General features: G+C 44.4%; 1 protein-coding gene, 4 non-coding genes and 4 pseudogenes across 6 annotated transcripts; 7 read left to right on the forward strand and 2 right to left on the reverse strand.

Annotated features, from left to right (window-relative positions):
* Positions 1-40124: 40124 nt before the first annotated feature.
* Positions 40125-552470, forward strand: LOC126109384 (disintegrin and metalloproteinase domain-containing protein 10). 2 transcript variants are annotated; one of them, XM_049914406.1, is made up of 15 exons: positions 40125-40327; positions 476847-477113; positions 489933-490124; positions 501136-501440; positions 504148-504294; positions 504578-504773; positions 507352-507536; positions 511608-511782; positions 513087-513264; positions 519570-519747; positions 524331-524552; positions 529786-529902; positions 531885-532049; positions 541804-541933; positions 550335-552470. In XM_049914406.1, the coding sequence occupies exons 1-15, from the start codon at positions 40267-40269 to the stop codon at positions 550433-550435; spliced, it is 2619 nt and encodes an 872-aa protein (XP_049770363.1). In that variant the 5' UTR covers positions 40125-40266; the 3' UTR covers positions 550436-552470. The 2 variants fall into 2 exon arrangements, with proteins under 2 accessions (XP_049770363.1, XP_049770364.1); XM_049914407.1 differs by having other exon boundaries at positions 541804-541912.
* On the forward strand, positions 134535-134609 carry Trnat-ugu (transfer RNA threonine (anticodon UGU)). The gene has a single exon. It is a non-coding gene; the product is annotated as a tRNA-Thr (tRNA).
* LOC126110086 (5S ribosomal RNA) lies at positions 158676-158793 on the forward strand (annotated as a pseudogene).
* Positions 279263-279336, reverse strand: Trnat-ugu (transfer RNA threonine (anticodon UGU)). The gene has a single exon. It is a non-coding gene; the product is annotated as a tRNA-Thr (tRNA).
* Trnas-gga (transfer RNA serine (anticodon GGA)) lies at positions 349761-349844 on the forward strand. The gene is given in 2 exon segments: positions 349761-349800; positions 349810-349844. It is a non-coding gene; the product is annotated as a tRNA-Ser (tRNA).
* Positions 351044-351161, forward strand: LOC126110023 (5S ribosomal RNA; annotated as a pseudogene).
* On the reverse strand, positions 394283-394400 carry LOC126110056 (5S ribosomal RNA; annotated as a pseudogene).
* Positions 464348-464465, forward strand: LOC126109949 (5S ribosomal RNA; annotated as a pseudogene).
* On the forward strand, positions 506226-506299 carry Trnat-ugu (transfer RNA threonine (anticodon UGU)). The gene has a single exon. It is a non-coding gene; the product is annotated as a tRNA-Thr (tRNA).
* Positions 552471-1153433: the final 600963 nt, after the last annotated feature.

The raw sequence follows: 1153433 nt of genomic DNA on the forward strand, positions 1-1153433 counted from the left end.
TTTCCATGCTCGTTATATACATGTAATGAGAAAGAAACCGAAAATGGAAAGAGCTCTTTGCCATATGCTTCACAGCAGTTAGTTGAGTGTTGTAAATGCAAATCTGGAGCTAAGTAGATTACTCAAACAGGATGTACAGACGATTGCATATTTCATAAGAAAACCCAACAAGATTGCAAATACTAACACTTATGAAGATAACAACTTACCAAATAGTGAAGATGTCAATTCAATCCTTTTTTGAGCTACGCAGTACACACACACACACACACACACACACTCTCTCTCTCTCTCTCTCTCTCTCTCTCTCTCTCTCTCTCTCTTTACACTAGGACATCCCAATACAGTAATAATACTGATGACTATTTGGAAAACGGTTCAAAGGAATAACAGTTGCCAACTCAAGTTGCCTTAATTTATTTTATTGCAAGATTTAACACTGTTATTTCGCTTATTAGCACAAATCAACTTTAAAACTTGTGATTCTTAATTTTTTTTCACTTTCACCAACACTTTATGTTTCTCATTGTTGAGGGCTCTAGATTCCTATTCTACATAAAGACAATTTGACTTCAACGGAAATTAGTTAATATTTTACCTGTTGTCTCATTGTCATTTTCTTCTAGGTACAAAACATCCAGTTAAGCTCTACTCTATGCTGGTGCTAGAACTTTAGCACTACAGAATTTCATTTACATCATGATCTGCATATTTGTGATTAATTAATAAAAGTTTTATACAGTCGCCTTGTCTGTATGAAGAGTGACTCATGCTTCTTCACAATAAAAATGTGTTGCATAGTGCCAGAACACACAGATGCATCCATCTACTATCACAACGAGAAAGCCAGAGAGCAATATATTTATCTGTAAAAATCTTCATTTGTTCTAAAAAGAAAAAAAGCTGAATGAGAATTTTTTAACATCATTCAAAATAATTAAAATCACAGCTGAAGGCTACTTCACTCATACCTTCCCTTAACATCACCATACAATTGAAAAGTTTCACTTCCTGACTGGAAGAGTAATGCCATGGTTGCTTGTTCCTATAGCATATAAAAAGAGACCAAAACATTGTGCTTTTAACACTTTTTGTGTGAAAAGTGAATGGTTATGTCTGAATGCATTTTCTTCTATGAAGAATCCAAATTGAGCAGCTAAGCTACTAACGTGGTCTCCCTGTTTATGTGTACAACACATGACCAGCACTTCCAGTGGTTGGTGAGTTGCTGTCCGACCTCATACTGTTGTTAGAAATAATATTTTGTAGAGACAAATTGCAATGGGCTCTTCAAGCAGTTTGGAATTCTTACACCTACAATCCAGAAAATTTTCTATTTAAGGGCATTTATGGCAAATGACAAAACTATATTTCAAACGAGCTTTGACAATACCCATACCAAGAATGCAAAATATAAAAATAATCTTCTCATTTGTTCTCTGTTACTATGAAACAAAATGAAATACTTAGTCAGATGCAAAAAGTTTTAACAGTTTCTCCACATGTAACTGGAAATCTTGAGGAATGAAAAGTTTAACTAAGAGATTATCTTATTAGCTGTTTCCTGCATTGCTCATGTGTATTTGAGATTTGAAAGACCATTGCAATCTTAGGCCATAATGTTCAGTATAACTAATCACCATATAGTGCATGGCATTCACTCCTCCTAGTAATCAGTACACTCTCATGATTTTTATGTGTGCGATAGATGAGCAGCACATTGCTGTAGCAACCAAAGCAGATACTTTTTTTTAAGTAAATGTTTCTAATGTCACTCACATAAGGAGCCAATTTGCAGTCTTTTAGAGCAGAAATAGTGTTCGATGAGTCCCCAGTATGAGATACAAGCTCCCAATCATCACTGAAAACTGTTGATGAAGCTTCCATAAAAAGGCAGACCCCTGCAGCAATATATATTTTTTATTGTTACACACCCTTATCTCAGAAAACAGGCCAAGGAAAGGGAAAACCTACTTTACAGCACATGCAAATAAAGAAAACTTTTGACACTGTTACCTGGAATGCACTCTTTAACATTCTTAAGGGGCTCCGGAAAGGCTCAAAATCATGAAAAGTTCAATTTTTACTTTTTTGCGTTTTCTGAATCTGCAGACTATTACCTTTTAATAGATATATAATTTATTCAATTCCGAAGACTACAAATATTTTTAAATTTTTTTTTAAATGTGTTCTACATGGGCGTGACCCACTGTGGCGCTGTTAAACTGCTGTCAAATGGTGTTATTATTAACGTCCGTGTTCATCAGGTACATTTTAGTGATGTGAGATAAAGTATGTGTTGTGGCTAACCTGTGATGGTTCAATATATATCGCTGGTGTGAATGTCAATTGTTCCATGTTTATTTACTCTGTTGTTATCTCGAAAATATTCGTAATTAATTCTGTTTCTTGAGTCTCTGTTTTGTTGAAGTATAATAATGAGTAAAAGTAAAGTTGCTGTTGTGACTTTCAATGATGGCAACATTGTAAGGTGCAAGGTATTTAGAAATATGGGAATGAAGATAGGTTCTAACATGGTACGAGCGATGCTTGCTTTAGACAAGGAACGCCTTCAGGCTGCAGACAGGGCTGTAAAGAGACTAGAAATACAAGCAAGAGTAAACAGGAGGAGGAACAAGAGGAAGCTGGAGGAGGAGTTTGCAGAGGATGAAGATAATCCATCCTATAGACCTGGAATGCACTAAAAAGTTAATCCAATCTTTGTCGCTCGATTCCCAAAACTTTTATTTTCTCATACTAATTACATGTTTTCTAAGGATCTTCCAAACATATTTGTTTCAAACTTTCAGTAAATGTTACACAGTACCTTCTGCATAATTTAACACAGCCTTTTTCCAAAAAACTGTATATTTTTGAATATATAAATAAAAATTTGCAAAAAAATGTTGTGAATTTTCATTACAATTGAAAAAAAATCATCTTTAATAACTGACCTAAAATTTTGTAAAATCCCTGTGTTAAGTTGTAGCCCATATTCCAATAAATAATCTGTAAAAAGTTCAACTTCCTACCTCAAATATTTTGTGAGGAAAGATGTAATTTATAAGCATTATTTTAACATTGCAAGTATAGGGCGTCCCGGAGCCCCTTAAGGAAGCATTAAGTTACCTACAACTTGCATAGTGAGAACCAAAGATAAAAAACACAGGCAGTATTTAAGAATTGAGTGAAACATCACTGCAGCACAATTCAGCTCAGTTTCACGAACATTCTCAGGTTCGTATTTGCGACAATTTGCAATTGTGTGGAACATGTCAGTAGGTTTACAAATAAGACACGCTTTCTCTTTGAAAACGTGATTACGTGCTGCACATTTACATAACTGAATTTTTTCTTTATTTTGAAACTTTTAATCCACAACAAAATTTGATAAATGAAACCTAATCACATATGTACTATCTACACTACTGGCCATTAAAATTGCTACACCGCGAACATGACGTGCTACAGACGCGAAATTTAACCGACAGGAAGAAGATGCTGTGATACACAAATGATAAGCTCTACAGAGCATTCACACAAGGCTGGCGCCAGTGGCAACACCTACAATGTGCTGACATGAGGAAAGTTTCCAACCGATTCCTCATATACAAACAGCAGTTGACCAGCGTTGCCTGGTGAAACGTTGTTGTGATGCCTCGTTTAAGGAGGAGAAATGCCTACCATCACGTTTCCGACTTTGATAAAGGGCGGATTTTAGCCTATCGCGATTGCAGTTTATCATATCGCAACATTGCTGCTCGCGTTGGTCGAGATCCAATGACTGTTAGCAGATATGGAATCGGTGGGTTCAGGAGGATAATACGGAACGCCATTCTGGATCCCAAAACAGCCTCATATCACTAGCAGTCGAGATGACAGGCATCTCATCTGCATGGCTGTAACGGATCGTGCAGCCACGTCTCGATTCCTGAGTCAACAGATGGGGACATTTGCACGACAACAACCATCTGCACAAACAGTTCGACGATGTTTGCAGCAGCATGGACTATCAGCTCGGAGACCATGGCTGCGGTTACCCTTGACGCTGCATCACAGACAAGAACGCCTGCGATGGTGTACTCAACGACGCATCTGGGTGCACGAATGAAAAAAAGTCATTTTTTCGGGTGAATCCAGGGTCTGTTTACAGCAAAATGATGGTCACATCCGTGGTTGGCAACATTGCGGTCAACGCACATTGGAAGCGTGTATTCGTCATCGTCATACTGGCGTATCATCCAGCGTGATGGTATGGGGTGCCATTGGTTACACGTCTCGGTCACCTCTTGTTCACATTGACGACACTTTGAACAGTGGAAGTTACATTTCAGGTGTGTTACAACCCATGACTCTACCCTTCATTCGATCCCTGCGAAACCCTACATATCAGCAGGATAATGCACAACCGCATGTTGCTGGTCCTGTACGGGCCTTTCTGGATACAGAAAATGTTCGACTGCTGCCCTGGCCAACACATTCTGCAGACCTCTCACCAATTGAAAACGTCTGGTCAATGGTGGCCAAGCAACTGGCTTGTCACAATACGCCTGTCACTACTCTTGATGAACTGTGGTATCATGTTGAAGCTGCATGGGCAGCTGTACCTGTACACGCCATCCAAGCTCTGTTTGACTTAATTCCCAGGTGAATCAAGGCTGTTATTACGGCCAGAGGTGGTTGTTCGGGGTACAGATTTCTCAGGATCTATGCACCCAAATTGCGTGAAAATGTAATCACATGTCAGTTCTAGATTTATACATTTATCCAATGAATACCTGTTTATCATCTGCATTTCTTCTTGGTGTAGCAATTTTAATAGCCAGTAGTGTATTTAGAAAGGTACCCATCCAGTAAAAGGAATCAATAATTAAAAATAATTTCAATTTCTTTAATAAAATTTTCATTATCTGCCAGCACCTTTAATTCCTGATTTGTCCAGGCTGTGAAGGCCCAAGGGATGTTGACATGACACCGTGTCATCCTGTGCCTTGCAGTGTCATGGGCGTGATATGCACGGGCATGTGATCAGCACACCAGGTCATTTTGCAAATTTTCCAGGCTATATGGCAGCTATTACTCAGTCAAGTAGCTCCTCTGTTGGCAACACTAGGCCGAGTGCACCTCGCACCATTCCTCCCACCGAGAAAAAATCACTGGCAGTACTGGGAATCAAACCCAGCTCTCCCAGGTGGCATCCGCTCTGTGGACCTTCAGCCATGGAGGTGGATTTAAATCACACGAGAGAACATCATATAGGGGGTATACTTGCTCCTTTCTGTGCAAGATTACAGTTAAGTTGTGGATAGGGGTCGCTGTTTTTGTTCCCACAGTTATTCATACAAATGATGCCATTATTTCCAATTTATGCCTCATTCTTCACATCAAACTACATGAGAGTCTGAATTTACTGCTCATGTTGTCAGCAGGACAAATTATTTAAAACAATGCCAAATGTAGTTCGAGGATGGGCGCTAGATGTTCCTGTTACAACACGTTTCTGTGCAATAAATATTTTGTGTTTATGTATAAAATTGCCCAGAGAATTACTATGTGTGATATCAGTGAATGGAAGTATTCGAAGCAAGCTAATTTTCTAATATTTTCCCCACCAAAATCAACAATTACAGCAAATTTTTCTGAACTTATTACAGAAATAACATATTACAGAGCTTCTCAAATACATATTTTATTTCCAATCCAAGTAATGATCAGTAAGCGGCCTGCCGGATTCTGAAAGTTTTAGATGTTCGTTTACTTCTGTTGTATTGTTATTGATAACTGTATACCTTGCCTCAGACAGAAGTGAATTAACTTTATTAGTCCCAAGTCATGTTCGAAAGCATCTACCAAGAACTAAACAATAATATTTTTAATGCATTTATTGCTTCCTCTATTGTTACAGATCAGTCAGGCTCAATTACGATGCTCGTGTTGTCAGTGAAGATAACTGCTTGTTCTTATCAGTGAAGGTAAATCACATTTATATAATAGTAAAAACAGGACTGGTCCCAGAAATGAATTATGTGGAACATCAGCAGTAATTTGTCCCCACTATCCCCAAGACTGCAAATTTTATGCAACGCAACCCTTTGCTTTCTCTCTGTTATATAAGAAGGAAATCAATTTCTCATCATACCTCGAAAGCCATAAAATATATGTTTCCCCAAAAGAATGGTACAATTTACATTCAAATTCCTGAGATAGATCGTAAAAAATGCCATTAAGTGAAATCACGTCATTCAGATATATCACTGAAACGGTACAGCACGTCTTCGAGTGGGGAGGCCAGTCTGGAATCCAAATAGTGACTGACTCAGACCCTCATATTTGCAGATATGCTCAACCACTTTTAAATACATTTCCTGACAGAAAAAGAGTGAAGAATTCAGTAGAGGAGGAGGAAACAAAAAGAGAAAAAAACTTCACAGACTGGGAGGATATGTGATGCTTTTTTATTGTTTGCAAAACTGAGACAAATTTACAAGGGATTTGGCAGTACAAGCTAACTTATCAATATGACACTGCACTACCTCTCTTATGGAGTTATGTACCGAATCAGTTCATTATGGCACTATAAACCCATCACACCTTCCCTGGGGCACACTAGCCCACGACTGTTGAAACTGGTTGTCGATATCCCAGATACTGGCACTCGGACAGCCAGTCCCACACATTCTGTCGGCGGCAGATCTGTAGATGTCTCTGGCTGTGGGAGTACTTCGATGTCACAGTCAGTTCGTAACACTTCCCTCGTGTGGATGAGCTTTCTCCTGACAGAAAAATGGCATTAAGACACTGTCACGTGACCGGTAATAGTGTAGTCCATTCTTCCTTGTCTCTGCACTGCTCCAGATGCAGCCATTTGTGTTGTGCCTTTGCACTAAATGGTAATTTCCTAGTGCAACTGCTGCTAGTCTCTGCCAAATTGTGCAGGACGATGCAGAATGTTGCAGGGAGTCCGATATTCGTTTTTGGACGGCAGGTGCAGATGTGAAGGAGAGATACTCTGTGCATAATACAGCAATCATACCTCGTAATCTTCAGACGTGTTCGCCAGAACCTCGACAGAGTGTACGCTCAACTTAGTGGCCCAATACCATACGGCATGGGAACATTATCACATCTGAGTGCGCCACAAATCTGGATACTGCACAATGCAACCAACCAACTGGAGACCCACCCTTTCCAAACTCTGCCAGGTGCTGGTTACACTGTCTCACACGAGTATGTGGCACCTCCGTGTCCTTCACAGTGATCAGCCAACATCTGATTCTGTTCACACAGCTTATAGAGATACTGTCAGCATGTAGGTTGAACAACACTAAGGCACCCTGGTGGCTTTTTCACCCGTCACAGTGAATTCCAGCTATAATCATTTACACAACTGCCAGTGATGTTCAGACATTCAACTACCTTCTGGGTGTTCCCCTTCTTTTGTCAGGCAGTGTCCAAAACGTTTGAGAAAGAAGTCAGTAATCAAACAGGTGATCGGTATTAATATACGTACTACGGCAGGGACTGATGGCCTCGCTGTTTGGTCCCCTTCCCAAAACTGACCAATCCTACTATATTTATTAAAGATGAGCCTAATGACAGAATAGTTTAGTTTGTCTGGGCAGATATCTTGCAATTGAAGAAAGTAGCTGTACCAGAATAAATTTTTAATATTTTGATTACACTGTCTTTAAATTTAAGAGAATTATTTATTTTCCCATTTCCCTGGAAAAAGTAAGAATGATTTGAAATTCGCTATTGTCACATATTCTGCAGTACTTACTGTAATGATTGATTTATTTATTTACAATGTAGGAAAAGATAGATTGCTAATTACCGTAAAGATGAGACTCTTGAGTTGCAGACAAGCACACTTGAGTGTGGTTGCAGTTCTCTGAGACTGCAGACGTGTGTGCAAGTTCTGTTTGCATGAGTGTGTGTGTGCGTGTGAGTATGTGTGTCTACTGCTGACAAAGGCCTTAATGGCCGAAAGCTATAATTGTGTGAATCTTTTTGTTGTGCCTATGGTGACTCAGCATCTCCACTACATGGTGAGTAGCAGCTTTCCTTCTCTGGTATTGTTACAGTTAAGTGACACTTAAACATAAGCTTTCAGCCATAGCCCTTAAGCTTTCAGCCACAGCCCTTCAGAAAAAGAAAGAGAAACACACATTGTTCGTTCACATGAGAAGAGTGTGTACTTCTCTTTTTTTTCTGACAGAGGCTGTGGCCAAAAGCTTATGTGTAAGCATCATCTTTTAATTGTGTCTGTCTGCAACTTAACATGTCATCTTTATGGCTAGTAGCAATCTGTCTTTTCCTACATTGTCGATATCCCGACCTGGAATTTCCATTGTTTGATTTGTTTATTGGACGTCTGTGATCGGATATGACACAGTGTGCTACTGATGTCAGACAAAATGCAACATTAATATTTACAATGGGTATATTATGGTTTACATACAATACCCTACAACAGGTTTATATAAGGTTTGTATTTACATTACATTAATATTTGTTCCACAGATCATGAATCGACATTTTGTAATGACGTGTCAGTTTAACAAAAGTTTTATAAAACAGTTACTACTTCATATCTAGAAATTCATCTGTTGAGTAGAGGGAGTTGCCATTGAGAGTCTTTTAATTTGTTTTTAAATGTTCATTAGCTATCTGTCAGACTTTTAATGCTATTTGGCAAATAACCAAAGATTTTTTTATGCCAGCATAATTCACCCCTTCCTGTGCCAAAGTCAGATTTAACCCAGAACTGAATAGTTTGTGTGTTACATGAAAAACCATAACCAGTATATTGAGAGGTGCTTACTGAGCAGCTGGAAATCCATGTGGAATGGTCCCTTTTGATGGAGTTGCATGTCAGCATGTAATGCATGCAAGCCTGAGTTTGTTCTAGTATTATGTCAGTGAATTTCATTGTTCTCCATATGTCAAATTCATGCTTTTTAAGAACTTTACAATCTCAAGTATGTATAAGCACAGAAAGGTTAGGATCTCCAGCTTCTTGAAAACAGGTTTGCAAGAGTCTCTAATCTTATTTCCATTAGTGATCCTTATGGCTCTCTTTTGGGTTCTAAAAGTACTACGAGCAGTTGGAGACTCTCCTTGGGAGACACACCATATCTTAGGTGAGACTCTACGTATGCACAGTATGCACTTATTTTTAATATTCTAGCCAGTGTGTGCTTGTAATACACTCTGTGCATAGCAGCCAGTATTTGTTCTAATTTTTACCTGATCAGTATGTTTATTCCATTTCAGATTATCTTGTAACCACATACCTAGGAATTTGAATTCAGTGTTACCTTCTAGTGGTTGGTTGTTTACTGTCATAGGTGCTTGAGTGTGTTTTGTATTTTGTACGTCATGGAAGTGCCATGAAACTTTTTTTCTGAGTTCTTCATTAGTAATATTCAAGGCTTTCTGTACTGGCTGTGTGTTGCCCCTTTTGAGAAGTTCAGTTGTGTTATCTGCAAAAATAATCATTCTGCGACAATTAACATTCAGGCTCAAGTCATTGATGTACTGGAGGAAAAGCAGAAGCCACAATACTGTGCTCTGAGGCATGCCTTGCTTACTACCTGACAGTCTTTTAGTTACTGAACTGAGTTGTTTGTTGGTGTACTTCATGATCACCTGTGAATGATTACTTAGGAATGATGCACTGATTCCATACTGTTCAATTTTTATCAGTAATATTTTGTGTCCAGTGTGTCAAAAGCCATTGCTAGATAAAGAAATATGTGTGTAGTGGGTTGTTATGTATTTAATAGATCTGCTATAGTATTAAACAATGGAAAATCCAGGATGGAATGTAACAATACCAGAGAAGGAAAGTTGCTACTCGCATATAGAGGAGATGCTGAGTCACGATAGGCACAACAAAAAGATTCACACAATTAAAGCTTTCGGCCATTAAGGTGTTTGTCAGCAGTAGACACACAAGCGCGCGCGCGCCCACACACACACACACACACACACACACACACACACACACACACTCACGTAAACGCAACATGCACACACATCTGCATTCTGAGAGAGCTGAAAACACACTGCGAACAGCAGCACCAGCGCATGATGGGAGTGGCGACTGGTTGGGGGTAAGGAGGAGGCTGGGGCAGGGAGGTGGAGAGATAGTATGGTGGGAGTGGCAGACAGTGAACTGTTGCAGATTAGGCGGAGGGCAGGACAGAAGGTGCGGAGGGGGTAAGTAGCGGAAAGGAGAGAAATAAAAAGAAATTAAAAGACTGGGTGTGGCAGCGAAATGACAGCTGTGTAGTGCTGGAATGGGAACAGAGAGGGGGCTGGATGGGTGAGGACAGTGACTAACAAAGGTTGAGGCCAGGAGGGTTATGGGAACATAGGATGTACTGCAGGGAAAGTTCCCACCTGCACAATTCAGAAAAGCTTGTGTTGTTGGGAAGGATCCATATGGCACAGGCTGCGAAGCAGTCACTGAGATGAAGGGTATCATGTTTGGCAGTGTGTTCAGCAACAGGGTGATCAACTTGTTTTTTGGCCACAGTTTGTCGGTGGCCGTTCATGCGGACAGACAGATTGTTGGTTGTCATGCCTATGTAGAATGCAGCACAGAGGTTGCAGCTTAGCTTGTAACTCACATGACTGGTTTCACAGATTGCCCTGCCTTTGATGGGATAGGTTATGTTAGAGACTGGACTGGAGTAGGTGATGGTAGGAGGATGTATGGGACAGGTCTTGCATCTACGTCTATTACAGGGGTATGAGCCATGAGGTAATGGATTGGGAGCAGGGGTTGCGTAAGGATGTACGAGTATATTGTGTAGGTTCGGTGTACAGTAGAATACCACGGTAGGAAGGGTGGGAAGGATAGTGGGCAGGACATTTCTCATTTCAGGGCACTACGAGAGGTAATTGAAACACTGGCGGAGAATGTAATTCAGTTGCTCCAGTCCCAGATGATACTAGGTTACGAGGGGAATGCTCCTCTGTGGCCGGACTGTGGGACTTTGGGAGGTGGTGGGAGACTGGAAAGATAAGGCACGGGAGATTTGTATTTGTACAAGGATGGGAGAATAATTATGGTCAGTGAAGGCTTCAGTGAGACCCTCGGTATATTTTGAGAGGGACTGCTCGTCACTGCAGATGCGATGACCACGGGTGGCTAGGCTGTACGGAAGGGACTTATTGGTATGGAATGGGTGGCAGCTGTCGAAGTGGAGGTATTGCTGATGGTTAGTAAGTTTGATATGGACGGAGGTACTGATGTAGCCATCTCTGCTTCACCTGGTCCTACTCAACCCAACAAGCCACCTTCCTAGATGTTGACCTTGACCTCAAAGGGGGGAGAAGTTGTTGAGGTTCTAGAGGAATATGAATGAGGCGTCCTCACCTTCAATCCAGATAGCAAAGAGGTCATCAATGAATCTGAACCAGGTGAGGGGTTTAGGATTCTGGATTTTTAGGAAGGATTCCTCTAGATGGCCCATGAATAGATTAGCATAGGATGGTGCCATGCGGGTGCCCATAGCCGTACCACGGATTTAATGTAGGTAATGCCTTCAAAAGAGAAGTAATTGTGGGTGAGGATATAGTTGGTCACGGAGACTAGGAAGGAGGTTGTTCGTTTGGGATCCATAGGGCGTCTGGAAAGGTAGTATTCGATAGCAGTAAGGCCATGGGCATTAGGAATGTTAGTGTACAGGGAGGTGACATCAATAGTGACAAGCAGGGCACCGTGTGGTAAAGGTACAGGAACTGTGGAGAGTCAGTTGAGGAAATGGTAGTTAACTTTTATATAGGAGGATAGGTTCTGGGTAATAGGTTGAAGGTGCTGGTCTACGAGAGCAGAGATTCTCTCAAGGGGGGGCACAGTAACTGGCCACAATGGGGCTTGCTGGATGGTTTGGTTTATGGACTTTAGGAAGCATGTAGAAGGTGGGAGTGTGGGGAGTGGTAGGGGTAAGTAGAGAGATGGATGTGTGTGTGTGTGTGTGTGTGTGTGTGTGTGTGTGTGTCTACTGCTGACAAAGGCCTTAATGGCCGAAAGCTTTAATTGTGTGAATCTTTTTGTTGTGCCTATCGCAACTCAGCGTCTCCTCTATACAGTGAGTAGCAACTTTCCTTCTCTGGTATTGCTATAGTATTAATGCATTCATATACAGCAGTTTCTGCAGATTTGTTGTTTCTAAACCCATACTGAGGTATACTCAGTATTCCTATTTTGTAAATGAAGCCCACAATTTTTTCAAATATATTAGAGAAGCAGGGTGAAATTGTGATAAGCCTATAGTTGTCAATGTCTTCTTTATCAACTTTTTTCAAAATAGTAATTACTTTTGAGATTTCAGTGACTCTGGGAAGGTATGTGCCTGGAAAGAACAGTCCCACAGATAAGTACGTGGTTTAGAAATAGTTTGTGCATAATTCTGGATCATAGTTGCTGGAATTCCATTGCTGCCAATTGAATAAGAACTTTTTAACCCTCTGAGGGCTTTTACAGCATCACCTTTAGAGACTGTGGTAATTAATATTGACTCTGCCACATGTGATTTTTCTGGTTTACTTGTTGACATTTTGTTTTGGGTTATTTTTAACCAGTTCATCAGCTATGCTTGTAAAGAATTTGTTGGAAGTATCCACCACAGCTGCACGATTGGTTAACATTTGATTTTTATGTTTAATTTCAATTTTGGTGTACATAACATTATTCCCCTCTCTCCGTTTTTATTATCTCTACATTGGCTTTACTTCACAGTTGTATTTGTCGAAGTACTCATCATTGTGCATCGCTTTACCCTGCCTTATCATCTTCTTGGTATACATGTGTAGCCTGTGTAGCTTTTATAGTAGTTGGATGGTTGGAAGGGAGTAATTACTTCGTTTACATAACTATGGAGTGTGCTCTTATTTTTGTAAATAGTTTTTTATAAGTGGTGTCATCAATTTCTTATGTCCCTTAGTGTTATTTAACCTTATTGTTTTTTGTGGAAAAGCCTCTTCAAAATGATGGACCATTATCGCAAAACTATGTCAAATTTTTTGTTGACATCATTGACTGTGTACATCTCTGTCCACTTTTCTATACTTTAATTTGTCTAAGTAATCCTGAATGTAATACACTTGTTAGGCTTTAGTTGGGATTGGATTTGAGATAACTTTGTTCACAATGATGTTTAGTACGAGAGCTCTGTGATCACTGAGACCTCCATTGTATATTGGCAGTGTTATGCTAAATTTATTTCTGTTTACAAAAATTTCGTCTACGGCTCTTCTGCACGTAGGTGTTACTCTGCTGGTCTCATTTTAATAGGCCATGCACATAAGATTTTACTAGATTGAACAGAGTCTCCCTGTTTCTTTTTTGGTGTGGAAAGTCTACACACAATTGCATCATATTTCCACTGGCTTACTTTGCTTACAAACAAGTTCATTTTGGGCAAGAAATCATCAATATTACTGGAAGGATGAGGAGGACTAAACTATACATCTATGGTAAGGATTAGATTTGTAAATTTTATGGCTGCACTTTCTAATATTTCTCCTGCATCTGTTGCTTCTAGTGTAGTTAGTGCTTCTAGTATAGACAGGTTCAATACGTTGTAGTGTGAAGATGGCTGCCCCCCCCCCCCCTCCATTTTTATCATTGGTTCTGGAGTATTGATCACATAGCTTGAAATCTGACATTACATTGCTGTAGAGCCAGTGCTCTTCAAGACATTGTACAGAAATATCACTGAGCTCAATGGTTAGCAGAATGTTTAACTCTTCAGTATTGTTGGGTAAGTATTGGACTCAGTGATAAAAAAATTTTCAGATTTGTGTTGAGTTTACATGGGAGGCTTTAAGTCATATTTACTGTCATTGACCTTTATTTCAAAGTCTGCAGTATCCCATATGCACTGGCTATGAAGTTGTTATGATGGTTCTCTTAGTCGTCATTGGTTGCGGGCTCATCTTCCATGTTTCTACTATTAGATTCAATTTTTAACACTGCACTGTTGTGGTGTCACATTTTTTTCTGTATTCACAACTGCACTGCTTACAAGGGAACCTCCCCATTGCACCCCCCTCAGATTTAGTTATAAGTTGGCACAGTGGATAGGCCTTGAAAAACTGAACACAGATCAATCGAGAAAACAGGAAGAAGTTGTGTGGAACTATGAAAAAAATTAGTAAAATATACGAACTGAGTAGTCCATGCGAAAACAGGCAACATCAAGGACAATGGGAGTCAAAGAGCGCCGTGGTCCCATGGTTAGCGAGAGCAGCTACGGAACGAGAGGTCCTAGGTTCAAGTCTTCCCTCGAGTGAAAAGTTTAATTTTTTATTTTCAGTTTATGTGACAAACTCTTATGTTTTCATCACTTTTTTGGGAGTGATTATCACACCCACAGGAAAACCTAAATCGGGCAAGGTAGAAGAATCTTTTTACCCATTCGCTAAGTGTACAAGTTAGGTGGGTCGACAACATATTCCTGTCATGTGACGCACATGCCGTCACCAGTGTCGTATAGAATATATCAGACGTGTTTTCCTGTGGAGGAATTGGTTGACCTATGACCTTGCGATCAAATGTTTTCGGTTCCCCTTGGAGAGGCGCGTCCTTTCGTCTACTAATCGCATGGTTTTGTGGTGCGGTCGCAAAACACAGACACTAAACTTATTACAGTGAACAGAGACGTCAATGAACGAATGGACAGATCATAACTTTGCAAAAATAAAGAAAGTAAAATTTTTAGTCGAGGGAAGACTTGAACCAAAGACCTCTCGTTCCGCAGCTACTCACACTAACCACGGGACCACAGTGCTCCTTGACTCCCCCTGTCCTTGATGTTGCATATCTTGCGCATGGACTACTCAGTTTGTATATTTTACTAATTTTTTTCATAGTTCAACACAACTTCTTCCTGTTTTCTCGATTGATCTGTGTTCAGTTTTTCGAGGCCATCCACTGTGCCAAGTTATAACTAAATCTGAGGGAGGTGTGATGGGGAGGTTCCCTTGTTAGAAGAACAGCATTTGAGCTGCTTACCTGGCTAAATTGCGAGATCCAGTTGTCCTCTGTGACTTCTTGGCTGATTGGTCTAATGTTGTTTGCACAATATAACCACTCCGATCATTTTTATTTACTGGCTTGTTTAATGTGATCCACATTTGCTCATAAGTAGCTGTTTTTGTTTTCTGACTTTTGGTTTAATATTTCCTTCCATTAAGAGAAGGAAAGAAAACTGGATTGGACATTATTAAAAAAAAGAAGGGGCGTAAAAACAAAAACCCCTCTTAGAGGTGTCTATTAAAGGAAACACGAGGCAAGGCAGAAAGGGATTTCAGATCTTGGGTGCTGTGATGGCTGACAGCACACACAGCAAAATTAAAAAGGAAGTGATGGATTGCAGATAATGGAGATGCAAAGGACCTTCTAATACAGCAGAAAATTTGTGTTGGTGATTTTGTTCCAAAGATGTCAGGAACCCAAAATATCGCAAATAAGCTCCTTTCTATGTTTGTTTAGGAGGAAACCATATGTTGTGAAATGGTGTCTGGTTAGTCTCTATACTTCAAAGTTCACAGTAACTCCCTTTTTTGCAGGCATGTTTTCCAACAATGAGAGACTGAATCAGAGAGAAGTTTGCACTATTAATTTTCCTATTTAAGTAATGTACATCGTAGCTCCTTGGTATAGAATGGATAACAATACTTATTTTGTGTTTTGAATATAATAGAGGGAAACATTCCACGTGGGAAAAATATATCTAAAAACAAAGATGATGTAACTTACCAAACACAAGCATTGGTATGTTGATAGACACACAAACACACACACAAAATTCAAGCTTTCGCAAGCCACGGTTGCTTCATCAGGAAAGAGGGAAGGAGAGGGAAAGAGGAAAGGATGTGGGTTTTAAGGAGGAGGGTAAGGAGTCATTCCAATCCCGGGAGCGGAAAGACTTACCTTAGGGGGGAAAAGGGACAGGTATACACTCACACACACACACATATCCATCCGCACATATACAGACACAAGCAGACATATGTAAAGGCAAAGAGTTTGGGCAGAGATGTCAGTCGAGGTGGAAGTACAGAGGCAAAGATGTTGTTGAATGACAGGTGAGGTATGAGTGGCAGCAACTTGAAATTAGCAGAGATTGAGGCCTGGTGGGTAACAGGAAGAGAGGATATATTGAAGGGCAAGTTCCCATCTCCGGAGTTCTGTGATTTGGAGCACATTGTTATCAATGGTTCTACACATTCTCAATCATTAGTACCACAATTGAGTCAGTTCAAGCTGATCCCTGATAGTTGCAGTGGGCTAGGCACAGCAACTTTGTGCACCTACCTCAACTGATAGAGTTACGAAATTGCGTTACTTTATCTGCCTCGGTGTTATCACAGGAAACCTGCAGCTTTTAGTGTTCCGCAGTTGAAAGCAGGCAACAGCGCTATGAGTTGTAAGTGATCTACCTACACCATCTCGACTATGGGGGTTTGTCGGTGTCATTTGAACCCCCTTTTACAACCAGAGTATTGCATGTACTGAAACTTCTTGCCATGTTTCCCACATTATTTCCCCCCTCTTTCAGAGGAGCACCAGCTTTTAGAATGCTTATTACCTGGTATAAATGTCCTAGTTTGCTTTACAATATCTGTGCACAGACCCTTCCATGATTCTCACATAATGGTGGTACTTTGCTTTTCTCCAGAACTTTCTGCTAGTAAAGTTTAAAAAGTGTACTGTTTGGGTAAGAGGCTTGCTATGTGTCTGGACCATTTCTTATTACTTTTAATTACTAAATAATCACCTCCCCTGATAAATTATCCTTTTTGCCTTATAAATATGAGCCATGTTACTTTAATTTCATTTTCAGAATTATTAATCTCTGACATGAAATGCAAGTGGTTTAATTTTATTATAACTCTCCTGAATAAAGAATAATACCTTCTACAGCATGAAAACAATTGCATATCTGTGCTTATCATAAGAATTTTGAATATTTCCTTCTCATTATCTAGGTTCTTTGTTACGCTGCTGTTGCATCCTCTCACAGCATTTGTTGGAAAACAACATATTAGAAATGAATTAAAATTTACCATTTACATCCCTCGCCTCATCCCAGCTGATACTTTGCAGGTTCCTTCTAGATGTGTCTGTTTCCAGCTCAGTAACTAATGTAATGGTCTTCCTGCTTAACACTTGACTGAGAGCTTTTGTCTTTTAAAACTGACTGGCCATCACGGTCATAACCCATTTGGAACTAGACATACAAAAATGTTCTCTGTTATTTCACAGTGAGGATTTGTAAAGCATAACACTTATAACTGGTTTATTAGGCTGCACTTCACATGCACATGCATTAATTTGTTGTTCTGTGCATATACTATTTGTGTCTAGGGATTACATTTCTGTGTACACAACGACTCCTCATTTCTTCACATTGCTTTTACAATAGCAAGCTCCTAATTTGTAATCTTCAGCATTTATTTTTTTATTCCATATTTACATGGGCCTCCGACTAGTAAATTACATAAAACACATTTTTTAAGTCATGATTCATTTAGGTTTATTTATTTACTTGTTCAGCATTTACAACGCCAATTATCACATTAATGTATTAACTACAATATTCTTACAGCTCTATACTGAATTACAGTATTCTTTATGTATGTTCCAATTATACTACACAACATTGCAACTGTGTCTGAGTCAGAGTATCTGAATATGTGCTACACGACAACCTCATAGCCCTCCACATCACACATAAACGGTCCACTGACTGGATGTCACCAGTCACATTCAGGACTCTCTGATATGTCCTATTTGTTCATAAGCTGTTTACTTTCACCGGCATCTGTTCTCATACAGTCCTAAATTGTTCAGTTTCCTCGGGAGGTTGTGCGGGTTGTCCACCAAATTTTGGTTCATATGTCTACTTATGGCTCATAGTCCTTTCCAACCTGTCTTCAAGTCAAACCTTGCAGTTCTTTGCCAGTTTTCCATAAGGGTGACCTGGATTTAAATTTGTTTGTATGTACCAGGTGTTGGTGTATAAGGAGTTTTGAGTTTAGGACCTTTCTGCATGCTCTTGTGGCTCTGATCGCCTAATTTCAAGGGGTCTGTGTTTGCCAGAGCAGGGAGCAAGGTGCATGGGGTGGCCTTCGGTGTTTCAGAGATTATCCGCATTGTCTCCTTTGCCAAGATGTCCACTTTAGCTACGTGTGCACTTTTCATTCGGACTGGTGAACATTATTCAGCCAGACAAGGGCTATTGCTGAAGACCTCAATGTGCTCACTCCGCAACTGCATGTCGTCCCAGTCAGTTTCGATAGGTTAGCACTTACAGATTTTAGTTTCTGTTTTGCATCTTCATTATAAGTTATAGTTCGATATAATTTCATGTCCAAGTTTTTAGGCTTATTCTCATGTCTAATGCACTGACCATTTAGAGGGAGCTGGTGTTTTCCATATATATTTCTACTGTTACAGTGCATGATGGTGCTTGTTGTTTTGTTAGAGTTTGGATGTAGACACCATGTAGGGTCATGAGATTCATTTAGGTAAACAGTAAGTTGTTAATTTTATGAAAATGATAGTTGCTACTCACAAATAGGGGACATACTAGACTCGCAGATAGGCACAACCAAAGGCTTATAGAACGTAAGTTTTCGGCCAATGAGGCCTTCATTGGAAATAGATAAAAAACACACACACAAACACAACTCTCACACATGCATGAACACAGGCTCCGGCCTCAGCAGCCGGAGACTATGGTCATATGTGTATGATGTGTATGAGTCGCATATATGTGTGTGTGTGTGTTTTGTCTATTTCTGATGAACACCTCGTTGACCGAAAGCTATCTGTGACAGCATATCCACTGTATGGTGAGTAGCAACTATTCTTTTCATAATACTGTCATATTACAGCCTGGATTTTCCACTGTTAGAAGTTATTAATTTTGCTTTTCAAGCCCTTGAAGTTTTAATGCATGGTGCTACATATACTCTCCAACTTCTCTATTTTGGTAGGTGAGGTCATGGATTTTTCCCTGCCTTGAGATGACTGGGTGTTTGTGTTGTCCTAATCATTTCATCATCATTAATAAAAGTGGCGACATTGGACTGAGCAAAGGTTGTGAATTTGTATGGGCACTGATAACCGTGCAGTTGAACGCACCACACATCATCATCATCATCATCTATTTTGCTAGTATTTAGAACTTCAGTTATTCAACTCATTTTTGGTATTACTTGTCTGAATGAAGAGCTTAACGTAAAGCAGGAACCCCTCTAACAGCGGTTATTGCCGAAATTTTGCTGTGCATGATTGCGAACCCCTTCCCTCAAACATTATTCTTTCAGCTGGCATGTCTTTCTCATTCCTATTGAGGTGTAGGCTATGCTTCGTGTATTCCCACATCAGAATAGTATCAAATGGAACACCTCCAATGTGAGCTCTCTCCAATGCAGTAATGTTATTCTGCCAGTGTGCTGAGCGAGCAGAAAGAAAAGCAAAGAAAAAACTAAAAGTGGAACTCCAGCTGAGGGAGAAAAAATAAAAATTTTAAGTTTCCCAGTAATGTTGTTATTCTGACAGAGATGGAAAAATAGATGGAGATCAGGTGAAGGAAATCATTGGTTTCTCATAAAGAGGTTATGTAATTAACACCAACAAAAGTAAAACAAGAGTAATAGAGTGTAGCTGAATTGAATATGGTGTCACATAAGAAATCAGGCTGGAAATGATAGAATAAAATTACTAGATTACCTATTTTTTATTTGGGCAGCAAAATAACTGACAACAGCCAAAGTAAGGAGGATATAAAATACTAGCAGCAGCAAGAAAAGTATTTCTCACAGAATTATAATTCTATCACTAAACTTCAAAGTTCTGATTTTTTTCTCCCTGAACTTCCCTTTAATGTCCTTCAACTCTCATGACAGCAGTCTAGTTTCTGTACAAATTGTAGATAGTCTTATCACAGAATGCAGGCTCTCATGGGTAGTATTTGCACTATTGCTTATATGTGTACTCTCACTGATTCTGTGGAGAACTTTCTCATTCCTTACATTATCAGTCCACCCAATTTTCATCATTCTCTTGTAGCATCACATCTTAAACACTTCGATTCTCTTGTTTCTCAGTTTTCCCACAGTCCATGGTTCACTTGTGTACACTGCCTGAAATTAAGGCCTATGTTTGATACTAGTAGACTTTTCTTTGCCAGGAATGCCCTGTTTGCTAGTGTTAGTCTGCTTTTTAGGTCCTCCTTGCTCCATCCATCACAAGTTATTTTGTGGCCCAGGTGGCTACTTTCTGATCTCCAATTCCGTTGTTAAGTTTCTCACTGAGAAATTTCTGCCACCTCTCATTATTTTTGTATTTCTTCAGCTGACTCTCAACCCCTATTTTGCACTCATTAGACTCTTCATTCCATTCACAGATCATGCAATTCTTCATCACTTTCACTGATGATAGCAATGTCATCAGCAATGCTTCTTTGATGTATAGATTGAACAGTAGGCTCGAAAGACTACGTTTCTGTCTTACACCCTTTTGAATCTGAGCAATTCATTCTTGATCTTCCAGTCTTACTGTTCCCTCTTGGTTCTTGTATATATTGTATATTGCCCATCTTTCTCTATAGCTTACTCCTATTTTTCTCAGAAATTTAAACATGTTCCGCCATTTTATATTGTCAAACATTTTTCCATGTCTACAAATCGTATGAATGTGTCTTGATTTTTCTTCAGTCTTGCTTAGATTATCAACCACAATGTCAGAAATGCCTCTCTGGTGCCTTTACCTTTCCTAAAGTGAAATTAATCATCATCTAATAGATCCTCAATTTTCTTTTGCATTCTTCTGTATATTATTTTTGTCAGCGACTTGGATGCATGAGCTATTAAGCTGATTATGCAATAATTGTTGCACTTGTCAGCTCATACTATCTTCAGAATTTTTTGGATGGTGTTTTTCCAAATGTCTGATAGTATACAACCAGTTTCATACAATCTACATACCAATGTGAATAGTTGTTTTGCTGCCACTTCCTCCAATGATTCTAGAAATCCCACTGGAATGTTGTCTGCCCCCTGTAGCTGAGTGGTCAGTGCGACAGAATGTCAATCCTAGGGGCCTCGGGTTCAATTCCTGGCTGGATCAGAGATTTTCTCTGCTCAGGGACTGGGTGTTGTGCTGTCCTCCTCATCGTCATTTCATCCCCATCAACACGCAAGTTGCCGAAGTGGTGTCAAATTGAAAGACTTGCATCCGACGAACGGTCTGCCCGACGGGAGGCCCTAATGACACAACATTTACATTTTTATTTACTGGAATGTTATCTATACCTTCTGCCTTATTTGATCTTAAATCCTCCAAAGCTTTTTTCATCTGATTATCATACTGTATCCCTGACCTCTTCCTTTTCAACTCCTGTTTCTTCTTCCATCACGTCATCAGACAAGCTATCCCCCTTATATAGACCTCCAATTACTCTTTACACCTATATGCTCTTTCCTCTGCATTTTACAGCGGAATTCCTGTTGCACTCTTAGTGTTACCACCCTTGCTTTTAATTTCACTAAAGGTAGCTTTGACTTTTCTGCATGCTGAGTCAGTTCTTCCAACAGTCATTTCTTCACATTTTTCATGCACCCATTTCATCATAGCTTCCCTGCACTTCCTATTTATTTCATTCCTCAGCAACTTGTCTTACAGTATTCCTGAATTTCCTTGAACATTTTTGTAATTCCTCCTTTCATTGATCAAGTGGAGTATTTCTTTTGTTACCCATGGTTTCTTCACAGTTATCTTCCTTGAACTTATGTATTTCTTTCCCACTTCTGTGAGTGCCATCTTGAGAAAGGTCCATTTCTACTCAACTGAACTGCCTACTAAGCTATTCAATATCACAGTATCTATAGCCTCACAGAACTTCAGGCATATCTCTTCACTCCTTAGTACATCCGTATCCCATTTCTTTGCACACTAGTTCCTGACTAGTCTCTTAAACTTCAACCTACTCTTCATCAGTACTAAATAGTGATTTGAGTCTATATCTGCCAATATATGATTTCGGAATCTCTGTCTGATCTTGATGTAATCTAACTGGAATATTCTCACATATCCCACCCTTTTCTAAGTATCCTCCTCCTGTTATTCTTAAACAGATTATTTGCTATTACCAGCTAAAAATTATTGCGGAAGTCAATTAATCATTCTCCTCTCTCATTCCGATTACCAAGTCCACATCATCCCGTGACCCTTTCTTCTACTCCCTCCCCTACAGCAGCATTTCAGTCTATTAGATTTTCATATCCCTTTACGTACTGAATTACCCATTCAATGTCCTCATATACATCCTCTATCTTTTTATCTTCTGATTGTGATATTGGCATGCATATCTTAACTATCGTTATTGGTGTTGGTTTTTCTGTCGATTCTGATAAGAAAAAAACCTATCACTGAACTGTTCACAGTAACTCACTCTCTGCTCCACTGTCCCATTCATAACAAACCACACTCTCATTATACCATTTTCTGCTCCTTTTGAAATTACTCTACACTTGGCTCACCAGAAATCCTTGACTTCTACCCATTCCACTCCACTGACTCCAACTATATCTAGACTGAACCTCAAGACTTCACTTTAAGATTTTCTAGCTTCCCTGCCAAGATTCAGACTGCTGAATTTCCACATCGTAATTTGTAGAACATTACTTTTTTGTTGGTTATTCAATCTTTTTCTCATGGTCACCTCCCCTTTGGCAGTCCCCTCCTGGAGATCAGAATGGAGGACTAGTCTGTAATATGTTGCTAATGGAGAGATCATCATGACACCTTCAATTACAGGCCACATGTCTTGTGGATAAACATTGTGTGTCTTTCATTCAGTGGTTTCCATTGTCTTCTGTATCCTCATGCTGTAGATCATTACTGATTCTTCCACATTTTTAGAGGCAATTCCCCACCCCGAGAGCAAGAGAAAGCGAAAGCCATGAGCCTCTCATTACTCCTCCGCCCTCTTTGACAAGGCTATTGGCAGAACAAGGATGACTTCTTATACGGGAAGTCTTTGGCTGCCATTACTGATGATTTTTATTCAAAATTTAAACAGTGGTAGGGGTTCAAACCTGGGACCCATGACATACTGATTACTAGTCAAACATGATACACCTAGACCACAGAAGTTAAGGTAGTGCCCTACAGTCAACAGCATCAGCAGCGTTGCTGACTCTGTCACACGTACCCAGGTTCAATTCCTGGTCATGCCGGAGATTTTTCTCCACTTATCATCATTTCATCATTGTCACACAATTTGCCTAAGTGGCCTCAAATAAAACTACTTACACCAGGCACCCATACTTTCCGGAAGGGGACTTATGCATAGTCAACACTGCCAAAAGAATTTTCTACAACTATAACTTCTGGCCTGCCTTTTTGAAACCTTTCTTGTAAGGCAAGTTGCAGGGTAAGTGTTACTCCACAGATATATCTCCATATATCTCCATAATCCGAACTGATCTGCCTCTGCACAGCATTCTACCAGTATTCCATCATTCTGTCAATAATTCATGTTAGAATTTGAAAACAGTAATTTTTAAACTTGTGGTTCATTAATATTCACATTTGTTATCATCCTTTATTTGTATTGATGCTATTATACTGTTTCTGAAGTCTGAGACTATTTTGCCCATTTTACGTAACCATATATCAAGTGGAATGGTTTCAACATCGTTAGTTCTCCCAGTTTCTTAATAATTCTGAATGAATGTCGTCTTTTGCAAGTGCCTTGCTTAGACGTAGATATTACAGCATTCGGTCCAATTCTTACTGAACTATATTTTACATCTCCAATTTGTCTAGTATAATGTGATATTTAAAGTTAAGGGGAAAGCTTTCAAATTTTCTTATTATGTAAATTTTTTTTTCAGGTCTAGCACTCTCATCCGAGAGATTATGCACTACTGAGAGGTCAACGCAAACTATTCCATGCTGGCATTGGCTCTAACCTATCACACAATGATGTTGTATGTGACATCATATGTACGGGTGTATTTGGAACTTGGCTTGTGAGAAGAGAGCATTTTGAAGCAAGTGTGTCACTTGAGGTGGTGCTCTGTTATAGTAAATGTTGAGTTCAGGAAAGTTGTCAAGTGTGCTGTTAATTGTAAAAAGTCGATGCGGTTTTGGTTGGGTGATGGACCCAATAGTGAAGTTTGATAGCCATATGTAGACAAAGGATAGGTATGCATTATATGGTGAGAACCACAACTTTTTTCAGAAGTAAAATCCAAAATGTGGAAAGGTTATGAAAATAGTGAAAGTGGTGCTCTCTGGCAACAGTGATGTTTCTACAGGGTGCTTTCATGACGACTCTTTGTCAGGATCAACTTGGTATGGAACCTGGAAATAAAATTTTAGGCAGGCACCCAAAGATATCATTTACTTGACTTTTATTTTTGGTACCACTCGTCTATATAGCTTTGTGCTCTTGAGAGAGGTGTCAATGTTTGTTCATTTACTGATCAGTTGGGAAGGGAAAGTGGGAAGGTTTACATACTTAAACAGGTTTTTTTTTAATCTGTATGATGTTTGAGTTTGAAAAATTAGTGTTGATCAGTGTGAGAGTATTTTTTCCTTTTTTCCATGGGATTTTTGGAGGGGGGGGGGGGGTGTTAATGGGGCAGTTGTCAGTTGTGTGGGTGAACACAGGTGGAGTAGGTATTTTATCTTGTCATGAATATTTTTTGTCTGTGGTTTGTGTATTAAGTGGTGCTTTCTTTTTTAGCTTTTGTTTTCTGCTAGTCTAATTTTTTTTGTACATTTGTGGTTTTTGATGGATCAGTAAATTGAAGATAATAATCTAAGTGCATATTGGTATGTTATTTGGTTTCTTTGTGATTTCTTTTTCTTTAAAAAAAATACTGCGAAGTTCATATGAAAAATGCACATAACAATACAAGTCAATAGTTGTAAATAACTATGATTCAGATATCATTGTACTGTGGATGGGGGGTGGCGGGGTTATTGTGGAGTTCATTTTAACTATATACATATCTTTTCACTTTTCCCACCTTGTGTGCATCAATCAACTCTCAAAACTTCAAGAACAGTTAAATTTGTAAACCAGTCAAACGCAAACACAAAATTTGATTATGCTGCCATTTTTATACACATGGCACCATTCGTAGCTAAGCATTGGATAATGACTGTGAAACAATGGAAAAATGTTATTAAAAATAACAGCCCAAATGGAAAAATGCTGCATTCATTTGGCTGTATACATTAACTGCATTTGCCAATAGCTGTAGAATAACATCCTCCCATGCAGATATTGCTGTTTTGTATTTAGCTGGTATTGTGGAGTTTAGTTTAACTATATAGGTTAATTGAAGATTATGATACTAATTTTGTGGTGTTTCTTGAAGGATTTGTGGATTTTTGTTTAATTTTTGATTTGTTTAGTCTGGTTTGTCTCAGCCCAAACCCAAAATCTTGTGGGGTCTCTCAATAGCCAGATATTGGTTTTTAGATTGTTTTAAATATATTTTTATGACAAAATTATTGTTGTTGTATGACTATTATTGTCACATAAATGAGGACATGTTTGCCATTCTGCCATATTGGATTTTGATAATGTCGCAGGTCAAAGCCAACACCCAGTATCGAACACTTAAGTAATTTCCCCATTGACAGTGAGTGACTTCCGCTCTCAAACTGCTACATTATATGTTAAACTGTGGGCTTCTGATTATAATTTCACAGTTACTCTGCTAGCTACCATGTTCACAATTCTGTTTTTTTTTCTGCCAATGTCTGTGTCTTGAGGACTACAGTTTACACATTTACATAACCATGATCACTGCCAAGCAGTTCCTAATTACAGTCAGTTTCTGGTCATTTGCATATAGCTAACAGCCAAGTCTGCATAAGTTGAACAGACTTACATTGTAGCTATAGCATCTAAATCTATCATTAATGACAAATAACATTCACAATGAAACTTCCTGGCAGTTCCTCTGCTCCAAAGTGAAAGATTGATTTTGGAAACAAATGCATTGCTTTTAACAAAAATTGACTTGAATGTGAAAAGCTAACAACAGGTGGATGGTAAACATTATCAATATTAAATCTACATTAATACAATGCTTGGGGTAAACCTGAACTGGAAGAAGAAGTGAATTACAGTTAAGCACATGGTTGACAATAGTGTCATTAAATATGGAGCATTACTTAGGCTGGACTTCAAGTAAGGAGGAAAAAAATGTACCAGGTTTGTGGAATACATTACCTCAGCAGTCACCAAAAGTGATTTCAGAAAATAACCGTGTGTTTATACATAATTATTCAACTACAACAACAAAAAAAGTGCGCTTAAGGGTCGGCAGCTTTCATGTTGCATGTTGCAGCTTGGTAACTGCTTGCATGGTGAATGATGGGAAGTGAATGTGATGAATGATGAGTCGAATGACTAGACAACATGGTGGAACAAGTGAGAAAATAGTGTGAGGTGAACGTTGTCATGATGTGCAGTGTATGAAGTTACATGGTGCACAATGGAATATAGTGTGCTGAACGCTGTCATATGAAACTGAACATTGTGTAAAATTTTCCAGTTTTCACCCAGTCACATTTGTTACCTTCACCAACTCACAACCAAACTGGAACACTTCAACCTAATCTTAAACATTGCTTCAACTGTGTGAATCTGAAGACACTGAAAAAAATCAGCAAATCAATCACAAATCAAAGGTTTATTTAGCCCTCAACCCATGTTCTGGTATTTCTAAAAATATATTCTTCAGAAAGAGTAGGCCCTTAAAAATATTTATAACCAGTTAAAAAATTATTTTACAAACATAGCAAAATATTAATAAAAAAATATTTGTGAGGTAAGTGCACTCGCTTGTTACATCACATGATGGCACATTAGAATAGCCGAAGCTGAGAGGCTCTTGTCTATATAAAACTGACAAAAAGAAGAATTATCCCAAGCCATGGCTTTAGAAAGCAGCCAGATTACATTTAGCATACTTCAGAATGAATGCTCACTGGTGAATGACCACAGGTAGAGGTTCCTGCCAACACAAAATTATAGCATGAGTCACAGGATAAAATATTTGCATATATTAAGTGTACATCATGACATATAGAGGCCAACTGCTATGAATATACAAGCTCACATGCCCAGGAAGAATTGGGCCGTAGAGGGAGCTAAATATGTGCACGTAGAAACTGCGCCTTCCTTGTGTTAAACAACTGGATTTTTACATTAAAGTAAGCATGAAATTTCCTCTAAAAGGGTACTAAAAATGTAATAGTTTAGCTGGTGTGCATTACATATAAAACTACAAATACATTTACTGGCAGTAACACCGTACATAAATTCAGCAGGCAGTAGATACAGTTCTATTTACAAATGCATGATGAAATTAGAGCAAATATAAGTTAAACACTGTCACTCAAAAGAAAAATGAAAAAGCTTACTGCTAAACAATACAGAAGCTTAAGCGACAAGGAAAATCGGAAAGCAGTGAGCGCTATATACACGCACTTAAGTACTGCCTCTTGCTGGTGTTAAGTAGCATTATTTTACATTAAAGCAATACAACAATTTCTTATAGAAGGCCTGTAATAAATGCAAAAATTTTACAGATATAGATTAAATATAAAATTGTCTGTAAAACATTTATGCAGCAAAGTGATACCGCATGTACTTCTGTTACCAGGAAGGGTGGAGGACAGAATACAATGGATGAAGTTACATCACAACATAAAAATGAGAACCTTCTGCTTAAATGTACTAATACCATTTTTGGAATAACATCTGTAGAAACATGTATTGATAAGGCCACAAAATATGAAACTTAGAGATATGAAATTACATACTGTATACTATTGTATTGTTTCTAGGTCCCCAGTTCCATACGACAGAGAGGCTTCGTCCCCGCCATAGCCCGCAGTGGTACACAACCCCACAACAGGCTACAGCAGTCCATTCACCCACCACAGCCCCACACCGAACCCAGGGTTATTGTGCGGTTCGGCCCCAAGTGGACCCCCTCCTCCCCCCCTCGGGAATGTCTCAAACCAGACAAGTGTAACCCCAATGTTTGTGTGGTAGAGTAATAATGGTGTATGCGTACTGGGCCGACATAGCGTAACTGTGGCGGAATACGGGGAACCCGACCGCATTTGCTGAGGCAGATGGAAAACCGCCTTAAGAACCATCTACAGACTGGCTGGCACACCGGACCTCGACACTAATCTGCTGGAAAGCAGTGCGTTAGACCACAGGCTAACTAGGCGGGCAAATTACACTTACAGAATGGCAGTGTCACTTTCGACATTCATCATACAACAATCTACTCTGATAATATTATTCCATCAGATTCTTTCACCCATTCAGCAATAAATCATGCTTTCACAACACCAGAAAGAAATTAATTTGATTAAAACTACTGCTAGCAATAATGGTTATAAACAAGACATGGCTGACCAGATACTTAGCAATAAAAGGGCAAACAAAATATTTTCAAAACTAAATGACAACAAATTGAAGAGAAATGAAGAGGAAAATGGTAAGTTTATTTCGATATCATTTTAGGTAATGTGTCCTACAGGACTGCCCGTCTTCTGACTACGAAATATGGATGTAAAATTACCTTCTATACGAACAATAGTTTGAAGAAAAATTTAGTACATACATTCACATATTCAGACGTCTGTAAAACCTTCCGTAAAGATTGCCCTACTGGTAGAGCTATTAAAGCCAGATGTAAGGAGCACCTGTTGGGTATGAAACGAGGAAATGTGCATAGTTCTTGATTTGCTTATTTCATACCATGCACTGAAAGAATTAAAAGAAACTGTAATTTTATGTAAGGAAATAAAAGGGTGAAAATTTGATTTACTTTAAGAACTTGAAATTTATAAACATCTTGCTAATAGAGACAGAAACATTCTGAATTATCAGTTGCAACTTAAGAGTAATCACTTCCTTGATGGATTTAAATCACTGCTCATGGTCACATAATAAGTGTTTACTGATCTCCACTAACATTGGTGAATGTGCCATTTTCCTCAAAATATTGTTTCTCTAGTGTTAAGCTACTGACATTTCACATCACTAAGTTCCATTTGGTGCGAAAATCACTTAACTATCAATTTAATACGTCACTGTTGCAAAATACTAACATGATTTCTTTACAAACAAATGGAAAAACCGGTAGCTGACTTCAGGGAAGATCAGTTTGGATTCTGTAGAAATATTGGAACATGTGAGGCAATACTGACCCTACGCCTTACATTTTCAGCATTTGTAGACTTAGAAAAAGCTTTTGACAATATTGACTGGAGTGCTCTTTTACAAATTCTGAAAGTAGCAGGTGTAAAATACAGAACCCAGGTGGCAGTTATAAGAGTCGAGGGACATGAAAGGGAAGAAGGCGTTGGGAAGGGAGTGAGAGGGTGTTATAGCCTATCCCTGACGTTATTCGATCTGTATACTGGGCAAGCAGTTAAGGAAACAAATAAAAAATTTGGAGTAAGAATTAAAATCCATGGAGAAGAAATAAAAACTTTGAGGTTTGCCGATGACATTGTAATTCTGTCAGAGACAGAAAAGGACCTGGAAGAGCAGCTGAAAGGAATGGACAGTGTCTTGAAAGGAGTCCAAATTAAATAAGATGATGATGAGGGAATTAGATTAAGAAATGAGACACTTAAAGTAGTAAATGAGCTTTGCTATTTAAAGTAGTAAATGAGTTTTGCTGTTTGGGAAGAAAAATGACTGATGATGGTCGAAATAGAGAGGATATAAAATGTAGACTGACTATGGCAAGGAAAGCATTTCTGAAGAAGAGAAATTTTGTTAACATCGAGTATAGATGTGAGTGTCAGGAAGTCTTTTCTGAAAGTATTTGTACAGAGTGTAGCCACATATGGAAGTGAAACATGGACAATAAACAGTGTAGACAAGAAGACAATAGAAGCTTTCGAAATGTGGTGCTACAGAAGATAACTAATGAGGAAGTACTGAATAGAATTGGGGAGAAGAGGAATTTGTGGCACAACTTGACTAGAAGAAAGGATTATTTACTAGGACACATTCTGAGGCATCAAGGGATCACCAATTTAGTACTGAAGGGAAGCGCTGCATCAAACCAGTCTCTGGACTGAAGACCAGAACAACAAAAACCACCTCTAAAATTATTGCATTTATTAGTGGCCTTCTATAAGAGATTGTAAAACAAAATCTTAAAAATGGCTGCGAAACAGCCACTGTGTAATTCAGAATAGATTGAAAAATCAGCCAACCAGTTGCAAATAAAGGTAAATAAACCTTTATTTGCAACTGGTTGGCTGATTTTCCAATCTATTATAAGAGATTGTCATATTGCTTTAATGTAAAATTACACTACTTAACACCAGCGAGACACAGTGCTTACACACATGTATATAGCACCCGCTGCTTTCCCATTTTCCTTACCGCCTAAGCTACAGGGGACTTCATCTAGAAGTTCGCGGGTGGCATCCGTGGGGCCCCGAGCTGAGTCTGATATTGCTTCCACTTACTTGTGTCAGACTCCTGCTGTTTCCTTACCTGTCGGCCTCCGTTGGCCAAATCTTGTTTTTCGACCCCAATGGTATTAGGTTTCGAGGCCTGAGGGTGTCTTTCAGTTTCCTATCTCTCTCACCCCAGTCCTGCGGGATTTGATGCAGGACGCTAGCCCAAGGTTGTGGGTGAAGTCCCCAACGGCAGCTGCGACGGAGTAGGAGATCTCTGGTACGGTGCTTACACTTGGCGGATGGGGCAACGGATCCGGAGTACCGTAGGCAACAGTAGGGTTCAACCTGAACGAGCCGGCAACTCCTACAACCCACTCAACTCCACACGTAGTGACCCGTCACTCCTGTGGAAACAGTTGTTTGGGTCGAGGGAAAGCAATGAATGCTGGGCAAATTCGTGGCCTTTAAATACAACCCAGGCGACGCAGTGCCTGTGGAGAGGACACTCCGCCTGCGCCTGCAAAGGTGCAGATAACAACACAGGGGAGTCACAGTTACCGGTTTTAAGCCTTGCACTGAGGGACGTGAGTGCGGATGCCAGGGGTGGCTCTCGTCGGTGGGATAGCCCATTGCAGCTAACTGACTGGTTACTGCCCACCTCAAGCTGGGCAGCCCCCAGCCCCAGCCAGTAAGGTACTAGTCCGTCCCCCACCTTGCGCTTCTATGGGTGTATGAAACAGCAAGCATCTCACAGTGCTTGATACAAGGTGGGTTACTGAGGCACCTGGAAAAAACAACAACAAAGTAGCCCATATGAGCAAAACCAACTATTCAATAACTCGATTTGCCACCTGGAATGTCAGAACTATGTTACCCGGGTATGACTCTCCTACAGATGCTGCCCCTATAGTCATAAAAACAGCCATAATTGACAGAGAACTCCTGCGTCTTCATGTTGATGTGGCTGCATTACAGGAAACTCATCTCTCTGGGGAAGGCAGCCTGCGTGAAGATAATTACACCTTTTTCTGGAAAGTGAGAGAAATTGGAGAAAGACGTGAACACGGAGTTGGCTTTGCAGTGCGAAACAGTCTTCTCAGCTTCTGCGAACAACCAAAATCTATGTCTGAACGATTAACAACTTTGAGATTAAAGACAACATCAGGCCCTGTCACATTAATCTCTGCTTATGCTCCCACTATGAAAGCGCCACCTGAAGTCAAAGACATGTTCTATGAAGACCTGCGGAAATGCCTGAAGAATGCTCGTGGATCAGATAAACTCATGTTACTGGGAGACTTTAATGCCAGGGTTGGGGATAAACGGAACAACTGGACCAACTGCATTGGCCCAAACGGCATTGGAAATATGAATGAGAATGGTCAGTGACTGCTGGAACTTTGCACCTCTCTTTCTCTCTGCATCACTAACACTTACTTCCAGAACAGAGACGTGCACAAAGTAACATGGAAACACCCACGTTCAGGCCATTGGCATCAGCTCAACTTCATCATAACCAGAAGAAGCGACCTACATCACGTCCTTAATTCCCGCACATATCACAGTGCTGACTGTGATACTGATCACTCTTTAGTTATGACCAAATCACGGTTCATACCAAAGAATTTCACTCAGCTGAGAGCGTTTGTCGAAGAGTGAAGATCAACACCAAAGCCATTCAAGATGATGCGCTATACAGAAAGTTCAGTGAAGAAATTGAGATGAAACTGAATCGTGAGCAATTTATAACTGCACAGAGCACCAAAATTTGTGTCATCTAACTAAAGAAAATATTATGCAGACAGCTATCGGAACATTTGGGATGCAAGGTAGGACTCAAAGTGACTGGTTTACTGACTGTGAAAGTGAGTTGCGTCCATATATAGACGAGAAACATAATGCTCATATACAGGTTATGAATAATCCTAAAGACCAACGAGCAATAGCTGAATACAAGGCCTGCAAAGCAGATCTATGAGTTTCTCACCATTGCGCAAATAGATATTGGACCAACCTTTGTGAAACTATTCAGATCTGCCGAGACAAAGGAGATTATACTGGCATGTATCAAGGCATCAAAAAGGCCATTGGACCAACAAGCAGGAAGTTCGCTGCAATAAAAGATCTAAATGGAGACCCAATCAACAATAAAAAACAGCAGCTAGATAGATGGGCACTATGCTAAACTATACTCAGAAGATGTCAACATTTCTTCAGAAGCTCTGGGTACTTTACCAACTTACCCAGTTACGTCCGAGCTTGATGATCCTCCCACTGTTGATGAATTAAAACTCACACTTAAAAGTCTAAAGCTAGGCAAGGGTACAGGCCGTGATAACTTACCAGCAGAAATCATCAAACTTGACTGCGTTTTGCCGATATTGTATCAAATCCTACTGCAGTGCTGGGAAGAAGGCACAGTACCTCAAGACACGCGAGATGCAAATATAGTAACAATCTATAAGGGAAAAGGCGACAGAGGTAATTGTAACAACTATAGAGGAATATCTCTCTTGAGCATTGCTGGAAAGGCGTATGCAAGGATAATCCTGAAGAGACTGGAAACCTTGGCTGCTCGGATCTACCCTGAGTCACAGTGTGGATTTCGAACTGGCAGATCCACAAGTGACATGATATTCACCTTGTGCCAACTACAAGAGGAGTGCCGCGAACACAGAGTGCCATTATATGTGGCTTTTGTTGACCTCAACAAAGCCATTGACACCGTCAGTAGGGAGGGACTCTATAGCATATTGGAAAAAATTGGATGTCCCCCAACTTTGCTGTCTTTAACAAGATCTTTTCATGACAATATGCGTGGCTCTGTAATCTTCGATGGCAGTACATCTAAACCATTCAGTATGAACTGTGGTGTAAGACAAGGCTGTGTGTTGGCACCTACACTTTTTGGAATTTTCCTCTAGGGTCTGCTCCAAGTGGCTTTCGAGAATTGCAGTGTTGGAGTACATCTGCATACTAGGAAAGATGGAAGGCTTTTCAATGTCAGTCTTCTGAAGAGTAAGACAAAGCGCTACGAGATAGTCGCTCATGAACTCCTGTATGCTGATGATGCTGCAATTGTTGCAAACTCTGCAGAAGAGCTAGTATCATGATTTAGTCACGCATGCCACCTATTCTCGATGAGTGTAAACAGCAGTAAGACCGTAATTATGGTTCAGGGTACTAAGACAAAGCCGAATATCACACTAGATGGCACTACTCTGCACGTCGTAGATAACTTCTGCTATCTTGGATCTACTATAGAATCAAACATGTCTGTTGACAAGGAAATTGATGCTCGCATTGGAAGAGCTGTGACAACTTTTGGCAAACTCTCTACACGTGTTTGGAAAAACAACAAACGCTCTTTTACCACCAAAATTCTTGCATATCAAACTTGCGTCCTCAGCATCCTTTTGTATGCATTGGAAACATGGACTACCTATGCCAAACAAGAACATCGCGTTAATGCTTTCCATATGCAGTGCCTGAGATCCATCCTCGGAGTAATGTGGCAGGACCAAGTGACCAATGAAGCAGTGCTATCTAAAACTAACTGCAACAGTGTTTCAGCTATCTCGAAGCAGAGACGACTCCGCTGGCTGTAACCCATCCACCGTATGGATCCTGACAGATTACCACGTGAGGTGATGCTTGGAGAGATCTCTATAGCCAAAAGACCTGTAGGACATCCTGTATTGAGGTTCAAGAACTCCTGTAAACGAGATATGGAGAGCTTTGGAATTGACACAAACAGATGGGAGGCACGGGCTAGCATGAGACCAGAGCGGCGTGATGATTTATCATCTGGAATGTTGAAGCATGATGAAGGCTTGTTAGACAGGTTAAGGCAGAAAAAGCTTTGCAATGCTACCACTGCTCCTGCCTCAGCAGCCAGATACACTTGTGACAATTGCGGCAAGAGATGCTGTGCTGCCATTGGCTTGACAAGTCATATGAAAAAATGCAACCCATAAACACACAGACACTGCAACAATGATCTATCAAGGTGTTGTGGCCAATATATATAGAAGCTTCCATAGCGTTAAGCAGAAGTTTTTTTTCTTTTTAGTTACATTGTTCAGCTTATATTTGCTCTGCTTTCCTCACATATTTGTAACAGTGACCTTTTGCAAATAGAACTCAATCTTCCGTATGCTGAATTTATGTACAGTATTACTGTCAGCAAATGTATTAGTAATTTTATATGTATCATATACCAGTAAATCTTTTACATTTTTAGTAGCCTTCTAGAGGAAATTTCATACTTGCTTTAATGTAAAATGCTGTTACTTAACCCTTTCATGGATAAAATTCATTTTTTACAGATTTTTAAAATATTAATGTGATAACAGTTTCTTTTCAGTCCCATTATTATATTTTCACCACCAAAATATTTTTTAAGTTCTCCATTTTTTCACAACAGGAAGTAGGACACACATGTCCCATGAACCAACGCAAGATACCTTTTCTGTTGACTGACTGATTTTGTAATTTTATTGTTTTTAGCCATAAACAGGATTTTGCAGAGAATAAAATAACTACAAATTATACATGCATGTAATATTTTTATTTGTGTAGAGCCAGTGTAAAAAATATTCATTACATTTCAGTTTTCATGATACATCATCAATACTTACAAAACTTTACATGCCATGAAACTTAGAAAAACATGGTGTGGCACAGAGTGGTACACCACAAGCAGTGCAAACAACTTTTGTTCTCTTCTCTTTAGAGTTTGTGCCGCAGAATCTGCATCGCTTCCTAGTGCCACTGTCTTTCGGTACATGTTTGCCTACGTTCACGAGCCGGACATCATCTGGCACACTAGAGACTCCCCTCTTTGCTGGGAAGAAAGTGGGCATTGATCCCCTCTTCCTATTTCAAACCGTTAAATAACTTTACAAATAATGTCTGCTGGGACACATGTATCCCACTAATTTTATTTCGATTATAAGATAGTACAGTCGCTGAGAAGTACATTCCACACTGTATTTGTACTAAAAATGATTATTAAGTTAATAAGATGAATTACTTACGTCAGACATCGCTAGAAAGTGAGAAATGATGAAAACTGAAGAATGACACAAATAAGTGGCGTTGCAGCAGCCATATATACACGCCAGTCAACAAAAGTAGTCACCGCTTCTCTATTGCCTTTGCAGTGCAGTCCCAATTTTTTTCTTAGGTTCAGTACAGTCGTCCCTAGATGGCAGCACAGTGCAGAGTTGGGTAACATATATCCCGACACTCGAACTGGCGCTCAAAGTTAGTGGGACATATATGACCCATCAACCACGAAAGGGTTAACATAATCAAGGTGCAATTCTTACATGCATGTATTTATTGCCCTCTGCAGCCCAATTTTTCCTGGACACGAGAGCCTGTATATTCATAACAGCTGGCCTCTATCTAAGGCATGAGGTACACTTAAATATATGCAAATATTTTATCCTGTGACTCCTGTTACAATTTTTTGTCAGAAAGAGCCTCTATCTGTGGCCATTTATCAGTGAGCATTCACTCTGAAGTATGCTAAATGTAATATGGCTGCTATCTAAAGCCAAGGTGTGGGATAATTCTTGTTTTTGTCAATTTTATACATGACAAGAGCTGCTCAGGGTCACCTATTCTAGTGTACTATCATGTGATGTAAGACGTGAGTACGTTTACCTCACAAATATTTTGGTATGTTTATAAAAAATTTTTTTGCAACTGTTATATACATTTTTAGGGCCTATTCCTTCTGAAGAAGATATTTTTAGAAATATCGAAACTTAGGTCAAGGGCTAGTAAACCTTTGTTTTGCAACTGGTTGGCTGATTTTTTTCAACCTCTTCACTTCAATCTAACCTGTAGTATCTCGGGCTACACTACTGATCAGTTCATCACCACGACCAATTTACTAACACCCACATTCATTGGCTACACCAACTTACAATTGAACTATAATGTTAAAATACGAAAAACTATCCCAATAAACCCTGTCATATTCCAAGAAACAAAAAATACAAGAAAACTATAATAATCACATCAATAATTTTCAGTTTTGCATTATCCATGTTAAAAATATAATTAACCAATTCATATCTTCTGCCAAAACAAGTCATTAGATTTAGCGATTCTCACTGGCTACTGTATACTATCACCCACATCCCCACAACCAACAGAAATGAATTGCCAAAAGCAGCACACACCGGGAAGAGCCACCTACACTGTAAGTGCACTTGAACCACAGTAAGAGTGGAGATTCCTGGGCAAAATAAAGCGTAAAACAAGGGAAACCAACGATTCACATGTAGTGGACTGATGTGTGGAACATAGAAATGCGCAACAGAAAACAGCATTCACATCAGCTTTCGAGTTCGAGACATTTGGGTGCTTTCGTGTGTGAATGTGTGTAATTTTACTAGAAGAAGAGCAAGTGCTCGAAAGCTAATGTGAGTATTCTTTTCTGGAGTGCGTTTCTGTGTTCCACACATCAGTCCCCTATAGGTGCCGGTTGCCTTTGCACTGTCACTGGCTTCATCAGTCACTATGCTCCTAAAAACCACTGTGAAAGATCTTCCACATGCATGAAGAAATTAAATGTGCTAGGGTAAATCAAGATACACGAGACCTAATAACCATGTTTTACTTACTAGGTTCTGTGCAGCTCGCATGAAGCTCAGGAACAAAAGGCAATTATAAGAATAATGAAACACGCATGCAGCAGGAATCCTAATAACCTCACCCCTTCCCTGCATTTGTATACTGGAAGTAGTGGTGTATGTCAAAAAATGTATACTAAGGAAAGAAAACTTTTTTGCTTAAAATAATATTGGCCATGTTTAGAGTACCAGGTCAGACAGTGACGTACGAGTCAGTCATTGGAAATCGACATTGTGTACAACACCTCAAATCTAGAAGCATATGAAGTGGGAGTCCAAATGCTATCCACAGGATTCGACCAGGACGCAGAGTGGAAATGTGAGTGGCCTTGCCCTACCGAAAACCACAAACTTGTAGACAATCCAACGGTTCCAGTTCCGGGCTTCCACCAACGAAGGGAGGTGTGGGTGCAGTTAAACAGATATCAGACTGAAGAGGGTAGGTGCAAATACAACATGCACAAGTGGGGCTTTTCAAATGACAGTGTGTGTGACTGTGGTGACACCCAAACAATGAGCCACATTGTGAATGAATGTCCAATCAGACACTTCCCGGGTGGCATTGAGAAGCTCCATTAAGCATCCCACGAGGCACTCCGCTGGATCGAGCCCATCAACATCTGAGTGTAGTCTGAGCCATTTTAAAACTTGTGTACTGTATATAATTTCACGTTCATTTTTATACATATTTCTTTGTTTTGATAAATGTGTGTTACTGTAATTGATGCATACAATAATAATAATAAATTTTGTGGAAAAGGTGTATATCATACGGGAACAAAATTACACAGCAGATAACCCAGATATATAAAATCTCTTTCTGAGGTACGTACCTTTAAAAAATATATGACTTTGTACATAGGCTACTGAAAAACTGCTTTCATTCTATCTCCAAGTGTCTCATGTGTGAAAACATGTGACACTTTAATTTATAAATAAATTGTAAATGTATAGCAGGCCTACGTACTCAGATTTTTAACTATTCATTATATGAACCCAATCTGCTATTAAAAACCATTACATGTAAGTTTTAAAACCAACAGGTAAAAAGATTTTGTCCAATATCTTGTGTGTGGTATACAAATGAGTTTTACGTACGAGATTCATATGGGCAAAAAAATAAAATAAATGTGATAGCTAAAAAAAGTTAACTTCAGCTGCACAGATTTTTTAACTATGTCTGACAGGAATCTAGCCATACACCCATCAATGCTCTGTAGTATATGTCTGAAAGACTGTTTATACAACATACTTACTGTGTGTTGCTGTAGTGAACATGTGGCATGAATCTGATCCAGCACACTAAAATTTATGAGAACAATGGACATTTCATGTACCCAGTGTGAACTTTCAATCATCAAAATTACGTTCCTGGCTAATGACCATCGTTTCAAACAGCCTACACTGAAAACATCACTGTACAACAAAACACTGGCACACTAAAACCTATAATGGAAATGAAGAAATTTGTAGATTTTTAATGTCACCACATGACAGCTGTGTGAAAATGTATACAAATGAGATTATCTGACACTAATCACACATACATTTTGAGACCTAATTTTGATCTACCAGAAACATGAAGTTTTGGCAATTATAAAATTTATTTTGTACAGAAGTCACCTATTTTATTCATTAAAAAAAAAATTTAAAAAAATTGACTGCTGCCCTCCATATTGTTCTTAACCAAACACAGATATAGAGGCTCAGGGATGTTATTCCTGTTTGTCAAAGTCTTTATTGCTAGGAGTAGCTAGATCATAAAACTGCTAAAAAATTAATGCATTATTGGAGACTGGACTACAAGACAGTTACATGTGCACATTAATCAGATCAACAGCTGTTATTAGTTGTAGGATTATATTTCACGAACACTGATGCAGACCTTCTGCAAAGACTGAAACCTTTTGCAAAAACACAGCATGAAACATAATTGGAAACAGCCAGCTTCATAACTTGCAAAACTAGTTACAACAGGAACATGTATACTGTTGTGGAAAATTATCTAGAAAATCTAAAGAACTGCATGATTTTGGTAAACTGTGTAACTGAAATGTTTGGTTGGAGTAAATGGAGGGGGGGTTTGTGGCAGATGGGACCAAAACTGATTGGTCATCAAGCACTAACTGAAATGTATAGTTCACAATATAAACCAGTGCTGCAAATAATATAAACGCTGTATATGTACTGTATATACTCCAAATTGACAGTATATTTTGAAGATCAAAAAATCATACATGTTTTTTTTTTATATACTATACGTGTGTGTGTGGAATTTTATGTATAACACACAGTCCACAGGCAACTACCGTATAATCGTAATATTAATCACAACGCCATATGTAGTAAATAATACATAATATTTTTTTATTCGCAAGTGGATTGGCAATTCTAGCCTCCGTTGTGAAAGCTTATAACTGATTAAATCATGCTACCCGTAAACTCAAAAATACTGGCTCGGTTCGAAAATGTAAGTAATAAACCACTAATGGGCGTTAGCTATTACGTAAATCGTTTAATATTTGTACAAAAAATTCATCATTCACTTTACTTAGTCTTCATTTCAACAAAAGCGTGTTGCGCCCCCGACATTTACCTTTCTCCTCAGACACAAAGTTTTAACTCGGAAGTATCAAAATAATAGAGAAAATATCTTCCAAGCAGCATCAGAACCTTCACTACGGAATTGTAAATTATTCAGTCTTCGCGAACGTGCGGAATTTTCCTATCCGGAACATCAGCTGAGCCAGAGACCTGAAACAGACGGCTATACATTCAGACGTCAATATAAATATTTACATATATCATAACTAAACGACAAACAATGCAAACACATCACGAGTAATTGATGGCTATCAACATGCGTGCTATATCTTCCGAAAGTCAAACCGCCGTGCTAATGTAATTTCTTTCCGATTGACGTCTTTGTCATATGGCATTAGGCGAATCAGCGCAGGCGTACTCAGTTCTCTTTGGAGTTGTGGATGTGTGTGCAGAGACAAAGGTTTTTGTGGTAGTCAGTGAAGTAGATGTGTTAGTTTTGGTGAATGAAAGTGGTTTTATTGTGATTATAAGTGTGTGCATGGAACATATACGTATGGAATTATGTTCAGCGAGTGTGGATACGTAATATTCATCTTACTGCTGGCTCCGTACATCGAAAGTGGTAAGCAAATTCACCTGACAACAAGCGCCCTTGCTACTTCGCTCTACCCCTCTGCCTCAAAGCGGACTTGTCACTATTATGATTCAGAAGTGCTTTGAACGAAAATAGTATTTTGCTTGACGGAGTATAAGCGTTGTACATTAGTCTGAACGACACATCATAATAATATGCTAATTCAGCGATATGCAAAGAAGATTTTTTTGTGTATCAGCTGATTTGTTTATGGGGGCAACTAAGGTCGATCTCTTGTATTGAACATGAAATTTAGATCAACCTTATATTTTTGTTGGAAGAATAGCCGTCGTAATGTTCAAACTGATAACAAAATAATATTTTTTTCCAAATTTTTGTTCATGTGAAAACAGTTTACTATTAAATAGCATTAGTTAACAACTACACTACTCAAATATTTGATCGTGTGTTTCAGCTGATAATTAGTTTGATAGATTTTGCTTTTGTCGAAGTGTTTTTATCAGTTTTAATAGGCTCCGGTTCTGATAACCATAATTTGATACCAATATATGGTCAGTTGTGATGGTAGCAAGATCTTGTTTACCTGCTATATGCAAAATCACAAATCGTATTGTAATTACCCTCTTGTTTTAAATTATCTCACTGTGAACTGATATGCAGTTTTTTTAAATCCCTCTGTGAACAAATACACAGTTCTTCAAAAGCCAATTTTTCTGTGATAACGTTTTCGTGTTTTGTTCGTTTTATGGCGTTATTTTTTTCTGTGGATTCATATAGTAATGAACCTAGGATCATATAAAGATTTTATTTACATTGAGAAAAACGTGCAAAGCAAGAAGCGTTTCGGAAGACACAATGTTTATTTAGCAGTTTATGTGTATTGAGCGAAAGTGAAAGGACGCGGTACGTCTCACATCTTTCATGGCGAAGAACACAGCATATGCTTAACTTCTTTTTGTTTCCTTTCTTGAATTCGAGTTTCCTTTATTCGAACGATTATCTAAAGTAGAAATTCGCTGTGAATATGATCGTCGGAAGGAGAGGATCATTTGACATGTGAGCAGTCGGCAAAGATATTCAATAACCATCGGAACAAGAATACGAGCGACTAGCGCAATAAGGATCTACTATGGGGCTATTAGAAATAAATAATGCAGAAGATTTTTGCTCTGCATTATAACTATATGAACGTAACCAATATGTACTCTACCCTTTAATTACAATATTGTTACGCCCTAGCTGGGTTTGCTAGCGTGTAAACGTGTGGGAGAAGGCAAATTTGCGATTAAGGCTCGTTTCTTGGTGAGAAAGCGTCCAATTCTAACGCAAAGGAATGATTGTTGGACGCCTTTTTCGTAACTAAGACGCCAGACGTGATGGCGCGGCGCCAGGACGTCGAACTAATAACTAGGAAACTTGTGATCAACTTCATCTGTTTGTCCAGATGTTTGTTTCCGTGACGTTTTTCACACCACCGGATCAAGACAAGTGGAACCATCATCTGATTCATGAATTATCGCAACTTGTGAAATAAGAGCTTTTACTGGCGTTAATAGATTTTCCATTTCTTCGCTACTGATGATCCGGTAAACATCACTAGGTATCGTCCAACAAATCACATTTTCTTTTGGAGAAATCAATATATATAAATTGCCGAAATGATGTGATGATGATAAACAATCATGACAAACAACATTAAGGGTTAGTCTTATTTTTGTACGTAATTATCCAAGACGGTGGTGCACCGTGCAGCAAATACTCTAAAAGAAGTTGAGGCAATTTTGCCTTCAAGGACGTATAAATTAATATTTCCATCCTACCCCAGGCTTCGTGTACAATCTTTCACTGTGCATTACTTTTTATTTCTGCTGTTGCCCTCTCTCCTATGTAATTTATTTATCTGATGTTCAATTTCCAATATTGCATTTGCACCGTGTGTGAGAATTGTATCTTCATTGCGGCTGCAGTCATCTGTTGTGTATTCAAATGCCTCAAGTTAGAAACTCCTTTTTGCCCCTGGATTCTTAGTTTTTTTCCAACGCACTGCATCATAAAGGACTTCTGGGAATGCCATGTTTTTTTCCAAAAAAAATCTTTTAATTGTGCCACATAAGCTACGAATGATTTAAAGTCGTAATCATTGGAGTTATCAATACTTAGGTTTGTGTTCGGGTAATATTTTTACTCTTGTGAGATGTCTCTGATAAATGCTTCCGCGTTTAGTTTTATATACAGATACCGTCCGTGAATTGAATTCTGTATATCATATTTTAATTCTGTTGTGATTTTCAACTTTGGTTTAGCTCTTTATTGTGTAGGAAATTATGGGAGAGGGAGTCCCAGCAAATTTGCTAGTTGTCGTTAAAGCTCCAATAGCAAAACAAACATTGAAGTGGATGTAAACAGATAGTAATAAGAACACTATGTAATCACTATTATTATATTAAGTTTATTTAACGACGCCATTGTTATCTAATAATAATGATAAGCATGAGGTATCAGTTCGTATCCAGTAGGCTGCCAAAGATGACCTTTTTGCAAGAGAGAAAGTAATCACATAATATGCTAAAGTCAGTCCATAGACTGTGTTTATATTAAATACAATGTAATTTCAAAACATGTATATGTGGAACGTGTGAATCACTGGAGGACATTCCTTCTTGCACTGGTCTTGAGCGAATCAGTACATTGAGACCAGTATAAGGAGGAGGAATGCGGACTGAAACAAAACAGTTTAGTAGACAAACGATGAAAGACAGAGGTACCACAAATGTCCCAAACCGCTCTGAGGATGGATAAAGGAAACATAAACGACAACTTGGCATTCGCCTGCGATTTTCGTACTTCTGATTGACGTCAGTGATTCGCATGCAGGGATATAATTACCGGTTAGTAAGTATTCATCCACAAGCATTCGCTTCCATTTTTTTTTTTTAATTCAATCCAGTAAGTCACAAATAGCTGAATACAATTAAACAAGCCTCAGTACTGGTATTCCTGCAATTTTAAGGGAATGTCAAAAGAAACGTCCTTAGGTTTGAGTGTGGATATACTAATCTTGTAGTCCCGGCGGAGGTTTGAGTCCTCCCTCGGGCATGGGTATGTGTGTTTGTCCTTGGGATAATTCAGGTTAAGTAGTGTGTAAGCTTAGGGACTGATGACCTTTGCTGTTAAGTCCCATAATATTTCACACACATTTGAACATACTAATCTTGACAATAAAAACCTTTAACCTTTCAGCAAACCTACTGAAATTGTGTGGTGTTACTGTCAACGCTATTTTTAAGCTTCTGTTTAATGTTCAATTATGCCGCGTAGTGTGTTTAAACCCCAAACTCTACAAGCTTATGGGATTGCCATGGGAACCTAATCCGATCAGTTTCATTCCTGATTAAGGTAGTCGTGGACTTCAATTCTGTAATACTTCGCATCTTATTCGTAAAGGGACTATTATGTATGATTTTATTACGTAAGCTTGTTACTCAGTCGGGATATAAGTTGGCAGTGAAGGAAACCAAGGTAGAATTCAAAAACCGAATTGAAGATCGGGGACAATAAACATAAATGAATTCGCTGAATGTGAATATCGTGACACCAGCTGTATTAGGGATCGATATACCACCTATTAATACAGTGCTACAGTGGAGCTCATCTGACACGACTACCTATTGACGACACGCAAAATTTTTTGACGGGCCGGGACTCGAACCCTGATTTGCCGGTTATCGCGACCAGTCGCCGTAACCACGTAACTATTCATGCACGCCTCCCACTTGCGATAAACGAGACTTCCGGGTTCAAGCCACAGTCCACAATTAATGTTCATATATAGCTAGTAAATCTATATCTAACACAGGTAATATCAAAATATGCGCATTCAGCTAATTTATTTCAAATTAATTACGACGCCTGTCAGTCGTTATTAATATCTGTCAATTCGGACAAGCAGGTAAATAATCTGAAGTTGGCCGATGACATTGTAATTCTGTCAGAAACAGCAAAAGACCTGGAAGAGCAGATGAACGGAATGGACAGTGTCTTGAAAGGAGGATATAAGATGAACATCAACAAAAGCGAAACGAGGATAATGCAATGTGTTGTTGTTGTGGTCTTCAGTCTTGAGACTGGTTTGATGCAGCTCTCCATGCTACTTTATCCTGTGCGGGCCTCTTCATCTCCCAGTACCTACTGCAGCCTACATCCTTCTGAATCTGCTTAGTGTATTCATCTCTTGGTCTCCCTCTACGATTTTTACCCTCCACGCTGCCCTCCAGTACTAAATAGGTGATCCCTTGATGCCTCAGTACATGTCCTACCAACCGATCCCTTCTTCTAGTCAAGTTGTGCCACAAACTCCGCTTCTCCCCAATTCTATTCAATACCTCCTCATTAGTTATGTGATCTACCCATCTAATCTTCAGCATTCTTCTGTAGCACCACATTTCGAAATCTTCTATTCTCTTCTTGTCTAAGCTATTTATCGTCCATGTTTCACTTCCACACATGGCTACACTCCATACAAATAGTTTCAGAAACGACTTCCTGACACTTAAATCAATACTCGACGTTAACAAATTTCTCTTCTTCAGAAACGCTTTCCTTGCCATTGCCAGTCTACATTTTATATCCTCTCTACTTCGACCATCATCAGTTATTTTGCTCCCCAAATAGCAAAACTCCCAGTCGAATTAAAATGGTTGGTGCTGAGGGAATTAGATTAGGAAATGAGACACTTAAAGTAGTAGATGAGTTTTGCTATTTGGGGAGCAAAATAACTGGTGATGGTGGAAGTAGAGAGGATATAAAATGTAGACTGGCAATAGCAAGGTAAGCGTTTTTGAAGAAGAGAAATTTGTTAACATCGAGTATTGATTTGTGTGTCAAGAAGTCGTTTCTGAAAGTATTTGTATGGAGTGTAGCCATGTATGGAAGTGAAACGTGGACGATAAATAGTTTGGACAAGAAGAGAATATAAGCTTTCGAAACGTGGTGCTACAGAAGAACTTTGAAGATTAGATGGGTAGATCACATAACTAATGAGGAGGTATTGAATAGAATTGGGGAGGAGAGATATTTGTGGCACAACTTGACTAGAAGAAGGAATCGATTGGTAGAACATCTTCTGAGGCATGAAGGGATTACCAATTTAGTACTGGAGGGCAGCGTGGAGAGTAAAATTCGTAGAGGGAGACCAAGAGATGAATACACTAAGCAGATTCAGAAGGATGTAGGCTGCAGTAGGTACTGGGACATGAAGAAGCTTGCACAGGATAGAGTAGCATGGAGAACTGCATGAAACCAGTATCTGGACTGAAAACAATAACATTGAGCTGACAAAAGTCAAGGGATAGTGACACTCACATATACAGATGGCGGCAGTGACGCGTCCACAAGGTATGAAAGGGCTGTGCATTGGCGGAGCTGTCATTTGTATTCAGGTGATTGACGTGGAAAGGTTTCTGAATTGATTATGGCCGCGCGGCGGGAACTTTCAACGCGAAATGGTAACTGGAGCTAGAGCGATGGAACATTCATTTTGGAAGAGGAAATTCAGTATTCTGAGATCCACAATGTCAAGAGTGTGCCAGCATACCACATTTCAAGCATTACGTATTATCACGGACAACGCAGTGAGCGACGGCCTTCACTTAACGACCGAGAGCATCGTCGTTTGCGTCGAGTTGTCGATGCTAACAGACAAGCTACACTACGTGTAATAACCGCAGACATCAATGTCGGTTATACGACGGAGTCGAGACGCGATGCGCGATGATGGGTGTCTCCGTCGGTTGACGAGAGACAAGATGTGAAAAAGCTCTTAAGAAATCGTTCCTCGCCTAATGATTAAAGTTTTATTGTGAATTCGCACAGTTTCCTTATTAACGCAAACTGCGCGCTCTGATTGCCTCTTATGGTTTGATGTTGAATTATTATGTACCCGGTTAACACTTCAGTGCAGTACTTGATGAATCTTCCCTCGTGTGCGTCGTCCACATCACCAAAAGCGAGGAAAAAAATTCAGTTGCAGATCTTATTGTTCGTTCCCAGAATGAGATTTTCACTCAGCGGAGTGTGCGCTGATATGAAACTTCCTGGCAGATTAAAACTGTGTGCCAGACCGAGACTCGAACTCGAGACCTTTCCCTTTCGCGGGCAAGTGCTCTACCTACTGAGCTATCCAAGCACGACTCACGCCCCATCCCCACAGCTTTTCTTCTGCCAGTACCTCGTCTCCTACCTTCCAAACTTTACAGAAGCTCTCCTGCGAACCTTGCAGAACTAGCACTCCTGCAGAGTGAAAATATCATTCTGGAAACATTTCCCAGGCTGTGGCTAAGCTAAGTCTCCGCAATATCCTTTCTTTCAGGAGTGCTAGTTCTGCAAGGTTCGCAGGAGAGCTTCTGTAAAGTTTGGAAGGTAGGAGAAGAGGTACTGGCAGAAGTAAAGCTGTGAGGATAGGGCATGAGTCGTGCTTGGGTAGCTCAGTCGGTAGAGCACTTGCCCGCGAAAGGCAAAGGTCCCGAGTTCGAGTCTCGGTCTGGTACACAGTTTTAATCTGCCAGGAAGTTTCGTATTGGTCGTTGTTTGTTCGTTGCTAAGTAAAATTGTTCGCTCTATATGATGCAAGATCCACAGATACTCTTTAACAATGTCTTAATTATCTTGCTTCGTAATATTATGTATGTCCAAACCTTCCTTGTCTCAACTAACAGTCCATTTATTTCCTAGTTAAATAGTCACTGTTCATTCACTTTTGATGAGCAATTACCAAATATTCATAGACTGATGGAGGCGACACGTTGAATTTCCACTTTTAGTGAAAAAATTTATTGTTTCTTTTCGCTAAATACTTTATAAACATCACGCACACACGCTTAATTAGCACTGGCAGTTCTGTTAGTTTCAAGTATCGTGACAATTACGACAGCTTTAACCCTCGGCGTAATTGTATCTTCTTCATGCATTCGTGTCAATGTCTCCTACTCAACACTAAACGTGTATTATAGTCCTGTGAAACTTTGTCCATTCCTTTCTGTAAGTTCACTTATATGATGATGAGTCCAATAATGCCTACTTCCGTCAAAAAGTCCAACAACTCGGTATACACAGTCAGCGTACTATCTCGCTTCAAGTCTCTAGTCTGAATATCAGTTCACAAAAATCCGTGCGTCTAGTCACGCAACAACGACTCTTAAAAGTAAAACAATCTCGTCACGCTCTGTTCGCTCAACTATGACTTGATAGCACGATAGCTAGCAAGCAACTTACTTTTTCCGTGAATGAGTATTGTAGACGCATTGAATTTCTTCGTTGCGTTTACAACTCTCTTCCACGTAAAAGTTATCTCTGACCGACATTTTTTTTGGACTTAAGTTTCATGGTATTAATTTGCAATTATTACTTAAATGTTTGGCAAATAACTAAATACGACCTTTCTTTCTTCTTCCTTTATACCAAAACACACTCTGTAATGCTTAATGTTGGTGTTTATCAAGACTTTCTGGTGTTATATCATCGGCAAAGTTGTCGAACCTGTCAGGATAACTTTTCCCTACTTTACATCCTGATGGTCTTTCCTAATTGCGTTTTGGGTAGGGTGACCAGAAGTCCGGATTAATCCGGTCATGTCCTCCTTTTTAGCTTTTTAGCCTTTTTGTCCGGGCGGATTTTTACAGTATCCGGCTTTTTCGCAAAGTTGAGCGTAATACAATTAAATTTACAATACGTCCCGTTTTATTGCTTTTTTCTTAAATACTTTAGCTATTGGCACAACCTTCGTGATAAACACGCACGAAGGCGGTGTTAGTAGGTGGCACCAGGATGGTCGATGTTATCGTTGATCGATCTATAAGCGAATACAAATATCGATTATTTTAAATTTTCGTTTCGTATCTTCGCTTTGTATTGGCTTGGCCTCCTGTAGTGCACGTGTGATTTATGATTGTAATTTTTAACCGAGTGAGTTACGTAAAATATTTGGCTATGTCTAAACGAAAGTGTACATTTTCTGATGTCCTTTTCTGCGAATATCCAGCTTTCAAGAAAGGGAGAAATGAATTTGAAGCGGAATGTAGGATATGTAGAGCTGGAACGTACGTGTTATTGAGTGGCCAATAAAGGTAAGAAATAACCCGACAGATTAACCATCATGGTTTTATTTCATTGCTTCATAGTCACTCAATTTATTTGTATTCGGAAGGTTAAAGTGCCGTTTACATGTCGTCAATTGTTGCTTGAATTGTAGATGTTGGTAGCGGTGCGTCGAATGAAGGGAGGTGAATGGTGTTAAGTTTTTCGCTTTGTAAACAATTCTGTGTTGTTTACATAACAAAACAATTGACGCCACACTGTCACCAGAATCAATGTTTATAAAAATGGTTCAAATGGCTCAGAGTACTATGGGACTGAACATCTATGGTCATCAGTCCCCTAGAACTTAGAACTACTTAAACCTAACTAACCTAAGGACATCACACAACACCCAGCCATCACGAGGCAGACAAAATCCCTGACCCCGCCGGGAATCGAACCCGGGAACCCGGGCGTGGGAAGCGAGAACGCTACCGCAAGACCACGAGATGCGGGCAATGTTTATAATTTTTTTTTATTGCTCAGTTAAACACCACCTGACCATCAGTAACAATTAACTACTAGTTTTACCGGTAATTCCCGGCAGTCACGTGACTTGTACAAAGCTGATGGGTGGTATCCCTCGTGTGCAGTTGACCCGTTTGACGTGTCCTCTTTTTTTCTTCCTTTGTCCTCCTTGTTGAAGCTGTTTGTCCTCCTTTTTAAACAACTGCATCTGGTCACCTTTGGTTTGGGGTTCATTAGGGTGTTACAGAGTCCAGTGGGAAGAACATGACATCGTCTGGAGCGCGTCTCCTGCACTCACGAGCATCATCGGTTAGACCCTAGACAACTGGAATACCGTGGCGTGGTCAGATGAGCCCCGATTTTAGTTGCTAAAAGCTGTTGGAAAAATGAAATGGAGTCCCATGCTTCTTTACAGAGCGTAGGGGAACGATGCGGGAGACCCGCACCGCCTTACTAGGCAAGGTCCTAACGGAGGTGATTAGCCGTTGCCTTCCTCCGACCGTAATGGGGATGAATGATGATGATGAATACGACACAACAAGACCCAGTCATTTCGAGGCAGGAAAAATCCCTGACCCCGCCGGGAATCGAACCCGGGACCCAGTGCTTGGGAAGCGAGAACGCTACCGCGAGACCACGAGGGCGGAGAGCTCTTAGGAGAGTTCAAATGTGGCCCAGACCCCACGAAGTCATGGACCCAAGTTGCCAACAAGTCATTGTGCAGGTTGGTAGTGGTGCCATGATATCAGTGACTGCAAATGATTATGTCCGACTACTTGGAGACCATTTACAGCCACTCACGAACTTCGCATTCCCGAAGAACGCTGAAATTCTTATGGATGACACTGTGCCGTGTCAACGGGCCACAGTTGTTCGCGATTGGTTCGCGTTCTGGACAATCTGAGCGAATGATTTGGCCGCCCAGACCGCCCGACATGAATCCCATCTGACATTTATTGGACTTAACCGAGAGGTCAGTTGGTGCACAAAATCCTGCATTGAGGCAGCACGGTTCATTTTTTTCTGCATGGGACTCCAACGACTTGTCGAGTCTATGCACCTCGACTACTGCACCACACGAGGCAAAAGGAGGTCCGACCCGATATTAGAAGATATCCCATGACTTTTGTCATCTCAGTGTATTAAATTCTGCATCTACATCCATATTCCGCAAGCCACCAGACGGTGTGTTGCGGAGGGTACCTTGAGTACCTCTATCGGTTCTCCCTTCTATTCCAGTCTCGTATTGTTCGTGGAAAGAAAGATTGTCGGTATGCCTCTGTGTGGGCTCCAATCTCTCTGATTTTATCCTCATGGTCTCTTCGCGAGGTATACTTAGGAGGGAGCAATATATGCTTGACTCCTCGGTGAAGGCATGTTGTCGAAACTTCAACAAAAGCCCGTACCGAGCTACTGAGCGTCTCTCTTGCAGAGTCTTCCACTGGAGTTTATCTGTCATCTCCGTAACGCTCTGGTGATTGTTAAATGATACCGTAACGAAGCTCCGTTGGATCTTCTCTATCTCTTCTATCAACCCTATCTAGTACGGATCCCACAACGGTGAGCAGGATTCAAGCAGTAGGCGAGTAAGTGTACTGTAACCTACTGCCTTTGTTTTCGGACTGCATTTCCTTAGGATTCTTCCAATGAATCTCAGTCTGGCACCTGCTTTACCGACGATTAATTTTATGTGATCATTCCATTTTAAATAACTCCTAATGCCTACTCCCAGATAATTTATGGAATTAACTGTCTCCAGTTGCTGACTTGCTATATTGCAGCTAAATGATAAAGCATCTTTCTTTCTATGTATTCGCAGCACATTACAATTGTCTACTTTGAGATTCAATTGTCATTCCTTGCACCATGTGTCAATTCGTTGCAGACTCTCCTGCATTTCAGTACAATTTTCCATTGTTATAACCTCTCGATATATTACAACATCATCCGCAAAAAGCCTCGGTGAACTTCCGGTGTTATCCGCAAGGTCATTTATGTATGCTGTGAATAGCAACGGTCCTACGACACTCCCCTGCGGCACACCTGAAATCACTCTTACTTCGGAAGACTTCTCTCCATTGAGAATGACACATTGCGTTCTGTTATCTAGGAACTATTCAATCCAGTCACACAGTTCGGACGGGCAACAGAAAGAATAGCTTTTCTGAAAAAGATAAATATGCAGGTATTCTTTTCTGAAAGTAGTTGTATGGATGGCAGGGTTATACGGAAGTGAAGCGTGGACGATAAGCAGTACAGGAAAGATGATAATAGGTTTTGAAATGTTGTGCTACAGATGAATGTTGAAAATGCATAGGTCACAGCGTACTGATTTGAGGAAAAAAGAAATTTGTCGCATATTACACTAAGAAAATGGGTAGGTTGATGAGACATTTCCTGAGGCCTCAAGGAATAATGAATATGGCAGTGGAGAGACGTGTTGGAAACTAAGGCCTGCCCTGAGTAAGCTTGTTAAAGAGCTTGTACTGCGCTGAACAAAAAGTGCACACTTGAACGTGCAGGGTAAGTCGTGGCCAGAATAGTGTTCTGTGTCGTTTTGAGTGCATTATGTCGGAGCTAAGTGGATTCGAACGTGGACAAATTGGTTACGTAAGCACGCATCATACGAGAAGCAAGAAAGTAGTCGAAGTGTTTGTGTTCAAGAAACACTGCATAGGAGTTTTATACCGTATTCGATAGTAGTAGATAGTCATCGAAGAGGATTGTGACGATAAACAACAGAACGGTGTCGTTTGGTGGAACCACACCGGGATTCGCGTGGAGCGATGTGCGGAAAACCACGGAAAATGTAAATCTGTACTGCCGGACTACAAGGTGAACTGTGTTCCGCTCGAATGGAAATCCTATATTTTTTATCACTGCAGCATCTCGAGAGGTGCCTTGGTTACATTTATTTTCACTTATGGGGTTCCTACAGCCGTCGCTGCATCCCATATAATTATCTGTCGCTGTCGGTTTCTGTGCTGTCACGCTTATATGAGATACAGATTCCAAGTGCACATTCAAGCAAATTTCTTGGAATATACAGAAACTTTCATATACCCGTGTCATGGACACCTCGATCACCGTTTAGTCCTGAAACAAAAATTTGCGCGTAACTCAACACTGCAGTATGTTGGTATGGAAATCGTCCAACTTAACTTGAGGCATGCCAGTGGTGATCATAGGGCACAAAGAGAAAACCACTATTGCCGCTTCATGGCGAGGAGTCCACAGCTTGTGGTCTCGGGGTAGCGTTCTCGCTTCCCGAGCACTGGGTCCCGGGTTCGGTTCCCGGCGGGAGGGGGGGGGGGGGGGTTAGGGAGTTCACCCGCCTTGAGATGACTGGGTGTTTGTGCTCATCATTTCAACATCATTCGTGAAAGAGGCGAGATTGGGCTGAGCAAAGGTTGGATATTTGTATGGGCGCTGATAACCGAGCAGTTGAGCGCCCCTCAAACCAGTCATCATCATCATGGCGAGGAATGTTGCTGTCGGAATATATCCGGCTACGCTGATACCGTGTGAAGCTCGCACTGTGTTCTGATCACTTGCTATTATGACGCACGGAAGTAACAAGGTGAAGCTGCGTTGCGACGACCTTCGCGAGTGGTATTTACGAGGTGCATTCAAGTTCTAAGGCCTCCGATTTTTTTTCTCCGGACTGGAAAGAGATAGAAACATGCGCATTGTTTTAAAATGAGGCCGCATTCATTGTCAATACGTCCCACAGATGGCAGCACCGTACGGCAGATGGAATTTTACCGCCAGCGGCGAGAATGAGAATTGTTTTAAATACTTAAAATGGCGACGTTTTCCTTACTTGAACAGCGTGCAATCATTCGTTTTCTGAATTTGCGTGGTGTGAAACAAATTGAAATTCATCGACAGTTAAAGGAGACATGTGGTGACGGAGTTATGGATGTGTCGAAAGAGCGTTCGTGGGTGCGAAAGTTTAATGAAGGCAGAACCTTGTGTGACAACAAACCGAAAGAACCTCGGGCTCGCACAAGCCGGTCTGACGACATGATCGAGAAAGTGAAGAGAATTGTTTTGGAGGATCGCCGAATGACTGTTGAACAGATCGCCTCCAGAGTTGGCATTTCTGTGGGTTCTGTGCACACAATCCTGCATGACGACCTGAAAATGCAAAAAGTGTCATCCAGGTGGGTGCCACGAATGCTGACGGACGACCACACAGCTGCCCGTGTGGCATATTGCCGAGCAATGTTGACGCGCAGCGACAGCACGAATGGGACTTTCTTTTCGTCGATTGTGACAATGGATGAGACGTGGATGCCATTTTTCAATCCAGAAACAAAGCGCCAGTCAGCTCAATGGAAGCACACAGATTCACCGCCACCAAAAAAATTTCGAGTAACTGCCAGTGCTGAAAAAATAATGGTGTCCATGTTCTGGGACAGCGAGGGCGTAATCCTTACCCATTGCGTTCCAAAGGGCACTATGGTAACAGGTGCATCCTACGAAAATGTTTTGAAGAACAAATTCCTTCCTGCACTGCAACAAAAACGTCCGGGAAGGGCTGTGCGTGTGCTGATTCACCAAGACAATGCACCCGCACATCGAGCTAAATTTCGCAACAGTTTCTTCGTGATAACAACTTTGAAGTGATTCCTCATGCACCCTACTCACCTGACCTGGCTCCTAGTGACTTTTTGGCTTTTTCCAACTATGAAAGACACTTTCCGTGGCCGCACATTCACCAGCCGTGCTGCTATTGCCTCAGCGATTTTCCAGTGGTGAAAACAGACTCCTAAAGAAGCCTTCGCCGCTGCCATGGAATCATGGCGTCAGCGTTGTGAAAAATGTGTACGTCTGCCAGGGCGATTACGTCGAGGAGTAACGCCAGTTTCATCGATTTCGGATAGTAGTTAATTAGAAAAAAAAAATCTCAGGCCTTAGAACTTGAATGCACCTCGTATTTGTAGCAGTGTGTATGAAATAAAAATAAGGGCACAGCTCAAGATCAGACGATAAGCAGTTAACTGTGTAGTGACTATTACAGCGCCACTCAGCCTTAGCTCGTAAAGAATGACAGCAGCGGTAAGTGTCACGAAAACTGAAGTGTTCCGAGAGTTAGGAGCAGTACTAGGATATCAGGCCTCAAGACAGCGTACACGGACCTATGTAGCTTCGAGACCTAGAAGATTTCGTATCGCCCGCAGTTCAAACGCTTAGAGACCCGTGGTCTAGCATAATGAGGACGGGCGTCATCGTGTAGTAGCGTGACCTCACGCAGTCTTCCTGATCATTGTTCGTGGATTGTGTGTACAAGACACGGGCGATACTGAAATCAACGATAGTGTACGAAACGCTCTACAATTCTCAGCTGACTGGCGGCGGCTAAAGCCTTTAAAGCATACCCTGTTCTCTATGAGATCTGGCTTATAGCAGTTGCTTACCACGTAGCAGGCTGCCAATTGCCTTCGGAAAAGAAGGGGAAGGTGAGCGGATATTAATTATACGCAGCCACACGGACTAAACAATGTGTTTGGTAAATTAAAATTATGTGTTGGAGCTGATCTCGAAACCAGGAACTTGCCTTTCGTGACCAATACTGGTACTGGCGGAAGTAAAACTGTAGGGGCGGGTCGTGGATGTTGCTTGGATAGCTCAGTTGGTAACAGCATTGGCAGCAAACGGAAAGGTCCAGCACATAGCTTTCATCTGCCAGTAAGTTGGGGTGGGTTGTTTGGGGAAGGAGACCAGACAGCGAGGTCATTGGTCTCAACGGACTAGGGTAGGACGGGGAAGGAAGTCGACCGTGCCCTTTGAAAGGAACCATCCTGGCATTTGCCTGGAGCGATTTAGGGAAATCACGGAAAACCTGCCAGTAAGTTGCATAACAGGTGAATTATGTATGTCCAAAAACGAGCTGAAATTTCGGAAATTTGTGGTAAGTTCCTGCGGAACCAAACAGCTGAGGTCATCGGTCCCTAGGCTTACACACTACTTAATCTAACTTAAACTAACTTACGCTAAGGACAACTCACACACCCGAGGCACGATTCGAACCGCCGACGTGGGTAACCGCGCGAACCGTGGCAAGGCGCCCCAGACCACGCGGCTACGCCACACGGCCACGAACTGAGAAACAGAATTTGTAAATATAGTTCTGGTCAAGTACTGAAGTGTGTGGTTCAATTGAGGAGCTTCTAAAAGAAATGAGTGTCTCTCTGTGCGAATGATATGGACGGCACGAACGGTAGATACGCCAAATTCTGCACTTAACCCATCACACACAGTAACAGCTGTCTGACTGTGCATCCGAGGCGCGTTGGACCAGCCACAATGCATTTACATCATACATGTTCTTCATGTCAATGGATATGACTGAACGAGTTGGAATGATGTGTTGTAGGAGCAACTCGAAAGTATTGGCACTTTATTATAGGTGCCGGCCGAAGTGGCCGAGCAGTTCTAGGCGCTACAGTCTGGAACCGCGCGACCGCTACGGTCGCAGGTTCGAATCCTGCCTGGGGCATGGATGTGTGTGGTGCCCTTAGGTTAGTTAGTTTTAAGTAGTTCTAAGCCCTAGGGAACTGATGACCTCAGAAGTTAAGTCCCATAGTGCTCAGAGCCATTTGATCCATTTTTACTATTATTATTATTATTATTATTATTATTATTATTATTATTATTATAGGTACTTCTCAGCAAATGCCTGTCTCTGTATCCCTCTTGCAATGTAATTGTCAAGTGGAATAAGTCTGAAACTCAGTTTCTGTTCTGGATGAAGGAAGAGATTAATTGGCTTGGACCAAACAGTAAAGCATACTGTACGCAACGATCGTTTGACTACTGCAAATCACTTTCACTCTATCAGTTGTGATGCTGCTCAGCAACCACACACTAGAAGAACGAGTTTGCATCGTCCATCAATATGGTACCAATGACCGGTATGGGGAATCGTGGAAGACGGTTTCATGAAATAGTGAATCTCAGTAAATCATGCAGAACTCAGTGTATGGACCAGGAGCTCTTCTCGACTCCTGTATTTACCTTAGTGTGTTGTGGTGACGGCGAAATTCAGTGTGAGCTTCTCTGTTGTTTTGAACTGTTGCTCTTTTAAAGGCCATGCACCAGCTCTTCTCACTCAGAGAAATTTCCTTACTTTTGCATAAAGCCACCATTTCTCGTTAGCAGGGGCGTTGCAAGATAGGAATGGTCGTTGTTGTTCACAAGCCGACTGACGACGAGTAAGCAGAGATGCACGTTGGCCACCCGCTGGTATTTCTTTTTTTCAGAGCACGCGGTACCCGTACACCCGATCACGGCGGTGGAATGATTATACAAAGAAGAACCGAAGAAACTGGTTCACCTCCTTAATATCGTGTGGGCCCGCCACGAGCAAGTAGAAGTGCCCCAACAAGACGTGCCCTGGACTCGGCTAATGTCTGAAGTAGTGCTGGAGGGAACTGACATCATGAATCGTGCAGGGCTTTCCACAAATCCGTAAGAGTACAGGGGGGATATCTTCTGGAGCACGTTGCAAGGCATCCCAGATATGCTCTATAATGTTCATTTCTGGGGAGCTTGGTGGCTAGCGTAAGTGGTTAATCTCAGAAGAGTGTTCCTGGAGCGACTCTGTAACAGTTCTGGACGTGTGGGGTGTCGCATTGTTCTACTGGAATTGCCCAAGCCCGTCGGAATGCACAATGGGCATGATTGGATGCAGGTGATCAGACAGAATGCTTACGCGCGTGTCACCTGTCAGAGTCGTATCTAGACGTATCAGGGGCACCATATCACTCCAACTGCACACGCCCCACACTACAGCAGAGCCTTCACCAGCTTGAACAGACCCCTGCTGACATGCAGACTCCATGAGGTTGTCTCCATACCCGTACACGTCCATCCGCTCGATACAATTTGAAACGAGACCCGTCCGACACGGCAACATGTTTCCAGTCATGAAGAGTCCAATGTCGGTGTTGACGGGCCCAGGCGAGGCGAAAAGCTTTGTGTCGTGCAGTCATCAAGGGTACGCGAGTGGGCCTTCTGCTCCGAAAGCCCATATCGATGATGTTCCGTTGAATGGTTCGCACGCTGACACCTGTTGATGGGCCAGCATTGAAATCTGCAGCAATTTGCGGAGGGGTTGCACTTCTGTCACGTTGAACGATTCTCTTCAGTTGTCGTTGGTCCCATTCTTGCTTGACGTTTTACTGGTATCCTGATATTGACGGTACACTAGTGAAAAGGTCGTACGGGAAAATCTCCACTTCGTCGCTACCTCGGAGATGCTGTGTCCCACGCTCGTGCGCCGACTATAACACCACGTTCAAACTCACTTAACTCTTGATAACCCGCCATTGTAGCAGCAGTAACCTATCTAACAACTGCGCCAAACACTTCTTGTCTTATACAGGGTTATTTCAAATGATTGAAGCGATTTCACAGCTCTACAATAACTTTATTATTTGAGATATTTTCACAATGCTTTGCACACACATACAAAAACTCAAAAAGTTTTTTTAGGCATTCACAAATGTTCGATATGTGCCCCTTTAGTGATTTGGCAGACATCAAGCCGATAATCAAGTTCCTCCCACACTCGGCGCAGCATGTCCCCATCAATGAGTTCGAAAGCATCGTTGATGCGAGCTCGCAGTTCTGGCACGTTTCTTGGTAGAGGAGATTTAAACACTGAATCTTTCACATAACCCCACAGAAAGAAATCGCATGGGGTTAAGTCGGGAGAGCGTGGAGGCCATGATATGAATTGCTGATCATGATCTCCACCACGACCGATCCATCGGTTTTCCAATCTCCTGTTTAAGAAATGCCGAACATCGTGATGGAAGTGCGGTGGAGCACCGTCCTGTTGAAAGATGAAGTCGGCGCTGTCGGTCTCCAGTTTTGGCATGAGCCAATTTTCCAGCATGTCCAGATACACGTGTCCTGTAACGTTTTTTTCCCCTTTAAACCGTGAGATTGCACAAAACACGTTAACTTTTGGTGAATTGCGAATTTGCTGCACGAATGCGTGAGGATTCTCTACCGCCCAGATTCGCAAATTCTGTCTGTTCACTTCACCATTAAGAAAAAATGTTGCTTCATCACTGAAAATAAGTTTCGCACTGAACGCATCCTCTTCCATGAGCTGTTGCAACCGCGCCAAAAATTCAAAGCGTTTGACTTTGTCATCGGGTGTCAGGGCTTGTAGCAATTGTAAACGGTAAGGCTTCTGCTTTAGCCTTTTCCGTAAGATTTTCCAAACCCTCGGCTGTGGTACGTTTAGCTCCCTGCTTGTTTTATTCGTCGACTTTCGCGGGCTATGCGTGAAACTTGCCCGCACGCGTTCAAACGTTTCTTCGCTCACTGCAGGCCGACCCGTTGATTTCTCCTTACAGAGGCATCCAGAAGCTTTAAACTGCGCATACCATCGCCGAATGGAGTTAGCAGTTGGTGGATCTTTGTTGAACTTCATCCTGAAGTGTCGTTGCACTGTTATGACTGACTGATGTGAGTGCATTTCAAGCACGACATATGCTTTCTCGGCTCCTGTCGCCATTTTGTCTCACTGCGCACTCGAGCGCTCTGGCGGCAGAAACCTGAAGTGCGGCTTCAGCCGGACAAAACTTTGAGTTTTTCTACGTATCTGTAGTGTGTCATGACCATATGTCAATGAGTGAAGCTACAGTGAATTTATGAAATCCCTTCAATCATTTGTAATAGCCCTGTATAGGCGTTGCCCACCGCAGCGACGTATTCTACCTGTTAACATATCTCTGTATTTCAGTACGGCCCGCCACCGGTAGCTGAGTGGTCAGCGCGACAGAATGTCAATCCTACGGGCCCGGGTTTGATTCCCGGATGGGTCGGAGATTTTCTCCGCTCAGGGACTGGGTGTTGTGTGGTCCTAATCATCGTCATTTCATCCCTATCGACGCCCAAGTCGCCGAAGTGGCGTCAAATCGAAAGACTTGCACCCGGCGAACGGCCTACCCGACAGGAGGTCCTAATCACACGACATTTACATTTTTATTTGAATACGCATGCCTGTACCAGTTCCTTTGGCGCTTCAGTGTAGATCATCTTAGTTGCCAGTTCTCGAGTACACTGGTGTGGATCATTGTGGATTAACGTTCGCTTCGGTGTGAACGTAACGTTAAAATTATCTGAACATCTCGTAGCGAAATAGACTGGTGCATGGTTGCAGGAAGGCAATGAGGGGTGGTGGCAGAGTGGTAGGGGAGAATTACACAGCTGCGCTGCATTCAAGGAGCCGGGTTAACCGCTCCCCTATCCATTCCGCGTCCTACAAAGGCAGCGACTTCGGCTGCGCGCGGGGCGCTGCTTAATCCCGCGCTTACGCCACTGCGAGAACACACAGTTACAGCGTTAATGCATCTTAGGGCTCCATTTAACGTCAGGTCGGCGCATTGTGAGCCCGTGATGGAGCGAGTCTGCCTCCACAGAGACGAAAAGCCGCTATTTAAAACCCGCGCTGAGAAAACGCACAGGGTCACCTAGGAAACGTGGCTGTTACATTCCTCCGCAACAGCACACCGGAGAAACGAGAGTTGAAAAACATTCCGCACCTCCCAAGAACAACTGAATTCTTGTTCCTTTTTACTATCGACTACGGAATAGATACACGACTGGCCATTAAAATTGCTACACCAAGAAGAAATGCAGGTGATAAACGGGTATTCATTGGACAAATATATTATACTTCAACTGACATGTGATTATATTTTCACGCAATTTGGGTGCATAGATCCTGAGAAATCAGTACCCAGAACAACCACCTCTGGCCGTAATAACGGCCTTGATACGCCTGGGCATTGAGTCAAACAGAGCTTGGATGGCGTGTACAGGTACGGCTGCCCATGCAGCTTCAACACGATACCACATTTCATCAAGAGTAGTGACTGGCGTATTGTGACGAGCTAGTTGCTCGGCCACCATTGACCAGACGTTTTCAATTGGTGAGAGATCTGGAGAATGTGCTGGCCAGGGCAGCAGTCGAACATTTTCTGTATCCAGAGAGGCCCGTACAGGACCAGCAACATGCGGTCGTGCATTACCCTGCTGAAATGTAGGGTTTCACAGGGATCGAATGTAGGGTAGAGCCACGGGTCGTATCACATCTGAAATGTAACGTCCACTGTTCACTGCGTAAAAGAGGTGACCGAGACGTGTAACCAATGGCACCCCATACCATCAGGCCGGGTGATACGCCAGTATGGCGATGACCAATACACGCTTCCAATGTGCGTTCACCGCGATGTCGCCTAACACGGATGCGACCATCATGATGCTGTAAACAGAACCTGGATTCATCCGAAAAATGACGTTTTGCCATTCGTGCACCCAAGTTCGTCGTTGAGTACACCATCGCAGGCGCTCCTGTCTGTGATGCAGCGCCAAGGGTAACACCAGCCACGGTCTCCGAGCTGATAGTCCATGTTGCTGCAAACGTCGTCGAACTGTTCGTGCAGATGGTTGTTGTCTTGCAAACGTCCCATCTGTTGACTCCGGGATCGAGACGTGGTTGCACGATCCGTTACAGCCATGCGGATAAGATGCCTGTCATCTCGACTGCTAGCAATACAAGGCCGTTGGGATCCAGCACGGCGTTCCGTATTACCCTCCTGAAACCACCGATTCCATATTCTGCTAACAGTCATTGGATCTCGACCAACGCGAGCAGCGATGTCGCGATACGATAAACCGCAATCGCGATAGGCTACAATCCGACCTTTATCAAAAATCGGAAACGTGATGGTACGCATTTCTCCTCCTTACACGAGGCATCACAACAACGTTTCACCAGGCAACGCCGGTCAACTGCTGTTTGTGTATGAGAAATCGGATGGATGCTTTCCTCATGTCAGCACGTTGTAGGTGTCGCCACCGGCGCCAACCTTGTGTGAATGCCCTGAAAAGCTAATCATTTGCCTATGACAGCATCTTCTTCCTGTCGGTTAAATTTCGCGTCTGTAGCACGTCATCTTCGTGGTGTAGCAATTTTAATGGCCAGTAGTGTATAAAAATCGACAAATTTCGTGTGAGATGATTTTGTACTTTCTTTATCTGTTGGCTTTCGGAAGGTGTTCGGTATACACTGTGACGAAAGTCATGGGATAGTAGTATGCATATAAAGAGATGGTCGTAGGATCGCGTACACAAGGCGCAGTAGCGCAGCGCATTGCCGGAGTTGTCATTTGTACTCAGGTGATTCAAAGGAAAAGATTTCTGACGTTATTATGGCGGTAGACTTCGAACGCAGAATGATAGTTGTAGCTAGATGCATGGGACATTCCATTCCGGAAATCGTAGTGGAATTCAGTATTCTGAGATCCGCAGTGGCAAGAGTGTGCTAAGAATACCGAATTTCAGTTTTTAGCTCTCACCACGGACAAAGCAGTGGCCAACGACCTTCACTTAACAACGGAAAGCTGCGTCGTTAGCGTAGAGTTGTCGCTGGCAACAGACAACCTCAGAAATCAATGTAGGACGTACGGTGAACGTGTCAGAACAGGATGGTGAAATCTGGCGTTAATGGACTGTGACGGCAGACAACCGAATCGAGTGCCTTTGCTAACAGCACATCGCCAGCAGCACCTCTCCCGGGGCCCTATTCTATATCGTTCATACCGATCGGTGCAGTACGTAAATCGGCTGTTGTCACTGTAACTCTGGTTGTGGTTATCTGAAACATGAAATTAACAAATTACCCTCATCCTTTCAGTTCATCTTAGGGATTTGCAAAGGTAATTTTTTTGAGAAATAAATGACCCTTTTTTTGGACCCCCTGCTGTGGCCGAAAAATACCAAATATCAGTATGAAAAAATCGGCTACGATGAACTGAAGATAATTCAGTTTTTTTTTCAAGGGAGACCAAAAATCTGTAAAATCGGATGAAAATTGTTGCGTAGGCAACGACAACCATGCCGAAAAACATGGTTTTGAGAAAAACGCTTTTAAAGTTTTACAACTATTTATCGTATGAAAAAAGGGACAAAGCTTGAAATATACGGGATATCATCAGTGCCTGGTCCATAGTAACTACTGACCCGGTTAGTGGATGGCCGCTTTCCGCTTCTTCGATGACGAAAATGAGGGCTTATCAGGTCAAAGTTGATTTCGTCGCTGAGCACTTTCCCGCTGGCGTCGCTATCTTTACAGAATCGGCGCATTTCATGGCCGATTTTGATTTGAGGGGCATTTGCCACCTGCATTGATACAGTATGGCCTACATTGAATAGACATACGGCCAAATTTGAACCAATGTTGACAATTTCGCTTCGTATGGATGTTATTTCTGGAGCGTGTCTCCAAATGAGACTGTTGAAACTTTCGTTCGCGTTTTGAGTAAAACTGCCCAAACAACGCTCCAGCAAAACAGATTTGAAACTTTCTGGCAGATTAAAACTGTGTGCCGGACAGAGACTCGAACTTCGGACCTTTGCCTTTCGCGGGCAAGTGCTCTACCATTGAGCTACCCAAGCACGACTCGCGCCCCGTCCTCACAGCTTTACTTCTGCCAGTATCTCGTCTCCTACCTTGCAAACTTTACAGAAGCTCTCCTACGAAATTTACAGAACTAGCACTCCTGAAAGAAAGGATACTGCGGAGATATGGCTTAGCCACAGTCGGGGGGATGTTTCCAGAATTCACTCTGCAGCGGAGTGTGCGCTGGTATGAAACATCCTGGCAGATTAAAACTGTGTGCCGGACCGAGACTGGAAGTCGGAACCTTTGCCTTTCGCGGGCAAGTGCTTTACCATCTGAGCTACCCAAGCACGACTCACGCCCCGTCCTCACAGCTTGGTAGAGCACTTGCCCGCGAAAGGCAAAGGTCCCGAGTTCGAGTCTCGGTCCGGCACACAGTTTTAATCTGCCAGGAAGTTTCATATCAGCGAACACTCCACTGCAGAGTGAAAATCTCATTCTGAAAACAGATTTACTAAAATCGGTACAAATAGGGAGTGTGAGGCGGAACCGGTTCTCAAACGCCGAGGCGTGACGTGCATGCTCGCCTTCAAGCGCTTCCAGAATCGCTACTTTTGGAGTTCGTGCATAATATTTTGGGGAATAATTCGACAATGTATATGCATTCGAATTCCACAATAAAAAAAATTTCGAAGTTTTTCGACCGTCTCCGTCGTTCCCCACTAAAATGGAGCTGTCTTTTTTTTTACGTGGGATTTCGATTCCTTTAAAGAATTTGGGGAGGGCTAGAGGTGTTACTGGTATGTAGCTGTGGTGTAAAGCCGCAGCCTGTGATGAAATCCATGGCGACACTGAAATGGTCTGAAACGAAACGTTTCTGTCCTGAGGACGAGGGCCAGCCGCTGTTGCATCAGCAGTGGGACGCGTCATGCTTCCGTGTTCTGAGTTCTTTGTCTTACCGCGCCCTTGTCTGTTTTACTGTTCTCCATTCTCCACCGCCCCCCGCCCCCCCCCCCCCCCGCCCCCCACCTTCTCACGCTTTCTACCATTGTTTGCTAGCGATGGCCGGTTTCATTAGCCAATTCTTTTTTTATGAAACGATCCTGCCATAGATCGACCTCCTTTTTGACTGAAACTTGACGCAGAGGAAGAGTCGGTTTAAGCTCGAAGCGACAAGAGCACCCGCGTGGGCCCCCCTCGAGCGTTCCAAGCGCAAAATGTACCAAGTGTACCGGTATGAAATGAGTGTTTCTTGTGAAAATGAAACACTAATTTTGAATTGAAAAGTTAAAAGATTTTATTCAAAGTACTGACCATTGCTTTCTATACATTTTGACTACCTTTCTGGCAATTTGTGGACACTACGCCAATAGAAATGTTCGTCTTTTGAAGCAAACCAATCAGACACCCAATTTTCGACTCCTTCGTAGGAATCGGAGTGTTCCTCAGCCAATGCGTGTCCCATTGATGAAAACAAATGGTAGTGGGAAGGGACCAAGTCTGGTGCATACGGCGGGTGGGGTAACCGCTCCCAGCCAAGTGTTTTTATTGTATCCTGAACCAGTTTTCCTTTGTATGCAGGTGCATTGTCGTGTAAAAAAAATTACTTTGCCATGTCTTCTGGCGCATTCTGGTCTTTCTTCGATCAATGCATAGTTCAAATTGATCATTTGTTGTCTGTAGTATTCACAGTTTCACCGGGTTTTAGAAGCTCATGACACACCACACCTTTCTGATCCCACCAAACACAGAGCATTGTCTTCTTGCCGAATCGATCTGGTTTTGCAGTCGATGTTGATGGCCGTCCTGCATTAACCCATGATTTTTCCCGTTTAGGATTCTTAAAATAAATCAATTTTTCAACGCCAATAACAATTCGATGCAAAATTGATTTTCTTTCATGTCTTTGAAGCAAAATTTGACAAATGGTTTTTCAGTTTTCCATCTGTCTTTCATTCAATTCATGTGGCACCCTTTTTTCACACTTTTGGATCTGTCCCATAGCTTTCAAGCGGTCAGAAATTGTTTTTTGTGCAACATTTAGCATTGCTGCCATTTGCTTCTGACTCAAAGTATCATCTTCATCCAATATTGCTTGCAGTTCTGCATCTTCGAACTTTTTTTTGGTGGTCTTCCACGTCCTTCATTTCTTACATCAAAATCATTATTTCTGAACCGTTGAAACCATCTTTTGCATGTTGCTTCTGAAAGAGCATGATCACCATATGCCTCGACAAGCATTCGATGCGACTCTGCAGCACTTTTTTCAGATGAAAACAAAAAAATTAATGTTTTCCGCAAATCATCACTTTCTGGCACAAAATTCGACATTGTTAACACGATGAAAACATTTGATGTTGTTTGTTCCATGACTTGATGTATACTAAATATCTTTGACAGATGTCATACCAACCAAAACAACCTCGTTCACAACAAATGTTCCCTTTCGACACGTTTGTATCTTAACACATTTCATAACGGTACACCTGGTATGTATGTCCAGGGTGTACAGCAAATCTGTGACGAGTGAAAATATACGAGAACAAGCCATGTATGGATGTGAAGCATGGACGATAAATAGTTTGGACAAGTGGAGAATGTAAGCTTTTGAAATGTGGTGCTGCAGAAGAATGCTGAAGATTAGATGGGTAGATCACATAACTAATGAGGAAGTATTGAATAGGATTGGTTAGAAGAGAAGTTTGTGGCACAACTTGACTAGAAGAAGAAGGGATCGGTTGGTAGGACATGTGTTAAGGCATCAAGGGATCACCAATTTAGCATTGGAGGGCAGCGTGGAGGGTAAAAATCGTAGAGGGAGACCAAGAGATGAACACACTAAGCAAATTCAGAAGGATGTAGGTTGCAGTAGGTACTGGGAGATGAAGAAGCTTGCACAGGATAGAGCAGCATGGAGAGCTGCATCAAACCAGTATCAGGACTGAAGACCACAAGAACAACAAGCGAAAACGTCGCAAAAAGCACGTGACCGCAAAGAAGTCGTGTGCCAGTTGGTTGCGAATGTGTCATTACAAGCTGCCACTCACTCCACTGACAACTATCGCCCTAGTTTGCACGACGTTCATTTAATAAGTAATCTCCTACACATTTTTCTCAGGACAGAGAATGTGAGCTCAGGAGCGCCGTTGTCCCATGGTTAGCGTGAGCAGCTGCGGAACGAGAGGTCCTTGGTTCAAGTCTTCCCTCGGGGGAAAAGTTTAATTTTTTATTTTCAGGCAATTATCAAAGTTCAGGCACTCACATATAATCAACTTCGCTCTCCAAAATTCCAGGACATGTTCATATTTGCTTGGACATATGCAGGATTTGACGGTCTACACACGGAAAAATTTGAAAACGTTAAAGAAGTATGTTTTGACAGAGCACAGGGAAAACTGTGAAACTGGGTGACTGTGAAACTGTTGCAGTTTATGTGACTAACTCTTATGTTTTCATCACTTTTTTGGGAGTGATCATCACATCCACAAGAAAACCTAAATCGGGAAAGGTAGAAGAATCTTTTTATCCATTCGCCAAATGTACAAGTTAGGTGGGTCGACAACATATTCCTGTCATGTGACGCACATGCCGTCACCAGTGTCGTATAGAATATATCAGACGCGTTTTCCTGTGGAGGAATCGGTTGACCTATGACCTTGCGATCAAATGTTTTCAGTTCCCATCGGAGAGGCACGTACTTTCGTCTACTAATCGCACCGTTTTGCGGTGCGGTCGCAAAACACAGACACCAAACTTACTACAGTGAACAGAGACGTCAATGAACGATTGGACAGACCATAACTTTGCGAAAATAAAGTGAGTAAACTTTTCACTCGAGGGAAGACGAACCAAGGACCTCTCGTTCCGCATCTGCTCACGCTAACCACGGGACCACGGCGCTCCTGAGCTCATACTCTCCTTGATGTTGTCTATCTTGCGCATGGCCTACTCAGTTTGTATATTTTGCTTATTTTTTTCATAGTTCCACACAACTTCTACCTATTTTCTCGATTGATCTGTGTTCAGTTTTTCAAGCCCTATCCACTGTGCCAACGTATAACTAAATCTGAGGGGGGTGCGATGGGGAGGTTCCCTTGTTAGAAGATGCGACAAACCCACTAAAGAGACAGCACACATTACATTTGTCTGTCCTCTGCTGGAATATTGCTGCGCGGTGTGGGATCCTTACAGGTAGGATTGACGGAGGACATCGAAAAAGTGCAAAGAAGGGCAGCTCGTTTCGTGTTATCGCGCAATAGGGGTGAGAGTGTCAGTGATATGATACGCGAGTTGGAATGGTAGAGAAATAGTATGAAAATGGTTCGATGAAGCATCTGCCGGGCAGTTAAGTGTGAATTGTAGAGTGACCATGTAGATGTAGATGTAGAGCAGCGACACGCCCTTCGGCAACTTGCCTTTGTCATCCTCTTCTCCAGCTTGGCCAATGCTATGTCCGTGACAAACTGTCAACCGCGAGGTAGATTACCGCTCGAAAGCGCGTGGAATGTCGCCAGACCTGCACCGTTTTCGGAACTGTGGAGCTTAATCTTGGAAAACTAGCAACTCCTGCGGGCCTTGAAAGCTTGTGAAATTGTAGAGTGATGCGGCGTCGCCGCCCTTGCAGCTTTCCGCGGCGTTTTAATGCGATCCAGCTCTCTGGCTGGGCGCGCGCGTCGTATCGCTCGTCATGCACGACGTTTCGGAAATTAAAGTTCATTCCGTCTCCACGGAGAAACATGCGCAGCTCGCCGTTCTGCATGGAGCTCATGGTGTAGCTGTCTTGTACGAACGTTGTACCCAGCTAATTTGTATGACTTGGCCGATTGCAACAGTGAGTCAAAGATATTGTAGTCACAGGATACTACGTCTTTTTGTTTTGTGGAGTGCACTATTTTACATCTCTGGACGTTTAAAGTCTGCACCGCTTTGAAATCTTATCAAGATCTTTACTATTAAAAACAGTCCTGATCACGATTTATTTATCAGGGTGACCGGTTTCGACCACTGCTGTGGTCATCTTTATACCTACAAGTTGTATACAAAGCTATAATTAGAGGGCTACATACAGTAAAGAAAATACACAAAGATATAAAGTAATAAAACAATGAATTACAATTGAGTAGTGAACATTCTAAAGTTAGAATGTTCACTCTTTTGTCCTTTGTTTTTTAAAATTATTAAGACTTTTTTAAAATTATTAAGACTCTTTAAAATTATTAAGACTTTTTTAAAATTATTAAGACTTTTTTAAAATTATTAAGACTTTTTTAAAATTATTAAGACTTTTTTAAAATTATTAAGACTTTTTTAAAATTATTAAGACGTTTTTAAAAATTAAGACGTTTTTAAAAATTATTAAGACTTTTTTAAAAATTATCAAGACTTTTTTAAAAATTATCAAGACTTTTTTAAAAATTATTAAGACTTTTTTTAAAATTATTAAGACTTTTTTTAAAATTATTAAGACTTTTAGGAAATATTTTATCTTTACGTTGTAATTTTATTTTACCAAACATTATTTTATGACTGACTATCTATTTTAGAATTTTTGCTTATATGCTTTTAGACTGCATATTGCTAATTCATATCCTTTTATTTTTGACACTATGGCTCATAGTATTATAATTTTAAATTCCTTCCATTTTCATTATTTTTATTTGTTTATAAGACTGTCATACAACTTAAGGAATAGTAATGCCTTTTAAAAATTGTCACATGTAATTTAGATACGAACTTCATTGACCATATTTCATAAATGTGGATAACTACTTCGCATCGTATTTGTGCAGCATGTAGTATACATGTCAGCTAAAGATTATTGCAGCCTACTCATTGAAAATCGTTTCAATAAAGACATGTTGCTGCTCAGTAATACATCGTCTGACGGGACAGTCTTCGCCATTCCACGTTCACAACAACTTCGGTAGAAAGAAGCCTGCTGCCACATCTTTGCATTGGCGTTTGTCCTCACCATGGCAACCACTAGTTCGCCTATCGACTTTACCATTTATCCTACATTTTTAAATACTTTTAACGCTTCTTAATTGACAATAGCTGTTTAATAAGCTAAGTTTAGTGTGTATTTATTATTAATTCTTGACAATCATCTTTTAACTAAGAAATTTTACATTGTTATTCGACTTATAATTCATTGGTTAGTAATGACATCATGCAATCAGAAGTGGGCGTAGCCTCCATTATATATAGTAAGACATGCATTGGTTTCTCCAGTAGTGATCCTCCAACAGAAGGAGGTTCCTACTCATTTTATTGCTTTATGCATTTTCTTTAATGTATGTAGCCCTGTAATTATAGCTTTGTATACAACTTGTAGGTCCGAATATGACCACAGCAGTGATTGATAAATAAATCGTGATCAAGACTGTTTTTAATAGTAAATATTTGTAACACATTGATCGCTGCCACTCCCATAATGTATTCAAAAGTAATTATCAAGATCTGACGGAATTTTTATGTACCTTCTTTCAGTTAGTACTTTTTCATTGGTAACTGCATCATCTGCAAAAAGCCTGATTTTACTATTAATATTGTCTGCAACGTCATTAATATACAACATGAGCAGCAAAGGTCCCAACACACTTCCCTGGGTCACACCTTGAGGTACTTAGACATCTGACGATGGCTCTCCATCCAAGATAACATGCTGCATCCTCCCTACCGAAATGCCCTCAATCTAGTCACAAATTTCAATTGATACTCCATATGATCGTACTTTTGACAATAAGCGTAGGTGTGCTACTGAGTCGAATGCTTTTCGGAAATCAAGAAATACTGCATCTACGTGACTGCCTTGATCCAAAGCTCTCAGTATGTCATGTGAGAGAAGTGCGAATTGGGTTTCAAATGATACGAGGGTCACTCCAACAGAAATGCACACTATTTAAAAAAAATCCATCTTTTATTCTGCATGTGCGAAAGTTTTACAGTGTGTAGATACATCCTTTAGGAACAATATTTTCATTTCTCCACATAACTTCGATCCCTCTCCACTGCCTTACACCATCTTGGAACCAGTGCCTGTATACCAGCACGGTAAAATTCTGGACCAACCTGTTGGAGCCAGTTTGGCAGCGTGCACAAGGGAGTCATCATCTTCAAACCTTGTTCCACGAAGATAGTCTTTCAGTTTCCCAAATAGATGATAGTCACATGGCGCCAGGTCAGGACTGTAAGGCGGGTGTTTCAGTGTTGTCCATCCTAGTTTTGTGATCGCTTCCACGGTTTTTTGACTGACATGTGGCCGTGCATTATCGTGCAACAGCAAAACATCCTGCTTTTGCCGATGTGGTCGAACACGACTCAGTCGAGCTTTAAGTTTCTTCAGTGTCGTCACATATGCATCAGAATTTATGGTGGTTCCACTTGGCATGATGTCCACAAGCAAGAGTCCTTCGGAATCGAAAAACACTGTAGCCATAACTTTTCCAGCAGAAGATGTGGTTTTGAATTTTTTTTATTTTTTATTTTTTTAATTTTATTTTATTTTTATTTTTTTTTGTGAATTTACATGATGCCACTCGATTGATTGCCTCTTCGTCTCTGTCTCGTACTGTTCCAAAAGTTAGCTGCATATCGTTTTTCTTGTTTCTTTGTGAGCCACTGTCAATATCCGGGGAAACCACTTGGCACCAACCTTTTTTAACGCCAACACTTTCAGTACTCTGCAGACACTTCCTTCCCCTATCCCAACGTAGCGTGACAATTCGTTCACTGTGATGCGTCTGTCAGCAGTCACCAATTCGTTAACTGTCTGCACATTGTCTGGAGTGTGTTCAGTACGAGGCCTGCCGCTGCGAGGACAATCCTCAATATTGCCGTGCCCGCTTTCATCACGTAACCTGCTTGCCCACCGACTAACTGTACTGCGATCGAAGGCAGCATCTCCGTACACCTTTTTCAACCTCTTGTGGATGTTTCCCACTGTCTCGTTTTCACAGCACAGCAATTCAGTGACAGCACGTTGCTTCTGACGAACGTCAAGTGTAGCAGCCATCTTGAAGACATGCTGTGACGGCGCCAGTCACGGGAACAGGTTGAACTAAGATTGAAAACAAGCGGGAAGGATGTATCTACACACTGTAAAACTTTCACACATGCAGAATGAAAACTGTTTTTGTACAAAAATAGTGTGTATTTCTTTTGGAGTGATCCTCGTAAATACTAGTTTGCAATGAGAAGGTCATTCTGTTCAAGATACATCATTATGTTTGAGCTCGGAATATGTTCTGAGATTCTACAACAAATTGATGTCATGGATATTGGATGGTAGTTTCATGGATCACGTCTGCTACCCTTCGTGTAGTCGGCTGTAACCTGTGCCTTTTTCCAAGAACTGGGCACAGTTTTTTCTTCGAGGGACCTACGATAGATTATAGTTAAAAGAGGGGCCAACTCAGCCGCAGATTCAGTACAGAATGTGACATGGTTCCAACGGGACTTGGAGCTTTCTACAATTTTGGCTCTGAGCACTATGGGACTTAACATCAATGATCATCAGTGCCCTAGAACTTTGAACTACTTAAACCTAACTGACCTAAGGGCAGCACACAACACCCAGTCATCACGAGACAGAGAAAATCCGTGACTCCGCCGGGAATCGAACCCGGCTTCTACAATTTTAACGATTTCAATTAATTCTCAACACAAATGATACACTTTCACCCTTCCTCCCAGTGGTACGAGGATTAAACTGGGGCAGTTCTCCTGGGTTTTCCTTTGTAAACAAACATTTGAAAACGGAATTAATCATTTCAGTTTTTACTTTGCTATGCTCAGTGTCAGTTCCTGTCTCATTTGCTAGAGACTGGACACCAACTTTGGTGCCACTAACGGCCTTTACATGCGGCATGAACTTCTTTGGGTTTTATGAAAGATTACCTTGACAACATACTGCTACGATAGTCAACGAAGGCATCACACATTGGCCTCTTGACAGCCAAACGCATTTCATTCAGCATCTCTCTATCTACAGCCCTATTATGCAGTAATCTATTTCTTTAGAAGTTTCTTTACATTGACTATGTACCATGGAGGTTCCTTCCCATTATGAAGTGTTCTACTAGGTACATATGTATCCAGGGCATGGTGAACTATTCTTTTAAACATGAGTCAGTGATCTTCTACATGCTTCTGCCGTGTGCTGAAGGTTTGAAGTTCTCCACTGAAATATGATAGTACTGATATTTTTATCTAGTTTAGTGAGCTCATATATATTTCTGCTGGTTTTAGTTGTCCTTTGTCCTTTGGCTCAAATGGTTCAAATGGTTCAAATGGCTCTGAGCACTATGGGACTTAACATCTGAGGTCATCAGTCCCACAGAACTTAGAACTACTTAAACCTAACTTAACCTAAGGACATCACACACATCCATGCCCGAGGCGGGATTCGAACGTGCGACCGTAGCGGTCGCGCGATTCCAGACTGAAGCGCCTAGAACCGCTCGGCCACTACGGCCGGCTTATCCTTTGGTCTTCATTGTTGCCACAACCGCGTCATGCTTACTGGTACCAATTTCAACGTGGACATTGTCAAAAGAGGTCAGGTCTGTTTGTTCCCATCAGAGCCAATGTTTTCCACCATGATTGGGATTACTAAGTACGTGTTCTATGTAGTTTTCAGTAAAGGCATTTTGTAAAGTTTCGCAGGGTATCTTACCATGCCCACCGCCAACAAAACGAACATGCAATCGATAGATGCATCTCAGAAGCTATTCAAAAGTCGCTAAAAGGACCAGGTACAATCTCTTCGCTAATTTTTTGTGAGTAATACTATCACTCACTACAAACAACACCACACACGAATCAACACTGTTTTCGCAGTGGCTACTTATTGTTACATACCTAAGCTTGGCAACGAGCATGAGTCAGCCGACTTCACCAATCAGAGACTAGTTATACAGTCCTTTCGCTCGTCTTCTATATCGACCGTCTTCTGTTCTTCAAGATCTCAATGCCCACCTGAGAATATTTCGTCTCATTGGTCCTATACTCCTGTTTTTAAAAGGTTCGTCTACATCTACGTGATTACTCTGCTATTCACAATAAAGTGCCTGGCAGAGGGTTCAGTGAACCACCTACAAGCTGTCTCTCCACCGTTCCACTCTCGAACAGCACGCGAGAAAAACTAGCACTTAAATTTTTCTGTGCGAGCCCTGATTTCTCTTATTTTATCGTGTTGATCATTTCTCCCTATGTAGGTGGGTGCCAACAGAATGTTTTCGCAATCGGAAGAGAAAACTGGTGATTGAAATTTCATGAGAAGATCCCGTCGCAACGAAAATCGCCTTTGTTTTAATGATTGCCACTCCAATTCACGTATGATGTCTGTATCACAATCTCCCCTATTTCGCGATAATACAAAACGAGCTGCCCTTCTTTGTACTTTTTCGATGTCATCCGTCAGTCCCACCTGATGCGGTCTCACATCGCACAGCAATACTCCAGAATAGGACGGACAAGCTTATTGTAAGCAGTCTCTTTAGTAGACGTGTTGCACCTTGTAAGTGTTCTGCCAATGAATAGCAGTCTTTGGTTTGCTCTACCCACAATATTATCTATGTGATTGTTCCAATTTAGGGTATTTGTAATTGTAATCCCAAAGTATTTAGTTGAATTGACAGCCTTCAGATTTGTGTGACATACTGCGTAATCGATAAAAATTTAGTGGAATTCTTTTAGTACTCATGTGAATAACTTCACACATTTCCTTATTCAGGGTCAATTGCCACTTTTCGCACCATACAGATAGCTTATCTAAATCATTTTGCAAGTCGTTTTGATCCTCTGATGACTTTACAAGACGGTAAATGACAGCATCATCTGCAAACAATCTAAGACGGCTACTGAGATTGTCTCCTTTGTCGTTAATATAGATCAGGAACAATAGAGGGCCTATAACACTTCCATGGGGAACGCCGGATATTACTTCTGTTTTACTCGATGACTTTCCGTCTATTACTACGAACTGTGACCTTTCTGACAGGAAATCACGAATCCAGTCGCACAACTGAGGCGATACTCGGTAGGCACGCAGTTTGGTTAGAAGACGCTTGTGAGGAACGGTGTCGAAAGCCTTCTGGAAATCTAAAAATGTGTAATCAATTTGACATCCCCTGTCGATAGCACTTACTACTTCATGAGTATAAAGAGCTAGTTGTGTTTCACAAGAACGATATTTTCTGAAACCGTGCTGTCTATGTGTCAATAAATCGTGTTCTTCGAGGTACTTCATAATGTTCGAATACAGTATATGTTCCAAAACCCTACTTTAAATCGACGTTCGTGATATATGCCTGTAATTCAGCGGATTACTCCTACTTCCCTTTTTGGGTATTGGTGTGACTTAAGCAATTTTCCAGTCTTTAGGTACGGATGTTTCTGTGAGCGAGTGGTTGTATATAATTACTAAATATGGAGCTATTGAATCAGAATAGTCTGAGAGGAACCTGACTGGTATACAATCTAGACCGGAGGCTTTGCCTTTATTAAGTGATTTAAGCTGCTTCGTGACTCCGAGGGTATCTACTTCTATGTTTCTCATCTTGGCAGTTGTTCTTGATTGGAATTCAGGAATATTTACTTCGTCATCTTTGGTGAAGGAGTTTCGGAAAAACGTGTTTAATAACTCTGCTGGGGACTGATGACCTCAGTAGTTAAGTCCCATAGTGCTCAGAGCCAATAACTCTGCTTTAGTGGCACTGTCATGAGTGACTTCAGAATAATTTAATACGTTATCTATATCTAGATCTACATGGATACTCTGGAAATCACATTTAAGTGCCTGGCAGAGGGTTCATTGAACCACCTTCACAATTCTCTATTATTCCAATCTCATATAGCGCGCGGAAAGAACGAACACCTATATCTTTCTGTACGAGCTCTGCTTTCCCTTATTTCATCGTGGTGATCGTTCCTCCCTATGTACGTCGGTGTCAACAAAATATTTTCGCATTCGGAGGAGAAAGTTCGTGATTAGAATTTCGCTAGAAGATTCCGTCGCAACGAAAATCGCCTTTCTTTCAATGATGTGCAGCCCAAATCCTGTATCATTTCTGTGATACTGTCTTCCATATTTCGCGATAACACAAAACGTGCTGCCCTTCTTTGAACTTTTTCGATGTACTCCGTCAGTCCTACCTGGTAAGGATCCCACACCGCGCAGCAGTCCTCTAAAAGAGGATGGACAAGCGAGGTGTAGGCGATCTGTTTAGTTGGTCTGTTACATTTTCTAAGTGTCCTGCCAATAAAACGCAGTCTTTGGTTAGCTTTCCCCACAACATTTCCTGTGTGTTCCTTCCAATTGAAGTTGTTCGTAATTGTAATACCTAGGTATTTAGTTGAGTTTACCGCTTTCAGATTAGACTGATTTATCGTGTAACCGAAGTTTAACGAGTTACTTTTAGCACTCATGTGGATGACCTCACACTTTTCGTTATTCAGGATCAACTGCCACTTTTCACACCACTCAGATATCTTTTCTAAATCGTTTTGCTGTTTGTTTTGATCTTTTGATGACTTTATTAGTCGATAAACGACAGCGTGATCTGCAAACAACCTAAGACGGCTGCTCAGATTGTCTACAAAATCGTTTATATAGATAAGGAACAACAAAGGGTGTATTACACTACCTTGGGGAACGCCAGAAATCACTTCTGTTTTACTCGATGACTTTCCGTCACTTACTACGAACTGTGACCTCTCTGACAGGAAATCGCAAATCCAGTCACATTACTGAGACGATATTCCATAAGCAAGCAATTTCACCACGAGCCGCTTGTGTGGTACAGTGTCATTATTTGCGTTTTGTCTCTAATGGGTTTCTTAATTCCTCGTCTGAAGAAAGTTGAATGTCGTCGGATAATGCTAGGAATGCGTCTCAGTTATCTCGGGCCGTTTCCTCCAGTCTGCTGGCTAGACGACGTGTGGGCTGGAAAGTTGAGTGTGCGAGATTACGAGAAAGTATGGGGTAGCGGAAGCGTGTGCCAGCTAAGCAAGCTGGCCTGCAGGTTTCGTCACGTTATCGGCGTGTGGGCGTTGCGGTATCGCCCTAAGCCAGCGCCCGATGTGGATTCCTTCTCGCTTCTCCTGCGGAGTATCTGACAGTAAGCGTAACCACTTGTGGCTAGATTGCCGGAAAGCGAAACCTACTGCATGACGCATACTTCGCTCCGCACCGACGTCTGTGATCTGTTGGAAGTACACTGACGGATATGCAAAGCCGTACAGCGTGAATCACATGTCCAGTTTGTGGAGATGGGCGGGTTATGAGGCAAGTTTGCTGTCTCTCCCCAATATTGTTAAACACACATTTGAAACATATTATTCGGAAATATTTGAAACGAAAAAGAGGAGTGCGGGTTGGTGGTAGGAGGACAGAATGTATTCGATTTGCGGTTGTTCGGTGTTATTAGAAGAGAGCAAAAAAAAAAAAAAAAAAAAAAAAAAAAAAAAAAAAAAAAAACTTGAGTTGGAATATTAAACGAATAAAATAAGATCTGTGAGGAATTCGGAGTGAGAATTAATGAGAAAAAATGTATGATTTAAATAAGATCTGTGGGGAATTCGGAGTGAAAATTAATTTTAAAAATTGTATGTTGATAAGTGCAAGAACAGTAAGAACAACTGTAAATTTTTATTTATTTATTTCAATAACAGTACAGAGTAACCCACCGCCTTGAAATGTAAGGTGGGTCGGATGCTTCTGAATCTAATACCAAAGACTTCACATTGTTAGTCTTATTGGTATACAGTTGTTAATGCTTTTTTAAATAATCTAAAGAACACAATATATATAAAGATTTCTCTGAGGTTGCAGCTAATTGAATCAGAATGAGATTTTCACTCTGCAGCGGAATGTGTGCTGATATGAAACTTCCTACCAGATTAAAACTGTGTGCCGTACCGAGACTCGAACTCGGGACCTCTACCATCTTTTTTTTTTAATCACATTTTGTTCTATATTGTTCGTTGTCTTTGTTCGTGGCGGGCGTCCGATGACACTGGTTCAGGTTGTTCGTTGGTCCGTTCGCTCAGTTTATTAGAGAGGGTAGCTAAACCCTCTGACCAAACACGCTGAGCCACCGTGCCGGCATGTGCAGCGCAGAGTGAAAATCTCATTCTGGAAACATCCCCCAGGCTGTGGCTAAACCATGTCTCCGCAATATCCTTTCTTTCAGGAGTGCTAGTTCTGCAACGTTCGCAGGAGAGCTTCTGTAAAGGTTGGGAGGTAGGAGACGAGGTACTGGCAGAAGTAAAGCTGTGCGGACGGGGCGTGAGTCGTGCTTCGGTAGCTCAGATGGTAGAGCACTTGCCCGCGAAAGGCAAAGGTGCCGAGTTCGATTCTCGATCCAGCACACAGTTTTAATCTGCCAGGAAGTTTCATATCAGCGAATTGAATGCTTAACAATTGTTAAAAATGGTTCCATATAATTTGTTACTACCTAGCTGATGAGAATATAATTTATACAATGCAAATGTCAAAGAAAAATAAAAGAAAGAAAAGGAAAACCAATGAGCGTGGTTAAGAATAATTCGTAATATATAGAGGGAAATAATATGCTGTAAAGTGTAAAGAGGACAGGAAGATTCAGAAAAAATTATTGCTTTCAGAAATCCGGGAAACATAATTACGAAAGACATGAGATGCAATAAGGAGGTCGGCGGCTGTGGGTGAGCGGTTCTAGGCGCTTCAGTCCGGAACCGCGCTGCTGCTACGGTCTCAAGTTCGAATCCTGCCTCGGGCATATATGTGTGTGATGTCCTTAGGTTAGTTACGTTTAAGTATTTCTAAGTTCTAGGGGACTGATGACCTCAGTTGTTAAGTCCCATAGTGGTCAGAGCCATTTGAACCATTTGAAGGTGTTAAATTAGACAAAATTTGGATATGAACATTGCAACGCAAGAATGGCGATAGATTACTTTCAATCCAGAAGGTTGGCAATACCAGCGTAGCCGACGTCACGGGATAGAGGCTGCGGTGCCCTTTACATTGCCCATATAATCGTCGCCCTCGAGTTCTGGTTGCAGTTCGCTATTTTACCTCTGAAGATATCTCCCGCAGTCGGAGGGGAAACGCTAGGTTGGTTGGTTGGTTTGAGGGATAAAGGGACCAAACTACAGGGTCATCAGTCGCTAGAAACGCTAGGAGAAAGTTTTATACATCGACCACGGCCTAAAAAGCCCGGAAGTTTTAAGTGATGTTAACTCACTTGTAAGGCAATCAGACTTTTGAAGCTGTTTTATAAGTGGGGGTTCGATTCTGGTGTTGGGGGTGACGGCAAATTATACTTGTGAAGCGAGGAGGTGCAGGAGGAGAAGGGAAAGACAGCAGTAACAAACTCTGAACCTTCCACCGCTCACAAAAAAAGAACCAAATCCTGGATGCGCGCAATGCGTTCCACATGGATTTGTATCGCGGCGATGACACAATGACAGCGAACGGAGTTGTGCGGCGGGGAGGGGTTTCAATGTTTCATTGAAATCGACGAGGCTGCTCTCGTATTCCGCAGAACTTTAGCCGTATTTACGAGGAAACTTTGGCAGTGAAATGTCGAGCGCATCGCAGTGACAGTAATTCGCCTCCCGTGCGTGCCTACAACCGCCGTTAACGGCTCGCGATCTTAACGTAAACAAAGCGTGACGCATAAATCCCACAGACATTCCCTCCCGTCATGGATTTAGTTATGGTGTCCATGCCTCATTACGGGGACGAGTGTATGCCCGCCGGTATTTATCTAAACGACATGGCCACAACTTTTCAGGAACTCTGTGTAAGACAATACTATCAAGCATACGATTAGTAGGAACATCACAATGTTTTAATATGCGTGGTCCTATTGGAGCGCGGTATGCCCTCATCTTCCTGCCAGTTTTGATCTGAGTTACCCTGGGCCGGTTGAAGGGCGTAGTAAATACAAGAGTGTTCGAAATGTAAACTTGTAGGTCTATGGAATATCGTCTCAGTTACGTGAATGGATTTGCGATTTCCTGTCAGAGAGGTCACAGTTCGTAGTAATTGACGGAAAGTCATCGAGTAAAACAGAAATGATTTCAGGCGTTCCGCAAGGTACTTTCATAAGCCCTTCGCTGTTCCTTATCTATATAAACGTTTTGGGAGACAATCTGAGCAGCCGTCTTCGGTTGTTTGCAGACGACGCTGTCGTTTATCGACGAATAAAATCGCCAGAAGATCAAAACAAACTACAAAACGATTTAGAAGAAATATCGGAACGGTGCGAAAAGTGGCAGTTGACCCTCAGTAACGAAAAGTGTGAGGTCATCCACATGAGTGCTAAAAGGAACTCGTTAAACTTCGGTTACACGATAAATCAATCTAATCTAAAAGCGGTAAATTCAACTAAATACCTAGGTATTATAAGTACGAACAACTTAAATTGGAAGGAACACGTAGAAAAGGTTGTGGGGGAAGGCTAACCAAAGACTACGTTTTATTGGCAGGACACTTGGAAAATGTAACAGACCTACTAAGGAGACTGCCTACACTACGCTTGTCCGTCCTCTTTTAGAATACTGCTGCGCGGGGTGGGATCCTTACCTGATAGGACTGACGGAGCACATCGAAAAAATTCAAAGATAGGCAGCGCGTTTTGTATTATCGCGATATATGGGAGTGAGTATCACAGAAATGATACAGGATTTGGGCTGGAAATCATTAAAAGAAAGGCGTTTTTCGTTGCGACGGAATCTTCCCACGAAATTCCAATCACCAACTTTCTCCTCCGAATGCGAAAATATTTTGTTGTCACCGGCCTACATAGATCGGAAAGATCACCACGATAAAGTAAGGGAAATCAGAGCTCGTTCGGAAAGATATAGGTGTTCGTTCTTTCAGCGCGCTATACGAGACTGAAATAATAGAGAATTGTGAAGGTGGTTCAATGAACCCTCTGCCAGGCACTTACATGTGATTTGCAGAGTATCCATGTAGATGTAGATATTCCTTACCTAAATTCGCCCGAATTACGCCCATGGGCTACCTTAACAGGTACGTCTACATCTACGAGGCTACTCTGCGAGTCACACTTGTGCCTGGCAGAGGGTTCATCGAACCACCTTCACAGTAATTCTGTGTTATTCCACTTTGGAAGAGCGCGCAGAAAAGACGAACATCCATATCTTTTCGTACGAGCTCTGATTTATCATGGTGATCGTTTCTCCCGATGTAGGTCGGCGTCAACAAAATATTTTGGCGTTTCGAGAAAAAAGTTGGTGATTGAAATTTCGTGAGAAGATTACGCCGCAACGAAAAACGCATTTGCTTTAACGCGATGTCCACCCTAAATTATGTATCACGTCAGTGTCACTCTCTCACCTCTTTCTCGATAGTACAAAACGTGCTGCTCTTCTTTGAACTTCCTCGATGTACCCCGTTAATCCTATCTGGTAAGGATCCCACACCGCGCAGAAGTACTCCAAATGAGGACGAACGAGCATAGAGCAGCCAATATCTTTAGTAGTTTTGTTGCATCTTCTAAGTGTTGTGACGATAAGATGCAGTCTTTGGTTCGTCTTACCCACAACATTTTCTGTGTGTTCTTTTCAATTTAAGTTGTTCCTAATGGTATTTCCTAGGTATTCAGTTGAAGTTGCGGTCTTTAGATTTCATTGATTTATCATGTAACCGAAGTTTAACGGATTCCTCTTAGCACAAATCTGGGTGGCGTCACACTTTTCTTTATTTAGGGTCAGTTGCCAATTTTTGCATCATATAAATATCTTTTCTAAGTCAGAGTGCAATTTGTTTTGATCTTCTGGTGAGTTTACTAGACGATAAATAAAAGCATCATCTGCAAACCTAAGACGGCTGTTCAGATTGTCTGCTAAGTCATATATATAGGAGCAGCAGAGGGCCTAGAACGCTTCCTTGGGAACGCCAGAAATCTCTTCCGTTTTACTCGATGACTTTCCGTCAGTTATTAAGAACTGTGACCTCTGTGACAGGAAATCACGGATCCAGTCCCATAATTGAGACGATATTCTAGAAGTAAGCAATTTCATTACAAGCCGCTTGTGACGTACGGTGTCGAAAGCGTTCTGGAAATCTAGAAATACGGAATCAGTTTGAAATCAAATGGCTGTGAGGACTATGGGACTTAACATCTAAGGTCATCAGTCCCCTACAACTTAGAACTACTTAAACCTAACTAACCTAAGGACATCACACACATCCATGCCCGAGGCAGGATTCGAACCTGCGACCGTAGCGGTCTGGCGGTTCCAGACTGAAGCGCCGAGAACCGCTCGGCCACACTGGCCGGCAGTTTGAAATCCTTTGACGATAACACTCAACCCTTCCTGTGAGTAAATAGCTAATTGTGTTTCACAACAACGATGTTTTCTAGAACGTGCTCACTGTGAGTCAATAGAGCGTTTTCTGCTGCATATAGACGTTAATTATATGGGCCTGTAATTTAGTGGATTACTGTTATTGCCTTTCTTGAATATTGTTGTGACATTCGCAACTTTCCAGTCGTTGGGTACGGATCTTCCATCGAGCGCGCGGCTTTACATGATTGTTAAATATGAAGCGGTTGCATCAGCAAGCTCCGAAAGGAACCTAATTGATATACGGTTTGCACCTGAAATTATTTAAGTTGCTTCACTAATCCGACGATATCTACTTCGAAGTTACTCATGCTGACAGCTGTTCTTGATTCTAATTCTATAACTTTTCTTCGTCTTTTTTGCTGAAGGAATTTCGGAAGGCTGTATTTAGTAAGTCTGCTTTAGCAGCACTATCAAGGATAGTACCTCCGTTGCTATTGCGCAGAGAAGGCATTTATTGTGTCTTACCACTAGCAAGAAAGCAACACCATTTTAGAACGCTATAATAGTAACTGCAATGAACTGCGAATTCTTCCAGTCTCCCTCCCTCCCTCCCCGCGCACGCACACACACACACACACACACACACACACACACACACACACTAGTAACACTCGACAACACTGTAGAATTTGCTGCTCCAGTTCTTCAACTTCAGAGGCAGAAGATAAGGTGAGCTTGAAGCCTAAAGAAGAAAGATCAGAGTTTAACTCGAAATTGTGCGACCTATTACTACGGGCTATTAGGGACCATGGCTTACTTCTGTTTACGCGTAACCTAACCCTCAAGTGAACTGTGGACGACACGTTTTATGTATTAGCTAAGAAAGACCATGCTTCAAACTACTGTCCCATCAGAAATACTGTTAAAGTAAATTTCCTTTACTTTACGTCCATGGTCACAAATTTTTTGTCATCAGACTACCGGTTTCGGTCTATAATGACGATCTTCAGATCCGTTGTATAAACTCTGTAGTAAATGTTTATCTTGCCATAATCCTAAGTCGAAACAAGGCCCCGCGAGTAGACAACATTCCATTAGAACTACTGACAGCCTTCGGAAAGCCAGTCCTGACAAAACTCTACCATCTGGTGAGCGAGATGTATGAGACAGGCGAAATACCCTCAGACTTCAAGAAGACTATAATTATTCCAATCCCAAAGAAAGCAGGTGTTGACAGATTACCGAACTATCAGTTTCATAAGCCACTGCTGCAAAATACTAACGCGAATTCTTTACAGACGAATGGAAAAACTGGTAGAAGCCGACCTCGGGGGAGATCAGTTTGGATTCCGCAAAAATATTGGAACACACGAGGCAATACTGACCCTACGACTTATCTTAGAAGACAGATTAAGGAAAGGCAAACCTCCGTTTTCAGCATTTGTAGACTTAGAAAAAGCTTTTGACAATGTTAACTGGAATACTCTCTTTCAGATTCTGAGTGTGGGAGGGGTAAAATACAGGGAGCGAAAGGCTATTTACAATTTGTACAGAAACCAGATGGCAGCTATAAGAGTCAGGGGCATGAAAGGGAAGCAGTGGTTGCGAAGGGAGTGAGACAGGGTTGTAGCCTATCGCCGATGTTATTCAATCTGTATATTGAGTAAGCAGTGAAGGAAACAAAAGAAAATCCACGGGGAAGAAATAAAATGTTTGAGGTTCGCTGATGATATTGTTATTCTGTCAGAGACAGCAAAGGACCTGGAAGAGCAGCTGAGCGGAATGGACAGTGTCTTGAAAGGTGGATATAAAGGTGAACATCAAAAACAGCAAGACGAGGATAATGGAATGTAGTCAAATTAAATCGGGTGATGCTGAGGAAAGTAGATTAGGAAATGAGACACTTTAAGTAGTAAATGAGTTTTGCTATTTAGGGAGCAAAATGACTGATGATGGTCGAAGTAGAGAGAATATAAAATGTAGACTGGAAATGGCAAGGAAAGCATTTCTGAAGAAGTGAAATTTGTTAACATCGAGTATAGATTTAAGTGGCAGGAAGGCGTTTCTGAAAGTATTGTATGAGGTGTAGCCATGTATGGAAGTGAAACGTGGACGATAAATAGTTTTGACTAGAAGATAATAAAAGCTTTCGAAATGTGGTGCTACAGAAGAATGCTGAAGATTAGATGGGTAGATCACATAACTAATGAGGAGGTACTGAATAGAATTGGGGAGAAGAGAAATTTGTGGCACAACTTGACTAGAAGAAGGGATCGGTTGGTAGGAGATGTTCTGAGGCATCAAGGGATCACCAATTTAGTATTGGAGGGCAGCATGGAGAGTAAAAATCGTAGAGGGAGACCAAGAGATGAATACACTAAGCAGATTCAGAAGGATGTAGGTTGCAGTATGTACCGGAGACGAAGAAGCTTGCACAGGATAGAGTAGCATGGAGAGCTGCATCAAACCAGTCTCAGGACTGAAGACCACGACAACAACAGTGCAAATATATCTGTGGAGAAAGAAACGTTAACAACACCGGCCCAAAACTCTCGATGGCGCACCAAAATGGCCGCCGCTGCTGGTTGTCGAAGCGAGCTACGGAGTACAGCACCGAGAAAGGACGATATTCGGCTATCCGGAATTGGGCAACCACCCTAGGTATGGACACTTAACCTTGTCACCCATAGGAATCTGTAACCCTTCTTTAAAATGTCCTACATACCGTTTAAAGCCCTGAAATAAATTGACAAGTTAGAGTTGAAATGGGTTACCCATCAAATTCGGTAAAGAAGTTAGTGAATAACAGAGTTGTTGTTGTAGTCTTCAGTCCAGAGACTGGTTTGATGCAGCTTTCCATGCTTCTCTATCCTGTGCAAGCTTCTTCATCTCTCAGTACCTAAGGCAACCTACATCCTTTTGAATCTGTTTAGTGTATTCCTCTCCGGGCCCCCTCTACGATTTTTACCCTCTGCGCTGCCCTCCAGTACCAAATTGGTGACCCCTTGATGCCTCAGAATATGCCCTACCAACCGATCCCTTCTTCTAGTCAAGATGCGCCACAAATTTCTCTCCAATTCTGTTCAATACCTCCTCATTAGTTATGTGATCTACCCATCTAATCTTCAACATTCTTCTGTAGCACCACGTTTCGGGAGGAAGACGGTTCAATCCCGCGTCCGGCCATCCTGGTTTAGGTTTTCCGTGATTTCCCTAAATCGCTCCAGGCAAATGCCGGGATGGTTCCTATGACAGGGCACGGCCGATTTCGTCCCCCATCCTTCCCTAATCCGATAAGAACGATGGCCTCGCAGTTTGGTCTCTTCCCCCTAACAACCCAACCCAACCACATTTCGAAAGCTTCTATTCTCTTCTTATCTAAATTATTGATCGTCCACGTTTCACTTCCATACATGGCTACACTCCATACAAATACTTTCAGAAACGACTTCCTGACACTTAAATCTATACTCAATGTTAACAAATTCCTCTTCTTGAGAAACACTACCTTTTTCATAGCCAGTCTACATTTTATATCCTCTCTACTTCGACCATCATTAGTTATTTTGCTCCCCAAATATCTAAACACCTTTACTACTTTACGTGCGTCGTTTCCTAATCTAATACCCTCAGCATCGCCCGATTAATTCGCCTACATTCCATTATCCTCGTTTTGCTTTTGTTGATGTTCATCTTATATCCTCCTTTCAAGACACAGCCCATTCCGTTCAGCTGCTCTTCCAGGTCCTTTGCTGTCTCTGGCAGAATTACAATGTCATCGGCGAACCACAAAGGTTTTATTTCTTCTCATCATCATCATCATTTAACACTGATTATGCCTTTCAGCGTTCAGTCTGGAGCATAGCCCCCCTTATACAGTTCCTCCATGATCCCCTATTCAGTGCTAACATTGGTGCCTCTTCTGATGTTAAACCTATTACTTCAAAATCATTCTTAACCGAATACAGGTACCTTCTCCTCGGTCTGCCCCGACTCCTCCTACCCGCTACTGCTGAATCCATGAGTCTCTTGGGTAACCTTGCTTCTCCCATGCGTGTAACATGACCCCACCATCTAAGCCTGTTCGCCCCGACTGCTACATCTGTAGAGTTCATTCCCAGTTTTTCTTTGATTTCCTCATTGTGGACATCCTCCTGCCATTGTTCCCATCTACTAGTACCTGCAATCATCCTAGCTACTTTCATATCCGTAACCTCAACCTTGTTGATAAGGTAACCTGAATCCACCCAGCTTTCGCTCCCATACAACAAAGTTGGTCGAAAGATTGAACGGTGCACAGATAACTTAGTCTTGGTACTGACTTCCTTCTAGCAGAAGAGTGTAGATCGTAGCTGAGCGCTCACTGCATTAGCTTTGCTGCACCTCACTTCCAGTTCTTTCACTATGTTGCCATCCTGTGAGAATATGCATCCTAAGTACTTGAAACCGTCCACCTGTTCTAACTTTGTTCCTCCTATTTGGCACTCAATCCGTTTATATTTCTTTCCCACTGACATTACTTTCGTTTTGGAGATGCTAATCTTCATACCATAGTCCGTACATTTCTGATCTAGCTCTGAAATATTACTTTGCAAACTTTCAATCGAATCTGCCATCACAACTAAGTCATCCGCATATGCAAGACTGCTTATTTTGTGTTCACGTATCTTAATCTCACCCAGCCAGTCTATTGTTTTCAACATATGATCCATAAATAATATGAACAACAGTGAAGACAGGTTGCATCCTTGTCTTACCCCTGAAACTACTCTGAACCATGAACTCAATTTACCGTCAACTATAACTGCTGCCTGACTATCCATGTAAAGACCTTTAATTGCTTGCAAAAGTTTGCCTCCTATTCCATAATCTCGTAGAACAAACAATAACTTCCTCCTAGGAAACCGGTCATATGCCTTTTCTAGATCTATAAAGCATAGATACAATTCCCTGTTCCACTCGTAACACTTCTCCATTATTTGCCGTAAGCTAAAGATCTGGTCCCGACAACCTCTAAGAGGCCTAAACCCACACTGATTTTCATCCAATTGGTCCTCAACTAATACTCGCACTTTCCTTTCAACAATACCTGCGAAGATTTTACCCACAACGCTGATTAAAGAGATACCTCTGTAGTTGTTACAATCTTTTCTGTTTCCATGTTTAAAGATTGGTGTGATTACTGCTTTTGTCCAGTCTGATGGAACCTGTCCCGACTCCCAGGCCATTTCAGTTATCCTGTGTAGCCATTTAAGACCTGACATTCCACTGTATTTGATGAGTTCCGACTTAATTTCATCCACCCCAGACGCTTTATTGCACTGCAATCTATTGACCATTTTTTCCACTTCCTCAAATGTGATCCTATTTCCATCATCATTCCTATCCCATTCTACCTCGAAATCTGAAACATTACTGATCGCATTTTCACCTACATTGAGCAACTCTTCAAAATATTCCCTCCATCTGCCCAAGGCATCCACAGGATTCACCAGCAGTTTTCCTGACCTGTCCAAAATACTTGTCATTTCCTTCTTACCTCCCTTTCGAAGACTGCTAATTACACTCCAGAATGGTTTTCCAGCAGCTTGAGCCATAGTCTCCAACCTGTTTCCAAAGTCTTCCCATGATTTCTTCTTGGATGCTGCAATTATCTGTTTGGCTTTGTTTCTTTCTTCAACATAACTTTCTCTGTCTGCCTGGGTTCTGGTATGTAGCCATTTTTGATACGCCTTCTTTTTCCTTTTACAGGCTGCCTTGACTGTATCATTCCACCGAGCTGTTTGCTTCATCCTACTTTTACATACTACTGTTCCAAGACATTCTTTAGCCACTTCTAGTACTGTGTCCCTGTACCTTGTCCATTCTTTTTCCAATGACTGTAATTGACTACATTCAACTAACTGGTACCTTTCTGAGATCGCTGTTATGTACTTGTGCCTGATTTCCTTATCCTGAAGTTTCTCCACTCTTATCCTCCTACATATGGACCTGACCTCCTGCACTTTCGGCCTCACAATCCCAATTTCACTGCAGATTAAATAATGATCAGTGTCATCAAAGAATCCCCTGAATACACGTGTGTCCCTCACAGCCTTCCTGAATTCCTGATCTGTTATTATATAGTCAATGACAGATCTGGTTCCCCTGCCTTCCCAAGTATACCGGTGAATGTTCTTATGTTTAAAAAAGGAGTTTGTGATTACTAAGCCCATACTGGCACAGAAATCCAAGAGTTGTTTCCCGTTCCTGTTGGCCTCCATATCCTCTCCAAATTTACCCATAACCTTTTCATACCCTTCTGTTCGATTTCCAATCCTGGCGTTAAAATCACCCATGAGCAGAACACTGTCATTGTCCTTTACTCTAACAACTACATCACTGAGTGCCTCATAAAAACTATCCATCTTATCTTGATCTGTCCCTTCACAATGTGAATATACTGACACAATCCTAATTTTCTTGCTAGACACTGTCAAATCTATCCACATCAGTCGTTCGTTCACATACCTTATTGCAACTACGCTGGGTTCCATTTCTTTCCTGATGTAAAGCCCTACACCCCATTGTGCTATTCCTGCTTTGACTCCTGACGGGTAGACCTTGTATTCTCCCACTTCCTCTTCTTTCTCACCCCTTACCCGAATGTCACTAACAGCTAAAACGTCCAGCCCCATCTTACTTGCAGCCTCTGCCAGCTCTACCTTCTTCCCAGAGTAGCCCCCATTGATATTAATAGCTCCACATCTCATTACCATTTGTTTGCCAAGTCGTATCTTAGGAGTCCCTGGTTTGTCAGTTAGAGGTGGGACTCCGTCACCTCCAAAGGTCCGAGGCATTTTGCTCTGATTATTGCCAGCATCATATTTAGAGTACCAGGGAAGCAGGTTGCTAGCCTTACTTGCCCCGAGTCCCATTGGGTTTTACCCCTAACGGCTGAGGGACTAACCGGTGGATTTGGTAGTCTTTGCCGTATGAGCACAAAGGTGACCACGACTCAGAATATGTCCGAGATGCCCAGCCTTATTCCAAAGTAACTGGTCTCCCGACTGTCGGGACCACTTACTTGGCCACTCATACGTTGCCCGTGGTTCATGAACTAGGACATGACTACAGGAACCCACACCATGAACCATGGATTTTAATTCCTACTCCGAATTTTCCTTTTGTTTCCTTTACTGCTTGCTCAAAATACAATATAACAGAGTTTTTACTGTGAAATGTTCTTTAGGTAGGAAATAGTGACCCCCTTCCATCTTCCCTTTGGGCGTGCACCTTTGTGAACAAGTTTAAGAAGTGACGTGGTCTTTCTGCACTGGAGCCCATTGTCTTCTGGGCTGGAGCTGGGGTAGCGGACACGTACTGTACGAGGAAGTCGGCAATGAATCGCGAGCGCGTACGGCAGGCGGCCGGCTGGACTCGTGATTGGATAATCGCTGCGGCCTTGTGCGCCGGCGCAGCCGTGGCGCAGTGTGGTGAAGGCACCGGGAGAGACCCACTCGAGGGGAACAGGGCGTGCAGCCAACTGGCTCACCAGGCTTCCTTGTCTTTCGTACCATCGTTGTCCATACTTCTTAGGGTTCCGTGCCTCAGCCCATAAAAACTGTACCCTTAGGGGATTGCTTTGTTGTCTGCCTGTCTGGTTGTTAACAAGAAACTTCCTGGCAGATTAAAACTGTGTGCCCGACCGAGACTCGAACTCGGGGCCTTTGCCTTTCGCGGGAAAGTGCTCTACCATCTGAGCTACCGAAGCACGACTCACACCCGGTACTCACAGCTTTAATTCCGCCAGTACCGCGTCTCCTACCTTCCAAACTTTACAGAAGCTCTCCTGCGAACCTTGCAGAACTAGCACTCCTGAAAGAAAGGATACTGCGGAGACATGGCCTAGCCACAGCCTGGGGGATGTTTCCAGAATGAGATTTTCACTCTGCGGCGGAGTGTGCGCTGATATGAAGCTTCCAACTGTCAAACTTTCTGCGTATCGTCCAAGTTTCATCGAGCTATTTTACCTGGCAGCGCCACGTAATGCGAAAGTTTTTTTCGCCCTTGGGGGGGGGGGGGGGGGGGGGGAGATTTGCTACCTTTTGGTTAAAAAATCGATATTTTTAAATTGCGTTTTTGGATACATAAACGTGTTTGGAATCCACCCCTGAAACGGTTTTTCCGAATACGGAATGGAAATGTTTGTTTTTCACAGTTGAACAAAAAGATGCTCCTGCCTGAAATCGGCCTTTTTCATGCACCAGTTTCTTTTCTTTCGGAGAACGAGTTATTGTACCGGTTCTTGTGAGGAAACACACAAAATTAAAATGAATGTTTGAACGCGTGTGTTTGGAAGGTAGCCCCCCAAGCACTTGCATTCTGGTGCGAAGACTCTGGAGATTGCGACTTTCCTGGCAGTGAGCAGCTTCAACGAACGGTATTCACCAATTCTGAAGACCGTGACAACGATGGACGTCACGCTGGGACTCTATTCGACGCAGTTCGCCAAGCATTCGGACGACCACCGGATTCGAGCGGCGGAAAACCTCTTGTCACCGGCCGTACGAGCGGCTCTGGAGCAGCGCAGGATGGCCCAGATCGAGCAGAACGCCCTCTATGAGGAAGAGGAAGGACTAGTTTATGGACCCGGAATAGCAGATTAAACGTACGTTGCATAATATTGCATTTATAATGTAATCCAAACTTCAAACGCGTTTTTCTCGAAATGACTTTTTTTTATCGCGCGGTATAGTAACTTCAAATCTACTGAACCGATTGGCATGATTCTTTGTTTCCGACGAAGCTAACGAAATTGTCTAGGATTTGTACCACGTTTATTACGATCCATCAACTATAAATATTTTTCCTTGGCCGACAAAGTCGAAAAATCGATGAAATAAACCTTTTTTTTAATGGCCGCCATTTTGTTTCCTATGGTCCAAATAACTTAACCGAGGTACAGCTCCTAAAAAATCTTATATATTTCACTAACGTCACCTCAGTTTTGATTTCAGACGAGCCGGCTGACCTGTCATATACCCCGCGTGGAGGTCTACATCGAAATTTTGTTTCGTTCCGACGGCACTTCCGCCTTTGCTCTTCGACTTTTCCGATCGAAAAAATTCCAGTTTGTAGAGGAAATATGAATAAACATTTTGACCAAATTTGACGTTTATATCTATGACACATCCTGAGAAAAAAAATTCTCAAAGAACATGCTTTTTTCAGGCCAAAGGTAGTAAACCTCCCCTTGAGTTTCCACTCCAGTGTATTTTTCTTTCTCATCCTTTTCCAGCTATCCAATTGTAGCTCCCTATCGCAGTTAAGTTTTCGTTTCCCGTAACTATTTGAATAACTGCAGAATGTCAAATCAAACACCTTTCAACCGTCTAATTTCCATGCTGTTGTTTTATTGGGCTACCAGTTTCGGCCATATGTTACGCTATCTTTAGGGCCCCTGACAGATGTGTAGGAAGATTCCACTCAGATTGTTATCTGTAGATTTTTGATGCAGCGGTCACTTCAGACATCAAGATGGAGTAATAGAGCGCAGAAACTGGTGGCCCAATAAAATAACAGTTTGGAAATTGGACTTCTGATGGATGTTTGATATTATATTCTGTCCCGAACAGCGGAAGTCCGGCAACTGTCTCTGAAAAGATGGACATACACAGATTTGATTAATTGGTTGGGCCTTTTGGTGTAGCGGTAAAGTGCTTGCCTAGAAACCGAGAGAACGTGGGTTCGAATCTGGGTCGTATGTCGTTTTTTTTAGTCTTCGTTTTAATCCAGCCTTCTTCACCTTTCAACGCCAGAAACGTCAATTGGTTCGGATTCCACGTTAAACTGTAGGTCCCTTTTCGCCAGTTGGATAATTGGGGTAGGTTAGCCGGCCGCTGTGGCCGAGCGGTTCTTGGCGCTTCAGTCCAGAACCGCGCGACTGCTACGGTCGCAGGTTCGAATCCTGCCTCGGGCATGGATGTGTGTGATGTCCTCTGGTTAGTTAGGTTTAAGTAGTTCTAAGTTCTAGGGGACCGATGACATCAGTCCCATAGTGCTCAGAGCTATCTGAACCATTTTTGAGGTAGGTTAGGGACACGCAAGGGCCGAAGTAGCGTCCGGTAGGACGACTTGCACCATGCTATTGAGTTACATGAAGTTATTATTATTATTATTATTATTATTATTATTTGAATAATATCGTCATTAGCTTGTCAGTACTGTAGTGAGCGTCTTGACTGTGTTCACTGTACTGTCCAAAGTATCTCACTCGCATTCATATTTTCTTATTCATTATTATGCGTAGACCGATGTAGACCAGAATCAGTTTCCTTCGGATCCACTTCTTAGAGCAGCCAGTGTGTAGGTTAAGTGGACGTTCACAACGGCGGTGATTACGATAACGGAATAATGCAGAACGGCGGCTCTGAATAGAATTTACGACGCAAGCGCGTCCTCCGCAGCCTTTAATTCGCCGTTCTCTATTCATCTAGGCGGCCTTTATCAGAGTCTAGCGCTCGCTGCCTGGCAGTTTTCCGAGGCACGAGCCCTTCTGTGATGCGAAACATTCCCGGCGGGACGGCTTGTGGAACTAATTAACAATATTTAGGTCGCGCAGCCAGCAACCGGCGAACGACAAGGACCCTCCACAACGGCGGGGGAATCGCCGTGGATGAAGATACATCTTCAAGGAAGCGGCTAGCGTGGGGTGGGCAGAGAAAAGAGCGCAATTAGATGCCCGTTTGATTGCACGTTTAATCTATCGTCTCCCAGTGATCTATTATTAAACTCCACTGTTTTTTATTTTATAACTAATAATGGGATAACCTACATTGAATTCTAATTATTGTATTACAAATGTACATTATTGACAGCAACTATTGTAAATTTTTATTAGTGAACATACAAACAGATTTTTCTTATGTTTCAAAGTGAGACTACAATTACCGCAAATGCAGCACACTACCGTTTCTAACCTCTCTCTGTTAACCAATTACTCACAAGGAGAAGTCCCCAACGGTGCGATCTACTTTTTGAAACTGTCTATACTGCGGTGTAGGTTAAGACCCCAGATATCACATGCTTTGCCGGCCATTTTGGCCGAGCGGTTCTAGGCGCTTCAGTCCGAAACCGCGCTGCTGCTACGGTCGCAGGTTCGAATCCTGCCTCCGGCATGGATGTGTGTGATGTCCTTAGGTTAGTTAGGTTTAAGTAGTTCTAAGTTCTAGGCGACTGATGACCTCAGATGTTAAGTCCCATAGTGCTCAGAGCCATTTGAACAATTTATCACATGCTGCAGCCATTCACCCTGGTGGGTCATCGTTCGCGAGTAATTGAACAAACAAAAAAAAAAAAAATTGGAGTTTTGTGACACTCAACAGCGTTAAAAAGTTACAGTAAATAGTCTAAGAGTCTGGTTGCGTGGTGTAATGGAGAGGATAACAGCTTCACATGCAGGAGCATGGGTTCGAATCTTGTCAGGCGTACTAATTCTCTTTATTTCTAAATCTTTGTCGAAATTACTTCGATCATTAGTTTATTCGATTAATTGGTTTACATGTAATTTTTTTATTTCTCTTCCTGTGTCACATCATTTTAATCGCCGTATGAACATTTCCATTTGTTTCATTATCTCTTTACATCGTTCTTCTTCCAATCGGAATTTTTGTGAATATAAATGTAATTACATTTATCTGTTGTAATATTCAATTATTTGAAAGTACCTATCTTTCAGTTAGGAAACAAAAGATGAAATAATCTATCTATATTTGTGCAGAGGTGTGAAAAATAAATTTTTGTTACCAGACATGATTTTTTTAACGGTAATCAACATACAAACATTTAAAACATAACCTAAATACACTACTGGCCAATAAAATTGCTACACCGCGAAGATGACGTGCTACAGACGCGAAATTTAACCGTCAGGAAGAAGATGCTGTGATATGCAAATGATTAGCTTTTCAGAACATTCACACAAGGTTGGCGCCGGTAGCAGCGACACCTACAACGTGCTGACATGAGGAAAGTTTCCAACCGATTTCTCATACACAAACAGCAGTTGACCGGCGTTGCCTGGTGAAACGTTGTTGTGATGCATCGTGTAAGGAGGAGAAATGCGTACCGTCACGTTTCCGACTTTGATAAAGATCGGATTGTAGCCTATCGCGATTGCGATTTATCGTATCGCGACATTGCTGCTCGCGTTGGTCGAGATCCAATGACTGTTAGCAGAATATGGAATCGGTGGGTTCAGGACGGTAATACGTAACGCCGTGCTGGGTCCCAACGACCTCGTATCACTAGCAGTTGAGATTGCAGGCAATTTATCCGCATGGCTGTAACGGATCGTGCAGCCACGTCTCGATCCCTGAGTCAACAGATGGGGACGTTTACGAGACAACAACCAACTGCACTAACAGTTCGACGACGTTTGCAGCAGCATGGACTATCAGCTCGGAGACTGTGGCTGCGGTTACCCTTGACGCTGCATCACAGACAGGAGCGCCTGCGATGGTGTACTCCACGACGAACCTGGGTGCACGAATGGCAAAACGTTATTTTTTCGGATGAATCCAGGTTCTGTTTACTGCATCATGATGGTCGCATCCGTATTTGGCGACATCGCGGTGAACGCACATTGGAAGCGTGTATTCGTCATCGCCGTACTGGCTATCACCCGGCGTGTTGGTATGGGGTGCCATTGGTTACAGGTCTCGGTCGCATTGACGGCAGTTTGAACAGTGGACGTTACATTTCAGATGTGCTCTACCCGTGGCTCTACCCTTCATTCGATCCCCACGACACCCTACATTTCAGTAGGATAATGCACGACTGCATGTTGCAGGTCCTGTACGGGTCTTTCTGGATACAGAAAATGTTCGACTGCTGCCCTAGCCAGCACATTCTCCAGATCTCTCACCAATTGAAAACGTCTGGTCAATGGTGGCCGAGCAACTGGGTCGTCACAATACGCCAGTCACTATTCTTGATGAACTGTGGTATCGTGTTGAAGCTGCATGGGCAGCTGTACCTGTACACGCCGTCCAAGCTCTGTTTGACTCAATGACCAGGCGTGTCAAGGCCGTTATTACGGCCAGAGGTGGTTGTTCTGGGTACTGATTTCTCAGGATCTATGCAGCCAAATTGCGTGAAAATGTCAGTTCTAGTGTAATATATTTGTCCAATGAATACCCGTTTATCGTCTGCATTTCTTCTTGGTGTAGCAATTTTAATAGCCAGTAGTGTATAATGGAACGGGCCATTTTATGTCAACACGTAATTCCCAAAGACGTTGTTAATTTGCTTGGTTGCAAATGTAGACCACTGACATTTTTTAAGAAACGTGACATTACCCTTTATCGCAGCTGCTTTGAACCTCAGCACACCCAAAACTAATGAATGAATGCAGGGTGGTTGCTGAGGATCTCCAGCTAGTTCATTGCAACTTCCGCAGGATATTGTTGTTAGTCTTCAGTTTCTGAGCTAGATTCAGGTGTGTCATGAAGAACAGTCTTCGGTTCAAAATGACGACTAGATTTTTGGGTTTCCAACTATGGTGTAGAACACTGCCTCTGAAACTTACGTTTATTTTTACGTTCACCGGATGGTTTCTGAAATGGAATCAAAACACCTCGGTTTTGTTCACTCAGCGTTGGAGTCTCCAGATTTTTGAAACGAGTCTCCATCATAAAGAAGTTCATTATCGGTGTCTTTTCTGTATGCCTCCAGTTCCTCGTATCTTTTATGCCCGACCGTTCACCGAAAGTTTCGTCGTACAACCGTTGTGGCGGACGAGAGAAAACAATCCGCTGCCCTTACTCTTCTGTCACAAGACCTTGTATAGTCCACTTTCACAGTCGCAGTGAGTAAATCTTCCGCAAGCTACGTTTTTCGCTCGCTTGTGCGTGAGATGGCGTGTACATGCTCAGTTAATCCGTCACTGTCGTTCTGTCCACCTCCCCTCTTCCCCCCCCCCCCCCCCCCCCCCGGAAGCACCAACCCCAGCGCACCCTGCGTAAACAAACGTCCTCCCAGCTTCCATTAAATTGCTGTCACTCGAGTATACGACGTTCCTACTCCCTGAAAAAGAAACTTAACCAGCCATCTTATCCCATATGTACAGAGGTTTTCAAAAAGAATGGCCTGGTTTTGAACGGTATTACGAGGGCCGTTTGAAAACTCCGTGCAAAAATAAAAACTACTTACATGTTTGGGGTAAACCTTTTTATTTTTCGACGGTCTCCTTTTGGACTTACACACTTGGTCCAACGCTGTTCTAATTTGTTGATTCCTTCCGAATAATAGGAATTGTCCAAGTGTGCAGAATAGCTATTCGTTCCTGCAATCACCTCCTCGTTTGAATAATATCTTTGTCCCGCCAGCCATTTCTTGAAATTGAGGAACAAATAGTAGTCCGAGGGAGCCAACTCTGGAGGATAGAGGGGATGTGGAACGAGTTGGAATCCTATTTCCAATAATTTTGCGACCTCAACGCTGAGGTGTGTGCTGGTGCATTGTCGTGGTGGAAAAGGACTTTTTGTGGTACAATCGCCGGCGTTTTTCTTGCAGCTGGGTTTTGAAACGGTCCAATAACGATGTATAATATTCACCTGTAATAGTTTTACCCTTTTCCAGATAGTCGATGAGGATTATCCTTTCGAATCTGAAAGGCAGTCGCCATAACCTTTCCTGCCGAAGGAATGGTCTTCGCTTTTTTTGATGCAGATTCTCCCTTGGTAACCCACTGTTTAGACTTTTGTTTGGTCTTAAATAGTGGCTGCACAATGTGTTCCGAATAGATGGGACAGAAGTAATAAATTACAACATCAGGCTGAACAGGAGAAACGTGATTAGGGAAAATGTAGTATATAGTATGATGTGTGAGCCGAGAAAAAGTTTCAAAATGGCTCGAGACTGTGTAATGTTTGTTCGAAGTTCTACGTAAATGCGCAGTACCCAAAAACCAAATAATGCTAAGCAGTCACTTTGTCAACTGGTATAAAATCTCGCACATTCGTTTTGATCTAACCGATCCTCGAACCGTTCCTTTTCCGATAAATTTAAATCGTCTGTTAGTATTCCCGAAGAGCTGTGTCAACAAAACCCGACTGTCTTTATCGCGCTAACTTTTTTCCTTGTGAAATGCGAATGCAGGAGTCGTACTCATATCCGGTAGCCCCCCCTGCGGGTCCGGGGATTAGAATAGGCCCGAGGTATTCCTGCCTGTCGTAAGAGGCGACTAAAAGGAGTCCATCCCCCTCACGGGGGTAGTTAGCGCCTGCGTCCGGAGACGGACGGTTCCACGACCTATAATCGTGGTCTTTTTGGTTTTTCACTTCTCGTTTCTTCCTTCCTTTTGTTGGTTCCTTTCTTTGCTCTTCTCCACCTCACTGTCTTCCTTACTCTTTCCCTTGACTTCTCCTTGCCTTCTCCTTGCCTTTTTCTCCTTGCCTTCTCATTGCCTTTTTCTCCTTGCCTTCTCATTGCCTTCTTCTCCTTGCTTCCTCATTGCCTTCTTCTCCTTGCCTTCTCTGGTCTCCGCCTCGGCGTTTGAGACAGTCTGTCCTCTTTCTCCCTCTCTCTCTTCTTTTTCCTCTTCTTCCTTCCTCCCTGTGCGTGTCTGAAGGCCGACCCACGCGTTCGCACGCGTAGCCGGTGACGGGGTAACGCGTAAGTCCCCGCCCTGGGTAGACATGTAAGGCACGCGCGTACCCCCTGGTAAAGGCCAGGCCCGGGGAGGGGTGATTGCCTGAGCTGATACCTTCTGACCATGCCGATTGGTCCCTCCGTCTGTTTCTCGGGAGGTGTGACCTGAGGTGTAAACATTCACCTAAGGCGGGAGTGCCCTCTGAGAGGGTCCCCACAAGGAAGGAGCGCGCCATCGGAGACGCTGGCAATCATGGGGGATTCCTCCGCAATGGATTCTACTCCATCGCTTTCGACTTCGACCCAAAAACGGAAACGTGACCAGCCAACAGTGACAAAAGTACTACCGCCTGCCCCACAGTTCCTCGTCGTTTCTCGATCTGAGGACGGAAAGGATTTTTCCTCTGTCAACCCTTTTGTTATCCAGAAGGGCGTAGATGCCATAGCCGGATCTGTCAAATCTTGTACCAGGTTGCGTAACGGTACCTTATTACTAGAAACTGAGAATGCCTTTCAGGCACAAAAACTGCTTCGGGCCACACTCTTGTACACGTTCCCTGTCCGGGTGGAGGCCCACCGAACTTTGAATTCGTCTCGTGGTGTAGTCTATAGTAGCTCCCTCGACGGATTGACTGACGAGGAGCTTCAATCTTTCCTCGCTGAGCAGGGCGTGACGGCTGTCCATAGGGTCATGAAAAAGGTCAACAATGACCTTGTACCGACCCGGACACTTTTCTTGACCTTCGATAGTGTTAAGCTGCCATCGCGCATCAAGGCGGGCTACGAGGTTATTTCTGTTCGCCCCTATGTCCCGACACCTACGCGCTGCTACCAGTGTCAGCGTTTCAATCACACTCGACAGTCTTGCTCCAATGCGGCTAAATGTGTCACTTGTGGCAGGGATGCCCATGAGGGTGACTGTCCACCTCCGTCTCCTCGTTGTGTGAACTGTCAGGGTGACCATGCCGCATCCTCCCGCGACTGTCCTGTCTATAAGGAAGAACGCTGTATCCAAGAAATTCGGGTCAAAGAGAAAGTGTCCACCTCGGCTGCTCGCAAGCTATTGGCTAGTAGGAAGCCCACGCTGCTCCCAGCGGGGAAATACAGCACTGTCCTCGCCTCTCCTCGGACTACCCGGGAGGTAGCAACCCAGACATGCGATCTGACCTTCAGCACCACGGTCGTCCGTTCGGCCAGTGCTAAGATCGCGCGGTCGACGTCTCCTCTTCCTCCCATCACCCCACAGACACCAGCCACTTCCTCAGCTTCTGCTAAGTCGAAGACCCCGAAGTCAGATGCACGGGCCTTCAAGAAGGAACCATCCCGTGCAGACTTCCTCCGTCCCTCGACCTCCCAGCCTTCGACCGGTACTTCCACCAAACGTCCTTCTAAAAAGGCGCATAGGAAGCACAGTTCTCCTTCTCCGCCACGGCGCCTTTCTTCTCCTGCGCCACCCAGCGGTTGCCGCCCCAGGCCGTCATCCGTTTCGCCTGGCCGCACCGCTGGTAGCCGAACATCTGGCCGTTCACCGGCGGAGGAAGCTCCCCCTCCCGGCCATCCTCCCGAGATGGCCGATGACCCTATAGACCCCATGGACGATGACTGTCCGCCTACTGATAGCGGCGGCAGTGCTCGCTCGAAGGCGGGCCCTAAGCGGCCTTCGAGGTGACCCCTTCTCTCATCTTCCTTTTCTTACGATGGCACTTATTAACTGGAATATTCGCAGCATTCGCTCCAACCGAGAGGACTTGAAGTTGCTGCTCCGCTTGCACCGTCCGCTCGTCGTAGCCCTCCAGGAAACGAAGCTCCGCCCATGCGATCAAATTGCCTTGGCACACTACACCTCTGTGCGTTTTGACCTACCCCCTGTGGTAGGTATCCCAGCTCATGGAGGGGTTATGTTGCTGATCCGGGATGATATTTACTACGATCCCATCACGTTGCACACCGGCCTGCAGGCAGTTGCCATCCGCATTACTCTCCCCACCTTTACGTTTTCCTTTTGTACCGTTTACACTCCATCGTCATCTGCCGTTACCAGGGCAGACATGATGCAACTTATTGCTCAGCTACCTGCACCATTTTTGTTAACTGGAGACTTCAATGCCCACCATCCCCTTTGGGGCTCTCCAGCATCCTGCCCGAGGGGCTCCTTGTTAGCAGACCTTTTCAACCAGCTCAATCTTGTCTGCCTCAATACTGGCGCCCCGACTTTTCTTTCGGACACATCTCATACCTATTCCCATTTAGACCTCTCTATATGTACTCCCCAACTTGCACGCCGGTTTGAGTGGTATGCACTTGCTGATACATATTCGAGCGACCACTTCCCGTGTGTTATCCATCTCCTGCAGCATACTCCCTCTCCGTGCTCCTCTAGTTGGACCATCTCCAAGGCAGACTGGGGGCTCTTCTCTTCCAGGGCGACCTTTCAGGATCAAACCTTCACAAGCTGCGATCGTCAGGTCGCACACCTCACGGAAGTCATTCTCGCTGCTGCTGAATATTCCATCTCTCACCCTACTTCTTCTCCACGTCGCGTACCGGTCCCCTGGTGGACCGCAGCATGTAGAGACGCTTTACGTGCTCGTCGACGTGCTTTACGCACCTTTAAACGCCACCCTACAGTGGCGAATTGTATTAATTATAAACGATTACGTGCTCAGTGTCGTCGTATTATTAAAGAAAGCAAGAAAGCCAGCTGGGCTGCTTTCACAAGCACCTTCAACAGTTTTACTCCTTCTTCTGTTGTCTGGGGTAGCCTGCGCCGGCTATCTGGCACTAAGGTCCACTCCCCATTTTCTGGTTTGAAGGTCGCGAATGAAGTCCTTGTGGCCCCTGAGGCTGTCTCCAATGCCTTCGGCCGCTTTTTCGCCGAGGTTTCGAGCTCCGCTCATTACCACCCTGCCTTCCTCCCCCGCAAACAGGCAGAGGAGGCTAGGCCACCTGACTTCCGCTCCTCGAATTGTGAAAGTTATAATGCACCATTCACCATGCGGGAACTCGAAACCGCACTTGGCCGATCACGGTCCTCCGCTCCAGGGCCTGATTCTATTCATATTCAGATGTTGAAGAACCTTTCTCCTGCGGGTAAAGGTTTTCTTCTTCGTACATACAATCGCATCTGGATTGAGGGACATGTACCCGCATGCTGGCGCGAGTCTATTGTTGTCCCGATTCCTAAGCCGGGGAAGGACAAGCACTTGCCTTCCAGTTATCGACCTATCTCGCTTACCAGCTGTGTCTGTAAAGTGATGGAGCGAATGGTTAACTCTCGATTGGTTTGGCTGCTCGAGTCTCGACGCCTACTTACCAATGTACAATGTGGATTTCGAAGGCGCCGCTCTGCTGTTGACCATCTGGTTACCTTGTCGACCTTCATTATGAATAACTTCTTGCGGAAGCGCCCGACCGCGGCTGTGTTCTTTGATTTGGAGAAGGCTTACGACACCTGTTGGAGGGCGGGCATTCTCCGCACCATGCATACATGGGGCCTTCGCGGTCGCCTCCCTCTTTTTATTCGTTCCTTTTTAATGGATCGACAGTTCAGGGTACGTGTGGGTTCTGTCCTGTCCGACACCTTTCGCCAGGAGAATGGGGTGCCACAGGGCTCAGTTTTGAGCGTCGCTCTCTTCGCCATCGCGATCAATCCAATAATGGATTGCCTCCCAGCTGATGTATCAGGCTCCCTTTTCGTGGACGATTTTACCATCTATTGCAGCGCGCAGTGTACACGTGTCCTGGAGCGCTGTCTTCAGCGTTCTCTTGACCGTCTTTACTCCTGGAGTGTCGCCAATGGCTTCCGTTTTTCTGCCGAGAAGACGGTCTGTATTAACTTCTGGCGCTACAAAGAGTTTCTCCCACCGTCCTTACGACTCGGTCCCGTTGCTCTCCCAATCGTGGAGACAACCAAATTTTTAGGCCTTACCTTTGACAGGAAACTTAGCTGGTCTCCACATGTGTCATATTTGGCCGCCCGTTGTACCCGTTCTTTAAATGTCCTCCGTGTTCTCAGTGGTATGTCGTGGGGAGCGGATCGAACCGTCCTACTTCGTCTATATCGGTCGATCGTCCGCTCCAAGCTGGATTATGGGAGCTTCGTATACTCCTCTGCACGGCCATCCATCTTACGCCGCCTCAACTCCATACAACATCGGGGTTTACGACTTGCGATCGGAGCATTTTATACCAGTCCCGTAGAGAGTCTTCATGCTGACGCTGGCGAATTGCCACTCACCTACCGGCGCGATATACTGCTTTGTCGGTATGCCTGTCGGCTACTGTCAATGCCCGACCATCCGTCTTATCGTTCCTTTTTTGACGACTCTCTTGACCTTCAATACGGGTTGTATGTCTCTGCCTTGCTACCCCCTGGAGTTCGCTTTCGTCGCCTCCTTCAACACCTTAATTTTTCACTCCCTGCAACCTTTCGAGTGGGCGAGAGCCGCACGCCACCTTGGCTCCAGGCTCAGGTCCGCGTTCACCTCGACCTCAGCTCGCTCCCAAAAGAGGTCACCCCCGGTTCGGTCTACCACTCCCGTTTTTTGGAACTTCGTTCGAAGTTCATCAACATGACTTTCATTTATACAGATGGCTCTAAGACCAATGACGGGGTCGGGTGTTCCTTTATTGTCGGGGCACAAAGTTTCCAATACCGGCTCCATGGCCATTGTTCGGTCTTCACAGCTGAGCTCTTTGCCCTCTACCAGGCTGTTCTTTACATCTGCCGCCACCGACATTCTGCTTATGTCATATGCTCAGATTCCCTGAGCGCCATCCAGAGCCTCAGTGATCCGTACCCGGTTCACCCTTTCGTACACCGGATCCAACGCTCTCTCCAGCAGCTGGTGGACGTCGGTACGCCGGTTAGCTTTATGTGGGTTCCTGGCCATGTCGGTATCCCTGGGAACGAAGCTGCAGATGCCGCGGCCAAGGCTGCGGTCCTCCAGCCTCGGACAGCTTCTTGTTGTGTCCCTTCGTCCGATTTTAGCAGGGTCATTTGTCGGCGCGTCGTGTCGCTGTGGCATGCCGATTGGGCTGCACTTACCGACAACAAGCTTCGGGCCTTAAAACCTCTTCCCGTGGCTTGGACGTCCTCCTCACGCCCTTCTCGGCGGGAGGAGGTCGTTTTAGCAAGGTTAAGAATTGGACACTGCCGGTTCAGCCATCGCCATCTGCTGACGGCTGCGCCGGCGCCGTTCTGCCCATGTGGGCACTTGCTGACGGTTAGGCACATTTTAATGTCCTGTCCAGATCTTACCACACTGCGCCTCGATCTTAACCTGCCTAATACTTTCGATGCCATTTTAGCGGATGACCCACGAGCAGCTGCTCGTGTTCTTTGTTTTATCAATTTGACAAACCTCGCTAAGGACATTTGATGATGTTTTTTAATCCTCTGCCTGTCCGTCTGTCTTTTATTGTGTTTTCCCTTTTAGTTGTTGTTGTCAACTTGTGCCTCGCGGTGCATTTTTAGAGTAGTCAGGGCGCTAATGACCATTGAAGTTGTGCGCCCTAAAACCACAAAAAAAAAAAAAATCCGGTAGCACACTTTCATTTGCGCTCTGTGGCCCGGGTAAACGCTTGTGCTAGGAAAATATTTTGCCACATTGACGGACAGCATTAGCCAGTACTGGTGCTTGCAGTTTACTACAGTTATACGGTCGGTATTTTGCCGGTGTAAACACAACTTTATACTTCTCGTCATGGACATCAGCGTGCAGATCTCACAATCGGGAGGTACTGATATCACAATCGTATGGTGCTTGGGCCGGCCGTGGTGGCCGTGCGGTTCTAGGCGCTACAGTCTGGAACCGCGCGACCGCTACGGTCGCAGGTTCGAATCCTCCCTCGGGCATGGATGTGTGTGATGTCGTTAGGTTTAAGTAGTTCTAAGTTCTAGGGGACTGATAGCCTCGGATGTTAAGTCCCATACTGCTCAGAGCCATTTGAACCATTCTATAGTGCTTGGAGAAATATTGGAAAGAATTTTTGACAGAGCACCGCGCCCCCAAATTTCCGCATTGTCTTGGCGCAGTGAGCAGCTCGCAATCTTTGATCGGCATCGCACTCGTAAGGCTTGTATAGCGAAGTCTGTGCGCAATAAGTTGCTACCGTGAGAAGCCATTCCGCCCTCACGTGTGACGGCCTGATAACAGCGCGGCTGTAGCGGTCGCTGGACGTCTCAAAATCACATCTGCTCGCACTGTTCTGTGCTGCTAGATGCGGTAGTGGGATAAGGAAATCGTAGGGTGAAACATGGTGTTCATAGAAATTTATCCAGAGGTGGCACGAGTCTAATAAAATTTATTCCTTTGAATTACGTCTATGGTCACAAACCTTTTATTAACAGACTACCGGTTTCGGTCTATAATGACCATCGTCAGATCAGCAGCAAAAAATGGAAAAAAATATAAACCAATGTGTCCTCCTTAGCAAACGGCACTCTTCAAACCCAACCAGGAAACTTGCTCTTAATTTGGTAACTGAATGTCGAGGGACTCTCCTGAAATAAGCGCGAAATACTGTCAGAAATCTTAAAACCGCGCAAGGTGGACGTTGTAGCCCTGCAAGAGACTCGAACCAAATAATTGTTGGTAAGGCGGGTGCCAGGTTGAGATTCGTTTGGAGAGTCCTTAGAAAATGTAGTCTGTGGTGTCACCGCCAGACACCACACTTGCTAGGTGGTAGCCTTTAAATCGGCCGCGGTCCATTAGTACATGTCGGACCCGCGTGTCGCCACTATCAGTGATTGCAGACCGAGCGCCACCACACGGCAGGTCTAGAGAGACTGACTAGCACTCGCCCCAGTTGTACGACGACTTTGCTAGCGACTACACTGACGAAGCCTTTCTCTCATTTGCCGAGAGACAGTTAGAATAGCCTTCAGCTAAGTCCATGACTACGACCTAGCAAGGCGCCATTAACCATTTCTAGAGAGACTCTCTCTTGTATCATCAAGAATGCTGTATACAAATGATGGATTAAAGTTAGATATTCCAGCAGCTACTTACTTTTCTTTATAGCCTTCATTACGTATCCTGTTCCAGACCTCACGCCAGTCTGCCTTAGATTATAGCGTGCATTTCGGCCTCCTCTAACTACAAGGTGTTGGCACATCTGCCAACACATCATAGTCCATCAACAAATGAGGTGGCTTACAAAACACTCGTTCAGCCTATACTTGACTATTGCTCATCAGTATGGGATCCGTACCAGGTCGGGTTGACAGAGGAGATAGAGAAGATCCAAAGAAGAGCGGCGCGTTTCGTCACAGGGTTATTTGTTAAGAGTGGTAGCGATTACTCAAGTGGCAGACTCGGCAAGAGAGACGTTCTGCAACGCGCTGTAGCTTGCTGTCCAGGTTTCGAGAGGGTGCGTTTCTGGATGAGGTATCGAATATATTGCTTCCCCCTACTTATACCTCCCGAGGAGGTTACGAATGTAAAACTAGAGAGATTCGAGCGCGCACGGAGGCTTTCCGGCAGTCGTTCTTCCCGCGAACAATAGGCGACTGGAACAGGAAAGGGAGGTAATGACAATGGCACGTAAAGTGCCCTCCGCCACACACCGTTGGGTGGCTTGCGGTGTATAAATGTAGATAAGAGATGGATCTGTGGAACGTACGTCGTATTCCTGGCCATAAACCTGTGTTCAGCAATAACGATGTTCAGTATGTGATTGCCACCTTCGTTTGCATTTTAATAAATAAAAACTCTGTCCTCCATATTCCAATCGTAGGATGGGTTGTAAGTAGAGCCCCCCGCCCACCTTGCCGCTCGCACCACCGAAACCTTCCCCCTCCAGTTGCGGTCAGCTACAGGAGGAAACTCGAGCGACAACGAAAGCTGGGTCAGGCGCACAAAACAAAATAGCGTCCAGTTTTACAGGTTAGGGGAACGGAAATAAGGTATCAAAACAGCGTTTGTAGACGTTCGTTTACATAGGCCTACGCCATATTTAATGGTGATGTGTAGCCGCTGCGCTGTTCCTGCAATGTAGCTGAAATATATGGCAATATTTCCGTATCCGCAGGCAATATTGCTGATGCAGAAGATTGTTCCAACTACACTACTGGCCATTTAAAATTGCTACACCAAGAGGAAATGCAGATGATAAGCGGTTATTCATTGGAGAAATATATTATACTAGAGAACCGACATGTGATTACATTTTCACGCAATTTGGGTGCATAGATCCTGAGAAATCAGTACCCAGAACAACCACCTCTGGCCGTAATAACGGCCTTGATACGTCAGGGCATTGAGTCAAACAGAGCTTCGATGGCGTGTACAGGTACAGCTGTCCATGCAGCTTCAACACGATACCACAGTTCATCAAGAGTAGTGACTGGCGTATTGTGACGAGTTAGTTGCTCGGCCACCATTGAACAGACGTTTTCAATTGGTGAGAGATCTGGAGAATGTGCTGGTCAGGGCAGCAGTCGAACATTTTCTGTATCCAGAGAGCTTGGATGAAATGTGACGTCCACTGTTCAAAGTGCCGTCAGTGCGAACAAAGGGTGACCGAGACGTGTAACCAATGGCACAACATACCATCACGCCGGGTGATACGCCAGTATGGCGATGACGAATAAACTCTGCCGGTCGGAATGGCCGAGCGGTTAAAGGCGCTACAGTCTGGAACCGCACGACCGCTACAGTCGCAGGTTCGAATCCTGCCTCGGGCATGGATGTGTGTGATGTCCTTAGGTTAGTTAGGTTAAAGTAGTTCTAAGTTCTAGGGGACTTATGACCACAGCAGTTGAGTCCCATAGTGCTCAGAGCCATTTGAACCATTTTTGAACGAATACACTCTTCCAATGTGCGTTGACCACGATGTCGTCAAACACGGATGAGACCATCATGGTGCTGTAAACAGAACCTGGATTCATCCGAAAAAATGACGTTTTGCCATTCGTGCACCCAGGTTCGTCGTCGAGTACACCATCGCAGGCGCTCCTGTCCGTGATGCAGCGTCAAGGGTAACCGCAGCCGTGGTATCCGAACCGATAGTCCATGCTGCTGCAAACGTCGTCGAACTATTTGTGCAGATGGTTGTTGTCTTGCAAACGTCCCCATCTGTTGACTCAGGGATCGAGACGTGGCTGCACGATCCGTTACAGCCATGCGGATAAGATTCCTGTCGTCTCGACTGCTAGTGAGACGAGGCCGTTGGGATCCAGAACGGCGTTCCGTATTACCCTCCTGAATCCACCGATTCCATATTCTGCTAACAATCACTGGATCTCGACCAACGCGAGCAGCAATGTCGAGATACGATAAACCGTAATCGCGATAGGCTACAATCCGACCTTTATCAAAGTCGGAAAGGTGATGGTACGCATTTCTCCTCCTTACACGAGGCATCACAACAACGTTTCACCAGGCAACGCCGGTCAACTGCTGTTTGTGTATGAGAAATCGGTTGGAAACTTTCCTCACGTCAGCACGGTGTAGGTGTCGCCACCGGCGCCAACCTTGTGCGAATGCTCTGAGAAGCTAATCATGTGCATATCACAGCATCTTCTTCATGTCGTTTAAATTTCGCGTCTGTAGCACGTCATCTTCGTGGTGTAGCAATTTTAATGGCCAGCAGTGTAGTTGCCGAGGTATGGCCGTGGCGTTGCCGTTGTTGTTCACCAAAGTTGAGATTTCGTCTCACCGGGCAGTATTGTCGGCCTTAAACGTACCCTAGTGCTGAGGTCCACTGTGGAAGCCATCGGCGACAGCCAGTAGCAGCTGCATAAGTCATTCGCAACGCCCCTCGGATATTGATCGAAGTCTGGAAACGTTCTGTGTTCTCGAGTCTGGGGAAATCAAAGAGCATATCTCATCGTAACAGAACATTACCCGGCCCAGAATCTTTCTGCGTGCAAACCTGTACCGGGTGATCAAAAAGTCAGTATAAATTTGAAAACTTAATAAACCACGGAATAATGTAGATAGAAAGGTCAAAATTGACACACATGCTTGGAATGACATGGGGTTTTATTAACCCCCCCCCCCCAAAAAAAAAAAAAAACAAATTCACAAAATGTCCGACGGATGACGAGTAACTGCTACCGTGACGGGTGAGAGGTACGCCGATATGTTACAGAATCGCATCAACCCCAGCCTGGCTGATAAACACCTGCCGGAACGTACGATGTTTATGCAGGATGGCTCTCCACCCCATACTGCAAGACACGTGAAAGATCTCTTGCACGCGTCGTTTGGTGATGATCGTGTGCTCAGCCGCCACTTTCGTCATGCTTGGCCTCCCAGGTCCCCAGACCTCAGTCCGTGGGATTATTGGCTTTGGGGTTACCTGAAGTCGCAAGTGTATCGTGATCGACCGACATCTCTAGGGATGCTGAAAGACAACATCCGACGCCAATGCCTCACCATAACTACGGACGTGTTTTACATTATTCCTCGACTACAGCTATTGTTGAGGAATGATGGTGGACATATTGAGCATTTCCTGTACAGAACATCATCTTTGCTTTGTCTTACTTTGTTATGCTAATTATTGCTGTTCTGATCAGATGAAGCGCCATCTGTCGGGCAATTTTTGAACTTTTGTATATTTTTGGTTCTTATAAAACCCCATGTCATTCCAAGCATGTGTGTCAATTTGTACCTCTCTTTCTACAGTATTCCGTGGTTTATTCAGTTTTCAAACTTATACTGACTTTTTGATCACCCGGTACTATAGATGGGCATTTAATTACAGTTAATCGATTAATCATTCTGGTAATCGACTGTGAATTTTACATAGTAGATTATCCTTGCGATTAATTGCACTGCTGTGCAAAACTTAAGGACAAACGTAACTTTCACATGATGTGTCACACAAAGGAACATAGCTCGATGAAACACACGACCATACTAGAAAGAACTGCTACAGTATAGTGGAGAAGGCACTTGAAAGAAATAAGCAATGAGTCGAACAGAAATGACATATTTATTCAAAGACAGTAATATCTCAGATGTTTAAGTAGTAATCACCTGACATAAATATCAAGGAAGTACAGCTTAAACGCCTGTTCGCTCTCTTCAAACTTAGATTAATTGGAGTGGTCGAAACTAAAAAATTAACAATTGCTTTGTACTTTATAGACGAAGTAAGTAAACTATCGAATTGTCGCCTCTTTGTACGTACTTCTATTGTTACTGCTACTTTTCAGCTGGAGTACTCGAAAGAATGTTGGTCAGCGTTCTATGTTTTAAGAAGAATGTGTAGCAATCCATTAAACTCAGTCTGATATTTTGATAAGTGACTGGTGTCAGCGAGTCTGAAATGCTCATCAATCTTAAGACCATGGCAACAAAACGGAAAACAGCATTTAGAGGTGAATACACTGGATAGTTTCCTTCAGTGAAACGAAATGCACGGGAAGCGGAATGTAAACTCTGCAAGTAGGTCTCGTAATATTATTTTGTAGGGTTGCGTACTTACGTTATTAAATCGAAACCCTTACATAATCACTTTGTTGTTCGTGTGTCTTTCGAAAACCCTTTTTGTCAGAAAAAGATCGGCGTATCAAGTTGACATTTATGTCATATACTGAGGTCTGTAGTCCCATAGCGGTGTAAAAAATTAAGCTTCCAAGTTAAAGCAGTCAGAAGATACGGCCATTTGTGGCACATAATTCGATACTCCGAACTCACTCATGGAAACCTGTACGGTACTTCCCGTTGACATAGAATCATGAAATTTGCTAAGAAGATTGGTTTTAGAGTACAAACAAAGGGAAAAAATCCGAACATTCGGGAGGACGACGGTTCAAACCCACATCCCGCCATCGCAATTTAGGTTTTTCATGATTTCCCAAAATCGCTTCAGGCAAATGCCGGGATGGTTCCTTTGGAAGGGCACGGCCGACTTCCTTCGCCATCTTTCCCTAATCCGATGGGACCGATGACCTCGCTGTTTGGTCCCCTCCCCCAGACCAACCAACCAACCAATCAACCAACCGTAATTGTTAATTTGTAATTATATCACGAGAAAAAAAAATCCTTTGTTAACTGACTGACTGACTGTGCCCGTTTTTCTCAGGAATGGGTAGACGTCTGAACTTAAAATTTATGCCACAAAGTAAGGACCAGAGGTTCTGTATGGTGTAATAAATGTAAGCTTCTAAGTCAATGCAACTAAGAAGGTAGGTACAATATAAATTTACGTCAGTTACTAAGGTTTATGGTCCGTCTGCGGTGTAAAAAGTTGAAGCTTCTTAGTCATTACAAATTAGTCAATACAATTCGGGCGTAAATTGAACTTCCTATTGGCCTAGAATCTGAAATTTGACAAGAAGCAAGGTTTTCGTTTCACAGTACTAGTAAACGAAAAAAATACGAAATTGCTAATTTTTAATTATATCACACAGAAAAAATATTTATTCGTAAATTATTATTTGACTTCACACTTGAAATTAAAACATTCTCGAAAGTCTTGGAATCACTGGGACGGATGTCTTGTCATTTCCAGTTCCAATAACAGGCAAAACTCTTCAATATCCTCGATTCCCAGAATGGATAAACTGTCTTACACACATAATGAAGTTTGTACGGAACACCGAGTGCACAAGTCCTAGTCCTACGGCCACTGGCCAACTTTTTAAAATTACAGATAGGACCAACAACCCGTGAATTATTATGGGGAGGTTTACTATCTGTGGCCCGAAAAAAACAAGTTCTTTGAGAATTTTTTCTCGGTATGTGTTACAGATATCAATGTCAAATTTGCTCAAAATGTTTATTGATATTTCCTCTACAAACTCGAATTTTTTCGACTGGAAATGTCGAAGAGCAAAGGCGGAAGTGCCGTCGGAACGAAAACAAAATTTCGAGGTAGACCTCCACGCGCGGTATGTCACAGGTCAACCGGCTCGTCTGAAATCAAAGTTGAGTTGACGCTAGCGAAGTATGTAAGATTCTTTAGGAGTTGTACCTCGCTTAAGTTATTTGGACCATAGGAAACAAAATGGCGGCCATTTGAAAAACAACAGGGTTTTTTCATTGATTTTTCGACTTCGTAGGCCAAGTAAAAATATTTATAGTTGATGGAACGGAATAAAAGTGGTGCAACTCCTAGACAATTTAGTTAGCTTCGTCGGAAACAAAGAATCATGCCAATCAGATTTGAAGTTACCATACAGCGAGATAAGAGAAAAGTCATTTCGAGAAAAACGCGTTTGAAGTTTTGACTACATATAAATGCAATATTATGCAACGTAAGTTCAATCTGCTATTCCGGGTCCATAAACTAGTCCTTCCCCTTCCTCATAGAGGGCGTTCTGCTCGATCTGGGCCATCCTGCCCTGCTCCAGAGCCGCTCGTACGGCCGGTGACAAGCGGTTTTCGGCCGCTCGAATCCGGTGGTCGTCCGAATGCTTGGCTGACTGCGTCGAATAGAGTCCATCGTTGTAATGGTCTTCAGAATTGCTGAATACCCTTCGTCGAAGCTGCTCAGTGCCGAGAAAGTCGCAATCTCCACTGTCTTCGCACCAGAATGCAAATGCTTGAGGGCTAACTACAACACGGGTTCAAAGTTTCATTTGAATTTTGTGTGCCGAGCGGTTCTAGGCGCTCCAGTATGGAACCGCGCGACCGCTACGGTCTCAGGTTCGAATCCTGCCTCGGGCATGGATGTATGTGATGTCCTTAGGTTAATTAGGTTTAAGTAGTTCTAAGTCTAGGGGACTGATGACGTCAGATGTTAAGTTCCGTAGTGATCGGAGCTATTTGAACCATTTTTTGAATTTTGTGTGTTTCCTCCCAGGCACCGGTACAATAACTCGTCCTCCGAAAGGGCCTCGTAGATCGGATGAATCACTTTTGAACTTCTTTGGAGAGCAGCTGGTCGTGTTGATATTCGTCCAGATGTCCGGTAGCCTCTGCAATGCACCACTTGCACCAACCAGTTTCCCCAGCCGGACTATTTTGGTGTTGTGGGAGGTCATCCGCCGAACACCTGTGGAAATACGTTGCCCAAATTGCGTTCTTCATCTGTTCCACCGAATTGGATTGCCGTCGGATTGCCAAGCCGTAGTACGTCGTAAGCTCTTTGATCACTTCATGAGGTTTAGTCATGGGCAAGCACATAGAATAATTTTTCGCCGCTACGAAGTTGAAATCCCCGAAAAAAACTGGTGCGTGAGAAAGGCCGATTTCAGGCAGGTGCAATTTTCGTTTCGTATTCGGAGAATCCGTTTCAGGGGTAGATTCTAAACATTTTTATGGATCCAAAAATGCAATTTTTGTAAAAAAAATCGATTCTTTGAACCGAAAGAATTATAGAATCCCTTGAAAAGCAGCTTCGTAAAGAACAGGCCGGTTTTAGGGCACAACACAGTTGTGTTGATCTTATTAACACTCTTAGGATAATTTTATATTAAAGCAAAGAATTCCAACCAACCATGTATCTGGCATTCATTTATTTTCAAAAGGCCTTCGATTCGGTGAAACATGAAGTGCTCTGGTAGGTGTTGCGGAAGTATGGCATACCACAGAAGATCTTAAACATCATAAAAGATCTATTTGATGGCTACGAATGTTGCGTACTCCACGAGGGAAATATGACAGAGCCCATAAAAGTAACAACTGGAGTCCGGCAGGGTTGCATTTTGTCGCCAACACTTTTTCTACTTGTTCGAGACTCTGTTATGAGAAGAGTCACAGCAGGCAGGGGACGAAGAATCGGGCTTGCTTTCCCCGAAGTCAGTTACTATTTTCCGATAGAAGCTAGTGGGAACAGCGGCATCAAAGATGACGCAGGTACAGTGGAGCGCAGGAAAGCAATGAGTTCTGCGTCCTCCATTAAGCAACTGACGAACTATTTCAGTAATAATAAGTCAGAAGATGTGCAGAGCTGTGGACGAGGAATCCAGTGTAGTACTTGTCCATGAAAAGTAACAGCAGGAGAGACCGCCAAGTCCATAACGAGCCGTAGCCAGGTGGTGCCCGCAGGGTCGGCCCGTATGTTAAAAACGCGCCGTGCGGGCGGCAGATAGTACAGTATATGGCGTGTGTTGTCGGCTTGCCGCGCCTGCCGTATGCATGAGGCGCGGCCAGCGCGGGCGATACGTCACACCCCGGCGCGCTAATGAAAGAATTATGCAAACCGAATAACGTGCGGCCGGCGGAATTTTTATCTCTGCGTCTCGTGTGTGTGTGTTTGTGTGTGTGTTTGTGTGTGTGTGGGTGTGTTTGGCGGCGCTCGTTGGCCCTCACTACTTTTCTGCATATGAGGGGAAAAAAAAGTGCCGGTGGGAATTTCGCGGACGAATGTTAATTATTTGGCAGAGCCATTCCTATGAATGTCGCAGGTACAGTGTCGTTTCAAATACAGAGCGAGCATATGGCCCCAGAGCCACCCGCAGTAAGCGCACTTTCCCACCGAGAGAGGTGGCGCAGTGGTTAGCACACTGGACTCGCATTCGGGAGGACGACGGTTCAGTCCCGCGTCGGGCCGTCCTGATTTAGGTTTTCCGTGGTTTCCCTAAATCGCTCCAGGCAAATGCCGGGATGGTCCCCTCGAAAGGTCACGGCCGACTTCCTTTCCCATCTTTCCCTCACTGTCTGGCCTCCTCCCTCGAAAGGAGGTCGGTCTCCCGTTCCTAGATGTGTTGGTATACAGAAGATGTGATAACACGGTAGGTCACAGAGTGTACAGAAAGCCGACTAACACAAACAGGTATTTAGATGCCACTTCGCACCACCACCCAGCCCAGAAGCAAGCAGTACTCAACACTCTTATCATGTGCCTTCCGTAACAGCGATGACGACAACTTGGAATCTGAGTTGAATTTTTTAAAGAGGACATTGAAGGCAAATGGGTATGATGGTTATTTAATCGACGGGGCTTTTAGGCGGAATATTTATACCGCCAACAAGAATGGCGAGAAACCGCCTTCTCACTCCGTCAGGTTACCGTTCGTTTCTGGGGTCACTGACCGCATAAGCAGAATTTTAAAGAAAAATGTTATTCAGACATCTTTCTTTAGTCAAAAGAAAATAAGAGCTTTCTCCGACGGAAAACGGATGCACCTGATTACCTCCACAATGCAGGCGTCTATCAACTGTCGTGTGGCTGCGGCAAAGTGTATATCGACGAAACGGGAAGAACTGTTAAAGAACGCATTAAGGTACACGAACGGTACATGCGGCTAAATCAAAGTGCAAAATCGGCAGTAGCGGAACATCACGAGAACTATGCCTCTGACAGCGATTTTAATAACGTACGTGTACTGGATAAAGAAACAAACATTTATAGAAGAAAGGTCCGAGTAGCGGTTGAAATTTCTAGGAATGCATCTAATTTCAATAGAGAGGACGGTTATAGGCTTCCGGCATCGTGGCTCCCCGTTATTAAGGAAGTCAATACGCGGCCGCGGTGTGTGAGCGGCAACAAACAACGCGCTCGACGTCACCTCGGTGGACAATAATATTTTGTGTAAACATTGCCCCTCTCTTGCTCTGTCCGTTTCGAATCTAGCCACTGATGACGACCAACCAATAGCGGTAGCAGGCATTTCAACCAATAGCCCTTCTCCAGCATAAGTGTGGAATAGTGCCTTTCTATCCAATGATGATGGACCGCCAATGGCATCCACAGGAGATGAGCTACCAACGCCCATTCTCCTGCATCAGAGCGGCAGTATTAGCGTATGACTATGGCCCACCGATGGTAGCCATACGAATTTTAACCAATACTATCACTTCTCCAGCACGAACGCCAGAATACTCCCCCTTTATAAGTGGACTCACCACTCGTCTCTGACAGTGTTCTAGCAGTAGTGGACACCAAAAGATCCTGAGGAAGATCCCAGGACAGGGGTCGGAACGTCGAACACTTTAGAAGAAACATCACGCTGCCTAATAACCGAGAAGATTCTAACTTCAACCCACCTCCAACCCTCTCTTTCCCTGTACAGTTGGAAGGTACGGCTGCATATGCTGCTCTTACCTTTCTTCTTCTTCTTCTTCTTCGCGGATGGATCACTTAGGACCACGCGTAATCAACAATTGTTGGCCTTCCTTTTCGCCCAGTATTCCTTCATAAACAACGAATGGGCTAGCTTTCGTTGCGTAGACCATGTATGTCGGTTAGTTTTTCTCTCTTCTTCCTCAAAACCCCGTGTGTTTGTGATTTTTCTGATTTCGTTTCTATCATGTAGATTTGGAGACCCTAATTCTCTCAGGTCTTTTTCCGTCTGTTTGTACCAGTTCGGTCTTGTAGTTCTGTTCTTTAAAAATGTATGGATTTTGTGCGTTAACCTGTTTGAGTCCATTCTTTCTAAGCGCCCCATGAATTGGATTCTTCTCATGCGCATTGTGTCTGTTATTTTGGAGATATTTTTATATATTTCTGCATTGGGTTTTGGTAATATACCCCATCTTTAGTTCTTGCTCCTAGGATTTTCCTCATTATCTTACGTTCTTTCACTTCTAATTCCTCTTCTAGTGTTCTGTGTTGAAGGTTTAGTGTCTCAGATGCGTAGAGAGCTTCGGGTCTAATTACTGTTGTGTAGTGTCGTATTTTGCAGTTCCACGAGAGACTCTTTTTGTTGTAAATGTTTTTTGTTAACTGAAACGCCGTCTCCATTTTCTGGACTCTTGATCTGACAGATTTTTTTTCATTACAATTTTCTGCAATCCATTCACCTAAATATTTAAATTCTTTTCCTCGAGAGATGTAGTTATTACCAATTTTGAGATCAGAAGGTGCATCTTTGATGTCAGTCATAAATTTTGTTTTTTCAAATGAAATTTGTAATCCTATTTTAGCTGCCTGCTCCTGTAATAATTCTAGCTGTTTCTGTGCATCGGTAATGTCTTGTGCTATCAGTGCCATGTCATCAGCAAATGCTAAGCAGTCTAATTCTATGCCCTTATGTCTTGGTCCCAGTCTGTGTGCTGGTGCACCTGCTTTTTTCCATTCTCTAACAACTTTTTCAAGAGCACAATTGAAGAGCACCGGGGACAGTACATATGTCTATTATTATTATTATTATTATTATTATTATTATTGTTATCCGCGTTTGGCCCACACTGGACCACGTGATGTAGAACAAATGGCAATTTCATAGTTTTGTTTTGGTTTTTCATTCTGCTCAAATTCCTTCCATTCCCTCAGAATGGGCAATTTTCGCTCGTCAGAGCAAGCCTTCCATTCTTCAGGGTGTTCTTTTTCTTTATTTTTTCTCTGCCGGTCGCATCCTCAGCTCGCAGCCATTCTACATCTACATCTACATGGTTACTCCGCAATTTACAATTAAGTGCCTGGCAGAGGGTTCATCGAACCATTTTCATACTGTTTCTCTACCATTCCAATCTCGAATGTGGCGTGGGAAAAGGGAACACCTAGATCTTTCCGTTCGAGATCTGATTTCTCTTATTTTATTATGTTGATCATTTCTCCCTACGTAGTTTGGTGTGATTGAAATCTCGTAAATAGATCTGGCCCAAAGAAAACCGCCTTTGTTTCAGAGACTGCCACCCCAACTCGCGTATCATATCAGTGACACTCTGACCCCTATTGCGCGATAACACGAAACGAGCTGCCCATCTTTGCACTTTATCGATGTCCTCCGTCAATCCCACCTGATAAGGGTCCCACACCGCGCAGCAATATTCCAGCAGAGGACGGACAGGTGTACTGTAGGCTGCCTCTTTAGTGGGTTTGTCGCATCTTCAAAGTGTTCTGCCAACAAATCGCAGTCTTTGTTTCGCCTTCCCCACAATATTATCTATGTGGTCTTTCGAATTTAAGCTGCTCTTAATTGTAATTCCTAGGTATTTAGTCGAATTGACAACCCTTAGATTTGTGCGATTTATCGTATACCCAAAATTTATCGGATTTCTTTTGGTACCCATGTGGATGACCTCGCTCTTTTCTTTGTTTAGTGCAAACTGCCACTTTTCGCACCGTACATAAATTCTCTCTAGATCATTTTGTAATTGAAATTGATCGTCTGATGATTTTACTAGATGGTAAATTATAGCGTCGTCTGCAAACAGTCTAAGGTTCAAATGGTTCGAATGGCTCTGAGCACTGTGGGACTTAACATCTGAGGTCATCAGTCCCCTAGAACCTAGAACTACTTAAACCTAACTAACCTAAGGACATCACACACATCCATGCCCGAGGCAGGATTCGAACCTGCGACCGTAGCAGTCGCGCGGTTCCGGACTGAGCGCCTAGAACCGCTGGACCACCGCGGCCGGCAAAGTGCTCTACCATCTGAGCCACCGAATCACGACTCACACCTGGTCCTCACAGCTTTACTTCTGCCAGTATCTCGTTTCCTACCTTCCAAGGTGTGAGGACCGGGCGTGAGTCGTGCTTCGGTAGCTCAGATGGTAGAGCACTTGCCCGAGAAAGGCAAAGGTCCCGAGTTCGAGTCTCGGTCGGGCACAGTTTTAATCTGCCAGGAAGTTTCATATCAGCGCACACTCCGCTGCAGAGTGAAAATCTCATTCTGGAAATAAATTGCTGAACATGTGCCACCCTCGATGAGGAGACGTGCTAAACTCTACCTTCACGTGAACGGTGGCCGTATGGAACAGTTGTGATAGTGTGTCCTCAAGTGCGTATTTGCAGTCAGGGCCTCCGAGGAATTTATTGTAAGATGTTGATGCACTCAGTCATAATATATCGCATCGAGTTAAGCCATTCCCCTTCGAACGTATGTTAACTAGAATTATCTGCTTGTTTCATTGTTATCTACTCGCCCCTGTTATTTGTATCCCGTATAAACGTAGACATTCACAAACTGCAAGACTGTCGCGTATAAAACAGTGACGCGTATGTAGAATAAATTTCCTTTAATTTACGTCTATGGTCACAAACATTTTGTTCACAGATTACTGGTTTCGCTCTATAACGACCGTCTTCAGATCTGCAGCAAAAAATATGAGAAAAACGTAAATACACTCGCAGATTTTCTACAGCTTAAAAACAATAAATAGACCATACTGAAAAGTACTACTGACCTGTATATGCATTTGTGCGCTTTAAGTATGACGAGGCATACCTGTGTTTTATAAAAACAATGTCCTAATGTACTGCAGCCATAGTGGCATCGTCAAATGTTAAATATATTTGACGATTATCAAAACTAGACATGATTGTCTTAATGGGATTTCCGCGATCGTTCTTTAAATAAAATTATGGCATTTCAGTCTTTGATCGCTATTTTTTTATTTTCAGTGACGGGTTTCAGGCTAGCTGCCCATCTTCAGATCATATAGTGCAGTTACAGAGTAACTTGTCAGTACAGAACTATCGGTTCACAGTCATAACTTTTGACAGCGAACCGATAGTTCTGTACTGACAAGTTACTCTGTAACTACAAAATATGATCTGAAGATGGGCAGCTAGCCTGAAATCCGTCACTGAAAATAAAAAATAGCGATCAAAGACCGAAATGCCATATTTTTGTGTTTGACGATGTTGGTGCTGATTTGCATTTAACATTTGACGATGCCACTATGGCTGCAGTACATTAGGACATTGTTTTTGTAAAACACAGGTATGCCTCTTCGTACTTAAAGCGCACAAATGCATATACGTGTGAGTAGTATTTTTCATTCAATCTGCTAGTGTATTTATGTTTTTCCCATATTTTTTGCTGCAGATCTGAAGATGGTCATTATAGACCGAAACCAGTAATCTGTGAACAAAATGTTTGTGATCATAGACGTAAATTAAAGGAAATTTAACGTAGACATTGTTATTTATAATAGTGCTATTATTCTGACTCAGCTACTTCGGGCAACGGTAGCAAGTCGTTGCTTAATCTAATGTCTCCTTCTTCTTTTTGTTGCAGGTAAGTTGACTGCAGTGAGAGAAAACTGGATGGCCTGCAAAATGGGTTCGAGGCAGTACTTTTGTAAGTACGGTCATCACTGCCATAGCGCTACATCAGCCCTTCTGACATGTTGGGCGAACATCTCTGGCAGCTAATCAGCAGGAGAGCGTTGTCACAAGGGAACCTCCCCATCGCACACCCCTCAGATTTAGTTATAAGTTGGCACAGTGGATATGCCTTGAAAAACTGAACACAGATCAATCGAGAAAACAGGAAGAAGTTGTGTGGAACTATGAAAAAATAAGCAAAATATACAAACTGAGTAGTCCATGCGAAGATAGGTGGCAACATCAAGGATGATCTGAACTCAGGAGCGCCGTGGTCTCGTGGTTAGCGTGTGCAGCTGCGAAACGAGAGGTCCTTGGCTGAAGTCTCCCCTCAAGTGAAAAACTTTTCTTTATTTTCGCAAAGTTTTGATCTCTCCATTCGTTCATTGACGTCTCTGTTCACTGTAATAAGTTTAGTGTCTGTGTTTTGCGACCGCACCGCAAAACCGTGCGATTAGTAGACGAAAGGACGTGCCTCTCCAATGGGAACCGAAAACATTTGATCGCAAGGTCATATGTCAACCGATTCCTCCACAGGAAAACACGTCTGATATATTCTATACGACACTGGTGAGGGCATGTGCGTCACATGACAGGAATATGTTGTCGACCCACCTATCTTGTACACTTGGCGAATGGGTAAAAAGATTCTTCTGCATTGCCCGATTTAGGTTTTCTTGTGGATGTGAGAATTACTCCCAAAAAAGTGATGAAAACATAAGAGTTTGTCACATAAACTGCAACAAATTAATGCAACAGTTTCACAGTCGCACAATTTTCCCTGTGCTCTGTCAAAACATGTTTTTAACGTTTTCAAATTTTGCCGTGTGTAGACCGTCAAATCCTGCATATGTCCAAGCAAATATGAACATGTCCTGGAATTTTGGAGAGCGAATTTGATTATGTGTGAGTGCCTGAACGTTGATAATTGTCTGAAAATAATAATAAAATTTTACGCTCGAGGGAAGACTTGAACCAGGGACCTCTCGTTCCGCAGCTGCTCACGCTAACCACGGGACCACGGCGCTACTGAGCTCACACACTCCATGATGTTGCCTATCTTCGCATGGACTACTCAGTTTGTATATTTTGCTTATTTTTTTCATAGTTCCACACAACTTCTTCCTGTTTTCTCGATTGATCTGTGTTCAGCTTTTCAAGGCCTATCCACTGTGCCAACTTATAATTAAATCTGAGGGGGATGCGATGGGGAGGTTCCCTTGTCAGTGACGTCGTCGTTTTTATTATTGTTTTTCTTGGTGTGGTCTCCAGCCTAAAGAGTGGTTTGGTGGATCTTTGCAGGCTGGTCTATCCTGTGCTACTCGCTTTATCTCTGCGTGACTACTGCAACTCGCAATCAGTTGGACCTGCTTGCTGTAGCCAAATCTTGTTTCCCTGTACAATGTTTACCTCTCCCACTTCCCTCAGTTACCAAATTGACGATTTCTTGTTTTCTGAGGACGAGTGCTCTCAACCGATCCCTTCCTTTTATCAAGACGTGCCATGAATTTCGTTTCTCGCCGGTCCACTCCATTAGGTCTTCAATTTTTACCTGATATGCGAATAAGCATTCTTCCATAGCATCACATTTGAAAGGCTTCTACTTTCTTCTTGGCTGAATTGATCGTCGTCCAAGTTTCACTTCCTTACAAGGGTGTATTCCAAGCAAATAACCTCGCCGGCCGCGGTGGCAGAGCGGTTCTAGGCGCTTCAGAACGGGACCCCGCGGCTGCTATGGTCGCAGGTTCGAATCCTGCCTCGGGCATGGATGTGTGTTATGTCCTTAGGTTAGTTAGGTTTAAGTAGTTCTAAGTCTAGGGGACTGATGACCTCAGATGTTAAGTCCCATAATGCTTAGAGCCATTTGAGCACTGTGACACACTGGATGCAGCAACAGTTGTCTATAACAGTCATTCATTCATTTCCGTGTCCGGTCAGCATTTCCAGAAGGTAGCAACTCCAGTGGTCTTGTCGTTTTCCTCGGTCAGGTCCTGTGTTGTGCAAGGTTGTTCAAGGCTGTTGATATACTTTCTGGGATGTGAGGTCGTGGTCCAAGAACTTTTCTGCTCCTTACGTTTCGTCTAGGACTGCGCTGGACTTCCTCAGAGGCGCTGCTCTGCTGAGTCTTGCCGACTACACCATCATTTTTTCAGCACTGGCGGTTACCCGAAATTTTGTTGGTGGTGGTGAATCTGTGTGCTTCCATTGAGCTGACTGGCGCTTTGTTTCTGGATTGAAAAATGGCATCCACGTCTCATCCATTGCACAACCGACGAAAAGAAAGTCCCATTCATGCTGTCGTTGCGCGTCAACATTGCTCGGCAACATGCCACACGGGCAGCCATGTGGTCGCCCGTCAGCATTCGTGGCACCCACCTGGATGACACTTTTCGCATTTTCAGGTCGTCATGCAGGATTGTGTGCACAGAACCCACAGAAATGCCAACTCTGGAGGCGATCTGTTCAACAGTCATTCGGCGATCCCCCAAAACAATTCCCTCCACTTTCTCGATCGTGTCGTCAGACCAGCTTGTGTGAGCCCGAGGTTGTTTCGGTTTCTTGTCACACAATGTTCTGCCTTCATTAAACTGTCTTACCCACGAAAGCACTTTCGACACATCCACAACTCCATCGCCACATGTCTCCTTCAACTGTCGATGCATTTCAATTGGTTTCACACCACGCAAATTCAGAAAACGAATGATTGCACGCTGTTCAAGTAAGGAAAACGTCGCCATTTTAAGTATTTAAAACAGTTCTCCTTCTCGCCGCTGGCGATAAAATTCCATCTGCCGTACGGTGCTGCCATCTCTGGGACGTATTGACAATGAACGCGGCCTCATTTTAAAACAATGCGCATGTTTCTATCTCTTTCCAGTCCGGAGAAAAAAAATCGGAGGCCTTAGAACTTGAATGCACCTCGTACATCAGCAGCAACACACCTTCTAATAGTGGAGGGAGCTATTCCAACAATCGAGTAGATTTTATCGACTGGAGTTGGCTCCATATATCCCGACAAGATTCGGACGGTCTCATTGGTTGCAATATCAACCTCTTTGGTGTGAGTGGATGCATTCCACACAGGTGAAGCATACTCTGCAGGGGACGCACACAAAGCAAGAGGTGAAATTCTCAGGGCGGGAGGACTTGCTCCCCAGGCGGTTGATGTGAGCTTCCTCAAGATGTTATTTCGTGAACCAAGTTTCAGCCTGGTAGTATGGCAGTGTTTGTTGAAGGACAGAGTTCGGTCAACGGTGTCACCCAGATACTCAGGTGTTGAACAGTGCTCCAGTCGTTTGCATTGCCATGTAACGTCCAGTGGTGGAGTGAGGGAGTCATTTTTGCAAGTGTTTGTATGTTAACTTATGAACTTCTCACTTAGGCAGCAGTTTTGTTCGTTTCATCATACAACTGAAATCGTTAAGAGTAGCCTTGTGAAACTGCCACGTATATAAAAACGTAAATCGGGTGGATTGAAGAAATATAGCCTGGTTGCACATTATTACATGTCATTGTCGAATGGAGTTGAGTTGACCATTGGGGTGAAGTTCGCCCAAAATTAAAAGAAGGTGTGAGACGTAAAAAATTTGTCAAACACAATAGTAGGAAAAACTGGAGATGTTTTGTTGTGAGGTTAACAAGTCGCAGCTCAGTGTGCAGTGAACAATTTTTTGTGTTTATTTGGATTTTCGTAAAGCAAATTTGTGATCACTTTTTTTCTTAAACTTTTCTGTGTGTTAGTTTAAACTTAAATTAAAATTTAATTATTATGCCAAATTGATTTTTCAGTTAGAGAAGGTCATTGAATACCAAAAATATTATTAGTACAGCACAATACCCACTCTTTGGAAGAAAGACAAATATATTAATGTTATTGGTTTCAGAAATATTTAAAGTCCAAAATCGGCAAACTTCACCCCATTTATCTAAGTCTGCAGGCTTTCGTGGCCGTTGTCACTGAAGTTAAAATCTTCTGGGTTATTAGGCCGCGTCATGTTTCTTCTAATATGTTCGACGTTTCGACGCCTCTGCTGGGATCTTCCTCAGGATCTTTTGGTGTCCACTACTGCTAGAACACTGTCAGAGAGGAGTGTCGCGTGCACTTATAAAGGGGGAGATTTCTGGTGTTCGTGCTGGAGAAGTGATAGCATTGGTTAAAATGGGAGCATATGCAGAATTTTAAAGAAAAATGGTATTCAGACATCTTTCTTTAGTCAAAACAAAAGACTTTTTCCGACGGAAAACAGATGCACCTGATTACCTCCACAATGCAGGCGTCTATCAAGTTTCATGCGGCTGCGGCAAAGTGTATATAGGCGAAACGGGAAGAACTGTTAAAGAACGCATTAAGGAACATGAACGGCGCATGCGACTAAAACAAAGTGCAAAATCGGCAGTAGCGAATGCAAGTCACCTCGGGGGACAACAATATTTTGGGTAAACGTTCCCCCTCTCTGGCTCTGTCCGTTTCGAATCTAGCCACTGACGACGACCAACCAATAGCGGTAGCAGGCATTTCAACCAATAACCCATCTCCAGCATAAGTGTTGCATAGTGCCTTCATATCCAATGACGGTGGGCCGCCAATGGTATTTATAGGAGATGAGCTACCGACGCCCCTTCTTCTGCATCAGAGCGGGAATATTAGCCTATGACTATGGCCCACCAATGGTAGCCATTTGAATTTTAACCAATGCTATCACTTCTCCAGCACGAACGCCAGAATTCTCCCCCTTTATAAGTGGACGCGACACTCGTGTCTGACAGTGTTCTAGCAGTAGTGGACACTAGAAGATCCTGAGGAAGACGCCAGCAGAGGGGTCGAAACATCGAACATTTTAGAAGAAACATGGGGCGGCCTAATAACACAGAATATTGTAACTTCACCCCATTTGACGGTAGTGCTGAACGGGAATCAGGTACCATTTGTATCACGTGTAATCTGTGTAATAAATGTTATTTTTATGTGTTAAAAGAAATTCCTGTCCAGAGAATGGTTTCTGACTCTCATTTTCGATCACGCCACAGTCGACCTATTCTATTCACGACAGCATTCGTAGCGAGATTCGCGATACGCTATCTTGACGCCTTTCTCAGTCATCTCGGAAACCAGTTTGCGTTGGCCGTAATACCTCGTAACGGTACCGTAACTGCCTGTACGGCGTCTTTTATGACGCTTTCCTTTCAGAGTCGTAGCCTCCGTTCTCTGTTCAGCGCCTGTGACATTTGAACACGACTTGCATAGCAGAGATTGCGATTTCGATAACATTCTTCTGGTTCTGTGACTGCGTCATGAGAACATAAATAAAATTATACATTAAGATAGTAACTGTTCTCGAAAGAACAGATACCATTGATGGCAGTGCAGCTTCTCTAGAATAAATTATGATTAATTGAAACCCTCAGCTGCCGACAGGTGTTGTTGATATACCTCGATGGGTACAGCTGATAAGGTGGGCCCCGACCGGGAATCGAACCCGGGAGGTCCTGCTTACATGGCAGACGCTCTATCCATCTGAGCCGCCGAGGAGACAGATAAATAGCGCGCATCTGGCATGGATGTGTGTGATGTCCTTAGGTTAGTTAGGTTTAAGTAGCTCTAAGTTCTAGGGGACTGATGACCTCAGACGTTAAGTCCCATAGTGCTCAGAGCCACTTGAACCATCTGCACGAACAGTTCGACGACGTTTGCAGCAGTATGGACTATAAGCTCGGAGACCGTGGCTGCGGTTACCTTTGACGCTGCATCACAGACAGGAGCGCCTGCGATGGTGTACTCAACGTCGAACCTGGATGCACGAATGGCAAAACGTCATTTTTTCGGATGAATCCAGGTTCTGTTTACAGCATCGTGATGGTCGCATCCGTGTTTGGCGACGTCGCGGTGAACGCACGTTGGAAGCGTGTATTCGTCATCGCCATTCTGGCGTATCACCCGGCGTGACGGTATGGGGTGCCACCGGTTACACGTCTCGGTCACCTCTTGTTCGCATTGTCGGCACTTTGAACAGTGGACGTTACATTTCAGATGTGTTACGACCCGTGGCTCTACCCTTCATTCGATCCCTGCGAAACCCAACATTTCAGCAGGATAATGCACGACCGCATGTTGCAGGTCATGTACGGCCCTTTCTGGATACAGAAAACGTTCGACTGCTGCCCTGGCCAGCACATTCTCCAGATCTCTCACCAACTGAAAACGTCTGGCCAATGGTGGCCGAGCAACTGGCTCGTCACAATACGCCAGTCACTACTCTTGATGAACTGTGGTACTGTGTTGAAGCTGCATGGGCAGCTGTACCTGTACACGCCATCCAAGCTCTGTTTGACTCAATGCCTTGGCGTATCAAGGCCGTTATTACGGCCATAGGTGGTTGTTCTGGGTACTGATTTCTCAGTATCTATGCACCGAAATTGCGTGAAAGTTTAATCACATGGCAGTTCTAGTATTATTTGTCCAATGAATACCCGTTTACCATCTGAATTTCTTCTTGGTGTAGCAATTTTAATGGCCAGTAGTGTAGAGGTGAGGGACACCAAGGGCGTAAGTGTGTGCAGGCACAAGGAAATTACTTTGATGATGATACCATTGCAGCTGACTAAAAAGTAAGTGAAGGTTTTTTTTTGTTTGTTTTGTTTGTATAACCAGTCTCAGTACTCTTATTGTCGGACTTCGCAGGCCACCGTTGGCAGACACGGTTGCGTTCGGCAGCAATGAGGTGTGACGTCGGAGCGCGCCGTATCTGGTACAGCAGTGGCAGGCGGAGCGCGCTGGCAGTGACCCGGTGTTCCCGGGAGACCGCGGCCGTGCGATCTGCGGCCGGTCAGCCCAAATGAGCGCCGGAGCGTTGTGCGCCTGTAGTGGGAAGTGGGGTGGCGGCCTTTCCGGCGGCTGGACATCAGCGCCTCGCCGCCTGCGGTCGGCTGCCCGCTGCGCGTCTGATGGTCCGTCCAGAGGGTCACCTCTGGAGTTCCAGCGCCGTGCAGTAACTCGCTTGCCTTACCTTACGGCCACGCGAGGGCAGGCTAGTCAAAGCCCCTTTTGCACAGTCAGCTTTGTTGCCTAAGTTGGCCACTCGAGAAAAAGGGAGTCTGCTGCAACGCGCCTGGCGTTTTATTCGCTTACTGAATGTCATCTCATCTGTCTCGACCGTCGATGTCAGCACCAAAACAGCGTACGTTGCGACAACTGTCCGCTGCGCGGTGAAAGTGAGGTTATGAGTTTCTGTCCTTTTTGTGAAAAAAATCAAAATACAGTGTCGAAGCGCATGAACAAACGATGATAGTACGATTTATTAACGCCCGAAGCAAAATTCGTAGTCGATATGAAGCAGAGAGGATATAAAATGTAGACTGTCAATGGCAAGGAAAGGGTTTCTGGAGAAGACAAATTTTTTTAACATCGAGTATAGATTTAAGTGTCAGGAAGTCGTTTCTGAAAGTATTTGTATGGAGTGTAGCCGTGTATGGAAGTGAAACGTGCGCGATAAATAGTTTAGACAAGAAGAGAATGGAAGCTTTCGAAATGTGATGGTACAAAAGAATGCTGAAGATTAGATGGGTACATCGCCTAACTAATGAGGAGGTATTGAATAGAATTGGAGAGAAGAGAAATTTGTGGCACAGCTTGACTAGAAGAAGGGATCGGTTGGTAGGACATATTCTGAGGCATCAAGGGATCACCAATTTAGTAGCCTATTGGAGGGCAGCGCGGAGGGTAAAAATCGTAGAGGGAGACCAAGAGATGAATACACTGTGCAGATTCAGAAAGATATAGGTTGCAGTAGGTACTGGGATATGAAGAAGCTTGCACAGGATAGAGTAGCATGGGGAGCTCCATCAAACCAGTCTCTGGGTGGAAGACCACGACGACAACAACAACAACAACAACAACATGATTGTCAAACAGGGCATGGTAAATTATCTATACTCGTGGGAACTGAAAGAATAGGGAAAGTGTTGTCCAAACATTTCACAACGTACACATGCGTTCGCTCGAGGAAAAATGTACTTGAAAAAACAACAAATTATAGCTAGAACGCAGTAAAATGCGACCTTTTACTTTATCCTTCGTATCTTGTTCTCTTGCTACTTGCGAAATAGCATCGAACATTATTTTTTGGTGAAAGAATTGTGACTTTTTCATTACTGAAATAAATAATTTTCTTCTTCTTCTTCTTCTGCTGTGTCGTTTATCCACTTTCGTCATCTTCTGATCATCTTCTGCAATAGGTTTTCGCTCCGAATATCTTCTCATTGGTCCTGATCTTTTTTTGGCGTTACTCCTTTGTAAATACTATTTTAGTTGTTTGTCGGTTGCCTACTGTTGGTTTAAATCGCATGTTTATGTTTTTCAGTTTCTTTAAATCTTCTGTTTTGTTTTGCGTATCACCCCGGGTTAATTGTCCAAATGGCTCCAAGCACTATGGGACTTAACATCTGAGGTCATCAGTCCCCTAGAACTTGGAACTACTGAAACCTATCTAACCTAAGGACATCACACACATCTATGCCCGAGGCACGATTGGAACCTGCGACCGTAGCAGCAGCGCGGTTCCGGACTGAAGCGCCTAGAACCGCTAGAACAGCGGAGGGTTAATTGTAGCTCTTTCATATCCTCCCTGTTTTCCTTCATCCATCCTGCTTGTTGCTACATGTTACAAAGTTTCGCTATAATTTTGGTTGGTAGTTTGGTTTCTGGAGTCCTCACAATGTGAGACAAAAAAGAGATCATTTTTTGCGTGTAGTATCTATAATGGGCTCTAGTTCACTGTACACCAAATAATTTGACACTATCTACCAATCTTCTTCTTTTTGATATTTCTTATTTATGTATGTTTCTAGCTAGTCTCCTCTTTAATTTTAGGATTTTGTCGATTCTGTTTTTCTGGTTGGCTTTGCGTATTTCGTCTGTGATTAAACCACCGTCTTGTTGTGAAATTATTTTGATTGCAATATGTGTATCAATTTACGCTCTTATCGTGGACAGTGTAGGGTTTTTCTCTGTAAAACGTAAATACCTTTTCATTTCAGATGTTTTCTCCCTCATGAAGCCAAACACTAGTAGCTAAACCAACAGTACATTAGGTAACTTTTCAACGTCTCACGAAAAGGAGCAAATAGCACAGTACATATTAAGAAGATACGAAATCCAGTTCTGTAATAGGAGTGACTTCGCCGAGAATATAATTTTAGCAGTCGCCGCTCAGTTCACTGTTACTGCGCATCTACAGGGTGCAGCACTTCTGAATATTGGAACTCCACGCTCGGCACATTCTGTATGCGACTGACGTCACAGAGGCTCTCGCGTCGTGGTTGGCTCCTCATTTACACACAGGCACGAAAGGCGCACGCACTCTGAGCTGTCGATTCCGACCAAAAAGTCGTTCGCGTAAAACGGGCTTAACGTCTCAGTAGACACGAGAAATTGTCGTTTGAACACTAGGCATCTGTGTCAGCAAACTATGAAGACGGTCATCCGTTTGCAGCTTCAGGTTGACTGTGTAACAGCTTTCAGGGCCAACAAAAATTTGATTTTCAATATTCCGCAACATTATTTACGGAATTAAAAAAATTAAAATGCTGTCATAATCTGCTCATTAAGAAGTACAATTCTATGTTAAAAGTTTAACAGAAGTACTGAAGTGAGAAACTTTGTCATGAGCACTTTGACGGCGTTTATGCATCCAGTATTTAAGAATGAGAGCACTTACCGGTTTCTAGCAGACTTCACACGTCATGTCAAAGCTACGCAAAGCCTTTTGTCGCTGACATCTCCCCCCCCCCCTCCTCCCGCCTCCCCCCCCCTCCGCCCACGCACACAAAATAATGAACGGAAAAAAACTTACTACATTTTCGCTGTCGATGCAGTACAACTTCAGCATCGGACATGACGTTTTAATTTATTACTGCTTTGGTACTAACTCTATTCGCGAAGTCAGCAGACAGTATCCCCATACACTACTTAATGTGTGTGCAGAACTATATCGTCGTAGGACACACAGTTCAGTAGATATGATGTCATAAAAATAGACTGTTGTGTTGGCAGAAGAGCCAATACCGTGTTACTAGGGGAGGCCGAAATGCACGCGTTTTAGCTCACGCAGGCTGGCGTGAGGAGGGAAGAACTATACTGATGTGAGATCTGGAACATGACAAGGAATTATAATTCAGAAAGCGGACGTAATTAGTTTAATACATTAACGGACCGTGGCCGATTAGAGGCTACCACCTAGCAGGTGTGGTGTCTAGCGGTGACACCACATAGACATGTGTCAAAAAGTTGCTTTTGCGTGAAACGGAGCGCAAATTATCCACACTATATATTCAGAATGAGAGCAGTATCGCCTTCTAAGCAAATTTCAATCGTTTTCTAAACATTTTCTCGCATATATTGTTGGTTGGATGTTTCGGGGGGAGAGGACCAAACAGCGAGGTCGTCGGTCGCATCGGGTTAGGGCAGGAAGTCGGTCGTACCCTTTCAGAGGAACCTTCCCGACATTTCCCTGAAGCGATTGAGGGAAATCATGCAAAACCTATATCAGGATGGCCGGAGCCGGCCTTTGTGGCCGAACGGTTCTAGGCGCTTCAGTCTGGAACCGCGCGACTGCTACGGTCGCAGGTTCGAATCCTGGCTCGGTCATGGATGTGTGTGATGTCCTTAGGTTAGTTAGGTTTAAGTAGTTCTAAGTCTAGGGGACTGATGACCTCAGATGTTAAGTCCCATAGTGCTCAGAGCCATTTGAACCGGGATGGCGGGACGCGGGTTTGAACCGTCGCCCTCCCGTCGCATACATGCTTTTTTTTTTTTGGTCATCAGTCGACTGACTGGTTTGATGCGGCCCACCACGAATTCCTTTCCTGTGCTAACCTCTTCATCTCAGAGTAGCACTAGCAACCTATGTCCTCAATTATTTGCTTGACGTATTCCAATCTCTGTCTTCCTCTACAGTTTTTGGCCTCTACAGCTCCCTCTAGTATCATGGAAGTCATTCCCTCATGTCTTAGCAGATGACCTATCATCCTGTCCCTTCTCCTTATCAGTGTTTTCCACATATTCCTTTCCTCTCAGATTCTGCGTAGAACCTCCTCATTCCTTACCTTATCAGTCCACCTAATTTTCAACATTCGTCTGTAGCACCACATCTCAAATGCTTCGATTCTCTTCTGTTCCGGTTTTGCCACAGTCCATGTTTCACTACCATACAATGCTGTACTCCAGACGTACATCCTCAGAAATTTCTTCCTCAAATTAAGGCCGGTATTTTATATTAGTAGACTTCTCTTGGCCAGAAATGCCTTTTTTGCCATAACGAGTCTGCTTTTGATGGCCTCCTTGCTCCGTCCGTCATTGTACTGCCTAGGTAGCAGAATTCCTTAACTACAGTGACTTCTTGACCATCAATCCTGATGTTAAGTTTCTCGCTGTTCTCATTTCTACTACTTCTCATTACCTTCGTCTTTCTCCGATTTACTCTCATACATGCTTAACGTTGAATATTTAACATGTTATCTCACTTGTAATGTAATCGGACTTCTGAAGGTGTTTTGTACGCGGGAGTTTCTTTGAAGAACCGGGGGGTTTACTGCTTTTACGGAACGTACAAGTTGGCCACGACCCGCCTCGCTGCTCTCGGTTGCGCTGTTGCATGATCTGCATTCTGGCAGGCCACGTGTTCTCTGGCCGTGAAAATTGCAATCAGTTGCATCTCGCAGCAGCGCGTGAACATCCGGCGGACGACGTCCCTACAGCACCGGCCGTACTCCCCCATATGTTCGTCAGCCGTGCAGTGTGGCGCCCTAGTCAGGCACTGAACTCGCATTTGGGACATCGGCTGTTCAAATCCGAGTCCGGCCATCCGTATTTTTAGCTTCACGCGATTACCCAGAGCCGACCGGAGTGGCCGAGCGGTTCTAGGCGCTACAGTCTGGAACCGCGCGACAGCTACGGTTGCAGGTTCGAATCCTGCCTCGGGCATGGATGTGTGTGACGTCCTTACGTTAGGTAGGTTTAAGTAGTTCTCAGTTCTAAGGGACTGATGACCTCAGAAGTTAAGTCCCATAGTGCTCAGAGCCATTTGAACCATTTGATTAGCCAGAGGTGGAGCGATGCGGTATTGGCTTGTTCAGTTTGTGAAGCTATTCCTCTCGAATAAATCACCCAGTTTTTTTTCAGAAATTTTAATCATTTGTTTGTCTGTACATGTACGTTACACCTACCCATTTCCATCCCATTTAGATAATGAATTCGTGGTGTGTCCATTTTTTTTCGTAAAATTTGAAAAAACACTTGAGGTAATACTGACCCTACGACTTCTCTTAGAAGATACATTAAGAAAAGGCAAACCTACCTTTCTAGCATTTGTAGACTTAGAGAAAGCTTTTGACAATGTTGACTCAGATACTCTCTTTCAAATTCTGAAGGTGACAGGGGTAAAATACAAGGAGCGAAAGGCTATTTACAATTTGTACAGAAAGCACATGGCAGTTATATGAGTCGAGGGGCATGAAAGAGAAGCAGTTGTTGGGAAGGGAGTGAGACAGGGTTGTACCCTGTCCCCGATGTTATTCAATCTGTATATTCAACAAGCAGTAAAAGAAACAAAAGAACAATTCGGAGTAGGAATTAAAATTCATGCAGAAGAAATAAAAACTTTGAGGTTCGCCGATGACATTGTAAATATGGTTCAAATGGCTGTGAGCACTATGGGACTTAACATCTGAGGTCATCAGTCCCCTAGAACTTAGAACTACTTAAACCTAACTAACCTAAGGACATCACAAAAATCCATGCCCGAGGCAGGACTCGAACCTGCGACCGTAGCGGTCGCGCGGTTCCAGACTGCAGCGCCTAGAACCGCTCGGCCACCCGGGGCGGCTTGTAAATATGTCAGAGACAGCAAAGGACCTGGAACAGCAGCTGAACGGAATAGACAGTGTCTTGAAAGGAGGATATAAGATGAACATCAACAAAAGCAAAACGATAATGGAATGTAGTCGAATTAAATTGGGTGATGCAGATTGAATTAGATTACGAAATGAGACACTTAAAGTAGTAAGGGAGTTTTGCTATTTGGGGAGCAAAATAACTGATGATGGTCGAAATAGAGAGGATATAAGATGTAGACTGGCAATGGCAAGGAAAGCGTTTCTGAAGAAGAGAAATTTGTTAACATCGAGTATAGATCTAAGTGTCAGGAAGTCATTTCTAAAAGTATTTGTATGGATCGTAGCCATGTATGGAAGTGAAATATGGACGGTAAATAGTTTAGACAAGAAGAGAATAGAAGCTTTCGAAATGTGGTGCTACAGAAGAATGTTGAAGATTAGATGGGTAGATCACATAACTAATGAGGAAGTATTGAATAGGATTGGGGAGAAGAGAAGTTTGTGGCACAACTAGACCAGAAGAAGGGGTCGGTTGGTAGGACATGTTCTGAGGCATCAAGGGATCACCAATTTTGTATCGGATGGCAGCGTGGAGGGTGAAGATCGTAGGGGAAGACCAAGAAATGAATACACTAAGCAGATTCAGAAGGATGTAGGTTGCAGTAGGTACTGGGACATGAAGAAGCTTGCACAGGATAGAGTAGCACGGAGAGCTGCATCAAACCAGACTCAGGACTGAAGACCACATCAACAACAAACAAAACACACCACAGACAACGCTAAGCCAGGTGTGAGCACGTGCTGTCTTAGCGGCAGGAGCTTTTCCGTGTAAGATGGGGATTGCTCTGTAGCTCATGGATGATATTTCCGTGCATGCCGTTGTATCTTCAGTTTGTTCTTTGGGACAGTCTCTACAACTCCTCGAAGGCTCTCATTAAATTTTTGTTATATACTGTATGTGTGCAAACACGGTCTCTGTTTGTCACACTCCCGTGAACTGAATTGCGAATAAAGTTAGCCTTCTATTGTAACAAACCCAAGCGGCAGTTTCCCCGCATTTTGTGCAACTGTTGGGGGTCTTGTTAAACTTTAGAAAGCAGGCGCGGTTTGCCCTATTATCCAGTTACTTTGTGTGCATCATCACTGCTCTGTACTAAGAGGGAATTAACTCAGTGAAGTTGCTCTGTGCAATTACGAGCGCTCCTAATAAAAAGAAATGGGATGTTGCAGCATATTAGGTTATCTCGGCCTCCGCCACGTATTCTGTTTCGCGAGCTAATGCCTTGCTGTTATCTTCCGTTTTCTCAGCGCTCTCCTACACTGGTCTCCAAAAAGGGTCGTACCAGGCTGCAGCGCGCTTTTATATATTTCTCCTGCCTGGTTTATGGCTTTAATACCTGGTTCGCCCCGCTTTTCCGTTCCTCTCGTAGCGTTTCTTCCCGCCGGTTTTGTCCGTTTCGCAATGACTGTGGATGACAGTTCGGTTTTTATTTTTTTTCTGATGTGTATAAAGGCAGGAAAATATTTTTCGTGTAGGCGCTTGTAGAGATATGAAAGTACATCTATTGAGCCTTGTCATTTTTCCTTCATTGAAGAGCCAAATAAATTAGTACACCTGCCTAATATCGTGTAGGGCCCCCGCGAGCACGCAGAAGTGCCGCAACACGACGTGGCATGGACTCGACTGATGTCTGAAATAGTGGTGGAGGGATTTGACACCCTGAATACTGCATGGCAGTCCATAAATCAGTAAGAGTACGAGGGGGTGGATGTATCTTCTGAAGAGCACGTTGCAAGGCATACCAGATATGCTCAATAACGTTGATGATTGGCGACTTTGGTGGCCAGCGGAAGTGTATAATCTCAACAGAGCGTTCCTGGAGCCACCCTATAGCAATTCTGGATGTGTGGGGTTTCGCATTGACCTGCTGGAATTGCCCAAGTCCGTCGAAATGCACAATGGACATGAATGGATGCAGGTGATCTGACAGGATGCTTACGTTCGTGTCACTTGTCAGACTCGTATCTAGGCGTATCACGGGTCCAATATCACTCCAACTGCACACACCCCACACCATTACAAAACCTCCACCAGCTTGAACAGTCCCCTGCTGACATGCAGGATCCATGGATTCATGAGGTTGTCTGAATGCCCGTACATGTCCATCTGCTCGATACAATTTGAGACGAGACTCGTCGATATGTTTGCAGTCATCAAGATTGAAATGTCGGTGTTGACGGGCGCAGGCGACGCGCAAAGCTTTGTGTCGTGCAGTCATCAAGGGTACACGAGTCAGCCTTCGGCTCCGAAAGCCCATAGCGATGATGTTTCGTTTGATGGTTCGCACGCTGACACTTGTTGATGGCCCAGCACTGAAATCTGCAGCAGTTTGAGGAAGGGTTACCCTTCTGTTGGAACGATTCGCTTCAGTCGTCATTGGTCCCGTTCTTGCAGGATCTTTTTGCGGCAGCAGCGATGTCGGAGATTTGATGTTTTACCGGATCCCTGATATTCAAGGTACACTCGAGAAACATTAACACTGCACCATCACTGGAACATTGCAGAGCATCCAGCACACCTATTTTTAAAGCATGTAGTCCTACCAGAAGAGTTTTTGGTTTCCGTTCCTGTATACAGTTGTTAAAAGTCTGATTTGTGTTTAGAGTTGTAACATGTAATTGCTACTCTAATAATCGTGTCAAGTAAGACATTAGAGACTAGAAAGTGATAAAAAAAGCAATCAGGTGAGAAGAAAATTCTGTATTCAACAGAGATGTCTGTATGACATGTGTACAGACACTTTTAAATTCGTCTGATTTTGGGGTTTTATTCGGCTCAACTTCCTTTTCAGAAAGATACAGAGAATTTTTTAAGACAAAAATTTAAAAAATCTATTTTATGACATTTATTCAAGAACTAATGGCTGTAACTTGCCTACCCGCCAGGATATTTTATTTATTTATTGCAAGATTATAGACCTGTTACCTGATGTTTAAAACAGGTCGTACATCGTAACAATTTTCGTTTTTCATCTTTTTATAGTTTTCTTTTGTTTTATCTACAACATTTACAAAGAATGACACATTTCAAAATAGCAATAATTTACGGTTGAAATATAAATAAAATTTTGTTGTTTTTTAAGAAGAATATAAAAAGATGATAGGATAGAGGAGAGATTTGTTAGTACCATCACAGAATGTGACTGACGGTGAATACCTCGGAATGGTTTCTTCGAGCCGTTGACCGCCAGTCTCACACACACACACACACACACACACACACACACACACACACACACAAATGGTTATTAGTAGAGAAATAATATTGCTTATCGTATTTATTACTAATCATATGTATTAACTACTTTAGGTGCCCATCCATGTACAGCATTTGGTGATTTCTTGGCTAGATCACCAGCACCTTATGTTTATTTACTGTCACATCTCAGCTTCCTCCTCCTGTTCCTCCTCATTGCCTCCGTTTTCGCTGTCACTGTGGGTATCGCTGTCCACCATCTGGAGATTGTTGTTACGCTGCACATAGGCATGTCTGTAATGTCGTGTCCGCACGTATTCTTCATGTGTTGCTTTTGAAATACTGTTTGTCAGTGCGTTTAATTGTGCCCATTGTCTTCGTCTCTTAGTGCTGTGTATATATCTGTGTACTCTAAGTGTAGAGTATTTGTATTGTTCGCGTATTGGCCGCCAGGATGGCCGAGAGCGCTAAACCGCTGCTTCCTGGACTCGGGTAGGCGCGCCAGCCCCGGATAGAATCCGCCTGGCGTATTAACGACGAGGGCCGGTGTGCCGAACAGCCTGGATGTGGTTTTTAGGCGGTTTTCCACATCCCCCTAGGTGAAGACTGGGCTGGTCCCCACGTTCGCACTATTTCACGATTTACACTAGACTTAACAATTGGGGTACACTTATTCCGTCCTGGAGAGTACGGGGTGGCGGCAGGAAGGGCATCCGGCCATCCCTAAAACTAACATTGCCAAATCCGTTGTAACCACGCCAACCCTGCGATCGCTGCGGGACTTAGGCGTAAGCGAAAGAAGAAGAAGAAGAAGAAGAAGAAGAAGAGGAAGTGAAATGATAATTAAATGGACGCACTAGCTGCAAACAGGCGTTGATGTACTTCATTGGGGACATGTTGAAAATGTGTGCCCCGACCGGAACTCGAACCCGGGATCTCCTGCTTACATGGCAGATGCCCTATCGATCTGAGCCACCGAGGGCACAGAGGATAGTGCGCCTGCAGGGACTTGCCCCATGCACGCTCCCCGTGAGACCCACATTCCCAACATGTCCACACCACTACATTCGCAGTGCGCCTAATAGATGTTCGCCCATCATACTCATACGAGTTCGGGCATAGCGTGTGCGTTCGCACTGGAAGGTCAATGGCTGGGAAGCCAAATGGGTCTTACGGGGAGCGTGCAAGGGATAAGTCCCTGCAGGCGCACTATCCTCTGTGCCCTCGGTGGCTCAGATGGATAGAGCGTCTGCCATGTAAGCAGGAAATCCTGGGTTCGAGTCCCGGTCGGGGCACACATTTTCAGCATGTCCCCAATGAAGTACATCAACGCCTGTTTGCATCTAAGGTGTCCATTTAATTATCATTTCATTTCTAGCAAAGCTGCATGGTCGTCAACGGTAACTGTTCTTTCGGGAACAGATACTACCGTCATATACAGAGTGTTACAAAAAGGTACGGCCAAACTTTCAGGAAACATTCCTCGCACACAAATAAAGAAAAGATGTTATGTGGGCATGTGTCCGGAAACGCTTACTTTCCATGTTAGAGCTCATTTTAGTTTCGTCAGTATGTACTGTACTTCCTCGATTCACCGCCGGTTGGCCCAATTGAAAGTAATTTTGACTTCGGTGCTTGTGTTGACATGCGACTCATTGCTCTACAGTACTAGCATCAAGCACATCAGTACGTAGCATCAACAGGTTAGTGTTCATCGCGAACGTGGTTTTGCAGTCAGTGCAATGTTTACAAATGCGGAGTTGGCAGATGCCCATTTGATGTATGGATTAGCACGGGGCAATAGCCGTAGCGCGGTACGTTTGTATCGAGACAGATTTCCAGAACGAAGTTGTCCCGACAGGAAGACGTTCGAAGCAATTCATCGGCGTCTTAGGGAGCGCGGAACATTCCAGCCTATGACTCGCGACTGGGGAAGACCTAGAACGACGAGGACACCTGCAATGGACGAGGCAATTCTTCGTGCAGTTGACGATAACCCTAATGTAAGCGTCAGAGAAGTTGCTGCTGTACAAGGTAACGTTGACCACGTCACTGTATGGAGAGTGCTACGGGAGAACCAGTTGTTTCCGTACCATGTACAGCGTGTGCAGGCACTATCAGCAGCTGATTGGCCCCCACGGGTACACTTCTGCGAATAGTTCATCCAACAATGTATCAATCCTCATTTCAGTGCAAATGTTCTCTTTACAGATGAGGCTTCATTCCAACGTGATCACATTGTAAATTTTCACAATCAACATGTGTGGGCTGACGAGAATCCGCACGCAATTGACGTCATCAACACAGATTTTCTGTGAACGTCTGGGCAGGCATTGTTGGTGATGTCTCGATTGGACCCCATGTTCTTCCACCTACGCTCAATGGAGCACGTTATCATGTTTTGACACGGGATACTCTACCTGTGCTGCTGGAACATGTGCCTTTACAAGTACGACACAACATGTGGTTCATCCACGATGGAGCTCCTGCACATTTCAGTCGAAGTGTTCGTACGCTTCTCAACAACAGATTCGGTGACCGATGGATTGGTAGAGGCAGACCAATTCCATGGCCTCCACGCTCTCCTGACCTCAACCCTCTTGACTTTCATTTATGGGGGCATTTGAAAGCTCTTGTCTACGCAACCCTGGTACCAAATGTAGAGACTCTTCGTGCTCGTATTGTGGACGGCTGTGATACAATTCGCCATTCTCCAGGGCTGCATCAGCGCATCAGGGATTCCATGCGACGGAGGGTGGATGCATGTATCCTCGCTAACGGAGGACATTTTGAACATTTCCTGTAACGAAGTGTTTGAAGTCACGCTGGTACGTTCTGTTGCTGTGTGTTTCCATTCCATGATTAATGTGATTTGAAGAGAAGTAATAAAATGAGCTCTAACATGGAAAGTAAGCGTTTCCGGACACATGTCCACATAACATATTTTCTTTCTTTGTGTGTGAGGAATGTTTCCTGAAAGTTTGGCCGTACCTTTTTTTAAGACCCTGTGTAGAAGAAGTGCTTGTAACATGCCTGCAAGACAAGGAGACGATTTCCGGAATGGTTTTTGACCTTCCGGAAGTTGTCTCTCGTGTGAGCGTAATGACAGTTACACTCGCCTGGCTAACGGCAGGTATGCGGGGTGTTTACTGGCGGGTCACGTCCGGCTGCCAGCCATTGCCGAGTTCAGTACAGAGTTTCCCCACTCGAGAGCGTGCTGCGCGCGGCGGCGGCTTCGGAATAGGCGTTTCATTAGCGGTGGTCCCGCCCCGCTAAGCGCCGTGGTTTCGTCGCGCCGTGCGAGGGCAGTACAGGGCGGTCCGGGCTGCCAAAGTGGCGCGTTTTAAGTACAGAAAGCGCTCCGCGTCACGCAATCCACCGGCGACGTGAAGCGGGCGGAGCCAACGAAATGGAGGGGGTGGGCGTTCTGCTGCCAGCACCCCGACTAAACGGGCAGCGCGAATAGATTCGCAGGCGGGGTAGGTACCTTTGGAGGGTGCAGCCTGGTGACGAAGTTTCCGTCCACGCTGTGAATGTGCACTGCTGGCCGTTAAATCTGCAACGTCACAGCGACACAAAATAAATGTCAATTTGCCATAGTGTGAACTACATGCTTGGATATGGAAACAATTTCACTACGACCACTTAAAGTAGGTACGAGTAACATCATTTTAACCCGCTCGGTTAGCCGTGCGGTCTAATGCACGGCTTTCCGCATTGGGAAGCAGCGCCTGGTCCCCGGCACGAATCCGCCCGGCGGATTTGTGTTGAGGTCCGGTGAGCTGGCCAGTCTGTGGATGGTTTTTAGGCGGTTTTGCATCTGTCTCGGCGAATTCGGGCTGGTTCCCCTTATTCCGCCTCAGTTACACTATGTCGGCGACTGCGGCGCAAACAAGTTCTCCACGTACGCGTACACCGCCATTACTGTACACTCGTGAGACGTTCCCTGGGGGGGGGGGGGGGGTGTCTACCGGGGGCCCAACCGGACAGTAACCCTGGGTTAGGTGTGGGGCGGCGGTGGGGTGAAGTGCACTGCGGTAGTCGTCGTGGGGTTGTGGACCACTGCGGCTGCGGCGGGGACGGAGTCTCTCCGTCGGTTCTAGGTCCCCGGTTAACATAACATCATTTTTGTGCAACCTATAATACTGTCCATGTCACGAGCTGTCATTCTTATTACCAGTAAAAATCACTATCATCTTCATCATGATTCATCATTATCATCGCAGCCGTTATCCGTCTCCCGTTACCACTATCGTCCATCACGTAGCATTGTCACTGTCGCCTAATGTACCGGCTACTTAATAGTGAAGTGCAACTACTCACGCTCGTCCATTGTGGGCTGTTGTTATCGTATGCCAGCGATACTTGGTACAAGTGGTAATGTGTTAATGCGGAAGAATTTAAGCTGGAAAAGAGATTAGTTCAATTTTGGCAACTAGGTGCAAACCTAGAGCTGCACAGCATATCGTCGGTGCTCATATTGAACGAATATGTGAAAGAAGCAATTAATATTACGAGCTCTGCAATTGAAACACCGCTCCCAACGCCGTTTCTACTTCAAGAAGCAGTCTTGGTATGCCTCTTGCGGGAGCGCGAAGCACCATCACCGACTGTTCTTTAATCAAGTCTGTTGTTGTTGTTGTTGTTGTGGTCTTCAGTCCAGAGACTGGTTTGATGCAGCTCTCCATGCTACTCTGTCCTGTGCAAGCTTCTTCATCTCCCAGTACCTACTGCAACCTACATCCTTCTGAATATGTTTAGTGTATTCATCTCTTGGTCTCCCTCTACGATTTTTACCCTCCACGCTGCCCTCCAATGCTAAATTTGTGATCCCTTGATGCCTCAGGACATGTCCTACCAACCGATCCCTTCTCTAGTCAAGTTGTGCTACGAACTTCTCTTCTCCCCAATCCTATTCAATACTTCCTCATTAGTTATGTGATCTACCCATCTAATCTTCAGCATTCTTCTGTAGCACTACATTTCGAAAGCTTCTATTCTCTTCTTGTCCAAACTATTTGTCGTCCATATTTCACTACCATACATGGCTACACTCCATACAAATACTTTCAGAAACGACTTCCTGACATTTAAATCCATACTCGATGTTAACAAATTTCTCTTCTTCAAAAAACGCTTTCCTCGCCATTGCCAGTCTACATTTTATATCCTCTCTACCTGGACCATCATCAGTTATTTTGCTCCCCAAATAGCAAAACTCCTTTACTACTTTAAGTGTCTCATTTCCTAATCTAATACCCTCAACATCACCCGACTTAATTCGACTACATTCCATTATCCTCGTTTTGCTTTAGTTGATGTTCATCTTATATCGTCCCTTCAAAACACCATCCATTTCGTTCAACTGCTCTTCCAAGTCCTTTGCTGTCTCTGACAGAATTACAATGTCATCGGCGAACCTCAAAGTTTTTATTTCTTCTCCATGTATTTTAATACATTCTCCGAATTTTTCTTTCCTTTCCTTTACTGCTTGCTCAAAATAGAGATTGAATAACATCGGGGATAGGCTACAACCCTGTCTCACTCGCTTCCCAACCACTGCTTTCCCCTTCATGCCCCTTAGATAATCAGTACTAAAGTATTACAAAATTGTGGTAATAGTAAAGTTATTTTGAAAACAATTTTCGTGACTGAAACAAAATCGAATCGTTTAGTTTTTGCCCCTGAGAAAATTTCATTTGTTAACCTCGAGTATAGATTTAAGTGTCAGGAAGTCGTCTCTCAAAGTATTTGTATGGAGTGTAGCTATGTATGGAAGTGAAACATGGAAGATAAATAGTTTAGACAGGAAGAGAATAGAAGCTTTCGAAATGTGGTGCTACAGAAGAATGCTGAAGATTAGATGGGTAGATCACATAAGTAATGAGGAGGTATTGAATAGAATTGGGCACAACTTGACTAGAAGAAGGGATCGGTTGTTAGGACATGTTTTGAGGTATCAAGGGATCAGCAATTTAGTACTGGAGGGCAGCGTGGAGGGTAAAAACCGTAGAGGGAGACAAAGAGGTGAATACACTAAGCAGATTCAGAAGGATGTAGGTTGCAGTAGGTACTGGGAGATGAAGAAGCTTGTACAGGATAGAGTAGCATGGAGAGCTGCATCAAACCAGTCTCAGGACTGAAGACCACAACAACAACAACAACAACAAGGGTATAATTACCGCTATGTTGCATGTTGGGAACCACTGATTTAGTCGACGGCATCGCGCATCTTTGTAGTGTTCGATACTGTGTGTACCGGCCGGACTTCTGCCTCCAGATGCTGCGCGTGGCGATCCGGTGCCAGCTGTCTAGCTGCGCTGTGCGCTAGGAGAAAAGAACGGTGCCCTCCCACGCCAGCTGCCACCCACCCACTCACACACACACACGTGTCCCTTTGTCGGGGCGCGGCTCGCACCGCTACGCTGCCCTTTAGAAACAGAACAGGCCGGCGGTGCTGACGGGTTCCCGCCTACAACTATGGCTCGCTGCCACACTCCACGCAGATGTCGACACATGCTGTGAATTCCTGGCGAAAATTGCGTCCCTAGTGCAAAAATTTCGTATGCTCTCCGTGAGTATGTATTGCTCTGGGCGTACCAAAAAGACAGCACAAAGTGTCAATTGGGAAAGAACTACAGTCATGCTCATAAATTAAGGAGAATGCCGAAACATGCTGAATAGACATGGTTTATTCGTCCGGAGACCTGCAAGGTGCATTCCATTGACCGCTGGTCACAGGAGAGCCCGTAAAGCCTGGTGTGAAGAACACAGTACATGGTCATTGGAACAGTGGTCCCAGGTTATGTTCATAGACGAGTCCAGATATAGTCTGAACGAGTGATTCTCGGCGGGTTTTCATCTGGCGTGAACCAGGAACCAGATACCAACCCTTAATCTCCTTGAAAGGGACCTGTATGGACGTCGTCGTTTGATGGTGTGGGAGATGGGATTATGATTGGTGCACATACAACGCTGCATGTCTTTGACAGAGGAACTGTAACAGGTCAGGTGTATCGGGACGTCCTTTTGCACCAGTATGTCCGCCTTTTCAGGGGTGCAGTGGGTCCCACCTTAATCCTGATGGATGATAACGCACTGCCCCACCGAGCTGCCATCGTGGAGGAGTACCTTGAAACAGAAGATACCAGGGGAATGGAGTGGCCTGCCTCTTCTACAGGCCTAAACCCCATCGTGCACGTCGGGGATGCTCTCGGTCGACGTATCGCTGCACGTCTTCAAACCCCTACGACACTTCAGGAGCTCCGGCAGGCACTGGTGCAAGAATGGGAGGCTATACCCCAGCTACTGCTCGACCACCTGATCCAGAGTATGCCAACCCGTTGTGCGGCCTGTGTACGTGTGCATGGTGATCATATCCCATACTGATGTCGGGGTACATGCGCAGGAAACAGTGGCGTTTTGTAGCACATGTGTTTCGGGACGGTTTTCTGAAGTTATCACCTATACCGTTCACTTACAGACCTATGTCGTATGTGTTCCCTATGTGCCTACGCTATTAGCGCCGGTTTTGTGTAGTGCCACGTTTCGTGGCACCACATTCTGCAGTTATCCTTAATTTATGAGGATGAGTGTAGATATCTATATTTTCGTCATAGTGTAAGCTTTCTACGACAAAAAGAATTACTCTAAAATTGTAACACAAAGTCTTTGATAGGAACATTTACAACAACTATGTTAAAATCCGCAATACTTCCGTAAATCAAATATGTTATAGGCTTTATATCTATAGTTTTCGCGCCATCTTTTTCAGCGACATGCCTTTTGTTGGGAATCAGGTTTGTGATAGGTGGCTACAAATCTGTTGGAAAATAGAGTTGTGGACGGAAGAAATGTATTGTGTCCAATAGAAACAGATATTGTATTTGCTGTGAAATTAATCAGAAACTGTTGTTATTGTTTACATCTGACATTTTGTCAGCGCGACGTATGAGATTCAGTAAAGAATACGATATACCTGAGAGACGTGTACTGTGACTGGATACAGAGAACTTTCTTCAACAACAAGATAAACCAAACAATCTTTTCGTACTGTATGTTCTCGCTTATTACGGTGTGCGTAATATTCGTTGTGTCGATGTTGAATGCTCTTGCAGTTGATAAATTCTGTACAGCTACGAGGGGCTTTTGGAAAGTCCGTGCAAAGTCCGAGAGATGGCACCACCGGTGCGTATCCACGTCATGTTTAGTTAGTATCATCTTTGGAAAGAACGCACACCAAATTTCAGCCACATTGGTCTATTTCTTTGTGTTTGGCATTCGTGTGAATTAAGGAAGTCGAGTGATTGTAAAAAAATAGACGAAGAAGAATTTCTTGGGGTGATTAAACATTACTTTCTGAAAGGCAAAACGCCTTAGCAGACTAAAGAGAAGCTCAGTAAACATTACGGTGACTCTGCACCATCGATTAGAACAGTTTATAAGTGGTTTCAATATATTCGGATTGGCCATATGCCCACAAGTGATGGTGAACGTTCTGGACGCCCTGTGGAGGTTACGACTCCAGAAATCATTGATAAAATCCATGATATGGTGATGGATGACGGAAGAGTTACGGTGCGTGAGATTGCTAGTGCTGTGGGCATCTCGAATGAACGGGTACATAATATTTTGCATAAACATTTGGACATGAGAAATCTATCCCCAAGATGGGTTCCGCGATTGCTCACGCTTGACCAAAAACAGAATCGTGTGAAGTGTTGCACGGATGGTTTGCAGCTGTTCATAAAGAATCCGCAGAACTTTAAGCGTCGTCTCTTCACTGTGGATGAAACATGGATACATTACTGTACTCCTGAGACCAAATAACAATCTAAACAATGTGTTACCAAGGGAGAATCTGCACCAAAAAAGACAAAGACCAGTCCTTCGGCCGGAAAGGTTATGGCGACTGTCTTTTGGGATTCGCAAGGGATAACCCTCATCGACTATCTGTAAAAGGGTAAAACTATTACAGGTGCATATTATTCATGGTAATTGGACCGTTTGAAAGCCGAGTTGCAAGAGAAACTCCGGCGATTGTACCGCAAAAAAGTCATTTTCCATCACGACAATGCATCAGCACACATTTAAGCAGTTGTGGTCGAAAAATTATTGGGAATAGGATTCCAACGCGTTTCACATCGCCCCTATTCCCCAGACTTGGCTCTCTCGGTCTACTATTTGTTTCCCAATTTCAAGAAACGGTTGGCGGGACAAAGATTTTATTCAAACAAGGAAGTGATTGCAGCAACTAATAGCTATTTTGCAGCCTTGGACAATTCCTATTATTCGGAAGGGATCAACAAATTAGAACAGCGTTGGACGGAGCGTATAAGTGTAAAAGGAAACTGTGTCGAAAAATAAAAGAGGTTTACCCCAAACGCGTAAATAGTTTTTATTTTTGCACGGACTTTTCAAACGCCCCTCGTATGTGAAAGCGAGTAAGGTGCAGTCGCTCCATAGGTTGTTTATATAGGGCAATGAAACGCGCCAGGTCAGCGGCAGTAGCCTCGGGCGATCATTGGAACGTGGGAAACGGCATTGGTGCGCCGTTTAGCGGACAGGGGCTGCTTAATTAAATGCGGTCGTCGTCAACACGGGCCCCTCATTACCGGCCCAAATTAACTGCAGTCACGCACACTCAATATTTCGATTACCCGGCGTTTTCCGGCTCTTCACCTCGCTGTAACCGCGGCGAACAGGCGGGGGTGGCCAGAATTAAACCACACGAGCAGCGGTCGGTGTGAGGTGGGTTGCAGCGTGGCAGGACGAAGTCTTTTTAGCATTTTGCTGAGAGGTAGGCTGAGGTACTGCCGTCACATCCATGAGCACCCATAGCCGGAAGACATGAAAGCCACACCTACGTTCTGCTGGCTGTGAGACCTCCCAGGAGCCAACTACAACCTCCAATGGTTCTTTTATGGCTGCTGCTAGCATAGTAAATTTCATAATGTTGCTTTGAGATGGAGAATGGCACAAATTCATACGCGTGCTGATGAGAAAAGAGTTGGAAATATGTTGCTAAGGGTTTACTTATGTTTCCGTTTCGCGTTCTCTCTGCCTTCGTTCTCCTCGCCCACACTCTATTCCCTCTCTAGCCATCCATCCCTCCCTCCCTCTACATCTACATGATTACCCTGCAATTCACATTTAAGTGCTTGGCAGAGGGTTCATCGAACCACAATCATACTATCTCCCTACCATTCCACTCCCGAACAGCGCGCGGGAAAAACGAACACCTAAACCTTTTTGTTCGAGCTCTGATTTCTCTTATTTTATTTTGATGATCATTCCTGCCTATGTAGGTTGGGCTCAACAAAATATTTTCGCATTCGGAAGAGAAAGTCAGTGACTGAAATTTCGTAAATAGATCTCGCCGCGACAAAAACGTCTTTGCTGTAATGACTTCCATCCCAATTCGCGTATCATATCTGCCACACTCTCTCCCCTACTATGTGATAATAAAAAACGAGCTGCCCTTTTTTTGCACCCTTTCGATGTCCTCCGTCAATCCTACCTGGTAAGGATCCCACACCGCGCAGCAATATTCTAACAGAGGACGAACGAGTGTAGTGTAAGCTGTCTCTTTAGTGGACTTGTTGCATATTCTAAGTGTCCTGCCAACGAAACGCAACCTTTGGCTCGCCTTCCCCACAATATTATTTATGTGGTCTTTCCAACTGAAGTTGTTCGTAATTTTAACACCCAGGTACTTAGTTGAATTGACAGCCTTGAGAATTGTACTATTTATCGAGTAATCGAATTCCAACGGATTTCTTTCGGAACTCATGTGGATCACCTCACACTTTTCGTTATTTAGCGTCAACTGCCGCGCCATACAGCAATCTTTTCTAACTCGCTTTGCAACTGATACTGGTCTTCGAATGACCTTACTAGACCGTAAAGTACAGCATCATCTGCGAACAACCTAAGAGAACTGCTCAGATTGTCACCCAGGTCATTTATATAGATCAGGAACAGCAGAGGTCCCAAGACGCTTCCTTGGGGAACACCTGATATCACTTCAATTTTACTCGGTGATTTGCCGTGTATTACTACGAACTGCGACCTTCCTGACAGGAAAACGAATCCAGTCGCACAACTGAGACGATACCCCATAGGCCCGCAGCTTGATTAGAAGTCGCTTGTGAGGAACGGTGTCAAAAGCTTTCCGGAAATCTAGAAATAAGGAATCAACTTGAGATCCCCTGTCGATAGCGGCCATTACTTCGTGCGAATAAAGAGCTAGCTGCGTTGCACAAGAACGATGTTTTCTGAAACCATGCTGATTACGTATCGATAGATCGTTCTCTTCGAGGTGATTCATAATGTTTGAATACGGTATATGCTCCAAAACCCTACTGCAAACCGACGTCAATGATATAGGTCTGTAGTTCGATGGATTACTCCTACGGATTACTCCTCTACTACCCTTCTTAAATACTGGTGCGACCTGCGCAATTTTCCAATCTGTAGGTACAGATCTATCGGTGAGCGAGCGGTTGTATATGATTGCTAAGTAGGAAGCTATTGTATCAGCGTAATCTGAAAGGAACCTAATCGGTATACAATCTGGACCTGAAGACTTGCCCGTATCGAGCGATTTGAGTTGCTCACATTGCTCCCTGCCTCCCTCCCTCCTACACTTTTTCCCTCCCTCCGTGGAATAGGCATACTTTTAAAAATATCTATGTATTTTGCCGGTTCTCTTTTGTGTGTGTGTGTGTGTGTGTGTGTGTGTGTGTGTGTGTGTGTGCATGTGTTAAACGTTTATTTAGCTTACTGTAGGGGCGCGTGACATCGTTTATAGAAAAGCCATTAGCTACCGCGTTTTGCTTTAAAGTGCTAAGTTCCTTACGTATTTCGTTTTCGTCGAAAGGTAGACGGAGGAGCCGGTGAACCATGGAAGTGAAGAAGGATTTTTTGTATCGGGGAGGATGGCATGAACTGGCATTGATGATACTGTCTGTACAAGTTGGTTTCTAAAAAATCAAAAACTTATGTTTGTTATTAACTTTCTTAAAAATGGAAAACTTGTGTTTGTTGCTAACTTTCTTAGTAGTGAGATCAAGGTACTTAATGGCGCCATCTTCTTCTATTTCAATGGTAAAAGTTATTTTGGGGTGCATGCTATCTATTGCTTGGGTGAATGTGTTGACTGTTGGGTTGGCAGAAGAGCCAACACCGTGTTATGAATGGGGGCCGAAATGTACGCGTTTTAGCACACACAGGCTGGCGTGAGGAGGGAAGAACTACACTGACGTGAGGTCTGGAACATGACAAGGAATTATAATTCAGAAAGCGGACGTACTTAGTTTGATACTTAACTTTAATCCATTAATGATGAACGTCGCTCTTGGCGGTACATGATTCACAATATTATCTGTTCAGAATACATTCTTGAAGATACTACTCACAGGAACTGAATATGGCGCCTTGCTAGGTCGTAGCAAATGACGTAGCTGAAGGCTATGCTTAACTGTCGTCTCTGCAAATGAGAGCGTATGTAGTCAGTGAACCATCGCTAGCAAAGTCGGCTGTCCAACTGGGGCGAATGCTAGGGAGTCTCTCTGGACTAGACCTGCCGTGTGGCGGTCCTCGGTCTGCAATCACTGATAGTGGCGACACGCGGGTCCGACGTATACTAACGGACCGCGGCCGATTTAAAAGCTACCACCTAGCAAGTGTGGTGTCTGGCGGTGACACCACATTTACCTCACTGGTGTCACCTTCTGTCAGTAATAAAATGTCATCGACGTACCGTTTGTAATAAATCGTTTTATCTTTCAGTTGTGGATCCTTGGCAAAAAAATTTAAAGCGCGCAAATGGAAACTTTGTTAGTACTACTTTTCATTATGCTCTATTTATTGTTCTTAAGCTGTATACAGTATACAGTTTGCGAATGTATTCATGTTCATCCCATTTTTGCTGCAGATCTGATGATGGTCATTAAAGACCGAGACCGGTAATCTGTTAACTAAAAGTTTGTGACCATAGACGTAAATTAAAGGAAACTTATTATGTATTTTGTGTCAATCTTTACTAAAGACATCGCTAGTACCGAGGTAAAAGTATAGGTATTTTTATATATCGATATTTTTCGCACATACCTACGCGAGAGAAGTCTCTCGCAGTGAGATACTTCTCATATGTGTTCTGTGCATGAAATATTGTACTTACCATAAACATTTCGGCCGTAAGAGTCCATTTTCCATTAAATAGCAGTGCAGTAATGTGTGTGACAGTTTTGCCTCAGTCTACGTCGCTTTTACAGTGCGTTTATATTTTTTTGGCCCGTGCACTCAAAGGGTAAGGAGAGCGCACATTCTGCCTCGTAGTTGGTAGCAGGGAGTGGTAATTTCCACCGTTCTAGTGACAGTGCCGTTACCAGACATATCCGTTTTGCGAGACACGGATGTAACAAGCTTTCATGAATATGCAGTATAGACACTATCATGTTCAAATATGATGCTGATTTGTAGTGTCGAATATGAAATTAAATTGAGGCCATTGTAAGACATTTACTGTTAGATTGCAAGGATTGATAGTTTCACCAGCTGCGACATAGTCGTGTATATGCACAGTGATCCAATACTGTCAAATGTTTGTTATTCCAGTCTTTGACCACAATATCAATTCTTTTGACGATCACCGGTTTCAGTCAGTAGTGGCCATCCTCAGATCTTTTCTACGCCATGTCCTAAAGTGACAAGGCCAGCTGCAAAAATGACTGTGCAGACGATATGGCCTGTTCTACACCATCTGAGGATATTCATTACCGGTCATCGTCAAAAGAACTGATATTGTGATCAAAGACTGGAATAAAAAACATTTGAGGATTGGTAGTTCCTGGAACGGGCAAAAAATCTGCCGTTCAGAAGTATAGTGCCTATGAGTCAAGAAAAGAGAATAAAAAATATAATACGTTCGTTTGCGTGGCCATCTTCCGCAGCAGCTGTTAACATCTGTTACTATAGGTTGTCTGACTTTAGCTGACTGCAGTCTAATTGTAAAGAATTACACCAGACGCGTTTCGCTTTTATTTACAAAGCATCTTGTGTGGTGTTGTTTCTTTACATAATCTGCTCCTTCCGTCCTTGCTAGCAGTGGTCTGTATCGACAGGCTTCATTTCACATCTGCACTTGGCAATTTTTGGCATGTTGCGTTATTTCCTGCGCTGCACTATTTAGAATTGACTTTGTTAACTGTTGTTCGTTCTGAGCTGCGACAGTGTTTATGACTATTCGTTTGTCTCCGTTCTTGTTGTGAGTGTTGCCAACGTACGAAACGATTTTGTGTGTGTGTGTGTGTGTGTGAGAGAGAGAGAGAGAGAGAGAGAGAGAGAGATAGATAGATAGAGACTCAGTGGAATTGTCTTGTATGTTGGCGGAGACGTGAGAGGAGTGTTTTTTTTTTTTTCAACTGGGGGGCAGGGGGAAGCAAAGACAGGACTGGGTCTGGACAGTGATTATCACTCACACACACACACACACACACACACACACAAAATAGTTTCATACATTGGCAACACTCACAACAAGGACGAAAACAAACGAATGGTCATAAACACTGTGGCAGCGCAGAACGAATAACGGTTAACAAAGTCAATTCTAAATAGTGCAGCGCAGGAAATAACGCAACATGCCAAACACTGCAGATGTGAAATGAAGCCTGTCGATACCAACCACTGCTAGCAAGAACGGAAGGAGCAGAATATGTAAAGAAACAGCAACACCACGAAAGATGCTATGTAAATAAAAGCGAAACGAGTCTGGTGTAATTCTTTTAAATTAGACTGCAGTCAGCTTAAGACGGATAACCTATAAAAACAGCAATAAAAAATATCAGTTTCTATATTCAAAATTAAATATCGATTAGCCTATATATCAATAATATAGACATAGGCCTACGGGATATATATCGACATTCCAATTTAAAAAAATTCGCTGTTTTCATACATCGATATTTTTTTGCAAATCCTGACTCTCGTCGTCGTCGCCGTCGTCACCCCACGTTTACGGGACACAATCGAGAGGTCAATTCGTCAACATAATCCTGCTCTGGCAGCACTTCCGCAGTTCTGTACGGCTTTAGAGACAGCATGGCTCAATATGTCTGCAGGGTACATCCAACCACTTGTTGGTTCCATGCCACGTCGAATTGCTGCACCACGTTGAGCAAAAGGATCTCCGACATGATACTAGGAGGTATCCGATGATTTCTCTCACCTCAGTGTACACTGCCGGTAGGAAGGTAATTCGTACAAGTATTCGCCAGTGCTGTCCCACATGGACGAGAAGGAATAACTACTGTACGTGACTTGCATACTCCCCATAATCCCTCGTACTTTGTTGTCCTCATCACAGTATGAGATATAGGGCGGTGGTGAGAGCGGAATGGGTTCACTGACTTCCTCGTTAATCGATTCTCTAAATTTGAGCATCAGGGCTTTGCGACGTCGTATCTTGTCCAAAGAGCCTGTTTAAACTCCCTGAACATCTCTGGGAACACACGATTTATGATGTTCGAGAGGAGGGTATAAAATGACTTTTATCTTAATAATATGAATATTTATACATGTGTTTGAAGAGAGAGAGAGAGAGAGAGAGAGATTGATTTTTGATTGAGATTTTTACTTTAAGTCATTACTGGTACCTGAATTTTGGTTGCTGCCTCCTTGAATGATCAGCTTCTGCACCAATTGGTGATACATTATAATTTTGTGGAAGTTTTTGTTCTTTAAGGTTTAAAATACGACTCTGTTAGTTACCTGGCCGTATTGCGGATAGCTTCGAGCCCACGTTTTTGTACCTTTTCATACCTAAGGGACCACTGTCGTAAGTAAATAAGATCAAACAGCAATTTGCTTTTTGTGAGAAAAGGAGATTGCTTGGCACACAAACTTCCTTCAAACTTCACGTCCTGCTACATCAAAATTGGTCAGTGGAGTTCTGCACCATACTATTGTACAAGAACATAATCCAACTACTGTAATTAAGAAATTATGAGAGGTTGTTACTTATTGAGTTAAACTACAGAGAATGCATTTCTTTTCCTGTATTTTTGTGAACTTTGTACACTCACAGTTATGTCGATTGATAGACGGGGACGACAATGAAGTTCATCTCCTTTTCCAAAAACAAGATATTTCTATTCTTCACTTCCACAAAATTTGTATACATAAATGTTTGGCAACTCTTACACATACTTTACTCGGTTTTACCACTAAAATATCTATTTTCTTTAAATGTAAAAATACGTTCTGAGCGACGGCCTAGCAACACGACCTATTTCCACCAGATACAGATTAAAAGTCCTTTTCTTTTAATAAATCAATTGCCTTTTTTTAAGATTCCATACTTAAAGTTTCACAACTACTATCGTTTCGGGGATTGCGCTAGAGAGTTTCTTGCTGTCCAGCTGCGCTTCACTTCACTTCAAGTACTTTTTGTATCAAATTTACATTTACGGTATTTACATACATTACTGAGCTTCTCAGAATAAAATAAGACACAAAGTAATTAAAAAAAGCAGTGAGGCACACATAACATTAGAAGGGCTATGAGTAAACAAATCTCTTCAATAGTTTCACCGGCGTCGTTTTTACGCGGATAACAAGTCTCTGAACTCATTTAGTCGAAAATGCAGTATTTTGTGGTGTACATCTCAGTGCGACCATTGTAAGGGAGGGTGTGGGTGGGCAGTCTGCTGAGCCGTAAGTGCTCGTAGCTACATTCTCGACCACCTCCGGCCAGTCGCTGGCGGTGTTAAATTCCTCCTAGATCAGGATTCGAACCGGATCTTTCCGGATCGGCCGCTGCCGCTTGCCAATCGCGCAGCCGAGTCACAGTCGAGCAGTGCTACTGCGGTACAGACGTAGATGCTGTTCTATCGCACGATTCGAGAAGCTGCTCCAACAGTAGCTGACGATTACACTGGAGACCACTGGAACACGCCAAGGGTTCTACGAGGGCTCCTTTTATAAACGACCATAAGATAGCGCTTTTGCCATATGACATTACTATGAAGAGGGTGTTTCGCAATTCATGTTGCACACTTGTATAGGTTGTAGAAGGGACTTACTGGATTAAGATTTACATGGGATCTCATGTTCGGAAACGTCATACAACGACGCTACACAACGTCAAAGTTCCAGGTGCCGGTGCCTGTAAATAGATGTATACAGGGTGAAAAGTATTTAACAACTCTTGGAGGTTGTAGTGGACATCAAAACAAATATTTTTCCCTAATGTCATTTTTTCCTATGAGTAGTATTTAAACCAGTAGAGGAAGATTTCTCTGGCGGCAAATCAGTTAAACCAACCAACACTTTTCCTTTTTTTTTTCCCAGAGACAACAGATTAACGCAATCCCGTTTCAATCACAGTAGATTTTCAAAAATGCCTCCATTGACACGTAAACAAAGGTTACACCGTCGGATCATGTTCTGTCTGACACGGGCAAAAACCCCAGGAGTATCCTGAATTGTTCTTGCTGCTGCTACTATCCGGGCAACCAGATCCTCTTCTGATGCAACAGGAGTTGCAGAAACAAGGTTGCGCATCTCTCCCCACACAAAAAAGTCCAGAGGGGACATATCTGAAGATCGAGGAGGTCAAAGTACAGGACCACCTCTGCCAATCCACGTTTCTGGGAACCGTCGGTCCAGGAATCGACACACACGACGACTGAAATGTGCTGGCGCCCCGTCATGTTGGAACCACATGCGTTGTCTTGTAGGGAGCGGGAAGTCTTCCAGCAATTCTGGCAATACCCTGGAGAGAAAACTGTAATAGTGCCTGCCATTTAATGGCCTAGGCAGCAGATACGCCCCAATTAAACAGTCCCCGACAACACCGACCCGCAGATTAACGAAGAAACGCACTTGATGAGCGCTAGTTACTGTGGCATGTGGGTTATCCTCACTCCAAACATGTGAATTGTGCATGTTGAACACTTCATCACGCCCGAACATTGATTCATCGGTAAACAACACAGAGGATGTAAATGTAGGATGCATTTCACACTGTTCCAGGTACCACTGCTAAAACTGTGCTCTGGGTGGATAATCAACTGGTTCCAGGTTGTGGACACGCTGTAAATGAAATGGACGTAACAAATGCTCTCTAAGGACTGTTCTTACATTCGTCTGATTCGTCCCCATGTTACTTGCAATTGCACGAGTGCTGATTGAAGGATCGCGTTCCAAATGCTGCAAGACGGCTTCCCCAAATTGCAGCGTTCTTAATGTGCGACGGCGTCCCTGTCCAGGTAATCTGCTAAATGACCCGGTCTCACGCAGACGTTGGTACACAGCAGCAAAGGTCGTATGATGCGGGATACTTCGTCCGCTGTGGTGCGCTACGTAGTGTAGTCACTCCAGGTGTATACAAGTTGATTCCGTGATAATGTTACAGACTTTAATGGATTATGGAGAATGATAAATGTATAAATTTGAGATACGGGTCCCTGTACCGCAAACGAATGTGTCGGAAGTCGCAAGCGAAAACCGTTGTGATGCCTCTGGCAGTGGATTACATGAATTGGTAGTGTTGTTGCTACGCTACTACGTAGGCGACTTTCCGAGGTGGCAGTATGGACCGAAACAAGGAATAATGTCTAGTAAACGTGAGCTTTAAAACGCACACCGTTAGATGTATGACCACTTGTTCAGTGGAGGAGATGTGTCTCACACTAGCTAAGATGAACGCGTACTCATAGCTCCTCGGATATGCAGTTTACAGCCGTGCATTTTTTTTCTTGTCGTGGTCCATTCTACCACCTCTGAAAGTTGCATGCCTTATATTCTCAGCAACAACAGTACTCGTACATGTATTCCACTGCCCGAAGTATCAGAAAGATTTTCGATTATAACTTTCGACTAGTTAGTGTACGAACAAGCGACCTTTACCTCAAATTGATACATTTATCCTCCTCTGTCACCCTAGAAAGTTTGTAACATCATCACGGAATCGCCGTGTATATTCATTCGCTATGTGATCAAAAGTATCCGGACACCACCAAAAACCAAACTTTTTTCGTATTAGGTACATCGAGCTGCCACCTACTGCCAGGTACTCCACATCAGCGACCTCAGTATTCATTAGACATCGCGAGAGAGCGCTCCGCGGAACTCGCGGGCTTCGAACTTGGTCAGATGATTGGGTGTCATTTGTGTCATACGTCTGCACGCGAGATTTCCACACTCCTCAGCATCCCTAGGTCCACTGTTTCCAATGTGATAGTGAGGCGGAAACGTGAAGTGACAAGTGCAGCACAAAAGCGAACTGGCCGAAGTCGTCTGTTGACTGAGAAAGACCGCCCACAGTTGAAGAGGGTCATAATGTATAATAGGCAGACATCTATCCAGACCATCACACAGGAATTCCAAACTGCGTCAGTATCCACTGCAAGTACTATGACAGTTAGGCAGGAGGTGAGAAAACTTGGATTTCATAGTCGAGTGGCTGCTCACAAGCGACACATCACGCCGGTAAATGCCAAACGACGCCTCGCTTGGTGTAAGGAGCGTAAACATTGGACGATTGAACAGTCGAAAAACGTTGTGTGTAGTGACGAATCACGGTACACAATGTGGCGATCCGGTGGAAGAGTGTGGGTATGGCGAATGCTCGGCGAACGACGTCTGCCAGCGTGTGTAGAGCCAACAGTAAAATTCGGTGGCGGTGGTGTTATGGTGTGGTCGTGCTTTTCATGGAGGGGTTTGCACCCCTTGTTGTTTTGCGTGCCACTATCACAACACAGGGCTACATTGATGTTTTATGCACCTTCGTGCTTCCCACTGTTGAATAGCAATTCGGGGATGGCAATTGCATCTCTCAACGTGATCGAGCAGCTGTTCATAATGCAAGGCCTGTGGCGGAGTAGTTACACCTCATAACATTCTTGTAATGGACTGGCCTGCACAGAGTCCTGACCTGAATTGTATAGAACACCTTTGGGATGTTTTGGAAAGCCGACTTCGTGCCAGGCCTCACCGACCAGACATCGATACCTCTCCTCAGTCCAGCACTCCGTGAAGAATGGGTACCCTTCCCCAAGAAACCTTCCAAAACCTGCCTACGAGAGTGGAAGCTGTCATCAAGGCTAAGGGTGGTCCACCACCATATTGAATTCCAGCATTACCGACGGAGGGCGCCACGAAGTTCGAAGTCATTTTCAGCCAGGTGTCCGGATACTTGTGATCACATAGTGTACATTTAGAGGCACCGGCGCCTAAGATTTTGGGTGGCGTCGTTGGATGACGTTTCCGAACGTGGATTCCTCTGTACAACGTGATCCTCCTAGAACCTCCGTACGTGTGTAACATGAATTATGAAACACCCTGTATGTTACTAATCGGCTAAAACTGACTGAAGTCCCAGTAGCAGGGTGCCTACCTAACGGCTTGCGGGGGCAACAGAAATTAGATTCTCTGTACTTCAAATAATTATTGGCCGAACGTAGAAATTTAGAACAGTTTCTTGATTTATTCATTAACAGGTGAAATATTACATTAAAAGTTTAACAAAATATGTCTAATATTAAAGTTGGAAGTGTATATATGTCTTCAGACTTCGTAACTCACGCCGCGTGAACTACACAGACCATATCCATCCCGTCGTTGAGAATGAAAGCACTTACCACTTCCAGCAAACTTAATACATTATCTCAAACATTTTCGAAACTTTTCTCGCTGACACCTCGCACGAAATAATGGAAGGAAAAAAGTGTATCGCTTATGGGTTTTCGTTGTTGATGGAGCATCACTTCACCGTTAGATGTGACTTTTGATTTGTTACTTCTTCTCTAAGTAAATCTATTCGAGACACAGTATGCAGATAGTATCCACATATACCATTAAATTTACGTGCAGGATTAGAGTATATCAGTGTACGAAACAAAGTTCAGGAGATATGACGTGATGAACATTGAGACGCGTGAAAATCCTGCTTCTGCTTAAAATGGAGCGGAAGTGACCTACCCTACGTTCATCCAGTGTTTCTTAACGAGAGCACTAGCGACTTCCAGCGGAACTTGAATCATAATTTCAAACTTGCTTTAAATTTTTTCTCCCTTGCATACTTAACGTCAAGTATTTAACGAGGCCTACGAGAAAGACAGGCCGCGGCGCGTTCGTGACGTAGGTAGTCCTCCGTTCTCTCGCTCAAATCAGCAGACAAACTACGTTTCTACACCTGTTACCTTTAACTAAGCGTGTCCGTACAAACGAAAACTGAATCTTCTGCTGGAATCCGCTGTTGTGGAATCTTACTGTTATTAGTCCTCTTAATGATGAGAAGTCCATGGGCCTACTTACAATTTGTTACGGCTGAACTGGCGTACAATAAAATAAAATCACACTAAAATGATTATCAGTTGCATAAGGCACCACTTCCAGCATGTAATGAGTGCTGTTAAGCAGAAGAGACCAAATGCTATAAACAAGCCGTTATACCATTTATATGGAGTATTGATCTTAAATTAAATTTTGCTGTAAAACTGTTAATCAGTAGGACTTCATAATAGCAGATTCCAGTGGAAGATGCAATTCTCGTTAGCACTTACACGCCCAGCTGCGAGTTAATAGGTGTAGAAACGGATTTTGTCTGCTGAGCTGAGCGAGCGAGCGAGCGAGCGAGTTCAGGACTGCCTTCGTGACGTACGCGCCGCGGCGTGTCTTTCTCGTGGGCCTCGAAATTTAACATATTATCTCGTTCGTAAAGTGATCAGCCTCTTGAAATTGTTTTATACGTGCGAGTTATGTTGTTTAAAGAATTGAGGGTTTGCTGGTTCTCCGTATTTGTCTCTGATCGACTTATCCCTCTTCGGAAATGTACAAAAATTTCTCGGTGAGAAGAAATTCACACCCAATAACCACATCATGGCAGAAACAGCGTTAGATACCTTGAAAATGGTATTCTTTGGAAGGATTAATGAAATTGGAGAAACACTGGAGAAGGTGTATTTAGTTGAAAAGGAACTATGTCGAGAAGTTGACTGTTTGTCGTGGAAAATAATGCCACTTTCTTTAAAAACTCACGGACTTACCAATCCGGCCTCTCACGAAACCAAGTGGCCAGTGGAACGGTCGCTTGGAAATAATAGGAAGGAGGTGCAAAGGCGATTACACTGCAGTGCTGCACAGCCGCGCGAAGTTACCTGCTCAGCGATGCAGACAGCTTCGACAGGGGAAAAGACGATACCATATTAGCGGAGCACCTCCCCTCATGCAAAAAGATCATATCTCAGTTCACTGAGAAATGGCGCCGTTAAACCTAAAAGAAAGGGGCCGGGCGCGAGTAAAGCTTGAACGCCAGGCATTAAATTTTAATTTATTATTTCTTTACTACTGGTTCTATTCGCAACGTAGATTCCAGACAGTATCTACACGTATTACTGAACATACCTGTAAAATATCATTATACGACGCACTGTTCGGGAGATACGGCGTAATAAACGTGCAGTAGCGTGAAGAGCTAGCGTTTCGTAAAACAGAGAGCAAACAATGCAGGGAACAATCAAGTGCTAGATAATGTAAGCACTTAGCAACTTCTGAAGAACTTAATTTGAAATCTTTCTGAACTTAATTTTCGCTTACACGCTGAACATCGAATATTTAACACATTAACTGATTTTTAAAGTAATCAGAAGTTTGAAGCTGTTCTATACAGTACAGCGGCTAGGGAGTTACTGCTTCGTTTATAAGTTGACGTCTGCTGTTCTTAAAGCAATGGCGGTTTAGAAATTGGTCGCGTAGTATGTTCACAGTGAGCGTTTAAAGAGACAGTGTTCTGAAGAAAAAATGGATATTTGACGTGAAGATTTTCTTTGGATGAATTTTTTAACGATTTTTGTTAAGGCCAAAGTCAACAACAACAACGCCTCCGCCTCGAATAGCTTCGTTCAACTCCTTTTAATCAGCCACCTTCAGGAAAGAGTTTTTACTTTTGGTTTGCAGCATTTGGTCGTGGTCGTAGTTTCTTCAGTGATGAATTTCCTCAGGGTCGGCCAAAATCTGTTCAAAAAAATAAAAAATTAAAAAACTTAAAAAAAACGTCAGTGCTGTTTGCAGCGTTATTGAAGAACATCGGAATGTGGCTTACCGTAGATAATCGAAGGCTGCATTGCATCCATTTTTCCTTGAACATGTAGCTGTGAAATAAAAAAAACTGATCCCGATTGATTCCGCACAATTTGGTCATAGCCCAAAAATATGCTTGTGTCAGATCGTGTAAAGAGACGTTCAAAAATAAGACAGAGGCATTCCAGATGCAGTATGAAATGTCGTAACAGAAGACGAAACGTGGATATATTTGTACGAGCGCCGGCCGGAGTGGCCGAACGGTTGTAGGCGCTACAGTCTGGAACCGCGCTACCGCTACGGTCGCGGGTTCGAATCCTGCCTCGGGCATGGATGTGTGTGATTTCCTTAGGTTACTTAGGTTTAAGTAGTTCTAAATTCTGGGGGACTGATGACCTCAGATGTTAAGTCCCATAGTGCTCAGAGCCGTTTTTGTACGAGCCTCCAAATAGCAGCAATCAACTGTTTTGAGTCTTCGTAGAATAGCCGAGACCAAGTAAAGTAATTCGTTAGCAAGCCCTTAGAAGAAGAAGAAGAAGAAGAAGAAGAAGAAGAAGGAAACGACTTCCTATATTCTTTGGTTAACTTGACATACCACGACCATTGCTTTAGGGATGAAATTACAATGAAATCCAGACCATTACGTGTGTGGTGTCACCGCCAGACACCACACTTGCTAGGTGGTAGCATTTAAATCGGCCGCGGTCCGTTAGTATACGTCGGACCCGCGTGTCGCCACTGTCAGTGATTGCAGACCGAGCGCCGCCACTCGGCAGGTCTAGAGAGACTTCCTAGCACTCGCCCCAGTTGTACAGCAGACTTTGCCAGAGATGGATCACTGACAATTACGCTCTAATTTGCCGAGACGATTGTTAGCATAGCCTTCAGCTACGTCATTTGCTACGACCTAGCAAGACGCCATTACCAGTTTATATTGAGATTGTAATTATGTATCATCAAGAGCGATGTTCTCCAATTATGGATTAAAGTTAAGTATTCCAGAAGCTATGTACTATTTTTGGCTACTATAATTCCTTGTCATTTTCCAGACCTCACGCCAGCCTGCGTGAGCTTAAACGCGTGCCTTTCGGCTTCCTCCAAACTCTGTGAATTGGCTCCTGCCAATTCACAACAACGTGCATACAGGTGTTGATAATTATCAACGGGGACCGTTGAAAATGTGTGCCTCGACCGTGACTCGAACCCGGGATCTCCTGCTTACATCGGAGACAACCTATCCGTCTGAACCAGCGAGGACGCAGAGCACAGTGCGACTGCAGGGACTTATCTCTGGCACGCTCCCCGTGAGACCCACACTTCCAACTTTCTGCCCACACACTACATTCGTAGTGCCCCTGCCCACTATACTCATTACTCGCGGCAGTCAATCTACCGATTCCCGTAAGAGTTCAGGCAATGTGAGCGCATCCGCACTGAAGAAGATCATTGGTCGGTAAGCCTTATCTATATGAAGATGGTATGTTCTTTCGGACATGTCCGAAAGAACAGTTACAATCTTCATATTGCTTTAGGGTGTCGAAGGAGGTTTGATAATTAATCGGATACAGTAACTGAAAATGTTGTGTCATTCTTCATGTGTGCCAGTGCTATTGGACACACACTACGCTGAACAGAGGATTATTTGCCAGAGAAAGCGTTTAACGTCTCACACCCAGTATTCAGCTGATTCATCACCTGACGGCTTTCTTCTATCCCCTTATACCAAACAAGGTATGCGTGGATATCGATGTCCGCCACCTCAGTGAACTGTCGACTCCTTCCAAAACCTTGTTGTTGAGGTTTCAACATGAGACTGGAAAAATGTTTCGAGGCATAGTTCGAAAGAATGAAGTAGTACATAAATTGTAAAACTGAATATTTCAGAAACCGTAAACTGTTTGTACTAAAAAGAAGATTTATGTTTCTACAGAGAACAATTAATCAAAAACGCGGTCCACGGTCGTGGAGCATTCGTCTAAGCACAGCAGAGCTTTACTTACCTTGGTAAGAGCGTACTACAAATAGCAGGCTGCCTTTATCCCTCGACTTTAAAACTGGCTGGCCTAACCACTTTCAGAGGAACCTAGCTCAGCTCCACTACAATTTCCAGCTTCTTTGACTCCCTCTGTTACCGTGGAAGTCGTACCATCATGTCTTAGACATGTCCCGTCTCTTTTTCCCGTCACTGCTTTCCACATATTCTTTCCGATTCTCCGGAGAACGTCCTCACCTCTTACCAGTGAATTTAATATTCAGCATCCTTCTGCAGTACAGGCAACGGCCTTGCCGCAGTGGATACACCGGTTCCCGTCAGATCACCGAAGTTAAGCGCCGTCGGGCGTGGCCGGCACTTGGATGGGTGACCATCCGGGCCGCCATGTGCTGTTGCCATTTTTCGGGGTGCACTCAGCCTCTTGATGGCAACTGAGGAGCTGCTCGAGCGAATAGTAGCGGCTCCGGTCAAAGACAACCATCATAACGGCTGGGAGAGTGGTGTGCTGGCCACACGCCCCTCCTATCCGCATCCTCGCCTGAGGATGACACGGCGGTCGGATGGTCCCGATGGGCCACTTTTGCGTTTGCTTTTTCTGCAGTACAACTTCTGCGTCTTGATCTGTATGACTACTCTGCAATTGACAGCCAAGTGCCTGGCAGAGGGTTCATCGAACCACCTTGAAGCTACTTCTCTACCGTTTCCAAGCTCGAACAGCGTGCGGGAAAAATGAACTCATAAATCTTTTCGTGCGAGCTTTGATTTCTCTTATTTTATGGCGATGATCATTTCTTCCCATGCCAGTTGGCGTCAGTAAAATATTTTCTTATTCGGAGGAGGAAGGTGGCGATTGAAATTTCGTGGAAAAGCCCTGTAGCAACGGAAAACGCGTATCATACGTTGCACTGTCTCCACTATTTCGCGATAATACCAAACGAGCTGATCTTCTTTGAATATTTTCTACGTCCTCCGTCAGTCTTATCTGATGAGGATCGCACACCGTGCAGCAATACTCTAGTAGAGGAAGGACAAGCGTTGTGTAAACAGTCTCTTTGAGGGGGGAAACTACTTTAGGAAGATATGTGACACTGATTTTTTGGGATTGTTTTGGGTGGGAATAATTAATTAGAATTTATTCGATTTTTGACATAATTTCATACATATTCCGAACAGTTTTTGTGAACTTTTTTGAATAATTTCAACCAAAATTAACAAAGTTATGCTGTGGTGTCTGCTGCGTGATGTGTTGTGGGTATAGTTCTCCAGTTGCGTGCAGTGTAGCCATTCAGATTTTCATCTGAAATCAAAAAGGTTTTGATATTACATTAATAACTTATTTTCTAAGGAATGAACCTCAGTGCAGGTCAAAATAATGAAAATTAAAAATTTTGCAGGTGTTCGAACAATTTACGTATATTTTCACAATTTTGTTCTATAATTACGCAAAGAAAAATACCCTTAAAACCATGATATCATCTCACATCATATAATTCGTAATTTTATAAAGAATCATACTTTCAATTGTCATAATGATCGGTTCTATTCTTTTTGAGTTAGACTTCACGCAAATGTGGAAAAAGTCATTTCGAGATAAACGCGTTTGAAAAATAAATTCTCGGAACTAGAAATTCAAGAAAGTTAACAATAATGTAAAATTCTCACCGATTCCAGCACCTTACAGTAATCGTTCTTCTTCCTCATAGGCTTCGTTTTGCGCTTGCAGCAGTGCTTTCCGAGCTTCCCAACCTTCCTTCGATTCCAATGAACCACGTAGTTTCTGCCGGCTCACGCGCTGGTTATCTATTTGATCGGCATAATTGAAGCATTCCGTGCCTACTACAATTCCTGCCTCGCTCATGACCATCAGAAGGCATGAATTTCCTTCAGTGAAATGCCCTCTGCTAAATACGATACCAATTGCACGAGTTTTAGTCCGGTGTGTGTTTAGGAGCCTATCGCCAAATAGTGGAATTAAAACTTTCATTCACATTTTGTGTGTGGCCGCCTAAACATCTCTCCAGTAATTCATACCTTGATAAATCTTCATATATTGGAAGAATGTGAGGTCGCTTCTATGCTCATGAAATCTAAAAGATTCCGGATTTCGGTTTGAAATTTTGACCGCATGTTTTTGGATAGTTAAGCTAACGATTTATGCAATTAAAAAAACGGATTTTCTGAACCTCCTAATGTGTTTTACCCCCATAATAGACCTTCTGCAACTTCTAAGTGTTCTGCCAATAAATCGCTGCCTTCGGTTAGCTTTTCCACAACATTATGTATGTGATCGTTCGAATTTAAGTTATTCGTAACTGTTATTCCTAAGTACTTACTTGAATTCGCAACCTTCAGATTTGCGTCACTTATCGTGTAACCGAAATTTAGCGGATTCCTTTTAGCGTTCCTGCGGATGACTTTACACTTTTCATTATTTAGAATCAATTGCCACTTTTCGCCCCCTACAGATATCTTGTCTAAATCGATTTCCTGTTGGTTTTGACCATCTGATGACTTTATGAGACAGTAAATGACTGCATCATTTGCAGACAATCTAAGAGGGCTGCCCAGATGGTCTCCCAAATGGTTTATACAGATTACCGCTTCTCAGTTCTTTTTCATTTTCCCCATACAGTGCTGTGCTTCAGGCGAAATACCTTCCACAAATTAAGGCTTTCGTTCGTTACTAGTGTAAACGTCTTCTGGCCAGGAATGCCCTTTTCGCCTGAGCTAACCTGCTTCTTGTGCACTCTTTCCACCGCCCACCGTGCTTTATTTTGTTTCAAGGTAACTGGATTCCTTCGTTTCTTCTGCCACCTGTCCCAGTCATCGTAAGTTTTGGTTACGACAATACGGGAGAATAAAAGTCGAAGGAACCCCCACATTTGAGTACCCAACAAAACTATTTCTGTTCTAATACCAGCCCAGAGTTTTACGTAGTTCCATCCTCCCGGTGGCAGTCGTTAAAGCGGCGAACTTTACGAGCACCTGTTGCCTCGAGACTGCGAATTATCTGCAAGGCTAAGCTGAAGCACAGCATTTCTCCTCGCACCGGGAATAAATGCAGTCTCGTTGGCATTAAATAACCATTATTAGGCACCTCTGGTTTGTACCGAAATATGACTGTCCCAGTACTGCGGTCGCGAAGCTTGTGCGAGAGAGGTTGCAAAAAGTCTCCAGTAGAGATACGGTCTTGGTAACGTCACCGGTGATCTACAATATGTATACACGTGATATGTTTCCACGTCTCTGGTGTTCCAATGATCATTTTCATACACTATTGTGCTCCAGTCTTACTGAATTCGGTGTAGGATACGAGGGAGAGTCAAATGAAAACCTCAAATATCTTTTTAAATATTATTTATTGCGCAGAAGTGGTACAAAGCTGTATCACCTTTCCACATAATCTCGCCCACGCTCAATGCAAGTCCTCCAGCGCTTACAAAGTGCATAAATTCCTTTAGAAAAAAAAATTCTTTTGGTAGTCCGCGCAACCACTCATGCACCGCGTGGTGTACATCTTCACCAGAACGGAACTTCTTTCCTCCCATTGCATCTTTGAGTGGTCCAAACATGTGGAAATCACTTGGGGCATGGTCTGGTGAGTATGGTGGATGAGGAAGACACTCTGTGGTTGTTGCAACTGTTGTACGGGCAGTGTGGGGCCTTGCATTGTCATGTTGCAAAGGGACACCTGCTGACAGCAGTCCACGTAGCTTTGATTTGATTGCAAGCCGCAGATGATTTTTTAGATCTGTGTGTGATGCAATGGTGACAGTGCATGTAACGCTCCAAAATGACGCCTTTTTCCTCCCGAAAGAGAGTCAGCATAACCTTCCCTGCTGATGGTTCTGTTCGAAACTTGTTTGGTTTTGGTGATGAGGAATGGCGGCGTTCCTTGCTCGCTCTCTTCGTTTCCGGTTGGTGGAAGTGAACCCAGGTTTCGTCCCAATAGCGATTCTTGCTAGGAAGCCATCGCTTTCTCGTTCAAAGCGCCGAAGAAATTCTTCACAAGCATCAACACGTCCTTCTCTCATTTCAGGAGTCAGCTGCCGTGGCACCCATCTGACAGACACATTGTGAAACTGGAGCACATCATGCACAATGCGGCGTGCTGACCCACGACTAATCTGTAAACATGCTACAATGTCATTCAGTGTCACTCGGCGGTTTTCTTCACTATGGCTTCAACTGCTGCAATATTCTGTGGAGTCACAACTCGTTGTGGCTGATCTGGACGATGAGCATGTTGCACTGACGTCACACCATTTGCGAACTTCCTACTCCATTTGTAGACCTGCTGCTGTGACAAACATGCATCACCATACTGAACCTTCATTCGTCGATGAATTTCAATAGGTTTCACACCTTCACTCGCAAAAACCGAATAATAGAACGCTGTTCTTCCTTGGTGCACGTCGCAAGTGGGGCGGCCATCTTTATACTGATATTGCGACGGTATGTGTGCATCTGCACTATGCTGCCACCTACGGGCCATTCTGCACGCTGTTTGTAGCACGCTTACCAACTTACAGGATAACGGCGCGAAATTTCGATTTCTTATTACAAATTTAAGTTTTTAATTGACTCACCCTCGTGTTTCAGTCCAGTCCTTTCAGTGCTGACAACTGCCTTCGCTTGCGGCTCCCTACTGTTGGTGAACCTCTCTCCTTCAGCTGTCTAATGTTCTTGTGATGGCAGAAAATAATCAAATAACAACCAAATTTCGTCGATGATTGCGTAAAAACGGAAAACTACTGTAACAAATCAACAACGGAGGATATAAATACAGTATCTTACCACATAGGATTTTTTAAAATAATACTAATGAAATTTTTCTGAGCCTTAGAGGTTGCTTTATACAGGGTGGATCAAATAAAAGTAGCCCGGAGAACAGAATTCCAGGGTACAAAGAAACGCAGCAGAGGAAAGGAAATAGAGTACTGACTATAGCGGATGTTGAAAGTGACCGCTATTCATCTCTTTGCACTTTTGGGCCTGGACAGCAAGTTGCTCAAGGCGGATCGAAGCTGGACTGCTGGAATTGCTGCAGTCCCATCGGAAATGTTGTGCCGCAATTCTTTAAGACTATGGGCGTTGTTGCGATACACGTTACAGTTGTGGGCTGCCCACACAAAGTAACCGCACACTGACAGATCAGGTGACCTGGTTGGCCAGCTAAGGCCGCGACCTGACTGACCTCTGCTAACAACTCTCAGGCGTGAAGATTGTGTAAATGAGCTCCAATGTATGGCCGGCCGTATGGGCAGTAGCTCCATCCTGTTGGAAGTAGCTATTGGTCTTTTCCTCTTCCTTTAATGCCGGAAAAAATGGTTTCAAAATACTATCAGTGTTGTTTTTGTTGTTCTGGTCTTCAGTCCTGTGGCTGGTTTGATGCAGCTCTCCATGCTACTCTTCTCCTGTGCAAGCTTCTTCATCTCCCGGTACCTACTGTAGCCTACATCCTTCTGAATCTGCTTAGTGTACTCATCTCTTGGTCTCCCTCTACGATTTTTACCCTCCACGCTGCCCTCCAGTACTAAATTGGTGATCCCTTGATGGCTCAGAACATGTCCTACTAACCGATCCCTTCTTCTAGTCAAGTTGTGCCACAAACTCCTCTTCTCTCCAATTCTATTCAATACCTCCTCATTAGTTATGTAATCTACCCATCTAATCTTCAGCATCCTTCTGTAGCACCACATTTCGAAAGCTCCTATTCTCTTCTTGTCTAAACTATTTATCTTCCACGCTTCACTTCCATACATGGCTACACTCCATACAAATATACTATCAGTGTAACGCTCAGTAATCAGCGTCTGCTGAAGCAAGATGGGACCAATAACGCGGCGTGTAGACACTGCGCACCAAACTCCAACCTTCTGCCCACGTAATGGTGTTTCGTGGAAGGTGTGCGCATTCTCCGCTGCCCGAAAGCTGTGATTGTGTGAGTGGACACAAACACTCAGGTGAAACCAGGCTACGACAGACCTAAATAAATATGTAAAAGTTTTTTTTAAAAATACCGCTACCAATGACAGACTTTGTTGACTATTGTATTACTTATTTAGTTAGCGACATGTTTCGAGGGAATCCCTCATCTTCAGGATAAATGGCGTTACAAAAACAATTTTACAATAAGATCGTACTGATGTTACATAGTATTTTCGTAAATGCTGTGGTTATCCTGTGGAAGAAGAGAAAACGTAGTAAGAGGCGATGTCGCTTTGGAAGCGGCGACGACGACGACGACGACGACCACCACCACTACTATCATCATTCTGCGTGCAGGTCTTGCCTGCGCACATGAATTTCTCCACCCCTCTTCCCAGCCCTCTCGGTGTTTCCGGACCCTGGTATCTGCGACGCCACTGTGGTATGGCCAGTGGGCTAGGTAGTGGCCAGCCGCGCTGTGCCTGCGATTAGCGCCGCCCTAATGAGCGGATCCCTGCTCTCCTCTCCCCTCCTCTCCTCTCCCCTCCCCTCCTCTCCTCTCCTCTCCTCTCCCCTCCCCTCCTCTCCTCTCATTAGCAGAGCGGCGGCTCCTCCTGGCCCTGTGGCCCTCGGCCGCTTTTTCCCGATATTTCATTTGGCGCTCAGTTCCTCTTTTATTGCGGCTCGCCGGTTCGATCGGAGTCTGTTGCTGAGAGGTGAGGTCGCGTCCGACAGGTCCCCTCGTTAGCGGGTCAGGGCTTTTATGCACTGCTGGCCATTAAAATTGCTACACCAAGAAGAAATGCACGTGATAAACGGGTATACATTGCAAAAATATATTATACTAGAACTGACATGTGATTACATTTTCAAGCAATTTGGGTGCATGGATCCTGAGAAAGCAGTACCCAGAACAACCAACTCTGGCCGTAATAACGGCCTTGATACGCCTGGGCATTGAGTCAGACAGAGCTTGGATGGCGTGTGCAGGTACAGCTGCCGAAGCAGCTTCAACACGATACCACAGTTCATCAAGAGTAGTGACTGGCGTATTGTGACGAGCCAGTTGCTCGGCCACTATTGACCAGACGTTTTCAATTGGTGAGAGATCTGGAGAATGTGCTGGTCAGGCAGCAGTCGAACACTTTCTGTATCCAGAAAGGCCCGTACAGGACCTGCAACATGCGGTCGTGCATTATCCTGCTGAAATGTAGGGTCTCGCAGGGATCGAATGAAGGGTAGAGCCACGGGTCGTAACACATGTGAAATGTAACTTCCACTGTTCAAAGTGCCGTCGTGTAACCAATGGTACCCCATATCATCACGCCGGATGATACGCCAGTATGGCGATGACGAATACATGCTTCCAATGTGTGTTCACCGCGATATCGTTAGTTCGCTTAGCGGAGACAGGTAGTCGGCCCGACTATATCCGATCCGCCGGCAACCCAACCAAGAGACTGTCGACGGACCCATCGACCAGTGCACAAGGAACTCCACAGCCAAAACGTAAAAGGCGTAGCCGCCGTCAACCAAGTAAGTATAAGCTCCACAGCGACAACTCGGCGGGGAAAGGACACTGCCTGAATTTTACGTCAGCGGCCAGGGCAGGTAACCGGAACGCTAACGGCCACAAGGCAGAAGATTCCTCTGGTGCACTTGGACTTCAAATAATCAAAATACAATTAAACTCCATCGGATGTTGGCCAAACTTTCGCCAACTCGAACACTCGCTGTTGCTAACAGGAATTCCCCCAACAGGCAACCATGAAAACCAGCGGCACAATGTGAACAGTCTGGCTTCGGTAATTAAATCACCACTCAACTTTGGTGTCCTGGGTCGGTGAGCCACGAGCCCCGTACCAATCGGAACAGCTCCCACACACTCCGACACTGCGTAGAGACCGCCAGCGGGCCCGGCCCACGGCGCCGCGCGGAGATTTTCTGGCTGATCCACACCAACCGACCGACTGCCACACACCGGCTAGCCGGAAACTGTAAGCACCAGACCAAAGATGGTACAAGGTGCGAATATCCATACACACCGCTGCTGCCACACGTAGAAGCAGGAAGAACCACGGCATAACCGCAATAACCGCGGGAAACCAAACGCAGAGTAACAGTCAAGGTTTAAACCAGCGCAAAGCCGGGGCCAGCGCGACTCAACGTCCGTCTCACATACGTCAAAGGAATGGGTGAAGTGTGGGTAAGACGGGCTGTGACGTTCTTTCCATCGTGTGGCACGTCCACCGTGGCGTTCAGCGGAATTGTGGTGAAATTTAGTGCCAGTGTGACCTCATTACCCAACCTTACAGCTGCGGCCGTTTTGTCGCATGCGTTGACAGCTTGCTGTGCAAAGCGTGGCCGAGCTCGACGTTGATGTCGCAGGGCGCCACGGTTTTGCACCATAATAAGAGAAGGTTGCACGCACCTCTGAGCCAAATTTGAGACTTCTGCGTTGCAGTGAGAGACAGTTACTGAAATTCAAAAAAGTTATTCTTTAGTTGTGTTGCGCAGTTACGTACACGATGTGACAACATCGACTGAGAATAATCTTATGTAATGCTGCTGACGCTGTCGTTCATGTTGAAACCTTCCCGTCTCCTCTATATCTCTTTTGTTACGCAACCTTCCCTTTTACAATAACCTATGAAACCTTCCCTTAGGATTTCTATCTCTTGCTTAATAATAACAAATGAAATCTTCCCTTTGAAATTCATTCTTTTTCTCAGTCTTCGCATACAAATTTAAATGCTGCTTATTAAAAGTGATTTTCTGATTATTTCGACGAAACATAGAATGTGTCCTCGTCGTGGCTCTCAGTCGTTATCTGCAATAACACAAAACTGATCCTTACCTTTTTTTTAGTTTTACTGGATCGCCATCTGACTGCTACATCGAACTGCGACATGAATGTACTTACTCTGTTTTACTACACTTTATTAGCTGCTGGTGGACTGTCATAATAAGTGGCTGTATTTATTACCAAAGCTGACGGTATTCTTTAATAGCAAAGCTGACGTTATTCTTTAATTAATTTGACTGACGTTACGTAATTCATAGTTAAACTTTTTCTTGACAACAATAAAATTTTGCAAAGTTTTACGTTGATGGTTTTTGGGATGGATTATAATCAGTAATGCAATATTGCTGGCAAAAATTAATTATATTCTGAATGAAATGATTTTACAAAGGTTCAAATGGGACTTACTTTTTACAATAATCTTACAACTAGCATTGCGCAAACATACCTTCAGTAGTCTTGAGTTTCTCAAAAAAATAATTCAATAATATTAGTTCCTCTTATGATAATAGTTAGCTGATGTCTCTGTACATCCGTTTATAATCTCTTGTAAATCATAGCTGGTGGCTGACAGGCACACCGCTCCTCTCAACCTCTCGCTTCAGACCTGCTACCGACTCGCTTCACTTCTCGCTTGCTACTGACTTCCTACGAACGCTAAGTGCGGTCTCTGCCGCCAACAATGCTTTCTGGTGCAGGCAATCCCTGCTACCATTACAAAATGTATCAATGCGCGGTCTTTCCTGCTCTTTTCTTAAAATGTATCCATACGCGGTCTCTCCCGACCTTTTTAAAATTATACCAATGTACGGTTTCCCCTGCCAACAATACTTTGGTACAGACATTCCCTGCTACCACAATTATTTCCAACGTGACAAATATTAATTATTCCTGCTTAATCCTATTAATAAGATATAAACATCTTTCATAAATTTGTGGTTTGACAATAGACAATAGAAATATACACGTCGTACAATGTTATTGAGAATTATCGAGGTTCTTCTATGCCCCCTTGGGTCACACCCGATGTTACTTTAGTTTCTGCAGAACATTCGCCCTTTTGATCACATAGTGTATGTAGCATTAAAAATACTTTCCTAGGCCTTTAATAATGGTGTACTAAAAAAAAACCTTTCACGCGCTGTTTCATCCCCATGAGGTTCAATTTCCAAAAATAGTGAGATAAGTATTTCTTTATTTCTGACAAAGAAACCAAATACCAATTTTCGTAGGTCTAGCTTCAAAATTGCCTTAATAGTGACATTAAAAAAAAAAAACTTTCCATCCCCTGTTTCACACTCTTAGGATTGCAATTTCGAAAAATCCCTCCACGCCTTCTCCAAATTTTCTGCCCTTAGCGGTTTGGGCTGGGCGATAATTAGTCAGTCAGTCAGTCAGGACAATTCCTTTTATATATACAGGGCGGTCCATTGATCGTGACCGGGTCAAATATCTCTCGAAATAAGCGCCAAACGAAAAGAACGAAACTTGTCTAGCTTGAAGGGGGAAACTAGATGGCGCTATGGTTGGCCAGCTAGATGGCGCTGCCATAGATCAAACGGTTATCAACTGCTTTTTTTAAATAGGACCCCCACTTTTTTTTTACATATTTGTTGTTGTTGTTGTGGTCTTCAGTCCTGAGACTGGTTTGATGCAGCTCTCCATGCTACTCTATCCTGTGCAAGCTTCTTCATCTCCCAGTACCTACTGCAACCTACATCCTTCTGAATCTGCTTAGTGTATTCATCTCTTGGTCTTCCCCTACGATTTTTACCCTCCCCGCTGCCCTCCAATACTAAATTGGTGATCCCTTGATGCCTCAGAACATGTCCTACCAACCGATCCCTTCTTCTGGTCAAGTTGTGCCACAAACTTCTCTTCTCCCCAATCCTATTCAATACTTCCTCATTAGTTATGTGATCTACACATCTAATCTTCAGCATCCTTCTGTAGCACCACATTTCGAAAGCTTCTATTCTCTTCTTGTCCAAACTATTTACCGTCCATGTTTCACTTCCATACATGCCTACACTCCATACAAATACTTTCAGAAACGACTTCCTGACACTTAAATCTATACTCGATGTTAACAAATTTCTCTTCTTCAGAAACGCTTTCCTTGCCATTGCCAGTCTACATTTTATATCCCCTCTACTTCGACCATCATCAGTTATTTTGCTTCCCAAGTAGCAAAACTCCTTTACTACTTTAAGTGTCTCATTTCCTAATCTAATACCCTCAACATCACCCGACTTAATTCGACTACATTCCATTAGCCTCGTTTTGCTTTTGTTGATGTTCATCTTATATCCTCCCTTCAAGACACCATCCATTCCGTTCAACTGCTCTTCCAAGTCCTTTGCTGTCTCTGACAGAACTACAATGTCATCGGCGAGCCTCAAAGTTTTTATTTCTTCTCCTTGGATTTTAATACCTACTCCGAATTTTTCTTTTGTTTCCATTACTGCTTCCTCAATATACAGATTGAATAACATCGGGGAGAGGCTACAACCCTGTCTCACTAACTTCCCAACCACTGCTTCCCTTTCATGTCCCTTGAATGTTATAACTGCCATCTGGTTTCTGTACAAATTGTAAATAGCCTTTCGCTCCCTGTATTTTACCCCTGCCACCTTTAGAATTTGAAAGAGAGTATTCCAGTAAACATTGTCAAAAGCTTTCTCTAAGTCTACAAATGCTAGAAACGTAGGTTTGCTTTCCTTAATCTTTCTTCTTAGATAAGTCGTACGGTCCGTATTGCCTCACGTGTTCCAGTATTTCTACGGAATCCAAACTGATCTTCCCCGAGGTCGGTTTCTACTAGTTTTTCCATTCGTCTGTAAAGAATTCGTGTCAGTATTTTGCAGCTGTGGCTTATTAAACTGATTGTTCGGTAATTTTCACATCTGTCAGCACCTGCTTTCTTTGGGATTACCATTATACCATTATATAATCTATCTGATACCTTTTAGTATCTTCAGGGTATTGTGTAGTACGTAAAGAAATATGAATGTTTTAGTTGGACCACTTTTTTCGCTTTGTGATAGAGAAGAACGGCAGTCCGTTTCGTGTTATCGCGCAATAGGGATGAGAGTGTCACTGATATGACGCGAGTTGGGGTGCCAGTCACTGAAACAAAAACTGTTTTCCTTACGGCGAGATCTATTTATGAAATTTCAATCACCAACTTTGTCTTCCGAATGCGTAATATTTTGTTGACACACACCTACGTAGGGAGAAATGATCATAATAATAAAATAATAGAAATCAGAGCTCGAACGGAAAGATGTAGGTGTTCCTTTTTCCCACGCGCCATTCGAGTGTGGAATGGTAGAGAAGTGGTATGAAATTGGTTCGATGAACCCTCTGCCAGGTACTTAAGTGTGAATAGCAGAGTAACCATGTAGATGTAGACTTTTACTTAACCAAAGCACTTACTTTTGACGCAATACGGTTTACGTGCACAAACATAAAAAATGTTTGTAATTATTGTTGTTATTTCGTTCTCAGTAGAAAGTTCATCATGATACAAGACAAGAGTTACAGGTTACGATTGACAAATGCGTAAGTTGTTTATGAATAACAGGAAGACGTTTTATGTAAGTTCAACTAAGTACCGAAGCGATGTTTGGTATATTTTTATTTTGCGTGGTTTTTTTTTATTTTGCCCTTTTGTTGAGGAAACTGCATTTTCAAGCGCTGTGTCATAAATGTGTAATGTAATCTTTATTTTAGTACAATATCTCTGTTTCACGTTACAAATCGACAAATTTCGAATAAAGCGTTCATTAATCAGCGACAGTTTCAGTTCTGCTATAAATATTATTCATTCTGAAGTAACAGACAGGAGAATAACCATGTAGCACAAAAATGTTTTGTAGGTTGCTCGGCCCTTCATATCTTCTCTTGGTTTCTAGACAGTTCGCCGCTTCCAATTTTTAGGGGAATCTAGTAAGACACTTGCCGTATACGTCAAGAAAGCGATTGTTATGAGGTAACGCCCGATAGGTATGCAACACACCTAACGTACAGGTATTTCAGGTACGACTATTTGTTGGGAGTGCCTATATTGTTGGCGATACCCCTCATCGATTTCGGCTTCCCGACCAGTGTTCAGTTTTTACTGCGGAGCTTTACGCTGTTCTCCTGGCTGTCCAATACATCCGTCGCCATCAGCGGATACAGTATATTATATTCTCAGATTCGCTGAGCTCTCTCTTCAGTTTCCAAGCTCTCTACCCTGTCCACCCTCTGGTCCACCGGATTCAGGACTCCCTCCACTTGCTCCACTTGGGAGGGGGGGGGCTCTCTGTGGCATTCCTCTGGATCCCAGGACATTTTGGTATCTGTGGAAGTGAGGTGGCCGAGATAGCGGCCAAGGCTGCAGTCTCCCTTCTTCAGCCTGCTATTCGCATGATTCCCTTCGCCGATCAGCGGAGTGTTGCTCTTTTATGGCACGCACATTGGTCGACACTTCCCAATAATAAATTGCGGGACGTGAAAGCTCTTCCCTGTGCTTGGACCTCTTCCTCCCGAACTCGTCGTCGGGAGGAGGTTATTTTAACTAGACTCCGGATAGGGCACTGTCTTTTTGGCCATAGACATCTTTTACGTGGCGATCCTCCCCCACTTTGTCCCCACTGCTCTCAACTGTGGACGGTGCGACACCTTTTGCTTTAGTGCCCATATTTTCCTCCGTTACGCGCCCGTCTACAGCTGTCGCCTGAGATATCTTCCATTTTAGCAGATGACACGCGCTCAGCCGATCGCGTTCTCGAGTTTATTAGTGCCAGTGAGATGACGTCAGTCATTTGAAGCTCGTTTTGGGGACAAACAACCCCCCATCTATAGTGGTTTTTAAGCTTCCCTTCTGTTTTTAGTTTCCCCACTTTTTGAGTTTCGCTCCCATTGCTGCTGGTTTCCAGTTTGGTTTTTTTTACATTTTCCTAAGTCACAGACCGTGCGCTGATGACCGTAGCAGTTTTGCGCCCTAAAAGAAATTTAAAAAAAGTACGACTATAACTGACCAAAGCTACTAGCAAAACCACCGAAGTCTGTGCTTACTTATGATAGCCTGCAGCAGTTTTATTTTTGATGCATCCTGTGTATGAAAAGAATTTCTCATGTAATCCACGTGAAAATAAGGGTGTAAGCACTCGTTGAAGAAAATGAAAGTGGCTGACACAGATATTCGTTTTATTTTATATCATAAACAGTGGAGTTTTGAAATCACAGACATTGATGACATGAGGTACGAGAAGATTAATGGCAGCTGTCGAACTCGCGCGATTCTGGAAGTGCGGAACAGTCGCGTCTCGGCGTTGCGGCCTGACGAGAAATCAATGGTCGGTGGGGGTCACTGATTAATTGCCGAGAGCGGCGAGATATTTCCGGTCCGGTGGCCCGCCAACACCACCTTTACTGCGGGCACGGCTCGGCGAGCGCGCCTTTGTGCGGATTAACGGCGGGATGTGTCTGACCGGGCCGCGAGATTTAGCGCCCAACACGGGATCGGTTTCACGGCGACACGGCGAGAGTTACTGCCGAGCGGTTATCGGGCCTGGCAGGGCCCGCTGCCTTCGGCGGCGCTCGGTCGCAGTCGGGGACGCTCGGGCGCGCTCGGGTGGCGCCACCAACCGTGACCCTCGCCCGGCATTTGTTACCCCCTCGCCGCGCTGTTGTTTCGCCGGCCGCAATAACGACGATAAAAAGCGTAGCACGGCCACTTCTGTCCCACACTGCGCTTTGGAATCATGCGTGTTTTCCCCAACAAGCAACCCAGGAGAACTTACTAATATGAAAATTGTTTTTTCTCGGCCTGTTTCGGGCTACCATTGCGGTTTCCACAGAAACAGATCCACATTAGATCACTTATTCACCCTAAGACAAGTAACTGAGAAAGCGTGGGAATTCAATGTACGAGGGGGGACCCAAAAGAAACCGGACTCCGAGGGCACTGCCACCCGTAGACGTAGTGCAGGGTTCTCACGCTAGATGGTGTTACGAGGTGTCCAGAAAAGGACTCCCTGATTTCAAAATTAAATATCTCGAAAACAAAGACCGATAGAGGAATGCAGTAAACGGTATGTTTATTGTGAAAGCTGTAAGAAGTTTATACAGCAGTTTGAAATAATAGTTACAAAAGCTGCTAACAGATGGCGTTGTAATCGCCATACGTAATGCCTAGTATAAATAGTGATCCGAAGTCCAGAGCGATCAGTTCCACTATTGAAACGTGAAAGGAGGTTAGCGTGCCGAAAGAAGAGATTAAAACCAAGTACTCCATTGAACAACGCGTTTTTCTGGTGCTAGAGTACCACAGGTTAGAAGAGAGTCCTACGGCAACAAGGCGAAGTTTTCAAGCACGATTTAATGTCCCAAAAGGACCCGGTTCGAAAACCATTCGTACGCTCTTCGCAAAATTTCAACGAACAGGCAGCGTAACTGATGGGGCATGTTGGCCGCAAGCAAATAGAAGTTACGCCTGAAAATATCGCCACAGTTTCTGGAATTATTCAGCGAAATCCAATGTCATCCGTCCGCAGAATTGCACCGGAGACTGGTTTGAAGCGTTCCAGCAGGCAGAAAATACTGAGAAAGAGCCTACACATGTTTCCATTCAAAATTCAAACGCACCAGGCCATACCCGTACGAGCTGTGCAACAAAGGGTTGCCTTTGCCAATCTGATGCTCACAATGATTGATAGTGAAGGATTTGATGTTGGCTGCATCTGGTTTACAAAAAATGGTTCAAATGGCTCTGAGCACTATGGGACTTAACATCTATGGTCATCAGTCCCCTAGAACTTAGAACTACTTAAACCTAACTAACCTAAGGACATCACACAACACCCAGTCATCACAAGGCAGAGAAAATCCCTGACCCCGCCGGGAATCTAACCCGGGCGTGGGAAGCGAGAATGCTACCGCACGACCACGAGCTGCGGACTCTGGTTTACAGATGAAGCACACTTCCACCTGAATGGATACGTGAATAAGCAGAACTGGCGATTTTGGGGTTCTGAAAAGCCATATTGGTGTGAAACGAAACCCCTGTATTCTCCTAAAGTTACTGTGTGAGCTGCAGTATGCAGCAGAGGCATTATTGGCCCTTTTCTCATTCGAGAAACGGTCACTGGCGCACGTTACGTTGCAATTTTGGAACAATTTGTCGCCACACAGCAAGCGTTAGAGGATCGACCAGGTACTGAATGGTTTATGCAAGATGGAGCCCGACCACATCGGACAGAACAAGTGTTTCGCTTTCTTGAGGAATACTTCGGGAATCGAGTCATTGCTTTGGAATATCCCAAATTTACTGGTGCAGACATGGATTCGCCTCCATATTCCCCGGATTTGACTCCCTGTGACTTTTTTTTGTGGGGCACAGTGAAAGACATGGTCTACCCGAAGCATCCCGCCACGCTGGACGACCTTGAATCGGCGATCTCTGTGGCATGTTAATCCATTTCGGTTGAAACACTACGAAATGTGATGGCGAATTTCATTCTTCGTTTGCGCCACCTCTGTAGTGCCAATGGTGGACATTTTGAAAACATTGTGATGTGATGTGATTGTTTGCAAAGATTGTTTCCGTATACAGCGCCATCTGTTAGCAGCTTTTGTAACTATTATTTCAAACTGCTGTATAAACTTCTTACAGTTTTCACAATAAACATACCGTTTACTGCATTCCTCTATCGATCTTTGTTTTCGAGATATTTAATTTTGAAATCAGGGAGCCCTTTTCTGGACACCCTGTAGTATAGACCTTCATGAAACAGCTGCGCAGACGGCGTCAGTATAGAGCTGAACGTGCAAGTGTGGTATTGTGTTTCCCTGACTGTTGACGGGTTACCTCTGCGAAGTCGTTATGGCAACTTTAAAAGAACAAAGAGTGTGTGTGAAATTTTGTTTCCTGCTTTAAAAAAATTGCAACGGAGACACACGAAATGCTTCAGGAAGCTTTCCAGGAGGACGCTATGAGCCGCACACATGTTTTCGAGTGGTTTGGGCGCTTTAAACGTGGTGAGATGTGTGTTGGAGACCAAGTTCGTTGTGGATGCCCTTCAACATCGCGAAATGAGAACATTGAAAAGGTCCGCCAGAAGATCAACGAGGATCGTCGCCAAACGATCGGCCAAATTTCAGCAGAGACAGGAATCAGTTGGAGCTGGTGCCGGCGGATTTTGAGTGAGGATTTGCAGACGAGGCGTGTTGCTGCTAAATTTGTTCCGCGCCTTCTCACACAGGCGCAAAAAACCATCCGCATGAATGTGTGTCAGGACTTGAAAACAGAGATTGCACGTGAGCCAAACTTCTTCAACAAAGTCATTACAGGGGATGAGAGTTGGTGTTACGGGTATGACCCAGAAACCGAGCAAGCGTCAAAGTGGAGGGCTCCCAACTCTCCAAGACCAAAAAAAGGAAGGCAAGTGAGATCAAATGTGAAGACGATGATCATTGTCTTTTTTTATGTTCGTGGAATTGTGCATCGGAAATTCGTACCCCCCGGCCAGACTGTTAACCAGCACTTTTACTTGGATGTTTTAAGGCGTCTGCGAGAGGATGTGAGGAGGAAACGCCCGCAACTTGGGCGATCAGGTGACTGGTTTATGCATCACGACAGCGCCCCAGCACACACGGCCTTACAAGTGACCCACTATTTGGCATCTCAGAGGTGGTCTGTCGTTCCCCACGCTCCGTATTCGCCGGACCTAGCCCCGTGCGACTTTTTCCTATTTCCACGAATGAAAACAAACGCTAAAAGGGGAGCGTTATAACGATGTGGAGGCGCCCAGTGACTATCACCTGTTCCCTAAGTTAAAAGAACATTTGGCCCGAAAGCGATTCAGCTCCGACGACGAGGTGGAAGAAGAGGTTCATAACTTTCTGAAGAGCATGACGGCGAATTGGTATGACATGGGCATACAAAAACTGCCACAGCGTCAACAAAGTTGTATCGACAGAAATGGTGATTATGTCGAAAAACAGCTAAATGTTCAAGCAGTAAACTGATGTAAATCGTTGTAGAAATAAACAGGTCTATGTACTTATAAAAAAAATAGGAGACCTTACTTTTGGGATTACCCTCGTATTTTGTGTTGACAACATTTATCGCCAGCGAGGCGGTTACACCGCAGGGACTTACACACTACTGGCCATTAAAATTGCTGCACCACGAAGATGACGTGCTACAGACGCGAAATTTAACCGACAGGAAGAAGATGCTGTGATACGAAAATGATTAGCTTTTCAGAGCATTCACACAAGGTTAGCGCCGGTGGCGTGCTGACATGAGGAAAGTTTCCAACCGATTTCTCATACACAAATAGAAGATGATCGGCGCTGCCTGGTGAAAGGTTGTTGTGATGCCTCGTGTGAGGAGGAGAAATGCGTACCATCACGTTTCCGACTTTCATAAAGGTCGGATTGTAGCCTATCGCGATTGCGGTTTATCGTATCGCGACATTGCTGCTCGCGTTGGTCGAGATCCAATGATTGTTAGCAGAATATGGAATCGGTGGATTCAGGAGGGTAATACGGAACGCCGTTCTGGATCCCAACGGCCTCGTCTCACTAGCAGTCGAGATGACAGGCATCTTATCCGCGTGGCTGTAACGGATCGTGCAGCCTCGTCTAGATCCCTGAGTCAACAGATGGGGACGTTTGCAGGACAACAACCATCTGCACGAACAGTTCGACGACGTTTGCAGCAGCACGGACTATCAGCTCGGAGACCACGGCTGCGGTTACCCTTGACGCTGCATCACAGACAGCAGCGCCTGCGATGGTGTACTCGACGAAGAACCTGGGTGCACGAATGGCAAAACGTCATTTTTTCGGATGAATCGAGGTTCTGTTTACAGCATGATGGTGGTCGGATCCGTGTTTGGCGACATCGCGGTGAACGCACTTTGGAACTGTGTATTCGTCATCGCCATACTGGCGTATCACCCGGCGCGATGGTATGGGGTGTCATTGGTTACACGTCTCAGTCACCTCTTGTTCGCATTGACGGCACTTCCAACAGTGGACGTTGCATTTCAGGCGTGTTACGACCCGCGGCTCTACCCTTCATTCGATCCCTGCGAAACCCGTCATTTCAGCAGGATAATGCACGACCGGATGTTGCTGGTCCTGTACGGGCCTTTCCGCATACATAAAATGTTCGACTGCTGCCCTGGCCAGCACATTCTCCAGATATCTCACCAACTGAAAATGTCTGGTCAATGGTGGCCGGGCAACTGGCTCGTCACAATATGCCTGTCACTGCTCTTGATGAACTGTTGAAGCTGCATGGGCAGCTGTACCTGTGCACGCCATCCAAGCTCTGTTTGTCTCAATGCCCAGGCGTATCAAGGCCGTTATTACGGCCAGAGGTGGTTGTTCTGGGTACTGATTTCTCAGGATCTATGCATCCAAATAGCGTGAAAATGTAATCACAAGTCAGTTCTAGTATAATATATTTGTCCAATTAATACCCGTTTATCATCTGCATTTCTTGTTGGTGTAGCAATTTTAATGGCCAGTAGTGTAGATGAGGCTGTTGTTATGAGATAGTCAGGTACAAGACGTAGTGAAGGAGGTGCGATTTGGTCCTGCATAGCGAACGTGTCGGCTCGAGGCGGCAGTTCTGCAGCAGCAGTGAGTGGAGTGGGCGTAGCGCCAGTCACGACTGCTTGTGGCACCTACTTACAGGCTGCAACAGCTCACGTGGCAGTGACTCAGCGGACTGGCTCTGCTTAGCTGGACAGACACGTCACGTGAGGCTGAGCGGGGCCAAGCGGTGGGGCGTCGACCCCAGCCAGTGGCCACTGCGCCAGGTAGTGGGGTGTGGTGCTCACGTGGGAAGGCGATGCGCGTCAGCGAGTGGCCGTGTAGTCACGTGGACAGTCGGATCTTCTCTGCCATGCAAGCTTGCACTGTGGCACCAACGTTGTTCACCTTATAGCGGGTGACACAGTCATATGGGAAGATTAAAAATTTCGCGGAAGTGAGTAGTTTACCTTGAAAGCTATTTTTTGGATTTCGTATTTCAATCGGTAAAAAGCAAATCTTTATAGGATCACTTTGTCCACCCGTATATTAACGTCCCTTCTTCTCAGGAACGAGTGGATGTATCGAGTTGAAATACGAGGGGCGTTTGAAAAATCCGTGCGAAGTCTGCGAGATGGCATCACCGGCGCGTATCGAGGTCATGTTTAGTTAGTAGCATCTTTAGTAAGAACGCACACCGAGTTGCAGCCATATTGGTCTATTTCTTTGTGCTTCGCATTCGTGTGAATCAACGAAATCGAGTGACTACCAAAAAATGGACGAAAAAGAATTTCGTGTGATGATTAAACATTACTTTATGAAAGACAAAACGCCTCAGGAGACTAAAGAGAATCTCGATAAACATTACGGTGACTGCACCTTCGATTAGAACAGTTTATAAGTGGTTTCAAAATTTTCGGAGTGGCCATATGGGCACAAGTGATGCTGAACGTTCTGGACGCCCTGAGGAGGTTACGACCCGAGAAATCATTGATAAAATTCATGATATAGTGATGGATGACAAAAGAGGTAAGGTGCGTGAGATTGCTAGTGCTGTAGGCATCTCGAATGAACGGGTACATAATATTTTGCATAAACATTTGGACATGAGAAAGCTATCCGCAAGATGGGTTCCGCGATTGCTCACGCTTGACCAAAAACGGAATCGTGTAAAGTGTTGTAAGGATGGTTTGTATCTGTTCAGGAAGAATCAGCAGAACTTCAAGCGTCGTTTCGTCACTGTGGATGAAATATGGATACATTACTATACTCCTGAGACCAAACAACAATATAAACAATGAGTTACCAAGGGGGAATCTGCACCAAAAATGGCGAAGACCATTCCTTCGGCCAGAAAGATAATGGCGACTGTCTTTTGGGATTCGCAAGGGATAATCCCCAGCGAAATATGGTGCTACAGAAGAATGCTGAAGATTAGATGGTTAGTTCACATAACTAATGATAAGGTCTTGAATAGAATTGGGGAGAAGAGAAATTTGTGGCACAACTTGACTAGAAGAAGGTATCGGTTGGTAGGGCATATTCTGAGGCATCAAGAGATCACCAATTTAGTATTGGAGGGCAGCGTGGAGGGTAAAAATGGTAGAGGGAAACCAAGAGATGAATACACTAAACAGATTCTTAAGAATGTAGGCTGCAGTAGGTAGTGGGAGATGAAGAAGCTTGCACAGGATAGAGTAGCATGGAGAGATGCATCAGGACTGAAGACCACAAAAACAACAATCCTCAGCGACTATGTGGAAAAGGGTAAAACTATTACAGGTGCAAGTCATTCATTGTTATTGGAACGTTTGAAAACTGAGCTGCAAGAAAAACGCCGGCGATTGGACCGTAAAAAAATCATTTTCCATCACGGCAATGCACCAACACACCTCCGCAGTTGTGGTCGCAACATTAATGGAAACCGGATTCCAACTCGTTTCACAGCCTCCCTATTCTCCAGACTTGGCTCCCTCAGATTACGTATTTGTTCCCCAATTTGATGAACTGGCTGGCGGGACAAAGATTTTATTCAAACGAGGTGATTGCAGCAATTAATAGCAATTTTGCAGACTTGGATAATTCCTATTATTCGGAATGGATCAACAAATTAGAACAGCGATGGACGAAGTGTATAAGTCTAAAAGGAGACTGTGTCGAAAAATAAAGAAGGTTTACCAAAAAAATGTTCAAATGTGTGTGAAATATTACGGGACTTAACTGCTAAGGTCATCAGTCCTTTAACAAATAAAAGTAAAATAAAATAAAATAATAATAATTTGTAATAATAACAACTATTGTTGTTTGGATAAGTGAGAGATTAAAGTTTGTTTCGCCTTTAAGATTGGAATTGAATTTCTTAATGTTTCATAAAATCTTTTTGGCATTGTTCATTGAGGTCACACAATAAAGTAAATGGAATTTAGGCCGTGGATTTATCGAGCTTCCCACGTCCGAAGATGTACGGAACGTAGCCAGGCCTCATTATATATTTTTTGTAGACAAAGTCTGATATCTGACCTCAGCTTCAATCATGGCAATGGAGTGACTAAAAGTAAAATTCTAGGTAAATAATTGCAGATAATTCACAAATGAGAGCGACTTGTTAATTCTGCGCCTCTTTTCTGCAAATAAGTATCAAATGGCTAACTGTGGAGCCACACAAAATATTACGTCCTTCTAGGACAACGAATGACATGAGAGTGTTGAAGCCTACTGGCTGTGACAAGAGAGCGGTGTTAATTCTTTAATTTTGCTATCTGTTGTCTAAAAAAATCGATACATATAATCTAAGTTTAGTAAATTAAATATCGTCTGTGCTCGAGTGCAAATGGTTCCGTAAAGTCCTTAAGCTTAGATATTACTTAACCTAAATTATCCTAAGGACAAACACACACACTCATGCCCTAGGGAGGACTCGAACCTCCGCCGGGACCAGCCGCACAGTCCATGACTGCAGCGCTACAGACGGCTCGGCTAGTCCCGCGCGGCTAAGGTTTGCCCCAAACACGTAAGTAGTTTTTGTTCTTGCACGGACTTTGAAACGCCCCTCGTATTTTGTCTGTCCCTGTACATAGAGAGTGATGGAGACGGCTTTATTCGCCAAAATGTACACCCAGTGTAGTACGTGATGTACAAAAGTACCGTCACCTCGCAGCATTGGCGATGTGTCCGAGTCGTGTTTCCCTGTCGGAATCACAACTCGCCTGCGAGCGAACAGCGCCAGACGGAAGCGACGCCGTCGTTTATGGCAGAGGCCGCTGGCACGAGGCCGAGAGCAGGCCTCCGACCCGTCTGGTTGCTCGCTGTGTGTGTGTGTGTGTGTGTGTGTGTGTGTGCGGGCTCACACGCGCGGACCTAATGTATGGAAGCGGGTGCGCTCGGCCTCGCATTGTGTCGCCGTGTGTGGTGCTGGCCGCGGACGTGCTGCGCGGAACCCAAGGTCAGCGCTCTCCCAACACGGCCGCCAGGTGGCGGCTCTCGCTACTGTGTGTCAGAGAGCCTGTATAGGGAGACAGTGGGCAGCATTCATCTCAGGAGAACCCTACGTCACAATGACGTAACGCTACGTCATCGTGACGCAAATAACCTAAATCGACTGAATGAGTACGTATATCGATCTTTGCAGTTGTACCGATAACGTCAAAGCTAAATGTAAGTACAGACGAAGTGGCAGGAGTTGTGTGATATGCTCATCCCAGCTGAATGAATTGTTAAATGTAATCCCAACAATTTGCGATGTTATTGTGTATTTCGTGAACATAATTAATGTCTGAGCGAAGGAGCCATAACGAAATAAAAAAAAGCTTGTCATTCTTTTTAAAACCGATGAATCGTGCATAAATCGTGAGTACAGAAAAGTGAAGTAATTAATTATTAAGCTGCAATCCAAAGAATGTGGGATGTTATTGAGTGTTTCGTGAACGTAACGCATATCTGAATGAAGGAATCATAACCATAACGAAAGTTAAAAAAGTCTCTAGTCATGTTTTCAATCCTACTAATATTGAATAAATCATGTGGATAAAAACGTCAAATTGGAAGAAATTAAAGTGTTTCGTATTTTTATAAAATCCAATGAATTGTACATAATTCATGTGGGCAGAAACGTTAAACTGAAGTGGTTCTGAAGATAATTCCGAATGTTGCTAGAACCATTAAACCATCTAGTTCCATTTAATTTTGCCTCCGTGTTGTAAATCAACTAAGAAAGATAGTGAAATCATTCAGACTATCTTCGTGGATCTGCTCGAAAGTTCTCTCATCTCCGATAGAGCCCATGTTCCAGAACGACGTACACGCTAGTAACACCGGACAATAGGACAATGAAAGCACATAAACAAATAACAATGCAGATTCAAGACGCACACAACAGTCGATATATACAGATTGCACACAACAGTCGATAGGACAACTCGTGAAACTCGAGATGACGCGCGCCTACGTCACTATGACGTAGGGCCCTCCTCACCTAGCTTGAGATGAATGCTACCCGGAGAGAGTGGCCAACCCGACGATACGGCGGCCATTTTTCTGCCAAACTGCGGGCGGGACTTCTGAATGGCCAGTACTGGAGTAGCGGAGTACACACTCATCGAATCAAAAGCACAAGGCAATATGGCGAAATCATCCGTTAAATGCCTTTCTTTACAGCTATAATATACTCATAGTAGCCTACTACGTACAGCACAGGATAATCGAATACAGTGGCTGTAAAACTTATTCGTTACTTGCATTTATATCCTTTAAAGTTCGTTTACAAGACATATTGCAATGAAACTAACGTAAATAAAAAAATATAGTGTATAGCATTTGTCTCATATCGGAAGTGCATAACGCTGAAGATTTAACGCACCTGTATTACGTCAGATGAATGAAAGTCGTAAGCAGTCGTTTAATGGTGACATGCAAAAAGTTTGAAGACATGACAAGAAGTACTAATACGTCTCACTAATATATATATATATATATATATATATATATATATATATATATATATATATGTGTGTGTGTGTGTGTGTGTGTGTGTGTGTGTGTGTGTGCTTGTGTATACAGGGTGTTACAAAAAGGTACGGCCAAACTTTCAGGAAATATTCATCACACACAAAGAAAGAAAATATGTTATGTGGACATGTGTCCGGAAACGCTTACTTTCCATGTTGCAGCTCATTTTATTACTTCTCTTCAAATCACATTAATCATGGAATGGAAACACACAGCAACAGAACGTACCAGCGTGACTTCAAACACTTTGTTACAGGAAATGTTCAAAATGTCCTCCGTTAGCGAGGATACAAGCATCCACCCTCCGTCGCATGAAAACCCTGATGCGCTGATGCAGCCCTGGAGAATGGCGTATTGTATCACAGCCGTCCACAATGCGAGCACGAAGAGTCTCTACATTTGGTACCGGGGTTGCGTAGACAAGAGCTTTCAAGTGCCCCCATAAATGAAAGTAAAGAGGGTTGAGGTCAGGAGAGCGTGGAGGCTATGGAATTGGTCCGCCTCTACCAATCCGTCGGTCACCGAATCTGTTGTTGAGAAGCGTACGAACACTTCGACTGAAATGTGCAGGAGCTCCATCGTGCATGGACCACATGTTGTGTCGTACTTGTAAAGGCACATGTTCCAGCAGCACAGGTAGAGTATCCCGTATGAAATCATGATAACGTGCTCCATTGAGCGTAGGTGGAAGAACATGGGGCCCAATGAAGACATCACCAACAATGCCTGCCCAAACGTTCGCAGAAAATCTGTGTCGATGACGTGATTGCACAATTGCATGCGGATTCTCGTCAACTGGGCCAACTGGCGGTGAATCGCGGAAGTACAATACATACTGACGAAACTAAAATGAGCTCTAACATGGAAATTACGCGTTTCCGGACACATGTCCACATAACATCTTTACTTTATTTGTGTGTGAGGAATGTTTCCTGAAAGTTTGGCCGTACCTTTTTGTAACACCCTGTATATATATAGCAATCAAGCAAAATCATTCGCAGTGAAAAACGACAGTATGACAAACGGCGACTGACAGAGATCGAATCGTACTTCATGAAGAACAATACAAGAAACTTCTACAGAACGTTCAGAGAAAATATGACTGGATATCAACTACCCAACTTGTGCTTCAGAAGACCGGATGGAACCCTAGAAACCAATACCAAAAACAATTGTGACATTCTGGCAAAGTATTTTGAAAAACTGCTCAACACGGACCCCCCCATGGAAGAAATGATGACAGAAACGAGCACATACAATCCAGATAGTGAACCTCCAACTCTAGAAGAAGTTAAAGAAATAATAAAGTCACTCAAGAATCGTAGAGCACCAGGAGAAGATGGCATCATCGCGGAAATCTGGAAGTTACAAGACCCAGAACTCACCAAAGACATCCACAGGATCTTGGAAGACATCTGGAAAACCATGAAAATTCCTGATGTCTGGAAAACTGCCCTGATACACCCACTACACAAAAAAGGTGACAAGACTAACCCGAACAACTACAGAGGAATATCCCTACTACCGGTCACATACAAGATCCTCTCTAAAGCTTTACTGAACAGACTAGAATGCCAAACCGACCACTTGATTGGGGAATACCAAGCAGGCTTCCGTAAAGGGCGGTCTTGTGCGGAACAAATTTGGAACCTGAAAATGATTTTACAACACAAACAGAACCTGATCATTACCTTTGTTGACTTCAAAAAGGCGTACGACTCTATCGACCGGAAAACTCTCTTCAAAATTCTAGCAGAATACAAAGTAGACAACAAAACACGAGCTATCATAGAGCAAACTTTAACCAACACGACCTCCAAAGTAAAGTTCTGTGGGGAACTATCAGAGCCCTTCGAAATTCGCACAGGTGTCCGACAAGGCGATGGCCTCTCACCTCTCCTTTTCAATCTGGTGTTAGATAAGGTCATAAAAGAATGGGAAACATCACAACAGGGGATAACCTTAGGAAACCTACAGATTAAATGCCTGGCTTTTGCAGATGATTTGGCGATTGTCACGAAAGGTATAAATGAAACAAAAGACGCTATTGAAAAACTGCACGAAATCGGTTCCAAAACTGGACTACAGATCTCTTACGAAAAGACACAGTTTATGAGCACAAAGAAACTCTCATCTCTGAACACAAAGTATGGCACGATTTACAAAACAGCAAACTTCAAATACCTCGGTGAAACACTACAAATGACTGGACATAACAGAGACTCAAATGAAGAAAGAAAGACTAAACTAGACAAGGCATACAAAGTAGTGTGGAATCATTACAACAAGAAGTCTATCTCACAAAAAGCCAAATTACGCCATTACGACACGGTGGTGCTCCCCGAGGCACTATATGCATCAGAGACCACACTAATCCGAGGGCATACACGTATCAGACAATTAGAAAAAGTAGAAAGGAAAATACTTAGGAAAATATTTGGCGCAACTAACAACAATGGAATATGGATCAAGAAACCTACAGAGGAACTGTACAAACATACGGAGACAATCACAGAAAAGATTAGAAAACGCAGACTACAATTCTATGGACACCTATACAGAATGCCATCACACAGGCTGACCAAACAGATCTTTGACTGGGTAACCACTAGAAACAACAAATGGGTGGCAGAGGTAGAAAACGACCTGAACCAGCTCAACATAACAGCAGACACAATAAACGACAGAATAAAGTTCAGAAACATCATTAAGAAAAGTAAACTACATGAGATACAATGCGACAAACGAACAGGCATAAAATGGACCGAAGAACGAAAGCAAGATCACAGCCAGAAGATGAAAGAAATATGGGCAACCAAAAAGGCAATCAAGATGAAGCCGAAGACACGAAGCCGACAAGAAGCATGGACAGAGGACCGTAAACAGAAACACAGCGAGCGAATGAGGGAAGTTTGGGCAGCAAGGAAGGCAGCAAAAGGAACTGGCCATGTAGTTTAGTCCAAATGCGCTCTTTAAGGGCAAAACACCAATAATAATAATAATTATATATATATATATATATATATATATATATATATATATATATAATCACTCGTAGGTAACAAACGAAAAAGATTACAAAAATTAGGTAATGTTCAATAGAGGCTACTGTCATAACTACCAAATATAACAAGAAAACTATTGTATCCCTTCTAACCCACAGTAAGTAGGTCTATTAAAAACTGTCTTCAAGAGTACCTACAATTATTTGCTAAGAATAATGTTTCGGCAAGCATGACAACTGCGGAAAACGTGCCTACAACTTGCCTGCGTCAACAGTCAGGTAATAATACTGAAACCAAGATAATGCCTAGTGTTGTGATTCGGAACGAAATAAAGTTCGACGCTATAAAGTCGAATGAGCACGGATGGCACAACAATTACAGGAACTTGCCGATTCCAGCAAGGACTGTCAGATACTGGCTTCAGAAAAGCTTGTGATGCTACCAGTATGCACGCAAACGCTAATTACGTACTAAAAACGATATACAACTAAATCGAACATGTATGCACAACCCATAACAAGTCTCTCAATAATTCAAATGCTTCTTAATCGTTTCCCAAAGTCCTCTGAACTTCAATTCACCTCAAAAGCATGGCGAACATAGGAAGCGCGAGACACGTTTGGCGCCATTTTTCTACCAAAGCTAATCAACCAATCACGGGCAACTACACCTATGGCCACTCTCTCTGTATACAGGCTCACTACTGTGCGTGTACATGTACGCAAGCGCACGGGAAGTGTTGGCAAACCTCCGTATTAGCTGTAATTGCTGTGCTTTTGTCGTTGTGCTCGTTTTGCGAGATGTCTTTGGGACGCAGTAATGTGTTGTTCGACTCTTCACGGAACGCACGCCTCAATAGTAAACCCGTCCGTGATGCGGAACGCCACTCTTGTAGTGTCTGCCACTGAGCATTTCCACAATGCACACGCGCCGGTTAAACGATCGCGTGACGAAAGTTGACATTCCGTCCTAGGCATGGCGATTATCGCTGAAACTACCGGTTTTCGTGTCCAATTTGACCTGACTCTTAAAACCGCTCAAAATAACCGATTTCTGAAATAACCGATTTTCGGATTTCTTTTAGCTGTTATTTCAGTAATAAAGGTACACATGGAACTACACTACTGGCCATTAAATTGCTGCACCAAAAAGGAATGCAGATGATAAACGCGTAATCATTGGACAAATATATTATACTAGAACTGACATGTGATTACATTTTCACGCAATTTGGGTGCATAGATCGTGAGCAATCAGTACCCAGAACAACCACCTCTGGCCGCAATAACGGCCTTGATACGCCTGGGCATTGAGCCAAACAGAGCTTGGGTGGCGTGTACAGGTACAGCTGCCCATGCAGCTTCAACACGATACCACAGTTCGTCAAGAGTAGTGACTGGCGTATTGTGACGAACCAGTTACTCGGCGATCAATGACCAGACGTTTTCAATTGGTGAGAAATCTGGAGAATGTGCTGGACAGGGCAGCAGTCGAACATTTTCTGCATCCAGAAAGGCCTGTACAGGACGTGCAAGATGCAGCCGTGCATTCTCCTGCTGGAATGTAGGGTTTCGCAGGGATCGAATGAAGGGTAGAAAAAAATGGTTCAGATGGCTCTGAGCACTATGGGACTTAACATCTCTGATCATCAGTCCCCTAGAACTTAGAACTACTTAAACCTATCATACACATCCATGCCCGAGGCAGGATTCGAACCTGCGATCGTAGCGGTCGCGCGGTTCCAGACTGAAGCGCCTAGAACCGCTCGGCCACTTCGGCCGGCGCCTGTATTTAATACGCGTGCGTATACCAGTTTCTTTCGCGCTTCAGTGTAGTTTCGAGCACTTAAATCGACGCATCAATACAAAAAACGACGCACCACGAAGGAATTAACCGAATGTTTTTTTTTTTTGTTGGAGAATCGAATCCGCAATTGAGAGTTATCTGCCCTCCCACACTCTGAGGGTAGAACATGGGGTTGAGTTTCTTGTCAGTCGCTGTTCACCTTCCAGGCGATTCAAAGGTCCATTGATCGTGATCTGCCCAAATATCTCACAAAATAAGCGTCAAACGAAAAAACTACAAAGAACGAAACTTGTCTAGCTTGAATGGGGAAACCAATTGCACTATGGTTGGCCCACTAGATGGCGCTGCCATAGGTCAAACGGATAAGAACTGCGTTTTTTTATGTAGGAACCCCCGTTTTTTATCACATATTCGTGTAGTACGTAAAGAAATATGAATGTTTTAGTTGGACCACTGTTTTCACTTTGTGGCAGATAGCGCTGTAACAGTCACAAGCATATGGCTCACAATTTTAGACGAAAAGTTGGTAACAGGTAGGATTTTTAAATTAAAATACAGAACGCAGGTACGTTTGAACATTTTATTTCGGTTGTTCCACTGTGATACATGTACCTTTGTGAACTTATCATTTCTGAGAACGCATGCTGTTACAGCGTGATTACCTGTAAATACCACATTAATGCAATAAATGCTCAAAATGATGTCCGTCAACCTCAACGCGCTTGGCAATACGTGTAACGACATTCCTCTCAACAGCGAGTAGTTCGCCTTCCGTAATGTTCGCACATGCATTGACAATGCGCTGACGCATGTTGTCAGGCGTTGTCGCTGGATCACGAGAGCAAATATCCTTCAACTTTCCCCACAGAAAGAAATCCGGGGACGTCAGATCCGGTGAAAGTGCGGGCCACGGTATGGTGCTTCGACGACCAATCCACCTGTCATGAAATATGGTATTCAATACCGCTTCAACCGCACGCGAGCTATGTGCCGGACATCCATCATGTTGGAAGTACATCGCCATTCTGTCATGCAGTGAAATATCTTGTAGTAACCCCGGTAGAACATTACGTAGGAAATCAGCATACATTGCACCATTTAGATTGCCATCGATAAAATGGAGGCCAATTATCCTTCCTCCCACAATGCCGCACCATACATTAACCCGCCAAGGTCGCTGATGTTCCACTTCTTCGCAGCCATCGTGGATTTTCCGTTGCCCAATAGTGCATAATATGCCGGTTTACGTTACCGCTGTTGGTGAATGACGCTTCGTCGCTAAATAGAACGCGTGCAAAAAATCTGTCATCGTCCCGTAATTTCTCTTGTCCCCAGTGGCAGGCCTGTACAAGGAGTTCAAAGTCGTCGCCATGGTACATAGAAGTATGGTACGGGTGCAATCGATGTTGATGTAGCATTCTCAACACCGACGTTTTTGAGATTCCCGATTCTCGCGCAATTTGTCCGCTACTGATGTGCGGATTAGTCCCGACAGCACCTAAAACACCTACATGGGCATCATCATTTGTTGCAGGTCGTGGTTGAAGTTTCACATGTGGCTGAACATTTCCTGTTTCCTTAAATAACGTAACTATCCGGCGAACGGTCCGGACACTTGGATGATGTCGTCCAGGATACCGAGCAGCATACATAGCACACGCCCGTTGGGCATTTTGATCACAATAGCCATTAATCAACACGATATTGACCATTTCCGCAGTTGGTAAACGGTCCATTTTAACACGGGTAATGTATCACGAAGCAAATACCGTTCGCACTGGCGGAATGTTACGTGATACCACGTACTTATACGTAGTTTCACAAAGCGAAAAAAGTGGTCCAACTAAAACTACACGAATATGTAATTAAAAATGGAGGTTCCTAATTAAAAAAAACGCAGTTGATATCAGTTTGACCTATGACAACGCCATCTAGCGGGCCAACCATAGCGCCATCTGGTTTCCGCCTTCAAGCTAGACAAGTTTTGTTGTTTGTAGTTTTTTCGTTTGACGCTTATTTCGTGAGATATTTGGCCCGGTCACTATCAATGGACCACCCTATACAGGTTGTCACAAAAAGGTACGGCGAACTTTCAGGAAACATTCCTCATACACAAATAAAAAAAAGATGTTATGTGGACATGTGTCCGGAAACGCTTAATTTCCATGTTAGAGCTCATTTTAGTTTCGTCAGTATGTACATTACTTCCGCGATTCACCGCCAGTTGGCCCAATTGACGAGAATCCGCACACAATTGTGCAATCACGTCATCAACACAGATTTTCTGCGAACGTTTGGGCAGGCATTGTTGGTGTCTTCATTGGGCCCCATGTTCTTCCACCTACGCTCAATGGAGCACGTTATCATGATTTCATACGGGATACACTACCTGTGCTGCTAGAAGATGTGCCTTTACAAGTACGGCACAACATGTGGTTCATGCACGATGGAGCTCCTGCAAATTTCAGTCGAAGTGTTCGTACGCTTCTCAACAACAGATTCGGTGACCGATGGATTGGTAGAGGCGGACCAATACCATGGCCTCCACGCTCTCCTGACCTCAACCCTCTTGACTTTCATTTATGGGGGCATTTGAAAGCTCTTGTCTACGAACCCCGGTACCAAATGTAGAGACCCTTCGTGCTCGTATTGTGGACGGCTGTGATGCAATACGCCATTGTCCAGGGCTGCATCAGCGCATCAGGGATTCCATGCGACGGCGGGTGGATGCATGTACCCTCGCTAACGGAGGACATTTTGAACATTTCCTGTAACAAAGTGTTTGAAGTCACGCTGGTACGTTCTGTTGCTGTGTGTTTCCATTCCATGATTAATGTGATTTGAAGAGAAGTAATAAAATGAGCTCTAACATGGAAATTAAGCGTTTCCAAATGGTTCAAATGGCTCTGAGCACTATGGGACTTAGCATCTGAGAACTACTTAAACCTAACTAACCTAAGGACATCACACACATCCATGCCCGAGGCAGGATTCGAACCTGCGACCGTAGCGGTCGCGCGGCTCCAGACTGAAGCGCCTAGAACCGCTCGGCTAAGCGTTTCCGGATACATATCCACATAACATATTTTCTTTCTTTGTGTGTGGGGGAATGTTTCCTGAAAGTTTGGCCGTACCTTTTTGTAACACCCTGTATATATATATACGACTTGCTAAGAAGTCAAAAGTGGTAATGACCCGAGACTGAGAAATAGAATAAAGCAACATCGTTACAAGGCGACCACAGTGCTCCAGTTGGTCGGTATGCCCATGCCGTGAACGCGGGGTGTGGGAAGAATGGATCGGGCCGGAGCTCGGCTATTTGGGCCACGTGGGCGCGGCACGTGGCGGCGGGTGCTTCCGCGGCCCTCTCGAGCCCTGGCGGCCGCCTGCTTGGCCCAGTGCCCGGTGACGCGGCCCTTAGTTAAGGGATCGCTGACGCGCTCGCGGAGACCACTCGACCCACTAAGTTGAGTTAAGCCCGGCCAGATGTGGGGAGGCGGCTGTGCCGTGTCACCCGCTGCAGGAGGCGGGCCCTCTGCGTGTTCTGCTCGCCTAATTCATTCCCGGCGGGAGGCGTCGCTCCGTGTAACATTATGCTGAACTGCGGGTGAAATTGTTGTAACGGCCAACCTCCTGTAATACACTGAAGAGCCAAAGTAACTGGAACACCTCCCTAATATCGTGTAGGTCCCCCGCGAGTACTCAGAAGTGCTGCAACACGACCTGGCATGGACTCGAATAAGTAGCGCTGGAGGGAGCTGACACAGCGAATCCTGCAGGGCTGTCCATAAATCCGTAGGGGTATGAGGGGCTGGAGATGTCTTCTGAATAACACATTGCAAGGCATCCCAGATATGCTGAATAGTGATGATTTCGGGGGAGTTTGGTAGCTATCGGAAGTGTTTAAACTCAGGAAAGTGTCCCTGGAGCCACTGTATTGCAAATCTGGACGTGTGGGGTGTCGCAGTGTCCTGCTGAAATTGGCCAGATCCGTCGTAATGCACAATACACATATTTAATGCAGGTGATCAGACAGGATGCTTACGGACGTGTCACCTATCAGAGTGGTATCTGGACATATCAGGGGTCTCCAACGACACACGCCCCACACCATTACAGAGTCTCCACCAGTTTGAACAGTCCGGTGTTGAGATGCAGGGTCCATGGATTTATGAGGTTGTCTCCATACCCGTGCACATCGCCGGCCACGGTGACCGAGTGGTTCTAGGCGCATCGGTTCGGAACCGCGCTACTGCTACGGTCGCAGGTTCGAATCCTGCCTCGGGCATGGATGTGTGTGCTGTCCTTCGGTTAGTTAAGTTTAAGTAGTTCTAAGTTCTAGGGGACTGATGACCTTAGCTTTTGAGAACCATAGTGCTTAGAGCCATTTGAACTAGCTGATCTATCCGACTTCAGAGACAGCGTCGTCCTCACAGTTACTCTCGATACACCGATCGAGATTTGAGAAGAACTCCATGTGTGATGAGTGGCGGACACTTGTAAGAAAAAACTGAGTTGCTCTTTCATTTGATGTATGTCAGATGTTATTGACAGCATACTACACTACTGGCCATTAAAATGCTACACCACGAAGATGACGTGTTACAGACGCGAAATTTAACCGACAGGAAGAAGATGCTGTGATATGCAAATGATTAGCTTTTCAGAGCATTCACACAAGGTTGGCGCCGGTGGCGATGCCTACACAGGGAGGGAAGTTTCCAACCGATTTCTCATACACAAACAGCAGTTGACCGGCGTTTACTGGTGAAACGTTGTAGTGGTGCCTCGTGTAACGCGGAGAAATGCTTGCCATCACGTTTCCGACTTTGATAAAGGTCGGATTGTAGCCTATCGCGATTACGGTTTATCGTATCGCGACATTCCTACTCGCGTTGGTCGAGATCCAATGACTGTTAGCAGAATATAGAATCGGTGGGTTCAGGAGGGTAATACGGAACTCCATGCTGGATCCCAACGGCCTCGTATCACTAACAGTCTAGATGACAGGCATCTTATCCGAATGGCTGTAACGGATCGTGCAGCCACGTCTCGATCCCTGAGTCAACAGTTGGGGACGTTTGCAAGACAACAACCATCTGCACGAACAGTTCGACGACGTTTACAGCAGCACGGACTATCAGCTCGGAGACCACGGCTGCGGTTACCCTTGACGCTGCATCACAGACAGGAGCGCCTACAATGGTGTACTCGACGACGAACCTGGGTGCACGAATGGCAAAACGTCATTTTTTCGGATGAATCCAGGTTCCGTTTACAGCATCGTGATGGTCGCATCCGTGTTTGGCGACATCGCGGTGAACGCACATTGGAAGCGTGTATTCGTCATCGCCATACTGGCGTATCACCCGGCGTGATGGTATGGGGTGGGATTGGTTACACGTCTCGGCCACCTCTTGTTCCCATTGACAGCACTTTGAACAGTGGACATTACATTTCAGATGTGTTACGACCCGTGTCTCTACCCTTCATTCGATCCCTGCGAAACCCTACATTTCAGCAGGATAATGCACGACCGCATGTTGCAGGTCCAGTACGGGCGTTTCTGGATACAGAAAACGTCCGACTCCTGCCCTGGCCAGCACATTCTCCAGATCTCTCACCAACTGTAAAAGTCTGGTCGATGGTGGCCGAGCAACTGGCTCGTCACAATACGCCAGTCACTACTCTTGATGAACTGTGGTATCGTGTTGAAGCTGCATGGGCAGCTGTACCTGTACACTCCATCCAAGATGTGTTTGACTCAATGCCCAGGCGTATCAAGGCCGTTATTACGGCCAGAGGTGGTTGTTCTGGGTACTGATTTCTCAGGATCTATGCACCCAAACTGCGTGAAGACGTAATCACATGTCAGTTCTAGTATAATGTATTTGTCGAATGAATACCCGTTTATCATCTGCATTTCTTTTGGTGTAGCAGTTTTAATGGCCAGTAGTGTAGAAGTTGTACGAGTGCTTAGTTGGTGGCTAGAGGATGGAAAGGGAACCGAGTTGAGGTGAGTACAGTGAGGCGGCCTGCGTGAATCAGCGGGTCCGGCCGGGGCTCCAGACGGAGTAAGTAGGATGCTCGTTGCGGTTGCAGGGGAGCGCCAAGGCCGGGGGCACAGGATGTGTGGTTTCCTGCGTGGGCGGACGCAACGGCGGCGCCGGCCAGGTGGGCGCGCGTCCTTATTACTGTGCGCCCCGGCAGGGGAGGAGTCGCTACTTCACTTCGCCAGGGGCTGGCGGAAACGTGATGGAGCCGGCCGAGTAGTGGACCCACCCACACTGCGCTGCTCAGCAAGCCGAGGTGCGGTGTGCGGCAGAGGTTGCGCGTGCTGCACCGATACAGTTCTCCAAGCCAAAATCTTCTAGGTGGTGAAATCGCGTCGTGTTCCTCTTCAGTTTGTTCTCAGAAAGTCGACGTTTCGACCCATCTGCGGATATCTTCTTCAGGATCCGAAGACAGTTTGTCCGCGATTGTTGTTGTTGTTGTCGTCGTCGTCGTCGTCGTAGTCTTCAGTCCGAACACTCGTTTGACCCAGCTCTCCATGCTACTCTATCCGGTGCGAGCCTTTTCATCTCCGAATAACTTACATCCTTCTGAATCTGGTTACTGTATTCACCTCTTGGTCTCCCTCTACGATTTATACCCCCACACTTTATGCCCGCACACACACCGTCACACACATATCGCCTCGCCGTCCCCCCTCCCCGGCTGCGTAGCTGATCGCAAAAATCGCTCTGAACACTATGGGACTTTACATCTGAGGTCATCAGTCCCCTAGAACTTAGAACTACTTAAGCCTAACTAACCTAAGGACATCACACACATCCATGCTCGAGGCAGGATTCGAACCTGCGACCGTCGCAGTCGCGCGGCACCAGACTGAACGGCCTAGAACCGCTTGGCCACCGTGGTCGGCTAGCTGATCTCAAAAATTTGTGTATATATTCAAATGGTTCAAATGGCTCTGAGCACTATGGGACTTAACATCTATGGTCATCAGTCCCCTAGAACTCAGAACTACTTAAACCTAACTAACCTAAGGACAGCACACAACACCCAGTCAGCACGAGGCATTTGTGTATATATTGTCCCGGCTAATTAAGGACCATTCCCTGGGGTGTGGGTCGCCATAAAACATCTCTGAATCACGTTGTGAATCTAGTCGTGTGAACTAGCGCTTGAAAATTGATCGCGTTTTTCCAGAGAGATTTCATACACTTTGAATAACGACTGATCCAAAGACAGTTTTTTTTATTACTCTGGAGCGAGATATCAATTGATTTCCAGTCTATTTTTACTAGTTTGTTTTCCTGAGTAATTTGATTTAGTTACTTGAGCAGTCTGTATGCATTCGTTGAATCTTATTAAAACTGAAACTTCCTGACAGATTAAAACTGTGTGCCGGACCGAGACTCGAACTCGGGACCTTTGCCTTTTGCGGGCAAGTGCTCTACCAACTGAACTACCGAAGCACGAGTTCGAGTCTCAGTCCGGCACACAGTTTTAATCTGCCAGGAAGTTTCATATCAGCGCACCCTCAGCTTTAGAATGAAAATTTCATCCGATTAAATCTGTTTGGAAATAGGTTTATCAGCTTCCTTCAGTAACCCTTGAATGTTCACAGATATTATTGTCTCTGTACTAGCTGATTACAGAATTTAGTAAACACTTGGAATGTCTCTGTTTTATTGACACAATTAAGTTCTTAAATTAATGAGAGATGGCACTGGGGGATCAACGAAGGGAGAGTTGATCCTAGTGTGTATTGTTTCGGTCTGATAACAGTCAGTCCTACATTCTTTCGTGTCTTTATCACCAAAGATATGCTTTCCCATGAAACTGTCCGATAAATTATAAGTATATCTCTGGGCCTTACAATCTCTAAGCGTCTAAATTCTCTCGACACGATATTAATTACGGGTTCGAATCCTTTCAATGTCTGTTCAGCACAAGTTTAGTCTTTTAACGGGCACTGTATCTCACTTCTTGTTTTTAGTGGAATCACCATGTCAACGAGCGGCAAAGATACTAGTGTGATACGGTCCAAACTATTTCGGTCCCAATACTCTTTAATAATTCGCATACAGCGAATAAAGTCCTAATTCAACATAAAAGTTTCCGTGTTCTCAATAAATCTCTTTACAATCATAAGTATACGATCGTAGCGTTTCGTTTAACATGTACAATCACCATTCACTAGAATATCAATGTTCGTACAACCAATCACCTCTAATTGACTCCAGCTCTGAATTTATCCCAAAATAATGCATTCTCCACCACCCCAATGTTTAATACAGTTCTAAGAATGCAATTTAATCAGGCTTCTAATCCCAAAATTCCGACTACCACGGAAGAACTGCGAACACACTGGCCATAGTTGAAAACAAAACGTCAAGAGACCTAACAATGCTGCTCATTGGTTTATATATTACATTCAAAACAAAACGCAGCTCAGTTATGTCTTTCTTGGATTCCCTTTGTACTGCTTTGCTTTACTCTATTTCGAATATTTACTCTTTTTAAAATTTTAACTAACTATTACTTCGAAATACTACTACAGTTTTTTGGCTCTTAGGTCATTTCGTATTACAGAATTTAATCTAATACTCGTTTCTGTATAACCACTCTCCAAAGACCGGTTAGCCGGCCGCTGTGGCCGAGCGGTTCTAGGCGCTTCAGTCCGGAACCGCGCGACTGCTACGGTCGCGGGTTCGAATCCTGCCTCGGGCATGGGTGTGTGTGATGTCCTTAGGCTAGCTAGGTTTAAGTAGTTCTAAGTTCTAGGGGACTGATGACCACAGATGTTAAGTCCCATAGTGCTCAGAGCCATTTTTTTTTGAGTGGGTGCACTCAGCGACTGTTACGTGGCTTATAAATTATAGAATGCAGCAATCAGTCGTCTTTTTTTTTTAGATTTTATTACGCAAATCCAAATTTCTGCTAGTGGCTAGCCATTCTCAAAGCACTGTTTTCTATTCTCGATCCATGTAAGTCCTTGATGTTCGGGCGTCAGTCACATTTCCTTGAATACTGCTGTACAGGGTGAAAAGTATTTAAACCGATAAACTCTGGGAGGTTGTAGGGGACATCAAAACAAATATATTTTCCTAATGTTATTTTTTCCTATGACGAGTATTTAAACCGGTAGAGGAAGATTTCTCTGGTGGCAAATTAATTAAACCAACAAATACTTTTCCATTTTTTTATGACCAAGAGACAACACATGAACACAACCCAATTTCAATTAGAGTAGAGTTTCAAAAATGCCTCCATTGACACGTAAACAAATGTTACACAGTCGGATCATGTTCTGTCTGACACGGCAAAAATCCCAGGAGTATTCTGAATTGTCCTGATGCTGTTACTATCCGGGCAACCAGATCCTCTTCTGATGCAACAGGAGTTGCGTAAACAAGGTTGCGCATCTCTCCCCACACAAAAAAGTCCAGAGGGGACATATCTGGGGATCGAGCAGGCCATGGTACAGGACCACCTCTGCCAGTCCAAGTTTCTGGGAACCGTCGGTCCAGGAATCGACGCACACGACGGCTGAAATCTGCCGGCGCCCCGTCAGGTTGGAACCACATGCGTTGTCTTGTAGGGAGCGGGACGTCTTCCAGCAATTCTGGGAATGCCCTGGAGAGAAAACTGTAATAGTGCTTGCCATTTAATGGCCTAGGCAGCAGATACGCCCCAATTAAACAGTCCCCAACAACACCGACCCGCACATTAACGAAGAACCGCACTTGATGAGCGCTAGTACCAGTGGCATGTGGGTTATCCTCACTCCAAACATGCGAATTGTGCATGTTGAACACTTCATCACGCCCGAACGTTGCTTCATCGGTAAACAACACAGAGGATGGAAATGTAGGATGCATTTCACACTGTTCCAGGTACCACTGCGAAAACTGTGCTCTGGGTGGATAATCAACTAGTTCCAGGTTGTGGACGCGCTGTAAATGAAATGGACGTAACAGTTGCTCTCGAAGGACTGTTCTTACATTCGTCTGATTCGTCCCCATGTTACGTGCAATTGCACGAGTGCTGATTGAAGGATCGCGTTCCAAATGCTGCAAGACGGCTTCCCCAAATTGCAGCGTTCTTAAAGTGCGACGGCGTCCGTATCCAAGTAATCTGGTAAATGACCCGGTCTCACGCAGACGTTGGTACACAGCAGCAAAGGTCGTATGACGCGGGATACGGCGATTAGGATATTGTTGTTGATAAACCCGCTGTGCAGCTCGTCCGTTGTGGTGCGCTGCGTAGTACGCACCAACCATATCAGTGTACTCACTCCAGGTGTATCGCTCCATTAGTAAACAGAGACAATGCACTACTACACTGGTGGACAGCAGTTGCCTACAAGTGAAGAGCGTAACACGCCCTCTGGTTTAAATAATCCCCATAGGAAAAAATGACATCAGGGAAAAATATTTGTTTTGATGTCCCGTACAACCTCCCAGAGTTTGTCGCTTTAAATACTTTTCACTATGTATAAAGAAGGTACAACGTACAGCGAAAACTCAGGTCTGCCGAGAGTGAATGAACCCTCACTGCGCCCGCAGAGAACGGTTTGTTTACTGGTAGCTGTTGGTGAGTAGTGCCGCAGCGGTCATAACACACAGCTAGTCGGCGCAAACGCGGGTAATTCTCGCGTTGCAGCTTGCTGCCGGCCCCCGCCGTCGGGCAGCCAGGCGGGAGTGGACATTGCAGGCAATAAACATACAGCACTAGGATAACCGTCGATAATGCGGAAGCCGAATAGTGTACGTGAGTGCCGCAGTTACTGGGCGTCGCTTATAACGAGAAAGCAGTCCGAAGTGCTATTGAACGCAGCACTGCCGCGCGACTGGGACCGTGAACAATGTGTAGTGCGGCCGTAAGCCGGGGAGTTATCGCCCGGCCGCTACCAGTAATCACGGCTGTTCGACGTTTGACGCATTTTTACTGCGGGCATTCTCCTACTTGGAGAACACCCCTAAACAGGTCGTATTGTTGGGTAAGAAAAGGGTCTTGCTGTAATTTCCCTTGCCACGGTTCCAGATAGATTGCATGCTTTCCGCCGTTTCATTTCTATTAGTTCCTAACTCGGCGGTAAAGTCTCGAACCGCGCGACCGCTACGGTCGTAGGTTCGAATCCTGTCCCGGGCATGGATGTGTGTGATGTCCTTAGGTTACTGAGGTTTAAGTAGTTCTAAGTTCTACGGGACTGATGACCTCAGATGTTAAGTCCCATAGTGATCAGAGCCTAACTCGGGTTTTTATAGTTCATGGAGTGCCGTGAAACGTGCCATCATTTCTACACATGCCAGTGAGCAATAACCAGATCAAAATGAGATGCGTTATTATTCACGTCAGCAGTCATGAGTGAGGTGTTTTACAGTGGCCATCTCATGAATGCATTGAGTTCAAAAAAATGGTTCAAATTGCCCTAACACTACAGGACTTAACATCTGAGGTCATCAGTCCCCTAGACTTAGAACTACTTAAACCTAACTAACCTAAGGACGTAACAAACATCCATGCCCGAGGGAGGATTCGAACATGGGACCGTAGGAGCAGCGCGGTTCCGGACTGAAGCGCCTAGAACCGCTCGGCCATCGCGGCCGTCTTGTTTTTGTTGAACTACGTTGCGGTTATGCAGTGAAGGATTAGTTCAGGAATAGCGCCAACAGCCACAAATACGATTGAGTAATCTTAATTTAACTGCAATGACCGGTTACGGACAATACCGTACATCTTCAGAAGGTTACACGTTGTTTTAACACAGTATTAGGTTCGTCAGCAGTGTGTCTTCCGTTCTTGCAGTGCACAAGATTCGTTTGCGTAGTTTGCGGCTCTAGGTACGTAGCGGATGTCATTAATAATTTAGGACGCCGTGCTAGTGTGCCTACAATTGGTAACGCACAGAGGCTTTAAGGAGTCATTCTTCGCGCACTATGTACGTGACGGGGGAGGTAAAAAAATAAAAAAACGCGATAATCATTGTCCCCTAAGGTATGTATTTATTCTCTTCATTTGGAATTAATTCCAAGCACGAGATTTAATCATGTTAACTCATTAGAATGAGTGTCCGCCCACGGTAGCTGAGCGGTTGCCAGCACGGTAGGTCAGCGTGTTCGGCCAAAGAGTTAGCTGCCCTCTTTAATAAAAAATTTAAAAAAAACTTGAGTTAATGGATCAACGACGAATTTAAACGGATGTCTTACGACGTCCGCCCCGAACAGATGCAACAAACGAAAACGAACAAAATCAGATTTTAAAAAATGAAAAAAAAAAAGTGGTCAGCGCGACAGAATCCCAATCCTAAGGGCCCGGGTTCGATTCCCGGCTGGGTCGGAGATTTTCTCCGCTCTGGGACTGGGTGTTGTGTTATCCTAATCATCATCATTTCCTCCCCATCGACGCGCAAGTCGCCGAAGTGGCGTCAAATCGGCGAACGATCTACCCGACGGGAGGCCATAGTCACACGATATTTACATCTTTATTACAATTTATTTTCAAGCTATGATAGTTTCACTATCAGAGACATGCTGTGACACCCGCAAAGTGCGAGGGGCGTTCAATATGTAATGTAACACACTTTTTTTCTCGGCAGATTTTGGTTGAAAAAAATGAGGAATTTGTTCTGGGAAATCGTGGAGTATTCCCACTTCAGACCTTTCATGAACTTCTGGTAAGTGGGGGCGCTATACGTAGCCTTCAAAATGACGTCCGTAACGGAGGTGCGTTCCAAGCAGAGACCTATCAGCGAGTTTCTTTTCGTGGAAAACGAGAGCATCGTAGATATTCATAGGCGCTTCCAAATTTCGACGGAGACATAGCAGTGAACAAAAGCACGGTGAGTCGTTGGGAGAGGCGTCTGTCATCATCGCTACACTGTCCGCGTGCCGGCGGGCGCACAGAGCTGTGACTCCTCCAGTGTTGGAACGTGCGGACAGTCTCACTAGATGTGATCGACGGATCACGTTCAGACACTTCGCTGCTCGGCTGGATGTTTCTCTTCGTAGTGCTGCCACTCTCGTCTAAAAGTTGCAGTACTCAGAAGTGTGTGGCCGCTGGGACCCTCGCCGCCTAGCAAAAGACCGTATGTTCGTCCCAGTGAAGGCTGCTCTCCGAGGGCAACAGTACGTGGATGGTGGGGAGGTTACTGATACAGGAAGTCATTGGCTCCAACGTCGACCATTGGAGTGGAACCATGCGGGCATACACAACTTGCCAGTAAGGTGGCCTAAGGCCCTCGCATTGAACGGAGAAAATGTTGAAAAGTAGGGTTTTGAAGCCGAAAGAGTGGGCAATAATATGGTGTATTGAAGTCCTGAATAAAACCCACCAGCTTTCAGAAAGGAAAGTGTTTTTTCATTACATATTGAACGCCTATCGTATGTGTCTCATCAATCGTGGAGTGTTGTCACTCCTTAAGGCAACATTAACGAAAGTGCCAACCTGAACATTGATAATCATGGTTAGTCACAAAATATACACTTGTACAATGTGTTTCACAATTTCTATTGCAGGCCAGCAGAGGTTTCCGAAGGAACATAATAAGTAAAGTTTTCATATTGTAATGAGAAGTAGCAGAAATGAGAACAGCGAGAGACTTAACATCAGAATAGGGAATAACGAAGTAAAGCAGCTTAAAGAGTTCTGTTACCTGGGTAGCAAAGCAACCCAAGATGGACGGAGCAAGAAAGACATAAAAGGCACTCTGGCACTGGCAAAAAGGGCTTTCCTGCCCAAGAGAAGTCCACTAATACCAAACATAAGCCTTAGTATGACGAAGAAATTTCTTGAGAATATACATTCCGAGGACAAAATTGTATGGTAATGAAACATAGAGTCTGGGAAAACCTGAACAAAAGTGAATCGAATCATTTGAGATGTGATGCTAGAGATGAATATTGAAAGTGGGTAGATTGATAAGGTAAGAAATGCGGAGGTTCTCCGTGCAGAGTCTTCGAGGAAAGGAAAGGGATATATGGAGAACACTGATACGATGAAGGGACTGCATGATAGGACATGGATTAAGACACCAGGGAACGACTTCCATGGTACTAGAGGGAGTCGCAAAGGGTAAAAACTGTAAAGTAAGACTGAGATTGGAATACGTCCAGCATATAGCCGAAGTCGTAGGTTGCAGTTGCTCCTCTGAGATGAAAAGGTTGGCATAGGAGAGGAATTTGTAGCGGACCGCGTCAAACCAGTCGGTAGATCAGTGACTCGAAAGGAACGCATGTTAGCCGGCCGCGGTGGCCGAGCGGTTCTAGGCGCTTGAGTCCGGAACCGTGGGACTGCTAGGGTCACAGGTTCGAATCCTGCCTCGGGCATGGATGTGTGTTATGTCCTTAAGTTAGGTGTAAGTAGCTCTACGTTCTAGGGGACTGATGACCTCGCATGTTAAGCCCCATAGTGCTTAGAGCCATTTGAACCATTTTTTGGAACGCATGTTCGGAAACGTGCTGTTTGAATGCAAAGTAAGTTTGAATCTGTTGCTTCACGGCACGCGCGCAGCGAAGACAATGAGCTGTCCGCCTGTATGCTCTGCAGCAGCCTGTGGTGTGGCCAATGTTTCGAGTACTCGCTGTCGGGAAGCGAAGGATGACATCTTCGATTGAAGTTTCTCTTATTGAGAAAAGGAAGTCGCTATCTGTATTTAACTCAAACTTTTTATAGCCAAGATTGTAGTTTTTTTTTGGTCATCAGTCTACTGACTGGTTTGATGCGGCCCGCCACGAATTCCTTTCCTGTGCTAACCTCTTCATCTCAGAGTAGCACTTGCAAACTACGTCCTCAATTATTTGCTTGACGTATTCCAATCTCTGTCTTCCTCTACAGTTTTTGCCCTCTACAGCTCCCTCTAGTACCATGGAAGTCATTCCCTCATGTCTTAGCAGATGACCTATCATCCTGTCCCTTCTCCTTATCAGTGTTTTCCACATATTCCTTAACTCTCCGATTCTGCGTAGAACCTCCTCATTCCTTACCTTACCAGTCCACCTAATTTTCAACATTCGTCTATAGCACCACATCTCAAATGCTTCGATTCTCTTCTGTTCCGGTTTTGCCACAGTCCATGTTTCACTACCATACAATGCTGTACTCCAGACGTACATCCTCAGAAATTTCTTCCTCAAATTAAGGCCGGTATTTGATATTAGTAGACTTCTCTTGGCCAGAAATGCCTTTTTTGCCATAGCGAGTCTGCTTTTGATGTCCTCCTTGCTCCGTCCGTCATTGGTTATTTTACTGCCTAGGTAGCAGAATTCCTTAACTTCATTGTCTTCGTGACCCTCAATCCTGATGTTAAGTTTCTCGCTGTTCTCATTTCTGCTACTTCTCATTACCTTCGTCTTTCTCCGATTTACTCTCAAACCATACTGTGTACTCATTAGACTGTTCATTCCGTTCAGCAGATCATTTAATTCTTCTTCACTTTCACTCAGGATAGCAATGTCATCAGCGAATCGTATCATTGATATCCTTTCACCTTGTATTTTAATTCCACTCCTGAACCTTTCTTTTATTTCCATCATTGCTTCCTCGATGTACAGATTGAAGAGTAGGGGCGAAAGGCTACAGCCTTGTCTTACACCCTTCTTAATACGAGCACTTCGTTCTTGATCGTCCACTCTTATTATTCCCTCTTGGTTGTTGTACATATTGTATATGACCCGTCTCTCCCTATAGCTTACCCCTACTTTTTTCAGAATCTCGAACAGCTTGCACCATTGTATATTGTCGAACGCTTTTTCCAGGTCGACAAATCCTATGAAAGTGTCTTGATTTTTCTTTAGCCTTGCTTCCATTATTAGCCGTAACGTCAGAATTGTCTCTCTCGTCCCTTTACTTTTCCTAAAGCCAAACTGATCGTTACCTAGCGCATTCTCAATTTTCTTTTCCATTCTTCTGTACATTATTATTGTAAGCAGCTTCGATGCTTGAGCTGTTAAGCTGATTGTGCGATAATTCTCGCACTTGTCAGCTCTTGCCGTCTTCGGAATTGTGTGGATGTAGTAGTTATATTTATTATTGGCGACCGGCTTCGGCAGTTGAAACTGTCATTTTCTGATCTCCGATTGAGGTCATCGGTCTCATCGGATTAGGGTAGGACGGGGAAGGAAGTCGGCCGTGCCCTTTCAAAGGAACCATCGCGGCATTTGCCTGGAGCGATTTAGGGAAATCACGGTAAACCTAAATCAGGATGGCCGGACGCGGGATTGAATCGTCGCCCTCCCGAATGCGAGTCCAGTGTCTAACCACTGCGCCACCTCGATCTTCGATTGACATGATTCATCCATGCTGTATACAACATGGCATGTAAACCTGAATATTTGTACAGAGGTGCATTTTTACTATACAGGTCGTAATTTTGACAAACCAGAATAACTTGAAAAATAAGCTTCACACGAAAAAATGTGTAGAATCCGAAGTTCATTATTTTCGAGGGGGACACCTGCTGGTGCTAAAATTAGCCCACCACCCCAGCCCCTGGCGTTGGGGCGGGAGGCAATTTTAAAATTTCAAATGAGAACTCCCCATTTTTTATTGATGAATCAGATTCTATTTCAGAAACTACGTACATTTTGCCTTAAATGTTTCTTTTGATTCTTGGTAGTTGGCGCCGTAATTCAAGAAAATCCGTGTTCCCATTTTTACCTGGAAAATGGTTACAGCTAAATAAAAAATACTTATTTACTTCGTAAATTCAGATTCTCTAAAACTAAAACTCTCCCTCTCTCCCCATACGGTGGAGTTTGAGAGAGAGGAATTAGAGTTGTACAAATGTTGACACAAATACTGTAATAATTTTTTCCGCAAATTCGGATAAGCTTTGTTTGGGTCAACATTTGTAAAACTCTAATTCTTCTCTCTCAAACCCCACCCTGTGGGGAGAGAGGGATAGTTTTAGTTTCAGCAAATCAAAATTTACGAAGTAAGTAAGTATTTTTTATTTAGCTGTAACCATTTTCCACGCAAAAATGAGAACATGGATTTTCTTGAATTACAGCGCCAACTACCAAGAATCAAAACAAATGTTTAAGACAAATTGTACGTAGTTTTTTATGTAGAATCTGATTCTGCAATGAAAACTGGGAGTTCCCATTTGAAATTTTAAAGTTTCCTCCCGCGCCACCCCCAAGGGGCTGGGGTGGAGGGCTAATTTTAGCACCAGCAGCTGTCCCCCTCGAAAATAATCAACTTTGGATTCTACACATTTTTTCGTGTGAAGCTGATTTTTCGAGTTATTCTGGTTTATCAACTTAAAATTTCCACCCTGTGTATCGCGCATTTTAAGAACTAACAAACCGCTGTGGAGTACTACGTGTGTGAACATGCTCATTAGGACAATGTGTTTTTTATCTGTGTATGGTTTTGTTTTGGACGAACCTATGCAGAAAGTGCTGTGTATTCTCCACTGTAACGAAGACAAGGCATGAGTGATAAAATCGTAATGCAAGACATTTCGTAATGAGCCAGTTTTCTGAAGATCAGAAAAAACAGTTCTAAATGTCGAAACTGGTTGTCAGTAATAGGTATTAATCGAGCGATCTTGGCTGTAAACAGCCTTTTGACGAACTCTTCAAAGTCTAAAGTGCGGCGCACAAGTGGAGCACCACAGTCATGCCTCCTAGTAGCGAAATTACGAGTTTCTCGCAGCTGTAATTGTAGTGGGACAAAACAAATGGTATGTGGTGTCATACTTTCGTTCTTTCCAGTATCATTCGCAGCTGGAACAGGATAAGGGCGAAGTGACAACTGTTGCATGGAGAATCCTTCACCACACACCGCAAGGTGGCTTGCGGATGTAGATTACAGCGGGAATTACCCTCTGCTATGCTGTTCATAGTGGTTTGCAGAGTGTGTTTGTACATTTGGATGTGGTTATAAAGCGAAAGAGCTATACGCATTTTCAGATGTGTAGCTCCTACACACACTCTTTGTTTACATTTGATGCTGATGAGAGCTATGCGTATTGGAAAATAAGTGACGTCTTTGCTTAGGAGATGATTTTCGCATTGGATACAATATATATATAAGTTGCGCCAGCGAGACCTCCACCGGCCACCAGGTGAACCAACAATTTACGACTATGCGCCAAAATGAACTTCTCAGTTTCGATGCGTGAGTTAGAATTCGCTCCAAATTTCTGTTTTGACTGTTGTGGAAGAAGTAGTCTCTATTCAAATCAAATTGATCTCATTCAGACATATACATCTACGTGATTACTCTGCTATTCACAATAAAGTGCCTGGCAGAGGGTTCAGTATACGTGGCTGCCAACAGAGTATTTAGTTGAATTTACAGCCTTCAGATTTGTGTGACTTAACGCGTAATCGAAATTTAGCTGATTTCTTTTAGTACTCATGCGAATAACTTCACACTTTCCTTTATTCAGGGTCAATTGCCACTTTTCGCACCCACACAGAAATCTTATCTAAATCACTTTGCAATTCGTTTTGATCATCTGATGACTTTACAAGACGGTAAATGACAGCATCATCTGCAAACAATCTAATACAGCTACTCAGATTGTCTCCTGTGTAGTTAATATAGGTCAAGAACAATAGAGGACCTATAACACTTCCTTTGGGAACGCCAGATATTACTCCTGTTTTACTCGATGACTTTCCGTCTATTACTACGAACTGTGACCTTTCTGAAGAGGAAATCACGAATCCAGTCGCACAACTGATGCAATACTCCGTAGGCACGCAGTTTGGTAGGAAGACGCTTGTGAGGAACGGATGGCGAAAGACTTCTGGAAATCTAAAAATATGTAATCAATTTGACATCCCCTGTCGTTAGCACTTATTACTTCGTGAGTATAAAAAGCTAGTTGTGTTTCGCAAGAACGATATTTTCCGAAATCGTGCTGTGTGTCAATAAATCGTTTTCTTCGAGTTACTTCATAATGTTCGAATACGGTTAATGTTCTAAACCCCTACTGCAAATCGAAGTTAGTGATATAGGCCTGTTATTCAGCGGATTACTCCTACTTCGCTTTTTGGGTGTTGGTGTGAATTGAGCAATTTTCCAGTCTTTAGGTACGGATGTTTCTGTGAGCGGTCGGCCGGAGTGGCCGAGCGGTTAAAGGCGCTACAGTCTGGAACCGCACGACCGCTACGGTCGCAGGTTCGAATCCTGCCTCGGGCATGGATGTGTGTGATGTCCTTAGGTTAATTAGGTTTAAGTAGTTCTAAGTTCTAGGGAACTTATGACCACAGCAGTTAAGTCCCATAGTGCTCAGAGCCATTTGAACCATTTTTTTTTCTGTGAGCGAGTGGTTGTATGTAATTGCTAAATATGGAGCTATTTTATCAGCATACTCAGACATGCAGTGTTACCGAGAATCCTTGCGACTTGTAGTTCCTGGAGAATGACGCCCTGCGTCCGCAGAGTGGAATTTGCCTCCTGCCTGCCCGTGACTCTTGCCAACGCCGTCTTAGTCACCTTCCGTCCCCGATAACAGCCGCCGCTCCCACACAGTGAGGGCTCTGTTGTCGTGTCTCGTACTCATCCACCTCTGTACGTCATAAGACAATGTTTTGTTTCTGCTTGTTTTGTTACAAGGGTCGAAAACGGGAAGCGAAACTTTCATTAGCATTACACTTTTCACATAGCCGCTTTCCTAGAATTCTTCGTCGTGGTTGCTACGTAGTGTCTGAGTAACAATATCTTTTGACTTCCACTCGAAGACTGCGTCTTTATTTTATTTTTCACAACTAGGAGCACCATGAAGTACGAGGGTGAGTCAAATGAAAAACTTAAAATTTGTAATGTTGTTGTTGTTGTTGTTGTCTTCAGTCCTGAGACTGGTTCGATGCAGCTCTCCATGCCAATCTATCCTGTGCAAGGTCCTTCATCTCCCAGTACCTACTGCAACCTACACCCTTCTGAATCTGCTTAGTGTATTCATCTCTTGGTCTCCCTCTACGATTTTTACCCTCCACGCTGCCCTCCAATGCTAAATTTGTGATCCCTTGATGCCTCAGGACATGTCCTACCAACCGATCCCTTCTTCTAGTCAAGTTGTGCCACAAACTTCTCTTCTCCCCAATCCTATTCAATACCTCCTCATTAGTTACGTGATCCACCCACCTAATCTTCAACATTCTTCTGTAGCACCACATTTCGAAAGCTTCTATTCTCTTCTTGTCCAAACTATTTACCGTCCATGTTTCACTTCCATACATGGCTGCACTCCATACAAATACTTTCAGAAACGACTTCCTGACATTTAAAACCATACTCGATGTTAACAAATTTCTCTTCTTCAAAAACGCTGTCCTGGCCATTGCCAGTCTACATTTTGTATCCTCCCTACTTCGGCCATCATCAGTTATTTTGCTCCCCAAATAGCAAAACTCCTTTACTACTTTACGTGTGTCATTTCCTAATCTAAGTCCCTCAGCATCACCCGACTTAATTCGACTATATTCCATTATCCTTGTTTTGCTTTTGTTGATGTTCATCTTATATCCTCCTTTCAAGACACTGTCCATTCCATTCAACTGCTCTTCGAGATCCTTTGCTGTCTCTGACAGAATTACAATGTCATCGGCGAACCTCAAAGTTTTTATCTCTTCTCCCTGAATTTTAATACCTACTCGGAATTTTTCTTTTCTTTCCTTTACTGCTTGCTAAATATACAGATTGAATAACATCGGGGAAAGGCTACAACCCTGTCTCTCTCCCTTCCCAACCGCTGCTTCCCTTTCATGCCCCTCGACTCTTATAACTGCCATCTGGTTTCTGTACAAATTGTAAATAGCCTTTCTCTCCCTGTATTTTACCCCTGCCGTTATCGTGTAAGTTGGTAAGCGTGCTACAAACAGCATGCAGAATGGCCTGTAGGTGGCAGCATAGTGCAGATGCACACATACCGTCGCAGTATCAGTATAAAGATGGCCGCCCCACTTGCGGCTTGCACCAGGGAAGAGCAGCGTTGTGTTATTCGCTTTTTGCGTATTGAAGGTGTGAAACATATTAAAAGTAACGACGGATGAAGGTTCAGTACGGCGATGCATGTTTGTTACAGCTGCTAGCCTGCGAAAGGAGTAGGAAGTTCGCAAATGGTGTGACTTCAGTGGAAGATGCTCTTCGTCCAGGTCAGGCACAACGACTAGTGACTCCACAGAACATTGCAGCAGTTGAAGCCATAGTGAAGGAAAACTGCCGAGTGACACTGAATGACATTGCAGCATGTTTACAGATTAGTCGTGGGTCACCACACCACATTGTGCATGATGTGCTCCAGTTTCACAATGTGTCTGCAAGATGGGTGCCACGGCAGCTGACTCCTGAAATAGAACGACGTGTTGATGTGTGTAAAGAACTTCTTCGGCGCTTTGAAGGAGAAGCTGACGGCTTCCTTCCAAGAGTCGTTAATGGGGACGAACCCTGGGTTCACTTCCACCAACCGGAAACGAAGAGAGCGAGCAAGGAATGCCGCCATTCCTCATCGCCATAAACCAAAGAAGTTTCGAACAGAACCATCAGCATGGAAGGTTATGCTGACGCTGCTTTGGGGACCATTGGACCATTGGACCATTACATGCACTGTCACCATTGCATCAAGCACAGATCTTCTAAAAAACCATCTGCGGCCTGCAATAAAATCAAAGCGATTACTGTCAGCAGGTGTCCATTTGCAACATGACAATGTAAGGCCCTACACTGCCCGTGCGACAGTTGCAACTATCACAGGCCTGCATTTTGAGTGTCTCCCTCATCCACCATACTCACCAGACCTTGCCCGAAGTGATTTCCATATGTTTGGACCACTCAAAAACGCAATGGGAGGAAAGAAGTTCGGTTCTGATGAAGAGGTACGCCACGTGGCGCATGAGTGGTTGCGCGGACTACCAAAAGAATTTTTTTTCTAAAGGAATTTATGCACTTTGTAGGCGCTGGAGGACTTGCATTGAGCGTGGGAGAAATTATGTTGAAAAAGTGATAAAACTTTCAACCACTTCTGCACGATAAATACATTTAAAAATATTTTAAGGTTTTCATTTGTCTCTCCCTCGTATGAACGATGGTGCAGGCTTGGCAGTCAGTAGTACAGATAATATGACGATATCACCGCAGTGTTTACAGCCCTATTATGTCAACCAGGCGAGGTAGCTGACGCAGTGGTGAGACGTGGGACTAACTTTCGGGAGGGCGGCGGTTCAAATCCACGGCTCGTCATCCACATACAAGTTTTCCGCGATGTGCCTACACCGCCCTCTTGAAGAGTCACCTCTCTCCAGTATGAACATGTGATACTTTTCCGATGTTGTGCTCGACGGATCGCTAAACTCTGTTCTTCGTTCTGTTTCATCAACAACGCCCTCATCTAAATGTAAATGCTGTGGTGCACTCTCTGTTTTATAATGCCGTGGAGGAGTAATGGCCGGGAAGAACAACAAGGCGGATACAGTTACAGGAATGATGCGCAAATGTTGCCATATTGCTAAAATATTCTGATGACAGACGTTTTTGAACACGGCCCACCGAGGCAGCAATTTGGAGTGGTGGTGGTGATGATGATGATGATGATGATGATGATGATGATGATCAGCTCCGAGGAGTATGGGAGACCCGCACCGCCGACTAGGTAAGGTCCTAGCGGAGGTGCTTTGCCATTGCCTTCCTCCAACCGTAATGGGGATGAATGATGATGACGAAGACGACACAGCATTAGCCAGTCATCTCGAGGCAGGGAAAATCCCTGACCCCGCCGGGAATCTAACCCGGGACCCCGTGCGCGGGAAGCGAGAACGCTACCGCAACACCGCGGGTAGCAGTGTTCAGATCTGGAGCTTCAAATGTCTCTGAGCACTATGGGACTTAACATCTGATGTCATCAGTCCCTTAGAACTTAGAATTACTTAAACCTAACTAACCTAAAAGACATCACACACATCTATGCCCGAGGCAGGATTCGAACCTGCGAACGTAGCAGTCGCGTGGTTCCAGACTGTAGCGCCTAGAACCGCTCGGCCACAAAGGCCGGCAAATCTCGATCTAGCGTACCTGACTCTTCTGCCGAAGTCATTTGAGACGAATGCTGGGCTGCATCCTTTGAGGAAAAAAAGGACGACGATCGATTTCTCTAGCACGCATAGTCCAGTTTTTCAGCTACTGCAGCGTCTCTAATGACATAGTCGTCGACGGAACGTTGAACTTACTTTTTGAACGTTATGACAACATTAAAACGGGTACGACGTGAAATGAAGTCAAAGTATTGCCTCACAGCCTCTGGTGCGTGTAAAAGGCACGCTGGAAATCTGCTGGTCTATACGCCCTCCTCCCCATCCACCTTCCCTAACTCACTCTCTCTCTCTCTCTCTCTCTCTCTCTCTCTCTCTCTCTCTCTCTCTCTCTCCATCCCTCCCTCCCTCCCTCCCTCCCTCCTCCTCTCCCCCCCCCCCCCCAAATCTCCACCATGTCGGACTTTTCTCGGAAACTGCCATAACGTATTTGCATTAAGCGGTCAAACGTTCGCACTCGCCGCTGCTTTGCGCACACCGGTGGCTTGTTTAGCGAGCTTTCAGCCGCACATGTGTAATTAACTGTAAAAACATAAACACAGCCCGCGGTTCCACCTCAGAGCTTCAGAATCCGCAGCCGCGTTCCCGGGAATACAGCGCTTGTGCTAGCACGGCGTTAGTCCACGGCCTGTTCCGGCGTTTACATGTGCGAACACAACACTGGAACGAATTGTAATATTATCCATCGTAAGTGCTGGATGTAGCGGTTGTTAAGGTAATCGGTACAAATGTTTTAGCATATTATGTTCCTAATATTAGTGCTTGCATGCTAAATTACGCTAACTGAAAAAAATCGCAACACCAAAAAAATAATTAGTGAAGAGTAATGAAATTTCGGGAATAGATTTTGCTGTATGAGATTTCAGTCTTTCTCGGCGTATTCCACTCTGGAATTCTTCTCGGGTTATCAGCCGAGTGGTGGCGTCGTCTTGCCGCAACGTTTCAATGAGTTTCGTACCCATCATCAGACTTGCAGAGATACGTAGCAATATCGTGTACGTGTAAAGAGTTTTGAGATAGAGATTTTAGGTTTATAAAAACAAGATTGGGGAGAGGAATTTGTGGCACAACTTAACTAGAAGAAGTGATCGGTTCGTAGGACTTGTTCCGAGGCGTTTGGTCTTATAGTCCTTACCTGAAATTTTCAATTTCCGCAATCTTTGGTTCGCCTTCCACACATTCTGTATGTCATGGTTGTAGTTTAAGTTGTCTTTAATTATAATCCCTAGCATTTAGTTGAATAGGCAACTTTTATATTAATTAACGGAATGTTTTTAATTGGCATCTCGAGGCCATCACATTTTTTTTTTTATTGTTCTGAGTCTGTTGGCACATTTCACACCATAGAGGTATCGTGTTTAAGTCTTTTTTTCAATTCTTTTTGATCTTCTGATGAGTATATTAGATGGTAAACTGCAGCATCATTTACAAACAGTCTAAGAGAGCTGCTCAGAGTGTGCCCTAAATCGTGAGTAGGAACATTAGAGGACGTATAACGCTTGCTTGGGGAACCCCAGATACAACTTCTGTTTCACTCGATGACTTCCCGTCGTTTACAGCGAACTGTGACCCTTCCTGAGAGGAAACCAAATAGCCAGTCGTACAACTGAGACGATACTCCGTAGTACGCAATTTGATTAGAAGCCTCTTTTGAGGAACGGTGTCGAAAGTCTTCTTGGAATCTAGATATTGTATGGAATCAACTTGCAGAGGTACGTAGCAACATAGTGTACGTGTAAAGAGTTTTGAGATAGAGATTTTGGGTTTATTAAAATAAAACTGGGGAGAGGAAGAATTTGTTGCACAACTTGACTAGAAGAAGGGGTCGTTTGGTACGATATGTTGTGAGGCCTCAAGGGATCACCAATTTATTAACGGAGGGCAGCGTGGAGGGGTAAAAGTCGTAGAGGGGGAACAAGAGATGTATATGTTGTGAATTGGCAGGAGCCAATTCACGGAGTTTGGAGGAAGCCGAAAGGCACGCGTTTAAGCTCACGCAGGCTGGCGTGACGTCTGGAAAATGACAAGGAATTATAGTAGCCAAAAATAGTACATAGCTTCTGGAATACTTAACTTTAATTCATAATTGGAGAACATCGCTCTTGATGATACATAATTACAATCTCAATATAAACTGGTAATGGCGCCTTGCTAGGTCGTAGCAAATGACGTAGCTGAAGGCTATGCTAACTATCGTCTCGGCAAATGAGAGCGTAGTTGTCAGTGTAGCATCGCTAGCAAAGTCGTCTGTACAACTGGGGCGAGTGCTAGGACGTCTCTCTAGACCTGCCGGGTGGCGGCGCTCGGTCTGCAATCACTGATAGTGGCGACACGCGGGTCCGACGTATACTACCGGACTGCTGCCGATTTAAAGGCTACCACCTAGCAAGTGTGGTGTCTGGCGGTGACACCACAGTATACATTAAGGGGCTCCGGAAAGGCTCAAAATCATGAAAAGTTCAATTTTTACTTTTTTGCGTTTTCTGAATCTGCAGACTATTACCTTTTAATAGATATATAATTTATTCAATTCCGAAGACTACAACTATTTTTAAATTTTTTTTGAAATGTGTTCTACATGGGCGTGACCCACTGTGGCGCTGTTAAACTGCTGTCAAATGGTGTTATTATTAACGTCCGTGTTCATCAGGCACATTTTAGTGATGTGAGATAAAGTATGTGTTGTGGCTAACCTGTGATGGTTCAATATATATCGCTGGTGTGATTGTCGATAGTTTCATGTTTATTTACTCTGTCGTTATCTCGAAAATATTCGTAATTAATTCTGTTTCTTGAGTCTCTGTTTTGTTGAAGTATAATAATGAGTAAAAGTAAATTTATTAGAAATCCTCTGAAGGCTTTTAAGAAAAGGAGAAATGTTGGAAAGCCAAAGGTATGTGTTATTACTGTAAATAATAACATTCTAACATGGTACGAGCGATGCTTGCTTTAGACAAGGAACGCCTTCGGGCTGCAGACAGGGCTGTAAAGAGTCTAGAAATACAAGCAAGAGTAAACAGGAGGAGGAACAAGAGGAAGCTGGAGGAGGAGTTTGCAGAGGATGAAGATAATCCATCCTATGGACCTGGAATGCACTAAAAAGTTAATCCAATCTTTGCCGCTCGATTCCCAAAACTTTTCTTTTCTCATACTAATTACATGTTTTCTAAGGATCTTCCAAACATATTTGTTTCAAACTTTCAGTAAATGTTACACAGTACCTTCTGCATAATTTAACACAGCCTTTTTCAAAAAAAAAAAAAAAACTGTATATTTTTGAATATATAAATAAAAAATTGCAAAAAAATGTTGTGAATTTTCATTACAATTGAAAAAAAATCACCTTTAATAACTGAACTAAAATTTTGTAAAATCCCTGTGTTAAGTTGTAGCCCATATTCCAATAAATAAACTGTAAAAAGTTCAACTTCCTACCTCAAATACTTTGTGAGGAAAGATGTAATTTATAAGCGTTATTTTAACATTGCAAGTATAGGGCGTTCCGGAGCCCCTTAAGCAGATTGAGAATGTTGTAGGTTTGTGAGGTTACAAGGGATACTGTAATAGTATAACTAATTTGCTGGATGTGGTAATGTTTACTGTGGAACAACAGTTGCGGTGTACCAAGCACAAGTCAATATATTTATGGAGTCACCTTCTTGATAAAGAGATGAGGCAGCATATAACAGTTTCACATTGAATTACTTAGGTACATAATTGCCTATGTCCCAGTGCATAACTTGGTACATATGTTAATAATGTAAGGTGTGCTTGACTTGCTAATCATTGGATTTGCTCGGTATCTGATCACTGAAATAGGAGTACTCCATAAACATAAGAGCCCTTCAAAATAGTTCAAAACTCAATTTTAAAGCATAGTAGCAGGGATAATGTTTTGGACATTGGCTCAAATGGCTCTGAGCACTATGCGACTTAACTGCTGAGGCCATCAGTCGCCTAGCACTTAGAACTACTTAAACCTAACTATCTTAAGGACATCACACACATCCATGCCCGAGGCAGGATTCGAACCTGCGACCGTAGCGGTCACGCGGTTCCAGACTGAAGCGCCTTTGACCGCACGGCCACACCGGCCGGCTTTTGGACATTAAAGAACGTGTTTTATCTAAAAATTAAGTTGTAAGGATGTTTGAGAACCTCTGCATAATAAGTTATTGTCTTTTATTGTGAAGGTACTGTTCAGTTTTCGATCTATGTAGAGCAAAATGAGTATTTCGTATGCCACACCTTTTAGGCAAAGACGTGATTAAACAAAAGAAGAGGGATGAAACTTCCAAAAAGTGGAGTGCCCGTAAATATGTAAATAATCTGATGATGATTGTCTACAAAATAATATAAGGTATTTAGTTTTACGTATTTTAATATTGTAACATTGTAAACGCATGATGGCCATGTTTAGAAATAATATATTTGATTAATGTAGTGTCACGTGACCGGACACAGGACAGAGGATAGGGGACAAAGGTCGTGATCTTTTGATCGTGGTACGTCGGTGCGGTAAGGTCGGTGCAGCTAAGGGCCGCCTACATAGTATCACGTGGCCGTCAGTTTGTTTTGTGGATGTGATTTAGAAAAATAAAAAACAGTTTTCATTCTAAACTGCTGTCGGCGTAAATCATTTGTGAACGATCGTGATTTAGACGAATACTTGAATTGATTGACATCTGTACTTAGGCTGTCTATTTACTCGATATAGGGCGCGAATGAAACTGTGCACAACCGAACCCCTTTTGCAGACAAGCCATGATAAAAGGTTGTGTACAAGCCCGAGTGAAGTTGCAGGTTGCAGTAGGTACTGGGAGATGAAGAAGCTTGCACAGGGTAGAGTAGCATGGAGAGCTACATTAACCAGTCTCTGGACTGAAGACCACAACAACAACAAAAATAAATATAAAAACGCAAGTTGTGATAACGTTGGTGCGAAATTTCATACGAGTCGTTTATGTCCTTAATAAATAATCTTTTGGATAGGGTGGATAGCAATATGCGGCTGTTTGCTGATGATGCTGTGGTGTACGGGAAGGTGTCGTCGTTGAGCGACTGTAGGAGGATACAAGATGACTTGGACAGGATTTGTGATTGGTGTAAAGAATGGTAGCTAACTCTAAATATAGATAAATGTAAATTAATGCAGATGAATAGGAAAACGAAACCCGTAATGTTTGAATACTCCATTAGTAGTGTAGCGCTTGACACAGTCACGTCGATTAAATATTTGGGCGTAACACTGCAGAGCGATATGAAGTGGGACAAGCATGTAGTGGCAGTTGTGGGGAAGGCGGATAGTTGTCTTCGGTTCATTGGTAGAATTTTGGGAAGATGTGGTTCACCTGTAAAGGTGTCCGCTTATAAAACACTAATACGACCTATTCTTGAGTACTGATCGAGCGTTTGGGATCCCTATCAGGTCGGATTTAGGGGGGACATGGGAGCAATTCAGAGGCGGGCTGCTAGATTTGTTACTGGTAGGTTTGATCATCACGCAAGTGTTGCGGAAATGCTTCACAAACACGGGTGGGAGTCTCTAGAGGAAAGGAGGCGTTCTTTTCGTGAATCGCTACTGAGGAAATTTAGAGAACCAGCATTTGAGACTGACTGCAGCACAATTTTACTGCCGCCAACTTACATTTCGAGGAAAGACCACAAAGATAAGAGAAATTAGGGCTCGTACAGAGGCATATAGGCAGTCATTTTTCCCTCGTTCTGTTTGGGAGTGGAACAGGGAGACAAGATGCTAGTTGTGGTACGAGGTACCCTCCACCACGCACCGTATGGTAGATTGCGGAGTATGTATGTAGATGTAGATGCAGATTCAGAAGGATGTAGGTTGCAGTAGGTACTGGGGGATGATGAAGTTTGTACAGGATAGAGCAGCATGGGGAGCTGCATCAAACCAGTCACCGGACTGAAGACCACGACAACAACAACAACAACAACAACACAACAACACGATTGTCAAACAGTGCATGGTAAATTATCTATACTCATGGGAACCTGAAGAATATGGAAACTGTTGTCCAAACATTTCACAACGTACACATGCGTTCGCTCGAGGAAAAATGTACTTGCAAAAACAACAAATTATAGCTAGAACGCAGTAAAATGCGAACTTTTGCTTTATCCTTCGTATCTTGTTCTCTTGCTACCTGCGAAATAACATCGAACATTACTTTTTGGTGAAAGAACTGTGACTTTTCCATTACTGAAATAAATAATTTTCTTCTTGTTCTTCTTCTGCTTCTGCTTTTACGGTGTCGTCCTTCCACTTACGTCATTTTCTGATCATCTTCTGCAATAGGTTTTCGCTCCGAATATCTTCTCATTGGTCCTGATCGTTTTTTGACGTTACTCCTTTGTAGATACTATTTTTGTTGATTGTCGTTTGCCTGCTGTTGGCTTAAATCGTATTTTTATGTTTTTCAGTTTCTTTAAATCTTCTGTTTTGCTTTGCATATCACCCAGGGTTAATTGTCCAGATGGCTCCAAGCACTATGGGACTTAACATCTGAGGTCATCAGTCCCCCAGAACTTAGAACTACTTAAACCAAACCAACCTAAGGACATCACTGACATCCATGCCCGAGGCAGGATTCGAAGCTGCGACCGTAGCAGCAGCAACGCAGTAACGTAGTTCCGCCACAGCGGAGGGTTAATTGTATGACAACGCAAGTTGTGATAATGTTGGTGCGAAACTTCATATGAGTCCTTTATGTTCTTAAGAACTACTGTGTGTGTGTGTGTGTGAGAGAGAGAGAGAGAGAGAGAGAGAGAGAGAGAGAGAGAGGGGGGGGGGGGGGCCAAGAACAGCTTAGTGTGAGAGCAGCAGACAGCGGCCACACACCACATTACCTGCTCACCGCAGACTAGAGGCCGGTGGTTGCTTCCTCTCTCTCACCAGCCGGCCTGCGTCATGCCTCGCAATTGAGCCCTCTTCGTCTGCCCTTGTCTGGGCTCGCCTCCGCCTAATAGTCGGCGCTGACGTCACGGGAGCGCGCCGCCTCTCCGCAGCCACGCTACAGACCGGCCCACCTACTTCTCTTCTCCGGCCTCGGCATCCCTAGGGCCCTGCGCCACGCCACAGGAATTCTTTCTAGGGAGGAAGCAGCGTGTTACCTCGCACCTAGAGCCACCGGCAGAAGTCAGTCAGCTACATCTTCCATAGATCAGTTGACGATTCTTATTAATTGAAATAATACGAAATGAGTTACTGTACAGGTATGCCGCCGGCCGAAGTCGCCGAGCGCTTCTAAGCGCTTCAGTCTGGAAGAGCGCGACCGCTACGGTCGCAGGTTCGAATCCTGCCTCGGGCATGGATGTGTGTGATGTCCTTACGTCAGGCAGGTTTAAGTGGTTCTAAGTTCTAGGGGACTGATGACCTCAGATGTTGAGTCCCATAGTGCTCAAAGCCATTTCTGAACAGATATGCCGGTGGAAGATGCCGTCAACGTCATCGAAGGCATCGATCATGAAGGGATGCACACGTTTGGCAATAATGTTCACATACACTACTGGCCATTAAAATTGCTACACCACGAAGATGACGTACTACAGACGCGAAATTAAACCGACAGGAAGAAGATATTGCGATATGCAAATGATTAGCTTTTCAGAGCATTCGCACAAGGTTGGCGCCGGTGGCGACACCTACAACGTGCTCACCTGAGGAAAGTTTCCAACCGATTTCTCATACACAAACAGCAGTTGACCGGCGTTGCCTGGTGAAACGTTGCTGTGATGCCTCGTGTAAGGACAAATGCATAACAGTACGTTTACGACTTTGATAAAAGTCGGATTGTAGCCTATCGCGATTGCGGTTTATCGTATCACGTCGTAGCTGCTCGCGTTGGTCGAGATCCAATGACTGTTAGGAGAAGATGGAATCGGTGAGTTCAGGAGGGTAATACGGAATGCCATGTTGGATCCCAACGGCCACGTATCACTAGCAGTCGCGATGACAGGGATGGCTGTAACGGATCGTGCAGCCACGTCTCGATCCCTGAGTCAACACATGGAGACGTTTGCAAGACGACAACCATCTGCACGAACAGTTCGACGACGTTTGCAGCAGCACGGACTATCAACTCGGAGACCGTGGCTGCGGTTACCCTTGACGCTGCATCACAGGCAGGAGCGCCTGCGATGGTGTTCTCAACGACGACCCTGGGTGCACGAATGGCAAAACGTCATTTTTTCGGATGAATCCAGGTTCCGTTTACAGCATCGTGATGGTCGCATCCGTGTTTGATGACATCGTGGTGAACGCACATTGGAAGCGTGTATTCGTCATCGCGATACTGGCGTATCACCCGGTGTGACAGTATGGGGTGCCATTGGTTACACGTCTCGGTCACCTCTTGTTCGCATTGAACAGAGGACGTTACATTTCAGATGTGCAACGACCCGTGGCTCTACCCTTCATTCGATCCCTGCGAAACCCTACATCTCAGCAGGATAATGCACGACCGCATGTTGCTGGTCCTGTACGGGCCTTTCTGGATACAGTAAATGTTCGACTGCTGCCTGGCCAGCACATTTTCCAGATCTCTCACCAATTGAAAACGTCTGGTCAATGGTGGCCGAGAAACTGGCTCGTCACAATACGCCAGTCACTGCTCTTGATGAACTGTGGTATTGTGTTGAAGTTGCATGGGCAGCTGTACCTGTACAAGCCATCCAAGCTCTGTTTGACTGATTGCCCGGGCGTATCAAGGACGTTATTACGGCCAGAGGTGGTTGTTCTGGGTACTGATTTCTCAGGATCTATGCACCCAAATGGCGTGAAAATGTAATGACATGTCATTTCTAGTATAATATATTTGTCCAATGAATACCCGTTTATCATGTGCATTTCTTCTTGGTGTAGCAATTTTAATGGCCAGTAGTGTAATTTGCAGGTGTCATAGTGCCTTCGGTTACTACCACAGGGCCCATAGAAATCAACGTGATGTCACCCCTTACATAAAACTGCCTCCGTCCGTGGAGTGGTGCAACTTTGAACAGCTGATAGTCTGGATGACGGCGTAAGTGTACACGACCATCGACCTGGTGTAACAAGATACATGATTCATCGCACCAAGCGACACGCTTCCATTGATTGAGGATCCAATTTCGAAGATGCCGCTCCCACTGCAATAGTAATTGACGATGTCGTTGGATCAACATAGCAACATACACTTAGATCTTATGCTGCGCGGGGTAGCCGCGCCGCACGGGTTTAGCCGAGCGTTCTGAGGCGTTGCAGTCATGGACTGTGCGGTTGCTCCCGGGGGAGGTTCGAGTCCTCCCTCGGGCATGGGTGTGTGTGTTTGTCCTTAGGATAATTTTAGTTAAGTATATGTAAGCTTAGGGACTGATGACCTTAACAGTTAAGCCCCTTATGATTTCACACACATTTGAACATTTTTGACGCGAATTTCCGAACACACTCTATGTTCCTGCGCCACTTCTTAAATACTCGGCTGCTCCTTGTATATTACATGTAACAGTATCAGCTGTCTATATATCAGATAGGTCACTATCTTTGTAATACTTGTACATCGTTACACTGAACACTATCAGCTGTCTGTTCACCGGATACGTCAATATCTTTCCATTATCTGTAGATACATTCGTCGACGTGACGGTGTCCTTCTTGTTACAGTGACCATGACGTATTATAGATACTGTTCTGGCAGGCAGCTTTTTGTGTTTGTGACTGGCTTTCCATAAGTCTTATACCTTTCTCTTTGTGTTGCAGGTGAGTACTCGTGGTGATGCGCACGGACAATTCACTGAACGAGGGCTGTTGTGAACTTCGCCTCCACGCCGGGGTAGGAGCGGAACAAGCGGCGGCTGTGGTAAGCAAACGGCTTTCCACCCGTGCAAGCGCAAGAACGATCGTGTTTCAAGGAGTGTACGAAGACCGCATGCCCACCCGGTTAGCCGTGCGGTCTAACGCATGGCTTTCCGAGCGGGAAGGAGCGCATGGTTCCCGCCACGAATCCGCCCGGTGGATTTGTGTCGAGGTCCGGTGATCCGGCCAGTCTGTGGATGGTTTTCAGGCGGTTTTCCATCTGCCTCGGCGAATGCGGCATGGTTCCCCTTATTCCGCCTCAACTACAGTATGTCGGCGATTGCTGCGCAAACAAGTTCTCCACGTACGCGTACACCACCATTACTCTACCACGCAAACATAGGGGTTACACTCGTCTGGTGTGAGACGTTCCCTAGGTTCGGTGTGGGGCGGCGTAGGGGTGAAGTTGATAGTGTTCAGTTGACTGCGGTAGTCGTCGTGGGGTTGTGGACGACTGCGGCTGCGGCGGGGACGGAGCCTCTCCGTCGTTTCTAGGCTCCCGGTTAACATAAAGACTATGCAGTAGCGATGAGCGCGAAACATTTTTTGATACAGATGGTCTTATTACCCCTCTAAATACTTAGCTTTAAAATTTTTGCACCTTCACATCCTTTGAAACCAGGTCCGAAAACAGTTTGCACACAAATGTTGGCAAATAAAAAATTGGTTATGGGAGAACTCAACAGCTTTTTTGTGACGGAAATCGATGTCTACATATTTCTTTTTTTTACACAAGGCCACAAAAAAGTCGTTTGCCGATAAATCAGTTGAATACAGGCAACGAGGCGTTAAGAAAAACCTTGAACGAAGCCAGAATTAGCGTAAAGGGAGCCTTGCGTGAAGCGTTCAACCGATTAAAAATTGAAAAAAGTTCTGTCTACCGACCAGAGAAAAAATCAGAAGTACTGGCATTATGTTAAGTCACTAAACAGACTGAAGCCATCTGTCGAGACGCTGTGTGGTCATACTGGCATTGAAATGGAGGACGAGAGAAAAAGGGTGGAAATACTAAACTTTTTCTTCCAAAACCGTTTCACAGAGGAAGATAGCACTATAGTTTCTCCTTTAAATCGTCAGACGTACGTCAGAGTAACAGGAAAGCAACTGGAAACCCTCAACAGAGGAGAGGCCACTGGGCCGACAGGATGCCAATATCAGTCTACACAGAGTTTGCCAAAGAACTTGCCCGTCTTCTAGCTGCCGCAGTGGTGTACCATAGGTTTCTAGAGGCGTGAACCGTTCCTGTGACTGGAATAAAGCGCAGCTCATTCCCGTTTTCAAGAAGGATCGTCAAGCACATGCACAAAGCTGTAGGCCACGTCTCTGACCTCGCTCTGTGGTAGAATTTTGGAACATGTTTAGTGCTCGCGTATTACGACATTTGTGGAGACCGAAAATCTCGAGACCCAGAAAGGAGTAGATATAGGCGCTAAGGTAGATGCCGCGTACCTCGATTTCCAGAAGGCGAACGATACACTTCCGCACTACCGCCTGATGACCATAATGAGCGTACAGAACGTCAGACCAACTGTGGGATGGGACTGGAGAGTAACGGAGAGGAATCTTCAGACGTAAAATAAATTCGTATGTACCCGAAGGGAGTGTTACTGCACAATTACTTTTCACAACATACAGGGTGAACCAGAACTCCCCCGAAAGTCTTTCAGGGGAATGGACCGAAACATGAAAAAAAAAGTTCCTTGCTCATGTTCGCTACTGTGAAAGACATTTCTTCTACTGAACGTGTGCTCGTACCTTCTAAGGTGTGCATTGCAGAGCCCCTGTCTAATAGGCATTTCTTTCTCCTTTTCCTTCATACTAGCACACCCGAAAGTTTGTCTGTGCATTTCTCTTTCACCCTGTACGTAAATGATCCAGTACATAACGTGGCAAGTTCTGTGAGGCTTTTCGCTGATGATGCTGTTGTGTACGGAGAAGCTGCAGCGCTGGAAAATTTCAGCGAAATGCTGGAAGACACGCAGAGAATCGACGATTGGTGCAGGGAATGGTAGTTGATCCCCAACGTAAACAAACATAACTTATTGCGAATACATAGAGAGATAGACGCGTTACCCTGTCATTACAAAATTGCAGTTGATTCATTGGAAGCAGTTACTGCCACACAATATCAAGGAGTATGTGTGCGCAGCTATCTGAAGTGGAACGACTACACGGAATTAATCGCAGTAAAGGTATGGACCAGAGTGTGCTCCATTCGAAGACTTTTCAACAAGTAAATAAAATGTCGTGTGACTAGGGCCTCCTGTCGGGTAGACCGTTCGCCGGGTGCAAGTCTTTCGGTTTGACGCCACTTCGGCGACTTGCGCGTCATTAGGGATGAAATGATGATTACATTGTATTGTATTGTATTATATGTTAACCGAGGACCAAGAAACGACGGAGAGGCTCCGTTCCCGCCGTAACCGCAGTGGTCCACGACCCCACGACGAGTACCGCAGTCCACTTCACCCCTCCACCGCCCCATACCGAACCCACGGTTATTGTGCGGTTCGGTCCCTGGTGAACCCCCCAGGGAACGTCTCACACGAGACGAGTGTAACCCCTATGTTTGCGTGGTAGAATAATGGTGGTGTACGCGTACGTGGAGAACATGTTTGCGCAGCAATCGCCGACATAGTGTAACTGAGGCGGAATGAGGGGAACCAGCCCGCATTCGCCGAGGCAGATGGAAAACCGCCGAAAAACCATCGACAGACTGGCCGGTTCACCGGACCTCGACACAAATCCGCCGGGCGGATTCGTGCCGGGGACTAGGCGCTCCTTCCCGCCCGGAAATGATGATGATTAGTATAACACAACACCCAGTACCTGGGCGGAGAAAATCTCCGACACAGCCGGGAGTCTGAACCCGGGCCATTCTGTCGCACTGACCACTCAGCTATCAGGGGCGGACTTCAACAAGCATAGCTCACCCACAAAGGAGGTAGCTTACGAAACACTCATTCGACAAATACCTCAATATTGCGCGTCAGTATGAGATCCGTACCAGAATCGATTGATGGAGCAAAATAAAAATACAAAGAAGAGCAGCGCGTTTCGCTGTAGGTTCATGTAAAAAGCACGCATACTCGTCGAACATGCTCAGCCAAGTCCAGTGGCAGACGGTACAAAAGAGGCGATCCGCATCACGGTGTAGTTTACTGTTAAACTTGCGAGAGCGTACGTTCGTAGAAGAAGTAGCGGACGTGTTGCTTCCTCGCGAAAAGACCTTGAAGCTAAAATTTGAGAAATTCGAGCTCATACACAGGCTTTCCGGCAATCGTTCTGACCATTCGCGATTGGAAAAAGAAAAGGGGGAAAGTGGAAGTGGTACCAGAGGACCGCCCACCGTACGCCGTAAGCTGGCACGCGGAATACACGTGGAGACAGAGGTATTGCATCCACAAACACCCGTCATTGACTGTCGTAACAGAGGGTGCGTGTGTAGGCGGTAGTTAGCGTCTTGTCCGGTTCTTCTGTGGCGCCAGCGCTAACGCATTTAGCACGCAGGTGCTGACCGTGTTCGTATGGTACCGCTACCCCCCCCCCTCCTTACCATTCCCCCCCCCCCCCCGGTCCACAATCGGAAGGCACCATTTACATCTGGATAGGCACTTTTGAGTCACCGCTATAGGGTTCTTCGTAGCAGTACTAATCTTCTTTCAATAATCTTGCCTTGCAGCAAATAGGATAAGATGACAGTGAATGAGCTTTCGTCATCATAATCCTCATCGCCATCTTCACGTTCCGCGATTATAGGTGACGCCTCTTGTTTCTTGGGTCAGCTTCATTCACACCGTCTCCCTTTCTATCTTACAGGACTTCTTTCTGGTACATATTTCATAGCTTTTAGCGGTAATTGACTCTGTCATTCTTCGCGTATGGCCACCTCATTTATCCCTATATTCATCTATCCCAATTAATGACCCCTGTCTCTGAAGATATACCTATCCGAAAAACATTGGACAATCTACCAACTACCCACCTAAAATTCAGGAAACCTATATGGGAAGACGAAATCCTCAAATTCCCAGAAAGGTACGACATAGCAAGGCAATGGAGGCAATACTGGTCGCTGAATAATCGCCACCCTCTCATCACTGACTTTGATCCTTCTATACCGGTGGAAGGAATGCAAATGCCCAGAAGAACTTGGTGCAGACTGAATCGTGTGAGGACTAACCGCGGCAGGTGTAAGGCCATTCTCCACAAATGGAAACTCACTGTTGACCCACGATGCGACTGTGGTGCAGAACAACAAAAAATCGCTCACCTGATCTTCGAATGCCCTACGAGGAGGTTTAAGGAGAATGGAGGGAGATCATGAATGCTACTACACGTGCTGTTCAGTGGGTGACCTACTTAGATGTGGACTTGTAATAACTGCAGTGGCTGTCTCGCTAATTTTTCGAATATTGTTGTTTGCAATCAATCATTTAATAATATATTTGTAATTCGCTTATTACATTAATTAATAGTATGTGCGCAAATTTACTCTGTAGATGCGATATGCTAAATGGAAAAAAATCTACCCCATCATTTATTGCTACAAATTTTAGCTCTTTTTCGAGTATATACATTTCCTTGTTTTATGTAATTTTGTTCAACTTTTTGCACTCTTATTTCAATCACGAGAATCTCATTTGTCATTTCGTAAGAGTCCAAGTTTCACTATAGAACTAGACGAACTGCCATAATTATGTAAAATTTAATTGCTGTATCTTTTCTCATCGTATTTTCAAAGTTCTATTCACACTGTCACAAAGCGCTGCAATTTTACAAGGCTTCATCTTCTAGAAAACTTATTCGATTTTCAGGAGTATTAAAACTTCTCACTTGTTGCACTAGCTTGTCAGGAATGTTAATTTTTGATCTGTTCTGTTCGAATCTTGTAAATGCTATTATTTCTGTCTTATCAGTAGAGATCTTCCATATTCTCGGCTTGTGGACAGAGGTTTACAGATTATCTTCATCTTCCTGTATAATTAAATTGGCATCAGTAGACAAACAGGTATTTCTTTGTTCTGTACCTGTAATTGTGAACTAGGGGGATGTAGAAATCGCTACGTTCTCAAGAAGTCGTCTGTCTAGAACGTGATGCAGCTTTATGGGAAGACGAGAATTCGGCAGGTTCGTTAACATTATTAATTTAAACTTTCCAGTGAAGCTAATGAAAGAAATTCGATCGAAAGTTAACACTTGTATTATATTGTATTGTATTGTACTGTATTGTATTGTATTGTATGTTAACCGGAGGCCTAGAAACGACGGAGAGGCTCCTTCCCCGCCGCGGCTGCAGCGGTCCACAACCCCACGACGACTACCGCAGTCAACTTCACCCCTCCGCCGCCCCACACTGAACCACTCTTTCAGGGTTATTGTGCGGTTGGGCCCCAGATGGACCCCCCCCCCTCCAAAGGAACGTCTCACACCAGACGAGTGTAACCCCTATTATTGCGTGGTAGAGTAATGGTGGTGTAAGCGTGTGTGGAGAACATGTTTGCGCAGCAATCGCCGACATAGTGTAACTGAGGCGGAACAAAGGGAACCAGCCAGGATTCGCCGAGGCAGATGGAAAACCGCCGAAAAACCATCCACAGACCGGCCGGCTCACCGGACCTCGACACAAGTCCGCCGGGCGGATTCGTGCTGGGCGCCAGGCGCTCCTTCCCAATCCGGAAAGCTGTGCGGTCTGACGCAAGTTACCATTACAAGGACAGTAGTTTCGTAGGAATAAGACGAGACAAGCAACACGTTGTAATTGTTAATTTTTTGCCGTCAAAATTCGCAATTGTTTGTTGTAAAATTTACAAAAACGTTATTTTTACATTTTTAAGTGCGAGAAGAAAGTTTTTTTAATATTCAAGGACAATTTTAGGCAAACTCTCGCTCTTCATAAAATATCTTTGTATCTGAAATCAGTTTTCGCAAGGCGACATGCATCTACTTTATCAGGACAAAATGACTGGACTGTTGGCTGTGCTGTTGGATTGGGAACAAAACAGCACGTCCTGAACTCGTTAGCGGTTCATTAAATGCAGGGAGTGAGCTTTCCTCGACAATACGCCTTACTGCCTGTGGATTGGGCTCACTGGCGGAGTAGCCCGCTCCCTCCAGATGTGCTGCGTCTACATCGTTGCGTTCGGGTGCGGTTCAGTGTCGACCATTCGCGACGGGAAAGATCAAGCCCTGCAACTTTCTTCATTAGGTTTTCGATTCGGTGGGCGTTTCAGCGTCCTTTCCGCGTTCCGGAGAAACCGACCAAGGTGCCTACTGGCGTATAGCTGTTGGAGTTTCGAACGTTCCTTTCACAGCTAAGTTCTTATCCCACAATGTCTCCTTAAGAACTTGCACATGTATAATAATTTCCAAAATTCAATAGAATACGGAATCGATGAAAGGGAGTAATCCAAACAGTGCTAGTAATGTTCCTGTCTCCGGAGCGGGAAGGAGCGAGCCGGCCGATGTGGCAGAGCGGTTCTAGGCGCTTCAGTCTGGAACCGCGTGACTGCTGCGGTCGCAGGTTCGAATCCTGCCTCGGGCATGGATGTGTGTGATGTCCTTAGGTTAGTTAGGTTTAAGTAATTCTAAGTTCTAGGGGACTGATGACCTCAGTAGTTAAGTCCCATAGTGCTCAGGGCCATTTGAACAACTTTTGGGCAGGAGCGCCTGGTCCCCGGCACGAATCCGCCCGGCGGACTTGTGTCGAGGTCCGGTGAGCCGGCCAGTCTATGGATGGTTTTTAGGCGGTTTTCCATCTGCCTCGGCGAATGCGGGCTGGTTCCCCTTATTCCGCCTCAGTTACACTATGTCAGCGATTGCTGCGCAAGCAAGTTCTCTACGTACGCGTACACCACCATTACTCTACCACGCAAACACAGGGGTTACACTCGTCTGGTGTGAGACGTTCCCTGGGGGTCCACCGGGGGCCGAACCGCACAATAACAGTGGGTTCGGTGTGGGGCGGCGGAGGGGTGAAGTGGACTGCGGTAGTCGTCGTGTGGTTGTGGACCGCTGCGGCCGCGGCGGGGACGGAGCCTCTCCGTCGTTTCTAGGCCCCCAGTTAACATGCAACATACAATGTTCCTCTAGGCGTTTTTGCGACGAAGTTGAGTATTCTTTGTCTTTGCGCAGCTTTCCCATGAGGTGGAATAGTGTCCAGCCGCTGAATACGCAAAGGAAATCGCAGCATTCCTTATTGTATCATCTGCTGTCCAGTTTCCGGCTGTTTTGAGAAGAAGATTAAGTCTTGAACCAATAATTTTTGATACGTTCGCGCAGTGCTTCTTTATTTGTCTGTATGGTGCGCGCCATCCTTGGTTTTCTGTAGTCACCATTTTGTATCCCGCCTGGAAGGCGGCGCGTGGGTCTGCTCCTGAAAACTGAAGGGTAGGCCGAATGTAGGAAGCTAGGAGGAGCAGCTGAGGTAGAACACTTGGTACTGCAATTAAAAGTGGTTTTATTTAACTTTGGCTGAGACGAGCACGTAGCTGCGAAGCTGTACGTCAAGTTACAAAGGCATAATCTGTAGTGACTCGCCCACTATGAAATACACTCCTGGAAATTGAAATAAGAACACCGTGAATTCGTTGTCCCAGGAAGGGGAAACTTTATTGACACATTCCTGGGGTCAGATACATCACATTATCACACTGACAGAACCACAGGCACATAGACACAGGCAACAGAGCATGCACAATGTCGGCACTAGTACAGTGTATATCCACCTTTCGCAGCAATGCAGGCTGCTATTCTCCCATGGAGACGATCGTAGAGATGCTGGATGTAGTCCTGTGGAACGGCTTGCCATGCCATTTCCACCTGGCGCCTCAGTTGGACCAGCGTTTGGACCAGCGTTCGTGCTGGACGTGCAGACCGCGTGAGACGACGCTTCATCCAGTCCCAAACATGCTCAATGGGGGACAGATCCGGAGATCTTGCTGGCCAGGGTAGTTGACTTACACCTTCTAGAGCACGTTGGGTGGCACGGGATACATGCGGACGTGCATTGTCCTGTTGGAACAGCAAGTTCCCTTGCCGGTCTAGGAATGGTAGAACGATGGGTTCGATGACGGTTTGGATGTACCGTGCACTATTCAGTGTCCCCTCGACGATCAGCAGTGGTGTACGGCCAGTGTAGGAGATCGCTCCCCACACCATGATGCCGGGTGTTGGCCCTGTGTGCCTCGGTCGTATGCAGTCCTGATTGTGGCGCTCACCTGCACGGCGCCAAACACGCATACGACCATCATTGGCACCAAGGCAGAAGCGACTCTCATCGCTGAAGACGACACGTCTCCATTCGTCCCCCCATTCACGCCTGTCGCGACACCACTGGAGGCGGGCTGCACGATGTTGGGGCGTGAACGGAAGACGGCCTAACGGTGTGCGGGACCGTAGCCCAGCTTCATGGAGACGGTTGCGAATGGTCCTCGCCGATACCCCAGGAGCAACAGTGCCCCTAATTTGCTGGGAAGTGGCGGTGCGGTCCCCGTAGGCACTGCGTAGGATCCTACGGTCTTGGCGTGCATCCGTGCGTCGCTGCGGTCCGGTCCCAGGTCGACGGGCACGTGCACCTTCCGCCGACCACTGGCGACAACATCGATGTACAGTGGAGACCTCACACCCCACGTGTTGAGCAATTCGGCGGAACGTCCACCCGGCATGCCCACTATACGCCCTCGCTCAAAGTCCGTCAACTGCACATACGGTTCACGTCCACGCTGTCGCGGCATGCTACGAGTGTTAAAGACTGCGATGGAGCTCCGTATGCCACGGCAAACTGGCTGACACTGACGGCGGCGGTGCACAAATGCTGCTCAGCTAGCGCCATTCGACGGCCAACACCGCGGTTCCTGGTGTGTCCGCTGTGCCGTGCGTGTGATCATTGCTTGTACAGCCCTCTCGCAGTGTCCGGAGCAAGTATGGTGGGTCTGACACACCGGTGTCAATGTGTTCTTTTTTCCATTTCCAGGAGTGTAGAAACAAACTTGCTTGGTCGTCTACTCGGAATCAAGTGAGCAGAATCTGGAGCAGCGCTCGTAGAGCTGCACAGGGCCGGCTAGAGGGCGCTGTCGTCGGTGTCGGTGTCGTAGTGCCAACCTACGAACTTGCACCTACGCCGTGCCATCGAAGCTATCGATACCACACCCAAACTTCTTAAGGGGCTCCGGAAAGGCTCAAAATCATGAAAAGTTCAATTTTTACTTTTTTGCGTTTTCTGAATCTGCAGACTATTACCTTTTAATACACTCCTGGAAATGGAAAAAAGAACACATTGACACCGGTGTGTCAGACCCACCATACTTGCTCCGGACACTGCGAGAGGGCTGTACAAGCAATGATCACACTCACGGCACAGCGGACACACCAGGAACCGCAGTGTTGCCCGTCGAATGGCGCTACCTGCGCAGCATTTGTGCACCGCCGCCGTCAGTGTCAGACAGTTTGCCGTGGCATACGGAGCTCCATCGCAGTCTTTAACACTAGTAGCATGCCGCGACAGCGTGGACGTGAACCGTATGTGCAGTTGACGGACTTTGAGCGAGGACGTATAGTGGGCATGCGGGAGGCCGGCTGGACGTACCGCCGAATTGCTCAACACGTGGGGCGTGAGGTCTCCACAGTACATCGATGTTGTCGCCAGTGGTCGGCGGAAGGTGCACGTGCCCGTCGACCTGGGACCGGACCGCAGCGACGCACGGATGCACGCCAAGACCGTAGGATCCTACGCAGTGCCGTAGGGGACCGCACCGCCACTTCCCAGCAAATTAGGGACACTGTTGCTCCTGGGGTATCGGCGAGGACCATTCGCAACCGTCTCCATGAAGCTGGGCTACGGTCCCGCACACCGTTAGGCCGTCTTCCGCTCACGCCCCAACATCGTGCAGCCCGCCTCCAGTGGTGTCGCGACAGGCGTGAATGGAGGAACGAATGGAGACGTGTCGTCTTCAGCGATGAGAGTCGCTTCTGCCTTGGTGCCAATGATGGTCGTATGCGTGTTTGGCGCCGTGCAGGTGAGCGCCACAATCAGGACTGCATACGACCGAGGCACACAGGGCCAACACCCGGCATCATGGTGTGGGGAGCGATCTCCTACACTGGCCGTACACCACTGCTGATCGTCGAGGGGACACTGAATAGTGTACGGTACATCCAAACCGTCATCGAACCCATCGTTCTACCATTCGTAGACCGGCAAGGGAACTTGCTGTTCCAACAGGACAATGCACGTCCGCATGTATCCCGTGCCACCCAACGTGCTCTAGAAGGTGTAAGTCAACTACCCTGGCCAGCAAGATCTCCGGATCTGTCCCCCATTGAGCATGTTTGGGACTGGATGAAGCGTCGTCTCACGTGGTCTGCACGTCCAGCACGAACGCTGGTCCAACTGAGGCGCCAGGTGGAAATGGCATGGCAAGCCGTTCCACAGGACTACATCCAGCATCTCTACGATCGTCTCCATGGGAGAATAGCAGCCTGCATTGCTGCGAAAGGTGGATATACACTGTACTAGTGCCGACATTGTGCATGCTCTGTTGCCTGTGTCTATGTGCCTGTGGTTCTGTCAGTGTTATCATGTGATGTATCTGACCCCAGGATTGTGTCAATAAAGTTTCCCCTTCGTGGGACAATGAATTCACGGTGTTCTTATTTCAATTTCCAGGAGTGTAGATATATAATTTATTCAATTCCGAAGACTACAACTATTTTTAAATTTTCTTTGAAATGTGTTCTGCATGGGCGTGACCCACTGTGGCGCTGTTAAACTGCTGTCAAATGGTGTTATTATTAACGTCCGTGTTCATCAGGTACATTTTAGTGATGTGAGATAAAGTATGTGTTGTGGCTAAACCTATTTTCAGAGACTTAGCAGCACCTGAACTGTTGAAAAAGTGTATTCACGGAAAAACTCAAAACCCCAATGAAAGTGTATATAGTGTTATATGGTCGAGAATCCCCAAGACTGTATTTGTTGGAATAGAAACACTTCACTTTGGTGTGTATGATGCTGTTGCGACTTTCAATGATGGCAACATTGTAAGGTGCAAGGTATTTAGAAATATGGGAATGAAGATAAGTTCTAACATGGTACGAGCGATGCATGCTTTAGACAAGGAACGCCTTCGGGCTGCAGACAGGGCTGTAAAGAGTCTAGAAATACAAGCAAGAGTAAACAGGAGGAGGAACAAGAGGAAGCTGGAGGAGGAGTTTGCAGAGGATGCAGATAATCCATCCTATGGACCTGGAATGCACTAAAAAGTTAATCCAATCTTTGTCGCTCGATTCCCAAAACTTTTATTTTCTCATACTAATTACATGTTTTCTAAGGATCTTCCAAACATATTTGTTTCAAACTTTCAGTAAATCTTACACAGTACCTTCTGCATAATTTAACACAGCCTTTTTCCAAAAAACTGTATATTTTTGAATATATAAATAAAAAATTGCAAAAAATGTTGTGAATTTTCATTACAATTGAAAAAAAAAATCATCTTTAATAACTGAACTAAAATTTTGTAAAATCCCTGTGTTAAGTTGTAGCCCATATTCCAATAAATAATCTGTAAAAAGTTCAACTTCCTACCCCAAATACTTTGTTAGTAAAGATGTAATTTATAAGCGTTATTTTAACATTGCAAGTATAGAGCGTTCCGGAGCCCCTTAAACCTTGCGCCAGATGGCGTGCGGGGAGCGCGTTGCTTTAGTTGGTACCGCAGGAGGTGCATCTGCTCGTCTCTGGCCGAGTCGCTGCGGCTGCAGTTGGCCGGTGACACGCAGTGTCAAGTGGCTTAAATTACCCCCGGCTCGCCGCTTCAACGACGCAACTCGTTGCGCCACGTCGAAAATTTAGAGCCTAATCCCTGTCTGGTCTACCCTAGTAGTTTACAACCGTGAACGGTTCTGCCCCAGTTCAGATCATCCAGTCCGGTCCCTCTTTCAAGCAGGCGTACGTTACTATGAACCACCACATGTACAAATTGGTTGAAATGGCTCTGAGCACTATGGGACTTAACACCTGAGATCACCAGTGCCCTAGAACTTAGAAGTACACTACTGGCCATTGAAATTCCTACACCACCCACAAGGAGACGTGCTACAGACGCGAAATTGAACCGTCAGGAAGAAGATGGTGTGATATGCAAACGATTAACTTTTCAGAGCATTCACACAAGGTTGGCGCCGGTGGCGACACCTACAACGTGCTGACATGAGGAAAGTTTCCAACCGATTTCTCATACACAAATACCAGTTGACCGGCGTTGCCTGGTGAAACGTTGTTGTGATGCCTCGTGTAAGGAGGAGAAATGTGTACCATCACGACTTTGATAAAGGTCGGATTGTAGCGCGATTGCGGTTTATCGTATCGCGACATTGGTGCTCACTTTGGTCGAGATCCAATGACTGTTACCAGAATATGGAATCGGTGGGTTCAGGAGGGTAATACGGAATGCCATGCCGGATCCCAACGGCCTCGTATCACTAGCAGTCGAGATGACAGGCATCTTATCCGCATGGCTGTAACGGATCGTGCAGCCGCGTCTCGATCCCGGAGTCAACAGATGGGGACGTTTGCAAGACAACAACCATATACACGAACAGTTCGACGACGTTTGCAGCATCATGGACTATCAGCTCGGAGACCGTGGCTGCGGTTACCGTTGACGCTGCATTGGCAGGATCGCCTGCGGAGGTGTACTCGACGACGAACCTGGGTGCACGAATAGCAAAACGTCATTTTTTCGGATGAATCGAGGTTCTGTTTACAGCATCATGATGGTCGCATCCGTGTTTGGCGACATCGCGGTGAGCGCCCATTGCAAGCGTGTATTCATCATCGCCATATTGGCGTATCACCCGGCGTGATGGTATTGGGTGTCATTGGTTACACATCTCGGTCACCCCTTGTTCGCATTGGCGGCACTTTGAACAGTGGACGTTACATTTCAGATGTGTTACGATCCGTGGCTCTACCCTTCATTCGATCCCTAAGAAACCCTACATTTCAGCATGATAATGCACTACCGCATATTGCAGGTCCTGTATGGGACTTTCTGGATTCAGAAAATGTTCGACTGCTGCCCTGGCTAGCACATTCGCCAGATCTCTCACCAATTGAAAACGTCTGGTCAATAGTGGCCGAGCAACTGGCTCGTCACAATGCGCCAGTCACTACTCTTGATGAACTGTGGTATCGAAACTGCGTGGGCAGCTGTACCTGTACACGCCATCCAAGCTCTGTTTGACTCAATGCCCAGGCGTATCAAGGCCGTTATTACGGTCAGGGGTGGTTGTTCTGGTTACTGATTTCTCAGGATCTATGCACCCAACTTGCGTGAAAATGTAATCACATCCCAGTTCTAGTATAATATATTTGTCCAATGACTACCCGTTTATCATCTGCATTTCTTCTTGGTTTAGCAATTTCAATGGCCAGTAGTGTACTTAAACCTGACTTACCTAAGGACATCACACACATCCATGCCCCAGGCAGGATTCGAACCTGCGACCGTAGCAGCACCGCGGTTCCCGACTGAAGCGCCTAGGACTGCTCGGTCACAGCGGTCGGCCACCACATGTTCAAAAGGGCCCTGTTTTCCCGCAGTCACGGAGACCTGGTGTCCATCTCCCTATGCTGTGTAAGTGAGCTTCACGGTCGTCCATTTCGTCAACGTACTGTGTAACCTGTGGGCCAGATACAGCCGACAACTGCCGCTGGAGAACGCTGCGATCGTGTCTATCGCGTTGAGACACTCGTGTCATATGCACGAGACGCATCGTGTCGAATCCTTGAGCAGCACCCTCAGCAGACTTTGTTTTTATAATAACAGATCTGATGATGATCATTATATACCGTAACCGGTAATCTGTTAAGAAAAAATTTGTGAGCATAGACGTAAATTGAAGCAAACTAATTACGAGGGTCACTCCAAAAGAAATGCACACTATTTTTTAAAAATCCATCTATTATTCCACATGTTTGAAAGTTTTACATTGTGTAGATACATCCTTTAGGAACAATATTTTCATTTCTCCACATAACTTCGATCCCTCTCCACTGCCTTACACCATCTTGGAACCAGCGCCTGTATACCCGCACGGTAAAATTCTGGACCAACCTATTGGAGCCACTGTTTGGCAGCGTGCACAAGGGAGTCATCATCTTCAAACCTTGTTCCACGAAGAGAGTCTTTCAGTTTCCCAAAGAGATGATAGTCACATGGAGCCAGGTCAGGACTGTAAGGCGGGTGTTTCAGTGTTGTCCATCCGAGTTTTGTGATCGCTTCCATGGTTTTTTGACTGACATGTGGCCGTGCATTGTCGTGCAACAGCAAAACATCCTGCTTTTGCCGATGTGGTCGAACACGAATCAGTCGAGCTTGAAGTTTCTTCAGTGTCGTCACAAATGTATCAGAATTTATGGTGGTTCCACTTGGCATGATGTCCACAAGCAAGAGTCAATTTGCCTGATGCCACTCCATTGATTGCCTCTTCGTCTCTGTCTCGTACTGTTCCAAAAGTTCGCTGCATACCGTTTTTCTTGTTTCTTCGTGAGCCACTGTCAACATCCTGGGAACCCACCTGGCACAAACCTTTTTTAACGCCAACACGTTCAGTACTCTGCAGACACTTCCTTCCCCTATCCCAACGTAGCGTGACAATTCGTTCACTGTGATGAGTCTGTCAGCAGTCACCAATTCGTTAACTGTCTGCACATTGTCTGGAGTGTGTGCAGTACGAGGCCTGCCGCTGCGAGGACAATCCTCAATATTGCCGTGCCCGCTTTCATCACGTAACCTGCTTGCCCACCGACTAACTGTACTGCTATCGACAGCAGCATCTCCATACACCTTTTTCAACCTCTTGTGGATGTTTCCCACTGTCTCGTTTTCACAGCACAGGAATTCTATGACAGCACGTTGCCTCTGACGAACTTCAAGTGTAGCAGCCATCTTGAAGACTTGCTGTGACGGCGCCACTCACGGGAACAGGTTGAACTAAGTTTGAAAACAAGCGGGAGGGATGTATCTACACACTGTAAAAGTTTCACTCATGCACAATGAAAACTGTATTTTTACATAAATACTGTGCATTTCTTTTGGAGTGACCCTCATACACAGGGTGGTCCATTGATCGTGACCAGGCCGAATATCTCACGAAATAAGCGTCAAACGAAAAAACTACAAAGAACGAAACTCGTCTACCTTGAAAGGGGAAACCAGATGGCTCTATGGTTGGCCCGCTAGATGGCTCTGCCATAGGTCAAACGGATATCAACTGCGTTTTTTTTAAACAGGAACCCCCATTTTTTATTACGTATTCGTGTAATACATAAAGAAATATGAATGTTTTAGTTGGACCACTTTTTTCGCTTTGTGATAGATGGCGCTGCAATAGTCACAGACGTATAAGTATGTGGTATCACGTAACATTTCGCCAGTGCGGACGGTATTTGCTTCGTGGTACATTACCCGTGTTAAAATGGACCGTTTACCAATTGCGGAAAAGGTCGATATCGTGTTGATGTATGGCTATTGTGATCAAAATGTCCAACGGGCGTGTACTATGTATGCTGCTCGGTATCCTGGACGACATCTTCCAAGTGTCCGGACCGTTCGCCGGATAGTTACGTTATTTAAGGAAACAGGAAGTGTTCAGCCACGTGTGAAACGTCAACCACGACCTGCAACAAATGATGATGCCCAAGTAGGTGTTTTAGGTGCTGTCGCGGCTAATCCGCACATCAGTAGCGGAGAAATTGCGCGAGAATCGGGAATCTCAAAAACGTCGGTGTTGAGAATGCTACATCAACATCGATTGCACCCTTACCATATTTCTATGCACCAGGAATTGCATGGCGACGACTTTGAACGTCGTGTATAGTTCTGTCACTGAGAACAAGAGAAATTACGGGACGATGACAGATTTTTTGCGCGCCTTCTGTTTAGCGACGAAGCGTCATTCACCAACAGCGGTAACGTAAACCGTCATAATATCCACTATTGGGCAACGGAAAATCCAGGATGGCTGCGACAAGTGGAACATCAGTGACCTTCGCGAATTAATGTATGGTGCGTAATTATGGGAGGAAGGATAATTGTCCCCCATTTTGTCGATGGCAATCTAAATTTTGCAGTGAATGGTGATTTCCTACGTAATGTTCTACCGATGTTACTACAAGATGTTTCACTGCGTGACAGAATGGCGATGTACTTCCAACACGATGGATGTCCGGCACGTAGCTCGTGGGCTGTTGAAGCGGTATTGAATAGCATATTTCATGACAGGTGGATTGGTCGTCGAAGCACCATACCATGGCCCGCACGTTCACCGGATTTCTTTCTGTGGGGAGAGTTGAAGGATATTTGCTTCGTGGTCCACCGACAACGCCTGACAACATGCGTCAGCGCATTGTCAATGCATGTGCGAACATTACGAAAGGCGAACTACTCGCTGTTGAGAGGAATGTCGTTACACGTATTGCCAATTGCATTGATGTTGACGGACATCATTTTGAGCATTTATTGCATTAATGTGGTATTTGTAGGTAATCACGCTGTAGCAGCATGCGTTCTCAGAAAAGGTTCATTTAACGCATTGGAACAACCGAAATAAAATGTTCAAACGTACGTACGTTCTGTATTTTAATCTAAAAAACCTACGTGTTACGAACAGTTGGTCTAAAATTGTGAGCCATATGTTTGTGACTATTACAGCGCCATCTATGACAAAGCGGAAAAAGTGGTCCAACTAAAACGTTCATATTTCTTTACGTACTACACGAATATGTAATATAAATGGGGGTTCCTACTTTTAAAAAAAACGCAGTTGATATCCGTTTGACCTACGGCAGCGCCATCTAGCGGGCCAACCATAGCGCCATCTGGTTTCCCCCTTCAAGCTAGACGAGTTTCGTTTTTTGTAGTTTTTTGGTTTGACGCATATTTCGTGAGATATTTGGCCCGGTCACGATCAATGAACCACCCTGCATATACGGGCCTCTGTTTTATTCGTGACTATGTCGCAGCTTGTGAAGCACCGTCAGTGTTCTAACGTGCGATCCGTGTACCGGCGGCTTTGCGACCCGCTGCTAGCCTCGCGTAGCCTACCCCGGCTCCTGCCGATAACAGCGGCTGTGATATCAGATGGGAGGATGTTGCGAGCGTCCGAGGCGATGCAAGACTTTCCGTCCACGGCTATCGCCGACGGGAAAACCACAGCGCCGCCAGGACATCCTTGTGCGGCAGACTTGCGTCACCCTGAGGGGCGCCATTTAAATTCTTGCTGACGGCCTCTAGTTATGGAGCTGCTCTCATCTGACATTACTGCTGTTGTTTCAAAATGTGTCATTTCTTACTGCCAAACCAGTGACACCGCCACGTACATTAACCATTTAGTTAGTATACAGTGACCAGTTAAAGAAATTGTACAGGAAAAAAAGGATATTTGCATTAAGCAGCAGCAGAAGCAGCAATTCCTATCATTATCTCTGTATGATACCGGAAGATCACGTTCGAGTAAAAAATTGTTCAAATAGCTCTGAGCACTATGGGACTTAACATCTGAGGTCATCAGTCGCCTAGAACTTAGAACTACTTAAACATAACCAACCTAAGGACATCACACACATCCACGCCCGAGGCGGGATTCGAACCTGTGACCGTAGCGGTAGCGCGGTTCCAGATTGAAGCGCCTAGGACCGCTCGGCCACCCCGTGAAACAAAATCCACATAGACCTTTTTGAGCTGCCTTACATGATGCAAGAAATCCCAGGTACCTATGTGTCATAGGAAGAGCCTGGAATATTTGGTGAAAACGATAACATTAAATCTGCGGTTCTTAGCGAAATAAAGCGAAATCGTTAACTTTTACGAGATTTCGCGGATTTTGTGATCTAGCTGTATGAAAATATTATAAATCTGAGGACGGCACTTCATTGATATGATATCTTAACTGATAGTTATTAAATGTCGAAAAAAATTTTGACTTGGAATTTACTCAAACTAACTTCGGTGTAACGATGAAAGTAGTATCGAATTAGCAAAGAATACACGGGATTTGAGAAATTTCAATTAAAAAAAAAACACCTAATTTCTCGAAACACCGCCGAATTTGTCAAAAAGTACTAAATTTCGCAAAATAAGCAAACCCGAAGTTGCCAAAATAAGCAAGCAAAAACCCGAAGTTGCCAAAATAAGCAAGCAAAAACCCAAAGTTGCCAAAATAAGCAAGCAAAAACCCAAAGTTGCCAAAATAAGCAAGCAAAAACCCGAAGTTGCGAAAATAAGCAAGCAAAAACCCAAAGTTGCCAAAATAAGCAAGCAAAAACCCAAAGTTGCCAAAATAAGCAAGTGAAAACCCAAAGTTGCCAAAATAAGCAAGCAAAAACCTGAAGTTGCAAAATAAGCAAGCAAAAACCCAAAGTTGCCAAAATAAGCAAGCAAAAACCCAAAGTTGCCAAAATAAGCAAGCAAAAACCCGAAGTTGCGAAAATAAGCAAGCAAAAACCCGAAGTTGCCAAAAGAAGCAAGTGAAAACCCAAAGTTGCCAAAATAAGCAAGCAAAAACCCAAAGTTTGCAAAATAGGCAAACCTGAAGTTTGCAAAATAGGCAAACCTGAAGTTTGCAAAATAGGCAAACCTGAAGTTTGCAAAATAGGCAAACCTGAAGTTTGCAAAATAGGCAAACCCGAAGTTTGCAAAATAGGCAAACCCGAAGTTTGCAAAATAGGCAAACCTGAAGTTTGCAAAATAGGCAAACCCGAAGTTTGCAAAATAGGCAAACCCGAAGTTTGCAAAATAGGCAAACCCGAAGTTTGCAAAATAGGCAAACCCGAAGTTTGCAAAATAGGCAAACCCGAAGTTTGCAAAATAGGCAAACCCGAAGTTTGCAAAATAGGCAAACCCGAAGTTTGCAAAATAGGCAAACCCGAAGTTTGCAAAATAGGCAAACCCGAAGTTTGCAAAATAGGCAAACCCGAAGTTTGCAAAATAGGCAAACCCGAAGTTTGCAAAATAGGCAAACCTGAAGTTTGCAAAATAGGCAAACCTGAAGTTTGCAAAATAGGCAAACCTGAAGTTTGCAAAATAGGCAAACCTGAAGTTTGCAAAATAGGCAAACCCGAAGTTTGCAAAATAGGCAAACCTCAAGTTTGCAAAATAGGCAAACCCGAAGTTTGCAAAATAGGCAAACCTCAAGTTTGCAAAATAGGCAAACCCGAAGTTTGCAAAATAGGCAAACCTGAAGTTTGCAAAATAGGCAAACCTGAAGTTTGCAAAATAGGCAAACCTGAAGTTTGCAAAATAGGCAAACCTGAAGTTCTCAAAATAGGCAAACCTGAAGTTTGCAAAATAGGCAAACCTGAAGTTTGCAAAATAGGCAAACCCGAAGTTTGCAAAATAGGCAAACCCGAAGTTTGCAAAATAGGCAGACCAAAATAGGCAGACCCGAAGTTTGCAAAATAGGCAGACCCGAAGTTTGCAAAATAGGCAGACCCGAAGTTTGCAAAATAGGCAAACCCGAAGTTTGCAAAATAAGCAAACCTGAAGTTTGCAAAATAAGCAAACCTGAAGTTTGCAAAATAAGCAAACCTGAAGTTTGCAAAATAAGCAAACCTGAAGTTTGCAAAATAAGCAAACCTGAAGTTTGCAAAATAAGCAAACCTGAAGTTTGCAAAATAAGCAAACCTGAAGTTTGCAAAATAAGCAAACCTGAAGTTTGCAAAATAAGCAAACCTGAAGTTTGCAAAATAAGCAAACCTGAAGTTTGCAAAATAAGCAAACCTGAAGTTTGCAAAATAAGCAAACCTGAAGTTTGCAAAATAAGCAAACCTGAAGTTTGCAAAATAAGCAAACCTGAAGTTTGCAAAATAAGCAAACCTGAAGTTTGCAAAATAAGCAAACCTGAAGTTTGCAAAATAAGCAAACCTGAAGTTTGCAAAATAAGCAAACCTGAAGTTTGCAAAATAAGCAAACCTGAAGTTTGCAAAATAAGCAAACCTGAAGTTTGCAAAATAAGCAAACCTGAAGTTTGCAAAATAAGCAAACCTGAAGTTTGCAAAATAAGCAAACCTGAAGTTTGCAAAATAAGCAAACCTGAAGTTTGCAAAATAAGCAAACCTGAAGTTTGCAAAATAAGCAAACCTGAAGTTTGCAAAATAAGCAAACCTGAAGTTGGCAAAATAAGCAAACCTGAAGTTTGCAAAATAACTAAACGGGTTCCCAAAGTTAGAAAAAAAACACCGAATCTAGCAAAGAAAATAACAGTGAGACCGATTTTTTCCTGTCCCTACTGATGGAGTTTTTGTGAATGTCACATAAAATTCAGGGATGTTTCGTATGCACACCGTGTCGACGAGCCTAGTGACGTGCCGTGTAGAGCCAAGAGTCTGGGGCAATGTGAATAAAAAGTCTTTCGAAATAAAGATGTCGGGCCGCGCGGGTTGAGGCGCTTGTCACGAATTGCGCGGTTCCGCTCGTTGGAGGTTCGAGCCCTCCCTCGGGCATGGGTGTGTGTGTTCTCCTTAGCGTAAGTTAGTTTAAGCAGTGTGTAAGTGTAGGGTCCAATGACCTCAGCAGCTTTGTCCTTTAGAAATTCACGCACATTTGAAAGATGTCGCAGAACCTAAGAATGTTTCATTGTAAACAAGGCTCAGGGGTCTAACAGTCAGTTGAGTAAGACCACTCTGCCTACGTCATCCACCAGAGCTGGGAAACGCTAATGTGCGTTTCAATGAATGTCAGTGTGGGGTTTGAAACACGAATAAGTGTCAGAGGGCGTAGTGGGCGCAGGAAGTCTATAACGGCGCGAGGCGAACAATAGCTGAGACCCGGCAGGGAGTACACGTGACAGCAAAACTCGCAGCACCTGAAGATGACTGGGTCTCGGGTGTCGAAACATTGTGCACGAACTGGACTCGACAACTCGGCTAAAGCCGTTGGGCCACTTTCTGAGCCGAACGTCGTGCGTTGCGTCGCATCGCGCCGGACGCCTGCGGTTGCCTCTTATCTGGCGGTGAATCAGCGCCGCGCCGCGTGTGTGTTGTGTGGTTCGGCGGCGGGCGTTGGCAAACCGCGCCGCTCTGCCCGCCTCGTCACTTCCTGCCCGTTTCTCCGGCTGTGCGCCCGCTTATCTGCCCGCCTCCTCACAGCCGGCGTCTGCTTGCCGAAGTAAATGTTACACCGAACGCTGTGAGACGGCCGTGTGGGGCAGTCGCACTGAACGGCAGCCAGTGTTCTGTGCTCGACTGTAGACACGGTCTTGACACTGTGTGTTCACAGCGAAACGGAATTCACCGGAAAAGTCAGCGAAATCTCTGGGAACTGTGACGAAAGACGCAGGGAATTAGAGACTCTACCGAGAGTAGTGGAGGAAAGTACATGTTAAGGTTCATCAGTAAGGGATGGAGCTTACAGCGATCTATATCTACATCCATACTCCGCAAGCCACCTGACGGTGTGTGGTAGAGGCTACCTTCAGTACCTCTATCGGTTCTCCCTTCCATTCCAGTCTCGTATTGTTCGTGGAAAGAAAGATTGTTAGTATGCCTCTGTGTGGGCTCAAATCTCTCTGATTTTATCCTCACGGTCTCTTCGCGAGATATACGTAGGAGAGAGCAATATACTGCTTGACTCCTCAGTGAACGTATGTTCTCGAAACTTTGACAAAAGCCCGTACCGAGCTACTGAGCGTCTCTCCAATAGAGTCTTCCACTGGAGTTTATCTGTCATCTCCGTAACGCTTTCGCGATTACTAAATGAAACTGTAACGAAGCGCGCTGCTCTCCGCTGGATCTTCTCTATATCTTCTATCAACCCTATCTGGTACGGATCCCACACTGCTGAGCAGTATTCAAGCAGTGGGCGAACTAGTGTACCGTAACCTACTTCCTTTGTTTTCGGACTGCATTTCCTTACGATTCTTCCATACGAATCTCAGTCTGGCATCTGCTTTACCGACGATTTATGTGGTCATTCCATTTTAATTCACTCCTAATGCCTACTCCCAGATAATTTATGAAATCAGCTGCTTCCAGTTGCTGACGTACTTGTCAACATTGAGATTAAATTGCCATTCCCTGCACTATGCGTCAATTCGCTGCAGATCCTCCTGCATTTCAGTACAATTTTCCATTGTTACAACCTCTCAATATACTACTGCATCGTTCGCAAAAAGTCTCAGTGAACTATATTCTGTGTTCTTTAGTATTTTACAGCAACCCTCTCCACACCCCTTTTGTTCAAAAAATCCCGGTCCCATGTATGTAATTGGTATCTTATAGAAAAAAAAACCTAGTTTTTCATGCATCTCAATATTTATGACGTCATACAGGGTGACAATTATTGAATTATATGACAAAAAAAGAAAAATTAATTACAAACTATAGCGTGCACAAACGTTGTTTAACTTGTAAACGTCACTACAGATCTTCAGATTTAGGTTATGGGATGTTCGATATGCCATGCCGCCAAAGTGCTCCTCCAGAACATCAAACACTCTCCTGCTTCGATGGGGTCGAGCTCCGTCTTGCATGAACCACATCTTGTTCAGATCCGGGTCGCTTTGGACAGTGGGGATAAAAGCACCTTCCTAAACCTTCACGAACAGTTAGGCAGTTAATGTGTAATTAAGGAATGTCGCATCGATTATCCGTGACTGAACATTGCATACCACTGCGGGTGAAGAGATTTCTCATTCGTGAAATGCGGACTCTCAGTGCTCCAAATGCCCCAATTTTGAGGAAATATAGCAAGTGAATAACTTCAATTACTTGGGAAGTGTAATAATGGATGATATGTATTGCTCAACAGAAATTAGGAAAAGAATTGCAATAGCAAAAGAAGAATTCAAGAGGAAACAAATTACTTTGTGGTCCACTAAACAAAGATCTGAGGAAAAGACTTGCCAAATGTTACATCTGGAGCGTTGCAGTATATGGTGTGAAGACCTGGACGTTGAGGAAGGAAGATGAAAGAAGATGGGAGGCACTAGAGATGTGGATATGGAAAAGAATGGAAAAAGTGAAATAGAAAGACCGACTAAGGAATGAGGAAGTATTAAGAAGAGTTGGAGAAGAAAGAAACATGCTGAAGTCATCAGAAAGAGAAAACGGAACTGGATTGGACATTGTTTGAGGAGGGACTGTTTATTGAGGGAAGGAATAGAAGGAATGGTGGAGGGAAAAAGGGGAAGAGGAAAAAGAAGAGATGCTGGGCAATATCAAAGGAGGCAAATATTCAGGAATGAAAAGGCTGGCTACGGATAGACAAAGCCTTGCCGCAGTGGCTACACCGGTTCCCGTGAGATCACCGAAGATAAGCGCTGTCGGGCGTGGTCGGCACTTGGATGGGTGACCATCCAGGCTGCCATGCACTGTTGCCATTTTTTCGGGGTGCACTCAGCCTCCTGATGCCGATTGAGGAGCTACTCGACCGAATAGTAGCGGCTCCGGTCAAAGAAAAACATCTTACGACCGGGAGAACGGTGTGCTGATCACACGCCCCTCCTCTCCGCATCTACCATTGAGGGTGACACGACGGTCGGATGGTCCCAGTAGGCCACTAGTGGCCTGAAGACGGAGTGCTTATGGACAGACAAAACTGAAAGAGGCTAAACCCATGACAAGACCTGCCGTAAGGGAGAATACCATACATACACACACTTGAATAATGTGGTTTTGCTTACCGAGAACGTAAACAGTGATCACGTTTTCAGTCACTAGTGTTAAACAGAATTAAATTACCTTAAATACGATATGTTTTTGTTTCATACTTCATTGCCAATGAAAACACACACGCACACGCACACACACACACACACACACACACACACACACACACACACACACACACACACAGAGAGGGCGAGAGAGAGAGAGAGAGAGAATAGTCGCTTGGACAAAATAAAAACAAAAGAAGCGTGCATGCGCGAACATCAAAAGAAAGGGTGCACGAGGTGCAAGTGGATCTACTCAACAAGAACACGAAGATGTATTTCCTGTTAGTGAAGTGTGCTAAACTCGAGCACCTTTATGCACAAGAACATGAGGAATGAAGTAGGCAACAAAAAATTAGAAAAAAGTACTAATTTAATGCTGTTTAATAGTAGCATGAGGAGTTTTTCCGATGTTGGCAAACAGATTTGCAAGAAAAACAACGTTGTTCCAGTAGCCGCTGAAGATGCTTTAAATTAAAGCGAAATGTGTACAGTCCAAATAACACTTCTATTAGAGTCGTAAAAGATGGCATGTACACTACATTGCTTGTTTCGTCTAGTGTGAATCGGCCTTATACCAGGTGTACCGGTATGAAATGAGCGTTTTTTTGTGAAAATGAAACACTAATTTTGAATTGAAAAGAACATTTTATTCAAAGTACTCACCATTGCTTTCTATCCATTTTGACCACCTTTCTGGCAATTTGTGAACACCACGGCAATAGAAATGTTCGTCTTTTGAAGCAAACCAATCAGACACCCAATTTTCGAGTTCTTCGTAGGAATCGAAGTGTTCCTCAGGCAATGCGTGTCCCATTGATGAAAACAAATGGTAGTCGGAAGGAGCCAAGTCTGGTGAATACGGCGGGTGGGGTAGCAGCTCCCAGCCAAGTGTTTTGATTGTACCATGAACCAGTTTTGCTTTGTGTGCAGGTGCATTGTCGTGTAAAAAATTACTTTGCCATGTCTTCTGGTCCATTCTGGTCTTTTTTCGATCATTGCATAGTTCATATTGATCATTTGTTGTCTGTGGCGAATAGTATTCAGTTTCACCGGATTTTAGGAGCTCATGATACACCACATCTTTCAGATCCCACCAAACAGAGAGCATTGTCTTCTTGCCGAATCGATGTGGTTTTGCAGTCGATGTTGATGGTTGCCCCGGATTAAGCCATGATTTTTCCCGTTTAGGATTCTTAAAATAGATCAATTTTTCATCGCCAGTAAGAATTCGATGCAAAATTGATTTTCTTTCATGTCTTTGAAGCAAAATTTGGCTAATGGTTTTTCGGTTTTCCGTGTGTCTTTCATTCAGTTCATGTGGCACCCATTTTCCACACTTTTGGGTGTTTCCCAAAGCTGTCAAACGGTCAGAAATTGTTTGTTGTGCTACATTTAGCATTGCTGCCATTTGATTCTGACTCAAAGTATCATCTTCATCTAATATTGCTTGCAATTCGGCGTCTTCGAACTTTTTTTTTTTTGGTGGTCTTCCACGTTCTTCATTTCTTACATCAAAATCATTATTTCTGAACCGTTGAAACGATCTTTTGCATGTTGCTTCTGATATAGCATGTCACCATATGCCTCGACAAGCATTCGATGCGACTCTGCAGCACTTTTTTTTTTCAAATGAAAACAAAAAAATTAATGCTTTCCGCAGATCTTCGGTTACTGGTACAAAATTCGACAATGTTAACACAATGAAAACGTATGATGTTGTTTGTTCCATGAAGATATATACTAAATATTAGACTTTGCCACTGTTTCTATGTATCGATACAGTGTATCTGTTTCAGTGTTTCGGAACGGCTGTGGTTCACTGTTTCGAAACAGTGGTGTTTCATTCCGCCCCTGTCTCGGATAACCGCACCAGATTCGATCTCGAGCCAGACACAGAAACTATATCGTTGTTTCAAAATAAGGCTGTTTCAGTCCACCTGCGCTTGGAACGGACTAATTGTATCGAAACAGTGATGTTTCATTCCGCTCTGTGTCGTACGAGATTCGGGCTCGGCACAGATATTGAAACACAACATAACACTTCATGGAACACTTTCAAGAGTGTCGAAATCTTTTTGACAAGCAATAGAATGGAGCTTAAGATATCCGAAAATAAAGCTTCGTTTCTAGCTGACTGTTCTATTACGAAATGGCGTAACATCTGCTTTATAAACACTGACCAAACAATAAAACAACGCATACTGTTCACATTCTAAATAATAAATATGTGAAAATCATTCAGTTAAATTACACTTTTTTTTATAACATACGCTTCTCTGTTCATGTACAGTAATCATATTAAGAAACGCAAGTAAGCCTACAACATTTTGAACAAAAAAAAGGCGTAGAGTGACAGTTATTAGACATATATACAAATTTGATGTAGGTATAATTGCAAGCAATCTGTTTGACATATCACTGATAGTGTAATGGTGACCGGAAAGGGCTGGGAAGCATGGTGACTTTATAGTAACGGTTCGAAACACCTTGAAAGACAAAATTTTTTTCCCTTATATTTTGTTATTTATTCGAATTATTTGGCGTTATTTGTGAGTCTATAGTCACTGTCCCTCTTATCCACAGTGATTCCCTTTGTGTGCATGGAAATTAGCAGGATGGGTATATTACCCATACTAACGAAATGTGGGAATCCCAGTAGCATATCCGTTGTTTCTGCAGTTTGCTCCCACCTCCAGTTCCGTTCGTGGTGGCAGTCTTCAGCTATGGCTGTCCTCAGCCAGTTGAAAAGTATGAAAGTCACACGACACGAAAGCAGCGCATTTGCTGCAGGAAATACGAAACTGCCAAGACGCCAAAGTGATAGTTTCATACTTTCTGCGAAATGATTAGCGCTCTCGCACTTCATTAGTGTTTATATGGACGTACTTATACGGTAGACGTTCAAGATGATAAAATGTGTAGGTTTATTAGATTAGTAAACACAAACTGTTTCTCTGTGCGCGTCCCCGCTGCCGCGCCGCCAACGCCAAGCGATAAGAGTGTTTACATAACAAAACTGTTGCATCCTTGAGCCTCTGGTTCTAGATGTACCCTTGTCCGGTTAGTGACTGACGCTACAGATCTTTATTTATAGAAATACACAGTAGAATCACCTACAAATTTTACATATTCACATACACCTTTACCTTTAACCCAAATAAATACAGACTCATTTTGATTAATTTTTCTTTTGCTACGAGTATACAAGACAAGAGGAGACGTTGAGTCATAGGCTGATTTACCAAAATCTTTATTACCAATTTCAAACATATGATAGGTACGATAGGCAATTACATCTCTATCATTAAAACTTTGAAGACCAGGTACACTAGACACTCCTCTACCACTTCTTACTATGGCAACGGTGAACTATCCATTTCCATGTGAGAAAGTGTCGTTTATATCCACACTAAAATTAAGAGAACATCCAAGAAATACACAAGGTCCATCGACGAGGGCGTGGGCTGCAACATTCTTCACTGGAATGCGATTTTTCTTGTCTCCTGATGTTGTTCATGTTCAATGTTTTGTATGGTTTTGTAGAGTGTTGTGCGGGTACGGCGATACCTCCTGTAGGGCATGTTGGCGGCGTCCAATGCAGTTGCCTGTGCAGCAGCAGCACACCCGCACAACAGTCTACAAAACCATAGAAAACATTGAACTTACAGCAACATCAGGAAACAAGAAAAATCGCATTCCAGTGAAGAGTGTTGCAGCCCACGCCCTCGTTGATGGACCTTGTGTATTTCTTGGATGTTCTCTTAATTTTAGTGTGGATATAAACGACACTTTCTCACATGGAAATGGATAGTTCACCGTTGCCATAGTAAGAAGTGGTAGAGGAGTGTCTAGTGTACCTGGTCTTCAAAGTTTTAATGATAGAGATGTAATTGCCTATCGTACCTATCATATGTTTGAAATTGGTAATAAAGATTTTGGTAAATCAGCCTATGACTCAACGTCTCCTCTTGTCTTGTATACTCGTAGCAAAAGAAAAATTAATCAAAATGAGTCTGTATTTATTTGGGTTAAAGGTAAAGGTGTATGTGAATATGTAAAATTTGTAGGTGATTCTAACGTGTATTTCTATAAATAAAGATCTGTAGCGTCAGCCACTAACCGGACAAGGGTACATCTAGAACCGGAGGCTCAAGGATGCAACAGTTTTGTTATGTAAACACTCCAATCACTTGGCGTTGGCGGCCGTTTCATTTGTTTCGAAACAGTTAAGTGTTTCAATTTGCCCATCTCTACTAAATATCTTTGACAGATGTCATACAAAAAAAAAAAAAAAATAAATAAATAAATAAATATGCTCGTTAATAGCAAATGTTCCCTATCGACACATTTGTATCTTAACGCTCACTTCATACCGGTACAGCTGGTATGAGTCTTGCGGAGCATCACATTGTACACCGTTGGGAGCCGAGGCTGGTTTCCAACTTCTGGCGCAAACCGCAGTCGCTGCCGCGGCGGCACGGCAAGTTGTGCGAGCTCCCTTGTGCCCACTCAGCTGAGCGCGTCGCGGCGTCGCCCTCTGCGCACGCGCGGCCGGGCGGCTGCCGGTCGATGACGCGCGAACTCTGCCGAGCGACTCCGGCGACGGCCGAGCGTCGGCGGCGATGACCGCCAATCGAAGGCGACGGCCGCCCACGCCGTGACAATGCGTGGCGTGACCTCGGCCGGTCCGTTATACTCGGAGCGCGCGCAGACACACACAGACCGGACACAGCGGTACCTGCAGCCAGTGCTGGCGACGGGCAAAAGGGGCGTCCACTGGTCACACCAGCTCTTACAAGGGAACCTCCCCATCGCAAATATACAAACTGAGTAGTCCATGCGCAAGATAGGCAACACCACGGATAATTTAAGCTCAGGAGCGCCGTGGTTCCGAGGTTAGCGTGACCACCTGCGGAACGAGAGGTCCTTGGCTCAAGTCTTCCTTCAAGTGAAAAACTTTTCTTTATTTTCGCAAAGTTATGATCTGTCCGTTCGTTCATTGACGTCTCTGTTCACTGTAATAAGTTTAGTGTCTGTGTCTTGCGACCGCACCGCAAAACCGTGCGATTAGTAGACGAAAGGACGTGCCTCTCCAATGGGAACCGAAAACCTTTCATCGCAAGGTCATAGATCAACCGATTCCTCCACAGGAAAACACGTCTGATATATTCAATACGACACTGGTGACGGCATGTGGTCACATGACAGGAATATGTTGTCTACCCACCTAACTTGTACACTTGCCGAATGGGTAAAAAGATTCTTCTACCTTGCCCGATTTAGGTTTTCTTGTGGATGTGATAATCACTCCCAAAAAAGTGATAAAAACATAAGTTTGTCACATAAACTGAAAATAAAAAAATTAAACTTTTCACTGGAGGGAAGACTTGAACCAAGAACCTTTCTTTCCGCAGCTGCTCACGCTAATCCCGGGACAACGGTGCTCCTGAGCTCACACTATCCTTGATGTTGCCTATCTTGCGCATGGACTACTCAGTTTGTATATTTTGCTCATTTTTTCTTAGTTCCACACAACTTCTTCCTGTTTTCTCGATTGATCTGTGTTCAGTTTTTCAAGGTCTATTCTGGGGGGGGGGGGGGTGCCATGGGGAGGTTCCCTTCTTAGAAGTTGCGAGAAACCCACTAAAAGAGACAGGCTACATTACACTTGTCCGTCCTCTGCTGGAATATTGCTGCGCGGTATGGGATGCTTACCAGGTAGGATTGACGGAGGACACCGAAAAAGTGCAAAGAAGGGCAGCTCGTTTCGTGTTATCGTGTAATAGCGGTGAGAGTGTCACTGATATGATACGCAAGTTGGGGTGGCAGTCACTGAAACAAAGGCGTTTTTCTTTGCGGCAAGATCTATTTACGAAATTTCTCTCCCGAATGGGAAAATATTTTGTTGACACCCACCTACGTAGAGAGAAATGATCATCATAATAAAATAAGAGAAATCAGAGCTCGAACGCGCCATTCGAGAGTGGAATGTTAGAGAAGTAGAATGAAAATTGTTCGATGAACCCTCTGCCAGGCACTTAGGTGTGAATTGCAGAGCAACCATGTAGATGTAGACTCTAAAAACAGCTGCGAAGTGTGCAGCAGAGGGTACTTACACCAGTTATTAGGGCTTTTCCGTTCCAATCACTTTTAACAAAATCTACATGTATACTGCGCAAACCATCTTATGGTGTGTGGCGGAGGATACTTTGTGTATCAGCGTCACTTCCCCCTTTTCATGTTTCTTTCGCCTATGATTCGCGGGAACACAGATTGTTGGTAATCTTACGTGTCGATTCGAACCTCCGATTTTATCTTCACGATTGTGGTCTTCACTCCAGAGACTGGTTTGATGCAGCTCTCCATGCTACTCTATCCTGTGCAAGCTTCTTCATCTCCCAGTACTTACTGCAACCTACATCCTTCTGAATCTGCTTAGTGTATTCATCTCTTGGTGGCCATCTACGATTCTTACCCTCCACGCTGCCCTCCAATGCTAAATTTGTGATCCCTTGATGCCTCAGAACATGTCCTACCAACCGATCCTTCTACTAGTCAAGTTGTGCCTCAAACTCCTCTTCCTCCCCAGCTCTATTCAATACCTGCTCATTAGTTATGTGATCTACCCATCTAATCTTCAATATTGTTCTGTAGCACCACATTTCGAAAGCTTCTATTCTCTTCATGTCCAAACTATTTACCGTCCATGTTTCACTTCCATACATGGCTACACTCCATACAAATACTTTCAGAAATGACTTCCTGACACTTAAATCTATACCCGATGTTAACAAATTTCTCTTCTTCAGAAACGCTTTCCTTGCCATTGCCAGTTTACATTTTATATCCTCTCTACTTCGACCATCATCTGTTATTTTGCTCCCCAAATAGCAAAACTCATTTACTGCTTTAAGCGTCTCATTTCCTAATTTAATTCCTTCAGCATCACCCCACTTAATTCGACTACATTCCATTATCCTCGCTTTGTCTTTGTTGATATTCATCTTATATCATCCTTTCAAGAAACTGTCCATTCCTTTCAACTGCTCTTCCAACTCCTTTGTTGTCACTGACAGAATTACAATGTCATCGGCGAGCCTCAAATTTTTTATTTCTTCTCCTTGGATTTTAATACCTAGTCCGAATTTTTCTTTTGTTTCCTTTACTGCTTGCTCAATATACAGATGGAATAACATCGGGGATAGGCTACAACCCTGTCTCACTCCCTTCCCAACCACTAAATAGGTACCGAGTAGAATTGAGGAGAAAAATTTACAGCACACACCGACTAAAAGAAGGGATGGGTTGCTAGGATATCAAGCAATCGTCATTTTGTTGTTAATAGGTCAGAGTGTCGCGAGACGAAAAGTAGAGTCCAAGGTTCGAATACAGTAAACAGATTTAGATGAATGTAGACTGCGGCAGTCAACCACAGATGAAGAAGCTTGCACTAGTGTATAGAGCTACACCAAACGAGAATTTTAAGACAACGGAACGATTAATTCGTTTTTTCCACCCTCTTCATAATATAACCAGTACAGTGAAGTCCAAATTATATCTTCCTCGACGCAAACAACTGATGATTTTGCTCCGACCGACAGCAGATATGGCGGATCGGTGCGGTTCCAATTGCTCATCTATGATTCACAAGCCAATAGCAGAGCTGCGCACATTAGCGCTGTTATAAATAATGTACCCGTCCGGCCGGTACCCGCTGTCAAACAGCTTGTCCCCAGTTGAAGCGATTCACGCTCAAGACTCATTGGATCTCATCCGCATGAGTAAGGAAAGCGGGAATGCAGCGTTTAAGCGAAATATGTGACAACTTAGGATCTCTTGGTGGGAGGGCTGCGACACAGGAAAAAAGAATTACCGGCGCGTTTCAAAGAAATTTGTCGGATCCTTACTGCCTATCTTGTAAATAATAAAACCTATGATGTCCCTACGTAATGTAATATTATTGTAATATTCCACCTCTGAGTACCAGTGATGATGCGCTGCCATAATTGAAACAACGCTGTTTTGCCGAAAAAAAGTCTACCCTTTTTGTAATTGCTGGAGATAAGGAACTTCTTTTTCCTTGGTAAGTTTGCATATAGAGAAGAGAAATTTGTTAACATCGAGTATACATTTAAGTGTCAGGAAGTCGTTTCTCAAAGTATTTGTATGGAGTGTAGCCATGTATGGAAATGAAACATGGACGATAAATAGTTTGGACAAGAAGAGAATAGAAGCTTTTGAAATGTGGTGCTACAGAAGAATGCTGAAGATTAGATGAGTAGATCACATAACTAATGAGGAAGTATTGAATAGAATTGGGGAGAAGAGAAGTTTGTGGCACAACTTGACTAGAAGAAGGGATCGGTTGGTAGGACATGTTCTGAGGCATCAAGGGATCACAAATTTAGCATTGGAGGGCAGCGTGGAGGGTAAAAATCGTAGAGGGAGACCAAGAGATGAACACACTAAGCAGATTCAGAAGGATGTAGGCTGCAGTACGTACTGGGAGATGAAGCAGCTTGCACAGAATAGAGTAGCATGGAGAGCTGCATCAAACCAGTCTCAGGACTGAAGACCACAACAACAACAACATAGACGTAATTTGAAGTGCAGAGGAGATACAACTTGTAATCGCAATTATCAAGATTAAAAAATTTCTCTTATGAAAAAGAAGGTAAATATCGTCTACAAACTTTTGCCTTTGCCTTTCGCGGGCAAGTGCTCTACCGACTGGGCTACAGCTTCCGTTCCGCCAGTGCCTCGCCTCCTATCTTCCAAACTCCACGGAAGCTCTCCTCCGAACCTTGCAGAACTAGCACTCCTGGAAGAAAGGGTATTGCAGAGACATGGCTTTGCCGTAGAGCCTGGGGGATGTTTCCAGAATGAGATTTTCACTGTGCAGCGGAGTGTGCGCTGATTTCATAGGTCCCGAGTTCGAGTGTCGCTCCGATACTCAGTTTTAATCTGCCACGAAGTTTCTTATCAGCGCACAGTCCGCTGCAGAGAGAAAATCTCGTTCAGCCACATTAGTAGATCCGAGCTGAGAGATGCTTCAGTGTACACTTCCTGAAAAAAAGCAACAGCCTCTAGGACAAGGTCGTTTTATTGACAAGTGAGGTGACGGGTGGTTCGTAACTATAGGAGTACGTCATAAATTCGGAGCAAATTAAACACCCATTTCACAGCGAAGAGTACCCTTTAAAGTCGCATCAATACACAGTGTAACCCCTTCTGGTGGCAATGCAGGCTTTTATTTCTGGCTGGTTGGTTGATGGGAGCGAACAGCGAGGTCATCGGTCTCTCCGGATGAGTGGTGGACGGGGAAGGAAATCGGCCGTGCCCTTTCAGACGAACGATCCAGGTATTTGCCTGAAGCGATCTAGGGAAATGACGGTAAACGCAAATGAGGTTTGCCGGACGCGGGTTTCTTTCCTGTGTGAGGTTCGGTCAGCCACCGCTGCCGGCATGATGCGTTGGTCGTGACGAGCGACTGTGCTACGCGGGAGTCCAGAAAGTGGTTTGCGGGTGTGGGAGTGTCGACAGCAGCGGCACACCACCGATACATTGTGCCCAACTTTTACAAAAATGGCTCTGAGCACTATGGGAGTTAACATCTGAGGTCATCAGTCCCCTACAACTTTATTATCAATCATTATATTTATACAAAATAACCCGCTTCCTTACTACATTAGTGGGTCCTAGCAATTATACATTGATATTAAAATGTTGCAGCTAGTTTAGTATTAGTTAGTGAGCTACAGCTTATATTAGTGTTAATAACAATGGGCATCTAACATCTACATTTACTACTTATTATCTATTCCTATGACTAACTTAATTAGTGATCTGCAGCGTCACATGTGTGCCAGTAAGGATATAAACCTACTTGCATTTGCCTTGCTCTTCGAGCTAACCCCGAAGAGCATGCCCCTGGCACTGGGCAGGCCTCGGTGTTAAATCGCTGCAGTCCCTATCTTTATTTCCTATAACTAATTCCTACATACTAACTTATCCTACGTCAATCCGGTGTGTCTCACAATCGGTGTTTGTTCCCTACTCCCCCTAATCCTGCACGTGGCGGATTCCAACTTAGATGTGGTCGGCCAGTCCACGCACAGGCGGCATGGGAATAGGGTTCCTGGACGCAATTGGTGGTTATTATATCTCAGCTAAATAGTCAATTAGGACTTTTCGAGATACCTCGTTAGCCAAGGTGTTTAATGTCTGAAATGTTTCCTCTTGTCTTAGTAGTTGGTATGTGTCGCGGTTGGGTAGTCTGTCTCGTAGTGTATTGGCAACATCATTGAAGAGGGGACATTCGTAAACTACATGCTCAGGTGTGCCCTCTGGATCACCACAGTCACACGCTGGTGATGCCCTCTTCCCAAATCGACATAAGTATGTCGGGTAGGGGCCATGGCCAGTGAGAAAATGTATCAACCCTCGCGTAGGTTCGAAGTACTGTAGTCCAAGTCGTTCCCTGACATCAGGTAGGAACTGGAAGGTTCTTCGTCCCGTCTCTTCTGCCTCCCAGGTCTCCTGCCAGAGCTCCTCCCCTCGTTTCCTTATCTCTCTCTTATCCCCCGCTCTAATACCCATGATATCGGCAATCTTCTCATAATTTCCCTTCTTGGCCCAGTACCACGCCGCTTGCTCTCTTATCTTTATGTCCAGAGGGCAGAGCCCCATTATGGCTAATAGGGCCCCCCCCGGAGATGTTCTATAAGCACCTACTGCTCTTAGTACCATGCTTCTCTGGACCCGTCTCACGGCCATGGCGGGCACAACCCTCGTGAGCCTGTGCGCCCAGACTCCCGAGCCATAGCCCACAACTGAGGTTAGGATACTGTTATGGTAGAGTCTGATTAAGTGTGGAGGAAGATGAAATCTTTTGTGGCCAATTGAAATGAGATTATTTAATATTTGAAGGGCTCTTTGCGTGACAGTGTCAATGTGTTTTCCGAAGTTCCACCTCTCATCAATGGTGACTCCCAGGTAGCGTGTCTCTCGTCGTCGGAGAACTGGTGAACCGTCTATTCGTACTGTCGGGTTTCTGATAAGTTGTCCTTTTAGTAGTAAGTAAGTAGATTTACTGGGTGAAATCGTCATTTTAGTCGTGTGGCACTACTGTTGGAGTTTGTCTAGTGCCGTCTCTATTTTCGGTTCAATGTCTTCGCGGCTGCGGCCGCCAACCAGCAGAAGGAGGTCATCTGCGTAGGCTATCACCTCTAGCACCTCATCGCTTTGTTGCAATCTATCTAATAAAGGCTCCATATGGATGTCCCAAAAAAGGGGTCCTAAAACGGAGCCTTGTGGACATCCTTTGGTGATTACCTTTCCAACTCTTTCGCTAGACGATGATAACCAGACCTCCCGATCCTTACAATAGCTCCTCAGGCAACCATATAGCGGCCCTGGGCACTCTTTCTCCCGCAAGCAGGAGAAGAGCGAAGGCCACCACAGGTTGTCGAAGGCGCCACTGATATCCACCATGATGCCTACCACGTATTTGTGCGGGGTCGAGCCACAGACCTCGGCCGCCAGGGCAATTGCATCAGATGCCGATCGCCCCGGCCTGAAACCGAACTGCCTGTCACTCATCCCACACAACACTCGGTGTGCTGTCAATCTGTCAGCCAGCAGTTTCTCTAAGATTTTGCCGAATACGTCCAACAGGCAGATCGGCCTGTAGGATTTTACTTCTGCAGGGTCCTTGTCTAATCCTTTCTTTATTATAACCACGTTTGCCATTTTCCATTTTTTTGGGAATCTCCTTTGTCGGAGGCATTCGTTATATAGTTCTGTTAGTGGCGCAGTTAACTGAGGCGCCAGAAACTGCACTACCTCCGCCACAATGCCGTCTGGCCCAGGTGCTTTTCCTTTTTTCAGCGATTTTATATGGGTTGCCACCTCCTCCTCTGAGAAGGGGTAGACAGCCGTTTCATTAACATATTCTTCTTGATCTTCGTCTCTTAGTTGCCTCTGTCCCTCTGTCTCCCCATCCGCATTATCGTCAGGCAACAGGGACTGGAGGAGGACCCCCGCAGTCTCCTGGCAGGACTCCGTCATCCCGTCCCCGTGCCTAACTGTTGACAGTTCCAGAGGAGAGCGGATTTTCTCCCTTACCAATTTATAAGGAAGCCCCCATGGGTCAGTGACCAGCTGGTTCAGCACAAAGTTTTCCCAGCTTCTCATCCTGACTTCGCGTAGTTCCTTTTGGAACTTCCGCTTTTCCTCTCTATATAGCACCTGCCACCTTTGTCGTTCCTGCCAGACGACACTGCGCTGGTAGTGCTTCCTCAGCCTTCTGACAGATTGACGCAGTTCTCCCAGTTCAGCAGTCCATGGTGACGGAGAGGCCGCTATGGCCCTCCTCCTTGTCGGTACGGTTGCCTTCACCGCTCTTGTCACTGCATTCACCAGTTCCTCTGCTCTCTGGTCTACGTCCATGTCCAGTTGCATGTCACCTTCTGGTAATGGAGGAATGTCACACTCCCTTGCTAGACGTTCCCAATCAGCTCTCCTGTAATTCAATTGCACCTCCCACCCCGTGGCCCAGCGGCACTCTCTGTCTCCCAAGGTGAAACATATCAAGTTGTGGTCGCTTGTGGTGGCGTTCTCTGTGACTTTCCAGTCTTGTATGGTGTTTGCCATATTTGGAGTTACGAGTGTGACTTCAATATTTGTACCCTGTCCTCCCCCTGCAGCGTAGGTAGGAGGATTGCCGGCCCTATTTGCAACCACAAGTTGTGATGCCATTATGAATTCTTCAGCTTTTTCACCGTTAGCGTCTCTTGTGCCGCTGTACCACAGGGGGGATTTGGCATTGATATCAGCTGTTATCACGATCTTTCTTCCCTGTAACGCCGTGGTAACTCTCGCTAGATGGTCTATATGATGTTCTATGCTGTCCCCGTACTGGAAGTACATGTTTATGAGAGTTATGATCCCCATAGGGGTCTGAACCTCCACGACGTTACAGTGGCTGGTTGTAAATTGTGAGAGCGTGGTGACTCTCAACAGTCTATTTACAATTATAATTGCTGCCTTCGGGTCATCCCCTCTGCTGACTATTTGCCAGCCCGCAGCAGCAAAAGCTATTTTTCCAGCCAGGGAGTATGGCTCCTGTAGACAGAGTACGTCTAATCTCCTCTCCTCCACCTCCCTACGGAGCTCTTGCATGACGAGTCTGCTATTATGAGTGTTGAGTTGTCCAATAGTTATTTTAGTCATTAGGGGAAATACGTATGTATACGGTCATGTGGCCAAGTCTTAGTCCAGTCGAATGCAATCCGTCCGTGTGCTATTACTGATTGCTCATAAATGTCATTAAGATCAAATTTCTCACCTCGTCTTTCAAAAACTTTCTTAAGCAGATCTCGCAAGGCTCCGAAGTCGGTGGGAAGATTCACTGATTTTAACTGAATCCTGTCAACAGCCTCCATAACCGAGAAGGTTATCTTTCTGCCGTCCTCATGTCCTACGCGGACCACATGTCGCAAGGCAGTGGTCAGGGTAGCCGGCTGCTCCAATCTAGATAGTTGCATGGTGTACTCCAAGTTGGGGTACACCCTAACTGGATCAACTGGTGGCAGTCTGACTATTGGTGAGCTTTGTACAGCGGGGCTTGTACTCGAGCTTGTTACTATATTTTCTTGTATGGGTTGTTGATTTGTTTGACTGATGTGTTTGTCTTTAAGCGTTGCCACAGCCACAGCATGCCCTTGCCGTTGCTGGTGTAATACAACTTAGAACTACTTAAACCTAACTAACCTAAGGACATCACACACATCCATGCCCGAGGCAGGATTCGAACCTGCGACCGTAGCAGTCCCGCGGTTCCGGACTGTAGCGCCTAGAACCGCTCGACCACCGCGGCCGGCCCCCAACATTTACACACACGAAGTGTGTACAGTTACTTTTTAATCACCCTGCATATACATGAGGTAGTAGACAGCATCGGAAACTCCGTGAGGTTTTTCTCGGATCGTGTTGTTTGCATACAGAGAGTCGCGACGCTAGAAAATTACAGCGAAATGCAGGAGACCTGAAGAGGATCCATGCTTGGTGCAGAGGGTGGCAACGGACAGTCAGCATGAACAAATGTAAGATACCGCCAATACGTAGACAGAAGGAACCTTTATGATTACATGATTCTAGAAAAATCACTGGAAGCAATTACTTCCGTAAAATACCTAGGGATTCGTGTACGGAGCGATCTGAAGTGGAACGACCATATAAAATTAATCGCGAGTAAGACAGATCCCAGACTGAGATTCATAGGAGAAGTCCTCAGGAAATGCAGTCCATGGACAAAGGAGGTAGCTCACGACATTCTCGTTCGATCAGTACTGGAGTACTGCTCCTGAGGCTCGGACCCGTATCAGATGAGATTGACAGATAAATACAAAAGATCGTAAGAAGAGCAACGCGATCCGTTACAGTTCGTTTAGTAAGCACGAAAGCGTCATCTCCATAGGCAGACGCAAGAAAGGCGTTTTGCATCACGGTACGGTTCACTGTTGAGGTTCCGAGAGCGTACGTTCCTACAAGTCAACCAATGTATGGCTTCCTCCTACGTGTATTGCTGTTTACGATTTGTGCAGAAACCAGATGGCAGTTATACGACTCGAGAGGCATGAAAGGGAATCCGTGGTTAGGAAAGGAGTGAGACACGGTTGTAGCCTATCTCCGATGTTATTAAATCTGTATATTGAACAAGCAGTAAAGGAAACAAAAGAAAAATTCGGAGTAGGTATTAAAATCCATGGAAAAGAAATAAAAACTTTGAGGTTCGCCGATGACATTGTAATTGTATCAGAGACAGGAAAGGACTTGGAAGAGCAGTGGAATAGAATGGACAGTGTCTTGAAAGGACGATATAAGATGAACATGAACAAAAGCAAAACGAGGATAATGGAATGTAATCGAATTAAGTCGGGTAATGCTGAGGGAATTAGATTAGGAAATGAGACACCTAAAGTAGTAAAGGAGTTTTGCTATTTGGGGAGCAAAATAACTGATAATGCTCGAAGTAAAGAGGATATAAAATGTAGACTGGCAATGGCAAGGAAAGCGTTTCTGAAGAAGAGAAATCTGTTAACATCGAGTATAGATTTGTCAGGAAGTCGTTTCTGAAAGTATTTGTATGGAGTGTAGCCATGTATGGAAGTGAAACGTGGACGGTAAATAGTTTGGACAAGAAGAGAATAGAAGCATTCGAAATGTGGTGCTACAGAAGAATGATGAAGATTAGATGGGTAGATAACATAACTAATCAGGAGGTATTGAATAGAATTGGGGAGAAGAGGAGTTTGTGGCACAAATTGACTAGAAGACGGGATAGATTGGTAGAACATGTTCTGAGGCATCAAGGGATCACCAATTTAGCATTGGAGGCCAGCGTGGAGGGTAAAAATCGCAGAGGGAGACCAAGAGATGAATACACTAAGCAGAGTCAGAAGGATGTAGGCTGCAGTAGGTACTGGGAGGTGAAGAAGCTTGCACAGGATAGAGTAGCGTGGGGGGCAGCATCAAACCAGTCTCAGGACTGAAGACCACAACAGCAACAACAACAACATATTTATCAGATGTACCCATATATTTTTCAACATTTTTCCATGTGTGACGTCCTCCGTCCCTTTTGCTAAGTGGTAAGTCAAATGACTGAATTTCGTGGGGAGATATTCAGTGACGTGCATTACTGTATATTGCATATGATAAACCAAAAACAGGGAGACGAATAATTATAGAGTTGAAAACAGAATGCCGTATGAAAAGTAATGCTGCTGATCTTGCGCGGTCTATGTAGCCTTCTAGAAGTTTCTTTCATTTGGCTCCTCAGCTGGGTAAGCTATTTTACGAGGAGAGAGCCAGGTTTTTCCCATTTTATGCGTTAAGTTGTATAAGATTCTTTCCCCATCTTTATTATTTTTTGCTTCAGCCGGAAAATCGCAGCATATAACACTCAAACACATACAGGACTGCTAATACAGTGGATAACTTCCCAAACAGAAAAAAATGAAACGATCGAATGACATTGTTAGACGGGAGGCGCCATAGGGGGAAGTTCGGCCCCGGAGTGCGAGTCTTATTACAGTCGACGCCGCATTGGGCAACTCGCGTGCCGATGATGAGGAAGAAATGATGATGAGGGCAACACGACACCCAGTCCACGAGCGGGGAAAACCCGCAACCCGACCGGTGATCGAACCCGGGCCCGCTGCCTTGCGTGGAAGGCAAGCACGTAACGACTTTTTTTCCCTTTCTTCATTTTGTTTGTTGTCGATCGTTGTGTTTGGTCGTTGCGGACGTGACATGACATCCGTTAACGTTCGTTTGTTGATCCTCCCACTCAGTTTTTTATTACAGAGGCCAGTCAGCTCTCTGACCGAAAACGCTGAGCCACCGTCCCGGCGTTGTATTTTTTTTTTTTTTTTTGCATGTTGGTATTCCAATCGCAACGGGTTTATTTATTAACCACTCAGCTAAGCAGGCGGACTCTCCAGCAGAATTTCATTGACACCACGTAATAACATGGGGGTCTCACCGTGGGTCACCGAGCGCGGTGGCGCTGTGCTTAGCACACTGGACTCGCATTCGGGAGGACGACTGTTCAAATCAGCGTCCGGCCATCCTGATTTAGGTTTTCCGCGATTTCCCTAAAGCGCTCCAGGCAAATGCCGGGATGGTTCCTTTGAAAGGGCACGGCCGACTTCCTTCCCCGTCCTTCCCTAATTCGATGAGACCGATGACCTCGCTCTTTGGTCTCTTCCCCCAAACGACCCAACCCACGACCTTGGGTCAAGACCTGGCATCTCAGAAGTGCTTGCGCCGTTCGTTTGTGAAGATAGTCATTTCATGTACTCCATATGCGCTGTGCAACAATAAATCTTGAGTGAACTGAAAACCTCTAAAAGGGAATTATCTGCCCGTTACATAAAAAAGGCGACAAGTCAGAATCTAGTACTTATCGTGGAATCACTCTCTCGGACGTAACATATAAGATATTTAGTAAAATTTTAGCCTCCAGAAGGGATGATAGAAGGGATATTGGGGACTATCAGGCTGGATTTAGGAGGAACACATCCACACGATGGACCAGATATTTTTTATTAAGACAAGTGTTAAAGAGGTTTTATGAGTATGACAAGCAACTACATCACTTGTACATTGATTTTAAGTAAGCGTACCGCAGCATACATAGGAAAAAATTATAAAAATCATGAAAGAATTTAGGATCCCACTAAAACTGGTCAGTTTAACGGAAATGACAATGAAAGCAACAGTGTGTAAAGTAAGATCAAATGGTTGAAATGGCTCTGAGCACTATGGGACTTAATTCTCAAGTCATCAGTCCCCCAGAACTTAGAACTACTTAAACCGAACTAACCTAACGACATCACACACATCCATGCGCGAGACAGGATTCCAACCTGCGACCGTAGCGGTCGTGCGGTTCCAGACTGTAGCGCCTAGAACCGCTCGGCCACCCAGGCCGGCAGTAAAGTGAGAGTACAGCAAGGACTGTCTGGTGAATTCCAAGTACAGAGGGGGCTACGACAGGGAGATGTGATCTGTACGTTGTCATTTAATTTAGTTTTAGAAAAGGTGATGCGGCAGAAGCCGATAAACCCAGGAGGAACAATACTTAATCGGCAAGTTCAAGTGGTAGCATACGCGGATGACGTAGCATTAATGGCAAGGAATGTAAGGGCACCAGAGGGGAACTACGATACGTTAGAGGAAGCAGCAAGAGAAGTAGGTGTAGAAATAAACATAAACAAAACAAAGTATATGGTGATGGGGGAGCCCAATATAAACGGACAAAAGAATGCAATAGTAATGAATGGGGAAGAATGTGAAGGAGTGAAAACATTTAAATATTTGGGTTCTTTAATAATGGAGGATAAAAAGTAGCAGTAGAAATCAAGGAAGGATAGCGCGAGTGAAGATCGTTGCTATTTTGCCTCGCAGAACGTATGTAATGCGAGGAATGTTAGAAGGAATACAAAAATCAAAATATACACGACCATAATAAGACTTATAGTAATATACATGGATCAGAAGGTTGGGTGTTGACATTAAAGGAGGAGAACTGCTTATTAAGATGGGAAAGAGAGATACTGAGAACGAATTTTGGAGCAGTGAGAGGGGAAGATGGCTGGAAAGTAAGACCAAATGTAGAACTACAAACACTTTTTCTACAGATGGATACTGTTGTTAAAATTAAGCGGGGAAGAATAAGATGGTCAGGAGATGTACAGAGAATGCCAGAACCTCTGAGTGTCAAGAAAGTTTTTATGGGAAAACCTGATGGGAGAAGAAGAGGTAGATCTAGCAAAAGGTGGCTGGACGGTATGGAAGAAGATCTAAAGGCGATGGGAATAACAAATTGGAGAAGGAAGGCGACCGAGCGAGGTGGCGCAGTGGTTAGACACTGGACTCGCATTCGGGAGGACGACGGTTCAATCCCGCGTCCGGCCATCCTGATTTAGGTTTTCCGTGATTTCCCTAAATCACTCCAGGCAAATGCCGGGATGGTTCCTCTGAAAGGGCACGGCCGACTTCCTTCCCCATCCTTCCTGAATCCGATGAGACCGATGACCACGCTGTCTGGTCTCCTTCCCCAAACAACCAACCAAGGAAGGCGATGGACAGGGAGGAATGGAGGCAGGTGATACAGGAGGCCAAGGTTCTTCAACGACTATAGAGAGCCAACCAAGAATAAGAAGAAGAAAAGGATGTACTATTTTTTCCGGCAGTGCATGTCGTTTAAATTCCGTACGTATTTAAAGCCATTTGTGTATCCACCAGTCATTCAGTCACGTTAATTATTCAGTGGAAATCTCAATTACATCTGGCTAGGCGCTGACTAGTTCGTAGTACAGCACATTATAAGGAACAGAACCGATCTGACAGTAGAGTATGATATTTTTGAACTGTAGCCGAAATCCTTGACCCGCGCCGCATTACCACCGTGTGTGGGTTGCTTGCTGACATCGACCGGCTGCTGTCACTCGCTGGCAGCGTAGTTCAATCAGTTAAAAATATTCTCTAACATTTTCAGTTTAATTCATACACAGATAGTCCCCCCCCCCTCCCCAACCGGCATTTTGGTAATCGCTCAACAGATTTATTTATTTATTTTTTTTTTTTTCCAATGTGACTTGGGAGCTAGAGCTCGAGTTCCGCTATCAGAATAAATCTGCACGAGTGCAATAGGCTATCCTTCACAGTGTGATAAGTCCACTTTCAAAGAAGGCATGTGCTGACAGTTGAGAATGCTAAGTCATGGTTACAGAGTACTGACACGTATTATTTACAGAAGAATGGAAAAGCTGAAAGAAGCAGATAAAGATCAGATAGGGTTCCGGAGTAATGTACGAACGTGGGAGGTAATACTGTAATTGTAGCAGAGATGGAAAAGGGCTTGGAGGAGCAGTTGAATCTAACGGACAGGGTGTTGAAAGGACGACATGAGATGAACATCACAAAACTAAAACAAAGGTAATGAAATGTAGTCGAATTAAATCAGACGCTGCTGAGGGAATTAGATTAGAAAATGAGTCACTAAAAGTTGTAAATGAATTTTGGCATTTGAACAGCAGAATAAGTGAGAGAAGGAGAGAGGATATAAAATGTAGGCTGGCAATGGCAAGAGGAGCGTTTTAGGAGAAAAGAAATTTGCTAGCATCGAATACACATTTAAGTGGTGGGGAAGTATTTTTGAAGATATTTGTTTGGAGTGTAACCTTGTGTGTTAGTGAATCGTGGACGGTAAACATTTGAGATAAAAGAGAACAGAAGCTTTCAAAATGCGGTGCTGCAGAAGAATGCTGAAGATTAGATGGGTATATCATGTAACTAATGAAATCCTGGAATCAATAGAATTGGGGAGAAAAGAAATTTGTGGCGCATTCTGACTAGAGGAAGGGATCGGTTGGTAGGATACAATGCGAGACGTGAAGGAATCATCAATTTTAGTACTGGAGGGAAGTGTTGGGGTTAAAACTTGTAGAGGGAGACCAAGAGGTGAATTCAGTAAGGTTCAAAAGGACGTAGGTTGCAGTAGTTATTCGGAGATGAAGATGCTTGCACAGAACGGAGTAGCATGGTGAGCTGGATAGCAATAGTCCTGCGAACGCAACATAATGCTCGTTAAACAAAAAAATGCTCGTCAAACAAAAGTCACAAATCGTGATTCTGTCCCATGACGTGCCGTGATTGCAGCGCCATGACGTCGACATGTGACAACGATATTTCTGCTGACAACGAATCCAGCCATCTTCAGGTGAGTGTTTTATACTGGTGACTATTGGTGCTCGTCGTTAACTATATAATGAAAATTGACGCGGAGGCGCATGCGCATAAGGCGACTGCTGCATAAACCACTGTCTGTAGTGTTTAGTTCCCTATTCAAATATTACTCCATCTGAGGTGAATGCTCAACTGTGATATTGCATACACGCCCCGCGTCAGATTGCTGGCCCGCTGAGTTAAAATGCAGATATCGACGTAATAAAATTAACTGTTGGTGAACGTATCATTAGACGAAAAATGCTTTGTGTCTGAAGACGCCGAATAAACCACCGGGATCCACGCCTTATCTGTTTGAAAGGCCATCACTATTAATAAGGTATTGCTTCAGCCGCATTTCCACAATTCCTTAATAATTCAATCCGAGAAGGCTCTCGTTGGGGCTTAGATTTCTGTGGCACAATAATCCATTAATCCATGGAATGTCCTCTGAGGATACGATTCGCGGCCCTGGCTAACTCACTGGACTACCAAGGGCAAGTGTGGCGATCATGTTTAATGCGCCTTTCACGCTGATACGGTCTTATGTAGACTGCAGCCTTCCGAAATCCCAGTCTTGCCTTACCCAACCGAGAAGAGCACAGGTCGTTGTAGGCGGCCGGAAGATTACGTTAACACACTGTTTCTCTTTTATTATGTCTAATTTAAATGAAATGTTGCTGATTTATGGGATGATGATGATGATTGGTTTGTGGGGCGCACAACTGCGCGGTCATCAGCGCCAGTACAAAATCCCATTTCTATTTTTTTTTTTTTTTACGTTATCCAGTTTTTACTCAGTTCAATGCAGCCACTGTCACGGATGATGATGATGATGATGATGATGATGATGAGGTCGCCGGTCGGTGTGACAGAACGGTTCTAGGCGCTTCAGTCTGGAACCACGCGACCGCTACGGTCGCAGGTTCGAATCCTGCCTCGGGCATGGATATGTGTGATGTCCTTAGGTTGGTTAGGTGTAAGTAGTTCGAAGTTCTAGGCGGCTGATGACCTCAGAAGTTAAGTCCCATAGTGCTCAGAGCCATGTGAACTATTTGATGATGAAACTTCCTGACAGATTAAAACTCTGTGCCCGACCGAGACTCGGACTCGGGACCTTTGCCTTTCGCGGGCAAGTGCTCTACCATCTGAGCTACCGAAGCACGACTCACGCCCGGTACTCACAGCTTCACTTCTGCCAGTACCTCGTTTCCTACCTTCCAAACTTTACAGAAGCTCTCCTGCGAACCTTGCAGAACATAGCACTCCTGAAAGAAAGGATATTGCGGAGACATGGCTTAGCCACAGCCTGGGGGAGGTTTCCAGATTGAGATTTTCACTCTGCAGCGGAGTGTGCGTTGATCTGAAACTTCCAGGAGTGTGCGCTGATATGAAACTGCCAGGAAGTTTCATATCAGCGCACACTCCGCTGCAGAGTGAAAATCTCAATCTGGCTTTTGATGATGTCAACAGAAACGTCCAGTCCCCGGGCGGGGAATATCCCCAACCCAGCCGGGATTCGAACACGGGACCCTGTGATGCCGTGGCAGCAACGCTAGCCACTAGACCACAAGCTGCAGATCGTATGGGAGGAACGCCATGGACTTCAACGGTTCCGTTCCCTCGTGATCTTCCCCTTTTTATGCTGTACTAATCTGCTGTGGAGAATATACGTTTACTTTGAACACTGGTTGTAGGTGTTCGAGCCCATATGCAGTGCTGTCTCTATCAGACACAGCATTGCTCCGTGCACCAATTTTCGAACGACGTCCATAGTTTATGACGGGTGGTGGTAGCTAGAGGCCCCCATATGTAAATGTGTTGGCTTACGGAAAAGGGAATACTCAGTGACCCATCCACTTTCCGACTGACTGAGACGTATAGAAACGGTAGACGTCCTCCTTTTTCCACTTTTACCGTAAATTGTGCAACGGCCTTGCCGCAGTGGATACACCAATTTCCGTGAGATCACCGAAGTTAAGCGCTGTCGGGCGTGGCCGGCACTTGGATGGGTGACCATCCAGGCCGCCATGCGCTGTTGCCATTTTTCTGGGTGCACTCAGCCTCGTGATGCCAATTGAGGAGCTACTTGACCGAATAGTAGCGGCTCCGGTCAAAGAAAACCATCATCACCACCGGGAGAACGGTGTGCTGGCCACACGCCCCTCCTGTCCGCATCCTCATCCGAGGATGACACGGCGGTCGGATGTTCCCGATGGGCCACTTGTGGCCTGAAGAGGGAGTGCTTTATCGTGAATTGAATTTCTCGTGGATTGAATACAGATGCTGTAAAAATCATGACAGCTCTTTCCACTGCGGACCCACACTACAATAGTATCATCTACGCGGTGGCCGAGCGGTTCTAGGCGCTTTAGTCTGGAACCGTGCGCCTGCTACGGTCGCAGGTTCGTATCCTGCCTCGGGCTTGTATGTGTGAGATGTCCTTAGGTTAGTTAGGTTTAAGTAGTTCTAAGTGACTGATGACCACAGCTGTTAAGTCCCATAGTGCTCAGAGCCATTTGAACCAGTATCATCTACATATCGCAAGAAATCTTTTTGATTGAAGTTACGCCGAATTCAGTGCCCTCCATTATAAAAGTTTGCTACCAGGTCTTCTTGGCAATGCGGTCAAGTTGTTTAGAATATTCACTGCTGAATTAAAAATAAGTTGACAAGTTTCAGAAACAAACCATTTTATGCGTAAGTACACGTCTAGCGACAATTTTATTACGTTGACAGCAGAATTTTAACTTCGCGGGCCCGCTATTCGACAAGAGCGAACATGCAATAAATACCGCATGCGCCTGCGCCTTTGGGATGTAGAAATATTCGACAGAGGTAAACTATGCCCATGCCTCTCGGCGCCAGTTTTTATCATCATCTTGCGCCCGTATTGCAGAGTCGAAGTTCTTCAACACATCTATTGTAAGGGCTAGGACCACGCCCTGACAGAACTACCGCAGTACACTGACAGAGGTTTTAGAAACACCTTTTATAAAAGATATTTAGCCGGCCGAAGTGGCCGTGCGGTTAAAGGCGCTGCAGTCTGGAACCGCAAGACCGCTACGTCGCAGGTTCGAATCCTGCCTCGGGCATGGGTGTTTGTGATGTCCTTAGGTTAGTTAGGTTTAACTAGTTCTAAGTTCTAGGGGACTAATGACCTCAGCAGTTGAGTCCCATAGTGCTCAGAGCCATTTGAACCATTTTTTTTTATAAAAGATATTTGTCAGCGATTTTTTTTAGTGTAATACGGGCAACGGCGTGCAGCTGCAGTCTCCAGTGTAAAAGATTTACCTGAAGGTGGATGAATGCTCGTCAGGCGAAGTATCATGGCGTCTTCCGGCTGCAATCCCAAAACCTCACGGAAAACTCATTATTCCTGGAAGAGTTGCCGGCTTAACACTGCTGCTGCAACTGCAGTGGTAAATATGTAATTCACGTCGCGTGCTGCCTCTGTTTCTTGCCAACTTTTCGTGTCTAGGGGTCAGAATTTTTCAGCTCAAATTTGGGCTACGTCCAATGGTTTCTAGCTTGCCTGCTATAATTCGTCGAGGGTACATTTACGGGTCAACTGTAACACTTAGATGTTTCATATTGTCATATTCATCACAATCACATCTGCCGTGATGTTCGTCTACAAGATATAAAATTAAAAAACTTTGGTCGATTTTGAAGACAAAAAAAAGTACACGTGCAGGATTCGAACACGATACCCCCAGCGCGGTAGCCGTGAACCTTTACCGCTGCGCTATGCTGACTTGCTCGGAATATATGTAAATTTACGGGTATAAAAAGGGCGCAATGAACTTCCAAATCGATTTTCAAAAAAACCAAGGCCCGTCGCTATAAAAAAAAAACGGGTGGCCAGGTACTTAGGGTAAGTGCCTCTAAAACATATTTGAAGCGCATCAAAATCCCCTTGTTAGAGTGAAAGGCATTGCTGTAGTGTTATTTCAGTTAATGTTGCAGTGAGAAGGAACAGTATGAAAAAATATATATTGGCTTCCTTTTCGTTTTCCAATGCAGGGGGGGAGAGATGTATGTGTCCCATTGGTGTCTTGACGTGCAACCTGTAAGTTCCAGTGGAAATCATCCTTTATTATACCGCCGAAAAAACTTAGTACACCTGAAAAAAACAACGTCGATTTTGATCTGATGATGGAATGTACCACGTGGGGTATAGTAGATGTACGGATAATTGTTTCAACGTCGTCACCAATAGATACTGTAGTGGCATAGCTACCAAGAGACCACCTGTAATTAGCCTTGAATAGGGAATACTCACAGCCACAAGGCTCAGTGTAGTGCAAATGTGTGAAGCAAGCACGCAACCATGCCAGGGAGACATACCTGTGCTTCATACACCAACTGAGCGAGTTTGATAGGGCTCAAATTGTGGCCACCTGAGTAGGGGGATGGTCCTTTGAGAGAATTACAAGTCAGGCGTGCTGCGTCATTTGTCAAACGATGCTGGTACTGGTGGTCCTGTGAACATTCTCACACGTGTAGACGGGGTTCTGGACGTCCACGCAACACGGACGCCTGTCAGGATCGTCACATAACAAGGACAGCAGTGGCAGATCGTGCAGTCACTACAGCACAGATATGTGGGCGTGTGAGGCGAGGCGTGTTGCGAACCAGTTATTAGCAGCGGGGACTACGGGCTCGCACGCCTCTGGCCCATCTTCCGTTCACGCCACATCTCTGACGTGCACGGCTCAACTGGCGTCGCCAGAGGATCACTTGGAAGATGGAATGGCGCATCGTGGTCCGCAGAGATGAAAGCACATTCTACCTGCCTGCCTGCACGTACTACATAGACCTGGTGAGCGCTGTCTCTGTCAGAGAGACACCGGCCCACCGCCATACCTTAGGTCTGCGATGCGATAACGTAGGCTACAACTGTCATTCGCGTTTAGTGTTTCTGGAGGAGACGATAACCAGCGCTCCTGTATGTGCAGAATGTTCTTTGAGCAATTCTTTCGCCGTTCTTGCAACAGGAAGGTGATGTGCTGTTCCAACAGGATAACGCTCGCCCGCAAACTGCCCGTGAAACTCAACGTGCTCACGGAGACGTGCAGCAACTTGCCTGGCCAGCTTCAGTCCCGGACTTGTCCCCAGTCGAGCACGTGTGGGATGGGATTCGACTTGTCAACCGACAACTCTTACAGAACTACGCGGAGAGGTCGAGCATGAGTGGATTAACATAATCTAGAAAGTATTGATCAGCTCTACTATCGACTCGATGCCAGATGCAGCCATTGCATTTGACGCCGGTGGAAGCTAGACCACGTAACAATATGGGTGTAATAGCATGGGTCGATACTGGATGCGTCAGACCCGCTTGTTCTATTAACACTACGCCCACCGGCGACACCACAGTGGTGCCGTGTGCATAGTATCTGTCACTGGCCGGCGACATTGTGTTGGCGTTTTGTTTAGGTAACAATAAGCTACACACGTCAACAAGTTTTTTTGTTTTTGTAAGTACTTGTGCACTTTCATCATGGCAGACGAAAGAGACATACGATTATTTACGATGAATGCGCGGACGTCGTGTCTGACGTTCCGAACAACCTAGCCGACTGGGAAGAAGATACTAGATATAAAAAAAAAGCGAAAGTGAAGCTGAATCGTCGGAAGACAGTGAAATACGTCCAAGAAGAATTCGGCGAACGCTAGCGTTGCTGCCGGGCGGTGTGGCCGTGCGGTTCTAGGCGCTACAGTCTGGAGCCGGGCGACCGCTACGGTCGCAGGTTCGAATCCTGCCTCGGGCATGGATGTGTGTGATGTCCTTAGGTTAGTTAGGTTTAAGTAGTTCTAAGTTCTAGGCGACTGATGACCTCAGAAGTTAAGTCGCATAGTGCTCAGAGCCATTCGAACCATTTTGAGCTACCGTTGCCAACTGATTCGGCCGAATAAGACGAAGAATACAACACACAGTGGTCAGACTTTAATTTACCAAGGACCAATAATAAATTTGAAGGATCCCCGGGCCCAAACATATTTCCCAAACATACACAGACCGTCGAGGATATCGTAGATTATATACTGGGAAGGATCTATTTGGATATATTAGCAACGAAACCAACAAGTACTACAGTCAAAATTGCAATAGAAGGAAACTGCATTTGAAAAATGCCAAATTTGTCGACCTTACGGGATGCGAACTTAGAAAATGCTTTGGGCTTCCTTTCCTTATGGGAATTGTGTAAAAAGCAAGGATCGATGATTATTGGTGAACAATCCGTTGATAGGCACACCGATATTTCGCAAAACGGTGTCCCGCAACCGATTCAGACAAATATTATCATTTTTTACATTTTTCCGACAGCAACAATAAACCAGATAAATCCGACCGGCTTGTCAAAGTGCAATTCGTAATTGATTATTTTTCCAAAAAGTTTAAAGAAACGTTAAATCTAAGTCAAAACATCTCAATCGATGAAGGAATGGTACCGTGGCGTGGACGGTTAAATTTTAAAGTTTACAATTCGTCGAAAATTACGAAATACGGCATACTCAGTCAGATGCTGTGTGATTCGAGTACGGGATACATTACCTCATTCAAGATATATTCCGGCGCTGGACAACCTTTAGCAAAAAACAGCGATGGAACTACTACTGACACCTTGTGATGTAAAGTTGCATCACCGCATCACCTCTGCATGGGTAATTATTATAACATTTTACAACTTGCAGAGAAGTTACTTGAAAAAGAAAATTCTAGTTTATGGAACCATACGGAACCATGGAGGATTTCCGGAAAATTAAGGCGCGCAAGAGTCAATGTTTGAAGCTTGTCATCAACGGAAAGGTGGCAAGCGGCGGGCGACGAGCCAAGTAATCCGAGTTATCGCTGCCAGCGTCAAGCGAATAAATTTGTACGAGACGTGCGGAGTGTAAAGTGTTAATCTGTACATGTAATGATTTTATGTACTCCATATGCACTGTTGCAACATTAAATCTTGACTCAATTGGAATTGTCTAAAAGGTTGTATTAATTTTTTTCCAGCAATACCAGACGAAAGCTGTTTACCACATCGTCCAAATTCGGATGTCTTATGTGACGTTAACATCGATCCTTCTATTTGCCATCAGGTGTGAAAGAGTTCAAGAAGAAAGGGATTTGACACTTGAAACACTAACAGGCAGCATAATCCCACAGGGTCTACAGTACTACCGACATCTTTTGTTGGATTTTCATTTAGCAGGAGCTAATGGATAACTTGGTTGCTGCTTTGGCTGTTTTCTGACTACCTTCGGGTCATATGTATTACGTGGGTCTTGTCCATTTCTTCCAGTGTTTCATCCGCTTCCTCTCTGTCGTCTTCCACTGAACATTTCAATAAGTGGAGTTCGACACGTCATTAAAGGGCTCCTCCTGTTACAGCGCTTGCTGTTTGTTCAGGACGTCCACTGATTCATCCCCTGCTAGCTGATTGCTGGCGGCACGGTAGCTCAGCGTGTTAGGTCAGGGAGCCGGTTGGCCTCTGTAATAAAAAACTGAGTGGAAGGATCAACCACCGAACTTGGTTCAAATGGCTCTGAGCACTATGGGACTTAACTTCTAAGGTCATCAGTCCCCTAGAACTTAGAACCACTTAAACCTAACTAACCTAAGGACATCACACACATCCATGCCCGAGGTAGGATTCGAACATGCGACCGTAGCGGTCGCGCGGTTCCAGACTGTAGCGCCTAGAACCGCTCGGCCACCCTGGCCGGCCACCGAACTTCAACAGGATGTCTTGCGACCTCCGCAACGACCAACCACAACAACAACAAAAAGTTGTCAGCACGAGAGAATGTCGCACCTAACGCCCCGGGTTCGATTCCCGGCTGGGTCGGAGATTTTCTCCGCTCAGGGACTGGGTGTTGTGTTGTCCCATCATTTCATCCCCATCGACACGAAAGTCGCCGAAGTGCGGTCAAAACGAAAAATATGCACCAGGCGAACGGTGTACCCGACGGGAGGCCCTAGCCACGCGGCTTTTCCATTTCCATCGGTGAGAACAGAGGGATAAGGCATTACTTGCAGCCTCGCGGAGTACGTCTGTCGGACCTACTCGTTGCCGCCGTTGCGGTACAGACGCTGCGGGCCGTCGCCCACTTGCCGGGCCCGCAGTGTTTACATCTGGCCCCGTCCTCTGCCTTTTACCTTTTTTCGCCTGCCGCCGCCACCGCCGCCGCCTGCCCGCGTGGCAACAGGGCGGCGTAGCGGTCTGAGACGGCGACGCCAGTGCCGCCCGCGGCGGCCAGCTGGGGCACTTGCGGCGCGCTTCTTTTGTCTCTTTGTGACGTCACGGCCCCCACTCCAGCCGCCAGCTGACGGCGCGCAGCTGCTGGCCGGCGCTGTGCTCTGCCCTTCCGGTCACCGCCCGCCAGCCGCAAGCCGCACGCACACACAGTCTGCCCTATCTGTATCCCGTCAGACGGGTGTCGGCCGCGGGAAAGCGAGCGCGCTGTTGTTGGCTGACAAAAAATAGCTCGATCGCTGAGGCCGTGTTGTCTTGCATGTACCAGCATGTTAAAAAGAAAAGGAATTTTCCTTTCCTCGGAGGACTATTCGTCTATATCACTGAAGGTTAAATCAAAACATTTATCTGTCAGTCACTTTTATTGTCTCCGATGACGCGTTTCGAAGACTTGTTGTTGTTGTTGTTGTGGTCTTCAGTCCTGAGACTGGTTTGATGCAGCTCTCCATGCTACTCTATCCTGTGCAAGCTTCTTCATCTCCCAGTACCTACTGCAGCCTACATTCTTCTGAATCTGCTTAGTATATTCATCTCTTGGTCTCCCTCTACGATTTTTACCCTCCACGCTGCCCTCCAGCACTAATTTGTTACAAAATGCCTTACAACATGTCCTACCAACCGATCCCTTCTTCTTGTCAAGTTGTGCCACAAACTCCTCTTCTCCCCATTTCTATTCAATACCTCCTCATTAGTTATGTGATCTACCCACCTAATCTTCAACATTCGTCTGTAGCACCACATTTCGAAAGCTTCTATTCTCTTCTTGTCCAAACTATTTATCGTCCATGTTTCACTTCCATACATGGCTACGCTCCATACAAATACTTCGAGAAACGACTTCCTGACACTTAAATCTATACTCGATGTTAACAAATTTTTCTTCTCCAGAAATGCTTTCCTTGCCATTGCCAGTCTACATTTTATATCTTTTCTACTTCGACCATCATTAGTTATTTTGCTCCCCAAATAGCAAAACTCCTTTACTACTTTAAGTATTTCATTTCCTAATCTAATTCCCTCAGCATCACCCGACTTAATTCGACTACATTCCATTATTCTCGTTTTGCTTTTGTTGATGTTCATCTTATATCCTCCTTTCAAGACACTGTCCATTCCGTTCAACTGCTGTTCCAAGTCCTTTGCTGTCTCTGACAGAATTACAATGTCATCAACGAACGTGGAAGTTTTTATTTCTTCTCCATGGACTTTAATACCTACTCCGAATTTTTCTTTTGTTTCCTTTACTGCTTGCTCAATATACAGATTGAAGAACATCGGGGAGAGGCTACAACCCTGTCTCACTAACTTCCCAACCACTGCTTCCCTTTCATGTCCCTCGACTGTTGTAACTGCCATCTGGTTTCTGTACAAATTGTAAATAGCCTATCGCTCCCTGTATTTTACCCCTGCCACCTTCAGAATTTGAAAGAGAGTATTCCAGTCAACATTGTCAAAAGCTTTCTCTAAGTCTACAAATGCTAGAAACGTAGGTTAGCCTTTCCTTAATCTTTCTTCTTAGATAAGTCGTACGGTCCGTATTGCCTCACGTGTTCCAGTATTTCTACGGAATCCAAACTGATCTTCCCCGAGGTCGGCTTCTACTAGTTTTTCCATTCGTCTGTAAAGAATTCGTGTTAGTATTTTGCAGCTGTGGCTTATTAAACTGTTTGTTCGGTAATTTTCACATCTGTCAGCACCTGCTTTCTTTGGGAATGGAATTATTATATTCTTCTTGAAGTCTAAGGGTATTTCGCCTGATTCGTACATCTTGCTCACCAGATGGTAGAGTTTTGTCAGGACTGGCTCTCCCAAGGCCGTCAGAAGCTCTAATGGAATGTTGTCTATTCCCGGGGCCTTGTTTCGACTCAGGTCGTTCAGTGCTCTGTCAAACTCTTCACGCAGTATCGTATCTCCCATTTCATCTTCATCTACATCCTCTTCCATTTCTATAATATTGTCCTCAAGTACATCGCCCTTACGTAGACCCTCCATATACTCCTTCCACCTTTCTGCTTTCCCTTCTTTGCTTAGAATTGGATTTCCATCGGAGCATATTCATACAAATGGCTCTCTTTTCTCCAAAGGTCTCTTTAATTTTCCTGTTGGCAGTATCTATCTTACCCCTAGTGAGATAAGCCTCTACATCCTTACGTTTGTCCTCTAGCTATCCCTGCTTAGCCATTTTGCACTTCCTGTCGATCTCATTTTTGAGACGTTTGTATTTCTTTTTGCCTGCTTCATTTACTGCATTTTTATATTTTCTTCTTTCACGAGTATGTAAAAAAAAAAAAAAAAAAAAAAACAGGAATTTTCCTTATCTCGATCGACTTTCGTTATACGTCTTTATCAGTAAAGGTTGAATCAAAACATATATCTCCGTCAGTCACTTCTATTATCTCCGATGAGCCGTTTCGAAGACTTACACCCTCATTATCAGGTGGTTCTGCCTCCTGGTTGTAGCCAGATGTCTAGTTTGAACTTCATTGCGAACATGTTCCATCAGAAAGATAACATTCGTTATAAACATAGTTACACTTTCATCAACGCGAGCAGCAATGTCGCGATAGGCTACAATCCGACCTTAATCAAAGTCGGAAACGTGATGGTACGCATTTGTCCTCCTTACACGAGGCATCACCACAACATTTCACCAGGCAACGCCGGTCAACTGCTGTTTGCGTATGAGAAATCGGTTGAAAACTTTCCTTATGTCAGCACGTTGTAGGTGTCGCCACCGGCGCCAACCTTGCGTTAATGCTCTGAAAAGCTAAACATTTACATATCAAGCATCTTCTTCCTGTCGGTTAAATTTCGCGTTTGTAGCACGTCATCTTCGTGGTGTAGCAATTTTAATGGCCAGTAGTGTATTAGGACTGCGGATGTTATTCTCTCCAAAATTCCAGAAGTGCTTTATAGTATTTAGGTGTGGATGATATTGTGAAAGCTGAGGGGGAATAATTCCATCTTCTTGCGAAATTTTGTCAGTGGAATAAACAGGATGAATTAGGTCCTAAACTGAGCTTTCTTCAGATCTATCCCTTACTGTATGTCTTTTCTGACCACACATTGCCACATTCACTCTTTAGCGAACTGGAAACAAGGAGCCAAATTCATCGGGCCACCCCTTCACCGCCTACATTGAAAGCGAGTATCTCAGGCTACACAATAAGATCACATCCCCTGCCTGTCTCGAAATAGGTTTAACGTACGGGATTTTTTGTCCTAATTGTTTGAACGGTGTATAAATAAACAAACTAATAAAAATACAGACGAATTTACTCGCATTTTTTTGACTGTCCTGACGTCAAGATTCTGTTCCTCTCTAGGTGACACACCTATCCAGTTCGTACAGCCTGTATCACGTGACTTCACTCCCTCCTCCTCCTCCTCCTCCTCCTCCTCCTCCTCCTCCTCCTGCTCCTCCTCTCCCTCACCACCTATGTCCCCCCTCTCCCCTCCCTCACCATCCCCCCCCTCACCTCCTGTACCTCCTACACCAGGCATGATTGGTCTCCATCGCTGCCACTGGTGATACTTCATCACGGGTTCGTGACACACTCGCATTTGAACGTCACATATCTCCACCTTATAACGCACCGATGTCGTTAAAGCTCGTGTAGCAAGCGAGGCAGTCAGACCGGCTTATTAATGCCTGAATTGCACAGTGAAATCGTCTTAATGAGTACCGTTCAGTTTACGGGTGCCAGTCAACAGTTGAATTCTTACTCCATTCATAACCCGCGTTGCATGACTGAGGCTTATCTTTTGCTCTTCAAACAACTATACTACCGCCCTCACGAGGGGATCCGAAATTATTTAGAACCATTCAATTACACATTTTGCATTTAATTTGTAGTTGCATCAGTTACATATCTCCAAACCAGTGTCCAGTGTATGTAATACTCTACACCGAAAGATTTGCACATTGATGGACACAGTTTTTAAACTCCTATGCAGTTACGTTGCAGAGTGCCTTTAGTGATTTTTAATTTACGTTTTTGTGTATTTAAGTACACAGGCCAACGATGTAAAAACTTTTTTGCTGAAAATACCTTATTCTTATGTTTTTTAGGGTGGGAAATCCAAATATGATACTTAAAGAATTATATCACCCACCATTTCTTCACATTTTACAGTTAAATTTATTAAATTAAGCGAATTTTTAAAGAATTTAACAGCCGCGCGGGATTAGCCGAGCGGTCTGGGGCGCTGCAGTCATGGACTGTGCGGCTGGTCCCGGCGGAGGTTCGAGTCCGCCCTCGGGCGTGGGTGTGTGTGTGTGTCCTCAGGATAATTTAGGTAAAGTAGTGTGTAAGCTTAGGGACTGATGACCTTAGCAGTTAAGTCCCCTAAGATTTCACACACATTTTTTTGAAAGAGTTTAACAGTTTTTATATAGTTAAGATAATTTAAAAAGGAGGCGTAATGAATGTAGATGACGTTGGTAGCATTGCTGAAAATCATTTGCTGGCAAAAGACGATCGATTCTGTTTTTGTGTTAACAGATGGTGTTTTATTTACTGTCAACCTAACCTCACTTCCCCGTTTCCTGTACAATGTCTAATCGTGGCTGACTGACGACCTTTCTGTTTGGTCCCTTAAACCCCACACAACCTCTAATCGTAGTTTTAAAAACTCTGCTGACAGTTCTTGTTATATTTGTGGTGAATTTGTGATTAACGAACGCCCAAGAAACATTACAGACTTTGTGAAAAGGTTTATCTATCATACTTCGGATCTAAACCTGGTGATCAAGATAAATCTTGGGCGCCGCATAAGTTGTGTTACGTGTGTGTTGGAGATATGAGAAAATGTTCCAAAAAGGAGAAAAAAAAGCCTTACGATTTTTTGTTCCTATGATATGAAGGGAGCCTAGAAATCATTCCGATGATTGTTATTTCTGCAGTGTTGATATTACTGATCATAGCTCAGACAACAAGAAGGTAATAAACTACCCTAACCTTGGCGTCCGCCATCCGACTAATAGGGCATGGTGTAGATTTGCCGGTTCTTGAACCACCAGACGATTTAAATTTCATTGCAGTAGAAGTATTTTCTGATGTAGTATCAGATTTAAATAGTGCAGATGATGATTAATTCCATTGTAATACAGAAAGTCTAGAGCCTAAATTGTTTACTCAGACCGAGCTTAACGATTTGGTTAGGGATCTGGGCTTTACGAAAGAACAAGCTGGATCGCTTGGCTCTAGATTAAAAGAAAAGAACTTATTGGCAGTTGGAACCAGCATATACGTGTATAGAAAGAGAGAGCAGCAATTTTCCAAGTTTTTTCAACAAGATGCTGATTTAGTGTACTGCTCAGAGATTCCTGGTCTGATGAATGAGTTTGGTATTGAATGCGAAAAGGAAGACTGGAGGTTGTTTATTGATTCATCCAAAACTAGTGATGTAAAAACGCTACCAAGGCCGCTGGAACACCAACATGATCGGGGACTACTGTTGGTCACTTCACCGAGAAGTTCAGCAAGCGACTCATTGTAGAAAAAGCTACACAAGAAGCTTAAAATAAAAAAGAGAAAGAAAATACAAACCAATTCCAGCTGACAAGTGAAACCTCTATTAACTCATATCATTGTTTTAAGTAGGTTACTGTAAATACAAACCACGCTTATGTTGTACCAAAGCGTTTCCGAGGAGATTTTATGCATGTCAGGGAAATGTTTTTCCATGTAACATTTTCACGTGTAAACAGTTAAAACAAATTGTCAGTAGTAGGGTTCGAACGGGGGACGTTTGGCACGGCGATCTCACGCTCTGCAAAGTCACCCACGCGAGATCTACACAACAATCACTCACAGATACGCCTTTCCTCTGCTCCGTAGTGTGGGTCACTTTTAATTACCGTTAACGCATGTTCTACTCGATGACGGCACATAGCCAACAACTAAATCGGTGTTTTGGTTGATTATTTACGAGGGGCGTTTGCAAAGTGCGTGCAAAAATAAAAACTACTTACGTGTTTGGGGTAAACCTTTTTCATTTTCGACATAGTCTCCTTTTAGACTTATATACTTCGTCCAACGCTGTTCTAATTTGTTGTGCCCTTCCGAATAGTAGGAATTGTGCAAGTCCGCAAAATAGCTATTGGTTGCTGCAATCACCTCCTCCTTTGAATAATATCTTTGTCCCGCCAGCCATTTCTGCAAATTGGGAAACAAATAGTAGTCAGAGGGAGCCAAGTCTGGAGAACAGGGGGGACGTGCAACGAGTTGGAATACTATTTCCATTAATTTTACGACCACAGCTGCTGAGATGTGTGGTGGTGCATTGTCGTAATGGAAAAGGATTTGTTTGCGGTCCAATCGCCGGCGTTTTTCTTGCAGCTCGGTTTTTAAACGGCCCAATAACGATGAATAATATGGACCTGTAGTAATATTACCCTTTTCCAGATTGTCGATGAGCATTTTCCCTTGCGAATCCCAAAAGACAGTCGTCATAACCTCTCTGGCCGAAGGAATGGTCTTCGCCTTTTTTATGTATATGTACCGTGCAGCTTTTCCCTGGAATAAATGATGACTAACTGAAACCCTCAGCTGCCGACAGGTGTTGTTGAACCTCGATGTGGACAGCTGAAAATGTGTGCCCCGACCGGGACTCGAACCCGGGATCTCCTGCTTACATGGCAGACGCTCTATCCATCTGAGCCACCGAGGAAACAGATGAATAGCGCGACTGCAGGAACTTACTCCTGCCATGTAAGCAGGAGATCCCGGGTTCGAGTCCCGATCGGAGCACACATTTTCAGCTGTCCACATGGAGGTATATCAACAACACCTGTCGGCAGCTGAGGGTTTCAGTTAGTCATCATTTATTCGCCTTTTTTGGTGTAGTTTCTCCCTTGGTAACCCATTGTTTAGATTGTTGTTTCGTCTCAGGAGTATAGTAATGTATCCATGTTTCATCCACAGTGACGAAACGATGCTTAAAGTCCTGCAGATTCTTCCTGAACAGCTGCAAACCATACTTTCAACACTTCACACGATTCCGTTTTTGGTGAAGCGTGAGCAATCGCGGAACCCATCTTGCGGATACCTTTCTCAAGTCCAAATGTTTATGCAACATATTATGTACTCCTTCATTCCTTCATTCGAGAAGCCCACAGCACTAGCAATCTCACGCACCTTAACTCTTCTGTCATCCATCACCATATCATGGATTTTATCAATGATTTATGGAGTCGTAACCTCCACAGGGCGTCCAGAACGTTAGCATTACTTGTGCCTATATGGCCACTCTGAAAATTTTGAAACCACTTATAAACTGTTCTGATCGAAGGTGAAGATTCGCCGTGATGTTATCATGCTTCTTTAGTCTCCTGAGGCGTTTTGCCTTTCATAAAGTAATGTTTAATCACCACACGAAATCGTTTTTCGTCCATTTTTTGACAATCACCCGACTTTCTTCATTCACACGAACGCCAAACACAAAGGCATAGACCAAGATGGCTGAAACTTGGTGTGCGTTCTTTCCAAAGGTGCTACTAACTAAACATGACCTCGATACGCGCCGGTGGTGCCACCTCCCGGACTTTGCACGGACTTTTCAAACGCCACTCGTACATACAACGTTTGGTACCGAGCTGAGTGTGTGACATCTGAGTGCTTGGGTGTTAGCTGCTACATAATGCACCCAAAACTACACACAAGACTCTTATGACCACGTCTGACGCTTGCAATGTATTGAAGATGTTGCTCAGGTGCTGTTCGTTTACAACAGCGCAACCTGCAGGTTCGGCTAGCGTCTGCATTTATGTTCAGTCACGCATTTCTTGCGGTCTCTGCATCTTTATGTCCAACCCGTGTATCTGCGTGTTGCGGTTGCCTTTATAGCCGCGCGGAGTCCATTGGCGTGGTCTCGCCTCGTAGATTATCTGCATGTTGGCGGCGAGCTGCGGAATAGGCCGTGAATCTCGGCCTTCACGTCGTCAGTTGGCGAGCAGCGCCAATTGCAGTCAAGTACGGTCCGCTGGCACCAATCCGTTCCACTTGACCCTCGTCTGGAGCTTCTGATTGGCCCGCACGTGCCCGCCGCTCTGCTGCTTGTCTTCTGCTGGAACACACCGACGTAGGTTAGGGACGCTTCTGTCTCCATACACTGCTGTATCTACATATGGTAGCACCGTAATTTGTCACTCACGTGGTTTGTCGAGGACTACGGTGCATAAACTGAACTTAGCTATCAAATTAGACTAATCTGAACCCGATGGGACACGCCGGAGACCCTATCCGCTGCCAACTTCGCGTACACGCAGCACTGGTCCGTAATTTACGGTGAAAGGTGCCAGGACAAGGGCACTTACACGTTAGCTTACCAACGTTAGTATTAATAATAAAGGGACTGGCAAGAGCATCAGATCATGACTCTATGGAATTATGGTAAATATGAGGAACTCTCGAGCAGTATTCCCTGCATGTGTGCATGATTGAGCCACTGACTTAAAGCGTTGGTGAAAAGTGTGGGAAGTTGAGGATTGTGGAATGTGAAGTCTGCAAATGGCCGTAGCTCGCCGGGCCCCCGTGAGCGGCAGGTAGCGGTCACCGGAAACGCGGGACAATACGGAGCTTTTGGGGATAGCCCGGCATCCGGAGCCACCTGTACTGGGCAACACGTGGCGAAGGCGGGAATTTCGTTTGCCTAGGGGCGTTATGACCTACTCGGTCGTTGGCTAGATGTCAGAAATGCCGCTGGAGGGATTTCGGCGATGATAGAGCGTTCGACATTGGCCGAAACTGAGTGTTCTTCCGCCGCGTTTTCGTACGCGTGGGAGAAGGGAGAATTGTAGAGAGAGGGGACTTCGCCTTCAGCCATCGAGCGGTACGGACTCGGAGACGGCGTCTTGGCCATCGTCTTCGAAGGGAGATATACGGTCTGTATCGCAGCACTGCACCAATGCGTGTTCCGTTCAGAGTTCTGCGGTTAGAGCTCTTTGTGTGCTCAGAAGCGAGATTTTCACCAACGCTTGACCACTTCCAACAACTTACCTAATATTCTCGATCTAGAAGCTATCCTTGCGAGGTGCCGAGTATTTATCAACGTAGCTGTCGGTAATAGCGGCGCGTAATTGTAAATTGTTAATGTGTCATTCTCAGGAGTGTGTGCGTAGACAAAGAAATTCACATTTTTTTTTTTTTCTGTAAATTCTGTCAGTTGTGGGAATATCAAATTAAAATGCCGGAATTACAATCGAATTATCGACCTCATTGTAGCTATCATTTACCTTATCCTAGTAAGCTTTACATGTACTCTAAACACTGCACAGCTTGCCCAGACGAAAAGGAAAGAAGCTTACAACGGGAATTACGTGACACTCTTGTAGGCGTCTGGTGACACACACCTCTCGAAACCTAGGAGAGACTCGTCGAACCATGGCACGCAGACTCGTTGATATACAGCGTGTCCCCTTTATCTTGACCACCCTAAATAACTGTTTGTCCAGAGGCAAATTACAAAATGTTTCAAGCAAATGTTCTTCAGCCGTCAGGGGGACATCAATCAGCACGATTGCCTTAGTTGTAGCTTTGTTTTTTTACAAAGATATAAACAGCGGTATGACTTTTTTACATGCCACCCTGTATTTTTTATTCGTTAATTCATTTCCTCTCCTAATGACCTATTCAAAAATGTATCAGAGCTTCACAAATTGAGCAAGTCAGTAACTCGTTGGTCTACCTGTGGCTCTTGTCTCGTCTCCACATTGACTGACAGAGTTGTTGGATGTGCTCTTGAGGGATATCGTACCACATTCTGTACGTTTGCTGCGTTAGATGGTCCAGATCCCGAGGTGGTTCGAGGGCGATGCTGATACTGCTGGAAACTTCCTGCATTGGGGAGAAACCCAGCGGCTCTGCTCGCCAAGATAGGGTTTGGCAAGTTCTAAGACAAACGATTTTAGCTCTTGCCGCGGGCGGGCGGGCGTGATCTTCCTGGAATGTATCCTCAGGATGACTCGCCACGAAGGACAACAAAACGGGGCGGAGAATATCGTCGACGTACCGCTGAGCTGTAAGAGTTCCGCGAATGACGATCAAAGGGATCCTGCTGTGGAAAGAAATGGCATCACAGACCTTTACTACTCGGGTCCTGTGGTGAGAGACAGTTAGGTTGGCATCCTACTGCTGTCCAGAGCGTCTCCAAACACGCCTGGAATTTCATTGACTGGAGTAGAATTGTCTTCAATGACGAGTCCTGCTTCGAACTGAGCTCCGATGACCAGCTATATCTACATCTACATGTATACTCCGCTAGCCACCAAGCGGTGTGTGGCGAAGGGCACAATTCGCACCAAAGTCATATTTCCCCCAACTGTTCCACTGGCGGATTGCGCGAGGGAAAAATGACTGTCTGAACGCCTCAGTACGTGCTCTAAATTCCCTTATGTTTGAATAGTGATCCTTGCGCGATTGGAAAGTTGGTGGTAATAATATATGCTCTACATCCTCGGCGAAGATCGGATTTCGGAATTTAGTGAGCAGCCCCTTCTGTTTAGCGCGCCGTCTATCTGCAAGTGTGTCCCACTTCAAACTTTCTATGAGATTTGTAACGCTCTCGCGATGGCTAAATTTACCAGCCACGAATCTTACCGCTCTTCTTTGGACCTTCTCTATCTCTTGAATCAGACCCAACTGGTAAGGGTCCCGTACAGACGAACAATACTCCAAGACTGGACGGATTAACGTATTGTAACTGTTATGTGTCGACAGAAGTGCCGACACAGTGTTATTATGAAGGGGCCGAATAGGGCACGCGTCAACTCACGCCGTCCTGCGTTAAGTCTGAAACAGGATACTTCATAAATGCTATAAAGAAAAGAACGGAGCTTCTCGTATACTCAACTTTATTCTCCTGTGTGATACATCTCCATGGTGAATACAAGTAAGACTCTCTCCAGATATGGTTAACTGCGCCTTGCTAGGTCGTAGCTATGGACTTAGCTGAAGGCTATTCTAACTGTCTCTCGGCAAATGAGAGGAAGGCTTCGTACGTCTAGTCGCTAGCAATGTCGTCCGTACAACTGGGGCGAGTGCTAGTCCGTCTTTCTAGACCTGCCATGTGGTGGCGCTAGGTCTGCAAGTACTGATGGCGGCGACACGCGGGTCCGACATGTACTAATGGACCGCGGCCGATTTAAGCTACCACCTAGCAAGTGTGGTGTCTGGCGGTGACACCACATTCCTCCCCCGCAAATCGGCGAACGGTCGTGTTATAAGGCTTCCGCCCGCCGTGGGGAGGGCCCCATGTTGACGTATGCGATGAGGTGGGGAGCCTAACAACAGGCGAGGCTGTGCCACCCGCACCCGGCCATTCGGTCCGAGGGGAGCTAGGAAACGCCTGGAAACCTACTCCAGGGTGCACGTCAACATGCGGCGTATGCGCCCGTAATGAGACAGGGTCGACCTCCATTGCGTCGGGGTATCCGACACGCGATGACGCCATGTGGTCCGGAGCGGGCCAGAGGTCCAGGGCGGACGACAGCTGGTCACGGGAAGCGATCGGCGGCGCGTGACCCAGGGAGGCGGTTGGCGGCTGCAGCGAAGCGTCCTCTGCGGGCGGCAGCGGCGGCGGCTGCAGCGGCGGCGGCTGCAGCGGCGGCGGCTGCAGCGGCGGCTGCGGCGGCGCGACGCCATGGGGCAGAATGGAAGGCATCGTCGGTAACACCTGGGGATGAGGCGAGCCAGTAGATGGATCCCCAGGGCGCTGACCGGACGGCCCCGTCGCTGAAAGCAGACGGGGAGCGGCAGAACCCAGGCGACGACAGAGGCGCAGCTGATTGAGATGCCGACGCACCTCACCAGAGGCCCCCAAAACCAAATACATCGCGCGGCCGAGGCAGCGAAGAATGCGCCCTGCGAGCCAACGCCGTGAACCGCGATAGTTGCGATAGAATACAGCGTCGCCAGGAGCAAAAGCAGGAGTCTGCCGCTGCACAGGAACCTGATGCGGCGGATGCAGCAAAGACATCAAGGTTCGATGAGGACGACCGTGAAGCAACTCAGCCGGCGAGCGACCATCGCGGGGCTGAGAGCGATACGAAGACAAAAAGAGCAACAACGCGTCCTCCCGAGAATGCGACTCTTTCAACTTCAACATCTGTGACTTAAAAGTCCGGACCAAACGTTCCGCGGCACCGTTTGACTGAGGCGAAAACGGCGCGGATGTCAGATGTTGAATACCATTGGCCTTGCAGAATGACTGAAATTCTGCGGACATGAATTGTGGGCCATTGTCGGAAACAATAGTCTGTGGAAGACCTTCAATGCAAAAGATAGCAGACAACGCTTGGATGGTGGCAGAGGACGTCGTGGAAGACATCCGGACAACAAAAGGAAAATTACTGAAGGAATCGACAACAACCAACCATCGAGCATTCCAGAATGGACCAGCAAAATCGATGTGTAAGCGTTGCCAAGGGGAAGCGGCTTTCGGCCAAGCAAAGAATTTCCGCGGCGGTGCGGATTGTTGTTCGGCACACGCCATGCAAGAAGAGCACATATGCGTAATCGCAGCATCGATTCCGAACCAAGTACAGTGCTGACGAGCAAGTTGTTTCGTACGCACTATACCCCAATGGCCTTGGTGGAGAAGCTTTAAGACAGAGGACTGTAACGAACGTGGGACCACGACCCTAGACTGATCATTATCAGAACGCAACAACAAAACACCACGTCGTACAAAAAGTCTCGCCTTGTGAGCAAAAAATCGGCGAACCATCGGATCCTCGATCCGCGACTTCGACAAGGGCCATTGCGTAGCAACAAAACGCAAAACGGTAGCAAGGACAGGGTCTGCAGCTGTGGCTGTAGCTACACGACGAAAATCAATCGGAAACGATTCGACCACGTCATCAGTTTCCGCATCAATGAACATGCAAGCAAGTTCGGAAGAATCGAATGCTTTATCCTCGGCAACAGGCAAACGGGACAACGCATCTGCGTTTCCGTGCTTAGCAGTAGACCGGTACAAGATATCGTAGCGGTACTGCGAGAGGAAAATAGACCAGCGAATGAATTTCTGCGCTGTACGTGGAGGTACAGGCTTGTTCGGATGAAAAAGCGATGTCAAAGGTTTGTGGTCTGTAATGATGGTAAAGTGACGACCATACAAGAAATCGTGAAACTTCGTAACACCAAACACGAGAGCCAAAGCTTCCTTCTCTATCTGGGAATAATTTCTTTGCGCTGACGAGAGCAATTTGGACGCAAAGGCAATAGGGCGATCATGCGAACCATCTTTGTGCGCAAGCACAGCACCGATCCCGAAATCCGATGCATCTACCATCAACAAAAGGGGTTTCTGGGGATCGAATGGCGTAAGGCAAGTATTTGAAAGCAACGCCGATTTCAATAGGCGAAAGGCGCGTTCGCATTCCGTCGACCAGACGAACGGAACACCCTTACGGCGTAAGCGATGAAGCGGAGCTGAAATGGAAGAGGCATTGCGCAGAAAGCGATGATAATAATTAATTTTTCCCAACACACTCTGTAGCTGCTTCAAAGTCTGCGGCGAAGGCAAGTCCTGTATGGCACGGAGGTGCTCTGGACTCGGATGTATGCCTTGGGCATTAATGACATGTCCCAGATATGGCAAGTCACGAGCAAAAAACACACATTTGTCCTTCCTCAAACGAAGACCATTCTGTCGCAAGACCTGAAATAATGTTCTGAGATTTTGTAAATGTTCTGCTTCTGTCTTTCCTGAGATCACTATATCGTCCAGATAGTTAGCTGCAGTAGGGACCGACGCACAAATAGTTTGTAAATATTGCTGAAACAATGCAGGGGCGGATGCACACCCGAATGGCAGTCTTTTGAATCTGTATAGTCCAAGATGCGTGTTAACCACTAATACGCGCTGGGATTCTGCGTCCACCGGTATTTGCAAGTACGCATCTGCTAGGTCCAACTTTGAAAAATATTTTCCCGGGCACAGTTTGTCAAAAAGATCTTCCGGGCGGGGCAAAGGAAAAGTAGCAGTCACTAGTTGTGGATTCACTGTTGCTTTGAAGTCCACGCAAAGTCTCAATTTGCCGGAAGGTTTTTGCAAAATAACTAAGGGTGAGGCCCAGAGAGAAGCCTGCACACGTTCAATGACACCTTGTGATTCTAGATCGTTTAATGTTCTTGCGACCTCATCACGCAATGCGTGGGGAACATTGCGCGCTCTGAAAAATTTCGGTTGCGCGTTGACTTTTAGTTCCAAATGTGCTTCATAGTTCTTAGCGCAACCAAGGCCCGGTGCAAAAATGTCTGCAAATTCCTCACATAGACTAGAAACACTGGCTGAAGGCACAGTCTGGTTCACTGAGAGAACCTGATTCACAATAGACAAGTTAAACAATTGAAATAAATCTAAACCAAACAAGTTCACTGCAGCAGAAGAACGAAGAACGTAAAATGACACAAGTTTTGTTTGTCCCTTGTATGTTGCAAGAAGGCTGCACTGTCCTAACACAGGGATATGCTGTCCTGAATAACTAGTGAGCTGAACTTTTGCGGCACGCAACGGCGGTGCGCCCAGTTGTTTGTACGTGGCGTGATTGAGCAATGAAACTGCAGCTCCGGTATCGAGCTGGAACGGTATTACTTGTCCGGCAAAGTCCAAATCTACAAAGAGTTTATTGTCCTGCTGACAAGAGCGACTGTTTTGTGCAACTTGAACAGACACTGGTACAGAATCACGTGCGACGTGACGGGATTGCCGTCGACGTCGACGCACACTTTTTGTGGGACAAACACAGTCACTGTTAGAGAGAGGAACACTGGGCGGAGTGGCATTAACTACATGAATGTCCATGGGCGAATGTTCCCGAGCCTGAGTGTCCTTGGTTCGATTCCGGCGCGAAGCAAAGGGCCTGGAACGGTTGTGATTGTCTAATCTGAGCTTTTTCTGGCAAACACTTTGAACATGTCCTTTCTTTTGACAGTAAAAGCAAATAGCTTGGCGTGACGGGCAATGTTCACGCGAATGTCTAGTAGCACACCGCGGGCATGATTTCACTGCATTTGTGTGCTGGCGAGGCACACCTGGTTTAGAGCGCGGCGGCAGCTGCGTCGAAGTGCGCGAGGGCCGGTTACCGGGCCGCGCAGCGCGTCCAGCGGGCCGGTTAATGTTACACACTGCTGGCGAAGTTTCAAAAGATTCCTGAGCACAGTCAAGTGTGTCTTGCCTATCCAAGATGCCTATCACTTGTTGAAGGGAGGGATTAACGAGTTTCAAAATCTGTTCTCTTATGCGAACATCAGAAACGTTCTGTGCTATTGCATCACGCACCATTGTATCTGAATAAGGAAGGCCACAGTCACACTGAAATTCACAATCCCTAGTAAGGCCTTGCAAAGTTGCAACCCACTCCCGATTAGTTTGACCGGCCGTACGTTTTGTACGAAAGAACGTATACCTTTTGGCAACGACATTTACTGTTTCTTTGAAATAGGCATCTAAAGCCGACACAATTTCTTCGTAGGACAGAGTTGCTACGTCGCGTCGGGGAAACAATTTCACTATCACACGGTACGTTTGCACGCCGACACAAGACAATAAGTGAGGCTGCCGCTCGTTACCTTGAATTCTGTAGGCGGCGAGATGAAATCCAAACTGTCGGGACCACTCCGGCCATGTTTCCTGCGCCGCGTCAAAGTTGCGAAACGGCGGTGCAACTGCATGTTGTGGCTGCGGGAGCGGCGAAGCGGCGGCGGCCGCATCGTTTTGCAGCGCACGTTGACCCTGGACGAGCTGTCCCAGGGCATCCAATAACGCCTGCGTCTGCTGATTCTGCAAGCGATAAAATTCGGACAGTACATCTGGAGATTGTGGCGAAGCCATGACAAGTAAATGTAAGCAATTAGAAAGAACAAAACCCTTTTTTAACTCGTCGCCAATGTTATGTGTCGACAGAAGTGCCGACACAGTGTTATTATGAAGGGGCCGAATAGGGCACGCGTCAACTCACGCCGTCCTGCGTTAAGTCTGAAACAGGATACTTCATAAATGCTATAAAGAAAAGAACGGAGCTTCTCGTATACTCAACTTTATTCTCCTGTGTGATACATCTCCATGGTGAATACAAGTAAGACTCTCTCCAGATATGGTTAACTGCGCCTTGCTAGGTCGTAGCTATGGACTTAGCTGAAGGCTATTCTAACTGTCTCTCGGCAAATGAGAGGAAGGCTTCGTACGTCTAGTCGCTAGCAATGTCGTCCGTACAACTGGGGCGAGTGCTAGTCCGTCTTTCTAGACCTGCCATGTGGTGGCGCTAGGTCTGCAAGTACTGATGGCGGCGACACGCGGGTCCGACATGTACTAATGGACCGCGGCCGATTTAAGCTACCACCTAGCAAGTGTGGTGTCTGGCGGTGACACCACAGTAACCTATTTACTTTGTTGAAGCACTGCATCGCTTCAGGATTCTACCAATAAACCGCAATCTAGAGTTCGTCTTACCCGTTACTTGTTTAATCTGATCATTCCATTTGACATCATTTCAAATGGTCACGCCCACATACTTGACTGATGTTACCGCTTCCAAAGACTGATCATTTATTTTGAACTCCTACATTAATGGGGATTTTCGTCTTGTTATACGCAGTAGGTTACACTTACTAATGTTGAGAGATAACTGCGAATCATTACACCACGAATTTATTTTTCTGCAAATCCTTATTGATTTGAAAAATGGCTCTGAGCACTATGGGACTTAACATCTTAGGTCATCAGTCCCCTAGAACTTAGAACTACTTAAACCTAACTAACCTAAGGACATCACACACATCCATGCTCGAGGCAGGATTCGAACCTGCGACTGTAGCGGTCGCGCGGTTCCAGACTGTAGCGCCTAGAACCGCTCGACCACTCCGGCCGGCCTTATTGATTTGTTCACAACTTTCGTGTAGACTACAGCATCATCGGCAAACAGTCTAATGCCGCTGTCAATACCATCAACCAGATCGTCTATGTTAATAGTAAAAAGCAGAGGACCTATCACGCTGCCCTGGGGCACACCTGAAGTTACGCTTGTTTCTGTTGAAGTCACCCCATTGAGGACGATATACTGCTCTCTGTCTGTTAGAAAACTTTCTATCCAACCGCATATGTCATCGGATAGACCGTAAGCGCGAACTTTTTGTAGCAAGCGACGGTGCTGAACTAAGTCGAACGCCTTTCGAAACTCGAGAAATATGGCGTCAACCTAAGAGCAGGTATCTAGAGCCTCTTATATATCATGCCCAAAGAGGGCCAGCTGTGTCTCGCATGGCCGCTATTTGCTAAAACCGTGTTGGTTTCTGCAGATGAGCTTCTCAGAGTCTAGAAAGGTCATTATGTCTGAATACAAAATACGTTCCATGATTCTACAACAAATTGATGTCTGGTGAAATTGACAGGTAATTATGTGCATCCGATTTTCAACCCGTTTTTATAGATTGCTGTGACCTGGGCCTTCTTTCAGTCCCGTGGAACTTTCCGCTGTTCGAATGATCTCTAATAGATTATGGATAAGAATGGTGCTGTATTTGTAGCATAGTCAACACATCTTAGGGGATACCTTCTGGGCCAGATACACTAAACACTATGTCAGCCATCCTTGCGTTTCTTAGGTAACTGAAAGGGGGAATGGTGCTGCAGTCTTCTACCGTAAACTAGTTTTTGAAAGCTAGTTTTAGAATTTCGGCCTTCTGTTTATCATCATCAGTTGCATTACCGGTACTGTCAGCAAGAGAAGATATTGAATTATTTGTAGCGTTCATAGATTTTACGTACGACCAAAATATTTTGGGGTTATTTTTAGAATCTACAGATAAAATATAGCTTTCAAATTCGTTACAAGAATCTCTCATTGACCTTTTGACAGCTGCTTTCATTTCGCATACTTCCTGTTTGTCAGCGATGCAGTGACTACGTTTAAAACGACTGTGCAAAATTCGTTGCTTTGTTGTACCAAATTGGATCCTTTCCCTCCCCTATATTTTTGCTAGGCACATACTTCTCTAGCATGTGGTGGGCAATACCTTTAAATTCCGACCAAAGATGCTCAATATCTTTGTGTCCCGCGGTGAATGCTTGGAGCTGACTATGAAGATATTCATTAATGACACTTGTATTTGCTTTCCCAAACAAGAAAAGTCTACTCTGTTTCTTTGGCTTTTTTGCAACTTGATATAGAAGCCACAACGACGTTATGGTCGCAATGCAATTAGAGAGTTTCAAATGGTAGTTTCCATTAGTGCGATAACCACCAATGTGTAGTCGACACAGGAGCCACTGCGGAAGACATCAGGTGAAGCAGAGAGCGCTACGTATGTGTTGGAGAGGAGGCCTTTGGCTGGAGACGAGACGTGTGTGTTGTCTGTATGTATGTATGTATGTACGTACGGCTCCGGCTGGCTGGGGACCCGTCCCGTCACGTCCCAGGCCCGCGGGCTGCGCGCAGCGGACGGGGATCGCGGCATTGAGGCATTGTCTGCTGCGCGCACTGCGCCATTGTGTACGCATTGCGTGACGCGCTCCCGGGGCCCCCCTTTCCGCCCTCGCAGTGCGTGCATGTGTAAACGACCGGCTTAACAAGCGTTCGTTCGTCGCTCGCCAGCCGCCCTCGTTCCTCCTTGCACACGACCCTCTCGTGTTCCCAGCACCAGACGTCGCAGCGCCACACTGCTTCTTACGCCTCAGTGAAATTTTGCTCGTCAGCTTAGGATCTACCTTTAAGAACACATTTTTAATGGCAACTAGTTCTTTCCCCGCTTCGGCCTCGCTCATACGAAGGCTTACCGACAAGTAATACGTCCAAATTTTTTTGTGTGAGAACTGTGAAAGCTTTCCAAATAAAACAAATGTTACTGAGATTCACCGACTGTATTCTTCATTACATACTTATTTCTCAACGTCACCCTGGGGTTGAATTCATCTCTCCCGACGAGAGACCAGTCTGTTGATACTGTTGTAACCGTAGAAAATTTTAATTTTTGTTCTTGCTTTTGTGACCATAATAAGAGTCCAGGCTCCATAGGCAAACAGCCAGCCGACATTACGAAATAGTCCACCAGGACGTAGGGACAAGATAAGCGGCGGAGGCTGCCAAGTATGGCTTGTTGATCAAATTACTTAGTGTTTGACTTCCTCCAGACGAAGCAGCATGAATCAAAGGTGCACAATGGAAGACGCAAACACCGGGGCGATAATACAGCAAGAGAGAGTGTCAGTCATGTGTGGAAAAGACTCGTGTGGCACCAAACTAAGCTGTGTGCAGCTAGAAACGAAAGTGTCGTGTGGAACTGAAGGCATTCTTGCGCAAGCCGACCAATCAGAAACGAGAGTCTCGTGTGGAACCATAGGCAATCCGATCACCTAGAAATGAAAGGGTCGCGTGAAACAAATTAACTCGTGTGCACCCAAGTACATGAGAAAGGAAATAAAAGGCCAGGCAGCGATATAGCTAGAAGCAGAGATTCAGATGCAGATTCAGAGCCAGTGCCGGCAGTTTGCAGATTCCACAGTGAGACGCCATCAGGGTCAAGTAGGCCCCTAGCAGCCCGTACAGCTGATAAAGACTTCAACTACGAGAAGACGGTGATAGACTCTGGTGGACACTCAGGAGCTGCAGGTCAAGTAGGATTTTTAGAGTTTCATTGGAATAGTGTTGAACAGAGGCTAGAGGCTGTCAGTCTTTGTCTGAATTACTTAGAGAGATTTCAGTGCTAACCGAGAACAAGTGATTTGCTTTGTACTTGTTTCTTATATGTACCGGCAATTAGCTTTGAAGTAGCAAGTCCGAATAAATAGACTGAATCTTACAAAGGGGTTTATGGTCCAACACCTCACATAAGTATATGTGAGAATAAACTTGATAGAAACTAACCAATCTTTTCTGCCTATTGCAAGTCTGTAACCTATTTTCAGGAAACTTATTTGCTTCAAACCAAGGAGATTCTCTCCCTCTTATCTCCGATATAAAGGTTGACAATAATTTATAACTAACCCATTGTCGTTAACGTCCCGATTGCGCTACGCAGTTCGCACTTACTTCATTCTGGTATAGTGAGGCTGTGCCGGGACGCGACAATACCGTCACTGTAGAGTGAGTTTCTTGATGGAGCCACAACCGCACCTCTGCTTGCACCGCTTCATCACTGTCGACGTTAAGTCGTCTAAGGTAGTCTCTAAGTTTTGGGAACAGATGAAATGGGATGTGGCCAAGTCGGGACTCTATGGAGGATGATCGATGACAGGAAACCCCAGGCGCCGCATTGTTGCGGATGTCGCAGCGCTCGCGTGTGGGCCGGCGTTGTCATGCTGAAGCAGAGGCTGCAGCACGTGTGGACGAACTCTCCGAATTCGATACTCGATTACAGCAGGCTGTTTCCCACACACCGACATAGTTACTTAACACACCGCCATGTTACACGTTGCAGCTGGGAGCCTTCTAGTGGCAGAGCGCTGCAAATACGGGGTGTTCAAAAAGTCTCTTCGCAGTGCCGTATGATTGTTAGCCGCGCGTGCCGTATGCCGCAGTGAATATACCGAAATGAAACTCAGTAAAATACGAGTTATTAATTCATTGAATATTCATTTTTATTTACAAATTTTCTCATTAAAGGTTGAAAGTGTCCCCACTGTTGTTGAATGCAAAATCAGTTCGTCTAATCGTGTTTCCAAACACAAGCTGTAACATTTCTTCTGTAACGGGAGCAGTGAAATTGGATATTGCGGTTTTCAATTCATCGATGGATTTTGGTCGGTTTTTATAGACAGTTGCTTTCGCTGCACCCCAGAAGAAAACGTCAGGTGGTGTCAGGTCAGGCGATCATGGAGGCCGAAGTCCCTGTGAAATTATGAGATCACCAAAAACATCAGCAAACAGTGACATTGAAACGCGAGCTGTATGCGCGGTTGCACCATCTTGTTGAAAATAACCGTTCAGTATTTCAAATGGTTCAAATGGCTCTGAACACTATGAGACTTATTTCTGAGGTCATCACTCCCCTATAACTTAGAACTACTTAAACCTAACTAACCTAAGGACATCACACACATCCATGCCCGAGGCAGGCTTCGACTGTAGCGCCTAGAACCGCTCGGCCACTTTGGCCGGCTCAGTATTTCTCTTAACCTAAGTTCTCCTATGAATGGGTACAGAATATCACTGCAGTATCGTTGTGCATTTATTGTTTCATTGAAAAATATGGGACCCACAATCTGACGTCTAGGAATTGCAATCCAAACTTCTTTTTCACAGAATGAAGTGGTTCCTCATGAATACACGATGGATTTGCAGTACTCCACATACGAGAATTTTGCGAGTTCATGTACCCCGATAAATGAAACCACGCCTCATCAGTGAAAAACATTTCATTACGAATATCCCTTCCATTTTGTTGAACGCAATTTTTGATCCGTTGACAATAATTCAGTCTCTTGCCATGATCAGTAATTTTTTCTTTACAGCTGTGTGGGCCGTTCCAACAGAATCATCGATTCCCTGGGTGAGTTTTCCTACTGATTTGTTCCGACTCATGGACATTATATCGGAAATCGAGTAGTTTATCCTCGGACAAAACGCTAGGACGACCTCTTTTCGGTGCACCTGCCACTGAACCCGTACTTCGAAATTTGTTAGCCAAATCTCGCACAGTATCGCGATGTGGGAGTATTGTCTCCGGGAAAACTGAATTAAATGTTTGACGAACTGAAACTGTGTATTTACCGCCACCTTTGAACACTTGTTCGACTGAAAACACACGTTCTTCAATGGTTAGCATTTTAACAATGACAAAAACTAAACAAACGAACTAAACTTGAACGTTCACGTCAGCACGTAAACGGCACACATCAACGATACTACTGACGCTGGCTGAGATAAACGAAACAGTGGAATGTTGGGAGAGTCCACTTGAAGGGAAATAACCCAGGCATGCGAACAATCATACGGCACGCGCGGCTAACAATCATACGGCACTGCGGAGAGACTTTTTGAGCACTCCGTATGTAGATACAAAGACTCAGATAAAAAATTTTGAGGCACTATACTTTATAGCGCCCTGGTACATACGACACACACACACACACACACACACACACACACACACACACACACACACACACAGGGTGTTACAGAATGATATTTTAAAAATTTGGGTGATTGTAGACGATGAAATTCGGAACATTTTGCAATAAGAAAACTATAGCTGAAGATGTGAAATAAAGTTCCTATAGAACTATGCGCTTTGTGCAGATTTCATAGGTTGAGTAAAACACTAGAATATTCTAGTGGAAAATCTTCATTGAAAAAACTCTACAGTAGAATTAAATACTGTAAACAGAATCTCCGACGTCACTTCTTCAGAGTAAATGTTCAATGTGGCAGCCACCACCTTCGCTACAGTTGTGCAACGAGGAGCTACTTACGTCTGATTCCCTGTAAGATAGCACGCTCCCCCCTGTGAAAAGACAATTGGTAGTCATTGGTACTGCTACTGAGTACACGCAAGTATTCTGCGTAAACCCTGTGGAAAATGTCAAGAGGGGTGAGTTCGGAGGAGCGCACCCGCTTCCAGTTATTCTCTGCCTGGAGTTGTCTGGGCGATACGTCCCGGCCGAATGATCAAAGTACGCTGGAGTACCGCCGTTCTGGAACCACAGACTAGCGTGCAGTTGCAAGGGAACGTGCTGCAGAAGTTCAGGCGAGGCATTGTCCAGGAAGCCGAGTACCGTACACCATTCTGGTAACACGTGCAGTGCATTAAGATGACCCCCCCCCCCAGGAACGCGAGCCAAAATGTTCACTGAGAATCTCACATGGTAACTTCTCTCACGGCTTTTGTGTAGAAATTGCGTACTGCTGTAGAAACTTTATTTCACATTTGCATCTAAAGGTTCCTCATGATCTAAATTTAATTCTGTATTTTTAAAACTCCATTCTGTAAAGCAGCCCGCCAAGGTTGGTATCGCCGAACGTGTTGTACGTTTTGTTTCGTCAAACCGAACAACAGACGGATACAGAAATTGGAGATGGCACAGTAGTAAGGATCGAACCCAAGCCTTAGGCCAGAGCTGTGACCTGCGCTATGAACTACACCATGACAACAATAGGCACTAAGAAGGTGTTATTTAAGTTTCGGAAACGGGTGAAAATCGGATGGGGCAAGTTGCGACCGTTAGGAGGATAGTAGGGGGACAAGAGGGGACATCACTCCACTCTGCATTGTTGCCAAGACTACACGACGCCATCTTGGATGACGTGATCGCCGCCATCTTGGATACATCTGGCAACAATGCAGAGTGGCATGATGTCCCCCTTGTCCCCCTACTGAGGATGATCGAGGACAGCGGGCAGAAGGCGTCAGGATGTTGTCTAGTGATATAATTTTACAGTATTCAGTGATATATCTAGATGATGTATGCAAAGTGTGTTTCGAATAGACTTATTAGTAAAGAAGTAATAAAGTGAAACGTTATGCCGGATGCTGAAGTTGTACTGGTTGGACAGGAAAAACGTTTGTTTCGAAGTGGTCTGAAATTACGTCACATTTTTCAGAAGGTACTAACAGCTCTCATTTTCAAACAGTCGATAAATATAGTCTGCGTAAATTGTGTGTTGTGACTGTCGCTGCCTGAAGATACACTCCTGGAAATTGAAATAAGAACACCGTGAATTCATTGTCCCAGGAAGGGGAAACTTTATTGACACATTCCTGGGGTCAGATGCATCACATGATCACACTGACAGAACCATAGGCACATAGACACAGGCAACAGAGCATGCACAATGTCGGCACTAGTACAGTGTATATCCACCTTTCGCAGCAATGCAGGCTGCTATTCTCCCATGGAGACGATCGTAGAGATGCTGGATGTAGTCCTGTGGAACGGCTTGCCATGCCATTTCCACCTGGCGCCTCAGTTGGACCAGCGTTCGTGCTGGACGTGCAGACCGCGTGAGACGACGCCTCATCCAGTCCCAAACATGCTCAATGGGGGACAGATCCGGAGATCTTGCTGGCCAGGGTAGTTGACTTACACCTTCTAGAGCACGTTGGGTGGCACGGGATACATGCGGACATGCATTGTCCTGTTGGAACAGCAAGTTCCCTTGCCGGTCTAGGAATGGTAGAACGATGGGTTCGATGACGGTTTGGATGTACCGTGCACTATTCAGTGTCCCCTCGACGATCACCAGTGGTGTACGGCCAGTGTAGGAGATCGCTCCCCACACCATGATGCCGGGTGTTGGCCCTGTGTGCCTCGGTCGTATGCAGTCCTGATTGTGACGCTCACCTGCACGGCGCCAAACACGCATACGACCATCATTGGCACCAAGGCAGAAGCGACTCTCATCGCTGAAGACGACACGTCTCCATTCGTCCCTCCATTCACGCCTGTCGCGACACCACTGGAGGCGGGCTGCACGATGTTGGGGCGTGAGCGGAAGACGGCCTAACGGTGTGCGGGACCGTAGCCCAGCTTCATGGAGACGGTTGCGAATGGTCCTCGCCGATACCCCAGGAGCAACAGTGTCCCTAATTTGCTGGGAAGTGGCGGTGCGGTCCCCTACGGCACTGCGTAGGATCCTACGGTCTTGGCGTGCATCCGTGCGTCGCTGCGGTCCGGTCCCAGGTCGACGGGCACGTGCACCTTCCGCCGACCACTGGCGACAACATCGATGTACTGTGGAGACCTCACGCCCCACTTGTTGAGCAATTCGGCGGTACGTCCACCCGGCCTCCCGCATGCCCACTATACGCCCTCGCTCAAAGTCCGTCAACTGCACATACGGTTCACGTCCACGCTGTCGCGGCATGCTACCAGTGTTAAAGACTGCGATGGAGCTCCGTATGCCACGGCAAACTGGCTGACACTGACGGCGGCGGTGCACAAATGCTGCGCAGCTAGCGCCATTCGACGGCCAACACCGCGGTTCCTGGTGTGTCCGCTGTGCCGTGCGTGTGATCATTGCTTGTACAGCCCTCTCGCAGTGTCAGGAGCAAGTATGGTGGGTCTGACACACCGGTGTCAATGTGTTCTTTTTTCCATTTCCAGGAGTGTATATACACAGGTCCTAACTGAAATACCGAGCGTGGTGAAATTTTGCGCACTTTACCTGCAAGAAAAAAATGGCTCTGAGCTCTATGGGACTAAACATCTGTGGTCATCAGTCCCCTAGAACTTAGAACTACTTAAACCTAACTAACCTAAGGACATCACACACATCCATGCCCGAGGCAGGATTCGAACCTGCGACCGTAGCAGTTGCGCGGTTCCGGACTGAACGCCTAGAACCTCTAGACCACCGCGGCCGGCCCGCAAGACAAGAGGAAGATGACTGTCCGCATAAGATTCGAAAGGTACGGCCAAACTTTCAGGAAACTTTCCTCACACACAAATAAAGAAAAGATGTTATGTGGACATGTGTCCGGAAACGCTTAATTTCCATGTTAGTGGTCATTTTAGTTTCGTCCACCTACGCTCAATGGAGCACGTTATCATGATTTCATACGGGATACTCCACCTGTGCTGCTAGAACATGTGCCTTTACAAGTGCGACACAACATGTTGTTCATGCACGATGGAGCTCCTGCACATTTCAGTCCAAGTGTTCGTACGCTTCTCAACAACAGATTCGGTGACCGATGGATTGGTAGAGGCGGACCAATTCCATGGCCTCCACGCTCTCCTGACCTCAACCCTCTTGACTTTCATTTATGGGGGAATTTGAAAGCCCTCGTCTACGCAACCCCGGTACCAAATGTAGAGACTCTTCGTGCTCGTATTGTGGACGGCTGTGATAGAATACGCCATTCTCCAGGGCTGCATCAGCGCATCACGGATTCCATACGACGGAGGGCGGATGCATGTATCCTCGCTAACGGAGGACATTTTGAACATTTCCTGTAACAAAGTGTTTGAAGTCACGCTGGTACGTTCTGTTTCTGTGTGTTTCCATTCCATGATTAATGTGATTTGAAGAGAAGTAATAAAATGAGCTCTAACATGGAAGGTAAGCGTTTCCGGACACATGCCCACATAACATATTTTCTTTCTTTGTGTGTGAGGAATGTTTCCAAAAAGTTTGGCTGTACCGTTTTGTAACACCCTATATATACATATATATAAATGTTGTTACACAAAATCTCTAATTCAAATTTTTACTACGTACCCGAATGGACCTGTGGGCGGAGAAAAGTTGTTGCCAAACGTGTTGAAAAGTGTTCAGATGAAACAATGAAGAAAATTTATGAAAAAATAATTGTCTGACAAACGAAATGTAATTCCTATCTCGAGAATAAATTAAAGCTGCAAAACCCGTCTTGGAGATACTACCATCAGACGTCAATAGACAGCGGCATGTGGGAAAGCTCGAGAATTTGACAGAAACATGATTGCGAACTCTTATTTATTGAGTAGTTGCCGTCGTTATGTATCACGTATATCCTAGAAGATACATTAGTCCGGATTTCATAGTTACATTTATTATTACAATCCTCAGTGCGACACGAACACTAAGACAGGTCTTGGATATAGCACCAACAAAAGACTAGGTCGCGGGCGGATCAAAAGTTCGAAAGCTCGAGATTCCTCGAACTGTGGCGTAAACTGTTCGAACAGTTCGAGTCGTGTCAAGCACAACTCTACGTGAAACTGTGGAAACTGAGCTGAGACAATAGAAGTTACATTTAGAGCGACTGCAGTTTCCGAAGCGGATTGCATTCGCTAAGACTACCGGCAAGGAACGGGCAGATTAAATGTGCGGGGCAAAGTGGGGCAGGGCAGCTAGTAATCCGTACGAGGAAGCTGAGTTCCAGGAAGTCCACGGACAACGTGGCCGGGACGCGCGAGTAATCGCTTCTGGCTACAGTGTCATCGTCGCTTGGGATATTGACTGAGAAAGGCTAACTGGAAGTGAAGACCGGTGCCGACAAGCACACTGGAAAAATATTGAGTCGCCTTGGAGGACTGTAGATTGTGTAGAACTGGTAACGGCTGCTCATGTGACCGTCCCCCGCCGGCTTAAGACACGGCAGTGAGTTGATGTGTTTGTACCCGTCGGTTGTATGGAATCTGCTCGCAAGGGGGACGGTCTGAGATGTGGGTCATCGGTTTCGATCAAGTTTTGCAAGGACTTTCTACATTGAAAATAAAGAGACACATTTTTCGGCTTTTTACTAGACACTTTCTAGCTTTTGAAAACAATCGAGGATAAAGTTGATGTCTGGAAATCTTTTTTCGATGCTATTCACGAAAAGTCGTCTAAAAACAATCATTTTTTTAAACGTAATGTGGGATCCAAAGTTAATAATGTCCGAGTTATTAACTTTTTTTTGTGTTTTCATGGCCGGCCGCAGTGGCCGTGCGGTTCTGACGCTGCAGTCCGGAACCGCGGGACTGCTACGGTCGCAGGTTCGAATCCTGCCTCGGGCATGGGTGTGTGTGTTGTCCTTAGGTTAGTTAGGTTTAAGTAGTTCTAAGTTCTAGGGGACTTATGACCTAAGGTGTTGAGTCCCATAGTGCTCAGCCATTTTTTGTGTTTTCAAGATGTAGCATGGGTACTCCTCATACGATGCGTGTAGCAAAGCATGGTGTTGTGGTCGAGGCATTACAACACCAGCTGCTGGACCGTATTAAGTTTTTCGTCGTGGCTTTTTTCCATTCGATGTTCTGATCATCGGAATACTAGTCTGCCTTATTTGAAGTAAAACATCGGGAGGTCTGATTAATATCGTTCAGGTGGCTCTCAGCACTATGGGACTTAACAGCTGAGGTCATCAGTCCCCTAGAACCTAGAACTACTTAAACCTAACTAACCTAAGGACATCACACACATCCATGCCCGAGGCAGGATTCGAACCTGCGACCGTAGCGGCAGCGCGGTTTCGGACTCAGGCGCCTAGAACCGTTCGGTCACACCTGCCGGCCTCACATTAATAATCAAGAAAGTATATAAAATGCATTGACTGTCGTTTTCGTCGTGATACATAATACACTATGATACGATTTTCGTAGAAGATGAGACTTAACTGCCGTGCACTCTGAAATTGATACCAACAAATTTACCTCTTTTTGTCAATAGCGGGCCGTTTTCTTTCTCCGACAAGTAAGGAATTTCAGCGCAGGACTTCAGAACGATGCACCGTCACAGCAGAGCAGAGAATTACAAGATGTTCATTCGTTGGTCCACAGCCCGTTGTAAACGCCTGTCTTAGAGATATGTTTTTAGCACAGTTGGGCATAAATTAAAAAAAAAAAGTTGGCTCCCCACGAAGTGCCAGCTGTAAAATCACCATCTTGTAACAGATCAGTAAATAATCGTGGGAGCGACGTCATCTTTAGTGAAAACAGGCTTACGTTGGTCTTTTTTTTCTGTGATTTAAAGAAGATTTAATGTTCCTGTTGCCAGTAACACACACACACACAAAATAGATTCATTCGTACGTACAAACCAAAATGCAGTATCCAATGTACACACTGTTTATACGACTTATTTACATGATATTTTTAAACCGTATATATTAGTTCATAATACCTTCGTGAGACCTAGTGATTTGGGTAGACTATGGGCAACATAGAAGTAAAATGCCATGTACTGTAGCCGGCCGGTGTGGCCGAACGGTTCTAGGCGCTTCAGTCTGGAACCGCGCGACCGCTGCCTCGGGCATGGGTGTGTGTGATGTCCTAGGTTAGTTAGGTTAGTTAGGTTAGTCTAGGGGACTGATGACCTCAGCAGTTAAGTCCCATAGTGCTCAGAGCCATTGGCCATGTATTGTTTCTTATTATAACAAATGGCATAATATAACACTCAAATATTGTTGGTATGATGCAAGGCAACGGGCACAGTATATTAGAAACATATTATATTACAACATGTGCTGTGAGTAAAAGAATTATTTGTATTTGGGGCTTTTGGGATGAAAAATTTTGACAGAACATTTCTTTCTTTTTCATCCCACATGCATTCACATGAATATGTTTGAATGTAGTCACCATGTCAGCACCCGAGATACATTGAAAAATACGGTATTTGTGGTAACTGTATTACTCATGCAGAAACACATTAATGCATTATAACTGTATGACATAGGGTAATACAGCCTTGATGACAAACCCCTAATGAAAGAACTGTAGTTCAACTGAACTGTATACACCAGTGAATGATGTTCATCACATAACAATACATGCACACAAGGGTAACGCAAAGAAGATTGGTAGATGACCCCAAAACGTCTGCTGGGTACAGTCAACATTAACAGCCATTATATGATTCAATAACATACAGATCCATGATTTTGTCCCCTCAGTGTACTGTTCGTAGAATGTTCAATTGAAGGCATTGCCAAAAAAGGAGAAACAAAGAGAAGATAGCAGTAATTTATTTACTAGCAGTTATAGTGGAACTTAAATTAACAACTAAAATACATACCAACGGATGCCTATTTTTACCAAATATGACTTGCCTCCCACGATTATTTACTGATCTCTTACAAGATGGTGATCTCACATCTGGCATTTCGTGCTGAGCCAATATTTTTTATTTTAATGTTGGTTAATTCGTACAAAGAAGAAGACAGCAACCAGCCTCTATTAATACTCCTATTTAATTAGGTAAATAGCGCCATAACCGGTTTCGAACTGGCAAGTTCATCATCAGACGGCTGTTCATATTATTTGCAAGATACACTTTACATAATCGTCAGTTTTCGACTTTCATTCTTCCACTGTGGCGAATTATTCTTGGTGTGTTGGTGCCGTCGAAAATTCCACGCGATTTTGTTGCGAAGTTGCAGGACTGTATTTTTCAAATATTTCAAGATATATCCAGCACTTATGTAATTTGTACATCACCATATTGTGCAAAGCGCCTCTCTCTCTCTCTCTCTCTCTCTCTCACTCGCGCGCGCACACACACACACACACACACACACACACACCACAAAGAGTTTGCTACATGTGAAGTTATCACAAAGATTGCAGATTTACAGCTGGTTGCTGTCTTCATCTTTGTAAGAATTAACCTACATTAATTGTACACAGCCACGATCTCACCATGTCAGTTTTAGACAAAATAGCTTTTTTATTTTAATTTATGGCCAACTTTGAGGTTGACAACATGTTAAGTGTCCTGCAATGCATGTTCAGTGGCATAAAAGGTAGAAATCTGGATTGTACTATAAATATACAATAAAAACAGCCAAATGGCGGTGTGTACCTTTACAAAGATATTGTTTGACTGTTGATCAGGAACATCGAAAACCGTATCGTGTATAGTGTTTCGACCTAGGAGCACGTGGACTTGTCGCTGACAGAAACTGGTAAGTGGCAAGGAGCGGAAGCGTTTAGCTGAGCGCGAAATGTGTTGAAACGAGACGGGGTGGCCTCGAATTTCGCGGAATGCGGCGTTGAACGAACGGAAGCCGTGCGGTGCACAATGGGACCCCCGGGGGGGGGGGGGGGGGGGGGTAGGACTGCGCGGCTACACTGGCATAAATACAATAGCGTCGCGAACAAAGCAAAGTAATTCCGACTTACAGCTGCGTCTTTGTCAGCGGCCGCTGCGGCTCAACGGAATTAGCGGAGAGGTGCGCGGCGGAGGGTGCTGCAGACACACCGGCGCAACAAGCGCCGCCGAATCGCTCGCCACACTGAACACAGAGCGGCCGTAAGCGAGCCTTTCGCGGGGAATTAATGTCCTGACGTGGTTAAAGTAAGTCCTGGTATCTAGGACAGTGGCTGCTGTCGTGTAAAGCCCAAGAGCACGTGAACGCCCTGACTTTCGACACTTTGCGAATTTATTGGTTATTTTTCTTTGAACGCTGTTAAACGTTCACACCATACGGCCTACTGACGGCCTTGGGAGAGCCGGTCCTGACAAAACTCTACCATCTGATGAGCTAGATGTATGAGACTGGCGAAACACCTTCAGACTTCAAGAGGAATATAGTAATTCCAATCCCAAAGAGAGCAGCTGTTGACAGATGTGAAAATTTCCGAACTATCAGTTTAATAAGTAACAGCTGCAATATACTAACACGAATTCTTTACAGACGAATGGAAAAACTGGTAGAAGCCGACCTCGGGGAAGATCAGTTTGGATTCCGTAGAAATGTTGGACCACGTGAGGCAATACTGACCCTACGACTTATCTTGGAAGAAAGATTAAGAAAAGGCAAACCTACGTTTCTAGCATTTGTAGACTTAGAGAAAGCTTTTGACAATGTTAACTGGAATACTCTCTCTCAAATTCTGAAGGTGGCAGGGGTAAAATACAGGGAGCGAAAGGCTATTTACAATTTGTACAGAAAACAGATGCCAGTTATAAGAGTCGAAGGGCATGAAAGGGGAGCAGCGGCTGGGAAGGGAGTGAGACAGGGTTGCAGCCTATCCCCGATGTTATTCAATCTCTATATGGAGCAAACAGTAAAGGAAACAAAAAAAAAATTTGGAGTAGGCGTTAAAATCTATGGAGAAGAAATAAAAACTTTCAGGTTCGCCGATGACATTGTAATTCTGTCAGAGGCAGTAAAAGACTTGGAAGAGCAGTTGAACGGAATTGACGGTGTCTTGAAAGGAGGATATAAGATGAACATCAACAAAAGCAAAACGAGAATAATGGAATGTAGTCGAATTAAGTCGGGTGATGCTGAGGGAATTAGATTAGGAAATGAGACACTTAAAGTAGTAGATGTGTTTTGCTATTTGGGGAGCAAAATAACTGATAATGGTCGAAGTAGAGAGGATATAAAATGTAGACTGGCAATGGCAAGGAAAGCGTTTTTGAAGAAGAGAAATTTGTTAACATCGATTATAGATCTAAGTGTCAGGAAGTCGTTTCTCAAAGTATTTGTATGGAGTGTAGCCATGTATGGAAGTGAAACATGGACGATAAATAGTTTGGACAAGAAGAGAATAGAAGCTTTCGAAATGTGGTGCTACAGAAGAATGCTGAAGATTAGATGGGTAGATCACATAACTAATGAGGAGGTATTGAATAGAATTGGGGAGGAGTTTGTGGCACAACTTGACTAGAAGAAGGGACCGGTTGGTAGGTCATGTTCTGAGGCATCAAGGGATCACCAGTTTAGTACTGGAGGGCAGCGTGGAGGGTAAAAATCGTAGAGGGAGACCAAGAGATGAATACACTAAACAGATTCAGAATGATGTAGGGTACAGTAAGTACTGGGAGGTGAAGAAGCTTGCACAGGATAGGGTAGCATGGAGAGCTGCATCAAACCAGTCTCAGGACTGAAGACCACAACAACAACAGACACCATAATCTGAAATACACTGCACTACACCTACTGCGTAGTGCAACATTGCTCCTCCAGACTCGGTGAAACTTGTTATCAGGGTCGTGAGCACACCTTCACATGTGCACGTTTTAGGGGGGGACGTTGATGAAATTAACCAAAAATGTCAATTTTCGATTTATTTTTATTTGTTGGTGCAGCTGATGGACAATAAGTTCCCAAAGTTTCAATGTTGAAATCGCATCCGAAGTGCCTGAAAATTAATTAAAAGTGTGACGCGGCCTCCGTGCCACGCCCACGTTTTGAAGCAGCACTTCAATACCAGCATTGGACAGAGCACTTACTTTTAAGCAGCACTGTCACAACACCAAAAAAAAGGTCTGTGCCAGGAACAACATACTGCGGAAGCTAACAGGTTCATCGTGGGGAGCTCAACCACGGGTCTGGTGCTGAGTATCTCAGCAGCGGAATATGCGGCGCCAGTTTGGAGGAACTCTGCTCACACTAAGCAAGTTGACGTCGCCGTAAACGAAACTGTACGTATTGCCACAGGATGCCTCAAACCAATTCCCACAGACATCATTTACCCCATCATAGGCATAGCACCACCCACTATCCGCAGACAAGTAGCCGCCGAGATCGAAAGATCAAAACAAAAGAATGATCCTCGACACCCGATGCATATGCACCGAAAACAACGTGTCCGGCTGAAATCCCGCAGGAGTTTCATTGAAACTACTGAAGAGCTCGCCACCGAGCCCGCCGCAAGGCGGCTATCTCTTTGGGAAGAAATGGTGCCACACTCCACAGTGGAACTACTTGAGGAGGGATCTGCAGGATTTCAACTACCTTTTACAACTTGGAGGTCATTAAACTGGCTGCGCACTGGAGTAACTGGGTGCAAATCAAACCTATTTAAATGGGGTTACAGTGATGGCGACAGGTGTGAATGCGGAGCAATACAGGACTTGGACCACCTACTGATCTGCCCAGATATGTCTGTAACATGCAGTAAAGATGATATTTTGAAAGTCAATGACAAAGCAATCTACGTTGCTAATTACTGGGAAGGGAAGATATAATTGGTGCATCCGGACACGGAAGAAGAAGAAGAAGAATACCAGCTCAGTGAACAACGATTCTGTGTATTACTTTCAACCAAACGTGTGCGGGATACATCTAGAAGGCGGTGATACATACTCTTTGATTTTATAGATCATCTTTGGCCGATCCTCCACTTCTCAAAAAGTGTGTTCATGGCAAAACCCAAAATCCAAGCGAGTCTCTAAATTCACTAATATGGAAACGATGCCCTAAAAACACATTTGCACCTGTTGCAGTTGTCAGAATTGCAACTTATGATGCAGTTATTGTATTTAATGGTGGGAACTTCGAGGGGATGAAGGTATTAGAAAGAATGGGTTTCAAGATAGGGAATTTTACTCAAGACATCCTGAGAAAAATAGATTTGCAGCATGTCTCTGCAACTGAAAAGTCAGTTAAAGACATGGTAAAGAAAAGAAGACAGAGAACAAGAAACCAGAAGAGAAGCCTTGAAGGAAAAGACGACCCAGAGTACAAGTGTAGTGCGTTCTGAAGAAATGACATAAGGAAAAAAGTTAGGTTGAACTTTAAATTGAGTTTCCTGAAAAGTTTGTTTTTTAAAGTTTATGTACCTTTTCCTCAGATTCGATGAATGCTAGAATTATGAAATTTTGTACACACATTTCTATAAACCTACTAAACGTTGTCACAAGAGACAATTTTGAAATTCTGATTGCAAGCTGAGACATGGGGGGCAAAGTGCTTGGAATTTTGCATGAATTTAAAATTGTACTTGTGGAATTATAATTAGAAAATTATGAAAATTCTTCTATTTGACCTATTCCAAAAACCTCATGAGCGAAGCTTACAACATATAAAGAGATGAAACAGACAAATTTTTGTTGAAATCTCTTGAATATTTTCTGAGGAAAAGGAACATACATTGTTTTTAGAAAATAAAACTTCAGATCTCATTAAAAAAAAAGTTGAATATATATAATAAAAGTATTTTATATGTAAATGTGTTACTTTCATGTAAAGCGTTTTACAAAATTTCATTGCCATATCTCTAAATCTGTGGATTTGGTTGCATTTTTGAAATAGTGTGTGTTTTTCATCAACGTCCCCCCTTAAGGAGCTTCAGCGCATACGCAATTCCCGTGATGTAATTGCCTTACGGGCCACATATATACGGAAAACAATTTTGAGGCATTCTGAATGAGATATAGTACATTAAGTTTCGGATTTTATGATAGAGTAATCCATTTGAGGCGCTGACAACCATAAAGCACATAAACGTCGATTGGGAGACTGTAGCGTTGATTCTATGGTGGTTCATGTTCATTCGTACTGTAGGCCCACGAAGATGGTGTGCTTTTGTCCCTTACGGCTCCCGAAGCCTTATTTGTATTCTAGTCAAGTGGTTCTTTTGTAGATAATACTACTTGAATTTAATAATTTGCGCGTAAACAACAGTTTCTGTTTGAAGTTGGTTGTTCATTGAGCACGGATCGGCTTCCCTGTGCAGTGTCGACATCAGCTCTGTTGAATCTGCAATAAGCGCTAAGAGAGAAGAAAGTGGGGCCTCGCAGACCAGATCCGTTGTATGAGGAAGTGACGATATCAGATACGTATGGCTACAATCAGACATTTAAAGAAGTAGTGTGGAACAAGCGTAAGTTGTGTGGGTGCAACATAAGAATGTCTGATTTTCAGCCCGGAAGTTAACTCGTTAACTAAAACATGAATTAGGGATCTTGTGCGTTTGTCCGAAAAAGATAAAAAAGCACGAAAATTCCCACTTACTGAAAAATACGAAACAAAGTGTAGCGAAAGCTTGAACATTATTTCGGTGTTGCCATAAACTGTACTTAATTACGTGCAAAACAACAAAATTCCACAAAAACAGTTCTTTCTGTTTTCAGACAAGATATGCATATTATTATTATTATTATTATTATTATTATTATTATTACTCTGATGGTAATCTCTATTTAAAAATTTGTAAACACCCAGAATGTATGCCGACGAACCGTCACTCTATTGGAGAAATACTTACAGAAAAATGTGGCCCCGACTGATTGGTGACACAAAACGGATATGGAGTAACAAGAAAAATATTTAAAGTAAACAGCGCATGTCAAGAAGTGGAATATAGTGGAAATGAAATAGGCTAATGCTATTTTGTCTAAAACTGACATGGTGGCTGTGTACGATAAATGTAGGTTAGTTCTTACAAAGAAGAAGACAGCAACCAGCCACTATTAATACTGCTATTTATTTATGTAAATAGCCCCGTTACCAGCAAGTTCATCATCAGATGGCTGTTCACATGATTTGCAAGATACGCTTTACATCATTGTCAGTTTTCGATTTTTATTCTTCCACTGTAGCGAAATGTTTTTGGTGTGTTGGTGCCCTACGATAGATAAGTGTTAAAAGCGCCCTATGTGAAAATATCTAATTTCGAAACGATGAAATACAGCGTGAATAAATATGTGAGGTTAAGTGGTTACAGGTACTTACGTCGAATATTCCGCGCGATTTTGTTGCGAAGTTGCAGCATTGTATTTTTCGAATATTCCAAAATACCGGATGATCAAAAAGTCAGTATAAATTTGAAAACTTAATAAACCACGGAATAATGTAGATAGGGAGGTAAAAATTGACACACATGCTTGGAATGACATGGGGTTTTATTAGAACAAAAAACCCATATTGCTGGACGCGTGAAAGATCTCTTGCGCGCGTCGTTTGGTGATGATGGTGTGCTCAGCCGCCACTTTCGTCATGCTTGGCCTCGCAGGTCCCCAGACCTCAGTCCGTGCGATTATTGGCTTTGGGGTTACCTGAAGTTGCAAGTGTATCATGATCGACCGACATCTCTAGAGATGCTGAAAGACAACATCTGACGCCAATGCCTCACCATAACTCCGGCCATGCTTTACAGTGCTGTTCACAACATTATTCCTCGACTACAGCTAATGTTGAGGAATTATGGTGGACATATTGAGCATTCCCTGTAATGAACATCATCTTTGCTTTGTCTTACTTTGTTAGGCTAATTACTGCTATTCTGATCAGATGAAGCGCCATCTGTCGGACATTTTTTGAACGTTTGTATTTTTTTGGTTCTAATAAAACCCCGTGTCATTCCAAGCATGTTTGTGAATTTGTACCTCTCTATCTACATTATTCCGTGATTTATTCATTTTTCAAATTTATACTAACTTTTTGATCACCCAGTATATCCAGCACTTATGTAATTTGTACATCGCCATATTGTGCAAAGCAGCACACACACACACACACACACACACACACACACACACACACACACACACACACACACACACACTAAAAAGAATTTGGCACATGTGAAGTAATCACAAAGATTGAAGATTTACAAATACAATAGTGTCAGAGACGTTCTCTCTCAGAGACACCACAATATACAGATTGCTTTGATTTCACAGTATGACTGTTTTTAAAGAATGGAAGACGCTGTAACGGCTGTACGATACGTAAATGACATTCTCCGACCGATAGTGCAACCCTATCGGCAGCATATTGGCGAGGCATTCGTCTTCATGGGCGACAAACACGGGCCCCCATAGTGCACATCTTGTGAATGACTTCCTTCAGGATAACGACATCGTTCGACTAGAGTGGCCAGCATATTCTCCAGACATGAACCCTACCGAACGTGCCTGGAATGGATTGAAAAGGGCTGTATATAGACGTCGTGACCCACCAACCATTCCGAGGATCTACGCCGAATCGCCGTTGAGGAGTGGGACAATCTGGACCAACAGTGCCTTGATGAACTTGTGGATAGTATGCCACGACGAATACATGCATCAATGCAAGAGGACGTGCTACTGTGTATTAGAGGCACCGGTGTGTACAGCAGTCTCGACCACCACCTTTGAAGGTCTCGCTGTATGGTAGTACAAGATACAATGTGTAGTTTTCGTGATCAATAAAGAGGGCCGAAATGATGTTTATGTTGATCTCTATTCCAATTTTCTGTACAGGTTCCGGAACTCTCGGAACCGAGGTGATGCAAAACTTTTTTTGATGTGTGCAGAAGCTAGGCTTCACCCTTAATGTCAATAGGAAGTACATGTTTATTTTAAAAAGAAACGTCCCAAGTTTCCAACAGCTTTACTATCTATGTCATAAGTATGTAGTAGCTAACCGTGAAGTTAGTGAAGTTATTTTGTTTGTAACTCTTGTTTCCGTTGTTTCCTGAGACCACATGCACAAACTACTTGCTTTTACAATTTTGGGAACTGCTGGGCTTTAAATTTCTCGGTCCTTAACAGGACCGAAGGCTTGGAGGAAGAACTGGACTGTCCTCCATTCCTGTGCAGAGCTCTGCAAACCGCATGCCTCTAGGTATCCGTGGATATGTGCTGCAGACGGTGGCTGTCGGATACAGTAACAAGTGTCCCTAATTAACCAGTAATTATGTGTCTGCGTAGATTGATGACGAAGTGTTAAAAAAACAGAAGCGGTTCTCCTGGTTAATAACAATAAAAAATTCGTGTCGTGTTCAAATGTGTTCCAGACATCTACGTCGCCCTGGGCGTTTGTCGGTTATACATCCCTGTTTTCCCGCGCTCCTGGCGTCCGAACATACACTCGTTACTGCTGGTGGAATTCGTTACCCTGTAGCGCTCATGTTTTGCGCTAGTTTCAACATTCCGTTCCCCGCTGCATTTCATTTGTGTTTAATTTAGGGGACAAGTACGTAAGCGATGCATATAAATGCCGTCGTAGCACCGGGTACAAAAACTTTAATACCGAGATTAAATTTTTAAAAAATAATCCGAGCGGAATAATTGCTTTAATTAGATCAGTCTAGTGTCATGTGTACACGGGCTGAGCGCGTAATCCACAGCCCCGGCAGGGAACGCGCTGGAAATTAATGAACTGCGGAAGCTGACGCGGCTGCATTTTGCCAGTGTCCGGTGTAATTTGTTTCGCAGCGCGCTACTTGTTAGCAAGCACTTGCCTTGAGCGGCAAACATTGACGTCTGTTTCTCTTGTTGTTCCAGGTGAGTTCCTGCTTCCGTATTGGGACCTGACCCGCAGAGCCCCCGCCTTACATACGTCGCACGCAAGTATTTATTTTATTTTATTTATTGTTCCGTGGGACCAAATTAAGGAGAAATCTCTATGGTCATGGAACGATTCAATACATGAAATTATAACACGATATTAGAAACAGATAAAATGAAATATATAAAAAAAAGATATTCAGGTGACAAGTGGTAAGTTTAAATGAAGAAAATCAACAATGTAACACTGGAATTTGCTTAATTTTTTAGCTCTTCCAGGAGCTCCTCGACAGAATAGAAGGAGTGAGCCATGAGGAAACTCTTCAGTTAAGACTTAAAAGAGTTTGGGCTACTGCTACGATTTTTGAGTTCTTGTGGTAGCTTATTGAAAATGGATGCAGCAGAATACTGCACTCCTTTCTGCACAAGAGTCAAGGAAGTGCATTCTACACGCAGATTTGATTTCTGCCTAGTATTAACTGAGTGAAAGCTGCTAACTCTTGGGGACAGGCTAATATTGCTAACAACACACGATATCAAAGAAAATATATACTGTGAGGGCAATGTCAGAATTCCCAGACTATTGAATAGGGGTCGACAAGAGGTTCTCGAAGTTACACCACATATAGCTCGAACAGCCCGTTTTTGAGCCAAAAATACCCTTTTTGAATCAGAAGAATTACCCCAAAAAATAATACCATACGACATAAGCGTATGAAAATATGCGAAGTAGACTACTTTTCGTGTTGAAGTGTCACTTATTTCAGATACTGTTCTAATGGTAAATAAAGCAGCATTTAGCTTCTGAACAAGATCCTGGACATGGGCTTTCCACAACAGCTTACTATCTATCGGAACGCCTAGGAACTTGAACTGTTCCGTCTCGCTTATAATATGCCTATTCTGTCTGATCAAAATATCGGTTCTTGTTGAATTGTGAGTTAGAAACTGGAAAAACTGAGTCTTACTGTGATTTAGCATCAAATTATTTTCCACAAGCCACGAACTTATTTCATGAACTACATTATTTGTTACTGTTTCAATATTACACACAAGATCCTTCACTATCAAGCTGTTGTCATCAGCAAACAGAAATATTTTTGAATCACCTGTAATACTAGAAGACATATCATATAGCAATTCTGTGTTCCTCTGCTAAAAGTTACCCCAACCACCGATACATTAAAGGAGCCAACTCATTTGTACGAATCAGCTTGACACTTGCGATTACTTTCCAGCCGGCCGCGGTGGCCGAGCGATTCTAGGCGCTACAGTCTGGAACCGCTCGACTCTTACGGTCGCAGGTTCGAATCCTGCCTCGGGCATGGATGTGTGTGATGTCCTTAGGTTAGTCAGGTTTAAGTAGTTCAGAGTTCTAGGGGACTGATGACCTCAGAAGTTAAGCCCCATAGTGTTCAGAGCCATTTGAACCATTTGATTACAAATTGGCTAATGTATTAAATATTTGATGTTAAACATGTATGCTAGTAGCAACTTTAGGAAAATAGAATGAGATTTTCACTCTGAATCGGAGTGTGCGCTGATATGAAACTTTCCTGGCAGGTTAAAACTGTGTGCCAGACCGAGACTCGAACTCTGGACCTTTGCCTTTCGCGGGCAAGTGCTCTACCAACTGAGCTACCCAAGCACGACTCACGCCCCGTCCTCACAGCTTTACTTCTGCCAGTACCTCGGCTCCTACCTTCCAAACTTTACAGAAGCTCTCCTGCGAACTAAAAATTAAAATGTTGCCGCCCCTGGTATGCGTTTGATAGAGAATCTCAAGGAGAGCTTCTGTAAAGTTTGGAAGGTAGGAGACGAGGTACTGGCAGAAGTAAAGCTGTGAGGACGGGGCGTGAGTCGTGCTTGGGTAGCTCAATTGGTAGAGCACTTGCCCACGAAAGGCAAAGGTCCCGAGTTCGAGTCGCGGTCCGGCACACAGTTTTAATCTACCAGGAAAGTTTCCCTTTAGGAAAGGTTCGAAACGATGTTCCAGTTTGTTGGAAGTCGGTAAGTACTGTCATTCTCAAATAATGGATGTATATAGTTTGGGGCGCCGTGAGTTACGCTGTCTCAAGAGATCTACACATTTTCTAACTTCAGTGTTTGACTTATTGCATTAAACGCTTAATGTAAGATTATACCTCTTAAAGAGAAGATTGTGACAGTTTAAATTTTTAAACTCAGTCCATAATTACATGAAATACTAAAAATTAAAATTTTGTCGCCCCTGGTGGGCGTTTGGTAGACAATCTCAACTGGGAAAAAAAAAAAAAAAATGGAAATGAGAGTGTGGCGTCATTTGCCGGGAGTTCCCAGGCGAGAAGTTCGGCCGGCAAGTGCAGGTCTTATTGAGTGCGACGCCACATTGGGCGACTTGCTCCTCGACAATGGGGATGAAATGATGATGAGGACAGCACAACACCCAGACCCTGAGGGGATGAAATCTCCCACCCCAGCCGGGATTCGAACCCGGCCCCCCGTGCGTGGCATTCCAACGCGCAGACCGTTCAGCTATTGGGGCGGACAAAATGTCAACTGATACAGGATCACTGTTTTAGCCGTTCAGTAATATATAAAAAAACTAAGGTCCGCCCGAACAGGCCATGAAGGCCCAACGGTACCGACCGACCGCCGTGCCATCCTCAGCCCTTAGATGCCACTGGATGCGGATACAGAGGAGCATGTGGTCAACACACCGCTCTCCCGGTCAGTTTACGAGACCGCAACCGTCGTTTCTCAATCAAGTAGCTCGTCTGTTTGCCTCACAAGGGCCGAGTGCACCCCGCTTGCCAACAGCGCTCGGCAGATCGGATGGTCACCCACCCTAGTGCTAGCCCAGCCCGACAGCGCTTAACTTTGGTGATCTGACAGGGACAGCTGTTACCACTAAAGCTGTGAGTAATGTCTACTGCTGAAAAAAAGCAACATCCTCAAAGACAAGGTGACCTTTGTTCATCACTGTAGGAGTTGTCCGTTGCCGGTAGCTGAGTGGTCAGCCGGGGCGGTAGCTCAGCGTGTTCGCTCAGAGGGTTAGCTGCCCTCTGTAATAAAAAAAAAAAAAAACTGAGTTAATGGATCAACGACTAGCTGAAACGGGTGCCTTGTGACGTCTGCCCCGAGCAGATACAACGAACGAAATCCAACAAAATTAGATTAAAAAAAAAAAAGTGGTCAGCGTGACAGAATGTCATACCTGAGGGCCCGGGTTCGATTCCCGGCTGCGTCGGAGATTTTCTCCGCTCAGGGACTGGGTGTTGTGTTATCATCATCATCATCATCATCATCATCATTTCACCCGCATCGACGCGCAAGTCGCCGAAGTGGCGTCAAATCGAAAGACTTGGACCCGGCGAATGGTCTACCCGACGGGAGGCCCTAGTCACGCAACATTTATTTTACTGTGGGAGTATATCATAACACAGTCCGACCAAATGACACACACGCGTCACAGTAAACGGTGCCCAGATACTCGGTACCAGTACACAGCGTACCCCTCTGGCGGCAACGCAGGCGAGTATTCTCACATGGAGGCGATAATAAAGGTGCCGAATGGAGTCCAGAAGTCGACATGTCCCAAACATGTTTCGCCAGTCGAAGACTGACTGTCCGAGAAATTGCAGAAGACTGTAACATTTCACTTGGATCACGTCACGAAATCTTGACACAGCATCTTGGAATGCATCGTGTTGCCGCCAAGTTCGCCCGACAGCTACTGAGTCAACACCAGAAAGACCTTCGCCTCGCAGTCTGTGAAGAGTTTTTGGATCTCGCAAGTGAGAAAGAGACATCCCTTAAGAGAAGCATAATTGGTGATGAGACGTGGGTCTACTGTTATGATGTTGACACCGAGGTTCAAGGTTCACAATGGGCCCGGAAATGTTCTCCCAAGGACAAAAAAAAGCTCGTTGGGTCAGGTCAAATGTCAGAGCCATGCTGATAGTTTTCTTGGGCTTTGAAGGATTACTTCATCATGATTTCGTGCCACAGGGACAAACCGTTAATCGATGGCACTATCGGGACGCGTTACGACGCCTGTGAGAAAACATGAGAAGGAAATGTAGCGAGGCAATTCATGGCTGTTGCATCTGTTGTGGATTGGCAAGACAGCCAACCCACTATGAGGAAGCCGAAAGGCACGCGTTTAAGCTCACGCAGGCTGGCGTGAGGTCTGGAACAGGACAAGGAATTGAGACTAGCAAAAAAGGTACGTAGCTTCTGGAATACTTAACTTTAATCTATAATTGGTGAACATCGCTCTTGGCGGTACATGTTTTACAGCATCAATAGTGACTGGTAATGGCGCCTTGCTAGGTCGTAGCAAATGACGTAGCTGAAGGCTATGCTAACTATCGTCACGGCAATTGAGAGCGTATGTAGACAGTGAACCATCGCTAGCAAAGTCGGCTGTACAACTGAGGCGAGTGCTAGGAAGTGTCTCTAGACCTGCCGTGTGGCGGCGCTCGGTCTGCAATCACTGATAGTGGCGACACGCGGGTCCGACGTGTACTAACGGACCGCGGTCGATTTAAAGGCTACCACCTAGCAAGTGTGGTCCCTGGCGGTGACACCACAGCATCACCATAATGTACCCGCACATTCATCTCTGTTCGTGCGTCGCTATTGCACAGAAATCGAAATCACTGTGCTGCCTCATCCTCCGTACTCTCCAGGCCTCGCCGCTGCGGACTTTCATTATTTACGAAGTTGAAAACCTCGATGAAAGGCGGAAAATTTGCAGCGATAAACGAGATAAAAGAAAATTCCAAAACGGCGCTTGGCGCGATCCACCAGGGGGCGTACCAAGATGGTTTGCGGGAGTGGAAACGTCGTTGGTAGCGGTTTATCAGTTGTGGAGCAGAGTATTTCGAAGGCCGGCCGAGATGGCCCAGCGGTTCTAGGCGCTTCAGTCCGGAACCGCGCTGCTGCTACGGGCGCAGGTTCGAATCCTGCCTCGGGCATGGATGTGTGTGATGTCCTTAGGTTAGTTAGGTTTAAGTAGTTCTAAGTTCTAGGGGACTGATGACCACAGATGTTAAGTCCCATAGTGCTTACAAGGGAACCTCCCCATCGCACCCCCCTCAGATTTAGTTTTAAGTTGGCACAGTGGATAGGCCTTAAAAAACTGAACACAGATCGATCGAGAAAACAGGAAGAAGTTGTGTGGAACTATGAAAAAAATAAGCAAAATATACAAACTGAGTAGTCAATGCGCAAGATAGGCAGCATCAAGGATAGTGTGAGCTCAGGAGCGCTGTGGTCCCGTGGTTAGCGTGAGCAGCTGCGGAACGAGAGGGCCTTAGTTCAAGTCTTCTCTCGAGTGAAAAGTTTAATTTTTTATTTTTAGAACCATTATTATCTGCCCGTCCGTCCGTCCGAAGCGAGGTAACTGTGCCGTAGTTTGGGGGCGCTACACCTAAACGGAAAAATTTGAAAACGTTAAAAACAAATGTTTTGACAGAGCACAGGGAAAACTGAGCGACTGTGAAATTGTTGCATTCATTTGTTGCAGTTTATGTGACAAACTCTTATATTTTCATCACTTTTTTGGGAGTGATTATCACATCCACAAGAAAACCTAAATCGGGCAAGGTAGAAGAATCTTTTTAGCCATTCGCCAAGTGTACAAGTTAGGTGGGTCGACAACAAATTCCTGTCATGTGACGCACATGCCGTCACCAGTGTCGTATAGAATATATCAGACGTGGTTTCCTGTGGAGGAATCGGTTGACCTATGACCTTGCGATCAAATGTTTACGGTTCCCATTAGAGAGGCACGTCCTTTCGTCTACTAATCGCAAGGTTTTGCGGTGCGGTTGCAAAACACAGACACTAAACTTATTACAGTGAACAGAGACGTCAATGAACGAACGGATAGATCATAACTTTGCGAAAAAAAAAAAATATTCACTCGATGGAAGATATGAAACAAGGACCTCTCGTTCCGGAGCTGCTCACGCTAACCATGGGACCATCTTACTCCCGAGTTCACATTTTCCTTGATGTTGCTTATCTTACACATGGACTACTCAGTTTGCATATTTTTTGCATAGTTCCACGCAACTTCTTCCTGTTTTCTCGATTGATCTGTGTTCAGTTTTTCAAGGCCTATCCACTGCGCCAACTTATAACTAAATCTGAGGGGGGTGCGATGGAGAGGTTCCCTTGTTAGAGCCATTTTTGACATGTCTATTAGTATGTTCTCCAGAAATGATTAGCATTTCAGTCACTTCGGTTCAGCATGTGTCCTGTTGCCTACTAGGCACAGGGTCCGACATGGGGCTCTGACTGCGTACCTAAATAGCTGTGAGCAGTTGTTCAATAGAGGAGATGTGTTTCACTGCAGCGAAGATAAACCAATGCTCATAGCTCCTTTAGATAAGAAATTTAGAGCCCATGATTAGGTGGACATTTTTTTCTTGCTTTGGACCATACTACAAGGAGTTGCCGACCCAACAATCTCAGAAACTACAGTTCTAGTACATGTATTCCACTGTCAGAGGAATCAGAACAATTTTCGCTTGTAACTTCCGACTCGTTCGTTTCCGGTACAAGAACCGTTACCTCAAATCGAGACATTTATCCTTCTCCATCTTACTAGAAAGTCTGTAACATCGTCACCGAATCACCCTGTGTATACATATCGTTACAGGCACTGTCGCATATAACTTTAACGCTTTGTAGCGACGCTCTGGCTCCTGACTCCATGTAACTAACCTGTATATGGTAATTTCAGATCGACAGCGGATCCTGTAAATGCAGCTAACTTTCCGGACGTGGATTCCTATGTAAGACTCGATCTGCTGCTGCGGTCGCAGAGTCGAATCCTGCCTCGGGCATGGATGTGTGTGATGTCCTTCGGTTAGCTAGGTTTAAGTAGTTCTAAGTCTAGGGGACTGATGACCTCAGATGTTAAGTCCCATAATGATTAGAGCCATTTGAACCATTTCGAAGGAGACCACACACAATAAGTAAACAGTAAGCGTAGAAAAAATTTGTGGACAAAGTTCGGGAATTTTTTGAACAGACCTCGTATTATATCCTGGTACCACTGAACGCCATCCTTGAGGGTGTTCCATTTTTTTTCCGGCTGTGTGGATAAAAACTGATCGCGCGTGTGCGCACACTGCGTAGTGACTGACTTGGAAACTGCTCTGCGGAAGGGTCGGTATAAGTTCGCGAAACAGCCTCCATGCGACGTAATGGCGTGGACAGAGATGGGACTCGCCTGCTCGCTCTCACTATAACGACAGCCTTTGCAGTTTCCCTGTAGAAACGCTTTTGCGCATCAAATGCGGGAAGACGCCTGTGGCTCTTTGTCGGCGCGCTCCCCAGGACTGGCACAGCTGTTTAACCCGCTGGTTTATCTGGCGACCTTGGCGGGGTTACCGCTTTCGCGGCGCCCCTGTGTGGTTAGTCACCGACTTGCTGGCTATCTCTTCCTCGGGTCCCCGCGGCGCCGTCATGTGATAGCCGCGTTTCTTGCCCGCATCCGCGCGACCCATTTCGAAACACTCCTTTTTATGAGCTGCCTCCAGAGTCGGAACGGCACGTTCTCCGTTGCTCGAGCTTACGAGAAACGCCTTTTAAGCGTACACAAAAATAATCAAAGATAAACATTTTTTTTTTCAAATCATTTCTTAGTTTGGCCTACTGAGAACCACATGAAATAACTTACGTCGACTTTCCTTCCTCCTTTTTTTTTCTATCCAGTAGTTTTTTATTCCTTCCATATGCTGTTTGCTCTATTTTGCCTCCAGAGTTTGTACTCTATTCAGCCGTCGAGAACACACGTTTACTTAGAATACTTAACTGAAAAGAGAAAATACATAAGCGTATACGAGGTGCATTAAGGTTCTAAGGCCTCCAATTTTTTTTCTACTTAACTACTCACCCGAAATCGATGAAACTGGCGTTACTTCTCGACGTAATCGCCCAGCAGACGTACACATTTTTCACAACGCTGACGCCATGATTCCATGGCAGCGGCGAAGGCTTCTTTAGGAGTGTGTTTTGACCACTGGAAAATCGCTGAGGCAGTAGCAGCACGGCTGGTGAATGTGCGGCCACGGAGAGTGTCTTTCATTGTTGGAAAAAGCCAAGAGTCACTAGCAGCCAGTTCAGGTGAGTAGGGAGCATGAGGAATCACTTCAAAGTTGTTATCACGAAGAAACTGATGCGTAACGTTAGCTCGATGTGCGGGTGCGTTGTCTTCGTGAAACAGCACACGCGCAGCCCTTCCCGGACTTTTTTGTTGCAGTGCAGGAAGGAATTTGTTCTTCAAAACATTTTCGTAGGCTGCACCTGTTACCGTAGTGCCCTTTGGAACGCAATGGGTAAGGATTACGCCCTCGCTGTCCCAGAACATGGACACCATCATTTTTTCAGCACTGGCGGTTACCCGAAATTGTTTTGGTGGCGGTGAATCTATCTGCTTCCATTGAGCCGACTGGCGCTTTGTTTCTGGATTGAAAAATGGCATCCACGTCTCATCCATTGTCACAACCGACGAAAAGAAAGTCCCATTCGTGCTGTTGTTGCATGTCAACATTGCTTGGCAACATGCTACACGGGCAGCCGTGTGGTCGTCCGTCAGCATTCGTGGCACCCACCTGGATGACACTTTTCGCATTTTCAGGTCGTCATGCAGGATTCTGTGCACAGAACCCACAGAAATGCCAGCTCTGGAGGCGATCAGTTCAACAGTCATTCGGCGATCCCCCAAAACAATTCTCTTCACTTTCTCGATAGTGTCGTCAGACTGGCTTGTGCGAGCCCGAGGTTGTTTCGGTTTGTTGTTCTGCCTTCATTAAACTGTCGCACCCACGAACGCACTTTCGACACATCCATAACTCCATCACCACATGTCTCCTTCAACTGTCGATGAATTTCAATTGGTTTCACACCACGCAAATTCAGAAAACGAATGATTGCACGCAGTTCAAGTAAAGAAAACGTCGCCATTTTAAGTATTTAAAACAGTTCTCATTCTCGCCACTGGCGGTAAAATTCCATCTGCCGTACGGTGCTGCCATCTCTGAGACGTATTGACAATGAACGCGGCCTCATTTTAAAACAATGCGCATGTTTCTATCTCTTTCCAGTCCGGAGAAAAAAAATCGTAGGCCTTAGAACTTGAATGCACCTCGTGTTTACAGAATGGAAAGGACCAAGCCGTCAATTTATTCCACAACATTCGAACATTATGAATCACCTTGAAGAAAATGACTTATTCATACATAACCAACAAGGATTCAGAAAATATCGTTCTTGTGCAACACAGCTAGCTCTTTATCCCCATGAAGTAATGAGTGCTATCGACAAGGGATCTCAGATCGATTCCATATTCCTAGATTTCCAGGAGGCTTTTGATGCCATTCCACACAAGCGATTATTAACCAAATTGCGTGCATATGGAGTACCGTCTCAGTTGTGTAACTGGATTCGTGGTTTCCTCTCGGAGAGGTCACAGTTCGTAGTGATAGATGGTAAATCATCGAGTAGAACAGAAGTGATATCTGGCTAGATAGTGTCATAAACCCTCTGCTGTTCCTGATTTACATAAATGATCGAGGTGATAATCTGAGCAGCCCCTTAGATTGTTTGCACATGACGCTGTAATTTACCGTCTAGTGAAATCGTCACACGATCAATTCCAATTACAAAATGATCTAGAGAGAATTTCTGTATGGTGCGATAAGTGGCACTAAACAAAGAAAAGTGCGAGGTCGTCCACATGAGCACTAAAAGAAATCCGATAAATTTTGGGTATACGATAAATCGCACAAATCTAAGGGCTGTCAGTTCGTCCAAGTAACTAGGAATTACAATTACGAGAAGCTTAAATTGGAAAGATCATATAGATAATATTGTGGGGAAGGCGAAACAAAGACTGCGCTTTGTTGGCAGGACACTTAGAAGATGCGACAGACCCACTAAAGAGACAGCCTACATTACATTTGTCCGTCCTCTGCTGGAATATTGCTGCGCGGTGTGGGATCCTTACCTGGTGGGATCGACGGAGGACATAGAAAAGGTGCAAAGAAGGGCTGCTCGTTTCGTGTTATCGCACAATAGGGGTGAGAGTGTCACTGATACGATACGCGAGTTGGGGTGGCAGTCACTGAAACAAAGGCGGTTTTCTTTGCGGCGACATCTGTTTACGAAATTTCAGTCACCAACTTTCTATTCCGAATGCGTAAATTTTTGTTGGCACCCAGGTATGTAGGGAGAAATGATCAACGTAATAAGAGAAATCAGACCTCGAAAGGAAAGATATAGGTGTTCATTTTTCCCACGCGCCATTTGAGAGTGGAATGATAGAGAAGTAGTATGAAAATGGTTCGATGAACCCTCTGCCAAGCACTTAAGGGGGTAAGACGTTAAACGGGCCGACTTGGAGCAGGAGAGGCACCACAGGACATTTTAATTTCCACTGTCCATACTTTCATAAGTAAATTCATAAAACTTTGTCAGCACGACCAGGAAGGATTTAGGATTCACACTCGTAGCAGCGGAAGTTCAAAAACATAACAAAATAAATTGTTTACACGTGAAATTTCATCATATTTTCACTTACTATTGGCTGCATTTGTTGCTATAGGTACATTTTTCTTCATAAGTAAGAGAGACTGTTCGATGAATTTTGCACAGCATACAAACCATAGTTACAGGTTTCTGAAACTCTAGAATCTATTTAATTTATGAAAAAATGAATAAGCTGTTACATTTTAAACTTTATGTTTAGAAAAAAATCAAATTTTGTAGTTAATTATCTCAATTTTTACCACAGTTTTTAATACATTTGGAAAATTCTAGAGTTTCATACACCTGAAAATGAAACACTAATTTTGAATTGAAAAGTAAAAACATTTTATTCAAAGTACTGACCATGCTGTGCAAAATTCGTCAAAGAATCTCTGTTACTTGTGAAGAAAAATGTACTTATAGCAACAAATGCAGCCAATAGTAAGCGAAAAAATGATGAAATTTCACATGTAAATAAAATTTATTTTGTTATGTTTTTGAACTTCCACTGCTGTGAGTGTGAATCCTGAATCCTTCCTGGCCATGCTGACAAAGTTTTACGAGGGTTGTTTTTTAAGTAAGGGCCGTTTTTATTTTTAAAAAAGCTACAAATACTCGTACTTTTGTAAAAAAACTTTTATTTTCTGATTCTACACACTTTTACCTATTTTTCTACATAGTTGCCTTATTTATTTAAGCACTTGTCATACCGTACAACTAAGTTTTTAATTCCCTCTTCAAAGAATTCGGCCGCCTGCTCCCACAGCCAAGAGTTCACGGCCGCTTTCACTTCATCGTCGTCATTGAAGCGCTGCCCGCCAAGATGGTGTTTCAGGTACCGGAAAAGGTGAAAATCGCTAGGAGCAAGGTCGGGGCTGTATGGTGCATGGTCCAAAACTTCCCAGCCAAAAGAATCAATCAAATCCCGAGTCTTTTGAGAGGTGTGAGGCCTAGCGCCGGTCCCGGAACACAGTTGCCATAATCTGGCGCTTTGACAGCGTATGTTTGGCTTTGACCTTGACGGGTGAGGTGTGTCGGCCATCGATTGTCGCTTGCTTTCGGGAGTGATATGGGATACCCGTGTTTCATCTCCAGTGACAATTTGACTCAACATGTCATCCCCTTCTTCCTCGTAACGAATCAAAAAGTCCAATGAAGTGGCAAATCTCTTCCCTTTGTGGTCCTCTGTGAGGAGTCTGGGTACCCACCGAGAACACAGGTTCTTAAACTTTAGGTTTTCAGACACAATTTTGTACAAAACCGATCTTGAAACTTGTGGAAATTCCAAAGAAAGAGCGGAAATTGTGAATCTTCTGTCCTCACGAATCTTTGTTTCGACTGCAGCCACCAAATCATCAGTGATCACAGAGGGCCGGCCCGAGCTTTCTTCGTCACGGACGTTTTGACGGCCATTTTTAAACTCTCTAACCCATTGATGCACTTTACCTTCACTCATTGCATTCGAGCCATAAACTTCTGTTAACTGACGATGAATTTCTGCAGCTGATAGGCTTCTCGTGGTCAAAAAACGTATCACTGACCGTATCTCACACGCGGCGGGCGATTCAATAATCGTAAGCATTATAAAGTAGCACAGCGATGCGTACACGTCAGCTACAGAGCTGCAACTTGCATCAGTGTGAACGGGAAGGATGCCGGCAAGTGGCGCGGTGGCTTGTTGCGGCGTCCGCGGGAACTACGGGACTATACGCGCGAACGGCGCTTACTTAAAAAGCAACCCTCGTATGAATTTAATTGTAAAACTATAGACAGTAGAAAGTAAAATGTCCTGTGGTGCCTCTCCAGCTCCAAGTCGGCCTGTTAGACGTCCTACCCCCATTAAGTGTGAATTGCAGAGTAACCGTATAGATGTAAATGTAGATTTTTCATGTTAAGTAGAGTGAGTACTCGTACAACCGTACTAATATCTTGAGAAAGGCCAGTGTTAAGCGCCCAACAATTTTAAATCCGTGCGCCCATCCACTTGCACAGGTTTCAACAACACCGTATTCTGTGGCGCGGCTCGCACCGTGTTGCGATGCTGAGCGCTCCCCGGGTCTCCGGACCCTGCATAATGAGCAGCTTACTGCCGTCCCGTAGCAGGGACCCCGTATATTGCATTGTTCTGCCTATCGATCCCGCACATCGACGCTGAGTGGCTGACGTCAGGGTATGTGCGATTGGACGACGACGTGCGAGTTTAGTACGAGGTGCATCCAAGTTCTAAGGCCTCCGATTTTTCTCCGGACTGGAAAGAGATAGAAACATGCGCATTGTTTTAAAATGAGGCCGCGTTCATTGTCAATACGTCCCAGAGGTGGCAGCACCGTACGGCAGATGGAATTTTACCGCCAGCGGCGAGAATGAGAACTGTTTCAGATACTTAAAATGGCGACGTTTTCCTTACTTGAACAGCGTGCAATCATTCGTTTTCTGAATTTGCGTGTTGTGAAACCAATTGAAATTCATCGACAGTTGAAGGAGACATGTGGTGATGGAGTTATGGATGTGTCGAAAGTGCGTTCGTGGGTGCGACAGTTTAATGAAGGCAGAACATCGTGTGACAACAAACCGAAACAACCTTGGGGATCGCACAAGCCGGTCTGACGACATGATCGAGAAAGTGGAGAGTTGGCATTTCTGTGGGTTCTGTGCACAGAATCCTGCATGACGACCTGAAAATGCGAAAAGTGTCATCCAGGTGGGTGCCACGAATGCTGACGAATGCTGATGGACGACCACACGGCTGCCCGTGTGGCATGTTGCCGAGCAATGTTGACGCGCAACGACAGCACGAATGGGACTTTCTTTTCGTCGGTTGTGACAATGGATGAGACGTGGATGCCATTTTTCAATCCAGAAACAAGGCGCCAGTCAGCTCAATGGAAGCACACAGATTCACCGCCACCAAAAAAATTTCGGGTAACCGCCAGTGCAGAAAAAAATGATGGTGTCCATGTTCTGGGACAGCGAGGGCGTAATCCTTACCCATTGCGTTCCAAAGGGCACTATGGTAACAGGTGCATCTTACAAAAATGTTTTGAAGAACAAATTCCTTCCTGCACTGCAACAAAAACGTCCGGGAAGTGCTGCGCGTGTGCTGTTTCACCAAGACAACGCACCCGCACATCGAGCTAACGTTCCGCAACAGTTTCTTTGTGATAACTTTGAAGTGATTCCTCATGTTCCCTACTCACCTGACCTGGCTCCTAGTGACTTTTGGCTTTTTCCAACAATGAAAGACACTCTCCGTGGCCACACATTCACCAGCCGTGCTGCTATTGCCTCAGCGATTTTCCAGTGGTCAAAACAGACTCCTAAAGAAGCCTTCGCCGCTGTCATGGAATCATGGCGTCAGCGTTGTGAAAAATGTGTACGTCCGCTGGACGATTACGTCGTGAAGTAACGCCAGTTTCATCGATTTCGGGTGAGTAGTTAATTAGAAAAAATATCGGAGGCCTTAGAACTTGAATGCACCTCGTACAGAACTGCCCACAGAGTGGAAACAAACACAGGAGTTAAAAGTAGCTGGTGAAGCTCTCCCTTTCTACAAATCTACCCTGGATCTTTTGCCTGCAAGCAAGACGCCCTTGATCAGGAGGCTTTACTTTCCTCTACCACGATTTGCAATTACTTGTTCGTTTGCTAGTCAGTTGTTTATTTACCAGGTTTACCGGCATTAACTGAGCGTTAAGATGCAAATGTGTCAATAGGGAACATTTTTTGTGAAGGAGCCTTAATTTTTTTTGTTTGGCTGGTATGACATCTGTCAAAGATATTTAGTATACATCTAGTCATGGAACAAACAACATTATATGTTTTCATCGTGTTAACAATGTCGAATTTTGTGTCAGAAAGTGATGATTTGCGGAAAGCATTAATTTTTTGTTTTCATTTGAAAAAAAGTGCTGCAGAGTCGCATCGAATGCTTATCGAGGCATATGGTGATCATGCTCTATCAGAAGCAACATGCAGAAGATGGTTTCAACGGTTCAGAAATATTGATTTTGATGTAAGAAATGAAGAACGTGGAAGACCAACAAAAAAGTTCGAAGAAGCCGAATTGCAAGGAATATTGGATGAAGATGATACTTTGAGTCAGAAGCAAATGGAAGCAATGCTAAATGTTGCACAACAAACAATTTATGACCGTTTGAAAGCTGTGGGAAAGATCCAAAAGTGTGGAAAATGTTTGCCACGTGAATTGAAGGAAAGACAGATGGGAAACCGAAAAACCATGTCTCAAATTTTGCTTCAAATGACATGAAAGAAAATCAATTTTGCATCGAATTGTTACTGGCGATGAAAAATGTTTTTATTTTAAGAATCCTAAACGGGAAATATCATGGATTAATCCGGGACAACTATCAACATCGACTGCAAAACCAGATCGATTCGGCAAGAAGACAATGCTCTGTGTTTGGTGGGATCAGAAAGGTGTGGTGTATCATGAGCTTCTAAAACCCGGTGAAACTGTGACTACTAATCGCTACAGACAACAAATGATCAATTTGAACTATGCATTGATCGAAAAAAGACCAGAATGGGTCAGAAGACATGCTAATGTAATTTTTTTTTTACACGACAATGCACCTGCACACAAAGCAAAACTGGTTCAGGATACAATCAAAACAACTGGCTGGGAGCTGCTGCCCCACCTGCCGTATTCACCAGACTTGGCCCCTTCCGACGACCATTTCTTTTCATCCTTGGGACACGCATTGCCTGAGGAACACTTCGATTCCTACGAAGAAGTCGCGAATTGGGTGTGTGATTGGTTTGCTTCAAAAGACGAACATTTCTATTGGCGTGGTGTCCACAAATTACCAGAAAGGTGGTCAAAATGTATAGAAAGCAATGGTCAGTACTTTGAATAAAATGTTTTTACTTTTCAATTCAAAATTAGTGTTTCATTTTCACAAAAAAACGTTAATTTCATACCGGTACACCTAGTATCACAGTGTTACAGCAGAGAAATAAGCTAATTTTGTCTACCGGGTGTTTAAACAAAACGTTGCATATTGTTTCAGGAGGTAGTAATCAATACTGGGTGAAAACTTCCCATAATGATATTTCCAAAAATCAATACCTGTTCTTCGCAGTGAAATGAAATGTCGTTTGGCGACTTGCGCGTCAGTGAGGATGAAACTATGATGATGAAGGAGACACAAACTCCCAGTCCATGAGCGGAGAAAATCTCCAACCCAGCCGGGAATCGAACCCGGGCCCCCTGGCATGTCAAGCCGGCGCGCTGTTCTTCGCAGATCACTGCGCAGATCACTCTTTCAGATACACTTGGCTCCATTCGGATTCCGTCACGTGCAGTGGCCACACAGTCCTGCAACGTCTGCCGATTGACGATGGGTTGGGCATACACCAGTGCCTTTAAATGACCGCATAGCCGGGAATCCAACGCATTCATGTCCGGTGAACTGGAAGGCCGTGCTATTGGACCTCCTCGACCAATCCATCGTCACGAATCGTTTCGGTGAGGTCCTATGTTATGACACCCCGTCGTGCATAAAACCCGCCAGGGTAGCCGAGAGCAACGCGCTGCTTCCTGGACTCGGGTAGGCCTGCCGGCCCCGGATCGAATCCGCCCGGCGGATTAACGACGAGGGCCGATGTGCCGGCCAGTCTGGATGTGGTTTTTAGGCGGTTTTCCACATCCCACTAGATGAATACCGGGCTGGTTCCCACGTTCCGCCTCAGTTACACGACTCGCAGACAACTGAACATGCTCGCACTGTTCTATCCATTACACTCGACGCAAACAGTAGAGGTACACTAATTCCGTCCCAGGGGGTACGGGGTGGCGGCAGGAAGGGCATCCGGCCACCCCTTTCCACTAACCTTGCCAATCCCTTCCTGACAGTGCCGACCCTGCGTTAGCGCGGGACATGGCACCAGTGAAAGAATGAAAGAACCCCGACGTGCATAAACCACAGTCGTCGTCTTTTCTGCAAAGGGTAACGTTCTCCAACGGCGCTGGTAATCCATCACGCAGATGCACAGCACCCGTTACACTATTTGTTAAAGTTAATAGCGCTATGAGTCTGTCACTGGGAGTTCCTGTCCATACTTGTATACTGAAGCTACCCTGATGGTCCACCTCCTATAAGTGCTCGAGGATTTGCATCTGCCTGCACGTCCGTATTATGGTAATTTGCTATGCCATCTATCGTGAATCCTGCCTCATCTGTAAATAAAATGCAAGGCCTCAGCTGTGGATCTTTAGCGACCCATATAGCAACGTGTGTTGGTTTCTGGATATATTATTATTATTATTATTATTATTATTATTATTATTATTATTGATTTAAGCCCACTAAGCGCTTATGACTAGTTCTTCTTCGATGCTCTTTTCTGTTCCCAATATCTCTTCAGCCCTGCCGATAATTTCTCCTTCCTCTCTGTGAAAAGGACTTCTGACGTTTACGGACTTCAGATGGTGGTGTCCAAGACTACCGCAGCACAAAATTTGGAATGGTCTTCAACCTCAAGATCAGAGATCCCAGCCGAATCCTAGTCCTTTAGTACATGATCCAGTCTTGTAGCTTTTAACCAATGAGAAGATCTTCTGGGTAAGCCTATTGTTGGTCATTCGTTGTATATATACGTAGAACTTGAGCCTCCTACGTCGCATACTGATGTTGGCTGATTCTAACTGTTGATACAGTTCAGAATTAGACTTCAATTGGTAGGTTCCGTCTGGGAGCAATCTCGGGCCATGAATTTTTCTGAGAATACCTCTTTTGGCGTTCTCCAGGTCATCCATCGTGTCTTTTCTGTCGATGAAGAGGGTCTCTCCGGCATACAGAAACTGTGGTCTGACAGGAGTTCTGTAATGACACGCCATAGCATTCTTCGAAATTCATTTCTTATTGTACAGATTGTGGGACAGGTGGTATGCTGCGTTGAGTTTGTTAAGCCTTTCTAAGATGGAGGTGCTGTCTCTACCATTGGGATGCACCTATTCACCAAGGTAACGAAAGCGATAGGCCCTGCCAATCGTTCCATGTATATTCGTCAAAGGGGTGTTACTGGAGTGCCGGTTGTCAAAGTTTTTGGTCTTGTCATACAATATTTGTAACCCTGACTTCACCGCTATCGCATGCAGGGCTTGGACAGCAGTGACAGCATCCTTAGAGTTGTTGGTTAAGATTGCAATGTCATCTGTGTAAGCAAGGCATCTTATCTCGATTTTTCGGGTCCCGGGTCCAATGGTAACTGGTTTTATTCCAAGATAGCGTACATTCCCAGGTTTTGGTGACTTTATCAAGCACACGATTTAAACAGAATGGGTGATCTACCGTCACCCTGCCGTACTCCGTTTTGATGTTGAAACTCAGAGATAGTTCTCCTCTGAACTTCATGCTGGAGGAAAGCTGAACCAAGTGTATATCCCTCAAAGGAGACTATGTCGAGAAGTAAGACAAGTTAGGAGAACTGGCTGTGAAGAGGCTGTGTATCCGTGAGTGTTTGTTTGATGAGTGTGTGTGTGTGTGTGTGTGTGTTGTAAACCACACCTCGTGCTTGGAGTACTAAGAAGTGTTTGGCGTTCGATGGAATCATTATATCATCATAGGAACTTCTAATTGTGACTAATGATACTTCCTGCTGGGATATACGATGGTAACTTGATAAGTCTGATAGAAAAGCAAGAGAAACGTCAATTTCGAAAACAAAACGATGTAATGAAAATGTCTTCGCTTTAGTGTAAAGGTTCAAAAATGGTTCAAACGGCTCTAAGCACTATGGCACTTAACATCTGAGGTCATCAGGGCCCTAGACTTAGAACTACTTAAACCTCAACAAACCTAAGGACATCAGACACATCCATGCCCGAGGCAGGATTCGAACCTGCGACCATAGCAGCAGCTCCGTTCCGGACTGAAGTGCCTAGAACCGCTCGGCTACGGCTAGGGCAAATTATCTAGATCCTATGATAGAGAACTAATAATTGAATGGCGTTTCCTCCTCGTGGCCACCATTCCCGACATACAGAAAAACAATCAAGAAAAATGTAAAGCTTCGAGAAGTTTGAAATCTCAAATTTTTTATTTTAATTTAAATATTTTTCCATTAATCAAACCTTTCATTTGTTTTTATTTTTAAACACATTTACTATCGTTGTGGACAGGCATGGTAGTAATGCATAGAACTACCTAGGTAGGCTGGTGCCTAACCAAAGTGCCCTTAAATGTGAATATTTAGTCGAATGTGCATGATTTGGCTTTCGAAACTAATCTGAATTCACGAGAAAGTCCTAACAGGAATTTAGCGCTTCTAATACTTCCACGTTTTCATTTGTTTGTGATTCAATGTATAAATCTTTACGTTCAGGAGCTCTTTATACGCACAATTTTATGCTCTACTACTTCCGTGAATTACACTTATTTGGATTAGCCAGTTTTGAGTTTTAGATTTTGAACTTCAGCATAGCCCACTTTTCCACTAAGTTTGTCAAAACTGTTGGGGCTACGTCTGATGAACAGGGTGCTCGAGCAGCCAGTTCAAAGCCCAATTCATGGATTTTCGACATCGTTATCGCTGGTGTGTAGGGTATTCCGCACAGTCGAGATCCCTGCAGTCTCATCAATCTCACGAATTTTTATTCGGCGCTCTTGAATTAGCATATCATGGATTCTACCAGTGGTTTCCTTTGTGGCGAGCTCAGTTGGACGGCTGGAGCATGCTTCGTCTTCGGTACCTGTCCGACCTCGTTTAAATTCAAACAAATGCAATGAAAATGTTTAATAACAGCACGAAACTCGGTTTTCTCCATCTTCAATCGCAGTCGACACACTGACCAATTCAGACGGCTGTCAACAATTAACTGTATCCAGAATGAGATTTTCACTCTGCAGTGGAGTCTGCGCTGATTTGAAACACATCTGAGCTACCGAAGCACGATTCACGCTTTACTTCTGCCAGTATCTCGTCTCCTACCTTCCAAACTTTACAGAAGCTCTCCTGCGAAACTTGCAGAACTAGCACTCCTGAAAGAAAGGACACTGCGGAGACATGGCTTAGCCACAGCCTGGGGGATGTTTCCAGAATGAGATTTTCACTCTGCAGCGTAGTGTGCGCTGATATGAAACTTCCTGGCAGATTAAAACTGTGTGCAAGGTGTTACCAGGGCACAACAGAAATGCTCCATATTCTCGTCGAAATGTACCAGACTTAGGAAACAACCATCGTGTAGGACACTTTATGTCTTTCGTTCCATGCTGGCGAAACGCCTCACGTAAATGAGCGGTTTGGCACGCATTATTCATTTCATACACGTTGCGCCGGCTGTGACTCCGCCGCTTGCCTTACAAGGCTACACCTGTTGCTACCCAAAGAAGGGCCGTTATGTACCGCTCAGAGCCGCTGTTCCTTCACGTCGCCGCTAACAATCAGGCAGCTACATCCGAGCTAACATTTCCGGCGTACCTAGTTTAACGCATAGGTCGTCGGTCATTAACTGCGTGAAGAACGCAGAGAGGAGATCAAAACGCGGGCGCATCGGCTGTTTAAGTGATAAAACTAAATGAAGCACCGACAATAGGGGCTTACCGTGCTGTAGCTGGCTACATTCGCTCGTGGATCCTGTGTGAGAGACTGGAGATTGGGTTTCCTGAATCTACAATTTGTGCGCCGCCTCCCCCAATGCCCACCCCCCTTTTCCCGATAGCTCATTCACTTTGTAATTACTCCTCTCCTTGCCGGCTGCGGTGGTCGTGCGGTTCTAGGAGCTCCAGTCCGGAGCCGCGCTGCTGCTACGGTCGCAGGTTCGAATCCTGCCTCGGGCATGGATGTGTGTGATGTCCTTAGGTTAGTTAGGTTTAATTAATTCTAAGTTCTAGGGGACTGATGACCACAGCAGTTGAGTCCTATAGTGCTCAGAGCCTATTCCTCTCCTTGCCAATTACCACTTTCTCTGAATTACCATTATCCGATGGTCCGGTGGTGTTCATTAAGCGCTAATCATGACGATGTCATTATTAAAGCGTTTGTTTACGTGGCCATCTTCCGCAGCAGCTGTTAACATCTGTTACTATAATGAGATTTTCACTCTGCAGCGGAGTGTGCACTGATAAGAAACTTCCTGGCAGATTAAAACTATGTGCCGGAGCGAGACTCGAACTCGGGACCTTTGCCCCTCGCGAGCAAGTGCTCTACCAACTGAGCTACCCAAGTACGACTCACAACCCGTCCTCACAGCTTTACTTCCGCCAGTACCTTGTCTCCTACTTTCCAAACTTTACAGCTCTCTTGCGAACCTTGCAGAACTAGCACTCATGGAAGAAAGGATATTGCAGAGTCATGGCCTAGCTACTGCCTGAGGGATCCTTTCTCTCAGGAGTGCTAGTTCTGCAAGGTTCGCAGGAGAGCTTCTGTAAAGTTTGGAAAGTAGGAGACGAGGTACTGGCAGAAGTAAAGCTGTGAGAACGGGGCGTGAATCGTGCTTGGGTAACTCAGTTGGTATAGTACTTGCCCGCGAAAGGCGAAGGACCCGAGTTCGAGTCTCGGTCCAGCACACAGTTTTAATCTGCCAGGAAGTTTTATCTGTTACTATAGGTTATCGTCTTTAGCTGACTGCAGTCTAATTAAAAAGAATTACACCAGACGCGTTTCGCTTTTATTTACAAAGCATCTTCTGTGGTGTTGGTGTTTCTTTACATAATCAGCTCCTTCCGTTCTTGCTAGCAGTGGTTGGTATCGGCAGGCTCCATTTCACATCTGCACTTGCCAATTTTTGGCATGTTGCGTTATTCCCTGCGCTGCACTATTTAGAATTGACTTTGTTAACTGTTATTCGTTCTGCGCTGCCACAGTGTTTATGACTATTCGTTTGTTTTCGTTCTTGTTGTGAGTGTTGCCAACGTATGAAACGATTGTGTGTGTGTGTGTGTGTGTGTGTGTGTGTGTGAGAGAGAGAGAGAGAGAGAGAGAGAGAGAGAGAGAGAGAGAGTGAGTGAGTGAGTGAGTGAGAGACTCTTTGTGGAATTGTCTTGGATGTTGACAGAGACATGAGAGGAGTGTTTTTTTTTTTTTCAGCTCTGGGGGTGAGGTGTGGGGAAGGAAAGACAGGAATGGGCCAGGACAGTGATTATAGGAAATAATCTGGAAGGAAATCGTATCACTACCATTTTCTCCCAGATTCTGTCCTATAATCACTGTCCTGGCCCATTCCTGTCATCCCCCCCCCCCTTGCAAAGAAACCCTCCTCTCACGTCTCTGCCAACATACGAGACAATTCCACAAAGAGTCTCTCTCTCTCTCTCTCTCTCTCTCTCTCTCTCTCTCTCTCTCACACACACACACACACACACACACACACACACACACACACACACACAAAATCGTTTCATACGTTGGCAACACTCACAACAAGAACGAAAACAAACGAATGCAGATGTGAAATGAAATCTGTCGATATCGACCACTGCTAGCAAGAACGGAAGGAGCAGATTATGTAAAGAAACACCAAAACCACAGAAGATGCTTTGTAAATAAAAGCGAGACCCGTACTTCTATTTCCTGGGTTCCTTTCATTTCCATTTTCCCTTCAAATTCCGAGTAATGGGAGTTGAAAGTGCTCATAGCTCTTAAGGTATGCATTTTAGAGGGCATGTTTACTAGATTTTTTTTTGCTTCGATTGATGTTTCGCGCCATAACTCTATATACTGACCATTCCTCCTGAGATACCTGTGTACGTCCTTAATGAGGTAATATATTATTTTCATATTATTTGTTAATGCTTTAATACCTTCCTTGTACGAAATGTCTTGTTCAATTTTTTCTCCTGTATACCTGAATTCGTTAGTTAGCTCAATTTTTCCAATATTTATGCTTCTAGTTACTACTACTACTATTACTGCTGCTACTACTACTGGCACTATTATTTAATTATTACTCCATTTCTCCACACATGTGAGCATTAAAATTCAGTACACTAATTGGCTACCATTCTAATGCATCCTGTGACAGATTGTACGCAACCGACACCATCTGTAAACCCCGCGCTCGAGTCCGCTCAACACCTGGGAGGCAGAGTCCTATAAGCCGCATTACTCTGTGGCAGGTGGCGTATCGATTTGAAACCGGGTTTTCCTAAGAGCAGGAAGTTTTCCCCACGTGAACAGGGCAGGGCGTTTCACGTCGACAGGCCGCAAAAACATCACTACGTAGCTCATTCGTGTTAAAACCAAACTACGTATGACTCATTCAGTCCGCACTTGCTGTCAGGGAAGTACGTTATGTGAAAGCACTTTTCTTGTAGTTGTTAATAATAATTTTTATTATTTTTCAAGAAAACACACACACACACATACACACTCATATATATATATATATATATATATATATATATATATATATATATATATATATATATATATATATGTGTGTGTGTGTATATATATATATATATATATATATGGCATGAAAGGCAAGGAGTGGTTGGGAAGGGAGTGAGACAGGGTTGTAGCATATCCCCGATGTTATTCAATTCAATTTGTATATTAAGCAAACACTAAGGAAACAAAAGAAAAATTCGGAGTAGGAATTAAAATCCATGGAGAAGAAATAAAAGTTTTGAGGTTCACCGATGACATGGTAATTCTGTTAGAGACAGCAAAGGACCTGGAAGAGCAGCTGAACGGAATGGGTAGTGTCTTGAAAGAAGGATATAAGATGAACATCAACAGAAGCAAAACGAGGATAGTGGAATGTAGTCGAATTAAATCGGGTGATGCTGAGGGAATTAGATAAGGAAATGAGACGCTTAAAGTAGTAAATGAGTTTTGCTATTTGGGGAGCAAAATAACTGATAATGGTCGAAGTAGAGAGGATATAAAATGTAGACTGGCAATGGCAAGGAAAGCGTTTCTGAAGAAGAGAAATTTGTTAACATCGAGTATAGATTTAAGTGACAGGAAGTCGTTTCCGAAAGTATTTGTATGGATTGTAGCCATGAATGGAAGTGAAACGTGGACGATAAATAATTTAGACAAGAATGGAATAGAAGCTTTCGAAATGTGGTGCTACAGAAGAATGCCGAAGGTTAGATGGGTAGATCACATAACTAATGAGGAGGTGCTGAATTGAATTGGGGAGAAGAGAAATTTGTGGTACAACTTGACTAGAAGAAGGGAGCGATTGGTAGGACACGTTCTGACGCATCAAGGGATCACATATTTAGTATTGGAGAGCAGCTTGGAGGGTAAAAATGGTAGAGGGAGACCAAGAGATGAATACAGTAAACAGATTCAGAAGGATGTAGGTTGCAGTAAGTACTAGGAGATGAAGAAGCTTGCACAGGATAGAGTAGCATGGAGAGCTGCATCAAACCAGTCTCAGGACTTAAGACCACAACAATTTTGTGTGTCAAATGAAATTGATGAGATCTTTCACAATACATTGTCTTGTTGTCTTGTGTATTCTTTATCGTGTTACTACTGCTCTTCGCTAAGGTAATTTAACGAATGACGAGTGCTTGAGTGACAATATCCGTTGTTTCGGTAACTTTACTAAGAGGTGTAGCAGCAGTGTTAGTGGTGGAACTGGGGAACGGTGCTGGGGAGAGCTGCGCGGACGAACAACTCTCTTTACCACCCACAGTTGGTAAAGTAGAAGCACATTGACGCTATTGGCTTAACGCTTCCATCTTTGTGACGATTCGGAAAACTCCAGTCAAGGTCTGCGTAATGGGGTCTCACTGAAATATTTCCGCGGTCATAGTCGTAGTCTTGTGCTGGTTTTGGTTTCGCCACGTCTTCCACACCTAGTCTTTAAGGTCGGAGGACGTTGGCATGTGGCTAGAAGAGGTGGCCCCAACGTTTGCTGAGATTCGGGAGCCGGCCGGAGTGGCCGAGCGGTTCTAGTTGCTACAGTCTGGAACCGCGCGACCGCTACGGTCGCAGATTCGAATTCTGCCTCGGACATGGATGTGTGTGATGTCCTTAGGTTAGTTAGGTTTAACTAGTTCTAAGTCTAGGGGACTGATGACCTAAGCAGTTAAGTCCCATAGTGTTCAGAGCCATTTGAACCATTTGAGATTTGGGAGAAAGTGGTTGACAGCCAGTTGTCTCAGTACAGTCACCATCAGCGGTGGTGCAGGAAGCCATTACTGGGTTCCGCCGACAGGTTAGGACGTTTTTCCTACCTTCAGTGTGCGATGTAACGCTAGAAAAAGTCTTCCGTTCGTCTTCCGCACATTCTAGAAGTCTCAGACTGGCCCAGTTTAATATTCGCTGGGGACCCTGTTGTACGTAATTCTTCTATTGTCTGTGTTCTGTACCGATACGCGTCTACCGTCTCTGTGGCGCATTCACGAGAACGCAACAGCGTGTTAAGACTGGTCCAGAACCAGTTGGGCCGGTGAGGTCTGACGTAAAGCGTTGGCGCCTACTCATTGCGCTCTGCCGGAAAACACACTACCCTGTCACTGTTGTGTGGGCTGCGCAGTGCACCGAGCGCATTACGCGCTGCGCGGTGCCAAATTCCTGATCCTGGGAAAACCCGGCTTCAACCGAACTGGACGAGTCACGAGCGCGACCTTGGAAAGGAGGAGGAGGAAATGGAAGTGCTTTTTACCACTTTGCGACTATTCTATGGCCCCGTAATGCTGTCATACACGATAAAATGATAAAAGAATAATTTCGGCCATAGCGACGTGATTTTATGACTCCATTGTTAAAATACTTGCGGAAGTAGGCATGGCGGTGTGGTGTCACCGCCAGACACCACACTTCCTAGGTGGCAGCCTTTAAATCGGCCGCGGTCCGCTAGTATACGTCGGACCCGCGTGTCGCCACTATCAGTGACTGCAGACCGAGCGCCGCCACACGGCATGTCCAGTCTAGAGACTTCCTAGCACTCGCCCCAGTTGTACAGCCGGCTTTGCTAGCGATGGTTCGCTGACTACATACGCTCTCATTTGCAGAGACGACAGTTTAGCATAGCCTTCAGCTACGTCATTTGCTACGACCTAGCAAGGCGCCATATTCAGTTACTATGTCTTCTGAACAGATAATATTGTGACTCATGTACCGTCAGCAGAGACGTTCATCATTAATGGATTAAAGTTAAGTATCAAACTAATTACGTCCGCTTTCTGAATTCTAATTCCTTGTCATGTTCCAGACCTCACGTCAGTATTGTTCTTCCCTCCACACGCCAGCCTGCGTGAGCTAAAACGCGTGCGTTTCGGCCTCCTCTAGTAACGCGGTGTTGGCTCTTCTGCCAACACAACAGGCGGAAAATACGGCAGCAGCTACCAGATGGATAATGCGTGAAACTCCTTCATTTTGCGGGATACCAAAGGGTTCTCTGATGCTGAGCAGTTGCTCTGTGTTCAGCACTCGATACAAGCAGACCAGATGCGACTTTAGCTGATGTTGCTCGCGCCTTGGATGGATGGGCTATCGCCAGCTCTGATTAAAACAGTAGCAGGACGTAGGCACAGAGTCTAGTCGCGCACGTCTGCTTTCATACCTAGTATCTAACTCGCTGCAGCTGTGACTCTGCATTCAGATAGTCGTATGCATTGGCTAGAATTGCGAATTAATACAATACAGTAACATAAAATCAATGATAAATGAATAATTTAATAAAAAGGATTGTATTATAACGTCCTTAATGGATGCAGGCGTTCAAAAATGGTTCAGATGACTAAAGCACTATGAGACTTAAAATGTGAGGTCATCAGTCCCCTAGAACTTAGAACTACTTAAACCTAACTAAGGACGTCACACACATCCATGCCCGAGGCAGGATTCGACCCTGCGACCGTAGCAGCGGCTCGGTTCCGGACTGACGTGCCTAGAACCGCTCGGCCACAGCGGCCGGCGATGTAGGCGTCATAGAATTATGCTGAATAACATTCATTAAAAAAATATTACGACCCTCGTCAGCTGTAGGTGGTCTCTGTCAGTCAACAGACGAGATCGACCTGTACGCTTTTGTGATGTACGTGCCCCTTCACATTTCCACTTCACTATGACATCGGAAACAGTGGACCTAGGGATGTTTAGGAGTGTGGAAATCTCGCGTACTGACATGTAACACAAGTGACGCCTAATCACCTGCCCGTGTTCGAAATCCGTGATTTCTGCAGAGCGCCCCGTTCTGCTCTCTCACAATGTCTAATGACTACTGAGGTCGCTGATACGGAGTACCTGGCAGTAGGTGGCAGCACAATGCACCTAATATGAAAAACGTACGTTTTGGGGGTGTCCGGATTGTTTTGATTACATAGTGTACTTAATCTGTAAGTAGACTCCTTCAGTCAGAAATAATATCATACGAAGTTGATAGCAATCTTTGAGAAGCTACAGAACTTCGTAACAAAGTAGTTTTCAAACAAATGTTTTATTTAAAAAGGAAAAAAATAGCGCCACTACTATGGCAAATGGATATATCGGTTTCATACCCGGTTATATAAAAATATATAAATAAAAATACCTGTTGTAACAGAAACCAAACGAATACCTCGAAAAGTACCGGTTATTCAGAACTAAATTACTGGTGTGGGTTTTAACCGGTCCTTTTTTTCCCACTCCTAGTCTAAACGCTTGTTAACAGATGCGAGGGTAATCCCAAAAGTAAGGTATCCTGTTTTTTTACAAGTACATACACCTGTTCATTTCTACAATGGTTTACATCAGTTTACAGCTTGAACATTAGGTATTTTTCGACATAGACCATTTCTGTCGATGCATTTTTGGTACACGCTGAGGCAGTTTTTGTATGCCCACGTCATACCAGCTCGCCACCATGCTGTTGAGAAAGTTATGAACCTCTTCTTTCACCTCGTCGTCGGAGCTGAATCGCTTTCCGGCCAAATGTTCTTTTAACGTAGGGAACAGGTGATAGTCACTGGGCGCCAAGTCAGGACTATAGAGTGGGTGGGCGATTGTGTTCCACTGAAACTGTTGCAGGAGAGCAACGGTTTGCCGAGCGATATGCGGGCAAGCGTTGTCTTGGAGAATGTGTAATCCCTTGCTCAACATTCCTCTTCTCCGGTTCTGAATTTCCCGTTTGAGTTTTCTCAGAGTCTCACAGTACCTGTCAGCGTTAATTATGGTCCCAGCGATTCAGCTCCGACGACGAGGTGAAAGAAGAGGTGTTCATAACTTTCTGAACAGCATGGCGGCGAGCTGGTATGACATGGGCATACAAAAACTGCCACAGCGTCTACAAAAATGCATCGACAGAAATGGTGATTATGTCGAAAAATAGCTGAACGTTCAAGCTGTAAAGTGATGTAAACCACTGCAGAAGTAAACAGGTCTGTGTACTTATAAAAAATAGGAGACCTTACTTTTGGGATTACCCTCGTGCAAGCGAACTGCAGTGGACGCTGGCAAATTGTTTCTGAATGCGCTTTCGCTGGAGTAGGGCGCGGCGTTGGCTGCGGTGTCAGCCAGGTTTTTAAAAGGCGACCCTGGTAGCGGCGCAGCTGGCTGTCTGGCCGGGGAGCAGATAAGGCGGACAGGCCGGGACCTGCAGCCTCGCCTCGGGCGTGTTCTGGCGTGTCCGCCTCAGGGAAGCCTCGACGTCAAACCGCCGACGGTACCGAGCAGCGCTGCGTAACGCTCTCGTATCGCGGAGGCGTTATCCTCCCACTGACCTCAAGGCACAGCAGGTTCTAGCCGCCTTGCTCGTCCGCCTACTGGACCCAATTTGGCACGCTTCACTATTAACATCAGGGGCTTCGAAGGCTGCGGATTTTTACCTCGCTAATTGATATCAGAGGGAGTGGTTCCTCTAATCGCGGAAGGGATGTCAGTAGAAAATCTGAAGATAGAACGTAGAGCGCTTGTTTAGCGGGAATTTACTATGTATTCATGCGCACTGCATAATTTACAGGTTGGTAGTGACCGGGCCAAATATCTCACGAAATAAGCATCAAACGAATTAACTACAAAGAACGAAACTCGTCTGGCTCGAAGGGGGAAACCAGATGGCACTATGGTTGGCCCGCTAGATGGCACTGCCATAGGTCAAAGGGATATCAGCTGCGTTTTTTTAAATAGGAACCCCCATTTTTATTACATATTCGTGTAGTACGTAAAGAAATATGAATGTTTTAGTTGGACCACTTTTTTCGCTTTGTGATAGATTGCGCTGTAATAGTCACAACCGTATAAGTACGTGGTATCACGTAACATTCCGCCAGTGCGGGCGGTATATGATACATTACCCGTGTTAAAATGGACCGTTTACCAATTGCGAAAAAGGTCTATATCGTGTTTATGTATGGCTATTGTGATCAAAATGGTCAACGGGCGTGTGCTATGTATGCTGCTCGCTATCCTGGACGACAACATCCAAGTGTCCGGACCGTTCGCCGGATAGTTCGTTAATTAAGGAAACAGGAAGTGTTCAGGCACATGTGAAACGTCAACCACGAACTGCAACAAATGATGATGCCCAAGTAGGTGTTTTAGCTGCTGTCGCGGCTAATCTGCACATCAGTAGCAGACAAATTGCGCGAGAATCGCGAATCTCAATAACGTCGGTGTTGAGAATGCTACATCAACATCGATTGCACCCGTACCATATTCTTATACAACAGGAATTGCATGGCGACGACTTTGAACGTCAGGTACAGTTCTGCCACTGGGCACAAAATTACGGGACGATGACAGATTTTTTTTTGTACGCGTTCTATTTAGCGACGAAGCGTCAATCACCGACAGCGGTAGCGTAAATCGGCATAATATGCACCATTGAGCAACGGAAAATCGACGATGGCTGCGACAAGTGGAACATCAGCGACCTTGGCGGGTTAATGTATGGTGCGGCATTATGGGAGGCAGGATAATTGGCCCCCACTTTATCGATGGCAATCTAAATGGTGCAATGTATGCTGATTTCCTACATAATGTTCTACCGATGTTACTACAAGATGTTTCACTGCATGACAGAATCGCGATGTACTTCCAACATGATGGATGTCCGGCACATAGCTCGCGTGCGATTGAAGCGGTATTGAATAGCATATTTCATGACAGGTGGATTGGTCGTCGAAGCACCATGGCCCGCACGTTCACCGGATCTGACCTCCCCGGATTTCCGTCTGTGGGGAAAGTTGAAGGATATTTGCTATCGTGATCCACCGACAACGCCTGACAACATGCGTCAGCGCATTGTCAATGCATGTGCGGACATTACGGAAGGCGAACTTCTCGCTGTTGAGAGGAATGTCGTTACACGTATTGCCAAGCGCGTTGAGGTTGACGAACATCATTTTGAGCATTTATTGCATTAATGTGGTATTTACAGGTAATCACGCTATAACAGCATGCGTTCTCAGAAGTGATAAGTTCATAAAGGTACATGTATCACATTGGAACAACCGAAATAAAATGTTCAAACGTGCCTACGTTCTGTATTTTAATTTAAAAAGCCTACCTGTTACCACCTGTACGTCTAAAATTGTGAGCCATTTGTTTGTGACTATTACAGCGCCATCTGTCACAAAGCGAAAAAAGTGCTCCAACTAAAACATTCATATTTCTTTACGTACTACACGAATATGTAATAAAAAATGGGGGTTCCTATTTTTAAAAAAACGCAGTTGATATCTGTTTGACCTATGGCAGCGCCATCTAGCGGGCCAACCATAGCGCCACCTGGTTTCCCCCTTCAAACTAGACGAGTTTCGTTCTTTGTAGTTTTTTCGTTTGACGCTTATTTCGTGAGATATTTGGCGCGGTCACGATCAGTGGACCATCCTGTATACTAAGTAGAAGACGACAAAGAGCTTTTACCACCCAATCATCGGAGACAAACCTATTTACAGCAGGGGTGTCTAACCTTTGTCCGCGCCATTAGCTGAGTGGTCAGTCGTCCTAAGGGGCCAGGGTTCGATTCCCGGGTGTGTCGGGGATTTTCTCCGCTAAGGGACTGGGCGTTGTGCTGTCTTCATCATCATCTCATCCTCATCCGGCGCGCAGGTCGCTCAATGAGTTGTTGAATGTAATAAGACCTGCACCAAGGCGGCCGGACCTGCCCCGCAAGGGACCTCCCGGACAATGATGCCAAACGCTCATATCATTTTGTCTAACATTTTAGGTTACTTGAGGATGTCAAATTAAATGCCTTTCAGCTGTTAATTTGCAGCCTTACTTTATTTTGGCAACCAGTTATACATATTTCAAATAGCATAATAGTTGTGATTTTCTTAAAAATCGGATGATTTTTTTTTTACGCGCACTGTAGTATAAGTTCACAGAAAGCAACAAAAGCAGTTCGTTCATTAAGCATTTCCAAGAAAGCGGTCGCTTGTTCCTTTGATTACAATGGTTTTAGGGTAGCAAACTGCTAATAACGGAAGACATACGACAACCTGTTCGTGTCGAGTCTTCCATGACGTGAAGCGAAAACAATCGAGAACGCGTCTTTCATCATGCCAGTGACAGCTGTCAACACATCAAATAACCGGTTATTTGACGTAGAAGATGAGATACATGCGGGCGACGTCGTGTAGCGACTTGTTAGCCGCGCTGTTTCAAGCTATCGATCCAGGCATTGCCCTCTGGAAATTCCGCAACGACGTCTGCTGCGCCTTGGAGTTGGATTGGCAGTTCTAGCAGTTGCGTTATGCCCGTCCCGTGGTAGTCTGCGTTCCTTGTAACGCGGCACGGCGCGTTTTCTGTAGTATCCCCCCCAAACGCTCAGATGTTTATGCAGATGTGAATAAGCCAGCGATGCCAGTCTGCATGTTGGCTGAGTGCGCTGGATTGCTATAGTTACTGCGAGGAAATCTGGCGCCGTTTCTCCCTGTGGAGTTCCAGGAACTCCTCGGACAGCGCTGACGCGCCAGTAATTACATCTGGGTACAACGTGAGCGTTTCTCGCGTTATTGGTTGTTTGAGAAAGGCTTCCTGGAAGCGATCACCGGTATAACCTTCTGCGAAAGGAGACTGGACAAAGTATAAGTCGCCGCCGTAAAAGAGACGCTTTGAGCTGTACCGGGCTTGTCCGCAGCTCGTGGTCGTGCGGTAGCGCTCTCGCTTCCCGCGCACGGGGTCCCGGGTTCGATTCCCGGCGGGGGCAGGGATTTCCTCTGCCTCGAGATGACTGGGTGTTGTGTGTCTTTCATCATCATTTCATTCTCATTCTCATTCACTCGCAAGTCGCCGTAGTGGCGTTAAAGAACTTGTGGAGCGGCGGCCGAACCGCCCCGCGAGGGGTCTCCCGGCCACCAATGCCATACGCTCATTATTATTTAGAACTACGTAAGCCTATGATTCTTGAGTTTCTCCCGGCGTATATGATAATCAAAATATCCACGGGTGTACTGCCGGTCTACAGTGTCCAACGGGCGTAATATTTCGGCGATCATACATGTCTCCATCATCAGCTGAACTGACGGACTGAGCTCCTGTGAACGTGCCGGCACGGAGATCCGTATGCTATGGCTGCTCAGAGGGAACTGGGTTCGGTCGCGGCGGCGGCCGATTTAAATACCCTCCGCCCGCGGCGCGCTCACTCACTCCGCCGTCCGCGCCCCGCGCCACGGTCGCGCGGTGGAACAGATTGCGACGGCGTCTGAGATGACGTCGGTGTGATGGCTCTGTCCGCTGTGGTCGTCACAATTCTACGTTTGCTCGATTTACTCTCGATTAACTCAATCGCTGGTGCCCAAGCCTTGCCAAGATTATAGCCACAGTCACGGTTTATGAGGTCGTCATTGGTGCGAATTTCGATGGCCTCTCTAACAATGGATGAAATCACGAGGGAGGAGGTAGGCACTGCGTTTATTCCATATACACGCGCACTCTCGGGGAAAATCGCTCGCATTTTGAAGAAACACCGGGTCGGAACTGTGTTTTGTCCTCCGAATAAAACTCGTGCGCTGGTGGGGAGCGCCGAAGATGGCCTCTGTGTGAGGAAGGCCGGCGTGTACCAGATTCCGTGTCAGTGTGGCAAGTCGTATATTGGTCAGACGATGCGTACCGTCGAGGATCGATGCCGTGAACACCAGAGGCACAGTCGACTGATGTAGCCAAGCAAGTCGGCGGTCGCTGTACATTGTTTGTCGGAAAATCACGCTATGGAGTATGAACGCACGAGGATTCTGGTACAGACGTCGAGATACTGGGACAGCATTGTCAGAGAGGCCATCGAAATTCGCACCAATGACGACCTCATAAACCGTGACTGTGGCTATAATCTTGGCAAGGCTTGGGAACCAGCTGTTGGGTTAATCGAGAGTAAATTGAGCAAACGTATAGTTGTGACGACCACGGCGGACAGAGCCATCACACCGAGTCATCTCAGACGCCGTCGCTATCTGTTCCACCGCGCGACCGTGGCGCGGGGCGCGGACGGCAGAGTGAGCGCGCCGCGGGCGGAGGGTATTTAAATCAGCCGCCGCCGCGACCGAACCCAGTTCCCCCTGAGCAGCCATAGCGGACGGATCTCCGTGCCGGCACGTTCACAGGAGCTCAGTCCGTCAGTTCACCTGATGATGGCGGCATGTATGATGGCTGAAGTATTGTGCCCGTTGGACACTGCACACCAGCAGTACACTCGTGGATATTTTGATTACTTAAACCTAACTAACCTAAGCACATCACACACATCCGTGTCCAAGGCAGGACTCGAACCTGCGACTGTAGCAGCAGCGCGGCTCCGGACTGAAGCACGCGATTTCATATTTGAGTAGCTCTTGAAACTTAATTATCATTATGACCGCACTTTGCTAGCTCTACAGGATCTCCATCTACATCTGTACTTCGCGAGCCACCTAGCGGAGAATGGCGGAGGGTACTTGCGTACCACTATTTCCCCCTTTCCTTTTCCAGTCAGAATTGCTCGCGGAAACAACGGTTGGCGGTCAAGCCTCCTTGTGATTTCGAACCTCTCTAATATTAAATGGTTCAAATGGCTCTGAGCACTATGGGACTTAACACCTGTGGTCATCAGTCCCCTAGAACTTAGGACTACTTAAAACTAACTAACCTAAGGACATCACACAACACCCAGTCATCACGAGGCAGAGAAAATCCCTGACCCCGCCGGGAATCAAACCCGGGCGTGGGAAGCGAGAACGCTACCGCACGACCACGAGGTGCAGACTCTCTAATATTACCTTCACTGTCTTTTCGTGGGTACAAGTAGGAGAAAGCAATGTATTTGTTGACTCTCCCAGGGACGTACGCCCTCGGATCATCAACAGCTGAACATAACGTAATGCAGAACACTTTTGCAGCGTCTGCCACTAGAGTGGTTGAATATCTCGGTGCCAGTTTGACGCTTACTGATTGAACCTGTCACGAAACGCGCTGCTTTTCTCTGGATTTTCTCTATTTCGTGTATCAATTCTATCTGGTACGGATCCCATACTGACGAAAAGTATTCAAGAATTGGTGTAACGGAGGTTTATTTCGGTACCTCCTTTGTGGACGGACTACATTTACTGAGGGTTTTTCCAGTGAATCTCAGTCTGGCATCTGCCTCACCTGCGATTATTTTTGCGTAGTCGTTCCCTTTCAATCACTCCGAACACGCACGCATCTATAATCCGTTCATCACAAGAATAAACCTGATGTAAACAAACACAAACGCGACGATTGGTCAGAATCCGTACCACACGTGCACTGGTCTTGTTACGGTCTTGCAAGTATGTCCTGCTTATGTTTTAGATATCTAATTACTAAGTTACGTTAAATCAAACTTGTTACGCTCTTGCAAGTATGTCCTGCTTATGTTTTAGATATCTAATTACTAAGTTACGTTAAATCAAACTTTAAGGCATTCAAATGTATTAACAGCCATCAACGTTTTTTTTCTTAAGCACGCTTTAGCTACGTAGTTTTTATTTCAAAAATCGTGTACACTCCCAGCCTCTGCAGCGTTGTGCTCTGATTGTCGAGCTGTTAATGCGCAGTATAAAAATGGGGGAGGTTGTAGTGAAACACGCTCGTGGAACAAGGTTTAAAAGTGCCGAGAAATAGACTGTTCGTAATGTTTTTCATAAGGTTACGGAGATAATCGACTCTGAAGTTTTCCCAGTGTTGTATATAATGCAGCTGATAAACAATCTAGCATGGAATGTGAGGCGCAGTCGGTAGCGTAATGGAATGTGATCCATATGTGGTTATTCGTGCGTTGGTTCAGATTTTCGATATATCATTTTTTTTCTCGTTCAATTTGAAATGCCTACACCGCGTAATTATAAAACTCATCGTCATTTTCTTTATGAATAATGCACGTCTTCTTGTTTCTAATAACACAATGAACTCGAAATTCCAGTTTCCATTTCAAATAAAAATTCTGAACTATCGATGTTTTATGAAAGACTGTTCATAAAAGTTGTTTAAATTAAGAAAACAGTTTAATTTTTAAGGCAAAAATGAGAAACCAGATCCTCCTCATTTGGACTATGTCCATCGTTTTATACCACAGGGGTAGATACGTATCGTAGAAACATGAAAAACAATAATTTTAACAGTATCTAGCACATCATGCAAATGCTGCATTTTTACATTTGCTACTGTACGATTACAATATGAACCCAAAGAACTGATCAGGAGCCAAGCTGCGGGATTTGGCCCGAGAAGTAACAGGACTGTTCCAAGCTGCCAGACGTACTGGAACTAACACAGGCAGCTTTTTCACACGTCACTGGCGAACGCTGGCGGGATATAGAACGGCTCGTCATAAAAGATGACGGCTTCCTGGATTCTGTTGTTGATAGCCTCGTTACCAACGCAGCAGGTGACACTTCCAGAACTAAAATGTATTTCTCGGATTCGGATAAGGAAGGAGCTAAGAGATTACCAGACGACTGACACGGTGAAATCCTTCAATACTTTCTTACGTTACACACAACACATGCAGGAACATTACCTCATGGTTAAGTCGGGAATTTTCATCGTTCTTGTTTTAATAGTACGTTAGCTAAAATCAGCTAGTTGCGGTTTTCGTATAGTCGTCTAAGGAGCGTATTGTGAGAGATTTGCAGTGTATTACTTCATTCTGCTTAATAATTAAATGACATTCGAAGCTGTATTGCTGCTCTGCTCGTCTCTGTTTACGTGTGAACTGCAGCTGGCCACGTCACTGCAGGCTAGCTGTACCAGCTGATCGGCCAGTGCTGTCCAAGTTACATGCGCCGCTAAAGCTGTTGTCCCGGATAATCGCTAAGTCGATGTGCGCGTAACGCACAGCACAAAACGTACCCTTATTACTGTACTTGACAGTACTCCATACAGCTTGGCGGCAGTTCCACGTGAAACGGAAATCCAATGAGGTTGCAGCAAATGCTGAAGAATACATAGTGCGATGTTTACATTAGGTTTATTCCTATGCTGAACGGGCTATAGCCATCAGTACGTGTCTGCCGCTGGGTATAGCTCAGCTAAAGAACGGTGTGGAATCTCTTCGTCGCTGAAGTTAGGCATTACCAAGGCTTGATGCGGGGTTAACAGTATTAGCGTCATGTCCCCCGGGATGACGTCATTTTGGCCAATGTGCTTATCATCCTGTCGATTGTTGATGAATTATTTTATGTATTCAGTTTGTGAGCCATCTAATCTATAGCGAAGTTTGTAATAACGTCCACTCAGTTCTCCCTTACTAATCACACGCTGGCGTTTCATTAGATCCTCTCCGACAAGATTAAACGGATACGGGTCTTCGCAGGACACGGTCTGGCCATTTAACCATCAGACGTCGATTGTTCCCGAAGAGCCGATACGATTGTCGATGACGCGGCCCACTTACAGCCCCGTAATACCGATCCCGGCGGTATTGCATTACTAGCGCTGCTCGGCCGTGTAAAACCGTTGGAGCCTGTCTTCGCCAGCTAATAACTCTGAAAGGCCACGGCACTACGCCGTATTGGCCCGCTTCACTGATGCGAATCGCTGGCAAGTTTTCTCCGGCAGCAGTGACGCAGCGGCTTACGTCACTGCGAGTACTGCGAACTGGAGATCGAGCCCGATGGGATCTGGAGCCTTCGGCGGTACTGCTGCTACAGTCCATCTGCAGGCTGTCACACAAGTTCGTTTTCAGTCTCGGCTCTGAATCTACATACGCATTTCGCACCGGCGTTGTCCAGAGAATACTTAGTTGTAGAAGTTCCATTCGAGTCTCTTCGTGTGCCGGTCTAAAGTAGTGCGCACAAAGACAATTGTTGGATGTTTGCCTTTACTTCTCTAGTTTTATCTAAGTGGACCTTAGGCATTCTGTGTTGGAAAGTAAGTCTACTGTTACCTTTTTTAAATGGTTCTGAATCCTTCCCGTAAAGTCGCACACATTTTCTTTCTTCTTTTATGATTTTCGCCCTTCCTTGCTTTGTTTCTTTTCGTTTATATGTGCCATCCTCTTTTGTTTATACCTCCTCCTTTTCCTGCTCCCCGCTTGATGTTTGTCCTCTTGTTCATCCTCTTGCTTCTCCTTCTTTTCTTCCTCCTCCTCCTCCTCCTCCTCACCCTTTTCATTTTACTTTTTCTTCTACTGTTCATCGTCCTCATTTTGCCTCTATTTCTCTCTCTCGTCTTCCTTCTACTCTTCCTCCATATCTTCGAGTCCTCCCTCGGGCACGGGTGTATGTGTGTGTGTGTGTGTTGTCCTTAGCGTAAGTTAGTTTACGTTAGATAAAGTAGTGCGTAAGCCTAGGGACTGATGACCTCAGCAGTTTGGTCCCATAGTCCATACCACAAATTTCCAAATTCTTAATTCAACTCTCCATCTTCATCCTTTTCCTTCTTCCTCAGCTTCTTTTCTTTCTCATCTGCTTCTGTTCTCCCTCTTCAAAACTTTGTTCTCCCTCTTCAAAACTTTCTGTTCTTCCTCTTCAAAACTTTCTGTTCTTTCTCTTCAAAACTTTCTGTTCTTTCTCTTCAACTCTCCCTTCTTTCTCTTCAACTCTCCCTTCTTTCTCTTCAACTCTCCCTTCTTTCTCTTCAACTCTCCCTTCTTTCTCTTCAACTCTCCCTTCTTTCTCTTCAACTCTCCCTTCTTTCTCTTCAACTCTCCCTTCTTTCTCTTCAACTCTCCCTTCTCTCTCTTCAACTCTCCCTTCTTTCTCTTCAACTCTCCCTTCTTTCTCTTCAACTCTCCCTTCTTTCTCTTCAACTCTCCCTTCTTTCTCTTCAACTCTCCCTTCTTTCTCTTCAACTCTCCCTTCTTTCTCTTCAACTCTCCCTTCTTTCTCTTCAACTCTCCCTTCTTTCTCTTCAACTCTCTGTTCTTCCTCTTTTTTCCTTCTTCTTTCGTCCTTCCTTTCTTCTTTCTTCTCAAATTTATTTTTTAGTTACCAATAAGAATGTGTGCACTTTTTACTAACGAAAACAATTTCATTTCTAGACTGCTTTTGAACGTTAACATTTTCTTCACCTATCCGTATCTGACAAGAATTCTACATGCAGCAATAAACAGTCAGACTGATTAGAGTTTTTAAGTGACAATACCTGCAGGCTAGGGCACACTTCATCCATTCTGGTAAATGACAGTGGTACACTTATGGGCGGAAGAGTCATTTAAAGGCATACCATAATGTGATCAGTTTCAATAATCAATCGCTGCTGCTTCTTCGACACAGTCTCAAATTGTTAAACATTGAAAGCTTGTGCTCTGCCTCTAATGACTTCGCTGTCAGTGGGATGTTCTGTTTTCAAATTCATTCCTTCCATTTTCAGAACTCCAAACCAGCCCCCACTCATCTGCAGTGAAACTAAGGACAACTTGTAGAAAGCTGTAAACACACACACATTAAATTTTGCAGTTAAGAACGACTCATCCACTACAGCCGTGTCAATGGTAGACGGATTTCGGAAATGGGTCTTACAGGGATGGACAAAACTATTGAAACATGAAAAACACAGCGTGTCACCATGCCTAATAAGGTGTAGAAAAGGTATTGGCTTAGAAAACAACTTCCAATCATTTCGGAATTCATAAATATAGGTCCTGCATCGATTTTATGGGAACCTTTACTATTGTTACTGCAAAGCAGTGGTAAGTTCAAGTAATGATGCTGGAGATGGATAGTGATGACGCAACCTTCTCTGCGAAGTAGTTGACAAAGGCTCAATAATATTGAGATCTGCCAACTACGGTGGTCACGGGAGATGCTGCAGTTCGTCCTCGTGCTGACAAAACCAGTCCTGGACCGTGCGTGCTGTGTAAACATGGGCTTTGTCGTCTTGGAACGCAGCATCACAATCGGGGAACAAAGATTGTACCATGAAATGACTGCCGGCCGGAGTGGCCGAGCGGTCCAAGGCGCTACAGTCTGGAACCACGCGACCGCTATGGTCGCAGGTTCGAATCCTGCCTCTGGCATGGACGTGTGTGATGTCCTTAGTAGGTTAGTTAGGGTTTAGTTGTTCTAAGTTCTAGGAGACTGATGACCTTAGATGTTAAGTCCCATAGTGCTCAGAGCCATGAAATGACTCGGATCTGCGAAAACGCTCACACAGTTCTTGGCAGCATTGCGATCTTGTAGAGTAACCATGTGGCGCGTGGAATATCAAGATATGACTTCCCAAATCAGCACCGAACACCCTCCGTGTTTCACTCTTTGGACGCAAACTCAGTCAGATGTTGGGAATGGTGTGCAACAAGACCCGTCCGACCAAATAAGTTTCTGCCCACAGTCCAGATTTTATGGCTTTCTCCCTACGTTTTCCAGCTGCAGGACTTTGCATCACGGTTGAGCAATTTCGGAATTCTTGCTCGCCCTCCAATTCCCTCCTGATGGGGCTCCATTTGTGTTGTTTTGGTTCGCAGCGACTTTGGCAGCTGTCATCTTTTTTATTTTTCGTCACAATCCTCTCCAATGAGCATCAGTCACGATCGCTCAATACACACTTCCATCTGCTTTGTGACTTGGGGGATGATGCTTTCCCGATGTCTCTGTAATGCAGTATAAATCTTGGACACGGTACCTCCTAAACCACCAAACACTTCGACTCCTTTGGTTACGGTAGCACGCACCCTGCGAGCGCCCAGGTTCGCAATCACTTACTTCATACATAATGCAGTCTGAAGTACATTTAACACTGTCGGTTTTTGGGATATGCTGGGATTATTTTCACTGATTTTCTTCAAGAAGGAAAACCAACAAATGGTGAAATTACCGCGGCGTTTGAGTGATGAAATTAAGCAAAAACAGCCACATTTAGCGACACATACGTTTTGTTGCTTCACGACAATACTCCAGTTCACACTTTCGTATTTGCAATTCCCAAAATCAATCAGTTAAAGAGTTCGAATTACTTTCGCAAGCAACCTCTTCACCACATTTGGCTCCTTCTGATTATTTTCTGTTTTCAAAATTGCAGAAATGGCTTGGTGCTAAAAGATTTGCCAAAAACGAAAAGTTGGTGGATGCAATTGACGGCTATTCTGCAGTGCTCGATGGTTCTCACTAAAACAGGGTATCGAATACATCGAACACCCATGGATAAAGTGTATCGAGAAGAAAACGGGCTATGTAGAGAAACTATAATTAGCATTTTTATGGTTTCTTAGTTAGGTCAGGCAACGGCCTTGCCGCAGTGGATACACCGGTTCCTGTCAGATCACCGAAGTTAAACGCTTTCGGGCGTGGCCGGCACTTGGATGGGTGACCATTCGGGCCGCCATGCGCTGTTGCCATTTTTCGGGGTGCACTCAGCCTCGTGATGCCAATTGAGGAGCTACTCGACCGAATAGTAGCGGCTCCGGTCAAAGAAAACCATCGTAACGACCGGGAGAGCGGTGCGCTGACCACACGCCCCTCCTATCCGCATCTTCAACTGAGGATGACACGGCGGTCGGATGGTCCCGATGGGCCACTTTTGGCCTGAAGACGGAGTGCTTAGTTATGTCACATACTTTGTGGACAGCGCTCGTGTATTGAGAACCTTAAAGTTACTGGTGCCTCTTCGTGGGCCATACCTGATGCCACTTTCGTTTCTCCTCAGTGAGAAATCCGCTTCAGTTAAACAGGGGAGGTTAAAATTTCAACTCAGAAAATACCTAAGTTTCACCAACTGCTACATAGTCGCGTATACTAACAGTGATCCAACACTGTGAAATGTTTTTTATTCTAGTGTTTGATCACAATATCAATTCTTTACACGATGACTGGTTTCAGTCCGTAATGACCATCCTCAGATGTTTCTTACATCATGTCCTAAAGTGATAAGGCCATAATGGCATCGCCAAAACATATAATCAGCACAGTCACACGGAATAATGACTGTGTTGACGATGTGGCCTGTTCTACACCTTATTTTAGATCTATGTGACGATGCTGTGCTGATCATATGTTTTGACGATGCCATTATGGCCTTATCACTTTAGGACATGATGTAAGAAACATCTGAGGATGGTCATTACGGACTGAAACCGGTCATCGTGTAAAGAACTGATATTGTGATCAAAGACTGGAATAAGAAACATTTAAATACCTACGTGGTAAAATTCGTTGCGTATACTGAACGATTAACACGGCAAGCCCACTGTGGCATGCACAGTACAACAATTGTAGAGTTGTTAGGTAGTACAACACAAAGGCTCCAGAGAAGCCTTTGTCGTGTTTATGGCGCCTTTGTTCTTGCCTTTTACTGTATGTAACCCCACCCCTCACCGTCCACAGTATACGAAGAGTTTGGCGGCCACAGTTCGGTATTCTTGTGTAGGCACAACTTTGTACTTTGTGCAACAGTCGGCTACCGAAATAATACAATACCGCCCTCGCTCATGCATACGGCACACACACACACACACACACACACACACACACACACACAGAATGAAATAAATGAAAAATAAAAAACAATGGCATATTTTCCACGAGTAAACACAGAACTCCACCCGAGAAAGAATATGCGTTTCGGCCTCGGATGCATAGCAGCGCACTCTCTCACAATTTTAATGTGATTAGCAGCGGCTTTGTGTTTACTTTATTAATTAATTTCGCAGCGCCGACCGCCACTCGCGTAATTCCGCAGAACACAGCAGCTTTCCGGCGCTGATACTGGAGCAGCTAATCCCGTAGACCGTGCGGAGACGAAGGAGTTTCTTTGCATAAAAAAAGGACAAGTACATACGGAGGGTGAACCAAAATAAAACTGGCCCTGTGCAGTATTTTCTGCTGTTCGAATTGTTTTTGGATAGTTAGGAATTTTACTCGCCACAGAGCCCGTTTACACCAATTTGCCACTACTTTTCTATTGCAGACTTTGCTGGGGGTTTTGCTAAACGCTACCAGTTTTGAAGTCTTGCGCTCCGTGACGTATGCTTGGATAACACTCGACAAAGAACATTTCAGATATTTGCTAAACTTTTCAAATGGTTCAAATGGCTCTGAGCACTATGGGACTTAACATCTGAGGTCATCAGTCCCCTAGAACTTAGAACTAATTAAACCAAACTAACCTAAGGACATCACACAAATCCATGCCCGAGGCAGGATTCGAACCTGGGCTGTAGCGGTCGCGCGGTTCCTGACTGAACCGCATAGAACCGCTCGGTCACGCATGCCGGCTTAAACTTTTCCTGACCTACATGCTTAACGTCAGATATTTAATAGATTAACTCGTTAGGGAAGTGATCAGACGTTTGAAGTTGTTTTATACTTGGGAGTTCGATTCTAAACCCTTACGGCAAGAAAGGAAGAAAGGTAGAATGAATTGATTGTCGGTGTTAATAACGACCATCCTTCTTTACCTCCTCTGCAGTACTGCAGATGACGTGTCACTGAGCACATATGTTCTGTGCACGTAGTTCGCGTGAGGCGCCTAGTTGTTTCCACTGCACTGTGTGGAATACGAAGGTTCTGTTATATTTTACTAACCTGCTGTCTTCAAGTTGACGTCCCCAGCGCAGAAAACAGCACGCAGGTCGTAGGTTCTGTACCTTGAGGCTGAAACTGACTTTTAGCGAGGTTCTGTTCTGAAATACTGTATCACTTCTTTGGGATGCCACTCGGGTATTTTAATATAGCCACACCAGAAGACTACAGGATCTTAATACAACACCTTCTGATACAGCAAAGTACATGATCAAACAATGTTTACGACAATGTATCTTTACACTATTTGTGGCACGTGTCTGTGCCTCATGACTACCGGAGTGAATCTTTTAATACTGAATACTGGCAAACACACCCTGCCACAGACAACATGACTGTACATCTCGACTACCTAATCCAGAGAGACGAACAGGAACTTACATAAAAATTGGAAAAACAACCAACGACAGACAACATGTCTGTTCTTCTCGACTGCCTGACCCAGAGTGACGAACAGCCCGAAACACTTCGCGCGCCATACCAGAACAGGCGTGATCCGAACGCTTCCGAAGTGCTTCATCTACAATCTCGTCAGTCTTTTGATTTTGATTTACATTGTTTTTAATCATTCTAAAATGACTGAGTGATAGTCAGCTGTTGAGAGATATTTACATTAAAAAGTTAAGTCATTCCAATGAGTAGTTTTTTGTTGTTGTTGTGGTCTTCAGTCCTGAGACTGGTTTGATGCAGCTCTCCATGCTACTCTATCCTGTGCAAGCTTCTTCATCTCCCAGTAACTACTGCAACCTACATCCTTCTGAATCTGCTTAGTGTATTCATCTTTTGGTCTCCCTGTACGATTTTCACCCTCCACGCTGCCCTCCAATACTAAATTGGTGATCCCTTGATGCCTCAGAACATTTCCTACGAACCGATCCCTTCTTCTAGTCAAGTTGAGCCACAAATTTCTTTTCTCCCCAATCCTATTCAATACCTCCTCATTAGTTATGTGATCTACCCATCTAATCTTCAACATTCTTCTGTAGCACCACATTTCGAAAGCTTCTATTCTCTTCTTGTCCAAACTATTTATCGTCCATGTTTCACTTCCATACATGGCTACACTCCATACAAATACTTTCAGAAACGACATCCTGACACTTAAATCTATCCTCGATGTTAACAAATTTCTCTTCTTCAGAAACGCTTTCCTTGCCATTGCCAGTCTACATTTTATATCTTCTCTACTTCGACCATCATCAGTTATTTTGCTCCTCAAATAGCAAAACTCCTTTACTACTTTATGTGTCTCATTTCCTAATCTAATTCCCTCAGCATAACTCGACTTAATTCGACTACATTCCATGATCCTCGTTTTTACCTTTGTTGATGTTCATCTTATATTCTCCTTTCAAGACACTATCCATTCCGTTCAACTGCTCTTCCAAGTCCTTTGCTGACTCTGACAAAATTACAATGTCATCGGCGAACCTCAAAGTTTTTATTTCTTCTCCATGGATTTAAACTACTCCTCCGAATTTTTCTTTTGTTTCCTTTACTGCTTGCTCAATATACAGATTGAATAACATCGGGGAGAGGCTACAACCCTGTCTTACTCCCTTCCCAACCACTGCTTCCCTTTCGTACCCCTCGACTCTTATAACTGCCATCTGTTTTCTGTACAAATTGTAAATAGCTTTTCGCTCCCTGTATTTTACCACTGCCACCTTCAGAACTGATAATAACAACCATACTTTAACGTTTTGGCGCCCTTGCTCCGAACACAGCAGCCAATCAATGAGCAGCAGCATTAAGCAGACGGTCTTTCTCACGAGAATGGTACCAAATCTGTCATAGCTACCTCGCACCGCCTCATACCACCTCTATATGCTTCTTGCATCTCCACTGCTCTGGGAACAGCTTCTTCAAGCCTAATATGATGACTGACTAAGCCAGAAATATTACACCTTGTGGCGCACATGCCCGCGGCAGCGGACAGCTGGTAATGGTCTCTTCATCGGCGTTTTCACTCAGTGCTGGGTCCGCAAATGGACTCAATCCACTCTAGCGAACATTCCCTACTAATTTTGTGCCCTGCGTGCATTTTCATTGCGTGCATTGAAAACGCGAATGAAGCGAGTATTACCATCTGTCCGCTGCAGTACATATGTGCGCCAAAGGATTAACAGTAGGAGGACAGCAAGCACGCTACCATCTACAAGGACCGACGGGGCCAAATTGGCCCCCTGTTTATTTTTGTTTATTTGATCAGATTTTGATAGGTAATGGAATGTAACTCACACCGCGATGTCGCCACCAAACACGTATGCGACCATCATGATGCTGTAAACAGAACCTGGATTCATCCGAAAAAATGACTTTTTCCCATTTGTGCATCCAGATTCGTCGGTGAGTACACCATCACAGGCGCTCCTGCCTGTGATGCAGTGTCAAGGGTAACTGCAGCCACGGTCTCCGAGCTGATAGTCCGCGCTGCTGCAAACGTCGTCGAACTGTTCGTGCAGATGGTTGTTGTCTTGCAAACGTCCCCATCTGTTAACTCAGGGATCGAGACGTGGCTCCACGATCCGTTATAGCCATGCGAGTAAGATGCCTGTCATCTCGACTGCTAGGGATACGAGGCCGTGGGTATCCAGCACGGCGTTCCGTATTACCCTCCTGAACCCACCGATTCCATATTCTGCTAACAGTCATTGGATCTCGACCAACGCGAGCAGCAATGTCGCGATACGATAAACCGCAATCGCGATAGGCCACAATCCGACCTTTATCAAAGTCGGAAACGTGACGGTACGCATTTCTCTTCCTTACACGAGGCATCACAACAACGTTTCAACAGGGAACGCCGGTCAACTGCTGTTTGTGTATGAGAAATCGATTGGAAACTTTCCTCATGTGAGCACGTTGTAGGTGTCGCCTTGTGTGAATGCTCTGAAAAGCTAATCATTTGCATATCACAGCATCTTCTTCCTGTCGGTTAAATTTAGCGTCTGTAGTACGTCATCTTCGTGGTGTAGCAATTTTAATGGCCAGTAGCAAGATTTATATTATTATTATTATTATTATTTTCGATTATTCCTGTTTGAGAGAGCAATTGAACTTGAGTAGTCATGATTTCTTCTACGTTCTTCGTTCTTCCCAAATTCTCATCTTACTTTCACTGTGTTCCCTCTTGCGTTCTTCCGACCTTTTTTCCGTTCTGTGTTCTTCTTTAAGTGTGTGTTTCTTTATGTTTCTAAACTGTTCTCTGTTGTTTATGTTGTCTTGTGTGATCCCCAGTTCTTTAATGTCTTCTTCTGCTTCAGCGATCCACTTTGTCTTGTTTTTGCTCCTGTTTACTATCTCAAACATTTGTCTTGTGAGCCTGCTTTTATTCACCCTGCTGATATGTCCATAAAATTTCATCCTTCTCTTTCTAGTGGTGTCATTGTTTGTATGTCTTTGTAAATCTCTCTAGTTGGCCCCTTCGACCAAATTATTTCCCGAAACACTGATCCATATATTTTCCTCAGAATTTTTCTTTCCTGCATTTCAGTCTCTCTGATCTTCGTATGACCATGGATCACTGTAGTTTCTGCAGCATAAAGTGCTTCTGGTAGGAGTTCTGTGTTATAATGCGTTAGTTTCGCACTGTCAGAAATAGTTTTCATATTATAGTGATTCCAAGCGAGCGTATATGCTTTTTGTAATGTGGAGATTCTATCTTTATTGGCTATTGAGTTCAGTCCTGATGGTTGGATTATCTCTCCCAGATATCTGAAGTGGGCAACTTGTGCCGCTTTCCCGTATTGAGTAGTAATGGGGAGATTATCTACAGGTTTGTTTTCCATGTACTGTGTTTTCTGGTAGGAGATTTGTAGCCCAGTTTTCTGTGAGATATAGTGTAGTTTTTCCAAGGCAAGTTCGCCTTCGTCTCTATTGTTCGTCATAATGGCAAGATCGCCCGCGAAAACCAGACACTCCTCCCTAATTCTCTGCTCTTTGTTAATCCCAAGCTGAATTCCTTTTTTTTTCCCATGCCCTCACAATTTTTTCCAGAACCATGTTGAACAGAAGGGGAGGGGGGACAATCCATCTCCTTGGCGAACACCAGTATGGATATGAAATGCTTCTGATGTTTCTCCTATGAATTTAACTTTGGAGATTGTATCTGTTAACGCCTGTTGAATAACTGACCTTGTTCTCCTGTCAAACCTGAACTCCTCTAAAGCGTGGAATAATGTTTCTCTATCTATTGAATCGTACGCCTTTTTAAAATCGTCAAAAATTACCACATATATTCACTGTATTCAAATTTGTGTCTGTGTCGTGGTGTAACCTCCGTTTGCAAACAGCGAGCGACCTACAATGACAGTTGATTCAGCACAGCTACTCTGTTAACAGCCGAAAGGAAGTGGCTCTCGAATGGAAACCGCGCAAACGTTTGATGACAAGGCGACAGGTCAACTGTATCTTCCATCGGAAAACACGGCTGGTGTGTCATACACGACCTTAGTCGTCATATTACAGGAATCTCTTACCGACGCACCTAATTTGTACGCCTGGTGAGTGAGTGAGATATGCCTCCTTGCCTGATTTAGGTGTTCGGATAGATATGAATGTGGTCACTCCCAAGCTTATGATGAAACCATGATAATTTGTCACATAAGCTGCAACAGGTGAACGCAACAGCTTCGCAATCTCACAGTTCCTCGGTACTCTGTCAAGACATGTTTTTTAAGTTTCTGAAATTACGTCGCTGTTTGGAAGTCTTGACTCTTGAACTGCTTTGGTGCAACGTACTTCACACCTGTTTATTTGTTGTTTTCATTTCTGTGAGGCATCTATGTGGTGTCTCGCCGCCTCTCATTATTCATCGCATTTACTTGCGATGGTAACGTATCCGTACCACAGGACTCGTATTCTATAACCATTGTACTGTATGACAACTGCAAAGACTACAGAAAGAGAAAAAACGTTTCAATTACCGGATGGGAAATTCATAATGTTCTGAAAAACTAAAAATAAAAATAAGTGACGCGAGGGAGTTTGGAACACGATTCGTTCTGTTTACAGTCCCACACCGTGACCACTTGACCACGCCACCGCGGCTGTTCAGTTTCTCTCGATATTGCACTTGGACCGTTCACATTTTTATTTTGAATTTTTTTCAGTGTTGAGTACACCTTCTTGTTTTCGTGCTTAACCTCGGTTCAGTTTTTAACGGGTTATCAGCTGGACCGTCTTACCGCTAAATCAAAGGGTGGTGCGATGGGGAGTAAGTAGTTACGTAAATGCAGATGGATGTACACTTCTGGCCATTAAATTAGCTACACCAAGAAGAAATGCAGATGATAAACGGGTATTCATTGGACAAATATATTATACTAGAACTGACATGTGATTACATTATCACGCAATTTGGGTGCATAGATCCTGAGAAATGAGTACCCGGAACAACCACCTCTGACCGTAATAACGGCCCTGATACGCCGGGCCATTGAGTCAAACAGATCTTGGATGGCGTGTACAGGTACACCTGCCCATGCAGCTTCAACACGATACCACAGTTCATCAAGAGAAGTGACTGGCGTATTGTGGCGAGCCAGTTGCTCGGCCACCATTGACCAGACCTTTTCAATTGGTGCGAGATCTGGAGAATGTGCTTGCCAGATAAGCATTGAACATTTTATGTATCCAGAAAAGGCCGTACAGGACCTACAACATGCGGTCGTGCATTATGCTGCTGAAATGTAGGGTTTCGCAGGGATCGAATGAAGGGTAGAGACACGGGTCGTAACACATCTGAAATGTAACGCCCACTGTTCAATGTGCCGTCAGTGTGAACAAGAGGTGACCGAGACGTGTGACCAATGGCACCCCATACCATCACGCCGGGTGATACGCCAGTATGGCGATGACGAATACACGCTTCCAATGTGCGTTCACCGAGATGTCGCCAAACACGGATGCGACCATCGTGATGCTGTAAACAGAACCTGGATTCATCCCAAAAAATGACGTTTTGCCATTCATGCACCCAGGTTCGTCGTTGAGTACACGATCGCAGGCGCTCCTGTGTCTGATGCAGCGTCAAGGGTAACCGCAGCCACGGTCTCAGAGCTGATAGTCCGTGCTGCTACACGTCGTCGAACTGTTCGTGCAGATGGTTGTTGTCTTGCAAACGTCCCCCTGTTGACTCAGGGATCGAGATCGTAGCTGCACGATCCGTTACAGCCATGCGGATAAGGTGCCTGTCATCTCGACTGTTAGTGATACGAGGCCGTTGGGATCCAGCACGGCGTTCCGTATTACCCTCTGCTAAAAGTCATTGGATCTTGAGCAACGGGAGCAGCAATGTCGCGATATGATAAACCGCAATCACCATAGGCTACAATCCGACCTTTATCAAAGTCGGAAACGTGATGGTACGCATTTCTCCTCCTTACACGAGGCATCACAAAAACGTGTATATGAGAAATCGGTTGGAAACTTTCCTCATGTCAGCACGTTGTAGGTGTCGCCACCAGCGCCAACCTCGTGTGAATGCGCTGAAAAGCTAATCATTTGCATACCACAGCATCTTCTTCCTGTCGGTCACATTTCGCGTCTGTAGCACGTCACCTTCGTGGTGTAGCAATTTTAATGGCCAGTAGTGTATATCAGGTAAGAGATGTTTCATACGGAACCCTTTAGAAAGAGGTGGTGGACCCACGAGAATTACGTGACTAGCGGTATCACGTGTTTGCCAGGTCTTTGTGCAGGTCTGTAGGGTCAAGACTTGCCGACGCGCTGTATTGTGGGTTGCATTGTGTCGGCCGCCGCTGCACCGCCGGCTAGCTAGCTGGTTCGCCCGTGATGCGGGCACGTGTGTGGAAAGCAGGCAGGTGTATATTTAGTTGGCCGGAGCGCCAGCGGTCGATGCCGCCCGCGAATCGACAAGCTGCCTGTTGAGCCGGCGGCGCGGCGGTCAGCTGACGCCGTCTCGCGTCTCACCCCCTCCCACACACACTCCACCCCCACCCCGGGTCCCCGTCTCGCGCTGTATAAAGTTACGCTGCCCTGATGTGTGGCCAAATGTTTACTTCCCCTTGGCAGCGTGCCTGGCGCAATCGCGCAGAAAACCGGCTGAGATTGCTTCTGCAGATTTGTGAGCCATTCTGTGCCGGCCGGGGTGGCCGAGCGGTTCTAGGCGCTACAGTCTGGAACCGCGCGTCCGCTACGGTAACAGGTTCGAATCCTGCCTCGGGCATGGATGTGTGTGATGTCCTTAGGTTAGTTAGGTGTAAGTAGTTCTAAGTTCTAGGGGACTTATGACCACAGATGTTGAGTCCCATAGTGCTCAGAGCCATTTTTTTTGGCACAGTGGATAGGCCTTGACAAACTGAACACAGATCAATCGAGAAAACAGGAAGAAGTTGTCCATGCGGGAGATCGGCAACATCAATGACAATGTGAGCTCAGGAGCGCCGTGGTCCCGTGGTTAGCGTGAGCTGCTGCGGAACGAGAGGTTCTTGGTTCAAGTCTTCCCTCAAGTGAAAAGTATACTTTCTTTATTTTTGCGAAGTTATGATCTGTCCGTCTCTGTTCACTGTAATAAGTTTAGAGTCTGTGTTTCTCGACCGCACCGCAAAACTTTGCGATTAGTAGACGAAAGGACGTGCCTCTCCAATGGGAACCGAAAACATTTGATCGCAAGGTCATACGTCAACCGATTCCTCCACAGGAAAACACGTCTGATATATTCTATACGACACTGGTGACGGCATGTGCGTCACATGACAGGAATGTGTTGTCGACCCACCTAACTTGTACACTTGGCGAATGGGTAAAAAGATTCTTCTACCTTGCCCGATATAGGTTTTCTTGTGGATGTGATAATCACTCCCAAAAAAGTAATGAGAACATAAGAGTTTGTCACATAAACTGCAACAAATGAATGCAACAGTTTCACAGCTACACAGTTTTCCCTGTGCTTTGTCAAAACATGTTTTTAACGTTTTCAAATTTTTCCGTGTGTGTACCGTCAAATCCTGCATATCTCCAAGCAAATCTGAACATGTCCTGGAATTTTGGAGAGCGAAGTTGATTATGTGTGAGTACCTGAACTTTGACAATTGTCTGAAAATAAAAAATTAAGCTTTTCACTCGAGGGAAGACTTGAACCAAGGACCTCTCGTTCCGCAGCTGCTCATGCTAACCACGGGACAACGACGCTCCTGAGCTCATATTATCATTGATGTTGCCTATCTTCCGCATGGACTACTCAGTTTGTATATTTTGCTTATTTTTTCATAGTTCCACACAACTTCTTCCTGTTCTCTCCAGTGATCTCTGTTCAGTTTTTCAAGGCCTATCCACTGTGCCAACTTACAACTAAATCTGAGGGGGGTGCGATGAGGAGGTTCCCTTGTAAGTTCTAGGGGACTGATGACCTCATAGAGCTCAGAGCCATTTGAGCCATTCTGTGTGTGTGTGTGTGTGTGTGTGTGTGTGTGTGTGTGTGTGTGTGTGTGCCGAATGTAATTTCCAGCCACGAGTGCTACTTGTGGCATTAGCTTACTAAATTACACGATCGGCCATTAAAATTAGCCGGTTGGTGTGGCCGAGCGGTTCTAGGCGCTTCAGTCTGGAACCGCGCGACCGCTACGGTCGCAGGTTCGAATCCTGCCTCGGGCATCGATATGTGTGATGTCCTTAGGTTAGTTAGGTTTAAGTAGTTCTAAGTTCTAGGGGACTCATGACCTCAGATGTTAAATCCCATAGTGCTCAGAGCCATTTGAACCATTTGAGCCATTAAAATTACTTCATCAGCAAGGATAGAAAATACCGAAATGTTGCTTGTTGTGCTTACACAGTGCAGAAGCCAGAATAAATCATCATGTTTTGGGGGTACAGAGCGTGCGAAACTTGGTAGGTACGCGGAACAGTCATCTGTGGCTCCAGCCCGGTTGGACATCGAGTGGAACTCAGGTTGGGTGACCGTACACATTCCCCATTTTATTTTATATCTCATGTTACGTAGGACTAATTTGAGGAGCAAGTCTCCATAGTGACGAAACGAATCAGTATATGAAACTATAACAGAAGAGTCATCATTTGCTTCGGGCCTTTGTACCACTTCAATGCGGGGTCGGCCTTGTTACTATGGTTTTGGCGATATTAGTCTCACAAGGTGGACAGATGTCCTTCCTGAATGAGATTTTCACTATGCAGCGGAGTGTGCGGTGATATAAAACTTCCTGGCAGATTAAAACTGTGTGCTGGACAGAGAGTCAAAACTCAGGAACTTTGCGTCTCGCTGGCAAGCGCTCTACCAACTGAGCTACCCAAGCACGACGCGCGCCCCGTCCTCACAGCTTTTCTTCTGCCCGCATCTCGTCTCTTACCTTCCAAACTTAACAGAAGCTCTCCTGCGAACCTTGCAGAACTAGCACTCCTGGAAGAAAGGATATTGCGGAGACATGGCGTAGCCACAGCCCGCGAGAGGCAGAGGTCCCTAGTCTAGGACCGGCACACAGTTTTAATCTGCCAGGAAGTTTCATACCAGCGCACACTCCTCTGCATAGTGAAAATTTCGTTTTGGTATCAGCTAGATGTTTCACAAACATGTTCTCGGAAAGGCTCAGGAAATTGGTGAATCGAAAGAGATAGGACATTGCGGACAAGTGGATGCTGCATCACGAAAACGCGCCTGGACTCGCATTCGTGAGGACGACGGTTCAAACCCGCGTCCGGCCATCCAGATTTTAGATTTTGCGGGATTTGCCTAAATCGATTCAGGCGAATCCTGGGATGGTTCATTTGAAAGGGCACGGCCAACTTTCTTCCCCATCCTTCCCTAATCCGATGGAGCCGATGACGTAGCTGTTTGGTCCCCTCCCAGAAATCAACCGACCAACGCCCCATGTCACAGGGCCACTTTCATCACGGAATTTTTATACCTCAAAAAGGCATTGCTGTTGTTTTGCAGCCTTCCTGTTGACATGATCTGAGTCCTTGTGACTTTTTTCTTATCCCGAAATTGAAAAAAAAATATTCTTAAGAGGACATTTCGGGAGAGACCTGCTACCAAGATGGGGAACGACGACTGCGCCGACGTGGAGCTAGCGAAGGGAACTGCTATTGAAGGGACGATACTGTTGTGTGAGAAAGATGATGATGATGATGATTATGATGATTATGACGATGATGATGATCTCTTGGTACACTACTGGCCATTAAAATTGCTACACCACGAAGATGACGTTCTACAGACGCGAAATTTAACCGACAGGAAGAAGATGCTGTGATATGCAAATAATTAGCTTTTCAGAGCATTCACACAAGGTTGGCGCCAGTGGCGACACCTACAACTTGCTGACATGAGGAAAGTTTCCAACCGATTGTTCATTCACAAACAGCAGTTGACCGGCGTTGCCTGGTGAAACGTTGTTCTGATGCCTCGTGTAAGGAGGAGAAATGCGTTACTATCACGTTTCCGACTTTGACAAAGGTCGGATTGTAGCCTATCGCGATTTCGGTTTATCGTATCGCGACATTGCTGCTCGCCTTGGTCGAGATCCAATGACTGTTAGCAGAATATGGAATCAGTGGGTTCAGGAGGGTAATACGGAATGTCGTGTTGGATCCCAACGGCCTCGTATCACTAGCATTCGAGATGACAGGCATCTTATCCACACGGCTATAACGGATCGTGCAGCCACGTCTCGATCCCTGAGTCAACAGATGGGGACGTTTGCAAGACAACAACCATCTGCACGAACAGTTCGACGACGTTTGCAGAGCACGGACTATCAACTCTGAGAGCATGGCTGCGGTTACCCTTGACGCCTGCTATAGTGTACTCGACTACGAACCTGGGTGCACGAATGGCAAAACGTCATTTTTTCGGACGAAACCAGGTTCAGTGTACGTTATCATGTTGGTCGCATTCGTGTTTGGCACATTGGAAGCGTGTATTCGTCATCGCCATACTGGCGTATCACCCGGCGTGATGGTATGGGGTGCCATTGGTTACACGTCTCGGTCACCTCTTGTTCGCACTGACGCCACTTTGAACAGTGGACGTTACATTTCAGATGTGTTACGACCCGTGTCTCTACCCTTCATTCGATCGCTGCGAAACCCTACATTTCAGCAGGGTAATGCACGACCTCATGTTGCAGGTCCTGTACGGGCCTTTCTGGATACAGAAAATGTTCGACTGCTGCCCTGGCCAGCACATTCTCCAGATCTCTCACCAATTGAAAACGTCTGGTCAATGGTGGCCGAGCAACTGACTCGTCGCAATACGCCAGTCACTACTCTTGATGAACTGTGATATCGCGTTGAAGCTGCATGGGCAGCTGTACCTGTACACGCCATCCAAGGTCTGTTCGACTCAATGCCCAGGCGTATCAAGGCCGTTATTACGGCCAGATGTGGTTGTTCTGGGTACTGATTTCTCAGGATCTATGCACCGAAACTGCGTGAAATGTTATCACATGTCAGTTCTAGTATAATATATTTGTCCAATGAATACCCGTTTATCATCTGCATTTCTTCTTGGTGTAGCAATTTTAGTGGTAAGTAGTGGAGATAAGAATGAGTCTGGTCACGTTTTTTGTACACCTACGTTCGGTCAGCTATATCACTTGGCATGTGATTTGGTCCTGAACTTCTGCGCGTTTCTGATATGCGAGTCCAGCGGCGGGATCGGCCAGTGTGCGCGTGGGGATGGGTTGCCGGCGCGCTCGCCCGCTCTGTCTGCGCAGCGAGTTCCATAAGCGAGGCGGCCCGGCCGCGGGCGGTGTGCGCCTCAAAGGGCTGCCGCCTGCGCCCTAAAGGGCCGGCGGCGCCTGGCAGGGCGGCCCTAGGCGCCGCCAGGCCGGGGCCAACCCGGCGCTTCCCGCCTTTGTAGTGGCGGCAGCAGCAGCAGCAGCAGCAGCAGCAGCTACTACTGGCTCATGGTCCTTCTGGTGCTGCACTCTAAGGCACCTATACTGATAACTTGAAAACCTGCCGTGATGTGACAGCGAGGGGACTGCAGTGTTACCGCCAGCATACTCCAGTGGCGGCTGCGGTAGGAATGGCTTACTTACGGGGACCTGGCCGTGAACGAGCTGCATTTTTATACTTCGCTCTCAGTACACATTACTCTTGATCCAGAATGCGGAGGAAGTTGGTTTTTTTTTTACCAACAATCAATGACATTAACTCAGGCTGTTCAAATGGCTCTGAGCACTATGCGACTTAACTTCTGAGGTCATCAGTCCCCTAGAACTTAGAACTACTTAAACCTAACTAACCTAAGGACATCACACAAATCCATGCCCGAGGCAGGATTCGAACCTGCGATCGTAGCGGTCACGCGGTTCCAGACTGAAGCGCCTAGAACCGCACGGCCACACCGGCCGGCTCAACTCAGGCTGTAAAAGGAAATTTTTTGAAATATCTGTTATAGTTTAAGAATTACACTATTTTGCCTAATAGATGTTGATACGGCCGCTAAACCCGCTGGCCAGAACAGGTAATTAGGGTTGTGGAAAGGGCCAAATAATGTTATGGTCAGTTTCACCTTCTAATTGTAGTTTATTGTAATTTCACAACTGTTGTCTACATAGTTCCGCGTAGTCAGCGCGTACACAACTGTCCCACTAGACCGCGCCCCGCTAAGCACAACAGCGCAGGCGCAGCGCTCGTCCGTCTCCGCACTACGAGATGGCGCTGCCTTAGAGACGGACCAAATTCTGCTTCCTCCGATCCGCTTATTAATATGTAATGATTGCTGCTAACGTAGAACCTTTTCTTCCCGCGGATCACACTCGCGAAGTGATACCTGAACGCACGAGGTATTAAACTAGTGTACACGCCTCCGATTAGTCAGTCTGCATTTGTTTGCATCAGTCCATACCAGTCTGCATTAGTCTGTACCAGTCTATAGTCAAGTTTCAGTCTGCACGTAAGAAGATTATCATATTCCTGTACATAGCCATGAAGATAACTGAATAGGCACTTTGTCAAGTATCAGAGATATGTGAGAATAAGATTAACGTACCAAGACCAAAGGAACTTCAGATTGTCAATTGTAAACAGCATCCAGAATCAAGTAATTTCTATGGTTTTTATTATTTTAATAAATGTGTGTGAAAATTAATCACGTTCTGTGTAAAGTTGGTCACCGTCAATCTGCTACTCTAAGCGTGCAAGTGGCATTTCTATCGTCTGACGTAACGGCAGAAGATAAACACGCCACGATAAGACCACGAGACATATTGCTGACACTCGCCTACTTCGTTAGAGTAACAAGTCAAATAATCTGATGGTGTGTGTACCGAAGGTCTTGCAGTACGCACACCACAATAACACATTTACAACCAAAGCGGTTCATAGCTGAAGCTTTACCAGGTGCACCTGTTTCACGGCTGAAGGCCTTCAAACAAGAAATCTTAAAAAATCAACGAGATAAAAATCAAGTTAAAAAAGGCAAGAAGATTCAGATCCGCACTCCTAATCATAGAATAATGTTATCTTCGACCGTCACAGTTACTGTCTGCAGGAATACGTTTCAAGTGCAGGGAACAAGGGAAAGAAATAGACGATTCAGGTACCCAATGACGCAGATTCCTATCGTAGTTAAATATTTACCAGTCTGCGTTTTCTGGCTACATACTGCCGTACGCACAAAGAAGGCGATTTCACAGGTAGTACAGTGGGGTATTTAAAATCATGAGTAGCAAAACTATAGCTACATTGCTCAATTCTTGTAGAAAGAAACAGTAAATTAACTGCTTGTCAATGTGGAAAATTTAATTTACCTTTCTTAAGCAACGATTTTTATTGTAGGAGGGCTTGTTGAAAAGTTATTCCCCCGGATTTTTTATGTGAAAACTCGTAAAAGCTTTTTAAATAAAACAAACGTTATTAACATTTTATTTCTTTATAATTTATTTCTGAGCAACGACCTTGCTGCAGTGGATACACCAGTTCCCGTGAGATCACTGCAGTGGATACACGCAGTTCACCGAAGTTAAGCGCTGTCGGGCGTGGTCGGCTCTTGGGTGGGTGACCATCCAGGCCGCCATGCGCTGTTGCCATTTTTCTGGTGCACTCAGCCTCGTGATGCCAATTGAGGAGCTACTCGACCGAATACTAGGGGCTTCGGTCAAGAATACCATCATAACGACCGGGAGAGCAGTGTGCTGACCCTACGCCCCTCCTATCCGCATCCTGCATGAGGATGACATGGCGGTCGGATGGTACAGGTAGGCCACTCAAAATAAAATAAATAAAAAAAACATATTACAGCTAAGTGGAAAGCCTCAAGGCAAAGCAGATAGAACAAACATATTGCAAGGTGCAATACCAGTGGCTGAAGGCCGCAATTAAGTTTCAAAATTTTAAAATATACTACCATAATCTTTTAAAGGCAGAAGGCCGCAATGTTTAAGCTTGAAAGATAATTTTACGAATAAGGTTCCAAGACTGAAAGCCCACAATTAATTTTGCAAGATTTTTAATAAAACAAAACAAATAACCATGAGCCTTGAATTTAAAGCAGCTGACAACAGATAATTAAACACCGGTGGCACTCAGAAGCCTCCAGGGAGGTCGGCCTGCCCTCGTTCACTTAGGCGAGGCAGGTGGTGAGCCCAACTACACTTGATCCGTCGGAACCCAATCAAAAGACAGTCACGGACCAACCGACCAAACGACTTGCTAGCCATCAATCAGTACATGAGAACTCAAACAGAAAAGGTAACAAACGTGATAATCCACAATGGAGTACGTATTAGCTGTCGAAATTACACACCATGTTGGATAGCGACAACAGGTGAGGGAAGGTCGCTGCCTGAAATTACGTTAGTGGCCAGGGCAGATAATCTGAACACTAACGGCCACAAGGCAGAAAATTCCATTGGTGCACTGGAATTGCAGTCAACCAATGTAGTTAATTGCTCCGCATGGCGGCTGAATATCAGCAATACAAACACTGTGTTGCTCACAGGAAAACCTCCCCAACAGCGAACCACCGAAACGAACCAACACAACATGAATGGACGTGGCTTGGGTAGTTGAAACCACTACTCAACTTTGACGTCCTCGGTCGGTGAACCACGAAGCTCGTAGTGATCAGACAGCTCCACACACGCTCCGACACTGCACAGGGACCGCCAGCAGAGACCAGCCGACTGCACTGCGCGGAGATAACTTCCCTGCTTCGCAGAAACCGACCGACTACTCTCAAAGTACCGACAACGTATAAAATCGTCGTCAGTGGAAACAACGGCAAGTACACACGCAACCTGACAAACACGTGCACGAAGACCTGAGCGATGGCCAACAGTAACTAAGCACGCACGAAGACAATCGGGAGTCGATGCACTCACACACAGTCGAGTCATGAACGATTGGCGAGCCAAAACGTGTCGTCCGGTAGGACGACCGACCGTCCATCCACCAAGACCGTGGCCCGGCTCAAGTATTGCGTGGCGGCAATGATCGGGCGAGCCATGTCGACGCAGACCTCACTGCTGCTCCAACCCGACTGCACGAGTGGCGCATTGCAACTCCCCGACTGGCGGGTCCGGACTGCGCTCCAGATGCGTTCCAACTGACTGTCTGGCAGACCCGAACTCGCAACCCCCATCTGCTTGCGACAGACAACGAGCGGGAAGTAACAGCAATCGAGCAGAGATACTACGAGAGGGGATATATCGATACGCGCTGCTAACGCCGCTCACGGTCAGGCAAAGCAGCAACTCAGCGACAGTTGTAATTTAAATTAACGTAGTGAGGTGGAAGTACGTTAAAAACAGGGTACAAAATACATGATGGCGGGAACACGAGCCACGCGCGGCTCCGATGTTTTTATAATACACGTCCCCATTCTGGTACCATTTTCTGCTCCATCATCAGTCTTTTAGCATTCAAACTGTCAACATTCATAGGAACACATTATGCCTCTCGTTTTGTAGTTCGGAGTATATATGAGGAAATAGAAAAACCCTTATTATACCACATTACTATTTTGTATAAAAATACAGAACGACAAACATAGATCATTTCTGCGATGTATTAGGCACAATACAAAGATACTATCCCATTCTTCGTTTGAGAGAAATTTGGTGAACATGGATAAAACCATTGTGAAGTTATATGTACCTAATGTTCCGAAAATGTAGTTTCGAGAAAATGAGAAAAGAATGTTCACAGTGTTTTTCACCCACAGTATGCGTCTTTCAGAACATTCCAGCAGCATAATCTTGCTTGCTGGCCAGCTGCTTCTTTATCCTCTGTAGACTTCTTCAGGAGCGCAGAATGATATTTCCACTCTCCAGCGGAGTGTGCGCTGATATGAAACTTCTGGCAGATTAAAAGTGTGCGCGGGACCGAGACTCAAACTCGGGACCTTTGCCTTTCGCGGGCAAGTGTGCTCCACCAGCTCAGCTACCCAAGCACGACTCACGCCCCGTCCTCACAGCTTTACTTCTGCCAGTACCTCGTCTCCTACCTTCCAAACTTTACTCCTGCGAACCTTGCACAACTAGCACTCCTGAAAGTAAGTATCCGGGACTCTGTATAGTATGCAAACTTCTCCGACTGTTTCATAATTTCAAAGTTTCTTTTTCACGAATACATAGAAATAATTTTTTTTCGATACACATAGTCATCTTTTGTTATGGTACATCATAGAAATTGGCAAAATAGAATACCCGGGTAGTGTCAGGTTTGTCAGCTAGTAAAAATAATTGTAGTAGTAATAGTAATAATTGTCTTCTACTGCTACAAATACTATATTTTGAAGTGTTCTAACTGTTCTGCTTGGCCCGAAAAGAATATACATACATAGAAGCACTGTCAAGTACATGGCAGACTGTACTTAAAGATGTTCAAATGTGTGTGAAATCTTAATGGACTTAAACTGCTAAAGTCATCAGTCCCTAAGCTTACACACTACTTAACCCTAAAGTATCCTAAGGACAAACACACACACCCATGCCCGAGGCAGGACTCGAACCTCCGCCGGGACCAGCCGCACAGTCCAAGACTACAGCGCCCACAGACCGCTCGGCTAATGCCGCGCGGCACTTGCAGATGACAGTGAGTACATTCAATATATCATATGTTAGGAATCCTTTCCGTTGAGTATGAATCTTAAATACGTTGTTACGCGCAGTCATTAGACTAATCTTGTCATCACGGTCCCCACGGGTACGATACACTGGGCGCTGTGATATATTCCTAGATTGTTCATTAAGCACAATTAAAAATGTAAGAAAAATATGTAGGAAACGCTGTTCGTGCCTAAGCGTCATGCAAAGATTGGTGCAATCATACCTAGCGAGTACAGGCACTAAGTCGTGCGTGGATTTAAGGGGGGGGGGGGGGGGGACGGCGTACGTCTAGTTCTTAAGCGCCTTGCAGAGCCAGCCTACCAAAAAGCGCTTTGCTTGTCTCCGCGGTGACATTGTGGCGTGTTGAAATGCCCACTCGTCTCTCCCCCTATATTGCAAGCCTCCACCATGCACACACAGAGACGGCGGTAAATCTGGACAAACAGCGCCTCGAGACACGCACACACACTTTCAATCTTAAAGCACGCCTCCTCCTCCCCCCCCCCCCACCTCCCCCTAACCGCAGCCGCTCCTTTGTTATTTGTTTTCCGCAGATCTCGGGCGCCGCTTAACTCGCCTTGTCGCGGCTTTCTCTGTGCGGCCTGGGTGCGTTTCTTTGTCTCATTTCTGCGAGCGTCCCCGGCGCGGTTTTAGCGCGCTGGCGCGCCTTTCGTGTTTGCGGGTAAACTCCTCCGCGCCGGCGTTTCGCCCAAAGCCTGCCGTCGTCAGGAATCCCGCGTCCTCCCCGCCACTGTGCTGTTCCGCGCCCCCGCGGGAGTGTAAAGCGGCTCTGCCGGTCTCGCTGGATGCAGGCGCGAGCTGCGATGGGGTTGCTACACCTAAGACTGCCTCCCATTAAAACTATAGCGCCACTGACGCCTGCAGCAGACGTCAAGCTAGGGTGAGCACGTGCTTAGATACGCGATTGTTGTCCAGAAAGTAAGTTTCGATCGGTCGCGAAATGGAAACCGCCATGAAAACCAGAAACGTTTTATTTGCAACAGTTAAGTAGACCTTTCACCTACTTCTCTACATAGTCGCCGCTACAACTTCGAGTTCTATCGACTTTACAATATCCTCGTCATAGAAAGCAGCTGCCTGTGCTTTCGGCCAGTTATCTGCACCGGTCTGCAGATCGTTGTCTGTGGAAAAATTTTGTCTGGAAACTTCCTGACAGATTAAAACTGTGTGCCGGACCGAGACTGGAACTCGAGACCTTTGCCTTTTGTCTTCATAGCCAGCGGTTCTGGTGAGCAGAGATGAGACTCAAGCCGAGCCAATTACGACGTTTTTGAGTTTCCCGATTCTCGCGCAATTTGTCTGCTGCTGATGTGCGGATTAGCCGCGACAGCAGCTAAAACACCTGCTTGGCCATCATCATTTGTTGCAGGTCGTGGTTGACGTTTCACATGTGGCTGAACACTTCCTGTTTGCTTAAATAACGTAACTATCCGGCGAACGGTCCGGACACTTGGATGATGTCGTCCAGGATACCGAGCAGCATACATAGCACACGCCCGTTAGGCATTTTGACCACAATAGCCATACATCAACACGACATCAACCTTTTCCGCAAGTGATGAACGGTCCATTTTAACACGGGTAATGTATCACGAAACAAATACCGTCCGCACTGGCGGAATGTTACGTCATACCACGTACCTATACGTTTGTGACTATTACAGCGCCATCTATGTCAAAGCGAAAAAAGTGGTCCAACCAAAACATTCATATTTCTTTACGTACTACACGAATGTGTAATAAAAAATTCCTATTTAATTAAACGCAGTTGATATCAGTTTGAGCTATGGCAGCGCCATCTAGTGGGCCAACCATAACGCCATCTGGTTTCCCCCTTCAAGCTAGACGAGTTTCGTTCTTTGTAGTTTTTTCGTTTGACGCTTATTTCGTGAGATACCGGGTGTACCGGTATGAAGTGAGCGTTTTTTTTGTGAAAATGAAACACTAATTTTGAATTGAAAAGTGAAAACATTTTATTCAAAGTACTGACCATTGCTTTCTATACATTTTGATCACCTTTCTGGCAATTTGTGGACACCACGCCAATAGAAATGTTCGTCTTTTGAAGCAAATGCGTGTGCCATTGATGAAAACAAATGGTAGTCGGAAGGGCCAAGTCTGGTGAATACGGCGGGTGGGGTAGCAGCTTCCAGCCAAGTGTTTTGATTGTATCCTGAATCAGTTTTGCTGTGTGTGCAGGTGCATTGTCGTGTAAAGAAATTACTTTGTCGTGTCTTCTGGACCATTCTGGTCTTTTTTCGATGAATGCATAGTTCAAATTGATCATTTGTTGTCTGCAGCGATTAGTATTCACAGTTTCACCGGGTTTTAGAAGCTCATGATACACCACACCTTTCTGATCACACCAAACAGAGAGCATTGTCTTCTTGCCGAATCGACCTGGTTTTGCAGTCGATGTTGATGGTTGTCCCGGATTAACCCATGATATTTCCCGTTTAGGATTCTTAAAATAAATCCATTTTTCATCGCCAGTAACAATTCTATGCAAAATTGATTTTCTTTCTTGTCTTCGAAATGATTTTTCGGTTTTCCATCTGTCTTTCATTCAATTCGTGTGGCACCCATTTTCCACACTTTTGGATCTTTCCCATAGCTGTCAAACGGTCAGAAATTGTTTGTTGTGCAACATTTAGCATTGCTTCCATTTGCTTCTGGCTCATAGTATCATCTGCATCCAATATTGCTTGCAATTCGGCGTCTTCGAACTTTTTTGGTGGTCTTCCACGTTCCTCATTTCTTACATCAAAATCATTGTTTCTGAACCGTTGAAACCATCTTCTGCATGTTGCTTCTGATAGAGCATGATCACCATATGCCTCGACAAGCAATCTATGCGACTCTGCAGCACTTTATTTCAAATGAAAACAAAAAAATAATGCTTTCCGCAAATCATCACTTTCTGCTACAAAATTCGCGACTGTTACCACGATGAAAACATATGATGTTGTTTGTTCCATGACTTGATGTATACTAAATATCTTTGACAGATGTCATAGCAACCAAACAAACAAACAAAAAAAATTAAGGCTCGTTCACAACAAATGTTCGCTATCGACACATTTGTATTTTAACGCTCAGTTCGCACCGGTACACCTGGTATTTGGCCCGGTCACTAACAATGGACCATCCTGTAGATAGTTCCAAAAAGGCGATCGCACCGCTGGGGACCACGTCTTGTTAGACAGTGTAATGGTACTTGAATTACGTAACTATTATGGCACCTCACCTGAACCTCTCGATACCAATAATATTCTACTGTATTTCTGTTAACTACTTAACATATTTCTGAGACAACATTCAGATTTGATTTAATTTGTGATACATCGATATGTTTATATTGCAATGATATTATTCTTATGTGTATTCTTTCTTTTGTCACCATGATCTTTGACGTACTTGTAACTCTGATCTTCGGGTGCGTAAGGGATTATTAGTTAGTTGTTGAGTTGTTAGAGAGTCGGACCGTGAGAAAGTCAAGTGCTGGACGTCATGTTGGAAAGACGCACAACGTAGTCAGCTTATAAAATGTGAACTTTAACAGTGACTGTGAGAGAGATGTTTTCAAGTGCGTTTTGTATTGTGAAGTGATGTTTTGTGTTTACGTGATATTGCAATAAAAGCAATGAAAAGGAAGTGTAACTCAATTTCGGAGTGCTGATTGCTTTTTTTTTTTTTTTTTCTTACATCACCATTGTCCAGCAAAAGTGTAATCTTCAAGAATGGTTTGTGAAGCGCATCTACAAAACTTTTGAATATAGCACGATGAAACCTAGGGTTCTTTGCATCCGAGCTTGGAATCATAACCACCTAGATTTTCGACGATTGAGCCGTGATAATACAACGAGAGCAGCGTGGGAAACACAAAAAGATGAGTGCCTAGTTTTTTTATTATTACATGAAATGACTTTATTGACTGTGCTCTAATGACACCTACCACATAATAGAGTGCTGCAACGCGCAGTGTTTGACCGGTCACGGCTCGCCTGTTGACGGGGGGACCGAGTCGCTCGTGTCCGGTCCCACACGACTCGGCTCGGTCACGTACTCGCCCCATGTCTGATGTCCGGATTCCGGACACGCGGATAACCGAGCATGACCGGTCACCGCTGACGTCTCACCTCGCTTCGCCCCGGCTCGCTGCTCTGTACTGTACAAATCCAACGCCCCCCCCCCCCCTCTCTCTCTCTCTCTCTCTCTCTCTCTCTCTCTCTCTCACACACACACACACAGAATGTATTTATTTCCGTCTGTCTCTCTCTCTCTTTTAAGACAAAAGTAACGTTTCCAAGGACGGGTACGTGACACAGCTAAATTCATAAAGCATTTGGAAAGTAAAATGATATTTCAATACAATCGCGGATAAAAGACGAGTGTCATTTCCAAACAGAAGATCTATTTTTCCTTTCATTAACAGGAAACATTGAATAAGTGCTGTACCTGTAATCTAAAAGACAACCATCTTCACAAAGAAAGCATACAAAGAACATCCAATATTTACAGACGTAACTTGTCACACTTTTCACTTATTTGCAACAGAAACAAAATTATAGTTATTGTTGATCAGTAAATCACTAACGCGTTCCGGATTTAACTGGCTGACATCTGCCACGTTAACTTCTCCATAATGCACACCTAGATGTATTAATTCTTTGCCTAGTTCTCTGAAACCTTCACTGGAATCAGCATTAAAAGGTCTCACATCGTTAGCACAGATTGCAACACACTTTGCTGTAATACTATTTTTTATTACTGCCGGTATCCCTGAAGGAGCTGTATCTTTGTGAGGTTTCTTGCAACTATGTTTCTTTAAATGAGTGGTTTCCCACTGGAAACACACTAATGTTGAGCAGTTTATGCACGATACGTACCCAGTAGACGCACTGTTTTCGTCTACAACTAACAGAAATGTACTCCATACTTGGCTTTTTAGACCCTCCCTTTCTTCAATGTGTAAACATTAGTTTCAATCTTACCTCTTAACTGCAGTGGCTTCCTCGCGCTGCATATTACAGAGAGAGACAAACCACAAATGAGAAGACCGTACTGGCTACAGACTCGCACGGATAATGACACGTGTAATATGTTTGAAGTTACGTGCTACGTATTCGGTCACGGCATCTACGCTCGGTCACTAGAACTAGTGCGGGCAGCCTATCCAGTTAGGGTGTGCTCGCCCCATCTCGTATTTTGTGCTCGCTTACTCGGTCATGCAGGACTCTACCACATAATATGACTGTTGTTGCCCGAAAATGCAGTATTTAGCAGCGTGAGCAACACCACAATCGTTACTAAAATTTTGACCTTTGTTGTGGTGGGGTTGTTAGAACAGTAACGTCGTGTGCCTATTTGCGAGCGGCGATGTGACGGTCGTGTTCGCTCTTCTGTTGCAGGTAAGTCGCGGCGGCTGGTCGGATGTCGCGGAAGGCCGGCGCACTGTGGCAGCCGGAGTCCGCACAGGGGCGGCGGGCGCCTTTGTCCCGCGCCTGGGCGAGGCCCGTCCCTGGAGCGGAGTCACACTTTTCCTCCTCGCGCAGTGCTGCCTGCCTTGAGACTGCTTCGCAGCGCGCTCGCTCGGCGCCGGCAGCGCAAATTGCATTCATTTGGCGGCGCTCCGGCATCGCTGCTGCTGCCACGCCGTTCACTCGCCAGCTTCCTGTGTCTCCCAGAGTGTTCAGACTCAAAGGAGACCTGCGCGCAGTGGTAGCTCGCCGCTCCTGCTACACCTGTCTATATTCCACAGTCCACGGTGTGAGACGGAGTGTCCTTCATGTACCATCATCACTTCTCTCCTGTTCCAGTCTTGAGCGTCCAGTGGAATGAACGGCTGGTGGTAGGTACCTGTGTGAACGTGAATCCTCCCAGGTTTACCTTCATCGTCTTTTCTGTACGTACAGGGTGATTTTTTTCCACCAACTGTAGGGACTGATCGGTGAGAAGATACGGAACGAAAAAGGTCAAGTGAACTTCTGACCAAAAATACATCTGAAACGCCCGCTAAACCCGCTGGCCAGAGCAGGTCATTAGGACTGTGGGAAGGGCCAAATAAAGTGGCGGTCAGTTTCACTTCAAAATTGTAATTTAATAACACATTTAAACCAGAACGGCACATAGCCGAACCTTTACGAGTTTCAAAATGCAATTCTTTCACGGCTGAATGCCTCCAAACAAGAAATCTTACAAATGAACAAGATAAATTTCAACTAACTGAAGACACGCAGTTCACCGAAGTTAAGCGCTGTCGGGCGTGGTCGGCGCTTGGATGGGTGACCATTCAGGCCGCCATGCGCTGTTGCATTTTTCGGGGTGCGCTCAGCCTCGTGATGCCAATTGAGGAGCTACTCGACCGAATAGTAGAGGCTTCGGTCAAGAATACCATGATAACGCCCCTCCTATCCGCATCCTCCACTGAGGATGACACGGCGGTCGGATGGTCCCGGTAGGCCACTCGTGGCCTGAAGACGGAGTGCTTATATATATCACAGCTAGGCTGAAAGCCTCGAGGCAAAAGTGGATAGAACAAAGATATACAAGGTGCAATACAAACAGCTGAAGGCCACAATTAAATTTCTAAATTTTAAAATATATTACCATTATCTTTTAAGGCAGAAGGCCGCAGTGTTTTCGCTTAAGGGGCAATTTTGAGAATAAGGCTTTAAGCGGCTGAAGGCCCATAGTTGATTTTCCAAAAATTGAAAAATACCTTGAACCTTGAAGTTTTAAGGGGCTGAGCCGGCCGTGGTGGCCGAGCGGTTCTAGGCGCTTCAGTCCGGAATTGCGCTGCTGCTACGGTCGCAGGTTCGAATCCTGCCTCTGGCACGGATGCGTGTGATGTCCTTAGGTTAGTTAGGTTTAGGTAGTTCTAAGCGACTGATGACCTCAGATGTTAAGCCCCATAGTCCTCAGAGCCATTTGAAGCACATTTAAGTGGCTGACAGCGCACTAAATGAAAAGATGCACTACAACAGTAACTTTCCGCAAAATATCCGCTAGCCAGAATTCAAACTTACTTATACGGGCTGAAGGCCCTTGATTTACGTAAAACAGAATAATTTTTTTTTATAGCATTGGCTATAATAGATTACCAACAGACCATTAAACACCCATGAAAAGGACAGTATAGACAACGGCACTCAGAAACTTCCGGGGGGGGGGGGGGGGGGGCTGCCATCGAAACATTAACGTTCCCTTACGTGAGACAGATGGTGGGCCCAACTACACGTGATCTGTCGGTAACACAACTAAGAGAGAGTCACGGACCGACCGACCAAACGTCTTGCTAGCCACCAGTCGGTATATGAACTCAAGGACCAGACTGTTACGGACGTGATTATCCGCAATGAAATATGTATTAAGCTGTCAAAAACTACACACCGTGTTGGACAGTGACAACAGGTGAGGGAAGGACACTGCCTGAAATTACTTTAGTGGCCAGGGCAGGTAACTGGAACACTAACGGCCACAAGGCAGAAAATTCCGCTGGTACACTTGAATTTTAAATAAGATAATATAGTCTGTGGCCAGGGCAGGTAACCAGAACACTAACAGCCACATGTCCGAAAATTCCGCTGGTGCTCTTGAACTGTGGTGAACCAGTTAATTCCACCGCACGGCGTCTCGATTTCACCACTACAAACACACGGTGTTGCTCACAGGAAAAGCTCCCCAACAGCGAACCACCGAAACGAACGACACAACGTGAACGGCCGCGGCTTGGGTACTGAAGTCACCACTCAACTTTGACGTCCTGGGTCGGTGAGCTACGAAGCACGTACCTCCACACGCGCTCCGATACTGCACAGGGACCGCCAGCGGACCCAGGCGACTGCACCGCGCGGAGATATCCTCCCTGGTCTGCACAAACCGACCGACTAGCTGTCAGTACGCTGACAACATTTAAAACAAGTTGTGAGTAGAAATGACACGAACTGCACACACAGTTTGAGAAAAACTTGCACGAAGACATGAACAACACTCAGCAGTGGCTGTACAATCACGAACACAAATCGGGAGTCCGTACACACACAGCCAAACCGTAAGCGCTCGACGAGCCAATTTACGTCGTCCAGTGGGACAACCGACCTACGATCCAAGAATACCGTCCCCGGCTCAAGTGATGCGTGGCGGCAAAGGTCCGGACCTCGCTGCTGCTCCAACCGACTGAACTAGTGCCGTGGTTCAACTCCACCACTGGCAGGTCCGAACTGCACTGCTGGCACGTTCCAACTCCCTCAACGACAGACGACAACTGGGGAGTAATAGCAGTGCAGCAAAGATAAAACGTGAGGGCTATGTCTATAGGCGCTGCTGCTGCCGCTGACGGCAAGACAAAGCAGCAAGTCAGTGATAACAGGGACTGATGATGACTTCAGATGTTAAGTCCCGTAGTGCTCAGAGCCAACCATCAGTGACAACAGAAATTGAAACTAACATAACGAGGTGCAACACGGAAAAAAAACAGGATGTAAAATAAGAGATAGCACGAGTGCGAACCACGCACGGCTCAGCATCGTTTACATCGTTTACTTATTCAGTCATATACGAGGTGCATTCAAGTTCTAGGGCCTCCGATTTTTTTTCTCCGGACTGGAAAGAGAGAGAAGAGAAGCGCATTGTTTTAAAATGAGGCCGCGTTCATTGTCAATACGTCCCGGAGATGGCAGCACCGTACAGCAGATGGAATTTTACCGCCAGCGGCGAGAATGAGGTTTTAAGTACTTAAAATGGCGACGTTTTCCTTACTTGAACCGCGTGCAATCATTTGTTTTCTGAATTTACGTGGTGTGACACCAATTGAAATTCATCGACAGTTGAAGGATACATGTGGTGACGGAGTTATGGATGTGTCGAAAGTGCGTTCGTGGGTGCAACAGTTTAATGAAACCAGAACATCGTGTGACAACAAACCGAAACAACCTCGGGCTCGCACAAGCCGGTCTGACGACATGATCGAGATAGTGGAGAGAATTGTTTAGGGGGATCGCCGAATGACTGTTGAACAGATCGCCTCCATTTCTGTGGGTTCTGTGCATACAATCCTGCACGACGACCTGAAAATGCGAAAAGTGTCATCCAGGTGGGTGCCACGAATTCTGACGGACGACCACACGGCTGCCCGTGTGGCACGTTGCCGAGCAATGTTCACGCGCAACGAGAGCACGAATGGGACTTTCTTTTCGTCGGTTGTGACAATGGATGAGACGTGAATGCCATTTTTCAATCTAGAAACAAAGCGCCAGTCAGCTCAATGGAAGCACACAGATTCACCACCACCAACAAAATTTCGGGTAACTGCCAGTGCTGAAAAAATGATGGTGTCCATGTTCTGGGACAGCGAGGGCGTAATCCTTACCCATTGCGTTCCAAAGGGCACTACGGTAACAGGTGCATCCTACGAAAATGTTCTGAAGAACAAATTCCTTCCTGCACTGCAACAAAAACGTCCGGCAAGGGCTGCACGTGTGCTGTTTCACAAAGACAACGCACCCGCACATCGAGCTAACGCTACGCAACAGTTTCTTCGTGATAACAACTTTGAAGTGATTCCTCATGCTCCCTACTCACCTGACCTGGCTCCTAGTGACTTTTAGCTTTTTCCAACAATGAAAGACACTCTCTGTGGCCGCACATTCACCATCCGTGCTGCTATTGCCTCAGCGATTTTCCAGTGGTCAAAACAGACTCCTAAAGAAGCCTTCGCCGCTACCATGGAATCATGGCGTGAGCGTTGTGAAAAATGTGTACGTCTGCAGGGCGATTACGTCGAGAAGTAACGCCAGTTTCATCGATTTCGGGTGAGTAGTTAATTAGAAAAAAATCGGAGGCTTTAGAACTTGAATGCACCTCGTATTGTTACAGAGACTGCGGTCTAATACGTGCTGTACCACACAGCCACAGTATGCATGGTTTCCTCCTAGAAGGTCACACTGTTCCTCATACGTCATGAAGTAGCGCCTTCTGCTGCCGTAGTCATTGGTAATGTTGTGTCTGAGTCACTTCTCTTGGTGACTCACCTTGTAGTGGATGTGATACACCGTTGTACACACTGGTTCCCTATTCGAATCGAGAGCTTGCCGACGTGGTGTTTATTTACGGAAAGGCAAATGGCAACGGGCGGCAGTGGGCAAGGTTGTATCAGGAGACCTATGGCCGCCGACAACAACCACAGCGTTAAATGTTTGCAACAGTGTTTGGGCGTTCGTTTGAGACAGGGTCGTTTGAGGACACCAGACCATGAAGGTCGTAACCGGACACCAGACTTGGAGGAAAAGGTGATAAACGTTATGGAAAGCGCCCGCCTGTACAGGGTAAGCCAGATGACAGAGTGAAACATTCTCCATTACAACTGTTACTACCCTTATCACTTACAGCGTGTACAGGGCTTACTATCTAGAGACTTTCCACATCGGGAGCAGTTTTGTCACTGGTTTCTTCACCACGCATCCACGATTCTGGGATTTGTGTAATCTATCCTATTCACGGATGAGACCATCTTTACGTGGAGTGGTACCTTCAACTTTCATAACAATAGTCTGTGGGATACTATGCAGAACCCCCATGGCAGGATGACGGCGACTCATCAGCATCGGTGCAGCCGGAATGTGTGGGCCGGGATAACTGGCGACCGTATTTTGGGACCAGTCTCGCTTCCACGCCTCCTAACAGGCCGGAACTATCGACTTTTCTTGCGGGTGACTTTGCCTCCCCAGCTGGAGTATGTACCATCGATGATTCGAAGGGTTATGTGGTTGTTACGTGATAGTGATCCAGCTCACTTCGCCGTTAACGTCCGGACGCATCTCGATCGTGTCTTCCCTGGCCGATGGATCGGACGGGGGAGGGATGGGGGTCCACTTGCATGGGCTGCTCTTTCACCGGATCTCAACCCATGCTATTTCTGGTTATGCGGCCACCTCAAAAGTATCGTGTACGCAGAGCCCATGTGGAGATACTGGAGCAGCCTGTTCGTGCTGCCTTTGACACTGTTCAGATGCAACCTGGCCGGTGTAAACGTGAAAGACGGAACAGGCTACGGCGCGTACGTACATGCTTTGACGTATATGGAAACTGTTTTGAACACGTACTGCAACTATGGCTGGATGGTACAGCGCATATTAGATCGCAGTGTCTGTATCGATGTATGATTGAATAAATGGTCTCGAGCATGGAAATCGTGCATTTTCGCACATGAGTTCATCGGGCCTTTTTTATTCCGCATCCTCTCATCGATCAGTCCCTAGAGTTTGTACACGGTAGAAAAAATCACCCTGCATACATCTACATCTACACCCACACTCCGCAAGCCACCTGACGGTGTGTCGGAGGTTACCTTGAGTACCCCTATCGGTTCTCCCTTCTATTCCAGTCTCGTATTGTTCGTGAAAAGAAAGATTGTCTCTGTGTGGGCTCCAATCTCTCTGATTTTATCCTCATCGTCTCTTCGAGAGATATACGTAGGAGGGAGTAATATACTGCTTGGCTCCTCGTCGGTGAAGGTATGTTCTCGAAACTTCAACAAAAGCCCGTACCGAGCTACTGAGCGTCTCTCTTGCAGAGTCTTCCACTGGATTTTATCTATCATCGCCGTAACGCTTTCGCGATTACTAAATGATCCTGTATCGAAGCGCGTTGCTCTTAGTTGGATCTTCTCTATCTCTTCTATCAACCCTATCTCGTACGAATCCCACACCGGTGAGCAGTATTCAAGGAGTGGGCGAACAAGTGTACTGTAACCTACTTCCTTTGTTTTAGGGCTGCATTTCCTTAGGATTCTTCCAATGAATCTCAGCCTGGCATCTGCTTTACCGACGATTAATCTTATATGGTAATTCCATTTTAAATCACTCCTAATGCCTACTCCCAGATAATGTAAGGAATTAACTTCTTCCAGTTGCTGACCTGCTATATTGTAGCTAAAATGATATGGGATCTTTCTTTCTATGTATTCGCAGCGCCTTACACTTGTTTACATTGAGGTTCAATTACCATTCCCTGCACCATGGGTCAATTCGTTGCAGATCCTCCTGCACTTCAGTAAGATTTTCCATTGTTAGAACCTCTCGATATACCACAGCATCATCGGCAAAAAGCCTCAGTGAACTTCCGATGTCATCCACCAGGTCATTTATGTATATTGTGAATAGCAACGGTCCTACGACACTCCCCTGCGGCACACCTGAAATCACTCTTACTTCGGAAGACTTCTCTCCATTGAGAATGACACGCTGCGTCCTGTTATCTAGGAACTCCTCAATCCAATCACACAATTGGTCTGATAGTCCATATGCTCTTACTTTGTTCATTAAACGACTGTGGGGAACTGTATCGAACGCTTTGCGGAAGTCAAGAAACACGGCATCTACCTGGGAACACACGTCTATGATCCTCTTGAGTCTCATACATAGGAGAAAGCAATGTATTAGATGATTCTTCTAGTAACGTATGTTCTCGGAATTTTGGATCCTTCCGTGATGCGCAACGTCTTTCTTTTTAGATTCTGCCACTGAAGTTGGACGAGAATCTCCTAGTCGCTTTCACACTTAATAAGCGTACTTGTGAGGAAATTCGTTGCCCTTCTTTCAATCTTTACTATTCCTACTGTCACTCCCACCTGTAACGCTTTTGTAAGCTACTTCCTTCGTGGATAGGCTACTATAGTCAGTATATTCGAATGAATCTCAGTATGACACCTGCTTTACAGTGGCCGGTCGTTGTGGCCGAGCGGTTCTAGGCGCTTCAGTCCGGAACCACGCGGCTGCTACAGTCGCAGGCTTGAATCCTGCCTCGGGCATGGATGTGTGTGATGTTCTTAGGTTAGTTAGGTTTAAGTAGTTCTAAGTTCTAGGGGACTGATGACCTCAGATGTTAAGTCCCATAGTGCTTAGAGCCATTTGAACCATTTTGCTTTACAGGGACTAGACCGAAATATGGAAACACCTGCTTGAACATAAATGAAGATGCTAGCCAAGCCTGCACCTTTCACTGTTGTATGTGAGCACGAAATGCACCTCAATAGGGCGCAAGGGTCAGTCTCGGTGTCAGGACAGTATTCTTTGTACTTGTGAGTGCATTCGAACATGAGCTAATTGTTGGTGCTAGTATGGCGCATGCTTCCGCTACCAAGGTAGTCCAAGTTTTAGGTGTTTCGGGAGCCACTGTAACAAAGTTTTATATAGGGAGAGGAAAAAAAAAAGCCGGTGAAACTGTGTATTGATCATCTCGCAGACGGATACTCAAGAGTATTGTGATTGGAAATAAGAGGGCGACAGCTGCAAAAGTCACCGCAGAACTGAATGTCGCACTCACGAATCGTGAGCAAAACAACAGGAAGTGGGCTCTGTTGGCAGGGAATTGGAGGGCGAACTGGATGTCCAGAACCACACATCAGCGACGCAAAGTTCCTTAACAGGAAAACGTGGCACTGGAGCCATAGAAGCTACACTATGGAGTCATTTGGTCTTGTTTCTGGCCGGGAATACGTCCCAAGAGTGAAACATGGCGCTGGTTCGTTGGTGATTTGGGCAGGCATATTGTAGCATTCCACGGTAACTCTGCAAGCTCACATTGGTGGAAAGGATTATGTGAGCATTTTGGGTGTTCAGGTCCATCACCTGGCACAACTTGTAACATCCCCCGTAGAAAAATTTTATAAATGACAGTGCTGGAAAACCTCTACGTAATTTGATTTCCAAACAGCTGAGCAAAACTGAACGTACTCAGACATTCACTAAACTGACACACAATACTTTTAGCGCAACGCAATCTGACTTTCAAAAATCCCTACAAAAGAATAGCCCTGACTAACGATAACCTATACCTTTCATGAATCACTTACCTCACAAAAATCTTAGTTACTCGAACTACTGCAATACAGTGAGCGCCAATATTGCCAGCTAAATAAAAGATTCCAACTACTGAAGGCACTAACTACTGATAGGTGTGGTGTCACCGCCAGACACCACACTTGCTAGGTGGTAGCCTTTAAATCGGCCGCGGTCCGTTAGTATACGTCGGACCCGCGTGTCGCCACTATCAGTGATTGCAGACCGAGCGCCGCCACACGGTAGGTCTAGAGAGACTTCCTAGCAGTCGCCCCAGTTGGACAACCGACTTTGCTAGCGATGGTTCACTGACAAAATACGCTCTCATTTGCCGAGACGATAGTTGGCATAGCCTTCAGCTACGTCATTTGCTGCGACCTAGCAAGGCGCCATTACCAATTACTATTGATACTGTAAAAATGTACCGTCAAGAGCGACGCTCATCATTTATGGATTAAAAGGGCGCTTGCGAAGTGCGAAACAAGCACACTCAAAATCCCTAGCGGTCTTAAAGACTCAAGGTAATATTGTGGCTACGAACATCACGAAACGAATGAAAGAAGTAGATCATATAGTTCACTGCAATGACGTCTTATACTACACCCATTGAGGGTTCACCTCCGATATTAAGTCCCATAGCGTTTGGAACCGTTTGAACCATGCGTAATCAAGTATGTAAACAGGCAGAACACGGCGCTGCGATCGGCAGTGCCTGTGTAAGACAAGTGTCTGCCGTAGTTGTTAGGCCGGTTACTGCTGCTACAGTGGCAGGTTTTCAAGATTTAAATGAGTTTGAACGTGGTGTTATAGTCGGCGCACGAGCGATGGGGCACACAGCATCTCCGAGGTAGCGATGAATTGGGATTTTCCCGTACGACCTTCCCTCGAGTGTACCGTGAATATCAGGAATCCGGGAAAACATCAAATCTCCGACATCGCTGCGACCGGAAAAAGATCCTGCAAGAAAGGAAGCAACGACGACTGAAGATAATCATCCAACGTGACGGAAGTGCAACCCTTCCGCAAATTGCTACAGATTTCAGTGCTGGGCCATCAATAAGAGTCGGCGTGCGAACTTTTCAACGGAACATCATCGATATGGGCTTTTGGAGTACTCTTGATGTCTGCACAACACAAACCTTTACGCCTCGCCTGGGCCTGTCAACACCGACTGTTGACTGTTGATGACTGGAAACATGTTGCCTGGTGGGACAAGCCTCGTTTCAGATTGTATCGAGCGGATGGACGTGGACGGGTATGGAGACAACCTCACGAATCCATGGACCCTGCATGTCAGCAGAGGATTGTTCAAGCCGGTGGAGGCTCTGTAAAGGTGTGGGGCGTGTGCAGTTGGAGTGATATGGGGCCCCTGATACGCTTTCCTGGTCGGACGAGTCTCGTTTCAAATTGTATCGAGCGGATGGACGTGTACGGGTACGGAGGCAACCTCATGAATCCATGGGCCCTGCATGTCAGCAGTGGACTGTTCAAGCTGGTGGAGGCTCTGTAATGGTGGGGGGCGTGTGCAGTTGGAGTGATATGGGGCCCCTGATACGCTTTCCTGGTCGGACGCGTCTCGTTTCAAAGTGTATCGAATGGATGGACGTGTACGGGTACGGAGGCAACCTCACGAATCCATGGACCCTGCATGTCAGCAGTGGACTGTTCAAGCTGGTGGAGGCTCTGTAATGGTGTGGAGCGTGTGCAGTTGGAGTGATATTGGGCCCCTGATAGGCCTAGGTACGCTTGCGACAGGTGCCATGTACATAAGCATCCTGTGTGATCACTTACATCCATTCTTGCCGTTGTGTAATCCGACGGACTTTTGAAATTCCAGCGGGACAGTGCGACACCCCACACCTGCAGAATTGCTGCACAGTGGCTCTGCTGAGTTTAAACACTTCCGCTGCCCACCAAACTCCCCAGACACGAACATTATTTAGCATATCTGGAATGCCTTGCAACATGATGTTCAGAAAAGGTCTCCACCTGTGGTACTCTTACGGATTTATGGACAGCGCTGCAGGATTCATGGTGTCGGTTCTCTCCAGCACTACAGTAGTCGAGTCCATGCCACGTCGTGTTGCGGCACTTCTGCGTGCTCGGGGAGCTCTCCACCGTACTAGGTAGGTGTAACAGTTCCTTTGACTCTTCAGTGTACATATTCTCGGACATTTGACGCCATCTGTCCTGCGCGTGATGCGTACTGGAACGTCTGTTTCATGCTGTTACGATCTCAGTAGGCACGATGTAAGGCGCTGCGCCTCAGAGGGAACTGAAAATCTTCGTATTGTGCCGCGTCTGACTCCTGTTAGTGTTTTTCTGACCATTTTCGACCGGCGGTTAATGATGCGCCGCATCACACACGGCAACAGTTCTGCGAAGTCGCCGTCCCGTGCACGTGTTAATGCTGCCGCCATTGTAATGTTTTATTGCGCGCTTCGCGTCCGACGCGAGAAATGGTCGGCTCACCAGTTGGATTCTCGGCTAAGCGCTTTCATCCGTTTCCCTCGCAAATGAGTAAACCGTTCCTCGGTAAACGGTCCGCGTCATTCTTTTAGCACCGCTCTTATCTGTTTGCCGTTTCGCGTTTCATGAATCACAGTCGAGCCGTCTTCGCGGAAGTGTTGCGAAACGAGACGCCACTATTTGCCCCGCTATCTGAGTGGCCGTATGCAGATGGATCTCGCACTGCTCGAGAGCTGTTTTACTGTCGCACCGAGCGTTAAGATAGCTGTGCAAACGTACTTGCTGCACGGACTTCTCGTGTCAGCGCGGCCGACGTTGGTAGACGCTCGCTGGGTGACAGAACACTGCAATAGGTCGAGGCACGGTATTAAGAGGACGTGTACTATCTTTGGCCCGAAGAAAGCATGTTCTTTGAGATTTTTTTTCCTCGGAATGGTTTATAGATATCAATGTCAAATTTGGTCAAAATGTTTATTAATATTTCCACAACAGGCTGGAATTTTTTCGACCGGAAATGTCCAAGAGCAAAGGCGGAAGTGCCGTCGGAACGAAACAAAATTTCGATGTAGACCTCCACGCGCGGTATGTCACAGGTCAGCCGGCTCGTCTGAAATCAAAATTGGGTTGACGTTACCGAAGTATATGACAGTCTTGAGGAGTTATACGTGGCTTAAGTTACGCAAAATCTTGTACATGGCTGCCCGTTCAGAGACCGTGAATAGTTACAACTGAAAGAAAATCAGCCCTCGGTCACTATTTTTAACAAATTAACCTGGTTTCGACACTGCTAGGAGTGTCTTCCACAGAATTTAAAACAAAGAATGGTCTATATTCTATCACATGGTCACAGAATTATGACTAAAAATGTATGATAGAGTATAAGTACGGAAAGACTTGCAGAACTTATATGTCATTTGTAAAATAATAAATATGCCAAAAGGGAATTAGTCACAAAGATATTTAAGATAAAGAAAACTGTGATGGCGAGCCACTAAGGGCTGCTCGTTACTTGCGTTGTGCAGTTTGCGAAACGGACTGCGTGCTCGCTTAAGTTGTTTGGACCATAGGAAACAAAATGACGGCCATTTGAAAAAAAAATAGCGTTTATGTCATCGATTTTTCAACTTCGTCGGCCAAGTAAAAATATTTGTAATTGATGGATCGGAATAAAAATGGTACAAGTCCTAGACAATTTAGTTAGGTTCATCGGAAACAAAGAATCGTGCCAATCGGTTCAGTAGATTTGAAGTTACCTTACCAAGCGATTAAAAAACAAAAAAAAAGTCATTTCGAGAAAAACGCGTTTGACGTTTTGACTACATATAAATGCAATAGTATGTAACTTTCGTTCAATCTGCTATTCCGGGTCCATAAACTAGTCCTTCCTCTTCCTCATAGAGGGCGTTCTGCTAGATCTGGGCCATCCTGCGCTGCTCCAGAGCCGCTCGTACGGCCGGTGACAAGCGGTTTTCGGCCTCTTGAATCCGGTGGTCGTCCGAATGCTTGCCGAACTGCGTCTAATAGAGTCCCAGGGTGACGTCCATCGTTTTCATGGTCTTCAGAATTGCTGAATACCTTTCGCTGAAGCTGCTCACTGCCAGGAAAGTCGCAATCTCCACAGTCTTCGCACCAGAATGCAAATGCTTGGGGGCTACCTTCCAAACACACACGTTCAAACTTTCATTTGTATTTTGTACGTTTCCTCCGAAGCTCCGGTACAATAACTCGTCCTCCGAAAGGGCCCCGTGGTTCGGATGAATCACTTTTTGAACTTCTTTGGACAGTGGCTAGTCGTGTTCGTATTCGTCCAGACGTCCGGTAGCCTGTGCAATGCGCGACTTGCACCAACTAGATTCCCCAGCCGGACTATTTTGCTGTTGCGGGTGGTCATCCGTCGAACACTTGTGGAAATACGTTGCCCAAATTGCCTTCTTCATCTTCTCCGACGAACTGGAATGCCGTCGGATTGCCAAGCCGTCGTACGTCGTAAGCTCCTTGATCACTTTATCAGTTTTAGTCATGGGCAGGCACATAGAACAATTTTTCGTCGCTACAAAGTCGAAATTCCCGAAGAAGCTGGTGCATGGAAAAGGCCTATTTCAGGCATTTGCATTTTTTTGTTCAACCACGAATAACAAACATTTCCGTTCCGTATTAGGAAAAACCGTTTCAGGGGTGGATTCTAAACGCTTTTATGGATCCAAAAATACAATTTTTAAAAAATCGATTCTTTTGAACCAAAAGATAGTAAACCTCCGCTTAAGCGCTCCGTGCGGTGTTCTGTAGCTATGTAGAGAAGGAAGAAGTTCCGGTGATAGTTTGTAAGGAACATAATTAATGAGTCTGTTCATATAATAAATTATAATCCTGGGCGGAGCTCTTCTGTCTGTATGTGAAGACTAATTTCAGGAGCGACTGTATGGATTTTGATACGGTTTTCACTAGTAGAGAGACTGATTCGCGAGGAACGTTTGCGCGCATCACTATACGAGCTCAGTTCACAAAAATTCTGGAGCTTTGTCCACAACATTTTTCTTCGCTCACCTTTTACTTATTGTGCACGGACTCTTTCGAAATACTCGCCTCCACAATTGATACACGTCTCCCAACGCCGCCTCCGCTTCCAGAAGCAGTCTTGGTACGCCTCTCGCTGGATCGCGCAAAGTACCGTCTGCGAATTTTCTTGTATCTCGTCTGTCGTTGCAAATCTTCCTGCTTTCAACTGGGTCTTCGATTTTGGGAATAAAAAAGTCCGCGGGGGCCAGTTCTGAAGAGTAGGGAGGATGAGGCGGTACGGTGATTTCGTTTTTTTGCGCAATAGTCATGCACTAGCAGGGATGAATGTGCAGGTGCGTTATCGTGATGCAAGCACCGTGAATTGTCTTTCCACATTTCAGGCCGTTTCCTTCTCACATTTTCTAGCAGCCATCGCAACACGTCCCGATAGTAACATTGGTTAACAGTGGCAAGAATTAATGATGAACTAATCCTTCAGAGTCAAAGTAAACGTCTCGTCACCAGTTATGATTCTCTTAAGGACCATCTCCTCCCCACGAACCGTAGACCTTGCCGTTGGTGGGGAGGCTTGCGTGCCTCAGCGATACAGATAGCCGTACCGTAGGTGCAACCACAACGGAGGGGTATCTGTTGAGAGGCCAGACCAACGTATGGTTCCTGAAGAGGGGCAGCAGCCTTTTCAGTGGTTGCAGGGGCAACAGTCTGAATGATTGGCTGATCTGGCCTTGTAACAATAACCAAAACGGCCTTGCTGTGCTGGTACTGCGAACGGCTGGAAGCAAGGGGAAACTATAGCCGTAATTTTTTCCGAGGGCATGCAGCTTTACTGTATGGTTAAATGATGATGGTGTCCTCTTGGGTCAAATATTCCGGAGGTAAAATAGTCCCCCATTCGGATCTCCGGGCGCGGCCTACTCAGGAGAACGTCGTTATCAGGAGAAAGAAAACTGGCGTTCTACGGATCGGAGCGTGGAATGTCAGATCCCTTAATCGGGCAGGTAGGTTAGAAAATTTAAAAAGGGAAATGGATAGGTTGAAGTTAGATATAGTGGGAATTAGTGAGGTTCGGTGGCAGGAGGAACAAGACTTTTGGTCAGGTAAAAAATGTCGTGTGGCTACGGCCTCCCATCGGGTAGACCGTTCGCCTGGTGCAGGTCTTTCGATTTGACGCCACTTCGGCGACCTGCGTGTCGATGGGGATGAAATGATGATGATTAGGACAACACAACACCCAGTCCCTGAGCGGAGAAAATTTCCGACCCTGAATACAGGGTTATAAATACAAAATCAAATAGAGGTGATGCAGGAGTAGGTTTAATAATGAATAAAACAATAGGAATTCTGGTAAGCTACTACAAACAGCACGGCGAACGCATTGTTTTGGCCAAGATAGACACGAAGCCCACGCCTACGACAGTAGTACAAGTCTATATGCCAACTAGCTCTGCAGATAACGAAGAGATTGAAGAAATGTATGATGAAATAAAAGAAATTATTCAGATAGTGAAGGGATACGAAAATTTAATAGTCATGGGTGACTGGAATTCGGTAGTATGAAAACGGGGAGAAGGAAACGTAGTAGGTCAATATGAATTGGGGGTAAGAAATGAAAGAGGAAGCACAGAGCACAACTTAATCATAGCTAACACTTGGTTCAAGAATCATAAAAGAAGGTTGTATACATGGAAGAAGCCTGGAGATACTGACAGGTTTCAGATAGAATATATAATGGTGAGACAGAGATTTAGGAACCAGGTTTTAAATTGTAAGACATTTCCAGGTGCAGATGTGGACCCTGACCACAATCTATTGGTTATGAACTGTAGATTAAAACTAAAGAAACTGCAAAAAGGCGGGAATTTAAGGAGATGGGACCTGGATAAACTGACTAAACCAGACAGTAAATGAAGCAGGCCAAAAAGGAATACAAACGTCTCAAAAATGAGATCGACAGGAAGTGCAAAATTGCTAAGCAGGCATGGCTAGGGGACAAATGTAAGGATGTAGAGGCTTATCTCACTAGAGGTAAGATAGATACTGCCTATAGGAAAATTAAAGAGACCTTTGGAGAAAAGAGAACCACTTGTATGAATATCAAGAGCTCAGATGCAAACCCAGTTCTAAGCAAAGAAGGGAGAGCAGAAAGATGGAAGGAGTATATAGAGGGTCTATACAAGGGCGATGTACTTGAGGACAATTTTATGGAAATGGAAGAGGATGTAGATGAAGATGAAATGGGAGATACGATACTGCGTGAAGAGTTTGACCGAGCACTGAAAGACCTGAGTCGAAACAAGGCCCGGGAGTAGACAACATTCCATTAGAACTACTGACAGCCTTGGGAGAGCCAGTCCTGACGAAACTATACCATCTGGTGAGCAAAATGTATGAGACTGGCGAAATACCCTCAGACTTAAAGAAGAATGTAATAATTCCAATCCCAAAGAAAGCTGGTGTTGACAGATGTGAAAATTACCCAACTATCAGTTTAATAAATCACGGCTGCAAAATAATAACGTGAATTCTTTATAGACGAATGGAAAAACTGGTAGAAGCCGATCTTGGGGAAGATCAGTTTGGATACCGTAGAAAAATGGGAACACGTGAGGCGATACTAATCCTACGACTTATTTTAGAAGCTAGATTAAGAAAAGGCAAACCTACGTTTCTAGCATTTGTAGGCTTAGAGAAAGCTTTTGACAATGTTGAATACTCTCTTTCAAATTCTGAAGGTGGTAGGGGTAAAATACAGGGAGCGAAAGGCTATTTACAATTTGTACAGAAACCAGATGGCAGTTATAAGAGTCGAGGGACATGAAAGGGAAGCAGTGGTTGGGAAGGGAGTGAGACAGGGTTGTAGCCTATCACCGATGTTATTCAACCTGTATATTGAGCAAGCAGTAAAGGAAACACAAGAAAAATTCGGAGTAGGTATTAAAATCCATGGAGAAGAAATAAAAACTTTGAGGTTCGCCGATGACATTGTAATTCTGTCAGAGACAGCAAGGGACTTGGAAGAGCAGTTGAACGGAATGGACAGTGTCTTGAAAGGATGGTATAAGATGAACATCAACAAAAGCAAAACGAGGATAATGGAATGTAGTCGAATTAATTCGGGTGATGCTGAGGGTATTAGATTAAGAAATGAGACACTTAAAGTAGTAAAGGAGTTTTGCTATTTGGGGAGCAAAATAACTGGTGATGAAGTAGAGAGGATATAAAATGTAGACTGGCAAAGGCAAGGAAAGCCTGTCTGGAGAAATTTGTTAACATCAAGTACAGATTTAAGTGTCAGGAAGTCGTTTCTGAAAGTATTTGTATGGAGTGTAGCCATGTATCGAAGTGAAACATGGTCGATAACTACTTCCTGGCAGATTAAAACTGTGTGTCCGATTGAGACTCGAGCTCGGGACCGTTGCCTTTCGCGAAGTAAAGCTGTGAGGACCGGGCGTGAGTCGTGCTTCGGTAGCTCAGATGATAGAGCACTTGCCCGCGAACGGCAAAGGTCCCGAGTTCGAGTCTCGGTCGGGCACACTGTTTTAATCTGCCAGGAAGTTTCATATCAGCGCACACTCCGTTGCAGAGTGAAAATCTCATTCTGGATGGACGATAACTAGTTTGGACAAGAAGAGAATAGAAGCTTTCGAAATGTGGTGCTACAGAAGAAAGCTGAAGATTAGATGGGTAGATCACATAACTAATGAGGAGGTACTGAATAGGATTGGGGAGAAGAGGTGTGTGTGGCAAAACTTGACTAGAAGGAGGGACCGGTTGGTAGAACATGTTCTGAGGCATCGAGAGATCACAAATTTAGTATTGGAGGGCAGCGTGGAGGGTAAAAATCATAGAGGGAGACCAAGAGATGAATACACTAAGCAGATTCAGAAGGATGTAGGTTAGAATAGGTACTGGGACGTGAAGAAGCTTGCACAGGATAGATTAGCGTGGAGAGCTGTATCAAACCAGTCTCATGACTGAAGACCACATCATCATCATTAAGGAACATCTCGTTACCGTTCCTGCGATCCAAAAGCCCTTCGTAGATTGCGTGGCGAAGGTCTTTCTGGTCTTGCACATGAGCCGTGGGACGAACTTCGCGGCAACAAGACGCATTCCAAGATGCCGTGTCAGGATTTCATGACATCATCCAACTGAAATGTTACATTCTTCTGCAGTCTCTCGGACAGCCAGTCTTCGATTTCGTTGATGTTCCAGACATGTGCGTCGTCGGCAGACGTCGAAGGACGTCCTGAACGAGTGCCATTATCTACTTGCGTCCGGCGATTTTTAAACCATGTAAACCATTCGTAACACCGAGCGCGGCTTAAGCGCTCATCACCGTAGGCTTCCTTCAGCATTTGGTGCGTCTCTGTAAAGATTTTCTTGAGTCTCACGCAAAATTTAATGCAGTCTCTGTGCTCCTCTAACTCCGCCATCTCGAAATTCGCAAACTGTTCGACACAACGTTCTTCTCAATACAGCACTGAGCAATAACTAACAGACATACAACAGTGAAAGTTCCGGCAGTTACACTTCAAACACAGGCGTGTGCAGGTATGCCAACCCAACCGGTTTATGCTCCAACACGACATTGGCGCGAAATTACGGATGTTCCGGAATTTTTTGCACAGACATCGTGTATCGTAAGAAAGATCACCCTGCCGTCGATACTAGGTGCTACGCGTGCAGAGCGGGGTAGGTTGTTAGTGTTGTGTTACATCTTTCTCAAAATCTCGCATGTACAGGTGCCAGACATGTATCGTGAAATGTTTAATCGAGGACTGTCTTTATTGCAGATACGATACAGCCTAAAAAATGCTACACTACAGTATTCTACTAGATGTACAGCAGCAGCACTCCGTCTTCAGGCCACAAGTGGCTCATCGGGACCATCCGACCGCCGTGTCATCCTTAACTGAGGATGCGGATAGGAGGGGCATGTGGTCAGCACACCGCTCTCCCAGTCGTTATGATGGTTTTCTTGGACCGGAGCCGCTACAATTCGGTCGAGTAGATCTTTACTTGGTATCACGAGGCTGAGTGCACCCCGAAAAATGGCAACAGCGCATGACGGCCCGGATGGTCACCCATCCAAGTGCAGGCCGCGCCCGACAGCGCTTAACTTCGGTGATCTGACGGGAACCGGTGAATCCACTGCGGCAAGGCCGTTGCCACTTACTACATGTATCCCTATTGTTAAATAAGAAAACATTATTGCAACTACTATTGTTCAAAAATGGTTCAAATGGCTCTGAGCACTATGCGACAACTTCTCAGGTCATCAGTCGCCTAGAACTTAGAACTAATTAAACCTAACTAACCTAAGGACATCACACACATCCATGCCCGAGGCAGTATTCGAACCTGCGATCGTAGCGGTCGCTCGGTTCCAGACTGTAGCGCCTAGAACCGCATGGCCACCCCGGCCGGCAACTACTATTGTGCCAACTTACATTCTCCATAGATGAGCAGCAGTTCTAGCTTTTATTCATTGGAGTACATAGTTCTTTCACAAATCTCTATTTGAAGACGGTTAACTAAAAGACCATTGTGCATTTTTCTGGTCTTCCGATTTGTTTACTGGTGTTGACAGCAAGTGGATGGGTTATTTTATGCCGCGTAGCTGCCCTGTGTACTAGTGCAGGAGAGTGAAACTCAGTTCGATGTTAAGAGTTAGTTAGAGGCCGTAGTTCTCGAATTATTCAAGAAAAACGTACAAAAGTGACCTTCAAACGCATTTTTATTGAATAATTCGAAAACCATGGCCTCAGCGAAAGTTTATCTCTGTACAAAATTTGACTATGTTAAATTTCCTACGCTTAGATACTGTCCATTTATTTTGTATGACAACTAGTTTGCGCATAGCGAGCTAGAGAATATGAAAATCTCGCGCATGGGTTTTGAAGGTGTTGTGACTTGGCAAGACAGCCAAGCCACTATGAGGAAGCCGAAAGGCACACGTTTAAGCTCACGCAGGCTGGCGTGAGGTCTGGATCAGTTAAAGGAGTTGAGTCTAGTAAAAATAATACGTAGCTGCTGGAATACTTAATCCATAACTGGTGAACATCGGTCTGACGGTGCATGCATCACAAGATAAATAGCAAATGATAATGGCGTCTTGATAGGTAGTAGTAAAGGACGTAGCTGAAGGCTATGCTACCTATCGTCTCGGCAAATGAGAGCGTAATTTGTCAGTGAACCATCGCTAGCAAAGTCGGCTGTACAACTGGGGCGAGTGCTAGGAAGTGTCTCTAGACCTGCCGTGTGGCGGCGCTCGGTCTGCAATTACTGACAGTGGCGACACGCGGGTCCGTCGTATACTAGGGGACCGCGGCCGATTTAAAGGCTACCACCTAGCAAGTGTGGTGTCTGGCGGTGACACCACAGAAGGCCTTGTGTGTTGCATAAAACCCATCAGTAGGGGAAGATGAACCGCGCTAATATAAAGTACATCAGGATGCAGTTCGTGTAATATATTAATTTATCCACCTCCGTGTATTCGAAGTTGCTTCAGAGATCGATACTCAGGAGCCAAAAATTAAAAAAAAAGAGGTATGGAACTGTGTATGGTTAGACAAAAAATAGATCATAGAAACTGCTGCGAAAGGCCCACTATCTCTGCCATGTAATGTTCGAAAAACAGCATCTGACTCACGTGATGGAGAACAAAAAGCCGAGTTTGGTGTTACACACTGTGTGAGGTGGAGCAGAATGTCAAAGTTTTTCTCATTTATAGCTGAAATAAACCTTTTATTTTAACGAATGAACGACTTATTGTATTAGTTTAGACGAGTAGTATTACAGTTAGTCTAATGTGTCCGAAAATCTCTGCATTAATACGAAAGTCCTCGTTTTTACATTGAACTAGATGAAAGGGTAGCAAACAGTTTGAAACATTGTACTGACACTTCATTCTTTTTACAAACAGCAGAAATCCAGTTCTTCAGTGAAGTGCAGTTTTTGTTCCGCTGTGAGTCATTGATTTCACCGCTTCCACAGGAGCTTGGTGAAAAACAATTTTCTGACGCACAGTACATGTGAAATATTTTATTACGCTTTCTTAAGAAATGAAACTCAAGTCTATCCATAATGTATGTTTTTACACAAATTAGGGGTTTACGTTTTATGATCCTGCCCCTACCGCTGTCACTTTATGCAACCCGCAATGTTGTAGTTCGCCTTCATAAACCACACACGAGATTTCCATACAGTCGCTCGCTACGTACAAATTATCAGTCTTACAGAAAAAATTGAATGGAACCTTTTTCTAGAAAATTTAATGTAGATAATTTTTATTCTGGGATACGTTTCGCCAGAGGCCATAGTTTGCGAGTTATTGAAGAAAAACGTTTGAAAATGAGCTTCAAACGCTCCTACACTCGGCCTCCAACGGTTAGGATTTCTTGTATATTTGTTCGTGGCACTTCTCCTACAACTGTACAAGAATTTGAGATTGCATAAATTATTTCCCACTTTTGACTTTTTTTGGTCTTCATTGAGTGGCCTTACTACGCCACCGGCTTAGAAGAGCACTTACAAATTGTAAAAGTGACATTTGTGTGAATTTTACCTAGCAATTTTCTGAATTTTAACCTCCTAAAATAAACACATAGTTGTATTCGTCAGGCCTTCTGAGTAGGAAACTACTATGCTTATAAGGGTTAAGATTGGAGCGAATTATCCACTTAATTAGTTTTAAGGCAACGTTTACAAAAGTTTCTTTTTCAAGAAAGGTAGTAGGAGTAATTCACTAAATTACAGGCCATATCGTAAACGTCGATATGCAGCAGGATCCTAGAACACATATTGTGTCCGAACATTATGAATTACCTCGAAGGAAACGGTTTATTGACACACAGTTAACATGGGTTTAGAAAACATCGTTCCTGTGAAACACAACTAGCTCTTTATTCACATGAAGTGCTGAGTGCTATTGACAAGGTATTTCAGATCGATTCCGTATTTCTGCATTTCCGGAAGGCTTTTGACACTGTACCACACAAGCGTTTCGTAGTGAAGTTGTGTGCTTATGGAGTATAGTCTCATTTATGTGACTGGATCTGTGATTTCCTGTCAGAGACGTCACAGTTCGTAGTAATTGACGGAAAGTCATGGAGTAAAAGATAAGTGATTTCTGGCGTTCCCCAAGGTAGTGTTATAGGCCCTTTGCTGTTCCTTATCTATATAAACGATTTGGGAGACAATCTGAGCAGCCGTCATCGGTTGTTTGCAAATGACGCTGTCGTTTATCGGCTAATAAAGTCATTAGAAGATCAAAATAAACTGCAAAACGATTTAGAAAAAACAACTGAATGGTGCGAAAAGTGGCAGTTGACTCTAAATAATCAAAAGTGTGATTCGTCCACATGAGTGTTAAAAGGAATTCGTTAAACTTCGGTTACACGATAAATCAGTCTCATCCAAAAGCCGCAAATTCAACTAAATACCTAGGAACTACAATTACGAACAAACTTAAATCAGAAAGAACACATAGAAAATGTTGTGGGGGAAGGCAAACCAAAGGCTGCGTTTTATTGGCAGAACACTTAGAAAATGTAACAGATCTACTAAGGAGACGGCCTACAATACACTTGTCCGTCCTCTTTTAGAATACTGCTGCACGGTGTGGGATCCTTACCAGATAGGACTGACGGAGTACATCGAAAAAGTTGAAAGAAAGACAGCACGTTTTGTATTACCGCAAAATATGGGAGAGAGTGTAACAGAAATGATACAGGATTTGGGCTGGACATCATTAAAAGAAAGGCGTTTTTCGTTGCGACAGAATCTTCTCACGAAATTCCAATCACCAACTTTCTCCCTCAAATGCGAAAATATTTCGTTGACACTGACCTACGTAGGGAGGAACGGTCACCACGATAAAATAAGGGAAAACAGAACTCGTACGGAAAGATACAGGTGTTCATTCTTTCCGCGCTATACGAGATTGGAATAACAGAGAATTGTGAAGGTAGTTCGATGGACCCTCTGCCATGTACTTGAATGTGATGTGCAGAGTATCCATGTAGATGTAGATTTCTTTCACGACCCTCAAATGAACGTTTAAATTAATAATGTTAACGAAAAAGCTGAATACGCTGGTGGCGTAATTGTCTAATCAGTAGAGACCAAAAAAGGTCGAACATCGGGAATAGTTGGTGAAGTTGGAAAAGGAGGGACTGTCACGAAGAAGGTTCTAGAAATCCTCACTGGGGAGGGATGAGTGTTTGGGTGAAGGTGCATTTGAAGGTCATGGTTCAAATGGCTCTGAGCACTATGGGACTTAACAGCTGTGGTCATCAGTCCCCTAGAGCCTAGATCTACTTAAACCTAACTAACCTAAGGACATCACACACATCCATGCCCGAGGCAGGATTCGAACCTGCGACCGTAGCAGTCGCGCGGTTCCGGACTGCGCGCCTAGAACCGCGAGACCACCGCGGCCGGCGGAAGGTCATCTTTGTATGTTGTTGTTAATAATTCGAAAACTGTGGCCTCGAGTGAAAAAGTGTCCCAGTACAGAATAGTTTTAGCGTAGCGAACGAGAGAACATCGCGGGTTGCATAAAACGACATCGGTAGGGGCACGTGAATAACCCTGTATGTTTGAAAGACGTTGGCAAAAGAGAGGACAGTTGCAGTGAATTGGATAATAAGATTTGTATTGTATTGTATGTTAACCAGAAGCCTAGAAACGACGGAGAGGCTCCGTGCCCGCCGCAACCGCAGTGGTCCGCAACCCCACAACGACTAACGCAGTCCACTTCACCCCTCCGCCGCCCCACACCGAACCACTCTTTCAGGGTTATTGTGTGGTTCGGCCCCCAGTGGACCCCCCAGGGAACGTCTCACACCAGACGAGTGTAACCAATATGTTTGCGTGGTAGAGTAATGGTGGTGTACGCGTACGTGGAGAACTTGTTTGCGCAGTAATCGCCGACATAGTGCAGCTGAGGCGGAATAAGGGGAACCAGCCCGCATTCGCCGAGGCAGATGGAAAACCGCCTAAAAACCATCCACAAACCGGCAGGTTCACCGGACCTCGACACACATCCGCCGGGCGGATTCGTGCCGGGGACCAGGCGCTCCTTCCCGTGCGGAAAGCCAGATAACAAGATACGTACTAATGTCTCAAAATCTTCGTCATCCATCAAATTTTTGATCTTCGGAGCAACTAAATCCTCAGTTAAAACGAGACGAGGTACTGGCAGAAGTAAAGCTGTGAGCACACGGCATCAGTCGTGTTTCGGTAGCTCAGAAGGTAGAGCACTTTGCATGGGGGCTTAATTAAAATGCAATAATTGTAGTAGCTGTGTGTCCGATTACGTAATCTCGTAAATAAAAAAAAAAGAATGACAAGAAATTTCCATTAACACAATTAATTAAGTCCCCTGCATTGCTGACACATAAAGTTAGAAGTCTACAGTGGGCCAGTTAACATAGAAACCGACAAGTAGCTCACTGGAGGTGTGAAGGGTGGTCCGGTGAGCCCCGATTTTAGCGTTTAACCACAGTATATGGATGGTAGGTACAGTCAGGATCAAGGGAGTACCGCACTGTTAAAGGAGTGTCTTTCTCACTGTGACGTGGGTCCTTTCATTCAGGTTGCCATGACCATGAACGGGGTCGCCGATTTCAACATACTCAGTGACCAAATGTCCGCCCTCTCTTCTACGTCTTCAAGACGGCTACCTCGGATCTTCCACGATGACAACGGTTTTCACAGGCCTGCAAGCCTAAGTTTCTGATTTTGACGAACAATCGGGCAGCACATCCGACCTCGACTGGCCTACAAAATCAGCCAATCTCAAACCCACAGAAAGTGTCTGGGAACACTTGAACCAGCTACCAGCATCCGCACAGTATGGAGGCTCTGCGGAATCTAATCATCAACGGGTGACTTCGCCAGCATATGGTAACACCTGAACAAGGCTGTGGAGTCTCTTCCTCGCCGAACTGGGACCATTCGCTAGCCTGCAGATTGATTGAGAAAGTATGGGACCAAACGGCGAGGTCATCAGTCCCGCGATTCCAATGTGGGTTACATAAGAAATATGGTCTGCTAAAAGTGCACAGAGTCAGTCAGAAGAGTCAAATTATAAAAGAATGAACAGTAAACACACATAGTAAAAGCATAAAAGGTGAGACCAAATCAAAAAACTGGAAAAAAAGGGGGCGGTCATGTGGTCACAGACCGTGAAGACTGCAAAAGGAGTCCCAACCACAACCAACCAGCCCCGGCTCCAAGACTAAAGGAGGACCTGGGATTGGAAATGAAAACCACATTCACAGAGGAAACTGAGGAGCAGGTCAACCATTCGTGGATCGTCTGCTAATATTAAATTTAAGGAAGCAGGAAGACTATACTTAGCATGAAGGGTCGAAAGAAGGCGATATGCCACCAATAGGTGAGATATCGTCAGTCTGGCGCCACAACCACATTGTGGGGGTGGGTCGTTGCGTAGGACGAAACAATGGGTGAGCCGGGTATGGCCAATGCGTAAAGGGCATAAACCAGTGGACTCCTTCCGAGAGGGGCGGACAGAAGTGCCCAAACTGCAGCACACTCCTTCATTGTGCGGAGTTTATTATTATGAGCAGTAGCGCTCCAGATGGCATTCCACTGTTGGGCAGAGAGAGATCTGACGTAGATACGCATATCCGCAGCTGGAATCCTGAAAGGAAATGGGAGGGGGGAAAGTAAGTATCTGCTTCTCTAGCCAAACGGTCAGCCAATTCATTCCTTGGTATTCCCACATGACTTGAGACCCAGAGAAAGACGACTGAACAGGCGGCAAGCTCAAGGGCAGAGAGAAGGTCATGGATGGCAGAGACCAAGGAGTGATGAGAGTAGCATCGATCGATAGCCTGCAGGCAAATTAAAACACTATGGAGGGAGGCCTGCGAAACAAAAAGGAGGGCCATGTGAACGGCTAGAAGCTCTACAGTAAATACACTACATGATCCTGGCAACAAATGGTGCTCGAAGCCGGTCCTGGAAGAGAGCGGTCCTAATCCGTGGTCTAGGCACCATCCAAAAGGGGGGGGGGGGTTATAGGAGGAAAGACACGGGGTGCAGTCCAGTATGTGCAGATGGATATCCCGGCAGAGGGTAGTGAGACACATGCCAGCCGGCAATCCCACCCGTGGGCGGGTGTTAGGAGGGAGACATCCCTCATTGGCGAAGAGCACACGGTACACAGGATGGTCAGGGAATTGGCGAATGGCGACTACGTAAGAAACAATGAGTTGGCTCCATCAGATGAGTAGAGGGGGAATCCCTGCTTCTGTGAGTATCAACAGGACTAGCGTGAAAGGCACCAATAGTCAGACGCACCCCACAAGGATGGACAGGGTCAAGGAGTTTCAAAGTAGAAGGAGCTGCTGAGCCATAAACCTGTCTACCCGAATCGAGTCTGGACAAGACCAGAGCACGGTAAAGATGGAGAACAGTGGAACGGTCTGCACCCTAAGATGGGTGGGCCAGGAGGTGGAGAGCATTAAGGTTCTGCATGCTCAAAAATGGTTCAAATGGCTCTGAGCACTATGGGACTAAACATCTGAGGACATCAGTCCCCCAGAACTTAGAACTACTTAAACCTAACTAACCAAAGGACATCACACACATCCATGCCCGAGGGAGGATTCGAACTTGCGACTGTAGCTGTCGCGTGGTTCCAGACTGAAGCGCCTAGAACCGCTCGGCCACACCGGCCGGCTGTTCTGCATGTATGTAGTCTTTAGGTGGCATTTGAGGGGCAGCCATGTCAGCTTGTTATCAGAAATAAGGCCTAAGAAATGGGACTGCGCCACAACATCGAGGAGCTGGTTGCGTAAATAACGTCCTGGATCAGGGTATACTGTAGATCGACCACAAAAATGAATAACCCGCGTTTTGTAGGGAGAAACGCGAGCCTATAGACGGCGCTACGCGGTATTAAGAGTGATTCGTGCTGGGGTGGCTAAACTTTTTGCTGGTGTCCTTACACGATGACTATTGGCTACAGCTAGAGCGCCGAAGCTTTCTCTCCTACCACAGATCCAGGAAGAAGTGCGCGCCTGCAGACTTTGGAACAAAGACAGGAAGAAAGAGACACCTGGGAGGGCGCTAACGAGCCATGAAGCCCTCCCCCCGCCCCCCCCCCCCTACGCTCTCTCTCTCTCTCTCTCTCTCTCTCTCTCTCTCTCTCTCTCTCTACACACACACACACAGCTCTGCTGGCACTGCTGTGCTGCTGTTTTTGCCCGCTCCGGCCACTGCCGGACAGTTCCAGACCGCTGGAGCGAGAACCCTGCCTCCCCTCCAGTTCAATAATTGGCCCCCAGCGGCCGCGCCAGCACACACACAGCCCGCTGTCCTCGCGCACGCTCGCCGTTCCGCTACATTACCACACGCATACGTCAGTCCGATGACGTCACACGCACACTAGTCCGTACACGCTTGCACGATGGATAATAATAGAACCAGCAAGACGTCACTACACTGAAACAAACAACTCGATCAGCTGGCTAGTGGCGACATCCATTTGCGGGCGACTTCTGGAAAAATGTGCCACTTATCTTTATCTCAACTGCAGTAATTTCATTATAGATTTCTTTATTACAGTTGGGGAATCTAGTGTAGCGTTTAGTCGCGCCAGTAGATATCTGAAATGAAGTAATATTTCACTCGACACACAAACTTGGTTTAAGAGTACAAAAGACATTTGCAGATACTTTCTCTTTTTTTGGAACTTCCTGGCAGATTAAAACTGTGTGCCGGACTGAGACTCGAACTCGGGACCTTTGCCTTTCGCGGCAAGTTGAAAGGTGGCTACACTGAGTCACAGCGCCAGAGATTGCGCCAAAGATTATTATTCCGCCGGCTCCGCTGGGGCAGCAGTAGTTCAGAGGTTGCCGTGGGCAGTACTTGTTGAGAGGATGTCGAGGGCAGTTCTAGTTCAGAGGATGTCGAGGGCAGTTCTAGTTCAGAGGATGTCGTGTGCAGTTGTTCTGTTGGACGAGAGAGTAGATGCTGTTCGATTGGTGTAATGTATAGATGGAAGGTGTTGCAATGATCACAGTGTATTTTTCGTCAATATATATTGAGGTAAAAAAAAATTATTTCACATTTCTTTAATGACAATGTTTCTTGGTCACAGGTTCAGTCGCCGGCCGGAGTGGCCGTGCGGTTCTAGGCACTACAGTCTGGAACCGAGCAACCGCTACGGTCGCAGGTTCGAATCCTGCCTCGGGCATCGATGTGTGTGATGTCCTTAGGTTAGTTAGTTTTAAGTAGTTCTAAGTTCTGGGGGACTGATGACCTAAGATGTTAAGTCCCATAGTGCTCAGAACCATTTGAACCATTTTTTAAATGATAGCTGTACCTCTTTCATTATTAGATTGCGAAGCCAGACTAAAAAAAAAAGAAAAAATTCTTAGTTTATAAAACCAAATTGACCTTAAAAAAAACTTGGAAATCGTCATGTGAACTTTGGTCTTTTTCTTCCCTCCTGTTTTTCGTCGTCATCGTTGTCCTCTTCAGTGTCATCGAGACCATTACGTATGCCGCACTTCTTCAAAGATTTAACAGTCATGTCTCCTCTCACTCTAGACTACGACTATTTTATCCACTGACACACTTGTTTGATTGTAGATCGTTTCAAAGCTCCCTTCGGCGTGAATTCATGTTGGGTTCCATCCATTCATTCCATTCCTCTCTCATATATATTTTATATGGTTTATTTATCGAGACATCAAGAGGTTGCAATTGTAAAGTCTCCCGGAATGGCGGCCTTTGTGGCCGAGCGGTTCTAGGCGATTCAGTGTGGAACCGCGCTGCTGCTACGGTCGCAGGTTCGAATCCTGCCTCGGGCATGGATGTGTGTGACGTCCTTACGTTAGTTATGTTTAAGTAGTTCTAAGTCTAGGGGACAGATGACGTGAGATATTAAGTCCCATATTGCTTAGAGCCATTTGAACCTCCCGGAATATCAGCAAGCTCTGTATTTCGCTGTCTCAGTTTCTCTTTCACAGAATTTTGCGCTTGAAAATGATCATTGGATAAAGTTTAGTACCGTCAGCCCAACATCAAAGGACAACAGTTAGTGCTTTTTTCATGTCCACTTGTTTTTGTAATTACAGTTTTAGCAGCTTTCATGGGAACGGTTCTCTTGCTCAAATGGTTCAAATGGCTCTAAGCGCTATGTGACTTAACTTCTGTGGTCATCAGTCCCCTAGAACTTAGAACTACTTAAACCTAACTTAACATAAGGACATCACACACATCCATGTCCGAGGGAGGATTCGAACCTGCAACCTCAGCGGTCGCGCGATTCCAGACTGTAGTGCCTAGAATCGGTCGGCCACTTCGGCCGGCAAACCACCACTGGAATCACTTCCCTACACGCTCAAACGGTGGACCTCTCTGGCGAGGCTTCCCCTATGACAAGACTAGCCGTAAGGCAGAACACAAAGTTAGAGAAGAGATGTTCCTTACTAACCCGCCAGTCGCGAGTAGTTTTTTCCGTTGGTGGAGTGCCGAAACGTCGCTCAACTGCTCTGTTTTCATGTTCTTCTGTATATGCTACTTTCAGTTTATAGCCCGCATCAGATGAAAGCCTTTCATTTTTTTCCCGTTACAAAATTATTGTACTGTTATCAGTAACCCAAATGATTTCCAGTTAAAGTTCACTGGTACCGTAGACTGCATTGAAGCACCATAGCCTAGACAGTGTTGTGGCTTCCTGATGTGTGGGTGATAGGGAGACAGTGTTATCAAGGTTGTCAATCTCCGCAACTCATGTTCGTGGCATCGGTGCACTGCCGCTGCCACTTGAATGCAGTGTGAGATATGTTTCCCGCGTTATCGATTATATGACCATCTGTATGACTGGCGGTAATTTTAAATCAAACGTTGGACATTTTTATATTAGTTTCGAGCATAAAACGCACCTGATTTTGGAGGCAATTTGTCGAGGAAAAAAGTGCGTCTTATAGTCCGTAAAATACGGTACACATATCACTTCACGGCCACAACTCGAGATAGTTCTGACGATAACGTAGCGAGTGTCAATAGGTGTTGCCCTGTGCGGACCTGAGGACTTGCAGACGGCAAGCACGATGACGGCAGCAGCTGGTACGAATAGGGCGACGGCTTTCCATAACAATGGAGAACATCAGTTACACTGCAGCACAAGGTATTCCCGCGCCATGACGTGCAGCGCCTCGCTTCGGCTCGCGTTGCGTTACGGCACGCGGCTATCAAGTACGACGAGACATGCCATGTGGCGTGTCCCCTGGAGGGAGCCACTTAACAAATTCAACAACAATAAACTGGACAGATAGTGGGCGGCAGTTTTGTTTAAGTAGCGCGGCCGCCCTGCGGCTTCAAAACTTTCAGCTGGCCTGTGTGGCCGAGCGGTTCAAGGCACTACAGTCTGGAACCGAGCGACCATTTCAACCATAAATTTTCAATTGGGTTTATATCAGGGTTGTCACGTTAGACGCCGACTGGGCACATGATTGGCCAGAATGGTTCAAATAGCTCTGAGCACTATGGGACTTAACTTCTGAGGTCATCAGTCCCCTAGAACTTAGAACTACTTAACCCTAACTACCTTAAGGACATCACACACATCCATGCCCGAGGCAGGATTCGAACCTGCGACCGTAGCAATCGCACGGTTCCAGACTGAAGCGGCTAGAACCGCTCGGTCACCACGGCCGGCTCATTGACGACATTATTCGTGAAGACCGATGTGTTGCAGTTGAACATACACCAAAACCAGTTGCCGGCCAGGGTGGCCGAGCGGTTAAAGGCGCTACAGTCTGGAACCGCACGACCGCTACGGTCGCAGGTTCGAATCCTGCCTCGGGCATGGATGTGTGTGATGTCCTTAGGTTAGTTAGGTTTAAGTAGTTCTAAGTTCTAGGGGACTTATGACCACAGCAGTTGAGTCCCATAGTGCTCAGAGCCATTTGAACCAAAACCAGTTGCAGTAAGTCTTGCCACAGTTCATAACGTTACCAGGAAAGCACAACAAGTGCAAGGTGGGTCCCGATAGAATTAACCCAGCAACGCAGGGAAACAAGGCTCGTCGTGCGTACATACTTTAAATAACGGAAACAAGATTTTAACGTGTGATGAAATTTTCGTTCGAGGCTGAGCCCAAAAGTACGCTTGAAATGGCGGCATTGGAACTCACCTGTCCGAAAGAAATTCAGAACGGAAGCATCAGTGGGAAAATTCATGTTGACAGTCTGTTGGGATGCCCAAGACGTCGTCTTTTGTGATTATTTTCAAGATGAGCGTACAATAAACAGTGCCTGCTACTGAGACATACTGATGAAAAAAGTACAGGCAGCAGTAAGAGAAAAATGTGGACATCAAAGAAAACGCGTAATATTGCTTGCCCTCACACTACCAACTGATCCAAGAAACCATTGGAAACCTGGGGTGGGAGATACCACTTCATCCTCCCTACAGTCCAGGTTTCGATCCCTCGGATTTTCACTTGTTTAGTCCACTTAGGGAGACGTTACGCGGGAAGCGGTACAGCAGCAACAAGGATGTAAGAGAATTTATGGCAGAGCGGCTGGGACAACAAGACAAACACGTCTTTGCGTAAGGTATAAAAGAAAAGTAGTTCATCGTTGGGACAAATGTATTAATGTTGGTGGGGATTATGTTGAGAAGTAGTAAAAGTACCATTTTGTAAAAATATATAGTTTTTTTTTCTACATCAGTTTGTCCTTTTAATTATTGAACGTCCCTCGTACGAGGGGCAATAACCAAAACTACTTACGTGTTCGGGGTAAACCTTTTTATTTTTCCAAATATTCCCTTTTCGACTTACACACTTAGTCCAACGCTGTTATAATTTGTTCATCCTTTCCGAATAGTAGGAGTTGTCCAAGTCTGCAAAATAGCTATTAGTTGCTGCAATCGCCTCCTCATTTGAATAAAATCTATGTCCCGCCAGCCATTTCTTCAAATTGGGGAACAAATAGTAGTCCGAGGGAGCCAAGTCTGGAGAATGGGGCGGATGTGAAACGAATTGCAATCCTATTTCCATTAATTTTGCGAGCACAACTGCTGAGATGTGTACTGTTGCATTGTCGTGATGGAAAAGAACTTTTTTGCGATCCAATCGCCGGCGTTTTTCGTGCAGCTCGGTTTTCAAACGGTCCAATAACGATGAATAATATGCACCTGTAATAATTTTACACTTTTCCCGATAGTCGATGAAGACTATCCCTTACGAATCCCAAAAGACAATCGCCATAACCTTTCCGGCCGAAGGAATGGTCTTCGCCCTTTTTGGTGCAGATTCTCCCTTGGTAACCCATTCTTTAGATATTTGTTTGGTCTCAGGAGTATAGTAATGTATACATGTTTCATCCACAGTGACCAAACGACGCTTTAAGTCCTGTGGATTCTTCCTGAACAGCTGCAAACCGTCCTTGCAACAAATGGTTCAAAATGGCTCTGAGCACTATGGGACTTACCTTCTGAGGTCATCAGTCCCCTAGACTTAGAACTACTTAAACCTAACTAACCTAAGGACGTCACACATCCATGCCCGAGGCAGGATTCGAACCTGCGACCGTAGCGGCCGCGCGGTTCCAGACTGAAGCGCCTAGAACCGCTCGGCCACTCCGGCCGGCGTCCTTGCAACAGTTCACACGATTCGGTTTTTGGTAAAGCGTGAATAATCGCGGAACCCATATTGCGTATAGCTTTCTCATGTCATGTGTATGCAAAATATTATGTACCCGTTCATTCGAGATGCCCGCAGCACTAGCGATCTCACGCACCTTAACTCTTCTGTCATCCATCACCATATCATGGATTTTATCAATGATTTCTGGAGTCGTAACCTCCACAGGGCGCCCAGAACGTTCACCATCGCTTGTGCCCATATGGTCACTCCGAAATATTTGTAATCACTTATAAACTGTTCTAATCGAAGGTGCAGAGTCACCGTAATGTTTATCAAGCTTTTCTTTAGTTTCCTGAGGCGTTTTGCCTTTCATAAAGTAACGTTTAATCACCACACGAAATTCTTTTTCGTCCATTTTTGACAATCACTAGATTTCCTTGATTCACACGAATGCCAAGCAGAAAGAAATAGACCAATATGGCTGAAACTTGGTGTGCGTTCTTTCCAAAGATGCTGCTAACTAAACATGATCTCGATACACACCGGTGGTGCCATCTCTCGGAGTTTGCATGGGCTTTTCAAACGCCCCTCGTAATTTCTATCTAGCTCACAGAAATAACATGAATTTATTTTATATTTGTGCGTCATGTAGAATTAATCTTTGTAAAAATAAAATTGTTTTTATGTTTACTTGTGAATCGTCAATCGGAGATACCATTAATGTCATAGCCCGCTCTCTCCCCCCCCCCTCCCCCTTTAATTCTCTCCACACCCTCCCCCATCCTCTATGTCCTCTCTACCCCTCTCTGACTCTCTAACGTCTCAAAGAAATTATAGCGTGCGTCGGCCGTCATCAGATTTATCCGAATCCTAGGCGGTTTGTTTGCAAAGGGCGCGGACTCCCAGCGAGTATTGAATGATCGCGTCGCCTTCTCGCTCCCCTATTACCGACAAATTAATGCAGTTCTTAGAGTTTCCATTTAGAGTGGGTTTCGTTTAATGGGACGGCGGGGCTATAAAATCGGCCTGAATTACGACTGGGGCGTTCACTCGGGGCCCAATTAAATTATCCGAGCCCTCTCAGCAGCAGCCCAGATTCTAGCGGGAGCGTCGCAGCCGAAGTGCTGCAGGAGCTGCGTTCGATTCGTCGCCGACAGCGACACTGATGTTGGGGAAGATGCCGAGTCGCGTGTGGACAGCGCGTTTGTCGATCCGCGGTTACTGACGACAAGGGAAACTGACCCACACTTAAAAAGAAAGGTGTTGTTGTTGTTCTTGTTTTGGTCTTCAGTCCTGAGAGTGGTTTGATGCAGCTCTCCATGCTACTCTATCCTGTGCAAGCTTCTTCATCTCCCAGTACCTACTACAGCCTACATCCTTCTGAATCTGTTTAGTGTATTCATCTCTTGGTCTCCCTCTACGATTTTTACCCTCCACGCTGGCCTCCAATGCTAAATTGGTGATCCCTTGATGCCTCAGAACATGTCCTGCCAATCGATCCCTTCTTCTAGTCAATTTGTGCCACAAACTTCTCTTCTCCCCAATCCTATTCAATATCTCCTCATTAGTTACGTGATCTACCCATCTAATTTTCAGCATTCTTCTGTAGCACCACATTTCGAAAGCTTCTATTCTCTTCTTGTCTAAACTATTTATCGTCCATGTTTCACTTCCATACATGGCTACATTCCGTACAAACACTTTCAGAAACGACTTCCTGACATTTAAATCTATACTCGATGTTAACAAATTTCTCTTCTTCAGAAACGCTTTCCTTGCCATTGCCAGCCTACGTTTTATATCCTCTGTAGTTCGACCATCATCAGTTATTTTGCTCCCCAAAAGCAAAACTCATTTACTACTTTAAGGGTCTCATTTCCTAATCTAATTCCCTCAGCATCATCCGATTTAATTCGACTACATTTATTATTCTCGTTTTGCTTTTGTTGATGTTCATCTTATATCCTCCTTTCAAGACACTGTCCATTCAGTTCAGCTGCTCTTCCAAGTCCTCTGCTGTCTTTGACAGAATTACAATGTCATCGGTGAACCTCAAAGTTTTTATTTCTTCTCCATGGATTTTAATACCTACTCGGAATTTTTCTTTTGTTTCCTTTCCTGCTTGCTCAATATATAGATTGAATAACATCGGGGAGAGGCTACAATCCTGTCTCATTCCCTTCCCAACCACTGCTTCCCTTTCATGCTCCTCGACTCTTATAACTGCCATCTGGTTTCTGTAGAAATTGTAAATAGCCTTCTGCTCCCTGTATTTTACCCCTGCCACCTACAGAATTTGAAAGAGAGTATTCCAGTCAACATTGTCAAAATCTTTCTCTAAGTCTACAAATGCCAGAAACATAGGTTTGCCTTTCCTTAATCTATTTTCTAAGATAAGTCATAGGGTCAGTATTGTCTTACATGTTCTAACATTTCTATGGAATCCAAACTGATCTTCCCCGAGGTCAGCTTTTACCAGTTTTTCCATTCGTGTGTAAAGGATTCGCATTACTATTTTGCAGCTGTGACTTATTAAACTGATAGTTCGGTAATTTTCACATCTCTCAACCCCTGCTTTCTTTGGGATTGGAATTATTATATTCATCTTGAAGTTTGAGGGTATTTCGCCTGCCTCACACATCTTGCTCACCAAACGGTAGAGTTTTGTCAGTACTGGCTCTCTCAAGGCTGCCAGTACTTCTAATGCAATGTTGTGTACTCCGGTGGCCTTGTTTCGACTCACGTCTTTCAGTGCTATATCAAACTCTTCACGCAGTATCGTATCTCCCATTTCATCTTCATCAAGAAAGGTGAGGGGGAAGAAAGTAGGTTGACTATGAAACAATATTATGTAAATAGAAGGAGGGGGGAACGAAGAAAAGGGAAGGAAATCATGATGACAGCTGCCTCAGGACTTACGCTACGTCAGCGGGTCGAGTGAAAATGTGTGCCAGACCTGGACTCGACCCCGGGATTTCCTGCTTAGTAGGCAGCCGCGTTAACGACAGCGCCACCCGGACACAGTGTTTGTCGTAGGAGGGTGATCCAAGAAGTAAAGTCTCCCATTCTTTTTTAAGTACATAGACCTGTTTATTTGTACAACGGTTTACATCCGTTTACAACTTGAACATTTAGCTATTTTTCGACATAATCACCATTTCTGTCGATGGATTTTTGTAGACGCTGTGGCAGTTTTTGTATGCCCATGTCATACCAGCTCGCCGCCATGCTGTTCAGAAAGTTATGAACCTCTTCTTTCACCTCGTCGTCGGAGCTGAATCGCTTTCCGGCCAAATGTTCTTTTAACCTAGGGGACAGGTGATAGTCACTGGGCGCCAAGTCAGGACTATAGGGTGGGTGGGTGATTATGTTCCACTGAAACTGATGCAGGAGAGCAATGGATTGCCGAGCAATGTGTGGGCGAGCGTTGTTACTGAAAATTTGTAAGCCCTTGCTCTACATTCCTCTTCTCCGGTTCTGAATTGCCCGTTTGAGTTTTTTCAGAGTCTCACAGTACCTGTCAGCGTTAATTCTGGCCCCAGTTGGCATAAAGTCGACCAACAATACCCCTTTCCGGTCCGGGAAAACGGTTGTCATGACTTTACCGGCAGACTCTGTTTGTTTGAATTTCCGCGGCTTTGGCGAAGAAGGATGCCGCCACTGGCGTGATTGTTGCTTTGACTCAGGTGTAAAGTGGTATGCCCAGGTCTCGTCACCCGTGACAGTTGAGTTCAGAAAGTTGTCCTGTTCGGCTGCAAGGCGGTGAAGAAATGCGCGGGAAGCATCAACTCGTTGCCGCATGTGGTCCTCAGTCAGCATGTGTGGCACCCATCATGCGCACACCTTTCGTTAGTCCAATGTTTGCGTTAAAATTCTGTGAGCGGTGCTTCGGGATACATCAGGAACCGACGTGCAGAGATTATCCAGAGTGATCCGCCGATGTTCATGCATGCTTTGCTGAGACTTCAACACTGCCTCCTCAGAAACTGACGGCCTCCCGCTCCTTTGTTCAAAAAGATTTCGGGCTTGCAGCCGGTCGTCGTAAACTTCATTGCACGATATTTCGGCTGGACAACTGCCAGCCATCTTCAGGTGAGCCGAACGAGAATTTCAAATTTTACATCCCGCTCCTTTGTTCGTCGTTGATTTCGGTCCGACCAGCTGCAAACTCTCTACACCACTTACGAACATTTTTGACATCCATGCACGACTCACCATACACTTCCGTCAATTGGCGATGGATTTCAATCGGCGCAGTGCCCTTTGCGTTCAAAAACCGAATAACTGGCGCGCAATTCGCACTCGGCGGTAACATCCAACGGGAGCTCCATTCTCAACGGCTGCCAAGCCAAGACTGAGCGCCTCAGCGCGCCGTGTGCATGTTTACACACAGCGCGTGAAGCACTCTTCATTACAGTGTGACCAACTGCCACACAAGCAGAGTTGTGTACTTATAAAAAATAGGAGACCTTACTTTTGGGATTACCCTCGTAAGGGCGCAGAATATCTTGGTATGCCCCTAGGCCTACCCACATCTCTCCCAGCGCCAGCTGTCTACAGTCGCCGCCCATGTCTGTCATGCTCGCTACTTTGTAGAGATGGGCAAACTCGTTCATCCTTGGGAACTAGTTCACTGCTGATCGTTGTTTTTTTTTGCAACCGTTCATTTTTACTCGTTCACCATTCATTTGTGCTTGGTATATGGTTCTTATGAAAAACTGAAAACTAGTAGTGTAGGTGACTGAAGGATGGAGGGCACCAAGAGGGGCACTTGCCTCCCCCCTTGGAGTAGAGAGTTAATATTCATTACAGAATTCTTACACACTCTTTTAGAAGTAATTTCTGTGATTCTGCAGAACCTCTCGTTTAGGCAACTGTAGTGTTGTGTAGCTGATCGCAGGGGAATGATGTAGTGTGGCGCACGGAATACCGGCCCCGAGTACAGACTGCTCGCCAATTACGGACGATGTGTTGCCCGTTACGAGCAGATACAACAGACAGACAAACATGTAATAATTAGGCAGTGAAGAAATAACAAGCTAATGCAAGCAACAATTGCGAAACAATCGATGACGATGTGTAGAGAGCTGGAGAAGAGAACATGAAAATCTCACGCGACGCGCATGGGCTATAGCTCATGCAGTCTTGTAAACCTGTTGGTGGCTGTTTCCCAACTTAATACACCACAAGTGTTTTGTATAAAATTCTTCGTTTCGACTTCCACTACCTAGCTATGCTACGTTGTACACAATAATCGTTTACACGCTATGTATACTTCACGTTGTCTCTGAGTTCGTAGGCGAAGTAGAGACTTTATGCAAGCATAAAATAAAATGTGGTTTTCTCATCATACTTGGCGGTGTGCTGACCACACGCCCCTCCCATCCGCATCCTCAGCTGAGGATGACACGTCGGTCGGTTGGTCCCGATGGGCCACTTGTGGCCTGTAGACGGAGTGCATCATACGTCCGTCACACGCTTAGTAAAAAATTAGGTTTTTATGTTGCATTATTAAAGTTAACGCAGCAATAATAATAATAAGTTCGCAGTAGTAAAATTTTGGTTTGAAAGCTCCTTATGAACAAATGTTTTTGAGATAATAAGTAAATACGATTTTATGGCAATTACGTCTTTTCAAATGGAGAGGCACCGCTTTTCGTACTGATTCAAAATGATCCACAACCAACTATTTTTTGTCTCCAAAGAAACCAGCAGGTAATGCTCGTTCCCGGGAACTATAAGTAGACCGCCGCGACCGAAGTGAACTATGAACCGATCGTTCCTTGGAATTCGTTCATCTTGGTGGACCGTTCCTTTGCACCCGTCGTTCGCGAACTACCCATCTCTACTACTTTGAGATTTCCGCCCATAGAGGCGACTCAGTCACATGAATGCGTGGTGTCTGTTCTTCCAGACACCCACCACCTTCCGTGCAATTGCGGAGTCACGTTCGACCTCCACCGGGAATCTCAAAGTGGCGACCGTGAAGGACATGGGCGAGGTCTGCTGATAGGTGCCGCTGCGTGGGAATGTGGTTCGCCCTAGAGGCGTCTCGAGATTCCCCACGCAATTGCGATAAGCACTGTGTCCGGCTGGCGTAGTGATTAACGCAACTGCCTATTAAGCAGGAGATCCCCCGGTTCGAATCCCGGTCGAACACAAATTTTCATTCGGCGACGCTGACTCCACATGAAGTCCCGATGCGGCTGATATCGTGAGTTCCTTTCCTTTCTGCCCTTCACCTTCAACCTACCTAATGTGTGTCACAGCTGTGGATTCCGCGTGGTATCCGTCCTTTCGGACATGTCTCAAAGAACGCTTTCATGTAGTATGAAGTAACGTTCCCATGTTTGCAAATACACTGCGCAACAAATTTAAAGGATCACCTTATCGAAACCACGTAATTCCCAGTCGTTGTGACACGAAAGTTATTTCGCTCATAGGTGTGTACAACCTTCCTCTGTAATGATGCAGAAGCGTGGCGGCCTCTGGCGTCATTATAGCTCACGACGACGCTTCCAACAACCGGCCGCTGTGGCGGAGCGGTTCTAGGCGCTTCAGTCCGGAGCGCGCTGCTGCTACGGTCGCAGGTTCGAATCCTGCCTCGGACATGGATGTGTTTGATGTCCTTCGATTTAAGTAGTTCTAAGTTCTAGGGGACTGATTACCTTAGATTTTGAGAACCATAGTGCTTAGAGCCATTTGAACGCTTCCAACCGCAAAGTGACGACACATGAGAAAACAGGCCCACAGTTCATATACACTCCTGGAAATGGAAAAAAGAACACATTGACACCGGTGTGTCAGACCCACCATACTTGCTCCGGACACTGCGAGAGGGCTGTACAAGCAATGATCACACGCACGGCACAGCGGACACACCAGGAACCGCGGTGTTGGCCGTCGAATGGCGCTAGCTGCGCAGCATTTGTGCACCGCCGCCGTCAGTGTCAGCCAATTTGCCGTGGCATACGGAGCTCCATCGCAGTCTTTAACACTGGTAGCATGCCGCGACAGCGTGGACGTGAACCGTATGTGCAGTTGACGGACTTTGAGCGAGGGCGTATAGTGGGCATGCGGGAGGCCGGGTGGACGTACCGCCGAATTGCTCAACACGTAGGGCGTGAGGTCTCCACAGTACATCGATGTTGTCGCCAGTGGTCGGCGGAAGGTGCACGTGCCCGTCGACCTGGAACCGGACCGCAGCGACGCACGGATGCACGCCAAGACCGTAGGATCCTACGCAGTGCCGTAGGGGACCGCACCGCCACTTCCCAGCAAATTAGGAACACTGTTGCTCCTGGGGTATCGGCGAGGACCATTCGCAACCGTCTCCATGAAGCTGGGCTACGGTCCCGCACACCGTTAAGCCGTCTTCCGTTCACGCCCCAACATCGTGCAGCCCGCCTCCAGTGGTGTCGCGACAGGCGCGAATGGAGGGACGAATGGAGACGTGTCGTCTTCAGCGATGAGAGTCGCTTCTGCCTTGGTGCCAATGATGGTCGTATGCATGTTTGGCGCCGTGCAGGTGAGCGCCACAATCAGGACTGCATACGACCGAGGCACACAGGGCCAACACCCGGCATCATGGTGTGGGGAGCGATCTCCTACACCGGCCGTACACCACTGGTGATCGTCGAGGGGACACTGAATAGTGCACGGTACATCCAAACCGTCATCGAACCCATCGTTCTACCATTCCTAGACCGGCAAGGGAACTTGCTGTTCCAACAGGACAATGCACGTCCGCATGTATCCCGTGCCACCCAACGTGCTCTAGAAGGTGTAAGTCAACTACCCTGGCCAGCAAGATCTCCGGATCTGTCCCCCATTGAGCATGTTTGGGACTGGATGAAGCGTCGTCTCACGCGGTCTGCACGTCCAGCACGAACGCTGGTCCAACTGAGGCGCCAGGTGGAAATGGCATGGCAAGCCGTTCCACAGGACTACATCCAGCATCTCTACGATCGTCTCCATGGGAGAATAGCAGCCTGCATTGCTGCGAAAGGTGGATATACACTGTACTAGTGCCGACATTGTGCATGCTCTGTTGCCTGTGTCTATGTGCCTGTGGTTCTGTCAGTGTGATCATGTGATGTATCTGACCCCAGGAATGTGTCAATAAAGTTTCCCCTTCCTGGGACAATGAATTCACGGTGTTCTTATTTCAATTTCCAGGAGTGTATATACAGGGTGTTACAAAAAGGTACGGCCAAACTTTCAGGAAACATTCCTCACACACAAAAAAAGAAAAGATGTTATGTGGACATGTGTCCGGAAACGCTTAATTTCCATGTTAGGGCTCATTTTAGTTTCGTCAGTCTGTCTCTTGGGGGAAAAAAACTGCTTTCAGACGACGTAATTAGCTGTGCAAAATTATTATCTTTCTCTCCTGTTTTGCACAAGCAGAGGGGATGTTAGTTGTGTGAGAGAGTGCTCTTAGTGTGGAATCGTGTCGCGTGTTAGTTGCTGGATGTGAGGTCGTGTGGCGGTGGTTGCCTGCAGTGGCCCGCAGGCGACTAATTGCAGTGTCTCGTTGCCTGGCGTCGCCGTTGGCTAACCAGCGACGTAGTCGGGCCGCCGTATCCAGTACCTGCTCCCTCGCTCGCGTGCGTGCCGTTGCTTTTACCTCCACCGGACGCAGCAGCGTTGCCCAAACCACCTGCCGGCCGTGGCGGCCGCGCACTTTCCCGTCGCGGCTGCGCGACCGCGCTGAAGGTCGCCTCGCGGTTGCGAAAAAACCCTCCGCCGACTGCGGCGTTCTACACAGCCCCGCGCTGCCCCAAAAGCGTGTTTGTGGCCGCCGCAGTGTTCAGCACGAGAGTTACAGTTCGCAGCTAGAGATGGGCAAAACTGTTCTTTTCAGAAATCGGATCAGAACTGTTCACTCCCTGAAATGAACTAGCTCTTTTTCATGACACCACTCATTCACAATAGAAAATAAATGGAAGGCACATTGCCCTTTATTCCAGTACTATACCTGTATTTTGATCTTATTTGATCCTATTTTGAAGTAACACAGATAATGAGTAAGAATTTTGTATTGTTTATTGAAGTTTCCACGATATGACAAAGTTTTTATTATTGATTTATTTTGCACTATCGTGGTTTTTTGGGTGATCGGAAAATGTTGAACTTGAGATTTACATTAACAATATATTTGGCTATAATGTATTAAAATTTCATTAACCTCGTGCAAATACATCGCAAGCCATGCATTTTTAAAGTGAACGTTTCCTTCCAAAGACGCCTAAAATCGCAAAATCCGTACCAGAATAAGAAAAAATATATAAATTTGACTGTAAGACTAAAGTGCTGCATATAGCCTTACGCAGAATAAAACAAGGAAAATATTGGTTGGTGTATCACATTTTGCGATACGTTTATCGGTTCGCTCGTAATTAAAGCGTAAATTCGAGTGTCCAGAATAAAAATCCTATAGTAAGAGGAGTCATCAGGAACCTAATCTGATCAGTTTAAACAAATAAAATAAAAACAAATGATGTATACATAACATAATAATGTAATATACATAGCGGTATTACTACGAAGAACAATATCCAGTAGAGACAAACTCCGATGCAGAGGCGCTGAGTCAAGCAGGTCGAGCCGCGAGCTGTATTACTGCGTGAGCTAAGACCGCAAAGACCAGAGTGACGCCTGAGTTGCTTTGCTCAATGCTCTGGCTAGAGTCGAGAAAGGCTGGGTGAGCGTTGAGCGTGCGAGTTCCGAGGGTGGGGGGAGCGGTGAACGGCCACCTGTCACCCGCTCCGAGACAAATCGTCCTTTCTCTTGCGAGCAGGTTGTTGCAAGTAGTTCTTACGTTCTCCGCTAGGAGGCTCTCTGTCCTGTTGCTCGCACCAACGGCCCAGAGGGCAGGACGTGCGACTGAAACGATCGCCGACAGAGTGCGATGCTAAGTTAAGCTGCGCCAGACACTGCACGCGGCAGAGGACACACAGAGACGGCATGGCGTATGTTAAGCACAAAATCCAATGGGGCACTGCACAATGCAGGCAGCCAAGGCAGAAGCAGGGCAGAGGCCGGCGCCGGCTGTGTTGTGTGGCGTGCACTGTGCTCTGACCAGCAGAGGCGCCGCTGATATGCTCCGTCTCTCTCTCTCTCTCTCTCTCTCTCTCTCTCTCCTCTCTCCTCTCTCTCTCTCGGGAAACGTTTGGAGCTACCGTTCTTTTTTTCTGAATCACTGATTGTTCACTCCTTTGAAAGATTCAACTCTATGAATCAGTTCAGGAGCGGATCCCCCATCTCTAGTTCGCACAGCACGCGGCGGTGGATGCGCTCTGACCAGTTTTCGAGCAAACATTTTCCAGACAGTATCCACATTCACAACTGAATGTACCGGGTAATTCAGAAAGAAAGAAGAGATTCAGGTTGTTCGTTAGGGACAAAGTATAAAAGATAGAAACGCACTGCACGTGTCACTGGGTAGAGGAAGGTTCAAAGTTTTGACACCGCTGCGCTGTTGTTTGTTTGTAGCGAGGTACCGACTTACGCTGCAGGACGACTCATTATGTGAGTTGGAATTTGCGCGAAGTCAATCCATTGTTCAAGTGCAACGTGCGTTCCGGCGTCGATTCAGCAAGAAACCTCCTCTCCACAATACACACGGAGCGCTCGGAAGTCGACAAGACAGCCAGGCTAGGAACTTCAGTTGCGTCAAACAATGCTGTGCGGTGTTCTGCAGTAATTGCAGCTTGCAAGGTTTGATACACAGGTGTCGCTTCAGGAGTTAGTCCCGGCGACAATAACAGAAGTTAACGAATTTTTCATTTCCGTCCCTTTTTTTAATTTTATTTATTTATTTTTTTCAACGACTCATCTTTTAGGACGTTTCATCTGTCGGGTACAGTAAACCGCTATCACATAAACAGTTTGGGGGCCACAAAATCCTTGCGTCGTCGACGAACATGAAAGAGACTGAACGAAACTGAATGTGTTTTATTCCGTTTTTGTTCAGAAATGTTATGGACATTTCTTTTCTTGAGAGGGAGCTCCGATACCATTATCATACCTGGACATGCTGCAAAATTCTTTGTTTCCTTAACTACACAAAGTTTCCGATGATTTCATTTTTATGTGTGGTGTCACCGCCAGACACCACACTTGCTAGGTGGTAGCCTTTAAATCGACCGCGGTCCGCTAGTATACGTCGGACCCGCGTGTCGCCACTGTCAATGATTGCAGACCGAGCGCCGCCACACGGCAGGCCTAGAGAGACGTCCTAGCACTCGCCCCAGTTGTACAGCCGACTTTGCTAGCGGTGGTTTACAGTCAACATACCCTCTCAATTGCCGAGACGATAGTTAGCATAGCCTTCAGCTACGTCATTTGCTACGACCTAGCAAGGCGCCATTATCATTTGCTATTTATCTTGTGATGCATGTACCGTCAGACCGATGTTCACCAATTATGAATTAAAGTTAAGTATTCCAGTAGTTAATTACGTTCTTTACTACTATAAATTCCCTTAACTATTCCAGACCTCACGCCAGCCTGCGTGAGCTTAAACGCGTGCCTTTCGGCTACCAATCATAATGGCTTGGCTGTCTTGCCAAGTCACAACATTGTGCATGATGGAACACCGCCTTACTTTCATCTTGAGGTGCGGCGTTATCTTGGCAACACCATCCCATAAAGTTGGATCAGAAAAGGTCTTGTTTATTGCTTCTGGCCTCCCAGGTTGCCAGACTTCACACCTTGCAATTTTTTTCTGTGGGGGTACATAGAAGACAGTCTTTGCCCCACGTACAGCAACTACTTTTAAAGATCTGAGGAATCGAATTGTTGAAATTGTTAATTCAATAAACAGGATCCTGTTGATTCGGGTGTAGAATGAAATGGAACACCGTTTCGACGTTTTTCGAGCACGGTGTAGTGTCTGCGCGAACATAAAACTTTGAAGCTTTTCCTGTCCAGTGACATGCGTAATGTATTTCTTAATTTTAAAGTTTGTCTGTGATTAACAGTTGAAACCTTTCTTTTTGAATCACCCTGTACTTGCAGAGTATTTTTAGTTCAGGAGAGACAACGTCATAATCACTGAGATGTCAGGAAATACTAGTTCTTCTTAAAGCGGAGCAATTCTATTCTTCATACAATCGGGGATGGCTGAGAGGAAGCTACTGACTGCATTCTAAATAGCGGCATTCAAATGTAACTCAAGAGTGTTGGCGTGTTCTGTATACTTTAGTCCCTATTGTATTAACGTATTACTTTCTGATGCAGTGCACTCAAACTAAATAACGAGTCAATTCATTAGGAGCAATAAGAATGTTGCCCAAAGTAGACAGTCAGATATTTACCAAAAGCCTTTTCAACGATCTCGACATTCCGACAGTAGGAAAGGTGAATGGTCGACCAAGGCTTATTAAGAGAAATCTGGGAAAGTACAGCTCATGTACAAAGGATGTCCATTCATGAGTGCGACTTGAATGTGTGAGGTCCTCGCCAGGTGGAATTAAAGGAAGGCGTCTTAAATGTTCAAATGTGTGTGAAATCTTACGGGACTTAACTGCTAAGGTCATCAGTCCCTCAGCTTACACACTACTTAACCTAAATTATCCTAACGACAAACACACACACACACACACACACACACACACACACACACACACCCATGCCCTAGGGAGGACTCGAACCTCCGCCAGGATCAGCCACATAGTCCATGACTGCAGTGCCCTCGACCGCTCGGCTAATCCCGCGGAAAGGCGTCTCACCGGTTGATTCCTTGAATAACTGGCAATCCTTGGAGGGAACACGACGTTCAATTTTGCAAAACACTGCTGACAGAATTTAGAGAACAGGCATTTGCAGGTGACTGCAGAACGGTTCTACTGCCACCAACGTACATTTCCCCTACGGACCGCGAACATAAGCAAGGCCCGTACCGAGGAATGCAGACAACCGTTTTACCCTCGCTTCATTTGCGAGTGGAACAGGAAAGGCCACGACTGCTAGTGATACAAAGGTACACAGCACCACGCAGCGTACCGTGACTTGCGGAATAGCTATATAGACGTAGTGTGGAGGACACGGCACAGTACTGAACAGGGGAAATTGACATGGAGTTGAGAGAGAGAGAGGGAGAGAGAGAGAGAGAGAGAGAGAGAGAGAGAGAGACGAAAGGTCTGAAAGGACTGTTCCTAAAGACTGGAATGTAGCACAGGTCACACCAATATTCAAGAAAGGAAATGCGAGTAACCCAATGAACTACAGACCCATATCACTGACCTCAATTTGCAGTAGGATTTTGGAGCATAAACTGTACTCGAACATTATGAATCACCATGAAGAAAATGACTTATTCATACATAACCAACAAGGATTCAGAAAATATCGTTCTTGTGCAACACAGCTAGCTCTTTATTCCCATGAAGTAATGAGTGCTATCGACAAGGGATCTCAGATCGATTCCATATTCCTAGATTTCCAGGAGGCTTTTGATACCGTTCCTCACAAGCGACTATTAATCAAATTGTGTGCATATGGAGTATCGTCTCAGTTGTGTGACTGGATTAGTGATTTCCTCTCAGAGAGGTTAAAGTTCGTAGTGATAGACGGTAAATCATCGAGTAGAACAGAAGTGATATGTGGCGTTCCGCAAGGTAGTGTCATAGGCCCTCTGCTCTTCCTGACTTACATAAATGGTCTAGGTGATAATCTGAGCAGCCCCCTTAGACTGTTTGCAGATGATGCTGTAATTTACCGTCTCGTAAAATCATCAGACGATCAATTCCAATTTCTGTATGGTGCGAAAAGTGGCAATTGGCACTAAACAAAGAAAAGTGCGAGGTCATCCACATGGGTAGTAAAAGAAATCCTATAAATTTTGAGTATACGATAAATCGCACAAATCTATGGGCTGTCAATTCTACTAAATACCTAGGAATTACAATTACGAGCAACTTAAATTGGGAAGCCCATACAGATAATATTGTGGGGAAGGCGAACAAAGACTGCGCTCTGTTGGCAGAACACTCAGAAGATGCGACAAACCTACTAAAGAGACAGCTTACATTACACTTTTCCGTCCGCTGCTGGAATATTTCTGCACGGTGTGGCATCCTTGCCAGGTAGGATTGACGGAGGACATCGAAAAGTGCAAAGAAGGGCATCTCGTTTCGTGTTATCGCACAATGGGGGTGAGAGTGTGACTGATATGATACGCGAGCTGGGGTGGCAGTCACTGAAACAAAGGCGGTCTTCTTTGCGGCGAGATCTATTTACGAAATTTCAATCACCAACTTTCTCTTCCGAATGCGAAAATATTTTGTTGACATCCACCTACGTAGGGAGAAATGATCATCATAATAAAATGAGAGAAATTAGAGCTCGAACGGAAAGATTTAGGTGTCCTTTTTCCACGCGCCATTCGAGAGTGTAATGGTATAGAAGAAGTATGAAAATGGTTCTATGAACCCTCTGCCAGGCATTTAGGTGTGAATTGCAGAGAGTAACCATGTAGATGTAGATAGATAGATAGATAGATAGAGAGAGAGAGAGAGAGTGTGTGTCCTTTGCTGAACACTTTTAGTGCTGCAGGCAACACAGCGGCAGAACAACAGCTCATGTGTAACAATTTGGAAGTTTACGGTAAGTTCCCTATGGGACCAAATTGCTGAGGTCATCGGTCCCTAGGCTTACACACTACTTAATCTAACTTACGCTAAGGACAACACAGACACCCATGCCCGAGGGAGAACTCGAACGTCCGACGGAGAGCGCCGCGCGAACCGTGACAAGGCGCCCTCATGTGTAAGAGTATCAATACAAAGAGTCACTGACGATCCTTAACAGACTAATGCAAAATGTGTCTCACGAAGCACATATTGTCTTTATTCAGTTACATAATGACAGTCCTAACTCGAAAATTGTAATGTTAGCACCAACTGAGGAGTGACAAAAAGAACAACATTAAAGGGAAAGTTTTGGTTAGGAGACACCATGTGCAATGTAAAGAGTCAGATTTAACCAGCTTGAAAAGGTAGCAGAGTTTCTTAACGACCAAAGAAAAATTCATAATGGCTCCTCATGACAAAGATGGGATGGAGAATGTTCAACGTTACCGATAGCGAAATAAAATAGTAAAAGTGACGTCCAAACAGTTCAAAACATAGACATTTATATCTACAAACAAATACATACAAGAATATTTAGAAGGCGAAGAGAAGAGCTGCTTTACTTCATCCTCTTTGCCTTGCTTTCTTTCCCAGTTCCATTCAACGCCAAAAATAACTACATTTTTGTTGTTTCAACAGAGCTGACTTTTCACATATAAAAAAGTTTTCTAATGAAAACTGGTTCAGCAATTCACGTTTTTATTTATAAAGTGTGACCTTTATCTTTATCCAGATACTGTGGAATCTAAATCACTTCCGAAGTTAGTACACGAAGCGAGCGTCCCTCATTAACGTCACCGCCAAAACTTTCTTCGCAACAACTTATTTATTCATTCATTCATTAGTGTCCCGTAGTTTTCGTCAAGAGAGGAAAACGTTCTAGAATGTGGATGGAGTTAAGGTATTCCGCAGACACAAGGAACTCTTAGAAATTTCACCTGCATGGTATATTAACATAAAGCTATCCCTATATACTGCTTAATGCTGTTCATTCTTATGCTGCTTCTTTTACTCACGTAAATTACGAAGAAGCGTGCTAGTCTGAAAGAAGTTGCTGCCCCTTCAGGGATATTAAACTACTGATGTTTATCCCTTACTGGTAACTGAATTTTTACCCGATTATATCGGTATTTTTTCAAAAGGAAATGTGTGGCCATACTGGCAAATAAGTTTCAGTACACGACTATTCGCCATGCAGCTTTACAGAAAATATTGCTCCTTGCCACGTAGGTTAACAACTTTTCAATCCTTGAATCTCGATAGCAAGAAAATGAAAAAATTGGAAATTTGTGGTAAGGTCAAACTGCTGAGGTCATCGGTCCCTCAGCTTACACTTTACTTAATCTAACTTACGCTATGGACAACACGCACACACCCATGCCCGAGAGAGGACTCGAACCTGCGATGGGGGTAGCGGCGCGGACCGTGACAAGGCGCCTCAAACCACTCGGCTACCCCGCGCGGCTCAGAAAAAGAAAAGGAAATAGTGGGTAATGAAGTTTATTTTGATTTTCGTTTGCACTGGTTGACACGACCATGAATATATTTTTTGGGTCTAGTAACGTGACCGTGTAAATCAAAGTCCAGCTGAAACTATCATCGAAGCTTCCCAGCAGATTTAAACTGTTTGCCGGGGCAGGACTAGAACCTGCGACCTCTGACTTCCGCAGAAGGGTGACTCAGGACGCGGTCTCACACCTCTACTCCTGCCGGTACCTCCCCTCTCGTTTTCCATTACCAGGAATGAAAGATATCAAGGATTACATGCACTGCGACCGCTACGGTCGCAGGTTCGAATCCTGCCTCGGGCATGGATGTGTGTGATGTCCTTAGCTTAGTTAGGTTCTAGGGGACTGATGGCCTCAGATGTTAAGTCCCATAGTGCTCCGAGCCATTTGAACCATTTGAACCCTCTAGCACAGTTCATTTAGGAGTAACCGAGGAAGACCGCACCACTATTGTTAGAATTAAGAAAGCCTCCTTTCCCCAGGATACAGCAAAAACATGCCCTGGCGTACACCATAGCCACAGGCCGAACACGCAGGCACGACCATGAAAAGACAACTTACCTTGTAACCTTCATGTGTGAAGCCTGTCAGTGCTTGAGGTTTTTGTAATTTTGATTCATTTGATCTAGCACGGTGGCGGCGTTGGTGGTGGTGGGGGTGGATGGTGTCGCATACCTTCTCTCACTTAGCCCTGGCTTGCAGACCTTCGAACGCAGCCCGGTGCCGCATGGAGTTTCTTCCCAGGCGCCACGCTCCGTGCTATCCGAGAAAGCCGGAAGTAATAAAGTGATATCCTGCCGTGTCTTTTCCCAGTGAGCTTCCCCCCACGATAACTTTGCCGACGTATCTGCTGCGCCATTCACAGCGATCAGTAGGCGCTTGCGTTGTTGCGTCCGCGGCAGTTCTGGTTCCATATAATGCTCGTATTACACAACCCAAACAGGAGAGAGGTATTACCGGACCTCATTCAACCATTATCATCCCCGTGTCTTAAATACCGTCCTTGAAAACTGTCTAGAGAAAAGCTCGCTCACGCCGGCGGTACCAGCATACAGGCTGTTTCAGTTGCACCACCATTGTTATTCTGTGCAACACCCAATGTTGTGTCTGGCCTTCAAAAGCCACGCGCTAGTTTCTCATATTCTCGCGCTCGCTATGCGCAAACTACGAGGGTTGTTTACTGAGTCTGGTAAAAAAAAATATGTTTCGTAAACGACTCACCTTTCTTCTCACATGAGGGATATACAATTGGGCCAGCCGATGCTTCAACATTTTCATTCCATCCGAAAAATTGGTTCTGTCAGACACCACAAAACACTCGTTGACTACAATTATCGCTTCCTCGTGTGATGAAAATGTCTTCACATTAGGCCAAAGGTTCAAGTTAGGGAACATATGGAGATCACTTTGGGCTAAGTCTGTCAATAGGGTGGTTGAGGAACCAGTTCAAAGCCAAATTCATGGATCTCCGCCTTTGTTATCGCTGATGTGTGAAAATGTTCAAATGTGTGAGAAATCTTATGGGACTTAACTGCTAAGGTCATCAGTCCCTATGCTTACACACTAGTTAACCTAAATTATCCTTAGCACAAACACACACACCCATGTCCGAGGGAGGATTCCAAGCTCCTCCGGGACCAGCCGCACAGTCCACGACTGCAGCGTCCCAGACAGCTCGGCTAATACCGCGCGGCGCTGATGTGTGAGATGGTGCATTATCCTGCTGAAAGAGCACTGTTTTCTGTGCCAACCTTGGTCTTTTTTCAGCCAACGCAACTTTCACACGATCCAACAAAGACTTTTGAATTAAATTGCAGTAAGGTCAAGACGGATAACCAATTGTAATTGATTTTAACAGCTGCTGCGGAAGACAGCCACGCAAACAAACGTATCTTTTCTAAACTTTTTCTCCCTAATACCCACCACAAAATGATGAAAGGAAAAATGGTTATAATCGGGCATGACATTTTAATTTGTTAGTTCCATGCTACTAACTCTGTTCAGAACATTTTGAAAGGAAGAAATATGAAAAAATGATAATTACGCGCCGCAGTTATCTGGATTGTAGGCATATAATTTTTTTATGTATCCGTATTTTTTATTTTATTTCTTGTTCCTTCTTGAAGCTGCTATAATTTTTGATACTGTTTTTTCGAGCAGGTTACTTGATAATACCATAGGGGACGAAAGTAGCCCATAGCTGCATTGTGAAGTACACTATTCATTTCAAATAAAAAAGAGCCTATGCAAGAAAACGGGTTCTCCCATCAAATTTACAGCGACTGTGTAGACAGGAGATTAAAATATAATCTGTTATAATGACTGTAATTTGAAAGCTCCAGTCGACCGCAAGTATGAGATATGAAAGTGTATTTCAAGTTAAAAAAATGGTTCAAATGTCTCTGATGACTATGGGACGTAACATCTGAGGTCATCTTTCCCCTAGAACTTAGAACTACTTAAACCCAACTAACCTAAGGACATCACACACATCCATGCCCGAGGCAGGATTCGAAGCTGCGACCGTAGCATTCGCGCGGTTCCAGACTGAAGCGCCTAGAACCGCTCGGCCACGGAGACCGGCTATTTCAAGTTAAGCATTAAAAGAAAAAAAAATCCATCGCCACGTGGCTCCTACAAGCTTTGTGGTCGTAAAGTGTTCCGTACTGTAAGGATACCGAAAATAACTGTGTAAAATTTGGTAAACATATCGAGAAGATCTGTTATTTGAGGATTAACGTAGGCTATTAATTGACTAATATATAATATGGCGAAAATTTTATTACGTCCATATAGTTTATACAGCGTCTGTGAAAATTAACGTTTTTGTTTACGGACGTGAAGGTGTGGCACGTTTTATGGTTGGCTCTGAGCACTATGGGACTTAACTTATGTGGTCATGAGTCCTCTAGAACTTAGAACTACTTAAACCTAACTAACCTAAGGACATCAAACACATCCATGCCCGAGGCAGGATTCGAACCTGCGACCGCAGCAGTCGCGCGGTTCCGGACTGAGCGCCTGAACCGCTAGACCACCGCGGCCGGCACGTTTTATGGTTTTTCATCGTAGTGTGTGGTGATTTACAGCTTAGAATGGTGCTCATAAAACCACATTTAGTGAACTGCCTAACATTTGGGGATAATCCTGCCATACTTTGTAATAGCTTGACAGCTTTAGCGGTGCAAGTCAACCTTCTGGAGGAGACAGTGATAACGAGCTTAAGAATCTCTGCAGTGGAAACAAAATTTATAAAAAAATATTAATATGTAATAGTATTTAAAATAGATAGTAACGAAATAGAAGAACCAAGTTAATTGCAAAATTTGGAGTGGGGCTTTATTAAAACGGTTTGGAAAAAATCTGCTATAGGGGAAAGGACCCACAAGATGGGAAAAGCCTATAGTATAACAAAGAATAGCTACAATATGAGGTTCTTATCTAAAAAAAATTGAAGTAAAGAAACGCAACACATTAGTGAAACGAGAGTGCCTGTTGCTAGCGAACGTCTAGTATTAAATTATAAGGTTGATTGATTAGAAACATTAGAAAGAAGAATTAGACGGGAAATATTAGGTCACCAGAAAAACACAGCATCTTGGAAATTAAGAAGTAATGATGAAATTTGTGAGAACATGGAAAACATACCAGAAACAATAAAGAGGAGAAGGTTACTATTTTTTGGACGTATTTACAAAATGGATGACAATAGACACACCTAGCGCATCTTGAGTCATTCTAGGGAAAAGAAATTAGTAACGGCCTGGATTGCAGAAGTTGAGAAAGACTTGGAAAGGAATAACGTAGCAGAAGAAGAAGTGTTAGAAAGAGATTTTTAGGGGAACGGATTGAGAACTAGGAGTGGTAGGAGTAGTCGGCGGCAAGAGGGAAGAGAAAACGGGCACAACGTGGTCTGAAAATAATCAAACAATGAAGGAAAACTGGAAGAACATGCGAAAACAACAAAAGATTAAGAACTGAAACTGGAACACGGTCCATAGAAGGCCTCAACGCAAGAAGAAGAAAAGAAGAAGAATCGTAGAGTACCTAAGCAATGGATGTTCAACAGGTCAAGATGTAGATCGGCACAATAGAAATATTCGACGAATGCGTCGCTCATTAAGACAGACCGTCAAGGTCTACCAATAAAGTAGTTATTACTGTGGACCCCTGTATCCGCGCAGACCTGTAGCTATAACGGCGTCTGCAGCTATTTGCGAGTCGAGGTTACTGGAGATGATGTGCCGTGTCATTTGGCGCGGAAACGGGCAGAAAAAACCTGTCAGCCGGCGTCGCGAATGAGCGATCCGCTGCGGAAGAGAGCGGTTCCGCGTTTCAGAGCGATGCCCCCGGCGCCGCGACATCTGTCAGGCGTGAGGTGGCCGGGCCGACAGGGGGCGCTGTAATAGCGGCAGGCTGCGGGGGAGCTGATACACGGCCACGAGACCGGCACCACGGGGCGTCGCCGCAACTTCTGATAAGTACGATGTCTGTTCAGAAAATTCCGGAACTCTGTCTACGCTTATCTCTTTTGAGCCGGCCGCTGTGACCGAGCGCTTCTAGGCGCCTCAGTCCCGAACCGCGCTGTTGATACGGTCGCGGGTTCGAATCCTGCCTCGGGCGTGGATGTGTGTGATGTCCGTAGGTTAGTTAGGTTTAAGTACACTACTGGCCATTAAAATTTGTACATCAAGAAGAAATACAGATGATAAACGGGTATTCATTGGACAAATATATTATACTAGAACTGACATGTGATTACATTTTCACGCAGTTTGTGTTCACAGATCCTGAGAAATCAGTACCCAGAACAACCACCTCTGGCCGTAATAAAGGCTTCGATACGCCAGGGCATTGAGTCAAACACATCTTGGATGGAGTGTACAGGTACAGCTGCCCATGCAGCTTCAACACGATAACACAGTTCATCAAGAGTAGTGGGTCGCGTATTGTGACGAGCCAGTTGCTCGGCCACCATTGACCAGACGTTTTCAATTGGTGAGAGATCTGGAGAATGTGCTGGCCAGGGCAGCAGTCGAACATTTTCTGCATCCAGAAAGGCCCGTACAGGACCTGCAACAAGCGGTCGTGCATTATCCTGCTGAAATGTAGTGTTTCGCAGGGATCGAATGTAGGGTAGGGCCACGGGTCGTAACACATCTGAAATGTAAAAGTGCCGTCAATGGGAACAAGAGGTGACCGAGACGTGTAACCAATGGAACCCCGTACTATCACGCCGGGTGATACGCCAGTATGGCGATGACGAATACACGCTTCCAATGTGCGTTCAACGTGACGTCGCCAAACACGGTTGCGACCATGCTGACGCTGTAAACAGAACCTGGATTCATCTGAAAAAATAACGTTTTGCCATTCGTGGAGCCAGGTTCGTCGTCGAGTACACCATCGCAGGCGCTCCTGTCTGTGATGCAGCGTCAAGGGTAACCGCAGCCGTGGTCTCCGAACTGATAGTCCATGGTGCTGCAAACGTCGTCGAATTGTTCGTGCAGGTGGGTTGTTGTCTCGCAAACGTCTCCATCTGTTGACTCAGGTATCGAGACGTGGCTGCGCGATCCGTTACAGCCATGCGGATAAGATGCCTGTCATCTCAACGGCTAGTGATACGAGGCCGTTGGGATCCAGCACGGCGTTCCATATTACCCTCCTGAACCCACTGATTCCATATTCTGCTAACAGTCATTGGATCTCGACCAACGCGACCAGCAGTGTCGCGATACGATAAACCACAATCGCGATAGGCTACAATCCGACCTTTATCAAAGTCGGAAACGTGGTGGTACGCATTTCTCCTCCTTACACGAGGCATCACAACAACGTTTCACCAGGCAACGCCGGTCAACTGCTGTTTGTGTATGAGAAATCTGTTGGAAACGTTCCTCATGTGAGCAAGTTGTAGGTGTCGCCACTGGCGTTAACCTTGTGTGAATGCTCTGAAAAGCTAATCATTTGCATATCGCAGCATCTTCTTCCCGTCGGTTAAATTTCGCATCTGTAGCACGTCATCTTCGTGGTGTAGCAATTTTAATGATCAGTAGTGTAGTTCTAAGTTCCAGGGGACTGATGACCTCAGATGTTAAGTCCCATAGTGCTCAGAGCCATTTGAACGATTCATGATCATGGGACGAACTTGCGGGCAACACGGTGCGTACCAAGATGCTGTGTAAGGATTTCATGACGTGATTCAACTGAAATGTTACATTCTTCTGCAACCTCTCGGACAGTCAGTCTTCGATTGGCACGCACAACTTCGTTGTTTAACGAGTTCATCTTAGCACTCATGTGGATGACCTCACTTTTTTTCGTTATTTAGGGTCAACTGCCAATTTTCGCACCATTCAGGTATCTTTTCTAAATCGTTTTGCAATTTGTTTCGATCTTCTGGGGAGTTTATTAATTGGTAAACGACAGCGTCATCTGCAAACAGCCTTAGACGGCTGCTCAGATTGTCTACAAAATCGTTTATATAGATAAGGAACAGCAAAGGGCATATGAGAGTACCTTGGAGAACGCCAGAAATCACTTCTGCTTTACTCGATGACTTTCCGTCAATTACTACAAACTGTGACCTCTCTGACAGGAAATCACAAACCCAGTCACATAACTGAGACGATATTCCATAAGCACGCAGTTTCAGTACAAGCCGCTTGTGTGGTACAGTGTCAAAAGCCTTCCGGAAATCCAGAAATACGGAATTAATTTGAAGTCCCTTGTCAGTAGCACTCAACACTTCATGTGAATAAAGAGCTAGTTGTGTTTCACAGGAACGATGTTTTCTAAACCCATGTCGACTGTGTGTCAGTAGTCCGTTTTCTTCGAGATAATTCATAATGTTCGAGCACAATATACGTTTCAAAAATCTTGCTGTATATCGACGTTAATTTAGTGGATTACTCGTACTACCCTTCTTGAATATTGATGTGACCTGTGGAACTTTCCAGTCTTTCGTCGAGCGAGCGGTTGTATATGATTGTCAAGTATGGAGCTAATGCATCATTATACCCTGAAAGGAACGTAACTAGTATACAGTCTGGACCAGAAGACTTGCTTTTATTAAGTGATTTGTTCCGCTACTTCGAGGATATCTACGTCTACGGTACTCATGTTGGCAGCTGTTCTTGATTCGAATTCTGGAATATTTAGTTCGTCTTCTTTTGTGAAGGCATTTCGGAAGGCTGTGTTTAGTATCTCTGCTTTGGCAGCACTGTGTTCGATACTATCTAAAACTCGGTCCACCCCAGCGTACATGCATATGCATGCATATGCATCATTTCAGAGCATCTCAGGTTCTGGCAATTGACCCTTTTTTTGGTCATGAGGCTACTGACTGGTTTGATGCGGCCCGCCACGAATTCCTTTCGTGTGCTAACCTCTTCATCTCAGAGTAGCACTTGCAACCTACGTCCTCAATTATTTGCTTGACGTATTCCAATCTCTGTCTTCCTCTACAGTTTTTGCCCTCTACAGCTCCCTCTAGTACCATGGAAGTCATTCCCTCATGTCTTAGCAGATGTCCTGTCATTCTGTCCCTTCTCCTTAACAGTGTTTTCCACATATTCCTTTCCTCTCCGATTCTGCATAGAACCTCCTCATTCCTTACCTTATCAGTCCACCTAATTTTCAACATTCGTCTATAGCACCACATCTCAAATGTTTCGATTCTCTTCTGTTCCGGTTTTCCCACAGTCCATGTTTCACTACCATACAATGCTGTACTCCAGACATACATCCTCAGAAATTTCTTCCTCAGATTAAGGCCGGTATTTGATATTAGTAGACTTCTCTTGGCCAGAAATGCCTTTTTTGCCATAGCGAGTCTGCTTTTGATGTCCTGCTTGCTCCGTCCGTCATTGATTATTTTACTGCCTAGGTAGCAGAATTCCTTAACTTCATTGACTTCGTGACCATCAATCCTGATGTTAAGTTTCTCGCTGTTCTCATTTCTACTACTTCTCATTATTTTCGTCTTTCTCCGATTTACTCTCAAACCATACTGTGTACTCATTAGACTGTTCATTCCGTTCAGCAGATCATTTAATTCTTCCTCACTTTCACTCAGGATAGCAACGTCATCAGCGAATCGTATCATTGATATCCTTTCACCTTGTATTTTAATTCCACTCCTAAACCTTTCTTTTATTTCCATCATTGCTTCCTCGATGTACAGATTGAAGAGTAGGGGCGAAAGGCTACAGCCTTGTCTTACACCCATCTTAATACGAGCACTTCGTTCTTGATCGTCCACTCTTATTATTCCCTCTTGGTTGTTGTACATATTGTGTATGATCCGTCTCTCCCTACAGCTTACCCCTACTTTTTTCAGAATCTCGAACAGCTTGCACCATTTTATATTGCGAACGCTTTTTCCAGGTCGACAAATCCTATGAAAGTGTCTTGATTTTTCTTTAGCGTGGCTTCCATTATTAGCCGTAACGTCAGAATTGCCTCTCTCGTCCGTTTCCTTTTCCTAAAGCCAAACTGATCGTCACCTAGCGCATTCTCAATTTTCTTTTCCATTCTTCTGTATATTATTCTTGTAAGCAGCTTCGATGCATGAGCTGTTAAGCTTATTGTGCGATAATTCTCGCACTTGTCAGCTCTTGCCGTCTTCGGAATTGTGTGGATGATGCTTCTCCGAAAGTCAGATGGTATGTCGCCAGACTCATATATTCTACACACCAACGTGAATAGTCGTTTTGTTGCCACTTCCCCCAATGATTTTAGAAATTCTGATGGAATGTTATCTATCCCTTCTGCCTTATTTGACCGTAAGTCCTCCAAAGCTCTTTTAAATTCCGATTCTAATACTGGATCCCCTATCTCTTCTAAATCGACTCCTGTTTCTTCTTCTATCACATCAGACAAATCTTCACCCTCATAGAGGCTTTCAGTGTATTCTTTCCACCTATCTGCTCTCTCCTCTGCATTTAACAGTGGAATTCCCGTTGCACTCTTAATGTTACCACCGTTGCTTTTAATGTCACCAAAGGTTGTTTTGACTTTCCTGTATGCTGAGTCTGTCCTTCCGACAATCATATCTTTTTCGATGTCTTCACGTTTTCCCCGCAGCCATTTCGTCGTAGCTTCCCTGCACTTCCTATTTATTTCATTCCTCAGCGACTTGTATTTCTGTATTCCTGATTTTCCTGGAACATGTTTGTACTTCCTCCTTTCATCAATCAACTGAAGTATTTCTTCTGTTACTCATGGTTTCTTCGCAGCTACCATCTTTGTACCTATGTTTTCCTTCCCAACTTCTGTGATGGCCCTTTTTAGAGATGTCCATTCCTCTTCAACTGTACTGCCTACTGCGCTATTCCTTATTGCTGTATCTATAGCGTTAGAGAACTTCAAACGTATCTCGTCATTCCTTAGTACTTCCTTATCCCACTTCTTTGCGTATTGATTCTTCCTGACTAATGTCTTGAACTTCAGCCTACTCTTCATCACTACTATATTGTGATCTGAGTCTATATCTGCTCCTGGGTACGCCTTACAATCCTGTATCTGATTTCGGAATCTCTGTCTGACCAAGATGTAATCTAATTTAAATCTTCCCGTATCTCCCGGCCTTTTCCAAGTATACCTCCTCCTCTTGTGATTCTTGAACAGGGTATTCGCTATTACTAGCTGGAACTTGTTACAGAGCTCAATTAGTCTTTCTCCTCTTTCATTCCTAGTCCCAAGCCCATATTCTCCTGTAACCTTTTCTTCTACTCCTTCCCCTACAACTGCATTCCAGTCGCCCATGACTATTAGATTTTCGTCCCCCTTTACATACTGCATTACCCTTTCAATATCCTCATACACTTTCTCTATCTGTTCATCTTCAGCTTGCGACGTCGGCATGTATACCTGAACTATCGTTGTAAATAAATGAGCGAACAGACGGAGAGATCCATTACGCTATCGATGAAAAAACACTGCAGACAGTAACTAGTGTAAGTACGTAGGTGCAACAATCCGGAGCAATCTACAGTGGAGCGACCACTTAGAAGAAGTTTTAGGAAAAGCAGGCACTAGGCTGAGATTCACTGGGAGAATTTTAAGGAAATGTAATTCATTCATGAAAGAAGTGGCTTACAAATCACTTATTCGACCGAGTCTTGAGCAGTGTTTATCAGCCTGGGACTCTCACCAAGTAGGAGTTGTGTATCAGGAAGAGAAGAATCAACGAAGAGCGTCGCGTTTCGCCAAGTGATGATTTTGCCGGCGCGAGAGCCTTACGGAGATTCTGAAGAAACTCTAGTGCCATCGCGGAGGAGGTAACCCTTGAAATTTGGACAGATTGTATTCCGAGAAGAATTGGACAACATGTTGCTTATTGTCAGATACGTCTCGCGACATCACCGGGACGAGAAAATGGGAGAAATTAGAAGTCGTATGGAAGTCTTTGTTCCCCCGCACCATTCGCGAATGGAAGAAGAAAGCTGGGATCAGATAGTTGTACCACAAGTGCCCTCCGCCACGCACCGTAATTTAGTTATGCGAGTGTAGATAAAGATGTAAACGCGGGCGCACGTATGTACGTACCAGACTCTATACGGACCACGTGTCTAGCCACATTAACAGTCTGCCCCACAATCTGACACAGCGGGACAGAACAGGGTTACCTCATCAGCGCTCATTACTCCTCATCACTCCTCATCAGCTCCGAATGAGTGACAACTGCTGAAGCACGCCACTCGATTCAAGCAGGCACCAGTCGTTATATCCCCTCCCTTCTCCCCGTGCTTTTTTTCTTTCATTCTTTTACAATGCAATAAATTACTCCTTCCATGTTTAGCATTCGACGAATTCCATAACGGCAAACATCGCGCTTAACCCAATACGCTGTGTAATCTCATTACGCTCATTGGAATTGAGTTTCGGTTTCATCTCCTTCCGCGAACGAACAACAAAACGTAGCCCCTGATTTAATATGCGTCCAACTTCCCAGAACTGCCAGACAGCCACGTGAAAAGCAAATTTCTTTTTAAATGCGATTCTCAGATGCTGTTTCCTGGCCTTCGTTCCTATGTAGAGCTGAAGCTAACATCACAGGAATTCTGTTTGCCAGACCTCTTGGAAATTCTTTGCTCTACGTTGTGAGGAAATACAACAATGAAACCTGTTGTCGACGCAAATGCAGCTGGCGGCACATCTGAGGAACTCCGAGACTGTCGAATGCTGCGTGTATACGTAATCCGCGAGCCACGGTGTCGTGCGTAGCGCATGGTATCTTGCACCACTACTTGTCGTTACTTTCCCGTTCCACTCGCAAATAGAGTGAGGAAAACCGACTGTCTGTGTGCCTCTGTATCAGCCCTAATTTCTCGAATCTTCGTGGTCCCTATGCGAAATGTACGTTGCTGGATGGAGAATCGTTCTGCAGTCAGCTTCCAATGCATCTCTCTAAATTTTCTCAATACCGTCCTCGGAAAAGAACGTTTGAGTTGTCGAACTATCTCCATAACACTTGCGTTTTGTACGGCCCTATCGGTAACAAATCTAGTAGCCCGCCTCTGAATTACTTCGATGTCTTGCCTTTAATCCGACCTGATACAGATCCCAAACGCTCGAGCAGTACTCAAGAATAGGTCGCACCAGCAGTCTCCTTCACAGCTAAATCACTCTTTCGTAAAATTCTCCCAATAAACCGAAGGCGACCACGCCTTTCCTACCACATATCTCACATTCTCGTTCCACCTCATATCGCTTTGCAACGTTACGCCCAGATATTTAAACGAAGCGATTCTGTGAAGCAACACACTAGTAATCCTCTACCCGAACTGCTTTCCGTACTCATTCGCATTAACTTACGTTTTTCCACATTTAGAGCTAGATGCGATTTATCACACCAACTAGAAATTTTGTCTGAGTTGTGTTGCATCATCGTACAGGCACTTGTGTTCGACACTTTCTCGTACACCAGAATCTCATCAGGAAACAACCGCAGATTCCTGCCCACCTTGTCCGTTAGATAAGAACAGGGCGGTCCTACCCTGGGACACTCCTGACAGCACGCTTGTCTCTCATGAGCACTCGCTCTCCAGAACAGCATACTAGATTCTGTTACTTATGAAGTGTTTGAGGCACTCACATATCTGTGTATGTATTCCGTATGCCCGTACCTTCGTTGAAGTCAGCAGTGTATCGATGTTCTCTTTTTTTTGTGCCTTCCTCCCACGACTAACGCCCTGTCGGCATTCCTAGTTTTCGCAATTGTCATGGTTAATTTAAGAAGTGATCGGGCGCCCTTTCTGTCGCCATCCCGTTAAGCCCCCCCCCCCCCCCCCTCCCCAGGAGGAAAGAAGTGTACTCAGACTGCGAGTAGTGTTGGCCATGTCAAATTGTAGGAACATTTTCTTGCGAATCGCGTAACTGAGAGGGATTAGGGTACCAGCCAGGTATTCACCCAGTGGGATGTGGAAAACCGCCTAAAATCCACGTCCAGCCTGGCCAGCACACCGACCATCGTCATTAACCATCCACGTCGATCGGAATCAGAGCTGGCGCCCCTCCCCGTCCCATAAGCGAGCGCTTTAGCACGTACGTCTATGCGGCCAAGTGTTCTTACTGGCGATGTTAAACCATGAATTTATAGAACTGCATAAAGGCAACATACAGATAGGTCCAGTTTCACATTTATTAATCAATAAATTCGAGAATACTTAATATTACATGTCGCACGAATTTTCTTTATAGGCTGTAAAAACCACGTTTTTTGAGAAGAGCTTCTCCTTCAGTCTATTGGGTTGTTAAGAGAGAGCATATCGTGCTTTTGAGAAGCCGACGATGTGCCCGTACGGCTCAACTGAGTGAGTGCGATTCTCGCTAGGAGGAACTATTTTCTGTTGTTTAAATTCCATATTTATTTTCAAACGGCAATACTCATTCACAGCTATTGAATCCTAATGATTTAGTAAAATGTCCTTTTATTTTCAATTAATAAACGTATGAAAATTCAGATATTCACAGACAAAATTTATTACAAAAATGAGAAAGATGAAATAAAAATAAAACACTTTATTATTTCTAAGACATTACGGATAGGAAAAGCGTAATATTAAAATAATATTTATTTTTCTCTTATAACAATAACACATTCCCAATTTCTGTACCAAATTTTAATTTTTTATGAATACATTATCGTGACATTAGTAATTGAAACTAAAGAGAAGTTATCATTATTAAAATTACAGTTCAGTATTTGTTGATTAACATTCCGATATTTTGTGAAATACATAATTTGAACAGAAGTAAAAAATATTGCTGCTAGCGGGAATGTAACCAGCAATGAATATTGGGGTTTTATCGCTTTATAATATTTATTACATTAAATTTACAGTTATAAATGACATGTCAAATGAAAGAGCAACGCAAACGGTTTTATCGAGAACCTTACAAATATTCGGTGTGAGCACCATTTGTGAATAGAATTGGGGAGAAGAGGAATTTGTGGCACAACTTCACCAGAAGAAGGGATCGGTTGGTAGGACATGTTCTGAGGCATCAAGGGGTCACCAATTTAGTATTGGAGGGCGGTGTGGAGGGTAAAAATCGTAGGAGACCAAGAGATGAATACACTAACCAGATTGAGAAGCATGTAGTGTGCAGTAGGTACTGGGAGATGAAGAAGCTTGCACAGGATAGAGTAGAATGGAGAGCTGCATCAAACCAGTCTCACTACTGAAGACCACAACAACAACAAGAGGCACCACATCGAAGATTCATACCGCATACAGGGAAAGAGGGGGAAACATCATCCGCTAAGTCACAACGCGGACGTTTTTGGAAAATGAACATCTCTTCTGTAAAAATCGACATGGATTCCGCAAACAGAGATCCTGCGAAAGTCAGTTCGCTCTGTTCCTTCGAGACATCCACAGCGCAGTGGACAACGGCGCTCTGGCTGATGCCGTGTTCCCTGATTTCAGTAAGGCATTTGACACCGTCCCGCACTGCCGTTTAATGAAACAAATACAAGCTTACGGAGTATCGGAGCAGACCTGCGATTGGATTCAAGACTTTCTTGCGGATAGAACTCAACACGTCGCTCTTAACGGAAATAAATCGACAGATGTAAAGGTTATATATCCAGAGTACCATAGGGAAGTGTGGTAGGGCCGTTGCTGTTTGCAATACATATAAACTATCTAGTAGAAAGTGTCTGATGCTCTTTAAAGCTATTCGCACATGATGCAGTTGTCTGTACCAAAGTAGCAGCGCCAGAAGATGATAAAAATTTGCAGAACGACTTGCAGAGAATAGATGAATGGTGCAGGGTCTGGCAAATGTAACATATTGCGCATTCATAGGAAATGAAAGGCACTACTGTACAGCTACACTATTGATGACAAACAGCTGGTGACAGCATCTGCCGTAAAATATCTAGGCGTAACTATCCAGAGCGACCTTAAGTGGAATGACCATATAAAACAGATAGTGGGAAAAGCGGACACCTGATTCAGATTCATCGGAAGAATCTTAAGGAAATGTAACTCATCCACACGAAAGAAGTGGCTTATAAGGCGCTCGTTCGCCCGATTCTTGAGTATTGTTCGTGTATCTGGGATCTCCATCAGGTAGGATTGATAGAGGAGATAGAGAAGATCCAACGAAGAGCGGCGCGTTTCGTCACGGGATCGTTAAGCTGGTGAGAGAGTATTACGGAGATGCTGAACAAACTCCACTGGCAGACGTTACAAGAGAGATTTACTAATGAAATTTCGGGACTGCACTTTTCAGGAGGAGTCGGACGACATATTACCTCCCCCCACATACATCTCGCTTATTGACCACCAGGAGAAAATTCGAGAAATTAGAGCCAATACGGAGGGTTACCGACAATCATTCTTCCCACGCACTATTCGCGGGTGGAACAGGGTTGGTGGGGGGGATCAGGTAGTTGTACCGAAAGTACCCTCCGTCACACACCATTAGGTGGCTTGCGGAGTATGATGTAGATGTAGAAACTGTGTGTTGAGCGATCGTGACAGACGGTTATTGAAGAGGACTGTGACGAAAAATGAGAGAATGGCAGGTGCAGAAGTCACTCGCGGTCCGCGTCAGCACCAAAACACCACCAAGATAGCGACGGACAGCTCTTCCATTACTGTGAGCTTCGCCATACAGAAGGATTATGTATACTGAACTATGTTGCTCTAATACTCACAAAGACGCGAATGAGGTTCGAAACAGGTCAGAGACGTAGGATAGACGTCAAATGACATCAGCCGATCCGACGTAACCACCACCACCCCCCTCCCCCCTACCATGACTACCCTGTTGCATACCTACCTAGCAAACATGTTTTGAAACGGCTGTTACACGGAAACGGTAAGTTCCTGGACATCGGTTCCTATTCAAAATATTGTGCGCTCACTCCCCTCTACAAGCCCTAGAAGTTTTTTGGCGAATTTCCGAACATCCTGTGTAGCTCAAGTAGCCCTGATACGAATATAAGCTGATATAATAACTGTGGCGTTTCTCGTATTTAATGGAGGATAGAAGTACTGGGTTTAATTACTAACCATCCTAGCATCCCGTTCCGGAGCGCTTCACAGATAAAAATTTTCTGGCTCGGGTGAAACGTCCGTCAAAAAGGGACCCTCTCCGATAATGCGTAATCGATAATTGTGTAAAACCATAATAGTGGCCCTAAATGTTCATCATTCTGCGACCAAGAGGTAATTCTTCCTGTCGTAACGAAGTTCTAATCTCAAACAGTAATTAGCGTAGTCACAGGATAATAAACACTCCGTGTATCACATCTTACGTTTTTATTAAGAAATAAACTTAGCTCTGATACATTCATACATTCGTAGGGATAGTTAGAAGAACTTAAAGAGAAGGCATTTTCACGGGAATTATAGGATATCAGAAGACTACTGATGGAACTAGGGAGATAGGAAAATCAGGATCTGTAAAAGTACACCGAAAAATTAATGGAGACAGTGTGGAAACGACGGTTGAAATTTTATGGACACCTAACACGAATGGACGGACGCCGGTAGAGCAAAAAGATCTTCCATTACAGCACATCATTGAAGTGCACCTCTTAGTGGGTTGAAGTGGTCAAAAGGAATGTTCAATAAACTGGGATTACACTAGAGACGATCCAAAACAGGGAAGAATTCAGAGGCAAAGTCAACAGCATAAAATCATTTGAAGAGAAACCACTAATGAGGAGGTCGACACAGTTCCGAGGAGAAGAGAAAGATAAGTGAAAGAATGAGGAGCTTGTGGGAAACGAGGAAAAGAAAGGCCAGAAAGCCGTAAGTTCTACCAGGTTTGTAGATGGCCAAATTCGTAAAAAAAGAAGAAAAAACATGCTTAGCTCTTATCACAGTGGACGCAACTTGTAAAATTAAAACAGTAGATTTGCGGGACAGTTAATTACGAATATTTTCTGAGAAACCACTAAGGACGCTACGCGCCTCCTTAATTCTAGCTATCCTTTCTTTACCTCAGATTCAGTTAATAACAATTTCAATCGAATAATCTGACTTGTTGTCACAACCAGTATCATTACGCCAGTCACATTACGGATATACTGCGAAGATTGACGTCTTACAATGTATTTGAAATTGTAATTAAACAGCTTTGGCGTCCTAGCATTCTCAGATTGCTGTCACAGTTCACGCTGCATACGAGCAGGTAGTAACGTTCCGCGGCGTGTCGAACTACTGCGTGGTGACCCGCAACTTACTATAGGAATTTTTCAAACAAATTTATACAACGGTACGCTCCCTCTAAAAGCTGTAATTCGATCGTTCAGCGGCCATTTTTTCAGCATTGCGCTAACTTTATTACTTTGCATGAGGAAATAAAAAGGCGCACTTACGGTAGATATAGTTGGGACGTCACACAACTCTCCCAAATTCGCTGAAACTGTGCACAGAAATGCGCTCTCTCTCTCTCTCTCTCTCTCTCTCTCTCTGTGGGGGTGGAGGTAGTAGGGGGTAGTAGAACTGTGTGCATGCCTTGCTGCTTCAACAGCGTTGATTTAATACCGACAGTAGCGGCTGTGGGCATGGAATCGTAGCGGATAGCATCAGACCAGACTAGACCAGCTGAATACAGCCAGCACAGTGTTCGCCTGCAGGTGGCGGGATATGCAACCCCCCTTGCACACGCGCTTCGCGGAGCAGTCTAGCTGCAATGCTCAGGCGCTGTACGGCGTGTCGCAGCCCGCACGCGTCATTACACCGCAGCCATTAGCACGCACATACGTTCAGTCAACGAAGATCGAGCCGTGGTTTCCCTCCAATCTCTGCCAAACGTTCTGGCCACACCGCTTCATTCGCGCGGCTTGTCACTGGACGACTGAGTCAATTACTCTGTCATTCCGCGAACACAGAGCATCTGTTGATATGGCTAATACGTTGCATCTGTCTGCAGCAGGTTTTCGTATTTACTAACCAACTACAATTACTGTTGCCGCTGATGAATTCCGATACATGAAGAGTAGATTAATACCGCTAATGTATGGTGTTGTTGTTATTGTTGTTGTCTTTACTTCCTTCAAAGCCAATAATCGCACCGGCCGAGGTCTGGGGACCTGGGAGGACAAGCATGACGAAAGTAGCGGCTGAGCACACGATCATCACCAAACGACGCGCGCAAGAGATCTTTCACGCGTCTAGGAATATGGGGTGTTTTTTTTTTGTTCTAATAAAACCCCATGTCATTCCAAGCATGTGTGCGAATTTTTACCTCACTATCTACAATATCTATCTATCGACAATATAAAATGGTGCAAGCTGTTCTAGATTCTGAAAAAAGTTGGGGTAAGCTATATGGAGAGACGGGTCATATACAATATGTACAACAACCAAGAGGGAATAATAAGAGTGGACGATCAAGAACGAAGTGCTCGTATTAAGAAGGGTGTAAGACAAAGCTGTAGCCTTTCGCCCTTACTCTTCAATCTGTACATCGAGGAAGCAATGATGGAAATAAAAGAAAGGTTCAGGAGTGGAATTAAAATACAAGGTGAAAGGATATCAATGATACGAATCGCTGATGACATTGCTATCCTGAGTGAAAGTGAAGAAGAATTAAATGATCTGCTGAACGGAATTAACAGTCTAATGAGTACACAGTATGGTTTGAGAGTAAATCGGAGAAAGACGAAAGTAATGAGAAGTAGTAGAAATGAGAACAGCGAGAAACTTAACATCAGGATTGATGGTCACGAAGTCAATGAAGTTAAGGAATTCTGCTACCTAGGCAGTGAAATAACCAATGACGGACGGAGCAAGGAGGACATCAAAAGCAGACTCGCTATGGCAAAAAAGGCATTTCTGGCCAAGAGAAGTCTACTAATATCAAATACCGGCCTCAATGTGAAGAAGAAATGTCTGAGGATGTACGTCTGGAGTACAGCATTGTATGGTAGTGAAACATGGACTGTGGGAAAACCAGAACAGAAGAGGAAGCATTTGAGATGTGGTGCTATAGACGAATGTTGAAAATTAGGTGGACTGGTAAGGTAAGGAATGAGGAGGTTCTACGCAGAATCGGAGAGGAAAGGAATATGTGGAAAACACTGATAAGGAGAAGGGACAGGATGATGGGACATCTGCTAAGACATGAGGGAATGACTTCCATGGTACTAGAGGGAGCTGTAGAGGGCAAAAACTGTAGAGGAAGACAGAGATTGGAATACGTCAAGCAAATAATTGAGGACGTAGGTTGCAAGTGCTGCTCTGAGATGAAGAGGTTAGCACAGGAAAGGAATTCGTGGCGGGCCGCATCAAACCAGTCAGTAGACTGATGACAAAAAAATCTACATTATTCCGTGGTTTATTAAGTTTTCAAATTTATACTGACTTTTTGATCATCCGGTATTTCATTTGCTGTAGTTGATGTTTATCTTAGAACCTCCTTTCAGGACACTATCCATTCCATTCAACTGCTCTTCGAAGTTCTTAATAGTCTGTAGTAAGTTTTTTTTTTCTTGAGTTTTGATGTTGCTGAGCAACAGACATACAATAATTTTTAGCCGCGCGGGATTAGCCGAGCGGTCTAGGGCGCTGTAGTCATGGGCTGTGCGGCTGGTCTCGGCGGAGGTTCGAGTCCTCCCTCGGGCATGGGTGTGTGTGTTTGTCATTAGGATAATTTAGGTTAAGTAGTGTGTAAGCTTAGGGACTGATGACCACAGCAGTTAAGTCCCATAAGATTTCACACTCATTTGAACATTTTTGAATAATTTTTAAATGAACACACCGCCATATGACTGTATTGTTTTTTATTTAATTGCGACCCAGGTTTCGGTCTTTTATGTCATTTTCAGTTATTGAGTTTATGTACATATATTGCAGCACACAAGCTCAAAATTTCGTGAATGTCATATCCGACATCTGGCATGTCATGGGGGAGTCAAAATTTTTCTTAATTTGTGGCCAGTTTTCAGCTTCTTGTGCTACAATATACGTTAATGACATAAACTGGTTCACCTGAAGATGACATAAAAGGCCGAAACCTGGGTCGTGATTAAATAAACAACAATACAGTCAAATGGCGGTGTGTTTATTTAAAAAAGTTTTATGTCTTCTTTCTGAACTTGAATTCTCTTTCCAAATTTCTCCTTTGTTCCGTTCACAGCTTGCCCGGTGAAGAGATTCAATAACGTGGGGGATAGGCTACAAACCTGTTTCTCTCACTTCTCAAGAACTGCTTTTCTTTCAATTCCTTCGACTGTTTAGAACTGCAGACTGGTTTCTGTACAATGTGTAGATAACCTGTTGCTCCTTGTATTTTTATCTACGTCTTCTTTAGAGTTCCATAAAGCGTATTCCAGTCAACTTTGGCATCCATAAGTTTCATGAACTACCTAGGCAATAAATTTAGGTTCTTTCTCTCTTCGTGGAGTCGGTGTTACCGAAAAGAACCTAAGTAAATTATAATGTTTTTAATAAAAAGTAGTATTTTACAATTTAGTTTCTTTTGCTACAATGGATTTTGTGTAGCTGAATGCCATTTTTTTTCAATTCTCTCAAAAAAGTAATTTCCTTCTAACTCCTCATACGGCACAGACAACCTCCACATTCTTCCAAAGTAAATGATTTCATTATTTTGGAGGCATAAAAAGTAATAAAATGTGAAATGGGGCCGGCCGGAGTGGCCGAGCGGTTCTAGGCGCTACAGTCGGGAACCGCGCGACCGCTACGGTCGCAGGTTCGAATCCTGCCTCAGGCATGGGTGTGTGTGATGTCCTTAGGTTAGTTAGGTTTAAGTAGTTGTAGGGGACTGCTGACCTCAGAAGTTAAGTCCCCTAGTGCTCAGAGCCATTTTTTTTGTGAAATGATGCAAAACAGGGAAAGTAGGGTGCGCATGGTTGTGAGAATAAGCGGATAGTTTGTCACTGGCGCCAACATGCAAGTTCTGGATTAGCAGACCAAGTGAATTTAGCAGGGAGGTGACTCACTATTTTGGCCTGTGCTTCTGTGTTAATTTATTGTACAAACAGCAGCTCGTATGTTTTACTTTTTTTAATATTGTCGATTTTTGTGTAGGGCATCACAGTTCGTTTTAGTCGTGTGTCGAAGCAGTGGATTGGATGTCATATAACGCAGTTAACATTGTATGAATGCTCTCATTAAAGATGCGACTGATAATTCCCTTTTTAAATGCAGTAAAAGGTTGCCGCTGTTGAAACTTGTCAATAGCTGGTTAATACATTCGAACGCGACGTAATGAACGCGCCAGCTGCGCTGAAATGATCTCCGTAATTCACCGGTGTCACGAAAAACAACAAACATTCCCGGCGGCGCGTGTTTGGGATTTTCCACTTTCATGAACGGAAAACCGAAACTTGTTACCAGTTTAATACGTGGCGTACTGGCTTTGCAAAAAAGTAAAAATCTCAGCTGTGAATGTACTATCTCAAAGCGAATCATTTTTGCTGGGTGTGACCAGGAATGTGAACCATCGTTTTATGAAAAGTCACATTGTTTGACCGCAGTTTCACGATCTCCTTGTGGCTTCCAGGAAGAGTTCCGTACCGTGTTACCGACGTCAATGAGTCATTGCGTGCGCTGCACAGTTGTTGCAGCAGTAACTACAGCTACCTACATGCCTCCGAATCTGCTTTGTGTATTCATCTCTTGTCCTCCCTCTACGATTTTTACCCTCCCTCCAGCACTAAACTGGTAATCCCTTGATGCCTCAGAACGTGTCCTACCAACCAATCACTTCTTCTAGTCAAGTTGTGCCACAAACTCCTCTTCTCTCCAATTCTATTCAATACCTCCTCATTAGTTATGTGATCTACCCATCTAATCTTCAGTACTCTTCTGTAGCACCACGTTTCGAAAGCTTCTATTCTCTTCTTGTCTACACTGTTCATCGTCCATGTTTCACTTCCATACTAGGCTATACTCCATACAAATACTTTCAGAAAGGACTTCCTGACACTTAAATCTATTCTCGATGTTAACAAATTTCTCTTCTTCAGAAACGCTTTCCTTCCCATTGCCAGTCTACTTTTTATATCCTTTCTACGTCGACCATGAAATGTTTTCCTTGCCATTGTATTGATATGCGTGGAAAACTTGCTTAAAATGGAGCGCAAGTTACACAGACTACATTCATTTAGTGTTTCATAATGAGAGCATTAAGGCTTCTAACACATTACAATCATAATTTCACACCTTTCCGAAATTTTGTATCGCTTATTTGGTTAACGTCAGATATTGAACACACAACTCATTTGTAAATTAGTGAGACGTTTGAAGCAGTTTTATACGTGGGAGCTGGATTCTTGGAAGCGGTTTCATGGAGCTCCGGACGATATGCACAAAATGATATACAGTAACGGCCCTGTAATTCGCTATTGATGTGTCGCAGAAAATAGCTTCACAAGTGTCAATTTGCGTCAAGAGCAATGTGTTGACTTCTGTTTGCAAGGACGTCCTGAATCCGATCACATCTCTTGCTCGATACTCCTTAGTCTGGTATCTTGTTCACTTACGGTAATACTGCATATAGTTTAAATATGTGGTGCGACTGTTAGCAATTGGAGATGGGAGAATGGCCTAGCAGTGAATGGGTTGTGGCGAGCAGTTAGTTAGCGTCAATTTCATCGAGGAACTCTGATCAAACGGTTCAAAAATGGCTCTGAGCACTGTGGGTCTTACATCTGAGGTCATCAGTCCACTAGAACTTGGAACTACGAGGGTAATCCCAAAAGCAAGGTCTCCTATTTTTTTGTAAGTACATAGACCTGTTTATTTCTACAATGGTTTACATCAGTTTACAGCTTGAATATTTAGCTATTTTTCGACATAATCACCATTTCTGTCGATGTATTTTTGTAGACGCTGTGGCAGTTTCTGTATGCCGATGTCATACCAGCTCGCCGCCATGCTGTTCAGAAAGATATGAACCTCTTCTTTCACCTCGTCGTCGGAGCTGAATTGCTTTCTGGCCAAATGTTCTTTTAACCTAGGGAACAGGTGACAGTCTCTGAGCGCCAAGTCAGGACTATAGAGAGTGGGTGGGTGGGTGATTACGTTCCACTGAAACTGTTGCGAGAGAGCAACGGTTTGCCGAGCGATGTGTGGGCGAACGTTGTCATGGAAAAGGTGTATGCCCTTGCTCAACATTCCTCTTCTCCGGTTCTGAATTACCCGTTTGACTTTTTTCAGAGCCTCAGATTACCTGTCAGCGTTAATTGTGGTCCCAGTGGGCAGAAACCGATCCCGAAACACGGTTGTCATGACTTTACCGGCAGACTGTGTTTGTTTGAATTTCCACTGCTTTGGCGAAGAAGGATGCCGCCACTGTAGTGATTGTTGCTTGGTCTCAGGTGTAAAGTGGTATGCCCAGGTTTCGTCATCCGTGACAATTAAGTCCAGCCGGCCGGGGTGGCCGAGCGGTTCTAGGCACTACCATCTGGAACCGCGCGACCACTACGGTCGCAGGTTCGAATCCTGCCTCGGGCATGGATGTGTGTGATGTCCGTAGGTTAGTTAGGTTTAAGTAGTTCTGAGTTCTAGGGGACTGATGACCTCAGAAGTTAAGTCCCATAGTGCTCAGAGCCATTTGAACCATTTGAACAATTGAGTCCAGGAAAAACATGGCGGCGAGCTGGTATGACATGGTCATACATTAACTGCCACAGCGTCTACAAAAATGCATCGACAGAAATGGTGACTATGTCGAAAACTAGCTAAATGTTCAAGCTGTAAACTGATGTAAACCATTGTAGAAATAAACAGATCTATGTACCTGGTGATCAAAATGTCAGTATAAATTTGAAAACTGAATAAATCACGGAATAATGTAGATAGAGAGGTAAAAAATTGACACTCATGCTTGGAATGACATGGGGTTTTATCAGAACCAAAAAAAAAAAAAAAAACCGTATTGCTAGACGCGTGAAAGATCTCTTGCGCGCGTCGTTTCGTGAGGATCGTGTGCTCAGCCGCCACTTTCGTCATGCTTGGCTTCCCAGGTCCCCAGACCTCAGTCCGTGCGATTATTGGCTTTGGGGTTACCTGAAGTCGCAAGTGTATCGTGATCGACCGACATCTCTAGGGATGCTGAAAGACAACATCCGACGCCAATGCCTCACCATAACTCCGGACATCCTTTACAGTGCTGTTCACAACATTATTCCTCGACTACAGCTATTGTTGAGGAATGATGGTGGACATATTGAGCATTTCCTGTAAAGAACATCATCTTTGTCTTACTTTGTTATGCTAATTATTGCTATTCTGATCAGATGAAGCTCCATCTGTCGGACTTTGTTTGAATGTTTGTATTTTGTTGGTTCTAATAAAACCCCATGTCATTTCAAGCATGTGTGTCAATTTTTTACCTCTCTATCTACATTATTCCGTGATTTATTCAGTTTTCAAATTTATACTGACTTTTTGATCACCCGGTATTTAAAAAAAGTAGGAGACCTTACTTTTGGGATTACCCTCGTACTTAAACCTAACTAAACTAAGGACATCACACACATCTATGGCCGAGGGAGGATTCGAACCTACGAACGTAGCGGTCGCGCGGTTCCAGACTGAAGCGCCTAGAACCGCTGCTAGGAACTCTGGTATCTGCATTGTTATGGGGTCGGTGGTTAGTACTGGAGTGCAAAACAAAGCGTACTGCATCATTCCACATCGGCTCCTAACACAGAGCTTAGTATGCGTTCCAGCCGACCGTCTGTGCTCAACCTGTGGCGAGGGGATGCTAATTCGGAAGCGACAGGTGAATAAGCGGAAGGCCCTGTCAGATTCCTGCGAGTTTGCGGACTGGAACGCTGCGCCGAATTCCGCCGTGCTCTCTCTCTCTCTCTCTCTCTCTCTCTCTCTCTCTCTCTCGCCTGCCCTTTTATCTGAAGACGCCCAAACTCTCAATACCGCGCGATCGCAAAACCCTGCCCGCTACAACTTCCTCCAGCCACTGCTCCGGCGTCGCTTGGCATCAGAGGCCGTTGTTATAATCGCGGCGCTAACTTTGAGAGCCTTCTTCGCAGCTCCGCGCCACCTCCGCCGCCACCAGGGAGAAAACTTTTGGAGCATCTCTCCCGTCGCCGCGGAGATTTGTTAGGCGCGCGCTCCAGGCGTGCAACACTGACGCCGCCAGACTTTTTCCTCGTCTCTTCGATTTAATGCCTCGAAAGCGAGCGCTTCCGCAGATAAACACAATCGGGGAGACTGCGAAGAAAGTTCCCCCTAGTCCGTCCAGCCAAGGTACGTTTACACTAGGTCACGTCACAGTCTGCCCGCGTCCTCATTTGTTTCCCCTGATGAGACAGTGTACTGGTGCTGTTTTCCAAGATGACAATGCTCGTGCAGGCACCGCGTATGTTGCTAGGAACTTCAGGTGTAATGTTTTCTGTCGTAGGAATGTTCCCGGAATCCGTTCAGCAAAGGCCCTTCGACACTTTTCCACGTCACGGGTACCTTCTGCAACACTATGTGGTTTCCCCCATGAGACATTATCCTGCTACCATTTTCCAACAAGACACGCACATACGGCATATGTCTGAAGGCACTTCGTATGTAATGTTGAGGTTCTCCATTCCCTAGCTAGGTTCTCCAATCCTTTCCCTATATCACTTCAGTCGTCAACTCCATCCAGGTGGCAGTAAGGTACGGAGGCGGAATATCGTCCGTGATCCTAATTTCATTAGCCTGGGAATTTCCGGTTTTCACATTTGGTGAAAACTGTTTGTAGTGTTGAGAGAGAGAGAGAGAGAGAGAGAGAGAGAGAGAGAGAGTGAGTGCTGTGTGCAGTGCGTTTAGCTTCCGTGTACGAAGATAGAACAGCAACCAAATTAACAGCCTGCTATTGCTACTGTGAGCATTGGTTTGCGTTCAAATACTGGGCTGTATCGCTATTCAAATACTGGGCTGTATCGCTATTGTCAAGGGTTTGGTCTATTATACACTACTGGCCATTAAAATTGCTGCACCAAGAAGAAATGCAGATGATAAATGGGTATTCATTGAACAAATATACTATACCAGAACTGACATGTGATTACATTTTCACCCAATTTGGGTGCATCGATCCTGAGACATCAGTACCCAGAACAACCACCTCTGGCCATAATAACGGCCTTGATACGCCTGGGCATTGAGTGAAACGGATGGCTTGTACAGGTACAGCTGCCCATGCAGCTTCAACACGATACCACAGTCCATCAAGAGTAGTGACTGGCGTATTGTGACGAGCCAGTTGCTCGGCCACCGTTGACCAGACGTTTTCAGTTTGTGACAGATTTGGGAAATGTGCTGGCCAGGGCAGCAGTCAAACATTTTCTGTATCCAGAAAGGCCCTTACAGGACCTGCAACATGCGGTCGTGCATTATCCTGCTGAAATCTCGGGTTTCGCAGGGATCGAATGAAGGGCAGAGGCACGCGTCGTAACACATTTGAAATTAACTTCCACTGTTCAGAGTGCCGTCAATGCGAACAAGAGGTGACCGAGACGTGTAACCAATGGCACCCCATACCATCACGCCGGGTGATACGCCAGTATGGTGATGACGAATACACGCTTCCAATGTGCGTTCACCGCGATGTCGCCAAACACGGATGCGACCATCACGATGCTGTATACAGAACCTGAATTCATGCGAAAAAATGACGATTTGCCATTCGTGCACCCAGGTTCGTCGTTGAGTACACCATCGCAGGCGCTCCTGTCTCTGATGCAGCGTCAAGGGTAACCGCAGCCACGGTCTCCGAGCTGATAGTCCATGCTGCTGCAAACGTCGTCGAACTGTTCGTGCAGATGGTTGTTGTCTTTCAAACGTCCCCATCTATTGACTCGGTGACCGAGACGTGGCTGCACGATCCGTTACAGCCATGCGGATAAGATGCCTGTCATCTCGACTGCTAGTGATACGAGGCCATTGGGATCCAGCACGGCGTTCCGTATTACCCTCCTGAACCCACCGATTCCATATTCTGGTAACAGTCATTGGATCTCGACGAAAGCGACCAGCAATGTCGCGATACGATAAACCGCAATCGCGATAGGCTACAATCCGACGTTTATGGAAGTCGGAAACGTGATGGTACGCATTTCTCCTCCTTACACGAGGCATCACAACAACGTTTCACCAGGCAACGTCGGTCAAGTGCTGTTTGTGTATGAGAAATCGGTTTGAAACTTTCCTCATGTCAGCACGTTGTAGGTGTCGCCACCGGCGCCAACCTTGTGTGAATTCTCTGAAAGGCTCATCATTTGCACATCACAGAACCTTCTTCCTGTCGGTTAAATTTCCGCGTCTGTAGCACGTCATCTTCGCAGTGTAGCAATTTTAATAACCAGTAGTGTAATAGATATATGGATGTTGCTACGTCCCCATTGCGTTTCCCATTTTTATCCCAGGGACGAAATTTGGAACTTTGTTAAAAAAATCATTTTATTTGCTTTTTCTAAAGGTTACTTGCCTTCTCCTATGGAGAAGCGCAAGCGGAGAGAAATGGATCATTTTCTTATCACAAAACATGCCGTTCTTATACACACACAGAAAATAAACACTGTCCGAACAGGCTATGTAGGCCCAACGGTACCGACCGGCCGCCGTGTCATCGTCAACATATAGGCGTCATTGGATGCGGATACGGAGGGGCATGTGGTCAGCACACCGCTCTGCCGGCTGTTGTCACTTTTCGTGAACGGTGTCGCTACATCTCAATCAAGTAGCTCCTCAGTTTGCCTCACAAGGGCTGAGTGCACCCCGCTTGCCAACAGCGCTCGGCTAGGCAAGCCCGGCAGCGCTTAAACCGTCGGCACACGGACCGTGCTGTCGAACGTTAATGTTGAGCATGCCGAGTTCAACGTGCTGCTGAACGCTCAGGAACGATGCGACTTGTGCACACGGTACGTGGGCCCCGACGTGGTATACGCGATCGCAACGCACTCCAGTGGCAGTTGAGGGATGTTTCTAGTTCGTAAATCACATTGTTTACTGAAAGGGTGCGCGTAAAATTCCCACATTAGCTTTATTAAAACGCACATTTCTTCCATCATCCACGAAAAGGAAAGTACCATGTCCAATCAATAAGGACACAGGTTTATAAATGTTCCATTACAAACAGAGCGGTACAAATTTGGAATACTTCTCCGCATAAGATAAACATTATTTCATCATTCCTGAAACGAATGAAACTGATCAGTCTTACTTGATCAGTGTTCCTACTCAGTAGCAGAATCTTTGCAATATGTGAATTACAAAGCGTAAAAGAAGAAGGAGCAAAATGTCTTTATACAAGTAGCGCAAGCTGTCCTTTAGATTAAGCCAATCGCACAAAGTCACCCCTCAAAAAAAGGTGAACTTGTGTTTGCATAACATCAAATATTATAGTATATACTTATATTGAACTAATAATAAAGTATTAGAACCCAATAAAAACGCGAATGTTAGGAAAAAAAATTGTGAAATAGCAAGCCGCGAATCACCGCCCAAACTCTTCTACGGAGTGCAGAGACGCTAGTCATTACGCTATACCACTTCCATACTCTCGCCGTCTAATCATAGTACCCTACCTCCTGCAGAAAACCTTAATCGTAGATATGTTACTAATTGAAGTTTAATTATAACAAATTGTACCAAGAACAATGCGTTTTGGGTAGATCTTCAGTGTGTCGCTGGCTTCAAATAGCCTACTCTCATAATACGCGAGTTACAATAATTCTTTTGTCACGAATACGATGTTTCTCTTTATTTTATTGGAACGAATCACACGGTTAACAACATTTTTCCAGTAATTCTCAATTTGCTGGTGCTCAGGAACGGCATATATACATATAGGCTTGAAATGAATGCCAATATGGCGCCTCACAAATCTGTACTGAAGGGAGGCGGCGTGCCTGTGACGTAGGTGGCGTTGTGCCATCTCATTGGTCAACGCTCAGACGCACGCTCAGAATATCTGACATGCCAGATATTGCTCTGCACGTTCGGAAAGACTCCCGAACGTGCTGTTCCACGCTATGACGTCAGAAACTCGGCACACTCCACGCTCAACGTTCGGATGCACGGTCCGTGTGCCGACGGCTTTAGCTTCGGTGATCGGACGGGAAGTTCAGCGTCCCGTCCGCGACCGTGTGTCGCTAGTGTCGGCATAGGAGCGAGAGAGAGAGAGGAGAGAGAGAGAGAGAGAGAGAGAGAGAGAGAGAGAGAGAGAGAGAGAGAGAGAGCTGCGCAGCGAGTGAGACCGCACACCACTGCTCTGCGCTGGACTGTCCCGCGGTCAGATCTAACCTAAACAAAATATTCTATTTTATAATTATTTTATGTAAGGGATATAGAGTCTCATTCTTACTGTTAGCGCCGCCCGATGTGGCCGTGCGGTTGTAGGCGCTTCAGTCTGGAACCGCGTGAACGCTACGGTCGCAGGTTCGAATCCTGCCTCGGGCATGGATATGTGTGATGTCCTTAGGTTAGTTAGGTTTAAGTAGTTCTAAGTTCTAGGGGACTGATGACCACAGCAAGTTAAGTCCCATAGTGCTCAGAGCCATTTGAACCATTTGAATCTTACTGTTAGTAGTTACAAGTAAGCATTTTTTGTTATACTTCATGCTACAATTTTTTGTATCCCTTTTCAGAGTTTAGAAATCGGATCCTTAGTTTGCTGTTTTGTACGTAATAATTTTAACTGATCAAGTTTGGAAACTTATTAAAATAGAATTAAGGTTATAAAGCTATTTAATTGTTACAGGCAATATTGCTAAAGAAGACAATTAACATTTTACACTTTTTTCTTTGTCGAGGAAACGATTTTGTCTAGGATTGGTACAATATTCCGTGAGACTTCTAACCTCAAAGAATTGGTCAAATTTTCATCGCCAAGGAATGAACGGTTCTTAGTTTTAGCAAGCTTTAAAAGAGAGAAAAAGCACTCACAAATGTACGTGGAACCAAACACTGAGAGAACTTTGGCCGCGTGCTTGTGCAAAAGAGGATATTTCTCTCGTGGAAGACAGCTGTAAAAGTCATTCAAAGTTTTACACATAAGAAAACGGTTCTTCGGGTGGATATGGCACTGTAGGTCAATCAGTTCAAGTTGAAGCACTTGTGAGACATCCTCTGCCCGAATGGAAAACAGGCGAACAAATATATCTATCGGCTGGCGTTCGGGCGGTCCGCACGGCCAGCTAAGCGGTACGGCTCGGTCACTGCAGCAACATAGGAATTCGCCCGGGGCGCTGGCCGCGGGCGATCGCTGGCGCTAGCGCCCCAGGGACACAGTTTGGACGAGCCAGATCTACACAGACATACAAATTCTTATGTGGCACACGTTTTGACCGCTGAAAATAACTTCAAAACATTGTTCACTTATGGCTTTCAAGTAGTTATAACAGTGAAAGTATTTTACAATCTTACAAGGGAACCTCCCCATCGCACCCCCCTCAGATTTGGTTGTAAGTTGGCACAGCGGATAGGCCTTGAAAAACTGAATCCAGATCAATCGAGAAAACAGGAAGAAGTTGTGTGGAACTATGAAAAAATAAGCAAAATATACAAACTGAGTAGTCAATGCGCAACATAGGCAACATCAAGGAGAACGTGAGCTCAGGAGAGCCGTGGTCCCGTGGTTAGCGTGAGCGGCTGCGGAACGAGAGGTCCTTGGTTCAAGTATTCCCTCGAGTGAAAACTTTAATTTTTTATTTTCATAGAATTATTATCTGTCCGTCTGATGCGAGGTAGCTGCGCCATAGTATGGGGACGCCAAACCTAAACAAACATCGAAACACACGACGTCAGTCGACTACAGCGCACGGAAGAGAGAGTGTTCCTGCTAACGAGGCTCCCTGGCTGGCAGCTGACTGTTCGCTACTTTGGACGAGAGTGCATTAAATATTCCGTGGGCAATATGAATCCAGCAAATATAGCTCGCGACTTCAATAACAATCGCACGGTTTTGCGGTGCGGTAGCAAAACACAGACGCTAAACTTATTACAGTGAACAGAGACGTCAGTGAACGAACGGACAGATCATAACTTTGCGAAAATAGAGAAAGTAAAATTTTCACTCGAGGGAAGACTTGAACCAAGGACCTCTAATACCACAGCGGCTCACGCTAACCACGGGACCACGGCACTCTTACGCTCAGATTGTCGTTGATGTTGCCTATCTTGCACATGGACTACTCAGTTTGTATATTTTACTTACTTTTTTCATAGTTCCACACAACTTCTTCTTGTTTTCTCGATTGATCTGCGTTCAGTTTTTCAAGGCCTATCCACTGTGCCAACTTATAAATAAATCTGAGGCGGGTGCGATGGGGAGGTTCCCTTGTTAGAATGGAAAAATAAACTTAAATTAATTGTGATTTTGAGTTGTGAACACTTTTTTTGTATTCCTGGTTTTGCAGGTGTACATTTATGTCAGATACAGTTTTTAGTGTATTTCAACAGTTTGATGATAATTTGACTGAAAATGGAGAGTAAAACCAGTACACCACTTTGTCGCCTTTTCCGTAACGTAATTGTGCGCGTCCAATAACGTCCCCAGGACTAGACCCACGCGTCCCAACTACTCTATGACGCCTTGCCCGCGTAATTTTATTTATTTATTTACACGCCACGTTCTGTGGGACGAAACTGAGGAGCAGATCTCCAAAGTCATGGAACGTGTCAGTACATGAAATTACAACATACAGGTAATAACAGATAAAAATAAAATGTTTATGAGTCCGAAAAAAGTCAAGCCATAAGTTACTAAACTGACGAAATTTGGGCCAGTAGCACCAGTTGTACTTCAGCTTAACTGGGGAGGGGGTACAACGGATGCGTGACTGTCTTTCTGACCGAATCCCAACATGCATTCAGAACTAACGAGGTGCGAATTCCCGCTGACAGGTTAGCAGCAGTGTACTCGGTCTGCACATTTTGTAGTGAGTTTAACTCGATTATGGAATTTTTTTTAAGCGTGAGTCTTGTGACTTGTTTGTTGCGCATCGTCACAAATTCCACTTGTGTACCAACCACTTCGTCGATGAGTAGCACTTGCAACCTGCGTCCTCAGTTATTTGCGCTCAGTCTTTCCCTACAGTTTTTACTCTCTACAGATCCCTCGACTACCATGGAAGTTATTCGTGATATCGTAACAGAAGTCATATCATCCTGTCCCTTCTTCTACTCAGTGTTTTCCGTATCTTCCTTTCCTCGCCGATTCTTTGCAGAGACATCGAACAGACTCCAGTATGGACGACGCAGTAATAAGCACCCCTGGCGTTGAGAAACAAGTGTAAGGTTTGAAAGCAAATAAATCATCAGGTCCGGATGGAATCCCATTTCGGTCTTACAAAGAGCACTCTACTGCATTGGCCCCTTATCGTGAACATCTCGCCCAGCACAAAGTTCCAAGCGACTAGTGGGGGGGGGGGGGGGGGGGCGGGAAGACACGTAGGTGACTCCAATGTATAAGAAGGGTAAAAGAATGGACTCGCAAAATTGTGGATCAATATTGCTAACTTTTGTTTGCTGCAAAATACTGTAACATACTTTCAGTTCGGATAGCATAAACTTTCTTGAGACTGAGAAGCTTACGTCCACGAATCTGCGCGGTTTTAGAAAGCATCGCTCGTGCGAAACTCAGCTTGCCTTTTCCTCACACGATACACTGCGAACTGTGGATGAAGGGCAACAGGCAGATTCGGTATTTCTAGGTTTCCGGAAGGCGTTTGATACGCTGCCCCACCGCAGGCTGTTAACGAAAGTACGAGCATGTGGAATAGGTTCACGGATAGGTGAGTGCCTCCAAGACCTCTTAAATAATAGTAAGCAATTAATAACACTTGATAATGGCACTTTTAAGCCGAAATCATGATTGTGTAAGTGTAAATGTAACACTGTAAATAAACAACAGTCTAATGGCGGTGCTGACTTTAAAGAAATATATTATGACTGTGGACCCGCATTATGAAAAAATTATTACTTTAGCAATTACGGGCGACTACAGAAACAACATGGCTCAATATTTCTGCAGGGGACTTCCAACGGCTTGTTGAGTCTATACCACATCGAGTCGCTCCACTACCCTGGGCAAAGTGACATCCGACACGATATTAGGACGTATCCCATGATTTCTGTCACCTCAGTGAATTTTTCAAGGGGTATGACATTGTAAACATTGAAGTGCCTGAAAGTTTAACTTTGGCCTGAAGTTTGATTCTTTAAATAAGCGGCGGGGAGTTTCATTTTCCATTTGATGTCTCTAATTTTTGTACCATTTTTTGTTTATCATGAATACTCATTTTTTCGTGATCTATATGGGAGTGATACTTAGTTTTTTTCTGCCTGCTTAAACAAACGAGCCACCACTTCCCATCACTGTATATTTTCGCTATCTCATGTCAGTCCTACTTGGTGTGGTCCCACACATTCTAGATTGGGTAACACCAATGATTTGTCAATGGTCTTTCTGTATATTGATTGTTCCAGTATCCTAGCAATGAAGCAAGCTGCGGGCCTATGGGGTATCGTCTCAGTTGTGCGACTGGATTCGTGATTTCCTGTCAGGAAGGTCGCAGTTCGTAGTAATAGACGGCAAATCATCGAGTAAAACTGAAGTGATATCAGGTGTTCCCCACGGAAGCGTCCTGGGACCTCTGCTGTTCCTGATCTATATAAATGACCTGGGTGACAATCTGAGCAGTTATCTTACGTTGTTCGCAGATGATGCAGTAATTTACCTAGTAAGGTCATCCGAAGACCAGTATCAGTTGCAAAGCGATTTAGAAAAGACTGCTGTATGGTGTGGCAGGTGGCAGTTGACGCTAAATAACGAAAAGTGTGAGGTGGTTCACATGAGTTCCAAAAGAAATCCGTTGTAATTCGATTACTCGATAAATAGTACAATTCTCAAGGCTGTCAATTCAACTAAGTACCTGGGTGTTAAAATTACGAACAACTTCAGTTGGAAAGACCACATAGATAATATTGTGGAGAAGGCGAGCCAAAGGTTGCGTTTCATTAGCAGGACACTTAGAAGATGCAACAAGTCCACTAAAGAGACAGCTTACACTACACTCGTTCGTCCTCTGTTAGAATATTGCTGCGCGGTGTGGGATCCTTACCAGGTGGGATTGACGGAGGACATCGAAAGGGTGCAAAAAAGGGCAGCTCGTTTTGTATTATCACATAGCAGGGGAGAGAGTGTGGCAGATATGATACGCGAGCTGGGATGGAAGTCATTAAAGCAAAGACGTTTTTCGTCGCGGCGAGATCTATTTACGAAATTTCAGTCACCAACTTTCTCTTCCGAATGCGAAAATATTTTGTTGAGCCCAACCTACATAGGTAGGAATGATCATCAAAATAAAATAAGAGAAATCAGAGCTCGAACAGAAAGGTTTAGGTGTTCGTTTTTCCCGCGCGCTGTTCGGGAGTGGAATGGTAGAGAGATAGTATGATTGTGATTCGACGAACTCTCTGCCAAGCACTTAAATGTGAATTGCAGAGTAGTCATGTAGATGTAGATGTAGACGTAGAACCGAAGCCTGACACCTGCGTACTAAGCGTATGCAACCGTTCCAGTTCATATCCCTACAAATTGTTACAATCGAGTACTTCTATCAGTTGGCTGCTTCGGACAGTGAATGGTGATCTTGTTTTTATTTTTTTTAGTTAGAGGTGGAGCCATTCCACGCCCACACCTCAAAAGGTCTACTGCCATCTCTGCATTAGGGTTAGCTTTCACTAGAGTGAGGTGTCGCAGGATGTGGGTACTGCGATGTTTCCTTACGTCTGGTTAAGGTTAACCATTAATACGGGCTCATCTAGCGATAGATTAGGTCGAAGTCGAACAAAGGGTAGTGGTTTGAAGGGCAGAGGAAAAAAGTGCCAAGGCAAGAGCCAAGGGAAGAAAACCTCTGCGATAGTTAGGTCGGGTGCGAAGAGCAGTAGCGGATGTCTTGCTGCCTGCGATAGGTCGTGCAAGGGTAGGCTTTGTTAGTAGTGGGTATCTTTGACGTTGTGCGGTGGTGTTACTCGGCGGCTGCCGCTGGGTGCCGATGTTGAACTCTCGCTCAGCATCAGCAACTTGCAACAGTTAGGTTTATCATCGTTTTGTGTCCGATAGGTCATATATCGGATGCACAGTGTAGGGTGATGTTGGCGATTTGCCGCGCGGGATTAGCGAAGCGGTCTTGGGCGCTGCAGTCACGGACTGTGCGGCTGGTCCCCGCGGAGGTTCGAGTCCTCCCTCGGGCATGGGTGTGTGTGTTTGTCCTCAGAATAATTTAGGTTACGTAGTGTGTAGACTTAGCGACTGATGACCTTAGCAGTTAACTCCGGACTGATGACCTTAGCAGTTAAGTCCCATAAGATTTCACACACATTTGAACCTTTTTTTTGTTGGCAGCTGGTAATTTCCAGTCAACGTTGCTGATATGCAGGGGCTTGCCGACGTTTGTTGCTTGTTAATGTATGTTAGCTTGCCATAGGTGGTTAGGCCCTAGCTAGTAGTGTCTTTGGCCGCTTGTGCTTCCACCTATGGTTGTGATCGTAGTTTCCCAGAGTGAGAATGAAAGGATTGTTAGAGTGTCTCGAGTTCCTGTATAGTCGTGTGGCGTGATCTTGTAGTCATAGGATACTGTACTATGTTTTTCTTCCATTTTGTGAAGTACACAGTCTTACACTGTTGTTGATTTGAAGCAAGTTGTCAGTCTTTTCTCCACCTTGGCAGCACGGCTAGTCTTAACGTTGACTGGTGGCATTCCCGTGTGAACAAGACCGCTAGTGCAAGTACCTTTCGCGTGAAAGCCGCCTTTGGAGTACGCGGAAGGCGTGTCGATACCGTGGTTGGGCGCATGCAGTCACCGTATTCGTAGAAGCGCCCTGCAGTTTGATGAAGAACGCGGCCCTGTCCTGCGACAAGGGTGATGGGTTTTTCAGCGAAGCGTGCGCAACTTGCCAGGCACGGGGACTTCCCGGAAGGTTTCCGTGACTGGCCCGCGCTGGCTACCGGGAAATTCGGTGCGACGGCTGGGGCGTTCGGAACAAGCAGTGGGGATGTTCCGGACATCGATCTGGCGCTGGTGTTTGGCACGCACTGCTTATCCAGTCCACCTGTGGCTCTGACCAAGCAGGCTCGGCTGTGGTCTTAAGGCCCTCTTCTTGAGGCACGAGTAACTTCCTTGTCTCAGACACAAAAGAAATGCAGACATTGGGGAGGGTTGAAAATTTGTGCTGAACCGGATTCACATTCTTATTAGGTAGATGCGCTGACTGCTATGCCGTCGGGGCACAGTTGTCATCGCAGCTCCACCCACTACCCTAGCTCGCGTCCCGTCAGACCCAAATTCTCAACTTATCCACACACTACTAACGTTGTGCCCCTTGCCCATTATCCTCATTACTAGTGGCTTCTCGCCGATTCCCATGAGAAATTGAAAATCGTTCTGATACCTCTGACATCTACATCTACATTTATACTCCGCAAGCCACCCAACGGTGTGTGGCGGAGGGCACTTTGCGTGCCACTGTCTTTACCTCCCTTTCCTGTTCCAGTCGTGTACGGTTCTCGGGAACAACGACTGCCGGAAAGCCTCCGTGCGCACTCGAATATCTCTAATTTTACGTTCGTTATCTCCTCGGGAGGTATAAGTAGGGGGAAGCAATATATTCGATACCTCAACCAGAAACGCACGCTCTCGAAACCTGGACAGCAAGCTACACCGCGATGCAGAGCGCCTCTCTTGCAGAGTCTGCCACTCGAGTTTGCTAAACATCTCCGTAGCGCTATCACGTTTACCAAATAACCCTGTGACGAAACGCGCCGCTCTTCTTTGTATCTTCTCTATCTGCTCCGTCAACTCGACCTGGTACGGATCCACACTGATGAGCAATACTCAAGTATAGGTCGAACGAGTGTTTGTAAGCCACCTCCTTTGTTGATGGACTACATTTTCTAAGGACTCTCCCAATGGACCTCAACCTGGCACCCGCCTTACCAACAATTAATTTTATATGATTATTCCACTTCAAATCGTTTCGTAAGCATACTCCCAGATATTTTACAGAAGTAAATGCTGCCAGTGTTTGTTCCGCTATCATATAATCATACAATGAAGGATCCTTCTTTCTATGTATTCGCAATACATTACATTTGCCTATATTAAGGGTCAGTTGCCACTCTCTGCACGTAGTGCCTATCCGGTGCAAATCTTCCTGCATTTCGCTGCAATTTTCTAATGTTGCAACTTCTCTGTATACTACAGCATCATCCGCGAAAAGCCGCATGGAACTTCCGACACTATCTACTAGGTCATTTATATATGTTGTGTAAAGCAATGGTCCCATTACAGTGCCCTGTGGCACGCCAGAGGTTACTTTAACATCTATAGACGTCTCTCCATTGAGAACAACATGCTGTGTTCTGTTTGCTAAAAACTCCTTCAATCCAGGCACACAGCTGGTCTGATATTCCGTAGGCTCTTACTTTGTTTATCAGGCGACAGTGCGGAACTGTATCGAACGCCTTCCGGAATTCAAGGAAAATGGCATCTACCTGGGAGCCTGTATCTAATATTTTCTGTGTCTCGTGAACAAATAAAGCGAGTTGGGTCTCACAAGATCGCTGTTTCCGGAATCCATGTTGATTCCTACTGAGTAGATTCTGGGTTTCGAGAAATGACATGATACGCGAGCAAAAAACATGTTCTAAAATTCTACAACAGATCGATGTCAGAGATATAGGCCTATAGTTTTGCGCATCAGCTCGACGACCCTTCTTGAAAACTGGAACTACCTGTGCTCTTTTCCAATCATTTGGAACCTTCCGTTCCTCTAGAGACTTGCGGTACACGGCTGTTAGAAGGGGGGCAAGTTCTTTCGCGTACTCTGTGTAGAATCGAATTGGTATCCCGTCAGGTCCAGTGGACTTCCCTCTGTTGAGTGATTTCAGTTGCTTTTCTATTCCTTGGACACTTATTTCGATGTCAGCCATTTTTCCGTTTGTGCGAGGATTTAGAGAAGGAACTGCAGTGCGGTCTTCCTCTGTGAAACAGCTTGCGAAAAAGGTGTTTAGAATTTCAGCTTTACGCGTGTCATCCTCTGTTTCAATGCCATTATCATCCCAACTTGTCTAGATATGCAGTGGAATACATGTACTGGTGCTGTTGTTGCTAGGATTGTAGGCTAGCCAATATCTAGAAGTGGTAGTTTTGACCAAAACAAGAGAAAAAGTCTAGTAGACATGGGCTCTGACTGCGTACCTAAATAGGTGTGAGCACTTGTTCAATAGAGGAGATGCGTTTCACAGCAGCTCGTGGTTTCGCGCCCACGTTCTCTCTTCTCGAGTACGGGGTCCCGGGTTCGATTTCCGGCGGGGTCAGGGATTTTCACCTTCCTCGAGATGACTGGGTGTTTGTGTTGTCCTCATCATTTCATCACCATTCATGAATGTGGCGAAATTGGGCAGAGCAAAGTTTGGGAATTTGGACGGGCACTGGTAACCGCGCAGTTGAGCGCCCCACAAAGCAATCATCATCATCATGACAGCAGCGAAGATGAACCAGTGCTCATAGCTCCTCAGATATGAATTTTAGAGCCTATGATTAGGTGTACATTTTTTTTCTTGCTTTGGACCATACTGCAGTCTCTGGGGGTTGGCGACCCAACAACATTAGAAACTACAGTTCTGGTGCATGTATTCCACTGTCAGGGGTATCAGAAAAATTTTCGCTTGTAACTTCCGACTCGTTCGTTTCTGGTACAAGGACCGTTACCTCAGATCGAGATGACATGCTAGAAAGTCTGTAACATCATCACGGAATCACCCTGTATATACATACAGTTACAGGCACTGGCGCATATGACTTTAACGCTCTGTAACGTGGCTGGATGACGTTTCCGGACGTGGGTTCCTATGTAAAATTTGAGCTACTAAGTCACCTTTACACTCTCTAGAAGTGTTTAACGTGAATTACATACAGGGCGAGTCAGAAGTCCTTTGACACCTTCATAAGTTGGAAGATTAAAGGGAAAATAGAAATGTGATGATGGGAACATGGGTTTGACGTGGGGCCGCAACTCTTGGAGTGAATGTGATTAATGGCCGCCATCTTGAAATCCGCCATTTTGGATTCAAGTCATTTTTTTTAAAAATGGGAATGGGGGTGTATGACACATCAAATAACACTCGCTTGAGCTCTAGAATTTAGTGGTGTAATTTGTTTTTGTCTATCTTGTACAGTTTTGAAGTTACTAATGTTCAAAAGTACCTTGATTTTTCTCTATGGGGACATCTTAAGCAGATAGTGTATGCTGAGAGCATCCGTGATTTGAGACACCTGAAGGAACGCATACAACACGCCTGTGACCAAATTGCAGGAGAGACTCTCGTCCGTGTGCAGTCAGAGTGGTTGCGGTGACTACAGTTGTGCATTGCACGGGGTGGACAACACGTAGAACATGTGTTGTAGCAGTCGGTATGAAGGCAATTTCCCAACTTTGAACATTAATAACCTCTAAACTGTACAAGATAGACAAACAAACTACGCCACTAAATTCCAGAGCTCAAGCGAGTGTTATTTGATGTGTCATACACCCCCCTTCCCATTAAAAAAAAAAAAAAAAAAAAAAAATACTTGAATCCAAAATGGCGGATTTAAGATGGCGGCCACGAATGACATTCACTACAAAAGTTGTGGCCCCACATCAAACCTATGTTCTCATCACCCCTTTCAATTTTCCTTTTAATCTTCCAACTTATGAAGGTGACCAAGGACTTTTGACTCGCCCTATATATAGGGTGTAAATTTTAAGTTGACAAACCAGAATAACTCGAGAAATAAGCTTCACTGAATCCAAATTTGATTATCTTCGAGGGAGACATTTGCTGGTGCTAAAATTAGCCTGCCCCCATCCCCCTGAGGGTGGGGCGGTGGCAACTTTAAAATTTCAAATGGGAACCCACATTTTTTTAATTGCAGAATCAGATTCTACATAAAAAAACTACGTACATTTGGTCTTAAACAATTGTTTTGATTCTTGGTAGTTGGCGCTGTAATTCAAGAAAATCCAAGTTCTCATTTTTGCGTGGGGAAATGGTTACGGATAAATAAAAAATACTTATTTACTTCGTAAATTTTGATTCGTTAAAACTAAAACTCTCCCTCTCTCCCCATAGGGTGGGGTTTGAAAATGGTTCAAATGGCTCTGAGCACTATGGGACTTACTTCTGAGGTCATCAGTCCCCTAGAACTTACAACTACTTAAACCTAACTAACCTAAGGACATCACACACATCCATGTCCTAGGCAGGATTCGAACCTGCGACCGTAGCGGTCGCTCGGTTCCAGACTGTAGCGCCTAGAACCGCTCGGCCACCCCAGCCAGCGGTGGGGTTTGAGAGAGAGGAATTAGAGTTTTACAAATGTTGACGCAAGTAGTCATATTAATTTTTTCCGCATGCATCCTAACTGGATTTCACTTACTGAAGATTTTTCGAATGAACCTCGCTCTGGTGTTCAGTGGGGTAGCGAACATAACTGCCGCCCGGGACGACACTTCATTGCCCCCCACCTCCTCTTTATGGGCGTCCGAGGCACAACACTTCATTGGTGCATCCCCGTCCAGAAAGACATATAGTAATATAATGTACACAACTGGTTCTGGTGATAATATGTTTTCCGAAAATCTTGGAGACCATTTGGGGCCCATCTGCAAGTGGCGCCCGTGACTTAATAAACCCCCCCCCCCATGCCACCGCCGTCCCCCAACGACCCCACACCCCCTCCTCCTCGCTATGATACTGCCGGTATTTCGCCTACCTGTGATTAGTTCTGTTTCTCGCTCCGGACGCATTCTCGTAGCTATTTTGTGGAACTAACTGCTTCCAAGGCAACTGCCTTGCCGCAGTGGATACACCGGTTCCCGTGAGATCACCGAAGTTAAGCGCTGTCGGGCATGGTCTGCACTTGGATGGGTGACCATCCAGACCCCCATGCGCCGTTGCCATTTTTCGGGGTGCACTCAGCCTCGTGATGCCAATTGAGGAGCTACTCGACCGAGTAGTAGCGGCTTCGGTCAAGAATACCATCATAACGACCGGGAGAGCGGTGTGCTAACCGCACGCCCCTCCTATCCGCATCCTGCACTGAGGATGACACGGCGGTCGGATGGTCCCGGTAGGCCACTCGTGGCCTGAGGCGGAGTGCTAAAATATGCTTCCTAAGATTGTTCTGGAATCGTGTAATCATCGAGTAGGGGGCCTTTCTGTCTATGTGCACGGAGTATGTTACATTTGTCAACATGTAATCGCCGACGCAAGCGTAGATCCTCAAGAGGTCTTGTAGACTCTCGTTCGAATTTTCTAGGGTTGCGGCTTCTCCGTGAACGGCCCCGCTGAGTTTTGGACTAGTCACTTTGTGTATACTGGTTCTGTAACACTACCTTGCGGCACACCTGAAGTTGCTTTCGCGTGTGAAGATTTCTTTCTGCAGCCGAAGCCTTCCGGCCCGCCGCAGTGACTCGTCTGGTCAGCAAGTGGCGAACGCAACCAGCGCCGGCATGAGTCAGCTCCAGGGTCTGCCAGGAATCCGGACGTAGTCGCCGCTCACCGCTTCTATTTTTAAGCGGACCAACTCTCACGTAGCTAAGCTGGATTAGCAGTTCCCTACTGCGGCCCGCGTTTCGCAATCGAAGCATGGGGTGCACGGGCGGGTGCTTGACACATTGCTCGAAGCCGACACACAGACAGACGCAAGCACCGCGGCGGGCCTTTATCTCTGATGTTAGGTGGCCGTGGGATTGTGGAAGTCCTCTAGCACAACAACGGCTTTGAGGGCTTCAAAAACTAAGCTACACGTTATTATGGCAGGCCAAGTAACTTATGTTGATAGCTGCCCTACACTTCAAAGTGACTCAGATACATGGTCAGCGGTGGCTCGTATGACTTACTTGACTTAATTCCTTTGGCCCCTATGGGGAGATAGGGCATCCAGGAGAACTCGCCATCCATCTCTGTCTTTGGCCATTTGCCTCAATTCTGCCCGAGTCTTGCCAACTCTTTTTGCTTCCCCTTCCGCTGTCCTCTTCCATGTGCCCCTAGGTCTTCCTCTCTTCCTTGTTCCCTGGGGATTCCATTCCAATGCTTTTTTCTCGATGGCTCTATCTGGTTTTCTCAAGGTGTGCCCCAACCAACCCCACTTTCTCTCTTGTATCTGGTCTTCTATAAGTATCTGGTTTGTTATTCGCCAGAGATCCTCATTACATATTTTTTCTGGCCATCAGATATTCATGATGCGTCGTAGACATCTGTTTATGAAGCTTTGTAACTGGGATGTTATCTTTTTATCCATTTTCCAGCTTTCACTGGCGTACAGAAGGACAGCCTTCACATTTGTATTAAAACATTTGTTTTGTACGTGATATTTATATTTTTCTACATTGGATACAATTGTATGAAGGCAGCATTTTCCTTTTTAATGCGGTTTTTCACGTCATCTCCAGCTCCGCCATGTTCCGTCACTATACTACCCAGATACAGGAATGAGTTGACAGTCTCCACCCGCTGCTAACCTATTAACAGTGGCACATTTATGTTCCCTGAATTTACTCTCATTTCTTTTGTTTTGCCTGTATTTATCTTCTTTCAGCAAGTTTAATTTAGCTTGCGTATCAGTCAGCCTTTGAGCTAATAAAACTATGTCGTCTGCAAAATCCAAATCCTCCAGACGTTCGTGGATCCCCCACTAAATTCCTCGTCTCCTGCCTGCTGTGACTCTTCTCATAACAGAGTCTCGAACAAGTAGAAAAAGTGTTGGTGATAAAATGCAACCCTGCCGGACTCCCAGTTGTTACTTTTATGGGCTCTGTCATATTTCCCTTGTGGAGTACGCAGCATTTGTAGATATAGATCTTTTATGATGTTTAAGATCTTCTGTGGTATGCCATACTTCCGCAACACCTGCCAGAGCACTTTGTTTCACTTTGTTTCACGGAATCGAAGGCCTTTTGAAAATCAGTGAATGAATACATGGTTGCTTGGAATTCTTTGCTTGGCTCTAAAATGATCCCAAGGGTGTTAATAAGATCAACACAACTGTGTTGTGCCCTAAAACCGGCCTGTTCTGTACGCAGTCGCTTTTCAAGGGATTCTTTAAATCTGTTTAAAATAATTCTGGTGATGACCTTACTGGGCACTGACAACAATGTAATACCATGCCAGTTGTTACAGTCTGACAAATTTCTCTTTTTTGGGAGCTTCACCACCAAACCATTTTTCCACTCCTTTGGAGATTTCTCTTCAAGCCAAATATGCTTCAGCAAAGGATGCGAAGCGCAAAAAGAATACACGGAGGAGAACAAAAAATTGAAAATATGGCTACGTAGAGGTAAAAGGAAATGGATATATGAGCAAGCAAAATTAGCAGAAGAGGCAGCAAGACAAGGAAATATGAAAGAGCTCTACAGTATTACCAAACAGTTGTCATTGAAGAACTTCAGACATGAAGGACCAGTTAAGAAGTAGGATGGGGTGATGCTTACAACTCAACAGGCGCAGCTACAGAGATGGGAGGAACACTTCAAGGAACTGTTAAGTTGTGAAGACAACCAAGAGGAACAGGTAAGAGATGTTCCAGAGGAAGTCGAAGAAGATCAAGATATAAATTTGCAGTGCCCCACAATGGGCGAAATTATGATTGCCTTGAAAACACTAAAAAATGCAAAGGCTCCAGGCCTAGACAACACGGCACCGGAGCTCTTAAAGGCCGATAGGGTGGCTCGTAAGGGTGTTCACAAATTTTTAGATTCAGATCAATTTGAGAATGTGAAATTAATAGCAACACTAATAATAATATGCACAACTTATCTACTGAAAGAAACAATTGTTTTTGTGGAATTTCGTTGTTTTGTACATAGTTATGTACAGTTTATGGCAATAACGAAATAGTGTGTAAACTTTGCAACTCTCTGTTTCGCATTTTTATGTAAGTGGGCGTTTTCATGCTTTGTCATTTTTTGGGACAAATATACAAGATCCCTAACAGATATATTAGTTCACGAATTTACTTCTGGGCTGAAAATCGGATATTCTTATTCTGCACCCACACAACAGCTTTTGCTAACTGTACACTTATTTATTAAATGTTTGCTTGTAGTCACGCTTATTTGATTTCGTAACTCTCTCAAGCAAAGGATCTGTTGTCGGTGGTCTTAGTTCATTTGCTGCTAACTTTTCCTGGTAATTTACTTTCCTGTTCCTAGAATGAGCTTTTCACTCTGCAGCGGACTTCGCGCTGATATGAAACTTCCTGGCTGATTAGAACTGTGTGCCGGACCGAGACTCGAACTCGGGACTTTTGCCATTCGCGGGCAAGCGCTCTACCGTTGAGCTACCCAAGCACGACTCACGACCCGTCCTTTTGTATTAGCATTTAAAATAGATTCAACTTACTTCGTGCGTACACTGCACGCGAAAGCAGGATTTCTGCGCAGTTAACAACCAATTCCAAACACAAACTGCCGTTTGTGGAAATTATTAAACTCAAGAAGTAATGTCTACCAACATGGTGACTTGACTAGAATGCAGATGAGGCGCTGAAATCCATGACGGCCTAAACTACACCGCTGTCAATCCCACATTTAAATGAATATCAGAGAAACCTATGATACAGCTTTTCGTCAGTTTTCATATGTACAGCGTGATCCTACAGCACAGATAAGCCTAACTCCCCATAAAATCAACAGATTTCAGAAGCGTGAATAAATGCTACGATCTCACAATCGATGGTGATGTGCTTCAGGCCCTTGTGATTTTCAGCGCCTCAAATGGATTACTGTATGGTAAAATTCATAACATAAAACACTATAACTCGTTCAGAAACCCACAAAATAGGTTCACTGTGCAACTTTAACATGTAATGACGTCCGATCTACACTATATAGTGAGCGAATTAGCAAATCAGAGGCGGCCGGAGTGGCCGAGCGGTTCTAGGCGCTAGAGTCTGGAACCGCGCGACCGCTACGGTCGCAGGTTCGAGTCCTGCCTCGGGCATGGATGTGTGTGATGTCCTTAGGTTAGTTAGGTTTAAGTAGTTCTAAGTTCTAGGGGACTGATGACTACAGAAGTTAAGTCCCATAGTGCTCAGAGCCATTTGAACCATTAGCAAATCTGAGGGGTGTGAATATCATCTAGCAGTATTTATGCCGAGTGACCCCATTAGCTGAACGTTCAGCGCGTTGGATTGCCACGCACGGGGGCCCGGCTTCGATTCCCGGCTGGGGTAGGAGATTTTCTCCCCTCAGGGAGTGGGTGTTGTGCTGTCCTCATCATCATTTCACACTCACTGTCGAGGCGCAAGTCGCCCCATGTGGCGTCGCACTCAGTAAGACCTGCACTTGGCGGCCGAACTTCCCCACTGGGAACTCCCGGCAAATGACGCCATACGATCATTTCCATTCATGCCGAGTGAAAGAGGAAAATAGTCTGCTGGCACTGCCGTAAACTACTAGTTGAACCGTGCACGTTGTTTATCAAATCCGTAAGACAAATATGTCACACGAGTTGCGCATGTGCTAAAGCTCCTTAAAAGTTGCACAGCTGAAGGTGTGCTCGCAATCCTGATGCCAAGTTTCATGGAGTCTAGAGGAGCACTAGCGCGCTAGATTTAAGAGCATCTATGTTACGTTGAGCAGCATTCAAAGAAAAATAACCAATAAATCTGCAAGATGTCGGAAGTTAGTGTGTTCAGGTGCTGTTGTGCTCTTTTGTTTCAGATGATGATGATGATGATGATGATGATGATGATGATTGGTTTGTGAGGCGCTCAACTGCGCGGTCATCAGCGCCCTTACAAATTCCCAACCTTTGCTCAGTCCTATCTCGCCACTTTCATTAATGATGATGAAATGATGAGGACAACAAACACCCAGTCATCTCGAGGCAGGTGTAGATACCAGACCCCGCCGGGAATCGAACCCGGGACCCCATGCACGGGAAGCGAGAACGCGACCGCGGAACCACGAGCTGTAGACTTTTGTTTGAGCTTGCCGAAGATATGGAAATTGCATGGTGCAAGCCTTGGACTGTACTGCTGATGTTTCCAAACTTCCCATCACAAACACTGAAGCAAAGTCTGCCGGGTGCGCGCCATGTGGGGGTTTTGCGTTGTTTGCAGAACAATGCCTTTGCTTAATTTTGCGCATCTCTTGTAATGGCGTTGCGCAGCGATGTCGGTCATTACGTTTAAACGCGACACGTCTTCGGATTCCGAAAGACGAAAAGAAAATGTCGGAAACCGTTTTTCACTGTCGTGAAAGCAAAAAACAAAAGAGAAAAAAAAAAGTTCAAATGACTCTGTGCACTATGGGACTTAACTTCTGAGGTCATCAGTCCCCTAGAACTTAGAACTACTTAAACCTAACTAACCTAAGGACATCACACACATGCATGCCCGAGGCAGGATTCGAACCTGCAACCGTAGCCGTCGCGCGGTTCCAGACTCTAGCGCCTAGAACCGCTCGGCCACCCTGGCCGGCCGTGGGTGCGTGTTAATAAGGTCTGAAGCAGATACGCTAGCCCCGTTAAATATGGCGCCTGGAAAAAGAACTGTCAAACTTAATGGTTTAGCCATCACCGTGGCTGTTTGTCTTCAATTAGACGAGGTGTAAACAGCTTCAGTCTAATATTTCTACTTATCTTTCAGTGTACGAAAAGCCACTGCGTCCAATTTACCCATTGTTTTTTTTTAAAAACGAGACGAAACTGACAGCCCAAGCAAGTTCCAAAACCTGTTGCGTTTACGTGGGAGTGAAAACCGATTGCGGGATTGGAAAACCTTGAAGATTTCCAGAATCGGTATTGTAGTGTTTACATGACCAGCCAGAAGCGGTATTTGGGAAATCGGTTTACGAAATCCGGTTTTACGAGCCCCATGTAAACGGGGTGAGTATTGCGCTGTTGCAGGTGTGAAATGATGGACCATACGTCATCGCTCGTAATGATGCAGTTTAGGAAATCATTACCTTCCACGTAGTAACGCTCAAGGAAGTCCAGAGGCGCCGTAGCCTTCCGTCTTTGTGTACAGGTGGCGCTGAAGGCGGTAGTGATAATAATGACGTTGGAGCAGAATTGGGGGGAGGGGGGGGTTGTTTTTGGGGAGGACCAGACAGCGAGGTCATTGGTCTCATTGGATTAGGGAAGGAAGTCGGCCGTGCCCTTTCAAAGGAACCATCCCGGCATTTGCCTGGAGCGATTTAGGTTAAAAATGGTTCAAATGGCTCTGAGCACTATGGGACTTAACTACTGAGGTCATCAGTCCCCTAGAACTTAGAACTACTTAAACCTAACTAACCTAAGGACATCACACACATCCATGCCCGAGGCAGGATTCGAACCTGCGACCGTAGCGGTCTCGCGGTTCCAGACTGTAGCGCCTAGAACCGCATGGCCACTCCGGCCGGCAGTGATTTAGGGAAATCACGGAAAACCTAAGATGGCCAGACGCGGGATTGAACCGTCGTCCTCCCGAATGCGAGTCCAGTGTACTAGCCACTGCGCCATCTCGGTCGGTGGAGCAGAATTACAAACAGTACTATACAGCAACATAAAGACAAGCATGCATGTGCTCTTACAGTGAAAGACAAAACACTAAAGGGCATACACCGCACATCATGCAATAAGTACAACATCAGCACAATTTCCAACACTTCAGACGATCCCGAAGTCTGGAATGAGCACTGCCTATTGAGAAGCACAGGACCACGAAAGGCTGCTTATCACGCTTGGAACTGTGAATGGCCTGTGTCTCAGCAGTCTACTCACAAAAAAATGGTTCAAATGGCTCTGAGCACTATCGGACTTAACTTCTGTGGTCATCAGTCTCCTAGAACTTAGAACTACTTAAACCTAACTAACCTAAGGACATCACACACATCCATGCCCGAAGCAGGATTCGAACCTGCGACCGTAGCGGTCACGCGGTTCCTGACTGAAGCGCCTTTAACCGCACGGCCATAGCGGCCGGCTAGTCTACTTACAATCGAACATCTCTTCTCAACCATGGTTATTTGCATGTAGGTGCAGCCTCGTAGACGTCATGTGACTTCTGTCATTTGCATGAGGCTGGGACGCGGCTGTTACCCCTCGCACCTACACAACGATGGAATTTTGATGGATGAGAATGCGCCATGTTTCCAGTCCATTCTACATAATTCGAGTGAATGATCAGGCCGCCCACATCGCCCGACACGAATCTCACCGAATATTTGTGGGACATAATCGAGAGGAGAGTTGGGGCACAAAATCCTGCAGATCGCGGTCGGCTGTAGAGGCAGCGTGGCTCGATTTATTTCTGCAGAGGACTTCCAACGACTTATTGACTCTGTGCTACGTTGAATCACTGCACTTCCCTCGCGAAAAAGAGGTCCTACACGGTATTGTGAGGCTCCCATGACGTTTGTCACCTCAGTGCATAAGAGTAAAAAGTTCATGCCACACTGTTCGATGATTTATCAGTAGTTATCACCTACCGTACACGCATATTACTTGTTGTAACGAGCGCTACACAGTGTATCAGCTGGCAACGGAGCTGAATCGTAAGATTACTACTGCTTCACCAAACAATTGATACACAATATGTAAAGTGGAAGTAGGTGTCAAGGAATAACTGATGAAATTACACACCATTTTCAGTAAAACACTTTATTCAAATTTGGTGCAAGACTTTAAATATTAAAAAAAAGCAATCATTTAATGAATAAGTCACAATTTACGATAGGAAAGGACCTGTAAATTATTAAATTATTATAAAAAATTTCACGCCAGTAAAAGGCAAGTATAGGAAAGCAATTTAACGTATACAACGCAACGGTGTGTAATATTTCAAGCTCAGATAAATTACAGGTGAATTTCACTCCATTAATAAATAAATACAATTTGAATATATAACTTCACTTTTGGGCAGACTGATTTCCCATTTGGATGCAACAGCCGTAGCTGCGGCCGCCCACAACAGCCTCACTCAGGCACATTAAATGGCGGAGAATCTAACTTGTCTGAAACATATAAAGACAATCCTGTTTAAAAAAGTTCTCAAAATAGAAAAACCAAAACGCATGAGTCATGCACACGGGGGGGGGGGGGGGGGGGTGTGACACGACACGACACACTGACAGTTAATAACATTAACATTTCCAAAATATATAAAAAAACTAATTTTAGAAATTTATGGCAGTTAACTTGCGGCAAACACACACGCTCGCAAGGTAGGACTTGTGAACCTTTACAACATTCTCCTTTCAAGGTAACAATTTCTACCGGTAATGAATTGACAAACTTTTGCACGGCATGAAAACACACTGATTACCAAGTACCTGTATAAAACGCACAAGCACGTTGAGTAAAAGCCTTAAAAGGTATTGAATTGGAAAAAACACACAACAGTTTTTGCTGACTAGAAACAACATAAAAATCCACTACGGCGTACGTTAACAACCTTGCTTGATTGTAGCCAAATATACATAAACACAAATTTACGTAAGCTACAGCGTCCTGGTGAGCAGGAATTCGTTATGCAATTGACTAGTTCTTAGGACGAGGCAAAAGGAATTTTTCTTCTTTCTTAGAGTACCTTTTACACGTGAATCTACTAATACTAGTTATGGCAGGCGAGAGAATGTATCAGCTCTTAGTGCCGTGCGTTTTAAACAGTACAATCATTGGTGCCTTAGACTTTCACGTACATGGCAGAGGCTAACAGTCGAATAAACCCATAGGTAAGCTGAGAGGGGAAAGAAGCAATCCGAACCACAGATTTACTCTACTCCCCACCTTTATTCCTCAAAAGGGAAGAAATGGACCACCCTTTCTAATATTACCACCTCCCCGCAGGTGGGCAGACGAGAATGAATGGCAAGAAACCCCAAAATAATACAGCTGGTATAATTAACAAGTACATTGAATTCCGTTAAATTTCGTAAAATCTGTTAACAATCAATATCAACTTCTGGTGTGCTACGACTCCCAGGACTGAACCAACGCAGCACCTCCAAATGCTCTGCCGAGCCGCCTGTTGCCAGCCGTTTCAACGGACGCAGGAAGACGCACCAATTTTCAAAACCTCCTCGCTGGTCGACAGCATATGGCCGAACTGCAGATTAGACCCTTCGTGGACCCGCACTCAGGAAAATTCGTTTCGCGACGAGCAGTTAACGCCCCATACCACGGAGCCGCTGCTCGTGTCGCTTACGCTGATGCCGCGGTCTGCGTGCTGTCCCTCTAGCACCGGCAGAGAAGTCGCTTCTTGATGCCCCAACTGCCAACTCTCCGTGAGAGCCTTCTTTTTTTTCTTTATTGTGATTTCATTCCCTTGCCCCTTATGGGCAGGGGAGGGCTGTCAGCGGCACAATCCGCCGCTCTTCAGCCGAGTGACATGACAGCTAAAATAAGAATAAAATGTTACATACATAAGGCGATAAAAAAGGGGAACATATAACACAGTAAAGGGAGAAAATGGAGGAAAAATTAGACTGACATGGAGACGTTCATGGGGGACAGTTAAAAAAGTCACCAGAAAGTTAAAAAACACAATTGGCGATTCTTAAAACACAGAGAAGACACTGAAGGGACATGCACATGTTAAAAGTCGGCCACAGTATGAAAAATACTCCAGAACAACACACTTAAAACCCACTTGTAGCACACATGACGAAGAATAAAACTGCCAGGTCAGAGAGGGAAAGGTCAGAGAGGATGGAAAAGGAGGGGAGAGAAAGGGCAGCAGGGGAAGCGGCGGGATGAAGAGAGGAGGGGCGTGAGCGGGTACATGAAGAGGCAGGAGACACATGGGGTGGGAGATGAAGAGGGAAGACAGGGCAGGAGGGAGTGTAGGGACACAAGAGAGGAAGGGGGAGTAGGAGGGGGAAGTCGCTCAAGAGGAGGAGGGGAGGAGAGGGAGCCCTGAGGAGGAGGCAGGAAGATGGGGTTAGAGTTGGTAGGAAGGGTAGATGTCAGGGCGAAGCTCATCTTCCGGGAGGGGTAGACGGTGGAATTTTCGTGGCGAAAGGAGATGCAGGGTGTGGAGATGGAGAGAGGGTGGGACACAGCGGTAAAGGCGCAGCAACTGGTCGGGGGTGGAGCGGAAGGGAGACACTAGGGGGTGAGGAGGATCGAGGCGGCGGACAATATATAGTGTGCGGATGTGTTCAAGCAAAAGGAGAAGGTGGGGGAAGGGGATGAGGTCGTAGAGGATGCATGAGGGGGACGGAATGCGAATGCGGAAGGCGAGGCAGAGCACATGGCGTCCGAGGATTTGGAGGACTTTATAGAACCGGGAGGGGCGGAAATCCAAGCTACGCTGGCATAACAGAGAATGGGGCGGAACAAGGATTTGTAGGTGTGAAGGATGGTGGAAGGGTGCAGGCACCATGTCTTGCCAGACAGGATTTTCAGGAGGCAGAGGCGGTTGTGAGCTTTGTGTTGGATGGTAAGGAGATGGGGAGTCCAGGTGAGGTGGCGGTCGAGTGTGAGGCCAAGGTATTTGGAGGGTATGAGTGAGGTGGATAGGACGGCCATAAATGGTGAGGTAGAAATCGTGGGGGCGGAAGGAGCGGGTGGTGCGGCCTATGATGATCACCTGGGTCGTGGAGGGATTGATATGGAGGAACCTTGATCGCACACTTAGTTACAGACATCATGTAGACAAGGTCAGGGGCAAACTATCAACAAGAAACAACCTCCTGAGTAGGCTCACCTCCACAAAATGGGGTGCCGACCCACATACTTTACGTATGTCGGCACTTGCACTCTGCTACTCGGTTGCTGAATACGCTGCCCCAGTTTGGGAAAGATCAGCGCATACGAAACGAGAGGATCCTCTGCTGAACGATGCCAGTCGCGTAATCACGGGATGCCTAAGATCCACCCCGGTTAGCCAACTTTATTTGCTTAGTGGCATAGCTCCACCCAACATCAGACGAGCTATAGGAAGCGAAGCAGAGCGCCTCAAGCAGCCGCGCGACCAGCGCCATCCTCTCTTCGGATAAATCCCTCCACACACACACACACGTCTAAAATCAAGACGGAGTTTCCTCACCTCCGTTCAACCGCTCGAAACCTCAAAACAAAAGGCCAGATTGTCAAAATGGCAAGCAACACTGCCTATGGGAGACCAGGCACCTCTAATCTCACCCAACGAACAATTGGCGTCTGGAAATGAACTAAAATGGCCATTATGGAGAACCCTCAACCGCCTACGAACTGCGGTGGGCAGATGCAACGTAAACACGTGTAGATGGGGACGGACACGTGCCAGTGCGGACAGACCCAAACAATGGACCACCTCCTGGAATGCAGCAACATGGGGGGAGTGTGCAGGAAAGAAGATCTGGCAAATGCTACGGCAGTGGCAGTTAAATGCGCTGCATTTTGGCGGGACATGATATATATATATACTATGTTTGTCTTTATATTGTAATGTGACTGCCGGCCGCGGTGGCCGTGCGGTTCTGGCGCTGCAGTCCGGATCCGCGGGACTGCTACGGTCGCAGGTTCGAATCCTGCCTCGGGCATGTGTGTGCGTGATGTCCTTAGGTTAGTTAGGTTTAAGTAGTTCTAAGTTCTAGGGGACTTATGACCTAAGATGTTGAGTCCCATAGTGCTCATAGCCATTCGAACCATTTTGTAATGTGACTCCTCAATTTGGGTTTGTTTTATTTATACATATGTGGGTTGTCTATGGCTTGGACACGATTAAATAAATAAATAAATAACTGGTTGCACCAAGCGGTGAATTAGTCAAGGTGGGTTTGGAGGGTACGTTGGGACCGTTGAAGGGTAGGATAAACGGCTAGGAAGGTGGTATCATCAGCAAACTGGAGAAGATGAACAAGTGGGGGAGGTTTGGGCATATCATCCACGAGAGCCCATACAGCCACCTCTTAAACCCACACGAACAGCCCACTTTTCCCCTTTCGGCCGGCCGGAGTGGCCGTGCGGTTCTAGGCGCTACAGTCTGGAGCCGAGCTACCGCTACGGTCGCAGGTTCGAATCCTGCCTCGGGCATGGATGTATGTGATGTCTTTAGGTTAGTTAGGTTTAATTAGTTCTAAGTTCTAGGCGATTGATGACCTCAGAAGTTGAGTGACATAGTGCTCAGAGCCATTTGAACCATTTTTTCCCCTTTCCCGCTAGAGGGAGACACCCAAGCCTTCAATAGCGACAACGGCGCCACTGCCAGAAAACGGAGGGCGAATGCTTCACGGTACGCGCTGCGGCGCGCTTTTCAAAGCTAACTTTGCTACGGCTCAGGAGCCGTGGCAACTAATTGAAAGCGGACTTTATGTGCTCGCCTTGTGTGGTTAGTGACGGCGGCCGTTTTCTCCGTGTGCCCGCAGCGGAGCGCCTGAACGAGTACATCTCGCGCTACGAGCCGCTGACCTACGACCGCGCCGAGGTGCACCGGGCGCACTCCCGCGTGCGCCGCTCGGCGCCGCGGCCCGGCCTCCACCCGCTGAGCATCGAGTTCGAGGCCCGCGGGCGGCGCTTCCCGCTGCGTCTGCGCCGCGACACCGCCGCCTTCAGCGACCGCCTGCAGGTGCTGGGCTCGGCGGGGCAGCCGCTGCACGTCGACACCGCCCACCTCTACCACGGACACCTCGCCGGTGAGTGCTCTCTCTGCTGCGCTTCCCTCTCCAACACCGAAGAACCCAAAGGAACTGCTACACCTCCCCTAACATCCTGAGCACGCAGAACCGCCGCAACACGACGCGGCATCGACTCGGCTGATGTCTGACGTAGTGCTGGAGGGAAGTGACATCACGAATCCTCCAGAGCTGTCCATAAATCTGCAACAGTACGAGGGAGTGGAGATATTGTGGTGTCACCGCCAGACACCACACTTGCTAGGTGGTAGCCTGTAAATCGGCCGCGGTCCGCTAGTATACGTCGGACCCGCGTGTCGCCACTGTCAGTGATTGCAGACCGATCGCCGCCACACGGCAGGTCTAGTCTAGAGAGACTCCCTAGCACTCGCCCCAGTTGTACAGCCGACTTTGCTAGCGGTGGTTTACTGTCTACATACACTCTCATTTGCTGAGACGACAGTTTAGCATAGCCTTCAGCTTGCTACGACCTAGCAAGGCGCCATATTCAGTTACTATGTCTTCTGAACAGATAATATTGTGACTCATGTACCGTCAAGAATGACGTTCATCATTAGTGGATTAAAGTTATTAAATTAATTATGTCCGCTTTCTGAATTCTAATTCCTTGTCATGTTCCAGACCACACGTCAGTATAGTTCTTCCGTCCTCACGCCAGCCTGCGTGAGCTAAAACGCGTGCATTTCGGCCTCCTCTAGTAACACGGTGTTGGCTCTTCTGCCAACACAACAGATATCTTCTAAACAGCACGTTGCAAGGCATCCCAGATATCTTCAATAATGTTCATGTCTGGAGAGTTTGGTGGCCGACGGAAGTCTATAAAGTCCGCAGCTCGTGGTCGTGCGGTAGCGTTCTCGCTTCCCGCGCCCGGGTTCCCGGGTTCGATTCCCGGCGGGGTCAGGGATTTTCTCTGCCTCGTGATGGCTGGGTGTTGTGTGATGTCCTTAGGTTACTTAGGTTTAAGTAGTTCTAAGTTCTAGGGTACTGATGACCATAGATGTTAACTCCCATAGTGCTCAGAGCCATTTGAACCATTTTGGAAGTCTATAAACACATAAAAGTATTCCTGGAGCCAAAATCCTCTCCCGTTCGTTCTTAGGACTTCCGTTCGATGGGGAAACTTAGATGGTCTCCCCACATGCCCTACCTGGCTGCACGCTGCACCCACTCCCTCAATGTCCTTCGTGGTTTTTTTTTGTTTTTTTTTTTTTGTTTTAGGGCGCACAACTTCAATGGTCATTAGCGCCCAGACTACGTTAGGAATGCACCGCGAGGCACAAGTGTAAAACAGCAACTAAAATGGAAAACACGATAAGAGATTAACAGGCATAGGATTAAAAAAAACCGGCATAATCAAATGTTCTTAGACAGGTGTGTCAAGTTGATAAAACGAAGAACGCGTGTATTGAGTGGTACCTCTCCGGGTACTTTTCTCACTATAATATCTACTGTGGAATTGCAAATAATGTCCATTTGATGCAGTTTTTACGAATGGAACTGGCTATTTTCCTTCTTTATTACATGCCTCTGGCAAGTTTATGGTGAACACTTGGCTGGGTCATGATGAAGCTTTTAACTACACTCATGGTCATAAATTAAGGATAATGCTGACACATGGTAAAACAACGTTCTGGTGGTCAGTTTGCGGGCTTAAATCACCTCGGTGTATGACCATGCAGTGCATTTGAACTGCGGTCGTCGCACTGTGGTGCTGGCAGCAGTCCACAAACGCAGAGGTGTGTTGGTGCATGTCAGAGTACGGTGCAGCCAATAAGTGTGCAGACGTTTTCAGACGTGCTAATGGTGACCGTGTGTTGAAAATGGCTCAAAGAGCACATATTGATGACGTTATGAGGGGTAGAATACTAGGGCGACTGGAGGCTGGTCAAACACAGCAGGTCGTAGCACGGGCCCTCCGTGTGCCACAAAGTGTGATCTCAGCATAATGGCAACGATTCCAGCAGACAGGAAACGTGTCCAGGCGTTACAGTACGGGACGTCCACAGTGCACAACATCACAAGAAGACCGATATCTCACCATCAGTGCCCGCAGACGGCCACGAATTACTGAAGGTAGCCTTGCTCCGGACCTTACTGCAGCCACTTGAACAGTTGTCTCCAGACACACAGTCTACAGACAACTGAACAGAGATGGTTTATTCGCCCAGAGACCTGCAAGGTGCATTCCACTGACCCTGGTCACAGGAGAGCGCATGAAGCCTGGTGTCAAGAACACAGTACATGGTCACTGGAACAGTGGTCCCAGATTACGTTCACGGACGAGTCCAAGTATAGCCTGAACAATGATTCTCGCCTGGTTTTCATCTGGCGTGAACCAGGAACCAGATACCAACCCCTTAATGTCCTTGAAAGGGACCTGTATGGAGGTCGTTGTTTGATGGTGTTGGGTAGGATTATGATTGGTGCACGTACACCCCTGCATGTCTTTGACAGAGGAACTGTAACAGGTCAGGTGTATCGGGACGTCATTTTGCACCAGTATGTCCGCCTTTTCAGGGGTGCAGTGGGTCCCACCTTCCTCCTGATGGATGATAACGCACGGCCCCACGCTGCCATCGTGGAGGAGTACCTTGAAACAGAAGATACCAGGCGAATGGAGTGGCGTGCCTGTTCCCCAGACCTAAACCCCACCGAGCACGTCTGGGATGCTCTCGGCCGACGTGTCGCTGCACGTCTTCAAACCCCTACTACACTTCAGGAGCTCCGACAAGCACTGGTGCAAGAATGGGAGGCTGTACCCCAGCAGCTGTTCGACCACCTGATCCAGAGTATGCCAACCCATTGTGCGGCCTGTGTATATCCCATATTGATGTCGGGGTTCATGCGCAGGAAACAGCGGCGTTTTGTAGCGCATGTGTTTCAGGACGGTTTTCTGAACTTATCACCAATACCGCGGACTTACAGACCTATGTCGTGTGTGTTCCCTATGTGCCTATGCTATTAGCGCCAGTTTTGTGTAGTGCCACGTTGTGTGGCACCACATTCTGCAATTATCCTTAATTTATGAGCTTGAGTGTAGATACTGTAGTATCTTGTCGGCTCATAATACGAATGCCTGTAGATGATGATGATGCTTTTCAATTCATATTAAACTCCTTTTTATTTTATGAAATCCTTTTATTGTATTTTTCTGCCTCCCGTCACACAAACGGTATAATAATAGGTTTCGAATTCTGAGCAAGTCATCATCAGATGTCTTTCATCACTTTGATTTTCAGCAGCTTCAAACTACACTATGTCATCAAAAGTATCCAGACACATATTACTGGACGTTAATTTGCGGTGTGTCCATCGTTCAAATCTGGGCACGCCAGTCCATTCCTCAAACCATCGTCTCACAAAAAAATGGCTCTGAGCACTATGGGACTCAACATTAGAGGTCATCAGTCCCCTAGAACAGGGCTTAACAACTAGCCGGTTTTGAGCGCGAGCAATCGCGTCTGCTCAGGCACGTGCTCGCGAGCAGGTGCAAGGTCGCGGAGTAGGTAGGGAGGGGAGGGAGGGGAAATGCGCGCGCACGTTTGAATGTGATCTCGCGTTCTTAGCAGATTTAACTAGCCATCTGAATGCTTTGAACATTTTTACTGCAAGGTAAAGATCTGCTAATTACTCATTTCATAGATCGAATACGAGCTTTTAAAATGAAATTGACACTTTGGGTGAGTCAGCTGGAAACAGGAAACCTAGCTCATTTTCCTAAATTATCATCCATGCAAGATGTTCACAAAGACTGTGAACGTTACTCACATAGTTTAGTTGATCAGCGCTTTCAAGATCTGACAGCACTAGACCGTGATTTTGATCTGTTCTCTCTATATTGAGCGAATATTTAAGAGATTCGTCCAGAGCTGCAGCAAGAAATTATTGACCTGCAGTGTGACAGAGAATACAGAGGCAACTTTCAGAACAAGAAAAACATTTTGGAATTCTACAGACACTTCCCTCAGGATAGATTTCCTCGTTTGCACGAACTGGCGGCTACAATAATATCAATGTTGGGTTCCACGTATGTTTGTGAACAGCTGTTCTCTGCAATGAAATGTATCAAGACGCGCCTGAGAAACGCATTGTCTGATCGAAATTTAAACTGCACGCTGCGCCTAAAATGCACAAGAACAATTACTCTGAACATAGACGCAATTGTAAAGGGCAAAAAGTACAAGATAACCGAGAATGCCACACTTCAGTGACACCTTTTATTGTGTAAGAGTTCACAAATTAATGCGAATGTAGAGGCATACACTAAGCTAATAAAATTATGTGGCATGTGTACATTCTCCTTTATTTGTTTCATTTGTCGCAGTAATAATTCGTGAGTGATATCCCTGCAGGTGGCCGCGGATTTACATTGACTGGCGGCAGCTGTTGTGTGCCCCACGTGACTCTCCCCACTCTCCGCTCTGGTCCGGTAGTGGGGGTAGCGTGCTCGCGCTGCTCCGTGCTCGCGCCTTGCTGCTCACAGCTTGCTCCGTGAGCATGTATGTTGTGAAGCCCTGCCCTAGAACTTAGAACTACTTAAACCTAACTAAGCTAAGGACATCACACACATCCATGCTCGAGGCCGGATTCGAACCTGCGACCGTAGCGCCGGCCGTGGTGGCCGTGCGGTTCTAGGCGCTCCAGTTCGGAGCCGCGCTGCTGCTACGGTCGCAGGTTCGAATCCTGCCTCGGGCATGGGTGTGTGTGATGCCCTTAGGTTAGTTAGGTTTAAGTAGTTCTAAGTTCTAGGGGACTGATGACCACAGCAGTTGAGTCCCATAGTGCTCAGAGCCATTTGAACCATTTTTTTGCGACCGTAGCAGTCGCGCGGTCCGGGACTGAAGCGTCTAGAACCGCTCGGCCACCGTGGCCGGCCATCGCCTCAGAGATCCTGCTTTACGGCAGGGTGCATTGCCACACTGACATAAACAGTCATTGTGTACGAATTGTTCATCTAGTGTACACGGTACACAATACCAAAGAATGTATTCGCATCCTTCCGCACTTAGCGTTTTCTTGAGTGCAATAAGGGGACCACAGCCTAACCACGAAAAAACTCCCATACCATAACACCACCCTCCCTGTAATAAACTGTTGGTGGTATCGCACATGGAGGGAGGTGATATTCACCAGGCATTTGCCAAACCCTATACGTTCCATGGGATTGCCAAGCGTCACTTAAAACTGACTATAGGACTATGTGGCTGACAAGGAGCTGGCAGCGCTTGACTGATGATCTGACGGGAACCCGTGTTATCACTACGGCAACGCTGTTGGCTTTAAATGTCAGCACCTTCTTGTAAATGCCTTCGTGTGTCTGTAGGAAACAATGTGTCTGTTTAGTTCAATATGTAGTCGACTCTTATTTAACTTGAATGACGCTTGGCCACCGTCAGCGTGATGAAGTCTGACGTCAAGGCGAGTTAAGCCCAAGGTAGAGCAGTGTGATGCTGGTCACAGCGGGCTGGGGTAATGGGGTACACCGTTTTTAAGCGATGCCGGCCGGCCGGCGACGCAGGCGCCGTTTCCACACAGCCAGCGTAGAAATACTTTCGCCCACCGCCGCAGTGCGAAGTTAGCCAAAGGTCACCACCGACACACAGCGGCTCTAACGCCCCATTTGCATTCATTTCCCAGAACGTGTGTCCGTAATTAACACGTTACCACTGCGGGGCTCTGGTACAGGGCAAACCGTGCTGCCAACTGCCGGCTGTTCGGCGAGTAAACGAGCCAGTTGCTCTCGAGCTCTCAGCTGGCAAATACGTGCCCATCCATACCACGCTCCGTGACGTAGTGTGTTTCGTGGCTGTGAGGGAGCGTGCGGTAGGAAAAAGACGGTGTAGCTTCGCTGGTTGCAGGTGTGCTATGAAGGCGGATCTCTTGTTTCGCAAGACCCGCGTTCGTATCCCACGCCAGTCGTGCTATTGAAAGCTATTGGAACAGCCCCTGAGATACAAGGCGTCGATTTAAAGTAAACTCACCAGGCAAAATACACCCTTGGCCAAAATATTGAGACCCTAGAAATTTTTGACGTATGCAAAAAAAAAAAAAAAAAAATCGTTCAAATGACTCGGAGCACTATGGGACTTAACTTCTGAAGTCATCAGTCCCCTAGAACTTAGAACTACTTAAACCTAACTAACCTAAGGACATCACACACATCCATGCCCGAGGCAGGATTCGAACCTGCGACCGTAGCGGTCGCGCGGTTCCAGACTGTAGCGCCTAGAACCGCTTAACCATTCCGGTCGGCTGACGTATGCAGTGTACATGTTGTTGTTGTTGTGGTCTTCAGTCCAGAGACTGGTTTGATGCGGCACCCCCTGCTACTGTATCCGGTGCAAGCTTCTTCGTCTCCCAGTACATACTGCAACCTTTGTAAATTTTCTAACCTACCTGCCCGATTAAGGGATCTGACATTCCACGCTCTGACCCGTAGAACGCCAGTTTTCTTTCTCCTGATAACGTCCTCCCGAGTAGTCCCCGCCCGGATATCCGAATGGGGGACTATTTTACCTCCGGAGTATTTTACCCAAGACGACGCCATCAGCATTTAACCATACAGTTAAGCTGCGTGCCCTCGGGAAAAATTACGGCTGTAGTTTCGCCTTGCTTTCAGCCGTTCGCAGTACCAGCACAGCAAGGCCGTTTTCGTTAGAGTGACAATGCCAGATCAGTCAACCATCCAGACTTTTGCCCCTGCAACTACTGAAAAGGCAGCTGCCCCTCTTCAGGAACCACAAGTTTGTCTGGCCTCTCAACAGATACCCCTCCGTTGTGGTTGCACCTACGGTACGGCCATCTGTATCGCTGAGGTACGCAAGTCTCCCAACCAACGGCAAGGTCCATGGTTCATGGGGGGGGTGGGGGGGGTGGGGGGGTGTACATAACAGTAAATAAATCCTTTGGTTTAAACAGTACTTTTTCAGCATCTAAAAATGCCAAAAACAATGATCCACCTCAAAGCTAGCCACCAATAAAACATGTTGTGTAATAAAATTTGTCACTTGAATGTTTTTCTGTGTAGTAATCAGTTCGCTAGATTCGCTTGTTAGGGACACACATCACCAATCTAGCGCTTTTTTCCTATTTAGATCTGTGACATCGTGATACTGTTGCCTAATGCGTAAAAGAAACGAACTTGCTTTTAAAAAACGAGTGGAGCTAAAGCTTTTGCAGGAGCAAGGGAAATTGTAGGTGGATTTTTCAAACTGTGAAATGTTCACGCTGATCTGTACATAATGCTATTGAGCGTTTCGCCGCGACTTGTTCACATGTTAATAGGCTCAGCACCAGCCGCAAGTGGATCACAACAGACGGAATAAGAGAGTCGTAAAAAACTAGGAAGAAATTCTCTTTAGACCTCGCTGCTGAGTTTTCTGAAAGTTTTAACAAAACAATATCTGCTCACATTATGCTTAGACAACTTCAAGAAGCTGGTCTAAAAGGTTGTAAAGCTAGGAAGAAGCCATTGCTGTCTGAGAAGAATAGAAAGGCACGGCACGGGTGGGCCCTTACACACCAGTCACCGAACAAGGTTGGTAAAACATCATGTGGTCTGGCGAAGCAAACATTCAGGCTGGTTTGGCTACTTGATGTTCTAAATGCACATACCAGTTTGGGTAGGAAACAAAATGTATTAATTTAGGAACTCTTCAAAGAATTCTCGACAATATTTATTCACATTTCAGAGTTTTGGTACACCCGGTATGACCTATGTCCGTTGCTGGATGGTGGGGTATATAAAACAGTGTGTGAGGTAGTCCTTACCGTAAAACGTGGTGGAAGAAGCGTCATGATCTGGGGCTCCATGAATGCTGCAGGAGAGGGCCAAATGGATTCCCATAAAGTACAAAGAAGTGCTAGAATCTGTGTTACTGCCCTCTTTTACAACACTTTTTGGCGATACGAATACTATCTATCTATCTATCTGTCTACTGCTTGCACCTTCGTCCCACATTGTGCGCAGGATTGGCGTGGTTAAATCGGATTTGGCAAGTTAATGTGAAGGGGTGGCCAGATGCCCTTCCTGCCGCCACCCTGTACCCTACCGGGACGAAATCAGAGTACCCCATCTGTCTGCATCCAGTGTAAATCATGGAAAAGTGCAGATGTGTTGCAAATGTCTGTGAGTCGTGTAACTGAGGTGGGACATGGAGACCAGCCCGGTATTCACCTAGAGGGATGAGGAAAACCGCCTAAAAACCACATCCAGGCTGGCCGGCACAACGGCCCTCGTCGGTAATCCGGCGGGCGGATTCGATCCGTGGCCGGCGCACCTACCCAAGTCCAGGAAGCAGCGCATTAGCATTCTCGGCTAACCTGGCGGGTCTTTTGGTGATACGAATACGGATGGCGTTAAATTCCAGCACGATAATGCAACCTGCTATAAATCTGTCCACACAATGACTTGGCTTCGGGAAAATAACATCGAGCTTCTGGACTGGCGTGCCCAATTACAGGAGCTGAACCCGACAGAGCAATAGACAGAGATAGAAAACAACAGTAGATAGTGCATGTGCTTTTCAAAGTGTTGGAAACCACACTTGTTAAAACTGCCGCCCTTTTTGCTATGATGGAATGGTGAGTTACCATGCTGCAGTATACTATTATTAAAGAAAGCTAGTATAGACATTTCCCATTCTTCTTGACATCTAGGGTAACAAGACCCAGGACAGATTTGAGGAACAGTTTCTCAGAAGTAACATTTTCTGTGTTGGGCACTGCTGTTTGCTGCAGCTGTTGACTCTGTTATTGTTTCGCAATACTGTGTTCGGATTGTCAGGTTGCAGTCCATACACTTGTAACTAATATTTGCTATTGTTTCATTTATCAATAAATGATATTATTTAGATATCATAATGTAGGACAAACCTTAGAGATGATGGAAACACAGATTAACGTAGTGTAATCTGAAATTACTTCTATAGACTACACTGATGGGAAAAAAATTTAGTACATCCTTTTATACATTTCCAATTCACTCAAGATTTATTGTTGAAACAGTACAATCTAGAACATGAATTGATTAAATTTACAGATCAATAACACAAGTGGTTTTCAGGTATCAGGTATGAACCCATGCTGAAATACCCATATTAGTACATGAGGTAGCCTCCATGGGTGGAAATGCAAGTGCTGACTGCGGCACAGTGAATACCATCCTGGGATACACTATGCAACACCTGGTTGACATGTTCACATAGTTCTCTAAGAGTTGTGGGTTGACGAGTCACTTCTCGTCCCATCGTGTCCGCACGTGCTCCATTGGAGACAAGTCCGAAGACCGTACTGGCCGGGGAAGTTGCTGCACGTCTTGCAGAGTGTGTCGAGTTTCACGGAAACTGTGTGTCGGCAGCATTATCCTGTCGGAACAATACATCGTGCCCCTGTTGCAAGAACAGCAAAAGAATGGGTCTAACAACATACCAAGTGCTGGTTAGCGTCTCCTGCAGAAACATCATAGGTTAACAACAGTTGCGGCTTATCGCAACCCCAGACCGTAAGGCCTGAGGTGGCGCCAGTGAGTCTTGGATGAATGCACTGTGTGAGACAATGCTCACCAGGTTTACGTGGTGTGAACAAATGACCATCACCTGCATGCATGCAGAATCTGCTTTCATTGCTGAAGATAATTCGTTCCATAGATCTGTGTTGAGGAGATCCTCGTGGATGTGGAACATGTCACCCTTTTTTTTTTTTTTTTTTAAGGCTGAAACAACAATACTAATAGTATCAATATATACAATACATCATTTGTTTCTATTAAAAAATTCGTCAATGGAGTGGAAGGAGTTGGCCACTAGTAAGTCTTTCAGGCTCCTTTTAAACTGATCTTTATTTGTAACTAATTTTTTTATGTTTGCTGGCAAATTATTGAAGATGAGTGTTCCTGAGTAGTGGACCCCTTTTTGAACTAAAGTAAGTGCTTTTAAGTCCTTGTGCAGATCATTTTTGTTCTTGGTGTTGTATGTATAAACTGAGCTGTTTGTTGGAAAAAGGGATATATTATTTAGGACAAATTTCATTAAGGAGTAAATATACTGAGAGGCAGTAGTTAGTATACCCAGTTCTTTGAAGAGGTTTCTACAAGACGTCCGTGAGTTTACTCCACAAATAATATGTATTACACGCTTTTGGACGCTGAAAACTTTTGTTTGACTTGAAGAGTTACCACAAAATATTATACCACATGACATTATGGAATGAAAGTAGGCAAAGTATGCAAGCTTTTTCACTTTTATGTCGCCTATGTCTGCTAACACTCGAATTGCAAATACAGATTTGTTAAGGCGTTTCTGCAGTTCTGTGGTGTGCTCCTCCCAACTGAATTTATTATCAAGTTGTAATCCCAGGAATTTAAGACTGTCAACCTCTTCTATCTGCTCTTCTTTGTACTTTATGCATATGCTGGGTGGAAATCTCTTATAGGTCCTGAATTGCATATAGTGAGTCTTTTCGAAGTTTAATGTCAGTGAGTTGGGTTTAAACCATTTATTAATATCCATGAAAATATCATAAGCAGATCTTTCTAGAACTACACTCGACATACTATTTATTGCAATACTTGTGTCATCTGCAAACAAAACGAACTCTGCTTCTGGCAGTGTAACTGATGAGAGATCATTGATGTACACAAGAAAAAGCAATGGCCCTAAGATGGATCCTTGTGGGACACCATATGTAATTTCTTCCCATTCTGATGATGACAGATGACTTAATTCACTAGTCCCTTGCACTGACATCCTTTGTTTCCTGTTAGCTAGGTATGAGTTGAACCATTTTGCAGCACTGCCTGTGACACCATAGAATTCTAATTTATTTAAAAGGATGTTGCAGTTTACACAATCGAATGCCTTTGACAAATAACAGAAAATACCTGCTGCTTGTAACTTGTTATTTAATGAATTAAGTACATTTTCACTGTAGGTGTAAATAGCCTTTTCGATATCAGATATCGCACCATATTCCAAGCGATCCTCTGATGGCACAAGTCCTGTCATGCACAGTGATGCTGTAATGTGAATGGGAAATGGGTAGAATTATTGGTGCCTGTAGTCCAATGGCTATTAACCAGTTTGCTACAGTTCGTGCTGGCACATCCTTCTTCACGGCCCCCTTTTCTGTGCTCTGGTAACTGTACAATCTGCCACTGCTGCCCTTACAGTACGACGATCCTGGTGCATGTCTGTTCTGCGTGGACATCCAGAACCTTGTCTACGGGTTTGAGAATGTTCACTTGACCACCGATATCAGCGCCACTGCACAACTGGTGGAGCGTGTCCAAGTTGTGTGGCAGTTCTCCAAAAGGTTCATCCTGCCACTCACAACGCCACAGTTCGTCCTTTTCAAACTGGCTCACTTGGCTGCAGGGAGCACGGGGCATGGCTGCCGTCTTGTTTCTCATCTTTGCACCACACTGAACCTTCTGGCTGTGAACACTCCCTAATAAAGGGAAGACTCGGATGTTAGCTGTCCACTGTGTTGCCTGTTGGCAGACGACATGGAAACCATTATCAGTACGTCTACTGTCCTCCAGGTGTCATATGCTGTGATTGGATTGAAATCGGTATCATCTTTCCAGGTGTAGTAATTTGTTTTCCCAACAGTGTATTTTATTAATTATCTGTCATTAATGTGTTATACATTACAAGTGCTTGAAATGTCCACAAATAAACATAATACATTAGCAGGAGAACAATGGTTTAATAAAGAGCAGCTGCTTACTTACTATTGGCGTGGTTGCATTGACAATTGTCGAAGAGTGAGCTACTTTCATGTTCTAAGGGCAGAGCTCTGTCAGTACTGCTGCATGAAATACTACTAACAGGAGTCTTTAGTCTTCAAATCAAGATTATTTGATGAAAGTATAGTTGTATAATACATATTATTCTTCTTCTTTTGAATATGCACAGAATTTTCCATTCATATTTTATGCCTTCACGCTGTTACTTATGGACCTTAACATCAGAATGTAAGACCTTACTGTGAACTATAACTGAGGAGGCATTACCTATGTGACATTTAGTGTAAGTGCAGAAATCCATGGTTGATCCAGAACTGACTTTTTTACATTTAACTTTAAGAACAACTAAGAAGTACATGTACTGTGAAGTGAGTGCAAGAATTCCAACCTTTTTAAACATAGCTCTGGAAGATATCCAAGAATCTCCTTATGCAATATTATTTTACCTTGCTTTCATTCACCAAATACTATACGTGTTTTAGATGCATTGGGATAGGGATGTTTGAGGGAAGAGACCAAACAGCGAGGTCATCGGTCTCATTGGATTGTGGAAGGGTGGGGAAGGAAGTTGGTCATGCCCTTTCAAAGGAACCATCCTGGCATTTGCCTGGAGTGATTTAGGGAAATCACAGAAAAACTAATTCAGGATGGCCGGACATGGGATTGAACCGTTGTCCTCCCGAATGCGAGTCCAGTTTGCTAGCCACTGCACCACCTCACTCTGTTAGATGCAGTGCTCAACAGTTTTGTAGAACAATAGAAAATGAAAGTGTGCCAAATGACCTAGGATTTTGTTTGGCACCCATTCTGCGAGACACGACTTTTGGAGTGAAAGAACCTGATGAATGCATACACTGAAATGAACCGGTTATTTCATAGTGGAATTCATGACTGATATTGTTCTGTCTAAATTTATCTGTAACTTTGATGTGATAATATACTTTTGCACAAAAACAGTTTAGTAATGAAGTTGTTACATCTTTCTACATAACCTGTGTCTAATTATGTGCAATGCAGCTGGGATGGCACAGAGAAGGTAGACTATATAACATTCGTTTTCCATTTTGTTGCAGGTGAACCCAAGAGCCACGTATTTGGCTCCGTTATCGATGGAGTGTTTGAGGGCAAGATATACTCGCCTTCAGACGGTGCCTTCTACGTCGAGAAGGCACACCACTTCTTTCCGTCGGGACACAACGACTCCATCCACTCTGTGATATACCACGAGGCAGATGTCGAAGACCCTTACGAAAGCCAGCGCACAGGTGAGTCATGTGCCTGTTGTTCACCTCAACACTGATTGAATGCCCTGTGTGTGCTCCTGTGCCTTGGAAATACATGTAGCAATAACAGTAAACAGATATTGACGTAATGGACAAAAAATTATAAAAACGCTAGCATGTCTGTATTTTCAATAAGTTTTCATATGTTTGGACAGCATCCACTTGTAGATAAGGGATCTTGATTTGAAACAGCATGATTAACACTTATGTTAGTGAAACATTAATTTGCTATCCAATTTGCACCTCAGAAGATGGTGTTCTGAAACCAAAAATGGCCATCGTGTGCCATTGGGATAGTCAATAAATACATTGAAAAACAAGTAATCACTGATTTCTTCTCAGATAGAATGTAAATTTTATGAAAAGCTCATCATTGTCATACCAGAATGGTATTGCCATTTTTTATATGATTATTTTATTCTGTCTTGAACAGTCTGTGTGGTATTCCCTTGTACACTGCTTACACTCGAATCTGTCGATTGAATGTTGTTTGACTGTGGGATGCTGTTCATGGGGCATCAAGGTCTAACGTTTTTCGGACGACACGAGACAGTGTGGTACTGTGATGCAAAACTCTCACATCTCTCGCAGTTGACTTACGTATTGTGTGCAGCCGATCCTCTTCTCTGGGTAATCAGCTATGTCGTTCTCTCAAAAGCTTCTTCTCCTAAGACCATAGCGGATTACAGGAATTTATTAAGCTACTTCTATATTTTTGAAATAAATTGTGTACTCGTGGAACACTTTTACTTCATTCTTGGTATATTTTCATCTCACAACACAAAGCAACGTTTACTCTTTTTCACATAATAAGTAAACTCTGACAAGCCAACTGGTGTCTTTAAACATCAGACTCGATAAAACACAAGTACAATATCATAGTAACAATCCAATAATTTATAGACATTACATGCGCCCTGCCTCCAACAGAGCTAAGACATGGAGAAAAATAAAAGTCTCTAGTCTCAAGTGAGTCCAACACATGAATTTGCATAGAAATCTATATTGAGTTGTTCATTAGTCTTTTTTACAATCACCACAGACACTAACACAAAGAATACTACATAATTATTCCCTAAGTTTTCATCACGTCTTCTGTGGTGCTGGCGGCAAACAACTGTCATTGTCAGTGACTCGCCCTTCTTACAGTCTTCTAGTAACAAACTTCCAACCTGCACAATGAAACAGGTGGATCGGTAGAAACATTCACACTCTCCCACACTTGTACCTAAAATATCGGGTGTTCGAGACGGTTGAAGGCCGAGTGTTTCTAGAATTTACACCAAAATTCTTGAGGCACTACAAAGGATGACCAAATGCTAGGTATGGAGTAGAGATTTATTTGGGCCAGAGACCTGGATGTTTTGAAAAGACAATAAAAGAAGGCAGACACCACTGTAAATATGGGTGTGGTGGAAACTAGAGGGTGTGAGTATAGAAGACAGAGTGAGGAACAAGGAGATTTTGGGGAGAACAGAAACTATGTAAGAAGCAAGAATGGCTTAACCACATTTTCAGAAGGCTGTGCTTACCCAGCAAGCAATTGAAGGGATGGAGAATGTAAAGGGTGACTGAGGAGAAAGAAGGTAACCCAGAAGTGAACAGAACACAGCAAGGCAAGGAGAGATGGAAAAGTACCATGCCTAGACGTGCCACAAGGCAGAACAAGCAATGGTTGTGTTGTCTTATTCTTGGAGTAAAGGCTGAAAGTGAAGTGCCGCCTATTAGAAAGCAGAATGGTCAGGCCACAATTAAAAAGTGTCTGATGCAGCAGTGGAAGTAATTTCTTTGTAATGATCTCCTCATTTATGCACTTCAGATTTTGGGTGTTCACATTGGCTGTGGTCAGTTTATTTTTATGCATTGTTCTGTATTAGTAATATTTGTCATAGAAAACAAGTAGCAAACTATCACATTAAACAGTATTTGACTATGACTACCATGATAATCACCATGGCAGTAATTACCATGCTCATCATCACTGCTCACCACAACCATCATCATCATCATTCTAACGATTATCATCATGATCATTACCACCACCATAATTACCATCACTATTACGATCGCCACGAACACTATCGTGATAGCTGCCACCACTATTGTGATATCCATCTGCCTTTGCCTGCGCAGTTGCACATCTTCCCTCTCAACCTGATGCCATTCCATTCCTGTTCATTCCAGATCCTGTAAAATTTGGATAATTCACCATATCTGCCCCTACTCCTTCAAAACTTGTGGCCCCTGTACACATTATAGCAACTGAGACCATGGTTCCTGAGGCACAATATTGATTATGCCTTAATTGAGTACTGCTCATGTATGTGGGACCCCCTTCAGGTTGGATTAAAGGAAAACATCAAAGCAATTCAGAGCTGTGCTGCTCGATTTGTTACTGGTAGGTTTGATCAACATGCGAGTGTTACGGCAGTGCTACAGGAAGCCAAGTAGGAATCTGTGGGACTGAAGAAAACAACAAGTGGAACCCTTTTTAAGATCTCCTTTTATCATGGAACCACTGGTTTGTTTCTGTCAGAATTATTTCAGACAACATTTATTTGCATTGAAAAATAATTTCAAAATGTACTCAGATTTCCAGAATGAGATTTTCACTCTGCAGCGGAGTGTGCGCTGATATGAAACTTCCTGGCAGATTAAAACTGTGTGCCCGACCGAGACTCGAACTCGGGACCTTTGACTTTCGTGGGCAAGTGCTCTACCATCTGAGCTACCGAAGCACGACTCACGCCTGGTATCACAGCTTTACTTCTGCCAGTATCTCGTCTCCTACCTTACAAACTTTACAGAAGCTCTCCTTCGAACCTTGCAGAACTAGCACTCCTGAAAGAAAGGATACTGTGGAGACATGGCTTAGCCACAGCCTGGGGGATGTTTACAGAATGAGATTTTCACTCTGCAGCGGAGTGTGCGCTGATATGAAACTTCCTGGCAACTGTGAGACCAGGCGTGAGTCGTGCTTCGGTAGCTCAGATGGTAGAGCACTTGCCCGCGAAAGGCAAAGGTCCCGAGTTCGAGTCTCGGTCGGGCACACAGTTTTAATCTGCCAGGAAGTTTCGTACTCAGATTTCTTTAATTAACTTGAATTAAAAAAAACATAAACGGAACTTTTAAATATACTTTTTAATTATACAAATGGTACTGCTTCTTATTTTCAGGGGTATACTTACTGTACTTACTTGTAGATAAGGGATCTTGATTTGAAACCGCATGATTAACACTTACGTTAGTGAAACAGTAATTTGTGATCCAATTTACACCTCAGAAGATGGTGTCCTGGAACCAAAAATGGCCATCGTGTGCCATTGTGATAGTCAATAGATACATTGAAAAACAAGTATTCACTGATTTCTCCTCAGACAAAATGTAAATTTTATGAAAATCTCATCATTGTCTTACCAAAAGGGTCCAGCCATTTTTTTATGTGATTATTGCATACTGTCTCGAACAGTCTGTGTGATATTCCCACAGACACAGCTTACACTTGTGTCTGTTGTGTTTTGATTTTCTGTTGCCACGTTAGCTGAGAACCCTGCTCTGCACATATGTGTTGTTGTCCAGTAATAAAAGAAGCAGCACAGTCTTTTGTAACAATTGAAGACATCCGTATTTTAAACTTTGCCTTAATTCTTTTAATGACATTAATTTAAATTTTTCTTCCACCGATGAATTGGATATCAGTTTGCACTCTTCTGCTTACATGTTCAAAGGTCGTGTATTGATGATAAATAACCTTTCAGTCCACAATTCATTTTAATATGCAATCTGCTGTTCATTTGGAAAGTACTAATGATAGGCGACAGAGTAATACGGACTGCTGTGGGTGCAGATGCACTGAGAGACAGGCAATGTTGATCATTTGAATGGCCCATTACAATCTTGCCTCTTGCAGTTGTTCCTAGATAGTGAAGTTTGCCATCTGTGAGGCTGCTGCTCTGGTCTTGAGGCTCATGTCTGGTCTCTGATGAATACAGCATTATTGACTGTCGGTAAACCATTGCCGCTGTCTATCCAAATTATAGGTGGAAGATAGGGTTAGTTGTAATTCTATGTTTTTAAGTTACCTTCACGAATATGATAAAAAAGGCACATCTGTTTTGCAGAACAATTGAGTGATCTCCATCGAACCCTGGGTTTCGTGGACAGAGAGTAATAAACACTGTAGTAGATAATAATGTGACATATTTTCAATATTTAAATCCCTTGCAAAGACAGGTGAAATGGCGTACACCCAGTGTTGTTAACATTTGAAGTATATGAAGACTGCAAGAGTCGTGACAATGTGGTTGTATTCTCCAGATATAGAGCATGAGATGGCTGGCCAGATGAAAAGCTTGTCTATTGATGCTTGTTACCATCACCCAGCTGGCCATCTCTAGTCCTTGTTTTTGTAATCTGGTGTTGCAAAGCTGTGCAACACAGAAAGAAGAGAAAAGGAACTGTAGAAGGCTGTTTGCTCCGCATATTACTCTCCACAACAGTGGAGAGAAATTTCGGTTGCGTAAAATGAAGTGCTGCTGGAGCCGTGTGGAACATTTATATTACTTCCTCTTGGGTAACTGTGAGATCGACCAGCACTGTGAAATGGTCTGTTTATGTGCTAGCAGCCTTGTTCCTTGATTTCAATGCTGTAACAGTTCTTTCTGTGGCATTTCTGGTTGGGTTTTCCAAAAGTACTTCCTCTCTCACACGGTTTAAAACTTAATTTGTTTTATCTGCACCAGTGTTTGAATGTATTGAGTTCCATTCTTGATGCAGGGTTGCTGTAGGCACAGTCTTAAACAATTCACTTTAATCACCTTGTAACATTCCAGGCTTATGGTTACCACCCCTGCATTATATATTACTAGATCAATAGTATTATATATCCAGCTATAATTAAATTAAATTACTTTCCGATAATAGGAAAAAGGCTTTTAGAAGAATAATAGCAATACCAAAGAATAGTAGTTACAATACCCTTTGTACCATAAACAATCAAAATCAGATTCGGGAAATTAATGTATGGAAAATGTTTAGATAAAAGAATAATATATTTCATTCTCATCATCTGTAAATGGTAGGAATTAAATCTCGAGCCTAATTAAAAAAATATAGATAATTGATCGTTTAGCATTGTTAGAATGCTTATTTCTGCATTTTCAATATTAGTGTGATTTTTATGTGTTTAGAAAATGTCTTAAACTTGTTCTAGCAAAGTAGGGAATATTAAAGAGTGTTTGGTAGTGTTGGTAAACTATTTCATATTATAAATTATGTTTTGCATTATTATAACCAGTAATACATTGTAGGAAGAGTACAAATACTCGGCCTCGAGTATTGTTAGGGTAGATGTGTGTTGGGCCCACTAGAAGTCAGATCTGTGCGGACAGTGAATGATTCAGGTTTGGATTTACAATAGAGCAACTCATGTGTTGGACATTGTCTAAAACAGCATATTAGAACAGTGCAGTGCCAGATTATTTCGGAGTGTTAAACAGTTTGATTTAATATTGCAGAAGTTGTATTAGTGTTGAACAATGCAATGGACTTCACACACGCATTTCTATCAAATTACTGCAACTGGACTATTTAATATCATCAGTGTAGTATGTGCTACCATCGGTTAGATGTAGTAGTAATGACGAGGCTTATTACACCAAAGATTGATAATGATCTCATAAGATACGGGTTTTGAAGTGAATAAATCTACATACTTACTTTACTTCTGTTGTGGCCTACATCATTGTACTGAACTCCATTATGATATCCGGTATTTATTGAACAAGCATATTTTCGCTCACGTGTGCAGTCATCGAGGGACACCAAAGACAAGATATTCACAGGTATTTAACCATTTTTAACTACTCACTAACTGGTGGGATGTTACAACCTTCCAAATCTTCTCTTCGTTAGCCCCCAACAAAATTACTAAGATTACTGAGAACATACGATGTAAAGAGAAAATTTTTCCTAACATTTTCTGAAGCCTTACAAGACAGCTGGTTTTTTGCTACTGAGAAATATGAAATTTTCTTATGAAAGTGACCACTGAGCTGAAAATGTTTATAACTAGTTGAGAATCCTGGCAGTGACCAGATATTTATTTGTGATTCAGCCAGTCTTTGTACTCACGGAATTTATTTTTTATTTATAAAGCTTTTTTGTATACAACATCTGAAGTAGTAGAATAGGATAATGAATGAAGAGCTTGTTTGCTTCACTAACATGGCATTGAGCTACACAGAGTGGGCCATGTGAAAAGCAAACTGACACTAAGATCCACACGCGCATCATGCAGCGTTTCACCTTATGTGTTAGACCGCCCCCCCCCCCCGGTAGCTGAGTGATCAGTGTGACAGACTGTCAATCCAAAGGGCTGCTCGGGGACTGAGTGTTGTGTTGTCCTAATCATCATCATCATTTCATCCCCATTGACGCGCAAGTCACCGAAGTGGCTTCAAATCGAAAGACTTGCACCAGGCGAACGGTCTACCCGACGGGAGGCCGTCGTCACACGACATTTCATTTTACCTTATGTGTTGCATATCGTCAGTGGATAACATGAGCTCACTGTGAATTGTACATGTTTTAAATGAAATGGAAAACTGTTAGGAATAAGTGGGATTCAGGGTATTGACACACTCTCACCTGTGCCACTTTTTGTCAGACTTTTTCCTTCTATGATGTTATGTTGGAGAGAAGTAACTTAAGCCTCTGTGAGTTAAGGGTTCTGAGAAGCGAGATAATGCACAATGTTCTCGATTAGAGTTACATTGCTCCTAGCTTTTGGAAGCAGTTTCCAAAGAGCGAGTTAAAGCTTGACGTTCCCGAGGAGCAGCAAGTCTCATCTCTGCATCTTCATTGGACTCTTTGAGATTTCATAGTCCTCAGTCTTTTAGCCATTATGGTGTATTCAGGAAGACTTGATCATTTCCAGGCATTTTTATATGTAAACAAAATAAAATCAAAATCCAACATGTAGGCACACAAACCTCAAAGCAAACTTATTAAATTTGTTTTTCCTATCATGGAATATAAGTAAAACATAACAAAAGAAGCAATATTCTTAAGTTTCTGGTACACAAAGTGAAATCTGTGAATCTGATCATAGCCAAGTAAATTTGCTGTTAGTTTGTTAAGATAAGATTATGGCACTTCATTCTGTCCTTGATGTAACCTTCTGGAAATACAACTGTCACTGCATTAAAAAAAAAAAGCTAATAGTTCAGTCTATTGGTTCTTTAATGTACCACAAAACTTAAGTGCTGTGCATTGGTTCTGTGGTGTACTACATTGTGATAGCTAAACATCCAAAATACGAAGCCGATTGAATGAGTTTAGATAAAATTGAAAACCACGATTTTTTCCCCTTATTTTCATGAAGTGAAGCATGTACATCACCCCAAGCTACACATATGTTACCTATTAATAACCCTTGAAAATTTGTGTTGTAGTTTTGGAGATTAGCATGTTCAAATGGACAGAGAGATAGACATGATGGTTTTAAAGTTTTAAGTATAAATATAGATAGAAAAATAATTTCACAATTTTTATATTGTTGTTCTGTCAATCCCCAGTTGCTCATAAAATTATACTGGTATTGCTATGGATTGTTGGGTGATAGCAGTAATTAATCAGAATCTTGAAATGCTCCATTTCTATGTAAGTTATGAAATAAGTAATCGGATACTTATGCCTACCAGTTTAAAGTAACAACACACTTGGAACAACCGAAATGCCTTGTTTACTGCTACCTCTGCTGAAAGACCTTATTTTACAGGCACTAGATATACCAGAGATTTAGACTGTCAGTATATTCTGACCAACAACATATTCAGGATGTCATAATACTTTAAAATTTGATAAATGATCACAGAAGTTAGCCTTTACAATAATTATTCCTTTGTTAGATAGTAATAACTATCAAAATAAACTTGTTGTAATACTATCTATAAAAAAATCAATCATGTATAATACAAAACTCAACTGATCATGTTTTCTATATCCTGAATATGGTCTGGTAATGACCTGAATGGTTTGCTGAGAAATATAAAACAAGTGCAGCTATTGTACTTACAGTGAAGTCCATCAAGTATCTTACAGCTGTTGGGGACCAGTTACACAAAATACTAATCTGATATAATTTCGTCAATGTTGTGAAAAATTATGTTCAAATATTAAACAGTAATTTATTCCCATTCTAGAAGCAGCATTTCATTTATCTATTTAATTATTTATCATATAGCTTCTTGCTACATTGAAAACAAAAATGTGTAAAGTATAGAGAATAGATACACAATTTAAAATCTTATAAGCAAACATCTAGAGGATTTACATGATCTAGGGGCTTTGGAGTTGCCAGCAGGAAGTCTTCTGGTCCATCATTGTATGACCTTGTAGGGCAGCCTTCAGTTAGAATCTGTAGCTTAAGGCTACATGTACACCTTATGTAAGGCTAAATGAAGTAACATATACTGATAGTCAGACAGTCTTGTGATCTCCTGAGCGTAAGATGCATTCTATGTATCTTCAAAGGCAGCACAGGAAGGTATGACATTCTGTTAGCTTTCAGCAGCAGAGGGTGGCATGGCAGAAGGACATGGGCAAAATCCCACGGGAGCCTGGGGCAGGAGGAACTTCTCGTATAGTGTGAGAGAAATATTGATTGTTGATGCTAGATGAAATTGGAAAGCTGTGCGACCTGACAAGTAGGAGAGGAGTCACGTACTAGTCAACTTGGAGGTCAGTGTAACTACATCATTAATGACCTAAAAAAGGACAATTTTAGGTCAGAAAAAAGTAGAAAGGGACAAAAGAATAAATCAAATTAAATTAAAAAGGGTGATGAAACAAAACAATAAAACAAGAATAAAACCAGAAAAAAATAGTGTAAATTGACACTAAGCAATTCTGCATAGCTAAAAGGAGAATATACCATCAAACAAGGTAACTGATGGTGCAGAGAGGGCGGGGATTAGCCCAGTAAAGAAGCAAAAGCTATTGTGCTGTCTCCCTGCACAGATTAGTATTAGTCTTCTGTCCTACTGGCCTAGATCAGATGGTTTCCTTGATGTCTTGCCTCGGTGTTGTCTTGATGCCATTCAAAGCAGGTTGTTGTTTTACATTCTGTGATGTCGGAAATTAGCAGTGTGATACAAAGTCCACCTCCCAAATTATGATTTCAAATTTTTTATTGCTTGAAAGCTGAAACCTGCAAAAATTTGCTGCAACTAAAGTAGTGTGAAATGGTCAACACTGGTTGAATACCAGAATCATCATTTATTTGGACCATGTTGTGTGCACTGTTTTTAAACTTCCTGAGAGATAAAATCTGTGTGGTGGACTGGCATTCAAAACCAGAAGCTTTGCCTTTCATGCAAAATGCTCTTAGTGACTGAGCTGCCCAGGCAGCAAGCACTCGTGGAAGGAAGGGTACTGCAGAAAAATGACTTAGCCGGATCATAAGGTTTTGTACCCTTGGAAATTTGGCCCATTTTATATCAGTGTTGGCAGCAGCTGCAGTCACTGACACAAGTAACATAACATGTAAACTTATGCTATTCACATGCAGATTCAAATACTAGTGTGACAGTTGTTTCCACAGGTATAAAATGGAATACAGCCCTCCAAGGCCACCATTACTTAACAATTTACATCTGTGCCATGACACAGCATTGAATATTCATGCTGGATAGTTACGTAATGCCAAAGTTGTATCGGTAGAATAAGAGCTTGTACAGCTATAAGTTGAAAATGAGGATCTTTAAAATTTCTAGTTTACTCTTGTATAACTTATCCAAATTTTCTGATTATTAATATTATTATTAATCGTATGGCAATACAGACACATAAGAAAGAAACAGCCAAATCACTAATATAACAAATGTTAATAATTGCAAACAAACATCACTAATATAACAAAGTTTAAGGATTACAAACAAACATCAAGTCTATTAATATAATCCATCGACTCTAGAGTTGCGAGCAGGAAGTAGTCAGGGATCATAGGCCCTTCTGGAACATTCTTCAACAATGTGGCTGATGGTTTCATTTGCTCCGCAGTCAAACCGAGGGGATGGTATTTTACCCCATTTATACAGGGAGTAAGCACATCTGCCATGACGAGTTCGAATCCTATTTAGAGTGGACCAAGTTTTGCATGGTAGGTCAAAACCAGGTGGCTTTTGTGTGATGCAAGGCATGTTATGATTTTGCCATGCGTTCCATTTTTCAGACCGTGCGTTTTTGATACTGAAACCTTCTTGTACACAGGTCCTTGCTGTTCTTGTTGGCGGGTTCCTAGACCAAAGCCTATTAGTGTTTGCAGCCTCAATGTCTTGGTGGATTGGCAGGCTTCGATTTCCCATGATGTTTTTGTATTCACGTACAAGGGTGTCAGTACATCGCAGGTGTGGCGGCGGGATGTGGCTTAATATTGGGAGCCATTGCATTGGAGTGGGTTTAATTACTCCAGAAATCATCCTTAGAGTGTTATGCAGCTGGACATCCACCTTTTTTATATGTGGGCTGTTTAGCCAAATCGGAGCACAGTATTCAGCAGCCGAGAATACAATTGCTAAAGCAGAGGTGCGGAGAGTGGAGGCTGCTGCTCCCCAAGTATTACCTCAGAGCTTTTGAATAATGTTGTTTCTTGTCTTTAATTTTTCAGCAGTCTTTGTTAGGTGCTCTTTGAAAGATAGTGTTCTGTCCAGCGTCATGCCCAAGTACTCCGGAGTTTTATTGTGCCTGAGAATCGTGTTTTCAAATCGAATGTTGAGTTCCTTTCCACCGAGTTTGTTGTTGAGATGGAAGCAACTAACCTCTGTTTTGGAAGCGTTTGGTTGAAGTCTCCACTTACAGAAATATTCACCCATTATCTTCAGGTCTTTCGTTAGGATGTCCTCAGATGCTTCAGTTATGCTACATCTTGTAGCGAGGGCCCAATCGTCAGCATATTTATTTTTGTTACAAGCTGAGGTATATCATGTTGTAGGTCACGTCGGAGGCTGCGGCATCACGGACGATGTGGTCCAGTGGATGGACCGTGTCCAGAACTCGGCGGACGAAGAGGAGCCCGAGCCGCCACCCCCTCCGCCCCCACTACCGAGGGGGCAGACGCGGAGCAGCTGGGAAGAGCAGGGAGCAGATGCCTACCAGAAGTACAGCCGCGAGGCCAACGAGGGCAGCGGAGGCGGCGGCAGAACCAAGAGGGCGACCCGGCCCAAGGAGGACAACCGCAACACGTGCTCGCTGTTCATACAGACTGACCCCCTCATCTGGAGGCACATCTCCGAGACGGTGAGTGCTGACTGATTCCTCCTCCTGCTGGTGGCTTTCTCTAGTCCTCTGATGCTAGCTAGCACTGCTAAGAGCCACTCACCAAGTATGGGGGGCATTCAGTAAGTAATGCAATACATTGTTTACTTGACCAATTTCCATTGAAAAATTGGGAATTTGTTGTGAGACGTTGTGGAACATTCCTGCATTATCCGAATAGCTCCATGAAGTTCCAATGGGTTGTGATGCTATACTTTGCCTTCAGAATAGTGTCTGTAATGGTGGTGTGTTACAGGCAGAGATCTATCGTTGAATTTCTTTTAGCAGAAAACCATAGCGCTGCAGATATTTATAGCTGCTTACAGATTGCCTACAGAGACCTGCAAGTCCGGAATTGCCTACAGAGACCTGCAAGTCCGGACAAGCATGGTTAATTGTTCGGCAAGGTGTCTGTCTCCATCGCGACAAGGTTGGGCAAAGCTCTCCAATGTCCCATGTGCTGGCACACAGCTGTGACTTCTGATATGTTGGAAGACATAGACACTCTCATCGACTGACCACAATCGAGGACCATCGGCACAGAACTGCTTGTGCATAAGGAGGCTGCTCGTAACAGTTTCTTGTCAAACATTGTCACATGTGTCATGGGTGATGAAACCTGACAATCATGTGTTCCGTGACAATGCTGGGTCTCACCAAGTCTACCTTCCTGAGAGTAGTTCACTCAACTTCATTCGACTGTTCTTTGTCATCCACCCTATAGCCCAGATCTTGCACCTTCTGACTTCCGTTTGGCCTGGTGAAGGATGCACTCCATAGGAAGCAGTACGTGGATGATGGGAAGGTTATTGTTGCAACAAGATGTTGGCTCCGACATCGACCAGTAGACTGGTACCATGTAGGCGTACAGGCTCTCCCAGAAAGGTGACGTAAGGCCATCACATTGAATGGAGATGAGATTGAAAAATAGGTTTTTGTAGCTGGAAGAGTGGGGAATAATAGTGTATTGGAATTCTGAATTAAACCAATCTGCTTTCAGTAAAAAAAGTGTGTTTGCATTAGTTACTGAATGCCTCTCATATGTCACACATTCATGCAGCTTGCAAGAAGGGGGCTGAAAATGTAGCAAGTGCAACTCAGTTTTACAGTTTGTCCATTTTTAGGTAACTCTACATACAGGTCAGACATCATATTGCTGCTTTTTTGGCTTTTTTTATCTTACATTTTTGGTGACCCCTTACAGCTACCTGCTTGTAGAGTGGGCTTAAAGGAAATACATTAAAATGATTCATAGCAAGTAAATACATAGTGACAGTGTCTTTGAAATGAGTACAAAATGTATCACATTTCCAACATATTGTCAGCACAGCGAGAACAATAAGAAAAGAATCACATTAGTTTCATCAGATGACTACTGCAGTGCCATCAGGGCATCCGTGCCTTGGCCTACATTCATTAATTGTGTTAGCTTCTCAATGCCATGTCTTCCACAATTCCATCTTTGGAAAAAAGAAAAAGTAATTGTTTTTTGATTCATATACTTTTCCTTGTCACCACGTCAATTGGTAATATAAATTCTGAGGGCCCTCTCATATAAGGGGACTGATGACCTCAGATGTTAAGTCCCATAGTACTTAGAGCCATTTGAACCATAAAAAAAGCCATTTGAGAGCCCCTCTCATATAATAATAAACCTTGGAGATAGACTAAAACTGTGTACCAGGCAAAGACTCTGCTGTGGAACTTAATATTACATGACCAATGCTCTTCCATATTAATCATCTGAAGAGATCTCAAGTATTGACAGAAGGATTTAATATATAAGCAGAGCATTATTTTGCACATCACTCGTGGCAACCTAAGGGGAATTTGTCATGTCACCCTTCTGGATATGAAGCAGAATTGCCTGCTGTAATGCAAATGATTTGTAAAAACAACCCTGTAATTTTTTACTACAGTGTTAGTGGTGTGCTGTCTGACACATGCACAGTGATTAAATATCTGGGCGTAACATACAAGGTGGCGAGAAATGGAACAAGTGAATAAAGTTAGTTGTAGGAAAGGCAAATTGTTGACTTTGGTTAATTCAGACAATTCTAAGGAAATGTAGCTCATCTATAAATCAAACTGTATGCAGAACACTGATGTGGTCCACAGAACAGTTATATGGTCCATTCTCAGTACTGCTTGAGTGTTTGGGGTCCCCACCAGGCAAGCTTAAAATAAGAAATTAAAACAATTCAGATATGTGCTGCTAGATTTGCTACTGATACGTTTCATCAGCACATACGTATCACAAAAATGCTACTTGGTCTCAAATGAGGATTCCCAGAACGAAGATTGTGTTCATTTCGTTAAGCACTGTTGAGAAATTCAGAGTACTAGCATTTCCAACAGACTGCAGAATGATCCATTTTCACCAACTCACAGCTCACGTAAGTACTTCAAAGACAGGATCAGAGTGCGTATGGAAACATGTAGATAGTCGTTTTTTCCTCACACCATTTGTGATATGAACAGGAAATGGAATGACAAGTGTAATTCCATTTGCTTCATGTGGTGGCTGACAGACTTTGTACGTAGATGTAGTGAACAGTTTATTCTTCTTCAGATTTCTTCACCTGTTGTTGCCTGCAGTATACGAATGTGTGACTTCTCCAAAGTATCTCTTGTAATTGCATCTCAGTCTCGTACAGATTTATGAGATATTCAAATTGTTTGGTTGCAGGTAAACGGTGATGCAGAAAAGACGAGGGAGGAGATTTTGTCCCTCATCGCACACCACGTCACGGCTGTCAACTATATTTACAGGGATACCAAGTTTGACGGCAATGTTGAGCACCGGAACATCAAGTTTGAAGTTCAGAGGATAAAGGTTTGTGAATTCTGTCTTACGTCTTCTCCTGAAAAATTTGAATTAGCATATTGCCAGAAAAATTTTGGAGAAATTTCTCATCAATTCACCCAACTAATTTTGAATTAGTTGGAGAGAATGTAAGAAAATGTTAATTTTTGATGGGAGACATTCGGCCAGAATCTGTAGTGTCGAACTAGTCAAACTCGAGTGTATAGTGGCAGGTGGTCCATCAAAATTGCACAGTGATTAATCTGAGTGGCAGTTATGCAGAGTATAATCTTTTGTGTGATTGTGTCAACAGATAGATGATGATGCCCCGTGTCAGCCCGGATGGAGAGGTGACCCAAACCAGTTCTGTATGGAAAACATTGATGTGAGCAACTTCCTGAATCTGCACTCTCTGGGCAACCACGAGGACTTCTGCCTGGCATACGTGTTCACGTATCGCGACTTCACCGGGGGCACGCTGGGGCTTGCTTGGGTTGCCTCTGCATCTGGTAAGCATCTGCTGATATTTGCGGAAGTATTGTAACTGTGTTTGGAGAAAATGAGAATGCCAAGAAACTTTTGTGTGTGTGTGTGTGTGTGTGTGTGTGTGTGAGAGAGAGAGAGAGAGAGAGAGAGAGAGAGAGAGAGAGATGACTGCTTCTACAAATACAGTTTTCTAATCATTGGTGCCCACATGACACACAGCGAGCATAAAAAGTCAATTACTTAATGCGATTTTGAAATGTCTTAATAATACTGCCAAGTGTGACATTCGTAGTGTATCGTAGTTTGAAGGAGGTTAATGGATTGTTACTGCACATTAAATAGGATCATTTATGAAAAATGTGAATCAATAATGCTTTCATGTAGCATGTGGAGACAGTGTGAAATATGTGTTTTATGAATAAATTTTGTTCACTGCCTGTACAAAGTATGTGAGAAATGTAATGAGACTGATTTTTTTATCTACTGAAGTTTTTATTTTTTCTCAAGCGACATGATTGTCCCCTCCAAAGTAGCTCCCTTGCCAACCATACCCCAGTATAGCCATTGTACCCAGTTTACGTAGCAGCATTGAAAGACTTTAACTGCTAGAACCTTTAACATGTCATTCACAATCTTCTGAATGTTCCCTCGAGTCCCAGAAAGACATTTTTCAAGTTTGGGAAAATAAAGTAGTCACGAGGACTCAGATCAGATGAGTAGGAGTGGACTGTGGAACAACAGGAAAGCCTTTTGAGGTCAAAAATTGCTTGATGGAACTGGTCATTTGAGATGGGGTGTTGTTATGGTACAGCATGCACTTGTCTGCAGTTCCAGTATCTGGTCTCTCTTGTTTTGCTGACCCTTTTAAGGACATCTTTGTTAAAAGCTTGGTTGACACATTCTGTATGTATATGAAGACAGTAACTGTTCTTGAAAGAACAGTTACTGTTGATGACCATGCAGATTTTCCCTGCAATAAATGATGACTAACTGAAACCCTCAGCTGCCGACAGGTGTTGTTGATATACCTCGATGTGGACAGCTGAAAATGTGTGCCCCGACCGGGACTCGAACTCGGGATCTCCTGCTTACATGGCAGATGCTCTATCCATCTGAGCCACCGAGGACACAGATGAATAGCGCGACTGCAGGGACTTATCCCATGCATGCTTCCCGTGAGACTCACATTCCCAGCTGTCCACAATTCTACATGTGTAAAGTACCTTATAGACATTTGCCCATCCACTCATTACTCGCGCATGCTTTGATGATTCCCGTAAGAGTTTGGGCAACCTGTGTGCATTCGCACAGACGAAGGTCAATGGCTGGGTAGCCTTTTAAAAAGGCGAGTAATGAGTGGATGGGCAAATGCCTATAAGGTACTTTACGTATGTAGAATTGTGGACAGTTGGGAATGTGAGTCTCACGGGAAGCGTGCATGGGATAAGTCCCTGCAGTCGCGCTATTCATCTGTGTCCTCGGTGGCTCAGATGGATAGAGCGTCTGCCATGTAAGCAGGAGATCCCGGGTTCGAGTCCCGGTTGGGGCACACATTTTCAGCTGTCCACACCGAGGTATATCAACAACACCTGTCGGCAGCTGAGGATTTCAGTTAGTCATCATAAATTCTGTATGGTTGATACCACTACTGTCAAAATAGCAAATCGGCATTGATTTGATCTTTGACTTGCTCAGTGTAGCTTTTTTTCAGTTGTCCGAGGAGATCTCTCAGTGTGCCACTCCTCACTTTGTCGCTTTGTCTCAGGATCGTACTCAAAAATCCAGAATACTGAAATGACATGACTGAACCATTCATGATCATTGGTAACCCTCTAAAGAAGAGCAACACACATTTCTTCGATTGTTCTTCTGCTCAGTTGTGAGGTTTTTGTCACCATTTTGGCACAAACCTCTCACATGTGCAAAACTTCACTCAAAGTTTGCTGTAAGATGAAAGTGTTCAACAGGTCAACCATCGTCCTTTTTGTTTAATGTTGTTCTGATCCCACAAGACCAGGCATATGTTTGGTGTTTTCATTGGTATTTGAAGTTGGATGTCTTCAACTTATTCTCAGCCTTTGAGAAATGATTTGTTCCCATGAAAAACTTGTGCCCTTGATGATGAATGTTTACCAAAAGTCTTTTACAGCTTTTGAAAGGTCAGACTCAGGGATTCCTGAAGTTCAACATGAAACTGGATGACATAACATTGCTTTAAGTTGCATAACATTGCTTTAAGTTTTGCTGTTACATTCTCGTAACGCACAACAAAAACATAAATTTACTGATGGTGCTCTCAAAAATAATGTGATGGCTGTGTGGAGCTGAAACTTGGACTGGGAAGGGATGAACATCGCACTCTGCACAAGTAGAACAGCACATTGTTGCCATATTGCTCGCATGTTATGAGTCTCATTACTTTTATCACACACATAATATTTTGGCTTTTTAGATTTCGAGATGTATGACATCATTAAGTGTCAGAAAGCAAATTTATTTCAATATTGGCATTGCTCTGCCAGATTTTATTGACAAAATTTGTTTTGAATAGTATTTATTTCAGAAGTTAGTTCAGAGATTTTTAACTTTTTTAAATTACAGGTGCATCTGGCGGGATATGTGAGAAGTTCAAAACGTACACAGAGACAATTGGTGGGCTGTACCACTCGACGAAGCGTAGCCTCAACACCGGCATCATCACGTTCGTCAACTACAACAGCCGTGTCCCGCCAAAGGTTTCACAGCTCACACTCGCTCATGAAATTGGCCACAACTTTGGTTCGCCGGTGAGTGCTTGGAGAGTTCTTTTTTTTAAAGGCAGTGTAGTGTATTGGGGAGAGTCTTGTTTGTTTGCAGGATGTTCAGTGCCAATTACTAGAAACTGCTTTTAAGTAAGTCGATACTGTCCACTAACTCGGAGTCGTACAAATTTGGTCACGATTTTCCTTTCGTGCTGTTATAATACAAAAAGGAAATCTGTGTGACAAGTAAATTATCAAAAACACAAGACAGAATAAAATACCCTACACAGGCATGATTATCCAAATACAGACCAACTGAAACATCAGTTTGCCAAAAGCGTTCCATTCAGGAAATTCAAATTTACGTGTGCCGTGCATTATGTTGAAGATCCGCTGGTGCTGAGATGGGCAGTTGGGCCGTTCGCCTTTCCTTCCACCTGCCCTTGCTGTTGTTCTGTGTCTATGTCTGAGACATGTCTTGTGATGTATTGTGCCGCTGTTGTGCCATTTTTAGTGGCAACTAAATGTAAACCTTTTGTTCTTGGTGTTTCCAATAAACTTAAAATAATAAACTAGTCAAACGTTGGTGCTAGTGGAACATACTATGCTCAGAACAGGGAGTTGGAAATGCAACAATGTGAGGAATTGAAAAGAATAAAGATGATGTTACAAAGTTTGCAGATGTACCTGACAGTGAAGCAGGAAGCTTGACACAGCACAAAGAGCAGAATAAGCTTCCTCCTTCAGTGCAACCAAGTAGCCAGTTTGTATCCGTACTGTCTTGGCTGATTAGAGAATCTTCGGTATTTGAAGAATGTGACCAGGAAAATACTCAAGACAGACTTGGACGTGATGTTGATGTTACTGACGATCAAGTGTTAATGGATGATGCTGTAATTGCAAGTGTCATTGGCAACCAAACTGCTTGTGATGTCAAGGAAGAGACTAATGAGAATGAACAGTCCAGTGAGGGAGCTTTGACTACCTCAAGACAGCTCTGAAGTGGTTACAACAAGGAGAATAATTTGATGTCGACCATTTGCTGTCTTTGCAACATTTAGTGGCAGAAATAACCTTAGCTTTGAAATGAAGACAAGTCTGTAATTTTTTCCCCTAAACAGTAGGCCTAATTAAACGGCTGTTTTTAACTTTCATTTGTAGGCTATATAGTCAGCTCTAGGTGTTATTTATGAGAATTTCGATTTAACCTACTGATATCAAGTCTCGACTTCATCCCTTGACATAATGATGTTGAAATGAGTGGCGTCATACAGGGTGTGGCCGAACCAACTAAGAAGTTTCAAGGGATAATTGCTCAGGTGGTGATGGTGGGGGGAGACAGTTGCACACGGTCTCTATACGTTCTGTTGGTGGCTCCACTTTAGTAGCCAACGTGGTTTGGACTGGATCACATTGGGACTTTGCATTGCACGCATATTTTGAAAACAACTGATCTGTGATCATGGTGTAAAGACCTTTTAGGTGGCAGTTCAACATTTCGTGAAACAGTGCTGTTCCGAATATGAATGCAATTTGTCCCTGGGTTCCACAGTTGGAGGAAAATAGTAGCACAGTAAGAAGAAATACACATGACCAACTCAGGTCCACCAGTACACTAGAAAATGTGCAACCACAGTTTGAGGAGCAGCCCGTTTTGCGAGAAATTTTTCCAGCACATCAGGTCTCTTTGAGAGGTGATGCGGAGTGGCTTGTACTGTCACCAGACTTGAGTTTTTGTGACTGACTTCTTTGGGAATATCTCAAGAAAAGTGTTTAAATGTTACTCTGATATGCTACCAGAGCTAACGGCACAGGTTATTGAAGGAATCGATAACCTCTCTGCGATATGTGTAAATGTGCTGTTCAAAACTTCAGAGATAATCTCCAAAGGTGTGTAACTGCTAACAGCCATAATCTTGGGCTATTATTTTCAACACTGAATGAATATAAAATGGTATTAACTACTAATGTCAAAAATGAAAACTTTTTTCCTCAATGTACCCTGATTTCTTTTTTATAATGCCGCAAGACTGTTTAATTGGTTCTGCCACAGCCTGTACTTACACAATAAAAAGTGAACGGACAATACTTTTTCGTGTTGACATTATTTTTCGGAACGTCGCTTGTTAGGTTGAAAAAGATAGGTTGCAAATTGATGAAATGATATCAGAGGCTTCAATTAATACAATTTTTAGCAGACATAGATAGACTATTTTCAAATTTTTCTGTTTGCTGCTACAGATTTTGGTGAATTAATGTGTGCAGCTTACAGAATAACTCTGGGGCTTTAGTTCTTTGCACCTACTCCTTCAAATTCCTTGTGAAGTAAAACAATTATGATGTTGTTAAATGTAGTGACTATTATCTTGTCGTAAAGACATATTCTTATTCAGTCTCCTATTTCACTTTTGCTTTTCATTTGGTGTTTCATTTTTTTCCAAATACATTATAAAATGTATGTATGTATGTATGTATGTATGTATGTATCTGTGTACGTATTGCTCCACACCACCTCCTACACCACTGGATCAATCTCAACCAAACTTAGTACACTTATCACTTACTTTCTGGAAAGATCCAGTATTGGGGTAAGAATCACCTACCTCTCAAAGGGGTAGGGACGAGGGTGAAAAATAAGCGTTTTTCATGACGGTCAAATAGCCAGACTATATTCATCCAGTACTTGAGAATGAGGACACTTAGAACTTGCAACAGACTTTGCACATAATTTCAAACTTTTACATGGCTTTTCTCGTTGACACTCCTCACAAAATGATGAAAGGAAACTATTTTAGCATTTGCTATATTTTCGCTGTTTGTGCATTCAACTGTCACATCAGACATTCCATTTTCATTTATTAGTTCTTTACAACTAACTCCATTTGCAACACCTTTTGCAGACATTATCTACATATGCACAGAATGTCCCCTCAGAATTATGAGATTTTGCAACACATAGTTCATGAGATTTGACATCATATACGGTGAGCTGCAATTAGGGAAAACTGCGGGGCAAAATTCGTTGGAAATACAGGTGAAATATGTGTACAAATATGTAGGACTTATGTTAAATATAGGTGACACATACGTGTAGTGTCTGTTCCCACACAAATATGTGGGTAAAAAGCTGCTTCTCAAGTCCTGTATCAATTTCAACCATAGATATATTTCTTAATATCTGGAAAGAAATTCTGTGGGTGTACTTTCTGTTAAGGTGGAGATGACATCTTGATTATGGAAAGAAAAAGGGGTAAGGAGGAGATGGACTAATTAAAGATGCCTGGGCAGTACTAGGTACTCAGTTAATCTTGTGGTAATTGTGCGTACTCAGTCACTTGAAATGCAATCTCCTGAAGTGATTTTACAACCATGATCTTGCACTTCCTTCCTGATATTGCTGCATTATGTAAAATCTAATGTTAACATTTAATATTTATCCTTCATTCAAATAAAACACCTTCAGATAAGTTAACTGTTATGAGCATACTGCCTGTTAGTGTTCATTTTACATCACAAAACAACAGCCCTCTAACTTTTCTGCAGACCTAAACTTGAACTGTTACTGTACTATTCAATCGACCCTTCCTGTTTCTTTAACATTTGCATTGTTGGAGGACTCAGAGCAATTCAGTTCCATTTCATGGTGGTACATTGCAGTCCACACAGGTACTACAGCTGCACTAGAACAAGTAATTTAGTTTTGGCTTGCCCTTCTCATAGGTGTGACTTGTGCTGAGTGTGGAAGACATGCGTCGTCCTTAGATGTTCTCATCTAAAAATAAGAAAATATATAATTTACAAAATTAACTGACAACCCATGCTGTTCAAGAAAAATGAGCTGGATACGCTAATTCTTTGAGGTCTCTACATTGACGATTCTGTAACAGTAACAGATCATGAGAAATGCACGCTACACATACTGCACAGTACAGATATGTTTACCTCATTTTTAATCATCCTGTTGGTATTCCATTCTTCTTGGATCTTTTTGATTTCTTCATATTTCGGAGGGCTCTATCTTCCTCTTATGTAATGTGTGTTTGTATTACTATGAGTAATTAAAGGCTTTGATTACTGCAGAGATTTCAAATTTACTGTTTTGTCTGTTGTTAACAGCATGACTACCCAGCAGAATGCCGTCCCGGTGGGCTCAACGGCAACTTCATCATGTTTGCGTCGGCCACGTCGGGTGACCGGCCCAACAACAGCAAGTTCTCGAGCTGCAGCATTGGCAACATCAGTAAGGTCCTGGATGCTATTGAGGACAACAAGAAGAGGAATTGCTTCACAGGTCAGATCTACCAAATTCTGGAAATAACAATTATTTAAGTCAGACATTCTGGAGTGTGAAATTTTGAATGTGGATAACTTTCTAAATAGAATTTTTTTTAAAACTAAAACTTTTGTGGAAGCAGGAAAAATACAAGAATTTAAATGAGCTGACTCACTTTATAAACAAACAGCTATTTGCTCACTGCAAACTTAATCTCCTTGTGTATGTGTTTTTATTTTTAACTGGGCTTTACAGAAATCATTTGGAGGTAAACTAACTATAATGTTGTTCCACCTCACTCTGTCACAGTGTTTGTGATATTTCACATAGTGATATGTCTGTACCATCCATTTGTGTGTCTAGAGGGGTTACTAAAGCTGTTTTTGAAACTTCCTGTCAGATTAAAACTGTGTGCCGCACCAGAACTCAAGCCTGTAACCTCATCTATTGTGGATGATGCTTTTACAAGTGAGCAATCCGAGACCTCATAACTCGAGAGGTGTGTGCGTTGCCAGCTACAGGCAAGGTCACGGGCCCGAGTTCGGGTCTGGTGGCATGCAATTTTAATCTGAAAAAGTAATGCATTTCATATTTGTACTATGTTAACATTTAAGAAATGCCTCTCATTTTGTTTCAGCCCATTTCTCACTGGATTTCAATTTGAGGAACTGATAAATATATTCAATATTTAAAAATAATTGTGTAACTGCAGTTAGAATTTCACTAAAAATTTCATCTCATAGCAACAATATTATGAAAAGGAAAGTTGCCACTCACCATATAGTGGAGATGCTGAGTTGCAGATAAACACAACAAAAAAACCACACACACACACACACACACTCTCTCTCTCTCTCTCTCTCTCTCTCTCTCTCTCTCTCTCTCTCTCTCTCTCTCTCTCTGTGGGGCTTCAGTTGCCTGCGACTGCTGTCGTGTGTGTGAGACTTACATTTGTGTGTGTGTGTGTGTGTGTGTGTGTGTGTGTGTGTGTGAGAGAGAGAGAGAGGGGGAGAGAGAGAGAGAGAGAGAGAGAGAGAATCTGTTTTTGACAAAGGCCTTACTGGCCGAAAGCTTTGTTTGTGACATTCGTTTTGTTGTGCCCATCTGCAACTGAGCGTGTCTGCTATATGCTGTGTGGCAACTTCCCTAGTCATATTATTGTTACATTCCAGCCTGTCGTAGCGTGTTACTATTCTTCTCTGACTATAGTATAATTTCAGAATTTACTGGTCAATCTTGAAAGTTTACAGATTTGATCTTTTTGTTTGGGTGACTGCCATTCTCCCCGGATGTACGTTTGACTCTGTGAATTTCCCTCACAGCTTCGGAGGGTGCTTTCTGTGGGAACAAGATTGTGGAGATCGGAGAGGAGTGCGACTGCGGCTACGATGATGACGAGTGCACAGACAAGTGCTGCTACCCGCGACAGGTGTCTGAGGTGGACCGCATCAAGAATGAGTCGGCCAAGGGCTGCTACCGCCGTGCTGGGACACAGTGCAGGTAAATATTGCCTCTCTCTGGGGTACTGTGTCTCTGATGGCAGCTGTTGTTGATGACACTGATGAGAGTAAGCATGTTGTACAGATGACATTGCAAATCATAACATTTATCAGAACCATTGCTTGTTCCCATGTTTTCTCTGTGAGATTGGTTAATGGTTAGGAATTAAAAAATTCGGCTTTTGCGATAAATGTGAAATGGCTGGATATTCTGTCCAAAAATACAAAAATGCAAAATTAATTAATAGATGCAAACTCTGCCTCAAAATATGAGAATGCAGAATGTCTGCTTGTGTCTGTGTATGTGCGGATGGATATGTGTGTGTGTGTGTGTGTGCGAGTGTATACCTGTCCTTTCTTCCCCCTAAGGTAAGTCTTTCCGCTCCCGGGATTGGAATGACTCCTTACCCTCTCCCTTAAAACCCACATCCTTTCATCTTTCCCTCTCCTTCCCTCTTTCCTGACGAAGCAACCAGGGGTTGCAAAAGCTCGAATTATGTGTGTATGTTTGTGTTTGTTTGTGTGTCTATCGACCTGCCAGCACTTTCGTTTGGTAAGTCTCATCATCTTTGTTTTTAGATATATTTCATCAGAGATAGTTTCAAATAGTTTTGTTTTATGCATATAAATTTCAAAACTGTAGCCATTTTTCAGTTGCAAGTATTATACATCATCTGGGAAGCCCAATTTGTAAGGATAATTTACATAAGAACCTGTTTACAAAATAAAAAGTTTATGAATGCGCAGTGCGCTCAATGATCTGGTGCCATGCCAGCTGTGGGCGCATGAATGATATGTTTAAGATACACGCAAGATTAAGATACAGGCAAGATTTAAGATACATGCAACATAGTACTCAACCGTGGGACCTAACATGTTATAAGAAATAACCATGTATGTTTGCTTGTTAGCTAAAGTTCAAAATGTGGTATAATGCAGAAACTTTTAATGTGGTGAATTAAGTGATGGATGTTTTGAACTGGGGCTGCATCAAATACCACTAGAGGTTTGGCCTGACTTGTCATTAACAATACTCTGCTAATCTCAGCAAGGAATTGTGTGGTAGGCGTCACTGAATGCTTGGTGTTATGCTTTGCTCATTGTTTTCATTTCTTTTGAAATAGGTGAAGTCACTAATCGTGGTCCATCACAGATTTATATTACAACCCTCACAGCAGCAGAAGGGGTCGACAGTCCCTGTGACAATGTGTCAATTCTGCTGTAGGCTGCTGCCTTGCCAAAGGGTGGTGGACTTAATTCTCTGCACCGCTCCCCTCCCCTCTAGCGGTCAAAATTGTAGTTCATTTATGCTTGCGACCACCTGCCACTATAGTCTGTAGCGCCCATATTCTGCGCTACAGTGATCGGAAAGCAAAATCTGTAACATTTTGTGACTGGTATGAAGTTCTTCCCCTAACGCTAAAATAGAGTTACTGTACATTCAGTTCTATTTCTACCTTAAGTGCATTGTCAATTGTACCTGTAGCATTATTAAAAATGGGTTACACAGCTATGAATACCCAAGAAAGTTCTAAATTAATAGGCTACAGATTTTGTTATCGTCAGACTGGGCAGGAAAAGACAAATAATGTCCCATTAACCAAAGTTTTTGCAAAAGGAAATGCTCCAGTCAAAAAGTTCCCAATCAGCCCTATTTTTTTAACAGTCAGTTTCAAAGAAGTAAGGCTTTTTTTTGTCTTCAGTCATGTAGCATGACACTCATTTAAATTTGTGTGTGAAATAATGTTTAAAAAAGTAATGCAAATTTTGACAAAAATAGATGTGAATACTGCAAAAATAGATGAGGATTTTGTCAAAAATAGATGGTATATTTTCCATTCACTATTAATAGTGTACTGCTTGATGTTCAGCTAATATGTTATTTCCATTTTCCTGCATGATATTTCATTGATTGGCCCAGTTATCTTGTTCAGATGTTGTGAGTTGTGCTGCCCAGACTCCTGGCAGAGTGTGGAGCGTTGTCAGTGTCATATTTCCATTTGTAGCAACAGTCTGACTCCCTGTGCCCGCTATGCTCATTGATTCTTATTCATTTGTGAAGCACATATTAGCTCAGTGTTTTACTGCTCTGGTGGACTAGATGCCCAATGAGGTCTCAATAAATTGTGTGTCAGACTCGGTGCTCTGTGTAAATTGAAATCCCCATCTCGGTTTATTAGGTTTTGTGAGATGTTTATTTTGACAGTCCCATTAATTACACTGTCTGAGATACTAGATGTCTGCACCATGGTATTGATATTATCATATTGCACATCACGATTATCTCCGTATCTGTCTCGGCAAAAGCTGATTTACTCCGTTGTCTCATTTGTCTGCCCAATGTAAGACTTGACAAATTCATGTGGAATGTGGTATATGTCTCTGTTTCAGAAACTTACATTGTTTTTAACATTGCAAAAAAGGCTTTTTATCTTTTTTGGAGAGGTATAGGTGATAACAGCAAGACACCCACTATAAAAGAAATGGTGCTACCTCCATTGTGGCTTGCATTAAATATTGTCATCCATAAGGCTTGGATTCTGTTACACATGGATGTGTTGTGATGTTGATAATATGATCATGGATCTCTAAGGGTTGACTTTTAAGTTTTACAAAAAATGATGAAAGAAAATTTTTTCTACAATTTATTTATTTATTTTATTTTGTGTTCCAAAACCAAAAATTTATTGAATTCCATTCAAACTGATAAGAGGACAGTCAGGCCTGTTACAGATTTTGATGAGTCTCAGGTATGTTGTGGAGGGATCTGTCCTAAGGACCTGTCTAGTGGCTTTCATGCCACAGCCCCTAAATTCTGAGAAATTTGATGTTGAAGTTTTATGCATCTCTTCTGTACTAAGCGAGCATAGCATAATGGCTACGGTTCCTATCTGCTGTACTAGTTGTATAGATTTGCCAGATCTGTTATGTTATAATGTTTACTTTTAGAGGCAGGTTAAAATTTTCACAAAAAAGATTCAGAGTGTCCCAACTTGCTAAGGACTAATAGAAAAATCACTGTGAGAGAAGGTTTCATAAAAACCCATTCTTTAATTGTGCTTCATAAAAACCCATTCTTTAATTGTGCTTTCACAGGACTGGCCACATATGTGTGGTTTGCACTGAGGATGATTGTACAGTGAACAATCTCATTCAACTTAAACAAAGTGTTTCTTCCAGTATTGCCTCTGAAAAATCCATGGGCGTGCAAGTTAGTACCTTTCATGCTCTACGAATTTGTGGTTCTGTTGCTTCTACAACAAATTTCGTGCCATACTCTGTTGTAGCACAGCAAGCAATGCATGTGATAGTAAGACAGTTCTGTAATCTATTCTGTAACAAACAGAATAAACATTTGAAGAGAGTTTGGTTTAATGTTTGATATTTTAATGAATTACTACAAGTGAAAATGACTACTGTTTAATGTTTTTTTGATGACGCATACTATTTAATGATATTCTGTACGATCAAACTGAAAAAAGTGCACAGGCGAAATTTGAACCTGTACTGCCAGATTGGTAGCCATAAACCTTAACCACTGTGGTACGCTGATGAACATTATAGTTATGGTAGGTATGCATAAAACTTGAACATTGATTTTCTCAGAAAGCAAGGGCTATTGCATGAAAATCTGCTAGCCAGGTATTGAGGATAGGTCAATCTATAACATACCTAAGACTCATCAAAATCCATGATTAACTGGTCTGCAGGCCTGATGTCTCTTCATGAGGTAATGATAACTGCTTTCCACAAATTCTTCATTTGACATAAGAGAGCATGAAGCAGTTGTTAGGGAATAAAGCAGGTGAATATGGGCACTGAGATATTAATTTGATATTTCTCACCATCAAGTAATAGACTGTTTGGCATGAAGTTTGCGCTGTTTTCCCTAATTTGATCAATGATTTAGGGTGAACAGATGGTGGTGGACCATACAGTATTAAGTGTACTTCTGTATTCTAGACTAGGCTGCACCAACTTGAGCATGGGTGTAGAGGTACCCAAGGACACAGGTGGCCAGAGGTTGGCAAAACATGGGTGCATGGGCAGTCATGCAGCTGGCTGATAGCCTATGCAGGTGTTCATGCCTGGTTGAGTACTGGCAGGCAGGCGTGGCCAAGTAGCTCATGCATGCGCAAAATGTGCCCAGTAGATCTGCCTGGCGGGTAGCTTATTACGAGTCACATGTGGCAGCTTTGGAACAGCGTACTCCAAACCAGTGGTTATGTCATGTCCAGTGTAACCATGCAGACATTTTCTTGCATGGGAGATGACTTTTTTTGAGTTCAGTTCATCTTGGAACACCCAAACAGTTGATCGCTGCTTAGCTTCTGGCTTGTATGAATATGTCGAAGTTGGATGTCAATTATGACCAGTGTAAATGAGCCTGGTTTGGCACTTGAATCAAATGGTGCTTAATCTGTCAGAAATGGATCTTTTTCACAGCTAAATGTTAAAGCAAAATCAAGGTGACTGTAGTATTTGATGTACTTGAAGATACCTCAATTGTATGGCCACAGCTGGGCAATGTTAATCAAAAAGTTAATTTTGCTAATCAATAATCCATTATTAGGAAAGTTCATTACACATTGAAGCATTACTTTACAGGAGATTTATCCTAGATTGAAGTTAATTGTTAATGTAAAACTTCCAATAGTAAACATTATATTGTGGGTGTAGTGAAATCAGCAACAAGTTTAAGTAGAAAATTGAAGACAAATAAAAAAGCAATTTAATTGTTTGGTTTTATGATTATTTAGTTATCAATATTCGATCACAGGTGAATAAAGATACACGAGAATAGGATAGTATCTGATTCTCGATGCATATTTCCCTTAATAAGAGGTTGCTTTGATCGAAAATGTTCATCGATGACTTGTCTGCCAAATATTCTCCTGTTGTTTGGGTTTAAAGTTTTTATAAGCTTCTCAGATGACTTTGATCCAGTGACATGTAAAGGAATCATGTTTGTAACAACAAAGTTTACTATGCATTGATCCACATTAGCTTGAGACACATCGCTGCCGATTACTACAAGCCAAAATACTCTTGCACGTTTGTCTCTTGTATTCTTTCAACCAGATTACTGCTGCTATCTCTGCTGTCAGTGTCTTGATGCCAAGATTGATTTTTCCTTATAACTTTCCTCTACCAGACCCAGCCTCCACTGTTTTTTTCAAACTGTACATACCATGACTAATGTGGTTCTCCTTATATGTTGTTGTTGTTGTTGTGGTCTTCAGTCCTGAGACTGGTTTGATGCAGCTCTCCATGCTCTCCTTATATATTGTTTCAAATTGTTAATTTTCAAAATGTGAGCCCTATTTCTTGACGTTTTAGGTAAACACAGTTTACAGTCAAAAAGTACATACAAAATTAATGTAATCATTTAAATGTGCTGACAAATTTTCATCAGTTATAGAGCTAGAATCAGATTCCACGATTTAGTTTCCACAGTCATCCCACATACAAAAAGTAGTGCTTAACGCAAACTCAGTTAACAAACAACAATAAACAGCCAACATCTATTGTTATTCTCACTCACACCTGATTGTTTGCATCAATCATGCCCACCCCAGCTAGCCACACACCTACGTGACCCAAACTTGTCAAAAGATCATTTCCACTGGTGGCACCGTGTAATTTCTCTTGTAAGCAGCAGAAACCTAGTTATTGAGTAACGGACCTGAAGAAATTTAGCGGAAGTTAAATAGTCTGTTAACGTTTTTGAAAATTAACTTAAAGTTCAACTGTCACTCAAAAAGTTAACTTCGGTAATCAACGATTAACAGATTATCAGTCTTGCACCCAGCTATGCCTATGGCACATCATATTTCAGTCCTCTTCATCTGTCTTGAAAACAGCAACCTATTTTGGTTGACCTTGATGAAATTAATTGCAGTTGGAGTTATGGCCATGACAGAATTCTATAAACCAACTGCAAACTATCTTTCCTGAAGGTGATTGGCTACCAAAAGTAGAATGATGGAAATCTGGTAATTGTTTTTGAGTTAGAACTTAATGAAAATTGTTAAAAAAAAAAAAAAGTAATTGAAGGGAAACTGTTACATGAAATTTCTATGTTTTCACAACAGTTGGTCTTTAAACGGTCACTGTAAACAAATTGTTTGGTCACTTTCAAATTTGCTGTTAATTTGATGAGACAAAAATCAGAATCTGCAATGTCCCACCTCAGTAACAGCACTTGGCGGATGTTTGTGGAAACTTGTAAGGTGAACCCCGTGTACTTCCCTGGCCTGCTTTTAGAAGTAGACCACCTCTGACCCTTGTTTCCTGTTGTTGCAGCCCCAGCCAAGGGCCGTGTTGCTCCAGTGAGACGTGCCAGTTCGTGCTCAGCCGGCAAAACGTCCTCTGCCGCTCGGAGTCCGACTGCAGTTGGAGCTCCAAGTGCAGTGGCAGCTCGCCCGAGTGCCCAGCGCCGATGCCCAAGGCCAACAAGACGCGCTGCAATGAGGGCACACAGGTAACCTACCACGTCATTTTGTCCGTGCTAGTACGAAGAGAATGGAATCATTCAGCGTGTGAAATTACCAAAGAATGTGGAAAATGTGGAGGACTGATAAGATAAGAAAGCAGGAGGTTCACTGCAGAATTGTTGAGGAAAGGACCATGCGGAAAACCTTGATTAGAAGAAAGGACAGGGTGGTAGAACATGGGTTGGGACATCAGGGAAGAGCTTTGATGGTATTAAGGGAAACTATACTGGCTAAAAACTGTAGGAAATAATTGAAGACATTTGGTGCCTCTTTGACTCTGCAGCAAAGTTTATGTTGTTTTGAAACTACGTGGGAGATGAAAATATGTAGTGGACTAAGATTGAAGACTGAGCCTTGCTTTACATGGCAATGCTCTTACTGTCTGAGTTATCAGGGATGACTCATGAACCACCCTCACATTTTTAATTCTGGCATTACCTCTCTTCTTCCTTCCAAACTTCACACAAGACTAGTGCCCCTGAAAGAAAAATTGGGCAATGTTCTGGGTTTGAGACACAGTTGGAAACACAGCCTTTATCTGGCAGAAGCTGCATTGTGCTACTGTTGTATCTGAAATGATGAGATGTCTAGACCCTATCAGAAAGGAAAACTACTGAAGTATTCAAGTTCCTTCCCCAAACTGTTTGAGCAGGTACCTCTGTCACCTCCCATCTCGCACATTGACAATGCACTGTGTGGATTCGAAAGTGACAGAGGTGATAGAGAGAAAAAAAAAGAAAAGTATATGGCTGTTATTCAGAAAAGTCAAAGATGTAACAAGCTACTGGAAGAATTGAACTGATGCATTGAACAAACAGCTAATTTTAGAATTCCAAAACGAATTTTCCAACTCCGTCTGCCTTCCATCTTCTTCGCCTTCCCTGCCACCATCTGCTTGTTTCTCACACCTCCTCCCCTTCCTTTCCTGACTAAAAAGCTGCTGTAACAGTTGTTAGAGATGGAAAAATACATATCTTGTCTCTCACTTGATGGTCTTGAACCGTGTTCTCTTGTTCCCATTCAAGCAATAAGGATTTCAGATAGCAATTCTTAATGAGAGGGAACTGTTGACATATGGGAGTATTAATAGGACATACACCTCAAACAAAATCCACTAAGGCATTAAGACACCTCATTTTGAAACTAAAATCATTATTTAAATATTTATACTGACTTTTCACCGTCTTTGGTGCTGTCCAGTGCCATGAAGAGGACAAGTGCAAAGGCAGTGAAACATTAGTTTAAATAATAATTTTAGTTTCAGAATGAGGCGGCCTTATGCCCACGTGGATTTTGTTCAGAGTACCCCACTCTCTCTCTCTCTCTCTCGCTCTCTCTCTCGCTCTTTTGTGGGTATTTCTTTTGTTTTATCTGCTGTGCATTTTAAAGGCCCTTTAATGCAATGATTGATGATGAATTAGAGATGAATTTATAAATAGCCCTCATACATCACATCTTAGCCCAATATTTGTGAGAGTATTACAGTAGAGTCTCGATAGTTTGAGTTTCCATGTGACTTACCAAACGAAAGCGCTGGCAGGTCGATAGACACACAAACAGACACACAAAATTCAAGCTTTCGCAACCAACGGTTGCTTCATCAGGAAAGAGGGAAGGAGAGGGAAAGACGAAAGGATGTGGGTTTTAAGGGAGAGGGTAAGGAGTCATTCCAATCCCGGGAGCAGAAAGACTTACCTTAGGGGGGAAAAAGGACAGGTATACACTCACACACACACACCTATAACCAACCGCACATACGCAGACACAAGCAGACATGTCTGCTTGTGTCTGGGTGTGTGCGGTTGGATATGGGTGTGTATACGAGTGTATACCTGTCCTTTTTTCCCCCTAAGGTAAGTCTTTCTGCTTCCGGGATTGGAATGACTCCTTACCCTCTCCTTCCCTCTTTCCTGATGAAGCAACCGTTGGTTGCGAAAGCTTGAATTTTGTGTGTATGTTTGTGTTTGTTTGTGTGTATATCGACCTGCCAGTGCTTTCGTTTGCCTTTACAAATGTCTGCTTGTGTCTGTGTATATGCGGATGGATATGTGTGTGTGTGCGAGTGTATACCTGTCCTTTTTTCCTCGTAAGGTAAGTCTTTCCACTCCCGGGATTGGAATGACTCCTTACCCTCTCCCTTAAAACCCATATCCTTTTGTCTTTCCCTCTCCTTCCCTCTTTCCTGACGAGGCAACCGTTGGTTGCGAAAGCTAGAATTTTGTGTGTATGTTTGTGTGTCTATCGACCTGCCAGCGCTTTTGTTTGGTAAGTCTCATATATATATATATGCTTGTGTCTGTATATGTGTGGATGGATATGTGTGTGTGTGCGAGTGTATACCCGTCCTTTTTTCCCCATAAGGTAAGTCTTTCCGCTCCCGGGACTGGAATGACTCCTTACCCTCTCCTTTAAAACCCACATCCTTTCGTCTTTCCCTCTCCTTCCCTCTTTCCTGATGAGGCAACAGTTTGTTGCGAAAGCTTGAATTTTGTGTGTATGTTTGTGTTCGTTTGTGTGTCTGTCGACCTGCCAGCACTTTCATTGTGAGTGTGACACGAAATACCCCCACTGCTGCTGGCTGCTACCGATCAAAACTGGGGAGTTCATACGCTGCTTAAGTTCCCAGTACGTACCTGTGCTGTACAGTGTTGTGCGTTGCTTTGTTTGTTGGCTGTGTGTTCCATTGTACACGTTACAAAGATGAGTGTTGTAACAAAAAAGAGGAAATTTGTGCCTTTGCATCTAAAATTAGAAGCACTAAGACGACTTGACAAAGGAGAAACAATAAAAAAAAAGGTGCTCTCGAATATGGTGTCGGTGAAGTTACTGTTGGTGACTGGCGAAGAAACCGATGTAAATTGGAACAGTTTTCTTCACAGAAATGCTCACACAAATCTCTCAGTCGAAGAAGTATAAAGAAGTCAGACTTCGAAAAAACAAGTGAGGCATTGTTCATTTGGTTTACCCAACAGAGACAGAAGGGTGCTCCAATTTCTTGCCAAATCTTGCAAGAAAAAGCTTTGTTTTTCAGAATACAGCTACAGGAAGGAGATGACAATTTTGCTGCTAGTGTGGGCTGGCTCGACAAGTGGAAGAAGAGGTATGGAGTGCGTCAACTAGACGTATGTGGAGAAAAATTCTCTGGTGATGCTCAGGCCGTTTCAAAATTTATTGTCGAGTTTGAAAAAATCATAACTGACGAGAATTTGTCTGATGAACAAATATATAACTGTGACGAAACTGGGCTAAATTTTAAAATGTTACCAGCGAGAACATTTGCTTCTTGTGAAGAAAAAAGTGCTCCTGGGCACAAAAAAGCAAAGAGCAGCTCACAGTTATGGCACCTTCAAATGCAACTGGAAACCACAAACTAAAACTAGTTGTGATTGGGAAGTCTGCCAAGCCAAGAGCATTCAAGAATGTATCCATCTCAGCTCTTCTGGTTGTCTATACACATCAAAATAATGCCTGGATGAATCAGGAAATCTTCAAGAACTGGTTTTTTAATTCATTTGTACCTGACTGCAAGAATTTTTTTAAAAAATGGGGGACTGCCATGCATAGCAATTTTGCTCATGGATAATGCGTCCTCACATCCAAGTGCAGGAGAACTGCAGTGCAACGGTATCCGCACCTTGTTTTTCCCACCGAACATTACCTGTCTCATTCGACCCGTGGATCAGGGCGTTCTGGAATGTCTAAAAAAAAAAAAGTATTGATGGCAATTCCTACAGTCAATCCTGCATTCTGAAGACAATGAAAGCATTGTAGGAGCTTTGAAGAAAGTGACTTTGAAGGATGTTGTGTACTTGATTAGCGAATCTTGGAGCGAAATAAAGTCAGACACAATTTCTAAGTCGTGGAGGAAAATTCTACAGGAAAGTATGCCAGACACAGAAACTGAAGATTTAGCAGATGAGGACGATCAACCATTGTGTAATTTAATCAGAAGATTGCTAGGGTGTGAAGAGGCAGAATGGGTGGAAGTAGGCGAGTGGTTAAATTCGGACGAACAGTTGGAAGTGACAGATTCTTCTATAACTCACATAGTTAACATTCCATCGCAGTGTGACAGTGACGAGGATGACAAGGCAGAGGCTGCACCAATGATGAGTCACACCGATGGCTACGCTGCTCTCGAGGCCGCCGTATGCTACGTGGAACAACAGCCTGAGGCGACACCAACTGACCTAATGCTCCTGACACGGTGGCGTGACATTGCCGCGAGGAAACGTTGCAGCTTCGCCAAACAAAAGACACTTCACTATTACTTGTCTAAATAAATAATTATTGTTATTCTGCCAATGCAAATGCATGTGTAAATACTTTTATTTTAATAAAGTTCATATTTTGACCTGTATTACTTACAATATCATAATATTTCTTTTTCCCCATTTAAATTTCGACAGTCCGAGGTTTCAGTAGTTTGAGGTGGTTCCGGTCTCATTCACATCAAACTATCGAGACTCTACTGTATTCCAAAATTATGTTTAACTTAGGAATGTGTCATGTTTTAGACAATGTTTACTAGTGTGCGACTCGTGCTGAGACGCAGTGTATTATATTGCAGTTGTGCATCAACGGGGAGTGCACCGGTTCGATCTGCCTCGAGTGGAACATGACGGAGTGCTTCCTGAGCTCGGGCACGGACAAGCGGCGGCTGTGCGAGCTCGCCTGCCAGAATGGCACGGACGCCGCCACCTGCCGCAGCACCAGCGAGTTCGCCGCTGCTGTCGGCCTGCCTCCCGGTGGCATTAGTCTGCGGCCGGGCTCTCCCTGTGATAACTTCCAGGTATGCTTTTTGTGTGTGTGTGTGTGTGTGTGTGTGTGTGTGTGTGTGTGTGTATGTGTGTGTGTGTGTAACAGCACCTAGCTATCTCATGAAGATGTTTCTTCCTCTCTCCAAATTGAGGGTACACTGAAAGTTCTAATAATACCACCACTTGCAAAGTAGGTTAGAAAACAGATTATTAATGTTGCTCACGCAGCATATGTTTGCTTTGTCGGGCAGCAACAAAGTTATCGACTGTGGATGGTATCGTCAGAATGGAAATAATGAAGTCAATGTAAAAATGTCATTACTTTTGGCACATCTTGAATGGATTCCCACGTAGATTTAGTCGAAGTTGTTATGGCTCATCTTGTTGATTCTAGGTTGATTCCACTTTGACTGCTAGAAGGTCCAGATCTGTATTTTAGCAATATTTGAAGACCTAAGAAATGCGTTTTTCAGGAAATTCTTAATGATCAAACAATCCCAGATCAGAACAATGGTATGGTAGAAATAATTTTTGACTTGATGTTCACGATCCACATTTTTATTAAACTTCTTGTAAATTCACATATACTTCTTCTTAATTGTCACATCATCAAGAAAACAGTTTTGTATCAATCTTCATATATTTAATTTCCACTTTAACCAAACACAAGACTTGACTGTTATTTTACGAAGTGAAATAACAACTTAACTTCTGCAAAGTGAAATAAAGGCTGCTCTGTGTGCTTTCGCGCCAAAACGGTTACAAGTAAGTCAAAGATTATGACAATCTCACAGAAATGAATACACACAAGAACCATATCACTGTAATATATCGATACATTGGAGTACCTATACATTAATATAACCAAATGTGAATATTGTCACAAAAATATGTCTGTTACTTTGCAGAAAAGTAGTACGATATTACTGGTATCGAGAACTGGGGTTGGAGTGCCATAATGGTCACGTAAATAAAGAACCATTACAAAGTACACCATTTTTTAACTATGCACAACGTAGTAGTGGCTTCGTAAAAGCCATACACATTGCAGACTCGATTATCTGGACCTCAGTTATTCAAATTTGCAGTTATCCAGATTGTCAACCGTTAGCGAATAGCTTCGTAGCCTTGTCCATGTGTACAAGGACATGTTGCACTGACACTGCTTGCACACACCCCGCATGATCTCTGACCCACATGTTTCATTATTGTTTGAGTTAGACAGTTGCCAGTTACTACGTCACTGTGCTGTGTCTGGTCTTAAAACTGTGTGAGCCTGAGAGACTGGTGTTATCACTAAAAGATAAAATAAACATTATTGATTTATTGGAAAAAGTCATAAGTGACCCATAAGTATGCTCTAGGTACTTTGATGAGATTAAGAAGAATACCAATTCAGTTTTGAAGTATATCTGCAAATTTGATAGTGAAGACAGGAGTAAACACCAAAAAGTGATGAAGAAACTGAAAAATGAACTTTTGGAGGAAGCTTTGTATTGACCGTTTTTACAAAAACAGTCAACTAGACAACCTTAGCTCTGTGAAAAGCACTGCAGTTAAATAAAAATGGGTAGAAATGAATTGTTTGTGGATGGTTGTACAGGTTTAAATCTCATCATGTAATTCGAAAATTAGAAGTACAAAATGAAAAAAGTCGGCTGATGTACATGCAGCAAATTCTTTTAAAGATGGTTTTAAGAAAGAATTGGATCAAAATGAGTATGACATGGACTTTGTTTGCAACACTGGTGAAACAGGATTAAACTGGAAATCATTACTGTCAAAATCTCTAGCTTATCAGCAACAGAGCTCAGCTCCAGCATATAAAACTAGCAAAGAGCGAGTAACAATATTAGTTTGTGCAAACACTAGTCGGACCCTTAAAATGCCTCTGCTTGTAATCAGAAAATCCAAACACATCAGATGCCTGAAAAATATCAACTTTCCCGTAATTTATAAAAACCAAATAGCGCATGGATGAGCACAAAAATATTCGTTAGATAGTATGATGACAGTTTTATTCCTGAAGTGAAAAAAAATTCAAAACAAAATTGGTAAACAAGGAAAAGTCATACTTTTACTGGATAATGCTCCAATCATCCTTTGGTTGAACTGTTAAGAGAGAGAAAATGAAATGTGTACAGTAAAATTTTTGCATGCTAATACATCTTTGTTAAGTGTTATTGAAACATTGAAATGGCTTTATAGAAACATGTTTTATATATGGTAGACTGTTATCTGTTGATGAAGATAATATAAAACTTGTTTTGTCATTTATCAGGCACATGAATTGAAAGCAGTGTTGTTACATGGTTGTAAATGTGAGGGATTTGATTTAGAGGAAGACTTTGAACAAAGCTTGTAACAGAATACTGAAACAGGAACACAAAAATTCAATAACTGATATGGATGATTCTGTTTTCGAGGATAAATGAGCTAATGACAAACATACAAATACTGTGAGCCAGGATTGTAATCCCGATTATGTGAAAGAGTGCCTCACTTGTTACAATAATAATCTAGGTTTTCAGAGCAGGTCAGATGATGAAATTGTTGAAACAATATTGCAGGCAAATGAACAGCAGAAAATATGACAAGATGAAACAGGAGAAAATGTAGATGCATAAAATAATGCCCAACTATCTCACACAGAAGCATTTTGAGCCCTTGAAACAGCTTTCAAATGATTGGAAAAACAAAAAGTCTGATACCATGAGTTTTCTACAGTTAAAACAATTTTGTAGTGAAGCAGCAATTGAAAAGAAAAAATTATGTCAAATGGCAGTTATCAAATATTTTAAACAAAATTAAACTACTGTGAGTGTCCTAGGTATCTTTTGTTAAGTATTTCGTGATTAAGATTGCAGTATTTTAGGAAAATATGTATGTCCATAGGAAATGGGTTTCTAATCTGCTAATAAACACCGATTGATTTCAATAAGTCTAATTTTTTTTTAAATATACATTTAACAGTATGTATTAACTCTAGATATACAACCATAACCAAGCGAGGTGGCGCAGTGGTAACACACTGGACTCGCATTCGGGAGGACGACGGTTCAATCCCGCGTCCGGCCATCCTGATTTAGGTTTTCCGTGATTTCCCTAAATCGCTCCAGGCAAATGCTGGGATGGTTCCTTTGAAAGGGCACGGCCGACTTCCTTCCCCATCCTTCCCTAATCCGATGAGACCGATGACCTCGCTGTTTGGTCTCTTCCCCCAAAACAACCAACCAACCAACCATACGATAACATACCTGCCAGATAACCATATGCAAGTTGACATGGGGTATCTTCCTAGAGTAATAAAACAAAAATCACTTTTCTTCTTTGTATATTCAATTATCTGGATTTTTTATTATCTGAATGATGTACAACAATTATTCTGGCTAATCAAGTGTCTACTACATATTTTTCAGAGAAGGGCTTTTCGTAATTTCAACCGAGCAGGAAACTAAAGCTGACTAATGTGCATGAGTATGCTAGTACTCTACATTGAATTATGTTAATAATAAGGACTGACTTGTTGCATTGTAATTCCTTTGTTTCTTTAATGTGCTTTATCAATGCTGGGCTCCTACTGTGGTGATCATCATGTTTTTCATGTGCAGTAATCCCCTATGTACATCATAATATATTCCTAAGCATGGACCTAGCAACCTCAGACTCTCCAATTCCAGCAAAATCTCTAACAGTTATTTTCCAGTTACCGTCATTGCAGTTGTAATGTTTGGTGAAGTAACAGGAAACTGACATCAGTGTTGTTCCCTCCATATTATTTGAGATAATTATCAGTCCACCATCATCACAGTCCAGTTGTTAAAACAAGTATTACATTTTGTTTCCAACTTTCATCTTCTCTTACTTACCCACGTGCTCATTCTGATCCACTACAAAAGATACCCAGGAGGAGTGGCCAATATTCAGGAATGATCATTCAAAGCTCTTAAAAAGGCACGCATAAAGAGCTATGGGCAATTGTTCATTTTCGACACTGTGAGACAAATCTCTTCTACTGCAAGCTCTTTGCTTGGGCTTTAAAATGCATACCTTACAAGCTGTGTGCACTTGTTCGTTAGAACAGATGTGTTGCATGGTAGCAAAGATGACTTAAGTGCTCATAGCTCTTAAAGTATGTACTTTTAGAGCCCATGTTTACTGCACATTTCTTTCCTTGTTTTGGTCCATGCTACCACTCTTAAAAGTGCCAGCAAACAACTTACAGTAAAAAAAAGATTTGTTTCACAGCATTGAAAATGAAGTGGTGTACATAGCTTTTAGGGCATGCATTTTAGAGCCCGTTCGTATTGAGACTTCTTTGCTTCGAATGATTGCTCCTATATGCCCCCACCCCCTTCCTTTTTCCCACCTGTATTTCAACAGACTTGTCATTATCCCTTTATTTTCATCTTAAGCATGTCAAATAAAATCAAATTTCCATTGTAGGCCTGGTCTTAATTCTTATATGCTCATGTGATCGTTTGCTTGCACAAACAACTGCATCGACTGTAGCAGGGCCGATCACTTAGTTCAGTTGACTGAAATAGTGATTCAAAATCTTCAGTTCCTTCACTTGACTGGAATAGGGATTCCAAAACTTATCATGAAGACTGATGTTGGTGTGTCTGGTTTTTCTCCACCCTACGATGTTATTGCACATTGTCACAGTTTTTGAATGCTCTAGTGACATTATTAACATCTATTAAAAGAAAACTGTGTTTCAAACCAGTTTAAATATTTTATTTTGAGACTTAAATAATCAGAAAAACCTAAGAGGCACAGTTGGTAGCACACTGATCTCCTATTCCAGAGGACAGCGGTTCGTATCCCCCGTCTAGCCATCCAATTTTTCACTTTTCATGATTGTCCTGAATCGCAGATTCTGGGATGGTTCCTTTCAAAAGGCATTACTGTTTTCCTTCCCTGTCCTTCCTCAGCTACATCTCTTGTGACCCCACTATCGATGAGCATTAAACCCTTACCTTTCATTCACATTCACTGCTGTATTGTAGCACTTAAAAGTTTTTGGAAAACTGTCAGATAAACACCACATGAGAGTAGTGTCAGCTGAACTATGTCTCTGCCAATCTTCAACTGTAAATAATTGAACTAATGGGTATGATTTGCATTTTCTTGTCTTCCAGATAATGTTTTAAATGATATTCAAATAGATATATAATTATTTGATATATCTTGAAACATATTGATAAATCTGCTCCCTTAATAATTTTATAAGCGTGTCAGTATTTTTATTTTTTGCCATAGGGCTACTGTGATGTGTTCTACAAATGCAGAGCTGTGGATGCTGAGGGGCCGCTGGCTCGGCTCAAGAATCTCCTCTTCAATAAGGAGACGTTGCTCACTGTTGCTCAGTGGATCACGGTGGGTATCCGTAGAAAATTCTCCCTTCTGATTTACCGTCCTGTCAACAAAATACCGTCCAGTTGTACATAACTTTCTGCATTGACCACATATTATTAGGAAAGTACTAGGAATAATTAATTCATTCACAATAGAATTATCAGATTAACTGAAAGCTTTTATACCACTTTGCCAGATCACAACCAAATTGTCACATTTCAGCCTTAGCTAGACCAAGGACTACACTACAAATCTGTCAGTAACCACAACCTATTTTCGAAAAAATAATATAGATGCAAAAATATATTGTCAGTAGTCTGTTCTCTTCTCTTTCTGTTCATGCATATATGATGTCCTATGCCACACAACCATGATGTTGTGGGATAAAGGTGACATTCAGTATAGGTAGTTTCAGTTGGCATGAGTTATCTATCGAAATATTTCACTACTCTTTGTATATATATTGAATTAAAACTTTGTTGCTCTGCTGCAACGTATTATTGTTTGGAAATTACATTGTCGTAACCCACTCACTGGATTGTGGTGAGTTAATCGTCGAGAATGTCCAGAGTGGAATAAAAATGATTCCCATAAAAGAGAGACTATGAGGAGGAAGAAGAAGATGGACATACCCTTTCATAACTGCGGATTGGCTCTCATCATTGTTGTGGGAAGAGGCCCTGTGTCGTACTCTTTGACTCTCCCATTTTGCTATTGTATGCGCTGTTTAGCTTTTCATAGCACTGCGTGACAAGTGTTGATATACAGTATTATTACCAGAAAACTTTGAGGAATTGTAGGTCACATACGAGGTTGATTTTTGTGTGTGGTACGATTCATGTTCTCTTTAACCCACTGTTTATAACAACAACAGATGTATAGAAATTACATTTATTAAATGGATGTTTGTCACAGGAATTTGCTGTGATGTAACAAAAGGTTTTTCACTGTCTAATCCACTCACCACTGCTCCATAAATTAGAAAGATGCAGAATGAATGATACTGTACTGCTTTTGATTCAGTTCAAATCATATTCCAGTAGATCTGTGTGAATTGCAAGTGGGAGGGGGGGGGGGGGAGATAACCAAACAGCTTAGAATATTGGTGAAATTAGAATAGGATAAAGGCTCAACAACTACAGTTTAAAACTAACTGATCAAAGTCAAATCAGTAACTTAGGTATGCAGATTCTGTCAAATCCCTGTGGTTAGTTGTAGAAAGAGAGGGAGAATTATCGTCTTCCCACATAAGCTACTTGGCAAACAGCTTAAACAATCTTGCATTCACAAGGGATATACTGTAGTACTCAAGTGACTAGGAAAGTTGTTTGTTACAGCTACTTTGGGTCCGTTGTAAGATTAGAATAATCTTCTGGGGTAATGCAATTAGTGTGAACAGGCTACTGTTACTGAAAAAAGTTATTATTAGAAGTATATTTAATATTGAGCCTAATGAGTCATGCCAACTGCTATTTAGGGATCTATATATTTTAGCTATTCCATGTATTTAAATTTGTGAACTGTTTATTTTTATATATAACAAGTCATAAATATTAATCAATAAGGAACCATTTTCAACATATGTATGATACTAAAAGCAATGAAAAGAAAATTTCATGATGCTGAAAGAAAAATTAGATGTCATCCTTTTGCGAAGATGTTATTATTGACTTGTAGAATTTTTCAATGTCGATAAAGCTGTCTCTGTAGAGGAATGTGATAAAACATGCACTGATAGTTGTAAATTGTGATTAATTGGGTTTATTCAATACTGTATATGTCTCGATTACCTTATTTACATTGAACAATTCCCTGTACATTAAATCAGTGACTTATGTCTATATGAAATGAGATAATAAAACTGTGATCCTGATTCTGATATAAATTTACAACAGGCGATGAAACGGTCTGTCCTGAACACCATTACATGCAATGAAAAACACATTAGTTAGTAGTTACATATGGCTGAACACTTCAAAACTTTCAACTGTATTTTCTTGCAGGAATACTGGTGGGCAGTTCTGTTGATGGGCGTAGCGTTCATCATCTTCATGGGACTGTTCATAAAGTGCTGTGCTGTCCACACACCCTCATCGAATCCAAAGAAGCCACCTGCCCGACGCTTTAGCGAAACACTGCGTCACCCCATGAGCACACTTAGAAGAATGGTGAGTCAGCATTGATCTGCATTTGGCACACTTCATATATACTTGCATTGTCATTTATTTCATCTGTGACATTTAAGATCCTCCTTGAGAAATTGGGGACATGACTTGTTAGCTCTTAAATACTTTATTGTGGAAAATGCTTTATTGTGGATACTAAAGACTATTTATTCTCTTAATGTGTTGTTCTCATTCAGCAGTATTTGTTGTTTTTGGTCTATTTGCTACACTGATGATTTGAATACGAATGGGAAGAATGTTTCAGTGACCCCAATGAATAGCAAAGATGTGGAATGAAAGTTGAATTTTTGAAATATGTTGTATATTTTGATTGGAATGACCCTTGTATGTTTTATAAAGAAATAAGCTGAAAATCTGGCATTGCTGGGGTATTCATTTTACCAATTTCTGTAAGAAACAAAACCTTACATGTACTCTTGCAATAGACTTGGTGTGACGTGATTCTCAATGGTTTCTGTAAGCTGGGTGTAGCTGCTTTGTGTGTCTGCACACGATTTTCTAAACATCTCTGTGTCGATGCCTCTTCATTGCTCTACAGATGGCTCGTGTTTCTGCTTACAGCCATTTGCGCTTCATGGTTAAAAGTTATCAAAAGCCCTGTCAGGTGTCAAAGATTTTCTTAAGTTGAGTCATCTGTAGGAGTGTCTTAGTAGTAAAGAGTAATTGTACTAAAACTTCATTCATGGTGCGGCATTTTTCCATGCAACTCAGTGTTTATGATATCATATCTCTTAAACTGTGTGTCATACAAAGATAGATCTGTGTAGGTAAATTCAATTTTGTGTACATATAGTTTGCAAAATGCATTGCAAATGGAGTTAGTAGCAAAGAAATAATAAGTTCAAATGGCATGCACAGTGCTGCAATTTTTCGCGTGTTTCGTTGTTTGTAGCATCATATCTCCTGAACCATGGTAGGTAGATAGCTTTTACCCATACGACAGCTGTTGCTGGACAGTAAGGGATATGTGTACCAAGTTTGATTGAAATTGATCCAGTGGTTTAGGAGGAATACGGACACATTTACATGCATACATCCTTTTTTATAATATGTTTGGATGTTCACTGTTTAACTGTTTTTGAGTTTTCAATGTAAGAAACTGAAATACGGACAGTCGCTGGACTTTTATTCAGTTAAAAATACAACTGATTGAAGGTAGTCACATTTATTAATTTCCCTCTATGCATTTTGAAGGGTTGTACTTATATCAGGTATATGTCAGTCAGGAAGGTATTGATGCTTTATATGTATGAATTTTGTGGGCAACCTGTCACAGGCCCCAGTTTATCAAATTTACATTATATAGTGTATATTTAGGTTGCCATACAAAGTGTATGTGATGTAAATATAACTGAAAAACCAGCTTGTGACCACTGTTTCTTAAAAACGTCATACTTACATATCATCGATGCCTTATTGACATAAATCTGCCTGCTGATAGAGGCATACCGTATTTACTCGAATCTAAGCCGCACTTTTTTTCCAGTTTTTGTAATCCAAAAAACCGCCTGCGACTTAGAATCGAGTGCAAAGCAAGCAGAAGTTCTGAAAAATGTTGGTAGGTGCCGCCACAACTAATTTCTGCCGTCGAATATATGTAGCGCTACACAGGCATGCTTTGTAGGCACAAAGATACATACTGGGGCCAAAACCTCTGCGTCAGTAAATAAATTTAAAAAAAGATGGAAGACGAGGTTTTTTTTCTCCGCCCCGAGTTTCAACCCTACATTTTCATACATTATCCAGCGAAGTAAATACAAATTCCGTATTGTTCATCTTCAAATGTAGCAGAATTTCAATGTACTACGAAAATCCGACTGGCAAGACTGTTTGGGATGTTTGTCAATATGGCCAACTCTATGTTCTGAATTTTTTTCTACCTGTGAGAAGAGATAGTTGCCAATAGGAACCTGATGAAATTTGAATCACATACAGTATTCTCTTCGCCATAAGAATAATAAGAACATAAACATTTTGCCATGTATTCTCTCGTGTTTGCTGCTATCTCATTTAAATCCTGTCTGCCTAATAAACTACAAAACTAGAGTGAGACAACAGCAAACGCGGAAGAATATACATATCGTGTCATGTTTATATTTGTATTATACTTATGCCTAATAGTGATAGTCAGAAATGAAGCACGGCAACAGACTAGATTTTTAAATTTAAGATGACTCTAATTTCTGTGCAGAATTTGATGTACTAAAGAAGCAGCCGCAAAGATTTTCAAACGGAGAAAAATTTTCGCCTAACTCTCGTTCAGAACATGTTCTATCATACGCAGTCTATTATATGGTTCTTGTTGATCATTATCAAAGAAAGCAGCAGTCTATATAACAACAAATAGCAGTCTCTTGCCGTTGTTTTGCTAATGAGACGATTCCTCTCTCTCTCTCTCTCTCTCTCTCTCTCTCATAAGCAGCGGTAGCGCGCACAAAAGCAAGCCATGCCGTGAGCGGCAACAGGCCGTAAACACACACTATAAGAATGCGACAAACAATGCATGACACAGTACAGTAATGCATTTTCAGCTTAGAGTGACGTAAACACCTATAACAAAGAAAACGGCACTTATCAGATGAAAGCAAAATAAGCAATCGATTCAAACCAGACGAAGAATGTGAAAAAGGAAGGGTACCCGTACAAATACGGATGGAGCGCCTGACGCATAGCAAGAGTTACCTGGTAAAGTTTAACTGCTAAGCTTACGACTCGAACCAAACTACTGTAGGTGTATTGTCATTCATTCGACCTAAATTGTGTCTCATATTACAATGGACCAGCTTTGTTTCGATTTGGAGGTGCGGCCTAAAACTTTTCTCTCTCCTTGAATTTCGAGTCTCAAATTTCAGGTGCGGCTTAGATTCGGGAAATTTTTTTTCCTTTATTTCGAGTCTCATTTTTTAGGTGCGGCTTACATCTGTGTGCGGCTTAGATTCGAGTAAATACGATAATCCTCTGAAACACATTCTTTACTTGTGCTTTTTGTATAACCCATTTATCAAAGAATGTCATTCACTGGCTCTTAACTATTCAGTTGTCTGTAAATGAAGAACCGACAAAAGTGTAAAGTTTTATGCCTCGATGCACCAGTTCGACAGCTGCAAAACTTGGTGAAGTAGTTTTTCTTGTCATGACTGAAACACAAACATTGTCAGAGCATGAAGACTGCTGGTTGGGCCTGGTATGAAAGCATGCATCTTCCCATCACAGCCTGCAAGTTCTCTGTGAATGATAAATCAGGTAACTGAACAAGTAAGTCAAGAGTCGGTATAGTCTTCAGGGTATCTGTGGTGTGGCGTCTTGCATTATCCTGCTGGAATATTATCAGTTGGTAGCCTGATTGTGAAGATTATGACCAGTAGGGTTTACCATACTTGCCGCATACTGGCAAACATTCGATGTCCCTTAACAGTTATCAGTTCTTTTGTCTCATCCAGTCACTCCCCACACCGTTACTCCAGGAGTTGGAGAGGTTTGGATCTTGAGAATTACTGCTTCCTGTGACCTTTCACCAGGTTGTCTACAGACAGGGTTGTGTCAATCTGACTGCCACAGACAGAAGCGAGATTCATTTGTGAATACAACAGAAGGTCACTTAATGTTCCAGTTCATTCTGGATTTGCACAGTGCAAGTATCTTTAGTCGGTGACAGATGACTTGTGGAAACTCAACATCTCACCCAGTTTCCAGGTATTGGTGACATTCTGCCTGTAAGCTGTGCCCAGATTTCAGTTATTGCCATCTGTCTATTTGTCAGAGCTAGAGAAACAATCCTATGATTTTGTCACGGAATAGCCGGCCGCGGTGGCCATGCGGTTCTAGGTGCTGTAGTCCGGAACCGCGCGACTGCTACGGTCGCAGGTTCGAATCCTGCCTCGGGCATGGATGTGTGTGATGTGCTTAGGTTAGTTAGGTTTAAGTAGTTCTAAGTTCTAGGGGACTGATGACCTCCGATGTTAAGTCCCATAGTGCTCAGAGCCATTTGAACCAATTTTGTCTTGGAATACTTCTTCTCAAAGGACCTGTGCCTATTTTTCTGCCTGCACTGATGTCCTGAGTCCATTTCATCACCACTCATTCTGCTGTCACTGCACTGCATTGTCTTGGCAACCTTATGATGCTCCCTTCTCCGCGTGTCGATGATTCAGCCTTTCACAAAGTGTGAAAGGTGGTAATAACCTGCATATGCTCATCCTTTTGGTATGCTGTGTTGCACTCTCTGTGTGAAAAGTTCCAGCATCGTTAGATGCATCAAGTAGCCATTATGCAGTCACACCATTCATTATCTGAATAAAGGCTTTTTTCTGTACTGAAAATACAGACAATATGCTCACATAAGTATGACTGTTTAATCAATGAATCTTGCAGGTATGCAGGGCATACAGATACTAGAGTATTACTTTGTTAGCATTCAGTCAAAGTGTATGTGGTGTAATACTTGCCATTTTCCTCGGTGTATGTCATATATGAGTGCTATTCATAAAGTAACTCCAAGTTATTGAAAAAAAGTGAGTGAAGTTACAGAAATCATTTTATGATACTGTGAAACTACACATACTACGTTGTTTTTTCACTTAGTTTCCAGTGACATTGAGACATTTGTCGTAGAATCTGACAAGTTTTGAAAGTCTGGAGTCATAGAATTCTGCTGCCTGTGACTGACAGCAACCTACGACACTGGTTTTCTGCTCTGTCACTGCCAAACCAATTCTAGCCAAGCTGCTTCGTCATGTGAACCAAGAGTCAGTAATTGCTAGGCACCAAATTCGGGCTATAGGGTGTATGACCTAGTACTTCCCATTTGAACTCTCACAGTTCGTTTAAAGTACGTTTCACAGTGTGCTGGAGGGTGTCGTCATGCAGTAAAAGCAACCCAGACTCAATGTGCCATGACATTTGTTTTATATGTCACTCCTCTAATTTGTTAGTGTGTTACAGTAACTTTCAGTGGTAATTGTGTCACTTCTCTCCAAGGACTGCACTAGCAAAATTCCTATTCTGTCCCTGAAGGCAGTTTCCATGAGTTTCTGACTGGAAAAGTGTTTGACGACACTTTGAGGGTTTCACAAGTGCCCCAGTATGGTTGCACTGCATTGACTGAAGTTCTGTTTTTGCATTCACATACTGCGTACATGTCTTGTCCTCTGTCACAGTGTGGTCAAGAAAAGCATCATTTTCTGCCATATGCTGAACATTTTGTTCTTCAGAAAGTGTTTAGGTGTCCATCTGACATTAAATTTCCAGCAGCCCAAATCTTCTGTAATAGCTTTTAACAGAAGAGTATGACTAATCACTGGAAAATGAACACAAAGCTCCAAATGTTGAATCTGTGGTTTTCTCAAACTCTTTCATCAACTAAATGAATCAGATCTGCATTTGTAATACTTGGTTGTCCACTTTTCTCTTCATCGTGGACACTGGTTCATTCACCTGTTTTTGAACATACGGTGTTGGCGTCTTACACCACCTTCACTCCTTACATTTGGCCCATAAGCTTCACAAAGTTTTGGATGGATTTCATTAGCTTTACAGTTTTTCCCACAAGAAACCTTATTACAGAACATACCACACAACTGGTGGGGCTTGAGATGGCAGCAAACATTTTGAAAGCATGTGGCTCAGAGACGACCAAAGAAACAGCATTAATTCTCCACCGCACAAGGCGTATTGGTTCAAGGTGCATTCCAACCTAAGAGCGGCACCACTATCTTTGCTGTGGCACCACTATCTTTGCTGTTATGCGTGCCTTATGAAAATGGAAACTACCATATTTGCATGAATATAGGCTGCACTATTTTTCTTAAATTTTGGTTTAAAAAATCTTGGTGCAGCCTATAATAGAGATATTTTCCTCAGATCATAAACTCTCAGTTTCAAAATGACATGTAAACACATCTTCTGGGTTGAAATAAATATCATTACAAGTTACTGTACCTAATTTTGTAACCCATAAAATACATGAGAAGAAAGTAGGACAAAAACTTACACATTGTTTGCAAATACATTACTGCTTTTGAAGAGACAAACCACTGGACCGCTGCTTTTTGGTGTCATATGTACACAAGGTTCCCTGCATTGTTTACTGTAGTGCTGTTCGGCATATCAGAATAGCCCATTGTTTGGCCTGCATTCCCTGTTTGGAAATATAAATAACAACTTCTGCATTGATGCTAGTTCCTTTAATGCTGGAAATGTGACAAATTGTTTTTGTAAGCTTGAGGGAGTTGTTGCACAATTGTAGTTCTGCAACAAGATTATTTCATTGCATAAATTCCATTTGCAAAATGTTCATGTTATTTTGTAGCGTTCAGTTGTAGCAGCATTTCCAAATTTCCTGTATTAAACTACAAAATCAGGTACATCTCTTTCCATATCTGGATATTTGTTCTTTTGCTCTAGAACTGAACACAGACTTTCCAAACTATTTAAGACTTTTCTTCTTCTGCGCACCACCGATGAATGTTTTTTTCACCTACATGAAATCTACATCTGGCTTCCAACTTTCCATTTTCCTTTGCATAAAACACTCCTGGAAATTGAAGTAAGAACAACGTGAATTCATTGTCCCAGGAAGGGGAAACTTTATTGACACATTCCTGGGGTCAGATACATCACATGATCACACTGACAGAACCACAGGCACATAGACACAGGCACATAGACACAGGCAACAGAGCATGCACAATGTCGGCACTAGTACGGTGTATATCCACCTTTCGCAGCAATGCAGGCTGCTATTCTCCCATGGAGACGATCGTAGAGATGCTGGATGTAGTCCTGTGGAACGGCTTGCCATGCCATTTCCACCTGGCGCCCCAGTTGGACCAGCGTTCGTGCTGGATGTGCAGACCGCGTGAGACGACGCTTCATCCAGTCCCAAACATGCTCAATGGGGGACAGATCCGGAGATCTTGCTGGCCAGGGTAGTTGACTTACACCTTCTAGAGCACGTTGGGTGGCACAGGATACATGCGGACGTGCATTGTCCTGTTGGAACAGCAAGTTCCCTTGCCGGTCTAGGAATGGTAGAACGATGGGTTCGATGACGGTTTGGATGTACCGTGCACTATTCAGTGTCCCCTCGACGATCACCAGTGGTGTACGGCCAGTGTAGGAGATCGCTCCCCACACCATGATGCCGGGTGTTGGCCCTGTGTGCTTCGGTCGTATGCAGTCCTGATTGTGGCGCTCACCTGCACGGCGCCAAACACGCATACGACCATCATTGGCACCAAGGCAGAAGCGACTCTCATCGCTAAAGACGACACGTCTCCATTCGTCCCTCCATTCACGCCTGTCGCGACACCACTGGAGGCGGGCTGCACGATGTTGGGGCGTGAGCGGAAGAAGGCCTAACGGTGTGCGGGACCGTAGCCCAGCTTCATGAAGACGGTTGTGAATGGTCCTCGCCGATACCCCAGGAGCAACAGTGTCCCTAATTTGCTGGGAAGTGGCGGTGCGGTCCCCTACGGCACTGCGTAGGATCCTACGGTCTTGGCGTGCATCCGTGCGTCGCTGCGGTCCAGTCCCAGGTCGACGGGCACGTGCACCTTCCGCCGACCACTGGCGACAACATCGATGTACTGTGGAGACCTCACGCCCCACATGTTGAGCAATTCGGCAGTACGTCCACCCGGCCTCCCGCATGCCCACTATATGCCCTCGCTCAAAGTCCGTCAACTGCACATACAGTTCACGTCCACGCTGTCGCGGCATGCTACCAGTGTTAAAGACTGCGATGGAGCTCCGTATGCCACGGCAAACTGGCTGACACTGACGGCGGCGGTGCACAAATGCTGCGCAGCTAGCGCCATTCGACGGCCAACACCGCGGTTCCTGGTGTGTCCGCTGTGCCGTGCGTGTGATCATTGCTTGTACAGCCCTCTCGCAGTGTCCGGAGCAAGTATGGTGGGTCTGACACACCGGTGTCAATGTGTTCTTTTTTCCATTTCCAGGAGTGTACGTAGCAGATAAATTTAAGTTGCTCAATTGTTACGTAATGTTGCCGACATAATTTAGTATCTGCATCATGTACATACTAGTATGAGGGAGTTCCCAAAAAAGAAAAGAGGGGATAAAATTGCCATGGGCAGAACTTGTGTAGTACACATTTCTGCCACTGGACACTCATTGCCAGTTCAGTGCCGCTTGTCTTGTCAACCTGGCTTGTTCTGTTCATCATCAGTGATTGTTTTTGCTAGTGGTGTTTGTTCTTGTTATGTTCTTTTTGATGGCAAGTTTAAGTGAACAGCTTGCAGCTGTGAATTTTTGTTTTCTATTTGGTAATGTGGGAAAGACTCAACTGTACGAGTGGTTTGCTTGATTTAAAAAAGGCCAAATTTCGATTAATGACAAACAACATTCTGGATGTCCATCTACTGCCTGAAAATATTGAAAAAATTCGAGAGCTTGTGCTCACAGACCATCAACAGACAACTGATCAACTGTCAGAGATTACTGGGTTACCTCGGAGCTCGTTTCAGCGAATTTTTGGTAGGTAGGAGACTGGTTCTTCCATCACCACAAAGCACCTACACACACAGTCATCTGTGTTAGACAGTTTTGGCCAAAAATGACACGGTTCCACTGCCCCATGCACCTTACTTGCCTTACTCTGTGCGATGTTTTCTTATTGTCACGAATGAAAAGGGGTATGAAAGGACACCAGTTTGACAACACTGAAGAAGTCAGGAATAAAAATGAGGGAGGAGCTGTTGGCCATTTCTAAAGATGACTACAGAAAAATGCTTTGAGTAGTGGAAGGACCAGTAGAGCAAATGTGTTAGTTGTAATGGAGAGTGTTCTGAAGGGGATGAGGTTGTTTTGTAAACAATTCAAAAATATATAGCTTTTAAAAATAATTGTGGTTTTTCTGTGTATTCCCTCATTAGTAGCAGTAACAGTAGCAGCAGCAGCAGCAGTAGTAGTAGTAGTAGTAGTAGTAGTAGTACCACAATCTCACCTAGCAGTAAGAATGAGATTTTCACTCTGCAGTGGAGTGTGCGCTGATATGAAACTTCCTGGCAGATTAAAACTGTGTGCCCGACCGAGACTCGAACTCGGGACCTTTGCCTTTCGCGGGCAAGTGCTCTACCAACTGAGCTACCGAAGCACGACTCACGCCCGGTACTCAAAGCTTTACTTCTGCCAGTAGAGCACTTGCCCGCGAAAGGCTATGGTCCCGAGTTCGAGTCTCGGTCGGGCACACAGTTTTAATCTGCCAGGATGTTTCACCTAGCAGTACTATGTAATCGGAAGTAAATTCAGCAGTGCAGCCTGTTTAGAGATTTACATTTTACTATAAACTCATGTCAAAAGTTATGTGTGTCTCATATGTGCGTGCAGCCTGTATTCATGCAGATATGGTACTTCATGAATAGCCCTCATAGGTATGGTAATGGGAAGTCCTGATGGAATATAAATAATGTAAAGAATAAAATTAACAACCCACGAAATACTGGATTTGCAGAATCGTGAAAACGCATGTAAAAGAGATTGAGAACTTTTCTAGTTTTCTCTGTGTGTGTGTGTGTGTGTGTGTGTGTGTGTGTGTGTGTGTGTGTTTTCAATGACCTCAACAACACTCCTGTTGTTCAGTGAATGTACACCGTAAGTTAGAGAAAATTAGTCTAGAGCAGAATGCAAAGTTTTCTAGAGCCTAGACAGGAGACAGTTTGTTGCCTCATTATGAAATGTGGAGCCTGTAGCCCTGTCTTATGTGTGTGTGTTGCAGAGGGGACCCCCAGCGGGCCTGCCGGTCGGCTCGCACCACCCGGCGCAACTGCGGTCGGGCCCCTCGGGCCACTCCCGAGCCCCTGCCCACGGCTACGGGGAGGGGAGAGGTCAGTACTATGCTCCCAGAGGTAAGCCAGGAGCTCCCTAACCTACATACTTGTGGTATAAATTAATAGTCGTACCATTTATTCTCGGGTCATCAGTCAGTCGGTCTACCTTGACTTTGTCTCCTGTAGCAATGTCTTCGTAGTATCAGAGTAGTACATCCACCTGACATCTTAGTTTAATGGAAACCAATCCAGTTGTTGTTGAGAACTTTAGACTATTTTCAAGTGGTTATGCATCTTTCTTTCTTTCTTTCTTTCTTTTTTTTTTTTTTTTAAATCATTTGAAGTTGATTTACCCAGTAAAATTGTCAACAGCAACTGGAATGATTTTCATTAACTAAACAAACAGTTGCGGAATCAGCACACCCTCTGAACATGGAGAAAGTAATCATGGGTTACCCCAGGAGCCCTGAAACCGAGTGAAATTAAAATATAAAACATTTTTGTTTGAAAACTGTGCGTGCTAATACAACAGTTCTGGTTGATTGGTTTAACGGAAAAGTATCTGACATTCTCAAAAATGTTAATTATTGTGCTAGTTTTCTGGTGATTTAGCTGATACATCAACCAAAGATGTATCAACCCGTGCTACCAGTTACTTGGATGTCGCTAGAACAAAAAATATGAAAGCTTATCTTCCTAGGTTCTTGATTGTAAAATAATAGTGTGATAGTCTTTGTATACATTTTCCAATTTGCTCTTTCCAGATGAATCAAATAAATACACAATTATTATAGATCATTGATTCCACTTTAATTGTACTGATAAATTCAAATCCAATCTTCCACACTTCAGTTGTCTACAAAATACAAGAAATATCTAACCCATAACTGTACTACTACTAACAACAACAACAACAACAACAACAACAACCTGCTTGGCCTTGCACAGGTCCTTATATGAGAACATATCTATCCCTGATGCCAAACTGCTTTATTACGGTGTAAATAGGTAGATAAAAAATTACTCACCATATGACTGCAGGGGAAAATTACTCACCATATGACTGCAGGGGAACACATGCACAAAAGGTTTTAACTTTCACAAGCTTTTAGAACCAGTAGCTCCTTTGTCTGGCAGAAGGGTTGAAGGGGGAGGAAGAGGGGTGAAGGGAAAGGGCTGGAGAGGTTATTACAGTAGATGTTTTTGTAAAGTTAATAAAAATTACATATTCATAAAAACTTCAGCATACTAGTCAGATTTTTAATATACTCTGACTTTCTTCTTCTTGCCCCAGCCATGTAAAAAAATTTATAATTTGATTTTTCATACAAAATATTGTAAAATATTTTATAGATCAATTATTTTTTAAACATGCAACTTTTTGCTGAAGTACTTGATTATTTTAATTAATACCACTTACAGAGACTTATATTTTTAAGTTAGAACATTTACTGTCTTATGAACCGTGTGAAAGATTATTATCTACTAAACCATATACAATTTCAGCAATTTCTACTCATTAACTTCACAAAACTGTATTAAATGAGTGAATTATTACCTTTCTGCATTGCAAATTATAGTTTCAACATAATGGGAATGTGTATACATGAAATTCCAAACTGTCCTTAATTTGTAAATTGAGTGGTATGACTGACTAGCTATTTCAGGACATTCAGCTGTATGAAAAAGTTTTAAATAATCTATATGTATAAGGATGAGTGTCCATTTGTTTCTACATCTACATCTATATAGATATTGTGCAAGCCACCATATGGTGGGTGGCGGAGGGTACCCTGTACCACAACTAGTCATTTCCTTTCCTGTTCCACTCACAAATAGAGCAATGGAGAAATGACCATCTACATGCCTCTGTATGAGACCTGATTTCTCATATATTATCCTTGTGGTCTTTATGCACAATATATATTGGTGGCAGTAGAATCGTTCAGCAGTCACCTTCAGATGCCTATTCTCTAAATTTTCTCAACAGTGTTTCATGAAAAGAACATCGCCTTCCATCCAGGGATTCTCATTTGATTTCCCAAAGCATTTCCGTAAACATACATGGTGTTCAAACCTACTGTAACAGATCCAGCAGCCCACCTCTGAACTGCTTCCATATCTTCCTTAAATCTAATATGCTACAGATCCCAAACACTCAACCAGTAGTCAAGAATAGGTCTCACCAGTGTCCTATATGCAATCTTTTTTACAGGTGAACCGCTTTTTCATAAAATTTTCCCAATAAACCAAAGTCGACCAGTTGCCTTCCCTACCAGAGTTCCTCATTCCATAGCATATCACTTTGCAACATTATGCCCAGATATTTAAATGACTTGACTGTGTCAAGCAAGACACGAGTAATACTGTATCCGAACATTACAGGTTTGATCTTCCTACTGATCCACATTAACTTATATTTTTCTGCATTTAGGGTTAGCTGCCATTCATCACACCAATTAGAAATTTTGTCTAAGTCGTCTAGTATCTTCCTATAGTCACTCAACTTCGACACCTTACCACACACCACAGCATCATCAGAAAACAACTGCAGATTGCTGCTCACCATGTCAGCCAAATCATTTATGTACCAGGTGATTATAATTAAATTTCACTTATTTAACAAATTACAATATGGAAACTAATTACCATATGAGTACCAAACTTGGTGACATTAATGTCCAGATTTTCATGTGTCACAGCACCACCATCCAGTTCCAACTAAATTTTCTCAACAGTGTTTCTTGAAAAGAACATCGCCTTCCATTCAGGGATTCCCATTTGTTTTCCCAAAGCATTTCTATAAACTTACATAGTGTTCAAACTTACTGGTAACAAATCTAGCAGCCCGCTTCTGAACTGCCGTTGAGGTGCTGTGATCGGTCATAGTCTCAGACACTTGACCAGTCGCAGTGCACTTGTTGACATGTCAACATGAGCTTGGAAAAAAGGAGCAGGGCATTATTGGATTGTTGGTGAAGCTCTGTTATCAAAACAACAGTAATGCTGCAGCTGCACTTCGAGAATATCTCTGGCTGAAAGAGCTAATGGAAGGGTCCTCTTTCTCCATGCAGAGCATGATGAAGAAGTTAGAATCAACTAGAGAACTGGGCATTGCTCTGGGAAGAGGCTGACGACTGGTTGCACCACAAGTGGTTGATGAAATTGCTGTTGCTATGGCAGACAACACTGTGTGCAATTCCTGATCGTCAGGCTGTGCGCTTACTGTGTCATGACAGTTGAACATCCCATGGTCCACTGTATGAAAGATGCTTTGAACCATTTTCAAATTGTATCTGTACAAGATCCGTATTGTTCAGCATCTTGCACCACAGGATGCACAATGACATGTTGAAGTTGCTCTCCACTTTTTCACAAGGCCTGAAGTTGACGAGAGCTGGCCCTGGACCATTCTATGGACAGACGAAGCTTATTTTTCTCTGACAGGTGAGGTGATCACACAGAATTGCCGAGTGTGGGGATCTCCATCTCCCGCCACTGTGCACGAAGTTCCTCTGAGTGTTAAACATGTCACGGTATGGTGTGGCTTCATGGCTACGTTCACCATTGGCCCATTCTTTTTTGAACAGGTTGGCACTCTTTTTTGAACAGGTTGGCACCAAAGATGTGCAGTGTGACTGGCCAGCATTACTGCGATATGCTTTGCCAGCATATCATAGCCCCCCTACAGGAGAAAGGCGCCTTGAACAACAGTCTGCGCAGGATGGGGCCCCACCACACATGGCTCATGAAGTTAACCTGCTTCTCCAAAACACATTTGGAAACAATTGAATTATCAGGCAATCATATCCAAATGCTTGGCCAGCATGATCACCTGATCTCACTCCCTGTGATTTCTGGTTGTGGGGCTACCTGAAGGACAGGGTTTACCAGGGAATGATTCACACATGTGCTGATCTGAAGCGCAGCAGGTCAGGAGACGTAGCCAGCATACCTGTGGACATGCTTCATTCTGCTGTGCAGAATGCAATCCTGCACTTTCAGACTCTTCTGGACACTGATGGGCACCATCTTGAGTCCCATTTGTAGCAGTAATGGTATGATGCACCATAGCAGCACATTAAAAGTGTTTCAATTGAATTGATTCTGTAATTTCTCTTCCTCATGTCCTTGACATTAATGTTACCAAGTTTGGTGCTCATTTATTAGTTTCCATCTTATAATGTGTTAAATAGGGGAAGTTTAATTATAACCACCCGGTATATAGAGAACAACAGTGATCCTACCACATTTCCCTAGTGCACACCTGATGATTCTCTGGTCTCTGATGAACACTCACCGTCGAGGACAACATACTGGGTTCTATTATTTAAGAAATGTTTGAGCTACTTACATATCTGTGAATTTATTCCATATCTTCTTACCTTTGTTATCAGCCTGCAATGAGGCTCGGTGTCAAATGCTTTCCAGAAATTTAGAAATATGAAATCTGCCTGTTGCCCTTCATCCATAGTTCTCAGTATATCATGTAAGAAAAGGGCAGTTCATACAAATCTACGATTTTCCAATCTTTATGACATTTTGCACAGTTTACCTTCAAGACGAGAGGAAAATTGGTGTCTACAGAAGATTTCGTAATGTGACTTGAAACATACATGTGTGTAGTATATAAAGGGGAAATGTTGTTACAAAAAATCTTGACAAGTACTTGACTGATTCAAATATGCCCTTCAATTTGAAGTGATTGAAGTTTCCCATGCAGCTTTCATTTGCTATGAGTGTCAACAAGTCACAGGGTCCATCCCTTTGTGTGCCGGGCAATGCAGCTAGTTAATAATATAATGTATTGAATAATTCACTAAATGTTGTGTATTGTCTCCTCCTGTACAAAAGTTACATGTTAGATAGTGTAAACAACAGGTAAAAGTTACTGCTTTGGGATCTTATATACAACGGAAATCAGCAAAAATCACAGGCATGCTGTTGTGGCATGTCAGTATTGGAGTGGAGTTTGTTATGTAACAACTGACACTCTGATCATGAAGCTGTAACTTAAAAAATAATATACATTGAGAAAAAAAATTATATTGAAAAGATAGCAGACAGATTTCGTCATTATGTTTTCCATCCCATCTGGTAAGCCTCCACTGACCTGGGGTCCTGGATGACTTTTCTGCATTGTACCGCTTTTCCTAAACCTTGCCAGCCCTTTTCCTTCACTCCTCTCTTCCTTCCCCTTAAACCCTTCTGCTAGAAGGAGCCGCCACAGGTTCCAAAAGCTTGCAAACTTTAATACCTTTGTGTTTTCTTTCCTCGATTTGGTAAGTGGATTCTCTCTCTCTCTCTCCAATTATATGATATTTTCAAAAATGGATTATTGTCATTGATTTATTACCATGTGTGGCCATCATTCCTTCTTATATAACCCTCTTGTCGGTCCTAGTTTCATGTCTTGTTCAAACTATCACCTGTTTTCTACTTTATGTGCTATTTTGCTTGTTTATTTATTGGAAGAACTTATATTGTCCAGCATCTTGTCCCTATGTGTTTTCTAGTATCAGTTTCCATGACGGGTCCATTGTTATTTACTAATCTGCATATAGGAATTTGTTTACAGTTCACTATACTTCAGAGATTTCTCCCAATAATCTTCCACTGATGTATTTGCAAATTTTACAGCTATTTTCTTTCCCACTCTCCTCTTACCTTGCTTATACATAATACTTTCACTTTTTTGTATGTTTGTTTTTTGTCAGACTGCTGTGATTGATTTTCACTGTCTTCTCCTATTTTTGTCAAACACAGTAGATTACATTTTCTCCAATGACTTCCTCTTTTGTTTGCCTAGTTTCTGAAATTTTGTCTAGTTTCACGACTTTTCCAATGTAATTTTTGTTTCCAAATCATAGGCCACTTTTCTGGTGAGAAATTCTCATCCACTTATTACATCTTGTTAACCTTTGTCTGTTCTCATGATTTTTGTATGAATTTTTCTGATTTTCCCAATCTTTTTCGTTGCTTTTCTTGTGTTTTTCTACCATCTGCTTCTCCTTTTTGCGGCTCCCACCGTCTCTAGCACTCCCAAACCCTCATCTCTCGCCATGATGAATCCCATCCCATATTACACCCATTCCTTTCAAAAACATGCTTTTGCACTATCAAAACCAAGGTCCCACATCCTGTTTCCTGAAACATGCTTGTCCCTTGGAGTTACTCCCAAAGGCCTAACACTGAAAGTTCCTGTTTCTGGACGTAATACTACTTTACACCAGTCTCTTTTACAGTTTCAAATACAGCAATGTCTCACATTTATCCAGCTAATCCTTAAACTAAATGCCTCATCTGCCAATTTCCACTCCACCAGGCTCCTCTCCTTGTACAAAATCCTGCACTTATTTGCCCCTCTTGTTTCCTTGCATGATATCGTCCACCAAGCCAACTTCAGGCTGCAACAACATGCCAGACTTCACCTAAAAAGGCTGTCCCATCTTCTTGTAAACTACCTCAACAGTGGTGATCCCTTCCTGCCCCTCTTCAGCTCCTTAAACAGCCACACCATCAACCACTACTCCTCTCCTACAAACCAAGCTTGTCCAACCTCCCTAACATCCCACAGCCTTCACCACTGCCTGCCCGATCAATAACAACTGTCATGACAGTACAGTGTTCCCAACCTCACATCTGAAGCAGCCTCCCTCCCCTACCCCTCCCCTGAATTATCTGTATTATCCATGGGCCTCACTTTCACCCCTAAACCTACATTTAATCATACCGCTTGGGTCTTCACCTACTTTCCTTCACATGTAATGTCAACTGGGACTATCACTTTGCAACCAAATCCCAAAACCAACAGCAAACCTGACATTGAACCTTGCCTTGGACAGTTTTGACCATGACCCCAACTTGACCCACTGCCGCTACCACAAAAGCATCCCTTACAAGCCTTCCAAGAATTTCTCATATCCAGCACTGCATCACAATCCTTCCTCAGGTCTCTACAACATGATCCTAAACTGTCATCTACAGAACTCTAGGCTCTTTGTTTCCTAAAAGTTGATGATTCTATCATCATCCTCCCAGCAGGCATGGATCTACCTCTGTGCTACTTGACCAATGTGAATATGTGTACCAGCTACAAGACACCTCCAGGTACAGCACATGCCATGAAGATAAGCACCCACCGAGCGAATATCTGCCATAGCTGATCAACTCCTGCAACCCATAGACTTCCTTCCTATATTAAAGAAACCAGCCATTTCCTAGAGTTCTGAAATCTGTGCCCATCCCACTCCTATTGCACATCTTGCTTGTCACCAGTGATGCCACCTCCCTCTATACCAACATCCCCCATGTACATGGGCTGCCTGCTGCTGAACATTTTCCTGGATTCCATAAGCCTTTAGAACGTGGTCTGGTTTAGATACATTGATGACATCTTTGTGGACTCAGGGGGAGGCTGCCATGTCAAAATTCTTGAAATTTCTAAATATATTCTTTAAATTAAATTTCATATGGTTATATTCTAAATCATTGAAGGTCAGTCACACACATTACACTGTGTAGAGTCTTTCTTTCTTATTGTATCCAGGAAGTCTCCCCTGACTGGGGGTTCTGGGTGACGTTTCCAAATTCTACCCCCTTTTCGTAAACCTCAGCAGTTCATTTCCTTCATCGCTCTTCCTTCCCCTTCAACCCTTCTGCCAGAAGAAGGAGCGACTGGCTCCAGAAGCTTGCAAACTTCAATACATTTTATATGTGTGTTCTCTCATGAACTCAAAATGCAGAAAACCTTGTGCTCCACACTCGCCATTTCTCTCACAACTGACAATGAAGCAGAATGATGTCTCTATTGTCGCGCGAACTCTACTGGCCACTTCTGAAAGCATCACTGCCTGCCCACAGCCGCCCACCAGAAACTTCGAAACTTCCTCTTTTCATTGGTGTAAAGCTTGTTTATTTTGAATTTGTACTTGAATACATACGAATTTTTGAAAATGTGGTACATCATTTAGAATAACCCTGTTCTATGGAATACACTTTTTAATGTTTACATAACAGTAGTGTAATCAAATAAAAGGACACTAAAGTTGCAATATTAACCACTAAAATCAACACTTCTCATATCAGATGTGAGAGTACAGTCACAATCTTAAAAATTAAAATAAACATTTTCCATAGAGATATCACCACTTGCAGAAGTAGATAAACTTTGCAACATTATTTGTATCGTGGAACTCGTTTTATATTGAAACACAAGTGTTGTATCAGCCATTTATATAGCTTTATTTTGAAATTTTTGTATGGCCTCTATCTAGCAGAGAGGGAACTTCTTAAAAAGTTTGAGGGCAGTGACTGTGTTGTCCTCCTGTACCATGGGATGTCAGTGTTTGCATTTTTTTTTTTCTGGTACTGTGTTCGTGAATTGCTTCCCTGACCACACATCCTTTAATGTAGTTCATGACAAAAAGTGCAGAGACACAGACTTAGAGATTAATAACATCCTATCTCCCTTTTGCAGCCTCCGCGCCGCCGGCCAACTACAGCCGTGGAGCTGACATGTACGCGGGTGCGTACGGTGGCCGCAGCAACGCGTTCGAGATGCGCCACCACAAGGTCTGACAGACGGCGGCTGCCGGCGGAGAGTGGTGCACGCCGGGCCTCTCTTTTGCTGCCCCCCCGGTTTCCGGAGGCTTCCGGAGCCGGCCGCCCCCGCCCCCGACATAGTCGCGGGGGCGGAGACTACGATGACCACTGCCGCACGAGAGGTGGAACGGCTGTTCTCGGGAGCAAGTGAAGAACTAGTGATTTTTAAAAGGAACATTTGGACCATACGGGGGGGAGAGAAGGCGGGGTGGCATTATCTGTAAGACTCAGATTATCATTACAATTGTGCTCACTGCGAACTTGTGGAGAGAAACTTTTTTCTGACTGAATGACAAATTCCCACCTTCCACGTGACGTCACGTCATTCACCGTCGCTTTTTGGAGTGTGCGACGCTTCGCCAGTCAGTTGAGCATCGGCCCGTACGTCTTACTGTCGTACGCCGGATTGTGCGAGTACAGCTTGCATCTCGGAAGGGGTGCAGACTCTGTGCTAAATCATTTCAGAAGTTTGGTTTTCCACACTGCCCGGAGAGCAAAAGAAGCTGTGGCTGTATGTTGCTGGTGTGGTTGTAAGGTATCGGTTTCGGTTTGATGATGTGGTACGCAGTTTGTTTTTTTCCATTCTTCTCCTGTAAGGGATAACGCAAAGTTATGGATGACACCTATTTGTGTGACATTAATCTTTAATGGAAGCATATCATTAGAGGTATCTGTCAGTATAACAGCACCAAAGACTTGGATTGTAGGGTTTTAGGGTTATATGACAGAAGCTCACTAAATGCATTTGAACTGGTACCCGTGCAGAGCCTGTAAATGTGCAGAGTCCCACAGGCAGTTGTCGAGATGTATAGCCGTGCAAATGTATTGGCGTCGGATACTTCTGTTCCACAATAGACGTGTTCTGATGTGCAACCAGGTAACGGGCTAGATGCTTGCCAAAAATGCTCTTTTGTGTTTTATCTTTCACTACATTTCAGCTACCGCCTAGAAATAAACAAAAATAATTCATTTTAATTGTGTCGAAAGAAATGCATGCTGCTGCAAATATCGTGATGCAGGTTGAGATAACAATTTCTGTGCACCTCAAATTTTTTATTTTTTTTATTTTTTAGTTTCCCTTGCTTGCCATTCATTTGAACCCACAGTTTATTTGGACAGGAAATTTGCAGTAACTGTCTGTGTTCTGCCTGTGCTTTTATGAGAGACAATAAACATCTTTAGCTGAAGCAAAGTAGCCCAAACAGTATTGTATCTGTGCTGTATTTGATTTTTGCGTAGGATTCTGTATATACCTGTGCACAGGCTGCTCAGTTATTAGGGAACATGCGAGGTGTTTCTTTCACCTCTGTGAGTTTTATGAAACTTGCTGCTGCAAGTGGGTACTCGTGTCTGAGTTACTGTGGACCAATAGAGCAAAGTCGTATCAGTTCATTCCACAAAGAAAATCAGCCCTGAGACATTATGCGGTAGTTTTCGTCTGAAGAGATCTGTGGTCACAAGCTCCCGTGCTCCAGTGGCAGTGTCCCCCTTTATATTAGCATCATTTTTTTGACTACATGTTTGTGCTACCTGTTGCACACGAACTTGTGATTTTGTTTATTAGTTATGGATATATTTATTGTTAACAATGTTAGATATTTGCATTAAGTTTTACACTTGACGTTGGTAGAAAGTCTGACTGAGCAGTGGTGGAGCTACCTAAGAGAGAAAATATTTTGTGTAAATTTTTGCTGTAATTTAAAAACATTTCGTAACTTTGCTGATAATTTGAAAGATTATTTATGGCATTTAATATTTTGAGCTACGTAAGCAGTTTGTCGTATTTGAGTGTCAGCAGTTTTTGGTTTTACCTTTCTTTTGTTACGCTTGTATGTGTGAAATTTTATTTTTGTCTTGTAACGATATGGTAGCTCAGTACTGATGGATATTACATGTTTCACATTTTGTATTTGGAAGTAACTTGTTCGTACTCAAACGCAGTATTATTGTGCTCATGTTCCACTTGTCTCTTTCTTTTTTTGTGTAATAAAAGTGATTGATAAGATTGCAATTATTTTTCATTTCACGTTGTTTAGCAACAGCGAACACTGCATGTTATATGCCAAAATGTTCATTTCAGTAATCTGCCTGAAAATATAATTTGAGGGCTTGCGTATTTGTTTGGTATTTGTTTTGAAAGAAGTCAGTATGAGCTATTTGCATGTTTGATGATCTTCTAAGACCCTTGTATTCTTGTAATATTTTTAAGTAGGAAAAAACTGCAGTCTTATTAAACAAAATTGCATGTGCTGGTAGAAAACTGACATTTACAGTTGGGGGGTCTGGTGTATCTAACCAACAGTAATTTGTGCAGAGTCAGTTTGCCCTCTTCCCCTATAAGCTTCAGCTGCTGAGACTGCTCCTTTAATTATTATTGTTTCTGAGCTACATGGGCCATGTCTGTTGCTTGATAAATGCATTTCATGTGCATCCTTTATTGAAAATTCCCAAATCAAAAGAAATTATTTGCAAAGACATATATATTGAAAACTCAGAAAACTTTCTTATTCCCTATGCTTCTGTAATTGAACGGTTCAGCAGAAAAAAGTGCTAACCCTAAATTTAGAAACGGATAGACTGAGCAATTTACCTGTTGTGTTTCTGAATGTGCCACTTGCTGATAGCATGTAGTTTCATATGTAACCGAATGTGCTACATGCAATTCCTCAGAAAAAGTGCATGCGTACACACACACACACACACACACACACACACACACACACACACACACACACACAGAGTGTGGAAAACAGTTGAGTATTTTAAAAGGTTGAAAAAGTTTGTGAACTCCCATTCAAGCAAGGTGCTAAATGGTGTTTGGTTGCAGATAGGATTATAGTGATTGCATTGGTGCTTCATCAACAGTGTTTTGACATTTTTTTTAGTAACATAGCACTATTGGTACACTTAGTCTGAGCATCAGGTAGTCTGCAGTCAGATATGTGATTTGATTTGTGTTGTTCTGTAATTTCATTGAAACATGTGTTATTGTTTGATAAATTACTCACAACTCTGGGTGTGTACTGTGACGTATAACCTACTTAGACAGATGACTTCACTTTAGTGATTATTGTCATTTTACCGCTTTTATGTACGAATGGTTCAGTATTTTCTCTTTTCAGTTTTCAATCATTCGTTAGCAATAGAATCCTATTACTCAAAAACTGGTACAGTAGGTACCATTTTGTGTTACAGTTCAACAAATGGATGTAATGTGGGCATGAAATTATCTACAACGCAGAGCACTGCTTGTTCGTAGGTAAGTTCCCTAACACCACCAAAGGAAAACATCGGAAGGCCTCACTCGTTCCATACACCTGTTATGGACAAGCAACCTCAGTGTTTTCCAGTCCCTGTCTTCTCCTACAGTTTTTAACCTCCACAGCTGCCTCAGTGGAAGTTATTTTTTGATGTCCTATCATCCCATTGTCTTGTTCAGTGTTTTTCACACGTTCATCTCCTCGTCAATTCTGTGGAGAACCTCCTCATTTCTTATCTTACCAGGCTACTCAATTTTCAATATCCTCCTATTGACCATATCTACGTTACTTGATCTCTTCTTTTTTCAGTTTTCTCACAGTCTATGATTCAGTTAGCTACAATACTATGCTCCAAATGCACATTCTCAGAAATTTCTTCCTCACGTTAAGGCCAATATTTGATTCTAGCAATCTTCTGTTAACAAGTAATGCCATCTTTATGAGTGCCACCTTGTGTTAGTTTGGTTACAAGGTAGTGGTATTCCTTCACTTTGCTTCATGGTCCCCAGTATCAAACCAATTTCATTTCTTCTACTCCTCTTTGATGTAGTCTCTCTTTGGTTTACCTTCAGTCCATATTCTTATCTCATTAGACTGTTCATTCCATCCACTAGATCTAATCATAGTTCATCTTAACAGTGATATCCTTTCCTCTGCAATTTTAATCCAACTCCTGAACCTTCCTTTTATTTCCTTCATTACTTCTTCGGCATATAGAATGAACAGTGGAATCAGTAGACTATATCCTTGTTTCACATCCTTCCTAATCTGAGCCCTCCCATTCTTATTTTTCCTTCTTTGTTCTTGTCCATATTTTTTGTTATCTGTATTTCCCTATAGCTTACACACATTTTCCTGTGTATTTCAAACACAGTGGACAATTTTGCAACACCTTTCCTAAGTTGAATCCTATGAATGTGTATACATTTAGTGGACCAAAATCCTGCAGCCAGTGTTCTCTGGTTAGCAACATCCTATTGTCTGCATTGCAAACATTGTGCGATGAAATTTATTGACCTGGATGGTTGTTATCGCTTGCCCCTCCTGTGAACCTATGTTTGTTCAACTTGTTTTTCTTATTTTGATGAATGCGACCACTTCTCAAAATACTGAACAGCTACATTAACTCTGTGTGTGTGTGGATGTACGCACTCAGGGACACATACAAAAAGAACATATTTCTGTAGCTTACAGTGGCAGTATTTTGGCAAAGGATTTTTTATCAGTTGGGAGTATCTATTATGATAGCACCGCTTTTTTAAAAAAAAATTTTATTTATTTATTTTATTTTTTTTTCAAGAAATACATCTCTAGTAAAGTTTGCTAAGTTTGTTGTGAACTTTGCCTGTCAGATATCATGACTGCCTTAAAATCCTGATGTGTACAGAGAAGCTCTGACCTTGCTGATGAATAAATGCATAAAGGAAACTTCAGGGGAGCATAAGAAGTTAAGTGAGGGCATAATTTTTGTATCTTCTCTCCGCTAGACTAATTTTGCTGTGTAAACGTTTTTATTGCTGGATGTTATAACGTGTACAAGCATCTATATATGAGCAGCAGTCACAAAGTTTTAACTACCACTTTGAAAAACAGTCATGTAGTTAATTTTTTGTTTGTTCACTGGTACTCATCTCCAGCCCTGGTACAAGTTGAAGTCTGCACGCTACAGTACCTAGAAGGCCACTGGGGTAGCCAAAACCACAGATACTAGAATACACAGTAGGGATCATGCACAGGAAGGGTTTGAGCTGTGACGTCACCGTACATCCTCCCCTCATGCCGCACTGCATTGAAGCTTATAGGCACACGGCGCACTCGTGTCTAACTCATACACAGGTAGGAATGTAATAGGGTTTAGTGTGTTATTGTTTCTGTTATTATTATTAAGCTTTATATTAAACTATGTTTTTCTGTGGTCGATGAAATGTTAGTGTAAAGCCTCCGAACTATGCCTGTCCCAGATTTTGTTAATAACTCTGAATATTCAAAACATTAAGGTTTAAATCAATCAAACCTGGTAGAACACTAAATTGTCTGAATCTTCTATTTAATAATGACTTCACTAGGAAGAAGATATTTCAATAAGTCTCTGACAAAAGATAATGCTTTATAAGATGTACACTATAAAGTCACATCCTTTTTAAAATCTTCACCATCCTTTCGTAACAACTTGTTGTTGGCAGTCAGAAAAGAGCCCTGAATCACTTTTTGAACTTGTTTTAATTTCGTGTAACTAAGACATACAATGAGAGAGATGATCCTGTAAATGTGCATTGCTTTTCCTAAGGCCTTTTATTTCCACTTCCATAATTTCTAATTGTTGGCATAAGCATGCACTGTGGCATTCACAGCAGTGTTTGTTTTCATGGTCAATGTTTTATCCTGTAGTAATTTCTTCATTATTTGGTAATACATTTATCTGTAAGACATCATTTACTTCTTTAAGGCAGCTTCATTATTGTGACCAAATATTTTTCACATTATTAGGCCATTACTGCACCCTAAATCAGCACAGGACGATGGGAGATTTAGAAATGGAACAGTGTCAGTCTTCCTGTTGCATTTTGAAGCAATATTCAACAGTTCACTTTTCAGATCCCTTTCATAATCCACATGATTGAAATGTATTGAGCAGACATGAGCATATTCAACTCAAAACAAATCTGCACATTTATATGTGTTTATTCATTCTCATTTCATCTCATAGTTTTTGGAAAATTGTGAAATTTAATTCCTAACTTACTTAGCTGTCTGCTGTGGGTAGTACAGTTGGCAGTTATGCAGCAAACCATTTTTTGTCACTTAAAAACTTACTCTAAAACATCCGTCAATACACTGATAATTGTGGCATTACTCTGAACTCAGTCACGAGTAACTAATAAAAATTTGCACTGCCATAAACAACCTAGGTTTCGCTCATGCAGTAGGTTATGGTAACTGCAGGCTACTGAGTGCTGCTTGAGTTCATTCTGATGTCAGCAGCACAGCTTGGTACTGCACATATGCCTTGCGATCCCTACTGTGTATTCTAGCATCCGTCACCAAAACCAATGGCACAGCTCATTGGTAAAATGGAGTACCACATGGTAGTTCACTTTTGCCACCAACAGAGATGTTGTAGCCGTTGTGAGGTGAATCCAGATGACTTCTTTATCTGTCTGGATTGGTCTGGGGCAGCTGCAATATCTCTGCTTGTGGCAAGAATGCACTACCATGTGGTACTCCATTCTTTCAATGAGCTGTGCCATAAGGTTTTGGCTTCTCCAGTGACACGCTAGGTACTGTGGCGTGTTGACATCAATGTATACCAATAGTGGAGACATGTACATTGTATGTCCAAACATTTCCTGCTTGACTGCATTTTTAAAACTTTAAAAATAAAACTATGGTGCTATTTTTCAATATAGTCATCCTTTATTTCAACACACTTTTCACATCTGTGAATTAACAATTCTGTGCCTCTCTTTCTTTTCATCATCATCTTCATACTCAGCTTTCCTCCCTTGATGATCTTTCTTCAGTTTGGAGAAGAGATAGCAGTCACTGGGAGCTGGACTAAAGGGTGGATGGTCAATCTCCTGGAAGCCACATTGCCACATTGTTGCCGTGTGAACTGGCACATTGTCACGGAGAAAGACAAACACTGTGTGACACCCTTTCTCGCCTATTCGTTTGACGGAGTCTCGTAATTTGTGCAGAAGTGAAGCTTAGTATTGTGCATATACCTTCCTTTGAAATCAACTGGGAGAATTCTTCTGGAATCCCACAAGATTGTTACTGTGACCACCTTTGTGGACTCAGTGACCTTCGCCTTTCTTGGTGGAGCTTCATTTGGTTTACGTCATTCAAGAGATTCTCTTTCGGACAGTGGATCATAATGAAGGGCCATAGTTTCATCTCCTGTACCAGTGGGTACTTCATTCCGGTTGCCAGGGCACAGCTTCAAATACTCGGTGCAAAAAGTCACATGGTACTCCTTCTGCACTGCAGAGAGAAGTCTGGACAACCGTCTTGCTCTGACTTTCTTGATGTGATGTGCAAATGATCATGTGCATGATCCAGAGAATGATTACTTAGGTAACCTTAATCTTGCTACAGTTTCCTTGAGTTTCAACTGCCCATCATTTAGAACTTTACTTTCAACAATGGTAATGGGTTCCTCAGTCACCACTTCAACAGGTCATCTGGCACGTAGATCGCCAGCAGTGCTCTCCCTGGCGAGATGGAACTGTTTAGATGATTCCTTCACTGTGGAGTTTGAAGGGGAAGCACAATCGTAAACACCATCCAAGCAGACTTGGATTTCAGCTGGTGCAAACCCTTCTTATGTCAGGAACTTTAACAATGCCCAGTACTCAGTTTTATCCATCGCAGCACTGCAGCGCACAACGCCTCAGTTGAACGAGTGCCACTGTCTGACTGAAGCTAGTAGCGGGCCACAATTTGTGTGCCCATCTCTTGACTGGTATCGCTATCTACTCTCCGAGGCATTTTAACCTTCACACTCATTTTCCAAGTTCAGGTTAGAAGCTTACGGAACCTACCTTGTACCAGCAAACAAACAAAAAAATTAACTGCATGACTTATTTTGTCAAGTTGATAGTTACAGCTTTATGAATACTGCTTGTACACATCAAATAGTAACAAAAATTTTCTTTCTCGTATACTGCTACTTCTGTTTGCTTTATTTATCAGTGAGGCCCATAAATTGTCACATTTCACATCTCCTCCTATTCTTTTACAGTGTTTTTGAATTCCTGGGGCCTCTCAGTATGTCCTAGCATACTAATGATTGCACCTGCATAAAAAAATAAAATAAAACAAATAAAAAAACTTTAGTATCATAGAATCAAATTCTGTGTTTCAAGATTCAACCGTTGCAAGTTTAAGTGTAAACAGTTTGGGCTAGCTGAGCATACATCTGAAAATTCATCTTCATAGACTGGGAGGATGTCTCCAGCATAAGGAGGTGAAACTTGAGACAATAATGAGCCCTAGACCACAGTGTAGTGCTCATAAAACAAGTCTTACAAGCGAATGACCTATCAGTTCGGAGAGCCTGAATTGTGTGATCGAGCTGGCATCTTTGATTCTGTGAATTAGTTATGGACATGAAGCTGCTTTCTTATAGCCCATTTTATGTAACATTTACAAGCAATCAGAATGGTAAAACTGAGCGTCTCTTTCTGCTCAAGCAAGCTGTGTTATTTACACATTATAGGTGCAGTTTCTGCTTCTGAAGTTGAGTGTCTTGATCATTGTGGCTAGGAGTTACTAGGGGTTTCTTCATTGGACAACTGGCATACGGCAAACTAAAGGAAAGTAAGTCAGTTTGTGTTAATATCATTTTACTTAAAACAGCTATTTAGTAATTCTGATTTGCTACTTGTGTTCCTTGTAATGGAATGCTGATTATATGTGGTGCTTTTTTTCCCCTACTAACTGCACTGGCAATTGAACACCAAAATATTGCTTTTTAACGATAAACTTCAGAAACCCTTGTCGCTCGAAATATGCTGTTTGCAAACAGTCCCTAAACTCTGTGTGCGTGAAACATTACTATTTTCTTAAGATTATGTAGTAAATAATTTGATGTTAATTTTGTGATTTTACAGACTTTCTACCAAAAGCAGTGGTCATGTAATTGGGGTGGCACATGGACACATATGTGACTGAAGCTTTTCTGATGAGGCCTCTGTTTGTGCAGATTACGCACAAATTGTATCTTTTCTAAATCGGTCATTGTGGCAAAACAAGGAATGGAAGATAATTTTAAATTCTGATGGTGTTGGTCAACTAACAAAGCTTGGGAAAAAGTTATTCCATCTTCCTATTTTTATGAGGGATCAAGAAGACATATTGAAGCTTTTTGGAAAATTTCGTTAGAAACTTAATTGGAGGAACAACAAAACTAGCATTATGTTCCGTATATGCTGCTCATTGCGGTACAGTTTCCTTCGTATGTTTGGAGTATTTTTTTGTCAGCTCAGATTGTTTAATTTTCTATGTTATTCCTAGTTTGTGCTTGTCTGCTTTCGTACAGGTTCACACACACACACACACACACACACACACACACACACACACACACACACTTATGGGCACCTGACTAAGATTTTCTCTAGGAACTTCATTCAGAGTGCACACTTCCTGCAGCTGATGTGCAAATACATACTAAATAGTATATTTTTTACGTAATTTGATGAAAGAACAAGTTGATCTTCTGTTGGATAACAAGGAACTGGAAAAGTCATAATAAGATTGCAATAAGAATCACCTACACTTATAACATTGCATTTTATTATTGTGATTTGCAAAACAAATTAACATGCAAGGTTTTGTGGTGCTTTTTTAAAGCAATATTTGTCAGTGTTGTGCTGGTCTCATTTCAGATGCATTAAATGAGGGCAGGATGGCTTGTGTTCATTATTTTAGTTTGTAAATGCTAAGATAAAGAATTTGTCTATTCTATGATTCCTATCACATGCTTGAAACTCTACATTTCTTTTCTCATATTTCACCCTTTCAAATACATCATCCCATACAGAAACCTGTTCACTATTCGGTTTCTTGGAGAGCGGTGATGTCCCCGCCCCAAACACTCTTTCTCTTCTCACTCTTGTCTTCCAAAAATTGAAAATAATTATGTGCTTGAAGTACATAGCTTTTTTAAAATGCAAAACAGCGGACTGCAGTTTTCAAGAATTTAATCCCCCTCAGCAGCTGTTAGGGTAACAAGATGGTTTGAAACATCATGTCCTTCAGAGTGAATTTTCTTTTTCTTCCATTCCAGTACGGTATTGTTGTTAGATACTAGTGAAAGTGCAGTAGATGAGTAAGTTCAATGTAGAATAGGCCTTGTTTCAGTTGTACCATACCAGACCGATCATGAGGACAATGTTCGGAATAAAGGCGTAACAGTGAAGCTAAAAAGTAGTCTTATTCACTCTTTGATGGCATAATGGAGGTTTCTGTTACAGTTCTGCTCAATTAGCCATGTGCCCCTCTAATTTGAAATTTAATTTTAAGATTTATGCTTTGCAGATCTGTTATGTCTCAGGCAATGCCAAATAATGTCTTCATGCCAAAAAATTATTAGGTGATATTGTGTGTGTGTGTGTGTGTGTGTGTGTGTGTGTGTGTGTGTGTGTGTGTGTGTGTGTACGTGTGTGTGTGTGTGAGTGAGTGAGAGAGAGAGAGAGAGAGAGAGAGAGAGAAAAGGCATGAAAAGAAGAGGAAAAAAGAAAGCATTTGTAAGCGTTGGAAATGTTCTGTATAAACACAAATTAATTATGTATGCATGTAGTTTAAAGTTGTGCCTCTCCTTTCTGAGTGTGCCTGAACACAAATACAGTGTTGTATGTGAATGTATCTATCAGGTGAGATTTACCACCTGTAGCAAAAGTTGATAGCAAAGAAAAAAGGGAGGAATGCATTTTGACTCGTATTGTAACGCATTTGAAATTGAAGTCACAACGTACAATAATTATGCGTAATGTAACTGATAACTGTATATATGATACATACATTTTAATATAAATCTTATTTCTGTATTACCACATTTTTATCAGTGTGTTCTATGTGGGAGTCGCTGTGTGCTTGTGTTGTGCAGATGGACAAAGCCAGAAAGGTCTGCCAATCAGATTTTCTCGTGCTTTCGAAAACTTTGTTTCCTGTAATCTGTGTTTGTTCCACAGGCTGACTGTTGATATTATGCAGCCGTATGTATAAAGAGATTAAGTCTGTTGACATATATTTCTTTAATGTGTATGTAATTAACTGTGTATTCACAGACGGTGAGGTTAAAGTTAGTTTCAAGTTTGTCGCACTATTGAATTCCTCCTGCAAGACTTTCACATTTAGAAAAGAGTTGATCTCCTGTATTATTTCTTTACTGCCATTCATTGTAATACTCATAGCTACAATAGATGTGAATGGCTGAGGTTGTTCCACAAATCGTGTGTAACTGATCAAAACAGTGTGTGCAGTGCTCTGATTCTCAGGAAGTGAGACGGTAGTGAAAAACCATTTGATTATTTTGTTAAAATAAGTGTCCATGGCAATTACATTTTTGGTATTTTGTGCATTTACAACTGCATATTTACTTTTTAAAATCTGATGAAATCAATGTTATTCAATTAAAAATACTTCAGAAGACTATTATTCTTTCTTAATAATAAACTCTGTTAATTAATACCTGGTTTGGAAACGGTGTTGGTTGACTTCACAGTTGCAGGTTGGCAAGGGATCGTATCAGGAATGAGACAGATGCTGCAGGGAAGAACTAGTTGTGGCCAACAGATCTAATAAAAATTAAAACTTTAAATGTAGGTGACTACTGTCACTGACTACTGAACACAAAGCGGTATTAAGTAAAGAAACAAAAGATACATGCTGGTGGTAATGGGAAGTGCTACACATGAACACCATGACAAAACTCTACTACACTGATACCCCAAAATTTCCATGCCTAGGGACTGTGTTGATTAAAATATCATCATTATGGGAGTGTATTTTGAGTATAGGAATAATTATTTTGAAAAATCTATTTGATATAACACATTTTTTTAAGAGAGCTAAAAATAACCCTGTACAGATAGTCCTGAAAATTTGACTTGTGAATTTTTGATCTTCTTTTTTTATGGTGACTTTGTCCTACACCAGCACAGGATCAGCAAGGGTATCATATGGATCTGGCATGGTTAATTTAATGGATTCATATGAAAGTGAGCAAAAGTTTTCTAAATGGTTGTGAATTGTGTAACTGAGGTAGGAGTGGGGTACCAGCCTTGTATTCGCGTAGCTGGATGTGGGAAACCACCTAACAACCACATCCAGGCAGACAGGCATGCCGATCGCTATTATTAATCCGCCGAGTGGATTCAATCAGGAGTCTGTGCACCTTCCCATCCTGCAAGCGGCACTTTACATACACAGCTATCCGGGCAGATGGCTTTGAATTTTTAATAGCTATGTCAATACTTGTAAATTTTAAAATGAAAAATGTGGAGTGCATGCAATTGATGCATGAATAGTTCAGCTAAGTTGCTAACAATTTTATTGCACTGCAAATGATACGAACTGCTGTGTGATTTTTCTCAACAACAGCTACTCTCTACACTCATTATTCTTATCTATCGCTTGCACTTGACATTTTCATTTTAAATTATACAAGTAATGTCATAGCTGTTAAAAATTTGTGAGCACATATTTTCAGAACTACTTGTATGGGGTCAGGAATGTGTGTGGGATTAGGAGAAATTATTTTATACTCCCCAGCCCACTTTAAAAATGTGTTGTATTAAAATGGTTTTTTAATTCAGATAATCATTTTTTGCCTTTTAGTCTCTTGTACAAGAAATTTTCCAATCAATTTCAAACATTTTGATGAGATTATGACAGAGAGATGTTATAAATTTGAGGTTTATTTCGAACAGTGGAAACTGCAGGTTGGTACATGAACAATATTAGAAAAAGGATAGACTGGTATTCACTGTAAAGACAATCTGTTTAGCTGCAGACAGGCACAATGCAACACACTGCACACATTGTGTGGTCCCCTGACTTGTCACCCATGGAGTATGTCTCGGATGTGATAGAAGGATACAGATGAAGTGCGATCAAAAAGTAATGGGAATTTTTCTTTCCCTTGAAAGCATTATAGCTTACACATTATAGCTTCCAAACAGGGCCTTCTTCAGCAAAGAAAACACACACACACACACACACACACACACACACACACACACACACACACATTCACACAAGCAAGCACACCTCATGCAAACGTGACTGCTACCATCGGTAACTCCTACCAGAATGGCATTCTGGTTGGAGCTGTTGATAGTGGTCATGGGTGTGTGTGTGTGTGTGTGTGTGTTTGTTTTCTTTGCTGAAAAAGGCTTTGTCTGTGAAGGCTATATGCCTGTCCTCAATGGGTCATCTTTATTGGGAGTAAGAATGTACCCTTAACCCAATATTGTTCAGTTTTCTTTCAGTTTTGCTTCACTTGAGTCAACCAATGTACTGCTTTCTCCTACATTTATCTCACAAAAAGGCTGTAAAGATAAAAATTAGAGAGGAGTAGCTGACATGAAGACTTACCAGCAATCGTTCTTACTATGAAATATTTGCAACTGGAACAGGAAAACGGGGAAATAGCTGTGAGACAAGAAAGTGAGATAATATTGCACTGTCCTCCAGTTCTGAGCTGTGTTGAACGTTTCAAGTCTCTAGCTTGTCGGGAAGTTAGTTTGAAATCGACTGTAAAATGTGTACCAGACAAACCGACAAAGCGATGTAATAAAAATGCATTAAAAAGCTGTGTCATGGATGAGGTATGGTGCGAATACATGATGATTATTGTTTGTGTACAACGTCTCAAGAATTTTTCAGTTGGGAACCATAACACATCATGCCCAGAGGAGGAGCACGTGGAGCCTAGTGTCATCTTTGGGTTTTTGAAAGAGGTTGAATAACCGGCACTACACTGGCAGATCGCCCAGACAGCTGCCATAGTGGAATGACAGCAGACTGAGTGGTGACGAGATAGACTCAGGACAAAGGTGTCAAGAAGAGCAGGCACAGATCGGTTCAACTGCCTCTGATGAATAGCTGGTTGGATAACAGCTTAAATCTGAGCAAAGGTTTTAGGGAGTGAAATAATCAGACGATCAATTTCAATTACAAAATGATCTAGAGGGAATTTCTGTATGGTGCAAAAAGTGGCAATTGGCACTAACAAAGGAAAGTGCGAGGTCATCCACATGGGTACTAAAAGAAATCCGATAAATTTTGGGTATAAAGTAAAACGCAAAAATGTAAGGCCTGTCAATTCAACTAATAACCAAGGAATTACAATTACGAGCAACTTAAATTGGAAAGACCACATAGATAACATTGTGGGGAAGGTGAAACAAAGACTGCGCTTTGTTGGCAGAACACTTACAAGATGCGACAGACCCACAAAAGAGACAGCCTACATTACACTTTTCCGTCCTTTGCTGAAATATTGCTGCGCGGTATGGGATCCTTACAAGGTAGGATTGATGGAGGACATCGAAAAATTGCAAAGCAGGGCAACTCGTTTTGTGTTATTGTGCAATAGGGGTGAGAGTGTCACTGATATGATACGCGAGTTGGGGTGGCAGCCACTGAAACAAAGGCGGTTTTCTTTGTGGCGAGATCTATTTACAAAATTTCAATCACCAACTTTCTCTTCCGAATGCGAAAATATTTTGTTGACACCCACCAACGTAAGGAGAATGATCATCATAATAAAATAAGAGAAATCAGAGCTCTAACAGAAACGTTTAGGTGTTCCTTTTTCCCACGCGCCATTAGAGAGTGGAATGGTGGAGAAGTAGTATGAAAATTTCGAAGAACCCTCTGCCAGGCACTTAAGTGTGAATTGCTTAGTAACCATGTAGATGTAGAAGGGTGTCACGACAAACAGTCAGGAACAGATTACTGGGAGCTGGCTAGTCTCTGTGTACATAAATGATATGCCACTCAGAGTGGGTAGCAGTCTGTGGTTGTTAGCTGATAATGCCGTGGTGAACAAGATGTCAAAGATGGGTGATAGTAGGATGATACAAGACTACTTGGACAGAATTTCTTGTTGGTATTATGAAAGGCAGCCATCTCTAAATGTAGAAGAATGTAAGTTAATACACATGAGTATGGGAAACAAACCCTTAATGTTTCAATACAGCATTAGTAATGTCCTGCTCGACACAGACACAAATACCTGGGCCTAATGTTGCAAAGTGATATGAAATGGAATGAGCATGGGAGGATTGTGATTGGGAAGGCGAGTGGTTGACTTCGGTTGATTGGGAGAATTTTAGGAAAATGTGTTTCATCTGTAAAAGAGTCCACCTCGATAGCTGAATGGTCAGAGTGACGGAGTGCCATCCTAAGGGGCCGGGTTCAATTCCCGGCTGGGTCAGGGATTTTCTCCATTCAGGGACTGGGTGTTGTGTTGTCTTCATCATCATTTCATCCACATCCAGCAAGCAGGTCACCCAATGTGTTGTCGAATGTAATAAGACTTGCACCAAGGTGACCGGACCTGCCCCGTGAGGTGCCTCCCGGCCAATGATGCCAAACACTCATTTCCATCTGTAAAAGAGACCATACGTAGCATGTTAGTGTGACCTACTCTTGACTACTTGTTTGACTGTTCCGGATCCACACCAGGTCAGATTAAAGGAAGACATCCGAGCAATTTGGAAGTGACAGCTAGATTTGTTACCAGTAGATACAAACAACATGCACGTGTTACGGAGATGCTTTGAGAACTCAAATGGGAATCCCGAGAGGGATGGTGACATTCTTTTCAAGGAACACTGTCGAGAAATTTTAGAGATCCAACTGTCTGCAGAACGATCCTGCTACCGCGAGCATACATTTTGTGCAAGAACCATGAAGAAAACATATGGAGGCGTGTAGACAGTCGTTTTTCCCTCACTCTGTCTGCGAGTGAAACAGGAAAGGAAATGAGTAGTAGTGATACGGGTCACACTCCACCACACTCCGTACGGTGGCTTGTGGAGTATACAGGGTGAAAGGTATTTAAACCGACAAACTCTGGAAGGTTGTAGGGGACATCAAAACAAATATTTTTCCCTATTGTTATTTTTTCCTATGAGGCGTATTTAAACAGGTAGAGGAAGATTTCTCTAGCGGCAAATTAATTAAACCAACAAATACTTCTCCACTTTTTTATGACCAAGAGGCAACACATTAACACAACCCAATTTCAATTACAGTAGATTTTCAAAAATGCCTCCATTGACACGTAAACAAAGGTTACTCCGTTGGATCATGTTCTGTCTGACATGGGCAAAAACCCCAGGAGTATCCTGAATTGTTCCTGCTGCTGCTACTATCCGGGCAACCAGATCCTCTTCTGATGCAACAGGAGTTGTGTAAACAAGGTTGCGCATCTCTCCCCACACAAAGAAGTCCAGAGGGGACATATCTGGGGATTGAGCAGGCCATGGTACAGGACCATCTCTGCCAATCCACGTTTCTGGGAACCGTCGGTCCAGGAATCGACGCACACGACAACTGGAATGTGCCGGCGCCCGTCATGTTGGAACCACATGTGTTGTCTTGTAGGGAGGGGGACATCTTCCAGCAATTCCGGCAATGCTCTGGAGAGAAAATTGTAATAGTGCCTACCATTTAATGGCCTACGTAGCAGATACGGCCCAATTAAACAGTCCCCAACAACATCGACCCACACATTAACGAAGAACCGCACTTGATGAGCGCTAGTAACTGTGGCATGTGGGTTATCCTCACTCCAAACATGCAAATTGTGCATGTTGAAGCCTTCATCACGCCCGAACATTGATTCATCGGTAAACAACACAGAGGATGGAAATCTAGGATGCATCTCACACAGTTCCAGGTACCACAGCAAAAACTGTGCTCTGGGTGGATAATCAACTGGTTCCAGGTTGTGGACACGCTGTAAGTGAAACGGACATTACAACTGCTCTCGAAGGACTGTTCATACAGTCGTCTGATTCGTTCCCATGTTACGTGCAATTGCACGAGTGCTGATTGAAGGATCGTGCTCCCCATACTGCAAGACAGCTTCCTCAAATTGCAGCATTCTTAAAGCACGACGGCGTCCCTGTCTAGGTAATCTGCTAAATGACCCTGTCTCACGCAGCAAAGGTCGTATGATGCGGGATACGGCAATTAGGATATTGTTGTTGATAAACCCACCGTGCAGCCCGTCCGTTGTTGTGCGCTACCAACTATATCAGTGAACTCACTCCAGATGTATCGCTCCATTAGTAAACAGAGACAATGCACCACTACACTGGTGGACAGCAATCAACTGAAGAGCGTAATACAACTAAATATCGTTATACGGCCTCTAACAACTGAAGAGCGTAATACGACCTCCACCGGTTTAAATAATCCCCATAGGAAAAAATGACATTGGGAAAAATAATTGTTTTGATGTCCCCTACAACCTCCCAGAGTTTGTCGGTTTAAATACTTTTCACCCTGTATGTGCAGATGTAGGTATCTTGAGTTGCCATGCATCATTTCCAGTCACTGTTATCATGGACAACAGAGTCTTGCATACTGTAGTGTCAGAGTCAGTTGGGACACAGTCCGTCCCCAGTAGCTGTATGGTCAGTGCGACAGATTGTCAATCCTCTGGGCCTGGGTTTGATTCCCGGCTGGGCCGAGGAATTTTCTCCGCACAGGGACTGGGTGTCGTGCTCTCCTCATCGTCATCCTATCATCCTCATCAACTGCAGGTCGCCAAAGTGACGTCAAATTGAAAGACCGGCACCCATCGACTGGCCTGCCCAACAGGGGGCCCTAAACATATGATTAAATAAACGTTGGGACACAGATGGCATTCTGTGGTGTGACAGTCGCATTGTGGCCAATGATGATACGGTGAAAGGCCATAAGAAGCAGCGACTCTTGTAAAATATGTTTCACTCATTAGGCCATCTTATGCAGCAACCCCGATTCTCGATACGCACACCTTTAACCATGGTCCGGGGCTACTGGAAATGGCAACTGGACTGATTTGACAGTTTCTGAAGGGAGGTGAATGCTCAGCAGTATGTGGCAAGAATTGTGAACCCTGTTGTCATACTGTTTGTGACCAGGCTGCCAAGTGCCATATTCTAGCAGGATAATGTCAGACATCACACACCATAAACATCTCGAGCATTATGCGTATCCTCAACTTATTGTGTGGTCCCCTGACTTGTCACCCATGGAGTATGTTTCGGATGTGATAGAAGGAAATGGATGAAGTGCGATTAAAAACTAATAGGAATTTTTGTTTTTCTTGCAGAATCTTTATTTATTCAGTGTGTAAAGCTTCCCCCCCCCCTCTCCCCCCCTTTCATGAACTGTGGAACTTAACGTTGGTGGAGGCTTGCATGCCTCAGCGATACAGATAGCCATACCATAGGTGCAACCACAAAGGAGGTAATTAGATTAGAAAATGAAACACTTAAATTAATAGATGAGTTTTGCTATTTAGGGAGCAAAATAACTGATGACGGTCGAAGTAGAGAGGATATAAAATATAGACTGTCAATGGAAAGGAAAGCGTTTCTGAAGAAGAGAAATTTGTTAACATCGAGTATAGATTTAAGTGTCAGGAAGTCGTTTCTGAAAGTATTTGTATGGAGTGTAGCCATGTATAAAAGTGAAATGTGGACAATAAATAGTTTAGAAAAGAAGAGAATAGAAGCTTTCGAAATGTGGTGCTACATAAGAATGCTGAAGATTAGATGGGTAGATCACATAACTAATGAGGAGGTACTGAATAGAATTGGGGAGAAGAGAAATTTGTGGCACAACTTGACTAGAAGAAGGGATCGGTTGGTAGGACATGTTCTGAGGCATCAAGGAATCACCAATTTGGTACTGAAAGGCAGCGTGGAGGGTAAAAATCGTAGAGGGAGACCAAGAGATGAATACACCAAGCAGTTTCAGAAGGATGTAGGTTGCAGTAGGTACTGGGAGATGAAGAAGCTTGCCCAGGATAGAGTAGCATGGAGAGCTGCATCAAACCAGTCTCTGGCCTGAAAACCTCAACAACAACAAGAAAGCCTCCAAAATAGAAGTTTTATTGCCCACATTGCAGCTGATACATATTGTCACAATGTTAGGTAATTATTTATTCATCAATATCAACTTTGTCAAAAAAAAAAAAATGGCTCTGAGCACTATGGGACTTAACTGCTGAGGTCATCAGCCCTCTAGAACTTAGAACTACTGAAACCTAGCTAACCTAAGGACATCACACACATCCATGCCCGAGGCAGGATTCGAACTTGCAACCGTAGCGGTCGCGCGGTTCCAGACTGTAGCGCCTAGAACCGCTCGGGCACTTCGGCCGGCCTCAACTTTGTCCCCTTCTAAGTAATCCCCCTTACATGTGAAACAGTTGTGCCAGAACTTTTGTCCAACTGTGGAAGCAATTCTAGAACTCACTTTTCGTATCGTGTTCAGCTCCTTCTGCGATTTTGTTTTTATCTAATCAGTGGTGGCAAGACGACGTCCTTCCATGTTTTTCTTCAGCCTCGGAAATAAAAAAAAAAAAAAGGTCGCAGGGGCCATGTCCGGCGAATACGGTGGTTGAGGCAATATAATAGTTTTATTTTTTGGGAAAAGATCACGAACAAGTATTGAGGTGTGAGCGGAAGCGTTATCGTGATGCAATTTCCATGAGTGATTTTGGCGCAATTCTGGTCGTTTTCTTCGGATTGCTTCATGCAAACGGCGCATAACTTCCAGGTAGTATTCCCTATTGGCTCTACGACTATAAAGCAGGAACTCATGGTGCGCTATCTCATTGTAATCGAACAAAACAGTGTTCAGAGCCTTCATATGTGATCGAACTTGCAGAATTTGTTTCGGTCTTTGCTCTTGAGGCAGTTTCCATTGGGACGTTGGCGCCTCTGTTTCGACGTCATACCCGTTATAATGTTCTTTAGAAGTTCTGTATCATTATCGACTTCATTCATTAATGCCTTAACAATGTCTACGCCATGTTGTTTTTGGTCTCAATTTGACAAGGTCGGAAAAAAAACTTCGCTGCTACAAGTCTTAATGCCCAAAACATCCGAAATAATGGCTCGGTGTGAGCCAAATGATATGCCGACATCATCAGAAACCTCTCTGATGGCCATTTAGCTATGAGGGTTGGAACTTTAATAGTGGCAACTATTTATTTGTAGCTCGTACAAAATAGATACGTGTTTCAAAGTTTTACTGACCTTCAAAGTAGTCACCAGCATTGTGCATAACCCGTTGCCAGCGATGTGGAAGTCGTAGGATACCCTCAGCAGTGCCAGTTCTGTTGACAGTTCGAGCGGCGCGGTCTATTGCCCGACGAATTTGTAGCAGTTGCCGTGAAGTGTTTCCTTCAGTTCAGAAATCGAGTTGAACTCACGAGGGCATGTGTACACACATGCAATGTGCAACTCTTGGCTGCATCTGGTCTATACAGTAGAGTTGTGGCGATTCGTGAATGAGTCGTTCATTTGAACGACTCTAAATAAAGAATCGTAAGAATCGAATCGTGATACGGACGAATCGTAGTTCAAAAGAATCGTAAGAACGATTGCGTGTTTCCGAGTCGTGACGATTCCAAGTTCCAACGATTCATCGATTCTTAGTACGCTATGCTTCGAAGGCAACTTCCGAGTCATGCAGATAGCAGAGTTGTGCCGAATGATTACGACCGTCAGATGGCAGTCAAGTGGAGGAAGCTCGGAACGAATAAACGAAGTTCGTGGGCCGTAATATTACTCGCGGAAAAAAAAGAGAGAATATAGACCCTATAACCAATATGCCTACCATTCTTGGCAGATCGACGTGTAATACCGTCCGTAAAGAAAAGCTTTTTAATTAAAAATTTCAAGTTCGAATTTTCGAATGTTATCGTGTTCAGATTCATATTAAATTTTAGTGAAGTAATGTCGCTGTATGCGATTGAATCCTACTGTTTAGAATTATGTCGTCTTCTCACGTAAATAGTAGTGACAGCGGCAGGTTCTCAGACAAATTAAAAGCAAAATACCTATGCTTTGTATTTAGAAGAAATGAAAGTTACGCTAAATTTGCTGTGTGGGAGGGCTGTCAGCTGCGTTATGAATTACAAGGGTGATGTGGACTTGGAAAGACATCTTAGCACAGAAAAACATAGGATGATATGAGCCAAACCACGTCTGCCTCGCTGCTAGATTTTGTTACTATAAAACAGACGTCTGTATTTAGATACGTTCAAGCCACACAACCAAACTGGCATACCACGTAATTTTGCACCACCTTTCGCACAAATCGACTCCTCTTTCCTGGCATACTGAAATAAAACAATAGATGTAATCAAATCAAACGTGGCCTTTCATCAATTAAGGCATTACACGTATAAATCGAGAATCACACTTGCAACGTCATATGCATGTTTACTCATAAATAAACTATTTCTGGCATATCTTATCATGACAGAGTTCGATTCTAACCCCATTGACAATTTCAAATATGTCCTGCCATCTGTAAGATGTAGAACATTTTGCATTCCATAAGAATTGTGCCATCGCAGACAAAATGAATCGTGAACGAATCGATGGAATCGATTCGCAATGTGAGATTGAATCGTAAGAATCGAATCGGAAAAAAGAATCGTGTTGCCCGACTCTACGTACAGTAGTTTCTCATTGTCATTCTCAGACAATGGTTGTATTGCAGAATAACCCAGTTTGGAATTTTTGTATGAGGTGGGGTAGCAATTAAATAAAGTGCTATATTTGCTTTAAAAAATTAAAAATGGAAGGAGGCAGAACTAACTTGTGGCACCATATAAGGAGAAAATGTCTACAATATTTCTTGGAAGACAAGCAGTATTTGATTGATACACCTATACTTTTATTAACATGCTATAAACTTACGATAGTTACTGAACCCTTAATTTTGTGGTTGCTTCAGGAGGAAAACTAATATAATCCAAAAGTAACGACGCAGGAAAGTCATCGACTTTCGCTGTTGCAGCAGCCATCTCCTTCACCTTCGCCATTTTTGCTCCAGACAGTGACACTGATTGCTGCCACCCACATCAATTGCCATATCCTATCCTTCAGCCTTCATTACAATTTTTCAACCTTTGTTCAGAGTCTATGTTTGCCATTTGGAAATGGTAGCAATAAAAAAATCTAATATCTGTTATTTCCGAAACCGGTTATTTTGAGCGATTTTAACTGTAGACGAAAAAATCAGTGTTGCTTCATCGATAATCGTCATCCATACGCCACATTAGGCAGGTGTAGGGATATGGTGGTTATCGCTGAAACAATCAGTTTTCGGTTACATAGATACATAGAATCAAAATAATAAATTAAATAGGCAAATAAAAGAAGACAGTCCACTATTGGCTACTTTTCTCTAAGTGGTCAAATACTACAAAAATCAACAGTATTCTCCTATTGATTCTAATTTTTCGAAACTCTCCTCATGTTGCAATCGGAGATCATATCACTATATGAGAAATACGAATAGTCAGTGCAAAAGAGTGAAAACTGAGGCTGAATAACTCTTATTTTTTGTCTTAACTTGCCCATTTTCAATGAATATAAGCAGATAGAGATATTATGTAAGCATATGCTGCAGATCAATCACTTTCTATTTTTATTGTGTACTACGAATGAATTGTTGTTAAGAAACTTCCTGGCAGATCAAAACTGTGTGCCCGACCGAGACTCGAACTCGCGACCTTTGCCTTTCGCGGGCAAGTGCTCTACCATCTGAGCTACCGAAGCACGACTCACGCCCGGTCCTCACAGGTTTACTTCTGCCCGTATCTCGTCTCCTACCTTCCAAACTTTACAGAAGCTCTCCTGCGAACCTTGCAGAACTAGCACTCCTGAAAGAAGATTCTGGAATTGTTGTTAAGTTTATAACTTACTACTGTTACCATAATTTCCTTACTCTTTTTGATTTGATAGAAATAGCACACAAATCTTTAATGTTTTAAAAGCAAATGAAGCATTGTACTTCATTGCTACATGAATTCGTAAAATATTTCCAGACTTGGGTTTGTGCCATTCTGATATACAACAAATCCGATATACAATGGATGTCCAGCGATGATAATGAGAAAATACCATATAGGCCACAAGGTGCAAGGCAGCATCTCTTATATGCAGCTAACTAAATGTTTTTACCGCTTCTATTATCTATTCTTTTTAGTCAGTTCGTTGGTGTTTGGATCTCTTGCGTGAGGCGTACCAGTTTTGTGTGGGCTCCCTTCCTGCATTAAAGAGTTGTTTCAAAAAGTGGGTGTGGCAGGAATGTCACGTCACACATTTTACTATTCTTCAGGCCCTTCAGATGCGATTCCATCTTTGAAACTTTGGAAACTTATTGCCCACGAGTTCTAATAACCAATAAAAAATAAATCGAAAATTCCTTAAGGGGACATTGTACGTGAAATTCGTTGAAATTTGACATTTTCTGTTTTCTACTCCATAATGTTCTTTGTACTTTCCTGAACATTTTGGTATATAATACATTAAAGTCAGACAATTGTGAGACCTTCAAATGATATTTTGAATATTGACATGTGACTGTCAAATTTAGCAGCTACGCATATACTGCCACAGTTGAGCAGTCATATTTTGGGAATTAAACAGTCTAGAAGGCTGTGAATTGCATTGTTATGTACCCACTGCTACGTCTCAGCAGTTGGCATTACGAATAAAGAAATCAGTCCTTTGTTTCTGATACTAGTTTTCATTGAAAGTAGTGTGATTATCGGCTATTTTTGTAGTAAGCTAACTTCTGTTGGTTTCTGAAGTTCTCAGTAAGTACTGCCAAGGTTGTACAGTGAACCAGAAGAACAAATTACTTCATAAGCAGCAGTATATAAAAATTATGATGGCACAAGTGGAGGAATGGAGGTAAAATGAGCAGTTAACATTTTCCAACGTTCACAGGAGGAGAGAGGTGCCAGATACGTGAATTACTTAAGTGATGGAGACAGCAAGGCTTTCATTGCAGTACAAAACAAAAACTTGAGTGTATAGGACATGTCAAGAAAAGGATGGGAACCCGTCTGTGTAACGAAAAAACCAAGCTGGGTAACTCAAAACTGTCTGATGGGAAGACAATAAAATATGCTGGAAGACTAATGGACAAAGTAATTTATGAATTACAGGAATATTATGGGAAGGCCATTAGAGGTAACTGTGACAATTTAGAGAAAATGAAAAGAGCTGTGTGGAGCATTTTGTTTCATCAAATATCCACCTCCACCAAACACGTGGTGTAAATACAGGCAAGCTGAAATCTCTGGTACTGTGCATGAATTTATACATAAACCTATTTACAGAGATTTGGCAAAACCTGAGCTACCAAAGAAGTGTTCACATGGGAAGATACAGAATGTGAATGAGTCCTTGAATAATGTTGTGTGGTGCCGTGTGCCTAAAAATGTATCTGTTAGCCTCATGACTGTAAAGTTAGCAGTGTCTGATGCTGTAATAACTTTTAATGGTGGGAACTGTGAAAGACTTAAAATTCTGGAGAAGTTAGGGGTAAGATTTGGACAGAACACAGCTAAAGGACTGCGGGAACTGGATGAGCTTCTTGTACGTGAAGCAGAGATAGCTGCTCAGCAAATGACAAAAGAAGCAAGAAAGAAGAGGAAGAGGCAATCACTGGGCTGTTGTGACACTGAAGAAGAGACAGACTATGGGCCAGGGCAATTCTAGGGCATAAAAGACGCAGAAATGTAAGTCTCTATAAGAATTCATTTTTTGCAGTAAATTACCCGTTTTCTAAAAGAGTACTGATGGTAGAGACATGAAATTTTCACAGCATGCGAAGTGAGAGATTCAGCACATATGGAAATAGAATAATTAAAATATTCTGTTTTGTTTTCATGTTCATTTATTTACAAAATTCTGTCAAAAAATTGAGTCCAGCACTTGCCCGTGAAAGGCAATTGTCCCAAGTTCGAGCCTCGGTCCGGCACACAGTTTTAATCTGCCAGGAAGTTTCACAAAAATGGAGTGTTTGACAAAAAAAGATAACATGCCCCGTAATACAATTTTAGTAATAATTCTAGTTCAGTGTATCCAGGAACGTGCATTTAAAGAATCATGTGGAATTTTAAGTTGGTGTCTTAGAAAGTTTCCAAGGTAATGGGTCACAAAATTCGATTATTTAACATTGGCGGCGTAGGACACATAGTGTTCCCTTAAGGAATCGGGCGTTGGGTTACTGGTTACCGGTGAAGTACATGCCATCTGATCAACCACGCCATATGGTGAAAAGTACGTTGTTGTGTCAGCAATTCTTCTGTCGGGTGTTTGTTGATCGTTTCTGTCGGCATCGTTATTGAAAGAACACTGACCGCTTTTTCCATTTTCTATGAAAGTACCATATTTGAAAGTAAAACTAACTTAACAAATAAAAAATTACTTCTCGTTTAAAAAAGATTTATTTACAAACGAAAAAACTGAGCACTGCTTCTGTGACTAATTGATATTCCGATTTTTTTACCCAGTTATTAGTAAAAAATAAAAACACCTTTTTTAACCGAGACCAAACAAATACTGAAAAATACCGGTTAGTCACAATTAAAATACCGGTATCTGTTTTAAGTGGTCCTTTTTTCTTCATTCCTAGACTCTCCAGCTCTCCTACAACTGTACAATCTTTTTTCAGAATATACGTTTATTACCTGGAAATAGCAGGTATAAAAAGCCGAAAATCGGTTACGTCCTAAACCGGTTATTTTGAGCGGTTTTAAATATCAGGTTAAACTGGAAACAAAAGAAACCGGTTGTTTTAGCGATAACCGTCATCTACACACACTAACAGCCAGAAGACGGCTTACGGCTTATATTCTACAGGGTGGTCCATTGATCGTGACCGGGCCAAATATCTCACGAATTAAGCGTCAAACGAAAAAACTTCAAAGAATGAACTCGTCTAGCTTGAAGGGGGAAACCAGATGCCGCTATGGTTGACCCGCTAGATCAAACGGATATCAACTACGTTTTTTAAAAATAGGAACCCCATTTTTATTACATATTCGTGTAGTACGTGAAAGAAATATGAATGTTTTAGTTGGACCACTTTTTTCACTTTGTGACAGATGGCACTGTAGTAGTCACAAACATATAGCTCACAATTTTGGACGAACAGTTGGTAACAGGTAGGTCTTTTAAATTGAAATACAGAACGTAGGTACGTTTGAACATTTTATTTCGGTTGTTCCAGTGTGATACATGTACCTTTGTGGACTTATCATTTCTGAGAACGCATGCTGTTACAGTGTGATTACCTATAAATACCATATTAATGCAACAAATGCTCAAAATGATGTCCGTCAACCTCAATGCATTTGGCAATACGTGTAACGACAGCGAGTACTTCGCCTTCCGTAATATCGCACATGCAGTGACAATGCGCTGACGCATGTTGTCAGGCGTTGTCGGTGGATCACGATAGCAAATATCCTTCAACTTTCCCCACACAAAGAAATCCGGGGGCGTCAGATGCGGTGAACGTGCGGGCCACGGTATGGTGCTTCGACAAACAATCCACCTGTCATATATGCTATTCAGTACCGCTTCAACCGCACGCGAGCTATGTGCCGGACATCCATCATGTTTGAAGTACATCGCCATTCTGTCATGCAGTGAAACATAGTGTAGTAACATTGGTAGAACATTACGTAGGAAATCAGCATACATCGATAAAATGGGGGCCAATTATCCTTCCTCCCATAATGCCGCGCCACGCATTAACCCGCCAAGGTCGCTGATGTCCCACTTGTCACAACCATCGTGGATATTGCGTTGCCCAATAGTGCCTATTATGCCGGTTTACGTTACCGCTGTTGGTGAATGATGCTTCGTCGCTAAATAGAACGCGTGCAAAAAATCTGTCATCGTCCCGTAATTTCTCTCGTGCCCAGTGGCAAAACTGTACACGACGTTCAAAGTCGTCGCCATGCAATTCCTGGTGCATGGAAATATGGTACGGGTGCAATCGATGTTGATGTAGCATTCTCAACACCGACGTTTTTCAGATTCCCTATTATCGCGCAGTTTGTCTGCTACTGATGTGCGGATTAGCCGCGACAGCAGCTAAAACACCTACTTGGGCATCATCATTTGTTGCAGGTCGTGGTTGAGGTTTCACACGTGGTTGAACACTTCCTGTTTCCTTAAATAACGTAACTATCCGGCGAACGATCCGGACACTTGGATGTTGTCGTATACCGAGCAGCATACATAGCACACGCCCGTTGGACATTTTGATCACAATAGCCATACATCAACACGACATCGACCTTTTCCGCAATTGGTAACCGGTCCATTTTAACACGGGTAACGTATCACGAAGCAAATACCGTCCGTACTGGCGGAATGTTACGTGATACCACGTACTTATACGTTTGTGACTATTACAGTGCCATCTATCACAAAGCGAAAAAGTGGTCCAACTAAAACATTCATATTTCTTTAATAGACGAATATCTAATAAAAATGGGGGTTCCTATTTAAAAAAAAAAAAAAGCAGTTGATATCCGTTTGACCTATGGCAGCGCCATCTAGCGGGTGAACCATAGCGCCATCTCGTTTCCCCCTTCAAACTAGACGGGATTCGTTCTTTGTAGTTTTTTCGTTTGATGCTTATTTCGTAAGATATTTGGCCCGGTCTCTATGAGTGGACCACTCTGTATACAGGGTGTTACAAAAAGGTACGGCCAAACTTTCGGGAAACATTCCTCACACATAAATAAAGAAAAGATGTTATGTGGAGATGTGTCCGGAAACACTTAACTTCCATGTTAGAGCTCATTTTAGTTTCGTCGTTCTCCTACGCTCAATGGAGCACGTTATCATGATTTCATACGGGATAATCTGCTAGAACATGTGCCTTTATAAGTACGACACAACATGTGGTTCATGCACGATGGAGCTCCTGCACATTTCAGTCGAAGTGTTCGTATGTTTCTCAACAACAGATTCGGTGACCGATGGATTGGTAGAGGCGGACGAATTCCATAGCCTCCACGCTCTCCTGACCTCATTTATGGGGGCATTTGAAAGCTCTTGTCTACGCAACCCCGGTACCAAATGTAGAGACTCTTCGTGCTCGTATTGTGGACGGCTGTGATACAATGCGCCATTCTCCAGGGCTGCATCAGCGCATCAGGGATTCCATGCGACGGCGTGTGGATGCATGTATTCTCGCTAACGGAGGACATTTTGAACATTTCCTGTAACAAAGTGTTTGAAGTCACGCTGGTACGTTCTGTTGCTGTGTGTTTCCATTCCATGATTAATGTGATTTGAAGAGAAGTAATAAAATGAGCTCTAACATGGACACACGTCCACATAACATACACTCCTGGAAATAGAAAAAAGAACACATTGACACCGGTGTGTCAGACCCACCATACTTGCTCCGGACACTGCGAGAGGGCTGTACAAGCAATGATCACACGCACGGCACAGCGGACACACCAGGAACCGCGGTGTTGGCCGTCGAATGGCGCTAGCTGCGCAGCATTTGTGCACCGCCGCCGTCAGTGTCAGCCAGTTTGCCGTGGCATACGGAGCTCCATCGCAGTCTTTAACACTGGTAGCATGCCGCGACAGCGTGGACGTGAACCGTATGTGCAGTTGACGGACTTTGAGCGAGGGCGTATAGTGGGCATGCGGGAGGCCGGGTGGACGTACCGCCGAATTGCTCAACACGTGGGGCGTGAGGTCTCCACAGTACATCGATGTTGTCGCCAGTGGTCGGCGGAAGGTGCACGTGCCCGTCGACCTGGGACCGGACCGCAGCGACGCACGGATGCACGCCAAGACCGTAGGATCCTACGCAGTGCCGTAGGGGACCGCACCGCCACTTCCCAGCAAATTAGGGACACTGTTGCTCCTGGGGTATCGGCGAGGACCATTCGCAACCGTCTCCATGAAGCTGGGCTACGGTCCCGCACACCGTTAGGCCGTCTTCCGCTCACGCCCCAACATCGTGCAGCCCGCCTCCAGTGGTGTCGCGACAGGCGTGAATGGAGGGACGAATGGAGACGTGTCGTCTTCAGCGATGAGAGTCGCTTCTGCCTTGGTGCCAATGATGGTCGTATGCGTGTTTGGCGCCGTGCAGGTGAGTGCCACAATCAGGACTGCATACGACCGAGGCACACAGGGCCAACACCCGGCATCATGGTGTGGGGAGCGATCTCCTACACTGGCCGTACGCCACTGGTGATCGTCGAGGGGACACTGAATAGTGCACGGTACATCCAAACCGTCATCGAACCCATCGTTCTACCATTCCTAGACCGGCAAGGGAACTTGCTGTTCCAACAGGACAATGCACGTCCGCATGTATCCCGTGCCACCCAACGTGCTCTAGAAGGTATAAGTCAACTACCCTGGCCAGCAAGAGGTGGATATACACTGTACTAGTGCCGACATTGTGCATGCTCTGTTGCCTGTGTCTATGTGCCTGTGGTTCTGTCAGTGTGATCATGTGATGTATCTGACCCCAGGAATGTGTCAATAAAGTTTCCCCTTCCTGGGACAATGAATTCACGGTGTTCTTATTTCAATTTCCAGGAGTGTATTTTCTTTCTTTGTGTGTGAGGAATGTTTCCTGAAAGTTTGGCCGTACCTTTTTTGTAACACCCTGTATATCACTGGAGTATGGAAGCTAAAGAATATGGTTTCGTGCAGTAACCTCTGGCAAACGGTAAGTTATGGGAATGTGCCCTTGACAGGGCTCACTCTGGTTCGTGCTTCACCAGCTGACTGGCGAAAGAAGTAGCGCAGCTGTGGGCGGCCCCGTTGTCGGGGCAATGAGAGCGTAATTGAATAAAACAAGAGGGGTTGGGAGGTGGGGGAGGGGAAGCCAAGAGGCAGCCCCACTGTGTCTGGCCTCTCCCCTCCGCCAACAGCAGCCGGCCCTGCCCTGTTATTAATAACGCGGCAGGCCTGCGGTGACGTGCGCCGAGCAAACAGACGGACGTCACGGCCGGGCCGTATTTGCGCGGCTGGGCAGTTCGCAAACAACGCCAACTCCTAAACAACGGCCGGCGCTGCGTGTTGCCGTTCTGTCTGGCTCTGCGTTCTGGACTAACAGCGCGCAGCTGCCGCTGCACGTAGATGAATATTAATGATTGGCCCAAAATATCAAACAGCAAGCTCAGACTTTCTGCAGATGATTTAGTTACACACACACACACACACACACACACACACAGAAAAAAATGTATCGAAATATCTTGGTATCGAGAGTTTCATTTCGACACGATAGTTTTTTTAGCCAATACTGTTGAACTGATACTTTTAGCCGTATCAGTACTTCACCAGTTGAGGCGTAGCGCCGTATACCGATCCCGCCTTGGAGGCGGTTAAGTAGGAAATGTGTCTCAGAGCTGGATAGTGACAGATAGTGACGCGAGACGGGACGCGTACGTAGTTTATGTATCAGCCGATAGAGGACAGTATTGGATAGAGGACTGTAGATAGCCTGTATACAGAGTAGAGTTGGGCAAGACGATTCTTTTTCCCGATTCGATTCCTACGATTCAATCTCACATTGCGAATCGATTCCTACGATTCATTCACGATTCATTCCAATCTGCGATGGCACGATTCTTACGGAATGCAAAAAGTTCTACATCTAATTCACAGATGGCAGGACATGTCTGAAATTGTCAATGGGATTAGAATCGAACTGTCACGATAAGATATGCCAGAAATAGTTTATTTATGAGTAAACATGCATATGACGTTACAAGTGTGATTCTCGATTTGCACGTGTAATGCTTTAATTGATGAAAGGCCACGTTTGATTTGATTGCATCTATTGTTTTAGTTCAGTGTGCCAGGAAAGATGAGTCGATTGTGCGAAAGGTGGTGCAAAATTACGTGGTATGCCAGTTTGGTTGTGTGGCTTGAACGTATCTGTTTTATAGTAACAAAATCTAGCAGTGAGGCAGACGTGGTTTGCCTCATATCATCCTATGTTTTTCTGTGCTAATATGTCCTTCCAAGTCCACATCACCCTTGTAATTCATAACGCAGCTGACAGCCCTCCCACTAGGCAAATTTAGCTTAACTTTCATTTCTTCTAAATACAAAGCATAGGTATTTTGCTTTTAATTTGTCTGAGAACTTGCTGCTGTCACTACTATTTACGTGAGAAGACGACACCGCCAAGTGTCAGCTTGGTTTTCAGGAGTAATATTACGGCCCACGTACTTCGTTTGTTCGTTCTAGACTTGGCCACTGTTTCTGTGTTTCGATACAGTGTATCGATACGTGGAACTGTTTCAGTGTTTCGGAACGGCTGTGGTTCACTGTTTCGAAACAGTGGTGTTTCATTCCGCCCCTGTCTCGGATAACCGCACCAGATTCGATCTCGAGCCAGACACAGAAAATGTATCGTTGTCTCAAAATAAGGCTGTTTCAGTCCACCTGTGCTTGGAACGGACTAATTGTATCGAAACAGTGATGTTTCATTCCGCTCTGTGTCGGACGAGATTCGGGCTCGGCACAGGTACTCAAACACGACATACCACTTCATGAAACACTTTCAAGAGTGTCGAAGTCTTTTTGACAAGCAGTAGCATGAAGCTTAAGATATCCGAAAATAAAGCTTCGTTTCTAGCTGGCTGTCCTATTCCGAAATGGCGTAACATCTGCTTTATAAACACTAACCAAACAATAAAACAACGCATACTATTCACATTCAAAATAATAAATATGTGAAAATCATTCAGTTAAATTACACTTATTTTTATAACATACGCTTCTCTGTTCATGTACAGTAATCATATTAAGAAACGCAAGTAAGCCTACAACATTTTGAATAAAAAAAGGCGTAGAGTGACAATTATTAGACATATACATAAATTTGATGTAGGTATAATTGCAAGCAATCTGTTTGACATATCACTGATAATGTAATGGTGAACGGGAAGGGCTGGGAAGCATGGTGACTTTATAGCAACGGTTCGAAACACCTTGAAAGACAAAAGTTTTTTCTCTTATATTTTGTTATTTATTCGAATTATTTGGCGTTGTTTGTGAGTCTACAGTCACTGTGTGTATTATCCACAATGATTCCCTTTGTGTGCATGGAAATTAGCAGGATGGGTATATTACCCATACTAACGAAATGTGGGAATCCCAGTAGCATATCCGTTGTTTCTGCAGTTTGCTCCCACCTCCAGTTCCGTTCGTGGTGGCTCTTCAGTCTTCAGCTATGGCTATCCTCAGCCAATTGAAAAGTATGAAAGTCACACGACACAAAAGCAGCGCATTTGCTGCAAGAAATACGAAACTGCCAAGACGCCAAAGTGATAGTTTCATACTTTCTGCGACATGATTAGCGCTCTCGCACCTCATTTGTGTTTATACGGACATACTTATACAGTAGACGTTCGAGATGATAAAATGTGTAGGTTTATTAGATTACAAAACACAAACTGTTTCACTGTTTCGAAACTCCATATCGAAACATTGTATTGTACTGTTTCATTTATTTCGAAACAGTTACGTGTTTCAGTTTGCCCATCTCTAGTAGGATGTGTGTCTCAGAGATGGATAGTGACAGATGGTGATGCTAGACTGGACGCGCACGTAGTTTATGTATCAGCCGATAGAGGACAGTATTGGATAGGGGACTGTAGAGAGCCTGTATACAGAGAGAGTGGCCACAGGTGAAGTAGCCCGTGATTTGTTGATTAGCTTTGGCGCCTTTTTTCTGCCAAACGTCCCTCGCTCTTCCTATGTTCACCGTGCTTTTAAGTCGAATTGAAGTTCAGAGGGCTTTTGGAAACGATTAAAAGGCATTTGAATTATTGAGAGACTTGTTATGCGTTGTGCACGCATGTTCGATTTAGTTGTATATCGTTTTTAGTACGTAATTAGCGTTTGCGATCTTAAATACGAGTTGAAATAATGAAGCGTTTTGTGATGAAGTCGGTAGGCCTACATGTTTGATGTAAACACGTTAATAATTGTTCAGTATTGTTTTTGACATCTGTAATTCGTTCCGCAGACGTTCGTAAACGGTGCCATGTTGTGCTGCATTTGGTTGTTCCAATAGAGGCGAGGGTGGATTTCGCATGTTGGGCATTACTTTGGTTTCAGTATTATTTCCTGACTGCTGACGCAGGCAAGTTGTAAGCACGTTTTCGGCAGTTGTCGTGGTTGCTGAAACATTATTCGTAGTAAATAATTGTAGGTACTCTTGAAGACAGTTTTTAATAGGCCTACTTACTGTGGGGTAGAAGGGATATGCTAGTTTTCTTGTTATATTTGGTCGTTATTACAGTAGCCTACATTTAACATTACCTGATTTTTGTAATCTTTTTCATTTGTTATCTACGAGAGGTATTCAGTATATATGAAAGGAAGTCGTAAGCAGTTGTTTACTTGTGACATGCAAAAAGTTTGAAGACGTGACAAGAAGTACTAACACGTCTCACACTTTTTGCATGTCACAAGTAAACAACTGCTTACGACTTTAATTCATCTGACGTAATACAGGTACGTTAAATCTTTAGCGTTATGCACTTCCGATACAAAACAAATGCTGTACACTATATTTTTTTATTTACGTTACTTTCATTGCAATATGTCTTGTAAACGAACTTTGAAGGAGATAAATGCAAGTAACGAATAATTTTTACAGCCACTGTATTCGATTTTCCTGCGCTGTACGTAGTAGGCTACTATGAGTATATTATAGCTGTAAAGAAAGGCACTTAACAAATGATTTCGCCATATTGTCTTGTACTTCTGATTCGGCGAGTGTGCACTACTCTACTACTGGCCATTCAAAAGTCCCGCCCGCAATTTGGCAGAAAAATGGCCGCCGTATCGTCCGGTTGGCCACTCTCTCCCTATAAAGGCTCTCTAGGGGACTGTGATTTAGTTTCGATTGTGCCCACTAGAGTGCGCTAAAGTAATAGAATGTTTTTCATAAACTGTTCTAGTAATTTCATAAAGCGTTATTATGTCCTTTTGTATATGTAAAATGTTATAAATGTGTTTTAGCAGTATGAATGATGCATGAATGTGGTTTAAGGTTAATATGAAGATAATTGTTTAACGAGTTATGTAGTGGGATTTAGTGTGGGAACATTTAGGAGAAGTATGTACGTGGACAAAGGGGATTTTTGTAGAATAGATGTGTAAAGTGAGTTTATGGTAAAGGGAAAGTTAATTCAGCTATAAATAACAATAGTAAATAACTTTATGCATAAACAAAATTTCAGCATATTAGATAATTACGTCGGTAAAAAAAGCAGTCGTTAGGTTTACTATTTTGCGATTGGTTATTGATGAAAAGCGCGGACTGACGCGGAAGAATGTTGTTTTGCTATTGGCTGTTGAGTAAACTGAGCAATGGTAAAGTAATATTCTTCGCGCGCCGTTCTCTGCTGGTAGAGAAGACTTAGAGGATTCTAGAGAGGAGTCGGAGCCTAGCCATGAAACAGTTCGGACGTGTGTAGTAGTAGTTCCGACGGAAACGATAAGTTGCCGGATCTAGCAGTGTTTCATACATCAAAAGTGTTGTAAAGTGACGGCATAATTATTCCGATGGGTGTGTAGAAATTTCGGAATTTTTAAGTGAATTTTGTGACGAGAAAAGACATAAATTCTGCGTGGCATATTGAGCAGGTCGGTGGATAAAAACTGTGACTGCATTAGGTACCGACAGACTTATTATTTGTCGAGCATTCTCAATCAAAAACAATCCGTATTTTTGTAGCTATTACGTTTTCGGGAAATGTAACACCATAAACTCGCTAACGTGAGTGAAAGGGATTGTGAGTGACTGTGTTAAGACTAGCACGGGCTTGGCAGTGATACATGTTCACCTAAGTTTCAGAATATATTGATCAAGGACAAAATTTCCAACCTTTCATTTAGTGTGAAAAGTTTCCCCCGAAATGTAGATTAGTGACTTTAATTGCAGCCTGTTTCACGTCGAAGTACATAAGGTTCCGCTCGGCTTCCCTGCTGATGATATGCAGAGACAATGTTCACAGGTAGGTGCAGGTTCGCCGTAAAGGGACGGAAGGAACCGTACAGTAGCCCGACATCCCATTGCTCGAGGAATTTTCAACTCTGCTGATTTCACTAGTAAACTGAAATAACTGAAAATGAACCCTTCTGATATATTAGTTAGTTTCGATGTGGTGTCTTTATTCACAAAGGTTCCCCTTCCAGAATCTCTACAACTTACTGAAAGAAGTTTTGAAAAAGAGATTTCAGCTTTATTCAAACATGTTCTGACCTCTACATACTTTTTATTTAACAACGAATTTTATGAACGGACGGACGGAGTCGCCATGGGCAATCCCTTATCCCCACTGATGGCCAATTTATTTATGGAAGACTTCGAGGAGAAGGCGCTTGAACCTACTGTCTTGAAACCTACGGTATTCTGGAGGTATGTTGATAATACCTCTGTACACTACTGGCCATTAAAATTGCTACACTACGAAGATGACGTGCTACAGACGCGAAACAACCGACAGGAAGAATATGCTGTGATATGCAAATGATTAGCTTTTCAGAGCATTCACACAAGCTTGGCACCGTTCGTGACACCTACAACGTGCTCGCATGAAGAAAGTTTCCAACCGAATTCTCATACACAAACAGCAATTGACCGGCGTGGCCTGTTGAAACCCTGTTGTGATGCCTCGTGTAACGAAGAGAAATGCGTACCATCACGTTTACGACTTTGATAAAGGTCGGATTGCAGAACCCGCATCTCGTGGTCGTGCGGTAGCGTTCTCGCTTCCCACGACCGGGTTCCCGGGTTCGATTCCCGGCGGGGTCAGGGATTTTCTCTGCCTCGTGATGGCTGGGTGTTGTGTGCTGTCCTTAGGTTAGTTAGGTTTAAGTAGTTCTAAGTTCTAGGGGACTGATGACCATCGATGTTAAGTTCCATAGTGGTCAGAGCCATTTGAACCATTTTTTTCGGATTGCAGCCTATCGCGATTGCGGTTTATCGTATCGCGACATTGCTGCTCCCGTTGGTCAAGATACAATGACTTTTAGCAGAGGGTAATACGGAACGCCGTGCTGGATCCCAACGGCCTCGTATAACTAGCAGTCGAGATGACAGGCATCTTATGCGCATGGCTGTAACGGATCGTGCAGCCACGTCTCGACCCCTGAGTCAATAGATGGGGACGTTTGCAAGACAACAACCACCTGCACGAACAGTTCGACGACGTTTTCACCAGCATCGACTATCAGCTCGGAAACCGTGGCTGCGATTACACTTGACGCTGCATCACAGACAGGAGCGGCTGTGATGGTGTACTCAATGACGAACCTGGTTGCACGAATGGCAAAACGTCGTTTTTTCGGATGAATCCAGGTTCTGTTTACAGCATCATGATGGTCGCATCCGTGTTTGGCGTCATCGCGGTGAACGCACATTGGGAACGTGTATTCGTCATCGCCATACTGGCGTATCACCCGGCGTGATGGTATGGTGTGCCATTGGTTACACGTCTCGGTCACCTCTTGTTCGCACTGACGGCACTTTGAACAGTGGACGTTACATTTCAGATGTGTTACGACCCGTGGCTCTACCCTTCATTCGATCCCTGCGAAACCCTATTTGTCAGCGGGATAATGCACGACCGCATGTTGCAGGTCCTGTACGAGCCTTTCGTTATACAGAAAATGTTCGACTGCTGCCCTGGCCGGCACATTCTCCAGATCTCTGACCAATTGAAAACGTCTGTTCAGTGGTGGCCGAGCAACTGGCAAGTCACAATACGCCAGTCACTACTCTTGATGAACTGTGGTATCGTGTTGAAGCTGCATGGGCGACTGTACCTGTACACACCATCCAAGCTCTGTTTGACTCAATGTCCAGGCGTATGAAGGCCGTTATTACGGCTAGAGGTGGTTGTTCTGGGTACTGATTTCTCAGGATCTATGCACCCAAATCGCGTGAAAATGTAATGGCATGTCAGTTCTAGTATAATATGTTTGTCCAATGAATACCCGTTTATCATCTGCATTTCTTCTTGGTGTAGTAATTTTAATGGCCAGTAGTGTCTGCAGACCTGAAGAGGATGGCAGCAAATACAGAATGCACTGAAAATGAAACCGAAAGAGACCACAAAGAAAGCAGAAGAAGACGAAGAAACCTTTAAATCGATGGCCTTCCTGCCATATGTGGGTAGCCTCTCATCAAAAATAGGACAGATTTTCAGCAAACACAAAGTAAAAGTGATTTTGCGTCCTCCACCCAAGACAACTGTACTCGTGTGCTTCGCCAAAGATGATTTGCTGCTCCGAAATTCTACAGTTTACAAAATTCCATGTGAATGTCGCCTTTCTTACATTGGACAAACATTTCGTACTGTCCAAGAAAGATGTGCCGTACACCAGAGGTACACACGACTTTTACAACCTAACAAGCCGGCAGTGGTAGAGCACTGTACTGACACTGGTCACAGTATGTTGAATAACAACGTCGAAATTTTGGCAACTACATCATCTTTTTGGGACTCGATAGTCAAGGAGGCAATGAACCCGCTAGGGTAGCCGAGAGCTCTAATGCGCTGCTTCGTCGACTAGGGTAGGCGCGCCGACCCAGATCGAATCCGCCCGGCGGATTAACGACGTGGGCCGGTATGCCGGCCAGCCTGGATGTGGTTTTTAGGCGGTTTTCCACATCCCGATAGGTGAATACCGATCTGGTCCCCAAGTTCCGCCTCAGTTACACGACTCACAGACATTTGAAAACGTTCGCACTATTTCATGACTTACACTTGACGCAGACAGCTGGGGTACACTACTTCCGTCCTGGGGGGTTCGGGGTGGCGGCAGGAAGGACATCCGGCCACCCTCTGCAATTAACACTGCCAAATCCATCATAACCAAGCCGACCCCGCGTTGGAGCGGGACAAAGGCCCGAGAAAGAAAGGTCAAGGAGGCAATTGAAATTCGCTTGATGTCGACATTAATTAATAGGGATAGTGGTTTCAACCTTGATAAATCATGGAATCCGGCACTTGCTGTAATAAACTCACAAAGACTCCGTCACAGTGCAGCTCACAGTAATATATCGACATGCCAATACAGATCGACTGTGGAGTCATAGAGGTAACTCGCGCATTGTGCACGTCTCTGCCGCCTACCAACGTCTCTGGCGCATTTCCACCTGTGGCCGCATGCGCAGTTGCGCGGTATACGGGTATAAAGGGACGAAGCGAGCACTGGAGCGGCAGTCTTGCGGCTCACTCTGAAGATGGCTGAACGTTATACGGCCGAAATATTAGAAGAAGAAGAAGAAGAACAAAAAGAAGAAGAAGAAGAAGGAGAAGAATTCTTGCGGCTGCACACCCGAAACTTAATGGAACAATTTATTTATCATTTTTCAAAAAACTCAATACACACATTACAATACAAGGTTTGACTTCGTATTTGTTGTTGTCGCCTCACACGAACAGAACGACTGTTTCACTTGTAAATTTACGAATGTGTTTTTTTTTTTACGTGTGTCATATGGATTAAAATATCCAGTGCTTTGTGTTTCAATATTCATGACAAATGTTTTAAGTGATTATCGTACCAAATGATTGCTTACGGCCAAAACCGGTAGTACCAATAAATCCAGTTAATGCAGTTCCGTGTCATTTGTTTCGTGAAACATACATCAAAAATGTTACAAATGGCTCTAAGCACTATGTGACTTAACATCTGAGGTCATCAGTCCGCTAGACTTAGAACTACTTAAATCTAACTAACCGAAGAACAACACACACATCCATGCCCGAGGCAAGATTCCAACCTGCGACCGTAGCAGCAGCGCGGCTCCAGACTGAAGGGCCTTGAACCGCTCGGTCACAGTGGCCGGCAAACATACATCGACTGCTGAAAATTGCCTGAAAAAAGCCCATGTATATTTTTTTTATTAATAGAACCCATGGCCAATAAGTTGTCAAAGTTTCGGTGGTGAAATCACATCCATGGGGCCTGAAAAACAGTTAATTGTGTGACGCGACATTCCTGCCACGCCCACTTTTTCAAGCAGCACTTCAATATAGTGAGGTAGTCCCACATAAAACCGGTACAACTTACGCCTGAGATCCAAGTGCAACGAACTAACTAAAAATAATACAAGGTGTACGACTTTGCTTCCGCCGTTTGCCGATAGGTGGCGACAACGGTAAGCAGCGGTCGAAAGAAACAGATCGCAGACGTCAGGCAGTTGGCTTGGACCTCGGTCGACATAACCTCATTCAAACATTAGTCGATTTGTGTCTGCATCATAAAGTTGTTCGTGATTGAAAATGTCAGTTTGCGAGCCCAATTCTCGTCGTTTGCGGGAGGTGTTACAGTTTGTTTCTGTATGAAGAAAACAGCGGCTGAGTCTCATGGAATGCTCTCAAGTACGTATGGTAAGGACGCTATTAGTGAAAGAACGTGTCGTGAGTGGTTTCAACGCTTTAAGAACGGTGATTTTAACGTCGTAGACCGGCATATTGGTGGAAGAGAGAAAGTTTTCGAAGATGTAGAATTGGAGACATTGCTGAGTGAAGACTGGCGTCAAACTCAAGAAGAATTGGCACGATTAGTGTGAGTGACACAGCAAGCCATTTAAAAACGTCTCGAGGCTATGGGCATGATTCGGAAAGAAAGAGCTTGGGTCCTGTTGAATAGCGTTTGTGTGTTTGTGATGTCGCTTCAGAGGCAAAAATGGAAGGGATTTCTGCATCTCAGTGTGACCGGGGACGAAAAATGGGTTCATTACGATAACCCTAAACGTAAAAAATCATGGGGATATCCCGGCCAAGCTTCCACGTCGACGGCCATACTGAATATTCACGGCTCCGAGATCATGCTCTGCATTTGGTGGGACCAGCTCGGCGTCGTGTACTATGAGGTGTTAAAACCAAGTGAAACAATCACAGGTGCTCGTTATCGAACGCAATTAATGCATTTGAACAGAGCATTAAAAGACAAACGGCCGCAATACAGCGAGAGGCACGATAAAGTTTTTTTTTCCAGCACGACAACGCTCGCCCGACGTTGCAAAAGAGGTCAAAACGTAATTGGAAATGTTAAAATGGGAAGTCCTACCCCACCCGCCGTATTCTCCAGACATTGCTCCATCTATCACCTATTTAGATCAATGGCGGATGTCCTGGCTGAGAAACACTTCCGATCTCAAGAAGTCACAAATTTGTTCGAATCGTGGGTCGCTTCAAAAGATGAACAATTTTTTCGACGCGGGATTCGTACACTGCCTGAAAGATGGGAGCAAGTAATGGCCAGCGATGGAAAATACTTTGAATGATACATGTGTAACCAATCTGTTTCATTAAAGCCTCAAATATTGGGGAAAAAACGGCGGAAGCAAAGTTATACACCTTGTAGATGATGGTAACGGTAAAAAACATGTAGTTACCTGTTTATCAGAGATACTGGAAGTGGTGACCGTGGTCATCCAGGAATCACTGACTTCCCGTGTGATGCCATCACCTGTAACACGCTGTATTTCTTAAATCGAACATTACTAGAGAAATTAACAACATCACACCTGTAGATCACCTACTGTGGGAGGATTGTCAGCATACACTTCGCTTTTCAGTTCAAATGGCTCGGAGCACTATGGGACTTAACATCTGAAGTCATCAGTCCGGTAGACTTAGAACGTAAGGAACGGACTGAAGCACCTAGAACCGCTCGGCCATAGAGGCCGGCTGTAAAATTAAACCCGGGTTTCGCAATAAGTAATCTTTGTTATGTGAACTATGGGTGTACGATGTTTCCAGGGTTTACATTTTTTTCATTCTCATATTCTTATATTTTGTTGTTACAGCAGTTCTTCTATTAATTCCTGTATTTTATTCTTACGTTTATCGTTTAGGAAGGTTTGCGGCATTCCGTTGGCTCAGTGGTGCTTCAGCCCTTCCTAGGCTTGAAATCTGCTACAAGAAATTTAATCCATTTAGAGATTTACTGGCTTAGAAATACATAAAGGTTTAAGCACTAAGCAACACTGTAGCCAAAGTTAATCATTTTCACTACACAAATACACTACTACTACTGGCCATTAAAATTGCTACACTACGAAGATGACGTGCTACAGACGCGAAATTCAAACGACAGGAAGAAGATGCTGTGATATGTAAATGATTAGCTTTTCAGAGCATGCACACAACGTTGGCGCCGGTGGCGAAACCTACGACGTGCTGACATGAGGAAAGTTTCCAACAGACCTCTCATACACAAACAGCAGTTGACCGGCGTTGCCTGGTGAAACGTTGTTGTGATGCCTCGTGTAAGGAGGAGAAATGCGTACCATCACGTTTCCGACTTTGGTAAAGGTCGGATTGTTGCCCATCCCGATTGCGGTTTATCGTATCGCGACGTTGCTGCTCGCGTTGGTCGAAATCCAATGACTGTTAGCACAATAGTGAATCGGTGGGCTCAGGAGGGTAATACGGAACGCCGCGCTGGATCCCAACGGCCTCGTATCACTAGCAGTTGGGTTGACAGGCATCTTATCCACATGGCTGTAACGGATCGTGCAGCCACGTCTCGGTCACCGAGTCAGCAGATGTGGACGTTTGCAAGACAACGACCATCTGCACGAACCATTCGACGATGTTTGCAGCAGCATGGACTATAGGCTCGGAGACCGTGGCTGCGGTTACCCTTGACGCTGCATCACAGACAGGACCGCCTGCGATGGTGTACTCAACGACAAACTTGGTTGCACGAATAGCAAAACGTCATTTTTTCGGATGAATCCAGGTTCTGTTTACAGCATCGTGATGGTCACATCCGTGTTTCGCGACATCGCGGTGAACGCACATTGGAAGCGTGTAATCGTCATCGCCATACTGGCGTATCAACCGGCGTGATGGTATGGGGTGCCACTGGTTACACGTCTCGGTCACCTCTTGTTCGCATTGACGGCACTTTGAACAGTGGACGTTACATTTCAGATGTTTTACGACCCGTGATTCTACCCTGCATTCGATCCCTGCAAAACCCTACATTTCAGCGGGATAATGCACGACCGCATGTTGCAGGTCCTTTACGGGCCTATCTGGATACAGAAAATGTTCGACTGCTGCCCTGGCCAGCACGTTCTCCAGATCTCTCACCATCTGAAAACGTCTGGTCAATGGTGGCCGAGCAACTGGCTCGTCACAATACGCCAGTCACTACTCTTGATGAACTGTGGTATCGTGTTGAAGCTGCATGGTCAGCTGTACCTGTACACGCCATCCAAGCTCTGTTTGACTCAATGCCCAGGCGTATCAAGGCCGTTATTACGGCTTGAGGTGGTTGTTTTGGGTACTGATTTCTCAGCATCTATGCACCCAAATGCAGGTGAAAATGTAATCACATGTCAGTTCTAGTTTAATATATTTGTCCATTGAATACCCATTTATCATCTGCATTTCTTCTTGGTGTGGCAATTTTAATGGCCAGTAGTGTACATAAAACGCAATTTTCTCGCCATCAAAAGCTGTAGGCCTACTACTCAATTTTCAAGGCATTACACATATGAATCATAAATGCTGGTTCGAGCGTTAAAAGCGGCAATATGCAGGTGGAGACGAAAGAGGCGGAGACAGTGTTACTGCCTACAAATACGGTGCTGATCACCCATTGTCAACAAAATGGAATTTTACAACAACAGGTCATTTAAACAGACTTCGGACAAAGGTGTTGAAAGGTCGACTCGTGAATCCATAGCGATCTACCTGTAGATGGCGGTCGACGGGTTGAGCACCCTTGCCTTGGGTGTTACGGATCGTAGAAACTTGAGAAACATGTTGATTCCGAACACCGCGAGGGAAGGTAAATTTTCCACAGTTTCATTCAGCAAAGAAACGTTGTTAACTTTGCTGAAGCTTTTAACGCGCTGGCAATAGTGTCGCAGTAAGCCCAGCGTAACGGATCACTTTACCGAAAATTGGCCCTTGCAGTTGGTTGCAAATGAAGATACACTGCAGGAGTTTCATCGGAAACAATGCTAATATGTTGTTGTGGTCTTCAGTCCAGATACTGGTTTGATGCAGCTCTTCATGCTACTCTATCCTGAGCAAGCTTCTTCATCTCCCAGTACCTACTGCAACCTACATCCTTCTGAATCTGTTTAGCGTACTCATCTCTTGGTCTCCCTCAAAGATTTTTACCCTCCACACTGCCCTCCAGTACTAAATTGGTGATCCCTCGATGACTCAGAACATGTCCTACCAACCGATCCCTTCTTCTAGTCAAGTTGTGCCACAAACTTCTCTTCTCCCCAATCCTATTCAATACTTCCTCATTAGTTATGTGATCTACCCATCTAATCTTCAGCATTCTTCTGTAGCACCACATTTCGAAAGCTATTCTCTTCTTGTCTAAACTGTTTATCGTCCACGTTTCACTTCCATACATGGCTACACTCCATACAAATACTTTCAGAAACGACTTCCTGACACTTAAATCTATACTCGATGTTAACAAATTTGTCTTCTTTAGAAACGCTTTCCTTGCCGTTGCCAGTCTACATTTTATATCCTCTCTACTTCGACCATCATCTGTTATTTTGCTCCCCAAATAGCAAAACTCATTTACTACTTTAAGCGTTTCATTTCCTAAGTTTCAAGCTGATTTTTGTGATTTTGGTTTCGAGCTTTTTTGAATCTTTCCCACTACATGACAATATCACACGATGGTGAAATGATCACATTTCGTCACATCTGACAGTTCTCGTGTGCACTGAGATGGATCATTGCGGGTTAACCCATGTAAAAGATCTTCATGAAACCCTGAAGCTCTTCCTGGGCGTGAAGAGCTACTGAAGTCAAAACGATGCTCCTGAAAATGAGAAAACAGTTTTCTTGTCATGCTCTGTCCAATCTCATTATCCCCATACACGGCGCAAATGTTTCTGGCTGCATCCAGGCGGTTTGCCGGTTTAGATCACCTCCGGGTATGACCATGCGGTGCATTTGACCTGCGGTCGTCGCACGGTGGCGCTGGCAGCAGTCCACATACCCAGAGGTGTGTTGGTGCGTGTCAGAGTATGGTGCAGAGAGTAAGTGTGCAGACGTTTTGCAGACGTGCTAATGGTGACTGTGTGTTGAAAATGGCTCAAAGAACACATATTGATGACATTATGAGAGGTAGAATACTACTGCGACCGGAGGCTGGTCAAACACAGCAGGTCGTAGCACGGGCCCTCCGTGTGCCACAAAGTGTGATCTCAAGATTATGGCAGCGATTCCAGAGACAGGAAACGTGTCCAGGCGCTACAGTACGGGACGTCCACAAGAAGACCGATAGCTCACCATCAGTGCCCGTAGACAGCCAGCAGGTAGCCTTGCTCCGACCTTACCGTAGTCACTGAAATAGTTGTCTTCAGACACACAGTCTACAGACGACTGAACAGACACGGTTTATTCGCCCAGAGAGCTGGAAGGTGCATTCCACTGGTCACACGGTACGTGGTCATTGGAACAGTGGTCCCAGGTTATGTTCACGGACGAATCCAGGTATAGTCTGAACAGTTATTCTCGCCGGGTTTTCATCTGGCGTGAACCAGGAACCAAGCACCAACCCATTAATGTCCTTGAAAGGGACCTGTATGGAGATCGTGGGGTGGGATTATGATTGGTGCACGTACACCCCTGCGTGTCTTTGACAGAGGAACTGTAACAGGTCAGGTGTATCGGGACGTCATTTTGCACCAGTATGTCCGCCTTTTCAGGGGTGCAGTGGGTCCCTTCTTTCTCCTCATGGATGATAACGCATGGCCCGACCGAGCTGCCATCGGGGAGGAGTACCTTGAAACAGACGGTATCAGGTGAATGGAGTGGCCTGCCTGTTCTCCAGACCTAAACCCCCATCGAGCACGTCTGGGATGCTCTCGGTCGACGTATCGCTGCACGTCTTCAAACCCCTACGACACTTCAGGAACTCCGACAGGCACTGGTGCAAGAATGGGAGGCTATACCCCAGCAACTGCTCGACCACCTGATCCAGAGAACGCTAACCCGTTGTGCGGGCTGTGTACGTGTGCATGGTGACCATATCCCATATTGATGTCGGGGTACATGCGCAGGAAACAGTGGCATTTTGTAGCTCGTGTGTTACTGGACGGTTTTCTCAACTTATCACCAATACTGTGGACTTAAAGATCTGTGTCGTGTGTGTTCCCTATGTGGCTATGCTATCAGCGCCAGTTTTGTGTAGCGCCACGTTGTGTGGCACCACATTCTGCAATTATCCTTAATTTTTGAGCATGAGTGTACAAAAAAAGAATGTCAGTTGGTAAATAAACCCATAGCAACCGGAATTCCAACATGCTACACATAAACGCTACGAGCTTATGCACCAACCTCATAGTTAAGTTAACTAAGGTTATGTTTGACGAGATGCCTCTTGGTTTTACATAGAAACAAAAACTGTGATTTGCCTTGGCTGTTTTAGAGCTAACAGGGCCAGAAAAAGCCGAGATAAAGCTGTGGAGAAAGGAGTTGCTTTTGCAAGGAAAGAAATTCACCCACACTTTGTTAGCTAAGGACATGGGAGCCGTTAATTTTCGCAGTTATCTGTGAGCGGGTGGAATATGTTGTTGGAAGCTGCTAGAAACCACCAAACCGTTCTTAATGGAAAAGAATACAGTCTTGAGAGAGGTTGTAAACTGCAAGGAGAGGCTGTTAGTTATATTACGGTTTGTAATAACTTGTAAAAGTTACGAGGGCTTCCAATTCTGTGGAGTTGTATGCCAAGAATTATCATCTGAAATGATTCCTCAAATCTGCAGCGCGGTTTATAGTGCTTGAGGAAATATGTCACTGTTAGGCAAAAGAAATAAAACCAAAGATTAGGTAAACTTTTTTAAGAATTCCAGAATGAGATTTTCACTCTGCAGCGGAGTGTGCGCTGATATGAAACTTCCTGGCAAATTAAAACTGTGTGCCCGACCGAGACTCGAACTCGGGACCTTTGCCTTGTGCTTCGGTAGCTCAGATGCTAGAGCACTTGCCCGCGAAAGGCAAAGGTCCCGAGTTCGAGTCTCGGTCGGGCATACAGTTTTAATTTGCCAGGAAGTTTTTTTAAGAATTCCTTATATATATAGCTTAAAATATGTTCCCTTGTAAATTTAAAAAAATCATTTCAAATCATAAGAAAAAGACTGAAAACTGGCCAAATGTGAGTTGTACTCGCAATATTAGGGTTGCATACGAACTTAATTATGTGTATAAAACATTTCATCCATCCGCGAGGTCGAGAATCTCTACGATTTCTGCCTGTTATCGACACTGAGATTGGCAGGATATTAGTCTTGGGGATTCCAAGAGTTTCAGGAATGTTTTCATTTTAAATTTTGTGGTAAGGTCTAATGGGACCAAACTGGTGAGGTCATCGGTCCATAAGCTTACACACTACTTAATCTAAGTTAAACTAACTTGCGCTAAGGACAACACACACACACACACACACACACCCATGCCCGAGCGAGGACTCAAACCTCCGACGGAGGCAGCTACCCGGACCGTGACAAGACTCCTCAGACCGTGCGGCTACCTCGCGCGGCTTAAGTTTAAAAAATTTTTTTCTCATGTGGTACCTCAATACAAATTAAGATTTCTCTGATTTTTTTCTTTACCGTTGCTGTGAAACTTTGGTTCTTTCCAGTTTTCATGATTCTAGGTGTATGTCTACGGTTTGTGAGTGAGTTTTCGAGTATGAAAGAAACCTGACATAAATGGCCATACCTTTTGACTGCATTGGCTTAGAAGCTTATATTTGTTCGACCGCCAAGGGACATTTGACCTTAGTACGTGAGACAGATTTTCAGTTAATAAGTTTACCAATTTCTGAGAAATAGGGGCCGGCCGCTGTGACAGAGCGGTTCTAGGCGCTTCAGTCCGGAAGCGCGCTGCTGCTACGGTCGCAGGTTCGAATCCTGCCTCGGGCATGGACGTGTGTGATGTCAGGTTAGTTAGGTTTAAGTAGTTCTAAGTCTAGGGGACTGATGACCTCAGATGTTAAGTCCCATAGTGCTTAGAGCCATTTGCACCATTTTTTTTTAGGAATAGGTGTCTTAATATACAGACGGACGGGGTAACAAATGACAATTTTTTTCGTATGATATAATTACAAATTAACTGTTTTCGGATTTTTCCTTTACTTGTACTGTAAAACCTTGTTTCTTGCCAAATTTCATGATTGTAGGTCAACAGGAAGTGCGCTATAGTTTTTGATGAGAACCTGCGACTGTAGCAGCAGCGCGGTTCCGGACTGAAGCGCCTAGAACCGCTCTGCCATATCGCTCAACTGGGTCATTATCATGTGCTACAAGTATTATAAATCATTAGACCTGAGGAGAATCCAAGTCGTCGTCAAAACATGTATCTTCATTTATTTTGTCGAACTCAGTCGATGTGGTTGTGGAAAGATGGCCATCTATTTTTCTACAACCACATCAACTGAGACACGCTGATTGCCAGTAAATTTGCATACTATACATACTGAAACACGTATGTATTCATTATCAGCGATGGCGAGGCATGACAGAAGTTCAGATGTTACATTCAGTTCATGATTCATTATTTAATTAATATTATTGTGGGTTTATGATTAATCATCATTCTTTAATTTTGTAGGGAAGTTAACATTCTGGGACATTTTCATTATCATTGACCTTTTACTATTTCTGCGGGGAGGTTATACTTGGCCCATTTCCATTTACATTTATTATTGATACACATTTTTTGCTGGGAGGTTACAATACACTATACGTAATTGTGCAACGCAGCTAGCTCTTTATTCGCACAAAGTAATGACCGCTATCGACAGGGGATCTCAAGTTGATTCCGTATTTCTAGATTTCCGGAAAGCTTTTGACACCCTTCCTCACAAGCGACTTCTAATCAAGCTGCGGGCCTATGGGGTATCGTCTCAGTTGTGCGACTGGATTCGCGATTTCCTGTCAGGAAGGTCGCAGTTCGTAGTAATAGACTGCAAATCATCGAGTAAAACTGAAGTGATATCAGGTGTCCCCCAGGGAAGCGTCTTGGGACCTCTGCTGTTCCTGATCTATATAAATGACCTGGGTGACAATCTGAGCAGTTCTCTTAGGTTGTTCGCAGATGATGCTATAATTTACCGTCTAGTAAGGTCATTCGAAGACCAGTATCAGCTGCAAAGCGATTTAGAAAAGATTGCTGTATGGTGTGGCAGGTGGCAGTTGACGCTAAATAACTAAAAGTGTGAGGTGATCCACGTGAGTTCCAAAAGAAATCCGTTGGAATTCGATTACTCGATAAATAGTACAATTCTCAAGGCTGTCAATTCAACTAAGTACCTGGGTGTAAAAATTACGAACAACTTCAGTTGGAAAGACCACATAGATAATATTGTGGGGAAGGCGAGCCAAAGGCTGCGTTTCATTGGCAGGACACTTAGAAGATGCAACAAGTCCACTAAAGAGACAGCTTACACTACACTCGTTCGTCCTCTGTTAGAATATTGCTGCGCGGTGTGGGATCCTTACCAGGTGGGATTGACGGAGGACATCGAAAGGGTGCAAAAAAGGGCAGCTCGTTTTGTATTATCACGTAATAGGGGAGAGAGTGTGGCAGATATGATACGCGAGCTGGGATGGAAGTCATTAAAGCAAAGACGTTTTTCGTCGCGGCGAGATCTATTTACGAAGTTTCAGTCACCAACTTTCTCTTCCGAATGCGAAAATATTTTGTTGAGCCCAACCTACATAGGTAGGAATGATCATCAAAATAAAATAAGAGAAATCAGAGCTCGAACAGAAAGGTTTAGATGTTCGTTTTTCCCGCCCGCTGTTCGGGAGTGGAATGGTAGAGAGATAGATGAACCCCCTGCCAAGCACTTAAATGTGAATTGCGGAGTAGACAGTAGATGTAGATGTTCTCGCATTTATTCCGACAAAATTGATTTTTATTACTGAAGATACATGTTTTGACGATGACTTGGTTTCTACTCAAGTCTAATGATTTATAACACTTGTAGCGCCTGATAATAGCCTAAGGCCGGAATCTAGATTGTGAAATAAAGCCTGTTGTATAGTCAAATGGCGGTTATATCCTTCAGAAAGTTTTACAAGACTGTGGCTGCATACAACAGTAAAATGATGAACCTATAAGGGTTCCGTTTCTACCGACTGAAATATACACTCCTGGAAATGGAAAAAAGAACACATTGACACCGGTGTGTCAGACCCACCATACTTGCTCCGGACACTGCGAGAGGGCTGTACAAGCAATGATCACACGCACGGCACAGCGGACACACCAGGAACCGCGGTGTTGGCCGTCGAATGGCGCTAGCTGCGCAGCATTTGTGCACCGCCGCCGTCAGTGTCAGCCAGTTTGCCGTGGCATACGGAGCTCCATCGCAGTCTTTAACACTGGTAGCATGCCGCGACAGCGTGGACGTGAACTGTATGTGCAGTTGACGGACTTTGAGCGAGGGCGTATAGTGGGCATGCGGGAGGCCGGGTGGACGTACCGCCGAATTGCTCAACACGTGGGGCGTGAGGTCTCCACAGTACATCGATGTTGTCGCCAGTGGTCGGCGGAAGGTGCACGTGCCCGTCGACCTGGGACCGGACCGCAGCGACGCACGGATGCACGCCAAGACCGTAGGATCCTACGCAGTGCCGTAGGGGACCGCACCGCCACTTCCCAGCAAATTAGGGACACTGTTGCTCCTGGGGTATCGGCGAGGACCATTCGCAACCGTCTCCATGAAGCTGGGCTACGGTCCCGCACACCGTTAGGCCGTCTTCCGCTCACGCCCCAACATCGTGCAGCCCGCCTCCAGTGGTGTCGCGACAGGCGTGAATGGAGGGACGAATGGAGACGTGTCGTCTTCAGCGATGAGAGTTTCTTCTGCCTTGGTGCCAATGATGGTCGTATGCGTGTTTGGCGCCGTGCAGGTGAGCGCCACAATCAGGACTGCATACGACCGAGGCACACAGGGCCAACACCCGGCATCATGGTGTGGGGAGCGATCTCCTATACTGGCCGTACACCACTGGTGATCGTCGAGGGGACACTGAATAGTGCACGGTACATCCAAACCGTCATCGAACCCATCGTTCTACCATTCCTAGACCGGCAAGGGAACTTGCTGTTCCAACAGGACAATGCACTTCCGCATGTATCCCGTGCCACCCAACGTGCTCTAGAAGGTGTAAGTCAACTACCCTGGCCAGCAAGATCTCCGGATCTGTCCCCCATTGAGCATGTTTGGGACTGGATGAAGCGTCGTCTCACGCGGTCTGCACGTCCAGCACGAACGCTGGTCCAACTGAGGCGCCAGGTGGAAATGGCATGGCAAGCCGTTCCACAGGACTACATCCAGCATCTCTATGATCGTCTCCATGGGAGAATAGCAGCCTGCATTGCTGCCTGTACTAGTGCCGACATTGTGCATGCTCTGTTGCCTGTGTCTATGCGCCTGTGGTTCCGTCAGTGTGATCATGTGATGTATCTGACCCCAGGAATGTGTCAATAAAGTTTCCCCTTCCTGGGACAATGAATTCACGGTGTTCTTATTTCAATTTCCAGGAGTGTATAAATTCTGCCATTTGAAAAAATGGCTGGCGGGACAAAGATTGTATTCAAACGAGATGATTGCAGCAACTAATAGGTATTTTGCAGACTTGGTCAATTCCTATTATTCGGAAGGGATCAACAAAGTAGAACAGCGTTGGATGAAGTGTATAAGTCTAAAAGGGGACTGTCGGAAAATAAAAAAAGGTTTACCCCAAACACGTAAGTAGTTTTTATTCTTGCACGGACTTTTCAAACGCCTCTCGTACAATTCCGCGTCTGTAGTAATCACGTGGTCCTGAGGCGAAGAGCTAGTCGAGGCATTTTCGGGGTGGATATTTTTATCTGGAAAGGAAGTTCGTTGAGGGTTCTTCGATAGAGAGCGGAAACAGTGCAAATTTGAGGGAGGAAGACCAGGTGAATTAGGTGGGTGGAGAGTGACTTCCCAATTCAACTCCTGTATCGTGTTTCTTGTCAGTTTAGCAGAATGCGACAGCGCGTTACCGTGGAGTAGCGTCACTTCACGCAGTCTTCTTGGTCGTTGCTCTTGGACTGTGTCTGCAAGAAGTCTCAGTTGTGACAGGTGCACTTCGGGAAAGCAATTCGTATTGCACCACACCGTTGCTGTTCCACCATATTCATAACATTGTTCTGTGGATGCGCGCAGGTCATCGTACAGTGGGTCGCTACTATGCTTGGGCTCACCCATTCGTTTCTTCACCTAATGTTAGCATAAAGGCACAATTTCTCCTCACTAAAAAGGATACAAGATAGGAATGGTTTGTGTTGGCCACAAGCCAATCAATGAGCGAGCAGAGATCCACATATGGCCACCTGCTGACTTTCGTGATTTTGGCTTAGAGCATGCAGTACCCATGCACCCGAGTTTTGAACCTTCCCAATTGCATGCAAATGGCGCAGTATGGTGAAATGACCACAGTTCATCACATCTGACATTTCTTGAACACACTGACGTGGATCATTGTGGATCACTGCGCTTAAACGATCTTCACCAAACCCAAAAGATCTTCCAGAATGTGGAGAGTCACTAATATCAAAGTGATCTCCTTAAAACGAGAAAACCATTTTCTTGACGTGCTCTATCCAATGGCAGTATCCCTATACACGGCACAAATGTTTCTGTCCGCCACTATTGAACTCAAGCAGTAGAATATGTTGGAAATGCGATTTCTCCATTTGGCACTCCGTTTTCCAGCGCCCACAGCTCCAGTCACTGTCTCTTAATAACAAAATGGCAATATGTACACTCAGATAATGTAAGTAGGCTGTTCAGGTTTTTATGTTGGTAACACCACGTAGCGATCTGATGAAGATTACTGACTGTGCTGTGTGCTGGTTTGCATTGTTGGAATATTTGCTATTGTAGTGTTGGGCAATTGGATATGAACAGCGCGTAGCGTTGCACAGTTGGAGGTGAGCCGCCAGCAGTGGTGGATGTGGGGAGTGAGATGGCGGAGTTTTGAGAGCGGATGATCTGGACGTGTGTCCATCAGAATGAGTAAATTAGACTGGATGTCATGAACTGATATATATATGATGACTTTTGAACACTATTAAGGTAAATACATTGTTCTCTATCAAAATCTTTCATTTGCTGACTATGCCTATCAGTCGTTAGTGCCTTCAGTAGTTAGAATCTTTCATTTAGCTGGCAGTATTGGCACTCGGTGTATTGCAGCAGTTTGAGTAACGAAGATTTTTGTGAGGTAAGTGATTCATGAAAGGTATAGGTTATTGTTAGTCAGGGCCATTCTTTTGTAGGGATTATTGAAAGTCAGATTGCGTTGCACTAAAAATATTGTGTGTCAGTTTAGTGTTGATCAGAACAAGTAAAGAGAGAAATTTCTGAGTACATTCAGTTTTCCTCAGCTGTTTGAAAATCAAATAACGTAGAGGTTTTCTAGCACTATCATTTATAAAATTTTCTAAGAGGATGTATCAGTAACAGAAGTGAACACAAAAACATTCATTTGATAAATAAACCCATGTCAACCAGAATAACAGCACACAAAAGAGAATCACTATGAACTTAATACACCAACCTAATGAAATAGCCTAATCAGGAAAACGAATTTATTCGAGGAATTTAAAATCAAAGTTAGTGTGTGGGAGAAATTACAGTGGACCCGGGATTGAACCTTATGGAACTCTGCTGTTGGTTTCGCGCCAGCACAGCTGCCTGGCAGGCAACTTGTCATCGCACCACACCATTTATTTGCCGTTGTCAGAAGGCGAGTGTGTAGGGCTGGCAAAGGTCAGGCTCAGGAGACGGTGGGGGGGGGGGGCTTCCGCCCCTACCCCCGGCGGACACCTGCCAGCCGTCTGGGAGGGTGCCCCCCTCAGTCCATTAGCGGGATTAGCCCAGCAGCCTCCGCACTCGCTCGGCCCTTCAGGGCTGCCACCCTTCCAGGGACCGGCAGAAAGGATCCGCCAGGCACTCCTGTTTCACTGGTCGCTAGCCGGGCCGTGAGAACGGCTTCACCTTGCTGCTCTTCGCTCATGACGGTCACTGAGGACGAATTGAAGGGGTCAGCAGGAGAAACTACTAATCGTCAATGTAGTGAGAATAAATCTCGTTGCACTATCACTACATTATATGCCGTCAACCAGAGGTTCCATTTCAACTGATAGAATTTGTCATCTATGTATACATCTCAACAAAAGTTTGGAATACCGTAGGGTTTACTACAAGGACTTCTTATTGTACACCCATTGAGGTTTGTACAATACATTATTAACAAAATAAACATAGTTCCTTCTGAAAAGAAGACAATTTTGGTTGGTTACAAAAAAAAAAAAACATTGTATACATTTCTGCCAACGACGAACAAGTTTTCTGAAGCCATCACAGAAGAAGTCGACACTCTGTTTCGTAAACCACAGCCTCACAGTTCTCTCAGCGTCTTCATCAGAAGCATAATGATGTCCCCGCAGATCGTCTTTCATTATAGGGAACAGATGGAAGTTCCTGGCAAATTTCAAGTCTGTGCACTTTCATTTTAGGAGTCAGCATCTGGGGTACCCATTGTGCACAGATCTTCCGATAGCCAAGCAAAGCAATAATGTGACCCACATGTTCTTGTGAAATACCGATTGTGCTGGTAATTTCTCTTTGAGTGATACAACGATCGTCCTTAATCAGTCTGTCAACATTCTGTGAAACTCGGTGGTTGCTGTCACAGGACGTCCAACTCTTTGTCACGCAGGTCAGACGTCCCGCCTCAACATTTTTAACTTACTCGCCCAACGGTGCACAGAACTCACATCAACACAATCACCATAAACTACTTTCATTCTCTGGTGAAACTCCTTTGCGGTGACACCTTCTGCTGTGAAGAATTCAATGACTGCACGTTGCTTAAATCGCATTGACCGACCGTCTGCGCAGGGTTCCATACTTGACATTGTAACAACACAACCGTTCAATGCTAAGGCATCTCGTCAACTGGAGCTGCAGAGAAGAGGCTACGGGACAAGCCATTACCTGCCGCATACCAATGCTGCCAACTGTTGAAGAGTTATGAAGGTGGCGGCATTACTTTTCAGTCAACCCTCATATATTGACTTGCTACATACCGGGTGGTCATAATTAAAGTGCAACTATTGGCAGAGGTCTCGTGTGAACTGCAATTATCTTATGATACGGAATCTTGGTAGCTATGCTAATTCGTTAATAGCGCACTGATTTATGCTGGAAAAAATTAGTTCCAATTTTGGCCACCAGGTGCGAATGTGGCGCTGTACGGCATCTCGTCCACGTCTCCGGTACTCATATTGAACAAATTGTGTAAACTGCGGTTAATAATAAAATTAGGGTTAAGCCGTTCTCACTTGTTTGACCTATTCTGTTCACGTCCCGTTCCTAATCCATTTTTCCCCAAGTATATCGATTCCGCATTAATGCTTTAGAATATCCACCAAGATTCGCTGCCAGACGACAATTATAGCCCTCACTGGACGTCTATGAGCAGATCCACTTCAGTTACAAGCACCTGGTACAACCTATAAATTACTACTGTTACGAAAGCCATCAAGTGAGTATTGAAGAAAATGAATACTCAAAATTACTTTATTAATGTCATGACTACAATTAACAAAAACTCCCATGGTTTCTGCCTGAGCGTTTTAGGCATAGTGAATTCTAGTTCATTTATGTGCGAAGTTTTGATTCTGTAGTATTGTGTATTCTAATGCAAAAGGAAATAGACACAAAAGTGTGGCAACATTTGGTATGTTAGTTCAGTCAGTACAGAACAAGTGACTTTGGTATTTTTAATAGTACTGGGATAGCTTTTTTCCCCTTCTGTTTAGTGTTTATGGTATACTGCTTTCTGATGTAAATTACTAAGTATCACACAATTGTTCTCAAAACTTTTCCAAGTACTTTTGAAGAAGGCAGTGGTCTTGCACAGTAACTGGGACAATGTTACAAATAAACATTTTTGTAAGACTTATTAAGATTTTTTTTACCCATGTGGCAGATTACATAGATAGAAAAATTAGCATAGCAGTTTGTAGAAAAAGTTACAGGTAACTCTATAGTGGTTTGCTATTTGCAGATTTAACGGAACATACTGAAAGGTTGACATGTGTAGGTGGACTCGACATTTATTTGCGAATAGTTTCAGAATGAGTGGAAATTTCATGTTACGAGCAGTCACGTGCGACATCTGTGGAATAGTCTTCTTACTACAGTGACTGTAGTTTTGTGAACTTGTGTATCTTTGGCTCACTTCTAGAGTGTAGAGTAGTGTCATAAAATTCTCTAGGAATTATTAATCTGTACTTACAGGCGCGGCACTTGTTTGAATCATTTCAATTTGCATAATCGTAAAAGCATTGCCTTGCAAGACTTTCGCAAAAAACTTGAGTTTTTGGTTTTCTACGAGATTTTTGTTCTTGTGAAACAAGAGCTGAAAATACAGCAGTGTGGTTATAATGAATAGATTACTATTTTAATTTCAAGGAAAAAGTTTTCTTTAGAATGAGAAAATCATCCCAATCGTTCTCCCAGTAGTTTAGTTTTACTTTTGCATGTTTTTAGCTGGCCCAATTTCTTCAAGCTGTGATACTGCTGCTGAATATGCTGTAATTTTTCAGGCGAGATTCTTTTGTTATTTCGTTGCTTCTTTCTCTTCTTATTTCACGTTTCCACTGCGCAAATTCTAAGCAATTTCTCTGTAGGTCAGATTTTTAATGAGCCAGTGAACAGTGCGTGTTTCATAGTTCATACGTAATTCAAGTTCAAACTTTTTATAGCACAGGACAGTACATTCAGTTCTGAGTAAAAAGCAGACAAACATTTTAATGTTTATGTATCAACTAACGATTGAGTCGGTGCAAATAACTTTCAATACAGCAAGTAATAACTCAGGACTATGCTGTCATGGGTTAACAATTTCTTCCACTGCCGCCTTCAGTTATCCTTATATCTTATTAAGCATCATACAGAAAGAGGGGCTGCCTGTGTATTACCCACGCTGTCAGCTTTGACCATGACTTGATGATACTGATCGTGTGACAAAGGATAACGTACTTTAAATTCGCTGAAAGGAGTCTAGCCAATTTTAGACTTCCTTCATCCTTTACCACATCTTTATGGTATGGATATGTTGATCCTTCATGGGTTTCTTCCTCACTAACAAGGAGACGGCACGACCGTGGGGTCGGGGATTTGTCCGCAATTTCGCGTGGTGAAAGAGGACCCCTAACACATCACGTGGTTAAAATATTAGGACGCACTACCCCGAAAATTCCGGGAAAAATCGATCCAAAGTTTTTTAGGTGCCTTATGAGTATAAAATGTTAGTATACTACCGAGCCACCAACTGGCCTAGGTGTTTTTTCCCTTCTGCTTCATTTTCTTTGGTTATTCCACCAATTATTCAGAAAGTTTCCCAAACCTACATTGTCTTTAACAAATTAGTTTCATTATTGAATAAAAATTATTTTCTTTTTGTCCAACAACACAATTCATGGCGGTGGGTTTTCCATTTTTCATTGTAAAGTATACGAGGAGAAACACTGCCTTTTTAATCAGAATAACAAAGTCGATTGGAAAACACTCAATTTTTATACATATAACAATTATAAACAAGAACCGCAGTGGTAATTATCGTAAAAACAAACAAAGCAATAATTTTTGCGACATCTTGCGCAACATATAAAAGCGGATTTTTGACAATCACAGGGCGTTAGTAATAAATATGTACAAAAACATGGCCCATTAACATTTACGAAAATGAAACTTCCTGGCAGATTAAAACTGTGTGCCCGACCGATACTCGAACTCGGGACCTTTGCCTTTCGCGGGCAAGTGCTCTACCATCTGAGCTACCGAAGCACGACTCACGCCCGGTACTCACAGCTTTACTTCTGCCAGTATCTCGTCTCCTACCTTCCAAACTTTACAGAAGCTCTCCTGCGAACCTTGCAGAACTAGCACTCCTGAAAGAAAGGATATAGCGGAGACATGGCTTAGCCACAGCCTGGGGGATGTTTCCAGAATGAGATTTTCACTCTGCAGCGGAGTGTGCGCTGATATGAAACTTCCTGGCAGATTAAAACTGTGTGCCCGACCGAGACTCGAACTCGGGACCTTTGCCTTTGGCGGGCAAGTGCTCTACCATCTGAGCTACCGAAGGACGACTCACGCCAGGTACTCACAGCCATGTCTCCGCTATATCCTTTCTTTCAGGAGTGCTAGTTCTGCAAGGTTCGCAGGAGAGCTTCTGTAAAGTTTGGAAGGTAGGAGACGAGATACTGGCAGAAGTAAAGCTGTGAGTACCGGGTGTGAGTTGTGCTTCGGTAGCTCAGATGGTAGAGCACTTGCCCGCGAAAGGCAAAGGTCCCGAGTTCGAGTCTCGGTCGGGCACACAGTTTTAATCTGCCAGGAAGTTTCATATCAGCGCACACTCCACTGCAGAGTGAAAATCTCATTCTGGATTTACGAAAATGTTTCGAGTTTCTGACAATTTTGAGGCAAACCAGGCATATTGAATCATGACTCGGAATATTGGTGACGATAATTGATGGTGAATTATAGAATGAATTTTTGTACAATCTTCCCGGGAATTAATTTTACGAATCTCCTGTAACAATGCGCTGCAATTTTGCAAGCAACAGAAAAAAAATGTGCCAGAGGAGGAATCGAACCCGAGACCTGTGGCGTAAGAAACCCAACCGCTAACCATGTAGGCCAGGCGGCGGCTCGGCAGTGGACCAACATTTTATACTCATAAGGCACCTAAGAAACTTTGAATCGATTTTCCTCGGGATTTTCCGAGTAGTGCGTCCTAATATTTTAGCCACGTGAGGTGTTAGGGGTCCTCTTTCACCACACAAAATTGCCGACAAATCCCCGAGCCCACGGTCGTGCCGTCTCCTTGTAAGCTATGTCGCTAACACAGGATTGTCCACAGTCATGGATCTGCCCTTTGAAATAAAAACAGGTGGATCAAAAGAATTATTGCAACTCTGATATGAAAAGATTGGCACAGGAAAGGAATTCGTGGCGGGCCGCATCAAACCAGTGAGAAGACTAACTACTTAAGTGGGAAAAAAAGCTGGAATACGACATCCAGAGTTTACTGTGCAATGGTCCGTTGGCTAATATGACGCCAGAAAATCCAGAGGACGGGATAAATGCGAGCGACAGGTCCGCTTTAGCGCCTTGTCCGACTAAATTGCCTCAGAGCGCGAGGCGAGCTATTCAGAGGCGGGATAAATTATTCCCGAAGTTCGCCGCCTCAGCTTCCGACAACTTGTTTTACATACAGTCGAGAGCTCGGAGCAGAACGAACTCTTATAAATAGTTTTCGAAATCCTTCAGGCTAGATGGGAACCAGACAGCGTGACGGAAATGCCAGGACGCCTGACGAGAATGTAAGGAATGTAATAACTACATGTAAGCACAGCAACCGGTCTACATCTACATCTATATGGTTATTCTGCAATTCACAGTTAAGTGCCTGGCAGAGGGTTCATAGAACCATTTTCATACTACTTCTCTACCATTCCACTCTCGAATGGCGCGTGGGAAAAAGGAACACCTAAATCTTTCCGTCCGAACTCTGATTTCTCTTATTTTATTGTTCAAATGTGTGTGAAATCTTATGGGACTTAACTGCTAAGGTCATCAGTCTCTAAGCTTACGCACTACTTAATCTAAATTGTCCTAAGGACAAACATACACACACACCCATGTCCGAGGGAGGACTCGAACCTCCGCCGGGACCAGTCGCACAGTCCATGACTGCAGTGCCTGAGACCGCTCGGCTAATCCCGCGCGGCTCTTATTTTATTATGATGATTATTTCTCCATACGTAAGTGGGTGTCAACAAAATATTTACGCATTCGGAAGACAAAGTTGGTGATTGAAGTTTCTTAAATAGATCTCGCCACAAAGAAAACCAGTGACTGCCACCCCAACTCGCGTATCATATCAGTGACACTCTCACCCCTATTGCGCGATAACACGAAACGGACTGCCCTTCTTTGCACGTTTTCGATGTCCTCCGTCAATCCTACCTGATAGGAATCCCATAAAGCGCAGCAACATTCCAAAAGAGGACGGACAAATGTAATGTAGGCTGTCTCTTTAGTGGGTTTGTCGTATCTTCTAAGTGTTTTACCAACAAAGCGTAGTCTTTGTTTCGTCGTCGCCACAATATTATCTATGTGGTCTTTCCAATTTAAGTTGCTCGTAATTCCTAGGTATTTAGTCGAATTTACAGCCCTTAGATTTGTGCGATTTATCGTATATGGATTTCTTTTTGTACCCCTGTGGAAGACTTCACACTTTTCTTTGTTTAGTGCTAATTGCCACTTTTCGCACCACACAGAAATACTCTCTACATGATTTTGTAATTGGAATTGATCGTCTGATGATTTTAATAGACGGTAAATTACAGCGTCATCTGCAAACAACGTAAGAGGGCTGCTAGTCCTACGTCATTTATGTAAATCAAGAACAGGAGAGGGCGTATGACACTGCCTCGCTGAACGCCAGATATCACTTCTGTTCTGCTCCATGATTTACCGTCTATCACTACGAACTGTGAACTCTCTGAGAGGGAATCACGAATCCAGTCACACAACTGAGACGATACTCCATATGCACGCAATTTGACTCAGATCGCCCTGAGCACTATGGGACTCAACATCTTAGGTCATAAGTCCCCTAGAACTTAGAACTACTTAAACCTAATTAACCTAAGGACATCACACACACCCATGCCCGAGGCAGGATTCGAACCTGCGACCGTAGCAGTCCCGCGGTTCCGGACTGCAGCGCCAGAACCGCTCGGCCACCGCGGCCGGCCGCAATTTGATTAATAGTCGCTTGTGAGGAACGGTATCAAAAGCCTTCTGGAAATCTAGGAATATGGAATCGATCCGAGACTCCTTGTCGACAACACTCATTACTTCATGGGAATAAAGAGCCAGCTGTGTTGCACAAGAACGATGTTTTCTGAATCCGTGTTGGTCATGTATCAGTAAGACATTTTCTTCAAGGTGATTCATAATGTTCGAGTACAGTATATGCTCCAAACTCCTGCTGCAAATTGAGGTCAGAGGTATGGGTATGTAATTCAATGGGTTACTCCTATTTCCCTTTTTGAATATTGGTGTGACCTGTGCTACTTTCCAGTCATTAGGAACAGGCCTTTCGTCAAGTGAGCTGTTATATATGATTACTAAGAAAGGCGCTATTGTGACTGCATACTCCGAAAGGAACCTGATTGGTATACCATCTAGACCGAAAGACTTGCCTTTCTTAAGTGATCTGAGTTGTTTTGCAACACTTAAGGTATCTACTTTTATGACACTCATGCTAACAGTTGTTCTGGTTTCGAATTCTGGAATATTTACTTCGTCTTATTTCGTGAAGGAATTACGGAAAACTGTACTTAGTAACTCCGCTTTAGTGGCACCATCATCGGTAACATTTCCATCGCTATCACGCCGTGACGGTATTGACTATTTTTTGCCACTGGTGTACTTTACATATGCAGAATCTCTTTGGGGTTTCTACCATATTTTGAGACAGTATTTCATTGTGGAAACTATTAAAAGCGTCTCGCATTGACGTCCGGACTAAATTTCGAGCTTCCGTGAAACTTAGCCAGTCTTGGGGATTTTGCGTTCTTCTGAATTTGAAATGCTTTTTTCGTTGCTTCTGCAACAGTGTTCTGACGTGTTTTGTGTAACATGCTGGATCAGTCCCGTCTCTTACTAACTTACACGGAATGAGTCTATCTATTGCTGTCGATTCTGTATGTCTGAATTTGAGTCATATCTGGTCTACACTCACATGATTAGCTTTAGCTCACGTGGTCTAAGTTGAAATGGAGGAATTAAGCGGAAGACTGTGATGGTATCTACATCTAGCTCTGTAATCTGCAAACCACTGTGAAGAGTATGGAATGGGCTAGATTCAGTTACACTACGTGTAATTATTTGTTCCCATTTTATTCGGCTACGCAACGGGGGAAGTTCTGTGCCGTACGAAAATATACTCGCTGACACATCGGCGGGTTCCTTGGTTAGCTCCGGTAGGAGATTGAGCGGAACTACACTGACGGGAAAAAAATCGCAACACCAAAAAATAATTAATGTAAAGTAATGACATTTCGGGAATACATCTGTCTAGGTAACACATGAATGAAGTGATAAACATTGCAAGATCATTGGTTAATGTAAGCCCGAGGTAAGCCATTTCAGATGTGAAACACTGGTACATTAATAAACGATGTAACCGCAAGAATATTTAATGCGAGCACGCAAACGTGCATGCACTGTGTTGTACAGCTGCCGGATGTCAATTTGTAGGATGGAGTTACATCCTTTTTGCTCTTCGTCGGTCAGTACAGGGACGGTTAATGCCGTTTGTCGATGAAACTGGGGTTGTCTTCCTGTGATGTCCAATACGTACTCGACTGATTTGCTGATCGAGCAGGCCAAGGCTACATGTTGACACTCTATAGAGCATGTTGGGCTATAACAGCTGTATAGGGACGAGCGTTATCCTGTTGGAAAATCCCCCCGGGAATGCTGTTCATGAATGGCAGCACAGCAGGTCGATTCACGAGATTCACGTACAAATTTGCAGTCAGCATGTGTGGGCTAACCACGTGAGTGCTCCTTCTGTCATACGAAATCGGACCCCCGTACCATACATAATTCCAGGCGTTGGTCCAGTGTGTATAGTGCACAGACAGGTTGGTTCGGGCGCTAATGACCATAGCAGTTTTGCGCCCTAAAACCACAACAAAAACCAAAAAAAAAGACAGGTTGGTTGCAAGCCATAAACTGGCGTCCTACTAAACGACACACGGCCGTCACTGGCACCGAGGCAGAACCAGCTTTCATCACAAAACACAACAAACCTCCACCCTGCCCCCCCCCTCCCCCAACCCCCCCATCATCTTTCACTTGATACCACTGAAATAGCAAATGGCGGTGTTCTGGGGTCAGTGGAATGTTCGCTACAGGGCATCTCGCTCGGAGTTGGCCTTGAAGTAAACGATTTGTAACAGTTCGTTGTATCACTGTGGTGTCAATTGGTGCTCAGATTGATGTTGCAGATGCAGTATGATGCGCCAAACCATATGCCAGGCACGACGGTCTTCCCTCTTGGTAGTACCATGTTGCCCATCCACTCTTCTTGCGACTCTACATTCTCCTCACCACCACTGCCAGCAATGACGTGCAGTGGCTACATTCCCGCCAAGTCTTTCTGCAGTATCACAGTAGCTTCAGCAGGTGTCTTTGTCGCCTTAAGGGGGGGGGGGGGGGGGGGTAGGACGTCACACGGGCCGACTTCGAGCAGGACAGGCACCACAGGACATTTTATTTTCTACTGTCTATACTTTTACAAATAAATTCATAAAACTTTGTCAGCATGACCAGGATGGAGTCAGTATTCACACTCATAGCAGTGGAAGTGCAAAAACGTAACAAAATAATTTTTTTTTAGATGTGGAATTTCATCATTTTTTCACTTACTTTTGGCTGCATTTGTTGCTATAGCTACATTTTTCTTCACAAGTAAGAGAGATTCTTTGATGAATTTTGCACAGCATACAAACCATACTTACAGATGTATGAAGCTCTAGAATTTTCCAAATCTATTAAAAACTGTGGTAAAAATTGAGATAATTAACTACAAAATTTGATTTCTTTCTAAACATAAAGTTTAAAACGTGACAGCTCATTCATTTTTTCATAAATTACATAGTTTCAGACACCTGTAAGTATGGTTTGTATGCTGTGCAAAATTCATCGAACAGTCTCTCTTATTTATGAAGTAAAGTGTACCTATAGCAACAAATGCAGCCAATAGTAAGTGAAAAAATGATGAAATTTCACATGTAAAAAAAAATTATTTTGTTATGTTTTTGAACTTCTGCGGCTACGAGTGTGAATCCTGAATCCTTCCTGGTCATGCTGACGAAGTTTTATGAATTTACTTGTAAAAGTATAGACAGTTGAAATTAAAATGTCCTGTGGTGCCTCTCCTGCTCCAAGTCGACCCGTTTGACGTCCTACCCTCCTGTAAGGAATTCTTGATTAACATCAATTCGGCAAGTCCACTGTCAAAGGTACCTAACGCTCACGACGATTACAGCGAGAATTTAAAACAAACCTGACTTGCATCCTCACAGTGCTGCTACTGACGCCATTCTCATGCGACTGGTGCGAAATTTGAACAGACGTCATCTTAAGGCCTTGAAACACGCCTACCAACTTTTGTTGATATCGCACAACTCCTTCTTGCTGCGATTTTTTTTTCCGACAGTGTATTTTCGACTTCAAACTCGCAAGGATACACTTTTTTTTTTCACTTGCCGCTCTCATTTTACGACCCACCACCTAATTGCTTAAGGTGGGTCTTTATTGACCACTTGGCCGCTGATGTGGCTGAACCTCCACACCAGTTCCCGCATCCGATCGCACCGTTGCCCTTGTAGTCCCACCATGTGGAGGCGGGTCACAGTTGATCGTGTTTTGTTTTTGTCTCTTTTATTTTGTTTTCTTTTGCTTTGTTACCTTTGTTTACTATTTGTCTTTCTTTTCTCTTCTTAATGGCAGCTTTCCCAAACGGTTTAGCAAAAATTTACATGAAATATAAATTTTGAAAAGGAAATACAAAAATATAGTTGAGAATGAAGAAGAGGAAAGAAGATAGGAAAAAGTTTATAGTCCCTCCACCGTGGGGAACTGAGGATGAAAGCCTTGGAATTAGTCGTCAAGCCATTGATCCTCGGTCTCCAATCCTTCACTTACCTTTAAACTAAGATGATCTATGTTAATCTATAATTACTATGCTAATTACTAAAGCTGTTACTAAGATAATTACGCTCTTGACAGGTTTAAAGTGCCGTGTTTGCCTGTGGCAATTGCGACAGTGTGACGACACTGTTTACATCTATTCATGTTGAGCTTTAATTATGTGTCATCTGTTGTGATATCTGTACAATATGTTTAGACTAATGCATTTCTGTCGGTCTTCTTTCTGTCCCGGTTTTCATCCTCCACACTATGGCGTCTATGTAGGTGCTGCATCAATGTTCGTCGTCTGTACGGTCTCTCGCGCCTGTATTCTTTATGGCATTCATCTGAGATTTTTTCTGTCAGTACGTTTAGTTCGTCCCATAATTCTGGTGTTCTTCGCAAGCATAGCTGAGAGCGCTAATGCGCTGCTTCCTTTACTTGGGTAGGCGCGCCGGCCCCAGATCAAATCCAGCCGGCGGATTACCGACGAGGGCCGCTGTGCCGGCCAGCCTGGATGTGGTTTTTAGGCGGTTTTCCACACCCTGCTAGGTGAATACTGGGCTGGTCCCCACGCTCCGCCTCAGTTACACGACTCGCAGACATCTGAACACTTTCGCACTATTCCATGGATTACACTCAACGCAGACAGTTGGGGTGCACAAATTCCTTCCTGGAGAGTACAGAGCGGTGACAGGATGGGCATCTGGCCACCCTTCAAATTAACATGCCACATCCGATTCACCAGCAGACTCTGCAAGTCAGGACTAATGCTTGGAAAGAGAGAGTGTATTCGCATCTTCAGTGCCTACAAGCAACATGGGATCTGAGCGCAATAGCCCGTTGAAGTCACGGACTTACCAGTCCACCCTCTAACGTACAGAGGAGTCTAACAACGAAAGTGTAGCTTTTTCTACGATGAGTCGCTTGCTGAACTTCTCGGTAAAGTAGTCCCCCATCATGTTGGTGTTCCAGCAGCCTTGGTAGCGTTTTTCCATCACTTTAATGTCCTGGTGTTTACGTCCTTCTTGCTCCTCACTAACATCTCCCATATTGTCCAGGAAATAATCAAGGTGACTGTTCAAAATGTGAACTTTCAGGCTCATTAAACATCCTAAAGTTTAAAGTTCTTTAACATTGTATCTGTAATAGAAACATATTCTGGGTCTTTTTCATGTCCTAAGAACTTCGTAACGACTTGCTTGAATGATACCCATGCTTCTTTCTCATTTAATGTCATTGTGGATTCAAAGTTAACATCAAACATCAGTTTTCTAATGTCGGGTCCGACAAAGACGCCTTCTTTTAGTTTAGCTTCTGAAAGGTGTGGAAACTTTTCGCAGAGATACTTAAAACATGGTCCATCTTTAGGCAAAGCCTTTACAAACTGTTTCATTAGGCGTAAATTTATATGTCAAGGTGGTAGGAGAACGTTTTTTTGGATCTACAAGGTTTTGGCGTTGAATGTTCTTCTCACCAGGTTTTAAAGACTCCCTCACAGGCCAGTTCTTTCTGCACCAGTTTTGATCCCTAGCCCTACTGTCCCATTCACATCAGAAACATGGAAATTTGGTAAAGCCACCTTGCTGACCAAGGAGCATGCATGTTACTTTTAGATCGCCACATGTCATTCAACCATGAACAGAATAGAGTTTATTTATCAATATTTCTAGGTTTTCATAGCTTTCTTTCATATGTACAGATGCAAACGTATTACCATTGTGTCATAAAACAGCCCTTAAACTAGTTTTGGATGAATAAATAAACAGCCTCCAGTCTTCCTTTTTGTATTCAGTGCCAAACTCATTCATCAGACTGGGAATGTCTGAGCAATACACTAAATCACCTTCTTGTTGAACAAGCTCGGAAAGTGGCTGTTCTCTCTTTTTATACATGTATATGTGGGTTCTAACTGCCAATAAGTTCTTTCCTTGAAATCTAGAGCCAAGCAATTCAGCTTTTTCTTTCTTTAAGCCCAGATCCCTAACCAAATCGTTAAGCTCGGTCTGAGTAAACAATTTGGGCTCTAGACTTTTTGTATTAAAATGGAATTCATCATCATCTGCTTCATCTAAATCAGATTGTACATCAGAAAATACTTCTACAGCAATAGAATTTAAATCATCTGGTGGTTCAGGAACCGGCAAATCACCACCATCCCCTACTGGTCCGATGGCGGAGGGAAGTTTAGGGTAGCTTATTACCTTCTTGTTTTTCGAGTTATGACCAGTAATGTCAACAATGCAAAAGTAGCAATCATCAGAATGATTTCGTGGCTGCCTCCATATCATAGCAACACAAATCTAAAAGCTTTTTCTCTAGTTTTTGGACCATTTTCTCAGATCTTCAATACATACATAACATACCTTATGTGGAGCCCAAGATTTATTGCGATCACCAAGTTTAGTTCCAAAATATGATAGATAAACCCTTTTCACAATGCTTGTAATGTTTCTTTGGTGTTTCTTAATGACAAATTCACCACAAATATAACAAAAACTGTCAGCAGAGTTTTTACAGCCACGATTAGACATTGTACTGAGCATATGTACAGGAAACCGGAAAGTGAGGTTAGGTTGACAGTAAACAAAATACCATCTGTTAACACAAAAATAGAATCGACCATTTTTGTGCCAGCAAATGTTTTTCAGCAGTGCTATCAACGTCATCTACATTCATTACACCTCCTTTTTAAATTATGTTAACTGTATAAAAGCTGTTAAATTCTTTAAAAAATCGCTTAATTTAGTAAATGCAACTGTAAAATGTGAAGAAATTATGAGTGATACAGTTCTTTAAGTATCATACTTCCCATCCAAAAAAATACAATAATAAGGTATTTTCAGCACAAACGTTTTTCCATCGTTGGCTTGTGTAGCCAATATCGGCTTTCCAGTGTTGCAATTAGCTTTTTATGATCCAGGCAGGCGCAGTTCTCGGCACTTACTGAGTTAATGGCCTCTAAACGGCTTTTATGTCGCGCATAAAATTACTTCTTTCGTACTGTGTAGGCGTGTACACGTGAGCTGATATCAGCTACGAGTTATTTTTTATTTAACTTTTTGTCGCACTGCAGGTTTAACTATATAGTTCTGGTTGCCATCTGCGTGTCTTACTGCGACATGACGGCGTAAATACCATATACATGACCAGCTGAAAAATTGCACCGAGACTATGTAAAAATTTTTTGTTTATTTATACACACAGTTTGACAACGCATGAACCTGTGTTCAGTGTATGCCGCCTTTAGAATCTGAAGATGGTCATTGTGTAGCCGATACCAGTTATGACTTTGTCATAAGAATGTGATTGCGTCTATAAATAAACAAAAAAATTTTACAAAATATTCAATCACGCACTCCATTGGAAAAATATCGTTTTTTCCAACACTGAGATTTCATGGATTTTGTGTATGGTGTTAGTAGAAACTGATATGAGCCAATCACCGATTGTACAACATTATTTTTGTGCTTGTATTGCAGGAATGCGATCAATTAAGAACTTCAATTACTCCTCTTCCTTTTTTGTTTCCTGTTTGTCCAGTACTCCTCCATCTTCTACTACTGTCTTTTCTCTTCTTTGCTCCAGTTCGTTCATCGAAAAATGTGTCGCATCGAAGGGTGTACGAAGTATGTTGAGAAAGGAATGGAAGTTTTGTAATTTCGCGTGGTTTATTAGTACCATTCTCGCAATTTTTTCGTTGTTGTGTTGGCAAACATGTCCGAGAAACTTCGTTACAATGTTAGCTAGACTGGATATTTAGTATGTCATTTATCAGAAACGGTACACGTGATTCGGTAGAATCGGCTAGTATTTATCTATTCTAGTGTATAAAGGGGAAAAGGTGTATCACAAAATCTTGAGAAGTTGTTACCGATTTACTTAAAATTTTCACACGATACTCTAGTAAACAATGGACATACTGTATACGTTTTTAAACAATGTACAAGTTTTCTTTTAAAATATACTGGGAGGTAGAAAATCTTGTGTTGAACTATGTTTTATTTCTTACACCCGGCTTTATGAATGGTGTTGGTGCATAAGTTCATAGAGTTTTATGGTAAGTTCATTATACTGAGAGGTAGAAAATGTTTTGTTGAGTTATGTGGTGTTCTTAAAATATGCCGTTTTGTTTTCTTTCTCACACCCGGTTTTATCAATGGGGTTGGTGCATAAGTTCGTAGCGTTTTACGATAAGTTCAAGAAATACATGTAACAGAGACTAGTCATCCATAATATGCTCTCCTTCACTATTTACAGCAGTCTGCCAACGTTGCAGTAACTTTTCTATTCCACGACTCCGGAAATCACGTGGTTTTGCAGCGAAGAACTCCTGGAGCCATTTTTGGAGCGCATTTCCATCCGGAAAGGAAGTTCGTTGAATGTTGTTCGACAGACAGCGGAGAAGGTGAAAATCTGAGGACACAGGATCAGGCGAATAAGTTGGCTGTGGAATGACTTCCCAACCCAACTCTAGCATGGAGTTTTTTCTCAGTCTAGCAGAATGCGAACTGACGTTATCGTGGGCTAGCACCACTTCCTTCGCGCAGCCTTCCTGGTCGTTGCTCTTGGACTGCGCCTCAGTTGTAGGCAATAAATGTCGGCAGTATTGGTTACACCTCATGAAGCAGTTCGTAGCATAGCACGTCATTATTTTTTGTGGATGCGTGCAGGTCTTCGTTCGGGGAGTTGCTGCTATGTTTGGGCTCAACCATACCTTTCTTTTCCTTATGTTAGCACGAGAACACCATTTGTCACCACCAGTAACGTTACAGGATAGATATGGTCGATGCTGTTAAATAGCCAAATCATGACGAGCCAGCAAATATGCCCATAGGGCTACCCGCAAATTTTTGTGATTTTCGGTTAGAGTATGCAGTACCTATACACCCGAGTTTTGAACTTCCCCATTACATGCAAATGTCGCACAATGGTGGAATGGCGACAGTTCATCCCACTTGCCAGTTCTCGAGTACACTGTCGTGAATCGTTGTGGATTAATGCGTTTAAACGATGGTCATCAAACTCTGACGGCCTTCTTGAACTTGAGAGTCACTAATGTCAAAATAGTCCTCCTTAAAATGAGATGCAACGTAACCTGCCTAGAGATGGTACTGATAAAATTCTGGCCGGCCGGTGTGGCCGCGGGGTTCTAGGCGCTTCAGTCTGGAACCGCGTGACCGCTACGGTCGCAGGTTCGAATCCTGCCTCGGGCATGGATGTGTGTGATGTCCTTAGGTTAGTTAGGTTTAAGTAGTTCTAAGTTCTAGGGGACTGATGACCACAGATGTTAAGTCCCATAGTGCTCAGAGCCATTTGAACCATTTTTTTGGATAAAATTCTGCCGGATAGGGTGTTTACAGTAGCTTATCGTGTCATAATGCTTTTGCAAGTTACCCTCTGTAGTACTGGCTTACAAAACTCGTGTGCTCCATGAAATTACAGGCCCATGCGAGCTACTGCTGGGGTATTAATAATTTTTAGCAGGTGGGATTAACTTGCCAGTAAAAATTTGAAGGCAACGGATAACGCAATTTTCATAACCACTACAGAAGGAACCTACGCAGAGCTTAATAGGGAGCATAGAGTTTTTAACTATTTTTTTGTTGACCCAGCATGCGACTGAGGTAGGGACTAATTTGTGGGGGTTTGCCTGTCATCTCTAAGGGATATTATTTTATCAATCCTATTTTCCATTTCCTAGGAAGGTTTGTATACTTTGGGTTTTACCTATTCTTTAAGTTGTTAATGATAAAAGGAGGAAATATTCAGCAGAGGGTCTCGATTAATTGATATTTATTGACTACCTATAGCATTTGAACAATTAGCATATACCTATAGGAACTACACTCCTGGAAATGGAAAAAAGAACACATTGACACCGGTGTGTCAGACCCACCATACTTGCTCCGGACACTGCGAGAGGGCTGTACAAGAAATGATTACACGCACGGCACAGCGGACACACCAGGAACCGCGGTGTTGGCCGTCGAATGGCGCTAGCTGCGCAGCATTTGTGCACCGCCGCCGTCAGTGTCAGCCAGTTTGCCGTGGCATACGGAGCTCCATCGCAGTCTTTAACACTGGTAGCATGCCGCGACAGCGTGGACGTGAACCGTATGTGCAGTTGACGGACTTTGAGCGAGGGCGTATAGTGGGCATGCGGGAGGCCGGGTGGACGTACCGCCGAATTGCTCAACACGTGGGGCGTGAGGTCTCCACAGTACATCGATGTTGTCGCCAGTGGTCGGCGGAAGGTGCACGTGCCCGTCGACCTGGGACTGGACCGCAGCGACGCACGGATGCACGCCAAGACCGTAGGATCCTACGCAGTGCCGTAGGGGACCGCACCGCCACTTCCCAGCAAATTAGGGACACTGTTGCTCCTGGGGTATCGGCGAGGACCATTCGCAACCGTCTCCATGAAGCTGGGCTACGGTCCCGCACACCGTTAGGCCGTCTTCCGCTCACGCCCCAACATCGTGCAGCCCGCCTCCAGTGGTGTCGCGACAGGCGTGAATGGAGGGACGAATGGAGACGTGTCGTCTTCAGCGATGAGAGTCGCTTCTGCCTTGGTGCCAATGATGGTCGTATGCGTGTTTGGCGCCGTGCAGGTGAGCGCCACAATCAGGACTGCATACGACCGAGGCACACAGGGCCAACACCCGGCATCATGGTGTGGGGAGCGATCTCCTACACTGGCCGTACACCACTGGTGATCGTCGAGGGGACACTGAATAGTGCACGGTACATCCAAACCGTCATCGTACCCATCGTTCTACCATTCCTAGACCGGCAAGGGAACTTGCTGTTCCAACAGGACAATGCACGTCCGCATGTATCCCGTGCCACCCAACGTGCTCTAGAAGGTGTAAGCCAACTACCCTGGCCAGCAAGATCTCCGGATCTGTCCCCCATTGAGCATGTTTGGGACTGGACGAAGCGTCGTCTCACGCGGTCTGCACGTCCAGCACGAACGCTGGTCCAACTGAGGCGCCAGGTGGAAATGGCATGGCAAGCCGTTCCACAGGACTACATCCAGCATCTCTACGATCGTCTCCATGGGAGAATAGCAGCCTGCATTGCTGCGAAAGGTGGATATACACTGTACTAGTGCCGACATTGTGCATGCTCTGTTGCCTGTGTCTATGTGCCTGTGGTTCTGTCAGTGTGATCATGTGATGTATCTGACCCCAGGAATGTGTCAATAAAGTTTCCCCTTCCTGGGACAATGAATTCACGGTGTTCTTATTTCAATTTCCAGGAGTGTAGTTGTTGCCCACTCTTAGGCAACAGCAGGGGCTCTCATATTATGCATCATGACAAATGGTCTCTCTAATAAACAGGACTTAGTTTCACCACGTAATTACGGAAAGGGAGAGGGGAGCTCAGTGGAATTTTATGCAGGCACACAATTATACCTAAACCCAAGCTTTATATTGATATTAAAATTAATTACTATAGGTCGCAAGTTCAGCGAAAGACATTACAAGTGAACAGAGTCAGGGCGGAAGAGTATCTGCCTAAATATTTCAAACTTCATTAAAACGTGCGCCGAAGAGGGGGTAGCAAGTGGTCCACTTGACTATGACTGGCAATTTTGGTTTAATCCTGCGTTCCGAAACACCACCACATGAGTGAGCTGGGGGCGCAAGAACATTTACTGTCATATGGCGGGAAAATTTTGCAAGTCTCCATCCCAACAGAATAAATGTCAATAAAATCGCAACCTTCTGCGGTAAAATAGTTTACCCTGAATATTTGGTAGCATACTTCATTGTGCTTAAATAAATGTAGTTATGGCGGCACAAGAAACATTTATTATCAAACGGCGGGAAAAATTGTACAAGTCCCCATTTCATGGCATTAAAATCGGAGCTTTTCATAGGCACAAGAGTTTAACCAGTATATTTTATCTAACGCACTGCATTATAAGCAAATAAAATATTTAAAGGGGGGGGGGGGAGCACAAGAAACGTTTACTAAATATTACCTTGATACTAATTCACACACGTGGCCAAATTGGAGTAGCCAATAGAAATGCAAATATTCTGACACTCAAGATTATTTCTGCCATATTAACGACCTTTGACGAAGTTTCGCACCAAAGTGAATACCCACTCATTTCATGATTCAGAGATCTAATTCTCCGCACAAATGTACTATTTCGGAATAGAGCTACAAAGAAACTATAGTGGAGCTACTGTACGTTTTTGGAACGAAACTACACTTTAGTGATGTGACGGTTGCTCCAACCGACCACATGACGGGAAACCAAGTACACAAAGAAAACATATCAGAAAGCAAAAAAATCCCCCAAAATATTACTGTGAAAGAATCACCACATTAAAATACATTAAATGAATTAATTTACCTTACGCTCAGAGCAGTAATACAACCGTGAGCTTAAGGACGATGGTGCGTGCCTGACTAAGGCACAAACGCATAGTTGTTACTGAAATTTAATGAAATTACCAAAATAAACTCCCTTATGGGGGGTTTGGCGGTAAGCTCACGCTTGATTTCAACATCTGGACCTTAGTAACGATCAGGTTTGAAACATTCTAATACCTTTGTTAATATTACCGTAAAAGCGAGAGCTAAGTCTTCAACGTCTGCACACCGCCGCTACCCAGGGACCAGTGAGTGTCCCGCAGGCCACGTCGCCTAACCGTTGCGCTTTCAAAAGCGAGGGTGGAGGGGGTGTTTGGCCAACCTGTCAGAGCCAAAACTCGTGCCTTCACGACCTCTCTGACCTGACTTGCACACTTGGTCTTTGCCAAATTTGTTCACCCTTGGGGGTTGGTACTACCCTACCACACAACCACTCTACTCATGCGATGCTACAACCTCTGACTAAAGCTTTCTGCCACTTCACATAATTTCTCTCATACAGCCCAGGTCGCACAAGGGAAAGGGTGCAGGGAACTGTGGCAAACACTAGATAAAATCAATAAATAAATAAACAAACACCGTTTGGTCCATTCTTTCCTGCTTGTTACCAACTGATTTATTTCTGCAAAGAAAAACCCTCTCGCTATTAATTCTCTTATACTGGAAATTTAATGAGAAAAAATATGGAATGGTTTTTAGAGAAAACCATTTTCTTGCCGTGTTTTGTTCTATGGCATTGTCCCCATGAACAGTGCAAACGTTTCTAGCTACCTCAGTTGCTGTTACCCTCCTATTGAACTAAACAGAAGAATGTGTCCGAAATATTCCGATTTCTCCACTTGATACTTCATTTTCTTGGGTCCACAGCTCCATTCAGTATCTGCATATGACAAAATGAAAATATATAAACTCAAATAGCGACAGTGAACCGCAAATAAAAGCAGACACACAATAAGAACAACCAAAAAGAAGCAGACACTATGAAAAGGTTAAAACAAAAGTTAACAAACAATAACATATTAATAACAAGAGCAGACAAGGGAAATGTAACAGTACCCTATTGAACTAGACAGAAGAATGTGTCCGAAATATTCCGATTTCAACACTTGATACTTCATTTTCTTGGGTCCACAGCTCCATTCAGTATCTGCATATGACAAAATGAAAATATATAAACTCAAATAGCAACAGTGAACCGCAAATAAAAGCAGACACACAATAAGAACAACCAAAAAGACTATGAAAAGGTTAAAACAAAAGTTAACAAACAATAACATATTAATAACAAGAGCAGACAAGGAAAATGTAACAGTACTCATGGATAAAGAGCAATACATCACAAAAACCAAAAATTATATAAACATCAATGCCATACAAAAACTGAAGTAGATCCAACTACACGATTCCAGGCAAACGTGAAACGAACACTGAAAAACATTGAACACACACTTGAGAGATTGCAGGGCTCTCTCACTTCTGATTTGGTGTAGGGAATACGATCTCTGGCGATTTGACTTCAAACATTGTGATGAAATGGTGGGCAGCAGTTTATGGTATTGTTTGCGTGCTCTAGGGAAACAAAAACGGTAAGCTTTACGTGCGTTCAAAAGAACAAGATGCCGACTTAAACGACTGCAGTAAAACCATGGCATTGGTGGGGCGACAAATCACGTTTTTCTGGAGAATGATGAAGAGACATTTCCAGATGGCCCTCTGCCGCAGTGTGCAAAACGCATTAGCTTTGGCGCCAGACATCCAGGTATACGGCTTAGCGCCGAAAAGTCGCTTACAGCGCATTTTAGGACTTGTTAGCGAGCAAGCCACCAAAAAAAAAAAATGTAAACGTTCTGCAAATGTCCGTGGGATAGGAAAACTGGCACCCAGACGTGCAGACACTATTTCAAAACATCTTTTGTCAATGCGAGTTTATGGCCGTTCCCTGCAAATGGACACAACAGGGGAGACGACAAGCTGTTTATGGTGGGCTGTGCTTCCACCCTGTGTTGTGTTAGCAAAAGACACGGCAAACGTGTGGGAAATAGGCCGCGAAGCTGAAATTTTTCTGTTTTCTGCCAATTAACTTTAAGTCTCTGATTGGTCAAATCACTTTGCAGTGTAAAGACCATTCACCGAGCTTAGAATGTCAGGCTCCAGCTTATGATTGGGTTGTGCGAAACTGGGGGAAGTCAAAAAAGAGAAATGTGCTTTTGAAACCGAGCTGAGGAGGCAATACAGAGAAAGGGAGATCGACACTATGGTACAAGTCGCTTGTACTGGCACTTTGCTAGTAAAAGAACTGCAGGTCTCTACCTACACGGTGAGACTTGTGTCCTTTGCGAGGGCGCGACTTACAGCCTGTGCCAGTCACCTTCTGAACCATGAGAAGTACTGCTTTCATCATCTCGGTCACAGCAAGTGATGTGTGGGTGTACTTATTTGTCTTGAGTCGGCCATCTAAAACATTTGACGTTTTCTGACACACACAGTCGTGGCATGGAGTCAAATTGGTTTGGCAGACCAGCAAACGGGTCCACCTGCACACTGGAATCTGTTGGGGTTTCAGAGGCTTTTAGGGAAGTACCTGCGTTCCGAATTAACTGAACACGGGACCACGTACTTGCATTTTTCGCGAATGCGCATTTAATAACAGATTGCTGCCGTCCATGACTTCAGTCTCAGAATGCATCATAGTGTGGCGCCTTGACCAGTACGATGGGAAAGTATTCGCTGCTGGAAGTCAGGCTATAATATCTATTTCTCAGCACCCTGTTCTTTCGAACCAAATTTTTCCTTTTTTTGTATGGTAGAATACAGATGCTTGGTGATGCCGTAGTTTGATGCCATAACCTGGATTCATGTGTATGAAGTGAGATAGAGTGAGTAGTGTTGTGATTAGTGTCGTGTGTCGATCCTCAGTACATTACTTTTAGTAAGGCTTTTGTTAAATAATATCAAGAAACAATAACAATATCAACAAACAATAACATCAACAAAAGCAAAACGAGGGTAATGGAATGTAGTCAAATTAAGTCGGGTGATGCTGAGGGAATTAGATTAGGAAATGAGACACTTAAAGTAGTAAAGGAGTTTTGCTATTTGGGGAGTAAAATAACCGATGATGGTCGAAGTAGAGAGGATATAAAATGTAGACTGGCAATGGCAAGGAAAGCGTTTCTCAAGAAGAGGAAATTGTTAACATCGAGTATAGATTTAAGTGTCAGGAAGTCATTTCTGAAAGTATTTGTATGGAGTGTAGCCATGTATGGAAGTGAAACATGGATGATAACTAGTTTGGACAAGAAGAGAATAGAACCTTTCGAAATGTGGTGCTACAGAAGAATGCTGAAGATAAAGTGGGTAGATCACGTAACTAATGAGGAAGTATTGAATAGGATTGGGGAGAAGAGAAGTTTGTGGCACAACTTGACTAGAAGAAGGGATCGGTTGGTAGGACATGTTTTGAGGCATCAAGGGATCACAAATTTAGCATTGGAGGGCAGTGTGGAGGGTAAAAATCGTAGAGGGAGACCAAGAGATGAATACACTAAGCAGATTCAGAAGGATGTAGGTTGCAGTAGATACTGGGAGATGAAGAAGCTTGCACAGGATAGAGTAGCATGGAGAGCTGCATCAAACCAGTCTCAGGACTGAAGACCACAACAACAACATTTGTTAAATAAATATTTTTTGTATGATGTTTCTTTAATAATTTTGTTGTCTTGTTTAAGATCAATAAATCGATTGTGAATGAGACTACAACTTCTCCCTGAGTTCTGATTAACAGTTCCTTCGCATTTTTATGGCAGTCTAGATCCGAAACATATGGAGTAGATTTTTCATTTGGTATCCACTGCTTGGATCCTTTACTCCATTAACGGTAAACGTCTTTCACACTCACAGACAAATAGAAATACTACATAACACAGAAAAACCCACAAGTACCAACACTCCGCAGTGAACCAAAAGTACATAGAGAAGGAATGCCAATGAGAGCTGTTATCAACTTCAAGAAAGCCCCAACATACCACATGCCCAAATACCTCCAAAAGTTAGTTACAAAACACTATAAAGTAGAAAAAAATAGAACAGTGATAAACAGAGGAAACCTAATAGAAAACATACAGAACACACTGGCACCACACACAGCATCATTGATTTCATTCGACATAGAAAATATGTATACCTCCATCCCTATCACAGAAACAAATAGAAATCATAGAAGAAAATCTCTCGTCCCACAGCAACCTCACCACAGAAGCAATAAAAGAAATAACAAATATGATCAGACTGACAACTGAACAAAACTACTTTCAGTTTGAGAAAGAATATTATCTACAAAGTGATGGACTGCCCAAGGGATCCCCAATATCAGGAACATTAGCAAATATTTTCATCAGTCATCTAGAAAATCAGATATTTGAAAAGATAACCATGAATGAAAGTTTCAAAATCATATATTGGTACAGATATATGGATGACATTATTTGTCTGGTAGATAAGCCAAGTGAAAAAATCCATAAACTCCATTCGGAAATCAACAAAGCTCATCAGAACATAAAGTTCACACTTGAAGAAGAAAAGGAAAATCAAATAAATTTTCTTGACATTAAAATAAAAAAATAAAACGGCAAACATACATTTAACATGTTTAGAAAACCAACAGCCACAAACACAATAATACATTCCATATCTAACCATCCCCACATCCAGAAACTAGCAGCACTAAGACATATGTTACATAGATTAAACAGAATCCCACCCAACAAGAAAAACTATGAAAAAGAAACGAGTACAATCATACAAATAGCTAGGAACAATGGGTACGACACACATTTAGTACACAAGCTCAATTAAAAAATAAAAACACAAATACAAAACAAACACAACATTTCCAGAATACAAGGGAACTCACAAGCTGAAAACTTACAAACACACTCAACACAAACACACACAATGACAACACTACACAGAAAAGAACCAGATGGTACACCATGACCTACACACACAAACTAACACACAGAGCTGCAAATATCCTAAAGAGACAGGGCTTCCAAATAGCATATAAATTTGGAGAAACCCTCCGATCACACCTAAGCCAACCAGCTACCAAGAGGGACAAATTCCAACAATCAGGAATATATAAACTTGAATGTCAAAGTTGTGATGCAGTATACATAGGCATGACATGCAGGAATTTTAAAACATGATGCAAAGAACATATCAGATGTTGGAAGCACGAAACAAACCATTCCACATTTGCAGAACATATAAAACACCATAACGACCATCCTACAAACATGGAACAGGAATTGAAAATAATGAGAATAAGCAACCATGACAAATATCTTATACAAAAACAAGAAACCTTCCACATTCAGAAAGCCATCGCAGAAAACAAACATGTGATAAACGAACACACACACATCAGCACAGGCTCCTTCCTACATTGAATAAAAGTAATGGTGAGATAAATAAACAAAAAAACTCTTCCTTCTCCGCCTTCTGGACACACACACACACACACACACACACACACACACATACACGAACAGATCACAGACACTTCAATAATTACACTCGAAAGTTTGGCACTAACATTCGATCCTCGGCAAAAACATATGACATTCGATAACAGAAATCAAAACATTGCATTGAAACAAGTGTTCAGTGCACAGTGCTGTGAAATGTGAAAAAAACGCAAATCCGCATCTATAAGAAGAAGAACAACACCAAAAACGCAACAGGAGCGTGATATGTAGGAAATCGCCCACGAAATCTGTAAGTACAGTTCAATACATTACTACTTAATAGGAAATACTGTTTATAACTTATAGGTACAATAACCAAAATGTAAATTAAATAGCAAACATATGTACCTATTCCAGGCCACTGATGATGCCTTGCAGAAAATAAAGGCGAAACGCGTGTATGGCACTAAAGTTGTATTTTTTTTAGTTGCTGTCAGACGGTCCATAAGTAAGAATTATCAATATACCGTTAATAATTTTGTTTCCAAAAAATTATATATTTATCTTTTCCCCAGAAACTATTCAATGGATTTCTACAAAATTTTCTCTGTTCAATCTTTTTGCATATAGCAAGCTTCTGTCATAGTTTTTTGAATATATCAAACAGGAGGATTTTAATAGTTTTTACTGCAGTTCTGTAAATAAAATATCAAATTAATGTGGAATTCCAAGTACTTTCTCCATATCTGAGCTTACATTCAGATTTTCAAGTTGCAATTACATTTACTGTGTTTATAGAAACAAGTGTACAAAATTTCGCAATTCTAGCCTTCATAGATTCTGAGAACAAGGTACATAATTTTCAGGAAATGCAATTTAAAGTTTAACGTAATGTTTATTCTTGTCACATCTTCAAGAGTCCCCAGATTTGTACTGAGGGTCCTCTTTCCCTTCTAGTTTCTCGTTTTCTGTCCTCTTTCCTTTACCAGGTATTCAACACACTTTTCACCTGCAGAGAGGCTGTGTAAATCTATTTTACTCGAGATGTCTTGAGAGAAATTTCATTTCTTGAAGCTCATTCCCTTTAATACCTTCGTCCTGCATATGTTCCCATTATTAAATACAAGAATTGAATCATAAGTTGCAATTCTGACAACTTTAGTTGCTGAAAATGTGGTTTTTGGCCATCGTTTCCATATGGACGAATTTAGTGACTCATTTGAATTTTGGATTTTGTGATGAATACACTTTTTTTTACAAGTTAGAGATCGGGATATACCTATAAATGGGCTTGACAACATCCAGGATTCAATGAGGAAGCCTCGCCTTGTGAATGTAGCAGTTATTACCTCTCTGACCTTGTAAATATTTACACCAGCTAATATGGCACACAGAATGATGAATGGAATGTTCATCTGTTGATACCACGTGGAAATATATAGCTCTTGTTTGTATTGTATTGTATGTGAACCAGGGACCTAGAAACGACGGAGAGGCTCCGACCCCAGCCGCAGTGGTCCACAACTCCACGACGACTACCGAAGTCCACTTCACCCCTCCGTCATCCCACACCTAACCCAGGGTTATTGTGCGGTTCGGCCCCCGGTGGATTCCATAGGGAACGTCTCACACCAGACGCGTGTAACCCCTATGTTTGCGTGGTGGAGTAATGGTGGTGTACGCGTACATCGAGAACTTGTTTGCGCGGCAATCGCCGACATAAAGTAGTTGAGGCGGAATAAGGGGAACGAGCCCACATTCGCCGAGGCAGATGGAAAACCGCCTAAAAACCATCCACAGACTGGCCAGCTTACCGGACCTGACAGAAGAACCCCAGGCGGATTCGTGCCGGGGACCAGGCGCTCCTTCCCAATCCGGAAAGCTGTGCGTTAGACCGCACGGCTAACCGGGCGGGCATGTTGCCCTTACTGCAATTTTCATGTCACTTACGATGGATAGGTTCTGTCTGATAGCTTTGCCATGTTCGTCAGTAACAGAAGGCAAACGAAAATTGCTTCTTCATAACAAAGCAGCTCGTTTCTTGTGGTTTCTGAGATCCGGAACAAGAGTCACAATGGGACTATAAAACCAAACTCGGCTTATAGATGTATCCAGTGCAAAGTTGCTTGAAAGCGGTCCACGGAATCGTTGTTAACCGTGCTAGTATTGAAGTGCTGTCTGAAAGAGCGGGCGTGGCAGGCACTTCGGATGCGATTTCGTCATCGATATTTTGAAAAATTGTAGTCCGCAGGTACAAATAGTAAATAGAAATTAAATTGAAAATTGATATTTTGGTCAACTTCACGAACGTCCCGCCTTAATTTCGTCGAAGATTGTTTCGATTTTCCTATATTCCGGTGAGATTGTCCATTACAAAGACAGTGCTGCCAAAGCACAGCCTTCCGAAATGCCTTCACAAAAGAAGACGAAGTAAATATTCCAGAATTCGAACCTAGAACTGCTGCCAACATGCGTAACATAGAAGTAAATATCCTCGGAGTAGTGAAGTAACTTAAATCACTTAATAAAAGCAAGTCTTCTGGTCCAGACTATATACCCATTAGGTTCCTTTCGGTGATTGCTGATGCGTTACCTACATACTTAACAATCATATACAACCGTTCGCTCGACGAAAGATCCGTACCCAAAGACTGGAAAGTTGCACAGGTCACATCAATATTCAAGAAAGGTAGTAGGAGTAATCCACTAAATTACAGGCCCAAATCGTTAACGTCGATATGCAGCAGCATTTTAGAACATATATTGTGTTCGAACATAATGAATTACCTTGAAGGAAATTGAAAACAGTCAACATGGGTTTAGAAAACATCGTTCCTGTGAAACACTCCTAGCTCTTTATTCACATGAAGTGCTGACTGCTATTGACAAGGGTTTTTAGATAGATTCCGTATTTCTGGATTTGGAGAAGGCTTTTGACACTGTACCACACAAGCAGCTCGTAGTGAAATTGCGTGCTTATGGAATATCATCTCAGTTATGTGACTGGATTTGCGATTTCCTGTCAGTGAGGTCACAGTTCGTAGTAATTGACGGAAAGTCATCGAGTAGAACAGAAGTGATTTCAGGCGTTCCACAAGGTAGTGTTATAGGCCCTTCGCTGTTCCTTATCTATATGAGTGATTTGGGAGACAATCTGAGCAGCCGTCTTCGGTTGTTTGCAGATGACGCTGTCGTTTATGGACTAATAAAGTCATCAGAAGATCAAAACAAACTGCAAAACGATTTAGAAGAAATATCGGAGTGATGCGAAAAGTGGCAGTTTACCTTAAATAACGAAAAGTGTGAGGTCATCCACATGAGTGCTAAAAGGAACTCAAACTTCAGTTACACTATACATCAGTCTTATCTAAAAGCCGTAAATTCAACTAAATACCTAGGTATTACAATTACGAAGAACTTAAATTGGTAGGAACACACAGAAAATGTTGTGGGGAAGGCTAACCAAAGACTGCGTTTTATTGGCAGGACACTTAGAAAATGTAACAGACCTACTAAGGAGACTGGCTACACTACGCTTGTCTGTCCTCTTTCAGAATACTGCTGCGCGGTGTGGGATCCTTACCAGATGGGACTGACGGAGTACATCGAAAAAGTTCAAAGAAAGACAGCACGTTTCGTATTTTCGCGAAATATGGGAGAGAGTGTTGCCGCGCGGGATTAGCTGGTCGGTCTTAGGCGCTGCAGTCACAGACTGCGCGGCTGGTCCCGGCGGATGTTCGAGTCCTCTCTTGGGCATGGGTGTGTCTGTTTGTCTTTAGGATAATTTAGGTTAAGCAGTGTTGTGTACATAGTTCCGTGTAGTCAGCACGTACACAACTTTCCCACTACACCGCGCCCCGCTAAGCACAACAGCACAGGCGCAGCGCTCGTCCGTCTCCACACTACGAGATGGCGCTGCCTTAGAGACGGACCAAATTCTGCTTCCTCCGATCTGCATATTAATATGTAACGCAGCCAATGAGATTGCTGCTAATGTAGAACCTTTTCTCCTCGCGAATCACACTTGCGCAGTGATACATGAACGCATGAGGTATTTATAACGAGTGTACAGACCTCCGATTAGTCAGTCTGCATTTGTCCGCACCAGTCTGTACCAGTATGCATTAGTCTGTACCAGTCTGTATGAGTTCTACATTTGTCTGTACCAGTCTATAGTCAAGTTTCAGTCTGCACCTAATAAGATTACCATATTTCTGTACATAGCCATGAAGATAAAAGTATAGACACTTTCGTCAAGTATCAGAGACATATGTGAGAATAAGATTAACGTACTAATACCAAAGGAACTTCAGATTGTCAATTGTAAATAGCATCCAGAACGAAGTTAAGTAATTTTTATGCTTGTTATTATTTTTATAAATGTGTGTGAAAATTAATCAAGTTTGTTTAAAGTTGGTCACCGTCAATCTGCTACTCTAAGACTGCAAGTGGCATTTCTATCGTTTCACCTAATGGCAGAAGATAAACATACCACGATAAGACCACAAGACATATTGCTGACTCTCGCCTATTTCGTTAGAGCGACAAGTCAAATAATCTGATGGTGTGTGTACTGAAGGTCTTCCAGTACGCTCACCACAAGTAGTGTGCAAGCTTAGGGACTGATGAGCTTAGCAGTTAAGTCCCATAAGATTTCACACACATTTGAACATTTTTAGAGAGTGTCACAGAAATGATATAGGATTTGGGATGGACATCATTAAAAGAAAGGCGTTTTTCGTTGCGACGGAATCTTCTCACGAAATTCCAATCACCAACTTCCTCCTCCGAATGAAAAAATATTTTGTTGACACCGACCTACGTAGGGAGGAACGACCACCACGATAGAATAAGGGAAATCAGAGCTCGTACGGAAAGATATAGGTGTTCATTCTTCCCGCGCGCTATACGAGATTGGAATAATGAAGAATTATGAAGGTGGTTCATTGAAGCGTCTGCCAGGCACTTAATGTGATTTGCAGAGTATCCATGTAGATGTAGATACAATAAAACTTGGCGACTGTCGCACGCAGATGGCAGCGCCGGGCGGCGGTGACGGCTCATGTGGCCTTGGTCGGTGAGAGGCGGAGGGTGGGTTAGCGCGGCCCCCCGGCTATAACGTATGGGTCGCCCTGGGCCGTCCCTGAGTGGCAATCAGCCGGTGCATTACGCGGTCGCCGGCCGCAGTATGTGGGGCGCGGCGCGATGCCTTCCGGCGCACACGTCCAACTCAGTGGTTCAAAAAATGGTTCAAATGCACTGCGGAACTTAACGTCTGAGGTCATCAGTCCCCTAAAACTGAGAACTACTTAAACCTAGCTAACCTAAGGACATCACACACATCCATGCCCGAGGCAGTATTCGAACTTGCGACCGTAGCGGTCCCGCGGTTCCAGACTGTAGCGGCTAGAACCGCTCGGCCACTCTGGCCTGCCTCTTCTCAGTGGCTGCGGAACAAGTCGTCCAGTGCGCACAACCGAGAGAACTGTTTCTGACTGAACTTTTCAAGTTATTCATCTTCTGCTGCCGCACTTTACCTATTAGACCTTAGCGGCTTAGCCCCTTATGGTGCCTATTTTGACCTTCCGGCCACCAGGTTATACAGGGCGATTTTTTCAACCGTGTACAAACTCTAGGGATTGATTGATGGGAGGATATGGAACGAAAATGGTCTAATGAACTTATGTCCGGAAATGCATGATTTCCATGTGTGGTGTGCTTACTGTAAGACCTTCGGTACACACACTATCAGATTATTTGACTTGTCGCTCTAATGAAGTAGGCGAGTGTCAGCAATATGTCTCATGGTCTTATTGTGGCGTGTTTATCTTCTGCCGATAGGTCAGACGATAGAAATGCCACTTGCACGCTTAGAGTAGCAGATTGATGGTGACCAACTTTAAACAGAACTTGATTAATTTTCAAACATATTTATTAAAATAATAAAAAGCATAGGCATTATGTAACTTGATTCTGGATGCTGTTTACAATTGACAATCTGAAGTTCCTTTGGTCTTGGTACGTTAATCTTATTCTCACATATCTCTGATACGTGACAAAGTGTGTATTCATTTATCTTCATGGCTATCTACAGGAATATGGTAATCTTATTAGGCGCAGACTGAAACTTGACAATGGACTGGTACAGACTGGTGTGGACAAATGCAGACTGACTAATCAGAGGTCTGTACACTCGTTATAATACCTCGAACGTGCAGGTATCACTGCGTGAGTGTGATCCACGAAGAGAAAAGGTTCTACGTTAGCAGCAATCTCATTGGCTGCGTTACATATTAATGCGCGGATCGCCGGAAGCAGAATTTGGTCCGTTTCTAAGGCAGCGCCATCTCGTAGTGCGGAGACGGACGAGCGCTGTGCCTGCACTGTTGTGCTTAGCGGGGCGCGCTCTAGTGGGAAAGTTGTGTACGTGCTGACTATGAGGAACTGTGTACACAACACCATGCTAAACACCATTTACTGAGATACTACGTTTCAGAAAAATGGTTCAAATGGCTCTGAGCTATATGGGACTTAACATCTGAGGTCATCAGTTCCCTTGAACTTAGAACTACTTAAACCTAACTAACCTACGGACATCTCACACATCCACGGCCGACGCAGGATTCGAACCTGCGACCGTAGCGGTCTTGCGGTTCCAGACTAAAGCGCCTAGAATACGTTTCAGAGACTGCAGTCTAATACACGCTGTACCATGTAGCCACAGTTACAGTATGCATGGTTTTCTCCTAGAGTGTGCAACTGTTCCTCATACGTCATGCCCTAGCGCCCTCTCCTGCCATAGTAACTGGTAATTGAAACGAGGAACTTAGGGAAAGCAGGGAAAGGTGTGAATGGGGCCTAATCAGTTACCGTTGGTTGCACAGTAAACACATACACTTTATTTAAGGAAATAATTTTTTTTGAAAACAATTATTAAAAAAAATTAACTGTAACACAAGCTACACTGCAGCTGAAGGCATTAAGAAAGAAATTATTTGTCTGCTGAAGGCCACGGGTAATAGGAATAATTTAAACAAAATATTATTTTTAAACAATTGACACAAGCAGACCAAACGAAGAAGGGAGTGATCCACAGTCAGTATTCCAAGGATCGACCTGAGAAAAGTCCCTACAGGTGCTTAGGTGGTGAGACAGGCAGCCAAAAGTTATGCTCACCTAACAGGATGGCAAATCAGACTAGGGACAGTTTAACGCCGATCAACGCTATTACCAAATCCACCTAACGTGTGATAACCAGTGCAACGATAGAATGATTCAAGCGAGAACGAAGTGACAGACAGTACTGCATTTAAAACATCGAAAGGCAGAAGGAACCACTACAACCAAGGGTGACAAACGAAACCCCAATCCAAACCATAATCAAGGAGGCTGTCGAGCTACACGTCATGCCGGACAGCATAGGCAAGACGAGGAAAAGTACACTGGTGCAAAAATACGCCAATCTCCAGGGCGGGTACCTGGGGCGTTAGCGGCCACTAGGTAGTAAAAATACCGCTTGTTGCACTTCACCAATAACAACACAAAATTCAAGAACTAGTAACAGGCAGTAGAAGATGGCTAATAGATTCCGCCAACTCGACACGCTCCACTTGTTGCTGTTCGTCTCACGGCGACCCTACGAGCAGCAATGCACAAACAAATGGCATGGTCACGAAACAGTGGAGGTTTCGCTACTGGATTAGTGGTTCAAATGGTTCTGAGCACTATGGGACTTAACATCTGATGTCATCAGTCCCCTAAACTTAGAACTACTTAAATCTAACTAACCTAAGGACATCAGACACATCCATGCCCGAGGCAGGATTCAGACCTGCGACCGTAGCGGTCGCGCGGTTCCAGACTGTAGCGCCTAGAACCGCTCGGCCAACCCGGCCGGCCTGGATTAATGTTCACTCAACTCAACGTCCTGGGTCCGGTGGACAACGAGGTTTTGGTAACTACAGCCCCTCGATCTGGCAGTCCCAGCATGTCCTCGCACTGCCAGACTTCTAGTGGCGTCGCTACTAGTGCGCGATCACCCATTTGTCTATTAAAAGCTTTATTTCAGATTGTATGTGGGCTGCAATGTAAGCCGGTAGAGTATTATACGGTCAGTAACGGACGACTTGTGTCCTGCAGACCGACGTCACGACCATCTGTTGCAGCTGCGCGTGTGAAAGCAGTGGAGTAGCGCTGGCAGGCCACTTAATTATACGAAACTAAAAATATTAATGACTAATAAAGGAATAACCTGAGGAACGTCATATTTGATGTACAACCTTCTGTTGTGAAAACAAACAATATGTCAAAGTCTGAGATCAAAAACAGTTGCATTTTGGAAGTTAGTAAAATTCCATAAAAAAGTAATTTTCCGACAGTCAATTTAAATAAATACAGTGATATAATAGTTCACCTTCAGTGACTATGTACGATGATCTGATAACACTTTCAGTGTTCATATATAAATTTAGAAAGTTTTCAGTTTCAGAAAACCTCTGTGACTTTTCTATAATAATAATTTCAAGAATTCTAAGTAAATATGTGTATTGTGTGTTAAAGTGCGTGTGAATGAGGATCCGTGCGTGAGAGTATGTGGGACGTTCGGCATTATTAAAAAAATCATTCATGTAATTCTCTACAGGAGACGTATAATCCGTCGCAATTGCAGCAAGTGTTTCAACTCTGTAACGTGGGAACGAATCCACTAGTGGTTACCCTACTAGTGAATGTCGGATGTCCAAGTATGTATGCTTATGTATAAGACAGCCAGAACATTCGCGACTACATAATAAATTTCCAGATGTAGAGTAAAGCTTATAGTTCATTTTGTTTTGTTTATTTAATTAGAGAGTTTTGTGTTACTTAATTTGATGACGTCAATGAGCCTAGAGAAGTTGTTGGTACTTGCTAGATTTTGGCGCTAGCCGCGCCCCAGATGTGAGTTCTGATTGGTCGTAAGTGCGGACAGCCAATGAGAAGCGAGACGGTTGGCAGCCTAGCGAGGAGATATAGTTTTGAGAGTGGGGGAGTGAGAGGGGAGTCGCGAGCTAGCTTAGTTTGGAGGCGGTTATGCTGGATGTGACTTTTCGCATTATGTGTAAGATGAAGTCTTGGGATGACTTCCACGTTATGGTCCAGTGTTAATGGTATCTGGTTGTGACCAAAAACTGTTTATGAAAACTTTAGTGTTGTGATAATTCGTTCCGACGAAAATCGCGAGTGAACTTTGAATTATATAGCGTGGCGGTACTGAGTATATTCTTACTGAGTATTTTATGGCGAGCATAAACTTTTACTGAAGACAACCACTGAATATCGTGTGCAGAAGTAATTGGCCGATCATTGACTGTGTTACAATGGTTTCGGAATTCGGGAAGGTAAAAGTTCTGGCTGTTTTAGGTATGGTGATAACTGTGAGCATAAACTTTAGTAATTTTCGTAAATGTGGGCTGATGATCTTGCTTAACGGCGATAAAGATCTATTGAAGATTTAAATTTGAACTTCGTGTTTAAAGTACGAGTGACATCCCCTTTCCGAATCATTTCTTTAAAGTACATAGACAATTTTCAGCAAATCTTACTTATAGCGGCCTCCGGCTTGTAACTATGAGGTTACAGTTACCTCAACACTGCTTTTCTGCGATCTCGTAAGTAGCTGCAGCCAGGAGTTTTACGTGCGAAGATCTACCGCTGTAAAGAGGTAGGTGAGCAAAAATTATAAAAGAAATTGCATTGCAGCAGCAACGTATAATCCGTCACAATTGCAGCATCGCACGCACGTAAAAAAAAAAAAAAAAGTCCGTCGCACTCTCTGCTGATCCATCCCAACCGATCTATCGACACACCCGACCCGGAAAACACTTCACGTGCTTCCAAAGATAGTACGGGTACTAGATATCGATAAACGCTGATGTTGCCATTCGCAGACAGACAACGCTAGCAAACGTAGTGGCGCCAGTAACCAGAAGAAGAAAACGAGACGCCACTATCCCTATTACACGATGCTGACCTTCCAACGGCACCAACGCGAGCCGACACGGCTCAGTAATGTTGTGTCCGATTCACTTCTCTTGCTGATTCACCTTGCAGTGGATATGGCACAGCGCTGTAGACAATGGTCCCGTATTCGAATTGAGAGCCTACCAACGGGTTGTTTATTTACAGAAAGGCAAATGTCAATGGCCGCCGGGCAACAAGTTTGTATCAGGAGACCTATCCCCACTAACAACCAACACAGCATTCAATATTTGCAACAGTGTTTCGCCGTTTGTCTGAGACAGGGGCGTTTCAGCAAGGAGGAGATCATGAAGCACGTACCCGAAATGTTCGGACACCAGACTTAGAGGAAAATCTGATTAACATTGTGGAAGGCATGTTCGCACCATCGAACCACACAACACTTACGAACGACTTGCGTCAAGATAATCACTGAATATTTCTTTTGAAATGATTAAGGCTTAGGAACTCTGCACACCTGATACTCCTTTTGTGCTTTTATATGTATTTATTTTCTTCAATACCATAAAACACAGATTACTGCCTTAATGGCGGCTTCCAACAATCTCCTCTCAATCCGACATAGAGCATCTCCCTTCCAATGTCCAACATGGAATAATTATCTCTTTGCCGTAGCTTAATAAAGTCTGTGTATCTTTGTTATCGAGTGCGCATGGAGATGCTTAAATTCCACACAGTATTTATCTCTCGCGCAGTTATTTTACAATTACCGTCATATTAATAGTCTGTCAAACTTGACTCATGTACCACCGCCACACCCGCACCTGCCCATGTTAGGCAATAAATTCTGCCTGACTCATGTAGTACTATCACCGTAAGAGGGTAGTACGGGACTTCAAGTCCCACCGCCACACCTCCAAAGTGAATTGCAGTGACAAAGTCACTGCACAGTGGAAATTTACTGGCTCACCAACACAGTTAGACCGCAACAGACCGGTGATGCTGTATTGTAACCTATCACCTCGGACTACAAGTCAAAAAATAAAAATTAAAAAAAAAAGACTCATGTACACACTCACACCCACGGTACGGGACTATAAGTCCCACCGCCACACTTTCACCTGCACATGTTAGGCAATAAATTCTGCCCGACTCATGTAGTACTATCACCGTCAGAGGGTGGTACGGGACCACGAGTCCCACCGCCACACCTCCAAAGTGAATTGCAGTGACGCAGTCACTGCACAGTGGAAATTTACTGGCTCACCAATACAGTTAGACCGCAATAGACCGGTGATGCTGTATTGTAACCTATCACCCCGGACTACAAGTCCATTTAAAAAAAAAAAAAAAAAAAAAGACTCATGTAGTACTATCACCGTCAGAGGGTGGTACGGGACTACAAGTCCCACCGCCACACCTCCAAAGTGAATTGCAGTGACGCAGTCACTGCACAGTGGAAATTTACTGGCTCACCAACACAGTTAGACCGCAATAGACCGGTGATGCTGTATTGTAACCTATCACCCCGGACTACAAGTCCATTTAAAAAAAAAAAAAAAAAAAAGACTCATGTAGTACTATCACCGTCAGAGGGTGGTACGGGACTACAAGTCCCACCGCCACACCTCCAAAGTGAATTGCAGTGACGCAGTCACTGCACAGTGGAAATTTACTGGCTCACCAACACAGTTAGACCGCAATAGACCGGTGATGCTGTATTGTAACAACCTATCACCCCGGACTACAAGTCCATATAAAAAAAAAAAAAAAAAAAAAAAAAGTAATCACTCGGACTTTGCACGTAGTAAAACAATTGACTGGTGGCCAATATCGCAGGAATTCTTTTATTTAGAGATGGGGAAAATGAAACACGAAACTGTTTCGAAACAAATGAAACAGTACAATGTAATGTTAATCGAAAAGACGTACACATTTTATCATCTTGAATGTCTACTGTATAAGTATGTCCATATAAACACAAATGAGGTGCAAGAGCGCTAATCATATCGCAGAAAATATGAAACTTTCATTTAGGTTTCTTGGCAGTTTCGCATTTCCTGCAGCAAATGCGCTGCTTTTGTGTCGTGTGACTTCATACTTTTCAATTGGCTGAGGACAGAGTTTGTATGTTTGACATAATAGATTTCGTCAAACTCGTTTCCCTGTATTCTAGCTCCTAGTTTTGATAGGTTTTATGAGTGAAAATCCGTATGTGCTCTTGAAAAAGCATATGAGATGTAATTTATTGAGATAGCATTCTGAATTAACAGTTATGCGTGTGCCACTCACACTTTTATTACAGTTAAATTTTCCGTTGTTTGTCCCACAGAGCAGGCCTGCAAAGTGACTGATCCCGCAAAGTGACTGACGCAGATCAAAAAATTACCATAACAGACTGGAGCATATAACGCAATGGTCAAGTATGGCAGTTTTTCATCAAACAATCACAAGTCAGCTGAATACAGCTGTTAATATGTACGCTTGATAGAACTGAAAACCATGTTAAAATATTTCAGCGCAACTGAAATGCAGAGATCGGTATGTTTCCTTGAAGTATAAAATCCAGACTAAAATTTAAAACAATTCATACACTGCAATGCCCTTGTGATACCTACATCATGGCAGATCTGGTTCTACATCACTTACAATTCTTGCTAAAGAAGTTTCTTTGATGTACAGTCCTATGGAGAGCACTCAAGTACTCACAGCAAGCAGACATATTTTCATTTTATTGTAAACTTCCCCAGGAAATCAGAGATGCAATTTTTATCACAGTATCCGAAAGACAAAAACAAAAGTATCAAAGTATCATTGTTGAACTGCCTGAGAATTATTTATGATTCACAAGTGTTAAGACGCCTATATTGTGTAATAACCAAACATAGCACATTTACAAAAATATACACACGAACATATACATACATAAATCAGATAATTATTCTCAAACACATAAATAAACGTACTGGTGAACAAAAACGTGTCTTCTGTGTGCAACAAAAAAAAAAAAAAAGGCTCTGAGCACTATGGGACTCAACTTCTGAGGTCATTAGTCCCCTAGAACTAGTTAAACCTAACTAACCTAAGGACATCACACACATCCATGCCCGAGGCAGGATTCGAACCTGCGACCGTAGCGGTCTCGCGGTTCCAGACTGCAGCGTCTAGAACCGCACGGCCACTTCGGCTGGCTGTGTGCAACAAATTTGAGAAATATGTTCTTGTAAGGTAGCTCCGTGTAAGCTTTAGTGGACTAAACAAAATACAGCCGGATACAAATTCAGTGTCCAGAGAAGAACAAAGTCAATTGCAATTTTACTGTTTAATTTCTGAGTAGATCTACTGCATCTATTCTAAGTTGTAGTTTGGAACTATCATTTTTGATACTTTTTCGCTTGAAGGACGGGATCGTCTGTTATTCAGAATGAGATTTTCACTCTGCAGCGGAGTGTGCGCTGATATGAAACTTCCTGGCAGATTAAAACTGTGTGCCCGACCGAGACTCGAACTCGGGACCTTTGCCTTTCGCGGGCAAGTGCTCTACCATCTGAGCTACCCAATCACGACTCACGCCCGGTACTCACAGCTTTACTTCTGCCAGTATCTCGTCTCCTACCTTCCAAACTTTACAGAAGCTCTCCTGCGAACCTTGCAGAACTAGCACTCCTGAAAGAAAGGATACTGCGGAGACATGGCTTAGCCACAGCCTGGGGGATGTTTCCAGAATGAGATTGTCACTCTGCAGCGGAGTGTGCGCTGATATGAAACTTCCTGGCAGATTAAAACTGTGTGCAAGGTTCGCAGGAGAGCTTCTGTAAAGTTTGGAAGGTAGGAGACGAGATACTGGCAGAAGTAAAGCTGTGAGTACCGGGCGTGAGTCGTGCTTCGGTAGCTCAGATGGTAGAGCACTTGCCCGCGAAAGGCAAAGGTCCCGAGTTCGTGTCTCGGTCGGGCACACAGTTTTAATCTGCCAGGAGTTTCATGTCTGTTATTGTTTGCTCCTGCTTTGAAAATATGCGCTCACATAGAACAGAGGTGGCCATAATACAAAGACGTCGTTTCATTATTTCAAACAGCGGAGGAAACAACACATGGTTTTCTTTCCACCACAGCAGTGGATATTGTGATCTGGCATATTCATATATTTATCAAGCTCGACTATACTTGCAGCACGTGGATTGTCTACACTTTGGATCAACCGTCATACAGCTTGGTCAAAATTTTGCCAGTGGTAGAGTTGAATGTCCTCACCTCAAATGGTTTGGCTGGTGGTGCATTGTCTGTAGAGCACCTTGTGGGTTTCTGTCGTATTAAACAGCACTTGTTAATCATGGCATCTTTTGTTTCTTTATATTGATGCCCAGTTTTTGGAAATCCATGCTCCGTGAAGCGAGGATCCAGTAATGTTGCTCCGCAAGCAATTGCTTTATCTGCAAACTTTCGAACGAGGCGGGTACAGATTCCATCATCAAGTTTAGCAATTACTGTTTTAATGGCTTCATTGCTGTAATCTGAGTTTGTCAGTCTCAGACATTGACTTTGTAAACCTTTGCTTAATAAGATAACTTTTGACATGGCTACATTTGTTTTGCTGCTAATTTCTGTTGTGACTTGCTCAAAAGGACATTGTATTTACAAGATTTTTCAATAACAGATAAGTCTTCATTCGACAGTTTTGTCTGTGAATCAGCCGGCCGCGGTCGTCTAGCGGTTCTAGGCGCTCAGTCCAGAACCGCGCGACTGCTACGATCGCAGGTTCGAATCCTGCCTCTGGCATGGATGTGTGTGATGTCCTTAGGTTAGTTAGGTTTAAGTAGTTCTGAGTTCTAGGGGACTGATGACCACAGATGTTAAGTCCCATAGTGCTCAGATCCATTTGAACCAATTTTTTGTCTGTGAATCCAAACTGAGGATGGCGATGGTGCAAAATTTATTTAAGTTTCAAAATCCTGTCAACCATTTCATACATGGAATTCCATCTCGTAGGGCCATCTTGTTTCGGCATTAAAATATGGAATCCCATTTGCTTCTGAATATTGTGTAGTTTCTCAAATGCTTGAACTTCTTTTGAAAAATTCCACTATTGACTTCACTTTTGTCCTTGTCTGTGTAATTGGTTCAAGGCTTACTTGCACAATTAAGTTCAGTGTTTGTGCAAAACAAGGTATATGCCACCATTTGCATCATCACTGCCTTCACCGTATTAGGTGTATTATCTGTACTGCAAGTTACAATTTTATTGGTAAATACCCCAAGTTGAAGTCACATTTTGTAATTCACTGGAAATTTTTTCAGCTGTATGTTTGTTATGGAATTTAAAAGTAGATAATAAATATGACTTCAGATTGCAGTTTTCATCAATGAAGTCAGCAGTCACTGCAATATAATTCTCATTTTTCACAGATGTCCATCAAGAAGTCGTAATGCAGATGGTTCAAAAATGGCTCTGAGCACTATGGGATTTAACAGGTGAGGTCATCAGTCCCCTAGAAATTAGAACTACTGAAACTTAACTAACCTAAGGACATCACACACATCCATGCCCGAGGCAGGATTCGAACCTGCGATCGTAGCGGTTGCGCGGCTCCAGACTGAAGCGCATAGAACCGCTCGGCCACCCAGGCCATCAATGCAGATGGAGGATGCAACATGCACTGCAGATCTTACTCACATTAGTGTGGTGTTGAACACTTGAGAGAGTAAGCTTTTGGATACGGTTTTTCTGCTGGGAGGTACACAATTTTCATTTAATAAATAAGTCATTTTTCTAAACTCTACACTCTCAACTACATTAAACGGAAGATATTCTTTAATTCACTTGAGCACGAACAACTTCTACAATTCCGCACTGCATTGATAATGACCTGACACAGGTCGAAATCTGCTCTGCGTTGTGACTATAAATGTCATATTAAAAGAACTTAATTCTACGACTGATTGCTGCTCTATCTAACCCAAAAGATTTTGGAGTTGTATGTTGTTGTTGTGGTCTTCAGTCCTGAGACTGGTTTGATGCAGCTCTCCATGCTACTCTATCCTGTGCAAGCTTCTTCATCTCCCAGTACCTACTGCAACCTACATCCTTCTGAATCTGCTTAGTGTATTCATCTCTTGGTCTCCCCCTACGATTTTTACCCTCCACGCTGCCCTCCAATACTAAATTGGTGATCCCTTGATGCCTCAGAACATGTCCTACTAACCGATCCCTTCTTCTGGTCAAGCTGTGCCACAAACTTCTCTTCTCCCCAATCCTATTCAATACTTCCTCATTAGTTATGTGATCTACCCATCTAATCTTCAGCATTCTTCTGTAGCACCACATTTCGAAAGCTTATATTCTCTTCTTGTCCAAACTATTTACCGTCCATGTTTCACTTCCATACATGGCTACACTCCATACAAATACTTTCAGAAATGACTTCCTGACACTTAAATCTATACTCGATGTTAACAAATTTCTCTTCTTCAGAAACGCTTTCCTTGCCATTGCCAGTCTACATTTTATGTCCTCTCTACTTCGACCATCATCAGTTATTTTGTCCCCAAATAGCAAAACTCCTTTACTACTTTAAGTGTCTCATTTCCTAATCTAATTCCCTCAGCATCACCCGACTTAATTCGACTACATTCCATTATCCTCGTTTTGCTTTTGTTGATGTTCATGTTCATGGAGTTGTATAGGTAATTTAAATTTTAGCCCATGTTTCTGTTTTGTGTCGTGGAATAGGAAGAATCATTCTATGCGGTACATGTATATCTGTTTTTTTTATCGGAAGTATTTCTATTTCCGTCAATTTACCCTTTTTGTCTTTGGTTGTACTTCCCTTAAAGTATTCTCTGAGGGCTACGCGTTTGTGATGGTGGTGTTTTAGTAAAACGTCAATAAAGCCCCTATTATTTAAAGAATCGAACATTTATGTATAAAAGAGGTCCAGACGACCTATTATTTTACAAGTGAGTTAATGTGTTAAACATTTAACGTTACACTTGTAAGCTAGGAAACGATTAGAATAGGTTTAAAACTATGCTTTAGATTTGTAGCAAGCCGCTGAGTGCTCTGATTATGAAACATTGGGTGACTTTAGTCTTCGCTCCATTTTAAGCAAAACTAGTTTTTCACGCTGCTCGTTGTTTATGGTGTCATAGCCCCTGAACTATATATCGCAGACTAATAAAATTTGGCGGTACATTCAGTGATGTATGTAGATAATATCCAGAGTGGGTTGGGATTAGAATTGGTTGTAAAAAAGTTATAAACTAAAACGTCATACATAATGTTGAAGTTCTACTGCGCGCCATTTTAAGCAGAAACTAGTTTTTCACGCACCTAAAAGCCTGTGTGATATTCTCCTGAACCACGTTATCTGTCGTACAATGACATAATTTCGCAGATACATTCTGTGGTAATATGTGAATACTGTCTGCAAAGTTAATTGCGAATAGAATCGGTGGTACGGAAGTAATTAATTAAAACGTCGTGTCTGATGCTGTAGTTTTACTGCATAAACAGCAAAAATGTAGGAAGCGGCGAACTTTATTCCTTTGATCATTTCTCGGGCGTTGTTAGCGAGAATTTTTTTTGTAAAGGTTTGATATTATGTGAAAAGTTTGTTGGAAGTCGCTAAGTGCTATTATTCTCGATTGCTGGACGAATAAATTCCGAGTATTTACGTGCTGTCAATTACTCTGGCTCAAGATTAACACACTGTTTCTAACTGTAATATTGTCTTACTGTGTTAAACTTTTAGCGTACGTTTGAAGCTCACTGTCCATATTTGCTTGCAAATAGATTTGTTTTTGGAGAGGATTCAATTTGAAGAAAATACAATATTTGTTTTTCTTTTTATTCCCCAGACATGTTCCGCTGTATTTTCAATATCATCAGCTTGTATTTGAAAAACGGACAAAATATTCTGTATGTATCTGTTGCCATATGTTGTTGGTTTCCTGGATTTATATTATTTAATGTAGTTGCCTTGTTTCACAGTTTGTCATCTCCAACCATTCAGAACTTAACGTAGAACACTTATTTACATTCACCAGCTGCGACATAGTAGCTTATATGAACAGTAATCCAATACTGTCAATGTTTATTATTCCAGTCTTTGATCACAATATCAATTCTTTTGACAATGACCGGTTTCACTCAATAATGACCATCCTCAGATCTTTTCTACATCATGTCTTAAAGCCATTACGGCCTTATCACTTTAGGACATGGCGTAGAAAAGATGCGTAGAAAAGATCTGAGGAAGGTCATTACTGACTGAAACCCGTTATCTTCAAAATAATTGATATTGTGATCAAAGACTGGAATAAAAAACATTATTTACTTCGAAAATCTACGATTCGGCATGTTATGGTTTATACCTGACATTAACTAATATTATGTGCAAAATCGTGTGTGCGTGTGCGCGTCTGTCTGTCTGTCTGTCTGTCTGTTTCTGCAATATGTTTCACTTATTTTTTCTCGTTTTCCCATTAATTTCACTGTGAAGGCCTGCATTAAGAAGGTAAACTCCCCATCGCACCGTCCCCTCCCCCCCCGCAGATTTAATGGGAAGATGACACGTAATGGACAGCCCGTCAGAAACTGAACACAGTCCAAGCATGAAAATAGGAAGAAGGTGCACTGAACTGTGAAAAAGAAAGCAAAATAGAGACAGTGAACGCTCCAAGCTCAGGAACTACGATATAGAGCTGCATGTAACAGCCACGGCATCGTGGATCAGTGGTCAAGGCGTAGCGAAGCTGGCAATCTGTGGTCGAAAGTACCTCGTGCCATTTCATATTTTTTTCTCAAATCGTAAAAGACGTTTGGTGTGTCATACACAGCATTACTGGCAGTTAGTAAGTCTTATGATATCAATCTCTTATCGACGCACCTAATTTGTACGTCTGGCGCGTGAGTGAGATATATTTCCTTGCCCGATTTAGGTGGTCGTATGATTGTGAATGTGGCGACTTCCAAGGAAATAATGAGAACATAATACTTTGTCATACAGGCTGTAACAAATGAACGCAACAGTTTCACAAACACACAGTTTCTCTGTGCTCTGTCAAAACACGTATTCATGAGATTGTCTCCACAGTCGTACACGCCGCAGGGGAGTGCCGTAGGACCGTTGCTATTCACAATATATATAAATGACCTTGTGGATAACATCGGAAGTTCCCTGAGGCTTTTTGCGGATGATGCTGTAGTATATCGAGAGGTTGTAACAATGGAAAATTGTACTGAAATGCAGGAGGATCTGCAACGAATTGAAGCATGGTGCAGGGAATGGCAATTAAATCTCAATTTAAACAAGTGTAATGTGCTGCGAATACATAGAAAGATAGATCCCTTATTATTTAGCTACAATATAGCAGGTCAACACCTGGAAGCAGTTAATTCTATAAATTATCTGGGAGTAGGCATTAGGAGTGATTTAAAATGGAATGATCATATAAAATTAATCGTCGGTAAAGCAGATACCAGACTGAGATTCATTGGAAGAATCCTAAGGAAATGCAATCCGAAAACAAAGGAAGTAGGTTACAGTACACTTGCTCGCCCACTGCTTGAATACTGCTCACCGGTGTGGGATCCGTACCAGATAGGGTTGACAGAAGAGATAGAGAAGATGCAACGGAGCCGGCCGCGGTGGTCGAGCGGTTCTAGGCACTCAGTCCGGAACCGCGCGACTGCTACGGTCGCAGGTTCGAATCCTGCCTCGGGCATGGATGTGTGTGATGTCCTTAGGTTAGTTAGGTTTAAGTAGTTCTAAGTTCTAGGGGACTGATGACCACAGATGTTAAGTCCCATAGTGCTCAGAGCCCGTTTGATGCAACGGAGAGCAGCGCGCTTCGTTACAGGATCACTTAGTAATCGCGAAAGCGTTACGGAGATGACAGATAAACTCCAGTGGAAGACTCTGCAAGAGAGACGCTCAATAGCTCGGTATGGGCTTTTGTTGAAGTTTCGAGAACATACCTTCACCGAGGAGTCAAGCAGTATATTGCTCCCTCCTACGTGTATCTCGCGAAGAGACCATGAGGATAAAAGAGAGATTAGAGCCCACACAGAGGCATACCGACAATCTTTCTTTCCACGAACAATACGAGACTGGAATAGGAGAACGGATAGAGGTACTGAAGGTACCCTCCGCCACACACCGTCAGGTGGCTTGCGGAGTATGGATGTAGTTGTAGATCTAGATGTAGATGTAGAACATATGTTTTTAACGTTCTTGAAGTTGCGTTCCGTTTTGGAAGTTTTGACAACTGAATTCGTTTGTTGTAACATACACTGAAGAGCCAAAGAAACTGTTACCTCTGCCTAATATCGCGTAGGACCCCCGCGAGCATGCAAAAGAGCCGTAACGGGACGCGACGTGGACTCGACAAATGTCTGAAGTAGTGCTGGAGGGAACTGACATCATGAATACAGCGGGGCTGTCCATAAATACGCAACAGGACAAGGGTGTGGAAATCCCTTTGAACAGCACGTTGCAAGGCATCCCAAGGTATGCTCAATAATATTCATGTTTGGGGAGTTTGGTGGCCGGCGGAAGTGTTTAAACTCATAAGAGTGTTAATTTTAATTTTAATAATTAACAGCCTCAGTTGCACTGTTTGCTTAGAATTTACCTAGATTTCAGTTCCAGTGCAGCACTCGTGGCTGCCGCATCGCGGTCGCGAAGTGGGGCCGAGGCAGTTCCAGATAATTTTTGTAGTCTGACGATAATTACGGATTTGTAGCTTTAGCTTGACGATGTCCACTGTGGAATGACGGTAGTTACTGTTATTCTGGAGAAGGTTGGGTTATCCCGACTGAAACCTAGGGAAATTCTAGGCAAACAGTGCAATTGAAGCTGTTAATTATTAAAATTAAAACTAATGTTTACACAGTTGCTGACAGGGCCACGAAATGTTGTAGATATTCAAAAGAGTGTTCCTGGAGTCACTCTGTAGCAATTCTGTGCGTATGGAGTGTCACATTGTTCTGATGTAATTGCCCAAGTCTGGCAGAACGCACAATGGATATAAATGGATGTAGGTGATCAGACAGGATGCTTACGTACGTGTCATCTGTCCGAGTCGTATCTAGACGTACGAAGGGTCCCATATCACTCCAACTATACACGCCCCACGCCATTACAGAGCCTCAACCAGCTTGATCAGTCCCCTGTTGACATGTAGGGTCCACGGATTCATGAGGTTGTCTACATACTCGTACACGTCCACCCGTTCGATGGAACTTGAAACGAGATTCGTCCGACCAGGCAACATGTTTCCAGTCATCAACAGGCCAATGTCGTTGTTGACGGGCCCAGGCGAGGCGTAAAGCTTCGTTCAAAAATGGTTCAAATGGCTCTGAGCACTATGGAACTCAACATCTTAGGTCATAAGTCCCCTAGAACTTAGAACTACCTAAACCTAACTAACCGAAGGACATCACATACACCCATACCCGAGGCAGGATTCGAACCTGCGACCGTAGCAGTCCCGCGGTTCCGGACTGCAGCGCCAGAACCGCTAGACCACCGCGGCCGGCTCGGTAAAGCTTCGTGTCGTGCACTCATCAAGAGTACACGAGTGGGCCTTCGGCTCCGAAAGCCCATATCGATGATGTTTCGTTGAATGGTTCTCACGCTGACACTTGTTTATGGCCCAGTATCGAAATATGCAGCAATTTTGCAGAAGGGTTGAACTTCTGTCACTTTGATCGATTCTCTTCATTCGTCGTTGGTCCTGTTCTTGTAGGACCTTTCTCCAGCCGCACCGATGTAGGAGATCTGATGCTTCACCGTTTTCCTAATATTCACGGTACAATCGTGACATGGTCGTACGGAAAAATCCCCACTTCATCGCTACTTCGGAGATACCGTACCCCGTCACTCGTGCGCCGACTGTAGCACCATGGTCAGCCCGGTGTGGCCGTGCGGTTAAAGGCGCTTCAGTCTGGAACCGCGTGACCGCTACGGTCGCAGGTTCGAATCCTGCATCGGGCATGGATGTGTGTGATGTCCTTAGGTTAGTTAGGTTTAAGTAGTTCTAAGTTCTAGGGGACTGATGACCTCAGATGTTAAGTCCCATAGTGCTCAGAGCCATTTGAACCAACCAGGTAGCGATGCGTTCTCACAGCGGACAATTGCGAGTGTAAACCACCCACTGCCAGCTGCTCCAGTTGCAACATCGAGGGAAAAATTAACTCGACATTCACGAAAAAAAATTGTGGTATAAAGCTGTATCGCTTTTTAACATAATCTCCCCCACGCTCAATGCAAGTCCTCCAGCGCTTACAAAGTGCTTAAATTCCTTTAGAAAAAAATTCTTTTGGTAGCAACCATTCATGCATCGCGTGGCGTACCTCTTCATCAGAACGGAACTTCTGTCCTCCCACTGCGTCTTTGATTGGTCCAAACATATGGAAATCACTTGAGGCAAGGTCTGGTGAATATGGTGGACGAGAAAGACACTCAAAATGCAAGTCTGTGATTGTTGCAACTGTTGTGCGGGCAGTGTGGGGCCTTGCATTGTCATGTTGCAAAAGGACACCTGCTGACAGCAATCCACGTCTATTTGATTTGATTGCAGGCCGCAGATGATTTTTTAGGAGATCTGTGTATGATGCACTGGTGACAGTGGTGCCTCTAGGCATGTAATGCTCCAAAATGACGCCTTTTTCGTCCCAAAAGAGAGTCAGCATAAGCTTCCCTGGTTCTGTTCGAAACTTCTTTGGTTTTGGTGATGAGAAATGGCGCCATTCCTTGCTCGCTCTCTTCGTTTCCGGTTGGTGGAAGTGAACCCAGGTTTCGTCCCCAGTAACGATTCTTGGAAGGAAGCCATCACCTTCTCGTTGAAAGCGCCGAAGAAGCTCTTCACAAACATCAACACGTCATTCTCTCGTTTCAGGAGTCAGCTGCCGTGGCACCCATCTTGCAGATACTTTGTGAAACTGGAGCACATCATGCACAATGTGGTGTGCTAACCCATGACTAATCTGTAAACATGCTGCAGCGTCATTCAGTGTCACTCGGCGTTTTTCCTTCACTATGGCTTCAACCGCTGCAATGTTCTGTGGAGTCACAACTGATCTGGACAAGGAGCATTTTCCACTGAAGTCACACCATTTGCGAACTTCCTTCTCCATTCGTAGACTTGCTGCTGTGACAAATATGCATCACCGTACTGAACCTTCATTCGTCGATGAATTTTAATAGGTTTCACACCTTCACTACGCAAAAACCGAAGAACTGCGACGGTATGTGTGCATCTGCACTATGCTGCCACCTACAGGCCATTCTGCGCGCTGCTTGTAGCACGCTCACCAACTTAGAGTATAACGGCACGAAATTTCGATTTGTTATTACAAAATTAAGGTTTTCACTTGACTCACCCTCGTATAACAACTGCTAAGACTACAGAAAGAGAACAAAGATTTCATATTGTTGTGAAAAAAAAAATAAAAGTAAGTGGCACGAGGGAGTTTTGCACACGGGCACGCCCGCTTTGAAGTCCATCACTGTGACAACCACGACGCCGAAACCATTCAGCTCCGCTCAATGTTGCATTTGTTAAGCTTGCACCGTTCACTGTTTCTATTTTGCTTTTTTTCACCGTTCAGTTCACCTTCTTCCTGTTCTTATGCTTGATCTTTATTCAGTTTTTGACAGGCTCTTAACACTAAATCTTAGTGGGTGTGGTGGGGAGTTTCCTTTGTAACTAAGTTGCAGCGTCATTGTTTACAAATTACAGAAACAAGATGGCGGGCGGCTGCACAGTTGAACGTAAGACTATGCCTCGTAATGAGCAGACCATGACAGCATTTTAAATTTGGTCAATATTCGCGCGAAATATTGGATGTCTAACTTTTGTTGCCCCTGTTAGTAGTTATACTACTGGCCATTAAAATTGCTACACCAAGAAGAAATGCACATGATAAACGGGTATTCATTGGACAAGTATATTATACTAGAACTGACATGTGATTACATGTTCACGCAATTTGGGAGCATAGATCCTGAGAAATCACTACCCAGAACAACCACCTCTGGCCGTAATAACGGCCTTGATACGCCTGGGCATTGAGTCAAACTGAGCTTGGATGGCGTGTACAGGTACAACTGTCCATGCAGCTTCAACACGATACCACAGTTCATCAAGAGCAGGGACTGGCGTATTGTGACGAGCCAGTTGCTCGGCCACCATTGACCAGACGTTTCCAGTTGGTGAGAGATCTGGAGAATGTGCTGGCCAGGGCAAATGTAACGTCCACTGTTCAAAGTGCCGTCAATGCGAACAATAGGTGACCGAGACGTGTAACCAATGGCACCCCATACCATCACGCCGGACGATACGTCAGTATGGCGATGAAGAATACACGCTTCCGATGTAGTTCACCGCGACGTCGCCGAACACGGATGCGACCATCATGATGCTGTAAACAGAACCTGGATTCATGCGAAAAACTGACGTTTTACCATTCGTGCACCCGGGTTCGACGTTGAGTACACCATCGCAGGCACTCCTGTCTGTGATGCAACGTCAGGGGTAACCGAAGTCATGGTCTCCGAGCTGATAGTCCACGCTGCTGCAAGCGTCACTGAACTGTTCGTGCAGATGGTTGTTGTTTTGCAGACGTCGCCATGTGTTGACTCAGGGATCGAGACGTGGCTGCACGATCCGTTACAGTCATGCGGATAACATGCCTGTCATCTCGACTGCTAGCGATACGAGGCCGTTGGGATCCAGCACGGCGTTCCATATTACCCTCCTGAACCCACCGATTCCGTATTCTGCTAACAGTCATTGGATCTCTACCGACGATAAACCGGAATCGCTATAGGCTAGAATCCGACCTTTATCAAAGTCGGAATCGAAATGGTACGCATTTCTCCTCCTTACACGAGGCATCACAACAACGTTTCACCAGGCAACGCCGGTCAACTGCTGTTTGTGTATGTGAAATCGGTTGGAAACTTTCCTCATGGTAGCAAGTTGTAGGTGTCGCCACCGGCGCCAAGCTTGTGTGAATGCTCTGAAAAGCTAATCATTAGCATATCACAGCATCTTCTTCCCGTCGGTTAAATTTCGCGTCTGTAGTACCTCATCGTCGTGGTGTAGCAATTTTAATGGCCAGTAGTGTAGTTGGATAGGCAACCTGCAACTGGTACCGGGTTCCAGGATGCGGGACAGTCCGTTAGTAATATAGATGAGTTGTACACAGTATGATTTAATCAGCGGAAGAGACAACAGGATACGACTGTTTGCATTTGAAGCTACGTGAACAAGATTGCGCGTGTGTACAAACAGGGATGTAGTGATTCCGCTGTTCCACGTTCGGTTTACCGACCCACACGGGTTTTGTCCAATTTAGTGGGAGAGAGAGAGAGAGAGAGAGAGAGAGAGAGAGAGCGACCAATGCGTGCGGCTGCGATGAACAATTCAACGCACTGATTACTCTGCCTCACGAGGCGACTTCTTAATTGAATGCGCCCGTCGATCACAGAAATAATGTGTGCAGCGCCAGCGAATCAGCCAACGAAATGTTTGAGCGCGGACTAATCGCTGTGGTTTAGTAACAGTGAGGCGCGGTTTATGGTGCCTGGCACAGGAACGGTGTGGGCCGGTCGTATCAGAGCAGTTACGACAGGTAAACAATTCAACGTTACGCTGTGTGTCTTCCAATCCACCTAATTACTTCTCATTTAGAGCATACTCTTGAGCTCAAAATTAATTAAAACGTCCGAATATATTCCAGCTGAATATTCTATTAACAACTAAAGCATCAAAATTGTAAACTTATTTGTCCGTCACTGTCACAGAAGACCGCAAACCTTTCTTTCGCGTCTGGGCAAGCTGTGCAGTGACTAGAGTACATGTAAAGCTTACTGGGACAGGATAAATGCTAGCTGCAATGAAGTCGATAATTCGATTTTAATATTGGTTCAAATGGCTCTGAACACTATAGGACTTAACATCTGTGGTCATCAGTCCCCTAGAACTTAGAACTACTTAAACCTAACTAACCTAAGGACATCACACACATCCATGCCCGAGGCAGGATTCGAACCTGCGACCGTAGCAGTCGCGCGGTTCCGGACTGAGCGCCTTAACCGCGAGACCACCGCGGCCGGCTTTAATATTGGCATTTTAATTTGATATCCCCCACAACTGACAAACTTTACAAAAAAAAAAAAATGTAAATTTCTTTGTCCACCCACACACTCCTGAGAATGGCAATTACGCGCCCCTATTACCGGCAGCTGCGTTGATAAATACTCGGCACCTCGCAAGGATAACTACCAGATCAAGAATATTAGGTAAGTTGTTGGAAGTGGTCAAGCGTTGGTGAAAATCTCGCTTCTGAGCACGCAAAGAGCTCTAACCGCAGAACTCTGCACGGAACACGCGTTGGTGCAGTGCTGCTATACAGACCGTATATCTCCCTTCGAAGGCGATGGCCAAGACGCCGTCTCCAAGTCCGTACCGCTCGATGGCTGAAGGCGAAGTCCCCTCTCTCTACAATTCTCCCTTCTCCCACGCGTACGAAAACGCAGAAGAACACTCAGTTTCGGCCAATGTCGAACGCTCTATCATCGCCGAAATCCCTCCAAAGGCATTTCTGAGATCTACCCAATGACCGGGTAGGTCATAACGCCCCTAGTCAAATGAAATTCCCGTCTTCGCCACGTGTTGCCCAGCACAGATGGCTCCGGATGCCGCGCTATCCCCAAAAGCTCCGTATTGTCCCGCGTTTCTGGTGACCGCTACCTGCCGCCCACGGCAGCCCCGCGAGCTACGGCCATCTGCACACTTTATATTCCACAATCCTCAACTTCCGACACTTTTCACCAACGCTTTAAGTTAGTGGCTCAATCATGCAGACATGCAGGGAATACTGCTCGAGAGTGCCTCATATTTATCATAATTCCATAGAGTCATGATCTGATGCCCTTGTCAGTCCTTTTATTATTAATACTAATGTTCGTCAGCTAACGTGTAAGTGCCCATATCCTGGCACCTTACAAAATTGCTAACAAGAACAATACGAGGTGCATTCAAGTTCTAAGGCCTCCGATTTTTTTTCTCCCTACTGGAAAGAGATAGAAACATACGCATTGTTTTAAAATGAGGCCGCGTTCATTGGCAATACGTCCCAGAGATGGCAGCACCGTACGGCAGATGGAATTTTACCGCGAGCGGCGAGAATGAGAAATATTTTAAATACTTAAAATGGCGACGTTTTCCTTACTTGAACAGCGTGCAATCATTCGTTTTCTGAATTTGCGTGGTGTGAAACCAATTGAAATTCATCGACAGTTGAAGGAGACATGTGGTGATGGAGTTATGGATGTGTCGAAAGTGCGTTCGTGGGTGCGACAGTTTAATGAAGGCAGAACATCGTGTGACAACAAACCGAAACAACCTCGGGCTCACACAAGCCGGTCTGACGACACCATCGAGAAAGTAGAGAGAATTGTTTTGGGGGATCGCCGAATGACTGTTGAACAGATCGCCTCCAGAGTTGGCATTTCTGTGGGTACTGTGCACACAATCCTGCATGACGACCTGAAAATGCGAAAAGTGTCATCCAGGTGGGTGTCACGAATGCTGACGGATGACCACACGCTGCCCGTGTGGCATGTTGCCGAGCAATGTTGACGCGCAATGAGAGCACGAATGGGACTTTCTTTTCGTCGGTTGTGACAATGGATGAGACGTGGATGCCATTTTTCAATCCAGAAACAAAGCGCCAGTCAGCTCAATGGAAGCACACAGATTCACCGCCACCAAAAAAAAATTAGGGTAACCGCCAGTGCTGAAAAAAGATGGTGTCCCTGTTCTGGGACAGCGAGGGCGTTCCAAAGGGCACTACGGTAACAGGTGCATCCTACGAAAATGTTTTGAACAACAATTTCCTTCCTGCACTGCAACGAAAACGTCCGGGAAGGGCTGCGCGTGTGCTGTTTCACCAAGACAACGCACCCGCACATCGAGCTAACATTACGCAACAGTTTCTTCGTGATAACAACTTTGAAGTGATTCCTCATGCTCCCTACTCACCTGACCTGGCTCCTAGTGACTTTTGGCTTTTTCCAACAATGAAAGACACTCTCTGTGGCCGCACATTCACCAGCCGTGCTGCTATTGCCTCAGCGATTTTCCAGTGGTCAAAACAGACTCCTAAAGAAGCCTTCGCCGCTACCATGGAATCATGGCGTCAGCGTTGTGACGAATGTGTACGTCTGCAGGGCGATTACATCGAGAAGTAACGCCAGTTTCATCGATTTCGGGTGAGTAGTTAGTTAGAAAAAAAATCGGAGGTCTTAGAACTTGAATGCACCTCGTACATCGAAGAGCGGAAATGGAAACTGAGGGTCTGTTACATGAGGACCAGTTTTTGTTTAGCAAAGGTAAAAGCACCAGGAAGGCAGTTACGATGTAGCGATTAGTAATCCAACTAAGACTTCAGAAAAATGAAGACACATTCATAGAATTCATAGGAACGGGCGTTCGACTCTGTGAGATGATGCACAAATTTTGAGAGGAATAGGAGCAAGTTATACAGATGGACGAATAATACGTTAATATGTAGCCTTTAAGAACCAAACAGAAAAATAAGAGTGAAACCCCTAACTAGAAAGTGGTCGGATTAGAAAGCATGTAAGACAGGGACGGAAAGATGTAATAACTAAGTAAGGGATAGCATTCTACGAGTTAGAGCATAAAATGTCAGACTTTTGAACATAGTAGGAAAGCTAACAAGAATATCTGAAAAGGCAATTATGAAAGCATAATCTAGATATACTGGGGGCAGGCGAAGTGAAATGGACAGAAGATAAGGATTTCTGGTCAGACCAGTACAGGGTAACACGAACAGCACCAGGAAATGATTTAAGAGGGCTACGATTCTTCATGGTAATATTCTTCTCGGGTGTGCAGCCGGATCATAACGTCATCTTGACACAATACGTCAGCGGTCCAACTGGCCGCCATCTTCAGGCGAGAGTGCTGGTACACGATCTCGCCGGAAATAACTTCTCAGCGAAATCGGCGGCCCCTATGTAGGCCGCAGAAGGACCACAAAGCGTGCGTGAGAAGGTGCCGTAACTGCTCTCTAGCGCAATAAACATACAGCGTTCCAGTGGTGGAAACAGGCGAAATCGAGGGTGACCGTGACAGGTTTTTTGGTCAAACCGGAACTAAACGGCAGTCCATAGAGTGATGCCACGCAACCTTTCCTCTGAAGAAAAACTGAGCCGTGTGGCGGCTCGCGTTGGTGCCGTTGGTAGGTTAGCATCATGTAATATGGATAGTGACACCTCGTTTTCTTCTAGTGTTTACTGGCGCCACTAAGGTTGGTAGTGTTGTCTGTCCGCGAGTGACAGCAGCAGCGGTTATCGATATGTAGTACGGTGGTACTGTTTTTTGGAAGGACGTCAAATGTTTTATGGGTCAGACTGTGTAGAGAGTTCTCTTGGGACGGAGCAGCAGTGAGGTCCGGCAGTGTGATGACATGCCATTACCGCTGGCGGCACGCAGGCACTGCCGGATCGAGGGGTTCTAGTTGCGAGGGCCACAACCTCGTTGTCCACCGGACCCAGGACGTTTGAGTTGAGTGACCATTAACCCAGTGGTGAAACCTCCACTATTTTGAGATCACACCGTTTTTTCGCACGTTGCTGCTCGCAGGGTCGCTGAGACGAAGGGCAATGAGTGGAGTGTTTGAAGTTGGCGAAATTAAGTAGCTGTCCTTCACGTCTTATCATTACCTGTTGAATTCCTTGTGTTTATTGGTGAAGTTCAACCAGCGGTTTTTTCTGCCTAGTGGCTGCTAACGCCCCAGTTACCTGCCCTGGAGGTTAGCATATTTTCGCGGCAGTGTATCTTTCCTCGCCTTGCCCCTGCCATCTGGTACGGTGTGTAGTTTTTTCGGACTCCTTGATTGTGGTTTGGACATTTTATTTTGGACTACCTTGGTCGTAGTGGTTCCTTCTGCTCCTGAATGTTCTAAACACTGGATTATGAACACGCAGTGCAGTCCGCCGGTGCCGTATTGCCAGGGTTATTCCATCGTTGTATTGGTTATCAGACGTTAGGTAAATTTTGCAAGAGTGTCGGTTTGCGTTTAAACTGTCACTAGTTTGAGTTGCCATCCGGTTAAGTGAACACAATTCTTGGCTGCCTTTCTCATCGTTTACAAAGTTGAGCGACTTTCCCAGGTTGATCCTTGGAGCACTGTGTGAGGCCCACTTCTCTCTTGATTTGATCAGATTGTGATGTTTGTCAATAAGGCCTTCAGCTGTGAATTCAATTTTTCTTAAGAATTTTTAATTTGATATTGTCTCTTAATATGATTGTCCTTTTTTATAATATTTTAGTAAGAATTTGCTGTCTAGGCCTTTAGCCATCAAATTGTTTTCTGAGTTATTACTATTGGGCCCTTCAGCTGACAAATAATTTGAATTTCTGGTCAATAAGGCCTTCAGCCATGAGTGCAACGTGCTTAAGAATTTATTTAGTAATACATTGTGTTCAAATGGTTCAAATGGCTCTGAGCACTATGGGACTTAACATCGATGGTCATCAGTCCCCTAGAACTTAGAACTACTTAAACCTAACTAACCTAAGGACAGCACACAACACCCAGCCATCACGAGGCAGAGAAAATCCCTGACCCCGCCGGGAATCGAACCCGGGAACCCGGGCGTGGGAAGCGAGAACGCTACCGCACGACCACGAGATGCAGGCCAATACATTGTGTCTTAACAGTCAAATTTGATACTTGTTCCTTATTGTCAACTTTATTTGCAAATATTTCCAAATGAAGTGAACAAGATTTTCTTAAAAAAATCTTAGCAACCAACGGTAACTCATTATGGCCCCGTCCACATTGAATCCTGACTTTCCCTAAGTACCAGGTCTCAAAAAGGTCAAAGTCGCACCTCAGCCAATGAAGTCATGGTGACGGTCTTGTGAGAATGGGTTATTCTGTTTGACGTCCTCTCTCATGGCACAGCGATCACCTCTCAATTGTAAAGCGCTTGCTTCAGGAAACTGAAGAAACGACTTCAGCATATTCGTCGCCACAAAAATGCAGAAGAACTTCCCTTCTCCGCAGAGCCTCACACAAATCTGCCCCCTGGGAAGAGACCACAAAACTTCACTGCACTGTTCTTCCTCATCCACCCTACAGTCCAGATCTCACTCCTTCCGACTTCTTTCTGTTTGGCCGAATGAAGGATACTCTCCACGGGAAGCAGTACGTGGATGATGGGGAGGTTACTGAGGCAGCAGGACGTTTGCTCCGTCGTAGACCAGTAGAGTGGTAACATGCAGGCATACAGGCCCTGCCAGTAAGGTGTAAGGCCGTCTCATTGAATGGATGATGATGATGATGATGATGATGATGGTGATTGGTTTGTGGGGCGCAGTTATCAGCGCCAGTACAAATTCCCAACCTTTACTCAGTCCAATCTCGCCACTTTCAGGATGATGAAATGATGAGGACAACACAAACACCCAGTCATCTCGAGGCAGTTGAAGATCCGTGTCCCCACCGGGCATCGAACCCGGGACCCCGTGCTCGGGAAGCAGGCATTGAATGGAGATTCTGTAGCCAAAAGAGTATGGAATAATATGGTATATTGATATCTTGAATGAAAGCAACCTGCTTTTAGAAAAAAAATGGTTGCATCACTTATTGAACGCCACTCGTTTTAGTTTAATAGTTTAAATGATTAATTTAGATGAGCGATGTTATACCGGAGCCAAGGTAGCCCCTGAGGGTCGGCAACCCTTATAACACTACAGAGGACGAGGTTGACTATGCCCAAGGCTTACCCAAAAGCACCATGGTAAACTCCGGCTATTTACATACAATATAATGAAAACAAACATTCCGAGAGCTACTACCTGCAAAGGGAGCTCGAGCCACAGCCTGCAGGAAGTATCACTACGCCAAAACCTGATTGGCTGAAGACAGCCATTTAGGGGCTAGAACCAGGCCCAAAGTTCAGTTCACGCTGGATGCCGACCTCGTGTACTGCAACGGTTGAAGATAACGTCTTCCTCTCGGAATTGGACTGTTACTAGTGTGTGAGTGGTTACCAGGAACCTTTGTGGAAAATAAGAACTTTTGTTTGACTCAATTAGGAGACTTTTTTCGTTATAGTTACATTTCGTTTGTGTGTTCAGTCATCAACCTTGTGAACTTACATCAGTAAAAGTTGTGATGTGAAAAATTGCGAATTGTCAGTCACAACAGATGACTGTCCGCCGCTCGTGGTCTCGCGGTAGCGTTCTCGCTTCCCGAGCACGGGGTCCCGGGTTCGATTCCCGGCGGGGTCAGGGATTTTCACCTGCCTCGAGATGACTGGGTGTTTGTGTTGTCCTCATCATTTCATCATCATCCAGGAAAGTGGCGAAATTGGACTGAGCAAAGGTTGGGAAATTGTACGGGCGCTGATAACCACGCAGTTGAGCGCCCCACAAACCAAACATCATCATCATCACAACAGATGACTTGCGAATAAAGTAACCGATCGGCCAGAGTATGTTACCAATTCACTCGGAATTTGAGTAGGGGCTCCAATCTGTGATCAGAATTAAGGATTAATTTCATTACTCTCTCCTCCTTTGCGGTGGGGTCTGGTCTGGGCAGACCCTGTGACCTCCCCACGTGCACTGTGTGCTTCATGACGCCCCCGGTAGCTGAGTGGTCAACGCGACAGAGTGTCAATCCTAAGGGCCCGGGTTCGATTCACGGCTGGGTCGGAGATTTTCTCCGCTCAGGGACTGGATGTTGCGTTGTCCTAATCATCATCATTTCATCCCCATCGACGCGCAAGTCGCCGAAGTGGCGTCAACTCGAAAGACTTGCACCCAGCGAACGGTCTATCCCACGGGAGGCCCTAGTCACACGACATTTACATTTACTGCGTTGCAACTGCAAACAAATCGACGTTTTCCGTTGAAACTGGATGTCGTAATAAAGACGCGATGAGTAGTACACTACTGGCCATTAAAATTGGTATACCAAAAAGAAATGCAGAAGATAAAACGGGTATTCATTGGACAAATATATTATACTAGAACTGACATGTGACTACATTTTCACGCAATTTGTGTGCATAGATCCTGAGAAATCAGTACCCAGAACAACCACCTCTGGCCGTAATAACGGCCTTGATACGCCTGGGCATTGAATCAAACAGAGCTTGGATGGCGTGTACTGCTACAGCTGCCCGTGTAGCTTCAACACGATACCACAGTTCATCGAGAGTAGTGACTGGCGTATTGTGAGGAGCCAGTTGCTCGGCCACCATTGACCAGAAGTTTTCAATAGGTGAGAGATCTGGAGTATGTGCTGGCCAGGGCAGCAGTCGAACATTTTTTGTATCCAGAAAGGCCCGTACAGGACCTGCAGCATGGGGTCGTGGAATATCCTGCTGAATTGTAGGGTTTCGCAGGGATCGAATGAAGGGTAGAGCCACGGGTCGTAACGTATCTGAAATGTAACGTCCACTGCTCAAAGTGCCGTCAATGCGAACAAGAGGTGACCGAGACGTGCAACCAATGGCACCCCATACCATCACGCCGGGTGATACGCCAGTATGGCGATGGCGAATACACGCTTCCAATGTGCGTTCACTGCGATGTCGCCAAACACGGATGCGACCATCATGGATTCGTCCGAAAAAACGCCGTTCGTGCACCCAGGTTCGTCGTTGAGTACACCATCGCAGGCGCTCCTGTTTGTGATGCAGCGTCACGGGTAACCGCAGCAATGGTCTCCAAGCTGATAGTCAATGCTCCTGCAAACGCCGTGGAACTGTTCGTGCAGATGGTTGTTGTCTTGCAAACGCGACATCTGTTGACTCAGGGATCGAGACGTGGCTGCACGACCCGTTACAGCCATGCAGATAAGTGCCTGTCATCTCGACTGCTAGTGATACGAGGCCGTTGTGATGCAGCACGGCGTTCCGTATTACCCTCCTGAACCCACCGATTCCATATTCTGCTGACTGTCATTGGCTCTCGACCAACGAGAGCAGCAATGTCGCGATACGATAAACCGCAATCGCGGTAGGCTACAATCCGACCTTTATCACAGTCGGAAACGTGATGGTACGCATTTCTCCTCCTTACACGACGCATCACAACAACGTTTCACCAGGCAACGCCGGTCAACTGCTGTTTGTGTATGAGAAATCGGTTGGAGACTTTCCTCGTGTCAGCACGCTGTAGGTGTCGCCACCGGCGCCAACCTTGTGTGAATGCTCTGAAAAGCTAATCATTTGCATATCACAGCATCTTTTTCCTGGCGGTTAAATTTCGCGTCTGTAGCACGTCATCTTCTTGGTGTAGGAATTTTAATGGCCAGTAGTGTATTTGTTTGGGCCGACTCAATTTACGCATTGCAAAAGCAAAATTGCATAGTCTTCGGGAACATTAGAGATAATGTTCCTGACTCATAGGAGAGGCAACCGATGTGCAGTATTGAATATATTGTTATGAACATTGAATTAAGGACTTACGTCATTGCGTTCTTGTCGAATCTGGGAAATGGTGACTGACAAAAATGTGTGGCTGGATTTCAGAAGGAATGAAATTTGAGAAAGGAGTTGAGTACTGGGAGGGATAGCTAGAAACAACAGGATTAGCTCATCAGATGAGGTGGAAGAAGAAAAATAAAAATACACTGACGGAAAAAAATGGCAACACCAAAAAATAGTTGCCGTAGAGTAATGAAGTTTCGAGTACAGATTTGTCTAGGTAACATATTTAAATAACATTGCAAGATCGCAGGTTAATGTAAGCGTGAGATAAGCCACTGCAAACATGAAATGCTGAAACATTAATAACCGGTGTAACTGCTAGAATGTTGACTGCAAGTGCAGTAACCGCGACCATTCCGGTCGCGAAAGCGCGGCGGGACCAAACGAGAGCGGCCCGCGAACAAACAAAACTAACGGGAAAGGACGGACACAAACAACGACGGACGGCCGAGCAAGACCTTACGAACAATAACACGCAAGAAGCAATGGTGTCACAAGCGAAGAATCTAGAACGTCCACTCTGTTGTAGAATTTTATATCATGTTTTTTGCTCGCGTATCATGTCATTCCTGGAAACCCAGAACCTACTCTGTAGGAATCAACATGGATTCCGGAAACAGCGATCGTGTGAGACCCAACTCTCTTTATTTGTTCATGAGACCCAGAAAATATTAGACACATGCTCCCAGGTAGATGCCATTTTCCTTGACTTCCGGAAGGCGTTCGATACAGGACCGCACTGTCGCCTGATAAACAAAGTAAGAGCCTACGGAATATCAGACCAGCTGTGTGGGTGGATTGAAGAGTTTTTAGCAAACAGAAGACAGCATGTTGTTCTCAATGGAGAGACGTCTACAGACGTTAAAGTAACCTCTGGCGTGCCACAGGGGACTGTAATGGGACCATTGCTTTTCACAATATATATAAATGACCTACTAGATAGTGTCGGAAGTTCCATTGTAAGTAGGCTGTTTATGTTTTCTTATTGGCAACGTTACGTAGCGCTCTGTATGAAAATCACTGGCTGTGCTGTGTGCAGTCTGTGGCTAGTTTGCATTGTTGTCTGCCATTGTAGTGTTTGGCAGCGGCAGCTGGATGTGAACAACGCGTAGCGTTGCGCTGTTGGAGGTGAGCCGCCAGCAGTGGTGGATGTGGGGAGAGAGATGGCGGAGTTTTGAAATTTGTTATACTGGATATTATGAACTGCTATATATATTATGACTATTAAGGTAAATACATTGTTTGTTCTCTATTAAAATCTTTCATTTGCTAACTATCCCTATCAGTAGTTAGTGACTTCCGTAGTTTGAATCTTTTATTTAGCTGGCAGTATTGGCGCTTGCTGTATTGCAGTAGTTCGAGTAACGAAGATTTTTGGTGAGGTAAGTGATTTGTGAAAGGTACAGGTTAATGTTAGTCAGGGCCATTCCTTTGTTGGGATTTCTGAAAGTCAGATTGCGTTGCGCTAAAAAATATTGTGTGTCAGTTTAAGCACAGTCTTGTATAAATTGTTCTGAGGGGACGTTTCACCATGCGGCTTTTCGCGGATGATGCTGCAGTATACAGAAAAGTTGCAGCATTAGAAAACTGCAGCGAAATGCAGGAAGATCTGCAGCGGATAGGCACTTGGCGCAGGGAGTGGCAAATGACCCTTAACATAGACAAATGTAATGTATTGCGAATACATAGAAAAAAGGATCCTTTATTGTATAATTATAAGGTAGCGGAACAAACACTGGTAGCAGTTACTTCTGTAAAATATCTGGGAGGATGCGTGCGGAACGATTTGAAGTGGAATGAACATATAAAATTAATCGTTGGTAAGGCGGGTGCCAGGTTGAGATTCATTGCGAGAGTCCTTAGAAAATGTAGTCCATCAACAAAGGAGGTGGCTTGCAAAACACTCGTTCGGCCTATACTTGAGTATTGCTCATCAGTGGGGGATCCGTACCAGGTCGGGTTGACAGAGGAGATAGAGAAGATCCAAAGAAGAGCGGCGCGTTTCGTCACAGGGTTATTTGGTAACCGTGATAGCGTCACGGAGATGTTTAACAAACTCAGGTGTCAGACTCTGCAAGAGAGGCGCTCTGCATCACGGTGTAGCTTGCTGTCCAGGTTTCGAGAGGGTGCGTTTCTGGATGAGGTATCGAATATATTGTTTCTCCCTACTTATACCTCCCGAGGAGATCACGAATGTAAAATTAGAGAGATTCGAGCGCGCACGGAGGCTTTCAGACAGTCGTTCTTCCCGCGAACCATACGCGACTGGAACAGGAAAGGGAGGTAATGACAGTGGCACGCAAAGTGCCCTCCGCCATACACCGTTGGGTGGCTTGCGGAGTATAAATGTAAATGTAGGTGTAGTCATCGTGCGTAACCACGAAACTGCTTCTGCTGTCATATGAAGTCGCACACCAGACTGTAATTCCAGGTGTAGGTGCAGTATGTCGAGCACGCAGAGAGGTTGGCTGCATGCTCTCAACTGGGGACCCCTAACCATCACACGGCCATCACTGGCAGCGATGCAGAACCCATCAGAAAACACGTCTCCAGCCTGCCCTGCTGTGAGCTCTCGCTTGGCACCACTGAAACCGCCAGTGGCTCTGGTTTTGTGTCAGTGGAATACTCTCTGTGGGTTGCCTGTCTCGGAGCTGCCCTCGAAGTAATCGTGTGTCCCTGTGGTGCCAATTGCTGCTGCTTACGCAGTACGGTGCGCCAGGGACATAGGCCGAAAACGATGGTCTTCCCTCTCGGTAGTGCCACCTGGCCGTCCACAGTCCGATTTCTTGTGACCCTGCATTCTCGTGACCACCGCTGCCAGCCGCCATGTACAGTGGCTACTAGAGTGCTGCAACGCTCTGTGTTTGACCGGTCAGGGCTCGCCTGTTGACGGGGGGGACCGAGCAGCTGTTGTCCGGCCCCATACGACTCGGCTCGCTCACGTACTCGCCCCACGTCTGTTGTCCGGATTCCGGACACGCGGATAACCGAGCATGACCGGTCACCGCTGACTTCTCACCTCCCCTCGCCCCGGCTCGCTGCACTGTACTTTACTGTACAAATCCAACGCCTCTCTCTCTCTCTTTTAATACAAAAGTAACATTTCCAAGAACGGGTACGTGACACAGCTAAATTCATAAAGCACCTGGAAAGTAAAATGATATTTCAATAAAATCGCGGATAGGAGACGAGTCTCATTTCCAAACAAAACAGATATTTTTCCTTTCTTTTATAGGAAACATTAAATAAGTGCTTTCCCTGTAATCTAGAAGACAACCATCTTCATAAAGAAAGCATACAAAGAACATTAAACATTTAGAGACGTAACTTGTCATACGTTTCAATTGTTTGCAACATAAACAAAATTATAGTTATTGTTGATCAGCAGGAAATCACTAACGAGTTCCGGATTTAATTGGCTGCGGCAATTTGTTAGTAACGTGCCGGCTTTACTAAAGCACCTTTCAGTAGGTGCGCTTGTTGCTGGGATACATAAAATACGTCTTGCAACTGCAGCCAAACCTGGCAGATCTGTTTCGTGTCTGCTCCACCACTTTAAGATGTCATCATCATCTCCGGGGTGCATTAAAATGTACAGATCTACTTCATCTGCTGCGGATGATCTGTTGTTCCTCCATTCCTTGAAACGAGCTCTCTTTCTGGGTGGTGATGACACAGTACTTGAAGGATCTAAGATAATAAACAAAAGACACAGGTAATACAGAACTGATATGGAAATCATCGAAACATTCCCGTAAGAGACCGATGACCTCGCTGTTTGGTCTCTCCCCCCAAACAACCCGACCCCCGTTCCCATAAAAACGAGATGTTTTACGTTAATGAAATAGTATACGAGTCACAACATTCCCGTTTCTCTATAATACACTTCCCACTAACTATGCAAAAACGATTATGTTAATGATTGAATGTTGTACCTGCGTACGCAGCACACATTTGTCTCACATTGTTAAGAATTTCCTGCTTTTCACTTATTTCAAGCATATTAAGATAACGGAAGGACGGCCAAAGAAACGATCTTTGTGAGGTTTCTTGCAACTGTGATTCTTTAAATGAGTGGTTGCCGACTGGAAAAACAATAATGTGGAGCAGTTTATGCACGATACGTACCCAGTAGACGCACTGTTTTCATCTACAGCCGACAGAAATGTACTCCATACTTGGCTTTTTAGACCTTCCCGTTTCTTTAATGTGTAAACATTGGTTTCAATCTTACGTCTTACTACACTGGCTTCCTCGCGCTGCATGATTACAGAGAGAGACACACCACAAATGAGAAGCCCGTACTGGCTGCAGTGTCACACGGATAATAACACGTGTAATGTGTTTGAAGTTACGTGCTACGTATTCGGTCACGGCTTCTATGCTCGGCCACTAGAACTAGTGCGGGCAGCCTATCCAGTTAGGGTGTGCTCGCCCCACCTCGTATTTTGTGCTCGCTTACTCGGTCATGCAGGACTCTAGTGGCTACATTCCTGCCAAGTCTGTCTGCAGTATCCCAGGAGGAACATCCATCTACACCTACGTGGTTACTCTGTTACGTAGAATAAAGCGCCTGGCAGATGTTTCAATGAACCACCTTCAAGCTGTGTCTCTACCGTTCACTCTCGAACGGCACGCGGGAAAAACGAGCTCTTAAATTTCTCTGTGCGAGCCCCGATTTCTTTTATTTTATCGTGTGATCATTTCTCCCTATGTAGGTGGGTGCCAACAGAACGTTATCGCAGTCGCAGGAGAAAACTGGTGATTGAAATTTCATGAGAAGATACCGTCGCGCCGGCCGGGGTGTCCGGGCGGTTGTAGGCCCTACAGTCCGGAAGCGCGCCACCGTTACAGGTCGAATCCTGCCTCGGGCATGGATGTGTGTGATGTCCTTAGGTTAGTTAGGTTTAAGTAATTCTAAGTTCTAGGGGACTGATGACCTCAGATGTTAAGTCCCATAGTGCTCAGAGCCATTTGAGCCAAATCACGAATCCAGTCGCACAACTGAGGTGATACTCGGTAGGCACGCAGTTTGGTTAGAAGACGCTTGTGAGCTTCTCCTAGCTCTGTTACACGACCTTGTTCAAATTTAGTGAGCTGCTGATAAAAGCGTCTTTTTCGCCTTAAAGGTATTATTGACTAACATCAACTTACCACGTCCAATCTCAATGGTAAATAAAGCTCACGACAGGTGGAGTGAGTGTTTAAAGCAAACCTGATTTGCAGCCTCATAGTGGCGCTGTAGTGTGGTGGACTACCGACTTTCGTTTACGTCACACAACTCCTTCTTGGTGTTGCGATTTTTTCCGTCAGTATAAAAAAAGATGACAAAAGCATAGATGTCGTCCTTTGACCGTTACAGAAATAAAGTGTGCTGCGTGCGTGCGTTCGTGTGTGTGTGTGGGGGCGGGGGGGGGGAGGGCTTGGGGGCGCTGAACTTTTCTTCTTTCGAATGGGCCTACTTTGGACCACGCTTGATCAACTGTTGGGCTTTGATCTTTGCCCAGTACTGTCACATCCTCTGTCGGTGTAACTCCTTCCTGTCTTCTGTCCAGGGGGTACCTTTAATTCGGGGCTTTTCCTGAAATCCTCAGACTTCCTTCAGGGGGTGTCTCACTATCTGTTCTGGAGATCACTTATTCCGTTCTTTAAAATCATTCTCGGTTTCTGTCAGCCAAGTGGTGCGAACCTTCTTGTTTTGCGAGAAGGTGAAAAGACGGTTGTGTTTGGAGGACATCTTGCAACATGGCTATATAATTTACAATGAAATGAATGCCCCTAGCTGCATACAGACGCTGACATAAGTCAACGGAGACAGTAGAAAATGTGTGCCCCACCGAGACTCGAACCCGGGATCTCCAGCTTACATGGCAGACGCTCTATCCATCTGAGGCACAGAGGATAGTACGACAGCAGGGACTTACTTCTGGCACGCCTTCCGTGAGACCCACATTCACAACTTATTGTCCCGCACTATAGTCATAGTGCCCCTGCCTATTAAATTCATTACTCGCGGCTACACTGCCGATTCCCGTAAGAGTTCGGGCACTGTTTGTGCACCCGCACAGAAAAAGATGGTCAATGGCCGGTGAGCCTTAACTACATACACTACTGGCCATTAAAATTGCTACACCACGAAGATGACGTGCTACGGACGCGAAATTTAACCGACAGGAAGAAGATGCTGCGATGTGCAAATGATTAGCTTTTCATTCACACAAGGTTGGCGCCGGTGGTGACACCTACAACGTGCTGGCTGACATGAGGAAAGTTTCCAACCGATTTCTCATACACAAACAGCAGTTGACCGGCGTTGCCTGGTGAAACGTTGTTGTGATGCATCGTGTAAGAAGGAGAAATGCGTACCATCATGTTTCCCACTTTGATAAAGGTCGGATTGTAGCCTATCGCGATTGCGACATTGGTCGAGATCCAATGACTGTTAGCAGAATACGAAATCGGTGGGTTCAGGAGGGTAATACGGAACGCCGTGCTAGATCCCAACGGCCTCTTACCACTAGCAGTCGAGATGACAGGCATCTTATCCGCATGACTGTAACTGATAGTGCAGCCACGTCTCGATTCCTGAGTCAACAGATGGGGACGTTTTCAAGACAACCATCTGCACGAACAGTTCGACGATGTTTGCAGCAGCATCGACTATCAGCTTGCAGACCACGGTTGCGGCTACCGTTGACGCTGTATCACAGACAGGAGCGCCTGCGATGGTGTACTCGACTACGAACCTGGGTGCACGAATGGCAAAACGTCATTTTTTCGGATGAATCCAGGTTCTGTTTACAGCATCATGATGTTCGCATTGCTTTGCCGTGTCGCAGCAAGGAATGGCAAAACTTTGGGAGATTTTTCTTTTAGTAAATTTCTATAGCAGACTTGGATCCGCCGGAAGAGCGCCACGCAACGGTGTCGGTAAGAAGTGAGCACTCGCTTCTGAATGAATGTCTGTTTGCCTTCAGCTGTGCATGTACAAGCTTTTATTTTTCTAAATATTTATAGCTTTGCCTTCTCGTAAATTTTCCTTGCTTTATGTATCTTTCGTCCGTGGGGAGCCAACCACGTGGTTGAACATTAGAGTTTGTTGGGCTACCGTCATCACTAACTGTCCGACCTCATGTTTGTTTTAAAGAATGTTAGCTGCTCATGACTGAGTGACGTGATATTGTTGCAATTTGGCCACAATACCTAGAACTTGCGTCTCCACAAACCACTATGGTCACGCGGGTGCACTGCGAAACGAGTACCGTTTCACGAGTTATTGCGATCAGTTATCAGGCAACAGCAGTTGTATGAATGATTCACACAAATGATTTTAGGCGTAGATTATAACGGTGAACGTATCAGTGCTTTTCTTTCATGTTTTAGGAATTAATGTTATCAAGAATTGTGTACATGTCTCACATCCATATCTTAGGATTAGCCGGCCGTTGTGGCTGAGCGGTTCTAGGCGCTTCAGTCTGAAACCGCGCTGCTGCTACGGTCGCAGCTTCGAATCCTGCCTCGGGCATGGATGTGTGTGATGTCCTTAGGTTAGTTAGGTTTAAGTAGTTCTAAGTCTAGGGCACTGATGACCTCAGATGTTAAGTCCCATAGTGCTCAGAACCATTTGAACCATTACTTAGGAATAAATAATTTTATCCACTATTTTTTCTTGTATTCCGAGATAACGTTTTTGCACCTAAGCCAGTCACCTCGTAGCTTTCCCGTTAACACATCCAACGCGTTTCCTTACGCACAGGTCCAGTGATAAGTTTCTCCTTTTATTTAATACGAATGCTTTAGATTAAGCCTTATTTTCAGGTGAGTTGCTGGGAGCTGATCTTATGCACACTGTTCATGCACTTTCTATTTTATTTTAAATGTTTGATTCTCGTGAACAGTGAACGGGCAATACTATTAATTACATCGCGTTCCCTATGAGCGACATCACAATGTATGTACTGTCATAAGTTTTTGGTCTCTGATGAAATTAATTTATTTTCCGACTCGGCCAAACCACCAGCCGGAGTGGCCGAGCGGTTCTAGGCGCTTCAGTCTGGAACCGCGCGACCGCTATGATCGCAGGTTCGAATCCTGCCTCGGGCATGGATGTGTGTGATGTCCTTAGGTTAGTTAGGTTTAATTAGTTGTAAGTCTAGGTGACTGATGACCTCAGATGTAAAGTCCCATAGTGCTCAGAGTCATTTGAATCATTTTATTCGGCCAAACCTTTGATTAGTTGTATGGTTAGAATCGGTGGCGACCCTAATATTCTCACGTTAATTTCACAATCAATAAGCGTTTCCATTCCCAATAATATCGGAATAACACGTAGAAACAGGTTAGTTACAACTTCGTTATTGTTTGACAACTGTGGTGTTGAAGGTGCTGCGCTCTTAACCGCCAGCAGTGGAACTAACACACATAGTCTACCTTACGGAGCTGTATAATGTTCAGGGACGCGTAGTGGAAAGCATAATAAATGAGACTGGCTACAGTAATTTGTAGCTTCAGTTGACATTCATTACGGTCACGTGCGTGCTTAAACTAAAACGTCCGCTTTAAAAAGTATGCGGGTAGACAACGCAGACCGCACGGTGCAGCGCAAAACCGCCACCCTTACTCTGTGCTCTGGAGTTTGCCACACACTCGCAAACAAATACAGCAGCAGTTGGCAGCACTGTAAATTAAAACCGAAACGCAGGACAACTGGGGAACTGTAACTGCCCGCAGGGAACTAACGCATGGTGACATCTATTCCCCGACAAACTCTGTGTGTGTGTGTGTGTGTGTGTGTGTGTGTGTGTGTGTGAGAGAGAGAGAGAGAGAGAGAGAGAGAGAGAGAGAGAGAGTTAACAAGTTCACAGTGCTGCACTCTGCTGCTGTGGCTTCAGAATGTACAGCACTGTCCATGCTCTGACGTTTAATACGGCAACATGGAAACCTCCCGGCTCTCCCACGAATGTCTCGCACTTCGTATCTGCGAGATGTCTGCCACAGCTAACAACATACTTTGGGAACAATGTAACAGTGAAACTCGACGTTTGGCGGCCAACTGTTCCTTTACAAAATGAATGAACATTAATAAATCTTCCTCAGGAAGATCCTAGGCCCGGTAGAAGAACCTAGGGAATTCAGTAGGTGGGATAACTCTGAGCTCTACGAACATATCGAGAGGCTCTCTGACTGTGCAAGAAAAAGGAGGATAGCTTTCTATAGCCATTTATACACTCCTGGAAATTGAAATAAGAACACCGTGAATTCATTGTCCCAGGAAGGGGAAACTTTATTGACACATTCCTGGGGTCAGATACATCACATGATCACACTGACAGAACCACAGGCACATAGACACAGGCAACAGAGCATGCACAATGTCGGCACTAGTACAGTGTATATCCACCTTTCGCAGCAATGCAGGCTGCTATTCTCCCATGGAGACGATCGTAGAGATGCTGGATGTAGTCCTGTGGAACGGCTTGCCATGCCATTTCCACCTGGCGCCTCAGTTGGACCAGCGTTCGTGCTGGACGTGCAGACCGCGTGAGACGACGCTTCATCCAGTCCCAAACATGCTCAATGGGGGACAGATCCGGAGATCTTGCTGGCCAGGGTAGTTGACTTACACCTTCTAGAGCACGTTGGGTGGCACGGGATACATGCGGACGTGCATTGTCCTGTTGGAACAGCAAGTTCCCTTGCCGGTCTAGGAATGGTAGAACGATGGGTTCGATGACGGTTTGGATGTACCGTGCACTATTCAGTGTCCCCTCGACGATCACCAGTGGTGTACGGCCAGTGTAGGAGATCGCTCCCCACACCATGATGCCGGGTGTTGGCCCTGTGTGCCTCGGTCGTATGCAGTCCTGATTGTGGCGCTCACCTGCACGGCGCCAAACACGCATACGACCATCATTGGCACCAAGGCAGAAGCGACTCTCATCGCTGAAGACGACACGTCTCCATTCGTCCCTCCATTCAAGCCTGTCGCGACACCACTGGAGGCGGGCTGCACGATGTTGGGGCGTGAGCGGAAGACGGCCTAACGGTGTGCGGGACCGTAGCCCAGCTTCATGGAGACGGTTGCGAATGGTCCTCGCCGATACCCCAGGAGCAACAGTGTCCCTAATTTGCTGGGAAGTGGCGGTGCGGTCCCCTACGGCACTGCGTAGGATCCTACGGTCTTGGCGTGCATCCGTGCGTCGCTGCGGTCCGGTCCCAGGTCGACGGGCACGTGCACCTTCCGCCGACCACTGGCGACAACATCGATGTACTGTGGAGACCTCACGCCCCACGTGTTGAGCAATTCGGCGGTACGTCCACCCGGCCTCCCGCATGCCCACTATACGCCCTCGCTCAAAGTCCGTCAACTGCACATACGGTTCACGTCCACGCTGTCGCGGCATGCTACCAGTGTTAAAGACTGCGATGGAGCTCCGTATGCCACGGCAAACTGGCTGACACTGACGGCGGCGGTGCACAAATGCTGCGCAGCTAGCGCCATTCGACGGCCAACACCGCGGTTCCTGGTGTGTCCGCTGTGCCGTGCGTGTGATCATTGCTTGTACAGCCCTCTCGCAGTGTCCGGAGCAAGTATGGTGGGTCTGATACACCGGTGTCAATGTGTTCTTTTTTCCATTTCCAGGAGTGTATATGAAAATGGTAGCTGTTCCTTCGGACATGTCCGAAAGAAAAGGTACTACCTACTAAAATTGCTACACCAAAAAGGAATGCAGATGATAAACGGCTATTCATTGGGCAAATATATCGTACTAGAACTGACATGTGATTACATTTTCACGCAATTTGGGTGCATAGATCCTGAGCAATCAGTATCCAGTACAAACACCTCTGGACGTAATAACGGCCTTGATACGCCTGTGCATTGAGTCAAACAGACCTTGGATGGCGTGTACAGGTACAGCTGCCCATGCAGCTTCAACACGATACCACAGTTCATCAAGAGTAGTGGCTGGCCTCTTGTGACGAGCCAGTTGCTCGTCCACCATTGACCAGACGTTTTCAGTTGGTGAGAGATCTGGAGAATGTGCTGGCCAGGGCAGCAGTCGAACATTTTCTGTATCCAGAAAGGCCCGTACCGGACCTGCAACAAGCGGTCGTGCATTATCCTGCTGAAATGCAGGGTTTCGCAGGGATCGAATGAAGCCACAGGTGGCAACACATCTGAAATGTAACGACCACTTTTCAAAGTGCCGTCAATGCGAACAAGAGGTGACCGAGACGTGTAACCAATGGCACCACATACCGTCACGCCGGGGGATACGCCAGTATGGCGATGACGAATACACGCTTCCAATGTGCGTTCACCGCGATGTCACCAAACACGGATGCGACCATCGTGATGCTGTAAACAGAACCTGGATTCATCCCGAAAAAATAACGTTTTGCCATTCGTGCACTCAGGTTCGCCGTTGAGTACACCATCTGTAGCACGTCATCTTCGCGGTGTAGCAATTTTATTGGCCAGTAGTGTACTTTGCTATGCATATAGAATGTGTTGCCTTAGAGAGTCCACGACTGTCAGTTCCATCGTGACCTCAATTTTTAGCCACCATCTTCCACTTTTTCTATTTTATTTCGCCACTGATTTATGCCTAACACGCAACTTAAAAAAAAAAAAAGATCCTTTTACGTGGATGTCGTTATTATTCCGAAGATTAGTTTAGTGCATCTCTACATGAAACGCCTGGTTAAATCCGCAGGACAGAATAGGTAGTTGGAATTATGGAAAGGGTACAAAAATGAGCGGCTGTCAGTTACACTCCAACACATATAACTTTATTTAGTTGCCCAAACATTACAGAGCAAATTTCCGAGTTTAACTATCGACTGAATATGTCACACAATCTTATGGTTTAAGGGCACAACCTCTTTAATTTTTAAAACGGCTGAAGGCAGAAAGCGGAAGGTTTCGTCCTTAAATAATATTTCACATGAGGCTGAAGGCCCAAACAATGCAGTACTTAAAAAGTAAGGAACTTTCAATTTTAAAACGGCTGTAGGCCCATTATTTAAAACCCAACTAAAAGCATACAAATTCAAACCATCGGCATATGAGCCATTGAAATACACAATCAAACACCAATAAGAAAAGCAGTACAGCCAGCGGCGTTCAGAAGTTTCCTGGGGTCGGTCTGCAGTTGAAATATTAACGTTCGCTTAGGGGAGACAGGTAGTCGGCCCAACTATATCCGATCCGCCGGCAGCCCAACTGACAGACAGTCAACGGACCCACCGACAAGACGACTTGCTTTCCACCTGTCCAGTACACAAGGAAGTCCAATGCCAAAACGTGAAAAGCGTAGCCGCCCACAACCAAGTATGCGTAAGCGATCAAAACTACACGCACGTGTTGGACAGCGACAACACGGTGAGGAAAGGACACTGCCTGAATTTTACGTCAGCGGCCAGTGCAGTTTACCGGAACGCTAACGGCCACAAGGCAGAATTACCGCTGGTGCACTTGGACTTCAAATAACCAAGATACAGTTAAACTCCACCGCATGGTGGCCAAACTCGAACACTCGCTGTTGCTAACAGGAATTCCCCCAACAGCCAACCATGAAAACCAGCGGCACATTGTGAACAGCCTGGCTTCGGTAATTAAATCACCACTCAACTTTGGTGTCCTGGGTCGGTGAGCCACGAGCCCCGTGTAACCTCCCCACAAAATATAAAAATGAAAATGAGCCAAGAGTAACCTCCCCACAGAAAATGTAAATGAAAATGAGCCAAGAGTAACCTTCCCACAAAAAAATAATTTATAATTAAATGAATTTTTAATTATTGTGAGCTCTGAACAAAATTGGCTCCCATTTATAGTCTGTGTGCGGAAATGCATTCGCATTTAATGCAACCACAAAATTCTTTTCTCATTTTATGTCAAGTTGTAAGTAGGCTGTTTATGTTTTCTTATCGGCAACGTTACGTAGCGCTCGGTACGAAAATCACTGGCTGTGTTGTGCGCAGTCTGTGGCTAGTTTGCATTGTTACAAGGACTACAGTGGGTCTACACCTTTGCTGACTCACCAGTACCATTATTTCTACAAGGACTGCAGTGGGTCTGCACCTCTGGTGGCCCACCAATACCGTAATCTCTACCAGGACTACAGTGGGTCTACTCTGTGATGACCTACCTACCAATATTCTTCAAAACTTCGACTGACTCTGTTGTGGGTTTGCTCTGTTGTGGCCCCTTACCTGTCTGCATGTCGAGAGTCAGCACTGTCTTTCCGTTGGAAGGACAACACTACTTCTTCAAGACTGCATGGAAATCCACTACTTCCGTGTGCATTTTCTTTTACTGCTCAGACTTTGAGAAAAACACTTTTACTGTGATGGATGATCAGGACTGTCTTTATGGACTGTGAGAAAATTTTAGCTTTTGACCAACATTGTATCAATAAGTGTGTGCATTTGATTTCTTTGTTATTGTAATTATGAAAAATTTTATCAAATCATTGTTGGCCACTGCCCAAAACAATTTGTAAAGTTTTTTGTGGGGAGCATGGGGGCTATGTAAGTAGGCTGTTTATGTTTTCTTATCGGCAATGTTACGTAGCGCTCGGTATGAAAATCACTGGCTGTGCTGTGTGCAGTCTGTGGCTAGTTTGCATTGTTGTCTGCCATTGTAGTGTTGGGCAGCGGCAGCTGGATGTGAACAGCGCGTAGCGTTGCGCAGTTGGAGGTGAGCCGCCAGCAGTGGTGGATGTGTGGAAGGAAATGGCGGAGTTTTGAAATGACATATATTATGACTTTTGATGATATTAAGGTAAATACATTGTTTATTCTCTATTAAAATCTTTCATTTGCTAACTGTCCCTATTAGTAGTTAGTGCCTTCCGTAGTTTGAATCTTTTATTTAGCTGGCAGTAGTGGGGCTCGCTGTATTGCAGTAGTTTGAGTAAGGAAGATTTTTGTGAGGTAAGTGATTTGTGAAACGTATAGGTTAATTTAGTCAGGGCCATTCTCTTGTAGCGATTAGTGAAAGTCAGATTGCGTTGCGCTAAAATTGCGTTGTGTGTCAGTTTAAGCACAGTCTTGTATAAATGTTCAAAAGGGGACGTTTCAAAGTTCGTAACAAAAATATTCCTAAACACCAAAATAATAAAAAAAATTTAGTAACCTCATAAATTTTATGAGGACAGCAGCGCTGGCCTTCGGCCCTGTATTCTGAATAAAAAAAAAGCAAAAATTCTTATCTCAATAAAATCCGCAATTATATCTGCTCTTAAGTTGGAATTTTTCGACACAGCTTTGTGCAATGCTGGCGTATTTTTTTTTTTTTTATTATTGGAAGGAATGATCATGCATTTGAAATATTCTTTAAATTGAAACGAATGCTTTTCTTTAAAAGAGTTACTTTATATTATAAAATTATTATTGGGGCATTTTTTTGGAACAAATTAAATTACAATTAACATACATTATTAAATATGCGCAAGGCTGCTTCTTCACCTTCTACAACAACACTCATCCTCCAGAGTCCTGACCAGAGTCGCGAGCAGAGCACACAGTCGACGCATGCCGACTCCACCAGACTACAGCTTACTAGCACGGACTCAAGACTACTACAACCACGGAGGTATAAGGAGGGGAGATGGCACTATGGCCGTCTGCTGTGCGTCTGTTTGAAGCCGGTGGGCCGCCATGTTTGATTGGTCAAAACAGTGACAGAGCTCTTGTTAGAATTGCGTGTTCTTCATATTTAACGTTATGTCTGCGAAATAATTTCAGATGATGAGTGTTACAATGTTTACATGCATAACACAACGTCAGAATAGCTTTTTCAGGTGTTTTCGTTTTGTTGTTAATGCGTTTTTGCCCCAGCAATACAACTGATTTGGTCTCGTTAACTTAAGTGTTTCTTTTGGATACGAACTTCGAATGATGAAAAATAGCAGCGTACAAAGCTCTTTTCTAACTCAAATCACCTTTTACTGTATTTGTGTCGATGTAAACTGAAAGCAGAACCCGAAAGCTATGCTAGTTTACATACCGGATGATATTTCTTACTCGTTTACACACTTATACAAAATTTCATTTGTAAATACAAATATGAACCCACAGGGCCCTACGAGCTTCATTGATCGGAAATCTGAAATAAAATAAGAAGAAAACTGTTTCACAAAACGTAAACAAGGCCGCACATCTCAAGAATATAAACGACAATATTTTACGAGCGGAGCCACTTACGCATGGAACGTGATTCCTTTTAACTCGGTAGCACTATTCCAACGGTTAGTACACCCGTAAACAACGCAAACCGGCATTTTAAAATGAATAAACCTTCAGCAGCTCTACACAGTAGCACAATCGGAAACGAGTCTTCTGACCAAACTGCAATGGCGGAGCTCGGTTTCTGTCGGCTTCAAGTTTGTGACGTCATGGCATCTCCCCTCCTTATACCTCCATGACTACAACTGACTAGAACTGTCGACTCGCGCAGTCAAGCGCAGACTAGCGACAAGCAACAACTAACGATAAACTACTCTCTGGTCAGAGATTCTGTCATGCCTCGCCCATCGCTGGCATTGTATACATCTTACACCCGTAGCAATCGGAACAGCTCCCACACACTCCAACACTGCGCCGCGTGGAGATTTCGTTGCTGATCCACACCAGCCGACCCACTGCCACACACCGGCTAGCCGGAAACTATAAGCACCAGACCAAAGACAGTACAAGGTGCGAATATCGATACACACCGCTGCTGCCACACATAGAAAGAGGAAGAACCACGGCATATCCGCAACAACCGCGGGAAACCAAACGCAGAGTAACAGTCAAGGTTTAAACCAACGCATAAGCCGGGGTCAGCAAGTCTCACTACACACTTGTGTATCCTGCGCAAGTCTCTTCATCCATGCGTAACTATGCAATCTATATCCATTTGAACCTCCCTAATGTGTCCATCCTTTGGTCTCCCTCTACAATTTTTACCACCCCTCCCCCTCCCCCATACATACACACATTTCCCTCCTTTGCTAAACCGACTAGTCCGTGATGCCTCAGAACGTATCCTATTAACTGATTCCTTCTTTTAGTCAAGTTGTGACACAAATTTTTGTTTTCCCCTATCTGATTCAGTGCAGCCTCATTAGTTACTCGATTCACACTTCTGATCTTCATCATTCTTCTGTAGCAGTTCAGTTCAAATGCTTGTGTTCTCTTCTTCCTCGTATATGTTTTGTATTTCACTTTTAAATCACCAAAATCGTGTCTCAGCAATGTGTGTCCCCTTGTGTCCCCACCTGTCAGTTATAACAGACCCAACCATGGTGGCTGCGGGCAAGGAGTCGCAGCACTTAGCCCCCTACTGGCTTTGTTATTAACCAGCGATCCGAACCGACTTCGCACGAACAGCACTAAGTATTTACGGTGATACTAACTATCTGGTAGTAGTAAATTATAGACAGATCTCCTTCGTGTATCAGTGAATCTATTAGTGAAAACTGCATCACTATCCCTGCAGTAGTTTTTGGGATATGCCTTTATATACAGACGGTAAATTGGAGTGGGTGACTTCAGTTTATAATATCAATATGTTTAGGCAGTCATACTATGGCTAGCTTTTTGATATTGATAAGTTACGCTTAGTATTGATCTTCTTGTGATAGACACTGTACTTAAAATAATGTTCAAATGTGTGTGAAATCCTATGAGACTTAACTGCTAAGGTCATCAGTCCCTAAGCTTACACACTACTTAAACTAAATTATCCTAAGGACAAACACACACACCCATGCCCGAGGGAGGACTCGAACCTCCGCCGGGACCAGCCGCACAGCCCATGACTGCAGCGCCCCAGACCGCTCGGCTAATCCTTCTTCGTCGTACTGTTCATCGTCCATGCCTTACATTCATACAAGGTTACACTCTTTACAAATATTTTCAGAAAATACTTCCTAACAATTCAGTTTATGCTAGATGTTAACAAATTCCTCATGTACTGAAAGCTCTTCTTCCTATTACGAGTCTACATTTTATAAACTTTCTACTTCGGCCATCATCAGTTATTTTCCCTTCAAAATAGCAAAACTCACCCATTAGATGGGTTTCGAAAAAGACGGTCATGTGAAACCCAGCTCGCGCTAATCGTCCACGAGACTCAGAGGGCCATAGACACGGGTTCACAGGTAGATGCCGTGTTTCTTGACTTCCGCAAGGCGTTCGATACAGGTCCCCACAGTCGTTTAATGAACAAAGTAAGAGCATATGGACTATCAGACCAATTGTGTGATTGGATTGAGGAGTTCCTAGATAACAGGACACAGCATGTCATTCTCAATGGAGAGAAGTCTTCCGAAGTAAGAGTGATTTCAGGTGTGCCGCAGGGGAGTGTCATAGGACCGTTGCTATTCACAATATACATAAATGACTTGGTGGATGACATCGGAAGTTCACTGAGGCTTTTTGCAGATGATGCTGTGGTGTATCGAGAGGTTGTAACAATGGAAAATTGTACTGAAATGCAGGAGGATCTGCAGCGAATTGACGCATGGTGCAGGGAATGGCAATTGAATCTCAATGTAGACAAGTGTAATGTGCTGCGAATACATAGAAAGATAGATCCTTTATCATTTAGCTACAAAATAGCAGGTCAGCAACTGGAAGCAGTTAATACCATAAATTATCTGGGAGTACGCATTAGGAGTGATTTGAAATGGAATGATCATATAATGTTGATCGTCGGTAAAGCAGATGCCAGACTGAGATTCATTGGAAGAATCCTAAGGAAATGCAATCCGAAACAAAGGAAGTCGGTTACAGTAAGCTTGTTCGACCACTGCTTGAATACTGCTCAGCAGTGTGGGATCCGTACCAGATAGGGTTGATAGAAGATATAGAGAAGATCAAACGGAGAGCAGCGCGCTTCGTTACAGGATCATTTAGTAATCGCGAAAGCGTTACGGAGATGATAGATAAACTCCAGTGGAAGACTCTGCAGGAGAGACGCTCAGTAGCTCAGTACGGGCTTTTGTTGAAGTTTCGAGAACATACCTTCACCGAAGAGTCAAGCAGTATATTGCTCCCTCCTACGTATATCTCGCGAAGAGTCCATGAGGATAAAATCAGAGAGATTAGAGCCCACACAGAGGCATACCGACAATCCTTCTTTCCACGAACAATACGAGACTGGAATAGAAGGGAGAACCGATAGAGGTACTCAAGGTACCCTCCGCCACACACCGTCAGGTGGCTTGCGGAGTATGGATGTAGATGTAGATGTAGATGTACTTTGTGTCTTATTTCCTAATCTAAAAAAAATATCGAGGAGATAACTGTTACTGGCAGAGCGGTTCTAGGAGTTATCGGCTCTGAGTCGAAGAGGAACAGGATTTCGGGCTCGCGTTGTCCTTGAGTAGAGTTGTTTTAAAATTGACAAGAAATTATCGTGTCTCTCTGGGAATAGAAACACATTCATGTCCCACAGGGCTTCATTCACGCACCTTACATATGTGGGTCTTCACTGTCTAGAATGGAAGTACAGTCTCAGACTCGAATCAGTAATAGAAACGTGTCCTGCAGACCTTCATCTTGGAGCCTTATTACTGTACAACAATATTAAAGATCTACAAGAAATAAACAACTCTAGGTCGTAAGATAACTTCAGTCGCAGGTTCGAATCCTGCCTCGGGCATGGATGTGTGTGATGTCCTTAGGTTAGTTGGGTTTAAGTAGTTCTAACTTCTAGGGGACTGATGACCTCAGAAGTTAAGTCCCATAGTGCTCAGAGCCATTTGAACCATTTTTAGATAACTGTTACCATTTAGCTATGGCACAGAAGCGCCGTAATAATTTTGAAGGTTCCTACATAAATAATTATTTTCCTATCTCCATGTAACATGGTATTAGGTAGAAGTCAGCATGTCACCATAGAATTAATTTAAATTACTTTACTGGAATTGAAGAACTGGCTTCCTGGGAGTGAAAGAAATGAAATGGCAAACCTGGAACGTAACGAATATACCACGACAAATAATGGAATTTGAACACAGATCGAATGCATATCGAGATAAATCGACTTACACAATTACTTTATCCCAGCATATCTCTAGAAGCGCTCCTAACTTGAGTGTGACTTAAGTTTTCTTCCAATTTTTTAAATAAATAGCCGCAGTACAGATATGACAGAGGTCCATAAGTTACCCTGCCACATAAATGTATAGCAGTATGATTATATCCACTGAAATGAAATGAACGGAATCAGTGTAGATGAATAGGCGAAATGGAATGGCACGAACTGCGCTACCTGTGGAGGCCCATACATAAGACTCGAATATGCGATGTTATCAATACGTTGGGTAAAGTCAGTTCAAATGATGTATACCATTTGGCAGCAAATGCCAGAAGTCCCCTTCACTACCATTCCATGGGTAACGTCTTCTTTCTGGGTAACCTGCAGTTGCAATGATGAGACGTATTAAAACAATAGGAGCGAAAACTCAGAGCCACTGAATATATCAGCCGATCTTGTACTGACAGCTAGCGTGGCCTACGCAACTGTTCACAGTAAGCAAGGGATCTCAGTTTGGTAAACTTCCATTTTTGTCCCTATATGTTCATCACAGAACTGCCTGAGAATGAGTACACATCCTTTGTTTAGGTTGGCCCGAGCGGAAAACATTGCGGAATGCAATAATTGTTCTTCTCTGAGTTAAATAAATTACATCAGCCTTAAAGTACCCTAGTACTTAAAGAACGCACTTGTGATAAGCCCTGTGGGACATACATCTATTTTACTTTTCCTTTGGAGATAAAAATGATGATCAGCTATCAATATTGTTAAAGTATAAGGCATCAGGACGAAGCCCAATAGTGCAATTACGTATTTCTCCCCAGTCAGAGATGATAGCCTGTTCCCAACCTGATTTTCGGCGAGTGTGCGTGTGAGTGTAAGAGAGAGAGAGAGAGAGAGAGAGAGAGAGAGAGAGAGAGAGAGCGTATTTTTCTGACATTCTTTATGTTTTTCTTTGCAGTTCACATTTTAATAATTTCGCGACTTTTCTACGCACACATCTCGTAATATTTTCGTACGGATGTTAAAGGTCTTGCACGTACGCCACCATATCATCATAATCTTCACGACCTTAAAGACAGATTCAAATAAACGTGGTATCAACGTAAAGTCCGGTGGTTCTATGTCTACATCTAAAGGGATACTGTGCAAATCACACTTAAGTGCCTGGTAGTGAGTTCGCCAGACTACCTTGACAATAATTCTCTGTTATTCGAATCTTGAACAGCGCACGGAGAAAACGAACACCTATATCTTTCCGTATGAGCTTATTTTGTTAGAATGATTGTTTCTCCCTATGTAGATCGGCGTAAATAAAATATTTTCGCATTCTGAGATGAGATTTGTTAATTAAAATTAAGTGATAAGATTGCACCGCAACGGAAAACGCCTTTGTTTTAATGGTGTCCACCTCAAATCATATGTATTGTCAGAGACAGTCTCTCCCGTATTTCGTGATAAAACAATATGTACTGCTCTTCTTTGAGCTTTCCCGATTTACAGAATGAGATTTTCACTCTGCAGCGGAGTGTGCGCTGATATGAAACTTCCTGGCAGATTAGAACTGTGTGCCGGGCCGAGACTCGAACTCGGGACCTTTGCCTTTCGCGGGCAAGTGCTCTACCAACTGAGTTACCCAAGCACGACTCACGCCCCGTCCTCACAGCTTTACTTCTGCCACTACCTCGTCTCCTACCTTCCAAACTTTACAGAAGCTCTCCTGCGAACCAGTTTCATATCAGCGCACACTCCGCTGCAGAGCGAAAATCTCATTCTGGAAACATCCCCCAGGCTGTGGCTAAGCCATGTCTCCGCAGTATCCTTTATTTCAGGAGTGCTAGTTCTGCTAGGTTCGCAGGAGAGCTTCTGTAAAGTTTGGAAGGTAGGAGACGAGATACTGGCAGAAGTAAAGCTGTGAGGACCGGGCGTGAGTCGTGCTTCGGTAGCTCAGATGGTAGAGCACTTGCCTGGGAATGGCAAAGGTCCCGAGTTCGAGTCTCGGTCGGGCACACAGTTTTAATCTGCCAGGAAGTTTCCCGATTTACTCCGTTAATCCTGCCTGGTAAGGATCTCAGACCGCGCCACAGTACTCCAAAAGAGGACGGACGAGCATACTGTAGACAGTACTCAGTATGTGAATAATTGTCAGAAGAACATCGCAGAACCACAGAAAAAGGATACCACGATTAATCTCTAGAGGACACACGTTTATTTCTCCTCCGAGTTGGAGTTGGTAACTTCCTGTCGAACTTGAAGAACTTTCTGTATTAGTAGGGTACCAGGATGAATCCCTGTGGGACACAGGACTATTTTGAATGAAATTATAATTAAATCAAGACCCTAAGTTGCTCACAGGCGTTGATATACATCAATGGGGACAGTTGAAAATGTGTGCCCCGACTGGGACTCGAACCCGGGATATCCTGCTTACTGACAGACGCTCTATGCATCTGAGCCACTGTGGGCACGGAGGATAGTGTGACTGCAGGGATTTATCCTTTGCACGCTCCCCGTGAGACCCACATTCCCAACTTAATGTCCACACACTACATTCGCAGTGCCCCTGCCCTTTACACACATTACTCACGGCAGACAATCTTACCGAGTCCCGTAAGAGTTCGGGCAATGCATGTGCATCCGCACAGAAGAAGGTCAATGGCCAGTTAGCTTTAACTATATGAAGATGGTATCTGTTCTTTCGGACATGTCCGAAACAACAGATACCATCGGTAACCGTGCAGCTCTCTAGACTGAAATGATAGTTAAATCAAGACCCTAAGCTGCCGACAGGCGTTGATATACATCAACGGGAACTGTTGAAAATGTGTGCCCCTACTGGGACTCGATCCTGGGATCTCCTGCTTACGTGGCAGACGCCCTATCCATCTGAGCCACCGAGGGCACAGAGGATAGTGCGAGTGCAGGGATTTATCCCTTGCACACTCCGCGTGAGACCAGATGCCATGTAAGCAGGAGATTCCGGGTTCAAGACCCGGTCGGAGCACACATTTTCAACTGCTCCCGTTGATGGGTATCAACGCCTGTCGGCAGCTTAGGGTCTTGATTTAATTATCATTTCAGTCTAGAGAGCTGCACGGTTACCGATGGTATGTCTTCTTTCGGACATGTCCAAAAGAACAGATACCATCTTCATATAGTTAAAGCTAACCGCCCATTGACCTTCTTCTGTGCAGATGCACACGCATTGCCTGAACTCTTACGGGACTCGGTAAGATTGTCTGTTGCGAGTAATGAGTGTAATGGGCAGGGGCACTACGAATGTAGTGTGTGGACATAAAGTTGGGAATGTGGGTCTCACGGGGAGCGTGCAAAGGATAAATCCCTGCAGTCGCACTATCCTCTGTGCCCTCGGTGGTTCAGATGGATAGAGCGTCTGCCATGTAAGCAGGAAATCTCGGGTTCGAGTCCCGATCGAGTCACACATTTTCAACTGTCCCCGTTGGTGTATATCATCACCTATTGGCAGCTTAGAGTCTTGATTTAATTATCTTTTCATTCTAGAGAGCTTCACAGTCACCGATGGTATCAGTTCTTTCGGGCATGTCTGAAAGGAAAGATACCATCTTCATATTCATACACGACTATTTAATTGCGAAGTCAGAGACGATAGTTTTGTACTGAACTTGAAGAATGTTCTGCTTAAAGAACGTACGAGGATAAAGCACTATGGGACAAATTTCTATTTATCTTACGTAAAAAATGGTTCAAATGGCTCTGAGCACTATGGGACTTAACAACTGAGGTCATCAGTCCCCTAGAACTCAGAACTACTCAAACCTAACTAAACTAAGGACATAACACACATCCATGCCCGAGGCAGGATTCGAACCTGCGACCGTAGCAGTCGCGCGGTTCCGGACTGAAGTTATCTTACGACCTAGGGATGTTTATTTCTTGTCGATCTTTAATATTGTTGTACAGTAATAAGGCTCCAAGATGAAAGCCTGAAGGACACGTTTCTATTAGTGAACCGAGTCTGAGGCTGTACATAGTTTTTCGACAGTGAAGACTCACATATGTAAGGTGCGTGAATGAAGCCCTGTGGGACATGAATGTGTTTCTATTCCCAGAGACACACAATAATTTCTTGTCAATTTGAAAACTACTCAAGGACATCGCGAGCCTGAAATCCTTTGGGACACGTACCTGACTCACAGCCGATAACTCCTTGTCGATCTCGAAGACTGTTCCGCGTAAGCAAGGCACTACCACGGAGCCCCGTGGGACACCATTCTGAGGAGAGTGGAGACGCGTAGACGGGGCGACGATCAGCTCGCGGAGGAGACGGCAGCTTTAAAGCAGTGTGCGGGCAGCCATGCCCCAGTGACAGAGAGCCCTGGTAATCGATAGCGCTCCATTCAGCGCGCACGCCCATTCAGCCCGAGTCCCCATTGACTGCTGCGGACGTGGCCGGCCGACAGACGGTCGGACGGAGGGACTGAGGGAGGGAGGGAGGGAGGGAGGGAGGGAAGGAGGGAGGGAGGTGCAGGGAGTAGGGCCGAAGGTCCAGAGGTCGTTGGGCAGCTGGACGCCCGCCAAGGGCGCACACCCTCCGCAGCGTAGGGCACTGCGGGACATTCCTCTCTCATACCGCGTCTGACGTCAGCGCGCACAGTGGCGCAGTTTTCGAGGATAGCGGCTTTTTCCTAGCGCTTCTGAGCTCGTGGTCTCGCGGTAGCGTTCTCGCTTCCCGAGCACGGGGTCCCGGGTTCTATTCCCGGCGGGGTCAGGGATTTTCACCTGCCTCGAGATGACTGGGTGTTCAGAATGAGATTTTTCACTCTGCAGCGGAGTGTGCGCTGATATGAAACTTCCTGGCAGATTAAAACTGTGTATCGGACCGAGACTCGAACTCGGGACCTTTGCCTTTCGCGGGCAAGTGCTCTACCAACGGAGCTACCCAAGCACGACTCACGCCCCGTCCTCACAGCTTTACTTCTGCCAGTATCTCGTCTCCTACCTTCCAAACTTAACAGAATCTCTCCTGCGAACCATGCAGAACTAGCAATCCTGAAAGAAAGGATGCTGCGGAGAAAATGGCTCTGAGCTCTATGGGACTTAACATCTGAGGTCATCAGTCCCCTAGAACTCAGAACTACTTAAACCTGACTAACCTAAGGACATCACACACATCCATGCCCGAGGCAGGATCCGAACCTGCGACCGTAGCGGTCGCGCGGTTCCAGACTGTAGCGCCTAGAACCGCTCGGCCACCCTGGGCGGCTGTTGCGGACACATGGCTTAGCCACAGCCTGGGGGATGTTTCCAGAATGAGATTTTCGCTCTGCAGCGGAGTGTGCGCTGATATGAAACTGGTTTGCAGGTGAGCTTCTGTTAAGTTTGGAAGGTAGGAGACGAGGTACTGGCAGAAGTAAAGCTGTGAGGACGGGGCGTGAGTCGTGCTTGGGTAGCTCAGTTGGTAGAGCACTTGCCCGCGAATGGCAAAGGTCCCGCGTTCGAGTCTCGGTCCGGCACACAGTTTTAATCTGCCAGGAAGTTTGACTGGGTGTTGTGCCGTTTTCATCATCATCATTCATCCCAATTACAGTAGGAGGAAGGCAACGGCAAACCACCTCCGCTAGGACCTTGCCTAGCCGGCGGTGCGGGTCTCCCGCATCGTCCCCTACACTCTGTCAAGGAGTATTGGACTTCATCATCTTCATATTTAACCGCAGGATGTTCACAACAGTCATGAGACTAAAACTTCTACTTTTGCAAGAGATTTTCTCCACAAGGTTTGTCAGCAAATTACAGTGTCAGGCATAGAAGTGAAATAGGCAGGTGTTCTACAGGGGTTCATCCTGGTATCTTACTTCTGCTGAACAGTTTCCGACTCGGAAGATAAATAGAGAAACGTGTCCAAGGCTTCATCTTGGTGCCTTAATTACCTAGAATGGACTTAGAAAGCTCAAGAAACTATTGTCCCTTCGTCGGAAGCAAAAGATACATACATCTTACAGGATATCATCTCAGTCCCTTATTTATATATAATGATCTTCAAGAAGGCAAGAAGTTGCTAAGAGGGTGAGTAAAATGAAAACCTTGTATTTGTAATAACAAATCGGAATCTCGCTCCGTTATCCTGTAAGTTTGTAAGCGTGCTACAAACAGCGTGCAGAATGGCCTATCCGGCCGGGGTGGCCGAGCGGTTCTAGGATCTACAGTCTGGAACCGCGCGACCGCTACAGTCGCAGGCTCGAATCCAGCCTCGGGCATGGTTGTGTGTGATGTCCTTAGATTAGTTAGATTTAAGTAGTTCTAAGTTCTAGGGGACTGATGACCTCAGCAGTTAAGTCCCATAGTGCTCAGAGCCATTTGAACCAGAATGGCCTGTAGGTGGCAGCATAGTGCAGATGCACACATACCCTCGCTGTATCAGTATAAAGATGGCCGCCCAACTTGCGACTAGCACCTGGGAAGAACAGCGTTCTGTTCTCCGGTTTTTGCGAGTGAAGGTGTGAAACCTATTGGAATTCATCGACGAATGATGGTTCAGTACGGTGGTTGTTGTCACAGCAGCAAGTCTACAAATGGAGTAGGAAGTTCTCAAATGGTGTGACTTCAGTGGAAGATGCTCCTCGTCCACGTCAGTCACAACGAGATGTGACTCCACATAACATTGCAGCAGTTGAAGTCATAGTGAAGAAAAACCGGCGAGTGACACTGAATGACATTGCAGCATGTTTACGGATTAGTCATGGGTCAGCACATCACATTGAGCATGATGTGCTCCAGTTTCACAAAGTGTCTGCAAGATGGGTGCCACGGCAGCTGACTCCTGAAGTGAGAGAACGACGTGTTGATGCTTGTGAAGAACTTCTTCGGCGCTTTGAACGAGAAGGTGATGGCTTCCTTGCAAGAATCGTTACTGGGGACGAAACCTGGGTTCACTTCCACCAACCGGAAACGAAGAGAGCGAGCAAGGAATGGCGCCATTCCTCATCACCAAAACCAAAGAAGTTTCGAACCATCAGCATCTTTTGGGACGAAAGAGGCGTCATTTTGGAGCATTAAGTGCTTAGAGGGACCACTGTCACCAGTGCATCATACACAGATTTCCTAAAAAAATCATCTGCGGCCTGCAATTAAATCAAAGCAACGTGGATTGTTGTCAGCAGGTGTCCTTTTGCAACATGACAATGCAAGGCCCCACACTGCCCCAAACTGCCCGTACAACAGCTGCAACAATCACAGACTTGCATTTTGAGTGACTTCCTCATCCATCATACTCACCAGACCTTGCGCCAAGTGATTTCCATATGTCTGGACCACTCAAAGACGCAATGGGAGGAAAGAAGTTCCGTTCTTATGAAGAGGTACGCCACGCGCTGTATGAGTGGTTGCACGGACTACCAAAATACACTCCTGGAAATGGAAAAAAGAACACATTGACACCGGTGTGTCAGACCCACCATACTTGCTCCGGACACTGCGAGAGGGCTGTACAAGCAATGATCACACGCACGGCACAGCGGACACACCAGGAACCGCGGTGTTGGCCGTCGAATGGCGCTAGCTGCGCAGCATTTGTGCACCGCCGCCGTCAGTGTCAGCCAGTTTGCCGTGGCATACGGAGCTCCATCGCAGTCTTTAACACTGGTAGCATGCCGCGACAGCGTGGACGTGAACCGTATGTGCAGTTGACGGACTTTGAGCGAGGGCGTATAGTGGGCATGCGGGAGGCCGGGTGGACGTACCGCCGAATTGCTCAACACGTGGGGCGTCAGGTCTCCACAGTACATCGATGTTGTCGCCAGTGGTCGGCGGAAGGTGCACGTGCCCGTCGACCTGGGACCGGACCGCAGCAACGCACGGATGCACGCCAAGACCGTAGGATCCTACGTAGTGCCGTAGGGGACCGCACCGCCACTTCCCAGCAAATTAGGGACACTGTTGCTCCTGGGGTATCGGCGAGGACCATTCGCAACCGTCTCCATGAAGCTGGGCTACAGTCCCGCACACCGTTAGGCCGTCTTCCGCTCACGCCCCAACATCGTGCAGCCCGCCTCCAGTGGTGTCGCGACAGGCGTGAATGGAGGGACGAATGGAGACGTGTCGTCTTCAGCGATGAGAGTCGCTTCTGCCTTGTTGCCAATGATGGTCGTATGCGTGTTTGGCGCCGTGCAGGTGAGCGCCACAATCAGGACTGCATACGACCGAGGCACACAGGGCCAACACCCGGCATCACGGTGTGGGGAGCGATCTCCTACACTGGCCGTACACCACTGGTGATCGTCGAGGGGACACTGAATAGTGCACGGTACATCCAAACCGTCATCGAACCCATCGTTCTACCATTCCTAGACCGGCAAGGGAACTTGCTGTTCCAACAGGACAATGCACGTCCGCATGTATCCCGTGCCACCCAACGTGCTCTAGAAGGTGTAAGTCAACTACCCTGGCCAGCAAGATCTCCGGATCTGTCCCTCATTGAGCATGTTTGGGACTGGATGAAGCGTCGTCTCACGCGGTCTGCACGTCCAGCACGAACGCTGGTCCAACTGAGGCGCCAGGTGGAAATGGCATGGCAAGCCGTTCCACAGGACTACATCCAGCATCTCTACGATCGTCTCCATGGGAGAATAGCAGCCTGCATTGCTGCGAAAGGCGGATATACACTGTACTAGTGCCGACATTGTGCATGCTCTGTTGTCTGTGTCTACGTGCCTGTGGTTCTGTCAGTGTGATCATGTGATGTATCTGACCCCAGGAATGTGTCAATAAAGTTTCCCCTTCCTGGGACAATGAATTCACGGTGTTCTTATTTCAATTTCCAGGAGTGTAATTTTTTTTCTAAAGGAATTTATGCACTTTGTAAGCGCTGGAGGATTTGCATTGAGCGTGGGGGAGAGTATGTTGAAAAGTGATACAGCTTGGTACCACTTCTGCACAATAAATAATATTTAAAAAAAATTTAAGGTTTTCGTTTGACTCACCCTCGTACATGCAAGTAGTGAATTGCAATCTTCACCAGACGATGTGGAGCAGCTGGCTCAAAGAAATATTATGGGATTTACAAAATGTGAGCTCGCAGCAGGCCCGAGACCTGTGTATTCAAGAAGTTATCTCAGTGAGAATGGCAAATAGACTCACATGACTTTGTGTTGGTGCTTTAATTATTTACAACGGACTTAAAAGAGCAATCATTTACCTATAGCTCGGAAGAAAAACAGACATCTGTCCCATAGGACTCGGTTCTGGTTTCTTTCTTCAGTAAGATGGTCTTCAAAATGGTGAAAAAGCTGGAAAAAAGATAGGCATCTGTCCCACATTCCTTCATCCTGGTATCTTGCTTCCTTGGAACAGTCTACAATTTCAAAATTTTAAATATGGCTGAAACAGCAACTTAAAAATCTTCACGGTACATTATAACAGCAAACAGTTGCAGGATAAAGATTTATTGAAATCCTTGACCACGGTTTCGGTATATCTAAATATACCTTCATCAGAAGCAAAAATACACCTGAACAGGAAGATCCTTCAGTATCAAAAAACTTAGCACCATAACTGAGATAGCAGAAAAAAAACGCTTATAGCTTTAAGTAACCATGAAAATTAGCAAAGTATTACAGGCACAAAAACTTTCAGACACTTACTAAAATCACATCCTGCAATGAAGATGCATAAAACAATCGTGACAAAGGCGTCGTCAATAGTTGAAATTAAAATATCACCTCCATCTGTACAGCATAATTACGAAGAGATGGTCGATGCGAACACAGCATATCATCAGTACTTAGCCTGTGAATTAGCGTGAAGAGGGTGTGGAAGCACTAGGGCAGACAGTTTCACCGAGAGAGGGCACTTGTGGTATGCGCCAGACACTCGCGCACATTAAAACCAAGGGATACATACTCATGCGCGTCAAAATTTTAAAGGTTGTGCTAATTCAAACCCTCTGTCTTAATAAATAACACATATCAGAACCATTTAAAACACCTGCATGCAACAGAAAATATGAACACCAATTTTCCTGTGTCCTAGTGTTAAGCAAGTGAAGCTTGCGCTAAGGAACACATCCAACGAGAGAGGGACTAGTGTTGTGCGCTAGAATCTCGTGCAGAATTACAGGCTAGGATACGTACTAACGAAAATGAATAAAATTTTGTAGAAAATCGAAACCATCTGTCATCATAAATGAAAAACATAACTAAATCATTTAAACCACACATACACATCGAAAAACGCGAACAACCATCACCAAAAATAGGCAAAATCCCAACAAGACAGGAAAGGAGCATCTCACCAGCATCAACAGACAAGAAAACTAGCTTATAGTTAGCCAAACAATATTACATTAGAGCAAGAAGGGGTTTGAAACTATCCAATAAATTTTTGTTTCTAAGCTGCACCTGTTCGTTAAGAATAAATCCATCGTTTTGAGATAGATGTTGAAAAACTTCTAATTCCTCGAGCAGGTCCAGTTTGTAACCCTTACTCTCTTCGTGTAGCCATTCTACGTCATCCCTTTTACGTGACGTATGTTGTAAGAAATGGTTCAAATGGCTCTGAGCACTATGGGACTCAACATCTTAGGTCGTAAGTCCCCTAGAACTTAGAACTACTTAAACCTAACTAACCTAAGGACATCACACACACCCATGCCCGAGGCAGGATTCGAACCTGCGACCGTAGCAGTCCCGCGGTGCCGGACTGCAGCGCCAGAACCGCTAGACCACCGCGGCCGGCAAATATATTGTAAGAGCAATAGATGTTTAGCAAACGTGGTATTGTACACGTTCTCCCCATTTTTACCTAGCATGTGTTCTTTATATCTTACTTCAATGGGTCCACCTGTCTGTCCAACGTTTTTTTCTTCTATCTCAGTTATGTTGCTAAATTTTTTGCTAGTAAAGGGTCTTCCAGTTCAGGTGTATTTTTGCTTCTGACGAAGGTATGATATGCCGAAACCGTGGTCAAGGATTTCAATAAATCTTCATCCTGCAACTGTTTGGCTGTTACCATTTACCGCGAATAGTCTACAACGTTGAGAATGAATTACTGTGCCTGCTATGTCTATAACATTTCTGTGTGGTCAGCAGGGGTTTTTCCTGTTACCTTACTTCTACAGAACAGTCTTCGTTGTTGTTAAGTATTTCGTCCGACTCGACAGTGTGTTGTTCAACTGTCTCACAGACTTAATCCAGATACTTTACTGTGCACAGAGATCTTCACCATTCACGAGAAATGTTCGATTCTGGCTGGACAGGAAAATACTTCTTACAGAGTGGGGAATTCAGCTGCAAGTTTGGTACAGAATTTGTTAGGGATTACAGCAGACCCTGGAGTTTTTCTTCAGTTTCAGCAGCTCCGGCTGCTTCCCAACGCCAGTGATATACGTATCCACATCACTCATCTTTGCACTGATACAAGAGTTGAACTACGGCAGCAGTTCTGGAATTTCCTTTCTAAAGAAAACAGACTTCTGTACTCCGTTTCATTTGCTACTCTCAGTTTCAGTTCCTGTGTCGTCAATATGAGTCTGGACACGAACTTTGGTGTCACAGGCAGCCTTTACATACCAACATAGTTTACTTGACTTTTATGAGAGGTCTTTCGATAGGATTATGCTAAGGTCGTCGTCGAAGACTTCACGCATTGCTCTTCTGACAGCCAAATGATTTGGCATTTCTGGATCTATAACCCTATGCCTCGTTTCACACGTATTGTGCAGAAGTCGCTGTTTCGTCAGAAGTTTTTTACAGTGAATGTATATCATGGAGTGCCCCTCCCGTCATGAATTTTTCTGCTAACAAGTAAATATCTGTCTAATACTGGCTTAAATGTTCTTTTAAACTTGAACCACGGATCTTCTACATGCTACTGCACTTAGTCAAGTATATCAAGTTTCTGCTTGAGGTGTGACAGTAGTAACACTCTAATTTATTGATAATTTCCTTCTATTTGTTTTAGTTGCTTTTTGTACTTTGGTAAACATTGTTGCAAGACTCACCTCAAGTTCGCTGCAATCAATTCTTGACATTAGCCTCAGTATTTTTCCATGAGCAATGAGCTTCTGAATAATATGTTCTAGATAGTTTTCAAAGGAAATATCTACTATTATTTCACAGGATGTCTTATCACGTCACCACTTACAAAACCACCAAGAGCTTTCAATAAGTAGTGGCACACTTTTTTCTCTGTTATTTTCTGTTGAAAAAATGCGGAATTTGTTCTGGGATATCATGGAATGTTCCAGTTTCAGTCTTTATAGTGGGTATTCAAAAGTCTCTCCGCAGTGCCGCTTGATTGTTATATGCGCGTCCCGTATGAGAGTTCGCCTGCTTGGGTTACTTCCTTCCCTTGAAGTGGACTCTCCCAACATTCCACTGTTTCGTTTACCTCAGCCAGTTTCAGTAGTATCGTTGGTGTGTGCCGTTACGTGTTGACGTGAACGTTTAAGTTTGGTTCCTTTGTTCGTTTATTTCGTTTTTGTCACTGTTAAAATACTGACCATTGAAGAACGTGTGTTTTTAGTCGAACAAGTGTTGAAAGCTGACGGAAAATACACGTTTCAGTTCGTCAAACATTTAATTCAGTTTTCCCACATCGCGATACTGTGCGAGATTTGATAAACAAATTTCGAAGTACGGGGTCAGTGACAGATGCAGTGGTCGTCCGAGCGTTTTGTCTGAGGATAAGCTACTCGATATTTCCCATAAAATGACCATGAGTTTGAACAAGTCAGTAAGAAATGTCGCCCAGGAAATCGATGTTAGTGTCGGAACGGCCCACACAGCTGTAAGGAAAAAATCAGAACTTTTCCCATACAAAGTGACAGTCACGAAAGAACTGAAAAATACTGATCATTGCTAAAGACTGCATTATTATCAATTGCTCAAAAATTTTGTTCAGCAAAATGGAAGGGATATTCTTAATCAAACGTTTTTCACTGATGAGGCGTGGTTTCATTTATCCGGGTACATGAACTCGCAAAATTCTCCTATGTGCAGTACTGCAAATCCATTTGTATTCATGAGGAACCATTTCATTCTGTGAAAATAAGAGTTTGGATTGCAATTTCTAGACGTCGACTTGTGGGTCCCATATTTTTCAACGACACAATAAACGCACAACGCTACTGCAGTGATATTCTGTACCCATTCATAGGCGAACTTGTGTTAAGTGAAATACTGAACAGTTAATTTCAAAAAGATGGTGCAACCGCGCATACAGCTCGCGTTTCAATGCCACTGCTTGCTGATGTTTTTGGTGATGGCATAATTTCACAGCGACTGTGGCCTCCTCGATCACCTGACCTAACACCACCTGACTTTTTCTTCTGGGGTGCAACTGTCTATAACAACAGTCCAAAATCCATCGATGAATTGAAAACTGGAATATCCACTTTAACTGCTTCTGTTACAGAGGAAATGTTACAGATTGTGTTTGGAAACATGATTAGACGAACTGAATTGTGTATTCAACAACAGGGGGGACACTTTAATGTGAAAATTTGTAAGTAGAAATGAATATTCAATACATTACACTACTGATCACGAAGATGATGTGCTAGAGACCAGAAATTTAACCTATAGGAAGAAGATGCTGTGATATGTAATTGATTAGCTTTTCAGAGCATTCACACAAGGTTGGCGCCGGTGGCGACACTTACAACGTGCTGACACGAGGAAAGTTTCCAACCAATTTCTCATACACAGCAGTTGACCAGCGTTGTCTGGTGAAACGTTGTTGTGATGCCTCGTGTAAGGAGGAGAAATGCGTACCATCACGTTTCCGACTTTGATGAAGGTCGGATTGTAGCCTATCGCTATTTCGATTTATCGTAATGCGACATTGCTGCTCGCGTTGGTCGAGATCCAATGACTGTTAGCAGAATATGGAATCGGTGGGTTCAGGAGGGTAATACGGAACGCCGTGCTAGATCCCAACGGCCTCGTATCACTAGCAGTCGAGATGACAGGCATCTTATCCGCATGGCTGTAACGGATCGTGCAGCCACGTCTCGATCCCTGAGTCAACAGATGGGGACGTTTGCAAGACAACAACCATCTACACGAACAGTACGACGACGTTTCCAGCAGCACGGACTATCAGCTCGGAGACCATGGCTGCAGTTACCCTTGACGCTGCATCACAGATAGGAGCGCCTGCGATGGTGTACTCAACGACGAACCTGGGTGCACGAATGGCAACACGTAATTTTTTGGAATGAATCCCGTTTTTGTTTATAGCATCATGATGGTCGCATCCATGTTTGGCGACATCGCGGTCAAGGCACATTGGAAGCGTGTATTCGTCATAGCCATACTGGCGTATCACGCGGTGTGACAGTATGGGGTGCCATTGGTTACACGTCTTGGTCACCTCTTGTTCGCATTGAACAGTGGACGTTACATTTCAGATGTGTTACGAACCGTGGCTCTACCCTTCATTCGATCCCTACGAAACCCTCCATTTCAGCAGGATAATGCACGACCGCATGCTGCAGGTCCTGTACGGGCCTTTCTGACTACAGAAAATGTTCGACTGCTGCCCTGGCCAGCACATTCTCCAAATCTCTCACCAATTGCAAACGTGTGGTTAATGGTGGCGGAGCAACTGGCTCGTCACAATACGCCAGTCGCTACTCTTGATGAACTGTGGTATCGTGTTGAAGCTGCATGGGCAGTTGTACCTGTACACACCATCCGAGCTCTGTTTGACTCGATGCCCAGGCGTATCAAGGCCGTTGTTACGGCCAGAGGTGGTTGTTCTGGGTACTGATTTATCAGGATCTATGGACCCAAATTGCTTGAAAATGTAATCACATGTAAGTTCTAGTATAATATGTTTGTCCAATGAATACCCGTTAATCATCTGCATTTCTTCTTGGCGTAGCAATTTTAATGGCCAGTAGTGTAACAACTTGTATTTCACTGAGTTTCATTTCGGTATATTCATTGCGGCATACGGCACGCGCGGCTAACAATCATACGGGACAGCCGAGAGACTTTTTGAACACCCCATATTTTCATGAAGTTCCGATAGGTGATGGGTCTATACGTAGCCTTCAGATTGAGTTCCAGGCATAGAGCTGACATTCATAGGTGCTTGCAGAATACAGAGACGTGGCAATGAACAAAAGCATGGTGAGTCGTTGGGAGAGGCGTCCGTCATCATCGCTACAAGGTCGCGCAATCGCTGTCAGATCTCCCTCTGAGCACTAGGGGACTTAACATCTGAGGTCATCAGTCCCCTAGAACTTAGAACTACTTAAACCTAAGGACATCACACACATCCATGCCCTAGACAGGATTCGAACCTGCGACCGTAGCGGTCGCGCGGTTCCGGACTGAAGCGCCTAGAACCGCGCGGCCACCGAGACCGGCTCAGGCAGCGTATTTTCCTCATCGTCTTGTTGCTGTCCAGCACGGTGTGTAGTTTGACAGCTCCGTGTGTGACTGGTTGTGGGCGCCAATATCTTGTACGTTGTTCCGTTGAACTCCCTGTTGTGCCCTGGTTGGGTGAAGTGGAAGTTATCTTGTCGGTGGGTCCGCTGACTGTCTGTCGGTTGGGTTGTCGTCGGATCGTGAATGGTTGGACCGACTGCCTGTCTCACCTAAGCGAGCGTCAGTGTTTGAATTACAGGCCGACCCTCGAACATCTGGGCGCCCTTGTGTGTACTGCCTTATTTTTAAAAAAATGTTCTTCTTGTTGGTAGTTGTATGGCTTTGTGTTTTAAATTAGAGTTGTTTTACTCTTAAGGCCTTCAACCTAGTTTAAAGTACTGTTTCGTGTAAGCCGTGTGGCATTTTAAAGGATTTTTGAATTTTTAAGTCTTCAGCCTTCAGCCGATTTGAATTTAACTTGTTCACTTCAGTCTAACTTAAGAACTGTTTTAAGACAAGGCTTGCCTTTTAAATTTCTGATTATGCTTGCGTTTTAAGTTATTAGCCTTCATCCGTTTTTAAATTAAAGTGGCTTTCAGCCGGTAATTAAGTCCCAAAGGTTAAAGCTGTGTCTTCAAAAATTTTTTTTTGGGCTCTTGTAATGTTTGATCAAATAATAAAGTTGTATGTTCGAATGTAACTGACAGCCCCTTATTTTGGCCCCTTTGCACAATTTATTCTATCTGTCCTGTCATGCGAGTTAAGCAGGGCAACTCAACCCTATCGTAACAAACATTAAACTTCAGGCTACCACGCGTGTGTTCGCGTGTGTTGTGTGGGTTGTAGGAGCCCCAAACTGTGATAGTATGGCGAGTCACATGTCCAGAAACGTGGAAAGTTGATTCATCTCAAAAGCCGGCCGCTGTGACCGAGCGGTTCTAGGCTCTTCAGTCCGGAACCGCGCTGCTGCTACAATCGCAGGTTCGAATCCTGCCTCGTGCATGGTTGTTTGTGATGTCCTTAGGTTAGTTAGGTTTAAGTAGTTCTAAGTTCTAGGGGACTGATGACCTCAGATGTTAAGTCCGATAGTGCTCAGAGCAATTTGAACCACTTTTTTTTCATCTCAAAAAATGTCCTTTTCCAGTTAATCAGTGCAGCACCTTGAGGGTCAGAATAGAACCCGCGAATGCATACCACAGTGGACGATAGTTTGGCTGCAGTGTTTGTATACAAGAAGGCGTAACACTTCATGGAGATCTTGTTGCTGCAGTTCACGAGACGCTCGACGAATGTACGTCTGGGGACAGCGTTGGAATGCTGTATGCATCCTGCTGTCGTCAACAGTTGCTTGAGACTCAGGGCGAATTCCGCTTCGGCGAAGGTCTTGACTGTGTCTTTAAAGTTCCTGAACCACCTCATTATGCTTGCTTTTTACCGGTGATGCCGCCCAATAGTGGCGTCGATAATTCCGCAGTACCGTTGTCACAAATAGGATTGGCCGTGATTAAGGGACATCCTTAATATCATCGATTACTTTTTGTGGTTGATATACTTCATTATTTCAAAATGTGGTAAGCAAATCTTAGTATAATAAAGGAAAACGGTTGGGAGCCGTCAAATTTGTGTTTTTGAGAGTTTCTGCAGCAATGTTTCATTAACTCGCCCAGCAAGTGAACAGTGGTAAGTCAATGGCAACATTCAAGACACATGTCCTAAAGAACATCCACCACATGTACGGTTCTAGGCGGTTCAGTCTGGAACCACGCAGCTGCTACGGTCGCAGGTTCGAATCCGGCCTCGGGCATGGACGTGTGTGATGTCCTTAGGTTACTTAGGTTTAAGTAATTTTAAGTCTAGGGGACTGATGACCTCAGATGTTAAGTCCCATAGTGCTTAGAGCCATTTGAACCATTTGAACACCACATATACAGGGTGGTCCATTGATAGTGACCGGGCCAAATATCTCACGAAATAAGCATCAAACGAAAAAACTACAAAGAACGAAACTCGCCTAGCTTGAAGGGAGAAACCAGATGGCGCTATGGTTGGCCCGCCATGAAATTCCTGGTGCATAGAAATGTGGTACGGGTGCAATCGATGTTGATGTAGCATTCTCAACAGCGACGTTTTTGAGATTCCCGATTCTCGCGGAATTTGTCTGCTACTGATGTGCGGATTAGCCGCGACAGCAGCTAAAACACTTACTTGGGCATCATAATTTCTTGCAGGTCGTGGTTGAGGTTTCACACGTGGTTGAACACTTCCTGTTTCCTTAAATAACGTAACTATCCGGCGAACGATCCGGACACTTGGATGTTGTCGTCCAGGATACCGAGCAGCATACATAGCACACGCCCGTTGGACATTTTGATCACAATAGCCATACATCAACACGACATCGACCTTTTCCGCAATTGGTAACCGGTCCATTTTAACACGGGTAACGTATCACGAAGCAAATACCGTCCGCAATGGCGGAATGTTACGTGATACCACGTACTTATACGTTTGTGACTATTACAGTGCCATCTATCACAAAGCGAAAAAGTGGTCCAACTAAAACATTCATATTTCTTTCATAGACGAATATCTAATAAAAATGGGGGTTCCTATTTAAAAAAAAAAAAGCAGTTGATATCCGTTTGACCTATGGCAACGCCATCTAGCGGGCCAACCATAGCGCTTTCTGGTTTCCCCCTTCAAGCTAGATAAGTTTCGTTCTTTGTAGTTTTTTTCGTTTGTCGCTTATTTCGTGAGATATTTGGCCCGGTGACGATCAATGGACCACCCTGTACACTGATTACCTTGAACATTATGACCACCAATCTTCTATTCACATAAAACGTTGCAGGCGGTAGCAGTGTCACCTGGCGAGGAATGACTGCTAGTCAGACACACGCACGATGCATTTAATTCAGTGAGCGTGCTGCCTGTGTGTAGAGTGGGAAAGGCACGCTATCTACCTGAGTCTGACCGAGGGCAGATTGTGGTGGCCCGAAGCACGAGGTTTTCGGAAACCGCACGACTTGTCGGGTGTGCTGTGGTGAGTGTCTTCAACAAGTGGCGAGACCAAGGTGAAACGTGTCGAGACGTCGTGGGGTTGGGTGGCAGTCCCTCGGTACAGATGTCGGACGTTGTGGGCCGGGCACACTGGTAACACGGGACGGGCAGCGAGCTGTGGCAGAACCAGCATCAGACATTATTGTTGGGCAGAGTACAAGATGGGCCTTTGCAACCATCGACCCATGTGTGTGCCAAAGTTAACACCACAACATCGGCAACTACAGCTGAAATGGGCACATGAACATCGGCACTGGACGTTGGTGCAGTGGCAGCGCATTGCACGGTCTGATGCATCCTGACGCCTTCACCGTCATACCGATGGGAGGGCGCGAATCCGTCATCTTCCAGGAGAACAACACCTTGACACCTGTGCAGTGGGATGGAGACAAGCTGGCGGAGGCTCCATTATGGTCTGGGGAACATTCACATGGGAATCCATGGGTCAAGTGGAGCTCGTGCAAGGCGCCATGACGGCTAAGTGTCGTACTCTGGTTGCAGATCACATTCACCCCTTCACGACGACCATGGCATTTTTCAACAAGATACTGCGCAATGTTACGAGGTCAGCAGTGTGATGGATTGGTTCGAGGAACACAGTGGGGAGTTGCAGTTGATTTGCTGGTCCCCCCCCCCCCCCCCCACATCTTGCCAGACTTGAACCTGATCGAACACATCTGGGATGTGGCGTCAGAGCTCAACGCCCCTTTCCCCAGAATTTACAGTGATTTGGTGACTCGTGTGTGCAGATGTGATGCCAACTCCCTGCAACAACCTACTAAGCTCTCATTGCTTCCGTGCCATGGCGCGTCGCCGGTATTATCTGTGCTAAAGGAGGTCGTATCGGCTATTAGGTAGGTGGTCATATGTTCTGGCTAATCAGTGTGTATTTAAGTGCATTCAGCTTGCATCCGAACTACGTTGACTACTCGCTGGAGAACTTTTAAGAATGAAATTTTGGATAGAATTTACTGTTTTAAAAACGTGTCGATATTGTGATAAATTCGAAAACGATTACTTATCTGAGTTAATCACCGTGGATGTACTTGGAATATCTTATTTGTCAGATTTTATTGAAACTTTCTTGCGCAATTTCTTAAACAACCTACTTGTCCCTTACCGTTGTTCGCAGCTGAAGTCTTCACATAACTTTGATGATGTCTGTACCTTACGAGAAGCCCTGCCGCCTGAACCCCTCCCCCCCCCGCCGCCCCCGCCCCTCGCTACTAGCGCGACATGGAGTCTTCACCCCATCTCCGTCCTGCCACTCAGCCGGCGACAGAGTTTACCCAGAATGAGGCCGCCTCCGCCTCCCACGCACATAATCGCGTTAAAATCCCGTGGTACCCTCTTAAGTCCCAACATCATTTCTCCCACTCACACCTACGACCGGTTGAGACCAGTTCTCGGGCAGAGACACACTCCGCGTATGGCGCCTGCCGGCATCTGCATCTACTCTGACACTTTAGAAGCTATCTTACGGGGTGTATACTTTGCAAGACATCGAAAAGTGCATAGCAAACTCAGCTTCCACCTGGTCTGGGAATTACTGCGTTCTCCTTTCGAAGTGTCTACGTACGTACAGCATTACGCATACAGTCTCACGGTCTCGGTTCGAAAGCCATCACCTACCGCAGTGTGCATGTAAGTTTTGACTCCGGCGTTAATGCCCTGAAAATATTCCCTTCCTTTTATGAAATTTGACCCAAGAATGAGCAAACAATGCTGTTTGACAACTGCAAAGGAAATGAGTGGTAGTGAGGGAACTGTCATAATGCTACGGAATATACAGGATGTTTCACAACCGAAGGTATGCGCTTCTAGACGTTGCAGAGGACACTTAGTAGATAAAGAAACTTCCTGGCACATTAAAACTATGTGCCAGACCTAGACTCGAACTCAGGACCTTTGCCTTTTGCGGGCAAGTGCTCTACCATCTGAGCTACCCAAGCACGACTCACGCCCCGTCCTCAAAGCTTTACTTCTGCCAGTACCTCGTCTCCTACATTCCAAACTTTACAGAAGCTCTCCTGCGAACCTTGCAGAACTAGCACTCCTGAAAGAAAGGAAATGTCATCCGATGGTACAGAGCATCAAATTTATAGGCGCTAGCACCTCTAAATGCGTACAGAACTGACTGATACCGTGATGATGTTAAAAACTTCCTAGGACGATGCAGGGAGATAAATGTATCAATTTGAGGTAAGGGTTCCTGTACCAGAAACGAACACATGTACTGATACTGTTGTTGCTAAGACTGTTGCGTAGGCAATTTTGGGCAGTGGCAGTATTCACCAAAACAATGAAAAACTGTCCAGGAGACTTGGCCTCTAGAATACATACCTTAAGAGCCATGAGCACTTGTTTGTGTTTTGCAATAGCGAAGATAAACAAGTGTTAACAGCTTCTCAAGTATGCACTTTAGAGGCCATATTTACTGGACATTTTTGCCTTGTTTTGACGAGCGAGGTGGCGCAGTGGTTAGAAAAGTAGACTCGCATTCGGGAGGACGTCAGTTCAAACCCTCCATACGAGTTGGGTTTTCCGTGATTTCCCTAAATCACTGCAGGCAAATGCCGGGATGGTTCCTTTCAAAAGCCACGGCCGACTTCCTTCCCCATGCCTCCTTAATACGACGGGAACAATGACCTCTCTGTTTGGTTCTCTTCCACAAACCAACCAACCAATCTTGTTTTGGCCCATACTACCATCTCTGAAAGTTGCCTACCATACATTCCTAGCAACGACATACCAATACCTGTATCCTACTGCATAATATTTTTAATGGGAACGCATTTCCTGAAACACAGAACTTCCGTTCTACATTGGTTTCAATTTAGATGTGTAACGCGTCCACATCTATTGAGGGAAAGAGAAAAGCCTCAGAGTTGTTTGTCCTGGTATGCAATAGGATAGGATACTCACTGGATTTAACTGCTATGGACTTCTTCTTGTGGGGTCATATGCAAAGCTTAATTACGAGGCTCCTGTAGAGGCAAAGGAAGATCTGCTGGCAAGAGTTCTGACTACGGTACTAGAAATTCAAGAGACACCAGATGGGATGGGAATTGTGCACCAGAACACGCTTCGTAGGTACACTGGCCGAAATCCTAAATGTCTTTTTCCAAAGCCGTTTCACAGAGGAAGACTCCACTATATTTCCTTCTCTAGATTCTCGCACAGATGACAAAATGGTAGATATCGAAATAGTTGACGGAGGGATAGAAAAACAACAAAAATCGCTCAAAAGAGGAAAGGCCGCTGGACCTGGTGGGTTCGATTTTACACGGAGTACGCCAAGGAACTTGTCCCCTTCTTGCAGCGGTGTTCCGTAGGTCTCTAGGATAGCGTAGCGTTCCAAAAGATTGGAAAAGGGGACAGGTCCTCCCCGTTTTCAAGAAGGGACGTCGAACAGTTGTGCAGAACTATAGACCTATATCTCTAACGTCGATCAGTTGTAGGATTTTGGAACATGTATTATGTTCGACTACAAGGACTTTTCTTGAGACTAGAAATCTACTCTGTAGCAATCAGCATGGGTTTCGAAAAAGACGATCGTGTGAAACCCAGCTCGCGCTTTTCGTCCACGAGACTCAGAGGGCCATAGACACGGGTTCCCAGGTAGATGCCGTGTTTCTTGACTACCGCGAGGCTTTTCATACAGTTCCCCACAGTCGTTTAATGAACAAAGTAAGAGCATATGGAATATCAGACCAATTGTGTGATTGGATTGAAAAGTTCCTAGATAACAGAATGCAGCATGTCATTCTCAATGGAGAGAAGTATTTCGAAGTAAGAGTGATTTTAGGTGTGCCGCAGGGGAGTGTCGTAGGACCGTTAGTATTCACAATATACATAAATGAACTTGTGGATGACATCGGAAGTTCACTGAGGCTTTTTGCGGATGATGCTGTAGTTTGTCGAAAGGTTGTAACAATGGAAAATTGTACTGAAATGCAGGAGCAACTGCAACGAATTGACGCATGGTGCAGGGAATGGCAATTGAATCTCAATGTAGACAAGTGTAATGTGCTACGAATACAAAGAAACAAAGATCCTTTATCATTTAGCTACACTATAGCAGGTCAGAAACTGGAAGCAGTTAATTCCATAAATTATCTGGGAGTAGGCATTAGGAATGATTTAAAATGGAATGACCATATAAAATTAATCGTCGGTAAAGCAGATACGAGACTGAGATTCATTGGAAGAATCCTAAGGAAATGCAATCCGAAAACAAAGGAAGTAGGTTACTGTACAGTTGTTCGCCCACTGCTTGAATACTGCTCACCGGTGTGGGATCCGTACCAGATAGAGCTGGTAGAAGAGATAGAGAAGATCCAACGGAGAACAGCGCGCTTCGTTACATGATGATTAAGTAATCGCGAATGCGTTACGGAGATGATAGATAAACTCCAGTGGAAGACTGCAAGAGAGACGCCCAGTAGCTCGGTACGGGCTTTTGTTGAAGTTTCGAGAGCATACCTTCACTGAGGAGTCAAGCAGTATATTGCTCCCTCCTACGTATGTCTCGCGAAGAGACCACGAGGATAAAATCAGAGAGATTAGAGCGCACACAGTGCATACCGACAATCTTTCTTTGCACGAACAATACGAGACTTGAATAGAAGGGAGAACCGATAGAGGTGCTCAAAGTACCCTCCGCCACACACCGTCAGGTGGCTTGCGGATTATGCATGTAGATGTACAATGTCTGTAACAACGCTGAGGCTCGCCACATCGAGCCCCCGCTGTAGTTCGTCAGTATTTTTCTATACGTACAGTATACTGAGTTCTTTTTTGTTTTACAATAATGTAAACACAGGTGTTAATACAAGCAAATGTGCTTAAGAGATAAATGTTTGTTTCCTAATAATCGCACTGCGTCACGTCTAATTCAGTTCCTCAGGCAGAAGTGGATGAGTTCAACATCTGAATCGAAACCATCGTAAAAAGGAACCGATACATTCCAGGAAATAGATTCCTATTCAAAATTTCATGTACTCACTCCCCTTTACAAGTCCTAGAAGCTTGTAACAGAAATTTCCCAAAAACCCTGTATTTAATGTTGAAACGTTTGTGCACGGTTGTAACAATACTGAAGACGCTATCCTCACAAGAATGTAAGTAATTCTAAACTCATGTGCAAAGAGTGGTTGAAGGATTTGTTTAACATTACAAGGGACTGGTGGACTAGACTGACCAATGATGTGCACTCCCGGCAAGCAGGCGAGAGAGTTGGGACAGTTCAGTGCACAATTTACAATAAGATTTCATGCTGACAATGTGTGCATGTGCTGTGTTGCGGCTCGCGTTTGTGCCGTTGCTAGGTTGGCATCGTGTGATAGGGATAGTGGCGTCACGTTTTCTTCTTGTGTTTACTGGCGCCACTACGTTTGCTAGTGTTGTCTGTCCGCGAGTGGCAGCAGCAGCGGTTATCGATACCTAGTACCGTGGTACTATCTTTGGAAGGACATCAAGTGTTTTCTGGGTCAGACTGTGTAGAGAGCTCGATTGGGACGGAGCAGCAGTGAGGTCCGACAGCCCGAGGACATGCCGGGTGTAAGTAGGCTGTTTATGTTTTCCTATTGGCAACGTTACGTAGCGCTCTGTATGAAAATCACTGGCTGTGCTGTGTGCAGTCTGTGGCTAGTTTGCATTGTTGTCTGCCATTGTAGTGTTGGACAGCGGCAGCTGGATGTGAACAGCGCATAGCGTTGCGCAGTTAGAGGTGAGCGGCCAGCAGTGGTGGATGTGGGGAGAGAGATGGCGGAGTTTTGAAATTTGTCATGAACTGCTATATATATTATGACTATTAAGGTAAATACATTGTTTGTTCTCTATTAATATCTTTCATTTGCTAACTATCCCTATCAGTTGTTAGTGCCTTCCGTAGTTTGAATCTTTTATTTAGCTGGCAGTAGTGGCGCTCGCTGTATTGCAGTAGTTCGAGTAACGAAGATTTTTGTGAGGTAAGTGATTTCTGAAAGGTATAGTTTAATGTTACTCAGGGCCATTCTTTTGCAGGGATCTTTGAAAGTCAGATTGCTTTGCGCTAAAAATATTGTGTGTCAGTTTAAGCACAGTCATGTACAATTTTTCTAAGGGGACGTTTCACGGGACCGCTGGCAGAACGCAGGCACTGCCGGATCGAGGGGCTGCAGTAGCGAGGGCGACAGCCTCGTTCCCTACAAGACCCAGGACGTTTGAGCTGAATGAACACTAACCCAGTAGTAAAACCCCCGCTATTTTGAGATCACGCCCTTTGTTCGCGTGTTGCTGCTCGCAGGGTCACTGAGACGAAGAGCAGCGAGTGCAGTGTTCGGAGTTGGCGAAATTAAATAGCTGTCCTCCACCTTTTATTATTAATCATTGAATTCCTTGTGTTTATTGATGAAGTCCAACCAGCGGTAATTTTCTGCCTAGTGGTCGCTAATGCCCCAGTTATCTGCTCTGGAGGTTAGCTTATTTTTGTGGCAGTGTACGTTTCCTCGTCTTGCTGCAGCTGCCCAGTAAGGCGTGTAGTACGACAACCCCCTTGATCGTGGTTCGGATATTTTGTTTCTTTTGGACTACTACGGTCGTAGTGGGTCCTTCTGCTTCTGGATGTTCTAAACACCGGATTCTGGAGATGCAGTGCTGTCCGCCGGTTCCACCTTGCCTGGGTTATTCCATCGTTGTGTTGGTTATCGGTCGTTAGGTAGATGTTACAAGAGTGTTGGCCTGCATTTAAACTGTCACTAGTTTGAGTTGCCATCCGGATAAGTGAATACAACTCTTGGCTGCCTTTCTCATCGTTTTCGAAATTGAGTGTCGTCTTTCCCAGGTCGATCCTTGGAGCACTGTCTGAGGCCCACTTCTGTCTTGATTTGATTAGATTGTGGTGATTGTCAATAAGGCCTTCAGCTGTGAATTCAATTTTTCTTAAGAATTTTTAATTTGATATTATCTCTTAATATGATTGTCCTTTTTTATAATATTTTAGTAAGAATTTGCTGTCTAGGCCTTCAGCCGTCAAATTGTTTTGAGTAATTACTATTGGGGCCTTCAGCCGACAAATAATTTGGATTTCCGGCCAATAAAGCCTTCAGCCGTGAATGCATTTAGTCTAAATAATTTTTAATTAGATATGGTCTTGACGGTCAAACTTGATAATTGTTCCTTGTTGTTAACTTTATACGCAATCGGTTCCAAATAAAGTGTACATGATATAAAAAAACAAACTGAGCAGCCAACACTAAATGAGTAAGGCCCTGTCCACAACGAAATCTGCCTTTTCCCTAAGTAAACACGTTACAGTGTGCTCTGAAAGTTCTAGTCTAATTTAATTAAAAGCGAATTAATGCGCAACTTTCCTCCGGGAAACATTTAGTTACAGTGTATAATTCGCTTTATTACCGGACAAACATACTTGCTATGAGTGCGTATTTTTTCTTATTCAAATTAAAATTTAGCTGTGGCTTGGGAAATGTTTGTGAATCTAGGACTGACTTTCTGGCAAGCAACACATCTGCACTGCGTGTGGCTGGCACGTTCACATAAAATGGAGTTAACATTTTACTTCTCCTTATTTGCGGCGCCGTACCGCCATCAACATCATGCTGAAGCAGTTACTGTGTGCTCGATTGTGAATATAGTGGTGCTCGATATGTTGTTAATTAGACTCCACTATGGTTCCTGCCAAGAATGATTTTATATTGCGTCTCAGACAGAATTCAATATAAACACTAATTTTCCTCATTTTGGTTTGAATTAATAATTTTAATAATTAGTAATGATTTTGGAAATCCGACAGGGTAGCCGAGAGTGTTAACGCGCTGCTTCTTAGACTCGGGTAGGCGCGCTGGTCTGGATAGAATCCGCCCGGCGGATTAACGACGAGGACCAGTATGCCGGCCAGCCTGGATGTGGTTTTTAGGCGGTTTTCCACATCCTGCTAGGTGAATACAGGGCTGGTCCCCACATGCCGCCTCAGTTACACGGCTCGCAGACATCTGAACACGTTCGCACTATTCCGTGGATTACACTAGACGCAGACAGTTGGGGTACACTGCTTCCTGGGCGGTATGGGGTGGTGCCATGAAGGGCATCTGGCCACCTGTTACAATTAACATGCCATGTCCGCTTAACCAGCAGACCCCGCAAGTCGGGATAAATGCTTCCAAAGATAGAGTAATGATTTTGGAACTTTATTGCAGCAGAGTCATGTTATTCTCAAACCTATTCCAAAATTCCCTGCGTATTGAAGGCACGTTAGGAGCTGCGGCCTGTAATGTGCCTCTTCAGTCCTGCACATTTAATGACTTCTGCTCACAACTTAGTTGCATCGAAGGGCATATCGACGTATTATAAAACAAAGTTTTGGTTAGCTGTTCCTCTTGATGGTCTTCTTTAGAGGCATGATACAGTCTGTGTATTCTGGGAGTCAAGGGAAGGCAGGATTGGGTTACGATTGTGGACGGGGCCGTAATCAGTTACTATTGGTTGCCTTTTACAGCTACACACAATTTATTTTAATCAGTAATTCCAGACTCAACTATAAATAAAAAATACCACACGTTATGAATGAATGAATAAACAACTGTGTAAATAATAGTGTTTTCAGTAAGTTACAATTTAGCAAATCACCATTAAATGTAGGTACAACAGATAATCTTTTAAAAGCAAGCCACTGTGACCTGGGCAGAAAGCCTTACACTCTAGGAATGGCAATGAATTAAGAATTGTTTAAAACTCGCTGCAACTTACAGGTATTGAAATATTAAAGATAAGTCGCCACAAACACAGCAGACGGCATCCGACGCCAGGAATGGCTGTAAATACAATTACCAAATTAGAATTTTAAAGAAAATGACCACAATCATGGCTGAAGGCCTTACACGCCAGGAACGGCAATAATATAAAAAAAATTTTGAAACCTGCTGTAAAACAGCATACACATGGCAAAAATTAATTAAAAAAAAACAAGCAACTGATCCAGACAGTGCTCCAGGAACCGAACTCTGAAAAGGTCCGGCAACAAACACTTTTGCGAGCGATGAGATAGGCGGCCAAGAGTTGCATTCACTTCACAAGATGGTAACTCAGACTAGTGGCAGTCTAACTAATGATAATCTTGCTGAAGCTACCTGACGTCTGATAAACCAAATGCAACGATGGGACAATACGCCAAAGCCGGAACCGGCGGTCTGCACTACACCAACCGAATACTGAGCTTAGAGCGCCCGGAACTAGAAAGGAATCACTACAACCAGAGTAGAAGAATCACAAATGGCGTACAACAGCAGCGGCAAGGCGAGGGAACGTACACTGCCACTACATACACTAACCCCCCAGGGCAGGTAACTGGGGCGTTAGCGGCCACCAGGCAGGTAAAATACCGCTGGTTGAACTTGACAAATTGTAACAAGTTTAACGCAGTAAATAGTAATGAGAAGTCGAGGAAAGCTAATCAGATCCGCTTTCCCCAAGCACCCCACTCGCTGCTCTTCGCCTGGGCGACACTACGAGCAAACATGAACCGAAGTCACTGGAGAATCGCGAGACATCACAATGGTGGAGGTTTCTCTACGAGGTGCATTCAAGTTCTAAGGCCTCCGATATTTTTTCTCCGGACTGGAAAGAGATAGAAACATGCGCATTGTTTTAAAATGAGGCCGCATTCATTGTCGATACGTCCCAGAGATGGCAGCACGGTACGGCAGATGGAATTTTACCGCCAGCGGCGAGAATGAGAACTGTTTGAAATACTTAAAATGGCGACGTTTTCCTTACTTGACAGCGTGCAATCATTCGTTTTCTGAATTTGCGTGGTGTGAAACCAATTGAAATTCATCGACAGTTGAAGGACACATGTGGTGATGGAGTTATGGATGTGTCGAAAGTGCATTCGTGGGTGCGACAGTTTAATGAAGGCAGAACATCGTGTGACAACAAACCGAAACAACCTCGGGCTCGCACAAGCCGGTCTGACGACACAATCGGGAAAGTGGAGAGAATTGTTTTGGGGGATCGCCGAATCACTGTTGAACAGATCGCCTCCAGAGTTGGCATTTCTATGGGTTCTGTGCACACAATCCTGCATGACGACCTGAAAATGCGAAAAGTGTCATCCAGGTGGGTGCCACGAATGCTGACGGACGACCACACGGCTGCCCGTGTGGCATGTTGCCGAGCAATGTTGACGCGCAACGACAGCACGAATGGGACTTTCTTTTCGTCGGTTGTGACAATGAATGAGACGTGGATGCCATTTTTCAATCCAGAGACAAAGCGCCATTCAGCTCAATGGAAGCACACAGATTCACCGCCACCAAAAAAAATTTCGGGTAACCGCCAGTGCTGAAAAAATGATGGTGTCCATGTTCTGGGACAGCGAGGGCGTAATCCTTACCCACTGCGTTCCAAAGGGCACTACGGTAACAGGTGCATCCTACGAAAATGTTTTGAAGAACAAATTCCTTTCTGCACTGCAACAAAAACGTCCGGGAAGGGCTGCGCGTGTGCTTTTTCACCAAGACAACGCACCGGCACATCGAGCTAACGTTACGCAACAGTTTCTTCGTGATAACAACTTTGAAGTAATTCCTCATGCTCCCTACTCACCTGACCTGGCTCCTAGTGACTTTTGGCTTTTTCCAACAATGAAAGACAATATCCGTGGCCGCCATTCACCAGCCATGCTGCTATTGCCTCAGCGATTTTCCAGTGGTCAAAACAGACTCCTAAAAAAGCCTTCGCCGCTGCCATGGAATCATGGCGTCTGCAGGGCGATTACGTCGAGAAGTAACGCCAGTTTCATCGATTTCGGGTGAGTAGTTAATTAGAAAAAAAATCGGAGGCCTTAGAACTTGAATGCACCTCGTACTTGGATTGAAATGCACTCATCTTAAAGCCTGTAGGATCCGGTTTACGACGATGTCTTGTACCCTCGTGACCACAGCCCTTCCATCCGGCAGTCCATGCGTGCCGCCAGCGTTCCCGACGTGTTCTCACATTGGGCGGACCTGGCTCCTCCTGAGTCCCCAACCGAACTGCTCCATTCACACCACACGGAAAACCAACGACATCGCCCAAAGATAGGGCAACAGTTGCTACATATCGATAACCAAAAATGGTTCAAATGGCTCTGAGCACTATGGGACTCAACATCTGAGGTCATCAGTCCCCTAGAACTACTTAAACCGGCAGCATACCCGTGGATATTTTGATTACTTAAACCTAACTAACCTAAGGACGACACACACATCCATGCCCGAGGCAGGATTCGAACCTGCGACCGTAGCGGTCGCGCGGTTCCAGACTGAAGCGCCTATAACCGCTCGGCCACTTCGGCCGGCTATCGATAATCGCCTTTGCTGTCACTAGCGGACAGGCAACGCTTGCGAAACAGAGCCAGTGTTGCATACAACGTCCTTAACTACCAAGCTAGTGTCATCGGCGAACGGAAATGTTTCAGAGTTATCCGTAATACTAGAGGGCATATCGTTTACATAAATAAGGAACAGGAGTGGCTCCAACACTGATCCCTGGGGCACCCACCACTTGACCGTTCCCCACTCAGACCTCACACCACAGCCGTTATCAACACTGTGAATAATAAGCTTTTGCTATCTGTTGGTGAAGTAAGAGGTGAACCAGTTGTGAGTTACTCCCCGTATTCCGTAATGGTCCAACTTCTGCAGCAATATTTTGTGATCAACACAATCAAACGCCTTAGTTAAACCAAATATATGCCTAGCGTTCGAAACCTTTTGTTTAACCCATCCAGTACGTCACAGAGAAACGACAATATAGCATTTTGAGTTGTTAAACGACTTCTAAAGCCGAACTGTGCAGTTGGTAGCAAATTGTGTGATATAAAATGATCAATTATCCTTACATATACAACCTTTTCAATAACTTTTGCTAACCCCAATGGCATAGAAATAGGTCTAAAATTGTCTAGATTATCCCTTTCTCCCTTTTTATAAAGCGGCTTTGCTACTAAGTACTTTAATCGTTCAGGAAACTGACCATTCCTAAAGGAAAAATTACAAATGTGGGTAAATACAGAGCCAATATGTGCTGCATGATACTTTAATATTCTGCTATGGACTGCTGAAAAACACAAGTATAGAAAATACATCACAAGGCGCGTAGCGGCAAACACACCGCAAACCCAACACTTACGTTTCAAACAACAGTAGCGACGAAACTGCTGAAAGCGTGAATAGCGCAAATGTAGTTAAGTGGCGACATCCGTTGGGAACAACAAATCTGGACGTGGACGCAACGGTAACGCTATCTATGATACCAACAGAAAAATAAATATTGCGGCTACCTGCCGCAGGCGCGCCCACCGAAGGGTTAAATCTAAAGCAGCACACAAAACATTAAAACAAAGCTGAATTTAGCGTTCACGGTGGAATGCTGTTTGATGCGTATTCAAACACGGACAGATACATAGTTCAACAATACACTCACTGGAGTCATACGCTCAGATTGATTTCTTGATTTACCTGCAGAAAAATCATTTATAACAACACAATCTGCGAAAATAACACTATAAACTCGAAATCTGAATCGTCATCATAGCATTTGGTTCTCACCATCTGCAGACCCATCAAGGACTTCGTAAATTACTTGCTCCAGACTTATCTCCTCTTCGCTGCACATCTTCAAGAACACAAAAGCGCAGGAAATGCACTACACAGAGTATTCGAACTTCAGCGAACCCCTACGAAACAAGAGACAATAACAAAATTTCAAATTTGACAAATTTTTCCACTGTTACCTCTACTACCATACAGTAGAAATTACGAAGCCTGCAGACAAAAGATGTCCAAATGTGTGTGAAATCTTATGGGACTTAACTGTTAAGGTCATCAGTCCCTAAGCTTACACACTACTTAACCTAAATTGTCCTAAGGACAAACACACACACCCATGCCCGAGGGAGGACTCGAACCTCCGCCGGAACCAGCCGCACAGTCCATGACTGCAGCGCCCTAGACAGCTCGGCTAATTCCGCGCAGCCAAAAGAAGTCATTGGTCATGTTGTATCATAACAATGATCTCAAGTTGTTAGCCATACCAAGAATGTATTTTAGAAGACACGGATTCATGAAGGACTGAGTCGAGTTGAATAAAACGTTACTTCTCTTGCTGCTGTGTTACCGTCTGCTTCTTTTGCCTGAACAGCAGATTTTACAGATGTGCATCTCACTACCATTCTAAGGGAGTTAAAATGGTGACAGAATCATCAAACAGCGTCTTATTAAACTAGCAACTGAGGGCGAGACATATTAATAGTTACGAAGAAGCCGACTGTCACTATAAAAATAAATGTGCAGCTTCTTCACTTACATTGTTGTTGGACCCACAGCAGCTCTTGTTTCACAGGCTATTGATGGTCCTTAGAAATTACATTATTTCCTCTAAAATAATCTGTAGTTGCTTGAATATCGCAGTAGATACGGAAGTTTCGCATATTAACCATACGGCAAAATATTCTCCACTCGCTCCATACTGATTTTTCGAAAGACGCAACTAATTTTAAACGCACTATAAAGCCCAAGTAGAACTCGTACACCCACATGGGAGTGATCTTGCGGTAGCATTGTCGCTTCCCACGCACGGGGTCCCGGGTTCGATTCCCGGCGGGGTGAGGAATTTTCCCTGCCTCGAGATGACTGGCTGTTGTGGTGTCATAATCATCATCATTATCATTCATCCCCATCACGGTCGGAGGAAGGTAATGGCAAACCACTTCCGCTACGACCTTGCCTAGTCGGCGGTGCGGGTCTCCCGCATCATCCCCTACGCTCCTCGGAGTATAGGACATCATCATCATCATCATCATCACCGCTATCGTCTGCGTTCGTGGTGGAGACCTTTACATACATTCCATGTTCTCGACATTGGAGATACGTTACGATATCCTTAGAGGTTTAAAGAATAATTCAATATATTATCTAAATTTCATATCCAGCAACATATCATGTAACATACAGCAAACGCAAATTCATGCGACCTCTATTTTTCACTGCAAACTGTAAGAAATTTTTGCAGTAGTTTAGCTAATACCGAAATAACACAATAGCTGAGACCTTTAACGAAATGACTGGTAAATGTAAATGTCGTGTGACTAGGGTCTTCGATTTGACGCCACTTCGGCGACTTCGATTTGACGCCACTTCGGCGACTTGGGCGTCGATGGGGATGAAATGATGATGATTAGGACAACACAACACCCAGTGCCTGAGCGGAGAAAATCTCCGACCCAGCCGGGAATCGAACCCGGGCTCTTAGGATTGACATTCTACGCGCCGACCACTGAGCTACGAAATGGTAGGTATTTCATCATGAAGCTGACGGATGAAGTTACAAGATGTGCGCGAATCAGAGTTTATTACCGCGTAGTTTCTTCAAAATCGTTTCAGGAAGATCGCAGGTCGCTTTGCGCCGAGCAGACCTGCCGTTATCTTCGCCTGCTGACGCGATCAGCACACGCTGGCCACCAAGCTTCCACCACTCACTCCGTACTGAACTGTCAATAGACGCGACTAAAAAAGCCCAAGTAGACATCACGAGAGTGATGATGGATCTAAGAGAGGTGAGAGTCTTGGGTGGAGCCATCAGACACTGGAGACAAGGCGGAACAATGGAGACGCCGAAGACCGCTGCTGGAGAGGCGACGGCTGCGGTAATCGCGTTACGCCGACAAAGAAGGGTTGCTCGGTGGACCGGCTAACGCTTTTACCGCTCCCCACCTGTTTTTTTTGTCTTGGCCTTTCGCTTCGTATAACCCCCTTGCCCCCCACCCCCCACCCTCTGCTGGCTGCCTCCTTTCCCCACCCCCACTTCCTCACCCCACCCCTTCCCCCTCCTCGGGCCGTGGCAGCCCGCTGTTTCGAGGCTAATGTGATCCTCGCCTCAGGCCGGAGCTGAACAATGCGGTTGCAAATTGCATTTCGGTCGGAAGCCACTGAGGTATGAGAGGGTGGGGGGGGGGGGGCGATGCGGGGGGAGGGAGGGGGTAGTTATGTGGGTGGGGAGGGGGAAGTGGCGGTATTGAGGAGGAGTGACGCCTATCCTTCTAGGCAGACTGCAGTACAGCCACAGCTGGGCTTCTCGGATGGCCTTGGACCTTCCAGGAGAGTGGGAAACTGTTGTAGTTAGTGAGCACATTTACGAGGGGCGTCTGAAAAGTCCGTGCAAAGTCCGAGAGATAGAACCACAGGTGCGTACTGAGGTCATGCTTAGTTTGTAGCATCTTTGGAAAGAACGCACACTAAGTTTCAACCATGGAGGTAGAATAAGGGGAGATGGCGCTGAAGACTTAAGCTGTATAGAGAGCCTGTATAGGGAGAGAGTGGCTGTCCGGACGATACGGCGGCCATTTTTCTGCCAAACTGCGGGCGGGACTTTTGAATGGTGAGTAGTGGAGTAGTGGAGTACACACTCACCGAATCAATAGCACAAGACAATATGGCGAAATCATTCTTTAAATGCCTTTCTTTACAGCTATAATATACTCATAGTAGCCTACTACGTACAACACAGGAAAATTTGATACCGTGACTGTAAAAAGTATTCGTTACTTGCATTTATCTCCTTTAAAGTTCGTTCACTAGAAGTATTTACAATGAAAGTAACGTAAATAAAAAAAAATATAGTGCATAGCATTTGTTTTGTTTCGGAAGTGCATAACGCTAAAGGTTTAACGTACCTGTATTACGTCAGATGAATGAAAGTCGTAAGCAGTTGTTTACTTGTGACATGCAAAAAGTGTGAAACGTATTAGTATTTCTTGTCACGTCTTCAAACTTTTTGCATGTCACAAGTAAACAACTGCTTACGACTTTCTTTCTCTCTCTCTCTCTCTCTCTCTCTCACACACACACACACACACACACACAAATATATATATATATATATATATATATATATATATATATATATATATATATATATATATACTGAATACCTGTCGTAGATAACAAATGAAAAAGAATACAAAAATCAGGTAATGTTAAATGTAGGCTACTGTAATAACGACCAAATATAACAGGAAAACTACCGTATCCCTTCTACCCCACAGTAAGTAGGCCTATTAAAAACTGTCTTCAAGAGTACCTACAATTATTTACTACGAATAATGTTTCAGCAACCACGACAACTGCGGAAAACGTGCTTACAACTTGCCTGCGTCAACGGTCAGGCAGTAATACTGAAACCAAAATAATGCCCAGTGTTCTGATTCGGAACGAAATAAAGTTTGACGCTATAAAGTCGAGTGAGCGTGGCACAACAATTACAGGAACTTTCCGTTTCCGGCAAGGACTGTCAGATATTGGCTTCAGAGAAGCTTATGATGCTACCAGTATGCACGAACTGTTAAAGAAATAAGAGCTTAAAAATGCAGTAAATTGTAATAGGCCTACCTGTTTTGCGTGACTAAAAATATTTTTAAAAAACTGACACCTTAAAATCACAGTTCTCTGAGCAAAGTGAAGAACCAAACATTTTTATAGGCGTAACTAAATAAATATTTCGGATAATATGTACCATTAAGAAATTGTACCTGGAGTTTATTGCAAGAGTTACTCATCCCTTCCTGGCATCGTTTACGAACGTCTGCAGAACGAATTACTAAATTGTTTACTTCAAACATGTAGGCCTACCGACTTCATCACAAAACGCTTCATTATTTCAACTCGTATTTAAGATCGCAAACGCTAATTACGTACTAAAAACGATGTACAACGAAATCGAACATGCATGCACAACGCATAACAAGTCTCTCAATAATTGAAATACCTTTTAATCGTTTCCAAAAGTCCTCTGAAATTCAATTCGACTCAAAAGCACGGCGAACATAGGAAGCACGAGAGACGTTTGGCAGAAAAATGGCGCCAAAGGTAATCAACCAATCACAGGCAACTTCTCCTATGGCCACTCTAACGCTGTACGGCCTGCCGCGGTGGTCTAGCGGTTCTAGGCGCTCAGTCCGGAATCGCGCGACTGCTACGGTCGCAGGTTCGAATCCTGCCTCGGGCATGGATGTGTGTGATCTCCTTAGGTTAGTTAGGTTTAAGTAGTTTTAAGTTCTAGGGGACTGATGACCACAGATATTAAGTCCCATAGTGCTCAGAGACATTTTTTAACGCTGTACGTTGTTTTGAAGCCAGTGGGCGGGGACTGCCGCCATCTTGGATCCCCCAAAACATTAAAGACGAGTGTTTACAATTGCTTCTTGTCCGTAATTTCTGTCGTTGCACGCGATATTTGTTTTATATAGTAAATTTTACACTATTTTAGTGAACAACACAGCATAAGGAACGCTACTTCAAACGTGTTTCTGGTCTTAAAGGCGTATTCGATACAGTAATACGACACGAAAATATGACGCTTCTGGCTTCAGTACTGTAATTCCTTTTTGTTTATACACTTCGAATAACCGAGAAGAGAAGAACGTGCTATGAAAAGCGTCCGTTCCTAATCCATTTCTATTCACTTTCATTGTGTTTGTGTCGATGATTGATAAAGCCAGAACTCCAAAAGCAATGATTGATAGTTTAGAGGCACCGATTTGTATTCGTTGCATTTTAAAGTCAAATGGAAGTTTTAAATGTTCAAGTTTGCAAGAAACTTATCTTATTTCCTTTTGAGTCTCATATATGTATGCAGGAATGTTATAAACAAGCCAGCTGTCACATCAACAAACTGAAAGATTCGTTAAATTACGAAGGAAAAGAACGGAATTTAAGATTGCCAGGCCCATTGTAGTTTACACATCTGCTTTGTTTTTAAATTGTACCTACCAAGTGACATTCAGTGTGGCAAATAACAGCAGTTTACAGGGTAACATGACAACACAGTGATTAATGTAATGGTCTAATTAGACAGGACTTAGATATGGAACTTTGTTTTAACAAATATTTAACCCTTTAAGTACTTATAATTTAACCACTGTAACAGGTGTCCCACACATTGTACTGAAGATTTAATTAACTACATGTAGTTAGATTACTTTTATATGAAATTGTCGCATTTTAAAACATTAGTCTCCATTTCCAGGATATTTCTTGCCAGGACTTCTCACTTACTTGGGAGTAACCAAACACTGAAAACCAAGTGTATTGCTCGCCTTCAGAGAGCTCTTCGCGTTGTATTGATAGGAAATCTAAAGTCAAATCACGGAAATAAAACCATACTGTAAAACTTTACAGTGTATCAGAATTTCAAGTATATATAAGAAAATAGCGCTTAAATAAGTCCACTTACGAATGAAATATAATTTGTTTTACACTACAATCAGAACGATTAATACACCAGTAAGCGACGCAAGCCGGCATTTTTTATCAAAACACTTCAGAACTACACGGAATCAAACTACCAGAAGCGAAAGCTTTGGGGTAGCTAACATGGCGGATCTTCACTTGGGTCGGCTTCAAGTTTGTGACGTCATGACAACTCCTCTTATTTTTACCTCCATGGTTTCAACTGTATTGCTCTATTTCTTTGTGTTTGGCGTTCGTGTGAATCAAGGAATTTGTTAAAAAATAGACGAATAAGAATTTCGCGTGGTGATTAAACATTTCTTTATGAAAGGCAAAACTCCTCAGGAGACTAAAGAGAAGCTTGATAAACATTACGGTGACTTTTCAACTTCGATTAGAACAGTTTATAAGTGGTTTCAAAATTTTCGGAGTGGCCATATGGGCACAAGTGATGCTGAACGTTCTGGACGCCGTGTGGAGGTTAGACTCCAGAAATCATTGATAAAATCCATGATATGGTGATCGATGACAGAAGGGTTAAGTTGCGTGAGATTGCTAGTGCTGTGGGCATTTCGAATGAACGGGTACATAATATTTTGCATAAAGCTATCCGCAAGATCGGTTCTGCGATTACTCGCGCTTGACCAAAAACGGAATCGTGTAAAGTGTTGCAAGGATGCTTTGCAGCTGTTCAGGAAGAATCCGCAGGACTTTAAGCGTCGTTTAGTCACTGTGGATGAAACATGGATACATTACTATACTCCCGAGACCAAACAACAATCTAAACAATGGGTTACCATGGGAGAATCTGCACCAAAAAAGGCGAAGACCATTCCTTCAGCCGGAAAGGTTATGGCGACTGTCTTTTGGGATTCGCAGGGGATAATCCTCATCGGCTATCTGGTAAAGGGTGAAAATTTTACAGGTGCATATTATTTATCGTTATTGGACCGTTTGAAAATCGAGCTGCAAGAAAAACGCTGGGTATTTGACCTCAATAAAGTCCTTTTCCATCACGACAATGCACCAACACACACACACTTCAGCAGTTGTGGTCGCAAAATTAATGGAAACAGGATACCAACTCGTTTCATATCCCCCCTCTATTCTCCAGACTTGGCTCCCTCGGACTGCTATTTGTTCTCCAGTTTGAAGAAATGGCTGGCGGGACAAAGATTTTATTCAAACGAGGAGGTGATTACAGCAACTAATAGCTATTTTGCAGCCTTGGACAATTCCTATTATTCGGAAGGGATTAACAAATTAGAACAGCGTTGGACGCAGTGTGTAAGTCTACAAGGAGACAATGTCGAAAAATAAAAAAGGTTTACCCCAAGCACGTAATTAGTTTTTATTTTTGCACAGACTTCTCAAACGTCCCTCGCAGAGCTTACGAGGGGATACTCTGGGCTTGCTGAGAGACCGTGCGGTGTTGTATTCTGTCTCACAATGAGATTTGCAATTGGACGCTCAGAGGCGCGCCGTTAGATATCAGTTCATAAAATAAGATGAATTCATTTACATTACTTGGAGACATGGAAGCAAGCCACATTGATGACGGTCAGTAATTTCCTTTAAGAGAATAGGTGCAGATTAGAGGAATTTTTGTAACTCTGATTGAATTTTTAGCTGTATTGCTCCAGCATCTTATTATTCTTCTTGAAATCAGGGCCGCTCAGCCCTATGAGTGGGCTGGTACGCGTCATTGTTCGGAGGTGGCAACCCATCAAACCTACAAAACTCTCACCATAAAATCTTACATATGGTAACGGAAATGAACGATGTTGTTGTTGTTGTTGTTGTTGTTGTTGTGGTCTTTAGCCCTGAGACTGGTTTGATGCAGCTCTCCATGCTACTCTACCCTGTGCAAGCTTCTTCATCTCCCAGTACCTACTGCAACCTACATCCTTCTGAATCTGCTTAGTGTATTCATCTCTTGGTCTCCCTCTACGATTTTTACCCTCCACGCTGCCCTCCAATACTAAATTGGTGATCCCTTGCTGCCTCAGAACATGTCCTACCAACCAATCCCTTCTTCTAGTCAAGTTGTGCCACAAAAACCCAATTCTATTCAATACCTCCTCATTAGTTACGTGATCTACCCATCTAATCTTCAGCATTCTTCTGTAGCACCACATTTCGAAAGCTTCTATTCTCTTCTTGTCCAAACTATTTACCGTCCATGTTTCACTTCCGTACATGGCTACACTCCATACAAATACTTTCAGAAATGACTTCCTGACACTTAAATCTATACTCGGTGTTAACAAATTTCTCTTCTTCAGAAACGCTTTCCTTGCCATTGCCAGTCTACATTTTATATCCTCTCTACTTCGACCATCATCAGTTATTTTGCTCCCCAAATAGCAAAACTCCTTTACTACTTTAAGTGTCTCATTTCCTAATCTAATACCCTCAACATCACCCGACATAATTCGACTACATTCCATTATCCTCGTTTTGCTTTTGTTGGTGTTCATCTTATATCCTCCTTTCAAGACGCTATCCATTCCATTCAACTGCTCTTCGAAGTCCTTTGCTGTCTCTGAATTACAATGTCATCGGCGAACCTCAAAGTTTTTATTTCTTCTCCATGGATTTTAATACCTACTCCGAATTTTTCTTTTGTTTCCTTTACTGCTTGCTCAATATACAGATTGAATAACATCGGGGAGAGGCTACAACCCTGTCTCACTCCCTTCCCAACCGCTGCTTCCGTTTCATGTCCCTCGACTCATAACTGCCATCTGGTTTCTGTACAAATTGTAAATAGCCTTTCGCTCCCTGTATTTTACCCCTGCCACCTTTAGAATTTGAAAGAGAGTATTCCAGTCAACATTGTCAAAAGCTTTCTCTAAGTCTACAAATGCTAGAAACGAATATGATATCTAAAAGGGGTTCTAGTTTCCGATAGAGAAGCAGTTGACGAAGGAACCGGGATAGCGTTCGGTTGTTCACCCTCGAACAATCCGCCTCCATGCACTGTTACCTTCCAGCTGATAAACGTGCAAAATACTGTATGATAACGAAACAGAATGATAGTTCTTTGTTAAATAATTAACTCGATTAATTTCAGTGAGATACGTAATCATTAAGCCAGTAAATTAGAGATAAATCGAACTTACATGTTGTGAGTACAAGCTCACAAGATAGAGAGATAAATTCATACGCAGATAAGAAGTGAAAAAGCCTTTTTTTTCCTCAGAGACATTACTTTACCACCTTCAACTGTTTCAAGATTTTAAACATGGCTGAAACAGCAACTGTTGAAATTCTTCACGGTAAATGATAGCAGCCAAACAGTTGCAGGATAAAGATTTATTAAAATTCTTGACCACGGTTTCGGTATATTTAAATATAACTCAGACGACGCCTTTGGCACAATTGTTTTATATATCTCCATTGCAGGATGTGGTTTTAGTGTATTTTACTTCTGATGAGGGTATATTTAGATATAGGAAACCGTGGTCAAGAATAAATCTTTATATTGCAACTGTTTGGCTGCTATCATTTACCGTGAAGAATCTTCAACTGTTCCATAAGCTTCCCTAAGTATTAAAGTTCATTACGATTATAAAGGTAGCGTTCTCGCTTCCCGCGCCTGGGTTCCCGCGTTCGATTCCCGGCGGGGTCAGGGATTTTCTCTGCCTCGTGATGACTGGGTGTTGTGTGCTGTCCTTAGGTTAGTTAGGTTTAAGTAGTTTAAGTATGCCGAAGACTTCCAGCATAAGAAGTCAGCCTCATTCTGCCAACGGCATTGTCAAAGAGGGCGGAGGAGCGGATAGAGGTTCAGGGCACTCTCTTGTCCTAGGGGTGGGAAATCGCCCCTAAAGGCGGAATAATCAGCAATGATCAACGACATGAGGATGCAGAAGGCAATGGAAACCACTGCATTACACGTAACGTGTATCCACAGGACATGTGTCCTGTAATTGAAGAAGTGTCATGATGATCTCTCCATTGGCAAAAGATTCCGGAATAATCCAGGTGTAGAATTCGTTATGAATAGGAAGGTAGGGCAGAGGGTGTGTTACTGTGAACAGTTCAGTAGCCGGGTTGTTCTAATCAGATTCGACAGCAGATCAACACCGACAACGATAGTTCAGGTATACATGCCGACGTCGCAAGCTGAAGTTGAACAGATAGAGAAAGTGTATGAGGATATTGAAATGGTAATGCAGTATGTAAAGGGGGACGAAAATCTAATAGTCATGGGCGACTGGAATGCAGTTGTAGGGGAAGGAGTAGAAGAAAAGGTTACAGGAAAATATGGGCTTGGGACAAGGAATGAAAGAGGAGAAAGACTAATTGAGTTCTGTAACAAGTTTCAGCTAGTAATAGCGAATACCCTGTTCAAGAATCACAAGAGGAGGAGGTATACTTGGAAAAGGCCGGGAGATACGGGAAGATTTCAATTAGATTACATCATGGTCAGACAGAGATTCCGAAATCAGATACTGGATTGTAAGGCGTACCGACGAGCAGATATAGACTCAGATCACAATATAGTAGTGATGAAGAGTAGGCTGAAGTTCAAGACAACAGTCAGGAAGAATCAATACGCAAAGAAGTGGGATACGGAAGTACTAAGGAATGACGAGATACGTTTGAAGTTCTCTAACGCTATAGATACAGCAATAAGGAATAGCGCAGTAGGCAGTACAGTTGAAGAGGAATGGACATCTCTAAAAAGGGCCATCACAGAAGTTGGGAAGGAAAACATGTGTACAAAGAAGGTAGCTGCGGATAAACCATGGGTAATGGTTTGTGTATGATTGTCGGAAGGACAGACTCAGCGTACAGGAAAGTCAAAACAACCTTTGGTGACATTAAAAGCTACGGTGGTAACATTAAGAGTGCAACGGGAATTCCACTGTTAAATGCAGAGGAGAGAGCAGATAAGTGGAAAGAATACATTGAAAGCCTCTATGAGGGTGAAGATTTGTCTGATGTGATAGAAGAAGAAACAGGAGTCGATTTAGAAGAGATAGGGGATCCAGTATTAGAATCGGAATTTAAAAGAGCTTTGGAGGACTTACGGTCAAATAAGGCGGAAGGGATAGATAACATTCCATCAGAATTTCTAAAATCATTGGGGGAAGTGGCAACAAAACGACTATTCACGTTGGTGTGTAGAATATATGAGTCTGGCGATATACCATCTGACTTTCGGAAAAGCATCATCCACACAATTCCGAAGACGGCAAGAGCTGACAAGTGCGAGAATTATCGCACAATCAGCTTAACAGCTCATGCATCGAAGCTGTTTACAAGAATAATACACATAAGAATGGAAAAGAAAATTGAGAATGCGCTAGGTGACGATCAGTTTGGCTTTAGGAAAAGTAAAGGGACGAGAGAGGCAATTCTGACGTTACGGCTAATAATGGAAGCAAGGCTAAAGAAAAATCAAGACACTTTCATAGGATCTGTCGACCTGGAAAAAGCGTTCGACAATATAAAATGGTGCAAGCTGTTCGAGATTCTGAAAAAGTAGGGGTAAGCTATAGGGAGAGACAGGTCATATACAATATGTAAAACAACCAAGAGGGAATAATAAGAGTGGACGATCAAGGACGAAGTGCTCGTATTAAGAAGGGTGTAAGACAAGGCTGTAGCTTTTCGCCCCTACTCTTCAATCTGTACATGAAGCAATGATGGAAATAAAAGAAAGGTTCAGGAGTGGAATTAAAATACAAGGTGAAAGGATATGAATGATACGATTCGCTGATGACATTGCTATCCTGAGTGAAAGTGAAGAAGAATTAAATGATCTGCTGAACGGAATGAACAGTCTAATGAGTACACAGTATGGTTTGAGAGTAAATCGGAGAAAGACGAAGGTAATGAGAAGAAGTAGAAATGAGAACAGCGAGAAACTTAACATCAAGATTGATGGTCACGAAGTCAATGAAGTTAAGGAATTCTGCTACCTAGGCAGTAAAATAACCAATGACGGACGGAGCAAGGAGGACATCAAAAGCAGACTCGCTATGGCAAAAAAGGCATTTCTGGCCAGGAGAAGTCTACTAATATCAAATACTGGCCTTAATTTGAGGAAGAAATTTCTGAGGATGTACGTGCGGAGTACAGCATTGTACGGTAGTGAAACAAGGACTGTGGGAAAACCGGAACAGAAGAGAATCGAAGCATTTGAGATGTGGTGCTATAGACGAATGTTGAAAATTAGGTGGACTGATAAGGTAAGGAATGAGGAGGTTCTACGCAGAATCGGAGAGGAAATGGATATGTGGAAAACACTGATAAGGAGAAGGGACAGGATGATAGGAGATCTGCTAAGACATGAGGGAATGACTTCGATGGTACTAGAGGGAGCTGTAGAGGGCAAAAACTGTAGAGGAAGACCGAGATTGGAATACGCCAAGCAGATAATTGAGGACGTAGGTTGCAAGTGCTACTCTGAGGTGAAGAGGTTAGCACAGGAAAGGAATTCGTGCGGGACGCATCAAACCAGTCAGTAGACTGATGACAAAAAAAAGGGGACTGATGACCATAGATGATAAGTCCCATAGTGCTCAGAACCATTTGACAAGCAACTTTTTTTACCAAACACATTCAGGAATAAATTGTTTTTTTTTCCCTATAATGGATAATTTCGAACATCAAGTAGAGACGAACGTCTTTGTTAAAATAAATGAAACGCTTTAACCCTTTTCGATTCTTTTTTTTCAGCCTTCCATCAGTCACGAATTGGAAACAACAGTGAAAATCGAAAATATTTCATTTGCAAGTATTAGCTACACCTTCCAGGTACTTCTTTATGTAGTCGCCGCTTCGACATCCACGTTTGTCATAGCGTGGTACCAACTGTTTAGTATGAAATAATAATTAAATCGACACCGTAGGCGTTGATATACATCATTGGGGACATGTTGAAAATGTGTGTCCCGACTGGGACTCGAACCCGGGATCTCCTGCTTACATGGCAGACGCTCTATCCATCTGAGCCACCGCGGGCACAGAGGATAGTGCGTCTGCAGGGACTTATCCCTTGCACACTCCCCGTAAGATCCACATTCCCAACATGTCCACACCACTACATTCGTAGTGCGCCTAATATGTTTGCCCATCACACTCATTAATCGAGGCAAATTAATCCAGCAAGTCCCGTACGAGTTGGGGCATAGCGCGTGCGTTCTCACAAGAAGGTCAATGGCCAGGTAGCCATATTTTAACTATATATGAAGGTATTATCTGCTCCCGAAAGAACAGATACCACTGATGACCGTGCAGCTTCTGTAGTCCAGTACCCTCGTCGTGGAAGACAGCCACCTGTGATAACTAAGTTCCTTGAGCCGGTCTGCAGCTCTTTGTCCATGAGAAATTTGGCGGGAGACTCTGTTGTTCTAGTTATATTTATTTGCTCACTGTGCCCTCAGAATTTAAAAGTGCAGCATAACGCATAGACAGACGTACTGCAGACAACACGTCTGCGCAAAGCTCGACCGGCTTTTCACTGCGATTTTAATTTCGTGACCGATCGGACGTCGAAAAGTAGAAAACTGGAAGCCCTATACACGGACTTCAGTTTCCTAAAACAGTACGAGGCAATTTTAAAAAGAACCGAAAAAAAATCGTCCATGTACAGCAGAAGAGCCGGCCGCGGTGGCCGAGCGGTTCTATGCGCTTCAGTCCGGAACCGCGCGAGGCAGGATTCGAACCTGCGACCGCAGCAGTTGTGCGGTTCCGGACTGGGCGCCTAGAACTGCTCAGTTTCCGAGGCCGGCGATTGAATAACGGTTCCTTAACAATATGTTGGTTTTTACTTACGATGATCCCCGCTTGATTTCTCGTCTACATCGGAAAATGCCGTCTGCTGGCACATCGTTGATGTCCCTCTTCATTAGTTGTAGTCTAATTTTTCAATTGCTCTGCAGAACTATGCATTTCTTTATGTTTCACACAGCACACTATTTCGCAAACCACTGTTTTCTGTTTCTTTTTATACTTCAAAGTATGTGTTGTAGTTTGTCTTTTGTAGTGCTGCCAACATAACATTGTCACTAGTCTGTCTTTGACTTTTACTCTATTTTTTTAGTTTATTGTATGTATGTAATTCTATTTAATTGTGTTGCTTTGTATTTATGTACTGTGTGAGAGTAGTGAAGGAATAATGATGCAGCGTTTTCTTGGGGGAGTGGGGGGGGGGGGGAGGGAAGGGAGGGGGAACTCTTGATGAATGGACATAAGTGTACAGTAGTGTGATGGAGTGTGAGTTGGGGGAGAAGGTGAGGAGCAAGAGCCGAAATGAAATTGGGAGGGATGGGGGAGGTTGTGTGGGAGGGTGAATTATGGAAAACGCTCTCTTTTTCCTTGAGTTATCGATCTTTAAAACAGGGTCGACAACGGCATGCCAAACTGCACACGAGCCTGCGTGTAGGCTGAAACTCGGCCTCTCTCGGCTTTCCTCGGTCGTTCTCGGAATTCAGCGGCGTTTCATTCAGCATTGCAGTGTGGCATTTTCGGGTCAGCGCGACTTTCCTCAATTCGTCCAGCAGTGTTTATCCTTCGCTGTTTGTTCATGGTCTGAAGGACTTCCACACGAGCAGTGGCTGAGCTCAAAAAGAGGCAGTCTAGTGAGCTGTCTTTACAAGACTTTCAAAAGGAATGGGAATGACGGAAGATAGGGATGAGCATTCACAGTATCCATTACGCAGTCGCGTAAGTTACGAGTGTTTCCTTATTTGGTATGTGTAGTGGACTGGCCAGACAGCCAATCCACTGTGACCGGTAGCCGAAAGGCACGCGTTGAAGCTCACGCAGGCTGGCGTGAGGTCTGGAACAGGTCAGAGAAATAAGACTAGCAAAACAGGAGGTAACTGGTAGAATACTTAACTTTAATCCACAATTGGTGAACATCTCTCTTGACTGTACATGCTTCACAAGATAAATAGCAAAGGATATGGCGCCTTGCTAGGTCGTAGCAAATGACGTAGCTGAAGGCTATGCTAACTATCGTCTCGGCAAATGAGAGCGTAATTTGTCAGTGAACCATTGCTATGAACGTCGGCTGTACATCTGGGGCGAGTGCTAGGAAGTCTCTCTAGACCTGCCGTGTGGCGGCGCTCGGTCTGCAATCACTGACAGTGGCGACACGCGGTCCAACGTATACTAGCGGACCGCGGCCGATTTAAAGGCTACCACCTAGCAAGTGTGGTGTCTGGCGGTGACACCACAGTATGGAACAACATAACAACAACATGCGGGAATAATTTGAAGATTTTGTTTTGACAGCGAAAGAACAAAAAATTACAACGATCGACAGACCGGATTCACTGTTATGTACATCAAGGAGCTTTTTATGTTAAGTTTGGAGCCACGGAGCACGTGGTCAGAGTGGTTGTACGAACAGTAAATTTTTTGAAGTCGTACTCACCATTCCAAAGTCAGCTGCAAATGTTCTATGGAACTGAACAAGGAGCCTGGAAGTTGTATATTTTGCTGAAAGCTATGTTGTTTAAGTAAACTGGCAACCGTGGAACAATTTTGTGATTTAAAACTCGCTCTTGTTGTAATTATGACGGAAAAAGGAGAGCAGGCACGAAAATTAGAACATCCGGATATGGAATAAAAACCTCGCATTTTAAGTTGAATTAACTGCCCACTGCCCACTGTAAGATATTGTCGTACGACTGGGACCTCCCGTAGGGTAGACCGTTCGCCGGTTACAGGTCTTTCGAGTTGACGCCACTTCGGCGACGTGCTCGTCGATGGGGATGAAATGATGATGATTAGGACGACACAACACCGAGCCCCTGAGCGGAGAAAATCTCCGACCCAGCTGGGAATCGAATCCGGGCCCTTAGGATTGACATTCTGCCGCGCTGATCACTCAGATACCGGGGGCGGACACTGTAAGACAAATGGCTCTGAGCACTATGGGACTCAACTGCTGTGGTCATCAGTCCCCTAGAACTTAGAACTAGAGATGGGGGATCCGCTCTTGAACTAATGCATTGAGTTGCATCTTTCAAAGGAGTGAACAATCAGTGATTCAGAAAAAAAGAACGGTAGCTCCAAACGTTCCCACAGCAGAGAGAGAGAGAGAGAGAGAGAGAGAGAGAGAGAGAGAGAGAGAGACGGAGCATATCAGCAGCGCCTCTGCTGGTCAGAGCAAAGTGCACGCCACACAACACAGCCAGCGCCGGCCTCTGCCCTGCTTCTACCTTGGCTGCCTGCATTGTGCAGTGCCCCATTGGATTTTGTGTTTCACATATGCCGTGCCGTCTCTGTGCGTCGTCTGCCGCCTGCAGTGTCTGGCGCAGCGTAACTTCGCATCGCACTCTGTCGGCGATCGTTTCAGTCGCACGTCCTGCCCTCTGGGCAGTTGATGCGAGCAACAGGACAGAGAGCCACCTAGCGGATAACATAGGAACTACTTGCAACAACCTGCTCGCAAGGGAACGGACGTTTTGTCTCGGAGCGGGTGAGTTCACCGCTCCCCCCCACCCTCGGAACTCGCCCGCTCAACGCTCGCCCCACCGTCTCAACTCTAGCCAGAGCGTTGAGAAAAGCGACTCAGGTGTCACTCTGGTCTCTGCGGTCTCAGCTCACGCAGTAATACAGCTCGCGGCTCGACCTGCTCGACTCAGCGCCTCTGCATCGGAGTTCGTCTCTACTGGATATTGTTCTTCGTAGTAATACTGCTATGTATATTACATTATTATGTTCTGTATACATCAATTGTTTTTATTTTATTTTTATTTGTTTAAACTTATTAGATTAGGTTCCTGACGACTCCTCTTACTATAGGATTTTTATGATGGACACTCGAATTTACGCTTCAATTACGAGCGAACCGATAAACGTATCGCAAAATGTGATACACCAATATTTTCCTTGTTTTATTCTGCGTAAGGCTATATGCAGCACTTCCCTTTTACAGTCAAATTTATATTTTTTTTTCTTATTCTGGTACGGATTTTGCGATTTTAGGCGTCTTCGGAAGGAAACGTTCACTTTAAAAATATATGGCTTGCGATGTATTTGTATGAGGTTAATGAAATTTTAATACATTATAGCCAAATATATTGTTAATGTAAATCTCAAGTTACAACATTTTCCGATCACCCAAAAAACCACGATAGTGCAAAATAAATCAATAATCCAAAACTTTGTCATATCGTGGAAATTTCAATAAACAATACAAAATTCTTACTCATTATCTGTGTTACTTCAAAATAGGATCAAAATACAGGTATAGTACTGGAATAAACCAAGGTTAAAGGGCAATGTGCCTTCCATTTATTTTCTATTGTAAATGAGTGGTGAGTCATGAAAAAGAGCTAATTCATTTCAGGGAGTGAACAGTTCTGATCCAATCTCTGAAAAGAACAGTTTTGCCCATCTCTACTTAGAACTACTTAAACCTAACTAACCTAAGGACATCACACACACCCATGCCCGAGGCAGGATTCGAACCTGCGACCGCAGCAGCAGCGTGGCTCCGGACTGGAGCGCCTAGAACCGCACGGCCACCGCGGCCGGCCACTGTAAGACACTGAAAGCTGAGAAACAACTTATTTATGATTTTATAAGGCTACATTTAAATCAAAAAAACATTGTAGAAGTAACTAATTCTGGAAAAGAAAAAAAAAACCACCGTCCAGTTACCTAAAGGTCGCTGGCGTTAAGGAACACGCGAGATCTGAAGGACAGTTTTCTAAACATCTTGGAGATATTGCCAGTCTTACATCTATTTCCGAACTGTTTACGAGACCGTTTTTGGTTTATGTCGAAAGCGCTCCTGTGCATGTGCAGAGGGAACTGATTTATCTTGCGACTTGTGCCATGAGACATTCTCGTTTGTTTCGATGTAGTCTCACTTTTCCCTCGAGTGCCATTGCAGGAAACACTGCTGCTCATTGGCGAGAAGCTTGAAGGGGAACTTGCTAATTTGGTTAGGCACGTGCTCATTTCGACTTAGTTTTTATTCAGTGTTAAATACTTTGAACAGATTGACGGTGTGCCAGTGGGTAATCCCGTGTAACCACTGTGGACAATGTTCTCATGGGAGATTTCGAGCAGAGATCATTCCAGTCAGCAGAGTTGAACCCTACGTGCTTTTGGCGGTATGTGGGTGACACTTGTCATCTGCTCCTACGGTACTGGTGTCGTGGGATTCATTTTTTTTGAGCACCTGAATTCTCTTCATTCAAACATTAAGTTTACGATGGAGATGCAGACAAATGGCGTACTACCGTCCCTGTATATATATGTGTAAGGTGTCAGGCAAATCCAACACCTTCCATAAAAACCCTGACATGATATGCAAAACCAGTAGTATGTCACATAGCTCCTAATAAATCGTGACATTAAATTAACCAAAGTAATACGAGTAACGAGTGAGCAAATTGAATACCACAGACTAACACAAGAATGCCTAAATGCATGTCATACCTTCCCACAGTGAGACAGACGCAGTTCCGAGGGGAGAAACGAGAACAGAAGCCGAGAGCAGAACCGTGTTAAACTGGAAGGCCCTACGATAAGGGACGGACATACACCCACGTCGCCAGCTGCTAGGACGACACCACCCGCAAGTTTTAGCGTGAGACTTTTTCGCGTCTCTGTTACGTTGCAAACTTTAAAAACATTGCCCCACCACGAAAAGTATAATGTTTCTCATTGGATAGACAGAATTTTTGTAGGCAGAGCTTAAGGTTAACATTGAGACCCTGATTGATCAGATGAAAACACAGCCAGATAGTTTTTTTTAACCCAACTTCGGTAAATTGTAGTAAGGAGAAGTTAGGAGGGAGTTGCTGGAGAGTTGCTTCCGAGACAGCGAGGTGAGCGGAGTTGTGCTGTCCGCCGCCCCCTGACGAACACCGACAAGGTAATGAACGCACGTGATACCGCATTTTTGAGCGCATAAAGCATCACTAAGAACTGCAGAAGTCTCATCTGTTACATCCCCTTTACGTAATACTAGTGTTGATTGTCAATTAAAGCTCATGGTGTTCACATTTGCCACTTGAAGTAAAAATCTGAAATGCGATGATTTTTCTGTTATAGTTATTGAGAAGCCACTTCAGCCACTGTAATTTACGACAAGTTAGATAAGTAATTAAAGATAATTGAGGGTCACTGTTCACCATTTTGATAGTTTTCTCTTTTGTGAAACTTAATTTAAACCTATATTATAGATGTGATATGGCATAGGTCATCCTTCGATCCATTATAGAACTTGGAAACCCATTTAGAGAATATTCGTTCACATTTTTGTTGAACGCAGTTGGTTTTTACCATCCTGTATTAAAACATTTCCTTTTATCAATAGTGCAATTTATAAACGATGTTTTGTGAGTAGAATAAAATTTCCAATGGTAAACTTAACTGCTTTTTCGACGTTATTTTACCAGCTAACTAAAAATAGGAAAGCCTTGAACCCCTTCCACTAAATTTAGTTAGTATTAAGATTCTTTTACAGGGAGTGCAGTGGAGCTGACGCTGAAATCATTAAGTATTTGGTTAGATCATCGGTAGTCTCACTGCACTCCTCTGAATTCTGCATGCCATGTGTGGTCTGGCGTCTCCTTACCAGCAACAGGTCCCAGGTTCAAACTAGTCAATTCCCTAAAAAACACGCTCAGAGCGTCGTTGCGCGAAAGTGGTAGGGAGACACGATATAGAACAGACAGACACCACGCAGAATGTTTAGATATGAAGACGGTATCTGTTCTTTTGGAGATGTCCGAATGAACAGATACGATCGACGACCGTGCAGTTCGTTAGAATGAAATTACAAATAAATCAGTATTGTGAAATGAATACCCTTAGCTGCGTACGGGCGTCAACGGGAGTTTATCAGAGAAACTGCAGGTGAACTCCGATGCAAAGGTTCCTCACACCCGACCGTGTCCATGTCGCCAGCGTACCCGACTGGGCACGGTCACGCAGCCACGCGCTCTGTCACCGGAGCCCTCGTCTTCTCTGCACCCACGGCGGCGAAATACCACTCCTCAGGTTAGGCGAGTTACTAGTCCGTCATTCCCGCCTCCAGACGAAAAATTTAAAGACTTCCGATGCCTCTCCCACCAAGTAGTGACCCGGAACCGCAGCCGTGGCCCCCGGGTGTTCACAGCAAGAGCTTACAGCCTTGTCCCGTCAACTCGTCCCACTCGTCTCGCACCGCCAGGACAGACCACGCGGCTTCTCGGAACAACAGCCAACTCTCCACAACCACGCCACGCCGCGGTCTAATTGTCCGACATTCTCTCCTTCCGATTTTAAAATCCGACCGACCGACTCGTCACCGCTAGGCAATCAGCCGGCCATCCCCCCAAAGATCTTATTCCCTTACACAAGGCTAACAGGAAGCGACGATTCGAAGAACGATAAGACCAGACACGCCGCCAGAGGGGAATCTCAACAGAATCGTACGCAGCACATAAATAAATATGAAAGAATCGATTAACGATGGAATGGAAGGACTCAGAACAATCTTAACAGCACGATATATGTTACTTCCTGGCAGATTAAAACTTTGTGCCCGACCGAGACTCGAACTCGGGACCTTTGCCTTTCGCAGGCAAGTGCTCTACCATCTGAGCTACCGAAGCACGACTCACGCCCGGTACTCACAGCTTTACTTCTGGCAGTATCTCGTCGCCTAACTTCCAAACTTTACAGAAGCTCTCCTGCGAACCTTGCAGAACTAGCACTCCTGAAAGAAAGGATACTGCGGAGACATGGCTTAGCCACAGCCTGGGGGAGGTTACCAGAATGAGATTTTCACTCTGCAGCGGAGTGTACGCTGATATGAAACTTCCTGGCAGATTAAAACTGTTGTATATGATATATGTTGAGAGCCGACACACGACTCACGCCCCGATAGCTGAGTGGTCAGCGCGGCTTTGTGTCACACCAAGACCAAGGGGCCTGGGTTCGATTCCCGGCTGGGTCGGAGATTTTCTCCGCTCAGGGACTGGGTGTTGTTCAAATGGCTCTGAGCACTATGGGACTCAACTTCTGAGGTCATTAGTCCCCTAGAACGTAGAACTACACTCCTGGAAATGGAAAAAAGAACACATTGACACCGGTGTGTCAGACCCACCATACTTGCTCCGGACACTGCGAGAGGGCTGTACAAGCAATGATCACACGCACGGCACAGCGGACACACCAGGAACCGCGGTGTTGGCCGTCGAATGGCGCTAGCTGCGCAGCATTTGTGCACCACCGCCGTCAGTGTCAGCCAGTTTGCCGTGGCATACGGAGCTCCATCGCAGTCTTTAACACTGGTAGCATGCCGCGACAGCGTGGACGTGAACCGTATGTGCAGTTGACGGACTTTGAGCGAGGGCGTATAGTGGGCATGCGGGAGGCCGGGTGGACGTACCGCCGAATTGCTCAACACGTGGGGCGTGAGGTCTCCACAGTACATCGATGTTGTCGCCAGTGGTCGGCGGAAGGTGCACGTGCCCGTCGACCTGGGACCGGACCGCAGCGACGCACAGATGCACGCCAAGACCGTAGGATCCTACGCAGTGCCGTAGGGGACCGCACCGCCACTTCCCAGCAAATTAGGGACACTGTTGCACCTGGGGTATCGGCGAGGACCATTCGCAACCGTCTCCATGAAGCTGGGCTACGGTCCCGCACACCGTTAGGCCGTCTTCCGCTCACGCCCCAACATCGTGCAGCCCGCCTCCAGTGGTGTCGCGACAGGCGTGAATGGAGGGACGAATGGAGACGTGTCGTCTTCAGCGATGAGAGTCGCTTCTGCCTTGGTGCCAATGATGGTCGTATGCGTGTTTGGCGCCGTGCAGGTGAGCGCCACAATCAGGACTGCATACGACCGAGGCACACAGGGCCAACACCCGGCATCATGGTGTGGGGAGCGATCTCCTACACTGGCCGTACACCACTGGTGATCGTCGAGGGGACACTGAATAGTGCACGGTACATCCAAACCGTCATCGAACCCATCGTTCTACCATTCCTAGACCGGCAAGGGAACTTGCTGTTCCAACAGGACAATGCACGTCCGCATGTATCCCGTGCCACCCAACGTGCTCTAGAAGGTGTAAGTCAACTACCCTGGCCAGCAAGATCTCCGGATCTGTCCCCCATTGAGCATGTTTGGGACTGGATGAAGCGTCATCTCACGCGGTCTGCACGTCCAGCACGAACGCTGGTCCAACTGAGGCGCCAGGTGGAAATGGCATGGCAAGCCGTTCCACAGGACTACATCCAGCATCTCTACAATCGTCTCCATGGGAGAATAGCAGCCTGCATTGCTGCGAAAGGTGGATATACACTGTACTAGTGCCGACATTGTGCATGCTCTGTTGCCTGTGTCTATGTGCCTGTGGTTCTGTCAGTGTGATCATGTGATGTATCTGACCCCAGGAATGTGTCAATAAAGTTTCCCCTTCCTGGGACAATGAATTCACGGTGTTCTTATTTCAATTTCCAGGAGTGTAGTTAAACCTAACTAACCTAAGGACATCAGAAACATCCATGCCCGAGGCAGGATTCGAACCCGCGACCGTAGCGGTCTTGCGGTTCCAGACTGCAGCGCCTTTAACCGCACGGCCACTTCGGCCGGCGGACTGGGTGTTGTGTTGTCCTCACTGTCATTTCATCATCATCAGTGGAAGGCAACGGGAAACCACCACTGGAATCATTTCCTTTGTCGCTCGTGCGGTGGACCTCTCTAACGCGGCTTCCCCCATGACCAGACCTGCCGTAAGGCACAAAAAAAAAAAAAAAAAAGAACTGAGGACGCTTGGCAAAAGTGCTATATTGAGGTGAAGAGGCTGACACACGAGACGAATTGGAGACGAGCCGCATCAAACGGAGTAGAAGACTGAAGACTGAAAAAACGTGAACGGTAATGGTACCACCCTAAAAGCCTTAAGCACAACAGAATTTAGCACCGTATCTGTGTCCCAAATTATCAGCCATGAATACCATTTTTCTGCGGCGCTCGTGCAAAACCACTTATTTTCCGCTCGTTGCGTTAAGTATAGCCACCTACGTTTAGCGTCGTGTTCCGCGGAGTGAGTAGCTTACACGTTTTTATCCCGCAAAATACTTTATTCCCGTACAAGAGAATAGTTAGGCCCCAATTACAGCACGAACAGTACAAAAAGCTCTGCACATGATAATAAGCTGCACAAAATCTAGCGATACTCCAAAAATTAATTCGCGAACAGAGCTAATATGCACGTATATCTATTTTTTTTTTTACTTCAGTTTCCGCTGGACTAACAAAGGCCATGTACAACACGATCGCGCATAAAAATTTCTGGCATGTTTAACGAGAAACGTAAAGCTGAAACGGCGAGAGGATAAAACGGCGGCAGGTTTCATTGTATATGCAGCGAGGGACATTTATCGCAGGAGCGGAATTTAATGCCGCTGTCGGTGTAAAACAATAAGGCGGATTATAGCCCGTCGGTACTAGCCTCCCGATTGGCTGTTTTTCCCGTGATGGCGTGTGCGACGGGAATGTACACCAGACACGACGTGCAGTTAACACTTTCCTTTAGTTCCGACCGGCGAGATAATTATGAACTAAAGACACACGGGCGCGAGTGCTTCTGCCTCTAGGGTCTCTTTAAAGTAGCTCCTCACACTTCTGAAACATTCTCAGCTCCTCTCGTTATTTACGTTAATTGGACATTTTAGTCTCAAACGAAGCGGAGTCGTGCGTGGCTCATGTTCGTGCCATCTCTTATTTAACACCCGCTATTTACCGTACTGCCGCCTCGTTATGTTAATTTTCAATTACTGGTGTCACTGAGTTGCTGCCTTGCCACCCCGTGAGCGGCAGCATCAGCGTGCTTATCGATATAGGCCATGGGGGTAAGAATAGAGGGAGACGCCGTGACGTCACAGCTATGAAGCTATGTGAAGCCGAGGGTAGCCATCTCAGTCCGACCAAAACATTGCTACTGTAAGCTTGTGTTGAAACGTCCCCTTAGAACAATTTATACAAGACTATGCTTAACCTGACACACAATATTATTTAGCGCAACGCAATCTGACTATCAAAGATCCCTGCAAAAGAATGGCTCTGAGTAACATTAAACTATACCTTTTAGAATCACTTACCTCACAAAAATCTTCGTTACTCGAACTACTGCAATACAGCGAGTGCCACTACTGCCAGCTAAATAAAAGATTCAAACTACTGAAGGCACTAACTACTGATAGGGATAGTTAGCAAATGAAAGATTTTAATAGAGAACAAACAATGTATTTACCTTAATATCATCGCAAGTCATAATATATGTAATTTCAAAACTCCGCCATCTCTCTCCTCACATCCACCACTGCTGGCGGCTCACCTCTAACTGCGCAACGCTACGCGCTGTTCACATCCAGCTGCCGCTGCCTAACACTACAATGGCAGACAACAATGCAAACTAGCACACAGAGCGCTACGTAACGTTGCCAATAAGAAAACATAAACAGCCTACTTACAGTGTGCATAGGCTCGTCACTCGCTTTTGGAAGGATTTTGCGCTATTATGGTGACTTGTGTGGTGTTCGGATGTACGAATCGTTCTGATTGTGATGCGAAATCGAAGGGAATAACATTACATGTGTAAGTTGTCTCGTTAAGTGTGATTTTACAACTTCATTGTGAATGAACGTGTGCTACATCGGTACTTGTACTATAGCGCGTTTTTCTCCTGTATGATTTTAGATTTCCTAAAAATGAAAGTCGGAAAGCTCTGCGGGAGAATGCCGTGAGGAGGAAGAATTGGCGTGCGTCTAAATGGAGCACTATATGTTCTCAGCATTTCAGAGAAGAGAACATAGACCGAACTTCCCTTTCAACAGTAAGGCTCCGAGAAAATGCTGTACCATCAGTTTTCCCTACACACCCAAAATATTTGCAAAAGGTATGTTAATTCAAAGAATTAAATTCTTAGTTTTCAAGTTCACGTTTCAGTATAATACGTACGTATCGTCGATAATCGAAGTGTTGAGTAACTCACTTTGTCTTCATCATGTACCAAATTAAAAGCTAACACTACATTAACTGGCGTAAAGTATAGGCCTAAACAGGACACTGTGTAGATTTGCCATTCTATGTGTTGTGAATTGGCAGGACCCAATTCACGGAGTTTGGAAGAAGCCGAAATGCACGCGTTTAAGCTCACGCAGACTGGCGTAAGATCTGGAACAGTTAAGGGAAATTATAGTAGCAAATAAAGTACGTAGTTGAAGTAATACTTAACTTTATTCCATAATTGGTGAACATCGGTCTGACGGTACATAAGTGCAATCTCAATATACTGGTAAAGGCGCCTTGCTAGGTCGTAGCAAATGGCGCAGCTGAAGGCTATGCTAACTATCGTCTCGGACCATCGCTAGCAAAGTCGGCTGTACAGCTGGGGCGAGTGCTAGTACGTCTCACTAGACCTGCCGTGTGGCGGCGCTCGGTCTGCCATCACTGACAGTGACGACACGCGGGTCCGTCGTATACTAGCGGACCGCGGCCGATTTAAAAGCTACCACCTAGCAAGTGTGGTGTCTGGCGGTGACACCACATTATGTACCGTATTTCAGTAAATATTGGTGGTAATGAACAGTGTTTCCCAGTAGTGTAACGTAACTGAAATGTCCCAGTACGTATTACAAACAAGATGTATTTATGGGGCTTTGGGGGGAGGGTATAGCTAGTTTTCAGTTACTATTATTTACTTTGTGATACACGTTTATTACTGAATTAACAAAATTGTATCGTTTACATTGAAGACTAGCTATTCGTAATATTACATTAAAAACTATTTCTAATGAGAAGAAATGCGGAATTTCGCCTTTACGAGATTTTATTTTAAACAAAAACTTTGAAACAACCAATCTGATGACGTTACATGCGTATATGGCGCAATTAGCGACTGTAATACACGCAGTGCTATAGCACACTGGCAATGTTTTGGTCAGAGTGTCATGGCAGCGAGCCACGCCCCCATGGCTTCAAAACGTAGTATGGCTGGGTACGTAGCGCCATCTCCCCTTATTCTTACCTCCATGATATAGGCCCTGCCGTATTATCTTTGCTGGTAGTCGTGTGTCGTCCAAGGACTTGGAACGCTCCAGCAGTGCAGTTCGGACCGGGCAATGAAGTCAGCGGGAACGCGCCAGCAGTGGAAGTCGGACCTGGCAGTCGGACAATTGGGAGGCGGCAGAAGTTGGATGGGATTCGATTGGATTGTTTGGGGGAGGAGACCAGACAGCGAGGTCATCGGTCTCTTCGTCTAACAATACCACCACTTGCAAAGTAGGTTAGAAATCAGATTAATAATGCTGCTCACGCAGCATATGTTTGCTTTATCGGGCAACAACAAAGTTATTGACTGTGAATGGTATCGTTAGAACGGAAATAATGAAGTCACTGTAAAAAAGTCATTAATTTTGGCACTTATCTTCAATGGTTTCCCACGTAGATTTCGCCGAAGTTGTTATGGCTCATCTTGTTGAGTCTGGGGTGATTCCACTTTGACTGCTAGAAGGTCCAGACCTGTATTTTAGCAATATTTCAAGACCTAACATATGCGTTTTTCACCAAATTCTTAATAATCAAACAAACCCAGATCAGAACAATGGTATGGCAGAAATAATTTTTGACTAGGTGTTCACGATCCACATTTTTATTAAACTTGTTGTAAATTCACATATATACTTCTTAATTGTCATATCATCAAGAAAACAGTTTTGTATCAATCTTCATATATTTAATTTCCACTTTAACCAAACACAAGACTTCGAGAATGAGATTTTCACTCTGCAGCGGAGTGTGCGCTTATATGAAACATCCTGGCAGATTAAAACTGTGTGCCGGACCGAGACTCGAACTCGGGACCTTAGCCTTTCGCGGGCAAGTGCTCTACTAACTGAGCTACCCAAGCACGACTCACGCCCGGTACCCACAGCTTTACTTCTGCCAGTATCTCGTCTCCTACCTTGCAAACTTTACAGAAGCTCTCCTGCGAATCGTGCGGAACTTGCTGCTATCATTTACCTTGAAGAATCTTCAACTGTTCCATAAGGTTCCTAAGTATTAAAGTTCATTACGAGAGCTTCTGTAAAGTTTGGAAGGTAGGAGGCGAGGTACTGGCAGAAGTAAAGTTGTGAGGACGGGGCCTGAGTCGTGCTTGGGTAGCTCAGTTGATAGAGCACTTGCCCGCGAAAGGCAAAGGTCCCGAGTTCGAGTCTCGGTCCGGCACACAGTTTTAATCTGCCAGGAAGTTTCAAACACAAGACTTGACTGTTCTTTTACAAAGCGAAATAACAACAACTTTTGCAAAGTGAAACAAAGACTGCTCTGTGCGCATTCGCGGCAAAACGGTTACAAGTAAGTCAAAGATTATGACAGTCTCACAGAAATGAATACACATATCTCTGCAATATATCGATACATCGGAGTACCTATACAATATCGAGAACTGGGGTTGGAGTGCCGTAGTGGTCACGTAAATAAAGAACCATTACAATCGGACGGGGAAGGAAGCCGGCCGTGCCCTTTCAAAGGAACCATCCCGGCATTTGCTTGGAGCGATTTAGGGAAATCACGGAAAACGTATATCAGGATGGCCGGACGCGGGACTGAACCGTCGTCCTCCCGAGTGCGAGTCCAGTGGCAGAAAAAATGGTTCAAATGGCTCTGAGCACTATGGGACTTAACATCTATGGTCATCAGTCCCCTAGAACTTAGAACAACTTAAACCTAACTAACCTAAGGACATCACACAACACCCATCACGAGGCAGAGAAAATCCCTGACCCCGCAGGGAATCGAACCCGGGAACCCGGGTGCGGGAAGCGAGAATGCTACCGCACGACCACGAGCTGCGGGGTTTCTCCGCTCAGGGACTGGGTGTTTTCTTGTCCTAATCGTCATCATTTCATCACCATCGACGCGCAAGTCACCGAAGTGGCGTCCAATCGAAAGACTTGCACCAGGCGAACGGTCTACCTGACGGGAGGCCCTAGTCACACGACATTATTAGCGAGAAAGGACAGGATAGTCATCACTCGCCTATGACTGCCGACACACACGTTTGAGTGGTAACGACCTTGCTTGGCCGTTTGGTCGGTCGTCTGATTAGACGACGTATATTTGGGATGTAAACCGCTTATGGGTTGTCTGTGATCCGTTCTGGTGGTTGTTCCAGTCTCCGCTGTTAGCATCGTTTGGGTTTTGGTGCAAGTGTGGAGTGGTACTGATCTTGATCATTGGTCTGTTGACTGTCTGTCGCTTTGGTTCCTAGCGGATTGAGAATGGTTGGACCGACTGCCTGTCTCACCTAAGCGAGCGTTAGTGTTTGAATTCCGAGCCGACCCTCGAACGTCTGAGCGCCCTTGGGTGTAGTGCCCTATTTTTTTAAAATTTGTTCTTGTTGCTTGTACTTGTATGGCTTCTAGCTGGTTTTGTGTTTTACATTAGAGTTGCTTTGCTCTGAAGGCCTTCAGTCTGCTGTAAAGTACTGTTTCACTTAAGCCCTTTGGCATTGTAAAATTTTTAATGTTGTTGAATTTTAAGTCTTGGACCCTCAGCCGATTTTGAGTTTGAGTTGTTTGCTCTTAAGGCCTTCAGCCTAAATTAAAGAACTGTTTCACTTAAGGCTTTTTGTGTTAAAAAAAATTATCTTATGGAGTTATAAGCGTTAGGCCTTCAGCCGATTTGAATTTAACTTGTTTACTTCAGCCTAACTAAAGAACTGTTTTAAGATAAGGCTTGTCTTTTAAATTTCTGATTATGCTTGCGTTTTAAGTTATTGGCCTTCACATATTTTTAAATTAAAGTGGCTTTCACCTAGTAATTAAGTCCCAAAGATTAAAGCTGTGTGTTTAAAAAATTTTTTTTGGGCACTTGTAATGTTTGATCAAATAAAGCTGTATGTTCGAGTGTAACTCACAACCCCTTATTTTGGCCCCAAGCCACAATTTAAACTATCTCTCCTGTCCTGCAGATAACCGGGGCGTCTCAGAAGCAAATCACTTCGATTGGCCACGAGGAATGATAACTGATGTCCAATCTATAACCAGCAACATACCATAAACAAACTGGCCGTATCAGGAAGCGAAACACTAACATGGGGTGTCTGGCGCTAGAGCAGCGATCGTAGTAGAACTTTTCTGCTCAAGAGCCAGCAGTCACATTGTGAATCGGCACCTCACCCCGTTACGTGTCGAGGTTATTACAAATTGGTGACTTCCCAAAATTAGTACATTACACTAAGGCGACAAAATGCATGGGATAGCGGACTGCACACATAGAAATGGCTGTAGTATCGCGTACAGGGGGTATAAAAGGGCAGTGCATTGGCAGGGCTGTCATTGCTACTCAGGTGATTCACGTGAAGAGGTTACCGACGCGGTTATGGTCGTGCGACGGAATTCATAGACTCTGATCGCGGAATGGTAGTTGGAGCTGGATGTAAGTAGCAGGGCAAGGCCGGCATCAGCACATTTTGTTAGTGCGGGTTGTCTACATCAGAGGAAGGTACCCCCTCAGGGGAAAACCTATTGTTCTAATTTGATTGACAGTTACGTAACCTATAGTTCTGCTAAAAGGATCCATCCTTTTCATTGACAGGCACTTAACCTATTGTTCCCTTGCCCCCTCCCCCTCCCCCCAACCCTCAGGGAACCTCTCCCCTTGCTGCTACCAGTACACTTTCAGGTCTGAGTTATTGGAATAGCCCCTCTCACTCTTATCAATTTGATTGACTACTTAATTAAATTGATCATTTAATTAACCTCTCCCCCTTGTAAGTCTCCTCCCATCCCACCCTCCCTCCCAGAAAATGGCATGTAAAAAACTCAGTTGATTGGTCATTTGGAGGGAATTTGGTTGCAGTGTTTGGAATATTGTTTGAAAAGTTTGACATTGTATAGAATATTATTTAATTATTTATGGCAGTGTGTGGAATACAGTTTATTTATTTAGCTAAATAATTCATCTGTAAATCAATTGCTGTACATGGAATATTGCTTAAACAATTTAGACAATGTGTGGTATATTGTTTATTCAAACAACTTAGGGGATTCAAGGCAGTGTACAGCATTTAGATTGTTTATTTATTCACACAATTTTTCAGGAAATGACTGGAATTTTCCGTGTCCTACAGCTACTTGTCTGGAGATGTCCTAATGCCACAGTGGTGGATGAGGGACAGCATCCCCGCCAGAGATAGTTAGTCTGCTTCAACTTGTCTTCGAGCATTTGCTTTCTGAGAACTTTCCGTAGATACCTTGCCTCCATTTTGTTTGAATCAGTTTGGTGTAACTACAATTAAATATTAGGATTTCTGCCGCACTCTGACACCGAACAGTGTACTGGATATGTCTCCTCTTTATGACCATGGTTCTGGAACGAATCTCAGTATCAGAGTGCACTTAATTTTCCATGAAAAAAAAAATGCTTTCATTCCCCTTATGACTATCGACGTGCTGAATCTTGAGCTGTGGTAAAAAGTTGCTGTTTTGTAGAGCGCGGCGCAGCGCATTGTGCGAAGCAGTCGCCCTCCATTTCTGGCGATGGCGCCGCTGTGGTAATCGCAGCTTTGGTGTCTCCCTCTGGTGGGAAAGGGGAAAAGTTGCCTGTTCACGTGCATTTAAGGGGCGCTATCAGCTCGGCAGGGGGTCAGTCGGAGTGAGGCTAGGTCAGTCTCGCGTCACCAGTTGCTGGTCTGCCTCTCGTTTGTATTTGTGTGGCAGTTAGTGTCTGTCTGTCGTCGGAGTGCTAGTATGTCTGTCGTTTGGATCAAACTTTAAAGCCAGAAATGAGAGTCTTGCCACTCCGCCAGTAACAGAACTCAGCTAGTGGTCGCCCGGTCGGTGCTGCTGAGTTCCTGCATCTGAATCTGCGCGTTAGGCCGCCAGTCTGCTCGAGTTGCTCGGGCAACGGTCATTGGCGGTTGGGTCGGTCGCGCACTGAGACACAAGATGACTGGTCCGTCTTGAGCGTCGGCGCATGTGAGGTCGCCGCGAGAGTCCAGTGGGCAGCGCCGTTTAGAAAGGGGTAGTGGCTTCGCGGTTCACACGAGAGTACCAGGAGCGAAACCACGACATCGGGCTGGCCGAGGCGAGCTACGATGCCGTGAGACGGGAGATCGGCGCGCCTTCCTGCGTCCGTTGAAGCGGCTGGCAGCGGACGGTTCGGGAGAGCGTTGGGGGTGCTGCGCCAGGTCTTCGCCAGCAATCGCAGTTTATTAGAAGTTGATTGGAGATGTGTTGTTTCATTTACTTGTTAAATTCTACTTGTTTTCTTGGTGAGGTCACGAGTTGCTTTGTTTTGGGGTCGTCCCACCATTCTTCTCCGTTTGCCCACCCACGGGAAGGTGGTTATTTGTGAATTGGGTGGTCCGTTTTTCCCTTGTGGAATTGGAGACGTTTAAGGCATGCGGTTCGAGTTGTTTAGTAGACCCCCCCTCCCCCCTCCCCCCCCCCCCCCCCCCGTCGATCTGATCTGATCTGCCATATGTTAATAGCTGCCTCTGTCATGTTTGTCGGATTCGGTGTTAAGGAATTTATTGCTTAGAGGCTGAATTCTTGAAAGAAGTTTTTATCTTGCCTATCATCTTGCGAGGTGGTATATGTGTAAAGTAGAGCATGTTGTACATTTTATGTAAGTTTGCATTTTATGGGTTTTATTTAAATAGTCGTTTTAAGTTATAATGTTGCCACCCTTCCACCGTAAGAGTCCTTTTAAAAAAATTGCACTTTCGGTGGCAAATAATTTGAGTATTGTACCATTTCCATCCCTCTTACGGACTGCATAGTTTACGTGTTTGTGATAGTTGTTACAAATTTTTTGTTTAAAGTAATCTGGTGTGTTGCAGATTTGCACCAGTGTACTCTTTCAGAGGTTGTTGAGAGCGGTCGTGACTACGGCCCTGTTGAAAGGGAGCAGGCAAGCTTCTCAGCCCGAAGGCTCATACTGTTAATATTGTTCTTTCTGCCTCTAAATAAAATTGTAACTTGATATTTTGAGGGTGGTTTTCTGCTTATAATTTTAAATCGGTTTTGAAAAGCTTTTAGGAATAAAATTCACATTTGAAACTTCCTGGCAGATTAAAACTGTGTGCCCGACCGAGACTCGAACTCGGGACCTTTGCCTTTCGCGGGCAAGTGCTCTACCAACTGAGCTACCGAAGCACGTCTCACGCCCGGTACTCACAGCTTTACTTCTGCCAGTACCTCGTCTCCTACCTTCCAAACTTTACAGAAGCTCTCCTGCGTACCTTGCAGAACTAGCACTCCTGGAAGAAAGGATATAGCGGAGACATGGCTTAGCCACAGCCTGGGGGATGTTTCCAGAATGAGATTTTCACTCTGCAGCGGAGTGTGCGCTGATATGAAACTTCCTGGCAGATTAAAACTGTGTGCCCGACCGAGACTCGAACTCGGGACCATTGCCTTTCACGGGCAGAAGTAAAGCTGTGAGTACCGGGCGTGAGTCGTGCTTCGGTAGCTCAGTTGGTAGAGAGCACTTGCCCGCGAAAGGCAAAGGTCCCGAGTTCGAGTCTCGGTCGGGCACACGGTTTTAATCTGCCAGGAAGTTTCATATCAGCGCACACTCCGCTGCAGAGTGAAAATCTCATTCTAAAATTCACATTTGTTAAACGTAATTTTCATTTTCCATCAGTTACTTCCTGGCAAATTGCTTCCACTCTCAACTAGAGTCATTAAATGTGTTAATGTTCTTGATGAATCGCTAGTAAATAAAGTAAATTCCTTAAGAAAAGATTTTGAAAGTAAATTTACGGTTCAAATCTATACCTTCCTAACGAGAGGATACACAGTCATTTTCTCTGGAAATGCCTGAACATAGGCCACAGCAACTTTACACTGCAACATATACGCATTTCGGACAGGCAGTGCAGTTATCGTTTATATGTGTACTGCTCCTGAAAAAATTATGACATGCTCACATTCGCACTAGTTATTCTCTTCAGTTCTAGGAAATTATTTGACGTTTAAGTTTTCCTGAGGGTGCTGCATCCCGTCAAGACTCTCTCAAACAAGTGTTTTAGCACAGGCGTCCGGCACTATGTGATAATGAACAACGCCCGCGCGGTCGAAAGGCTTGGAAAGATATCACCGATACGGGTTGGTGCACTGTAATCAACATCACTGTCGATAACTGGACAAGGAAAACGCGAGGCCGCTCTCGGTGGCCGAGCGGTTCTAGGCGCTTCAGTCCGGAACCGCGCGACCGCTACGGTCGCAGGTTCGAATCTTGCCTCGGGCATGGATGTGTGTGATGTCCTTAGTTTAGTTAGGTTTAAGTAGTTCTAAGCGCTAGGGGACTAATGACCTCAGATGTTAAGTCCCATAGTGCTCAGAGCCATTTGAACCATTTTTGAAACCGCTAGGAGACACTTAGGGGGTGCCGATGAGGGGACGTTTCTTTGCAGCCGTATTGCCCGTCGTGTTTGTACACTACATGAGATCCAGTTGAGCCCTTGTATTGCTATACTGTGCAGCCGTTAACGAAATGAATCCATCACATCTTACGTTTGGCTATATTCCTCAATGCTTTGAAATCACAATTCACCACGTCAAATGTATCCTTCCCTTATGACCCGACATACGTAATTTTTTTTTTGGTTCTTTTAAGTAGTTTGATTACGTCCCACAAACGTCTGGTAATATGTCGGAACATAAGTAACAGTCCCTTTATGTTCAAGCAGCAGCATAGCATTTCTGATTGTGAATTATAGGTGCACAAAAAATTATGTTACGTCTACACTTGCACCAGTCTTGATTTTATACACAAGATGCAACAGGGGAATGGAGTACATCGCATAAATCTTCGTTCTTTTAGAGGAGTGTGTCACGTTTCACCACACTTGAAGTGGCAGTCCTCTGATGACCGAGAGATTTAGTGTTAACGATCGCAAGTAGACTCTGTATAACGATATGTTTACGTAATGCGTATACATAAACATACAGTTATAAATGTCCCCGTTCGTAGTCGCTAATTATAACAATATGTTTACTTTTGTGCTGTAACATATAGCTATAATCAGCGGTGGAAACATATTTGCGAACGCCGACCGTGTGCGGCTGTTTCTTGTTTGATCGTCTGATCAGTCCGAAGTTGCATTGCAGAGCAGAGAAAATGCCTATTCAAAATATAATTATTTTGGGATAGCTCAACATGAATTTCCTAAGGGACCGTAGTTTATCATGCATTTACCAGTAGAATATGGCGCTGAGAAAATATTTCGCCGCATGCAACTTCCGTCCGAACTCGACGAAAGAATTCGTGACTGTCAACTCTCTGTTTGGCAGAAACATAAGGAAAATTAAATAACTTCATGAAGGAGTGAGACATAGATTCTATATTAAATAAATAGTCCATACACCAGTTCCATTTAACTCTGAATTTATGGCAGTTAATAGATGAACTTACACTGCGATGAAGGATTTAACATGGATGCCGTTTCGACATGCACTTCTCTTCTCGTAATGAAAATAGTTCCTTTGACGTTTTCACATACACGTCGCACAATAAATTTACTGCTATGCAGTATTGCACTTTTAGTATTACACATTTACTTTGCACTAAAATAATATTATTTTTAACGATAATAATACGGCGGCAAGACATGCGCGTCCGACACAAGTTACAGGAGACAAGAGAAGAATGAGTAACTGTTCATCGAGAATATTTCGTACATAAAAAAAATGTGTAAAAGTATTCTTCTTCTGTCCGTTTTTCGCGCCGCGGTTTTCAAAGTCAATAACTCACTGCATCTCTGACGGCGCTTCGACGATAAACAAGTTACGTCACAGGTCGTTCACCTTTTACATTCTCGCAACATTATTTGCTAACTGTAGCTGTTGCCGACCGACTGCTCGATTAGTGAATGATTTAAAATGATAAGGCAATCACATAATTTTACAACTGCTCTTAAGACACACACAGAACACGCGGTTGTATACGAGTCGAACGCAGGCTATGTCACACAACTAATGCATCCTGACAGAACATGAAAAAATGGTCAAATGACCTGCAACAACTTTTCCCTCTCTCTCTCTCTCTAGAATGCATCTACCATTAAATCGTACCTCGTTACAACTCCATCTCAACAGACCACTCCATCGACTATATGTTATCCTTAACACAGATGCAGGTAACTTTAGAGGCGGACAAATGTAGGTGATACGTTTTTTTAAAAAATCTGGTATGTAAGTATATATATATACTGTATATGGAGGCACCATTTAATTGCAAAGATATCGATGGGCTCTTGACCGACTTAGTTCACATTTTTTCACAGTCCTCTAATAAACTTTCGGACAGATATAGAGTACGTATTTTATAGCATATATAGTGTACGAATACGCATTTAAAATCTATGCTATTTTGAAAAGACAACATGATGGATAAAGTTGTTACGAAAAATCTCAAACGTTCTTGCCCGATTTACTACCATATATTTACATGCGACACTTACGATCGTTCGGACACACATAGTCTACATATTTTTGTAATATATGTGGTGCGTAAGTATATATTTGCTATATGAAGCGGCGACGTTATTAGCAAAACCCTCGAAAAGTTCCTATTTGGTTTACTTAAAATTTTTACACATGCCTCTAATAACTGATCGAATGGAGATAGGGTACATACTTTTAATGTATACGGCACATAAATACATATTTAAAATATTTACTATTTAATAAGGACGACAGCCAAAAAGCTAAAAAAGTTAGTTGTACTATTTGCCTCAGATTTTCAAATGATACTCTAATAAAAGTTTGGACTAAATTAGACTATAATATTTTTATGTATACTGTACGTATATATAATACTTAAAGGGGAAATGCTGTTAGCAAAAATCTCGAAAACTTCGTGATCTATTCATTTCAAATTTTTTCCGTAAACAGTAACAGTTACTTGACAGTTACTCAGAATGACTTACCCTATAATTTTTTAAAAGTAACAATGTATAGAACTTCTTTTGAAATAGACTGCGAGAAAGAAAATCCGGTGCTTTACTTGCAGTGCTGTGGACATGTGCGGTTCCCTTTCCTTGCTCCAAATCGGTTTAGCTATTATGCAAACCATAATAAAAATTGTTTTCACCATATGTATCACTTCTCCGTGTATACATTTTGAAACAAAATTGGTCTATACAACAATGTTCTGTTTTGTTTTTCACAATTAGTTCTAACATAAAATCTGTATGTTAGGAAAGTTGAGGTTATGGCTTATTGGCTTATGATTAGAACACTACCACACAAACTGAGTAACATAAAAAAAATTATGGAAGCGAGTATTCACTAATACCCGTTAGCTGGACCGGTGCTTATTCTAATCAAAAATGAAAGTTACGATAATTAAAATCACATCTCAGCAAAACTCTCGAATTTGAAGGGAAGGATAACAAGAAGGTGGCACTAGAAACGATAAAACTGCAGTTATCAGCTCTGAAAAACGGGACTGATTACTTGATGCAAGAGGCTGCTGCAATCAAAGAGTCGATGAGACCATTACAACAATGGACAATGATACTGCGAGGAATAAAATAAAATGGAAAAAAGAAAAAGTCACGGTAGCATCTGGACTCGAACCCGAGCCCGCGAGTTTACAGTGGGTGCATTTGACCATGACGCTACACCGCCGTTTCGATTGTTGGTACCCAAGGATCCTTCACACATGACTTGTCATTCTTTAGAGCGTGGTTCTGTCTTTTCCTATGTCCCATTCAGGCGAGCTGAACCTGAAAGGGGCATCTACCTGCTTCTTTTCACACAGTGTGGGACATCCCGCGCCATCCTTTTGTCAAATATGTCAACAATTGTGGAATTTATTTGTTCTGTGTTTTATTGCTTTTGACTTTTATTATCGCGGCTGTACGGTTTTCACTTCAGCTACAGCACTGTGGCTTATTTTCTGCATCAAATAACGTAGGTATTGCATTCCATACATGTTTCCTGGGTTCCACATTCACTAATTTGTCTGGAAACGCAGCGAAGGAAACTTCGCTACTGAGTCGATATAAGACGTCTTTCTGCAAAAGGTCATACCTTCCGCTGTTTACTAGTCGTTTTCTTCCGCCGTTTGCTAGTCGTTTTTTGCTCTGAAAGGAAAACCACATTCTTCAATAAATGTCTACATGTTACGAGAGAAACGTTAATAAAATGCACTGTAATGTACAGTGAGCCGAGGTAAAAATTGCTGTTTTGAAGAGCGCGCGCGGCGCGTAGTGTGAAGCAGTCGCCCTCCGTTTCTGGCGGTGGTGCCGCTGTGGCAATCGCAGCTTTGGTGTCTCTCTTTGGGTGGAAAGGGGAAAGGTTACCTGTTCACGTGCATTTTGAGGGGCACTATGAGGTACAAAGAAGGTAGCTGCGAAGGAACCATGGGTAACAAAAGAAATACTTCAGTTGATTGATGAAAGGAGGAAGTACAAACATGTTCCGGGAAAATCAGGACTACGGAAATACAAGTCGCTGAGGAATGAAATAAATAGGAAGTGCAGGGAAGCTAAGACAAAATGGCTGCAGGAAAATGTGAAGACATCAAAAAAGATATGATTGTCGGAAGGACAGACTCAGCATACAGGAAAGTCAAAACAACCTTTGGTGACATTAAAAGCAACGGTGGTAGCATTAAGAATGCAACGGGAATTCCACTGTTAAATGCAGACGAGAGCAGATAGGTGGAAAGAATACATTGAAAGCCTCTATGAGGGTGAAGATTTGTCTGATGTGATAGAAGAAGAAACAGGAGTCGAAAAGAAGAGATAGGGGATCCAGTATTAGAATCGGAATTTAAAAGAGCTTTGGAGGACTTACGGTCAAATAAGGCAGAAGGGATGGATAACATTCCATCAGAATTTCTAAAATCATTGGGGGAAGTGGCAACAAAACGACTATTCACGTTGGTGTGTAGAATATATGAGTCTGGCGATATACCATCTGACTTTCGGAAAAGCAGCATCCACACAATTCCGAAGACGGCAAGAGCTGACAAGTGCGAGAATTATCGCACAATCAGCTTAACAGCTCATGCATCGAAGCTGCTTACAAGAATAATATACAGAAGAATGGAAAAGAAAATTGAGAATGCGCTAGGTGACGATCAGTTTGGCTTTAGGAAAAGTAAAGGGACGAGAGAGGTAATTCTGACGTTACTGCTAATAATGGAAGCAAGGCTAAAGAAAAATCAAGACACTTTCACAGGAGCGTTCGACAATATAAAATGGTGCAACTGTTCGAGATTCTGAAAAAAGTAGGGGTAAGCTATAGGGAGAGACGGCTCATACACAATATGTACGACAACCAAGAGGGAATAATAAGAGTGGACGATCAAGAACGAAGTGCTCGTATTAAGAAGGGTGTAAGACAAGGCTGTTGCCTTTCGCCCCTACTCTTCTATCTGTACATCGAGGAAGCAATGATGGAAATAAAAGAAAGGTTCAGGAGTGGAATTAAAATACAAGGTGAAAGGATATCAATGATACGATACGCTGATGACATTGCTATCCTACGTGAAAGTGAAGAAGAATTAAATGATCTGCTGAACGGAATGAACAGTCTAATGTGTACACAGTATGCTTTGAGAGTAAATCGGAGAAAGACGAAGGTAATGAGAAGTAGTAGAAATGAGAACAGCGAGAAACTTAACATCAGGATTGATGGTCACGAAGTCAATGAAGTTAAGGAATTCTGCTACCTAGGCAGTAAAATAACCAATGACGGACGGAGCAAGGAGGACATCAAAAGCAGACTCGCTATGGAAAAAAGGCATTTCTGGCCAAGACAAGTCTACTAATATCAAATACCGGCCTTAATTTGAGGAAGAAATTTCTGAGGATGTACGTCTGGAGTACAGCATTGTATGTTAGTGAAACATGGACTGTGGGAAATCCGGAACAGAAGAGAATTGAGATGTGGTTCTATAGACGAATGTTGAAAATTAGGTGGACTGATAAGGTAAGGAATGAGGAGGTTCTACGCAGAATCGGAGAGGTAAGGAATATGTGGAAAACACTGATAAGGAGAAGGGACAGGATGATAGGACATCTGGAGAGAATGACTTCGATGGTACTAGAGGGAGCTGTAGAGGGCAAAAACTGTAGAGGAAGACAGAGATTGGAATACTTCAAGCAAATAATTGAGGACGTAGGTTGCAAGTGCTACTCTGAGATGAAGAGGTTAGCACAGGAAAGGAATTCGTGGCGGGCTGCATCAAACCAGTCAGTAGACTGACGACAAAAAAAAAAAAAAAAAAAAAAAATAAATAAATAAAAAAATAAAAGATCTCTCCAGTGGGTCAGTGTGGGTGAGTCTGGAATCAGTCTGAGGTCAGTCTCTCGTCCCCACCCTGCTAGTCTGTCTCTCGTCGAATTTGTGGCGCAGTGAGAGAACTCAGCGAATGGTCGCCCAGTCGGGGCTGAGTTCCTGCATTTGAGTCGGGGCGTTAGGCCGCCAGTCTGCTCGAGTTGCTCGGGCAACCGTCATTGGCGATTGGGTCGGTCGGTTGGTCGGTCGCTCACAGAGACACGAGATGACTTGTCCGTCTTGAGCGTCGGCGCATGTGAGGTCGCTACGTGAGTCCAGTGGGCCACGCCGTGTAGCGAGGGGTAGTGGCTTCGCGGCCGACACGAGAGCAACAGGAGTCAACCCACGACGTCGGTCTGGCCGGTGCGAGCTGCGACGCCGTGAGACGGGAGGTCGGCGCGCCTTCCTGCGTCCGTTGAAGCGGCTGGCAGCGGACGGTTCGGGGTGCTACGCCAGGTCTTCGCCAGAAATTGCAATTTATTAGAAGTGCTTTGAGATATGTTGTTTCATTTACTTGTTAAATTGCACTTGTTTTCTTGGTGAGCTCACCAGCCGCTTTGTTTTGGGGTCCTCCCACCATTCTTATCCGTTTGCCCACCGGCGGCTAGGTGGTTGTTCATAAATTGGGTGGTCCGTTTTTCCCTTGTGGAGTAGGGGCGGGTTAGAGCAACCTGCGGTTCGGGTTGTTCGGTAATCTCCCTATCAATCTGCCGTACGTTAATAGCTGCCTCTGTCGTGTTTGTCAGATTCGGTGTGTTAACGAATCGATAGCTTGAAGGGTAACGGTCTAAGTCCTGAAATATGTTTTTATCTTGCCTATCATCTTGAGAGGCGGTATATGTGTACTGTAGAGCATGTTTGGCCAACCTAGTATATTTTTATGTAAGATTGCATTTCATGGGCTAATATTTAAACGGTCATTTTAGTATATAAAGTTGCCACCCTTTCACCGTAAGACAATCAAGTTGCGCCGTCGGTGGCAAGTTAATTTTTTTTAATTTTAGTGTTTTTACAATTTCCATCCCTCCTACGGGGTGCATAGTTCGTGTGTTTGTGTGAATTGTTAAAACGTTTGCTTTAAGGTAATCTGGTGTGTTGCAGATTTGCACCAGCGTAGTCTCTCAGAGGTTGTTGTGAGCGGTCGTGACTACGACCGTGTCAAAAGGGAGCGGCAGGGTTCTCATCCCGAAAGCTCATATACTCAAAAATTTGTTTCTTTCTGCCTCTGAAAAAATTGTAACTTGATATTTAGACGGTGCTTTCTTTTATAATTTTTAATCTGTTTCTTAAAAAAAATAGGCTTTCAGGAATAAAATTCCCATTTGTTGAAAGCAATTTCATTTTGATTTCATCAGTTACTCCCTGGCAACTACTCCCACGCTCACATAGTGTGATTAAATGTGTTAATGTTCTAGATGAATCGCTAGTAAATACAGTAAATCATTAAGAAAAAGTTTAGAAAGTAAATTCACGTTTCATACAGTTTCACACTTCCCAGGGATCTTAGGAAACTGAACAAAACATTGATGTGGTGTCATGTGGTGTCATTCAGCAAATCGACGTAGCATGAACTAGTCGTTGGAAGTCCTATGAAGAAATATTGAACCATGCTACCTTTATAGACGCCCATAGTTGCGAAAGTTTTGCCGGTACAGGATTTTGTGCGCCAACTGGCCTCTCCTTGGTCCCATGTTTGATGCGATTCATTTTGTGCGATATGATTGGCGAAATGATTCGCTCGAATTGTCCAGAATTTTCTTCAAACCACTGTCTACTCCACTCAATGATCGGTTCAGTAGGACCACAGGAAGCAGTCGACTCCATGTAAACACAGCCCACACCATTACACAGCCACCAGCAGCTTGCACAGTGTCTTGTTGACAACCTGGGTCTGTGCCACACTTGAACCCTACCATCAGCTCTTACCAACTGAAATCGGGACTCATTTGACCAGGCTACGGTTTTCCAGTCGTCTAGGGTCCAACAGATATGGACAGGAGTCAAAGAGAGGCGCTGCAGGCGATGTATTGTTAGCAGAGGCACACGCGTCGGGCGACTGCTGCCACAGCCCATTAACGCCAAATTCCTCCGCACTGTCCTAATGGGTACGTCACATACAGATTTCAGCGGCTATTTCACGCAGTGTTGCCTGTCTGTTAGCACTGACAACTCTACGCAAACGCCGCTGCTGTCGGTCGTTAAGTGAAGGCCGTCAGGCACTGCGTTGAAATTTGGTATTCTCGGCATACTCTTGACAATGTGTATCGCGGAATATTCCGAAATGAAATGGCCCATGCGTCTAGCTCCAACTACCATCCTGCGTTCAGAGTTTAATTGCCGATATGCGGCCATAATCATGTCGGACACAACAATCATCTGACAAGGAAACCTCCCCATCGCAACCCCCTCAACTTTAGTTATACGAGGGCAGTTCAATAAGTAATGCAACACATTTTTTTTCTCGGCCAATTTTGGTTGAAAAAACCGGAAATTTCTTGTGGAATATTTTCAAACATTCCCGCTTCGTCTTGTATAGTTTCATTGACTTCCGACTGGTGGCAGCGCTGTACGGAGCTGTTAAAATGGCGTCTGTAACGGATGTGCGTTGCAAACAACGGGCAGTGATCGAGTTTCTTTTGGCGGAAAACCAGGGCATCTCAGATATTCATAGGCGCTTGCAGAATGTCTACGGTGATCTGGCAGTGGACAAAAGCACGGTGAGTCGTTGGGCAAAGTGTGTGTCATCATCGCCGCAAGGTCAAGCAAGACTGTCCGATCTCCCGCGTGCGGGCCGGCCGTGCACAGCTGTGACTCCTGCAATGGCGGAGCGTGCGAACACACTCGTTCGAGATGATCGACGGATCACCACCAAACAACTCAGTGCTCAACTTGACATCTCTGTTGGTAGTGCTGTCACAATTGTTCACCAGTTGGGATATTCAAAGGTTAGTTCCCGCTGGGTCCCTCGTTGTCTAACCGAACACCATAAAGAGCAAAGGAGAACCATCTGTGCGGAATTGCTTGCTCGTCATGTGGTTGAGGGTGACAATTTCTTGTCAAAGATTGTTACAGGCGATGAAACATGGGTTCATCACTTCGAACCTGAAACAAAACGGCAATCAATGGAGTTGCGCCACACCCACTCCCCTACCGAGAAAAAGTTTAAAGCCATACCCTCAGCCGGTAAAGTCACGGTTACAGTCTTCTGGGACGCTGAAGGGGTTATTCTGTTGGATGTCCTTCCCCATGGTCAAACGATCAACTCTGAAGTGTATTGTGCTACTCTTCAGAAATTGAAGAAACGACTTCAGCGTGTTCGTAGGCACAAAAATCTGAACGAACTTCTCCTTCTTCATGACAACGCAAGACCTCACACAAGCCTTCGCACCCGAGAGGAGCTCACAAAACTTCAGTGGACTGTTCTTCCTCATGCACCCTACAGCTCCGATCTCGCACCGTCGGATTTCCATATCTTTGGCCCAATGAAGGACGCAATCCGTGGGAGGCACTACGCGGATGATGAAGAAGTTATTGATGCAGTACGACGTTGGCTCCGACATCGACCAGTGGAATGGTACCGTGCAGGCATACAGGCCCTCATTTCAAGGTGGCGTAAGGCCGTAGCATTGAATGGAGATTACGTTGTAAAATAGTGTTGTGTAGCTAAAAGATTGGGGAATAACCTGGTGTATTTCAATGCTGAATAAAACAACCCCTGTTTCAGAAAAAAAATGTGTTGCATTACTTATTGAACTGCCCTCGTAAGTTGGCACAGTGGATAGGCCTTGAAAAACTGAACACAGATCAGTCGAGAAAACAGGAAGAAGTTGTGTGGAACTATGAAAAAAATAAGCAAAATATACAAACTGAGTAGTCCATGCGCAAGATAGGCAACATCAAGGAGTGTGTAAGCTCAGAAGCGCCGTGGTCTCGTGGTTAGCGTGAGCAGCTGTGAAACGAGAGGTCCTTGGGTCAAGTATTCCCTCGAGTGAAAAGTTTACTTTCTTTATTTTCGCAAAGTTATGATCTGTCCGTTCGTTCATTGCCGTCTCTGTTCTCTGTAATAAGTTTAGTGTCTATGTTTTGCGACCGCAAAGCAAAACCGTGAGATTAATAGACGAAAGGACGTGCCTCTCCAATGGGAACCGAAAACATTTGATCGCAAGGTCATAGATCAACCGATTCCTCCACAGGAAAACACGTCTGATATATTCTATACGACAGTGGTGACGGCATGTGCGTCACGTGACAGGAATATGTTGTCGGCCCACCTAACTTGTGCACTTGGCGAATGGGTAAAAAGATTTTTCTACCTTGCCCGATTTAGCTTTTCTAGTGGATGTGATAATCACCCCCAAAAAAGTGATTAAAACATAAGAGTTCGTCACATAAACTGCAACAAATGAATGCAACAGTTATACAGTCGCACAGTTTTCCCCGTGCTCTGTCAAAACATGTGTTTTTAACGTTTTCAAATTTTTCCGTGTGTAGACCGTCAAATCCTGCATATGTCCAAGCAAATCTGAACATGTCCCGGAATTTTGGAGAGTGAAGTTGATTATGTGTGAGTACCTGAACTCTGATAATCCTCTGAAAATAAAAAATTAAAATTTTCACTCGAGGGAAGACTTGAACCAAGAATCCCTCATTCCGCAGCTGCTCACGCTAACCACGGGACTACGGCGCTCCTGATTTCATACCATCTTTAATGTTGCCTATCTTGGTCATGGACTACTCAGTTTGTATATTTTGCTTATTTTTTTCAAAGTTCCACACAACTTCTTCCTGTTTTCTCGATTGATCTGTGTTCAGTTTTTCAAGGCCTATCCACTATGCCAACTTACAACTAAATCTGAGGGGGGCGCGATGGGGAGGTTCCCTTGTGAGTACAAATCACAGCTACACCAGTGCTGTGCCATTCTGTATCTAGTGTTCGCGATACTACCATCGTTTCTTTATGTGCGTATCGCCATTTATGACCTTTGTAACAGCGTAAACATTACATCGCACCAAAGCAACTCCACGCAAAGAAAGATCCAGCGAGCATTTTTATAGGTGTGTAGTGGACATGCCAACATAACAGTGATTTTTTTGAAACATTAGAGTGTGTTTAGTCAAAGCATAAGCGTGACGTGTGAAACTTATTCACCCCGGTCGTTACTGATTATTTTGGTAGTATCCTCTCACCATAAATTCTGAGAGGTTAGTATTCTCTCACTACAAATTCTGAGAAATTCACAAGTGAAAGACGTAGTTAAAATGAAACAGAATCAGTTAATTGTGCAGTTCATTCTCAAACAATTAATTATTACAATAAAAAGCAGTAGTAACTGCAGTTGTTCATATAGTATTGCACTACTATTGCAGACTATCAGTTCAAACCAGAAGTGATTTAAATGCAATTCGTAAACAATATTAAAGTATATTGACTCTCTTCTAGTTAAAGTAATTTTATAGTTGTATGTTGCGTTCTGTGAATGAAATTATGTGAATACGTCTATGTATGATATTGTTCAGAAATAGTTGTTGTTATGAATATTCATGAACCATGGACCATGGACCTTGCCGTTGGTGGGGAGGCTTGCGTGTCTCAACGATACAGATAGCCGTACCGTAGGTGCAACCACAACGGAGGGGTATCTGTTGAGAGGCCAGACAAACGCGTGGTTCCTGAAGAGGGGCAGCAGCCTTTCCAGTAGTTGCAGGGGCAACAGTCTGAATGATTGACTGATCTGGCCTTGTAACAATAACCAAAACGGCCTTGCTGTTCTGGTACTGCGAACGGCTGAAAGCAAGGGGAAACTACAGCCGTAATTTTTCCCGAGGGCATGCAGCTTTACTGTATGGTTAAATGATGATGGCGTCCTCTTGGGTAAAATATTCCCGGGGGTAAAATAGTCCCCCATTCGGATCTCCGGGCGGTGACTACTCAAGAGGATGTCGTTATCAGGAGAAAGAAAACTGGCGTTCTACGGATCGGAGTGTGGAATGTCAGATCCCTTAACCGGAAAGGTAGGTTAGAAAATTTAAAAAGGGAAATGGATAGGTTAAAGTTAGATATAGTGGGAATTAGTGAAGTTCGGTGGCATGAGGAACACGACTTCTGGTCAGGTGAATACAGGGTTATAAATACAAAATCGAATAGGGGTAATGCAGGAGTAGGTTTAATAATGAATAAAAAAATATGAGTGCGAGTAAGCTACTACAAACAGCATAGTGAACGTATTATAGTGGCCACGATAGATACGAAGCCCATGCCTACTACAGTAGTACAAGTTTATATGCCAACTAGCTGTGCAGATGACGAGGAAATTGAAGAAATGTATGATGAGATAAAAGAAATTATTCAGGTAGTTAAGGGAGACGAAAATTTAATAGTCATGGGTGACTGGAATTCGACAGTAGGAAAAGGGAGAGAAGGAAACACAGTAGGTGAATATGGATTGGGGCTACGAAATGAAAGAGGAAGCCGTCTGTTAGAATTTTGCACAGAGCATAACTTAATCATAGCTAACACTTGGTTCAAGAATCAGAAAAGAAGGTTGTATGCATAGAGGAATCCTGGAGATACTAAAAGATATCAAATAGATTATATAATGGTATGACAGAGATTTAGGAACCAGGTTTTAAATTGTAGGACATTTCCAGGGGCAGATGTGGACTCTGACCACAATCTATTGGTTATGAACTGTAGATTAAAACTGAAGAAATTGCAAAAATGTGGGAATTTAAGGAGATGGGACCTGGATAAATTGACTAAACCAGAGGTTGTACAGAGTTTCAGGGAGAGCATAAGGGAACAATTGACAGGAATGGGGGAAAGAAATACAGTAGAAGAAGAATGGGTAGCTCTGAGGGATGAAGTAGTGAAGGCAGCAGAGGATCAAGTAGGTAAAAATACGAGGGCTAGTAGAAATCCTTGGGTAACAGAAGAAATATTGAATTTAATTGATGAAAGGAGAAAATATAAAAATGCAATAAATGAAGCAGGCAAAAAGGTATACAAACGTCTCAAAAATGAGATCGACAGGAAGTGCAAAATGGCTAAGCAGGGATGGCTAGAGGACAAATGTAAGGATGTAGAGGCTTATCTCACTAGGGGTAAGATAGATACAGCCTACAGGAAAATTAAAGAGACCTTTGGAGGAAAGAGAGCCACTTGCATGAATATCAAGAGCTCAGATGGAAATCCAGTTCTAAGCAAAGCGGGGAAAGCAGAAAGGTGGAAGGAGTATGTAGAGGGTCTATACAAGGGCGCTGTACTTGAGGACAATATTATGGAAATGGAAGAGGATGTAGATGAAGATGAAATGGGAGATACGATACTGCGTGAAGAGTTTGACAGAGCACTGAAAGACTTGAGTCGAAACAAGGCCCCAGGAGTAGACAACATTCCATTAGAACTACTGACGGCCTTGGGAGAGCCAGTCCTGACAAAACTCTACCATCTGGTGAGCAAGATGTATGAAACAGGTGACATACCCTCAGACTTCAAGAAGAATATAATAAATCCAATCCCAAGGAAAGCAGGTGTTGACAGATGTGAAAATTACCGAACAATCAGTTTAATAAGCCACAGCTGCAAAATACTAACACGAATTCTTTACAGACGAATGGAAAAACTAGTAGAAGCCGACCTCGGGGAAGATCAGTTTGGATTCCGTAGAAATGTTGGAACACGTGAGGCAATACTGACCTTACGACTTATCTTAGAAGAAAGATTAAGGAAAGGCAAACCTACGTTTCTAGCATTTGTAGACTTAGAGAAAGCTTTTGACAATGTTGACTGGAATACTCTCTTTCAAATTCTAAAGGTGGCAGGGGTAAAATACAGGGAGCGAAAGGCTATTTACAATTTGTACAGAAACCAGATGGCAGTTATAAGAGCCGAGGGGCATGAAAGGGAAGCAGTAGTTGGGAAGGGAGTGAGACAGGGTTGTAGCCTCTCCCCGATGTTATTCAATCTGTATATTGAGCAAGCAGTAAAGGAAGCAAAAGAAAAATTTGGAGTAGGTATTAAAATCCAGGGAGAAGAAATAAAAACTTTGAGGTTCGCCGATGACATTGCAATTCTGTCAGAGACAGCAAAGGACTTGGAAGAGCAGTTGAATGGAATGGACAGTGTCTTGAAAGGAGGATATAAGATGAACATCAACAAAAGCAAAACGAGGATAATGGAATGTAGTCGAATTAAATCGGGTGATGCTGAGGGAATTAGATTAGGAAATGAGACACTTAAAGTAGTAAAATAGTTTTGCTATTTGGGGAGCAAAATAACTGATGATGGTCGAAGTAGAGAGGATATAAAATGTAGACTGGCAATGGCAAGGAAAGCGTTTCTGAAGAAGAGAAATTTGTTAACATCGAGTATAGATTTAAGTGTCAGGAAGTTGTTTCTGAAAGTATTTGTATGGAGTGTAGCCATGTATGGAAGTGAAATATGGACAATAAATAGTTTGGACAAGAAGAGAATAGAAGCTTTCGAAATGTGGTGCTACAGAAGAATGTTGAAGATTAGGTGGGTAGATCACGTAACTAATGAGGAGGTGTTGAATAGGATTGGGGAGAAGAGGAGCTTGTGGCACAACTTGACTAGAAGAAGGGATCGGTTGGTAGGACATGTTCTGAGGCATCAAGGGAACACAAATTTAGCATTGGAGGCCAGCGTGGAGGGTAAAAATCGTAGAGGGAGACCAAGAGATGAATACACTAAGCATATTCAGAAGGACGTAGGTTGCAGTAGGTACTGGGAGATGAAGGAGCTTGCACAGGATAGATTAGCATGGAGAGCTGCATCAAACCAGTCTCAGGACTGAGGACTACAACAACAACACATGAATGTGAGCTGTGTGCAGCTCGCGTTTGTTGCTGTTTTTAGCTTGGCATCTTGTAATAGCGACATTGGCGTCTCGTTTCCTTATCTTGTTCAGTGGCACCACTGTCTGTCGTCTGTCTGGCGCCTTGTCTGTCGTAGCAGCAGCAACAGTTATCGACAGCGCCAGCTGTGGTACCACCTTTGGAGCGGCCTTTAGTATTTCCGCGTCATAGTCTGACCGAGGAGTGGAGTTGGGAAGGAGCAGCAATGAGAGCCGGACAGCCAGTACTCGCCCGACCACTGGCGTCACACATGCACTGTCCGACGGAAGGATGTGGTCGCGAGAGTGCACGACCACGTCAAGGACCGCATTCAGTGAGCTTTAGTTGAAAGGGCTGTGGTATTCCGATAGTACAGCCATCACCTGTGTGTGTGTCCGCCCGTTGAAGTGCTCTCACGGCAATGTTGTCAGTCGACGATTTATAGTGGGATCTTTCCCGTGCCTGACTTGAGTGAGGACGACTGTTTGTTGGTCGTTCGGGCGGTCATCGCAGCGGACGACGTGCATTTCGTTTTTCGACCGCTTCTGGCTTCTCTGTGTCGATGCCGACTTTTAATTCGTCCGTTGTTTCACAGTGACTGGTTTTACTACTGAGTGAGGCATTGTGGAATTGTCTTCGCGGATCCATGTGTATCTTGTGTGGTTTTTAATGTCTAGTTATTTAAATGGTGAAGGCTTTCTGGCGTCAGTAGTTCGGCTTCGAACGGAGCAGCGAGGAGGTCTGCAGCATGAGGGCAGGCCGGGACTGCTGGTGGCGTGCGGGCACTGTCGGATCGATGGACTGTAGCTGACGACCAAACCCAGGATGTTAGTTCAGTTGGGAACACAGATCAGTTCTGTCAGATGAAGGTTCGGTTTGGACGGAGGAGCAGCGAAGTTCACGCAGCGCCAGCCCATGCCAGGATTTAAATGGTGCCTGCTTTCTGGTGTCAGTAGTTCGGCTTCGAATGGAGCAGGGAGGTGGTCTGCAGCATGAAGGCAGGCCGGGACTGCTGGCGGCGTGCGGGCACTGTCGGATCGATGGACTGTAGCTGACGACCAAACCCAGGATGTTAGTTCAGTTGGGAACACAGATCAGTTCTGTCAGATGAAGGTTCGGTTTGGACGGAGGAGCAGCGAAGTTCTCGCAGCGCCAGCCCATGCCAGGATTTAAATGGTGCCTGCTTTCTGGTGTCAGTAGTTCGGCTTCGAATGGAGCAGGGAGGTGGTCTGCAGCATGAAGGCAGGCCGGGACTGCTGGCGGCGTGCGGGCACTGTCGGATCGATGGACTGTAGCTGACGACCAAACCCAGGATGTTAGTTCAGTTGGGAACACAGATCAGTTCTGTCAGATGAAGGTTCGGTTTGGACGGAGGAGCAGCGAAGTTCACGCAGCGCCAGCCCATGCCAGGATTTAAATGGTGCCTGCTTTCTGGTGTCAGTAGTTCAGCTTCGAATGGAGCAGCGAGGAGGTCTGCAGCATGAGGGCAGGCTGGGACTGCTGGCGGCGTGCAGGCACTGTCGGATCGATGGACTGTAGCTGACGACCAAACCCAGGATGTTAGTTCAGTTGGGAACACAGATCAGTTCTGTCAGATGAAGGTTCGGTTTGGACGGAGGAGCAGCGAAGTTCACGCAGCGCCAGCCCATGCCAGGATTTAAATGGTGCCTGCTTTCTGGTGTCAGTAGTTCGGCTTCGAATGGAGCAGGGAGGTGGTCTGCAGCATGAAGGCAGGCTGGGACTGCTGGCGGCGTGCAGGCACTGTCGGATCGATGGACTGTAGCTGACGACCAAACCCAGGATGTTAGTTCAGTTGGGAACACAGATCAGTTCTGTCAGATGAAGGTTCGGTTTGGACGGAGGAGCAGCGAAGTTCTCGCAGCGCCAGCCCATGCCAGGATTTAAATGGTGCCTGCTTTCTGGTGTCAGTAGTTCGGCTTGGAATGGAGCAGCGAAGAGGTCTGCAGCATGAGGGCAGGCTGGGACTGCTGGCGGCGTTCAGGCACTGTCGGATCGATGGACTGTAGCTGACGACCAAACCCAGGATGTTAGTTCAGTTGGGAACACAGATCAGTTCTGTCAGATGAAGGTTCGGTTTGGACGGAGGAGCAGCGAAGTTCTCGCAGCGCCAGCCCATGCCAGGATTTAAATGGTGCCTGCTTTCTGGTGTCAGTAGTTCGGCTTCGAATGGAGCAGGGAGGTGGTCTGCAGCATGAAGGCAGGCTGGGACTGCTGGCGGCGTGCAGGCACTGTCGGATCGATGGACTGTAGCTGACGACCAAACCCAGGATGTTAGTTCAGTTGGGAACACAGATCAGTTCTGTCAGATGAAGGTTCGGTTTGGACGGAGGAGCAGCGAAGTTCTCGCAGCGCCAGCCCATGCCAGGATTTAAATGGTGCCTGCTTTCTGGTGTCAGTAGTTCGGCTTGGAATGGAGCAGCGAAGAGGTCTGCAGCATGAGGGCAGGCTGGGACTGCTGGCGGCGTGCAGGCACTGTCGGATCGATGGACTGTAGCTGACGACCAAACCCAGGATGTTAGTTCAGTTGGGAACACAGATCAGTTCTGTCAGATGAAGGTTCGGTTTGGACGGAGGAGCAGCGAAGTTCACGCAGCGCCAGCCCATGCCAGGATTTAAATGGTGCCTGCTTTCTGGTGTCAGTAGTTCGGCTTCGAACGGAGCAGCGAAGAGGTCTGCAGCATGAGGGCAGGCTGGGACTGCTGGCGGCGTGCAGGCACTGTCGGATCGATGGACTGTAGCTGACGACCAAACCCAGGATGTTAGTTCAGTTGGGAACACAGATCAGTTCTGTCAGATGAAGGTTCGGTTTGGACGGAGGAGCAGCGAAGTTCACGCAGCGCCAGCCCATGCCAGGATTTAAATGGTGCCTGCTTTCTGGTGTCAGTAGTTCGGCTTCGAACGGAGCAGCGAAGAGGTCTGCAGCATGAGGGCAGGCTGGGACTGCTGGCGGCGTGCAGGCACTGTCGGATCGATGGACTGTAGCTGACGACCAAACCCAGGATGTTAGTTCAGTTGGGAACACAGATCAGTTCTGTCAGATGAAGGTTCGGTTTGGACGGAGGAGCAGCGAAGTTCACGCAGCGCCAGCCCATGCCAGGATTTAAATGGTGCCTGCTTTCTGGTGTCAGTAGTTCGGCTTCGAACGGAGCAGCGAAGAGGTCTGCAGCATGAGGGCAGGCTGGGACTGCTGGCGGCGTGCAGGCACTGTCGGATCGATGGACTGTAGCTGACGACCAAACCCAGGATGTTAGTTCAGTTGGGAACACAGATCAGTTCTGTCAGATGAAGGTTCGGTTTGGACGGAGGAGCAGCGAAGTTCACGCAGCGCCAGCCCATGCCAGGATTTAAATGGTGCCTGCTTTCTGGTGTCAGTAGTTCGGCTTCGAACGGAGCAGCGAAGAGGTCTGCAGCATGAGGGCAGGCTGGGACTGCTGGCGGCGTGCAGGCACTGTCGGATCGATGGACTGTAGCTGACGACCAAACCCAGGATGTTAGTTCAGTTGGGAACACAGATCAGTTCTGTCAGATGAAGGTTCGGTTTGGACGGAGGAGCAGCGAAGTTCTCGCAGCGCCAGCCCATGCCAGGATTTAAATGGTGCCTGCTTTCTGGTGTCAGTAGTTCGGCTTCGAATGGAGCAGGGAGGTGGTCTGCAGCATGAAGGCAGGCTGGGACTGCTGGCGGCGTGCAGGCACTGTCGGATCGATGGACTGTAGCTGACGACCAAACCCAGGATGTTAGTTCAGTTGGGAACACAGATCAGTTCTGTCAGATGAAGGTTCGGTTTGGACGGAGGAGCAGCGAAGTTCTCGCAGCGCCAGCCCATGCCAGGATTTAAATGGTGCCTGCTTTCTGGTGTCAGTAGTTCGGCTTGGAATGGAGCAGCGAAGAGGTCTGCAGCATGAGGGCAGGCTGGGACTGCTGGCGGCGTTCAGGCACTGTCGGATCGATGGACTGTAGCTGACGACCAAACCCAGGATGTTAGTTCAGTTGGGAACACAGATCAGTTCTGTCAGATGAAGGTTCGGTTTGGACGGAGGAGCAGCGAAGTTCTCGCAGCGCCAGCCCATGCCAGGATTTAAATGGTGCCTGCTTTCTGGTGTCAGTAGTTCGGCTTCGAATGGAGCAGGGAGGTGGTCTGCAGCATGAAGGCAGGCTGGGACTGCTGGCGGCGTGCAGGCACTGTCGGATCGATGGACTGTAGCTGACGACCAAACCCAGGATGTTAGTTCAGTTGGGAACACAGATCAGTTCTGTCAGATGAAGGTTCGGTTTGGACGGAGGAGCAGCGAAGTTCTCGCAGCGCCAGCCCATGCCAGGATTTAAATGGTGCCTGCTTTCTGGTGTCAGTAGTTCGGCTTCGAATGGAGCAGGGAGGTGGTCTGCAGCATGAGGGCAGGCTGGGACTGCTGGCGGCGTGCGGGCACTGTCGGATCGATGGACTGTAGCTGACGACCAAACCCAGGATGTTAGTTCAGTTGGGAACACAGATCAGTTCTGTCAGATGAAGGTTCGGTTTGGACGGAGGAGCAGCGAAGTTCTCGCAGCGCCAGCCCATGCCAGGATTTAAATGGTGCCTGCTTTCTGGTGTCAGTAGTTCGGCTTGGAATGGAGCAGCGAAGAGGTCTGCAGCATGAGGGCAGGCTGGGACTGCTGGCGGCGTTCAGGCACTGTCGGATCGATGGACTGTAGCTGACGACCAAACCCAGGATGTTAGTTCAGTTGGGAACACAGATCAGTTCTGTCAGATGAAGGTTCGGTTTGGACGGAGGAGCAGCGAAGTTCTCGCAGCGCCAGCCCATGCCAGGATTTAAATGGTGCCTGCTTTCTGGTGTCAGTAGTTCGGCTTCGAATGGAGCAGGGAGGTGGTCTGCAGCATGAAGGCAGGCTGGGACTGCTGGCGGCGTGCAGGCACTGTCGGATCGATGGACTGTAGCTGACGACCAAACCCAGGATGTTAGTTCAGTTGGGAACACAGATCAGTTCTGTCAGATGAAGGTTCGGTTTGGACGGAGGAGCAGCGAAGTTCTCGCAGCGCCAGCCCATGCCAGGATTTAAATGGTGCCTGCTTTCTGGTGTCAGTAGTTCGGCTTGGAATGGAGCAGCGAAGAGGTCTGCAGCATGAAGGCAGGCTGGGACTGCTGGCGGCGTGCGGGCACTGTCGGATCGATGGACTGTAGCTGACGACCAAACCCAGGATGTTAGTTCAGTTGGGAACACAGATCAGTTCTGTCAGATGAAGGTTCGGTTTGGACGGAGGAGCAGCGAAGTTCACGCAGCGCCAGCCCATGCCAGGATTTAAATGGTGCCTGCTTTCTGGTGTCAGTAGTTCGGCTTCGAACGGAGCAGCGAAGAGGTCTGCAGCATGAGGGCAGGCTGGGACTGCTGGCGGCGTGCAGGCACTGTCGGATCGATGGACTGTAGCTGACGACCAAACCCAGGATGTTAGTTCAGTTGGGAACACAGATCAGTTCTGTCAGATGAAGGTTCGGTTTGGACGGAGGAGCAGCGAAGTTCTCGCAGCGCCAGCCCATGCCAGGATTTAAATGGTGCCTGCTTTCTGGTGTCAGTAGTTCGGCTTCGAATGGAGCAGGGAGGTGGTCTGCAGCATGAAGGCAGGCCGGGACTGCTGGCGGCGTGCGGGCACTGTCGGATCGATGGACTGTAGCTGACGACCAAACCCAGGATGTTAGTTCAGTTGGGAACACAGATCAGTTCTGTCAGATGAAGGTTCGGTTTGGACGGAGGAGCAGCGAAGTTCACGCAGCGCCAGCCCATGCCACGATTTAAATGGTGCCTGCTTTCTGGTGTCAGTAGTTCAGCTTCGAATGGAGCAGCGAGGAGGTCTGCAGCATGAGGGCAGGCTGGGACTGCTGGCGGCGTGCAGGCACTGTCGGATCGATGGACTGTAGCTGACGACCAAACCCAGGATGTTAGTTCAGTTGGGAACACAGATCAGTTCTGTCAGATGAAGGTTCGGTTTGGACGGAGGAGCAGCGAAGTTCACGCAGCGCCAGCCCATGCCAGGATTTAAATGGTGCCTGCTTTCTGGTGTCAGTAGTTCGGCTTCGAATGGAGCAGGGAGGTGGTCTGCAGCATGAAGGCAGGCTGGGACTGCTGGCGGCGTGCAGGCACTGTCGGATCGATGGACTGTAGCTGACGACCAAACCCAGGATGTTAGTTCAGTTGGGAACACAGATCAGTTCTGTCAGATGAAGGTTCGGTTTGGACGGAGGAGCAGCGAAGTTCTCGCAGCGCCAGCCCATGCCAGGATTTAAATGGTGCCTGCTTTCTGGTGTCAGTAGTTCGGCTTGGAATGGAGCAGCGAAGAGGTCTGCAGCATGAGGGCAGGCTGGGACTGCTGGCGGCGTTCAGGCACTGTCGGATCGATGGACTGTAGCTGACGACCAAACCCAGGATGTTAGTTCAGTTGGGAACACAGATCAGTTCTGTCAGATGAAGGTTCGGTTTGGACGGAGGAGCAGCGAAGTTCTCGCAGCGCCAGCCCATGCCAGGATTTAAATGGTGCCTGCTTTCTGGTGTCAGTAGTTCGGCTTCGAATGGAGCAGGGAGGTGGTCTGCAGCATGAAGGCAGGCTGGGACTGCTGGCGGCGTGCAGGCACTGTCGGATCGATGGACTGTAGCTGACGACCAAACCCAGGATGTTAGTTCAGTTGGGAACACAGATCAGTTCTGTCAGATGAAGGTTCGGTTTGGACGGAGGAGCAGCGAAGTTCTCGCAGCGCCAGCCCATGCCAGGATTTAAATGGTGCCTGCTTTCTGGTGTCAGTAGTTCGGCTTCGAATGGAGCAGGGAGGTGGTCAGCAGCATGAAGGCAGGCTGGGACTGCTGGCGGCGTGCGGGCACTGTCGGATCGATGGACTGTAGCTGACGACCAAACCCAGGATGTTAGTTCAGTTGGGAACACAGATCAGTTCGGTCAGATGAAGGTTCGGTTTGGACGGAGGAGCAGCGAAGTTCTCGCAGCGCCAGCCCATGCCAGGATTTAAATGGTGCCTGCTTTCTGGTGTCAGTAGTTCGGCTTCGAATGGAGCAGCGAGGAGGTCTGCAGCATGAGGGCAGGCCGGGACTGCTGGCGGCGTGCAGTCACTGTCGGATCGATGGACTGTAGCTGACGACCAAACCCAGGATGTTAGTTCAGTTGGGAACACAGATCAGTTCTGTCAGATGAAGGTTCGGTTTGGACGGAGGAGCAGCGAAGTTCTCGCAGCGCCAGCCCATGCCACGATTTAAATGGTGCCTGCTTTCTGGTGTCAGTAGTTCGGCTTGGAATGGAGCAGCGAAGAGGTCTGCAGCATGAGGGCAGGCTGGGACTGCTGGCGGCGTGCAGGCACTGTCGGATCGATGGACTGTAGCTGACGACCAAACCCAGGATGTTAGTTCAGTTGGGAACACAGATCAGTTCTGTCAGATGAAGGTTCGGTTTGGACGGAGGAGCAGCGAAGTTCTCGCAGCGCCAGCCCATGCCAGGATTTAAATGGTGCCTGCTTTCTGGTGTCAGTAGTTCGGCTTCGAATGGAGCAGGGAGGTGGTCTGCAGCATGAAGGCAGGCCGGGACTGCTGGCGGCGTGCGGGCACTGTCGGATCGATGGACTGTAGCTGATGACCAAACCCAGGATGTTAGTTCAGTTGGGAACACAGATCAGTTCTGTCAGATGAAGGTTCGGTTTGGACGGAGGAGCAGCGAAGTTCACGCAGCGCCAGCCCATGCCAGGATTTAAATGGTGCCTGCTTTCTGGTGTCAGTAGTTCGGCTTCGAACGGAGCAGCGAGGAGGTCTGCAGCATGAGGGCAGGCCGGGACTGCTGGCGGCGTGCAGGCACTGTCGGATCGATGGACTGTAGCTGACGACCAAACCCAGGATGTTAGTTCAGTTGGGAACACAGATCAGTTCTGTCAGATGAAGGTTCGGTTTGGACGGAGGAGCAGCGAAGTTCTCGCAGCGCCAGCCCATGCCAGGATTTAAATGGTGCCTGCTTTCTGGTGTCAGTAGTTCGGCTTTGAATGGAGCAGGGAGGTGGTCTGCAGCATGAAGGCAGGCCGGTACTGCTGGCGGCGTGCGGGCGCTATCGGATCGATGGACTGTAGCTGACGACCAAACCCAGGATGTTAGTTCAGTTGGGAAAACAGACCAGTTCGGTCAGAAGAAGGTTCGGTTTGGACGGAGGAGCAGCGAAGTTCACGCAGCGCCAGCCCATGCCAGGATTTAAATGGTGCCTGCATTCTGGTGTCAGTAGTTCGGCTTCGAACGGAGCAGCGAGGAGGTCTGCAGCATGAGGGCAGGCCGGGACTGCTGGCGGCGTGCAGGCACTGTCGGATCGATGGACTGTAGCTGACGACCAAACCCAGGATGTTAGTTCAGTTGGGAACACAGATCAGTTCTGTCAGATGAAGGTTCGGTTTGGACGGAGGAGCAGCGAAGTTCACGCAGCGCCAGCCCATGCCAGGATTTAAATGGTGCCTGCTTTCTGGTGTCAGTAGTTCGGCTTCGAATGGAGCAGCGAAGAGGTCTGCAGCATGAGGGCAGGCTGGGACTGCTGGCGGCGTGCAGGCACTGTCGGATCGATGGACTGTAGCTGACGACCAAACCCAGGATGTTAGTTCAGTTGGGAACACAGATCAGTTCTGTCAGATGAAGGTTCGGTTTGGACGGAAAAGCAGCGAAGTTCTCGCAGCGCCAGCCCATGCCAGGATTTAAATGGTGCCTGCTTTCTGGTGTCAGTAGTTCGGCTTCGAATGGAGCAGGGAGGTGGTCTGCAGCATGAAGGCAGGCCGGGACTGCTGGCGGCGTGCGGGCACTATCGGATCGATGGACTGTAGCTGACGACCAAACCCAGGATGTTAGTTCAGTTGGGAAAACAGACCAGTTCGGTCAGAAGAAGGTTCGGTTTGGACGGAGGAGCAGCGAAGTTCACGCAGCGCCAGCCCATGCCAGGATTTAAATGGTGCCTGCTTTCTGGTGTCAGTAGTTAGGCTTCGAACGGAGCAGCGAGGAGGTCTGCAGCATGAGGGCAGGCCGGGACTGCTGGCGGCGTGCAGGCACTGTCGGATCGATGGACTGTAGCTGACGACCAAACCCAGGATGTTAGTTCAGTTGGGAACACAGATCAGTTCTGTCAGATGAAGGTTCGGTTTGGACGGAGGAGCAGCGAAGTTCTCGCAGCGCCAGTCTATGCCAGGATTTAAATGGTGCCTGCTTTCTGGTGTCAGTAGTTCGGCTTCGAACGAAGCAGGGAGGTGGTCTGCAGCATGAAGGCAGGCCAGGACTGCTGACGGCGTGCGGGCACTATCGGATCGATGGACTGTAGCTGACGACCAAACCCAGGATGTTAGTTCAGTTGGGAAAACAGACCAGTTCGGTCAGAAGAAGGTTCAGTTTGGACGGAGGAGCAGCGAAGTTCACGCAGCGCCAGCCCATGCCAGGATTTAATGGTGCCTGCTTTCTGGTGTCAGTAGTTCGGCTTCGAACGGAGCAGCGAAGTCTGCAGCATGAGGGCAGGCTGGGACTGCTGGCGGCGTGCAGGGACTGTCGGATCGATGGACTGTAGCTGACGACCAAACCCAGGATGTTAGTTCAGTTGGGAACACAGATCAGTTCTGTCAGATGGAGGTTCGGTTTGGACGGAGGAGCAGCGAAGTTCTCGCAGCGCCAGCCCATGCCAGGATTTAAATGGTGCCGCTTTCTGGTGTCAGAAGTTCGGCTTCGAATGGAGCAGGGAGGTGGTCTGCAGCATGAATGCAGGCCGGGACTGCTGGCGGCGTGCGGGCACTATCGGATCGATGGACTGTAGCTGACGACCAAACACAGGATGTTAGTTCAGTTGGGAAAACAGACCAGTTCGGTCAGAAGAAGGTTCGGTTTGGACGGAGGAGCAGCGAAGTTCTCGCAGCGCCAGCCCATGCCAGGATTTAAATGGTGCCTGCTTTCTGGTGTCAGTAGTTCGGCTTTGAATGGAGCAGGGAGGTGGTCTGCAGCATGAAGGCAGGCCGGTACTGCTGGCGGCGTGCGGGCGCTATCGGATCGATGGACTGTAGCTGACGACCAAACCCAGGATGTTAGTTCAGTTGGGAAAACAGACCAGTTCGGTCAGAAGAAGGTTCGGTTTGGACGGAGGAGCAGCGAAGTTCACGCAGCGCCAGCCCATGCCAGGATTTAAATGGTGCCTGCATTCTGGTGTCAGTAGTTCGGCTTCGAACGGAGCAGCGAGGAGGTCTGCAGCATGAGGGCAGGCCGGGACTGCTGGCGGCGTGCAGGCACTGTCGGATCGATGGACTGTAGCTGACGACCAAACCCAGGATGTTAGTTCAGTTGGGAACACAGATCAGTTCTGTCAGATGAAGGTTCGGTTTGGACGGAGGAGCAGCGAAGTTCACGCAGCGCCAGCCCATGCCAGGATTTAAATGGTGCCTGCTTTCTGGTGTCAGTAGTTCGGCTTCGAATGGAGCAGCGAAGAGGTCTGCAGCATGAGGGCAGGCTGGGACTGCTGGCGGCGTGCAGGCACTGTCGGATCGATGGACTGTAGCTGACGACCAAACCCAGGATGTTAGTTCAGTTGGGAACACAGATCAGTTCTGTCAGATGAAGGTTCGGTTTGGACGGAGGAGCAGCGAAGTTCTCGCAGCGCCAGCCCATGCCAGGATTTAAATGGTGCCTGCTTTCTGGTGTCAGTAGTTCGGCTTCGAATGGAGCAGGGAGGTGGTCTGCAGCATGAAGGCAGGCCGGGACTGCTGGCGGCGTGCGGGCACTATCGGATCGATGGACTGTAGCTGACGACCAAACCCAGGATGTTAGTTCAGTTGGGAAAACAGACCAGTTCGGTCAGAAGAAGGTTCGGTTTGGACGGAGGAGCAGCGAAGTTCACGCAGCGCCAGCCCATGCCAGGATTTAAATGGTGCCTGCTTTCTGGTGTCAGTAGTTCGGCTTCGAACGGAGCAGCGAGGAGGTCTGCAGCATGAGGGCAGGCCGGGACTGCTGGCGGCGTGCAGGCACTGTCGGATCGATGGACTGTAGCTGACGACCAAACCCAGGATGTTAGTTCAGTTGGGAACACAGATCAGTTCTGTCAGATGAAGGTTCGGTTTGGACGGAGGAGCAGCGAAGTTCTCGCAGCGCCAGTCTATGCCAGGATTTAAATGGTGCCTGCTTTCTGGTGTCAGTAGTTCGGCTTCGAACGAAGCAGGGAGGTGGTCTGCAGCATGAAGGCAGGCCGGGACTGCTGACGGCGTGCGGGCACTATCGGATCGATGGACTGTAGCTGACGACCAAACCCAGGATGTTAGTTCAGTTGGGAAAACAGACCAGTTCGGTCAGAAGAAGGTTCAGTTTGGACGGAGGAGCAGCGAAGTTCACGCAGCGCCAGCCCATGCCAGGATTTAATGGTGCCTGCTTTCTGGTGTCAGTAGTTCGGCTTCGAACGGAGCGGCGAAGTCTGCAGCATGAGGGCAGGCTGGGACTGCTGGCGGCGTGCAGGGACTGTCGGATCGATGGACTGTAGCTGACGACCAAACCCAGGATGTTAGTTCAGTTGGGAACACAGATCAGTTCTGTCAGATGGAGGTTCGGTTTGGACGGAGGAGCAGCGAAGTTCTCGCAGCGCCAGCCCATGCCAGGATTTAAATGGTGCCGCTTTCTGGTGTCAGAAGTTCGGCTTCGAATGGAGCAGGGAGGTGGTCTGCAGCATGAATGCAGGCCGGGACTGCTGGCGGCGTGCGGGCACTATCGGATCGATGGACTGTAGCTGACGACCAAACACAGGATGTTAGTTCAGTTGGGAAAACAGACCGGTTCGGTCAGAAGAAGGTTCGGTTTGGACGGAGGAGCAGCGAAGTTCACGCAGCGCCAGCCCATGCCAGGATTTAAATGGTGCCTGCTTTCTGGTGTCAGTAGTTCGGCTTCGAATGGAGCAGGGAGGTGGTCTGCAGCATGAAGGCAGGCCGGGACTGCTGGCGGCGTGGAGGCACTATCGGATCGATGGACTGTAGCTGACGACCAAACCCAGGATGTTAGTTCAGTTGGGAACACAGATCAGTTCTGTCAGATGAAGGTTCGGTTTGGACGGAGGAGCAGCGAAGTTCTCGCAGCGCCAGCCCATGCCAGGATTTAAATGGTGCCTGCTTTCTGGTGTCAGTAGTCCGGCTTCGAACGAAGCAGAGGTGGTCTGCAGCATGAAGGCAGGCCGGGACTGCTGACGGCGTGCGGGCACTATCGGATCGATGGACTGTAGCTGATGACCAAACCCAGGATGTTAGTTCAATTGGGAAAACAGACCAGTTCGGTCAGAAGAAGGTTCAGTTTGGACGGAGGAGCAGCGAAGTTCACGCAGCGCCAGCCCATGCCAGGATTTAAATGGTGCCTGCTTTCTGGTGTCAGTAGTTCGGCTTCGAACGGAGCAGCGAGGTCTGCAGCATGAGGGCGGGCTGGGACTGCTGGCGGCGTGCAGGCACTGTCGGATCGATGGACTGTAGCTGACGACCAAACCCAGGATGTTAGTTCAGTTGGGAACACAGATCAGTTCTGTCAGATGAAGGTTCGGTTTGGACGGAGGAGCAGCGAAGTTCTCGCAGCGCCAGCCCATGCCAGGATTTAAATGGTGCCTGCTTTCTGGTGTCAGTAGTTCGGCTTCGAATGGAGCAGGAAGGTGGTCTGCAGCATGAATGCAGGCCGGGACTGCTGGCGGCGTGCGGGCACTATCGGATCGATGGACTGTAGCTGACGACCAAACCCAGGATGTTAGTTCAGTTGGGAAAACAGACCAGTTTTGTCAGACGAAGGTTCGGTTTGGACGAAGGAGCAGCGAAGTTCACGCAGCGCCAGCCCATGCCAGGATGTATATGGTGCCTGCTTTCTGGTGTCAGTAGTTCGGCTTCGAATGGAGCAGCGAGGATGTCTGCAGCTTGAGGGCAGGCTGGGACTGCTGGCGGCGTGCAGGCACTGTCGGATCGATGGACTGTAGCTGACGACCAAACCCAGGATGTTAGTTCAGTTGGGAACACCGATCAGTTCTGTCAGATGAAGGTTCGGTTTGGACGGAGGAGCAGCGAAGTTCTCGCAGCGCCAGCCCATGCCAGGATTTAAATGGTGCCTTCTTTCTGGTGTCAGTAGTTCGGCTTAGAACGAAGCAGGGAGGTGGTCTGCAGCATGAAGGCAGGCCGGGACTGCTGACGGCGTGCGGGCACTATCGGATCGATGGACTGTAGCTGACGACCAAACCCAGGATGTTAGTTCAGTTGGGAAAACAGACCAGTTCGGTCAGAAGAAGGTTCAGTTTGGACGGAGGAGCAGCGAAGTTCACGCAGCGCCAGCCCATGCCAGGATTTAAATGGTGCCTGCTTTCTGGTGTCAGTAGTTCGGCTTCGAACGGAGCAGCGAGGAGGTCTGCAGCATGAGGGCAGGCCGGGTCTGCTGGCGGCGTGCAGGCACTTTCGGATCGATGGACTGTAGCTGATGACTAAACCCAAGAAGTTAGTTCAGTTGGGAAAAGAGACCAGTTTTGTCAGACGAAGGTTCGGTTTGGATGGAGGAGCAGCGAAGTTCACGCAGCGCCAGCCCATGCCAGGAATTAAATGGTGCCTGCTTTCTGGTGTCAGTAGTTCAGCTTCGAACGGAGCAGCGAGGAGGTCTGGAGCATGAGGGCAGGCTGGGACTGCTGGCGGCGTGCAGGCACTGTCGGATTGATGGACTGTAGCTGACGATAAAAAACCTAGGATGTTAGAAGTTCAGTTGGGAACACAGACCAGTTCGGTCAGAAGAAGGTTCGGTTTGGATGGAGGAGCAGCGAAGTTCACGCAGTGCCAGCCCATGCCAGGATTTAAATGGTGCCTGCTTTCTGGTGTCAGTAGTTCGGCTTCGAACGGAGCAGCGAGGAGGTCTGGAGCATGAGGGCAGGCTGGGACTGCTGGCGGCGTGCAGGCACTGTCGGATTGATGGACTGTTATTGACGACCAAACCTAGGATGTTAGAAGTTCAGTTGGGAACACAGACCAGTTCGGTCAGAAGCAGGTTCGGTTTGGACGGAGGAGCAGCGAAGTTCATGCAGCGCCAGCCCATGCCAGGATTTAAATGGTGCCTGCTTTCTGGTGTCAGTAGTTCGGCTTCGAACGGAGCAGCGAGGTGGTCTGCAGCATGAAGGCAGGCCGGGACTGCTGGCGGCGTGCGGGCACTGTCGGATCGATGGACTGTAGCTGACGACCAAACCCAGGAAGTTAGTTCAGTTGGGAAAACAGACCAGTTCGGTCAGAAGAAGGTTCGGTTTGGATGGAGGAGCAGCGAAGTTCATGCAGCGCCAGCCCATGCCAGGATTTTAATGGTGCCTGCTTTCTGGTGTCAGTAGTTCGGCTTCGAACGGAGCAGCGAGGAGGTCTGGAGCATGAGGGCAGGCCGGGACTGCTGGCGGCGTGCAGGCACTGTCGGATCGATGGACTGTAGCTGACGACCAAACCCAGGATGTTAGTTCAGTTGGGAAAACAGACCAGTTCTGTCAGACGAAGGTTCGGTTTGGACGGAGGAGCAGCGAAGTTCACGCAGCGCCAGCCCATGCCAGGATTTAAATGGTGCCTGCTTTCTGGTGTCAGTAGTTCAGCTTCGAACGGAGCAGCGAGGAGGTCTGGAGCATGAGGGCAGGCTGGGACTGCTGGCGGCGTGCAGGCACTGTCGGATTGATGGACTGTAGCTGATGACCGAACCTAGGATGTTAGAAGTTCAGTTGGGAACACAGACCAGTTCGGTCAGAAGAAGGTTCGGTTTGGACGGAGGAGCAGCGAAGTTCATGCAGCGCCAGCCCATGCCAGGATTTAAATGGTGCCTGCTTTCTGGTGTCAGTAGTTCAGCTTCGATCGGAGCAGCGAGGAGTTCTGGAGCATGAGGGCAGGCTGGGACTGCTGGCGGCGTGCAGGCACTGTCGGATTGATGGACTGTAGCTGACGACCAAACCTAGGATGTTAGAAGTTCAGTTGGGAACACAGACCAGTTCGGTCAGAAGAAGGTTCGGTTTGGATGGAGGAGCAGCGAAGTTCAACAGCGCCAGCCCATGCCAGGATTTAAATGGTGCCTGCTTTCTGGTGTCAGTAGTTCGGCTTCGAACGGAGCAGCGAGGAGGTCTGGAGCATGAGGGCAGGCTGGGACTGCTGGCGGCGTGCTGGCACTGTCGGATTGATGGACTGTTATTGCCGACCAAACCTAGGATGTTAGAAGTTCAGTTGGGAACACAGACCAGTTCGGTCAGCAGAAGGTTCGGTTTGGACGGAGGAGCAGCGAAGTTCATGCAGCGCCAGCCCATGCCAGGATTTAAATGGTGCCTGCTTTCTGGTGTCAGTAGTTCGGCTTCGAACGGAGCAGGGAGGTGGTCTGCAGCATGAAGGCAGGCCGGGACTGCTGGCGGCGTGTGGGCACTGTCGGGTCGATGGACTGTAGCTGACGACCAAACCCAGGATGTTAGTTCAGTTGGGAAAACAGACCAGTTCTGGCAGACGAAGGTTCGGTTTGGACGGAGGAACAGCGAAGTTCACGCAGCGCCAGCCCATGGCAGGATTTAAATGGTGCCTGCTTTCTGGTGTCAGTAGTTCAGCTTCGAACGGAGCAGCGAGGAGGTCTGGAGCATGAGGGCAGGCTGGGACTGCTGGCGGTGTGCAGGCACTGTCGGATTGATGGACTGTAGCTGACGACCAAACCTAGGATGTTAGAAGTTCAGTTGGGAACACAGACCAGTTCGGTCAGAAGAAAGTTCGGTTTGGACGGAGGAGCAGCGAAGTTCATGCAGCGCCAGCCCATGCCAGGATTTAAATGGTGCCTGCTTTCTGGTGTCAGTAGTTCGGCTTCGAAAGAAGCAGCAAGGAGGTCTGGAGCATGAGGGCAGGCCGGGACTGCTGGCGGCGTGCAGGCACTGTCGGATCGATGGACTGTAGCTGACGACCAAACCCACGATGTTAGTTCAGTGGGGAAAACAGACCAGTTCGGTCAGAAGAAGGTTCGGTTTGGACGGAGGAGCAGCGAAGTTCACGCAGCGCCAGCCCATGCCAGGATTTAAATGGTGCCTGCTTTCTGGTGTCAGTAGTTCAGCTTCGAACGGAGCAGCGAGGAGGTCTGGAGCATGAGGGCAGGCTGGGACTGCTGGCGGCGTGCAGGCACTGTCGGATTGATGGACTGTAGCGACGACCAAACCTAGGATGTTAGAAGTTCAGTTGGGAACACAGACCAGTTCGGTCAGAAGAAGGTTCGGTTTGGACGGAGGAACAGCGAAGTTCATGCAGCGCCAGCCCATGCCAGGATTTAAATGGTGCCTGCTTTCTGGTGTCAGTAGTTCGGCTTCGAACGGAGCAGGGAGGTGGTCTGGAGCATGAGGGCAGTCCGGGACTGCTGGCGGCTTGCAGGCACTGTCGGATCGATGGACTGTAGCTGACGACCAAACCCAGGATGTTAGTTCAGTTGGGAAAACAGACCAGTTCTGTCAGACGAAGGTTCGGTTTGGACGGAGGAGCAGCGAAGTTCAGGCAGCGCCGGCCCATGCCAGGATTTAAATGGTGCCTGCTTTCTGGTGTCAGTAGTTCGGCTTCGAACGGAGCAGCGAGGTGGTCTGCAGCATGAGGGCAGGCCGGGACTGCTGGCGGCGTGCGGGCACTGTCGGATCGATGGACTGTAGCTGACGACCAAACCCAGGAAGTTAGTTCAGTTGGGAAAACAGACCAGTTCGGTCAGAGGAAGGTTCGGTTTGGACGGAGGAGCAGCGAAGTTCAGGCAGCGCCAGCCCATGCCAGGATTTAAGTGGTGCCTGCTTTCTGGTGTCAGTAGTTCGGCTTCGAACGGAGCAGTGAGGTGGTCTGCAGCATGAAGGCAGGCCGGGACTGCTGGCGGCGTGCGGGCACTGTCGGATCGATGGACTGTAGCTGACGACCAAACCCAGGAAGTTAGTTCAGTTGGGAAAACAGACCAGTTCGGTCAGAAGAAGGTTCGGTTTGGACGGAGGAGCAGCGAAGTTCAGGCAGCGCCAGCCCATGCCAGGATTTAAAGGGTGCCTGCTTTCTGGTGTCAGTAGTTCGGCTTCGAACGGAGCAGCGAGGTGGTCTGCAGCATGAAGGCAGGCCGGGACTGCTGGCGGCGTGCGGGCACTGTCGGATCGATGGACTGTAGCTGACGACCAAACCCAGGATGTTAGTTCAGTTGGGAAAACATACCTGTTCGGTCAGAAGGAGGTTCGGTTTGGATGGAGGAGCAGCGAAGTTCACGCAGCGCCTGCTCATGCCAGGATTTTAATGGTGCCTGCTTTCTGGTGTCAGTAGTTCGGCTTCGAACGGAGCAGCGAGGAGGTCTGGAGCATGAGGGCAGGCTGGGTCTGCTGGCGGCGTGCGGGCACTGTCGGATCGATGGACTGTAGCTGACGACCAAACCCAGGATGTTAGTTCAGTTGGGAAAACAGACCAGTTCTGTCAGACGAAGGTTCGGTTTGGACGGAGGAGCAGCGAAGTTCAGGCAGCGCCAGCCCATGCCAGGATTTAAATGGTGCCTGCTTTCTGGTGTCAGTAGTTCGGCTTCGAACGGAGCAGCGAGGTGGTCTGCAGCATGAAGGCAGGTCGGGACTGCTGGCGGCGTGCGGGCACTGTCGGATCGATGGACTGTAGCTGACGACCAAACCCAGGAAGTTAGTTCAGTTGGGAAAACAGACCAGTTCGGTCAGAAGTAGGTTCGGTTTGGACGGAGGAGCAGCGAAGTTCACGCAGCGCCAGCCCATGCCAGGATTTAAATGGTGCCTGCTTTCTGGTGTCAGTAGTTCGGCTTCGAACGGAGCAGCGAGGTGGTCTGCAGCATGAGGGCAGGCCGGGACTGCTGGCGGCGTGCGGGCACTGTCGGATCGATGGACTGTAGCTGACGACCAAACCCAGGAAGTTAGTTCAGTTGGGAAAACAGACCAGTTCGGTCAGAAGAAGGTTCGGTTTGGACGGAGGAGCAGCGAAGTTCACGCAGCGCCAGCCCATGCCAGGATTTAAATGGTGCCTGCTTTCTGGTGTCAGTAGTTCGGCTTCGAACGGAGCAGCGAGGAGGTCTGGAGCATGAGGGCAGGCCGGGACTGCTGGCGGCTTGCGGGCACTGTCGGATCGATGGACTGTAGCTGACGACCAAACCCAGGATGTTAGTTCAGTTGGGAACACAGACCAGTTCGGTCAGAAGAAGGTTCGGTTTGGACGGAGGAGCAGCACAGTTCACGCAGTGCCAGCCGATGCCAGGACTGTTGATGGCACGTAGGCACTGCCAGATCAAGGGGCTGTAGTTGCAAGGGCTAGAGTATCCTTGTCCACCGAACTCAGGATCTTTGAGCGGAGGGCACACAAATTCAGTAGTGAATCCTCCACTATGGTGAGATCTCGCCATTTGTTGGTGTGTTGCTGCTCACAGTGACTAGTGTTGTTTGATTGGTGTTGTTGTATGTAGGTTGTAGTGTTTCATTCTTACTTCTAGTCGTTCTAAACTTCGGATTTTGAAGATTCAGTTCTCTCTGTTACTTCACCCTCGCCTGGAATATTCAATCGTTGTACCGGTGATCGGACGTCAGGTGCATTTGTAAGACTGTTGGTTGGTGTTTAAGCTGTCCCTAGTTGAGTTGCCAACCTGTTAAGTGAGCATAACCCTTGGCTGCCTGTCTCACCGCTGCCACAGCCGTAGTCACCTTCCTTAGGTCGATTCACGGAGCACTGTATGTGGATCACTCCCTCTTACTTCGTCAAGTTGTCGTAACTGTTTAATATTTACCCTAATGTTTCAATGTGTAACTCCCTTCCTCACTTGTAATTCAGGCCTTCAGCTGTTGTGTATTCAGAAATTGCTTGTGGCCTTCAGCCGATGAATAATTTTGAACTTTCCTTAATCAGGCTTTCAGCGATTGATTGTGTATAACATTCCTTATAGCCTTCAGCCGGCAAATAATTTGCAATATTTTGTTTTTAATAAGGCCTTCAGCCATTACTATACTTGTCTCAGTTTCTTGACTGTTGAAGAAGAAATGTCTTAGTATTTGTTAACGTGTAACTGCCTTCCTCACTTGTAATTCAGGCCTTCAGCTGTTGAGTATTCTGAAGTTGCGTGTGGCCATCAGCTGATAGAAAATTTGGAATTCCTTCTTAGTAAGGCCTTCAGCCGTCAGTGGACCTAAATTTTTAAAAATGATAGTTGAGAGTTATTTTTTCTAAATAAAGTGTATGTGTTCTCTGTGCAACCAACGGTAACTGATTAGGCCCCATCCACACCTTTTTCTGTTTTCTCTTGTTCCCACGTACCAGAATGAATAATCCGTAAAGAACAGAAATTAAATTTCGTCATGATTATGCATACATCCGGATAGGAAAACCGTGAGTTACGTAATACAGTACAATCCCTGTGAAACATTGCCAGCCGTTGCTTATTATTGGTTTTCATAATTACAGTTAACATCAATGCATTCCACATTCACCTTTTTAGTGTTCGCGTTGCATGTGTTTTCCACATGTGAGTTCGTGTGAGTTCGTTTTGCTCAGCTGTCGTACTATCACTTTTTCGTAATTCCAATCTCATTAGTCATTGACCAAATTTAACTTTTGCTCCTTTTGGAGCTGGCGACCGTTTTCATTCCGCAACCTAATTCATTCTTTCTGCATACGAATTACAGCTGATTACAGTCGAACTTTAATTTAATACCTTTCTTTCTTTTACATTTGGTCGTTGTTGTACACAGTAAACACTCGTACGATAACGCTTAGCCTATAATTACCTGCATTCTATCGCTAAGCATTGATCTTCGGATATTACGAGGGCAGTTCAATAAGTAATGCAACACATTTTTTTTCTCGGTCAATTTTGGTTGAAAAAACCGGAAATTTCTTGTGGAATATTTTCAAACATTCCCGCTTCGTCTCGTATAGTTTCATTGACTTCCGACTGGTGGCAGCGCTGTACGGAGCTGTTAAAATGGCGTCTGTAACGGATGTGCGTTGCAAACAACGGGCAGTGATCGAGTTTCTTTTGGCGGAAAACCAGGGCATCTCAGATATTCATAGGCGCTTGCAGAATGTCTACGGTGATCTGGCAGTGGACAAAAGCACGGTGAGTCGTTGGGCAAAGCGTGTGTCATCATCGCCGCAAGGTCAAGCAAGACTGTCCGATCTCCCGCGTGCGGGCCGGCCGTGCACAGCTGTGACTCCTGCAATGGCGGAGCGTGCGAACACACTCGTTCGAGATGATCGACGGATCACCACCAAACAACTCAGTGCTCAACTTGACATCTCTGTTGGTAGTGCTGTCACAATTGTTCACCAGTTGGGATATTCAAAGGTTAGTTCCCGCTGGGTCCCTCGTTGTCTAACCGAACACCATAAAGAGCAAAGGAGAACCATCTGTGCGGAATTGCTTGCTCGTCATGTGGCTGAGGGTGACAATTTCTTGTCAAAGATTGTTACAGGCGATGAAACATGGGTTCCTCACTTCGAACCTGAAACAAAACGGCAATCAATGGAGTGGCGCCACACCCACTCCCCTACCAAGAAAAAGTTTAAAGCCATACCCTCAGCCGGTAAAGTCACGGTTACAGTCTTCTGGGACGCTGAAGGGGTTATTCTGTTGGATGTCCTTCCCCATGGTCAAACGATCAACTCTGAAGTGTATTGTGCTACTCTTCAGAAATTGAAGAAACGACTTCAGCGTCTTCGTAGGCACAAAAATCTGAACGAACTTCTCCTTCTTCATGACAACGCAAGACCTCACACAAGTCTTCGCACCCGAGAGGAGCTCACAAAACTTCAGTGGACTGTTCTTCCTCATGCACCCTACAGCCCCGATCTCGCACCGTCGGATTTCCATATGTTTGGCCCAATGAAGGACGCAATCCGTGGGAGGCACTACGCGGATGATGAAGAAGTTATTGATGCAGTACGACGTTGGCTCCGACATCGACCAGTGGAATGGCACCGTGCAGGCATACAGGCCCTAATTTCAAGGTGGCGTAAGGCCCTAGCATTGAATGGAGATTACGTTGAAAAATAGTGTTGTGTAGCTAAAAGATTGGGGAATAACCTGGTGTATTTCAATGCTGAATAAAACAACCCCTGTTCCAGAAAAAAAAAGTGTTGCATTACTTATTGAACTGCCCTGGTAGATATCTTCTTTCCATAAATTATGGAATATTAGGTTCACGTGTCACAAAAACATTATTTTAGGCCGGAGGGTGTAGGTACGTTATAGAAACAGGAACGAAAAGACGACGTTAGCAGGAAGGCCACAGACATCGTCCACGACCAGTGTCACCACAGAACCAAAGAGAGAGAACTCGAGTCGGGCAGCGGCAGTTAGTCAAGGAGGAAGGCGCCCGAGTCTTGCTCGTGGTCTGTGTAAAAACTGGCAGAATGCATTCCCGTGTCTGCCCTGTGTTGGTTCCTATGCAGGCGGCAGAATGGACGGGCGGCGGCAGAATGGACGGGCACTGCGTTGTTCTGACACATAGTAAGATCCCCTGCTATACCCGCAGGACAGGACAGACAGTTTAGTTTGTGGAAACGGGGCAAAATGAGTGGATGTCAGTTGCACTCGAACATACCACTTTATTCATTTGACAAACATTATAAGAGGAAAGAAAACATTAAAAACAGAGCAAGCCAAACACTAATTTTAGAACTTAATTCTCAATTGTTAAGGCTTTCGTGGCCACTTGTTGACAAACTGCCTATTGGCTTCTGTCTCGGGTTCTTCGGCCGACGTTCATCTAATGATTTTGCACGAGTGGCTGGCATTGTCAAAGCTTCATCCTCCATTGCCGGTGGTGACCTGGAGGCGGGCTCGCGGCCGCAGACTGTATGTACCTGGCGCGCCAACGTCCGAGGACTTCTCCGCGGTCATTTCCGGTGCGGTTCTCCTCTTGCTACCTGCGACGGCCGTTCGCTGCAGTACGGGAAGCCAGGATCCGTTTACCTTAAGGCTTTCCTCCTTCTTGTTGAAACTGTTCGCGTGTTTTTGTATTTCTACAGCTTCTCTGAACAAGCGCGTGTGATAGTGCTTCTCTACAGCCAGAACCTCCGTGTCGGCGAATTTTATTACGTGGTCGGTGTCATTCAGTGCGTGCTCTGCCACGGCCGATTTCTCCACCTGCCCCAACCTGCAATGTCGCTTATGCTCTTTGATCCTGGTGTTAATTGATCGTCCAGTCATTCCGACATAAACTTTTCCGCATGTGCATGGAATACGGTATATTCCCGACATTGCAAGTGGGTCTCTTTTCTCCTTCGCCGATCTAAGACACTATTTGATCTTCCTTGTCGGTTTGAAAATCGTCTTTACGCCATGTTTGCGCAATATACGGCCGATTCTGTCTGTCACTCTGGGAATGTATGGCAGAAAGGCCGTACCCGACATTTCTTTTTCTAGTTCCTTACGTCGCCGAGTGTTTGGTTCTGTTACACTTCTAATGTAATTTGTGGAGTACCCATTGCTCCTCAGAACAGTTTACAGGTGTTGCATTTCTCGTTTGAGGTGTTGCGGCTCACATATTCTCGACTAAATGTGCCATTCAGTCTCATATCTTAAGGGCAAAACACCTTTAATTTGAAATCGGCTAGAAGCCATACATAAACAAACAACGACAAACAAGAAAAGACAGCACATCAAACTTCGCTCAGAAGTTTCCAAGGTCCGGCTTGGAATTCAAACACTAACGCTCTCTTAGGTGAGACAGGCAGTCGGCCCAACCGACAGACAGTCAACGGACAAAGCGACAGGATAACTTCCGCTCCACCCGACCAGGACACAACAGGAAGTTCATTGGATCTACGCAGAAGGTATCGGCGCCCACAACGAATTACACATTGAGCTGTCAAACTACACACCGTGCTGGACAGCCACAACACGACGAAGTACATACACTGCCTGAATTTACGTCAACGGCCAGGACAGATAACCGGAACATTAATGGGAAGTTCAATGGAACTACGCAGAAGGTATCGGCGCCCACAACCAATTAAACATTGAGCTGTCAAACTACACACCGTGCTGGACAGCCACAACACGACAAAGAACATACACTGCCTGAATTTACGTCAACGGCCAGGACAGATAACCGGAACATTAATGGGAAATTCAATGGAACTACGCAGAAGGTATCGGCGCCCACAACCAATTAAACATTGAGCTGTCAAACTACACACCGTGCTGGACAGCCACAACACGACAAAGAACATACACTGCCTGAATTTACGTCAACGGCCAGGACAGATAACCGGAACATTAATGGGAAGTTCAATGGAACTTCGCAGAAGGTATCGGCGCCCACAACCAATTAAACATTGAGCTGTCAAACTACACACCGTGCTGGACAGCCACAACACGACAAAGAACATACACTGCCTGAATTTACGTCAACGGCCAGGACAGATAACCGGAACATTAATGGAACTATGCAGAAGGTATCGGCGCCCACAACCAATTAAACATTGAGCTGTCAAACTACACACCGTGCTGGACAGCCACAACACGACAAAGAACATACTGTGGTGTCACCGCCAGACACCACACTTGCTAGGTGGTAGCTTTTAAATCGGCCGCGGTCCGCTAGTATACGTCGGACCCGCGTGTCGCCACTGTCAGTAATTGCAGATCGAGCGCCACCACACGGCAGGTCTAGAGAGACGTAGTAGCACTCGCCCGAGTTGTACAGCCGACGTTGCCAGCCATGGTTCACTGAGAATTACGCTCTTATTTGCCGAGACGATAGTTAGCATAGCCTTCAGCTACATTTGCTACGACCTAGCAAGGCGCCATTACCAGTATAGATATTGAGATTCTATTAACGTATCATCAAGAGCGATGTTCTACAAATACGGATTAAAGTTAAGTATTCCAGAAGCTACGTACTTTTCTTTATAGCATTCATTACGTATCCTGTTTCAGACCTCACGCCAGCTTGCGTGAGTTTAAGCGCCTGCCTTTCGGCTTCCTCGCATTGTGTCTAGGCTGTCTTGTCTAGACACAACACATACACTGCCTGAATTTACGTCAGCTACCAGGACAGATAACCGTAACATTAATAGCCACGAGGCAGATGATACCGCTGGGGCACTTCAATTCAAAATAATCAAATTAAGTTAAACTCCACAGGAGGGTGGCTAGAATTCCGCCAACTTGAAAACACACGTTGTCGCTCGTGGGAATGTCTCGACAGCCCACAACGAAATTCAGACGACACAATGTGAACAGTTGGCGCTGGCTGGTAGATTGAGTAAAGTCTCAACCTTTTTGTCCGGGATCGGTGAGCCACGGACCTCATAGCAATGGGAACAGCACCACACACTCCGACTCCCCGTGGACGCCGCCAGCAGCCCCGGCGAAACACGCGCCACGGAGACTGCCTCGCTGCTCTGCGCCAACCAACCAGCTGCCCGCACACGGCACAGCTGGAAACCATAAGTGCGAGGCCAAAGATGGACAAGGGTGCGAATATCTATACACGCTGCTGCTGTGACTCTCAGAGACGATAACAGCATACTCGCGATAATTGCGGGAGACTAATCACAGAATAGCAACCAAGATTTAATGCAAAGCATAACACGAGCCAGCCACGGCTCACATAGTATTAGAATTGTGAATGATATGTATAGCACAGAAGCGCTTTGTACGTCGACGTGTTGAGCATCTTACTGCTGTCGTGAGCTACCTGTCATATTTCTTGGCTATTGCTGGCGGTCTGGATGGTGGTACAGAGGATTTCAGTTGGCATGGAGAAAGAAATCGACGATTTCGCCTCAGAAAGAGAGGTTAATTTATGACGGATGCACTCGTGTTATACACACATAAAAAAAAAGTTTTGCATCACCTCGGTCCCGAGAGTTCCGGAACCTGGACAGAAAACTGGAATAGAGATCAACATAAACATCATTTCCTCCCTTTTCATAGCTGACGAAAACCACACATTGCATGTTGTACCGCCATAAAGCGAGACCTTCAGAGGTGGTGGTCCAGATTGCTGCACACACTGGTACGTCTAATACCCACTAGCACGTCGTCTTGCATTTATGCATGATTGTATTAGTCGTGGCATAGTATCCACAAGTCCATCAAGGCACTCTTGGTCCAGATTGTCCCACTCCTCAAGGTCGATTCGGCGTAGATTTCTCAGAATGGTTGGTGGAGGATATTTGTTTTAACGTCCCATCGACAACGAGGTCATTAGAGATGCAGGACAAGCTCAGATTAGGGAAGTATGAGGAAGGAAGTCGGCCGTGCCCTTTCAAAGGAACCATCCCGACATTTGCCTGGAGTGATCTAGGGAAGTCACAGAAAACCTAAATCAGGATGACCGGACGCGGGATTGAACCGTCGTCCTCCCGAATGCGAGTCCAGTGTGCTAACCACTGCGCCACCTCGCTCGGTACTGGTTGGTGGGTCACGTCGTCTGTCAACAGCTCTTTTCAGTCCATTCCAGGCATGTTCGATAGGGTTCGTGTCTGGAGAGCATGCTGACCACTCTAGTCGAGCGATGTCGTTATGCTGAAGGAAGTCATTCACAACGTGTGCACGATGGGGGCGCGAATTGTCGTCCATTAAGACGAATGCCTCGCCAATATGCTGCCAATATGGTTGCACTATCGGTCGGAGGATGGCATTCACGTATCGTACAACCGTTACCGCGCCTTTTATGACCACCAGCGGCGTACGTCGGCCCCGCGTAATGCCACCCGAAAACAGCAGGGAACCTCCACCTTGCTGCACTCGCTGGACGGTGTGTCTAAGACGTTCGTCCTGACCGGGTTGTCTCCAAATACCACTCCGACGATTTTCTGATTGAAGGCATATGCGGCACTCACCGGTGAAGAGAACGTGATGCCAATCCTGGGCAGTCCATTCCGTATGTTGTTGGGCTCATCTGTACAACGCTACATGGCGTCGTGGTTCCGAAGATGGACCTCGCCATGGACGTCGCGAGTGAAGTTGCGCATCATGCAGCCTATTGCGCACAGTTTTTGTTGTAACAGGACCTCCTGTGGCTACAAAACATGGTGGCGTTGCTGTCAGGGTTTCTCCGAGCCATAATCCGTAGGTAGCTGTCATCCACTGCAGTAGTATCCCTTGGACAGTCCGAGCGAGGCATGTCATCGACAGTTCCTATCTCTCTGTATCTCCTCCATTTCCGAACTACATCGCTTTGGTTCATTCCGTGACGCCTGGACACTTCCCTTGTTGAGAGACCTTCCTGGCACAAAGTGACAATGGGGACGCGATCGAACCGCGGTAATGACCGTCTAGGCATGGTTGAACAACAGACGACACGAGCCGTGTACCTCCTTCCTGGTGGAATGACTGGAACTGATCGGCTGTCGGACCCCCTCGGTCTAATAGGCGCTGCTGATGCATGGTTGGTTACATCTTTGGGCGGGTTTAAAGACATCTCTGAACAGCCGAAATGACTTTGTCTCTGATACGATATCCACAGTCAACATCTATCTTCAGGAGTTCTGGGAACCGGCGTGATGCAAAACATTTTTGATGTGTGTATAGACTTGGAATATGGATGAAAGAAGGGAGCACGCTCAAAATGTGCAAATGTGTGCGAATTCCTAATGGAGCAAACTGCTGAGGTCATCGGTCCCTAGACTTACACACTACTTACGCTAAGAACAACACACAAACACCCATGCCCGTGGGAGGATTCGAACTTCCGAGTACGCTCTCACAGTTGCTTGTATGGCTAGGCAACGCTTTTGCTGCACGAGACGACATACGTCAAGAGATTGATTTTTCTCCAGTTCTGGGACCGAGCACACTTGGAGGGCGATGTTTTGCTGAAAAGATACCAACTAGTGAGACGACATGCCATCCATGCTCGTTGGCAGAGTGTTGCGATATCTGCAAGAGACTGAAGGGAAAACCGTGCCGAAAGGAAACGTCCCGGTAGCTCTTTGTAGGGTTGAGTTTTTCAAAACACACCACACTAAGGCAAAGTGAAATAAAAATTTATTTCAGTGAGACAATTAATAATTCTGGAAATTTTAATATTTCGTAATACGATTTTGAAGACAAGTTAAATCAAGTTTCATCGTTTCAAATGAAACATCAGACAAATATGTATTCACAGTTACAAAGCTACGATTTTCGAAAAAAATGTGTTGGAAACAGCTGTCAAACTGCCCCATACAGGTCACCTAAGGCCAGTCTCGAACATGAAAACTAGACCCCGGATGTACGTAGAAATGCTTGTTCCATGATTGCTTGCATGTTATGGCCATTTGATACTAGCAACTGGCTGGAAGAAGTGGAGAGCAAGAGTATTTTTTTTTTCGCCACTGTGTCATGCTCAGATTCACCTTTTCCCTTTTCCTTTTTTTCGGTTAGTGAAAAAGAGGTGACAGCCAATAACCTTTCTTTAGGTTTTGTACTGCACTTGCACATGCATTATAATAACAAGAATTGAGACTTTTATAATGCGTATTATGTTTCTTTTCTGGTCTCAGTGCGTATATTACAACGACCTGCATGTTAGCATCTTTTATTTTTTCATACGAATTATGCTAAAAGTGAGGAATCTGAGTAATTTAGCTAATATTGTTAGTGAGCTGATAGAGCCCTAGTTCGGCTTGGTACTCGTCGGTAAAGCTCAGTGTACGAGGTGCATTCAAGTTCTAAGGCCTCCGATTTTTTTTCTCTGGACTGGAAAGAGATAGAAACATGTGCATTGTTTTAAAATGAGGCCGCGTTCATTGTCAATACGTCCCAGAGATGGCAGCACCGTACGGCAGATGGAATTTTACCGCCAGCGGCGAGAAGGAGAACTGTTTTAAATACTTAAAATGGCGACGTTTTCCTTACTTGAACAGTGTGCAATCATTGGTTTTCTGAATTTGCGTGGTGTGAAACCAATTGAAATTGATTGACAGTTGAAGGAGACATATGGTGATGGAGTTATGGATGTGTCGAAAGTGCGTTCGTGGGTGCGACAGTTTAATGAAGGCAGAACATCGTGTGACAACAAACCGAAACAACCTCGGGCTCGCACAAGCCGGTCTGACGACACGATCGAGAAAGTGGAGAGAATTGTTTTGGGGGATCGCCGAATGACTGTTGAACAGATCGCCTCCAGAGTTGGCATTTCTGTGGGTTCTGTGCACACAATCCTGCATGACGACCTGCAAATGCGAAAAGTGTCATCCAGGTGGGTGCCACGAATGCTGACGGACGACCACACGGCTGCTCGTGTGACATGTTGCCGAGCAATGTTGACGCGCAACGACAGCACGAATGGGACTTTCTTTTCGTCGGTTGTGACAATGGATGAGACGAGGATGCCATTTTTCAATCCAGAAACAAAGCGCCAGTCAGCTCAATGGAAGCACACAGATTCACCGCCACAAAAAAAATTTCGGGTAACTGCCAGTGCTAAAAAAATGATGGTGTCCACGTTCTGGGACAGCGAGGGCGTAATCCTTACCCATTGCGTTCCAAAGGGCACTACGGTAACAGGTGCATCCTACGAAAATGTTTTGAAGAACAAATTCCTTCCTGCACTGCAACAAAAACGTCCAGGAAGGGCTGCATGTGTGCTGTTTCACCAAGACAACGCACCCGCACATCGAGCTAACGTTACGCAACAGTTTCTTCGTGATAACAACTTTGAAGTGATTCCTCATGCTCCCTACTCACCTGACCTGGCTCCTAGTGACTTTTGGCTTTTTCCAACAATGAAAGACACTCTCCGTGGCCGCACATTCACCAGCCTGCTGCTATTGCCTCAGCGATTTTCCAGTGGTCAAAACAGACTCCTAAAGAAGCCTTCGCCGCTGCCATGGAATCATGGCGTCAGCGTTGCGAAAAATGTGTACGTCTGCAGGGCGATTACGTCGAGAAGTAACGCCAGTTTCATCGATTTCGGGTGAGTAGTTAACTAGAAAAAAAATCGGAGGCCTTAGAACTTGAATGCACCTCGTACTTTATACCTTTTATGTAAATTGAAGGTGGAGTGGGGTAGGAAGGAAAGGAAGGGAAAGCAGAATCGAGACATTATGTAGAATCAGCAGGTACGAGTGAATATGTGTACTGGACTGAGATTGGAACCTGGGATCTTCTGCTTACGTGGCGGATGCGTTAACCGCTGCGCCACCTGGGACACAGCGGTATCGCGACTGCACGGACTATCGCAGCATGTCTCACGGCCGACCACATTCCCACCGACCGCCTGTCCATTGCCTCCATACTCGCTACTCTGATTTCTGCAAAGGGTCAGACGTACTTGTGCATCCACTCTGAAGGAGGTGGACCGATTGCACATCTAGGCGAATCAATTATATCAATGCGTGCTCCATGTTCATTCGGACATGTCTGGAAGAGTAGACACCATGCTTTCATGTAATTTATACCTTCTCTCACTGCTGCCAGTACTTGCTGTCTATGGTGAATGGTACGAATTATTGCATGTGGGCTATGCAGTCACTGTATATGAGCCGTGTCGCAGGAAAAGTATGTTGCCAGCACTGCAGGAGGGAGGTACTTCCCCTCTGGATCGCTTCTCTCCCCGCTCCTTGCCCAGTCGCCTTGAAAGGGTACAGTACCGCCCGACATTGAAAATAGGTACAACATACTTCATTATTCTTGTCAGAACAAAATATTTTTTCTAATAATAACTCAATTTCAATTAATACAGCGAACCCGGATACCAGTGTGGGAAAGAATGACAATTTATTTATTTAATTGATCACATGTGCACTCCCACAAAATAAATCCCTACATCCAGTTTGGTCAGATCTGTGAAATGAATGAATGTATGGTCGTCTGCTTACCGCAGATAGTGAATGTGAGTATATGATCATCTTTGAGACGATCCTTTGGCCTCCTTTGGTGGAACCAAAGAGATGAAACTTACCGGAGCTTTGAGCGCCTGAAATGTGGCTGACCAATACGGTAGCATGGTCTTCCCCCACCTCGACAGAGGTGCGAGATGACCTGAAGAACGGCCATGTTTCGGCACTCTGCCGCTGGATCTAGTGTTGGTAAGACCTGTCTTAGGCGTGCTCCGTAAGGACAAAAGAGTGGAGACATGGTATGCATGTGAAATACTTAAGAGTAGTATAGAATAATAATTTCACTATTTCAGGAACTTTTGTGGGGAGAATTAAATGTCAGGCAGGTAATATTAATGGGATCGTAGTAATCTTCGGAAGTGACCAACGGTCACAATGAAACCCCGTGTAGCAATAAGTTGAAATACTTCCGAGTGCTTAAGTTAAGCTGAATTACTAGCGTGTGTACTGTAAGTTGGAAATATATAAGAAATGGCGTGTGCAGGACTTGAAATTAGAGACGAGTACTTCCACGTGGTGAGTACTGTGTGAGTCTCAATCTGTGTATGAGACAAAGGATAAAGAGAAGTACTCGTCCATGGTACCAGTTGAGGACTCGCGTGTGTGATGAATATGTTCTTAATATTACTTTGCGTGTTGTGTTTCCGTGTGACGCTTGATTCAAACTATAATACTCTGAGAGAGAAGCAAGGTGAGTCAGCCGTCTATCCAGCAACGCCACTTGGCTTGCATTGCACAGGAAGACGTGCATATAACGTCCAGAGTTCATAGTAGGAAAGAAAACTTACGAAGTGGGGCAGTGTCGTGTGGAACTGGGATGAATACTAACTGAAGTGGGAAAGCTGAAAGTGATGTGACTATAATGTTGTGACTATTCCTTATGTCGTATTCCATGTTGCAGTGTGGTGTATGTCATGTAATTTAAGTATGTGTGGTTTGCATGGGAGAGTAGCAAGGTAGTTTCAGAGGTAGTGGGTTATGCATGTTCCTTTTGCACCGCTCGGTCTGGAGGAAAGTTTCGTGATGATAGTTGTGAGAGTCGAAGTGTGAGATATAGCAAAAGATCCACCATCCTATCCAGAAAGTGCACTGTAGCATTAAATAATTACGAGACCATAAGATAGAGAATCACCAATGTAAAGCCATGCCCGCTGGGAGGAATTTCTCATGTGTTATTGTTGTAGGTTATAGAATTTGTGTGTTTAGGTTATAGAATATATCGGAATAAATAAGATAGTGAAAAGAAAAAGATTGGTGGTCTTTTCCTTCGAATTGTATGTTGTCATGATATCCAGAATTTATAATGTGTGCGCCATTCATATTCAGTGCGATGGCCACGTGTTGATCAAAGCCGTTAAATAAGAGAGAAAATGTGGTATTGCCAGTGCGTAGTGAACAGTCAGAGTTCTGTAAACTACAGATAGTCAGATGTGCGTTTCCGTTGCGTAATATCCAAGCAGGAGGATAACTTTTAACTCAATTGTGAGTACGAGAGTTCATGTTACTCGGTAAATAAGAATGAACCCACTCGCTTGGCAGACCACTCATCTTGCAGGCCTGACTGCTTGATGCCATAGTATGAGCAAGGCATGTGGGTGCCCCTCAGCCTCTGAAGCGCTCTATGAAATTTACGGAGTGTATACCAGTTGTAATTCTCGAAGTGAAATATTTAAGCACTTCTGAACAGGATGCTGCTTCATAGAACTGCATGTAAGGTACGGCAATAACACGTCACCAAACCATTTCCTTACAGGGTTTATATTACATCTGCATGGATACTCTGCAAATCACATTCAAGTGCCTGGCAGAGGGTTCATCGAACCACCTTCACAGTTCTGTATTATTCCAATGTCGTGTAGCGCGCGGAAAGAATGACCACCTATCTCTTTCCGTACGAGCTCTGATTTCCGTTATTTTATCGTCGTGATCATTCCTCCCTATGTAGGTCGGTGTCAACAAAATATTTTCGCATTCGGAGCAGAAAGTTGGTGATTGGAATTTCGTGAGAAGATCCCGTCGTAACGAAAAACGCCTTTCTTTTTATGATTTCAAGCCCAAATCCTGTATCATTTCTGTGATACTCTCTCCCATATTTCGCGATAATACAAAACGTGCTGCCTTTCTTTGACTTTTTCGATGTACTGCGTCAGTCCTATCTGGTAAGGATCCCACACCGCGTAGCAGTATTCTAAAAGAGGACGGACAAGCGTAGTGTAGGCAGTCTCCTTAGTAGGTCTGTTACATTTTCTAAGGGTCCTGCCAATAAAACGCAGTCTTTGGTTAGCCTTCCCCACAACATTTTCTATGTGTTCCTTCCGATTTATGTTGTTCGTAATTGTAATACCTTAGTATTTAGCTGAATTTACGGCTTTTAGATTAGACTGATTTATCGTGTAACCGAAGTTTAACGTGTTCTTTTTAGCACTCATGTGGATGACCTCACACTTTTCGTTATTTAGGGTCAACTGCCACTTTTCGCACCATTCAGATATCTTTTCTAAATCGTTTTGCAGTTTGGTTTGATCTTCTCATGACGGTATTATTCGATAAACGATAGCGTCAACAACCGAAGACGGCTGCTCAGATTGTCTCCAAAATCGTTCATACAGATATCACGAAGTCGGTCGACAATGCAACACTGTTCATTGTGGCAAACAAAGGAAAGTGGCTAAACTCTGTTCCGTCGGAGATATGATGGAGGCGAATATCTCACGTTTGTGTTGAATTATAAAGTTCACTTATAAATCCTAATCTCGTACGAAATTTGGTCGCCCAAGGATGGACTTCTCTTTCCATGTAAAGTTGAAAGGTCATTTTCTAAATACAAAAATGTTTTATCAGATAAACGCGGAAGAAAATTTGGACAAGTTGGTTTGTACTGTTCTGGGAGAAAATAGAACGGAAATTTGATACCGCATATTTATACTGTTTTGGTGCATCGTTGTGGATGATTAGTTATATGATTCTGATTTGATAGGACATGGCAATCAGGGCCTTAGTTATAGCCAAAGCTGTATGTTAACTGATAGAAACCACACTCGGCGATCTCTCGTTTGACTTGTGGTTCTAAAAATGGCGCGATATGCACCTGTCAGACCATCGGCAGTTTCCAGAATGAGATTTTCACTCTGCAGCGGAGTGTGCGCTGACATGAAACTTCCTGGCAGATTAAAACTGGGTGCTGGACCGAGACTCGAATTCGCGAAACATCCCCCAGGCTGTGGCTAAGCCATGTCTCCGCTATATCCTTTCTTTCAGGAGTGCTAGTTCTGTAAGGTTCGCAGAAGACCTTCTGTAAAGTTTGGAAGGTAGGAGACGAGGTACTGGCAGAAGTAAAGCTATGAGGACGGGGCGTGAGTCGTCCTTGAGCAGCTCAGTTGGTAGGCCCCCGAAAGGGAAGGTCCCGAGTTCGAGTCTCGATCCGGAACACAGTTTTAATCTGCCAGGAAGTTTCATCGGCAGTTGTCGATGAAGTCACCAGGCAGCACTCGAGAACGTTATTTGAACGCTACACACGCCGGAAGAATTTCATGTTCCACGTGTACTGATACCCATAGAATTTTGGAACACGTATTGTGTTCGAGTATAATGACTTTTCTGGAGACTAGAAATCTGCTCTGTAGGAATCAGCATGGGTTTCGAAAAAGACGGTCATGTGAAACCCAGCTCGCGCTATTCGTTCACGAGACTCAGAGGGCCATAGACACGGGTTCCCAGGTAGATGCCGTGTTTCTTGACTTCCGCAAGGCGTTCGATACAGTTCCACACAGTCGTTTAATGAACAGAGTAAGATCATATGGACTATCAGACCAATTGTGTGATTGGATTGAAGAGTTCCTAGATAACAGGACGCAGCATGTAATTCTCAACGGAGAGAAGTCTTCCGAAGTAAGAGTGATTTCAGGTGTGCCGCAGGGGAGTGTCATAGGACCGTTGCTATTCACAATATACGTAAATGACCTGGTGGATGACATCGGAAGTTCACTGAGGCTTTTTGCAGATGATGCTGTGGTGTATCGAGAGGTTGTAACAATGGAAAATTGTACTGAAATGCAGGAGGATCTGCAGCGAATTGACGCATGGTGCAGGGAATGGCAACTGAATCTCAATGTAGACAAGTGTAATGTGCTGCGAATACACAGAAAGATAGATCCTTTATCATTTAGCTACAAAATAGCAGGTCAGCAACTGGAAGCAGTTAATACCATAAATTATCTGGGAGTACGCATTAGGAGTGATTTAAAATGGAATGAGCATATAATGTTGATCGTCGGTAAAGCTGATGCCAGACTGAGATTCATTGGAAGAATCCTAAGGAAATGCAATCCGAAAACAAAGGAAAGTAGGTTACAGTACGCTTGTTCGCCCACTGCTTGAATACTGCTCAGCAGTGTGGGATCCGTACCAGATAGGGTTGATAGAAGATACAGAGAAGATCCAACGGAGAGCAGCGCGCTTCGTTACAGGATCATTTAGTAATCGCGAAAGCGTTACGGAGATGATAGATAAACTCCAGTGGAAGACTCTGCAGGAGAGATGCTCAGTAGCTCGGGACGGGCTTTTGTCAAAGTTTCGAGAACATACCTTCACCGAAGAGTCAAGCAGTATATTGCTCCCTCCTATGTATATTTCGCGAAGAGACCATGAGGATAAAATCAGAGAGATTAGAGCCCACACAGAGGCATACCGACAATCCTTCTTTCCACGAACAATACGAGACTGGAATAGAAGGGAGAACCGATGGAGGTACTCAACGTACCCTCCGCCACACACCGTCAGGTGGCTTGCGGAGTATGGATGTAGATGTAGATGTAGATCGGAGCATGCCGTTACGAATGTCTATCGATTTACAGACACTGCAGATGACGTTTTTCAAACGTAAGCCAATGAGAGCGGTCTCGGCGGCGCTGCTGCGTCTCCCGCACTCTGCGGCCAGCTCTCCCCCCCCCCCCCCCCCCCACACCATCCTCTTCTGTTCTGGCGGCGCGTGGGCGGCAGCCGGCGTCGCCGCGGGCGCCTGTGACGTCAGCGGCTGTCAGCGCCAGCCCTGCCCCCAGCGCCCAGACAGCCAAATCTGTCGCCGGCTGCAGTTGGCAGGCCTGCCTAGTCCGGCGCTCTGTTCAGGGCGGCCGCCCAACCGCCGAGATAGTCGGCCGACCGTCTGACGTGAAAACCGCCTGCAACAGGCGACAACTCGCACCCGGCCGCGATAAGTGCTGACGCCGTGGCTAAAAAGTAGAGGAAATAACGGGAGTTGGCTTCGTAAGTGGGTAGACCAGAGCAGAAATTTTTTCAGCCTAATTTCTTTTATTCGCTTAAAATGTTCACTGCAGAGTCTGTTTTAAAGACTGATTCATATAAAGTGTGCCATAAACGTTAAAATATGATAAAACCGCAATTTACTGCATAGTGGTCTACCGCATCGGAGCGCTAGACTGCTAACGATGTAACGTTAAACAAGATGTAATTATGGACTAGGGGCATGCAATGAGAGAGGAGAAAGACCAACGAGTTCTGTAATAAATTTCAGCTACACTACTGGCCATTAAATTTGCTACACCAAGTAGAAACGCAGACGATAAACGGGTATGCATTGGACAAATATATACTAGAACTGACATGTGATTCCATTTTTACGAAGTTTGGGTCCATAGATCCTGAGAAATCAGTACCCAGAATAACCACCTCTGGCCGTAATAACGGCCTTGATACACCTGGGCATTCAGTCAAGCAGAGCTTGGATGGCGTGTACAGGTACAGCTGCCCATGCAGCTTCAACACGATACCACAGTTCATAAAGAGTAGCGACTGGCGTATTGTGACGAGCCAGTTGCTCAGCCACCGTTGATCAGACGTTTTCAATTGGTGAGACATCTGGAGAATGTGCTGGCCAGGGCAGCAGTCGAACATTTTCTGTAGCCATAAAGGCCCGTACAGGACCTGCAGCATGCGGTCGTGCATTAGCCTGCTGAAATGTAGGGTTTCGCAGGGATCGAATGAAGGGTGGAGCCACGGTTCGTAACACATCTGAAATGTAACGTCCACTGTTCAAAGTGCCGTCAGTGCGAACAAGAGGTGACAGAGACATGTAACCAATGGCACCCCGTACCATCACGCCGGGTGATACGCCAGTATGGCGATGACGAATACACGCTTCCAATGTGAGTTCACCGCGATGTCGCCAAACACGGATACGACCATCATGATGCTCTAAACAGAACCTGGATTCATGCGAAAAAATGACGTTTTGCCATTCGTGCACCCAGGTTCGTCGTTGAGTACACCATCGCAGGCGCTCCTGTCTGTGATGCAGCGTCAAGGGTAACAGCAGCCACGGTCTCCGAGCTGATAATCCATGCTGCTGCAAACGTCGTCGAACTGTTCGTGCAGATGGTGGTTGTCTTGCAAACGTGCCCATCTGTTGACTCGGGGATCGAGACGTGGCTGCACGATCCGTTACATACATGCGGATAACATGCCTGTCATCTCGACTGCTAGTGATACGAGGCCGTTGGGATCCAGCACGACATGCCGTATTCCTCTCCTGAACCCACCGATTCCATATTCTGCTAACAGTCATTCGATCTCGACCAACGCGAGCAGCAATGTCGCGATACGATAAACCGCAAACGACGGAAACGTGATGGTACGCATTTCTCCCCCTTACACTAGGCATCACAACACCGATTTACCAGGCAACGCCGGTCAGCTGCTGTTTGTGTATGAGAAATCGGTTGGAAACTTTCCTCAGATCAGCACGTTGTTGGTGTCGCCACCGGCGCCAACCTTGTGTGAATGGTTTGAAAAGCTAATCATTTCTATATCACAGCATCTTCCTCCTGTCGGTTAAATTTCACGTCGGTAGCACTTCATCTTCGTGGTGTAGCAATTTTAATGGCCAGTAGTGTATCTCGATTGACTGGCTTCCACAAACCAACCAAAGCGTGTTTTGGACGATTGGGATTACTTTTAGAATCTTCTCTAACCCTATAAATACGTTGTTTTTCTGTCACTTTCAGGCATTCACGTTTTACTTGGTGCAGAAAACAAGTGAAATGACAAGCGAACCATACTGTTCACCGTAAACGTACGACGTTACCAAGAGAAATCTTGTTGAGAATAACATTTTAGTTGGTACCAGTGCCCTCTGTGGTACTGGCCATACAGGCGTATCACCCGGCGTGATGGTATGGGGTGCTATTGGTTACCCGTCTCGGTCACCTCTTGTTCGCATTGACGGCACTTTGAACAGTGGGCGTTACATTTCAGACGTGTTATGACCCGTGGCTCTACCCTTCATTCTATCCCTGCGAAACCCGACATTTCAGCAGGATACTGCACGACCACGTGTTGCATGTCCTGTACGGGCCTTTCTGGATACAGAAAATGTTCGACTGCTGCCCTGGCCAGCACATTCTCCAGGTCTCTCACCAACTGAAAACGTCTGGTCGATGGTGGCCGAGCAACTAGCTCGTCACAATACGCCAGTCACTACGCTTGACGAAATTTGGTGTCGTGTTGAAGCTGCGTGGGCAGCTGTACCTGTACACGCCATCCATGCTCTGTTTTACTCAATGCCCAGGCGTATCAAGGACGTTATTACGGCCAGAGATGGTTGTTCTAGGTACTGATTTCTCAGGATCTATGCACCCAAATTGCGTGAAAATGTAATCACATGTCATTTCTAGTGTAATATATTTGTCCAATGAATACCCATTTATCATCTGCATTTCTTCTTGGTGTAGCAATTTTAATGGCAAGTACTGTAATTTCGTCAAAATGAGAGCACTTTCTTGTAATTTACCAGTCGGAACTTTTGCTACTGTAGTACGTAGGATTTTTCGATATATTTAGGTATTTGGTACACGTTTTCATAAAGAATTTTTTGGCGAAATTATTGACTTTTATTGCAGACTGCCACCATTTTGTTGAAAATCGTTGCTTTTAAACATCCCTGTGTACTACGGTAGAAAGTATCATTGTTTGCGAGGAATTTTTGAAATTTTTTTTCTAGATTGAAAATTTTAGCGTACGGAGCTCTCACCAACAGCCTCGCACACCGCCCTTTCGCTGAAGTCGTGTAGTGTCCTTTGGTTGCAAGTCTTTTATTCAAAAAGAAAAGTCATAGTATCTTAAGGGTGTACAATGGACGGATAAAGTCAGTTTCGTAATTTGTTTATTTTACTGAAAATACATAATGAATATCGGTTTCACAATTGAGCGTCACTTTGGTGTACCCCCTTAAGTTTGTTTACAAACGGTCAGTAGATAGCGCTCTTCAGATGCGAAGCAATCCGAAGAAAACGACCAGAATTGTGGCAAAACCAATCATGGAAATTGCGTCACAACAATGTTCCCACTACTTGCAACTCAATGCTTGTTTGTGATTTTCCTGGCGGAAAAAAAAAAATACCTGTTACGTTGCCTCAGCGACCGCAATCGCCGGCCGGAGTGGCCGAGCGGTTAAAGGCGCTACAGTCTGGAACCGCACGACCGCTACGGTCGCAGGTTCGAATCCTGCCTCGGGCATGGATGTGTGTGATGTCCTTAGGTTAGTTAGGTTTAAGTAGTTCTAAGTTCTAGGGGACTTATGCCCACAGCAGTTGAGTCCCATAGTGCTCAGAGCCATTTGAACCATCGACCGCAATCGCCAGACACGGCCCCCTGCGACTTCCTTCTATTCCCGAGGCAGAAGAGAACAATGAGGGGACGTCGTTTTGCCACCATTGATGAGATAAAAACAGAATCGCTGAAGGATCTGAGCACGATAACGAAATGTGAGTTCCAGGAGCTCTTCCAAGATTGGAAAAAAAGCTGGCACAGGTGTGTTATATCCGAAGGGAATTACTAAGAAAGCGAAAAAGTTGACGTTGAATAACTAAAGCCTCCTTAAAAAACATAATTCCCTTTACTTTTTGATGACAAGCCATATATCAGCACATAAGGGATTCAGTGCGACGACCGGTTGATGCCTGTATCCTTGCTAAAAAAGGGCATCTTGAACACTTCATTTAGGGAAGTGTTTAATACGGTGCTGACAGGCTTTTTTGGTACAAAGCGCGTTCAAAATGTTTTGGACAGTCGTTTCTAATTTTTTTTTATTTTTTTGCAAGAGGAGAATGAAATATTTTGTGAACATACTGGGGAACATTTAGCTATACATTGAGCCTATTCAACGTTAGCCTCCATCAGCTGTGACGCGTCTGGCCCAAGGTTCTTTCCATGATGTAGATGCACTTTGGTAAAATTCTAGGGATTGACTTTTACACCATCGCTTGACACAGGAAATAAGGTCTTTCAAATGTTCAGATGTGTGTGAATTTCTAAGGGACCAAACTGCTGAGGTCATGACTCTCTAGACATACACAACTAACTTATGTTAAGAACAAGACACACACACCCATGCTCGAGGGAGAACTCGAACCTCCGGCGGGAGGGGCCGCGCAATCCGTGACATGGCGCCTCAAACCTCTCGGCCACTCCGCGCGGTAATAAGGTCTTTCTCACTAATGCTTTACCGCGCAGGTGGGCCTTCAGACGACGGAAGAGGTAAATGTCAGACGGAACCAAGTCCGGACTGTAGGGAGGATGAGGAACGATTTTCCAACCCATTTTCCTGATTTTCTCCTGCGTCATAAGGGCTGTATGGGGTTTGGCATCGTTGTGGTGTAGCCTGATGAGCTGACCCTTAAGTTGTGGTCTGTGGGTCTTGATGGCACGTCGCAGTTTGTCCAATGGCAAACTGTAACGGTCCCTGTCAATTGCGGAGCCACGTTCCAAAAAGTCAATGAAAATGACATCACACTCATCCCAGAAGAAGGAGGTCATCACCTTTCGGCCCGCTGTCCGTGAAAGTCTTGGTTTCTTCTTCCTAGGGGATCCCAGATGACGCCACTCCATGGGTTGGGTTTTGCTCTCAGGTTCGGACAAAAACAACCATGTTCCGTCCTGGGTAATGACGCCGTCAAAACACTGCTTTCACTCTTCAGTATAGGCCTTCATCAGACCCTCGAACACATTCTTCCTCATAGTTTTCATTTCTCTTGTCTATCTAGGCACCAAACGTGCAAAGAGCTTTCTGTACCAGTGCTACCACACTACCCAATGACAAACGAGACATTTCAGCAAGCTGTCGTGTCGTTACACATCTGTCATGTTGGATGATTAGATCAATGGTCTCCTTATTCACATCACTCACTGCCGTCGATGGCCTACTGCAACGTGGATTGTCCAGTAGAGAGGATTCAACTCCCTTAAACGTCTGCAACCACTGCTGGATTCTGCTGCGATACACTGTGTCCTCCCCATAATCAGGGAGCAACTTCCTTTGAATCCATGTGGCAGAGTCATCGCCGGCCTTGAAGAGGAACTCCATCACCGACCGCTGTCGCAACCTGACATCTGCTTCACGGTCCATTATGGCTCACCTATCTACTAAAGAAAATACATTTATATACCAACTTATAGCTAGATGTTCCAACTATGTTCACAAAAAATTTTGTTCTCCTGCAAAAATAATGCTACAGAAGAATGCTGAACATTAGATGGGTACATCACATAACTAATGAGGAGGTATTGAATAGAATGGGGGAGAAGAGGAGTTTGTGGCACAACTTGACTAGAAGAAGCGATCGGTTGTTAGGACATGTTCTGAGGCATCATGTGATCACCAATTCAGTAATGGAGGGCAGCGTGGAGGCTAAAAATCGTAAAGGGAGACCAAGAGATGAATACACTAAGCAGATTCAGAAGGATGTAGGTTGCAGTAGGTACTGGGAGATGAAGAAGCTTGCACAGGATAGAGTAGCATGGAGATCTGCATCAAACCAGTCTCAGGAATAAAGACCACAACAACAACAACAACCTGAAAAAAAAATAGAGATGACTGTGCAAAACGTTTTGAACGTCCTTTGTATTTCCTATTACTAATCAGATGTAAAAGCTCACGCCTAAAATGGAAATAAAGCGTTTCCGGACCTATGTCAGCATAACACATTTAGTTAGGAATGTTTCCTGAAAATTTGGAGAGGTCCTTTTTTTTTTTACAAAAATGGCTCTAAGCACTATGGGACTTAACGTCTGAGGTCATCAGTCCGCTAGACTTAGAACTACTTAAACCTAACTAAGGAAATCACACACATCCATGCCCTAGGCAGGTTTCGAACCTGCGACCGTAGCAGCAGCGCGGTTCCGGACTGAAGCACCTAGAACCGCTCGGCCACAGCGGCCGGCCCTTTTGTTACCCCGTACACAACGTCCCGTCTGGTAACACAATTCAACCTTCTGAGACATTCGAGTGGAACGTCTCCTTCTCTCCTTTCCTCTTTTAGCTTCCAGACTTCACTCGCGGTAATAATTTATGGAACAAGTTTTTCCTCCGCGTCCATCTTTAAGACTAGCGGCATAACGAGACCTATTGTACTGCTAAGGGAAGAAAACGGAAGGAAATCCCGGCAAAAGCACCGCGAAAAAGGAAAAAAGCTTCCGCAAAAGTTCTTCCGCAACTCTCGAGACCCCGTGGAAGGCGTGGCGTGTCTTATCGTCGCTCCGTCGTCCTCCAGACCAGATTGGACTCTGGTTTTCTGAGGGTGCCCGCCTTATCTCTGACTGCTGCAGCAGCAACTTTCCAGCGATATTATTTACCTGGAACACAGATTCAGTAACAGCAGAACTCGGCACCACAAGCACTCTTTAACAGATTGGTGTAGCAGAGATTTCCCTGACGCAAGCATTACGACAACTAGACACAATACTTGTATCTTTGCAACTCATTGTGAGGGTCGTGAAATGTGACGCTACTATTGTTCTACAATTTCTCATTTGTCATCGATAAAGCCATGGCAGCTACCACACTCTCCAGATACCCTGTTTATAGTGAGCGTGTGTAGGAACCCTGTGTTGGGAAAAAATGGAGCGGAGGTTTTCATTGGATAAAAGCCAGTGGCGAAGGAAACGGTGGGAGCGCAAAATGGCGGGGAGGGGGGAGGGGGAGAACAGGAGGGGAGGGGGAGGGGATTGTGTGGGTGTAATCACTTAAATCTAAGACCACTTTTAGTAACAACGGAATTCAGTAAGTCAGAGCGTTTGAGTAAAAATAAAACACAAGTAAAATGAGCAGTGGTCAATCCAGAAATAGACACTGAGTTAATATCTACACTCATGCTCATAAATTAAGGATAATTACAGAATGTGGTGCCACACAACATGGCACTACACAAATCTGGCGCTAACAGCATAGGCACATAAGGAATACACACGACACAGATCTGTAAGTCCACGGTATTGGTGATAAGTTGAGAAAACCGTCCCGAAACACACGTGCTACAAAACGCCACTGTTTCCTGCGCATGTACCCCGACATCAGTATGGGATATGATCACGATGCACACGTACACAGGCCGCACAACGGGTTGGCATACTCTGGATCAGGTGGTCGAGCAGCTGCTGGGGTATAGCCTCCCATTCTTGGACCAGTGACTGTCGGAGCTGAAGTGTCCTAGGGGTTTGAAGTGCAGCGATGCGTCGACCGAGAGCATCGCATAAGTGCTCGATGGGGCTCAGGTCTGGAGAACAGGCAGGACACTCCATTCGCCTGACATCTTCTATTTCAAGGTACTCCTACACGATGGCAGCTCGGTGGGGCCCTGCGTTATCATCCATCAGGAGAAAGGTGAGACCCACTGCGGCCCTGAAAAGGCGGACATACTGGTGCAAAACGATGTCCCGAGACACCTGACCTGTTACAGTTCCTCTGTCAAAGACATACGGTGGTGTACGTGCACCAATCATAATCCCACCCCACACCATCAAACCACGACCTCCATACAGGTCCCTTTCAAGGACATTAAGGGGCTGGTATCTGGTTCCTGGTTCACGCCAGATGAAAACCCGGCGAGAATCACTGTTGAGACTATACCTGGACTCGTCAGTGAACATAACCTGGGACCACTGCTCCAACGACCATGTACTGTGTTCTTGACACCAGGCTTTACGGGCTCTCCTGTGACCACGTGTAAGTGGAATGCACCTTGCAGGTTTCCGGGCAAATAAACCATGTCTCCTCAGTGGTCTGTAGACTGTGTGTCTGGAGACAACTGTTCTAGTGGCTGCAGTAAGGCCCCGAGCAGGGCAACCTGCAGCACTTTGTGGCCGTCTGCGGGCACTGTTGGTGAGATATCGGTCTTCTTGTGTTGTTGTACACTGTGGATTTCCCTTACCGTAGCGCCTGGACATGTTTCCTGTCTGCTGGAATCGTTGCCAAAATCTTGAGATCACACTTTGTGGCACATGGAGGCCCCATGCTGGGAGCTGCTGTTTCACCAGCCTCCAGTCACCCTAGTATTCTACTCCTCATAACGTTATCAATATGTGTTCTTTGAGCCATTTTCAACACACAGTCACCATTAGCACGTCTGAAAACGTCTGCACACTTACTCGCTGCACCGTACTCTGACATGCACCAACACACCTCTGCGTATATCGACTGCTGCCGGCGCCACCGCATGGTAATACCCCGAGGTGATTTAAACCCGGAAACCGCCCACCAGAGCGTTGTTTCACCGTTTATCAGCATTATCTTTAATTTGCGAGAATGAGTGTAGTAAGCATGTCACATGGTAAAATTCCAGACCTTAAAAATAACTTTTTCTTTAGAATAAGAATGAGGGCACCAAGCCAATAGACGAGCATGCCATTAATAATTCTACATAGTAGAAGAAATGCAAAAAAAGTAAAATACCTCACGATGCAATATCCATCCATAGCATAAAACTTTATGTATGTATGTCCACTCAGGTGACAGATGTCATGACATACCTTCTGATATCGTGTTGGGCCTCCTTTGAAAGGCGTAGTGGAGCATCTTTACATAAATTCATTCAACAAGTCGTTGGTAGTCCTCAGCAGAAATACTGAATATACTGTCTCCATAGCCATCTATAGTTGCTGAAGCGTTGCCGGTGCAGTATTTTGTGCACGAAGTGACCTCTCCATCATGTCCCATAAACGTTCGGCGGGATTAATGTCTGGCGATCTGTGTGGCTGAATCATCCGCTCGAATTGTCCACAATGTTCTTCAAACCAGTGGCAAACAATAGTGACCCGGTGACACGGCGCATACTAATCCATAGAAGTTCCATCATTTTATGGGAACATTAAGTCCATGAATGACTGCAGATGGTCTCCAAATAGAACGTAACCATTTCGAGTCAGTTATCGGTTCGCTTGGAGAGAGGCCCCAGTCCGTTCCGTGTAAACACAGACCACACCATTACGGAGTGACAACCAGCTTGCACAGTGCCTTCTTGACGACTTTGCTCCATGGCTTCGTGCGGTCCGTGGCACACTCTAACCCTACTGTCAGCTCTTATCAACTGGAATCTGGGCTCATTTGGCCAGGCTACGATTTTCCAGACGTCTAGGGCCAAACCGATATGGTCACGAGGTACGTTCCACATCTACACTCCTGGAAATGGAATAAAGAACACATTGACACCGGTGTGTCATACCCACCATACTTGCTCCGGACACTGCGAAAGGGCTGTACAAGCAAAGATCACACGCACGGCACAGCGGACACACCAGGAACCGCGGTGTTGGCCGTCGAATGGCGCTAGCTGCGCAGCATTTGTGCACCGCCGCCGTCAGTGTCAGCCAGTTTGCCGTGGCATACGGAGCTCCATCGCAGTCTTTAACACTGGTAGCATGCCGCGACAGCGTGGACGTGAACCGTATGTGCAGTTGACGGACTTTGTGCGAGGGCGTATAGTGGGCATGCGGGAGGCCGGGTGGACATACCGCCGAATTGCTCAACACGTGGGGCGTGAGGTCTCCACAGTACATCGATGTTGTCGCCAGTGGTCGGCGGAAGGTGCACGTGCCCGTCGACCTGGGACCGGACCGCAGCGACGCACGGATGCACGCCAAGACCGTAGGATCCTACGCAGTGCCGTAGGGGACCGCACCGCCACTTCCCAGCAAATTAGGGACACTGTTGCTCCTGGGGTATCGGCGAGGACCATTCGCAACCGTCTCCGTGAAGCTGGGCTACGGTCCCGCACACCGTTAGGCCGTCTTCCGCTCACGCCCCAACATCGTGCAGCCCGCCTCCAGTGGTGTCGCGACAGGCGTGAATGGAGGGACGAATGGAGACGTGTCGTCTTCAGCGATGAGAGTCGCTTCTGCCTTGGTGGCAATGATGGTCGTATGCGTGTTTGGCGCCGTGCAGGTGAGCGCCACAATCAGGACTGCATATGACCGAGGCACACAGGGCCAACACCCGGCATCATGGTGTGGGGAGCGATCTCCTACACTGGCCGTACACCACTGGTGATCGTCGAGGGGACACTGAATAGTGCACGGTACATCCAAACCGTCATCGAACCCATCGTTCTACCATTCCTAGACCGGCAAGGAACTTGCTGTTCCAACAGGACAATGCACGTCCGCATGTATCCCGTGCCACCCAACGTGCTCTAGAAGGTGTAAGTCAACTACCCTGGCCAGCAAGATCTCCGGATCTGTCCCCCATTGAGCATGTTTGGGACTGGATGAAGCGTCGTCTCACGCGGTCTGCACGTCCAGCACGAACGCTGGTCCAACTGAGGCGCCAGGTGGAAATGGCATGGCAAGCCGTTCCACAGGACTACATCCAGCATCTCTACGATCGTCTCCAAGGGAGAATAGCAGCCTGCATTGCTGCGAAAGGTGGATATACACTGTACTAGTGCCGACATTGTGCATGCTCTGTTGCCTGTGTCTATGTGCCTGTGGTTCTGTCAGTGTGATCATGTGATGTATCTGACCCCAGGAATGTGTCAATAAAGTTTCCCCTTCCTGGGACAATGAATTCACGGTGTTCTTATTTCAATTTCCAGGAGTGTATTTCTGAGTTTATTTATCGCGGTATTGATTGTTAGCACTGACAACTCTACGCAAACACCGCTGTTTTCTGTCGTTACGTGAAGACCGTCGGCCACAACGTTGTCCGTGGTGAGAGGTAATGCCTGGAATCTTGTATCCTCAGCACACTTTTGGCACTGTGCATCTCGGAACATTGAACTCCCTAAAGATTTCCGAAACGGAATGTCCTGTGCATCTAGCCGCAACTAGCATTCCGCGTCCAAATGCAGTTAATCTCCGTGCTGCGGCCATAATGACGTTGGAGTCCTTTCCGCACGAGTCATCTGAAAACGAATGACAGCTGCGTCAGTGCACTGGCCTTTTATATCCTGTATACGCGATACTACTATCATCTTTATACGTACATACCGGTATTTCATGACTTGTGTCACCTCAGTGTATGACCTTGATCTAAATTCTTGTTTCTTCACCCCAATATTCATTAAAAATAGAATCTCTACTGTTACGTCGAAGAACTGTAATGTATGTTCCTTTAACTACAGCCAATATATCCGGTGTAAATTACTTGGAATCTACAGTCGTGCTCATAAATTAAGGATAATGCTGATAAATGGTAAAACAAAGCACTGGCGGGCGGTTTGCTGGTTTAAATCACCTCGGAGTATGACCATACGGTGCATTTGACCTGCGGTCGTCTCACGGTGGCTCTGACAGCAGTCCACATACCAAGAAGTGTGTTGGCGCATGTCAGAGTACGCTGCAGTGAGTAAGTGTGCAGACCTTTTCAGACGTACTAATGGTGACTGTGTGTTGAACATGGCTCAAAGAGACTTTGTGAGGGATAGAATACTAGGGCGACTGGGGGATGGTCAAACACCGGGCCGTAGCAAAGGCCCTCCGTGTGCCACAAAGTGTGATCTCATGATTATGGCAAGGATTCCAGCAGACAAGAAACGTGTCCATGCGCTACAGTACGGGACGTCCACAGTGTACAACAACACAAGAAGACCGACATCTCACCATCAGTGCCCGCAGACGGCCACGGAGTACTGCAGGTAGCCTTGCTCGGGATCTTACCGCAACCACTGGAACAGTTGTCTCCAGACACACAGTCTACGGACGACTGAGCAGACATGGTCTATTCGGCCGGAGACCTGCAAGGTGCATTCCACTGACCCCTGGTCACAGGAGAGCCCGTAAAGCCCGGTATCAAGAACACAGTACATCGCCATTGGAACAGTGGTCCCAGGTTATGTTCACGGACGAGTCCAGGTATAGTCTCAACATTGATTCTCGCCGCGTTTTCATTTGGCGTGAACCAGGAACCAGATACCAACCCCTTAATATCCTTGAAAGGGACCTGTAAGGAGGTCGCGGTTTGATGGTGTGGGGTGGGATCATGATTGGTGCACGTACACCCCTGCATGTCTTTGCACCAATATATCCACCTGTTCAGGGGTGCAATGGGTCCCACCTTCCTCCTGATGGATGAAAACGCACGGCCCCACCGAGCTGCCATCGTGGAGGAGTTCCTTGAAACAGAAGATATCAGGCGAATAGAGTGGCCAACCTGTTCTCCAGACCTAAACCCCATCGAGCACGTCTGGGATGCTCTCAGTCGACGTATCGCTGCACGTCTTCAAACCCCTAGGACTCTTCAGGAGCTCCGACAGGCACTGGTGCCAGAATGGGAGGCTGTACCCTAGCAGCTGTTCGACATACCTGATCCAGAGTATGCCCACCCGTTGTGCGGTCTGTGTATGTGTGCATGGTGATCATGTCCCATTCTGACGTCGGGGCACATGCGCAGGAAACAGTGCTGTTTTTAGTACATGTGTTTCGGAACGGTTTTCTCAACTTATCACCAATACTGTGGACTTACAGATCTGTGTCGTGTGTGTTCCCTATGTTGCCTATGCAATTAGCGCCAGTTTTGCGTAGTGCCACGTTGCGTGGCACCACATCCTGCAATTATCCTTAATTTATGAGCATGACTGTAGATGACACCAGTAGCACTCAGACAAAAAATCCTGGTTTTAGGAAGTGTGACGACAACTGTTACCATAACACCAGCAATAACTTCCTATCAGAATCAGGACGCAGCTACTGGGAAGCGGCAGCCGTACGAACAAGGCAGCCCTCAAAAGTGTACACGGAGTTGGCTGTGCAAGAAACCAACCTACTTCCAGCTGCGAAATACGGGAACAGAGAAGTATCATGAATATGGCAATTGAAATACAGGGTGAGCACAAAGTCTTGGCCTGATTATAAAAATTTACAACAGAATAACCGTTTTACATAATAAGTTACATTTGATGCCTTACATAGCTTAGTGTTGCTACTTTTTTTTAAGACCACTTACGTTAGTAAACCATATGGTGTGCTCCCTTGGTAGCTCGGAGTATGTCGAGGCGGTATTCCAGTTCCCACCAGGTGTTTCGTAACATGTGTTCTGTCACAGTATCCACAGCAGCTTGTATCCTAGCCTTCAGTTCGTCAACGTCAGCAACTGGTGTGACGAAGACTCTGTCCTTAATGTAGCCCCAGGTAAGAAAGTCAAGGGGCGTAATGTCTGGAGAGCGGGGTGGCCAGGGTGGTGAACCATTTCTTCCAATCCACCAACAAGGACTTTACTATAATGGACGTTCATGCCACCTTAGTGACCTTTGTTGACCTTCAAAGACCTGATTGTTAAACATCACTAGATTCGTATCGATAGCCGTTGTCAGAAAATAAGTACCAAACTTATTTTTTTGGTCATCAGTCTACTGACTGGTTTGATGCGGCCCGCCACGAATTCCTTTCCTGTGATAACCTCTTCATCTCAGAGTAGCACTTGCAACCTACGTCCTCAATTATTTGCTTGACGTATTCCAATCTCTGTCTTCCTCTACAGTTTTTGCCCTCTACACCTCCCTCTAGTACCATGGAAGTCATTCCCTCATGTCTTAGCAGATGTCCTATCATCCTGTCCCTTCTGCTTATCAGTGTTTTCCACATATTCCTTTCCTCTCCGATTCTGCGTAGAACGTCCTCATTCCTTACCTTATCAGTCCACCCAATATCCAACAATCGTCTATAGCACCACATCTCAAATGCTTCGATTCTCTTCTATTCCGGTTTTGCCACAGTCCATGTTTCACTACCATACAATGCTGTACTCCAGACGTACATCCTCAGAAATTTCTTCCTGAAATTAAGGCCGGTATTTGATATTAGTAGACTTGTCTTGTCCAGAAATGCCTTTTTTGCCATAGCGAGTCTGCTTTTGATGTCCTCCTTGCTCCGTCCGTCATTGGTTATTTTACTGCCTAGGTAGGAGAATTCCTTAACTTCACTGACTTCGTGACCATCAATCCTGATGTTAAGTTTCTCGCTGTTCTCATTTCTACTACTTCTCATTACCTTCGTCTTTCTCCGATTTACTCTCAAACCATACTGTGTACTCATTAGACTGTTCATTCCGTTCAGCAGATCATTTAATTCTTCTTCACTTTCACTCAGGATAGCAATGTCATCAGCGAATCGTATCATTGATATCCTTTCACCTTGTATTTTAATTCCACTCCTGAACCTTTCTTTTATTTCCATCATTGCTTCCTCGATGTACAGATTGAAGAGTGGGGGCGAAAGGCTACAGCCTTGTCTTACACCCTTCTTAATACGAGCACTTCGTTCTTGATCGTCCACTCTTATTATTCCCTCTTGGTTGTTGTACATATTGTATATGACTCGTCTCTCCCTATAGCTTACCCCTACTTTTTTCAGAATCTCGAACAGCTTGCACCACTTTATATTGTCGAACGCTTTTTTCAGGTCGACAAATCCTATGAAAGTGTCTTGATTTTTCTTTAGCCTTGCTTCCATTATTAGCCGTAACGTCAGAATTGCCTCTCTCGTCCCTTTACTTTTCCTAAAGCCAAACTGATCGTCACCTAGCGCATTCTCAATTTTCTTTTCCATTCTTCTGTATATTATTCTTGTAAGCAGCTTCGATGCATGAGCTGTTAAGCTGATTGTGCGATAATTCTCGCACTTGTCCAACCACAAGGACAAGAGAATGTCGTGAACCCCGTCCGCAGCTCGTGCAATTCTTGCACTTGTCAGCTCTTGCTGTCTTCGGAATTGTGTGGACCATGCTTTTCCGAAAGTCAGATGGTATATCGCCAGACTCATATTGGCGAAAGGGCGAAACACTACATGTCTGTATTACACCCTTTTTCTTCCGAGCACTTTGTTCTTGATCTTCCACTCTTACAGTTTCCTCTTGGCTCATGTACATATTGAATATTACCCGTCTCTCCCTACAGCTTACCCCTATTTTTCCTCAGGATTTCGAACATCTTGCACCTTTTTACTTTGGCAGGCGCTTTTTCCAGGTCGACACATTCTCTGAACGTATCTTGATTTCTTTCTGTTTTGTTTCCATTATCAACCACAAAGTCAGCACTGTCTCTCTTGTGCCTTTACCTTTCCTAACGCCGAATTCATCGTCATCTAAAAGATCCTCAATTTTCTTTTCCATTCTTCTATACATTATTCAGCATGAGCTGATGTGCGATAATTCTCGCACTTGTTGGCTGTTGCTATCTTCGGAATTGTGTGGATGATGGTTTTTCTGAACGTCTGGTGGTACATCCTCAGCCTCAAACATTCTACAGACAAACTTGAATAATCGTTTTGTTGTCACTTCCTCCAGTGATTTTAGAAATTACGATGGAATGTTACCTATCCCTCTTGCCTTGTTTGATCTTAAGTCGTCCAAATCTTTAGTAAGGTAAATGGAATACTGCAATCTTGTCTCACCAACACTGGTTTCACGAAGCGACGTTCTTCAGGTAAAGTACCGCAGGAAATCGGGAAGTAAATATTATAGGTATGATTATTTTTGTTTACTCTTATGTTACTCATTTTTTATTCTTTTTGGGTATAGCTCGCGCAGGATACGGTGTTGCGCAGTGCCGGCCGTTGTGTCCGAGCGGTTCTAGGCGCTTCAGTCCGCGCCACCGCTACGGTCGCAGGTTCGAATCTTGCCTCGGGCATGGATGTGTGTGATGTCCTTAGGTTGTTTAGGTTTAGGTAGTTCTAAGTTCTAGGGGACTGACGACCTCAGAAGTTAAGTACCATAGTGCTCAGAGTCCACTCGTTGCACAGTGACCAGTTTTGCTCCAAAGCGTTGGGCGAGTTCATTCGTTTGTTCAGAACGGGAGGCCGACATCGTTTTGCCACCTTTCGGCCGGTCGGCGGTTACAAAATCGACACGCACGCGCTACAATCTTCCTCAAACGATTTCACAGAAACTATTCGGTAACAAAATCATGTTTGCTTTACTTTTAGCTTTAGATGTCAGGTTCATTATGATGTGCCCATCATTTCATTTATCGTCACAGTTGTGATATTTACGTGGAAGACACTGCGAAATTCGAAAAAGCTTGCAATGAAAAATGAGGGTTGTTATGATTTTGAGTTTGGTGCGTATTCCATAATATGTTGCTGCGTATGAATTTTTCTTTGGACTTGTGTGGGAGGGCTGTATCTGTCACCAATTTCGAGAAACCTGATCTGACGTAGCGCACTCAAAACGCGAGCGCGCCGCGGTAGCGATAAAGATTTGAGATATCGAAATGAGATTTTCGGCTGGATCTGTCTCGCACATCACATTGCTCACGAAACGGACGGTCGTGAAATTCCTACGTCGGCTCAATTAAACCCCACATTTGCTGCCCTGTCCATATGTCAGTTACGTAGTTCTGTCTGTAGTAAACGTGAATAAAACCCTCAGTGTCCATGGACATCACATAAGGTAAAAGGTCAATAAAGATATCGGCTTATAAAAGTTCCACCACAGGAACTGACTGCTGTTAAAAATTTACAGTTGCTCTCCACATCCGATAAAAATTATTTCATCATTCTCACTTTTTAGTAATTCCCACCAGATTATTCCTATTTACAGCATGTACAACATGTGAAATACAAAACAAAAAGAAACTGCACAATATCTTACTGCATGTGGTGCAAGCCTCTTGTAGACAGAGCCAATCCAACAAATTCACTCCTCATAAAGAGCGCACTTATTTTACATAATATCGAATCCTGTAGACTATACTATTATTGTATTGTATGTTAACCGGGGACCTAGAAACGACGGAGAGGCTCCGCCCCCGCCGCAGCCGCAGTGGTCCACAACCCCACGACGACTACCGCAGTTCACTTCATCCCCTCCGCCGCCCCACACCGAACCACTCTTTCAGGGTTATTGTGCGGTCTGGTCCCCAGTGGACCCCCCCCCCCCCCCCAAGGGAACGTCTCACACCAGACGAGTGTAACCCCTATGTTTGTGTCGTAGAGTAATGGTGGTGTACGCGTACATCGAGAACTTGCTTGCGCAGCAATCGCCGACATAGTGCAGCTGAGGCGGAACAAGGGGAACCGGCCCGCATTCGCCGAGCCAGATGGAAAACCGCCTAAAAACCATCCACAGACTGGCCGACTCAGCAGACCTCGATACAAGTCTGCCGGGAGGATTCGTGCTGGGGACCAGGCGCTCCTTCCCAATACGGAATGCCGTGCATTAGACAGCATGGCTAACCAGGTGGGCTATCCTATTATTAAACTATTCAGAAATTATCAGAAACTATTAGAAAACGAGGGGAACGGCCTTGTCGCAGTGGATACACCGGTTCCCGTGTTTCCGAAGGTAAGCGCTGTTTGGCGTGGCTGGCACTGGGATATGTGACCAACCAGCTGCCATGCGCTGTTGCCATTTTTCGGGGTGCACTCAGCCTTGTGATGCCAATTGAAGAGCTACTCGACCGAATAGTAGCGGCTTCGGTCAAGAATACCATCATAACAACCGGAAGAGTGGTGTGCTGATCCCACGCCTGTCCTATTCTCATCCTCTATCAAGGATGACACGGCGGTCGGATGGTCCCGGTAGGCCAGTCGTGGCCTGAAGACGGAGTGCTTTTTTTAAAATTAGAAAACGAGAAGGGTAGTAAAAAAATTAAAAAAATGGATACAACGAGACACGAACCATGGTCCGATATCATAAAATTGTGCAAGTCTACTCGTCTCGCTGTACTGACCACACATTGCATCCACTGTCCACCAGAACTTATCAAGAATTATAACCGAACAAAGTGATTCTTAATTTTAATTCGTGTTTTATACAAAACTATCACTATCCTGAGTTATACAAACACTTAATATGATTTGTTCGACACTGTCTAGAAAGTGAAGCCAACTCTTTCTATAAAAAGTAGTACTGGCCTGAATGTAACTTGACGTACCAAATAAATGTGCAACTGAACTTACAAACCAATTCCTGTCCCTAAACCGTATTTTCACTTACCTCGTGTCTTGACAAACATCTTTGCAGATTTCTCGAAAGCAGCACATAGCATACAGCAGGGCTTCCCAACCTTTTCAGCTGGTGGACCCCTTCTTCAGTCGAAAATACATGGCGGACCCCTAGTCAGTCAAGAGCACAGTAAGTTTAAATTTCAGAGCCAAACTCATGGGAACTGAAAGCTTCTTAATGCAAGTCCCCCCCTCCCCTCCACGAAGTATAAACTGTCTTTGGTTTAGAGATGAATGAAAACAACTTGCAGGTCAAAAATCGACTTATGAAATAGGTAGTGCACTGACAAAACAAGTTTAACATTTAATGATGCCAGGGGCCGCTTACGTGCCAGCGAGCACTGTGATTGGTTGACAAAGCTTGCTCCGCCCATGCGTAAAAGGTTTCAGCGCATCTAGCGCCGTGAGCCGGCGCACAAATGACCTCCGTATTGTTGCGAAACAGTCAATCAGAGAAGCCGCATTCTCCGGCACTAAACTGTGTATTCGTTCTCACATAGGAACCGCAAAGGCTGCTTGGGAATATGATCTGAAGTACGAAAAAAAATAGTGATGAATTTTATTTTCACATTTTTATTCAATAATTTTACTCTTTATTTTACACGATTTGGTGAAGGGTAGCCGCGGAGCCCCTAGAAAGACTCCTTGGACGACACACGACTACCAGCAAAGATAATACGGCAGGGCCTATATCATGGAGGTATGAATAAGGGGAGATGGCGCTACGTAACCCAGCCGTACTACGTTTTGAAGCCATGGGGGCGTGGCTCGCTGCCATGACACTCTGACCATAACATTGCTAGTGTGCTATAGCGCTCCGTGGATTACAGTCGCTAATTGCAGCATACACGCATGTAACGTCATCAGATTGGTTGTTTCAAAGTTTTTGTTTAAAATAAAATCTCGTAAAGGCGAAATTCCGCATTTCTTATGATTAAAAATAGTTTTTAATGTAGTATTACGAATAGCTAGTCTTCAATGTAAACGATACAATTTTGTTAATTCAGTAATGAACGTGTATCACAGACTAAATAATAGTAACTGAAAACTAAGTCAGCTATACCCTCCCTCCAAAGCCCCATAAATACATTTTGTTTCTAATACGTACTGGAACTTTTCAGTTACGTTACACTACTGGGAAACACTGTTCATTACCACCAATATTTACTGAAATACGGTACATAGAATGGCAAATCTACACAGTGTCCTGTTTAGGCCTATACTTCACGCCAGTTAATGTAGTGTTAGCTTTTAATTTGGTACATGATGAAGACAAAGTGAGTTACTCAACACTTCGATTATCGACGATACGTACGTATTATACTGAAACGTGAACTTGAAAACTAAGAATTTAATTCTTTGAATTAACATACCTTTTGCAAATGTTTTGGGTGTGTAGGGAAAACTGATGGTACAGCATTTTCACGCAGCCTTACTGTTGAAAGGGAAGTTCGGTCTATTCTCGAAAATGCTGAGAACATACAGAGCTCCATTTAGACGCACGACAATTCTTCCTCCTCACGGCATTCTCCCACACAGCTTCCGACTTTAATTTTTAGGAAATCTAAAATCATACAGGAGAAAAACACGCTGTAGTACAAGTACCGATGTAGCACACGTTCGTTCACAATGAAGTTGTAAAATCACACTTAACGAGACAACTTACACATGAAATATTATTCCCTTCGATTTCGCATCACAATCAGAACGATTCGTACATCGGAACACCACACAAGTCACCATAATAGCGCAAAATCCTTCCAAAAGCGAGCGGCAAGCCTATGCATACAAGCTTACAGCAGCAATGTTTTGGTCGGATTGAGATGGCTACCCTCGGCTTCACACAGCTTCCCAGCTGTGACGTCACGGCGTCTCCCTCTATTCTTACCTCCATGGAAATAACAATCTCATAGCTCTACCGCTGTTAGCCAAGACCGAAGATCCGAAGGACGTTACAACTGGTGTCTCGTGACGTCTAATGGTCAACTCCGTTTTATGTAGAGGTGTCCGGACACTCTTCATCAGATATACAGTAATGTACAGCGTGCCCTCTTCACGGCTGTGACAGAGGGAGAGAGGAAATGGCACGGGACGGACCTTGTCACTGCGTTGCACCGATGCTCGCCTTGTTACGGGACCCGCTCCGCCACATGACTTTGTGCTGGTGTGTAGCTCGGCTGACACCTGGCTGACGTAACTTGAGGTTGGGGTAATTGCCGCTGTGTGCTGTCGCGCTGCTGCTCTGGAGCGCTTCGATGAGGGGTCAGGGGGGGGGGGGGGGGGAGAGAGGCCTGCGATGACAGCGCCGCGGAGCGGACGACGTCGTAATTAGAACGGAGCGCCGTCACGGGGAGTAATTACTGCAGGCGGCAGCAGGAGGGTGGGGGCGAGGCGCGGGATAACAGCGTCACAATCACAGCGCCCTTAAACACCCGAGCTGAGGGCGCGATACGCGGTGAGCTCGCAGCCGTGTTTCCTCAGGCAGCTGCCGGCCCCCTGGAACGAACCGTTTAACGAGGTCGCTGCACGGTAATAGACTGCCGGATCACTCCCGGGTCAATTTCAGGACTTTGAAAGCCCAACAGCACCGACCGGCCGCCGTGTCATCCTCATCTCCTACGCAACGCCGGATGCGGATAAGGTGGGGCATGACGTCAGCAAATTGCCCTCCCAGCCGCTGTAAGTTTTTGTGACCGGAGCCGCTACTTCTCGATCAACGACCTCCTCAGTTGGCCCTACACGGGCTGAGTCCACCCCGCTTGCCAACAGCACCCGGCAGCCCCGGACGTTCACACACCCAACCGCGAGACAAGCCCGGCACAGCTTAAATTCGGTGAAACACAAGAGATTTCTGGCGTTCTACAAGGTAGTGTTATAGGCCCTATGCTGTTCCTTATCTATATATAAACGATTTGGGAGACAATCTGAGCAGCCGTCTTCCGTTGTTTGCAGATGACGTTGTCGTTTATCGACTAATACAGTCATCAGAAAATCAAAGCAAACTGCAAAACGAATTAGAAAAAATATCTGAATGGTGCGAAAAGTGACAGCTGACCCTGAATTACGAAAACTGTGAGGTCATCCACATGACTGCTGAAAGGAACTCGAACTTCTGTTACACAATAAATCAGTCTAATCTAAAAGCCATAAATTCAACTAAATATTTAGGTATTACAATTACGAACAACTTAAATTGGAAGGAAACATAGAAAATGTTGTGGTGAAGGCTAACCAAAGACTGTGTTTTATTTGCAGGACACTTAGAAAATGGATCTACTAAGGAGACTGCCTACACTGCGCTTGTCTGCCCTCTTTTAGAATACTGCTGCGTGGTGTGGGATCCTTACCAGATAGGACTGACGGAGTACATCGAAAAAGTTCAAAGAAAGGCAGCACGTGTTATATTATCGTGAAATGTGGGAGAGAGTGTCACAGAAGTGATACAGAATTTGGGCTGGAAATCTTTAAAAGAAAGGCGTTTTTCACTGCGACGTAATCTTCTTGCGAAATTCAAATCACCAACTTTCTTCTCCGAATGCGAAAATATTTTGTTGACATCGACCTACATAGGGAGGATCGATCACCACGATAAAATAAGGGAAATCAGAGCTCGTACGGAAAGATATAGATGTTCATTCTTTTTTCGCGCTATACGAGATTGGAGTAATAGAGAATTGTGAACGTGGTTCAATGAACCCTCTGGCAGGCACTTAAATGTGATTTGCAGAGTATCCATGTATACGTAGATGTGACGGGACCCCTTTTTACAACTAAAACACAATGGGGGAAAAAAATCGCAATACCAAAAAATTATTAATGTATAACAAGGAAATTACGGGAATACAATTATCTAGGTAATTTATGTGATTAACATTGCAAGATCACAGTTTAATCTAGGCGCAACGTAAGTCATTGCAAATGATAGTACATTAATGGCCACAGATGCCATCACTCTTAAGTACAGAGTCGCACGACACTGTAAGCCCATATTCGTACACGCCATTTCTAAGCATCAGCAAACTGAGTATTTCTCGAAACCCCATTATCATGATGATGATGATGATGATGCGGTTCCACACTCTGAGGAGCGTAGTGGACGATGCAACAAACCTGCACCGCCGTACTAGGCAGGGTCCTAGCGGAGGTGGTCTGCCATTGCCTTCCTCCGACCGTAATGATGATGAAGACGACACAACAACACCCAGTCATCTCAAGGCAGGGAAAATCCCTGACCCTACTGGGAAATTACCCCGGGACCCCGTGCGCAACAAGCAAGAACCCTACCACAAGACCACAAGCTGCGGACTTGGTTGTATGGTATATTGCAATAAAACTGCGGGGAATGGCATATTAAAGAATTGTTGTAACTTGCATATTATGGAAGTATGCCATTTCAAGGCAATGACCCTCTGTGAATCCGCAGGAAACGTGTTTTTCTTTGTACAATTTGTTATAATTAAATGTCAATTTGTGAGGGATGTGTATTGTTTTGGTCACTCAGTAAATTATGTTCTTTATGTAAATATCGATATGCTCACACAGATCAAAACCCTGCAGCTGAGTAATCTTTCACTATTGCTACAATACCTTTGTGTTGCAACACCCTCTCTGCCTGAGGTCTCTAACAAAGTTACACACACTCCAAGTTGAAAAATTATGAAAAATTATTAATAGGAGATATATTCTAAAGAACAGTCAAGAAAATTTTCTTTGTAAATGCGATATGAGAGTGATGGAATTCGAGAATAAATATTTTTCACGAAATCACGGGGGAGCTAAGGAGATTATTTGTGAGATTTTCCAAAGCCATTGAGGTAACAATGCAAGTGCATGGTATTGTTTTGTGTCAGTTATGGCGATGAGATAGTACTATTGTCACATCGACTGTGCTGACGGGAAGCTGACATTCCCCTTTCTTACAGTTATTTCCAAAAGTCACATTATGTGCACTGATTTCCACAGACCATTATTTCAACGACACAAAAATTTTGGCCCATACATCAAACGTTTGGAGCTCGATTATCAATGAATCTGTGGAAATAAGATTGTCTGACAGTGAGACTCTCATCAGTCGAGACAGCGGTTGTCAGCTGAACTCTGCTTGGAATCCTGTTATAGAGAAACTGCGTAGTCGACGTAGTTATCTGCATAAAGATGGAAATCAACGTGATATCGATTCTCCAAGCTTTCACCGTTGAGGGCGCGAGGCGCAGCGCACAGAGTTGTTATGAACGCGCACGCAGAGCAGCGCATGCGCAATGTCACCTCAGAAGGCTTTAAATAGCGGAGCTCAGCGCATACTCGCCAGTACTACTACAGTGGCACTCACCTGAAGATGGCCAGAGGACTCTGCACCGAAATATCGTGGCAGGACGGTACTGATATCTGGCAGTTCTCCCGTGTTTATATGGAACATTCATGATAAGTTCAAATTAGTTGCAGCGACATAAAATTCCCTGTATACTGGTTGTAGTCTCAAATCTATAATCAGTCGTGTTATCAATTCCATCCGCAAGGAGTTTCTGTACAAGGTGCATTCAAGTTCTAAGGCCTCCGATTATTTTTCTCCAGACTGGAAACAGATAGAAACATGCGCATTGTTTTAAAATGAGGCCGCGTTCATTGTCAATACGTCCCAGAGATGGCAGCACCGTATGGCAGATGGAATTTTACCACCAGCGGCGAGAATGAGAACTGTTTTAAATACTTAAAATGGCGACGTTTTCCTTACTTGAACAGCGTGCAATCATTCGTTTTCTGAATTTGCGTGGTGTGAAACCAATTGAAATTCATCGACAGTTGAAGGAGGCATGTGGTGATGGAGTTATGGATGTGTCGAAAGTGCGTACGTGGGTGTGACAGTTTAATGAAGGCAGAAAATCGTGTGACAACAAACCGAAACAACCTCGTGCTCACACAAGCCGGTCTGACGACATGATCGAGAAAGTGGAGAGAATTGTTTTGGGGGATCGCCGAATGACTGTTGAACAGATCGCCTCCAGAATTGGCATTTCTGTGGGTTCTGTGCACACAATCCTGCATGACGACCTGAAAATGCGGAAAGTGTCATCCAGGTGGGTGCCACGAATGCTGACAGACGACCACACGGCTGCACGTGTGGCATGTTGCCGAGCAATGTTGACGCGCAACGACAGCATGAATGGGACTTCCGTTTCGTCGGTTGTGACACTGGATGAGACGTGGATGCCATTTTTCAATCCAGAAACAAAGCGACAGTTAGCTCAATGGAAGCACACAGATTCACTGCTACCAAAAAAATTTCGGGTAACCGCCAGTGCTGAAAAAATGATGGTGTCGATGTCCTAGGACAGCGAGGGCGTAATCCTTACCCATTGCGTTCCAAAGGGCACTACGGTAACAGGTGCATCCTACGAAAATGTTTTGAAGAACAGATTCCTTCCTGCACTGCAACAAAAACGTCCGGGAATGGCTGCGCATGTGCTGTTTCACCGAGACAACGCACCCGCACATCGAGCTAACGTTACGCAACAGTTTCTTCGTGATAACAACTTTGAAGTGTTTCCTCATGCTCCCTACTCACCTGACCTGGCTCCTAGTGGCTTTTGGCTTTTTCCAACAATGAAAGACACTCTCTGTGGCCGCACATTCACCAGCCATGCTGCTATTGCCTCAGCGATTTTCCATTGGTCAAAACAGACTCCTGAAGAAGCCTTCGCCGCTGCCATGGAATCATGGCGTCAGCGTTATGAAAAATGTGTACGTCTGCAGGGCGATTAAGTCGAGAAGTAACGCCAGTTTCATCGATTTCGGGTGAGTAGTTAATTAGAAAAAAAATCGGAGGCCTTAGAACTTGTATGCACCTCGTATAATCGCCGAGCGCTTTCTGTCAAATAATATCGCAGCACGTTATCTTTATAAATAATATTGCAAAACTTTCATAATAAATGCGTGAATTGTCGTGATATGCTGATTTATTACACAATATTAGTCACTTCCTAACAGAGCCATGGGGAAGAAGCTTTCCCAGGTGTTGGGGGGAATTATAAATTATACGCTTCGTGCCTATCGCCAAGTTCCATAGTCCATTAGTTATTAAGAATGAAATTGTCTATCTTTGTTCACTTCCTAAATAGTGTTAACTTAAAAAATGTTGAAAGTTGTGTGAAATCTTATGGTACTTAACTGCTAAGGTCATCAGTCCCTAAGCTTACACACTACTTAACCTAAATTATCCTAAGGAGAAACACAAACACCCATGCCCGAGGGAGGACTCGAACCTCCGCCAGGACCAGCCGCGCAGTCCATGACTGCAGCGCAATCAGACCTCTCGGCTAATCCCGCGCTGCTGTTAACTTCAGGTTATCTCATTAAAAGTCACTTCTGTCTAATATATGCAAGTCCTCTATCTGAATTCTAAACAACGTAATATTTGAAGTCAAAGTATCATTTCAGTGCGTCATAGTAAATCGTAATAATCAATTCTGAAAATTAACTAATTGCGCCTACATATACGAGCATTCAGAAGTATGACCTGCTTCGGCTAACTCTCATAACTTAGTGACAATAGACTGAATTATCCTTAGCCATTACTCACGAATCTCAAAGAGTATTCACACGAAGTATTCTTTCGGATCGTTGGTTCTACTTTGCGAATTTTAATTATAATGAGTTTATGATTTACTATGATTTTGAATTTTGAGTTTGATTTTACTGGAATCCTATCTTTCTTTCGTATGTTAATAAATTAGTAAGTATTAGATTCCTCATTCAATTACTGGTTAATATCCAAATAATAGTGTTAACTGGAAATTTGATTGCTTGTTCATTTTTCATGGAATTTGGAACTTGTTTTGGGGAAATCTTTGCGAATTTTGGAGCTAATTTTTGATTTTCATTTCTCGTCCGAGGAAGTGGCATTACAAAATGGTTCAAATGGCTCTAAGCACTATGGAACTTATCATCTGAGGTCATCAGTCACCTAGAACTTAGAGCTACTTAAACCTAACTAACCTAAGGACATCACACACATCCATGCCCGAGGCAGGATTCGAACCTGCGACCGTAGCGGTCGCGCAGTTCCAGACTGAAGCGCCTAGAACCGCTCGGCCACCCTAGCCGGCGAAATGGCGTTACACAGTGTAGGAGGAGATGGGGAGTATTGTGTACTCAAGAGAGTAAAAGTATCTGAAAAATGCTCTCGACAGCAGAGCTCATATCCCTCTTACCTCTCCGGCTAAACAGGCTTTTCTACAGGGTGTTACAAAAAGGTACGGCCACATTTTCAGGAAACATTTCTCACACAATTAAAGAAAAGATGTTATGTGGAGATGTGTCCGGAAATGCTTAATTTCCATGTTAGAGCTCATTTTAGTTTCTTCCACCTACGCTCAATGGAGCACGTTATCATTTCATACGGGATACTCTACCTGTGCTGCTAGAACATGTGCCTTTACAAGTACGACAGAACATGTGGTTCATGCATGATGGAGCCCTGCACATTTCAGTCTAAATGCTCGTACGCTTCTCAACAACAGATTCGGCGACCGATGGATTGGTAGAGGCGGATCAATTCCATGGCCTCCACGCTCTCCTGACCTCAACCCTCTTGACTTTCATTTATGGGGGCATTTCAAAGCTCTTGTCTACGCAACCCCAGTACAAAATGTAGAGACTCTTCGTGCACGTATTGTGGACGGCTGTGATACAATACGCCATTCTCCAGGGCTGCATCAGTGCATCAGGGATTCCACGCGACGGAGGGTGGATGCATGTATCCTCGCTAACGGAGGACATTTTGAACATTTCCTGTAACAAAGTGTTTGAAGTCACGCTGGTACGTTCTGTTGCTGTGTGTTTCCATTCCATGATTAATGTGATTTGAAGAGAAGTAATAAAATGAGCTCTAACATGGAAAGTAAGCGTTTCCGGACACATGTCCACATAACATATTTTCTTTCTTTGTGTGTGAGGAATGTTTCCTGAAAGTTTGGCCGTACCTTTTTGTAACACCCTGTATATGACCGTGTACCTAGAGTCCCTAATCTCTGGGGAAAATTCAGACTTCGAAAAATAATGCAAAACCGAGAGAAGTTGAGGAAGTTACAACCGAATCGCCACTGCTCAGTACTCTAGGAATTAACGATTGGAAACCAAGTTCGGTTAACTTTATATATACTTTAATTACATAAACTAGTTTTTTAATTAACTGTAGTTAGGGCAAAATTTGGGGGAAAGTTATTCAAAGTTTGTCGTTAATGAAATATACAACGGTCGCCAGTTCCTCACTGGAACAAGAATAATTAAATTGAAACTGAACTTCATCCTCATAAGCAATCTTACATAAGAATAGTTATTGATGTCATGACATAGGAACAGTGATAACGTTCTTTATTCATAAGAACAAAGTTACTTAACTCAAGATAGTCCAGGTGTTGTGATACAAGCTCTCTGTAATGGTCCACTTAGCCTCACTGCCGGTGAAGTACAAGTCTGCCATGTACACTACTCTGGTCTCTAGGCGCTGCCTCTCTCTGAGATAGAGGCGGAGCTAACTGCAACCCCCACTGAGCTGTGGCTGATGGCTCGACTCATTAACTCTGTGGATGACTGACTGGAACACTCTGGCCCTCCGGTCTGTGGCAGAGATTCGAATACCGGCAGCCGAGAGGGCGTTGGCAGTCCGTTTCTTGCAAGTCTGTCTCTGGCCTCTACCGATTTTCTCACAGCCTCTTTACCAACACACCAATTATCTGTTGCACAAGAACTGAACATTGTACAGATGTGATATATATTGCATTTTGAAAAAATCTCTGAATTTTTTTTTCAAACTTTCGATATGCAAAACATGAGTGACCTGGCAGACATCAATACGGTAATCGAATTCTTGCCATACCTGTCCCAGCATGGCATCAGCGACTGTGGCAGTCGCTTCCCGTATTCCCTCCCAGAGCTCTGCTACATCACGTGGTAGAGGTGGTACACACACAAGATCTTTAATGTGTCCCCACAGAAAAGAGTCACACAGAGTGAGATCTGGTGATCGGGGAGGCCATCCACGAAACAGCTGTCCTCTTCTGTAGCACGGCCGATCCATCGATACGGCAGCTCCGTGTTCAGGTACCCACGAACTGCACGAACAGCTTCTGTCGCAGAACTTTACACACTGTCATTGGAGCCATTTAGAGATCACGGGATGCCCGATGCACCAATTTCTTTGGACTCCTTATGAACATCTCTTGTACGCGCTCCACATTCACTTCACTCACACTGCGATGTCCGCTTCTCTTTGCCAGGCACAAGCAACCCGTCGTAACGAATTTGTTGTGCCAGTGGTAAATGACCGCCCTTGTTGGTGGCTTCTTACCATACTTTGTTCTGAACATTTGTTCAACAGCTGTAGCACACTTGTTTTTGTCAAGGTTCAACACACAGAAAGCTCGCTCCGAATCTTAACTCTCCATGTTTGCGACTAGCGCTGACTATCTGCAATCTGCAAATTACCAAACTATGCTGTGGCGGTATACATGAAACAAAAACTTCCAGAGTTTCTCTTCAAAATGACATATGCATGATTTCTGTACAATGTTTGGTTCTTGTGCAATAAATAATTGAAAGTGTTCCCAGACTTCATGTACATTGGAATGGTTTTTTATTTAAGAGACCATTACGGCACTCCAACCCCAGTTCTCGATACCAGTAATATCGTACTCCTTTTCTGCGAAGTAAAGACATATTTTTGTGACAATATTCACATTTGGTTTTATTAATGTATAGGTACTCAGATGTATCGATATATTACAGTGATATGGTTCTTGTGTGTATTCATTTCTGTGAGACTATCATAATCTTTGACTTACTTGTAACTGTTTTGGTGCGAATGCGCACAGAGCAGTCTTTGTTTCACTTTGCAGAAGTTAAGTTGTTATTTCGCTTTGTAAAAGAACACTCAAGTCTTGTGTTTGGTTAAAGTGGAAATTACATGTATGAAGATTGATACAAAACTGTTTTCTTGGTGATATGATAATTAAGAAAAAGTATATGTGAATTTACAAGAAGTTTAATAAAAACGTGGATCGTGAACACCAAGTCAAAAATTATTTCTACCATACCATTGTTCTGATCTGGGATTGTTTGATCATTAAGAATTTCCTGAAAAACGCGTTTGTTAGGTCTTCAAATATTGCTAAAATACATATCTGGTCCTTCTAGCAGTCAAAGTGGAATCATCCTAGAATCAACAAGATGAGCCATAACAACTTCGACTAAATCTACGTGGGAATCCATTCAAGATGTGCCAAAAGTAATGACATTTTTACATTGACTTCATTATTTCCATTCTGACAATACCATCCACAGTCCATAACTTTGTTGTTGCCCAATAAAGCGAACATATGCTACATGAGCAACATTATTAATCTGATTTCTAACCCCCTTTGCAAGTGTGGTATTGTTAGAACATCCTGCATAACACCATACGACATAAGAGACTGAAAATAAGCAAAGTAGACTATTTTTCGTGCTGAACTATCACTCACTTTAGATACCATTCGAATAGTAAAAATGGCAGCATTAAGTCTTTGAACAAGATCCTGAATGTGGGCTTTCCACAACAGTTTACTATCTATCTGAAAACCTAGAAAATTGAACTGTTCAGTTTCACTAATCATATGGCCATTCTGTGATTTTGTTGAATTGCGTGTTAGAAACTGTAAAAACTGAGTCTTAATGTGATTTAGCGTTAGTTTATTTTCTACAAGTCGTGAACTTAGGTCATGCACTGCAGTATTTGAAACCTAGCCAGTGTTGCACACAACATCCTTTACTACCAAGCTAGTGTCATCAGCAAACAGAAACATTTTGGAATCATCTGTAATATTAGAGAACATATCATTAATATAAATAAGGAACAGGAGTGGCCACAGCACTGATCCCTGGGGCACCCTCCCCCCATTTGACTGTACCCCACTCAGACCCCACGTCACAGCCGTTCTCAACAATGTGAATAATGACCTTTTGCAGTCTGTTGTTCAAGTAAGAGGTGAACCAATTTTGAGCTACTCCCCGTATTCCGTAATGGTTCAATTTCTGGTTCAAAAAATGGTTCAAATGGCTCTGAGCACTATGTGACTTAACTTCTGAGGTCATCAGTTGCCTAGAACTTAGAACTAATTAAACCTAACTAACCTAAGGACATCACACACATCCATGTCTGAGGCAGGATTCGAACCTGCGACTGTAGCGGTCACGCGGTTCCAGACTGAAGCGCCTTTAACCGCACGGCCACACCGGCCGGCCTTCAATTTCTGGAGCAATATTTTGTGATCAACACAATCTAATGCCTTAGTTAAATAAAAAAAAGCCTAGCGTTCGAAACCTTTTATTTAATCCATCCAGTACCTCTCAGAGAAAAGAGAATATACCATTTTCAATTGTTAAACGATTTCTAAAGCCGAACTGTACATTCAATACCAAAATTGTGTGATACAAAATGACCAATTATCCCTACATAAGCAGCCTTTCAATAACTTTATCAAACAGTGATGGCATAGAAATAGTTCTAAATGCATTATCCCTTTCTCCATTTTTATAAAACGACTTTAGTACTGAGTACTTCAATCGTTCATGAAACTGACCATTCCTAAAGGAAAAATTACAAAAATGGTAAGTACAGGGCTAACATGTGCAACACAGTACTTTAATATCCTACTAGGTACTCCATCATATCCATGAGGGTCCTTAGTCTTCAGTGATTTAATTATTGACTCAATCTCCCTCTTGTTAGTATCACAGAGGAGTATTTCAGGCATCAATCTTGGAAAGGCATTTTCCAAGAGAGGTATATGATTCCCTGTAGAAACTATAACAGAGAAGAAAACCTTCCAAACAACTAGTGGCAAAGTGATGGTGACGTGAACTTCCTTTTATGATTCACTAGAAGGCTAACAAGCAGTGGAACGTGAGCAAACACAAGCGAATGTAAAGCAAAGGCGACTAAGCAGTATTTGCTCTCACATGTCTAACGTTTACACGAGAGAGAATCCCCATTTACTGTTACATTTTCGCTTGTGTTTGCTTCAGTGCGAAATTGAGTTCACACTTTTGCACAAAATACTCACTCAGTACTACTGTGTCAGTAATACTGAGCTGTGGGGACCGCTTTGCAGCCTGTTAGGTGTGAGCAGGGGTACAGCTCAGAACTAGGTCACGCAGGTACCCCCCCCCCCCCCAAGGCACCCCTCAGCGTTCGTTAACTCGACTTGGAGTAGTTGAGCCATTATCTGCGCTATTCGCCGCCTTTGGCCACATTAGACCCTTTCGCAGGCAGCCCGGGCGGAAAATTGAGTCCGCTGCTGTGCCGTGATGGGGTGTCGGGAAGAAGGCATTCATGGCGTGGGTCTGGCGGGTCCCCCGAGATAAAAGACCGGCGACTGCAAAGAAAAGGCGACGGCGCGGCGCGTGGCTACTGTCGTCACAGCAGCAGCGGGTGGCGTCGACAGATGACAGACGGCGAGGGCAGCGGGGTTTCCCCGGCCCTGCTGCTGCGTCACTACGGCATTCCTGAGGACGAAATGTAGGGCAGAAACACTCAAAACGTTTTCTAGAGGATGTCACAGATGAGTTTGACTGTAAATTATTTATTTATAACATACACACCAATACAGTGTGAGTCACTGACCATTGCCACTAAGAATAACTGCTGGCCGGGGTGGCTGAGCGGTTCGAGGCGCTGTAGTCTGGAGCCATGTGACCGCTACGGTCGCAGGTTCGAATCCTGCCTCAGGCATGTCCTTAGGTTAAGTTAGGTTTAAGTAGTTCTAAGTTCTAGGGGACTGATGACCTCAGATGTTAAGTCCCATTGTGCTCAGAGCCATTTAAAACAACCAAGAATAACTCCAAAAGTATGATAGGAGCTGAAAAGTTTGTGAGACAAAAGTTGCATGGGACAACAGGGGCCGTAATATGACGTTGCTTTTTTCAAAAAATGTGTGTGAAATCTTATGGGACTTAACTGCTAAGGTCATCAGTCCCTAAGCTTACGCACTACTTAACCTAAATTATCCTAAGGACAAACACACACACACACCCATGCCCGAGGGAGGACTCAAACCTCCGTTGGTTTTTTGTTGGTAGGTGGCGGCGCTTCAGAGATATGAAGGTCAACTTTTTTTTTTAATGGGATACTATAGTTTGGTACTCATTTTCTGATAGCAGCTATCGAGATGAATCCAATGACGTGTAACAGTAAGGTCTTTGAAGGTCAATGAAGGTTACAAAGGTGACATGAACGACTATTTACAGAACGTGTTCGAAGTGATGACCATTGGTATCAATGCAGTGCTGTGATCTTCTAATCATGCATTGAGTGGTATTCCTTATCATAGCAGCATTTATAGAAGCACATGCTCTGACAGTTCTCTCTCGAGGATCTTCAGGTGTAGTTGGAATGTCTTTATAAACAATGTCTTTTGCGAATCTCCACAAGCAAAAATCCATAGGCTTCCAGTCTGGCGAACGACCCGGGGCGACACATCTCCTCCGCGTCCAATCCAACAATTTGGGAAATGTCTCTGCAACTCTTTTTTAGACATCACCGAAAAATCTGACGGACACCCATCGTGTTGATAACACATTCTGTTCCTTCTTCCTAAAGGTATTTATTCCAATAACAGACCTAATGTTTTTTGCAGGAATGTGGTGTAATTCCTACCATTAAGATTTCCTTCGATGAGACAGGGGCCTATAGACTGATTCTTTCCTTCGGAATCTCGCACCATACATTCACCGACCACGGTTTCTGGTGTGCAACTTTCCACAGCCGACATGCATTTTCAGTTGCCCAAGAATGCATGTTATGCAAATTAACATTCCCATGGTTTGTGAATGTAGCCTCATCAGTAAATAAAATCAAATTGATAAATCTGTCATCCCTCTGAATTTGAAGGTGAGCCCATTGGCAGAATTCAGTACAACTCACACAATCCGAACCAGTTAATTATTGGTGGAGACTGCGATTTGATGCGAACTAACGCATGGATCTCGAACCACAGTGGCAAGAGTATCAATTTCCGTTTGCTCGTTAGTAACTTTTCTTTGCTGGATATGTTTCCGATGTGTTGAACGTCCAGTTGTTCCCAATTTATCATACACTTATTTAAGTGTACGACGTGTAGGGTGAGTACGTTGAGGATATCTTCCAGCGTATAAGTCTCTAGCTACCACTGAGTTTCTATAGCACTCTCCATAAATGAGAATCATATCAACTTGTTCTTCGAAGGAATGCATCATCCACATTCGCTTGATTCGACTATACTAGTATTACCGTTGCTATTAGCGTTGTATTGCTAAACCGTCGAATGGTGTTTTTATACAACGGCACGTTAGATGGATAAGCCGTATTCGACGAATATTCACTGTTTGCAAGATATACCAGAGAGAATTGTCAGAGCATGTGCTTCGATAAGAGCCGATGTGATATGGAACACCACTCAATCCATGATAAGGAGATTGCAGCACTGCATTGATACCAATGGTCATCACTTCGAACACCTTCCGTAAATGGACGTTCATGCCACCTTTGTGTCCTTCGTTGACATTCAAAGACCTGACTGTTACACATCACTTGATTCGTCTCGATAGCCGCTATCCGATAGTAAGTACCACACTATAGCATACTACAAAAAAAAAAGCAAAGTTGATCTTAATATTTCTGAAGTGACCCAACCTAGCAACAGAAAACCAACGTCATATAATGGCCCCTGCTGTCCCATGCAGCATTTTCCCCACAAACTTTTCAGCTTCTATAATACTTTCGGAGTTATGCTAGTTGGCAATAGTTAGTGACTCACCCTGTATAAAACAAAATTGAGGATGTCTTGTAAGACGGTCAGTTTGGCTTTAGCAAGGGGACAGGCGCCAGAGAAACAGTTTTGACGTTCTGCTAGAAAATGAAAATAAGGCTGAAGAAAAATCGAGACACACTCATAGGATTTGTCGACCTAGAAAAAGCGTTCGACCATGTATGATGGAACAAGATGTTCGAAATTCTGAGAAAAACAGCAGTACGCTATCGTGAAAGATGGGTGAATATACGGTAATTACAAGAATCATAAGGATGAAATAAGGCTGCAAGACCAAGGACGCAGTGCAAGGGTCAAAAAGTGTGTAGGATAGCGATGCTATCTTTCACCGCTAATGTACAATCTGTATGTCAAACAAGCAATGACGGAAATAAAAAGAAGTTTGAGTAGTGGAATTAAAATTCAGGGTGGAAGGAAACCTGTGATAAGATTGGCTGATGACATTGCTGTACTCACAAGGGAACCTCCCCATCGCACCCCCTCAGATTTAGTTGTAAGTTGGCACAGTGGATACGCCTTGAAAAACTGAACACTGATCAATCGAGAAAACAGGAAGAAGTTGTGTGGAACTATGAAACAATAAGCAAAATATACAAACTGAGTAGTCCATGCGCAACATATGCAAGATCAAGGGGACTGTGAAGTTAGGAGCGCCGTGGTCCCGTGGTTGGCGTGAGCAGCTGCGGCACGAGAGGTCCTTGGTACAAGTCTTCCCGTGAGTGTAAATTTTATTTTCTTTATTTTCACAAAGTTATGATCTGTCGTTCGTTCATTGACGTCTCTGTTCACTGTAATAAGTTTAGTGTCTGTGTTTTGCGACCGAACCGCAAAACCGTGCGATTAGTAGACGAAAGAACATTTGATCGAAAGGTCATAGGTCAACCGATTCCTCCACAGGAAAAGACGTCTGATGTATTCTATACGACACTGGTGACGGCATGTGCGTCACATGACATGAATATGTTGTCGACTCACCTAACTTGTACACTTGGCGAATGGGTAAAAAGATTATTCTACCTTGTCCGATTTAGGTTTTCTCGTGTATGTGATAATCACTCCCAAAAAAGTGATGAAAACATAAGAGTTTGTCACATAAACTGCAACAAACGAATGCAACAGTTTCACAGTCGCACAGTTTTCTCTGTGCTCTGTCAAAACATGTTTTTAACGTTTTCAAATTTTTCCGTGTGTAGACCGTCAAATCCTGCATATGTCCAAGCAAATCTGAACATGTCCTGGAATTTTGGAGAGCGAAGTTGATTATGTGTGAGTGCTTGAACTTTGGTAGTTGTCTGAAAATAAAAAAGTAAACTTTTCACTCGAGGGAAGGCCTGAACCAACAACCTTTCGTTGCGCAGTTACTCACGCTAACCACGGGACCACGGTGCTCCTCAGCTCATATTACCCTTGATGTTGCCTATCTTGCGCATGGACTACTCAGTTTGTATATTTTGCTTATTTTTTCATAGTTCCACACAACTTCATCCTGTTTTCTCGATTGATCTGTGTTCAGTTTTTCAAGGCCTGTCGACTGTGCCAACTTATAACTAAATCTGAGGGGGGTGCGATGGGGAGGTTCCATTGTCTGTGAAAGCGTAGAAACATTACGCAATCTGTTGAATGGAGTGAACAGTCTAAGATCAATTGAGAGTAACCGGAATAGACGAAAGTAATGAAAAGTGCAAGAAATGAGAATAGTGAGTAACTTAACAACAGGTAGCAGACGAAGTTAAGGAATTTTGTTTTGGAAGCGAGATAATCCGTGACAGACGATGCAGGGAAGGGATAAGACACAGACCAGCACAGGCGAAGAGGGCATTCTCCGTCAAGAGAAGTATATTGGTATCAAATCCAGGCTTAGAAGAAGAATTTTCTGAGAATGTATATTCGAAGCACAGCATTGTATGGTTGTGAAACGTGGACTGAGGGAAAACCGGAACAGCAGAGAATTGAAGCATTTGAGGTTCGTGTTACAGAAGAATGCTGAAAATTAGGTGGACTGACAAAGTAAAGAATGAGGTGGTTCTCCACAGAATCGGTGAAGAAGTATATGGAAGACACTGACGAGAAGGCATCAGTGAATGACTGCAATAGTAGTACAGAGAACTGTAGAGGGTAAAAACTGTAGGGGAAGACAGAGATTGGAATACATCGAAGAAATAATTGAGGACTTAGGTTGCAAGTGATGCTCTGACATGAAAAGTTTAGCACGGGGGAGGAATTTCAGCCGGCCGCGGTGGCCGTGCGGTTATAGGCACTTCAGTCCGGAACCGCGTGACTGCTACGGTCGCAGGTTCGAATCCTGCCTCGGGCATGGATGTATGTGATGTCTTTAGGTTAGTTAGGTTTAAGTAGTTCTAAGTTCTAGGGGACTGATGACCTCAGATGTTGAGTCCCATAGCGCTCAGAGCCATTTGAACCATTTGAGGAATTTCAAACCAGTCGGAAGACTTTTTCTTTTCTTTTTTTTTTTCAATCTTCTGTCTGGTTTGATGTGGCCCGCCACTAATTCCTCTCCTGTGCAAACCTCTCCATCTCCGAGTACCACTTGCAACCTACGTCCTCAATTATTTGCTTGAAGTATTACAATCCCTGTGTTCCTCTACAGTTTTTGCCCTCTACAGCTCCCTCTAGTACCATGGAAGTCATTCCCTCATTTCTTAGCAGATGTCCTATCATCCTGTCCCTTCTCCTTATCAGTGTTTTCCACATATTCCTTTGCTCTCCGATTCTGCGTAGAACCTCCTCATTCCTTACCTTATCAGTCCACCTAATTTTCAACATTTGTCTATAGCACCACATCTCAAATGCTTTGATTCTCTTCTGTTCCGGTTTTCCCACAGTCCATGTTTCACTACCATACAATGCTGTACTCCAGACGTACATCCTCAGAAATTTCTTCCACAAATTAAGGCCGGTATTTGATATTAGTAGACTTCTCTTGGCCAGAAATGCCTTTTTTGCCATAGCAAGTCTGCTTTTGATGTCCTCCGTGCTCCGTCCGTCATTGGTTATTTTACTGCCTAGGTAGGAGAATTCCTTAACTTCATTGACTTCGTGACCATCAATCCTGATGTTAAGTTTCTCGCTGTTCTCATTTCTACTACTTCTCATTACCTTCGTCTTTCTCCGATTTACTCTCAAACCATACAGTGTACTCATCAGACTGTTCATTCCGTTCAGCAGATAATCTAATTCTTCTTCACTTTCGCTTTCAATGTCATCAGCGAATCGTGTCATTGATATCCTTTCACCTACGATTTTAATTCCACTCCTGAACCTTTCTTGTATTTCCATCATTGGCTCCTCGATGAACAAATTGAACAGTAGGGGAAAAATGCTACATCCTTGTCTTACAACATTTTTAATCCGAGCATTTCGTTCTTGTTCATCCACTCTTATTATTCTCTCTAGGCTGTTGTACATGACCCGTCTCTCCCTATAGCTTACCATACTTTTTTTCAGAATTTCGAACGTGTTGCACCATCTTACATTGTCGAACTCTTTTTCCAGCTCGACAAATCCTATGAAAGTGTCTTGATTTTTCTTTAGCCTTGCTTCCATTATTAACCGCAACGTCAGAGTTTCCTGTCTCGTGCCTTTACCTTTCCTAAAACCGAAATGATCGTCATCTAGCGCATCCTCAATTTTCTTTTCCATTATTTTGTGTATTATTCTTGTCACCAACTGGGATGCATGAGCTGACTGTGCGGTAATTCTCGCACTCGTCAGCTCTTTCAGTCTTCGGAATTGTGTGGATGACGCTTTCCGAAAGTCAGATGGGATGTCGCCAGACTCATATATTCTACACACCAACGTGAATAGTCGTTTTGTTGCCACTTCCCCCTATGGTTTTAGAAATTCTGATGGAATGTTATCTATCCCTTCTGCCTTATTTGACCGTAAGTCCTCCAAAGCTCTTTTAAATTCCGATTCTAATACTGGATCCCCTATCTCTTCTAAATCGACTCCTGTTTATTCTTCTAGCACATCAGACAAATCTACCCCCTCATAGAGGCTTTCAATGTATTCTTTCCCCCTATCCGATCTCTCTTCTGCATTTAACAGTGGAATTCCCGTTGCACTCTTAATGTTATCACCCTTGCTTTTAATGTCACCGAAGATTTTGACTTTCCTGTATGCTGAGGCTGTCCTTCCGACAATCGTTTTTTTTCGATGTCTTCACATTTTTCATGCGACCATTTCATCTTAGTTCCCCGCACTTTCTATTTATTTCATCCCTCAGCGACTTGTATTTCTCTATTCCTGAGTTTCCCGCAACATTTTTGTACTTCCTCCTTTCATCGATCAATTGAACTATTTCTTCTGTTACCAATGGTTTCTTCGCAGTTACCTTTTTTGTACCTGTGTTTTTCTTTCAGACCTTTGTGATTGCCCTTTTTAGAGATGTCCATTCCTCTTCAACTGTACTGCCTACTGAGCTATTCCTTACTGCTGTATCTATAGCGTTAGAGAACTTCAAGCGTATCTCGTCATTCCTTAGCACTTCCGTATCCCACTTCTTTGTTTATTGATTCTTCCTGTCTAATGTCTTAAACTTCAGCCTACTCTTCATCACTTCTATATTGTGATCTGAGTCTATATCTGCTCCTGGGTACGCCTTACAGTCCAGTATCTGATTTCGGGATCTCTGCCTGACCATGATGTAATCTAAATGAAATCTTCCCGTATCACCCGACGTTTTCGAAATGTGTCTCCCCCTTTTGTGATTCTTGAACAGAGTATTCGCTATTACTAGCTGAAACTTGTTACAGAACACAATTAGTCTTTCTCCTCTCTCATCCCGTATCCTCCTGTAGCCTTTTCTTCTACTCCTTCCCCTACAACTGCGTTCCAGTCTCCCATGACTAGTAGATTTTGATCTCCCTTTACATACTATTACCATTTCACTATCCTCATACACTTTCTCTATCTCTTCATCTTCAGCTTGCGACGTCGGCATGTATACCTGAACTATCGATGTCGGTGTTGGTTCGCTGTCGATTCTGATAAGAACAACCCGGTCACTGAACTGTTCACAGTAACACACCCCCGCCCTACCTTCCTCCTATTCGTAACGAATCCTACACCTATTATACCATTTTCTGCTGCTGTTGATATTACCCGATACTCATCTGACCAGAAATCCTTGTCTTCTTTCCACTTCCCTTCACTGACCCCTACTATATCTAGACTGAGCCTTTGCATTTCCGTTTTCAGATCCTCAAGTTTCCCTACCACCTTCCAGCTTCTGACATTCCACGCCCCGACTCGTAGAACGTTATCCTTTCGTTGATTATTCAATCTTTTTCTCATGGTAACCTCCCCCTTGGCAGTCCCCTCCCGGAGATCCGAATGGGGGACTATTCCGGAATCTTTTGCCAATGGAGAGATCATCATGACACTTCTTCAGTTACAGGCCACATGTACTGTGGATGCACGATACGTGTCTTTAATGCAGTGGTTTCCATTGCCTTCTGCATCCTTATGCCGTTGATCATTGCTGATTCTTCCGCCTTTAGGGGCAATTTCTCACCCCTAGGACAAGACAGTGCTCTGAACCTCCTTCCGCTCCTCCACCCTCTTTGGCAGAGGAGTGGCTTCTTATTTCGGAAGTCTTCGGCGGCCAATGCTGATTATTAATCAAAATTTAAGCAGCGGCGGGATTCGAACCCGGGATTGAAGATGTTTTGAGTAGACGCTGCCCCTAGACCACTGAGTCGGAAATGAATTTGTTGTGGGTTGGCAAGAGAGCCAACCCGGTACTACTAGAGGAAGCCGAAAGGCACGCGTTTTAGCTCACGCAGGCTGGTGTGAGGTCTGGAACAGGACAAGGAAATTAGACTTCAGCAAAAAACGTACGCTGCTGCTGGAATACTTAACTTTAATCCATAAATGGTGAACATCGCTCTTGACGGTACATGTTTTACAGCATCAATAGTAACTGGTAATTGCGCCTTGCTAGGTCGTAGCAAATGACGTAGCTGAAGGCTATGCTAACTATCGTCTCGGCAAATGAGAGCGTATTTTATCAGTGAACCATCGCTAGCAAAGTCGGTTGTACAACTGGGGCGGGTGCTAGGAAGTCTCTCTAGACCTGCCGTGTGGCGGCGCTCGGTCTGCATCACTGATAGTGGCGACACGCGGGTCCGACGTATACTAACGGACCGCGGCCGATTTAAAGGCTACCACCTAGCAAGTGCGGTGCCTGGCGGTGACACCACGGAATTAAAAAAAAGGATGCGCTATTGCAGTACTCGCCGTGCAACCATTATCAAGTGGAGCGCTGCGAACTGCAAAAACAGAGCGTTTGTACAAAATGGAACTTACGTCATGCCATTCACATAAATGACATATTTGTGCCCTTAAGGTATAAGGTAGTGCGGCCTGTTCAGCCGACAATTAAGTTCAAAAATTTTTGCTGTGTTGTTTGGACAACTAAATAAAGTTATATGTGTTCGAGTGTAACTGACCGCTCCCTTTTGGCCCCTTTCCACAATTCCAACTACCTATTCTGTCCTGTGGACTTAATCAGGGCGTTTCAAATACTAATTGATCTTTTTCATGCTTTGTATATAAAATTCGAAAGATAACACAACCATTCTGTTAAACTTTCAAATCAATTAATTCAGTACTTTACGAGTAATAATTTTTTATCTAAAACACATAATAACTGTGCTGACATTGTGAAACGGATTTATGTACTGCCTTGTCTTTAGTTTCATTATCATAAATTTCAGACGTAATTAAAAGTATTTTGGAAAACTATTATTTCATCGTGTTTTTTGTTGTTGTTGTGTGAGTATTTTGGAGAGGCTGAGGTAGTGAATGGAGGACATGTGTAAAGTGAGGATGTGATATTTTATTAAGACTTTGTAAATGTAGGCGTGAGAATGTTGGTGTGCAATAGGGGAATTTGTTACGTATGTCCGAGTGAGCTTGATATTGTAAAAAGCAGCCATAAGGGGAGTTGGGTTCTAAATTTATTAGTAATCTACTTTGTGGAAAGGAAATGTATTTTGTTTTCATTAAATTTTATTTAGTTTTGGAGTTACGTAACTTCTAGTCTACAGTCCTTGTGGTAATGTGATTGACTGACGTTAGAAATACCGCGAGTATAGGAGTGTTCGAGATGAACTGATTGGGTGCTTAACATGCTAGCCAATAGGAATTCAGCATTTCCTGCACGTTCGAATAGGGCTTTGTGCCGCAGATCTATGAGTCGAGATAATCGCTCGAAAGTCCGTCCCCGCAGCTGAGTGGTCAGCGCGACAGAAAGTCCATCCTAACGGCCTGGATTCGATTCCCGGATGGGCCGGAAATTTTCTCCGCTCAGGGACTCGGTGTTGTGTTGTCCAAACCATCATCATTTCATCCCCATCGACGCACAAGTCGCCGAAGTGGCGTCAAATTGAACAGTCTACCCGACGGGAGGCCCTAGTCACACGACATTTTTATATCGCTCGGAAGCCATCTTCTGGTAAACGCCTATGTTAAACCGCGCTGATAAAATATGTACCAAAATGAGGAATTTCGAGCGTTTGATCGGTTCTCGTGTCGTTGACCAAAAGCGACTACATTATTGAGTATTTTGCGAAAATTTGGGCTTTGTGAGTCGTTTATGTCGGAGATATTGGCGTCTGAACATTTCATGTCGTACATAATATCGGTGTGGCGTGTTTCGTGCAGATTACGGGACTTCATGGCGAGCGCATCTTTACAGGTAGTCGTGGGTCGGAGACTGTTTCGGACGTTCAAAATATCAGGTCAGACGAAATATCTTCTGGCTGCTTTCGGCTGTGAACTTGTAACAGTAAGATTCCATAACTGACATCGGGGTGTTAAATACGGAGTTGACAGCCATTTTACGTGTTTTGACGACGGCAAACCAATTTAAAAACAAATTTTAGACATTTTTTCAAACGAGTCATGCAAGAATGTCGAATGCTCCTTAGTTTACCTAACTTTCAGGTACTGCCCACGGACTGGAGTTTTGTGACCTTTGCATGGTAGGTATTTTGTCGTACGAGGGCAGTTCAATAAGTAATGCAACACATTTTTTTTCTCGGCCAATTTTGGTTGAAAAAACCGGAAATTTCTTGTGGAATATTTTCAAACATTCCCGCTTCGTCTCGTATAGTTTCATTGACTTCCGACAGGTGGCAGCGCTGTACGGAGCTGTTAAAATGGCGTCTGTAACGGATGTGCGTTGCAAACAACGGGCAGTGATCGAGTTTCTTTTGGCGGAAAACCAGGGCATCTCAGATATTCATAGGCGCTTGCAGAATGTCTACGGTGATCTGGCAGTGGACAAAAGCACGGTGAGTCGTTGGGCAAAGCGTGTGTCATCATCGCCGCAAGGTCAAGCAAGACTGTCTGATCTCCCGCGTGAGGGCCGGCCGTGCACAGCTGTGACTCCTGCAATGGCGGAGCGTGCGAACACACTCGTTCGAGATGATCGACGGATCACCATCAAACAACTCAGTGCTCAACTTGACATCTCTGTTGGTAGTGCTGTCACAATTGTTCACAAAAATCTGAACGAACTTCTCCTTCTTCATGACAACGCAAGACCTCACACAAGTCTTCGCACCCGAGAGGAACTCACAAAACTTCAGTGGACTGTTCTTCCTCATGCACCCTACAGCCCCGATCTCGCACCGTCGGATTTCCATATGTTTGGCCCAATGAAGGACGCAATCCGTGGGAGGCACTACGCGGATGATGAAGAAGTTATTGATGCAGTACGACGTTGGCTCCGACATCGACCAGTGGAATGGTACCGTGCAGGCATACAGGCCCTCATTTCAAGGTGGCGTAAGGCCGTAGCATTGAATGGAGATTACGTTGAAAAATAGTGTTGTGTAGCTTAAGGATTGGGGAATAACCTGGTGTATTTCAATGCTGAATAAAACAACCCCTGTTTCAGAAAAAAAATGTGTTGCATTACTTATTGAACTGCCCTCGTATTTTCGTCAACGCTGCTTTTGTCAGCTGAACCAGTAACTGCCATTGCAGAGAGAAGGAGCAGACACCCTGAAGCCAATCAGTTAGGTGGACCGATTGTTTAAAGGATAGTGAGAGAGCAACCAACCCCGCCGCAACGTGTTTGTCCTCAGGTGCGTATCTGCAATTTGGACCCTCGGGGACTGTGTTGTAAGATGTTTATGTACTCAGTCATCAGATCTTGTGTCAAGAAAGGCAATAGTTTTCGGACCTATGTTTATAAGGAGTACTTGCTCGTTTCATTTTGCTGTACTTATCCCCTTCATTTGCTCCTGTAATAGTGGAAAAATAACCGGTACACAGAATTTCAATTACATCATGCCGTACACATGAGAGCTCTACAGGGTGTTACGTGTATATGTCCAAATATTTTTATATATAATACTTTAATATGAACACGCATCAATGAGTTGATTGTTTTCTGCTTGCATATGAAGAGATGTCGGGGCTGGACTTCAGTTAAGTAGTTTTAATCCGACATGGTACCACGGTACTATAGGTTTTAATTTTTAATGTTGACTGTGCCTTACTCTGGCATGTTATAGTGATTTTATGCTTCTCAAGAAGGCTAGATTAATTTAGCCCAAAATTTGGTAAAGACCATAAAATTTGCGCAACTGAGGCTGATTCTTCAAAATATTATACATCAGGATCCACTGCAAGTACTATGACAGTTAGGCGGGATATGAGAAAACTTTAATTTCATGGTCGAGCGGCCGCTCATAAGCCACACATCACGCCGGTAAATGCCAAACGACGCCTCGCTTGGTGTAAGGAGCGTAAACATTGGACGATTGAACAGAGGAGAAACGTTATATGGAATGACGAATCACGGTACAAAATGTGGCGATCCGATGGTAGGGTGTGGGTATGGCGAATGCTTGGTGAACGCCATCTGCCAGCGTGTGTAGTGCCAACAGTAAAATTCGGAAATGGTGGTGTCATGGTGTGGTCGTGTTTTTCATGAACGGGGCTTGCACCCCTTGTCATTTTGCTTGGCACTATCACAGCATAGGCCTACATAAATGTTTTAAGCACCTTCTTGCATGTTCCTGTTGAAGAGAAATTCGGGGATGGCGATTGCATCCTTCAACACGATAGAGCACTGTTCATAATGCACTGCCTGTGGCGGAGTTGTTACACGACAATAATATCTCTGTAATGGACTGGCCTGCACAGAGTGCTGACCTGAATCCTACAAAACACCTCTGGGATGTTGTGGAACGCCGACTTCGTTCCACGCCTCACCGACCGACATCGATACCTCTCCTCAGTGCAGCACTCCGTGAAGAATGGGCTGCCATTCCCCAAGAAACCTCCCAGCACCTGATTGAACGTATGCCTGCGAAAGTGGAAAGTGTCATCAAGGCTAAGGGTGGGCCAACACCATACTGAATTCCAGCATTACCGATGGAGGGTGCCACGAACTTGTAAGTCATTTTCAGCCAGGTGTCCGGATACTTTTGATCACATAGTGTAGTATTCCTGAACTACGTGTCGCGCGATGATTTAATTCTGCAGGTGGAATCATTGGTATAGGCCGCTATGCGGACATTGCCTGCAAAGTGTGTTGCAAATAGAGTTAACGGTGAGGAGATAATGAACTAAAATAAACTTAGCGACTGCAGCTATCGCCTGCAGGTGGAACAGTGACCATTGTGGAGCAGCCGCATACGTCGCGTACGACTTTTCTATGTTTCACCCGTCAGACGGTAGCATTACGACTTTTCTATGTTTCACCCGTCAGACGGTAGCATCTCCAGAAATTTAGTAGCCAACAGCCCAATTTATACACAGCCAGAACACTTAATGTGTTGCCATTGGCTACTAAATTTCTGATGATGCTAGGGTCTGAGGGTTGAAGCATGTGAACATAGGAAAGCTGTATGCAACATGTATGGCTGCTACACAATTTTAATAATTACTAACACCATGCCTGATGCTGAGGTTTTATTAAATGAGCAGCGAAAATACAGTGTGGGAAAACTTTCTTTGTGTCATCATTTTGTAGAGTTTGACAGAGAGGGAAAGTTTCGAAAAGGTTTGAAATAAGTAAAGTTCAATGGAAGTCGCTAAATGCTCTCGTTATGAAACATGGGGTAAATATAGTCCGGGATACTTCCTGCGCCCTGAGTTACTGTGACTCAAGACATATACAAAGTTTCTAATACTACCCTGGGGTTACAAGTCATGGGATAGTAATAAGCGACACTATGTAGGCGGTACCCCATGGCTTTTGATATCTCAGTGTGTTTAAGGGGCATGACTAGATGATGACAGAATTTTAAACTTCTAAATTCGGTCAATAATTGTATGAAATAGTGAAAAACAAATATTTGTTGTGTCTGAAAGCCGCTACATAGGCAACCTTGAACTGGGACGGGGTAACCACATCAGCCGTCCAGTATCGCAGATGCGTTATGTAGTTGTTGATCAGCAGGGACTGCTGCGCGCTTTCGCCTTGTGGTAGCGAATTGCGCGGCGAAGCTGGCAGGTGCCCTACGCAGGAGACGCACATTTCACGCAGCTCCGGCCCCGTGCTTACGCACACGGCCCTTCGGACGCTGGGCCGCCGTTAAGAGCCCTTGAGACTGCTCTCGCGAGCGGGGCTGGATTTCCAGAGGGCCAAATAGGAGAGGTCGTCGTCGCCTGTGCAAATACGGCCCCATCCGGGGCTTTTTCCCGCGCTGTGGAAAAGCGTTTCACGGCGGACTGTGTGCACAACGTGAAAGCCGTACGGTGCCCGGAATTTCTGGCACCCTGAAGTACTTTAACTCGATATCCGACCGTCAGGCTGCTGTACTGGTCTTGTAAATGAACTTACCGATATTGAAATCCGACTGTGTTTAAAAAATGAGGATTCCTGAAATAGGAGGTGCATTCAAGTTCTAAGGCCTCCGATTTTTTTTCTCCGGACTGGGAAGAGGTAGAAACATGCGCATTGTTTTAAAATGAGCCCGCGTTCATTGTCAATACGTCGGCAGATGGAATTTTACCGCCAGCGGCGAGAATGAGAACTGTTTTAAATACTTAAAATGGCGACGTTTTCCTTACTTGAACAGCATGCAATCATTCGTTTTCTGAATTTGCATGGCGTGAAACCAATTGAAATTCATCGACAGTTGAAGGAGACATGTGGAGATGGAGTTATGGATGTGTCGAAAGTGCGTTCGTGGGTGTGACAGTTTAATGAAGGCAGAACATCGTGTGACAACAAACCAAAACAACCTCGGGCTCGCACATGCCGGTCTGACAAGAAAGTGGAGAGAATTGTTTTGGGGGATCGCCGAATGACTGTTGAACAGATCGCCTCCAGAGTTGGCATTTCTGTGGGTTCTGTGCACACAATCCTGCATGACGACCTGAAAATGCGAAAAGTGTCATCCAGGTGGGTGCCACGAATTCTGACGGACGACCACACGGCTGCCCGTGTGGCATGTTGCCGAGCAATGTTGACGCGCAACGACAGCACGAATGGGACTTTCTTTTCGTCGGTTATGACAATGGATGAGACGTGGATGCCATTTTTCAATCCAGAAACAAAGCGCCAGTCAGCTCAATGGAAGCACACAGATTCACCACCACCAAAAAAATTTTAGGTAACCGCCAGTGCTGAAAAAATGATGGTGTCCCTGTTCTGGGAAAGCGAGGGCGTAATCCATATCCACTGCGTTCCAAAGGGCACTACGGTAACAGGTGCATCCTACGGAAATGTTTTGAAGAACAAATTCCTTCCTGCACTGCAACAAATACGTCCGGGAAGGGCTGCGCGTGTGCTGTTTCACCAAGACAACGCACCCGCACATCGAGCTAACGTTACGCAACAGTTTCTTCGTGATAACAACTTTGAAGTGATTTCTCATGCTCCTTACTCACCTGACCTGGCTCCTAGTGACTTTTGGCTTTCTCCAACAATGAAAGACACTCTCTGTGGCCGCACATTCACCAGCCGTGCTGCTATTGCCTCAGCGATTTTCCAGTGGTCAAAACAGACTCCTAAAGAAGCCTTCGCCGCTGCCAGGGAATAAGGGCGTCAGCGTTGTGAAAAATGTGTACGTCTGCAGGGCGATTACGTCGAGAAGTAACGCCAGTTTCATCGATTTCGGGTGAGTAGTTAATTAGAAAAAAAATCGGAGGCCTTAGAACTTGAATGCACCTCGTAATTTGATTCATTCCTGCCATCCCTTTCAGAATGGTCCCAACTACATGTTACACACTTAGAGCACCGCTTTTTTTAATCCGCGAGACACTTCTAGAACTCGGTATTTGAGATAGCTTCTAGCTACAGAATGAGATTTTCACTCTGCAGTGGAGTGTGCACCTATATATGAAACTTCCTGGCAGATTATACTGTATACCGGGCCAAGCACTTGGCCGTGAAAGGCAAAGGTCCCGATTTCGAGTCTCGATCCGGTAAACAGTTTTAATCTGCCAGGAAGTTTCAGCTTCTAGCTCTCTCTGCGATGAGTTTTTGGGGTTCCTTACCTTAGCCGGGTGGATGGGAGACTGTCCGGGTCTGCCGAGTGCTGTTGGCAAGCGGGATACACTCAGCACTTGTGAGGCAAACTGAGCTGCTACTTGATTGAGTAGTAGTGAAAGGCTGTGAAAGGCAAAGGTCCCGATTTCGAGTCTCGATCCGGTAAACAGTTTTAATCTGCCAGGAAGTTTCAGCTTCTAGCTCTCTCCGTGATGAGTTTTTGGGGTTCCTTACCTTAGTCAGGTGGATGGGAGACTGTCAGGGTCTGCTGAGTGCTGTTGGCAAGCGGGATGCACTCAGCACTTGTGAGGCAAACTGAGCTGCTACTTGATTGAGTAGTAGTGAAAGGCTGTGAAAGGCAAAGGTCCCGATTTCGAGTCTCGATCCGGTAAACAGTTTTAATCTGCCAGGAAGTTTCAGCTTCTAGCTCTCTCCGTGATGACTTTTTGGGGTTCCTTACCTTAGCCGGGTGGATGGGACACTGTCCGGGTCTGCCGAGTGCTGTTGGCAAGCGGGACGCACTCAGCACTTGTGAGGCAAACTGAGCTGCTACTTGATTGAGTAGTAGTGAAAGGCTGTGAAAGGCAAAGGTCCCGATTTCGAGTCTCGATCCAGTAAACAGTTTTAATCTGCCAGGAAGTTTCAGCTTCTAGCTCTCTCCGTGATGAGTTTTTGGGGTTCCTTACCTTAGCCGGGTGGATGGGAGACTATCCGGGTCTGCCGAGTGCTGTTGGCAAGCGGGATGCACTCAGCACTTGTGAGGCAAACTGAGCTGCTACTTGATTGAGTAGTAGTGAAAGGCTGTGAAAGGCAAAGGTCCCGATTTCGAGTCTCGATCCGGTAAACAGTTTTAATCTGCCAGGAAGTTTCAGCTTCTAGCTCTCTCCGTGATGAGTTTTTGGGGTTCCTTACCTTAGCCGGGTGGATGGGAGACTGTCCGGGTCTGCCGAGTGCTGTTGGCAAGCGAGATGCACTCAGCACTTGTGAGGCAAACTGAGCTGCTACTTGATTGAGTAGTAGTGAAAGGCTGTGAAAGGCAAAGGTCCCAATTTCGAGTCTCGATCCGGTAAACAGTTTTAATCTGCCAGGAAGTTTCAGCTTCTAGCTCTTTCCGTGATGACTTTTTGGGGTTAATTACCTTAGCCGGGTGGATGGGAGACTGTCCGGGTCTGCCGAGTGCTGTTGGCAAGCGGGATGCACTCAGCACTTGTGAGGCAAACTGAGCTGCTACTTGATTGAGTAGTAGTGAAAGGCTGTGAAAGGCAAAGGTCCCGATTTCGAGTCTCGATCCGGTAAACAGTTTTAATCTGCCAGGAAGTTTCAGCTTCTAGCTCTCTCCGTGATAAGTTTTTGGGGTTCCTTACCTTAGCCGGGTGGATGGGAGACTGTCCGGGTCTGCCGAGTGCTGTTGGCAAGTGGGATGCACTCAGCACTTGTGAGGCAAACTGAGCTGCTACTTGATTGAGTAGTAGTGAAAGGCTGTGAAAGGCAAAGGTCCCGATTTCGAGTCTCGATCCGGTAAACAGTTTTAATCTGCCAGGAAGTTTCAGCTTCTAGCTCTCTCCGTGATGAGTTTTTGGGGTTCCTTACCTTAGCCGGGTGGATGGGAGACTGTCCGGGTCTGCCAACAGATGTTGGCAAGCGGGATGCACTCAGCACTTGTGAGGCAAACTGAGCTGCTACTTGATTGAGTAGTAGTGAAAGGCTGTGAAAGGCAAAGGTCCCGATTTCGAGTCTCGATCCGGTAAACAGTTTTAATCTGCCAGGAAGTTTCAGCTTCTAGCTCTCTCCGTGATGACTTTTTGGGGTTCCTTACCTTAGCCGGGTGGATGGGAGACTATCCAGGTCTGCCGAGTGCTATTGGCAAGCGGGATGCACTCAGCACTTGTGAGGCAAACTGAGCTGCTACTTGATTGAGTAGTAGTGAAAGGCTGTGAAAGGCAAAGGTCCCGATTTCGAGTCTCGATCCGGTAAACAGTTTTAATCTGCCAGGAAGTTTCAGCTTCTAGCTCTCTCCGCGATGAGTTTTTGGGGTTAATTACCTTAGTCGGGTGGATGGGAGACTGTCCGGGTCTGCCGAGTGCTATTGGCAAGCGGGATGCACTCAGCACTTGTGAGGCAAACTGAGCTGCTACTTGATTGAGTAGTAGTGAAAGGCTGTGAAAGGCAAAGGTCCCGATTTCGAGTCTCGATCCGGTAAACAGTTTTAATCTGCCAGGAAGTTTCAGCTTCTAGCTCTCTCCGTGATGACTTTTTGGGGTTCCTTACCTTAGCCGGGTGGATGGGAGACTATCCAGGTCTGCCGAGTGCTGTTGGCAAGCGGGATGCACTCAGCACTTGTGAGGCAAACTGAGCTGCTACTTGATTGAGTAGTAGTGAAAGGCTGTGAAAGGCAAAGGTCCTGATTTCGAGTCTCGATCCGGTAAAGTTTTAATCTGCCAGGAAGTTTCAGCTTCTAGCTCTCTCCGTGTTAAGTTTTTGGGGTTCCTTACCTTAGCCGAGTGGATGGGAGACTGTCCGGGTCTGCCGAGTGCTGTTGGCAAGCGGGATGCACTCAGCACTTGTGAGGCAAACTGAGCTGCTACTTGATTGAGTAGTAGTGAAAGGCTGTGAAAGGCAAAGGTCCCGATTTCGAGTCTCGATCCGGTAAACAGTTTTAATCTGCCAGGAAGTTTCAGCTTCTAGCTCTCTCCGTGATGACTTTTTGGGGTTCCTTACCTTAGCCAGGTGGATGGGAGACTGTCCGGGTCTGCCGAGTGCTGTTGGCAAGCGGGATGCACTCAGCACTTGTGAGGCAAACTGAGCTGCTACTTGATTGAGTAGTAGTGAAAGGCTGTGAAAGGCAAAGGTCCCGATTTCGAGTCTCGATCCGGTAAACAGTTTTAATCTGCCAGGAAGTTTCAGCTTCTAGCTTTCTCCGTGATGAGTTTTTGGGGTTCCTTACCTTAGCCGGGTGGATGGGAGACTGTCCGGGTCTGCCGAGTGTTGTTGGCAAGCGGGATGCACTCAGCACTTGTGAGGCAAACTGAGCTGCTACTTGATTGAGTAGTAGTGAAAGGCTGTGAAAGGCAAAGGTCCCGATTTCGAGTCTCGATCCAGTAAACAGTTTTAATCTGCCAGGAAGTTTCAGCTTCTAGCTCTCTCCGTGATGACTTTTTGGGGTTCCTTACCTTAGCCGGGTGGATGGGAGACTGTCCGGGTCTGCCGAGTGCTGTTGGCAAGCGGGATGCACTCAGCACTTGTGAGGCAAACTGAGCTGCTACTTGATTGAGTAGTAGTGAAAGGCTGTGAAAGGCAAAGGTCCCGATTTCGAGTCTCGATCCGGTAAACAGTTTTAATCTGCCAGGAAGTTTCAGCTTCTAGCTCTCTCTGTGATGAGTTTTTGGGGTTCCTTACCTTAGTCGGGTGGATGGGAGACTGTCCGGGTCTGCCGAGTGCTGTTGGCAAGCGGGATGCACTCAGCCCTTGTGAGGCAAACTGAGCGGCTACTTGATTGAGCAGTAGTGGCTCCGGTCAGGAAAACTGATGACGCTCCGGGAGAGCAGTGTGCTGATCACGTGTCCCTCTGCATCCACATCCAGTGACGCCTGTCGGCCGAGGATGATTCGGCGGTCGGTGCCGCTTGGCCTTTCGTTTCGGACAGAGGGGATCCTCGTAAAACGACGGCCGTTTGCGGTTTGTCGTATGTCACCGTGTCTGGCGCATATGAAGCCTAGGCAGTGTTGCTTTTGGTCAAAAATTCACGAAGAAGCAGAACGAGTATGAGGTGGTAATTTACGGTGATGGAAAGGTCGTTAAGTATTTCGCTGCAAACCCAGGCCTTTTCTCAGATTGATTCACGCAAACAGCATTGAACAACTGAGGAGACTCGTGAAGTATGTCGTTAACATCCGAAGTTCACAGATAGCCGGCCGGAGTGGCCGTGCGGTTCTAGGCGCTACAGTCTGAAGTTGAGCGACCGCTACGGTCGCAGGTTCGAATCCTGCCTCGGGCATGGATGTGTGTGATGTCCTTAGATTAGTAAGGTTTAATTAGTTATAAGTTCTAGGCGACTAATGCCCTGAGAAGTCGCATAGTGCTCAGAGCCATTTGAACCATTTGAAGTACACAGATAAGAAAAATTTCACGTTTGAACTCACCTGTCGAGCTCTTGGTGATTGACAGTGCTTCCAGTGGGACAGCTGCGCCTTACATGCAATATTGCAGTGCCTGTGTTATTCTGACTTACGTTGCGAAGCTTCTTTGGACATTGATGTCCAAAAGAACGTTGCATCGTAATTCAGAATAACACAGGTACTGCAGTATCTTACTTATTATGCCGACAACGGGCAAGCGACTTTCACGTAAAATGTCTCTTCAGCGACATATGGAAATTTCCATCCGGCCTTGAGTGGCGCGATTTAGGTTTTCCGTGATTTCCCTGAATCACTCCAGGCAAATGCCGGGATGGTTCCTTTGAAATGGCACGGCCGACTTCCTTCCCCGTCCTTCCCTAATCCGATGAGACTGATGACCTCGCTGTTTGGTCTCTTCCCCCAAACAGTCCAATCCTTGAGTGGCGCTCGAGTAACCAAATGGTACAGCCGGCACGGTAGCTCAGCTTGTTCGGTCAGAGAGCTGGTTGGCCTCTGTAAAAAAAAAAAAAAAAAAAAAAAAAAAAAAAAAAAAAAAAAAAAAAAAAAAAAAAAAAAAAACTGAATGGATGGGTTAACAGACGAACTTGAACGGAAGTCATGTGACGTCCTCAACGACCAACAACGAGCAAAGTGAGAAAAAAAGAAAGCAAAATGGTAAGGCGACCGCTTCCAATCAGCGGAAAATCTGGGTTCGAGTCCCGGTCGGGCATAAATTTTCACTGTCGTCATTCCATTACATCTACATCTACATACATACTCCGCAATCCACCATACGGTGCGTGGCGGAGGGTACCTCGTACCACAACTAGCATCTTCTCTCCCTGTTCCAAACAGAACGAGCGAAAAATGACTGTCTACATGCCTCTTTACGAGCCCTAATCTCTCTTATCTTATCTTTTGTGGTCTTTCCGCGAAATGTAAGTTGGCGGCAGTAAAAATGTACTGCAGTCAGCCTCAAATGCTGGTTCTCTAAATTTCCTCGGTAGCGATTCACGAAAAGAACGGCTCCTTTCCTGTAGAGCCTCCCACCCGAGTTCCTGAAGCATTTCCGTAACACCTAACGGTTCTCCATACACGCATTTGCGAACATTTAATTTTATGAGCCTTAGTTTCAACTTTATCTCCTCAAAGCTATATTCCATCACCTATTATGGCATGCTTCAGTTGTTTTCCTTCCTTGTTGACTTTTTGTAGCGACTCGTAAGCTATTTGCATTTCCCGTTGCTTTTATTAAAAAAAAATGGTTCAAATGGCTCTGAGCACTATGGGACTTAACATCTATGGTCATCAGTCCCCTAGAACTTAGAACTACTTAAACCTAACTAACCTAAGGACAGCACACAACACCCAGCCATCACGAGGCAGAGAAAATCCCTGACCCCGCCGGGAATCGAACCCGGGAACCCGGGCGTGGGAAGCGAGAACGCTACCGCACGACCACGAGATGCGGGCCTGCTTTTATTCGAAACTCAACAATTTTGGCGCAAATTTCGCTGTCACACGTTTCACTCCTAAAGCACACTAAAAAAAAAAATAATTCCGTGTTGCTCGCCAGCTGATATTCGTACATCATAAGCACCGTCCCTCAACGTGATTCGGCGATCATTTATCATAATTTTTTTCACTTTTTCCACAGTTTCATCGGTTCATGATGGACTGGGGCGTCCATCGCGCTTTTCATCTTCGTTGTCTTCACAGTACGCTTCGAAAGACTTACACCACAGCCGGCTGCTGTGGCCGAGCGGTTATAGGCGCTTCAGTCCGGAACCGCGCTACTGCTACGCTCCCAGGTTCGAATCCTGCCTCGGGCATGGATGTGTGTGATGTCCTTAGGTTAGTTAGGTTTAAGTAGTTCTGAGTACTAGGGGACTGATGACCTCAGATGTTAAGGTCCATAGAGCTCATAGCATTTGAACGTACACCACTCGTGAATCCTTGTTTCAGTCGTAGCGGACTTAACAAAAGCAGTACCTAACGTTACAAAAACTTTGATGCACTCTATTTCGTTGTTATGTCGAAATTTAATACAAATATCTGATCCATTTTTACACAAAAGAAATAATCGCTGATATTGGCAAAACACACGGAACCTTATAGACAGTATTAGCACCCGAAATATGCGATGTCACGACGACTGTACAAACGCTGTCGAGTTATGTTTACCAACACAAGGTATGTGCTGACGTAGGCCTGGGTGGGAAATCAAAGGGAGGTGGGACGTCCAGTGATGCAGGGACGAAACCTTCGAAAGAAAAGACTGATTACAGTGGAGGTTTTCTTTGTCAAAAAGTATTCAGCTTCTACCATTCTGCGTGGTGGCTGTTTGTTCTAAGTCGTGTCTCCCTACCACTTTCTCGCAACGACGCTCTGAGCGTGTTTTTTAGGGTTGAAATGGTTCAAATGGCTCTGAGCACTATGGGACTTAACATCTATGGTACGTACAACTACTTAAACCTAACTAACCTAAGGACATCACACACATCCATGCCCGAGGCAGGATTCGAACCTGCGACCGTAGCGGTCACGCGGTTGCAGACTGAAGCGCCTAGAACCGCACGGCCACACCGGCCGGCGTTTTTTAGGGAATTGACTAGTTTGAACCTGGGACCTGTTGCTGGTAAGGAGACGCCAGACTACACATGATATGTAGAGTTCAGAAGAGTTCAGTGAGACTAGCGATGATATAATCAAATACTTAATGATTTCGCCGGCCGCGGTGGTCTAGCGGTTCAGGCGCTCAGTCCGGAACTGCGCGACTGCTACGGTCGCAGGTTTGAATCCTGCCTCGGGCATGGATGTGTGTGATGTCCTTAGGTTAGTTAGGTTTAAGTAGTTCTAAGTTCTAGGGGACTGATGACCACAGAAGTTAAGTCCCATAGTGCTCAGAGCCATTTGAACTTAATGATTTCAGCGTCAGCTCCACTGCACTCCCTGTAAAAGAATCTTAATACTAACTAAATTTAGTGGAAGGGGTTCGAGGCCTTCCTATTTTTAGTTAGCTGGCAAAATAACATCGAAAAAACAGTTAAGTTCACCATTGTAAATTTTATTCTACTCACAAAACATTGTTTATAAATTGCACTATTGATAAATGGAAATATTTTAATACAGGATGATAGAAACCAACTGCGTTCAAGAAAAATGTGAACGAATATTCCCTGAATGGGTTTCCAAGTTCTACAATGGATCGAAGGATGACCTATGCCATATCACATCTATAATCTAGGTTAAAATTAAGTTTCATAAAAGAGAAAACTATCAAAAATGTCTACAGTGACCCTCAGTTATCTTTAATTACTTATTTAACTTGTCGTAAATTACAGTAGCTGATGTGGCTTCTCAATAATAATAATATAACAGAAAAATCATCGCGTTTCAGATTTTAACTTCTCGTAGCAAATGTGAATTTCACGAAGTTTAACTGACGATCGACACTAGTATTACGTGAAAAGGGGATGTAACAGATGAGACTGCTACAGTTCTGAGTGAAGCCTTATGCGCTCTTATGTGGCATCGCGTGCGTTCATTACCTTGTCGGTGGTCAGGCAGCGTCAGGGGGCGCCGGGCGGCGCAGCTCCACACACCTCGCCATCTCGGTAGCAACTCTCTCAAACTTATCCTAACTATTGTTTACCGAAGTTGGTTTAAGAAAAAGGTATCTGGCTGTGTTTTCAACTGACCAATCAGCGTCTCGTTGTTAACCTTAAGCTTCGCCTACAAAAATTCTGTCCATCCAATGAGAAACCTTATACTTTTTGTGGTGGGGCAATTTTTTTAATGTTTGCTACATAACAGAGACGCGTATAGTCTCACGCTAAAACTTGCAGCTGGTGTGGCCTGTTTAGTGTTATCGTAAGATCTATACTGTTCTTCTGGAGGGCTCTATCTTTTAACATGGGCTTGGGGTGGTCTGGGCGGTCGGCGGGCGATGTGGGTGTCCCTTATCGTACGGCCTTCTAGCTGTCCCTTATCGTAGGGCCCTCTCGCTTAACACGGTTCTGCTCTCGGCTTCTGTTGTCGTTTCTTCCCTCTGAACTGCGTCTGTCTCACGGTGGGATGGTATGACATGCATTTAGGCGTTCATGCGTTAGTCTGTGGTATTCCATTTGCTCACTTGTTGATCGTATTACTTTGGTTAATTTAATGCCAAGATTTATTCGGACCTATGTGACATATTTGCTATCATGTCAGGGTTTTCATGGAAGGTGTTGGATTTGCCTGACACCTTACAAGCTACGGGGCAAGCCAAACTCAAACTCGCTACGGCAACAGGAGGCTGCCGATGTTAAAGTGAGAGGCCTTGCGCCCACATAGGGAGGATCTAGGGGCTCAAATGGCTCTGAGCACTATGGGACTTAACATCTATGGTCATCAGTCCCCGAGGATCTAGTGGTCACGTCCGGTCGCTGACCGATCTGGAAAGCAAGAGAGCGTTCCCAGTAACGGCTCATTCTCGCCAATTCCTCCCCAGGTGACCGCCCACCACTTGTCCTATTTGTGGGCAGTGTGTGCTACAGTGGGCGTCCCTGGTCAGCAATACTGTTGGCCGATGTTCACGTAGACGGTGTGTGGATGTCATGTGAAACATCCAGTGCTATGTCGGACCAGACTCACCAACTGTCTTACTAAAGAGGCGTGCCCTACGTCGTGTGAAAGATTATCAAAATGAAAATTTGAAAAATTTTGAAAACTCGTTTTTCCTCACAATACGAGGTACATTCAAGTTCTAAGGCCTCCGATTTTTTTTCTAATTAACTACTCACCCGAAATCGATGAAACTGGCGTTACTGCTCGACGTAATCGCCCTGCAGACGTACACATTTTTCACAACGCTGACGCCATGATTCCATGGCAGCGGCGAAGGCTTCTTTAGGAGTCTGTTTTGACCACTGGAAAATCGCTGAGGCAATAGCAGCACGGCTGGTGAATGTGTGGCCACGGAGAGTGCCTTTCATTGTTGGAAAAAGCCAAAAGTCACTAGGAGCCTGGTCAGGTGAGTAGGGAGCATGAGGAATCACTTCAAAGTTGTTATCACGAAGAAACTGTTGCGTAACGTTAGCTCGATGTGCGGGTGCGTTGTCTTGGTAAAACAGCACACGCGCAGCCCGTCCCGGACGTTTTTGTTGCAGTGCAGGAAGGAATTTGTTCTTCAAAACATTTTCGTAGGATGCACCTGTTACCGTAGTGCCCTTTGGAACGCAATGGGTAAGGATTACGCCCTCGCTGTCCCAGAACATGGACACCATCATTTTTTCAGCACTGGCGGTTACCCGAATTTTTTTTTTTGGTGGCGGTGTATCTGTGTGCTTCCACTGAACTGACTGGCACTTTGTTTCTGGATTGAAAAATGGCATCCACGTCTCATCCTTTGTCACAACCGACGAAAAGAAAGTCCCATTCGTGCTGTCGTTGCGCGTCAACATTGCTGGGCAACATGCCACACGGGTAGCCGTGTGGTCGTCCGTCAGCATTCGTGGCACTCACCTGGGTGACACTTTTCGCATTTTCAGGTCGGCATGCAGGATTGTGTGCACAGAACCCACAGAAATGCCAACTCCAGAGGCGATCTGTTCAACAGTCATTCGGCGATCCCCCAAAACAATTCTCTCCACTTTCTCGATCATGTCGTTAGACCGGCTTGTCCGAGCCCGAGGTTGTTTCGGTTTGTTGTCACACGATGTTCTGCCTTCATTAAACTGTCGCACCCACGAACGCGCTTTCGACACATCCATAACTCCATCACCACATGTCTCCTTCAAGTGTCGATGAATTTCAATTGGTTTCACACCACGCAAATTCAGAAACCGAATGAAACTTCCTGGCAGATTAAAACTGTGTGCCCGACCGAGACTCGAACTCGGGACCTTTGCCTTTCGCGAGCAAGTGCTCTACCATCCTTGCTACCAAAGCACGACTCACGCCCGGTACTCACAGCTCTACTTCTGCCAGTATCTCGTCTCCTACCTTCCAAACTTTACAGAAGCTCTCGTGCGAGCCTTGCAGAACTAGCACTCTTGAAAGAAAGGATATTGTGGAGACATGGCTTAGCCACAGCCTGGGGGAGGTCTCCAGAATGAGATTTTCCCTCTTCAGCCGAGTGTGCGCTGATATGAAACTTCCTGGCAGATTAAAACTGCGTGCTCGACCGAGACTCGAACTCGGGACCTTTGCCTTTCGCGGGCAAGTGCTCTACCAAGCACTTGCCCGCGTAAGGCAAAGGTCCACGTGCATTGTGCATTCCGACAGACTTGGGCAATTTCAACAGGACAATGCGACACCCCACACGTCCAGAATCGCTCCAGAGTGATTCCAGGAACACTGTTCTGCGTTTAAACACTTCCGCTGGCCACTAAACTCCCCAGATATGGGCATTAATGAGAATATCTGGGATGCCTGTTCAGAAGAGATCTCCACCCCTTTGTTTTCTTACGGATTTATGGACAGCCCTGCAGGATTCATGGTATCAATGCCTCCAGAACTGCTTCAGACATTAGTGGAGTCCATGCCACGTCATGTTGCGGCACTTCTGCGTGCTCGCGGGGGCCCTACACGATATTAGGCAGGTGTACCAGCTTCTTTGGCTCTTCAGTTTATAAGAAAAGTAGTGGACCTAAAATAGAAACGTATGGTACAACCGTCTGCTTCCTATATTTTGGTTGCGAAACGGACCACAAACGTGTTTTACTGTAATTTCATGCATTATTGTCACTAGGCAATGTACGAAGCGACAGAGGGTAGAATGTATATACGAAACACAACTCACAGCGTATATGGAGAGTAACGAGGAAATAAAGTTGAAGAGATTAGTGCAAGAGATCGGGAAACCAGCATCAAACCAATGGAAGAACTTATTGTCTCCGTAACTTACCCTCCAACGACTTCATGTTAAAGGAAAAATGTAGCCTTCCAACGAAGTAGGTGCTTCCCAATTGGAAGTAAAACTTGAAAATTTAATTCTATTTCCGCAATAACAGTTTCTCTTCGGTTCACAAAGACAGCCTCCTGTGGACGTTAATTACAAGCGGTGTGGCCGTATTTACCGCTGCTTTAATTGCCCCGTCGCGCCGTTGGGCTGAAATCCAGCGTTCTGCTTCCGTGGGCAAACATTCACCGGGAAACGCTCTTTAATTACACTCGAGGAAAACTGTTTGGGTACTTCCGCAGCAGTGTGCTCCCGTGCCAGTGAACCCGCATACACTAAGGCTACTGTTTATGAAGCAAATATTGTGTTCTAGAAGAAGATAGGAGTTTTCGCACCGCTGTGGTTTATATTCGTTTGCCGTGAATGTACCAGAAACAAGAAACGTGAAATTGTGACCACCAGGAACAGCGACCTGTCGAAAGTTTCTGATAGTTCAAACGATTGTGTACTAAAGTTAAAATACTGGGCGAATCAAAAGTCCTTGGACACCTTCATAAGTTGGAAGATTAAAGGGAAAATTGAAATTTGATGATGGGAACATAGGTTTGATGTCGGGTCGCAACTTTTGGAGTGAATGTCATTCATGGCCGCCATCTTTAAATCCGCCATTTGGATTCAAGTCACTTTTTTTAAAAATGGGAAGGGGGGTGTATGACACATCAAATAACACTCGCCTGAGCCCTGGAATTTAGTGGTGTAATTTGTTTTTGTCTACCTTGTACAGTTTAGAGCTTGTTAATGTTCAAAGTTGGGAAATTACCTTCATACCGACTGCTACAATACACGTTCTACGTGTTGTCCATCCCGTGCAATGCACAACTGTAGTCGCCGAAAGAATTCTGACTGCACACAACTGAACATTGATAACTTCTAGACTGTACAAGATAGATAAAAACAAATTACACCACTCAATTCCAGAACTCAAGCAAGTGTTATTTGATGTGTCATACACCCCCTTCCCATCTAAAAAAATGACTTGAATCCAAAATTGCGGATTTCAAGATAGCGGCTGTGAATGACATTCACTCCAAAAGTTGCGACCCCACGTCAAACCTATGTCCCCATCATCACATTTCAATTTTCCCTTTAATCTTCCAATTTATGAAGGTGTCCAAGGACTTTGGCCTCGCCCTGTATTATGCACTGGTACACATGACAGGTCTGGGGTTTTTACTTCATCTGCATGACAGAAAGCAGAGTGAAGCACGTAAATTTCAGTTATACAACAATAGCCCATTCAGAATGTGAGGCATTCAGCCAACCACAGGGTTCTATTTTGGGTCCTCTGTTCTTTCTGACACACATGAAGATAAAAATGTAATCCTTTTTTGAGGTGATAGAGCACAAATAAAAATACATATCAGACCTCTTGTACGAAAGGGAACTGTCGACGGAATAATGAGAAAGAGTTTTGGGCACACGCGAGAGGGGGGGGGGGGGGGAGGGGGGATGATCTTCTACTTTCTCGTAGTATTCCAGAGGGTAGAGACGTCTTACCGATCAAGACCCAGCATGTAGCGATTTGCTTGTGTAAATACATTATATACAGAACAATAGAAAGAGTGTTACAGCCGACCTAGCGGAAGATCATTTCGGAATGCGGAGAAATAACGAAAATCGAGAACCAAGCCGAAGAAATGTAAACCTTTTCTTAAAGCATTTGTAGGTTTAGAGAAAGTTTTTCACAATCGGGACTAGCATACGCTCTCTGAAATTTGAAGGTAGCAGAGATGAAATACTGAACGGAAAGCAGTGGTCGAGAATGGAGTGAGAGAGGATTTTACCGTTTCTCCTATGTTACTAAGTCTGTACATTCTACAAGCAATAAATGAAGGCAAGTAGAGCTTTTCTATGGAGAATTAAAGTTGAGGGATAAGAAATAAAGGTTTTGAGGTTTGCCGATAACGTTGTAATGATGCTCGAGATGGCAAAAGACTTCGAAGAGCAGCTGAACGTAACGGATAGCGTCCTGCAAAGAGATTGTCAGATGAAAATCAACAAGAGTAAAATAAGAATAAATGTAGTAGACTTAACCCTCTATTGGGAGCGTAGGGTGTGTCTGTCCACGTGCATGATGCAAGTTGTGGCATCGTGACGCGCCACCTGCCATTGTTTACATTTTAAATACTTTCTCACTCTCTACTCCAGTAAGCCATCAGTGTCTTTCCATTGCCCTGCCAGTCACCGTCTAGTTGTGAGCCTCGCAAGACATTCCTGACATCAAATGCCTCGAAATGCATCAATTTTTTTGGCTCTGAGCACTATGGGACTTAAAACCTGAGGTCATCAGTCCCCTGGAATTTAGAACTACTTAAACCTAAATAAAGGACTCACACACATCCATGCCCGAGGCAGTATTCGAAGCTGCGGCCGTAGCGGTCGCGCGGTTCCAGACTGAAGCGCCTAGAACCGCTCGGCCACGCGGGCCGGAAATTGTTATGGATTTAAGTTTCTTTTTGAATTGTAATTCTCCGTGAATATTGGGACGAATGATGTAATTATTAATCAAATACAATGAAATAAGTACTATGTGTATTATTTTAAATCTATTATATGCACTAAAGGTGCAAACAAAATGGTACACCTGCCTAATAACGTGTAGGGCCTGCGAGAGCCCGCAGAAGCGCCGGAACACAGTGTGGCGTGGACTCGATTAAGGGTATACGGAACGCCCTATGCTTACAATGTTAAATTGAGCTAAAAGTTAGGAACATTTTCTCATTTGTTATTTGAACGATACTCTTGATTTTTTCACAGAACGCAGACATATGTTTTGCTTTTATGCTGAATTATTAATTTTGAAAAAATAATGTATAGTTTTTCAGCTATTTTATTTTTTGTAAATGTTATACATTTTAACAAGTATTTTAAAATTTACATCCATTAATACAAAATAATTCTACATATCTTTTAATTCAGATATATTAGAAGGTCTTAAGGAACAACTACAAAAAATTTCATCTTTCTACTATAAATAGGCCCTGAGAAAATGTACCTTATACACAAAAAAACTAAAGTTTTTGCTTCAGTACAAGCCTGCTCCATAGCTTGTATCATCAGAATCGTCCAACAGCTTCCTCTTGATGGCTCTGCTATGCTGTCTAGCCATCTTTGAATATACTTTTATGGCATTATCTGAAGACCTGAGCTGTTCCTTGTCCAAACAAAGCATAGCTGCAGCAGTTCGTAGTCCTACACAGAGCCCCAACTTCTGCAGAACTTTGCACTTTGTTATACTGCCCTGATTGAATGATGAAACAGCATCATAAACGCCAAAGTGAATTGTGTTTATACCCACAAACACAGTTTTAGGTAGTCTATTCGATATCACATGGTTCACACACTCATTTGGATTTTGAGTCCGGCCATGAAGACATTTCTTTAGTAGACTAATATCTGCGAGGTCTCGGAATATTGGTTTTATTTCATCCATTATGGCAGGTGGCAGGTGATGAGGGTGATTGTATTGTTTCTTAGTTACCTTACCTCTGTTGTACTTGCACAAACTATCGTCTCCTTTTGGACATAGCCCATGTTGGGGATTCTCATTGTGTGAAGCTGTATGAAAAAACAGAGCCCAGACTGCTCTTCTCATTAATTCTGCATCTGCTGTATTCTGTCTTATTGCTAGACCATAGCACTTCTGAATATGATATATTGTAGCATCTGTCAGTCCATTTTTCCCATCTAAAGTTTTGTCATCGCGCAATTTCTTGCCTTTCATGCTAGACTTGAGCCGTCGAAGTCTTGATCCCATCCTTTTCTGAATATGGCCAACACACTCCAGTTTGGAAATTTTCACATCGTTACCATAGGGTCTCAGTTCCTCAATTTCTTTGAAAGCCTTTGAGTCACCATCTCCGAGATAATTTATGTATCTAACGTTGTACCATTTTACTGAGCGTTGATAAATACTTCTTACACCAGCAACTTCCATACCGCCACTTGACCCATAGTAATTTGCTATGCACTCCTCTTCATGTTTATTTTTCATTTTCTCCTTGCATCTGCAATGCTTGGAAAGTATTGCCACATCAACTACCTTACCAGCGTCCACACTTGTAGCCGTTACTACACCATTCAGAGATGTGTGGCCTCTCTTCTGCCAGCTTCCGTCAAAAGCTATGGACAAGTTTCTGCTATTATTATTTTCAACAACTGCTTCCTCAACAGCATCTTTCATGTTTTCCTGTGCCACATCTTATACAGCAGAGCCTATTACAATTATGTGTTTGTTAAATTTTGAAGGTGGAGGAGGGAGGTTCATCACACTACACAACATGGCACCTGCAGCCCTGCCCTTTCCTATACACCGTAATCCATATACCAGTCTAATGTTTATATCGTATAGTTTACCTGTATCTGCAGAAACATGTGAGGAATTGAAGAAAGTAACACTGTGTTTGCAATAACTGCACATCAACTCTAATTCACAAGCAAGTCCTACATGTAACTTTGTTTTCAATGAAACACCACATTTTCCACATTGTTTGCAGCACACATTGTTCTCCAAAACGTCTGATAATAAAGAGACTTTAATTACCTCATATTTTGTAGTCCCAGCATTTAGTTTCTTGTATTCTTCTTCAATTCCAGCTAGTTTTCTTCTTCAAGCACTTTCCGGTGTAGTGGCAGCAGCATCACTCAATGTATCACTACCAGTGTTGAGGTTAGTCGCTACTGGGACATCAGATACTGATGAAGATGAGTCAGACGAATTTTTAGTACACTTTACTTTCTTGCGCCAATGTACATGCTTTCTAAATACCTTCAGACTAGGTCTTGGCATGTTGAAGGATAGAAAACTCAATGACTTCTCCACATACGACTTTCACAACAATGACATGGATGTACTCACAAAGGAAACAATACAAATGGTGCAGAATCTATTGTCAACTGTCTAACAGTGTAGCCAACAGAAAAGTTAACTCTCTTGTGCTCAGTTATATCTCTGGCAAGGCTGTCTATATCAGGTATATTTCGCGTCTCATATACAAGGTGCGAAACATCGTGTGTCGAAATTTTTTTTAAAAATTATTTAAAAAAGTTCTATTCACGTCATCCAAATATTTTATACATGGTATTAAACGGGAGAGTCTAAATTTTTCGAAAATGCATTTACCCAAAAATCGATTTTTTCATCGAAAAACTCATTCCGTATACCCTAAATGTCTGCAGTACCGATGGAGGTAACTGACACCATGAATTCTGCAGGACTGTCCATAAATCCGTAAGAGTACGAGAGGGTGGAGATCTCTTCTGAACAGCACGTTGCAAGGCATACCAATAACGTTCATGTCTGGGGAGTTTGGTGGCCAATGTAAGTATTTAAACTCAGAAGAGTGTTCCTGGAGCTACTCTGTAGCGATTCTGGACGTGTGGGGTGTCGCATTGTCCTGCTGGAGCTACCCAAGTCCATCGGAATGGACAATGGACATGAATGGATGCAGGTGATCAGACAGGACGCTTAAGCACGTGTGACCTATCAGAGTCGTATCTAGACATATCACTCAAACTGCACACTCCCATCACCACTACAGAGCCTCCACCAGCTTGAACAGTCCCCTGCTGACATGTAAGGTCCATGGATGCATGAGGTTGTTCCATTCCCGTACAGGTGCATTCGCCCAATACAATTTGAAAGGAGACCCATCCGACCAGGCAACATATTTCCAGTCTTCAACAGTGTTGATGGACCCAGGCGAAGCATAACGCTTCGTGTCGTGCAGTCATTAAGGGTACGCGAGATAGCCGTCGGCTCCGAAAGCTCATATCGATGGTTTCGTTGAATGGTTCGCACACTGACACTTGTTGATGGCGCAGCACTGAAATCTACAGCAATCTCCGGAAGTGTTGTACTTCCGTCACGTTGAACGATTCTCTTCAGTCGGCGTTAGTCCCATCGCAAAATCTTTTTCCGGCCGCAGCAATGTCGGAGATTTGATGTTTTACCGGATTTCTGATATTCACGGTACACTCGTGAAATGGTCGTACGGGAAAGTCCACATCGTTACCTCGTAGATGCTGTGCCGGCCGCGGTGGTCTAGCGGTTCTGGCGCTGCAGTCCGGAACCGCGGGACTGCTACGGTCGCAGGTTCGAATCCTGCCTCGGGCATGGACGTGTGTGATGTCCTTAGGTTAGGTAGGTTTAAGTAGTTCTAGGGAACTGATGACCTCAGATGTTAAGTCCCATAGTGCTCAGAGCCATTTGAACAATTTTTTGCCTCTTTACATATACAGGGTGTTACAAAAAGGTACGGCCAAACTTTCAGGAAACATTCCTCACACACAAATAAAGGAAAGATGTTATGTGGACATGTGTCCGGAAACGCTTAATTTCCATGATAGAGCTCATTTTACTTTCGTCAGTATGTACTGTACTTCCTCGATTCACCGCCAGTTGGCCCAATTGATGGAAGGTAATGTTGACTTCGGTGCTTCTGTTGACATGCGACTCATTGCTCTACAGTACTAGCATCAAGCACATCAGTACGTAGCATCAACAGGTTAGTGTTCATCACGCACGTGGTTTTGCAGTCAGTGCAATGTTTACAAATGCGGAGTTGGCAGATGCCCATTTGATGTATGGATTAGCACGGGGCAATAGCCGTGGCTCGGTACGTTTGTATCGAGACAGTTTTCCAGAACGAAGGTGTCCCGACAGGAAGACGTCCGAAGCAATTGATCGGCGTCTTAGGGAGCACGGAACATTCCAGCCTATGACTCGCGACTGGGGAAGACCTCGAACGACGAAAACACCTGCAATGGACGAGGCAATTCTTCGTGCAGTTGACGATAACCCTAATTTCAGCGTCAGAGAAGTTGCTGCTGTACAAGGTAACGTTGACCACGTCACTCTATGGAGTGTGCTACGGGAGAACCAGTTGTTTCCGCACCATTTACAGCGTGTGCAGGCACTATCAGCAGCTGATTGGCCTCCACGGGTACACTTCTGCGAATGGTTCATCCAACAGTGTGTCAATCGTCATTTCAGTGCAAATGTTCTCTTTACGGACGAGGCTTCATTCCAACGTGATCAAACTGTAAATTTTCACAGTCAACATGTGTGGGCTGACGAGAATCCGCACGCAATTGTGTAATCACGTCATCAACACAGATTTCCTGTGAACGTTTGGGCAGGCATTGTTGGTGATGTCTTGATTGGGCCCCATGTTCTTCCACCTACGCTCAATGGAGCACGTTATCATGATTTCATACGGGATACTCTACCTGTGCTGCTAGAACATGTACTTTACAAGTAGGACACAACATGTGGTTCATGCACGATGGAGCTCCTGCACATTTCAGTCGAAGTGTTCGTACGCCTCTCAACAACAGATTCGATGACCGACGGATAGGTAGAGGCGGACCAATTCCATGGCCTCCACGCTCTTCTGACCTCAACCCTCTTGACTTTCATTTATGGGGGCATTTGAAAGCTCTTGTCTAAGCATCCCTACGCAGCTCCTAATGTCATTCCCCAGGGCTGTATCAGCGCATCAGGGATTCCATGCGACGGAGGGTGGATGCATGTATCCTCGCTAACGGAGGACATTTTGAATATTTCCTGTAACAAAGTGTTTGAAGTCACGCTGGTACGTTCTGTTGCTGTGTGTTTCCATTCCATGATTAATGTGATTTGAAGAGAAGTAATAAAATGAGCTCTAACATGGAATGTAAGCGTTTCCGGACACATGTCCACATAACATATTTTCTTTCTTTGTGTGTGAGGATGGTTTCCTGAAAGTTTGGCTGTACCTTTTTGTAACACCCTGTATATCTGTATTTGAATACGCATGGCTATACCAGTTGCTTTGGCGCTTCGGTATATACTCCATTTTGTTCCGTTATTGGAGTGCATATGTTTACTCTGTTAAGTAAGTAGTGCCCCAATTTGTTGTTTTTGGAGAAAGAAATTTTTTTACATAAACGAGTATTTTAAGTCACTTCATTGAAAAAAAAAAAACCAAACTTCATTAAGAGAGTCATTGTCGGATTCGGTTCGTTGCAACAAACTCAGCCCGTCTGGGCCCGTTATCCGGCTACAAATCTTGCAGCAGCTGTGCTCTGTAAGCAGGAAAATGCAGCCGTTTGTGTAAAATCTTCGCCACAGTGCTCTGAGCTATGCTTGTTTCTCTGTCGATTTCCACTAACTGCGCTCAAATGCTGACTCCACATTTGCCGTTCCTCACATTGATACCAGAACCGTCAGTCTCTTCAAAATTTTCATAGTATCCTCTGACACTTCGCATCTGGAGGATCCCTGCCACAGGCACCTCGGAACTGTCTCCGTACTGTAACTGTCGATCGCGTTTCATGACACCACAAAACTTCTTCATAAACACTGTGACAAAAACAGTTGCAAATTACGCTAACTCTAGCGAGAGAGACAACAACCATCTGCATGAACATTTCGACGACGTTTGCAGCAGCATGGACTATCAGCTGCATCACAGAGAGGAGCGCCTGCGACGGTGTACTGAAACGACGAACCTGGGTGCACGAGTGGCAAAACGTCATTTTTTTCGGAGGAATCCAGGTTCTGTTTACAGCATCATGATGGTCGCATCCGTGTTTGGCGACATCGCGGTGAACGCACATTGTAAGCGTATATTCGTCATCGCCATACTGGCGTATCACCTGGCGTGGTGGTATGGGGTGCCATCAGTTACACGTGTCGGTCATCTCTTGTTCGCATTGACGGCACTTTGAACAGTGGATGTTACATTTCAGATGTGTTACGACCCGTGGCTCTACCCTTCATTCGATCCCTGCGAAACCCTACATTTCAGCACGACCGCATGTTGCAGGTCCTGTACGGGCCTTTCTGCATACAGAAAATGTTCGACTGCTGCCCTGGCCAGCACATTCTCCAGATCTCTCACCAATTGATAACGACTGGTCAATGGTGGCTGAGCAACTGGCTCGTCCCAATTGTGGTATCGTGCTGAAGCTGCATGGGCAGCTGTACCTATACACGCCATCCAAGCTCTGTTTTACTCAATACACACAATGCCCAGGCGTATCAAGGCAGTTATTACGGCCAAAGGATGTTGTTCTGGGTACTAATTTCTCAGGATCTATGCACCCAAACTGCGTGAAAATGTAATCACATGTCAGTTCCAATGAATACCCGCTTATTATCCGCATTTCTTCTTGGTGTAGCAATTTTAATGGCCAGTAGCGTATCTGTGGAAATCTGTTGTCACAAATAAAGACGAATTTACGTCATCCGTGGCTACCGACAGTTTTTTTTTACCAAATAAGACAGATCGTCCCTTCTAATTTCTCAGACTGAGAAAAATTCAATCAAAATTTTATAATCAGGGAATAACTTTTCAGTTACCCTGCATTTCGGTGTCGACAAGTGGTGGAAAAACAAAACCCTCGAACATCACGGACAGCACTCTACATTACAGTCGAAAGCAGCTGTGAACACTTACAGGGTCCTCGCCAGACACAAAACATTTTCACACGTTATACGGAAGCGCCTCACTGCAACAAAAGAAACTGTTGTCGTTTCTTTCCGGCACGTTCCGGGCGTGAAGCGCGTCCAAAATTAGACCTTGTTTACCGCCACAGGGACTCCGGAAATTGCTCAAATTATAAGCTCTCCCCTCCTTCTTTCTTTCGTTCTCTGCCTCTCCAGCCTGTTTCCGTTCGCGGCGCCTGTTCTCCCCTCTCCGGCCGTCGCTGCGCATTCTGTGACGTCACCCCCCACCCCTCCTCCAAGCCATTCTCTGGGACAGCCAGAAATAACAAGGGCGGCCGCCCCTGGGGCTTCGCTACAAGTGCCTCCACCCCCTACCCACCCTCAGCTATTTTATTTTGCTTCGCGGAATGTCTCGTGCAGCTACCGGCATTGACATAGCTCGTTACCCGCCACTTACTTAGGCAAATCACGATACGGTCCCTGGACTTGACGTTAATCCTCTTTGCGTCTGCCATTATGACGCAAACTCGTAGCTCTGAAAATAAATATTTTTTAAAAAGCATCTAAATTCCATCTGTGAAAATATTCCGTGTACAGTACACAAGGGATGCATAAAACTGTACGGTTAAAACCGATACCTCTATTTTAGTTACGAATAACCGGTATTTTTCGGTATCCGTTTGGTCTCGGATATAGCAGGTATTTTCAGCGATTATTGCTAACACCTATAAGACCGATTTATCAGTTTGCCGTAGCAGCGACGCTAAAATGTTTAGTTTTCAAGTAAGACTTAAAAAAAAAGATTGGTAATGTGGTGTGCGTACTGTAAGACCTTCAGTACACGCACCATCAGATTATTTGACTTGTCGCTCTAACGAAGTAGGCGAGTGTCAGCAATATGTCTTGTGGTCTTATCGTGGCGTGTTTATCTTCTGCCGTTAGGTCAGACGATAGAAATGCCAATGGCACGCTTAGAGTAGCAGATTGACGCTAACCAACTTTAAACAGAACTTGATTAATTTTCAAACACGTGTATTAAAATAATAAAAAGCATAAAAATTACTTAACTTGGTTCTGGATGCTATTTACAATTGACAATCTGAAGTTCCTTTGGTATTGGTAGGTTAATCTTATTCTCACATATATCTCTGATACTTGACAAAAGTGTCTATTCATTTATCTTCATGGCTATGTACAGGAATATGGTAATCTTATTAGGCGCAGACTGAAACTTGACTATAGACTGGTACAGACAAATGTAGAACTCATACAGACTGGTACAGACTAATGCAGACTGGTGCAGACAAATGCAGACTGACTAATCAGAGGACTGTACACTCATTATAATACCTTGTGCATTCATGTATCACTGCGCGAGTGTGATCTGCGAGGAGAAAAGGTTCTACATTAGCAGCAATCTCATTGGCTGCATTACATATTAATACGAGGATCGGCGGAAGCAGAACTTGGTCCCTCTCTATGGCAGCGCCATCTCGTAGTGCGGAGATGGACGAGCGCTGCGCCTGCGCTGTTGTGCTTAGCGGGGCGCGCTCTAGTGGGAAAGTTGTGTATGCGCTGACTACGTGGAACTATGTACACAACAGGTAAGAAGTTTTATTGCATCTGAAATATAGTATCGTCTTTCAATGATAATGATGAAGGGAGTGAACTTTCACGGCAACACATTATAGAAGGGGAATTTATGAATGGATTAAAAAAACTCCTACCACACAGGCCATGAAGGTACCGACTGGTCGCCATGTCATCCTCAGCCCACAGGTGTCACTGGATGCGGATATGGAGGGGCACGTGGTCAGCACACCGCTCTCCCAGCCGTACGTCAGTTTCTGAGACCGGAGCCGCTACTTCGCAGTCAAGTAGCTCCTCAGTTTGCCTCACAAGGGCTGAGTGCACCCCGCTTGCCAACAGCGCTCGGCAGACCGGATGGTCACCCATCTAAATGCTAGCCCAGCCCGACAGCGCTTAACTTCGGTGATATGACGGGAAACGGTGTTACCACTGCGGCAAGGCCGTTGGCATTTATGCATAGATTGGACCATAAATGTTGGTATGTGAATTAAATTAGTATTGAAATTTTAACTATTGTCGTATGTTTGTTCCTAGTGAATGCTACATGTGTGCTATCTAGACTGCTTATTCGGATTTCTTGGAAGAACATTTTTCGTTTTGACAACAAGGAACCAACGATATTCAAATTTCCATTGAAAAGAAAAGATACATATTTGACTACAACCGGGTTTTCCATTCGAAATAATTAATTAATAAGAACACTACAAATTTCAGACATAACTTATCGTTTGTTTGTGATCTCTATGGAATAGTAAGAGAGAAACGAAGTTATAGCGAGAGTAATAAATGAAAAACTTCACATTTCATTCACAGTTCGCGTTAACAATATAAAGTAGCTAAACTGCTGCCTCCATCTAAGTCTTTCAAACTTAGCAAGAAAAACAGCCTTCTCTAACCTCAGCTTTCATCCTTTAGCACTGACTATTCCTGAAATCAAAGTAGTGATATGACGATCCATTACAACATGCTTTTTGAGAAGAGATTTAAAAAATTAGAATTAGAAGTAGAATAGTGGAGAATTTTTTGTAATCTTCAACCCCTGACTAGTTTTGAAAAAAGAAGCGAACGGTGGAAAGACTTGGTTCAAATGGCTCTGAGCACTATGGGACTCAACATCTTAGGTCATAAGTCCCCTAGAACTTAGAACTACTTAAACCTAACTAACCTAAGGACATCACACACACCCATGCCCGAGGCAGGATTCGAACCTGCGGCCGTAGCAGTCCCGCGGTTTCGGACTGCAGCGCCAGAACCGCTAGACCACCGCGGCCGGCGTGGAAAGACTAATCTTTATTACATTCGCGTATTTATTTTGCACTTTTATCCTATGTATCTTGGAAAGTATAATGCACAAATCTGAGCAATCCTTAAAATTTTTCAATCTTTGTTCGAAGTCTACGTTTAGTTTTGTAAATAATGACACTAAAAAAACTGAAAATCTGTTATTTCAGAAACAGGTTACTTCGAGTAGTGTTAACAGTCATGTTAAGCTCGAGATGAAAAAAGTCGGTTTCAATGATAGCTGCCATCCCTACAATGGATATTGCAAAGGAGGGATGCCATTCATTCTTGGCTGATTCGGTTGTCGCAGAGTTTGTACGAAACTGACTTTTACGAGCTTGTTAACTTCTCTGGGGCTCACAGTCTCGTAGGCCTTTTTAAAAGACATTATATTTTCTCGTCAGATCACAGAAGTTAAGCGCTGTCGGGCTGGGCTAGCACTTGGATGGGAGACCATCCGGTCTGCAGAGCGCTGTGGGCAAGCGGGCCGCACTCAGCCCTTGTGAGGCAAACTGAGGAGATACTTGATTGAGGAGTAGCGGCTCCGGTCTCGGAAACACATACGGCCGGGAGAGCGGTGTAGTGACCATATGCCCCTCCATATACCGCGTCCAGTGATGCCTTTGGGTCGAGAAGGACACGGCGGCAGGTCGGTACCGTTGGGCCTTCCTGGCCTGTTCGAGAGGAGTTCAGTATATTTGCCATTAACTGTACAGGTACAGCTGCCCATGCAGCTTCAATACGATACCACACTTCATCAAGAGTACTGACTGGCGTATTGTGACGAACCAGTTGCTCGGCCTCCATTGACCAGACGTTTTCAATTGGTGAGAGATCTACATCTACATCTACATCTATACTCCGCGAGCCACCTTACGGTGTGTGGCGGAGGGTACTTATTGTACCACTATCTGATCCCCCCTTCCCTGTTCCATTCACGAATTGTGCGTGGGAAGAACGACTGCTTGTAAGTCTCCGTATTTGCTCTAATTTCTCGGATCTTTTCGTTGTGATCATTACGCGAGATATATGTGGGCGGTAGTAATATGTTGCCCATCTCTTCCCGGAATGTGCTCTCTCGTAATTTCGATAATAAACCTCTCCGTATTGCGTAACGCCTTTCTTGAAGTGTCCGCCACTGGAGCTTGTTCAGCATCTCCGTAACGCTCTCGCGCTGACTAAATGTCCCCATGACGAATCGCGCTGCTTTTCGCTGGATCATGTCTATCTCTTCTATTAATCCAACCTGGTAAGGGTCCCATACTGATGAGCAATACTCAAGAATCGGACGAACAAGCGTTTTGTAAGCTACTTCTTTCGTCGATGAGTCACATTTTCTTAGAATTCTTCCTATGAATCTCAACCTGGCGCCTGCTTTTCCCACTATTTGTTTTATGTGATCATTCCACTTCAGATCGCTCCGGATAGTAACTCCTAAGTATTTTACGGTCGTTACCGCTTCCAATGATTTACCACCTATGGCATAATCGTACTGGAATGGATTTCTGCCCCTATGTATGCGCATTATATTACATTTATCTACGTTTAGTGAAAGCTGCCAGCTGTCGCACCATGCATTAATCCTCTGCAGGTCTTCCTGGAGTACGTACGAGTCTTCTGATGTTGCTACTTTCTTGTAGACAACCGTGTCATCTGCAAATAGCCTCACGGAGCTACCGATGTTGTCAACTAAGTCATTTATGTATATTGTAAACAATAAAGGTCCTATCACGCTTCCTTGCGGTACTCCCGAAATTACCTCTACATCTGCAGATTTTGAACCGTTAAGAATGACATGTTGAGTTCTTTCTTCTAGGAAATCCTGAATCCAATCACAAACCTGGTCCGATATTCCGTAAGCTCGTATTTTTTTCATTAAACGTAAGTGCGGAACCGTATCAAATGCCTTCCTGAAGTCCAGGAATACGGCATCAATCTGCTCGCCAGTGTCTACGGCACTGTGAATTTCTTGGGCAAATAGGGCGAGCTGAGTTTCACATGATCTCTGTTTGCGGAATCCATGTTGGTTATGATGAAGGAGATTTGTATTATCTAAGAACGTCATAATACGAGAACACAAAACATGTTCCATTATTCTACAACAGATTGACGTAAGCGAAATAGGCCTATAATTATTCGCATCTGATTTATGACCCTTCTTGAAAATGGGAACGACCTGCGCTTTCTTCCAGTCGCTAGGTACTTTACGTTCTTCCAGCGATCTACGATAAATTGCTGATAGAAAGGGGGCAAGTTCTTTAGCATAATCACTGTAGAATCTTAAGGGTATCTCGTCTGGTCCGGATGCTTTTCCGCTACTAAGTGATAGCAGTTGTTTTTCAATTCCGATATCGTTTATTTCAATATTTTCCATTTTGGCGTCCGTGCGACGGCTGAAGTCAGGGACCGTGTTACGATTTTCCGCAGTGAAACAGTTTCGGAACACTGAATTCAGTATTTCTGCCTTTCTTCGGTCGTCCTCTGTTTCGGTGCCATCGTGGTCAACGAGTGACTGAATAGGGGATTTAGATCCGCTTACCGATTTTACATATGAGATCTGGAGAATGTGCAGGCCACGGCAGCAGTCGAACATTTTCTGTATCCAGAAAGGCCCGGACAGGACCTGCAACATGTGGTCGTGCATTATCTTGCTGAAATGTACGGTTTAGCAGGGATCGAATGAAGGGTAGAGCCACGGGTCGTAACACATCTGAAATGTAACGTCCACTGTTCAAAGTGCCGTCAATCCGAACAAGAGGTGACCGAGACGTGTAACCAATAGCACCCCATACCATCACGCTGGGTGATACGCCAGTATGGCGATGACGAATACACGCTTCCAATGTGCGTTCACCGCGATGTCGCCAAACACGGAGGCGCGACCATCATGATGCTGTAAACAGAACCTGGATTCATCCGAAAAACTGACGTTTCGCCATTCGTGCATCCAGGTTCGTCGTCGAGTACACCATCACAGGCTCTCCTGTCTGTGATGCACCGTCAAGGTTAACCGCAGCCATGGTCTCCGACCTGGTCCATGCTGCTGCAAACGTCGTCGAACTGTTCGTGCAGATGGTGGTTGTCTTTCAAACGTCCCCATCTGTTGGCTCAGGGATCGAGACGTGGCTGCACGATCCGTTACAGCCATGCGGATAAGATGCCCGTCATCTCGACTGCTAGTGATAGGAAGCCGTTGGGATCCAGCACGGCGTTCCGTATTACCCTCCTGAACCCACCGATTCCATATTCTGCTAACAGCCATTGGATCTCGACCAACGCGAGCAGCAATGTCGCGATACGATAAACCGCATTCGCGATAGGCTACAATCCGACCTTTTTTCAAATTCGGAAACGTGATGGTACGCATTTCTCCTCCTTACACGAGGCATCACAACAACCTTTCACCAGGTAACGCCGGTCAACGGCTGCTTGTGTATGAGAAATCGGTTGGAAACTTTTCTCATGTCAGCACGTTGTAGGTGTCACCACCGGCGCCAACCTTGTGTGAATGCTCTGAAAAGCTAATCATTTGCATATCATAGCATCTTCTTCCTGTCGTTTAAATTTCGCGCCTGTAGCTCGTCATCTTCGTGTGACAGAAAGGGACTGGAGCAGACTGCAAGCAGGGGAAATGAAATTTCTCAGAGCAGTTAAGGGAAAAACAAGAATGAACAGAGTAAGTAATGTAGAGATTAGAAAGGACCTCAAACAAGAACGTATGAGAGAAGAAATTGGAAGGAAGAGATTAAGATGGTATGGGCATGTTAAGAGGATGCATGGGCATCTGAGGTCATCAGTCCCATAGACTTAGAACTGCTTAAACCTAACTAACCTAAGGACATAACACACATCCATGCCCGAGGCAGGATTCGAACATGCGACCGTAGCAGTCGCGCGGTTCCAGACTGAAGCGCCTAGAACCTATTGGCCACAGCGGTCGGCTTGACGACTTCCATTGGATGAAGACGTGCACTGTTGGCAGTTACGGTGATTACTTTTGAAATAATAAAAAGTTTAATTACTTTTCTCCCTCTGTCTCTTTTTCGTTTGACCATCCCTTATGTTTTCACAATTGTACTTTTTGCCTTAAGGGCAGTGGTGTACTGCAGACGACTGTGCTTGAGCACATGAAAAGCATTGAAATCCTCTGATATGTAAACATGTCATAGTCGTATCTGATCCTGTATACTTACAGTTGCAAGAATCAGATACACTATATGATATAAAGTATCCGGACACTTGGCTGAAAACGACTAACAAGTTCGTGGCGCTCTCCATCGGTAATGCTGGAATTCGACCTTCAACCTTGATGACAGCTTCCACTCTCGCAGGCATACGTTCAATCAGGTGCCGGAAGGTTTCTTGGGGAATATCAGCCCATTCTTCACGGTGTGCTGTACTTCAAATGATTCAAATGGCTTAACTTCTAAGGTCATCAGTCCCCTAGAACTTAGAACTACTTAAACCCAACTAACCTAAGGACATCACACACATCCATGCCCGAGGCAGGATTCGAACCTGCGACCGTAGAGGTCACGCGGTTCCAGACTGTAGCGCCTAGAACCGCACGGCCACCCCGGCCGGCTGTGCTGTACTGAGGAGAGATATCGATCGGTGAAGCCTGGCACGAAGTCGGCGTTCCACAACATTCCAAAGGTGTTCTATAGGATTCAGGTCAGGACTCTGTGCAGTCCAGTCCATTACAGGCATGTTACTGTCGTGTAACCACTCCGCCACAGGCCGTGCATTATGAACAGGTGCTCGATCGTGTTGAAAGATGCAATCGCCATCCCCGAATTGCTTTTTAACAGTGGGAAGCAAAAAGGTGCTTAAAACATCAGTGTAGGCCTGTGCTGTGATAGGGCCAGGCAAAACAACAAGGGGTGCAAGCTCCCTGCACGAAAAACACTACCACACCATAACACCACCGCCTCCGAATTTTACTGTTGGCACTACACACGCTGGCAGATGACCTTCACCGGGCATTCCCACATCCTGCCATCGGATCGCCACATTGTGTACCGTGATTCGTCACTCCACACAACGTTTTTCCACTGTTCAATCGTCCAATGTTTACGCTCCTCACACCAAGCGAGGCGTCGTTTGGCGTTTACCGGCGTGATGTGTTGCTTATGAGCAGCCGCTCGACCATGAAAGTTTTCTCACCCACCTAACTGTCATAGTACTTGCAGTCGATCCTGATGCAGTTTGGAATTCCTGTGTGGTGGTCTGGATAGCTGTCTGCCTCTTACACATTACGACCCTCATGGCGGTATCTGTTAGTCAGCAGACGAGGTCGGCCTGTACGCTTTTGTGCTGTACATGACCCTTCACGTTTCCACTTCACTATCACATCGGAAACAGTGGACCTAGGGGTGTTTAAGAGTGTGGAAATCTCACGTGCAGACATATGACACAAGTGACACCCAACCGCCTGACCACGTTCGAAGTCCGTGACTTCTCTCTCACGATGTCTAAAGACTATGGGGCTCACAGATATGTAGTATCTGGCAGTAGGTGGCAGCAATATACACCTAATATGAAAAACATATGTTTTTCTGGGTGTGCGGATACTTCTGATCACATGGTGTAAGTCGATGACATGTGTATATGGCGGAGAATTTTGATGTTTGACCTGTGCTGATGCACAGTCGACTGAGACTGAAGTACAGCAGTTGATAATAGCCTGAACAACGAAATTGTGAAAGTAAAAAAATTCTATAGTCAGTGGAAAATATAATGTTAAAAAGGCATGCAGACTTGTATATGGGGACTGTAGAAAGTGTTGTGACTTGGCAAGACAACCAAGCCACAATGACCGGTAGCCGAAAGGCACGCGTTTAAGGTCACGCAGGCTGGCGTGAGGTCTGGAACAGTTAAGGGAATTTATAGTAGCAAATTAAGTACGTAGCTGATGGAATACTTAACTTTAATTCATAATTGATGAACATCGGTCTGACGGTACATGCATCACAAGATAAATAGCAAATGATAATGGCGCCTTGCTAGGTCGTAGCAAATGACGTAGCTGAAGGCTATGCTAACTATCGTCTCGACAAATGAGAGCGTAATTTGTCAGCGAACCATCGCTAGCAAAGTCGGCTGTACAACTGGGGCGAGTGTTAGGAAGTGTCTCTAGACCTGCCGTGTCGCGGCGCTCGGTCTGCAATCACTGACAGTGGCGACACGCGGGTCCGACGTATACTACCGGACCGCGGCCGATTTAAAGGCTACCACTTAGCAAGTGTGGTGTCTGGCGGTGACACCACAGAAAGTAAGAAGGAGTAAGTTAAACGTTTCCCCAAGCTCAGGCTAAGCGCAAATTGAAACGTGTATAGCACGTGTGACGTGACACGACACTAGAGAGCGATGCGCACGTTCCACACATGTCGGGCTGGTCCTACATCTACATCTACATCTACGTGATTACTCTGCTATTCACATTAAAGTGCCTGGCAGAGGGTTCAATGAACCACCTTGATGCTGTCTCTCTACCGTTCCACTCTCGAACGGCACGCGGGAAAAACGAGCACTTAAATTTTTCTGTGCGAGCCCTGATTTCTCCTATTTTATCGTGATGATCATTTCTCCCTATGTAGGTGGGTGCCAAAAGAATGTTTTCGCAATCGGAGGAGAAAACTGATGATTTTGCCAAAAGAATGTTTTCGCAATCGGAGGAGAAAACTGGTGATTGAAATTTCATGAGAAGATCCCGTCGCAACGAAAAACGCCTTTCTTTTAATGATTGCCACTCCAATTCACGTATCATGTCTGTCACAGTATCTCCCCTATTTCGCGATAATACAAAACGAGCTGCCCTTCTTTGTACTTTTTCGATGTCACCCGTTAGTCCCACCTGATGTGGATCACACACCACACAGCAATATTGCAGAATAGGGCGGACAAGCGTGGTGTAAGCAGTCTCTTTAGCAGACCTGTTGCACCTTCTACGTGTTCTGCCAATGAATCGCAGTCTTTGGTTTGCTCTACGCACAATATTATCTATGTGATCGTTCCAATTTAGCTTATTTTTAATTCATATGTATTTAGTTGAATTTACAGCCTTCAGATCTGTGTGACTTACCGCGTAATTTAGCTGATGTCCTTGAGTACTCCTGCGCATATTGCTACGCATACACTTACTTTGTACGCGCCGATTTGCGACGCTCTGCGCTGACAGAATGGTTTTACAGAAACTATTAAGCGAAAATATTTGATTTTTGCCTTACCTGTGGCGTTATATGTCAGCTTCGTGGCGAAGTACCCATCATCTCGCTAATAGTCATGCTTTCATACTTATTGTGATGTACACATTTTAGTAAGATACTACGCAAAATACGAAAACTTTGCAATGAGAAATAGGGGTCGCTATGATTTAGCGTCTAGCGCGTATTACACCATATGTTGCTGCGTATGAAATTTAGCTAACATGTTGAATTTTTGTTTACACTTGGGAGGAGGTCTCTATCCGTCTCTAATCTTGAGAAAATGGATCCTATGTAGCGCGATCATTCCAGATCTCCCGCCCGCGGGATTGAACTATTCACAACATCCCTCATATCTCCTAAGCCGCTCCAGACATAGAAACGACATTTTGGCGAATGATGTCAAGCAGGGAGGAGAATCCTTTGCCAGTTCGTAAACACACTGAACTTTCTTATCTATTGCGATATATCAGAAGTTGTGCTTTCTATTTTATTTTCTTCTTTCCTGTGACTGTAATTCTTTAAGAGTTGTCGACAGCCAGTGAAACAGGAGTTTCCTAGTAGGAAAATAAACATGAAATTTTTTTCTTACGTTACCGCAAACCGACACAGCGAGGTTTTTCGTAAGCTATTGAGCTCTCCGGTCGCCAATTACTTGTTTAATGAGACAGCAATAGCTGCTGTAAAAATGAGTTTGAGCAAATTATACTGTGCTTTGGCAAAATGAGTGTATTTAAATCTGTCAACAAGAGAAATGTGGCCGTTAGTCATAAATGGTGATGTATCTCCGAATGAGAAAAGGTTCACAATTAACACAAAAATAAATCGCCAATTGTGCTGGAATTTTGGCTGAATCGCATAACCCATCGTATTTTTAGCACTGAGCGACTGGGATAGAAACTTACCAAAGAATTTTATTCCTTTTCTTGATCTGAGCAGCATTGAAATAATGACGAGCGTAGTCTTCAGGCGGAATGACGCGCACATGTCAGAAGGTTTTTACTCACCTACGGCTTGTCAAACTGACAATGCGTGAGCCGTGTATAAAATAGTTGTTATTGAGAAAAGTAAACAATTGATGCGTGGCACAACACAATCGTCAGTGTATCGTCAGCAGCTAAGAATACTCCGCGACGGGAATGCGGAAGCTGACCAAGTGTGCTTTGAGAGAGGAAGAGTTCACGTCGTTCGAAAATCATTGTCATGAAAGTAGATCTGCCTTTGTCACCAATACATTTCAACAAATTAAATATATCAAATCACCAAACTCTTTCGGGATACTCAAAATTTCGGAATAATACCGACCACTACTTCATTGGAGTTGCCGGTCGTATAATTAGTTTATTTCTTAAAAGACATCATAGTCGCCGTTGGCTGTTGTAATATCCCCACAGCAAATACCCTCTACCACGCACCAATTAATCATTTTCAATCAAACCATCCACATTCATTCACTTTGGAAAAGTTATCTGATCTGATTTTCTCGTAATATATGCGGCGACAGCTCGTCGACGCCAAAGTATTTTCTAGTGCGTTTATTCTTTGAAATAACAAAGATGCATATATGCATTCTCCATGGTTGTTAGAGTGGTAACTAGGACAGCTGGGTCTAGTGGTGATACAACCCGTCGGCTTTGAACAATGACGTCACAAGTCGCCAGAGAGCATGTATTACAAAGATGAAAGAGCTGAGGAGAATGTTGAGAAACAAAGGAATGCGAGAGAGATAAACTTTATTTCACATATGTAAGGGCCAGTAGTATTTTCACGTTAACGATATCGCGTGTTTGTATCTTAGTATTTCTCCGCAAAATACAATGGAAAGAAATGAATGAAATTACTAGCAAAGAATACATCACGTTACATGTATGTCAGTTGTATCTCGAAAGTCTTTCGAACTGTATTGCTTAAGTGCAGTACGGGATACAAGTTCAGCGTAATCGATTTCTTAGTTTCAACTAGCATTGCTGTCCTGTTGTTCACTTGAACTATGTATCCCTTGCTTCACTAAATCGCAAATGAAACCCGATACAAATTAAAAGCTCATTCGAAGTGTGTTGCTTAAGTACAGTCCGGAATACGAGTTTGTCGTAAGGCGATTTCTTCGTTTTCACTAGCATTACTGTCCTGTTCTTCACCTCAACGATGTATCCTCCGCTTCAGTAAACCCTAAGTGGAACACGGGATACAAATTGTAGATGTCCTGTTTATTTCGTCTCCGCTATTACTAACATAAAGTACAATCAGTTTATTCTACCTCGTGAGATTTTTGTTTAAAAAGCCAAAAAACACTTATCAGCTACTGAAGCATCTGTATCTTCTAATGGGTGCCGGAGTTCGGACTCCTGGGGAGGTGGGTGGGTGTGAGTCGGAACTCCCGCACCCATTAGAAGATACAGATGCTTCAGTAGCTGATAAGTGTTTTTTGGCTTTAAAAAAAAATCTCACGAGGTAGAATAAACTGATCCTAAGATACAGATGCTTCAGTAGCTGATCAGTGTTTTTTGGCTTAAAAAAAATCTCACGAGATAGAATAAACTGATCCTACTTACGAATAGGTGGAAATACACGTACGTTACATTTGCAACCTGTTTCATTTTATATGTTTTGATTGTTTATTTAACCTTTGTGTTTCACTTGTCTTTTGCTGTTATGTTTTAGTTTAGTTTTTTTATTGATTGCTTAATAAAGTAGGATCAGTTTATTCTATCTCGTGAGATTTTTTTTTAAAAGCCAAAAAACACTTATCAGCTACTGAAGCATCTGTATCTTAGGATCAGTTTATTCTATCTCGTGAGATTTTTTTTTTAAAACAGCCAAAAAACACTTATCAGCTACTGAAGCATCTGTATCTAATATCAAGCGATCGCTTTTAAATTCACATTCAATTATTTTAATGATAGCGCTTATTAGAACACAGAACTGCTTTATTATCTGTGCCTCGAAGTGAAGACATTGCTATCTATGACTAAGGAATGACGTCATTGTTCAAAGCCGACGGGTTGTATCCCCTGCTTCACTAGTCCCGAACAGCTTCTGTAGTATCTGTTGAGGGATCGATGTGTTTCTGAGAGACACATATTCTGGTTTTCTTCTCGCTAAAGCGAGCCAATTAACATTTGTGCCGCTAGCGGTTTGTTTTGAAGAGAAAGAGATTGTAAAAGGAAAATAATTAAGGCGTGGAATCACCGGAGATCTGGACATGTAATGCAGATGGATTTAATACGCGATTTCCTCCATAAATAAGGTTTGTGACTTTTTTGTTCTGGAGTGAATGAACGAATGAGTTTTTTCTGAATCATTTGTTGGTCACGTTAGTGGGGAAGTTCCAGCTGTGTCGAAGAGAGCCTGCAATCACTGAGTCTGTGTTAAATCGTCCAAAAAGGCTTCGTACAAATCTGGAATTCGCAATCTTTCGTAAAAGGAACAAATTGTCCAAACGATTGATTCTCCCGACTGACTGCAGTGTTTAACCGTAATGATAAATGTAAAGATCTGTTATAGCAAGCCAGCGGCTGGTTACCAAGACGAAGGACTCCACCAAAGATCCTATTTGGCTGATTTCACGTAATGAAATATTATATTAAAAAGTGTACATAGATAAAGGAGAGAAAGAGAGAGAGCGAATGAAAATAGAGATAATACTAATAATCCTCCATTAGTCTGATTTTTCGCCTGTCTTATCACGGATCAGCCGAGAACTGGGAGGGCCTTACTTTACTGTATAGATTTATGTGTGAAGGTGAAGGGATCTAAAAGGCAACAGATACACGTCTATACAGACAAGACATTACACAGAGATAGCGGCTAGCTGCATTCATAATCTATTCTTAAGTTAAAGAGACGGCAACTTATTATCCGAAAATTAAAATGTTAAACTGTATGAAATATTTTTTATTACGACTGCAGTTTCGGCCTTAGGGCCATTTTCAAGTAACACTGCAAAAGTTACCTAAACACAAAAAATACAAAAATGAAACACAGGGTATATATATATATATATATATATATATATATATATACATTTCATACAGTATATGAGAACCGGTCGTGAATAGTATCTCTGGTTAACAGGAATAATTCTCAGTCAATTCAGGGAACCATTGATGTATTCTCGTGACTGGAGCAAGGAGAAGCATTCCACGTTCCCACACGATCTTCGCCGCCACACGATAATCCCATCCACGTTGGAACGATCACGCTGGAGTAGACTCGGGAGCCTCCCCCCCCCCCTCCCCGCCCACACACAGCCACCACGCCCACAGGCAATCGTAAGCCCAATTATGCGCAGCACGCGTGGGACACTGACAGCACGGGCGATACATTGGATGCACATATCTGCGGCCTGCAATCAAATCAAAGCGACGTGGATTGCTGTCAGCAGGTGTCCTTTTGCGACATGACAATACAAGGCCCCACACTGCCCGTACAACAGTAGCAACAATCACATACCTGCATTTTGAGTGTCCTACTCATCCACCATACTCACCAGACCTTGCCCCAAGTGATTTCCATATATTTGGACCACTGCTTTGTACCACTTCTGCACAAAAAATAATATTTAAAAAATATTTAAAGTTTTCATTTGACTGACCGTCGTACCTAATACACTGAAGAGCCAAACAAACTGGTACACCTGCCTAATATCATGTAGGATCCCCGCGAGCTCGCAGAAGTGCCGCAATCCGACGTGACCTGGACTCGACTAATATCTGAAGTAGTGCTAGAGGGAAATCACACCATGAATCGTGCAGGACTGTCCGTAAATTCGTAAGAGTACGAAGGGGTAGAGATCTCTTCTGAACAGCGCGTTGCAAGGCATCCCATGTATGCTCAATAATGTCCATGTCTGGGGAGTTTGACGGCGAGCGGAGGTGTTTCAACACAGAAGAGTGTTCCTGGAGCTACTGTGTAGCAATTCTGGGCGTGTGAGGTGGCGCATTGTCCTGCTGGAATTGCCCAAGTCCGTCGGAATGCACAATGGACATGAATGGATGCAGGTGATCAGACATGATGCTTACGCACGTGTCACCTGTCATAGTCGTACCTAGACGTGCCATGGGTCCCGTATCACTCCAACTGCACACGCCCCACACCATTACAGAGCCTCCACCAGCTTGAACAGCCCCCTGTCGACATCAGGGTCCATGAATTCGTGAGATTGTCTCCATACCCGTACACGTTCATCAGCTCGATACAATTTGAAACGAGTCTCGTCCGACCAGGTATGATGTCTCCAGTTATCGACAGTCCAAAGTCGGTGTTGACGGGCCCAGGCGAGGGTTAAAGCTTCGTGCCGCGCAGTCGTCAAGGGTTCGCCAGTAAGCGTTCGCTCCGAAAGCCCATATCGATGATGTTTCGTTGAACGGTTCACAAGCTGAAACTTGCTGATGGCTCTCGCGTCCGTCGGCCGTCGTAATTTAATATATTATTATTGTTATTATTATTATTTTTTGACTGTTGCCGACTTACGTGGTGGGCCTTAATAAAAATGATATTCCATTTAATTTTGATTTTACGGTTAAATGCTTTCCTGAAATTCTCCTTTTTAACAATATTAATCTCAAATTATTTAATAAGACTATAAACAGCCGACCAGTTGCGATGGATAAAGAAATCTTTACCTAGGTTTCAACAGATTTAAATCTGTCTTCTTCAGAAGGCGGCAATTTTACATTAGTATGGACTGATGTATCATCGTCGTTTTTACAAATATCTGCATAGATGTCGCTTGTGAGCTCTGCAACATCCATGTACTAATTTACATTTACATGACAAACCCTATTTTCAGGGCTATATTTTAATTTGGACAAATGGATCTATGCAGATATTTGTAAAAACGACGATGATACATCAGTCCATACGAATGTAAAATTGCCGCCTTCTGAAGAAGACAGATTTAAATCTGTTGAAACCTAGGTAAAGATTTCTTTATCCATTGCAACTGGTCGGCTGTTTATAGTCTTATTACGTGGAACCGTTGCTGTTGCGCAGCTATGTTTAAAATACTCAAATTATTTGTTACGTTAATGAATGTTAGACTTGCTGCATCTTAAAACGTGAGCATACAAGCTGAACAATGTAATAAACTTTCCATATTAATTTCCTCGGCTAGTCAGTTCACTTTAAAGCAACAGATCTTTAGTTATTAATTACAATTGCGGCCCACACACGCGCGAGAGTATTTTTCTTACCTCCGTTAACCATTGTATCGTAGTCGGAGTCCTGGCTCTAGCTGTCGGCTACGGTACTGAAAGTAACAATTTTAAAGCTGCGTATTTCTGCAACTTCGTGCGGCTGTGGAGAAAAATTAATATTACGTTAATAGCGGGCTAGTTTTCCGCTTCCGCTAATTTCTCATAATTTAATATCGCCACGTAATGGCGTCGTTGGCTGCATCGGCCCCTGCGATTGTTGATCTGTAAATTACTTGAATGCAGGTTAATTCAAGGAAGGCGGACATGAAATCGGGATCACCTCTTACAAATTAAAAGTGCTCAATAATATTCAGTTAATATATTATCTGCTTAACTCATACAAATATGCTTACATTTGTCAGCACTCGAAAGATGTCCGTCTATACACACTCAAGACAAAAGAGGAAGTGAAGTCGACTAAAAAATTAACAAAAGAGCGTATCTTGTCGTCTCTTTAGATCATTTTGTCATAAATTATTTCTTTGCAATCTAAACCTACACAGAGAAATTATTATTTTACGGCTACATGATAAAAATATGTTATTCAGTTTTTTAATGTCTCTTCTCTATAAATACTGTTTTTTTATGTCTTTTCGTAATATAGCACTGGGGACGCTATATGGCCCAGCATTGAAACCACGTTTAACGATTCTCTTCAGTCGTCGTTGGTTCCGTTCTTGCAGGATCTTTCTCCTCCCGCTGCGATGTCGGAGATTTGATGCTTTACCGGATTCCTGATATTCACCGTATACTCGTGAAATGCCAACTTCGTCGCGCTGTTTCCCATCGCTTGTGCGCCGGCTGTAACACCACATTCAAACTCACTTAAATATTGAAAAACCTTCCAATGTAGCAGTAGTAACCGATCTGACAACTGCGCCAGCCACTTGTTGTCTCGCATAGGCGCTGCCACCCGCAGCGCCGTATTCTGAATACGCATGCCTGTACCAGTTTCTCTTGGCGCTTCAGTGCGGCCGGCCGCTGTGGCCGAGCAGTTCTACGCGCTTCAGTCCGGAACCGCGCTGCTGCTATGGTCGCAGGTTTGCGAGGCGCTCAACTGCGGGGTAATCAGCGTCCGTACAAATGCCCAACCTTTGCCCAGTCCAATCGCGCCACTGTCATGAATAATGATGAAATCATGAGGACAACAGAAAGACTCAGTCATCTCGAGACAAGTGAAAAACCCTGGCCCCGCCGTGAATTGAACCCGGGATCCCGTGCTCGGGAAGCGAGAACGCGACCGCGAGACCACGAGCTGCGGACGGGGTTCACAACATTCTCTTGTCCTTGGGGTTGGACAAGTGCGAGAGTTATCGCACAATCAGCTTAACAGCTCATGCATCGAAGCTGCTTACAAGAATAATATACAGAAGAATGGAAGAGAAAATTGGGAATGCGTTAGGTGACGATCAGTTTGGCTTTAGGAAAAGTAAAGGGACGAGAGAGGCAATTCTGACGTTACGGCTAATAATGGAAGCAAGGCTAAAGAAAAATCGAGACACTTTCATAGGATTTGTCGACCTGGAAAAAGCGTTCGACAATATAAAATGGTGCAAGCTGTTCGAGATTCTGAAAAAGGTAGCGGTAAGCTATAGAGAGAGACGGGTCATATACAATATGTACAACAACCAAGAGGGAATAATAAGAGTGGACGATCAAGAACGAAGTGCTCGTATTAAGAAGGGTGTAAGACAAGGCTGTAGCCTTTCGCCCCTACTCTTCAATCTGTACATCGAGGAAGCAATGATGGAAATAAAAGAAAGGTTCAGGAGTGGAATTAAAATACAAGGTGAAAGGATATCAATGATAGATTCGCTGATGACATTGCTATCCTGAGTGAAAGTGAAGACGAATTAAACGATCTGCTGAACGGAATGAACAGTCTAATGAGTACACAGTATGGTTTGAGAGTAAATCGGAGAAAGACGAAGGTAATGAGAAGTAGTAGAAATGAGAACAGCGAGAAACTTAACATCAGGATTGATGGTCATGAAGTCAATGAAGTTAAGGAATTCTGCTACCTAGGCAGTAAAATAACCAATGACGGACGGAGCAAGGAGGACATCAAAAGCAGACTCGCTATGGCAAAAAAGGCATTTCTGGCCAAGAGAAGTCTACTAATATCAAATACCTGCCTTAATTTGAGGAAGAAATTTCTGCGGATATACGTCTGGAATACAGCATTGTATGGTAGTGAAACATGGACTGTGGGAAAACCGGAACAGAAGAGAATCGAAGCATTTGAGATGTGGTGCTATAGACGAATGTTGAAAATTAGGTGGACTGATAAGGTAAGGAAAGAGGAGGTTCTACGCAGAATCGGCGAGGAAAGGAATATGTGGAAAACACTGATAAGGAGAAGGGACAGGATGATAGGACATCTGCTAAGACATGAGGGAATGACTTCCATGGTACTAGAGGGAGCTGTAGAGGGCAAAAACTGTAGAGGAAGACAGAGATTGGAATACGTCGAGCAAATAATTGAGGACGTAGGTTGCAAGTGCTACTCTGAGATGAAGAGGTTAGCACAGGAAAGGAATTCGTGGCGGGCCGCATCAAACCAGTGAGTAGACTGATGACAAAAAAAAAAAAGGGGGTTGGAAACTGCTCCTAAAGGCGGAAGAATCAGCATTGACCAACGGCATGAGGATGCAGAAGGCAATGGAAACCACTGCATTAAAGACACATAATGTGTATCCACAGGACATGCAACCTGTAGTTGAAAAGTGTCATGATGATCTCTTCATTGGCAAAAGATTCCGGAATAGACCCCCTTCGGATCTACGGGTGGGGACTGCCAAGGCGGAGGTGACTATGAGAAAAATGAAAGGATAACGTTCAACGAGTAGGGGCGTGGAATGTCAGAAGTTAGGGAAGCTAGTGTAAGTAGGCTGTTTAGGTTTTTATGACTGTGCAGTGTGCAGTCTGAGGCTGGTGGGCATTGTTGCAGTATTTGCTATTGTAGTGTTGGCAGTTGGATGTGAACAGCGCGTAGCGTTGCGCAGTTGGAGGTGAGCCGCCAGCAGTGGTGGATGTGGGGAGAATGATGGCAGAATTTTAAGAGCGGATGATGTGGACGTGTGTCCATCAGAGAGAGTAAATTAGTAAATGTCATGAACCGACATATATATTGTGACTTTTGAACACTATTAAGGTAAATACATTGTTTGTTCTCTATCAAAATCGTTCATTTGTTGACTATGCCTATCAGTAGTTAGTGCCTTCAGTAGTTAGAATCTTTTATTTAGCTGGCAGTAGTGGCGCTCGCTGTATTGCAGTAGTTCGAGTAACGAAGATTTTTGTGAGGTAAGTGATTGATGAAAGGTATAGGTTATTGTTAGCCAGGGCCATTCTTTTGTAGGGCTTTTTAAAAGTCAGATTGCGTTGCGCTAAAAATATTGTGTGTCAGTTTAGTGCTGATCAGAATAGGTAAAGAGAGAAATGTCTGAGTACGTTCATTTCTGCTCAGCTGTTTGAAAATCAAATAATGTAAGAAGTTTGTCAGCACAGTCATCCATGAATTTTTCTAAGGGGACGTTTCACTAGGAAATCTGAAAAGCAAATGCAAATGCTCAATCTAGATATAACAGGGATCAGTGAAGTGAAGTGAAGTGGAAAGAAGACAAAGATGTCTGGTCGGTTGAGTATAGGGTAACTTCAACAGCAGCGGAAAATGGTATAAAGGGAGTGGGATTCGTTATGTATAGGAAGGTAGGGCAGAGAGTATGATACAGTGAACAGTTCAGTGATAGGTTCCTATCAGGATCGACAGCAAACCGACAACGATAGTTCAGGTGTACATACCGACGTCGCAAGCTGAAGGTGAAGAGATAGAGAAAGTATATGAGGAGTTTGGAAGCGTGATACAGTACGTAAAGGGAGATGAAAAATGTAATAGTCAAGGGGGACTGGAATGCAGTTGTAGAGGAAGGAACCGGCCGCTGTGGCCGAGCTGCTCTATGCGCTTCAGTCTGGAACCGCACGACCGGTACGGTCGCAGGTTCGAATCCTGCCTCGGGCATGGATGTGTGTGAAGTTCTTAGGTTAGTTAGGTTTAAGGGGCTCCGGAAAGGCTCAAAATCATGAAAAGTTCAATTTTTACTTTTTTGCGTTTTCTGAATCTGCAGACTATTACCTTTTAATAGATATATAATTTATTCAATTCCGAAGACTACAACTATTTTTAAATTTTTTTTGAAATGTGTTCTACATGGGCGTGACCCACTGTGGCGCTGTTAAACTGCTGTCAAATGGTGTTATTATTAACGTCCGTGTTCATCAGGTACATTTTAGTGATGTGAGATAATGTATGTGTTGTGGCTAACCTATTTTCAGAGACTTAGCAGCACCTGAACTGTTGAAAAAGTGTATTCACGGAAAAACTCAAAACCCCAATGAAAGTGTAAATAGTGTTATATGGTCGAGAATCCCCAAGACTGTATTTGTTGGAATAGAAACACTTCACTTTGGTGTGTATGATGCTGTTGCGACTTTCAGTGATGGCAACATTGTAAGGTGCAAGGTATTTAGAAATATGGGAATGAAGATAGGTTCTAACATGGTACGAGCGATACTTGCTTTAGACAAGGAACGCCTTCGGGCTGCAGACAGGGCTGTAAAGAGTCTAGAAATACAAGCAAGAGTAAACAGGAGGAGGAACAAGAGGAAGCTGGAGGAGGAGTTTGCAGAGGATGAAGATAATCCATCCTATGGACCTGGAATGCACTAAAAAGTTAATCCAATCTTTGTCGCTCGATTCCCAAAACTTTTATTTTTTCATACTAATTACATGTTTTCTAAGGATCCTTTAAACATATTTGTTTCAAACTTTCAGTAAATGTTACACACTACCTTCTGCATAATTTAACACAGCCTTTTTCCAAAAACTGTATATTTTTGAATATATAAATAAAAAATTGCAAAAAAAAGTTGTGAATTTTCATTACAATTGAAAAAAAATCATCTTTAATAACTGAACTAAAATTTTGTAAAATCCCTGTGTTAAGTTGTAGCCCATATTCCAATAAATAATCTGTAAAAAGTTCAACTTCCTACCTCAAATACTTTGTGAGGAAAGATGTAATTTATAAGCGTTATTTTAACATTGCAAGTATAGGGCGTTCCGGAGCCCCTTAAGCAGTTCTAATTCTAGGGGACTGATGACCTCAGATGTCTCATATTGCTTAGGGCCATTGGAACCATATTTTTTTAGCTTCAGTGTAGTTGTTGAGTAGTTCTGAGAGTGAAAACGCTTTTGCGATTTCTCTGAATGTTGCTTTACTATGATGTTCTCGAGCGATCTGACAGGTTCTAAGGAAACGAATGAAAATGAAGATCCAGCGAAGTGGGTCTCTCTCAGCTGGGACGTGATAAAAGTAAAGACCCTGTAAGCAGTTTTCACAGGGATGATGGAAGTAGCAGCCGAAATGTTGGAAATTTTGTCGCGGATGAGGCGATCACACAGCCGCGAGCGTTTCGACATGCGGGACCAGTTTCCACGAACGGAGTGACGTCGGCTTGCACGGGGTGGAGGCGCCGGCGGTTTTGCGTCACGGCCGCCGTATAAACGCGCCGTTATTAGCGGCTGGCCGTGTTGCGGCGATGGACACCTCGCTATCAGCGTTTGCCCGCCACGCCTTGTGGCGCCGATACGATAGCGCCGCCAGACAGGTAGATAGATAGCCGGGCACCGGCCTCCCAGCCGAAACAACAGCCTCTACTGCAGCTGGATAGGCGGCAAACACAGCTTTTTTCTTTTTTTTTTTTTTTCCATCAGTCTACTGACTGGTTTGATGCGGCCCGCCACGAATTCCTTTCCTGTGCTAACCTCTTCATCTCAGAGTAGCACTTGCAACCTACGTCCTCAATTATTTGCTTCACGTATTCCAATCTCTGTCCTCCTCTACAGTTTTTGCCCTCTACAGCTCCCTCTAGTACCATGGAAGTCATTCCCTCGTGTCTTAGCAGATGTCCTATCATCCTGCCCCTTCCCGTTATCAGTGTTTTCCACATATTCCTTTCCGATTCTGCGTAGAACATCCTCATTCCTTACCTTATATGTCCACCTAATTTTCAACATTCGTCTATAGCATCACATCTCAAATGCTTCAATTCTCTTCTGTTCCGGTTTTCCCACAGTCCATGTTTCACTACCATACAATGCTGTACTCCAGACGTACATCCTCAGAAATTTCTTCCTCAAATTAAGGCCGGTATTTGATATTAGTAGACTTCTCTTGGCCAGAAATGCCTTTTTTGCCATAGCGAGTCTGCTTTTGATGTCCTCCTTGCTCCGTCCGTCATTGGTTATTTTACTGCCTAGGTAGCAGAATTCCTGAACTTCATTGACTTCGTGACCATCAATCCTGATGTTAAGTTTCTCGCTGTTCTCATTTCTACTACTTCTCATTACCTTCGTCTTTCTCCGATTTACTCTCAAACCGTACTGTGTACTCATTAGACTCTTCATTCCGTTCAGCAGATCATTTAATTCTTCTTCACTTTCACTCAGGATAGCAATGTCATCAGCGAATCGTATCATTGATATCCTTTCACCTTGTATTTTAATTCCACTCCTGAACCTTTCTTTTATTTCCATCATTGCTTCCTCGATGTACAGATTGAAGAGTAGGGGCGAAAGGCTACAGCCTTGTCTTACACCCTTCTTAATACGAGCACTTCGTTCTTGATCGTCCACTTATTATTCCCTCTTGGTTGTTGTACATATTGTATATGACCCGTCTCTCCCTATAGCTTACCCCTACTTTTTTCAGAATCTCGAACAGCTTGCACCATCTTATATTGTCGAACGCTTTTTCCAGGTCGACAAATCCTACCACAGTGAAAATGAGAAATCCGTTATGCAACGCCGGAAAAAAAAGAAGATATAGCAGTCTCGAGGACAAGGTCATTTTGTTAACAAGTGTCGTGGTTAGGTACTTCATCATTGTAGGAGTACATGATAATAAATTCATTCCTGAGCCGTGTGTGGCTTGTGTTTCCGCCGTCATGTATTTTACACCCTGTTTTTAACGTACTTCCACCTCACTACGTTAATTTAAATTACTACTGTCACTGAGTTGCTGCTTTGCCTGACCGTGAGCGGCGTTAGCAGCGCGAATCGATATATCCCCTCTCGTGGTATCTTGGCTCGATTGCTATTACTTCTCTGTCGTTGTCTGTCGTAAGTTCGGGTTGCGAGTTCGGGTCTGCCAGTCAGTTGGAACGCGACCCCCACCCTCACCTACCTTGGCCTCACCATTGACCGTCACCTCACCTGGATCCCTCATCTCCGCTCCATCCAATCCAAAGCCCACAACCGCCTCCGACTCCTCAAACTCCTCTCTGGCCGGAAATGGGGGGTGCACCCCTCTACAATCCTCCACACCTACAAATCCTTAATCCGTCCCATCCTCTGTTATGTCAGTCCTGCCTGGATATCTGCCCCCCCCCCCCAAATTTTATAAGTCCCTCCAGATCCTTGAGCGTCATGCACTCCGCCTCGCCTTCCGTATCCGCCTCCCGTCCCCCACGCGGATCCTCTATGATCTCATTCCTTTCCCCCATCAGCTCCTCTTCCTCGAACATATCCGCATCCTCTACACCTCCCGCCGTCTTGAACCCCCTCACCACGTGGTTGCTCCTCTCCTCTCCCATCCCTGCCCCCTGCCACGTCTTCACCGTTGTGTCCCCCCTACCCTCCATCTCTACACCCTACATCTCCTTTCCCAAGGTGGCTTCCATCAACTCCCCCTCCTGGATGATGCCCTCTCTCCCTCCATTTATCCCTCCTATCAACTCTGATCCTCATTCCCCCTCCTTTCCTCTGTCCTTCTCCCGGGCTCCCTCTCCCCCCCCTTCCATCCTCTTTCTTCCCCACCTGCCCTCTCTCTGCCCCCTTCTCTCCCCTGAGTCCTTTTACATTTCCCTCCTCTGCCTCCTCTCATTCCCTCTCGCGTTTGCCCTTCTCTCCCTTTATTCTCTCCCTCCTTGGTTCCCCCCCTTTTCGTTTTTTCCTCTCCTCCCTCCTTGTTTTTCCCCCTTCTCCAAGTCCCCCCCCCCCCCATCCGCCTTTGGATCGGGAGTGCCATATTTGTGCCGCCATTTTCGTGCAGTGTTTTACGGTGTGTTTTTCCAGTGAGTGTTCCGTGTTGTGTCTTTTGGGAAGTGTAGCGAACAGCCATCATACTGTCGCTGGGTGTTATTTCTTTATCTCTTGCAAACAGAAACCAGACTGTCGCCATGTTTTTTTATTTCTTATGTGTGTCTACTATGTTACTTGTCTGATTCTCGTGTTTTTTATCAACAGTGCCTACCCCTTTTGCTTTCTGTTTTAACTTTCCGCATTTTTACGCCATTTCACACTTTAAATCACCATGTTATCGCCTGTTTTTCCTTGTTTGTTTCCTCTTCCTTTTTTTTTTAAAAAAGTCTGTAGGCTGTAGAGCAGCGTAGTAAGCTGCTGCCAGCCCGCCCCCTTTGGGGGGAATTGAAAATCAATAAAGAAAAAAAAAATGGGAACGCGTCTGGTAGCAGTCCGAATCTGCCAGTCGGGGAGTTGCAACGCGGCACTAGTGCAGTCGGGTTGGAACAGCAGTTAGGTCTGCGTCGATATGGCTCCCCCGACCACTGCCGCCACGCATCACTTGAGCCGGGCCACAGTCTTGGTGGATCGTCAGTCGGTCGTCCTGCTGGACGACGCGTTTTGGCTCGCAGATCGTTCATGAGTCGGTTGTGTGTGAGTGAGTGTGTGTGTGTGTGTGTGTGTGTGTGTGTGTGGGATGTGCGCATCGACTCCCGATTTGTCTTCGTGCCTGCTTAGTTACTGTTGGGTATCGTTGAGGTCTTCGTGCAAGTTTTTGTCAGGTTGAGTCTGTAGTTGGCGTTATTTCCACTGACGACTATTTTAGATGTTGTCGGCATTCTGCTGTGAGTCGGTCGGTTGCTGCGGACCTGGGAAGTTACCTCCACGCGGTGCAGTCGGCTGGGTCAGCTGGCGGTCCCTGCGCAGTGTCGGAGCGTGTGTGGAAGCTGTCCGATCGCTACGAGCTTCATGGTTCACCGACACAGGATGTCAAAGTTGAGTAACGGTTTCAACTACCCAAGCCAAGTCCATTCATGTTGTGTGGTTCGCTTCGGTGGTTCGCTATTGTGGAGGTTTTCCTGTGAGCATCACGGAGTGTTGCTATTGCTGGAATTTAGCTGCCGTGCGGTGCAATTAACTACATTGGTTGACTACAATTCGAGTGCACCAGCGGAATTTTCTGCCTTGTGGCCGTGAGTGTTCTGGTTACCTGCCCTGGCCACTAACGTAATTTCAGGTAGCGTCCTTTCCTCACCTGTCGTCGCTGTCCAACATGGTTTGTAATTTTGACAGCTAATACATACTTAATTGTGGATAATCAGGTTCGTAACCTTTTGTGTTTGAGTTCTCATGTACCGATTGGTGGCAAGCAAGTCGTCGTGTCGGTCGGTCCGTGGCTGCCCCCTGGTTGGGTTCCGACGGATCAAGTGTAGTTGGGCTCACCAACTGCCTCACCTAAGTGAACGAGGGCAGGCCGACCTCCCTGGAGGCTTGTGAGTGCCGTTTTCTTTATTGTCCTCCTCACCGGTGTTTAACTGCCTGTTTATAATCTATCATAGCCAATGATTTAAAAATTTCTTGTTTTTACTGGACTTATGTACAAGGCTATTACAAATGACTGAAGCGATTTCATAAATTCACTGTAGCTCCATTCATTGAAATATGGTCACGACACACTACAGATACGTAGAAAAACTCATAAAGTTTTGTTTGGCTGAAGCCGCACTTCAGGTTTCTGCCGCCAGAGCGCTCGAGAGCGCAGTGAGACAAAATGGCGACTGGAGCCGAGAAAGCGTATGTCGTGCTTGAAATGCACTCACATCAGTCAGTCATAACAGTGCAACGACACTTCAGGACGAAGTTCAACAAAGATCCACCAACTGCTAACTCCATTCGGCGATGGTATGCGCAGTTTAAAGCTTCTGGATGCCTCTGTTAGGGGAAATCAACGGGTCGGCCTGCAGTGAGCGAAGAAACGGTTGAACGCGTGCGGGCAAGTTTCACGCGTAGCCCGCGGAAGTCGGCGAATAAAGCAAGCAGGGAGCTAAACGTACCACAGCCGACGATTTGGAAAATCTTACGGAAAAGGCTAAAGCAGAAGCCTTACTGTTTACAATTGCTACAAGCCCCGACACCCAATGACAAAGTCAAACGCTTTGAATTTTCGGCGCGGTTGCAACAGCTCATGGAAGAGGATGCGTTCAGTGCAAAACTTGTTTTCAGTGATGAAGCAACATTTTTTCTTAATGGTGAAGTGAACAGACACAATGTGCGAATCTGCGCGGTAGAGAATCCTCACGCATTCGTGCAGCAAATTCGCAATTCACCAAAAGTTAACGTGTTTTGTGCAATCTCACGGTTTAAAGTTTACGACCCCTTTTTCTTCTGCGCAAAAAACGTTACAGGACACGTGTATCTGGACACGCTGGAAAATTGTCTCATGCCACAACTGGAGACCGACAGCGCTGACTTCATCTTTCAACAGGATGGTGCTCCACCGCACTTCCATCATGATGTTCGGCATTTCTTAAACAGGAGATTGGAAAACCGATGGATCGGTCGTGGTGGAGATCATGATCAGCAATTCATGTCATGGCCTCCACGCTCTCCCGACTTAACCCCATGCAATTTCTATCTGTGGGGTTATGTGAAAGATTCAGTGTTTAAACCTCCTCTACCAAGAAACGTGTCAGAACTGCGAGCTCGCATCAACGATGCTTTCGAACTCATTGATGGGGACATGCTGCGCCGAATGTGGGAGGAACTTGATTGTCGGCTTTATGTCTGCCGAATCACTAAAGGGGCACATATCGAACATTTGTGAATGCCTAAAAAAACTTTTTGAGTTTTTGTATGTGTGTGCAAAGCATTGTGAAAATATCTCAAATAATGAAGTTATTGTAGAGCTGTGAAATCGCTTCAATCATTTGTAATAACCCTGTGTTTTTGAATTTTGGAAAATCATTTGTGGGCCTTTGGCCGCTTGAAACCTTATTCTGGAAATTACCCTCTAAGCACTGCGGCCTTCTGCCTTAAAACCTCATGGTAACATATTTTAAAATTTTCAAATTTAATTGTGGCCCTCAGCTGCTTTTATTGCACCTTGCATATGTTTGTTCTATCTACTCTTGTCTTGAGACTTTCCAGCCTAACTGTGATACCACGTATATTTTAATTATTTTATTTGCTATTTTATCTGCAGTTTTATTTGGTTGAGTTTTTAGATTTCTTGTTCGGAGGCCTTCAGCCGTGGAATAATTGCCTTTTGGAGACGCATGGTTCTAAAGGTTCGGCTATGTGCCGTTTTGGTTTAAAGGTGTTATTAAATTACAATTTTGAGTGAACCTGACCGACACCTCATTTGGCCCTTTCCTGTTCTGCCCTGCGGGTTTAGCAAGCGCCTCAAGGGTGTATAAAAGACACTGAACCCCTCTCTGGTGCCACTGCAGGCGTGTATCCACGTATGCAAACTAACATAAAGGCGGCGAATGGTATCCTGGACAGACTGCGCCAAGCATATTGTTCTCTTCGTTGCAATTTCGCAATAGTTCTTGCATGCAGTGGAGAAGTTCCTATATCATCATGTCCCATGCACGAGGGACTTTGAATAAGCAATGTAAGTACTTTTGGCTACAAAATCATACTTTTCGGTATAAACTACGAGGGTTGTTTTTTAAGTAAGGGCCGTTCGCGCGTATAGTCCCGTAGTTCGCGCGGACGCCGCAACAAGCCACCGCGCCACTTGCCGGCATCCTTCCCGTTCACCCTGATGCAAGTTGCAGCTCTGTAGCTTACGTGTACGCGTCGCTGTGCTACTTTATAATGCTTACGATTATTGAATCGCCCGCCGCGTGTGAGATACGGTCAGTGATACGTTTTTTGACCGCGAGAAGCCTATCAGCTGCAGAAATTCATCGTCAGTTAACAGAAGTTTATGGCTCGAATGCAATGAGTGAAGGTAAAGTGCGTCAATGGGTTAGAGAGTTTAAAAATGGCCGTCAAAACGTCCGTGACGAAGAACGTTCGGGCCGGCCCTCTGTGATCACTGATGATTTGGTGGCTGCAGTCGAAACAAAGATTCGTGAGGACAGAAGATTCACAATTTCCACTCTTTCTTTGGAATTTCCACAAGTTTCAAGATCCGTTTTGTACAAAATTGTGTCTGAAAACCTAAAGTTTAAGAACCTGTGTTCTCGGTGGGTACCCAGACTCCTCACAGAGGACCACAAAGGGAAACTTCATTGGACTTTTTGATTCGTTACGAGGAAGAAGGGGATGACATGTTGAGTCATGTTGTCACTGGAGATGAAGCATGGGTATCCCATATCACTCCCGCAAGCAAGCGACAATCGATGGAATGGCGACACACAACCTCACCCGTCAAGGTCGAAGCCAAACAGACGCTGTCAAAGCGCCAGATTATGGCAACTGTGTTCTGGGACCGGCGCAGTGTTTTGCTAGTGGACTTTATGCCACGAGGAACGACAATCAACTCAGATGCGTACTGTGCAACTCTAAAGAAGCTCCACAGAGCAATTCGAAACAAAAGACGCGGCATGCTGACAAAAGGAGTTTTGCTCCTGCACGATAACGCTAGGCCTCACACCTCTCAAAAGACTCGGGATTTGATTGATTCTTTTGGCTGGGAAGTTTTGGACCATGCACCATACAGCCCCGACCTTGCTCCTAGCGATTTTCACCTTTTCCGGTACCTGAAACACCATCTTGGCGGGTAGGGCTTCAATGACGACGATGAAGTGAAAGCGGCCGTGAACTCTTGGCTGTCGGAGCAGGCGGCCGAATTCTTTGAAGAGGGAATTAAAAAGTTAGTTGTACGGTATGACAAGTGCTTAAATAAACAAGGCAACTATGTAGGAAAATAGGTAAAAGTGTGTAGAATCAGAAAATAAAAGTTTTTTTACAAAAATATTTGTATCTTTTTTTTAAAAAATAGAAACGGTCCTTACTTAAAAAACAACCCTCGTAGGTTCAATGCGACAGCCTTATGCTACCTGGCTAGGAGGACTCTACTGGTCGACGTCGGAACCAAGATCTTGCTGCATCAGTAAACTCCCCATCATCCACCATAGTTCATCCTTCAGTGGGCCAAACAGGTGGAAGTAGGAAGGTGCCAGATCCGGACTGTAAGGTGGGTGAGGAAGAACAGTCCAAGTTTTGTCAGCTCCTCTCGGGTCCACATACTTGTGTGATGTCTTGTGTTGTCATGGAGAAGCAGAAGCCTATTTGCATTCTTGTGGTGAGGAACACACTGAAGTTTTCTTCTGTTTCCTATGGGTAGCACAATACAGTTCACAGCTGATGGTTGCACGATGAGGGAGACGATTACAGAAAATAACCCCTTCTGAAGGACCTGCCAGGGTAGCCGAGAGCAGCTGACGCGCAGCTTCCTGGACTCGGGTACGCGCGCCAGCCCCGTATCGAATGCAAGACTCAAGTTTCACACGGAATTTGCAGTCTCCCCTCCACAGCGGCCAAAGGCCGGTCACATGATTCCACCTCCACACGGACAGGAGGCGGGGCGTGACTGCCAGCGCTGCTGGTTTTACTTGAGTGTACTATGTTGCCTTTCCCGCCGGAAAACAAACACGCTCTCGCCTGCTTTGTGTTTGTAAGCAAAACCAGCAAAGTGCACTACAACCAGATTGCACAGATTCTTTTCAGGTTTTTACTACGAGTTGTTCAAAAATTTACAGCCCAAAAGGAGCCTAGAAGATTAAGAGACTTAACAAAAGTTTGCACTCTTATTCCGTTTTGTTACTCAAAATAAATAGTTTTCTTATTAACTTTCGTGTGTAGCGAACATGAGTTTCTACTGTGATGTTTTTATTGCTCAAAATAAAATATCTGTGACAAAATTGCCGAAGGAGACGGCTTTAATTTCGTGTACGGCAATTAAAAAGGCTTAAGTTCGTGAAATTTCCACTTTAACATGCTTTAACGAGTTGGCTGTTTCTTTGTAGATAACCATTTAGCAGATGCGAACAGTTCATTGTTCGTTTCGTTTCTTTACTAAAGTTTTTTCCGCATACTTCAAGCATTATGTTCATAATATATCCGTGTCTTAGGCTGATATAACAATTAATGCATAAGAAACTTCCTGGCAGATTAAAACTGTGTGCCCGACCGAGACTCGAATTCGGGACCTTTGCCTTTCGCGGGCAAGTGCTCTACCATCTATTTAAAAAAAAAATTCAGGTCCAACCGAGATTTGAACTTTTTTTTTTAATCTCATTTTGTTCGCTTTTGTTCGTTGAATCTGCTCGGGGCGCACATCGTAAGACATCCGTTTAAGTACGTTGTTGATCGATTAACTCAGTTTTTTGTTACAGAGGGCAGCTAACCCTCTGACCGAACACGCTGAGCTACCGTGCCGGCACCATCTGAGCTACCGAAGCACGATTCACGCCCGGTACTCACAGCTTTACTTCTGCCAGTACCTCGTCTCCTACCTTCCAAACTTTACAGAAACTCTCCTGCGAACCTTTCTTTCAGGAGTGCTAGTTCTGCAAGGTTCGCAGGAGAGCTTCTGTAAAGTTTGGAAGGTAAGAGACGAGGTACTGGCAGAAGTAAAGCTGTGAGTACCGGGCGTGAATCGTGCTTCGGTAGCTCAGATGGTAGAGCACTTGCCCGCGAAAGGCAAAGGTCCCGAGTTCGAGTCTCGGTCGGGCACACAGTTTTAATCTGCCAGGAAGTTTCATATCAGAGCACACTCCGCTGCAGAGTGAAAATCTCATTCTGGAATTAATGCATAGTTTGGCAATACATGGGATATGACGTTTCAGAGTTTTACAGTCGGCTGAAGAATGAGTTTCCAACATTTTGTCTATTTGATGCTCAAATAGGATACAATAATTATTGAACTGTCGTCCTCAGCAAACTGCTGAATGGTTTTAAAGCTTTGTACAATAACCACACATATTTGCTGCCCTGACTGTTGTCATTAGTATGAATTACCTTATGTATCTATTGCATATCCAAAATATGTGTGTGTTACTAGCTTCGGAAACTTGTTCCTTTGAATAACATAGTACACTCAAGTAAAACCAGGAGCGCTGGCAGTCACGCCCCGCCTCCTGTCCGTGTGGAGGTGGAATCACGTGACCGGCCTGTGGTCGTTGTGGAGGGGAGACTGCAAATTCCGTGTGAAACTTGAGTCTTGCGTATCGAATCCGCCCGGCGGACTAACGACGAACCGCCTGGATGTGGTTTTTAGGCAGTTGTCCACATCCCCCTAGGTGAATACCGGGCTAGTCCCCAGGTTCTACCTCAGTTACACGAATCGCAGACATTTGCAACGCGTTCGCACTATTCCATGGCTTACACTAGACACAGACAGCTGGGGTACACTGATTGCTTCCTGGGGCCGGGGGGGGGGTATAGGGTGGCGACAGGGAGGGCATTTGGCCACCCCTTAAACTTGCCATGCCACGTCCAAGTAACCATGGCCAACCCTGTGTAACTGCAGGACAAGGCTCAGAAAGAGAGAGACAGAGAGTACTAGAAGACCGTCGCCATGTCTTTACCGGCTGATGATGTGGCTTTCAACTTTTTCTTCAGAGTAGAGGTGGTGTGGGGTCACTCCACGGATTGCCGTTTTGTTTCCCGTTTGAAGTAATGAATCAATGTTTCATAACCTGTGACCATTTTCCACAAAAAAATTATCACAGCCTCTTACCGTGCAAGCAATTCCAGACAGATGGTCGTTTGTTGCTCTTTGTGATCTTCTGCTGGGCAGCGAGGAACCCAGAAGGGAAACACTTTTGACTACTGCCACTGGTGGACGAGTGTGCCAGCATTACCAACAAAGATGTAAAGCTGTGCAGAGAGGTGTTTCATTGGGATTCGTCGACCACCTCGAATGAGAGTGTACACATTTACCAACATTGCAGGAGTCACAGCTGTGTGCGGCCGGAGATCCGTGATAAGAAAATTGCGGCACTGCATTGACACCAGTGGTCATCACTTCGAGCACCTTCTGTAAATGGACGTTCATGCAACCTTTCTGACCTTCATTGATCTTCAAAGACCTTACTGTTACACATCATTGGATTCGTCTCAATAGCCGCTATCAGAAAATAAGTACCAAACTATAGCATCCCATTTAAAAAAAAACAAAGTTGACCTTCATATCTCTGACTCGACCTCACCTAGCAACAAAAAAAACAATGTCATATTATTGCTCCCGTTGTCCCATTCAACATTTGTCCCACAAACGTTTCAGCCACTATACTTTCGACGTTCTTCTAGGTGGCAATAATTAGTGATCCGTCATGTATATCAAATGGAATAAAGGATTAGAATTTGTATTGGTTCAGTTACATTCTTTCTCTCTGTTTCAAATACAGTCTAACCTGGCAATAACAACATTCATAGGACCTTCAAAATTATGTTGGCTGCAACCGAGATTCGTATTTTCTGTCTACTTTGGTGTCAAATGGAAAAGAACAAATTTACTTAGCCTTGTTTTACTTTACATATATCATTCACTCTTATTATACGAGGGCCGTTCAGAAAGTAACCTCCGGTTGATTTAAAAAAATACACCAAGTTAAATAAAAATATTTTAATATATACATCTTACAACTACATCTTTGCACTATTTTTCTACATAGTCTCCATAGCGATTGAGGCACTTATCGTATCTCTTCACAAGCTTTGAAATTCCTTCTGCATAAAAATCACCCGCTTGTGCCTGGAGCCAGCCTGTGACCGCATCTTTGAGCTTTCGTCGTCATCAAACCGCTGTGACCCGAGCCAAATGCATGAAGAGGTGATAATCACTTGGCGCCAGGTCTGGGCTGTAAGGTGGATGGTTGATAACGTCCCACTTGAAGGACTCAAGAAGGGCCGTTGTTCTGCGAGCAGAGTGAGGACGGGCGTTATCGTGCAAAAAAACGACACCGGAAGTCAGCATACCACGGCGTTTGTTCTGTATAGCCCGTCGTAACTTTTTTATTGTTTCACAGTACACGTCTTGATTAATGGTCGTACCAAGTTCCATGAATTCAACCAACAACACCCCTTTGGCATCCCAAAACACCGTTGCCATCAGTTTTCTGGCAGAAAAATCTTGCGAGGCTTTTCTTAGTTTGGTAGGCGAATTTGAATGTGCCCACATCTTTGATTGTTCTTTTGTCTCAGGGTTCACGTACTTAATCCAGGTTTCGTCACCGGTCACGATTCTGTTTAACAATGGTTCTCCTTCGTCCTCATAACGTGACAGAAAGTCTAATGCAGAGGCCATTCTTTGAGTTTTGTGGTGGTCGGTAAGAATTTTGGGCACCCATCGTGCACAGAACTTACGGTAACCCAATCTTGCTGTCACTATCTCGTACAAGAGAGTCTAAGAAATCTGTGGAAAACCAGTAGACAACTCCGACATTGAGAAACGTCGATTTTCACGAACTTTTGCATCAACTGTCTGAACGAGTTCGTCCGTCACCAATGATGGTCTACCACTCCTCTCTTCATCATGAACGTTTTCTCTTCCACTTTTAAATAAACGTACCCATTCACGGACAACTCCTTCACTCATAACTCTCGGTCCGTACACGGCACAAAGCTCACGATGAATAGCTGCTGCAGAATATCCTTTGGCTGTAAAAAACCTTATGACAGCACGCACTTCACATTTGGCGGGGTTTTCTATTGCAGCACACATTTCAAACTGCCACAAAAACTAAACTAGCGCAGGTACGACGTTCACTCGACCACGGCTTGATGCCGACTGACCTGTTGAGTGCGTGAACGCACAGATGGCGTCGCTACTCCCCCCACAACCCGCACTGTGACCGATCGGAGGTTACTTTCTGAACCGCCCTCGTAATACTAATACAGTATATACAGCAGTATGTCGAGTACTCAACAAATTCCTTTCTTTAGAAGTCATTTTACTGTGCTGTCTATTTGCCGAATACACACTTTTTAAATTAGGTTCTATGTACATCATTTCATTTGCAATTTCAGTGCTCCCTCCCCTAGCTTCATACATCATGTCACAATCTAATGGCTTGTAAAACGTCACTCACATTACGGATAGGTACTTAGTTTCTTTTTCCTAGCCGCGCGGAATGGCCGCGTGGTTTGAGGCGTCATGTACGGATTGCGCGTCTCTTACCGCCGGATGTCCGAGTCCTCCCTTGGCTATGGGCGTGTTTGTTGTCCTTAGTAAAAGTTAGTTTGAGTCAGTTTAACTAGTGTGTAAGTATAGGGACCGACGACCTCAGCAGCTTGGCCCTTAGGAATACACACACACACACACACACACACACACACACACACACACACTGCCCCACCACCGACCCTTCCTCCATCGCCACCCCAACATCCCGTTCCACTCTCCCAGGATCCCACAGTCAGCTCTATAGCATATGACCAAGAGAAATGCAAACACGTGCAGTATTCTACAGTATGTGTTTCATGCAAAAAAAGTATTTAGTGGAAGGAACGTATACCATGTGCATGTAGCACATATAGAACAACAAATAGCTGGGTGAACGGAATACAGAATGAATGTAAGTAAAAAACGCAAAAAATATAACTGTAAATAGAAATAGCTAGATCTTAACAAATTGCCATAGAATCTCTGCAAATCACACGTCAAAACATGAATAATTAAATAATTTTGTATGTATTATAGACCATTGAAGATGTCTACCACGAACAGGCGAAAAGTGTACTTAAGAGTAAATTTCAGCTTCAAAACATTGAAGTTTTCGTATGTGCACAATTAAAACATAACCGACTTATTATTAGCAACTAAGGAAACTGGCTGCAGATGTTAACGATATTATAAGGTGTCTTAAGTTAGCTAGTTGTAATACCTAAACCGAGTAGAATGTTGGGATGTTTCTATAGCACGTGCATCAGTAATACTGTCCACATAGTCAACAATGTTTAGCCAGCATTATTTTCCCCCATTCTTCAGGTGTTTGTCTGATTTGCGCTGTAATGGGTAAAGAAATCAGGATGTCCGTTTGATTTCGGAATTCTCTTATAGTGCTAACTTCTCATTTATGATTTTCAGACGGAGCAACATGGTGGAAGATGTCCTACGAAATTTTAAGTCTCGCCAGCCGGTGTGGCCGTGCGGTACTAGGCGCTTCAGTCTGGAACCGCGTGACCGCTACGGTCGCAGGTTCGAATCCTGCCTCGGGCATGGATGTGTGTGATGGCCTTAGGTTAGTTAGGTTTAAGTAGTTCTAAGTTCTAGGGGACTGATGACCTCAGACTTTAAGCCCCATAGTGCTCAGAGCCATTTGAACCTTTTCTCTTCCCTGTTTTCTTCAATTTCTATAGGTAGTGGAAACATTATAAATTTCTTTTTAATTTCTTCAAATTTTTGTTAAACTGAGTTGTAAGGAACGTTTAAGATAAAAAAATAGACAATATACGGAAACAAATTGCCGGTCTCGTTGGATCTTTGAGTGGCTTGAGGCAAAAACCACATGAATCAGCAACTTCGCTTAGTTTACGTTCGCAGTCTGATATTGTAAGTAGGCTGTTTAGGTTCTTATATTGGTAACGCCGCCGCCACGTAGCGCTCTCTGTATGAAAATCACTGGCTGTGCTGTGTGCAGTCTGTGGCTAGTTTGCATTGTTGTCTGCCATTGTAGTGTCGGGCAGCTGGACGTGAACAGTGCGTAGCGTTGCGCAGTTGGAGGTGAGCCGCCAGCAGTGGTGGATGTGGGGAGAGAGATGGCGGAGTTTTGAAATTTGTAATATTGGATATCATGAACTGCTATATACATTATGACTTTTGAACACTATTGAGGTAAATACATTGTTTGTTCTCTATTAAAATCTTTCATTTGCTAACTATCCCTATCAGTAGTTAGTGCCTTCCGTAGTTTGAATCTTTTATTTAGCTGGCAGTAGTGGCGCTCGCTGTATTGCAGTAGTTCGAGTAACGAAGATTTTAGTGAGGTAAGTGATTTGTGAAAGATATAGGTTAATGCTAGTCAGGGCCATTGTTTTATAGGGATTATTGAAAGTTAGATTTCGTTGCGCTAAAAATATTGTGTGTCAGTTTAAGCACAGTCATGTATAATTGTTCTAAGGGGACGTTTCAATATCTCTTCTCCTATTTTGGGATAGCAACTGTCATGATTTGATGAATCAGACGAAGAGCCACAAAGAAGAGCGAGTCTTAATGTGAAGCATCAAAGCCAGCTGATGCTACGAATTAGAACCAGAGCCACCGGGAACAGCAGATGGGGTGCAGCCCTTGAAGGAACGGAATTCAGAAGGCATGGAAGAAACACCTTCAAGAACATGAAACGCTACAGAAAGATTAAAATATTCAGACCACTGGGCATGAAATGTTTCCAAAATCAGTGCAGGGAGTTGCTTCGTATTGTCCCTGAAAGTGTATGTTTCAGGAGTATGCACGAAAAATTCACTGCAACACATAGTGTTCTAAAAGCTGTACACGTGTACTATGACTGAACATTTTTGGAGGATTTTGTAAGTTAGAGACGTTTGAGAGAGAAACAGACTTTATTCATAATAACACGGACGAGTTAAAGAGAGCACCACCTGAGTGAGTTCAAGAAGGAACTTCATGCTTTTCATTTCCTTGCTCTGAAGAACAGAAGTTTGGAAGACCATGGTTTTTGGATACACGTGGAATCAGTAAAGTTGTTGTGAAGGAACAGATGAAGAAAAGAACATCCGTAAACACAAGTAGCGTGGCCTGGAATTCTTCCGCTAGAGGTTTGTGGGTTGTAGTACACCCCACATATTTCTTTTATATATTCTGAATATTTTAACATTGAAATTTCTGGTTTAATCAACTGTAATATATTACTGTGCGTCAATGTTATTGTATGTTATTAGCACTCAGTCATAACAATAGAATGGAATTTTATTTATTGATTATTAGTCACATACCTGTTACAAATATTGAGTTGTGCAATACTGAAATAATGTTGTGTCTCCAAAGCTATTGTACCGAAATGACTGAGATTACATTCAATAAAATATGTTTTATTTGTATACACTTCCACAATACACTCATTGTGCAAAAAACGTTTTCATGATTCATTATACGATTTCTCCTTACAGAGATAATTCTTTCCTCCATTTGGTCGTTTCATCTTTTCCCAGCTAATAAATGTCATTGACCTCACCTTCATCATTTTCATCTCCTTCCTGCTCTGATGTGTAGTGATCACTGACAATAATAGCACCTTGTTCATCTCCACCGTTAGAATCAATTGGCCCTCGTTAACTACCTCATCACTGAATGCCAGCAATTGGTTCCCTGCGGACCCATAAGGATTCAAGTGTAGCTCTATTTGTCTTTAATTGTTGTTTTTGTGGTCTTCAGTCCAGACACTGGTTAGATGCAGCTATGCTACTCTATCCTGTCCAAGCTTCTTCATCTCGCAGTACCTACTGCAACGTACATCCTTCTGAATCTGTTTAGTGTATTCATCTCTTGGTCTCCCTCTACGATTTTTACCCTCCACGCTGTCCAGTACTAAATCAACCGATCCCTTCTTCTAGTCAAGTTCTGCCACAAATTTCTCTTCTCCGCAATTCTATTCAATACCCTCTTATTAGTCATGTCATCTGCCCATCTAATCTTCAACATTCTTCTGTAGCACCACATTTCGAAAGCTTCTATTCTCATCTTGTCCAATCTATTTATCGTCCATCTTTCACTACCATACATGGCTACACTCCATACAAATACTTTCAGAAACGACTTCCTGACACTTAAATCTATATTCGATGTTAACAAATTTCTCTTCTTCAGAAACGCTTTCCTAGCCAATGCCAGTCTACATTTTATATCGTCTCTACTTCGACCATCATCAGTTATTTTGCTCGCCAAATAGCTAAACACATTTACTACTTTAAGTGCGTCATTTCCTAATCTAATTCCCTCAGCATCACCCGATTTAATTCGACTACATTCCATTATCCTCGTTTTGCTTTTGTTCATATTCATCTTATATCCTCCTTTCAAGACACTATCTATTCCTTTCAGCTGCTCTTCCAGTTCCTTTCCTGTCTCTGACGGAATTACGTCATCGATGAACCTCAAAGTTTTTATTTCTTTTTCATGGATTTTAATACCTACTCCGAATTTTTCTTTTGTTTCTTTTACTACTTGCTCAAATACAGATTGAACAACATTAGGGATGGGTACGACCCTGTCTCACTCCCTTTCCAACGAATGCTTCCCTTTCATGCCCCTCGACTCTTATAACTGCCATCTGGTTTCTGTACAAATTGTAAATAGCCTTTCGCTCTCTGTATTTTAGCCCTGCCACCTTATGCAAAATACGCAGAAAAATGCAATGAAATACCTACCTTTAATTTTTCGTCTTGTGGGACGAGAGTGGTTTGTTGGAGTTTCATAAACCATAGCAATCTCACATTTCAACAGCACGTTAACAAGTCCTATGCACAAATGAAGTTATAAAAACACACTTTTACCGCTTTTTACTGACATCTGGTAGCAGGCATTGGGAAGTACAAAGCAATGTGACATTGGATCTAACAATTAATTATGCAACTTTGTGATAAGGGGTGTACCACAACCTCCACAGAACTTTCGGGTCAAAAACACTAGCACCTGATCAAATTCAAGAAAAATTTCACTTTTATCTTCTCCTTGCAATGAAGAACAGAATTAATCCAAGTTTGTCAGAACAGGTTTTTCAATACTCTTGAATTCTGTAAATGTATTGTTGATACAGATTAGATTAGATTAGTACTTGTTCCATAGATCATGAATACGACACTCCGTAATGATGTGGAACGTGTCAGGTTAATAAAAGGTGTCAATACAAGTTATTACATTACACAATATATTAAATGACACTTAATATTTTTTTGGGTGGGGGTGGGGAAAATACTCACTTACTGTATCCAAAAAATTGTCTAATGAGTAGAAGGAGTTGCCATTCAGAAATTCTTTTAATTTCCTTTTAAATGTTATATGGCTATCTGTCAGACTTTTCATGTTATGTAAGCGACCAAAGACTTTTGTGGCAGCATAATTGACCCCTTTCTGGGCCAAAGTTAGGTTTAACCTTGAACAGTGAAGATCATACTTTCTCCTAGTGTTGTAGCCATGTACACTGCTATTACTTTTGTATTTGTTCAGATTGTTAATAACAAATTTCATAAGTGAATACACATATTGTGAGGTTACAGTGAAGATACATAGCTCTTTAAATGTTTGCTCTGCAGGATTATCTTGGATGAGCTCCAGCAGTTACTATGATTACACGCTTTTGTGCAATGAACACTCTTTTACTCAATGATGAGTTACCCCAGAATATGATGCCATACAAAAGCAGATTAGTAGTTGATTTATTTCGGAAATCTCAAGTAGGTAAGTCGCCATCTGGACCAGTGCAACAAATACACATCTCTCTTTTCATACTAAGTGATCACAGCAGATCAGAATTATTTCATATACTTTGTGTACAGTGAAGCTTTAAAATTTCGAAACGCGTGTCTTTCAGTAACAGCTATTTTCAGTGTTGTTGTACTGTCCGCCCCCAGCAGCTGAGTGGTCAGCGCGACAGAATGGCAATTCCAAGGGCCAGGTTCAATTTCCGGCTGGGTCGGAGATTTTCTCCGATCGGAGACTGGGTGTTGTGTTGCCCTTATCATCATCATTTCATCCCCATCGACGAGCAAGTCGCCGAAGTGGCGTCAAATCGAAAGACTTGCACCCGGCGAACGGTCTACCCGAGCGTTGCTGTACCAAGATGACGATGGTGGAGACCGTTCTTTGAGGAAAGCATGACCACCGGCTGCGAGAGACTTGTTGAAGAAAGAGTAAAACGTCGGACCCCTCACTCCCTGCCCTGGATTTAGCAACCTATGCCTACCCCTTCCACTGGATTCGATTTCATTTCCTGCGCACCTGCTTTTCACAGACGCCGCGATGTCGATGTAAGACGGGAGGAAGCGGTGATCGACGTCTGCAGGGGCGGAGGCAAGCGCTCTTCGAACGTAGTTGCCAAAACGATTCGATTATTTACTGTCGGATACATCACGCCTGGAGAGTAGAAAACGTCACTTGGAAAATACAGGGAGTATCAAAAAGAATCACTCGATTTGGCGCGTCTTTATTTACGATGAACGGGAAATTCAAACAGTTTTTTTTTCATACTTCGTCGATGGTCGAAGTAGAGAGGATATAAAATGTAGACTGGCAATGGCAAGGAAAGCGTTTCTGAAGAAGAAAAATTTGTTAACAGCGAGTATAGATTTGAATGTCAGGAAGTCGTTTCTGAAAGTATTTGTATGGACTGTAGCCATGTATGGAAGTGAAACGTGGACAATAAATAGTTTAGACGAGAAGAGAATAGAAGCTTTCGAAATGTGGTGCTACAGAAGAATGCTGTAGATGGGTAGATCACGTAACTAATGAGGAGGTATTGAATAGAATTGGGGAGAAGAGGAGCTTGTGGCACAACTTGACTAGAAGAAGGGATCGGTGGGTAGGACATGTTCTGAGACATCGAGGGATCACCAATTTAGTATTGGAGGGCAGCGCGGAGGGTAAAAATCGTAGAGGGAGACCAAGAGATGAATACACTAAGCAGATTCAGAAGGATGTAGGCTGCAGTAGGTACTGGGAAATGAAGAAGCTTGCACAGGATAGAGTAGCATGGAGAGCTGCTTCGAACCAGTCTCAGGACTGAAGTCCGCAACAACAACAACCTCTTCGTAGGTGTTCAATACGCTCCCTTGAGGTGCATGGCATATGTCAATGCGGTATTCGAACTGTTCCCACACAGCAGCGAGCATGTCTTTTGTTACAGCTTCCACGGCTGCTGTTCAAATGTTCAAATGGCTCTAAGCACTGTGGGACTTAGAATCTGAGGTCATCAGTCCCCAAGACTTAGAACTACTTAAACCTAACTAACCTAAGGACATCACACACACCCATGCCCAGGCGGTGTTCGAGGCTGCGACCGTATTAGCAGCGCGGTTCCGGACTGAAGGACCTAGAACGGCTGGGTCACAGCGGCCGGCTAAGAATTTTAATGAATCAAACTCCTTTTGGTTAGACCCCCCGCTTTCAAATGATTATCAGTCACAATATACTCTGAGTAATGGGACTGCAAGACCGAAAGGTCAGAAGCTGATGGCTTCCCCGCATCTTTACTTTTGGAAAGATATCAGTTTTAGACCCTGAAATAACGTCAGACTTAAAGTTTCAGTTAATATCACGAATTTATAGCACATTACTTATATGGATATATGTAATTGACTAGCTATAAATCTGGGATATTAATATTCCAATATATTTCAGTTAAAATATTATATACAGGGTGTTACAAAAAGGTACGGCCAAACTTTCAGGAAACATTCCTCACACACAAAGAAAGAAAATATGTTACGTGGACATGTGTCCGGAAACGCTTACTTTTCATGTTAGAGCACATTTTATTACTTCTATTCAAATCACGTTAATCATGGAATGGAAACACACAGCAACAGAACGTACCAGCGTGACTTCAAACACTTTGTTACAGGAAATGTTCAAAATGTCCCCCGTTAGCGAGGGTACATGCATCCACCTTCCGTCGAAGGAATTCCTGATGCGTTGATGCAGCCCTGGAGAATGGCGTATTGTATCACAGCCGTCCACAATACGAGAACGAAGAGTTTCTACATTTGGTACCGGGGTTGCGTAGACAAGAGCTTTCAACTGGCCCCCATAAATGAAAGTCAAGAGGTTTGAGGTCAGGAGAGCGTGGAGGCCATGGAATTGGTCCGCGTCTACCAATCCAGCGGTCACCGAATCTGTTGTTGAGAAGCGTACGAACACTTGGACTGAAATGTGCAGGAGCTCCATCGTGCATGAACCACATATTGTGTCGTACTTGTAAAGGCACATGTTCTAGCAGCACAGGTAGAGTATCCCGTATGAAATCATGAAAACGTGCTCCATTGAGGGTAGGTGGAAGAAACTAAAATGTGCTCTAACATGGAAATTAAGCGTTTCCGGACACATGTCCACATAACATCTTTTCTTTATTTGTGTGTGAGGAATGTTTCCTGAAAGTTTGGCCGTACATTTTTGTAACACCCTATATATATATATATATATATATATATATATATATGGTGGTCGAAGTAGAGAGGATATAAAATGTAGACTGGCAATGGCAAGGAAAGCATTTCTGAAGAAGTCGAGTATAGACGCTTAAAGTAGTAAACGAGTTTTGCTATTTGGGAAGCAAAATAACTGATGATGGTCGAAGTAGAGAGGATATAAAATGTAGACTGGCAATGGCAAGGAAAGCGTTTCTGAAGGAGAGAAATTTGTTAACGTTGAGTATAGATTTAAGTGTGAGGAAGTCGTTTCTGGAAGTATTTGTATGGGGTGTAGCAATGTATGGAAGTGGAACATTGACGATGAATAGTTTAGACAAGAATAGAAGCTTTCGAAATGTGGTGCTACAGAAGAATGCTGAAGATTGGATGGGTAGATCACCTAACTAATGAGGAGGTACTGAATAGAATTTGGGCCTTTGTGGCACAACTTGACTAGGAGAAAGGATCGGTTGGTAGGAAATGTTGTGAGGCATCAAGGGATCACCAATTTAGTATTGGAGGGCAGCGTGGAGGGTAAAAATCGTAGAGGGAGACCAAGAGATGAATACAATAAGCAGATTCAGAAGGATGTAGGTTGCAGTAGGTACTGGGAGATGAAGCAGCTTGCACAGGATAGAGTAGCATGGAGAGCTGCATCAAACCAGTCTCAGGACTGAAGACCACAACACACACACACACACACACACACACACACACACACACACACACACACTCACGTACGCACACACACACACACACACACACACACACACATATATATATATATATATATATATATATATATATATATATATATATATAAAATTTACCCTCTCGTACAGGGAACTCTGGTTATTTTCTCCTCATATGATGTAAGTTTGTTGTGCCTCTTTCCGTTTTTAATATTGACCGTTATAGTTCACTGATACCGCAGTTAACAAGATGCTTATAAACAAGGATGATACCCTTCTCGAAAACAACTGAAGTCTATGAACAACAGCGAGAAACTCCTGTGCCGACCACGTAGCGCCAAGTCTTGCACGTGCACGCGTTCCGTCTAATAGACCACGCCACACGACACTAGCTACGTTATGGTGTCTCCAGTGCTGAACCGATTCTTATGTTACGGATTTGTTGCTCGTTTCTAACTGTAGGCATAGTTATTGAAATAGTGCTGCTCGCTTCCACGAATTTCTATAATTGCCAATATTTTAAAACAATGGAAATTCTACGAATTAACATTACTCGTTTCTTAAAAAAGTTGTATTTGAAAACGAAAAATTTCAGTAACGCTGGTATTGGACATTGATATGCCAGTTTTTATACCTTTTGATTAGTAAAAAAAAAATTAAGGAAACCTGTTGCGAGCGGGAGTAAGGAAATAGGAAAAAATACCGGGTATTCAGAAGTAAAATACCGATGTGGGATTCAACCACATTGTTTTTCCCATCGCTTTCCCGTACCAGATTTCCCTGCCTCATAAAAAATCTGAAGAGGTTCTGGGAATCGAGCCCGGGTCTTTCCGCACAAAAGCCGAGGACGCTAAACATCCGCCTACGGATTGGGATTAGAAAAATTTCATAACATTGTCTCCTCTGTGTTTGTAGTATTAGTGGCCAACACCGTACGCCACAAAACAACGGGAGAATTCCGTGCTGGAAGCTGGCTAGTCACGTGTTGGTTGGCGCCCCATGTGAGCTTTCTCGCACGAGGCCCGACGGAGCTCACAAAGGCCCCCCCGCTGCCTTTTGTTGGGTGTCGGTTCTGAAAGCGCGCACCTACGGCGCCGTTTCTAGGAACGGTAGCTGCCTGTGACGTCAGCAGCCAGTGTGTGTGTGTATGTGTGTGGGTGGGTGGGTGTGACAGGACCGCCTCTGGCATCGTGGCTTCCCTGCTTGTCAATCCGCGACGCCGTCACAGAATCGATACACGCCTCTGCTATCTACGCACTAGCTGAGCCCTTGCGAGCCAGCCACACAGAAGATAAGAGGTTAACGTAGGACCCACACCCCGATTTCAGAATAACGGGTCTGCTTTGTTTCCGACCAGTTAACGAGTACTCCCAGTTCCATGTCTACGTCCGTATCATTACAGTCACATGTAAATGAGTTGACATAAGACGTTATCTTAGCAGACAGGTCAAGGAATGGTAAACGTAAGTTTATAGCATTTGCAGACTTAGAGAAAGCTTTTGACAGTGTTGACTGGAATATTCACTTTGAAATTCTGAAGGTAGCAGCGTAAAATACAGGGAGAGAAATGCTATTTGTACAGAAACCAGAGCAGGCCGCTGTAGCCGAGCGTTTCTAGGTGAGACCTGGTGGTCAAGAAAGGCAGGATTCGGTTACGATTGTGGACGGCGCCGTAATCAGTTACTATTGGCTGGCTTTTCTTTTAATCACACACAATTTATTTAAAATCAACAACAAATTAAAATAATGGCAATAATTTAGGAATTGTCTCACGGCTGGAAGAACTTAATGGCAATTAATTACTAATTTATTAAACTTGCTGCAACTTACAATTATAGTTATTAAAATATAATTGACAAGTGTCCAAGGTCTTAAAGCTCGCTGCAAAAATACAATTGCCAAAGAAAAATTTTAAGACACGTAGCGACAGTCATGGCTGAAGGCCTTAATCGTAATAGATTAACAATTGTTTAACTTGTTTGCAACTTACAAACTACAGTTATTGAAACATTGAAAACAAATCACCAAGGTCTTAAAGGTTAACAGCTAAAATACAATTGCCACATTAGAATTTTAAGACAAGTAGCGACAGTCACGGCTGAAGGCCTTCAACGCCAAGAATGACAATTATGTAAAAAATTTAACGAACATACTGCCAAACAGCAAGGCAATAGCAAAAGATAATTTAAAAGCCAGGCAACTGATCACCAAACAGGTGAGACAAAATGATAGTAAACTTGGCAGCACAACCGTTTAAACTTGGTGTATCGCCAAGAATGGCAATTATACTAAAAAAATTTAGAAACATAGAGTAAAACAGCAAGTATAATAACAAGGTTAATTCGAAAGGAGCCGGCCGGTGTGGCCGTGCGGTTAAAGGCGCTTCAGTCTGGAACCGCGTGACCGCTACGGTCGCAGGTTCGAATCCTGCCTCGGGCATGGATGTGTGTGACAGGTTAGTTAGGTTTAATTAGTTCTAAGTTCTAGGCGACTGATGACCTCAGAAGTTGAGTCGCATAGTGCTCAGAGCCATTTGAACCATTTTTGAATTCGAAAGGAGGACCAACTGATCACCAAACAGGTGAGACAAATGATGGTAACTTCGTAATGCAATAATAAAATAATAACACAATAATAAAACACAAGGGCTAGTCACAGATGGTGCTCCAGGAATCGACCTCTGAGTAGGTCACGCCAAAATCACTTTCGCGAGCGCTGCGAAAGGCAGCCAAGAGTTGCATTCACTTCACAAGATGGTAACTAAGACTAGTGGCAGTCTAACATGATAATCTGCTGAAGCTACGTAACGTCCGATAACCAATGCAATGATGGAACACCACAGCAAAGCCGGAACTGGCGGTCAGCACTACGTCCTCAGAATGCTGTGTTTAGACTGTCCGGAGGGAGAAAGAAACAGGAACCGACCTAAAAATCAAGGAAACTGTCAAAACTACACGCCCTACCGGACAGCAGCGACAAGACGAGGAAACATACACTGCCGTTACATACACTAACTTCCAGGGCAGGTCACTGGGGCGTTAGAGGCCACCAGGTAGGAAAAATACCGCTGGTTGAACTTCACAAATAGTAACACATAGAATGCAGCAATTAGTAACAAGAAGTCGGGGAAAGCTAATTAAATGCGCCTTCCCCAAGCACTCCACTCGCTGCTCTTCGTCTCGGCAACACTACGAGCAGTAACACGAACCCAAGTCACTGGAGAATCGCAAGATCTCACGATGGTGGAGGTTTCACTGCTAGGATTGAAATCCACTCAACTTGAAGCTTGTTGGATCCGGTTGACGACTAGGTCGTGTACCCTCGCCAACACAGCCCTTCCATCTGGCAGTGCATGCATGCTGCCAGCGGTCCTGGCGTGTTCTCGCACTGCCCTCTTGGCTCCTCCAGAGTCCCCAACCGAACAGCCCACTCACACGACCCGGAATAAGAACGACGTCACCCCCAAGATAGGGCCACAGTTGTTACATATCGATAACGCTGCTGCTGCCACTTGTGGACAGCCAACACTTGCGAAACCGAGTGGCACCAGCCAAAATAAGAAGAATACAAACAACCGCAACCCTGTGAAATAAAAAAATACAGTCTGGCCTCTAGCAGAGGACGGAAACCTACAAAACGACCAAAGAGCTGCAGCACAGCTCACCAGCCTCTTCAGTCCAGAACCACCCCGCTGCTACGATTGCAGGTTCGAATCCTGCCTCAGGCTTGGATGTGTGTGATGTCCTTAGGTTTAAGTAGTTCTAAGTTCTAGGGGACTGATGACCTCAGATGTTAAGTCCCATAGTGCTTAGAGCCATTTGAACTATTTTTGAACAGAAACCAGATGGCAGCAGTAAGGGTCGAGGGTCAGGAAAGGGAAGCAGTGCTTGAGAAGGAACTGATACACATATGTAGCCTACCATTGGTTATTCAGTCTGTACATTGGGCAAGCAGTAAAGGAAACAAGAGAAAAATTTTTGAGTAGGAATTACAGTGCAGGGGGAAGAAATAAAAACTTCGAGGTTCGCCAATGAGACTGTAATTGTCTCAGCGACAGCAAAGGACGTGGAAGAGCAGTTAAACGGAATGGACTGTGTCTCGAAAGGAAAACATAAGAGGAACATCAAAAGCAAAACTAGGATAAAGAAATGTAGTCGAATTAAATTAGGTGATGGGTCAAATGGCTCTGAGCACTATGCGACTTAACTTATGAGGTCATCAGTCGCCTAGAACTTAGAACTAATTAAACCTAACTAACCTAAGGACATCACACACATCCTTGCCCGAGGCAGGATTCGAACCTGCGACCGTAGCGGTCGCTCGGCTCCAGACTGTAGCGCCTAGAACCGCACGGCCACTCCGGCCGGCAAATTAGATGATACTGAGGGAAATACATTAGCAAGCGAGTGACTTAAAGTAGTAGATGAGTTTTGCTACTTGGGGGGCAAAATAGCTGTTAATTGCTGAAGTAGATGGGATGTAAAACGTAGACTGGCAATGGCAAGAAAAGAGTTTCTGAAGAAGAGAAATTTATTAATGTCGAGTATAGATTTAAGTGTCAGGGAGTCTGAAAGTATTTTTCTGGAGTGTAGCCATGTATGAAAGTGAAACATGGAGGATTAAGTCTTTAGTCAAGAAGAGAATTCAAGCTTTTGAAATGTGGTGCTATAGAAGAATGTTGAAGATTAGGTGGGTATATCACGTAACTAATGAGGAGGTACTGAATAGAATTAGGGACCAAGGAAATTTGTGGCTCAACCTGACTAGAACAGGGTGTATACGACCCGGGACAACCAGAAGATCCGGGAAAAACCCGGGAATTTTTTCATGCGGGAGAAAACCGGGAGAAACCCGGGAATTTTTCCATTGTTTTAGTTTTCAGTTTAATTTTTTGGATTTTGACTGGTAAGAACCAATACTCTAACAAAGAATATTACTGTATCCTGCTTCTGCAGAATAATACTGCAGGAACAAAACACGAAGGAGAGAAAAAAAAACGAAAATGAAACTTAAGTCGCAAAGGAAATGGGCTGTATACAACAAAACACAGTGCTTATACAAGCGTCTGCCAACAGCAAAGTGTGTCAAACGCTTCAGGAAGGCTGTGCAATGCTTCTTAACAAAAAATTGTATCCGATGAGCGTGACGTGACAGCTGTTTACATTAAAATCGTTTCAATGCAAGATGTTTTAATGTTTTACACGTACGAACATAGGGCCTTCCTGCGTCATTGTAGCTGCGCAAGTGCAGTGACACGTGTTATCTGGCGCTGTCTGGCAACTGCTGAACCGAACCTATTTCTAACAGGTCACAGGAAAATATTGCGAATGGTGGTTTGAAAAGCGTTACGTTGAAAGTTAATTTCCTTTTATGAAAGATGGACTACGTTCGAGAATGTACGACGAATTTCGTAAATCACAGAGCGTTTGACTCTCATTTAAAAATCAACTCTTTGGGGACGACCATCTAGAAGAATTTCGAGCCCAGGAGATCAGACATTTACGTCTTTATTAATAATTTTATTGGCACATTTATGTGATGGATCTTAAAGTGTAACACGCTCAAAAGAGATCAGCATTATACACTCCTGGAAATGGAAAAAAGAACACATTGACACCGGTGTGTCAGACCCACCATACTTGCTCCGGACACTGCGAGAGGGCTGTAAAAGCAATGATCACACGCACGGCACAGCGGACACACCAGGAACCGCGGTGTTGGCCGTCGAATGGCGCTAGCTGCGCAGCATTTGTGCACCGCCACCGTCAGTGTCAGCCAGTTTGCCGTGGCATACGGAGCTCCATCGCAGTCTTTAACACTGGTAGCATGCCGCGACAGCGTGGACGTGAACCGTATGTGCAGTTGACGGACTTTGAGCGAGGGCGTATAGTGGGCATGCGGGAGGCCGGGTGGACGTACCGCCGAATTGCTCAACACGTGGGGCGTGAGGTCTCCACAGTACATCGATGTTGTCGCCAGTGGTCGGCGGAAGGTGCACGTGCCCGTCGACCTGGGACCGGACCGCAGAGACGCACGAATGCACGCCAAGACCGTAGGATCCTACGCAGTGCCGTAGGGGACCGCACCGCCACTTCCCAGCAAATTTGCGACACTGTTGCTCCTGGGGTATCGGCGAGGACCATTCGCAACCGTCTCCATGAAGCTGGGCTACGGTCCCGCACGCCGTTAGGCCGTCTTCCGCTCACGCCCCAACATCGTGCAGCCCGCCTCCAGTGGTGTCGCGACAGGCGTGAATGGAGGGACGAATGGAGACGTGTCGTCTTCAGCGATGAGAGTCGCTTCTGCCTTGGTGCCAATGATGGTCGTATGCGTGTTTGGCGCCGTGCAGGTGAGCGCCACAATCAGGACTGCATACGACCGAGGCACACAGGGCCAACACCCGGCATCATGGTGTGGGGAGCGATCTCCTACACTGGCCGTACACCACTGGTGATCGTCGAGGGGACACTGAATAGTGCACGGTACATCCAAACCGTCATCGAACCCATCGTTCTACCATTCCTAGACCGGCAAGGGAACTTGCTGTTCCAACAGGACAATGCACGTCCGCATGTATCCCGTGCCACCCAACGTGCTCTAGAAGGTGTAAGTCAACTACCCTGGCCAGCAAGATCTCCGGATCTGTCCCCCATTGAGCATGTTTGGGACTGGATGAAGCGTCGTCTCACGCGGTCTGCACGTCCAGCACGAACGCTGGTCCAACTGAGGCGCCAGGTGGAAATGGCATGGCAAGCCGTTCCACAGGACTACATCCAGCATCTCTACGATCGTCTCCATGGGAGAATAGCAGGCTGCATTGCTGCGAAAGGTGGATATACACTGTACTAGTGCCGACATTGTGCATGCTCTGTTGCCTGTGTCTTTGTGCCTGTGGTTCTGTCAGTGTGATCATGTGATGTATCTGACCCCAGTAATGTGTCAATAAAGTTTCCCGTTCCTGGGACAATGAATTCACGGTGTTCTTATTTCAATTTCCAGGAGTGTATGTGGAAGCTTAGCTTCTCTTGCAGCTTATTAAGCTTCGAGACCAATATTGTATGTGAAAGCTTTGCTTTTGTTGTAGCAACAATATGTATATTAATTTAAACCATTAACTTTTCTTATTTGTGCGCTACTTAAGAGTGATCTTCCTATTAACTGACTACATCACATGTCCTATGCTGTCATCAGCTGGCGTGATCACGTGACATGAGCTGTGACTGGCTTACGAAATCGCGTCGCAATCTCGATTTCAATGCTTCGGAAAGTAGCATGCGGTGTTTGGTGGAATTCGAATTTACACTTTCGTAACACGAAAATAGGGAGCGTACATGTTGCTGCACATCAAAGATCTTTCCGAAACGTGTTTTTTCCCCACTGAGTTTCATTTTCTGAAGTGCTGGGTAATTCTACGTCAGTGTAGAAGACCATAAACAATCAAAGGATTGGTAAGTTTTACAGTGCCGAGGAACAGTATACCGTCACTTAACGCGGAAAAAGTGTATTTAAAAAAAATGTTGAAATGTGTGTGTAATCTTATGGTACTTAACTGCTAAGGTCATCAGTCCCTAAACTTACACACTACTTAACCGAAATTATCCTAAGGACAAACAGACATACCCATGGCCGAGGGAGGACTCGAACCTCCGCTGGGACCAGCCGCACAGTCCATGACTGCAGCGTCCAAGACCGCTCGGCTAATGCCGCGCGGCAAAGTGTATTTTCATCTGGAAAAAAGTGTATTTCCAGCCGGGAAATCCGGGAACTTTTTTTTTTCGTTGTGTATGTATACACCCTGTAGGATCGACTGATAGGACACATTCTGAAACATCAAGGAATCGCAAATTTCGTATTGCAGGGCAGTCGGTGAGGAGGGGGGGGGGTGGGGGGGTGTAAAAATCAAGGAGACCAAAAGATGAATACAGTAAGCAGATTCAGAAGGATGTAGGTTGCAGTAGGTACTGGGAGATGAAGAAGCTTGCACAGGATAGAGTAGTGTTGTGTACATACTTCCGTGTAGTCAGCGCGTACACAACTTTCCCAATAGAGTGCGCCCCGCTAAGCACAACAGCGCAGGCGCAGCGCTCGTCCGTCTCCGCACTACGAGATGGCGCTGCCATAAAGACGGACCAAATTCTGCTTCCACCGATCCGCGTATTAATATGTAATGCAGCCAATGAGATTGCTGCTAACGTAGAACCTTTTCTCCTAGCGGATCACACTCGCGCAGTGATACCTGAACGCTTGAGGTATTATAATGAGTGTACAGACCTCCGATTAGTCATTCTGCATTAGTCTGCCTTAGTCTGCATTAGTCTGCATTTGTCTGTACCAGTCTATAGTCAAGTTTCAGTCTGCGCTTAATAAGATTATCATATTCCTGTACATAGCCATGAAGATAAATGTATAGACACTTTGTCAAGTATCAGAGGTATGTGAGAATAAGATTAACGTACCAAGACCAAAGGAACTTCAGATTGTCAATTGTAAATAGCATCCAGAATCAAGTTAAGTAAATTTTATGCTTTTTATTATTTTAATAAATGTGTGTGAAAATTAAGCAAGTTCTGTTTAAAGTTGGTCACCGTCAATCTGCTACTCTAAACGTGCAAATGGCATTTCTGTCGTCTGATGTAATGGCAGAAGAGTAACACGCCACGATAAGACCACGAGACATATTGCTGACACTCGCCTACTTCGTTAGAGCGACAAGTCAAATAATCTGATGGTGTGTGTACCGAAGGTCTTACAGTACACACACCACACAGCTCCTTATGCAAGCAGTTGTTCGGTTTGGCAATGATTGATAATGCGAGGGTTGTCCAGAAACTAAATTTCCGATCGGTCGCTAAGTGGAAACCACAGTGAAAATCAGAAACAATTGTTTGCAAGAGTTAGCTACTTCTCTACATAGTCGCCGCTCCGACTTAGACATTTGTCGGTGCGTTATACCAAATTTCCAACACCATCATCAAAGAAGGCAGCCGCCTGTGCTTTCCAATAATTCTCTACACTGGTGCCCCAGTGTTATTTTCGTGTCCAACGTTTCATGTGAGCAGAGATGATACTCAGGGTGAGCCAGTTAGGGCGGTGTTGTGGGTGATCGAACACTTCCCGTCGAAAAGGCTGCAGGAGCGTCTTCACTGCCCCTGCAGGGTGCGGCTGAGAATTGCCACGAAGAAGGAAGTGCGTGGCAGCTGTGTTAGGCGGGCTGCATTCATTAAGGCGAAGCCTCTCAGCAGGCCCTCCTACTTGGCGGGAGACATCGTTGTTCTGGGCACCTTTACTCGCTCACAGTGCGCCCACAACTGAATAGAGCGTGTTGATGCGATCGACGGTCATACTAGAGACACTACCCAACACATCTGTGCAAAGCGTCATCGGGTTTTCACTCTGGTGTCCATTTCGCGACCGATCGGAACTTACTTTCTGGGCAAGCCTCGTAGAACTGTTGGATGTCGTACTGAGGGATATCGTGCCAAATTCTGTCCAGCTAGCGCATTAGATCGTCAAAATCTCGAGCTGGCTAGAGGGCTCTGCCTATAAAGGTAGGGTCTAGAAAGCATGAATACAACTAGAAGAACTCTCGCCGTGTGCGGTCAGGCATTACTTTGCTGAAATGTAAGCCTAAGTTACCTGTCCTGCTCATATACAACCGTCCGCTCGACGAAAGGTCCGTACCCAAAGACTATACAGGGTGAGTCACCTAACGTTACCGCTGGATATATTTCGTAAACCACATCAAATATTCACGAACCCGATTCCACAGACCGAACGTGAGGAGAGGGGCTAGTGTAATTGTTTAATACAAACCAAACAAAAGTGCACGGAAGTATGTTTTTTAACACAAACCTACGTTTTCCTAAATGGAACCCCGTTAGTTTTGTTAGCACATCTGAACATATAAACAAATACGTAATCAGTGCCGTTTGTTGCATTATAAAATGTTAATTACATCCGGAGATATTGTAACCTAAATTTGACGCTTGACAGGATGTTCGACGGGCGTTTCATAGGACGTGGAGGACGCATAAATTGGCCAGCCCGTTCTCCAGATCTTACACCTCTGGACTTCTTTCTGTGGGGTACGTTAAAGGAGAATGTGTACCGTGATGTGCCTACAACCCCAGAGGATATGAAACAGCGTATTGTGGCAGCCTGCGGCGACATTACACCAGATGTACTGCGGCGTGTACGACATTCGTTACGCCAGAGATTGCAATTGTGTGCAGCAAATGATGGCCACCACATTGAACATCTATTGGCCTGACATGTCGGGACACACTCTATTCCACTCCGCAATTGAAAACGGAAACCACGTGTGTACGTGTACCTCACCCCTCATGGTAATGTACATGTGCGTCAGTGAAAAAGACCAATAAAAAGGTGTTAGCATATGGACGTAATGTGCTGTTCCAGTCTCTTCTGTACCTAAGGTCCATCACCGTTCCCTTTGGATCCCTACGTAATTCGGTGCTCTCCGATACACACGATCGAACAGCGGAGGAGTGGTACTCAAGCGTCAACTTTAGGTTACAATATCTCAAGATGTAATTAACATTTTACAATGCAACAAACGGCACTGATTACGTATTTGTTTATATGTTCAGATGTGCTAACAAAACTAACGGGGTTCCATTTAAAAATCGTAGGTTTGTGTTAAAAAACATACTTCCGTGCATTTTTTTATGATTTGTATTAACCAGTTACACTAGCCCCTCTCCTCACGTTCGGTCTGTGGAATCGATTCGTCAGTATTTGATGTGGTTTACGAAATATATCCAGCGGTAACGTTAGGTGACTCACCCTGTATAGTTGCACAGGTCACACCAATATTCAAGAAAGGTAGTAGGAGTAATCCACTTAATTACAGGCCAATATCGTTGACGTCGATATACAGCAGGATTTTGGAACATACATTGTGTTCGAACATTATGAATTACCTCGAAGAAAACTGTCTATCGACACACTGTCAACATGGGTTTAGAAAACATCGATCCTGTGAAACACAACAAGCTTTTCATTCGCATGAACTGTTGAATGCTATTGACAAGGGATTTCAGATCGATTCCGTACTTCTGGATTTCCGGAAGGCTTTTGACACTGTACCACACAACCGGCTTGTAGTGAAATTGCGTGCTTATGGAATATTGTCTCAGTTATGTGACTGGATTTGTGATTTCCTCTCAGAGAGGTCACAGTTCGTAGTAATTGACGGAAAGTCATCGAGTAGAACAGAAGTGATTTCAGGCGTTCCCCAGGGTAGTGTTATAGGCCCTTTGGTGTTCTTTTCTATATAAACTATTTTGGAGACAATCTGGGCAGCCGTCTTCGGTTGTTTGCAGATGACGCTGTCGTTTATCGACTAATAAAGTCACCAGAAGATCAAAACAAATTGCAAAACTTTTTAGAAAAGATATCCGAATGGTGCGAAAAATGGCAGTTGAGCCTAAATAACGGAAAGTGTGAGGTCATCCACATGAGTGCTAAAAGGAACTCGTTAAACTTCGGTTACACGATAAATCAGTCTGATCTAAAAGCCGTAAATTCTAGATACCTAGGTATTACAATTGCAAACAACGTAAACTGGAAAGAACACATAGAAAATGTTGTGGGGAAGGCTAACCAAAGGCTGCGTTTTATTGGCAGGACACTTAGAAAATGTAACATACCAACTAAACAGATCGCCTACACTACGCTTGTCCGTCATCTTTTAGAATACTGCTGCGCGGTGTGGTATCCTTACCAGATAGGACTGACGGAGTACATCGAAAAAGTTTAAAAAATAGCAACACGTTTTGTATTATCGCGAAATATGTGAGAGAGTCTCACAGAAATGATACAGGATTTCGGCTGGACATCATTAAAAGAAAGGCGTCTGTCGTTGCGACGGAATCTTCTCACGAAATTCCAGTCACCAACTTTCTCCTCAGAATCCGAAAATATATTTTGTTGACACCGAGCTACATAGGGAGGAACGATTACCACGATAGAAAAGGGAAAATAAGAGCTCTTACGGAAAGATATAGGTGTTCGTTCTTTCCGCGCTTTATACGAGATTGGAATAATAGAGAATTGTGAAGGTGGTTCCATGAACCCTCAGCCACGCACTTAAATGTGATTTGCAGAGTATCCATGTAGATGTAGATGCTATGGAAAGAATCGTCACCCCAGACTATCAATCCTGATTGCTGGCCGTTTTTTTGGTCATCAGTCTTCTGACTGTTTTGATGCGGCCCGCCACGAATTCCTTTCCTGTGCTAACCTCTTCATCTCAGAGTAGCACTTGCAACCTACGTCCTCAATTACTTGCTTGACGTATTCCAATCTCTGTCCTCCTCTACAGTTTTTGCCCTCTACAGCTCCCTCTAGTACCATGGAAGTCATTCCCTCGTGTCTTGGCAGATGTCCTATCATCCTGTCCCTTCTCCTTATCAGTGTTTTCCACATATTCCTTACCTCTCCGATTCTGCGTAGAACCTCCTCATTCCTTACCTTATCAGTCCACCTAATTTTCAACATTCGTCTATAGCACCACATCTCAAATGCTTCGATTCTCTTCTGTTCTGGTTTTCCCACAGTCCATGTTTCACATGCTGCACTCCAGACGTACATCCTCAGAAATTTCTTCCTCAAATTAAGGCCGGTATTTGATATTAGTAGACTTCCCTAATATCCCTCGGCCAGAAGTGCCTTTTTTGCCATGGAGAGTCCGCTTTTGATGTCCTCCTTGCTCCGTCTGTCATTGGTTATTTTACTGCCTAGGTAGCAGAATTCCTTAACTTCGTTGACTTCGTGACCCTCAATCCTGATGTTAAGTTTCTCGCTGTTCTCATTTCTACTACTTCTCATTACCTTCGTCTTTCTCCGATTTACTCTCAAACCATACTGTGTACTCATTAGACTGTTCATTCTGTTCAGCAGATCATTTAATTCTTCTTCACTTTCACTCAGGATAGCAATGTCATCAGCGAATCGTATCATTGATATCCTTTCACCTTGTATTTTCATTCCACCTTTCTTTTATTTCCATCATTGCTTCCTCGATGTACAGATTGAAGAGTAGGGGCGAAAGGCTACAGCATTGTCTTACACCCTTCTTAATACGAGCACTTCGTTCTTCATCGTCCACTCTTATTATTCCCTCTTGGTTGTTGTACATATTGTATATGACCCGTCTCTCCCTATAGCTTACCCCTACTTTTTTCAGAATCTCGAACAGCTTGCACCATTTTATATTGTCGAACGCTTTTTCCAGGTCGACAAATCCTATGAAAGTGTCTTGATTTTTCTTTAGCCTTGCTTCCATTATTAGCCGTAACGTCAGAATTGCCTCTCTCATCCCTTTACTTTTCCTAAAGCCAAACTGATCGTCAACTAGCGCATTCTAAATTTTCTTTTCCATTCTCCTGTATATTATTCTTGTAAGCAGCTTCGATGCATGAGCTGTTAAGCTGATTGTGCGATAATTCTCGCATTTGTCAGCTCTTGCCGTCTTCGGAATTGTGTGGATGATGCTTTTCCGAAAGTCAGATGATATATCGCCAGACTCATATATTCTAAACACCAACGTGAATAGTCGTTTTGTTGCCACTTCCCCCAATGATTTTAGAAATTCTGATGGAATGTTATCTATCTCTTCTGCCTTATTTGACCGTAAGACCTCCAAAGCTCTTTTAAATTCCGATTCTAATACTGGATCCCCTATCTCTTCTAAATCGACTCATATTTCTTCTTCTATCACATCAGACAAATCTTCACCCTCATAGAGGCTTTCAATGTATTCTTTCCACCTATCTGCTCTCTCCTCTGCATTTAACAGTGCAATTCCCGTTGCACTCTTAATGTTACCACCGTTGCTTTTAATGTCACCAAAGGTTGTTTTGACTTTCCTGTATGCTGAGTCTGTCCTTCCGACAATCATATCTTTTTCGATGTCTTCACCTTTTTCCTGCAGCCATTTCGTCTTAGCTTCCCTGCACTTCCTATATATTTCATTTCTCAGCGACTTGTATTTCTGTATTCTTGGCCGTAAGGTGGGCTAGAGTCAGGTTGTTATGCCACCGTTGTCCAGGACGTCCCGAGATAGGTCTTCAACTTAGCATCTCTTTGACAGGAATAGAATCGCCTTCAGTGATGTGTCCTGCTTCGCACTCAGCTTCGATGACCGTGCGAATAATTGCCTGGAAGCACCTCAGACAGCAGTGGTGTACCAACCTGACTGTCACTCGCCATTCGGTACGCAAACCAGCAGCGGTCTCTGGTGGCGTTCCTGTTTATGTTAGGACGCCTTTGGTTGTCATCTGCGGCACCCTTACAGCACGGTGATACGTTGACGATATTCTGCATCCCGTTTTATTGTCCTTCGTGGAAAACCAACCTGGGATTATATTTCAGCAAGATACACTACTGGCCATTAAAATTGCTACACCACGAAGATGACGTGCTACATACGCGAAATTTAACCGACAGGAACAAGATGCTGTGATATGCAAATGATTAGCTTTTCAGAGCATTCACACAAGGTTCACGCCGGTGGCGACACCTACAACGTGCTGACATGAGGAAATTTTCCAACCGATTTCTCATACACAAACATCAGTTGATCGACGTTGCCTGGTGAAACGTTGTTGTGATGCCTCGTGTAAAGATTGTAGCCTATCGCGATTGCGGTTTATCGTATCGCGACATTGCTGCTCGCGTTAGTCGAGATCCAGTGACTGTTAGCAGAATATGGATTTGATGCATTAAAGAGGGTAATACGGAACGCCGTTCTGCTCACTAGCAGTCGAGGTGAAAGGCATCTTACCCGCATAGCTGTAAAGGATCGTGCAGCCCGTCTCGATCCCGGAGTCAACAGATGGATACGTTTGCGAGACAACAATCATCTGCACGAACAGTTCGACGACGTTTGCAGCAGCGTACTCTATCAGCTCGGAGACCATGGCTGCGGTTACCCTTGACGCTGCATCAAAGGTTCTGTGTACAGCATCATGATGGTCGCATCCGTGTTTGGCGACATCGCGGTGAACGCACATTGGAAGCGTGTATTCGTCATCGCCATACTGGCGTATCACCCGGCGTGATGGTATGGGGTGCCATTGGTTACCTCTTGTTCGCATTGACGGCACTTTGAACAGTGGACGCTACACTTCAGATGTGTTACGACCCGTGGCTCTACCCTTCATTCGATCCCTGCGAAACCCTACATTTCAGCAGGATAATGCACGACCGCATGTTGCACGCCCTGTACGGGCCTTTCTGGATACAGAAAATGTTCGACTGCTGCCCTGGCCAGCACATTCTCCAGATCTCTCACCGATTGAAAACGTCTGGTCAATGGTGGCCGAGCAACCGGCTCCTCACAATACGCCAGTCACTGCTCTTGATGAACTGTGGTATCGTGTTGAAGCTGCATTGGCAGGTATACCTTTACACGCCATCCAAGCTCTCATTGACTCAATGGCCAGGCGTATCAAGGCCGTTTTTACGGCCAGAGGTGGTTGTTCTGGGTACTGATTTCTCAGGATCTGTACACCCAAATTGAGTGAAAATGTAATCACATGTCAGTTCTAGTATAATACGAGGGCTATCCACAAAGTACATTACGTTTTGGGATTAAAAATAAATAAAGTATTGGAAATTTTTTTTATTGTATACAGATGAAAGCTACACTTAAATACTACTTTTCTACATAGTTGACATTTAAATTAAGGCACTTATCGTAGCGATGGACGAGCTCGGAAATTCCTTCGTCGTAAAATTCGGCCGCCTGCGCCTTCAATCACGTGGTTACCTCTTCTTTTGGGACAGAAAACGTGATTTTTGTGGATTTCCTGAAAAGAGGCACTACAATAAACTCTCAAAGGTATTGCCAAACTCTGCACAACCTCAGAAGAGCAATACAAAACAAGCGCAGGGGAAAGTTGGGCTCAAAGATCTTGCTGATTCACGACAACGCCCGGGCCCACACGGCAAATTCCACTCGTGAAGTTCTCGAATCTTTTAAGTGGGAGTTGTTTCCTCACCCACCGTACAGCCCCGACCTGACACCGAGCGACTTGCACTTATTCCCAGCAATGATGATGTGGTTGGCTATGCAGCGTTTTGATGACGACGCACAGCTTCATGAAGAGGTAACCACGTGGTTGAAGGCGCAAGCGGCCGAATTTTACGACGAAGGAATTTCCAGGCTCGTCCATCGCTACGATAAGTGCCTTAATTTAAATGGCAAGTATGTGGAAAAGTAGTATTTAAGTGTGGCTTTCATCTGTATATAATTAAAAAAATTTCCAATACTTTATTTACTTTTAATTCCAAAGCGTAATGTACTTTGTGGATAGCCCTCGTATATTTGTCCAATTAATACCCGTTTATCATCTGCATTTCTTTTTGATGTAGCAATTTTAATGGCCAGTAGTGTAATACTCGGCTGCTAGTGGGGTGAGTTTCTACTACCTGTCTTCGTGCTTACTAAGCCCTAACTTGCCCAGCAATGTCGCCGGATGTCTCCCCAACTGACAATGCTTGGAGCATTCTGGGCAGGGCGCTGCAATCTGCTCGTAATTTTGACGATCTGACGCGCCAGTTGGATAGAATTTGGCACTATATCCCTCACGAGCACATCCGACAACTCTTTCGGTCAATGTCAAGCAGAATAACTGCTTACACAAGAGACAGAGGTCGACCAACGCGCTACTGACCTGCTCAGTTTCTGGGGTTTGGGGGAGGATACCAAACAGCGAGGTCATCGGTCTCACCGGATAATGGAAGGACGGGGAAGGAAGTCGGCCATGCCCTTTCAAAGGAACCATCCCGGGATGTGTCTGGAGCGATTTAGTGAAATCACGGAAAACCTAAATCAGGATGACCGGACGATCAATTTCTGGAAAATTGTAATCATTTGTTTGTCTGTACATCTACCTACTTCCGTTCCATTCCGATTATTCTTTCGAGGTGCGTCGTTCTTTTTTTGTCTTAGAGTGTATTTCAGCCATGCTTTAATTGAACTTGTGGTGTCACCGCCAGACACCACACTTGCTAGGTGGTAGCCTTTAAATCGGCCGCGGTCCGCTAGTATACGACGGACCCGCGTGTCGCCACTGTCAGTGATTGCAGACCGAGCACCGCCACACGGCAGGTCTAGAGACACTTCTTAGCACTCGCCCCAGTTTGCTAGCGATGGTTCACTGACAAATTACGCTCTCATTTGCCGAGACGATAGTTAGCATAGCTTTCAGCTACGTCATTTGCTACGACCTAGCAAGGCGCCATTATCATTTGCTATTTATCTTGTGATGCATGTACCGTCAGAGTGATGTTGACCAATTATGGATTAAAGTTAAGTATTCCAACACCTACGACCTTCTTTGCTAAAGCCTAGCTTCCTTAAATGTTCCAGACCTCACGCCAGGCTGCGTGAGCTTAACGCGTGTCTTTCGGCTACCAATCATAGTGGCTTGGCTGTCTTGCCAATTCACAACAGAACTCAAGGACTCAGTTGATGCATTTATGACTTTTATGGAATGATGACGTGGAGGCATGGACCGACAGCAAAATGTAAATGGTTGAGCCCAGCTGCAGATGAGCTGAAATGGTGTTCGATGTGAAAATAAGTGGAAACTATTTGAAATAGACGGAGAAACGTAAAATGAATTGAGTCCTTAACAGCCGGCCGGAGTGGCCGTGCAGTTCTAGGCGCTACAGTATGGATCCGAGCGACCGCTACGGTCGCAGGTTCGAATCCTGCCTCGGGCATGGCTGTGTGTGATGTCCTTAGGTTAGTTAGGTTTAAGTAGTTCTAAGTTCTAGGGAACTGATGAGCTGAAATGTGAAGTCCCATAGTGCTCAGAGTTGTTTGAACCTTTTTTTGAGTCCTTAACAGATAATCCGAGCCGCGCAGGGTAGGCGCGATGTCTGAGGCATCTTGCTACGGTCCGCGCGGTTTCTCCCGTCGTAGGTTCGAGTACTCCCTCGGGCATGGTTGTATGTGTTGTCCTTAGCGTAAGTTAGTTTAAGTTAGATTAAGTATTGCGTAAGCTTAGGGACCGAGGACGTCACAGTTTGGTCCCATAAAAAAAGATAATCCGAGAATAGGAACAAAAACTGAAAAGAATGTGGAGTAAACGACCAAATCCAGTTGGGCTATAAAAAGCGTAATATTAGAATTCAGTGTTTAGTTTTTGCCCACACTATCCAATACTGACCAAAGATAAAGCAGTTGCAGCAAGATCCATATTCCGAAAAGAATTTCAGAAAAATGGGTCTTGAACTATCTTACATAAAACCAGAATACATTACAAATATAAAACGTGCTTCAAATCCATGGTCACAAATTACAGAAAAGTTATAAGAGTCGATCAATTTAATATCTGGGCGAAGTAATGCAGAACAATAGCCTTCACTTTGAAGCTGACAAACTTCGAGCAAGGAAGATGGAAACGGCCTTTTAGTTGACCAAGGTGTGTACAGTAAGATTTTAAAATTAAAACAGACTTGATCGCAATAGAAGATTTATTAAAAACGACAACCGGCTTCGGTCAGATAGCAACCATCTTCCGACCATATGCACCACGATGGCAGGTGGACGGAGCAGGTATCGTGCGTGTGCAAACGTCAGCTGCTTGCAGTACATCTACAATACCTGCTGCGTCCACCTGCCATCGCGGTGCATATGGACGCTATCAGCTCGAAACTGGTTCCAATTTTCAGTACGAGGGGGGTTCAGTAAGTAATGCTTCACATTTTTATCCTCAGACAATTTCGTCTGATAAATGCCATATTTGTACTTTTACATCGTGGAGTGTTCCCGCTTCAGCCCGGATAGTTTCATGAAGTTCCGATAGGTGACGGTGCTGTACGCAGCCTTCTAAATGGCCTCTGGCAGGGGTGCGCTCCGAACACAGAGTTGTCATTGAGTTATTTTTTGGGCGGAAAAGCAGAGCATCGCAGATATTCATAGGCTCATGCTGAACGTATACGGGAGACCTGGCAGTGAACAAAAGCACAATGTCATTGGGCGAGGTATTCGAAAATCGTTGGCACGCCTGTTTCAAAAAGTCTTGCATATCTGAATCAAGCATGGGAAAAATTTCCTAAGGAACATAAAGTTTCTTTTCCATCTTGTAAATGGATACGTTTTGAGTATAAAGCACATTATTCTGAGCCAGTGAAAACGCAGTAGCTCATTATTGGTGCTTTCACATAGATATTTCAGCTCCTTTACAGTTTCGATAAGGATCCTGTACTTCCCAGTGAATTAGGATATCGTGAAAAATGGCTGTCCATCAATGGCAATAAAATACAAGGTATACTAAAAGTGAAAAAATACATTCGACCTGAGTATATGGAACTTCAGGAGCAATTATTACCAGTAGCAGGGGACACAAACAATGGCAATGATAACGAAGAAGCTTAACTTGTTTTACTGTGTTTTGCTTCACCATTGTTATAATAAGCGCAGCTACAACTCAGAATGTGTATAAAACGGTAATAGTCCCGTTTGAAGTCGCAGTTCACCATGTTCATCGATTTTACAATGAAATCAACACGTTTCTCCAAGTATAGTTATCCTTTACAGTCCATTCCACAAGAAAGTGTACGCGATAATTTTAAATGTAACGTTAACAGCGAAATCTCTGTTAGTGGCCTCGAATCTTTAATCATCTCGCTTTTCCACAGTGTATAGATAAACAGCGTGAGAGTTGAATGTCTTGTCGGTTACGTTTTAAAATGAGTGTAAAATACCTTAAGCGGAGACAGAACGCAATTTTTATCCCTATTCTGCCAATGCTATTTTACCCTTTGAATAGGTACACTTTTCGAAAGAACTGGAAGTGATAAAAGAATGAAATTTTTACTGTATATATATATATATATATTAGTAAAAATTCGTGAGTGAAATTAACATAATAGTTTTGAAGAAAAAAAATTATTCTTTCACTAGTAAAATTTAACTTTTTTTGTACAATAATTATTATAAAACAGTTTCTGATTGTTTGATGGTTCTCAATTTACTTGTAATAACGTATTACCATCTGCAGTACAGATTGACCAAATTTCATGTTTCTAACCCCATTAGTTTCTCAAATAATGGTACCTGAAAGTAATAAAAATGTAGTTTTGAGAAACATCCATTTAAAGTTTAATATTGCAATTCTACTATAGTTATTGATGAGAATTACTTACCACTGATATTTTCCTGCACCATACTGAGCATCATCTGAATCATACTGATCTTCTTTTCTTCTCTTGGTCCCTCTTCTTTTCTGCCTGGCTTCTTTTGTGCATTTTAAATTAGCAATATCTGCTTTGCGGATTCCCTCTTCATCCATTTGCACCAAGGATTTTGCAGTATTTCCACTACGTTTTATCCCCAATAATTCCAAAACATCCAGTTTCCTAATTACACCATCATTGAAGCATAAAGCAGCATCATAAACACCAAATTTGAGGGTTCTAAGCTGAACAAATACGGTTTTCAGTAACCGGGTCCAAATGACAGAATTCACACATACATTTAAATTTTGGGTTTTCCCATGAGGACATTTCTTCAACAAGGTGTCTTTACTAAGGTCTCTAAATATGGGTTTAATTTCATTCATTACCAATGCAGGTAAAGAATGTTTGTGGTCATATCTGGCACTTCTCCTGTACTTGCACCAAGTGTCAGGATCATTCGGGCAAAGTCCGTGCACTGGATTTTCATTTGTGGAAACCTTATGGAAAAAGATAGCCAATATAACATTTTTGATGTTTTCTAAATTACCTACATTTCTTCTTATGGTCAAGCCATAATAATTCTGTAATCTATTTCAACATTTGTCAGGCAACCTTTACTACCTATCTTCTCAACAATACTATTTTTGACATTTCTTTCAATAATCTTCTCAATTTGGAGCCCATTCTCTCTTGGACATGCCCAATTCACTCTAATATAGAAATTGTGACATTAGGACCATACGGTTGTTCTGCACATACCCGGTCATAAGCCTTACTGTCAGCGTCCCCAGATTGCACAGAGCGCCAGGAAAACGATCATATCTCACGAAAAAGTTGTCGTATTTATATAAAACAAAAACTGTTTCACGCAGGAGAGACCAGGAATTTCAAGTAAGCTAAAATCTAAAAATCGAATTTTTGAAGCCCTTCTGTCTCCCCTTAAAAGCATCACGAGGCCGTGTTTCTTGTAAATCGTCCTTTTTGGCCTGCCCTCCTCTTTCAAAAGCCTGGTGTACGAAGCGTGAAAGGTTGCTTCAACGGACTCTCAATGACCCGGCAAAAGAGTACGTTTGGGGATGTTTCTCTGAACGCGGTTTTGGCTATATGCTCTTACTTACAACCGATTGAAACGCCGAAAAAAGTGCAGTATTCGTCAAAAATGCCTTCTGAGGCCCATTTAGAAGCTGTTTGGTTCGAACGAAGCAAACTGGATGCTTCAAGAGGATGGTGATCAGAAACATCGCAGCCCTCTCTGTATAGCGTGGAAACAAGTCAGTGGGCGGTCCTTGATGGGCTGGCCTGCAACGTCTCTGAAAATCCGATTACAAAAGTTTGGTAGTATATTAAAATTGAGCTTAAAGGAAAGCCAATATATACTTTGAAGCAGCTGTCATATACAATCTGGACAATATGGATATCGTTACCGAGAGAACATACAGAAAATCTCGTGGAAAGCATGACAAAAAGTTATAAGAGATAATGGTGGCGATTGGATTAACTATTAGGTAATTGTGCAATTAGTAACAACAAGTATTTTCATGTAAACATATATTTACAACTCCGTCTTTTATTTCATACAGATAACGGCGTACACTTTCTTGTGGAACTGACTGTACCGTAAAAAACAGCTGTTCCTTGCAGAAAGGTCATGAGGCAGCAATTTTTAAATTTACTTTTAAGTTGAACTATAACTACATGGCTACTCCGCAAGTCACACTTAAGTGCCTGGCAGAGGGTTCATCGAGCCATTTTCCTACTACTTCTCTACCATTCCACTCTCGAATGGCGCGTGGGAAAAAGGAACACCTAAATCTTTCGTTCGAACTCTGATTTCTCTTATTGTATTATGATGATCATTTCTCTCTACGTAGGTGGGTGTCAAAAAAATATTTTCGCATTCGGAAGAGAAAGTTGGTGATTGAAATTTCGTCAATAGATCTCGCCGCAAAGAAAACCGCCTGTGTTTCAGTGAGTGCCACCCCAACTCGCGTAACATATCAGTGACACACTCACCCCATTGCGCGATAACACGAAATGAGCTGCCCTTCTTTGCACTTTTTCGATGTCCCCCGTCAATCCTACCTGGTAAGGATCCCACACCGCGAAGCATTATTCCAGCAGAGGACGGACAAGTGCAATGTAGGCTGTCTCTTTAGTGGGTTTGCCGCATCTTCTAAGTGTTCTGCCAACAAAGCGCAGTCTTTGTTTCGCCTTCCCCACAATATTATCTATATGATCTTTCCAAATTTCAGTTGCTCGTAATTGTAATTCCTAGGTATTCAGTCGAATTGACAGCCCTTAGATTTCTGCGATTTATCGTATACCCAAAATTTATCGGATTTCTTTTAGTACCCATGTGGATGACCTCGGACTTTTCTTTGTTTACTGCCAATTGTCGCTTTTTTAATCATACAGAAATTCTTTGTAGATCATTTTGTAATTGGAATTGATCGTCTGATAATTTTACTAGACGGTAAATTACAGCATCATCTGCAAACAGTCTAAGGGGGCTGCTCAGATTATCACCTAGATCATTTATGTAAATCAGGAACAGCAGAGGGCCTATGACACTACCTTGCGGAACGCCAGATATCACTTCTACGCGGTGATTTACCGTCTATCACAACGAACTGTGATGTCTGTGAGAGGAAATCACAAATCCAGTCACACAACTGAGACGATACTCCATATGCACGCAATTTGATTAATAGTCGCTTGTGAGGAACGGTATCAAAAGCCTTCTGGAAATCTAGGAATATGGAATCGATCTGAGATCCCTTGTCGACAGCACTCATTAATTCATGGGAATAAAGAGCTAGCTGTATTGCACAAGGACGATATTTTCTGAACCCGTGTCAGTTATGCATCAGTAAGTCATTTGCTTCAAGGTGATTCATAATGTTGGAGTACAGCACATGCTCCGTGTTCCAATACAAAAACATACTATGCTTCACAGTGCTTGAATGCTCAAAAACCATTGACATCGAAATAACAATAAATACACCGGCGGTTTATGCAGTAAGAAAAACTTTTGCCTCTTGTAAAATTTTACTTTTGTGAGTCATGACCTTTTTGAAATGACCGTTTCATTTTGGAAAGTGAAATTAATTAACAAGGTGGGGGGTGCACGTGGTACCTGCTGTTGACACGTTTCACAGTGCTGTATGGCCTGATGGGACGAATGGGCTGTTTGTCACCCATTGGGGGCCAGCAAGACATTTTCTCCGCCTTTACTGCCTCGCGGGTCGTTATCGTCAGAAAAGGCGTCCTAGTGGGACGACTTCCGGGCAAAAAAACACGGCCCTTCATACGAAACTAAACGGTTTACACACTGACATGAAATATTTTATTGACGGGGGATGGCCGCTCTATGTCCTCTGTCAAACAGAGCTCATAAAAACGCTGCTGATGAACGTCCGTAGGCGGACCAGAGCCACGAGGAAAAAGTCAGTCTATGACAGTCGTTTCCAACGTTTCTTAGCTTGGTGCACCCCCCCCCCCCCTCACCCCACCAACCGTCTCTTTCTCCACTTCCTCACATTGCTACCAACTTTAGCAGCTGACTAAACTGTAGAGTGAAAGACTTTCATTGGAACATTTTTATTTTTAAAATGATGAAAGACGAATGATATTTAGTTTCTGCGTGTGTGGGTGTGTGTTATACTGAATCTTTTTGTCTAGGGTATATTTTATAAATATGGATGAATATTATTATGCAGTTGTGGAAATTTATGCTTCGGTTAGCGTAAATTACGATGGATGTAACCTAAGCTTTTAGTATATTCATATGCTGGCAACAGTTCAGTAACTGAATGACTGTTAAGCGAAATTTCTTCAAACTTAATGTATCCCAATTAAATTTTCTGTTCTAATGTTATTTAAATAGACGCATGAGACTAGTTACCTTTAATACTTAAAAATTCACACACAACTATTAGTACGTGGAATAATTAGAGGTATCACTTCTTATCCTTACTTAAAAGTAAATGAATTATATATTATATCAGAAAATGCACACAATACTATTGAGTGCACAATATTATCACTTCTTAATTTATTTTACTTTTTTTACCTTTTTTGCTTGAAGTGAAGATCAGTAGGTAAGCAGCGTGTTAATTTTTTTTTGTTTGTAATCTCAGGGTAATTTCTGTTTTCTCGCCTCGCGACATATTCGGAATAAATCGATTTAATCTTGTGAGTATCGCGTTGGCACCGTAAAAAAATTAGTAAAGAAATATATATAACATTTATAAATGGGAAATTTGGGACCTGTTGTTACGAAACAGAAACATTAAATCAAACAATTATTATTTAACGAAGTAAATAATTTGTACAGAAATCTAACATTTTTTAACATAACAAAGAATTATGCAGTATTTCGGTGAAATACTTGGAAATTACAATAATGTTAGCTCAACTCTGGAGCGAAAGAATAAGGAATTCATAATAAGGTCGTATTAGTACTCGCAATTGACGATAATAATAGAATGATTAAATAAATTCGAAGTAGGAATACGAGTTTAGTTCATTCGAACAAAATGGAAGAAAATAGGAGTGTGATAGCGTAAGATGCTGTCGGAAAGGCGCTCGATTACAGAAGAGAAAGAAAAGACGGGCGTGCATTCTTACATAGAACAAAATACAGATGGTAATGATACTCCGCTCTCATTATCCTGGGCGCTCATATTCGCTGACTTGCAGCGCAGTTCATTGACTTAGTGGTTAAACCTTAATATTCCGATAGAAAAAGAAAACATTATGGTATTACGTCGCGGGCAGGGCACAATATTATAGTGCGCGTGTGTGTGTTAAACAAGTTCAAATGTCTGCACTATACTTACTGTTCGTAAATCACTTCTTCTTCACGTCCAATCCTTATGTTTAAACTCGTAGAAATTGGAAGGCTTCAGGCCTTATGTTTTACCACATCTAGTTGCTGTACCATTAATAACAACTATAATAATATTGTGTACAGCACTACAGTAGTCCTTTTGTAGTTACTGCTGTGTCGTGCTGTCAATTAGTTCATTTATCAGTTTCGAAGTGAGTAATGAAGCCATTTATGGACTACTGCAGGTACTATCTACAATTTGGAGACGACATTTTCTTTAGTTATTTAGCAAATGTTACGTATATGGCTCACTTTCATTATTAGCGATGTACGGAACAAAGCACAACACATTCGTGTAGTGGGTCGACTGTGCGAGGAATCTGTAGCCTCCACCGCATTAATGTTACTAATTTAGGAAATGTAATTATTGGTGACGTATAATCAGAATTAAAGTCTTTCAGAATTGTGGGAATAGTAATAATCTTTTGAAAACAATTTAGTTTCGTGACTGAAACAGAATCGAATCGTTTAGTTTTTATCTCTCAGAAAATTTCATTTTACCCCTCAGAGGGTTATTACCCACCTGTTGGGAACCATGGTCTAGGAGTAATAGTGACAGTAACAGGTGGTGACCTAAACTGAACTGAGAACACAGCCGCAATGTGCAAGAAGGAATGTCTGCAAGCGCTAAACAAATACGGGTGTTTCAGAAATAAATGCAGATTTTTTGTGGCGTGATAGGTTGCATACAGCCAGTGATTTTAAGTATACGATCATGGGGTCATATTTAGGACGGAAGACGATCTCAAAAAGCCGTCGGTACGCCTGGTAGTCCGATAACCAGCGCTACGTATCCGTACACTTGGATGTCTAGTGTCATTTGTTCTCAATTATAGCCGCGCCCTAGCGAGGAAATTCTGTACAACTCGCCTTAGTCAGCATTCGGTGTGGTGTGCCTAAAGTGAGCTGTTGTTTATGTACCTCGAGTCTACTTCAACGTAATTTACAATCAAGTATCGTACCGAAGGTAAGGTAGTGTGTTCTGGAGCAATACAAATGTAAAAATATTTTATATTGAGTAATTCCAGGTAAGCTGCAAATGGTTCAATTACTAATTCTCCTCCTTTACTACAAGCTTGTTTTGGCTGTAGCGCCACTCTGAAATAAACATGTAGATGTGACATTTCGTCAGTATCCTTGTGAGTATCCTTTATAAAAATTGTACAGAAGTGTCAGTTTGCGTAGATACTTATATCTGGTCGGAATAGATACCCATAGTGCATCGGTGAGTAAACTGTCGACTGTCTATTTGTTGCTAGATTGCTATAATCGCGAAATTTTTGTTTGTATAGAATTTTTAACAAATTGCTTTTGACAGTTGGAACGACAGTTTATTCTCGTTGATCCTTTGTGTCTACAGTACAGTCTTTCCGATAGTCTTGTTAGTTGCGTTTCATTTCTGTTGTAATTATTGTTTGTATCATCTTCGGTTTTTCGTTTACCGTGTTTTTTTATGCGTTCTCGTTTTCCAAGTATATTTAGAAAATTTTATTGACATCTTGGAAAACGAGAACGCATAAAAATCACAGTGAACAAATCAAATGGTTCAAATGGCTCTGAGCACTATGGGACTTAATAGCGGAGGTCATCAGTCCCCTAGAACTCAGAACTACTTAAACTTAACTAACCCAAGGACGTCACACACATTCATGCCCGAAGCAGGATTCGAACCTGCGTCCGTAGCGGTCGCGTGGTTCCAGACTGCAGCGCCTAGAACCGCTCGGCCACACCGGCCGGTCATTGTGAACAGAAAACCAAAGATAGGCTAGATACAAAAAACAACAAAATTACAAAAGCAGTGGAACAGAACTAACATCACTGATTAGCAAAGGCTGCATAATAAACATTAAGCATCAACGAGAATAAACTGTCATTCCAACTTACTGTATAAAGTATTTGTCGAGAAAAGTATATACAGACAAAAGTTACGTGATTATGGCGATCTAGCAACAAATAGACAATCGACATTTTACCCACTTTACAAAATGTCATATTATGAAGTAGTCTATGCTGCGGGCCCAGCTGAAAAGACGATGTAAATGGTTCAAATGGCTCTGAGCACTATGCGACTTAACTTCTGAGGTCATCAGTCTCCTAGTACTTAGAACTACTTAAACCTAATTAACCTAAGGACGTCACACACATCCATGCCCGAGGTTGGATTCGAACCTGCGACCGTAGCGGTCGCTCGGTTCCAGACTGTAGCGCCTAGAACTGCACGGCCGCTCCGGTCGGCGATATTGATTAACTTTGTCCAGGAGGCACCGACTCTTTATGAACAATTCCCTTGGAATCAACGAAGCACACAAGCATGCATTTCACTTTTGATTTTGACATGCGAGCTTTTTTTGGTTTGGGTGGTCCCTTTGAGCACCATTGCGAACTTTGGCGTTTTGTCACTGGATCGTACTGAAGAAAAAAAAAAAACAACTTTCATCACCAGTGATAACACGACTCAACAATTCTGGATTAATTTCTGTTTGCTCTAACCGATAGGTTGCCACATTTTTTCGTGCTTCTCACTGTTGTGGTGTGAGATTTTTGCGGACCATTTTTGCACAAATCTTTCTCATACCAAAGATCTTCAGTTGTGATTAGACGAACCGTTTCTCGATTGATGCTCAGTTCTTCTGCAATAATTTTCACGGATAATCTTCGATCAGATCATACGAGTTCACGCAACCTGGCCAAGTTGACATCCGTCCGTGAGGTTGATGGTCGTCCACTGCGGTCTTCATCTTCAACATTCGTTCTGCCTTCACTAAACAATTTATGCCAACAAGAAACTTGAGGCCGGCATGGGTGACCGTGCGGTTCTAGGCGCCGCTGTCTGAAACCGGGCGACCGCTACGGTCACAGTTTCGAATCCTGCCTCAGGCATGGATGTGTGTGATGTCCTTAGGTTCTACATCTATATCTACATTCTACATCTACATTTATACTCCGCAAGCCACCCAACGGTGTGTGGCGGAGGGCACTTTACGTGCCACTGTCATTACCTCCCTTTCCTGTTCCAGTCGCGTATGGTTCGCGGGAAGAACGACTATCTGAAAGCCGCTGTGCGCGCTCTAATCTCTCTAATTTTACATTCGTGATCTCCTCGGGAGGTATAAGTAGGGGGAAGCAATACATTCGTTACCTCATCCAGAAACGCACCCTCTCGAAACCTGGCGAGCAAGCTACACCGCGATGCAGAGCGCCTCTCTTGCAGAGTCTGCCACTTGAGTTTGTTAAACATCTCCGTAACGCTATCACGGTTACCAAATAACCCTGTGACGAAACGCGCCGCTCTTCTTTGGATCTTCTCTATCTCCTCCGTCAACCAGACCTAGTACGGATCCCACACTGATGAGCAATACTCAAGTACAGGTCGTATGAGTGTTTTGTAAGCCGCCTCCTTTGTTGATGGACTACAATTTCTAAGGACTCTCCCAATGAATCTCAACCTGGTACCCGCCTTACCAACAATTAATTTTATATGATCATTCCACTTCAAATCGTTCCGCACGCATACTTCCAGATATTTTACAGAAGTAACTGCTACCAGTGTTTGCTCCGCTATCATGTAATCATACAATAAAGGATCCTTCTTTCTATGTATTCGCAATACATTACATTTGTCTATGTTAAGGGTCAGTTGCCACTCCCTGCACCAAGTGCCTATCCGCTGCAGATCATCCTGCATTTCGCTACAATTTTCTAATGCTGCAACTTCTCTGTATACTACAGCATCACCCGCGAAAAGCCGCATGGAACTTCCGACACTATCTACTAAGTCATTTATACATATTGTGAAAATATATATATTGTGAAAAGCAATGGTCCCATAACACTCCCCTGTGGCACGCCAGAGGTTACTTTAACGTCTGTAGACGTCTCTCCATTGATAACAATGGTTAGTTAGGTTTAAGCAGTTCTAAGTTCGAGGGGACTGATGACCACAGATGATAAGTCCCATAGTGCTCAGAGCCATTTTTGAAAAACTTGAGCTCTTGACAAGACCTCCTCTCCAAAAGCCTTCTGAAGCTTACCCTAAGTTGTTGTCGCGTTTTCAAGCAGTTTAACGCAAAATGAAATGGCATACCATTGCGCAATATTACGCGCTTCCGTTTCACTGACGAGAGACACAAACATGTGTTAACTTATTGCACCGATGTGCCGCTTGGACTAGAAGCAGCTTATAGACCAAGTTCAATGATATTGTGCCTACGCACCTGCAGGGTTGACCCATCTTGCAAAGAAAATCAGTCTCATTATTGTCGCACAACAAAATGTCATATTATGACGTAATCTATGCTGCGGACCCAGCTGAAAAGAAGCTGTAAAAAGATTGAAACTTCCTGGCAGATTAAAACTGTATGCCCGACCGAGACTCGAACTCGGGACCTTTGCCTTTCGCGGGCAAGTGCTCTACCATCTCAGCTACCGAAGCACGACTGACGCCCGGTACTCACAGCTTTACTTCTGCCAGTACCTCGTCTTCTACCTTCCAAACTTTACAGAAGCTCTCGTGCGAACCTTGCAGGACTAGCACTCCTGAAAGAAAGGATATTGCGGAGACATGGCTTAGCCACAGCCTGGGGGAGGTTTCCAGAATGATATTTTCACTCTGCAGCGGAGTGTGCGCTGATATGAAACTTCCTGGCAGATTAAAACTGTGTGCCCGACCGAGACTCGAACTCGTGACCTTTGCCTTTCGCGGGAAAGTGCTCTACCATCTGAGCTACCGAAGCACGACTCACGCCCGGTACTCACAGCTTTACTTCTGCCAGTACCTCGTCTCCTACCTTCCAAACTTTACAGAAGCTCTCCTGCGAACCTTGCAGAACTAGCACTCCTGAAAGAAAGGATATAGCGGAGACATGGCTTAGTCACAGCCTGGGGGATGTTCCCAGAATGAGATTTTCACCCTGCAGCGGAGTGTGCGCTGATATGATACTTACTGGCAGATTAAAACTGTGTGCCCGACCGAGACTCGAACTCGGGGCCTTTGCCTTTCGCGGGCAGGTGCTCTACCATGGAGAGCTTCTGTAAAGTTTGGAAGGTAGGAGACGAGGTACTGGCAGAAGTAAAGCTGTGAGTACCAGGCGTGAGTCGTACTTCGGTAGCTCAGATGGTAGAGCACTTGCCCGCGAAAGGCAAAGGTCCCGAGTTCGAGTCTCGGTCGGGCACACAATTTTAATCTGTCAGGAAGTTTCATATCAGCGCACACTCCGCTGCAGAGTGAAAATATCGTTCTGTAAAAAGATTGTTTACTCCCTACTATCTTGCGTAGGACATGGGACGTTTGACGTGCAATTTAGTTGCAGATATGCACTTGGCTTTTGGTGCTGCAGGAACCATAGTAGGGGCACGGTGTTTGCACACTGGACGTCATCCAAATAGCCGAATACCAAATCAGAGAACATTTGATGCTGTGGATCGTCGTCTGCATGAGAGGGGTACATTAGAGGCAGATTTTCCTGCTCGAGGTCGACCACGGACGGTACGCAATTCTGGTTTCGAGGAACGAATAGTACAGTCCATCAGATAGCGGACGCTCCGTTGATCATGCTGTAAATGTTAGTTCTAACAGCGTTAGGAGAACTCTGGGTTATGATCGTCGTCACTCCCACAGGTTCTCTAAGATAGAGGACCTTGTACCACTGATTTTCCTATTCGGAACGACTTTGCGGCGTCGTTTTCGCAGCAAGGAATGCTAACTCCCTACTTCGCAACATTATTCTGTGGACTGATGAATCGGCTTTCACCCGCGGAGAAACGTTGGACAATCACAACTCCCGTGTACTGTCTGTAAAGTGGGCATGTCATTTTGGTTTTTGTAAGTTATCGATGTGCACGTCAGAGACAGAGCAATTTACGTTACTGATAAACAGTCTTTTGCTGTGGCACAATCTTTGCCTCCGCGCAGTCTGATACATTCTTAGCTGAAGAATGATGGATTTATTCAGTACTGCTGTGTTGAGTTGTGATGTTATCTATTAGATGAAGAAAGATTTAGCCGTCCGGAGTGGCCGTGCGGTTCTAGGCGCTACAGTCTGGAGCCGAGCGACCGCTGCGGTCGCAGGTTCGAATCCTGCCTCGGGCATGGATGTGTGTGATGTCCTTAGGTTAGTTAGGTTTAAGTAGTTCCAAGTTCTAGACGACTGATGACCTCATCTACATCTACATCTACATCTATACTCCGCGAGCCACCTTACGGTGTGTGGCGGAGGGTACTTATTGTACCACTATCTGATCCCCCCTTCCCTGTTCCATTCACGAATTGTGCGTGGGAAGAACGACTGCTTGTAAGTCTCCGTATTTGCTCTAATTTCTCGGATCTTTTCGTTGTGATCATTACGCGAGATATATGTGGGCGGTAGTAATATGTTGCCCATCTCTTCCCGGAATGTGCTCTCTCGTAATTTCGATAATAAACCTCTCCGTATTGCGTAACGCCTTTCTTGAAGTGTCCGCCACTGGAGCTTGTTCAGCATCTCCGTAACGCTCTCGCGCTGACTAAATGTCCCCATGACGAATCGCGCTGCTTTTCGCTGGATCATGTCTATCTCTTCTATTAATCCAACCTGGTAAGGGTCCCATACTGATGAGCAATACTCAAGAATCGGACGAACAAGCGTTTTGTAAGCTACTTCTTTCGTCGATGAGTCACATTTTCTTAGAATTCTTCCTATGAATCTCAACCTGGCGCCTGCTTTTCCCACTATTTGTTTTATGTGATCATTCCACTTCAGATCGCTCCGGATAGTAACTCCTAAGTATTTTACGGTCGTTACCGCTTCCAATGATTTACCACCTATGGCATAATCGTACTGGAATGGATTTCTGCCCCTATGTATGCGCATTATATTACATTTATCTACGTTTAGGGAAAGCTGCCAGCTGTCGCACCATGCATTAATCCTCTGCAGGTCTTCCTGGAGTACGTACGAGTCTTCTGATGTTGCTACTTTCTTGTAGACAACCGTGTCATCTGCAAATAGCCTCACGGAGCTACCTCAGAAGTGAAGTCGCATAGTGCTCAGAACCATTTTGAACAAGAAGGATTTATTGTAAAGGACAGCAAGGATGAATATGATGTACATACTGAAAGGCGAAAGAAATTTTAATTTTGAATAACGTTATTTTCTTTTTCTGAAGAAAAGATGTTTGAGGTGAGACTGCTGCACCGCGCACCTAATTTGTAAAAATGATTATTGGCAGCTAGTCAACTTGCTTGACTTGCTCAAAGCTGAGAGCAACATCATCCCATTTCACTGAATCATGCATTAAGATATCAAGATTTTTTATAGAAATTCTCTGTTAACATTGTGCCCTTTTCAAATCAATGTTCGCCGCACGGGATTAGCCAAGCGCTCTAAGGCGCTGCAGTCATGGACTGTGCGGCTGGTCCCGGTGGAGGTTCGAGTCCTCCCTCGGGCATGGGTGTGTGTGTGTTTTCCCTCAGGATAATTTAGGTTGAGTAGTGTGTATGCTTAGGGACTGATGACGTTAACAGTTAAGTCCCATAAGATTTCACACACATTTGAACATTTGAAATCAATGTTCATTTTGTTAAGAATAGTATCGTTGAGGCCAATGTTGTGCGGGAAGATCACACGAAGTTTTACTGTCTTTTTGAATACATACGTCATTTGAAAATCCTTGTCTTGGAGTATCTTTTCATAGAAAAAGTTACTCTCCCCACCGCATTATCATTACACATTATGACATTGCATGTGGTATGCAACAGTTGGAATATTTGTTTGGACATAAAAATCTAGCTTATTCGCTGCCTGCGTGGTGTTTGCTGCTGTGCTTTCGTGAAATCTGTAACAATATTCTCAAGACGCGAAGTAAGTCGAAATTTTGATGAGGGCAGATAATTGTTTTACAGATCGCTTATAGTTCAGTTCAAATGAGGTTCTGTTTAGTCAAAGGTTAGATTACGAGTGTAAGTTGGATAACATTTTGTGAATACATAGTTTCTGTAATACGTAAATGTTTATAGAGTGGGAGGTAAAGTTGGGCTAAATTTCATGTAATGGGGGGGTTACACGTCTTGTGAAAGACCTCGAGGTACGGCTGCCCATCATTTTCAGGAACGATTTTCAGTTAACGTTTGGCCTGGAATTATTCACAATCAAGTAGTGGGGCCTTACATTCTTCCACACAAGCTGGATGTGTATTTCTCTAACACGTGCTTTCCTGTCTTCTGGACCAGAAGACGAATGTTTTCCCAGCGTGCTGGAGTGCCTTCCCATTGCACAAATCGAGTGAGAAGATTCTCAGACAGATAATATTCTGGACGCTGGATTGGACGTAGTAGGCCTGTTCACTAGCCTGCAAGATCCCCAGATATCACACGACTTTGGAGCCACGTGAAGGCTCTTGTGGTTGAGACTCCTGCAAACACTGTGGAAGAACGCGTAGCTCGAATTGCCGTTGCTGCAGGAGACGTCCGAGGTCAAGCCAGTGAAACATTACCCAATGTCCACCGTTCCATGGTTCGACGGCTTGGGGTACGCCATCAAGTCAACGGCGCACGCAGCGAATATTTACTGCAGTACTCGCAATGTTACTATTCAAAAGAATGAGTATGAACTCCAAAGATCAGAACACCAGTTAAACGAAATTTGCAAAAAGTACAACTTTAAAATTCCTAGTATCAAAACAAAAATAATAGCATTTCGAGGAAAATAACCACTCAAACCAATAATTGTTTCGCATAATTCGGTTTTAGAACAAGTGTTTCAAATCTCTTATTTAGGCTGTGGTATAAGTTTTGGTTTGGACCCTGATATTCAAAATAAAATAGACAAATTTCAAGCTGTCTGCAGAACCATTAGCAGAACATTAGGCCATAAAGTACAAAAAGAAACCAGAAAACGCAAAGCAACGGCGGTTCCGGAGTTATCCTACCGAAGCGAAAGCTGGGTTATCACAAAAAAAAGAAAAAAAAAAAAGAAAATAAAATGCAGATAACAGAAATAAGGTTTCTAAAAAAGAAGGGGGGCTGCATACCAAGAGATATGATTAGAAACGGAGATATTAGAACAGAATTAAATATTTTCAGCATGCGTGAACAAATTCAAAAATATCGTGAAGATTGGAAACAACACCTCATGAGAATGGCAGGTCACAGAATTCCTCAGAAGATGCTCAATTACAAGCCGAATGGGAAAAGAGGTGTTGGAAGACCTAGAAAAAGGTGGGAGTGATATTGTTTGTGAGTTTGGAACAGGCAACAGCCTAATCCTTGAAAGGATGATGATGATGATCTACATCTACATCTACATACATATTCCGCAATCCACCATACGGTGCGTGCCGGAGGGTACTTCGTACCACAACTAGCATCTTCTCTCCCTGTTCCAATCCCAAACAGAACGAGGGAAAAATGACTGCCTATATGCCTCTGTACGAGCCCTAATCTCTCTTATCTTATCTTTGTGGTCTCTCCGTGAAATATAAGTTGGCGGCAGTAAAATTGTACTGTAGTCAGCCTCAAATGCTGGTTCCCTAAATTTCCTCAGTAGCGATTCACGAAAAGAACGCCTCTTTTCCTCTAGAGACTCCCACCCGAGTTTCTGAAGCATTTCCGTAACACTCGCATGATGATCAAACCTGCCAGTAACAAATCTAGCAGCCCGCCTCTGAATTGCTTCTATGTCCTCCCTCAATCCGACCTGATAGGGATCCCAAACGCTCGGGCAGTACTCAAGAATACGTCGTATTAGTGTTTTATAACATCTTCCCAAAATTCTACCAATGAATCGAAGACGACTATCCGCCTTCCCCACAACTGCCATTACACGATTGTCCCACTTCATATCGCTCTGCAATGTTACACCCAAATATTTAATCGAAGTGACTGTGTCAAGCGCTACACTACTAATGGAGTATTCAAACATAAAGGGATTCTTTTTCGTATTCATGATGATGATGATCACAGTGTACAGTGATGTTTCTTCCAGGCAAAGGGAATGTGCTTTGGCGTTGTCTAGGGCACAAACTATGAGCCACAGACCCCATATTCCTGTAATTAAAAAGGTTGCCTAAATCCAACCTGTAATACCTCAAAAACTCTGTACTTATTTCTGAAACACCTAATATGAAACGCATACACTCCCAGTTGTCGATTACAGCGATGGTATCCTGGATGTTTCTTCTCAGGAAAACTAGTGGCGCTTGGACCCGGTGATGAATGTCTGCGCAGTTCGACTTTTTCATCATATTGAAGCGGTACTTTTAGTACGTCCTATTTAAACCTTTGCGTGCCAATGATATTTGGACATCACTGGATTGATTATCGTGGTACTCTGTGGCATAATAAAAATTTTTCTATTCTAGTACTCATGAAATGTGGCCTTTGGATATGAGAATGGAGCCATCTGCGTTTTAATATTTCATTTACCATTTCCTGACTATACCGTCCCATGAGTGTGTGTTTGCATGACGTTTGAATGTGATGGGTTTTTTTTTTTGGTCATCAGTCTACTGACTGGTTTGATGCGGCCCGCCACGAATTCCTTTCCTGTGCTAACCTCTTCATCTCAGAGTAGCACTTGCAACCTACGTCCTCAATTATTTGCTTGACGTATTCCAATCTCTGTCTTCCTCTACAGTTTTTGCCCTCTACGGCTCCCTCTAGTACCATGGAAGTCATTCCCTCATGTCTTAGCAGATGTCCTATCATCCTGTCCCTTCTCCTTATCAGTGTTTCCCACATATTCCTTTTCTCTCCGATTCTGCGTAGAACCTCCTCATTCCTTACCTTATCAGCCCACCTAATTTTCAACATTCGTCTATAGCACCACATCTCAAATGCTTCGATTCCCTTCTGTTCCGGTTTTCCCACAGTCCATGTTTCACTACCATACAATGCTGTACTCCAGACCTACATCCTCAGAAATTTCTTCCTCAAATTAAGGCCGGTATTTGATATTAGTAGACTTCTCTTGGCCAGAAATGCCTTTTTTGCCACAGCGAGTCTGCTTTTGATGTCCTCCTTGCTCCGTCCGTCATTGGTTATTTTACTGCCTAGGTAGCAGAATTCCTTAACTTCATTAACTTCGTGACCATCAATCCTGATGTTAAGTTTCTTGCTGTTCTCATTTCTACTACTTTTCATTACCTTCGTGTTTCTCCGATTTACTCTCAAACCAAACTGTGTACTCATTAGACTGTTCATTCCGTTCAGCAGATCATTTAATTCTTCTTCACTTTCACTCGGGACAGCAATGTCATCAGCGAATCGTATCATTGACATCCTTTCACCTTGTATTTTAATTCCACTCCTGAACCTTTCTTTTATTTCCATCATTGCTTCCTCGATGTACAGATTGAAGAGTAGGGGCGAAAGGCTACAGCCTTGTCTTACCCCTTATTAATACGAGCACTACGTTCTTGATCTTCCACTCTTATTATTCCCTCTTGGTTGTTGCACATATTGTATATGACCCGTCTTTCCGTATAGCTTACCCCTACTTTTTTCAGAATCTGGGTTATAAAAAGGTGAAAAACTGACCAAAGGTGGTTGAAGCACAGTGGGTTTGTCGAAGTGCAACCTGTGGGAAAGCTAAGTAATCGGATTGCATGAAGGCTTCATAAGAGATGGACAGAATCGAGAGTAAAGGGTGCTAGGTGGCTACAGCCAATAACAGAGGTTTCCCTCCAGGCAGTCTAACAAGGAGACGTTGTCTGCGAAGTCCACAAGACGAGCTGGAGAGAGGTCCAGACGCTGCTGTGGAGCTCTTGCTGGTATGGTGGAAAAAAGGTATAAAAGTGAGTTACATAATCGTTCATACTGTTCGCCATGTGCCGTTTAGGGTCAGTGTAGTTAGGTAGCGTTAGAGGGCGGTTCAATTGCCATAATTTTGATGGTATAAATTAACAGGTAAATTTGGTAGTGAGCATTGAGAATAAGGGCTGGCCATAGGCTGTGCACTCTGATTTGTGAATAATGGCTGGTGAAATTTGATCAATTGCTGCTGCATTCTTACAATAGATTTATAGAATAAAGTTGAATTTTATGCAAGTTTCTTCTTAACATGGACATGAGCACATGTTTCCGCCAATTCCGGGAGTGCGGATTGTTGTTTTTGTTGTTGTTGTTGTGGTCTTCAGTCCAGAGACTGGTTTGATGCAGCTCTCCATGCTACTCTATCCTGTGCAAGCTTCATCATCTCCGAGTAACTACTGCAACCTACATCCTTCTGAATCTGCTTAGTGTATTCATCTCTTGGTCTCCCTCTACGATTTTTACCCTCCACGCTGCCCTCCAATACTAAATTGGTGATCCCTTGATGCCTCAGAAGTGTCCTACCAACCGATTCCTTCTTCTAGTCACGTTGTGCCACAAATTTCTCTTCTCCCCAATTCTATTCAATACCTACTCATTAGTTATGTGATCTACCCATCTAATCTTCAGCATTCTTCTGTAGCACCACATTTCGAAAGCTTCTGGTCTCTTCTTGTCTGAACTATTTATCATCCACGTTTCACTTCCATACATGGCTACACTCCATACAAATACTTTCAGAAAAGACTTCCTGACACTTAAATATATACTCGATGTTAACAAATTTCTCTTCTTCAGAAACGCTTTCCTTGGCATTGCCAGTCTACATTTTATATCCTCTCTACTTCGACCATCATCAGTTATGCTGCTTCTCAAATAGCAAAACTCATTTACTGCTTTAAGTGTCTCATTTCCTAATCTAATTCCCTCAGGATCACTCGATTTATTTCGACTACATTCCATTATCCTCGTTTTGCTTTTGTTGATGTTCATCTTATATCATCCTTTCAAGACACTGTCCATTCCGTTCAACTGCTCTTCCAGGTCCTTTGCTGTCTCTGACAGAATTACAGTGTCATTGGCGAACCTCAAAGTTTTTATTTCTTCTCCGTGGATTTTAATTCCTACTCCGAAATTTTCTTTTGTTTCCTTTACAGGTTGCTCAATATACAGATTGAATAACCCTGTCTCACTCCCTTCACAACCACTGCTTCCCTTTCATGCCCCTCGACTCTTATAACCGCCATCTGGTTTCTGTACAAATTGTAAATAGTCTTTCGCTCCCTGTATTTTACCCCTACACCTTAAGACCTTGAAAGAGAGTATTCCAGTCAATATAGTCAAACACTTTGTCTAAGTCTACAAACGCTAGAGACCTAGGTTTGCCTTTCCTTAATCTAAGATAAGTCGTAGGGTCAGTACTGTCTCACGTGTTCCTACATTTCTACGGAATCCAAACTGATCTTCCCCGAGGTCGGCTTCTACCAGTTTTTCCATTCGTCTGTAAAGAATTCGTGTTAGTAATTCGCAGCCGTGACTTATTAAACTGGTATTTCGGTAATTTTCACATCTGTCAACAACTGCTTTCTTTGGGATTGGAATTATTATATTCTTCTTGAAGTCTGAGGGTATTTCGCCTGTCTCATACATCTTGCTCACCAGATGGTAGAGTTTTGTCAGGACTGGCTCTCTCAAGGCTGTCAGTAGTTGTAATGGAATGTTGTCTACTCCGGGGGCCTTGTTTCGGCTCAGGTCTTTCAGTGCTCTGTCAAACTCTTCACGCAGTATCATATCTTCTATTTCATCTTCATCTACATCCTCTTCCATTTCCATAATACTGTCCTCAAGTACATCGCCCTTGTATAGACACTCTCTATACTCCTTCCACCTTTCTGCTTTCCCTTCTTTGCTTAAAACTGGGTTTCCATGTGAGCTCTTGATATTCATACTAGTGTTTCTCTATTCTCCAAAGGTCTCTTTAATTTTCCTGCAGACAGTACCTATCTTACCCCTAGTGAGATAAGCCTCTACATCCTTACATTTGTCCTCTAGCCATCCCTACTTGGTCATTTTGTACTTCCTGTCGAATCTCTTTTTGGAGACGTTTGTATTTCGTTCTGCCTACTTCATTTGCTGCATTTTTATATTTTCTCGTTTCATCAATTAAATTCAATATATTTTCTGTTACCCAAGTATTTCTACCAGCCCTGGTGTTTTTTACATACTTGTTCCTCTGCAGTCTTCACTATTTTATCTCTCAAAGATACCCATTCTTCTTCTACTATCTTTCTTTTCCCCATTCTTGTCAATCGTTCTAATGTTCTGCCTGAAACTCTCTACAGCCTCTGGTACTGTCAGTTTATTTAGGTCCCATCTCCTCAAATTCCCATCTTTTTGCAGATTCTTCAGTTTTAATCTACAGTTAAGAACCGATAGATTGTGGTTAGAGTCCACATCTGCCACTGGAAATGTTTTACAATTTAAATCCTGGTTCCTAAATGTCTGTCTTACCATTGAATAATCTATCTGAAACCTCTCAGTGTCTCCAGGCCTCTTCCATGCATACAACTTTGTTTCATGATTCTTAAACCAAGTGTTAGCTATGATTAGGTTACGCTGTGTGCAAAATTCTACAAGGCGGCTTCCTGTTTCATTCCTCATCCCTAATCCATATTCACCTACCACGTTTCCTTCTCTTCCTTTTCCTACTATCGAATTCTAGTGACCCATGACTATTAAAGTTTCGTCTCCCTTCACTATCTGAATATTTTTTTTATCTCATCATACATTTCATCAATCTTTTTGTCATCTGCGGAGCTAGTTGGCATATAAACTAGTACTGCTGTGGTAGGCGTGGGCTTCGTGTCTATCTTGGCCACAATAATGCGCTCACTATGCTGTTTGTAGAAGCTTACCCGCATTCCTATTTTTTTATTTCTTATTAAACCTACTCCTGCATTACCGCTATTTGATTTTGTATTTATAACCCTGTATTCACATGACGAGAAGTCTTGTTCCTCCTGCCACCGAACTTCAGTAATTCCCACTATATCTAACTTTGACCTATCCATTTACCTTTTTAAATTTTCTAACCTACCTGCCCGATTAAGGGATCTGACATTCCACGCTCCGATCCGTAGAACGCCAGTTTTCTTTCTCCTGATAACGCCGTCCTCTTGAGTAGTCCCCGCCTGCAAATCCGAATAGGGTAGTATTTTACCTCCGGAATATTTTACCCAACAGGACGCCATCATCATTTAATCATACAGTAGTGCTGCATGCCCTCGGGAAAAATTACAGCTGTAGTTTCCCCTTGGTTTCAGGCGTTCGCAGTTCCGGCACAGCAAGGCTGTTTTGGTTAGAGTGACAAGGCCAGATCAGTCAACCATCCAGACTGTTGCCCCTGCAACTACTGAAAAGGCTGCTGCCCCTCTTCAGGAACCACATGTTTGTGTGGCCTCTCAACAGATACCCCTCCGTTGTGGTTGCACATACGGTACGGCCATTTGTTTCGTTGAGGCACGCAAGCCTCCCCACCAATGGCAAGGTCCATGGACAAGTAGAAATTCAAAATTTTGCTGTTGGTTAATGACGTTAAATATTTGCTAAAGAAAATAAAAACAGGGCGTGAGTATTTTTATTCCGTTATTTTATTAATTTTTGGTAGTTTCTTTGATACTGCTACCAGAGCTACGGTGATCAACAAGTATTCGTGTGAGATCTGTTGTCAGTCCACGTAAGGTATCAGAGTGTGCTAAATTGTCTTAATCTTTGCTAGCAGTGACTCTGAGAAACTTGATATCCCATTTTTTGTCACACTTTTCTTTCGAATGTAACTTGTTTCTTTGCAAGTGAGGTCCAGCTATGCGTGTTGCAGTAGTTCACATATCGAGAGTGAGTCAAATGTTGTCTCATTTCCTGCAGTACGATATAATTACTTAGGTGGCCGTCAGTAACGTCTTACGTAATAGTTTGTTCATTTTCGGTGCGTTGCCTTTGTGAATGCTAATGAATCCGTGCTGTCCCGCCACTGTGTGTTCGTTAACCAAGGCTCTTCCAAGCAGTTTGGTTTACTCCCTCGCCATGGGATAATAGCTTATCGCAGCCAAAATCATTACCATTTCTCAAATTTTAAACTTCGCGTTAGATTGTATTTGTTGGGTCAATCTACTCCATTTATCTTCACGCCAATGATATCAGATGCGGTGGCCCTCCTGATGTTATAAACATTATTTATGAGTTCGTCAATGTGCAGTTGCATGAAACCCCTCAGGAATCTCCGTTTTGCTCCGTTTTCCGACTGTGTAAGCTGTCGGAATACCAACTACTCGCACCGTGCCTTTTTTCTACATCTACATCTACATTTATACTCCGCAAGCCACCCAACGGTGTGTGGCGGAGGGCACTTTACGTGCCACTGGCATTACCTCTCTTTCCTATTCCAGTCTCGTATGGTTCGCAGGAAGAACGACTGCCGGAAAGCCTCCGTGCGCGTTCGAATCTCTCTAATTTTACATTCGTGATCTCCTCGGGAGAAGAGGGAGGGAAGCAATATATTCGATACCTGATCCAGAAACGAACCCTCTCGAAACCTGGACAGCAAGCTACACCGCGATGCAGAGCACCTCTCTTGCAGAGTCTGCCACTTGAGTTTGCTAAACATCTCCGTAAAGCTATCACGCTTACGATTACTAAATAACCCTGTGACGAAACGCGCCGCTCTTCTTTGAATTTTCTCTACCTCCTCTGTCAACCCGACCTGATACGGATCCCACACTGATGAGCAATACTCAAGTACAGGTCGTATGAGTGTTTTGTAAGCCACCTCCTTTGTTAATGGACTACATTTTCTAAGGACTCTCCCAGTGAATGTCAATCCGGCACCCGCCTTACCAACAATTAATTTTATACAATCATTCCACTTCAAATCGTTCGTACGCATACTCCCAGATATTATACAGAAGTGACTGCTATCAGTATTTATTCCGCTATCATATAATCATACAATAAATGATTCTTCTTTCTCTGTATTCGCAATGCATTAGATTTGTCTATGTTAAGGGTCAGTTGCCACTCCCTGCACCAAGTGCCTATCCGCTGCAGATCTTTCTGCAGTTCGCTGCAATTTGTTAATGCTGCAACTTTTCTGTATACTACAGCATCATCTGCAAAAAGGCGCATGGAACTTCCGACACTATCTACTAGGTCATTTATATATATTGTGAAAAGCAGTGGTCCCATAGCCGGCCGCGGTGGCCATGCGGTTCTAGGCGCTCTAGTCCGGAACCGCGCGACTGCTACGGTCGCAGGTTCGAGTCCTGCCTCGGGCATGGATGTGTGTGATGTCCTTAGGTTAGTTAGGTTTAAGTAGTTCTAAGTTCTAGGGGACTGATGACCTCCGATGTTAAGTCCCATAGTGCTCAGAACCATTTGAACCATTTTGAATGGTCCCATAACACTCCTCTGTGGCACGCCACAAGTTCATGTGTGAATGTTACGTTGCATGATGCTGTGATGAACGAAATCGAAGCTAATCAATGCCCCTACTGTTATGAAACTTCCTGGCAGATTAAAACTGTGTGCCACACCGAGACTCGAACTCGGGACCTTTGCCTTCTGCGGGCAAGTGCTCTACCAACTGAGCTATCCAAGCACGAGTCACGCCCCGTCCTCGCAGCTTTACTTCTGCCAGTACCTCGTCTCCTACCTGTGTGAACGGGGCGTGACTCGTGCTTGGATAACTCAGTTGGTAGAGCACTTGCCCGCAAAAGGCAAAGGTCCCGAGTTCGAGTCTCGGTCTGGCACACAGTTTTAATCTGCCAGGAAGTTTCATATCAGCGCACACTCCGCTGTAGAGTGAAAATTTCATTCTAGAATGCCGCTACTATTGAGCATGACTGAAGACCGAATGTAACTGCCAGCTCTACTGAATATGCAGGCTGAAGGTACAGTTCGGTTTATCCTTTACATTGATAAACTGATTAGAGTTTTGCATTCCATGTAGAACCAATAAGCACGTAGTTAAAGTAGTGCCTGTCTTATCAGATAAAAACACTGTAGCAAGTACCTCAGCATATATTAGGAGATAGAGATCTGCATAAAGGTATAAGGTAAAGTTGCAGAGGCATCTATATATAGAATAACTAGGTGACTGTTCAGTGTTTCAGACTTTTGGTGTCTGTGTGCACACAAGAGAAGAATTTTCCGACCATTCTGCCTGCACCAAATGTAGTGGGTGTGTGCCAGGAGGTGCCGTATTAAAACTCGGTGAGAACTTCCCAATTGAGTTATTCGTTCCCACAACAGTTTTTCGTTCACCTTGGCCTGCACCACAGGCCCCGCAATGCTGAGGCCACTGCCCCAGCGACCTGTGCAACGCAACGCTGTGCCGTGCTGGCCTTGTTCACCAGCTGTAGAGTTCCAATTATGTCAGGATGGATGCGCCAGCAGCTGACTCAGCAGCCACCATCCCCGTTGACTCCGCACTGCTCCACCAGGAACTTTAGGCCGGACCTGCTGCTGCTTCTTCCTCGGCTGGTGTAGCTGGGAATGTGGGAATGTGGCGGCAACGACCGCCTGCGATCCGGCGTCCGAATCTGCGGCCCCTCTCCACGAAAGCATCCGACATGTGTCGGGAGCCGAGACGACTGCCCGCGGTAGTGAGCTGAAGAGTGGCCTGCCCTGACTGGCTGTGGACCCTGCGTCGGCCTCAGAGGCTTGAGCCAAAGACCCACCATGGACTGCGACACTGGCGCCCCATCTGCTGCCATGTGTCGCCAGTAGTGTGACACGCCCCACCCTCCATGAGAGCTGTCACACTTCAATGAATCTCGTTAGAAAACACCTATTTATACTCGGCTGCATAACACTCAGTTGCGTGACTCCTGAAATTGACACTGACAGATGGAAGGTTGGTCCTATTACGAGGTGCATTCAAGTTCTAAGGCCACCGATTTTTTTTCTCCGGACTGGAAAGAGATAGAAACATGTGCATTGTTTAAAAATGAGGCCGCGTTCATTGTCAATACGTCCCAGAGATGGCAGCATCATACGGCAGATGGAACTTTACCGCCAGCGGCGAGAATGAGAACTGTTTTAAATACTTAAAATAGCGACGTTTTCCTTACTTGAACAGCGTGCAATCATTCGTTTTCTGAATTTGTGTGGTGTGAAACCAATTGAAATTCATCGACAGTTGAAGGAGACATGTGGTGACGGAGTTATGGATGTGTCGAAAGTGCGTTCATGGGTGCGACAGTTCAATGAAGGCAGAACATCGTGTGACAAACCGAAACAACCTCGGGCTCACACAAGCCGGTCTGACGACATGATCGAGAAAGTGGAGAGAATTGTTTTGGGGGATCGCCGAATGACTGTTGAACAGATCGCCTCCAGAGTTGGCATTTCTGTGGGTTCTGTGCACACAATCCTGCATGGCGACCTGAAAATGCGAAAAGTGTCATCCAGGTGGGTGCCACGAATGCTGATGGACGACCACACGGCTGCCCGTGTGGCATGTTGTTTCTTTTCGTCGGTTGTGACAATGGATGAGACGTGGATGCCATTTTTCAATCCAGAAACAAAGCGCCAGTCAGCTCAATGGAAGCACACAGGATTCACCGCCACCAAAAAAATTTCGGGTAACCTCCAGTGCTGAAAAAATGATGGTGTCTATGTTCTGGGACAGCGAGGGCGTAATCCTTACCCATTGTGTTCCAAAGGGCACTACGGTAACAGTTGCATCCTACAAAAATGTTTTAAAGAACAAATTCCTTCCTGCACTGCAACAAAAACGTCCGGGAAGGGCTGCGCGTGTGCTGTTTCACCAAGACAACGCACCCGCACATCGAGCTAACGTTACGCAACAGTTTCTTCGTGATAACAACTTTGAAGTGATTCCTCATGCTCCCTACTCACCTGACCTGGCTCCTAGTGACTTTTGGCTTTTTCCAACAATGAAAGACACTCTCCGTCGCCGCACATTCACCAGCCGTGCTGTTATTGCCTCAGCGATTTTCCAGTGGTCAAAACAGCCTCCTAAAGAAGCCTTCGCTGCTGCCATGGAATCGTGGCGTGAGCGTTGTGAAAAATGTGTACGTCTGCAGGACGATTACGTCGAGAAGTAACGCCAGTTTCATCGATTTCGGGTGAGTAGTTAATTAGAAAAAAAATCGGAGGCCTTAGAACTTGAATGCACCTCATATGTTACACTTAGTTCTATTGATCAGCTGCAGTTTTTGCTCTATAGATCTACAATGAGGAAATTCTCAAGGATGTAAATCATGTCATAAAACCACAATGTACAGTTTAGAAAACAAAAGCGAATAGGCTAATCAACCTTGCATAGATTCCAAGCGTCATGGTGGATGTGCAGTAAGACAAAAAACCTTAAACATGAAACGTAAACGCCTCTTACGTATTATGTTTTAGGATTGCTCCGACTTCTGCCTACAAGGCAGTACGAGGTCGTGGGACATGTGATCAGCAGTATCACCAATCCCTCCAGCTTTACTGACAGTGCATGAATCGTGGTGATGTCGCTACTTCTTTACGATGCTGTGTGGACCCAGTTCCAAACATCCCCACCTCGGAAATATCCGAGTGGGTTTTCGGAACTGAAACCGGATCCTTCCACATGAAAAACAGTGAGGTTTATCAAATGCTTCAAATGGCTCTGAGCACTATGGGACTTGACATCTGAGGTCATCAGTCCCCTAGAACTTAGAACTACTTAAAGCTAACTAAGGACATCACACACATCCACGAACAAGGTAGGATTCGAACCCGCGACCATAGCGGTCGCGCGGTTCCAGACTGAAGCGCCTAGAACTTCTCGGGCACAACGGCCGCCTGAAGTTTATCATTTGGCTACTAAACATGCTTATATAAAAGTAAAAAAACAGACTGGTAACACAGCATGAGAGCGTGTATTACACTGAAGTGTAAATGGTAATTCGTAGGCTATTGTGGCCACGCAATATAAAAAAGGAGATAAGTTTACATTGACCACATTATACCAGAAGTCATAATTTACACAATACACTCTAACACAGAAAAAAAGGCACACCACGAAGGAATTATGCGAACTGAACGAAAATCGGTAGATATGATGTACATGTGCAGACAAACACAGTTTCGGAAAAATTTGATTATTTATTCAGGAGAAAGTACTGTACAAATTGAATAAGTCAGTAACGCATTGGTCCGCCTTTGCCCATTATGCAAGCAGTTATTCAGCTTTGTATTGATTGACAGAGTTGGTGGAAGCCCTCCTGAGGGATTTCGTGCCGAATCTTGTCCAATTTTGGCTTTAGATCGTCACAATACCGAACAGGTTGGAGGGCCCTGCCCGTAATACTCCAAATGTTCTCATTTGAGGAGACATCAGGCAACTTTTCTGGCCAAGGTAGGGCTTATCTAGCACGAAGGCAAGCAGTAGAAACTGTCGCAATATCTTACTGAAATATAAGCACACGGTGACGCACTGCATTACTTTAACTGTGCCTCGGATCCAGCCATGAAAAGATATGGTACCTCAAATCATAGCTCTTAGTTGTCGAGCCGTACAGCGGGCGAAAATCAAGGTATCACATGAAAGTTCCTGGCAGATTAAAACTGTGAGCCCGACCGAGACTCGAACTCGGGACCTTTGCCTTTCGCGGGCAAGTGCTCTACCAACTGAGCTACCGAAGCACGACTCATGCCCGTCCTCACAGCTTTACTTCTGCCAGTATCTCGTCTCCTACCTTCCAAACTTTACAGAAGCTCTCCTGCGAACCTTGCAGAACTAGCACTCCTGAAAGAAAGGACACTGCAGATACATGGCTTAGCCACAGCCTGGGGGATGTTTCCAGAATGAGATTTTCACTCTGCAGCGGAGTGTGCGCTGATATGAAAGAAGACGAGGTACTGGCAGAAGTAAAGCTGTGAGACCGGGCGTGAGTCGTGCTTCGGTAGCTCAGGTGGTTTTTCACCACAAATGGCCACGACTCGACGCCTCTATTATGACATGCTGCAACGCCGCCCCCTTAATGTGGTCGAACTAAAATATCCTGACGTACGATGGCGCGTGGTGTGGAAGACTGTCCACGACGCCATGCTTGACTCCGATGTTGTTTCCCAATGGTACGTAGTCGTTAATGGGAAGCTGGTGACGCAAGAACGTCTCTACAATATCCACATGGCAGAATCTCCCAATTGTGTGGGTTGTAATACAGTAGATTCTGACGAGCACCGCCTCAGCTGTGGAGAGGCGGAAGCGGTTTGGCACCTAGTGCGGCAGATGCTGGCTTATCTCTTGCGAGTTCGGCCGGAGCATATATCTGCACGCACGTTATTGTTTCCGGATGAGACATTTTACCCCAAGACTCGAACCAACTCTGTCAACTGGATACGTGGACATGCAGTCCATTACCTCTGTCGTGACGGACACAAGAATTTCCTTGACTTCTGGCTCTATTTGCAAGAAAGACATCATGCTATTTCCGGGCATACCAGATATCGACAGTGCTTCGCGAACTACCTATGGAGTGCCTTTCACAGCCCGCCGTGCAGCTGGAATGTTCCCGGCAGTGGCAGATGAGGTCAGAACGAACCGCAAACGAGCATATATTGAACAATCTTTATCAGTGGGCGCAGTCGCTGGGAAGCCTCACTACGACGTGGTAGCTTTCTTTTCATGTTATTTATGTTTCATATCTTCGATGGCGTCTTCATTCTGTTTCAGTTTTCCAGGCTTGATTAACTATGACTGTTCGCACATTGATATCTATATACATAAAAAAAAGATTACAAAAGTGGACAGGAGACCTGCGTTCGTATCCAAATAAATACACAAGAACAAAATAAGAACAAAATGAACAACAAATAAAAAAAAATAATAAAGTATTATACCCTTTCCTTTTCCTTTTATTTTATTTTTTTACACAAAGTTCAGAGGCATATTTAATTTTTGTTTGTAGGCGGAACCTGAAGTGGTGGCGAACGGCCGTCCTAGTTAGCTTTAGGATGAAAGTGGCGGTGGCACTAGCTTTGTTTTTGTTTTTAGGCTAGATAGGTTTTTGGGGGTCGTATGGGTGATAGGGGCCAACTAGGAAAAAAAAAAAAAGAATAAATAAAGGTGGTAGAGCACTTGCCCGCGAAAGGCAAAGGTCCCGAATTCGAGTGTCGGTCGGGCACACAGTTTTAATCTGCCAGGAAGTTTCATATCAGCGCACACTCCGCTGCAGAGTGAAAATCTCATTCAAGGTATCACATGTCTGTCAGGGGCGTCTCCAGACTGTCTTCGGCTTGTAATCTCATTACCTGGAGAATTGTCTTCAGCGGTGATCCCTGCGTGCAACTGAGCCCCCGCGACCATGAACAGCGGAAATGTGGCAAGCGAAAAAAAACTTTTTAACATTTCATCGGTTTTTTTGGGACGATGGCGAAAAAAGTTTCGAAACGGTTTAAAATTATGTGTTAAGTTGTTTGGAAGTTCCATAATGCTTTCACTCTCAAAGACTGTATGTATACATTCTGCGTTATTTGCACACTCCGAGTCACAATACATCGGTTACCAACTATAATACTTGCCTTACTGTGTTAACTGTTTAACGTAAGATTTCACCTTCTAGCATCATTGCCACAGATACCCAAGGTTGGCAGCCCGTCGTGTGCCGAGCACAGCGCACTCTAGCGGGCTGTGCAGCTCGACGGAACTGGGGTGTGCCTCGTCCACTTCTTAGCTAGATTTCAACCTAGGCAGACGCACTAGCATAACAGGCCGTCAGCCAGTTCTGTAGTGTTTGCACTGATTCTCTGAGGAGGGCCCATCAGGCTTAGTCCCAGAGAATATGTTGTATTAGTTACAGCCGCAGCTGCAGACCTACAAACTACAGAAGATAAGTAATTTCATTGTACGAGGTGCATTCAAGTTCTAAGGCCTCCGATTTTTTTTCTAATTAACTACTCACCCGAAATCGATGAAACTGGCGTTATTTCTCGACGTAATCGCCCTGCAGACGTACACACATTTTTCACAACGCTGACGCCATGATTCCATGGCAGCGGCGAAGGCTTCTTTAGGAGTCTGTTTTGACCACTGGAAAATCGCTGAGGCAATAGCAGCACGGCTGGTGAATGTGCGGCCACGGAGAGTGTCTTTCATTGTTGGAAAAAGCCAAAAGTCACTAGGAGCCAGGTCAGGTGAGTAGGGAGCATGAGGAATCACTTCAGAGTTGTTACCACGAAGAAACTGTTGCGTAACGTTAGCTCGATGTGCGGGTGCGTTGTCTCGGTGAAACAGCACACGCGCAGCTCTTCCCGGACGTTTTTGTTGCAGTGCAGGAAGGAATTTGTTCTTCAAAACATTTTCGTAGGATGCACCAGTTACCGTAGTGCCCTTTGGAACGCAATAGGTAAGGATTACCCCCTCGCTGTCCCAGAACATGGACACCATCATTTTTTCAGCACTGGCGGTTACCCGAAATTTTTTTGGTGGCGGTGAATCCTGTGTGCTTCCATTCAGCTGACTGGCGCTTTGTTTCTGGATTGAAAAATGGCATCCACGTCTCATCCATTGTCACAACCGACGAAAAGAAAGTCCCATTCATGCTGTCGTTGCGCGTCACCATTGCTCGGCAACATGCCACATGGGCAGCCGTGTGGTCGTCCGTCAGCATTCGTGGCACCCACCTGGATGACACTTTTCGCATTTTCAGATTGTCACGCAGGATTGTGTGCACAGAACCCATAGATATGCCAACTCTGGAGGTGATCTGTTCAACAGTCATTCGGCGATCCCCCAAAACAATTCTCTCCACTTTCTCGATCTTGTCGTCAGACCGGCTTGTGCGAGCCCGAGGTTGTTTCGGTTTGTTGTCACACGATGTTCTGCCTTCATTAAACTGTCGCACCCACGAACGCACTTTCGACATATCCGTAACTCCATCACCACATGTCTCCTTCAACTGTCGATGAATTTCAATTGGTTTCACGCCAAGCAAATTCAGAAAACGAATGATTGCACACTGTTCAAGTAAGGAAAACGTCGCCATTTTAAATATTTAAAACAGTTCTCATTCTCGCCGCTGGCGGTAAAATTCCATTTGCTGTACGGTGCTGCCATCTCTGGGACGTATTGACAATGAACGCGGTCTCATTTTAAAACAATGCGCATGTTTCTATCTCTTTCCAGTCCGGAGAAAAAAGATCGGAGGCCTTAGAACTTGAATGCTCCTCGTAACATGTGTTTCTTGAACAATAATCCTCTCTAACAGTGTGCCGTAGCGCATATTATTGGAACCTGGGCTCCGTCAGCTCCTATCAACTCTGTCTCCCACTTATTTGCATTTAGTAACGAGCTGAAAACACCCGTTTTGTGCCTCTAAACAGTGAGACGCAATACACCTCATGATTAATGCATTATGACAGCACTTAAAAGTTTTTAATTCGATCAGTAATAATATGAAATACTAAAAAACAATTTTTGTTCCTCCAGAAATTCGTTAGACAGCCATTCTGCAACTGCGGCTGTGTGGCTGTTTTAACCCTTTCGAGCCGTGTATGGACTCGTGCTACACCTTGTATTTAGATTGCATTGGTTCTCCTTTTCTTCCCCTGACATGTTTGTTTGATATGTTGTCTGTCATGAAGTGGTTGTCTGGTTGTCTTTTCCCTCTGCTATCGATATCTGCGTTTTTGCTTCCGGGAAACTGCTATGGAGGAAGTGAGAGCTTTCACCGGTTGTAACCTCGTGTGGTGGCGGGGAAGTAGGGGCGTTGCGCGCTGGGAGTGTGGTGGACACGGGAGGGCAGTGTGGCTCTCCAGCCGGCGTGGCCGGTTGTACCGAGTCGCCACGTGATGTATGTCGGTTGTGTGTAACGAGCGGTTCGAGTTGACGTAAGAGGTCCCCGCGTGTTGATTGTATACAGATTCGCCCTACGAGTAGTTGCTGTTCATTTCACCTCGGTGGGACGTTAACAAGCTTCTTTAAGTCCTCCGTTTCAACTCTGGAGTTTAAAAGGAGACACCTAACATGGAGGAGCGGTCACTACCCGTCAACGTTGCAGAGAAGACGTGAACTCCGTTGACAGAGCGTGTTGTCGCGTGAGCGTGGCGTGTCGGGTACGCTGGCGACGCGTGCGCGGTCGGATGTGTGGATCCTTGCCACCGGAGGTCGTGTGCTGCCTGCTGGAGCATAATTGCAAGTTAAATTAGTGGAAGGTTTAATCATTAAGTAATAAGTTTGCGTAACCAGCGCCTCTTCTGCCTTGTGGCCTCCGGCGACCGGGTTTCCTGTCCCTGGCACCGTTGTAATTGAAGACAGTGATCTTCGCTCGTCCTCTCGTTACTGTCCGATGGGAGGTGAGTTTTGGCAGTTTAATTGTTGCGCTATTCTGTCGTGTGTTATGAGTAAATTCATGCTTCTTGTTGGTTGATCATGTGGTCGCTCATTCAGGACTGTGTGGTGTAATGTTTCCTTGCAGGAGGTTAGCTCTAGTTCTGTCAGCAAGTTAAGCCATCTTATAACAAGTTTTCGCTGGCTAAAAGTCGGTGCAGTGACCAGCCTGAGAGTGGCAATTGTGTTTACCGGCGTATTTAAATTGGTCAGTATTCTGTCTGGCCTGAGCATCCCTGAGTGGGTGATTTGTGGCCGCCTTACACGGGTCCGTCATATCTGCTGTGTTCTAATGATATTCCAGGACACTTTTGTTTAAAATTTTTTTAAAAATTCCTCCAAGTTTGTAAATTCCTTTTATTGCCATTAATCGTGTGTTTGCTGAGACCTGTTCAATTTTTTTTTTAATGGCGGTGTTGGTAGCTTCGCTACCTCACCGTACCTTATTAACAAAGTTCTGTATTTACTTTAGTAGCCTGTTTACTAATGTTCTTGCCGGCCGCGGTGGTCTAGCGGTTCTGGCGCTGCAGTCCGGAACCGCGGGACTGCTACGGTCGCAGGTTCGAATCCTGCCTCGGGCATGGGTGTGTGTGATGTCCTTAGGTTAAAAAATGGCTCTGAGCACTATGGGACTTAACATCTATGGTCATCAGTCCCCTAGAACTTAGAACTACTTAAACCTAACTAACCTAAGGACAGCACAAAGATGTTGAGTCCCATAGTGCTCAGAGCCATTTGAACCATTTTGAACTAATGTTCTTTAAATTTTTTAAAAATTGTTCTATTGCTATAAATTACTTTGATTGCCGTTAGCGGCGTGTTTTAAAAGGTAGTTTATTGCCGTACTGCTAGTTTCTGTAAGATACGAATAAAACATTTGTGAAAATCTCAACTCGACAGTAAACTACTAGAAATTTGGCCCCGTTTCCCAACTTGTGGTGTGGCTTGTACTAACCGTAACCACTGTGTGTGTCACCTTTACTAATACAGATCCGCCAATAAGGAATTTATTTTTATTTCTTTATTCTACGCAATTTTCGTTTAGTTAAATATCTTGTTCTATCTTTATTGTTCCTATAGGGATCCTGTTAATTATCCAGTTAGCGTCCATTATCTTTACTGCAGGAAAAGTGTACTTCCAATTTTAATTCACGACGGAAAAATGTATCGACAAAATGTTTTCTTTTTCGTTCGAACAAAACGCTGAAGAGGCTATAACGGCTAACGAAGCAGAGCTTAAAAATTAAAAAAAAAAAAAAAAAACTCCGTTTGTAGCCCCATTACTGCGAAATTCAGGGTCCTGTGGTCGACTTCCGGCTTGACAAGCAGTTTTTTTCTTGAAGCACCAGACGTGCCGCAGATTTTAATGAGGTACAAAATGGATCTACACCATGCCTACTTCTGTTCTGTTTTAAAGGTTTCGTTACGAGTGGGAGATTCCACACCTCAGAGAGAGAGAGAACAGAAATGTTTTAATTCCATCCTAGATTGAGCCTGTGTTTGCGGAGCCAGATACGCTTCTACTGAATGGCTCTTTGTTTGAAAAACTGAGCAGTTTCTTCATTAATCCCCGTAATGGAATAGGAGACATAGTTGGCAAGGAAACAAGTGTTCTACTTGGCATGAGAATACTGCTTCTCTCTTAGAGAACGACCGAATGTTGTCGCAGTGGTGAAGATACTGTTCTAGCGAGACGTGCTTGTATAGCACGGATGACAAAGTATTGTATCCACCAAATATGCATGGCGTAAATGTGGCAGAAAGAGAACCTCGTACTACGGAGTAGTTGCTGTTATGATGTTGCGAGGCGGCCTATTTGCGCATAGAAACTATACAGTCTTTAATTTTATTTTAAATATGTGTGCGTTTCAGCAACGGTGCACGCAGAAACGACATGATTCCTACTCTGTAGGAATCAGCATGGATTTCGAAAAAGACGATCGTGTGAAACTCAGCTCGCGCTATTCGTCCACGAGACTCAGAGGGCCATGGACACGGGTTCCCAGGTAGATGCCGTGTTTCTTGACTTCCGCAAGGCGTTTGATACAGCTCTCCACAGTCGTTTAATGAACAAAGTAACGGCATGGACTATCAGACCAATTGTGTGATTGGATTGAAGGGTTCCTAGATGACAGAACGCAGCATGTCATTCTCAATGGACAGAACTCTTCCGAAGTAAGAGTGATTTCAGGTGTGCCGCAGGGGAGTGTCGTAGGACCATTGCTATTCACAATATGTATAAATGACCTTGTGGATAACATCGGAAGCCGGCCAGTGTGGCCGAGCGGTTCTAGGCGCTTCAGTCCGGAACCGCGCGATCGCTACGGTCGCAGGTTCGAATCCTGCCTCGGGCATGGATGTGTGTGATGTCCTTAGGTTAGTTAGGTTTAAGTAGTTCTAAGTTCTAGGGGACTGATGACCTCAGATGTTGAGTCCCATAGTGCTCAGAGCCATTTGATAACATCGGAAGTTCATTGAAACTTTTTGCGGATGATGCTGTACTATACCGCGAGGTTGTAACAATGGAAAATTGTACTGAAATGCAGGAGGATCTGCAACGAATTTACGCATGGTGCAGGGAATGGCAATTGAATCTCAATGTAGACAAGTGTAATGTGCTGCGAATGCATAGAAAGAAAGATCCCTTATCATTTAGATACAATATAGCAGGTCAGCAACTGGAAGCAGTTAATTCCATAAATTATCTGGGAGTACGCATTAGGAGTGATTTAAAATGGAATGATCATATAAAGTTGATCGTCGGTAAAGCGGACGCCAGACTGAGATTCGTTGGAAGAATCCTAAGGAAACGCAGTCCGAAAACGAAGGTAGTAAGTTATAGTACACTTGTTCGCCCACTGCTTGAATACTGCTCACCGATGTGGGATCCGTACCAGATAGGGTTGATAGAAGAGAGAGAGAAGATCCGACGGAGAGCAATGCGCTTCGTTACAGGATCATTTAGTAATCGCGAAAGCTTTAGGGAGATGATAGATAAACTCCAGTTGAAGACTCTACAAGAGAGAAGCTCAGTAGCTCGGTACGGGCTTTCGTTGAAGTTTCCAGAACATACCTTCGCCGACGAGTCAAGCAGTATATTGCTCCCTCCTATGTATATCTCGCGAAGAGACCATGAGGATAAAATCAGAGAGATTAGAGCTCACACAGAGGCATACCGACAATCTTTCTTTCCACGAACAATACGAGACTGGAATAGAAGGGAGAACCGATAGAGGTACTTAAGGTACCCTCCGCCACACACCGTCAGGTGGCTTGCGGAGTATGGATGAAGATGTCGGTGTAGAATACGCACCCCAGTGCGTGCACGTCTGGAATTTGCTCTGCATACAAGAGGTAACAACGAACCAGTTGCAGAATTCAGGGTTTATTGACCCTTTATCATGGTTTCGACAAATGTAAAGTTGTGTTCCTCAGAAGGAAAATGGAATCGGAAAATCATGTATTGATATAAACGGATGTTGAAGCCATAAGCCCTTGTGTTGTGCAGTGTGCATGTCACCCACAAATATCAACAGGTAAGATGCAGTCCTGAGACTGGTTTGATGCAGCTCTCCATGCTACTCTATCCTGTGCAAGCTTCTTCATCTCCCAGTACCTACTGCAACCTACATCCTTCTGAATCTGCTTGGTGTATTCATCTCTTGGTCTCCCTCTACGATTTTCTCCCACTACGCTGATCCCTTGATGCCTCAGAACATGTCCTACCAACCGATCCATTCTCCTAGTCAAGTTGTGCCACAAACGTCTCTTCTCCTCAATCCTACTCAACACCTCATTAGTTATGTGATAAACCCATCTAATCCTTAGAATTCTTCTGTAGCACCACATTTCTAAAGCTTCTATTCTCTTCTTGTCTAAACTATTTATCGTCCATGTTTCACTTCCATACTTGGCTACACTCCATACAAATACTTTCAGAAACGACTTCCTGACACTTAAATCTACACTCGATATCAACAAATTTCTCTTCTTCAGAAACGCTTTCCTCCCATTGCCAGTCTACATTTTATATCCTCTGTACTTCGACCATCATCAGTTATTTTGCTCCCCAAATAGCAAAACTCCTTTATTACTTTAAGTGTCTCATTTATTAATCTACTACCCTCAGCATCACCGACTTAATTCTACTACATTCCATTATCCTCGTTTTGCTTTTGTTGATGTTCATCTTATATCCTCCTTTCAAGACACTATCCATTCCGTTCAACTACTCTTCCAAGTCGTTTGCTGTCTCTGACAGAATTACAATGTTATCGGCGAACCTCAAAGTTTTTTATTTCTTCTCCATGGATTTTAATACCTACTCCGAATTTTTCTATTGTTTCCTTCACTGCTTCCTCAATATACAGATTGAATAACATCGGTGAGAGGCTACAACCCTGTCTCTCGCTTCCCAACCACTGCTTCCCTTTCATGTCCCTCGACTCTTATAACTGCCACTTGGTTTCTATACAAATTGTAAATAGCTTTTCGCTCCCTATATTTTACCCCTGCCACCTTCAGAATTTGAAAGAGAGTATTCCAGTCAACATTGTCAAAAGCTGTCTGTAAATCTACAAATGCTAGAAACGTAGCTTTGCCTTTCCTTAATCTAGCTTCTAAGATAAGTCGTAGGGTCAGTATTGCCTCACGTGTTCCAATATTTCTACGGAATCCAAACTGATCTTCCCCTAGGTCGGCTTCTACTAATTTTTCCGTTCATCTGTAAAGAATTCGCGTTAGTATTTTGCAGCCGTGACTTATTAAACTGATAGTTCGGTAATTTTCTCATCTGTCAACACCTGCTTTCTTTGGGATTGGAATTATTATATTCCTCTTGAAGTCTGAGGGTATATCGCCTGTCTCATACATCTTGCTCACCGGGTGGTAGAGTTTCGTCAGGACTGGCTCTCCTAAGGCTGTCAGTAGTTCTAATGGAATGTTGTCTACTCCCGGGGCCTTGTTTAGCCTCAGGTCTTTCAGTGCTGTGTCAAACTTTCCACGCAGTATCATATCTCCCATTTCATCTTCATCTAAATCCTCTTCGATTTCCATAATATTGTCCTCAAGTACATCGCCCTTGTATAGACCCTCTATATACTCCTTCCACCTTTCTGCCTTCCCTTCTTTGCTTAGAACTGGGTTGCCATCTGAGCTCTTGATATTCACACAAGTGGTTCTCTTTTCTCCAAAGGTCTCTTTAATTTTCCTGTAGGCAGTACCCATCTTACCGCTAGTGATATCAGCCTCTACATCCTTACATTTATCCTCTAGCCATGCCTGCTTAGCCATTTTGAACTACAAGATGCATAATACTAACTGTTGTTGTTGTTGTTGTGTTGTGGTCTTCAGTCCTGAGACTGGTTTGATGCAGCTCTCCATGCTACTCTATCCTGTGCAAGCTTCTTCCTCTCCCAGTACCTAGTGCAACCTACATCCTTCTGAATCTGGTTAGTTTATTCATCTCTTGGTCTCCCCCTACGATTTTTACCCTCCACGCTGCCCTCCAATACTAAATTGGTGATCCCTTGATGCCTCAGAACATGTCCTACCAACCCATCCCTTCTTCTGGTCAAGTTGTGCCACAAACTTCTCCCCAATCCTATTCAATACTTCCTCATTAGTTATGTGATCTACCCATCTAATCTTCAGCATTCTTCTGTAGCACCACATTTCTAAAACTTCTATTCTCTTCTTGTCCAAACTATTTATCGTCCATGTTTCACTTCCATACATGGCTACACTCCATACAAATACTTTCAGAAATGACTTCCTGACACTTAGATCTATATTCGATGTTAACAAATTTCTCTTCTTCAGAAACGCTTTCCTTGCCATTGCCAGTCTACATTTTATATCCTCTCTACTTCGACCATCATCAGTTATTTTGCTCCCAAGATAGCAAAACTCCTTTACTACTTTAAGTGTCTCATTTATTAATCTACTACCCTCAACATCTCCCGACTTAATTCGACTACATTCCATTATCCTCGTTTTGCTTTTGTTGATGTTCATCTTATATCCTCCCTTCAAGATACCATCCATTCCATTCAACTGCTCTTCCAAGTCCTTCGCTGTCTCTGACAGAATTACAATGTCATCGGATAACCTCAAAGTTTTTATTTCTTCTCCATGGATTTTAATACCTACTCCGAATTTTTCTTTTGTTTCCTTTACTGATTGCTCAATATACAGATTGAATAACATCGGGGAGATGCTACAATCCTGTCTCACTCCCTTCCCAACCACTGCTTCCCTTTCATGTCCCTCGACTTTTACAACTGCCATCTGGTTTCTGTACAAATTGTAAATAGCCTTTCGCTCCCTGTATTTTACCCCTGCCACCTTTAGAATTTGAAAGAGAGTATTGCAATCAACATTGTCAAAAGCTTTCTGTAAGTGTACAAATGCTAGAAACGTAGGTTTGCCTTTCCTTAATCTTTCTTCTAAGGTAAGTCGTACAATACTAACTAAAATTATTAATTCTGAAACTGGTTGTCGGTTATTTTCCAGTCCTATCAAGTTTACACAGCTTTTCACGGGGCCAAATAGGGTCAGGCAACAGCTATGACAAAAATGGATGGCAATAGAGATCAGCAACGCGTCACAATTGTTTATTTACCGGAAAACGTTTTATAATACACTACTTAGCTGGGATAAAAGATGATGTGTGGCAATACAGTTTCCATTGGTACTGAACGACAGCTGACACCACTTCCAAAACGACCATTTTGGCTCTGCTTGGCGTCACCTGTAGCCTGGTCTTAAGAGTCTCACTGAGACGCTATCCTGTGCTGAGGTGCCATCTTTGAGATACCCAGTGACTAACTTCTGACTGGAGCCATATATATCCACACCTAACGGATGGGTGACAGCTTTGGAGTTATCGAAGCCTCTAAACTTTCATCTCCTCCTCACTGCCGCTGTATGTACAGTATGATTTTTTCCACCGTGTACAAACTCTACGGATTTACCGGTGAGAGGATACGGAACAAAAAATGTCATCGAACTGATGTCCGGAAATGCATGGTTTCCATGTTGGAGGCCATTTATTCAGTCATACTTTGTTACAGAGACTGCGCTGTACGATGCAGCCACAGTTACAGAACGCATGGTTTCCTCCCAGAGGGTGGTACTGTTCCTCATACGTCAAGCCCTAGCACCCTCTTCTGCCACAGTATTTGGTAATATTGTGTCCGATTCACTTCTCTTGCTGACTCACCTTGTAGTGGATGTGATACGCCGTTGTACGCAATGGAAAATTGAGAATGCGCTAGGTGACGATCAGTTTGGCTTTAGGAAAAGTAAAGGGACGAGAGAGGAAATTCTGACGTTACGGCTAATAATGGAAGCAAGGCTAAAGAAAAATCAAGACACTTTCATAGGATTTGTCGACCTGGAAAAAGCGTTCGACAATATAAAATGGTGCAAGCTGTTCGAGATTTTGAAAAAAGTAGGGGTAAGCTATAGGGAGAGAGGGGTCGTATACAATATGTACAACAACCAAGAGGGAATAATAAGAGTGGACGATCAAGAACGAAGTGCTCGTATTAAGAAGGGTGTTATACGAGGCTGTAGCCTTTCGCCCCTACTCTTCAATCTGTACATCGAGGAAGCAATGATGGAAATAAAAGAAAGGTTCAGGAGTGGAATTAAAATACAAGGTGAAAGGATATCAATGATACGATTCGCTGATGACATTGCTATCCTGAGTGAAAGTGAAGAAGAATTAAATGATCTGCTGAACGGAATGAACAGTCTAATGAGTACACAGTATGGTTTGAGAGTAAATCGGAGAAACACGAAGGTAATGAGAAGTAGTAGAAATGAGAACAGCGAGAAACTTAACATCAGGATTGATGGTCACGAAGTCAATGAAGTTAAGGAATTCTGCTACCTAGGTAGTAAAATAACCAATGACGGACGGAGCAAGGAAGAGATCAAAAGCAGACTCGCCATGGCAAAAAAGGCATTTCTGGCCAAGAGAAGTCTACTAATATCAGATACCGGCCTTAATTTGAGGAAGAAATTTCTGAGGATGTACGTCTGGAGTACAGCATTGTACGGTAGTGAAACATGGACTGTGGGAAAACCGGAGCAGAAGAGAATCGAAGCATTTGAGATGTGGTGCTATAGACGAATGTTGAAAATTAGGTGGACTGATAAGGTAAGGAATGAGGAGGTTCTACGTAGAATCGGAGAGGAAAGGAATATGTGGAAAACACTGATAAGGAGAAGGGACAGGATGATAGGACATCTGCTAAGACATGAGGGAATGACTTCCATGGTACTAGAGGAAGCTGTAGAGGGCAAAAACTGTAGAGGAAGACAGATATTGGAATACGTCAAGCAAATAATTGAGGACGTAGGTTGCAAGGGCTACTCTGAGATGAAGAGGTTAGCACAGGAAAGGAATTCGTGGCGGGCCGCATCAAACCAGTCAGTAGACTGATGACAAAAAAAAAAAAAAAACGCAATGGTTCAGTACTCGAGTAGGAGCTTGCCGATATCGTGGAAAGGCTAATGGGAATGGGCGGCAGGCAGCAAGGTTGTAACAGGAGACCCATCTTCGCCGACAACAACCGCAGCATTCAATGTTTGCAACAGTGTTTCGCTGTTTGTCTGAAACAGGATCGTTTCAGGAAGTAGGAAATCATGAACTACGTACCAGAAATGTTCGGATGCCAGACTTGGAGGAAAATGTGAATAACACTGTGGAAGGCGACCGCCTTGTCAGTACCAGGCAGTTCTCCCGCCAGTACAGGGTAAGCCAGATGAGAGAGTAGAACATTCTCTATGACAGTTGTTACTACCCTTATCACTTACAGCGTGTGCAGGGCTTACTAGCGACAGAGTTTCCACATCGGGAGCAGTGTTGTAACAGTTCTGTCACTAAATGTAACTGGGTTCTCTCTTTTGATGCTAATCAATTGTCAGGATGAGCATTACTGCAAAGGGCATTTGATTCTAAGGCATTATGTCAGGGTGAAAATACTAAATAAATTAACTTTTCTCCCTTAACGACATGTGGGCAGGGTGGGTTCTTCCTTGGCTCGGGTATGAGGTAGAATGAAACAGCGTTTTTACATAAGATAACTTTTATTGAAAGTTTCGTGCAACTGTATCTTACTGGATGTTCTGGTCCGGAGAACGGCAGCTGTGTCGTTTGCGAAGCCTTCTGCTGCGGCAGCGGCGGCGGCGGCGGCGGCGTCTGATTACGCGTGGCAGTGTGTATCTCGTGCCGCCGTCTCGCCCAGCTGACTGGAGACGCGCAGCGCTCTGTGGCCCGTTTAATTATTGCGAGCGAAGTCGTGCATTGGATGGTGATACCTTGGATGTGGCGTCCCAGTGTTTCTCTTCTCTAAGCGGCCGCTTGTGTTGTGCGTCGGCCAGCGGAGCGGCGCGGCGGGGGAAGGCCAGTGTCCCGGACTCGAACAACGGACTCCCGCTTGCCAGTCTTCGGCTGTCAGGTCTTCATCCCAGCTCACAGGTGACTGCTGATGTGAGGCCGTCTCCTTCCCGTCCTCACGAGTCACCCGGGTACCTAAAAATCAGACTTCAAATACCTTTTAACTTCTCTCTTCTGGCGCCGAGGCTGCTGCTTGCTATTCCATTACAGCGGCGGACTTGGTGCGTCTGTGCATTATGTAGTCTCTTCCTGCATGACGGTCTTCAGCTCCTAAGCTAAACTGAAAACTTCTTGTCGGGCCCACTGCGTCTCACGTATTTATTCACTTCAGTTCACTGGAGGTGAACGACTTCATGGTCATTGGCTCTTCTGTCACGTTGGAAAGCTTCTCAAAGAATCTTCTTAACGTCGGTCATTGGCTCTTGGAATGTAGGCGAGGGCCTTTGCTCACATGCGACAACTGAGAAACACGTGAGCCGGCCGGGCGATGCCCTGACGGCTGAATCGACAGCGCCCGCTTATGTGGAACTTGCTGACTTCACCGTCATTGTCTCTTCTGCTCTGCTGTTCTGCCCACTGTTTGCCAGTATGTAGCTCTCTAAACTAAACCAAGTTTTTAATTTTTATTCTAATTTCTACTTCACTTTGATTTCACTAATTTATTTACTTAAGTACCACTCAACAGTGTTGTCAGTGGTTTCTTCACCACACAACCACGATCCTGGGATCTGTGTCATCCATTCTATTCACAGATGAAGCTATCTTTACACGGAGTGGTATCTTAAATTTTCATAACAGTCATCTGTGCGAGAGTACGCAGAAACTTCGTGGTATGGTGACAGCGAGTCATCAGCATCGGTGCAGCCGGATATGTAAGCTGGGATAATTGGCGACCGTATTTTCGGGCCAGTCTTCCTTCCGCGTCACCTACCAGGCCGGAACTATCGGCGTTTCCCCTGCTGGAAGAAGCGCCATTGATGATTCGAAGGATTATGTGGCTGCTACTTGATGGTGTTCCAGCCCACTTGGCCGTTAACGCGTCTCAAATCATGTCTTACCTGGTCATTCAGTGGATTTCAATCTGTGTATGCAGAGCCAATTCCAGACGTGCACGCACTGGGGTGCGTATTCACCCTAACTTTGGCACTGTTCTGATGGATACTGGCCGATGTGAACGTACGAGACAGAAGATGCTACGACGCGTACACCCATGCCTTGCGGCACGAGGTAACCACTTTCAACAGATACTGTAACAGTGGTACAGCGCGTATTAGACCACAGTCTCTGTAACAGTGTTTCATCGAATAAATGGTCTCTGTAATGGAAAACATAAGTTCATTAGTCCTTTCTTGTTCCATATCCTCTCATCAATCAATCTCTAGAACTTTTACACGGTGGAAAAAAATCACCCTATATATGTCTCCCTCCCACTCTCTCTCTTTTTCCATTCGCACTTTCTCCTGTTTGTCTCTCCCACTGCCACTGCCTTCATGCCTTTCTGTCGTTCTACTTATCACTGACTCTCTCTCTCTCTCTCTCTCTCTCTCGCTCTCTCTGGCACGTTCACTGTCTAGCTGTGGGAAGGTACCTAACAGTTACTGCTAGTGTAATTTCTCTTGTGAACAGCATCCCATACGAGCAAATTAGCTGCGTCTTTGCCTGTGGTTAGTCATACCTTAGGTACTTGGGGTATGCATGAGAGAGAGAGGAGAGAGAGGGAGAGAGAGAGAGAGAGAGAGAGAGAGACAGAGAGAGAGAGAGAGAGAGAGAGCAGCTCTAGTTGTGCACGTCTACTTTCACAGCCCGCAGCTAATTCGCTGCAAATAGCAATCTATAGCTGTGATCCTGTAGTCTAATAGTCTATGATTTGTTTGAATTGAAAGTTAACAAAATACACATAAATAAAAGTAAATAATTGAAAAACAATGGTTCTATTGTAACGTCTGTAACTGATGTAGACAACAGAGCATTATGTGAACAATGTTTACTCAAGAAAGGACATCTCGAATATATGGGAAGTGATCCTACGATATTCAGTTAAAATAAAGTCAGAAAATACTCTTATCAAATGTGGTTAAGTTATGCTGAGAGCAGTCAGTCATGGACTGTGCGGCTGGTCCCGGCGGAGGTTCGAGTGCTCCCTCGGGCATCGGTGTGTGTGTTTGTCCTCAGGATAATTTAGGTTAAGTAGTGCGTAAGCTTAGGGACTGATGATCTTATCAGTTAAGTTCCATAAGATTTCACACACAATTTTTTATGCTGAGAGCGTCATGAGAATGGTAGCAAAATCCCTAAGTCCATTTCATAATCACAACACACGATATATTCATCAGCTCAGAACTCCACCAAAAATGCATCATTCTTAATTTCTACAGAGGTGGCCATTGTCCAGACTAAACTAATATATTACAACAATATTTAGAAAAACAAAAGTTATAAACATTTGGTCCCCACTTATCCATAAATAAATAGTGTAATAACCTTACGCAAGTGCACTCGTGATAAAAGACAACAGATTGTCATTAAATGTTGTTTAAACAGTTATTTAGGACTGCTTCTCAGAAGCATCTTTTGGCACTCATTTGTGAAGGCTATGGTGTCAGCTACACATGTGAGTTGTCATAGACAGTATCTGCCGGCTGAAGTGGCCGAGCGGTTCTAGGCGCTACAGTCTGGAACCGCGCGACCGCTACGGTCGCAGGTTCGAATCCTGCCTCGGGCATGGATGTGTGTGATGTCCTTAAGTTAGTTAGGTTTAAGTAGTTCTAAGTTCTAGGGGACTGATGATCTCAGAAGTTAAGGCCCATCGTGCTCAGAGCCATTTGAAGCCATAGGCAGTATCTCCACCATGAAGCGCACAGTCACTAACCACCAGAGGGCACTGTCATCCCTCCCATGATGCAGCCCATGATCGCTGTCTAAGGAGAAAATGGCGGCAAAAGGAGTCACTCTGTGTCCAGCTGCTAGAGAGGAGGGGGGAAGTTGGAAAAATTTATTTAGGGACGGATTTCACATAGTTTATTTATTACAGTGATACACTCGCCCTGACGTGCTTGGGGTCACAGTTAACAGCCTACAGACCTGCAAACTACTCGTAAATTACCGAAATAATGCAGAACAGACACATAAACGACTAGTAACTTGCTTTCGCACTGTCTTTACGAAATTCGGCTGCGGCATGTTGGCATACTGTTCCCTAGAGAGTTCCAAGGCGAAATGATGACGGATGCATTCTTTCTAGCGATCCTAACAGGACAGCCCATCCCACATGCGCGATGTCTCTGACCGCGCACGTGTTTACCTAGCCACCGTGGGTGATATGGCTTTCATGGCTGCTGGTCCAGTGCCGAGGGAGATGTTTGCATAGAGGCTCACCCTTGCAGGCGCAGCTAAAAATTTGTCAGTGTTATACTAACATCACATGTCTATGTAACTAAGAGCCAAGTCTCCCACTGACAAATTGTAACGTGTCATAGAAATAGTTAACAGTCGCTTTTGTAGGAGCTTTTGTGATGTCTCAACTTGTCTGCATGGAAATTCTTTTCCTCACGGGACCTGTTTACGGAAATCGCCCAGAATAGCACCGATTGCATTCTTCCTGATGGTCGTAACACTGCACCCCATCCATCCCGGAAAACATAACATCGTGCTTTCAACATATGTTTCAGAAACGGTAAACGTTCTCAATGCAAAAAGCCTTCATCATGTCTAAGCACGCTTGCAAAAACACCATTAATCATAAAAGCATTCTTGTTGTTTGGAAAGAGAGCACTGTCAAAGCACAGACGCGAAAATTAGAACAATTACGCAAACAGAATTCGAAGCACACAGAAGAGAAAAATGGCTGGATTTTTCAGTGTCCTACACCTACTGGTGTAGAGACGCCCTAATGCCTCAATGGCGGATGAGGGTCGCCATTCCTACCGGAGATAGATGGTCTGCTTCAATTTGTCTTTGAACACTTGAATAAAGAAGACGTCATTTACTCTCAGAACTTTCCGCAGATACCTTACCCCCATCTTGTTCGAACCAGTCTGTAGAGACTCCTATATCCCAGAACAAAGGGTGTCCTATGAGTGAATGGAGCATTCTGATTGGCTCTTACTGAATTTACCCGCCAAATTACTGATGCTGCTCGTGTGGAAGCACTGTCTGCCTTTTTTTCTGCAGCCGAGACTTTCAGCGGCAAAACGGTTTTAAACAGATCGCCATATTGCACTGATAGTTAAACCCTGCACAAGTGTTCCAAAGACCCTGTCTGCAGATAAAAAGAAATGCCCTCGAAATGGAAAATATAGACACACCTCGTTCCTTATACGTAACGGAGAACTCTCTAAAAACCAGAATGCAACAGCATGGATCAAATGGTTTATTAGATACAGGAAAAAAAATCTTGGTTGCATTAGACAGGTTTATTTGATCTTTGCGTGTGACGCGTTTCGTTTGTTCTAAGCATCATCAGACTATCTGGTGAAATTACAAACTAGTGTAAGTATAAATTGGTATTACAGACAATAGAAAATGAATAAATTAAAAATAACAAAAGGAATATTGTACCATAACCAGATTTTATGAGTTGAAATTTATATCCCTCACCATCCTCTGAAACACAAATGTGGCCCTGCGCTTCGTAGTCCAGTCGATGTGTGTCTTCATTTTGTTATTTTTAATTCATTCATTTATTATTGTCGTTAATAGCAATTCATACACCAGTTTGTTATTTCCCCGGATTGTCTTATGATGCTTAGAACAAGCGAAACGCGTAACATGTGATGGTCAAATAAACATATTTTGTGCAACTAAGACTTTTTCTTGTATCTAAAAAGCTGTTACGGTTGCTGTACAAGTACCGCCACTGTAGTTATGGAGAGGAAGGATTTTAATAGCACGGATCACATGTTGATCATCGGTGCCTACATCTACATCTACATTTATGCTCCGCAAGCCACCCAACGGTGTGTGGCGGAGGGCACTTTACGTGCCACTGTCATTACCTCCCTTTCCTGTTCCAGTCGCGTACGGTTCGCGGGAAGAACGACTGCCGGAAAGCCTCCGTGGACGCTCGAATCTCTCTAATTTTACATTCGTGATCTCCTCGGGAGGTATAAGTAGAGGGAAGCAATATATTCGATACCTCAACCAGAAACGCACACTCTCGAAACCTGGACAGCAAGCTACACCGCGATGCAGAGCGCCCCTCTTGAAGAGTCTGCCACTTGAGTTTGCTAAACATCTCCGTAACGCTATCACGCTTACAAGTAACACTGTGACGAAACGCGCCGCTCTTCTTTGGATCTTCTCTATCTCCTCTCTCAACCCGACCTGCTACGGATCCCACACTGATGAACAATAAAAAAAATGGTTTAAATGTCTCTGAGCACTATGGGACTTAACTTCTAAGGTCATCAGTCCCCTAGAACTTAGAACTACTTAGACCTAACAAACCTAAGGAGATCACACACATCCATGCCCGAGGCAGGATTCGAACCTGCGATTTCTTCTTTTTTTTCTGGTTTCATGATTTTTATCCTCTTCCCCTACAATCAAAGTTTCCTTTTTTTAAGTCCGTTGTACGCAATACGCTTAAAACAAGACAGTTTACTGCTGTTATGCGCTACTAACAGCAACGATTTGACTGAAACAATGTCAAACAGTGCGAGAAGTCGGCAATACACAACAATCCTATGAACTACTGCAAACAACGATACAAGTTGTGACTTGACAGTATTGCCAAATTAGGTGAAAGAAAAAGAAAGTGAAATGTAAATGGTGGACATTATACGCTCTGATTCGTTCAACCTTGTGGACAATATACGATTTGTTTCAATCACTCATTACCAGGATAGCATCTCAGTGTTATACAAATAGATTCAGTCTGTTGCGCGAAACATGTAGGGCACATAAAATACATGAAACTATATAAAACTCAATTTGGTCCAACGGCTCACTATACGAGTTTTGATTCGTCGCCCATATTTTCTTTGAGAGATGCACCAAGATTACGAAAAATGGCTCTGAGCACTATGCGACTTAACTTCTGAGGTCGTCAGTCGCCTAGAACTTAGAACTAATTAAACCTACCTAACCTAAGGACATCAGACACATCCAAGCCCGAGGCAGGATTCGAACCTGCGACCGTACCGGTCGCTCGGTTCCAGACTGTAGCGCCTAGAACCGCACGGCCACTCCGACCGGCACCAAGATGACAGCTTTCGACGTTGTTACCTACGTCAGAATATTTTCGTGGTATGAATAGGTGTTATGCATGGCTGTTAATCACGTTAATTTTATTTTTGTTATGTGTCATCAGTCCTGCTTTAGATTTCTCGTCAGCCAAGTGAACTTACTTGGTTATACCACTGTTTGTCGATTTGTAACAGATCTGAAGATGCCATTGATGGAAACTGGTAATCGTGAATTTCACAGTTTGCGGGATCGAGATGGACCTTTACAAATGAAGCAGTATTAGTTGACTAGTTGAACATTACTAATGCTACACTATGTGATCAAAAGTATCCGGACACCTGGCTGAAAATGACTTACGAGTACGTGGCGCCCTCTGTCGGTAATTCTGGGATTCAATGTGGTGTTAGCCCACCCTTAGCCTTGATGAGAGCTTCCACTCTCGCGGGCATACGTTCAACCTGGTGCTGGAAGGTTTCTTGGGGAATGGCAGCCCATTCTGGACTGTGCGGCTGGTCCCGGCGGAGGTTCGAGTCCTCCCTCGGGCATGGGTGTGCGTGCTTGTACTTAGGATAATTTAGGTTACATAGTGTGTAAGCTTAGGGACTGATGACCTTAGCAGTTCCATAAGATTTCACACACATTTGAACATTTTTTTTGGCAGCCCGTTCTTCACAGAGTGCTGCACTGAGGAGAGGTATCGATGTCAGCCGGTGAGGCTTGGCACGAAGTGTGCGTTCCAAAACATCCCAAACGTTCTGTAGGATTCAGGTCAGGAGTCTGTGCAGGCCAGTCCATTTCAAGGATGTTATTTTGTGTTGATGTGGATAAGGATGCACAGTATGAAAGACACTTATAGCAGACAACTCTCATGCTGAATATTATATGTTTCCTTCCCACTTACTGTGCACTTCGTGACCTACCATTCATGACAGCACAAACTTTTCCTCTCTACATGGCTATACTCCATACTTGCGGTGTCACCGCCAGACACCACACTTGCTAGGTGGTAGCCTTTAAATCGGCCGCGGTCCGCTAGTATACGACGGACCCTCGTGTCGCCACTGTCAGTGATTGCAGACCGAGCGCCGCCACCCGGCAGGTCTAGAGAGACGTCCTAGCACTCGCCCCAGTTGTACAGCTGACTTTGCTAGCGATGCTACACTGACACATACGCTCTCATTTGCCGAGACGATAGCATAGCCTTCAGCTACGTCATTTGCTACGACCTAGCAAGGCGCCATTACCCGTTTATATTGAGATTGTAATTATGTATCAAGAGCGATGTTCTCCAATTATGGATTAAAGTTAAGTATTCCAGAAGCTATGTACTCTTTTTGGGTACTATAATTCCTTGTCATTTTCCAGACCTCACGCCAGCCTGCGTGAGCTTAAACGCGTGCCTTTCGGCTTCCTCCAAACCCCGTGGATTGGTTCCTGCCAATTCACAATACTATTTCAGAAACGACTTCCTGACACATCTATACTCGATGTTAACAAAATTCTCTTCTTCAGAAACGCTTTCCTTGCCATTGCCAGTCTACATTTTATTTTCTCTCTACTTCGACCATCATCAGTTATTTTGCTCCCCAAATAGCAAAAGTCATTTACTACTTTAAGCTAATTAACGTTAATCATTGTGAAAGAAGCAAAACGATCTCTGATAAAGAATGTCGTTGAACAACCACGAACTCCAGCAGGCGGCAATAAAGCAGGAATCACTGTTAGTTCCGTAATCAATTTCCTTTATCCCCCTCTCAATTCTTTGATGAACAAGTATGCAGTCCAGAACACAAAGGCGCCGGGAGAGCTCTTTGTCGCTTTAACTTAGATAATGAGCTGAGTTTCTCCGTTATGTCGGACAATTCTCCGTAATTAGGCTGTCGCAGACGGTGCACTAATTATAGATTAAGCGAACGCAGAGCTGTCGGCGTTATCTAGGTTTCAGTATTCCCCTTCGGGAGGCGGTGATCGCTAGATGGAGCCTGAATAGATGATTAATGACGCCACCTCTCCACACTGTGCCCATTCATAATTGGTTTGGTTAGCGGCGTGTCGAATTACTAGAACTGAAAATTGCTACGCCACTGTGAAGTTATTGGATTGATGTCGGAAGAATTCTCTCTGGGAACAATTTGGTTAATTAAAGACAGCAAACAGGACGGCGAAAATACCGGTGCGGCCCAAAATAAAGTCGAGTTACTGAATCAAAGTAACTACGCGCTGAAATCATTATCTTCCTGTATACATGTAAGCTCTAATACACCTTGATCAAACGCTCAGAACCTAATACTCCAGTTTTTCCAAACCTGTGTGATATCAGAATTTTAAGTAATTTCGGTACAAAAACGAAACTGTAGATAGAGATAAAAATGGTGTGAATGCATGTTGGCTGTCGGGTCTGTTTCATGTTACTAGAACTTGTCAGGTAAAGTTCGCGATACAGCATGCCTGAATTTAATTGATGAAAGGAGAAAAAACAAAAATGAAGCAAATGAAGCAGGCATAAAGGAATACAATCGTCTCAAAAATGAGATCGACAGGAAGTGCAAAATGGCTAAGCAGGGATGGCTAGAGGACAAATGTAAGGATGTAGAGGCGTACATCACTAGGGGTAAGATAGATACTGTCTACAGGAAATTAAAAAGACCTTTGGAGAAAACAGAACCACTTATATGAATATCAAGAGCTCAGATGGAAACCCAGTTCTAAGCAAAGAAGGGAAAGTGGAAAGGGTGGAAAGGTGAAAGGAGTATATGGAGGGTCTATACAAGGGCGATGTTCTTGAGGACAGTATTATGGAAATCGAAGAGGATGTAGATGGAGATGGAGATGTGGTACTGCGTGAAGAGTTTGACAGAGGACTGAAAGACCTAAGTCGAAACAAGGGCCCGTGAGTAGACAACATTCCATTAGAACTACTGACAGCCTAGGGAGAGCCAGCCCTGACAAAACTCTACCATCTGGTGAAGATGTATGAGATAGAAGAATATAATAATTCCAATCCCAAAGAAAGCAGGTGTTGACAGATGTGAAAATTATCGAACTATCAATTTAATAAGTCACAGTTGCAAATTACTAACGCGAATTCTTTACAGACGAATGGAAAAACTGGTAGAAGCCGACCTCAGGGAAGATCAGTTTGGATTCCGTAGAAATGTCGGAACACGTGAGGCAATACGAATCCTACGACTTATCTTAGAAAACATCTTAAGGAAAGGCAAACCTACGTTTCTAGCATTTGTATACTTATAGAAAGCGTTTCACAATGCTGAGTGGAATACTCTGTTTCAAATTCTGAAGGTGGCAGGGGTAAAATAAAGGAAGCGAAGGCCTATTTACAATTTGTATAGAAACCAGATGGCAGTTATAAGAGTCGAGGGGCATGAAAGGGAAGCGTTGGTTGGGAAGGGAGTGAGACAGGGTTGTATCCCCGATGTTATTCAAAAAGTATATTGAGTAAGCAGTACAGGAAAGGAAAAATTCGGAGTAGGATTTAAAATCCACGGAGAAGAAATGAAAACTTCGAGGTTCGCCGATGACATTGTAATTCCGTCAGAGCAGTTCAATGGAATGCACAGTGTCTTAAAAGGAGGATATAAGATGAACATCAACAAAAGCAAAACGAGAATAATGGAACATAGTCAGATTAAGTCGGGTGATGCTGAGGGAATTAGATTATGAAATGAGACAATTAGGTAGTAAAGGAGTTTTACTATTTGGGGAGCAAAATAACTGATGATGGTTGAAGTACAGAGGATATAAATTGTAGACTGGCAATGGCAAGGAAAGCGTTTCTGATGAAGAGAAATTTGTTAACATCGAGAATAGATTTAAGTGTCAGGAAGTCGTTTCTGAAAGTATTTGTATGGAGTGTAGCCATGTATGGAAGTGAAAATGTTCAAATGTGTGTGAAATCTTATGGGACTTAAGTGCTAAGGTTATCAGTCCCTAAGCTTACACACTACTTAACCTAAATTATCCTAAGGACGAACACACACATCCATGCCCGAGGGAAGACTCGATCCTCCGCCGGGACCAGCCGCACAGTCCATGACTGCAGCGCTATGGAAGTGAAACGTGGACCATAAATAGTTTAGACAAGAAGAGAATAGAAGCTTTCGAAATGTGGTGCTACGGAAGAATGCTGAAGATTAGATGGGTAGATCACATAACTAATGAGGAGGTATTGAATAGAATTGGGGACAAGAGAAATTTGCTGCACAACTTGACTAGAAGAAGGGATCGGTTGCTGGTCATGTTCTGAGGCATCAAGGGATCACCAAGTTAGTACTGGAGGGAAGTGTGGATGGTAAAAATCGTAGAAGGAGACCAAGAGATGAATACGCTAAGCATATTCAGAGGGATGTAGGTTGCAGTAGGTACTGGGAGATGAAGAAGCTTGCACAGGATAGAGTAGCATGGAGAGCTGCATCAAACCGGTCTCTGGACTGAAGACCACAAAAACAACAATAATCCGCACTCCCGGAATTGGGGGAAACATGTGCTCATGCCCACGTTACAAAGAAACTTGCTTAAATTTAACTTTATTCCCTAAAAGCTATTGTAAAATGCAGCAGCAAGACACAATCTCTCAATTGAACGAATTTCACCGGGCATTATTCACAAAACAGAGTGCACAGCCCTTATTCTGAACGCTCACTACCAAATCAACCTGTTATTTTATACCACCAAAATTATGGCAATTGAACCGCCTTCTAACGCTACCTAACTACACTGACCCTAAACAACAACAACCCTGAGGAACTCGAAGCTTTATTTTTGCTGATTACTGCGGTATCACTACTCAGGCTGACTATTTTGAGAGTATAGAAGGTACGCTATCAAAATCTTTGGAAGAATTCACTGTTCACTATCATGGGAATTACTTGAAACCTAATCCTGCCAAGACTCAGACCTGCGATTTACCCCTGAAGAATAAACAGGCAAATAGAGCCTTAAAGATACCCTGGTGAGGCATCGTACTCGAGTCATAATCCTACTCTCAAATATCTTGGAGCAACTCCGAATCGCGCTCTAACACATAAAAAGCATTGTCTAAACACCAAACAGAAAGTGGCAGCCAGAAATAAAACAGTGCGAAAACTGACAGGTACGCTCTCTGTTATTCCACTGCCGAATATGCATGTTCGGAATGGTACAAGTCCAATCATGCCAGAAATGTAGATGTGGCTCTAAATGAGTCTTGCCGGAATATCAAGGGCTGCTTAAGACCTACTCCTAAGGACAAACTCCATTGCCTCGGTGGCATAGCTCCTTCTGAAATCAGACATGAGATAGCTGTGAGATATGAGAACAGTAAGGCCACAACGAAGGAAACCCATCCACTATATGGTCGTCAGCCCGCACATCCTAGGCTGAAATCAAAAAAGAGCTTCTTGACAAGAACTGAGGCTCTCATCGGGAATCCACATGTGGCAAGGATCTCGCGATGGCGGGGGAAATGTCGGTATTTGGGAGAATGCATGGCTCCAAAGGAAGAACTTCCCCCTGGACATTCGGACAAGTAAATATGAAGGTCTCTCAATAGATTACGATCAAACGAGATGCAAGACCAATCTGTGGACTTCGAGTTTCTCTGAGGACTCAGTTCTTTGCCAGTGTGGCGTTGAGCAGAATAACAGCCATTTCCTTCAGTGCTCCTCATAACCAACCACCTGACATTATGAGAGCTACACCAGGTCATAAGTGCCCCATGGGGACCATCCGACCGCCGTGTCATCCTCATTGAGGATGCGGATAGGAGTGGTGTGTGGTCAGCACACCGCTCTCCCGGTCGTTATGATGGTTTTCTGCGACTGGACCGCTACTATTCGGTCGAGTAGCTCCTCAATTGGCATCATGAGGCTGAGTGCAACCCGCAAAATGGTAACAGCGCATAGCGGCCCGGATGGTCACCCATCCAAGTGCTGGCCACGCCCGACAACGCTTAACTTCGCTGATCTCACGGGAACCGGTGTATCCACTGCGGCAATGCCGTTAAATGCACTTGAAGTGTCCAGTTTTTGGTCTTCTTTTGTGTAAAATCAAGTCAGCACTTTTTTTTGTATATTTCTGTACTTTTGACGCGATAAATACACTAATGGCCATTAAAATTGCTACACCAAGAAGAAATACAGATGATAAACGGGTATTCATTGGACAAATATATTATACTCGAACTGACATGTGATTACATTTTCACACAATTTGGGTGCATAGGTCCTGAGAAATCAGTACCCAGAACAACCACCTCTGGCCGTAATAACGGCCTTGATACGCCTGGCCATTCAGTCAAACAGATCTTGGATGGTGTGTACAGGTACAGCTGCCCATGCAGCTTCAACACGATAGCACACATCATCAAGACGAGCCAGTTGCCAGACCACCATTGACCAGACGTTTTCAGTTGGTGAGAGATCTGGAGAATGTGCTGGCCAGGTCAGCAATCGATCATTTTCGGTATCCAGAAAGGCCCATACAGGACCTATAACAAGTGGTCGTGCATTATCCTGCTGAATGTTGGGTTTCGCAGGGATCGAATGAAGGGTAGAGCCACGGGTCGTAACACATCTGGAATGTAACGTCCACTGTTCAAAGTGCCGTCAATGCCAACAAGAGGTGACCGAGACGTGTAAACAATGGCACCCCATACCATCACGCCGGGTTATATGCCAGTATGTCGATGACGAATACACTCTACCAATGTGCGTTCACCGTGATGTCGTCAAACACGGATGCGACCATCATAATGCTGTGAACAGAACATGGATTCATCGGAAAAAATGACGTTTTGCAATTCGTGCACCCAGGTTCGTCGTCGAGTACACCATCGGAGGCGCTCCTGTCTGTGATGCAGCCTCAAGGGTAACCGCAGCCATAGTCTCAGAGCTGATAGTCCATGCTGCTGCAAACGTCGTCGAACTCTTCGTGCAGATGGTTGTTGTCTTGCAAACGTCCCCATCTGTTAACTCAGGGACCGAGACGTGGCTGCACGATCCGTTACAGCCATGCGGATAAGATGCCTGTCATCTCGACTGCTAGTGATAGGAGGCCGTTGGGATCCAGCACGGCGTTCCGTATTACCCTCCTGAACACCGATTTCATATTCTGCTAACAGTCATTGGATCTCGACCAACGCGAGCAACAATGCCGCGATATGATAAACCGCAATCGCGATAGGCTACAATCCGACCTTTATCAAAGTCGGAAACGCGATGGTACGCGTTTCTCCTCCTTACGCGAGGCATCACAACAACGTTTCACCAGGCAACGCCGGTCGATTGCTGTTTGTGTATGAGAAATCGGTTGGAAACATTTCTCATGTCAGCACGTTGTAGGTGTCACCACCTGCGCCAACCTTGTGTGAATGCCCTGAAATGCTAAGAACTTGCATATCACAGCATCTTCTTCCTGTCGGTTAAATTTCGCGTCTGTAGCGCGTCATCTTCGTGGTTTAGCAATTTTAATGGCCAGTAGTGTATATATGTAGAATGGTACTGCAGTCCGCCTCAAATGCTGATTCTCCAAATTTCCAGAAGAGTGCCTTCTGGAAAGAACGTTATCTTTCCTCCAGCGATTGCCATTTGAGTTCACAAAGCATCTCCGTAATACTTTTGTGTTGTTCGAACCTACCACTAACAATTTCAGCAGCCCACCTCAGAATTACTTCGATGTCTTCCCTCAACCTAACCTGGTGGGGATCCCAAACACTCGATCAGCACTCAAGAATAGGTTGTACAAGCGTTCTATATGCCGTCTCCTTTACAGATGTACCATACTCTCTCACAGTCTAGCATACGCCGTTACCACCAAGATCCCCACATGCTTGTTCCATTTCATATCACTTTGCATCATTATGGCCACATAGTTAATTGAAGTAACTGTTCCTTTTTTTTACTCATCCACATTAACTTACATTTGTCTACATTTAGAGCAAGCTGCCATTCATCACACTGAAACTAGAGTTGTTGTCCTGTTCCATATTTCTTCCAGTAAATTCCGGTACAGGAGAACTACAGCCAGAGTGTTTTGACTTTGCAGAAATGAATTCCGTGTGTAACAAACAGAAGAGAATGGACCAAGTGGTGTTTATTTATTTATTTATTCATTTTATTTCGTGTGTACCACGTTTCCTTGTATTCTTTCCCATATGCGACCTTGGACTGTATGAATGGGATAGTATGTGGTGTAACAGAAAGCTCTGGTCAGAGATCGTAGCATTGCATGTGTAGAGTCGTTCTGTGGTAGGATAGTACCAACCCCCTAAACGTGAAGAAGTTTAGCAAAAATGGTGGGCAAGTCAGGTTAGAGATATCGCGAGGACCCGAGGTTTGGCTCTGTTAGGTTGGCGATCCATCCCCTCCATCACCTTTTGAACGAAGAATGGTTAGGCGAAGTGTTCGGTCGAACAATTGTTCCTGCGTCGCAGCGATGGACAGATATGGAGACTGTAATGGTCGCCTGGTCGTAGATATTGCTAATTGCTATAATCGCACTATTTCACTCCCATTTACGGAGCTTATTAGCACTTGATGTTAGGTTGGCGCCATTAAAATGCATTCTGTTGTGGTAATCACTGCTACTTGCTGGATCGCTGCTGTCTCTCGATGGTGATGCTGGCTCTAAATCTGGTTGTCTAGGGTTAAAAACATGAGGTCCCGTGTTTTTTATGTGCTTTTGATGATAAAGAACGAGCGAAACCAACAAATATGTAAACTTCAAATATTTATTACTCTGGTGGCCATCTTAATTCCACTGTCCACCAAAGACCATGACGCAACACAAAGTAGTATTTCCGTTACATGTTCTTTGCATTGTTTATCCACCTCAAACAATAACACACAAACACACTTTACCAAAGTGACATTCCGACTGCGTCCCGACCGTTCTTGCTGCTTGTATTTATAACATTGTCAGAGAACTACTAAAAAGAGATATAGTTTACAAGTCACATGTACATCTGTTATCATAATTTGTGCAGAAAAGTTATTAATTTGCATCGAGTGACATAATTTAACATGTTATTAAAATGACAGACAGATTTGTTGACTTGACAGAATAATTATTTGTTACAAAAAGGTCGTTTTTTAGAAGTTCGTCAATTGACTTCTCTAATTTGCATAAATAAGTAAATAACATGAATTATTAAGGATTACATTGGTTTTCGTCTAAAATAGGATTGATTACGTGAATACTGAGTGAAAACGCTCCTAGTGAACAAATAGGTTTCACTGGGTGATTTTTATTTAAGGAGATCCAAAATACCTAAGTTGGCCACTATTTTTCGTACTTCATATTAATTATTTAAGATGAACTTAGTGTTTTTACATGATGACATTTGCTGTATCAGTGATCAAGTGATATTAACTTTTGTGTGGGTCAGTTATTCAGTATAATTTAATGGGTTGACTGTTTATGGAGACATGTTATACAATCATTGTTAACATACACAATACCTTTGCTATAATCATAAATACTCGTTAAACTGGTTGAATTTGGAGGGTATCGCATACTTCGGTAAAGTAAAGCCTTTAATATGTTCCGTTACAAGACGCAGCTCTCGTTTTGGTAAATTTAATAAAGGCATTAGATTGTCTAAAATCTTCTCGGTAGTGAAGTCCAGATGTTGAAATCAGGTGCGAGATTACCACTAAACCCCATAAGGGAATTTGTTTTCATAATTTATTCGAATTTTAGTAGAACTTGAGTATGTGCCTTGGTCAGGCCACGCACCATGGGCCTTAAACAGACGGTCACATTACTGCTCTGTGCTTAACGGAAATTCACTCATTCAATGTATTTTAATCTGCTCTTTCATTTACAGTAATATTTTGGGGATTTTTATTTATTTCCCAAGTGTTTTCTGTGTGAACTTGGTTTCGCTCCACGTGGTCGGTAGGAGCAACCGCCTCATTGATAAATTGTAGTTTCGGTCTGAAAATGTATTGTACACGATGAATAATCATACGATAGTTGGCTAGCGTAAAACAGGGAAGGAATAATCTTGTGTGTCCGTATTTTTTTTTTTTTTAATTCTGTTGGATACCGAAACTTGGCCACACGGGTTGAATAGAATTGAACTCATGATGTTTCTTGTGCTTCCCCATAACTATTTGATTTATTGGCGATGTTGTGCGGTAAGTAAAATACAGTACTGGCCATTAAAATTGTTACACCAAGGAAAAAATGCAGATGATAAACGGGTATTCGTGGGACAAATATATTATACTAGAACTGATATGCAATTACATAAACACGCAGTTTGGGTGCATAGATCCTGAGAAATCAGTACCCAGAACAACCACCTCTGGCCGTAATAACGGCCTTGATATGCTTGGGCATGGAGTCAAACAGAGCTCGGATGGCGTGTACAGGTACAGCTGCCCATGCAGCTTCAATACGATACCACAGTTTGTAACACCCCACCCGTCACTTAGCTGGTTTTGGCGTGTGTTAACCCCAACTAATTGACTAACAGATCAACAGAGAGTGCAAAACTGCAGCAGTATCGGATAACGCAAAAAAGTAATATGGCCCTGTGACTCCTGATTGAACTGCGGTGGAAGTGTTGACATTAATTTATTCAGAATTGATCACTTTTAATTAAAAGGGGGTGCACATTGATGTTATATGCAGCTATTGAGCACCAGATGCGAATGTTGAACATAAAATTAATTAAGAAAGTGACTTGGGATTTCAACTACTTGATTGAAAACAGATGCAGTCGATTAGCACAAATTTATTTTTTAACTCCCGACCTTCAATCACCACATTACAAGACTCTCCTATCGGGAAGTGGTAATAAATTGCGTTTGCGTGGAGTAAAGCGAGACAACCCAATAGTAATTCCTATCGACTGACCCAGGCGTAATGCGAAGTGCGAGAAGAATTCTACAATTAATCAGTGGCCGGAGCGGGCGCAGTATCACCGAATACAGCGTGGCGGAGCGGCGTCGTTGTGTGGACGTCGGCCGATCTCGTGGTGCTGCAAGGCTGCGCTCGTCTATTCACTCCTAGCTATCTTGCTCAGTACATAGCTGAACCAAAACGTTCTATGTCCAAGCTCAATCGTTCCATTTGCTAAGTCCTAAACTGCAGAGATGCTCGCTCTTTCTCAGGCAAGCTGAATAAAGAACACCACGTCCGCAATCTAGGCAAGCTGGGAACGGAAAACCTCTATGGGGACTTCTCCCAGTCCGCTCTTCCCCTCGGTTTCCCCTCCAGCAAAATCACTTACGCCAATTGCAGTTTGGTTTTAACTCGTGCCACTAGGAAAAGCATCGGATTTTAACGTCCATTGATTTGATAAAGGCTTGTGAAATACTGTTCCACCCTGACCTAGTTTTGCTTGTAGTGTCTTTGCTGAACTTCTTCTGAGTCACCTGTGGCAATTGACCTAGTTTTGCTTGTACTGTCTTTGCTGAACTTCATCTGAGTCACCTGTAGCAATTGACCTAGTTTTGCTTGTAGTGTCTTTGCTGAACTTCTTCTGAGTCACCTGTAGCAATTGGCCTAGTTTTGCTTGTAGTGTCTTTGCTGAACTTCTTCTGAGTCACCTGTAGCAATTGACCTAGTTTTGCTTGTAGTGTCTTTGCTGAACTTCTTCTGAGTCACCTGTAGCAATTGACCTAGTTTTGCTTGTAGTGTCTTTGCTGAACTTCTTCTGAGTCACCTGTAGCAATTGACCTAGTTTTGCTTGTAGTGTCTTTGCTGAACTTCTTCTGAGTCACCTGTAGCAATTGACCTAGTTTTGCTTGTAGTGTCTTTGCTGAACTTCTTCTGAGTCACCTGTAGCAATTGACCTAGTTTTGCTTGTAGTGTCTTTGCTGAACTTCTTCTGAGTCACCTGTAGCAATTGACCTAGTTTTGCTCGTAGTGTCTTTGCTGAACTTCTTCTGAGTCACCTGTAGCAATTGACCTAGTTTTGCTTGTAGTGTCTTTGCTGGACTTGTTATGAGTCACCTGTAGCAATTGAATGTAATAAGCATGGGTTTACGTACAATTGTGGTGTCTGTATAAAATTACATTGAAGCTAGGTCTGCGCTCCCCTGTCCCATTCCATGATTACGTGGCGAAACTGAACCATGTTAACTGGAGAGACCAGTTTTGATGATGTATATTGCAAGGGTAACACGACTAGTTGTTGAAATAACATCGAATCTGAATAAATATCAATTAATCTCTACGCTCGGCTGATTGTTTGGTCCCTCTATCGTAAAGAATAGGCGAAAGTCAGTAGCATAGTCGAATTCTGGGTCATGAAAGCAAATAAAAGGTATATACTGCTTGCTAAGCCCTGTATAGGTGCTTTCTGTACTGGTTCAAAAGATATTGCGTTATCCGTTGCGTTCAAATTTTTACCGGTTGGTTAAAACCTTGCGGTAGAAATTGTTAAAATCCCTGCAATAACTGGCAGGGTCCAGTAATTTCGTGGACCACACGAATTTAAGAAACCATTTACTACAGACTGTAGCTTGCAGGAGCGGTAGGACATGACAAAGCTTCGGTAATCTTCCTACTTAGGTAGAGTTTCACCACCAGCAGTACTGGAAGGTTACGTTGCAACACCAAGCCGGCCAGTGTGGCCACGCGGTTAAAGGCGCTTCAGTCTGGAACCGCGCGACCGCTACGGTCGCAGGTTCGAATCCTGCCTCGGGCATGGATGTGTGTGATGTCCTTAGGTTAGTTAGGTTTAAGTAGTTCTAAGTTCTAGGGGACTGATGACCTCAGCTGTTAAGTCCCATAGTGCTCAGAGCCATTTGAGCCATTTGCAACACCAACTAGAAATTCTATCTAAGTCATCTCGTTTATTCACACAGTCACTTTCATACACTACAGTATCATCAGCAAACAGCCGTAAGTTGGCACCCACCCTGTTCGTGAGATCATTTATGTAGATAGAAAATAATAACGGACCTATCACTCTTCACTGGTGTTATCCTGGTAATACCCCTGTCTCTGATGAACACTCGCCGTCAAGGACAACATACCGGGTTCTATTGTTATGATGTCTTCGAGCATCACATACTTGGTAACATTAGACGTTTGCTTGGAGCTTCGTCAACGATCTGCAGTGGAGCACCGCGTCAAACGCCTTCCGGGAATGTAACAATATAGAAGCAACCTGTTGTCCTTCATCCATGGTTTGTACTGTACCATGTGAGAAAAGGACAAGCTGAGTTTTACATGAGCAATGCGTTCTAAAACAGTGCTGAGTCATGGACATAAGCTTTTCGGTTACACAGTCTTGTACGTAGCTGCCGTACCAGTGGACTGGTTAAGACATGGGGTGTTTTGGAAGTTGTAACTGGCGTGTACAAATATCTCGTTGGAATTACAAAAAAAAATTACGTTTATCGAGATTTATACTATAAATATATGTCGTGCATGGCCGGCACTTGGATGGGTGACCATCCGGGCCGTCATGGGAGTTGCCATTTTTCTACATCTACATCCACATCTACATCCATACTCTGCAAGCCACCTGACGGTGTGAGGCGGAGGGTACCTTGAGTACCTCTATCGGTTCTCCCTTCTATTCCAGTCTCGTATTGTTCGTGGAAAGAAGGATTGTCGGTATGCCTCTGTGTGGGCTCTAATCTCTCTGATTTTATCCTCATGGTCTCTTCGCGAGATATATGTAGGAGGGAGCAATATACTGCTTGACTCTTCGGTGAAGGTATGTTCTCGAAACTTCAACAAAAGCCCGTACCGAGCTACTGAGCGTCTCTCCTGCAGAGTCTTCCACTGGAGTTTATCTATCACCTCCGTAACGCTTTCCCGATTACTAAATGATCCTGTAACGAAGCGCGCTGCTCTCCGTTGGATCTTCTCTATATCTGAAACGTCCCCTTATAACAATTTATACACGACTGTGCTGATAAACCTCTTACACTATTTGCTTTTCAAACAGCTGAGCAAAACTGAACGTACTCAAACATTCACTAAAGTGACACACAATATTTTTAGCGCAACGCAATCTGACTTTCAATAATCCCTACAAAACAATGGCCCTGACTAACTTTAACCTATACCTTTCACAAATCACTTACCTCACAAAAATCTTCGTTACTCGAACTAATGCAATACAGCGAGCGCCACTACTGCCAGCTAAATAAAAGATTCAAACTAAGGAAGGCACTAACTACTGATAGAGATAGTTAGCAAATGAAAGATATTAATAGAGAACAAACAATGTATTTACCTTAATATTCATAATTGACATCCAGTCTTACAGATTATCAAAACTCCGCCATCTCTCTCCCCACATCCACCACTGCTGGCGGCTCACGTCCAACTGCGCAACGCTACGCGCTGTTAACATCCAGCTGCCCCTCTACAGTGGCAGACAACAATGCAAACTAGCCACAGACTGCACACAGCACAGCCAGTGATTTTCATATAGAGCGCTACATAACTTTGCCAATAAGAAAATATAAACAGCCTACTTACATAGCCCCCATGCTCCCCACAAAAAATTTTTAAAAATGGTGTTGGGCACTGGCCAATACAGATTTGAAAATTTTTTTCATAATTACAATAACAAAGATATCAAATGCACACACTTATTTATACAATGTTGGTCAAAAGCTAAAATTTTCTCACAGTCCATAAAGACAGTCCTGATCATTCATCATAATAGTAATTACCGTTTTTTTTTACAAAGTCTCATTAGTAAAAAAATTGCACACAGAAGTAGTGGATTTCCATGCAGTCTTGAAGAAGTAGTGGTGTCCTTCCAACGGAAAGACAGTGCTGACTCTTGACATGCTGACAGGTAATGGGTCACAATGGAGCAAACCCACAGCAGAGTCATTCGAAGTTCTGACGAATATTGGTAGGTAGGTCATCACAGAGCAGACCCACTGTAGTCCTGGTAGAGAGTATTGGTATTGGTGGGCCACCAGAGGTGCAGACCCACTGCAGTCCTTATAGAAATAATGATATTGGTGGGTCATCAGAGATGCAGACCCACTGTAGTCCTTGTAGAGATGGCCAGCAGCCATCTGTTGCGACTGTGCAGGTGCACAATCACCATCGAAGAGTCTTGCAGAGAAGATAGCAAGTCCATGTACCCCCACTTGTGCACTCACAAAGTTTGTGGAATTGTCCTTAGACCCAGCAATGCTGTTATCCAGTCCCTTGCTGAATTATTAACACACGTGCAAACACTATCAGTCCCTACTTCTCACATATTGTCCATATACTATGACCAACAGAAATGTGTGCAGTGAAATGAATGCTTACAAGTTACTTAATTTGATTAACTGGTGTCAATTACAATTATATAACATAAGAATACAATTACAAAGATACAAAATACATCATTAAAAACATAACAATACAGATAACATTTGTAGTAATAGGGGCTTTACAAAAGAATAGAAATAAACATATACATCAGTGTTACAGGAATGATGACATGAGTACAAAAATAAAAGATCAGAATCACTTTTGAAACGTCAACTTCACACATGAGCAGTAAAACAAAACAGAATAAATAAAGTCTAAGCATCTTTACAAAGAAAATAACAGAGTATTAGAAAAATTCTACAACATAGCTCTCATCAGCTAAACACATAAAGACAGGAAAAACACAAATACACAAGGGTACACAAACATATAGCGGAATAATAGAAGGAAAGGACAGGGTTTGTTTTACTGCAGTATTTTGCAAACAACACTTTCTTTACTTCTCGGAGATCTCCCTTCATTCATCATTATTCCCAAAAAGTCCTATCTATACCTCCTTCCTGTATTCTATTCATATTTCTTTCAAAATAATTATGTCTGATTGTACAATACTCATTGGAGCCCAAATCTTTTTCATATAACTTCGCAATGCATTCTTTACCTATTCTCCATAGTCAGTTTCTTATATAGTCTACCCCCTCTTAAGCTAACTTAAATCTACTGAGCTCAGAGATATATATACCAAGGGATGAGGCAATGCAGCATCACATAACAAATTAACACAAACAGCAATGACAAAAAATGCAAATTGGCAAAGCTAGCAGCATAAATTAGCAAAAGTCAAATTCAATAACACTATGCCTGGCAAACAGCAGCAACTTATACCTAAACATTACATAGTGCAAGCAGAAAAAATATTACACTAAAGACGATAATGCAGACAAGGGAAATGTATATTCACATCTTAATGTCTATGTAATTAAAGTGGTGCACCATAACAACTTATTGTAAAAAAATATTACCATGTACTTGAAAAGAAAATTATGTGTTCAGTTACTGTTACTAGTCCCTTCTTATTGTTCTTTCCTTTCCAAGTGCTCCTTTTTTAAAGAATGTGGATTACAAAATTATTATTTAATAGATCTGTTGACAGAAAGTGTTCACATTAGCAAATGCATTTTATTTTATAAAACTAATGCTGCAACACAGCTGGAAACCAGATATTAAACAAAATGAGCAATCTCTTAACTACAAAGACAATAGATGTAAAATGTTTCTAATCATTTCATTAGGCATATCATAAATTACGAGCTCCACAGTGTAATCATATGTTTTCAAGTTCGAGCATGTCGCATTAGCGATGAAAGGCACACCCTAATGGCTTGTTCTCCAGGTGTTTGACACAGCTATGTGCCCACAACACATTACAAAAATCATATGTTTTCAAGTAACGAGCGTGTCGCATTAGCGATGCCCTCTACAAAGGAATATCAGTAGCAAGGTTAATGGAAGTAATGAGGGTGTCGCATTTGCAATATTTTCTCTAAAGGAATGTCAATGGCGAGGATAAAGGCCTGCCTTTTTTCCTTTTTTTTTTTTTTTTCTACCTGTGCCTCTGGAAAGGCCCTCACTCCAATGGCTTGTTCTCCAGGTGTCTGACACAGCTGTGTGCCGACGACGCACGTGCAGGTGGTCACTTTCTTACGGAAATATTTACGACAGCAGTTTCCACTACAGAGACAGTCTCATATACAAAATTTCACGGGTCGAGAATTTGCGTTGCAAGTGTGTAGAAACAAAATCCTATGAATATAACAGTGTCCAAAAAAGTTATCGCCGGCATTGTGATACATTCACGCATTTACACACACATTTCATAACTCTTAAAGTACGATTCTCGGTTTCCAACATCCTTTTTCAAAGGTCAAGAGTCCCTAACTTCTATTCATTACACCTTACCTTATTCGTCGACACTTTTTCCATTTTTCATCATGACAGATAAGTAGCATAATCAAATAACTCATATAGCATCAGCCTATTAATCATAAACATACCTCACATCGTCATCGTAATAATAACATCATAACACCTCAATCAAATCTCAAAATCGTCGTAGCTTCCTCCAATAATTTCAACACCTAACAAAATTCTCTGCTCATGTCAAAAGTGTCATCTGCCTCAAACGTACTTTAAAATCATGCTCCCTTACCAAATACATCATTCAAAGCTCTCATAGTATCACAATGGTACCAAAAAAATGTGAACAGTTCACACAGTACAGACAAAATACAATTTCGTAAGTGTGAAGTTATCCAACCCTGTAATTGCATAAACATGTGTCACTGACGTAGTGAAAAGATGTTTGTTTCTCTGTTAAATGATCAGATAGCTGTGTAATTTATGTGTTAGAGAAATATGGTACCGATGTGTAAAGTTGTATAAGCAAATACCATATTAGCTAGGGCTCCTTGTGCTTGCCAAACACATGGTACACAAAGTAGGCGTGTACCCCCCTGAGGATTAATGTAATTATACTCTCAGGCATTACAGATTACAGCAATGGATGAAATGTATCACGGAGAACCTTTGTATCATTGTACTTCAAATATCTTTAAAAATAAATGATTGAAGTACAAAATTAATCACTCAAATACGTGTCCTGTAGCGCTAAATGTGCATCTTGCTGTAAGATAATCTCTGTGGAAGTGTCGTAGTTATTGTCCTCCGAAAGCTAAGTTCTGCAGAAGCCAATGCACTTACCTCAGGATAAACAAAAGTGAAATGCTTTGCGTATAGATATCTTAGTTATTACGCTTATTGTTGTGATGAAGAAATTACTGTGCTGTAACGTATTGTTATGCTATGGAAAAGGCTGTCTCATTGTAGCTATACCACAAAGTTACTACTAAAACATGTTTTACTTTCCAGAATAACACAGAAAAACTGTGCAGATATGAAAGAGATACACCGCAAAAGCAACATTGTAAATTGTCACTCATTAGTAGCATCGTGAAAAAATCGTGTAGCTGTCACATAAACTAACCACTGTGTCATCTGGTATCTCACTGAAAGTACTTTAAATCCAGAATGTATTTTCAAGTAAACCAAAATGTTGCATTAAAATCTCATTAGCAGTACCAGTAAATGTTCTAAGTAATTAAGCCTTATAGTCGTTACGTAATCGTGCAACTAACAAGCAAGAATGTAACACTTTGTCGTCTGTTCACAATAACAATGCATTCGTAATTTCTGTTTAAATAAGTTCTCTTGGTTCTTGACTGGATATTTAACTTCAAACATTGTTGCATGTTAACAGATTCTAAGTCTGACAAAGCATACTAGTAATGTAAAGTGAAATGTCATATGGCAAAGACAAAGTTAAAAAGCAGTTTATCTCTCAATAAACGATTCTACATGTGAAATGTGGTGTAAACCTATACTCTTCCTAGTACGCAGTGTTTCAACTTCGACGCAATTATCATGTGGTATAAGTCAACAAAGAATACTGGAATTTTTCTCTAGGTTTGCGTCTATGTGTTTTTTCTCTGAGCCAGCCGGCGCACGTGTATGCCTGCGGTGAGAGTCATTGTCTGTCTCTTTGTTGCCGCGCGTCGTTACTGGGATTAGGAGGCCTAACTTCCGCAAATTCACCGTGACGAGAGTGCCCTGCCCTGTTTAAAGCTCGCCAGTTCTGATGGAATTCAGGTCTGTCGCTTTGTCGGTAGTTTCCGTAGTTTCTTTCTTGTCGGTTAAGTGGTGGAGAATTTCTCCCTGAATTATCACTGCACGGTGGACCATTGCGTCTGAAGTTATTCTGTCTCCCGTGATAATAATTGTTCTGGTTGCCAAATTGTCTGTTTCTATGGTAATCTCTGTTATATTCATTACTACGGAAATGCGATCTCTCTCTGTAACTATTACTCTGCCAGTGGTTGTCATACGGGTGGTGTCTGTTTTGGTCACGATTTACGTTATGAGAATAGCCTTGTCGTGTCCAGTTATCGTTTCTGTCGTCACGGAATTGTGACGGATGTGACCTGAAGTGATTGTTTTCCTGTTTTCGCATCCCGCGACTGTCTGTGTCAATTTCTAATTCTTGTAACAGTCCCTGAAAAGCTTCAATGTCGTCTTTGTAACGTCCTGCTAAAATAATATGTCGTAAATGTTCAGGCAGTTTGATTAAGCAAATGCGGATGAGTTCTGAGGGGCTGTATGTGTTTGACAGGTACTGATTCTTGTGCAACATGTCTTCAAAATATTTGACAAGACTGGAAAATTCAGATTGTTCAAAGTGTTTCATCATCATGATGCTATGTTTTACGCGGTCTTGTGTGGCTTGAGACCAATATGCTGAGAGGAAGGCATGGTAAAATTCTCCTTCACTGTGGCAATCGTGAATGACCGATCGCATTCTTACAGCTGGTTCATTCTCTAAGTAGCCACACATAAATTCTAACCTGTGCTCCAATGACCAGTTGGGAGGGAAACAATGAGAGAATTGATGGAGCCATGCTTGTGGATGAATGTCGTTGCCAGAATTCTTAAATGTTTTGAATTTACGTGTAGTAATGAACAGCTTATAGTCAAAATCATCGTGTCGGCGAGTAGCATGTCGGTCATTGTCACGTCGTTTCGGCGGTTCCATCTCAAAATTCGGTGTACCTTGCCAATTTCTTTCATAATTACCGAAATGCCCTGTGCTATTATTTTGTGGCTTTTCCGTATTTCTAAGTTCCTCTTCCCGTGTTGGAGCGCGAGTATCCTCTGAAATATGTAATTCTTGTATTACCTGTGTCAGCTGATCTTGTACTTCCCGGATTTCTCTTTTGTACTGTGTATTGATTTGATTTTGATTTTGTTTGAATTTTCTAATTTGTTCATACTCTTCTGTGTCAGTGAAGGCTACGGGTCTTGTGTCATTCAGATCATCATCTACCTTTGTAGATAAGTTAGTGACCTGATCCGAAAGTTCGGCTACTTTCTCTGATAATGAACTAATTTCCCCCATGTGTCTTTCTACTGTGTCCTTTAAGTTTTCCTGAGTTTTTGCAAGTTGCGTAACCGAATCGGTAGATGCAACTGAGTCCATTTTAGCTTGCAAGGTCTCATGATTTTCATGAACAATAGTTTGCAGTTCTTTTATGGCTGCTTCGTGATTCTGTAATGCATTTTCATGCCGCGAAAAAATAGGCTGAAAATGCTCACAAATTTGTGTTTTTACGTCATTACAGACTTTTTGACATTTCGATTCAATGTTATGTAACTCAGTAGTTAAATCTTCACGTGTCTGTTCAAGTGTGGTGTCTAACTTCCGAAGATTTTGTTCCATTGTGTCTAACTTCTGAAGCTTTTGCTGTGTTTGTCTCTGATTTTGTTCCATTGTGTCTAACTTCTGAAGCTTTTGCTGTGTTTGTCTCTGATTTTGTTCCATTGTGTCTAACTTTTGCAGCTTTTGCTGTGTTTGTCTCTGATTTTGTTCCATTTGTTGCATTAGTTGTAATAACAATGCATTAGTGTCTGGAATCTGTTCCTCTACTCTTTTCGGCAGTGCATTTGCACCGGCAACATTCACATTTTGACAAGCTGAAAATGTGTCTTGACTTATTTGAGAAAACGGTGAGGACGCAAAACCTGAATCTACAGTATTTGCAAGATTGTGTCCTATCATTTCGGATTCCTGAGGCGAGCTGTTGCCGACCGATCGATCGATAATGCTTCCCTGTTCACTACCTGTTTGACTGTCTACACCATTGTTTGACGCCCGCTCCATTTCCCTATGCACAGTTACGAAATTACTACTTTGAATATTAGTTAATTCATTACATGGTGGGGCCAACACACTGCTTCCGTCTTCACTGTCATTTCTCATTTTACTTTGGAGCCGAGTGTTACGTTTTTCACACGCCATTATTGTCACAATATTTCACACGATAACACAGAAAAGCACAATTTGAATAGCAAAAATAAGAGAACACATTAACATAGCACTGAAAATAATATCTAGTTAATTACAAGCGCAGCTGCGAAATACTTGGTGCAAATCTACATGCATGCCACAACTGTTTTACAGTACAACAATGAAAGACTGCAACTACAAAGGAGATTCTCTCTACAATTACGCGCTAGCAATAAACAAAAGCTACACTAAATACACAAACTACAAGAAAAAATCAGAAGATTCCAGTGAGGTATCCTAGGCTAAGGGTCGACATATGAAACGTCCCCTTATAACAATTTATACACGACTGTGCTGATAAACCTCTTACACTATTTGCTTTTCAAACAGCTGAGCAAAACTGAACGTACTCAAACATTCACTAAAGTGACACACAATATTTTTAGCGCAACGCAATCTGACTTTCAATAATCCCTACAAAACAATGGCCCTGACTAACTTTAACCTATACCTTTCACAAATCACTTACCTCACAAAAATCTTCGTTACTCGAACTACTGCAATACAGCGAGCGCCACTACTGCCAGCTAAATAAAAGATTCAAACTAAGGAAGGCACTAACTACTGATAGAGATAGTTAGCAAATGAAAGATATTAATAGAGAACAAACAATGTATTTACCTTAATATTCATAATTGACATCCAGTCTTACAGATTATCAAAACTCCGCCATCTCTCTCCCCACATCCACCACTGCTGGCGGCTCACGTCCAACTGCGCAACGCTACGCGCTGTTAACATCCAGCTGCCCCTCTACAATGGCAGACAACAATGCAAACTAGCCACAGACTGCACACAGCACAGCCAGTGATTTTCATATAGAGCGCTACATAACTTTGCCAATAAGAAAATATAAACAGCCTACTTACATATCTTCTATCAACCCTATCTGGTACGGATCCCACACTGCTGAACAGTATTCAAGCAGTGGGCGAACAAGCGTACTGTAACCTACTTCCTTTGTTTTCGGATTGCATTTCCTTAGGAATCTTCCAATGAATCTCAGTCTGGCATCTGCTTTACCGACGATCAACATTATATGATCATTCCATTTTAAATCACGCCTAATGCGTACTCCCAGATAATTTATGGTATTAACTGCTTCCAGTTGCTGACCCGCTATTTTGTAGCTAAATGATAAAGGATCTATCTTTCTGTGTATTCGCAGCACATTACACTTGTCTACATTGAGATTCAGTTGCACTCAGCCTCGTGATGCCAATTGAGGAGCTACTCGACCGAATAGTAGCGGCTCCGGTCAAAGAAATCCATCACAACGACTGGGAGATCGGTGTGCTGACCACACGCCCCTCCTATCCGCATCCTCAGTTGAGGATGACACGGCGGTCGGATGGTCCCGATGGGCCTCTTGTGGCCTGAAGACAGAGTGCTTTACTACAAATATACATATTTTTGCACCGCTAGTATTAAATCTGAAAAACTGAAAATCGGTGGTAAGTGCCTATGGGACCAAACTGCTGAGGTCATCGGTCCCTAGGCTTACATACTACTTAATCTAACTAACTTAAGCTAAGGACAACACATACCCCCATGTCCGAGGGAAGACTCGAACCTCCGACTTGGGGAGGGGCGGCGGGAGCCCCGCGAACCGTGTCAATGCGCCCCAGACCGTGCGGCTATCCCAGTGGTTATCACAGAAAAAATTTGAAAAGGAGTTGTGTTACTGAAATACATATCCTGGTAAGCAAACGAGTGATCTGTCTGTTTAAACTACTTTTATAGCTCATTTACCCCTTCGGTGGGCGTGGCTTTGATACCTCCATGAGTGGTGCGTTGCGGCTTTTGCACCGCAATTAGTTTTACATTTTTAACCTAAGGAAAAATAATCATCCCGTCAGTAACAAATAGGTAAAATGAATTAGTTTCTTTTTCCGTAATTTTAGCACCTGGTTTTGGACCTGGCAAAAGTTTTAGGATGTTCTTGGCCTTGGTTTTAGGAGAAGAAGGAAGCGGTTCACTTATCCAAATAGTTTCTTTATCTTTTCCAACGTAAAATCGGTAATCCTCTGTTTGTTGTCTCCCCCCTTCAAGCAGGTAGTCATCTGTTTCGTCTGTTGATTGTTCGGAGTCACTGCTGTGGTTTTCTTCTTCAATAACTTCCTCTTCCAACTCAGTTTCACATAATTCTTGTAATTCTTCTTCTGACAATTCTCACAGTACTTTCTCATATTCTTCATGATGTACAATTAGACGGTGCCTGTCAAATGCCTTCTTTTTCTCCATTTTCACGCTTTTATGAGACTTAATGAAACACATGTTTTTGTAAAACTAATCAATATCCGAGACTGTAAAAAGTAATGAAAATTGCGTATGGGAACTTTGACCAGATTCGAATATTCATTATATACTAATACAAAAGAAAGATTGCCTTGAGGCGAAAGAAAAACACAAGTATAGAAAATACATCACAAGGCGCGTAGCGGCAAACACCGCAAACCAAACACTCACGTTTCAAACAACAATAGCGACCAAACTGCTGAAAGCATGAAGAGGGCAAATGTAGTAAGTGAAAACAACAAATCTGGACGTGGAGGCAACGGTAACGCTATCTGTGATACTAACAGAAAACTAAATCTTGCGGCTATATGCCGCAGGCGCGTCCACCGAAGGGTTAAATCTAAAGAAGCACACACAGCAAAGCTGAATTTAGCGTTCATAGTGGACTGCTGTTTGATGCATATTGAAACATGGACAGATACATAGTTCAACAGTACACTCGCTGCAATCAAATGCTCAGATTGCTTTCTTGATTTACCTGCATCAAAATCATTTATAACAACACAATCTGCGAAAATAATACTGTAAACCCGTAATCTGAATTGTCATCAAAGCATTTCGTTCTCACCGTCTGCAGACGCATCAAGGATTTTGAAAATCACTTGCTCCGGACTTGTCTCCTCTTCACCACACATTTTCAAGAACACAAAATGGATTGGCCCGCATCTCGTGGTCGTGCGGTAGCGTTCTCGCTTCCCACGCCCGGGTTCCCGGGTTCGATTCCCGGCGGGGTCAGGGATTTTCCCTGCCTCGTGATGGCTGGGTGTTGTGTGCTGTCCTTAGGTTAGTTAGGTTTAAGTAGTTCTAAGTTCTAGGACACTGATGACCATAGATGTTAAGTCCCATAGTGCTCAGAGCCATTTGAACCATTTGAACAAAATGGACTAAACAGACTATTCGAACGTCAGCTAACAAACAAGAGACAATAACAAATGTTTCAAAAACGACAAATTTTTTCAGTGATACCTCTACTACCATGTTGCAGAAACTACGAAGCCTGCAGACATGACAGACGTTTGCTGGAGCAGTAAAAATCCGCCTGACAACGCGGAAATTTATCACCACTGGCGTGACGTAGTATTACGTCCTCCGCACATTCCTTTTCCTGGATGCGCCCCAGTACTACGTCAGGGCCACACGAAGTGTTATAATGGAGCGCCATTTTCTCAATTTGTATTCATCCAGTGATTCATAGTTAGAACGCGTAGCGACTTCGAATTTTAGGCATAATTTCAAAATATTTTCCTCACCTGTATGTCCTCTCCGATAGCTCAGTGGTATCGTGCTGTGGTAGTTAGCATTTTTGGCTACCAAGCAAGAAGACCGGTGTTCGAGTCCCGGCAGCAGCACAAATTTTGCCGGCACGGTAGCTCAGCGCGTTCGGTCTGAGAGCTGGTTGAACTCTGTAAAGAAAAAAAAAATTCTGAGTGGAAGAATCAACAAACGAACTTGAACGGATGTCATGTGACGTCCGCAACGACCAAACACAACGATTAACCACGAACAAAACGAAAAAAGTTCAGTGTGACGGATTGCCGTCCTACGGGCCCGGGTTCGATTCCCGGCTGGGTCGTAGATTTTCTTCGCTCAGAGACTGGGTGTTGCGTTGTTTTGATCATTTCATCCCCATCCGGAGCGCAGGTCGACCAATGTGGCGTCGAATGTAATAAGACCTGCACCAAGGCGGCCGCACCTGGCCAATGACGTCAAACGCTCTTTTCCATTTCCTCGCCTATATGCTGAAAGGGCAACAATTAACACAGTAAAGTAATCAGGTGTCTGAATCTGTTTTATACATGGGAGTTCAATTCTTTAAAGACCCGGAGGTTTACTGATAACTAAACCCTTCTTTTCGTTCCCAAAAAAGACATGTCAGAAAAGAGATTGGTCGGCAGAGATTCCTCTCACTTCGAGAAGCTGTTGAACTCTTTCACCAAGCGAGGTGGCGCAGTGGTTCGCACACTGGACTTGCATTCGGGAGGACGACGGTTCAATCCCGCCTCCGGTCATCCTGATTTACGTTTTCCATGATTTCCCTAAATCGCTCCAGGCAAATGCCGGGATGGTCCCTTCGGAAGGGCACGACCGACTTCCTTCCCTAATCCGATGACCTCGCTGTTTGGTCCCCTCCCCAAAAAACCCAACCCGAACTCTTCCAAGACTATTTTTTTGATATCCCGACATCGGACGCGAGAAAAATTTCAATTACTTATGGGTGACCAGCACAACATTGATAAATTTACAGAGTGACGTCGTACCACCAACCTGGATTTTGAAATAGTACTTTAATAAGCACGATTCACTTTCAATTGCATCTAAAAATACTCTCCTGGAAATTGAAATAAGAACACCGTGAATTCATTGTCCCAGGAAGGGGAAACTTTATTGACACATTCCTGGGGTCAGATACATCACATGATCACACTGACAGAACCACAGGCACATAGACACAGGCAACAGAGCATGCACAATGTCGGCACTAGTACAGTGTATATCCACCTTTCGCAGCAATGCAGGCTGCTATTCTCCCATGGAGACGATCGTAGAGATGCTGGATGTAGTCCTGTGGAACGGCTTGCCATGCCATTTCCACCTGGCGCCTCAGTTGGACCAGCGTTCGTGCTGGACGTGCAGACCGCGTGAGACGACGCTTCATCCAGTCCCAAACATGCTCAATGGGGGACAGATCCGGAGATCTTGCTGGCCAGGGTAGTTGACTTACACCTTCTAGAGCACGTTGGGTGGCACGGGATACATGCGGACGTGCATTGTCCTGTTGGAACAGCAAGTTCCCTTGCCGGTCTAGGAATGGTAGAACGATGGGTTCGATGACGGTTTGGATGTACCGTGCACTATTCAGTGTCCCCTCGACGATCACCAGTGGTGTACGGCCAGTGTAGGAGATCGCTCCCCACACCATGATGCCGGGTGTTGGCCCTGTGTGCCTCGGTCGTATGCAGTCCTGATTGTGGCGCTCACCTGCACGGCGCCAAACACGCATACGACCATCATTGGCACCAAGGCAGAAGCGACTCTCATCGCTGAAGACGACACGTCTCCATTCGTCCCTCCATTCACGCCTGTCGCGACACCACTGGAGGCGGGCTGTACGATGTTGGGGCGTGAGCGGAAGACGGCCTAACGGTGTGCGGGACCGTAGCCCAGCTTCATGGAGACGGTTGCGAATGGTCCTCGCCGATACCCCAGGAGCAACAGTGTCCCTAATTTGCTGGGAAGTGGCGGTACGGTCCCCTACGGCACTGCGTAGGATCCTACGGCCTTGGCGTGCATCCGTGCGTCGCTGCGGTCCGGTCCCAGGTCGACGGGCACGTGCACCTTCCGCCGACCACTGGCGACAACATCGATGTACTGTGGAGACCTCACGCCCCACGTGTTGAGCAATTCGGCGGTACGTCCACCCGGCCTCCCGCATGCCCACTATACGCCCTCGCTCAAAGTCCGTCAACTGCACATACGGTTCACGTCCACGCTGTCGCGGCATGCTACCAGTGTTAAAGACTGCGATGGAGCTCCGTATGCCACGGCAAACTGGCTGACACTGACGGCGGCGGTGCACAAATGCTGCGCAGCTAGCGCCATTCGACGGCCAACACCGCGGTTCCTGGTGTGTCCGCTGTGCCGTGCGTGTAATCATTGCTTGTACAGCCCTCTCGCAGTGTCCGGAGCAAGTATGGTGGGTCTGACACACCGGTGTCAATGTGTTCTTTTTTCCATTTCCAGGAGTGTATAACAACACACCACATTAAATGAATGTTAAAATACAAAGCTTACACAACGATACTGAATGCAGAATTTTCTCAAACACAGTAATCACAGTAACAGACGTAGATACATCAGCCGTGTCAAACGAAAATCGCATGCTATGTATCAAATTGCATAGGACGTTCGCTAAAATGGCTCTGAGCACTATGGGACTTAACATCTATGGTCATCAGTCCCCTAGAACTACTTAAACCTAACTAACCTAAGGACAGCACACAACACCCAGCCATCACGAGGCAGAGAAAATCCCTGACCCCGCCGGGAATCGAACCCGGGAACCCGGGCGTAGGAAGCGAGAACGCTACCGCACGACCACGAGATGCGGGCAGCTAAAATACTTGATCCAAAACAGAAATGCATTTAATGTTCTTCACGACAGCTGTATGGGCTTCACTGCCGTTCTCAGCCAATCTACAAATGCAACGTGCGTTACACTGTGTACGTAAGTGGTGGTTGTCCCTAGGATTAATTATGCATTGCAAGTTTACATTGGAACTTACGTCTAGTTTGATTTGACGTCAATTTTCCATTAACAGTAAACTGTCACTCTCTAATTCGTAATGATTATGTGAAATATAGTAATTATAAACGTTTGAAATACGTTTGGACACGTGTTATACATTTCACTTACTATAAATTACAATTTGACATTTGTTCGACATTTCGTTTAGTGAGATCTTCTGTGTTTACAAAATATACTTAGTTAAGAAAGGAAAATATTATTTATTTATTTATTTATTGGTTCAAATGGCTCTGAGCAATATGGGACTTAACATTTGAGGTCATCAGTCCCCTAGAACTACTTAAACCTAACTAACCTAAGGACATCACACACATCCATGCCCGAGGCAGGATTCGAATCTGCGACCGTAGCGGTCGCGCGGTTGCTGACTGAAGCGCCTAGAACCGCTCGGCCACACCGTCCGGCATTTATTATTTATTTATTTGGCCTCTGACTCTGAAATTTCGTCCTGTTTGGCCGATACAGAATTTCGTCACACGTGACTTTACATATACCGGATTGGAATATACTGAGATTCTGATCATGCCTGAATGCAGTTTTGTACGGAAGTCCACCTGATATACGTGTCTTTGAATAGTGCATATATCTTATTTGATATTAGTCCTATGAGAAGTTTAGGTACGCACATTTATCTGTTGAACTGAGGTTTCTCAAGTTAGTTTGAGAGAACACACGAGAAGCAGCCCCAGTAACCAATCCATCTTCCTCTCCACAATATATAGCCGATCTTGACCACCCTAAATAACTGTTTGTCCAGACGCAAATTACAAAATGTTTCAAGCAAATGTTCTTTGTCCGTAAGGGGGACATCAATAAGCATGATTTCCTTTGTTGTAGATTTGTTTTTAACAAAAGATATGAACAGTCGTCTGACTTTTTAAAATGGACCATGTCTTTTTTTATTCGGTACTCTCCTAAAGACCTATTCAATAATGTATCACAGTGTACCATTCACTGAAACACAACGTTATTAATTACGTAATACAACATGGACGTTGACGCTCCCAACCCCTAGTGCAGGTACTCGGGGTAATGGAACACACCCACGTGCTGATGTTGACAGAGGGCAAATGTAAACATAAGTAGAATGCACACCCGTCATTCCATCAACCATTGTCATTTGAAGTCTTGTGTGAGCAGAATGTACAACAACGAAGAGAAGGTAGAAATGCTACTCATGTATGGGGAACGTAAGTTAGCAGAACAGTAATTGCAATACTGTTTTCTTATGTACTCGTACATTTAGTACAATAGTTTAGTCCTTTTAAATACTGTTGTGTAGAGAAGGTATACAGTAAAGGCTGTCCTTCCTACAAGCTGCATCGACATAACGTTTCTTTTATTGATCGACGGTAGCCGAAATACTTATGCAGGCACTGGACTCGCATTCGGGAGGACGACGGGTCAATCCCGTCTCCAGCCATCCTGATTTAGGTTTTCCGTGATTTCCCTAAATCGTTTCAGGCAAATGCTGGGATGGTTCCTTTCAAAGGGCACGGCCGATTTCCTTCCCCATCCTTCCCTAACCCGAGCTAGCGCTCCGTCTCTAATGACCTCGTTGTCGACGGGACGTTAAACAACACTAACCTAATCTAACTTATGCAGGTAGCGGAACTGTAGAGAGAGCGATATCCTGACAAGGACCCAGCTTCCCGACGGATGTTTTCTCGTCTCGTTGCGACGCTTCAGGAAACTGGGTTTCAACCCACGACAACGCAATCGTCGTAGCACTCGCACAGTCGAAGCTTCCGTTGCTATGAATCCATATGTGAACACGAGACTGGCATTTCTAAAACCGGTGCACATCGTATTCTTACACGTCACCGGTTCCATCCTTACCATGTACATCTACATCAAGAATTCCATGGGAATGATTTCTAGAATCGTGTACAGTTCTGTCAGTAGGCAGCACCAAATCCTCGCCAACCCTAACTTCTTCTGCAATGTTCTATTCACCGATGAATGTTCCTTCTCAAGCAAAGGACAGGTAAAGACAAAGAACATACATTATTGGTCCAGCGACAACCCACGATGGCTTAAACAGGTGGAACATCAGCATCAGTGGAGAACGTCTGGTGTGGGATGCCTGGTACTACAATTATTGGCCCTTATTTCATCAATGGTTGTCTAAACAGAACAGCCTATGCCAACTTCCTCTGACGAATTCAAAATGATTCAAATGGCTCTGAGCACTATGGGACTCAACTTCTGTGGTCATCAGTCCCCTAGAACTTAGAACTACTTAAACCTAACTAACCTAAGGACATCACACACACCCATGCCCGAGGCAGGATTCGAACCTGCGACCGTAGCAGCAGCGCGGTTCCGGACTGGAGCACGTAGAACCGCACGGCCACCGCGGTCGGCAAACCTAACCTAAGGCGTCACACACATCCATGCCCGAGGCAGGATTCGAACCTGCGACCGTAGCAGTCGCGCGGTTCTGGACTGAAAACCAAAGATAGGCTAGATACAGATAACAACAAAATTACAAAAGCAATGGAACAGAACTAACATCACTGATTAGCAAAGGCTGCATAATAAACATTAAGCATCAACGAGAATAAACTGTCATTCCAACTTACTGTCTAAAGTATTTGTCGAGAAAACCGTATACAGACAAAAGTTACGTGATTATGGCGATCTAGCAACAAATAGACAATCGACATTTTACCGACTGACACAATATGGACCTCAATTCCAACTAAATGATGATGATGTTTGGCATGTGGGGCGCTCAACTGCGCTGCCATCAGCGCCCGTACCAAGGTCCAATTTGTACACAGTCCCAATTTTTACACAGTCAAATCTAGCCACTGTCACGAATGATGATAACGATGAAATGATGAGGACAACACAGAACACCCAGTCCCCAGGCAATGAAGATCCCCAACCCGGCAGGGAATCGATGCCGAGACCCCGTGGTCCAGAGGCAGCAACGCTAGCCACTAGAGCACGAGCTGCGGACATTACAACTAAATGTAAGTATGTATGCAGACTGATATTTCTGTACAAGTTTTATAAATGTAAGGATACTTGTCAAATGTAACATCCACAGGTTTACTTCGAAATGGCGCTACAGTCGAAACAAGCTTGTAGTAAAGGAGGAGGATTAATAACTAAACCATTTGCAGCTTACCTGGAATTGTTCACTACAAAATGTTATATTATGACGTAGTCTATGCTGCGGGTCCAGCTGAAAAGACGATGTAAATGGTTCAAATGGCTCTGACCACTATGCGACTTAACTTCTGTGGCCATCAGTCCCCTAGAACTTAGAACTACTTAAACCTAACTAACGTAAGGACATCACACACACCCATGCCCGAGGCAGGATTCGAACCTGCGACCGTAGCAGCAGCGCGGCTACTGACTGGAGCACGTAGAACCGCACGGCCACCGCGGCCGGCAAACCTAACTAACCTAAGGCATCACACACATCCATGCCCGAGGCAGGATTCGAACCTGCGATCGTAGCAGTCGCGCGGTTCTGGACTGAAGCGCCTAGAACCACTCGGCCACCACGGCCGGCTCAGACGAATTCTTCCCCCTCTTCTGGATGAAGTGCCGCTAAGAACCAGAATGCTACTGAATGCTACTGGAAGCAGTAAATAATTCTTCCATTCAACGAGTACACCAGCGTATCGGTGTCCAGGGTCACCACTTTCACCACCTTTGAATGTTCTACTCCTGGGCAACGGTAATGGAGAGTCAGAGTCAATTTTGTGTTATGTTTTTGCTTAGTTTTCATTTGCTTTCTGACAACTCCAGCAAATGGACGAGTTTATTATCCCGGGCTCAGTGTTGTGTCATGTAATTAATAACGTTTTGTTTCAGTGAATGGTACACTGTGATACATTTTTGAATAGGTCTTTAGGGGAGGAAATGAATTACCGAATAAAAAATACAGGGTTCCATTTAAAAAAGTCATACCGCTGTTCATATCTTAAAAAAAACAAAGCTATAACGAAGGCAATCATGCTGACTGATGTCCCCCTGACGGCTAAGGAACATTTGCTTAAAACATTTTGTAATTTGCATCTGTACAAACAGTTATTTATGTTGGTCAAGATAAATGGAACACAAATGTGTATATACAGGGCTATTACAAATGATTGAAGCGATTTCATAAATTCACTGTAGCTCCATTCATTGACATATGGTCACGACACACTACACATACGTAGAAAAACTCATAAAGTTTTGTTCGGCTTGAAGCCGCACTTCAGGTTTCTGCCGCCAGAGCGCTCGAGAGCGCAGTGAGACAAAATGGCGACAGGAGCCGAGAAAGCGTATGTCGTGCTTGAAATGCACTCACATCAGTCAGTCATAACAGTGCAACGACACTTCAGGACGAAGTTCAACAAAGATCTACCAACTGCTAACTCCATTCAGCGATGGTATGCGCTGTTTAAAGCTTCTGGATGCCTCTGTAAGGGGAAATCAACGGGTCGGCCTGCAGTGAGCGAAGAAACGGTTGAACGCGTAGCCTGCGGAAGTCGACGAATAAAGCAAGCAGGGAGCTAAACGTACCACAGCCGACGGTTTGGAAAGTCTTACGGAAAAGGCTAAAGCAGAAGCCTTACCGTTTACAATTGCTACAAGCCCTGACACCCGATGACAAAGTCAAACGCTTTGAATTTTCGGCGCGGTTGCAACAGCTCATGGAAGAGGATGCGTTCAGTGCGAAACTTGTTTTCAGTGACGAAGCAACATTTTTTCTTAATGGTGAAGTGAACAGACACAATGTGCGAATCTGGGCGGTAGAGAATCCTCACGCATTCGTGCAGCAAATTCGCAATTCACCAAAAGTTAACGTGTTTTGTGCAATCTCACGGTTTAAAGTTTACGACCCCTTTTTCTTCTGCGAAAAAAACGTTACAGGACACGTGTATCTGGACATGCTGGAAAATTGGCTCGTGCCACAACTGGAGACCGACAGCGCCGACTTCATCTTTCAACAGCATGGTGCTCCACCGCACTTCCATCATGATGTTCGGCATTTCTTGAACAGGAGATTGGAAAACCGATGGATCGGTTGTGGTGGAGATCATGATCAGCAATTCGTGTCATGGCCTCCACGCTCTCCCGACTTAACCCCATGCTATTTCTTTCTGTGGGGTTATGTGAAAGATTCAGTGTTTAAACCTCCTCTACCAAGAAACGTGCCAGAACTGCGAGCTCGCATCAACGATGCTTTCGAACTCATTGATTGGGACATGCTGCGCCGAGTGTGGGAGGAACTTGATTATCGGCTTGATGTCTGCCGAATCACTAAAGGGGCACGTATCGAACATTTGTGAATGCCTAAAAAAACTTTTTGAGTTTTTGTATGTGTGTGCAAAGCATTGTGAAAATATCTTAAATAATAAAGTTATTGTAGAGCTGTTAAATCGCTTCAATCATTTGTAATAACCCTGTATAATATATGTGTGTGTGAAACAATGCATGCGAAATACTGAGCGAATACACAGACTTTCAAAAGCGGAACATGAAAAGCGATAGTACATTTAACAACACTGCTTTGCTTACACAGGTCTGAGATATAATTCTCAGCAAAATCTAGTCAGTGAAATATAACATTATCTTACCGTGACGACGCACGAGCGACTCAAAGAAGACAATGGCTGTATAAAAGAGCGCTCAGTGGACATGATACGGACATAAAAATCTATCGTCATTGTAGTACTAAGCTTAAGGTATGATATAGGTTTTAGTTATAATAAATATTTGTTCTGGGAATACTGAATCACTTAGCAGGTCATTCCTATTATCTCCTCAGTATTATTTTCATTTTAATTATGCATTTTGCTAATATTACAGACACCAAGATCAGCAGTCCATTGTGCGTGTTACATTGATAAAAAGAAAACTGTTTTATCGTCTTCTTGCATCAGCTTTAATATTGAATTTCCCTTTTGTGTGATGTTACAGTTGTTTTTGCGCCTTTAAGAACTTTCTGGTCCCTTAGGAAATTGTTTTGTCATAACAATAACTTCACAACCGTGTATGATCGTATCTACGATCATGAAGTAATTAGAAAGACGATAACGCAATTTCTTAATCAATAGCACGCTAGTTGTGACTGCCTCAAGCCACGCGAAACTGCAAGTAAAAACTATTCACATCTCATTATGCAATATTTTATGACAATGGTCAATCCATGATTCTTACGCCAATTGTGATTGATAAAACAGTAAGCTAAATCTCAATTTCCAACTTTCCATTGAATAACAACATCACTTTTATTTTGTAACATCTCAAGGGCCATTCATGTAGCCATGATGACCCCACGACACAAAGCTTTACGCTTCGCCCGGGCCCATGAGCACCGACATTGGACTGTTGATGGCTCGAAACATGTTGCCTGGTCGGATGAGTCTCATTTTAAATTGTATAGAGCGGATGGGCGTATACGGGTATGAAGACAACATCCTGAATTCATGGACCCTGCGTATCAAGCTGGTGGAGGCTCTGTAATGGTGTGGGGCGTGTGCAGTTGTAGCGGAATTGGAACCCTGATACGTCTAAATACGACTCTGACAGGTGACACGCACGTAAGTATCCTGTCTGATCAGCTGCAACCATTCGTGTCCATTGTGCATTCCGACGGACTTGGACAATTCCAGCAAGACAATGCGACACCCCACACGTCCAGAATTGCTACAGATTGGCTCCAGCAACACTCTTCGGAGTTTAAGCAATTCCGCTCGCCACCAGACTGCCTAGAAATGAACATTATTGAGTATATCTGAGATGTCTTGCAACGTGCTGTTCCAGAAGAGATTTGCACTCTCTCGTACTCTTACGGATTTATGGACAGCCCTGCAGGATTCATGGTGTCAGTTCCCTCCAGCACTACTTAAGGCATTAGTCGAGTACATGCCACGTAATGCTGCGGTACTTCTGCGTGCTCGCGGGGGCTCTACACGATATTAGGCAGGTATACCAGTTTCTTTGCGTCTTCAATGTATATCTCAACCAATCACTACGAATTAGACAGTGGCCGTTTACTATAGATGCAGTATTGACGTCAAATCATATGTACTAATGTAAAATTAGAACGTGAAGTTATTCACGTGGACAACCATCACATATATTATATTGCAGGTTACTTGAGAATCGGTCGCCGTGCGGTTCTAGGCGCTTCAGTCGGGAGCCGCGCTGCTGCTGCGGTCGCGGGTTCGAATCCTGCCTCGGGCATGGGTGTGTGTGATGTCCTTAGGTTAGTTAGGTTTAAGTAGTTCTAAGTTCTAGGGGACTGATGACCACAGCAGTTGAGTCCCATAGTGCTCAGAGCCATTTGAACCATTACTTGAGAATCACAATAAAGCCGAAATAGATCTCGTAATGAATATTAAAGTTATTGCCGCTACTCTAGACTTCTCATCTTCCAAACAATGAATATATTTATATTTGCAAAAATTCACAAAAGAAACCGAACCAAGCGACTCTCAGTAATCATACTAAGACTCGTCAGTGACACAAAAATTGATGACAATCATATATTCATTTTAGTAATAGTAGATGTGGGTGGTTTTGTAGAACCGATCATCCACGAGAGTTTACGAAGACGCACGGACTTCATTTCAAAGTTAAAACGATATCAGTGTTAACAGAGGAGACCGTAATGTAGTCGATTTGGAGGCCCTACAAAAAGCGAAAGTACTTCGGCTCTAGAAAGTTCATTCTGGAATATCTGCAGGTATGGTCAGACTAATAATATTCTATGTCATTTTGTGATATGATGATGCGGTTACCTTGTCCCTGGTGACTGAGGTACCTTTCAGCATTAGACGCAAGGCTGAATAAAAGTACACTACTGGTCATTAAAATTTTTACACCACGAAGATGATGTGCTACAGACGCGAAATTTAACCGACAGGAAGAAGATGCTGTGATACGCAAATGATTAGCTTTTCAGAGCATTCACACAAGGTTGGCGTCGGTGGTGACACCTACAACGGGCTGGCATGAGGAAAGTTTCGTACCGATTTCTCATACACAAACAGCAGTTGACCGGCGTTGCCTGGTGAAACATTGTTGAGATGCCTCGTGTAAGGAGGAGAAATGCGTACCATTAAATTTCCGACTGTGATAAAGGTCGGATTGTAGCATATCGCGATTGCCGTTTATCGTATCGCGACATTCCTGCTCGCGTTGGTCGAGATCCAATGACTGTTAGCAGGATATCGGTGGGTTCAGGAGGGTAATACGGAACGCCGTGCTGGCTCCCAACAGCCTCGTATCACTAGCAGTCGAGATGACAGGCAGCGTATCCGCATGGCTGTAACGGATCGTGCAGCCACGTCTCGATCCCTGAGTCAACAGATGGGGACGTTTGCAAGACAACAACCATCTGCAGGAACAGTTCGACGACGTTTGCAGCAGCATGGACTATCAGCGCGGAGAGCATGGCTGCGGTTACCGTTGACGCTGCATCACAGACAGGAGCGCCTGCGATGGTGTACTCAACGACGAACCTGGGTGCACGAATGGCAGAACGTCATTTTTTCGGATGAATCCAGGTTCTGTTTACAGTATCGTGATGGTCGCATCCGTGTTTGTCGACATCGCGGTGAACGCACATTAGAAGCGTGTATTTGTCATGGCCATACTGGCGTATCACCCGGCATGATGGTATGGGGTGCCATTGGTTACACATCTCGGTCACCTCTCGTTCGCATTGACGATACGTTGAACAGTGGACGTTACATTTCAGATGTGTTACGAGCTCTATCCCTCATTCTATACCAGTGAAACCTTACATTTCAGCAGGATAATGCACGACCGCATGTTGCAGGTCCTGTACGGGTCTTTCTGGATACAGAAAATGTTCGACTGCTGCCCTGGCCAGCACATTCTCCAGATCTCTCACCAACTGAAAACGTCTGGTCAATGGTGGCTGAGCAACTGGCTCGTCACAATACGCCAGTCACTACTCTTGATGAACTGTGGTATCGTGTTGAAGCTGCATGGGCAGCTGTACCTGTACACGCCATCCAAGCTCTATTTGACTCAGTGCCCAGGCGTACCAAGGCCGTTATTACGGCAAGAGGTAGTTGTTCTGGGTACTGATATCTCAAGATCTATGCACCCAAACTGCGTGAAAATGTAATCAGAAGTCAATTCTAGTATATTTGTCCAATGAATACCCGTTTATCATTTGCATTTCTTCTTTGTGTAGCAATTTTAATGGCCAGTAGTGTATGATATACTCGTATAGATAAGTGTTGTGCTCTAAATGACATGAGACCCGCTTGTACAAGCAAAGTTATTCTCGTAAACAGTTTGAATGTCGCAACAGGTCAGGGAAACGTGAGACAGACCTCGCAGGGTAGGTGACAAGAAACAGTGTGACGCAGCGGAAAGTGTCGGCAGGCTACTGAATTGACTCCGACTGCTCTGTTGTTCCGTATGGTGGGGAACAAGTATATCAGTGTCATCGAGGAACACTGCAACACAGAATGATAGGTAGTAGGAAGTTTAGATGTTATACCCAATTAACGGGGACGGAATGGTATGTGCAGCGTTACACCACGGAGACGGGATTAGTCCAATTACGACGCACACCGAGTACTTAGGGTGTTTGAGTGTCCATTGAGTGAAATTTTACGGCCGCCAGCTGGCTGCGTGGCTGCCATCTGTGAGGCGGATCCGCCAATAAAGACTAGGCCACTAGGGCGATGCAGAACTGAATGCGTAGGACAAGGCTGTCTGGGTCGATACCCAATTACTCTGCTCGTGCTAGTACTGCTTCTGCATGCAAAATGTAGGCGACACAATGCATGTCTCCTCCTTCTTTAGCGTTCCGCTGGGAGGTTGTTTGGTATCAGTACGCCATCCCATTCCTTTGTCTGTCTTAATCTTCATTTCCGTATACGTGGCACGTCTTACGGCTACGCTAGCAGACGGGTAAAACGGTTATCCGCTCACCCGGTTTCAGTCGAACGTTACCTTTCTGACAGCTGCAACTTCGCATCAAAATTTTGTTTTTCAATACTTGATATAATAACTGACCGAAATCAGAAAAATTAAAATGCTACCGTTATCTGCCCAATAAGACGTATAATCTGCCCGTAAATGATTAAGACACTAAGTCGAGTACGAAAGTTAGCAGTGTGTGTGTATTCAGGCAGCGTAACTCCGGCCGTAGAAATTACGCAGACTATATTCGTCCGATATTTGAGAATGAGACCTCTTAGCGACTTCGAATGTACTTGACGCACACTTTCAGACATTTTAGAAACTTCTTCTTGCTAACATCCTACAGCGACGCACCACGAAGGAATTGAAACTTCCTGGCAGATTAAAATTGTGTGCCGGACTGAGACTCGAACTCGGGACCTTTGCCTTTTGCGGGCAAGTGCTCTACCATCTCAGCTACCCAAGGGCGACTCACGCCCCGTCCTCACAGCTTCACTTCTGCCAGTACCTCATCTCCTACCTTCCACACTTTACAGAAGCTCTCCTGCGAACCTTGCCAAAACATACCCCAGGCTGTGGCTAAGTCATGTATTCGCAATATCCTTTCTTTCAGGAGTGCTAGTTTTGCAAGGTTCGCAGGAGAGCTTCTGTAAAGTTTGGAAGGTAATAGACGAGATACTGGCAGAAGTAAAGCTGTGAGGACGGGACGTGAGTCGTGCTTGGGTAGCTCAGATGGTAGAGCACTTGCCCGCGAAAGGCAAAGGTCCCGAGTTCGAATCTCGGTCCGGCACACAGTTTTAATCTTCCAGGAAGTTTCATATCAGCGCACACTCCGCTGCAGAGTGAAAATCTCATTCACGAAGGAATTATCCGAATAGGACGGATGTACATATACAGACAAACGACAATCGATCAAATCAGTAACGCGTTGGTCCACGTTTAGCCCTTATGCAACCAATTATTCGGTATGGCATTGATTCACCGAAGCGTTGGATGTCTTCCTGAGGGGTATCATGTCAAATTCTGTCCAATTGCAGAGTCAGATCGTCAAAATCCCAACCTGGTTGGAGCTTCCTGCCCATAATGCTCCTAATGTTCTCAGTTGGGGAGAGATCCGCCGAACTTTCTTGGCCAAGGTTGGGTTTGGCAAGCACCAAGAGAAGCAGTAAAAACTCTCGCCGTGCGCGAGCGGCTGTTATCTTGCTGAAATGTAAGCCCAGAGTGTCTTTCTATGAAGGGCAACAAAACGGGGCGTAGAATATCGTCGACCTACCGCTGAACTAGTAGGGTGCGGCGGATGACAACCAAAGAGATCCTGATACGAAATGAAACCGCACTCCCGGCCGTGAGGTTGGTATCCAAGTGTTGGCAGCAGTGCCTCCAGACACGTCTTCGCTGGTAAGAGAAGCGAGACTGATCACTGATGACAATTCTACACTCAAGCTCATAAATTAAGGATAGTGCTGATACACGGTGAAACAACGCTATGGTGGGAGGATTGCGGGTTTAAATCACCTCTGGGTGTGACCATGCGGTGCATTTGACCTGCGGTCGGCGTTCGGTGGCGGTGGCAGCAGTCCACATACGCAGAGGTGTGTTGGCGCATGTCAGAGTACGGTGCAGCTAGTAAGTGTGCAGACGTTTTCAGACGTGCTAATGGAGACTGTGTGTTGAAAATGGCTCAAAGGACACATAATGATGACTTTATGAGGGGTAGAACACTAGGGCGACTGGAGGCTGGTCAAACACAGCACGTCGTAGCACGGACCCTCCGTGTGCCACAAAGTATCATCTCAAGATTATGGCAATGATTCCAGCAGACACGAAACGCGTCTAGGCGCTACAGTACGGGACGTCCACAGTGTACAATACCACTAGAAGACCGATATCTTACCATCAGTGCCCGCAGACGGCCACGGAGTACTGCAGGTAGCCTTGCTCGGGACCTTACCACAGCCACTGGAACAGTTGTCTCCAGACACACAGTCTAGAGACGACTGAACAGACAGGGTTTATTCGACTGGAGACCTGCAAGGTGTATTCCACTGACCCTGGTCACAGGAGAGCCCGTAAAGTCTGGTGTGAAGAACACTGTACATTGTCATTGGAACAGTGGTCCCACGTTATGTTCACGGATGAGTCCAGGTATAGTCTGAAAGTGATTCTCGGGTTTTCATCTGGCCTGAACCAGGAACCACATACCAACCCCTTAATGTCCTTGGAAGGGGCTTGATGGTGTGCAGTGGGATTATGATTGGTGCACATACACCCCCGCATGTCTTTGACAGAGGAACTGTAACAGGTCAGGTGCATCGGGACGTCATTTAAGGGATGCAGTGGGTTCCACCTTCCTCCTGATGGATGATAACGGACGGCCCCACCGAGCTGCCACCGTGGAGGAGTACCTTGAAACAGAAGGTATCAGGGGAATGGAGTGGCCTGCCTGTTCTTCAAACCTACACCCCATCGAGCATATCTGGAATGATCTCGGTCGACGTATCGCTACACGTCTTCAGACCCCTACGACACTTCAGGAGCTCCGACGGGCACTGGTGCAAGAATGGGAGGCTATACCCCAGCAACTGCTCGACCACCTGATGCAGAGTATGCCAACCCGTTCTGCGGCCTGAGTACGTTATAATGGGACGCGAAATTAAAGCGTCACTCATCCACCAGTGTCAGCCCAGTTTGCAGGTGAATATAAGTTAATTAATTTTTTTCTACGTGTTTTTGTAATATTTGTAAAGTTGTGAATTGTCTAAAGTTTGTATTTAATTTTTTATGTTTCATGTACGGAGAGGGCGGCGCAACGAAAGGACACAGCACCTTCACTGGGACCAGAGAGAAAATTGCTGGCCACTATACGTCGCGGGTCGACAGCCAAAGAGCAACAGAAGATCCTGAAACCGAGTTGTTGCGTCGTGCTTCTGAAAGCCGAAAATTTTGTAATTTTGTACAACAATGATGTCATAGAAAGTTTAATCATGTTGTAAATACACTCCCGGAAATTGAAATAAGAACACCGTGAATTCATTGTCCCAGGAAGGGGAAACTTTATTGACACATTCCTGGGGTCAGATACATCACATGATCACACTGACAGAACCACAGGCACATAGACACAGGCAACAGAGCATGCACAATGTCGGCACTAGTACAGTGTATATCCACCTTTCGCAGCAATGCAGGCTGCTATTCTCCCATGGAGACGATCGTAGAGATGCTGGATGTAGTCCTGTGGAACGGCTTGCCATGCCATTTCCACCTGGCGCCTCAGTTGGACCAGCGTTCGTGCTGGACGTGCAGACCGCGTGAGACGACGCTTCATCCAGTCCCAAACATGCTCAATGGGGGACAGATCCGGAGATCTTACTGGCCAGGGTAGTTGACTTACACCTTCTAGAGCACGTTGGGTGGCACGGGATACATGCGGACGTGCATTGTCCTGTTGGAACAGCAAGTTCCCTTGCCGGTCTAGGAATCGTAGAACGATGGGTTCGATGACGGTTTGGATGTACCGTGCACTATTCAGTGTCCCCTCGACGATCACCAGTGGTGTACGGCCAGTGTAGGAGATCGCTCCCCACACCATGATGCCGGGTGTTGGTCCTGTGTGCCTCGGTCGTATGCAGTCCTGATTGTGGCGCTAACCTGCACGGCGCCATACACGCATACGACCATCATTGGCACCAAGGCAGAAGCGACTCTCATCGCTGAAGACGACACGTCTCCATTCGTCCCTCCATTCACGCCTGTCGCGACACCACTGGAGGCGGGCTGCACGATGTTGGGGCGTGAGCGGAAGACGGCCTAACGGTGTGCGGGACCGTAGCCCAGCTTCATGGAGACGGTTGCGAATGGTCCTCGCCGATACCCCAGGAGCAACCGTGTCCCTAATTTGCTGGGAAGTGGCGGTGCGGTCCCCTACGGCACTGCGTAGGATCCTACGGTCTTGGCGTGCATCCGTGCGTCGCTGCGGTCCGGTCCCAGGTCGACAGGCACGTGCACCTTCCGCCGACCACTGGTGACAACATCGATGTACTGTGGAGACCTCACGCCCCACGTGTTGAGCAATTCGGCGGTACGTCCACCCGGCCTCCCGCATGCCCACTATACGCCCTCGCTCAAAGTCCGTCAACTGCACATACGGTTCACGTCCACGCTGTCGCGGCATGCTACCAGTGTTAAAGACTGTGATGGAGCTCCGTATGCCACGGCAAACTGGCTGACACTGACGGCGGCGGTGCACAAATGCTGCGCAGCTAGCGCCATTCGACGGCCAACACCGCGGTTCCTGGTGTGTCCGCTGTGCCGTGCGTGTGATCATTGCTTGTACAGCCCTCTCGCAGTGTCTTGAGGAAGTATGGTGGGTCTGACACACCGGTGTCAATGTGTTCTTTTTTCCATTTCCAGGAGTGTAGTTAGTTCTGTCTTGTCAAGCCTCAGGTTCATGTCTATGTGTTGGAAGATAATAAACTAGTGGATGCTACAAAAGTTTAAATACGTGTTCCGAGGATTTATTTATGAAGAATTATGTGAATGAATTAATAATATATTTGACAAGATTATTAATTTTTGACAGCGTTAATCGCGAGTTTGAATCTCGAAAGTTCATTCAATATGGTTGTAATATTTATTAATTCAGATAACGTGCATCAATATAATTTCTGAGGAGAAACAAACGACATCTAAATTTAAAAAAGTTTGCGCAAACCAATTGGCCTGAGTACGTAATTCTGCGCATACGACTCAAATGATGTTTTACAGTTTCGTTCAAGAATCATTCTGAGACAATTTAAAAAGAATATAAATAATTCTGAAGTGGGTTGTAACTGACGTAGGTGACGCAGTCTACACATGGTCATATGTCGAAAGAAAATCATTTATAAAAAACTTACGTCGTTACACAACAACGTGTGCATGGGTATCATATCGCATATTGATGTCGGGGTACATGCGTAGGAAGCAGTGGAGTTTTATAGCACGTGTGTTTCGGGACGGTTTCCTCAACTTATCACCAATACAGTTCTGCATAGTGTGTGTTCTCTATGTGCCTGTGTTATTAGCGCAAGTTTTGTGTAGTGCCACGTTGTGTGGCACCACGTTCTGCAACTATCGTTAAGTTATGAGCATGAGTGTAGTCCGTTCAGTGAGTTCCAGGCCGAAGACGTGTGTGCGGATACAAACCTGTCGGTCACCCGCCACACGGCCCGACAATCAAGAGTGATGTTGTGGGGAGTCATTTCCTATCATAGTAGGACCACTTTGGTTTTGATCTGAGGTACCGTTACAGCGCAACGGCACGTCGACGGTATTCTACGGCCCGTTTTGTCGCCCTCCGTGGCGAGTCATCCTTCGTTTACATTTCAGCACGACAATGCCCGCCCGCACACGACGATAGTTTGTACTGCTTGTCTTCGTGCGTGCCACACCCTACCTTGGCCAGCAAGAACGCCTGATCTCTGCTGACTTGAGACCGTTTAGAGAACTATGGGCACGGACCTCCAACCACCTCGCGAATTGGACAGAATTTGGCACGATATCCCTGAGCGTCGCATCCAACAACACTGCAGTCAATGCCAAGCCGTATAACAGCTTTCAAAAGTTGAAACGTCCCCTTAGAAAAATTATACATGACTGTGCGTAAACTGACACACAATATTTTTTACCGCAACGCAATGTGACTTTCAAAAATCTCTACAAAAGAATGGCCCTGACTAACATTAACCTATACCTTTCACAAATCACTTACCTCACCAAAAAATCTTCGTTACTCGAACTACTGCAATACAGCGAGCGCCACTACTGCCAGCTAAATAAAAGATTCAAACTACTGAAGGCACTAACTACTGATAGGCATAGTTATCAAATGAAATATTGTGATAGAGAACAAACAATGTATCTACCTTAATAGTGTTGAAAAATCATAATATACGCAGTTCATGACATCCAGTCTTACAAATTTCAAAACTCCGCCATCTCACTTCCCCACATCCACCACTGCTGGCGGCTCACCTCCAACTGCGCAACGCTACGCGCTGTTCACAACCAGCTGCCCAACGCTACAATGGCAGACAACAGTGCAAACAACCAACAGACTGCACGCAGCACAGCCAGTGATTTTCATACAGAGCGCTACCTAACGTTACCAATAAGAAAACATAAACAGCCTACTTACAAAGTGTCAGAGATGGATCAGCGTGTTATTGAGTTTTCCGGTCGTAGTGACCGAGCGGTTCTAGGCGCTTCGAATCCTGCCTCGGTCATGGATGTGTGTGATGTCCTTAGGTTAGTTAGGTTTGAGTAGTTCTAAGTTCTAGGGGACTGATGACCTCAGATGTTAAGTCTCATAGTGCTCGGAGCCATTTGAACCATTTTTTGTTATTGAGTTTCTCTATTTGTGAATCTCTTTCTGTGGAATAAATTATCCAATTTTTCTGTGTGTATGTGTTTGGATCGCATGGGCGCCCAACGGCGAGGTCATCAGCGCCCTTACACTTACTAAAGCAAACGAATGTGAAAATGGACTAAAATTGTTGTGCACTCGAAATGACCACACAGTATGTAAGTAGGCTGTTTATGTTTTCTTATTGGCAACGTTACGTAGCCCTCTGTATGAAAATTACTGGCTGTGCTGTGTGCAGACTGTGGCTAGTTTGCATTGTTGTCTGCCATTGCAGTGTTGGGCAGCGGCAGCTGGATGTGAACAGTGCGTAGCGTTGCACAGTTGGAGGTGAGCCGCCAGCAGTGGCGGATATGAGGAGAGAGATGGCGGAGTTTTGAAATTTGTAATACTGGATATCATGAACTGCTATATACATTATGACTTTTGAACGCTATTGAGGTAAATACATTGTTTGTTTTCTATTAAAATCTTTCATTTGCTAACTATGCCTATCAGTAGTTAGTGCCTTCAGTAGTTTGAATCTTTTATTTAGCTGGCAGTAGTGGCGCTCGCTGAATTGCAGTAGTTCGAGTAACGAAGATTTTTGTGAGGTAAGTGATTTATGAAAGGTATAGGTTAATTCTTTTGTAGGGATTATTGAAAGTCAGATTGCGTTGCTCTAAAAAAAATATTGTGTGTCAGTTTAAGCTCAGTCCTGTATAATTTTTCAAAGGGGACGTTTCATAAGTCGTTTTATCTCACTTGGATTCTCACATGGACTGAAACCAGTTAGGAGGGAAGAGAGCCAGTCATGAAATTAAAACACAGAGAAAATAAAACAAAAAAGAGAAGTACAGGGAAATGTGACTGGCCGATCATTTACATAAAAGTTTCTGAAATTGTAATCATTCGTATGTCTGTACATGTAAATCACATTACCGACTTCCGTCTCAGGTCTCATTCGGATAATTATTATTTTTTTTTTTTTGCCTTTGAGTACACTAGAGGGAAAAAGTTGATCGCTTACTACATTTTCGCTATTTTGCAACAAAACGTCAGTGTCAGTTATGCCCCTTTAATTTATTACTTATTTACTAACTACTCTAACATTGTGACAGCAAGATACAAACGAGAACCGCAATTGGGCGCACCCCGGGCAACATTGATCTATCAGCGGCTAGTCCTTCAACAACTGGAACGGACTTCTGAGAAAATGAAGACCAACAAGACCCTACCCAAATGGTCTTTTCTAAGGCCGCTCGTGACGATGAAGATAAGCATTGAAGGAATATCGAGAGACAAAGAAGTTTTATTATCTGACTTGTGTAAAGAACATAAATGTGACTTCCTACTGATTCAAGAAACTCATCGGGGCAGTACAAGACCCACACCCAAAATAGATGGAACGAAGATGATCTTGGAGAGACCACGTGAACGGTACGGTAGTGCCATCTTCGCCAGGCCAGGAATTAGAGTCACTTCTGCATCACTGACTGACAGGCAAGACATTGAGATATTAACCGTTCGAACTCAGCGTTACAACGTTACCTCTGTGTACAAAGCCCCAGAATCATATTTTGTCTTCGTTGAGCCTGGCAGTTTCAGTTACCAAGACTTTAATTTTATATTGGGCGATTTCAACTGTCAGAGCACTATATGGGGCTATAAGGAAACTAACAGCAGCGGAGTGGAACTAGAGGCCTGGGCTGAGGTACACGATCTACTGCTCATACATGACCCGAAACTGCCAAGCTCCTTTAATAGTGGCAGATGGAAGAAAGGGTACAATCCCGATAACATCTTTGTTAGCAAGGATCTCTCTGGCCAATTTGGAAAACTGATTGGGGAGGCAATTCCCCATACGCAGCATCGGCCCATAATTTGCACGGTTAATGCAGTTGTTAAGCCTGAACAAGTTCCTTTCAAAAGAAGGTTCAACTTTAAAAAGGCCAATTGGAAGAAATTTAGAGAGTTCATTGATGTAGAAATAACAAAAATCCCCCCACAACCTGAGATGTACTACTCTTTTGTCAAACTCGTTCAGAAGATGTCTAGGAAAACAATACCGCGAGGATGCAGAACACAGTATATTACGGGACTGTCTGAGGACGGAAATAACGACCCATTTGGTGATGAGACACTTCTAGCAGGCGATGAGCTCTTGTCAGTCATAGCTGAAAACCGCAAAGCCAAATGGTGTGACCTCGTGAAGAACCTGGACATGAAAGTGAACAGTAGGCGGGCTTGGAAACTGTTAAAGAACCTTAATGGTGACGCCAAAAAGTCAAATGATAAATTTACTAACGTCACGGCAGACCAAGTCGCCACTACACTCCTTATGAATGGCAAAACCCACGGCAGAAAGTACCAGGAACCATTAGCACATGATCCGGCAGAGGAAAATCACCACCTCAAGGCACCATTTACAATGTCAGAACTTACTGCAGCCATTTCCATATTGAAGATCAACAGAGCCCCTGGTATCGATGAACTCAGAGTCGAGCAAATTAAAAACTTTGGCAGTAATACCCTACAGTGGCTGCTAGATTTGATAAACGCATTTGTAGAAAGGCTCCGTATTCCAAAGATGTGGAGGAAAGCCCGAGTGGTTGCACTTCTGAAACCAGGAAAGGACTCTGATGATTCAAAAATCTTCCAACCTGTGTCCCTTTTGTGTCACTGTTTTAAGATCTTGTAACACCTGATACTAAGTCGCATAGAAAGCGTCCTGGAACAACAGATCATCCCACAGCAGGCAGGTTTCCGACCGGGCAAATCGTGCTGCGGTCAAGTCCTGAACCTGACCCAACATATCGAGGATGTGTTTGAGAGGAAAGAGATCACGGGAGTGGCATTCATAGACCTCTCAGCTGTATATGATACTGTAAACCATCGGAGGCTCCTTAGGAAAGTACAGGGTTATTACAAATGATTGAAGCGATTTCACAGCTCTACAATAACTTTATTATTTGAGATATTTTCACAATGCTTTGCACACACATACAAAAACTCAAAAAGTTTTTTTTGGCATTCACAAATGTTCGATATGTGCCGCTTTAGTGACTCGGCAGACATCGAGCCGATAATCGAGTTCCTCCCACACTCGGCGCAGCATGTCCCCATCAATGAGTTCCAAAGCATCGTTGATGCGAGCTCGCAGTTCTGGCACGTTTGTTAGTAGAGGAGGTATAAACACTGAATCTTTCACATAACCCCACAGAAAGAAATCGCGTGGGGTTAAGTCGGGAGGTCGTGGAGGCCATGACATGAATTGCTGAACGTGATCTCCACCACGACCGATCCATCGGTTTTCCAATCTCCTGTTTAAGAAATGCCGAACATCATGATGGAAGTGCGGTGGAGCACCATCCTGTTGAAAGATGAAGTCGGCGCTGTCGGTCTCCAGTTGTGGCATGAGCCAATTTTCCAGCATGTCCAAATACACGTGTCCTGTAACGTTTTTTTCGCAGAAGAAAAAGGGGCCGTAAACTTTAAACCGTGAGATTGCACAAAACACGTTAACTTTTGGTGAATTGCGAATTGCTGGAGTTAGCAATTGTTGAACTTCGTCCTGAAGTGTCGTTGCACTGTTATGACTGACTGATGTGAGTGAATTTCAAGCACGACATACGCTTTCTCGGCTCCTGTCGCCATTTTGTCTCACTGCGCTCTCGAGCGCTCTGGCGGCAGAAACCTGAAGTGCGGTTTCAGCCGAACAATACTTTATGAGTTTTTCTACGTATCTGTATTGTGTCGTGACCATATGTCAATGAATGGAGCTACAGTGAATTTATGAAATCGCTTCAATCGTTTGTAATAGCCCTGTATATAATGTGACAAGAGATTACCATTTAACATCACTGGTAGGTAATTTCCTGCATAATAGGAGATTTTTCGTCTGCCTCCATGGCAAGAAGAGCAGAAGGAGAAATCAGAGGAATGGCCTACCTCAGGGAAGCGTCCTTACCCCAGCTCTGTATAACATATATATACAAGTGACCAACCAGCGCCAAACATCACGCGCCAATTTATGTATGCCGATGACACTTCAGTTGCAGCCCAAGGTAACAATTTTATGGTTGTAGAGGAGAAATTAACCAGTACCTTGGAAGCTCTCTCCCAGTGTTATGAGGCAAGCCACATAAGGCCGAGCCCTTTCAAGACGCAGGTCTGTGCATTCCATTTAAAGAACAGGGAGGCAAATCGTGAATTAAATGTATAATGGAGAGGTGAACGTCTCGAGCATTGTAAAACGCCCAAATATCTTGGTTTCACGGTGGATCGCACACTGACCTATAAACATCATTGTAATGCCACAAGGGAAAAAGTCTGTGTGGTGTCACCGCCAGACACCACACTTGCTAGGTGGTAGCCTTTAAATCGGCCGCGGTCCGCTAGTATACGTCGGACCCGCGTGTCGTCACTGTGAGTGATTGCAGACCGAGCGCCGCCACACGGCAGGTCTAGAGAGACGTCCTAGCACTCGCCCCCGTTGTACAGCCGACTTTGCTAGCGAAGCTACACTGACAAATACGCTCACATTTGCCGAGACGATAGTTAGCAAAGCCTTCAGCTACGTCATTTGCTACGACCTAGCAAGGCGCCATTACCAGTTTATATTGAGATTGTAAAACATGTACCGTCAAGAGCGATGTACACCAATTATGGATTAAAGTTAAGTATTCCAGCAGCAACGTACCTTATTGGCTATATTAATTACATTGTCCTGTTCCAGACCTCACGCCAGTTTGCGTGAGCTTAAACGCGTGCATTTCGGCCTCCTCTAGCTACACGGTGTGGGTTCTTCTGCCAACACATCAGTCTGAACTAGAAACAACATCATCAAGAAACTAACTAGCAGATCCCGGGGTGCAAACCCAAAAGTCCTGAGAACTTCAGCCCTTGTGCTCAGTGTGTCAGCCGCGGAATACGCCGCTCCAGTACGGTCTGCATCAACACACGCAAAAAAAGTTGATGCCGCGGTGAATGAAATGGCACGGATTGTTACCGGATGTTTGAGGCGAACCCCAGTGCACAACTTAATCATGGGGATCGCACCGCCCAACATACGACGTGACATCGCTGCCGAAGCGGAAAAAACCAAGCGAGAAAAGGACATGCGTCACCCTTTATATGGACACTAGCCTGCTGACCGACGGCTTTGTTCGAGGAAGAGTTTCCTGTCACGTAGCCGAGCCCTAGAAGGGTCGGGTGCAGAGAATCGTTTGACAAGGTGGGAAATCGACCTGAGAAACCTCCACAAAGATGTAAAAGAAGAACTGGCGCCTGGTGGAGACCTACCATACACAGTCTGGAGAACCCTAAACTGTATGATGGTAGAAGTGCCAAAGTGCAAGAGAAACCTGCAGCAATGGGGTTTCCTAAAAGAGGATGAGAACACTCTCTGTCTGTGTGGTTCTGTCCAAGATCTTCAACACCTGCTTACCTGTCCATATTTAGACCAGCCCTGCACAATGAATGAATTATGGGAGGCAAATGACAAGGTCATATTGGCTGCTGATTTTTTAGAAGTTTGTAGTTCCGGACACAGAAAGTAAGTAACTAACTACTCTACTCTCAATAAAACTGCACGAAGTATTCACATACACCACTGAATGTATCTATTCAATTACATCAGTGTCCAACCTATAGCTCTTGAGATATTACGTCGTAAAGACTGAGATACGGTATTTCGCGCGTTGAAGTTCGATGCTGTAGAGAATTAGGAGGGGCCTGTAAACTAGCTGATGAAAACTATGCGGACACTGCCGTGTAATTCGGGACTGATCGCGACACGTAAGAAGGCGTTTAGTATAAAAGCAGGTGCCGTGAGCAGGCCTACTGTGTTGTCCCATGTCCATCTGGGGAGAAGGGACTAGAGATCGACAAGAGTGTTTTAGTGTGATGAATCATGCCTATGGTAATCCGAAGGAAGGGCTCGAGTTTGGCGAATGCCTGGGAAACATTACCAGCCCTTCTGCGAAGTCCAACAGTACAGTGGAGATAATTTACGGTATGGAGGTGTTTTTGAGGTTACGGCGTGGTCCCCTTATTGCGCGTAAGAACACACTAAATACGAAAGGATGTGAACACATTTACAGCATCGTACACTGCATACAACATAGGAAAAGTTTGGAGACGATGACTGATACTAATAACAATCCACAATGTTAAAAAGCAGCTATGGTCTGTGGACAATAAAATTCCCGAAATGGACTACTTTTTCTGCGGTTTCGGCTCCTGAGAAAGGATAGTTTGCCATTTTTCCACTGATATTCAGACATGTCAAACTGTCCCCAGCAGATTCAAGTCGTCAGACAAGTGACGTTAGACACCACCCATATTAATGCCGAGATACTTATCACGTAGTGTAATTTGCGAAAAAGAGTCGTACTCTTACATGACGGAAACGGCAGGCATGGCTATCCTGATACAGATTAGTCAACGGCGATGGTCGAGAGGCACATTCCAAGTATGTTGAACGTCTTCCCCAACGCCGCGTTCCATCTAAAAAATATGTTCAGCAGGTTATTTCAGCGACTTTCAGACGCGGGAATTTTCGGAACAAGGATGTGGGATCAGTAATCACCTCGCCCAGTTCACACTTTGAATATCGTGAAACAAGTGTAAAACGAACTCGTGAGTCTGAAGGTAGCGAATTCTGCAAGAGCTGTAGCTGTATCCACATCACTTAAAGCGAGTGCAATCCTTATAGTCTCTTATCTCCTAAGACCACCACTCCAGATCACAGCCCTGCCAACAAATTCTAAGACGTCCACGAGACTCAGAGGGCCATAGACACGGGTTCACAGGTAGATGCCGTGTTTCTTGACTTCCGCAAGGCGTTAGATACAGTTCCCCACAGTCGTTTAATGAACAAAGTAAGAGCTTATGGACTATCAGACCAATTGTGTGATTGGATTGAGGAGTTCCTAAATAACAGGACGCAGCATGTCATTCTCAATGGAGAGAAGTCTTCCGAAGTAAGAGTGATTTCAGGTTTGCCGCAGGCGAGTGTCGTGGGACCGTTGCTATTCACAATATACATAAATGACCTGGTGGATGACATCGGAAGTTCACTGAGGCTTTTTGCAGATGATGCTGTGGTGTATCGAGAGGTTGTAACAATGGAAAATTGTACTGAAATGCAGGAGGATCTGCAGATGTAGACAAGTGTAATGTGCTGCGAATACACAGAAAGATAGATCCTTTATCATTTAGCTACAAAATAGCAGGTCAGCAACTGGAAGCAGTTAATACCATAAATTATCTGGGAGTACGCATTAGGAGTGATTTAAAATGGAATGATCATATAATGTTGATTGTCGGTAAAGCAGATGTCAGACTGAGATTCATTGGAAGAATCCTAAGGAAATGCAATCCGAAAACAAAGGAAGTAGGTTACAGTACGCTTGTTCGCCCACTGCTTGAATACTGCTCAGCAGTGTGGGATCCGTAGCAGATAGGGTTGATAGAAGATATAGAGAAGATCCAACGGAGAGCAACGCGCTTCGTTACAGGATCATTTAGTAATCGCGAAAGCGTTACGGAGATGATAAATAAACTCCAGTGGAAGACTCTGCAGGAGAGACGCTCAGTAGCTCGGTACGGGCTTTTCTTAAAGTTTCGAGAACATACCTTCACCGAAGAGTCAAGCAGTATATTGCTCCCTCCTACGTATATCTCGCGAAGAGACCATGAGGATAAAATCAGAGAGATTAGAGCCCACACAGAGGCATACCGACAATCCTTCTTTCCACGAACAATACGAGACTGGAATAGAAGGCAGAACCGATAGAGGTACTCAAGGTACCCTCCGCCACACACCGTCAGGTGGCTTGCGGAGTATGGATGTAGATGTAGATGTAGATGAACTCGTTCATCCTTGGGAACTAGTTCACTGGTGATCGCTCTTTTTTGGGAACCGTTCATTTTTACTCGTTCGCCGTTCATTTCTGCTTGGTACATGGTTCTAGTGAGATGTTGAAAATTAGTAGCATAGGTGATTGAAGATGGAAGGCGCCTAGAGAGGGCGTTTCTATCCCCCCTGGAGTACAGAGTTTTTATTCATAACAGAATTCTTACGCTCTTGTAATTTTTCTGGTTCTGAAAAACCTCTCGTTTAGCCAATTGTAGCGTTATGTGGCTGACCGCAGTGAAATAATATAAGGTGGCGCACGAGAAAGCGGCCCCGAGTAAAGACTGCTCGCCAATTACGCACGATTTGTTGACCGCTCCGAGCAGAACAGATAACCATGTGAACAAACAAGCTAATGCAAACAACTTCGAAACAATAGACGACGATTAGTGGGCGACAATGAGCAGTCTAGTAACCGGGGCCGATTTTTCGTGCGCCACCCTGTACCACTGAAATGGTATTGTAAGAGTTATCATATTCTCTTTACGAAATGTGACACCAGGCACTCGATTACGTAGCGCGGACTTCATTCGGTTGAAGGCGGTCTGCCTTCCATAACATCGAACAAGCTCTTGTACCTTGCATCAAAAAAAGACGGAAAATGGCTACTCCTGTGTGCCGTGTCGACTTCTTTTGCATGAGTGATAACAAAAAAATCTCGCCTTTTTACAAGTATTGCTTCTGCTGTTTATCGAAATAGTGAAGTAACATGATGTGCCGTTTTGTTACCAGGAAAGATGTATGTATTACATACTACGTAATTTTTATGTAATTTACGTAATTATAAAATACATTTTAATTAGTGGTCATGGACGCTGAATAGAATACGAAAAGAACCAGAAGTTCAGAATTTAAGAAAGGTTTGAAACAGATCTAGAATGGGCGTGTGCAGCGAACGAAACGAACAAGAACTCGATACCGAACTATGAGCAGTCGGCAGTGGAACTGCGACGAGTGGCCAAGCAAAGGAGGACGAGACAGGCAGGAACGGGACCGAGGCTGGAACGAGACCGGCTGTTTCCCGTTCCCGGGAACTATAAGTACACTACTGGCCATTAAAATTGCTACACCACGATGATGATGTGCTACAGACGCGAAATTTAACCGAAAGGAAGAAGATGCTGTGATGTGCAACTGATTAGCATTTCAGAGCATTCACACAAGGTTGGCGCCGGTGGCGACACCTACGACGTGCTGACACGAGGAAAGTTCGCAACCGATTTCTCATACACAAACAGCAGTTGACCGGCGTTGCCTGGTGAAGCGTTGTTATGATGCCTCGTGTAAGGAGGAGAAATGCGTACCATCACGTTTCCAACTTTGATAAAGGTCGGATTGTAGCCTATCACGATTGCCGTTTATCGTATCGCGACATTGCTGCTCGCGTTGGTCGAGATCCAATGACTGTTAGCAGAATATGGATTCGATGCATTCAGGAGGGTAATACGGAACGCCGTGCTGGATCCCAGCGGCCTCGTATAACTAGCAGTCGAGATGACAGGCATCTTATGCGCTTGGCTGTAACGGATCGTGCAGCCACGTCTCGACCACTGAGCCAACAGATGGGGACGTTTGCAAGACAACAACCATCTGCACGGACAGTTCGACGACGTTTGCAGCAGCACGGACTATCAGCTAGGAGACCGTGGCTGCGGTTAACCTTGATGCTGCATCACAGACAGGAGCGCCTGCGATGGTGTACTCAACGACGAACCTGGGTGCACGAATGGCAAAACGTCATTTTTCCGAATGAATCCATGTTCTGTTTACAGCATCATGATGGTCGCATCCGTGTTTGGCGACATCGCGGTGAACGCACATTGCAAGCGTGTATTCGTCATGGCCATACTGGCGTATCACCCGGCCTGATGCTATGGATGGGGTACCACTGGTTACACGTTTGGGTCACCTCTTGGTTACATTGACCGCACTTTGAACAGTGGACGTAACATTTCAGATGTGTTACGACCCCGTGGCTCTACCCTTCATTCGATCCCTCTACAAAACCCTACATTTCAGCAGGATAATGCACGACCGCATGTTGCAGATCCTGTACGGGCGTTTCTGGATACAGAAAATGTTCGACTGCTGCCCTGGTCAGCACATTCTCCAGATCTCTCACCAACTGAAAACGTCTTGTCAATGGTGGCCGAGCAACTGGCTCGTCACAATACGCCACTCACTAGTCTTGATGAACTGTGATGTCGTGTTGAAGCTGTCCATAGCTGTACCTGTACACGCCATCCAAGCTCTGTTTGACTCAATACCCAGGCATATAAAAGCCGTTATTACGGCCAGAGGTGGTTGTTCTGTGTACCGATTTCTCAGGATCTATGCACCCAAACTGCGTGAAAATGTAATCACATGTCAGTTCTAGTATAATATATTTGTCCAACGAATACCCGTTTATCATCTGCATTTCTTCTTGGTGTAGCAATTTTAATGGCCGGTAGTGTAGTAGATGATTAAAATCGTATGTGTACGCCTCGTGTACAGGTCACGGGAATACAGACGAGGGTGTGGAACCTGTATGCTGGCGGCAGGCAGTTGTAACGGCGCACCCTGAGACAGAGGCAGACAGTTAAACTCTAGCCTGGAGTTGCTCGCACAGTGTTTGGAGGCAGGCGGGCAGATGGAACTGCTGCCCACGCCACGGCGTGCTGCCCACCTAACCCCGTCTGTTTGCTCTGCTACTGCTAGCCGGCCGCCGCTGCCTTAGCTCCATGCGCTGTCAGACCAGCCGCTCGGCACCCGCCTGTGACGTCACAGGCCGCTCTGCAGGCAGCTTAGCACTCCACGGAGGATGCTAAGTTCACCGGACTTGGATACGATGTGACGTCATTATGACGTATACACGCTACATCGAAAACGATAGAAACCGTATGTCGACTATTCGACTTTTGTGAACTTTCGAGAGGTTGTGACAGGGTAGCGCTGTGCTCTGCGCCATTCGTTTAAAATGTGTTTTGCGTTCCTTGCGTTTAAATCGTGTATTGTACTGTGTGTGTGTGTGTCCTGTGCATTGTTTTTCGTTGCTCGTCTCTAATTGTGTGTTCAGCGTTCGAGAGACTAATGAGAGAAAAGCTGAAAAAGAGTTCAGCATCGATGACGACGGGCAATTGCGTGGTTATTGTGAATCTCAAGCAGAAATTGATGTACTTCTGAAGTGCGTCGGTTATTCGTACTCGGTGAGAAGAAGCACTCAGCTGCCAAAATCTTTAGATGCGTCAATACACTAAACTTTCGTTAAGATTACATTGAGAAATCCACTTCCCCTCGTATTTCATCTCCAGTCGACGATTTTTCTTCAACAATGCCTCATTTTTTTTTTAAGTTCGAAATTCAATCATTCTACACACCAGTCATTACTGGACACTAATGTACCTGTCTGTGCGGTCCGAGTGTAAAATTACTTGGAATTATGGTTGATAAAAGACTATCTTGGGATGGACATATAAATTACTTAGCTAACAAACTTGCACGAGTTCTCTTTCAGCTATATAAATTAAGAAAAAAAAGTCAGCAAGAGTATGCTGCTACAATCTGATATGTACTGACAAGGCCAATTCGATGAAACCATACTAAAATATTGATAATAAATAAATATTATTTTCGGCGTAAGCATTCAATACAACAATCACACAATCTAATCTGGTCGGGAGATAAGAAGACTTCACTTTTTTACGAAACGTGTTGTCCGTGGTGTTTTCAAGGCCACGGTCAGGAATATTTCTATTAATATCCAGCTCTTTTATTTCGGCGAAGTACATATACGCTGCCACACTGAGCTGTTATCAGAATCGAACGTGTCAAAACAAACCACTAGCTGACGACAGTTTAGAATCTCGAACGTTCGTAAAAGTCGATAGGTGTGTTAATCGACTAAAGCGTATGAACGTCATAATGACGTCACATCATATCCAGGCTGGGTGAACTTAGCATCCTCCCCTCTTCACGCACAGACCCCTTGTCGGCGTTGCTTTGAACTATTCTCCAACATAAGACCTACCTGTAGGGATGGACAAAGATGTGGAAACACGTGGGAAATCCTTGCTTGAACATATGCGGTTGGATAGAAAGTTTTCTAACAGACAGAGAGCAGTATGTCGTCCTCAATGGGGTGACTTCAACAGAAACAAGCGTAACTTCAGGTGAGCCCCAGGGCAGCGTAATAGGTCCACTGCTTTTTACGATTGACGTAAACGATCTGGTTGATGTCTATTGACACACAGTCAACGTGGGTTTAGAAAACATCGCTCCCGTGAAACACAACTAGCTCTTTATCCACATGAAGTGTCCAGTGCTACTGACAAGGGATTTCAGATCGATTTCGTATTTCTGGATTTCCGGAAGGCTTTTGACACTGTACGACACAAGCGGCTCGTAGTGAAATTGCTTGCTTTTGGAATATCGTCTCAGTTGTGATTTGCGATTTCCTGTCAGAGAGGTCACAGTTCGTAGTAATTGACGCAAAGTCATCGAGTACAACAAAGTGATTTCTGGGGTTCCTCAAGGTAGTGTCATAGGCCCTTTGCTGTTCCTTATCTACATAAACGATTTTGGAGACAACCTGAGCAGCCGTCTTCGGTTCTTTGCTGATGACGCTATCGTTTATCGACTAATAAAGTCATCAGAAGATCAAAACAAACTGCAAAACGATTTAGAAAAGATATATCAATGGTGAGAAAATTGGCAATTGAACCTAAATAACGAAAAGTGTGAGCTCATGCACTTGAGTGCTGAAAGGAAGTCGTTAAACTTCGATTACACTATAAATCAGTCTAATCTAAAAGCCGTAAATTCAAATAAATACCTAGGTATTACAATTATGAACAACTTAAATTGGAAGGAACACATAGAAAATGTTGTGGGGAAGGCTAACCAAAGATTGCGTTTTATTGACAGGACACAGGAAATCTAACAGACCTACTAAGGAGACTGCCTACACTACGCTTGTCCGTCCTCTTTTAGAATACTGCTGCGCGGTGTGGGATTCTTACCAGATAGGACTGAAGGAGTACATCGAAAAAGTTCAAAGAAGGGCAGCACGTTCTGTATTGTCGGAGTAGTGCAGAGACTGTCACTGAAATGATACAGGATTTGGGCTGGAAATCATTAAAAGAAAGGCGTTGTTTGTTGCTACAGAATCTTCTCATGAAATTCCAATCACCAGCTTTCTGCTCCGAATGCAAAAATATTTTGTTGAGACCTACTTACATAGGGAAAAACGATCACCACGATAAAATAAGGGAAATCAGAGGTCGTACGGAAAGATATAGGTGTTCGTTCTTTCCGCGCGCTATGCGAGATTGGAGTAATAGAGAGTTGTGAAGGTTGTGCGACGAACCCTCTGCCAGACACTAAAATCTGATTTGCAGAGTATCCCTGCAGAGGTAGAAGGTGGAGAGTCAAAACGATGGTCCTCGAAACCAGAATACCATTTCTTTACCGTGCCCTGTCCAGTGACATTATCCATCCCCATACACGGAGCAAATGCTTCTGGCTGTCTCCACTGCTATCTGCTGAACTCAAACAGAAGAATATGTCAGAAATGTTCCGATTTCTCCACTTGTCACTTCATTCTCTGGCGTCTACAGCTCGACTCCCTGTCTCCAGGTGACTTGTAAGGTGGATATAACTTCGCACCTTACAGGCACTCATCTACATAGTTTTCCGTGATCTAGAACCACAATTAGGTATCATTTGATAGGTTGTACACCGTATCTATAAATATCTAAAGAGACTGACATTGTCAAGTACGTCTAGTAAATAAGTGTTAACGCTTATTGCATGAAACGTGACGGAGTGTCTTTATTATCAAAATGGCATAATGAATGATTGCCTATACTCTGCTCTTCGGTATCCCACAACGGGACGCAAGTTGTAAGCCATCCTGAAATATCCAATACATAATACAAACGTGCCTGCAACTGCCATCTAAAATGTAAACAAAATTCATTATGACATTTACAATGCCAGTGCTCCTTCTGCTTAGACAACTTGTGAACAAGCCTATATTTGGTTTTACCCTGAATAGGAGACCTCACTACCCGTGAGGCCATTTTCTAGGATGGCCTTCGGCTGTGTGTCTCAGGTATGACTTCTGAGGTTTTATTTATTGAGGCTCTAATAATTGTACCACAATGGCCTGTAACGACCTTGTCTGAAAACATAATATCTATGCGCACATCTTATTCCATTCGGCATGAAAACAAATTCTCTATATGCGTCCCTAAATTGCCGAATTAAATCGTCCAGATTTGGCTTATAATACCAAAGCTCTTCTAATACAATAACAGCTGCAGAATAATTTATTTTATTTCCATAAAACGTGATAGCTAATTCATCAATCCTCTGTTGGTTGGTAGGAACAAGGAAGGCGAGGCGCAGGTCGTCCGGGTAATTTCTGATATGGTCCCAGTTGGCATAAAAAAACTCCAACGCAGACATTAGCTGTAAAGAATAACCTTTATTCAGAATGTAACAGTACCTTTCCTTTTACAAAACGTCATATAAACTCTATTTCTCACAACATACGTTACGTATTTCACCTCACTTTGCACTACATCATGGTTCAAATGGCTCTGAGCACTATGGGACTCAACTGCTGAGGTCATTAGTCCCCTAGAACTTAGAACTAGTTAAACCTAACTAACCTAAGGACATCACAAACATCCATGCCCGAGGCAGGATTCGAACCTGCGACCGTAGCGGTCTTGCGGTTCCAGACTGCAGCGCCTTTAACCGCACGGCCACTTCGACCGGCTGCACTACATCATTTTTGGCAGGTTCATCACCGGCAATTTGAAGACCAATATAAAAAGGATTAGACCCTTGAAAGGTTGGAACACCAGTGAAGATGAAACGGTAGGCGGAAGTCAAGCCCTGGGTGGAAGGCCCACACATGTGTGGTGGTCCTGCTTAAGCACAGGAAGTAGCAAGACAGACGTTGGGGCACCTGAGCGCTGGAATACAGTAGAGTCGCGGCCGGCCAGTTTTGTAGCGGGACCAGAAGGATAACGCGGAACTCTGCAAATCTTGGACGCAGCGTCACCTCGGAAATCACGCAGGTTGGGTTACTTACAAGGATTTTTACTCACAAGCGCACAGTTATACGAGTATAGGTATTCCAAAGCAAACTTTCTGCGCTACACGACAAAAGACTAAAATATGGTTAATTATTCAAAAACAGCCTTAATCGGATTTATTATTATTATACCGCCAACTGGTTTCAACCCGACGTAGGGGTCATCTTCTGGGCGTTTAAACTGTGAAATTACAGATATCCGTCAGAAAGACTCCATTATACAACAGATAAAATTACGTAAATTTAAAATATGTTACCCATTGGTCGACTGCTGGTGGTGTTGTTGTGGATTGGCAAGACAGCCAAGCCACTATGAGGAAGCCAAAAGGCACGCGTTTAAGCTCACGCAGGCTGGCGTGAGGTCTGGAACAGGACAAGGAAATTATACTATCTTCTGGAATACTTAACTTTAATCCATAATTGGTGAACATAGCTCTTGACGGTAAATGTTTTACAGTATCAATAGTAACTGGTAATGGCGCCTTGCTAGGTCGTAGCAAATGACGTAGCTGAAGGCTATGCTAACTATCGTCTCGGCAAATGAGAGCGTATTTTGTCAGTGAACCATCGCTAGCAAAGTCGGCTGTACAACTGGGGCGAGTGCTAGGAAGTCTCTCTACACCTGCCGTATGGCGGCGCTCGGTCTGCAATCACTGATAGTGGCGACACGCGGGTCCGACGTATACTAACGGACTGTGGCCGATTTAAAGGCTACCACCTAGCAAGTGTGGTGTCTGGCGGTGACAGCACAGGTGTCACTCTTGTCTATATTACGGCAGGAAACTATGCGAGACTAACCCTTCGTATGGGCTTAAATAGCGTGCTGAGATCACGGCAACACCCCCAGCGGCGATCAACGGCATTTAGTGCAGTTTATTATATGCAATTACTAGTCACCTTGGTTTAACATAAATTTAAGTGACAGTAATTAACAGAAAACGGAACAATTACATTAAAAAAGTTACATTTATAGTGTTAATTATAAAATAATGTCAAATGTTCCGTAGTCAACTAGTAAAATTCGTAAAAGTATATTACATTGTGTTCCATAATATAAAGTAAAACAATTTGTGACACACAAAAACTGGTGTCATCTTGTATTATAATATATCTCAAAAATGGTTCAAATGGCTCTGAGCATTATGGGACTCAACATCTTAGGTCATAAGTCCCCTAGAACTTAGAACTACTTAAACCTAACTAACCTAAGGACATCACACAGGCCCATGCCCGAGGCAGGATTCGAACCTGCGACCGTAGCAGTCCCGCGGTTCCGGACTGCAGCGCCAGAACCGCACGGCCACCGCGGCCGGCTATAATATATCTATTCGTACATTTACGTAGATAACATTTAAGTCAGTTTACTAAAAAGTCTAATATAGAAGGAGTACAAAGCCCTCTACTCTTTGTGGTATATCAGGCGCCCTCTCGTCTGTCTAGCGACGACGCCGTCGTCATGGTAGCAGCTGGTGTGTTCGTATGGTGTTATCTTTGCCCTGGTTGGTTGGCGTTCGGAAGAATCTGTAGAGAGGGAGAAAATGATTCGCCTTCTGCAGTACGAGGGAGGGGAGCCGAGTCTTGCTGGGAAACCAGCGGTGGAGAGGAAGTGGTTTTCCGTTTTTGACCGCCCGCGTGTGACGGTCGCTCGGTATCAGCTTTTGTTGGTACAGACGGACTTGCTGTCTTTGCTCTCAGGAGAGTTTATAGCTAGAACAGTTAGGCACTGTACTGTTGCGAACCTATACGATTCTGAACTTCACCTCGGGGTTGGAAGTCGTCGTTGAGTACGCAGTGTTCGGTGATTGAGAACACTTCTTCTGCCTATACTTACGTTGAGACGTTATTTGAACTCCACACTTGTGGCTGGGAGTTCGCATTTCTCGTCTGTAGAACACAGAGAGGAGAAAACAGTATTAGACTGTATTAGTCAGAGGACCGCCTTATGCCGTCCTAGTGTTTGAAAAAGTTTTATTTTGTGGCTGGGGTCGTGTATGAGAACCATCGCTCCGACAAACAGAACGCAGTACATATGGTGATATCGCAAATTTCTTCGGCTTATTAGGGCTATAGTGGCCGAGCGGTTCTAGGCGCTACAGTCTGGAACCGCGTGACCGCTGCGTTCGCAGGTTCGAATACTGCCTCGGTCATGGATGTGTGTGATGTCTTTAGGTTAGTTAGGTTTAAGTAGTTCTAAGTTCTAGGGGACTTATGACCACAGCAGTTGAGTCCCATAGTGCTCAGAGCCATATTAGGGCTATAAAAGCTAAACAGCTCTGAACACACTAGTTTATTTCCACTGACGTTCCACACTACCGTAGATCATCTCTGAAAGTAGGGTCTTCTAGTGTTTGGTACGTAGATGATGTCAGTCATTTCGTCTTATTTATGTTCTATCGCGTGGCCATAAAAATTTCCTCTTATTTATGTTCTATCGCGTGGCCATAAAAAGTGGCAGAGTTGGCCAATTGATCAGCAATTTTTAGTCAGTAAATATAGACAGTTGTAAAATAAAGGGTTGTTTTTTAATCTACAATAAATGTATAATTTAGTAGTATTAGATGCCATAATCATTCATTTATGTTGAGGTTGTAATTTATATGTTAAAGAGCTTCAGGGGGTAGACAGTCAGGGCCAAATCATCATCAGCGTTCAGTATATTCCGTTGCGCACATGCATTTTACACCCGCCTAGTGCAGCATCTTGGAGACTAAATGAAAATATGTAAACGCAAATAGAAACAGTGAACTGCAAATAAAATATGACAGTCGACAAATAAGCCTACAGCACGCGCGAACCTAATAATTGTATAATCATCCTAACTGCCAGCTTGTTCATGGGGATTACGATCAGAACAACACCGGTTAGTACGTGGTAAGTAATACTAAAGGTCGCGACCCCGTAGTAGCACTACATGCAATACTTAAAATCATTACAATCAACGACTTTGAATATCCAGTGCTTCAGGTGCCTCCTATACGATAGAATAGAAAATACAGAGTGAGCATAATGTCTTCACTATAAACTATAGACGCAAGTAAATAATAGATTTCAGCTATCAAAATCGTCCTTTTTAAATTTTATTGGCAGATCTAGATTTCAGTTAGAAACTAGCCATTCTCAATGCTAAGAATGTTGTGAATTGGCAGGAGCCAATTCACGGAGTTTGGAGGAAGCCGAAAGGCACGCGATTAAGCGCACGCAGGCTGGCGTGAGGTCTGGAACAGGTCGGAGAAATAAGACTAGCAAAACAAGAGTAACTGGTAGAATACTTAACTTTAATCCAGAATTGGTGAACATCTCTCGTTACTGTATAGGCTTCACAATATTAATTATCAAATGCTATGGCGCCTTGCTAGGTCGTAGCAAATGACGTAGCTGAAGGCTATGCTAACTATCGTCTCTGCAAATGAGAGCATATTTGTCAATGTAGCTTCGCTAGCAAGTCGGCTGTACAACTGGGGCGAGAGCTAGTACGTCTCACTACACCTGCCGTGTGGCGGCGCTCGGTCTGCCATCACTGACAGTGGCGACACGCGGGTCCGTCGTATACTAGCGGACCGCGGCCGATTTAAAAGCTACCACCTAGCAAGTGTGGTGTCTGGCGGTGTCACCACAAAGAATACAAGATGTGCATAGTTAGATGATGTCATAAAAAGTATCAGTTAATGGCCTAACTCATATGGTTTGTATATTACATACCACTATCATAGTATTCAATGAACTGTGGACGAAGCCCGACCAACAGGCATTACATGCATTGATCAAAAATGATAGTGGTATGTAATATACAAACCATATGAGTTAAGCCATTAACTGCTGCTTTTTATGACATCATCTAACTATGTACCTCTAGTATTCTTACCATTGACAATGGCTAGTTTCTAGCTGATATCTAGATCTGACAGAAAAATTTAAAAAGGACGACTGATAGCTGAAATATATTATTTACAAGTCAGTATAACAGTCGCTGAGTGCAACAGCCTTCTGAATGGAAGGTAACCTGTTATAGACACAAGTTTTCCAGCGGGAACGCCCACTACGTGTACGTCGCCAAATCGGCTCGCACATAAATCTCTGGGACAGGGGTCCGGATCCCCAGAGGTAATCGTCTCCCAGATAAACCGCCGCAGCGCCTTTTCACAGTCCAGCAAAGCTCTCACGCCCCCTGCTTCTTGTAAAGGCATCGCTGATTTATTCTGGAAGCTGACTACGAGAACTTCTGTACAAGATCACAGGCATGCACCACGAACATTTTTCAACTGTAATAGAAAATACAGACTGAGCATAATGTCTTTCACTGACTAAAACAATTTATTTCTAAGTAAGAGCCGGCCGGATTGGCCGAGCGGTTCTAGACGCTTCAGTCTGCAACCGTTTTTCAACTGTAATAGAAAATACAGAGTGAGCATAATGTCTTTCACTGATTAAAACAATTTATTTCTAAGTAATAGCCGGCCGGAATGGCCGAGCGGTTCTAGACGCTTCAGTCTGCAACCGCGCGACTGCTACGGTCGCAGATTCGAATCCTTCCTCGGGCATGGATGTGTGTGATGTCCTTAGGTTAGTTCGGTTTAAGTAGTTCTAAGTTCCAGGGGACTGATGACCTCAGATGTTAAATCCCATAGTGCTCAGAGCCATTTGAACCATCTAAGTAACTATGCTAGATAGAGCTATGCGGTTTGTTGTAAAGGGTAACTTAACTCAAAGATTTTTATGCATAGACTTCTACATGTGGTCCGGCAGCATCCGATTTGTTTTTTTCTGCCTCTCTCGTGTTACAGGCAGCTTAATTTAGGACCGCTGCTGTTACATTGGCCTCTAATGCAAGAAAAAGTGCAGAATGTTTTGTGGTTTCTAGAACACGATCGCCTATTACAGGTCAGCGACAGTTTCGAAGTGCATGTGGGCGAGATCCGCCAGATGCGAAGAGCATCAGAGGGTGGTATGAAGAGTCTAACGGCAGATGTAGGACAAAATCACAAAAATATTCGATTTTTTTTATTGTGTAATTAAACTGATTCTTTAAGACTAACATCGCAAAGTTTCATAATATCGCTAGAAATATGTTTTAAAAAAGTTTGTTTCTGCGTCTGCGCCAGCCACACCCCCTCTTTCTATGCTGTGATCCACAGTTTCTCTGCGCTAGAAATATTTTGTGCGTTAATTTTTCGTTTACCCAACTGTAGATAAGTCTAGAAGGTTGCTTGTTCCTTTCTTTACAAGGTGTTTTTTTTAATAGTGCGTGTTATAAAGTTATTTCAGTTTTCAGTTCTGCATATATCAACCTGTTTTGCTCGAAATGCGTCGTAACAGTTGTCGGATATTCAAAAAAGAAAATGGTACAGGAAATTTCAGTAACAGTGTTGCCGATGCTGCTCCTAAGTGTGAAGAACAGTTTTCGACAAAATCTCTGAGTACATCGAAGAAGAAAATGAATGAACTAATTGATGGTGATGTGTACAGTGCCAAAGACAAGTTTTCAGTGGTTTTAGGTTATTTGACATAGAAATACTTGGCCATATGATTAATCTTTCATTTGCTTGTGGTAGTTGTGTGTACATGGGAAAACGCAATACAAAGGCGAGCTACAATAATCACCTTATTAGATGCCTTGTCCAAAAACAGTTTTTGTGTCCTCAATTGCTTTGAAGATAGCTGCATCTGATGCCTGTCTAGTGTTCAGAAGTGGAAATGAAGGCAGGATTAAGTGCCTGCAAAGACTAGGCTAACATGCAGATACATTCGCACTGAAGATATCGGTGAAGCACGGTTGGACAAAGGCAGCAGAGGAAAAAAATGCAAAAGTTGGCTAGGCAAAGAAGGCAGGAGAAGAGATTACTCCAGGAAGACGAGGAAAGGAATGAAGATATTGGATATGGACAGCATTAGGTAATAGAGGTACAGCAATACTGTCAAAAATGTCCGACCGGATAGCTGAGTGGTCAGCGTGACGGATTGCTGTCCTAAGGGCCCGGGTTCGATTCCCGGCTGGGTCGGAGAGTTTCTCCGCTCAGGGACTGGGTGTTGTGTTGTCTTCATCATCTTTTCATCCACATCAAGAAGATACATTCGCACTGAAGATACTCAGAAGCATCGGTGAAGCATGGCTGGACAAAGGCAGCAGAGGAAAAAAATGCAAAACTTGGCTAGGCAAAGAAGGCAGGAGAAGAGATTACTCCAGGAAGACGAGGAAAGGAATGAAGATATTGGATATGGACAGCATTAGGTAATAGAGGTACAGCAATATTGTCAAAAATGTCCGACCGGATAGCTGAGTAGTCAGCGTGACTGATTGCCGTCCTAAGGGCCCGGGTTCGATTCCCGGCTGGGTCGGAAAGTTTCTCCGCTCAGGGACTGGGTGTTGTGTTGTCTTCATCATCATTTCATCCACATCAAGAAGATACATTCGCACTGAAGATACTCAGAAGCATCGGTGAAGCACGGCTGGACAAAGGCAGCAGAGAAAAAAATTGCAAAAGTTGGCTAGGCAAAGAAGGCAGGAGAAGAGATTACTCCAGGAAGATGAGGAAAGGAATGAAGATATTGTATATGGACAGCATTAGGTAATAGAGGTACAGGAATATTGTCAAAAATGTCTGACCGGATAGCTGAGTAGTCAGCGTGACGGATTGCCGTCCTAAGGGCCCGGGTTCGATTCCCGGCTGGGTCGGAGAGTTTCTCCGCTCAGGGACTGGGTGTTGTGTTGTCTTCATCATCTTTTCATCCACATCAAGAAGATACATACGCACTGAAGATACTCAGAAGCATCGGTGAAGCACGGCTGGACAAAAGCAGCAGAGGAAAAAAATGCAAAAGTTGGCTAAGCAAAGAAGGCAGGAGAAGAGATTACTCCAGGAAGACGAGGAAAGGAATGAAGATATTGGATATGGACAGCATTAGGTAATAGAGGTACAGGAATATTGTCAAAAGTGTCCGACCAGATAGCTGAGTAGTCAGCGTGACGGATTGCCGTCCTAAGGGCCCGGGTTCGATTCCCGGCTGGGTCGGAGAGTTTCTCCGCTCAGGGACTGGGTGTTGTGTTGTCTTCATCATCATTTCATCCACATCAAGAAGATACATTCGCACTGAAGATACTCAGAAGCGTCGGTGAAGCACGGCTGGACAAATGCAGCAGAGGAAAAAAATGCAAAAGTTGGCTAAGCAAAGAAGGCAGGAGAAGAGATTACTCCAGGAAGACGAGGAAAGGAATGAAGATATTGGATATGGACAGCATTAGGTAATAGAGGTACAGCAATATTGTCAAAAGTGTCCGACCAGATAGCTGAGTAGTCAGCGTGACGGATTGCCGTCCTAAGGGCCCGGGTTCGATTCCCGGCTGGGTCGGAGAGTTTCTCCGCTCAGGGACTGGGTGTTGTGTTGTCTTCATCATCTTTTCATCCACATCGAGAAGATACATTCGCACTGAAGATACTCAGAAGCGTCGGTGAAGCATGGCTGGACAAATGCAGCAGAGGAAAAAAATGCAAAAGTTGGCTAGGCAAAGAAGGCAGGAGAAGAGATTACTCCAGGAAGACGAGGAAAGGAATGAAGATATTGGATATGGACAGCATTAGGTAATAGAGGTACAGGAATATTGTCAAAAGTGTCCGACCAGATAGCTGAGTAGTCAGCGTGACGGATTGCCGTCCTAAGGGCCCGGGTTCAATTCCCGGCTGGGTCGGAGAGTTTCTCCGCTCAGGGACTGGGTGTTGTGTTGTCTTCATCATCTTTTCATCCACATCAAGAAGATACATACGCACTGAAGATACTCAGAAGCATCGGTGAAGCACGGCTGGACAAAAGCAGCAGAGGAAAAAAATGCAAAAGTTGGCTAAGCAAAGAAGGCAGGAGAAAAGATTACTCCAGGAAGACGAGGAAAGGAATGAAGATATTGGATATGGACAGCATTAGGTAATAGAGGTACAGCAATATTGTCCAAAGTGTCCGACCAGATAGCTGAGTAGTCAGCGTGACGGATTGCCGTCCTAAGGGCCCGGGTTCGATTCCCGGCTGGGTCGGAGAGTTTCTCCGCTCAGGGACTGGGTGTTGTGTTGTCTTCATCATCATTTCATCCACATCAAGAAGATACATTCGCACTGAAGATGCTCAGAAGCGTCGGTGAAGCATGGCTGGACAAATGCAGCAGAGGAAAAAAATGCAAAAGTTGGCTAGGCAAAGAAGGCAGGAGAAGAGATTACTCCAGGAAGACGAGGAAAGGAATGAAGATATTGGATATGGACAGCATTAGGTAATAGAGGTACAGGAATATTGTCAAAAGTGTCTGACCAGATAGCTGAGTAGTCAGCGTGACGGATTGCCGTCCTAAGGGCCCGGGTTCAATTCCCGGCTGGGTCGGAGAGTTTCTCCGCTCAGGGACTGGGTGTTGTGTTGTCTTCATCATCTTTTCATCCACATCAAGAAGATACATACGCACTGAAGATACTCAGAAGCATCGGTGAAGCACGGCTGGACAAAAGCAGCAGAGGAAAAAAATGCAAAAGTTGGCTAAGCAAAGAAGGCAGGAGAAGAGATTACTCCAGGAAGACGAGGAAAGGAATGAAGATATTGGATATGGACAGCATTAGGTAATAGAGGTACAGGAATATTGTCAAAAGTGTCCGACCAGATAGCTGAGTAGTCAGCGTGACGGATTGCCGTCCTAAGGGCCCGGGTTCAATTCCCGGCTGGGTCGGAGAGTTTCTCCGCTCAGGGACTGGGTGTTGTGTTGTCTTCATCATCTTTTCAACCACATCAAGAAGATACATACGCACTGAAGATACTCAGAAGCATCGGTGAAGCACGGCTGGACAAAAGCAGCAGAGGAAAAAAATGCAAAAGTTGGCTAAGCAAAGAAGGCAGGAGAAGAGATTACTCCAGGAAGACGAGGAAAGGAATGAAGATATTGGATATGGACAGCATTAGGTAATAGAGGTACAGGAATATTGTCAAAAGTGTCCGACCAGATAGCTGAGTAGTCAGCGTGACGGATTGCCGTCCTAAGGGCCCGGGTTCGATTCCCGGCTGGGTCGGAGAGTTTCTCCGCTCAGGGACTGGGTGTTGTGTTGTCTTCATCATCTTTTCATCCACATCAAGAAGATACATACGCACTGAAGATACTCAGAAGCATCGGTGAAGCACGGCTGGACAAAAGCAGCAGAGGAAAAAAATGCAAAAGTTGGCTAAGCAAAGAAGGCAGGAGAAGAGATTACTCCAGGAAGACGAGGAAAGGAATGAAGATATTGGATATGGACAGCATTAGGTAATAGAGGTACAGCAATATTGTCAAAAGTGTCCGACCAGATAGCTGAGTAGTCAGCGTGACGGATTGCCGTCCTAAGGGCCCGGGTTCAATTCCCGGCTGGGTCGGAGAGTTTCTCCGCTCAGGGACTGGGTGTTGTGTTGTCTTCATCATCTTTTCATCCACATCAAGAAGATACATACGCACTGAAGATACTCAGAAGCATCGGTGAAGCACGGCTGGACAAAAGCAGCAGAGGAAAAAAATGCAAAAGTTGGCTAAGCAAAGAAGGCAGGAGAAGAGATTACTCCAGGAAGACGAGGAAAGGAATGAAGATATTGGATATGGACAGCATTAGGTAATAGAGGTACAGGAATATTGTCAAAAGTGTCCGACCAGATAGCTGAGTAGTCAGCGTGACGGATTGCCGTCCTAAGGGCCCGGGTTCGATTCCCGGCTGGGTCGGAGAGTTTCTCCGCTCAGGGACTGGGTGTTGTGTTGTCTTCATCATCATTTCATCCACATCAAGAAGATACATTCGCACTGAAGATACTCAGAAGCGTCGGTGAAGCATGGCTGGACAAATGCAGCAGAGGAAAAAAATGCAAAAGTTGGCTAGGCAAAGAAGGCAGGAGAAGAGATTACTCCAGGAAGACGAGGAAAGGAATGAAGATATTGGATATGGACAGCATTAGGTAATAGAGGTACAGGAATATTGTCAAAAGTGTCCGACCAGATAGCTGAGTAGTCAGCGTGACGGATTGCCGTCCTAAGGGCCCGGGTTCGATTCCCGGCTGGGTCGGAGAGTTTCTCCACTCAGGGACTGGGTGTTGTGTTGTCTTCATCATCTTTTCATCCACATCAAGAAGATACATACGCACTGAAGATACTCAGAAGCATCGGTGAAGCACGGCTGGACAAAAGCAGCAGAGGAAAAAAATGCAAAAGTTGGCTAAGCAAAGAAGGCAGGAGAAGAGATTACTCCAGGAAGACGAGGAAAGGAATGAAGATATTGGATATGGACAGCATTAGGTAATAGAGGTACAGCAATATTGTCAAAAGTGTCCGACCAGATAGCTGAGTAGTCAGCGTGACGGATTGCCGTCCTAAGGGCCCGGGTTCGATTCCCGGCTGGGTCGGAGAGTTTCTCCGCTCAGGGACTGGGTGTTGTGTTGTCTTCATCATCATTTCATCCACATCAAGAAGATACATTCGCACTGAAGATACTCAGAAGCGTCGGTGAAGCATGGCTGGACAAATGCAGCAGAGGAAAAAAATGCAAAAGTTGGCTAGGCAAAGAAGGCAGGAGAAGAGATTACTCCAGGAAGACGAGGAAAGGAAAGAAGATATTGGATATGGACAGCATTAGGTAATAGAGGTACAGGAATATTGTCAAAAGTGTCTGACCGGATAGCTGAGTAGTCAGCGTGACGGATTGCCGTCCTAAGGGCCCGGGTTCGATTCCCGGCTGGGTCGGAGAGTTTCTCCGCTCAGGGACTGGGTGTTGTGTTGTCTTCATCATCTTTTCATCCACATCAAGAAGATACATACGCACTGAAGATACTCAGAAGCATCGGTGAAGCACGGCTGGACAAAAGCAGCAGAGGAAAAAAATGCAAAAGTTGGCTAAGCAAAGAAGGCAGGAGAAGAGATTACTCCAGGAAGACGAGGAAAGGAATGAAGATATTGGATATGGACAGCATTAGGTAATAGAGGTACAGGAATATTGTCAAAAGTGTCCGACCAGATAGCTGAGTAGTCAGCGTGACGGATTGCCGTCCTAAGGGCCCGGGTTCGATTCCCGGCTGGGTCGGAGAGTTTCTCCGCTCAGGGACTGGGTGTTGTGTTGTCTTCATCATCATTTCATCCACATCAAGAAGATACATTCGCACTGAAGATACTCAGAAGCGTCGGTGAAGCATGGCTGGACAAATGCAGCAGAGGAAAAAAATGCAAAAGTTGGCTAGGCAAAGAAGGCAGGAGAAGAGATTACTCCAGGAAGACGAGGAAAGGAATGAAGATATTGGATATGGACAGCATTAGGTAATAGAGGTACAGGAATATTGTCAAAAGTGTCTGACCGGATAGCTGAGTAGTCAGCGTGACGGATTGCCGTCCTAAGGGCCCGGGTTCGATTCCCGGCTGGGTCGGAGAGTTTCTCCGCTCAGGGACTGGGTGTTGTGTTGTCTTCATCATCTTTTCATCCACATCAAGAAGATACATACGCACTGAAGATACTCAGAAGCATCGGTGAAGCACGGCTGGACAAAAGCAGCAGAGGAAAAAAATGCAAAAGTTGGCTAAGCAAAGAAGGCAGGAGAAGAGATTACTCCAGGAAGACGAGGAAAGGAATAAAGATAATGGATATGGACAGCATTAGGTAATAGAGGTACAGCAATATTGTCAAAAGTGTCCGACCAGATAGCTGAGTAGTCAGCGTGACGGATTGCCGTCCTAAGGGCCCGGGTTCGATTCCCGGCTGGGTCGGAGAGTTTCTCCGCTCAGGGACTGGGTGTTGTGTTGTCTTCATCATCTTTTCATCCACATCAAGAAGATACATACGCACTGAAGATACTCAGAAGCATCGGTGAAGCACGGCTGGACAAAAGCAGCAGAGGAAAAAAATGCAAAAGTTGGCTAAGCAAAGAAGGCAGGAGAAGAGATTACTCCAGGAAGACGAGGAAAGGAATGAAGATATTGGATATGGACAGCATTAGGTAATAGAGGTACAGCAATATTGTCAAAAGTGTCCGACCAGATAGCTGAGTAGTCAGCGTGACGGATTGCCGTCCTAAGGGCCCGGGTTCGATTCCCGGCTGGGTCGGAGAGTTTCTCCGCTCAGGGACTGGGTGTTGTGTTGTCTTCATCATCATTTCATCCACATCAAGAAGATACTTTCGCACTGAAGATACTCAGAAGCGTCGGTGAAGCATGGCTGGACAAATGCAGCAGAGGAAAAAAATGCAAAAGTTGGCTAGGCAAAGAAGGCAGGAGAAGAGATTACTCCAGGAAGACGAGGAAAGGAATGAAGATATTGGATATGGACAGCATTAGGTAATAGAGTTACAGCAATATTGTCAAAAATGTCTGACCGGATAGCTGAGTAGTCAGCGTGACGGATTGCCGTCCTAAGGGCCCGGGTTCGATTCCCGGCTGGGTCGGAGAGTTTCTCCGCTCAGGGACTGGGTGTTGTGTTGTCTTCATCATCTTTTCATCCACATCAAGAAGATACATTCGCACTGAAGATACTCAGAAGCATCGGTGAAGCACGGCTGGACAAAAGCAGCAGAGGAAAAAAATGCAAAAGTTGGCTAAGCAAAGAAGGCAGGAGAAGAGATTACTCCAGGAAGACGAGGAAAGGAATGAAGATATTGGATATGGACAGCATTAGGTAATAGAGGTACAGCAATATTGTCAAAAACGTCTGACCGGATAGCTGAGTAGTCAGCGTGACGGATTGCCGTCCTAAGGGCCCGGGTTCGATTCCCGGCTGGGTCGGAGAGTTTCTCCGCTCAGGGACTGGGTGTTGTGTTGTCTTCATCATCATTTCATCCACATCAAGAAGATACATTCGCACTGAAGATACTCAGAAGCATCGGTGAAGCACTGCTGGACAAAGGCAGCAGAGGAAAAAAATGCAAAAGTGGGCTAGGCAAAGAAGGCAGGAGAAGAGTTTATTCCAGGAAGGCGAAGAAAGGAATGAAGATATTGGATATGGACAGCATTAGGTAATAGAGGTACAGCAATATTGTCAAAAATGTCTGACCGGATAGCTGAGTAGTCAGCGTGACGGATTGCCGTCCTAAGGGCCCGGGTTCGATTCCCGGCTGGGTCGGAGAGTTTCTCCGCTCAGGGACTGGGTGTTGTGTTGTCTTCATCATCTTTTCATCCATATCAAGAAGATACATTCGCACTGAAGATACTCAGAAGCATCGGTGAAGCACGGCTGGACAAAAGCAGCAGAGGAAAAAAATGCAAAAGTTGGCTAAGCAAAGAAGGCAGGAGAAGAGATTACTCCAGGAAGACGAGGAAAGGAATGAAGATATTGGATATGGACAGCATTAGGTAATAGAGGTACAGCAATATTGTCAAAAATGTCCGACCGGATAGCTGAGTGGTCAGTGTGACGGATTGCTGTCCTAAGGGCCCGGGTTCGAATCCCGGCTGGGTCGGAGAGTTTCTCCGCTCAGGGACTGGGTGTTGTGTTGTCTTCATCATCTTTTCATCCACATCAAGAAGATACATTCGCACTGAAGATACTCAGAAGCATCGGTGAAGCATGGCTGGACAAAGGCAGCAGAGGAAAAAAATGCAAAAGTTGACTAGGGAAAGAAGGCAGGAGAAGAGATTACTCCAAGAAGACGAGGAAAGGAATGAAGATATTGGATATGGACAGCATTAGGTAATAGAGGTACAGCAATATTGTCAAAAATGTCTGACCGGATAGCTGAGTAGTCAGCGTGACGGATTGCCGTCCTAAGGGCCCGGGTTCGATTCCCGGCTGGGTCGGAGAGTTTCTCCGCTCAGGGACTGGGTGTTGTGTTGTCTTCATCATCTTTTCATCCATATCAAGAAGATACATTCGCACTGAAGATACTCAGAAGCATCGGTGAAGCACGGCTGGACAAAAGCAGCAGAGGAAAAAAATGCAAAAGTTGGCTAAGCAAAGAAGGCAGGAGAAGAGATTACTCCAGGAAGACGAGGAAAGGAATGAAGATATTGGATATGGACAGCATTAGGTAATAGAGGTACAGCAATATTGTCAAAAATGTCCGACCGGATAGCTGAGTGGTCAGTGTGACGGATTGCTGTCCTAAGGGCCCGGGTTCGAATCCCGGCTGGGTCGGAGAGTTTCTCCGCTCAGGGACTGGGTGTTGTGTTGTCTTCATCATCTTTTCATCCACATCAAGAAGATACATTCGCACTGAAGATACTCAGAAGCATCGGTGAAGCATGGCTGGACAAAGGCAGCAGAGGAAAAAAATGCAAAAGTTGACTAGGGAAAGAAGGCAGGAGAAGAGATTACTCCAAGAAGACGAGGAAAGGAATGAAGATATTGGATATGGACAGCATTAGGTAATAGAGGTACAGCAATATTGTCAAAAATGTCTGACCGGATAGCTGAGTAGTCAGCGTGACGGATTGCCGTCCTAAGGGCCCAGGTTCGATTCCCGGCTGGGTCGGAGAGTTTCTCCGCTCAGGGACTGGGTGTTGTGTTGTCTTCATCATCTTTTCATCCACATCAAGAAGATACATTCGCACTGAAAATGTCTGACCGGATAGCTGAGTAGTCAGCGTGACGGATTGCCGTCCTAAGGGCCCAGGTTCGATTCCCGGCTGGGTCGGAGAGTTTCTCCGCTCAGGGACTGGGTGTTGTGTTGTCTTCATCATCTTTTCATCCACATCAAGAAGATACATTCGCACTGAAGATACTCAGAAGCATCGGTGAAGCACGGCTGGACAAAAGCAGCAGAGGAAAAAAATGCAAAAGTTGGCTAAGCAAAGAAGGCAGGAGAAGAGATTACTCCAGGAAGACGAGGAAAGGAATGAAGATATTGGATATGGACAGCATTAGGTAATAGAGGTACAGCAATATTGTCAAAAGTGTCCGACCAGATAGCTGAGTAGTCAGCGTGACGGATTGCCGTCCTAAGGGCCCGGGTTCGATTCCCGGCTGGGTCTTAGAGTTTCTCCGCTCAGGGACTGGGTGTTGTGTTGTCTTCATCATCATTTCATCCACATCAAGAAGATACATTCGCACTGAAGATACTCAGAAGCGTCGGTGAAGCACGGCTGGACAAATGCAGCAGAGGAAAAAAATGCAAAAGTTGGCTAAGCAAAGAAGGCAGGAGAAGAGATTACTCCAGGAAGACGAGGAAAGGAATGAAGATATTGGATATGGACAGCATTAGGTAATAGAGGTACAGCAATATTGTCAAAAATGTCTGACCGGATAGCTGAGTAGTCAGCGTGACGGATTGCCGTCCTAAGGGCCCGGGTTCGATTCCCGGCTGGGTCGGAGAGTTTCTCCGCTTAGGGACTGGGTGTTGTGTTGTCTTCATCATCTTTTCATCCACATCAAGAAGATACATACGCACTGAAGATACTCAGAAGCGTCGGTGAAGCACGGCTGGACAAAAGCAGCAGAGGAAAAAAATGCAAAAGTTGGCTAAGCAAAGAAGGCAGGAGAAGAGATTACTCCAGGAAGACGAGGAAAGGAATGAAGATATTGGATATGGACAGCATTAGGTAATAGAGGTACAGCAATATTGTCAAAAGTGTCCGACCAGATAGCTGAGTAGTCAGCGTGACGGATTGCCGTCCTAAGGGCCCGGGTTCGATTCCCGGCTGGGTCGGAGAGTTTCTCCGCTCAGGGACTGGGTGTTGTGTTGTCTTCATCATCTTTTCATCCACATCAAGAAGATACATTCGCACTGAAGATACTCAGAAGCGTCGGTGAAGCATGGCTGGACAAATGCAGCAGAGGAAAAAAATGCAAAAGTTGGCTAGGCAAAGAAGGCAGGAGAAGAGATTACTCCAGGAAGACGAGGAAAGGAATGAAGATATTGGATATGGACAGCATTAGGTAATAGAGGTACAGGAATATTGTCAAAAGTGTCCGACCAGATAGCTGAGTAGTCAGCGTGACGGATTGCCGTCCTAAGGGCCCGGGTTCAATTTCCGGCTGGGTCGGAGAGTTTCTCCGCTCAGGGACTGGGTGTTGTGTTGTCTTCATCATCTTTTCATCCACATCAAGAAGATACATACGCACTGAAGATACTCAGAAGCATCGGTGAAGCACGGCTGGACAAAAGCAGCAGAGGAAAAAAATGCAAAAGTTGGCTAAGCAAAGAAGGCAGGAGAAGAGATTACTCCAGGAAGACGAGGAAAGGAATGAAGATATTGGATATGGACAGCATTAGGTAATAGAGGTACAGCAATATTGTCAAAAGTGTCCGACCAGATAGCTGAGTAGTCAGCGTGACGGATTGCCGTCCTAAGGGCCCGGGTTCGATTCCCGGCTGGGTCGGAGAGTTTCTCCGCTCAGGGACTGGGTGTTGTGTTGTCTTCATCATCATTTCATCCACATCAAGAAGATACATTCGCACTGAAGATACTCAGAAGCGTCGATGAAGCATGGCTGGACAAATGCAGCAGAGGAAAAAAATGCAAAGGTTGGCTAGGCAAAGAAGGCAGGAGAATAGATTACTCCAGGAAGACGAGGAAAGGAATGAAGATATTGGTTATGGACAGCATTAGGTAATAGAGGTACAGGAATATTGTCAAAAGTGTCCGACCAGATAGCTGAGTAGTCAGCGTGACGGATTGCCGTCCTAAGGGCCCGGGTTCAATTCCCGGCTGGGTCGGAGAGTTTCTCCGCTCAGGGACTGGGTGTTGTGTTGTCTTCATCATCTTTTCATCCACATCAAGAAGATACATACGCACTGAAGATACTCAGAAGCGTCGGTGAAGCATGGCTGGACAAATGCAGCAGAGGAAAAAAATGCAAAAGTTGGCTAGGCAAAGAAGGCAGGAGAAGAGATTACTCCAGGAAGACGAGGAAAGGAATGAAGATATTGGATATGGACAGCATTAGGTAATAGAGGTACAGGAATATTGTCAAAAGTGTCCGACCAGATAGCTGAGTAGTCAGCGTGACGGATTGCCGTCCTAAGGGCCCGGGTTCAATTCCCGGCTGGGTCGGAGAGTTTCTCCGCTCAGGGACTGGGTGTTGTGTTGTCTTCATCATCTTTTCATCCACATCAAGAAGATACATACGCACTGAAGATACTCAGAAGCATCGGTGAAGCACGGCTGGACAAAAGCAGCAGAGGAAAAAAATGCAAAAGTTGGCTAAGCAAAGAAGGCAGGAGAAGAGATTACTCCAGGAAGACGAGGAAAGGAATGAAGATATTGGATATGGACAGCATTAGGTAATAGAGGTACAGGAATATTGTCAAAAGTGTCCGACCAGATAGCTGAGTAGTCAGCGTGACGGATTGCCGTCCTAAGGGCCCGGGTTCAATTCCCGGCTGGGTCGGAGAGTTTCTCCGCTCAGGGACTGGGTGTTGTGTTGTCTTCATCATCTTTTCATCCACATCAAGAAGATACATACGCACTGAAGATACTCAGAAGCATCGGTGAAGCACGGCTGGACAAAAGCAGCAGAGGAAAAAAATGCAAAAGTTGGCTAAGCAAAGAAGGCAGGAGAAGAGATTACTCCAGGAAGACGAGGAAAGGAATGAAGATATTGGATATGGACAGCATTAGGTAATAGAGGTACAGCAATATTGTCAAAAGTGTCCGACCAGATAGCTGAGTAGTCAGCGTGACGGATTGCTGTCCTAAGGGCCCGGGTTCGATTCCCGGCTGGGTCGGAGAGTTTCTCCGCTCAGGGACTGGGTGTTGTGTTGTCTTCATCATCATTTCATCCACATCAAGAAGATACATTCGCACTGAAGATACTCAGAAGCGTCGGTGAAGCATGGCTGGACAAATGCAGCAGAGGAAAAAAATGCAAAAGTTGGCTAGGCAAAGAAGGCAGGAGAAGAGATTACTCCAGGAAGACGAGGAAAGGAATGAAGATATTGGATATGGACAGCATTAGGTAATAGAGGTACAGGAATATTGTCAAAAGTGTCTGACCGGATAGCTGAGTAGTCAGCGTGACGGTTTGCCGTCCTAAGGGCCCGGGTTCGATTCCCGGCTGGGTCGGAGAGTTTCTCCGCTCAGGGACTGGGTGTTGTGTTGTCTTCATCATCTTTTCATCCACATCAAGAAGATACATTCGCACTGAAGATACTCAGAAGCATCGGTGAAGCACGGCTGGACAAAAGCAGCAGAGGAAAAAAATGCAAAAGTTGGCTAAGCAAAGAAGGCAGGAGAAGAGATTACTCCAGGAAGACGAGGAAAGGAATGAAGATATTGGATATGGACAGCATTAGGTAATAGAGGTACAGCAATATTGTCAAAAACGTCTGACCGGATAGCTGAGTAGTCAGCGTGACGGATTGCCGTCCTAAGGGCCCGGGTTCGATTCCCGGCTGGGTCGGAGAGTTTCTCCGCTCAGGGACTGGGTGTTGTGTTGTCTTCATCATCATTTCATCCACATCAAGAAGATACATACGCACTGAAGATACTCAGAAGCATCGGTGAAGCACGGCTGGACAAAGGCAGCAGAGGAAAAAAATGCAAAAGTGGGCTAGGCAAAGAAGGCAGGAGAAGAGTTTATTCCAGGAAGACGAAGAAAGGAATGAAGATATTGGATATGGACAGCATTAGGTAATAGAGGTACAGGAATATTGTCAAAAGTGTCCGACCAGATAGCTGAGTAGTCAGCGTGACGGATTGCCGTCCTAAGGGCCCGGGTTCGATTCCCGGCTGGGTCGGAGAGTTTCTCCGCTCAGGGACTGGGTGTTGTGTTGTCTTCATCATCTTTTCATCCACATCAAGAAGATACATTCGCACTGAAGATACTCAGAAGCATCGGTGAAGCACGGCTGGACAAAAGCAGCAGAGGAAAAAAATGCAAAAGTTGGCTAAGCAAAGAAGGCAGGAGAAGAGATTACTCCAGGAAGACGAGGAAAGGAATGAAGATATTGGATATGGACAGCATTAGGTAATAGAGGTACAGGAATATTGTCAAAAGTGTCCGACCAGATAGCTGAGTAGTCAGCGTGACGGATTGCCGTCCTAAGGGCCCGGGTTCGATTCCCGGCTGGGTCGGAGAGTTTCTCCGCTCAGGGACTGGGTGTTGTGTTGTCTTCATCATCTTTTCATCCACATCAAGAAGATACATTCGCACTGAAGATACTCAGAAGCATCGGTGAAGCACGGCTGGACAAAAGCAGCAGAGGAAAAAAATGCAAAAGTTGGCTAAGGAAAGAAGGCAGGAGAAGAGATTACTCCAGGAAGACGAGGAAAGGAATGAAGATATTGGATATGGACAGCATTAGGTAATAGAGGTACAGCAATATTGTCAAAAATGTCCGACCGGATAGCTGAGTAGTAAGCGTGATGGATTGCCGTCCTAAGGGCCCAGGTTCGATTCCAGGCTGGGTCGGAGAGTTTCTCCGCTCAGGGACTGGGGGTTGTGTTGTCTTCATCATCATTTCATCCCCATCCGGCGCGCAAGTCGACCAGTGTGGCGTCGAATGTAATAAGACCTGCAACAAGGGGCCGGACCTGCCCCGTAAGGGGCCTCCCGTTCAATGACACCAAACGCTCATTTTCATTCCGTTGTCAAAAATTGAAATAAAAACTTCAAATGCGAATTGCTGTAAACTGACTTTGTTGAGTTCTAATGTACCTATTCTCAAGAACTATAAAAGCAAATAACCTGAAATTTTGCATAATTCTTAAGAATTACTTACTGTGCAGCACTGTTCCGTTACGTTTTCTCTGACAAAAGTTTTCATTTGAAAAATTTGAGAGAAATAGGGCAGTACCGAGTAACAGAAAACTGAAAAATTAATTTCAAAGCAACTATGATCTTAAAAATCTGTTCCACATGTTTTCTTAGTCTCTGATTCGGATGTAAACTGTGAAATTCCAGTTTTATTGCTCGGTGAGTTAACGAGAAAAGGTACATTATAGAAACAATGGTAAAAAAAGTTGAAATCCTTATAAAATGTATATCGATACGCATTTTCTATCATAAACGGTACAGAATATCAGCTATTATGTCGTACATAATAGTCTAAAGTTTTAGAAGTCTTTAACATAATGCAGTGCTTCAGCAACCGTGGGTTGTTCAGACAGTAAGAAATTCAGCCTTCAGTTGCAATGTAAAATTTTTTTAGTTTACCTAGGTTTCGACGCCAATAATGGTATCTTCTTCAGAAAAAAAATTGAATTACTTTGAGGGCCATACGTCGGCCATGTCACAGAATGAAACTAATACGGAATGCAGACGCATAACCATAAGATTACGTCTGTCTATACTAAAAACAATAAGAAAGACGTAGACGGAGCTGCGCCGGACTAGGAATAGGGGTCACACGTAAGCAACAAGGAAACTCAGGAGTTTATTCTGTATTATTTTTATTCTGTGAGATGGCCAACGTTTGGCCCTCAAAATAATTTAATTTTTTCCTGAAGAAGATACCATTACTGGCATCGAAACCTATGTAAACTAAAAAAAAATTTATATTGCAACTGAAGGCTGAATTTCTTACTGTCTAAAGTTTTACTGTTTTACTGTTAATTTTAAAGATATGTATGTCTAAGTCTGAGAAAGAATTCTTCCCTACATCTGTCGCCGGCCGGGGTGGCCGAGCGGTTCTAGGCGCTACAGTCTGGAACCGCGCGACCGCTACGGTCGCAGGTTCGAATCCTGCCGCGGGCATGGATGTGTGAGATGTCCTTAGGTTAGTTCGGTTTGAGTAGTTCTAAGTTCTAGGGGACTGATGACCTCAGATGTTAGGTCCCACAGTGCCTAGAGCCATCTTAACCATTTGAAACCTATAGAGTACTCCCTGTTGAAGTACAGTCATGAAATTTGACAAGAAGCAAGGTTTCGCAGAACAAATAAACGGGAAAATCCGAAAGATATTGATTTGTAATTGTATCACATGAAAAAAAAAATTGTTTTGTCATTTGTTACGCTACGTTTGCTCCATTCTAGTGGCTTTAACAACTCGATCTCTCTTTTACCTATGGTCTACATCAGACCTAAGCTTTTGAGGCATATTGTAATAGGTTTAAATATGATTGTCGGTCTTACTGTCGTATTTTATTGTTGTATCTCCACAAAAACCCTGCAGCAATGCCAGATGGTGTAGCAACTCAGTATTATAAACCGAGGGCACAACACAGATTTTGGACTGTCACGGAACAAACTATAAACGCCAAGAGTCACCGACCATCGCTCGAGCATCGTATGTATTCGACTCACGTATTGCATGTTTAAAAATGTGGATAATACTCAAAACGATGATACATTTTTGCACAGTAGTCCATGATCGATACCAAATTTGATCGGAATCGGTTCAGAGGTAGAGTCATGAAGTAAAACGGAAGAGCTACTTCCGCATTTAATAATATTGGTGTTAGTATGGAAGTTTGAACTAAACACTATCAAAATTGTATAAGCTTTGTATTCGTTACGTTGAATCCTGTTATGTGAAACATACCAAACAATAAAAGCATTTTCACAAATAAGATAAAGTTCCTACGTCAAAGAGTAAATAGCTTTTCCAAAGAGTAATTATTATTTCATATTTTGCGTTATATTCTTCAAATTCATAAATATTTTGTACTGTACACTTTTCATTGTAACCTATATTCTTGCTCAAAGTTCAAGCTATTTCCGTAAAATGTTTCGTCACGATGTCTAAGCGGTTTCGTCGTCAAAGCGTAATAGACAGAGTTACTTTCGCATTCATAGCATTAGTGTGGATACGGATAGCGAAACATTTGATAATGTTTTAAAAACTATAAAAACATAATTTTTTGTGTTTACATGACATTAAATCGTTAATTTTCTCTGTTGTTTACATTCAGATCGGAAGATCCAAAGTTAAAGGTTAAAATTAAAATAAAAACATGATTCAGCAACAATGATTTTATTTTAAAAAGGGGCAGGCACTTTCAATAAAAAGGTGAAAATGAGCACAGGAGGGGGTGGGGCCGGGAGAGATTTTGAAAGGGGAAACATTGGGGCCTCTGTAGGACTGAATAGTATTAGTATAAATATAGGACTCCGTTCAATAGCATCTATGGACATGGAGATAACTTAAATTGGAAGGAACATATAGAAAATGTTGTGGGGAAGGCTAACCAAAGACTGCGTTTTATTGGCAGGACACTCAGAAAATGTAACAGATCTACTAAGGAGACTGCCTACACTACGCTTGTCCGTCCTCTTTTAGAATCCTGCTGCGCGGTGTGGGATCAAATGGTTCAAATGGCTCTGAGCACTATGGGACTCAACTGCTGAGGTCATTAGTCCCCTAGAATTTAGAACTAGTTAAACCTAACTAACCTCAGGACATCACAAACATCCATGCCCGAGGCAGGATTCGAACCTGCGACCGTAGCGGTCTTGCGGTTCCAGACTGCAGCGCCTTTAACCGCACGGCCACTTCGGCCGTCGGTGTGGGATCCTTACCAGATAGGACTGACGGAGTAAATCGAAAAAGTTCAAAGAAGGGCAGCACGTTTTGTGTTATCGCGAAATATGGGAGATAGTGTCACAGAAATGATACAGGATTTGGGCTGGACATCATTAAAAGAAAGGCGTTTTTCGTTGCGACGGAATCTTCTCACGAAATTCCAATGACCACCTTCCTCCTCCGAATGAGAAAATATTTTGTTGTTACCGACCTACATAAGGAGAAACGATCACCACGATAAAATAAGGAAGATCAGAGCTCGTACGGAAATACATAGGTGTTCGCTCTTTCCGCGAGCTATACGAGATTGGAATAATAGAGAATTGTGAAGGTGGTTCGATGAACCCTCTGCAAGGCACTTAAATGTGATTTTCAGAGTATCCTTGTCGATGTAGACGCAGATTTATGGACACGGAAGATGAGTGTGGCTCGCCGTTTAGTTATTGCCTATGATTTTGAGGATTCGTAAGGTGTGAGGTGAGACACCGTAAGACAACCCACCTCTGATGTATCCAGAACGAATAAGTGACGCTACCATTCCTTTGTACGGCAGTTTTGTTATCGGGACTGTCTGAAGCTCCCTTTACACCGAAGCAAACACAAGGGAACGTGCAAAAGCGGGTGAGAATCTCTCGGGTGTCAAGGCTAGGCGCGCGTGTGAGAGCAAACGGCATTCGGTAGTGCTGGGTTCGCATTCGCTACGGTTCTCTCGTGTTTCGCTTGTTGTCGGTCTCTTAGCGAACCGTCAAAGGAAGTTGGTGTCCCCTGTGCTTCTGCGCTAGCAGCATAGAAAGCTTCGTCTCCTTTCTTGTCTACTCTTGTTGTTCTTGTTGTTTGACACGATTTGTGTGGGCGATGAAGTGGTCAGAAGAGAATGTAACGTTGATAACAGAAGAACATGGGTCCGGTATCATACCAGCTTCTGGACACCAATAGCTCCACAGCACAAACGGTGAAGAAAAAATATACGATTGCTCGAAAATTGTCGAAGCACACAAACGTTTTACTCACGTAGTAAGATAGACGATAAATTCCTTAGATTCTTACATCAGGCAGTAACGGAATAAATAATAACAGGATTTGTGATTCTTGGTATTGAAAAGTATTTCAAATAATGTAGCTTATATACATCGTTTTGCGACTGTAATCTATACGATTTGACTACAGAAAGGGATCCAAAAATCTAAAAGACAATATATGTAATGTATTTCTTTGAAAGTAAACACATGCGAATATCCGTCTATTCATGATAATAATGATCAAAATTAAAAATATACGAAATATCTGATCATTCTTGTTGCTTAAGCTCATTTTATTTATAGTTACATGGCACATGTATTGGTTAGACGTTAATTGACAACATACAAAAACGATTTGCCCAGAATAACGTTATTCTCTCTATACGCTAACGCTACTGGTCGGAATGACATCAAATTGCAACGGAATATTATCGTAGAACGGGGAAAACGTATGGCAGAAGAAAAATAAATAGTTGCAAAATGTAGCAATAAGTACCCCTGTAAGCATCGACTACAAATGACAAACAAATCTTACAACAATGCCTAAGGGGTGTGTGCAAGATTCTGCTCTATCAATTACAATCAAGACTCTCATAAACAGTGGCAAAGGTAATGTTAATCAGAACACTGGGAGGAGTTGTGGTCTAAATAACAATAGCTTTATTCATTCTTAACATTACAAGATAAAAAAAATGGCTAAAGAAACGGCACAAAAACGTTTTTTTTATTGGACAAACGCTTTCAATGATGCGACGTCTATGGCAGGGGACCAACACACGACACTAACCAGAACTAATCCATTTACCTGACTTCATACATGTGAATCGGTGGTATGGCCCAAAAACTACGCTATTATCTACATCTACATCTACATTTATACTCCGCAAGCCACCCAACGGTGTGTGCCACTGTCATTACCTCCCTTTCCTGTTCCAGTCGCGTATGGTTCGCGGGAAGAACGACTGTCTGAAAGCCTCTGTGCGCGCTCTAATCTCTCTAATTTTACATTCGTGATCTCCTCGGGAGGTATAAGTAGGGGGAAGCAATATATTCGATACCTCATCCAGAAACGCACCCTCTCGAAACCTGGACAGCAAGCTACACCGCGATGCAGAACGCCTCTCTTGCAGAGTCTGCCACTTGAGTTTGTTAAACATCTCCGTAACGCTATCACGCTTACCAAATAACCCTGTGACGAAACGCGCCACTCTTCTTTGGATCTCCTCTATCTCCTCCGTCAACCCGATCTGGTAGGGATCCCACACTCATGAGCAATACTCAAGTATAGGTTGAACGAGTGTTTTGTAAGCCACCTCCTTTGTTGATGGACTACATTTTCTAAGGACTCTCCCAATGAATCTCAACCTGGTACCCGCCTTACCAACAATTAATTTTGTATGATCATTCCACTTCAAATCGTTCCGCACGCATACTCCCAGATATTTTACAGAAGTAACTGCTACCAGTGTTTGTTCCGCTATCATATAATCATACAATAAAGGATCCTTATTTCTATGTATTCGCAATACATTACATTTGTCTATGTTAAGGGTCAGTTGCCACTACCTGCACCAAGCGCCTATCCGCTGCAGATCTTGCTGCATTTCGCTACAATTTTCTAATGCTGCAACTTCTCTGTATACTACAGCATCATCCGCGAAAATCCGCATGGAACTTCCGACACTATCTACTAGGTCATTTATATATATTGTGAAAAGCAGTGGTCCCATAACACTCCCCTGTGGCACGCCAGAGGTTACTTTAACGTCTGTAGACGTCTATCCATTGATAACAACATGCTGTGTTCTGTTTGCTAAAAACTCTTCAATCCAGCCACACAGCTGGTATGATATTCCGTAGGCTCTTATTTTGTTTATCAGGCGACAGTGCGGAACTGTATCGAACGCCTTCCGGAAGTCAAGAAAAATAGCATCTACCTGGGAGCCTGTATCTAATATTTTGTGGGTCTCATGAACAAATAAAGCGAGTTGGGTCTCACACGATCGCTGTTTCCGGAATCCATGTTGATTCCTACATAGTAGATTCTGGGTTTCCAAAAACGACATGATACTCGAGCAAAAAACATGTTCTAAAATTCTCAGAGATGTAGGTCTATAGTTCTGCGCATCTGCTCGACGACCCTTCTTGAAGATTGGGACTACCTGTGCTCTTTTCCAATCATTTGGAACCTTCCGTTCCTTTAGAGACTTGCGGTACACGGCTGTTAGAAGGGGGGGCAAGTTCTTTCGCGTACTCTGTGTAGAATCGAATTGGTATCCCGTCAGGTCCAGTGGACTTTCCTCTGTTGAGTGATTCCAGTTGCTTTTCTATTCCTTGGACACTTATTTCGATGTGAGCCATTTTTTTCGTTTGTGCGAGGATTTAGAGAAGGAACTGCAGTGCAGTCTTCCTCTGTGAAACAGCTTTGGAAAAAGGTGTTTAGTATTTCAGCTTTACGCGTGTCATCCTCTGTTTCAATGCCTTCATCATCCCGGAGTGTCTGGATATGCTGTTTCGAGCCACTTACTGATTTAACGTAAGACCAGAACTTCCTAGGATTTTCTGCCAAGTCGGTACATAGAATTTTACTTTCGGATTCATTGAACGCATCTGTACCCTACTATTCTATAAAGAAAAATATGATTCCAAAGAACAGGGTTCTGCGAAGCGTATATTGGAGCCCAACGCCGTAGCAGCGAATACTTTACCCTCCTGCTGGTCAGGGAGGCACACCATGATGTGCTGGAGTCATGGATGGCAGCAGTCTGTTATTAATGGCGCACGCCCAAAAAATGCAAGAACGCGGTCTTGCGTTTGGCTGATTCGGAACGCGGTACTTCCCTATGGGCCTCTGAAACCCCGATGGATTCCAGTGTGCAGGTGGACCTGTTTGCTGGTACGCCAAACCAGTTTGACTCTGTGAAACGACTATGCGTGACGGAATATGTCAAATGTTTAGGCCTCCAACTCAAAACAAATAAGTACACCCACGCATCACTGGTGTGCGTAATTCAAGAGGCAGCACCTCGACGGTTCAGATGGTGACTGGCACAGGCTCTAAGTGGGCCACTAGCGAAGGACACAAGTATCACTGTTTAGGTAAAGACCTGCAGTTCGTTACTAGCAAAGTGCCAGGACAAGAGTGTCTTCTTCCCTTTCTCTCATCTTTCCTCGGCAGCTTGGTACCAAAGCACATTTACAACTTAGACTACTCCCACTTTAGGACAAGCCAATCACGAGTTGGAACGCGGCATCCGAAGCTGGGAGACCACTCCTTCCTCTGCATACACAGATTTTGACCAGGCAACGACTTCAAAAATTAATTGGGAGAAAAGGTTCAAATGGTTCAAATGGCTGTGAGCACTATGGGCCTCAACATCTTAGGTCATCAGTCCCCTAGAACTTAGAACTACTTAAACCTAACTAACCTAAGGACATCACACACATCCATGCCCGAGGCAGGATTCGAACCTGCGACCGTAGCAGTCGCGCGGTTCCGGACTGAGAGTCTAGAGCCGCGAGACCACCGCGGCCGGCGGGAGAAAAGGAAGAAAAGATTCAGTTATGCAGCCTCTTTCCCACGCGTTTACGCTGTGACTTTGCTAAAAGCTTGACCAGGATGGAACCACAGCCCTCCATAGAAAGATCGTTATCTCCCCTGTTGCGCCCATTTCGAACTTTCCAAAGAACGGCCATAAACTCGCTAAAAGCATCGTGCCTTCACAAATATGTTTTGTAGCAGTCTGGACGCCTGGGCACCACTGAGCTGTCCCACAGAAATTCGCAGGAACTCACAGTCGTCTTATTGGCTTCCTGCCTAACAAGGGCCCATCCTCTGCTTTACTGCCAGTCATGAATGATCTGCCCATAGCTGCAGCAGCTCATTGGCGCTAGTCAGCCTGCCTCGACGAGGCCACCGACCGACCGGCGCCATCCAAACATGTCTGCACAATGAGACCGAGGAACTGGTCAGGCTGCAAACGTTTTCACCCAGGTTCCGAAAAAAAAAAAACAAAAACAAAAAACCAACACGCTCTCTTTGGCCCTCAGCCACAGTACGCTTTTAGTGCAGTAGTTTAAATGAGCACCATCTTCCTTTGAACACATGCAAAGTTTACCATTATTCCTTCACTAGACCACACAAACGGGAGTGTTAAATACTGCCAACCCTTTCACCATATGAATGAAGTCAGATCATAGCCAGGTGTAGCAAACAAGTAATAAAGATCATCTTCCCTAAGAACATTAAGAAGCATAACACTATATAACAAGTGGATCCGCCAGGATAGCCGAGAGCGCTAACGCGCTGCTTCCTGGTCTCGGGTAGGAGCGCCTGAAGGATTACCGACGACGGCCGGTGTGCCGGCCAGCCTGGATGTGGTTTTTAGGCGGTTTTCCACATCCTACTAGGTGAATACCGGGCTGGTCCCCACATCCCGCCTCAGTTACACGACTCGCAGACATTTGAAACACATTCACAGATTTCCTGATTTACAGTAGATGCAGACAGCTGGGGTACACTAATTCCATCCCAGGGGGTGTGAGGTGGCGGCAGGAAGGGAATCCTGCCACCCCTTAAAATTAACCATGCCACATCCGTACTTAACCCTGCTGACCCTGTGCACAATGTGGGATAAAGGCAGTAGCAAAAGAAGAAGAAGAAGAAGAATACTTTAGAAGAAGTGAGAGTATCCTGCAATCTCTCATATGCTTGGCGTTAAACAAACTGTGCTACTCACTGTGCATGGGTGTACAGGTGTGATACTGTTAGTTACTTAAGCTCATCCACCAAGCCAAGGTCACATCACATCGGATGGGAAAAATCGATTTTTAATTGTCCTGAGGCCAAAAACAGCACAAAACATCACTCACATCGGTTTTTAACTGTCCTCAGATAAAAACTACATAAAAAGAACAATCACATCGGTTTTTAACAGACCTAAGGCCAAAAACCGCATAAAAAGTGTCAATTCAAATCAAATCGGATTATTAATTTCCGTGTGACTGTCGCAAAACATGTTCAGTAAGCTGTCTACAGTGGTCTACAACAAGTTGAAATCAAGAAACAGCATGTTCCACAACCATCCGAAGTGTTTCCAGGGTTGCGCAGCGCGTGCCTTCAATGCAGCTAAGTTTGCGATCGTAACAGTGAACACAACATTTTTCCAATAGCCCCACAGCCAGAAATCCCATGGATAAAGATCAGGTGATTGGGACAGCCAGGCTGTAGGGAAATGGTGGCTGGTAATTCTAGCACGTCCGAAATGGCGCTTCAGTAGCTGCGCAACTGGATTAGCAATGTGCAGCGGTGCGCTATCTTGGATAGAAATGATCCCATCCACACATCCACGCTGTTGGAGAGCCGAAATGACGTGGTTGCGCGAAAGGCACTCATAGCGCCTACCAGTGACGGTACAGGTAACAGCACTGGAAGCACCTGTCTCTTCGAAAAAATATGGCCCTATGATAAATGATGCCGTAAACCACTCAGCGACCTTTTCAGGATGAAGTGGTACTGGTTGATTTGTGTGTGGATTTTCCGTTGCCCATATTCGACAATGCTGTGTATTGACATACCCTGTCAGGTGAAAGTCGACTTTGTCTGTCCACAAAATCTTCCACGGCCAATCAATGTCCACTTTCACGCGAGCAAGAAAGTCTCAAGCAAAGGTCTCTCTTGCTGGCAGGTCGACAGGAAGCAACGGGTGCACATGGGTAATTTTGAATGGATAGCAAAGAAGGGTGTTTCTTAGGATTTTACGCATTGTGCTCACATATACAGGGTGAGTCACCTAACGTTACCGCTGAATATATTTCGTAAACCACATCAAATACTGACGAACCGATTCCACAGACCGAACGTGAGGAGAGGGGCTAGTGTAATTGGTTAATACAAACCATACAAAAATGCACGGAAGTATGTTTTTTTAAACACAAACCTACGTTTTTTTAAATGGAACCCCGTTAGTTTTGTTAGCACATCTGAACATATAAACAAATACGTAATCAGTGCCGTTTGTTGCACTGTAAAATGTTAATTACATCCGGAGATATTGTAACCTAAAGTTGACGCTTGAGTACCACTCCTCCGCTATTCGATTGTGTGTATGGGAGAGCGCCGAATTACGTAGGGATCCAAAGTGAACGGTCATGGACCTTAGGTACAGAGGAGACTGGAACAGCACATCACGTCCACATGCTAACACCTTTTTATTGTTCTTTTTCACTGACGCACATGTACATTACCATGAGGGGTGAGGTACACGTAGACACGTGGTTTCCGTTTTCAATTACGAAGTGGAATAGAGTGTGTCCCGACATGTCAGGCCAATAGATGTTGAATGTGGTAGCCATCATTTGGTGCACACAATTGCAATCTCTGGCGTAATGAATGCCGTACACGCCGCAGTACATCTGGTGTAATGTCGCCGCAGGCTGCCACAATACGTTGTTTCATATCCTCTGCGGTTGTAGGCACATCACGGTACACATTCTCCTTTAACGTACCCCACAGAAAGAAGTCCAGAGGTGTAAGATCAGGAGAACGGACTGGTCAATTTATGCGTCCTCCACGTCCTATGAAACGCCCGTCGAACATGCTGTCAAGGGTCAGCCTAGTGTTAATTGCGGAATGTGCAGGTGCACCATCATGCTGATACCAAATACGTCGACGCGTTTCCAGTGGGACATTTTCGAGCAACGTTGGCAGATCATTCTGTAGAAACGCGATGTATGTTGCAGTGCTCTCCGATACGCACGATCGAACAGCGGAGGAGTGGTACTCAAGCGTCAACTTTAGGTTACAATATCTCCGGAGATAATTAACATTTTACAATGCAACAAACGGCACTGATTACGTATTTGTTTATATGTTCAGATGTGCTAACAAAACTAATGGGGTTCCATTTCAAAAAAACGTAGGTTTGTGTTAAAAAACATACTTCCGTGCATTTTTGTATGGTTTGTATTAACCAATTACACTAGCCCCTCTCCTCACGTTCAGTCTGTGAAATCGGTTGGTCAGTATTTGATGTGGTTTACGAAATATATCCATCGGTAACGTTAGGTGACTCACCCTGTATACCCAATGTTCGGGCAACTGTCAGTGCGTCACACTTTCGCAGACCACCGCTCGTCTCCTCCTGCATTGCTGTGGCCACAGCTTCCACTGACGTCGAATCGATTCGTTTTCTGCCTCTGCCGAGTTGCACACGAAAAGAACCCGTCTTTTAGAATTTCCGAATCATTTTCTCCAGACCCACTGCAGTCATCGGACCGACGCCGTCTTTCAAACCCTTAAGTGGCCAGAACTTCTGCAGGGCGACGTGTGCACAGTCATCATTCTTGTAATACACTTTAGAAGAAGAGCGCGATCCTGCATTGAGACAGTCTAGTCAAGGCGAACGTCGCAGGAGAGGAAGGAAAAGCCTTGTACCCGGCGTGTTTATACCAGCTTCAAAAATGGTTCAAATGGCTCTGAGCACTATGGGACTTAACATCTATGGTCATCAGTCCCCTAGAACTTAGAACTACTTAAACCTAACTAATCTAAGGACATCACACAACACCCAGCCATCACGAGGCAGAGAAAATCCCTGACCCCTCCGGGAATCGAACCCGGGAACCCGGGAACCCGGGCGCGGGAAGCGAGAATGCTACCGCACGATCACGAGCTGCGGGCTATACCAGCTTCAGTGGGTTGTGCGCATGACACCAGTTTTCATTTACGTATTCTGACACGTTCAGCGTCATCTATTGATGGCCGAGCGGTTCTAGGCGCTACAGTCTGGAACCGCGCGATCACTGCGGTCGCAGGTTCGAATCCTGCCTCGGACAAGTTAGTTAGGTTAGTTAGGTTTAAGTAGTTCTAAGTTCTAGGGGACTGATGACCTCAGACGCTAAGTTCCATAGTGTTCAGAGCCATTTGAACCATCTATTGATTAATTAATATTTTTTTTCTTGTGTCATACGTTTTCTTCCTTCCCCGATAACATTCCGATCCAGTTTGACGTCATTCTGGTCAGTGGTGTTATTTCTAAAGCGTATTGAAAGTTTAACTTTAATTTAATCACCCTGTACATAAATGATTTCGCGGACAGGGTGGCCAGCTATCTGTGGCTGTTGGCTGATGATGCTGTGGTGTACAGTTAGATGTCGAGTGGTTCAAATGGCTCTAGGCACTATGGGAGTTAACTTCTGAGGTCATCAGTCTCCTAGTCTGGGAACTACTTAAACGTAACTAACCTAAGGACGTAACACATATCCATACCTGAGGCAGAGTTGGAACCTGCGACTGCAGCGGTTAGGTGTCGAAGCTGTGTGACTGTAGAAGGATATAAGACGACTTATACAAAATTTGTAGTTGATATGATGAATGACATCTGGCTCTTAATGTAGGAAAATATTGGGGTGCAGCCTGTCTTCTATAGTGTTCGCAGGATCCAGGACGTGCTAGGCTCCACTAAGGACAAGGTGGATGCATTACATACTGCAGGCGTGTACAAGGTGGAATGCGAATGTGGAGAGGCATACATCGGCAAGACTGGCAGGCCAATAGCAACGCGTATTCGGGAACACTAGCGCTATATTCGTCTAGGGCAACACAACAAATCTGCCGCGTGAGAACATCAGCAAGACTGCGGGAAAGAAATAAATTTCAGCGACGCCTGTGTGTTGGCCAAGGAGCCGGTTATGGCGAAATGCAAAATCAGAGAGGCCATAGAAATACTTAAACACCCTAATAAGATGAGCAGAGCGGATGGACTCAGGCTTTCCCCATCTTGGCCGCCAGCAATCAGAGCCCAACAGACCGAGGCACGAGCACTACCGGCGAGTAACTGCCGCCGCGCGGCCGACGTCCAGCAACAGGAGTCAACTACTCATTCGACGGTGACCTCCAGTCATGGCGCATAACACAAGAGCCAATAGGCAACAGAGGTCACATTCTCCCTCCACCGTAGTAACCTATTAAAATAAAGTCCCCTCTCCTTCTTCCTTAAGGGGAGCCGGAGGTGCCTATGCTGCCCATGTTAAAATCACTAAGTTTGAGGAACATTTATGAATAAACTACCAAATAGAAAAATTTGAATTTTTTTTACATATAGAGTGGTTTAGTATTGCAGTTATGACAGAGGGATTTTGGAGTAACTTTTCTAGTTTCCTTCCAATTATTTTTTTTATTAATGACTCAAATTTTTTTACAAATAATTGCTTTATAATTAAACTGATATGAAACTACTGAACGTGTTGCCAAATGGCTGTGTTACAATGTACGTTTGACCACTAGGAGTGCTGTATAAAAATTTCATCCCTCTAGCTTGAGTGGATTTTGAGAAAATGTTCCTTCTATTCGAAAAATTTGTAAGTTACGGGAAATGGCTATCAAAGTGTCTCAATAGATTCCTGCACTGTAGGATGGATTATCAGGGTCTTCTTCTTCATCCTCCAAAAGCTTCCTCTTCTGTCTTCTTTTCTGGCCTGTTGTTCCATCATACTTCTTCTTTCTGCTCCTCTTATCCTTTCTCTGTCAATATTTCTTAGTGCTCGTACAGTGTTCACCCCAGCTGTAAATCCTAATGCCTTCAGAACTTCACACTTCACACTGTTCCCTTGGTTGTAGGTTGCTATTGCATCATAAATGCCAAAGTGCAGTGTTTTTATGCTTAGAAACACCCTTTTAGGAATCACTTCCCAAATTAAATTGTTTACGCTCTCATTAGGATTCTGCGTCTTTCCGTGTAGACATTTGTGTAACAATTCTGGCTGTGCTAAGTCATGAAAAATTGGTTTTATTGTTCCCTCCTGATTCTTGTACATTATGCATATTACCCGCTTTACACAAGAAGTATAATACTACCAACAACAGGCGCAACACTGAACTAATTCGAAACGGTAAACAGCAAAGAGACGATGTTCCGCGCTCTTATTCATTGTAGTATCGTAACTTGGTATTAGCGTTAATTTTCTTTTCACTACGTTCTTCCTCTTCTTATATGCACGGTTACTAAAACGTGGCATCGTAACCAGAACAAAAATGTACGACAATATTAAATGGAGCAAGATGTTCGAAATTCTGAGGAAAACAGGAGTAAGCTGTAAGGAAATACGGGTAATACTTGTCACAGAAAACAATGTAGCCAACCCTTGCACACTCGCTGTATGAGTAACATAAGGCCCTGTATGCGCAACAGGCCGAGAAAATCCCAAGCAGTTCGCCAGGAAGTCACGAGAGGGTGTTAGATGCATTCAGCGGCCGCCCATTTCCTCTGCAGGCGTGGGGGAAAATGGTAATAACTCCACTTCTAGGGCGATTAGAACAATAATTCGAAGTTTACATTAAAGAGGAATGTTCCAATTAATTTTCGGTAGCAAAAAAAAAAAATCGTAATTTTTTGGATTTGACCACCTCCGGCTCCCCTTAAGTGACCAATGAAACGAACTATTCTTTTAAAATTATGACGTAATGGCATGTGCAGTGAACAGTAACAACAAAATGTAAGGACACTGCATAGCTAGAACGCACCAGTAGACCGAGAAGAAGGCCGCTGCAACCGTGGTCGAAAAGTTGGTTTTTCTCCAGCAGAAGTAGTTTTATACATTATGACGCGGTACCATACCCAGAAAACTTTTATGTCGACTGTCACTGGCCACGGAAGCCTACCCAATTACGTTAGAAAAATGTAAGTTAAATGCGAATGAGTAGGAGAACAAAACCTTTAATTTTCGGATACAGTATTACTAGCGCCCTGCTGGACACAGTGAAGTCGTTTAAGTATCCAGTTTGACGTTACAAAGCGATATCAAATGGAGCTAACTTGTGAGGACTGTGGTAGGAAAGATGAATGGTCGGCTTCGGTTTATTGGGAGAATTGTAGGTTCAAATGGTTCAAATGGCTCTGAGCACTATGGGACTTAACATCTGTGGTCATCAGTCCCCTAGAACTTAGAACTACTTAAACGTAACTAACCTAAGGACATCACACACATCCATGCCCGAGGCAGGATTCGAACCTGCGACCGTAGCAGTCCCGCGGTTCCGGACTGAGCGCCTAGAACCTCTAGACCACCACGACCGGCGGATAATTGTAGGAAGTGTGGTTCATCTGCAGAGGAGATCGCATATAGGACGCTGGTGCGACCTGTTCTTGAATACTGCTCGAGTGTTTGGGATCAGTAGCAGGTCGGATTGATGGAAGACATCGAAGCAATTCAGAGACCGCTGCTAGGTTTGTTACTCGTAGTACCGAACAACACACAAGTGTTAACAAATGTCCAAGATGCTACTCCAGGTGGGTGTAAAATGAATGTGCGCAACGGAAAATAATAAACGCTAAAATGGTGGTTTGACCCTGTCTGACTACCCCCTGAAGCAGTTCTTAGGATATCTTAACGGACTTTAACATATAAATTACAACCTAAACATAAATGAATGATTAAGGCAACTAATAGTACTAAATGATAAACGTTGTTCCTGCTTATTTATTTATTGTAGATTAAAAAAAAACTTTATATTACAAAGTTTGCATTTCCTAAGTAAAATTACTAATCAATTGCCCAACTCTGCTCCTTATTATGACTGCGCGATCTAATATCAATAACACGAAATGACTGACATCATCTACGAGGTGCATTCAAGTTCTAAGACCTCCGATTTTTTTTTCTCATTAACTACTCACCCGAAATCGATGAAACTGGCTTTACTTCTCAACGTAATCGCCTTGCAGACGTACACATTTTTCACAACGCTGACGCCATGATTCCATGGCAGCGGCGAAGGCTTCTTTAGGAGTTTGTTTTTACCACTGGAAAATCGCTGAGGCAATAGCAGCACGGCTGGTGAATGTGCGGCCAAGGAGAGTGTCTTTCATTGTTGGAAAAAGCCAAAAGTCACTAGGAGCCAGGTCAGGTGAGTAGGGAGCATGAGGAATCACTTCAAAGTTGTTATCACGAAGAAACTGTTGCGTAACGTTAGCTCGATGTGCGGGTGCGTTGTCTTGGTGAAACAGCACACGCACAGCCCTTCCCGGACGTTTTTGTTGCAGTGCAGGAAGGAATTTGTTCTTCAAAACATTTTCTTAGGATGCACCTGTTACCGTAGTGCCCTTTGGAACGCAATGGGTAAGGATTACGCCCTCCCTGTCCCAGAACATGAACACCATCATTTTTTCAGCACTGCCGGTTACCCGAAATTTCTTTGGTGGCGGTGAATCTGTGTGCTTCCGTTGAGCTGACTGGCGCTTTGTTTCTGGACTGAACAATGGCATCCACGTCTCATCCATTGTCACAACCGACGAAAAGAAAATCCCATTCGTGCTGTCGTTACGCGTCAACATTGCTCGGCAACATGCCACACGGGCAGCCGTGTGGTCGTCCGTCAGCATTCGTGGCACCCACCTGGATGACACTTTTCGCATTTTCAGGTCGGCATGCAGCATTGTGTGCACAGAACCCACAGAAATGCCAACTCTGGAGGCGATCTGTTCAAGAGTCATTCGGCGATCCCCCAAAACAATTCTCTCCACTTTCTCGATCGTGTCGTCAGACCGGCTTGTGCGAGCCCGAGGTTGTTTTGGTTTGTTGTCACACGATGTTCTGCGTTCATTAAACTGTCGCACCCACGAACGCTCTTTCCACACATCCATAACTGCGTCACCACATGTCTCCTTCTGCTGTCGATGAATTTCAATTGGTTTCACACCACGCAAATTCAGAAAACGAATGACTGCACGCTGTTCAAGTAAGGAAAACGTCGCCATTTTAAGTATTCAAAACAGTTCTCATTCTCGCCACTGGCGGTAAAATTCCATCTGCCGTACGGTGCTGCCATCTCTGGGACGTATTGACAATGAACGCGGCCTCATTTTAAAACAATGCGTATGTTTCTATCTCTTTCCAGTCCGGAGATAAAAAATCAGAGGCCTTAGAACTAGAATGCACCTCGTACGTACGAAACACTAGAAGTCACTAATTTCAAAGATGATCTACAGTGCAGTGGAACCTCAGTGGAAATAAAATAACCTGATCACAGCTGTTTAGCCTTTATAGCCCCAACAAGCCGAAGCATTTTGCGATATCACCATATGTACTCCATCCTGTACATCAAAGTGATGGTTCTCGTACTCGTCTGCGACGGTGGAAGAACTCCAGCCACAAATAAACGATTTAATAATATAATACTGTCTTCTCCTCTCTGTGTTCTACAGACGAGAAACGCGAACTCCCAGCCACAAGGACAGAGTTCAGATAAAGTTCCAACATAAGTCTAGGCAGAAGAAGTGCTCTCAATTAGCAAAAAATGGTTCAAATGGCTCTGGGCACTATGGGACTTAACATCTGAGGTCATCAGTCCCCTAGACTTAGAACTACTTAAACCTAACTAACTTAAGGACATCACACACATCCATGCCTGAGGCAGGATTCGATCCTGTGACTGTAGCAGTCGCCCGGTTCCAGACTGAAGCGCCTAGAACCGCTCGGCTCTCAATTACCGAACGCTGTGTACTCAACGACTACCAACCTGTAGGTGAAGTACAGAATCGTATTCGTCCGCAACAGTAAAATGCCTAACTGATCTAATTATAAACTCTAGTGAGAGCAAAGACAGCAAGTCCGTCTGTACCCTCAAAGCTGATATCGAGCGACCACCACACACGGGCGCTCACACTGGAATACCACGTCTCTCCACCGCTGGCCTAGCAAGGCTTGGCCACCCACCCTCGTAATTCCGAAAACGAATCATATTCCCCAAATCACGGATTATTGTCCCTCTCTATGGATTCTTCCGAATGCCGATCAACCATATTTTAGTCTTTTTGTCGTCCAGCACAGAAAGTTTGTGAGGAAAAACCTATACTCGTAGGCCTAGAATGGTACGCTTCTGACTAAAAATCCTTGGAAATAACCCAGCCTGCATGGTTTCCGAGGTGACGCTTCCCCGTTCCTCTCAGCTGCGTCCAAGATTTTCGTAGTTTCCTACGTATTAATCTTCCCATCCGGCTACAAAACCGGCCAGTCGCGACGCTACTGTGCCCCAGCGCTCAGGTGTCCCAACGTCCGTCTCGGTACTGTGTTTAAGCAGGACCTGTGTGCGCCTTCTACCCAGGACCTGAGCTCCGCCTGTGTGTCATTCCACTGTCATTCCAACCTCTGCTAGTATGATAATAAGGACAATCCGTCACCTTTCATGCAATAAGCGTTAACAATTATTTACAAGGCGTACGTGGCAATGTCAGTCTCCTTTATACACTCCTGGAAATTGAAATAAGAACACCGTGAATTCATTGTCCCAGGAAGGGGAAACTTTATTGACACATTCCTGGGGTCAGATACATCACATGATCACACTGACAGAACCACAGGCACATAGACACAGGCAACAGAGCATGCACAATGTCGGCACTAGTACAGTGTATATCCACCTTTCGCAGCAATGCAGGCTGCTATTCTCCCATGGAGACGATCGTAGAGATGCTGGATGTAGTCCTGTGGAACGGCTTGCCATGCCATTTCCACCTGGCGCCTTAGTTGGACCAGCGTTCGTGCTGGACGTGCAGACCGCGTGAGACGACGCTTCATCCAGTCCCAAACATGCTCAATGGGGGACAGATCCGGAGATCTTGCTGGCCAGGGTAGTTGACTTACACCTTCTAGAGCACGTTGGGTCTCACGGGATACATGCGGACGTGCATTGTCCTGTTGGAACAGAAAGTTCCATTGCCGGTCTAGGAATGGTAGAACGATGGGTTCGATGACGGTTTGGATGTACCGTGCACTATTCAGTGTCCCCTCGACGATCACCAGTGGTGTACGGCCAGTGTAGGAGATCGCTCCCCACACCATGATGCCGGGTGTTGGCCTTGTGTGCCTCGGTCGTATGCAGTCCTGATTGTGGCGCTCACCTGCACGGCGCCAAACACGCATGCGACCATCATTGGCACCAAGGCAGAAGCGACTCTCATCGCTGAAGACGACACGTCTCCATTCGTCCCTCCATTGACGCCTGTCGCGACACCATTGGAGGCGGGCTGCACGATGTTGGGGCGTGAGCGGAAGACGGCCTAACGGTGTGCGGGACCGTAGCCCAGCTTCATGGAGACGGTTGCGAATGGTCCTCGCCGATACCCCAGGAGCAACAGTGTCCCTTATTTGCTGGGAAGTGGCGGTGCGGTCCCCTACGGCACTGCGTAGGATCCTACGGTCTTGGCGTGCATCCGTGCGTCGCTGCGGTCCGGTCCCAGGTCGACGGGCACGTGCACCTTCCGCCGACCACTGGCGACAACATCGATGTACTGTGGAGACCTCACGCCCCACGTGTTGAGCAATTCGGCGGTGCGTCCACCCGGCCTCCCGCATGCCCACTATACGCCCTCGCTCAAAGTCCGTCAACTGCACATACGGTTCACGTCCACGCTGTCGCGGCATGCTACCAGTGTTAAAGACTGCGATGGAGCTCCGTATGCCACGGCAAACTGGCTGACACTGACGGCGGCGGTGCACAAATGCTGCGCAGCTAGCGCCATTCGACGGCCAACACCGCGGTTCCTGGTGTGTCCGCTGTGCCGTGCGTGTGATCATTGCTTGTACAGCCCTCTCGCAGTGTCCGGAGCAAGTATGGTGGGTCTGACACACCGGTGTCAATGTGTTCTTTTTTCCATTTCCAGGAGTGTGTATTCATATATACGCTGTGCAACCTATCAAATGATACCTAATTGTGTTTGTAGATCATGGCCAAGTGTGTGGATGGGTGCTTGTAAGGTGCGAAACTATAGCCACCTTACAGATGCTTCCCCAGAGGGAAAGCGACTTTCTTTTTGAGGAACGCTACTGGTAAAATTTACAGAACCAGCAATTGAAGTGGACTGCAGAACGATTCTCCTGCCTTGCGCGTAAGGACCACGAAGATAAAATGAGCGCTCATACGGACAGTCAGTCCTTTTTGCCTCATTCTGTTTACGAGTGGAACAGGAAAGTAAATTACTAGCAGTGGTGTGGAATACCCACTGCCACGTGCCGTACGGTGCATTGCGGAGTATCAATGTGGATGTAGATGTACATGTACCGACTAACAAACTACGTAGCATATTTTATCAATTAGTCAGTGTGAGAAGTCGCATGTATGTTCCACATTGCAGTTATCACCTTCCTTATATGTGCTGCAGGGGACTGGAATGTAGCACTTATTGAAATGCAATAAAATCACAAAAGTAAATGTCTCCAGTTGCTAATAGCCAGAGTATAAATTGTAGCCGCTCTTCAGGTTATTTTGGTCCTCGGTAATCAGTATTCTGCTATTCAAAATGGTTCAAATGACTTTAAGCACTATGGGACTTAACATCTGAGGTCATCAGTTCCGTAGTCCGCTCCCGGTAGTTGAGTGTTTAGTTAAGACCATAAAATGTCTAGGTGTTACGTTCCTTCACGGATGTGCAGCGGACAGCAGCGAATAACTACCGACGCATATTGAAGCTGATGCGGACAATGGTGCTGTTACAGAAATTAAGAGCGTTGGATATGATTCAGAGGGTGATCTACGTTAACGTATACCTAGCACCGAGACTCCCTCACGTAGCGCATGTCCTGCCTTCAACGCGCACAATAGCATCACGGATACAAGCAACTTTCGGAACCTACGTGAGTGTGGGACACCTGTTTAAGATCCAATACACAACGCTTACGCTACCACCTGGAGAGGGTGGACTTGGTCTAGTGAACGTATATGAAAAGGCACGGTATCTCGGCTGCGTTGGCCGATGTACTAGCGCCCACTTCAATGCTGCCCCCAATGTGATCTATATTTCACCGAAGATGTCACATTTCAAGTTTTTTTTTTTTTTTTTTTTTTTTTTTTTTTTTTTTTTTTTTTTTTTTGAGCTTAGCTATGTCAGAGAATCCTTCCCAACAACACGACTACCGACGACGCGAGATGTATACCAACTCTTACTGCGCCGGTGCCCCAGGAATACCCTGGAAAAGAAGTAGCCAGACAAGAACTGGTGACAGACATGGCGCGTTATACGGAACGTTTACCTCCCAACGTCGGTACGCTCAACACGGTATGTGGTGGTAAATAGGTAGTTCGCAACGAATCAACGGCGGCACGCGATTCATTTGGCAGACACTCCACTATGTTTAGGCTGCGCAACAGTGGACACTGATGAACATCGTTTAGCATGTAGTGGGACGGCTCCCGTGTGGCAATTGGCACAACAGATATTGGCGTTCCTGTTACGCTCCGCCCCTCACACGATTTCATCAGACACATTTTTTTCCCCCAAGAATCTTATTTTCCGGTCCAAGAAACCAGTGCAGTGACATGGGTACGGGGAATGGTGGTGGGCTACGTCTGTAACGAATCGGAAAAGGACAAAATTGATTTTTGGCATTTTCTTCTGGATGGCACACTAAGCTGCAACAGCATAAGAAATATGGGCAAGACTTCGCTAATTACCTGCGACTTACATTTACTGACCCGCCGGCCAGATGGAGTGTGACGGGTGAGAGATAGACGAAGCAGCCGAGATAGACATCGATAACACTTATGGACCCTTAGTTACTTTCGAGAAGACGACCCAGTCTTACACCAACGTCTGGAGGACGAGTCGATAGATGGCTCTCTTGCTCTATCGAACGTCGGGTCGTGAGCAGGTGTCGCCCCCGACACGGATTTCATTTCATTGCTAGAGGAGCATGTTTCTTTTGTATTTGTACTATCCGCAATGTCTTCATGTCTTTCATTTGGACATTTTCAGGTTTATTCATTTTCTTAATTACTTAATTTTCAAATTAGCCACTATTTGTCAACATTTGGACATTGTAGACACTATTTATGCCGTAGTACAACAAAATGTATGTCAGCAAAGGTTGTAAGTCTCACATTGGAAAAAAAAAGATGGATAGAACGTATAAAAAAAAAAGTGGTCAGCGCGACGGAATGTCAAACCTAAGGGCCCGGGTTCGATTCCCGGCTGGGTCGGAGATTTTCTCCGCTCAGGGACTGGGTGTTGTGTTGTCCTAATCATCATCATTTCATCCCCATCGACAAGCAAGTCGCCGAAGTGGCGTCAAATCGAAAGACTTGCACCGGGCGAACGGTCTACCCGAGGGGAGGCCCTAGTGACACAACATTTTATTTTATCAGTCCTGTAGACTTAGAACTAGGTAAACCTAACTAACCTAAGGACATCACACACATCCATGTCCGAGGCAGGATTCGAACCTGTGACCATAGTAGTCGCGTGGTTCCTGACTGAAGCGCCTAGAAACGATCGGTCACTGCGGCCGAGCGTTCTGCTATTAAATTCCTTCTTCAGTTATGATGAGAAGCCAGAGAAAATCATCAACCGACATATGAGAAAAGTTGTGGACTAATCCTAACGAAAGCTGGGGGCTCCCATTCATTATTAAAAGCACTCCCGCCACGCATTTAGCGTTAGCTTACAAATTGAGACATCTGAATTCTCCTTTCCTACGTCTTTTTTTCTTACTCCATCGCGGAAAAATAATCCTCTTACAGTGTCCCTTTCCATATATTTGCCATGAACAATATAAATAACGACAAAAGAACTATACACGCGTGTAGTGTGCGTACTGTAAGACCTTCGGAACACACACCATCGCATTATTTGACTTGACACTCTAGCGAAGTAGGCGAGTGTCAGCAGTATGTCTCGTGGTCTTATCGTGGCGTGTTTATCTTCTGCCGTTAGATCAGACAATAGAAATGCCACTTGCGTGCTTAGAGTAGCAGATTGACGGTGACCAACTTTAAACAGAACTTGATTAATTTTCACACACATTTATTAAAATAATAAAAAATATAGACATTACGTAACTTCATTCTGGATGCTGTTTATAATTGACAATCTGAAGTTCCTTTGGTCTTGGTATGTTAATCTTATTCTCACATATCTCTGATACTTGACAAAGTGTCTATTCATTTATCTTCATGGATATGTACAGGAATATGATAATCTTATTAGGCGCAGACTGAAACTTGACTGTAGACTAATGCAGACTGACTAATCGGAGGTCTGTACACTCGTTATAATACCTCGAGCATTCAGGTATCACTGTGCGAGTGTGATCCATGAGGAGAAAAGGTTCTACGTTAGCAGCTATCTCATTGGCTGCGTTACCTATTAATACGCGGATCGGCGGAAGCAGAATTTGGTCCGTCTCTAAAACAGCGCCATCTCGTAGTGCGGAGACGGACGAGCGCTGCGCCTGCGCTGTTGTGCTTAGCGGGGCGCGCTCTAGTGGGAAAGTTGTGAACGCACTGACTACGCGGAACTATGTACACAACAATGCGTAATGTTGTGTGAAGTTTAATGCCTAATTGAAGTTATTTCGTCACTTTATCTGTATCACAAAGACAATTTATCGATTCTGATAATAGAGAAATAGACATCATTCTCCGTGATATTAGGTCATATGTGTAAACTAAAGAAGTGAACACTAAAAATCTTCGTTATATTATAAAAGGACTGAAAGACTTAGTCATCTTCTGATGTTTTCTTCTGTATTAGCTATTGTTTGAGTGCAAAAGGTACGATTGTATAGCGATAGCTTTTGTCTTGTTCTCAGTTAATTACTAGAACATAATTGATGTGTAAAAGAGTTACGAAAATATAATAAGCTAATCTGGAGTGCAGAGTAATCATTTAAGGAATCCACGCTACATTTGCTATAACGGAAGAGTTTGTGTAGCATTTTTTGCAGCTGCTGTGATCGTCTTTGACTCACAAGGGGAGGCCACGACGTTTTGGAATGCGGATGTACTGCAAAATTTCGTACACTCGCAGTACCGCATGAGGACAACAACAATGTGTAAGCGGTAGCGCGTACTTCTGAAGCGTTATATGTATAAGCATTGCATTCATTACTTTCAAAGAATCGCGTAGCACGTAGCACTAAGAACAGCATTCTCACAGATATGATTAAGCTTAAAAGTCAAACAGTAAATACATTTTTCAGAGAGTAAATATTTGTCCTTATTTCGGACAATAGTTTCGAATCAGAAAGTATCTTGTACTACACACTTCCTGTAGTAGCCCGTTTTGTTCCTCAGAATTCAAGTTATCTCCACACCAAATTTCATCGAAATCGGTTCAGCGGGTTAACAACAATAAATTGTCATGCATGAAGCGGTTGCTTTCACGCGTTTCTCTGTTTATGGCGTCGTGAAATTTGAACTGTGTGTCGTACATAATTGTAAGTTTGCAGGTACATTTAGTGGTCTATGTTAGTGCTGTCTGAAAAATGTGTCGCGAATGAAGTTAATAAATTAAAACGTCATGCCTGATGCGAAGGAGGACAGCGGAAATGTAACATGCGATAAATTTTTTTCCGTCCTTTATGTGGTGGAGGGGGGGGGGGGGGGGGGTGCGCGCGTGCGTGGGAGGGAGAGTTCAGCGAGAAAATAGTTTTATAAATGTCATGATATATGAACTTTGTTGCATGTCACTAAGTTCTCTGATGCTCACATACTGCATGATTGGTTACTCGCGCGTAGAGGGCTACATTGTTTTTCGCCTCCACCGTCGCCCCTTTGATGGATACGTGATTCTTAACCGCACACCGGTTCTTTCCAAGCAGTAAACGGAATATGTACCATGTTTGGTTGGAATCGGTCCAGTGGTTTCGAAGACGGGGATCATACATACAGACGTACAATTTTATAATATGAATAAATCTCTCTTTCTCCGCCATCCGGTTTTAATAAATTAAAACCGGTACGCCGCCCAAAACTATGCTCAAGTTACCTACGAGAACGTCATGAAAATTCATCCACTCGTTTTGGAGATAGGCGCATTCAAATACAGACCGACACTGCGGTTTTACAGATTATTAGTACAGGTATGGCAAGGAAAGCGTTTCTGAAGAAGAGAAATTTGTTAACATCGGGTATAGAGTTGTGTCAGGAAGGCGTTTCTGAAAGTATTTGTATGGAGTGTAGCCGTGTATGGAAGTGAAACGTGCGCGATAAATAGTTTAGACAAGAAGAGAATAGAAGCTTTCGAAATGGGATGCTACAGAAGAATGCTGAAGATTAGATGGGTAGATCACATAACTAATGGGGAGATATTGAATATAATTGGGGAGAAGAGAAATTTGTGGTACAACTTGATTAGAAGAAGGGATCGGTTGGTAGGACAAGTTCTGAGGCATCAATGGATCAATTTAGAATTGGAGGGCAGCGTGGAGGGTAAAAATCGTAGAGGGAGATCAAGAGATGAATAGACTAAGCAGATTCAGAAGGATGTAAGTTGCAGTAGGTACTGGGAGATGAAGCAGCTTGCACAGGATAGAGTAGCATGGAGAGCTGCATCAAACCAGTCTCTGGACTGAAGATCTCAACAACATGTACTTTCTGGTCTGCGTGAACTCATATTATGAAGTCCTGGTTTTAAAGGATATCCTCTCTACTGTTAAGCTCCCGGGTATTATTTAACACTATATAGAAATAGAGAAACTAAACAACCTCTTGATTTATTTCTAGAAAGATCTTTTCAATGCGTTTTATTCTGAGAGATAATTTGTAGCACAAAATATGCCCAGTAGCTGTCGGATCTTTTTCGGTTAACTTGAGCCGTTTCGTATGTAGTCAATAAGATCTCTATTTCTCTTATTATATTATGTCTCTCACTGTATGGTAATTATGCTATAAGTTCGTAAGTGTTCCGTTATACATAGTAAAGGGTCTTGATAAGCTCTCTGAATTTACTTCTTCAGAACTGTCTCTAGGTCAGGTTTGTGATGCATCTTAGAGCCTTCTTCTGAATCTTCGCTCACCTGTGAACATGCAAGCGTGGTGCATTTCCCCGAACTACAGTAGATTACGACGGGTGGGGGTAGACTTGGGTCGCAGTACTGTTACATTTAGATCGACTCTGTTCGGCGAGCTTCAATTCTCGTTTGTTCTTAACATTTGGCTAAAGTGATCTTGTCTTCGTGACTCCTGTGGTATTGTAGTATATTCCTAGATTCTTCACTTCGAGTTCGTTCTTCAAGTTTTCTAAGTAGACTTCCAGTGAGATGTTTAGCGTCTACCTTCAAGCGTTCGCCATTTGAGTTCTTTCAGCACTTCCGTAACTCTCTCCCATGGATCAAGCAAACTTTTGAAAATTATTGTTGACCATCTTTCTACATGTTCAAAGTCCCCTGATAGTCCCCGGACAGTCCCCGGACAGTCCCCGGACAGTCCCCGGACAGTCCCCGGACAGTCCCCGGACAGTCCCCGGACAGTCCTCCGACAGTCCCCCGACAGTCCTCTTTAATACGAGGGTCGGTCAAAAAGTAATGCCTCCCATTTTTTTTCTACTTAAAGAAATTAAGTTAAGTGAAAAATTTGAATTTGGCGCCATTCCTCAAACCTTCTGCAATCCACTGCAGTAGTAACTTTCGGTGTCAACAGGTGGCAGCACAGCAGAAGTTTGTAAGATGGCCGACATCGATGTTCGTTTGAGACAGCGTTGTGTGATTGAATTCTTGAATGCAGAAGGTGAAACGCCCATACGCATTCATGAAAGACTGAAGAAGGTGTATGGTGTTGTGACAGTGGATGTCAGCACTGTTAGACGATGGGTTCGTCGTTGTAAGGAAGCTGAAGGGCAAACACCGTTGACTGACGAAAAGCGGAGCGGCAGGCCGGTGAGTGCAGTGACTCCACACAACATTCAGCAAGTTGATGACATCATTCGTGGTGACCGTCGGGTGACTGCAGATGAAGTGTGTCGCATTATTTCTCTTAGTAAAGGCAGTGTGATCACGATTATTAAACAATTGGGGTACTCAAAAGTTTGTGCACGGTGGGTTCCAAGAATGTTAACCGATCAGAATAAAGAGGCAAGGAAAACAATAGCCTCCCAACACTTGCAGCGCTTCCGTTTGGAGGGAGATGAGTTTCTGAAAAAAATTGTGACCGGGGACGAAACATGGGTGCATTTTTTTGAACCCGAATCAAAGAGGCAGTCAATGGAGTGGCGTCACACAAGCTCGCCGAGGAAGAAAAAATTCAAAACTGTGCGATCGGCAGGGAAAGTTATGGCAACAGTTTTCTGGGATACAGAGGGTGTGATTCTGGTTGATTTTTTGGAGCAGGGATGCACAATAAATTCTGTTCAATACGTCACAACCCTCAACAAACTTAAAGCACGTCTTCAGCGAGTTCGCCCAGCAAAATCAATGGCAGATGTTCTTCTTTTGCATGACAATGCAAGACCACACACCAGTCGTCACACCTCTGACGAGATTGTCAAAATTGGATGGGAAGTTTTGCCTCATCCCCCATACAGCCCTGACCTGGCACCATCAGACTTCCATCTGTTCGGGCCACTAAAAGAAGCTCATCGTGGGATTCATTTTGAAGATGAGGAGGCCGTCAAAACATCCGTGCGTCAATGGCTTACGAAGCAGAGCTGTGATTTTTACCGTGCTGGGATACATGCCCTTGTTCAAAGATGGACCAAAACTGTAGAGATGGGCGGAGATTACATTGAAAAATGACAAAATGATCCTCAATGTTGTGGTTTTCAACCTATGTAATTGCATTTAAATTTCCTGACAATTAAACGTAGAAAAAAAAAATAGGAGGCATTACTTTTTGACTGACCCTCGTACAATGTCCACACATGTGAACGATATTTTAGGACGTCCACACATGTGAAAGATATTTTAGGATGGCACGCGCGAATAATTCGTATGCAGCTTCCTTCGTGGCCAAACAGTACTTCCCTAGTATTCTGTCAGTCAACCGAAATCTGTCACATGCTTTACCTACCTTTAGGCTACGTGATTATTCAATTTCATATCCGTACAAATTGCGTACGAATGTATTTGTATGAGTTGAAGGATTCGAATTTATATAGATTTTTCAGTCACAGTATACTAACATTTTTCGTTCCGTGATGTGCTTAATTTTACATTTTTGAACATTCTAAGCAAGTTTCCAATCTTTGCACCACTGTGAAATCTTGTCGAGATCAGAGTGAAATGGATGTATGATGCAGTAGCTACGCTCACACGAAGTGCCTACCTGAATTTGTCTAGTTGTCACTTGACAGCGGGCTGCGCAGCTCCCGTCGCTAACCGTTCATCAAGGAGTTGATATGTCACTACGAGCAGCGACACAGCACCGATGGTTGCATTTAATTTCATTCTGAATTGAGCAGTGTCTTCCCATTGTCTGATTACTATGTAGTGTATAGTATACATTAAAAACGTCTTACTTCTGTAACCTCCCCGCAAAAAATGTAAATGAAAATGAATTTTTCTTAATATTGCAACTTCTGAACAAAATTGATTTTAATGTAACCTCTGAACAAAATTGGCTCCCATTTATAGTCTCTGTGCAAAGAATGCATTCACACTTAATATTCCCACAAAATTATTTTCTCATTTAATGTCAAGTTCGGAATAGAAAAATTCCTAAACACCAAAAATAATAAAAAAGTTTAGTAACCTGATAAATTTTATGAGGACAGCAGCGCTGCCCTTCGGCCCTGTATTCTGAATAAAGAGCAAAAATTCTTACTGTGGTGTCACCGCCAGACACCACACTTGCTAGGTGGTAGCTTAAATCGGCCGCGGTCCATTAGTACATGTCGGACCCGCGTGTCGCCGCCATCAGTACTTGCAGACCTAGCGCCACCACATGGCAGGTCTAGAAAGACGGACTAGCACTCGCCCCAGTTGTACGGACGACATTGCTAGCGACTAGACGTACGAGGCCTTCCTCTCATTTGCCGAGAGACAGTTAGAATAGCCTTCAGCTAAGCACATGACTACGACCTAGCAAGGCGCCATTAGCCTTACCTACTTTGAGAGTTATAGTATAAATGTCTCAAGAAGAACGCTGTATTCATCAGAGAATAAAAGTTAAGTATAAAGCAACTACGTACTTTTCTTGCTACCATTCAATAGTTATCCTGTTTCAGACTTCACGCCCGTCTGCATTAGTTAGCGTGCCTTTCGGCTACCTCCGAGTGGTGTGGCTGTCTTGCTACGCCACAACACTTACCTCAATAAAAACCGCAATTATATCTGCTCTTAAGTTGAAATTTTTCGCCACAGCTTCGTGCAATGCTGGCGTATATTTTTTTTTTTTTTTTTTGATTATTGGAAGGAATGATCATGCATTTGAAATATTCTTTAAATTGAAAAGAATGCTTTTCTTTAAAAGAGTTGCTTTATATTATAAAAATTATTATCGGGGCATTTCTTTGAACAAATTAAATTACAATTAACATACATTATTAAATATGCGCAAGGCTGCTTCTTTACCTTCTACAACAATACTCATCCTCCAGAGTCCTGACCAGAGTCGCGAGCAGAGCACACAGCCGACGCATGCCGACTCTCCGACTAGCACGGACAGACTACCACTGTCGACTCGCGCGGCCAAGCGCAGACTTGCAACAGCTAACGATAAACTACTCTCTGGTCAGAGATTCTGTCATGCCTCGCCCATCGCCGGCAATGTGTACGTCTTTCACTTCCATTAAATCTAGTATTTCTGACTTTATCTCGCACAATTTCTCTTCCCTGTTTTGAGACAAATTGACCAGCTCCCATAGTCTTCTTATGGTGAGTTATACTTCCGTTTAAACAGATTTGACTTTATATAGACACCAAGACGTTATTTCACGTGTGGAATAGTTTTCGAGATACGTGGTGCTAAGAAGGAAACTTCTGTTTCAATAACTAACGTAATACCGGCCCTAATTAAAATGATCAGAGTTTTGACGTGCTTCTAGAGCCCACTGAGAATGATACTATACGTAAATACCAGAATGTTTACACTACTTTTGTAGGAGATAGGGACTTCAAACTTCATACCTGCTACGTGTTAAATACCGACACCATTGCATAAAACGCTGCTTGCAAGAGTATAAGTGTAAGAAACACAATGCAGTAGTAAAATTGTAAAGGATTCTTTGTTGAATGAGGTATTGTGGTAATCAACGAGAAAAAAACAGCCGTGAGAGCATCAGTTTTTCATATATGATGGGATAAAAGTGTATGCCGGACCGAGACTCGAACTCGGGACCTTTGCCTTTCGCGGGCAAGTGCTCGTTTCTTGTCCTGCAAGGTTCGCAGGAGAGCTTCTGTGACGTTTGGAAGGTAGGAGACGAGGTACTGGCGGAAGTAAGTCTGTGAGGACGGTTCGTGAGTCGTGCTTGGGTAGCTCAGATGGTAGAGCACTTGCCCGCGAAAGGCAAAGGTCCCGAGCTCCAGTCTGGGCCTGGCACACAGTTTTAATCTGCCAGGAAGTTTCATATCAGCGCACACTCCGCTGCAGAGTGAGAATTTCGTTCTAGTATGATGGGATAAGTTTGAAGCTGTTTACGAACAGGAAAATGATAGTCTGGATTTCACTTTACTTTTTCTTCGGTAACTGGATAAGAAGTTACAGCAAAAAATATTTCTTTCATAGGTTTTCTCCTGGACTCATTCATATTATAGAATCTTGTCTACTTAATCACGTAACAATAACACGGTATAATGGCGGTTATCCAGCAAGACTATCCACTGGTCAAGGTTACCTCGTAGCAGGAGCAGCTCGTGCAGATAGCTCTCTTTGAGAAGATTCGGGGGGACGTTGGTCCACGAACCAAATTCAGGAGAGTCTATCTCGATCACGGCGCTCTTATCTTTGTCTGTGAGGGGATTGGTACAGTGGACTGGCTTAAGGAAAATATGCCGTAACATCACCGTGGAAGGATGCGAAGCTGCTGGTAAAGACAGCGGCTGGACTCTCCAAGACCGCAAAGATATTAATCCGGGTGCCAAAACTTAAGGATAGCTGTACAGAGACTCAGGACATGCCCCCATTACACCTGTGGGTAAAGATGGAGGCAGCAGCTGGAGCACACAGGTTAAGGACTGACAAAAAAACTGCAACTCACTGGCGTATCCAGTATCTCACACTAAAATAGTGAGCGAGGTAGACATGGCTATGGTTAGGGAAATGCCGGCCAACTATGTATTAACTCCCAGCTGCTTCAACAAGCCTTTCGATGGGGGTAGAGAGCTTCGCGAGAATACGACACCATACTGGCGACATAGTCTGGTTCACTGACGGCTCGAGAACAGATCAAGGCCGGGATACACGGGGTGCAGCTGAGGCTGGAGACTGCAACCCCTCTAGGGAAGATGGCCACTGTGTTTCAAGGTTGCATGGAGGAGAATTTGCGGAGTTGTTACAGAGGCATTTTCATTTCTTCAGACAGCCATCAGCCCTGAAAGAACTGACAGTCTCTGCCGCAATCTGCAGAATGCCACAAAGTCCTTGTGGAGCCAGGCGAAAGCAATAGGGTAAACCTATTGTGGGTCCCTGGTCACGCAGGGATTAGTGGTAATGATCAATCCGACAGGTTGGCCAGAATAGGGGCGATGACACCATTTATTGGACCGGAACCTGTTCTGAAAACCACCAAGGCGATGATCAAAATAATACTACAAGACTGCACAAGGAGACAGCATGTAGAATATTGGGCCAAGGTCCAAAAGCAAAAACATGGCCAGGTATCGATGCCAAAGCCGTGTTCAAAGAGAAGTCTCTCAATCCTGGGCTTGAAGAGGAGAGAAATGAAACTCATGGTTGGACTATTGACAGGCCATGAGAATTTCAAAAAACACCTACATACAGTGGGGATTATAGAAGACCCCAAATGTAGGATGTGTGGTGTGGGCTAGGAAACCCCATCACATTTGAATACGAGGCATTGGAGATTAAAAGACACAGAATATTCGGATCAACCGGACTGAAGGAATTGTGTCTAGCAAAGCCCTGCTAAAGATCTCCTTGCTCTGTTGAAGGGCATTTGGCTTCACTAGAGACACAGGGAACTTTACCGCACAATAAACTCTGTTTTAGTGCGGGCACCAGTGGGCTTGACCAATGTTGTTTTTGCTTCCCTGATAAAATCAAATCAACTGTATCACACAGAAGTACTTACACACAACGATTTAGAAACCCGCATAAATTGGAAGAAATTAATCAGACTGTCATGTATAAATTTTACCTGCATGTGAGCATAGTACGAATATTACACACTGTGTGGCAGTTTAATAGCTCGCAGATTTATCTAGCACTTGTCACGTAAACACATGGCCATACAATTGCAGAAATTTTCTCTATAATACAGTACAATACTTTATTATACCGTACCTCGCTATTTTTCACCATCAAAGTGCCTCACATAAATACGACATTTACAATTACTCAGCTCCAAATGGTAGAGAACAGCAACCGGACGTCGTTTCCGTCCTAGCTTTTTTTTTTTTTTTTTTTTTTTTTTTTTTTTTTAATAGCAGACGCAGGTTTCGGCTAGTACGTAGTCAATATCGGTGCAGCATTTCAGAGTTGTTATACATGCTCTAGTACGTCTACACCTGTTGTTCAGGATAGTGTCACAGTTCATTAAAGAACTGAGGCTCTAATCAAGCGAGAACGGAAACGACTGATTGCTGCTCTCTACCATTTTAAAAGTTGTGTCACACTCGTTGAGCCTATTCCACTCACCTAATGGTAGATAATTTGATGGATTATACACCTGTTATATATGACGTTATGGTCTTCAGTCCAGAGACTGGTTTGATGCAGCATTCCACGCTGCTCTATCCTGTGCAAGCTTCTTCATCTCCCAGTACCTACTGCAACCTACATCCTTCTGAATCTGCTTAGTCTATTCATCTCTTGGTCTCCCTCTTTGATTTTTACCCTCCACGCAGCCCTCCAATACTAAATTGGTGATCCCTTGCTGCCTCAGAACATGTCCTACCAACCGATCCCTTCTTCTAGTCAAGTAGTGCCACAAATTTCTCTTCTCTCCAATTCTTTTCAGTACCTCCTCATTAATTATGTGATCTATCCATCTAATCTGCAGCATTCTTCTGTAGCACCACATTTCGAAAGCTTCTATTCTCTTCTTGTCTAAACTATTTATCGTCCACGTTTCACTTCCATACATGGCTACACGCCATACAAATATTTTCAGAAACGACTTCCTGACACTTAAATCGATACTCGATGTTAACAGATTTCTCTTCTTCAGAAACGCTTTCCTTGCCATTGCCGGTCTACATTTTATATCCTCTCTACTTCGACCATCATCAGTTATTTCGCTCCCCAAATAGCAAAACTCGTTTACTATTTTAAGCGTCTCATTTCCTAATCTAATTCCCTCAGCATCACCCGACTTAATTCGACTACATTCCATTATCCTCATTTTGCTTTTTTTGATGTTTATCTTCTATCCTCCTCTCAAGACACTGTCCATTCCATTCAACTGCTCTCCCAGGTCCTTTGCTGTCTGTGACAGAATTACAATGTCATCGGCGACCCTCAAAGTTTTTATTTCTTCTCCACTGATTTTAATTCCTACTCCAAATTTTTCTTTTGTTTTCTTTACTGCTTGCTCAATAAACAGATTGAATTCCATCGGGACAACCCCGTCTCACTCCCTTGCCAACCACTGCTTCCCTTTCATGCCGCTCAACTCTTATAACTGCCATCTGGTTTCTGTACAAATTATAAACAGCCTTACGCTCCCTGTATTTTATACCTGCCCCTTCAGAATTTGAGAGTATTCCAGTCAACATTGTCAAAAGCTTTCTCTAAGTCGGCCGGCCGCGGTGGTCGTGCGGTTCTAGGCGCTCCAGTCCGGATCCGCGCTGCTGCTACGGTCGCAGGTTCGAACCCTGCCTCGGGCATGGATGTGTGTGATGTCCTTAGTTAGGTGTAAGTAGTCCTTAGTTAGGTGTAAGTTCTAGGGGACTGATGACCACAGCAGTTGAGTCCCATAGTGCTCAGAGCCATTTGAACCATTTTTCTCTAAGTCGACAAATGATAGAAACGTAGGTTTGCGTTTCCTTAATTTATCTTCTAAGATAACTCTTAGGGTCAGTATTGTCTCACGTGTTCCAACATTTCTACGGAATCGAAACTGATCTTCCCCGAGGACGCCTTCTACCAGTTTTTCCATTCGTCTGTGAAGAATTCGTGTTACACTCCTGGAAATGGAAAAAAGAACACATTGACACCGGTGTGTCAGACCCACCATACTTGCTCCGGACACTGCGAGAGGGCTGTACCAGCAATGATCACACGCACGGCACAGCGGACACACCAGGAACCGCGGTGTTGGCCGTCGAATGGCGCTAGCTGCGCAGCATTTGTGCACCGCCGCCGTCAGTGTCAGCCAGTTTGCCGTGGCATACGGAGCTCCATCGCAGTCTTTAACACTGGTAGCATGCCGCGACAGCGTGGACGTGAACCGTATGTGCAGTTGACGGACTTTGAGCGAGGGCGTATAGTGGGCATGCGGGAGGCCGGGTGGACGTACCGCCGAATTGCTCAACACGTGGGGCGTGAGGTCTCCACAGTACATCGATGTTGTCGCCAGTGGTCGGCGGAAGGTGCACGTGCCCGTCGACCTGCGACCGGACCGCAGCGACACACGGATGCACGCCAAGACCGTAGGATCCTACGCAGTGCCGTAGGGGACCGCACCGCCACTTCCCAGCAATTAGGGACACTGTTGCTCCTGGGGTATCGGCGAGGACCATTCGCAACCGTCTCCATGAAGCTGGGCTACGGTCCCGCACACCGTTAGGCCGTCTTCCACTCACGCCCCAACATCGTGCAGCCCGCCTCCAGTGGTGTCGCGACAGGCGTGAATGGAGGGACGAATGGAGACGTGTCGTCTTCAGCGATGAGAGTCGCTTCTGCCTTGGTGCCAATGATGGTCGTATGCGTGTTTGGCGCCGTGCAGGTGAGCGCCACAATCAGGACTGCATACGACCGAGGCACACAGGGCCAACACCCGGCATCATGGTGTGGGGAGCGATCTCCTACACTGGCCGTACACCACTGGTGATCGTCGAGGGGACGCTGAATAGTGCACGGTACATCCAAACCGTCATCGAACCCATCGTTCTACCATTCCTAGACCGGCAAGGGAACTTGCTGTTCCAACAGGACAATGCACGTCCGCATGTATCCCGTGCCACCCAACGTGCTCTAGAAGGTGTAAGTCAACTACCCTGGCCAGCAAGATCTCCGGATCTGTCCCCCATTGAGCATGTTTGGGACTGGATGAAGCGTCGTCTCACGCGGTCTGCACGTCCAGCACGAACGCTGGTCCAACTGAGGCGCCAGGTGGAAATGGCACGGCAAGCCGTTCCACAGGACTACATCCAGCATCTCTACGATCGTCTCCATGGGAGAATAGCAGCCTGCATTGCTGCGAAAGGTGGATATACACTGTACTAGTGCCGACATTGTGCATGCTCTGTTGCCTGTGTCTATGTGCCTGTGGTTCTGTCAGTGTGATCATGTGATGTATCTGACCCCAGGAATGTGTCAATAAAGTTTCCCCTTCCTGGGACAATGAATTCACGGTGTTCTTATTTCAATTTCCAGGAGTGTAGTATTTTGCAGCCGTGGCTTATTAAACTGATGTTCTGTAATTTTCACACCTGTCAACACCTGCTTTCTTTGGGATTGGAATTATTAAATACTTCTTGAAGTCTGAGGGTATTTCGCCATCTCATACATCTTGCTCACCAGATGGTAGAGTTTTGTCAGGACAGGCTCTCCCAAGGCTATCAGTAGTTGTAATGGAATGTTGTCTACTCCCGGGGCCTTGTTTCGTCTTAGGTCTTTCAGTGCTCTGTCAAACTCTTCACGCAGTTATCATATCTCCCATTTCATCTACATCTACATCCTCTTCCATTTCCATAATGTTGTCAACTACATCGCCCTTGTATAGACTCTCTATATACTCCTTCCAACTTTCTGCTTTCCCTTCTTTGCTTAGAACTGCCTTTCCATCTGAACTCTTGATATTCATACAAGTGGTTCTTTTTTCACCAAAGGTCTTTTTAATTTTTCTGCAGGCAGTATCTATCTTGTAGTGATATATGCCTCTACATCCTTATATTTGTCCTCTAGCCATCAATGCTTAGACATTTTTCACTTCCTGTCGATATCATTTTTGAGACGTTTGTATTCCTTTTTGCCTGCTTCATTTACTCCATTTTTATATTTTCTCCTTTCATCAATTAAATTCAATATTTCTTCTGTCACCCAAGGATTTCTACTAGCCCTCGTCTTTTTACCTACTCGATCCTCTGCTCCCTGCACTATTTCATCTCTCAAATCTACCCATTCTTCTACTGTATTTCTTGTCCACATTCCTGTCAATTGTTCCCTTATGTTCTCCCCGAAACTCTGTACATCGTCTGGTTTCGCCTGGTTGTCCAGGTCCCATCACCTTAAATTCCCAACTTTTCGCAGTTTCTTGAGTTTTAATCTACAGTTCATAACCAATAGATTGTGGTCAGAGTCCACATCTGCCCCTGGAAATGTCTTACAATTTAAAACTTGGTCCCTAATTCTCTTTCTTACCATTATATAATATATCTGAAACCTTCTAGTATACCCAGGGTTCTTCCATGCATATAACCTTCTTTTATGATTCTGAACAAAGTTTTAGCTATGATTAAGTTATGCTTTGCCAAAATTCTACCAGGCGGCTTCCTCTTTCATTCCTTACCCCATTCCATATTCACCTACTACGTTTCCTTCTCTTCCTTTTCCTTCTGTCGAATTCCAGTGACTTAAATTTTCGTCTCCCTTCACTATCTGAATAGTTTCTTCAATGTCATCATACATTTCTTCAATTTCTTCGTCGACTGCAGAGCTAGTTGGCTTATAAACTTGTACTACTGTGGTAGGTGTGGGCTTCGTATCTATCTTGGCCACAATAATGCGTTCACTATGCTGTTCGTAGTAGCTTACCCACATTCCTATTTTTTTTATTTATTATTAAACCTACTCCTGCATTACCCCTATTTGATTTTGTATTTATGACCCCGTATTCACCTGACCAAAGGTCTTGTTCCTCCTGCCACCGAACTTCACTAATTCCCACTATATCAATTTCAACCTATCCATTTTCCTTTTTAAATTTTCTAACCTACCTGCTCGATTAAGGGATCTGACATTCCACGCTCCGACCCGTAGAACGCCAGTTTTCTTTCTCCTGATAACGACGTCCTCCTGAGTAGTCCCCGCCCGGAGATCCGAATGGGGAACTATTTTACCTCCGGAATATTTTACCCAAGAGGGCGCCATCATCATTTAATCATACAGTAAAGCTGCATGCCCTCGGGAAAAGTTACGGCTGTAGTTTCCCCTTGCTTTCAGCCGTTCGCAGTACCAGCACAGCAAGGCCGTTTTGGTTAGTGTTACAAGGCCAGATCAGTCAATCATCCAGACTGTTGCCCCTGCAACTACTGAAAAGGCTGCTGCCCCTCTTCAGGAACCACATGTTTGTCTGGCCTCTCAACAGATACCCCACCGTTGTGGTTGCACCTACGGTACGGCTATCTGTATCGCTAAGGCACGCAAGCCTCCCCACCAACGACAAGGTCCGTGGTTCATAGGGGGCTGTTATACATACCTATGAAAAATAACTGGTGCTTCTGTCACATCTATTTACATCTGTAGCAACGAAAACACTGCACCATAGCTATTACTAAAACTCACACTAAGTTAACGTTTATAAAACAAGGTGCCTACGTTTGACCTTCAAGTTTCGCTATTACCGCAAATTGTTGACAAACGGCATCGTCCGAAAATCACGTGATTATCGCTGTATGACACTGAGAATATGCGCAGTAGATTATGCTCATTCAGTAGATATTTATGCTGTATGGTTCAATGTGGTAGTTTCTCGCTGTCATTACCGTAGATCCATTGTATTGGAGACTGGCACCAACCCTGATTGGGAAATGCTTTTACGAAATGACGTAGCAGCGAAGTACAATGCTTCATTTGCTTTAAAAGATTAAAGATTTTTCTCCCATTTCTGTGAAATAATACCATCGGAATGAAATTATGATAACAGTGATGAACTCACGAGGACTGATCCATTTTCTCACTGGCCATGGATCCTACCCGACACACTTATGTCGATTTGGGAAGGGCTACAGCCGCGTGTGACTGCGGCGTGTCAGAGGGTACTCCCGAGCATGCGGTTTATGACTGCCCCCTCTTCAATGATGTTGCGACTACACTTCGAGACAGACTTCCAAACCATGACACGTATCAACTGCTTAGACGTGAAGACACTTTCAAACTGCTAAATACATTGGCTAACGAGGTATCATGGGAAGTTTTACCAGGAAACTTGAGGGACATGAACTAAATAACTGAGACAATCAACAGCAATTGCGTCCAGAGCCGTATTCCCATACTGCCTGTGCTTGGAGTGGCCGACTTTCCATCAAAGTTGGAATCCGCCACGTGCAGGATTACGGGAAGTGGGGGTCAATGCCACCGATAAGGACATGCACCGGATATGACGTAGGATAAGTTAGTTTGTAGGACTTACTTTAGGAAAATTAAGTTAGGGAACTGCAGCGAATAAACGTCTTGGCCTTCCCAGTGCCAGGGTCATTCTCTTCGGGTTTATCTCGATGAGCAACGCTATCAAAGTAGGTTTATATCTCACTGGCACACATGTGACGCTGCAGGCGATAGGAACTAGTTATAAGAAATAGATATAAGTCATAGGTATTTGATATTTAATGCCCATTGTTTGTAATATCAACTGTAGCTCACTTGAAAATGGTAATTAGTTGCAACATAATTATATCAGTTGTACAATTACACTCCTGGAAATTGAAATAAGAACACCGTGAATTCATTGTCCCAGGAAGGGGAAACTTTATTGACACATTCCTGGGGTCAGATACATCACATGATCACACTGACAGAACCACAGGCACATAGACACAGGCAACAGAGCATGCACAATGTCGGCACTAGTACAGTGTATATCCACCTTTCGCAGCGATGCAGGCTGCTATTCTCCCATGGAGACGATCGTAGAGATGCTGGATGTAGTCCTGTGGAACGGCTTGCCATGCCATTTCCACCTGGCGCCTTAGTTGGACCAGCGTTCGTGCTGGACGTGCAGACCGCGTGAGACGACGCTTCATCCAGTCCCAAACATGCTCAATGGGGGACAGATCCGGAGATCTTGCTGGCCAGGGTAGTTGACTTACACCTTCTAGAGCACGTTGGGTGGCACGGGATACATGCGGACGTGCATTGTCCTGTTGGAACAGCAAGTTCCCTTGCCGGTCTAGGAATGGTAGAACGATGGGTTCGATGACGGTTTGGATGTACCGTGCACTATTCAGTGTCCCCTCGACGATCACCAGTGGTGTACGGCCAGTGTAGGAGATCGCTCCCCACACCATGATGCCGGGTGTTGGCCCTGTGTGCCTCGGTCGTATGCAGTCCTGATTGTGGCGCTCACCTGCACGGCGCCAAACACGCATACGACCGTCATTGGCACCAAGGCAGAAGCGACTCTCATCGCTGAAGACGACACGTCTCCATTCGTCCCTCCATTCACGCCTGTCGCGACACCACTTGAGGCGGGCTGCACGATGTTGGGGCGTGAGCGGAAGATGGCCTAACGGTGTGCGGGACCGTAGCCCAGCTTCATGGAGACGGTTGCGAATGGTCCTCGCCGATACCCCAGGAGCAACAGTGTCCCTAATTTGCTGGGAAGTGGCGGTGCGGTCCCCTACGGCACTGCGTAGGATCCTACGGTCTTGGCGTGCATCCGTGCGTCGCTGCGGTCCGGTCCCAGGTCGACGGGCACGTGCACCTTCCGCCGACCACTGGCGACAACATCGATGTACTGTGGAGACCTCACGCCCCACGTGTTGAGCAATTCGGCGGTACGTCCACCCGGCCTCCCGCATGCCCACTATACGCCCTCGCTCAAAGTCCGTCAACTGCACATACGGTTCACGTCCACGCTGTCGCGGCATGCTACCAGTATTAAAGACTGCGATGGAGCTCCGTATGCCACGGCAAACTGGCTGACACTGACGGCGGCGGTGCACAAATGCTGCGCAGCTAGCGCCATTCGACGGCCAACACGGCGGTTCATGGTGTGTCCGCTGTGCCGTGCGTGTGATCATTGCTTGTACAGCCCTCTCGCAGTGTCCGGAGCAAGTATGGTGGGTCTGACACACCGGTGTCAATGTGTTCTTTTTTCCATTTCCAGGAGTGTATTATGACCCACTAATCAGATAAGGAATTGGGTTAACATTGTATAATTACCACGGTTTGTAATAAAGAATTTTTTTTAAAAACAGTGATAAACTGAACAAAAATCTATTCATAGTATACAATAAAAATAGGAAGTAGCTGATCTGTAGCCGGTGTCTAGACAATATGCCTTATTGTGCTTGAAGTCCTTGAAAACCGACGAATTAACAGGAAAAGCAGAGTTCTTCAATGTCAGATTTCACCCTTTATCACTGTCTATTCCTAATGCCCAAATAGCGGTGTGATCCTGGATTACGGCATTGTTTTTGAGCAGAGTTTCAATAAGTTGGGATCAGAAGGAGAATACCGGTGATGTTTTGTAGTATTCAGCCACTCGTCACTTGTCGAGCAAAACAGCGAACGGTGGATCGACAAAGTTTTCTTTTATTTGCCTATTTAATGGAAATGCCGTGTGGCTAGGGCCTCCCGTCGGGTAGACCGTTCGCCTGGTGGAAGTCTTTCGATTTGACGCCACTTCGGCGACTTGCGTGGCGATGGGGATGAAGTGGTGATGACTAGGACAATACAACACCCAGTCCCTGAGCGGAGAAAATCTCCTATTCAGCCGGGAATCGAACCCGGACCGTTAGGTATTGCAATATTTGGATTCTGTGTAATCTGAGGGAGTTTATTACAGCAATAAAAAACCGAAAATCGATTATTTCAGAAACCGGTTATTTTGACAGGCTTTAGCAGTCAGGTTAAATTGGTGTGGAAAGACACCGTTATAACCGAGTACCTATTGTTTCAGCTGTAAAAGCCATCGCTACCTACTGTCTTTACAGTGCAGCTGCAATTTCAAAACTGTTTGTCATCTGCAGCTAATAGGGATTTCTCTAAAGGAATCTGCTTGGCACGGAGCGAAACACGCACACACTCACTAAACAGAAAACTAAAAGTGTGTTTTGCACAAGGCAGTATATAAAAACACTGTGTTCGTCTAAATATGTGCACTTACATTGCAACCATTGTGAAGTGCATGCTAGAGGATACGTAGCATGTTAGTGTTCCAGTCGCGTATCGAGCAGAGTAAGATCGACGTCTGTAGCTAGTCTGATCTTACTTGTGTGGTCCCCACGGAAGCACCGTAGGGAAGTCAATTATCGTTGAAACAACCGATTTTCGCTTATACTGGTTTTTCCACGTCACTTTAACTCGAGTTCCAGCCTATGAAAACAACTGATTTCCGAAATAAAATATTTTCCGTTTTCAATTGCTATTATTTTCTGTAATAAACGTAGACTTCGAACAAAGACTGAAAAATTTTGACTGTCACAATTCCAAGACACATATAACCAAAATTTTAAATTAAATAGGCCAATAAAAGAAAACCTTTGTCGACACAGCGTTCGCTGCTTTCTTCGAAAGTGGTAAGTGGTTGAAAAGAAAAAAAAAAACCACCAGTATTCTGCTATTGAGTCTAATTTCTTGAAACTCTGGTCAAAAATGAAGATGTAATCGTAGATCATACCACTATTTGGGCGTTACGGGTAGTCAGTGCTAAAGGACGAATACTGAGGTTGAAGAATGTTTCTTGTGCCAATCTGTCCGTTTTCAAGGACTGCAAGTAGATAAACGCATATTATGTAAAGTCTGGCAGTAGATTAGCTACTTCCGATTTTTATTGTGTACTGTGACTGGACTTTTGTTCAATTTTTAATTTATACTGTACCCATAAGTTCCTTCGCCTTTTATTAATTCACCAGAGGACTCGTGTAAAACTTTGGAACTTCTATAAGTTGTAAATAAGTGTATTGGTTGGGATAAGGGTAATTGTTGAAATGAAAACATCTTTAAAAATGTACCGAACGACGTAAAATAATAATCATAAATTATGATTCATAGTTGTATATACATTTCCGTACATTGTTGTTTGTAATTTTTAACTTTCGACTGTAATATTTACAAATTTGTGCTATTGAAGAGAAGTTTAATGAGGAACACGAATATAAAATACAGAAAGTACATAAGTGCGAAATATATAAGTAAGAACGTAGTGTTCGCTTCTCTTAGCTTGTATATCACTAAAACCACAGTATTCTCAAACTGTAATTTGAGATTCTAGTTGCGCTTCGTACTTTATGTTAGCACGTTAGGTCGTAGCAGCAATAGGTAAATTAAAATTCAAGGTGACAACGAAAAATGTCGTTTAGGAAGGTATATTCGTTTAGAAAAGTCCACATACAAGATGGGCAGAGGTAACGGACTACCGCTGTTGCCACGAACATTCTTTTATATATATATATATATATATATATATATATATATATATATATATATATATATATATATATATATGATGGAAATGGCAGAAAACCTTTAATCTTTTAAAGCTAATGCATTGTACTTTGTTGGTACATTACTTCGTGAAAATATTTCCACACTAAACAACCGTAAAGACCTGGTGGGGGCAAGCCCTGCACACTCGTATATCATGCTTGAGCTACGACACGCGACAATAGGGACATTGCCTCAACAATGCTGTACCAGTTCTTACGCCACGGGTTTGTAGCTTGTCACTGTTGGCATTGTTATTAAAATAGCACTCATCGCTATCCCCATTTTCTAGAATATTGCGGTATTTCAAACCAATGCAAATTTCACGACTAAAAATTATTCCTTTTGCAAAAAACTTTTATTAAAAACGAAAAATTTTAGCACTGTTCCTATGGCTAATCCATTTTTCGGGTTTTTACACCGTTGGTAGTAAAAAACATCTGTTATAACCGAGACCAAACACAGGTTGTTCAGAACTAAAATACCCATATCAGCTTTAACCGGTCTATTTATCCCCCCCTCCAGAGCAGTGTGACTGTTGTGATCTTGTTCATTATTTCCAGCCGCTCAATCTCGTGAGTTGGTAAATCTGTCGTTGCTGAGAAATTGCGGTCCATGGTACGATGTAGCGGCGCAGATCGCCGTGGCCATTACGGGAATCACTGAAGGCGGAAAGAGGCTTGCGCCGAACTTCTTTCCCTAGCGAAGCGCTAATAGACCCGACATAAAGGGACCCCACAATGCCTGTTCCCCTCCCCCCTTACTGCTGATTACTGAGGGGGAGGCGTTCTAGCAATATTCGCCAAGCGATCGTTAATATCAGCGGAGGCATTCTCATTATGAAGTAGACGTCCATTGTGGATGGAAACCGACCGCTCCTCCGGTGTTAAAATTAGATAGCGGAAATGAATTTAATTTTATCTCCTTCCAGAATATTTACCAGTTCTTATCGCAGATACTGAAGGAAGTAAATACCCGCAGTGATTGAAACGGGGACTTTAGTTTGATAAACGAAATTGAATAGATGGAGTTCATCAGGAAGTGCAGGAAAATAAGTCGCGCTAAAGATTATTTTATTTCTTTTATTTATCCATTTATTTATCTTTATTAGAAGCATAGTACTCTGCCCTCCACCCCCCCCCCCTCCCCCCCCCCCTCCGCCTTGAACCATGGACAGTTTGGATTCCGTAGAAATGTCGGAACACATGAGGAAATGCTGACCCTACGACTTATCTTAGAAGGTGAATAAAGGAAAGGCAAACCTACGTTTCTAGCATTTATAGACTTAAAGAAAACTTTTGACAATGTTGACTGGAATACTCTCGTTCAAATTCTGACGGTGGCAGGGATAAAATGCAAGGAGAGAGAGGCTATTTACAATTTGTACAGAAACCAGATGGCACTTATAAGAGTCGAGGGACATGAAAGGGAAGCAGTGGTTGGGAAGGGAGTGAGACAGGGTAGTAACCTATCCCCCATGTTATTCAGTCTGTATGTTGAGCAAGCAGTAAAGGAAACAAAAGGAAAATTCGGAGAAGGAATTAAAATCCATGGAGAAGAAATAAAAAATTTGAGGTTCGCCGATGACATTGTAATTCTGTGAAACCAGCAAACGACTTGGAAGAGCAGTTGAACGGAATGGACAGTGACTTGAAAGGAGGATATAAGATGAACATCAACAAAAGTATAACGAGGATAATGGAATGTCGTCGAATTAAGTCGGGTGATACTGAGGGAATTACATTAGGAAAGTAGTAAAGGAGTTTGCTATTTGGGGAGCAAAAAAACTGATGATGGTTGAAGTATAGAGGATATAAAATGTAGACTGGCAATGGCAGGGAAAGCGTTTCTGAAGAAGAGAAATCTGTTAACATCGAGTATAGATTTAAGTGTCGAAGTCCTTTCTGAAAGTGTTCGAATGGGGTGTAGCCATGCATGGAAGTGAAACATGGACGATAAATAGTTTGGACAATAAGAGAATCGAAGCTTTCGAAATGTGGTGCTACAGAAGAATGCTGAAGATTAGATGGGTAGATCACATAACTAATGAGGAGGTATTGAATAGAATTGGGGAGAAGAGATATTTGTGGCAGAACTTGACTAGAAGAAGGGATCGGTTGGTAGGATATGTTCTGAGGCATCAAGGGATCACCAATTTAGTATTGGAGAGCGGCGAGGAGGGTAAAAATTGTAGAGGGAGACAAAGAGATGAATACACTAAGCAGATTCAGAAGGATGTAGGTTGCAGTAGGTACTGGGGGATGAAGAAGCTTGCACAGGATGGAGTAGCATGGAGAGCTGCATCAAACCCTTCTCTGGACTGAAGACCTCAATCACAACAGTTCTGTTACTTTCATACGTACAAGCATTCCACATAAGTTGCATTACAATCATAACCACAAGAGAATTATGGGCGGTGTTACATTTAAAAGCCACTGATCTGCCGAAAGTCATGGGATAGATGTATGCACATATACAGCTGGTGGTAGTATGCGTACACAAGGTATAATAGGGCAGTGCATTGGTGGAGCTCTGATTTATACCCGGACGATTCATGTCAAAGTTTACGACGTGAGAACGGCCACACGACAGGGATTAATACACTTCGAACGCGGAATGGTACTTGGAACTACACGCATGAGACATTCCATTTCGGAAATCGTTACGGAGTTCAATATTCTGAGATCCACAGTGTCAAGAGTGAGTTGTGAGTACCACATCTGAGGCATGATCTCTCACCACGGACAACGCAGTGGCGACGGTCTTCACTTAACGACCGACTGCAGCACCGTTTGCATCGAGTTGTCAGTGCTAACAGACAAGCAACACTGCTTGGAATAACCGCCGAAATCATTGTGGGACGTACGGCGAACGTATCCGTTAGGACAGTGCCGTCTTGATGGGCTATGGCTGCACGATATCGCCTGCACCGCCTCTCCTGGACTCGTGATCATATCGGTCCAATTCTTTTTTTTTTTTTTTTTTTTTTTTTGTCATCAGTCTACTGACTGGTTTCATGCGGCCCGCCACGAATTCCTTTCCTGAGCTAACCTCTTCATCTCAGAGTAGCACTTGCAACCTACGTCCTCAATCATTTCCTTGACGTATTCCAATCTCTGTCTTCCTCTACAGTTTTTGCCTTCTACAGCTCCCTCTAGTACCATGGAAGTCATTCCCTCATGTCTTTGGCAGATGTCCTATCATCCTGCCCCTTCCCCTTATCAGTGTTTTCCACGTATTCCTTACCTCTCCGATTCTGCGTAGAACCTCCTCATTCCTTACCTTATCAGTCCACCTAATTTTCAACATTCGTCTATAGCACCACACCTCAAATGCTTCGATTCTCTTCTGTTCCGGTTTTCCCACAGTTCATGTATCACTACCATACAGTGCTGTACTCCAGACGTACATCCTCAGAAATTTCTTCCTCAAATTAAGGCCGGTATTTGATATTAGTAGACTTCTCTTGGCCAGAAATGCCTTTTTTGCCATAGCGAGTCTGCTTTTGATGTCCTCCTTGTTCCGTCCGTCATTGGTTATTTTACTGCCTAGGTAGCAGAATTACTTAACTTCATTGACTTCGTGACCATCAATCCTGATGTTAAGTTTCTCGCTGTTCTCATTTCTACTACTTCTCATTACCTTCGTCTTTCTCCGATTTACTCTCAAACCATACTGTGTACTCATTAGACTGTTAATTCCGTTCAGCAGATCATTTAATTCTTCTTCACTTTCACTCAGGATAGCAATCTCATCAACGAATCGTATCATTGATATCCCTTCACCTTGTATTTTAATTCCACTCCTGAACCTTTCTATTATTTCCATCGTTGCTTCCTCGATATACAGATTGAATAGTAGGGGCGAAAGGCTACAGCCTAGTCTTACACCATTTTTAATACGACCACCTCGTTCTTGATCGTCCACTCTTATTATTCCGTCTTGGAATTGGTCTTTCTCCTCTTTCATTCCTTGTCCCAAGCCCGTATTCTCCTGTAACCTTTTCTCCTCCTCCTTCCCCTACAGCCGCATTCCAGTCGCCCATGACTATTAGATTTTCGTCCCCCTTTACATACTGTATTACCCTTTCAATATCCTCATACACTTTCTCTATCTGTTCATCTTCAGCTTGCAACGTCGGCATGTATACCTGAACTATCGTTGTCGGTGTTGGTCTGCTGTCGATTCTGATTAGAACAACCCGGTCACTGAACTGTTCACAGTAACACACCCTCTGCCCTACCTTCCTATTCATAACGAATCCTACACCTGTTACACCATTTTCTGCTGCTGTTGATATTACCCGATACTCATCTGACCAGAAAACCTTGTCTTCCTTCCACTTCACTTCACTGACCCCTACCATATCTAGATTGAGCCTTTGCATTTCCCTTTTCAGATTTTCTAGTTTCCCTACCACGTTCAAGCTTCTGACATTCCACTCCCCGACTCGTAGAACGTTATCCTTTCGTAGATTATTCAATCTTTTTCTCATGGTAACCTCCCCCTTGGCAGTCCCCTCCCGGAGATCCGAATGGGGGACTATTCCGGAATCTTTTGCCAATGGAGAGATCATCATGACACTTCTTCAATTACAGGCCACATGTCCTGTGGATACACGTTACGTGTCTTTAATGCAGTAGTTTCCATTGCCTTCTGCATCCTCATGTTGATAATTGCTGATTCTTCCGCCTTTAGGGGCAATTTCCCACCCCTAGGACAAGAGAGAGCGCTCCTCCGCCCTCTTTGACAAGGCCGTTGGCGGAATGAGGCTGACTTCGAATCCTAGACGACTGGAAAACCGTAGCCTGGTCAGCTGAACCCCGATTTCCGTTGGTAAGAGCTGATGGCTGTATTCGATTGTGGTGCAGAAACGACGAAGCCGTGGTCCCAAGCTGTCAACAAAACCGGTATGCAAGCTGGTGGTGACTCCATAATGGTGTGGGTTGTGTTTAAATGGAAATGACTGGGTGCTCTGGTACAACTGAACCGATCATTGACTGGAGATGGTTACGCTGGGCTACTTGGGGACCATTTGTAACCATTCATCGACTTCATTTCCCCAAAAAAATGCAGGAATTATCACTGGGATACACTTGTTCGTGATCGGTTTTAAGAACATTCTGGACATGTCGAGCAAATGATTTAACCAGTCAGATCACCTGACACGAATCCCATCGAACATTAACAGCACGTAATCGAGCGGTCAGTTCATGCATAAAATCCTGCACCAGCAACACCTTCGCAATCACGGGCGTCTATAGAGGGAGCATGGCTCAGTATTTCTGCTGGGTACTACCTACGACTTGTTGCGTCCATGCTATGTCGATTTTTTGCACTATGCTGGCCGAAAGCGGTCCGACACCATATTACGAGGTACCCCATGATAACTGGATTACGCAACATTTAGACATAACCAGTAAATTTTCAGGAACGTGCAAGTAATTTTCACAGAGCACTAATAGAACTCGAATGTAAAAGTGGGAAAAAGGGAAACGTTGCAAGCAAATTCATTGTACCACTCTGCCTGACATTGTGTTGGTCCACCTGTGGGACGCAGTATATAGCGACTCTGTGAGACATGGATCCACAAGTCTGTCGGGAGATATCTAGCACACAAGATACGTATGCACATGTCGGTCAGTTCCCAAAAATTACGGGCTGGTGATTTGTGTACATGGAGCTTTCAAGATCCTTGACGCGGATCCCAAATGATAGCAACAGGGCTGTCGGTACAAACTTACTTCAGCGACAATCGCATAAGAAACGGAACTGCAGCCTGACTGTACTTCAGATAACTGATTATTTACTACGAAATCCAGAATGAGATTTTCACTCTGCAGCGGAGTTTGCGCTGATATGAAACTTCCTGGCAGATTAAAACTGTGTGCCCGACCGAGACTCGAACTCGGGACCTTTGCCTTTCGCGGGCAAGTGCTCTACCATCTGAGCTACCGAAGCACGACTCACACCCGATCCTCACAGCCTTACTTCTGCCAGTATCTCGTCTCCTACCTTCCAAACTTTACAGAAGCTCTCCTGCCATGTCTCCGCAATATCCGTTCTTTCAGGAGTGCTAGTTCTGCAAGGTTCGCAGGAGAGCTTCTGTAAAGTTTGGAAGGTAGGAGACGAGATACTGGCAGAAGTAAAGCTGTGAGGAGCGGGTGTGAGTCGTGCTTCGGTAGCTCAGATGGTAGAGCACTTGCCCGCGAAAGGCAAAGGTCCCGAGTTCGAGTGTCGGTCGGGCACACAGTTTTAATCTGCCAGGAAGTTACTACGAAATCGTCATAAAAGATGGTAAGGTATCCCTGGAATAAAACGTCCTTTCACTTAATTTATTCATATTCCAACAGCGGAAACACGCCTGTGTCGCACTCATTCACTTTGACGAAACTTGTTTTTTCTGTTTTTCTATAAAGCAATTGGACTGCTGGGGCCCCTCGTCTAACACGTTTTGTGCACACCGTAAAGGCCCACTCGGCCCGCTTGGCTGGGGCCGGTGGCCCCCTCTGATCAGGCCTCAGTCTGCACAGCTCAGCCAGCGTCCTTCGTTGCCCATGCAGCAATATGTGGTGGGCCATGCGAGATCTTCCGTCCTGTTTCTCTGTTTAATTGGCAACTGAATTATGCTTACAAAACTATTATACATTAGATCGGAAACACGAAAATACACTGAGCCGTGGCTGGCTCATGTTATGCGTTGGATTAAACCAGGGCTTAACAACTGGCCGGTTTTGAGCGCGAGTACTCGCGTCTGCTCAGGCACGTGCTAGCGAGCAGGTGCAACGTCGCGGAGTAGGGAGGGACGGGAGGGAGAGGAAATGCGCGCGCACGTTTGAATGTGATCTCGCGTCCTTAGCCGATTTAACTAGCCATCTGAATGCTTTGAACATTTCACTACAAGGTAAAGATCTGCTAATTACTCATTTCATAGATCGAATACGAGCTTTTAAAATGAAATTGACACTTTGGGCGAGTCAGCTGGAAACAGGAAACCTAGCTCATTTTCCTAAATTATCGTCCATGCAAGATGTTCACAAAGACTGTGAACGTTATTCACATAGTTTAGTTGATCAGCGCTTTCGAGATCTGACAGCACTAGACAGTGATTTTGATCTGTTCTCTCCATATTCAGCGAATATTTAAGAGATTCGTCCTGAGCTGCAGCAAGAAGTTACTGACCTGCAGTGTGACAGAGAATACAGAGACAAATTTCAGAACAAGAAAAACATTTTGGAATCCTACAGACACTTTCCTCAGGATAGATTTCCTCGTTAGCACAAACTGGCGGCTACAATGATATCAATGTTCGGTTCCACTTATGTTTGTGCACAACTGTTTTCTGCAATGAAATGTAACAAGACGCGCCTGAGAAACGCATTGTCTGATCGAAATTTAAACTGCACGCTGCGCCTGAAATTCACAAGAACAATTACTCCGAACATAGACGCAATTGTAAAAGGCAAAAAGTACAAGATAACCGAGGATCCCACACTTCAGTGACACCCTTTATTGCGTAACAAAAAAATGGCTCTGAGCACTATGGGACTTAACATCTGTGGTCATCAGTCCCCTAGAACTTAGAACTACTTAAACCTAACTAACCTAAGGACATCACACACATCCATGCGCGAGGCAGGATTCGAACCTGCGACCGTAGCAGCCGCGCGGTCCGGACTGCGCGCCTAGAACCGCTAGTCCACCGCGGCCGGCTATTGTGTAACAGTTCACAAATTAATGCGAATGTAGAGGGATACACTAAGATAATAAAATTATGTGGCATGTGTACATTCTCCTTTATTTGTTTCATTTGTCGCAGTAATAATTCGTGATATCCCTGCAGGTGGCCGCGGATTTACATTGACTGGCGGCAGCTGTTGTGTGCCCCACGTGACTTTCCCCACTCTCCGCTCTGGTCCGGTAGTGGGGGTAGCGTGCTCGCGCTGCTCCGTGCCCGAGCCTTGCTGCTCACAGCTTGCTCCGCGAGCACTTATGTTGTGATGCCCTGGATTAAACCTTGATTGCTATTCTGTATTTAGTCTCCCGTTGCTACCGCGATTATGCTTTTATCCTCTCTCCCCATGCGTGGCAGCAGCGGTGTGTATCGATATTCGCACTTTGTACTATCTTTGGCCTCGCGCATATAGTTTCCGGCTCTGCTGTGTGCGATCAGTTGGTAGGCTGGCGTGGAGCAGCGAGGAAATCTCCGCGGCGCGTAGTTCGGCCGAGGTCGCTGGCGGCGTCCACGCGCGGTCGGAGTGTGTGTTGCTGCTCCCATTGCTACGAGGTCCGTGGCTCACCGATCCTGGACACGAAAGTTGAGTTTTGACTTAATCTACCATCAAGTAGACTGTTCACATTGTGTCGTTTGGATTTCGTTGTCGACAATTGGGACATTCCCGCGAGCTTCAACATGTGTTTTGAAGTTGGCAAATTTTAACCACCCTCAGGTGGAATTTAACTGTACTTGGTTATTTTGAATTGAAGTGCACCAGCGGAATCTTCTGCCTTGTGGCCGTCGACGTAAATTCAGGCAGTGTCGTCGCTGCGCATCACGGTGTGTAGTTTGACAGCTCAATGTATAATTGGCTGTTGGCACCAATACCTTCCACGATGTTCTATTGAACTCCCTGTTGTGTGCTGGTCGGGTGGAGCGGAAGTTATCTCGTCGGTGGGTCCGTTGACTGTCTGTCGGTTAGGTTTTCGTCGGATCGAGAATGGTTGGGCCGACTGCCTGGTTCACATAAGCGAGCGTTAGTGTTTGAATTCTAGGCAGACCCTTGGAAACTTCTTAGCGCCGTTGGGTATACTGACTTATTTGTTCTTGTTGTTGGTATTTGTATGGCTCCTAGCTGACTTTTAAATTAAGGTTGTTTTTCCCTTAAGGCGTAAGATTGTTTGGGCCTTCAGCCTAATTGAAAGAACTAATTTATCATAAGGCCTTCTGCCTTTAAATTCCTGATTTTAGATTAGGCTTTCAGCCGATTTTAAATTGAACTGGTCTTGCCCTTAAGGCATGAGATTGTATGACGCATTCAGCTGATAATTAAGTTCCGAAAATTAATGCTGTATTTTTTAAAAATTTTCTTGGCTCTTGTAATGTTTGGTGAAATAAATGTATGTTTGAGTGTAACTGACAGCCGCTTATTTTGGCCCCTTTCCACAATTTAAACTACGGGTCCAGTCCTGCAGTTTAGCAGGGCGTCTCATACGCACTAAGAGAAAAGAGAAGCACACCAAGAAGGAAACAACTGAATGGGACAGAAGTCGGTAGATGTAATGTACGCGTACAGATGAAGAAGTGATTACAGTTTGTGAAAAATCGGATGATTTATTCAAGAGAGAGAGCTTCAGAAATGGAGCAAGTCAATAAAGCGTTCGTCCATCTCTGGCCATTATGCAGGCAGTTATTGGTCTTGGAATTGTTTGATAGATTCGTTGAATACCCTCCTGTGGAATACCGTGCAAAATACTTCCAGCTGGCGCGTTATGTACTCAAAATCTTGAGCTGGTTGGAGGGTCCTGTCCATAATGTTCCAAACTTTCTCCAACGGGGAGAGCTGCAGCGATCAGGCGAGCCAAGTTAGGATTTGGCAAGCACGAAGACAATTAGTAGAAACTCGCAGTGTGAGAACGGGCATTATCTTGCTGAAATATGAGCCTAGGACGACCTGCCATGAAGGACAGCAAAACGGGGCGTGGAATATCGTCGACGTAACGCTATGGTGTAAGGGTGCCGGGGATGACAACTAAGGGGGTCCTGCAATGAAAAGATACGGCCTCCCATACCATCACTCCCGGTTGTCAAGCCGTTTGGTGGACGATAGTTTGGTATCTCACGGCTGTCAGGGGCGTCCCCAGATACGTCTACGGTCTGGATCTCATTGACTGGTACAAAATTGTCTTCAGTGATGAGTCCCGCTTCGAAATGGGCACTGATGACTAGTGAAGACGTGTCTGCATACGCCCCAGACTGTCGTGGGATAACAACACCCTGTTTTGTTGCCTTTATTGGCAAGTCATCCTGGGCTTACGTTTCAGCAAGATTATGCCCGTCCGCACACGACCCACCAGGGTAGCCGAGAGTGCTAACGCGCTGCTTCCTGGACAGATAGGTGTGCCAGCCTTGGATCGAATCCGCCCGGCGGATTGACGACGAAGGCCAGTCAGCCTGGATGTGGTTTTCAGGCGGTTTTCCACATCCCACTAGGTGAATACTGGGCTGGTCCAAAAGTTTCGCTTCAGTTACACGTTTCGCAGACATCTGTGTGTGTGTGTGTTGGGGTTTATGGGTGCTCAACATCGAGGTCATCAGCGCCCCCGCAGACATCTGATGAACACATTCACACTACGAGGTGCATTCAAGTTCTAAGGCCTCCGATTTTTTTCCTCCGGACTGGAAAGAGATAGAAACATGCACATTGTTTTAAAATGAGGTTGCGTTCATTGTCAATACGGGCCAGAGATGGCAGCACCGTACGGCAGATGGAATTTTACGGCCAGCGGCGAGAATTAGAACTGTTTTAAATACTTAAAATGGCGACGTTTTCCTTACTTGAACAGCGTGCAATCATTCGGTTTCTGAATTTGCATGTTGTGAAACCAATTGAAATTCATCGACAGTTGAAGGAGACATGTGGTGACGGAGTTATGGATGTGTCGAAAGTGCGTTCGTGGGTGCGACAGTTTAATGAAGGCAGAACATCGTGTGTCAACAAACCTAAACAACCTCGGGCTCGCACAAGCCGGTCTGACGACACGATCGAGAAAGTGGAGAGAATTGTTTTGGGGGATCGCCGAATGACTGTTGAACAGATCGCCTCCAGAGTTGGCATTTCTGTGGGTTCTGTGCACACAATCCTGCATGACGACCTGAAAATGCGAAAAGTGTCATCCAGGTGGGTGCCACGAATGCTGACGGACGACCACACGGCTGCCCGTGTGGCATGTTGCCGAACAATGTTTACGCGCAACGACAGCACGAATGGGACTTTCTTTTCGTCGGTTGTGACAATGGATGAGACGTGGATGCCATTTTTCAATCCAGAAACAAAGCGCCAGTCAGCTCAATGGAAGCACACAGATTCACCGCCACCAAAAAAATTTCGGGTAACCGCCAGTGCTGAAAAAATGATGGTGTCCATGTTCTGGGACAGCGAGGGCGTAATCCTTACCCATTGCGTTCCAAAGGGAACTACGGTAACAGGTGCATCCTACGAAAATGTTTTGAAGTACTAATTCCCTCCTGCACTGCAACAAAAACGACCGGGAATGGCTGCGCGTGTGCTGTTTCACCAAGACAACGCACCCGCACATCGAGCTAACGTTACGCAACAGTTTCTTCGTGATAACAACTTTGAAGTGATTCCTCATGCTCCCTACTCACCTGACCAGGCTGCTAGTGACTTTTGGCTTTTTCCAGCAATGAAAGACACTCTCCGTGGCTGCACATTCACCAGCCGTGCTGCTATTGCCTCAGCGATTTTCTGGTGGTCAAAACAGACTCCTAAAGAAGCCTTCGCCGCTGCCATGGATTCATGGCGTCAGCGTTGTGAAAAATGTGTACGTCTGCAGGGCGATTACGTCGAGAAGTAACGCCAGTTTCATCGATTTCGGGTGAGTAGTTAATTAGAAAAAAAAAAAAAAAGAATCGGAGGCACCTCGTATTTCCTGGATTACACTAGCTGCAGATAGTTGGGGTACACTAATTCCTTCCCAGGGGGTACAGGGTGCCGACAGAAAGGGCATCTGGCCATCCCTTAAAATTAACATGCCACATCTGCTTAACCAGCAGATCCCGCAAGTCAGGACATATGCTTGGGAAGAGAGAGAGAATGCCCGCCCACACATGGCATTAGTTTCTACTAGTTGCCTTCGTGCTTACCAAACCTTACCTTGGCCAGCAGGGTCGCTGGCTCTCCCCCCAATTGATAATGCTCTGAACATTAAGGACAGAGCCCTGCAGTGAGCTCGTAATTTTGACGCTCTAACGCACCAATTGCACATAATTTGGCACGATATTCGTGAGGAGGACATCCAACAACTCTGTCAATCAATTGCAAGGCGAGTGACTGCTTGTGGGAAGGCCAGAGGCGGAGCAACTCGTTATTGAAGTTAAAATCTCCTGGGTTATTGGCCTGCGTCATATTTTTACTAAAATGATCGACGTTTCGATCCCTCTGCTGGGATCTTCCTCAGGATCTTAAAGGTGTACACTACTGGTAGAGTCGGCCGCGGTGGTCGAGCGGTTCTAGGCGCTTCAGTCCGGAACCGCACGACTGCTACGGTCGCAGGTTCGAATTCTTCCTCGGGCATGGATGTGTGTGATGTCCTTAGGTTAGTTATGTTTAAGTAGTTCTAAGTCTAGGGGACTGATGTTAAGTCCCATAGTGCTCAGACCCATTTGAACCATTTGAACTACTGTTAGAATACTGTCCAAGACGAGTGGCGCGTCTTCTTATAAAGGGGAGTTTTCTCGCGTTCGTGCTCGAGAAGTGACAGTGTTGGTTAAAATTCATATGGCTACCATTGGTGGGACACTATAAGATCCTGAGGAAGATCCCAGCAGAGGGGTCGAAACATCGATCATTTTAGTAGAAATACGACGCTGCCTAATAACCCGGAAGATTTTAATTTCAGGGACAACGGCCACGAAAGCCTGCAGAATTGCATAAAACTCGTTATTCACTTGCTCAATTTGTGAAGCTGTTTCTCTTGAACAAATTATCCCAATTTTCCTGAAACGATAATAATTTGTTTGAACATACATATCACATCTTCTGATTTCTGTCCCAGTCGCATAATTCCTTCGAGGTGCGTCTTTTTTTTATCGTACAATGTATTTTGCTTTCTCTTTCTTCTTTCGACGGCAAATTAACTTTTAAAACGTTTTTCTACTTCCTGCCTGACTGTAACGCGAGTAGGTGCTTATTCAATCCCGGCAACAGAACATCGTACTGTCGTCAATAATAGCGGCATATTTATGTCATTTACGTCCCGAAATAGGATTCCTCGTCATCTATATAACATTAAGTAGTCTATCACTAAAACGCTAATAATAAGTGAAATGATGAATTTGCTCAACATATTGAAAACACATTACTTACTATAATAATATGTGTTGAATGAGGAGTGAACCACAAAAAACTTGCAACTAATTTAGTTAGTGAATTCAAGATATCGAGACGAGATTTTCAGCATAGATAGTACGCAGAAGGAATGCAATGGTTATTTTAGTTGCAGTGTGGTCCACAGCCATGACACACATCCAATACCAGAGCCTTCTTTACCAGTCAAGTGTACACGTCGTGTGATAAGTTACATTTCCCAGAATTGACAAATTAAGTGATCTATCAGTTGATAAGGTGCCATTAAAGATCTTTGATAGAGGGACAGTCTCACGCAAAAGGAGGCAGATTCATGAAACGTACTCGCACGAGCAACTGGATACTTGTTTGCGCAATCATTTGTCTTGAACTGTGTGCCTTACATTGATATATATGTGTAGCTACATCCAGTGGCATACGTGGATACTGTCTGTGAAATATGTTGCGAGTAGAATTGCCAGCAAAGGAGCAATAAATATATGATGCGGCATTTTGTCATGAATCTCAGTGTTTATGACGTTGTATCTAATGAAATATGTGTGGTATTATAGTATAATTTTGTATGTGCGTTTCGCGACTATCTGCGATATTTATTGAGAATATAGTTAGTGGCACAGGACTATTAAGCTCATTCATAGTGCAACACATCTCATTGTTTATGACGTCATATCTGCTGTACTGTAATAGATGGGTGATTGTTACCCACGCAGAGATTGTTGCCGAACAATAACGTACATGTGTACCAAGGTTGTTTGAAATCAGTCCAGTGATTTGGGAGGAGACATGGAACATACGCACATACGTGCATCCATGTACAATGTGTGTGGATTATGCTTTAGCTGACTTGATGTAAAAGAAAAAAACTTTCAAGCCGTTTTCCCTATTGCAGTATGCCTTACCTATGTAAATGTCTTATCAGGCAGCTCGTTACACTCGATTTTGAACACGTATCCATTTGATTGCTTGAGTAAGCTGCCCGTTTATGGTTCGTTTAGCAGTAGCATTTCCTAATGTAATTTGCTGTTTATGCCCAGCATGACTGTTAGTAAGACGGATGGTGGAAAATTCAATTTGGTTATTTACTTAGGGTCGCCATACATTTAAAAAATTATCTAGAGTTTGCAAATCCTGAGTGAGAGCTGTTTCTGAAGATGTAAATCATCAGAAATCAGTTGCTGTTATATAACCCATTCCCAAAATATCTTGGCGTGACACTGGATCGCACTCTGACATTTAGAAAACATCTAATTGAAACAGCCCCGCAAATGAGAAACAGAAACAACATGCTAGACAAACTCTCAGGAACGAGTTCTGGAGCTAAAGTGTCAGTACCGAAAACAACTGCCCTCTCACTTTCGAATCCTGTTGGTGAATATTGCTGTCCAAAATAGGTCAATAGTGCTCATACAGACACGGTTGATAAACAGCTAAATGTGGCCATGAGGCGTTTATTTGGTACAATAAACTCCACACCCACAGAACGGCTACCTGTTCTGTCTAGTATCGAACCAAAGACACGTCAAGCTGATTTGAAATGGGAATGGGAGAAATGTTCCAGAAATCCCGATCTGCCATTACACCAGGACTGTCATGCCACTCAAAGGCAACGACCTAAGTCTGGGAAACATTTCTGGAGACTTGGTTAAAGGCTCACTTCTGGAAGATTCCAGCCAGAAACAGGGTGGCAGGATGAGTGGTTGGCAGCCATTTCTGACTCTGAAGGTCTCATTGTCGATACTACACGAGCACCTCCTGGTTTCCACCACCCTAAATCGCATACGCCCCGAGCACAGATGATCCCAGGAATTGAAGCACAAGTGGGGAACAGCTGAAAGTGCCAAATGTGACTGTGGACGTCAGCGACAAAAAACCACGCATTCACAGGCTGTCTTCTACGGAAATGCGCTGGAAATATGTCCATCATGCGTGATGTATCTGAGGATACAGTCTGCTGAATGGAAACTTCAGATATACACCTATAACCAACTGCTTGCAAATATTAAAAAATTATTCTATATATTACAATCTTAAACTTAGATTATCCACTCTGTTTCTGAAAATTCTTTTCTTTTATGTGAAATTCATCCAAATGCTTTTTTTAGATGTGTTCTATTCACATGGATACTATTGTCTTATGTACGTAATCTAGTCAGAAATGAATGTACTTATCTGTAATTTATGTACTGGGTGATAAAAAGTCAGTATAAATTTGAAAACTTAATAAACCACGAGATAATGTAGATAGAGGGGTAAAAATTGGCACACATGCTTGGAATGACATGGGGTTTAATTAGAACAAAAAAACAAAGTTCACAAAATGTCCGACGGATGGCGCTGGACAGCAAAACTGCTACCGTGACGGGTGAGAGGTACGCCGATATGTTACAGAATCGCATCATCCCCAGCCTGGCTGATAAACACCTGCTGGAACGTACGATGTTTATGCAGGATGGGGCTCCACCCCATATTGCTAGATGCGTGAAAGATCTCTTGTGCGCGTCGTTTGGTGGTGATCGTGTGCTCAGCCGCCACTTTCGTCATGCCTGGCCTGCCAGGTCCCCAGACCTCAGTCCGTGCGATTATTGGCTTTGGGGTTACCTGAAGTCGCAAATGTATCGTGATCGACCGATATCTCTAGGGATGCTCGAAGACAACATCCGACGCCAATGCCTCACCCCAACTCCGGACATGCTTTACAGTGCTGTTCACAACATTATTCCTCGACTACAGCTATTCTTGAGGAATGATGGTGGACATATTGAACATTTCTTGTAAAGGACATCATCTTTGCTTTGTCTTACTTTGTTATGCTAATTATTGCTATTCTGACCAGATGAAGCACCATCTGTCGGAAATTTTTTTGAACGTTTGTATTCTTTTGGTTCTAATAAAATCCCGTCATTCCAAGCATGTGTGTCAATTTGTACCTCTGTATCTACATTATTCCGTGATTTATTCAGTTTTCAAATTTGTACTGACTTTTTGATCGCCCAGTATTATTGTATTACCATTAACACCATTACTGTTCAATCTAAATGATGTATCCTTGATGCCGTACGAAACAAATAAAAACAGCTTTAGACTGCTTCCGTAAGACGGATCTAATGGTAACTCAACTATGTACTCATCACCTAATTGGTTCTTCAATTTTTTAGTTCCGGAAACCGTAACTGTTCCTGTACATCTCGTTACACTAGTGTTTGGATACTTACGCATTTGCTCACTTAGTTGTGTTACACAGGGCCGGCACCTTTAGCGTCAAAGTATTCCTTAAAAGGACCTTCAATGGTTACTCAAATGTATACTGACCACCTAACTGGTTATTTAATTTTTAGTTATGGAAAGCTTAACCATTACCATATATGTTGTTACCCTTGACTTTGTTCACGTATCCACTTGCCCGCGTGACTGTGTTGAACGTGTATGGCTCGTGTGACGTCAGACTGCCTCTCTTCCTCACGTGGTCCTTAACAGCGTCTCTGTGCCTTGTCTGCCTCTTACAGGAGACTCCAGAATCTTTTTTTAGATAGCTAGAAAGGCACCTCTGCGCCTTCCACGAGACCGGCAGAGGGATTTTCTGCATAAAGACGCGATCCCGGCCGCTTCCTGGCAGAGACTTATCTCCGGCGCGCTGTGACGCACGCGGTGAGTGGCAGAGGGGTGGCTGCACCTTGGGCTCTGCGAATCGATGGCCGTGCGTCGGCCGCTGTACACGCTCCTGCACCCCCTCCTCCCACCCCTCCCACCCGCGCCTGCGCATCAGAGACGGGCGCCGCCAGCGTCGGCTGTCTGCGGGCGTCGCGACGCAGGCGTCATTTGCTGCTCCGACGGCAGGCGTCCACGTAGCCGCATCGCCCGCTCTCGCCTAGCAAACAGCAGGTAGGTGCGCTGCGGGCCGGCATAGATGCTAGGCGCTACCACCTACCCATCTGCCATACGCGGACGGGAAAAACCCGCTGGTTAAAACCGATACCGCTGTTTTATTTCTGAATAATCGGTATTTTTCGGTATTTGTCTGCTCTCCGTTATAACAGGTGATTTTACTAATAACTGGGTAAAAAACCGAAATACCAATTATTAATTGCAGCAGTGCTGAAATTTTTTAATAAACTTTTCTTAAAGAATGAGTAATTTATATGCGTAAACTTTGCATTGATTAACAATGTTACTGTATTATAAAAAATGGAAAAGCGGTCATCGCTATTTTAATAACAATGCCGACAGAAACGAGCGATAAACACATGGCACTAGAATTATTGAGACAATAATGTAGCTGTTACCATGTGGTGTGTGCATGCAGTGTGAAGATTTGATCTTTGTGGTCTGTCGTCTTAGGATATCACATTAAATATGCAGGACTGATGTTTAAAGCGTACTTACCAGGTGTGGGTTACGTAAAACCCAATTTTTTCTTCTTGTGAGCATTTATTTTAGTGGTTGAAAATACCTTAACGATGGCTCTCTCTGTCTGGGTGCAGAGAAGTTGTAAACCAAACTCGGCTACTTTGCCACTGTTCGTCATCAGTATTTCTTACTCAAAATTTGGCGCTTCTATCGCTGACACTAACAAGTCTACGTTCCCACTATCATGCGAATATTAACAGACTTTCAGCTACGCAAGGGATCTCGTAATTTTCTGACAGCAGAAAAGTACTTTCTGCCCACGCTAGCCAAAAATTATTTAAAGGAAACCATATATTTACGACTTTCAGACGTCAAGGAATTGTCTGTGGGTCACAGAACTCACTATAGAAACTTTTATCCTCTGGAGCCCCATAGGGTTCACTTCTTGGTTCCTTGCTTTTCTCGCTATATTTCAATGACATTCATCCTTGCTTCATTCATATAACTACCACTACCTCTGCGAAGTCGCATTGTATCTCAGTCCCAACCTTACGAACGTGGCTGCTGCCGTATCATGTACAAAGACGATCTTTCTTCAGTATCACGATGTGCATAAAACGTGGATCTTAAAGTAAACCAGAAGTAGCCACATCTCATCCTCAAATCACATCGGAAGTTGATCAGCGGATACTTTCGTGAAATAGTTGCGCAAGTACTTCTTAATGGGATTAGATTACCCTAAAACAGTGAACTATCTTAGCATAATATTGGACGAGCATCCAGTTTGTATGAGCATCCAATTTGGGAAGATCAAACTGTTGCAGCATGCGTGAAATGTCTCTTGCCTGCATGCAATCCAAAAATTTAGAAAAAGTCACCTCAGATGAAACAAAAATAACAGCTGTTTTTGATCCTGCCAAATATCTACTACTGTGGTGTATGCCAACATGATATAAATACTAAACACTGCAGACGGCTCGCGGTAGCCATGAATGACTGCGTCATACTGGTGTGTGTCATAGAGTTACTTGAACGTATCAGACCTTTGTCAACCTCTATTCAGGCTTGACGTGACCAGATAAGCCAAGAGATTTTCACAACTCTATTTACGTCATTGGGTTGTTAGCCACTCATGTCCCCAGTATGTCTGCTCACCAATAATCAGTCTATAACGGCAGTACCAGATTAAATTGACTACGTCCAGCATTTCGGCTCTACCTTTCTATAACACTAAATACAGGCTGTTCAAAAGAGGTATTCCCTATTTTGAGAGAAGGTAGTGTACGCCAAAACAGAAATGAAATGTCCAGGAAACAACGGCTCTGAAATATACTGGGTAATTTTTCTCACTGTGTACAAACGCTAGTGTTTGATCGATGACAGGATGTGGGACAAAAAAGTCTCATGAACTTATGTCCGGAAGTGCATGGTTTCCATGCTAGAGACCGTTTGTTAAGTCAAACATTGCTGGAGAGACTGCGGTGTAATACGCACTGTACCATGCAGTTACAGTATGTGTTAAAAATGGTTCCCATGTGTCTCAACGTGCCGTAGCATGTTCTGTCTCTCACGTTCACATCGGCCAGACTTCATCCGAAAAGTGTCAAAGACAGCACGTATACGCTGCCCCAGTGTCTCCACATCTGGAATGGGCTGTTCAAACACTATACTGTTGAGATGCCCCCATAACCAGAAATCGCGTGGGCTGAGATCCGATGAACGAGCACGCCATGCAACTGGATCCCCTCCTCCGGTCCATCGCGCAGGAAAGACGATTGAGATGCGTTCGGACGTTAACGGAGAAGTAGGCTGAAGGACTTACCATACAACAGCTGCATAACCCTTCGAATCAACAACGGCGCTTCTTCCAGCAGAGGTGGTCAAGTCACCCTTAGGAAACACCGATAGCTCCGGCGTGCTAGGCAACGTAGTAGGAAGACTGGCCCCAAAACAGGGTCGCCAATTATCCCGGCCCACACATTCCGGCTTCACTGATGCTGATGATTCGATCTCACCATACCAAGAGGGTTCTGCATATTATCCCACTGACGATTATTACTACTGCGAGGAAAAGTAGCCTCATCTGTGAATAGAATGGATGACACAAGCCCGGAGCTGAATGCTTCGTGAAGAAATCAGCGGCAAAACTTCACCCCGATCTACATCTACGTCCATACTTCACAAGCCACCTGACGGTGTGTGGCGGAGGGTACCTTGAGTACCTCTATCAGTTCTCCTTTCTATTCCAGTCTCGTATTGTTCGTGGAAACAAGGATTGTCGGTATGCCTCTGTGTGGGCTCTAATCTCTCTGATTTTATCCTCATGGTCTCTTCGCGAGATATACGTAGGAGAGAGCAATATACTGCTTGACTCTTCGGTGAAGGTATGTTCTCGAAACTTTAACAAAAGCCCGTACCGAGCTACTGAGCGTCTCTCCTGCAGAGTCTTCCACTGGAGTTTATCTATCATCTCCGTAACGCTTTCGCGATTACTAAATGATCCTGTAACGAAGCGCGCTGCTCTCCGTTGGGTCTTCTCTATATCTTCTATCAACCCTATCTGGTACGGATCCCACACTGCTGAGCAGTAGTCAAGCAGTGGGCGAACAAGCGTACTGTAACCTACTTCCTTAGGTTTCCGATTGCATTTCCTTAGGATTCTTCCAATGAATCTCAGTCTGGCATCTGCTTTACCGACGATCAACATTATATGATCGTTCCATTTTAAATCACTCCTAATGCGTACTCCCAGATAATTTATGGTATTAACCGCTTTCAGTTGCTGACCTGCTATTTTTTAGCTAAATGATAAAGGATCTATCTTTCTGTGTATTCGCAGCACATCATACTTGTCTATATTGAGATTCAATTGCCATTCCCTGCACCATGCGTCAATTCGCTGCAGATCCTCATGCATTTCAGTACAATTTTCCATTGTTACAACCTCTCGATACACCAGAGCATCATCTGCAAAAAGCCTCAGTGAACTTCCGATGTCATCCACCAGGTCATTTATGTATATTGTGAATAGCAACGGTCCTATGACACTCCCCTGCGGCACACCTGAAATCACCCTTCCTTCGGAAGACTTCTCTCCATTGAGAATGACATGCTGCGTCCTGTTATCTAGCAACTCCTCAATCCAGTCACAGAATTGGTCTGGTAGTCCATATGCTCTTACTTTGTTCATTAAACGACTGTGGGCAACTGTATCGAACGCCTTGCGGAAGTCAAGAAACACGGCATCTACCTGTGAACCCGTGTCTATGGCCCTCTGAGTCTCGTGGACGAATAGCGCGAGCTGGGTTTCACATGACCGTCTTTTTCGAAACCCATGCTGATTCCTACAGAGTAGATTTCTAGTCTCCAGAAAAGTCATTATACTCGAACACAATACGTGTTCCAAAATTCTGCAACTGATCGACGTTAGAGATATAGGTCTATAGTTCTGCACATCTGTTCGACGTCCCTTCTTAGAAACGGAGATGACCTGTGCCCTTTTCCAATCCTTTGGAACGCTACGCTCTTCTAGAGACCTACGGTACACCGCTGCAAGAAGGGGGGCAAGTTCCTTCGCGTACTCTGTGTAAAGTCGAACTGGTATCCCATCAGGTCCAGAGGCCTTTCCTCTTTTGAGCGATTTTAATTGTTTCTCTATCCCTCTGTCGTCTATTTCGATATCTACCATTTTGTCATCTGTGCGACAATCTAGAGAAGGAACTACAGTGCAGTCTTCCTCTGTGAAACAACTTTGGAAAAAGACATTTAGTATTTCGGCCTTTAGTATGTCAACCTCTGTTTCAGTACGATTTTGGTCACAGAGCGTCTGAACATTTTGTTTTGATCCACCTACCGCTTTGACATAAGACCAAAATTTCTTGGGATTTTCTGCCGAGTCAGTACATATAACTTTACTTTCGAACAGTCTGTCGCTATTTAGCCCTGCACACGCTAAAGTGATAAGGGTAGTAACAATTCTCATGGAGAATGTTCCACACGGTCGTCTGGCTTTGCCTGCACTGGCGGCTTAACTGCCTGGTACCGCGGTCGCCTTCCACAGTGTTGATGACATTTTCATCTACATGGTTACTCTGCAATTCACACTTAAGTGCCTGGCAGAGGGTTTCATCGAACCATTTTCGTACTACTTCTCTATCATTCCACTCTCGAATTGCGCGTGCTAATAAGGAACACGTAAATCTTTCCGTTCATGGTCGGATTTGACTTGTTTTATTATGATGATCGTTTCTCCCTAGTAGGTGTGTGTTAACAAAATATTTTCGCATTCGGAAGAGAAAGTTGGTGATTGAAATTTCGTAAATAGACATCGCCACAAAGAAAACCGCATTTCTTTCAGTGTCTGCCACCCCAACTGGCGTATCATATCAGTGACACTCTCACCCCTATTACGCGAGAACACGAAACGAGCTGCCCTTCTTTGCACTTTTTCGATGTCCTCCGTCAATCCCACCTGGTAAGGATCCCACACCGCGCGGCAGTATTCCAGCAGAGGACGGACAAATGTAATGTAGGCCGTCTCTTTAGTGGGTTTGTCGCATCTTCTAAGTGTTCTGCCAACGAAGCGCAGTCTTTGTTTCGCCTTCCCCACAATATTATCTATGTGGTCTTTCCAATTTAAGTTGCTCGTAATTGTAATTCCGAGGTATTTAGTCGAAGTGACAGCCCTTAGATTTGTGCGATTTATCGTTTACCCAAAATTTATCGGATTTCTTTTAGTACCAATGACCTCGCACTTTTCTTTGTTTAGTGCTAATTGCCACTTTTCGCACCACACAGAAATTCTCTCTAGATCATTTTGTAATTGGAATTGATCTTCTGATGACTGTACTAGACAGTAAATTGAAGCGTCATCTGCAAAAATTCTAAGGCAGCTGTTCAGATTATCACTTAGATCATTTATGTAAATCAGGATCAGCAGAGGGCCCATGACACTACCTTGCGGAACGCCAGATATCACTTCTGTTCTACTTGATGATTTACCGTCTATCAATACGAACTGTGACCCCTCTGCGAAGAAATCACGAATCCTGTACACAACTGAGACGATACTCCATATGCACGCAATTTGATTAATAGTCGCTTGTGAGGAACGGTATCAAAAACCTTCTGGAAATCTAGGAATATGGAATCGATCTGAGATCCCTTGCCGACAGCACTTATTACTTCATGGGAATAAAGAGCTAGCTGTGTTGCACAAGAGCGATATTTTCTGAATCTCTGTTGGTTACGTATCTTCAAGGTGATACATAATAGTCGAGTACAGTATATGCTCCAAAATCCTACTGAAAATTGAGATCAGTGATATGGGTTTGCAGTTCAATGAGTTACTCCTATTTCCTTTCTTGAATATTGGTGTGACCTGTGCTACTTTCCAGTCTTTAGGAGCAGACCTTTCGTCAAGTGAGCGGTTGTATATGATTGCTAACAAGGGAACCTCCCCATCGCACCCCCTTCAGATTTAGTTATAAGTTGGAACAGTGGATAGGCCTTGAAAAACTGAACACAGATCAATCGAGGAAACAGGAAGTTGTGTGGAACCGTGAAAAAAATTAGTAAAATATAGAAACTGAGTAGTCCATGTGCAAGATAAGCAACATCAAGGAGTATATGAGTTCAGGAGCGCCGTGGTCCCGTGGTTAGCGTGAGTAGCTGCGGAACGAGAGGTCCTTGGTTCAAGTCTTCCCTCGACTGAAAATTTTTCTTTCTTTATTTTCGCGAAGTTATGATTTGTCAGTTCGTTCATTGACGTCTCTGTTCACTGCAATAAGTTTAATGTCTGTGTTTTGCCACCGCACTGCAAAACCGTGCGATTAGTAGACGAAAGGATGTGCCTCTCCAATGGGAACCGAAAACATTCGATCTCAAGGTCATAGGTCAACCGATTCCTCCACGGGAAAACACGTCTGATATATTCTATACGACACTGGTGACGGTATGTGCGTCACATGACAGGAATATGTTGTCGACCCACCTAACTTGTACACTTGGCGAATGGGTAAAAAGATTCTTCTACTTTGCCCGATTTAGGTTTTCTTGTGGATGTGATAATGACTCCCAAAAAAGTGACGAAAACATAAAGTGGCACAGTTTCCCCTGTGCTCTGTCAAAACATATGTTTTTAACGTTTTCAAATTTTTCCGTCTGTAGACCGTCAAATCCTTCATATGTCCAAGCAAATCTGAACAAGTCCTGGAATATTGAAGAGCGAAGTTGATTATGTGTGAGTGCCTGAACTTTGATAATTGACACACGATCACGTAAACAATACTGCTCTGTGTACCTGTGTAGCTTCGCAAAATAATTGTCTGAAAATAAAAAATTAAACTTTTCACTCGAGGGAGGAGTTGAACCAAGGACCTCTCGTTCAGCAGCGGCTCACGCTAACCACGGGACCAAGGCGCTCCTGCACTGACAGCGTTCTTCATGTTGCCTACCTTGTGTATGGGCTACTCAGCTTCTATATTTTGCTTGTTTTTTTCATAGTTCCACACTTCTTCCTGTTTTGTCGAGTGATCTATGTTCAGTTTTTCAAGGCCTATCCACTGTGCCAACTTATAACTAAATCTGAGGGGAGTGCGATGGGGAGGTTCCCTTGTGAGATGTTGTTTGAGGTGGAGGAACAGATGGTAATCGCTCGGCGCAAGATCAGGACTATAGGGTGGGTAGTCTAAAACTTCCGAGGCGAAACTGTCCAATAAATCGCGGGTATGATCTGCAGTGTGAGGTCATGGAGAAAGAGAATTCCCTTTGTCAGCATGCCGCATCTTTTGTTTTGAATCGCTCTGCGTAGCTTCCTCAGGGTTCGCCAGTATGCTTCTGCATTGATAGTGGTTCATCGTTGAATGAAGTCGACCAACAGAACACCACGCCTATCCCAAAACACCGACGCCATGATTTTGCGCTGGGACAGAGTCTATTTGGCCTTCACCTTTACAGGCGCGCGCGCTTGTGTGTGTGTGTGTGTGTATGTATGTGTGTGTGTGTATGTGTGTGTGTGTGTGTGTGTGTCTCCATTCCATGCTCTGTTGCTTCGAATCGGGCGTGATAAGTGAAACCCATGTTTCGTCTTCTGTTACGATCTGACGCAAGAAGCCGTCACCTTCTTCGTGACAGCGAGTCAAGAACTTAATCACGCACTCAAATCTTTGGTTTTTGTGTTTCTCTGGTAGGAGTTTTGGGACCCAAAGTAAGCACAGTTTCCTAAACCTTAGGTGTTCAGAAACAATGTTGTAAAGCAGTGATCTCGACACGTCAGGAAATTCGTTTGAGAGACCTGTTATTGTGACGCACCTGTTCTCACGAATCCTCACTTCAACTTAAGCCACCAAATCGTCTGTAATCAAAGAATGGCGACCGGAGTGGTCCTCATCATGGACATTGTCACGGCCATCTTTGAATTCTCGTACCACCTTACGCACTTTGTCTTCACTCGTAACAGTATCACCGTACACTTCGCTAATCGGTCGATGTGGTGTCACCGCCAGACACCACACTTGCTAGGTGGTAGCTTAAATCGGCCGCGGTCCATTAGTACATGTCGGACCCGCGTGTCGCCGCCATCAGTACTTGCAGACCTAGCGCCACCACATGGCAGGTCTAGAAAGACGGACTAGCACTCGCCCAGTTGTACGGACGACATTGCTAGCGACTAGACGTACGAGGCCTTCCTCTCATTTGCCGAGAGACAGTTAGAATAGCCTTCAGCTAAGCACATGACTACGACCTAGCAAGGCGCCATTAGCCTTACCTACTTTGAGAGTTATAGTATAAATGTCTCAAGAAGAACGCTGTATTCATCAGAGAATAAAAGTTAAGTATAAAGCAACTACGTACTTTTCTTGCTACCATTCAATAGTTATCCTGTTCCAGAACTCACGCCAGCCGGCGTGTGTGTACGCGTGCCTATCGGTAACCTCACTCTGTGTCTAGACTGTCTTGTATAGACACAACAGTCGACGTATTTCTGCAGCAGACAAGTTCCTTGCTGACGAAAACCATATCACTGAGCGAACCTCACACACGGCAGGCGAGCTGACAGTCTTAAACATTTTGAAAGCACAGAACAGAACCGTACAGGTCAGCTACAGAGCTGAAACTGAGCACAGTTGATCACGAGGCACACGACGCACGCGCTCTTTGCGGTATGCACGCGAACTACTAGCGAAAATTTATCTCCTTACGTTACCCCAAATAAATAAATAAATAAAAATACGTCGACGTATATTTTCATCTCAAGAAAGTGGGCACCTAAAAACTATGTTATGAATATATCCACATCATAATGTAAAAACTGTTTTAAGAACTAGTTGGAATATGTACAGTTGCATAAATTACAAAGGCGACCTTTTTGAGAAAAGAAGAAAATAGTACAAGTTTACTTCCATTGTTTTTGCAAAAACTGGAATTCCGTTCTTTGCCTAGAAATACGTACGAAAGCGATGCAGGTGCGCTTCAGAACATCGAAATGAACTGCTGTCAACACAGAGTTACCGTGGTGGGAAATTCCCTGCTAATAGAAATTTTAATTTCACTTGTTCCTTTCTAGTCGGGAGACTCCGACATTCCTGCCTATTAATGAGACATAAATAAATGAACAAACTGTCGCTAAATCCTCAACAGGTAAAACTCTAGCGTTCCGGATATTAAAATGCACCCGTGCGCTTGGAGGGTAATATCTCGTTTAGGCTGTTTAAAAATTTCATTATTTCCGCAGGGAACTCAACATCTGTCGGCTTTCATTTCCGCATTACAAAACGGGCATACCCGACCTTACTAGCATTCATTATTAATTCCGTATTTCAGACAAGGGCCATATAGCCAGTGATAATATTCCACATGCAGTGTTTACAACTGCATTCTCGCGTAATACTTTCGGTGGTAGTAACCGCTTTGTTAGCTGAAATACACTACTCTGCAAGACTTACGGAAGAGCTAGATTAAGTAACACAACACAACACATTCACAGCTCGAGCGAAATGAAAGTATGAGAGCATGTTGGAGGTTGCAACGGGACATAATGCTCTAGCATTACTTTTCCTCAACAGTAGTTATCGATACCAGTATTTTTCGAATTTTGGGCAGGTCCATATTATCTTAACTGTTTTTCTAAAAACTTTTTATAACTTTACACACTATGTTACATTTCAAGCTAAAATTTATGAAAAGGAATTACTATATTTTCAACGTTACAATGGATAAATACCAGCTCTGAATGTGTAAGTGTGAATTTAGACTAGAGCGGTAGTGATAATCTGGGTCGAGTACGGAGGCGTGACAGGGTAATTCGTGTGTCAAAGTGTTATAGCTGCTAACGCACCTCACTACTAACAAGGGAACCTCCCCATCGCACCCCCCTCAGATTTAGTTATAAGTTGGCACAGTGGATACGCCTTGAAAAACTGAACACAGATCAATCGAGAAAACAGGAAGGAGTTGTGCGGAAATATGAAAAAAATAAGCAAAATATACAAACTGAGTAGTCCATGCGCAAAATAGGCAACATCAAGGAAAGTGTGAGCTCAGGAGCGCCGTGGTCCCGTGGTTAGTGTGAGCAGCTGCGGAACGAGAGGTCCTTGGTTCAAGTCTTCCCTCGAGTGATAAGTTTACTTTCTTTATTTTCGCAAAGTTATGATCTGTCGGTTCGTCCATTGACGTCTCTGTTCACTGTAATAAATTTAGTGTCTGCGTTTATCGACCGCACCGCGAAACCGTGCGATTAGTAGACGAAAGTACGTGCCTCTCCGATGGGAACCCAAAACATTTGATCGCAAGCTCATAGGTCAACCGATTCCTCCAGAGGAAAACACGTCTGATATATTCTATACGACACTGGTGACGGCATGTGCGTCACATGACAGGAATATGTTGTCGACTCATCTGACTTGTACACTTGGCGAATGGGTAAAAATATTCTTCTACCTTGCCCGATTTAGGTTTTCTTGTGGATGTGATAATCACTCCCAAAAAAGTGATGAAAACATAAGAGTTTGTTACATAAACTGCAACGAATGAATGCAACAGTTTCACAGTCGCACAGTTTTCCCTGTGCTCTGTCAAAACATATGTTTTTAACGTTTTCAAATTTTTCCGTGTGTAGACCGTCAAATCCTGCATATATCCAAGCAAATCTGAACATGACCTGGAATTTTGGAGGGCGAAGTTGATTATGTGTGAGTGCCTGAACTTTGATAATTGACACACGATCACGTAAACAATACTGCTCTGTGAACCTGTGCAGCTTCGCAAAATCATAAAATCTTTGCGAAAATAAAGAAAGTAAACTTTTCACTCGAGGGAAGACTTGAACCAAGGACCTCTCGTTCCGCAGCTGCTCACGCTAACCACGGGACCACGGCGCTCCTGAGCTCACACTTTCTTCGATGTTGCCTATTTTGCGCATGGACTACTCAGTTTGTATATTTTGCTTATTTTTTTCATAGTTTCACACAAGTTCTTCCTGTTTCCTCGATTGATCTGTGTTCAGTTTTTCAAACCGTATCCACTGTGCCAACTTATAACTAAATCTGAGGGGGGTGCAATGGGGAGGTTCCTTTGTAAGCAGGAGACATGGGTTCGATTCCCAGCCTTCGTACAAATTTTCACTCACTGCTCAAATCTATATACATAAAATCATATCAGTGAGAGACCAGTTTTGGAATTATTATTTCACTGTGGTGGTGGTCTTCATTGCAACATGTCCAGAACACATCTCGATCATTTCACACGAGAGTCATCAGAAAAGCGGGAGAAGAACGAAAGAGAGAGAGGAAGCGGTTGACCACGGTCAACTGCAACAGGTAAGACGGGAGCTACGACGAACAGCTGCTGCGACTGGAACCACATTTACCAGGACGGCAAGGCGCGCAATATTGCGCTCAACAGTGGCTTAGTGACTACATGGGGGGTGATATCTGTGGTGTCACCGCCAGACACCACACTTGCTAGGTGGTAGCTTTAAATCGGCCGCGGTCCATTAGTACATGTCGGACCCGCGTGTCGCCACTGTCAGTAATTGCAGACCGAGCGCCACCACACGGCAGGTCTAGAGAGACGGACTAGCACTCGCCCCAGTTGTACAACGACTTTGCTAGTGACTACACTGACGAAGCCTTTCTCTCATTTGCCGAGAGACAGAATAGCCTTCAGCTAAGTCCATGGCTACGACCTAGCAAGGCGCCATTAGCCTTACAGTGCTTGTATTTAAAGAGTCTCATTTGTATCGTCAAGAGCGATGTACCACAATGATGGATTAAAGTTAAGTATGATAGAAGCTACGTACTTTTCTTTATAGCATTCAATACGTATCCTGTTTCAGATCTCTCGCCAGCTGGCGTGTGTAACGCGTGCATTTCGGCTACTTCCGAGTGGCGTGGCTGTCTTGCTACGCCACAACAATATCTATGCCCGATAAGCAGTACATTATATTCTGTCAACACCCGCTCACCGGTGGCAACCTTTGCGATGGTGCCAAGAGAATAGAGACAGGAGCAGTGACCAGCAGGTGGTTACTGCCCACTGTGGTCGATCATAGGTGGTGCTCACATTGAGAGATGACCGTGTATTTTGTTTTGTTTCTGCATATTTGTGTGTGTGTGTGTGTGTGTGTGTGTGTGTGTGTGTGTTTGTTTTGCACGTCCTGGTAATTAAATTAGCGGATCAGCACTCGGCATCCACTGCTATCGTGACCGTCTCATATTTCTGCTGAGAAACTGTGAATGCAACTGGAACCTCTCGTCAGCACAGCATATGCGATGATATTCAACCTGTATTGAAAGCTGTGTATTGAAAATAGTGTTCTTTTTTTTTCACTCAAACCGTGCGACGTTACCTGAAAAAAATGTGAGCTTATTTCGGAAATGTGAGCTTAATGAATTACTCTGGAGCGTTACATCCCGTGTGCATTAAGTTATTTATGTATACAGCAATAACGAGCAAAAAGCATCGTATGTTTGTATTAACAACACGGGGATCGGAAATAATCGAATACACTGGCAGCATGTGACGTACAAAGAGATGGACTGGGGCCAGGGGAAATAATGCGGCCGTCGTGTTAATAAACAACAAATTTCCATAATTCATTTTCTCTTACGCAATACATAACCTACCACGTGTCGTCATGAATGGAAACCAACGTCTCGATCGCTCGACGGTTGCAAACCAGTTCCACGTCAATTATGCAGCGAATTTCAAATTTTTTTCTGTGATAGTGTTTTCAGTCGAGATTTTTTCGTTACTATTCTGATGTGTTTTGCAGCGTCTGACTGCACTGAAAACATGCGAAGGGTGTATTAATTTTGTCTCAGAAGAGTCAAAGCACCTAGAAAACATGGTCTGATGTCAACGTAACTTCGTCTACGTACTCATGTGAATTATGAGAGCAGCAAATCTCTGTGACAGGCAGAACGGACACCAGTGTGCATTAGCGTTGCTCTTGTTCAGTGATGTCACCAGCCGTAGTAGGGTGTACGAAGGACGTGAATGACGTCGCTGTGAAGGACACGGAGAGGCGACCTACTTACGTGAGACAGCGTTATCAGCACCTGAACATGAGGGGGCTCTCAATAATTAACGCAACATTTTTATCTCTTGGTCGATTTCGGTTGAAAAAAAAATTAGGAATTTGATTGGGGACATCGTGGAATATTCCGGCTTCAGTCATTATAGTTTCATTTTTGACTACTAAAATACATTAGTATTTTAGTTTATGATTTAATACATACTACTACACATTGATCTTGCCAAAAGCGGAGAAGCGATTCTTCTTGGTGTTTTAGCTCTCTGGGGCACTCTGGGATGCTCTCTGGGGCACTCTGGGATGCTCTCTCTGCGAGTCTGAGATTATCTCTATCGTATATAATCATGTCTTTTTTAAATTGTTTATAATTTTAAATTTAACCTTTATTTTATTGTTCAGTTTAAAGTTGCGAAGCATCCTTATCTATCTCGTGACATTTTTTTTAAGTGTATAACTAGGTCCATTTAAAAATCTTATCTTTTAGATCTATTTATTAATTATTTATTAATCAGAACGTACCGATGGGTGCGGGAGTTCCGACTCCTGGAGAGGTGGGTGGGTATTCATGCATGGCTGTGTTGGCAACACTGCTACAGCTTACTCAAGGCGGGTGACCTTGAACGAGCTTCGCCCGGTTGCCGCTAGGCCTCGGAGGATCGCGCTCTAGTTATAACAGAGCGCTATTAGGGAACATGCCAAAAACAAAAATCGTAGCAATACTGAAGATGGGTAAACCAGCGAACAAAACTGCTACCAACAGCCCTTCTGAGCTGCTCCTACAAGCTTTAGGAAAGAGTCATCCTCAATCGAATCGGTCCAAAGATTCCTGAAGTTATCCCCAAGGAACAGGCAGGATTCAGACAAAACAGAGGCTGCACAGATCAAGTGCTCAGCTTAACATCACACATAGCTGGATTTCAATGTTTCCTTAAAACGTCAGTGGCTTTTATTGCTCTTACAGCTGCCTATGATACAGTATGGAGACAAGGACTCTTGTACATACTCGCCAGTGTAATACACTGCCGAACCACAACCAGGCTCATAAACAACATGCTGTCTGAGAGATACTACCAAGTAGTCCTTGGCAGCCAACTAAGCAGACAGAAGAAACTTGATAACGATCTTCCTCAAGGCTCAGTTTTGGCGCCAATCCTGTTCAACTTGTATACGTCTTACCTTCCTGAAACATCTTGTGGTGCAGTTCTTCTTGTTGTCTCCGTGCTTGCTAAGAAAATGGGATGAGAAGTTCCGCCTTATGCAAGACACCTTTTTTTTTTTTGTTTCACCCATACATGTTTCAGCACTTTTGTGCTATCATCAGTGGGTTCTACTTTTATTTTTAAGTTACATTATGTTATTGTCCTCTTGTTTTGGTAGCTGTTATGCTACACAATATACAACATGTCATAGTTTTGAAGTTGTGGTACGTTTTCCTGTTTTGTTGGCGAAGTTAATAGGCTTACTTCTTTGCCTGTGTTCGCGTGGCAATGCAGTTTTTCGATTACTCAAAACATAGGCGGAGTTTTCGCTGCCATTACGTGTTTATAACTGCACCTAGCAGGCTGCCTTTATCCATGACTTCCAGGTTGTCATGTGATATTAGTACAAATGAATATTGTGTAAGCGATGTATATATAGTCCATGCTCCTTGGCTTGGAAGAGGTCATTCTGTTCGAAATACCGAAGTTCAGTATCAGGCAGTTAGAGGATATAAGTACAGATATTTTTAGTGTTCACTGAGAACATTGTACTGAACGACAACAACACGTAATGGCAGCGAAAACTCCGCCTATGTTTTGAGTAATCGAAAAACTGCATTGCCACGCGAACACAGGCAAAGAAGTAAGACTATTTACTTCGCCAACAAAACAGGAAAACGTACCACAACTTCAAAACTATGACATGTTGTATATTGTGTACCATAACAGCTACCAAAACAAGAGGACAATAACATAATGTAAGTTGAAAATAAAAATAGAACCCACTGATGATAGCACAAAAGTGCTGAAACATGTATGGGTGAAACAAAAGAAAAAAGGTGTCTTGCATAAGGCGGAGCTTCCCATCCCAGAGTCAAGGAAGTTCATCTATGCAGACGATCTGTTCTTGGCCACCCAGCTGAGAACTGTTGAAGCTGGTGAGGAGATATCCTATCCGCAGATCTAAGCGCAATAGATGAATACTTCAGAAAGTGGGGACTGATACCAAATCCAATGAAGACTGAAGTCAGTTGCTTTCACCTTAACAATGGCTAATGCGAAGTTGAATGTCACCTTTAATGATCAGATCCTTCACCAGCAAGACACTCCAGAATGTCTAGCAGCGACTCTTGATAGAACCATCACTTACAGGTAGCACATTTCTAGCAAAGCTGACATCACGCAATAACATCATACAGCTGAGTGGTACCTCAGTGGGGCGCAACAGCTACAACACTGCGATGCCCTGCCTTAGGGCTGGTCTGTTCCGTTGCTGAATACTATGCCCCAGTGCGGCTCAGTAGCACACGTGTGAGAAAAATTGACGTGGAGATAAATGCAGCAACGAGGACAGTAACAGGCTGCATCAGATCTACTCCTCTATACTTGTTATACCACCTATAAGCAACATTGCGCCACCAGACCTCCGAAGACAGAACACCCTCCTCAAGGAATACCAAAAATTACTTAAGGGGCTCCGGAAAGGCTCAAAATCATGAAAAGTTCAATTTTTACTTTTTTGCGTTTTCTGAATCTGCAGACTATTACCTTTTAATAGATATATAATTTATTCAATTCCGAAGACTACAACTATTTTTAATTTTTTTTTGAAATGTGTTCTACATGGGCGTGACCCACTGTGGCGCTGTTAAACTGCTGTCAAATGGTGTTATTATTAACGTCCGTGTTCATCAGGTACATTTTAGTGATGTGAGATAAAGTATGTGTTGTGGCTAACCTGTGATGGTTCAATATATATCGCTGGTGTGATTGTCGATTGTTTCATGTTTATTTACTCTGTCGTTATCTCGAAAATATTCGTAATTAATTCTGTTCCTTGAGTCTCTGTTTTGTTGAAGTATAATAATGAGTAAAAGTAAAGTTATTAGAAATCCTCTGAAGGCTTTTAAGAAAAGGAGAAACGTTGGAAAGCCAAAGGTATGTGTTATTACTGTAAATAATAACATTCTAACATGGTACGAGCGATGCTTGCTTTAGACAAGGAACGCCTTCGGGCTGCAGACAGGGCTGTAAAGAGTCTAGAAATACAAGCATGAGTAAACAGGAGGAGGAACAAGAGGAAGCTGGAGGAGGAGTTTGCAGAGGATGAAGATAATCCATCCTATGGACCTGGAATGCACTAAAAAGTTAATCCAGTCTTTGTCGCTCGATTCCCAAAACTTTTATTTTCTCATACTAATTACATGTTTTCTAAGGATCTTCCAAACATATTTGTTTCAAACTTTCAGTAAATGTTACACAGCACCTTCTGCATAATTTAACACAGCCTTTTTCCAAAAAACTGTATATTTTTGAATATATAAATAAAAAATTGCAAAAAAATGTTGTGAATTTTCATTACAATTGAAAAAAAATCATCTTTAATAACTGAACTAAAATTTTGTAAAATCCCTGTGTTAAGTTGTAGCCCATATTCCAATAAATAATCTGTAAAAAGTTCAACTTCCTACCTCAAATACTTTGTGAGGAAAGATGTAATTTATAAGCGTTATTTTAACATTGCAAGTATAGGGCGTTCCGGAGCCCCTTAAAATCGAGGCAGCCATCTGTCCTACTGCCAGAATCGTTACAGGCAGCTACTTTCAGTATCAACAGAAAGTAGACAGAAATGTGGAACACTTTTGCCCATGAGAAACATCAGACCCTCCAAAGACCTGACAGAAGACAAGCCGGTATGGAACCTCTAGCGACTGGGAAGGGCTTCCTTCCTCTTCTAAGTGTGACTGTGGAAACGAATACCAGACGATCCATCACATTGTAAAAAGATGTAGCAGAAGAGCCTACCATGGAAACTTGGAAGATATCTTTGAAATGACAGAGGCAGCCCTTAAATGGATCGACAAATTAGATATTAGACTTACTTTTTTAAATTATGAATGACATTAATGTTCGTAAAATTTTGTAAAACTGTGTAGTCCTCAATTGCTAGTGGCTGTTCATATCTAATGCCATGTTTTTGTTGTTGTGGTCTTCAGTCCTGAGACTGATTTGATGCAGCTCTCCATGCTATTCTATCCTGTGCAAGCTTCTTCACCTCCCAGTACCTACTGCAACCTACATCCTTCTGAATCTGCTTAGTGTATTGAGCTTTTGCTCTCCCCCTACGATTTTTACCCTCCACGCTGCCCTCCAATACTAAATTGGTGATCCCTTGATGTCTCAGAATATATCCTACCAACCGATCTCTTCTTCTAGTCAAGTTCTACCACAAATTTTCACTCTCCCCAAGTCTATTCAATACTTCCTCATTAGTTATGTGATCTACCCATCTAATCATCAGCATTCTTCTGTAGCACCACATTTCGAAAGCTTCTATTCTCTTCTTGTCTAAACTATTTATCGTACATGTTTCACTTCCATATATCGCTACAGTCCATACAAATACTTTCAGAAACGACTTCCTGATACTTGAATCTATACTCCCTGTCAACAAATTTCTCTTCTTCAGAAACACTTTCCTTGCCATTGCCAGTCTACATTTTATATCCTCTCTACTTCGCCCATCATAACATATTTTGCTCCCCAAATAACAAAACTCATTTACTACTTTAAGCGTCTCATTTCCTAATCTAATTCCCGTAGCACCACCCGATTTAATTTCACTACATTCCGTTATACTCGTTTTGCTTTTGTCGTTGTTCATCTTATATCCTCCTTTCAAGACAATGTCCATTCCGTTCAGCAGCTCTTCCAGGTCCTTTGCTGTCTCTGACAGAATTGCAATGTCATTGGCGATCCTCAAAGTTTTTATTTCGTCTCCATGGATTTTAATACCTATTCCGAATTTTCCTTTTGTTTCCTTTACTGCTTGCTCAATATACAGAATGAATAACACTGGGGAGAGACTACAACCGTGTCTCACTCCGTTCGCAACCATTGCTTCCCTTTCATGCCCCTCGACTCTTATAACTGCCATCTGCTTTCTGTACAAATTGTAAATAGCCTTTTGCTCCCTGTATTTTACCCCTGCTACCTTCATAATTTAAAAGAGCGTATTCCAGTCAACATTGTCAAAAGCTTTCTCTAAGCCTACAAATCCTAGAAAGGTAGGTTTGCCTTTCCTTAATCTATTAAGATTAGTCGTAGGGTCAGTATTGCCTCACGTGTTCCAACATTTCTACGGATTCCAAACTGATCTCCCCCGAGGTCGTCTTTTACCAGTTTTTGCATTCGCCTGCAAAGAATCCCTGTTAGTATCTTGCAGCCGTGGTTTTTTAAACTGATAGTTCGGTAATTTTCACATCGATCAGCACCTGCTTTCTGTGGGATTGGAATTATTATAGTCTTCTCGAAGTCTGAGGGTATTTCGCCTGTGTCATACATCTTGCTCACCAGATGGTAGAGTTTTGTCAGGACTGGCTCTCCCAAGGCTGTCAGTAGTTGAAATGGAATGTTGTCTACTCCCGGTGCCTTGTTTTGACTTAGGTCTTTCAGTGCTCTCTCAAACTCTTCACACAGTATCATATGTATCTGTGCCATACGCTAAGTAAATAAATAAAGAGTTTCATGAAACTACGCTAGGTGGCAGCACTATATGTTGCCTTCAAAATGGCCTCTGTGATGGAGGTACGTTCCGAGCAGAGAGCTGTCATTGGATTCCTTTTGGTGGAAAACCAAAGCATCTCAGATATCCATAGGCGCTGGCAGAATTTCGACGGAGACCTGGCAGTAGACAAAAGCACGGTGAATCGTTGGGCGAGGCGTCTGTCATCGTAACAAGGTCGCGCCAACCTGTCCGATCTGACACGTGCCGATGAGCTAGACACGGCTGGGAGCCCCGCGCTGTTGGAACGTGCGTACACTCTCTTCTGATGTGACCGACGGATCACAATGAAACACCTCGTTGCTAGTGACCGTGTGTTGGTAGTGGTGACACATTCGTCCACCAGCACAGGTACGCAACGCTGTGTCGCCTCTGGGTTACTCGCCGCTTAAGGTACGACCGTAAAAAGCAGCGAAGCACCATCTGTGCGGAATTGGTTGCACATTACGAGGCTTGTCGAGACAATTTTGTCGGTCATAGGCGATGAAACATGTTTCATCACTTCGAACCGGAAACAAAACGGCAGTTCATGAAGTAGCGCCACACCACTTCTCCCCCGAAGAAGAAATTTCAGAGGCACACACTCAGCCGGTAAGGGCATGGCGGCTTCTGGGTCTATGAAGGGCATAGATCCTGAGAAATCAGTACCCAGAAGAACCACCTCTGGCCGTAATAACGGCCTTGATACGCCTGGGCATTGAGTCAAACAGAGCTTGGATGGCGTGTACAGGTACAGCTGCCCATGCAGCTTCAACACGATACCACAGTTCATCAGGAGTAGTGACTGGCGTATTGTGACGAACCAGTTGCTCGGCTACCATTGACCAGTCGCTTTCAATTGGTGAGTGATCTAGAGAATGTCCTGGCCAGGGCAGCAGTCGAACATTTTCTGTATCCAGAAAGGCCCATACAGGACCTGCAACATGCGGTCATCCATTATCCTGATGAAATGTAGGCTTTCCCAGGGATCGAATGAAGGGTAGAGCCACGGGTCGTAACACATCTGAAATGCAACGTCCACTGTTCAAAGTGCTGTCAATGCGAACAAGAGGTGACTGAGACGTGAAACCAATGGCACCCCATACCATCACGCCGGGTGATACGCCTGTAAGGGGATGACGAATACACGCTTCCAATGTGCGTTCACCGCGATGTCGCCAAACACGGATCCGACCATCATGATGCTGTAAACAGAACCTAGATTCATCCGAAAAAATGACGTTTTGCCATTCGTGCTCCCAGGTTCGTCGTTGAATACACCATCGCAGACGCTCCTGACTGTGATGCAGCGTCAAGGGTAACCGCAGCCACGGTCTCCGAGCTGATAGTACATGCTGCTGCAAACGTCGTCGAACTGTTCCTGCAGATGGTTGTTGTCTTGCAAACGTCCCCATCTGTTGACTCAGGGATCGAGACGTGGCTTCACCATCCGTTACAGCCATGCGGATAACATGCCTGTCATCTCGACTGCTAGTGATACGAGGCCGCTGGGATCCAGCACGGCGTTCCGTATTACCCTCCTGAACCCACCGATTCCATATTCTGCTAACAGTCATTGGATCTCGACCAACGCGAGCAGCAAAACTCGCGATACGATAAACCGCAATCGCGATAGGCTACAATCCGACCTTTATCAAAGTCGGAATCGAAATGGTACGCATTTCTCCTCCTTACACGAGGCATCACAACAACGTTTCACCAGGCAACGCCGGCCAACTGCTGTTTGTGTATGAGAAATCGGTTGGTGGCTTTCCTCATGTCAGCACGTGGTAGGTGTCGCCACCGGCGCCAACCTTGTGTGAATGCTGTGAAAAGCTAATCATTTGCATATCACAGCATCTTCTTCCTGTCGGTTAAATTTCGCGTTTATAGCACGCCATCTTCTTGGTGTAGCAATTTTAATGGCCAGCAGTGAACTTGAGCATGTTCATCACTGCGATAATGTGAACGAACTTCTCCTTATCCATAACAAGGCTTCCCACAAGTGTACGCAATCAAGAGCAGCTCACAATAGTTTATTCTTCTTCATGCAGCCTAAAGCCTGGATCTCGCACCTTCCATCTGTTTGATCCACTGAAGGATGCACTCCTTGGGAAGGAATACGTGGATGATCCCAGGTGAGCCGTACCACGCGGGCAAACTGGCCCTTCCAGAAAGGTGTCGTAAGGCGTCGCATTGAACGGAGGTTATGTTGAAACCTAGGCTTTTGCAACCAGAAGGGTGAGGAATAACGTGGTGTATTGGAATATTAAAAAATAAAAACTCTGCTTTCAGGAAAAATGTGTACATTACTTATTGAACACAACTCGTACATCGACAACTGTCGACTTCGGCAGTTTTCGAAGAGTTCAAGTGTACTCCATAGATTTATTCCTCAAGAAGCGAAAAGAGTGGGGAAAGATATGGTATAATCCTGAATAAGGCCAACCTTGTTTCAGAAAAGAAGTGTTGCGTTACTTATTGAACACCACTCGTATATCCGTCCCATGAAATGCCGGAAGCAGTGTGCGATTTGCCGGGGGGGGGGGATCGCCCCCCCCCCCCCCTGTGCATCAGACCATCCCCTCCTCTGGTTTTAGTTTATGCATCCCAACCTGGGATGTTTATTTCCCACGCACTGGAGAAAAACTTTACATATAATTTAAATTTGTAGAGCCGAACACTGAAAGTTTTTAATACAGTCTTACTAGTAATATGTTTGCTTATTAATTTTGAAAAAGTGTTATGTAGTAGGTAAGCATTTCAAAACATTTAGAACTAAACGACAAGACGACGCACGCCACATTTCCGTAGCATGCCACAATGTTGCAAGACGTCGACCCAGCGTAAACGAGGCTTTAGAGCCAGGTCTGTATTGTATGGTGGATGTGATGTGTTGGGTACGAAACTAAAACCTGCAATCAGATCCAAACGTCGTGGAAAACTGTGAAGAGGTGTCAGCCTGCAGCAAGATAACGCTCGCCCACATTCTGCCAGACAGACAGCCGACGCAATGAAGGAGTTGAGATTCGAGGTGCTGGAACATCCACCATATAGTACAGACCTGGCTCCAAGTATTTTCACATGTTTGGACCCTTAACGGAAGCACTACAGGGAAGAAGATTTGAAAGTGATGAAGACGTCATTGCTGCGGTGCAAAATTGGTTACAGATGCAACCTAAAAACGTATTATCTGATGAAATAAAAAAACTCGTAAAACGTCGGGAAAACTGCATTGAAGTCCAGGGAGGTCACGTAGAAAAATAACGCATTTTTCAGCTTTCTATCATTAGAATAAGCACAGCTTTTCACAAATGTGCCTTTACGTTTTGAATTCCTCTCGTATACCTGTATGTAGATGAGTTTGTAAATAAGCTTTTCCTACAATGTACTTTTAAAGATATAACAAGGGATGGCTTTTCTGATAGTGCTTACACGTGAATAGTGAGTTTCGGCATTAACATCTATTTATAAATAACTGTTTAACCATGGGTAACGCCACGGTCCAAGCTAGTAACATATATAATTATACTAACCCCCTAAGACATTCCCCCACTCCCCCCCCCCCCCACCCCCACTGGTAAAACCGCAAATCGAACACTCGCCGGAAGTAACTTGTTAGAGGATCTAAGAGGAGTTGATGTTACAAGTGTATATCGATGTCCAAATGTTGAAATGTGTGTGAATTTCTAAGGGACCAAACTGCTAAGGTAATTCGTCCCTAGACTTACGCACTACTTAAACTAACTTAACTTACGCTAAAGACAGCACACACGCCCATGCCCGAGGGAGGACTCGAACCTCCGGCGGGAAGGGTATATCGATGTGTTTTGTGACAAGTCATTGATGAAACTAGCAAGAACAACGAAAAACATTGTATCATTCTTCTTCGGACAATGCCAGCTGTGACACAAATCGTAAAGAATTAGATTAATCGACGGAGAAAAATATGGATCTAATAAGTCAGTGCCCGTGTTCACCTCCTTTATGGTCTAGAAAATTTTTGTTCACTTGGGTCGAACAAAACAAGGCGCAGGCAGCGATTATCGTGCCCTGACACGGATGTCCAGTTTTTATAGTCACAACATAATCAGATAGGAAAAAAACGAGCTTTTATAAGTGGTTGGAACGCATTAAGATCTAAATAAATATTAAAGGAGATTTGCACTAGGAGAATATTTTGCTTTGATGGCTTCTGGAAAAACTTAAAATGCCTCTGTCGTATACGTTCACAATCGTGTTGAGTTCGACTGACAATTCCGGAAATAGGGTGTAGTGCGAAATCCGTTTATACTCGCTGAAATCTGTTGATCGGCCAAGAGAAGGTAAAAAAAATCTTTGTGTGTGCCGTATGCGCATGTGTACAAATGAATTTAAAATTAAGTACGAAAAATATTTACGTGAAAACATCGAACACGTTTATCCAGCTTGACCCGTCAGCTTAGGGTGGAATGAATCGCAAATATCCGCTGGCTGGTTCTGTATATTAAAAGCTGCTCCTTTTATCGTCTGGAAATAGTGCATCGGATATCGCAGCTGATACAACATACCAAAACACGAATATTCGGGTCGTATGTATTAGAGCACTCCAAATGTTTGAATTAATCCTTTTTAAAATTTACTCTCGTTATAATGTTACGTCGAACGCTGAACCTGATGCTACTGAGCTACATAGCCGCGCTAAAGCAAGGAGAGCTCTAGACTGATAAATGAATAAATACTGATATCCGATGAGCCTTTTTCCATTATATATCAGAGGTATTAAGGGCGCAGTAGATATGCCTATCTTTCATTCATTTCTCCCTCGCGTCCTCAGTATCCCACAATCATATTCTCATATTCTGCCTCTCTTTAATATCATCTGTTTGTCCTTTCAGCATCCGTGGGCGCGCGGACTCTCTCTCTCTCTCTCTCTCTCTCTCTCTGTGTGTGTGTGTGTGTGTGTGTGGGGGGGGGGGGGGGTGTGTGGCTAGGTACACATTCCGACATAGGCATAGTTGAATACGGAATCGACAACAAACACGCCATGAAACAAAAGTGGAAATGAAATTGTGGTCTTGAAAACCTCGTCCGCAAGTCCTAACTTTCGGAAAATTAGAAAAAGCTGTTTTGCCAAAAAAATTTCTGACACTAGAGGTTTAACATTTTGCAAATCTTATTTGTTTCAATTTTGTTGAGCTATTATAAAAAGTAACAAATGAAGACTGATGCCGTTTTCAAACTAAGGCAACGAAAATATTATAGAACAAAAGTAATACAGCTTAAAACAATTTAATTTTACGAAAGTAAACACAGATAATGACACCAAGACACATTTACACACACAAAAAAAATCATTTATGTAGAATATTCAGTTTCGTAAGGTTTGACATAATGTCTTTTAATCAGCTTCTTCTCCGTGCTTTGTTGTCCAGTCTCCTAATAGAGTGGTATAATACGTTTCCCTGAAATATACTGCTGGAGTTCTTTAATGCCTTCCACTTTCTTCGAGTTAAACAGACGCTTTTTTGTGGGGTATGGCAACTTAAAATGATGACCCATAATCCGTCGATAAAATTCTCTTGTTGAGCTTGTTCCATTCAAACATGTAATATTTTGAAATACAGAACTGTTCTTTTTCTCCTGTAGGAATAATCTTCATAAAGATTTAGCAGATAAAGCTTTTGCTTATAAAATATCTTGCACCAGTTTTTGAAATCAATCGAAAAAAAAATTAATCTTGAAGTACACTTGTAAATTTGCACCGTGATTAGCTTCAACCAATATTTTTGGGTACTCTGTAGATGTCTACACAGCTTCAGTTCGATTCGAGTATCTCGTCATAACGCCTAAATTACGATCACAGGGCAAGAATGAATAGCCCCTTACTTGGTGGTATTGGATAACTTCGTCAAACCGACCAGAGGAAACCAGCGTCATTAACTATCAAAAAACAGTATTATACTGGAATGAGATTTTCACTCTGCAGCGGAGTGTGCGCTGATATGAAACTTCGTGGCAGATTAAAACTGTGTGCCGGACCGAGATTCAAACTCGGGGCCTTTGCCTTTTGCCGATAAGTGCTCTACCATCTGAGCTACCCAAGCACGAGTCACATCCCTTCCTCCCAGATTCATTTCTGCCAGTACCTCGTCTCCTACCTTCCAAACTTCACAGAGGCTCTCTTGCGAACCTAGCAGCACTAGCACCCCTGGAAGAAAGGATATTGCGGAGACATTGCTTAGCCACAGCCTGGGGGATGTTTCCAGAAGTCTGGAAGGTAGGAGACGAGGTACTGGTGGAAGTAAAGCTGTGAGGACGGGGCGTGAGTCGTGCTTGGGTAGCTCAGATGGTGGAGCACTTGCCCGTCCCAACATGGCAACTTCGACTGTGGAAGTCGCTTCCCGTATTCTCTCCCGGAGCTTTGCTACACTACGTGGTGGAGGCGGTACATACACCAGATCTTAATGTGTCCCCACAGAAAAAAGTCACATGGAGTGAGATCTGGTTTTCGGGGAGGCCATTTCATAAAACAGCTGTCCCCGCACCTGAACTCGCCATGTTTGCGACTAGCGCTGACTATCAGCAAATTACCAAACTACGCTCTGGCGGTGTACATTTAATAAAACTTGCATAGTTTCCCTTCAAAATGACATATGTATGATATCTGTACAGTGTTTGGTTCTTGTGCAATAAATAATTGAAAGTGTTCCCGGACTTTATGTACACCTTGTCTATAACTTCCTTATATGCCTTAGTTACAGTTAAATAAGAGGTGCATTCAAGTTCTAAGGCCTCAGACTTTTTTTCTAATTTACTACTCAGCCGAAATCGCTGAAACTGGCGTTACTTCTCGACGTAATCGCCCTGCAGACGTACACATTTTTCACAACGCTGACGCCATGACTCCATGACAGCGGCGAAGGCTTCTTTAGGAGTCTGTTTTGACCACGGGAAAATCGCTGAGGCAATAGCAGCACGGCTGGTGATGTGCGGCCACGGAGAGTGTCTTTCATTGTTGGAAAAAGCCAAAAGTCACTAGGAGCCAGGTCAGGTGAGTAGCGAGCATGAGGAATCACTTCAAAGTTGTTATCACGAAGAAACTATTGCGTAACGTTAGCTCGATTTGCGGGTGCGTTGTCTTGGTGAAACAGCACACGCGTACTCCTTCCCGGACGTTTTTGTTGCAGTGCAGGAAGGAATTTGTTCTTCAAAACATTTTCGTAGGATGCATCTGTTACCTTAGTGCCCTTTGGAACGCAGTGGGTAGGGATTACGCCCTCGCTGTCCCAGAACATGGACACCATCATTTTTTCAGCACTGGCGGTTACCCGAAATTTTTTTGGTGGCGATGAATCTGTGCGCTTCCATTGAGCTGACTGGCGCTTTGTTTCTGGATTGAAAAATGGCATCCACGTCTCATCCATTGTCACAACCGACGAAATGAAAGTCCCATTCGTACTGTCGTTGCGCGTCAACATTGCTCGGCAACATGCCACACGGGCAGTCGTATGGTCGTCCGTCAGCATTCGTGGCACCCACCTGGATGACACTTTTCGCATTTTCAGGTCGACATGCTGGATTGTGCGCACAGAAATGCCAACTCTGGAGGCGATCTGTTCAACAGTCTTTCGGCGATCCCCCAAAACAATTCTCTCCACTTTCTCGATCGTGTCGTCAGACCGGCTTGTGCGAGCCCGAGGTTGTTTCGGTTTGTTGTCACACGATGTTCTGCCTTCATTAAACTGTCGCACCCACGAATGCACTTTCGACACATCCATAACTCCATCAACACATGTCTCCTTCAACTGTCGATGAATTTCAGTTAGTTTCACACCACGGAAATTCAGAAAACGAATGATTGCACGCTGTTCAAGTAAGGAAAACGTCGCCATTTTAAATACTTGAAACAGTTCTCATTCTCGCCACTGGCGGTAAAATTCCATCTGCTGTACGGTGCTGCCATCTCTGGGACGTATTGACAATGAACGCGGCCTCCTTTTAAAACAATGCGCATGTTTCTATCCCTTTCCAGTCCGGAGAAAAAAAAATCGGAGGCCTTAGAACTTGAATGCACCTCCAGCACCGTGACATGTACATAGTTATATTCTATTACTGTAAGGCTGCTTTTACAGTAATAAAATGTACGAAGATTGCCCAGAAAGTAACGCACCGCATTTTTTTTTATCAGCCGAAAACAATCCTACGAATACGAAACGTTGCATATGTATTATTTGAAGTCTCATGAGTAAGCGAGTGAAGTTTCCGTCACGTCCGACAGATACAGCAGGTGCAGGACCATTTCAAAATGGCGCATATAGGTGATTTCAAACTCCAGAGAAATAAACTGTGGGGAATATTCACCAATTCTTGTGCAAAGTCTATGGACTGAAGTACAGTTAGGCGCTGGGCACGGAGGGTGAGGTCATCAGAAGGCGGTTCGGCGGAGCCCCACGATTTGCAGCGGTCGGGGAGACCATCCACGGCTGTCACACCTGACCTAGCCACTTCGGACTCCCAACTGTTTGGGCCATTAAGGGATGTCATTTGTGGAAGACATTTTGAGGACGATGTGGAGGTGATTCACACAGTGAAGCACCGGCTTCGCCACTAGGACAAGGATTGGTACTGACAAAGCAAACACGCCCTTGTTTCATGCCGGCGACAGGCCATAGAAAGAGATGGAGATGACGTGGAAAAACAGGGTGTGTAGATTATGATGATAGCTGCTAAACCAGAAGTAATTACGGTTCTACATCTACATTTATACACCGCATGCCACCCAACGGAGTATGGCGGAGGGCACTTTACGTGCCACTGTCATTACCTCCCTTTTCTGTTCCAGTCGCGCATGGTTCGCGGGAAGAATGGCTGCCAGAAAACATCCATGCGTCCTCGAATCTCTCTAATTTTGCATTCGTGATCTCCTCGGGAGGTATAAGCAGGGGGAAGCAATATATGCGATACCTCATCCAGAAACGCACCCTCTCGAAACCTGGACAGCAAACTACACCGCCATGCAGAGCGCCTCTCTCGCCGAGTCTGCCACTTGAGTTTGCTAAACATCTCCATAACGCTATCACGCTTACCAAATAACCCTGTGACGAAATGTGCCGCTCTTCTTTGGATCTTCTCTATCTCTTCTGTCAACTCGACCTGGTACGGATCCCACACTGATGATCAATACTCAAGTATAGGTCGAACTAGTGTTTTGTAAGCCACCTCCTTTGTTGATGGACTACATTTTCTAAGGACTCTCCCAATGAATCTCAGCCTGGTACCCGCCTTACCAACCATTAATTTTATATGATCATTCCACTTCAAATCGTTCCGCACGCATACTCCCAGATATTTTACAGAAGTAACTGCTACCAGTGTTTGTTCCGCTATCATATAATCATACAATAAAGGATCCTTCTCTCTATGTATTCGCAATACATTACATTTGTCTATGTTAAGGGTCAGTTGCCACTCCTTGCACCAAGTGCCTATCCGCTACAGATCTTCCTGCATTTCGCTGCAATTTTCTAATGCTGCAACCTTTCTGTATACTACAGCATCATCCGCGAAATGCCGCATTAAACTTCCGACACTATCTACTAGATCATTTGTATATATTGTGAAAAGCAATGGTCCCATAACACTCCCCTGTGGCACGCCAGAGGTTACTTTAACGTCTGTAGACGTCTCTCCACTGAGAACAACATGCTGTGTTCTGTTTGGTAAAAACTCTTCAATCCAGCCGTACAGCTGGTCTGGCTCTTACTTTATCAGGCGACAGTGCGGAACTGTTCTGTAATACACTTCTTATACATTTATGTATGTACAGCCAAGCTCTTTATTATACGAGGAATCTTCAACAAGTAACAGTACACCTTTTTTTCTCGGCCAATTTCGCTAGAGAAAATGCGGAATTTGTTATGAGACATGGTGGAATATTCTCGCTTCCTCCTCTCTAATTTCATGAATGTCTGGCAGGTGGCGGGACTGTAAGTAGCCATTAAAATGGCATCTGCAACGGAGGTGCGTTCCAAGCAGAGAGCGGTCATTGAGTTCGCTTTGATGAAAAAACAGAGCATCGGGGTTATACACAGGCGCTTGCAGAATGTCTACGGAGATGCGGCAGTGAACAAAAGCACGGAGAGTCGTTGGGCAAGGCGTGTGTCATCATCGCCATTAGGTCGCGGAAACCTGTCTTATCACCACGCGTGCAGACCGGCCGCACACCGTATCGTCTCCTGCATTGTTGGAACGTGCGGACACTCTCATTCGAGGTGTTCAACGGATCACAAACACCTTGCTGCACAACTGTACGGCTCTGTTGGTAGTACTGATACACTGCATTGGACTGTCCTTCCTCATCCACCCTACGGGCTCTATCTTTTGCCTTAATCTGTTTGACTCAGCTAAGGATCCGATCTGTGCGAAGCTGTACGTGGATGATGTGGACGTTATTGATGCAGCGAGATGTTGGCTTCGACGTCGACCAGCAGAATGGTTTCATGGAGATATACAGGCCCTCTCAGTAAGGTGGCGTAAAGCCGTTACATTGGACGAAGATCGGTGAAAAATAGTTTGTAGCAAAACGAGTGGAGAATAATGTGATGTACTGGAATCCTTAGTAAAACCGACTTGCTAAGAAAAAAAAAAAAGTTTTGCGTTACTTCTTGTATGCTCCTCATAATACGAGGTGCGACAATAAAGTAATGAAACTGATTTTCTTTGCAAGATGTGGCAATGGTGCAGGCATGGGTAGGCACAATATCTTTGACCTTGACCTATAAGCTGCTTCTAGTCCAAGCGGCACATCGATGCAACTGCTCAGCCGGGAGTTGTGCTGTAGTAAGTATACATGTGTTCGTGTTTCTCATCATGGAAATGGAACTGCATAATATTGTGCAACGGTATGCCATTTCATTTTGCGTTAAATTGGGTGAAAACGCGACGACAACTTACGGTAAGCTTCAGAAGGCTTTTGGAGAGGAGGTTACGTCAAGAGCTCAAGTTTTTAGTTGGCATAAAATATTTAGTGAAGGCATAACGAATGCTGAAGATTAAGACCGCAGAGGACGACCACCAACCTCACAGACGGATGTCAACTAGGCCAGGTTGCGTGAACTCGTACGATCTGATCGAAGATTATACGTCAAAATGATTGCAGGAAAACTGAACATCAATAGAGAAACGGTTCGTCTAGTAATAACCGAAGATCATGGTATGAGAAACATTTGTGCAAAAATAGTCCCCAAAAATCTCACACCACAACAGCGAGAAACACGGAAAAATGTGGTAGCCGATCTGTTAGAGCAAACGGAAATCAATCCAGAATTGTTGAGCCGTGTTATCACTGGTGATGAAAGTTGTTTTTTTTTTCAGTACGAGCCAGAGACAAAACGCTAAAGTTCTCAATGGTCCTCTGAGGGATCACCCAGACCAAAAATAGCTCCTATGTCAAAGTCAAAAGTGAAATGCATGCTTGTGTGCTTCTTTGAGTCCAAGGGAATTGTTGATAAAGAGTGGGTGTCTCCTGGACAAACAGTTAACCAATATTACTACAAAGAAATCTTGGAAAGACTTCGTAAAAGAGTTCTTCGTGTCCGTGCCAACATTGCTGATAATTGGATTCTGCATCACGATAATGCGCCATCCCATACTGCTCTGTCAGTACAGCAGTTTTTAACCTCAAGCCGGCCGGAGTGGCCGTGCGGTTCTAGGCGCTACAGTCTGGAGCCGAGCGACCGCTCCGGTCGCAGGTTCGAATCCTGACTCGGGCATGGCTGTGTGTGATGTCCTTACGTCGGTTAGGTTTAATTAGTTGTAAGTTCTAGGCGACTGATGACCTCAGAAGTTAAGTCGCATAGTGCTCGGAGCCATTTTTTCATCCTCGAAAGATATTTTAGTACTACCAAAGCCACCTTATTCACCAGATACCGCTCCATACATTTTTCTATTTCCAAGAGTCAAAACGGCTGTCAGTGGGGACCAGTTTCAAACAACACAAGATGTCCATAAAGCTGTGACGAGGGCCTTGGAGGATATAACAGAAGATGAGTTCCAGCAATGTTACCAGCAATAGCAGAAGTGCTGGAAGAAGTGTGTGCAATCAGAAGGGAACTACTTTGAAGGAGACAACACTAAACTTGACGAAAACGGTAAGCATCATTTTTTTGCGCATCAGTCTCATTACTCTGTTGTCGCACCTCGTATACCTAATTTTGTAGGCTTCCCAAGATGACTAATTTGTCGAAATCGGTAAAGCGAAAAAGAAAATATGTTAGTAACTGAAGAGTGAATTTTATTCTGAACAATATACTACAGTCACCGAAAAACAACAGCTATGAATAAAGTAATAAAAATTAGCTAACTTAAGGCTGGTATCGGAAATAAACAAAGCAAAAATGCTCTTAAATTCTTCATGGCGATAAAATGGCTTTGTAAAATAATTTCTGGCTGACAGCTAACTCCCTCAGAAGTCGTTCAGCACGGGTTTCACTCGGTGCAGCACAGATGAAATAATCATTTTGTAGCAAATGCGCTTTCAGTTTATGGGACTCTTATGCGACGCCGTCGTAAACGGAAGAGCGACTGCAAGATTCATGGCTCGTATACAGGTATATGCAGGCTCAAGTTCAGCTAGCTGCACGCTCGATTGATCCTGTAAATTGAGCAGCTAACAGCGGTGATAAAACTTGAGGATCTAAGTTCCCAAGCTGTTCATTATAAAAGCGTCAGCTAGCGATGTACCAAGCGTTTTTTTATTTTTTTATTTTTATTTTTTTTAAGTCATCGGTCTTCTGGATGGTTTCATGCTGCCCGCAACGAATTCCTCTTCCGATAACCCAAACGTTACGTTGGTTTCAGCCCAAGTAATTGAGCCTTCTTCAGGAGATAAACCTGATTCTATAATACATGATAATATACATAATACATAATAATATAATATAATATAATTTAATATAATATAACAATATAATGGAAGAGCAGTTGAATGGAATGGATAGCGTCTTGAAAGGAGGATATAAGATGAACATCAACAAAAGCAAAACGAGGATAATGGAATGTAGTAGAATTAAGTCGGGTGATGCTGAGGGAATTACATTAGGTAATGAGACACTTAAAGTAGTAAAGGAGTTTTGCTATTTGGGGAGCAAAATAACTGATGATGGTCGAAGTAGAGAGGATATAAAATGTAGACTGGCAATGGCAAGGAAAGCGTTTCTGAAGAAGAGAAATTTGTTTACATCGAGTATAGATTTGTCAGGAAGTCATTCCTGAAAGTATTTGTATGGAGTGGAAGTGAAACATGGACGATAAATAGTTTGGACAAGAAGAGAATAGAAGCTTTCGAAATGTGGTGCTACAGAAGAATGCTGAAGATTAGATGGGTAGATCACATAATTAATGAGGAAGTATTGAATAGGATTGGGGAGAAGAGAAGTTTGTGGCACAACTTGACCAGAAGAAGGGATCGGTTGGTAGGACATGTTCTGAGGCATCAAGGGATCACCAATTTAGTATTGGAGGCCAGCGTGGAGGGTAAAAATCGTAGAGGGAGACCAACAGATGAATACACTAAGCAGATTCAGAAGGATGTAGGTTGCAGTAGGTACTGGGAGATGAAGAAGCTTGCACAGGATAGAGTAGCATGGAGAGCTGCATCAAACCAGTCTCAGGACTGAAGACCACAACAACAACAACATAATACGTCTACGAGAGCATGATCTAGAAATAAAACTAAAACAGCGTAAATAGGCGTAGTCACATTTTAAAAATGCGGTACTACGCCTACTCAGGCTGTTTTAGTTTTATTTATAGACCATGCCTTTCTAGACATATTATAGAATCAGGTTTATCTTCTGAAGAAGGCTCAATTACTTGGCCTGAAACCTAGGTGAAGGTTGGTTTCATTACCGCAATCGAGGCGGATAGTTTCTTATACAGGGTGTTACAAAAAGGTACGGCCAAACTTTCAGGAAACATTCCTCACACACACAAATAAAGAAAAGATGTTATGTGGACATGTGTCCGGAAACGTTTAATTTTCATGTTAGAGCTCATTTTAGTCCTTCCACCTACGCTCAATGGCGCACGTTTTCATGATTTCATACGGGATACTCTACCTGTGCTGCTAGAACATGTGCCTTTACAAGTACGACACAATATGTGGTTCATACGCGATGGAGCTCCTGCACATTTCAATCGAAGTGTTCGTACGCTTCTCAACAACAGATTCGGTGACCGATGGATTGGTAGAGGCGGACCAATTCCGTGGCCTCCACGCTCTCCTGACCTCGACCCTCTTGACTTTCATTTATGGGGGCATTTGGAAGCTCTTGTCTACGCAACCCCGGTACCAAATGTACAGACTCTTCGTGCTCGTATTGTGGACGGCTGTGATACAATACGCCATTCTCCAGGGCTGCATCAGCGCATCAGGGATTCCATGCGACGGAGGGTGGATGCACGTATCCTCGCTAACGGAGGACATTTTGAACATTTCCTGTAACAACGTGTTTGAAGTCACGCTGGTACGTTCTGTTGCTGTGTGTCTCCATTCCATGATTAATGCGATTTGAAGAGAAGTAATAAAATGAGCTCTAACATGGGAAGTAAGCGTTTCCGGAGACATGTCCACGTAACATATTTTCTTTCTTTGTGTGTGAGGAATGTTTCCTGAAAGTTTGGCCGCACCTTTTTGTAACACCCTGTGTATTAGATTATCACGATTGCTGACTGGGCTGCAATGCTAAAAGTACTAAAATTACTCTCCCGTGCTAACCTCTTCATCTCAGAGTAGCACTTGCAACACACGTCCTCAACTATTTGCTGGTTGTATTCCAATATCTGTCTTCCTTCGCAGTGTTTGCCCTCTACAGCTCCCACTAGTACCATCGAAGTCATACACTCACTTCTTAACAGATGTCCTGTCATCCCGTCCCTTCTCCTTATCAGTGATTTCCTTTCCTCTCCGATTCTGAATAGAACCTCTTATTCCTTACTTTATCAGTCCACCTAATTTTCAACCTTCGTCTGTCGCACCATATCTCAAATGCTTCGATTCTCTTCCGTTCCGGTTTTCCCACAGTCCATGTTTCACTACCATACAGTGCTGTACCCAGGACGTACATTCTCAGAAATTTCTTCCTCAAATTAAGGCCGATGTTTGGTATTGGTGGATATTGGCCAGGAATGTCCTTTTTGCCATTGCTAGTCTGGTTTTGATGTCCTCCTTGCTCCATCAGTCATTGGTTATTTTACTGCCAAGTTAGCAGAATTGCTTAACTTCATCTGCTTCGTGACCATCAATGCATTGCTTTTCAGCACGCGCTCGTACAAAGACATATGTTTGCATGGAAACAGTGAGGCGATTGTGTTACAGCTTTTTTCTTCATAAGGACGTTCTTAAAAACGACAGACGAATCTTGTTAAGAGCCCTCAGTCTCCTGACTGGTTTTTTGTTGCTGCCCACCATAAATTCTTCTCCTGTGCCAATCTCTTCATGTCAAAGTAGCTCTTTCATCCAACGTCCTCATATTTTGTTGGCTGTACGTTAGCCTCTATCTTCTACTAGAGATTTTAGCCTCTACAGCTCCTTCAAGTACTATGGAAGTTTTTGTTCGACGCATTAACTCACTTGACCATCCGGTCTCTTCTTCTTGTCACTCCATTCCGTTTGCTCCTAACTGATTCTGCAGAGAGCCTCCTCATTACCACCGTCATCATCTGATTTCCAACACCCTTTTGTAGCATCACATCTCAAACGCTTCACTTCTATTCTCTTCCGGATTTTCGGCAGTCCATTATTCACTACAACACTGTGATGCCCTCGAAACACATTCTTCCTGAAAGTAAGGACGATGTTTAACACAATCAGATACGTTTTGGCCAGGAATACCTTCTTTGTATGTGCTAGTTTGGTTTTTTATATTCTCCGTGCTTCGGTCGTCAGGTGGTACTATGTTTCCAACTTTTTTGTGACAATTGTGTCGACAAGAAGTATCACCCTTTCCATGTCACGTATATATATATATATATATATACACTCTTTGTATCCTGGGACATCACTAAAGCCTGCACCACGGTTGTTTATGCTCTATTTTGAGAGATTAATTTCTGGACTTTTATCGAAATTAATACACAACATTGATACCGATTCCCATGCTGCAGAGTGAGTACGTCGTACCATCCAAGATTTCTTCCTCACGATGTACGATAGTGCCTCTGGCTATTTTAAGGATTTTCACAGTCGGCGATCGTAGGAATTCTGCAGAGCCACAGGAATTTTATTCCAGGCGCTGATTTCGACATTGAGAAGCAGACAGAGCATGATTACGAACTGTAGCTGCTTATTACATACCATTAATCTTTCTGCTTTTATAGACCTAAGAATTCAAACAGGAATTAAATTAATGCCTGAGTGTGTTGGAGATATTTGCGTCAAAAATATTGAGGAAGCATCTTCTCTCTCCCAAAAGTTTCCATTCAAGTAATCAGATATTATTCAGTCATAATAATTTGACTTCAGTTTAAAGGAGGTGAGAAAAAGACGTAGCCAGGCATTCTGGAGAAAATTAGTGACGTGTGTCCGTGGGCGAAGTATCGTTGCAAATCTCTTGTGACAACAATACCGTTTAAACTACACGTGTTTCTTGGTATCCAGTAACGGCGATGAGGACCAAACGTTAAATGCCCAGAGCGAACACATCCCCTCTCCTCTCCGTACCATGACTTGCGCCCCACATTGAATCTCCCGACAGGGGAGCAATCCTTCTTAATACTGGAAAAGTTTTTATGCTTACGAGCAGCCTTGGAGAAAAAAAAGGAGGAAGCAGCAAGTTTTAATTATTCTTGCTCCGGTTTTATTGTGAGGGTGAAGCACATCTTTCCAGCAAGTAAAAAGTAAGTACGTGAAAAAAAAATTAATTTTACGGTAGCCCTTGTGCTCTAATCCCCTTTCTACGTAAGTACCACTTTAAAAACTTCCCCAGAGGTTCGTGAGAGTGGAGCAGACATAGGGTGACGAAATCGCTTCCGTCTCGCCCCCTGTGGAATCGTATCATAAAGGCAGAACTTTATTTGATCTTCTTCATCTAACGTTAATAGAAGGTGTAAAATAGTGGAACATTTACACAGCAATGAATTCTTGCCATTTACCTTGACAAGACGTTGTCTTTACACCTTCAGACCCTTGTTCTCGGAAGAGACGAGAATACTGAAAAGAACGAAAGGGCAACTGAACTATTCTGTCTTATGGAGTGTATCTCGTGGTAGCATCCTTTCTAAATGCAGAATCTGAGGAAGGAAAGAGACAGTAGGCCTTCCCCTTAACGGTGAAGTTATCAGCGACAAACCTGTGAAGTGGAAGTACACTTGTAAGTAGGCTGTTTAGGTTTTTATGTTGGTAACGCGACGTAGTGCTCTGTATGAAAATCACTGACTGTGCTGTGTGCAGTCTGTGGCTGGTTGGACTCATTGTTGGAATATTTACTATTGTAGTGTTGGGCAGTTGGATGTGAACAGCACGTAGTGTTGTGCAGTTGGAGGTGAGCCGCCAGCAGTGGTGGATGTGGACAGAGAGAGAGAGAGAGAGAGAGAGAGAGAGAGAGAGAGAGTGAGTGAGTTTTGAGAAGTTACTATAAGTGGACGATCTGCACGTGTGTCCGCCAAAAAAAGGAAATTTGTAAATATGGATGTCATGAATTGATAGATACATATAGGATGACTTTCGAACACTACTAAGGTAAATACATTGTTTGTTGAAACTTCCTGGCAGATTAAAAGTGTGTGTCGGACCGAGACTCGAACTCAGGACTTTTGCCTTTCGCGGGCAAGTGTACTACCAACTGAGTTACCCAAGCACGACTCAGGCTAAGCAATGTCTCCGCAATATCCTTTCTTCCAGGAGTGCTAGTAGTGCAAGGTTCGCAGGAGAGCTTCTGTGAAGTTTGGAAGGTAGGAGAAGAGGTACTGGCAGAAATGAAGCTGGGAGGACGGGGCGTGACTCGTGCTTGGGTAGCTCAGTTGGTAGAGCACTTGCCCGTGAAAGGCAAAGGTCTTGAGTTCGAATCTCGGTCCGACACAAAGTTTTAATCTGCCAGGAAGATTCATATCAGCGCACGCTCCGCTGCAGAGTGAAAATCTCATTCTGGAAATATTGCTTGTCCTCTATCCAAATCTTTCATTTGCTAACTATGACTATCAGTAGTTAGTGCCTTCAGTAGCTAAAATCTTTTATTTAGCTGGCAGTATTGGCGCTCGCTGTATTGCAGTAGTTTGAGTAACGAAAATTTTTGTGAGGTGATTCATGAAAGGTATAGCTTATTGTTAGTCAGGGCCAATCTTTTGTAGGAATTTTTGAAAGTAAGATTGCGTTGCGCTAAAAAAAATATTGTCTGTCAGTTTAGTGATGATCAGAATCCGTAAAGAGTGAACTGTCTGAGTAGGTTCAGTTTTACTCAGCCGTCTTTGTATCAAATAATGTAGAAGTTTAGTGGCACAGTCATTCATAATTTTTCTAAGGGGACTTTACACACTGTGCGGCAAAACCCATGGGACAGCAATACGCAGATATACAGGTGGCTGTGGTATCACGTTCACAAGGAACGAAAGGGCAATGCGTTGGTGGAGCTGTCATTTCTATTCATGTGATTCATGTGAAAAGTTCCCCGACGTGAATATGGACGCACGATGGGAATTAACAGACTCTGAGCACGGAATGGTAGTTGGAGCAAGGCACACGGGACATTTCATTTCGGAAATCGTTAGGGGACTGAATATTGTATGCCCAGGATAACATACGAGGTGCATTCAAGTTCTAAGGCCACCGATTTTTTTTCTCCGGACTGGAAAGAGATAGAAACATGCGCATTGTTTTAAAATGAGGCCACGTTCATTGTCAATACATCCCAGAGATGGCAGCACCGTACGGCAGATGGAATTTTACCGCCAGTGGCGAGAATGAGAACTGTTTTAAATACTTAAAATGGCGACGTTTTCCTTACTTGAACAGCGTGCAATCATTCGTTTTCTGAATTTGCGTGGTGTGAAATCAATTGAAATTCATCGACAGTTGAAGGAGACATGTGGTGATGGAGTTATGGATGTGTCGAAAGTGCGTTCGTGGGTGCGACAGTTTAATGAAGGCAGAACATCGTGTGACAACAAACCGAAACAACCTCGGGCTTGCACAAGCCGGTCTGACGACACGATCGAGAAAGTGGAGAGAATTGTTTTGGGGGATCGCCGAATGACTGTTGAACAGGTCGCCTCCAGAGTTGGCATTTCTGTGGGTTCTGTGCACACAATCCTGCATGACGACCTGAATATGCGAAAAGTGTCATCCAGGTGGGTGCCACGAATGCTGTCGGACGACCAAACGGCTGCCCGTGTGGCATGTTGCCGAGCAATGTTGACGCGCAACGACAGCACGAATGGGACTTTCTTTTCGTCGGTTGTGACAATGGGTGAGACGTGGATGCCATTTTTCAATCCAGAAACGAAGCGCCAGTCAGCTCAATGGAAGCACACAGATTCACCGCCACCAAAAGCGTTTCGGGTAACCGCCAGTGTTGAAAAAATGATGGTGTCCATGTTGTGGGACAGCGAGGGCGTAATCCTTACCCATTGCGTTCCAAAGGGCACTACGGTAACAGGTGCATCCTACGAAAATGTTTTGAAGAACAAATTCCTTCCTGCACTGCAACAAAAACGTCCGGGAAGGGCTGCGCGTGTGCTGTTTCACCAAGACAACGCAGGCGCACATCGAGCTAACGTTACGCATCAGTTTCTTCGTGATAACAACTTTGAAGTGATTCCTCATGCTCCCTACTCACCTGACCTGGCTCCTAGTGACTTTTGGCTTTTTCCAACAATGACAGACACTCTCCGTGGCCGCACAATCACCGGCCGTGCTGCTATTGCCTCAGCGATTTTCCAGTGGCCAAAACAGACTCCTAAAGAAGCCTTCGCCGCTGTCATGGAATCATGGCGTCAGCGTTGCGAAAAATGTGTACGTCTGCAGGGCGATTACGTCGAGAAGTAACACCAGTTTCATCGATTTCGGGTGAGTAGTTAACTAGAAAAAAAATCGGAGGCCTTAGAACTTGAATGCACCTCGTACTTCAAGCATTACCTCTCACCACGGACAATGGAGTGGCTGACAGTTTTCACTTCTCAACCGAGAGCAGCAGCGTCTGGGTAGAGTTGTCAGTGCTAACAGACAAGCAACATTGCATTAAATGACTGCCGAAATTATTGTGAGGTGCACGACCAACGTAACCGTTAGGCAGTTGACGTACGCGAGTGTCTTTGCTAACAGTACGACGTCGCCTGCATCGTCTTTCCGGGACTCGTGACCATATCGGCTGGACCCTAAACGGCTGGAAAACTGCGGCCTGCTCAGATGGGCCCCGATTCCAGTTGGTAAGAGCTGACGGCAGCGTGGCGCAGACTTCACGAAGCTATGGATCCAAGTTGTCAACGAAGCACTGTCCAAGCTGGAGGTGGTTCCGTAATTGTGTGGGCTGTATTCACGTGGAATGGAGTGGGTCCTCTGGACCAACTGAACCGATCCTTGACGCAAGGATGGCTGACGTAGTGTTCAGTGTATCTGAGATTGTAAAACAGTTAAGATCCTGAGACGCCAGAAAGGCATCTGGCCCAGACGGCATCCGCAAAGATGATACATTGACTATGCTACAAATACAGCACCATTCTTATCCATCAGAGATCATTGGAACAGTGGAAAGTTCCACGGCACTGGAAGAAGTCCCAGGTCATAGTAATCATTGAAAAGGGGAGAAAATCGGATGCACAAAATTACCGGCCAATTTCACTGACATCGACTTGTAGAAGCATGGAACATATTTTCTGTTAAGACATAATGACCTTCCTAGACTCTGAGAAACTCCTCTGCAGAAAACAGCACGGTTTTAGTAAACAGTGCTCATGCGAGACACAGCTAGGCCTCTTTGTGCATGACATACAACAGGCTCTAGATACCGGCTCCCAGGTTGATACCATATTTCTCGACTTTCGGAAGGCGTTGGACATAGTTCCTCATTGTCACTTGCTCCAAAAAGTGCGCACTTAAGGTCTATCCGATGACACATGCAGTTGTATAGAAAGTTTAACAGAAAGCGAGCGATATGTCGTCCTGAACGGGGTGACTTCAACAGAAACAAGCGTAACTTCAGATGTGCCCCAGGGCAGCTTTTTACGATTTACATAAACGATCTGGTTGTTGGTACTGACAGCGGCATTAGACCGTTTGCCGATGATGCTGTAGTCTACAGGAAAGTAGTATCACAAGAAAGTTGTGAACAAATCAATGAGGATTTGCAGGAAATAAATGCGTGGTGTAATGACGTGCAGTTAACTCTCAATATTAGTAAGTGTAACCTACAACGCATAACAAGGAGAAAATCCCCATTACTGTACGAGTACAAAATAAATTCCCAGTCTTAGCGGTAATATCCGTCAATTATCTGGGTGTGACTATTCGAAATGATCTCAAATGGTGTGATCAGATTCCACAAGTAACGGGCAAGGCGAACTGTATAGCAGTTTATTGGTAGAATAAGGAAATTGCTTACAATACTTAAGTTCGTCCAGTCTTAGATTACTGCTCGTCCAAATGGGACTCTTACTATTTGGGTCTCACTCAAGAGATTGAGAAGGTCCAAAGAAGAACCGCAAGATTCGTGACTGGTACATTTAGCCATCGCGAGAACGTTATAAATCTCATAGAAAGTTTGAAGTGGGACACACTTGGAGATAGACGACGCCCTAATTGGAAGGGGCTACTCACTAAATTCCGAAATCCGAACTTCACCGAGGATGTAGAGCATATATTATTACCACCAGCTTTTAAATCGCACAATGATCACCATTCAAGGACAAGGGAAATTTGAGCACGTACTGAGGAGTTCAGACAGTCGTTTTTCCCTCGCGCGATCCGCGAGTGGAAGAGAGGGGGGCAAAATATGATTTTTCGCGCGTATTGTGTCCTCCGCCACACATTCCCTCACTCCCCCTCCCTCACTCCCGCTCCCTCCCTCCCCCGTCCCTCCCCCTCCCTCCCTACCTCCCTCCCCCCTCCTCCCTCCCACACCTCTTTCCTCCCCTCCTTCCTCCCCTCCTTCCTCCCCTCCTTCCCTCCTTCCTCCTTCCTCCCCTCCTTCCTCCAATCATTCCTCCCCTCATTCCTCCCCTCATTCCTCCCCTCCTTCCTCCCCTCCTTCCTCCCCTCCTTCCCCCCTCCTGCCTCCCGTCCTTCCCTCCTCACTCCCCTCCTCCATCTCCCCTCCCCTCCCTCCCTCCCACCGCTCCCTCACCTCCTCACTCCCTCACCTCCTCCCTCCCTCACCGCCTCCCTCCCTCACCTCTGCACTCCCTCACCTCTGCACTCCCTCACTCCCTCACTCCCTCACCTAATCACTCCCTCACCTGCTCAATCCTCAATTCCTTCCTCCCTCCCTCCATCCCTCCCTCCCTCATCCTCCCTCATACCCTCCCTCCCTCACCCTTCCTCACCCTCCCCCCCTTCCTCACCTCCCCCCTCCCTTCCTCACCTCCTCCCTCCCTTCCTTACCTCCTCCCTTCCTCACCTCCTCCCTCCCTCACTTCCTCCCTCCCTCCCTCACCTCCTCCCTCCCTCCCTCACCTCCTCCCTCCCTCCCTCACCTCCTCCCTCCCTCCCTCACCTCCTCCCTCCCACCCCTCACCTCCTCCCTCCCTCCCTCACCCCTCCCTCCCTCTCTCATCTCCTCCCTCCCTCACCTCCTCCCTCACCTCCTCCCTCCCTCACCTCCTCCCTCCCTCACCTCCTCCCTCCCTCACCTCCTCCCTCCCTCCCTCACCTCGTCCCTCCCTCCCTCACCTCCTCCCACCCTCCCTCACCTCCCTCTCTCCCTCCCTCACCTCCCTCCCTCCCTCACCTCCTCCCTCCCTCCCTCACCTCCTCCCTCCCTCTCTCACCTCCGCCCTCCCTCCCTTCCTCCCTTCCTCCCTCCCTCCCTCCCTCACCTCCTCCCTCCCTCACCTCCTCCCTCCCTCACCTCCTCCATCCCTCCCTCCCTCACCTCCTCTGTCCCTCACCTCCTCCCTCCCTCCCTCCCTCACCTCCTCCGTCCCTCCCTCCCTCCCTCACCTCCTCCCTCCCTCCCTCCCTCCCACCCTCCATGACTGCACTCCACTCGCAAGCAAAGTTTCTACTAACAGTTCTGACACTCCTTTTCTGTATCGTCAAACATCAGCAAAAACACCCTGAGAGTGCGTTAGCGTCTATAGAATAAACGACTGGGGTAAGGCGTGTACCCTTATTCTATGACAGAGCACAACAGTGTTTAGCTGTACTTCAAAGAAATACACCAATTTACATAGGTTGTAACATGTGAATGTTAGGACAGTTTTCAAGATAACGTAATGTCCTGTTTAATCGAAATAACGTTACATTCAACACAACAATATCAAATTTTAACCATAAGGTTCTCTACGACATTATTCTTACTACTACACTGTGAACTTGGCCAATATTACGACTAATCATTCGATTCCAGTTCTAAGTTCGGTACTACTAAGGATGACAATCAAGTCTACA

This window comes from Schistocerca cancellata, chromosome 12 (assembly GCF_023864275.1).
Source record: "Schistocerca cancellata isolate TAMUIC-IGC-003103 chromosome 12, iqSchCanc2.1, whole genome shotgun sequence".
NCBI lineage: Eukaryota > Metazoa > Arthropoda > Insecta > Orthoptera > Acrididae > Schistocerca > Schistocerca cancellata.

What these genes read in the sequence shown, in the direction of transcription:
- LOC126109384 (XM_049914406.1), top strand. Translation starts at nt 40,267, where the DNA reads ATGTTCAGCGAGTGTGGATACGTAATATTCATCTTACTGCTGGCTCCG. An exon ending in CTACCACGGACACCTCGCCG is followed by an intron (nt 477,114 to 489,932) that starts GTGAGTGCTCTC and finishes ATTTTGTTGCAG; the next exon opens with GTGAACCCAAGAGCCACGTA. An exon ending in CTGTTGCTCAGTGGATCACG is followed by an intron (nt 529,903 to 531,884) that starts GTGGGTATCCGT and finishes ATTTTCTTGCAG; the next exon opens with GAATACTGGTGGGCAGTTCT.